The sequence below is a fragment of the Mastigoproctus giganteus genome, chromosome 6, assembly GCF_048544385.1.
Source record: "Mastigoproctus giganteus isolate SK-2022 chromosome 6, ASM4854438v1, whole genome shotgun sequence".
Classification (NCBI taxonomy): domain Eukaryota; kingdom Metazoa; phylum Arthropoda; class Arachnida; order Uropygi; family Thelyphonidae; genus Mastigoproctus; species Mastigoproctus giganteus.
The window spans coordinates 177,497,718-178,432,375 of NC_143580.1; the positions used below are offsets into that span (position 1 = coordinate 177,497,718).

Below are 934,658 nucleotides of genomic sequence, written 5' to 3' on the forward strand. Positions count from 1 at the left end.
CAATATTGACTCTGTTGAGATTGAATGGTTTAAGGCATATGGCCATAACCAATTCTCATTTGATATGCACTCTTAGCCTTGCAGTAGACAGGGCATGTTGTCCACAAGCTCCAATGGCAGCTTCTGTGATTTGAAATTGGGAAAGATTGGCATTCCTCCTTTTTGGGGCATGTGCTGAACACATGCCCCTCTCCACGCAGTGGCCACAGGTAGCCTCCATCTGGACACAGGTGTGCCCAAAACGGCAGTACCGATAACACTTGGGGACACAGGTGCTCCTTAAAGCGGTGGCTGCCCCATTGTATGAAGATTCTGGTTGTTTGGTAGATGGTTTTCCATGCCTCAGGTATGAGTTCCACTACCCGGTTTGTGTTTCCTCCTGTCCTGGAGTTTGTTTGATATTTAGGAGATATCAAAGTGATTGGTTCCATTTCTGGATGCTTATGCTGGAGATTTTTGGCGTACAGTTCCTCTTGCAGTGTCTCTGGCGTTAGGTCTTTGTCGGTGTTGAAAATTACAATGCTGGGGCCTTTCTTTTAGGGGGTGTAGCTATTGGGCCGAGTGCCTGAATCTTTGGATTGTTCAGAATTTTGTCAGCATCTTCCTCAGTTTGCGTTTCAATAATAACACCTGTATTCCGTGTCTTACGGACAGATTTTATCTTTGTAGTTTTTAGGTCCTGTGAAAGGTTTTTTATTACGGTTTGCTTGACATCTTCGCTGGTGCGATGCTGCTCAGTTGAGGTTGGTTTGAGAATGACTAGGTGGGCATCGGCAAGAGAATCTTGCATTTGGTTGTAATTGTCGTTTGTGGGATATGGTATCCGGAGCAGTGGCCCTCAGCGCTTGGGCATATGTGGGTGCATGCTGTGGCATTTGTTTTGCCCCAGTCAATGTAGGCCTGGAGTTTTGCATTTGCTCATTCACTGTTGAGGTAGGCCTCTACCAGGAGCGTGTCCAGTTTATTCCAAAGGGTTACTATTTGTGCCCTTACCCCTGTAGTAACTCTGTCTGTTCTTTGAAAATGTTTTCCAAAGTTGTTTTTAAAAATAGTGACTTTTCATATATTGTACCTTCTGACAGTGTAGGATTCAGGATTGACTCATCCTGCTTCTCTTCGCTAGCCTCCTTTGACACTGTGAATTCTCTGGCATGTCCTTTAATTCAGTTTGGGAACTCGTTTCCAGTTCCAATTTCAGGATCGTTGGCTTCGTGTTCTTTTTCTTCCCGGTCGGAGAGGGCCCCAGAAACCTCGTGTTAATCTGGTATCGTGATACAATCATTGTTTCGGGTCTGCTGCAGGGGGGGTGTCTCTGGATTTCATTATTTTTCACTCCATTTTAGCAATATTCAGATAAACGAGACTATTCGGTTTATAGGGATTGTTTTGTTCTTGTTAGGTAGCGCTTTGAGAGTTGTGGCAAATGATGCCCACCACAAGTTCTTAGCTGTAGCAGAAGGCTGGTAGTCAGCCTTTAAACATTTGTGCTAACCCCTACTGTCCACAGATGGGGGGGGGGGGGAACAGCCAAGTTTAAAAATATCCCCAGAGAGTCAGGACTACTTTCTAAAGGGTGTTTCTATACTGCAGGTGATGGTGTTCAGCTTGGCTTTATCACTGCATGTGTAGAAGCGATATGTTCTGTCCATGGTAAGTCTATGGCAGAAAGGGACTCCTGTACTGTTTATCTTCTTGTGAGAACACACTGTAAATTTTAAACTATAGTTAAAACGCATTTTTTTACTAAAAATTTAAGGAGCGATAAATTGTACGTCCGATTGCAACAGCGGCCACATTGGCGTCCATTCTGCGAGGTAGGAGTCAAACTGATCACCGACAGTACAAGATGACAGTTGCCGTTTAATGGCACTCCATGCACCCTCAATACTATTGGTTAGCGCCAGTTTCCGGGTCACTAAAATGAATTGAGTGGTTCACAGTTAGGTGTTTAAACCCTTCTTCCCCTAGACAATTATAAGACTTCCATCAGTCTGATACAATGGTGGAACCAGGCAGTATGGAAGTCTTCATAATGTCCAGGAGAACTTCCTTACTCCTATTTTCAACAACCCGGAAAAACACCGGGAAGAGCCATGTTCAATCCCACCAAACACCCATTTCCTCTTTTGCCTCTATTGTACTTTCTCTTTCCAAACATACTTTCATCTATTTCTATAATCACACCACCAATCATACAACTTTCTTTCACACAAACATAAACACACACCTCGCGACAAAAATGTCTCGTCACACACGGTCGCGGAACTCAACCCCACATCATTGATGACAAATTCCAAGGGCACCTTCCCGACCCAAAAATAAGTGAGAAGCACCTGGATTATTGTCAATCGACTTTCTGAGAACCATGGCCCCTTGCGCACAGACCTTTTAACACGAGGAGGATCGGGCCATTTCTTTCTGCAGACCCATACAAATCCATCTGTGCAATCCTTACGCTCAGCCAAGCTCATCATACATTCACACTGAAAACACTTTATTATTATTATTATTGTCTAAGGTGGCACCTAGACTTCCGTCTATCTCCACCTGATTAAGTTGACTTTGTGCAGAACCTCTGCAAAATAGACCTGTATGGAAGGTCTCTTCGCCATCAGGGAGAAGCTGTCACCTGCACAGCCGCTCCCTGTTGGCGAATAGACCCTAATGGCCGCCCATATTCACTTGGTGCTGGGCCTGGTCTTCTATTTTAAGTGCCTCATGCACAAAAATCCCGCACCCACCGGAAGTAGTGCTATACCGGTGGGTGCCAGCAATCCCGCTCCCAGGCTGCCCACAACTGAGAGCCAGCAAAAAAAAAAAAAAAAGAAAAATAAATAAATAAAATACATATATACACACACATAATATAAACAAACAAAAAGGGAAAAAAAAAAAAAACACACACAAATAATCAAAATGTATATAACCAAATCTTAATTAGTAATCATTAGATTATTCCAATGTCTTCTCCGTTGAAAAACAGTTACACAGAACTCTTGCAGTGCTTGAAATTTATCCTGATTAGCAATAAGGTCACTTTCACAGCCTCTAACTAAATTACCAATCTTCACTTTTAGCCTTTCTCTATGTTCAACATACAAACTACAATCATATAATAAATGACTCCAAGTCTCAGGTTGACCGCAAGTGCATAAAGAGAGCTGACTAGACCAAAGTAATGTAGTTTAAAATTCAATGAGCCATGGCCTGTTAAAATAAACGATGTTACCATAGAAGGAAAAAACCATTTGTTATTACTATCATAAGTAAATTTAACTGTTGGAATAAACAATCTAGTCACCTCCCCAGTTGCACTAAGATCCCATCTCTGTTGCCACATACCAATCAACTGTGTTGGAACATTTTTCTTAGCTTTAGCTATCTCTATAGTGACATCAGATGTGATATTCATGAAAGAAACCACAATTCCTTTTTTTAAGTAATAACAAAGGGCCTGATACACAATGTACAAGTCTAGAGGCAAATGCCTGGCCAAAACCTGCATAGCATTCGTTGAGACTGTTCTGCACAAATTAGAAATAACATAAAGCATTGAGCGCTGAATCGATAACAATTTCTGTTTAAATTTAACGTTAGTAACTCTGAAGTACCACACTGATGCTCCGTACGCAACTATGGGTAAGAAGACTGCCTTGTAGTATAAATTTAAAACTTTCCTTTTCAACCCCCAATCTGACCGTGTTAATCGAATTATTGCTGCACTAAATTTTTTAATTTTTTCGTGTAAGTAATTTAAATGTGGGAAAAACGATAATCAATCATCAATTCTTATACCTAGATATTTCACCTCAGATACTAGGGGAATCTGCCTCCCCTTAATTAAAGCTTTTGGCGGTCGCGCATAATTTAGTTTCCCCTTAAGAAGCATCATAACACTTTTAGTTGTAGATATCATTAGTTTGTGCAGTTCAGCCCACGACACTAGACTTTCTAATACCTGGGCCACTCTTATTTCAAGCACAGCCCTGGATTTACCAGTAATACATAAAACCAAATCATCTGCATAAGCAATCTTATGCAGATTTTCAATTGATTGTTCTAGCCATAAATTAAGTACTATGTTCCAAAAAAGTGGGCCCAATACAGACCCCTGAGGACACCCTCTCGAAAGATTCCTATTAAACTGTAGATGCTTAGCTTTCAGTATAATTTTCCTACAATACAAATAACTCTGTATCGTCCTATACAATAAGTCTGGACATTGCATACCCCTTAATGCAGACAGAATACTCTCATGCCACACCATGTCAAAAGCTCCAGTAAAATCTATAAAGATGGCTAACACATACTTATCCTCTGCCTGGTTGGTGAAATTCATGAGATCATTAATGGCATCCTCCGTAGAATGCCCTCTCTTGAAACCATACTGATAAGGCAGGGTCAAACCATTTTTATCCATGACTTCGTTCAATCTTAAAAATAACAATCTTTCAAAAACTTTGCCAAGATTGGCCAATAACGAAATTGGTCTATACCCTCTTGGATCATTTGGTTTTTTACCCGGCTTAACTAACAGCTTGATCAAACCAACTTTCCAGACCCCAGGAAAGGTACCTTGAAGTAAGCATTTATTATACAAGTTTAACAAGATGTTAGGATAAAGCTCAATCATTTTAAGAACAGCGATATTCTCTACTAAATCGATTCCTGGGGCTTTGGAAATGTTAATTTTCTTAGAAACGGCTCTCAATTCCTCTAAAGTAAATAAGCTAATATCAACAGACCCAAGGTATGTTACATTAGAGTCCTTGATGCCTTCTTGCTCTGTTGTCTCCCCCCCCCCCTTCTTCCTCATGAGGAAACAACTCCGATGTTATTGCCTGCACTGTTGTAATCCAATCAGTTGTTTCCACTCCATTGACGATTACAGTATTCATTATCTCTCCAGGTCTTACTTTATTCATACTTAGTTTATAAATTAATCCCCAAGGATCTGTATTGCCCACACTAGTAACTAGATTTCTCCAAGCCTTTAATTTACTCTCATAAATAGCCCTATAATAAATTTTCTTTTTATTCCTATAACATACATGATAAAATTGAGCCTCATTCAGCCCCCACCGCCTATACCTCTGATATGCCTTCCTACATAAAAATACTTCTTTCCTTAACCTGGATAATTCCGCATTCCACCAATTAACAACTTGCCTCTTAACTCGTTGTCTTCTTGAGGCACAACTGAGGGCTCTAAGCAATGAAGACTGAATGAAAGCAGCATACTCACAAGCATTTAAAAAATTCAAATTAACCATATTGTCTCCCGAAAAATCTAAAGCCACTGACAGTGCAAAACTAGACCAGTTAATCTTCTTATAAGTAAATCTAGTTAATTCAAAATTATCAAAATCTAAAGAAGTATTTAAATCAGCCAAATTAATATGAAAAACCAAAGATCTATGATCACTATTCGTATAGCCCGTTTTCACAAGCCAATGACAGATTCGTTTGGATAACCCCTGAGTAACTATAGTCAAATCAATATTCGACCTGCCATGAACATTATTAAAAGTATAAGGCTGACCTGATATATTGACTACACACAAATTATTCATTAAAATAAAGTCCTCCATTAAGCAACCTCTCTGATCAGTCATGCCGCTAAACCATAAGTTAGACTTTGCATTGGAATCCAATGCAATAATTAAATTACTACAACCAATTTCACTGAAAATAGTTTCCATATAATGGATAGAATTAACAATTTCGTGACTTGGAGGACAATAAAGAGATATTAAATTAAAAGTCAACCTAGGAGTACTAATGTTCACACATGTTGAATTCTGACTACACAGCCCAGAGAGGACAGTTACCTACAATAACTTATTAAAGACCACAATTGCTGTTTTAGGTTTCACATCAACTACACTTATAACTCTGGCATCAGCAGGAAAACCAACAATTTTATGTCCATGTGCAAAGGAACCAACATACGGCTCCTGCATACACAAAATGTCAACACTTTCTTGCACGGCCACCATTCTAATTTCATCAGTAACCGCACGACATCTTTGGGCGTTGAGTTGAACCAACTTAAGCACACTACCTTAATCTTTATGTTGAAAACTACCATTCACATTAAAAGTACTACAGTTATCCATCATAGGTACGCGTACTGGCGAACTCTAGGGCCTTTTTATACTCGGGACAACTGCTACTCCTTAATGAGTGATCATAAGCTCTACCTCTGCGCTTGCAATTCACACAACATGGATCTTTATTTTTATTTGGGCAATCAACAAAAAGATGGCCACCCTGAGCACAATGACCACACGACACAGTCTTGTGTGTGCAGTGTTGTATAGAGTGGCCATACCCTAAACACTTAAAACATTAAGTCACAACTGTAAAACGCCTGAATTTGTGTGACGTATATATCCAAAATACAACCTGTCATCACACATCAAATTTTGCAACATATGAGGAGCTACCCCAATCACCCAATTATTAAACCTTGCCTTGGAACTGTTACTAAATCTAAAAACAATGCCTCTCTGACCTCTTGCTCCTCATATCCATAATCCTGAAGGTTTTTCTTATATAAATCCCTAATAATATCCTCCTGAGTTAATTCCTTAGGTACATCATACACTAAGATGGTAGGGTTCTGTAACTTTACTTTATCCAGATTAATATCCTTTTGAAAAAATATCTCTGCCTTACTGAGTTTATCCAAATCCTTATCATTTCTTGAAACTTTTCCTTTAATGTGTTAACAATAACCTCTTTGACTTCCTGACTTGACTTATACTGTTGTGAGGACTCCTCAGCCCTAAAAATAACCTTATTATTTAATCTTGCCACTTTGCTCAGCTTCCTGTTATTATCCACCATACAGATATCATTTAATATTACCTGTTCACCTAATTGAGGCTGGCTGAATCCAGCCCTAACCTTGTCCGCATAAGTCCCCTTTTGTTCTGCAACATTAGATAGAAAAGGCTGCCCTCTTACAATGTCATCTAATAAACTGGCACGCACCTCCATCTCCTCTACCCTTGTTTTAAGACGTTCATTGTCAATGACTAATGCTGTTGATATAGTCTCCATGTCTATCCATAAGTCAAGTAAGAAATTAGTTGCAGCTTTAGTCACTTTATTATTTTCACTAGTCATGTAGTCAATAACTTTTTTCTTCAACTTTGTTACAAGCTCAAAAATAGTAGACCCATCAGGGTACCTCTGCCTTTGATCCTGTATGTTAGCAACAATTATTTCACTCTCACGAACATTTGTGCCTGTACTTCTTCTCCCCGATTCGAAATAAAAACTATCTACATCAGAAACCATATTATCAGGCTGAATATCCGGAAAATCAGTTATCTTACCATTTGACAAATCATTTGTGAAATTTGTTACGGCAACATCTTCTTCTAACTGCACCCCCTGTTCAACCATGCAGCCAACTTTAACTACGTTTTCCACACCACCTACCTGGATATGAGAATCAGCTTTACCAGACGTCCCAGCTTTAGTATTTACACTAACAGTACTCATTGCACCACTATCTCCACTACTTAAAACACTACTTGCTTTAATATTTTTAACTTTAGACCATTTCTCAGAAACTTTCTTTACAGAATCAGTATTGTACAACGAGGGAACTCTGGAAGGAAGTGGGGGGAAAGCTCCAATCTTCTCTTCCTTCCCCCTCCTTTACCAAGCTTCTTACTATTAATTCTGCCTTCCATTAACTATAATAGTCGGTTCAAAGCAGCCGACTATTATTAACTGAGACGCAACAATATTATTAACTGAAGATTAGTTAACTACGCCAAAAACTATAACGTCAATAAATAAATATATCAAGAATTAATGTTACAACACAAGAAAACAGTAGCAATCGAGCTAGCAACCAGACCAGTCTGCAGTCGCGGAGAACTTTTGCCACACACCCGAGCACTAGCCTAGTCACCAGAAAAACTGGAAACACTTGTAATCTGATGCAATTAATTTAACATTCATACAACAATCAATCACAGCCTTGCATCCGTCCCTTTCTAAACCATACAACATTTTCGCGGTCACTTTCTGAGAACAACTTACACACTTAAATAGAAAGGGTGCAAGAATATTTGCTGATGCTATCGAGGCAGTGTTAGGTGGGTCGGAAAACTGCTAGCTTGGGGGGAGACAAAGACCAATAGATTGACAGTAGCCACTGGCAGAGGTGAAAGAGATTCTTGCACTGCTTCTATTAGAATAAGCAGAAGCCTGAAAAACAAGATGCATGGTATTTCAGAGACTGCTGGGAGCCATTGCGGTACAAGTAAACACATGGGTTGTGTTAGGGTAGCTAAGAATAGAAACAGGTGCAGGTATACTTGCGTGTACACCAATGCTAGGAGTGTCGTCAATAAATTTTATGAATTTGAGGTATTGCTCAAAACATCAAAGGCAGATATTGTTGGGATATCAGAGATGTGGTGTCACACAGATATAAGGGATGCAGAACTGCAATTTGGGGAGTACAATGTCTACAGAAAGGATAGACAGGATAGGAAGGGGGAGGGGTTATGCTATTAGTTAAGAAACACATAAAATCCAAGGAAGTAAAGCCAGTCGACATCGCTGGACAGGGCAGTGTTGAGTCAGTTTGGTGTGACATAAGCATTGGGAGATCAAAATTGAGAGTAGGAGTGTGCTATAGGCCTAATGACTCTGATGAGTATAATAGGAACTATACAGGGAAATAGAGTGGGCCAGTAAATCAGAGAGTCTTATAATGGGAGATTTTAATTTCCCAGATATTGACTGGAATTTGGGGGCTGGTTACTCACACACTAGCAGGGCTTTTGTGGATTTATTGGATGATTGTTTTCTACATCAGCATGTTCGGGAGGCCACTAGAGGGCGTAATACTCTTGATTTGATTATCAGCAGTGATTCTTCATGCATTAAGAATCTGCAGATAAATGAACCACTAGGTGGCAGTGATCACAGTGTGCTGAAGTGGGATTTACTCAAAGAGGTAACTACCATTAGGGGTAAAGGGAAGGGTTATTGCTTCCGTAAAGGCGACTACGATGGGCTGAGACAGTATTTAAATTCTATACAGAGGGACCAACTGATGATGTTACCAACAGCAAATTCAAAATGGGAAGCATTCAAAGAACTTATCTTGGAAGCTACTAGGCTTTACATACCAACTAAGAAATATTGTTCAATGTTTAGGCCAAAATGGATGTCAGATGAACTAATGAGGCATATGGCAGAGAAGAAAAATGCATGGGATACATACAAATTAACGCACGACACAGAAGCCTATGATAGATACAAGTTCATATGCAACCAAGTTACAAAGCAGGTTAGACAGGCGAAGGCAGATTACGAGAAATCTTTGGCAAGGGATGCAAAGAAAAACAGCAAAGAGTTCTTTACTTATGTAAACTCTAGAAGGAAGGGGATGAATCAGATTGGTCCACTTGACATTGATGGGTCAACTGTTGATGATCCTGCTAAGGTAGCTAACAAACTAAATGAATATTTTGCATCGACATTCACACATGAGGAGTTATTCAGCCAGAGGTGTTATGCCAGAGGTGTATTCAACTCTAGCAGTAAGCTACAGAATCTTGAAATAACTGGGAGTAAAGTGGAGGAGAAACTGTTGAAGATAAACACAAGAAAGGCACCCGGTGTGGATGGGATCTATCCAGTTATATTAAAGGAGGCAGCAAAGGAAGTAAGCAAACCCTTAGCCATAATTATGAGAGCTTCCTTGGACTCAGGGGAGGTACCCATAGACTGGAAATGTGCAAATGTGACCCCAATTCACAAAGAAGGATCAAAGGCTGACACAAGTAATTATAGACCCGTGAGCTTAACTTCTGTTCCAGGAAAATTAATGGAGGCACTGGTTAAAGAAGCACTACAGGATCATTTAGACAAGACTTCAGTTATAGCTCAGACACAGCATGGTTTTGTTAAGGGGAAGTCTTGCCTGACCAACTTGATTGGATACTATGATGCAGTCACAAAAGAACTGGATGCAGGGAATAACTTTGATATTATATACTTGGATCTTAGAAAGGCTTTTGATACTGTTGCACATGGAAGACTGCTACACAAATTGGAGCAGTGTGGCATTGTAGGCAAATTGCTGCTATGGATAAAGGGGTGGTTGAGGGGGAGAAGACAGAGAGTGGTAATCAACGGACACTGCTCATCATGGACTAATGTTATTAGTGGAGTCCCTCAGGGCTCAGTGTTGGGTCTATTATTGTTTTCTGTATTTATAAATGATATTGATGATGGTATATCAAGCTTAATGTCCAAGTTTGCAGACGATACAAAGGTTGGCAGGGTTGTCAAGGACACTACTGACACTATGCTGCTGCAACAGGATCTGGAAAGGTTGAGCAGATGGGCTGAGAGGTGGCAAATGAAGTTTAACATTGACAAATGTAAAGTACTACACATGGGAAACAGCAACCCCAGAGCAACGTATCAACTCTGTGGTACTACACTGACAGTGGCAGAGAATGAAAGGGACTTGCAGGTGGTTGTGCAGGCAGATATGAAGTTCTCTGAGCAGTGCAGACGGGCTGCAAGAGTAGCTCATGGAGTATTGTCAATGATATACAGGAATTTTTCCAGCAGGGATAAGGAGGTGATTATCCCATTGTATAAGGCAATGGTCAGGCCACACATAGAGTACTGTATACAGGTCTGGAGGCCTCATTTCAAGAAAGATGTAGAGCTGCTGGAACGAGTACAGAGAAGAGCAACAAGATTAGTGAATGGAACAAAGGGGTGCTCTTACGAAGAAAGGCTTAAGTTTTGCAAATTATAGTGTTTGGAGACTAGGCACCAGCGAGGTGATCTGAGAGAGGTGTATAAAGCCTTGAATGGTTTAAGCATGCTCAATGCTGATGGGATTCTTCCTCTAGCTCAGAAAAATCACCTGAGAGGGCATAAATTCAAATTGAGGAAAGACAGATGTTGGATAGACGTGCGGAAATTTGCCTTTAGCCAGAGGGTGGTTGGTTGGTGGAACAGACTTCCATCCCTTGTGGTTGAGGTTGATAGCCTAAATAAGTTTAAGGCTCAGCTGGACAGGTATTTTGAATGAACGGAGGGGTGAAGTGGAAGTGGGTTTTTTTTTTTTTTTTTTTTTTTTTGGCTGATGCTGCATAAGCTTGCTTTCTTGCATCAAATGCCTCTACTAATGCTAATGCTAACAATGACCCCTTGCGCACAGACCTTTTAACATGAGGAGGATCAGCCCCTTTTTTTCTGCAGACCCATACAAATCCATCCGTGCAATCCTTGCGTTCAGCCTAGCTCATCATATATTCACACTGGAAACACTTGTAATCTGATGCAATTAATTTAACATTCATACCATTCAATCACAGCCTTGCATCTGTCCCTTTCTAAACCATACATTTTCGTGGTCACTTTCTCCATTAGGGTTGAACAGCAAAAAAAAACAAACCAATATAAAATTATATGAAGACAACTCACAGCAGCACAGAAGGCAATTCCTAAGCAGCACGAGGCGATCTCCAGCAGGAACAACGCAGAACCAAAGAAATAATGAACAGAATTACATAAAACTGGAATTGAGGGCGATTACGCAGTTCTAATAAGCCAATCAGATAATTAAGGACTGGGGAGAGTAGAAACATCGCTTTTGGAGAACAAAACCTAATAAAAAAAAATCGAGATTAACAGTCTTTAATTTTATAAGTTAATTTAAAAAAAAAACGGATAAAATTAATTAAATCTCATTAATTTTCTATTAATTAAAAATCATATAGCCAGAAATAACATGAAACCAGGAATATGGTTATCAATCCTAATAAGCCAATCAGATAATGATGGACTGGAGAAGGTAGAACCATCACTTTCGGAGAACAAAACCTAATAAAAAAAATTGAGAATAACAGTCTTTAATTTTATAAGTTAATTCAGAAAAAAAACAGATAAAATAAATTAAATCACATTAATTTACTATTAATTAAAAATCATATAGCCAGAAATAACATGAAACCAGGAATATGGTAAGGCCAGGGGTGGGCAACCCATGGTCTTCTAAGATCTTATGTGCGGCCCTTGTCACACAAAGATGAAATAAAATCATTAAATAATCCTACTACTTTTAAACTAATATTTTTTAAAATTAAATATTCAAAACCGTTATATTTTTTTTTCACAATATAGAAACATTCAGATAATTAAAAAAGGAAAATACAAATGTTTTGATCTAAAAAGTAAAATGTATCATGTTTAACTTTTTCTATTTATTTAAAAATCGCTTTTATGTACCACAAATGATAAAAAACGAAAGCTATTTAATAAAAGAAAAATTCTAATCCTCTGTTAAGTTTGTTAAAATAAAAAAAATATTTTAACAGAATTAATAATTTGACGAAAATAGTTTTTTATTTTAAAATTTAAATTGTGACATAGTGATTTTTTATTTGTTGCTTTTATGTGCATATTTGTAACTGAATATTTTGACAACCGTATGTATTCTTGTCTTGAATTTTGTAATCCTGTAATTTCTTATGTTTGATTTCACAATTGCTTAATTTTTAGATTGCTCATCATGTCCAAAAAATTTAAAAGGAATTTGAATGAAGAAATCAGAACATTTAAAGAAGATTGGGAGATGCAGTATTTTTTTATTTCTGTGAAAGACAAAATGGTTTGTTTGATATGTAATACAGCACTAACTGTAAAAAAATACAATGCAAATCAACATTATTTATCTCACAAGGACCATAAATATGTAAAATTAGAAGGAGAAGCTCGTAAATCTGCACTTCAAAAAATGAAGAAGGAAAAACAGCACCAGGAAAAGGCTTTTGGTGCTTTTATTAAGCAAGGAACTTCTGTGACCTATGTTACATACAAAATAGCGCATGTACTTGGAAAAAAAAGGCAAACCACTTAGTGACATCGAAATGATAAAAGAATGTACAGTATTGTTAAAGCAGTAGGATGTTTAGATCTGGAAAAAGTTGACAAATACAAACAATTACCTCTCTCAAGAAAAACTATAACTAATAGACAACATGAATTAACTCAGAATGTAGGAGGACAACTTCAGGTAATAATTCACTCTAAAGATGTATATTTTTCAATAGCGTTAGATGAAACCACTGATAGAAATGATTCTGCTCAAATATATTTTATTCGTGCTATAACCAGTGGTGAGCTATGAATATTTTAACAATGGGCTTGCAGTTTTTCCGCTTTCTACCGAGTGAATTTGATCAGTCACGGAAGTGACGTCATCAGCGGCTTCCGCTAGTGGCACTTCCCATGCTCGCACTACTAGTCGTGTGATTAGAGCGCGTGACACATTTTCGTGACCGGTAATGACATCTCGAGTGCAGATGATCTGACAATTATAATTGCAGGACGATCTCGCTCACTCTTAGAACAGAAAGCTAGTAGTGTACTGACAGACTTAAGTTCTTGGGCTCAAAGCTTTAAGCTTGCTATTATTCCTTACAAAACTAAAATGATGTTATTTAAAACAGCTTTAGATGTAAATCGACCTCCTCAGATCAAGTTGAATGGTGTACAGTTACCTATGGTCCTTGATACCAAATACCTGGGAATTATTTTGGACAGTAAGTTATCATTTCACCAGCACTTATTATATTTAAGCAATAAAATCAGGAAATTTTCTGGTGCTATCATTAGAATTTCAAAGTCTGACTGGGGCCTATCACATAAAACACTGTTCCTGTATTACAAGGCAGTATTCCTTCCTATAACTACATACACTGCAGGAGCCTGGTTCCATAGTTAAAATAGCTACGTTCCAGGCTAAACGAAATTCCATACAGTGCATCATGCTTCTTGGTATTCTAAGAGTGTGCAGAACAGTGTCCACTGCCACGCTGCAGGTGTTGGCCGGGTGCTACCCTTGGATCTACATTTGTTGTATCATGGTTTTTGCTACCGTATTAAGAGGGAAATTCCTACAGAACTTTTTGGTATAGAGATCAATATTCGCTCTGATTGTAGAGGCAAAAGGAAAAGATGTACGAATGAAATAATCAATTTATGGCAGACAAGATGGGATACCATACCTACTGAAAGAGTGACCAACTTGTTTATCCCGAATGTGACTTTTCTGAATGATAAAAAATTTCGCAATTGGTTTACACCTAGTTTACAGTCGTCATTTTTGTTAACAGGGCACAGGTCAATGAATGAGAAATTATATGCATTAGGACTAAGTAACAGGGACCTTTGTTTTTGTGGGGCTAGGAAGGCTAGCAGCACATACCATATGATTGTCGAATATATGACAATGCCAGGACAGCGATACATGAAATTCTTGAGATTATAGCTCCAGGAGAAGAAGCTATATTTTTAAGAGACTGTGGTAAGTTTCAGATGCTCCAGGTATTTGCTAAAGAAGTGTTTGAACTAAGGAAAAGTATGATTCCAGTGATACGAGGTTGATCAAATCCATCTGGCTATATACGCAAACATACATATATATATATATATATATATATATGTATGTTTGCGTATATAGGCTAAAAACCAATATATATATATATATATACACACACAGCCAGGCCTCGCATAGCGCAAGTTCGATTAACGCGATTTTCAGTTAACGCTATTTGAAAAATTATACCACTTTTCACGATGCAAATTTCCAGTTAACGTGATTTTTTTTTATGCGATAGTTGAAAAAGATTTGAATCATGCGCTAAGCTTACCGCGAGTCGTACGGTCAATAAACAAACGTTTGCCTGCTGCCCGCTTCGGTGTGTTCCATCAACCATCGCAAGAAGACGTGTTACTTGTTTGTCTCCTGCTAATAAAGTCAATGCACACTTGCATAAAAATTCAAATTTTTAAATGAGCCAGATCAAAATGTTACCGCGGAGATAACGGTAAAAGAATTAGATGAAATCTTTCGTATCGCATTGATATTTATTTCACCAGGGCCCAGAGAAGATTGTTATCGGCTATTGGAAATTGATTGATGAAAAGAGAAAGTCAACACGTCAAATATTTCTGCAACAGTCATTTCTTCATTGTGTATTTTATGTCAGAGGTTCTGAAACTTTCTCTGTTCATGGCGCCCATAGTGTCTCAGTAATTTTTTCAAGGCGCACCCACACCAAAAGAAATACCTAACAGTTCCGTTTAGTAGTTAGGTCCAAACAACTTAATAAGAAATGTTGAAACTGTGAACTACCTGGAGCTAGTAGTTTGCGCGGTGTCCGACAGATGTCGAGTATCGCTGTGTTTCCCTTGAAAATTTAAAATATTCCGCGGCCCACAGTTTGGGAACCGCTGTTTTATGCAATAAACATTTAATTCCATAATTATTTTCATTATCTTTTACATTGTATACAGTTAAAAAGTTATTTAAAAGGTATTTTTTAAATTCTTTACGGACATTCCAGAAGGTTCTTCTCTGAGACCATAGGTGTCCCATCTACTGGAACTGGCCCACCTTCCCGTGGTGTGGACGAGTACCCAGAATCATTTAGTCCAGGTGATTGATGCTTCTGGGTAGCCAAGTGGCCAGAACAGAACAACAGAACACACAAACCTCCGTCACACAAATATCTGGCCCATTTGTAGTGATACTGTTCTTCACAGAGATACGAGGTGGAGTTGAACTGATGTTCTAGGAGCCGCCCCTTACATAAACACATGTCCACACATCTCGAGTCAGGGGCTGATTTAGGGGATTGGACAGATATGGCTCATTACTCTAACTATGTGTATAAGTGAATATGTAAAACGTTCCTAGGTCTATCTAAAAAAAAAAAAAACTTAAAAACCTCGTTTACGATGATAACTGGATACGACAGTGTATGGAGTTCTAACTCTTTAGAATTTTTGAATAGTATGGCGTCAAAATTATGCTTCCTGAAGTTACTACTGCAGTATGATTGCAACAATACAAATATTTGTCAACAATTTTTTTTTGTCTCGCATTTTCGTTACATTTCACTCTTAGGTTCCCCTAACAGCTGCTTATGTCGCTTCAAATACAAGATCCGTACATCAATCGGTGCTATTTTACAGTGATATTTAGATAAAATCTCTTACTTTAGTTATCATAAATCCATTGTATCTTGTCTTCCAGAAATTATGAAGATCTGTGAATGATCAAGAAAATATTTACAATAAAAAAGCTCTTTTATTTCGTAATCATATATACAAATCAAAATACCTAAAAGAAACGCGAAGGATGTTTTGCATAAACCATCTACTGTGGGTGCTCGTCACACGCCCAACTTTTTTATTATTTTATTATGCGCAACAATGGAAATATAATGGATACATATTTTTCATGATAAAATTTTAATATTGCGAATAAAAAATAACATGAAATATTTGCCATATCACAAATAACAAAACCTATGACAAAACATTAAACAATATAAAAACAAATTTTACATAAAAAAAGAAACTTTCTAGAAAAAGTACACAAAAAAATCACAGATTACATGAAAAAAAATTTATTTACAAGATTAATTAATTTAAAAATAATTTAAATAATAAAAATAATTTAAAGGGTAAAATTAATTTACAGCAGGCCCCCGTTATAACGCGGTTCGCTTTACGCTGATTCGCTATAACGCTGTTCTTATATTATAACCCGTATCTGACTATAACGCTGTCACAGATCACTATAACGCTCTTTTACAGATTACATTTTTGACATATTAACGAAATCGTTTCATTTGATGGAGTCGATAGCTTGAAAATGAATAGCAAAACAGCATTAAAACGTTTCCCACGCCGACTTGGGCAATTTTCCCACGCTCAGTGAAATTTTCTCTCACGCTAATTTAAGTACAGTCATTTGTTACGTAGTTCCGAGATCAACATTTTAAAAAATGATCAAATATATTGCTTGTAATATTTGCATTATATGCATTTATCCGAAGTCTAGTTAGTCATCACTCAGTACAGTATTAGACATCGTGCGTAACGGACAGTTTACTTGAACATTGTATCATAATTAATTCAACCAACGCAGTTATATTTTCGAAGAGCTAATAATGACCGACAGGAATGAAAATGCAACAACGTCTGGGCGCAGTACGAAGACTATAAATGTAAGAAAAAGACTGAATTTGAAAATTAAATTAGACATTTTGAAGCGAATTGATTCCGGTCAACGACAAGCGGATGTGTGCCATAATTTAGGACTCGCAAATTTAACTGTAAGAACAATTATGAAAAAATAAAGAATTAATTTTAGCAGCGGGAAAGATAGCTGTTCCACTGCAAGCAACTAGGACTAGACCGGCTATTAGGATTGAAATGGAAAGACTAATTTTTTTTGAAGATAATATTCCAATGCAGAATTCAGTTAAGTTAAATATTAAAAAAAGAGAGAGAGAGAGAAAGAGATTAGCCAATACGATGATCTGAAGAAAACTCGCCTAAAAAAAAAAAAAATGTGGAACCATTTAAAACTGGTAGAATAGATTTAAAATCCCGGGAGAAGCCGCTAGTGCAGATTAAGGAGCCGAAATTTCAAAAAAGAACTTGTTAAAATTATTGAAGAGGGGTATTATGTGTTATACTTCTCAACAAGTTTTTAACATAGATGAAGCAGGACTTTTGTGGAAACGAATGCCTAAAAGAAGATTCATATTGAAAAAACAAAAAACATGCCAAGTTTCAAAGCGGCGAAGGATCGGTTGACTTTATTGTTGGGTGGTAACGCTGCGGGCCATTTAAAATTAATACCCCTTTTAGTTTATTTGGAAGAGGGCCAAAGTTCAACTCAAAATCCACACATTTTTCATGATTAAATTCATACATTAAATTAAATCAATTAAATTCATTATTTTAATTGGAATTTTGTTTACTTTTGAGACGCAAGTAGTTACCACATAATTATACGTATGTAATGCAGAATATTTTATATGTGCAAATATTTGAATATTAAATATTTTGACCGACATTTGTGCATCTTTTCATTACCGTTTATTATTGATTAGGAAATATTCTATGGCACTGACCGCAGCTCACAAATACATATGTTACCTTATGGGAAAGCGGCGCTCGCTTAGCGCGGATTCACTTAGCGCTCTGTTTTTCCGGAACGAATGATCAGCGTTAAGCGGGGGTCACCTGTACAAGAAAAATTTATTCTAAAAATTGCCATGTACAATTTACTTCTTTATTAAGATTTGTTGTCGATCTGCTTTATTCAATAGCTGAGTGATGATTACAGAAGTGATTTGACGTAATGATTCAGATCAATTGAAGCAATGGTTTTCCATTTAGATGTAACATAATAATCATAATCTGCAACGTGTTTAATTGTCAACATTATTCATTAATTTATTCACACATTATTCATTATGCTGAAAGCTTGCTCAGCTTCAGCACCACTAATCGAAAGTTTCAAAGATATTTCTGGCTTTCTGAATCGAAAAGGGAATTTCAATTGATTTTAAAGATAAAATCATCTAATATTTTAAAGATAAAATCTCTAAAATCATTAATTTTTATTTCATATTTTATCAGAAAACTTAAATTTCTTATTCGGTTTTCACCAGCTTGCCACCAAGACGAAAGTTCTTTCACATTCCACGATTTCCAGTAGCATATGTTTAAAATTTCTTTCAAAGGTATCGTTATTTTCTTTATTTAATTTAAAATCGCCCTGTTGCATTAATAACTTATCCTTAAGGATAAAATGAAAAACTTAAAGATAAAATAACTTAAGGATAAAACAATGCATTTAATAACTTGTCACGAGGTAATTTTTTTACTTTTGATCTTGATTCCTTCAAATTCTTTCCACTTCAACATGCTCTCAATTTTAGCTTCATAATTTCCTTCAGAATTTTTCAAATTAGCAATAGCATTCATAGTTTGAATAATTAATTTATATGCTTTTACCATTGTGATGCTGCGACTTTGTAAAGCTTCTGAAAGGTAAGGAGCTCCTGTATGATGTCGATCATTAGTGCTAAATGGTTAAGAAATTCCAAATTTAAAAGTCTATTTAATAATCCTGGATTATTTAACTTCTGATTCAAAATGTTTACACAAAGTGGGATGATTTCTCCAACCCACAATTGCCGTCCGCAAGCTACAAGTTGCTCATTGTCGCCCAAGCACACAACCGATCTTTATAGTTTCCACATAAAGTTCTTTAGCAATCATCCTTAATTCATGCTAGTTTTTCGGTGATTGGTAAGTTTTTTTTTTTTTTTTTTTAATTATTGTCTGTATGCCATTATATTTTTGAACGTTTTCTACAAAGTGAAAGGCTCGACAAAGTTTCAAAATCTGCCAACATTTCATCTTGGTAAAGTTCACTTAATATCAGTTGCCTCAATCTCCCTTCTACATTGCTACCGTCACTAGTTCTTTGAATACGGTGCAAAATGTCGGAATCACATGGATATTCAGCTACTGTGACCGTGTCGTGTAAACATAGACCAGGAGAAATTTACTGAAAGGTATGGATCACTCAGTTCTCCGAAAAACATATGCCCGTTTGTCAGAGTAAAGGGGAACCACAACACAGGTTGACCAGAGGCTATAATGCATGTCGAGAATCTTCTTAATCCTGACTGGCTATGGAAAGCATATTGACTAGACTGAATAGGTTTTACAAACACCACTAACATTGCGGAATGGTAATCCCTTTCACCCTTAATTCGCACTTTCTAATTACCTAAATTGCCTCAAGACAAGATGTGAGAACAATGCATACAAAGTTGTCTCTCCTAATCCATCTTTATACGGAAATTTTCTTCGTTCAACCGAAACTATTTTAAATGTAATTACCAAGGGGAATCAAAATATTCGCTATAAAAAAGTTCGTTAAACAGAGGTCCGACTGTAATTAAATCAAAAAGGAAGCAATTTTAAAATACATAATTGATCGATTGTGCCATTAAAATGCTGGGAATGGGGCCTCGTTTGCCCCACCGTAGTTTCCGCTGTGAATTCTCAATAATTGCATCCAGGATTTCATTTGTAAAATAAATGATCGTCTCAACAATGGGCTCAAAAATTTTCAAAAAAATATATAACAATGGGCTCTCGCAAGCCCGCTATAGCTCATCACTGGCTATAACTGAAGATTTTCATTGTTACAAGGAACTACTGGCATTGGGTACGCTCAGTGGAAGGACTCGTGGAATCGATATTTTTAACAACTTTAAAGAAATGTGTCTTGAGAGAGGACTAAACCTTGGTAACCTGGTGAGTGTATGCACGGATGGTGCACCTTCTATGAGAGGAAAGCAAGGATTCATTTCATTGTTAAAAAAAGAAAAGCCCAATTTAGAAAAGTTAATTTCGTTCCACTGTATATTACACCAACAAAACCTTTGTGCTAAATCCTCCACATTTAGCAATACTTTGGACAAAATTATTGCAATTGTTAACTTTATTCAAGTAAATGATTTAAGACATTGCCAATTTCGAAGCCTGCTTATATTGGATGAGACATATGTCAACTTGCCACATTATTGTAAAGTGCGCTGGTTATCAAAAGGACAAATTTTAGTAAAAGTTGTGGCTTTTTAAATTAAAATATTTTACGAGGAACAACAAGAATGTGATTTATTAGATGAAGAATTTTGTAGAAATGCTGCGTTTTTGTGTGATATTATGGAAAAGCAAAATGAATTAAATGTTTATTTGCAAGGAAAAACAAGACATATATATGACATGTGGCAAAAAATTCAGGTATTTTGAAAAAAATTATTTTTTTACAAAACTCTTTTCTCTAAATCAGAAATATCTGGGGAATATTTCCCTCATTTAAAAATATGTTAAAGGAGCAGAAATATGTTGTGTGTGACACTTTCAAAGACTACATAACCACATTCGACGTGCTGATTGAAGAATATAATGATAGATTTTCTGATTTCGAAGAACATACTTTAGAAATGAAATTGGCGTATGAGCCACATTTAGTTGATATCCTGACGGCACCCACAGAACTACAGATGGAATTAATTGAATTAGGAAAAGATAACGTGACAAAGACTTTTTGATACAAAAAAAGATCCTATTGAAATATGGAAAAATGCAGTTGAATACCCACGTTTACGTCAACATGCTCGTCGACTGCTGTCTTGCTTTGCAACTACATATTGTTGCAAATCAACTTTTTCATACCTTACACAAATTAAAAGTCATTTAAGGACTCAGATATCTGATATTCATTTAGAAGACCAACTCAAGTTGCCTACAACTAAGATGGAGCCTACTATCCAGTTATCATCTAATAAAAAAGAAATCCAAAAATCTCATTAGCTAATTATCAAAAAAGATGTTTCGGCTGAAACTAATGCATTCTGATGAGTTTAGCTCATTAAAAATATGTAATCGAAGTGGTTTCAGACGAGACATCTTTTTTGGTAAACAACCACCAAAGCATCAAATCTTCAACTCATTAAATTATTTTTTACAATAGTAGTTTTTTCTAATTATTCTTGTATAATGTGCTTAAATTTTCATTTGAATAACAATTTAGAAAATAATTTACTTTATAATTATATTTTTTTAAATTTTGTGTTCATATAAAATGTAGGTGGATGTATTATGATGAGAATATTGTAAATATGTATGTTTTATTGAAATTTATTTGCCTTTTCTATAGTTATATGTAATAAAATTTAACACTGATAATTAAGTATGTGTTACTTCGTAAGTAGTGGTTCGGTGCGGCCTTTCCACTATTTCCGAAAATGAATATGGCCCTTTATACAAAAAAGGTTGTCTACCCCTGGGTTAGGCAGTCCTAATAAGCCAGTCAGATAATTAAGAAGAGGGAAGGGTAGAAACATCACTTTCAGAGAACAAAACCTTATCAAAAAAAAATTGAGAATAAAAGTAATTTTATAAGTGAATTCAGAAAAAAAAAAAAAAAAAATTTTAAATTAATTTAATCCTGACTGTACCTGAGGGTAGAAACATCACTTTCGGATTTTTTCTATTCATTAATGAAAATAAAAAAGAATGCAATCGAATACACAAATAGGGTGATTATTAATATAAATTAATGAATAAATAAATGAATGCAATCGAATGCGCAAATATGGGGATTCATTAATTAACATTAATTAATGAATAAATAAATAAATGCATGCAATCGAATACGCAAATAGGGGGATTTTTTTTTCTTGTGTAGTCAGGAAAGTGTTTTATTCTTTGTGAAAACGAAAAAACAAAGTACAATGGATTCCGGTTATTTGGGGCAACCGTTTATTTGGGACAAATCTTAAAAAACAGAACCGAATCAAGAAAATAGCCAGGGTTTACTTCGCTTAATTCGGATAAAATGCCGTTTAATCAGGGCAGGAGACTGCAGCACTGGAGATTACCATATGATTGTCTCCAACCGTACCACATAGTTCGGTCGGATTTCTGGAGGTCACAACCATAAAACAATTAGCAGTCACCTGTTTATTAGACTTTTCTGTTAGTGCAATCTATCATAAACGGATAGTAAACTCGATCTTATTGAATTTGCGATAAAACTGACAGCTGGAATTCTGTGGGTTATTATGGTAAAATGTGTTTACACTTCCATGGAATCTTCAATCATATAAAAAAAATAATTTTCAGAATCTTCTCTTCATTCCTATTTTTAAAGCTTTGTAACTCGTTACTCCGTTCTCACTTGAGCATATTGTTACTTGCAATTTGTGTGCTGTGTTTTTTGTTATTGATTGCTTATCTTTTTACTGTTTTAAATTTTAACCCCCACCCACAAATGTCAGTGAACAGAAATGTCAACTAGTTTAGTTAGTATGTACATATTACAGTATGTATTAATTATTCCGATTATTACGTATATTCTTCCGAATTCCACGTATCATTAAATTTTTAATTGGTAAGGTAATAAAGGGTAAATTTGTGCTTAATATATCTTTACTTTTATAGCCTGTGGATAATATTCCTCCTATTTTCGCTAATTAGAATCGCTCTTTAATAGAATTAAAATTCAATTCAATTCACAAACGTGATCACAACGACCGGCGCTTACTACACATCATATAGCGAACGGTAACTTAACTATGGTGAGTTCGTTGTAACATGATTCGATTGTACAGTGAACTAATTGTAAAGGGGGGGTACATTGTATTTTTAACTATTTACGTGAAACCGGATAATTGGAGCAGCTGCTTAATCGGGCCAAAATGCACTAGTCCCAATGTGTCCCAAATAATCGTGATAGACTGTATATAGGTTTGTCCATTTTTGTTTTATAAATTTTTTCTACACAAGAAACCATAGTATATAGGTTTGTCTATACAAAAATAGACAAACCTATATACAAAGTTTATAGGTTTGTCCATTTTTGTTTTATAATTTTTTTCTCTGGGCTCTGCCCCCAGACCCCCACTTTCTACAGGGGCTCTTGGTCCCAGCCCCTATACCTATTATTCAGCTCAAGTGATATTTCTAACAGTGAAGTTCATAACCTAAACACTGACACAGGCAACATGCACTGCGTGCCAGATGTTTCCGTATGTACAGATCACGTGACACTGGATGGAGTCAGCACCCATCAATCACTGCCGTGTCGTCGAGTGTAGAGAGGGTGCACCAGATACTAAATACAGTATTAGCCAATTCGTTGAGTGTAGCGAGTTACTTTTTCATTGTATTTTGGTTACTATTATTATAATTATTTGTGTATTATTATTAGCGTAGCGATTTCATTTTTCATTGCATTCTGGTTATTATTATTTTAATTATTTATTTCGGTGTTATTATTAGCTTAGTGAGTTCATTTTTCATTGCATTTTGGTTACTATTATTATAATTATTTGTGTATTATTATTAGAATAGCGATTTCATTTTTCATTGCATTTTGGTTACTATTATTTTAATTATTTCTGTATTATTATTAGCGTAGCGTAGCAAGTTCATTTTTCATTACATTTTGGTTACTATCAATTACAATTATTTTTGTGCATTATTAATTTTTTTTGTATTTGCTGACATTATACACGAGAAGTGCCTCTCATGCTGACGTTATGAAGTGAAGTGCTTTTCATGTAATAAATCTGGAGCGCGATTATACTGATTTCCGAAAGAACAATTTATTATAATTGATAGAACTAGGAAATATTTAATGAAAAAGAAAAAAAAAAAAAAAGAAAAAAAACTACCAAATAGCTAATTATTAACTAATTCCAAACTTATTACATTAATTAATATGAATAAGAGGTAAGCAGCAGCCATTATCAATCCACTGCAGGATGGAATCTCATCAAACAATTCATATTGAGGGAAATGAACCATAATCTGCTATGCACTGGCTAGCAAGATCAACCATATTTAGCAGTCAGGGGCTGGCACTACAGTCTACTCAGTGTGTGTGCTACTGCACTCCCACTTCTGACCACTCAGCTACATTAATATGAAGTGTATTGATATTAATCGAAATAATAGTTTATCAAATAATTAAATAATTTGAATTTATAGATGTAAAGGTAATTGGGTTGGGGAGTTTACTATTCCCTTATAAAATGTGCAGTTCTATATACTGTGTATGCCATTCCTGCTCATATTAACCTTTTTTTTTTTTTCTGTGTTACTGACTGGCTTAAACCAGTTGGTAAGTATGATAGTATTCAACATCAAGATAATTATGCATCATTATTATATATTAATGCTAGATGGAGCCCATCTTTAGGATTGGTGTTTTAAAAGCACTGAAAGGGAAAACCTCATCAAATTTGCTTGGCCGAATACTCAGTTTCTCCTTCAACTGATTGTGAGGCGTTCAGTCCATGTTTTTCAGCCATGCCCAAGGCTTTTGCTTTTAATGTTTACCTTCAAAGCCCAAGTACTTATAAGTTATTGAGAAGGAAGATCAATTTACCAAGCAGAAAAACTCTGAAGCATTTAATGTTGAACATTGCTAATAAAGCCAGGATTCTGCCCTGGTTATCAGAATCGTGGTTTTATTATCAGAATTGTATCAGAATTGTTTAAAGAAGCAAATGACAGCTATGCAGGAAAAAGACAAAATGTGCATACAATGAATAAACAAAGTGCATTATCTAATTGTGAAAATGATGATGCTGCCGTTCTTCTTGGTCTCTTAAACCATACTGATACTTTCCTTGAATTGGTTCACCAGGATGCTAGTGAGCCAGTAAGTCTGACAAAGTGAAAGTCAGAATCAAACAAGGTACAGTGAGGATATGGATATTTCTGATGAAAATGCACTGGCATATATCTCAGGTCACCTAGCCAGAAATATTTTAAAAAGCAACAATTGTTAAACATGTAAAAATTTACTATTAGGCCCAAAAGATCTTGATATTGAAAAAATACTGTATTTTAAAGATTTTAATGTGAGGAGTATGGATTGAAATGGCCATCAAAATAAAGTAAAAGGTAAAGTGCAGCCATTATCAACAAATTGCAGGAAGCGTCAACAATTCATGCTGAGGGAAACGGACCATAATCTGCCACGCTGGTCTAGTGCAGGTTGGCAGATCGACCGCATTCAGCAGTCAGGGGCTTGAACACCGGTCTACTCAAAGAACGTGTGCTACTGCACTCCCGCTCCTGACCACTTGGCTACGGAGGCCTATGGTCATCAAAGGAATTGTTAAATACAATGATATCTGTATCAGAATTTCTTCTTTTCCGAAGTTGACTTGGTATTTCATAAGGAAAATTTTGTAAAAAACCATGTTTGTGATAACATGTTTTATTTTTTTATAGTGGATTGGGAACCACAACACAAAGATAATATGCAAGCAGTGCTTATTCAGTCTTTTCTGAAAATTAGGTCAAAACAGAAAGTGAAAAATGTGAACTTGGCTTATTGGTCTAGTCCAGCATCAAAATCCCTTAAAAAAAAAAAAAAAAATGAAATAGGTTAAACACATGTAACTGGGAAATGTCTAGTGTATGTAAAAGCTAGAGGTAAAAATTGTGTCGTGAATTTTTTTTATTAGAGATCAGTTGTATCAAAGAAATATTAAGAGAGCATTCTGAACTACACAAAACATAACAAATCCACAAATAAGATACAATTTCATTTCAATTGGATGGAATCCTATTGTATGGTGAACTCCAAACCACTGAAGTGTCTTTTTCTTGTTTTCGGAGACATTCCAAAGTAATCTTCAGAATGTCTCTGAAAGCTAGACCTGAAGATTATTATAAATATGAAAAATACCTGTTCTTTTTTATAAAAAAAAAAAAAAAAAGTTCAGAATTGGCATCATAGTTTAAAAAATGAAAATATTTTTTAGATCGCCTAACCCATGAAGGAAGATAAGTTTAAGAAAAAAGTTCTGATATTGTTGAAGATGACAACTCCCACTTGTTTTAGTTTAGTGAACAAGAAAGTCTTGAGCATGTTTCAGAGTCTTTATCTGTATCTTTCTTACAACTCCAGTATGAAAATTATCTGAATTTTGATGCTGGAATTGTAAGAAAGATACTGATTTTTGTCTTTGCAAAGGAAGCAAAGCTTATCTCTCAGTAACAGCATATCGTAGCATCTTTACGGTTTATGAAATCAATTATTGTATTGAAGACTGTAACACAGTGCTTTATTATTATTAATTTATTTGTCTATGTTGCTTGTACTGGACATAAGTCTTGCTTCTAATTTTATGACAAATCAATATGCTTTTTATATATACAGGGTGTCTCAAAAATATTGGTACAAACGTTTAAGCGAGGTAGGTAACATCTAAAGGAATGTGAATCACATAGGAACCCATAACCGGAAACATCATCATAAGTCAGGAGACAGCGCAGTAGTCGCCGCACGAAGAGCATGCATCGATATACAAACTGTGAGCTGTCAGACATGCACCTAGTGTATGGATTAGCAGAGGGCAATGGACAAGCTGCTCAACAAATTTATGGAGAATGCTTCCCAGACAGACATGTACCAGACCACCGTTTGTTTGCGCGTGTGCATCAAAATTTGTGCGATTATGGGTCATTTAGAGGTAATAGGAGTAGTGTAGGCAGACCACGTTCGACGCGAACTCCAGCCATGGAAGAAAGTGTGTCGAATGCCGTCCCGAATAATCCTATTACCAGCACACGTGCCATTGCCTATGCCTTAGGAGTGTCTCGTTGCAGTGTACGGCGTGTCTGGCACGATTCCTTACATCCCTTTCATCTCCAAAGGGTTCATTTACTGCTCCCCCAAGATCATCCTGCACGTGTTGCTTTTGCGCAGTGGTTTCTCCAAGAAAGTGTTCAAGACTTGAAGTTTCCAGCCTATGTTTTGTTCACGGATGAGGCTTATTTCACTCGGGAAGGCTTATTCAATCAGCACAATGCTCATGTGTGGGCTCACGACAACCCACACGGTGTGCGCCCCCATGCGGCACAACATCGCTTCGCAATAAATGTGTGGGCAGGTATGGTCGGTGATTGCTTAGTTGGCCCATACCTGTTACCATCCCGCACAAACTCCACTAAACATCAGATCTTTCTTGAACAAGTTCTACCAGGGTTACTTGACGATGTTCCAGCAAATGTGAGACGCAACATTTGGTTTCAACATGACGGGGCACCTGCCCATTATGGAAGGTGTGTTCGTGACCATTCCTTTAGATGTTACCTACCTCCCCTAAATTTGTACCAATATTTTTGAGACACCCTGTATATATTACAGGACAGTTCATGTGATGATATTACTATTTCAATTTACAGAAGACAACATATAATTCAAATCTTTCATACGTAATGAGAAACTTTATAAATTAAAGGAATTTGAATAATAAAGTGTGAAGTTTGTCCTTTTTTTTGTTGTAAAGCTAACTCAAATAAATAGTGATCTAAATGAAAGAAAGTTATTTTCTTTAACAAACTTTAGCAATTATCTGGATTCACTAAATTACAGTTGCTCAGAGCGAAATGGATACAAAAATACAGATTGTGACAGGTTCGATGCTTTAATTAATGAATCCCGTCAATTTCGTCATCAGCATAATACCCCTTCCACAATTTGCACAGATTTTGTATTGAACCTGAGCAACAAACAGTTATCTACAGAACAAATAGACCTATTGACTCTGGGTATGAAATTTGCTGTTCTACCAAGAAACCCACCGATCACTGATATTGCTTTAGGCGTAGAAGCGTATTTAACACGTTTCCCTGAAGATGTGGCAAACACAATTCGCCTAAAAACTGCAGCAATTCTACACCATGCTCACCCCGCTTCTTCCAATCTCAGCCACAAACAAATTTCTGCCCTTAAGACACTGAAACGAGATTCATCCATCATCATCCTATCGGCAGACAAAGGACGTCGAACAGTCGTAATGAACCTCGCAGATTACGAGACAAAAGCCTTGCTGCTCTTGCAGGACACTTCTGTTTTCAAGCCCTTAACCGTTCCCCCCATCAAAGCCTTGGAACGATGGGAGTCGAAAGTGAACATCCTCGTCAACAGTTGGCTCAAACAGAAGAAAATAACACAGTCAACACGTAATCACCTCCGGCTGCCAGATCCCACAATTCTACGGACTACCAAAAGTACACAAAGAAGGCACACCACTAAGACCCATTGTATCCTGTTGTGGCTCATCGACTTACGAATTATCTAAGTTTGTCTCGAGGCTCCTTTCTCCCCTAGTAGGCAAGACCACCAACACCGTCTCCAACAGTAGTGAGTTCATAGAAAGGATCCATACCATATCCATCTCACAAGATCAAGTTATGGCATCGTTTGATGTAGTTTCACTTTTTACCTCCATCCCAGTAGAACTTGCCATCACACGTGCAAAACAACTCTTAGATAGTGACAAAACCCTTGGCAGCAGAACCAATCTAACACCAGACGATATCTCCACCACCCTCAGACTGTGCTTAACAGGTGGTGCAATCAGGTTTAACGACTCCATTTACCAGCAAGTACATGGCACAGCCATAGGTTCCCCGGTTAGATTGGTCACAGCAAACATCGTGATGGAGGAATTAGAGGGTTGTGCATTTACAAACGTACCAGATCCCATTGCCTTTTGGTGTCACTATGTGGACGATGTGTTCGTAGTTATCCCCAGAAATTCAGGTGACCGAATCTTAGACCACTTCAACTCTCTGTCACCTTTCATAAAATTCACGATTGAGCTAGAGTCGAACAACACCATACCATACTTAGACACCCTTGTCCGGTGCGAGGGCACGTGCTTGAAGAGAACAGTCCATCGTAAACCTATGTGTGCTGGCCAATTTACCAACTTCCGGTCAGCACACGCACGTAGCCATCTTCTTGCCACTGCACAAACCTTACTAACTCGTGCCTGGACACACTCTAGCTCTGTAAATGAGAGGAGCGCCAAAATCGCTAAAGTCAAGGCGGATCTTACGAGGTGTGGCTATCCCATCAATATCCTTGACAGGTGTGACGTACAGACACGCGACCGCGTAGCGACCAACAGAAACATCCTAGGTGATGACTCAGCCACGAGCGCCTTTATCCCATACTACCCAAACCTATCACAATAGGTCTGTAGAATCTTAAAATCACATGGGATAAAGTGAGTACAACTCCCAGGCAGAAAATTACGATCCCTCATCTCTAAGTTAAAAACACCTGTTTCCACCCTACTATAGAGCGGATTGGTCTACCGCATCTCTTGCCGTGACTGCGCTAGCTGCTACATCAGGGAAACTGGGAGAGGGCTCGAAAAACGCCTTTCCGAACACAAAAGAGCAATCCACTTAGCGGATGTAGAGCACTCAGCTATTGCCGAACACATTTGGGCAACCCACCACGACATTGACCCACACAGCGATGTTGTGATTGTGGATAAGTCTCGCCATTATCTGCTCCACGCCTGGTTGGAGTCGTTAAACATCAAATGCTCCAATACCTCAGTGAACAGGAACAGTGGTTGTCAAGTCCATCCTATCACCGAAGCAACGATCCTGTCCATTGACAAACGCTGGCCACGTCCACATACATCACAGCTACAGGCTTCAACATCAAACAATTAGCCACGCACTTCACGTACAAGATTGGCAGTACACGCCTCCATTCTAACTATCATTTCATTTCAACTGAAGAAGGTTAACTAAACAACAGAAAGCTTTGTATCTAATCTAATATAATGTATGTATATTTCTTATTATTATTAAACCTGTCACAATCTGTATTTTTGTATCCGTTTCGCTTTGAGCAACTATAATCTAGTGAATCCAGAGCGCACAGGCCTCTTTAATCATATTCGAACTGTTCTTGGCCAATCAACATACGATATAGTCATGAAACTGCAAAAGAATTTCATCTTTATAGCTCGTGGAAAACAACATCTCAGATTTGCTAATAATTAGCCACTAATATTTTTTTTTTTTTTTTTTTGTATACTACACAAAAATACAAAGAATCTGGAATGAGTAAAAAATCTGGAATACAATTATGTGACTAAATTGACTCTTTTATTGCTGAGTTGGTTATTTTCTTTAACAAAATTTAGCATTCTTTCATTTAGATCACTATTTATCTGAGTTAGCTTTACAACAAAAAAAAGGACAAACTTCACACTTTATTATTCAAATTCCTTTAATTTATAAAATTTCTCATTATGTATAAAAGATTTGAATTATATATTGTATTCTGTAAATTGAAATAGTATTATCATCACATGAACTGTCCTATAATATATATAAATATAAAAAAAGCATATTGATTTGTCATAAAATTAAAAGCAAGACTTGTATGTCCAGTACAAGCAACATAGACAAATATATTAATAATAATAAAACACTGTGTTAAGCTCTTCAATACAACCCTTGATTTTTTAAACTGTAAAGATGCTATGATATGCTGTTACTGTGAGATAAGCTTTGCTTCCTTTGCAAATACAAAATTCAGTATCTTTCTTACAACTCCAGCATCAAAATTCAGATAATATTCATACTGGAGTTGTAAGAAAGATACTGATACAGATAAAGACTCTGAAACATGCTTAAGACTTTCTTGTTCACTAGACTAAAACAAGTGGGAGTTGTCATCTTCAACAATATCAGAACCTTTTTTTTAAAATTTGATGTCAATTGTGAACTATTTATTATTTTTATTATTTTTTTAATTTTTAATAAAAAGGAACAGGCATTTTTCATATTTACAATAATCTTCAGGTCTGGCTTTCAGAGACATTCTGAAGATTACTTTCGGATGTCTCTGAAAACCAGAAGAAGACATCTCAGTGGTTTGGAGTTCAGACAATAGAATTCCATCCAATTGAAATGAAATTGTATCTTATTTGTGGATTTGTCATGCTTTATGTAGTTCAGAATAGTCAGTTAATATTGCTTTGATACAACTGACCTCTAATAAAAAAATCATGACAAATTTTTCCCTCTAGCTTTCGCAGCACATGTTTAACCCAGTTAAATGTGTTTAACATATTTCAATTTTTATTTTTTTATTATTTTTTTTTTAAGGGATTTTTATGCTGGACTAGACCAGTAAGCCAAGTTCACATTTTTCACTTTTTGTTTTAACATAATTTTCAAGAAATACTGAATAAGCACTTCTTGCATATTATCTTTGTGCTTTGGTTCCCAATCCACTCAAGGTCAATAAAACATGTTTTTTTCCAAAATCTCTCATTATGAAATACCAAATGAACTTCAGAAAATAAGATATTTCATAAACATATCATTGCATTCAACAATTCCTTTGATGGGCATTTCAATCCATATCCCTCACATTAAAATCTTTAAAATACAACATTTTTTCAATATCAAGATCTTTTGGGCCTAATAGTAAATTTTTACATGTTTCACAATTTTTGCTCTTTAAAATATTTCTGGCTAGGTAACCTGAGATGTATGTCAGTACATTTTCATCAGAAATATCCATATCCTCACTGTACCTCGCTGATTCTGACTCTTTCACTTTGTCAGTGAGACTTACTGGCTCCATCTTACTGGCTCACTAGCATCCTGGTGAACCAATTCAAGCAAAGTATCAGTATTGTTTAAGAGGCCAAGAAGAACAGCAGCATCATCATTTTCACAATCAGATAATGTACTTTGTTTATTCATTGCATGCACAGTTTGTCTTTTTCCTGCATAGCTGTTATTTGCTTCTTTAAACAATTCAGCAAAACAGGGCAGAATCCTGGCTTATTAGCAATGTTCAACATTAAATGCTTCAGAGTTTTTCTGCTTGGTAAATTGATCTTCCTTCTCAATAACTTATAAGTACTTGGGCTTTGAAGGTAAACATTAAAAGCAAAAGCCTTGGGCATGGCTGAAAAACATGGACTGAACGCCTCACAATCAGTTGAAGGAGAAACTGAGTATTCAGCCAAGCAAATTTGATAAGGTTTTCCCTTTCAGTGCTTGTAAAACAGCAATCCTAAAGATGGGCTCCATCTAGCATTAATATATAATAATGATGCATAATTATCTTGATGTTGAATACTATCATACTTGCCAACTGGTTTAAGCCAGTCAGTAAACAGAAAAAAAAAAAAAAAAAAAAGTCAAAACCATGTATGATAATTAAAAAAAAAAAAAAAAAGGAAAAAGGTTAATATGAGCACGAATGGCATATACAGTATATAGAAGTGCACATTTTATAAGGGAAGAGTAAATTCCCCAACCCAATTATGCCTTTACATCTATAAATTAAAATTATTTCATTATTTGATAAACTATTACTTTGATTAATATCAATACACTATTCATATTAATGTAGCTGAGTGGTCAGATGTGGGAGTGCAGTAGCACACACTGAGTAGACTGCAGTTCAAGCCCCTGAGTGCTAAATATGGTTGATCTGCTAACCAGTGCATAGCAGGTTATGGTCCATTTCCCTCAATATGAATTGTTTAAGAAGGCTTCTATCCTGCAGTGGATTGATAATAGCTGCTGCTTACCTCTTATTCATATTAATTAATGTAATAAGTTTGGAATTAGTTAATAATTAACTATTCAATTTTTTATTTATTTATTATTATTATTTTTTAACATTTCATTAAATATTTCCTGGTTCTATAAATTATGATAAATTACCTTAAATGTTCTTTCAGAAATCAGTATAATCACATTCCAGATTTATTACATGAGAAGCACTTCTCTTCATAATGTCAGCATGAGGATCACTTCTCGTTCATAATGTCAGCAGATAAATACAAAAAAAAAAAAAATAATAATGCAAAAAAATAATTATAATGATAATAACCAAATTGCAATGAAAAATAAACTCGCTAAGCTAATAATGATTCAGAAATAATTAAAATGATAGTAACTAAATTGCAATGAAAAATGAAATCGCTATGCTAATAACAATATACAAATAATTATATTATGAATCAACAGGAATTACCTTTATTTTAAATATAAGAAGCTTCCTATATCTAAAATAAAGGTAATCCCTGTTGATTCCTAATAGTAGTAGTAGTAGTGACATGTGATGCAAAAAAGCATGTGTATGAGCTTCATCATCATCAGCCATTTTCAATCCACTGCAGGATGAAGGCCTCTCCAGCAACTTTCCAGTTCCTTCTGTTTTGAGCACTGGCTATCCATTTACTAAAAACTTACGAATTTCATCTATCCATCTCCGCCTTTGTCTTCCAGGTTTTCTTCTATGAGCTTATGCAGCATCAGCCAAAAAAAAAAAAAAAAAAAAAAATCACACCATTCCCTCCAAATGCCTGTCCAGTTTCTCCTTAAATTTATTTAACTTATCAACTTCCACAACAACAGATGGAAGTTTGTTCCAGCAATTAACCACCCACTGGTTAAATGCAAATTTCCACACATCTATTCTACATCTGTCTTTTCTTAATTTGAATTTATGCCCCCTTAGGTTCGTAATCTGAACAAGTGGAAGGATACCATCAGAATTCATCGTGCTCAACCCATTCAAGGCCTTATACACCTCAATCAGATCACCGCGCAGGTGCCTAGTCTCCAGCCACTGAAATTTGCAGAACTTAAGCCTCTCTTGGTAAGAGGATCCCTTCATTCCCCTCACCAATCTTGTTGCCCTTCTCTGTACACGCTCAAGTAAATCTACATCCTTCCTAAAATAAGGCCTCCAGACCTGTACGCAGTACTCAAGGCTTGGCCTGACCATTGCCTTATACAGAGAAATAACCTCCTCCTTTTCCCTGCCAGCAAAATTCCTATATATCATTGACAAAACCCCATGACCTGCCCTGGCAGCCTGTCTGCATTGTCAGAAAACTTCATATCTGCCTGCACAATTACTCCCAGGTCTTTTTCATTTTCTACCACCTTAAGTGTAGTACCACACAGTTGGTACGTTTCTCTGGGGTCACTTCTACCCATATGTAGTACTTTGCATTTGTCAAGGTTAAACTTCAGTTGCCACTTCTTAGCCCATCTGCCCAAATTATCTAGATCCTGTTGCAGTAGCACACTGCCATTACTGTCATTAACAACCCGACCAACCTTTGTATCATCTGCAAACTTCGACATTAAGCCTGATATACCTTCATCAATATTATTGATGAAATATAATAAAATATAGGAATTATCGAGCACTTAATAGCTCTCTATTATCAAATCTACAAATAATTATAATAGTAACTGAAATGCAATGAAAAATTAACTTGCTACACTAATAATAATAATACGATACGCCAAAAATAATACACAAATAATTAAAATAATAGTAACCAAAATGCAAAGGAAAAATGAACTCACTACGCTCAAACCCCGGGGGCTCACATCTGGTGAGTATGGGCTTGGCACACCCAGGGTCCTGAGCTGGATATTATCATTCTTCTCTTTCTTGGTGATCCCCTTCTACTTCTCTCTCTCTCTCTCTCTCTCTCTCAGGGTAACTTGTGAACTTTTTTTTTTTCCTGGTGCAGCATAAGCCTGAGGCTTCCTTGCACCATATAGCTATTAATAATAATAATAATAAACAAATTAATATTTTCAAACCAGTACCAATGTTATTAGCAATGGGCATGGGTGTTAGCACTCTGTGGATTTTGATGGCCGCATTAGTTTATAGGCCGAAATTGGGGGCGCTGGGAGTAATTCAGCGAGTTGACACTCTGTATCTTAAAACTCTGTGTTCGCAATGTTCCAGCCTGTTTCTTAGGTCCGAAATTGGTGGCGCCACTTTCTATGCGTTTTAACGTGTAACTGGAATTAACATTATCGTCTATGGGAGTTGACACTATCTTACTACTCAGTGATTAGACTATGTATAAATAAAGTGCGAAAGCATCAATGATACATAGCCAAATCTGAATGAACAGAATATTATTATTATTATTATTATTATTATCATCATTTATTGTAAACAAATTCTCTTGATAAATAAAATTGTATTGTATTGTATTGTATTATTATTATTATTATTATTAGCCATATGGTGCAAGGAAGCCTGAGGCTTATGCTGCACCAGCCAAAAAAAAAAAAATTCTGAGTTACCCTGAGTGAGAGAGAGAGTGAGAGAGAGAGAGAGAGAGAGAGAGAGAGAGAGAGAGAGAGAGAGAGAGAGAGAGAAAATCACCAAGAATGAGAAGAATGATGATTACGATTGCATTAAATGAAATCAAGGAACAAGCCAATGGAAAAAATTCAAAATTGCGGTCTAAAATAAGAGAAAGTAATTTCTGTTAACAGAAATTACATATTTTAAATTTATTAAAACTGTAGTTGTTTGGTATGAAATATTAAGTATTATAAAGAAAGTAAGGAAAGCCATGGAAAGTAATTCAATTGAGATGAAACTACAATATTGATAGAAGTGCACTTAATCAACTAAATGAATTTAGAACATCAGGATTTAAATTGTGTAAGGATAAAGCTATAGACATTGCAACTAAAAATAGGGTCAGTATAACCAATAGTGCAAGTTTCTAGAAAAATGAGCAAGTTTACCTATGAAACTTCACCAGATGAACTCGTTATTGATCATTTAACTTTATTTAAATAATGTACTAGTCGTTAAATTTTAAATAAATAATTTTTGAATGTTCCCATATTTTTCAGTTTTACAAATTCCACCAATAATTTTTGCGAGGGGGCCCCAAATGAATATTTCGCTTGGAGCAGACAGAAGGCTAGGTATAGCAGTGGATTCTTCTAGTAGTTGCTAGAAGATTGGACACAGTGAGCTATGTAGTAGTAGCAGAAGTAGTGGCATGTGATGCAAGAAGGCATGTGTATGAGCTTATGCAGCATCATCCAAAAAAAAAAAAAAAAACATCACACCATTCCCTTCAAATGCCTGTCCAGTTCCTCCTTAAATTTATTCAACCTATCAACTTCCAAAACGACAGATGGAAGTTTGTTCCAGCGATTAATCACCCGCTGGCTAAAGGCAAATTTCGGCACATCTATTCTACAACTGTATTTTCTTAATTTGAATTTATGTCCCTTAGGTTTGTAATCTGAACAAGTGGAAGGATCCCATCAGAATTCATCATGCTCAACCCATTCAAGGCCTCATACATTTCAATCAGATCACCGTGCAGGTGCCTAGTCTCCAGCCACTGAAATTTGCAGAACTTAAGCCTCTCTTGGTAAGAGGATCCCTTCATTCCCCTCACCAATCTTGTTGCCCTTCTCTGTACACGCTCAAGTAAATCTACATCCTTCCTAAAATGAGGCCTCCAGATCTGTACGCAGTACTCAAGGCATGGCCTGACCATTGCCTTGTACAGAGGGACAATCACCTCCTTTTCCCTGCTAGCAAAATTCCTATATATCATTGACAAAACCCCATGACCTGCCCAGGCAGCCTGTCTGCATTGCTCAGAAAACTTCATATCTGCCTGCACAATTACTCCCAGGTCTTTTTCATTTTCTACCACCCTAAGTGTAGTACCACACAGTTGGTACGTTTCTCTGGAGTTACTTCTACCCATATGCAGTACTTTGCATTTGTTAAGGTTAAACTTCAGTTGCCACTTCTTAGCCCATCTGGCCAAATTGCAGTGGCACAGTGCCATTACTGTCATTAACAACCCTACCAACCTTTGTATCATCTGCAAACTTCGACATTAAGCCTGATATACCTTCATCAATATCATTGATAAATATACAAAACAACAGTGGACCCAACACCGAACCCTGTGGGACTCCACTAATAACATTAGTCCATGAAGAACAGCACCCATTGATTACCACCCTCTGTCTTCTCCCACTTAACCATCCTTATATCCATTGTAGCAACTTACCCTTAATATCATACTGCTCCAATCTGTACAATAGTCTTTCATGCGCAACAGTGTCGAAAGCTTTCCTGAAATCCAAATATATGATATCAAAATTATTTTTTGCATCCAGTTCCTTTGTAACCACATCATAATATCCTATCAAATTTGTCAGACAAGACTTTCCCTTAACAAACCCATGCTGTGTCTGAATTATTGCTGCAGTCTTGTCTAGATGATCCTGCAATGCATCTTTAACCAGTGACTTCATTATTTTACCCGGAACAGAAGTTAAACTAACTGGTCTGTAATTACTCGTATCACCCTTCGATCCCCCTTTGTGGAAATGTATTCCTAATTGGGGATACATTTGCACATCTCCAGTCCGCGGGAACCTGCTCTGAGTCCAAGGATGCTCTCATAATTATGGCTAAGGGTTTGCTTAGTTGCTTTGCCTCCTCCTTTAATATAACTGGATAGATCCCATCCACCCCAGGTGCTTTTCTTATGTTTAACTTCAACAATTTCTCCTCCACTTTGCTCTCAGTTATTACAAAATCATTAAGTATCCTGCTACAATTTGATAACCTTCTACCATTTTCAAACCTTAATAATTCCTCATGTTTGAATGTAGATGCAAAATACTCGTTCAATTTGTTTGCTATCAAGCAGGATCATCAACAGTCGAACCATCGATGTCAAGTGGAGCAATCAGATTCATCCCCTTCCTTTTAGAGTTTATATAGGTAAAGAAATCCTTGCTGTTTTTCTTAGCATCTTTTGCCAAGGATTTCTCGTAATCTGCCTTCACCTGCCTAACCTCCTTTGTGACCTGATTACAGACTAGCTTATATCTGCCATAGGCTTCTGAGTCGCTTGATAATTTACATGCATCCCATGCATTTTTCTTCTCTGTTATGAGTCTCATATGGAATGCATAGCGAATGTGGAAGTGCATAGTGAATTTGTGGGAGGTTGTTTGCTGAGCATCGGCGGCAATATTTTTTCCTAGCAGCTTTAATAGGCAGGATGAGTTTAAGATTGACCTGTAGTGTTTCACAAGTGATGGAGTTGGAATTTTTCGCCTTTGCTTGACTAAGTTTTCCATTGGTGCGGAACTGAGTGGTTTGAGAGTAACGAGGTAAAAATGTGTAATAGTCGTTACATCCTACAAGCTCTATCTTAAGCGTAAATTGCAGGATCTCATCAGGTCCAGTAGTAGAGGTTGCTGGTAGTGAGTTTATGGCAGTAATTACATTTTGTCTCGATATTAGTATGGCTGTCAATGGATCGAAGTTTATTTTAGATTTCGATCGCAGGTGCAGATCTTGGTTTACAGTGATGGTAAACCTGGTGATGTAGTTAAGCCAGCTTTGGGGATCAATTTGTGGGGGGGAACCTGATGGGGTATTCTTATATGGATCTTTTCCGGTGTGTATATGGTCTTGTCAAGGAACGATTAAATCCCTTTGGAATTCTGGCAGTTAAACTTGGCTCGAACTCTCGAGTAGAGTAGGCAGTTCTGTCCGTATCGTTCTGAAACTGCTTCCGCAATATATGCAGATGTTGCTTAAGGTCGATGCGCTTCTTTATGTCGTGGGACTACAATGCTTTGGATTGAGGAGAGATTATGACCTTTCTTGTGGTCGCAGAGTTGTCATAGAGACAGTCCAGTTGATAAGCAGTGTGACAGCTAGCTAGAATTCACATGACTCGAGTATCGACCAAGGGATGAGCGAGATTGCCTCGATACATCTCGGTATGTCCAGGAATGTTGGGCTGACATGGGACATGGTTTTAGTTGGCCGATTGAGATGGCGATTATTCGGTAGTTGAAATTGTGCGTTGTGAGATCCAGCTACGATTTTTGCCCAGGTTGAAGAATGATCAAAATGGGTATGCTGACCCCATAGCTGGGGTCTGCGTGGGTAGCACAGGGGTATCGTCACCATCCTCCCCACACTGGGCGGAAAAGGCCCGGGTTCGAATCCTGTCGATGACGCGAGGAACTTTAGTGGGCTTTTTTCACTCCGTGGCTGAGTTAGTCGGTCTCAGGCGTAGATAGCAAGGTTTTTTTTCATCCAGCAAAACAGGAAAATTGACCAGAGAACACACACAATTTACAGACACGAATACGGGTTAATGTAATCATTTACGGGTAACCCTAATATAGTAATAGTAATGACCCCATAGCTGGTTAGTATGGGTAGTGGTAGCAGAAGAGCTGTGGGCCTCATTGCCGTGGGTGTATATGCTACCTACAGGTTTTTAACTAGCACATGCAATTATGGGGTTGTCTGAGTTGCTTACTTTTTGTGTAATGTCGTAATGCACTGGTGGTTGGGAGAAGAATGGATGACAGCCGATTTGTTGAATTGACATGTGATCAGCGACTCTACTTAGCTTGCTGAGATGTGTACTGTGTGGGCTTATAAGGCCCATAAGTGCTGGCTGGTTTGTAGGGTGCTTTCATGAGATTCTTTATTGTCACGATCTTCTATTTGTGTGGCGGCATCTGGAGCCCATAATTCGTTCAATGTAAGGCTCGTAATGTCATTCCTTCACATTGAGTGTTTGGTGTCAAGTTGAATTGTGTGATAGGTGAGATGGACTGATGCTTGGTCAATGGTTGGAACTTGAAGAATGAGGATTGGGTGTAAGTAATCTGCTTGCTCCTTTTATCCTTTTGATCCCATCTACAAGTGCTTGTTTTGATTTTAGGACTTATAACTGCTGGTGCATTAGCAAGCCTTGATTAGTGACTATGAGCTCTAGTTTGATCTGCAAGGATGATAGCTGTTTTATCTAATTTTTTATCGTTATCTGTTCTGCATAAACAGGAATTTATTTTTTGTAAAAGCTTCGCATCCATCATTATCCATTTGATATACTAATTGTGAGTCAGATGTGCTTTTGTCGGGTTCAACGGTGGCGCCCTTGGATGTGAAAATTTCGGCCACGGCGTTCGCTACTATGCAGCTCCATAGGTTTCTGGTACTCCTGTTAGTATTGGTAAGGTTGCTTGTAAGGCAGGGAGAGCATAACTGAAGTTGCAGGTAATACATTTGATTTTGTTCCTAATCGCTCTGGGGCATTAGCTGCAGCAACATTAGCTGCTGAATCCGAATTCTTCATTTTGAATGAAGAATTCGGATTCCTGCATTTCTTCATTTTGAGAGAGACTGACCTAAACGTTTAGTAATTTATTCAATGAGGGTAGCCAGTTCAGTTAGTTGCTATTACATTCTGTTCTCACTTTAAATGAGCATTCTTCCCAGGCAGAAACATCCTGATTAAGCATTGATCGTAGTTTTAACCGGATTGCTTCAGGCAGAGGATAGTTTAGTGAAGTAGGGAGGTAGAGATAACAGATCTGTATCAGTTCGTTCTTATTCAGTGAAAGGATTGGTTGTTGTTGTTGTTTGGTTTTTAGGAGCATTAGCAACTAAGGCCATATTGCTCCGGGATATGCGGTCGTCATTCCCTGACCTTTCCGCATCCTCCGTATTTGGTGGTGACGGGCTCGAACCCCGGTCTAATCAAGAAGCGTGTGCTACGCACTGCTGCTCCTTCCCACCTGGCTACGGAGGCGCCCGAAAGGATTGGTAGTAGAAACGTGAAGACATCTTACAACTTCAAATAAATGAAGGGGAGAGGCATCCTTGGGGATTTGGGTCAATAGGATTACGTCTGCATATATTACTATCTACTCACAGTCTGAACCGTCCAGAAGTCATGTCCTTTTTAGTTGCTGTCTCTGGACCTAAATACAATATTCCAAATGGGCTTAAAACATTGTCTTATACAGAGGAATAATGAAGATCTTCTCTACAATAAATATAACTTGCGTGATGTTTGTGGTAACTGTCTGTAATATACATTGAATTCATCAGCCACATGGTGAATATTCAATGATATAGTTAATTGTTATTGCAGTTTTGAGCTACAGACAGCGTCATTTTAAACAGGTTACACAATTATACTCGGGACCGATCGAAAGAACATTATCAGGGATTATTTACTATTGGGAAATTAGAATGAGGAATGTAGCATCAGTGGCTTAATTATCATATTGTAACATCCTACAATAAAGGGAAAAATTACCCAAAGATTAAGGTTTAGAGATTAATAGTGGCATGTCAATTATCATTTGATTGCAACGCTATCTCAGTCGCAAATCTGGATATCATGTGCAAGGCTTGAAATATTCAGAAACATGTGATATTATTTGAAGAATTCCGTGTCTAACAGTGCAACAAGGGAAATGACTTCCTTATACAGATTTTCTCTTATGAATAAGACGTTTGTAGTAAAAGGTAAGGATAATAACCAGCGCAATGGCAGACAAGATGAAGTCATTAAAAGTTTTATTTCTAGCCCTCCAGGTGGTGCCAGTTTATTTTTTTGTTTTTATTTTTCTCCCTAGATGGCACTAGTAGTATTTCCACAATTTATTTTTTACCTTGAAGTGGTTCCGAACTTTGGTCGGTAGAATTCCAAATCATACACAAGTTAGGACTCTCGGGAAAAAGAGAATAATTAGAAGTCTTCAGCAACTAGAAGAGAACCACCTGAAGAAGAGTTTTAAGACTTATGCTGGCACAGAATGGAGAAGACTACTGGGACTGCCTTATTTCTTGAATGAAATCAAACTGGACAGGTCAACTTGCGACTTCATTTGAAAATAAGAAAATGTACTGAAAATAATTGAACTGTGGTGAAAAAGACTAAGACTAGAAAATCATGTATATATGTTAATATAATTGTTACAATTGTTTTGCTAGAACATCCTCTTAGCCTTGGAGTGGTTGGTCTTGGTGACTCGGGGCCAAAATTACCTATGTCCTAAGAACAGGAGTGTTTGATCGAAACACTCAGACCATAATGTATATAACTACTAGTTTTTTTTTTGTTTTTTTTTTCTAGCTCTCCGGTAAGGGCAACCTGGGAGTGGGATTGCAAGTACTCGCCAGTATTGCACTACCTCTGGCAGGTGCAAGATTTTCGGTGGTACAGGATGACTGTTGACCCAGGCCCGGTGCTAGGGATGGGCACCAGGCAGCAGCTGCCCATACGTTGGCTGCACCCTGGTCGTATAATAGCCTGAACAAAACAACACACATTAATATTACACACATATACTGATACTTTTTAGGCCCATTAGGGCTTCCCTGCACCTTCCTGGGCCACTCCATTGACCCTAAGGAAACCAAAAAGAGAGAAAACAAAACTCGCCACCCACCTACAGCAGGTCTGGCAGGATAGGTGGTCAGAATTCACAAAAGGGGAAATAACGAGGAAATTTCTGCCTGATGTCGGAAGATTATACCCAAAAGCACCATCATGGTTTCACCCTGGACTGTACACTACGTATCTTTTAACAGGTCATGGGGCCCTGAATGCCAAACTAAACAGTTTTAAATTAGTAAACGATCCCCGCTGTGTCTGTGGGGAAGTGGAGACATGGTCTCACATAATGTACAACTGTGAAAATTATGAGGATCTTTGCTGCCTCCTGATGACAAAGCTGACTTACTTCCCTCGCGACAGAGAATCAAACCTGTTGGACTCGCAAGAGGAGTATAAGGAGTTGACAAAATTCGCCCAGGGACTGTTCACCCGAAGGAGGACACTTAATGCTATCTACAGGGATCAAGAACAGGCACCACGACTAAACTAACCATTCTTGGACTAATACAAGACCTTCCTTTGGGACTCTATAGTTTTTTTTTTTTTTTAAGCCATGCTCCCTTGCGTGGCCCTTTGCCTCCACTCCCCGGGCGGGAGGGGGAGGTGACTTCTAGTCTCCTCCTCCCCTCGCCGCCCCTCTCTTCCCTCTGGTGGGGCATGGGCCTGCTCCACTGATTTGGGGGTCATCTTCTCTATGGACCCCTTATTTCTGTCTTTTCCCCCCAGCCTTCAGTCTCCTCACCCCTCTCTCTCTTTTAATTATAATTACTAGTGTCTGAACCATTGTTAAATTGCATGAGCCCTACACCCAAAAACTTAACATTTATTTGCATAAATAGTTCTTCATTTTGGCTGACCCATAACTATAACGTGTTTTTTTTTTTTAAGGTCCTCGCCACTGAAATCTCAGGAAATTAGGTGGCAGGACCTGCCAGAGTAAATAACTATAATACTGGTGTACCTGGTCTGCCTCCACGAGGCAGAGTGTGGACAACGTTGGGTCCCATTAGGGGCCCAGTGGCTAAATGACCAGAGGAACAACGGTACACGACACTACACATGTACAAAATCCATACACTTTTAAACCTCTGGCATTGACAGTGTTCTATTTCACACCCACAATGTATAGCACGCGGAGATGGGGGAAACCCCTGGTGCCGTTTGACACTAAACACACTCTACACTCTATGCAGAGTTTCTGCACCATAACAGAGTACAAAGGTGGAGATGGGCTAACGCTTAGGAGCCACCCCGATATAAAAACACACACAGTACCTTGATTACCATTATAGAATGGATATATATATATATATATGATAATGTCTATAAAACTGTATATAATCTTGTATATAAATTGTTTATATCAGGAGAATGTACATAAAATTGTGTGTGTAAATAAATGGAAATATATGGAATGGAACGAACTTTGGTCGGTATGCTTGCTTGCTGGTGATATATCCTCATGGCTGAAGTTCAATAAACATAATACTCGATATCACTTTCAAAAACAATTAAACCAATCACCTGTCTGATTCAATCCTAATATTACTAGGACTATAGTTTAACTCTGGGAATAATACATAAACACATTTTATAGATTGTCAATATTCTTTCCATGTTTTCCAGAATCATTAATCTGGACATATACACGGACCATTAATTTTGGTCCAAAAATTATTTAAAACTATGTACGAAACAACTATCTTTGACTATCTACGAAACATTCATGAAACAACTATCTTTGTCTCCTATTAATCTTAGAATCCACATACATACTAATTAAGGACAATTGTGGGGATGGGCAACAGCACTCACATTTACCACAATTGTGTTAGTCACTTCAAGGTATATCTCTATTCATTACAGATTTTCTTGTTAAACAACTTATCTGTGTATTCAGACACAGCCATAAAATTATCATTATTCTCAAAGAACTGAGTCCAATTGATTAAATCAAAAATCCCAATTAGGATTTGTAACTTAAGTCTAATATCCAAATACATGTTACAGTCAAATAACAGATACTCCACAGTCTCAGGAGCACCGCAATGACAGAGATGAGAGTTGATCAAACCAATAGAGAATAACTTGCTGTTAAAGCTTCCATGTCCTGTTAACAGAAATGTAACATTACGACCAGGATTAAACCAGTTCATCTGTTTATTATATTCCAAGTCATGAGGAATGAATATTTGTAATTCTACCTAACTCTGATTCACTCCAGTCTTGTTGCCAATCCCTTAAATTCACCCCGAATCCTAGCAATATCATCTTTTTCTGGTAAATTGAGATTCAGAAAGTAATTCCCGCCAGCTGGAAGATTTTTCCTACGGTGCTACTGCAGGTATTGAAAATTTACCTCATATTGTGCTGGCATCCTACAATGGAGAACCTGCAGAGCCATGGTTGAAACTATTTTACAGGCCCTAGACACAGCCAGATGAAAAAAGCACTGAGCCTGCAAAAGGTACTTTCTAAATGAACAATGATTAACTCTGGAGCCCCAGGCTCCAGAACCATAGCAAGTTATTGATAAAAATAAACAAGAATAACACTGTTTGAGAGTAGAGGGCTTAAGGCCCCAGACATTTTTGGTGATTCTCATTATTTTACTTGTCAACACCTTGATCTTATGTAATTCATATTTAGCATGATTAACAAAATTAAAGCACCATTTCAACATAATTTCCAAATATTTATAAGTACGAGTAATTTTAATTGCTTCACCATTAAGCTTAATATTGGGGGGGGGGGTAGATTTAAATTTAAGTAGCTTTTAACATCTGATTAGTTTTAGGGATTGAAATGTTTAATTTCTGTTAAACACCAACAATTTAAGTCATCCAATAACATTACACGTTTTCTAATTCTGGACTTGATTCTCCAAAAATGAACTTAACAAGATCATCAGCGTAAGAAATTTTTAGAACTTTATCCTCTATCAAGAACTACATTCCAGCAAACAGGGCTGAGAACGGATCCCTGAGGGCAGCCCCTAGTGATAGGTCTGGTTACATAACAATAACTTGAAGTAACAGAAGCAAATCTATCACTGAAGTCACTATAAATAAGCCAGTAAATGGGAACAGAGCCCCAAGAACCCAGCTAGGGCACTCCACCACCAAACGTTGTCAAAGGCCCATTTGACGTCCACAAAAAGGCCAAAAAACATACTCCTTAGCATTTATCTCCTTAGCCAAATAATAATTTTGAAACCTTATTACAATTAATTCCTCCATAACCTTACCAAGAATCGGCAGAAGGGTGGTAGGCCTATATGAAATAGGTGCAGCTTGCCAGAATTCTCAATAGCAGAATTCTTAATAGCAGTTTCAGACTTGCCAGTTTCCAAGAGATTTTGGAAACACCCCCTCGTTTAAACAAGTATTTAGTAAATTTATTATGAGTTTAGGACAAATCTTTCAAATCCTTTTCAACGCTGTTACTTAGCATTAGCATTAGTAGGGGCATTCGATGCAAGAAAGCAAGCTTATGCAGCATCAGCCAAAAAAAAAAAAAAAAAAAAAACCACTTCCACTTCACCCCTCTGTTCGTTCAAAATACCTGTCCAGCTGAGCCTTAAACTTATTTAGGCTATCAACTTCCACGACAAGGGATGGAAGTCTGTTCCACCAACCAACCACTCGCTGGCTAAAGGCAAATTTCCACACGTCTATCCTACATCTGTCTTTCCTCAATTTGAATTTATGCCCTCTCAGGTGATTATTCTGAGCGAGAGGAAGAATCCCATCAGCATTGAGCATGCTCAAACCATTCAATGCTTTATACACCTCTATCAGATCACCTCGCTGGTGCCTAGTCTCCAGACACTGTAATTTGCAAAACTTAAGCCTTTCTTCGTAAGAGCACCCCTTTTTCAAGTAAGTCAACTTCTGGACATTTTCCATCTTTCACTGTTTATTGCATTTTCAATTTTAATTTGTGAGAAAGGATCCTCATAACTGTTGTCAACGTAAGTTAGGTGTTCAAGTCTCATTATAGTCTGTTCATTACTTTCAGGGACCGAAACATCAAGCAGAGAATTGATAGAATCATACCACCAAGTGTTTCAACATTATCAAAAGTTATAATATACAAAAAAGTGGCACTTGATTCTTGATTAGACTGGGGTTCGAGCCAGTGACCACCAAATACGGAGGATGCAGAAAGGTCAGGGAATGACCACCGCATATTCCCGGAGCAATATTGTCTTAGTTGCTAATGCTCCTAAAAGTTCTGCCTGGATATATTTTCTCACAGACCAATTTATAGGGTAAACCCCACAGGTCACCTTTAAGCCTTGATTTAACTGACCTATCCCCAGCTGAATGCTTTTCCCTGTAGATACTAAAATATGCTCTTCTTGCCATTTTATACAGTTCCCTGAGATGCTCAATCTCCTCCTGAGAATTATTACCACTTCTTGTACAATAATATCTGTTTGCTTTTTAAATTTTTTCTGAGATGAGTCCCCAGGTCCACCAGGGAACAAAATTTTTCTTTTGTAAAGAGGCATCACAAACTTTGCTTATAAGTTTTTGTACTTCCACTTCCTGCATACTGGCAGTTAATCGCCCTATACTTTCAATGTCATCTGGAGAATTGTATTCAGTTAATTTACTATCAAAAGTATTCTTATCCGCCGCCTTAGTTTTATAACGAGGGAAATCAAAAGAAGATCTCAAGAAATGTGAGTCACGATTGGTAGCAATGTCAAACGTTATGGCATTATGGTCACTGGAAGCCCATCCACTTATTAACGCATTGCCTAAACGAGTTTGAAATTGTAATGTCGATAAACGGCTGGCCCTGTGATGAAACAAAAGTGGGTGCATAACCATGAGAGTTCCACGTTAGATTTAGTTCTAAGTAATTCTTCCAACAGGTCTCCATTTGGATTCATCTCTGAACTATTCCAAAGATTGGATGAAAATTTAGTGTCCAGTAAGCACTCTTTTGCCAAGCAGTTTGATCGAGGTTTTCAATATAGTTGAGAATAGTTCTATAGCCTAATGGGGTGTTGGCTACACTGTACATACATGGAAACCAAGTAATCTGCCTAAACAGAATGAGTAGTGCAGAGACAATCAATCCTAGTGACCGCATACCCAGGATCCGCCACCACCAAAGCAGCCCAAACTCTAGTAGTAGCATTACCCCTAACTCCTCTAGTAGTTTCTGCAATTGATGGAATCACTATACAATGAAAAGATAGGCCTTTCACAATGCTTTTATGTTTGATATTATGTCCAACAATGAGCTATGAAAAATCACCTATAACTGCAATTGCATGCTGACAATTCAATTGCAATGTTTTGATGTTTTCACTAATATTATTTCTATTAACTAGTGTACTAAGCATAGTCAATTCTAACTTTAGTGGCTTCCTGAGCTCTCATAAATTCTGGGCACTTAATATTTCTATTAGAATGGTCAGACTTACGCTTTTGAAACTTGCAGTTTAGACAAACGACTGTAGATTGCTTGTTTGGAGACTCTCCAATTTGGTGACCCTGGTTGCCACAATGCCCACAGGTACTTTGTTCCTGATGACAATTCTTGGATGAATGTCCATAGTTTAAGCACTTAAAACATCATGAAGCAATTAAAAAGTCTTTGACACCATGCATGGACCAGCCTAAGTACACCTTAGCACCCGAACAGATAAGAATTTTTCTAACAATACCAGGTGTTTCTATAATCCAGTATAGGTTATTTATTCCGCGACCTGATTTTAAATCTAATTTTTACCGTGCGCTTAAATTATTCTACAGTATTTACATGATCAGACAGGTTCTTGTCATAAAGATCATGTAAGTTGGAGTTAGAGATATCTTTATTGATGTCATAAATTAACGTGAGGATTGAGTTTCTTTAGATCCACAGTCAAATTTAATTCTTTAAATTCATTACAGATTTTAAGCTTATCAAGATCATTCTGTGCTGCAGTCTCTATCAATATACCTTTTTCACCTAACCTTTCTCAGTGATCTTATTTTTAACTGTTTAAACTCAGATTTAAAGTGTTTTGATACTTCCTCTCACCCCTGCACTAGTTTTGCAGGTACTATTCTAACCTGTTCTTACAATCCTACTACAGGTGACTCCTGCTTAACGCTGATAATTCGTTAAGGAAAAACAGAGCGCTAAGTGAATGCGTGCTAAGCGAGTGCCTCATTCCCATAAGGTAATATATGTATTTGTAAGTTGCGGTCGGTGCCATAGGATATTTCCTAATCAATAATAAACGATACTGAAAAGATGCACAAATGTAGGTCAAAATATTTAATATTGAAATATTTGTACATATAAAATATTCTGCATTACATACGTATATAATTATGTGGTAACTACTTACATATCAAAATTAAACTTAAAATTCCAATTAAAATCATGAATCTAATTGATCTAAATTGATTTTAATTGATGAATTTAATCATGAAAAATTATCGATTTTGGGTTTAACTTTGGCCCTCTTCTAAATAAACTAAAAGGGGTATTAATTTTAAATCCCCTGCAGCATTACCACCCAACAATAAAGTCACCCAATCCTTCGCCACTTTGAAACCTGGCATGTTTTTTTCTTCTTTCAATATGAAACTTCTTTTAGGCATTCATTTCCACAAAAGTCCTGCTTCACCTAAGTTATCAACAACAAGAAGTATAACACACAATACCCCTCTTCAATAATTTTAATAAGTTCTTTTTTGAAAGTTTCGGCTCCTTGATCTGCACTTATGGCTTCTCCCTGGATTTTAAATCTATTCAACCAGCCCTTACCAGCTTTAAATGGTTCCACATTTTTTTTTTAGATGAGTTTTCTTCAGATCATCATATTGGCTAATCTCTCTCTCTCTCTTTTTTTTTTTATAATACTTAACTGAATTCTGCATTGGATATTATCTTCAATAAAATTAGTTGTCTTTCCATTTCAATGCTAATAGCCGGCCTAACCCTAGTTGCTTGCAGTGGAACAGCTATCTTTCCCACTGCCAAAATTAATTCTTTATTTTTCTAAAATTGTTTTTAAAATTAAACTTGCAAGTCCTAAATTATGGCACACATCCGCTTGTTGTTGACCGGAATCGATTCGCTTCAAAATGTCTAATTTAATTTTCAAATTCAGTCTTTTTCTCACATTTATAGTCTTAGTACTGCGCCCAGATGTTGTTTTTCATTCTTATCGGCCATTATTAACTCTGAAAATGTAACTGCGTTAGTTGCATGAATTACAATACAATGTTCAAGTAAACTGTCTTTTGCACGATGTCTAATACTGTACTGAGTGATGACTACTCTTCGGATAAATGCATATAACGCAAATATTACAAGCAATATACTTGATCATTTTTTAAAATGTTGATTTCGGAACTACGTAACAAGTCACTGTACTGCAATTAAATTAGCGTGCAAGAAAATTTCACTGAGCGTGGGAAAATTTCTCAAGTTGGCATGGAAAATGTTTTAATGCTGTTTTGCTATTCATTTTCAAGCTATCGACTCCATCAAATGAAACGATTTTGTTAAATAAGCCAAAAACAATCTGTAAGAGCGTTATAGTGATCTGTGACAGCGTTATAGTCAGATATGGGTTATAATATAAGAACAGCGTTATAGCGAATCAGCGTAAAGCAAACCGCGTTATAACAGGGGCCTGCTGTATATGCTTTGGCATTAGCCCAAGACCTGTGTGCCTATTTTAGAGTCAGTCACACTAGCAAAGCTCGGGGCCTGGCCAGTCCTAGTCAAGTTTTTCACCTCTTTGCTTTCAATTTCTCATTCTCTATCGTTAGGTCCAGCATCAACCTCTCCATTGAATTCCAGATTCGACTAACTTCTGTAATCATAGAAGAGGCAACATTTGCACCATCTCTCAAAACATCTAAAAGGTTATTTTTTAATGCAAAGATGAAGTTCAATGTCGAAGTTTCAGCTGCAAGTTCATTACCACCTTGACTATTTACAGTGTTATTCAACTCTTCCTGAGATGAATGCAACAGTGGGAACTCCCATACCATTAAATCTACAAATTTCTTGAAAGGTTCCTGCAATTTGTTCGTTAGCCTCCAAAACTTCAGAGGCAAGTCAGGTGATCCGGCATGGAAGAACAGACAAAATAAACCGAATATCAGGGAGCTAACTTTTCAAGCTAAACCACTGCCTTCCTTGCACAGAGTACACTTGAATTCAGCCTGCTTAACAGTTTGGTTGAAAATGTTTTCACCTGTGGCTGCAGCAACCTCTAGAGCCAGTAGGGTTTAATCTTGTTGTTAGACCCAGATAGTGGTCTGTTCTGGTTGACTTAGCCTCGGGAGACCTTGGCCAGCTATTTTTGTAATGGGTACTGTATCCTGAAACTTTCCATAGTGCCGAGACAACCGTGTAGCACAATAAATAAACGCACCGCCTCCACCTGCCCGGCTTCAAGTCGTACGATGGACTGCCATCTCAAAGAATCATTTAAACAATAATGACTTGCTATCCTGAGTACTGGAGATGTGGTTATCCCACTTATCAAGTCAAAAAATGAGAATGAAGTGATGTGGTTGTACCCGTGTTTTTACAGGCATGAATAATTTGCATAATGTGTGGCTCTTTAAGGTGGCAGATCAATTTCTATTGGATACTTGGAATTTGCACACCAGGATGTATATTATATGAAATATTCATGAAAAATATTTTGTTGAGCAGTGTATTACATTCCACTATTATGCATGGTTGTGAACTACTTTATGCTAACTGGAAGAGTGATGCATAAAAAAAAAGGATACAAACGTGTACAGAATTTGGAACATGTTCCCAAAGATGTGGACTTCTACCTTTCACATCCAACTAGCAGTGTCTGTGAAGCTTCTTCTGCATGTGGAATCAAGCACATGTAGATTTGCAGGATCCTTCGAGAGAACAAACTGTGTTCCTATCATTTGTTTTTACATAGTTTGCACAAAAGTAACTTTACAAAACGCATGGAATTTTCTGCTAACCAAGGTAGAAGAAAATCCGTTTCTTCCTGTGGACTGATGAAGCCACCTTCACCAATAGGCACAATTCCTGTCACTGGGCTCTTATCCATCAACACCTATACTGTTGTAGAAATAAACAGCGTCAGGTGAAATGGTCAATCAATGTGGTTGATTGATTATTTTCTTGATGGTGCACTGACTGGGGCAAAATATTATGAATTACTTTGCATTAATGTATTTGACTTGGCAGAAAGTTCTGTAAACAGTGAAGCCCAATGATTGTGCCCCACCGCACAAAGTTGTAGTAGTAATACGACAGTGGGAATGATGCATATTTAAAGGCCAGTGTATAGAATATGGGGGGTTGTGTCTTGGCTACCACATTCCACCGATCTCATCCCTTTCCTTTAGAATTTTCTTCTGGAGTTTCATTAAAGCAAGTGTACGAAATACCCATTAACAATTTAGACTAACTCAAATTATTATTATTATTATTAGCCATACGTTGCAAGGAAACCTGAGGCTTATGCTGCACCAGCCAAAAAAAATTTCTGAGTTACCCTGTGTGTGTGTGTGTGTGTGTGTGTGTGTGTGTGTGTGTGTGTGTGTGTGTGTGTGTGTGTGTGTGTGAGAGAGAGAGAGAGAGAGAGAGAGAGAGAGACAAGTAGAAGGAAATCACCAAGAAACAGAAGAATGATGATGATATCCAGCTGAGGACCCTGGGTGTGCCAAGCCCATACTCACCAGATGTGAGCCCCTGGGGTTATCTCATATGTAATGTGCTGTGTGCTGAAATTAACAGCATTATCCTAAAGAGTGCTATTTCTAATACAAGATTGTATTTTTGTAGAAGGAGGCCTTATCGTGTTCATGACTTTTCTTACAAAACTATGTTACCTACAGTCTTTCATATAGTATTAGCAGTGGCAAGTTATGCAAGAAAAAAAGGCTTATAACAACATCAGAAAAAAAAAAAAGGATTAACAATGCACAACGTTAATTATTTGAGTCATGTATATCTGCTGTTTTGTTATAAGATTAAAATTATATGAATCTACTGTTGTTGTTATTAGTTACATCGTTACCTTTCATTTGTGAATATAGCAGAATATTATCGATAACTAAGCTTTGATGACAAATGGCCAACATTGCAGGTAAGTACTAAAATATCTACTCACCGTTTCATTTATCTCTTATCATTTCCTGATTATGAATTTATCATACAGTGAACATTACACAGAAGTTTTGTGTGTTTGTTTCAGAACTAGATAGATGATGTTTTAAGATCAAACTGAGAATGGGGGACAACTCTCCCAGTGAGGGAAAAAACAGTTATTAGGAGAAATTTAAATTTAGAAATCATGAAATCTAAATGGTAATACAGTCCAATTTAAATATCAAATTCAAAAATTTCAGCTAATTAAGAAAAAAAAAAAAAAAAAAAAATGTCCAGAAGAAAATAGCCTAAAATTAAAAATAAGGGAGATAAATCATAATGTTTTGAGACACCCTGTATAATTCAGAATATAATGTATTAATTTTCCATGTAACAATATCCTTCTCACTTTCATGCAGTTGGAAATTACAGTTGCTGTGTCTATGCACTGAAGCTAATTCAGTTCCTCACACATTCCATCAGTTGTTTGTAAGATGCCAAACAAGCTGCTAACCACTCATGAGTCTAGTAAATTTATATGAAAACAGAACTGATACTGTAACATCATAGATGGAAAATTGGTGGGGAAGTAATGGGTGGATATGATTTCATTTCCATATTTATAAAAATAAAAGAAAAACTTTTAAAAAGCAATATCTGTCAGATACCAAATGATGGTCAAAGATTCACTGTCATTAATGAACAGCTTTAGAGAGTCTGCAATGTGTGTGGCAACTTGTATACAATTGTCCATTTAGTCCAGTTCAATTCTTCTACCTCATGTTATTCTGCCAGAGTAATTTATTACAAACCTTACTAAAATGGAATGGCCCTTCTGTCAGCAAGCATATGCAAAACATACTTTAACTGTCAGAATGTATAAATATTGTTAATGGAGTGAATCAGTCACGGGCAACTGCAACATGGAAAGTGCTTGATCTCAGACTTTAATAGGAAGTCTCAGAATGTAAGCCCGACTAGCAGAAACTTCTTTAAAGCCCACGGAAATCAGTGCAAAATCAACGTGTAGTCAGTATAGCAATTGGTACTCTGTGATTGCAGAAAAATTCAGCATAATGGAAAAATATGGGTGGAAGAACACTGCAAGATACAGACAGATGCATGCTGGCTTGAACTGTCAGGAAAAACATAAGCTGGCTTGAACCATCAGTAAAAGCCACAGTTGAAAGTTTAGTGTAAATTACTCAAGGAGGTTCAGGTTCAAAACTATTCAAATGTGTACGGAATAGAAACATCTGAAATTTGGAAACATGCCAAAATTCTGAAAGTGTCTCATATCACCACACAATAGAGATCACAAAATGATGGTGTAAAGAACACTAAAACCACAGTAGTATATAAATTCAGTTTCATACTAGTTTCATATGGTGTACACTTATGAGCCCATCATATATCATTTGCCACTACTTATACTAAGTTGACTGTATATTCTAATGTTTTGATTAGATATACGGCCTGGGAAACTGTTCTGAAACTGTGTTATTGGTACTGATATTATCTGTTTCAGGGAAAGGGAAATTAACCTGACCACCTACAAACCAGCTGACATCATTGAGCTGACAGAACAGGATCCATTAGCAAGGAGTGAGCATTAATTTCTAAGTTGAATGATGAGAAGAGATGATGGCATATACTCAGTTGTTAAAGGCAATGGGTTTTAATTTCAGGAAAGGAAATTATGGCAGCTTAAGATGCTACATGTCCACTAAAAATGGGGGAGATTGTACACAGAGCACAAATACATTAGAATTATGGTATACACTTAAGGCTACAAATGCAGAAGCCATGAGTGCACATATACCATTAAGAAAATATAACTCAATAAAGATGCAAAGATGGATGAATAATGAGCAAGCCAGTTTAATAGAGCAGAAACATGACGGCATGGGACAGTTGTGGGGCAATAGAAAGTAATGAAGCCTACAACAGCCACAAGTTGATCTGTTATAGTACTGCAGAAAAGGCTAGGCTGGCAAAAGCAGAATGTGAGGAAATTGCTGGCTAAGACAGCAAAGAACGAGAAGAGTTTTTGACGTATGTGAATACAAAGAAGAGAATGAACTGCACCGGACCTTTATGCAACTGTTGCAGATGAATGGAAATGATAATTTGAATTTTTTTTAAATTTGATACTTGCAGTTGAAACTTTCATGGTGTGGAGAAACTGTGCAATTGAAGCAGGAGGTTAGGAATATTGAAGTTTCAGATTATTTAATAAAAAAATTTAGGGATTAAAGGAGAATAAGGCTCCTGGAGTTTATGACATGTATCCAGTAATTCTGAGGGAGGCCGCAAGGGTGTATTGAACTATGAAGGTTAATTATGAGGGTATCACTGGACTCGAGACGATCAACTGGGTGGGAGAAGTGACAATTTATCACCAATACATAATAGTAGTTTTTTTTTGTTAGTTGTTGGCGCATCGGCTTCTGTGGCCATAATGCACCTCCCAAGGTTTTGCATTTTTTTTTTACTCTGATCCAAGCCCGAGGTAGGATTTGAACCCGGGACCTTTGGGTTACCATGCAGGCACTTTACCGACCCGGCTAGCCCGGTTGGCATAACATTTGTTCTAAGAGTGAAGTTGGCAACTACAAACTAGTAGTTTTGACTTCAGTGCAAATGGAAAATCATGGAAGCAAAGATCACATGTACAGTACAGATAGAAATAGAATTCTGAAAGGAACACAGAATGACCCTGTATAGGGAAAGTCACATTAGCATTACTACAGGCATATGATGCAAGAAAGCAAGCTTATGCAGCATCACCCAAAATAATAAAAAAAAAAAAATTTAAAAAAAAACTTCCACTTCACCCCTCCGTTCGTTCGAAATACATGTCCAGCTGAGCCTTAAATTTATTTAGGCTATCAACTTCCACAACAACGGATGGAAGTCTGTTCCACCAACCAACTACCCGCTGGCTAAAGGCAAATTTCCACACATCTATCCTACATCTGTCTTTCCTCAATTTGAATTTATGCCCTCTCAGGTGATTATTCTGAGCAAGAGGCAGAATCCCATCAGCATTGAGCATGCTCAAACCATTCAAGGCTTTGTACACCTCTTATCAGATCACCTCGCCGGTGCCTAGTCGCCAGACACTATAATTTGCAAAACTTAAGCCTTTCTTCATAAGAGCAACCCTTGGTTCCATTCACAAATCTTGTTGCCCTTCTCTGTACTTGTTCCAGCAGCTCTACATCCTTCTTGAAATGAGGCCTCCAGAACTGTATACTGTACTCAAGGTGTGGCCTGACCATTGCCTTATACAAGGGAATAATCACCTCCTTATCCCTGCTAGAAAAATTCCTATATATCATTGACAATATACCATGAGCTACTCTTGCAGCCCGTCTGCACTGCTCAGAGAACTTCATATCTGCCTGCACAACCACCCCCAGGTCCTTTTTATTCTCTACCACCGTCAGTGTAGTACCACAGAGTTGATACGTTGCTGTTTCCCATGTGTAGTACTTTACATTTCTCAATGTCAAACTTCATTTGCCACCTCTCAGCCCATCTGCTCAACCTTTCCAGATCCTGTTGCAGTAGCATAGCATCAGTTGATGCTATGCTACTGCAACAGGTGTCCTTAACAACCCTGCCAACTTTGTATCGTCTGCAAACGTGGACATTAAGCTTGATATACCATCATCAATATTATTTATAAATACAGAAAACAATAATGGACCCAACACTGAACCCTGAGGGACTCCACTAATAACATTAGTCCACGATGAGCAGTGTCCATTGATTACCACTCTCTGTCTTCTCCCTCTCAACCACGTCTTTATCCATAGCAGCAATTTGCCTCTAAAGCCACACTGCTCCAATTTGTGCAGCAGTCTTCCATGTGCAACAGTATCAAAAGCCTTTCCAAGTATATAATATCAAAGTTATTCACCGCACCCAATTCTTTTGTGACTGCTTCATAGCATCCAATCAAATTGGTCAGGTAAGACTTCCCCGTAACAAAACCATGCTGTGTCCGAGCTATAACTGAAGTCTTGTCTAGATGATCCTGCAGTGCTTCTTTAACCAGTGCCTCCATTAATTTTCCTGGAACAGAAGTTAAACTCACGGGTCGATAATTACTTGTGTCAGCCTTTGATCCTCCTTTGTGAATTGGGGTCACATTTGCACATCTCCAGTCTATGGGTACCTCCCCTGAGTCCAAGGAAGCTCTCATAATTATGGCTAAGGGTTTGCTTACTTCCTTTGCTGCCTCCTTTAATATAACTGGATAGACCCTATCCACCCCAGGTGCCTGTCTTGTGTTTATCTTCAACAATTTCTCCTCCACTTCACTCTCAGTTATTACAAGATTATCTAGCTTACTGCCAGAGTTGAATACACCTCTGGCATTCCCCTCGCTGAATAACTCCTCATGTTTTGAATGTCGATGCAAAATATTCATTTAGTTTGTTAGTTAACTGAGCAGGATCATCAACAGTTGAACCATCGATATCAAGTGGACCAATCTGATTCATCCCCTTCCTTCTAGAGTTTACATAAGTAAAGAACTCTTTGCTGTTTTTCTTTGCATCCCTTGCCAAAGATTTCTCGTAATCTGCCTTCGCTTGCCTAACCTCCTTTGTAACTTGGTTACAGATCAACTTATATCTATCATAGGCTTCTGTGTCACGTGTTAATTTATATGTATCCCATGCATTTTTCTTCTCTGCCATATGTCTCATTAGTTCATATGACATCCATTTAGGCCTAAACCTTGAACAATATTTCTTAGTTGGTATGTAAAGCCTTGTAGCTTTCAAGATAAGTTCTTTGAATGCTTCCCATTTTGAATTTGCTGTTGGTAAGATCATCATCAGTTGGTCCCACTGTATAGAATTTGAATGCTGTCTCAGACCATCGTAGTCGCCTTTACGAAAGCAATAACCCTTCCCTTTACCCCTGATGGTAGTTACCTCTTTGAGTAAATCCCACTTCAGCACACTGTGATCACTGCCACCTAGTGGTTCCTTTATCTGCAGATTCTTAATGCATGAAGAATCACTAATGATAATCAAATCAAGATTATTAATCCCTCTAGTTGCCTCCTGAACTTGCTGATGTAGAAAACAATCATCCAATAAATCCACAAAAGCCTTGCTAGTGTGTGAATGACCAACCTACAAATTCCAGTCAATATCTATGAAATTAAAATCCCCCATTATAAGACTCTCTGATTTACTGGCCCACTCTATTTCTCTGTACAGTTTCTTATTATACTCATCAGAGTCATTAGGCCTATAGCATACTCCTACTCTCAATTTTGATCTTCCAATGCTTATGTCACACCAAACTGACTCGACACTGCACTGTCCAGCGATGTCGACTGGCTTCACTTCCTTGGATTTTATGTGTTTCTTAACTAATAGCATAACCCCTCCTCCCTTCCTATCCTATCTATCCTTTCTGTAGACGTTGTACTCCCCAAATTCCATTTCTGGCATTTAACCATTTAACCTCTATTTTCAAACAAGCTTTTTTTTTTTTAATGAAATCACCAAATACAAAAGGTATTAGAACCTATAGAACTTAGTACCATGCATGGGTTGAAGATTGAAAAGCTGCAAATTTGGCCTCAGATTATTCAGTAGCTAATTATGGATACTTCCTGATGCACAGTTAATAAGTTTGGCAAAGTGAACTACCTAGTGGTTGGCTGCAAAAGGTGTAATCTAGAAATGTGAGGAATGCTGGATCTTGCCATGATGCTCCAAAAACTCGTACTGCAAAATAGAAGAGATGCGAGATCCTGAGCTTTGCTTTGGAGACAAAACAGTTTTTTGGCACAAAAAACTATGCTTTGTATTTACTCCTTATTCCGGCAATTAACAAAATAAAAAGAGAAAGAAACAAATCAAAGGAATTTGATAATTATGTCAAGCAAAAGAATCACAATAGAAGAGTTGATTATTAATTTGCCATCTCTGTAAATTTTATACTGTCACCATTGAATCGGTGGTCCAAACATTTCTGGACCACTTGTTTTGCGATCCCTCTCAGAATATCCTGCGATTTTTCCTGGGTTATCAAGCACTGTGAAATCTCTATCTTGTTGGTGGAAATTCTTGTTTAGAGATCAAGAAGAAATCACAGGGAACTAGATTTGAAAAAATGAAAGGCTGGAGCCAAAATTGATGCCACTCTTGGACAGAAATCGTTATGCATTTAGAATAGTGTGTGTAGGCCAATTCAAATGTCAAGATGAATTTGTTTCACAAGTCACCCTGCCAATCAACATTTCTACAAAGTTATACAGCCTACGTAGGAAAATGCACAATGTGCATATCCCAAGGAATGCATAGCTGGAGATTATTTGTGGTATCTCAAAACGCTTCTCCTCATGCCAGCCTGAACGCACAAGAATAACACAGCTGTGGGCCCTATAACCTCTGTATTCTTTATATCTAATCCCCACCCCACACTTTATTTTATACCTTGTTCATAAAGCAAAATTTTTGCACGTAAAGGGCTAAGGTTTCATGACATCTCAGAGAGCCTGAAAAAATTATAAGATATACTCATGCCACCACAAAACTGGAGCTCCAGAAATAGTTCCAATAATGATGGAATTACTGTACCAACTCTCAAAGTAATTGACTGAAAAAACTCAACCTAAAAGATTTGCCTCTTTAAGCCAATCCAGTTTTAATTAAAATATTGAAATAATTTTTTTTTACATCTGGCAGTCTGACCCAGGTGTTTTGCAGATGTGCATTTTATGTATGAGGGGTAAATGGCACTGATGATTTTGTCACTTTAAAAATATTGCTAATTCCAAAATCCCATTTCGATTCTTGATAAAACATTATCTATCAGAATTGGCACTACAATTCTTTCTCTCTCTCTCCTCAACATCTAAAGGTGGTTTATAAATGAAAATTGTACAAGAACATTACATGCATGTTAACAGTATCATTTTTCTGGAGGATAAAAAAGAATAAATAAACTCAACACTTACCCCTTTTATGATTTAATACAACTTTCTATCTATGGTAATCCTGGAATGCAATGGATCTGAGAGAGAGGCAGCTCATAATTAACTTGGCAGCACTCCTGCTGTGCCGGTCAGGTGCAGTGCAAAAAGAATGGCAAAAAGAATGTTTGTAAAAAAATTTCTGGTTCAAGGTTAATAACTAAAACTTTCTTTACCTTCCTAAATATAGGCACAATTTTATTACAATAGTTTTTGGAGTGAAATTTTATGTTTTTTGAGGAGTAAGTATGTGAAAACACCTGTGAGGTGCTGTGAAAGCATTCTTGTAACTTTTTTATGTTCAGTGGTTGTGTGAGTTTTGAGCGACACTGACACCCTGAAGGGCACCGCTCAAATATTTTAGAATGTAGCCCGGCAGGTTACAGCTAATGTGGGAAATTACTCTTCGGTTAGCACCCATTCAGTTAATGCACAGTTTTCCAAGAATGCACTGCATATTTTTTTATGTTAACAAAGCATTAGGTGTGTTTGCGTATATACAAGGTGATTCACTACCAGTGCAACAATCTTGCAGGAGCTGTAGGGGGGGGGGGCACAAAGACGAATCGGAATCACATAGCATTACAGGGTCTGAAATGCCTTTGTCATGGGGTAGATGACGTTGAATGGGAGATTGCGTGAACAGCGATCCTGTTGGAAGTCAGCATTTGCGAACCGGTTTCCGAGGCAGTAGGATGGACGAGTATTCAAACGTTGAACTGGCCAACATGCACCTCACGTATGGAGCGGCGGGCTGTAATAGGCACGCCACTCTGCACTTGTACCAGGAACGTTTCCCGCACAGGCGTGCTCTTCATCATACGATTTTCGCACGTGTGCACAGAAGGTTACGTGAGACTGGTTGTTTCAAGAGAGGTACCATGAATTGAGAGCGAATGACGAGGACGCCAGACAATGTCCTATGTCTTGCAGAAGGCAATCTGAGTACGAGTACTCGAGCGATAGGCCAACGATTGGGTATTTCCTAATCCACTGTATGGAGGATACTGTCAAAAAACCAAATGAGTTCATACCATCTGCAACGCGTCCAATCATTGGAGCTGCGGATTATCCACTCCGGGGGACTTTTGCTACTTGGTTTCTTCAACAGAAACGGTTCGCAAATGCTGACTTCCAGCGGGATCGCTGTTCACGCGACCTCCGGTTCAACATCCTCTACCGCATGACGAAGGCATTTCGGACCCTGCAATGCTATGTGATTCCGATTCGTCTTTGTGCCCCCTACACATTCTGCAAGTTTGTCGCACTGGTAGTGAATCACCCTGTATACAGTAAACTTTTGTTATAATGCTATCCCACTTTTCGTGCTTGGTTAAGGTAAAGAAAGGCAACACAAGAACCACGGCAAACTTTGGGTACCTCACTGGACAAACTGGTTTCACTCCTACTGCAGTTTCTCCCTGCATATGGTGCATTTTATAGGTAGTGGCAATAGAAGTCAATAACAATGTATTGATTAGTTAAGCTATCCAAATTCTGGCATTAATATGTTCTTTCTGCCCTTTTATATTTGACTCCTTTCTTTTGAATTAACATGTTTAATTAGCTGTTGCTGAGGCATATAATTGCCAAATAGCAAACAAAGTGTTGTGATGTACATACATATGTGGTCATTCTTAATTTTTGGTAACTTGTTTCCTCAGTTAAACAAAGACACTTATATGGCTTCTGTGAGTCTTCCCTTTCTGTTTTAATTATAAATAAAAAAAAAATAATTTTTAGCTCTTTTTTTTTTTTTTTTTACTAAACTGAAAACAGTGATCTATTATTTTATGATTTGCTAAACCCAGTTCAAACATATATCAAAGAAAAATAAATGAGAGAAATTGATGATAATAATAATAAAGGTTTTTATTGTATTTTTCATTATTTTCAAGGTCACTGAACCAAAAACTGAAATGCAGATGTTCACACACAGTGTCTATCAGATGCAATGCGAACATCAGTATTTTTGGAAGCCGTTTGCATTTAGTCAGCAAAACCAAAGATTAGATGCCTGTTTCTGGTATCTCACAGATGCCACATGGAAATTGCCTAGAAGAAACACTTTTGCTTGCCAAATGTCTATTAAATGCTAATTAAAAATTAAATTTCTCATAATTCATAGTACAGCACACACCACTTATTGTAATCATGGATAATGTTATCAATTTTATGAAGTCCTAATCAGTTGTATAAGAATACATAGAAAAAATGCTATTTATTGTAATGAGGCTTCGGTTTATCACTTTTTTGCCTTACCATGGTTATGTATGTGTAATGGAAGTGATTATATAACATCCCATTTTTTTTTTTTTTTTAACTCCAACAAGTTGTGTGGTTAATTACTGATATTTTTTTTGCAAAGTTTGTATGGTTATTGGTATCGTTAATCCACGACAGAGTACCATGTCTCTATGCTTACCAATCTACTATATCTGTACTCTACTCCTACAAATCACGGCCTTATGAGTTGTACAGCTTGTTCGATGTTTGCAGAGCTATAAAAATGGGGCATGATATTGCCAAGGGGTATGTCTTTTGTGCATGTGCTTCATCTAAGGAATGTGAGGATACTGGGTGTCAACTTGGTGTTGTTATGGGCCTTTAGGACAGCTTGAAGAACAGGGTGGATGCCCTTGAAGGAATTAAATTGGGGGACCCATAGATGGAGCTCACACATGTTCATCAAGCAAGTCAGTGGCAACCCCAAGGCGGGCGCCTCCGTAGCCAGGTGGGCAGGAGCAGCAATGTGTAGCACATACTTCTTGATTAGACCGGGGTTCGAGCCTGTGACCACCAAATACGGAGGATGCGGAAAGGTCAGGGAATGACCACCCCATATCCCCGGGGCAATATGGCCTTAGTTGCTAATGCTCCTAAAAACCAAATAACAACTCTAAGGCAGAATGCACTGTTCCCACAGGAGCTAGCTGTTGTCGGTGGCTCTACTGTCAGGGAAACAAGAAATATATTGTGCAAAACGGATAGGTGAAATAGGACCAGAGTATGTCTTCCCTGGGCAAAAGTTGATGACATTGTACGGCAGATATCACCTTTAAAACTGCAGCCATTATCAATCTACTGCAGGATGGAAGCTTCCTCAACGATTCATGTTCAGGGAAATGGACCATAATCTGCCCCGCTGGTCCAGTGTGTATTAGCAGATCAACCATATTTAGCAGTCAGGGGCTTGAACCCCGGTCTACTCAAAGAGCGTATGCTACTGCACTCTCGTTCCTGACCAATTGGCTATGGAGGCCGCCTATCACCTTTAAGGTCATAAATTTGAAAGTGTCTTCGATTCTGTCCAGACATGATAAGAGGGAGTATATGATGAGAACCTTGTCAATCAATTTGGCCACGGAAAGATTGTGCAAGGTTAATGGGGTATAATTTTTTTCAGTGTGGTAGGTGCTTGTTAACAGGAGAAACTGCTTCTACAGAGACAGGAGACACTTAAATAGAAAGGCATCCACAAGAATATTTGTGGATGCTATTGAGGCAGTGTTAGGTGTGCTGGAAAACTGCTAACTTGGGGGTGATACCAGACTAATAGAATAACAATAGCCGTAGGCAGAGGTGAAAGTGATTTTTTCAAAGCTTCTATTGGAATGAGCAGCAGCCTTGAAAGCAAGGTGCCGAGGATTTCAAGAACTGCTGGGAGTCATCACGAAACAAGTGAATACATGGGCAGCGTAGTAGTAGTAGTAGTAGTAGTGGCACATGATGCAAGAAAGCAAGTGTAGGAGCTTATGCAGCATCAGCCAAAAAAAAAAAAAAAAAAAAATCACACCATTCCCTCCAAATGCCTGTCCAGTTCCTCCTTAAATTTATTTAACCTATCAACTTCCACAACGACAGATGGAAGTTTGTTCCAGCAATTAACCACCAGCTGGCTAAAGGCAAATTTCCGCACATCTATTCTACATCTATCCTTTCTTAATTTGAACTTATGTCCCCGTTGGTTCGTAATCTGAACAAGTGGAAGGATCCCATCAGAATTCAGCGTGCTCAACCCATTCAAGGCCTTATAGACCTCAATCAGATCACCGCGCAGGTGCCTAGTCTCCAGCCACTGCAATTTGCAGAACTTAAGCCTCTCTTCGTAAGAGAATCCCTTCATTCCCCTCACCAATCGTGTTGCTCTTCTCTGTACACGCTCAAGCAAATCTACATCCTTCCTAAAATGAGGCCTCCAGACCTGTACACAGTACTCAAGGCGTGGCCTGACCATTGCCTTATACAGAGGGACAATCACCTCCTTTTCCCTGCTAGCAAAATTCCTATATATCATTGACAAAACCCCATGACCTGCCCTAGCAGCCTGTCTGCATTGCTCAGAAAACTTCATATCTGACTGCACAATTACTCCCAGGTCTTTTTCATTTTCTACCACCTTAAGTGTGGTACCACACAGTTGGTACGTTTCTCTGGGGTTACTTCTACCCATATGCAGTACTTTGCATTTGTCAAGGTTGAACTTCAGTTGCCACTTCTTAGCCCATCTGCCCAAATTATCTAGATCCTGTTGCAGTAGCACACTGCCATTAACAACCCTGCCAACCTTTGTGTCATCTGCAAACTTCGACATTAAGCCTGATATACCTTCATCAATATCATTGATAAATACACAAAACAACAGTGGACCCAACACCGAACCCTGTGGGACTCCACTAATAACATTAGTCCACGAAGAGCAGCACCCATTGATTACCACCCTCTGTCTTCTCCCACTTAACCATCCTTTTATCCATTGTAGCAACTTACCCTTAATACCATACTGCTCCAATTTGTACAGTAGTCTTCCATGCGCAACAGTGTCAAAAGCTTTCCTGAAATCCAAGTATATGATATCAAAATTATTTTTTGCATCCAGTTCCTTTGTGACCACATCATAATAACCAATCAAATTTGTCAGACAAGACTTTCCCTTAACAAACCCATGCTCTGTTTGAATTATTGCTGCAGTCTTGTCTAGATGATCCTGCAATGCATCTTTAACCAGTGACTCCATTATTTTACCCGGAACAGAAGTTAAACTAACTGGTCTGTAATTACTCGTGTCACCCTTCGATCCACCTTTGTGAATTGGGGACACATTTGCACATCTCCAGTCCGTGGGAACCTCCCCTGAGTCCAAGGATGCTCTCATAATTATGGCTAAGGGTTTGCTTAGTTGCTTTGCCGCCTCCTTTAAAATAACTGGATAGATCCCATCCACCCCAGGTGCCTTTCTTATGTTTAACTTCAACAATTTCTCCTCCACTTTGCTCTCAGTTATTACAAAATCATTAAGCACACTGCTACAATTTGATAACCTTCTTCCATTTTCAAACTGTAATAATTCCTCACGTGTGAATGTAGATGCAAAATACTCATTCAGTTTGTTTGCTATCTGAGCAGGATCATCAACAGTCGAACCATTGATGTCAAGTGGACCAATCATATTCATCCCCTTCCTTTTAGAGTTTATATAAGTAAAGAAATCCTTGCTGTTTTTCTTAGCATCTTTTGCCAAAGATTTCTCGTAATCCGCCTTCGCCTGCCGAACCTCCTTTGTGACCTGATTACAGACTAGCTTATATCTGCCACAGGCGTCTGCGTCACCTGATAATTTATATGCATCCCATGCATTTTTCTTCTCTGTCACGAGTCTCATTAGTTCATTTGATAACCATTTAGGCCTAAAGCTTGAACGATATTTCTTAATCGGTATATAAAGTCTAGTAGCTTCCACGATTAATTCCTTGAATGCTTCCCACTTAGAATTTACTGTTTGTGACATCGTCAGTTGATCCCACTGTACAGAATTTAAAAACTGTCTGAGACCACTGTACTCCCCTTTACGGAAGCAAAAACCCTTTCCTTTACCCCTGACGGTAGTTACCTCTTTGAGTAAATCCCACTTCAGCACACTGTGATCACTGTTACCTAGTGGTTCCTTTATCTGCAAATTCTTAATACAAGAATGATCACTGCTGATAACCAGATCAAGAGTGTTACTTTCTCTGGTTGCCTCTCGAACATGCTGCTGCAGAAAACAATCATCCAATAAATCCACAAAAGTCTGACTAGTGTGTAAGTGCCCAACCCACAAGTTCCAGTCAATATCTGGGAAGTTAAAATCCCCCATTATAAGACATTCTGATTTACTGGCCCACTCTATTTCTCTGTACAATTGTTCATTGTACTCATTCAAGTCATTAGGCCTATAACACACTCCTACTCTTATTTTTCCTTTCGCAGTGCTTATCTCACACCAAACCGACTCAACAGAGCACTGTTCATCTATATTAACTGGGTGCACTTCCTTTGATTTTATGTTTTTCTTAATTAACAGCATAACACCCCCTCTCTTTCTGTCCCGTCTATCCTTTCTGTACACATTGTACTCCCCAAATTCCAGTTCTGCATTCCTTATATCTTTGTGACACCACGTCTCTGCTATCCGAACAATATCCGCCTTTGATGTCTTGACCAACACTTCAAACTCATCAAATTTATTTACTATACTTCTAGCATTGGTATACATGCAAGCATACATGCTCCTATGCCTATTCCTTGTTACCCTAACACATCCCATATACCCAACTATTCCATGATGACTGCCATCCGTCGCTGAAACCCACAACACCCCTCGCTCCAGGTCGCTTCTTATTCTAATAGAAGTTGTGCAAGAATCACCTTCACCTCTGCCTGCGGTTACTGTTAAACTATTAGTCTTTGTATCCCCCCAAACTATCAGTTTTCCGACCCACCTAACACTGCCTCGATAGCATCAGCAAATATTCTTGCACCCTTTCTATTTAAGTGTATCCCATCCCTGTAGAAGCAATCTCTCCTGTTAACAAGTACAGGGTAATTAAGAGTAAGAACAGGTGCATGTATACTTGCATGTACACCAATGCTAGGAGTATAATAAATTTGATGAATTTGAAGTGGTGGTCAAGACATCAAATGCAGACACTGTTGGGATTTCAGATACGTGGTGTCACTCAGATACAAGGGATGAGGAATTTGAATATGGGGAGTACAATTTATACAGAAAGGCCAGATAGGATAAGAGGTGGGGGGGGTTATGCTCTTAGTCAAGAAGAACATAAAATCTAAGGCAGTGCATCCAGTCGACATGGGTGGCCAGCGCAATGTTGAATCAGTCTGGTGTGACATAAGCGATGGGAAAGGAAAAATGTGAGTAGGAGGGTGTTATAGGGCTAATGACTCTGATGAGTACAATGAACAGCTGTATAGAGAGATAGAGTGGGCCAGTAAATCAGAATATGTCTTATGATGAGAGGATTTTAACTTTCCAGATGTTGACTGGAACTTGTGGGTTGGTCCTTCACAGACTGGCAAGACTTTTGGGGCTTTATTGGAGGACTGCTCTCTACAGCAGCAAGTTAGAGAGGCAGCAAGAGGGAGTAATGCTCTTGATTTGATTATCAGGAGTGATTACTCATGCATTAAGAATCTGCAGATAAAAGAACCACTAAGTGCAGTGATTACAGTGTATTGATGTGGGATTTACTTAACTACCTTCAAGGGTAAATGGAGGATTTTTGCTTTTGTAAAGGTGACTACAGTGGTCTCAGACAGTTTTTTAATTCTATACAGTGAAATCAACTAATGATATTATCATAACCTAATTCCAAATAGGATGTGTTCAAGGTATTAATCTCAGCAGCTACTAGGCATTTTGTACCAACTAAGAAATACTCTTCAAGGCTTAAATGGATGTCAGATGAACTGATGAAGCACGTGGCAGAGAAGAAAATGCATGGAATGCATACAAATTATTGGGTGACAGAGAAGCCTATGGTAGATATAAACTAGTCTATAAGCAAGTCAATAAGGAGGTCAAGCAAGTGAAAGCAGATTACAAGAAATTTCTGGAGAAGGATGCAAAGAAAAACAGCAAAGACTTCTTTACTTATGTAAACACTAGAAGGAAGTGGATGAATAAAATTGGTCCACTGAATTTCCATGGTTTCCGTGCTGATGATCCTGCTTGGGTTGCTAAAAAAATTAATGGGTATTTAACATGTACATTCACTCATGAGGAATATTTAGGGAAGGGGATGCTAGAAGTTTATAAAGCTCTAATAGGGAACTTGATAAACTTTTGGCATGTTTTTTTTAATAAATGAGAGGATGGTGGAAGAGAAATCACTGAAGTTACACATAAGAAAGGCAGCTGGGGTGGATGGGATCTATCAGTCATATTAAGAGAGGTGGCAAAAGAAGTAAGAAAGCCCTTAACCATAATTATGAGAGCATCCTTTTATTCAGGGTAAGTCCCAGCAGACTGGAGATGTACAAACGTATACCAAATTCACAAAGAGGATCACAAGAGTGACACAAGTAATTACAGATCTATTAAAATTCTGTTCCAGGGAAAATAATGGAGTCACTGGTAAAGGAAGTAATGCAGGATCATCTAGACAAGGCTGCAAATATACTTCAAACATGACGTCAGTTTGTTAAGGGGAAATCTTGTTTGACCAATCTGATTGGTTATTATGATGTGGTGACAACTGGATACAAAAAATAATTTTGATATCATAAACTTGGATTTCAACAAAGCTTCTGACACTGTTGCACATAAAAGAGTACTGTACAAATTGGAATATGCTACTGCAACGGGTCTAGAAAAGTTGGGCATATGAGCTGAGAAATATCAATTGAAGTTTAATGCTGATAAATGCAAAGTACTGCTTATGGGTAGCAGTAACCTCAGAGTAACATACCAACTGTGTAGTACTACACTCAGAGTAGTGGAAAATAGGAAAGACCTGGGGGTAACTGTGCAGATAGATATGAAGTTCTCTGTACAATGCAGACAGACTGCCAAGGGCAGCTCATGGGGTTTTGTCAATGACATACAGGAATTTTGCTATCAGGGATAAGAAGATAATTATCCTGTTGTATAAGGCAATGGTCAGGCCACATCTTGAGTACTGCGTACAGGTTTGGAGGCCTCAGTTTATGAAGGATGTAGAGTTGCTGGAACAGAGGGTTGCTCTTACCAAGAAGGGCTTCAGTTCTGCAATTTGCAGCATCTGGAGGCTAGGCACCTGTGAGGTGATCGATTAAGATTTTATGGGCATGAATAGATTGGGTAAGCTCAATGTTGATGGGATTCTTCCTCTTGATCAGACCACACACATAAGGGGGCACAAATTGAAATTGAGGAAGGATGGTTGCAGAATAGATGTGCAGAAGCTTGCCTTTAGCCAAAAGGTGATTCAGGGGCTCACATCTGGTGAGTATGGGCTTGACACACCCAGAGTCCTGAGTTGGATATCATCATTCTTCTCTTTCTTGGTGATTCCCTTCTACTTCTCTCTCTTTCTCTCTCTCTCTCTCGGCGTGGTTAAAAAAATTTTTTTTTGGCTAGTGCAGCATAAGCCTTAGGCTTCCTTGCACCATATGGCTAATAATAATAATACCCTCACCCACCTGATGTACATGGATGACATCAAGCTCTACGCGGGAACCGAGAAGCACCTCCAGCAACTACTCCAGATCACCGAAGAATTCAGCAAAGATATTAGGATGGAATTTGGTCTACATAAATGCAAGACCCACGGATTGCACCAGGGAAAATTAGTCAACCGAAACTACCAGCTGCAGACTGGTAAAGAGATCGATGCCATGGCAGAGGCCTACAAATACTTGGGGATGATGCAGGCTCAGCAGTTACAGCACAAGGAAATTAAGGCCTGCCTCACCGAAAAATACCATCAGAGGCTCAGAAACCTGCTGAAAGCAAAGCTGAATGGAGGGAACACAGTTAAAGCCATAAACACCTATGCAGTCAAAGTGGCCCATGACCACCAAATACGGAGGATGCAGAAAGTCAGGGAACGACCACCACATATCCCCGGAGCAATATGCCCTTAGTTGCTAATGTTCCTAAAAACCAAATAACAACAACAACAAGCAGTCCCAGTGCTAACATACTCCTTCAGGGTCATAGATTGGACCAGTGCTTTTTTGGGATGGTACATAAAGGTACAGCGTACTGGCACCTTTATTAACAGTGACGTGTGACCTTTAGATGTAATGCACTTCGAAATTTGTAATATTCCGTAAATTTGCTATTCAAATAAGCTTAAAATTATTTAACTAAATTTACATTTTTCGCTGTCTATTGTTAAGATATTTTCAATATAAACCTGTATAACCATTTTGATTATTCTAAATTACTCAGTCGGACTTCTGTTTAACGAAGTCCTTTTATAGCGAATTATTTTGAATGCCCCTTGGAAGTTACATTTAAAATACTTTCCGCTGAGCGAGAAAATTTTCATATTGCGAACGGATTAGGAAAGAATATACTTGGTATTTTCGCACTGTTCATATTTCTGGCCTTTAGGCAATTAGTGCTAATTTAGGCAAATTAAGAGGGCTAAAGGGATTACCATTCTACAACTTAGTGGTACCTGGTAAAACCTATCCAACCACCTGTCCACATACGGAGAAGTTGCACTGGTCAGCAGTGAGCAGATCAAGGGGTATTCCCAATGGGCTCTGGTCCACTTACTGCAGTAGTGTCCAAACTTTTCCCGTACAGGGGCCATATTCAAAAAAAATCGACGTTAGATTTCTTTAGTGTGTTCCTTTTTTCCATATCTTGTTGCATGTAAAAGTAAAAAAAGTAAAATTTAAAAAGTCAAAAAAGTAAAATGTAAAAAGTAAAAGTAAAAATTTTGAAAATATTCAAAAATTTTATTCAGTACAATACACAATTACATTTACTGAACAAAACATTTAATGAGAAAATTTTTTTGACAATTAACAAAATTTAAAATGCTGTTTTAGTTCACTTTCCTGGCGGGCCGTAGGTTCGACAGCACTATGAATCAACTGTAAGCGTATCGTTCAAGAATTATGGAGGAAGTGATTTTCTTTTACCATGATAAATAATTATCTGTTGTTTCGCGAAAGTGCGTTATCCACATTTTTCCGTAAATTTTCCCTATCTCTATTTACACAGTCACAGCACCTGAATATCCGAATGACACCTACATTTTGGATAGTTTCAAAAAAAAAAAAAGAAAAAAAAATTCAAATTTAAGAACTAATGACAATACTGATGACGAGAGAAGGACAACGAAGGTCTAAAAATATATATAAATTCATACACCGACCATTGAATAAAATTTAAAATTTAATACGACAACAACAAAAATATTTACAATAAACTATTGCGGAATGCTAAAAACTGTAATAAAAGATCATTTACAATAAAATTTGCTAAAATATAAAACATAAAAGCGCTAAAAACCTGAAGCTTTCGGGAGCGTCAGCTCCCTTCTTCAACAGTGAAATAACTTCCTGCAACATCTCCTTAAGTAGCAGGCTCACGGTACCTCCACACGTGGTATTTCTCCACGTGGTTCAATCGGCACATGGTCAGAACTGGAAGCGGAAATGTCTCGGGAACGTGGAAAAGAAAACCGTTCATCCGACCTTAATATAATTGTTTCAAAGATAGGATTAATACGTATACCTCTATCTCTATTGATGGTATTCCTACTGGATGAACTAATCCGTAAACCCTCGAGCCATTTACGCTCCCAGTATCCATGTGCACGATCCAAAATAATAGCGTCCTCTGGGGAGATTTGATGCTGCTTCTCCCAAAAATGTTCGGCCACAGCAGACTTGTTGTATTCAGCGGTTCTTATGGCATTTAAATGTTCCCCCAGACGATCCCTGAGCCGTCGTTTTGTTTCCCCCACATAACACTCCCAAAACGACGGCTCAGGGATCGTCTGGGGGAACATTTAAATGCCATAAGAACCGCTGAATACAACAAGTCTGCTGTGGCCGAACATTTTTGGGAGAAGCAGCATCAAATCTCCCCAGAGGACGCTATTATTTTGGATCGTGCACATGGATACTGGGAGCGTAAAGGGCTCGAGGGTTTACGGATTAGTTCATCCAGTAGGAATACCATCAATAGAGATAGAGGTATACGTATTAATCCTATCTTTGAAACAATTATATTAAGGTCGGATGAACGGTTTTCTTTGCCACGTTCCTGAGACATTTCCGCTTCCAGTTCTGACCATGTGCCGATTGAACCACGTGGAGAAATACCACGTGTGGAGGTACCGTGAGCCTGCTACTTAAGGAGATGTTGCAGGAAGTTATTTCACTGTTGAAGAAGGGAGCTGATGCTCCCGAAAGCTTCAGGTTTTTAGCGCTTTTATGTTTTATATTTTAGCAAATTTTATTGTAAATGATCTTTTATTACAGTTTTTAGCATTCCGCAATAGTTTATTGTAAATATTTTTGTTGTTGTTTTCATATTAAATTTTAAATTTTATTCAATGGTCGGTGTATGAATTTATATATATTTTTAGACATGAGTTTTCCCAACCTCAGAGGCCTCTTTCAGAACAACGAAGGTATTAAACCTTCTAAATGTGAAATGATGGTATTTGGTGAAAATGAAGTTAGAAAATTGTCAATTAGATTACAGTTAAATGAAAGAGATACAATTCGTGGATTTCGGAAATACCTAATTGAAAAGATAGTTTTGGAAGAATTGAAGCATTTGATGGATGCTCTGAGTAGGGTACCAATTTCACGAGTGAATGTGAATGAGGATTTTCACAAATGAATCTGACTGTCAGCCCAACCAGAGCTTCGTTGATGACAAAAAACAGTTTCTTCACTACTGTTTCTTAAAATTGTAGGCCCACCTGCTTCGATCCAGCAAAATATGTCGATTTGTGGCTGCTCTGGAAACATCAGCAAGAGATACACAAAGAGGAAGAAAAGAAGTCGGCATAGAGTGTCGGATGAGAACTTAATAAAAATTTGGAATATTCTACAAAACTCTATTATGAAATTATTTTTACTTATTAGGGGCCGTAGTCTAATGAAGGACCCTTATAATGTCACTTGGTTGTCTGTCCGTCTGTCCGTCCGTCTCTCACAGCACTGTATCTCTGGAACCACTCAACCTATTGACTTGAAATTTTGCATGGATATGCATATCATGTGGGCCAACATAACACCATATTGATCATTGTTAAAAAAAATTTGTCTGAGAAATGGAAGGAAAAAAATGTTGTTGACAACCTATAGCTTATTATACACCATTAGAAAGATCTCAACGAGTAGGTTCAAAATATAATTTTAAAATTAAAAATGGCGGAGCCAGACAGGAAAATATGAGTAATTTTCGTATCCCCTCCACCTCTATTTCCGTCGCTAATGGAGCTAAAAATTTAAAAATCACATTAGCTATGCGCTGTTCGATATTTATCAAGGGAAAACTATTCCGATTGAAATCTATATACTGGCAGGTGAGGGCCGTGCAAGACTCCCCGCATGCTTCTTTCTATTAAGCAACTCTCCTTTTGGTGACAAAAAGGTTACTAAATAGTTAGTTAATAATTCTATAAAGGTCATTTATAAATTTTGCGATGAGAAGTATTTTTTAACAATTTTTAAAGCTGGAGTTGTCCCGTCAAGGAGGTATTCAGAGAGCCAGTGTTGAGGCAGCAGTGATGGGGAAGCGCCTGTGCGGAGTCTTGCATGGCCCTCACCTGCCAGTAGCTTCTCCCCCAAGACTTTAATAGCTTCCCCAGGAAGAAGTCGGAGTTGCTTCTCCCACCCTTATCATTCACAACAACTGCAAAGACTCAAATAGACAACGTTTTCGTCAGTTCCTCAGTTTTAGGCCAAGCCGGGGTACTAGAAACTTTTTTCAGTTACTGTAAAGCTCTCTATTTGAAATACTACACTAACGACCATTCGTGACTACGGACCCTTCATCCTGAGTGCCCAGCACTCAGTAGTTAACTGATTTATTTACTTATTTTTTTATATACTTGAATAATAAATTTATGCTTAATAAACTGTGTTAATATACTAAATTTGTTGTTCTTATTCCAAAAATATTACTACAAAAGTAACAATATCAGGAAAAAAACAAACAACTTTTAGTGTACTTTTCATATCCTTTTAATTTTTAAATTTTTCCTGATAGCAAAAAATGAGTACCGGCACCTATTTTTCTACAAAAAAAGCACTGGATTGGACTAACACCGAGCTGGAGGATATCACGAGAAAGACAAGGACAATGATGACCAAGAGCCGCCAGCATCACCCAAGATCTGCCATGGAGAGACTAACAATTGCCAGGGAAGAAGGAGGAAGGGGTCTGTTAGACCTCATTGAGCAACAGAAGACAGAGATAGTTAACCTGAAGAATTACTTCCAGAAACACACAACAGCACTCTACCAGGTCATAAGGAAGACAGAGGAGCGGTATACCCCACTCAACCTAAACTGGGATCATGCCCCAACCAGGAGGTACAAATGAAGCTAGAAAGATGGGCAGAGAAGACACTCCACGGCAGACACTACAATGATCTCCATCAAGATCACACAGATAAAACTGCTTCCAATACATGGCTCACGAGTGGGACACTCTTTCCTGAGACTGAAGGAGTCATGCTCGCCATCCAAGACCAGGTAATCAACACCAGAAATTATAGAAAATACATCGCCAAGGAGCCCGGAGTGTCTGATGATACATGTCAACGATGCCACCTGGCCTCAGAAATGATTCAACACGTCACCGTGGGGTGCAAGGTGATCACCCAGACTGAGTACACTCATAGACATGACCAGGTAGCAAGGATAATACATCAGAAGCTAGTGAGGAAATACCAGTTGACCAAAGAAAGTGAACCATACTACAAGTACGAACCACAGGTAGTACTAGAGACCCCAACCCACAAGCTGTACTGGGATCATGCCATAATAACAGACCGGACATAACCCTTGTGGACAAGAAGGAAAAGACTACCTATCTGATTGGCATAGTGGTACCCAACACTGGCAACCTGCAGAAAACCCATGGGGAAAAAATCAGGAAGTACACGAATCTAAGACATCCGATTAAAGAGATGTGGCATATGCAACAAGTAACGACCATCCCGATCATCGTGTCAACCACAGGTATGGTGCCAAAGACCCTACATAACAGCCTAGTAGCAATAGGTCTCCAAGTGAACACCTACAAGGAACTCCAGAAAATTGCAATCCTGAACACCTGTAGGATAATCAGAGAGTTCCTCAACCAACAGTAACACCAGACATAACAACAACCACCCTGTATACTTGGTAGCAATACCAGTCACGAGGTGGAACCCCCAATCAGGGAGAAATAATAATTGTTGGAACAAACTTATAGGTGAAATGAGAGGTGTTTTTTTTTTTTGGCTGATACTGTATAAGCATTAGCATAGGCATATGATGCAAAAAAGCAAGCCTATACAGCATCAGCCAAAAAAAAAAAAAAAAAAAAAAAAAACCCCTTCTCATTTCAATCATCCATCACTCCAAATGTTTGTCTTGCTTTTTGCATAATTTTTCACTGCTAATACTAATCTGGCTGTTTTACAGCAGAGCATTAACCCTTTTCTAATTCTTGATTTTAATATTTTTTGTTTTTAATGGTATGTACCGATTTCCAGAAACACTGTAGCAGTTTCATTTTTATTGATGACTTTCTTGAAGAATTAGTGGCCAGTCAAATTAAAGCATTTTACATTGCTTGATTTTAAATGTTTTCTTTCTGTCATCCTCCACCTTTTTATGTACATATTTTGGCTCTACAATAAACAACACTGAAACCTGTATTTTTTAATTTGGTTATTATTATCACTTTAGCTGAGTACAGTAGGCATCATCCCCTGCGTGCTGAACTGAAAATAGAAAATACTATTTTATATATAAAATGTATAACCAGTCAGAAAATATTGGTGGGAAAAGGTACATAGGTAAATTTGATTTCATTTAAAAATGTAAAGAAAAAAAAAAACGAAAATTTTAAAAAGTTGCGTCTCTCTTACTACTAGTGGAAGATTAAGCAATCAATACATGAGTACATATTGTAAAAGCAAAGGCATGTGAAATTGATGATTGCTCAATATTGACACACTGAATGAACTGTGTTATTTGTAGCAATGTTTGGTTTTATAGATTTGGTACACTGTTTTATTTGTTTCTGCTTAAGTTAGTTTATGTACATGGAATAAATTTCTGATAAAGTTTTGAGGTTTGTTCTGATTTACAGTTCAGCCCAAAAGTTGGTTTGCTTTTAGATATGAATATCTGTTTTCTTTTCAATCAACTGTTATTTATTTTTAGGCATGTATTAAAACAGTTTCTCCTCAACATTCCGAAATGTAGGGGCAGCAAATGTGGTAATTAGAAAACTTATAATTCATTTGAATAATTTGCATTTTATCTTACTATTAATATTTCTATTTTTTTTCTTTACTGCAAGATGTAATCATGGGTGGGTTTCTGTTTTATTACATCTAACCTTTTCTGTTTTATAACAGAAGCCCAACCCATGAAATGTTAAAAATATTCTTCAGAGAAGGTACAGTGTAATTCAAAGACTTTTCAGTGATCCTGAAAATTTAAAGAAAGCCACTTGTCCATTGAAGATGATCCTTGCTCTTGTGGCTATTTGACTACAAAAAAAAAAAAAAAAAAAAAATTCCATCACTCGTGATCTGATCAGGAGTGATCAGTGTTTAACTATCCATAAAGTTACTAATGAAACTAGTATTTCTTATTGGATGTGTCAGTCAATTTTAACATGAGAACTGGGAACGTGATGCATTTCAGCCAAGTTTGTCACTCTCTATGATCATCAGTCAAACTGATGATCATAGAGAGCGTGACAAGTTCCTGCATGTCAGGATCTTTTTCAATGTGCTGCTGACTTATACCTCGTTTCTTCTATTATTGCTGGTGAGAGATCATGAGGGAATAGTTATGACCAGGAAACAAGCTAGTCCTCTTAGTGGAGGACCATCTTCTCCAAATCTCAAAGAAAAAAGCAAAACAATCTTGATCCAATGTGAAGGTCATATTCATTGTATTTTTTTATTCAGATGGCACTGTTCATTATTAATTTGTTCATGGTCAAACAGTGAATTGGTAATCATACAAAACAGTTCTACAGTGATTGCTCAATGCTGTTTGGAGAAAATGGCCGGAAAAGGTTTTGGAATATTGGTGCTTCTTCCAGTCACATAGTTCCCTGAGGAGCTGTTGTGGCCATCAACAAAATCCTCCAACTGCATCGATCATATGCTATACGAGCGGCATTGCAAAATGTCACGTCCAAAAGTTCACTGATCCTATCCTTCCACCTAGTTGCAGGTCTTCCTTTAATAGCAGTTTTTGGAGTTGGTTTTGTTATGGTCTCTGTGGCATCAGATAATGTGGTGGTATTCCATTGCGTACCACATGGCCTATTTTGAAAGGGGCTGGCTTTAATCATAGGAAGAATCATCATGCATCCCATGAGATGCTCTTGAAGAGGAAAGGTGACTACAGCAAAGCCCCACTTAGTGCCCCCATTATTATTTTTTTTTAATCTTCAGTGAGGTGGCACATTATCACTCTTCCTCTCTCAACCTCCAGCTAATGATGTCCAATATATTAATGATTTTTGAATTTTCTTAAACACATTTTCATGGTGGTTTGCATAGGCTTAGTCCGAATGAATAAATTTTAAATTATAGCCAGATAAAATGTTAAGTATTTACACTATGCTGTAACATAAACCAAGCACGGTACTAAGTACTATAGGTTCCAATACCTCTCGTGTTTGGGGTTTTCATAAAAAAAAAACCATAAGCAAACAATCAGCTGACCGTTAGAAATAAGAACGTTCCAACTGTCAAATAAATGCATGTCTATAAGTAGTTGAATACTACCTGATATGGTGCAAAAACATTCAACCCTAATTGATGCAACTAGTTAACAAGATGATCACTAAGAAAAATCAAATAACTCTTCTTAAAATCACATTTTAACATAAAATACAAGAGGACACAGTAACTGTGTTAAGCATAAACAGTGGCCAGTAGCGCCGCATGTGCAGCTGAGAGCCTGATGGGACCCCCATACTAATTTTTTCGAGCGCACTTACCCTACACCTCAAGTTCTCATAGATGCCCATCAGAATGCTGAGTTGGCGCCTAATTTCTTAACACTTTAGGCATCTAGCACACACAAAGACATCCTCCTTGGCTAGATCATGTCCTGTTTTAGAAAGTTCAGCAAACATTTCGCACATTTTTTGAGACTGTGATGTGTTGGAGAATCGCCTTCTTCGCTTTTCCCCCGAGTCACAGCACTCTCGCTAGTCTGTGATCTTTGCTTCGCAGCTCTAGTCTGGGTCATGATTTTCATTTAAATATAATTTAATTAACAATGAAATTTAATAAAATTAATATTTTTGATTATTTGATAATACTATAATAAGCTAAGAGATTCCTAATTGAGTGCTTTGTATTACGCTATCTAGTTTTACTTTATATTTTACGCTATCAGTTCGAGATATATATATATATGTTATGCTTTTGCTTATCAACTACAGTATGGCAGCTAGTTCAACAATATTGGCGCCAACACCAGGAGTCGTAACTTCCAAAAATCACTAGTTAAATTCAAAATAAGAAACTAACAAATGCTACTAAACCTATTTAATATCTCTGTAAAACACGATGTAGCATGTTAATTAACGAAGAATGCGGTAAAAATTAAAAATACTTATCCCTTTACTGCAGCCAAAAATCCACCGACTTCTCTTCCCTAAAATTTAAATTGTATATCCAGATTTAAACTATACGATATGTTTCTAACTTGTGCCCACTGGTTGGCTAATTATGGGGATATTATGTTTTGATGGTTATTTTCGTTTTTAAGATTTGTCATATATTTATGATAATGTTATAACATTACTGACTTAAACAGATGAAGCATACTCCCAAACCTACATCCAGGGTCCTACTATTGGTATGGGTTTCGCAACCTCGGACTGCCAGAGCACCACTGTATTCTCCTTCTTCCGATTACTTTTTACTGGTCTTTGTTTTTTATTTCTCATGATTAGGTTGACCAAAAGCAATATTTGAGATGCTATTTTTCCGCTATCTCACTGTTTTCGTCTCCAACAAAGTTTAGAGTCTTTTTATGCTACTTTGTCAGTTTTATATTTCTCCCTTATACTGGGTTGATATGCTCCATTTGTTTAATTGCTGACCTCCCTACTACACTGGTTTGGTTTTGGTTTTTATGGTGCATGGGCGACTAAGGCCATGATGTGCCTACTACACTGGTAACATTAACTGTGACCTATTTACACTTTCTACCCTACCACACTTAGGGTTACTTTAACATGTTATATATATGTTGAGAACTAATTTGCTAACTTCTCAGAAAACTTCATATCTGCCTGCACAATTACTCCTAGGTCTTTTTCATTTTCTTAGGCACTAGTTGTCACTTCTCAGCACATCTACCCAACTTTTATAGATCCTGTTGCAGTAGCACACTGCCATTACTGTCATTAACAACCCTGCCAACCTTTCTATCATCTGCAAATTCCGACATTAAGCCTAACATACCTTCATCAATATCACTGATAAATATACAAAACAACAGTGGGCCGAACCCTGGGGGACTCCAGTAATAACATTAGTCTGCAAAGAGCAGCATCCATTGATAACCACTGTCTGTCTTCTCGCACTCAACCACCCTTTTATTCACTGTAGCAACTTGCCCTTAATACCACACCACTCCAATTTGTACAGCAGTCTTCCACGTGCAGCAGTGCCAGAATCTTTCCTGAAATCCAAGTATATGATATCAAAATTAATTTTTGCATCCAGTTCCTTTCTAACCACGTCATAGTATCCAATCAAATTGGATACTATGATGTGGTTAGTTAGTTCGTTAATTAACAAACCCATGCTGTGTCTGAATTATTACTGCAGTCTTGTCTAGATGATCCTGCAATGCATCTTTAACCAGTGACTCCATTATTTTCCCTGGAACAGATGTTAAATTAACTGGTCTGTATATTACTCCAGCACCCTTAGATCCCTGTTTGTGAATTGGCAATGCATTTGCACATCTCCAGTCTGTGGGGACTGCCCCTAAGTCCAAAGATGCTCTCATAATCATGGCTAAGGGTTTGCTTACTACTTTTGCCACCTCCTTTAATAAAAATGGATAGATCCCATCCACCCTTGGTTCCTTTCTTATGTTTAACTTCAACAATTTCTCCTCCACTTTGCTCTCAGTTATTACAAAATCATTAAGCACTGTGTTACAGTTCGATCAACTTCAGGCATTCTCCTTCCTTAATATATTGTTTTTATCTTTATTTTACAGGTACATTTGGTCTATTATATGACTTCGATTTCCAGTAGCATGCTAAAACTGTAGGGCAAAAAATTAACATAAAAATTAAATCAACAGGGAAGGGTACACACACACACACATATATATATATATATATGTACATACACACAAGGATATACACTGTTATACCCTGTGGAATTTGATTAATAAGCCTGATATGCACAGTATACTACCTGCTTTTTTTTGTAACATTCATTGGGTATACCTTCTGCTAATTTTATAACTACAGCACTAAGAACAAAGGGTGCTCTTACCAAGAAAGACTTCATTTCTGCGATCCAGTCTAAAGACTAGGCACCTACAAGGTGATCTGACTGAGTTGTTTATGGGTTTAAATGGATTGAGCAAACTCATTGATGATGGGACTCTTCTTGCTCAGACCACACACATAAGGGAACACAAATTCAAATTGAGGATGGGCAGTTGGAGAACAGATGTGCAGAAGTTTGCCCTTAGCCAGTGGGTGGTTGAATGTAGGAGCAAACTTTCATTTGTTGTTGTGGAAGTTGAAAGGTTAAATAATTTCACAGAAGAAAGAAACTATTGGAGGGAATTAATAGGTGAAGTAGATGGTGTTTTTTCTGGCTGATGTTGTATAGGTTTGTTTTCTTGCATCATTTGCCACTGCTAATGCTAAGATTTTATATATTTCGATATGGCATCTATGTTATACATATTTCGTTACCGAGTTTGGGCTATACCGTTACACTTGTACAGTTATAAGTTAATTATAATGGCTAATAAAATTATCTATTAACGCCAATCTATGTGATACGAACTTTCGATAAATAAATTATACACAACGGGCTATATATATATATATATATATATATATATATAGCTAGTTGTGCATTATTTACCATCCTTTATACAGACGAAACTATGGTTATACTGTGTGTGTATTAATATGTACGAGGTGTGAAATTAAATTTATAATTACTTTCTAACTGCAATCAAAGGACCTATAATTATGGCGGTTAAGTTGAAGAGCTCGTTAATGATTGATGGTAACGTTACAGGACGAAAAATAAGAATGAAAATATAAAGAATATATAACACAATGAAGCTGGTTTTTACATTCTTCTTCATCTTTACTTCATGTTCTGAAAAGTGAAAAATTTTCTGGGCAAAGGAAAAGTGGTAACTCCAAACCGAGTAATTTGTGCTCCACGATGAGTAGATTTCATTCTGAAACCTTTCACACGTGGAATGAAATAATCGGCTCTCACCTTTCATAGACAAGTACTCTGATGTGCAGTGTGCGTAAAAAAGAATATCAGTTAACTTTGCCATTGTCCAATTAGTTTGTTCTTTTATTATACGTACATTTCCAAACCCTACTTACGTCAAATTTCAACGTTATTTCCGTAATTTTTTAATGATTCATCCGCGAAACTATGAGAGCCACCTATTGACTGATTTTCGTAAACAAATCCTTACGTCAAATATCCCATCGTTTCCCATCATTCTTTGCTAACAATCTGGTGGAGCATGTAAATGGCGACCATGCAATAATGGAGGACGGTCCAGCAACACAGAATCATGTAGGGCAGCTTGGCCCTCCTCCTACAGGAATCAGTGTTAGTGGTAAACAAACTCAGGAGGACCATAATCAAAGACCGCATTATTCAATACCTGGAATACTGCACTTCATTCAACATGAATGGGCAAGATTTGAAATGGAAAGAGCCCAGTGGGAGGTCGAAAGAGCAGAGTTACAAGTAAGTATATTTTTTGAATATTTAAATGTAATGGTTTTTCATTCAGAAATAACCGACATGTGCCCCATTCAACCGGCAATATATTAAATGTGGAATATATCTTTATATATATATGAAACCTCAGCTAATTTTATAATTTGATGAACAATCGACGTTTATACGCCATCTTACCTCAAAATGGCGTTTGCTATAAAATCATTGACATTACTCCTTGATGCTTTCGAAGTTTATTGTTTTGTTTATGTTTCTATCCTCACTCTGAGATGGAAAAGAAATGTTACATGGATTTACCGGATCATCAACTCTTGTGTAATAATTATGCCTTAAGTTATATTTGCCTCTTATTTGTAAATGTTTTATGGATCGTAATTGATGTCTATTGCAAGTTCAAATAATTTTTTAGTAGGGTAAAGATTGCAGTCGTGTGTAAGGGAGAAGTCTCAGAATTTTGTAAGGGAATGGTACAGCAGTGTTCTGGGTAAAATATTAGCTTGAACCATGTAGCATTAAAAAATCCGCATTTTGATCATAGGAAGAAAGGTCTATTTAATTATGTAGCATTTAAAAAAAATCTATTTTAATCATAAGGGGAAAGGCCTGTTTAATCATGTAGTATAAAAGAAATCCACATTTTGATCATAAGGGGGAGATCTATAGTCTCTTCAGCCCCTACTTGGGACCATCCCTGTGTGTAAAAAACTAAATAAATATATATATTTGTAATATAAAAGTATGGCAGAAATTGCAATAAATGCATCAAACGTTCAGTGAATTCTTGGAGTTCTTACACATTTACCTATTTACATTTTCAAAGAAAATTTTATTTCTATCGTATTGCATTCAGTAATTCTTTTATATCAGATTAATACACCAAACCCGCACAAAATAAACATTTTGTTATGATAATTGGTCTTTCTCTTTATTACTTTGTCCTGGCTTCCTGCTGTGGTAGGCATAATGCACCTTGTCATTTGTTATTTCTAGGCTGTGGTACATTCAGTAAAGATTTATTTAATTCACCATACCATACTTTCTAACTATAATTAGTGGTCTAATGAGTCCTCCTGTCAAATGTTGGCGATTACACCACTTGACCTAAGGGATGGGCTACCTTCATGAGACTATCATTTGGTGGAGGAGGACAAATTTGGAGGCAGGGTACCAGGAGACGCCTTGGCATTTATTATGCTTATATAGTAGAGCATCAGTTATCTGGAATAATTGTCAGACCTCTTCCGGATAGCAAAATTTTCTGAATAATTGAACATAAGGTAAAATTAAATAAATTCTGTTGTAATGTATTAAGGTAAAAGAAAGAAAGGCTTTAAATAGCATGAAAAAAACTAAATTTATTTAATTTTAAAAAAAAATAATAAATTATACGTAAAAATTTGCACATTTACATATGTATGTATATTCGGATAGGTATTTTACGGCAAATTTTATGTGGAAAAAAATTTAGGAATAATTTTTTAAAATAATGTTCGATCTTTTTTTTGTTTCGTTTCTTGTGACTTTTTTTTTTTTTTTTTTTTTTGCTGTGAAATCTCTCAAGTTTCTTAAAAATATTAATATTAAACTATAATATTATAATATAAATATTAAAAAATAATTAAAATAAAAATATTAAATGTATTCTTCCTGTTTTAGTGCTGTTTCTTTTCGTTAACATTTTACCGTAAAAAAAAACTGAGAGAAATAATAAATCGCACAGTTTCAGGCTGATATTATTTTTACCGAATCTGGAGCTAAACTAAACAATGTGAAATGAAGAGAACAAAATATGCCATGGAAAATTGGATTCAATGAAGCAAACGACTAAACTCTTATCACTCATGGTTTCCGAGAAAACCCATTAGTCCTAATCCAACATTTCACCAGTTATATGGTGTAAAAAACACAGAAATACTCTCATAGCATAATAAACATTTGTTTCAAATACTGCCATTAATAAAAAAAGAAGAAAAATCAGCCTTTCAAATTATTTCAGATAACTGACTTCTGGATAATCGATGTTCTACTGTATTTTATTTACCCTGCATAGCTTGCCAATCTAATTACATTGTTTATAGGAGTTGGGATACAAGTAATCAGAAGGTAATATTTGTGAACACAGCTTAGGTTAACATATATTGTTAACCTAAAAAATGTTAAAATAGCATAAACCAAATGAAAAAGCCAGTGTGCAACACAGGCTTTTTAGTTTGGTGAAGGTGGATATAAATTTTAGAGTTTAATTTTTGAGTTAAATTATTACAATTTAAAGCCAATGTTCACTGGCTTTTTTGGTTTACATCTTAAATTTTTATTTTATTTTTTTTATGTAAACCCCAAACACGAGAGGTATTAGAACCTATAGTACTTAGTACCGTGCTTAGGTTGGAGGTTGAGAAGACGAAACAAGATATTTGTTGACATTGGACTTGAATTTCTGTAGACTGTAATTTTCAGGAAATACGTATGAAGAAAGGTTGTTTCAGAAAACGGCAGTTGAATGAACAAACGAGGAAGATGAAAAGTTGGTTCTGTGAGTTTGAAGTTGGACAGTAAATGGATGTTCGCTGGTGACGGCACGTGTTCGGACTGTTTTGAAAGAGAGAGAGCAGGAATTATAGAAGCCAATTCAGAAGTACAGTGCCCATGGAAGTATCTGTAGAAGAGGCATACGCAGAAACAGTACGTCTATGAGACAGCGAGTGGAGAGACTCTGTTAGAGATGAATCATTAATTAACCTAGCTGCCCTCTTCCAAATGGAATCAAGAAGCCTGATAGAGGTTTTGGCAACACCACCCCAGATGTGGGAACAATATTCCATGGCAGGGCGGATTTGCGATTTATACAGAGTGAGCAGCTGTTTGGAAGAAAAGTAACGCCGAGAGTGAAAGAGAAAACCAAGTTTTTTAGATGCAGAGGAACCAATATTTGTAGAGCAGGGCAAGGTTTCTCAAAATGGAAAGTAGAATGCAATGTGCTATCATCGGCAAAACTATGGATAGGATTTCCAGTCAGTGGAAGAAGGTCATTAATATACAAGAGGAAAAGAGTGGAGGAAAGAACTGAACCTTGAGGGACACCGGCATTAGTGGAGAAGTTAGAAGACAGAGAGCCATCTACCATCACCCTCAGTGAGCGATCAGAGAGAAAACTGGACAACCAATTACTAAAAACAGTTGGCAAATCATAAGATGGAAGCTTGTTTAGAAGACATTTATGCCAAACATGATCGAAAGCCTTTGAGATGTCAAGAGCAAATACTTGTATTTCACCGAACCTTTCCATTGAATTAGTCCATAAATGGGTAACATAAGCCAGAATATCACCAGTGATCGACACTGACGGAATCCATACTGGCGATCGTTGATCAGACGGAAAGTTTCTAGGTAGTTTAAGAGTTGGCGGTTAATTGATTTCTCCATTACTTTAGAAAGAGTAGAAGTAATTGCAATGGGACGATAATTGGATGGTAGGGATTTGTCACCCTTTTTAGGAACTGGCTGGATATGAGCAAATTTCCAAGCAGAAGGAAAAACACCTTTGGAATAAGAAAGTGAAAAAAGGTGGCAAAGAATAGGAGTAAGTACAGGAGCACAGGTTTTGAGAACAAGTGGAGAAATACCATCAGGACCTGGAGCTTTCTTAGCCTCAAGATTCGTCAAAATCCTTCTGACATCCTTTTGACGGAGTTTGAGTTTGATTTTGATTTTATTGGCGCAAAAACGGCTAAAGTTATACTGCGCCAAGAAAAGCTTTTTTTGACGGAAGACCACAGGAGGCATTGAATGGAGTGTGTTGGAAATGGTGGGTGATTTTAAGGAGGGTAAAGAGAATATTATTCATGTGGGGACTAATGATATTAAACGTACATGATCTGACGATTTGTTGGAAAAATACAGAACCATGCTGAGGAAATGCTGCACGCTAGGCCACAATGACTATGTGTCTGCAATTCTGCCGAGACACGATAAGAGGGATTATATGTTAAAAGCCTTGTGGAAAAACTCAAAACTTGAAGGACTCTGCAAGACTTTAGGGGGGAAATTTCTGTCAGCATGGCCCACACTTGTAGGTAGAAGGAATTTGTTTTGTAGAGACGGGATACACTTAAACAAAGGTGGTGCAAAAGTTTTTGCCAGTATTATTGAGGATACCTTAAAGGTTCAGGGAAACTGCTAGTTAGGGGGGAGGATGTGGGTAATACTGACACACGTTTATCTGATAATATTGGTCAAAGTAACTCTTGCAAATACCTTAAGAGTTCTTATCTGTTACCCCAACTGGACGTATTATCTAGATATTCTGGGGGCAGAATGTTTCACCTGAGTGGGTAGCTAATTCCAGAGAAGAGAGCCTAAAAAACTTCAAGGGTTGTTAAATATACAAGAACAGTAAGTCTTAATTGTTTTCACAGGTAATGTTAGAAGTATAGTCAATAAAATGAGCGAATTCGAACTGCTAGTTAAAACAAGTAACGCGGACACAATAGGGCTTACGGAGACGTGGTGTCACCTGGAAATTGGGGATGATGAGTTTCAGTACGGCTTGTATAATGTATTTAGGAAGGATAGGGTAGATAGAAGGGGTAATGCTTCTTATCAGAAGCAGCCTGAGTGTGACGATAGCTTTCCCGGATTCAGACGTTTCACATGCTAGTATAGAATCTGCATGGTGTGAGATAGTTGGAAACAAAGGTATAATGCGAGTAGGAGTAATCTACAGACCAGGTGATTGTGAAGATTGACGAAAGCCTCTACATGCAAATGGAATGGGCAAGTAAGCTTCAGTGTCTTATTATGGATGATTTCAATTTGCCTCTAATTGATTGGAGTAAATGGGAAGGAAACTTGACATGGAGAACAACAAGATTTTTAAATCAACTAGATGACTTATTTCTATCAACATGTCAGGGAAAGTACTAGAGAAAAGAATATCCTATACCTCATCATCACCCATGAATCAGATGACATAACAGGGCTGACAGTAGAGGAACCAGTAGCAGGAAGTGATCACGGAGTTCTACATTGGATGATGATGAGAGAGGTAGCAGCAGTAAAAGGAAAAGGAATGGGTTTTAATTTCAGAAAAGGAAATTACGATGCCTTAAGGTACTACATGGCCTCTATTAACTGGGTAGATATCGTGCAGAGAATGAATACATTTGAACTGTGGTACGCTTTTAAAACATTAATTACAGATGCCTTGAATGTGTATATACCATTAAAAAAATACTCCACGAGGAGGGTTCCAAGTTGGATGAATAGTGAAGTTGCCACATTACTTGAGCAAAAAAAAGGTGGCATGGAAAGGTTACAGAGCAATAAAAAAGTATTGAAGCCTATAACAGCTACAAGGTGATCTGTAATAGAGCCACAGAAAAGGTTCAACAGGCAAAGGCAATTTATGAGAAATCACTAGCAAACAGAGCAAAGAGGAGGGACGAGGAATTCTTCACATATATAAATGCCAAGGAGAGCAGGATAAACCAGATCGGACCTTTACATAAGGGAAAGGCGATATTATTAAATACACCAGCTGCTGTTGCAGATGAACTCAACAGTTATTTTGCATCGATATTTACAAATGAAAAACCTATTGTGGGAGTGAAGTTGAAAAATATGTAATTAATGATATTGAAATTTCGCAAGATTATTTAATGAAAAAACTTTCGAGCCTACAGGGCAGTAAGGCTCATGGAATTGAGGAGGCTTCCATCCTGCAGTGGGTTGATAATGGCTGCACTTTACCTTTACCTTTTACCCCATAATCTTAAGGGAGGCAGCAAGTGAGTGCATTGAACCATTGAGGCTAATTATGTGAGCATCACTAGATTCTGGGGAGATTCCCTTGGATTGGAAAAGTGCCAATGTATCTCCCATATGTAAGGGTGGCTCTAAAAGTGAAGTGGGAAATTATCGACCTGTCAGTCTGACTTCAGTGGTAAGGAAAATCATGGAGACAATGATCAAGGGTGGAATTCAGGCTCATTTGAATTGAATTGAAATTCTCAAGGATACTCAGCATAGTTTTGTAAAGGGAAAATCATGTTTAACAAATCTGGTTTGCTATTTCGAAAGGGTCCCTCACGAGCTGGATTTAGGAAATAATTTCGATATTGTTTATTTAGATTTCATCAAAGCTTTTGACTCAGTCCCACATGAGCGGTTGCTTTATAAGCTGGAACAGGTTGGAATCACTGGGAAAATCCTTAGATGGATATCAGGATGGCTTCAGGGCAGGAGGCAGAGGGTTGTAATAAATGGCTATTCCTCAGATTGGGTTGATGTAAGAAGTGGGGTTCCCCAAGGATCAGTATTAGGACTACTGTTGTTTTTAATTTTCATAAACGACATTGATGAAGGGATAGAGGGAGTGATGTCTAAATTTGCAGATGATGTTAAAATTGGTAGAGTGGTTAATGATCACTGTCAAGCTGAGCTTCTTCAGAGAGACCTAGATAGACTTCAGGAATGGTCAGAAAAATGGCAGTTGTGCTCTAATCCAACAAAGTGTAAGGTATTACACCTGGGAAACAGTAATCCCAAAATAACTTATTCACTTGGTGGAGTTCAACTAAACCCAGTACTGGAGGAAAGGGACTTTGGTGTTACGATACGGTCAGACATGAAATTCTCTGAGCATTGTAAACAGGTTGCAAGGAAGGCCCATGGTGTCCTATCGATGATCTATCGAACTTTTGCAAGTAGAGATAGGGACGTGATAATCCCATTATATAAGGCTTTTGTTAGACCACACTTGGAATGCTGTGTTCAAGTATGGAGACCGCACCTAAAGAAAGATATCGAGCTTCTTGAAAGGGTGCAAAGACAGGTCACTCGCCTGGTGAGATTGGCAAAAGGGCGTCCTTATGAAGAAAGACTTCGAATATGTGGGTTGCAGAGTTTGGAAACTAGACACCTTAGAGGAGATTTGATTGAGGTGTTTAAGGCTCTGAGAGGCATCAGTAAAATGAATGAGGATGAAATTTTCAAGATTATAAATGATGCTAGAACTAGGGGACATAAATTCAAGTTACGGGGGGAAATGTGTAGATTGGACTGCAGGAAGTTTTATTTTAGCCAGCGAGTTATAAATTACTGGAATAAGTTGCCTACATGGGTGGTAGAGGCTGACAGTTTGGGGAATTCAAAGGTCATCTGGATAGTACCTTCAGGTCAGGGAAGTGCATAGGATGATAGGTTTAATTTCCTTTTTTTAATTAATTATTATTATTTATTTATTTTTTTTATCATTGTTTTGTTCAGGTTTTTTTATTTATTATTTTTTTTTTGCTGGTGCAGCATAAGCCATAGGCTTTCTTGCACCATGTGGCCATTACTAATACTAATAGTAATTACAGCGTTCTGTCTCCACTAAGGTTGGAAAAAAAAAAATTAAATATATTGATATATCTTTCGCTTGATATATTGCACTCAATATGTTGATGAACTGAAATTTATTTCACCAAGTTATACTAAGTGAATGTTTAAATAATTATAATTAAATTGACATTAAGATATAATGTAAGCTGATATCAGAGAAATGATATAATGTAAGCTGATATTAGAGAAATGAATGCACACATGTTAAACTAATAACTCAAAACCAGTATTCTTTTTGACAATGAATTTAGAAAAGTAAATTTTGACAATCTTTGGCCAATAAGTTGATTTAAAGCTTTGGTTGCAGTAGCTCCTGCCTTTGAGAATAATCATTCAAATGGAACTTAGGTTGTTGTAGTAATATTTGTGTACTTCTCAGCAACATTCTGGAGATGAGGATGGGCAGCTTTTATTTTATCCACAATTCTGTAATATCTTCACTGAAGTTTGATACAGTTGTATGTTCAGGTATTGCAAAATCTTATTCTTAGAATGTGAGCTGTTTATATTAGGCCCATTATTCTTCAAAATTGGTTTTAGTTATACATTATCTGCTATTGCATTAGTGAAATAATTAGATAACTTATCAGCTTTCACCAATTTCATTAAACAAATTTTATTTTTCCAAGCCACAAAAAAAAAAACTATAAAATGAATTTCTCTAAATCTTTGATCCAAAACTATCAACATGACTAATAATAAAAAAAAATTTTTTTTTTTTTTTTGTGGATCCAAATTGTTTATGAATCTATAAATTAACATTTTTAAAAATTTTATCTTATCTGAAATGTTGAATTTATTTTGTTCGTCCGTTATTCATAATCTGAGAACTCCAGTATTTTGGCAAAAATTTGATAAACAGCTGGACCCGGAAAACCCAGTGATTTGAACTTCTGTGACAGAATTGTTTTTAGCATTAGCAATTTTGCTATACATTTAAATATATAATTATATAAAAAAAAAAAAATTTTTTTTTTTGGTGCTCGGTGCCAGCACATGATATGATGTCATGATGCATTGCATGATTAGTGTACTCATCAGGGGAAGTTATAATTGTTTACCTATGTGATAAATATGTACATATAGAGACATTTTTTTTAAATGTACCATTTCAATTACAGAAATCATGTTGGATGCATTAATGCGTGAAACTTCTTGAAAATGGTGATATTTACAGTGGGTGATAATTTTAAGACCCATTTAATCATATTAGTATTGATAGCAGAATTGATGCAAGTAAGCAAGCTTATGAAATATCAGACTGATGCTTCAAAAGCTGTCCATCCCCCTCCAGTATATCTGGTTTCTCCTTGAATTTATTCAATCTAACCTCTTCCACAACAACAAATGGAAGCTGTCTCTAACTCTCTTGATCTGATTATCAGCAATGATTATTCATGCATTAAGAATTTACAGATAAAGGAACCACTAGGTGGCAGTGACCACAGTTTACTGAAGTGGGATTTACTTAAAGATGTAACTAGCATCAGGGGTAAAGGGAAGGGTTTTTGCTTTCGTAAAGGTGACCACAGGTGGTTTCAGAAATTAAGTTCTATACAGTGGGACCAACTGATGCTGTTACCAATAACAAATTCTAAATGGGAAGCATTCAGGGAAGTAATCTTGGCAGCTATTAGGCTTTTTGTTCCAACTAAGAAATACTGTTCTAGGTTTAGGCCCAAATGGACGTCAGATGAACTAATTAGACTCGTGGCAGAGATTAAAAATGCATGTGATGCATATAAATTATCAGGTGACACAGAAGCCTATGGTATATATAAGCTAGTCTAGTTTAATAAGAGCTATTATCTTCTCAATATCTCCTATATTTTTTTGTTACTTTTAGTAAATAATACTTGGATTACCTTTATCGCTTTATAGGAAGGCTTCTTATCCAACTCTCCTAGTCCATCACGTAAATTAATTAAAATACAATGAATTTAATAAACTACATTTTAATGTGTTCCATAATGATATCTACAACACCGACTTAATAACCAGGAATCACCGTCGAGGCCACAACCTCAAATTTGACATAATGTTTTCCTATACTGATGATTGCGTCACGGTTGATAGTTTTGGGGTTGGGTTGGGGGCCTCAACGGTGATTCCGGATTATTAAGTAGGTGTTGTAGCTATTGTTATGGAACACATTAAAATGTAGTTTATTAAATTCATTGTATTTTAATTAATTTACATGATGGACTAGGAGAGTTGGATAAGATGCCTTCCAAAAAGAGATCAAAGGTAATCTCTATATTATTTACTAAAAATAAGCTAGTCTTTAATCAAGTCAAAATGGAGGTTAGGCAAGCGAAGGCAGATTATGAGAAATCTTTGACAGTGAATGCAAAGAAAAACAGCAAAGACTTCTTTACTTATATAAACTCTAAAAGGAAGGGGATGAATCAGACTGGTCCATTTGATATCAATGGTTTGACTGTAGATGGTCATTCTCAGATAGTTGCCAAACTAAATGGGTATTTTGCATTTACATTCACACATGAGGAGTTATTCAAGTAGGAGAGGGCCAGATGATTATCAAAATCTAACAGGGAGTTAAATGATTTTGTAATAACTGAGAGCAAAGTGGAGGAGAAATTGTTGAAGTTAAACATAAGAAAGGCACCTGGGGTGGATGGGATCTATCTAGTTATATTAAAGGAAGCAGCAAAGGAAGTAAGCAAACCCTTAGCCATAATTATGAGAGCATCCTTGGACTCAGGGAAAGTCTCCACGGACTGGAGATGTGCAAATGTATCTCCAATTCAAAGGGTTACACGAGTAATTACAGACCTGTAAGTTTGACTTCTGTTCCAGGGAAAATAATGGAGTCACTAGTTGAAGCATTGCAGGATCATCTAGACAAAACAGCAGTAATAATTCAGTCACAGCATGGGTTTGTTTAGGGGAAGCCTTGTCCTACCAATTTGATAGGATACCATGACATGGTCACAAAGGAACTGGATGGAAAAAAATAATTTTGATGTCATATAACTGGATTTCAGAAAGCTTTTGATACTATTGCCCATGGAAGACTAATGTTCAAATTGGAGCAGTATGGCATTAAGGGCATGTTGCTACAACGGATAAAAGGATGGTTGAGTGGGAGAAGACAGAGTGGTACTAATCAGTGGACACTACTCTTTGTGGACTAATGCTATTATTGGTATTCCCTGGGGTTCGGTGTTGGGCCCATTGTTGTTTTGTATATTCATCAATGAAATTGAAGAAGGTATATCAAGCTTAATATCAAAGTTTGCAGATGATACAAAGGTTGGAAGTGTTGTTAATGACGGTATGCTGCTGCAACAAGATCTGGAAAAGTTGGGCAGATGGGCTGAGAAGTGGCTATCGAAGTTTAACATCGACAAATGCAAAATACTGCATATGGGTAGCAGTAACCTCAGAGAAATGTACCAACTGTGTGGTGTTACACTCAGGGTAGTGGAGAGTGAAAAAGACCTGGGGGTAATCGTGCAGGTGAGATATGAAATTTTCTGAGCAGTGCAGACAGGCTGCAAGATTATCTCATGGGGTGTTGTCAATGATATACAGGAATTTTTCAAGCAGGGATAAGGAGTTGATTGTTCCCTTGGATAAGGCAATGGTTAAGCCACATGAGTACTGCATACAGGTCTGGAAGCTTGATTTTAGGAAGGATTTAGGGTTGCTAGAACGAGTACAGAGAAGGGCAACAAGGCTGGTGAGGGGAACAAAGGGGTGCTCTTACGAAGAAAGGCTTAAGTTCTGCAAATTGCAGCATCTGGAGACTAGGCACCTTCAGGGTGATGTGATTGTGGTGTATAAGGCCTTGAATGAATTGGGCAGGCTCAATGGTGATGGGATTCTTCCTCTTGCTCAGATTACAAACCTGGGGAGGGATGTAAACTGAAATTGAGAAAAGACAGTTGTTGAATGGATGTTTGAAAATTTTCCTTTAGCCAGCGGGTAGTTGATTGATGGAACAAACTTCCATCTGTCTTTGTGGATAGCTTAAATAAATTCAAGGCAGAACTAAACAAACAAACAAACATTAGGAAAGAATGGATGGGTGAAATGGGAAGGGTTTTTTTGTGATGTTTATTAAGCTTGCTTTCTTGCATCATATGCTAATGCTAATCTATCACCCACTGGCTGAAGGCACACTTCTGTACTTCTTGCAACCATACTTCCTCAATTTTTGAATTAATGCTGCGTTCTGTGTGTAGTCATCTGATATTGAAAACGGTATCTCTAAGTGCACTTCAATCCCTGGAAAACACTATGAACATCACCTACCCAGTCCTAAAAGAAATAAACTCTTTGTATACCTTATCTGAACTTGTGAGAAAGATACACTTCTGTTGGGTCCCAGGACATATGGCAATTCCAGGAAATGAATTAGCCAACAAATGCTGCAAAATCAGCCGACTTACCACCCGATGACAAATGGAAAGGCCCACATCAAGAAAATAGACAAATAATCCATGAAAAATGCATGTACCAGTGGCAGTTAACATGGAAAAATCAACTTAACAATAAGCTTTGAAATATCAAGCGAAAACGTGAGTAATGGCCTTCAAGCTTTAGTTCAATTCAACAGTAGGAGGCAATACTAGCTCATCTGCTAATAGGTCACACTAATATTATTCATGGTTTTCTTTTAAGTGGGGAAATTTCTCCTCAGTGTCATCACCTTAACACTGTGGAATGCACAAAGTTTGCAGTAGAACACCAGAATCTCTTCACTCCAGTCACAACAGAAGACCTAACACTTATTTCATTTTTGGAAAATAAAACAAATCTCAAATATTTTTACTTTTCTCAAATTGATGAATGTATACCACCTCCTTTAATTAGTCAAAAACTAATTTTTTGGTACTATCTTTGTAATTACATCGATCTCTAAAGAAATAGCATACATACCTACAATATGTATGGAGCACTATGGCCATAGATGCTGATGTGCCTAAAAAATCCTCAAACAAACAAATCTGTATGTAGTCCGAAGAAGAGTGCCATCAGCATTGTTTTCTCAATCCATTCAAAGCCTTAAACACCTCAATCAGATCACCTCGCAGATGCCTTGCCTCCAGATGTTGCAATTTGCAGAACTGAACCCTTTCTTGGTAAGAGCATATTTTTTCCCCTTCACCAATCTTGTTGCCCTTCCCTGCACCCATACCAGCAGATCTCTATCCTTCCTAAAATGAGGCCTCCAGACCTGTATGCAGAACTCAAGATGAGGCCTAATCATTGCCTTGCACAATCATATAATCATAAAGGTCGCCGTAGCCTAGTGGTCAGGCGCGCGGGTGCATAAGTACACGTGCCTTGAGTGACCGGGGTTCAAGCCCGTGACTGCTGAATACGGTGCTGTTTCTTGTATTCTGTCTATCTAGTGAACTCCTCTGATCATTTGGTCGTCCCAGAGTATAAACAGAAAATTTATTTATTTATTTATCTCCATATTTCTGCTAGCGAAGTTCCTGTAAATCACTGGCAAAACCCCATGAGCTGTCCTGGCAGCCTGTCTGCACTGCTCATGCAGAATGTGCAATTTTATCTAGTTGTACTGTCTCCGTAAGAACTATGTCACTTCCTCGTTGCTTTTGCTAGAGTTTTCTGTTAGTCAAACACTTCTTGAAGTAATGAGTTTCTGTCAAGCACCTTATGCTACAAGAGCTATATAAGAGCATAGCTTTGTTTCAGGTGGTGGATGACTTTCATCAACCGGTGAAATACCACCACTTTGCTTATTGGAGGCTTGAAGTGGTGAAACCCATGTTTAATCTCTAGAGCAAAGTTTCCGGCATCCCCCTCTCCCCATACTTCTCCTTCAACCCATGCACGGTACTAAGTACCATAGGTTTTGATACCTTTCGTGTTTGGGGTTCTCATAAAAAAAAAAAAAAAAAAAGTAGCGTTGACCAAGATATGTTTTTTACTTAGTGCATTGATCTCATTGTGGAGTTGCTCTGTCACGGGTCGCCTTGCTATTGCACTATCCTAAATAAAATGCAGTGTATCAGTGAAGAAGTGTATTGTTACTTTAGTTAACCTAGCAGTCATGGCATCTGAAATGTAGCAAAAATGGTGACAAGTCCCAAACTTCCTCTTTAATTTTTTGAAATTGTTTTAGGTTTTTTGAATTCTGTTTAAATGGCATCAATATTTCATCATTAAAATTAAAAATTTTAGTGATGAAAATTAAAATTAAAAATTTTAACACATGCTATATATTTTACATCTTTATTTAAAAAAAAAAAAACAAAAAAAAAATATTAATTCTGCTGAAACTTACAAAAAATGGTTTAGATATAAATACTCTGCTCGACAAAATTAGCAAAACAAAATATTTTATTGCTGAAGGCGAATATTATAAGCATCCTTGCATTCAAATTCTGGGTATCCAATAGAAATCGATTTACCACGTTACAGAGCTGCACGTTATGCAAATTATTCGTGCCTATAAAAACATGGGTGTGACCACATCACTTCATTTCCATTTTTTGACTTGCTCAGTGGATATCTACATCTCCAGCACTCAGGATGGCAAGTCATTGTTGGCCTGCCTTCTCAAAGAAGGCAGGCTGACAATGACTTGAAGCTTGAGCAGTCACAGGTGGAGGTGGCACAACTAATTCTAGATGTCGTGTAGGCTTAATGTGTCATGTAGTTTCACCTTGGCACTATGGAAGCAGTTTCAGAAGACAGGAACCATTATAAGAAGAACTGGCCAAGGTTTGCCCGAGGGCTATGTCAATCAGAACACACTGCTATCTGACTCTAACAGCAAGATGGAACCCTACAATGTGTTGTCATCAGCTGTCTCTTGAGGTTGGTGAAAACATTTCCGACCAGATTGCATTAAGAAGGGTCAGTTCAAGTGGACTCTACGCAAGGAAGCCAGTGATCTGTATCCCATTAAACCCAAACCACCACAGAATTTGTCGAAAATGGTGCAACGAATATGTGACTTGGAGCCCTGACAAATGGCGTATTCCGTTCTCTGACGAGTCCCAGTTTAGCCTACAAAGAGATTCTAGACATTATTTCTTCTGGAGACAACAAGAAATGTGGTATTATCCCTCCAACCTCTGAGAAAGGGACACATGGTGGAGGCTGTGCTTTCATGTAGGGCAGAATAATGATCAACAGCTGCAACCATTTTCATGTTTTTGATAGGGGATACCATAATTGGTGGTGGTCCTTGAGGCTGTCACAGACATTTGCTCAGGTATCCAAGCTGGGCTTGCTATTTTGGAGTCTAAAGTCAAGTGGTCTTTGACAGCTGAATCCTCATCTTGCACCTTCATGTTGATGTGGCACTCTTAGTAACCTTGGGTACAACCCCCACGTGCAAGTCTTGAAATACATCACCTAGCATACTAGAGGTGACCACCCAGATGAAAACCAACGTAAACAGAGGTCAATGTGTGATGCCCACACCATACACAAGAATGCCACTGTGTGTAATACACCACTTTACTTATTGGAGGATTATAGTGGTGGAACCCCCTGTTTAGTCTATACAGCAAAGCTCTGGCAACCCCCCCCCCCCACTTCTTCCATCATGCAATATGATTGAAGTTTGTTTTTTTTTTTTTTGGAGCATTAGCAGCTTAGGCCATATTGCTCCGGGATATGCTGTGGTCATTCCCTGACCTTTCCGCATCATCCGTATTTGGTGGTGACGGGCTCGAACCCCGGTCTAATCAAGAAGCGTGTGCTACGCACTGCTGCTCCTTCCCACCTGGCTACGGAGGCGCCATGATTGAAGTCTTGAGGTTATGATGGACATCATGGCTGAGATCCAGTCTTCCTTACTGACTCATCTCTAACAGTCTCTCCACTCTGTCTCATTGACGTTTTGTTTCTTCTGCATTTTCTGTAGATACTTCCATGGATACTGTTCTTTTGAATTGGCTTCTAAAATTCCGGCTGTCTTTCAAAACAGTCCGAACACGTGCCGCCACCAGCCAACATCCATTTACTGTCCAACTTCAAACCCACAGAACCAACTTTTCATCTTCCTCATTTATTCAATCAACTGCCGTTTTCAGGAACAACCTTCCTTCATACGTATTTCCTGAAAATTACAATCTACAGAAGTTCAAGTCTAATATCAACAAATATCTTCTTTCGTCTTCTCAACCACCAACCGAGCACGGTACCCCAAGCACAATACTAAGTACTAGTTCTAATACCTCTCGTGTGTGGGGTTCACATAAAAAAAAAAAAAAAAAAAAAAAAAGTTACTTGAAGTAAGAACTAAAATTACAGTATAGTAAACTGCACAAGGTGTTTCCGAAATATTTTTCTGTGGAAGACAGTATGTGCTTCTGTAAAGATATTGGTGGTTTTTTCATACAAATTGGGCATTGGAAACAATTCTAATGAATGGAGTACAGTTTTACCCCGACTTACGCGAACTCCGAGTTACGCGGTTCTTGATTTTTTTTGTTTGGCAACACTGCCGCCGACTATCTTCAAGGTCGTTTTTCATATGCTATCGATATATGGTGCGATGGCGGAGAGTGAGAGCGAAAGATGAACTAAATTCAACTTTGCTGCTGCATGAGCTGCACACATATACAAGAATTTGTATTCCAACTATCATATTTATATGTGTGCGTTCGAATTCGTGCCCAACTTTTGTCGGAAATTACATTGTGAGATGTAAATAGTGAGATATCTGTTAAAGACTTTTGGAAACAATTCAATGTTTTAGATGCCGTAAGAATCATTGAAGAATCTTGGGATGAAATTCACAAAAAAACATTGAATGGTGCCTGGAAAAAATTTTGTCCATTCTTTTTTAAAAACGAGATGAAAACAATGCCAGAAACTGATCATTGATCATGTCGCTCATGTGATAGAAGAAGTTGTTAATCTTGCCAGGCAATTAGATTTGGAAGTCAATGGTGATGGTATCAACGAGCTGTTGGATTCAAATAGTCAGGAGCTGACAATCAATGAGCTCATAGAGATGCGTGAGCAAAACGTCACTGAAGTATCTGACACTTCAGATACTCCAGTTCAGACCAGAAAAGCACATGACAGTTGCAAGCTTGATAGAAGGTCTCAAGCTCAATTGAAAAGGGCTTAAAAATTTTGGGAAACATAGACTCCAACGAAGAACGCGTTATAGCTACAAAGCAAGGAATAAAAAAATTATTAGCTTGCCACGAAGAAATTCTGCGTGAAAAAAAGAAGGTGCTGTGTCGTCAGACGAATTTGTTATATTTTATGAAACCATCGACATCGAAATAACTTTTTTATGTAACTCATTTATTTTTTGATACATACTTTGTATTAATATATATAAAGAACTGCTTTATTAAATATTTTTCTTCTAAACTAGTATTTTTGTTTGTCCTTGGTCCCAATTAAACAAAATTTATATGTGAAGTTGTACCCCCGACTTACACGAATTCGACTTAAGCGATTTTCGTCAGACCCACCTATCGCGTAACTCGGGGTATTACTGTATCGATGTCCCAAAATTAAGTTTAAATGCAGTTTTGCTGCATAATGGAAGTGCATTCCCATCAGTTTCTCTATTTCATGCTGTTGGCCTAGAAGAAACATGATAATATGTCCAAGGTCCCGAATGCAATAAATACCATGACTTTTCTTGGAATGTCTATGGTGTTCTTAAAGTAATTGGATTATTAACTGCTATGCAGCGAGGTTTCACAAAACTTGTTGTTTTTCGTGTTTGTGTGACAGTTGTTTACAGAAAAACATTATATTGTGCAGCAGTGGAAATGAGGGAAGGATTTTTATCAGGGATAAGTAATATAGTAAACTGTAAAATTCAGCACTTTATAATCTGGAATTCTTTAAAATATGGCACTTTTTATAACAAAACTAACATGCTTGACATGTTAAAATCTGGAAATATTAAGAAACCAATCTGACACTTGAATCAATGATCTCATGTCGAGGGCTTAGTGTCAGACAACGTTAACTACAAGCATTTTTGTCTTGAAACAAAAATTTAGTTTAACTTTATAAAAATAACAATGAATATCATGTCATAGAAATGTATTTCTCCAGTAGTTTATAAGTCAGCCTGGGCTATAAGCACATTTCTGGTAAAACAGGTTAAATGACCTTTTCTCAATTAATTACAAAAATGTTTACTACAGAATGATTTGTAGTTAACGTTGTCTGACACTAAACCCTCAATTTGTCTTTAAGAATCCTCGGAAAAAGAGTGACATTTCTTTCTTTGTAAGATGCTTGTAGGCCTATTATGTCCTTTAAACTGATCTTGCAACCAGGAAGCATTTAAACTGATAATATGCAATAATCTTAATTCTCACAGCAGAACAGACTTTCTATTGCAACAGTTAGCCCTGACAGTGCACTAATTTTCGAACAGATGGATTGCTAAACAGTCAGTGGATCTTTTGTTTAAGAAAAATGCTGCTGTGACAACCTGTTTCAGGATTAACTGGTCTCTCATCAGGTGGTCTCTATTGAGAACATGCATGTAACGCAGTTAAGGCGTTCAATGTGAGCTGCTATGTGGTATAGAAAATCAATTTTCAAAGTTATGATGTAGCTAAAGTTGTCTCTTGAAAGTAGTGCGGTAAGAGGGTTACAACTAGTTACAAAGTCAAGTGTGTTCTGTAATAATTAAAACTATTGCTTTATCCATGCAGTTTAAATTATACTGCTTGCAAAAACAGATGGAAGGACAGTGCACAGTTAACTGTTAGCACAGTTAACAGCTAACTAACTGTTAGCCCTGACAGTGCACTAATTTTCGAACAGATGGATTGCTAAACAGTCAGTGGATCTTTTGTTTAAGAAAAATGCTGCTGTGACAACCTGTTTCAGGATTAACTGGTCTCTCATCAGGTGGTCTCTATTGAGAACATGCATGTAACGCAGTTAAGGCGTTCAATGTGAGCTGCTATGTGGTATAGAAAATCAATTTTCAAAGTTATGATGTAGCTAAAGTTGTCTCTTGAAAGTAGTGCGGTAAGAGGGTTACAACTAGTTACAAAGTCAAGTGTGTTCTGTAATAATTAAAACTATTGCTTTATCCATGCAGTTTAAATTATACTGCTTGCAAAAACAGATGGAAGGACAAGTAGTCATTATAGATGTTTATACACTGATGAGCCAAAACATTATGACCATCTACCTAATATGATGTTGGTCCTCCACGTGTAGCCAAAACAGCTCGTACCTGGCGAGGCATGGATGCTACAAGATTTCTAAATGTATCTTGTGGTATCTGGTACCAACATGTAACGAGCAGATCCTTTAACTCCTGTAAGGTCCGTGGTTGAGACGCCGAAGAGCGGAGTTGCTGTTTCAACACAAACCACAGATGCTTGATGGGATTGATGTCTGGGGAATTTGGAGGCAACGGCAATACCTGGAAGTCTTCCTCATGTTCCGCGAACCAGTCTCAAACAATCTGGGTGGTGTGGCATGGCATGGCTTTTTATCCTGCTGAAAAGCGGCACCACTAGAGGGGAAGACCGTTGCCATGAAAGGGTGTGCCTGGTCAGCAATGATGTTTAGGTGAGTTGCCTGAGGTGGAGCCCGGAGTTCCCCCTATTAGCTGCTTCATTTCTTCTTGTAATATGGCATCTTTCTTCTGGCCATTGTTCTGTTGTTTGTAGTGGCCAGATCGGCAACCCAGGTGGGGGGAAGAGACACAGAGTTGCCGCCTCCACCCGTCAGCCCCGCCACGAGAAGGCATGCCGGAGACTACTATCGTCATGCTGAGCACTCCTAAAGAACTTTAGGAGTGCTCTAGGTAGAGGAGGGGGGGATAGAAAGGGGCCAGGTCTAAGGGAAGATCGGCCCTAGTTAGAAGGAATAAGTGTTAAGCAAGTAGAAAGTTTCCCCCACTCAGGATTGTGGGGGAGTAGAGGAAAAGGTGAGATTTGTTGTTGTCGTCGTCGTTTAATTATTGTCCATAGGCGTGTCGTGTTTTATTGTCATCATTCTGAGCACTCAAATGTCAACATAAAACAGATGCATGCAGCCCACTCATCACAGTTCTCTGAATACCTTCATATATATACAGATGGCTCTAAAACAGACACCAAAGTTGGTGCTGCAGTGGTCTTTCCACACACTGTTATCTCACAGCAACTCCCAAACCAATGAAGCAGCTATTCTGCCGAGCTATTCGCCCTACTAATGGCCTTAAAATACATAGCATCTTCCCCGCATCTGAAACATCTCATATACACAGATTCATTGAGTGCAGTACGTGCTCTGCAACAAAGGCAGACTCCATCGCATCCCATTCTTTATCAGATACAAACTCATCTTGTTAAACTCAAAAGTAAAATGAGGCAAGTAAAATTCTGTTGGATTCCAGGACATCAGGCATTGAAGGTAATGAAAGAGCCGATAGAGCAACAAAGAATCCTACAAACATAAACCTAAGGCTTTACAAAGTTCCACATTTCGATTATAGGCCTATTATAAAACAAATTCTCCATACACAGTGGTCAGAAATGTGGCAAAATGAATCAAACAATAAACTGTTTCAAATAAAACATGAACTTCAGCCATGGAAATCGAGTCTTTGTAAAAATCGGCACGAAGAAGTCATTTTAACCAGACTGCGCATTGGACATACTCATCTCACGCACTTTCATCTATTCACCAAAGCAAACCCCCCAGAATGTTTTCACTGTTCTTGTCAACTCACTGTAAAACATTTCCTTATAGAATGTCCACAATACCACATGGCGCGACAATCAGCCTTCCATCTCCCTATAAATTTCCAAGATTCTCTGACCTTATCACAAATCCTAGGCGATAACAACATTGAAAATATATTCACTTATTTAAAATTAATAGGATATTTTGACCAGATATAAATCATATTTAAGAAATATAAACTTCCTTGTCACATAAACATTAATAGATAGGCGCAATATGGCCAAAGTTGCTTTTGCGCCAAAAAAACCCCAACAACAACCAACCTGAGCACTCCTAGAGAACTTTAGGAGGGCCCAAGGTAGAGGAAGGAGAAGGAGGGGGATAGAAAGGGGGCAGGTCTAAGGGAAGATCTGCCCTAGATAGAAGAAATAAGTGTTAAGCAAGTAGAAAGATTCCCCCACTCAGGATGGTGGGGGGAGTAGGGGAAAGGTAAGTTTTGATGTTGTCCTTGCTTAATTGTTGTGCATGAGTTGGCGATTGTCAGGTCCAGTTCAGGCATCCTCTCTTCTAATAGCCTCTTTTCTTTTGAAGGCCTTGGTGGCAAATGTGTTAAAGGCCTTGAAATTACTTTCTGTTGCAATCAGGTTTTCTTTATTCTTTGGTGGTATGGCATCCACCAAGGAGGAGAGCCCCTGTCTGAGGTCTTGATAGTAATAACATTCATCGATGATGTGGTCAGCTGTTTCTATTTCACCGCAATGGCAGTGCGGTGCTTGAGCCAGTCCTAGTTGGTGCAGTTTGGCATTTATGCTACCATGTCCTGTCATAAGTAATGTTGCGTGTAGGCCTGGTGCCATCCATTGCTTTTCTTTCTTGGTCAATTCTCTTGCTTCCAGGCTGTAGCGCCTAGTGATATCCCCCACTTCAACCGTGGACCAGATTTCTTGCTATCTCTCCTTCAGTTTATTTCTTATCCTTGTTAGTTCCTCTTTCTTTTCTGCTTGTAGGTTGATGGTGATGTCATCCAAGGTGGTGGGTATATTCTTTCTTAGCCTGTATTTAAGATACCAATATTGTATTTCCAGATGGGCTGGGATCTTCCCAAGCAGTGCCTGTAGGGCCATAGTAGAAGTTGTCCGGCAGGCTCTGGACATGGTTAGCTGTTGTTCTAACCATGTCCAGAGCTAGCTGTTGTGCTTGATTCAGCTGCTTAATCAGAGCCACCTTGTTCGCTCTATAACCCCAATCCCCAGCACCGTAGGAGAGAGTTGTAAGAAAAATGCAGTTGTAATAGAGCCTTAGTGTGTGAGCTTTAAGGCCCCACTCTCATCTGGTTATCTGTTTTATAGCAAACAAAGTTTTGGTTTTTTTCTTTTATATATTTGACATGAGGGTGGAAGCTGAGTGTCTCATCTACTATTATTCCCAAGTATCTGTTTGTTTGGGTATACTTGATTCTTTGATCTGTATATTTAATTGATGGTGGTCGCTCCCTGTCAAGCTTTCCTTTGATGAGCATTTGTGCTGTCTTCTTTGTCGACACCTTTAGTTTGTTGAGAATTAAGTTTGTCCTGTTCTCAATTTCTCTCCTAGAGTTACCAGCAGTGAGTATAGTGAGATCATCTGTGTAGGCAATGAAGGTAGATGATTGAAAGGTTTTTCTCAGCCAGGAGTCGAACACCAGGTTCCAGCATAAGGGGCCCAATATTGAACCCTGTGGGCAGCCCCTTGTGACTTTTCTCCTGATTTCATGAACTCCACTTCTCAACATAACTTCGCAGTCTTTAAAGTAGTCAGACAGCAGGGAGTAGAGGGGCACGGAGATCTCGGCCTTCCTGAACCTCGCGAGGACGCGTTGCCACCATAATGTGTCAAAGGTCCCCTGCAAAGTTCACAAAGAGAGCAAGGAGGTATTTGCTGTTGGTGTTGTCTCTGGTTGCTATTAATTCAGTGATTGCATCCTCAGTGCCGCATCCAGGGGTGAAGCCGCATTGTTTCGGCACCTAAAGGCCTTTTGATTTGTATGCTTCCATCAATCTGGCCGCGATGACTTTCTCTAGAACCTTACCCAAAACCGGAAGGAGGGCGATTGGCCAGTAGGACGTGGGATCTTGTTCTGGCTTGTCTGGCCCTTTCAAAATAAGTTTCAGATTGGCTAGTTTCCAAGTCCTTCGGAAGGTGCCAGAAAGGAGGCAGGAGTTAAGGGCCCCATGAATGGCTTGGGGGGACAAACTGCCACACTCTCTTTAGGACCTCAACTTCAATGGCATCATGGCCCGGGCATTTCCCGCTCCTCATGTTGGCGATAGCGTGACCAATTTCCTCATTTGTGAAGGGCGGTTCTGTTGGGGGCCCTATATATGACTTATTTTTTTGCCTTACTTCCTTTTGGTATGGTGTCTCACTCTGGTCTATATCCTGATGTGTGATTGCATTGATTGTTTCCCCCTAATTACTAGTGGGGTGTTCCCTTGCACTTCTATTGTGGCATAGATTTCTGGAGAGGGGATCTTGCTGCTTATCATTTTATAGACCAGACCCCATGGGTCTGAATTACCTTTGGTTTTGATCAGTTTTTCCCAGGCTAGTCTCTTCTGCAGCTGAATGTTATGATGGTAGGTTCTTTCTTGTCTGTATCACTCTTGTAGGTTGTGTACTTCTTGTTGGGGTATGGTTGGTTCTTGCTCTTTGATATTCCCTTCTAGTTAGTTTAGGTAGGTAGGTGGTAGACATCAGAGTGCCCGGCACAAGGATGACTGGACCCAGGGTATCCCAGCAGAACATCGCCCAAAGCATGACACTGCCGCCACTGGCTTGTTTTCGTCCTGCGATGCATCCTGGCACCATCACTTCCCCAGTTAAACAACGCACACGTACCCGGCCGTACACATAGTGCAACAGGAAACATGATTCATCGGACCAGACAACCTTCTTCCAATCACTCAAGGTCTAGTTTCGATGCTTGTGTGCCCATTGTAAGCGCTGTCACCTGTGAACTGCGGTTAGCATGGGCACTCGGAGTGACCTGTGGCTACACAGACCCATTTTCAGCAGGGTTCAAGCATGTCGTGACACATTACTCCCATCACCAGCATTCCAGTTACCAGCGAGTTGCGCCACAGTCACCCTTCTGTTGCCACATACCAACCGGGAGAGCCTTCGCTCACCTTGAGCATCGATGAGCCGTGGTCGTCCAACACCTCGCCGGCGTGGGTTCCCCTCCTCAGACCACTTTTGGTAGGTGCCAACCACAGCTGATTGTGAGCATCCCACCAGCCGTGCCGTTTCGGATATACTCTGACCCAGTCGTCTGCCCATTACAATTTGGCCTTTGTAATGGCCAGACGACTGGGTCTGAGCAAATGCGCTTTTCCAGAACTGTTCAGCTGCTAAAATTAGGAAAATTTAAAAATTTGACACTTACTCCCCAAGAGTGCTGGATTTTAATGAGGTTACTATAAAATATCGGTGTAAATATACCATAGCGAACTCATAATGAAAAACTACACAAGTAGTGTAAAGGCATAGATTTAATTTATCTCATATTGTGACTACCTTCACAACAAGTTACCATATATTGCACTACCTCGAATAAATAATGCTTCATTAATAGAGAAGACTATTGTTACTTATTCTAAGTGGGCACCACCACTGAGACAGCGGTGTTTCAAAGCTTATTGGCCTGTCCTTGGTGGGCGGGCAGATACCCTGGTGTTGCAGTCATGCCAACCCAGTTGTAAAATTATTTCCACAATTTGAGAGATGCCGAAAGGTGTGCAAGATAATACTTAAATAAAATATGTATTATATTTAAACTCATAATATATTATGCTCAAGGCATAATATATTATGAGTTTAAAACACACTATAAAATATCGGTGTAAATTCACCATCATAATGAAAAATGACATAAGTAGTGTAAGGGCATCGATTCGAGGCTTATTGGTGTATCCTCGGTGGGTGGGCAAGTACCCTGGTGTTGTAATCATGACAACCCAGAGTATACCTGTCCACCCACCAAGGATAGGCCAATAAGCTTTGAAGCGGTGCCACCTGGGTGGTTGTTGTACCACTGAGAATAAGTAACAAGTCTTCGATAACGATGTATTGATTAGTTTTTTTCTTATTATTAAAAGCAGATTATCAGAGTTCATGAGTGGGCTGAAATTTACTTATAGGTACACCCTCCAGACTGCCTCAGTCTTAGGGTGTTTATTCCCCCCTACCCGCTGTTTTAATCTAATATGAAAACGACTTTTACAGATGGTGTGTGTGACTTCTACTGCAACTATACAAGTAGTTGCAGTAAAAGTCATTTTCCTATTGAGTTAAAACAGCGGGAAGGGGGGGATAGATGCCCTAAGACTGAGACAGCCTGGAGGGTGTACCTGTAAGTAAATTTCAGCTGTGAATGCATTACACTCACAAACTGAAATAATCTACTTTTAATAATGAGAAAAAATTAATCAATTTATAGTTATCGACTTCTTCTGCCATTACCAATAACACGCATCATTTGTTTATCGAGAATGCAGGCAGAAGCTGTGGTACCGGGAAACTCGTCTGACCGCTAAAAATTTCCCTTGGTTCTTGTGTTGGCTTTCTTTACCTTCGCCAATTTTAGTTTACCTTGCAAGTAGTTTCAACTTTTTTTTATATATTTTTAATAGATTTCAAGCGTTGAAGTGAGTCAGCTAGTGTTAATAATGCAAAGAAGGTGAAAAGCTACCTGAATCCACTCATTTTAGGTTTGTTAGCATATATGCATAATGCACCTGTTGTGTTTACCCTGTTAATCTGTCCACTTGTAAAAACTTGTCTCCCGGTGGATGGATTTTAATGAAATTTTATGGCTTGCCTTTTAAAAAGATTTGGTAAACCATTAAATTTGGAATGATAGAAAAACTGGAAATTATTATTATTATTATTATTATTTTTCCATTCTCATACAGTAACTCCCACTGGAACGATTTTCATGAAATTTTATGTATAGACCTTTCAGAATTTGTAGTCATTTGAAATTTCTTTAAAATCAGAAGACCAATAGAAATCAGTTATTTCTTTATCTCTCTGCATCTAATAATTCGATCCCATTGGATGGATTGTCATAATTTTATATTTAGACACCTCAGAAAGATTTGGTGAATCTTCCCCAATTTCATTAAAATGAGACCAATAAAAATCTGGTAATTATTATTTTTTTCTTGCATATCACATAGGCTGTCCATATACTCTATATTGTAGCTGAAACAATAGATATTGTTTGTTGCTGTGCACTGCTGTAAACATAGAAACAAAATTTTCTATGTTTGCACATTAAAGTCGTAGTTTTTTTTTTTTTTTTTTTTATGAATCGTGAATTATTACTATTTGTTAATACACCTGAAATGTAATGCACTGCATATATTAACGAACTTTTCAAAGACTGGATTTGGGAGGCAATCTGCTAATTAACTGTATTGCTAGCTGTTATTGTAAATTATTTTGAATTAACAGATATCAGAGCTGCAATGGCTCAATATGTTCTATATCAATTAATTAAGAAAAAGGAGGAATTTTCTCTATGATGTCTTGCAGAACACTTCTGTGCTGATACTTTCCGCCGATAGTTTACATGCATTCCACATCCTCTTAGACAAAATCAATGATCCAATGCAACATGGAATCGGAGGCCCGCGGATCCCAAGCCCAGCCTAACCCCAATTCGATGTATTTTGGGATCGTACATAATTGTAAATTATGTAAATACAGCATACAGATAAGGTTCTCTAATTTTAAGACAAGTTTCCTTGGATTTTCTTGAACATCCAAGGATTTATGTATTTATCTTTTATTGCATAATTTATATATTTAAAGTTTATATTTAAAAGTTAGATTTAAAGTCCAAAGGAACAAAATATTTATTCTGTATCATATTCCTATTCCTCTACTGATGCTAATGTTATTACCACCAGCAAATTCTAAGTGGGAAGCATTGAACGAATTAAATAGAAAGGGTGCAAGAATGTTTGCTAATGCTATCGAGGCAGTGTTAGGTGGGTCGGAAAACTGCTAGATTGGGGGGGATACAAGGACTAATAGATTAACAGTAGCCACTGGCAGAGGTGAAAGTGATTCTTGCACTGATTCTGTTGGAATGAGCAGCAGCCTGGAAAATAAGATGCAGGATATTTCAGAGACTGCTGGGAATCATTGGGGTACAAGTAAACACATGGGTTGTGTTAGGATAGCTAAGAAAAAGAACAGATGCGTGTATACTTGCGTGTACACCAATGCTAGGAGTTTAGTAAATAAATTTGATGAATTTGAGGTATTGCTCAAAACATCAAAGGCAGATATTGTGAGGATTTCGGAGACGTGGTGTCACACAGATATAAGGAATGCAGAACTGGAATTAGGGGAGTACAACGTCTACAGAAAGGATAGACAGGATAGGAAGGGAGGAGGGGTTATGCTATTAGTTAAGAAATACATAAAATCCAAGGAAGTGAAGCCAGTCGACATTGCTGGACAGTGCAGTGTCGAGTCAGTTTGGTGTGACATAAGCACTGGGAGATCAAAATTGAGAGTAGGAGTGTGCTATAGGCCTAATGACTCTGATGAGTATAAGAAACTGTACAGGGAAAAAGAGTGGGCCAATAAATCAGAGAGTCTTATAATGGTGGATTTTAATTTCCCAGATATTGACTGGAATTTGGGGGCTGGTCATTCACACACTAGCAAGGCTTTTGTGGATTTATTGGATGATTGTTTTCTACATCAGCATGTTCGGGAGGCAACTAGAGGGAGTAATACTCTTGATTTGATTATCAGTAGTAATTCTTCATGCATTAAGAATCTGCAGGTAAATGAACCACTAGGTGGCAGTGATCACAGTGTGCTGAAGTGGGATTTACTCAAAGAGGTAACTACCATTAGGGGTAAAGGGAAGGGTTATTGCTTTCGTAAAGGCAACTACGATGGACTGAGACAGTATTTAAATTCTATACAGTGGGACCAACTGATGATGTTACCAACAGCAAATTCAAATTGGGAAGCATTCAAAGAACTTATCTTGGAAGCTACTAGGCTTTACATACCAACTAAGAAATATTGTTCAAGGTTTAGGCCTAAGTGGATGTCAGATGAACTAATGAGACATATGGCAGAGAAGAAAAATGCATGGGATACATACAAATTAACACATGACACAAAAGCCTATGATAGATACAAGTTGATATGCAACCAAGTTACAAAGGAGGTTAGGCAGGCGAAGGCAGATTACGAGAAATCCTTGGCAAGGGATGCAAAGAAAAACAGCAAAGAGTTCTTTACTTATGTAAACTCTAGAAGGAAGGGGATGAATCAGATTGGTCCACTTGATATCGATGGGTCAACTGTTGATGATCCTGCTCAGGTAGCTAACAAACTAAATGAATATTTTGCATTGACATTCACAAATGAGGAGTTATTCAGCGAGGGGAATGCCAGAGGTGTATTCAACTCTGGCAGTAAGCTAGAGAATCTTGTAATAACTGAGAGTAAAGTGGAGGAGAAATTGTTGAAGATAAACACAAGAAAGGCACCCGGGGTGGATGGGATCTATCCAGTTATATTAAAAGAGGCAGCAAAGGAAGTAAGCAAACCCTTAGCCATAATTATGAGAGCTTCCTTGGACTCAGGGGAAGTACCCATGGACCGGAGAAGTGCAAACGTGACCCCAATTCACAAAGGAGGATCAAAGGGCGACACAAGTAATTATAGACCTGTTAATTTAACTTCTGTTCCCGGAAAATTAATGGAGGCACTGGTTAAAGAAGCACTGCAGGATCATCTAGACAAGATTTCAGTTATAGCTCAGACACAGCATGGTTTTGTTAAGGGGAAGTCTTGCCTGACCAATTTGATTGGATACTATGATGCAGTCACAAAAGAACTGGATACAGGGAATAACTTTGATATTATATGCTTGGATCTTAGAAAGGCTTTTGATACTGAAAGACTGCTGCACAAATTGGAGCAGTGTGGCATTGGAGGCAAATTGCTGCTATGGATAAAGGGGTGGTTGAGGGGGAGAAGACAGAGAGTGGTAATCAATGGACACTGCTCATTGTGGATTAAAGTTATTAGTGAAGTTCCTCAGGGTTCAGTATTGGGTCCCTTATTGTTTTCTATATTTATAAATGATATTGATGATGGTATATCAAGCTGTCCAAGTTTGCAGACGATACGAAGGTTGGCAGGGTTGTTAAGGACACTACTGACACTATGCTACTGCAACAGGATCTGGAAAGGTTGAGCAGATGGGCTGAGAGGTGGCAAATGAAGTTTAACATTGACAAATGTAAAGTACTATATATGGGAAACAGCAACCCCAGAGCAACGTATCAACTCTGTGGTACTACACTGACAGTGGTAGAGAATGAAAGGGACCTGGGGTGGTTGTGCAAGCAGATATGAAGTTTTCTGAGCAGTGCAGTCGGGCTGCAAGAGTAGCTCATGGTGTATTGTCGATGATATATAGGAATTTTTCTAGCAGGGATAAGGAGGTGATTATTCTCTTGTATAAGGCAAAGGTCAAGCCACACCTAGAGTACTGTATACAGGTCTGGAGGCCTCATTTCAAGAAGGATGTAGAGATGCTGGAATGAGTACAGAGAAGGGCAACAAGATTAGTGAATGGAACAAAGGGGTGCTCTTACGAAGAAAGGCTTAAGTTTTGCAAATTACAGTATCTGGAGACTAGGCACCAGCGAGGTGATCTGATAGAGGTGTATAAAGCCTTGAATGGTTTGAGCATGCTCAGTGCTGATGGGATTCTTGCTCTTGCTCAGAATAATCACCTGAGAGGGCATAAATTCAAATTGAGGAAAGACGTGAGGAAATTTGCCTTTAGCCAGCGGGTGGTTGGTTGGTGGAACAGACTTCCATCCCTTGTCGTGGAAGGTGATAGCCTAAATAAGTTTAAGGCTCAGCTGGACAGGTATTTCGAACGAACAGAGGGGTGAAGTGGAAGTGGTTATTTTTTATTTATTTATTTTATTTTATTTTTTTTGGCTGATGCTTCATAAGCTTGCTTTCTTGCAACAAATGCTTCTACTAATGTTAATGCTAATCATAGAAGCTACTCATACCAACTAAGAAATATTCAAGGTTTAGGCATAAATGGATGTTAGAACTAATGAGACTCCTTGCAAAGAAGAAAAGTGCATGCAATGTATATGAAGTATCGGACGACTCAGAAACCTATGGTAGATATAAATTAATCTATAATCATATCACAAAGGGGGTGAACAAGCTGAGGTAGAGTATTGGAAATCTTTGGCAAAGGAAGCAAAGAAAAACAGAAAAGACTTCCTCAAGTAGACTTCCTATGTAAACACTAGAAGGAAGGGGATAAATCAGATTGGTCCACTTGATATCGATAGTTTGACTGTTGATTGATCTCTATCGGTCCACTTTATCAATGGTTTGACTGCTGATTGAACTTGCTGACAAACTGAATGAGTATTTTGCATGTAAATTCACTCATGAGAAGTTCTTTAGGGAAGGGGATGTCAGTTTATCAAGCTCTAATAGGGGGTTAAATGATTTTGTGGTAACTCAGAGGAAAGTGGAAGATAAATTGAAGTTAAACATGAAAAAGTCAACTGGTGTGGGTGGAATCTATGCAGTTATATTAAGGGAGACAGCAATTAAGGGAGAGTAAGTAAACCCTTAGCCATAATTATGAGAGCATCTTTGGATTCATGGGAGGTCACCACAGACTGGAGATGTGCGAATGTATCCCCAATTCACAAAGGGTGATACGAGTAATTAAAGACGTGTTAGTTTCTGTTCCTGGGAAAATAATCGAGTCACTTGTAAAAGAAGTAATGTATCATCTAGACAAGGCTGAAGTTATGCTTCAAACAGGGAATGGGTTTGTTAAAAGGAAATATTGAGTGACCAATTTTATTGTTTATTACAATGTGTTCAAAGCGGAACTGGATGAAAAAAAATAATTTTGATGTCATATACTTTGATTTAAGAAAAAATTTTTGATACTGTTGCACATAAGACTGCTGTACAACTTGTAGCAGTGTGGCATTATGGGTAATTTGCTGCTCTGGATAAAGAAATGATTGAGTGGGAGAAAACAGAGTGGTAATCAATGGACATTGCTCTTTTTGGACTAATGTTATTAGGGGAGTCCCCATGGTTTGGCGATGGGCCACATTATTGCTTTCTATATTTATTAATGATATTGATGAAGGCATAATGTTCAAGTTTGCAGATGATGCGAAGGTTGGCAGGGTTGTTAATGGCAATAATGACAGTATGCTACTGCAACAGGATCTAGAAAAGCTGGGCAGATGGACTGATAAATAACAATTGTAATTTAACATTTTGACAGATGCAAAGTACTGAATATGGGTAGCAGAGTAACAAACCAACTCTGTGGTAGTACACTCAGTGTAATGAAAAACGACAAAAACCTAGGAATTATTTTGTAGTCAGATATGAAGTTCTCTAAGCAGTGCGGACAGGTTGCCAAGACAGCTTATGGGGTTTTGTTAGTGATAGATAAGAATTTTGCTAGCAGGGATAAGGAGGTGATTATCCCATTGTAAGCTGAAACAGCTACAGAGAAGAGCAACGAGATTGGTGAGGGGAACAGATGGGTGCTGTTAGCAAGGGGTCTGGAGACTAGGCACCTGCAAGGTGATCTGATTAAGTTGTTTAAGGCTTTGAATGGATTGAGTAAGCTAAATGTCTATGGCATCCTTCCTCTTGCTGAGAATACTACACAGTAGGGCTTACAATACCGAGATCATTTTTTCCCGGTATTTAAATATCAGTATTGATAGAAAAATACCGGTTTTTCTGTATTAATTTAAAAAATAATTGTTTATAATTTAATCCCATAAAGGTTATAAACAATTATTATAAATCACCTTTATGTGATTTTATAACCACCAACCAAAAATGATAAATATTTACAAAAGTATACTGCAGCAGAATTTAGCAAATAAGTTGTCATGCAATTAGATTTAAAGACTCATTGGAACGTTTTATTGTCCATGCTTGAAAGCTTTTTTGAGTTGAGATATTGTGTGCAGAAAACTTTAATTGATATAGATTCAACTATTTATTTCTGTGAGGATGAATTTAATTTATTATCTGCAGCTATATCTACATTAATGCCTATAAAGTAACTGCAGATGCTGCCATAAAATTTATGATGAAACTCTTGGCAATGAATATTCTGAAATACCTAGAGAATTGGATACAGCATTAAAACTCCGTATTTCAGAGGCGTACAAATTTCTCACAGGTTCTTCAGTATTTGCATATTATTTAGTATTATTAATGGCCATATGTTGCAAGGAAGCCTAAGTCCTATGCTGCACCAGGAAAAAAAAAAGAGTAAAATAATAATAAAATAAAATAAATAATAAAAGAAAAGCAAATAGACAACCTATGCATTTCCCTCCTCCCATCCAACTAACCATGTAAGTAGCTTATTCCCCTAGTTCTAAAATCATTTATAATTGTGAAAATTTCGTTCTCGTATACTTTACTTTTGCCGGTTAGAGCCTTAAGGCTCTAACCGGCAAAAGTAAAGTATATGAGAACTATATGAAAAGCCGGTTAGAGCCTTAACCGGCAAAAGTAAATGCAAAATCACTAAGGTGCGTAGTTTCCAATTTGTGCAACCTACATATTCAAAGTCTTTCCTCATATGGATGCCCTTTTGCCGATCTCATCAGGTGTCTTTGTACCCTTTCAAGAAGCTTGATGTCCTTTTTTTAAGTGTGGTCTCCACACTTGAACCCAGTTTTCCAAGTGCGGTCGAACAATAGCCTTATATCTACTAGCAAATGTTTGATAAATCATTGATAGTACACCATGCAACATTGCAATCTGTCCACAATTCACGGAGAACTTAATGTCTGACTGTATCGTAACTTCCATGTCCCTTTCCTCCACTACTGACTTTAGTTCAACTCCACCAAGTGTTTAAGTTATTTTGGGGATGCATTTTGCTGCATTAAAGCATAGCTGCCACTTTTCTGACCATCCTGGAAATCTATCCGAGTCACTCTGAAGAAGTAATCGTTATCGGTATTCGTTAACTACTCTATTTATCTTTACATCATCTGCATGTTTAGACATCATGCTCTCTATCTCTTCATAGATGTCATTTAAGATAATCAAAAACAACAGTGGTCCCAATACTGATCCTTGGGGAATCCCTCTTCTTACGTTAACCCAATCTGAGAAATAACCATTTATCACAACCTTCTGCCTGGTGCTCTCAAGCCATCCTGCTGTCCATCTAAGAATTTTTCCCATGATTCCAACCTGTTCCAGCTTATAAAGTAACTGCTCATGTGGGGCTGAGTCAAATGCTTTGCTGAAATCTAAATAAACAATGTCAAAATTATTTCCGAAATCCAGCTCACGAGTGACCCTATCAAAATAGCTAACCAGATATGTTAAACATGATTTTCCCTTTACAAAACCATGCTGTGTATCCTTCAGAATTCCATTTCTATCTAAATGATCCTGAATTCCACCCTTGATTATTGCCTCCATGATTTTCTCTACTACTGAAGTTAACATGTGGGAAGACATTTTCTCAGTCAGCAATCCTGAAAATGCATCAGTTAATTCATACTCAACAAAAACAGTTTTCTTGTGAACTAAATTTTTACACCTCGTCAAACAACTAGAGAAAAAATAAAATAAATTTTAGTGACAACATTCGGTTAAGTTGAATCACCCTTTTAAACCAAACATATTATTTGTTATCTGCAAACAAAGGAATCCAATTGGAGGCTGGCCCATTCTTCTAGCTTTGAAAGGGCTCCGTTGGCTGTTGTTTCCAGGGAAGCTCTGGAGTTTCCAGTGACTGTCAGTATCAAGTCGTCTGCGAAGGCTTGAGTGGAAACATCCCCCAGGTCTAGGTTCAGGAACTCGACTGGCCGGTCGGTAATTTCCCATTACACTCTTAGAACTGCCTTCATATTCCAATTTACGCCAATCCAACGGAATCTCTCTTGAGTCCAGTGATGTGCTCGTAATTAGCCTCAATGGTTCAGTCCACTCACTTGCCGCCTCCCTTAAGATTATAGAGTGTATGCTATCAACCACAGGAGCTTTACTCCGGCAAAGCACCTGTAGATGCGAAAGTTTTTTCATTAAATAATCATTTGAAATTTCAACATCATTAATTACATTTTTTTCAACTTCACTCCCATAATTTGTCATTGACATAAAGAGGTTTTTTTTCTGTAGCTATCAATGCAAAGTAACTGTTGAGTTCATCTGCAACATCAGTTGGGGTAACTGATACTATCCCACACAATTACATATGAGTCCTTCTCTTCTTTGCATTTATATATCTGAAGGATTTCTTAACTTCAAGCTTTGCTCTCTTCTTTATTCTTTATCCCCACTCTTTGCTCTCTCCCAGATTTAGTAAAGATACTATAGTGAAAATTATACTTCACTTAATAAAACTTATTTCTCCTTCAGAAAATGATGAACATAATTCAACCGTGGAAGGTTAACGCGGAACAGAACATCATTGTTCTGCAAATTTTTTCCAAAATGAGAAATTGCGTGACTCCGATGAGATTTTAAAAGATAAATTTGAGTCGGCAAATAATGAGATACTTAACTATTTCTGCTAAAAAAAGTTCGTGTCTACAATTATCTCAGTACAATAGCACCATCCAGCATAGAATCCGAAAGGGCGTTTTCTGCCGCTAATCAAATATGTACCAAAATTTGATCCAGTTTTTAAACGATCATACTATTGATTGCTTATGTTTCTTATGATCTCACTTTATTTGGACAGGTAGTGTGGATGCTTAAACATAACTAAACTTTGCTGTAACAATATGTATTTTTTTGTTTTTAGAATAACTGTAATTTTAATAATTTTTTTTCACAATATTTATTATTGCAATAAAAGTTTAGTTAAAACATGAATTCAAATAATTATAGTAGATGTTTTTTCCTTACTTTATTGCACCTAATTTTAGTCAAAATTTATTGAGAAAAATGTTTGTTTTTGGAATACTGGTATCCCGGTTTCATAAATTTAAAAATTCCTAAATACCGGTATTAAGATTTTGACCGGTATTGTAAGCCCTTCTACACATAAGAGGGCTTAAATTCAAGTTGAGAAAGGATGGTTGCAGGATAGATGTGTGGAAGTTTGCCATCAACTAATGGGTCATTCATTGCCGGAATAAACTTTCATTTGCTGTTGTGGAAGTTGATAGCTTAAATAAATTAGCATTAGCATTAGTAGAGGCATTTGATGCAAGAAAGCAAGCTTATGCAGCATCAGCCAAAAAAAATAAAATAAAATAAATAAATAAAAAATAACCACTTCCACTTCACCCCTCTGTTCGTTTGAAATACCCGTCCAGCTGAGCCTTAAACTTATTTAGGCTATCACCTTCCACGACAAGGGATGAAAGTCTGTTCCACCAACCAACCACCCGCTGGCTAAAGGCAAATTTCCTCACCTCTTTCTTCAATTTGAATTTATGCCCTCTCAGGTGATTATTCTGAGCAAGAGGAAGAATCCCATCAGCACTGAGCATGCTCAAACCATTCAAGGCTTTATACACCTCTATCAGATCACCTCGCTGGTGCCTAGTCTCCAGACACTGTAATTTGCAAAACTTAAGCCTTTCTTCGTAAGAGCACCCCTTTGTTCCATTCACTAATCTTGTTGCCCTTCTCTGTACTCGTTCCACCAGCTCTACATCCTTCTTGAAATGAGGCCTCCAGACCTGTATACAGTACGCAAGGTAGGCCTGATCATTGCCTTATACAAGGGAATAATCACCCCCTTATCCCTGCTAGAAAAATTCCTGTATATCATTGACAAGACACCATGAGCTACTCTTGCAGCCCGACTGCACTGCTCAGAGAACTTCATATCTGGCTGCACAATTACCCCCAGGTCCTTTTCATTCTCTACCACTGTCAGTGTAGTACCACAGAGTTGATATGTTGCTTTTTCCCATATGTAGCACTTGACATTTGTCAATGTTAAACTTCATTTGCCACCTCTCAGCCCATCTGCTCAACCTTTCCAGATCCTGTTGCAGCAGTATAGTGTCAGTAGTGTCCTTGACAACACTGCCTACCTTGGTATCGTCTGCAAACTTCAACATTAAGCTTGATATATCATCCTCAATATCATTTATAAATACAGAAAACAATAATGGACCCAACACTGAGCCCTGAGGGACTCCACTAATAACATTAGTCCACGATGAGCAGTGTCCATTGATTACCACTCTGTCTTCTCTCCCTCAACCACCCCTTTATCCATAGCAGCAATTTGCTTCCAATGCCACACTGCTCCAATTTGTGCAGCAGTCTTCCATGTGCAACAGTATCAAAAGCCGTTCTAAGATCCAAGTATATAATATCAAAGTTGTTCCCTGCATCCAATTCTTTTGTGACTGTCATAGTATCCAATAAAATTGGACAGGCAAGACTTCGCCTAACAAAACCATGCTGTGTCTGAGCTATAACTGAAGTCTTGTCTAGATGATCCCGCAGTGCTTCTTTAACCAGTGCCTCCATTAATTTTCCGGGAACAGAAGTTAAACTAACAGGTCTATAATTACTTGTGTCGCCCTTTGATCTTCCTTTATGAAGGTCACATTTGCACATCTCCAGTCCATGGATACTTCCCCTGAGTCCAAGGAAGCTCTCATAATTATGGCTAAGGGTTTGCTTACTTCCTTTGCTGCCTCTTTTAATATAACTGGATAGATCCCATCCATCCCAGGTGCCTTTCTTGTATTTATCTTCAACAATTTCTCCTCCACTTTACTCTCAGTTATTACAAGATTCTCTAGCTTACTGCCAGAGTTGAATACACCTCTGGCATTCCCCTCACTGAATAACTCCTCATGTGTGAATGTCAATGCAGAATATTCATTTAGTTTGTTAGCTACCTGAGCAGGATCATCAACAGTTGACCCATCGATATCAAGTGGACCAATCTGATTGATCCCCTTCCTTCTAGAGTTTACATAAGTAAAGAACTCTTTGCTGTTTTTCTTTGCATCCCTTGCCAAAGATTTCTCGTAATCTGCCTTCGCCTGCCTAACCTCCTTTGTAACTTGGTTACAGATCAAATTGTATCTATCATAGGCTTCTGTGTCACGTGTAATTTGTATGTATCCCATGCATTTTTCTTCTCTGCCATATGTCTCATTAGTTCATCTGACATCCACTTAGGCCTAAACCTTGAACAATATTTCTTAGTTGGTATGTAAAGCCTAGTAGCTTCCAAGATAAGTTCTTTGAATGCTTCCCATTTTAAATTTGCTGTAGGTAACATCATCAGTTGATCCCGCTGTATAGAATTTAAATACTGTCTCAGTCCATCGTAGTCGCCTTTATGAAAGCAATAACCCTTCCCTTTACCCCTAATGGTAGTTACCTCTTTGAGTAAATCCCACTTCAGCACACTGTGATCACTGCCACCTAGTGGTTCATTTACTTGCAGATTATTAATGCATGAAGAATCACTAATGATAATCAAATCAAGAGTATTACTCCCTCTAGTTGCATCCCGAACATGCTGATGTAGAAAACAATCATCCAATAAATCCACAAAAGCCTTGCTAGTGTGTGAGTGACCAGCTCCCAAATTCCAGTCAATATCTGGGAAATTAAAACCCACCATTATAAGACTCTCTGATTTACTGGCCCACTATTTCCCTGTACAGTTTATTATTATACTCATCAGAGTCATTAGGCCAATAGCACACTCCTACTCTCAATTTTGATCTCCCAGTGCTTATGTCACACCAAACTGACTCGACACTGCAATGTCCAGCAATGTCGACTGGCTTCACTTCCTTGGATTTTATGTATTTCTTAACTAATAGCATAACCCCTCCTCCCTTCCTATCTTTTCTGTAGACATTGTACTCCCCAAATTGCAGTTCTGCATTCCTGATATCTGTGTGACACCACGTCTCTGAAATCCCCACAATATCTGCCTTTGATGTTTTGAGCAATACCTCAAATTCATCAAATTTATTTACTAAACTCCCAGCATTGGTGTACACGCAAGTATACATGCACCTGTTCTTTTTCTTAGCTACTCTAACACAACCTATGTGTTTATTTGTACACCAATGATTCCCAGCAGTCTCTGAAATATCCTGCATCTTATTTTCCAGGCTGCGGCTCATTCCAATAGAAGCAGTGCAAGAATCACTTTCACCTCTGCCAGTGACTACTGTTAATCTATTAGTCTTTGTATCCCCCCCAATCTAGCAGTTTTCCGACCCACCTAACACTGCCTCAATAGCATCAGCAAACATTCTTGCACCCTTTCTATTTAAGTGTATCCCATCCCTGTAGAAGCAGTCTCTCCTGTGAACAAGTACAGACCAGGCTGAAAAAAATTCTACCCCTTGAGCCTTGCACAATCTTTCCAGGGCCGAATTGATCGACAGGGCTCTCATCATATACTCCCTCCTATCGTGTCTGGGCAGAATTGCAGACACTTTCAAATTCAACCCTAATTCACGGCTTTTTTTTCAACGGTGACCTGTACTTGTTAAGTAATTCCGCTGGTCTCCTACTCTTAATATCATTAGTGCCAACGTGTACAACTATATCACCTTTTGAATTCAAGTAAGAGCTAGAAAACAATTGTAGTGATTGTATAGGTGAAATGGGAAGTGTGTTTTTTTTTGGTTGCTGTTGCTGTATAAGTTTGCTTTCTTGTATTATTTGTTAATACGAATGTTAATTATTTGTTTATGTTTAACATTGTTTTTATAATGGATATAGTGTGCTAATTAAAAAGAAAAAATTGTATGAATGCTATGTTATAATTGCTAAAAAAAGGTGCTCTGTGATAAATAAAAGTTAAATTGTTAAAATTAGAAAAAGAAAAAAAAAAGTTTTTTGTATTAAGATATTTTAACTTTACTTATAATGCATACATTGGTATTAGCCAGGAAAAAAAAAAAAAAAGAATAAAATCTCTGTTGATATGTGTTATAAGTTACTAAATTAGAAATATAATAAATTGGATTGTTTATAAGTGTGTTATGTTTTTTTTAAAAATATAACTGCTGTAATTACAAATACTGTATAATTATTTGTACTTAGTGTTCTTTGGAAAAAAGAAAAATCAGAAATGATGCACATCTGTGTTATAGGCTTGTAATCTGGATGTTTGAGAACCAGCCCACACAATCACTTATGTTAAAAAAGAAAATTTTAGATAATTACTATTTGAAAAAACATTACATCTTAATTTTATAATGGGGATAGGGAATCAGATCTTGTTGAAAGTTATTTCATTCTTCCTGTTCTTCATTGGGACCCTGTAAATGAAAGCTTCTTACTCAGGAAATACCACACAGCTTCTCTTTGTGCCTAGTTTTGTTTATCAAGAAAATATTAGCACAAGACATTCATGTGTGATAATTTATATTATGAGTGTTTTTTTCAATACTGTATTTTTAATAATTTAAACTGTTGAGATTATGAATACAGCGATTGAGTTAAAGTGAGCATAGCATTTTTTAAAAAAATTCCATTAGATATCATAAGCAGTCACGTTATAAATTTATAAATCTTTGAAATTCATCGATTTTAACCACTTATTTTATGAAATTACTAAAAAAAAAAAAAAAAAAATGCAATTTTGAATAGGATGTTTTACTTTAAAAAAATACATAGTACTCTTAATTAATAAACGTAATTGTATGTTGTTAGTGAAATTTAATTTGTAAGCCAGAGTTTGAATTTCAAAACAAATCTGTTCCCCCCCCCCCTTTTTTTTTTTTTTTTTGGTGGTAAAAATTAGTCTCCAGCCTTCTGAAAATCAGGTTGGCACTTATCTTTATGATTTATAATTTACTTTTCACCTTTGTTTTTTGAGGTTTTTTAGAATAGAATCTCTGGATTTCTTATTTAATTTTCTGTCTTAAATTTGAAGATGATGCGGACTTACCTCATGTTAGAAACGAGCATAGACACTACACATTTGTTACTTAAAATGGCAAAAATCACGATATCCAGAAATGTTTACCAAGTCAAAGCTTTGGTGTCGAAGGTTGATGTTATCACCATAGATACATTTTAATGAAAAAATGTGAGTGAGATTGTTTATGAAGGTGTTTGGAATGAAATTTTGGCCTGGTATTATCCTGTATTTCAATCCATTCCAAAGGATTCTTGCAATTAAAAAAAAAAACAAAAAAACTTGGTATAAATGATATATTGGATCATGAAAGGCATGTTAAAAAAAGACTGCAGTTTCCTTGTTATGTTACAAATTATTGTTTATTTCAAGTAGTGTTCAAATGCATATAGAGTATCACTGAAAAAATGATCATAAAAGCACTTTGAAGAAGTGAACAGATGTATTTTAAATTCTTTGTATTCCCATGAAAACTCAAATGCATGAGGGGGTATCAGTTTACTGCTTTCTGAATACAGATTTGTAGAAAGGTACTGAGTTGCAGTTAGGTGAAAAGTGTTTTTAAAACATAAGTGCTAAAAAAAGGGGGGGGGGTGGAGGCAATATGATTTCCACCTAGTTAATAGACAAAAACTTAATGAAACTGCATATTTTATTGATTATGCAAAAGATTCTCATTTGACTATTTGCAGGTGCTGTTCTAATATGGGAAATCTGTTTATACAAAAATTTTCATTAGGTAATACATTTGATTTCATATAGTTTGCTTTAATGGAAAATGCAAATTTTGGGTATTTTTTGAGTTTAATAGAACAGTTGCTAGCATAAAATGAAGATGTGGGGAGTCAGTGCTTTAAACATGTCTGTAAATATCTACTTGCATACAGAATTGGCAAGGAACCAGGTCTGTGAACCTTTGTTTTTTATTTATTTTTTTTTTGTGTGTGAGGACAATGGTGATGATTTTTTTTTTTTTTTGGTGTTTATATAAACAGTATCATTAAAACTGCAGTATATGCTAAATCTCCGAGGCTCAGATTAGACTTGCTTAGAGGGAATTTTATTAATATTTGATACACTGGAAACTTCATTGGCACTTTGTTTATTTAAGTACATTTGGTTAAAAATACTTCCAGAAAAGTAAAAGGTACTGATAAAGTATCTTTTACTTTTCTGCTTAAATTTAGATTTTAATCGTGTTTGAATGTTGGCTTTGAAACCCAAAGGTAAGTGACACTGTGAACTTTAACCTATTTGTGTGCACACAGAATTGGCAGGGAATCAGATCTTGTTGAAAGTTATTTCATTCTTCCTGTTCTTCATTGGGACCCTGTAAATGAAAGCTTCTCTTACTCAGGAAATACCACACAGCTTCTCTTTGTGCCTAGTGGATATTAGTTTTGACCTTGAAATTATCCATGCAGGAAATAGTTTAGCAGCCTCCCTGCCCTGTTTATTTTTAACTATTTATATGTTAATGATTTCCAGAATTCAAAACAGCTGTGTTGTAATATATTCCCCTATCTCTCCCTTATATTGTATGAATAGGTAATATATTTTCTTGTATGCATTTGCAGATGGATGTGCTAGCTTTATTTACATGTTAAGCTTTTTTTTAATTATTGGGAAAAATGACTATTAATTAGACTTGCTTGGAGGGAATTTTATTAATATTTGATACACTGAAAACTTCATTGGCATTTTTAAAGTACATTTGGTTAAAAATACTTCATAAATCTGAGTTTACTCTTGATAAAGTATCTTTTACTTTTCTGCTTAAATTTAGATTTTAATCATGTTTATTGAATGCTGGCTTTCAAACCCAACTATTATTATTGAGAAAAAAAGTAACTGATATAATTTATTATGTGTTACATATAATATCATAACAAGAAATGTTGACTTTTTTATCATAAAAAAAAATCAACATATTAACAAGAAATGTTGATTTTTCTGTCAAAAAATATGAGCTGTTAGGGAACTTGTGATTTTGAAGACTAGATTTGAAACTATTATTGTGTACTTTAAAATTAGTTAATTATAAGAAAAAAATTATAATTTGCTATTCAATGTGAATATATAGCAGTGAAAATTGTGTATATAGCAGCAAAAATTGTCACTTGGAAAGATCATTAAATTTGTATAGATATACAGATTTTTAAACAGCTGTAATTTTTGTAATGAAGTTGTTGTTGAGTTGTATATATAATTATTAATTACTTGGATCTAAGAAATGGCTTCCATAACAATAGGAATTTTTCAGGAGTTTGCTGTTCTACTTTGTGATAATCTGACAGGTTATTGGCACATTTTTTATCACTATTGTAAATTTTTTTATAATAGTGATAAAATTTTTATCACTATTGTAAACATAAAGCAGGTTTATTTTTCCTGTTCTTTATTGGAATCCTGTAAATGAACGCATCTCTTACTCTGAAAATATCATGAAGTTGTTGGAAAATAGAAGACCAATTAACATAAATAATAAAAATTTCTGTTTTGAACTACCTGAACTTCTTGAAAAATACTTCAGAAATGGTATTTAGGGAAAGTTTGGAGGATACCTTAACTCTGGTTAAGTTTTTGTTTAACAGTTTGTTTGTTTTATGTACTTTAAAGGAAGGAGATGCTTTTATTGTGCTAGGTGAGGAAATTTAGCGTTTTCTCTGGATGAATTTTAATTTTTGAAAAAGGAATGCAGTTTTCCCCAGAAAATTTTGCCAGCTGGGTGGGGTTAGTGTAATACTTAGCAGTATTATAAAATATTCTGTTATTTATAAATGTGACTTAAGCAATCCAGAGAAAAAAATTAATTGAATAATTTAATATTATTTTAATATAATTTTAAATATAATTTAATATTAATATTAATATGCTCTTGTCGCATAGTATGTTTGAATTAATATTGATCGAGATTAGTGAGCAGTACCATACGGTACCATGAGAATCGCTTAGATTTTAGTTGGGTGGTCAGTTAAATTCACTGGGCAGTGTGCCCATTCGATAGGTGCTGGGGAGAACACTAAAAGGTCACTGTTCTCACAGGAACTAAATCTGGTGGATCAAGCATTGAGCTGTCCAACTTAACTGTAGATCCCACAGTCATTCATCTGGCTGCATAGTGAGATCACCACGGTAGAATGTTTTGGTCTGGCAGGTGGTAGATATTCTTAGGTGAATTTATTCTCATGCAATAAGGATTAGTAGATAGTGACCAGGGTATACCTGCTGGTTACAAAAGTTGATGTTATAGATCAGTTTTTAGTGTTAGTAATGGCATGTGGTACATGGAACCAAAGTATATACAGTACTAGCTTAAAAAAAAAAAAAAACTTCATTTGCCCAGGTTGCCTGTTCCTTCCAGTAATTTGTCTAAACTCTTAACCCTGCAGTGGCAGTGCAGAACCCGCAGTTGCCTCTTCAAAATAATGCCCCAATGTTATCATTAATGATTAAGAATCTGAAATTTTTTTCTAGCTTTCTAAATTTAGTCACACATTTACTGCAAGTGTCCCTGAAAATTTCCCCCCAGTTTTTATCAGAGTAAATAAATGCTGGAACCTTTCAGGTGCCATGCCACCATTTTTTTGTGGCTCTTTTCTTGAATTGTATTGTGGGGCTTGATGGAGACTAGTGTAACTATTAAGTTTCAACTTATGCATTTGTCTGAAGTTCAAGGTTACCACATTCCATTACCATGAGTCTACAGTTTTTCACACTTTGTTGTTAAAAGATTTGTTATTGCTTTTGCATAAATAGAGAGAGAGAGAAAACAAAACATAGGTTTCAGTCAAGGTAGATGTATATTTCAAACTTGGCATCCTTACAGTGAGGCAAAATTTGAAAAATGGAAGTGAATAAAAGTATCAAATATATATAAATTTTTTTTTGAATTTTTACAAGTATTTGTAAACTGAAAAATGGACAGGACCAATGGAGTCACGTCTATATTTTTTTTTTTTTTTTTTTTATGTGAACCCCAAACACGAGAGGTATTAGAACCTATAGTACTTAGTACCGTGCTTGGGTTGGAGATTGAGAAGACGAAAGAAGATATTTGTTGACATTGGACTTGAACTTCTGTAGATTGTAATTTTCAGGAAATACGTATGAAGGAAGGTTGTTCCAGAAAACGGCAGTTGAATGAATAAATGAGGAAGATGAAAAGTTGGTTCTGTGGGTTTGAAGTTGGACAGTAAATGGATGTTGGCTGGTGGCGGCACGTGTTCGGACTGTTTTGAAAGAGAGAGCGGGAATTATAGAAGCTAATTCAGAAGAACAGTGCCCATGGAAGTATCTATAGAAGAGGCATGCAGTAGAAACAGTGCATCTATGAGACAGCGAGTGGAGAGACTCTGTTAGAGATGAATCATTAATTAACCTGGTCTCTTGCCAAAGCTATTGGCCGCAACTTTTGCCCATCTCTGCTCCCACCTCTGTCCAAACCAGATGGTTCTGTTGTCACTTCAGCCAAGGATAAAGCTGACCTGCTAGCATCCCATTTTTCTTCCAGCTCATGTATTAATGATCTTGGTAAAACACCTCCCACCATTCCCAACACACTCCATTCAGTGCCTCCTGTGGTCTTCCGTCAAAAGGATATCAGAAGGATTTTGATGAATCTTGATGCTAAGAAAGCTCCAGGTCCTGATGGTATTTCTCCACTTGTTCTCAAAACCCGTGCTCATGAACTTACTCCTATTCTTTGCCGCCTTTTTTCACTTTCTTATTCTAAAGGTGTTTTTCCCTTCTGCTTGGAAATTTGCTCATATCCAGCCAGTTCCTAAAAAGGGTGACAAATCCCTCCCATCCAATTATCGTCCCATTGCAATTACTTCTACTCTTTCTAAAGTAATGGAGAAATCAATTAACCGTCAACTCTTAAAGTACCTAGAAACCTTCCGTCTGATCAACGATCACCAGTATGGATTCCGTCAGTGTCGATCCACTGGTGATATTCTGGCTTATGTTACCCATTTATGGACTAATTCAAAGGAAAGGTTCGGTGAAACACAAGTAGTTGCTCTTGACATCTCAAAGGCTTTTGATCGTGTTTGGCATAAAGGTCTTCTAAACAAGCTTCCATCTTATGGTTTGCCAACTGTTTTTTTAGTAATTGGTTATCCAGTTTTCTCTCTGATCGCTCACTGAGTGTGATGGTTGATGGCTCTCTGTCTTCTAACTTCTCCACTAATGCCGGTGTCCCCCAAGGTTCAGTTCTTTCCCCCACTCTTTTCCTCCTGTATACCAATGACCTTCTTCCATTGACTGGAAATCCTATCCATAGTTTTGCCTATGATAGCACATTGCATTCAACTTTCCATTTTGAGAAACCTTGTTCTGCTCAAACAGCTTCAACTTCTCGAAAATCTGCTACCAATTCCTTAAATGCCTATTTTCAGGTAATTCTCCAGTGGGGGCAAAGACAACTTAGTTGATTTCAACCCTTCTAAAACTCAGTCTTGTCTTATATCTCACAAAAGGGATTCTTCTGCTCCTATGCTTATCTTTAGTGACACTCCAATTTCTAGGCAAAAGGATATATCTCTTTTGGGGATTACCCTGACTTCTAATCTCTCTTGGCACAAGCACATTACAAATATTGCTTCCTCTGCATCTAAAAAACTTGGTTTTCTCTTTCGCTCTCGGCGTTACTTTTCTTCCAAACAGCTGCTCACTCTGTATAAATCGCAAATCCGCCCTGCCATGGAATATTGTTCCCACATCTGGGGTGGTGCCCCCAAAACCTCTCTCAGGCTTCTTGATTCCATTCAGAAGAGGGCAGTAAGGTTAATTAATGATTCATCTCTAACAGAGTCTCTCCACTCGCTTTCTCATAGACGCACTGTTTCTGCTGCATGCCTCTTCTACAGATACTTCCATGGGCACTGTTCTTCTGAATTAGCTTCTATAATTCCCGCTCTCTCTTTCAAAACAGTCCGAACACGTGCCGCCACCAGCCAACATCCATTTACTGTCCAACTTCAAACCCACAGAACCAACTTTTCATCTTCCTCATTTATGCATTCAACTGCCGTTTTCTGGAACAACCTTCCTTCATACGTATTTCCTGAAAATTACAATCTACAGAAGTTCAAGCCCAATATCAACAAATATCTTCTTTCGTCTTCTCAGTCTCCAACCCAAGCACGGTACTAAGTACTATAGGTTCTAATACCTCTCGTGTTTGGGGTTCACATAAAAAAAAAAACCTAACTGCCCTCTTCTGAATGGAATCAAGAAGCCTGAGAGAGGTTTTGGGGGCACCACCCCAGATGTGGGAACAATATTCCATGGCAGGGCGGATTTGCGATTTATACAGTGAGCAGCTGTTCGGAAGAAAAGTAACGCCGAGAGCGAAAGAGAAAACCAAGTTTTTTAGATGCAGAGGAAGCAATATATTTGTAATGTGCTTGTGCCAAGAGAGATTAGAAGTCAGGATAATCCCCAAAAGAGATATATCCTTTTGCCTAGAAATTGGAGTGTCACTAAAGATAAGCATAGGAGCAGAAGAATCCTTTTTGCAAGATATAAGACAAGACTGAATTTTAGAAGGGTTGAAATCAACTAAGTTGTCTTTGCCCTACTGGAGAATTACCTGAAGATTGGCATTTAAGGAATTGGTAGAAGATTTTCAAGAAGTTGAAGCTGATTGAGCAGGACAAGGTTTCTCAAAATGGAAAGTTGAATGCAATGTGCTATCATCGGCAAAACTATGGATAGGATTTCCAGTCAATGGAAGGTCATTGATATACAAGAGGAAAAGAGTGGGGGAAAGAACTGAACCTTGGGGGACACCGGCATTAGTGGAGAAGTTAGAAGACAGAGAGCCATCAACCATCACCCTCAGTGAGCGATCAGATAGAAAACTGGATAACCAATTACTAAAAACAGTTGACAAACCATAAGATGGAAGCTTGTTTAGAAGGCCTTTATGCCAAACACGATCAAAAGCCTTTGAGATGTAAAGAGCAACTACTTGTGTTTCACCGAACCTTTCCATTGAATTAGTCCATAAATGGGTAACATAAGCCAGAATATCACCAGTGGATCGACACTGAAGGAATCCATACTGGTGAGCGTTGATCAGACGGAAGGTTTCTAGCTAGTTTGAGAGTTGGCGGTTAATTGATTTCTCCATTACTTTAGAAAGAGTAGAAGTAATTGCAATGGGACGATAATTGGATGGGAGGGATTTGTCACCCTTTTTTGGAACTGGCTGGATATGAGCAAATTTCCAAGCAGAAGGGAAAAACACCTTTAGAATAAGAAAGTGAAAAAAGGCGGCAAAGAATAGGAGTAAGTTCAGGAGCACGGGTTTTGAGAACAAGTGGAGAAATACCATCAGGACCTGGAGCTTTCTTAGCATCGAGATTAATCAAATTCCTTCTGATATCCTTTTGACGGAAGACCACAGGAGGCATTGAATGGAGTGTGTTGGGAATGGTGGGAGGTGTTTTACCAAGATCATTAATACATGAGCTGGAAGAAAAATGGGATGCTAGCAGGTCAGCTTTATCCTTGGCTGAAGTGACAACAGAACAATCTGGTTTGGACAGAGGTGGGAGCAGAGATGGGCAAAAGTTGCGGCCAATAGCTTTGGCAAGAGACCAGAATGCCCGGCTACCATTAGGGCAAGAAGCAAGTTTTCTACTCTTAGCCTGTTCAAACTCTAGTTTGGGTTGATTAATAACTGCTTTACAATTGTTGCGAGCTTTGGCGTAGGCAGAAAATGAAACTGAAGAATTAGAAACAAGCCAATTACGATATGCAACATGCTTCTCTTGGACAGCCTTAGCACATTTATTGGAAAACCAAGGTTTAGATAAAGGACGAGATTTTAAAGTGGAGTGTGGGATAAAGGATTCCATTCCTGCAAGAACAATTTTACTGACACGATCTGAGCAAACGTTGACATCAGAACTTTTGAAACAGTAATCCGACCAAGGAAAAGAAGAAAAGAAGTCTCGCAGGTCATCCCCATTTTGCATTCTTGTAATGCCAAACAACACGAGGTTGGGAATAGCCTTGAGATAAAGGTTCCATTGGAGAAGAGACAATCACCAAGTTGTGATCTGAAGTGCCTAAAGGAGCTCTCACTTCGATCGTGTACTTAGAAGGGTTGTTTGTGAGAAAAAGATCAAGAGTGTTGGCTGTATGATTAGGATTGTCTGGTATTCTTGTAGGTAAATGAACAATCTGTGCTAGGTCATTAGTAATTGCAAAAGCCTCAGCATCTCGACCTGCAGGGTCGGTGTGACTAGAAATGGAAGCCAGCTGGGGTTGTGAACATTAAAATCACCAAGGAAAATTACCTCACTGTTAGGAGAGTTGGACTGGAGAAAGTCAAGTTGCAACGAGAGGAAGTCAAAGAGCTCCAAGTGATTAGTCGAGTTGGGAGAACGGTCGAGACAACAGATGAATTTGACACAATGAGGTAGAGAGATTTTAAGCCAGAGAAGATCAAAGAGAGGAGATTCCAAATTGCCAAGTCTCTGACAGGGAATATCAGAATGGACATATGCACAAGTACCACCTTTGAGGCGAAAGGAATCATACAGCGAATAATTTGGGCATCTGAGATGAGCAGTAGTTGAATCAACCGATAACTGAGATTCTGTCAGAAAAAGTACATGAGGTTTGGCAGACTGCAAGTGGAAATGGACATCGTTGAGATTAGAATTGAGACCACGTATATTTGTGAAATGAATTATGAAGTCCTTGGGAGGTTTAGATGTTTTCGCAGATAAGCTTGCTCTATTAGTTGGACAATTCATGGTGTATTCAATAGTAAGAAAAAGTGGGTGGGACATGCTGTATGAAGTAATGAAATTTTTGGATATGGCGTACATGTGGTAAGAATATACCCAGATCCTTGACATAACGTGGCCTCGACAATGCTCCCCGCATACACACTACTCGGACTCCCTCCAGTCACCATCTGGCAGAGTAGAGGTAGCAAGATTATACACTAGCTGATCCGGAAACCTCCTAGAGAGTTACCAATAGGTCTGGTCCGGTGTACTAACTAGCGGCTGGCCTGCGAAAACCGTTTTAGAGCTGTACCCTCGAAATGTAAGGAATATTGGATCTCGCCACGACGTTCATCATAACCTCAAAAGTCATCAATCATACTGCATGATGGAAGAGATAGGGAAGGGTTGACCGGAACTTAGCTCTAGAGACTAAACATGGGTTCCACCACTTCAAGCCTCCAATAAGCAAAGTGGTGGTATTTCACCGGTTGATGAGAGTCATCTTCCACCTAGTACTGCCTGGTAACATAGAGGGGCGGTGTTCCTCCATGTGGTGTGGGCGCCACACCTCGTCCCCTGCTTACGTTGGTTCACACCTGGGTGGTCACCCACCATGTACTTGTGCATGGGGGTTATACCCAGGATTACTAACAGTCCCATCATCGTGAAGGTGCAAGCAGAGGATTTGGCTGTCACAGACCGTCCGGACTTCGCCGAAATTGGGTCCACTTGACTTGAGTGTCACCTGAATATCAGTTCCGTCAGCGTTTTAGACTCCCAGGTAGCAAGTACAGATTGTCTGGCATATCTGAGAGAATGTCTGTGACAACTTCAAGGACCAGAATGTCTGTGACAACTTCAAGGACCAGAATGTCTGTGACAACCTAAGTTATTTTTTCAAAAATTTCATTAGAATTAGTTTTTCCTAATTTTTTATTAAAAATGAAAAGTTACGTACAATTAGTACTACAAATCTTTAAGAAAAGATGAAATATCATTAAAAAAATTTTTTTTTTCCAAAACGTTTTCCTGAAATTAAAACAAAAATTGGCACCTATCAATTGCTGCATCACTGTTTTTGCCTCTCTGGTTTGGCCATGACGTCTGGGTTAATTCACTAACTACTGTAATGTTAAAGAGAAAAATTGATATATGAAATTTCATTTTATCTTTTAGTATATATTTCCATTTATGTCATACGAATATAATTTCATGTGACATTTTTTTTCATATGAAAAAAATATAATTTTTATCATAAGTGAAGTACTTGTGCACTTCACTTATGATAAAATGGCAAAATCAATTTTTAGATATATATCTGTTGTCTTAGTTATTAGTAATGGCTATATGGTGCAAGGAAGCCTAAGGCTTATGCTGCACCAGCCAAAAAAAAAAAATAAATAAATAAAAAAAATAACAAAATAAAATAAAATAAAATAATTGATAAATAATATTAAGAGAAAAGGAAATAGATAACCTATTCATTTCCCTTCTCCTGTAGGTAACTATCCAGCTGACCTTTGAATTTCCTCAAACTGTCAGAATCTACCACCCACGTAGGTAACTTTTTCCGGTAATTTATAACTCACCCACGTAGGTAACTTTTTCCGGTAATTTATAACTCATTGGCTAAAATAAAACTTCCTGCAATCTAGTCTAAACAGCTCACCCTCCAACTGGAATTTATGGCCCCTAGTTCTAGAATCATTTATAACCGTGAAAATTTAAACCTCATTCATTTTACTGTTGTCTCTCAGAGCCTTAAACACCCGAATCAAGTTGTCTCTAAGGTGCCTAGTTTCCAAGCTGTGCACCCCACATATTCAAAGTCTTTCCTCATATGGACACCCTTTTGCTGATCTCACCAGGTGAGTTATCCATCTTTGGACCCTTTCAAGAAGCACGTCTTTCTTTAGGTGTGGTCTCCACACTTGAACACAGTATTTCATGTGTCGTATAACAATAGCCTTATATAATGGAATTATGATGTTTTTATCTCTACTAGCCAATGTTCAATAAATCATTGGTAGGATATACAGTATATACAGTACTAGCTTAAAAAAAAAAAAAAAAATTCATTTGTCCAGGTTGCCTGTTCCTTCCAGTAATTTGTCTAAACTCTTAACCCTGCAGTGGCAGTGCAGAACCCACAGTTGCCTCTTCAAAATAATGCCCCCATGTTACCATTAATGATTAAGAATCTGAAATTTTTTTCTAGCTTCCTAAATTTAGTCACACATTTACTGCAAGTGTCCCTGAAAATTTTTCCCCAGTTTTTATCAGAGTAAATAAATGCTGGAAACTTTCAGGTGCCATGCCACCATTTTTTGTGGCTCTTTTCTTGAATTGTATTGTGGGGCTTGATGGAGACCAGTGTAACTATTAAGTTTCAACTTATGCATTTGTCTGAAGTTCAAGGTTACCACATTCTTGGAGAACCTCATGTCTAACTGTATTATAACTCTCAAGTCCCTTTCTTCCACTACTGACTTCAGTTCAACTCCACCAAGTGTATAAGTTATTTTGGGGTTACTGTTCCCCAGGTGTAAGACCTTACACTTTGCTGGATTACAGCATAGCTGCCACCTTTCTGACCATCCCTGAATTCTATCTAGGTTACTCTGAAGAAGCTCTGCTTGGCGGTGATCATTAACTACTCTACCAATCTTTACATCATCTGCAAATTTAGACATCGTGTCTTTTATGCCCTCATCAATGTCATTTAAGAAAATTAAAAACAACAGTGGTCCCAATACTGATCCTTGGGTAACTCCACTTCATTAACCCAATCTGAGGAATAACCATTTATCACAACCCTCTGCATCCTGTCCTGAAGCCATCCGGCTATCCATCTAAGGATTTTCCCTGTGATTCCAACCTGTTCCAGCTTATAAAGTAACAGTTCATGTGGGACCGAGTCAGATGCTTTGTTAAAATCTAAATAAACAATGTTACAATTATTTCCTAAATCCAGCTCACGAGTGATCCTGTTAAAATTGCTAACCAGATTTGTTTAACGTGATTTTACCTTTACAAAGCCATGCTGTATATCCTTCAGAATTCCATTTCTATCCAAATGATCCTGAATTCCACCCTTGATCATTGCCTTCATGACTTTCCGTACTACTGAAATTAGGCTGACTTGTCGGTAATTTCCCACTACAGTCTTAGAACCACCCTTATGTATTGGAGATACGTTGGCACTTTTCCAATCCAACGGAATATCTCCTGAGTGCAGTGATGCTCTCATAATTAGCCTCAGTGGTTCAATGCACTCACTTGCCGACCTCCCTTAAAATTATAGGGTATATGCCATCATATACCTTATAAGAGCCTTACTTGCCTGAAGGCTCAAATTTTTCATTAAATAATCATGCAAAATATCATTAATTACATATTTTTCAACTTCACTCCTATAATTTCTCATTGACCTAAAGGGTTTTCCTTCCATAAATATCGATGCAAAGTAACTGTTGAGTTCATTTGCTGGGGTATCTAATACTAATCCTGCGTCCATTACATAAGGGTCCAATATGGTGTGTCCTCTTTGCATTTATATATGCGAAGAATTCCTTTTCCCACTCTTTGTTCTCTTTGTCGGTGATTTCTCATAATCTACCTTTGCCAGCCTAAACTTTTCTGTGGCACTAATACAGATTCTTCACCATGTCTGTCTGTGGCCCCGAGTGCTAAGAGTTTTTAGTGACAGTGATTTTCAGCTGTGATACATAGAAATCTTTCTTTATAGAATAGCTGAGCATCGAGATGTTAATGATAAATCTCTCTCCATCTATCCCCCCTTCATTCCTATATACAGTTGAACCTCTACATAATGAAATCGATCATTCCCTTGAAAAAAATTCGTTATAAAGAAATAGGATCTTTTCAACAATGAAAAATTCCGTAAATGCAGAAATATAGTAAAAGATAGGAAAGAAGTGGGAAGGAAGAAATTTTCTAATATTTAATTAGAAATTTATTAATATGTACATATTAAGAAATGACTATTTACATGATGCCCACAATTTATTAGTACACTTTTAAGAATTATGGCGTAAAATATTTGGTTAATTTTTGTTGTACACTAGATTTTGGAATTCAAAAGTATATCACCAAGGGTGTCAAGACTACTGCTCAGGATTCCTAAGAGGTATAAGCTAAAGGTTATAATGATTTATGCACCAACATCAAGCTATGATGATGATGAAGAGGTTGAAGAAATGTACACCGAAATTGAGAGTCTTCTAGATGAACAGAAAACTTACTACACTATCATTATGGGGGACTTCAGTGTTAAGATTAGAAAGAGACAAAACAGTGCAGAAAGGGGAACTATAGGAAATTTTGGAAATGGTGAGAGAAATGAAAGAGGTGAAAGACTTGTGCAATTCGCAGAATCTATTGGAATGTCAGAAATGAACACTTTTTTTAAAGAAAAGGGTAAACAGAAAGTGAAATGGAAGAGCCCAAATGGATTAACAACTAATGAAACAGACTTCATCCTCACTAACAGAAGATATATCGTGAATGATGTTACTGTCATGAACAAGGTAAATGTTGGAAGTGATCACAGAATGGTAAGATACACACTTGATATATATGTAAGAAAAGAAAGGAAAAAAACTGACTCGAGTAAATAATACAAAGGTCTTTGAGATAACAGAAGAGGAGAAAAAGCAGTATGTACTGGAACTTAAGAACAAGTTTGAGCTTCTGCAGATGGCTCAGGATCTAGATATCGACGAGGAATATTACAACTTTCTGAAAGTGATAAAGCCCAAGAAACCTATAGGTAAAAAGAAATTCAAAGAAGAAAAAATCAGTCAAGAAACACTTGTCATGATGAACCGAAGATGACAAATGAAGAGCAAGAAAAACACTGACAAGGAGAAAATTGAATATACTGAGTTATGCAAAGCCATTAGAGACTCAGAGAGGACATAAAAAAATTTAACACAAGAAAAGTAGAACAAGCATTAAGGGAAAACAAAGGATTTAAATCAGCAGTCATGAGCAGTAATACAGAAAGACAAATGATACTGAAACTGAAGAATAGTGATGGTGTACCTATAAATAGCAGAGAAGGCATAATTCAAATAGCAAGAGACTACTATAAAGAGTTATACAAGGAGCGAGGGAATGATGCCAGCAGTGGGGAAGATGGATCTCAAATTAGTAACACATACAATATACCTGATATCCTTCCTGATGAGGTAGAACATGCGTTGAAGAAAATGAAGAATCAGAAAGCTCCGGGGGAAGATGAAGTTACTGTAGAGTTGTTAAAATTCGGAGCAAGAGACATGACACAAAAACTGGCAAGACTCTTCACAAAATACATTATAAAAGGTTTGGCACCTAAGGAGTGGAATAATGTAATCATAGTTTTGCTGCATAAGAAAGGAGATAAATTAGAAATTATAGACCAATTAGCTTGTTATCCCACATCTACAAGTTGTTCACAAGGGTCATTGCTAACAGATTAGAAAGAATACTTGATGAGAATCAACCGAAAGAGCAAGCTGGCATTAGGACAGGATTCTCAACTATAGATCACCTTCACGTAATGTCACAGCTAATGGCAAATGAATATAAAACACCATTATGTGTGGCATTTGTGGATTATGAAAAGGCATTTGACTCCATACAGCATAAGGCAATGTTTCGGGCACTCGAAAGACAAGGCCTAGATACCCCATATATTATGATTTTGAAGAAAATATATGAGAATGCCACCTCCTTTATTAGACTAGACAAAGACAGTAGTAAGTTTAAAATTGAGAAAGGAGTTCGACAAGGAGACACAATATCTCTGAAGTTGTTTACTGCTGCCCTTGAAGCTTTCAGAAGATTAGACTGGTCGCAGAAAGGAGTCAATGTGAATGGAGAGTACCTAAATCATATACGATTTGCAGATGACCTTGTGATCATAAGCCACGATCCTAAAGATGGATAGAGGAAGATCTTAATCAGTTATGCAAGGATTTTGGACTAAAGATGAATTTGGCAAAAACAAAAGTAATGATGAACAAATATGCCACAGAAAGGGGTATAATGATTGATGGAGCAGTAATTGAAAAGGTGGAGTCATATACTTATCTGGAACAAGTCATTAGCTGTAATAATGATAAATGGATGGAAGTCAAAAGAAGAATAAATTTTGGATGGATAGCATTCAGGAAAAATAGTCACATACTGAGGAGCAATATCCCAATTTGTCTGAAACGTAAAATAATGAACCAATGTATACTCCCCACCACGACTTATGGAAGTGAAGCTCGGGCACTCACCAAAAGAATGGAAGAGAAGCTGAGAACTACATAGTGAAGAATGGAACGAATTATATTGGGAATCAGATTGTTAGATAAGAAGAGAAACACATGGATTAGGCAGCAAACTCAAGTAAAGGAAATTTTTATCAAAACTAAAGAACTAAAATGGTCTTGGACAAGACACATAGCTCAAAGACATGATGACTGATGGACTAAGAAAATAACAGAATGGTGCCCAAGAAGAGCTAAGAAAAAACCCGGAAGACAACAACAGAGATGGACAGATGAAATTCATGAGTTTGTGGGTAGTAAATGGATGGCCATTGCACAAAACAGAAGGAACTGGAAAGTTGCTGGAGAGACCTTCATCCTGCAGTGGATTGAAAATGGCTGATGATGACTAGATATGTACACCATTCATAAAAATGTTCGCATTTGTTTAAACTTTAAACACTCAGATATATTTTCTGTTACATTTTTTTCCCACTGAAGGCCTCAATGTAAAGTTTCAAATTCTGCCAACATTTGTTTGGAAGGTTTAATATTGCCCTCACTTTCATCCAACTCATCGTCGATGTTGTTACTAGTTCTTTAAATACTCTCCAAAAAGTTGGAGTCACTTGGATATTCAGCTACTATGACATCATTATCAACTCCTAAAAATTTGTCAAGAACAATTTCTCCACTGATCAAACCTTGCTTGGAACTCTTCTTAAGATTGCCTAATGTCTTTTAGTAGTTCATCCCTTTCGTCTCTGTTAATTAACATTTTAGCAAAACCTGCTTTTGTGAAACAATTCTTAATCATTGTTTCATTGTTTCTGCTACCACTTGACTCCACACTTTTGCCAACTCTGATATGCACATCCACAAATCTATAACAGAATCCACAATTTTTTTTTCAGTATGCACCTTCGGTAGTGCATTTTAAAATTTTTGATAATGTCTTGGTCCATTGACTGCAGTTAAGACGAATTATTCCGAAAGAAGAAAACAAACTTCACACTTGTAACTTTCGAAATTACCGAGTGAAAGTGGGCAGGGCAGTTGTCGACAATCAACTCAATTTTTCTGTGTTCCTTCGTTATCTTTTTATTGAAATTTAAAATCCACTGCACAAAAATTTCGCTTGTCATTCAAGGTTTTTTTGTTGTAGTTGTAGTCCAACTCTAACGACTTTACTCCTTTGAAACATTGAGGTTGTTTACTTTTGCCTATTACCAAAAGCTTCAGTTTTTCATTACCAGCTATATTTGCAACCAAGAGTGTAATTCTCTCCTTATTATTTTTACCACCTAAACATTTATCACCTTTAAAAGTTAATAGTGTCTTGTTCGGCAAACATTTAAAAAATAGACTTGTTTCATCAACATTGAGTATGTTTTTGGACTCCTAGCCCTCCTTAATTTTTTTCCAAACTGTTTTTTTTTTTTTTTTTTTTCTAATGGGTATAGTCTTCTTTGATTGCAACTCCACTTTCATCAAAAATAACTTTTTCGAGTAAGCCATGACGCTTTAAATTTGTCCAGCCAACCAGAACTAGCTTGGAATGTTTTGTGCTCCAGAAAATATGCGTATAGCCTTTTGTTTTATTAATAGCCGTGAAATTGGCATGTTTTGGTCTTGAATCAACTTCATACACTTAAAAACTGTCTCATTTACATCTTCCCAAAGGCATAATTTTGCATACTTCCCACTGGGTCTCATTTCCTCAAACAGTTTGAAAATCAAAACAGGATTTTTCAGAATGGTTGACACACTACTGGCAGGGACATCAAATTTTAAAGCGTTTTTTTTTTTTTTTTTTTTTAATGCCGCGATCTATGATATTAAGCTCTTCCACTTTTTCACACTACACTCAAGGATTTCCTCTTAGACATTGTAAGATTACTTGCACAGCAGTTAAAACTAAGCTGAAATTAGGAACCACTTGTAGCTACCATGTAAACAGACAGGTGAAATTTAGTGAAAGTGTAGATGACTCATTTCTTCAAAACAACATATGAATTTCAAGATAAAGGAAAATCACTCTCTCCTAATTCTCTAATAGGATGCAAATGCTTAGAAAACGGTACTCACCTTGTATAAATGTGCAATAAAATTTTTTTATTGCACCCTTACCATAAAAGCTGTCCTACACAACCAAATCTACAACGCTATCAAATTCACCTCTTCACAAAACGATCTACACAATGAACTTCAATACCTTACTGATAAATTCATAGCCAGGAGCTATCCCCCTCAACTCATCCAACACACAATATCCACCTTTAACAATATTAATAACCTCACCAGACACAGTCACAAGACAAATACTTGCATAGTTCTCCCTTATCATAGTGAACTCGCAGCACAATTCCGACGTACTTTCAAAGATACCGATATCTCCCTCACCTTCTCCACTTACAATAAACTAGGTTCCCTATTTAATTCTTACAAAGATACACACAAATATCCCATCAATGATCTCAATAACTTAATATATCTCATAAAATGCCAACCGAACTGCGACACCTGTTACATCGGCAGCACCACCACCAAATTCGGTTCCTCCACAACTTCCAATGCCTGCGCATACTACCACTTCAACAGTTTCAAGACAAGTCGATCCTGCGCTGAGTTAACCCATGCTCAACCCCCCCCCCCCCCCGTTGACTCTGCCATCACTATTATTAAACTTAGATCGAGCTACATAATTCTTCAATATGAAGCCCTCACCATCGAATGGTACCGACACCATTCCGATCTCAACATTATTAATGCTAAACTTCCCTTCAACCTTTCACTGGCTTGGAATCTCTCACGGCTAAAGTTCCCACGTGTCAAAAAGAGCATCATGGGAGTTTATATAAACTTTAAATACAACATGCGCTCACTTCTCTTCCATTTGCCAACTGATGACGGTTTACTCATGAAAGTCCCTCGTTATGACAACCAAGGATTGGAGATCTGCATTTCTACTTCCTTGCGCTCATTTTAAAATCTGTTTAAAATATTTTCACTCCATTCCCCGTCTTAGTTCTTTTTAATGCTTCTTCCAACCTAAATTTAACCACCATCTACCAGAAAAAAAAAAAAAAAAAAAAATTTATACAAGGTGAGTACCGTTTTCTAAGCATTTGCTATTCATTTTTTAGTCAGATTTATCACGGTATTATAAGGTTACTATAATTTCAATATTGTCTAATGGTAGAAAATAGGATGATCCGAGTCAGTGCCCACGTCGGGAATATGCCTTAATCTTTTCCAAAGGCTGTGCACAGCTGACCAGCACGACTTCTCAATATATTACTGAATAAGTTATATAGGTTTTACTTCTTTTTAGCCATTGCTGGCCCACTGCTGGGCAAAGGCCTCTCTCAGACTTCAATATTTTTCTATTCCACGCCGTGGTTAGCCAGTTTCTTTATGCAGGGTTTTACAGGCACCATTAAATTGTAAAATGTTTTAGCTCTTAATTTGTGGAATTAAAGCCTTTAGCTATTAAAAGCTAAAGGGATTAATGCTTAATCCTTTTAGTTCTTAATTTGTGCTTTCTATAGCATCAGCTCTATTGCCTAAAGGCCAGAGCTACGAACAATGTGTACCCAGTCTCTCAAAATCAGTTCGTTATATAGAAATTTTCTTCGTTATACGGAAACTATTTTCAATGACCAGGGAGAAATCAAAAAAGTTCACTACATAGAAAATTTCACTGTATGGAAGTTTGTTAAAGAGAGGTCCAACTATATATATCATCATCCTCTGTCATTCCGATGTTCCATGGGTTGATGTAAGAAGCCTCGCAGCCATGCCCTGTCCGTGTACTTCTCTCCATCGTTGATTTCATTCCAGTTTCCTCCTCTCTTAATGACATCGGTATTTATCATGTCCTGCCACCTCATTCTTGGTCTTTTGTCCTTCAATTGTAAATCAAATGTTCTTCTTGGCAAATGGCTCTCGTTCACCTTCTTGACATGTCCGAACCATTTCAAACAGGACCTTTCAATTCTGTCCTGAATTCTCTCCCTAATCACATCATTCCTGATTTTGTTGTGCCTTGCCTTTCCAGCTATGCTCCTCACAAATCTCATTTCTGCCACCTGTATTCTGCTTTCATCCTTTTTCCTCATAGTCCAAGTTTTAGATGCATGCATCACAATTGGTATGTAATGGGTCTAGTATATGGCATTCTTACACTTCAGTGGCAGGCACCTCCGTAGCCAGGTGGGAAGGAGCAGCAGTGCTTAGCACATGCTTCTTGATTAGACCGGGATTCGAGCCTGTCACCACCAAATACAGAGGATGCGGAAAGGTCAGGGAATGACCACCGCATATCCCGGAGCAGTATGGCCTTAGTTGCTAATGCTCCTAAAACCAAAATAACTAACTAACTAACTTCAGTGGCCTGTTCCAGATCAGATCTCTTGTCTGCCTGTAGAAATTCCCACCTGCTTGTATCCTGTTACTTATTTTTTCATCTATCAATCCAGTCTTTGTGATTGTGCTTCCTAGATATTTGAAGTTATTAACCATTTTAAGCTCTCTCCCTTCCATTTTAATGTCTCTGTCAGGCTCGCCACTCCTGCTTAGAACCATTACTTCACTCTTCTCCTGACTGAAAACCAGTCCAAATTCATTGGCCATACCAGCCCACATATCAACTTGCCATTGCACTTTTTCTCTGCTCTCTTCCCATATGCAGAGGTCATCTGCGAAGATCGTGACTTTCATCTGGTCTCGTCCAAATTGTTTTGCCACTCTACGTTGCACAAACCTCAAATCTTATATTATTTCGAAGCTCTCTGTTAAAACCACCAATGTTCTTACTTTGCTCACTGTGTTGGTTTAGATATTCTCAATTCTCTCCACAAGATGTTCCCCTATTCCCAAGTTTCTCAAAACCTCCCACACTTTCTCTCTATTCACGGCATCAAATGCTTTCTTTATGTCCAAAAATGCCATCCATAATTCTTTATTGTGTTCATAACATTTTTTCATCAGTTGCCTGATGCAGAAAATTAGATCCACTGTTGATCTGCCAGGCTTAAAGCCATACTGTTCCTCAGCCATCTGGCTTTCAATCGTTCCTCTTATCTTCTGCTCCAACGCTCTCTTATATGGCTTACTCGCATGTGATGTCAGTGTGATTCTCTATAATTTGAACACTTCCTCTTCCTCTTGAACAACCGTATGATCAAACCTTCTTCCAAGTCCTTCGGCACCTGTCTCTTATCCCAGATCTTGCAAAACATTCTGTGTCCATGCTATCCCTACCTCTCCCGTAGCCTTCAGCATCTCTGTTTGTCTCATCCATACCAGCAGACTTTCCTGTCTTGATGTTATTTGGTTTGTTTTTTTTTTTTTTAGGAGCATTAGCAACTAAAGCCATATTGCTCCAGGATATGTGGTGGTCATTCCCTGACCTTTCTGCATCCTCCGTATTTGGTGGTGACGGGCTCAAACCCCGGTCTAATCAAGAACCTGGCTTGATGTATTTCCATGCCTACACCACATCATTAAACATAGTCTGTCTGGTCTCTCTCAGTATCTTCTCTTTCATACCCTCTTTTATGATCAGCCTGGTCCGTTGTGCTGATTGTCCCGCACGTTCAACAGATTTTTGAAATATTTCTTCCATATTTCTCTTATCTCTTCATCCTTGGTTATTAGGTTCTCATTCTCATCCATCAGGTATTTGCTCTGCTCACCATCTCTTTTCCTATTCCTTACCATACCATACAGCATCTTTTTATTATCCTCGATATCTTGTCATAGAGTTTCACTCCATTTTTCCAACCACAGTCTTCTCTTCTCATTGACTATTCTTTTGATCTCTCTCTCTTCGTGGTTTCACATCTTTCTTTATTCTCTTCACTTCTGTTCTGGAAGTAGGTCCTGAATGCATTATTCTTGTTTTTCACAGCCTCTCTTGTCCTCTCATTCCACCATGGTATTTCTTTCCATCTCCTTCTGCTTATCCTTACGCAGACTTGCTGTGTCAGTTATACTATGCAGTCTTTGAAAGCTTTCCATTCTGATTCCACACTGTTCACCACCATCATAGGTACAACCTTCCTGAACTCTTCCCTGAACATCACCCCTTTTCTAACTTCTTTCAAATTCCACACCTGTAGTTATCTCTCTCTTGTTGTTTTGATCCTCTTCAATTTAGGGAATCTTAAAACTCCAAGTAACCTGTGATCACTACCCAGGGATACACTCAGAATGACTGTGACGTCCATTAGTTTTCTGTGTGGCTCCTTATTCATGAATACATAGTCAACGAGGGATTTTTGTTGACTGTCCCAATCGTATCTTGTCACTTTTGACTTTCTCTTCTTGAACCAGGTGTTTCCTATGACCAAACTTTTCCATAAACAGAAATCCAACTGTCTTTCACCATCATCATTCCTATGTTGCTGACCATGCAGACTCATAATGTCTTCTAGTCCTTGTCTTTCCACTACGACTTTTGCATTCAGGTCACCTGTGATGACTCTATCTTCACCTGTGATGTTCTTTTCACGCTTGGCCTCAAACTTTAGCTTCTCCATTTCTTTGCAACTGTTTTGCAGAGCATAGCATTGTACTATCTTCAATGTTTTGTTGTTGCTGATATTATTCACCTCCAGTAGCCTTACCTTAATCGTGTGATATGTAATGATGGCTACATCATTATAGGTCACAGGATTAAGCTTTCCTCGCTACATCACCTCCAGACCAATAGAGGTAATAGCCTCTTAATTCTCTACACCCATTTCCTTTCCGTTTTGAGTCACTCATTCTGAGTTCCAAGTATGTCTATTTTTCTGACCTTTAATATGTCCACAACACCACCTGAATTTTTCCTGACACTGTCATAATATTGAGTGTGGCCAGTGTAATATGGGTCATCAGGCTTGTGGCCATCATAGATATCGCCATTAAGATCAGGTATGTCACATCTGGGCTTATTACTTTTGAGGCTTCTTTTTCTGTTGAAGGCAATAAATTTAAGCTGCCGATCTGCCAAACCTGTCACAGCCATATAGGTGTGGTAGCTCTGATTCAATGGTGAAGCTTCCCCATGATGTCACAGTTCTATCCATGTATATACTAAATCAAAAACTTCAGCTTGTATGTCTTAATGTTGTTCTCTACCTATTTCCTCCCAGAATTAAATAACCTTTCAACTGTTATCTATTTTAGAGATGGAAATTAATAAACAATATTACGCAGTTTATGCCGATTTGCTAGTCACCACTGAACAAGCAGGTGGCACTGCTGTAGCTCTTGTAATTCATTTGGAAGTCCAAATGGCTGACTTGATAGAATTACCATGAACTCAGCAACAAATGAATATTTTTAACTACAAATTGGTATCCTGAAAACCTCTATAGCAAAGCTATCAAGTAGCACCTATGTTCTATTAATAAGTCTCAGTGACTGATCATAGTTCCTTAAAAATTTATTGACCTTGAAATTTCCTGTGCTTTCTCTACTCAAGGATAACAATAATGTATGGTAGCCATTTTTAAAAATGTTAACAGTCAGAAAATGAAACCCTCCTTAGGTCCCAAATCTTAGCCTATCACTCACCAACATTTATTTTATCTAAAACGGTGAAGGTAAAGAAAGTCAACACGAATGACGAGAAACGTCGGATAACTTACACGGAAAATTAGTTTCCTGATACGACACTCTTGCACTGCTTGCTCGCTAAACAGACAGTAGGTGTTATCGGTCTGGAGCAAAATCGAGAACGATATATTAGCATTAGTAGAGGCATTTGATGCAAGAAAGCAAGCTTATGCAGCATCAGCCAAAAGCAAAAAAAAAAAAAAAACCCCACTTCCACTTCACCCCTCTGTTCGTTCAAAATACCTGTCCAGCTGAGCCTTAAACTTATTTAGGCTATCAACCTCCACTACAAGGGATGGAAGTCTGTTCCACCAACCAACCACCCACTGGCTAAAGGCAAATTTCTGCACGTCTATCCTACATCTGTCTTTCCTCAATTTGAATTTATGCCCTCTCAGGTGATTTTTCTGAGCTAGAGGAAGAATCCCATCAGCATTGAGCATGCTCAACCCATTCAAGGCTTTATACACCTCTATCAGATCACCTTGCTGGTGCCTAGTCTCCAGACACTGTAATTTGCAAAACTTAAGCCTTTCTTCGTAAGAGCACCCCTTTGTTCCATTCACTAATCTTGTTGCCCTTCTCTGTACTCGTTCCAGCAGCTCTACATCCTTCTTGAAATGAGGCCTCCAGACCTGTATACAGTACTCTAGGTGTGGCCTGACCATTGCCTTATACAGGGGAATAATCACTTCCTTATCCCTGCTGGAAAAATTCCTGTATATCATTGACAATACTCCATGAGCTACCCTTGCAGCCCGTCTGCACTGCTCAGAGAACTTCATATCTGCCTGCACAACCACCCCCAAGTCCCTTTCATTCTCTACCACTGTCAGTAGTACCACAGAGTTGATACGTTGCTCTGGGGTTGCTGTTTCCCATGTGTAGTACTTTACATTTGTGAATGTTAAACTTCATTTGCCACCCCTCAGCCCATCTGCTCAACCTTTCCAGATCCTGTTGCAGTAGCATAGTGTCAGTAGTGTCCTTGACAACCCTGCCAACCTTTGTATCGTCTGCAAACTTGGACATTAAGCTTGATATACCATCATCAATATTATTTATAAATACAGAAAACAATAATGGACCCAACACTGAACCCTGAGGGACTCCACTAATAACATTAGTCCACGATGAGCAGTGTCCATTAATTACCACTCTCTGTCTTCTGCCACTCAACCACCCCTTTATCCATAGCAGCAATTTGCCTCCAATGTCACACTGCTCCAATTTGTGTAGCAGTCTTCCATGTGCAACAGTATCAAAAGCCTTTCTAAGATCCAAGTATATAATATCAAAGCTATTCCCTGCATCCAGTTCTTTTGTGACTGCATCATAGTATCTAATCAAATTGGTCAGGCAAGACTTCCCCTTAACAAAACCATGCTGTGTCCGAGCGATAACTGAAGTCTTGTCTAAATGATCCTGCAGTGCTTCTTTAACCAGTGCCTCCATTAATTTTCCTGGAACAGAAGTTAAGCTCACAGGTCTATAATTACTTGTGTCAGCCTTTGATCCTCCTTTGTGAATTGGGGTCACATTTGCACATTTCCAGTCTATGGGTACCTCCCCTGAGTCCAAGGAAGCTCTCAAAATTATGGCTAAGGGTTTGCTTACTTCCTTTGCTGCCTCCTTTAATATAACTGGATAGATCCCATCCACCCCGGGTGCCTTTCTTGTGTTTATCTTTAACAATTTCTCCTCCACTTTACTCTCAGTTATTACAAGATTCTCTAGCTTACTGCTAGAGTTGAATACACCTCTGGCATTCCCCTCGCTGAATAACTCCTCATGTGTGAATGTCGATGCAAAATATTCATTTAGTTTGTTAGCTACCTGAGCAGGATCATCAACAGTTGACCCATCAATATCAAGTGGACCAATCTGATTCATCCCCTTCCTTCTAGAGTTTACATAAGTAAAGAACTCTTTGCTGTTTTTCTTTGTATCCCTTGCCAAGGATTTCTCGTAATCTGCCTTCGCCTGCCTAACCTCCTTTGTAACTTGGTTGCATATCAACTTGTATCTATCATAGGCTTCTGTGTCATGTGTTAATTTGTAAGTATCCCATGCATTTTTCTTCTCTGCCATATGCCTCATTAGTTCATCTGACATCCATTTTGGCCTAAACATTGAACAATATTTCTTAGTTGGTATGTAAAGCCTAGTAGCTTCCAAGATAAGTTCTTTGAATGCATCTCATTTTGAATTTGCTGTTGGTAACATCATCAGTTGGTCCCACTGTATAGAATTTAAATACTGTCTCAGTCCATCGTAGTCGCCTTTACGGAAGCAATAACCCTTCCCTTTACCCCTAATGGTAGTTACCTCTTTGAGTAAATCCCACTTCAGCACACTGTGATCACTGCCACCTAGTGGTTCATTTATCTGCAGATTCTTAATGCATGAAGAATCACTGCTGATAATCAAATCAAGAGTATTACTCCCTCTAGTTGCCTCCCGAACATGCTGATGTAGAAAACAATCATCCAATAAATCCACAAAAGCCCTGATAGTGTGTGAGTGACCAGCCCCCAAATTCCAGTCAATATCTGGGAAATGAAAATCTCCCATTATAAGATTCTCTGAGTTACTGGCCCACTCTATTTCCCTGTACAGTTCCTTTTTATACTCATCAGAGTCATTAGGCCTATAGCACACTCCTACTCTCAATTTTGATCTCCCAATGCTTATGTCACACCAAACTGACTCAACACTGCACTGTCCAGCTATGTCGACTGGCTTCACTTCCTTGGTTTTTATGTGTTTCTTCACTAATAGCATAACCCCTCCCCCCTTCCTATCCTGTTTCTATCCCCAAATTCCAGTTCTGCATTCCTGATATCTGTGTGACACCACGTCTCTGATATCCCAACAATATCTGCCTTTGATGTTTTGAGCAATACCTCAAATTCATCAAATTTATTTACTAAACTCCTAGCATTGGTGTACACGCAAGTATACCTGCACCTGTTTCTATTTTTAGCTACCCTAACACAACCCATGTGTTTACTTGTACCGCAATGGCTCCCAGCAGTCTCTGAAATATCATTCATCTTGTTTTTCAGGCTTCTGCTCATTCTAATAGAAGCAGTGCAAGAATCTCTTTCACCTCTGCCATGATAGCATCAGCAAATATTCTTGCACCCTTTCTATTTAAGTGTATCCCATCCCTGTAGAAGCAATCTCTCCTGTTAACAAGTACAGTCCAGACTGAAAAAAATTCTACCCCTTGAGCCTTGCACAATCTTTCCAGGGCCGAATTGATCGACAAGGCTCTCATCATATACTCCCTCCTATCGTGTCTGGGCAGAATTGCAGACACTTTCAAATTCAACGCCGGCTTAGTTGGTATGTAAAGCCTAGTAGCTTCCAAGATAAGTTCTTTGAATGCTTCCCATTTTGAATTTGCTGTTGGTGTCATCATCAGTTTGTCCCACTGTATAGAATTTAAATACTGTCTCAGACCATCGTAGTCGCCTTTATGAAAGCAAAAACCCTTCCCTTTACCCCTAATGGTAGTTACCTCTTTGAGTAAATCCCACTTCAGCACGCTGTGATCACTGCCACCTAGTGGTTCCTTTATCTGCAGATTTTTAATGCATGAAGAATCACTACTGATAATCAGATGAAGAGTATTACTCCCTCTAGTTGCTGTTGATATCTTTTTGTCATAAACAGCCCTTCAAAGTACATGGTAAAGGCGACTTGTCCTGTAGGTACCTCAGATCAGAAATTGGTGATGATCTCTTCACAAATGGAGCCTTTCTCTCATGGCCATTCTCAGTCTCATGTTGTTTGGCATTACAAGAATGCAAAATAGGATGATCTGCGAGACCTTTTCTATTCTTTATGTTGGTTGGATTACTGTTTTAAATCTTCTGATGTCAATGGTTTTTCAGATCATGGCGCTGAAATTATATTCTTGTAGGGATAAAATACGTTATCCTCCACTCCACCTTAAAATCTCGTCTTTTATTGAAACCTTGGTTTTCCAATAAATGTGCTAGTGCTGTTCAAGATGAGAATGTTGCATATCACAATTGGCTTGCATTCAAATCCCCAGGTTAATTTTCTGCCTACACCAAACTAGATTTTGAGCAGGTTAAAAGTAGTAAACTTTCTTCTTGTACAAAGAGTAGTTGAGTATTCTGGTCCCTTGCCAAAGCTGTTGTCTTCAACATTTGTCCATCTGTACTCTCACTTCTGTTAAAACCTGATGGCTCTACTGCCACATCAGCTAAAGCTAATGCTGACTTACTAGCATCCTACCATTCTTCTAACTCTTGTATTGACAATATTGGTAAACCACCTCCTGCCATTCCTAGTACACTCAATACCTCTGCAGTCTTTTTTCTAAATGTCAGAAGAATTTTGAACAATGTCGATGTCAAGAAAGCTTCATATACTGATGGTATTTCTCCACTTCTTCTCGAAACCTGTACTCCTGAATTTAATCCTACTCTGTCTTACCTCTTTCCTTATTCCACTGGTATTTTTCCTTCCACTTGGAATTTACTCATATTCAGCTAGTTCCTAAAAAGGATGACAAATCCCTCTCAGCCGATTATTGTCACATTGAACACACTTCTGCTTTTTCTACAGTAATGGAGAAATACATTAACAACCAACTTTCATCAATTTGAATTTATGTCCCCTCAGGTGAGTAATCATAGCAAGAGGAAGAATCCCATCAAATTGAACTTGCTCAAACCATTCAAGGCCCTATACTCCTCAATCAGATCACCTTGCAGGTGCCTAGTCTTGAGACACTGTAATTTGCAAAACGTAAGCCTTTCTTCGTAAGAGCAACCCTTTGTTCCATTCACTAATCTTGTTGCTGTTCTCCGTACTCGTTCCAACAGCTCTACATCCTTCTTAAAATGAGGCCTCCAGACTTGTATACAGTACTCGAGGTGTGGCCTGACCCATTGGCTTATACAAGGGGATAATTACCTCCTTATCCTTGCTAGCAAAATTCCTATGTATCATTGAGAAGACCCCTTGAGGTACTCTTGCATCCTGTTTGCACTGCGCAGAAAATTTCATATCTGACTGCACAAATGTGACAATGGTATGTGATTTTTGTAAAATTTGAAAATATTGAGCAAATACTGCTGGGGTTACTGTGGCCTTCAAGTTACAGGTGATTAGAGTCAAACGATTAGTGTTGAAAGGTGGTGTAAACTGTTGAGATAATCAGAAGAGCACGTATGGATAGCATGATTGTATGAACTTGCACGTCTCCTACACTGCTAGAAACAGGGTTCCTGAAGTATGTAAAAGTAAAAATTTTGCAGTCTAAACCTGCCATAGTTCTATAAGGTATACAAATATAGATCCTTAGATTGGAATAGAAGATATAATTTGAGTCGATCTACTCTGTGCTAGAGATGGAAGGAACAGCTGATATGATATTGTAAATACATTAAGAGTAATGAGTAACTTGAGGTGGAAACTTTGTATGTAAGTTTATATTGTATGTTTGTGCTTTTAGTTTTTTGTTTTTTGAAGTGGTTGATTTCCTTTGACAAAAGGTCAAGAATTTTTGAATTATTTTATTCTGTAGTTACAGAGTATTGTACTGGTGCAATTTTTTTTTTTTCCTGGTACCCAGGACTGGGCAGCCTGGGTTCCAGGCTGCCCAGATTTTGCTGGCATCCACAGATATAGCACTACCTCCTGTGGATGCGGGATTTTATGCATTATGCACATCCATTGGAAAAAGGCCTGCATTTAAGATAGTACAGTATTCAGGATTGGGCAACCTGAGTATGGGGTTAATGCATCCACTGGTTTTGCACTACCACCAGTGGATGCGATAAAGTACAGGAAACAGGTCCAGCACCCCGTATCGAGGATGGGCACTGGGCAGCAGTTGTCCAGGTGATGGCTGCTCCCTGGTGACAAAGGGGCCTGACACTCACAACACATAATACAGAACATTCACTAACACTACATATAAATTCGTTAACCACATGTCAGGCCTGTTTTACAGAGTTTCTGTATTTCATCACAGTGACACTAGGCGGAGATGGACATTAGTCTGGGAGCCACCATAGACAGAGTATACATACATGTATACATCCATACATATATGTCCTTTCCATACACAGTGTACTCCCTATATTCAAATTCTTCTTCCGTTATATTTGAGCGACATCATGTCTCTGATATCCCAACAATGTCTACCTTTGATGTATTGACCAGCATTTCAAATTCATCAAATTTATTGCTATGCTTCTGTACATGCATGTACATCAATGTTAGAAGCATAGCAATAAATTTGATGAATTTGAAATGTGTATATATGAAAAGGTGATATACATTTATGCGTATATATATGAAATGCATATATATGAAAAGGTGTATATACATTTATGATATACACCTGTTCTTACTCTTAGTTATCCTAACACAAGCCAATATACAGGTGACCCCTTCTTAATGAGAATAATTCATTCCGAAAAAACAGCGCTAATCGAATATCAGTGCTAAGTGTATTCGCATAAGGTAACATATGCATTTATGAGTAGGGCTCACAATACCGGTCAAAATCTTAATACCAGTATTTCAGTATTTTTAATTTATGAAACCTTTCGTAATGAAACTGGACTGGTTATTAATACCGGTATTCCAAAAAAAAAAAAAAAAAAAACATTTTTTGCAATAAATTTTGATAACAATTAGGTGCAATTAAGTAAGGAAAAAACAAGTAATTACTTGAATTCATGTTTTAAATCAAACTTTTATTACAATAATAAATATTCTAGCAAAAATTATTAAACTAAAAACAAAAAAAAATAAGCATCCACATTACCTGTCTGACAAAGTGAGTTCTTAAGTAACTCAATAGTGTTATCGTTTAAACTTGATCTAATTTTGATACATATTTAATTAGTGGCAGAAAATGTCCTTTTGGATTCTGTGCTGGTTGGTGCTTTGTACTGAGATAGTCGTAGATGAGTTGCAGTTTAACCTCCGCCTCCTATTCTCTCATCTTCAAAAAATCTTATTTCCTTTTTATCAAAAATAAAAAATATTTCCTTTTTGACTTTTTATAGCACTATATCCGTATTAACGAAAGAAAGGGACTGACAGTTAAGCTTGGTCAGGAAACCAAATCTAAGTTGTAGGGGGAGTTTTTATTTATGTATTAATTTTTATTTCCCTGTATCTTAGTATTGCCGTCAGTGGCCATTTTTATGATTTTCGTACAGCAGCTCCCTTCAAGCACTAAACCCCACAAGCTACCTAACTGCGTTAAAAAATGAGAGTTTACAGGAGCTGAGGGATATTCCCCCCCTCCCCCACGAGTATATATATATATTATATATCATATATATATATATCATATGTGAGCTGTCAGTTTCTCAAGAACAATGACACAAATACAAAACAAAAGTCATTTATTATACAAATCTACTTACAATACAGTACATAATTGGTGTTCATCTATATCTAATCTATTCATTTTTCTCATTTATTCTGTTAATACATTTCCATAAAATTTCTCTCAATTAACAATCTCAACTCTCTCTAAAGCTTCGAACACTAAACTGATTCAATCTTCCTCATATTTCTCTTAATCACTAATATCAATTCTGTTCACAACAGCAATCCATAAGTCACTAACTTTATGCTAATAATTCCCTGTAATCTCTCTTAATTTAGCAATATCAATTTTTTTTACAACTTCAACCAATAAACCAACTCAGTACTAAACATTTCCTTATTCCTCGTGTTTCTTCAACTTCAACTTTACTCTAAAATAATCTCCCACTTTATTTACCATTTTTAAAACAACACAGTTCAGAGGACTCGCCTTCCTTCTCTTTCACGGTGGGATTCCTTCCACGGAGTGCGGTGATGTCTCTCTTCTTAGTTGAACTCTGCATCTCTGCCTGCTGTATAGCTCTTCCAGTACTGTTTTATTTCAGGGTTTCGAGAACAGTTTTCTGTTAATACTGAAGGAAATTACCACAGCAGTAGTTGAAGCCAGGTCACTATCCGACTGGCTTGTTATTCAACTTCCGGATTAACTTCGAGCACAGGAACATGCCCGGTGGAACCCTTCACTACATAGCTGGACACTCCCAGAACTGGACTCAAACTGAACCCAGAACTACCACTGGATGTCTGCAACCTCTCCGAACAACAACCACAAACCCCTCTTTTTGTGCAAGCACCTTATTTATTTCCTTCCCATTTATTTATTTATTGAATTAATTGCAAGTTACAATCTTCCCCTGTACTACTTTTATATATATAAGGTTACGTGCAAACCTGGAAGGGTTTGCACGTAAGCTTGCATATAAAAAATATGTAAATGCATGCAAAACCCCCTCCCTCCAGGGGTTTGCACGCATTTACTTATTTCTTCCTATCTAATTTAAACCTCATCCAATCATGGTGTTATTCCTTAAACTCACTCTTCTTCCTTTGGTGGGAAAAACAGAATATTTTCCCCACACAACGAAATGCTTTCATATTTTACCTCAAGATCACCTGTTCACAATACCTTTGAACTGCTCCATACCGACACCCTTTCCCAAAATGCACTAAGTGTCGCATCCTCAAGTAGCGGGATTAAACTATTGTTCAGAAGCTTTTAATTTTAACCCCTCCGCACCTGCCATACCATTGTTCACCATATTCCTTAATTGCACTACCAGGCCTGCTGCCACTAATGGAAATATTTCCGTAATGATGTTTTCGTTATTCCTTAAGTGTTTACTTCCACACACACTATACTCACTAAGAGAAATATATTTGTAAGATTTTATATCTCACAGTTTCATGACGGGTTTCTGTTGCATTTGTACTGTGTATAACAATCCCTCATTTGCGAATTCAGCAGTATTAATGATTTATTGTTGTCTATTTTATAACCTTTATGTGAATAAATAATGGATAATTATTTTTTAAATAATTATCCATGTATTATTATTTTAAATTATTTTTTAAATAATTATCCATGTACCAAAAAACAGTTATTTTTTTTATCAATACCGGGATTCGAATACCGAAAAAAAAAAAAAAAAAAAACTGACTGGGATCCTGGAATCTCGGTATTGTAAGCCGTATTTATAAGTTGAGGTGTATGCTATAGAACATTGCCTAATCAATAATAAACAGTAGTGAAAAGATGCACAATATTGGTCAAAATATTTTATATTAAAAATTTGTATACATATAAAATACTGTACATTACATATGCATATATAAGTATAAATTTATTAATCTGACGGCCCTTGGCTGTCAAGGTTTCGTATCTTTGGACTGAAAAATGTGTCGATTTTTGGGTTGTACTTTGGCCCTCTTCCTCTCATTGTACCAAATCATGTTAGGGATTCATTTCTTTCTTTAAGCTCTTTATTACCTTTGAATTTTGTTCCCTGTCAGAGTTGTTCTCCTGTAAATAATCACACATTTTTTCAAAGTGTTCGAAAGCTTCACTAAGTCCTTTCGCATTAGCCACATTTTTGGTTCTTCAACCCTAGGGTCTTGATCATCTCCTCCCTCAATTGCATGCTCTTGTTCTTTTCTCATTTCCACGAGTTCTTCATTAGAGAGGCCATCCCTGTAATTGTCAGTCATTTGTTGTACATTGTCATCATCAATTTCGTCTAAACCTTCTTCTTTTTGGAGCTCAACAATTTGCTCTTTAACACTCTCAACTGAATCATAAGGTTCTGGGGAATCCTTTATGCAATCCTTCCAAATTTTCCTGCGCAATCCATTCATGGTTTTGTGATTCACTTCTTCCCAGGCACCAGAAACATTTTAAAAGGACAGTTTTATTGACTGATGATATTTTAAGGAGTCCTTATGTGCTGTGATGTAATGACTAGATCGTAGATATAGTTTAGCTTAATTTTTCAGCACTCACCTCATAGTAATCTGCTTAGTTGGTTGGTTGAAAGTTTTACCATGTACATAGTGGATATGAGATTCTAATAACTTACGGGGATTATAAATTTAAAAACTTATAATCTTTTATCTCACTTCATTTAATTTATTTTAATTAGACAACCATAGAATGGAAGGTGCACTTTCCTTTCTTAGAAAAATTTTTAAAGCCCATAACTAAGTTTTTAAATTTATAATCCTCGTAAGTTATTAAAATCTCATAACCACTATGTACGTGGTAAAACTTTCAACCAACTAAGCGGATTACTATGAGGTGAGTGCTGAAAAATTAAGCTAAGCTATATCTACGATCCAGTAAGGACAGTTTTAATGCTGTAGGGTTTTTAAAACTCCTTTAGGCTCAGTACAACAGTACGGAGTGCTTTAACAGTTTGGTGAAATGTGTTCCTTACATAGTAGGCTTTAAATGTGGCAGTCACACCTTGGTCCAGTGTTTTAAGCAGAAAACAGTTTGGAGGCATATAAAAATTTTTTATATGATTGTTCAATCTTCTAAGCTCTTTTTTGTTTGTATTCCCTGGCGTGTTGTCCACAATCAGAACTGCTTTGTAATATTCAATTTTCGAGTAAACTGTCTATTATGGACGTTGTACTGAGTGATGACTGGGGTCACAGAGCTCATGTATATACAAGCAAACGCAATGCAATTTCTGTTAAAAGAGCATTATAATGAGTTGTGACAGAGTTATAGTGAGATACGGGTCATAATATAAAAACAGTGTTATAGCAAATCACCGTAAAGAGAACCATGTTATAACGAGGGCCTGTTGTATTTACTTATTCCATGATGACTTCCAGCAGTTCTTCAAATTCCCAGCACCTTGCTTTCCAGACTGTTGCTCATTCCAGTAGAAGCAGTGCAAGAATCACTTTCACTTCTGCTTGCGGCTGTTTTTAATGTGAAGTATTATTTCCACCCCCCCCCCCCCACAAGCTAGTATTTTTCTGACCCACCTAACACTACCTCGATAGCATCAGCAAATATTCTTTCACCCTTCATATTTAAGTGCATCCTATTCCTATAGAAACAGTCTCTCCTGTTAACAAGCACAGACCATGCTGGGAAAAATTCTACCCCCACGAACCTTGCACAGTCTTTCCAGGACTGAACTGATTGACAAGGCTCTCATCATATACACCTCCTATCGTGTCTGGGCAGAATTGCAGACACTTTAAAATTTAACCCTAACTCGGTTAAATTTCAAATCTGCACTTGTTAAGTAAGTCTGCAGAACTCCTATTCTTAATGTCTTAGTGCTAATGTGTATCACTTTTTGTGCCCTTAAAAGATATCTGCTATAAAATGTCATTAACTTTTGACCTGGCAGACATACCCTGGTCCTATTCCACCTGTCCTTTTTGCACAGTATGTTTCCTGTTTTCCTGACAATAGAGTAGAGGGACTGAGTCAAATGATTTTTGTTAAAATCCAAATAAACTACGTAGAAATTATTCCTTAATCCAGCTCATGAGTAACTGTCAAAATAGCTTACTACTTTAGTTAAACATGATTTTAACAAAATCATGTTGTGAATGCCATTTCCCCCCCCCCCCCTAAATGTCCCTTGATTGCACTCTTTCATCATTGCTTATAAGACTTTCCCTACCACTGGAGTCAGGCTAACTTGCCTGGAGTTACTGACTTCACTCTTGGAATCACCTTTATGAATTGGTGAAATGTTGGCACTCCTCCAATCCAATTGAATTCTTGAGTTCATTGATGTTCTCATAATTATCTTACTGGTTCTGTACACTCTTGTCTCCCTCACAATTACTGGTTATATGCAATCATATGATCAGAGTAATGAGGGTTTGTTTAGGGCTCCTACCTCACATTCGTCCATTGCAAAGATGACAGCCAACCTCTGATCTTATCTAAGACTTACCCATATGTCCTATCTGATTTGTTATTTTCTTCTTTGTATTCACATATGTGAAAAATTCCTTGTCTCCATTCTTACTCTCTTAATCAGTGATTTCTCATACTCAGCTTTCATCTTTCTAACCTTAGTTTTTGTACTGTTATAAATCAGCTTGTAGGCTTCAGTACTTTTCGTCACTCTAACTTTCCCATGCTGTATTTTTTCTGCTCTATTAGACCAGCTAGCTCAGTATTCATCCATTTTGCCATCCTCCTTTGTAGTATTTTTTTAATGGTATATGTGTGTTCATAGCTTCTCTAATTTTCGTTTTAAAGCTATTCCATAATTCAAATGCATTCAGCCCTCCCTCTGCAGTCTGTCCATTTAATATATGCCATGTAGCACCTTAAACTGCCATAGTGCCCTCTTCTGAAATTAAAACCCACTTCTCTACCTTTAAGTACTGTAATGTCTATCTTCATCTTCCAACTAATGATTGTGTGATCGTTTCCTGTGAATATTGCCTTAAAACAGTAGGGGCCTACCACCGAATCCTGTGGTATCCCATTCATCACATTAATCCAAGAATAGCAGTGGCCGTTTATAACCACTCTTCTCGCGTAACTATCCATTTATCCATAGTAGTAACTTGCTCGTTATGCAAAATCCTCTAATTTATAGGAGAGTCATACATGGTGGTATGGTATCAAAGGCTTTACTGAAATCTAAATTTATGTTGTCAGAATTATTCTTTGCATCTTGAACTGATGTTATTAGTGTAGTTCTCCAGGGTTCAGTGCTGGACCCTTTGTTGTTTTTAGTATTTATTAGCAACATTTATGAAGGTTCATGAGGCTTAATGGCTAAATTTGAAGACAATAAAAAAGTTGGCCGGGTGGTTAATGACAGTAACCAGGGTATTCTACTGCACTAAGATCTAGAAAAAAAAAAAAAAAAATAGGCAAATGTGCTGAGAAGTGGCAATTTAAATTTAATAATTTAATGTTCCAACTGTGTGGTAGCATATTCAGCATAGTGGAGAATGAAAAAGACCTCAGGAATAATTGTGTGCAGTTAAGCGTGATGTTCTCTGAGCTGTACGGGCAGAATAATTCATGGGGTTTGGTCATCGATATACAGGAATTTTGCCAGCAGGGATGAGATGATTATCCCTTTGTATTAAGGCAATGATTAAGTCACATCTTGAGCACTGCATATACATGTCTGGATGCCTCATTTGAGGAAGGATGTGGATATTTTGGAATGGGTGCAGGGAACAGTAACAAGGTTTGTGAGAGGAACAAAAGGGTGCTGTTATCAGGAAAGTCTTCAGTTCTTCAAATTGCAGTGGCTGGAAACTAGGCACCTGTGAGGAGATCTAATTGAGATGTTTAAGCTCAATGCTGATGGCATTCCTCACCTACACAAGTGGGGCATAAATCAAATTGAGGAAGAATGGCTGTAGGATAGGTATTCAGCTAGTGGGTTGTTGATTGTTGGAACAAATTTCCATCTGGTGTTGTAGAGGTGGGTAGTTCGAATAAATTCAAAGAACTAGCTGTTAGAGAGAATGGAGGTGATATGGGAGGGTTTTCTTTCTTTCTTTTTTTTTTTTTTTTTTTTGCTGATATTGTATAAGCTTGCTTTCTTGTATCATTTGCTAATACTAATACCTGAATTATGCTTTCATTAATGCATAGTTAACTTTACTAATTCAGGCTTCCTTCTTTTTATACCTATATTTTATATACTGAGAATGGTGATTTTTCCTAAATGATACAATTCTGAACTTTTTTTTGAGTGGTTTCCCAATCATTATGCTCAAGAAATAAATCATTTTAAAAGGAAAAATTAAATGAAAACATTAAAAAAACACCTGCATACTTTTCTGCTGAAATTTTGTCAAGTGACAGTGGAAATATCAAGTGCATTTTTAACAATCCAGTAACCTGGCTCCCACGCAGTCTTTTGGATCAGGGACTCATACTCAATTGTAAATGTTCATATAAAAGCAAACATTTAGAAGAGTGTCTGGGTTTTTTTCCTCCCAATGATTCTGACAGCAGGATGCAACAATTTGGAATGAAATAAAGTAGATTACAGTGGTAAGTGTGTGTGTGTGTAAAATGCTTTATTTGTTTAGGCAGAATTGAAGAAAGTCAAAATTTGTTGTGTAGCAATAGTGTGCACAGAAATACAAACTAGTCTGAAATGAAGTCCCTTAGTGACTTGATTGTGGACTAGTTTGTACTTACTGTGGGTATCATGCTGAGAAAAATTCTACTTCAGGAGCTTTGCCCAATTTCTTCTATGCCGGATCCATTGATAAGGCTCTCATTGTAAACATACTCCTATTGTGCCTTAACAAAATTCAAGAATTCATCCTTCACTTGTTGCCTTTTCTTAACATTGCCTCATACTTGTTTTTGTGAGTCCTCAGATCATCTCTGCTTAACATCATTAGTACCAACATGTTGAACAATATCATCTTTTGTGCCCTTAATTTTTGTCCCTGCCAAACCTGTCATGATTCAGTTCTTGACAGTAGTCACCAACAATAGCTGCTTCTTATGTGACTGGTGCCTCCTGCCTTTGATGATACTGCTGTGCTGTTTGTTGCCTGATAGTATGTTCTAGCATTGAATTTGGCAGTTGAGTGGTGGACGGGTCTCCTGTTTTAATTCCTTCAAGGGCATAAACCCTTTTCTTCAAACGTTTATATTTTCCCATCAAAATGATGAGATTTTGTTTAATCTCCTGCCTGCTCTACACGTCCTATGGCTCTGTGTCCCACTGTCGTCAACTCTGCTTACATGCCACAATCAGTACAAACAGTAAGATCCCAATTCGTAAACTGCCAGTGGTGTTTCCCTCAAGCCAAAGTGTTCTTACTGCTTTAGCCTAAGGTATGATTTTGATTAAAATTTAAATTAAAAGAACTATATCTGAATATTATAACTATTACTAAGATATATGCAAGTACAATAATAAGGTTACTCTACTTCGAATTACTACATTAGTACATATGATTATGCTATAAAATTACATTATATATATTGCATTATAAAATTATGTATCATGTTATAATATTTAATTTGCAGACATTTATCCTATCTACTTCTGTTCTTTATACACATTTTACCCCGGGGGCTCACATCTGGTGAGTATGGGCTTGGCACACCCAGGGTCCTGAGCTGGATTTCATCATTCTTCTCTTTCTTGGTGATTCCCTTCTACTTTTGACTCTCTCTCTCTCTCTCTCTCTCTCTCTCTCTCTCTCTCTCTCTCTCTCTCTCTCTCTCTCTCTCTCTCTCAGGGTTACTCGGGAACTTTTTTTTTTTTTTCCTGGTGCAGCATAAGCCTCAGGCTTCCTTGCATCATATGGATATTAATAATAATAATAAATAATAATAACAACAGCCTTTGTGTGAAACAAATTGTTTCATTAAAACAAAAAAAAAAAAAAAAATGCTTTGGTCACCTCAGTCTTCATTTAACACTGCAAATTTTTGTTGTTGTGAGTGTGTTTGGAATCCTTTGTGAAGCCCCTTGATCAGTAACAGAATGAAAAGATGCAGTTGTCAGCGAGTTGGTAAACAGCCTACTGTGTTAGGTATGTTCTGTGATGAAATACATTGCTTCCTAATGCATGTTGACAAAATTCTGATTTTTCATATTAAACTCTGTTCATCCAAACTTTAATCATGACATAAATACACATTGAATAAGGCTTTCCTTAAGTTTGGTCATTTGCTATAAAAATTAGTGATATGTTCTCAACTGATTAATGCAAGTTTTACTCTGTCGTGTATTTCTTTATGTTAGGATTAGAGTGAACAGACTGTAGATGTTCCATAATCAAAGTTTATACCCTATGGAATGTCATTACAGAATTTGGAAATCATGGCACTGATGATAATGATTCAAAATTCTGTATATGTTTAGCTTTTGTAATTGCACAATTTGGAAGTTCATAACAACCTTCAAATTACACTCATCTTTTCAACCCTTCTTATCCATGATAGAACAGTGTTTTTGTCACTTGTATGGAATGGTCTGGATTTCTCTTAGATTTAAAATTGCAAAAGACTCTTCATTTGGGGCTGTAGTTAGCTAATCTCAGGCAGATGGAGTGGGGATTCCTCTAATGAGTTATTCTGGGTTTTTCGCTCACACAAATGTGTGAGCGAAAAACCCAGAATAACTTAGAGGAACCAGAGAAGTCAATGAACATATTTCTACAGATATGATAGATTGAAGTCATACAGTTCAGACAGTGATGTTCTGTGAAAACAATCAATATCCCTCCACCCCAAAAGAATTTGCTTGATATACATGGTCTAATCAGAAAGTTTGAAGACTGTTATGAAAGAGGGGTGGAGACAGAGGACTAGGTGTTGGGAAAGGGGGTCACTCCTAACGCCAGGTTCAAGCCACTTAACCACTGGGCGCCTCTGTAGCCAGATGGGCAGGAACAGCAGTGTGTAGCACATGCTTCTTGATTAGACCGGGGTTCGAGCCTGTGACCACCAAATACGGAGGATGCGGAAAGGTCAGGGAATGACCACTGCATATCCCTGGAGCAATATGGCCTTAGTTGCTAATGCACCTAAAAACCAAATAACAAGCAAACAAACTTCACCACCATTCTAGTAATGAGCTCTGTGTTGTTGAAATTCAAATGTATTTTGGCTTTCTGTTGCATTCGTAATAGCTACAGATGCAGAAAAATGTATATGCATCAAGTTTTGTTTGAAGAATAGAAAAATGAGTGGTAGTCTCCAAATGTTAATAACTGCATTTGTTGATGCCTTTTTAAGTAAGGTTTTTTATCTGTAAGAAGTGAACAGTGCTGAAGTTGGCTTACGACTTTAAGGAGTGATGAAATGGTTGATAAAAGTGGGTGAAAAAATTTTCACATTTTGTTCTGATTGGCAGTAACTATCTGAGAAATTGCGAATCCCTTGTGGATCATGCAAAGTGAATTTGACTGAAAACCTTTGTGTCAAGTGTCAGCAAAATTTGCTTCAAGATTGTTGAATGGTGACCAAAAGGTTTACTGCATAGTAGAACTGTGTGAGAAAATGAACATTAGGGCCCAGATGGACCCTAAATTTGTCTATTTCATGTTACCTGTAATGAGACATTGACTGACCCCAAAAGAAAACAAAATTCCTCTTGTTCCAATGGAAGTTGTTTAAAAACTCCTTATGCAAAAAAAAAAAAAAAAAAAGTTCAGTGAAAGTGAGTGAATTCATGGTGCCATTCATTGTGAATATTTTCCAAGTCGAAAGAAGTTCTGATCCCACTGAGGCAGAGTAAAGAGAAAACAGCACCACCAGCTGTGTGAAAAAGCTGTGGTTTGTCCACCATAATTAGCCCTCCTGTACATTCAACACTCCCCATTTAAGACTTTTTGGTCTCAGAAAACACTGCTATATTATTCCATCCCTCCATATTCACCTAGCCTTGTCCATGCAATTTTTTCCTGTTCTCCCTAAACTCAAAAATGAAACTTTAAGCACAGTGGTTTGATGACATTTCAACAGATCGACAGATGGTGACAGTGGAATCAACCAGCAGTTGAAGACTTTCAGTGATGCTTCAAGACGTGGCAGGATTGCTGTGAGACTTGCATCTAAATGGGGGGGGGGGATAATTTGAAGGGAGACTTCTTATAAAAATATTGTATATATGATAACTTATTTTTTGAAAAATGAACCATTAGAAACATTTGCTCGAATTTCTTGCCAAATTTTATAATCTTATTTCACATTGTGTGAGTGAATAAGAATCAACATTATCTTTTAGGCCAGGATAGCATTTTTGCAAGGAGAGAGGAAAGGACAAGAGAACTTAAAAAACGATTTGATACGAAGGATAAAGATGTTAGAGTATGCCCTTAAACAAGAAAGGTGAGTTTTTTGCATAAACATATTAATGTAAAATATGCTACTAGAAAATTTACTTATACACGAGGCAGTTATAATACTTTGTCAATCCATAAATAAAGGGATTTAATATTAGTGCAGGAGCAATACGTGAAAACTGGCAACTTTGGTACCTTGGGATTGCCAGTTTTGGATTCTTCCAGTTTTGCACAATAATTTTAACATTGCATGAATTGTTTATTTAAATGATGTTCAAAATTCAAATAGGTGTATGGAGGACATGTATGGTATACAATTTACTTTTTGGCAATTTCTCTATTGTGATTTGCTTATTATAGGTGACCCCCGCTTAACGCTGATAATTCGTTCCATAAAAACAGAGTGCTAAGTGAATCCGCACTAAGTGAGCGCTGCATTCCCATAAGGTAACATATGTATTTGTGAGTTGCGGTCGGTGCTATAGGATATTTCCTAATCAATAATAAACGGTAGTGAAAAGATGCACAAATGTCAGTCAAAATATTTAATATTCAAATATTTGTACATATAAAATATTCCGCATTAAATTAAATTTTTTTTCTGTTTATACTCCGGCATGACAACCAAGTCAGTAGAGTTTACAATAAATTGTCAATTCAAATATTTATTGTATTTAGTAGTCACGGGCTTGAACCCCGCTCGACTCAAGGAACGCATGCTATGCACTCTCGCTCCTGACCACTGGGCTACATCAGGCCTTATGTGGTAACTACTTATGTATCAAAATTAAACTTAAAATTCCAATTAAAATCATGAATTTAATTGATCTAAATTGATTTAATTTAATTGATGAATTTAATCAAGAAAAATGTGTTGATTTTTAGTTGAACTTTGGCCCTCTTCCAAATAAACTAAAAGGGGTATTAATTTTAAATTCCCTGCAGCGTTACCACCCAACAATAAAGTCAACTGATCCTTTACCGCTTTGAAACCTGGCATGTTTTTTTCTTCTTTCAATATGAAATTAGGCATTCGTTTCCGCAAAAGTCCTGCTTCATCTATGTTAAAAACTTGTTGAGAAGTATAACACATAATACCTGTCTTCAATAATTTTAACAAGTTCTTTTTTGAAAGTTTCGGCTCCTTAATTTGTACTTGCGGCTTCGCCCTGAATTTTAAATCTATTCAACCAGCCCTTACTAGTTTTAAGTGGTTCCACATTTTTTTTTTTTTTTAGGTGAGTTTTCTTCAGATCATCATATTGGCTAATCTCTCTCTGTCTCTTTTTTTTTTTTTTTTTTAATAATATTTAACTTAACTGAATTCTGCATTGGATGTTATCTTCAATAAAATTAGTTAAAGTCTTTCCATATCAATAGCCGGTCGAACCCTAGTTGCTTGCAGTGGAACAGCTATCTTTCCCGCTGCTAAAATTAATTCTTTATTTTTTTTTTATAATTGTTCTTAGAGTTAAACTTGCAAGTCCTAAATTATGGCACACATTTGCTTGTCTTTGACCGGAATCGATTCACTTAAAAACGTCTAATTTAATTTTCAAATTCAGTCTTTTTCTTACATTTATAGTCTTCGTACTGCGCACAGACGTTGCTTTTTCATTCTTATCGGCCATTATTAACTCTTCGAAAATGTAACTGCGTTGGTTGCATTAATTATGATACAATGTTCAAGTAAACTGTTCGTTTCGCACGATGTCTAATACGGTACTGAGTGACGACTAGACTTCGGATAAATGCATATAACGCAAATATTACAAGCATTATACTTGGTCATTTTTTTTAAATGTTGATCTCGGAACTTTGTAACAAGTCACTGTACTGCAATTAAATTAGCGTGTGAGATAATTTCACTGAGTGTGGGAAAATTTCTCAAGTCGGCGTGGGAAACGTTTTAATGCTGTTTTGGTATTCATTTTCAAGCTATCGACTCCAACAAATGAAACGATTTTGTTAAATATGCCAAAAATGTAATCTGTAAAAGAGCGTTATATTGATCTGTGACAGCGTTATAGTCAGATATGGGTTATAATCTAAGAACAGCATTATAGCGAATCAGCGTAAAGTGAACCGCGTTATAACGGGAGCCTGCTGTATTTATTATAACTGTTATTTTATCATTTCAGTCCCTTGCACGGTTGGTCAGAAATTTTTATGACGAGAAATGAGGCACCATGAAGCTATTAAAGCAGTTACTTACGAAATTTATTGGAGAGAGAGAGAGAGAGAGAGAGAGAGAGAGAGAGCAATAAATAAAGAATAATAATAAAAAAAAAGAATAATAAATAAAAGGATAAAAAATATTTTAAATAGTATTGAGAACCCATGTTGGCAATAGGATATATATATATATATATATATATATATATATATATATATATATATATATATATATATATATATATATATATATATACACACACAGGTTTGATTTCAAAACACCTGGCTAAAGTTGAGGAGTGTAAGTTCTACCCACTGGAACAATGAAAAAGCTTCATATGAACATAGATCCAGAAATATCTTCTAATGAGTTATACCATGCTGTCAGCAGTGCTGTTCAGTTGATTTTTATTTCATCTCATTACAGTTTCTTGTGAACATGTGTTTGTTATTTAGATGATGAAATTGCAGGGCCATGCATTTATAATGTATGACCCTGTAATGCTGTCCTTACAGCAAATGCTTGAGGCCTTTAATCTTTGCTTTAGAATATTTGGGTCATTTGTGCCTTTGAACATTGATTGGAACAGGGGATTTTTCTCCTCATGAAAAATGTCCTCATTTTTCATGAGGAGAATCCTGGAACAAGCACAAGAAGCTTAACAGCAAAGGCCAGTTTCACAAGCAGCGATTTTGAAGGCTTCTTCACGAGTAGCACCTAAGTTCTTATCATATAAACAATTGTAGGCCTTCTCTTTCTCACAAAATGATTTTCCAGCATACATTGCATTCTGCCAGTGGTTTACATAGCAGTGTATCGACCCTCATTTTATGTGTTCTCTTTACAGGTGAGATATAGTTTACTAGGGATAATCAACACCTGTAGCAAAGGAAAATCCTTATGGTATTCATTAAAGCCATTAGTGTTTGTGCCAATGTCATTAGTAGTGACGATTTGATTTTCTTAGAATTGCAAGGATTTTTTGGTAAATCTTTGTAAATGAAGATGTATCATTACAGATGAGAGCATGTAAGTGTTTTTTTTTTTTTTTTTTTTTTTGCATGGTGGGGCCTCTCCTTTATTCCAGCATTACTGCTTTTGAGTTCTTCAACACATTATCCATGGCTGTTGGTTTGGTTGATGCAGGCTAATTCTGTGGCATCCACACTCATGAGATTTAAATTTTATGGATTTTATGTATAGGGAGACCTAAAATGCTCTCAAAATTATGACCAAAGCTCTAGTCTGCTCAATTCAGGTTAGCAATGAAGAGTATTTGTGAGCACATTGTGGCTAGTTGTCAAATAACCCAGGAACAGCTTTGTAATTTTTAGTGTGATCAGCAATTATTGTGAAGATGTGCTGATGCTTGTATTACTACTGAAGGAGGTCATTTTGAACACTGCTTTTTGCACTTCACTTTTGCTGTGATGTGGATGTTGCTGAGCAACTTCAGTGCTTTTTCAGATTACCACCAGGAGTAGTAATGTGGAGTAGTAACTTTGCAAGGATTCATTTTGAACGGCTGTTTTTCATAATTTTGGTGAGCATAACTCATTCCCTAAATTTGGTTAATCTTTCAGAATCAAACACATATATGTGTGCACATGCACACACATTTTTGAAAGGGCTTGTCATTTGGGAGCATGTTCTGTTGATGATTGCGATGAAAAAAATTTCATGTGGACATAACTCCCGAAACACTTCCTTCTTTTTTTTTTTTTTTTTTTTTTTAAATTAAAGTAATTAGTTTATAATATACGTAAGTTAGTTATAATCCAGTTTAATACAAATATATACTAACAAAATCAGTAGCTTTCGAGACGCGTGTCTCTTTGTCAACTGACAAATTAAATACAAAAATACAACGAGCTGAGTGAGGCACGTTAATCATACATCATTCCTGCAGGGTGCAGGAATTAATCATTCCTGCACCCTGCAGGAACCTACGTTCACTTGTCTCCAGCGTGAAGACCCCTGTCACACCTGTCTTACGCAGCAATGTGGTATATCGCATCACCTGTAGAGACTGTAACAGTTGCTACATAGGAGAAACATCAAGGCGTCTCCAGTATCGCCTCACGGAACACGACAGAGCAATCCGGCTTGCCGAAACTGACCAGTCCGCGGTCGCGGAACGTTTTTGGGCCACCAACCACGATCTTGATCCCAAACGCGACTTTGAAATAGTAGACCATTCATGACACTTTCGCCACCGCCTATGGCTAGAGTCACTCAGCATAGTAAGCAATCCAAAGGTATTAAATCGCCAGAAAGCAGCGCACGTCCGTGCAACAACAATGACGCATGATTAACGTGCTTCACTCAGCTTGTTGTATTTTTGTATTTAATTTGTCAATTGACAAAGAGACACGCGTCTCGAAAGCTACTGATTTTGTTAGCATATATTTGTATTAAACTGGATTATAACTAACTTACGTATATTATAAACTATGGACCCCAGTACTCCAGGCCCATTCGTTACTAAAGTAATTAGTACACACCATAAGTACACACAACATGGTTTTGTACGTAAGAGCATATTTTATGTCTTATTAAAAGAGCATAATGAATTTTATATCTTTCATGTCAAATAAACCATAGTCTGTTTTGGTTTTAAAATGCAAAAAATTGGTTCTTTGCTGTAAACAAATTTTAGTGTAAACTTTTTGAAGTGAAGAAGGCTAGTGCTATTTCCTTAAATTGTTCACATTGAGACAGTTGTGAAGAATCATCTTGTAGGTTACTTCTTTTGACAGGCATATTTCATGTGTTTGTTGGATTTTTAAAAATATCTTTTAACATCTGGATTTTTATAAAATATGGAGACAAATGGATAATTGCAAGAATTAAAACTGGAGTTGCAGGAATTAAAACTGCAGTTTTTAAATTGCTTTGATTTTGAAGAAAAAAAATTTGAGCATTGAGAAAAAAAGCTATGCATGAGAAAAGATAAAAGGATCCTTATGCCAAGGTGCTGAAAATACCTTGACCCCTTTGCAACTGGCACATTTGAACAGTGCCAAAATAAATAAAGAATAAAATTGCTAAGAGAAGTTTCCACCAACTTACAAGAAGTTTATTGACTCTCAGTCTCTTGCCACTCTTCAATGAGAGAAATAATCAGTTATTCTTGGAGTGAAATTCCAATGGTATGCTACACCCATCTCATGCAAGCTGTTTGTTAAATATTACTGCTTTGAACAAAAAGTTTGGCAATCATTCACCAGACTTTTTGATTGAACATTTAGCAACAGCTAAAAGGTTATGGGTAGGACTTATATAATGACACCTTTATTGCATGCGTATACCAAGTTTTAACTCACGTGCCAGTCTAGCTAAAGCTTTATTTGAGTGAACACTTTTTTTTCTCATTTGTCATGTGTATGCACTGAAATGAAATTTGGCCAACATGAGAATGCTAAATTTTATTGTGAACTTGGAAAGTCAGCCAACTCAATACATAACATGCTCATTACAGCTTACAGGGATGATGTGATATATATATACACACACACACAGTAAACCCTCGTTAATCTGGATTAATTGGGGGGAGAGGTCATCCGGATTAGTGAGGATGTTCTTTTAAGACTATCAAAAGATAGTCTTAAAAGAACAAAAACTTAGAACACAAATAAATGGAAAATTTAATAAATAATAAATAAAATTTAGGTAGTGCTGCTGATGAAAATAAATAAAAATATATCACTGTAGAGCCTTTATTTAAAAACTAAAAATACAATACATTTATCCATCGATAGATGGATAAATGTATTGTCTTTTTATATATTTATCAGGTGGTGCTGGCGTTGCATGCTAACCTCACTTGGTCATTGCTGTGAATGCCACTTCTTTTGGCTTTTTTAATGTCTGTCTATTTGATACAATGCTTTTACCACTTCCCACATTGAATTTTAAAGCAAATATCTTTATAGATTCGTTTTTTTTTTTTTTTTTTTTTTTTTTAAACAAAACAGTCTGTTGGTCAATATCAAATTCTTCAGCAATTTTTTTTTTCCAGGAACACCATTTTCCAATTGTTCTCTCACTTTGAGCTTGTTAATAGTAGTTAAAGTAACGTGCTTCCGCTTTTCAATTCTTTAGAACCCATAATTATATAAAATATGTTAACTTATGTACATAATACATATAAAGAAGTACGCAAATAAAGCAATATAAGCAATAACATCCATCCGACTCAGAGTCAACGATGATACCAAACAACATGCAAAACAATGTAATGTATGTTCTGTCTCTCTCTCTGCACACAGTCAGAGTGACTTATCTGCCTTCCTAAATCCCATGTGTCTTTCAAAGTACTTTGTGAACAGAATTTTTCATATTATTTCGATCTGGTTTATCCAACATCTGCATTAGCAAGAGTTTGTGTGTGTATATATACACTGATGCGCCAAAACATTATGACCAGTGAGTTGTTATGCAAATTGAAGCAACTGCAGGTGAACTACGGCACGTGTGGGGACACTGTATAAAAACACCTGATGCTGAGCCCCGTTAATCAGTGTTACTCTTGTTCTTCAAATGGGAAAGACAGCGGACTTAAGTGAGTTTGACAAAGGCCAAATTGTAATGGCCAGACGACTGGAACAGAGCATATCCAAAATGGCACGACTGGAGGGATGCTCACGTCAGCCTGGTTCGTACCTACCAAAAGTGGTCCTAGGGGGGAAGCCCATGAACTGCCGGCGAGGTGTTGGACGACCATGGCATCGATGGTCGAGGTGAGTGAAGGCTGTCCCGGATGGTATGTGGCAACAGAAGGGCAACTGTGGCGCAACTCGCCGGTAATTGGAATGCTGGTGATGGGAGTAATGTGTCACAACACACAGTACATCAAACCCTGCTGAAAATGGAGCTGCATAGCCACAGGTTGCACTGAGTGCCCATGCTAACCGCTGTTCACCGACAACAGCACCCACAATGGGCACGTGAGCATCGAAACTGGGCCTTGGGTGATTGGAAGAAAGTCATCTGGTCCGATGAATCACATTTCCTGTTGCACAATTTGGGTGGCTGGGTACGTGTGCGTCATTTACCTGGGGAAGTGATGGCACCTGGATGCACTGTGGGATGAAAACAAGCTGGTGGCGGCGGTGTCATGCTTTCGGCGATATTCTGCTGTGATACTCTGGGTCCAGTCATCCATGTGCTGGTCACTCTGACATCTACCACCTACTTTAACATCTTTGCTGACCATGTACACCCTTTCATGGAAACAGTCGTTTCCTCTGGTGGTGCCGTCTTTCAGCAGGATAATGCACCGTGCCACACCACCCGGATTGTTCGAGACTGGTTAGTGGAACATGAGGAAGACTTCCAAGTATTGCCCTGGCCTCCAAATTCCCCAGACATCACTCCCATAGAGTTGCTGTTCCAACACAAACCACAGACACTCCAATCTGCGGCGTCTTAAGCATGGACCTTACAGTAGTTAAAGGATCTGCTGGTTACATGTTGGTACCAGATACCATAAGACATTTAGAAATCTTTTAGCATCCATGCCTCTCCGGGTATGAGCTGTTTTGGCTGCACGTAGAGGACCAACATCATATTAGGTAGGTGGTCATAATGTTTTGGCTTATTGGTGTGTATAGATATATATTTATATATATATGCATAAATTTGAATAATGTTTGAAATAGTTAAACTGAATCTTTCATAATAAAAAATAAAAAGATAAAGCAAGCATCAGAGGCAGGAAAAAGCATATTACTCTACATGATGCTTGAAATATAAAAGTAAATTAGAATGATAATTAAATAATAATAAATAATGTCAGTAGCATGGCAAGACACGAGGAAAAATAGTCAAAATTAAACATAACTATCAAACCAACAGGGAGGGAAGAGAAGGGTAACAAAATAAAAATATTGCAGCAGAAACTCTCCAAGATAATTTTGAAAATTTAAATGCAAAGATAATAATCAATTAAATTTTGAATGCCAGTTAAATAGAAATTTATTTATTTATGATATATTTATTTTTTATTATGAAAGATTCAATTTTCAATTATTTCAAACATTATTCAAATTTATGTATTAGTATATCACACGACAGTAGTGGGCGGATTTGCCAATGCTGCGCTCGTGCTGCCATCCATAGTTTATTGTTCGTCTATATAATCTATTTAATATTACTTTTTGTCAGTGGTGTGGCTTTGCATTGGAGTGTGCAGCGAAAATTAAATAGGACAGATACAAACACTCCAATGCAAAGCCACAACCACTGACAAAAAAGTAATCTTAAACGGATTATATTAGACGAACAATGAACTATGGATGGCAGCACGTGCGTAGCATTAGCAAATCTGCCCACTACTGTCATGTGATATACTTATACATAAATTTGAATAATGTTTGAAATAATTGAAAACTGAATCTTTTATAATAAAAAATAAATATATCATAAATATAATAAATAAATAAATTTCTGTTTAACTGGCATTCAAAATTTAATTGATTATTATCTTTATTTGAACTAAATTGATTATGAACTAAAAATCACTCAATCACAGCACACACAAACAATATTGTAAACCAGAACTTGACTGGTAATCAAAACTAAACTGAAAACAAAATTGCTGAGTAGTTCTGTTCAGTAGTGTGCAGCTAAAAGAAATTTCCTGATAGTAGTAGACTCCGTTAACAGGAAACCTTTCTCTTTATAAACCATCAAGAAACAACAGTTCCTGAAGAGAAATTTTTATGACCAGCACTCCAATAAACTTCAATTAATGTGAACCCCAGAGTGGGTGCTTCCTTTCTCATAAGGTCATGAGATGGGAGGATGATAAAATTATATTTTTGTAATATGCAAGAAATGGTGCACATGACCATAGCATTTTATAGCTGCGAACACAGGAAATTTGTGCATACAAACAGCTACAGAAAACTAACACAAATGTAAGTGACACATGAGCATGAAAAATAACTCTGCGGATAGCTTTCAAAGTGTCTCCTTGCTTCCAATTTGGCTGGCAATTCAGTTATTTTCTTGTTGATTACAGTATCGGTTTGAAGCCAATTTTTATTAGCAGAATCAAAGAATGCAGTTTTGAAGGCATGCACTGTGAATTAATTGATTGAAAAATCAGATTGAAGAATATTCAAGTTTTTATTTATTATTTTTATTTTTTTTGTATGATGGGGCCCTCTCAGCACCCCCTTCCCTCACAGCTGCTAAATGAGTAACTCCTTCCAAAGTATTTGAAGTGAATAGCACTATTCCAGGAAACCAGAGAACAACTTGAGGGTAGTATCAAAATATACAGAGTGCTATAGCAAACCAGTGTTGAGTGAACTGCTCTGTAGCACGGGACAGTTTTACTTATTTCTTGCTGGATTTTATTAACATTTGAAATATAACGTATGCTTCACATTTCTGGTCCGATTAATAATAAGCAAATAGTGATAATTCATGATTTCTATATTTAGTAAACTAATAACACAAATATGAGCTCATAAAAAAGCAACTTTCTTAGGTATCCAAGAACATTTCTTTTTTGGACAGCCATCATGTTGCTCATTCACTTCTCCAATAAGTGCATGGCAATAGATATAATATCTAGTTCTTCAGCTGCACTGTGCAGTATGTAGATAGTCTATGTGATTAATCGGTGGATCAATTTGGCAGTGTTAGGTGGGTCGGAAAACTGCTAGCATGGGGGGATACACAGTCTAAAAGGTTAACAGTGACCACAGGCAGAGGCAAGTGATTCTTGCACTGCTTCTATTAGAATGGGCAGCAGACTACAAAGCAAGGTAATGGAGATTTCCAGGACTGCTGGGAATCATAGTGGAACAAGTAAATACATGGGCTGTGTTAGGGTGGCTAGGAGCAGGAACAGGTGCATGTACACCAATGCTAGGAGTATAGTTAATAAATTTGATGAGCTTGAAGTGCTAGTCAAGACATCAAAGGCAGATATTGTTGGGATAACAGAGACATGGTGTCACACAGACATAGGCAGTGCAGAGTAGGAATTTGGGGAGAACGATGTGTATAGGAAGGATAGACAGGATAGGAAGGGAGGTTATGCTGTTATGCATCAACCGGTGAAATACCACCACTTTGCTTATTGGAGGCTTGAAGTGGTGAAACCCATGTTTAGTCTCTAGAGCAAAGTTTCCGGCATCCCCCTCCCCCCACACTTCTCCTTCAACCCATGCATGGTACTAAGTACTATAGGTTTCGATACCTTTCGTGTTCGGGGTTTCCATAAAAAAAAAAAAAAATCTAAGGAAGTGCATCCAATTGATGTTGGTGGACAATGCAATGTTGAGTCTGTTTGGTGTGACATAAGCGCTGGGAAAGGAAAAATGAGAGTAGGTGTGTGTTATAGGCCTAATGAATCTGATGAGTATAATGAGCGGTTGTGCAGTGAAATAGAGGGGGCCAGTAAATCAGAATTGTCTTGTAATGTAAGATTTTAACTTTCCAGATATTGATTGGAACTTGTAGTTGGTCACTCGCACACTAGCAAGACTTTTGTGGATTTATTGGATGACTGTTTTCTTTTAAAGCAACATGTTCGAGAGGAAGTAATACTCTTGATCTGATTATCAGTAGTGATTCTTCATGCATTAAGAATCTGGAGATAAAGGAACCACTGGGCGACAGTGATCACAATGTATTGATGTGGGAATTATTTAAAGATGTAACTACCATCAAGGCTAAAGGGAAGGGCTTTTGCTTTCGTAAAGGTGACGACAGAGGTCTCAGACATTTTTTAAATTCTGTACAGTGGGATCAACTAATGGAGTGACCAACAGTGAATTCTAAAAGTTGTCAGGGCGACAGTGATCACAATGTATTGATGTGGGAATTATTTAAAGATGTAACTACCATCAAGGCTAAAGGGAAGGGCTTTTGCTTTCGTAAAGGTGACGACAGAGGTCTCATACATTTTTTAAATTCTGTACAGTGGGATCAACTAATGGAGTGACCAACAGTGAATTCTAAAAGTCGTCAGGGACTTAATTTTGGAGGCTACTAGGCTTTTCATTCCAACTAAGAAATACTGTTTAAGGATTAGGCCTAAATGGATGTCAGATGAATTAATGAGGCTAGTGGCGGAGAAGAAGAATGTATGGGATGCATATAAAGTATCAGGCAACACAGAAGCCTATGGCAGGTATAAACTAGTCTGTAATCAAGTCACAAAGAAGGTTAGGCAGGTGAAGGCAGATTATGAGAAATCTTTGGCAAAGGATGCTGCCATCTATATAATCTGTTTAAGAATACTTTTTGTCAGTGGTGTGGCTTTGCATTGGAGTGTGCAGCGAAAATTAAAAATAGGACAGATACAAACACTCCAATGCAAAGCCACACCACTGACAAAAAAGTAATCTTAAACAGATTATATTAGACGAACAATGAACTAAGGATGGCAGCACAAGCGCAGCATTAGCAAATCTGCCCACTACTGTCATGTGATATTCTTATACATAAATAAGTATATCACACACATGAGGAGTTATTCACCGAGGGCAGTGCCAGAAATTTATCAAATGCTAACAGGGCTAAGTGATTTTGTAATAAATGAGAGCAAAGTGGAGGAGAAATTGTTGAAGTTAAACATAAGGAAGACACCTGGGGTTGACGGGATCTATCCAGTTATATTAAAGGAGGCAGCAAAGGAAGTAAGCAAACCTTTGTCATAATTATGAGAGCTTCCTTGGACTCAGGGGAGATCCCCATGGACTGGAGGTGTGAAATGTATCACCAATTCACAAAGGAGGTTCAAAAGATGACACAAGTAACTACAGACCTGTTAGTTTAACTTGTGTTCCGTGGAAAATAATTGAATCACTGGTTAAAGGAGCATTGCATGATCATCTAGACAAGATTGCAGTAATAGTCAAGACACAGCATGGGTTTGTGAAAGGGAGGTCTTGTCTGACCAATTTTATTGGTTACTATGATGTGGTCACAAAGGAACTGAATGCCAAAAATAATTTTGATATCATATACTTGGATTTCAGGAAAGCTTTTGATACTGTTGCATATGGAAGACTGCTGTACAAATAATGGTATCAAGGGTAAGCTGCTACAATGGATAAAGGGATGGTTGAGAGGGAGACAACAGAGAGTGGTAATCAATGGACACTGCTCTTCGTGGGCCCAACACCGAACCGTGGAGTTCCCCAGGGTTCGGTGTTGGGCCCATTGTTGTTTTGCCTATATTTCAATGATATTGATGAAGATATATCAGGTTTAATGTCCAAGTTTGCAGATGATACAAAGGTTGGCAGGGTTGTTAACAACAGTAATGACAGTATGCTACTCCAACTGGATCTAGATAAGTTGGGAAAATGGGCTGAGAAGTGGCAGCTGGAGTTTAACATTGACAAAAGCAAAGTACTGCATATGGGTAGCAATAACCGAAGAGGAATGTACCAACTGGGTGGTACAACACTCAGGAGGCGCCTCCATAGCCATGTGGGAAGGAGCAACAATGCGTAGCTCACGCTTCTTGATTAGACCGGGGTTCGAGCCCGTCACCACCAAATACGGAGGATGCGGGAAGGTCAGGGAATGACCACCGCATATTCCAGAGCAATATGGCCTTAGTTGCTAATGCTCCTAAACAACAAACAAACAACGATTGTCAAAGTAGCTGATCAGGTCAGTGTCATGTTTCATTAAGAATACCATTTCTCTCATAATGTGCCCCCATATTGTACTCTTGACCACCACCTTCACAGTTTTCCCTACCAGTGAAGTGAGACTAGCTGGTTTATAGGTTTCCTTTTACCTTTGTACTGGAAAAGTGCATTAGCACTTTTCCAGTCCAAAGTGATCTCCCCCCCCCCCCAAATTGGCTTTCACATTCACTTATCACTCCCTGATAAGTGTACTATGTAACATGCAATGCTGATTTGTTTGTCGGTGATGATCAGGTATACAATAGTCTTGCTCCTAGTGTTTTTTCTAATCCAATTGATTTAAAAATTTTTTTAATTTAAAAAAAAGTTCGCTGCACTTTCTCTAATCAATCAGGAGCAAATTAAAATCACCCATAATAAGGCTTTCACGTTTTCTTGCCTATTCCATTAGCATGTAGAAGGTGTTATAATGCTTCCCAGTGTTCTGGTCTGCAGCCTTATCCTCACTGTCAGTTTACCTTTTCTCCCAACTACTTCACACTACACAGATTTTGTGATGGTCATATATGAGAAAGCTTTTGTTCTCAGGCTGCTTTTGATAAAAAAAAAAAAAAACAAACAAACAAAAAACTTGCCCATCTCCTCCAATTTTGCCTCTCCTTCCTAAATACACTATACATGCCACAGTGATAATCATTGTCCCATATTTCTGGGTGACATCAAGTTTTTACCTTAGTTATATTCTAACCAGGAAAGCCTTTCAAAATATAGTCCTTACTATTTTGTCTGGCCAGAACTGCAGTCACAAATGCATTCTTCTAAATTGTGGCATTTTTCAGCATTCCCCAAACCAGAATTTGTGCAAAATGACTTTCTTTTCATTAATTTGCTGGAGCTGTTGTGGAATATTTGCTAGCACTTTCCTAATGAAGTGCCCTTACCCATGAATTAGTCTGAGTTTTGTTAGAAAGCACAACATGTACATAGCTGCCAACTCTAGATTTACGATGCAGAGTCTGCCACTAGAGTTGTTACCACATTATTTCTCTGTTTTTTTTTAATTTTTCACTTTTTCTCATTTTCTTTTCCTATAAAATACTAAATCTGTTAAATTCAGAATTTTTAAGGAATTCTGTAAATTTTTTTAAAATTTCATTAAAAATAGGTCTGTGATAACCAAATGAGAATAGTTTGCTGTAATTTTTATGTTATTCATATGAAAAAAATAGCAAGCAAGCAAACTTTAACCGGGGTTCGAGCCCGTCACCACCAAATATGGAGAATGCGGAAAGGTCAGGGAATGACCACCGCATATCCCGGAGCAATATGGCCTTAGTTGCTAATGCTCCTAAAAAAACCAAATAACAACAACAATACAGTTACATGAACTATAAAGATGAGTTGCTTGCTGATACAACCAAGTGTTTCAATTTCAGATATTTAAAACACTGATAGCAGAAGCTGTATGATATTAATAAATTTGGTAATTTTTTTTTCTTTGATTATCTATCGAACAGTCAGTGCTTTTATGCCACATTTTGTTCGTAGTGAACTGTTCAATAATTGGCATCGCTTTAATTGTATCTCATATTGTGAATCAGCCTTAACAACAAGTTACCGAGGTATTGCCCCGCTTTGAATAAGTAACTCTTCACCAGTGGCGAAGACTAATGTTACTTATTCTCAGTGGATACCACTACCCAGACAGAACCATTTTGAAGCTTGTTGGCTTACTCCTCTGAGCAGAGGTAACCTGTTGTTGCAATAGTGAAAACCCAGTTATGAAGTAAAAGTCCACAATATGAGAGATGCCTGATAGTGTGTAATAGTATAAACTAAGACAGTTATTATTATTATTATTAGCTATATGGTTGCAAGGAAGCCTGAGGCTTATGCTGCACCAGCCAAAAAAAAAAAAAATTCCCGAGTTACCCTGAGAGAGAGAGAGAGAGAGAGAGAGAGAGTGTGAGTGAGTGAGTGAGTGAGTGTCAAAGTAGAAGGGAATCACCAAGAAAGAGAAGAATGATGATATCCAGCTCAGGACCCTGGGTGTGCCAAGCCCATACTCTCCAGATGTGAGCCGCTGGGGTTATTTTGCACCATGCTTTGTTCGCAGTGAACTGTTTAAGTCGATAATTTAATTGTCGACTATCCCACTCACAGAGAAAGCAACAATACTCAGTGTAACCCTTTTGTAGTCCTAATAAAATAGCGATTACGTTAAATCCCCACATATCTGCTACTCATGCTTCTGATAGTGTACATCTAAGAAGTTCTACATGTTTGTGCGTGTTTTTTTCGTGGATGGCATGCGCAAGAGGTATTGAAGGTAGCATATTTCCATTGTGTAATAACACAACCTCAAGGCTAACCTTAGAAGTGTCTATAGTCACCATTCTTTGGGAATGTGCCTCATGTTGATTGCTGCCATTGGATCATAAACATCCTTACAAACAGTGAGTTCACCTTCTGTTTGATAGAATTTATCATAATCTTTATTACAAAATGTTGCCACTTTCACAGAATGATCTAGAAGATTCCACTGTTATAGCCTCTAGGCCAAAAGCTCTACCTTATTCTTTGGCAGTTCGAGATCCCTGATGAGGTCACTAAGCTCAATTTCTGTGATCTTATTTGGTTCAGAAGGGTAAAGGTTTGGACAAAATGGTGGATCCCTTGATGTAGACAGCTGCTGTATTTCTTTGTGTATATCAAGTTGATGTTCATCGATGTTTTCATCTTCTTTCTCCTGATGAAAGAAGAAATTTGTAAATAAAACACCAGTGTACAGAAAAACGGTCAGTTGGCTCAGGAATAGGTAGCACTTCACCGTGAGGCATGGGATAAATTGTAGATGGTATATTTGGGTATGTCATTATCTACTTTTTCTTCATTGTCATCCCTTTTCTAATAGGAAGCACCATACAGAAGTAACAGTTTGTGATGTGATTTGTTGCTCCCTCCATATCATGGGCACTGTAAAAGGCATAAAACATCCTTTTCGATTCATGAATGCATTGAGTTTTGATGAACAGGTAGTGCAGCATACATTTGCAGTTCTTCTCATGGTCACCTCCTTTACACCCAAAGCACAAGAAGTAGACCTTTTTTATGGCTCGAGTTAAGGGACATTTTCTTGAAGCTAATGTGACTTCTCTACATATGTAACAGAAGTCATCCGGATTATTCACACAAATACGGAGCATGTTAATCTTACACATCACATACTGCACAAAAAGTAGGAATCTCATGGAGAACAACCGCTGACCGAGAACAAATCGCCCAGTACCTAGCCGTATTCGAGGATTACTGCAATGGAATTGAAGGCTCATTTGAGGTGACAACTTATCATGTGATGCAGAGTGAGGCGACATTTGCCGATCATGTGATAAGAGTATGGTGGTACTGAAACTGCAGTGCTGCCGTGTGTTTTGCCATGGGCCATAGTTGATAGCGCCTCCGTAGCCAGGTGGGAAGGAGCAGCAGTGCGTAGCACACGCTTCTTGATTAGACCAGAGTTCAATCCCATCACAACCAAATACGGAGGATGCGGAAAGGTCAAGAAGTGAACACCACATATTCATGGAGCAATATGGCCTTAGTTGATAATGTAGAGTAACTTGCTATTATGAGACACCAACTGTAATTTGAAAACAAAAGCCAATCTACAAATTTTAATGCAGTTTTTGTCTTCATCAGCATGATTTGGTATTTTCGTTTTCGTAACATTTTACGTGTTGACCAGTGTAATAAGGGGTCATCTGGCACCTGGAAATACTTTTTTCAGAGTGATATTTTTTATTAAAATGATATTTGTTATATCAGAATTTTGCGGTATTTTGGAAAGTTGTCCATAATTAAATGGGTAAATAGTAGTAAATAGGAAACTGTAAATTTGGGAACTACCAAAACTTTAAAGGAATTATTGTAATTTTTTGGATAGAACAAAGAAAAGTGTATATGTCTACAAAGACTTGATGTGATTCTCTTAATTGTTGGAATAACTTCTATATGTTTTGAGGTGGGTAGTTTAAACAAAACCCCGATTTGATCCGGACCTTTTTAAGCCTACTTTTAACCCACCACTTGAAAGTTGTTTCCCCTGAAAAAAAAACTAATAATTTATACTCAATTTACAAAATTGAAACTCTCAATACACTTAAACAGAAGTATATTCTTTGATTTCCTACCTTTAAATTGCAGCAAAAACTATTAATTCACTCGAAAACAGCAAAAATGTACGATCTCATATCAATTTATGAAATTATGACATCGGCAAAACACCGATTGAAGCTTTGCACATGCTACGAGTTAGAGTATTCGTTTAAAATTAGTGCTTTATCTCGGTGCCGCTGGCTAAAACTAATCAACACACACGGAGATATAATTGACTGGTCAGGCTTGCGTCATTAGCGTTACCAAGGTGATCCAAGGAGATAATAAAAATGTAAGCAACTTTCTTGGAAAACAAACAGTTGAGCATCATTACTTGCGAACAATATTTTGCATGGCTCTCTCACAACATTTTGCTTTACTACTTTTCGTAATTGTTGTACGAAAGAATTGCAACGAATTGTTTTTGAAAAACAAAAATATTGTATTTCCTTTCTTCAATATGTATTGTAGCTACTAACAAAAAATTGAGGAAATTCATCTATTGGAAACCACAGTGGAAACGGAAGAGAGAGAGAGAAAAAAAAAAAATCTTTGATCTTACAAAATTTCAAGAAAATATTTCTATTCATAGCTGCGTTATAAACTTCAAAAACTGATGTTGAAGGAACTTTGCATGCATCTCACCTGGTGTACGAACGGAAAATAAATGTGCTACTAGTAACGGATTGTGAAAACAATCCGTTACTCATAGTGATGGATTGGGAAATTGTAATTGTTACTGAATACTTCAATATTTCCTTGATATGCATTTGATACCATCAAAAAATTTCGAGGGAAAAATTTAATTTTCATTATCACACACATGCCCGAAAAAATTCACCATAAAGTGTCATGTGTTTGGATGCTTGAATTCCATTCTGAGCTGCCAATGTAATTTCACTTCTCTTGTGCTGATATAATAGCTGTTTACCGAATGAAGGAAAACAGGATTCATTTTCCTGAAATTTCCAGTTCCCTTCGTTCACTTAGGGTAAAAAAACTCTTTAGGGGAGGGAGTCCACCCTTTATAGTCCGACCCTAGGGAGAGAGACAGAGAAATAAAAATACCCTTTTGGTGGGGAGAACGCCAGGAGATTGTCAAAGGTCCAAAGCTGTAACTTTCATCACAGATGCTGAATTTCTAATATTTTTTCATTTGTATTTTATTTTGATTTATTTTTTTTATTTTACATTTTATTTCAATTCAATAACATTGGCAGGGTATTTGTCAAACACTGTTGGAATATATTCTCCAGGAAATGCAAGAATTAATTGTCTTCTTCCTCTGAAAAATCAAAATCACAAATTTGGAATTGATAAATTTGAGTTCTGTGCTCCTGTGTAAATTCTATCAATTTCTGCAATTTCATCATCATCTTCATATTTTTCTTCGCTAGTATTTGGTGTTATTTTGTGATCTTCGTTACCATGGTGTTCATTACAATAATCTCTTTTATCAATTTTATATTCGGCGTCATTATGTTCTGGTGATTTCATAACAAGGGTCTTTTCACTCAAAGTTTCTTCACTCTGAGTTTCTACATTTTCAGGTTCCATTATGCCGTCTAGTTTCCTCCTGCTACGCTTCACTGCTTCCTTTCTAAATGATGTCACGATTGCACCACTCTTCATAGGCCATTACAAGGACCAGTAAAATTTCTCGAACATGTATTTTGACCAAACCTCACAGCCGATGAGGTAAATTCTTTGAATACAGGAATAATTTTTTATTTCCAATGTGTATTTTACTATTCGTATTTCCTTTCTTCAGTATGTATTACAATACACATTCAAGAAATTACAATACATATTCTGTCAAGGAAATTCATCTATTGGAAGCCACAGTGGAAACGGAAAAAAAAAAAAAAAAAAACTTTGCTGTACTGTAATTATTTTAGGGAACAGTATTTAGCATTTTTACTTTCTAACAATATTTCACATTATAGCTCTGTTACAATGTTTTTCTTTGTTGCTTTACGTTATTGCTATAGCCAACAATACCAGTGTGCACGGCGGTTCATCACAGATGCTGAAGTTCTAATTTGAGAAAAAAATCCACAATAATCCCTCCGGAAATATTAGGTAGTGAACTGCATTATACATTTCAAACATTGCTGTATAGCTTGTCCTTGAATACAAATTACTACGGTTACTTTCCTTTGAGTGACCGCATGTTTTTGCCCTGTATAGATGTTTTATTGTGGGCACTTCCTTCCAGTCAGTAAAATTATCAGTAGTCATCCTTTATTGTACATAAAGTAATTCGTTATGTTGGGGAGAAACGTTTTTCGCTCCTAATTGAAGTAGCACTTTCGAATTTTCCCAAAGTGGATTATCTGAACACAATGTACATTAGAAGGACAGTAAAAGAGTTGATAATTGGTGTCACTGAATTGATTGAGTGAAATTGTACATCTGCCAAAAACCACAGTAAAACAAGAGAAGTAATAGGGAGTAAATCTATTTTTCAGCATGGTATATCTTTTTATTACGGCTCAGAACAGCACATGACTGTGGATTTATTCAGCTTCTGTACTAAAACTGAATTTCTCCCTTTGTGATGACATCAAAGCGTAACAAGCAAATATTTTCTAAGAATACTTTTTGAGCAGCCGTTAGTCATAATCTGTTAGCTTTGTATTGTTAGAAATATTGCAGTTTTGTGAAGAATACACATTTCAAGAAACAATCCGTTATTCATAGCAGAATTTTTTCCCCCTTCCTTGATGCACCAGTTTTTGAAGTTTATAACTCAGGTATAAATAGAAATATTTTCTTGAAGTTTCGTTAAGATCAAATGCAGAAAACTGCTGTTTCGATATTGTTCCTTAAAAACAATTACAATAGAGCAAATTTTTTTTTTTTTTTTTAATCAAATGCACATTGCAGTGTTATCAGTTTTACACCAGTTTTTTCCATTTCCAGTGTGGCTTCCAATAGATGAATTTCCTTGATTTTCTGTTAGTAGGTGCAATTCATATTGAAGAAAGGAAATACATTCTTTTTGTCTTTCAGAAACAGTTGTTGCTAGTGTTTCGCTTTATTGCTTCTTATGTCAACTAACAGTAGCTTGCGTTTTTTTTTTTTTTTTTTTTGCCTTCTCGATATAGCTGTACGGAGGACTCACTGACGTAATATGATTCTCACGCTTCGCTCATGAAGGGTGAAGTTGTTTATCAAAACTGCTCCTCTCTGTAAACAGAAATTCGCGCTCTCTAGATCAACAAACGAATCAAGTGTCGGGTTTCATAAGCTCTAGGCTGGTTAGGGCAGGGGTAGAAAAATAAATGAAAAAGGCCTAAAAATATGCATACTTGATGTCACATTTCTGTCGTTTGCATGAAATTGAATAGAAATTTCTGAAAATTTAAGTGGGAAAATTCAAGAAAACAGTTCTGGCTTCAGTTTTAGCGAGTTTCAGCTCTCTAGATAGAGTAAAAATTATAGAATTAACTTTCTGAACCCAGTTGGGGTGGGGATGCACTCCACCGGACCAAAATACGGTGAGGTGTGTCCAATATCAGTATTAGCACCATGATGCAAGGAAGCGTTTCTTCCTTGCATCATGGTGCTAATACTGATATTGGACCTCTGTTATGACCTTTGTAATCACTGGTTTAAATACAATTTATACACTGGTGTGCAAAACTTAAGGCAAGGACCAGTGAGGTTTTCACCTGTAGCTTCTCATAGGAGTGGCCTGGATATGGGAAAACCATACCAAAGGAACCTCGTGAGGTACAGAAATGATTAAGGAAACAACACTGACACAACATCGGAAACAAAACGGTACAGAGGGACTTTATTCAAAAATGGCAGCATAGCACTGGCTGCCATGATACAGATACATCGCTGCCAAAGATGGAACAAATGGAAGAGGTGATCCTCAGTAGGAGATATGACCAACCCTAATGTTGATGCAGGCTTTGCTCCGCCTGTCCATACTCAGAACAATGTTGTTGATAAGTTCTTGCGGCAACATCGTCCATTCCTCTGTTAGCGGCATCTTCTGCTGGTGAACATTTTCTGGTGGGTGTGGACGTGCTGCTAGGTGTCACCCCAGAGCACCCCATATGTGTTCGATGGGATTTAGATTGGAAGAACGGGCAGGCCAATCCATACGAACAATGTCCTCACTTTCCAAAAGCATATCAACAGTTGCAGTGTGGTGGGGTGTGGCGTTATCATCCATAAACACAAACTCGGGGCTAGTAGCACCTAGGAACAGACACACATGGGGAAGGATTAACTCAGTAAAGTAGCGTGCACCGGTTACCACCTTCCAGTATCTGGATTTGTGTACGTCCATTCTGGACCGCCATATCGATCCCTTTTAGTGATGTTTGTGGGGTGATACCGTGTGCCAACCTCTCACCAGATTAGCTGACGTCCAGAATTGCTGCTGAGACTGAATTTACTTTCATCAGTAAAAAGTACCTTACCCTATTATGCTGCTGTCCAGTCCCTGTGTTCGATGCACCACTGTAAACGGTGTCTCCGATGGGCAGGTGTTAAAGGGACACAGCGTACTGGACGTTGGGCAAACAGTCCACCTTTGTGGAGTTGCCTGGCCACAGTAAATGGTGATACCCTGCGTCTTGTGCAGCTGGATTGCAATGGATCCCGCTGTCTGGTGTCGGTCCTTCTTGGCATCATTGGGCTTTGTTTTTCATGGACGACCACCACTGGTTCTTCGAACAGCTGTACCTGTCGTTCTGAAGGCTGATTACGCATGTGAGACGATGCTATGTGCGATACTGAATTCTGCAGCCACACTCCTCTCACTTTCGTGCTCACCATTCGGTAATTTGCACATAACTGCTGAACTGCTGCTTTTATCTGTTTATGTGATCTCTCTCATCACCATTCAATTTTTGCATGTGCACCAGCTTTCTACTGAATGCAAATCGCCACAGGCTGTTTCGTTTGATTTTGTGTTTGTAATCTTTAAAATAGTGTTGATCCTTAAGTTTTGCATACCAGTGTATGAATAAGTAGAAGCTATAAAATTCTTTTTTGAAGATTGATGCAAAAGAATTCAATGTGTTAATGTTCCAATTAGGACAAAACCAGTCGCATACACTGAACTTCTGCATGGGCCTGTGCTGCACCATTCAAATCTGATATTATTCAGGCTTGATTAGAATATGTTAATCCAGTGGTTTTCAACCTATTTTTAATAACGGCACCCCTAAGTAATTTATTTTATTTTGCTTCACTCCTACTTAATTTTTTCAATATATATACATATATATAATATTAAAAAATATTTATTACAATAATATAATTATAAAAATTACATTTCATAATACAAATTATATATATATATATATACAGTATATAATTTTATTCTTTATATAGAGGTACTAAGTAAACAGCAATCGTAGATCACCACGGAATTAAAAAGATACTGTACATCTTTTTATAATGAAATAAACATAAATTAAAAAATAATAAGTTTAAGTAAATTAAACTCAAATTACGTGGCACCCCTGGAATGTTGTTGCGGCACCCCGGTTGAAAACCACTGTGTTAATCCAATACAGTGGGTGTTGCTCCTTATTGTGATCACATTTGCTTTTCAAAAATTAATAACATTTAAGTGACTGATAACATTAAACAGAGGAATTTTTTCTTAATAAAATATGAAAAATTAATTATCAGTAGAACACTATATACATAACTACAACATAAACACATCAACTGATTTCTTTGTTGAAATAAAAAAAAAAGTGAATACAAAAACCCATTATGGAAACGTATTGACTATTTAAAAATTATCTTCAATGTTTGTTGTTTTAAATCTTTAGCAGTTAAATTTTCAGTAAGTTCTTGTAACCTGTATAGTAATTTGTATTCTTCACATTGTCCTCCCTTAAATTTTTATGCTCCATAACACTTCAGGTCATCTACTAATTTCTCAGGTCATTCTCTCTGGACTTCAATACCTTTTATTGAAATTTTTGTTAGTGTCAGGTTTATCTGGTATAATTCTATTGACTATATCCTTTATTTATTGACAGATCATTTGTTGTCGAAAGATTTTCATCAATTTTTATGCACTTGCCAAACTTTTTTGGAATGTTCAATATATATTAAATGTAATATTAAAATATTAAATGAATTGCTAATAATCGCTGTTGGGGCTGCACTACTTTCTTTAGTATTTATCACAGCACCTGGCTGAATAAATCCGGCTTTACAAAAACAGTTTTGATCGTGTGTTCAGATTTTCAATTCCAAGCATTGGCCATTATATGTGCTGCGTCTAATAAGTTAATTCTTTTTGCTATTTCCTTAGCTTGGACATTGTCACTTCAATTTCTGCACTAATTTTTCATTGCATTGCATTTTTTTACTAGAGAATTTTTTGTCTCATTTCTTCAGAAAGAAGAAATGAGACAAAAAATTTCGGCTGAAAATTTGAGAAGTCATTCATGTATTTGTGTTACTCTTATATTCAACTGGTAGATTTTTATCCCTCTTATGACACTTGGATGCTTACTTGTCGCAATTATGAAAATATTAAAAAAAAAATCTTTTTTATTTATTATAATGTTATAATTTTACAGTTTTTCTAATGTTCTGTTTGTTTAACTTAGGGCAAAATTTCATAAACTCAAATATGGAACAGAACCTAATCCGGCAGAGTTCAAAGCGCCAATATTGGATGATATTGGTAAAGGTGAGATTTTGTATTCTGGGAAGAGATAGGATAATAGATATAGGGGGGGGGGGGGTTGAGAGAGAGAGACTGTAATGAGTGCAGACATAGAATTGTTTTGAGTCATTCCCCCCATTTTTTACCTTTTTAATTAATGTATAATGTACGTATATTTTCAACATACAGAAGTTGTCACATAAAGTGTTACAAGCAGTTTTCTTGAAAGATAATTTAGGCTTGCACTGCTTTTGGAAGATTCTTAGGCATAAAGTAAACTTCATTATCACACTTTTAGAAACCAACAGGCCTGTTCAATTCAAATCCATGATTACAAATTTTGTATGCTTGTAACTTTTTGTCAAAATTTTATTGCAGCTGTTATTAGGAAGGTTCACAAATATGAAAAGCACCCGTTTTTCTCTCTCCTAGATCGTACATTTGTTTGTCTGCATGTAACAGCTTGATTCCCACTGAAAGAGCGAGAGAATTCTCATCTCTTTTATCTCTTCGGTTGGAAAGCAATTTGAAGATATCCATGTGAAATAAGAAAATTCATGGTCTGTGTTTGAGTTAAATTGTAAGCCTAAAAGTTGCAAGAAATAACTTGCAACTTTTAGTTCAAGTTATTACTTGAAACTTTTAGTCCAACATCCATTTAGGTCTAAACCTTATTGTTTAAGGTTTAGGCTTAAATGGATGTCAGATGAATTAATGGGATGCATATAAAGTATCAGGTGACACAGAAGCCTATGGCAGGTATAAACTAATCTGTAATCAAGTCACAAAGGAGGGTAGGCAGGCGAAGACAGATTACGAGAAATCTTTGTCAAAGGATGCAAAGAAAAACAGCAAAGAGTTCTTTACTTATGTAAACTCTTCTAGAGTTTACATAAAATCTAAAATGGGATGAATCAGATTGGATCACTTAGCATAGATGAGTTGACTATTGATGATCATGCCCAGGTAGCTGATAAACTGAATGAGTATTTTGCGTCTACATTTACACATGAGGAGTTATTCAATGAGGGGAGCGCCAAAAGTTTATCAAACACTAACAGGGAGCTAAGTGATTTTGTAATAATTGAGAGCAAAGTGGAGGAGAAATTGTTGAAGTTAAACATAAGGAAGACACCTGTGGTGGATGGAATCTATCCAGTTATATTAAAGGAGGCAGCAAAGGAAGTAAGCAAACCCTTAGCACTAATTATGAGAGCTTACTTGAACTCAGGGGGGGGGGGGCCCAATGGACAGGAGATGTGTAAATGTATCACCAATTCACAAAGGGGGTTCAAAAGGTGACACAACTAACTATAGACCTGTTATTTTAACTTGTGTTCTGGGGAAAATAATGGAATCACTGGTTAAAGAAGCATTGCATGATCATCTAGACAAGACTGCAGTAATAGTGAAGACACAGCATGGGCTTGTTAAAGCGAGGTCTTGTCTGACCAATTTGATTGGATATTATGATGTGGTCACAATGGGACTGAATGCCAAAAATAATTTTGATATCATATACTTGGATATCAGGAAAGCTTTCGATACTGTTGCACATGGAAGAGTGCTGTATAAATTGGAGAGATATGGCATTAAAGGTAAGTTGCTACAATGGATAAAGGGATGGTTGAGTGGGAGACGACAAATGTTATGTGGAGTTCTCCAGGGTTCGGGTGTTAGGCCCATTGTTGTTTTGTATATTTATCAGTGATATTGATGAAGGTGTATCAGGTTTAATGTCCAAGTTTGCAGATGATACAATTGGCAGGGTTGTTAATGACAGTAAAGTCAGTATGCTACTCCAACTGGATCTAGATAAGTTGGGAAAATGGGCTGAGAAGTGGCAACTGTAGTTTAACATTGACAAGTGCAAAGTATTGCATATGGGTAGCAATAACCGAAGAGGAACGTACCAACTGGGTGGTACAGCACTCAGGAAAGTGGAAAGTGAAAAAGACCTGGGGGTAATTGTGCAGCCATATATGAAGTTCGCTGAGCAGTGCAGACAGGCTGCCAAGGCAGGTCATGGATTCTTGTCAGTGATATATAGGTATTTTGCTGCAGGGTCAGGGAGGTGATAATCCCGTTATACAAGGCAATTGTCAGGCCTCACCTGAAGTACTGTGCACAGTTTTGGAGGCCTCATTTTAGGAAGGATGTAGAGTTGCTAGAACGAGTACAAAGAAGGACAACAAGATTGGTGAGGGGGAACAAAGGGGTGCTCTTACCAAGAAAGGCTTAAGTCTGCAAATTGCAGCGTCTGGAGGGTAGGCACTTGCGCGGTGATCCGAATGAGGTGTATAAGGCCTTGAATGGGTTGAGCAAGCTGAATGCTGATGGGATTCTTTGTCTTGCTCAGACTAAGAACCTGAGGGGGCACAGTTTCAAATTGAGGAAAGATAGTTGTAGAATATATGTGCGGAAATTTGCCTTTAGCCAGCAGGTAGTTGATTGGTGGAACAGGCTTTCATCTTTTGTCGTGGAAGCTAATAGCCTAAATAAATTTAAGGCTGAGCTGGACAGGCATTTGGAACGAATGGAGGGATGAAATGGCAGGGTTTTTTCTTATTTGGCTGATGCTGCATAAGCTTGCTTTGCTGCATGGATCGTATGCCTCTACTAATGCTAAAGTATACTTATACATACAGTAATTCTAAGAGCAGTATGGTACATATAAGTACAGGTTGGGGGAGGTGAAGAGATTATGCTCTTAGTTAAAGAATCACATAAAATCTAAAACAGTGCATTCTTTCACATGGATAACTTTTGCAATATTGAATCAGTTTGGTGTGAAATAAGCACTGGGAAAACAAAAATGAGAGTAGGAGTTTGTTATAAATTTAATGACTGTTATAAGTACAAACAGCAATACAGACAGAGAAGACCAGAAAATCAGATACTTTTATAATGGGGTATTTTAAATCTCCATATATTGAATGAATGTAGGTTGCTCGCCAACACAGTTGTAAGACCGTTGTCGATTTATTGGATGACTGTTTTCTATACGAGCATGTTAGAGAAGTAAAAAGAGAAAGCAATACTCTTGATATTATTATTGGCAGTAACTCTTCATCCATTAAGAATATGCAAATAACAGAACTACTAGGTGGCAGTGTATTGTTGGCCGACCGGGCTAGCCGGGTGGGTAAAGTGCCTGCCTGGCAACCCAAAGGTCGCGGGTTTGAATCCCGCCTCGGGCTTTGATCAAAGTACTGCAAAAACCTTGGGAGATGCATTATGGCCACAGAAGCCGATGCCCCAACAACTACCAAAAAAAAAAAAAAAAAAAAAAAAAAGTGTATTGTTGTGGTATTTACTTTAAAATGTATCTACTGTCAAGGGCAAAGGGAAGGGTTTTTGCTTCTGTAAAGGTGACTGTACAGAAGCAAAAGCCCTTCAACAATGATATCGCGTAGAATCAACTAGAATCAACAGTGAATCTATTCAGTGATGATATTGGTCCCACTGAATAGATTCATTGTTAGTCCCACTGAATCTATTAAGTGGGACCAACAATGAGTTCTACATGGGAAGCATTCAGGGTACTAATCATAGAAGCTACTACTACATCCTTTTTATTCCAAGTAAAGGTTGAAGGCTCAGATCTAAATGGATGTCTGATGAACCAATGAGGGTGGTTCAATAAAGAATCGCCCTCATCTACTTCCCCGTATTGCAGAGTCATGATATTTTGCGTGTAACATCATACATATCTCTGTACTAAAGGTTTAAAATTTCAGCCCTGTGTCTTAATTTGTTTTTCTCTTACAGACAGAGCTGACCGGGTGACGAAGTATCACAATGGACGTATTTGAAGCCAGAGCTGTAATCCAATATCTATTTTTGAAGGGGAAATCTCCCAAAGAAATCCACAAGGAGATGAGTGCTGTATATAAGGATGAAGTCCCATCCTATGGCATTGTGAAGCACTGCCATAGACAATTTAGGTGTGGTCGGATATTGGTAGAATCTGAGCCCCGTTCTAGGTCGTAACCATTCAGCCATTGATGACAGCACGATTAGAAAAGTGGAGTTGTCAATCATGGAAGATCAGCGGATATCTGTATGTGGATTGTCCCAGGAGGTGAAGGTTAGTGTGGGCTCTATTGAAATAGTCCTTCACGACCAACTCCATTTACAGAAATTGAGTGCAATTTGGATTCCCCGATTATTGACTGGTTTCCAGAATGCTGATTGACAAGAGAAATCACAAGAGTTGTGAGCCCTGTGCCAAAAAAATGAGGAAGATTTTTTTTTCCTGATCTGATCACTCAGGATGAAAGTTGGATATTCCATTTCGACCCTGAAAGTAAAAAGCAGTCCATGGAATGGCGATATCATGGGTCCCCCCCCCCCCCCCCCCCCCAAGAATGCAAGAGTCCAAGCGCCAGCAGGAAAGGTCTTGCTGACAGTGTTTTGGGATGAGAAAGATGTAATAATGACTGATTACCTGCCGAAAGGTAGAACACTTACAGGTATCTATTATGCCAACTTACTCACAAAATTATGGGAGAAAATAAAAACATGTAGGCGTGGCATGCTGCCCAAAGGTGTGAGAATGCTTCAAGACAATGCCCCAGTTCACACTTCTGAAATTGCAACAACACAAGTGGCCACTTGTGGATATGAAATACTGCCCCATCCAGCCTACTCACCCGATCGTGTACCATCGGACGTCTTCTTGTTTCCTTCCCTCATATCATTTCTTCGGGGGAGCCACTTCACTGATGACGAGACACTCATTTCTACAATAATCATGGTTCAAAGACCAACCTCACCACTTCTACAAAAACTGTATCCGTAGCCTCATCCAATCCATCGATGGGAAAAATGTGTAAATCTGCACGGTGACTATGTAGAGAAAGACTAAAACCTGTGCCAAGAATTAACAGGCTAGTACCTCTTCAGTTAGGTCAGGATGATTCTTTATTGAACCACTCTCGTAAAATGGGATGCATATAAACCATCAGGTGATACAGAAGGTCCTTATGAACTGTATGTGTGCAAATGTATCCCTAATTTACATAGGAAGTTCAAAGGGTGACATGAGTAATTACAGACCTGTAAGCTTGACTTCTGTTCCAGGGAAAATAACGGAGACACTAATTTAAAAAGTTCAGGACCATCCAGACAGGAATGTAGTTATATTGCAGTCATATCATAGATTTCTTAAGGTGGAGCCTTGTCTGACCAATCTGATTGGATACTGTGATTCAGTGACAAAAGTACTGGATGGAACAAGATTTGTCATCATGTACTTAGATTTCAGAAAGTCTTGATGTTTCACATAAAAGACTGCTATATGAATTAGAGCAATGTGGCATTAAGGACAAGTTACTGCTATGGATAAATGAATGGTTGAGGAGAAAAAGGACAAAGAGTTGTTATTAATGAGTACTGCTCTTCATGGACTACTGCTTTTAGTGGAGTTCCCCAGGGTTTGGTGCCGGCCCAGTTTTGTTTTCTGTATTTATTAATGGTACCAATGAAGGTATGTCAGTTTTAATGTCTAAATTTGCAGATGACGTAAAGGTTAATGACAGTAATCAGTGTGCGATGCTGCAAAAAGATCTCTAGAAGGGTTAAGCACATGGGCTAACAAGTGGCAATTGAAATTTAACATTCACAATGTCAAGGTACTGCAAATAGGTAGCAGTAATTCCTGAATAACATGCCAACTGTGTAGTATCATACTGAGGGTAGTTGAGAATGAATAAGAGCTGGTGGTAATTGTGCAGTCAGAGTTGAAATTCTCTGAGCAGTGAAGATAGGGTTTTGTCAAAGTTATACAGAATTTATGCCAGTAGTGGTAAGGGGATGATTATTCCTAAGGCAGTGGTTAGGCTACATCTTGAGTATTCCATACAGGTCTAGAAGCCTCATTTTAGGAAGGGTGTGGATCTGCTGGAATGAATACAAAGGAAAGTAATGAGATTAGTGTGTTGGGGGGGGGGGATGCTCTCATCAAGAAAGGCTTCAGTTTTGAAATTATAGTCTGATTGAGATTTTTAAGCCTTTGAATGGATTGAGTAAGTTCGGTGCTGATGACATACTTCCTGTTGTTCAGATTGCACAACACTACACACCCTTCCACTCCCCATACACTTTTTAAATCTCTGGCCTACACAGAGCTCTGCGCTACACAAACAGAGTACACAATGCAGAGATGGGGGAATCCACTAGTGCCGTCAGACAATTAATACACTTTGCACTTTGTTCAGATTACACAAATTGAGGAAAGATGGTTGCAGATCGATGGTGTGTGAAAATTTGCATTCATCCAGAAAGTAGTTGATTTCTGGAATGCTATTCCATCTGGTGTAGTTGAAATGGATAGACTGAATAAATTCTAGAACTAGACACACTATTAGAGCAAATGTACTGGCAAATGGGAAGTGTTATTTTTTTTATTTTTTGGCTGATGCTGTATAAGTTTGCTTTATTGTGTAATTTGCCACTACTTAAAAATCTAGTACAGGAAATTGAATAATAGAAAAATGCAGAACAAATTTAGTCATATGTCGTTCTAAATGCCAAAACAGATGAGTGACAAAATAAGAGTTAATATTTATATATATGAATCAATAAGTCATTCTATTTAAAATGTTCAGAAATTAAACAAGAATGTGTTAAGGTAGTAATTGTGATAAAATTAGCCATAGCTTTTCTTTTCTTTTTCTGTTTTGATTATTTGAATTCAGGTGGGCAAAGCTTGCAGGTTTCTGTACATTGTGCCATCAATGTACGTGCTTCAGTGTAATGATCCATGGGTTAGGAATTGCAAACAACTCTGGGCCTTTATTATAGTGTTCAGTTACAGCTTTATTATAATAGAATAATGATTATATGTAAAGTATATGGAATGTGTATGTGCTAAGCAGCTGTAGCTGAGTGCGCTGTCCATGTATATTTTTTTAGATTGTGCTAATTGACATGGAATAAAATAATTTAAAATAATAATGCAATAGAATAATTAATAAAATGAAAGTAAAAATGGAAATAAATAAAAATAACATAAAAAAAACAAAATAAATAAAAAAATAAATAAATAAAAAAAAAAACAAACTCTTCATAAATCATAACATACACTGTTCTTCTCAAGAAGCTATGGCATTGTCAATTTATAGGAACAGAGTATTTTGATGTCCAGGCAATTCAGTTTATGGATTAAACATAAATTTAGTGTACTTTAATGTGTACTGTTTTAATTTTTGTGCAATTGATTTAAACAGCATTGGCTTTAATGTTCTATTAACATTTGAATGAAAAATGAAAATGTTACTGTTTTGAACAAGCCACATAATAAAATTATTGAGACTAATACTTAATGCTTCTGGATGGTCCACATATATTTAGAAAATAAAACCAATCATGTTAGCACTGACTATATTGGTACTCCTGAATTTTAAGTCCAGTTAATTAATTATCATAGAAGGTCTTACATTAAATTAGGTGTATAACATAGATTTGAATATACATGTAATTATATATACACAGTTAAAAGTCATAATAACAATAATGAATGTTAAAACAATACCAGGAATGGTAATGGGGGGGGGGGGGGAACTTCAAGAGTATTGATTTTTGTGGGGCCTGTGTTTTAATTCATGCTCTGGAAACATGATTGGCAAGTTGGTTTAGTACCAAAGTTTTATACAAATAGTACATATGGTGGTATTACAGACTTCAGAGTATACGGTTAATTAATTGTATAATGTCCGGAATAAACATTTAAATTAAATTATATTATCTAGCTCAATTTTGTAATCAGATTTGGCATTAATTCTGTTGAAATTTCTTTTTATATTAATTAAATTTGATAAAATTTGAGGAATTTGGTTTTTTCTAATTTTCGATACAGCTTTTTAATGCATGGATTACTGTTATGTGATTAATGAAATTCAGCTGTATCTATTGTATTGTGACAAAATAATATTCTGGATTTTTTGTGTAATATTGAAATCCTGGTGAGAAAGGTGTGCAATTTCAAATTTAAATGCATTTCTTTTGTTGTCTAAATTGACATAGTATCTGCTGTCTTTTTTGTAATTTATAAGTCCAGGAAAGTAAAGGTGTCAGTATTGCCACTGTATTTCTTTGATACATGTTCTGTTGGATAAAGTTCTTTATATATTTCAAAGTCAAGATTGAAGACTGCCAAGCAGTTGAAAACGCAAAATGCAATTAACGAAAAATAATTTTGTGTTTGGACCTATGATTCAAAATGATGTAGATAAACTCTTCTGTTTATGTGCAGCTTTGTGTCATCTTGAAGTTGAATGCTACAAAATTGTACTTGGGCTAGTCAGCTTTTCTGGAATATATTACAGTAAGAATAGAATTAATCGAACACTACATTTTCCTAAAAGTAAGAACATCCTTCAATTAAGGGGAGGTTCTGTGGACTGGAGATGTGCGGATGTATCCCCAATTCACAAAGCGGATTAAAAGGGTGGCATGAGTAATTAGACTTGTTAGCTTGACTACTGTTCCAGGAAGAATAATGGAGTCACTGGTTAAAGAAGCAATGCAGTACCATCTAGACAAGAATGCATGTATACTGCAGTCACAGCATCGATTTATTAAGGAATGGTATTGTCTAACCAATCTGATAGGTTACTGTATCCTGTGACCAAGGAACTGGATGCAAAAATTTTTTTGACATTGTGTATAGGTTACTGAAATCCTGTGACCAAGGAACTGGATGCAAAAATTTTTTTGACATTGTGTACTTAGATTTCGATGGTATAAATTAGAGCTATGATGTGCAATACATTCTATATTGATTTCAATATTTGTAGAAGAATAAGAGAAATTTACCTCAATATATGTAGAACACTTGGATGATATGTAATATTAGGTATTTAAATACCTAATATTAAAATGGAATTAATCATAATAGAATAATTGGTACTAAGTTTGACTTCCATCCAATAAGAAATTGGACATTAACACCAGGTACTTTGCTAGATTTAGATGGATTAATTACATTAGGCTTAAGCGACTAAGGGATTGCATCATTATAACTTTGTCTGTATGCAAATAATGATTGCTTTGATAAGGCTTGTTGTCCAACTTTATTCAACTGCTGGATTGTTCACTTTAAATGCTGATTAATAGTTTTTAAGCTAAGCAAATAACTGGACAATTATCGATATGGCTCATTTTTACTTAATGTAAGATTCTGTGTTTCATGTATCCTAGAAGGTGCCATGGATAAAGCTGGTATTTTCTAATAACGCTTTCGCTACTACATTTGGCATAAGCACAGAAGGAACGTGCAGGACCACTTGAACTGAAGGCATACTAGTTTAATGACTCACTTTTCTCAAAAAAACCTTAAAATAATAACTATACTTTAAAATGGCACCATGTCAAAAAAAAGGTGTAAAAGGCATGCCAGAAAAAGGTGTAAAGCAAGCTGCAGTGCACAAGATGCCGAGCTGACTTTTGTCTAAAATGCACCGCAATCCCATATAAGCAATTTAAGAGAATGTTGCAAAATAAAGACAAATGGGAATGCAATGACTGTTCATTAACTATTGGCAACCTTCCAACAACATTGCTGGGTGAGAGTATGAGTGGCCCACTTAAGAAAACAAATGCTGTGATTCTTGATTTTGAAGTTATGAGCATTTCATCATTTGTCATAACTGCACCAGACCCACTTACAAGGAATAATCAAGACAAGATTTTACTGATGCTCTGCGATATCCATGAAGACCACAAAATCCTCAGCAATATTTTCCAACAAAACATTGCTGACATGCAAAACCACATAAAACACATTTTGGATATCATTGTCATTGCTCTCACAAATCAGGAAATGCTAAAGAATCAAATCGCCCAGATGACAAAAGGGAAGGGTGAGCTGCTGATTTCAGCAAAGAAAATGCACATGAAAAACAAATGCTCAACAAATATTCTATCACCTGAAGAAACCCTATCGAAAACAGACAACCGTACCAGGCATAATAAAACATATCACTCTTGATGCGAACCAGTGAAGTTAGTAAGCCAGGAGGACCTATATGGTAGTCAATGCATATCACAACTAGATTAACTCCCTCTATCACATCAGGCCATCAGCCATGAGACTACCCAGGTAGGGGAAAAAAAGAAACAGCAACTGAAGGGAAGCAGGAGACATAGTCACCCTGTGGTAGAAAAGGAACTAACTAGTGCTCCCTCAGATTGCTCGACGGTTGATCAGACAAATAGGAACTTTACCCACAATCAGTGGGTCTTCGACCACGAAACTTGCCTGTGCAGCCAATTCCAGGCTACCTTCCAAATGACGACACCATACGCTGTGATTACAATTATCATGGTATATACACACACAACCCTTTCTGAAGGGAGTAACACATCGATAATTATCGAAACATGTAGGAAGACAATTACCCCTTGTTTGATGCTTCAGACCCTGGTTGCACCATCTACACACTACAAATAGACATGCCAAGGTAGTACAGTTGCACCCTGAGAAGCAAGACAGATCAACATCCGAGTCTGTAATTAAACCTCCCCCCCCTCTCTTTTCAGACAGTTTAACCCTCAACCAGCCAATAGATCAGTTAATGAACCCAGACATCAAAAGTCATCACACAATCAGTATTCACCTGACACCTCATTATCGAATCCTCATAGAGATCAACACTCCGAACGCCTGTCTTCAAGTTTATAACATCACGGCTGTCTCAACTCGAGGAAAAAGTTTTGTCTCAAGATTGAGTCTAGCTACAGTGGGGGCTAACATCAAGGCAATGTTGGCTACTGAGTTTGCGACACAGGTAGAAGTGAAACCCATAAGACAAGGTGCACTACTTAACCCTCTTTTGTCATCTTCTGTCCTCCAGATAAACAACGTGTAATTCTAGATCATAATATCTGGCCCCAGGAATCCTGGTTAAGCCATTCATTGACAGAGATCATGGAAATTCCTTCACCAACAAAAACAACCGTTCGGCATAGCAACCAACAGACCAGGAACATGTATTCAGCTCAGTTGCTTCATCCAAAATATCAGTCTCATCAACAAACTAAATAGACTGCAATTACCCAAGAACAATCACCTAGATACACTCACACAGCCGACAAGGTATAACTTTCTAGAGAATTTCAAATGCCAGAAGAGGAGGAGCAGTTGCCATGGTCTTCAGAGAATCTTATCAACTAACTAAAACTAAAATCAGCAAAACACACAGCTTTGAAGCTCTATCTACAGTGTTATCTAATAAAGATACCCAGATACAAGTCTGTATAATATATTTTCTCCCAGGTCATACAGAAGAATCAAGGGTGGAACTACACAACTGGATAGCCACAAACTTTTAAACAGGCATTAAAACCATAGTGACAGGCAATTTTAACATGCCTACATGCCATGAAGAAGCCAGGAAAGAACTCAACACCATATTTGCTTCCCTAGGTCTCGCTCAAATTATTACTAGCCCAACCAAAGGTAATAGTACACTTGATCTACTATTCCATAATCTTGACAGTATCTGTGTGATCACCTCTTCCTTTAAATTTTACTCTGACCACAATCCAATCACATGTGAAATGGCCTTACAGGAAAATCACAATCTTTATTTGTCCAGAATAGGAAACCAACTTGAGAAAGAACTGATCTTTTTCACTAAATTCCTGAAACCAGGAATTATCCTCAGACGACTCAGAGCATTCAACTGGGCACACCTTTTCAATGTCGCTCCAGACTTAGCCCTAAGCTTTCTAGCCGAAGAGCTTTATGTAATAGCTGAAGAGGGAGCTGCAAAAGAAATTTGCATCACCTCCAGAACCTCTGCATTTAACCAAACAACCAAAGAAATGTTCCTCCAGAAGCAGAAGGTCTACCGAAGATGGAGAAAATCAGCAGATGCAGAATACTTCAGCGCCTACAAAAAAGGCAAGAGCTCTCTTCTTAAGACAGGAAAGACTAGCCTGGAACCAACTTGCCCTTGACAAGCTGAAAAAAATCTGACTCCAAAAACAGAGCCACAAGAAAATCACTATGAAAGAAGAAATATTTAGAGTGGACCAAGTTCACTTTTCAACAGAGTGACCAACTGCATTCACAGCCCCCTGTAACACTTTCTGGCCTTTCATGCAAACTGCCAATATCACTTCTAACCATAACCTGAAGCTATCTGATGGAGATTGTCAAAAAACTACCACTGAAAGCTGTAGTAGGCTTCGATCGATTTCCTCTGTTTCTAATAAAAATCTGTAGTACATATATTATAGATTCCCCTGGTACATATTTTCAATAAAATCATTGAAAGTGGACAGATCCTAAAGATCTGGAACATATTGTTTCTGTCCAGTCCCTAAATGCAGAGACCCTAAGTGGTCACAAGGTTTCAGGCCTATTGCCATCAGCTGTGGGTTCCTTAAGATATTTTAAAAAGCAATTCAGCCCCCCCACCCCCACCCCACAGTACTTCCATACTGTGATTAAGGGGAGATCTACAAATAGTAACCTCATGGACATTCTTAACAGAATCCAGAAAGCCCTCAATGACAGGACACAGCTTGATGTTGTTTTTTTTTTTTTTTTTTTTTTATATTAAAGCGGCCTGTGGTAAAATAGATATAATAGTCTAACCACCATTCTCTAGCATTACTTCAACGTTACAGGAAATACTCTCAGCATAATTAAATCAATCCTGGAGCATAGACATCTTGTCATTCTCATCGTAGCTTCCGGACAACATGCACTACTAATAGGGGTATCCCACAAGGAGAAGTCCTATCCTCAACCCTATTTTCCACAGTGCTAGAGCCCTAATTTCTAGTCATATGCTGATGACCTGAAATTTTGCATTATATCTTCTAACAAAAAAGCAGGTTCTTACCACTACGCTGCAGGCAAATAAAAAAATCCATCAACTTGAACAATTTGTGGCCTCGATTGGTTTACAGATTAACCAAGCAAAGACAGCCCAAATGTAATTTGCCTGGAAGACATCACACAGTAATATTAATGTTACCATCAGTGGATCACCCATTAAAAAACTTAAAACACACCAGGATCTGGGTTTAGTATGGGACGAGGGTCTGACTTTCCATCACATCTCCTGAACATGAAAACTAAAATGTATTCTGCTATGTGGGCAATCCACCAGGAACTTATGGGGATACACCATGCTGAATTGGCCAAGAAATACATCCTTCGATGTCTCTACTCCCATTCCTCTTTATGCAGCAACTATTTCATCATCGGTCCCTACAATATACTTCATCAAGTTCCTCAGCCTGGAATACTGGCTCCTGAAATAGCTCGACTGGCAACCAGTATACTATTTCTACGGCCCGATCAATCTCGAAGTCACACCATGGGAACAATGGATTTTGGCAGCTAACCTTCTTGCATTGACCAGGCTAATCACAGGATGGCTTGACGCCCCTGATATCAGTGACCTAATAAAAACTTCCCGCATTGCTGGAAGAAGTCAAGTGGACACAAGACTCCTGCTGAGTATCACTTTCAGCAACCTCAAAGGCCTGAGATGCATGTTCCCAGGAAACACGGTTGATTTGATAAACAGTCTAACCCTCGACCTGGCTAAGTTCTGCCAGCAGCACACCTACAGATGCCAGAAGCTAATGGACACATAACACAAATCTGTTGTTATGACTCACAGGAACACCACCAGAAGGAAAATATGGAGTGCCTCAACCAAGGTAATAACTTTTTGTACATATTTCATGTTTTTGTCCAGGACTTTTGATCAAATATTATCTTGCTTAGTTTGGGATACTAGAGTATTCCAAAATTTTCAAGTATATAATTAAAGAATTCTGTAAATACTGTTCCTTTCAGGTTAAGCACACATGTGGCTCCATGTAACCCCAGACATATGTCCCTGCCTTAATCTTTGAGTGTAATAATTACCTCCCCCTACAGCTGTCAAGGGGGTGGCTCTAGAACAGAGCAATAAACAAATAATAATAATAATAATATGACCATAGAATGAGTTCTATGTATCATATTGAGGTAAATTTCTCTTATTCTTTTACAAATACTGAAATCAATGTTAAAAAAAAAAAAAAAAAAAAAGAGTAAAGTGCAGCCATTATCAACCCACTGCAGGATGGAAGCCTCCTCGACAATTCAAGCTGACAGAAATGGACCATAATCTGCAATGCTGGTCCAGTGCGGGTTGGCAGATTGACCGTATTCAGCTGTCGGGCTTGAACCCCAGTCTACTCAAAGAGCGTGTGCTACTGCACTCCTGCTCCTGCCCACTCGGCTACGGAGGACAATCAAATTCATATTTTAAACTCTTGTTGACTATTTCATTCACTTCCTCTCCAGGCATAACCTATCGATACACACAATTATGGGAGATTTTTTGAAAATCTTTGTGCAAAAATACATTAGATTAACACTAAGGTACTCAGCCAAAATTTACCATATTTCTTTCGTAAAATACTGCCTTCAAAACAACATTGTTCTGAATCATAAAATTTTGGGCATAAAGCTAGCACTTGCCACATTGTGTAATATAGTTAAACTTGCCTTAAAATCTCTGTATTCTAATACACAAAAATACCTTTCCCAGGTTAGGAAACTTCACAAGAAATTAAAAATTATCGACATCCAAATGATTGGCCTGTACATGAAGACCTCCATAGATTTGCTACGTGAAGCACAGGCCACAGAAATAAAAAACAGACACAAACTGAACACATTATCGTGGGTATCAATACAGGTTCATACGAGTTCAAACACATTCTCATGAGCTTTTGACCAAGTGCATACGAGTTCAGTGATGACCCCCCCCCCCACATGTGTCATCATCATCAGCCATTTTCAATCCACTGCTGGATGAAGGCCTCTCCAGCAACTTTCCAGTTCCTTCTGTTTTGGGCAATGGCCATCCATTTACTACCCACAAACTCATGAATTTCATCTGTCCATCTCTGTCGTTCTCTTCCAGGTTTTCTTCTAGCTCCTCTTTGGTACCCATTGTGCATTACTCTTCGGTATTGCACAACCAGGGTGATTCAGCTAGTTCTTGAACACCTCTTGCCCAATGTGCAACTTACCTACATATCAACAGGTTACAAATTTTTCCTCGTATACGCAATCGCAGGACTAGATTTCACTTTTATTCAGAGGATTAAATTATAATTTACCACCTCAAAAACTACCTAAAAAACATTTCGTAATAGATATTGAATTTTGACTTCATAATGTTCCACAAAAAGATTTATTTATTCAACAACTTAATCAAGTGGCGAATAACATAAAAAACACGTGACTTCCTAAATTGAATAGCCATGAAAGTTCAGCTTTACGTGAACTTTGGGAAAATAAAGATATTATTATCCAGAGAGCAGATAAAGGAGATGCAATTGAATACTCGATAAAACTGATTATATAAATAAGTTAGATTCAATTATATCAGATACCTCCACTTACCTTGAAGTAGACCTGGTACTATTTACCAATTTGGTCAATCAGTACAATAAAATGTTAACCTTGTATTGAAAAAATGACTACATTACCTATGTCTCAGTTAAAAAAATGCCAGAACATACAATGTTCCTTCACTCTTCGGTCAGGTAAAACTGGATTTCCTATTTGGCCCATTGTTTATTACAGAAACTCGGCATTTTCATCCTTAGCCACACATGTATATAGTAATATAAAACCCTTTAGACAGGCGATACAATTTGGGAAGTGTTCTACCTATCATATTGAAGTAAGTTTCTCTTATTTTTCTGGCGCCTCCGTAGCCAGGTGGGAAGGAGCAGCAGTGCGTAGCACACGCTTCTTGATTAGACCGGGGTTCGAGCCCGTCCCCACCAAATACGGAGGATGCGGAAAGGTCAGGGAATGACCACCGCATATCCCGGAGCAATATGACCTTAGTTGCTAATGCTCCTAAAATCTAACTAACTAACTCTTATTTTTCTACAAGTACTTAGATTTCATAAAAACTTTTTTTGATACTCTTGCACATGAAAGACTGCCATATGAATTGTTTGTTTGTTTGTTATTTGGTTTTTAGGAGCATTAGCAACTAAGGCCATATTGCTCCGGGAATATGCGGTGATCATTCCCTGATCTTTCCGCATCCCCGTATTTGGTGGTGACGGGATCGAACCCCGGTCTAATCAAGAAGCGTGCGTTACGGACTGCTGCTTCTTCCCACCTGGCTACGGAGGCGCCGCCATATGAATTGAAGCACTGTGGCATTAAGAGCAAGTTACTACTCTGAATAAGGGGATGGTTGAACAGGAGAAGACAGTTATGACCAATGGGCACTGATCTTCTTAGACATATCTTATTAGTGGAATATTGCAGGGTTCAGTGTTGGACCCATTGTTTTCAATATTTATTAATGATATTGATGAAGGCATAATCAGGCCTAATGGGTGGTTAATGACATTAATCAGAGGATACTTTTGCAAGATCTAGATAAAGTAAGCAGAAGGGCTAAGAGCTGGCAACTGAACTTTAACATTGACCAAATGCAAGATACTTCATATGAGTGGCAGTAATTCCAAATTAATGTGCCAACTACGGGGTACCCAATCCCAAGGTAGTGGATAATGAAAAGGACTTGGAGTAATTGTACAGTCAGATATGAAGTTCTCTGACAGTGCATACAGGCTGCCATGACAGTCCATAGGATTTTGTCAATGATATATACTGGAATTTTGAGAATAAGGATGAGGAGGTGATTATTCTTGTATGAGGCAGTTGCCAGGCCACATCTAGAGTACTGTATACAGGTCTGCAGCATTTATTTTAGGTAAGATTGTGATCAGTTGGAATGGGTACAAAGAAAGGCACTGAGATTAGTGTGTGTGTGTGGGGGGGGTGCTATTACCAGGAAAGCCTTGCAAATTTCAATGTATGGAGATGTTATAGAGGTGTTTAAGGCTCTCTATGGCTTGACTAAGCTCATTACTGATGGAATCCCTTTCTCTTGCTAAGACTGCATACCTGCATACGAGGGGACATAAATTCAAATCGAGGAAGGGTGGCCATAGGATAGATGTGCAGAAATTTGTCTTCAGCCAATGGTAGTTGATTGGCAGAACAAACTTCCGTCTGGTATTTTAGAAGTAAGAAGTTTGAATAAATTCAAGGAAGAGCTGGACAGACTTTTAGAGGGGGGGGGGGGTGGACAGGTGATATGGGAAGTGTTGGTTGTAGGTTATTTATTATTTATTTTTTTTCCAGATGATTTTCTATAGCCTTGCTTTCTTGCATCAGGTATGCGAGGCTGATGATGCCCTAGGGATAATATTACAAGAGCTCAATGAATAAGTGATACAGAAAGTACCACAATGTCCGAGAATAATCTGTAATTAAGAAATCAAATGCAAATTGCATTCCACACAGGTTTAAGTTGATTATTTCATCAGTATCCATTTCTTGATTTATCTGTGCACCATGCTGTTAATAGAATATTTAAGATCCAAGAAACTTCCAAAAATCTTTTTACCTCAATTCCATATGTAGAGCTTAAGCAAATCCTTATAGCATAGCAATATATGCAGAGTACACAAACAAGGATTGACAGTAAAGTGGGGAACTGTTTCAAGCTATTTAATTTTATCAGTTATATAGATACCAGGGCAGGGCTACATAACCAATAAAAGGAATAACGATTGTCTTCAACTTTGATTTCAATAAAATATATAAATAAAGTTATCACATGGGATTTGTATTAAAGAAGACTAACAATAATAGTGACACGTTAATTTTCCTGCACTTAAAAATCACACAAAAAAGATGGAAAATTCACAGCTGATTTATATCATAAAAGAGATACGGTTAAATTAAAAATTGCATTCCTTTGTCACTGGGATTCCAATATTAACTTAAATGAAAAATCCATAGGAATATTATTTTCTTAAAATGCATTCATTTGCAATATTTGCAATCAGTGTACTGAAAAACTTTATCAATAATTAACAAACAACCAAATTCCTCAAAATTGTATGAACTTTTATTTGTAAAAAGCAGTTTTGACAGAATTAATGTCAGCTCTAGATACAAAATCAAACTATAAAATGTAATTTAATTTAAATGTTTATTCTCAACATTGAACAGTTATTAATGGCATAATCTTTCCTGTAGCATGAAGTGAAAACACCCTTCACAGAAGGCAATATGCTTATTTTCAATTTTAGAGTTTATTTATTTTTTCTAATTATCATTCCTTGCAAATATTGTTTTTATGTTCATTATTATGATTTCTTTGTGTGTGTGTGTGTATGTATAATTGCATATTTATTTATATCTAATTTAATCTTAGATCTTCTATTAAAATTAATTAATTGGACCTATTACCAAAGTCTGGGGGGGGGACACCTATAACCTGTTATACCATACATGCCTTCTATTTTCTGCATATCAAGACATCAAAGGTGGATATTGTTGGGATATCAGAGACACGGTGTCACACAAGTATAAGGAATGCAGAATTGGAATTTGGGGAGTGCAATGTGTACAGAAAGGATGGACAGGATAGGAAGGGAGGAGGGGTAATGCTGTTAGTTAAGAAACACAAAATCTAAGGCAGTGCATCCAGTTGACATGGGTGGACAGTTGAGTCAGTTTGGTGTGCCATAAGCACTGGGAAAGCAAAAATGAGAATAGAAGTGTGTTATAGGCCAAATTGACTTGGGTATAGTGTTATAGGTACAATTAACTCTATTTCTCTGTACAATGTTATAGGTACAGAGAAATAGAGTGGGCCTGTAATCAGAATGTCTTATAATTGGGGATTTTATCTTCCTATATATTGACTGGAACTTGTGAATTGGTCACTCGCACACTAGTAAAACTTTTGTGGATTTGTTGGATGAATGTTTTCTATAGTAGCATGTTCAAAGGCAACCAGAGGGACTAATACTCTTGATCTAATTGTCAGCATTAATTATTCATGCATTACGAATCTGCAGATAAAGGGACCACTTGGTGGCAGTGAATGTAGTGTACTGATGTGGGATTTACTTAAAGATGTAACTACTATTAAGGGCAAAGGGAAAGGTTTTTGCTTTCGTAAAGGTGACTACAGATAGTTTTTAAATTCTATATAGTCTCAGACAGTTTTTAAATTTTATATAGTGAGACCAACTGATGGTTGTTACCAACAGCAAATTCTAAATGGGAAGCATTTAAGGAATTAATCTTGGGAGCAACTAGGCTTTTCATACCAACTAAGAAATACTGTTCAAGGTTTAGGTCTAAATAGATTATCAGGTAACACAAGTCTATATAGATAGAAGCTAGTCTGTAATAAAGTCACAAAGGAGGTTAGGCAATCGAAGGCTGATTATGAGATACCTTTGGCAATGGATGCAAAGAAAAACAGCAAAGACTTCTTTACTTATATAAACTCTAGAAGAAAGGGGTGAATCTGATTGTTCCACTTGCTATTGATGGTTTGACTGTTGTTGATCCTGCTCAGGTAGCTGACAAAAATGAATGAGTACTTTGCATCTACGTTCACACAGGAGAAATTCTTTAGGAAGGTTGAGGCCAGAAGCTTATCAAACTCTAACAGGGAGCTAAATATTTCATAATAACTGAGAGGAAAGTGGAGGAGAAATTGAAGTTAAACGTAAGAAAGGCACCTGGGGTGGATGGGATCTATCCAGTTATATTAAAGGAGGCAGCAAAGGAAGTAAGCAAACCCTTAGCCATAATTATGAGAGCACCTTTGGACTCACTGGAGGTCCCCCTGGACCTCACTTAGAGATATGTGAATGTATCCCCAATTCACAAAGGGTGATTTGAGTAATTACAGACGTGTTAGATTAACTTCTGGTCTGGGGAAAACAGTGGAGTCACTGGTTAAAGAAGTATTGCAGGATCATCTTGAAAAAACTCCAGTTATAGTTGAAACTCAACATGGGTTTGTTGAGAGGGGAAGTCCCCATGAACCATGGCCATGCTGTGGCTATCTTGAAAAGATAGTACGCACAATGGTTTATGATGCTTTTATTATTTTTTTCATTTCCATTTATATTTTCATTTTATTAATTTTATTCTGTTATAGTTTTGCATGTTATTTTTTTGTTTTATTTTATTGCAGTATTATTTTATTTTTTATATTGTTTTGTTCCATACCAGTAAGAACAACCTATAAAATTATATATTTATATAAATATATACACTATCCTATTTTTGCTATCCTGATAGTCACGTCCTATCTGAGCACCATGTCAGATACAACTATAAATATGCTCATTGACCTTTGATGAGACAATAAGATGATTGTGAATGCAAGATGATGCTGTAATCGATGTAGTTATTAGACTTCCAGAACAGAATGATAATATGATGCCACATAAGCAGTCGGTCTCCGTATGGCATTTCAGTGCAACTAGAGATCCATAGTTTGATGGTAATGTGATCCACAAATGGAAGTGGTGCCAAAACTATCACAAAATGATTCAGAAAACCTCTGAAGCTGATGAAATGTTTCAGCAGAGCCCTGCAAAGAATCACCTGCTCAGAATACAGGTTGATGTCGCAGCACCTGCAGGCCCTAAGTGAAATGATTAGAACCTTTCAGCACAGGATATCACATGATGGAGATTGCCACTGTCACAAAACCATTCACAAGCTAGATGCCATCTAGCTTGGTGTAAGGCTCTCCTTTCTTGGACCGTAGATCAGTGGATAGCTGTGCTTTGGAGTTCCAAGTCATGTTATGTGGTCTGTGTTGTTTGATGGTAGTGCCTGGGTGTGTCAGATGCCCGGAGAAAGCTACACCCGCCAGATGTGCTATCATTCTGACAATCAAGTATGGTGAGTCAGCATGATGGTGTAGATCATGTTTTTCATGGTTTTGCCTGGTTGTTTTGAACAAAACCAATTATTGCCGAGGTCCACTAGACATCCTGGACAAAGTTGTGGCAGCATGTCAGTGAAGGCCCATAACTGTATCAACAGGACAATGCTTTACCTCATACTGCAGCTTTATTTTTACGACTTATTTTTTGATGCATTCTAGACTGTTACTGATATGCTAATAAAATACAGAACCGGCCAACCGATGTCATAATTATTGCATTGTAACAGACTGGTTTGAGGACGTGTTGAAAAGTTGGTTGACCAGCCCAGAGCCCTAACCTGAATCCCATAGGAAACCTCTGGGATGAATTGGATCATCAGGTGCATGTGAGAAGGAACTGCCCAAATAACAGGGCTGAACTGTTTGTAGGATGGATGGCAGAAAATATTAGAGGACATTTACAAAAAAACTGGTGGAGGAAATTCCACAAAGATTAGAGGCTGTTATGAAGACTAAAGGTTTCAGACATGTCATTAGTTTTTCTTGTAAATAAAGGTTATTTGTAAATGTGCAGGTGATTAGATACATTAGAGGATTAGAACCTTAAAAGGTTCTAATCCTCTTTTTTATAAAAAAAATTAGGAACATACAAAACCTTTGAGTGGTCTCCTTCAAAAAAGCCCCTCCTATGATGTGTAAGTGTTCTGAGTCTTTGCTACCTCTGGAAAAGCTTGCAAGAAGTCTTCAACTGTGAGCTGAGTATCATTAAATCGTCCTTTCAGCTTCATTTTGAGTTTAGAGATGAGGGAGGAAATCACACAAGACAAGGTCAAGTAATTATGGATGGTGGAGTACAAATAGGAATTTTTTGATTATGAACCCTTTTAGCTTTCTTTTGGAATTTTGCTATGCACAGGAGCATTATCATTGTGAAGAAATTTTAGACTTAGAGCTATACACTGATATTTTTTTACCAATGATGTAGTTGGTTGAATTCTGGTTTTCTGCTTCTTTTTAGGCCTGCAAAGGGCTAAAATAAAGCACTTCTGATAGTGAACCTGGGATCACCATTTAGCAATCAAGATGGAACTTGATCTGAATGTTGGTAATCTTTTACTGATTCTTGGCTGTTTAATCTACCAATAAATTACAGTTTTACTTAAAGAAGCATTATCAAATGCAGAATGTTTAGAGCATTTCTGCTTCATCTTTCATGCCAAAAATGATGCATATACATTTTTTGTAACAGAGGCCTAAGACATCTAAACTTCAACACATGTTGCATTGAAGTTTGTTTGTGAAGCAGAAAGCAGTCTGTCCTTGTAATGTGGTGACTACTCCACTACGTTTATTCATCATCTTGGCTCTATCTCTGCTGCTTCTTTTGTAAGAAATAGTCTTAACTTTTTGATCGATCAAACCTCACATACAGGATGTTACAAGTTATTTCATGTCATACTGGTATTAGAAGATGCATGAATGCCATTTAATATTATATCTAGTTATTGTTACTGCTTATTAGATCAAAGATGAAAATCCAAAACCATTTATGTTATAATACATGCAAATTCTGCTGCTTTATATGATCATACTCCATTTATTGTTATCATTTTTCGTTTCAATTAGGAAAAATATATCTTCCACAACACTTAAAATTGTGTATAAGTCAGAAAATTGTTGACTGTTTACAACCCTAACCATGCCAAATAATGTCTATGACTCCATCCTTTGTTGTGTGAAAGTGGTACTTTTTAACTTCTAATCCCTGCCACATGTCTGTATTCTTCAGGAAAAGCAGGAGAGTGCCCGTAAACAAAAGTAAGTGAATAAATCAGGTCATCAAGGAAATTATTCTGCTATTGGGCTGTATGGTTGGAGAAAGGAAGAATCTAACCCACTATTGTAAAGTTTTACAACTATGTATGGAAAGTTATGGGTGTTTAATTAATTGTCCGAACAATTTGTAGTTTTCTCACGATTGATCACGTGATCTCATAGTGTGGCAGTACTGTATCCACGGTCTGCTTTCCTTGAATAGACTTGAGTTTAGTTTGCAATTGCTATCCATCAAGAATTAAACCGTGATTTATTTTGAATTAGAGCAGTAATGTGGCAGCAACATAGAGATTTAAGTTTGAGTGAAAAGAACAAAATTCTAAGTGCTTGTGATGGCTTAGTCAGAGAGACACTGCATTAAAACTCAGTGTTTCGCAGCCTTTTGTGTAACTTTTAAAGAATAGAAAATCAAATCACATGAATTAAGAGTGACTGAGTGACAAGATGTGTGGAAAGAATGAACTTGTGGAAGAAGCACTTCTGAGATGTTTCACAAATGCAAGCTGACCGGGCTAGCCGAGTGGGTAAAGTACCTGCCCGGCAACCCAAGGTCGCGGGTTCGATTCCCGCCTCAGGCTTGGATCAAAGTACTGCAAAAACCTTGGGAGGTGCAATATGGCCATAGAAGCCGATGCGCCAACAACTACCAAATCAAAAAAAAAAAAAAATCACAAATGCAAGATTAAAAATGCTCCTGTTAGTAGAAATATCCTATGCGAAAAGGTGAAGGAATTTGCAAATGAATTCCTTCACCTTTTAAGTCTACAGATGGGTGGCTAAGCAGGTGGAAGGAGAGAGAGACAACATTGTGTACAAAAAATTTCATGGAGAAAAATCAGACTTGGATACAGGTTTTCCACAATGGGTGATCTTACCTAATTTATTGGAAGAATTTAGTCCTGATTGTATTTTTCAACACTGAAACTGGTGTTTATTTTAGAGCAATGCCTGAGCATATTTTATTATTCAGAAATGAACATTTGACAGCTGGGAAAAAAAGCAGAAAAAAAAAGACTTATGGTACTTCTTACGTGCAATATGACAGGCACAATAATAATAATAATAATAATAATAAAAAAGCTGCTTGTAATTGGGAAAAGTCCATAGGACAAATTTCATGCAGCATTGTAGTGCAACCTTTTTTCAAGGAATTAAAGCCGACCGAGCTAGCTAGGTGGGTAAAATGCCTGCCTGGCAATCCAAAGATCGTGGGTTCAAATCCCACATCGGGTTTGGATCAGAGTAAAATACAAAAACTTGGGGAGGTGCATTATGGCCACAGAAGCCAACAACTAACAAAAAAAAAAAAAAAAAAGGAATCAAAGGGTTTCAAATTGTACAGGAATACAATGCAATGAAAATTATTGCAGAAATTGAAGAAAGTGGTGAAGCCCAAGCTAAAGGTAAAATATTTACTTATTAGATGCAGTACATATGATGGCTAGTGCTTGGAATTTAATTTTCGAACAAACAATCAAAAATTGTTTTCATAAAGCCAAATTTATTCAGCCAGGTGTTATGATAAATATTGAAGAAAGTAGTACAGTGCCAACAGAGGTTACTAGTAATTCATTTAATATTGCACAAAATTTTCGATGAGTGGCTAAAAATTGATGAAAATCTTCCAACAACAGGTGATCTGTCAGCAAAGGATATAGTCGATGGAATTATACCAGATAAACCTGACACAGAGGAAACTGAAAATTCTGTTAACAAAGATATTGAAGTCTGGAAAGTTATGCCAACAACCGGAGAAATAAGGAATCTTTTGAAGTGTTCCAGAAGGCATTAGAACTTAAGGGGTGGCAGAGTGAAGACTACAAATTGTTGTACAGATTACTAGAATGTATTGAAAGTTTAGTTTCTAGGGATTTAAGACAACAAACATTGGAGAAATTTTTAAATTAGGTTAGTGAGTTTATAATGGGTTTTAATATTATTTATTTATTTTTAAATTTTGACACTGAAATTGGTTGATATGTTTATATTGTAGTTATGTATGTAGAGTACTATTATACTATAACTGCACTGGATAATAAAAAAGATTGGTAAGATAAAAACATTTTATATTTCATTTAAAAAAAGTCTCCATTTAATGTTATCAGCCACTTAATGTTATCAGTTTTCATAAACCAAATGTGGTCACAATAACTCAATCTTTCCTTAAAATAGATCAGGTTATGTTAATATAACTGAAAAAGAAACCTTGTGTTCACAATAAGTGACACCCACTCTATTGTGCACACTATCTGCTTTTCTCTAAATATCAGATTTTGAAAATGCTGAAGGATCTTTATTGTTCTTTGATAAAGGTGGTCCTGCTCATATCTTGAACTTTATGTACAAATTACAGTTAGGATTATTGGTTGTGTGTGTTTTTTTTTTTTTTTTTTAAATCTATCAGAGGATATAATTGTGTGTGTTGGAGACAGACACTGTCTTTGTAATTATTGTTGATATAAATGTAACGTGGTCCATTGCATTTTCTTCTGTTCCCAATTGGTGTGATTCTTCTGTACCTCTGTTTCCGTTTCAATTGTGTTTTTTTGTGGATTGCATTATGTTTTAATTTATTCTGTCATGTGGTTTGCTTTAGTGGAATTTATTATAATTGATAATTTAAGGTTTTTAAAGTTTTGTATAATTATGTTTTGCTTTGATATGTTGAATGGTATGTAGTTCACTATATTTTTTCAGTTTAAACTGCTGAGGGTTCTGGCCATGGCATATATACCTGGGTTATTATTATTATTAGCTATATGGTGCAAGGAAGCCTAAGGCTTATGCTGCAACAGCAGGGAAAAAAAAAAAATCCCTAGTTACCGAGAGAGAGAGAGAGAGAGAGAGAGAGAGAGAGAGAGAGAGAGAGAGAGAGAGAGAGAGAGAGAGAGAGAGAGAGAGAGAGAGAGAGAGAGAGAGAGAGAGAGAGAGAGAGAGAGAGAGAGAGAGAGAGAGAGAGAGAGAGAGAGAGAGAGAGAGAGAGAGAAGGGAATTACCAAGAAAGAGAAGAATGATTGATTATATCCAGCTCAGGACCCTGGGTGTGCCAAGCCCATACTCACCAGATGTGAGCCCCCGGGGTTGGTTATAATTAAGATATGTCACTCCAGCTACTGAAAATAGAAAAACCATTAATGGTAGCAAGATGAAATTTGGAATGGACACTATATAGTTGGTCGTCGAGTATGTCGGCTATATATGTATTAACAGTATTTTTTAACCTTTTTAATCTTTTCATCATCTTTATAATTTATTTTTATAATATTTTAAATTTTTATCATCTTTTATTTTTCATTTTAAAGACAGTAATGTTTTCATCTTTTACTTAGCGATACTGTACATACCTTCGTTTCTACACCTAGGCTCTCTCTCTCTCTCTCTGAGGTTAAATTCAAACCTTCTCTACATTTTAATTGGTTTATTATTCATACTGTTTATAAAAAAACAAAACTACAATCTATAATTATATTGTACATAATGTGCAAAATAATACTGTACATAATGTAACTGTAAACACAAAAATACAATCTAAAATTAATGTAAAAATTAATACAAATGAAATTTACAAAATCAATTTTTAATCTTTGCTTGTGCTGGGTTGTGCATCGTCAGGGTCATGTTCTTGGGTTGAGGTAGGAGTTGTTTATTTATAAGATACCGTGGAATGTGATAACTTCAAGTCACGTGCTATCGTATTCACTTTCTTTTCGCCTTCATACTGCTGGATAATTTCATTTTACACTCTAAATCAATAGTTTTACACTCTAAATCAATAGTTAATAAAACAGCTTTGTTAGTAAAAGCTGTTTTATTAAAATAACAGCAACTCTGTCTGTTCTTGGAGAATATTGGCATTTAAAATGCTTAAGAAGAGTATCACTTTTGTAAAAAGAATTTTGCAAAATGACAATGGACTAACGTTATTAGTGGGGTCCCACAGGGTTCGGTGTTAGATCCACTGTTGTTTTGTATATTTATCAATGATATTGATGAAGGTATATCAGGCTTAATGTCGAAGTTTGCAGATGATATAAAGGTTGGCAGGGTTGTTAATGCAGTAATGGCAGTGTGCTACTGCAACAGGATCTGGATAATTTGGGCGGATGGGCTAAGAAGTGGCAATTGAAGTTTAACCTTGACAAATGCAAAGTACTGCATATGGGTAGAAGTAACCCCAGAGAAACGTACCAACTGTGTGGTACTACACTTGAGGTGGTAGAAAATGAAAAATATTTGGGATTAATTGTGCAGGCAGATATGAAGTTTTCTGAGCAATGCAGACAGGCTGCCAGGGCAGGTCATGGGGTTTTGTCAATGATATATAGGAATTTTGCTAGCAGGGAAAAGGAGGTGATTATCCCTCTGTATAAGGCAATGGTCCGGCCACTCCTTGAGTACTGCGTACAGGTCTGGAGGCCTCATTTTAGAAAGGATGTAGATTTACTTGAGCGTGTACAGAGAAGGGCAACAAGATTGGTGAGGGGAATGAAGGGATCCTTTTATCAAGAGAGGCTTAAGTTCTGCAAATTGCAGTGGCTGGAGACTAGGTACATGCGCGGTGATCTGATTGAGGTATATAAGGCCTTTAATGGGTTCAGCACGCTGAATTCTGATGGGATCCTTCCACTTGTTCAGATTACGAACCTAAGGGGGCATAAATTCAAATTAAGAAAGGACAGATGTACAATAGATGTGCGGAAATTTGCCTTTAGCCAGCGGGTGGTTAATTGCTGGAACAAACTTCCATCTGTCGTTGTGGAAGTTGATAGGTTGAATAAATTTAAGGAGGAACTGGACAGGCATTTGGAGGGAATGGTATGATTTTTTTTTGGCTGATGCTGCATAAGCTCATGCACTTGCTTTCTTGCATCACATGCCACTATTACTACTACTACTACTACTACAAGAAAATTCAAGAAATGGATGACTCGATTGTGTTGTTAGTTGGTATAGTAGTAGTGGCAAATGATGCAAAGCAGGCTTATACAACATCAGCAAAAAAAAAGATATCACTTATTTGTTCCCTCCAATAGTTTGTATACTTCTTCTTTAAATTTATTGAAATTATCCACTTCCACAGCAACAGATAGATGGTTGTTCCAACAGTCAACTACCTATTGGCCAAAGGCAAACTTTCACACATCTGTTCTGCAGCCATCCTAACTCAATTTGAATTTATGCACCCCCTCATGGGCATAGTCTGAGCAAGAGGAAGAATCCCATCAGCACTGAGTTTGCTGAAGCCATTCTAAGCCTTAAACACCTCAATCAGATCACCTTGCAGGTGCCTGGTCTCCAGACACTGTAATATGCGAACTGAAGTTTTTCTTGGTAAGAGCTTCAGTTACCCTTCTCTACCTGTTCCAGCAGCTCATCATCCTTCCTGAAATGTGGCCTCCAGATCTGTATACAGTACTCTCTGGCCTGACCATTGTCTTATACAATGGGATAATCACCTTCTTATCCCGTCTAGCAAAATTTCTGTATATCATTGAAAAAAACCCATGAGCTGTAGAAGCAGCCTCTCTGTATTGCTCAGAGAACTTCATACCCGACTATACTATCCCCCCCCCAGGTCATTTTCATTTTCCACTAACCTGGGTGTAGTACCACACAATCGATATGTTACTCTAGGATTACTGCTACCCTTATTTGTTAGTGTGAAACTTCAGTCGCCCTTCTTCAGCTCATCTGCCTAATTTTTCTAGATGCTGTTGCAGTAGCATACCTTCATTACTGTCCTTTCCCACCCACCAGACCTTTGTATCATTCGCAAACTTAGACATTAAGCCTCTTATACCTTCCTTGATATCATTGATAAATACAGAAAACAACAATGGATCCAGAACCGGACCCTGTGGTACTCCACTAATAACATTAGTCCACAAGGAGCAGTGTCTATTGATAATCATTCTGTCTTCCCCCACTCAACCATCTCTTTATCTATAGCAATAACTTGCCCCTTTAGAATCCATAAGAGCTTGATGGCCCCCGGAAGAGGTGGCCCTTGTCTTGACTTTATTTCATTTATATTTATTTATTTTTTAAGTCAGTTGCATTTAAAGGGAGATGGTCTTCCTTTGGTCTATGTGAGAATGTCTTTTTGGGCAGGGAGTCGTGCATTTGCATGCTAGAGGCAGTGTCAGTTTGTTTTTTCTTTAATTTTATGGTTATTTTATTTTAATGAGGTACAGTTGGACCCCTCTTTAATGAACTGCTATATAGTGAATTTTTCTATGTAATGAACTTTTTTGATTTTCCCCTGGTCATTACATTGAAAATAGTTTCCATATAATGAAGAAAATTTCCATATAACAAATTTATTTCGAGAGACCTGGGTATGCGTTGTTTGCATCTCTGGCCTTTAGGCTATTAAGCTGATGCTGTAGAAAGTACGAATTAAGAGCTAAAGAGATTTATCTTATGAGTTAAGAGTTAAAACAGTCTACAATTTAGTGCCTGTAAATCCCTGCAGGGGGAAACTGGCAAATCACAGCATGGGATAGAAAGAGATGCAAGGTTTTGGGAGAAGCCTTTGCCCAGAAGCGGGTCAGCAGTGGCTAAAAGGAAGAAGTAAAACCTATACACTACTGTACTGAGAAGTCACACTGGTCAACGTCTAATATGTGTCCACAGCCATTGGCAAAGAAAAAGGCATATTCCCGGTGCAGATATTAGGTCTGGTCAAGTTGTTTTCTACTGTATGCATCCTATTAGATAATTAGGAGAGAGTAATTTTCCTTTATCTCGGAAATTTATCTATTGTTTCGAAGAAATGAGTCATCCATGCTTTCACTAAATTTAATCTGTCTCTGTGTACATGGTAGGTACAAGTGGTCCCTAATTTTAGTTTTGTTTTAGCTGCTGTACAGGTAAACTTAGTGTCTAAGAGGAAATCCTTGAGTATAGTGTGAAAAAGTGGTTGTGCTTAATAGTGTAGATTGGGGCATTAAAAAAAGAAAAGAAAAAGAAATTGCTTTAAAATTTGGTATTCCTGCCAGTAGTTTGTTAACGATTTTGCCAAAATGTGTTTCGATTTTCTTTGAAACTGTTTGAGGGACCCAGTTGGAATTGTGCGAAATTATGCCTTTGTGAAGATGTAAATGAATTAGTTTTTAAGTGAATGAAGTTGATTCTGGACCAAAACATGCTGATATCAGGACCATTAATAAAAGGAAATGGAGTACACATCTTTTCTGGGGTATAAAACATTCTAAGCCAGTTCTGGTTGGCTGGACAAATTTAAAGAGTGCCATGGTTTACTGCAAAAATTATTTCTGATGTAAGTGGAGTTGAAATTGAAGAAGACTATACCCATTTGAAAGAAACATTCTTGAAAAAAAAATTGAGGACTACGAGCCCAAAGACAATTCAACGTGGATGAAACATATCTATTTTTTAAATGTTTGCTAAATGAGACATTGACTTTTAAAGATGATAAATGTTTAGGTGGTAAAAATGGTAAGGAGACAATTACAGTTTTGATTGGTGCAGATATGGCTGGTAATGAAAACTGAAGCTTTTGGTAAAAGACAAAAAGTAAATAATCCCAATGTTTCAAAGGAGTAATGTTTTAGAGTTGGACTACAACTGCAACAAAAAATCTTGGATTACAAGTGAAATTTTGGACAGTGAATTTTAAATTTTGATAGAAAGATGATGAAAGAAAACAGAAAAATCACATATATTGTCGACGACTGCCCTGCCCACCTTCATTCGGTAATTTCGAAACTTACAAGTGTGAAGTTTGTTTTCTTCCCTCTGAATACCTCATCTAAACTGCAGCCAATGGGACAAGAATTTGAAAATGCATTACCGAAGCCACATACTGAAAACATTTATACTGCGAATAGAAACCAACCAACCGAAGGCGCATACTGAAAACATTTATACTGCGAATAGAAACCAACCAACCAACCAACCAACCTACCTATAGATTCTGCTGTACATTTCCAGATGTGCATATCAGAGTTGGCGAAAGTGTGGAGTCAAGATGTGATGGAAACAGTGATTAAGAATTGTTTCGCAAAAGCAGGTTAATTAACAGCGATGAGAGGGATGAACTGCTACAATATATTGGTCAATTTCGGGAAGAGTTTCAAGCGAGGTTTGATCAGTGGAGAAATTGTTCTTGACTTAATTTTAAGAGTTTATAATGATGTCATAGTAGCTGAATCTCTGTGTGACTCGAACATTTTGGACCGGATTTAAAGAACTAATGACAATATCGATGATGAGTTGGATGAAAATTAGGGCAACAAAGGGAATGAGGCAATAGCAATATTAAACCTTCCCAAACAAAAAAATGTTGGCAGAATTTGAAACTTTGCGTCGAGGCCTTCAGTGGGAGGAAAATGTGCCAGAAAATATATTTGAGTGTTAAACAAATGCAAACATTTTTATGAACGATGTACAGTAAAATTCAGTGTACAACAAAAAACAATCAAATATTTTATGATATAATTCTTAAAAGTGTACTAATATGTGTGCATCATGTAAGTAATCATTTCTTAATATGTATGTATTAGTGAATTAATTGTTTTTAAATATTGGAAAATTTATTCATTCCCACATATTTCTGATTTATTTCCCATCTTTTATTATATTTCTGAATTTACAATATTTTTCATTGCTGGAAGGTCATATTTCTTTAATAACGAAATTTCTGTTTAATGAATTTTTTCAAGGGAACAATCAATTTTGTTATATAGAGGTCTGATTGTATTTTTGTACTCCATCATCAGAATGTGCGCGCGCGCGTGCACACACACACACACACACACACACACACACACACACACACACACACACACACACACACACACACACACACACACACACACACACACACAGAGAGAGAGAGAGAGAGAGATGACATAACATGGTTTTATAATTTAGTTAAATCATCAGTTTTTGACAAAAACCTACAAGTTATGTATTTATATATTCAAATGTTACAACTCAGTTCATCAATAGATTTTTATCTTGCTTACTTAGTAAGCACTTATCATTCTTCCATGACCTGCGATGGGAGTTGACTTCCAGGTGCTCCAGTATTTTAGCCTAATTTATCCCACATATGCTACATTCATACATTTATTCTTAGAAAATTTTGGCTTTTCACTGAATTAAAACAGAAATGTGATTACAGTGAAGATGAAGAAACTTGCAAGTGAAACAACCCCAAAATTCCTGCTGAGACTATATTAGTATTAATAACAGCCATATGGTACAAAGAAGCCTAAGTAGGGCTGTAGTTGAGGGTATATGCCATATACCCTCTGGAATTCGATTAATAAGCACAGTATACCCCTGCATATGTAACATTCACATGCTAATTTTATGACACTGAGCCTAAGGCTTATGCTGTACAAAAAAAAGAGAAAGAAATTAAAAAAAAAAAAAAAAAAAAAAAGACTAAAATAATAATAATAATAAAACAATTAAGTAAAATAAATAATAAAAGAAAAGGAAATAGACAATCTATGCATTTCCTTCCGTAGGTAACTATCCAGCTGAACTTAATTTCCCCAAACTGTTGGCTGTCATCTTCTCCTTCAAGTTCTTTGTCCACAGGCAGGTTCAGGGCTCCATTGATGCGTTCTTCTCTTTCTTGTGTGCTTCTCTTAATTCCTGCATAATTTCCTCTTCCCATCATTCCATTTCTTCTCCCAACAGCTCTCTTCCCAAATCTTTCTTCTTCTTCTTAGTTCTTTTACTAACATTCTCTCTTCTCCTATTTTCCTCAATTTCCTCATTACTCACTCTGTCTACCCATTTCACCCTTTCCATTCTCCTCCACACCGACATCTCAAAAGCTTCTATCTGTCTTATCTCCCTTTTTCCTAATGTCCATGTCTCTGAGCCGTATAGTACATCATAGCCACTTCGAAATTAACATTATATTGGTTTTCTTTCTGTTAACCTTCATATTATACTCCTTTACTTTGTAGTTCAAGAAATCCAAGGAGCTCTGTAATTCCTCCTCATTATTAGCAATCAAAACCTGGTCATTTGCAAATCTTATTGACGTTATCTTCTCCTCTCCTACTTTTATACCTCCTTTCTGCTCTTCTTTGTACTCTTTCATTAATGCTGCTGCATATATATTAAAAAATAAAGGTAACTTGGAACATCCTTGCCTTACACCCCTGCCATTGTCTACTTCTTCTGAATCCTCTCCATCAATCTGAACCATGGCTGTTTGTCCCATGTGAAGTTCCCAAATTAGTTTTAAATCTCTTTTATCTAGGCAAATCTTTCCTAGGACTTCCATCAGCTTAACCCAATTCACTCTGTCAAAAACCTTTCCGAGATCAACAAAACAGATTGCCAGATCTTTTCCTATTTCCAGGCTTCTCTTTCTGCTAGTGTTCTTATATTCCTATTGCCTCTTTGGTCCCACATCCTTTTCTGAACCCGAACTGATCTTCTATAAATTCACACTCCTTCATTTTTGCCTTAATGCATTCTGAGAGAATTTTTAGTAATATTTTTGAGGAATGGGAAATAAACTGATTGTCCTATAGTCGGTACAATTTGTTGTATTCTTCTTCTTTTCTAATGGGGTAATTATGGGTTTTACAAAGTCTTTGGACCAGCTTCCACATTCATAGCTTTTCCAGAAAATCCTGAACAATTCTTTAGAATAGGTAATTTATTCCAGTAATTTTTGACTCTCTGGCTAAAATAAAACTTCCTGCAATCTAGTCTAAACTTATCTCCCTGTAACTTAAATTTATGGCCCCTAGTTCTAGAATCATTTATAACTGTGAAAATTTCATCCTCATTCATTTTACTTTGCCACTCAGAGCCTTAACATCTCAATCTAAAGTGCCTAGTTTCCAAGCTGTGTAACCCACGTGTTCGAAGTCTTTCCTCATATGGATGCCCTTTTGCTGATCTCACCAGGCTAGTTACCCGCCTTTGGACCCTTTCAAGAAGCTTGATGTCTTATTTTAGGTGTTGTTTGAAGTGATAAAAAATGAATGTAGTTTTGATAATCTCTTAATACAGCAATAGGCTAATTCGAACAAGTCTGGTCCATATGCTGTGACAACTGGTAAATGAATATAGGCTTGCCCAGCTGAACTCCAGTAGTTGTGAAAATTAGGATAACTTGTGCGTGTACACAAATACAAATACCCACTAATAGCACTTTGCTTTGAAGGCTGCTCTGTAATTAACTGAAAATATAAAATTAAAATATTTTATAATTAATAAAATTTTGAGGGAATAGGCAATCAAGGGAAATTTTTTTTAAAATGTGCAATGATATGATGGGCAGAATATGTATAGCCTTCTCTCACAAAAATGAACTGAAAATCACTACACAGTGAAGTGGGGGGGGGCGAATGTGTAGATAAATTTCTATTATAGACAGATTGAAATGGAAACAGAACTGATTCTATGCTAGCAAGCCATGCATTATTGTATCTTAGCATAGTCCTTAAAAACCACTCTTAACCACTCCAAATCCAGCAAAGACTAGATCTCACAGTTTGCTATATTTTAGAGGTTTGACTGTATAAAGCTTAAACTTGACAAAAATGCTTGATATCTTATTGAGGTAATTAGGAAGAAGACCTGAAGTAAGTAGGAAGAAGAAATAGAAAACTTTCAGTTTATTCATTTTACAGCTTTCAATCCACTGTTTAAAGAGAGAAAAGTAACTAAATGTGGGTAAATCTGTGGAGAGAGAGAGAGAAAAAGTGTAAATAAGCTGTGCAGAATACAACTTGATTTACATATATGGAACTCCAGTTTTCAGCAAAATTGAAGGAAGGAGATAGTACTGACGAGGTTGAGAATTAGACAACTTCATCTCACACTGATGCTTGGACTGCCAAACTCAGCTTACATTACTACAGATACTGATAGACATGAATATTATGAATTCACCTGAAATACATCTTTCCACTCAGTCTCTGATCACAGTCTTCGTTAACTTTGTCTCATCTATTTGGGGATAAAGAAAATATGAATGATCTTGTCAATTACCTAAAATGTTTGATGTATGACTAAATATAGCATAATAAGATAAATGTTTGCAAGTTTCATTCATTAACTAACATAACTTCATGACACAAGGCTGCCCTTGTGTCATGAAGCCAGAAGAACTTAGCTGAGGTAATTCCCACAAGGCTTGCTGTGCTGCATAGAATAAGTAGAAAAGAATTTCAGTTAGTTCTAACAGTCAGTAATAGGTAAAGCAATCCAATTAGTAAATTGGTTTGCTTTTACAAACCAATTAGTAAAGCAAACCAATACATTTAATCTTGTGATCCACACTAAACTTTACTTTTAGCGTGGATCATATGGAATAGTTATATCTCACAAACTTAAATGTCACAATTAATGTACATTTTAAACACCTTTAACTTTTAACCCTATACTTAAAAGGAAACACTTTGCAGCTGCTGTTATTTGACTGCACAATAATAAGGTTCCTCCTAAACACAGAATTTTACTTTCGGAGGCACTACATTTACTTCCTTCAGCAGTCGCCTCATACCTAGAAAATCAAACAATCAAGACAAGTTAATGGTTACTGGAAGTTAATGGAACAAGTTGATGGTTAATATAAATTAATAGTAGTACCCATGCATTTAACCTCACTCTCTTCATAGTGCTTTCTAAATTTAAGAACTACAGTGTAGTATAAAAATAACAAATCAGTGCAGTCTCCTTATTTCAAATCCATCATTTTAGTTAAATATAAATCATATGAGGTACTTGACTCATTCTCACTTGGAGTTGCTTAAAATATCACTGAAATAAGCTAAATAAGCAAGATTGATGCCAAACTGCTCATAGGTACACATGATAATCATGTATTGGTAGTACTTCAAAGACATCATTATATTAATTGTTGCCACTTCAAAGTAAATCAGTAAACTTTTGGGTAGTACTTGCATATTTTACATGCTCATGTACTTGAACGAGAAAACATTTTATAAATGATTAGTCACAGTTGCCATTTAGTGGCATTAGAACAGCATTTGATTTTAGTACCAAAACATTTTTCTGAGGGGGACAGTTATCACTTTTTTTTTTTGTGTGTAGAAAAAATGAATGAAATTAGAAAATATTAAATTCCTTATATTTATAGAGCAATCAGCTCTGCTGTGTGTATTGTGAATCCCTCAAATAGGACTGTTTAATAGTGCATCTTTTTAATGATGCACTAACTGAGTAAAAGATGCACTATTTAATACTGCATCTTTTACTCAAGATGGTTTGCATCTTGAGAAAAAGATGCAAATCATCACTGCAACTGCTCTGTGCATAAATACATTTAAAAAAATTATTCTGAACTTGTTTACACTTTTTTTCACACTAATGATGTAGCATTAGCTTGTTTACTCTTGTGCTACTATAGTCAATATAGTAAATTTTTAGTCAATTTAGTAAACTCCAAACTTCAAATTTTCTTAGACAGTGATATTTTATGTAGTAATGCAAATATATAATAGTAAGGAAATAAATGCTATAGTAGTTGTATGTTTTTCTAAAAGTACAGTCTTTTCTAAATGTTCAGATTTGGCTAAATTTTAAAGTTTAAATAATTTTAAATTTCTTTTAATAAATTATTTTAATGGTTTTATATAAATAAACAATGAAATAGCTGTAGAAGTTTTAAAAAAAAAAAACTTTCCATGAAGTTTACAATGAACTGATACTCATGAAGAAACAAGAATAATTATTTCACGCAAATTATTATTTTTTAATAGAAGAACCAGTTGATGGTGAAACACTTATAATGACTAATAGCAATGTTTCATGGCGACAAGGAAGACAGCTACTTAGGCAGTAAGTGCTACCTTTTTTCCCCCCCCTCTCTTCTTCTTCTTCTTCTTCTCCATCTTTAACAATTGTCATAACCTGTTTTTTTTGTTGCAATTTTATATGATTCCAAACTGAAATTAGGTAGATAAAGAACTTCAGTGAAAATGAATATTTATATAGAATTTCTGTTTGTAATTAATGAATTATAAGATTTACTGATTTTATAAGAATCTGAAAAAGATTTAAGGAATTGATTGTTATGAATAAGGAAGAGCAAAAAATACTAATTTTGAATAGGTATGCACAGCTACTATTAATATTCATATTACAATTTTTTTATTTTTTTTTATTAATTACTATAAAAGCAATACAGACTCCATTTCTGACCATAGTCTACAGACTATGGTCAAAATTGGAGTCCAGAGAGTTTAGGCCTATGTTCTGAGACTTCTGTTCTGAAGGCATGATGAAATTGAGGTAGTTTCAAAGCACTGCTTATAACCTCTTTGCCAATAGGAGATGAATCTTGCTAAAAGGTGTGCTGACCTTCATGGAATATTGTGTGATGTGGTTAAGAAGCTTTAAAATCTTCTGTGAGATGTATACTTGCACCTTATTGCCCATTTGGATGATGTTATCTGTATGAAATAAACAACAGCAGAACAGTGTTGGAGCATTTTCTGAAAGGTATATTTTTATGGAAGTTTCAACTCCTTGTTGATAGAAATGTTGAGTAGTCATGTTGATGCATTCATAGCCCAGCCCCCACCAAACCATAACTGGTATAGGATGATGAATCTCTCTTCGCCTTGTTTGTCCATCACTTCAGGGGAGGCTGCAGGAGTTATGCATGGATAGGATTGAATCAGTGAGATAACTCCCCAGAGGATGTTGCAGTTATCCTATTGCTTCAGATATCCCATAATACCACTGAAAACACAAAGTGGTGAGTGAGGCTGAGTTAAATGAAGTTTGCAGTACTCCACAGATTTATTATTGTAAGCCTAAAGGCAAAGTAATAACACTTATCTTCAAAATTGAGTCAGTATAAAAGGTTTTAAAATTGATGTAAATTTAGAGTAAAAAGCTTCAGATATATGAGAATTGCAAAACATTACTGTATACAAAAGTTAAAAAAAACCTCAGTTCTGTCCATAGCCAAGAGCCAACTAGGCTTGTAGCAAAAAACATGATTCATATTGTAAAGCAGGCTACCACAAGTTGCCTTTGTATTGTACCTGTACATTAAATAAAAACCATTACTCTCTTAGAAGCATTGCTGCTGTTTATTTGACATTGCCTTATTGGACAGTGCAGTGGCAGTAAGCATTCTACTCGTGTACCAGTGGGTGTCTAGGCACATGGCCACTGACACTATTAAGGTACCAGTAAGCACTAAAACTGCTGTTATGGGTAATGCCACATATTTCAAATAATTAGCATACTGTTCCTTCTTGAAAAGTATGCTAATTATTTAAAATATGTGGAATTCGTATGAACAATGTAAAGGAAAAGAAGAAGAAGAAATTTTCAGGAATTGTTCAACGTTTTACTGATATACAAGAGTTGACAAAAATTACAGTTGTGTATAATATAATCAAGGGCATACTAAGTTTGCTATAAAATGCATCAATCTCATACTGCAAAGCAATTCACCACAAGTCACTTTAATACTGCAACTGTACTTCAAATAAAAAAAAGCTGCTATTTATGCAAAATATGTATCATTATCCATATGGTCCTTCTAACACCTTACTGATGAACAAGTTTGTGTAAATGCAGTACTGGGCAACTCACGATGACTTTCTTTATGACATGAGATTGATACATTTTGTAGCATACAGTTTGCTTTAAGCCATGGGTGGCCAGTGAGTCAGTCGCAATCTACCAGTCGACTGTGGCTTTAATTTCAGTCGATCACTATGAATTTTAAATATACAGTTATCCCTCGATTTTTGGCGGTCAGGTATACTACCAAAATTTGATATTGCGCAGTGGGTTTCGCTACCTGCACATTATTTTTTTTTTATTTTTTATTTTTTTTTACAAAGTTTCAAAAATAGGAATGAAGAGCAGATTTTGAAAATTTATTTATTTATTTATTTTTTTTTTTTGCATGATTGAAGATTTCATTGAAGGAGAAACACATTTTACCATAATAACGTAAAATACCACAGAATTCCAGCTGTTGGTATTATTGCAAATGCAATAAGATTGAGTTTCCTACCCGTTTATAATTAGATTGCACTGACAGAAAAGCACAATAAACCAGAAAGTGCAAATTGTTTTATGGTAGTGACCTCCAGAAAAAGCTTTTGAGAAATATCACAAAGGCATTCAAAACTGATTCTTATAAGGATATAACCAAACAGAGCAATAAACAGTGGTGTGTTTGTCCAGTTATTTTGGAAACAACTTCCTCATTCGGAAATCTTCTTCATCAATTATCCTACGTTAGCTGTTCAGACAGAATATTTTTCCAGTTCGCACAACTTAAAGTGTTTTAATCGGTAAGCCTTGCTTTTGCTGATTTAATACCTGGACAGTACTTATATGTTAATTTAATACCTTTTGATTTAAAATGAATACTACGAAAAAGAGTAAAGTGTATCATTTTCATCAAGAGTGGGAACTAGAATACTTTTTTGTAATGGTGAAAGAAAAATGTTGCTGTTTGATTTGCAGTGCTTCCGTGGCTATACCCAAAAAAGGAAATTTAGAAAGGAACTGCAACACACTCCATGGTAAATACCAATCGGATTTCCTGCTGAATAGTGACCTTAGAAAAAATCAATTAGAAGAACGTAAATCCAGATTATTTGCGCAACAAAATTTCTTCATGACACCTAATTTACAATCTAAAGCAGTAACTGTAGCATCATTTAAAGTGAGTCATCTTCTTGCAAAAAAATGCAAACCATTTTCTGATGGTCAGTTCATCAAAGATGCATTTTTAGAAATAACCGATTCTCTTTTTGAAAATTTTAAGAACAAAAATGAAATTAAAAGTGCTCTTCAAGAACTGCAATTATCTGAAACACTGTGATGCGATGCATCGAAAAAATGAGTAAAAATGTGAGCGAACAATTGCATGCTGATATTACTAATTGTGTGTCCTATTCTTTACAACTGGATGAATCTATAGATGTCAGTGATACTGCTCAGTTGCTCGTTTTTATTTGTATGGTTTTTGATGATTCTGCCACTAGACAAGAACTGCTGGGTATGGTTTCATTAAAAGAAAGAACTAGAGGTCTTGATATCTTTAACTCATTCAAACATTTTATTGAACAAATTAAATTACCACTATTTAAGCTCGCATCAGTAACAACAGATGGAGCTAAAGCAATGACGGCATTTTAACAGATTCACCGCATTGTGCCAAAAGGATGATGAATTCCCAGATTTTTTGAGTTACCACTGTATCATCCACCAACAAGTGTCAGCCAGCAAAAGATTAAATACTAAAAGTGTTATGGACATCACTTTCAAAATCGTGAATTCCATCAAAGGACAGTCTCTTCAAAGGAGATTTTTCAAAATGCAACTCGATGAAAATGAACCAGATTTGATATTACACACAGATGTGAGGTGGCTGAGTCGGAGTAAGTTTCTACAGAGATATCGAAATTTGCTGAATGAAATTAAAAAATTTATTGATCCAAGGGAAGATGATTATCAGCAGCTACAAGATACAGAGTGGTTGTGTGATCTGGATTTTTTTGGCAGATTTTACTAGTAAATTAAGTGATCTGAATTTGGAATTACAAGGAAAAAAATAAAAATGTGGGTGATGTGATTAGTAGTATTTCTGCATATAAATATCAATTTTTGGCAATGGTTAAGAAAATTTCAAAGAAAAAAAAATTCGACCATTTTGCGAATATGCAAGATCATTTGCAAAAATATCCTGTTTTTGAATTTAATAGTGAGAAATATGTTTCTGAAATTGAGAATGTTGTGGACGATTTTGAAACCAGATTCAGTGATTTTAAAACAATTGAAGGCATTGTTCAATATATTTCTTATCCATTTAATGTCGACTTAGAGAGGCATATCCATAGCCAGGTGTGCAGGAGCAGCAGTACATAGCACGCGCTTCTTGATTAGACCAGGGTTTGAGCCCATGACCGCCAAATACGGAGGATGCGGAAAGGTCAGGGAATGACCAACACATATCTCCGGAGCAATATGGCCTTAGCTCTTAATGCCCTTGGAAAAAAAAAAAAAAAAAAAAAAACCAAATAACAAATAATCGACTTAGATATCGATTATTTGTCATTTGTTATTAATAGATTGCAGAAAAAATCACTGCGATTTTTCACATGGAGAAAATATTACTTGAAAATGAAAATATTACATTGCGAAACGATATCTTCCTAAAAGCCAGATCATCAAAAAAAGACTTTTGGAAATATGTTTGCTGAGAAAAGTGCGCAAATGTAAAAAAAAAATGCAGTGAACTTTTAGATTCCTGTTTTGGTTCCACATATCTATGTGAATCGGCCTTTTCGTATTTGAAACAAAGACGAGGAATCGCTGTGCTCCTACGGACTTGCATACAGAAGATTCTTTACGGTGAGCCTTATCACAGTATATCCCAGATTTTGAAAGCTTGGCAGATGACATGAAGACACAAACTTTGCATAAATTAAAATTTTAAATACGTATGAATTTAAAATAACAATTCTGAACTGTATTGAATTTTAAAATTTATAAACAACATTTTTCTACATGTATTGATTAACTTTTTTAACCTTGCGCAATGAAATTTTTGAGATGGTAGATCGCGGCACATTTTGAAGGAAAAAAGTAGATCACGTCACAAATTAAGTTGGGCACCCCTGCTTTAAGCTATATACAGTGAAACTTCCCTTTAACGGACAGCCATGGAGAACGAGAATGTGTCCGTTAGAGAGAAGTGTCCGCTAACAAGAAGTCTGAGGGAGGAAAAAAAAACAGAAAGAAAGAAAAATCGTTAAACGTTTAATGTAAAATTAAATTAAAATATATACAGATTTTGAACAATATTTTTGTAAATAATATACATACAATTGTGCTATGCATATTATGACTTTATCTTAAGAAAAATACATACAGTAATCACTTATTTTCTTCTGCACCTTCTTCCGGCTGATAATTTTGTTTTCAACATTTGTTTGGAGTGAAGAAACCATCGAAAGTCCTTCAGTATCTTCTTCAGCAGCGAAAAACATTTTTAAACTATTGATTTGTATGGGCGCTTCTTCTATTTTCATCGGTGGTTCGTCGTTAATATGTTCTTCAACAGAATGACCTCCTTCCATTTCTTAATCCTTATGAGGAACTTCTTGAAAAATATTGTTGATAATGTTGTTGATATCTAGAGCACCATCTTCTGTAGTGAGGTTCGAATCTATATCTTTGTAGCCAGAAGTGTATACTTCCGCTACAAGGGAAGTATCGTACATTATTAATAGATGTTGAAGTTCTTGTTCTTTTTGGTTCTCCACATTGCTGTTCACAACTTCAATTTTTGCGTTTGAGAAGCCAGACTTCACAAAACAGTTCACGACAGTTTGTTTTCTAATTGCGTTTACTGAAGAGGAAATCCATTGAAGAGGAATCGCATCTACGATGCTGAGTTTTTCTGCAAGGTCACTCGCACATGTTACATCATTCATGTTTGCAATGAGATGTCTTAAAACACGTTTTCTGTAGTGAAGTTTAAAATTTTTTATTATCCCTTGTTCCAAGGGCTGACACTCTGCAGATGTGTTTGGTGGCAGAAAAACGATTTGAATGATACAATTCAATGTGTGGGTGAGATGCAGCGTTATCCATGAAAAGAATAATTTTTCAGTTTTGACAAATCATGTTTTGGTTAAAGCGACTTATCCATTTGCTCATGATATCTCGTGTCATCCATGCTTTTTTATTAGACTTCCAGTCAACATTCAACTTTATGCCCTTGAAACAACGAGGATTTTGTGGTTTTCATATAACAAGAGGTTGTTCAAAGTCTCCCAGCATATTTGTACACAATAGTACAGTCAAGCATTCCTTAGAAATTTTTCCGCCCTGGCACTTTTCGTTTTTTAGGCTCATTGTTTTTTCAGGAAGAGCTTTAAAAAAACAATCCTGTTTCGTCACAGTTGTAAATATCCTTAGCTTCAAAATCACGACATAAATCTTCCAATTTGACGGTCCACTCTGTTACAACCACAGTATCAACAGATCCACCTTCACCACTTACGGTTTTCCAAGAAATTTTATGCCGAGTTTTGAACTTGTCTAGCCATACCACAGAAGCTTTGAACTCATTTACTCCCATAGATTTCTCAACCTCCAAAGCCTTTTCCCTAAATAATAGGCCCATTAATGGGAATTTTTTTAGCCCGTGCATGACAAAACCACTCATACGTAACATTGCCAGTTTGAAGTCCAACAGTTTTCGGGAATGATTTTTGAACCTGATCAATTATGTGTTGCCAAAATTGTTTGAGCAGTTCATTTTTTTCCCTTTAGGATGTCACTTACCTGCGTCTTCCCGATTTTGAATTTTGCAGTGAGATTGCGAACACTATTTTTTTGCCAATCATATGCATTAACGAGTTCGACTTTATCTTTTAAAGTTAATAAATGTTTACGAGAAGACATTGTGCACTTCACACGACACTGAACAAAACTGAAACTCAAAAGACGAAAGGCCGACAACCCCCCCCCCCCCCATGCACACACTGAATTCATCAGAAGTTTTACACGTGCCTTAAAATTCTTGAAAAAGGGTTTAGGACCACGACGTAAACCTTGATAAAATTCAGAGAATCGGAAATAGAAAATAAACACACGATTGAGGCAATACGTGGAAGAAATGTTTCTAGAAAAAGGGCCATGAGCTCGCCCACTATCCGTTATGGGGAGATCAAATCAAGTGCTAATCTAAATGAAACAGTGCAGATTGCCTGTCTGCGTCCGTTACAGAGAATGTCCGCTAGACAGAAGCTGAAATCATGTTAAAACCAATAGAGGAGAGTTGGGGAATTTGAAAATGTTCGTTGTAGAGAGATGTCCGTTAGGAAAAGTTTCACTGTACACAATTGAGGGTTTTGCCAATCCTTGCAGAGTAATGTTGTATACCTCTTGCATATCCAAAAATTTCGGTCTAAATTTATTTTCGTATTCAACTTTTAATATTTAGCTTCTCACATTGTTGAAATGATCACTGGGGTGTGAGTCCCCACTAACTGTGCCTACTTGTTCATTGGTAAGATTTTGGATTGGCTCTATGGGTAATACCACATTTTTTGCATAAATAGCAGCCTTTTTATTTGAAGTGCAATTGCAGTACTAAAGTGACTCATGGTGACTTGCTTTGCAGTATGAGATTGCATTTTATAGCAAACAGTATGCTCTTGATTATGTTATACACAACTGCAATTTTTTCTCTTTTACAGTAATTGACATTTTCTGGAAATTTTCTTTCTTTGTTTTTTTATTCATATTAATAATTTTTATCTCCGAAATCCTTCATAATTCCAAGAACTAGTTCAAGGGAACTGCTAATGTAAACAGCTGTCATGAATTTACTGAAATGAAGAACATAGTGCCAACTGGCATTGTAATAATTTTCTTTGAATCTTATATTGCTTATTCTTTGGATATAAAATGAATTATAAAAAATTTCTAGAGCATTAGTTTTCAGCCTTTTTAATAAAATATACTCTTGTTTTTACAGATTCAGCTCACATTCCTTCCCCCGCCTCTCATTATTTAATGTTATGATCAATAATAAGAAAATGACACTGTGACAAAGCTTCATGTGATTTTTCTTTGTTTTTGTTTGATTTCAGATTGTTATGGCTTTTAGTTGTGACCAACATGCCTGGCAGACATAACAGAAGTTATGCCTGAGATATTGCATTGGTTCATAGTGGCACAAGCACACAATATTAAGTGGTTATGGGACACTCTTGTGGTTGTTTGAAATTATGTGCAGCTATAAATATTTTGGTGTATAATGAAATTCATTTAAAAGTGCATGTTGAATGAAAACTTGGAAAACTGACCGAGTTTCAGAGGAGAATGATAACGGAGCCCAAGAAATGACTGGAGTGGTGTAAAGTATTAACAGGAGCTGATGTCTTGATATGGCTGGTTAACTCACCTTGCCTAGAGCACATATGTCTAATTAATGTCAAAAATAAACTAGTTAAAGAAGACTGTCTTAATTAACATTAATAGAAACATACAATATTAAGGGAAACAATTTAATTAAAAAAAAAAAAAATCCAATTTCATTTCATTCACAGAGTCTTTTATGCATCCTTAACTACAGCACAGACATTATCAGATGCAACAGTTATTTTTATCAGCATTAATGCAGGCTACCATGTACTTGATATTATGTTTAGCATGTTTTGGAACCTTGTTTTTAGAAGAGAGTGTGAGTGGTAAAGCACAATTGTGATTCTTCAGGTATACTCTTCCCATGGTAACAAAAACTTCATTTTGCTTGGATGGCAGCATCTCTTCTGGTGTTGGTGATGCTGTGGTAGCAGCATCATTATCATATTATACCACCTTTTATGTCCCCTCAAATTCTCCCACAAAATCCATATGTTCCATCAAAATATTTCATTCCTCACTGTTGTTGCCAAATTAGTATTAGTATTAATATTAGTAATGGCCGCATGGTGCAAGAAAGCCTATGGCTTATGCTGCACCGGCCAAAAAAAAAAAACCCGAATAAAACAATGATAAAAAAAAAATAAATAAAATAAATAATAATAATTAGTAATCCTATGCGCTTCCCTGACCCAAAGGTACTATCCAGATGACCTTTCAATTTCCCCAAACTGTCAGCCTCTACCGCCCATGTAGGCAACTTATTCCAGTAATTTATAACTCGTTGGCTAAAATAAAACTTCCTGCAGTCCAATCTAAACATTTCCCCCCCATAACTTGAATTTATGTCCCCTAGTTCTAGCATCATTTATAACTTTGAAAATTCCGTCCTCATTCATTTTACTGATGCCTCTCACAGCCTTAAACACCTCAATCAAATCTACGCTAAGGTGTCTAGTTTCCAAACCCTGCAACCCACATATTCGAAGTCTTTCTTCATATGGACATCCCTTTGCCGATCTCACCAGGCGAGTTACTCGTCTTTGCACCCTTTCAAGAAGCTCGATGTCTTTCTTTAGGTACGGTCTTTATACTTGAACACAGTATTCCAAGTGTGGTCTAATAAGAGCCTTATATAATGGGATTATAACATCCCTATCTCTACTTGCAAAAGTTTGTGGAACTGAGTCAAAAGCTTTGCTGAAATCTAAATAAACAATATCGAAATTATTGCCTAAATCCAGCTCGTGAGTGACCCTTTCGAAATAGCAAACCAGATTTGTTAAACATGATTTTCCCTTTACAAAACTATGCTGAGTATCCTTGAAAATTTCAATTCGATTCAAATGATCCTGAATTCCACCTTTGATCATTGCCTCCATGATTTTCCCTACCACTGAAGTCAGACTGACAGGTCGATAATTTCCCACTTCACTCTTAGAGCCACCCTTATGTAAAATACATTGGCACTTTTCCAATCCAAGGGAATCGCCCCAGAGTCTAGTGATGCTCGCATAATTAGCCTCAATGGTTCAATGCACTCACTTGACGCCTCTCTTAAGATTAAAGGGTATATTCCACCAACTCCAGGAGCCTTACTGGCCTGTAGACTCAAGGTTTTTCATTAAATAATCTTGCGAAATTTCAGTATCATTAATCACATATTTTTCAACTTCGCTCCCACAATTTCCCACTGCCACAAAAGATTTTTCATTTGTAAATATTGATGCAAAATAACTGTTGAATTCATCTGCAGCGGCAGCTGGTGTATTTAATACTATCCCCTTTTCCCTTACGTAAAGGACCGATCTGGTTTGTCCTGCTCTTCTTGGCATTTATTTATGTGAAGAATTCCTTTTCCCTCCTCTTTGCTCTGTTTGCTAGTGATTTCTCATAAACTGCCTTTGCCTGTCGAACCTTTTCTGTGGATCTATTACAGATCACCCTGTTATAGGCTTCAAGTTGCTCTGTAACTTTTCCATGCCACCTTTTTCTGCTCTAGTAAAGTGGCAACTTCACTATTCATCCAACCTGGAACCCTCCTCCTGGAGTATTTTTTTAATGGTATATACGCATTCAAGGCATCTGTGATTAATGTTTTAAAAGCATACCACAGTTCAAATGTATTCATTCTCTGAACGATATCTACCCAGTTAATAGAGGCCATGTAGTACCTTAAGGCATCGTAATTTCATTTCAAACCTAGACCATGTTTTTCAATAATATTCTCTCCAAAGCCACTCTTTCGGAAGGCTGATTATTACCTGATTCAGTACCATGCCAAGCAGTAACATTATGATGGACATCTAAGGTATTCCACTTTCACTGCAGATTGTTCCCTGTTGGTTTTCCTTGTTCATGTAATTTGATGCCAAGTTATACAGAACATGCTCTCTTTAGTTTTTTTCTTTGTAGATTCATCTATACCGTGTTTCTCAATCTTTTTTTAAAAATATCACCCACCAAAGGGCCTTTTTAGACAATTTTTTTCCTCTAATTGCCCCCATGAAATTTTAAAAAGAAAATACACTTTATACTTACTTTTTTTATTCAATGAGTCTCTGAGCCTGATGCTTCTTAGCTAAAAATTCAATGTTCGTAAGTTCAATTCTAATGTCTCTTCTTGAACATATATCAGTTCTGTTTCTTTCCTTTGTTAATAATATTTTATTTACTGAACTGAAACCACTTTCAAACGTATAAGACGTTAGAAAACAAAGAAGTACTTTGGCCATTTCAGACCACATTGTCGGATAAAGAGGTTTAGTTGTTTTTGATCCCCACAACTCAGCCATTCCACCTTTTTCGAATTTATATTTGCATTCTTTGTTATATTTTAATTCAATGAGTTCTTGAATTTCTTCACTAGCAGACCCGACATCATATTCAATTGGATTTAACCTCCACGGCTTCACTTCAAAAGAAAATAAATCTGAAAATCTATTTTTTATTTCATCTTTTAAAGAACACAAATGATCTGATTAATTCTTAAGATCATTCTCAGTGAGAGATTCATTGATTTCAACTAACTCCTGCATGCCATTTAAATTGTTTTCTCATTAAATTTCTTTCAAATACTGTATTTCCAGTTTTTCAGTGATGGTTTTTAATATGCATTTTCAGTCACTGTAATTAATTTCCCTTGAAGTTGAAGTCGTACTTCATTAAGTTTTCGAAAATCCAAGCGTATAGTGGATGTTTTTTCTGATCTCCTTTGATAAATCTGTGTCTCCTTCACTTTCTAAAAAACTAATATGTCAAAAAAGGTTTACAAATTTTGTTAGACAGTTTCCTTTAGAAAGTCATATTACTTCTGTATGTAAAAGAAGCTTCACATACTGTTCTTTATTATCAACAAAACATTTTCTTAAAAGGTGATCATATTTGCTATGTGACTTTATTTTATTGATCATTTTAATAACTCAGAGATTGATCAAGAACTGGACTAATATTTTTTGCAACCAAATGATGTTGGTGCAAAATGCAGTATATTACAAGAACTTCAGGACACTTCCTTTAGGTGGGCTGTAAAACCTTTGTCTTCCAAAGATGGAGGTAGCACCATTAGTGGCACAGGCAGGGTACCAAATTTTTCTACGGTACTTGTTTTTCATCAAACCATGTTTTTACAGCAGCAAAAATGGATACTTCAGTATGGTCAATTTCAATAGATTTTATAAACAATATCTCTTCTTGCAATTTACAATCATCAGCGAAATAATGATCATATGCCATTATAAGGGCCTTATTGTCAGTAACTGTGGATTTGTCAATCTGAATAGAAAATTTTCTTGTTTCTGTTTGTCAATTAGTTGCTCTTCAGCGTTAACTGACATCTCATCGATTTGTATTCAAATAGAATCATTGCTCAATGACAACAATGTTCTTAAAATACTGTTAAGATTTTGATGCATCACTGTTGAAATTAGTCTCTAATGCAGGTTGTATAACAGTCTTAGCAATTGTATGAGCACCACCACCAGTTTTTGCAATGATTTCTGCAGTTTTATAAGATGCAGTCACTCCATCGTCATTTGTTTGTGTGTTCTTCTTAAATAAGGAAGTAACAGTGTTACGTTGCTCAAAATTGTGTTTTAAAATATTCAGTATATGTACCAACTTTATTGGGATGTTTCCTTTTTTAGTAATCTAAAAGTCTTGATGGTTTCATAGCCTCATTTGAAAAAGTACTATTACACACAAGGCACATGGGCTGTCTTGAGTCGAATGGATTTTCAGTAAAACCGTAAGCCAGATATTCATCCAGATACTGTCGACACTTTCTTTTCAGTACTTGACTTGATTGATGATGGGTTGAATAACTATAAAAAATTAAATAATAAAATATAAAAATAATTTATTTAACTCTCATAGCCCATGTCACTCACAAAAGCACTGTGGATCAAAAATAAACTTCCACAAGGAAACAAATCAATACTAATTGTGGCTTAGAAAGTAGAAACAATAGACTGAAGCATTTTCTCATCCCATCCATGCCTTATATATTGACCAATGAAACAAAAAATAAATAAATAAACCATGCCCACCATACCGTAGCCAAGGTCGCAGCTGTCGGAAAGGAACAAACACCAAGGATTGAGGAGACATTACATCTGAAAGCACTTAGGCATTTAAATGCCTATGAAAAGCAAAAGTGGTTGAATTAAATCACGCCCACTGTCTTCCTTTTATCAATTTCTCACTTGCTCCTAATATAATATATGTTAAAAATAAGTTGTCTCAGGGGAAAAGAAATCCCTCCCCCAAAAAAAAAAAAATTAAATATTAAGGAATAAGATGTTGTTGGGTAGGGTTGAACTTTGGAGGGCCACAAACCATTGTAATACCATGCTTTTTTTTTGCCCACTCAAAACCAATCTTCACCCCCTTGGGGACGATATTGCGCCCCCATCCCGTTGAGAACCCTCTGATCTAGACTCACTGCAAACATTTCATGAAACTAAGTTATTCCTATCCTTGGAGTTATCCATTGCTGCATTTAAAGTTGCTAATTCCATGGTGAACAGTAGTCGTAATTGGGATTTGCTTGCATAGTTGCTAGTGATATTATATTAGATGCATGTGTTTATTGTTGCCTCTCAGAACATTTTGTTTCGAGCTTCTGCTGTTTCACACCATTAAGTGATTTCCTGATTCCTGCAGATTTTTTCCAATTTAAAGCGCAAAATTTGATATTCTTTCATTGCTTCATTGCACAGTAGTGACATGGAATATTACTGGTTTAAAAAAAACAAAAAAACCTGGTTGTTACTTGCATCCTGTCAGCCTACTGGACAGTTTCTTTATTACCATCTGTTAGAGGAAGTTTGAACTACAACATACCACTACCGTTTATTTTCAGACTCATTGAACATGACCACAACAGCCCCATTCTGGGAACTTTATTGCCACACCCATTACATATTAACCAAATTTTGTAATAAATGAATATGTTTACATAGAAAAGTCTATCATTTACAAGGAAAATATGTGCTTTTTATAAATGAGAATTTTGTATAAAATGAGTTAGCTTGTATTAATGAGATTCTGCTGCAACGGCTAATCATTTGGTTCTTCAAACAGGCCTCTGGGGTTGGGTAAATTCATATTGTGATTTTAAATGTTTCTCACCAACCAATAATAAAATAAAACACGGAAACTAGAATTTTGAAAACTATGTTTACTACTATATATTTAAAATAACTTGACAACTAAAAGGATAAAATACATAAAATATATACATATACATCGAATAAAATACATTAAAATACCTGGTAAAAGCGATAAAATCGACCGTAGCTTTCGAAGGCTCCTGCCTTCTTCCTCAGCGGTAGCTTCCTTGTACTGCGGTGCATCTTAAGTACCAGCAGGTTTACGGCTAAATCACGTGCTTATCGCCACGTGTTCTCCCATGTACTGGGCAATAAGAAATGCAGACCAGAAGCGGCTCGGGAGCACGTCATAGGAAATCGTTCATCCCTTCTGAGGATTGTAGCCTCAAAGAGGGGATGAATCCGCAACCTTTGTCTCTATTAATGTTCTCTGTTGAATTAATCCGCAAACTCTCGAGCCACTTCGGTCCCAGAACCTATGTGCCCGATCAGTGATGATAGCTTCGTCCGGGGAGATCTGGTGTTGCTTCTCCCAAAAATGTTCAGGCCACGGCGGACTTGCCATAATCTGCATTTCTTATTGCCCTTGAGTGCTCCCCCAGACGTTCTTTGAGACGGCGCTTTGTTTCCCCTACATAACATTCCCCACAAACCGGGCATTTAATACTATAAACAACTCCACTAGCATTCTCTTTTTGAATGGAGTCTTTTACTTGTGACACGATTGGGTGCAGCTTCCGGCCTATAATCTGCACACAACACGTCTCTGATAGTTTCTTAGTACCCTAGTTATATGTTCTGTTAAGCCCGGAATAGGGTATGTATGCAGTGGCCATTGGAGTGAAAGGCTCGCCTCTTCTCTAATTTTCTCCAATATACTTTTGTATAATCCTCTAGGGGTAGCAACACTTTTTAAGATCCGCCGTAATGCATTCATATTCTTCTTTCCTATCCTCGGAGGTACTACAATGCTATTTTGCCCTATCTATTAACGCTCTGACCACACTGTTCCTATGATGATTGGAACAGTTGCTCAGAAATTTAGTTTTTAGTTGTTGGCCTTCTCGACAGATCAATACATCTAGGAACGGCAAAAATCCTTCTTCCTCTACCTCCAAGGTAAATTGTATGTATGGGGAGAAGCCATTTAAAAAATTCAACACTTCATTTTCCCTCCCCTTTTGAATAATTGAGAATGTATCATCAACATATCTCTTCCATGGGCGCATAGGGAGATCTCGACCATTAAATATTCTAGCCTCGAGCTCCTCCATAGTTAGATTAGCTATAATTGCACTAATGGGGAGTCCATGGCTGTACCATTAACCTGCTTATACACAATATTACCAAAAATCAGGTGCCTCCGTAGCCAGGTGGGAAGGAGCAGCAGTGCGTAGCACACATTTCTTGATTACACCGGGGTTCAAGCTCGTCACCACCAAATACGGAGGATGCGGAAAGGTCAGGGAATGACCACCGCATATCCCGGAGTAATATGGCCTTAGTTGCTAATGCTCCTAAAAATCAAAAACAACAACAACCAAAAATCATGGTGGTACGTGAGAGGCATAGTTCTATACCTTTACAAATATCTTCTAAGTTTAATTGAGTTCTGTTACTCAAGGTGGTATCATTCTGTAAGGCCATGTGGGCACAAAGTACCCCATGGTCGATAGGAATGCACATAAAAAGCGATGTCACATCAAAAGATATCATAGCTTCATTTTCTTCTATGTGCTGACTTCTTATGAATCGCACAAAATCTTAACTATCTTTGACGCTGAATTCGGAAGTTCCTACTAATGGAGACAGTATTTTGGCCAGGAAACCAGACAAGGCATATGTGGGACTGCCAATGAATGAAACTGTAGGTCTAAGTGGCATACCCACTTTATGTATTTTTGGTAAGCCATAAAATCTCGGTATCTGGCTCCCTGTAGCATGCAATGTGCAATACTGTTCTTTAGAAATTTTGTTGGATTTTAGCCAATTCTGAATCATTCTATTTACCTGACGTTCCAAATTCATCAATGGGCTTTTTTGAATAACTTTATAAGTTGTTTGATCATTCAATAGATCTAATGCTTTACTTAGATATGCTTCTTTATCAAGGACCACCGTTAGTCTGCCTTTGTCAGCTGGTAAGACCACAATACTGTCATCTTGTTTGAGGCTCCTAAGTGCTAATTTCTGTTTCACACTAAGATTAGCAGGGGGTTTTTGGCTTGACTCAGAATAGCTGCTGTTTTAACTCGAATTTCATTTGCTCTATCTTCCGGCAACTTATTTATCACTCTTTCCACACCCATCGCTATTTCTGCAATGGGTATTTTAGGCGGAATCATGGCAAATTTTGGTCCTAAATTTAAAACCTCTATCTGTTCTTTAGTTAGTTGCTTGCTGCTCATGTTCACTATAAAATTTGCAGTATTATCACTATTGCTTCTGAACCTGGTTTGCTCTCTGAGTCTATCAAACCTTGCCATATGCCTCTGTCTATAGATGTCAGAAATTTGTCTTGTTTTTGTTGACACCATGCTAATCACCAGTGCCAGATGTACTGAAGTCACCCTCTCACTTATCTTATTAAAACACTGTCTTTTGGCTAATCATTTGAATTATGTGAGATGAATCAAATAATTTTCCATTGATTTCATTATAACCTCTCAACTATATCTGTCATTACTGTTCCACTCTGAGATCTCTCTCTCTCTCTCATGTGTAATAATTTTTTGCCTTCTTTCAGTTTGCTTTCTTTCATTGTAGCAGTGTAACTCCAAATTCACACTTTTCTAATTTATTCCATATATGAAAAAGCTGAAAATAAGGATCATTTTCTTTTCTATTCAAGAGGGATTTCAAAACTTTGTTTTACGTTTGCAGTAGGTGGTAGATAACTTTCATCAACCGGTGAAATACCTCCACTGCTTATTGGAGGCTTGAAGTGGTGAAACCCATGTCTAGTCTCCAGAGCAAAGTCCCCCCCCCCCATACTTCTCTTTCAACCCATGCACGGTACTAAGTACTATAGGTTTTGATACCTTTCGTGTGTTTGGGGTTTTCATAAAAAAAAAAAAAAAAAAGTAACTGAATTATCTTCTTTGTGGGACTGCCAGAAATATTTTTTATTTGGAAATTTATATCAGTTATTCCTTGCATCTAGTCTTGTTGCTATTTCATAATACCTTATCAGATTGCTTAGACAAGATATGGACTTAAACAAATTAATGAATGAATAAGTAATAAAAATAATTGTAATAAACAGTTATTAATTCAAGGCACATTTGGCCTTTTTTAGAGTTTATAATTGTATTATTTATTCTGAACAGATACCCCCTAGTAATAACTTTTTTGTCAAAAAAAAAAAAAAAAAAAACCTTCATTTACATCATTCACTAAAGCAAAAACTAAACTGAAACTAAAGCTCTACAGAGAATTAACACAGGAGGAGGTGTGTTGTGCACTTGATCACCAGCTCCAGGTTAGCAAAACCAGTGTGACTGTATTTTATTATAATGACTATTGAGATAGTGATTCCCTGTTGTTTTTTTTTTTTGCTTTTTAATGCAACAGTAGTCAGTCTAGTGGCATAGTATTCTCAGGGAAGAATTTATGTAGTCAAAGTAATTGGAATATGTAATTCTTCAGTAGAACATTGTTGATGATGCACTACTGTTGGAAGCAGTAGGTGATAAATAATATAAATGGAGTGAAAATGAATTTATTTCATAGTTGGTTATAAATCATTTTATAATTGAAAATAACTTGATTTAGGTATCTGCAAGAAATTGGATACACTGATACGATAATTGATGTAAGGTCAGCCAGAGTAAGGACACTCTTAGGACTTGCACCAAGCAATATAGAAAATGATGAAAAGCAAAATATGCTACCTACTATGAACGGGGAACAAGGTAAACGAATTACAGATACACAGACACGAAGGTAAGTTTGTTTAAATGTTCATTATTTTTTGTTTTGAATTAAATTTCAGAATTTTTACTTGACTTTGTTTACTCTATTAGTGGCATGTATTTATCTTATCTCCAGTGGTAAATTATTCATTGAATTATTTGTGATAAATTTGTTCTCCAAAAATTGCTCTAAGAATTTGTAATAATGAAATTTTATAACTGAGAAGATTTTTAATTGTTTCCCTTTGTTTCTTCATACTTTGAGAAAAAAATACTCACAAGGTGCATTCAAAAAGTAGTACAAGCACAAAAATTCAAGGTTGGATGTCTGTAAACTGGAATTTTTCAAAAACCTTTTTAAATGAAAGCATTCCCTCATTGGAAAGTGGGAAAAAAATATGAATTTAATAATATTGCTTTGGTTGTCAAAAATTGACCAAAAAATTCCAGAAGAGTGATGTTAAAATCAATTTATTTGAATTTGGTGTCTGACTGTTTTCTTAATTGCATTATGCTTGCTAAATTTTGGACTGGTACAATATGTAGTGTGACAAAGTTGGATGATGCATAATTATGAAAATTTGTCAAGAACTAGAGAATAAGGACACTCTTAGGACTTGCACTAAGAAATATAGAAAATGATGAAATTTTCTATATTGGAAAATATAGAAAATATGGAAAATAATGCTAATGAAAAATATGGAAGTATTAGCAAGTTTTCAATAGTGAGAAAGGCTCCTTTCTAAAGGAGCCTTTCTCACTATTGAAAACTTGCTATAACTTCCTGAAGCAGCATGTTTGCTTATTAGCATTAGTTGAGGCATGTGATGCAACAAGAAAGCAAACTTAAACAGCGTCAGTCAAAAAAAAAAAAAAAAAAACCCTCCCATTTTATCCATCTGGTCACTCCAAATGTTTGTCTAGTTCAGCCTTAAATTTGTTTTAAGCTATCAACTTCCACAACAACAGATGGAAGTCTGTTCCAGCAAATAATTACCCGCTGGCTAAAAGCAAACTTCTGCACTTCTATTCTCCAGTTGTCTTTCCTCAGTTTGAATCTATACCCCCCTCAGGTTCTTAATCTGAGCAAGTGGAAGTATCCCTTCAGCATTGAGCCTGCGCAACCCATTCAAGGCCTTATACACCTCGATCAGATCACCTCGCAGGTGCATAATCTCCAGTGCTGCAACTTGCAGGACTTAAGCCTTTCTTCGTAAGAGCACCCCTTTGTTCCTCTCACTAATCTTGTTGCCCTTCTTTCTACTTGTTCTAGCAATTCAACATCCTTCCTAAGCCTCCAGACCTCTTTACAGTACTCAAGGTGCAGCCTGACCATTGCTTTATGCAAAGGGATAATCACCTTGTTTCTGCTAGCAACATTCCTATACAGTAAAGCGTTGAAAATTCGAACAAGCCACCATTTATTTATTTATTTATTTTTATGCTGGTGCCATAAAATAATTACAGTATGCAAGTTATCATGATCACAATTGCATACTGAATTTTGATTATATTAAATGGAAATTCTAATAAGTGAAAATTGTAAGAATATTATGCACAGGATATAAAAAGATATAAAGCACAAAATAAAAATAAATTTGCTCTTACGTACATAGTTTAATTAATATACATACAATACTAACTAAACACAACACTTTGTAATCTGTTATTCAACACACTTTCTACTCTGATATTTCTGTTCACTGACATTTTTTGGGGGTTCTAAAATCTAAAACAGTAAAAAAAGATGTGCCAATCAATAACAAAGAACATGGCACAGAAATAGCAAATAGCACGATACATTCAAGTCAGATACGGAGTAAAAATATTCTGAACAGATTTTTACAGAGTTTTATTTTACTGTACTGTAGTTTTCTTCACCTTTTAAAAGAAAGCAGAAATTTTTCACAATTGAATAGAAGATTGAGATTTTAAACAGATTTCAAAGGGAGAAAATGGGTCTTTGTTAGAAAAATTTTATGAGATTGGAAAGGCAACCATAACAAACATTAAACACAACAAGGAAAAAATTTTAAAATTCACACCAAAACTTGATTCAGATGATGCAAAAAAAAAAAAAAAAAAAAAAATTGAGAACAGCTAATGAACCCAATCCCCGAAGATGCTGTTTATTTGTTGTTCACACAGACTTACACACAGGTTTAGGAGAACCCATATCTGGACATTTGTTGTGTCCAGATATGGGTTTTAACATGCTGGATTTTAACCAAAAATTAGGCAGTGTCTCAGATTTTAAAGCCAGTTTTTTTTATTTCTAAACTTACTAAAATTTTTTTTAGTCTCCAGAACAGTATTTTTGATAAAACACTGCATCTGTTAATTAAATGTCTAAAGAACCATTATAATGTTGGCGACTAAACCATACGCAAAATTGTAAAAAATAAAGAGAAGCTATTAGATTTAAAATCGACATTGTAAAAAATAAATGCGTGTCCAATACACACTACTTGCGTATTGGACAGGTGAGTAGTGCATGGTAAGTTTTTTTTCTATGGCCATACTTTTTATGTAGATTGCTGAACATTTTTCGATCCAGTAAGTCCTCGAATTATGTAGCTTCGGACTTATGTTATATTATTTATATTTTTGTTATATATGACTTAGATAGTATGAATCAGAGCTGTAATACTCAATATGTTCTACGTTGATAATAATATTAGTAAATTTATAAGAGGAGTTTACCTCAATATAGTTTTTTTTACCTCAATAAATTTACTAATGTTATATATGACTGAAGATTTCAGTGAAGGGGAACTCATTTCACTGTAATAATGTAAAAACCCACACAATTCCAGCTGTCGGTATTATCGCAAATGCAATAAGATCAAGTTTACTACCCGTTTATAATTTCTTGCACTGACAGAAAAGCCCAATAAACCAGAAACTGCAAATTTTCTTTTTTATGGAAGTGATCTCCAGAAATGTGCTTTAGTAAAATGCGAGCTCGCGTGGGGGGGGGGGGGGATAATAGTGAGTTTTCACCTTAACCCTGTGAAGTTCTTTTCAGAAAATTTAATTTTGACCGTTATCGTGGTGCTGACTAAGAGAATAAGTGACAGTGGTACTAGTCGCTCTGTCAAGAAAAGGAAAGCGATCGAGTTGGATAAGAAAATTAAAATAATAAGGATGTATGAAAATGGCCAAACATCAACAAGTATCGCTCGGAATTCAGATTTGTCAGTGACAACGGTGAACACAATAAAGGAGAAAGACAGAATATGAGAAGTGGTGAAGCAATCGGCAACAATGAAGTCAACTATAATTACCAGGGCTACGAAATACATATCACGTTTTACTGTACAATAACATGCGTTTTTTCTTTCTTTTATGTTTTCTTTTCTTATGTGCCACTCTGGCTACTTCACCGCTGTCCCCAGATAGTTTTTAATTGAACTAATTAAAAATATATAACTATATTTTTTTCATTATTCCGAGGATATTATGTAGTTTTTGTAATTTTGGCATATCAGGGATATAGTAGCAATATTTTATTAGTCATTCCCGAGTTACGTAAAATTCGACTTACTTAAGAAGTCCTGGAACATATCTCTTATGTATGTCAGGAACTTGCTGTATTTTTGGATTAACCGGGAATTTTTTTTTTAAACATTTATTCCGGAAAATCGAGAGTCTCCTGTATATATACAGTATATACAGGGTGTCTCAAAAATATTGGCACAAACGTTTAGGGGAGGTAGGTAATATCCAAAGGAATGTGAATTGCATAGGAACCCATAACCAGAAACGTCATGGGAAAGTAGTAGCAGAAGCACAAGAAGCAGAAATGAAACAAGACAGTAATTAGTGGCAAACATTTATTTGACATAATATTAACAATGGAGTACGAGATGGATGCATTTCATGATGTTACAACAGATGCTCGAAGGTTCCACCATGAGACGCGGTTCATGCGTGACACCGACACAGCATGGATTGGCGGACACGGTCGAACACACCTGGAGTTTCTTTGACAGTAGCAGCAGCGCAGACGAGTTCATACACGATATATTTGAGGGCCCCCCACAGAAAGAAATCAAGGCTCAATAAATCAGGTTAGCGCGGGGGCCAGACAACGGGTCCACCACGGCCAATCTATCTATGTCCAAAATGCCTGTTCAAATGGTCACGAACACACCTTCCATAATGGGCAGGCGCCCCGTCATGTTGAAACAAATGTTGCGTCTCACATTTGCTGGAACATCGTCAAGTAACCCTGGTAGAACTTGTTCAAGAAAGATCCAATATTTAGCGGAGTTCATGCGGGATGGTAACAGGTATGGGCCGACTAAGCAGTTGCCGACCATACCTGCCGACACATTTATTGCGAAGCGATGTTGTGCTGCATGGGGGCACACCATGTGGGCCCTCTGCTAATCCATACACTAGGTACATGTCTGCCAGCTGACAATTCGTATATCGATGCATGCTCTTCGTGCGGCGACTGCTGCTTGAATGAGTTTGTTTGTTTGTTTTTTGGTTTTTAGTAGCATTAGCAACTAAGGCCATATTGCTCTGCAAATATGTGGTGATCATTCCCTTGGCCTTTCCGCACCCTCCGTATTTGGTGGTGACGGGCTCGAACCCCGGTCTAATCTAGAAGCGTGTGCTACGCACTGCTGCTCCTTCCCACCTGGCTACGGAGGCGCCGCTTGAATGAGTAAACCAGAAATTTTCCCCTCTCGCAAACTGATGAACAGTGCCGTGTACCGACTTACGGTGATGTTTCTGGTTATGGGTTCCTATGCGATTCACATTCCTTTAGATGTTACCTACCTCCCCTAAACGTTTGTACCAATATTTTTGAGACACCCTGTATATTACACACATACATATAAATACAAATACTACATAGGTTTATATATTTATATTGTGAATACTAATTCCTTGATAAAAATGTAAACTAAGAGGTCAAAAATGTTGTTTTTTGACTTGAAAAATAAAATAATAGAAACTTAATAGAAACTTTTAACTTATTTATTGTACAATAAAAAGGTATAAGAATAAAATTTAAGCACTTAACAAGTTAAGTTTAAGAATGCTTTTATATTACACATTTTCTTGGTTGATTATTATTATTATTAGAAATTTTTATCACTACTTTTAGAAAATATTTACCCTGAAAATGAGGCCCCCCCCTCTTCGGGCGAGGGCCATGGCCGGTTTGGCCATAGCATTAATGCAGCCCTGGATATGCACTCGTGTTTAGCTCTGAAATGTCTTTTACAACACAAAACTATTTCAAAACATTCTGGGGTGCTTCCGACTGCAAAAAATTTCTTTTATTACAAAGAGAAGCATTAAAGTACTTTTTTTGTTTGGATCAACATACATGTGTGAAAGTGCATTTTTCATTAATGAACAATATCAAAAACAACAAAAAAAAAAAAGAGAACCAGATTGTTGAAATCACATTTGGAAGAAAGTTTGCGATTATCTTTTCATAATGGCAAAATTAATTTCAAAGGTTTGGTATCTCTTCAAAGTCAAGGTACACACTGATAAGGTAATAAATATTAGTGCCAAAATTTTAATTGAGAAATATAATTCTTTTATCCGTGTACTGCTAAAAAATAAATTAATTAAAAAATGCATTTTTAATCTTTAATCAAAAAAAAATTATATTTTAATATATGGTGCTCGCACATATTGTAAGCTGTAAAATCTTGTTTGCTTGTAGCAAAAAGTTAAGAACCCCTGCTGTAAAGGTGTGACCGTGGCTTGCACAGCGGCCACAATAAGCATCTGCTCGACAATACCTTGCAATATGGCCAAAGCTTATACATTTAAAGCACTTTATGGGCATTAGGAGATCTCGCACTTGGTGGGACCCCAGTCTATAAAGACTGGTGGTCCCACCGAGACTTGCTATCAAGATCTTCCTGATACACTCAGAAACCTCGAAAACAAGATTTGCTCAGATCAAGATGAACATAATCTTGTTCTGAGTTGTGTGACCGTCAGGTCCATTAATGAAATAGCTAAAAAAAAAAAAAAAAAAAAACCCACAGTTGTAGAGGAACAAAAATAACAGCTGTTAGCAGTGAGATTGCACAGATAGAGAAAGAAGATTAGTGATGGTTCTGAAAATTGGGCCATTTTTGTTTGATACTTATGGCAGTAATCAAAGTGATTCCAAGTTGTATTCTATTGTGGTGACCTTTTGTAATAAAAAAAAAAAAAAAAGAGTAAAATCAAAAGGTGCTTGCTCTCTGGCTTAGCATTGGAAGTTGACTTTACAGGGTACAGCATTGGGCATCTTTTGAATGACCTTAAAGCATGTGGGATTCCTTAAAAAACTATCTGGCACTTAGGTGTTTATAATGTACCTGTTATGATTGGCAGTAAAACTTGTATAAAAAGGGTATTAAAAGAGGATATTGAGCACTTGGGGGCTGTCCCTGTCATCTTATTAATTTGTGTGTGCTGAAAAAGGAGCCACATGCCTTCCTTTGAAAGTGGAAATTTTGTGTACATTTTCTACTATTCAGAAAGAAGTGCTAAAAGGAAGGATAGATTTAAATTCAACTGATGCATTCCACTGAAGTAAAAAATATTTTGAAGTATTTTTATGTACATTTTGACTGTCTTTGATTAAATATGTTATTGGGCTTGTAGAACAGTTCCTACCTTTAAGTCTGTTTGAAGATATTAGAAGTGGTGAGAAATACTATATTTCAGAGTTACCAAATTGAAAAATAAATATGTGATTACTAGTTAATATCACTGACTCATGTTCAAATCCAGGTCATGATCCAGAAGTTTTGAAATAAGACAAATTTATGAACTCAAAAAAAAAAAAAAAAAAAAAAAGTACTTCTGATTAAAGCAAGTTGATAATTCTATTCATTATCCTCACTCTTGCAGAAATTTTCTTGTTCATCTCTTTTGGCTTAAATAAAGCCTTTTTGCTTTATTTTAAATGTTATGCCATTGTTTGACAATCTGAACATGGTCCTTCAACCCAACATACCTCAATTTGTGTAATGAGGTCATTATTCATAGATATGTTGAAGACTGTTATGTGAAAATTTATTATACTAACAGTTTTTAAGTCTTTTCTACTTTTGTTTTGAAAGTTGATTACCACGGCCTACGAAACCCAAAGGATGATTATGACTTACTCTTAGACATTTATTTTGGAAGGTTTGTGGAGGGTCTAAAATAAGAGGAGACGGTTCTGTTCTTTTGTTTAGTGAGGAAATACTTTATTGCTGCATGGTGCAGAAGTTTCCATTGGAAAAAGATATGTTTAATCAGACTATGTAACACCAATTAACACATCATTCAAACTGGCATTTATGGGTAAGAATTTTGTGTCTTATAAATTGGTTAATTCTCCTCATGGATATCTCTGTTCGCAATCTCTGAATTTTGCATTTATTTTTGTCTCTGTACCTGTGCTCTGTTCAAAATATTTTACTGGAAGACCATGACTAGTATTGCAACTCTCTCCTCCTTTTTGTATTATGAGAGATTTAATGGGCATCATCCTAGTTGTGTAATCAGGCACTTGATAAACAGGGACAAATTTTGGAAAAATTTATTGACAGACAATCTATTGCTATTAAATACTGAATCACATATATTCTTTCATTTTCCTACTTGATTAAGCTCAGCCACTGATGAGCTTTCCAGCTCTCCTGCTATTTGACTTGTTCATAACAGTCTACAGGAGTCATATTATCAGATGGAACTTTTCAAATTCAAATTGGGAAAAATATAATCAGCTAGCAACACTGGACAAATCATGTCAAGGGTATATGTTAACAACATCATTGCTTATTTCACGTAGCGAGTTCAGCAAACTGCTGAATAAGCCATCCCAAGAACATTCCCAAGTCTAGATTAGACCACATCTGAAATCTTAGGGGAACAATGGTTGAAACCAATCCAAGCATGAGAAAAACAGTTCTTGGATAGGTTACTGCAAATTTGTTGCATTTTGAGACCATATAAATGCAAATTATTTAGCGGAAGGCTAAACACCATCTGCTGTAGTCATATCATCAGATGGAACTTTTCAAGTGCAAATCTGGAAAAATATAATCAACTAGCCGCACTGGACAAATCATGTCAAGGGTATCTATTAGTGGCATCATTGCTTATTTCACATAGCGAGTTGCTGACTAAACCATCCCAAGTCTTAGACCACATCCAAAATCTTAGGGGAACAAGGGTTGCAACTAAGCCAAGCATGAGAAAAACAGTTCTTGGAATAACATCCACAGATAAGTTACTGCAAATCTGTTGCAGTTTGAGAGCTGTATTTAATGAAAGATGCATTCAGTGTGCAATCAAAATAGAATCATGGTTATGATTTGCCTCTACAATTAACAAGTATACTAAAATGTAGACCATCTGGAATAAAATCAGTTAAGCTGGAGTCCTGCATGCCACACATTCCACCATGTTAGACCCTGCAGTAATTGGAATTGCACCCAAACCTGATCTATATTTTTTGTACCCACAAAAAAAAAAAAAAAAAGCATTACATTTTTTATAAGTCAGTAATAGTGCGATAGTTAATTTTAAATTAAAATAACCAATCAATAACATTACAGTTTTACTTTATTCTATGTACTAAAATATCTAAATTTTAATGTCAATGTCTAATTCTGCCCCATTGACTTAATCGTAACACAATAATAAGAGATAATTATCTCATCATAATAAGAGAGAATACTGATCTCAAATTAAAACCTGAACATTACTAGAAGAATTTGAATTGCTGAAGAAATGGTTGCTTGCCCTAGCAACAGATGTAACTGGAAACTCATCAGGGTCTCAAGTATCTCGTGATCTGCCAAGTGACATCCCTGATTCAGGTCATAGAAGTGAATAGTCAAATGCACACCACTCTGGTTCAAAAAATTTAGTTTTTATCGAGAGATTTAGTTTTATCTTAAGGGGAAACAGAAAACACTTTTTGTAATAAAGATAGGTGGACTAGAACCAAGGTGTGTTTGCTGGGATTGACAATTGATGACATCACCAAGAGATTGTCTGATTTTAAGGGGGATAAATAGAACAATATTATTCATGTGGAGGCTAGAATATTGAATGAACAACCTACAACTTGTTTAGATGATTATAGGGCCATGCTGAAAAAATGCTGGGAGTTAGGTTTAGGTCAGAATGTGTGTGTCTGCACTTCTGCCCAGACATGATAGAAAGAATTATATACAGTAGAATCCCATTAACCCAGACCCTGATGATCTGAACTTTCTGTTAATCTGGACTGGATTTTCTGTCAGGGGAAAAATTCTAACTATCAAAAAAAAAAAAAAAATATGGAAAAAATTATAAATATAACTGACTTATGAGAGTGGTTTCTGCAAATTCTATAATATATTTACAAGCATGAGCTCGTTTAGCTAAGTTTATATTAACGATGTCATTGTAAACAAGAAGAGCAAGGATAAAGGGACAAAAACTAGTCCATGTATACTAAGCAGTAACTGCCCACTGCACTAGATAAGAGCAAATGTTGATGATGCACCTTAGCACGTGATTGGGAGGGGGATGAATCATGCATTCTTGGAAATGACTCGCAAATCAGTCACTCAGCTATTATATTCAGTTGACAGTTGCTGCTAGAATTGCCCACGTGTACACCTTACCTCAGACTGTATTGCTGCGTTTTTTATTTATTTATTTATTATTTTTTTTTGTGGTTTTGGGTTAACAGAAGATGGCAACAAAAAGAAAGAGTGTTACTCCACGTCGATGGAACAAAAACTGAATGCGCTTTTTTGCATTGATAAGGGAGAAAGTTTAAAAAACGTGGCTCTTGATATAGGGGTGGCAAAACAAACTGTTTTCAATTGGACAAAAAAATAGGAAAGCAATTAAACTTTTGTTAAAAAATATTTAAGGGATCAAGGATTGGAAGAAAAAGCAGTTTTATTCATTGATAATGCTCCAACCCACCCAGCAAAAGAAGAACTGAGATCTGGCAACATCTTTATAAAATTTTTGCCATTCAACGTTACTGCAAAACGTTACAGCCTATAGATCAAGGAGTTATAGAGGTTGTGAAGCGACAGTACAGAAATAAGTTGATCTCACTGTTAGAACAACAAGAGGCACTTGAAGAAAAATCAAACTTTATGGATCTTCTTAAAAATGTCAACGTAAAGACAATGTCATTTATTTTTCTGCTGCAGCTTGGGACAAAACTGATGACTACCCTTATCGAATGCTGGAAAAAAAACTTTGGCCCAATGTTCCAATGGAAAGATCTGAGGAGGAAATGGATATTTCTTCGGATCCTGATGATGACAAGGATGATAATGATTTTGTTTAGTTATTTCAACATTTATGAGGTTATTCAGATGTAACAAATGAAGATATTGCCCCATGGATAATGTGTGATAATGATCTAGGACATTAGATCCTCACACGAAGAAGACATCATGTAAGCATGCTCATCATCATTGTTGCAAGCTAATGAAGATGACAACTCCAGTGATGAAGTGTGTGAGGAAACAACTGGTGTGAGTCACATTGAAGCAACTGGAATGCTGGAGAAGCTACCGATTTATTTCGAGAGACAGGATGACGCATCAGCTGGTGAGCTTCTGACCTTGAAGCGTCTGCGAGATCATGCGGCCCGAAAGTGAGTTTAAAAATTTAAAGCAAAAAAACATTGAGGATTATTTCAAGTAAACTTTTGAAAATTGTTTTGTTTTGTAATATTTTTGTTTAATTTAGTGTAATATAATGTTCTACAATAAAACTTTATTGCATTGTACAGTATTTTATTTACTTACCATATTCTTTTACTTTTTATAATTTTTACTTTGAAATATTGTTTTATTAAATTAATATAAAAACCAATTTAGTTAATATTTTGTTATTTAGTAACTTTAAATAAAAACTGGCATGTTAAAGATCACTTCCAGTTAATCTGGACTTTTACTAATCCAGACAGAGTGTGGTCCCATCAAGCCTGGATTAGCGGGATGCTACTGTACTGCGAAAGCCTTGTGGTTTAACTTAAGGCTTTTGGGGAGAAATTTTTATTAGCATGTCCTGCACTTGTAGTTAGAAAGAATTTATTTTGTAGAGACAGGATTTATTTGAACAAATGTGACACAAGGAGTTTTATCAGTATGTTTGAGGATATCTTAAAGGTTCAGGGAAACTGCTAATTGAGAAAATGGGACGGAGTAATATAGTAGGTACATCTTTATTTGTTGATATGGGTTTTTTGCTGCAACAGCTGCTATTGGATTGGCAAGGTGTTTTGAGGATAACAACATTTCAAATGAACAGGAAGTTTAAGCTAGGAGAAACAAGCTTAAATAACTTAATTTCCCTGTACAAGGCAGTTTAAGATCACACTTGGAATACTATGTCAAGTAAGGAGACCTCATCTGAAAAAAGGTACTAAGCTTTTTGAAATGGGCCGAAGATTGCCCATGAGCAAAGTGAGATTGACAAAATTGCACCTATGCAAGGAAAAATTTCTGTTATTGGGCTACAGAGTTTGGCAGCCTGGCACCTTAAAGAGAAACTGATTGAGATCTTTAGGGCTCTGGGAGTGGACAATAAAATGAATGGACGTGAAATTTTCCCTGTTATAAAGAATTTCAGAATTAGGGCCATAAAATCTGCTGATGGCATATTGGGGGGGGGGGGGGGCAGTGGAGGATGTAGCACTTGAAGGGCCCCAGGCGCAATTCAATTTTGAGGCCTCCCCCCCCCCCCCCCCTAAATATTTTCAGTACCACTACAATATGCATTCTGCACGCACATTTTTACTATAGCACGCGCTTTAGATTTGGTGTTGCGGTTTTAATCATTTTGGTTGCGCAATTCTTTCATATATATTTTAACTAATGTTTAAATGAAAAAATGACACAACTACCATCCCTCCCAAATCTAATATTAATACATAAAATTAACACATAAAATCTAGCATTAATGATAATATGTATTCTACTTCAGATTCACTTAGTTTGCATAGATATTTCATATAATATGTGGGGACATTTGCATAAGAGTTTACTAACTTCTCATATTAAATTATAGTTCTATTCAGTAACGGTAATAAAGATGAGTGTAAAAATTTAAAACAAAACTTTTTTTTTTTTTTTTTTTGAGACCTGAGATTTGAGCCCCCTCGATTTAAGAGGCCCCAACCGCGCGCGCCTTGTGCGCTGTGCGGAAATCCGCCACTGGGGGGGGGGGTAAAAGAGCCAATAAGAGAAATAGCATTAGTTGAGGCATATAATGTAAGAAAGCAAGCTTATACAGCATCAGCCAAAAAAAAAAAAAAAACCCTTCCCATTTCACCCATCCAGTCACTCCAAATGTTTGTCTAGTTCAGCTTTAAATTTATTTAAGCTATCAACTTCCACAACAGCAGATGGAAGTCTGTTCCAACAATCAATTACCGGCTGGCTAAAGGCAAACTTCCACACATCTATTCTACAACTGTTTCCTCAATTTGAATCGATGGCCCCTCAGGTTCTTAATCTGAGCAAGCGAAAGTATCCCGTCAGCATTGAGCCTGCTCAAACCATCAGATCACCTCGCAGATGCCTGCTCTCCAGGTGCTGCAACTTGCAGAACTTAAGCCTTTCTTTGTAAGCGCACCCCATTTGTTCCTCTCGCCAATCTTGTTGCCCTTCTCTGTAGGGCAACAAGTGAGGCCTGCAGACCTATATATTGTACTCAAGGTGTGGCCTGACCATTGCCTTATACAAAGGGATAATTACCTCCTTGTCTCTGTTGCAAAATTCCTATATATCATTGACAAAACTCCTTGACCTGCTCTAGTAGCCCGTCTGCATTGCTTAGAGAATTTCATATCTGACTGCACAATTACCCCCAGGTCTTTTTCATTCTCCACCTCCCTGAGGGTAGTACTACACAGTAGGTACATTTCTCGTGGTTACTGCTACCCACATGGAGTACTTTGCATTTGTCAATGTTAAACTTCAGTTGCCACTTCTCAGCCCATCTGCCCAACTTTTCTAGATCCTGTTGCAGTAGCATACTGTCTTTACTGTCATTAACAACCCTGCCAACCTTTGTATCATTTGCAAACTTGGTTATTAAGCCTGATATACTTTCATCGATATCATTGATAATTACACAAAACAACAATGGGCCCAGCACCAAACCCTGGGGGACTTCACTAATAACATTAGACCACATAGAGCAGTGTCCATTTTTTACCACTCTGTCATCTCCCACTCAACCATCCCTTTATCCATTGCAGTAACTTGCCCCTAATGCCATACCGCTCCAATTTGTTCAGCAGTCTTCCATATGCAACAGTATCAAAAGCTTTCCCGAAATCCAAGTATATGATATCAAAATTATTTTTTGCATCCAGTTCCTTTATGACCACATCGTAGTATGCAATCAAATTGGTCAGATAAGATTTCCCCTTAACAAACCCATACTGTGTCCGAACTGTTACTGCCGCCTTGTCTAGGTGATCCCGTATCGCCTCTCTAAGTGACTCCATTATTTTCCCCAGAACAGAAGTTAAACTAACAGGTCTATAATTATTTGTGTCACCCTTTGAACCCCCCTTTTGAATTGGATTTATAATACTTTTAGATCCTTTGTAAATTGGATTTATAATAGTTTTAGATCTAGAATATAACTGTACTTTCCGGAAAATTTATGCAATTTATAATGTTATCTGTAGTAGTGTTGTGTGTGATTCACTTTATGCAATAAAACTGTAATACATTATGTAGGGAAAACAAACTTAATGAAAATAGTTACTTTATGAGTTAATTAGATCGTATGTATAGCTTAGCTTAATTTTCAGCACTCACCTCATAGTAATCCGCTTAGCTGGTGGAGGGTTTTATCACATACATAGTGGTTGTAGGATTCTAATACTTTACAGGGATTATGGGTTTTAAAATTAAGTTATGGGCTGTAGAAAAATTTTTAAGAAAGGAAAGTGCACCTTCCATGGTTGCCTAATTAAATTAAATTTAATTTAATTTAATTAGGCAACCATGGAAGGTGCACTTTCCTTTCTTAAAAATTAAATTTAATTTAATTTAATTAGGCAACCATGGAAGGTGCACTTTCCTTTCTTAAAAATTTTTCAACAGCCCATAACTTAATTTTAAAACCCATAATCCCTGTAAAGTATTAGAATCCTACAACCACTATGTATGTGATAAAACCCTCCACCAGCTAAGCGGATTACTATGAGGTGAGTGCTGAAAATTAAGCTAAGCTATACATACGATCTAGTTATTATATTACAGCACATAAGGACTCCTTAAAATATCAAGAGTTTATGAGATAATTTATTAATTTTTGATAGTATTGTATAAAAATCATTTACATTCAAAAACTGGAACCTAACTTGACTTGCTAAGCACATTATTTTTGAAGATACAACCTGTATTGCTAACTTGCTAATACTTGATTATGGTTTGTTTAGAAATTGAGGTATTTGATACAGGTATTATGTGTTGCTACACACATCAATACTAAGAGTTCATCTCCCCAAATTTATTCAGAACTTCCTAAAATATAGGTCCTTTCAGTTCTTGCAACTTCATCTGGGAAGGTGTTCCCCCTGGGCTGGTTTTAAGTGCCATCCCCTTTATTATAAAAATAAACTCAGTAATGCAGAATATTCATCTACAGCTTTCATTACCCTACATGTAGATGATTTTAGCATTTATTTGCCATTTTCAGGACATGAGAATGATCAAACAGCAAGGTGCTATGAACAGAATTGCAACATGATCTGCCAATAATGGCTTTCACCTATCTGCTCAAAACATTGTCATTATTCATTTCCATAGAAAATGTAATTTTTATCCTGACAGACAAGCCCTGAAAGTAGGCAATTCATGTGATATAGCTTGTTCGAGTGATTTCTTGTTTGATTTCTTAGCCTAATCCGAATCCTTTGAAACTTCTATTTAAAAAAAATTAAATCCCAAGAGTATTAATTGCCACATTGTGGGTTGTTGAAGCCATACTTTTCTTCAGTAGGTTTCCTATAGTATGATCACCATGGCCAGATTATGGATCTCCAGTCTGTAACTCATCCAAACTTAGTGTCTTACAATGGTTGGACCTCACTTTAAAGCACTAGCTTACATCACAGTGCTTTGTGCATTTCACTAGGAGTCTATTACACATTTTCACCCCCTCAAAGTCTCTGTGCAAAGCTTACGATTCTCCACTTTCTCTTAAATGTCATACTCTCCTTTTGAATTATACCATTAAGATTAAAATTCAACTGACTCATCTGATTTGAAGTTATCTATTTGTGCCTCACTTAAAAATATTTATTATGTTTATTTATCAAGAAATCAACCAGCTGACATGTCTTTACTCCTTGCCTGAAAACTGGCAGCTTGATAATTTTAAATTAGTCACAACTGATCACTGTACTGTCATTCCTCCATCGGACTTCTCTCCCCTAGTATGTGACATTACCCTTCAAAAATAATGAAAAGCCATTCTCTCCCAATGAAACATTAAGCAGCTTCATAACTCTCTTGCTACGTAGTTTTATTCTTACACACAAATGTACGTAGATGGCTCCCATACTGACCAGTATTTTGATGCATTTCCCTAGGTGCTTCTGGTGATGTTCTTTTTTCATTACCCATAATTGCCACTTGACTTCTAGAATGCAGCATTTTTTACTGTAGAACTATATGCAATAGCTGTAGAATCAATTCAATCCAGACAGTTACCCCATCATATTCACTGATTCTCTCAGTACTATTATTCTTGCCTTATAATGAGCAGAAAAATATCACAACCACCTAATTGGATATAACCAAGCTGTGCTGATCAATATTACTGAGAAAGTGAAAGTTGTGAAATTTTGCTGGATCCCTACCCACATTGGTATACTTGGTGATGAAAGTTGTGACTATGGTGATAGGTTTGCCAAAGGGTCAGTTGATACTGCTTTCATTACAAGTACATTACTTTCATTACATTTACACTCATTATAAGACTTTTTTAGTCTTTTAATGACTCTATGCATCACTGGCAAGACATCTGCAAATTGCAAGATGGCAACAGACAGACTCCTACAGATTAAATCAGAATTTTGGTTCTGGCCATTTGATTTCCACTCAACTAGAAAAGAAGAGGTTATCCTTGAAAAATTCTGATAGGCCACACACATTACCTCATTCTTGCTTCTTTACTGCTTCAAATCCATATTTCTGCTCACTGTTATGCTTTCCTTTGAGTCTGGCATATGATTATTATCATCACAACAAAGTTCAGCACACTACATTTTTTATCAAATGAAGCAGCCCAAACTGTTCCTACCTTGAAATAAATTCTGAATGACAGTTCTGTTATTGATTCATTGTTTACCTATCTAAAATTGATCCAATGCTAGGAGAGATTTTGACATTATAATCTGTGCAATCTTTACTCCTGACTTTTTGTCGACCTGCTGTTTATATATATATATATATATATATATATATATATATGTATGCATGCAGTGTATTCACTGCAGAGCTGCACATGGTTGAGCTAGCCATGGATCACATAGAAACCATCCACCACAAAAAAATTTATTATATATACTGTGATTCTCTCAGTTCATTACAGGCCTTAGTATCAAAGTTACAACCCTCACCCAGTCCTGTCCCAGATATAGCAGAAACTGGATGTTCCTTCTCAATCCAAATTTGATATTTATTTCTACTGGATCCCTGGCCATATTGAGATCTTAGGAAATGATTTGGCAGACAGTGCAGCCTGTTAGTCCCCTATACAGACTACAGGCGAGTAGTACGTAAAAAACTGGTATCCCATGGCAACTCATATGGCATGGGCAGGCTGCAAACAAGTTATATAAGACAAAGCCTGTAATCGAACACTGGCAATCTAGTGTGCGCAGAAACCGTAAAGAGGAAGTTGTTCTGTCTCGACTCTGCATAAGTCATTGTTACTTGAGTCACTATCTGTTGAGGGCAGATGATCGTCCTATGTGTAGTAATTGTGACACCGTTTTAACAGTCCATCATATTTTAATCGAATGTGCCTGTTTTAATTCATTGTTTATGTTTTACTTATACACACAAGCCTTATACGCTCAAGACAGATTTTATCTGACAATGACATGTCAGGTATATTTCAGTTTTTACACCTTTTTTTATTAATCTATATCATTTCAACTAGAATGTTTTATCGTTTCATGCTTTAACTGTTTTATATCATATACTAAACAGTTATAATTTCATACTGTTACATTTTATACCTTTTGACTTGGTTCAATATAGCCTTAGATGCTAATGCACCATAAAATCCTTAAACAACCAACCAACCTGCTGTTTATAACCTTTGTTTGGTACATTATGGCCTTTAGTTGCTCTTGCATCATAAAGCTTTTAACAACAAGTATAAATGGGTTAAGGCAGCATTTCTCAAATTGTGGGGCATGATCCCTGGGGGGTCACAAGCATCTTAGGGAGTCCTTGTGCAAGTACTATGAGTAGTATTAAATATATTGGAACCATAATATTTTATGTTTTAGGTTATTGAAAAGAAGTGGTAATAATAATAAGTAAATTTGCTTTTCTGCTGACTTTATTTCTGATAGCATGAGAATGAATCACTTATGTGGTGTACAGTAACTTTTTAAAACTAATTTTAGAATGTTTACACTTGTCTAAATTTTTAACTTAAATTAAATGTTTAAATTGTCACATCTGGAAGTTTTCTATCAGTGAAATGATTATTACTAGTTCATCAAGTATATTATACTATTGACCTCTTTCAGAATACCTGGGAAAAAAATTCCAAATTCTGTTACTGAAAATGCATTAATGGATGCAGAAGCGTCAGTATTGGCCACATTTGACTTCTTAGCTTCTGAGAATGTTGACGTAGATGATGAAGAAGAAAATCTCAGGTATGCAGACTTTGATGCTCCAAAGTGAGTTTTATAATAAAAAATACTTCTTTAATAATTTCTGTTATTTCATCATTAATTAAGTATGGATTGTGTTATTTCATTTAATGCAGTTTTATTATAGTGATCAGAATCCAAATTTGTTTCTGTTTTAATTTGATACAGCAATTTGGGTGCATTTTGCCATTGCTTTTTAATATGAGTGACTGTTTTGCACTCCAATCTAAATGTTTGTAGCGTGGTCACTGAGGAAGTTTCTTAATGTTTTTTTACCTGGCAAACTGTGCCATAAATATGCATGCCTGCAGGAATTTTTCTGGGGGGGTGGGGATATACTGTTACTTTAAAAAAAAAATAAAAAGGATAGAAATAGTTAGAGCAGGACCACAAATGCACTGTTCAGTGCTTCATACAAAATTTTGGAAAGTTGCTGTTTTGTGAATTTAAGGGGGAAAAAAATGCTGCAATTTGGAAATGAAATTAACAGTTTTTTTTATTTGCTAGTAGTCTTGTGAGAAAAAAATTAAATGAGTTGCATTAAAATGGAAAAATCCAGTGTGGGGGCACTGTCCTCTCCTCCTTACTGACTGCACCCATGGCCTTAAACAATGGCTGTAAAAATAAAATAATAGTAAAACCTCAAAAATCTGCAACTTTTTGGAGGGTTAGAATTATTTTGCAAATTCGGTGCCTCATTGGAAAAGAAATGAGACATTATATACAGTTATGAGAATTATGTGAAATGTTGCAGGTTGTTTTATGTTGTCAGTTGAACTGCATGATATGTGTGTATACAGCTCCTTTATTTCAAACTGGATGTCATATAAATTTAAAAGTGTGCATTTGAAACAATAAGATGTATCCACATATTAGAAGGCATGTTTTCAATGAATGCATTTGGAGAACTGTCTTCCTTTGCAATAATTGTAGTCTGTCCCATTATGCCTTTCAGTGACCATGTTTTTTGAGCTATGGGGTGGTTAAGTTTCTGATCAAAATCTTCTTGAATTTTGAATCATACTGCTACTCCAATTGGAAAGAGTTTCAGGGAGGCATTGTGTGTGTGTGTGTGAGGGGGTGGGGATAGGGATAAAGGAAAGTTAGGAGTGGGGTACACAGACTGTATGAAAGCAATAACTATGATTTCTCTGCAAACTGATTGGACAATTAAGTCTGAATGATATGTTATTGGAGATTCTACTGATTGGAAATTGTGGACTGGCAACCCAACCTGTTGGGTAAATATTTCTGTCAGTCATATTTAGTAGCAAAAATCATAAATGCAATTGTGTGCAATATTATGCAGTAACAATGTTCTTAGAAACTTTTATGTATTGTTATTAGATTCATTTCATTAGCCCTTTCGCTAGTATATGCATCTGTTGCCTGTCCTATGGCCTCGAGTGCCAAGCGATTTTTTTTTTTTTTTTTTTTTTTTCCTGTGATTATAGAGTGATCTCCGAAGTGATATAGTTTATTTTCTAGTGCGGCTGTTATTTTATTTACTTGAAGTAGTTCTGCACTTTAAAAATCAAAAGTAAGAACCCAGAAAGACAATCCACCTTTCTTTTCTTATTCTTTATATATATCACTAACTTAAACAACCGCTTGGTCACTGGTGGCACCGCTCCTGCCTCCACGTGGCGGGGCCGGTAACCTGGGGTAAAAACCAACCCACACGGCTAAAAGGAGCAAAGATAGAAACAAGTGAATTTCCATGTTTAGAGCCGAAGTGCTCTCAACAAAGTGATAAATACGATACTGACCATGACTTCTCTCTCTCTCTTGAAGATAATGAAAAAGGACACTGACAGACAGGAATCACCAGCTTTCCTAATAATACATTCTCTGTCAACACAACCTGTGAGCAAGCTCTCCCCTTCATCATTCAGAGATGCCTCGAACATGCCGCAGGTTCACCAAAAATGGTAAAACGTCTCCAATCTGGAGATATGTTAATGGCGACAACCAATTCTCGAAACTCTGAACTATTATTACGTCACATCCTTGAGTGGAGTCTCAGTTCAAATCGCACCACATAATACCCTCAGTTCTTCAAAGGGAGTGATTACTGAATGGGATCTATTGAACGTCCCTGAAGATGAAATTGTTCAGGAACTTAAAGAACAAAAGTCACACAGGCAAAAAGAATCATGATCCGTAAAGATGGCAGTTTAGTCCCTACCCAGAGTATAATTTTAACTTTCAGTTCTTCAAACCTGCCAGCTTCAGTCAAGGCAGGATATTTAAACTGTCGCATTCGGCCATATATTCTGAACCCCTTAAAATGTTTTAAATGCCAGAAAATCAGCCATTCCCAAAAAGCATGCCGTGGAGACGCAACATGTGCAACTGTGGATGTAAAACTCATGCACAAACAGAATGTAAGGCATCAACCCTCACAGTGTCCAAATTGCAAAGGCAACCATCTGGCATATTCCAAAGACTGCGACCTCTCGAAGTTGGGGAAAAAAATACAGAAGTATAAAATTGAAAAAGTTTTCTACCAAGAGGCAAGAAAACAAATTAAATTAAGTATGCCAAAATGCACCTATGCTTCTGCTACTTACGGTCATCAAGCAGTAGCATGTCAGACAGAAGTATCCATCCCTCCAGACACATCGATCTCAGACTGGGCTTGATTAATCCTCTCGGACCATCATCCATCTCCACTAAACGTAGTAGACCAATGCAATAATACACCATTGACAGTTCCATCCCAGAGAGTCTCCACTTGTCAAGCATTGGATAATTTGCAGAAATCTGATCCTGTTGAAGTGAAGAAATATCACCTATCAAGCATGGACACAGATGATACCACCAACTCAGATCATCTGCTTGAAATACATGCAGATGATGATATGGAAGAAGGCATTGACACAAGATGCCTGAATTTTTCAAGAAAAGAAAAATCTAAACCCGAGAGATATAAACAAGCCACTTACAAAAAGCAAACAGACTCCACTTCCACTCACAAAACCAAATAATGGAACAAATCATACAATGGAATTGCAGAGGTTTTCGCAGAAATATTGATGATATCTACGAACTAATACACTGTTACAATCCTGCTGCCATATGCCTACAAGAAACAAATTTAACAACAAAAATATCCGTTTCAGTCAAAAACTATACTATCTTCAGAAAAGATCAATCTGAAACTAACAGCCCCCCATCGAGGAGTAGCTATACTAGTGGAATCACGAGTCCCCTCCAGGCACATTCCATTGCAAACGCCATTAGAAGCTGTTGCTACCCACATAGTAATTGGTATCACATTGACAGTGGTCTCGATATATCTTCCACCAAACCGTCCATGCACAATTGAGGATCTGGAAAAATCTTATTTCTCAGTTACCGTCTCCTATCTGTCTATTAGGAGATTTTAATGGACATCATCCATTGTGGGGGTCTCTGGTCTCAGATGGACATGGTGAGATTATCGAATTGCTACTTGACAGAGAATTTGACACTGTTGAACACTGGATTACGCACTTACATCCATTTTCCTACTGGCTCAACCACTTCAATAGATCTCTCAATCTGCTCTACGATCCTCTTCCCAACTATAGAGTGGACAGTACATGACAATTCCCTAAACAGTGACCATTATCTGCTGATTTGTAGCATTCAAACCACCCAGTCCAAACAAACAGAAATAAAAAAGAAATGGAATTTTTCCAAAACTAACTGGGCAAAATTTACTGAACATGTATCTTTTGACGAGGATATCATTGAGTCATCTGCTATTGACATTGCCACCGATCATATCAAAACGCAGATACTAATAGCTGCAACAGTCACCATCCCACAGTCTCAAATAAGAAACCGTTAGCATACCAACCACTGGTGGAATAGTGATCGTAAAAAAGCAAAAAGAGAGAAAAACGCGGCATGGAACACCTTCTGCAAATATCCAACCACTGTCAACCTTATTAACTTCAAGAGACTCAGAGCCAAAGCTCGTTACATCCGGCAAAAGGCCAAAAAAGATTCATGGATAAAATTTGCCTCATCAGCCAACAAAGATACTGATACCCAAATAATCTGGGAAAAAATAAAGAAGCTAAGCGGAAAATATCATGTATCACCTTCACCTATTATTAACTGGAATGTGAAGGAGATCTCCTGGAGAGATTGCTAATGCCTTAGGTTCTGTGTTCTGTGAATTGTCTGCCTCAAGTGCATATCAACCGTCTTTCCAAAAAATTAAAGCCGAAACTGAGAAAAGGAAACTGAACTTCAAAGCTACATGCCATTTACCCTATAACCAACCATTAACAATATCTGCACTGAAAGAATCTATATATACCTCAAGAAATAGTGCTCCTGGCCCTGACGGAATTTACTATATAATGCTTCACTATCACTATCTTCATTGCTTAAACTTTACGCTCGGATATTCTCAAGACATATATTCCCCACTTCCTGGCAACATTCTTATATAATAGCTATACCGAAACCTGGAAAAGATCATTCGATACCACACAATTATAGACCAATTTCTCTAACCAGCTGCTTGAGCAAGACTTTGGAAAAAATGGTTCACCATCGTCTCACTTGGTATTTTGAATCCCGAAACATAATCAGTAACAATAAGTTTGGTTTTCGAAAGAATAGATCTTCCCTAGACCTCATGACAAAAGCTGAATCAATCATAAGAAATGCATTCATCAGAAATCAACATCTCGTCATGATATGCCTTCATATAGAGAAGGCGTTTGATACAACATTGCGACACGGCATCCTAAGAGTTCTCCATTCATTCATATGAGAGAGCATTTACCATATTTTATTCAAAGCTTCCTTCAACACAGATCTTTCCAAGTTAAGTACCAGCAGGTTGTATCTCAAAAGAAGGAGTCCCACAGGGCTCTGTTCTTAGTGCCACTCTGTTCTCACTACAAATAAACAATATCACAAACCACATTCCAAAAACCATTGATTCATATCTCTATGCGGATGACCTTTTCATATCCTGCCATTCCCAGAATATGAACTATATTGAGAGGCATCTACAAATATCCATTAATAACATTGAATTATGGATGGCACAAAATGGTTACAGACTGTCAAGCCACAAATCTATACAACCATACATTTCTGCACAAAGCACAGAATGCATCCTGAACCTGAGTTGAATTTGGCCAATCACCCTTTACCAATCGTAAATAGTATTCGTCTCCCGGGGCTAATTTTTGATAAGAAATTAAACTTCCAGGAGCACATAAAATATCTAAGAACCACTTGCGCAAAGAAAATGAATATACTTCAGGCCATCTCCAGTGCATCTTGGGGTGCAGATCGTTATAGCCTGCTCCACTTATATAAGTCCCTAATTATATCTCGTCTAGACTACGGAGCACCTGTTTATGACTCAACTAGGGACCTTAGCTCATCTTGCACCCATTCAACATTCCTCTCTTAGGATAGCCCTAGGTGCCTACAGAACGTCACCAGTACAAAGTCTTTATGTTGAGGCTCATGAAACTCCAATTAGCATTAGAAGAAAGATGTTGCTGATGAATTACTCAGCTAAAATTAAAAGCCTGTATACTCATCCTGTTTAGCCACTCCTGCATGATCCCCAGTAGAAAACCCACTATGCAAATAAACCCAGAACAATTCAGCCTGCTGGTATCAGACTGCAGATTCTAGCAGAAAGCTGGAACATCCAATTTGATAATATCCTCAGAGAATCAAAAGATCCAGCTCCACCATGGACTGCCTTCACACCTTCTTCTAATGAATACTTTGAGCAATGGGATAAAGGTTCAATAGCAGATATTAACATTCAACAACTACATTATGCTCATACACAAAAGTAGCCCCAATTCACAAAGGTCTATACTGATGGTTCAAAGTCTGACAATCAAGTGGGTTCAGCTGCTGTCTTCCCTAATTCAACTGTCTTGTTTTCACTTCCAGCCAAATGTAGCAGTTATACCGCTGAGCTTCATGCCATTAAGCTTGCTCTGAAAAATACTCACTGCTGTCAATAAATAAAAGTATAATATATACTGATTCACAAAGTGCTATTTTAGCTTTGAAAAGCACTTCCTAACAATCCTTTATTAAAACTCATAAGACATAAGCTGATGCAGCTTCATGAGCATCAACAAACTGTTATCTTTTCTTGGATCCCTGGCCACAGTGGTATTCCAGGAAATGAATGTGCAGATGATGCTGCAAAGCATCCTTCCAGCATAGCCTCAACAAATGATCTAGTCCCATATCATGATTATAGACACAAAATACGGAGAACATGCATGGAAGAATGGACGCTTCTGTGGAAAATGCAAACAAATAACAAGCTATTTCAAGTAAACTCGAACCACAATTATGGACTTCTAGCCTTCGTAAAAATAGAAAAGTAGAAGTAATCTTAGGCAGAATACGAATAGGTCACACTCACCTCACTCATCTATATCTGCTTACAGGGAAGGATCCTCCTCAGTGTGCACACTGCTTGCAACCTCTTAAACATATACTCCTTGAATGTAGCTTGTTTAACAACACCCGACAAATGGCTTTTAATTTCATTTCAGATCTGCAGCAACTTCTGTCTCTCAATAGCATCATAGGCAAAGAAACAAATCTCTCTGAATTCTTTTTCTATTTAAAGCAAATTGAAATGTTTGACTGTTTCTAACTGCTGTACAAGCAGTTCTTATATTTAAATTGAATTGATTTGGGAGGTGCAATATGGCCTAAGTTGCCCTTGCACCAGAAAACACCACAACAACGACTTTAGCCTGTCTAACCCTTAACATCAAGACACCTCTCTGTTGGTAGTTGGTCATATCCTACCCAAGCACAAAGGCGAATCGGAATCACATAGCATTGCAGGGTCCGAAATGCCTTCATCATGCAGTAGAGGACGTTGAATGGGAGGTCGCGTGAACAGCGATCCTGCTGGAAGTCAGCATTTGCGAACCGGTTCCCAAGGCAGTAGGATGGATGAGTATTCAAACGTTGAACTGTCCGACATGCACCTCGTGTATGGAGCTGCGCACTGTAACGGGTGGCCGACCGGGCTAGCCAAGTGGGTAAAATACCTGCCCGGCAACCCAAAGGTTGTGGGTTCGATTCCCGCCTCGGGCTTGGATCAAAGTACTGCAAAAAAAAAAACCTTGGAAGGTGCAATATGGCCACAGAAGCCGATGCGCCAATAACTACCAAATCAAAAAAAAAAAAAAAAAAAAAAACTGTAACGGGCGAGCCACTCTGCGCTTGTACCAGGAACGTTTCCCGCACAGGCGTGCTCCTCATCATACGATTTTCGCAGGTGTGCACAGAAGGTTACGTGAGACTGGTTGTTTCACGAGAGGTACCATGAATCGAGAGCGGACGACGAGGACGCCAGACAATGAGGAGAATGTCCTACGTCTTGCAGAAGGCAATCCAAGTACGAGTACTCGAGCGATAGGCCAATGATTGGGTATTTCCCAATCCACTGTATGGAGGATACTGTCAACAAACCAAATGAGTCCATACCATCTGCAACGCGTCAAATCATTGGAGCCCGCGGATTATCCACTCCAGAGGACTTCGCTACTTGGTTTCTTTAACAGAAACGGTTCGCAAATGCTGACTTCCAGCGGGATCGCTGTTCACGCAACCTCCTGTTCAACATCCTCTACCGGATGACAAAGACATTTCGGACTCTGCAATGCTATGTGATTCCGATTCGTCTTTGTGCCCCCTACACCTCCTGCAAGTTTGTCACACTGGTAGTGAATCACCCTGTATATACAGTACTGTGCAAAAGTCTTAGGCAGGCATTGAAGTCCTCTGTCGGAAAAGAATTGTGTAGTATGAAGCAATAAAATTGGCTGAAATAAACAAAACATTTATTGTGGAGAAAGTTAAATTACAACAAAACAAATAGGAACAGTAACTTTAATATTTTGTATGTCCACCTTTTGCTTTCAAAACTGCTGATATTCTGTTAGGGATACAGTCGGTCCTCGTATAACACGTGTTTACATTACACGAATTCGATCATACACGATTTATAAATAGGGGAACGTTATCTTATATAACACGAACCGAATTCGCTTATGCACGATTCGCCTTTGTGTTTACAAGAAATGACAGTCGAACGCGGAATCACCCCAACCGAACGCGACACGATAGGAATGAAGAAGATTCTGAAAATTTATTTGTTTTTTATATCAGTGAAGGGGAAACACATTTCACCATAATAACGTAAAAACCAACACAATTCCAGTTATCGATATAATCGCAAATGCAATTAGATGGAGTTTACTACCAGTTTATAACAGATTCCACTAGCAGAAACGAAACTGGAAATTGTTTTTATTGTTTTATGGTAGTAACCCCCAGAAATGTGCTTTAGTAAAATGTGGGGTGTTAATAGTGTATCTCGGCCTTTACGATGTTGTTTATTCACTTGCTATACGTGCGCAGCTTTGTTTATGTGTATCAAGCGTGCCTCCTCGTTTTGTAATTGCACTTTATTCCCTAAAAATGAGTAAAATACTTAAAAGGTGTGAAAAGGAAGCGTCCTGGCGAAGACACTGCAGATTCAGAGAGAAAAAAAAAAAAAAAAGAAGCAATATCGATAAACAGAGGCGGACTACGTCAAAAATTCTTACCCGGGAAAATTTATAGTGGCCTCATACTACGGTTTATGGCCAAAATCACACCGGCCTCCGGCCCCCCGGGATTTCCCGGGTAAGGCTTATGGCCAGTCCGCCTCTGTTGATAGAGAAAAAAATATGAAATTGTGAAACGCTTTGAGCGAAATGAAAGACCATGTGATATTGCACGTGCTACAGACCTAAATGAGACAACACCGAGAATTAGAAAGAATGCAGAGAAAATAAAAACAACTTTCATAGCGGGAACAACTCAAAGTGTAATTAAAATCCATTAGATTAAGACACAAAGAATTGGAAGAGATGGAATGGCTGTCATCTGTTTGGATAGAAAATTAAACAAAAAACAAGTTTGCTTACGATAGAAGCAAAAGCATTAGCAATATTTTATTACGTAATAGTCGTAATAAAATACGTAAGCATTTTATTACGACTTACGTATTATAAAATACGTATTTTATTACGACTATTTTATTTAATATAATAAATTTTTTACGAATAAAATACATATTTTATTCGTAAAAAATATAAATATAATAAAAAAATATATATTATATTTTTTATTACGTATTTTAATCGTTAACAATTAAAATACGTTTTATAACGATTAAAATTACCTGATTATTTATTGTGTTTGGTAATGTTTTGGTTCCAAATGTGTGTTCAATCTTGGATGGTCGGCACCTAACCCCACTTTTCCCATAGGGCCTGTTGTTTATATTGCACGATTTTGCATTGCACGAGGATTTCTAGGAACACAACTATCGTGCTATACGAGGACAGACTGTACTGTCTTGAAGTTTTTGTAAATATTCATGTGGAATATTGTTCCCTGCATCAAGCAGAACATTCCACAGTTCATCTGCTGATTTTTGCTGCCGTTCCATCGTCTTTCTGTTGAGGTAATTCCAAATAGGCTCTATAATATTCAAATCTGGGCTTTGAGGTGGCCGCTCTATTTGTTTCAGATCATTTTGCTCCTGTTTTCTCTTTAAGTAAGATTTTACTGTGTTAGCAGTGTCCATAGGATCATTGTCATGCTGAAAGATGAAGTTTGGACCAATTAGCCTCATGCCAGAGGGCACAGCATGGTGAATCAATATTTGTTTGTATTTTTATGGAGTCATTGTTTCATGGATTCTAACCAAATCTCCAACTCCACTTGCAGAGATGCAGCCCCCAAACTAGGACAGATCCACCTCCATGTTTTACTGTTGGTTGTAGGCATTGTTCTTTCAGTTGTTCTCCTTTTCTTCTAATATACTGCCTTCGTTTTGTTCCAAAAATCGAAAATTGACTTGTCACTCCATAAGACTTTTTTCCACTTTTCGGTTCCCCAAGCCTTGTACTGTTGTGCATATTTAAACCTTTTAGTCTTATTTCCTTTCGATAAAAGTGGTTTCCTGACTGTACCATTAAGGCCATGTCTGTTGAGTGCTCTTCTTACAGTTGATGGGTGTACTTGGGTGCCTGATGTTTGAGCAAGTTCTGCAGCAAGAAGTGTACTTGACTTTCTTCTATTTCTAAGAGATGTTATCCTAAGGTATTGTTCATCACTTCTGGCCAGTTTTTTTGGTCTCCCACTCCGAATTTTATCTTCCACCTTGCAATCTTTTTTGTATTTCTTCAAAATATGTTGTATAGCACGTCTAGAAACTCCTGTTTGATGGGAAATTTCATTCTGAAAATTTCCTTGCTGATGCAAAATTGCTATCTTATACCTTGTAGCCACTGTTACTTTACCCATGATGTGATTTTTTTGTATGAAGTTCTTTTTAGGTTTTTTAGATATTGTTGTCAAAAAAGAAAAATGCACACATTATTATATTTTAAAGCATGAATTATATTGATTATCAACTGTTGTCATTATTTTAGCAATAATAGACTGTCAGATCACTTTCCTTCAGCATTTGGTAACCATAAAGGCAACACCGACTTGCACATTTTATTGCCAGAATTGCTATTGGGCAACTTTTACTGTCTTCTCAAGATACTGTGCTTATTCACCTATTATTTTACGATAATTTAAACATAAACAAACAGAATTATCATTTTTTAATGATCTAACATTTCTCATATGTCATATCTTTAAAGTTTCAGAAGGTGCCTAAGACTTTTGCACAGTACTGTATATATATATATTTTTACACACACACACACACACCACACATGTTCAAAGAAAGTGGATCACCTACGAATTTCTAACCCTTTTTTGTGATGGTAAGTTACATTATTATTATTAGCCATATGGTGCACAGAACCCCGAGGCTTATGCTGATATCCTTATGATGATATCCAGCTCAGGACCCTGGGTGTGCCAAGCCCATACTCACGAGATGTTGAGCCCCTGGGGTTAAATTAATTACTAGCATCACAGATAAAAATATAAACAAAAGATATTTATTAATAGTTATGGCAAAGCTAAGTAATATTTGACAGATGCTCTCAAAATATTCCAAAATGAGCATTTGCAAGCTTTATACAACAGTTTTGGTAAACACGATCAGAAGCCCTTAATTTGCTTCAGTTTATCATCTTAAATGGAAAACAAAATGAAAAGTTCAGCAGGTGTAAACTAATATTTAGTTGAACTGCCTCTGGCCCTGATGACAGCAGCATACTGTCGAGTCATTGACAAGATCAATTTCTGAAGATAATCAACTGATAGTTTGTGGTTCCAAACACGAATTATGGCTTCCTGAAGTTCACGAAGGGTCTTTGGTTTCTTTCTGGCAACTGCAGTTTCCACATGATGCCAACAGGTCTCTATAGGATTCAGGTCCGGGCTGTTTCTTGGCCAGGTAAGAGTTGTAATGACCATTCTTCCAACCATATTTTTACCTGTAACAAATGTAAACACATTACTGTTGAACCTCAAATGCAGAAATGAAGCCAAAGTAACCACAGAAGTGCCTACTTACACTTTTCGCCCTATCGCAAGGAGCATGGTCATCCTGCAAGACTTGGCAAGTTGAAATGGTCTCTAATGGTTGGTAGTAATTTGCCTTCCAATATAGCCATGTATCCATTGGCATTAACAGAACCTTTTATAAACTGCAGGTGATCTACTCTGCAATACGAAATGCACCCACATATCATTTGGCTGGTAGGGAATTTCACTGTAGGCACCATACAGTCTGGATGATATTGTTCTCTACGGCAAATCGTTTATCTCCCATCAGAGCCATGCAGGTTGAATTTCTTCTTATCTGAGAAGATAGCTGACTTTCACTGCTCGGGGGTCCATTTGACCTGCTCCTTACACCAAATTAATCGGGCATTCTTCTTTTTTGTGTGAGGAGGGGCTTCTTCTTAGGATGATGGGCTATAAGTCCATTTTTGAAGAGGCATCTTCTGACTGTTACTGCACTTGCTACCACTCCTGTATGTTCTTCCCATTTTCTTTTCAGCTCAGACGAAGAAGCTTTACGGTTTTTAACGCATAAGCACTTCAAAACGCGGTTCAGCTTTGGCGCAAAGACTTGTTTGCACCCGGTTCCGTTTTTCCTATCAGCAGAATCAGTATTCTTGAGTTTGGAAAGAAATCTACTCACTGTTGACTGATTGCAAGACGACTGATTATATGACAGGAAGAACATCCTACCTCATGTAAAGCAACAATAGCACTTTTTCCGTGGCGTCAACTGCATGTAAGTCGCCATCCTGACACAAGCAAGGAATGACTGCAACTCTCGCAGAGCGTGCTTATATAGCTGAAAGTAGTAACAGCTGATGCAATATTATGTCATCACCTATGATACGTTTCAATCTTATCTGATGCAATCTGTAAGAAATATGCCATATACAGGCATTTCTCACTTTATGAGTATTCGCTTTGAGTTCCCAGGTTTTCGAGTTTTTTTCACCCCAAGTATCAACAAAATCGAAAATATTAATGTTAAATTAATGTTAAACATTCATAAATACCGCATTCCAAACCATGTGCGTAGCTATACAATACAGTGTACTCCACTTTACAATATTAATCAGTTCTAGAGACACCATCGTATCATTAAAATATGGCAATGTGAACCCAATAACACATTGTTTTTTGGTAATTCGTTTCAAGATCTTGGAAGTTTAAATTTTCGCTGTATAACTAAGCTATTTATCTCTCTAAAATATCATTTTTAAGGTCACGCTCGTGACCTCAAAGCCATATAAAAGGTTGTGAGCGAAGTTTGTAAATTGTATTAGTTACCAATTCAAATCATTAAAATGCAGTACACTTTCATCGTTATCATGTTCCGTTATAAGACTCAATTTTGAATGGCATTGTGATATTTTTCTAAAGCATATTTCTGGAGGTCATGACCATAAAACAATAAAAACAATCTGCACTTTCCGGTTTATTGGGCTTTTCTGTTATTACAAGCAGTTATAAACAGGTAGTAAACTCAATCTTTTTTGCATTTGCGAAAATACCGATAAATGGAATTGTGTGGTTTTTTTACATTATTATGGTGAAATGTGTTTTCCCTTTACTGAAATATTCAGTCATATAAAAAAACATAAATAAATTTTCAGAAATCTCCTCTTCATTCCTTTTTTTAAGCTTCGTAAACTCGTTACTCCATGCGAATGGTGTTAGTTGCAATTTGTGTGTGCCTTTAAAAAATGCTTATGCATGCAATCATATAATTAAAAGGGAAGATTATCTTGGAAACAAATGCCTCTTGAAACATTTATGAAGAAGACGACTCCTTGTGCAACAAACCAACGAGTGCCGAGCCAATAATGAGTGGTCAACGAGTGTGCACCTCGATGATGATGACGATGAAGAATAAACATTCTTTAACATTTGTAAGTCGTAAATAATTTCTATATTATTATAATTTACTTGATTTTATAGATATGTTTTTATTTCTTTCGTTAAATCAATCATTGTTTAAACATAAACTAATTAGCTAACTAATTTCATTATTGAGAAGGTATCCCCTATTTTTAACCTTATGTCTTTGGGAAATAAATTCCCGCTTTATGAGCGCGCACGCACACTAGAAACGAATTAACCCATAAAGCCAAGAATTACCTGTACTTACATTTGAAGGGGTGATTGCACTTTCTTTTAGCGTGAGAGAGAGAGAGAGAGAGAGAGAGAGAGAGAGAGAGAGAGAGAGAGAGAGAGAGTTTTCATTGGTTTTTTTGATACAGAAATAACCTCTAAATTTACGTGTGTATTATTTTCAATTTCAGCTTGTAAAAGCCCACATTATGTCAAATCTTGTCATCCTTAGATTTTAAAACTAATGAAATATAAAAATGCCACTATTACTTATAAACAAGAACTGGGAAAATTAAAATAAGAGTACAAGCATGCTATATGCTAGATGATTGCGATGAACATAATAAGGTAGAGTGGGCCAATAAATCAGAATGTCATACACCAATTAGCTAAAACATTATGACCACCTACCTAATATGATGTTGGTCCTCCACATGCAGCCAAAACAGCTTGTACCCGACAAGTCATGGATGCTACAAGATTTCTAAATGTGTCTTGTGGTATCTGGTACCTACATGTAACCAGCAGATCCTTTAACTCCTGTAAGGTCCGAGGTTGAGACGCCGCAGATCGGAGTTGCTATTCCAACACAAACCACAGATGCTTGATGGGATTGATATCTGGGAAATTTGGAGGCCAGGGCAATACTTCGAAGTCTTCCTCATGTTCCGCGAACCAGTCTCGAACAATCCGGGCGGTGTGCCATGGCGCATTATCCTGCTGAAAGACTGCACCGCCAGAGGGGAAGACCGTTGCCATGAAAGGGCGTGCCTAGTCAGCAATGATGTTTAGGTGGGTGGTAGATGTCAGGGTGCCTGACACATTTAGATGTCAGAGTGCCTGAGATAAAAGGGTATCCCAGCAGGACATTGCCCAAAGCACGACACCAGCGGTGCCTCCATAGCCAGGTGGGCAGGAGCAGCAGCAGTGCGTAGCACACACTTCTTGATTAGACTGGGTTTCAAGCCAGTGTCCACCAAATACGGAGGATGTGGAAAGGTCAGGGAATGACCACCGCATATCCACGGAGCAATATGGCCTTAGTTACTAATGCTCCTAAAAACCAAATAACAAACAATCAGGCTGCCACTAGCTTGGTTTGGTCCCGTCCCACAGTGCATCTGGGCACCATCACTTCCCCAGGTAAATGATGCACATGTACCCGGTCATCCACATGGGGCAACAGGAAATGTGATTCATTCATCAGACCAGACTGCCTTCTTCCAATCACTCAAGGTCCAGTTTCGAAGCTTATGTGCCCATTGTAAGAGCTGTCATCAGTTGACAGTGGTTAGCATGGGCACTTGGAGTGGCTTGTGCCTATGCAGCCCCATTTTCAGCAGGGTTCGATGTGTGTTGTGACACATTACTCCCTATTGCCGTCACCAGTATTCCAATTACCGGCGAGTTGCACCACAGTTGCCCTTCTGTTGCTACATACCATCTGGGAGAGCCTTCGCTCACCTCGAGCCTCGATGAGCCATGGTCGTCGAACACCTTGTTGGCGGTTTACGGGTTTTCCCTCGTCATACCGCTTTCGGTAAGAACTAACTGTGGCTGACCATGAACATCCCACTAGCCGTGCCATTTCGGATATGCTCTGACCCAATTGTCTAGTCATTACAGTTTGGCATTTGTCAAACTCACTTAAGTCCTTTGACTTTCCCATCTGAAGAACAAGAGTAACACTGATTAACAGAGCTCAGTATCAGGTTTTTTATTATACAGTGTCCCCACCCGTGCACTTGCCGCAGTTCAGCTGCAGTTGCTTCGATGTGTATAACGACTCACTGGTCATAATGTTTTGGCTCATAGGTGTATAAGGGGGAACTTGAACTTTCCTGATGGAATTTTCTGGATTTATTGAACTTTCTAGACTAGAATTTTTGGGTTGGTCACTTGCATAGTAGCAGAAATCTTCTAATTTATTGGATGACTGCTTTTCTTTACATTACCATATTAGAGAAACTACACAAGAAAAAGTAATCATAGAAGCTACAAATTTTTTTTTTAACCACAGAGATATTTTCGAGGTTTAGGCCTAAACTGACGTTAGATGAACTAACAAGACTAGCAGCAGAGAAGAAATGTGTGCACCATGATTATAAATTAGTAGGTGATGTAAAAACTTACGGTAAGTACAAACTAGTCTGCAATCCTGTCACCAAGGGGGTTAGGCAAGCCATGGCAGATTATGATAAGGCCTTGGCTAAGAATGCAGAGAAGTCTTTGCTTATGTTAACACTAGAAGGAAAGGGGTTGACATTGCTCCAGCTGATATGAATGGCATAAATATTGATGATTCTGTTTAGGTGTACACCAAGTTATAACTTGGAACTAATCATATTGTTATAACTGAGGAGAAAGTGAATCACAGCATTGATTGCTTAAGGGAGAATCTCATTAGTCCAATCTGATTAGCTAATATGAGGCAGTAATAAAGGAAATAATTTCATTTATTACTTTTTTTCCCTTCCTTTTTTATTATTTTCATGTTAATAATAATTTTGACATCGTATATTTAAATTTTAGTTTTTGAAACTGTTCCAAAATATGAAAAATAGGATAGCTGAGTTACAGAAGATACACTGTGGTTATTAATAGGCACTCCTCTTTTGGACTAATGTTATCAACAGTAAACCTTGAGTCCCTCAGGGTTTACTGCTGCATCCCTTACTGTTTACAATATTTATTAATGATACCAGTGAAGGCATAAAGCTTATTTTCTAAGATTGCAGATGATACAAATGTTGAAAGTATGGTTAATGACAGGAATCGAGGCTTACTACTGCAACGCAGAAAAATTATGCAAATAGACTGAGTGGAGCTGCTGAGGTTTTCAGTTTATCATTGGTAAGTGCAAGATAATGCGTATAGGCAGCAGTAATCCCAGATTAATGTACCAACCGTGTGGTACCATATTCAGGGTAGTGAAACTGGAGAATTGAAATGACCTGGGAGTAATTCAGCAGCCACATATGAAGTTTTCTGAGCAGTGCAGAGAGGCTGACAGGACATGCTGTTCTGTCAATAATGTACAGGAACTACACCAGAAGGGACAAGGAACTGATTATCCACTTGCATAAGGCAATGGTTAGGCAACATATTGAGTTAGTATTAGTATTAGTATTAGTAACGGCCGCATGGTGCAAGAAAGCCTAGGGCTATACCAGCCAAAAAAAAAAAAAAAAAAAAAAAAAAAAATAAAAAAAATAAATCCGAACAAAACAATGATAAAAACAAAAAAATAAATAACTAAATAATAATAATTAATAAAATAAAAAATAAATAAAAAGGAAATTAAACCTATCATCCTATGTGCTTCCCTTACCCGAAAGTATTATCCAGATGACCTTTGAATTTCCCCAAACTGTCGGCCTCTACCACCCATGAAGGCAACTTATTCCAGTAATTTATAACTCGCTGGCTAAAATAGAACTTCCTGCAATCCAATCTAAACATTTCCCCCCGTAACTTGAATTTATGTCCCCTAGTTCTAGCATCATTTATAATCTTGAAAATTTTGTCCTCATTCATTTTACTGATGCCTCTCAGAGCCTTAAACACCTCAATCAAATCTCCTCTAAGGTGTCTAGTTTCCAAACTCTGCAACCCACATATTCGAAGTCTTTCTTCATAAGGACGCCCTTTTGCCGATCTCACCAAGCGAGTTACCCGTCTTTGCACCCTTTCAAGAAGCTCGATGTCTTTCTTCAGGTGCGGTCTCCATACTTGAACACAGTATTCCAAGTGTGGTCTAACGTAAGCCTTATATAATGGGATTATCACGTCCCTATCTCTACTTGCAAAAGTTCGATAGATCATTGATAGGACACCATGGGCCTTCCTTGCAACCTGTTTACAATGCTCAGAGAATTTCATGTCTGACCGTATCGTAACACCCAAGTCCCTTTCCTCCAGTACTGGCTTTAGTTGAACTCCACCAAGTGAATAAGTTTTTTTGGGATTACTGTTTCCCAGGTGTAATACCTTACACTTTGTTGGATTAAAGCACAGCTGCCATTTTTCTGACCATTCCTGAAGTCTATCTAGGTCTCTCTGAAGAAGCTCAGCTTGACAGTGATCATTAACTACTCTCCCAATTTTAACATCATCTGCAAATTTAGACATCACGCCCTCTATCCCTTCATCAATGTCGTTTATGAAAATTAAAAACAACAGTGGTCCTAATACTGATCCTCGGGGAACCCCACTTCTTACATCAACCCAATCTGAGGAATAGCCATTTATCACAACCCTCTGCCTCCTGCCCTGAAGCCATCCTTCTATCCATCTAAGGATTTTCCCAGTGATTCCAACCTGTTCCAGCTTATAAAGCAACCGCTCATGTGGGACTGAGTCAAAAGCTTTGCTGAAATCTAAATAAACAATGTCGAAATTATTCCCTAAATCCAGCTTGTGAGTGACCCTTTCGAAATAGCGAACCAGATTTGTTAAACATGATTTTCCCTTTACGAAACCATGCTGAGTATCCTTGAGAATTTCAGTTCGATCCAAATGATCCTGAATTCCACACTTGATCATTGCCTCCATGATTTTCCCTACTACTGAAGTCAGACTGACAGGTCGATAATTTCCAACTTCACTTTTAGAGCCACCCTTATGTATGGGAGATACATTTGCACTTTTCCAATCCAAGGGAATCTCCCCAGAGTCTAATGATGCTCGCATAATTAGCCTCAATGGTTCAATGCACTCGCTTGCCGCCTCTCTTAAGATTATAGGGTATATTCCATCAACTCCAGGAGCCTTACTGGTCTGTAGGCTCGAAAGTTTTTTCATTAAATAATCTTGCGAAATTTCAATATCATTAATTACATATTTTTTAACTTCGCTTTAATTTCGAGTTACTGCTTAAAGGTCTAAAAGCCTTCTTTTAACAAAGATGTAGATCTAAAAGAATGGGTGCAGAGAAGTGCAACCAGTTTAGCCGGCGCCTCCGTAGCCAGGTGGGAAGGAGCAGTGCGTATCACACGCTTCTTGATTAGACCAGGGTTCGAGCCCGTCACCACCAAATATGGAGGATGCGGAAAGGTCAGGGAATGACCACCGCATATCCCAGAGCAATATGGCCTTAGTTGCTAATGCTCCTAAAAACCAAATAACAAACAAACAAAACAAACCAGTTTAGCCAAGAACACATAGGGGTACTCTTATCACAAAAGATTTCAGTTCTGAAAATTTAAGCACATAGAAACTAGACACTTGCAGAAAACTGGATTGAGATGTTTAAGGCTTTAAATGGGGGTGAGTAAATTTGATCATGATGGTACTCTTACAGTTTCTCAGACAATACACACAATAATAAGGAATGGCTGCAGGATGGAGTTGCAAAAATTTGCTTTTAGAGAGAGAGAGAGAGAGAGAGAGAGAGAGAGAGAGAGAGATATTTGTTTTCTGAATAAATTTAATTACTAAATAAAAATAAATGCACAATGGATAATACATTAAGTATTTAAATTTACTATTGAACACCCAGTGAAATACATTGTTCGTAATAGTAAATTGTAATGAATGGCATCGATTTAATTGTACCTCATATTGTTGAGTTAAAGCACTGTACAGTGGAACTCAAACTCGGGCAGTCAACACGCCACTTTCTATACCGATTGAAAATCTCCACTTCCCAGACCAACGACGCAAAGTAAAACAAATCATAACTTCTGATCACCAACAGGAAATGGATACTAAGGAAATATCTACAGATGACCCCGTTCTACACATTTTTGTTGAAGAAGACATGGAAACAGAAAGGTCTTACTTTCGAAAGAAAGATAAAAACAAAAGTGAAAAACAGAGAACCTCTGCACCATGAAAACGTTCGGAAAGTCTAACAAGAGATAAACAACGAAAACAATAATTCAGTGGAATTGTCATGGTTTCTGTGCCAATATTAATGACTTGTACGACCTTACCTTTAAATACCCAACAGTATGTCTCTGCCTCCAAGAGACGTATTTCAAACCTCAAGACACAGCAAAACTGTCTTATTACAATTTCTTTAGAAAAGATAGAACCGATCAGAATACTGCACATGGTGGGTAGCTGTTATAACAAACCCACATGTTCCTGTCAAACAAGTCTTACTGAACTTTCCCCTCGAGGCAGTAGCGGTCCATGTGACTGCTGACATCCATATTACAATCTGCTCCTTATATATTCCACCAAGCTTTTCCTTCCAACAAAATGATGTAAACAACCTCATAACTCAACTCCCCACACCGTTCCTCATTCGGGAGACTTAAATGGTCATTGCACACTATGGGGTAACAACAATATCGATCAAAGAGGAAAACTAATTGAAAAATGTTTAGACCATAATAACCTTCTTGTAAATGATGGGTCACCTACTTATGTTCACCTTCCTTCCGCAACATATACTGCAATAGACTTGTCTATCTGTTCAGCAACTTTGTATCCTACTCTAAATAGGACAATAAACAATGATCCTCTGCATAGTGATTGCCATTACAATTGAATTACTGAATAAGCCCTCTTTTCGACTTACTAGAATTCCACAGTCGCTCATTGATAAAGCAGACTGGGAGACGTATAAAAAATTAGCTAAACTGGACGCTGAAATTTTCCAAAAATCCTCAACCAGGGAAGCAGTTGAGTATGTCACAAAAAACTATATTACATGCAGAAGGAAAAGCTATACCAAAATCTTCCTCAAAATTACCGGAACACCCAAAACTCTGGTGGATTGACGAATGCCATGCAGCAAAAAAAGACCAAAATAAAGCTTGGAATACTTTTCGGTGCAATCCAACTACAGCTAATCTCATTCGTTATGTTAGACGCAGTCATAAAAGGCCACTTGGACCCCAGTCCAAGTGGCCTTTTTATTACTGCACACACAAACACAAAATTTGGAAAACAATCAGGAAAATGAGTGGTAAATATCAAACGAGACCTCTGCCTATCATGGAATGCAGAGGGCAGAACATTGCTGACCCTACCGAAATTGCCAATATACTAGGGGAAACATTTGCCAAAACATTAGCAACAGAAAGTTACATACCAGCCTTCAGAAGATTTAAAGCAGATTCAGAAAAACAAAAGTTAAACTTTTCTTCAAAAGCAGAAGAATAATATAACTTACCATTCACTATCCACGAACTACATAGAGCCTTGTCAACATCTAGGCGTAGTGCTGTAGAACCAGTTAATATCCATTATTCGATGCTACAGAAACTGAGTGCTAAATGACTGCAGTCACTTCTTGGTCTGTTCAATAGACTCTACCTGGAAGATACATTCCCTAAACAGTGGCATCATGCGACAGTCCTTGCCTTCCTTAAACCAGGTAAAGACCCAACAAACCCCACTTACTATAGACCTATTGCCTTGACCAGACATTTTTGCCTTTGCAAAATTCTCGAAAAGATGGTGAACCGTCGACTGATATGCTACCTTGAAAATTTCAATCTCTTACATTCTGCACAATTCGGCAAAACAGATCAACACTAGATATATTAGTGAGACTAGAGAATTCCATTTGGAATGCATTCCTGAGATCGGAACACCATGTAATGGTTTGCTTTGACATCAGTAAGGCCTATGATTCCACGTGGAAGTATGGAATACTCTGCAAATTACATCGCCATGGACTTCGGGACCACTCCCGATTTTCATACGGAACTTCCTAAACAAGCGAATATTCTAGCTTCGATTTAAAACTTCACTGTCCGAACTATTTTTTCAAGAAGAAGGAGTTCCCCAGGGCTCTGTACTCAGTGCTACACTCTTTATAATTGCAATAAACACCATTGCTGAACCCTTCCAAACATTATTCATAAGGCACTGTTTGTAGTGTAGATGACCTTAGTATTTCTTGTCATGAGAAAAACATGAATACTATTGAGGGACAGTTACAAGGGGCAATAAATAAGATCAGTACCTGGGCACAAACCAATGGTTTTCAACTTTGTCCTCAAAAAAAATGTGCATCCATTTTTGCCGACAACGTAAACTGCACCCACATCCGGAACTACAACTGAATGGATAACCAATAGCAGTTCAACCCAGCATATGATTCTTAGGAATCACCTTAGATCATAAACTGACCTTCCTTCCTGGAAGATATATTAAAAGACTAAGAACATCCTGCCAACAAAAACTAAATATCATCCAGGTTCTCTTAGCAACAAAGTGTGGAGCTGATTGCCTTACCTTATTACAGCTATATAGATCTTTAATAAGATCAAAAGCAAGGCCTAGTGTCATTCGCTGGCCTGATCCTCTCCATCATAGTGCAATATGTATTGCTCTAGGAGCATATCGCACGTCTCCAATACAGTCTATACACCAAAGCTCACGAATCTCCTCTCTCTATCAGAAGGCAACAACTTATATTATGCTGTACATATAAAATAAAATTAGCCTGAACATCCAAATTGGGAATTACTTTTAACCCCCCAACACAGCAGATTATACCATAACTGCCCTACTGCTAACCGAAAGTTAGGTATAAGAATAAGACAACTTCTAGAAGAACTTAAAATGAATTTTGTTAATATCACAAATACCCCTCCACTACTCCTTGCTCCATGGAGCATTACTCCACCTTCATGTGATAAATACCTTCATAAATGGGATAAATCTGCACTACATAAGGAAAATTTCTTGCAACTGTACCATGCAGTAGTGGAGCAGTTTCCAAACTTCGTTGTAGTTCATACAGACGGATCAAAGAATGATGCCCACATTAGAATCGCCGCAGTTTTTCCAAACATAACATTGCTACCAACCGCCATGAGTTCAGTATATTTTCTGCCGAACTAATGGCAATTCAGGTTTCACTGAAGCATATTGAGTCCTCCAATATTGAAAACAGTATAATTTCCTCCGATTCTCTAAGTGCATTTCAAGCCCTGGAAAACACCATCAACATCACCCACCCAGTCTGAGCTTGGAAGAACCATACACTTCTGTTGGGTCCCAGGCATATGGCAATTCCAGGAAATGAATTAGTGGACAATGCCACAAAAGCGGCTGACTTACCACCCGATGACCAGTGGAGAGTTCCACATCAAGATTATAGACAAATAATACAGGAAAAATGCATGTTACCTGTGGCAATTAGCACGGCAAAACCAACTTAAAAATAAGCTTAGAAGTATCAAGCAAAATCTTGAGCAATGGCCTTCAAGCTTCAGTCCAATTCGACAGCAGGAGGTAATACTAGCTTGTCTGCGAATAGGTCACACTAATATTACTCATGGTTATCTTTTAAGAGGGGAGATTCACCCCCAGTTTGATCACTGTAAAACAGTGCTTTCAGTGAAGCATATCCTAGCGGAATGCACAAAATTTGCAATAGAACGCCAGAATCTCTTCACTCCAGCCAACAGAAGATTCACTAACGTTTACTTCACTTTTGGGCAATAAAACAAATGTCTCAATTTTTTTCCTTTCTCAAAGCGATCAATATATACCACCTCCTTTAGCTAGTCAAAAACCAGTTTTCTGACTCTCGATCCATAAAGAAATAGCATACATACTATCATACGTATGGCCACTATGGCCATAGACGCCCATGTGCCTAAAATATTCTCAAACAAACGAACAGCTCCATTTTAAACCAGTTATTTTGAGTCGCAACTTTAAGATGAATTAATGTCATTCAAAGGTTATATTCATTGCTGCGGCATTGTATATGGTATAATCTCTTACTAAGTGTGCAGATGGAAACTTGATGTGTGGCGAATGCTGCTATAAAGGATTCTTTTATATGTGAATATTACCACTGTTGATAATATTAAACATTTCTTTAACATTATTGCAGATTGTTTTGATTTGTTTTAAATGATCTCATCTTAAGCTACCTAATTTAATTGGATGGTATGTAAAGGATTCCTGCTTTCTTAGTATACCAGTTAATTTAATGATGTTAAATAATCTTTATTTTAGTGATGATATGGAAGATACTGGCTCTGCTGATGATGAATCCGATGAAAGGGTGGAAAAGAGGATCAAAACAAAGCCAAAGGTATTTACACATTTTATATATATGATTTTTTAAAATTAATTTTGTTATCAGCTTATCCATTTTTGTACCTTACATACATTTTCTGAATTTTTTATAAAAAAATTTAAAGATACACCGAGTGGCACTTTATTTGGTACACTCATTCTTTTCATATAAATGGAGTTCTCCTTGATTAACAGCATAACGTGTTTGTACTATATGATGTAGAGTAGGTGGACTGATTAAGGATGATCTATGTATGTAATACATACTCATCGGTGAAGACAGGATATTAGAGCTGGAAAAGGAACTAGAAAATGTGAATTGGGATATCATCGGTTTGGCTGAAACAAGAAGAAGAAATGAATCACTTATATGTTTATCAAGTGGAAATCTGCTGTACACCAATGGAAACAGTGAAAGAAGTGAAGGTGGAGTTGGGTTTCTGGTCCATAAAGATATAAAAAACAACATTTTGGAATTCAAAATTACATCACCAACGGTGGCAAGACTAATACTTAAGATTTCTAAGAGGTACAAGCTAAAGATTATAATGATTTATGCACCAACATCGAGCTATGATGATGAAGAGGTTGAAGAAATGTACACCAAAATTGAGAGTCTTCTAGATGAGCAGAAAACCCACTACGCTATTATTATCGGAGATTTCAATGCAAAGGTTTGAAAAAGACAAAACAACGCAGAAAGGGGAACTATAGGAAATTTTGGAATTGGTGAAAGAAATGAGAGGTGAAAAACATGTGGAATTTGTAGAATCTCAAGGATTGTCAGTAATGAACACTTTTTTTCAAGAAAAGGGTGAACAGAAAGTGGACATGGAAGAGTCCAAATGGATTAACAACTAATGAAATCGACTTCATCCTCACTAACAGAAGATATATCGTGAATGATGTTACCGTCCTAAATAAGGTAAATGTTGGAAGTGATCACAGAATGGTAAGATGCACATTTGATATAGATGTAGGAAAGGAAAAAACTGACTCGAGTAAATAATACGAAGGTCTTTAAGATAACAGAAGAGGAGAAAGAGCAGTATGTACTGGAACTTAAGAACAAGTTTGAGTTTCTGCAGACTGCTCAGGACCAAGCTATCAACGAGGAATATTACAACTTTCAAAGTGATAAAGCCCAAGAAACCTATAGGGAAAAAGAAATCCATAGAAGAAAATAATTAGTCAAGAAACACTTGTTATGATGAACCGAAGGCGACAAATAAGAGCAAGATAAACACTGACAAGGAGAAAATTGAGTATTCTGAGTTATGCGAAGCCATTAGAAAGAGGCTCAGAGAGGACAAGAAGATTTAACACAAGAAAAGTAGAACAAGCATTAAGGGAAAACAAAGGACTTAAATCAGCAGCCATGAGCAGTAATAAAGAAAGACAAATGATACTGAAAATGAAGAATAGCCATGGTGCACTTATAAATAGCAGAGAAGGCATAATTCAAATAGCAGAAGACTACTATAGAGAATTATACAAGGAGCGAGGTAATGATGCCAGCAGTAGGGAAGATGGATTGCAAATTAGCAGCATATACAACATACCCGATATTCTTCCTGACGAGGTAGAACATGCATTGAAGAAAATGAATCAGAAAGCCCCTGAGGAAGATGAAGTTACTGTACAGTTGTAAAAATTGGGAGGAAGAGACATAACCCAAAAACTGGCAAGGCTCTTCAAAAAAATCGATTGGAAAAGGTGTGACGCCTAAGCAGTGGAATAATGCAATCATAGTTTTGCTGCATAAGAAAGGAGATATATCAGAAATTGGAAATTATAGACCAATTAGCTTGTTATCCCACATCTACAAGTTGTTCACAAGGGTCATTACTAACAGATTAGAAAGAATACTTGATGAGAATCAAACAACCGACAGAGCAAGCTGGCTTTAGGGCAGGATTCTCAACTATGGATCACCTTCACGTAATATCACAGCTAAATGAGAAAGCAAGTGAATAAAAAACACCATTATGCCTGGCATTTGTGGATTATGAAAAGGCATTTGACTCCATACAGCATAAGGCCATGTTTCGGGCATTGGAAAGACAAGGCATAGACATATATTATGGTGTACTTATAAATAATTTTGAAGAAAATATATGAGAACGCTACCTCCTTTATTAGACGACAAAGACAGTAGCAAATTTCAAATCGAGAAAGGAGTTCGTCAAGGAGACACAATATCTCCAAAGCCGTTTACTGCTGCCCTTCAGGAAGCTTTCAGAAGATTAGACTGGTCGCAGAAAGGAGTCATTGTGAATGGAGAGTACCTAAACCATTTATGATTTACAGATGACATTGTGGTCATAAGCCACGATCCCAAAGAATTAGAGGAAAATCTTAATCATTTATGCACAGTTAGTAAGGATTTTGGACTAAAGATGAATATGGCTAAAACAAAAGTAATGATGAACATGTATGCCACAGAAAGGGACATAATGATTGAAGGAGCAGTAATTGAAAAGGTGGAGTCATACTTATCTGGGACAAGTTATTAGCTGTAATAATGATAAATAGCTGGAAGTCAAGAGAAGAATAAATTTTGGATGGATAGCATTCAGGAAATATAGTCACATACTGAAGAGCAATATCCCAGTTTGTCTGAAACGTAAAATAATGAACCAGTGTCTACTCCCCACCATGACTTATGGAAGTGAAACTTGGCTACTCACAAAAGAATGGAAGAAAAGCTGAGAACTACACAGCGAAGAATGGAACAAATTATATTGGGAATCAGACTGTTAGATAAGAAGAGAAACACGTGAATTAGGCAGCAAACTCAAGTAAAGGACATTCTTATCAAAATTAAAGAACTAAAATGGTCCTGGGCAGGACACATAGCTCAAAGTCATGATGACAGATGGACTAAGAAAATAACAGAATGGTACCCAAGAAGAGCTAAGAGAAAACCCGGAAGACAACAGCAGAGATGGACAGATGAAATTCATGAGTTTGTGGGTAGTAAACGGATGGCTATTGCACAAAACAGAAGGAATTGGAAAGTTGCTGGAGAGGCCTTCATCCTGCAGTGGATTGAAAATGGCTAATCATGATGATGTATGTAATTCAGTGTGAGAGTGGGCAAGCACAATCAATTTAAGTGATTTTGAATGTGAAATAGTAGTCAACTTCTGATGTGCTTAAGTTGATTACTTCATGAAGTTTAGGTATGAGTATCATGAAAATTGCAACCATTCTTGAGTTGTCAGGTATGGCCATGTTTCAGGTGTCTGGAGATTGGTATAGTAAACAAATAACATCCAGCCAGTGGTTGCAATACCCTGTCATGGACAGGGTATTGCAACTGATTTCCATTTCTGTCAGCAAAGAACAAGGCTTGTTTAGAGTGGACTCAAGACACCAGTAATGGAGAGTGGAGGAATTAAAAAATGTTGTTTGGTGTAAAGAATCCTGGTTCCTGTTTTTTCACATGGATAGAGAGAACCAGACGATGATGAAAATAGTACAAGTCCATTCATTGTTGATACTTCACAGCACCGATCCTGTCATGTGTCAGCGTTTAGGCCTGTAGTGGAATTTTTTTTTGTTGCACATTGGGCTCATTAAAACTGTTATCTGGTAATTGTTTCTTACCAGGTGCATCCCTTCAAGGCTGCAGTGTATGAGTATAACTGTCTAAGTTCTGACCTTGTGGAGGTGCCTCTGTAGCGAGGTGGGAAGGAGCAGCAGTGCGTAGCATATGCTTCATGATTAGACTGGGGTTCGAGCCTGTGAGCCACCAAGATGCGGAAAGGTCAGGGAATGACCACCGCATATCCCCGGAGCAATATGGCCTTAGTTGCTAATGCTCCTAAAAACCAAATAACAATATGTTCTGACCTTGTGGCAAGGCCCAAATTGTGCAGAACTGGTTCATGGCAGGTGAGGGTAAATTTAGCATACTATGCTGGTCCCCGTAATCACCAGATCTCTGACCGAGCACCTGTAGGAATAGATGGAATGAGCTCTTTAAAGCATAGATCCCCATTCATTCAAATTGCAACTGTGGGAAGTGATTTCAGCAAATGGACCCTCATTCCTGTAGTGGGTGTTTGACACCTTGAAGCCATGTCACTGTGAATCTAGGCTGGTCTGAAGCCTAAAGGCATACCTACTCACTATTTGGTAGGTGTAACTAATAATGAATAGGTCCACTTTTCTAGATTATTAATGCGTAAAGCTTTGTCAGGTGAGAATGTCTCAGCATATTTCCAAATACTGAACTCTCAATAATGAGTACAATAACTTAGTTACAATATGAAAGAAAAGATAAAAATATATAATAAATAATAATAAAATCTAAATAAATATGATTAAACACTGTTAGTTTCTATAAAATATAAGTGTAGGCAAAACACAATAAATAAACTTTTGTCAGTTGGACAGTGAAATTCTGTCTTCTTCAGCTAAAATAAAACTGTTAGCTGCTGTCCTTTTATATACCACTGAAACCATCTAAAGCTTACAACAATATATGAATAGGGCAAGGGCAAATTATTTTGTTATGTTAATTGCACATCATGGGAGTAGTCACCAATATCGAATAGGCATTGAATGATGGATGTAGTCAATATTGCTACTTGTATTCAGTTTATTCAAGATTGCACATTATGTAAAATTTACCCTAACAGAGTTGCATTACTTCATCTCACTTGTTAATTGTAGAAGATTTTAATAGTACAGGGTGGCCAAAAATTAACTTTATTACTTATAATGGCCGCCATTTTGGTTTGGTTTGAATGTCACAGTGCATATTTGACTGTCGAGCAGGGTAGACACGGCAAATTTGTTATGGAGTGCTTAAAGGTTCAACAATGCGTTCTTATTTTTAAAATGTACTACGATAACGGTGACCCTCCGAAAATTGCATCCAATTCTTGGCAGAAACAATACGTTTTCCAGACCCACAATTAATCGTTTAGTGGCTGATTTCGAGGAAAGCAGTGCTGTGGCAGATAGACCAGGGTCAGGCCGCATTAGAAGTTCATGCTTAGTGGAAAATATTAAAATTTTGCGTGAAAGTGTAGCTGAAGAACCGACAACGTCCTCAAGGCAACGTTCCCAACAAACTGGAATTTCGCGATTGTCTGCCAAATATTCTCAAAAAAACCCCCCATACTTCTTCAACCCATGCACGGTACTAAGTACTATAGGTTTTGATACCTTTCGTGTTTGGGGTTTTCATGAAAAAAAAAAAAAAAAACTACTTTTTTCTTTCTTTTTTTTTTTTCTTCTTCATATAAGATATTTGTATTTGTGTAAATGTTATGAGAAATGCTCTTGAAAGAGCTCGCATTTGTGTGGCAGCAAGAGGTGGCCATTTGGCCGACATTATATTCCACAAATAATTGAAAGGTCCAAATAAAGCATTTATGTTAAAATATTTATTGTTTTGTCTTTATTATAGGAATTGTTTGAAATGAAAGTTGTAAAGTTAATTTTTGGCAATCTTGTATAAATGAAGTCTGCTGCTTTAAACTTTAGTTTGGCTGAGGAGAGTATTACTCCAGCCTTCTGCATTGTATTTGGTATACCCTTTTATTTGGGTGTATATTTTGGCTTGTAGTCATTTATTCATATTTAATGGTGTTAAAACAGTACATAATACATTTAAAAAGTTCCTAGAATGGCACATGGTATTTAAGTGGTTTGCACTATGGCTGTAAAGTTTTGTGGGGCATTGATCGACTTAGTGCACATGCATGTCAAGTGGGAACTGGCTTGACCGCCTCAATCATGTGTCACAGCTGATTGCACTATATCACATTTTGAACAGCATGCTAACATCAAACTTCTTTAAACTTGGGAAAAATTTCTTCAGAGATGGTATAAGCTGTTGTTGTTGTTATTTGGTTTTTAGGAGCATTAGCAACTAAGGCCATATTGCTCCAGGAATATGCAGTGGTCATTCCCTGACCTTTCCACATCCTCCATATTTGGTGGTGACGGGCTCAAATCCCGGTCTAATCAAGAAGCGTGTGCTACGCACTGCTGCTCCTTCCCACCTGGCTACGGAGGAGCCATGCTATAAGCATTACAGAAAGTTTATGGAGATGGTGTTTTGAAGAAAACACTAGTTCACAAGTGATTTAATTGGCTTAAAATGGACAGGAAACACTGGAAGATGACCTCACATTGGAAGCCTGTTGACTATGAAATGATGAAAATGTCACAAAAGTGTCACATTTGTTCAAAATGATGAGCAATGACTGTGGTTGAGATTGCTCACGAAATTGGACTGTCTGTAGGCTCAGTACATGCAGTCTTGACAAGTAAAGTTTGTTCCACTCTTGTGTTGAATGATCAAGTGGACTGCTGGAAAGCCATCACAGGTGATTTGTTCGAAAAATCTCTGCAGGATCCAAACTTCCTTGGATGTCCCCACGGCCCAAAAAGTGTTGTGCAACAAAATCCAATGCTGCTGATCATTTTTTTAAGTGATGACGGTGTAATGCACCATGAATTTATGACTGGGGGTAGGGGGATCATTACTTCTGCTTACTACATTTGAGGCTTTGCCATGTTTGCATGAGAGGGTTAGGTGGAGATGATGCCCAAAATGGAATGATGGCTGGATCCTGCACCATGACTATGGGTCTATTCACATGGCAATAGCAGTTCAGCAGTTCAATGGCAGTTTGGCTGAACTGACAAAAAAAAACTGCCTTACTGTTCCGACCCTGCACCCTCTGACTTCTGGTTGTTCCCTAAATGGAAAATGGGGCTTTAGGGCTGTTGTTTCGTTACATTGGATAACATCAAAGAAAATGCAATTGCTGCCATATGTGCAAAAAAAAAAAAGAAGCAACTTTAACCCCTTCCCAGCACATTTTTTTCCGGAAAATGTTCCATAACGGGTCGACTTCTTTTATTTTACAGTTCAAAAGTATGCATCATGCGGATACTCATTGTATAGTGTTTTATATTTTTTATTAATTTTTTCTTAGAAAATACATGGGAGTAATTAACCCATTTGGGCTATCCTGAGTTATCTCGTGTATGCCAAAAAGCGTGCAAATTATACAGATTTTTTTAAAATAAATTAACGATTGAGCTAAAAGAAAGGCACAAAAAAAAGTCTTCATTACTCGGTTATATAAATAAATTTAAAAAATCAAGTGAAATGCACAAGCAGTAATCACGAACTAACTACATTCTCACACATGGCAGCCACAAGTGGACAGGTGAGGTAAGCGTCGCTTACGGGCGGCAGTTCAAGAGGCTGCTGAAATATTTTTCAATATTGTTTTTGTGAATTATTTTCGTGGGTTCAGTATTCTGCATTTAGGACAGCAAATTATATTTTGCTTACTGGCGTCACAAGAACGCACACTACTGTTCTGACATTGCTGTACAATACAAAAAGTCAAAGTATTATTATTTTTTTGACGGGCTCCAGGGTTTCCCCTATTCGCTGCTGAAAGTAATCTATACATTGTGTACAATTTATAATGATTAATTATACATAAAAAGACTATTTACAATGATGGTACATAAAAAGACTATAGAGGCTGGCCTTGATTAATGCGATTAATTCATCGCGCAAAATGGAAATGTGTTAATCGAATATAATAATCAATAGGAAAAATTATAATGGTTCCTTGACCTTCTGGAATGTCCGTAAAGAATTTAAAAAATACCTTTTAAATAACTTTTTAACTGTATACAATGTAAAAGATAATGAAAATAATTATGGAATTAAATGTTTATTGCATAAAACAGAGGTTCCTAAACTGCGCGCCGCGGAATATTTTAAATTTTCGAGGGAAACACAGCGATTCTTGACATCTGTCAGATACCGCGCAAAACTACTAGCTCGAAGTAGTTCACATTTCAGCATTTCTTATTAAGTTGTTTGGGCCTAACTACTTAATGGAACTGTTAGGTATTTCTTTTGGTCTGGGTGCGCCTTGAAAAAATTACTGAGACACTAAGGGCGCCGTGAACCAAGAAGGTTTGGGAACCTCTGACATAAAATACAGAATAAAGATATGACTGTTGCGGAAATATTTGAACAGTGTTGACTTTCTCTTTTCATCAATCAATTTCCAATAGCCGACAACAATCTTCTCTGGACCCTGGTAAAATAAATATTGCAGAAAACCTCAAACCTTTTGTTTGAGGTTCTCTGCGATATGAAAGATTTCATCTAATTCTTTTACCATTATCTCCATTGCGGTAACATTTTCATATGGCTCATTTAAAAATTGAATTTTTATGCAAGTATGCATTGACTCTATTAGCAGGAGACAAACAAGTAACACGTCTTCTTCCGATGGTTGATGGAACACACCGAGGCGGGCAGCAGGCTAACGTTTGTTTATTGCTCGTACGACTCACGGTAAGCTTAACGCGTGATTCGAATCTTTTTCAACTATCGCATAAAAGATTGCATTAACTGGAAATTTGCATTGTGTAAAGTGAAAAGTGGTATAATTTTTCAAATAGCGTTAACTGAAAATCGTGTTAATCGAACTCGTGTTATGTGAGGCCTGCCTGTATACAATGATGGTACATAAAAAGACTATATACAGTGATGATACATAAATAAATACTGGGTGTCGGAGTCCAGCAGACTGATCAATACATCAGGTAAGAGTAATCCAAAGAAACAGTCTAGCATTTTACTGAACCTCAGCAGCAAGAATTCTTTTCCTCCGTTTAAACAATTTCCCTGCATACGTGGAGAAGCCAGTATAATGTTCAGAACAGTTAACCAATCTTGGCAGTTCGGAGCAGTCAAATACATTTGTGAGAAGTTCAAAGTCCAATCTTAAATCATCGTACAGGGGACAGTGAAAGACGAGGTGCTCAACAGTTTCTTGAGCATCACAATCACAGAGAGGAGTGTTACTTAATCTTAGTGAGAACAATTTAAAGTTAAGACTTCCATGACCGGTATATAAAAATGTAACGTATAAACCAGGATTGAATCAGTCCATTTTCTTGTAGTAATCAACAACCTCGGGAAAAAACTTAAAGGTCTCCCTACCCCAAGGTAGAGGTAGACCAGGTATTTTGCCACGCTCTACAACATTCATTTCTCATTCTTTTAATGTGTACCTTTTCTTGCAAGTCAGTATTATATGTTATACCATTTACAATCGCAGGAACATTTTTTCTTCTACAATATAAAAGATAATGTAACATTACTTCATATTGGATTGGCAGTTGATGACTGTGGACCTGGAGAGCAGCTGTAGAGACAGTTCGACAAGCTCTACTTAGAGCAAGAAGAAAGAATCTTTGTGCTTGGGTAAGATATTTTTGAACAAGGGAGTTACCGATTCTGTATTCCCAGGCCCAGCCGCATAACACACAATTGGTATAAATATACAACTGTAATATAATTTAATGGAAGATTTCTTTACACCAAAAGTACTCCTAGTAATCTTAATAATTTTATAGGTCATAGCTTTTATTTTCTGAAGTACATATTTTGCATGGTAATTAAAATTAAGACGGTCATCAAAATAAATTCCTAAGTAAAACGAAAGCCAGTCGTTTGCTGCCAGGTGTAAGAAAATCCTGAGAAAACTCGGGATTTACCTGCCTAATGCAAAATTAGCCACATAAATTCCAGAGAAAATACGTTTCAGTCCTAAATTTGGAGGTATTATTGTTTGCCTCGGGTATTATTGTATCCCGAGATATTTCGCGTAGTTCCAAATAACTTTTAAAACTAAAAACGAGATATCTCAGGATAATCCATGAAGGGGTTAAAGAATATTTCAATGCTTGGGAAGACTAATGGAGAAAGTTTGTGTACAGAAGGAAGGTTCTTTGAAGGTGATTTGGTCAGTAAGCTCAACTGTTCACCCATTAAACATTTAATAGTAAAATTCCTAGAATTTTTTGAATGTATCTCCTATTTTATTAGCCACCTTAGTATAAGTAAAATGCCTGTTGTCCTCATGTAATAAAACCTAACAGATGGATTTTCATAAAGTTTTATATTATGCTATATTAGAAAATTTTTTCAGGCCATTCTAAATTTCATTAAATTTGTTAGATTAAATTATTTTCTACAAGTAGCTTATAGATCTAGTCAAGCTCCGTGGTTTATTTTGAATTTAGATAGCGTGATTTGGAAAGTAAATAATACCTTGTGTCCGTAGATTAACTGTTCGTAAATTGCCGTCATTGTTATAAGATACAACGTGTGCTAGCAATGGAAAACTGGATAGCATAAGGTTTAACGGAAAACTAGATAGTGAGTACAGTAAACCCCCGCTATTCTCGGGGGTTACGTTCCTGAGAAATGTCGCGAATACCGAACACGCGAATACTGAGTTATGGCTCCCATATAATAAAGGGGTTCCGTTCCAAAGTATGAAATATATATGAAAAACTAGTCTAAAATTTTGTCTATGTATGTATTATATGTACCTTCATAATGACTATGTACATAGACAGTACATAGTGAAATGCAAGCATATGGCATCGAAATGAAAATAAGAAACAATTTAATATTAAATGTAATATTTATTAGAAATTTCAAACAAATCTTTCAAACCAGCACCTTTGCTTGCTAGCAAAAAAAAAAAAACATCCCGCCAGTGCTGTCACCAGTTTCGCTAAATTGTTGATAAAGGAGTTTTGTCTTTTCGCGAATGATGAGTGAACTTAACGGAATTTTATTTTGAGTTCTATCCACAGATTTAAAGCTTTTCCATTTTTTCTAATTTAACATCACCAGTTACAGAGCAAATTTTTGAAACAATTAGCGTGGTTTAAGGGACACTATGGCAGATTTTTTCTTCCTATTTTTTGATTGCTCGTACCGTTGACTCATTGATTTTATAATGTTTTGCCAATGAGACACTTTCACCATTAGAAATTTTGTCTAATAACTCAATTTTATTCGCTAATGTCATCACCTTCTTTGATATTTTCACATTTCTCTTTTTATTCATAGCCATATTTTTGTAGGGGTCAGAAAGAACTTATCCACAATAAAGTCACTTTCTTCTGTTAACACACTCGAAAAAGTCTGTTTAACACTGCAAAACAGTAGATTTATCATTTTTGTAAGCATATCAATTTATAAATTGATAAATGTATTCAATTTATAAACATAAATTAAAAGCAAACAACGAAACCTTTCATGACAAACGCATAACACATACTGAACAAGGATTAGCGAGAAACATCCACGTTCGCGATTTTTTCACCCCTCTCCCCCCACCCACTAGCGCTGTTTTGACCGGGAAAGATAATTTTAGCCATGCCCATGTTTTATATGGCGGAAAATATTCACGGCGCTTTAAAATTCACATGTTTTTAGCTTTCATTTCATTAAATCAGCGATTGCGAATACGCGAATACAGATACCGCGAATAGCGGGGGTTTACTGTAGAGTAGTATCAACTAATTAGTAAATTATTAATCTTAGACTATGTATATAAAGTGCTTAGCATCATAATACACAGCCATTTCTGAATAAACAGAAAATTTTTTAGGCGGCATCGTTTTAGGTTATATCTCATATTGTGAATGCCTTCACAACGAGTTGCCATGATATTGCACTACTTCGAATAAGTAACGCTTCACCTAAGGAGAAGACTAGTGTTACTTATTCTCAGATAGGTACCACCACCCAGACAGAATGCGCCTTAGTCTAAATACATCATGCACCATCAGGCATCTCTCATATTGTGGAGTTATACTTCATAACTGTTTTTGCCATCATTGCATCACTTGGGTACCTACCCACTCACTGACGATGGGCCAAATAGCCCTGAAACAGTGCTGTCTGGGTGGTGGTACCTATCTGAGAATAAGTAACACTAGTCTTCTCCTTAGGTGAAGCGTTACTTATTCGAAGTAGTGCAATATCATGGCAACTCGTTGTGAAGGCATTCACAATATGAGATATAACCTAAAACGATGCCGCCTAAAAAATTTTCTGTTTATTCAGAAATGGCTGTGTATTATGATGCTAAGCACTTTATATACATAGTCTAAATTTGTTCGCAGCTTGAGGCTCTAGCCCTAAATGCGCCTTATTATTAATCTTATTAAATTTCATTGCCAATTGAATTGTATTTTTTTAACTAAATAAATATAGTGACTGAGTTTATTACAAACGTAACATCATAAATTAATACATATAAGTTGACAGGGGATAAGAAAGTCATATAACGTAACTCGGAGATAATATTTGATACCGAAATACATATATATATATATATATATAGTGCTATAACTGCATTGGGATATCGGTTTAGGGTTATATTTTGTATTGGAATTTTATTGAACTTGAATAGAAATCATGACTGAGAGCAGCAAAGCAAAAGGCTCAAACTAGTGAAAGTGCTGTGCTCAGGGGAGAACTGAGGGAGGCGGTTGTCCTCTGTATCACAGTTTATTGAAATGCACTGCTTATTTAATGTTTGTGGAGCAGTCAGGAACGGGACATGATATTGCCAAGGGGAATGTCTTTGTGTGTGCGTGTGCGATGTAAACACATGGGTTGTGTTAGGGTGGCTAAGAGGAAGAGCAGGTGCATGTATACTTGCGTGTACACCAATGCTAGGAGTTTAGTAAATAAATTTGATGAATTTGAGGTATTGCTCAAAACATCAAAGGCAGATATTGTGGGGATTTCAGAGACATGGTGTGTGTGTCACACAGATATAAGGAATGCAGAACTGAAATTTGGGGAGTACAATGTCTACAGAAAGGATAGACAGGATAGGAAGGGAGGAGGGGTTATGCTATTAGTTAAGAAACACACAAAATCCAAGGAAGAGGAGCCAGTCGACATCGCTGGACAGTGCTGGGTCGAGTCAGTTTGGTGTGACATAAGCATTGCGAGATCAAAATTGAGAGTAGGAGTGTGCTATAGGCCTAATGACTCTGATGAGTATAATAAGAAACTGTACAGAGAAATAGAGTGGGCCAGTAAATCAGAGAGTCTTATAATGGGGGATTTTAATTTCCCAGATATTGACTGGAATTTGGGGGCTGGTCACTCACACACTAGCAAGGCTTTTGTGGATTTATTGGATGATTGTTTTCTACATCAGCATGTTCAGGAGGCAACTAGAGGGAGTAATACTCTTGATTTGATTATCAGTAGTGACTCTTCATGCATTAAGAATCTGCAGGTAAATGAACCACTAGGTGGCAGTGATCACAGTGTGCTGAAGTGGGATTTACTCAAAAAGGTAACTACCATTAGGGGTAAAGGGAAGGGTTAGGTTAATGCTTTCGTAAAGGCGACTACGATATACGGAGACAGTATTTAAATTCTATACAGTGGGACCAACTGATGATGTTACCAACAGCAAATTCAAAATGGGAAGCATTCAAATAACTTATCTTTGAAGCTACTAGGCTTTACATACCAACTAAGAAATATTGTTCAAGGTTTAGGCCTAAATGGATGTCAGATGAAATAATGATGCATATGGCAGAGAAGAAAAATACATGGGATACATACAAATTAACATGTGTCACAGAAGCCCGTGATAGATACAAGTTTATCTGTAACCAAGTTACAAAGTAGGTTACGCAGGCGAAGGCAGATTACGAGAAATCCTTGGCAAGGGATGCGAAGAAAAACAGCAAAGAGTTCTTTACTTATGTGAACTCTAGAAGGAAGGGGATGAATCAGATTGGTCCACTTGATATCGATGTGTCAACTGTTGATGATCCTGCTCAGGTAGCTAACAAACTAAATGAATATTTTGCATCGACATTCACACATGAGGAGTTATTCAGCGAGGGGAATGCCAGAGGTGTATTCAACTCTGGCAGTAAGCTAGAGAATCTTGTAATAACTGAGAGTAAAGTGGAGGAAAAATTGTTGAAGATAAACACAAGAAAGGCAATAGGGGTGGATGGGATCTATCCAGTTATATTAAAGGAGGCAGCAAAGGAAGTAAGCAAACCCTTAGCCATAATTATGAGAGCTTCCTTGGACTCAGGGGAGGTACCCATGGACTGGAGATGTGCAAATGTGACCCTTCATAAAGGAGGATCAAAGGCTGACACAAGTAATTATAGACCTGTGAGTTTAACTTCTGTTCCCGGAAAATGAATGGAGGCACTGGTTAAAGAAGCACTGCAGGATCATCTAGACAAGACTTCAGTTATAGCTCGGACACAGCATGGTTTTGTTAAGGGGAAGTCTTGCCTGACCAATTTGATTGGATACTGTGATGCAGTCACAAAAGAACTGGATGCAGGGGATAACTTTGATATTATATACTTGGATCTTAGAAAGGCTTTTGATACTGCTGCACATGGAAGGCTGCTGCACAAATTGGAGCAGTGTGGCATTGGAGGCAAATTGCTGCTATGGATAAAGAGGTGGTTGAGGGGGAGAAGACAGAGAGTGGTAATCAATGGGCACTGCTCATCATGGACTAATGTTATTAGTGGATTCGCTCAGGGTTCAGTATTGGGTCCTTTATTGTTTTCTGTATTTATAAATGATATTGATGGTGGTATATCAAGCTTAATGTCCAAGTTTGCAGACAATACGAAGGTTGGGAGGGTTGTCAAAGACACTACTGACACAATGCTGCTGCAACAGGATCTGGAAAGATTGAGCAGATGGGCTGAGAGGTGGCAAATGAAGTTTAACATTGACAAATGTAAAGTACTACATATTGGAAACAGTAACCACAGAGCAACGTATCAACTCTGGTACCACATTGACAGTGGTATAGAATGAAAAGGAACTGGGCGTAATTGTGCAAGCTTTTAGTAGCTCATGGTGTCTTGTTAGTGATATACAGGAATTTTTCTATCAGGAATAAGGAGGTGATTATCCCCTTGTAAAAGGCAATGGTCGGGCCACACCTTGAGTACTGTATACCGGTCTGGAAGCTTCATTTCAAGAAGGATGTGAGCTGTTGGAACAAGTGCAGAGAAGGGCAACAAGATTAGTCAATGGAACAAAGGGTTGCTCTTACGAAGAGAGGCCTAAGTTTTGCAAATTACAGTGTCTGGAGACTAGGCACCTGCGAGGTGATCTCATTGAGGTGTATAAAGCCTTGAATGGTTTGAGCATGCTCAATGCTGATGGGATTCTTCCTCTTGCTCAGAATAATCACCTGAGAGGGCATAAATTCGAATTGAGGAAAGACGATTGTAGGATAGATCTGCGGAAGTATGCCTTTAGCCAACGGGTGGTTGATTGCTGGAAGAAACTTCCATCTGTCGTTGTAGAAGTTGATAGCTTAAATAGATTAAAGGCAGAACTTGACAAACATTTTTAGCGAGTGGATGGGTGAAATAAGGGATTTTTTTTTTTTTTTGGCCGATGCTATATACGTTTGCTTTCTTGCATCATGTGCCCATGCTAATTACTGAACTTTCATTGGATCAGTTTTCATTAAATTTTATATTTGGCTGTTATTGAACAGTATGTCAAGCATTTCCAAATTTCATTAAATCAGTCCAATGGAAATCTGGCAGGTTATTATTTCTTTTTTAATTCATATCACATACCATATGCCATATATTGTAGCTGAAGCACTGGATGTTATATTTATTGCTCTATGCTGATTTGAAGAATGAATAATCAAATGCTGGATGTACAGCATGCTTTCTTGGTTCATGCATAAAAGTCTGTTGCACTTTTTTTGCTTGTTGCATGTAGCCACCTGTTGTCCTCACCATGTGCATTCAGCTGCCTGCCTGTATATCTGCATGCATGAAATAACTCAACTTCTAATGAATAGATTTTCATAAACTTTTATATTTGGCCTTTTTGGAGAATCTTGTTGGGCCATCCCAAATTTCAAATAAAATCAGATCAATAGAAATCTGATAGTTATTATCTATTTGCTTATTTATTTATCTGCATGAAATATTTCATACCTCAGAAGTTATTCCTTCAAAATAATTGCCGTGGGAATGCACACACTGTACCATCCATGTCTTCCAAGCACAGAAACATTTCTGGAAGTCACATTCTCTAAGCTCTTTTAATACTGTGGTTGTTTTTCCTGAATGTCTTCAGTGGAGTGAAAATGGATTCTCTTTTGTACACTTTCAATTGGGGAAGAGAAAAAGTCACAAGAGGCTATTTCTGAAGAATAGGCTGCATGTTCACACACACAGGGATTTGTTTTTAGGCAAGAAACTAGTATGAAACAGAGCATGCATTCCATGCTGGAGCATTGTCTCGATGGAGCAACCCGCCACAATTCAGGTCTCTTCCTTTGAATTTTTTCATATGGTCTTCTCAGAACTTCAGTGCAGGAAGTTTTTGATTGACAGTGTGAATTGGTGGAATGTTAGCATTAGCATTAGTAGAGGCATTTGATGCAAGAAAGCAAGCTTATGTAGCATCAGCCAAAAAAAAAAAAATAAATAAATAAATAACCACTTCCACTTCACCCCTCTGTTCGTTCGAAATACCTGTCCAACTGAGCCCTAAACTTATTTAGGCTATCAACTTCCACGACAAGGGATGGAAGTCTGTTCCACCAACCAACCACCTGCTGGCTAAAGGCAAATTTCCTCATGTCTATCCTACATCCGTCTTTCCTCAATTTGAATTTATGCCCTCTCAGGTGATTATTCTGAACAAGAGGAAGAATCCCATCAGCATTGAGCATGCTCAAACTATTCAAGGCTTTATACACCTCTATCAGATCACCTCGCTGGTGCCTAGTCTCCAGACTGTATTTTGCAAAACTTAAGCCTTCCTTCGAAAGAGCACCCTTTTGTTCCATTCACTAATCTTGTTGCCCTTCTCTTTACTCGTTCCAGCATCTCTACATCCTTCTTGAAATGAGGCCTCCAGACCTGTATACAGCACTCTAGGTGTGGCCTGAACATTGCCTTATACAAGGGAATAATCACTTCCTTATCCCTGCTAAAAAAAATTCCTATATATCATCGACAATACACCATGAGCTACTCTTGCAGCCCATCTGCACTGCTCAGAAAACTTCATATTTGCCTGCACAACCACCCCCAGGTCCCTTTCATTCTCTACCACATTCAGTGTATTAGTACCCCAGTTTTGATACGTTGCTCTGGGGTTGCTGTTTCCCATATGTAGTACTTTACATTTGTCAATGTTAAACTTCATTTGCCACCTCTCAGGCCATCTGCTGAACCTTTCCAGATCCTGTTGCAGTAGCATAGTGTCAGTACTGTCCTTGACAATCCTGCCAACCTTCGTATCATCTGCAAACTTGGACATTAAGCTTGATATACCGTAATCAATATCATTTATAAATATAGAAAACAATAATGGACCCAATACTGAACCCTGAGGGACTCCACTAATAACATTAGTCCAAGATGAGCAGTGTCCATTGATTACCACTCTCTGTCTTCTCCTCAACCACCCCTTTATCCATATCAGCAATTTGCCTCCAATGCCACACTGCACCAATTTGTGCAACAGTCTTCCATGTGCAACAGTATCAAAAGCCTTTCTAAGATCCAAGTAAATAATATCAAAGTTATTCCCTGCATCTAGTTCTTTTGTGACTGTATCATAGTATCCAATCAAATTGGTCAGGCAAGACTTCCCCTTAACAAAACCATGCTGTGTCTGAGCTATAACTGAAGTCTTGTCTAGATGATCCTGCAGTGCTTCTTTAACCAGTGCCTCCATTAATTTTCCGGGAACAGAAGTTAAACTCACAGGTCTATAATTACTTGTGTCGCTCTTTGATCCTCCTTTGTGAATTGAGGTCACATTTGCACATCTCCTCCAGTCCATGGGTACTTCCCCTGAGTCCAAGGAAGCTCTCATGATTATGGCCAAGGGTTTGCTTACTTCCTTTGCTGCCTCCTTTAATATAACTGGATACATCCCATCCACCCCAGGTGCCTTTCTTGTATTTATCTTCAACAATTTCTCCTCCACTTTTTCAACAATTTCTCCTCCACTAAGATTTCTCGTAATCTGCCTTCACCTGCCTAACCTCCTTTGTAACTTGGTTACAGATCAACTTGTATCTATCATAGGCTGATGTGTCACGTGTTAATTTGTATGTATCCCATGCATTTTTCTTCTTTGCCAACAGTCTTCCATGTTCATCATTAGGCCTAAACCTTGAACAATATTTCTTATTTGGTATGTAAAGCCTAGTAGCTTCCAAGATAAGTTGTTTGAATGCTTCTCATTTTGAATTTGCTGTTGGTAACATCATCAGTTTGTCCCACTGTATAGAATTTAAATACTGTGTCAGTCCATCGTAGTTGCCTTTACGAAAGCAATAACCCTTCCCTTTACCCCTAATGGTAGTTACCTCTTTGAGTAAATCCCACTTCAGCACACTGTGATCACTGCCACCTAGTGGTTCATTTACCTGCAGATTCTTAATGCATGAAGAGTCACTACTGATAATCAAATCAAGAGTATTACTCCCTCTAGTTGCCTCCTGATCATGCTAATGTAGAAAACAATCATCCAATAAATCCACAAAAGCCTTGCTATTGTGTGAGCGACCAGCCCCCAAATTCCAGTCACTATCTGGGAAATTAAAATTCCCCATTATAAGACTCTCTGAATTACTGGCCCACTCTATTTCCCTGTACAGTTTCTTATTATACTCATCAGAGTCATTAGTCCTGTAGCACACTCCTACTCTCAATTTTGATCTCCCCATGCTTATGTCACACCAAACTGACTTGACACTGCACTGTTCAGCAATGTTGACAGGCTTCACTTCCTTGGATTTTATGTATTTCTTAACTAATATATAACCCCTCCTCCCTTCCTATCCTGTCTATCCTTTCTGTAGAAATTGTACTCCCCAAATTCCAGTTCTGCATTCCTTATATCTGTGTGACACCACGTCTCTGAAATCCCCACAATATCTGCCTTTGATGTTTTGAGCAATACCTCAAATTCATCAAATTTATTTACTAAACTCCTAGCATTGGTGTACATGCAAGTATACATGCACCTGTTCTTTTTCTTAGCTACCCTAACACAACCCATGTGTTTACGTCTACCCCAGTGAGTCCCAGCAGTCTCCGAAATATCCTGCATCTTATTTTCCAGGCTGTGGCTCATTCCAATAGAAGAAGTGCAAGAATCACTTTCACCTCTGCCAGTGGCTACTGTTAATCTATTATTCCTTGTATCCCCCCAAATCTAGCAGTTTTCCGACCCACCTAACACTGCCTCGATAGCAACAACAAACATTCTTGCATTCTTTCTATTTAAGTGTATCCCATCCCTGTAGAAGCAGTCTCTCCTGTTAACAAGTACAGACGAGGCTGAAAAAAAATTCTACCCCTTGAGCCTTGCACAATGTTTCCAGGGCCAAATTGATCGACAGGGTTCTCGTCATATACTCCCTCCTTTATTATTATGTCAGACATTATAATTCCTTTAATATTGAAGAAAACAAGAAGTATGGTGTTCATTTTTGATTTTTACACTCTTGTTTTTTTTGGTTTAGCGGATTGTTTTGTCTTTCATTGCATTGACTGTCTTTTAGTTTATGGGTTGTACGGAACAGCCAACTTTTATCACAAGCAATTACAATATTCAAAGTCTGGATCTTCTTTAATTTTGAAAGGAAGGGAATGGGTTACTAGTTCTGGTTGCACACAGTTTATTGTGATTGCACATTGCTTTACTAGCCAACTGTGACCAATTTTAAAAGGCTTATTAATGGACATTTCCATTAACAAGAGAGGTCCATCCATTAACAAGAGAGGTCCATTGCTCTCCATCACGTGAGGTGGACCATACGGATGATGACACCAAATCCTGATTTGATACAGCAGGACAAATTAAGTGACTAGCCAACTGCCAGGTATGTGAATAGGTAAAAAATCCTTGCGAGTTAGTAAAACACAAGAGAAATATCAAGTCTTTGAAGATATGTGGAATTGGCATTGCCTTTGATAGCATTGATGAACTCTTTGAAGAAAGCAAAATTTCTGACTATAACATTGGTAATGATCGAGTTTCACAATAGTGACAATGATTCTTTTGGTTCTGTGAAAAGTAAAAGCCTCATTCTGTACTAAATTTTATTTAGTAAGTGCTTACAGGTATTGTATATGTTTCTGTTTGGATTACACGTATTTTGCATATTTCATATTCAGGTAGTTCCTGACTTTATAAGTTAATTTGCTCCTAGCACGAACTCGTACAGTGGGAATTTAATTCCCATAGACATAATGTGAAAAATAGGGGTTATTTTCTTAACAATGAAATTAGTTAGCTAATTTGTGTTTAAACAATGATCAATTTCTACAAAGAATGGAAAACATCCTGTAAAATCAAGCAAATTATAATAATAAAGAAATTATTTATGACTTACAAATGTTAAAGAATGTTTATTCTTTTCATTATCATCATTGACTAAATACACACTCGTTAATCACAAGGAGTTATCTTCTTCAGAAATGCTTTAAGAGTCATTTGTTTCCAAGATAAACTTCTCTTTTCTTTATAAATTTCAATAGCATGCACAAACATTTTTTAACGGAACGCACAAATTGCAACTAGCACCATTTGTGCTGAGTAACAAGTTTACGAAGCTTAAAAAAAAAGGAATGAAGAGAAGGTTCTGAAAATTTATTTGTTTTTTATACGATTGAAAATTTCAGTAAAGGGAAAACATGTTTCACCCTAATAACATAAAAAAACCACACAATTCCAGCTATCAGTATTTTTGCAAATGCAATAACATGGAGTTTACTACCCGTTTATAATTGCTTGCAGTAACAATAAACCTGAAAGTGCAAATTGTTTTATGGTCGTGACCTCCAGAAATGTGCTTTAGAAAAATATCACAAATCCGTTCAAAATTGGTTTGTAGAAATTGTAGCGCATTTTAATGATTTGAATTGGTAACTAATACAATTTACACTATAAAAATTACCTTTTAGAGAGTTTTATAGTGAATATTTTAGTTTCCGAGGTTGTGAAACGAATTGCCAAAAGACGTGTTATTCGGTTCACATTACAATATTTTCACGATACGATGGTGTCTCTGGAACAGATTAATATTGTAAAGTGGGGTACACTGTATTGTATAGCTATGCTCATGGTTTGGAAGTTGTATTTGCGATTAATCTTCATATTGATTTTGTTCATACTTCATACTTGTGGGGGGGGGGACTTGTAAACCCGGGAACTCGTAAAATGGGAACTGCCTGTATACAGTAAAATGGGTTTTCTTTAGTACGCTTTTCAATTTTGGAAAGAGAAAAAAGTCACAAGGGGCTAGGTCTGAAGAATAGGTTGCATGCTCACACAGAGTGATTTGTTTTTGGGCAAAAAAACAGCAAACAGAGCAGGCATTCCATGCCGGAGCATTGTCTTGATGGATCAGCCATCTACAAAAGGGCTTCTCAGAACTTCAGTGTAGTAAGTTTTTGATTGACAGGGTGATATTGTGGGATGTATTCAGGCATAATAATTCCTTTAATATCGAAGAAAACAAGAAGCATGTGTTCATTTTTGATTTTGACACTCTTGCTTTTTTGATTTGGGGGATTGTTTTGTCATTAGCATTAGTAGAGGCATATGATGCAAGAAAGCAAGCTTATGCAGCATCAGCCAAAAAAAAAAAAAAAAAAAAAAAAGCTCCCATTTCACCTCTCCGCTTGATCCAAATACCTGTCCAGCACAGCCTTAAATTTATTTAGGCTATCAACTTCCACAACAAAGGATGCAAGTCTGTTCTACCAACCAACTACCTGCGGCGACTCCGTAGCCAGGTGGGAAGGAGCAGCAGTGCATAGCACACGCTTCTTGATTAGACCGGGGTTCGAGCCCGTCACCACCACATATGGAGGATGCGGAAAGGTCAGGGAATGACCACCTCATATCCCGGAGCAATATGGCCTTAGTTGCTAATGCTCCTAAAAACCAAACAACAACAACACACCAACTACCTGCTGGCTAAAGGCAAATTTCTGCACGTCTATCCGACATCTGTCTTTCCTCAATTTGAATTTATGCCCTCTCAGGTGATAATTCTGAAAAAGAGGAAGAATTCCATCAGCATTGTGCATGCTCAAACCATTCAAGGCTTTATACACCTGTATCAGATCACCTCACTGGTGCCTAGTCTCCAGACGCTGTAATTTGCATAACTTAAGCCTTAGTTTGTAAGAGTACCCCGTTGTTCCATTCACTAATCTTGTTGTCCTGCCCTGTACTTGTTCCCACAGCTCTACATCCTTCTTAAAATGAGGCCTCCAGATCTGTATACAGTACTCAAGGTGTAGCCTGACCATTGCTTATACAAGGAGATAATCACCTCCTTATCCCTGCTAGAAAAATTCCTGTATATCATTGAAAAGACACCGTAAGCTACTGTTGCAGACTATCTGCACTGCTCAGAAAACTTCATATCTGCCTGCACGATTACCCCGAGGTCCTTTTCGTTCTCTACCACTGTCAGTGTAGTACCACAGAGTTCATACGTTACTCTGGGGTTACTGCTTCCCATATGTAGTACTTTACATTTGTCAATGTTAAACTTCATTTGCCACCACTCAGCCCATCTTCTCAACTTTTCTAGATCCTGTGGCAGCTGCATGCTGTCATTAGTGTCCTTTACAACCCTGCCAACCTTCGTATCATGGGAAAACTTGGACATTAAGCTTGATATACCATCATCAATATCATTTATAAATACAGAAAACAACAATGGACCAAACTCTGAACCCTGAGGGACTCCACTAATAACATTAGTCCACAATGAGCAGTGTCCATTGATTACCACTCTGTCTTCTCCCACTCAACCATCCTTTTATCTATAGCAGCAATTTACCTCCAGTACCACACTGTTCCAATTTGTTCAGCAGTCTTCCAGGTGCAACAGTATCAAAAGCCTTTCTAAGATCCAAATATGTAATATCAAAGTTATTCTCTGCATCCAGTTCTTTTGTGACTACATCATAGTATCCAATCAAATTGGTCAGACATGACTTTCCCTTAACAAAACAATGCTGTGTCCGAGCTATAAATGAATGCTTGTCTAGATCATCCTGCAGTGCTTCCTTAACCAGGGCCTCCATTAATTTTCCTGGAACAGAAGTTAAACTAACAGGTCTATAATTATTTGTGTCGCCCTTTGATCCTCCTTTGTGAATTTTGGTCACATTTGCACATCTCCAGTCCATGGGTACCTCCCCCGAATCCAAAGAAGCTGTCATAATTATGGCTAAGGGTTTGCTTACTTCCTTTGCTTGCCTCCTTTAATATAACTGGATGGATTCCATTCACCCCTGTGTTTATCTTCAACAATTTCTCCTCCACTTTCCTCTGAGTTATTACAAAATCATCCAGCTCACTGACAGAGTTTAATTCACCTCTGACATTCCCCTCCCTGAATAACTCCTCATGTGTGAATGTTGATGCAAAATACTCATTTAGTTTGTTAGCCACCTGAGCAGGATCATCAACAGTTGAACCATCAATATCCTGTGGACCAATCTGATTAATCCCTTTACTTCTATAGTTTACATATTTGCTGTTTTTGCTGTTTTTCTTTGCATCCTTTGCCAAAGATTTCTCATAATCTGCTTTTGCCTGCCTAATCTCCTTTGTGAATTGGTTATACAACAGCTTATATCTATCATAGGCTTCCATGTCACTCATTAATGTATATGTATCCCATGCATATTTCTTCTCTAACATGTCTCGTTAGTTTATTTGGCATCCAATTAGGCCTAAACCTTGAACAATATTTCTTAGTTGGTATGTAAAGCCTAGTAGTTTCCAAGATAAATTCTTTGAATGCTTCCCATTTTGAATTTGCTGTTGGTAACATCATCAGTTGGTCCCACCGTATAGAATTTAAATACTGTCTCAGACCACTGTAGTGACCTTTACGAAAGCAAAAACCCTTCTCTTTACCCCTGATGGTAGTTACCTCTTTGAGTAAATCCCACTTCAGCACACTGATCACTGCCACCTAGTGGTTTCTTTATCTGCAGATTCTTAATGCATGAAGAATCACTAATGATAATCAGATCAAGAGAATTACTCCCTATATTTGTCTCCCGAACATGGTGATGTAGAAAACAATCATCCAATAAATTCACAAATGCCTTGCTAGTGTGTGTGACCAACTCACAAATTCCAGTCAGTATCTGAGAAATTAAAATCCTCCATTATAAGACTCTGATTTACTGGCTCACTGTATTTCCCTGTACAATTCCTTATTATACTTATCACAGTCATTAGGCCTATAACACACTCCTACTGTCAATTTTGATCTCCCCATGCTTATGTCACACCAAACTGACTTGACACTGGCACTGTCCAGCGATATCCTTCCTTGGATTTTATGTGTTTCTTAACTAATAGCATAACATCCAAGGAAGTGAAGCCAGTTTTTCATTGCATTGACTTTCTTTTGTGTTTCTGGGCTGTATGGAACAGCCAACTTTTATCACAAGCAATTACAATATTCAAAGTGTGGATCTACTTTAATTTTGTTCAAAACATCTTCACAAACACTGGAATTTTTCATTTTTTTGACCTTCATTCAAATTTATTGGTACCAACTTTGCACACACTATTCGCATGCCTCAGTTTTCAGTTAAAATTTGTTTGTTTGTTTGTTTCATTGTCCTTATTGAATTCTAATGCTTAAACAATGATCACTTTTAATCAATGGCCACAGTGCACCATAGGCAAGTTGGGACGGGTGGGGCATTACACACGTGTCATGCCTACGTGTACACAGGACAGTTTTTTTAACATATAGACATATTCTGGTGCACAAAACAGACAGTTGCGTGTTTTCATTCACCCCATTGCTCATTCCCTCTTGCACACAGACTAGACAGTGCAACTATGACATAAAGATAACACCATTATTTTATTTTATTTTTTTAAATTTACGTACTACCTTTTCTCTCTTTTTTCTTTTTGTTAGTTGTTGGCGCATCGCCTTCTGTGGCAATAATGCACCTCCCAAAGTTTTTGCATTTTCTACTTTGATCCAAGCCTGAGGCGGGATTTGAACCCGCGGCCTTTTGGTTGCCAGGCAGGCACTTTACCACCCGGCTAGCCTGGTCGGCAAATTTACGTACCATGAGCTTGGTTATCTCATAGTTTACACATATAACCAACTTATTCACTTTACAAGTACACAACTTACTTAGCCTGCATCTGAGATATGAGAATTTTTTTACTACTATTATTATTTTTTAAATTTTATTTATATATTTATCATATATATAAATGTATGTTCAATGCAGATTTAACTGGAAATTTCCATTCATTCATTCAGCATGGTTTAACATTCATTTCCACTCATTACAGTATGTACTCTGTTACACACTTTTTTGATCAGGCTAAGGATACATAGACACAATAGCCATACAGCCATACTTGGAGGTTTTCCTAGGGTGACGTACTTCATCAGCCCAGCAAGGCATCATACACACACACACACACACGAATCTGCCCAATTCATACACAACCTCATTTGACTGGGAAGCCACAGGGACATGTGGAAACCTGTGGTCAATATGGGTAGAAGAGGTGGTGCTGGAACTTATTTTTGAATTTGGATTTAGTGAACAGTGGGTGGGGTTTTTGCTTGAGTGTTTAGGAAGTTCACTAGTATCCACGCCGACCCGGCTAGCCAGGTGGGTAAAGTGCCTGCCTGGCAACCCAAAGGTTCCGGTTCAAATCCTGCCTTGGGCTTGGATCAGAGTAGAAAATCCAAAAACCTTGGGAAGTGCAATATGTCCACAGAAGCCGATGTGCCAACAACTTAAAAAAAAAAAAAACAAAACCTAGTATCCACCCATCAACACAGGCAAGGACAGTCACCCAATGTAGCTATGTATTAATTGGAACTTGAGGCACACTGCCTTGGGTGAGGGAAGAGGTTGGGAGAGTTGTGGAGTCTAAATAGATAACCAAAAAAAAAAAAGGCGCTTCCGTACCCAGGTGGGCAGGATCAGTAGTGCATAGCACACGCTTCTTGATTAGACCGGGGTTCGAGCCCCTGACCACCAAATACGAAGGATGTGGAAAGGTCAGGGAATGACTACCGCATATCCATGGAGCAATATGGCCTTGGTTGCTAATGCTCCTAAAAAAAACCCAAATAAAATAACAAACCAAAAAAAGTCCCTCTTCTGGGGTTTACAAGTACTTTGCCAGTCAGTAATACTTATCCAGGGGCACCACCAGCAACAGGTGGCCAGGAATTAATGTTGTTGGGGGGGACGGAGAACGGATGAGAAGACAGTAATTTAGATAGCTCCTCCATGGAAATAAATCAGCCTCACACCAGGAATATACTACCAGTTCCCATATGTTCAGAAAGGAAGATTGGCTTTTTTCTTTAGGTTGGCAAGCAAATGAGGATACCAAGGAGTTTTTCATGATCAGACAACCCAGCGTGAAAACAGTATTGACTGTTGTAGATGGATCCCCTCCAGGGGCGCCTCCGTAGCCGGGTGGGAAGGAGCAGCAGTGCGTTGCACACGCTTCTTGATTAGACCGGGGTTCGAGCCCATCACCACCAAATACGGAGGATGTGGAAAGGTCAGAGAATGACCACCGCATATCCCGGAGCAATATGGCCCTAGTTGCTAATGCTCCTAAAAAAAACCAAATAACAATAACAATAACGATCACCTTCACTCAAAGCAGCGCCAGGTCTGGCAGGAGAGGAGACTTGAGCCAATAGAGATACAGAGGCTGACAATTGGGAACCAATTTGCCCCAGTACCAGGATAAAACAGCATTTGGTAGAAGAGAATCACTGTAGAATTTAATATCCTGTATAGCCAGTAATTATAGTTCTCGATGTGAGGACCCAGACAGTCATCCACGACACATCGAATCACCACAGCTTAAAGAACAGGGGAATTTCCTCCACATATAGGAATATATAGAGACAATCAGCACACAAGAGACACGAACACTCCCACATTGATCCACCTGGTTCATTTCCCTGCAGTTTTTTTTTTTTTTTTTATGAAAACCCCAAACACAAAAGGTATCAAAGCCTATAGTACTTGGTACCATGCATGGGTTGAAGGAGAAGTATGAGTATGGGGGGAGGAGGGGGTGCTGGAAACTTTGCTCTAGAGACTAAACATGGGTTTCACCACTTTAAGCCTCCAATAAGTAAAGTGGTGGTATTTCACCAGTTGATGAAAGTCATCTGCCACCTCTTTCATTCCACACTCGTTCCTCATGTGACCAGTCACACATGCATGTATACGACACACATTTATTCATCTCTCTCATATGAATATGAAATGTTTCTCATCCCACAGCCACTTGCGGAATACCTGCAGCCAAGCACTTAGCCTTTGTCATTCTCACTTTCGGCAGGAAACATCATTCACTCTAAACAGTCGAGGTCAAGTAGAGTAAAGTTACATATTCAGTGAAGTCACATATGGGCAAATGGATCAGCCTAGTATAGTGAGAAGTCTGTACAATATAGCATAAATATTATCAGCAGTTCAAGGTGGCTGAGGGGTATGATCAGTATTTTCCCTTTATTGTTTCATCTGATTTCAAATGTGGATTGTGCATATTGTGTGAAAGCTTTGTAATATTCCTCCTCAGCAATAAAGTGATGTTCTTGGTCAACTGGGAGAGGGCCAATCCTAGAAATAAGTATGCTTCTTTGGTCATCATAGATTGGACACTCATATTGGACACCCTGCAGTGTACCCAAAGATTGGAGGCACTTATTATATAAGTGCCTCCAATCTTTGGGTACACTGCAGGTGCAGTATGGGTTGTCAGCCAGACCAAAATCACTGAACTTGTCTTTGAAATACTCATGTCCACTTAATAGAAAAGTCATATACAGTCCATAGGAAAACTAGGGAGGTGATTTGGCGGGATGCCATAGGCACACTGAGTAAGAACTTCTTTGTCACCTCACCCTTTTTGGACTGTTCCCCCTTTTCTTGCCATCAGTGTTGCAGCTCAGTGGCAATTCTTTTTCTTTCCCTTTTGGGATCAATTGCCAGATCGAGGGTAATGTTCAGTGGGCATAATACAGGCCTTGATGTACTATTTTAAAATCCAGGGGTATAGTACCTGCCAAGACTTGCAGGGCAGGGGTACTCACCATACAGCAAACTCTGTTTATAACTAGTAAGATGTTTCTTTGTATGCTTTTCAGCTTACACTTATTCATGCCTATTATTGTTCTAGGATACCAAACCCCAGCCTTGTAAGTTATGACTAGAATAAATACGGCTTTATGAATTAGTGAAAGTGTTTTCTTTTTGAGTCCCTGCTCAGATCTACTGATTCTGGAGAGCCTAGCTGCATAATTTCTTATTTTCTTTGTCATATGTTCAATATTTGGATAGAAGGATGGCTTGTTATCAAATATGATATCAGCATATTTTAATTTGAGTAACAAGTTAGTTCAAAGCTTTGTTTTGTTTGTAATAAATCACCAAAGTAGGTGAAATGCATAATTTTTTATTACATCTCATATTATGAATGCTTTCACAACGAGTTGCCCTGATATTGCACTACCTCGAATAAGGAGCACTTTGCCAGTAGTGAAGACTAATGTTATCATGTTCTCAGTACTGTCTAATGGTGCCAGATGGCACCATTAGACAGTACCTTCTGAGAATAAGTGACATTAGATTGGTCAGACAAGATCACCCCTTAAATCCATGCTGCGATTACATCATAATTGCATTCCTGTTTAGATGGTCCCGCATTATTTCTTTAAATAAGGACCCTGTTATTTTTTCTGGAACAGAAGTTAAGCTGATAGGTCTGCAATTACTCGTGTCACCTTTTGATCCTTCTTTGTGGATTGGAGATATGTTTGCACATCTACAGTCAATAAGGACCTCCACTGAATCCAGAAATTCTCTCATAATTATGGCTAAGGATTTGCTTAAACACCTTTGCTGCTTCCCTTCCTTAATATAATTGAATAGATTCTGTCCACCGAGGCACCTTTTTTATGTTTAGCTTCAACAGTTTCTCTTCCACTTTCCTCTCAGTTATCACAAAATCATTTAGCGTCCTGTTAGATTTTGATGAACTTCTGGCATTCCCTTCCCCAAAGCACTCCTCACGTGCAAATGCAGATGCAAAAAAAAATACCTATTCATTTGTCAGCAACGTGAGAAGGATCATCATCAGCTAAACCATTGAAATGGTTGGATTAATGTGATCCAACCTCTTCTGTTGTTAATATAAGTACAGCAGTGTTTGCTGGTTTTCCTTGGCATTCTTGGTCAGTGACCTCTTGTAATCTGCCTTAGCTTGCCCATCCTCCTTTTCAACTTGATTACAAATTAATTTATATATACCATCCCATGCATTTTTCTTCTCTGCCACAATTCTCATCGTTCATCTGACATCCATTTAGGTGTAAGCCCTGAAAGGTATTTTGTATTTGGTATGAAAAGCCTCTTTTAGAATTTGCTGTCGGTAAGTAACATTATGAGATTGTCCAACTGTGGAGAATTTAAAAACTGTCTGAGGCCTCTGTAGACTCCCTTACAAAACAAAAGCCCTTCCCTTTACCCTCAACAGTAGTTATGTTTTTAGTAAATCCTATATCAATACACTGTGATCACTGCAACCCAGGTCTTTTACCTGCTGATTCTTAGGGCATAATGAATTGTGGCTGGTAATCAGATCAAGCAATTGCTTCCTCTTGTTGACTCTGTAAACATGTTGCTGTAGAAAAGAGTCATCCAAACAATCAAACAAAAATCCCCAAAAGCCTTGCTGGTGTGTGAGTAACCAGTCCACAAATTCCAGTTGATATCTAGAAAGTTAAAATCCCCCATTATAACACCGTCCTCTCATTTTTTGTTATTTTCATATTATAGCTATTTTATTTTATTTTAAATAGTAAACATCCACAGCTAACAATATTTTGCTTTATTTATATTACTTTGGTCAGTGCTTCGACAACAAGCTATAAAGTATATGAAATTTTTTAGAGCTGGATACTTTTTTTTTTTTTTTTTTTTTTTGTCTTGAGACCAAATTATAATTTTTTCCTCTTTGGACTTCTCAAACAGCAAAGTCTTGATGAGTGATAGCTCGCGATCCAAATTAACCCACTTGCTGGTCAGTACAACGCCTTGATTCTTTAAGCTACCCCCTTCCGTTGCTGGATATGAGGTCAAGTGACCTAAGTTCTTTCACACTTTAATTCAAAGTTATTTTCTGAAGTGCTTGGGTCTTGGTTTCATTTTACACTTTTGCTTATTTACATTTTATGTTTATTCACTGTTTATGTTCCTGATATGCAAATTGGGGTGCATTGTAAATTCGAGCATTGAGAGCTGAAGAATATACTTTCCTGTGTGGGGAGGACGGAAATTCTACCAACAGTGCTACCTCCAAGGGCTAATGGGTTTTAATCGCAAGTATAATCCAAACTTAAATGCAAGGAACACTTTCGTTCACACTTTTTTCTAATATCTTTGTGACGCGGTGTCACACAGATATTAGGAATGCAGAATTGGAATTTGGGGAGTACAATGTGTACAGACAGGATAGGAAAGGAGGAGGAGTTATGCTGTTAATTAAGAAAATTTTTAAACATAAAATCAAAAGAAGTGCATCCAGTTGATATAAATGAACAGTGCACTGTTGAGTCAGTTTGGTGTGACATAAGCACTGCAAAAGCAAATATAAGAGTAGTAGTGTGTTATAGGCCTAATGACTTGAATGAGTACAACGAACAATTGTACAGAGAAATAGTGGGCTAGTAAATCAGAATGTCTTATAATGGGGGATTTTAACTTCCCAGATATTTACTGGAACTTGTGGATTGGTCACTCGCATACTAGTAAGACTTTTGTGGATTTATTGGATGATTGTTTTCTGCAGCAGCATGTTCGGGAGGCAAATAGAGGGAGTAATTCTCTTAATCTGATTATCAGTAGTGATTCTTCATGCATTAAAAATTTGCAGATAAAGGAACCACTAGGTGGCAGTGATCACAAGTGTGCTGAAGTGGGATTTACTCAAAGAGGTAACTACTATCAGGGGTAAAGAGAAGGGTTTTTGCTTTCGTAAAGGCGACTACAGTGGTCTGAGACAGTATTAAAATTCTATACGGTGGGACCAACTGATGATGTTACCAACAGCAAATTCAAAATGGGAAGCATTCAAAGAATTTATCTCGGAAGCTACTAGGCTTTACATACCAACTAAGAAATATTGTTCAAGGTTTAGGCCTAAATGGTTGTCAAATGAACTAATGATACTCATGGCAGAGAAGAAAAATGCATAGGATACATATAAATTAACGGGTGACACAGAAGCCTATGATAGATAAAGGCTAGTCTGTAATCAAGTCACAAAGGAGGTTAGGCAGTCAAAGGCAGGTTACGAGAAATCTTTGGCAAAGGATGCTAAGAAAACCAGTAAGGATTTCGTTACTTATATAAGCTCTCAAGGATGGCAATGAATCTGATTCGTCCACTTGATATTGATGGTTCGACTGTTGATGATCCTGCTCAAATAGCAAACGAACTGAATGAGTATTTTGCTTCTACATTCACACATGAGGAGTTATTAAGGATTGAAAATGCCATAAGGTTATCAAATTGTAGCAGGTTGCTTAATGATTTTGTAATAACTGAGAGCAAAGTTGAGGAGAAATTGTTGAAGTTAAACATAAAAAAGGCACCTGGGGTGGATGGGATCTATCCAGTTATATTAAAGGAGGCTTGCAAAGGAAGTAAGCAAACCCATAGCCATAATTATGAGAGCATCCTTGGACTCAGGGGAGGTCCCCACGGACTGGAGATGTGAAAATATATCCCAGATTCACAAAGGGGGATCGAAGGGTGACACGAGTAATTATAGACCAGTTAGTTTAACTTCTATTCTGGGTAATATAATGGAGTCTCTGGTTAAAGATGCATTGCAGGATCATCGAGACAAGACTGCAGCAATAATTCGGACACAGCATGGGTTTTTTAAGGGAAAGTCTAGTCTGACAAATTTGATTGGATACTGTGATGTGGTTACAAAGGAACTGGATGCAAAAAATAATTTTGATATCATATACTGGGATTTCAGGAAAGCTTTTGATACTGTTGCACATGGAAGACTACTGTACAAATTGGAGCAGAATGGTATTAAAGGTAAGTTGCTACAATGGATAAGAGGATGGTTGAGTGGGAGAAGACAGAGAGTGGTAATCAATGGGCACTGCTCTTCGTGGACTAATGTTTATAGTGGAGTCCAACCTGGTTCGGTGTTGGCTCCACTGTTGTTTGTATATTTATCAATGATATTGATGAAAGTATATCAGGCTTAGTGTCGAAGTTTGCCGGTGATACAAAGGTTGGCTGGCAGGGTTGTTAATGACAGTAATGGCAGTGTGCTACTGCAACAGGATCTAGAAAATTTGGGCAGATGGACTAAGAAGTGGCAACTGAAGATTAACCTTGACAAATGCAAAGTACTGCATATGGGTAGAAGTAACCTCAGAGGAACGTACCAACTGTGTGGTACTACATGTGGCAGAAAATGAAAAAGACCTGGGAGTAATTGTGCAGTCAGATATGAAGTTTTCTGAGCAATGCAGACAGGTTGCCAGGGCAGGTAATGGGATTTTGTCAATGATATACAGGAATTTTTCTAGCAGGGTAAAGGAGGTGATTGTCCCTCTGTATAAAGAAATGGTCAGGCCATGCTTTGAGTACTGCGTATATGTCTGGAGGCCTCATTTTAGGAAGGATGTAGATTTGCTTGAGCATGTACAGAGAAGGGCAACAAGATTGGTGAGGCGAATGGAGGGATCCTCTTACCAAGAGAGGCTTAAGTTCTGCAAATTGCAGCGACTGTCATCTCTATAATTGAGATGACAGTGATTATATTTACAGAAAGTTACATGGAATTAATGAATGACTGTTGTCTTGAAGCAAAGACTGCAAGACAACAGTTCTGACCACTAATTCTACCTGAAAAACAAAGGATGTGGCTAGATTATCTAATGTTAAGATTGTAATCATAGGCTTTGCTGGTTAAAGTTATGTTTTTTTTTAAAATACATACAAAAAAAAAAAAAAAAAAAAAAAAGAAGATTGAAAATTATTATCATAAATATTAAAAAGAGAAAGAGAGAAAAAAAAACTTTTTCTGTTAGAAATATGTTCATGTAATTCATCTTTTATAGTTGTAGCTTGTATTTATGTGGACCTTTGTAAAAAAAAAAAAGAAGAAGAAGAAGAAGATAAGATCTCTTATCTTTAATACCTTAACATGATATTTAATGATAACTGATGACAACAAAGCATTGCGTGAAGATAAACATATAACATCAAGTGTCATAGCACTGTTCACTAGGTGATGTTGAGAACTCGGATGGAATGGTCGTTGCAATGAAGGAAAATAACACATGGTGAAGTATGAAATTAAAGGCTCGTTAACTGTGTGAAATGATAAAAAATTCGGTTTTGTTTTGTGAATTTTATAAATTTTTGTTGCCATTGCCAAAGAATTAATTTTTACCCCTATTGAAATCACTACTATATTTTTCATACAGTTTAGATTGTTTTAAAGATCTCTTCTGCACACTATAAAGTTCGTTCACAATTTGAATAAAAGAATCACACAGAGGTATGTAATCTTTATTCGTCTATTAGTTGTTAGCCTGAAGAAGATACTCTTGTGAAGGAAACAAAGGTAATTTGCTTTTCAAAACCTTGTTTAGAAAGGTATCAGATGGAATCTTCTTCTCAGTTCTCTGTTCTTCTCAGTGATGATAGAAAGAAAGTTATTATTAGAATTGTAATTTGCATTATTTATTGTTGAGAACTTTATCTTTTCTTTGGGAATACTGATTTACGGAACTCGAAAAACGCATGATCCGTATTATGCAATTAATGTTCAGGTGGTCAAAATATTATGGCGTTATAATTGTTATTATTCTGTGTTGTGAAAAAAATTGCCTGAATGAAAGTGTACAAGTTAAAACATTATTTATTGCTTAAACAAATGGTCTTTTAGATTTTAGTCAATTTCTTTTATCAGAACAAGGGGGAAATCAGTGGGATTTAGAGGAATAAGCAGGAAACCAGAGATATCAGATTAAATTGTTGCACAGGCATGCTCATTTTGTATTGCATGCAGCTTGGGTTTTCAGAAATCCCAATCTGTGTGTGTGTGATCATTTGTGTAGCAATGCTTTATCACTGCTGTGATGCCTGACCCGGTAGGTCTAGCTTGTTCTTTCCTTAGGTAATCATGAAGCTTGACAGTAAATCCAACTAGATTAGCAGTTAATAGAGTGATAGATCTAAGGATCTGGTTTGGATTGCTGTTGAATTCTGTAGAGGCTTTACTTTGTTTTTTGGCATTTTGTTTCACAGATCTCCAGAGCAAACTAATGCGTATCACTGAAGAAAAAAATTATTTTAAAGATAGGTACGTGTTGACTGTATTTGGTTAAACATGTCACCTGCCTTATAGAACATTGGCAACCATTGACAAGGCTATTTAAGGAAGATATTAAAATTGGTTATGAACACTGTTTAATGTGACCAAATTGCAAAGTTTTAGCATTAGCAGACACATATGGTGCAAGAAAGCAAGTTTATACAGCATCAGCCAAAAAAAAAAAAATAATAATAATCCCGTTTCACCCATCCATTCTCTCTAAAAGTTTGTCCAGTTCTTCCTTGAATTTATTAAAGCTATCAACTTCCACAAAGACCGATGGAAGTTTGTTCCAGCAATCAACAAACTTCGGCTAAAGGCAAACTTCTGCACATCTGTTCTGCAACTGTTTTTCCTCAATTTGAATTTATGCCCCCTCATGTTTATAATCTGAGCAAAAGGAAGAATCCCATCAGCATGGAGCTTGCTCAAACCATTCAATGCCTTATACACCTCAATCAGATCACCTTGCAGGTGCCTAGTCTCTAGACACTGCAATTTGCAGAATTTATGAAGTCTTTCTTGGTAAGAGCAAGCTTTGGTTCTCCTCACTAATCTTGTTGCCCTTCTCTATACTCATTCCAGCAGCTCTACATCCTTCCTAAAATTAGTCCTCCAGACCTGTATGCAGTACTCAAGGTGTGGCCTTGACCATTGCCTTATACAAAGGAATAAATGCTTCTTTATCCCTGCTAGCAAAATTCCTGTATATTATTATTATTATTATTAATAGCCGTATGGTGCAAGGAAGCCCGAGGCTTATACTGCACCAGCAAAAATATTCCCGAGTTACCCTGAAAGAGAGAGAGAGAAGTAGAAAGGAATCACCAAGAAAGAGAAGAATGATGATATCCAGCTCAGGACCCTGGGTGTGCCAAGCCCATACTCACCAGGTGTGAGCCCCTGAGGTAATATATCATTGACAAGATCCTATGACCTGCTCTGGCAACCTGTCTGCACTCTCAGAAAACTTCATATCTGACCCCATTTATCCCCAGATCTTTTTCATTCTCCGCTATCCTGAGTGTAGTATCACACAGTTGGCCAGTTACTCTGGGGTTACCGCTACTCATGTGCAGTACTTTGCATTTGTGAATGTTGAACTTCAATTGCCACCTCTCAGCCCATCTGCTAAACTTTTCTAGATGCTGTTGCAATAGTGTACTGTCATTATCAACCCTGTCAACCTTCGTATCATCTGCAAACTTAGACATTAACCCTGATATACTTTCATCAATATCATTGATAAATACCAAAAACAACAATGGGCCCAACACCAAACCCTGGGGACTCCACTAATAACATTAATCCATAAAGAGTAGTGTCCATTGATAGCAAGTACAGCAAACATTCACTAGTGAGTGGCAATAGTTTATGTTCAAATCCTGTTTGTGATCTAAAACTTTTGAATGAGGAAAAATTCAAAACTCAACACAGAGAACTTAAGAATTGCTTGGTGAAAGCAATACTAAACAGATCAGGCAAGCAGATAATTTTCCAACTTCAATCCAATGTGTAAGCAGGCAAAGCGAGTAGGCTCATTTTAAGTGGCTCTGGCATTTTATTTCAGCAATTTTGTGAAATTAGTTTTACGAGTTTTGTGAAATTTAATTTCTATATTTTGTAAATTTAATCCTTAGTTTTTCTAAGGTAGCTCTGCTAATTTAAATTCCGTCTGGTAACTTCAGTAGCTAAATTTTGACTTTGCTAGTGGATAAAGTTTTGGTGTACAGATATTAAACTATAGTAGTTTGTTAATTGAAATTGACCATATTCTAAATTTAAGTTTTGTAATCTTTCTTAAGTTCAGATTTCACATGAATAATGTTTGTTATAAGATCCATTCATCAATAGATGAAGCAGTGGATGTTGTTCTTCATCAATTCTGTCAGTTTCAGCGTGAGGGTCTACCAAATGCTATTATGAAAGACGGATATTAGGAATTGATAACTGCATAAATGATGTTATAACTTTATTCCAAGTCATGCTTAGCATTTTCTCAAATCCTTGTAGGAATGCCGAGTGTGAGAGGAAATTGAGCTAGGTAAGATAAAATGAAAACTGGGTTCAGATCTCTTTTCAGAATCAACCATTTAGAAAAATTAGATAAGGCCACATATATACCACTCTAAGTTCCTATGAATGCAGATTCAGTACCAAAAAGACAACTAATTCTGAAAAAGAAATAAAATGACAGATACTTCCTTTTATATGGGCACAGGTGATGAAATATCTCAAGATTACTGGGTACTGGAAATGCATGCAGAAAATGACAGAAATTATCCTGGCAGCCATTATTTCCAAAAAAGCCAAGCCGAACCAAAGCTAGACAAACACAAAATAGCTGTATCTTGGAAATGAAAAAGCTTCTACCAAATCTAAACAATAATTGCTGAGGTTTATGTGGTATTTTTGATGTCAGTTATCATATTGAGCATTACAGTCCTATAGGTGTATCTTCCTACAGGAGACAAGTCTATTGAACATTATACCATGCATAGAAAAAAAGACGGGTATCCTGTGCACATGGAGGAGTAGCAATACTCTAATTCTAGAATTCTCTTCAAATCTGTTCCACTTCAAACTTCATTAGAAGCTGGTGAAACGTATGTAATGATTGTGTCACTCTACCATCCACCAAATCACCTATGTTTTCTCTGAACGTAATGATTTTGTCCAGCGACTCCCTCACCTTTTTGTATTCTACTAGACCTTAATGAGCATCATCTGCCAAAGGGACTGCTAAAAGTGAGACCAGCTAATAGAAAGACTTTCACATAAGTAGAATTTTCCATGCTTAAATATTGGATTACATAGCTATTTTTTCCTTTATACAGGCACAAACTTGGCACTTGATCTCATCTATCAGCCTGCTCTCGAAATTTATACTCTCTCTCTCTCTCTCTCAGATTACGCAGTTCTGGATTGATGAATGGTGATCACTATCTGTTGATCTGCATAATATCTGTGGGGGGGGGAATTGCATAGAGATTTAAGGATGCTAACTGTAGTCTATCAGGAACATTCAGTGCTTGCATGAAAATGCCATTCATTTTCTTCTGCTAGCCCTGAAGTGACTTACGGCTCAGAAAATAATGAATGGAATTATCGTTAAATGTAATGGAATGCAAACTACCATAATAATAAAAGAGAAAAGAATAAAGCCTGGAATTTATTCCATTGGCTCTCCTAATATAGTAAAAGAAAACAATAGCAAAGTGCCACTGTTTAGGAAGGTATGGCAAAAAAGAAGCTTGTATTTGTTCATTCCAGTTCATAACTGGTCTTGATAGCGAGTTTTACCACAGTAGAGGCATATGATGCAAGAAAGCAAGCTTGTATAGTATCGGCAATAAAAAAAAAAAAAAAAAAAACCTTCCCATTTCACCCACCTATTCACTCCAAATGCTTCTCTAATTCTGCCTTGAACTTATTAAGTTTTCAACCTCCACTACAATGGAGGGATGATTGTTCCAACTATCAACCACCCGCTGGCTAAAGGCAAATTTCCGCACTATCTGATCTACATTTCTGTTTTCTCAATTTTAATTTATGTCCTCTCAGATGAGTAATCAAAGTTAAAAAAAAAAAAAAATTGCCTGAATTGAATTGATATGGAATAAAGTTAGGCAAAAATTGTCTGACTTTATTCTATATCAGTTCAACATCTGCAGCTCAAGTAATTGTTATTGCAAAATCCTTGGCAAATTTTTTCATTCACTGTCAGCAACATCATGATTTGGGCTTCATCCCCAAAAATATAATGAACACGAAAATGTAATATAAAGAAAAATACAAGATAAACTCATTGTGCAGTTGCTCACTTTCCTATAGTTGAACTACAAAACAGCCTCAGAGAGTCAAAAAATACCACAATAGATGCATAATGATTGAGCATCTAACAGAATCTCTTAAATTTCTCTTACAACTGTACATTAGTATAGGCATATGATGCAAGAAAGCAAGCTTATATAGCACCACCCGAAAAAAAGAACGCATCCGTTCCCGTTTCACCCATCCATTCACTCTAAATGTCTGTCTAGTTGAACTTATTTAAGTTACAACTATCAACCACTCACTGGCTAAAGGCAAATTTCCACAAATCTCCTACAATTGTCTTTCCTCGATTTGAATTTATGCCCCTTTAGGTGAGTAATCTGAACAAGAAGAAGAATCCCATTAGAATTGAGCTTGCTCAGTCCATTCAAGGCTTTATACACCTCACTTAGTCACCTCGCAGGTGCTGCAGTTTGCAGAACTTAAGCCTTTCAGGGTAACACCAACCCTTTGTTCCACACCAATTTTGTTGCCCTTCTCTGTACTCGTTCCAGCAACTCTACATAATTTCTTAAAATGAGGCCTCCAGGCATTTATACAATACTCAAGATGTGGCCTTCCCATTGCCTTATACAAGAGGGCAATCACCTCCTTATCCCTGCTAGCAAAATTCCTATATATCATTGACAAGATACCATGAGCTACTCTTTCAGCCTTTTTACACTGCTCAGAAAACTTCATATCTGACTGCATAATTACCCCTAGGTCCTTTTCATTCTCCGCTACCCTGAGTGTAGTACCACCCAGTTAGTATGGTATTGTGGGGTTACTGCTACCCAGTACGTTACATTTGTCAATGTTAAACTTCAGTTGCCACCTCTCAGCCCATCTGCTCAACTTTTCTAGATCCTGTCGCAGTAGCGTACTGTCATTATTGTCACTAACAACCCTGGAAACCTTCGTATCATCTGTGAACTTAGACATTAAGCATGATATACTTTCATCAATATCATTGATAAATACCGAAAACAACAATGGGCCCAACACCGAACCCTGGGAGACTCCACTTACAACATTAGTCCATGAAGAGCAATGTCCATTGATAGCCACTCTCTGTCTTCTCCCACTCAACCATCCTTTTATTCATTGTAGCAAATTGCCCTTAATGCCATACTGCTCCAATTTGTACGGTAGTCTTCCCTGTGCCACAGTATCAAAAGCTTTCCTAAAATCCAGGTACAGTGAATTCCGGTTATTTGGGACAAATCTTAAAGATCAGAACCCAATTGAGAAAATAGCCAGGGTTTACTTCTCTTAATTGTGACATCATGCTGTTTAATTTGGGCAGGAGACGGCTGCCCAAATTATTACCCTACTATGGTCTCCGACCCTACCACATGGTTTGCTAAGATTTCTAGAGATCACAACCATAAAACAAAAACGTTTAGCAGTCCCTGTTTGTTGGGCATTTCTGTTAGTGAAATCTATTATAAACGGATAGTAAACTAGAACTTACTGAATTTGCGATAATACCGACAGCAGGAATTCTGTGGGTTATTATGGTGAAATGTGTTTACACCTTCATGAAATCTTCAGTCGAATAAAAAAATTAATTTTCAGAATCCTGTCTTCATTCCTGTATTTTAAGTTTCATAACGTTACTCAATTCTCACTTGCGCGTACATGTTAATTGCAATTTGTGTTCTTGTGCCGTGTTCTTTGTTATTGATTGCTTATCTTTTTTTATTGTTTTAAATTTTAATGCCCACACACAAATATCAGTGAACAGAAATGTTAACTAGTTGTTGACATTTCACTAGTACAGTACATAATTAATATGTACTGTACATATCACAGTACATTAATTAAACTATGCATGTAGGCGTAAATTTTTTTTTATTTTGATAACCTCTGGAAAATATTATTCCGATTTTCACGTATCATTTAATTTTTTAATTGGTAAGGTAATAAAGTGTAAATTTACACTTAATATATCTTGACTTTTATAGACTGTGGATAATATTCTTCCTATTTTTGCTAATTAGAATTAAATTAGCAAAAATAGGAAGAATTTTAATTCTATTAAACACTTTAATAGAATTAAAATTCATTTCACAAACATGATCACAATGACTGACGAGTTTTTTTTTTTTTTTTAATTTTTTTTTATGAAAATCCCAAACACGAGAGGTATTAGAGCCTATAGTACTTAGTACTGTGCTTGGATTGGAGGTTGAGAAGATGAAAGAAGATATTTGTTGACATTAGACTTGAACTTCTGTAGACTGTAATTTTCAGGAAATAGGTATGAAGATTGTTCCTGAAAATGGCAGTTGAATGAATAAACGAGGAAGATGAAAAGTTGGTTGTGTGAGTTTGAAGTTAGTCAGTAAATGGATGTTGACTAGTGGCGGCACGTGTTCGGATTGTTTTGTGAAAGAGAGAGCAGGAATTATAGAAGCTAATTCAGAAGAACAGTGCCCATGGAAGTATCTGTAGAAAAGGCATGCAGCAAAACAGTACGTCTATGAGACAGCAAGTGGAGAGACTCTGCTACAGAGGAGTCATTAATAAACCTAACTGCCCTCTACTGAGTGGAATCTAGAAGCCTGAGAGAGGTTTTGGGAGCACCACCCCAGATGTTGAGAACAATATTCCATGGTAGGGCGGATTTGCGATTTGTACAGAGTGAACAGCTGTTTGGAAGAAAAGTAACGCCTAGAACGAAAGAGAAAACCAAGTTTTTTAGATGCAGAGGAAGCAATATTTGTAATGTGCTTGTGCCAAGAGAGATTAGAAGTCAGGGTATTCCCCAAAAGAGATATATCATTTTGCCTAAAAATCAGAGTGTCACCAAAGATAAGCATAGGAGCAGAAAATCCTTTTTTCCATTACTTAAGAAAATTAAAATGATTTCTTCAATACTTTAGAAAGAGTAGAAGTAATTTCAATAGAATGATAATTGGATGGGAGGGATTTGTCACCTTTTTTAGGAACTGGCTGGATATGAGCAAATTTCCAAGCAGAACGAAAAACTCCTTTGGAATCAGAAAGTAAAAAAAGGCAGCAAAGAACAGGAGTAAGTTCAGGAGCACAGGATTTGAGAACAAGTGAAGAAATACCATCAGGACCTGGAGCTTTCTTTGCATCAAGATTTGTCAAAATCCTTCTGACATCCTTTTGATGGAAGACCACAGGAGGCATTGAATGGAGCATATTGGGAATGGTGGCAGGTGTTTTACTAAGATCATTAATACACGAGTTGGAAGAAAAATGGGATGCTAGCAGGTCAGCTTTATCCTTGGCTGAAATGAAAACAGAACCATCTGGTTTTGACAGAGGTGGGAGCAGAGATGGGCAAAAGTTTCGGCCAATAGCTTTGGCAAGAGACCAGAATGCTTGGCTACCATTAGGGCAAGAAGCAAGTTTTCTACTCTTAGTCTGTTCAAAATCTAGTTTGGACTGATTAATAACTGCTTTACAATTGTTGTGAGCTTTGGTGTAGGCAGAAAATGAAACTAAAGAATTGGAAACAAGCAATATGCAACGTTCTTCTCTTGTGAACAGCCTTAGCACATTTATTTGAAAACCACGGTTTAGATACAGGATGAGATTTTAAAGCAGAGTGTGGAATAAATGAATCAGTTCCTACAAGAACAATTTCACTGACGCAATCTGAGCAAATGTTGACATCAGACATTTTTAAACAGTAATCCGAACAAGGAAAAGAAGAAAAGAAAACTCACAGGTCATTCCATTTTGTATCCTTGTAATGCAAGGTTGGGAATAGCCATGAGATAAAGGCTCCATTGGAGAAGAGACAATCACCAATTTGTGATCTGAGGTACCTAATGTGACTTCAACCGTGTAGTTGGAAGGGTTGTTTGTGAGAAAAAAAATCAACTGTTTTGGCCGTATAGTTAGGATTTTCCGGTATCCTTGTAGGTAAATGAACAATCTGGGCAAGATCATTAGTGATTGCAAAAGTCTCAGCATCTCGACCAGCTGGGTAGGTGTGTATAGAAAATGGAAGCCAGCTGGAGCTGTGAACATTAAAATCACCAAGGAACATTTCCTCACTGTTAGGAAAGTTGGACTGGAGAAAGTCAAGTTGCAAAGAGAGGAAGTCAAAGAGCTCCAAGTGATTAGTGGAGTTGGGAGAATTGTAGAGACAACAGATGAATTTGACAGAATGAGTTAGAGATTTTAAGCCAGAGAAGATTGAAAAGAGGAGATTCCAAATTGTCAAGTCTCTGACAGGGAATATCCAAACAGACATTTGCACAAGTACCACCTTTGAGGCGAAAGGAATCATATAGCGAATAATTTGAGCAACTGAAATGAGCAGTAGTTGAATCAACTGATAACTGATATTCTGTCAAAAAAAAGTACATGGGGTTTGGCAGACTGCAAGTGGAAATGGACGTCGTTGAGATTAGAATTGAGACCATGTATATTTGTGAAATGAACTAGGAAGTGTTTACTACATATCGTGTAGTGAACGGTACTTTTCTCTGGTGAGTCTATCGTAATGTGATTTTTATGTACAGAAAATCAGTTGTAAAGCTGTATTTTTAACTATTTACATGAAATTTCACATAATTGGTGCATTTTGGCCCGCTTAATTGGGCCAAAATGCACTAGTCCCTCGAAATAACCAGAATCAGCTGTATATGGTATCAAAATTATTATTTGCATTTAGTTCCTTTGTGACCACATCATAGTATCCAATCAAATATGTCAGACAAGACTTCCCCTTAACAAACCTATGGTGGGTCAGAACTATAATTGCAGTCTTGTCTAGATGGTCCTGCATCGCTTCCTTAACCAGTGACTCCATTATTTTCCCTGGAACAGAAGTTAAGTTATCAGGTCTGTAATTATCCGTGTCACCCATTGCGAATTGGGGAAACATTTGCACATATCTCCAGTGTCCATGGGGATCTCCTCTGAGTCCAAGGAAGCTTTCATAATTATGTCTAAGGGTTTGCTTACTTCCTTTGCTTCCTTCTTTAACTGGATAGATCCCATCCACTCCTTACGCTTTACTTCAAAAATTTCTCCTCCACTTTGCTCTTAGTTAGTACAAAATCCCTGAGCTCCCTGTTAAAGTTTGTTAAACTTCTGGCCTTCCCATCCTTGAATAACCCCTCATGTGTGAATGTAGCTGCAAAATAATCATTAGGTTATCAGCTACCGGAGCGCACGATCATCAGTAATCAAACCATCTATGTTAAGTGGACCACTCTGATTCATCCCTTTCCTTCTAGAGTTTACATAAGTAAAGAACTCTGCTGTTTTTCTTTCATCCTTTGCCAAAGATTTCTCGTAATCTGCCCTTGCTTTCCTAATCTCCTTTGTGACTTGATTACAGACTAGCTTATATCTGCCATAGGCTTCTGTGTTGCCTGATAATTTATATATATCCCGTGCATTTTTCTTCTCTGTCACGAGCCTCATTAATTCATCTGACATTCATTAAGCCTAAACCTTGAATGGTATTTCTTAGTTGGTATTAAAAGCCTAGTACCCTCCATGATTAAGTCCCTGAAGGCTTCTCATTTAGAATTCACTGTTGGTAACATCATCAATTGATCCCACTGTATAGAATTTAAAAACTGTCTGAGATCATTGTAGTCGCCTTTACGAAAGCAAAAACCCTTTCCCTTACCTCTGATGGTAGTTACATCATCTTTAAGTAAATCCCACATTAGTACACTGGGATAACTACCATATAGTGGTTCCTTTATCTGCAGATTCTTAACGAAGAATCATTAATAGTGAAGAATGATTGTTGATAATCAGATCAAGAGTATTACTCTCTCTGGTGGTTGGCTCTCGAATATGTTGCTTTAGAAAATAGTCATCTAATAAATCCACATAATCCTTGATAGTGTTCGACTGACCAACCCACAAGTTACCTTCAATATCTGGAAAGTTAAAATCCCCCAGTACAAGACATTCTGATTTACTAGCCCATTCTAATTTTCTGCAGAATTGCTCATTATACTCATCAGATTCATTAGGCCTATAACACACACCTACTCTCATTTTCTCTTTCCCTCCGTAGCCAGGTGGGAAGGAGCAGCAGTGCATAGCACACGCTTCTTGATTAGACCGGGGTTCGAGCCCGTCACAACCAAATACGGAGGATGCAGAACAGTGAGAGAATGACCACAGCCTATCCCGGAGCAGTATGTCCTTAGTTGTTAATGCTCCTAAAAACCAAATAACAAACAGCTTAGGTCACACTACACTGACTCAACATTGCATTGTCCACCAATGTCAGTTGGATGCACTTTCTTAGATTTTATGTGTTTCTTAACAAACAGCATAACCCGTCCTCCCTTCCTGTCCTGTCTATTCTTTCTGTGCAAATTGTACTCCCCAAATTCCAATTCTGCATTGCTTATATCCGTCTGGCACCATATCTCTGATATCCATATCCCAACACTATCAAAAATATTGAACAACAAGAATATATGTGAAAGACAGTTATCCTAATAATTGGAGGACGCCTATCCACTGTTCTTATATTTTTGTTTCCTGGGCAAGATCGCTCAAAAGTATTCTCAATTTTAGACTTATTTCACGTATCAGCTGCTTTGCGAAGATTCTAGAAAAAGTGGTTAATACCAGACTAGACTTAAAATTAAAAGCTGGAACAATTATTGATAACTCTTTCATTAGAAATGAGCAGTTAGTTATAATATCCCTTGACATGGAGAAAGCATTTGATTCACCCTGGAGAAATGGCATACTTTATGATCTTCGTAAAAGTTGGGGTATATGAGGCCATTTATCATGATTTATACAAAATTTATTGAGGAATAGAACCTTTCAAGTTTGCATCCATAATACTTTACTCCAAACATTTGTCCAAGAAGAGGGGGATACCTCAGACTCAGTCCATAGTACATCACTCGTTGCATTCCATATTGTGTAATTCGATGTGTACCAATGTATACATCTAATTACACAATTTGGACTGTCAGCATAGAGGTGTGTTGTTATCTGCCTTTATGCTGACTATCTTGGCATTTGCCCTCATTCACAAAATATGCACATAATAGAAAGGCAATCACAGGATACATAAATTGAATAGATACATTGATTAAAAATAATAGCTATTCCATGTCTGTTCAAAAGAATGCTGCCGTTCGTTTTGTAGAAAATGTTAAATAACCCTGAGAATTCCCTCAAAGCATACCCTAATTAAATTTTCTGGAGTAATGAAAACACCTTCGTACTTAAAGAAATTAAATATTCTAAGAGCAGTATCTGCCCTAGCATGGGTATCTGACTAACACCATTCTTGCATCTATATTTAGCTCAAATTAGATCAAGATTTCAGTATGGTATCTCCCACCTATGCCTCAACTAGACTCTGTGTTCTCAGATGGCTCAATCCAATCTTAAAAAAACAGAACCCAATCGAGAATATAGCCAGGGTTTACTTCACTTAACTGGGACAGCATGCCGTTTAATTGGAGCAGGAGACCGCAGCATTGGAGATTACCCTACGATTGTGTCTGACCCTACTGTGTGGTTCAGTCGGATTTCTGGAGGTTACCTGTTTATTGGGCTTTTCTGTTAGTGCAATCTATCATATATTGATAGTAAAGTCGATCGTATTGAATTTGCGATAATACTGACAGCTGGAATTCTGTGGGTTATTATGGTGAAATGTGTTTACACTTCCATGGAATGTTCAATCATATAAAAAAATTAATTTTCAGAATCTTCTCTTCATTCAGTTTTTTAAAGCTTCGTAACTTGTTACTCCGTTCTCACTTGCACGTATTGTGTTACTTGCAATTTGGGTGTTCCGTGTTCTTTGTTATTGATTGCTTATCTTTTTACTGTTTTAAATTTTAATCCCACCCACGAATGTCAATGAACAGAAATGTCAACTAGTTAGTATGTACATATTACAGTACATATTAATTATTCTGATTATCGCGTATATTCTTCCGATTTTCGCATATAATTTAATTGGTAAGGTAATAAAGGGTAAATTTTTTATAGCCTGTGGATAATATTCCTCCTATTTTTGCTAATTAGAATCAAAATTCAATTCACAAACGTGATCCCAATGACCGGCTCTTACTACACATTGTATAGTGAACGGTACTTTACTATGGCGAGTCCATCGTAACAATTTGATTGTAAAGTGAACAAATTGTAAAGCGGGGGTTTGTTGTATTTTTAACTATTTACATGAAACTTCGGATAATTGGGGCAGCTGCTTAATCGGGCGAAAATGCACTAGTTCCAACTTGTCCCAAATAACCGGAATCGACTGTGTATGTATGAACCACAATGGGAAAACATTTACTTAAATAGACCACAAATAAATAAACCCATTAGTTATGAGAGTTATCCATCTAGTGCGACCTAAACTTAGTCTGTATTCTTCGAGATAGTCAAGAATTCCCTCCCAAGTTACAACTCCCATGTTGCAAGTTATGCAGTTACAGATTACATGGTGACAGTTATATGCAGCTCAGTTCTGTTATTATACCCGAGCATATACTGATGGTTCAAATATAGACACGAAAGTAGGTTCAACAGTAGGGCCTTTCAGTCTCCACCTTTTGCAACATCTTCCACTGGAATGCAGTGTTTTCACTGCAGTGTTATGTGCTATTCACTTTGCTTTGGAAAATATTTAGATTGTGCTATTCTCGCAAAGCTTTATATGTACTGATTCTCTAAAGTGCAATATGAATTTCAGCTTATCATCGAACAGAACCCAGTAATAAAAAATCTTCAGCTTGTTAGCACAACTCATGGGGAAATAGCGGGAAGTTAGGTTTTGCTGGATTCCAGAGACTTTGGAATTCTTGGTAATGAACAAGTGGATTTTGCAGCCAAAAATGCAACTTGTAAACCTCATTTCAACATAGTTCAGTATCATGAACAGATTATAAATTTGTTAGACAGCAATGGCAGAAAATCTTCCACAATAAATAATAAATCATTCCACATAAATCTTGTTCCTAAGCAATGGGAATCTTGTCTTGCCCATGTACATATTGGCCACGTCCACTAACTCACCTTTATGTGCTCACCTCTTACTATACACTAATGCTAGTTGCTGGCTTACACTGAAAGGATAGAATCCATGGGATACCTGGTTCCTGGACAAAGTGATGCTGTCACCCCTCTCACTAGTGGATGAACCTACCGCTTGGCAGGTATATAGGCACACTGCATTCATGTAGACAGTAATTCGATGTCAGTATGGATACACGTCGTGAGTTGACTGACTTTGAAAGAGGATACATGGATCACTCTATAATGGAGGTGGTACAGAAATTGCACTATCCCTGCTTGACAGTATCAAGAGTGCATCGTGAATATGCCATTTCCAGAATAACATCTCATCATGGACAGCCTATGGATGGAGAAAGGTGGTGGATGAACATGGCCATCGATGTCTGTCTTGCCTTGATTCAGCCAACTGGAGAGCGACAGTGGCACAAATCATCACCGACTTCAATGAGAGAGAGGTGCCAGAAATGTCTCCACCAAGACCACCAGGCGATCATTAGCAGCAATAGGTTATGCGAGCTGCCCATAGCTAACACCATGACACAGAACTCTGCCCCTCAACTGAGCAAAAGAACATCCACATGACTCTGGATGATTGGAGATGGGTATCCTGGTCCGATGAGTCCCATTTTGTTATTTCAAGCGGAAAGGAGGATGCATATCTGGTGGAAGTCACACGAAGCTATGCACATATCGTGTCAACAAGGAACTGTTCAGGCAGGTGGAAGGTCAGTAATAGTCTGGGGCATGTTCCGCTGGCACTCATTGGGACTTGTGGTACGTCTAGACACATCTCTGAACAGTCTAGGTTATGTGTCCATCCTTGCAGACCATCTTCATCCTTTTATGGTCGTCTTGCAGCCACAGAGCAATGGACTCTTCCAGCAGGACAGTGCACCTCCCCACAGAGTCGTGGTGACTAGAAAATGATTCAAAGAGCATTCCACAGATTTTACCACCATGGAAAGGTCCACTCGAGCTTTTGACCCTCCACCCAGGAATGCAACAGAATTATGGACAGCGGTGCATGCAGCAAGCATGGATAGAAATATCTGTGGAACAATTTCATGTACTAGTGGATTCAGTGCCTCACCGTGTGACTGTCCTGGGCGAAAGGTGGGTGTACCTGTTACTAGGTAGGTATCCCATAACTTCCCTCCACTCAGTGTACAATATATTACTTAATCATAGATTATCCAGTATATTCTAAAGAATGAAAAACAGCATTTCTCACACTTATGTTAAACTTATCTCTACAATGTGCCTTAGAAGGTAGGCAAAACATTGAAGAAATCTTCACCTTCTTAAATTAATACATAAGTATGATCATTTTTAAGACTACAAGATCCTTTATTATTCTTTATTCTTTATTGTTCTTTACAAATAAAGAATGTGGAATTAGTAATGCCATATTCTTTATTTGTAATAATAAAGAATACGGAAAACTGAACGTAGAATAGAAATGAATATGAGGAAAGGCAAAATCTGCCATCTTACTAAGAAAAAAAATCCTGAAAAGATTTTGGAAACAGAGATGAAAACAAATACCAGGAAGGCTGTAAGATGTTTTGTGGCTTAGTTAAAAAAAATTTCAGAGCAGGGTGAAAAATATAACTATAGTAAAACATTGCATTTTTTTAAGAAGTGTAGCGTGGCCTTGACTTTTTTAGCTTTTGTGCCAGTAATTCAACAGCAGTGTAAGTGAGTATTCTATAATTATAATTTTTTGTGATTATGTAAATTCTACATCATTTACAACAAGAGAGAGAGAGAGAGAGAGAGAGAGAGAGAGAGAGAGAGAGAGAGAAAAAAAGCTTTTAGCCTTTGATTTTAATATGAATCCATTTGCCTTTGATATAATTGCCCGATTTGCAGTGACCTATGAAGCTCTAAATCTTGAACCTCTTAGATTTAATGTTTTATAAGAGAAAATCTTTCTAGGTTATTTCTGGAAGTGATGGAATGGCATCTCATGTAGATGAAGTTATGGGAGAAGCCGAAACAGAAGAAGTATTATCAGAATTTGATTTTCTTGGGCCAGATTCAAGTGAGGGTGCTGGAGAAGCCCGTAGTCAGGGAGATGGCACTGAATGGGGTGAGTTTTCTATCTTGATAACTCTGTAATTTATGAATTCGGGTGGTTATTTTTCAGCAGATATTATATCACAAGTATATTCATCCTTTTACTATCACAATAATAAAATACAGTAAATAAAAATTTCTTTTGTTTAAGCATGGTCATTCAAATCTCATAACTGTGAAATTAGACATGTTACAATGTTTTTAAATTTTCTATTCAGTGCTGTAAAATGTTGCACCCCATTATGGATTTTTATTGGTGTGTGCGTGCGCCCTCTGTTTTGAGGTCAAATCTGTTTTCTTAGTTATCTTTCAAGTTGCATATATTATTTCCAAAACAACTGTTAATAAAACATGAACTATGGGTCATAATCTTTTTAAAAGTGTAGCATGGGCTTGCATATTTGCTTTCATTATTAGTAATACCATTTATTCTTTATTATTCTTTACAAATAAAGAATATGGAATTAGTAATGCCATATTCTTTATTTGTAATAATAAAGAATATGGAAAACTGAATGTAGAATAGAAATGAATATGAGGAAAGGCAAAATCTGCCATCTTACTAAGAAAAAAAATCCTGAAAAGATTTTGGAAAACAGAGATGAAAACAAATACCAGGAAGGCTGTAAGATGTTTTGTGGCCTAGTTAAAAAAAAATATCAGAGCAGGGTGAAAAATAACTATAGTAATCAAAAACAACAAGGATGAAGGTAAAACAGAAGAGAAGGATATTTTAGACGTATGAATATTTTAGAATTTTCAAGATTTGTCAGATAAATCTACCCACAACTGCATCACGAATTACACACCACATTATAAGCATATTGCCAACAGTATGGTATAAATAATGGTTTACTTATCTGCCTGCTAAATTCACATAATCCATACATTTCTGGCACAAGAATTACCTGGTTTTCTTAAGTTAATGATGGCATATCGTTTTGGCAAATGGGATGACTTCCGATATTGTTACGTCAACAAATGCTGTTAGATAGCTGTTTCCAGATCATATCACACCCAGGTATGGTGGCCAGCAACATCCAATTTCATGGTGTGTGCTTGCCTGCACGTTGTTGTCAAGCTTAAACTCAGAATTTGAGAAGAAATACTAAGTATCCCATCTGGTAGTGCTGTTCTGATTAACAGAGCAACATGCACTTAAGATTAGATATGTCTTCATCATCAAAGTAGATGTCATCGTCAAAAAAACAAAACTATTCTTTTCTGTAACTGAAGTTGGTATGTTTATAATTTCTTTAAAACCCTCACACAGGCACACATGCAACCACCTTAATGAGTATTTAAGATTTTATAACTTCCTGCTTTTCTACATCTCCTTGTAATTTGATTTGTTGGCAAAGAAGCTGAGGGCATCACTGAAGAACCTAAAAGGGTGAAATAGGAGATATTTTGAATGTTATTTTATTTTTATGAAGAAAAGGTCATGGTAAATACCATGTAAGGGGAAGGCAGTAAGTGTAGATGAAATTAAACCTGAAATAAGATAGCTGTTATGAAAATAGTCATTTATGGTGCTTACATCACATTTTCCAGCAGTCATTATTCCAAAGAACAATTTTCAGTAGATTGGAGAACACCATTATTAATTCCTTTACACCAATATATATATTAAAAAAAGGAAAGTAAAGTTGAATGCAGAAATTATAAAATAATTTCAGTCTTTGTAGTGTATAAAGCAAAATGTTAGTAGTCAAGTATTTCAGGATAAAATAGAGAACAATGTTAGAAGTATTATTATTCAATATGTTTTTTGGTATTAGTGAATATTTCTTGGGTATTATTGAATATCATTAGGAAGAACAGTCAGTTTTTAGTCCAAATAGGAGATGTCAGAATCAACTATTTGCAATAAGACAAATTACAGTACAGAATTCTTTTAAGACAAGAACGTATATTAAAAATTGTTGTTCTTGACAAAACATACAGAAACTACCTAGAAATCTACTCTTTCAAATTTTAGAAAGAGTCCACACAGTTTTATGTGGGCTCTGTCTGCACAAGGGCAACACTATTGGGACTGTATCTGTATATAAACTTAGAAAAGTTTACATGAAAGTTCTAAATTTGCTTTGGAGATTGAAGAAAGCATCGAAGCTAGGTTTCATTCGTAGGTTTAATAAAAGAATATAATGTACTGGCAAAGTTTAGTACGGAAGGTTTAAAAATTGGATCCTTATTTGTAGATAATTTTGTGCTATTAAATAGTAGCTTGGCAGATTTTCAAGCAACAGAATCTCTGGATAAATTCAGTAATAGTTGAGAGAATTTGGCATGAAAATTAGTCATGTATAAAGAGGATTTGATATTGTTGGGAGAAATGATAACATAATTTCTCCCAACACTGGGAGAAATGGAAAATTTAGAGCATAAATGAAATCACCAGAATTTTCACCAGGGTAGAATTTTCTCTATCTGAAAAGTTTTTATGAATTATACATGGAAATGAACATTAGACCTAATAAAGCAAGAAGACACCAGTTAAACATAGTTGTTTGAAGCAAAATACAAAATATTTTGGTCATTCTTGTCGTTTTTGTGGCAGGGCTGGAAACCTGGTGGGAGGAAAAAGCCATACCTTCCAGGGCCAAAAAGAACAGTAAAATGTACTACTCCTTGGCCTTTAGAGAAGCTTCTAGCCAGATTACCAAAGATGATCTCAGCTAAATGTCAGAAAGCAGATACAGCTTCACATGTCTCTTGGACGTGTCAGACTTATCTATCTTCCTTTTTATAATCCAGAAAACCTTGAACTCATTGAATCCTGAGAGGCAGAATTGGCATCTCCAATCAGATCACATAATATTAGGAATAGAGCACTAAACACAATCTGAGAAAATATCAGAGATACAGTATCTATCTTTAATGGAATGACCTTCAAAATCACAGCTCATCATGCTTTGATCTTGATCAAAGGAATATTAAAAGGAATGCTTGAGGAAGAAATAGCAAAGGAACAAAGCTATTTCAAGGAGGAATAAAAACCAAAAGAATCGACTTAAATGAAGCTATCCTACAGAGAAAGACTTTTATTTGGAATACCTAACTGCCAAGTACACCTACCAAACCCACTCTAATATTATAAATACCTATATTTTGCCACTTCACAAGCAGCGTCATTATCTTTGTGGAAACAAAGATCATGACACTAATTCTTTTACAGTCAGCATTCTGTGCTTTCTGAACTGCAAAGGGAGTTATATAGCCTACTCTATATAGTGTAGTAGATGGAAGAAAAGGGAATTCAAAAATATAAAACTGATACAAATATGATCTATCTAGAAGTGAAATGAATGATAAAACCATTACTTATAAATTGTCCAACAAGTATAATTCAGTATAAATACAAACTGATTTTACAGAATCATTCTAAGGAAAGATACAATCCATTTACCGGCTAAGAAATATATCAGAGAAAGCTCATCTGTCATTTGCATCTTCTGACATCTTTTTGCACAGTGGGCAATACAAATGCCCATAGTTTTATGTGTACTCTGTCTGCACAAGGGCAACACTATTGGGACTTTAACTGTATATGGGTCCCAATATATCTGGCAAGCTTATTGAATGAATGCTAAAGCACCTTACTTCTTTTTACTTAATGATATCATGCATTCTTACTTACACTTGTATAAACCCTCATGACCACTGTGTTAGATCTGCTTGCACACCCCTCCATCTTACCCATATGATCTTAGGATGTCAGATATGGGCATGCTGTTTGAAATAGAACTTATGATGTCAGACAGTATATATGATAGCAATCATTTCCTGGCCATAGTCGGAATAACAGAAAAATCCTCCTGCAACATTAGCCACCCTTGTTGATGTAAATTAAAAGATGCGAACCAGAAAAACTCTGCAAGCTGGCTGTCATTGTTAATCAAGGGAAATTTTTAATCACTGTTTATTAATACTGTGCAGAATTTTTATAATTCTCATTTAAATGGATATTTGTGAATATACAGAATTTTTGAATATTAAGGGATTAATTTTGTCAATATGACAAAGAAAACAAATTCAGAAATGTACTGAATTTTAGGAGAGATTCAGTAAATTTCTCACACATTATAGCAAGGTTGCAGAATTTAATGTTTGCTGCCATTATACAGTTTAAAGCAATGAGTAAAAATAAGTGGTAGTTTCTTTATGTATAATTATACATACCTTGGAGAAAAAGAATCTGTATTTTTATTATCTGCTGTTTATTACTCATAATCCAACCAAAAAAAATTACATTTCTCTCTTTTTTGCATTTTGCTTTCAGTAAACTTCATTAAGTGTGAATTGCTCTTATTATGCAAGCTGGTTTATTCCATATTATAGGGGTCTGCAACCTGCGGCTCTTTAACTTTTAGCCCACATGAAACAAAGTTTGAAATGGAGTTAGAGGACTTAAAAATCAAGGGTATGTGGAGTGCAAGTCTAAAATGCCTTAAAACTGAACTTGAGGATTTGGAGAGGCAAAAGGCTGCCCTTGCAATTCTACATAAATGGATGCCAATAGATGAGTTGAAAAAGCAAGACCAAATTGTGTTAGATGCGTGGTGTAGCTTACCGGACACGTATATAAATTTGAAAATATTTGTGGTTGACTTCTCTCAGTTTTTGGTTCAATGAATTTTTGCGGGCAAATATTTTTGAACATAAAATATGTTAAAAATAAATCAAGAAACCGTCATAACAATGCGAGTCTCTCAGCATGCTTAAAGATGAAAATTATGGCATACTTCCCTGATATTGAGAGACTCGCTCAGTAGCAAAAGTCACATTAATTAGAAATATTATTAATAAATGATACTTCATTATATATATTTTTTTAATAAAACACCTTCCCCGCTGTATTCCATTTCTTAAAAAGCTCCCCCCCCCCCCAGCTTCAGCTGAAGTGTGGCTCTCTCTCTCTCTCTTTTTTATTTTTTTTTTATTATATCAAAAATGGCTTTTCACTCAAAAATGTTGCTGACCCCTGCCATATTAGAACAACTGAAAGTGGTAGACAAAAAAATGACGTGTCTGAGTACAGTTGAAAAATATATACTTGATTACAGTTGCAAAATTTTTCCTTGAAATTAAATTTGTTTATCTCTCTCTCTCTCTCTCTCTCTCTCTCTCTCTCTCTCTCTCTCTCTGTGTGTGTGTGTGTACATGAATATATACTAAAACAAATTGGGCATTAAAAATATTGCATGTGTGCACGCACGTATGCACACAGCGTAGCAAAGTAGTATTGAAAATGAGAGAAAAGCTCCATGAAGCAGCTTGTGTTTAATCTTTTCCTTAAAGAGCAACTTTAGTGTTAGCATTAGCATTATTAGAGAACATGATGCAAGAAAGCAAGCTTATACAGCATCAGCCAAACCCCCCCCCCCTTCCCATTTCACTGATCCATTTATTCCATATGTTTGTCTAGTTTTGCCTTGAATTTATTTAAGCTCTAAACTTCCACAACAGATAGAAGTTTATTCCAGCAAACTACCTGTAGGCTAAAGGCAAACTTCTGCATATCTATTCTACAATTGTCTTTCCTCAGTTTGAATCTATTCCCCCTCAGGTTTGTAATCTCAGCAAGAGGAAGAATCCCATCGGCATTAGGCCTGCTCAATCCATTCAAGGCCTTATACACCTCTATCAGATCGCTTCGCAGGTGCCTAGTCTCCAGAAGCTGCAATTTGAAGAACTTAAGCCTTTCTACATAAGAGCACCCCTTTGTTCCCCTTCTCTGTACTCATTCTAGCAACTCTACATCCTTCCTAAAATGAGGCTTCCAGACTTGTACGCAGTACTCAAGGTGTGGCCTGACCATTGCCTTATACAAGGGGATAATCATTTTCTTATCCCTGCTTGCAAAATTCCTGTATATCATTTACAAGATGGCATGACCTACTCTGGCAGCTTGTGTGCACTGTTCTGAAAACTTCATATTTGACTGCACAATTACCCCAAGATGTCTTTCATTCTCCACTACCCTGAGTGTAACACCACATAGCTGGTACATTTCTCTGGGGTTACTGCTATCCATATGCAGCACTTTGCATTTGTCAGTGTTAAACTTCAGTTGCCACTTCTCAGCCAATCTACCCAACTTTTCCAGATCCTGTTGCAGCAGCATACTGTCATTACTGTTATTAACAACCCTGCCAACCTTTGTATCATCTTCAAACTTTGACATTAAGCTTAATATACCTTCATCAATATCATTGATAAATATACAAAACAACAATGTGCCCAATGCCGAACCCCTGAGGGACACCACTAATAATATTAGTCCACGTAGAGCAGTACCCATTGACCACCACTCTGTCTTCTCCTACTCGACCATCCTTTTATCCATTGTAGCAACTTTCCCTTAATTCCATACTGCCCCAGTTTGTACAATAGTCTTCCATGTGCAACAGTATCAAAAGCTTTCCTGAAATCCAAGTATGTGATATCAGAATTATTTTTTGCATCCAGTTCCTTCAGGACTAAATCATAGTATCCAATCTTATTTTCCCTGGAACAGAAGTCAAACTAACAGGTCTGTAATTACTCATGTTGCCCTTTGATCCTCTTTTATGAATTTGGGTCACATTTTCACACCTCCAGTTTATGGGGACTTCCCCTGAGTTTAAGAGAGTTTTCATAATTGTGTCTAATGGTTTGCTTACTTCCTTTAATATAACTGTATAGATCCCATCCACTTTAGATGCCTTTCTTATGTTCAATTTCAATAAATTCTCTTCCACTTTGCTCTCAGTTATTACAAAATCATTTATCTCTGTGCCAGAGGTTGATAAGCTTCTGGCCTCCACTTCCCTACAGACTTTCTCATGTGTGAATGTAGATGCAAAATGGTTTGTCAGCTATCTGAGAATGATCATCTCCAATCAAACCATTGATATCAAATGGACCAATCTGATTCATCTCTTTCCTTTTTTTTAGAGTTTATATAATTAAGGAAGTCTTTGCATCCTTTGCTAAAGATTTTTCATAATCTGCCTTCACTTGCCTAACCTCCTTTGTGACTTGATTACAGACTAGCTTGTATTTACCATAGAGTTCGGTGTTGCCTGACAATTTATGTGCATCCCATGCATTTTCCTTCCTTTCCTGTAGGTAACATCGTCAGTTGGTCACACTGTAGAGAACCTAAAAAATCTCTGAGACCACTGTAGTCACCTTTACGAAAGCAGACTTAATTTACGTGCACCAAAAATTAGGTTTAGCTCCACACAGTCAAGATAAATATTACAACTTTAATCAAATGTGTGTTGTTAAAGCTCTTCCTACCCAGTGGGCTCTAGCTCAGCTGCTTAAAAGTAACTTCAAACTAGTCAGTGTTTGTACAGGTACTCTGTGACTAGCTTACAAAGTCAAAGTTGTAGAAAAGAGAAGTGTCACCATTTTGTGTGCAGATTACGAGCATTAAACGAAATAATATCCCAAAATATGGATACTCTCTCTCTTTAGAAGGTATGTGGTATGCACATAACAAACAATACAGCACTTGTTTTAATGTACAGCTCATATGATTTGAGCTGAAGGACTGTTATGATGGGAAAAACAGAACTCAGCAGTCTTTGTTATTGTGTGGGAAATGGAACAATGATCCTCCCAGTACATATAATCATTCTCTTCAAACTGAATGCATACATCCAGATACTTGAAGATGAAGGAATTGTGTTAATCACACATTTTATATCTTTAGTGATCAGTGTATCCCCCCAAACCCATGGTGTAAACAAATTGGATTATGTGTGTGTGTGACTGTGATGTGAATTCTCCGTGATTTTGCATGCAATTCTTAGGACAGTGAAGAGAATTATAAAGGTTCTGTGTACTGATAGTGGTATTAATTTTTGCAAGACACCATAAAAATGATTTCATAATGATTTGCTTGTAGGGCTTTTGTAGTCTTTTTGAATTATACAAGCCATCACACATATCCCAGACCCAATTTGCCCTTTGAATTTCATTGTAGACATGGTTTGAATAATCCATAATAAATTGCATATAACTGTATGTTGTTGGTCAGGGAATGGTATTGAATTAGAAACACATCACGATTTGAATTAAAGATAAGGTACCATATTGGAATGAACAGTTGCAGAAGGAAGCGCAACTTGTCATTTAGTTAATAAAGATGATAAATGAATGATGGATGAACTGAATCTAGGGGTGTTCCCCTCTGCCTCATTCTCTTTCAAACATTAGACGTCTGTTCCCCAAATCTCAGCTCCTCCTACTTCATCTGAAACCAATTACATGGGTGTCCTATGACTGAAAACTTCAAGTTTAAAAGAGAATGAGGCGGTTGGGGGACAACTCTAGATTCAGTTGATTCATCATTAATAGAACAACCAATCATAAATAGTATGGGCTAATATCCATAAAATGAAAGTGAGAAATTGAACTAGTTTTTTGACTTTCCTAAAAACACAAAAGGTATTAGAACATATAGTACTTGAACCATGCATTGGTTGAAAGCTGGGAAGACAAGACATTTCTTGATATTAGACTGGAATTTCTGTAAATTGTAAATTTTGGGATAGAATTATGTTATTGTGTTTAGAAATTTGTCATTGAAGATGAGCTTAGAAGCAGCATTCACTGAATTGATCACGAGTATTTGAGTAGTTGAAGCTGTTTGTGTTGGATATTTCACAAACACAGTATGGAATAGTAGTATGTGATCATAAGCAAAACTATGGATACGATTTCTAATCAGTGGAAAAAGGTCATTAATATAAAAGGAGGAAAGAGTTCGAGAATGTACAGGCATACCTCGATTAACGAATAGGATGCGTTCCACGAAATTACTTCGTTAAGCGAAACTTCGTTTTCAGAGGTAAAAATACTATGGCCAGAATAGGGATACGTTCCTACGTAAAGAAAATGAAAAGCTTTTTTTCGAACAAAGAAAAGTTTTATTAAATAAACAGTCAACTTACATACAAAGTGAAATCACATTTTAAAATATGAGGTTAAAGTTGATTGTTTATGCTTTTTTTCTCTTTCATTTAACAATTGCCTATACGGAGTTATTGCATTTAACACTGATCGCTTAACTATAACACTTCTTCCTAAATCGGGATCATTTTCACTAAAAAAATTTAAAATGTTTTCAGTGTCATTTAAGCACCTTTTTAAATCTTTGGTTGTTAACACTTTTTCGGCAGGAACTTCTTTAACTTCGCCTTCATTATCTTTGTCTTCGTTGCTAACAAGGTTTTCTAAATCTTCCACTGAAAAACCATCATCTTCGGCATTCAATAAATTTCTAACATCCTCTTCATCGACATTTTCGAAACCTATTGATTGAGCCATCTGGATAAGTTCATTTCTAATTTCTTGGATGTTATTTTCTTCTTCTAGTACAACTTCTGGCCATATTTTGCGCCAAACTCCATTTAAGCATTTCTTAGTGACTTCTTTCCAAGAACTATCAATGTTTTCAATTGCGTTTTTAATGGTGTAGTTTTTCCAAAAAGTTTTAACTGTCATTTCCACTTTATCCTCTAGTTCAGTTAAATTGCTTAAAGTTCGACGCAGATAATAAGCTTTACATGATGCTATTACTCCCTGATCCAATGGTTGAATCAGGGAAGTTGTGTTTGCTGGAAGAAACACAACTTTGACAGGAATGCATGTGCCCAACGTGTTAAGATCAGTAGGATGTCCCGGAGCATTGTCTAACAACAAAAGTGCTTTTTCTTCAAAGTTGTTTTTTTGACAATACCGTTTTACTCCAGGACAAAAGTGGTTAACAAACCAATCAGTAAATAACTCCTTGGTAACCCACGCTTTTCTATTTGCTTTCCATATTACAGGTAAATTCATTTTTATGTTACCTTTTAACGCCCTCGGATTTTCTGAATGGTAAACTAATAGCAATTTTAATTTATAATCACCAGAGGCATTTGATCCAAAGAGTAACGTTAAACGGTCTTTGGCTGCTTTAAACCCAGCAGCTGATTTTTCTTCAATAGAAATGAAGCTTTTTGTTGGTAGCCGTTTCCAGAACAAACCGCTTTCGTCAACATTGAACACCAAATTTGGTGGAAAATTTTCACGTTCAATTATTTCCTTTAGTTTTTCTGGAAACTTATTTGCAGCTTCAACATCTGCACTTGCAGCTTCTCCTGTTAATTTTACACTATGAATCCTGGCCTGTTTTTTAAATTTCTCGAACCAACCACGAGAAGCCCCAAAGGTTTCCGTAATTTCTTCAGTTTGTTTAGATTTCAGGTGATTAAACAAAAATAATGCTTTTTCTTGAATCACTATTTGACTTAAAGGCATATGACGTTGTGACATATCATCTATCCACAAACTTAACATTTTCTCCATTTTTTCTAAAATTGGATTCCTTAAGCGAGTTAATTTTGCCGCTGTACAATTCTGAGCAGACTGTTTTATTTTTTCTGATTGACTTAGTTTGGTTGTTAAAGTTGATTGCGCTAATCCTAAAGAATGTGCCACATCGGATTTTCTTTCGCCGCTTTTAACACGTCGTACGATATTTAGTTTAGTTTCCAAAGAAATTGCTTTTCTTTTCTTTGATTCTGACATTTTAATTAACTAAAACAAAAATATTTCTATTAAAATTTACAAAATCTACGTTATGTAATGCTATAAAGAACCTACGTCGATTATTGCAATGCGCCACACTGAAACAACGTCAGTCATGTAAACAACAACTAAATTACGCGATTGACGCGCAAAACTGTTATAACAGACATGCCCGCAGCTCGGGGGCACTCGGGAATACGTAATGAGTCGCCGTCAGTCACCAATCGGATGATTGTCGGGCGTTGGCCTTAAATTGGAATATCTTCCAATAGTCTGTCTGTCTTCCTTATTTATTCAATCTATCCACTTCCACAACATAAGATGGAATTTTGTTCCAACAATCAACCACCCGCTGGCTAAAGACAAATTTCCGCATGCACATCTATTCTGCAACCATCTTCCTTACCTACACGTGTCTAGTCTGAGCAAGAGGAAGAATTCCATTAGCATTGTGTTCGCTCAATCCATTCAAAACCTTAAGTACATCAATCAGATTACCTCACAGGTGTCTTAGTCTCCAGATGCTGCAATTTGCAGAACTGAAGCCTTTCTTGGTAAGAGCCTCCCTTTGTTCCCCTCACCAATTTCACTGCTGTTCTCTGTACATTTTAGGAAGAAGATTTACATTCTTCCCAAAATGTGGCCTGAACATTGCCTTAAACAGTGGGATAATCACCTCCTTAACCCTCCTAGAAAAATTCCTGTGTATAATTGAGAAAAACCCATGAGCTGGCCTGGCAGCTTGTCTGTTCTGCTCAGAGTTCTTCATATCTGACTGCACAATTTCCTTCAATTCTCATTTTCTACTACTCTGAGTATAGTATCACACAGTTGGTTCTTTACTCTGGGATTATGCAGTACTTTGCATTTGTCAATGTTAAACTTCATTTGCCATTTCTCAGTCCATCTGCCTAATTTTTCTTGATTTGTTGAAGTAGCCATGATCATTTCTGTCATTAACTACATTGCCAACCTTTGTATCATCTGCAAACTTAGACATGAAGCCTGATATATCTTCATCAATATCGGTAATAAATACAGAAAACAGTCATGAGCCCAGCACCAAAACCTGGGTGATTCCCCTAATAATGCTAGTCTACAAAGAGCAGTGTAAATTGACAACCATTCTGTGTTCTCCCACGAACCATCCCTTTATCCGTAGCAGTAACTTGCCCTTAATGCCACATTGCTCTAATTTGCGCAGCAGCAGTCTTTTATATGCAACAGTATTGAAAGGTTTCCTGAAATACAATTATATGATATAAGAATTATTTTTATGCATCCAGTTTTTACATGACTGTCTCATGTGCCATCACCAAGTAATGAACTTTGAGGAACAGTAAGCATTAGGCAAGAACTTAGAAGACAAAGAGGTACCTACCATTACTTGCAACGTTTGGTCAGAGAGAAAACTGTAATTAGTTGCAAAAACAGTCAGTTTATAAGATGAGAACTTCTTTAGAAATTTTTGCCAAACACAATCAAAAGTCTTAGAAATGTCAAGAGCAACTTCTTGAGTTTCATCAAACTTATCCAACGATGAGTAACAAATTAATATATCACTAGTAGATTGATACTGATGTGATCCATATTTGTGATCATTGATCGCATGGAAGGTTATGAGATAATTTAAGAGTTTATAGAGTTTTTCCATTACTTTGGAAAGAGTAGAGATTGTGCAGTGGGACGATAATTGGAAGGGATATATTTGTCACTCTTTTTAGGAACTTTCTAGATAGAAACAAATTTCCATACAGAAAGAAAAGCACTAGTGGAATAAGAAATTGTAAAGGGGAAACAAAAACAGAGCAAGCTCACAAGTTTTGAGAGGAAAGTGAAGAAATGCCACCATGTAGCTTTATTGGCATTGAGAGTACCATTGGACAAGTAGCAGGTTTATTACTCTTGGACTGTTCAGAATTGAATTTCTATTAATTAACAACTTTTACAATTGTTGCGAGCTTCATTATAAGCAGAAAATGAAGCTGGAGATTTGCACTATGCTACACTATTGTCTCGAATGCCATGAGCACATTTATTGGAAAAACATGGCTTATATAAAGGATGAGGGTTTAGGGTGGATTGTGATATAAAGGATTTTATTATTGCAACATACAAGAGGTTGAGAATGTCAAAGATTGAGAAGCTGCATTATAGATGAGACAGTTACCAATATGCGATCTGAGGTACCTAGAAGACTAGAAGGTGAGAAAATGATCAACAGTGTTTCATGGTTAGAATTTTCTGTTATTCTGGTAGGTAAATGAACAAGTTGGATAAGTTCACTAGTAACTACAAACACCTCAGCAACTCAGCCAGCTGGATTCATGTAACTGGAAAACTTGAAATCAGTTGGAGTTACCAACATGAGAATTGCCAAGGAAAATTACCTCACTATTAGGCAATTTAGACTGGGGAAAGATAAGTTTCAAGTAAAGGAAATTAAAAAGTGCTGAGTGGTTTGTAGAATTAGGGGACTGACAGAGGCAACTGATAAATTTTATAGAATGTACTAAAGATCAAAAGATTAGTCAACGACAAGGAAAGTCAAAGCATGTGTCTACTGTGGTTCTTTGTTAAGGAATTGTAGAGCAAGTTGTTATAGCAACTGAGATGAGTGATAGTTCAAGCAGGTGATTATTGGTTCTGTTAGAAAAGTGAGTGCAGCTTATTAGATTGTTAGTGGAAATGGACATCACTGAGAATGAATAATTGAAATGAAAAAAGGAAGTCCTTGGTAGGTTTACATCTTTTTACTGATAAGTTATTTTCTTAGTTTGCTTATTGATGGTGCATGGATAAGGATGGACATAATTGAGAATGAATAATTGAAATGAATAAGAAAGTTCTTGGGAGGTTTACATCTTTTCACTGATAGGGTTTTCCTCTTAATTTAATTATTCATGGTGCACTGAGCAGATAAGGTAAAATAGGGTGGAGAACATGTATCAGATAACAAAATTTATGGTTTATGCACAGCAAAAATATGCCTGGTTCTCTAACATAATGTGGCATTGTCGGTGCCTCCCATATACACATGCCATCCATTTCAGGATGGCAGAGTAGAGGCAGCAAGATGATACACTAGCTGGACCAGATGACTCCTAGAGAGTTATCAGTACGTTTGTTCCACTGGACTAGCTAGGGGCTGTACAGTAAAAACCATTATAAATCTGTATCCTCAAAATTAAGGAATATTCAGTCTCTCCCTGATGCCTGTCATAACTCCATCACTGATGCAAGTTATCCCACCCTACTTTTACCTTATTTGCTCAGTGCACCATGAATAATCAAATTATCAATCATAAGATTAGGATGCAGTCTGCTTTACACTGGAGACTGTACATGAGTTTCACCACTTCAGGCCTCCATTAAGCACTCTTGTAATGCCAAACAACAGGATGAGAATGGCCATGGGGCAGAGGCTCTATTGAAGAAAAGATCATCACTAAGTCATAATATAAGGAACCAAGAGAATGACTAACACTAACAGTAAAGTACTTTGGCCTCCTTCTAAGCAAAAAAATTAAATTACCTCTAAACAAATTTTTTCTAGCAGAATTTCACATTAAGCAAATGATTTTATTGTCAGAGAATTATGAATCAACTATGTGATATGACATCCTTATGTGTTCATCTGTAACAGCATGGGAAGTTGATCTACTAAATCAGTACATCAGATCAGCATGGAAAAGTACACTTGAGGGTCTCGATGCAGTCCATCATTGCACTCTGTACATGGCAACAGGACTTTTTGTGCATCAATATATAAATATATAGCCTATATTCTAAAGCGAATAAACTGCCATTAGTCATTAGAAGGCCACGATTAGCACTGTACTAAGTTTACAAACCTTAATCCCAGTCAGCCCACCTTATATGTACCATGCTAATTCAGACAAAATGGAATTTACTGTCTAAAAATCATTAAAAAAAAAAATCACTGTAATCGACGCAACCACTTGTTACCATACTCAACACTTGACACTATCATATAATCTCAATGCTTCCAAGGCACATTTTAATTGTACCTGGAATGATTATTGTGTTTCTTTTGATCTCTCTCTCTCTCTCTCTCACACACGCACGCGCACACACACACTTTCAAAATTGATGGTCAATAATTTAAAGGTGAACTGTAATATGCAAAACAAGGCCTAGCAAACATGGGCTCTTAAGTGAATCGTTTTCGAGATATTGCACATTTCTAGTTGGGATCCACCACTGACTTGTTTGTTTAGGTTAGATTTTGCTCATTCTCTCCCTTTCCCCTTTCTCTGAGACGTAGCAGGCATACAAGTACTTGTCAAAGGATGGTCAACATGGAAAGAGGTTACAGCAACGAAGAGTGTGCAGACATGCACTTCATGTATGGTAAAGCCAGCGGCAGTGCACTCGAGGCTGCACGTTTGTACCAGTAAGCATTTCCCCGCTGAAGGCAGCCAAACAGGCACACATTCATCAGGGTACATCAACACCTTAGAGAACATAGGTGCTTCACACATGGAGTATGAGCAGGTAGGCCCCGAAGCATAACACCTGATGTTAAAGAAAGGGTGTTATAAAGAATAGAACAAAATCCAGGAATTTCAACAAGGAGGGTTGCTCTGCATGAGTGTGTACTGAGTAGGGCTTACATTTCAGGGATCCCGGTCATTTTTTTCCAGTATTGAAATACCGGTATTGATACAAAAATACCGGTTTTTCGGGTTCTAATTTAAAAAAAAAAAAAAAAAAAAAAAAAAAAAAGTTTATAATTTAATCACATAAAGGTTATAAAATCACCTTTATGTGATTATGATGTCATTATCTCTACTAGAAAATGTTCGATAAATCATTGATAGGGTACCATGCAACATTGCAACCTGTCCACAATTCTCGGACAACTTCATGGCACAATTCTCGGACAACTTCATGTCTGACCGTATCGTAACTCCCAAATCCCGTTCCTCCACTACTGCTTTAATTCAACTCCACCAAGTATATAAGTTATTTTGGGGTTGCTGTTCTCCAGGTGTAAGACTTTGCATTTTGCTGAATTAAAGCACAGCTGCCACTTTTCTGACCATCCCAGAAGTCTATCTAGGTCACTCTAAAGAAGCTCTGCTTGGCGGCGATCGTTAACTACTCTACTGATCTTTACATCATCTGTAAGTTTAGACCTCACGCCCTCTATCCTTTCATAGATGTCATTTAAGATAATCAAAAACAACAGTGGTTCCAATACAAAGGGTACTAGGAAAGTTTTGCAATATGACGCAACAATGAATCACAGGAAGCTGCTTGTTGCTGCATGTTGAGACATGTTCATACGTGCATAGTAGCCGCCGCGCCAAGTCGATGGGCTCAGTTATTCATTAGTAGTGAGAGTGTAAAGTGCTTGCGATGGCATCGTGGTCACGAAATGAGATAAGGACAGTTTTGCGGTATAATTTCGTGCGTGGTTTAACCATAGACCAGTGCTTAGAAGAAATGACTCTTGCACTAGATGATGATTGTCCACATCGTACAACGATATTCAGGTGGTATAGAGAATTCCAAAGGGGAAATTTCACTCTGGAGGATTCTGAGAGGCCGGGAAGGCCACGAACGTCAGTTGCGGAGGAAAACGTTACTGCTGTGAGGAAAATGCTTGACGAAAACAGGCGAGTGACCTACCAACACATAGAGGATACTTTGGGCCTAAATGCACCAGCAATTCGTTCGATTCTGCAAGATCATTTGCACGTGAAGAAACTTTGTTCTCTCTGGGTGCCGCATCAACTGACTGAAGAGCAGATGACACGACGTGTGACTTGGTGCCGGGAGATGTTAAAAAAGTTTGATAAGGGACAATCTCGGCATGTGAACAACATCGTGACAGGTGACGAGACTTGGCTGTACTATTACGATCTGCCGACCAAGGCTCAAAACAAAGTTTGGGTCTTTGATGATGAAGACACACCTGTAATTGTCAGAAAATCCCGATCTGTAAAGAAGAAAATGATAGCTGTATTTTTCAAATCGAGTGGAATTGTGGAACGTGTCATTTTGGACACGCAGAAGACAGTCACAGCTAAGTGGTATACTGAACAATGCCTGCCTAAAGTCATTGGATCTATGAAGAACCTGCGGCCAAAGTCAAGAATGGACACCTGGTACCTCCATCACGAAAATGCTCCAGCTCACCGCGCCAAAGCCTGCACCGAATATTTGACCACGACAGGACTGAAACGTCTCGAGCACCCTCCCTACAGTTCAGACCTTGCTCCCTGCGACTTTGCACTGTTCCCGCATGTGAAAATGAAGCTAAAAGGGAGGCGGTTTTCCAGTGATGAGGACCTTCTACGGGCTTGGGACAACGAGTGTGCTTTACTTCCTAGTGAAACTTGGCAGAACTGGTTTAAAGATTGGTTTCGGAGGATGGAGAGGTGTATTGAATGTAGAGGAAATTACTTTGAAAAAATTAAATAAACAAAGCTGTATTGCAAAACTTTCCTAGTACCCTTTGTACTGATCCTTGGGGAACCCCACTTCTTACATCAACCGAATCTGAGGAATAACCACTTTATCACAACCCTCTGCCTGGTGCCCTCAAGCCATCGTGCTATCCATCTAAGGATTTTCCCTATGATTCCAGCCTGCTCCATCTTATAAAGTAACCACTCATGTGGGACTGAGTCAAATGCTTTGCTGAAATTCAAATAAACAATGTCGAAATTATTCCGAAAGTCTAGCTCTTGAGTGACCCTGTCAAAATAGCTAACCAGATTAAGTAAACATGATTTTCCCTTTACAAAACCATGCTGTGTATCCTACAGAAAAAATCCATTTCCATCTAAATGATCCTGAATTCCACCCTTGATCATTGCCTCCATGATTTTCCCTACTACTGAAGTTAGACTGGCTGGTCAGTAATTTCCCGTGACACTCCTAGACCTGCCTTTATGTTCCAATTTACACCAATCCAACGAAATCTTTCCTGAGTCTAGTGATGCTCTCGTAACTAGCCTTAATGGTTCAATGCACTCACTTGCTGCCTCCTTTAAGATTAAAGGATATATGCCATCAACCACAGGAGCCTTACTCAACTGTAGGCTTGAAAGTTCTCATTCAATAATCATTTGAAATTTCAACATCATTAATTACATTTTTTTTCAACTTCACTTCCATAATATCTCATTGACACAAAGGGTTTTTTTTATGTAAATATCGATGCAAAGTGACTTGTTCTTCAGCTGTGGTATTTAATACTGTCCCACGTCCATTACATAAGAGTTCAATGTGATTTGTCCTTCTGCTCTTTTCATTTATATATGTGAAGAATTCATTAACTGCACTCTTTGCTCTCTCCCATACTCAGTAAAGATACTATAGTGAAAATTATACTTCACTGAATAAAACATTTTTCTCATTCAGAAAATTATGAACATAATTCAATCATGGAAGACCAACATGGAACAGAACATCTGTGTTCCGCAAATTCTTTCCAAAATAAGAAATTGCTTGACTCCAATGAGATTTTAAAAGAAGTACTTGTGTTGGAAATTAATGAAATACTTTTAACTATTTTTGCTGAAAAAGTTCAAAGTGTAGAAAATATGGACTGAGATCTTCTACGATTATCTCAGTACCAGAATAGAATCCGAAAGGGCGTTTTCTGCCGCTAATCAAATACTGTATGTACCAAAATTAGATCCATTTTAAACAATCATACTATTGCTTGCTTATGTTTCTTAAGAGCTCATTTTATTTGGACAGGTAGTGTGAATGCTTAAACATAACTAAACTTTGCAGTAACAATATGTATTTTATTGTTTTTAGAATAACTGTATTTTAATGATTGTTTTCAGAATATTTATTATTGCAATAAAAGTTTATTTAAAACATGAATTCAAATACAGCACTTGTTTTTTTCCTTGCTTTATTGTACCTAATTGTCATCAAAATTTATTGAGAAAAACGTTTGTTTTTGGTATACCGGTATTCCAGTTTCATAAATTAAAAATACCGAAACACCGGTTTTAAGATTTTGATGGGTATTGTAAGCCCTAGTACTGAGTAAAAGCAGTTTGTGATGAATTTTATATCACCAATTACTGTACCCCTACCATATTCAGCATGTACAAGGTTTCAGCAATACAAACTACCCTCCCAGAGTGCTTCCATTGTCAGTGGCGGATCTTAACAGAAAATGTGTATTATTTCGAAAACAGTTCATTTGTGGCCCGATGTTCACTAGAGCTTTTTTGCTTATAGTTTCTACTTTTCACCTTTAAATTATTGATCATCATTTTTGAAACACCTTACACACACACACACACACACACACACACACACACACACACACACACACACACACACACACACACACACACACACACAGGGTCCATTCACATTATCATGACCGCCTACATGGTATCCAGAATATGCACCTTTTGCAGCATGCACCACAGCCAGCTGCCGTGGGAGGGACTCAATAAGTCCGCGGAAGGTTGCTAGGAGTATCTCTGACCATGCAGACTGCATTGCACCCCCAAGTTCCTGTTGGTTCCTTGGTGGAGGATCCATCGCCTGATGTGTCGATCAAGGTTGTCCCATAGATTTTCAATTACGTTAAGATCTGGGGAATTCGGTGGCCAAGGGAGTACTTGAAGTCTTTGTTGTGTTCCTCAAACCACTCATGGACAAGTCTGGCAACATGTCATGGTGCACTGTCTTGCTGATAGATATCATTGTCCCCAGGGAACACGGTCAACATGCAGGGCCGGATTTAGGTATTGCAGGGGTCCTAAGCACAATTTTTGCGTCCCCCCCCCAAAGTTTAATTTTAAAAAATCTAAAAAATATACTTATTATCTCTTTATTATTTTTTTTCCGGGGCCCCCAAGCTACTGCTTATTTTGCTTATACGTAAATCCGGCCCTGTCAACATGTATGGATGTACCTGATCTGCGATGACTGATAGGTAACCATTTGCATTTAGGGTGCCGTCCAGAGGTATCAGTGGACCCAAGCCATGCCATGAAAATATTCCTCAGACCACAATGCCGTCCCCACTGGCCTGCCTTCTGCCAACAATCATGTCCAGCTGTCTGTTCTTGGAGGCTTCACATCTAATATGCCACTGTCCATCCATTCGGTGGAGCAGAAACCGTGACTCATCTGAGAAGGCCACATGTTGCCACTTGGCCGGGGTCCAGTGTCGGTATTGCTGTGCAAACTGACAACATTGTTTGCGATGAACTGCTGCCAGCATGGATGCTGTCACCAAACATCTGCTCCAGAGCCCAATACGCAACAGGGTTCGCTGCACTATCATGTTGGAGACCTTTCTGGTGGCCCCATGTTTCATCTGGACAGCCAGTTGAGCAACAGTAGCGTGCTGATTGGTCCTGACCAACCGCTTCAACTGATGTTCACCTCTGGGGGATCAGTAGTGCATGGCGCTCCACATTGGCATGTCGGGTCATCAAAACTGTCCCATTCGTTCAGTCTTGATACACTTTTACCACTGCAACATGTGAGCATTTCACAAAGTCTGCTGTTTTGGAAATTCTGGCACCCCTGGCCTGATAGCTAATGATCATGCCTTTTTCCAGGTCTGATAGGTTGTGTGCTTTGCCCAGGACAGCTCTTACTGTGTTCATGAATGCCGAACCTCAAGCCTTAGATGCTTGCAGTGTGTGAACTTGACACTATGATTTGCTAGGTGTGTGTGTGTGTGTGTGAGAGAGAGAGAGAGAGAGAGAGAGAGAGAGAGAGAGAGTAATAGCAGTGTGTGGTGAATTTTACATCGCCAATTACTGTACCCCTACCATATTCAGCATGTACAAGGTTTCAGCAATTCCACCTTGCATGCATGCACGAAAGGTGGAATTAAATGGCCTGTTAAAAAATTTGAAGATGGAACTGTAAATTGCACAAAATGCCATAAGTAATAGGAGAAGAATAGCAGAAAAAGGATATATTGTAGGTGTGAAAAAGAGAAAGAATGTGAAAATCATATTTGTTATAATGAATTAAGCAAAATTATAGGCTGAATTGAAAAGCCAATTAGAGAAAAGGTAACTGTAAAGCAAAAAATGATTAAGTAGAAATTATTAAATTAAAATAAGAAGTAATGGCCAGCATCAGATATGGGTGGGTAATTTTGGTTATAGGAAAAAAAAAAAAAGGGGGGTAGAGCAAATATAAAATTCAAATCTGATGTTAGCTAAAAGTAAAAATTTATACATGATCAGGTACTTCCTCAGGGGACTACACCCAATCACGTATCAAGGACTGTGTTTCTATACTTCGCCATACCTGTAGAGGATAAGCAAATTTAAGAATAAAACTGAGTGAGATCAAAAAAAGGGGTAAAGTAGTATAACTCTCACAAAATATGGACAAGTTAGTCCCAACACATTGGGACTACCTTGTCCATATTCTATGAGAGTTATATATAGCAAAATAAATTTAAGTGATTTAAGACCAACAAAATTAATGCTGTATAATGGTAATAAAATAAAAATAGAAAAATAAAAATAGTTGTTTTTAGTGCAAACTAGAGCATAAAGAAGTGTTTATAAGCGAATGATGCAGCTTAGAATAAATCCATTGAGAAAATATATATAGCTTAAGAAGAATATGTATATAAAATTTAAAGTTTAAAATTTAGTGCAAGCAAATGGTATAAGGCAAGGGTGTGAATTGAGGATAGGAAAGGAATAAAAGTGTAAATAAAAATAAAAAATGGGCAAAGATAGCAAGAGATTAAGGACATCAGGAACATTTGTATTGCACTATAACCCTCATATTGCACTAATAGCTTTACGAATGAGAAAAAGTAGAAGTAGAAAGTATAAAGATAAAAAGTTAAGAAAAAGATACTGCTTATTTGTTCCTGGAATGCATCCCATTTTGTTATTTTGAACTAGTGTGTAAAACAAAAAATGGAGACTGGCATGATGACAGATGTATTTTAAAACCTGTTAATAAATTCCTCTCTTTGCTCACCCCGTGAGTAGGTGGAATGGCTGTTCCATAAGGCTGAATTGGAATTCACATCCCTGGAGCTATATGGCCTTAGTTGCTAATGCTCCTAAAAACCAAATAAAAAACAACAAACACTGTTAAGGTATTAAAGATATGGGTTAATTCTTTCCCATATCTTAAATACCTTCTTCATGGTCCCTGCTTTTTTAATTTAGCTGTATTTGAAAGTACAGAGAAATTAAAAAAGAAAGGACCAAACTCAGAGTTAATATGAGAGCACATGCCATGTGTGAGTAGCAGTGAATGGACTGTTGTGACATTTTGGATTAAGAACAGCAATAGCTGCAGACTTTGGGCTCCAGGGAATTGTTGTTTTGGCAGTAAGGCTACTTAATAGCGATCAGTAGCTTTAAATACAGCTGATCAAATGAGATGATCAGATCAAATTTATTTTCAGATGCAGCATGGTGAATCTGGTCAGCCATTGACCCTGCATTTTGTGTTTGTTTGTTTGTAGGATACTTAAATGCTGTTTTCTGGCTTTGGTATATCTATCCACAATTTGTTTCTTATTCGACTTTATCAGTCTTCTGATAGATCAGTCATCCTACGTCAGTACACTGTGATCACTGCCACCTAGTGGTTTATCTGCAGATTCTTAATGCATCAAGAATCACTGCTGATAATCAGATCAAGAGTATTACTCCCTTTGGTTGCCTTTTGAACATGCTGTTTTAGAAAACAGTCATGCAATAAATCCACAAGTCTTGCTAGCGAGTCACCAGCCCACTAGTTCCAGTCTATACCTTGGAAGTTAAAATACCCCATTATAAGACAATCTGATGAACAACTGATGTACAGTTGTTCATTATACTCATCAGAGTCATTAGGCTCCTATAACACACTCCTCTGAACTCAATTTTTAAGCATGTTTTTCTTCCCCCCCCTCCCCATTTTGGTTAAACGTGTAATTTGACTGATTGAACATTGGCAGCCTTTGACAAATCTATTTAATGAAGAGGGTAGAAGTGGTTAGAAAATAATTATGAGCACTTTTCAGGTTTGCCAAATGAATAGTACAATAAGCTCAATCAAAGTTGAATCAGTGATTGACACTGACTCAAGTTTGAATCCAGTTCATGATTAGAAACTTTTGAAAGAGGAAAAGAATTCAGAACTCATTGGTAAAGAATTCTGAATTCTAAACCATCCAGGCTAGTTGTTAAAATTCTTGGCATGTCATCTTCACTTGTGTAGAAAGTCTGTTTATGTTTTTCTCTTCTGGATTCAGTTAAGCAGGTTGCATGATTCTTTTCAATGTTATGCCAACGTTTGAAAATCCCCACACAGCTCTTCAATCCAACACCTCTCACATCACATACTGTGGTCATAACTCCTAGATATGTTGAAGATTGTTATGTCCAAATTTATTATGCTAACAGTGTTTTAATCTTCTGTTTATATTTTTGAAGTTGATTACCATTGAAGACCAAATCAGAAGGATGATTCTGACTTAATCATTGTCACTTCTGCTAAGATCATGGAGAGTCTAAACAACAGGAGAATATATATATATATTTTTTTTTTTTCCAGCAAGGAAGTACCTTACTGCCATATGTTAAACAGGGACCTCAGTTTCTATTAAAAAAAATATTCCCATAAATGCCAGGGTAGCACACATTTCATCAATTTGTAGTGCAACATTTCCAAATTTTTAATTTTTAGTGGGCATATTTCTACCACTTCTTGGTGTCTTTAAAGATAAAAGATGTTTTGCAGCAACAGTTCTGTCAGTTTCAGTATGAGAACCTACCTGATGCTATTATGAAAGAAGAAAGATTTGGTTAACATGGTTTTTGGTTGGAAAACTGAGCAGTCACAAGGAATCTTGAAATATAACAGATTATCCCAAATGGTTCCTGGCATTTTAACGGTACCTTATAGCAATGTCTGAGAGAATATTTAGCCAGGTTAGAAAAAAAGAAAAACAATTGCAGATCTTTTTCTGGTGACACTTCAGAAATCCCTGACAGCTGAGTTTAGATAGCTGAGCCATTGTTATGAGCAAAACTGGCTTAACATTTCTGAAGAGGACAAATTCTGCAATAATATCTTTCTTGGTGCAGTCAAAATAAGTAATGTGTAATAGAATATCCAAACAAAAATTCACAGACTGAAAAATGTTAGGTAAAACAGTGTGTACAAGCATATTGTACTGATAAACAATCTGTAGCTTTATTTTAATATAAAATGTGTATTTTGCCAGTGAATTTTAATTTTTAGTGCAGTGTGGATTTTAAGCCTTCCCCTGCTTTTTCTGAAAAACCATGTTTTTGGGAATCACTTGTGCATTTAAAAAAAAAGGTTTTTGTTTGTTTTGTTCCAAAAATGTCTTATTTTCCTCCTGCTTATAAAACCTGATCTCAAGAATTTTTAAAGTCAAAAGTTGGCAGCCATGCTGTGTTTATCATGGTCATATTCTTTACTCTTGCATTTTTTAGTACTTATATATAGATATCGTACTTAATCATTCAATTAATGGGTAATTAGTAAATGAGCAAATTAAAAAAAAAAAAATTATTAAAGGTACCCGAGCAGGGGCTACAGAGAAATTTTGTTCCTGATATTTGCCACGACATTGAAGAGTGAAATCAGTTGACAATATGTTTTATTGTCTGAAATATGGAAAACTGACTTTCTCATATCTCAAGCTGTCGGGATAAATTATTTGACACCTGTATGCCAAAAGATTGTAATATAGGTTCTGCATTATGAATAAAACATATGAGTAATGTCAAATTAAAATACTGTATTATTATTTTTCCTTTCTAGAATGTTCCCCCCCCCACATTGTTTATAGGGAAGTGGAAAACATTATGCTTCTATCTGCAGCTACCAAAGCAGCAAAAAAGTGTTCTGTGTCAGTCAAGGGAAAAGGGAAGGAAACGAAACGAAACTCGCACACACGCTCTTCTCTCCCATCCATACTCTCCAAAACTTTGTCTAGTGATTCCTTGAATATTTTTAAACCATCCACTTCAACAACAGATGGTAACCTGTTCCAAGAATCAGCCGCCTGCTGGCTGAAGGCAAACTTCTGCACACATATTGTGTAATCATCCTTCCTCAACTTTAATTTTATGCTCCTGATGTGTAGTCTCAGCAAGAAGAAGAATTCCATTCACATTCAGCTTATTCAATCCACTCAAGGCCTTAAACACATCAATCAGATCACCGTGCAAGTGCCTACTCTCCAGATGCTGTAATTTGCAGAACTGAAGCCTCTCTAGGTAAGAGGACCCTTTTGTTCCCTTCAATAATCTGGTTGTCTTTCTCTGCATTTTTCAGCAGATCTACATCACTTCCTAAAGTGAGATCCCAAGACCTATATACAATACTCAAGAAGGCAATTGTAAGGCCACATTTTGAATACTATGTTCGGTTTGAATACTATGTTCAGTAACTTGAGCAGGATCATCAACAGATAACCCATTGTCATCAAGTGGCCCAATTCAATTCATTCCCTTGTTTCTGCTATCAATATAAGCACAAAAGTCTTTGTTGCTCTTCTTTACATTCTTTGCCAGAGTCTTCTCATTGCCTTAGCTTGCCTAATTTTTGCAATTTGATTACAGACTTATCTATATCTACCACAGGCTTCTGAATCTCCTGATAATTTATATGCATCCCATGCATTTTTCTTCTCTGCCACGTCTTCATTAGCTCATCTGACATCCATTTAGGCCTAAACCTTGAACAGTATTTTTTTGTTGATATGAAAAGTCTAGTAGCTTCCATGGTTAATTCCTTGAATGCTTCCCATTTAGAATTTGCTGTTGATAACAGCAGCAGTTGTTCCCACTGTATAGAATTTAAAAACTCTCTGAGACTATTGTAGAAAAAAACCTTTCCATTTACCCATGATTGTAGTTACATTTTTAAGTAAATCCCACACCAGTACACTGTGATCACTGCCACACAGTGGTTCCTTTACCTGCAGATTCTTGATGCATGAATAATCACTGCTGATAATTGGGTCAAGAGTACTACTCCCTCTAGTTGTCTCTCGAACATGCTGCTGCAGAAAACAATTTTCCAATAAATCTACGAAAGCGTTGCTAGTGTGTGTTTGACCAACCCACAAGTTCTAGTCAATATCTAGAAAGATATTGACTAGAACTTGATTCTGATTTACTGGCCCACTCTGTATGCCTGTATAGCTGTTTCCTATACTCATCCCAGTCATTACGCCTATAATACACTCCTTCTCCCAAGGTAGTTTTCCCAGCGTTTATATTCCACCAAACTGATTCAATATTGCACTGGTCACCCACGTCGACTGGATGCACTCCCTTAGATTTAATATGCTTCTTAACTAAGAGCATAACCCCCTCCTGTCCTGTCTCACTTTCCTATATACATTGTACTCCACATATTAAAATTCAGCATCCCTTAAGTTTGAGTGACAGAATGCCTGTGCAATCCTTACAACATTTGCATTTGATGACTTAATCAGTACTTTAAATTCATGAAGTTTATGTACAATGCTTGTGGCGTTAGTGTACATGCAATTGTACAACAGTGTACAAAAAATTAAAAGAACATTATAAATCAGTTTTACATTATTTTATAGTGTAAAAACTGATTTATAATGTTTTATAGTGCATTTGAAATAATAAAAAAAAAAAAAAAATTGTTAGAGGTGTAATAAAGCTCACGAAAAACATTTTAAAAGTACCATCAGAATTTAATGCTATCTATTGTATAATTAAAACTAATTAACCATTTTCTGATATGATATATTTAATAGAATTTCAAAAAAAAAAATAATATTGATATGTGCTTATGATTGCCACCATATATTTATGGTTATGCTTGTTGCAAAACATATATCTTCTGAAGTGATAAAACAATTTTTTGGAAAACTTATAAAGCAAGAAAGTAAAATTTCAGTTATTATTGACGAAGCTTCAACTGTTTCATAAAAAAGTGTTTCAATCGTTTACTTAAAATGCAAAATTCAAGATTCTGAAGATAGTATAATAGCTTTTGTTGATCTCATGGAGCTGGAAAGAATAACCGCTGAAATTAATAATCAAACTTTATTGTTGGTGGTCAAGGTAAATGGCTTCAGTGAGAAATATTTAACAAAAACTTCAACGGATTTTGTTCAGAAGGTTCCAGTGTAATGCTTGAAAGAAAGTCTGGAGTTTCAGCCATTTACGGAAATTTAGAAACTCCCCGGATGTTTAATTTGGCACCCTAAATCACTATATTTAGTTACCTCCTGATGATACAATAAAAGATGTAAATCACTTTAAACTTTTTCTCTATAAACTTTATTTTTACTATCATGCAGGCCGACCGGGCTAGCCGAGTGGGTAAAGTACCTGCCCGGCAACCCAAAGGTCGCGGGTTCGATTCCCGCCTCGGGCTTGGATCAAAGTACTGCAAAAACCTTGGGAGGTGCAATATGGCCACAGAAGCCGATGCGCCAACAACTACCAAATCAAAAAAAAAAAAAAAAGAAAACTATCATGCATCAAGTAAAAATCAGAGAGCATAAATAATATATCTGAAGTACTAGAAATTGAAATAATGAAAAGAATATTTGGACCTTGATGTGCAGCCTTAAGTGCTAGAGCTGCAAAGGCTGTTCGGAAATTGTATCAAGCCTTGCATATTCACTCTAATATAAACTGTCAAATGGAAATAGTTAAAAATTTGAAAAGTGAAATTTTTTTCTTTTAGAAATTTGACTTTAACAAATCAAATTCTAACAGAGATATCAGTACTTTTTTTTTTCACAAGAAAGAAATGTTTCAGTTATTAAAGCTGTCAGATTAATTTGATGAATGATAAAAAATGATTGAACATATTTGGTGCTTCCGTAGCCAGGTGGGCAGGAGCAGCAGTCCATAGCACACGCTTCTTGATTAGACTGGGGTTCGAACCCATGACCACCAAATATGGAGGATGGGGAAAGGTCAGGGAATGATCACCGCATATCCCTGGAGCAATATGGCCTTAGTTGCTAATGCTCCTAAAAAAAAAAAAAAAAAAAATTGAACATATAAAACTAAATAAAGGAAACTATATGAAAGAGAAGCAGATGAAATAAAAAGGTAATAAATATGATATACCATTTGAAACAAAACATAAAATATTGATTCCAAGAGAAAACCTGATAGGTTGTCTCATAAAGTATATGAAAATGTATTTGTTGTTTGATGATGAAAGTGAAAAATATAATGAATTTTAAAATATTTAAAATTTATTGAATCCTGAAATGGCCAAATAAACTTTGCAGAGTTCCGTGAATTGAAGGAGAACAAAAATTTTTAAAATTAAGCCAACTACTGAAATATGATATTCCAATAAATGATTTTTGCGACTTTGTTGATAATGGAGGTATTAAATATATAAAAGTCTCAGACAGTATTATAAGGGGCACAAAAATTTTATTTTGAATGTAAATGCTGTTAGTTCAGCAGAAGCTGAGAGAAGAATCAGCACTGTGTACAATTTTGTTGATGTTAAGAGAAATTTTCTATTTATTAAGACCACAAGTTACCTAATACTATTAATTTAATGGCAGAATCATTGAAAGAGTTTGATGCAGTTCTGTATGTCACATCATGGCTCACACGGGCATCATTTAGCTAGTGACAGCTGTAGTAAACAAAAGATCATGCCAACGATTTCTAAAAGTCAACAAATAATTTGAAAATTATTAGGATAAGTTGATGAACGATTTATGCTACAACTTATATCAATTGTTAAGAAGTTTTATGATATGTTTAGTTTAGTTTATTTAGAGAATAAAAGGGGAATTTCCTGTATGTACATTCCTCACACACAAATATTTTTAATTTTTGAGTTATATATATATATATTGTGTGTGTGTGTGTGTGTGTGTGTGTGTGTGTGTGTGTGTGTGTGTGTGTGTGTGTGTGTAAAAAATCCTGCCGGCCTGGGCACCCTAATCCCAACTTAGTGATGGTATTTTCTTGAGTGGAGCCTTTCTCTCGTTGCCTTTTCAATCTCATGTTGTTTGGCACTACACGTATGCAAAATAAGATATCTGCGAGGTTCCTGTTCTTGTTTTCATTGGTTGGATTACTGTTTGAAATCCTCAGATGTCAGTGTTTGCTCAGTTTGTGTCAGTGAAATTATTCTTGTAGGGATGAAATCCTGTATTTCACATTCCACTTTAAAATCTTGCCCTTTATCTTGGTTTTCTAAAGAATGATCCAAGACTGTTCAAGATAAGAATATTGCATATCACAATTGGCTTGCATCCAGATCTCCAGCTTAATTTTCTCCCTACACCAAAGCTTGCAACAATTGTTATGCTTGTAAATAGAAAAACTTACTTATCTTAATGGTAGTTGAGCATTCTGATCTCTTGCCAAAGCTGTTGGCTGCAACTTTTGACCATCTCTACTCCTAACTCTGTTAAAACCTGATAGCTCTATTGTTACCTCAGCTAAAGATAAAGCTGTGCTGCTATCATCCAACTTTTCTTCTAACTCATGTATTCATGATTTTGGTAAACTACCTTCTACCCTTTCCAGTACACCCCACTCAGTGCTTCTTGTGGTCTTCGTTCAAAAGGATGCCAGAGGAATTTTGAACAGCCTTGATGCCAAGAAAGTACCAGATCCTGATGGTGTGTCTCTGTTTGTTTTCAAAACCTGTGCTCCTGAGCTTACTCCTGTTCTGTGTCACCTTTTTTCAACTCCTAAACTGCCTGGAAACCTTCCATCTGATCAATGATTGCATAGATTTAATCAGTGTTTGTCCATTAGTGATATTCTGTCTTATGTTACCCATCTGTGTACAAATTAAATGAAAAAGTTTGGTGAAACTCAAGCAGTTGCTCTTGACACCTCAAAGGCTTTTGATTTTGTTTGTGTGTTCCAACCTATGATTTGCCAATTATATTTTGTAATTGCATATCCTGTTTTCTCTCTTATCTGGTGATGGTAGACGACTCTGTCTTTTAACTTGTCTGCTAATGCCGGTGTTCCCCAAGGCTCAGTTCTTTCCCCCACTCTTTTCCTCTTGTATATTAATGACCTTCTTCCATTGACTGTTTGAACGTTTGCTGATGATAGCACATTGCATTCTGTGTTCCACTTTGAGAAACCTTAACTGCAGGAAACATCTTCAACTTCTCGAATATCCAACTCTTTTTTTTTCTAAACAACTACTCACTCTACAAATCCCTTACCATGGAATATGGCGCCTCCGTAGCCAGGTGGGAAGGAGCGGCAGTGCGTAGAACACGCTTCTTGATTAGACCGGGGTTCGAGCCCGTCACCACCAAATACGGAGGATGCGGAAAGGTCAGGGAATGACCACCGCATATCCCGGAGCAATATGGCCTTAGTTGCTAATGCTCCTAAAAACCAAATAACAATAACAAACCATGGAATATTGTTCCTTTATATGAGACGGTGCCTCGATAACTTCTTTCAGGTATTTTGAAAGATGGCAGTTAGGTTAATCAATGACCTATCTCTTATAACATCTCTCTACTCTGTCTCATAGCTAATTTGGTGCATAATGGCCTTAGTTGTCAATGTGCCATAAAACAGCAACTAACTAATCAACCTTGATTTCATAGATGTTCTGTTTCTGCTGCATGCTTTTTCTGTAGATCCCTTCTATGGGCACTGTTTTTCTGAATTGCCTTCCTGTAACTCACCCTCTTTCTTCCAAACCATTCTGAAACGAGTCAGCATCCATTTACTGTCAAACTTCAAGCTCACAGAACTATCGTTTCTTCTTCCTCATTTATTCCTTCCACCTCTGTTTCTGGAACAGCCTTCACTCACACATATTTCCTGAAAATTACAACATACATAAATACAAATATAATGTCAACAAGTATCTTCTTTCATCTTCTCATCAACCCATGCATAGTACTAATTTCTATAGGTTCTGATACCTTTTGTGTTTTGGGTTTAATTAAACAAAATAATAATAATAAAAAAAAAAAAAAAAAAACAACAACAACATTTCTTTAAAAGCTGGCACACTCATGGATTGAAATGTGTCTGATTTTAAAATTTTCTGGATTTTATGGAGGTGTACAAAGCGGTTTAGAAGCTTAAGTAAAGCACATTTCAGAAATATCAAGCACAAACAACTGAACTTATTTGCATTTTTAAATAACATTTATAATGTGAGTATCTTGACCTTTCACCTATTTTTATTGACAGCAGGATTCACATTATATGGATATGAGTTGCCCTGGTATTGCACTGCTTTCAGTTGATAGTTTTAGCTTTGCAAATTTGAAAACTAATTTGTATACTGTATGGCAGCTCACATCGAAGAACTGATTTACAACTGTTTCGTCCTGTGTGACTAGAGACCACGTGATGTCTGATGAGGGATCAGTTTGGAAATAGGCTGTCAGATTTATTTCATATTTTAAAGAAATGTCCAATTAAAATTTTGGGGAGGCCATGTGTTTCAAAGTAGTGCAATTCCTAAGCAACTCATTGCAAAGGCAAGTTTATTCTGCTGAGGAAATTAAGAAAAAGGTGAAAGAACAAGATAGTCCTGAGAATCTTAAAAACAAAGAAAGAAATGTCACTCTTTTTCTGCTTGAATTCTTAATATTTCCAGATTTTTTAAAAATTTTAATGTGATGGGTTTTAAAGCATTCTGTATTATAAAGTGCAAAGTTTTGCAGTGTTTAATGTATATTGTTATTAATTTTGCCTGTATATGTAATGAATATTATAAACATGAAATCTGAAATTTTTCATCTCTGTTTACCAAGGTACCTATGACATTCACAATGTGAAAATTCTGCATGACTCAAAAAGAAAAATAATGGCAATGTGCTGTTTTGTGTGCAATCTTTTATTATAGTCATTTTTTTCTTATGAAAAGCCTTCTTTGCATATTACTGCCTGCAATTATTGTAATAAGAAATACCAAATGTAAATTTATCCCAAATAAAAATCACCATGGGCCAGTGTAATAGTATTCTAGTTGATATTCTATGCAGAACACAACTCATCCAACTCTTTTACCTACTTCTCCATCTTTCTGAAGAAATCTAAAATAACAATAGCTGCATACATTTCTGTAGAAATTTAAAATGTGACGATTTCTGGTATTTTACCCTCCTACTTCAGCCTCAGGTTTGCTGCCATGATGCACATGAGATATCAAAACAACACTCTGTTCTCTCTCTCTCTCTCTGTAGGATACCTTTGTGACACCTGGAAATTTTTTTTTTTTTTTTTTTAATGTAAACCTCAAACACGAGAGGTATTAGAACCTATAGTACTTAGTACCATGCTTAAGTTGAGAAGTCGAAAGAAGATATTTGTTGACATTGGACTTGAACTTCTGTAGACTGTAATTTTCAGGAAATATATACCAAGGAAGGTTGTTCCAGAAAACGGCAGTTGAATGAATAAACGAGGAAGATGAAAAGTTGGTTCTGTGAGTTTGAAGTTGGACAGTAAATGGATGTTGGCTGGTGGCGGCATGTGTTCAGACTGTTTTGAAAGAGAGAGCGGGAATTATAGAAGCCAATTCAGAAGAACAGTGCCCATGGAAGTATCTGTAGAAGAGGCATGCAGCAGAAACAGTACGTCTATGAGACAGCAAGTGGAGAGACTCTGTTAGAGAAGAATCATTAATTAACCTAACTGCCCTCTTCTGAATGGAATCAAGAAGCCTGAGAGAGGTTTTGGGAGCACCACCCCAGATATGGGAACAATATTCCATGGCAGGGGGATTTATACAGAGTGAGCAGCTGTTTTGAGGAAAAGTAACGGCGACAGCGAAAGAGATAACCAAGTTTTTTAGATGCAGAGGAAGCAATATTTGTAATGTGCTTGTGCCAAGAGAGATTAGAAGTCAGGGTAATCCCCAAAAGAGATATATCATTTTGCCTAGAAATCGGAGTGTCACTGAAGATAAGCATAGGAGCAAAAGAATCCTTTTTGCAAGATATAAGACAAGACTGAGTTTTAGAAGGGTTGAAATCAACTATGCTGTCATTGTCTCACTGGAGAATTACCTCAAGATTGGCATTTAAGGAATTGTTAGCAGATTTTCGAGAATTTTTTTTTTTTTTTTTTTTTTAAACTCTAGTTTGGACTGATTAATAACTACTTTACAATTGGTGCGAGCTTTGGTGTGGGCAAAAAATGAAACTGAAGAATTAGAAACAAGCCAATTACGATATTAGCATGATGCAAGAAAGCAAGCTTATTCAGCATCAGCCAAAAAAAAAAAAAAAAAAAAAGCACAACCACTACTCCCATTTCACCCCTCCGTTCGTTCAAAATACCTGTCCATCTGAGCCTTAAATTTGTTTAGGCTATCAACTTCAACAACAAGTGATGGAATTCTATTCCACAAACCAACTGCCCGCTGGCTAAAGGCAAATTTCCGCACATCTATCCGACATCCGTCCTTCCTCAATTTGAATTTATGCCCTCTCAGGTGATTATTCTGAGCAAGAGGAAGAATCCCATCGGTATTGAGCATGCTCAAGCCATTCAAAGCCTTATACACCTCTATCAGATCACCTCGCCGATGCCTAGTCTCCAGACTCTAATTTGCAAAACTTAAGCCTTTCTTCATAAGAGCAACCCTTTGTTCCATTCACTAATCTTGTTGCCTTTCTCTGTACTCGTTCCAGCAGCTCTACATCCTTCTTGAAATGAGGTCTCCAGACCTGTACAGTACTCAAGGTGTGGCCTGACCAATGCCTTATACAAGGGAATAATCATATCCCTATCCCTGCTAGAAAAATTCCTCTATATCATTGACAAGACACCATGAGCTACTCTTGCAGCTCGTCTGCACTGCGCAAACTTCATATCTGCCTGCACAATTACCCCCAGGTCCTTTTCATTCTCTACCACTGTCAGCGTAGTACCACAGAGTTGATACGTTGATCTGGGGTTACTGTTTCCCATATGTAGTATTTTACATTTGTCAATGTTAAACTTCATTTGCCACCTCTCAGCCCAACTGCTCAACCTTTCCAGATCCTGTTGCAGCAGCATAGCATCAGTAGTGTCCTTAACAACCCTGCCAACCTTTGTATCGTCTGCAAACTTGGACATTAAGCTTGATATACCATCATCAATATTATTTATAAATACAGAAAACAATAATGGACCCAACACTGAACCCTGAGGGACTCCACTAATAACATTAGTCCACGATGAGCAGTGTCCATTAATTACCACTCTCTGTCTTCTGCCACTCAACCATCCCTTTATCCATAGCAACAATTTGCCTCCAATGCCACACAGCTCCAATTTCTGCAGCAGTCTTCCATGTGCAACAGTATCAAAAGCCTTTCTAATATCCAAATATACAATATCAAAGTTATTCCCTGCATCCAGTTCTTTTGTGACTACATCATAGTATCCAATCAAATTGGTCAGACAAGACCTGCCCTTAACAAAGCCATGCTGTATCTGAGCTATAACTGAATTATTGTCCAGATGATCCTGCAGTGCTTCTTTAACCAGTGCCTCCATTAATTTTCCTGGAACCGAAGTTAAACTAACAGGTCTATAATTACTTCTGTCAGCCTTTGATCCTCCTTTGTGAATTGGGGTTACATTTGCACATCTCCAGTCTATGGGTACCTCCCCTGAGTCCAAAGAAGCTCTCATAATTATAGCTAGGGGTTTGCTTACTTCCTTTGCTGCCTCCTTTAATATAACTGGATAGATCCCATCCACCCCGGGTGCCTTTTTTATGTTTATCCTCAACAATTTCTCCATTCACTTTCCTCTCAGTTATTAGAAAATTATCTAGCTCACTGCCAATGTTTACTTCACCTACGACATTCCCCTTCCTGAATAACTCCTCATGTGTGAATGTAGATGCAAAATACTTGTTTAGATTGTTAGCCACCTGAGCAGGATCCTCAACTGTTGAACCATCAACATCCAGTGGACCAATCTGATTCATCCCTTTCCTTCTTGAGTTTAAATAGGTAAGGAACTCTTTTCTGTTTTTCTTTGCATCCTTTGCCTAGGATTTCTCATAATCTGCCTTTGCCTGCCTAATCTCCTTTGTGAATTGGTTACAGACCAATTTATCCCATGCATTTTTCTTCTCTGCCATATGTCTCATTAGTTCACCTGACAACCATTTAGGCCTGAACCTTGAACAATATTTCTTGGTTGGTATGTAAAGCCTAGTAGCTTCCAAGATTAGTTCCTTGAATTCTTCCCATTTTGAATTTGCTGTTGGTAACATCATCAGTTGGTCCCACTGTATAGAATTTAAATACTGTCTCAGCCCATCATAGTCGCCTTTACGAAAGCAGAAACCTTTCCCTTTACCTCTGATGGTAGTTACCTCCTTGAGTAAATCCCACTTCAGCACACTGTGATCACTGCCACCTAGTGGTTCCTTTATCTGCAGATTCTTAATGCATGAAGAATCACTACTGATAATCAGATCAAGAGTATTACTCGCTCTAGTTGCCTCCCGAACATGCTTGTGTAGAAAACAGTCATCCAATAAATCCACAAAAGCCTTGCTAGTGTGTGAGTGACCAACCCACAAATTCCAGTCAATATCTGGGAAATTAAACCCCCCCATTATAAGACTCTCTGATTTACTGGCCCATTCTATTTCCCTGTACAGTTTCTTTTTATACTCATCAGAGTCATTAGGCCTATAGCACACTCCTACTCCGAATTTTGATTTACCCATGCTTATGTCACACCAAACTGACTCGACACTGCCCTGTCCATCGATGTCAACTGGCTTCACTTCCTTGGATTTTATGTGTTTTTTAACTAATAGCATAACCCCTCCTCCCTTCCTATCCTGTCTATCCTTTCTGTAGACGCTGTACTCCCCAAATTCCAGTTCTGCATTCCTTATATCTTTGTTACACCATGTCTCTGATATCCCAACAATATCTGCCTTTGATGTTTTGAGCAAAACCTCAAATTCATCGAATTTATTTACTAAACTCCTAGCATTGGTGTACATGCAAGTATACATGCACCTGTTTCTATTCTTAGCCACCCTAACACAACCCATGTGTTTACTTGTACCGCAATGACTTCCAGCAGTCTCTGAAATATCCTGCATATTGTTTTTCAGGCTTCTGCTCATTCCAATAGAAGCAGTGCAAGAATCTCTTTCACCTCTGCCAGTGGCTACTGTTAATCTGTTTGTCTTTGTATCCCCCCAAGCTAGCAGTTCTCCGACCCACCTCACACTGTGCCGACCGGGCTAGCCGAGTGGGTAAAGTACCTGCCCGGCAACCCAAAGGTTGCGGGTTCGATTCCTGCCTCGGGCTTGGATCAAAGTACTGCAAAAACCTTGGGAGGTGCAATATGGCCACAGAAGCCGATGCGCCAACAACTACCAAATCAAAAAAAAAAAAAAAAAAAAACCTAACACTGCCTCGATAGCATCAGCAAATATTCTTGCACCCTTTCTATTTAAGTGTATCCCATCCCTGTAGAAGCAATCTCTCTCTCTCCTGTTAACAAGTACAGTCCAGGCTGAAAAAAATTCTACCCCTTGAGCCTTGCACAGTCTTTCCAGGGCCGAATTGATCGACAAGGCTCTCATCACATACTCCCTCCTATCGAATTTAAAGCTGATTGAGCAGGGCAAGGTTTCTCAAAATGGAAAGTAGAATGCAATGTGCTATCATCGGCAAAACTATGAATTGGATTTCCAGTCAGTGGAAGAAGGACATTAATATACAAGAGGAAAAGAGTGGGGGAAAGAACTGAACCTTCGGGGACACTGGCATTAGTGGAGAAGTTAGACGACAGAGAGCTATCTATCATCACTCTTAGTGAGCGATCAGAGAGAAAACTGGATAATCGTTTCTAAAAACAGTTGGCATACTATAAGATGAAGCTTGTTGAGAAGTCCTTTATGCCAAACACTATCGAAAGCCTTTGAGATGTCAAGAGAAACTAGTTGTGTTTCACTGAACCTTTCCATTGAATTAGTCCATAAATGGGTAACATAAGCCAGAATATCTCCAGTGGATCGACACTGATGGAATCCATACTGGCGATCGTTGATCAGACGGAAGGTTTCTAGGTAGTTTAAGAGTTGGCGATTAATTGATTTCTCCATTACTTTAGAAAAAGTAGAGGTAATTGCAATGGGACGATAATTGGATGGGAGAGATTTGTCACCCTTTTTAGGAACTGGCTGGATATGAGCAAATTTCCAAGCAGAAGAGAAAAACACCTTTGGAATAAGAAAGTGAAAAAACGTGGCAAAGAATAGGAGTAAGTTCAAGAGCACAGGCTTTGAGAACAAGTTGAGAAATATCATTGGGACCTGGAGTTTGCTTAGCATCAAGAATCATCAAAATCCTTCTGACATCCTTTTAATGGAAGACCACAGGAGGCATTGAATGGAGCATGTTCGGAATGGTGGGAGGTGTTTTACCAAGATCATTAATATATGAGTTGGAAGAAAAATGGGATGCTAGCAGGTCAACTTGATTCTTGGCTGAAGTTACAACAGATCCATCTGGTTTGGACAGAGGTGGGAGCAGAGATGGACAAAAGTTGCGGCCAATAGCTTTTGCAAGAGACCAGAATGCTCGGCTACCATTAGGGCAAGAAGCAAGTTTACTACTCTTAGCTTGTTCAAACTCTAGTTTGGACTGATTAATAACTGCTTTTCAATTGTTGCGAGCTTTGGTGTAGGCAGAAAATGAAACTGAAGAATTAGAAACAAGCCAATTACGATATGCAATGTTCTTCTCTTGAACAGCCTTAGTACATTTATTGCAAAACCAAGGTTTAGATAAAGGATGACATTTTAAAGTGGAGTGTGGGATAAAGAATTCCATTCCTGCAAGAATAATTTCACTGACACGATCTTGGCAAATAGTGACATCAGAAGTTTTGAAACAGTAATCCGACCAAGGAAAAGAAGAAAAGAAATCTCGCAGGTTATCCCATTTTACATGCTTGTAATGCCAAACAACATGGGGTTTTGGAATAGCCATGAGATAAAGGCTCCATTGGAGAAGAAACAATCACCAAGTTGTGATCTGAAGTGCCTAAAGGACCTCTCACTTCGAACTTGTACTTAGAAGGGTTGTTTGTGAAAAAAAGATCAAGCGTATTGGCTGTATGATTAGGATTGTCTGGTATTCTTGTAGGTAGATGAAAAATCTGTGCTAGATCATTAGTAATTGCAAAAGCCTCAGTATCTCAACCTGCTGGGTCGGTGTGACTAGAAAATGGAAGCCAGCTGGAGTTGTGAACATTAAAATCACCAAGGAAAATTACCTCACTGTTAGGAGAGTTGGACTGGAGAAAGTCAAGTTGCAAAGAGTAGAAGTCAAAGAGCTCCAAGTGATTAGTCGAGTTGGGAGAACGGTAGAGACAACAGATGAATTTGACACAATGAGGTAGAGAGATTTTAAGCCAGAGAAAATTGAAAAGAGGAGATTCCAAATTATCAAGTCTCCGACAGGGAATATCCAAACAGACATTTGCACAAGTACCACCTTTGAGGCGAAAGGAATCATACACCAAATAATTTGAGCAACTGAAATGAGCAGTAGTTGAATCAACCGATAACTGAGATTCTGTCAAAAAAAGTACACGGGGTTTGGCAGACTGCAAGTGGAAATGGACATCGTTGAGATCGGAATTGAGACCACGTAATATTTGTGAAACGAATTAGGAAGTGTTTTGGAGGTTTAGATCTTTTTGCAGATAAGATTGATCTATTAGTTTGGCAATTCATTGTGTATTCAATAATTAAGAAAAAGTAGGTGGGACCTGCTGTATGAAGCAATGAAATTTTTGGATATGGCGTACACATGGTAAGAATAGATCCAGATCATTGATATAACGTGGCCTTGACAATGCCATGAGATGAAGGCTTCATTGGAGAAGAGACAATCACCAAGTTGTGATCTGAAGTACCGAAAGGACCTCTCACTTCGACCGCATACTTGGAAGGGTTGTCTGTGAGAAAAAGATCAAGCGTGTTGGCTGTATGATTAGGATTAGCAAGAGTAGCAAATTACAGTGTTTGGAGACTAGGCACCAGCGAGGTGATCTGATAGAGGTGTATAAAGCCTTGAATGGTTTGAGCATGCTCAGTGCCGATGGGATTCTTCCTCTTGCTCAGAATAATCACCTGAGAGGCCATAAATTCAAATTGAGGATAGATGTGCGAAAATTTGCCTTTAGCCAGCAGGTAGTTGTTTGGTGAACAGACTTCCATCCCTTGTTGTGGAAGTTGATAGCCCAAATAAATTTAAGGCTCAGCTGGACAGGTATTTTGAATGAATGGAGGGGTGAAGTGGAAGTTTATTTTTTATTTTATTTTTTTTTTTTTGGCTGATGCTGCATAAGCTTGCTTTCTTGCATCATATGCCTATACTAATAATGCTAATTATACACTAGCTGATCCGGAAGCCTCTTAGAGAATTACCAATAGGTTCGGTCTGGTGTACTAACTAACTAGTGGCCGGCCTGCGAACACCGTTTTAGAGCTGTACCCTCGAAATGTAAGGAATAGTGGATCTCGCCACGATGTTCATCATAACCTCCAAAGTCATCAATCATACTGCATGATGGAAGAGATAGGGAAGGGTTGACTGGAACTTAGCTCTAGAGACTAAACATGGATTCCACCACTTCAAGCCTCCAATAAGCAAAGTGGTGGTATTGCACCGGTTGATGAGAGTCATCTACCACCTAGTATTGTCTGGTAACATAGAGGGGCGGGGTTCCTCCATGTGGTGTGGGTGCCACACCTCGACCCCTGCTTACGTTGGTTCACACCTGGGTGGTCACCCACCATGTACTTGTGCATGGATGTTATACCCAGGATTACTAAAAGTCCCACCATTGTGAAGGTGCAAGCAAAGGATTTGGCTGTCAAAGACTGTCCGGACTTCACCGAAATTGGGTCCACTTGTCTTGAGTGTCACCCGAATATCAGTTCTATCAGCGTTTTAGACCCTCAGGTAGAAAGTACAGCTTGTCAGGCATATCTGAGAGAATGTCTGTGACAAACTCAAGGACCTGGAATGCACTGGGGTTAGAAGATTTACTACTGTGTGGCCCTAAACAGTACTGGAATTTTTCTTATAATAGCTATGTAAGCAAGTGGTAATCTTTGAGAAGCTATTGAAAAAGTGGAAATCATGCCGATTTGATGAATAGCATTGTTTCACAGCACAATGAACTGTATTCGGCTAGACACAGTGGATTAACATAAATGATATCGCGTGTCCACACCAACCTCTCCTCAGTTCTATATTGGAATGATGATAGATGACTCTCATCAACTGGTGCAATACCACCACTTTGCTTATTGGGGACTTGAAGCGGCAAAACCCATGTTTAGTCACCCGATCAAAGTTTCTGGCATCCCCCACTCCCACACCTCCTTCAACCCATTCACGGTACTGAGTACTGTAGGTTATGATACCTTTTGTGTTTGGGGTTTTCACAAAAAAAAAAGACAAAGGCAGCACATTAGAAGATACAATTAACCCCCAATTCCAAGTCTGTGACTTGCAAGTCACAGACTATATAATAAATATAGTCTATGAATATATTTAATAAATATTTTGATGCCTTTCCCTGTTCAGTACTATTGCTGGGTTCGTATAAAGTCTCCAGTAGTTACCTCAAATTTTAGAATTTGGTTGGTGAACTAAAATACAATATTCTCTGCAGTATTGCTCTGAAAATAAATTGCTTTTGAAGGTTATCAGTAGCAAGAACCTATCATCCATAACTGATGCTTGTCTTGATATTGTTCCCAGTCAGCCTGTTCTCATTATATGCCTAATTTTGTTGATCTTATTGACATCTTGCAGTACTGGAATCTCAATTATTGTATGGCGGTTCGAAATAAAATGTTTTAAGCATTTTAAGTTCATTTTCTATTCTTTGTGTATACTATTTAAAATGATATTTTATTACTTAAAAATTCAATTTGCTTTAATCATGAATTGGAAAATTCCATGGATGTTATTCGTAAAGATTGATACTAGTTATTTACACTCTTTATATCCCATTAAAATCACTTATTAGATGTATGTAATATAAAACTTAGTGACCAGTTTCTGAGCTGCTTTCTAACTTGTTAAAATTGCCCATACATTCTCCTTCTTTGTCATTTAATATTGTTATTGAATGATCCATTCCAAAGATCGTATATTTAAGGTTGGATCAAAATGTTCAGTGACCATTGCAAAAAAAGTAATTTTATTCAGTGATATTTGAATGCATTGTTTAATATTCTTTAATATGGTTTCTTGCTGTTGCAACCACACCCTTTTCATTGTGAACGCTAATGATAATACCATTTTTGGAATACTTCTTTTGGTAGAGTGCTGTGTTTGATTGGATCCCTTTTAATTGACTTTTTATCTAATTGAAATTGTTGTCTTTGATGTTATGTTTAATTTTGGGAATAGCCAAAAGTTGCATGGTACCAAACCAGTTGATTAAGTGGGTGAGAATGGTTTTATTGTTAGGCCTGACTAGCCCAGTGGTCAGGAGCGAGAGTGCATAGCAGGCGTTTCTTGAGTGGACCGGGGTTCAAGCCCGTGACTCTTAAATACGATAAATATCTGTATTGACAATTTATTGTGAACTCTACTGACTTGGTTGTCGTGCCAGAGTATAAACAGAAAATTTAAAATTTAAAATATTGCTGGATGGCAAGTGACATTATATCAAGTCTATCAGCAATTTTTTTAAATTTCTTGGTTATAGGCTGCATTAAGAGTTGCACCTTGTGGAACAATTCTATTAACACCATTTTTGTCCCCCCTTTGTCAAAAATTACAGTTATTGTGAAATTCAGATCTTGTGATTTTGAGTGGCACACTTTTTTTTTTTTTTTAATGAAAACATGAAAGGTATCAAAACCTAGGGTACTTAGTATCGTGTATGGGGGGGGGGGGGGTACGGAAACTTTGCTCTAGAGACTAAACATGGTTTTCACCACTTCAAGCCTCCAATAAGCAAAGGGGTGGTATTGCGCCGGTTGATGAGAGTCATCTACCACCTATTTCTTGTCCTCTGAAACAACTTGAATCTTTTTTTTTTTTTATATTTGCAGCATCATTTCTGTAAACAACTGCATCAAGTGTTTCATGTTTCTATGGCTAATTTTTGAAGTTTAGAACAAAATTTATTGTTCATCTGATTTAAATTTTGTCATTTTCAGAACATTTTAAAAATGAGAAAAACAGAAGTTTACTCAAAGCAGCTTTCTTCTAAGCTGACCTGTAACAAAAAAAATTAAAGCTTTGGTGGGTTCATTCTAAAATGATGTTGATGTATGCTCCACTCACAATCTTATATTACTGCATATTCAAGAATTATAAGCTTGTTTGTAGAACTTGGTGAACAAACCCTGTTTCTCTGCTGGCTTTTTTGTTTAGGATATTTTTGTTAAAATTTTCTCATAAAAATTTTTTCCTTTGACTTCCCTTTATTAAAATCCCAAATTTTGAAGATACTTTTTATTATATAGTGATTTGCACTCAATTACATGTTCTGTGAATGTACGATTTTTTTTATTTATTTATGTTTTTTGAAACATGTTTTCTATGTAAGCTCATGTGATCTTCCCATTTTTTTGCCCATCTTCCTAACACTTTTCAAAGTCCTGCATTAATAAGTGTTTTTTTTTTTATAAATTGTCTTCTTGTTAATAGAGATGTCACATCCTTTTTAACTCATTTCCTATTTTGTTTATGGGATTGAGAAATACTTCTAAACCATATACTTTTTTACAGTTTCTTATTTTTTCCCCAAACTCCCTGTAATGTATATTATGGATGTTGCCTTTCTATAATCAGATTTTTATCTTTCACTTGCATTTACTCTACTTGTGAATTTGTCTCTAGTTTTATCTATTAGTTTCCTAGAAAACCATTCTTCGGTAATATATTTTTGTAATTAATATTTCTTGCACTATTTTGAGATGTTGTTGGAAATTGTAAGACATCTCTTGAATAGAATTTTAGTAATTAAAGTTTGAATATTGGCATTATGAATTGAAGAGAAATTCAAGTATCTAACTGTATTTCTCTTGTTTATACATATATGATATGTTGCTGTCTTTATTTAAGTTAAACATCCAAAATGGTATCTGGTGATTTTTCGCTATTTCTTCTTTGAACTTTAATGCTTGCATGTAAGTTATTTGTACAGGCATTGAAATTTCTAAGTTATGTCTCTCCACATTCCTAAATCAAGAATATATCATCCACAAATCTTATCTGAAGATATGCTTTTAAATGGACACCCATAATAACTTTGATTTTGAAAATTTTCAATAAATGTATTAACTATTATTGGTGAGAATGAATTTCCCTGCTAAGTCCAGATTTTTAGATGTAGAGTAACCTGGTTCCAATATCCAAACCTACAAAAACTGAACAAAAAAAAATGTAGAGTAACCTGGTTCCAATATCCAAACCTACAAAAACTGAACAAAAAAAATGCAAAAATTGGGGAGCCATATGCAGGATTATTCAAAAAGAAGGAAACACATCAAAAAGTGCAGCAGAATTTAATTTGTATTATATCTTTTATCGTGTTTGTTTTTAATTAATAATAGTAAGTTTCTGATTATTCTCAATATATCTGGGGCCATTTTTTGTTTTAATTTCAACAAAGAAATTGCAGGTTGCACTCTTGCTTGTTCATATCCATGGGTTTCTAATGGATATCCCTGTTCGAGAATTATGCTAAAAAGATCTGTTGACACATTTTTGATGATACTTGGTTTTTTATGGGATCCTTACTTCCCATCTAATTATTTCTTTACTAATTCTATTACTTCTTCAGTAGGTATGTTCATGAACATGTGTTCACACCTAAGCTAGCTAACAAAGTGGAATTAATTTTATTTTCTTTAATTGGGGTTAATATGTTGACCAGCCATTTCACTAAATTTTGCACCCGACTATCTGCTTCTGAATAACTACTGAATTGATTTAACACCTTATGGATTTTTTATGTTTCCAAAAAGTATGGAGCTTAGCTGTTAGTAGGTATAATGAATTTTTTTTTTTTTTTTTTTGTAAATAATGTTCCTATCATATATTTTTTTTTCTTTTGTGAAATTATTGCCTTGTTTTACTGTTCATCAGGTTTTTTAAAAATTTTTTTCTAAAAATAATTCCATTCCTTAATAAATTATTGATTTTATTTATGTATTCTGTTCTACTGTTAAGTACCTTAGTGTTGCATGTATTTTCTTTGTTAATTATCATCAATTTATTAAGGGCAACCTCATTAAGGACAACCTCATCTTTTCCCATAATATCTGATTTGAGTTAAACTTTGTTTATAATTATTTAATCTTTGTGTCCCATATATAAAAAAAAAAAAAAAAAAAATCATTATATGCAATTTCTGCCATCTGCCTGCAGTACTTTAAGTCTAATGCTAATACATTTCCTCTTACTCATATGAAACACTTGGTTACAACCCACAATTGAATTATTTTTGTTCTCTTTTTAACCACTGTTTTCTTGTAGACTGGTTTTTCAGATCAGATCAGTTTACCATTTTGCTAATCATTTTGACAAGAATACAATTGTCATCTTATTTTAGAAGTTGTGTGCTCAAACCATAGTCAGCTGAAACATGTGCTGCTAAATCAAGCCTAACAAGGGATTATTTCACGAGTAGTTTTTATTGGTTAGATTCTTGTTTTATAAAGTGACTTTTGTGACAAATACCTTTATTAAATGTATTTCAGCTTGGTCATATTTCCATTTCACAGTTAGCAACTTGTTCTTTTCTAGTGTTATAGCTCAGAAGCCAGCAACTGTTTAGAAGGATGAGTTAGATTTATCCTGATGTGGGGAAGGGACACTTGTATTTTTCAAAAGTGGTGTGCATTTGGTGAATGGTTAGTTTTAAATTAAATTGGCACATAGTTGCACCTTTCTGTCTTTGACATGTGTATTCCTTTTTGAGATGAATACCATATTTTGCCCTCCACCCCATATGATGCTTAGGATTCTTGTGCATTATGTTTAAGATTTTTTTTAGTAAATAAAGTGATTAATGAAATAAGTGAGACCAAAGGTCATCATAAAATGCAAAATGTGTAAAACATCGATACTAAAATAACAGAAGATGGAATATCAAAGCAAACTTCATTGTGGGACCACAACTGTGATAATCCATCTTAATCATAGTATTTTGTACATCTCAGCCAAGAATATGGAGAATTATATATATATATATATATATATATATATATTACATGAAGTAATAAAGTGAGAGACAAAGTGCAAACAGATGGAACTGTAAATATATATAATGTGCCAAAACTAGTAGGAAATAGAAAAATTAAGGTGGAAGATAGAAAAAGAATGTGATGAACCTAAAAGATGCATTGAATTATCCGAAATTGAAAGCTGAATTAGCAGGAAAGAAGCTATAAGGAAGAAAAAAAACGGCAAGCATCAAATAGAAGGTGGGAAAATAATTTGATAGTAAAAATCCTAATAATAAAGGAAAGAAAAATAATGGTTAACATATTTGATGCAAGCTGTGAAATATTGATCCATAATGCAGGTGTTTCATCGGGGGTCTACACCTGATTATGTATCAATAAACTGCCTTTCTATGCTGCCATATAATTATGGAAGATATCTTAAAAGGAAATTTTAAAAGAGTGCAAAAACTGAAAAAGCAGGTTGAAAGCAGTAAATCTTCCATTAAGTAGGGTAGCCCTGACACAGTGTTTGTAATTAAAATTAAGGTAGTTAAAAAGAGATAAGATAAATAAAGTAATGGGTTCTCTTTCTTCCAGTCATGTAACCCCCTAGGGAGCTGTTGTGGCAACTCATGCCCAGAAGTTCACTGATCCTATCCTTCCACCTAGTTGCAGATCTTCCTCTGCTTCACCCCCCCCTTCCATTATACTCTTCAACAGAAATTTTCCCTCCTTGCTGTGTGTCCAAAAAAATTAAGTTTTCTTCTGTTGATGCTATGAAGAAGAATTTAGGCCTGCCAATTTTATTCAACACCTACTTTATTTGTTCTTCAGTCAAGGTAAGAAACATACAGTATTCTCCTGTAACACCACATTTCAAATGCCTCAATTTTCTTCCTGTCAACTCTTTTCAGCTTCCATCCTTCACATCCATAAGTGGCACCTGGAAAAATTAACAAATCGATGATTTTAAGTTTCATCTTTAGGGGCTTAATCTCTCCATAATTTCATCAGATCAGTGACCAACATTTTAGCAATTGTCTGTCATCTCTTTACATCATTTGAACAGTCACCATCTACTTTTTCGTGACTCTAAGTAATCAGATTCATCAACTTTTTCAATATCTCCTACACGTTATTGGAACCAAGATTATCACCATGATTTTATTTTTACTCACATTCAGAAACAGTCCATTTTTCTTACTTGCTTCCTTCTTCACATATTCTCCTCAGAGTTTCTTTAAGATGATCCTTGGAATTGCAAATTAGCATAGTAACATCTGTATAATGAAGATTGTTTATCTTGAATTCCAATTCTGATGCCAGTGTCCAAAGCTTTACGCATAATATCTTTGGTATAAAGATTAAAAAGATGAGGTGACAGAATGCAGCTCTGCCTGACACCCTTACTGATTTTAAAAAAGTCTATTTTCCCCATGTTGGTCCTTACAGATCTTACAGCTTAATCAGCTGAATTATGTGGATTGGGAATCCCATAGTCATCGTATTCCATAGCATTTGATTGTTGAACACAATCAAATGCTTTTTAATAATGTATAAAACACAAAAAGACTGGAACATTGAATTCTTTGCATTTTTCAATAATCAGTCCTAGACTAAAGATCTGATCTCTGGTTCCTCTGCCCTTTTTGAAACCTGCTTGCTCTTCTGACATTTCTTCTTGAAGTTTCCTTGAAATTCTGTTTAATCTGATTTTAAGAAGAATTTTGCTAGCATGGGAAATTAGGCATAAGGGCATCCATAAGATTCTGTGGCAAGAAATTCCATTCTTCCACCAGCACAGATCTTAGCTCACCAAGTGACCGAGGCACCTCCGTAGCCAGGTGGGCAGGAGCAGCAGTGCATAGCACATGCTTCTTGATTTGACCGGGGTTCGAGCCCGTGAGCAACCAAATATGGAGGATACGGAAAGGTCAGGGAATGACCATCGCATATCCCCAGAGCAATATGGCCTTCGTTGCTAATGCTCCTAACAATCAAATAACAACAACAACCAAGTGACCGAGCAGTTGGCTGTCGGCATTCAATACAATGCTCAAGCGTGTCCCACAGTCTTGTAATTTGAGCAAATTTTCAGGTTTACCTTTTTTTTGTTTAGGGAATGAAAACTGATTTCTTCCAATCTGATGGCTACTGTCCCATTTCCCAAATCATTACAATAATTTTATGAAAAAGCTCAGTGCCCTTTACACCTGTAGCTTTAATCAATTCTGCTGGGATTTCATCAATTCCAGCTGACTTGCCACACGTCAATTCTCTGATGGCTTTTTTGATTTCTTCCTTCACTGGAACTGGTTCATGATCGCACTCTTGGAAACGGGGTGGCGGATGGTTAGTGTCAGCAAGTGCTCGGAAGAGCTGCTCACAGTATTCTTTCTACCTTCCTTTAATTGTGTTCTAAAAATTTTTTTTCAGTAGCTTTTTTCTCATTTTTATTTCTTCCCTTAATTTCACTAGTAGAAAATGACACAATAAATATTTAATTGTAATTGAAACAAAACTGTCACATGAATAATTAAATAATGATTCCACTTATACAAGGCTTCTATGCTTCTTTCCAATTACGAATCCGTGGAGCCCATAATTACAGCATCATACATCTTAGTGTTGTTTCGTTTGTTGTAGTATTCAATTTCTTTACACTTTTGATTGATGTAATCCCATTTGTCCTGGCTTAAACAACGCTTGATGATTTTGCTCTGTTTCTGTTACTCTTTGTTTCCATGTACACCGTGGGCTTTTGCAGTTCTCTATTCAATAAGTTTAAAAATGGCTTCTGTAATCTGTGACTTCCTATCTTTTTCCTTTCTCTAATGTATCTATTCGTGGAATCCTTAATAATGTTTTTTGTATTTCCCCCACAGTTCCTGAGGTGGCATTTCTTCGTCTAGTTCTAAAAGAGCTTGAAAATGATTGCTTGTTTTAATTATATAATTGTTGGGAATATTTTCTACATCCAGTCGTCTAGGGAAAACTGTGTTCATGATCATTTTCAACTTGAGAATGATGTGAAGTACCCGATGATCACTGTTACAATCCTGCACCAGGAAGTGTCTTTGCTATGGTAACACTGGAATGCCATCCTTGGTGAATGCAGATGTAATCAATTTGATTCCTTTTTTTATGATGTGTAGAGTCTTCTCTGGTGTTGCTGAAAGCAGGTGTTACATATGACAAGAGTGTTCAGATGACAAAATTCAATAAGGGGAAATTTTATACAACGATGTGGTCACAAAGCAACTGGATGCAAAACATAATTTTGATATGATATAATACAGGTCGACCATCACTAATCTGACAGCGTTGGAACCTGCTAGGTGCTGGATCAGTGAGTTTGCTGGATCACTGGTGGTTATATTAGCACATACAGTTTACCCAACAGCTAACACCTCATCCTACCTTTAATGAACACGTCGACTGCCCAGCTAGTTTAAGAAAAAAATTTCCCAGTAATATTTAGCAAATAATTTGATTATTAATTCTAAAATAAATATTGTAATGTCAGTGTTGTCGTTTTTTCATTTAAAATATCAAAAAAAAGTATTTTTTTTTTTGTGTGTGTGTTTGTATCGTACATATGTGGCCAATAGTTTACTTTATTTTTTGAGAAGCCGTGTCGGCCACATACGTGTGACGCTATTACAGCATGCATGTGAAGGTCGTTTGATTAGTTTATTGCATGCGCGGCGAGTGCTGCAATAAAACTAATTGCGATAAAATAAACTCTCAAACGTCACACTCAGTTTGTCAGTATAGTTTGTGAAAACATGTTCGTTAGCGCACTGTATTATCCACCATATTTTGTTGTGTTTTTCCACAAGTTTGTACAAGTGTGTTGTAAAAAAAAAAAAAAAATCTAAAAAGGAATAGCTAAAAGAAAATTACTTAAATAAGAGGAACTGAGAGAAATTGCTGGAATTTACAATTAAGCAGAGAAACCTCTCACAAATACATTGCTGTTGAGTTTTTTCAGAAGTTCAACTTTATCCGTTATGGACAATGTACGGTGTTTGCGCTTTACGTCACGAGAAGTACTTCCTTTACACATTGAAACCATGGCTGGGACTAAATGTGAGCAGGTTATAATAATAAATGCACAAAAACAAGTATGAATAGCTTGCCAGTGTTTACAAGGTTGGGCCGACAGCTGATGCTGCAACCAATGCCACCAAAACAGTAGCAGCAGGTCGGTGTGCCAACTGGGGAAATTTGAAAATGCATTCAAGCGGTGGTCATCCGGTTCCACCGCTAACCGAATTAGCGGTGGAACCGGATGACCGGTGGCCGGATTAGTGATGGTCGACCTGTACTTGCATTTCAGAAAAGTTTTTGATACTGTTGCACATGGAAGACTGCTGTACAAATTGCAGTGGTACGGCATTAAGAGCAAGTAACTGCAATGGATGAAGGGATGGTTGAGTAGGAGAAGGCAGAGAGTGGTAATAAATGGACACTGCTCTACGTGGACTAATGTTATTAGCAGAGTACCCAAGGGTTCGGCACTGGGCTCATTGTTGTTTTGTGCATTTATTGATGAAGGTAAATCAGGCTTAATGTCCACGTTTGCAGATTATACAAAGGTTGACAGTGTTGTTAATGTAAAGTAAAGACAGTATGCTACTGTAACAAGATCTAGAAAAGTTAGGCTGATGGGCATAGGCTGAGAAGTGGCAACTGAAGTCTAACATTGTCAAATGCACAGTACTCCCTATGGGTAGCAGTAACCCAAGAGAAATGTATGAACTGTGTGGTACTACCCTTAGGAAGGTGGAGAATGAAAAAGACCTGTGGGTAATTGTGCAGTCAGATATGAAGTTCTCTGAGCAGTCCAGATGGGCTGCCAGAGCACGTCGTGGAGTTTTGTCAATGATATATAGGAATTTTGCTAGCAGAGACAAGGTGATTATCCCTTTGTATATAGTGCAATGGTCAGGCCACACCTTGAGTACTGTCTACAAGTCTGGAGGCCTCATTTTAGGAAGGATGTAGAGTTACTAGAATGAGTACACAGAGGGCCAAGAAGATTGGTGATAGGAACAAAGGGGTGCATTTACGAATAAAGGCTTAAGTTCTGCAAGTTGCAGCATCTGGAGACTAGGCACCTGCGAGGTTATTTGATCAAGGTGTATAAGGCCCTGAATGGTTTGAGCAGGTCCAATGCTGACGGGATAATTCCGCTTGCTCAGATTAAGAAACTGAGGGGGGCATGGATTCAAATTGAGGAAAGACAGTTGAAGAATTGATGGGTGGCAGTTTGCCTTTAGGTAGTGGGTAGTTGATTGCTGGAACAGACTTCCATCTGTTTTTGTGGAAGTTGATAGCTTAAATAAATTTAAGGCTGCTTGCTTTCTTGCATCATATGCCTCAACTAATGCTAAAAATGTCAATTTTGTACCTGTTCATTTCATTGATGACCATTTCTGACTTGCCTTCTTTAAAACTTTTTGCATTGCATGTGGCCACATTTACCCTTCTCTCTCTCTTAAATTTAATTTTTCTGGAATCTGGTTAACAGCAGTTTTTGGAGTTGTTTTCGTTGTGTCATCAGATATTTTGGTGGTATGTTATTGCCTGCCACATTTCTGATTTTGAAAGGGGCTGGCTTTAATAATAGGGAGAGTGGTATTGGGAGTTTTGGGTTTGAATATCATGTATCCTTCGAGATTCTAGAGAAGAGAAAGTTCACTGCCTAGAGCCCCGCTTTCTGCAGATAGGCTGATGACAACTGCTTCCTGGAGGTAAAATATATATATGCATAATTCATTAGTTTTGCACTATTTATTTTCTATATCTTCAGTCAATGAATTTATTTATGAAGTTGCACTATTATCCCTCTTCCTCCTTTTTCAATGACTAACAAATGTCCACTATTTTCAATTAATTATTTTTGAATATAATTTAAAAATATTCTCCCACACCTTGCAACATATCCTTATCATTTACTGAAACATATTTTCATGCTGATTTGCACAGTGTTAATCTCCAATGAATGTGTCCCTTTTTAAACGTTCACTCCTGTATTTAAAAATTTAAATTCCTTTTATATAGCATTAACCACTGCATAGTCTTCTGTATTCGTAGAATGTGCTAACCGTCAAATGTTTATCTTAATCTTAGAGCTTAAATACCACACAGACATAAAATATATGTTAAATGAATCCTCTTTACCTCTTCTTCCTTGTGGTAAGATGTATTTTCAATTTATTATACTTTAATCCACCAAATTTTAATAATGCTGAGAGCACATTTTAACACAGCCACCACTTGCAGCTCCACATATAAATAATTTGCGAGTAAAAATTTGGTAAATGTGTAATTTTTTATATCAGAAATAGATAAAGAAGCATGCAAATGGTGGTATAGGGACAGGAAATAAATGGTGATAAAGGAAGGGGAAAGTGAAAAGAGGTGAAGATAGCATAGAAGAAGGAAAGTAAGAGTGTCCATATTGCTCTCATGTTGAATTAATAGCCTTATGAATGGAAGAACAAAGATTAGATAGGGAAGAATTTAAAGGATACTCAGGCAAGCTAGGGGCATAAAGACCCAACCTCTTAGAAAGGGCTCTAGCTGAGTAAGAGAAGAATAAGTTGCCATATGCTTATAATATATAATGTTTTGGAGGAGGGGGGGTGGATTTTTGTTTGTATTTTATATTTTTTTGACTTTATATATTTGACCAAATATATGAAGTCAAAAAATATAAAACAAAGTAATTTAAAATTAGAAAAAAGGCGGAATACAGAGAAATATTCAAATGTGAATAAGATTCCTATTCATAATTGCATTGAATTCATATTCAATTCTTATTCGTAAAGCTTGGGTAAGTCCTGGATTGCTAGCTTGTTCCTATAGTAGGATCGTTATATGTGAACTTAAGTGGAGTGAGAGATATATATACAGTGGATTCCAGTTATTTGGGCAGCTGTTTATTTGGGGCAAATCTTAAAAAAACAGAAACCAATTGAGAAAATAGCCAGAGTTTACTTCGCCTAACTGGAACAGCATGCTGTTTAATTGGAGAAGGAGACCGCAGCATTGGAGATTACCCTACGATTGTCTCTAATGGTACCACATGGTTCCGTCGAAATTCTGGAGGCCACAACCATAAAACTATAAAAACAATTAGCAGTCACCTGTTTATTGGGCTTTTCTGTTAGTGAAATCTATCATAAACGGACAGCAAATTCGATCTTACTGAATTTGCGATAATACCGACAGCTGGAATTCTGTGGGTTATTATGGTGAAATGTGTTTACACTTCCATGAAATCTTCAATCATATAAAAAAATTAATTTTCAGATCTTCTCGTTACTCTGTTCTCACTTGCGCGTATCGTGTTACTTGCAATTTGTGTGTGCCGTGTTCTTTGTTATTGATTGCTTATCTTTTTGCTATTTTAAATTTTAACCCCCGCCCACAAATGTTAGTGAACAGAAATGTCAACTAGTTAGTATGTACATATTACAGTACGTATTAATTATTCCGATTATCACGTTTATTCCTCCGATTTTCGTGTATCATTTCATTTTTTAATTGGTAAGGTAATAAAGGGTAAATTTGTGCTTAATATATCTTTACTTTTATATCCTGTGGATAATATTCTTCCTATTTTTGCTAATTAGAATTGCTGTTTAATAGAATTAAAATTCAATTCATAAACATGATCACAATGACTGGCACTTACTGCACATCATATAGTGAACGGTACTTTACTATGTTGCGTTCGTCGTAACATGATTTGATTGTACAGTGAACCAGTTGTAAAGGGGGGGGGGGGGGGGTACATTGTATTTTTAACTATTTACATGAAACTTTGGATAATTGGGCCAAAATGCACTAGTCCCAATGTGTCCCAAATAACCGGAATGGACCACACACACACACACACACACACACACAGCGATAATGAAACTAAAAAAAAAAAAAAAATCTTGCTGAGATACAACATTGAACAATGTGAAATATGTACACTGTGCAGCCACTTTATTAGGTACACCCCTGCTGTGCACACAAATGGGCATCCCATAATGTTGTAAGTCACATGACCACAGTTGTGGATATAAATGCAGCCGAAAAAAAACATTTCTAGTATCAGTTAAGCATACAAACTGTAACAAGAATGGGGAAAAGCAGTGCTATAATGGACTTCAAACGTGGCATGGTAGTAGGTGCAAGATGTGCTGGACAAAGCATCTCTGAAATGGCAGTTCTCCTGAACTTTTCACCCACCACAGTTTCAAGGGTGTATTGAGAATGGTGCAATGAAAGAGAAAACATCCTCTCAACAGTACTCCTGTGGAAGAAAATCACTTGTTGATGAGAGAGGTCAGAGGAGGATGGCTAGAAATGTGCAAGCAGACAGACAGGTCAGAATACAACCTTGGTGTGCAGTACGAAATATCGCGAATGGGCTACAACAGTCACACCACGTACCTTTGTTATCAGTGGAGAACATGAGAGCGCGTCTCCTGTGGGCACAGCAGCACCAGATTATCGAGGATTTGAAAACAGTTGCTTGGTCTGACGAGTCGGAGTTCCTGGTGCATCATGTTGATGGAAGGTTTAGAATTGGACAAAAACAACATGAATCCATGGACCCGTCATGTCTGACAACTACTGTGCAAGGTGGTGGTTAGTTTATTTGGTTTTTAGGAGCATTAGCAATTAAGGCCATATTGCTCCGGGATATGCGGTGGTCATTCCCTGCCCGTCACCACCAAATACGCATCCTCCGTATTTGGTGGTGACGGGCTCGAACCCCGGTCTAATCAAGAAGCGTGTGCTATGCACTGCTGCTGCTCCCCACCTGGCTAGGGAGGCTCCATAAGGTGGTGGGGGCAGTGTTATAGTGTGGGAAATGTTTTCTTGGCACATGTTGGGTCCATTGATACCCATAGATTCACATCTGAATGCCACACCATTGCTGACTAGTGCATCCATTCATGTTGACAGTTTATCTTTAGTCAGATGGTTATTTTCGGTAGGATAATGCGCTGGTGCACAAAGACCGAATCACTCTGGAATGGGTCCAGGAACACGACAATGATTTTTCTTTGCTGCAGTGGCCCACTCAGATCACGAATCTCAACCCTCTTGAACATCTTTGGGATTAGCTGGAAAGGGTATTCACTGCAGGTCCACACCTCTGTCGAATCTCAACGAACTGCGTGACACACTCATGTCTGCATGGTAGTCCATTCCTGAACAATGTTTTCAGCATCTTGTTCAATCCATGCCTAGACGAATTCAGGCTGATTTGAAGGCTAAAGGAGGCTCAACATGCTACTAGGTAGGTATACCCAATAAAGTGGCTGCACAGTATATATTGATACGAAACAAAATGAAAGAAAAATGGAATACTAAAGTATAAATAAAAAGGTTAAGAAAAATACACTATAGGTGGCCAATGCTGGCCAATGGTTACAAGTTTTACAGACTGTAATACACCATGAAAGCATAGTTTATACTATGTACCTTATATACGTAGATCTAGGACATGTTCTGAATCTAAAACCCATTATATTAGTTACAATTTGAATTTTTTTAAACTCCAGTAGGATTTTACTTCTGTTCCCTTCCATCATATATCCATATTGTGTTCCTTTTGCTATTTTAAATGGCAGTAATGGGGGGGGGGGGAACCATGATATCAGACTGGTCAAATTTCAAAAAAATATATTAAAAGTAGATAGAACTCATGAAATAATTTTGATTCTCTTTCTTTTTTTATTTCTTTAATGAAAAATAATTCACTGGACATTATTAGTAATACAATTCTCAAAGTGAAATTAAAAATTAAAGCTATTTTCATTTATCATTTTAGTGTAAACTTGTGTAATCTAAGATATGGTAAGAATTCCCCCCCCCCCCCAGTGCATTTCTTTAGATATGTTTGTTTGTTTCTTTGCTTGCTAAAGATTTTTATTAAATTCTATAATATAATCATTTTTTGATTATCATCTTAAAGTTTAAAGTGGCTGCTTTGAAAATTAATCTTGCCACATGCAGAATTTCACTAAAGAAATTTTAGCGGTTTAAAATATTGGGCACTAGAGTGTCCTAAGCATAATGTCATTCTGTAACAGAGAAGTCAGAAGGGCAGTCAGATGAAGAATGGGGTACAAGTCCCCAGGTGATAACGAAGCTAGTGGAAGAATATCGCAGTGAAAGAAAGAACAAGAAGGGTACTTCGCAGAGTAAGTTTCCCAGCAAATAAAATAATGTCTTGGGTGCCTTGGGTATTTCTGCTGGGTTTGCTCTAATGGTTTCTAACTGATATGCTTCTGCTGCATCTCTGGAACTTAGTTCTTTGAAAATTTGTTAACAAATTAATATTAAATTAATTTTAGTACTTGTACTTTACCAGCTAGTGAAGAAAAGTATATTGCTAGCTTGCTAATATGTTATGTTGGTTGCTTATTTGTAAAGGCATTTTATTCTATATAGTCACTTTAAAAAATAATAAATATATAAAAAATTAAATCATATCATACCTATTCCAGTAAATCCCATTTTTGTTTTTATGTATAACATTTGATTTTTTAATATTTGAAGTTTTCTGACATTTCTGTCTCCATTATGGTGTATCTTCAAAGAATTAATTTATAGGATGTATTTATATTTGGTGAGCTCAATGCAGAGTAGAATTATGGGAAACAGAATTTAGTTTGTCACCCAGCACAAACATGATTGTTCAAATAAAAATGAGAATTGGAGTATTTTAAAAATTAGGTATATATGTGGTATTTGCATGATTTGTGAGTGGAGCTACATATATTTCACAATGGCTGTCATTAAAATGTGGAGGGGGGGAAGTTGGCCCAGTACTGTTCATCACAAAAGTTTCTGCTAAAGACAGTATTGCCAATCTATGTTGTTATTGTTCTTGTGTGTTCGCAGAAAATTTCAGGTTTGTAACTGTATTTTTCTCCTTTACAGAGGTTGTTGAAAATAGGTGAATGGAGATGGTGACTTTTGAGAGAATTAATACCCATGCAGTGCATGGGTATTAATTCTCTATTCAGTATCTTCATTTAAAGAGAATATTACTCAAAGAAATTCATGAAGATATGCATCAAACATTAGGGGAGTCTTGTCTGTTATACAGCTCAGTCAAAATCTGAGTTGCAAAATTTAAGTGTGGATGAGACAGTGTTGCAGATGCACCCTGCAGTTGAATGTCTTTTACCATGTTGACACCTCCAAATGTGCATGCTATTTTATTCATGATTTTATTATGCAAGGCTGCAGAATGACATTGTGACAACATTCAACATACATTCAAAATCTCCCATGAGCAAGCTCAAAATGTGGTGAATGTTTTTGGAATGAAGAGAGTTTCTTTGAGGTGGGTCCCTAAGGCACTGAATGCAGATTAGAAGTGGGGAAGATTAAGGTATTGCCATGAGATTGGGCAGAAATTTGAAGCTAATATAGCTCAGTTTTGGGAACGGTCTATCACTATAGATGAAACACTATGTTATACCACTTTGGCCCTGAAACAAAAGAACAATAGAAACAGCGAAACACATTCCTCTTCTTCCTCTCCTGAAAAGTTTTGAGTGTAGAAGTCAGAGCATCCTTCTAGGATGCAAAAGGAGTGATGATATTTGATTTCCTGGAAGGACGTGCCAATATCGATGCTGAGTATTATTCTAACCTGCTGAGGCATTTTCACAAGGAATTAAAGCTCAAGAGGTATGTGCGGTAGGCCAAAAGAGTCATTTTACATCAATTCAGCACACGCAGCATTTGCCGCACTCACGGAATTGGCTCCATCAAACTATATTCTGTTTCCAAATCACAAAACAGAGAGAAATTCAAAAGTGACAATGCTGCGATGGATGTAGTTAAGAACTGGTTTGAATCAAAACCTTCTAAATTTTATTTTAGTGGTTATGAAAGCTTGTCAACCATGCCAGAAAGTGTGTTGATTTAGTGATGGGGGTGGACTATGTTGAAAAATAAATGGATTTTTCACACCTTTCCAGCATTCCTTCAATGAGAGGCTAGAAATTTTTCAATCTCTCCTCGTACTGTGCAAAGTTGGTGAAACTTTTACCAGAAAACTATTAAATTTAGGAGTTTTAAAAGTTTCATTGGATTAAATCGTTCCCAACACGAGTGTGGGGAAATGGAGAAGCAACGTTTATGGTCATTAGATGTAGATGCTAAACAGTACCACAGAGATGCATATGAAGTCTGTACAAAATGCCATGCACAATGCTGGTTAACTGTTTATTTATCACATATCTGAATATGATAAATAAACAGTTAACCATCATTGTGCATGGCATTTTGTACATATTTTATTTGCATCCCTGTGCAAATAAAAAATGGATTTTTCACACCTTTCCAGCATTCCTTCAATGAGAGGCTAGAAATTTTTCAACCTCTCCTCGTACTGTGCATAGTTGGTGAAACTTTTACCAGAAAACTGTTTAGCAGATTGGCACATTCTATGCTATTATTCTCAAAGAGATCATGTCTAGCCATTTATACCTTGTGTTATAGCTGTTTGAGCCAAATGTGTAGATTTTTGTGACAGCTGATGGCTATGAAAAAATTTTTGAGCATTAAAACCAGTGGTCACAAAGAGAAATTTGATATTTGTCACTGTAGAATTTCACCAAAAGAGTGGTTCTGTACAATTTGGGGAGGGATGCCTGCTGTATTCATCTAAAATCACCATATGGTAAAAACTCTCAGAATTCATCATGTACCATTGTTTTTTGAGAGATCTACCCAGTAGTTCCCATAGCATCTTCTGTAAATGCTATTTGTAACCATTCAGCCGTTTTGTCTAGCACTGCTATTCCAGATCTCTATCAGCTTCATTACATTGAAGTAACTTTCTTTTACAAGAAGGCACTTCTCAGTATATCACACTGCATCATTGAACTGTTTGAATCATGTCACGAATTCAAGGATTATTAGTGACAGTTTACCTGTAACACCTGAATTTATTTATTTGAATTTTTGACTTAGTGGTAAGTTGGTAATGTTAGAATCCTTGCAAACTTAAGAGTCAGTACTTCATGCCTATGTGACCTTCCATATGTTACCATCGAAAACAGAGTTTTTGGTTGGTTTGGACACAGAGCACTAAATATTTTAGAGATTTTAGCTTTAAGCCTGGATGCCTTCCTGCACTTCCAAAAATGCAGGAAGGCAAACATCACTGCGTTGCAATCATTATTTTTGTACACAAGGCTTTTTTGCAAAGCCTTGTGTACATTTTCTTCATAGGCTTTCCAATAGTCAGTTTTCTCTGTAGTTGCACTGGAGTAAGTAAACTCTAATTAAAGCTTATTCATGTTATTCCTGTATGGTGACTTTTGAGTCATTTCCTTCTTTACTACTGAACAATTTATGCTAAACGTCATTGAAAATTTATCAGGAGTGACAGAAACTAAATTATATATAGAAGCAATATATAAATAAATAATAATAATAAAATAATAAATTATGCTACTACTGACTATACTGAAATCTGCCTTCTTTCCTTCTTATTCTTGTAATTAACATAGCTTTCGGTAGACTATAAATTTGAGTGAATGCATATTGAGGAGGGTTACAAAAATTGTGAGAATAAATGAAGGAAGAGAAAAAGTTTAGGGACTCTTTGGAGGTCAACTTTGAATGTATACTGGTGTCTTTACTACAGCACTGAATCAATCCCTTGTGGTAATGAAATATTTATTTTTTATCATTCTGTTGATGATGATGCAGGCTAGAGCAAACTGAGTGTTTTAGTCATTGTAATGTTGTTGAATAATGTCTTTGAGGGGGAGGCGTTGTGGAGATTATAATTATCTTTAGTTTCTTAAGAATTGCTTCAATTTCTGTGGGTAGGTTTCTGTATGTGACTCTTGTAAAGTAGGCAGGAATACACAACATGGTGTCATCTGTCTGTCTCACTAATGATGTGCAATTCCAAGACTGTCACAAATTGAAATAGTTTCACATTGAATGAGCTGTACCCTATTAGGCAGAAGGTTGTGTAGGTGTGAACTAATCTTTTGTAATTGTGATTTGACACATGGTAGAAATTTCCTTGTGACCACACCCATTCAGGCTCATTCAACATAATTTCACCTTTCCATTAGGAGATTTAAAAATTCTTTCTTTTTCTCTGGTCAGATTTGTCAATATATGTGAATGTTTTAGAATTTCAGTGGTCTCATTCTGTGGAAGGAAATCTGAGGTTCTAACATATGACCAGGAGGTCAAGCAGGAGCCTGCTGTCAAGGGTCTGCAATACATTGAAATGGGCAATATGGAATATCCTTGTCATTAGCAATAACTTCTTCTGCATGGTTCCTAAGTCATCTTTGTTTTCACTTTGGTTACATTTATGTTCCAAATTGTAGTGAAATTTGTGCAAAAGCACAGTTATATAAGTATAGATTCCCATCCACCTAGGTTGGATGGGCTCTATCCAATTATATTAAAGAAGCAGAAAAGGAAGTAAGCAAATGTTTTAGTCATAATTATGAGAGTATCTTGGGATTTATGGAAATTCCCTATGGATTAGAGATGTGAATGCATCCCAAATTCTCAAACAGAATCAAAGGGTAATATTTGTAATTATAAAGCTGTTAACTTGACTTTTGTTTAAGGGAAAATAATGCAATCACTAGTTACAGAAGTAATGGGGGACCAACTAGATAGGAATGCAATTATACTGCTGTCACAGCATGTTTTTGTTAATGGGCAACCCTCTCTGACCAATCTCATTGGCTACTATGATCCAGTAGCAAGATCAGAATGCAAAACATAATTTTGACATCATATACTGAGATTTCAGAAAAGCAAGCTTTTGGTACTGTTGCACATAGGACCTAAATAAATTGGACCAGTGTAACATTAAGGGCAAGTTGCTGATATGGATAAGGGGTTGGTTGAATGGAAGAAACAGTGGTTATCAATGGACACTGCTCTTTGTGGCCTGTTGTTATTAGTGGAGTCTCTCAAGCTTCAGTGCTGGGCCCATTGTTGTTTTTTGTATTTATTAATGACACTGATGAAGGTATCTGAGGCTTAATGTCTAAGTTTGCAGATGATAAAAAGGTTGGAAGGGTGGTTAATGACAATAATAAAAGTATGCTATTGCAACAATATCTAGAAAAATTGGGCAGATGGGCTGAGAAATGACAATTGAAGTTTAACGTTGACAAATGTAAGGTGCTGCATGTGGGTTGCAATAATCCCAAATTAACATACTGTGTGGTACCTACACTCAGGGTAGTGGAGAATGAAAAAGATGTAGGATAAAAAACTGTGCAGTCAGATATGAAATTATCTGAGTACTTTTTAAAGGACAGCCAATGGGGGTTTTTCAATGATATACAGGAATTTTTTCAGTAGAGATAAGGAGGCGATTATTCCATTGTATAAGGCAGTAGTTAAGCTATATCTTGATTACTGGCATACAGGTCTAGAAGCCTCATTTTGAGAAGGATGTAGATCTGCTGGAGTTTGTGCAAAGAAGAGCAAAAAGATTATGGGGGGGGGGGGGGGTTAATGAAAGGCTGATTTTAGCAGGAAAAGCTTTTTCAGCTCTGCAAATTGCAGTTTCCCAAATTAAGCTCAATGCTGATGGAATCTTTCCTTGTGTTGAGACTTCATGCATGAGGGTTGCATAAATTTGATTGAGGAAAAATGGTTGCAGTATACAAAGGGTACTAGAAAGTTTTGCAATACAGCTTTGTTTATTTAATTTTTTCAAAGTAATTTCCTCTACTTTCAATACACCTCTCCATCCTCCGAAACCAATCTTTAAACCAGTTCTGCCAAGTTTCACTAGGGAGTAAAGCACACTCGTTGTCCCAAGCCCGTAGAAGGTCCTCATCACTGGAAAACCGCTTCCCTTTTAGCTTCATTTTCACATGTGGGAACAGTGCAAAGTTGCAGGGAGCAAGGACTGTAGGGAGGGTGCTCGAGAAGTTTCAGTCCTGTCGTGGTCAAATATTCGGTGCAGGCTTTGGCGCGGTGAGCTGCAGCATTATCGTGATGGAGGTACCAGGTGTCCATTCTTGACTTTGGTCGCAGGTTCTTCATAGATCCAATGACTTTAGGCAGGCATTGTTCAGTATACCACTTAGCTGTGACTGTCTTCTGCGTGTCCAAAACAACACGTTCCACAAATCCACTCGATTTGAAAAATACAGCTATCATTTTCTTCTTTACAGATCGGGATTTTCTGACAATTACGGGTGTGTCGTCATCATCAAAGACCCAAACTTTGTTTTGAGCCTTGGTCGGCAGATCGTAATAGTACAGCCAAGTCTCGTCACCTGTCACGATGTTGTTCACATACCGAGATTGTCCCTTATCAAACTTTTTTAACATCTCCCGGCACCAAGTCACACGTCGTGTCATCTGCTCTTCAGTCAGTTGATGTGGCACCCAGAGAGAACAAAGTTTCTTCACGTGCAAATGATCTTGCAGAATCGAACAAATTGCTGGTGCATTTAGGCCCAAAGTATCCTCTATCTGTTGGTAGGTCACTCGCCTGTTTTCGTCAAGCATTTTCCTCACAGCAGTAACGTTTTCCTCCGTAACTGACGTTCGTGGCCTTCCCGGCCTCTCAGAATTCTCTATATTTGGAATTCTCAGAATTCCAAAGGCCTTCCCGGCCTTTGGAATTCTCTATACCACCTGAATATCATTGTACGATGTGGACAATCATCATCTAGTGCAAGAGTCATTTCTTCTAAGCACTGGTCTATGGTTAAACCACGCACGAAATTATACCGCAAAACTGTCCTTATCTCATTTCATGACCACAATGCCATCGCAAGCACTTTACACTCTCACTACTAATGAATAACTGAGCCCATCGACTTGGCGTGGTGGCTACTATGCACGTATGAACATGTCTCAACCTGCAGCAACAAGCAGCTTCCTGTGATTCATTGTTGCGTCATATTCCAAAACTTTCCTAGTACCCTTTGTATATGTGTGGAAATTGACTTCAGCAGTGAGTAATTGATTGTTGAAATAAACTTCAAGTGTTGTTAGAAGTGGATAGTTTTAATAAATTTAAAGGAACTAAATAACTTATTAGAGGGGAATTACAAGGGATACACAGATATGGGAAGCCCCCCCCCATGCTGTATTATCTTGCTTTCTTGCATTGTTTGTCAGTACTAACACTAAAAGAATTACAGTCAGACTTCTCTTTAATGAATTTCCATATGGCAAAATTTTCTGTCTTGAACTTTTTTGATTACATTGAAAATAGTTTCTGTATAACAAGGAGAATTTCCATATAACGAACTGATTTTGAGAGACCTGTGTGTGCATTATTCGCACCTCTCCCCTTTAGGCAATAAAGCTGATGCTGTAGAAATCACAGGTTAAGAGCTAAAAGGATTAAGTATCAATCCCTTTAGCTTTTAATAGCTAAAGGTTATAATTCTACAAATTAAGAGCTAAAACATTTTACAATTTAATGGTGCCTGTAAAAACTGCAGGAGGAAACTACCCAACCGGTGTGGGACAGAAAAAGATAGATGGAAAAATTTGGAGAGGCCTTTTGCCCATCAGTGGGTCTGCAATGGCTTAAAAGAAGTAAAACCTATACAATTTATACACTAATATGCCAAGAAGTCCTGCTTGATCATCTGTCCACAGCGATTGACAAAGATTAAGGCATATTTCTAATGCGGGCATTGGCTATGGTCACCTATTTTCTACCGTAAGCATTCTATTAGAGAATTAGGAGAGAGTGATTTTCCTTTATCTTGGAAATTCATCTGTCATTTCAAAGAAATTAGTCATCCACACTTTCACTAAATTTTACCTGTCTCTGTTTATATGGTAACTACAAGTGGTCCCTAATTTCAACTTTGTTTTCACTGCTGTGCAAGTAACCTTACAGTAAGAGGAAATCCTTGAGTGTAGTGTGAAAAAGTGGAAGTGCTTAATAGTGTAGACCATGGCGTTAAAAAAAAAAAAAAAATTGCTTTAAAATTTGATTTCCCTGGCAGTAGTGTGTCAACCATTCTGAGAAAAACCATGTTTTCATTCTCAGCTCTTTGAGGGAATGTGACCCAGTGGGAAGCACGCAAAATTATGCCTTTGCGAAGATGTAGATGAAACAATTTTTAAGTGGATGAGTTGATTTGAGACCAAAACATGCCAATATCAGGGTTATGAATAAAAGAAAAGGCTATGGAGTATGCATCTTTTCTGCGGCAAAAACATTCTAAGCCTGTTCTGCTTGTCTGGACAAATTTAAAGAGCACCATGGCTTGCTCGAAAACGTTATTTATGATGAAAGTGGAGTTGCAATCGAAGAAGACTATACCCATCAGAAAGAAACAGGTTTAAAAAAAAAATTATGGAGGATTATGAGTCCAAAGACATATTCAACGTTGATAAAATATGTCTATTGTTTAAATGTTTGCCAAACAAGACACTACTGACTTTTAAAAAGGTGATAAATGTTTAGGTGGTAAAAATGGTAAGGAGAGAATTATACTGTTGGTTGCAAATATTTTTTTTTTTTTTTTTTTTTTTTAATATGAACCCCAAACACGAGAGGTATTAGAACCTATAGTACTTAGTACCGTGCTTGGGTTTGAGGTTAAGAAGACGAAAGAAGATATTTGTTGACATTGGACTTGAACTTCTATAGATTGTAATTTTCAGGAAATACGTATGAAGGAAGGTTGTTCCAGAAAACGGCAGTTGAATGAATAAATGAGGAAGATGAAAAGTTGGTTCTGTGGGTTTGAAGTTGGACAGTAAATGGATGTTGGCTAGTGGCGGCACGTGTTCGGACTGTTTTGAAAGAGAGCAGGAATTACAGAAGCCAATTCAGAAGAACAGTGCCCATGGAAGTATCTGTAGAAGAGGCATGCAGCAGAAACAGTGCGTCTATGAGAAAGCAAGTGGAGATACTCTGTTAGAGATGAATCGTTAATTAACCTAACTGCCCTCTTCTGAATGGAATCAAGAAGCCCGAGAGAGGTTTTGGGGGCACCACCCCAGATGTGGAAACAATATTCCATGGCAGGGCGGATTTGCGATTTATACAGAGTGAGCAGCTGTTTGGAAGAAAAGTAACGGCGAGAGCGAAAGAGAAAACGAAGTTTTTTAGATGCAGAGGAAGCAATATTTGTAATGTGCTTGTACCAAGAGAGATTAGAAGTCAGGGTAATCCCCAAAAGAGATATATCATTTTGCCTAGAAATCGGAGTGTCACTAAAGATAAGCATAGGAGCAGAAGAATCCTTTTTGCGAGATATAAGACAAGACTGAGTTTTAGAAGGGTTGAAATCAACTAAGTTGTCTTGCCACCCCACTGGAGAATTACCCGAAGATCAGCATTTAAGGAATTGGTAGCAGATTTTCTAGAAGTTGAAGCTGATTGAGCAGGACAAGGTTTCTCAAAATGTAAATTTGAATGCAATGTGCTATCATCGGCAAAACTATGGATAGGATTTCCAGTCAATGGAAGAAGGTCATTAATATACAAGAGGAAAAGAGTGGGGGAAAGAACTGAACCTTGGGGGACACCAGCATTAGTGGAGAAGTTAGAAGACAGAGAGCCATCTACCATCACCCTCAGTGAGCGATCAGAGAGAAAACTGGATAACCAATTACTAAAAACAGTTGGCAAACCATAAGATGGAAGCTTGTTTAGAAGACCTTTATGCCAAACACAATCAAAAGCCTTTGAGATGTCAGGAGCAACTACTTGTGTTTCACTGAACCTTTCCATTGAATTAGTCCATAAATGGGTAACATAAGCCAGAATATCTCCAGTGGATCGACACTGATCAGACGGTTGATCAGATGGAAGGTTTCTAGGTAGTTTAAGAGTTGGCGGTTAATTGATTTCTCCATTACTTTAGAAAGAGTAGAAGTAATTGCAATGGGACGATAATTGGATGGGAGGGATTTGTCACCCATTTTAGGACCTGGCTGGATATGAGCAAATTTCCAAGCAGAAGGAAAAACACCTTTGGAATAAGAAAGTGAAAAAAGGCCAAAGAATAGGAGTAAGTTTAGGAGCACAGGTTTTGAGAACAAGTGGAGAAATACCATCAGGACCTGGAGTTTTCTTAGTATCAAGATTCATCAAAATCCTTCTGATATCCTTTTGACGGAAGACCATAGGAGGCATTGAATGGAGCGTGTTGGGAATGGTGGGCGGTGTTTTACCAAGATCATTAATACATGAGCTGGAAGAAAAATGGGATGCTATCAGGTCAGCTTTATCCTTTGCTGAAGTGGCAATAGAACCATCTGGTTTGGACAGAGGTGGGAGCAAAGATGGGCAAAAGTTGCGGCCAGTAGCTTTGGAAAGAGACCAGAATGCTTGGCTACCATTAGGGCAAGAAGCAAGTTTTCTACTCATAGCCTGTTCAAACTCTAATTTGGACTGATTAATAACTGCTTTGCAATTATTGTGAGCTTTAGTGTAGGCAGAAAATAAAATTGAATTAGAAACAAGCCAATTACGATATGCAACGTTCTTCTCTTGAACAGCCTTATCACATTTATTGGAAAACCAAGGTTTAGATAAAGGATGAGATTTTAAAGTGGAGTGTGGGATAAGGGATTCCATTCCTGCAAGAATAATTTCACTGAAACAATCTGAGCAAACGTTGACATCAGAAGTTTTGAAACAGTAATCCGACGAAGGAAAAGAAGAAAAAAAGTCTCGCAGGTCATCCCATTTTGCATTCCTGTAATGCCAAACAACACGTGGTTGGGAATAGCCATGAGATAAAGGTTCAATTGGAGAAGAGACAATCACCAAGTTGTGATCTGAAGTGCCTAAAGGACCTCTCACTTTGACCGTGTACTTAGAAGGGTTGTTTGTGAGAAAAAGATCAAGCGTATTGGCTGTATGATTAGGATTGTCTGGTATTCTTGTAGGTAAATGAACAATCTGTGCAAGGTCATTAGTAATTGCAAAAGCCTCAGCATCTCGACCTGCTGGGTCGGTGTGACTAGAAAACGGAAGCCAGCTGGAGTTGTGAACATTTAAAATCACCAAGGAAAATTACTTCACTGTTAGGAAAGTTGGACAAGAGAAAGTCAAGTTGCAGAGAGAGGAAGTCAAAGAGCTCCAAGTGATTAGTGGAGTTGGGAGAACGGTAGAGACAACAGATGAATTTGACACAATGAGTTAGAGAGATTTTAAGCCAGAGAAGATCAAAGAGAGGAGATTCCAAATTGCCAAGTCTCTGACAGGGAATATCAGAACGGACATATGCACAAGTACCACCTTTGAGGCGAAAGGAATCATACAGCGAGTAATTTGGGCATCTGAGATGAGCAGTAGATGAATCAACTGATAACTGAGATCCTGTCAGAAAAAGTACATGGGGTTTGGCAGACTGCAAGTGGAAATGGACATCGTTGAGATTAGAATTGAGACCACGTATATTTGTGAAATGAATTAGGAAGTGCTTGGGACTTTTAGATCTTTTCGCAGATAAGCTTGCTCTATTAGTTTGACAATTCATGGTGTATTCAATAGTAAGAAAAAGTAGATGGGACATGCTGTATGAAGTAATGAAATTTTTGGATATGGCATACATGTACTAAGAATATACCCAGATCCTTGACATAACGTGGCCTTGACAATGCTCCCCGCATACACACTACTCGGACTCCCTCCAGTCACTATCTGGCAGAGTAGAGGTAGCAAGATTATACACTAGCTGATCCGGAAGCTTCCTAGAGAGTTACCAATAGGTTCAGTCCCGTGTACTAACTAGTGGCCGGCCTGCGAACACCGTTTTAGAGCTTTACCCTCGAAATGTAAGGAATATTGGATCTCGCCACGACGTTCATCATAACCTCAAAAGTCATCAATCATATTGCATGATGGAAAAGATAGGGAAGGGTTGACCGGAACTTAGCTCTAGAGACTAAACATGGGTTCCACCACTTCAAGCCTCCAATAAGCAAAGTGATGGTATTTCACCAGTTGATGAGAGTCATCTACCAACTAGTACTGCCTGGTAACATAGAGGGGCAGCGTTCCTCCATGTGGTGTGGGTGCCACACCTCGACCCCTGCTTACGTTGGTTCACACCTGGGTGGTGACCCACCATGTACTTGTGTATAACCTCCATTCACAAGTACATAGTGGGTGGTTACCCACCATGTACTTGTGCATGGAGGTTATACCCAGGATTACTAACAGTCCCACGATCGTGAAGGTGCAATCAGAGGATTTGACTGTTACAGACCGTCCGGATTTCGCCGAAATTGGGTCCACTTGACTTGAGTGTCACCCGAATATCAGTTCCATCAGCATTTTAGACTCCCAGGTAGCAAGTACAGCTTGTCTGGCATATCTGAGAGAATGTCTGTGACAACCTCAAGGACCTGATATGGCTGGTAATGGAAAACTGAAGCTTTTGGTAATAGGCAAAAGTAAATAACCCCGATATTTTTAAGGAGTAAAGTCGTTAGAGTTGAACTACAACAAAAACCCTTGAATGACAAGCAAAATGTTTGAGCAGTGGATTTTAAATCGATAGAAAGATGACGATAAAAAACAGAAAAATCCCTTTGATTGTCAACAACTGCCCTGCCCACCTTCACTCGGTAATTTTGAAACTTTCGAATGTGAAGCTTGTTTTCTTCCTTGTGAATAGTTCATCTTAACTGCAGCCAACGGACCAAGGCATTATCAAGAATTTGAAAATGCCCTACCGAAGGTGCATACTGAAAAAAATTATACTGAGAATAGAAACAAACCAACCTGTGGATGTGCATATCAGAATGGGCAAACGTCTTTAGAAGAGCAATTGAAAAAGATCAAACTGGTACTTCTACTGAATGACCATCCTAGATATTTTAGACAGTATTGTTGCCAAAATTAAGAGACAGTTTTCTACACCTCCTAGTTGGGCTCCAGGAACCAAACCAAGTACATCAGTAGGCCTAACATACTAGATATAAGTGAAACAATAGTGAGAGTTTCCACAAAATACTTGAACACTTAGTTCATAGACGAAAAGAAACTCAGACAGCTATTCACCCAGCCAGAATACCAACATGGTTCAAGGCCTCGATACCAAGTGGATTGTGAGTTGGTATACTTGGTCAAACCTCTAGAAAATGGAAATGGAAGAAATTGAAGAAAGAACACAAATAAAACCATCACGCTGGAATATCTACACATCTCTGAAATAGCCAGTCATACCTGGATAGCAACAGAGCTTCAAATTGAAAGAATGCCATATACTCTCTAAGCACACGTTTAACATCCACAAAAGTATAAGGAATTATATTGTATATGAGCCCTTCTCCACTTAACAGTTAATAGGAATTGCTGACCCATAAGCATAAAATATGAATGAATTAATATTTTCAAGAATCAGATAATGAAGAGGGTTTTTGAAAACCCCAGAAGAAGTCACGTCAAGCAAAGTGTCAGAACCTAAATCCCTTTCCCATAACATTTTTCATCCTCCCAGGCTGGAGTTCCTACACCAGAAATATCATCACTGCAGTAGACCAATGAAGAAATAAAAAAACCATACAACGTAAAATAGTAATTAGTCTTGTATCAGCAGACTGCTAATATCTAATGGAATAGAACAGCTAGATGAGACATCTGGTAGCTGGGTTTCCAGTCATCAAAGCTTATTGCAATAAGAAATAAGCTTGAATGATTGGGAAATTGAAAAAGAAACACCAAACACAGTTTTTTGGTGTTTCTGATAAATACAAGCACAACAAAATGTTGATATGATTAACACCAAAGTAGAGATATATTCAGAAATCTAATGGAATCATTTCCATCTCCTGCCAGTTTACTATGTATCTATAGGTAAAATGTGTTATTTTAAGGAATTTCAGTTTACCACAATAAATATTCATTCCATTACAAAAATAATATCATTGTAATGAAATTTGTTGAAAGAAAATCATTAAAAAATGCAACACACCTTATAATCTTTCACCTTATTTAGCATTTGACCGCAATCCTACAATATTTTACTAATTGAGCAATTAATTGCCTGTTTGAAATTAGCAGTTTTTAATCTGTCTACCTTCCCGAAGTCTTATTTTAGTAATTTTGGATGTGATGAGTTATTTATGTAGAGTTACATATTTAGTTTAAATTTGCTTGTATATAAACCACCATTGTTGAAATTGTTTGTTTATAGTTTTTTTACTTCAAATCATCAGATGATTGCAGTTTTTTTAAATTTGAAAATGAAAGAGACTGTAGTTTCGTGTTTCTAATATTTTTAGGTACAATTTATTAAAACTTTTGTTTTGTTTAAAATAAGTTTAAGCTTTTAAATTCTGTAATTTTTTCATTAAGAAAATATAAAATTACATTTAATAAGTAAGCTCTGTCGTATTTATTTTTTAATATGTCACTTGTTACTTTTAACATTTTTTACTGCATGTCATTATATTGAAATTTCTGTATAATGAACATATTTTGTTCACTTACACAAATTCATAATACTTGACACTGTGCCATATTTGCTTTCTGCATGATGACAGGCAATGAAATTATTGCTAAGAAAAGGATGGTACAAAAACATAGTTTCAGAACACTGTGCTACTTTATTATCTTCTGTGGTACATTCAGTTAGTGAAGAATTTTTTTTTTTAAACAGGGCTTATCTGAGACTGATTACTACAGATTCATAGTTCCTCCCAGAGATGTAGTGTACATATAGAAAACTGGTATGGTGCATTGGAGTTCTTTCCCCCCCTCCCCCCATAAAAAGGATTCTATAAATGTCCTTGACCTTTTTTATATTAGACTGATTACAGGCAGAAGTGCAGTGTGCATCATTCTTCACAGTTACTGAGGCTCCACTTTGTTCAGAAACTTGCCTTACATTTGATTTGACTGACTGCCATAAGCTCTCTTCTTGTCATTATATTCATTTGTGTTCCCAGTAATCACATTCTCAGAAATTCATTGTGATCTTTTGCTCAGAGCAATGCAGTTAGCATTAGTAGAGGCATGTGATGAAAGAAAGCAAGCTTATACACCACTAGCCAAAAAAAAAAAAAAAAAAAAAACCTTCCCATTTCACCTATCCATTCGCTAAAAATATTTCTCCAGTTCTTCCTTGAATTTATTTAAACTATCAACTTCCACAATGACAGATGGAAGTTTGTTCCAGCATTCAACTATTGCTGGCTAAAGGCAAACTTCCACACATCTATTCTACAACTGTCTTTCCTCAGTTTAAGTTTATGCCCCCCTCAATATCATAATATAAGCAAGAGAAAGAATCCCATCAGCATTGAGCCTTCTTAAATCATTCAAGGCTTCTAAAGAGTTCAAGGAGTTTAATGCTATTGACAATACTTTCTTTGATAATAGCCCAGAGGGTTGCAAAAGACGGATGAGATCTTAGGAGTCTAGATCTGCAACTCTCCAGTTTGTCACAGCTATGGAGGCAATCTATCAACTTTCAACACTTGGTTGAATTCATGTCATGTTGAATTCAGGTTGTTTTGAGGACTAAAGGTGGGGGACCTACTTGCTATTTTGTTAATATATCTAATAAAGTGTAAACTGGCCACTCATTGTATATAAGCATTAGCAAAGGCACAATGATGCAAGAAGGGGGACTATACTTGCAGAATAACGGGGATTTACAATGCCGTTATTTCGATTTTACAGAAATAGAGATATTGAGAATGCAATTTTATTAACTGCACATAAAAAACGTAAACATATTGACAATTCAATGAGGCGCCTCCGTAGCCAGGTGGGAAGGAGCAGCAGTGCATAGCACACGCTTCTTGATTAGACCGGGGTTCGAGCCCGTCACCACCAAATACGGAGGATGCGGAAAGGTCAAAGAATGACCACCGCATATCGCGGAGCAATATGGCCTTAGTTGCTAATGCTCCTAAAAACCAAATAACAAACAAACAATTCAATGGCATAAGTAATCCTTGCAACAGAAACCCTTATAACAATAAAAATTGTCATGAGTTCCGACCTTTATCCCACTCAACACATATAGTATGAACTGGAACTCTGATTTTGAGTGAGGCCAGCACGTCCACAATAAGTAGCTATATTGACCTGAAGGAGAAAGAGACCAAAACATACCTATCTGTTATCAAAAATTGGTTCCAATGGCATAAGCATTCCTTGCATATTCTGGCATTAAGCACTCATATTTATGCCTGTTCTATTTTCTGTTATTATATCAAGTTTGTCACTAAGCTTTAATGTTTTTATTTATTCTTCTTTTCTTGTCTGTATGAGTTTTATTTACTTTAGGAGCTATAGTGAGGGGCTTTTTAATTTAAAATAAATATAAAACAGAGGTATAATCCATGATATGAGTAAAGAATTCACTTTCAAAATGGTGAATTTAACAAATAAAGTAATCACATGACTGTTTTTTTTTTTTTTTTTTTTTTGGCACTGTAAGACATGTGCGCTGTATGCAAGCATCCAATCTCAATGTGCCGTTATCTCAAATGTGCTGTTATTTTGACAGTCTACTGTATATAAGTGTTGGTACATTAATTTATTGTGTATGTGAATGAGCAAATACATTCATGGCTTAAAAGTGTAGATTACAAATGTGGTTGGCGCCTCCGTAGCTAGGTGGGCAGGAGCAACAGTGCGGAGCACACGCTTCTTGATCAGACCGGGGTTCGAGCCCATGAGCACCAAATACGGAGGATGCAGAAAGGTCAGGAAAAGGTCAGGTCAGCATATCCTCGGAGCAATATGGCCTTAGTTGCTGCTCCGAATAACAATAACAACTATATAACAAATGTGGTTACACACCTTTCTTTGCATTCATAATTCATTCTTAAAAGACAGAGCATTATGAAAACAAGGCAGTTTTTAAATTATGCACCTGTGTTTACCGAGGCTACCAGCCTTTTTTTTTTTTATTCTGTTAGGTGGGTTAATTTTTGTGTAAATTTCAATAATTTTTGATTTTTTGTTGTTTTACTGAAATTTATGATAGTGTTGTTTTTATTATTGTGATCGCTTGGGCAGATTTACTTTTCTACTTGACTATGTTGTTCAAAAGTTAAATTAAAATTAGAATTCAAATATCTAAGCTTTGTACTGTTGTCTATACCTAATAGTGAGTAGACCCTCCTTTATTCCTCAGAACAATTCAAATTTATCACGATATGGAAGCTGGCCCAGGTTCATTCATTTGCTTCCTACATTTGTGTAGGAAGCAAATGAGCAAACCTGGGCCAGCTCCTTCTACCTAGTTCTCCAGGTTTCCAATTTGGATGAGATCTAGTGATTGTTTGTTTGTTTGTTATTTGGTTTTTAGGAGCATTAGCAACTAAGGCCGTATTGCTCCGAGGATATGCGGTGGTCATTCCCTGTCATGCATATCCTCGGAGCAAAACTTGATTCGACCGGGGTTCGAGCCTGTGACCACCGCATCCTCCATATTTGGTGGTCATGGGCTCGAACCCTGGTCTAATCAAGAAGCGTGTGCTATGCACTGCTGCTCCTGCCCACCTGGCTATGAAGGTGCCTCTAGTGATTGCAACACTGCAGTGGGCTGAATTTACCCGTATGTTCCTGAAACCAGTTCTGTACAATTCTAGTCTCATGACATTCTGTATTTTATTGTTGGAAAAAGCCATTCAGAGATCATTTATTTTCCACCTCCTTTATTTTTATTTTTTTTTTCCATTTCATTCAAATTGAAATTAATCAACCTCCCCAAAACACACACACACACACACACACACACACACACACACACACACACACACACACACACACACACACACACACACACACACACACACACACACATTCTACTATTTTCAATATCATCAAAGGTAAACAAATAGATATATTGCATGTCAGTTCTGTCACACTGTGGGCACCTACTGTATGCTATTATGAAAGAAGAAAGAATTGATGTACAGTGGTCCATGGAGAAGTGCACAAAGAAGCATGAAATATTAGCATTGGCATATGATGGAAGAAAGCAAGCTTACCACCCGTTGGTCTTTTTCATTCTCCACCACCCTTAGTATAGTAAAGCACAGTTGGTACTTTACTCTGGGGTTGCTGCTACCCACATGCAGTACTTTTCATTGGTCAATGTTAAAATTCAGTTGCCACCTCTCAGCCCATCAGCTCAACTTTCCTAGATTCTCTTGCAGTAGCATAGTGTCATTAACAACCCTACTGACCTTCATATTGTCTGAAAACTAGGACATTAAGCCTGACATACCTTTATCAATATCATTGATAAATATACAAAACAACAGTGGGCCCAACACTGAACTCTGAGGGACTCCACTAATAACATTAGTCCACGAAGAGCAGTGTCCAATGATTACCATTCTGTGTTCTCCCACTCAACCATCCTTTTATCCATCATGCCATACTGCTCCAATTTGTACAGTAGTTTTCCATGTGCATCAGTATCAAAAGTTTTCCTGAAATCCAAGTATATGATATTGAAATTATTTTTTGCATCCAGTTTCTTTGTGACCACATCATAGTATCCAAACAAATTGGTCAGACACCTTCCCCTTAACAAACCTTATCAAGTTGATGTTCTTCAGGGTGTTCATCTTCATTAGAATGTCCTGAAAAAATGGTCGGTTGGTTCAGGAATAATGGGTACTTCACTGTGAGGCTCAGGATGAATTGCTGATGGTATTAGCATTAGCGTTAGTCGAGGCATATGACGCAAGAAAGCAAGCTTATTCAGCATCAGCCAAAAAAAAAAAAAAAAACACACCACTCCCATTTCACCCCTCCGTTTGTTCGAAATACATGTCCAGTTGAGCCTTAAATTTGTTTAGGCTATCAACTTCAACAACAGTTGATGGAAGTCGGTTCCACCAACCAACCACCCGCTGGCCAAAGGCAAATTTCCGCACATCTATCCGACATCCGTCCTTCCTCAATTTGAATTTATGCCTTCGGAGGTGATTATTCTGAGCAAGAGTAAGAATCCCTTGGCATTGAGCATGCTCAAACGTTTCAAAGCCTTATACAGCTCTATCAGATCACCTCGCCGGTGCCTAGTCTCCAGACTCTGTAATTTGCAATACTTAAGCCTTTCTTCGTAAGAGCAACCCTTTTCCATTCCTTAATCTTGTTGCCCTTCTCTGTACCCATTCCAGCAGCTCTACATCCTTCTTGAAATGAGGCTTCCAGATCTGTATACAGTACTCAAGATGTGGCCTAACCGTTGCCTTATACAAGGGAATAATCACCTCCTTATCCCTGCTAGAAAAATTCCTGTATATCATTGACAAGACACCATGAGCTACTCTTGCAGCTCGTCTGCACTGCTCAGAGAACTTCATATCTGCCTGCACAATTTCCCCCAGGTCCTTTTCATTCTCTACCACTGTCAGTGTAGTACTGCAGAGTTGATACGTTGCTCTGGGGTTACTGTTTCCCATATGTAGTACGTTACATTTGTCAATGTTAAACTTCATTTGCCACCTCTCAGACCATCTGTTCAACCTTTCCAGATCCTGTTGCAGCAACATAGCGTCAGTGGTGTCCTTAACAACCCTGCCAACCTTTGTATCATCTGCAAACTTGGACATTAAACTTGATATCCCATCATCAATATCATTCATAAACACCGAAAACAACAACGGATCCAACACTGAACCCTGAGGAACTCCACCAATAACATTAGTCCACGTTGAGCAGTGTCCATTGATTACCACTCTCTGTCTTCTGCCACTCAACCATCCCTTTATCCATAGCAGCAATTTGCCTCCAATGCCACACTGCTCCAATTTGTGCAGCAGTCTTCCATGTGCAACAGTATCAAAAGCCTTTCTAAGATCCAAATATATAATATCAAAGTTATTCCCTGCATCCAGTTCTTTTGTGACTACATCATAGTATCCAATCAAATTGGTCAGGCAAGACCTGCCCTTAACAAAACCATGCTGTGTCTGAGCTATAACTGAATTCTTGTCTAGATGATCCTGCAGTGCTTCTTTAACCAGTGCCTCCATTAATTTTCCTGGAACAGAAGTTAACTAACAGGTCTATAATTACTTGTGTCAGCCTTTGATCCTCCTTTGTGAATTGGGGTTACATTTGCACATCTCCAGTCTATGGGTACCTCCCCTGAGTCCAAAGAAGCTCTCATAATTATGGCTAGGGGTTTGCTTACTTCCTTTGCTGCCTCCTTTAATATAACTGGATAGATCCCATCCACCCCAGGTGCCCTTTTTATGTTTATCCTCAACAATCTGTCCTCCACTTTCCTCTCAGTTATTACAAAATCATCTAGCTCACTGCCAATGTCTACTTTACCTACGTCATTTTCCTTCCTGAATAACTCCTCATGCGTGAATGTAGATGCAAAATACTCGTTTAGATTATTAGCCAACTGAGCAGGATCCTCAACTGTTGAACCATCAATATCCAGTGGACCAATCTGATTCATCCCTTTCCTTCTTGAGTTTAAATAGGTAAAGAACTCTTTTCTGTTTTTCTTTGCATCCTTTGCCAAAGATTTTTCGTAGTCTGCCTTTGCCTGCCTAATCTCCTTTGTGACTTGGTTACAGACCAACTTATATCTATCATAGGCTTCCATGTCGCCCATTAATTTGTATGTATTCCATGCATTTCTTCTCTGCCACATGTCTCATTAGTTCATCTGACAACCATTTAGGCCTGTTGTCACCTCAAGTGAGTCTTCAACTCCGTTGCCGAAATACTCAAACGTGGTTAGATACTAGGTAACCATTAACTGAGAACTGATTTGTTCTCAGTTAACGGTGTATATTTGGGTACGTCACTGTCCACTTTTTCTTCATTGTCATCTAGTGTCTAATGGGAGTCACCATACAGAAGTAACAGTCTGTGACGTGATTTGTTGGTTTCTTCCATATCATGGGTACTGCGAAAGGCATGGAATGTCTCTTTCAATTCACCCACACTTTGAATTTTGATGAACAGGTAGTGCAGCATATGTGTATTGACCAGTTCTTGTTCTGTTTGCCTACTTTACACCCAAAGCACAAGAAGTAGACCTTTTTTATGGCTAAAGTTAAGGAACACTTACTTGAAGCTAACTTCTTGAATGTAACTTCTCCACATATGTAACAAGGGTTTGGACTATTCACACAATTACGGTGGATATTTATCTTACACGACACAAATACTGAAAGTAGCAATCTCACATAGCACAACCATTAACTGGGAACAAATCAGTTCTCAGTTAATGGTTACCTAGTATCTAACCACGTTTGAGTATTTCCGCAACGGAGTTGAAGACTCATTTGAGGTGACAACAGGTTATCATGCGATGCAAAGTGAGGGGACAGTTGCTAATCACGTGATAAGGGTGTGGTGTTACTGAAACTGCAGTGTTGACATGCCTTTTGCCAAGAGCTGTAATTGATAATGTAGAATAACTTGCTGTTATATAAGAGTTATTCTTAATTCCCAACTTTAATTCGAAAACAAGAGCCATTCGACAAATTTTAATGTGATTTTCGTGTTAAGCAGCATAAAACTAGTCAAGATTAAGTATTTTCATTTTCATAACATTTGTGTGTTCAATTTTGTAATTTACAACAGGTTGTGTAAAGTGTATATTTTTGTAACATGTAAGAAATGGTACACACTGCTGCAACATTTTTTAGCCATAGACACAGGAAACTTGTGACAGTAGAATGATATATAGAAAATTAACAAGGAGATATAACATTACTTGTAAATACTAAATATAATTTTTGGGTCCATAATACATAATTTTTGGGTCCATAAATAGACACTCAAAAGTTTCTTCTTGTCATAATTTGTAAACGATCTGAAGAATTTACCATTTGTCCAGTAATTCAGCCATTTTCTTGTTAAGTACAGTATCAGTAAAGAATCAGTTTAAATTAAAGACACCCCTTTGAAGGCAAGCACTGTGCATCACAATTATTTGGAAAATCAAATTGAAGAGTGCATTAAAAAATTGTTTTCAGTGAGGCTTTTCAGGCACAAAGAAACTTGCAAATGAGTACTTCCTCTTAAGGCATTTTGAGTGAATAGTGCTATTCAAAGGGGAAAGAACATAACTCTGGAGGAAATAAAAAAAAAAAAAAAAAAAACAAATACTGAGTGCTATAATAAACAAGTCCTGAGTGAACCATACTTAATGAGCAACAACTGTAATTTAGACTGAAAGAGAGAAATTTTATAATTTAAATTTATAAATCAAATTAACAAATTGAATTATTCTCTCAAGAAAATAATTTATTTTAGAAGAGAATATGAACTTTCTCCTGATGTAAATGAATATTAGAGAAGCATCTCAAGATTCAATGTTTAGTCTTATTTGCCAGCTATTTGAAAAAGTCCCTATTTTTGAGGATCAGTTTTGAATATTTCAGGTAGAGGAAATGGTGATGTTATGCTTCAAAGGAATTTCCTGTTATGATGTGATATAAATCACAAATCCTTGGTTTAATTTTAAGTCTGTGGTAATTTTTTATATCTTTATTGAAACTGCTGACAAAAATTTACTATATTTCCAAGAATTCCAAAGTTTTTATTCAAAAAATATTTAGAAGCAGTTGTAAATTCTAAAAATATTTAATCTGAAATATATGTTTTACTGTGTCTTGATACCATTGTTCCTAAAAATTTATAAAATATTCATCATTATGCCTTTCTTGATGCAGTGCTTTCTTCTACATTTATTCATGTATCACATGATTCAGTTTCATCTATTGCTGGATCCTTTTTTGCAAAAAATTCCTATAATGACAACTACTGATGAAATAAAAAACACAATAAAAATTTAACTCTGTGGAAGAACTGCATAAGAGGTGGTTATTTTCCTAAGTTTACTGTTATTTTTCAGAAAAGCTTTGAATAAATTTTAATGTTTCTAAAATGTCTACAACTTTTAGGAAAAAAAAAGTTAAAGAAATATTCTTCGTTGTATTCCAAATTGTGTACATTATACCTTGTATTCTTTTACTTTGTATTATTAATGTGATAGCATGATTAACTTAAGTTTGCATGAATTTAATGCATCTTGGATTTGCATGATATTTAGTGTGTACCTTCTATTCTTGTTTTCTTTATACCAAACTCCCATCCTTCCCATTTATTCCTTTGTTCCTGTTTTTTTTTTTTTTATAATTTTTGCAAAATGAATAACAGGACCGAAGAGGTCTGCTCTACAAGCAATGCTTGCCAGTTTATCTAGCACTAATGAAGATGAAAATACTTCCTCTAATTGCACATCATCTATCTCTCCTGCTCCTGCTATTCCTACTCCCTCTTCCCTTTCTACTACAGCTGCATCAAGCATTGGTACTACAGATGTCGGCATGAATAACTGCAGTAGCCTAAGAGACAACATTAGTGCACTGGCTAGTCTGGGGCCTAGATTTGGTCCTTTCCTGGGCCTAGGACCACTACAGGACAACAGTGAACCAGAATTGGAAGAAAATGGTATGTTTATTGCTAGTATGTGCATGAACTGCATGTATGCTTCAGCTTGTATAAGCTTTCACCCACTACTTCATCCATCAACTATACCCCCCCTCCCTCATAAATTTGTTATTTTAAATACATATTTAATTTTTTTACTGCTGCTGCTGTTCTCTGGTGTACATTATTCCCATTTTTTCCCTTTTCCAGATTAAATTTTTTAAAATGATCTGCCATTCTATGTTGATAATATAATTTTTAACCTGAACAATTTGACATTTAAATTTTATAAAATGCACTAACTTCAGATTATAAACAAAAAAAATAAAATTGAAATTAAGTATTTTGGTATTTTTATTGTCTTCAAAGTATGTTAATTTGAATTGAGTGCTGTTTTGTTTTTTCATGTGGTAATTCAATAATCAATATCCAGTATATTTCCAGTGCAAATGGCCAAGCCCTTTGTATTTTAAATACTCAATTTAAAATAGCAGTTTATTTGGTATTTCTAATATATTTTAATATTTGTGTTAAAATAAGAATAAAAAAAATTTTTTTTTTTTTTGACACATTTGATTTGTAAATTTGTTTCTGTATAAATGTTCAGGAACAGTGATAGAATATTAGTGGAAATAAATGGATAGATCATTAGTAAACCTATTAGCCTGTTGAGGATCAGAATGCTTGTAACAAGATATATGTAAGGTATTTAGATTATGCAGTAATGAATATATATATTCACTTGTAGATGGAACAATAATTAGATGCAGCCAATTTTCTTTTAAATGGTATGCTACTTTGCTCCCTTCAAAGTTAATGATAACAAAATTTATTAATTGCTGTGTTTTATATAGCTTTAATCGTGTCTTTAAATGAAATATTTTCTTCATGGGGAAATATTTTCATCATTATCCATCAAGCAGTGAACTCTTCAAACACTTTATACACCACAATAAATACTTTTAATAAACGAGCATAATGTTGCAAAGCATTTACCAGGTCCTTGTTCACATGTGTAATGGGACAGAAGGAGGATTGCAAATTATCCTTTCTCTAACTGATAATCTCATGTTGTAAAAAGCATCTCCAATCCATTGTTGTCTAGCATTCTTACAGCCTTTCATTCCACGGCACCCCTTCCCACCCCCACATACTCTATTAATCCCTACTTAATTTTGTTGTTGAAAAGCCCATTCTACATTACCCTATATTTCTTCTGTTTCTGTTCAAAGCCACCTGGCCAAATTTCTTAGTGTAAAAAGGCTTTGTTTAAAATTTTTTTTCAGTCTTGAGCCCCCTCCATCCATTACTGCAAAGATACAATCGCTGTATGCCCAAATGCATTCTAATGTATGTTCTGCCAGTTGTGATGCTTTAGTGTTCTATGTTCGTTTGAAATTTTCTTCTGGTTTCATCTATGGGTTAGAAGAAGAAAAATGTATAAATGTTGAAAATACCTATGGGTACTTTTGTGTGTTACTTATCTTCTATTATGCTCAGGTGTCAGATTTTCTAACTAGCTCCACATTATATTAATCGGCTTAAAGATCACTTCAAGCATTTTGGATTTTTTTTTTTTTTTTTTTTTTTGTGTTAATTTCTGGTATTGTCTCTGGTCTCCAAATGCTGCAATTTACAGCACTTAAGCCTTTCGTGATAACACAACCCCGTTCCTCCCTTCACCAATCTCGCTACCCTTCTCTGTACTTGTTCCAGCAGCTCTAAACCATTCCTAAAATGAAGCCTCCAGACTTGTATGCAGTACTCAAGGTGTGGCGTGACCATTGCCTTATACAGAGGAATAATCAACTCTTTATCCCTGCTAGCGAAGTTCCTGTATATCATTGAAAAGACCCATGAGCTGCTCTGGAATCCTTTCTGCACTGCTCTGGAAACTTCATATCTGATGGCACAATTACCACCAGGTCTTTTTCATTCTCCACTACTCTGAGAGTAATACTGCACAGGTGGTACGTTACTCTAGGGTTATTGCTGCCCATGGGCAGTATTTTGCAATTGCAAATGTTAAACTTCAGTTGCCACCTCTTAGCCCATATGCCCAACTTCTCTTGATCCCTTTGCAGCCGAGTACTGTCATTAGTGTCATTAACAACCCTGTCATCCTTTGTATTGTCTGCAAACTTAGATATCAAGTCTGTTATGCCTTCATCAATATCATTGAAAAATAAAGAAAACAACAAAGGTCCCAACACCAAACCCCGGGTTACTCCATTAATAACATTAGTCCATGAATAGCAGTGTTCATTAATTACCACTCTATCTTCTCTTACTCAGCTATCCTTTTAAAAGATTCATATCAGCAACTCTCCTCAATGCCATTCTGCTCCAATTTGTATAGCAGCCTTCTATGTATAACCGTATGAAATCCAAGTATATGATATCAAAATTATGTTTTGGAACAGTTTTCTCTGTGACCACATCATGCTATCCAATCAGATTGGTGCTGACCGGGCTAGCTGGGGGGTAAAGTGCCTGCCTGGCAACCCAAAGGTCGCGGGTTCAATTCCCGCCTCGGGCTTGGATCAAAGTACTGCAAAAACCTTGGGAGGTGCATTATGGCCACAGAAGCCTATGTGCCAACAACTACCAAAAAAAATAAATAAATAAAATAAAAAAATCAGATTGGTCAGGCAAGATTTCCCCTTCTGTAACGGAACTATAACTGTAGTCTTGTCTAGATGATCCTTTCTTTAACCAGTGACTCCATTACTTTCCCTGCAATTGAAGCTTGCATGAGTAATTACTAACAAATTTGTAATTACTCATGCCACCAATGGGTCACTCCAGTACACAGAGGGTTTCAAACGATACCCTTTGTGAATTGGGGATACATTTGCACATCTCAAATCCATGTGCACCTCCACTAAATCCAAGTATGCTCTTATAATTAAGGCTATTGTGTGCTTACATCCTTTAATGCCTCCCTTAATATAACAGGATAGATCACATCCACCCCGGGTGGCTTTCTTATGTTTAACTTCAACAATTTCTCCTCCACCTTGCTCTCAGTTATTACAAAATCATTTAGCTCCTTGTTAGACTTGATAAATCTCTTGTCTCCACTTCCCTGCAGAATTCCTCATGTGTGAATGTAGATGCAAAATAGTCATTAAATTTTTCAGCCACCTGAGCAAGATCATCAAAAGTTCAACCACTGATATCAAGTGGACCAATCTGATCCATCCCCATCCTCCTAGGGTTTACATAAATAAAGAAGTCTTTGCTATTTTTCTTTGCATCCTTTGCCAGATTTGACATAATCTTACTTTGCTTGCCTAACCACCTTTCTTACTTGATTACAGACTAGCTTATACTACTAGACTTCTGTGTCACATTATTATTATTTTTATGCATGCGGCAATGCGTTTTTATTCTCTGCTACAAGTCTCATTAGTTCATCTCACATCGATTTAGGCTTAAACCTTGACCAGTATTTCCTAATTGGTAAGAAAAGCCCTGTTCCTTCCAAGGTTAATTTCTTGAATGATTCCCATTTAGAATTTGCTGGTAACGTCATCAGTTGGTCCTACTGTATAGAATTTAAAGAAAGTCTGAAACTACTGTAGTCACCTTTATGAAAATAAACCCCCTCCTTTACCCACGATGCTAAGTTCAACTTTAAGTAAATCCACATCAGTACTGTGATCACTCTCACCAAGTGGTTCCTTTATCTGCAGGTTCTTGATGCATGAATAATCACTGCTGTTAATCAGAACAAGATTATTCTCTCTGGTTGCATCTTGAACATGCTGCTGTTGAAAACAATCATCCAATAAATCCACAAAAGTCTGACTAGTGTGTGAGTGACCAACCCACAAGTTACAGTTACTATCTGGGAAGTTAAAATCTCCCATTATTAGACATTCTGATTTACTGGTTCACTCTAATTCTCTGTACAGTTTGTTGTAATCATCAGAGTCATTAGGCCTACAGCACACTCCTACCCTCATTTTTGCTTTCCCAGTGCTGATGTCACATCAAACTTACTCATCTTTGTGCTGGCCACCCATGTCAACTGGATGCACTGTCTTAGATTTTATGTTTCCTTTCTAACACCATAGCCTCTCCTCCCTTCTTATCTTGTCAGTCCTTTCTGTACAGGTATCCACCATTTTTGCACCACCACCAGTGGATGCAATAAAAAACAGCAAACAAGGCTAGTCCACGTGCCAAGAACAGGCACTGGGCAGCAGATAATGGCTGTTCCCTGGTGGTAAAGAGGCCTGCCGCCCACAACACATACTACAGAACATTCATTAACACTGCATATACATTTATTAACCACACCTCAGGCCTTTTTACATTATCTGGTGGCACTGTAGTTCATCACAGTGCCACCAGATGATGGACATTAGTCTTGGAGCCACCATAGACAGGTACACATACATGTAATTTCTATACACATTGTACTACCCAAATTCAAATTCTGCATTCCTTATATCTGTGTAGCACCACATCTTTGATATCCCAACAATATCTTCCTTTGATGTCTTGACCAACACTTCAAATTCATTAAATCCATTTGCTATACAGGCATACCTCGCTAATACGACGTGTTAGGTTCCAGACTGCCGTAAAGTAAATATCGCCTTAAAGCAAATCACACCCTTTTTTTCGCTTGCCAGTGCATATGGACTCACATCTGGTGAGTATGGGCTTGGCACACCCAGGGTGTGAGCTGGATATCACCATTCTTCTATTTCTTGGTGATTTCCTTCTACTTTTGACTCTCTCTCTCTCTCTCTCTCAGGGTAACTTGGGATTTTTTTTTTTTTTTTTTTTATTTCCTTGTGCAGCATAAGCTTCAGGCTTACTTGCACCATGTAGCTAATAATAATAATAAAAGCCTACAAACATATTTACACCATTATTTATTAAGTGCAAAATAGCACTAGGCTTAAAAAAACGATGCAAAAGTAAAAATAATAAATAAATAAAAAATTCTACAGTACTGTAATGCTAACCTTAAAATATTTTCATCCTTTGCTTATGGTAAACATTTTAAAATGAGTAATTATAGAAGGAAGAACGAAATGAATATTTTAGAAGAAGTAATTATAGAAGGCTGAAGGAGATAGTGGAGCTTCATCATCTTAGCCTTCAACGAATCTTATTCTCTTTGCTGGTGGAGAGTCTTGCTTTGATGTTGATGGCTGTTGAATGGTAGGGCTATTGCCATTTCCACAACATTTGCAGTGACTTGCTTGACTGAAGTCTAGTACCCCTCAAAGTCATTCATGTGGGTGGGAATCAACTTCTTCCAAACTCCTTTTAATGTTGATATTTTGACCTCTTCCCATGGATCACGAATGTTCTTAATTGCATCTAGAATGGTAAATCCTTTCCAGTACGTGTTCAATTTATTTTGTCTAGGCCCATCCAAGGTATCACTATCTAAAGCATCTATGACCTTAACAAATGTCTGTCTTAAATAATAGGACTTGAAAGCAGCAATTACTGCTTGATCCATGGGCTGCAGAATAGATGTTATGTTAGCAGGCAGGAAAACAACATTAATCTCCTCGTACATCTCCATCAAAGTTCTTAGATGACCTGGTGCATTGTCACTGATCAGTAATATCTTGAAAGGAATTTGTTTTACTAAGCAATAGACTTCGATAGTGGGCTTAAAATATTCAGTAAACCATGTAGTAAACAGATCTGCTGTCATCCAGGCTTTCTTGTTCGTTTTATAATACACAGGCAGGCTAGCTTTAGCATAAGTCTTGCGGGTCCTATGATTTTTAGAATGGTAGGTGAGCATTGGCCTCAACTTCCAGTCACCAACTGCATTGGCCCCTAACAAGAGAGTCAGATTATCCTTTGAAGCCAGACATTTACTTCTCTCTAGCTATGAAAGTCCTAGATAGCATCTTCCAATAAAGGGCCATTTCATCGATGTTAAAAATCTGCTGCTTAGTGTAGGCACCTTCATCAATTACCTTAGCAAGGTCATCTAGATAGCTTACTGCAGCTTCTACATCAGCACTAGCTGCTTCACGTTTCACTTTGTTGTTAGCATTAGCATTAGTAGAGGCATATGATGCAAGACAGCAAACTTATGCAGCATCAGCCAAAAAAAAAAAAAAAAAAAAACACCCCTTCCACTTCACCCTCCGTTCTTCTGAACCTGTCCAGCTGAGCTGTAAATTTATTTAGGCTATCAATTTCCACAACAAGGGATCGAAGTCTGTTCCACGAACCAACTACCCGCTGGCTAAAGGCAAATTTCCGCACATCTATCTTTCCTCAATTTGAATTTATGCCCTTTCAGGTGATTATTCTGAGCAAGAGGTATTATCCCATCAGCATTGAGCATGCTCAAACTATTCAAGGCTTTGTGCACCTCTATCAGATCACCTCGCTGGTGCCTAGTCTCCAGACACTGTAATTTGCAAAACTTAAGCCTTTCTTCGTAAGAGCAACCCTTCATTCCGTTCACTAATCTTGTTGCCCTACTCTGTACTCGTTCCAGCAGCTCTACATCCTTCTTGAAATGAGGCCTCCAGACCTGTATACAGTACTCATAATAATCACCTCCCTATCCCTGCTAGAGGGATAGGGAAGAATAATCACCTCCCTATTCCTGCTAGAAAAATTCCTGTATATCATTGATAAGACACCATGAGCTACTCTTGCAGCCCATCTGCACTGATCAGAGAACTTCAATCTGCCTGCACAATTACCCCCAGGTCCTTTTCATTCTCTACCACTGTCAGGGGCGCCTCCGGAGCCAGGTGGGAAGGAGCAGCAGTGCGTAGCACACGCTTCTTGATTAGACCGGGGTTCGAGCCCGTCACCACCAAATACGGAAGATGCGGAAAGGTCAGGGAATGACCACCCCATATCCCGGAGCAATATGGCCTTAGTTGCTAATGCTCCTAAAAAACAAACAGTTTAAACAGTTTAAACCACTGTCAGTGTAGTACCACAGAGTTGATTCGTTGCTCTGGGGTTTCCCATATGTAGTACTTTACATTTGTCAATGTTAAACTTCATTTGCCACCTCTCAGCCCATCTGCTCAACCTTTCCAGATCCTGTTGCAGCAGCATAGTGTCAGTAGCATCCTTAACAACCCTGCCAACCTTTGTATCGTCTGCAAAATTGGACATTAAGCTTGATATACCATCATCATTATTATTTATAAATACAGAAAACAACAATGGACCCAACACTGAACCCTGAGGGACTCCACCAATAACATTAGTCCACGAAGAGCAGTGTCCATTAATTACCACTCTCTGTCTTCTCCCAATCAACCATCCTTTTATCCATAGCAGCAATTTGCCACCAATGCCACACTGCTCCAATATGTGCAGCAGTCTTCTATGTGCAACAGTATCAAAAGCCTTTCTAAGATCCAAATATATAATATCAAAGTTATTCCCTGCATCCAATTCTTTTGTGACTACATCATAGTATCCAATCAAATTGGTCAGGCAAGACCTTCCCTTAACAAAACCATGCTGTGTCGGAGCTATAACTGAAGTCTTGTCTAGATGACCCTGCAGTGCTTCTTTAACCAGTGCCTCCATTAATTTTCCTGGAACAGAAGTTAAACTCACAGGTATATAATTACTTGTGTCAGCTTTTGATCCTCCTTTGTGAATTGGGGTTACATTTGCACATCTCCAGTCTGTGAGTACCTCCCCTGAGTCCAAGGAAGCTCTCATAATTATGGCTAATGGATTGCTTACTTCCTTTGCTGCCTTCTTTAATATAACTGGATAGATCCCATCCACCTCAGATGCCTTTCTTGTGTTTATCTTCAACAATTTCTCCTCCACTTTACTCTCAGTTATTACAAGATTGTCTAGCTTACTGACAGAGTTGAATACACCTCTGGCATTCCCCTCACTGAATAACTCCTCATGTGTGAATGTTGATGCAAAATATTCATTTAGTTTGTTAGCTACCTGAGCAGGATCATCAACAGTTCACCCATCGATATCAAGTGGACCAATCTGATTCATCCCCTTCCTTCTAGAGTTTGCATAAGTAAAGAACTCTTTGCTGTTTTTCTTCGCATCCCTTGCCAAGGATTTCTCGTAATCTGCCTTCGCCTGCCTGACCTCCTTTGTAACTTGGTTACAGATCAACTTATATCTATCATAGGCTTCTGTGTCACATGTTAATATATATGTATCCCATGCATTTTTCTTCTCTGCCATATGTCTCATTAGTCCATCTGACATCCATTTAGGCCTGTACCTTGTACAATATTTCTTAGTTGGTATGTAAAGCCTAGTAGCTTCCAAGATAAGTTCTTTGAATGCTTCCCATTTTGAGTTTGCTGTTGGTAACATCATCAGTTGGTCCCACTGTATAGAACTTAAATACTGTCTCAGACCATCGTAGTCGCCTTTACGAAAGCAATAACCCTTCCCTGTACCCCTGATGGTAGTTACCTCCTTGAGTAAATCCCACTTCAGCACACTATGGTCACTCCCACCTAGTGGTTCCTGTATCTGCAAATTCTTAATGTATGAAGGATCACTACTGATAATCAAATCAAGAGTATTGCTCTCTCTAGTTGCTTCCCGAACATGCTGATGTAGAAAACAATCATCCAATAAATCCTCAAAAGCCTTAGTGTGTGAGTGACCAACCCACAAGTTGTCAATATATGGGAAAATTAAAATCCCCCATTATAAGATAATCTGATTTACTGGCCCACTATTTCTCTGTATAGTTGTTCATTATACTCATCTGAGTCATTAGGCCTATGACACACTCTTATTCTCAATTTAATTTCCAGTGCTTGTGTCACAACAAACTGACTCGCAATGCACTGTCCAGCGATGTCGACTGGCTTCACTTCCTTGGATTTAATGTGTTTCTTAACTAATAGTATAAGCTCTCCTCCCTTCCTATCCTGTCTATCCTTCCTGTAGATGTTGTACTCTCCAAATTCCAGTTCTGCATTCCTTATATCTGTGTGATACACCGCATCTTGGATATCTCAACAATATCTGCCTTTGATGTTTTGAACAACACCCCAAATTCATCAAATTTATTTACCAAACTCCTAGCATTGGTGTATACACAAGTATACGTGCACCTGTTTTTATTCTCATCTTCCTTAACACAGCCCGTTTTTTTAGTTGTTCTGCGATGACTCCCAGCAGTCTCTGAAATCCCCTACACCTTGTTTTCTAGGCTGCTACTCATTCCAATAGAAGTAGTGCAAAAACACTTTCACCTCTCCCAGCGGCTACTCTTAATCTATTAGTTCGTGTATTCCCATCCAAGCTAGCTGCTTTCTGACCCCACCCAACACTGCCCTGATATCATCAGCAAATATTCTTGCACTCTTTCTACTTAAGTGTATCCCATTCCTGTAGAAGCAGTCTTTCCTGTTAACAAGCACAGACCAGGCTGAAAAAAGCCTTGCACAATCTCTCCAGGGCCGAATTGATTGACAAGGCTCTCATCCTATACTCCCTATCGTGTCTGGGCAGAATTGCACACACTTTCAATGTCAGCTCTAACTCATGCCTTTTTGTCAGAATTGACCTGTACTTGTTAAGTGATTCCACCATTCTCCTACTCTTAATATCATTTGTGCCAACAGTTACAACAATATCTCTACTTGTGCCCTTAAAAGATGATATCTGCTGCTGCTGCTACACATCATCATCAACTTATCCAATGAATCCACAAAATCTTGCTAGACTGGAGCTTTCCAACCGACAAGTTCCAATCAATATTTGGAAAGTAAAAATCTTGCAATTATAAGATCTTCTGATTCCCTCGGCCTGCCCTATTTCTCTGTACAGCTGGTCGTTGTACTCCTCAGAATCATTAGGCCTATAACACTTCTACTCTCATTTTAGCTTTCCCACTGCTAATGTCACACAAAACTGACCGAACACTACACTGTCTGTCCATGTTAAGTGGATACTCTTTCTTAGATTTTATGTGCTTATTATCTTTGCACATAACCTCTCCCTCATGTCCTTTTTGTCTAATTCGGTACACATTGTATTCTCCATATTCAAATTTTGCATCACTTATTTCTGACTACACCATGTCTCTGCAATCCTAGAAATATCTGCATTTGAAGTCTTGACCAGCACTTTAAATCCATCAAATTTATTTACTATTCTACTAGCATTGCTGTATATGCAAGTGTACCTGCACCCATTCTTACTCTTAGTTATCATACACATCCCTGTATTTACATGTTTCGTGATTCCCAGCACCCTGATTTCAAGGCTACTGCTCATTCAAATGGAATATGTGCAAGAATCATTTTCACCTCTGCCTGCGGCTGTTGTTATTTTGTTAGTCTGTGTATCTCCCACCCAGTTAGCATTTTTCTGTTTCACCTAATGCTGCCTGGATAGCATTCACAGATATTCTTGCACCCTTTCTATTTAATGTATCCCATCCCTGTAAAAGCAGTGTTTGCCGTTTGCAAGAAGTCTATGCGAATCAAAATTCTATCCTGTATATTCTTGCTCTCTTTATATTTAATGTATCCCATCCAAGTAGAAGGAGCCTTTGCTGTTAACCAGCACAGGAAAAATTTTACCCTGCATAATCTTTCCAGGGTCAAATGATTGACAAGCCGCTTATCATATACTGCTTCCTATCTTGTTTGGGCAGAATTGTGCACACTTTCAAATTTAACAGTAACTCGTCTATTTTTCAGCATTGCCCTGTACTTTTAATTAAGTCTGCAGATCTCCTACTCTTAATATCATTAATGCCAGTGTGTACATCATCACCTTTTGTGCCCTTCAATGATGATATTGGCTCCGGGGGGTTTTAACTTCCGAATTTTAGACTGGACATTGTGGTTTGGTCACTCGCACAGAGCAAGACTTGTGGATTTATTGATTTATTTTTTTTCCATCAGCATGTTCTATAGGCATCCCGAGGGTGTAATACTCTTGATCTGATTATAAGCAGCAGATTATTCATGCATTAAGAATCTGCCGTTAAAAGGAAACAATAGATGGCAGTGATCACAGTGTACTGATGTGGGATTTATTCAAAGATATAACTACCTTCAGAGATATTGGGAAGGGTTTTTGATTTCGTAGAGGTGACTGCAGCAGGCTCAGACCGTTTTTAAATTCTCTGCATTCGGACCAACTAATATTGTTACCAATAGCAAATTCTAAATGGGAAGCATTGAAGGAATTAATCTTTGAAACGACTAGGCATTTTGTTCCAACTAAGAAATAATGTTCAAGGTTTAGGCCTAAATGGATATCAGTTGAACTTATGAGACTCCTGGTAGAGAAGAAAAATGCACGGGATGCATATAATTTATCAGTTGACACAGAAGCCTAAGATAGATATAAGCTAGTCTGTAATCAAGACTCAAATGAAATTAGGCAAGCGAAGGCAGATTACGAGAAATCTTTGGCAAAGAATGCTAAGGAAAACAGCAAGAATATATTTAGCTATATAAACTCTAGAAGGAAGGAAAGGGATGAATCAGATTGATTTGATTGACTTGATATCGATGGTTCGATTGTTGATGATTCTGCACAGCTAGCCGACCAACTGAATGAGTATTTTGCATCTGTATTCACACATGAGGAATTCTGTAGGGAAGTGGAGGCCATAAGCTTATCAAACTCTAACAGAGAGTTAAACAATTTTGTAATAACTGAGAGCAAAGTGGAGGAGAAATTGTTGAAGTTAAGCATCACAAAGGCAGCTATAACTGGATGGGATCTATCCAGTTGTATTAAAGAGGGCAGTAATGGAAGTAAGCAAACCCTTAGCCATGATTATGAGAGCATCCTTGGAGTGAGGGGAGATTCCAATGTACTGAAGATGTGCAAATGTGTCCTCTTTTCACAAAGAGGATCAAAGGTCACACAAGTAATTACAGACTTGTTAATTTAACGTCTGCTTCGGGGAAAGTATTGTAGTCTCTAATTAAAGAAGCACTACAGGATCACCTAGGAAAGATTGCAGTTTTAATTCAAACATAGCATGGGTTTGTTAAGAGGAAGTTTTGTCTGACCAATTTGATTGGATACTATGATGTAGTCACAAAGGAACTAGATAAAAAAAAAATTACTTTGATGTCACACAGAGTAGGCCCCCAACTCTTTGGCATTATGCTAATACTTCGGTTTTCAGTGTTAATCATGTTCATTATGTTCGGCGCTTTTCGGCATGATGTGCTGAGCAGCCGAGACCAAGGAGGACGACGACAGACCTTCTTGGACTCCTTTCCACCATTTTATTTCAGTGATTCAGTCTGTTTACAGCATACGATAGTGTAAACATATTAATTAGCCTTTTATATGCATTTGCAAGCGAAAAAAAAGCTATGTTCCCATTTTTTCAGCGATTTTTGCATTTCGATGGGGGTGTGGACCCAAACCCGTCATGTGAATGGGCCCTACTGTACTTGGATTTTAGGAAAGTTTTTGATACTGTTTCACATGGAAGACTACTGTACAATTTGCAAGCAGTATGGCATTAAGGGTAACTGCTGCTATGGATAAAGGGATGGTTCAATGGGAGAAGACAGAGAGTGGTAATCAATGGACTGTGCTCTTCGCAGACTAATGTTATTAGTGGAGTCCCCCAGGCTTCGGTGTTGGGCCATTGTTGTTTTCTGTATTCGTCTGTGGTATTGATGAAAGTATATCAGGCTTTAATGTCCTAATTTGCAGATGATACAAAGGTTGTTAGGGTTGTTAATGACAGTTATGACAGTATGCTACTACAACATGATCTAGAAAAGTTGATTAGATGGGCTGAGAAATGGAAATTAAAGTTTAAAATTGACCAATGCAAAGTACTTCATTTGAGTAGCAGCAATCCCAGAGTAATGTTCCAGCTGTGCGATACTACACTCAAGTAGTGGAAAATGAAAAAGATCTGGGGCTAATTGTGCAGTCCGATATGAAGTTCTCTGAGCAGTTCAGACAGGCTCAAAAGTATGTCGGGGGGGGGGGGGTCAATGATGTACAGGAATTTTTGGTAGCAGCTATACAGAAGTGATTATGCAATGGTCAGGCCGCACCTGAAGTACTGCATACAGATATGGGGGCCTCATTTTAGGAAACATGTAGAGCTGCCGAAAAGAATACAGAGAAGGGCAACAATATTGGTGAGTGGAAGAAATAGTTGCTCTTACAAAGAAAGTCTTAAGTTCTGCAAATTGCAGCAGCTGAAGACTAGGCCCCTGCGAGATAATCTGATTGAGGTGCATAAGGTGTTGAATGGTTTGAGGAAGCTCAGTGCTGATTGGATTCTTCCTCTTGCTCAGGAATGGGGCAACATCATGCCCCATTCCTGACAAATCTTCGAACAAGTCGTACATATCATAAGTCTGTGATTCGAAATATAAGTGCCATTCTCGTTTCCCTCCAGAGCTGTGGCTTGCTTTAGCCATTTAGCTTTATTACTCGTCTGAGGCATGATTTTCAATCAAATTCATTCAATAATTAAACATACTACACTAAACACTATGCACCAGTTATGCTATGAAGTTTGCATTAATAATGATATATAATGAAAATTTGAATGTTCTAATCAGTGCACCAGCTATGCAGCAATAATACTACTACACTACCAAGTTTGTGTTATAAATACGTAAACCAAGTGTTTAAAAATTTGCATTGTGCGGTATTATTTTAATTTTTTGGTCATCTTTTGTGTTATAAATACGTAAACCAAGTGTTTAAAAACTTGCATTGTGCGGTATTATTTTAATTTTTTGGTCATCTATAATTGATGTTTTTTTAGTACTGCTATATAAAGAATAAAATTATTATATAATTATATATAATTTGTATTATGAATTTTAATGTTGCTTATATTATATTATTATAATAACTATTATATAACCTATTTTTTTTTAAATATTAGATAAATATATACAGAGAGAATATGGTCTAACAGGCAGAAAACTCAGTGGGGAGCCAGAAAATAAAATAAATTTCTTAATGTTGCCATTATTAAAATAATCCAATTACGGCCAACCTAAGTGATTTTTTTACAACAAGATATTTACACAATGAAAAATTTATGCATTTATATGTATTAGGCTATATCATTAGACTTAAAAGTTAATTATAATAGAGCACTCCCCCGACTTACATCAGGGTTACATTCCGCAGAACTCTACTTAAGTTAACTTTTACGCAAGTCGGAATTTTCCTAAATGCTTGTGCAGCACTCGCAACTATTCGTTCTGAATTTGATTGAAACAAAAAAGAAACGTTCGATGAACATGTAAATAGAATTATTTGTTCAATTTTTTTTGGCTCATTCGCAGGAAATATTTCAAAATTATAAAATTACAAAAAGAGAGAGTAGACAGGCATAACATCGGTAAGTTTTACCTTTCGAGCAGCATTGCCAGAGGGCGCCTCCATAGCCAGGTGGGAAGGAGCAGCAGTGGGTAGCACATGCTTCTTGATTAGACCGGGGTTCGAGCCCGTCACCACCAAATACGGAGGATGTGGAAAGGTCAGGAATGACCACCGCATATTCCTGGAGCAATATGGCCTTAGTTGCTAATGTTCCCAAAAACCAAATAACATAACATAGGCAGTACCAGAATTAACTCTCCATCTGATAAGCATGCCACTACGGAAGTTGAACACTGTGGAGATTTAGGATTTTTTTCCACACACAATTTTTCTGTAACTACAGAATCACCACTGGCGACTTCACCATATGCTTTAATGGTTTGGAAACCATTGCAATGCTTGACCTTATTATACCACATGTTGCTTGCCACGAACTTGGCTTGGGGTTTGCCATACTTATCCTTAATACCTTCATAAATAATTCTTGCTTTTGCTTGAATGGCCATTGGACTCAGGGGCACTTTCTTCAGAACCTGATTTTCCACCCATATTATTAGTAGCTTTTCCATCTTTGATATAGCCCCTGAATGCTGTTTTGTGATCAATGTTGATCTTAAATACGTTGATATCTAACATGTCCTTTGATACGCACACTGTCCTTTAAAATAGCATTCACTGTTGAAGCAGCGAGACCTAATTCCCATACAATTGATGACAAACAGCCCTGCTTCGTACTTCTTAATCATTTTCTTTTTCATTTGTAAATGAATTTTGTTTCATTTCCTAGCACTGACACCACTTGCACTTTCCGTTGGTTGCTTTCCCTTCATCATTGTAATAAGTAAATAGGAATGAAGAGAAGATTCCGAAAATTTGTTTTTTATAATTGAAGATTTCAATGAAAGGGGAAACATATTTCACCATGATAACATAAAAACCCATAATTCTAGTTATCAGTATTATCGAAAATGCAATAAGATCGAGTTTACTTCCCGTTTTACTAGATTGCGCTAACAGCAAAGCCCACTAAACTGAAAAGTGCAAAGTGTTTTGATTTTTTTATGGTAGTGACCTCCAGAAATGTGTTTTAGAAATTTATCACAAAGATGTTCAAAATAGATTTTTTTTTTTTTTTAAATGTATACCTCAAACACGTGAGGTATTAGAACCTATAATACTTATTATGGTGCTTGGGTTGGAGGTTGAGAAGACAAAAGAAGATATTTGTTGATATTGGATTGAACTTCTGTAGACTGTAATTTTCAGGATATACGTATGAAGGAAGGTTGTTCCAGAAAACGGCAGTTGAATGAATAAATGAGGAAGATGAAAAGTTGGTTCTGCGAGTTTGAAGTTGGACAGTAAATGAATGTTGGCTGGTGGCTGCATATGTTCGGACTGTTTTGAATGAGAGAGAGTGGGAATTATAGAAGCCAATTCAGAAGAACAGTTCCCATGGAAATGTCTGTAGAAGAGGCATGCAGCAGAAACAGTACATCTATGACACAGCGAGTGGAGAGACTCTGTTAGAGATGAATCATTAATTAACTTAACTGCCCTCTTCAGAATGGAATCAAGAAGCCTGGGAGAGAGGTTTTGGGGGCACCATCCCAGATGTGGGAACAATATACCATTCCAGGGCGAATTTGCGATTTATACAGAGTGAGCAGCTGTTTTGAAGAAAAATGACGCCTTGAGCGAAAGAGAAAACCAAGTTTTTTAGATGCAGAGGAAGCAATATTTGTAATGTGCTTATGCCAAGAGAAATGAGAAGTCAAGGTAATCCCCAAAAGAGATGAATCATTTTGCTTAGAAATCGGAGTGTCACCAAAGATAAGCATAGGAGCAGAAGAATCCTTTTTGCGAGATATAAGAAAAGACTGAGTTTTAGAAGGATTGAAATCATCTAAGTTGTCTTTGCCCCATTGGAGAATTACCTGAAGATCCGCATTTAAGGAATTGGTAGCAGATTGTCGAGAAGTTGAAGCTGATTGAGCAGGGCAAGGTTTCTCAAAATGGATAGTAGAATGCAATGTGCTATCATCGGCAAAACTATGGATAGGATTTCCAGTCAATGGAAGAAGGTCATTGATATACAAGAGGAAAAGCACTGAACCTTGGGGGACACTGGCATTAGTGGAGAAGTTAGAAGACAGAGAGCCATCTACCATCACCCTCAGTGAGCGATCAGAGAGAAAACTGGATAACCAATTACTAAAATCAGTTGGCATATCATGAGATGGAAGCTTGTTTAGAAGACCTTTATGCCAAACATGATCAAAAGCCTTTGAGATGTCAAGAGCAACTACTTGTATTTCACCGAACCTTTCCATTGAATTAGTCCATAAATGGGTAACATAAGCCAGAATATCACCAGTGGATCGACAATGATGGAATCCATACTAGCGATCGTTGATCAGACGGAAGGTTTCTAGGTAGTTTAAGAGTTGGCGATTAATTAATTTCTCCATTACTTTAGAAAGAGTAGAACTAATTGCGATGGGAGGGATTTGTCACCCTTTTTTAGGAACCAGTTGGATATGAGCAAATTTCCAAGCAGAAGGAAAAACACGTTTGGAATAAGAAAGTGAAAAAAGGCTTCAGAGAGTAGGAGTATGTTCAGGAGCACAGGTTTTGAGAACAGGTGGAGAAATACCATTGGGACCTGGAACTTTCTTAGCATCAAAATTCGTCAAAATCATTCTGACATCCTTTTGATGGAAGACCACAGCAGGTATTGAACGTAGCATGTTGCGAATGGTTGGAGTTGTTTTACCAAGATCATTAATACATGAGTTGGAAGAAAAATGGGTTGCTAGCAGGTCAGCTTTATCCATGGCTGAAGTGTGACAACAGAACCATCTAGTTTGGACAGAGGTGGGAACAGAGATGGGCAAAAGTTGCGGCCAATAGCTTTGGCAAGAGACCAGAATGCACGGCTACCATTAGGGCAAGAAGTAAGTTTTCTACTCTGAACCTGATTTCAAAATTATAAAATTACAAAAAGAGAGAGTAGACAGGCATAACATCGGTAAGTTTTACCTTTCGAGCAGCATTGCCAGAGGGTGCCTCCATAGCCAGGTGGGAAGGAGCAGCAGTGGGTAGCACATGATTAGACTGGGGTTCGAGCCCGTCACCACCATGGTGACGGGCTCTGGGTATATTCTTAGCCTGTTCAAACTCTAATTTGGACTGATTAATAACTGCTTTACAATTGTTGCGAGCTTTGGTGTAAGCAGAAAATTAAACTGAAGAATTAGAAACAAGCCAATTACTGTATGCAACGTTCTTCTCTTGAACAACCGTAGCACATTTATTGGAAAATGAAAGTTTAGATAAAGGACGAGATTTTAAAGTGGAGTGTGGGATAAAGGATTCCATTCCTGCAAGAATAATTTCACTGACATGATATGAGCAAACATTGACATCAGAAGTTTTGAAACAGTAATCCGACCAAGGAAATGAAGAAAAGAAATCTCGCAGATCATTCCATTTTACATTCTTGTAATGCCAAACAACACTAGGTTGGGAATAGCCATGAGATAAAGGCTCCACTGGAGAAGAGACAATCACCAAGTTGTGATCTGAAGTGCCTAAAGGACCTCTCCCTTCGACCATGTACTTAGAAGGGTAGTTTGTGAGAAAAAGATCAAGCATGTTGGCTGTATGATTAGGATTGTCTGATATTCTTGTAGGTAAATGAACAATCTGTGCTAGGTCATTAGTAATATCAAAAGCCTCAGCATCTCGACCAGCTGGGTCGGTGTGACTAGAAAATGGAAGCCAGCTGGAGTTGTGAACATTAAAATCGCCAAGGAAAATTACCTCACTGTTAGGAAAGCTGGACTGGAGAAAGTCAAGTTCCAAAGAGAGGAAGTCAAAGAGCTCCAAGTGATTAGTGGAGTTGGGAGAACTGTAGAGACAACATATGAATTTGACACAATGAGGTAGAGAGACTTTAAGCCAGAGAAGTTCAAAGAGAGGAGATTCCAAATTACCAAGTCTCTGACAGGGAATATCCGAACGGGCATATATAGAAATACCACCTTTGAGGCGAAAGAAATCATACATGAATGATTTGGGCACCTCAGATGAGCAGTAGTTGAATTAATTGATAACTGAGATTCTGTCAGAAAAAATACATGGGGGTTTGGCAGACTGCAAGTGGAAATGGACATCGTTGAGATTAGAATTGAGACCACGTATATTTGTGAAATTAATTAGGAAGTGTTTTGGAGGTTTAGATCTTTTTGCAGATAAGCTTGCTCTATTAGTTTGACAATTGATGGTGTATTCAATAGTAAGATTTGTCACAGACATTCTCTCAGATATGCCAGACAAGCTGTACTTGCTACCTGGGAGTCAAAAACGCTGATGGAACTGATATTCGGGTGACACTCAAGTGAAGTGGACCCAATTTCGGCGAAGTCCGGACGGTCTGTGACAGTCATATCCTCTGCTTGCACCTTCACGATGGTGGGACTGTTAGTAATCCTGGGTATAACCTCCATGCACAAGCACATGGTGGGTGACCACCCAGGTGTGAACCAACGTAAGCAGGGGTTGAGGTGTGGCGCCCACACCTCATGGAGGAATGCCGCCCCTCTATGTTACCAGGCAGTACTAGGTGGTAGATGACTCTCATCAACCGGTGAAATACCACCACTTTGCTTATTGGAGGCTTGAAGTGGTGGAACCCATGTTTAGTCTCTAGAGCTAAGTTCCGGTCAACCCTTCCCTATCTCTTCCATCATGCAGTATAATTGATGACTTTTGAGGTTATGATGAACGTCGTGGCGAGATCCAATATTCCTTACATTTCGAGGGTACAGCTCTAAAACGGTTTTCGCAGGCCGGCCGCTAGTTAGTACACCGGACCGAACCTATTGGTAACTCTCTAGGAGGCTTCCGGATCAGCTAGTGTATAATCTTGCTACCTCTACTCTGCCAGATAGTGACTGGAGGGAGTCCGAGTAGTGTGTATGCGGGGAGCATTGTCGAGGCTACGTTATGTCAAGGATCTGGGTATATTCTTACCATGTGTACGCCATATCCAAAAATTTCATTACTTCATACAGCATGTCCCGCCCACTTTTTCTTACTATTGAATACACCATGAATTGTCAAACTAATAGAACAAGCTTATCTGCGAAAAGATCTAAACCTCCCAAGGACTTCATAATTCATTTCACAAATATACGTGGTCTCAATTCTAATCTCAACGATGTCCATTTCCACTTGCAGTCTGCCAAACCACATGTACTTTTTCTGACAGAATCTCAGTTATCGGTTGATTCAACTACTGCTCCATCTCAGATGCCCAAATTATTCGCTGTATGATTCCTTTCGCCTCAAAGGTGGTACTTGTGCATATGTCCGTTCTGATATTCCCTGTCAGAGACTTGGCAATTTGGAATCTCCTCTCTTTGATCTTCTCTGGCTTAAAATCTCTCTACCTCATTGTGTCAAATTCATCTGTTGTCTCTACCGTTCTGCCAACTCCACTAATCACTTGGAGCTCTTTGACTTCCTCTCGTTGCAACTTGACTTTCTTCAGTCCAACTTTCCTAACGGTGAGGTAATTTTCCTTGGTGATTTTAATGTTCACAACTCCAGCTGGCTTCTGTTTTCTAGTCACACCGACCCAGCAGGTCGAGATGCTTAGGCTTTTGCAATTACTAATGACCTAGCACAGATTGTTCATTTACCTACAAGAATACCGGAAAATCCAAATCATACAGCCAATACGCTTGATCTTTTTCTCACAAACAACCCTTCTAAGTACACGGTCGAAGTGAGAGGTCCTTTAGTCACTTCAGATCACAACTTGGTGATTGTCTCTTCTCAAATGGAACCTTTATCTCGTGGCTATTCCCAACCTCGTGTTGTTGGCATTACAAGAATGGAAAATGGGATGACCTGCGAGACTTCTTTTCTTCTTTTCCTTCATCGGATTATTGTTTCAAAACTCCTGATGTCAACGTTTGCTCAGATCGTGTCAGTGATATTATTCTTGCAGGAATGGAATCCTTTATCCCACACTCCACTTTAAAATCTCGTCCTTTATCTAAACCTTGGTTTTCCCATAAATGTGCTAAGGCTGTTCAAGAGAAGAATGTTGCATATCGTAAGTGGCTTGTTTCTAATTCTTCAGTTTCATTTTCTGCCTCCACCAAAGCTCGCAACAATTGTAAAGCAGTTATTAATCAGTCCAAACTAGAGTTTGAACAGGCTAAGAGTAGAAAACTTGCTTCTTGCCCTAATGGTAGCCGAGCATTCTGGTCTCTCGCCAAAGCTATTGGCCGCAACTTTTGCCCATCTCTGCTTCCACCTCTGTCCAAACCAGATGGTTCTGTTGTCACTTCAGCCAAGGATAAAGCTGACCTGCTAGCATCCCATTTTCTTCCAGCTCATGTATTAATGAACTTGGTAAAACACCTCCCACCATTCCCAACACAGTCCATTCAATGCCTCCTGTGGTCTTCTGTCAAAAGGATAGCAGAAGGATTTTGATGAATCTTGATGCTAAGAAAGCTCCAGGTCCTGATGGTATTTCTTCTCTTGTTCTCAAAAACATGTGCTCCTTGAACTTACTCCTATTCTTTGCCGCCTTTTTTCACTTTCTTATTCCAAAGGTGTTTTTCCTTCTGCTTGGAAATTTGCTCATATCCAGCCAGTTCCTAAAAAGGGTGACAAATCCCTCCCATCCAGTTATCGTCCCATTGCAATTACTTCTACTCTTTCTAAAGTAATGGAGAAATCAATTAACCGCCGACTCTTAAACTACCTAGAAACCTTCCGCCTGATCAACGATCACCAGTATGGATTCCGTCAGTGTCGATCCACTGGTGATATCCTGGCTTATGTTACCCATTTATGGACTACTTCAATGGAAAGGTTCGGTGAAACACAAGTAGTTGCTCCTGACATCTCAAAGGCTTTTGATTGTGTTTGGCGTAAAGGTCTTCTAAACAAGCTTCCATCTTACGGTTTGCCATTGTTTTTAGTAATTGGTTATCCAGTTTTCTCTCTGATCGCTCACTGAGGGTGATGGTAGATGGCTCTCTGTCTTCTAACTTCTCCACTAATGCCGGTGTCCCCCAAGGTTCAGTTCTTTCCCCCACTCTTTTCCTCTTGTATATCAATGACCTTCTTCCATTGACTGGAAATCCTATCCATAGTTTTGCCGATGATAGCACATTACATTCAACTTTACATTTTGAGAAATCTTGTCCTGCTCAATCAGCTTCAATTTCTCGAAAATCCGCTACCAATTCCTTAAATGCCGATCTTCAGGTAATTCTCCAGTGGGGCAAAGACAACTTAGTTGACTTCAACCCTTCTAAAACTCAGTCTTGTCTTATATCTCGCAAAAAGGATTCTTCTGCTCCTATGCTTATCTTTAGTGACACTCCAATTTCTAGGCAAAAGGATATATCTCTTTTGGGGATTACCCTGACTTCTAATCTCTCTTGGCACAAGCACATTACAAATATTGCTTCCTCTGCATCTAAAAAACTTGGTTTTCTCTTTCGCTCTCGGCATTACTTTTCTTCCAAACAGCTGCTCACTCTGTATAAATCGCAAATCCGCCCTGCCATGGAATATTGTTCCCACAGTTGGGGTGGTGCCCCCAAAACCTCTCTCAGGCTTCTTGATTCCATTCAGAAGAGAGCAGTTAGGTTAATTAATGACTTATCTCTAACAGAGTCTCTCCACTCGCTTTCTCATAGACGCACTGTTTCTGCTGCATGCCTCTTCTACAGATACTTCCATGGGCACTGTTCTTCTGAATTGGCTTCTATAATTCCTGCTCTCTCTTTCAAAACAGTTCGAACACGTGCCGCCACCAGCCAACATCCATTTAATGTCCAACTTCAAACCCACAGAACCAACTTTTCATCTTCCTCATTTATTCATTCAACTGCCGTTTTCTGGAACAACCTTCCTTCATACGTATTTCCTGAAAATTACAATCTAGAGAAGTTCAAGTCCAATGTCAACAAATATCTTCTTTCGTCTTCTCAACCTCCAACCCAAGCACGGTACTAAGTACTATAGGTTCTAATACCTCTCGTGTTTGAGGTTCACAAAAAAAAAAAGAAAAGAAAAAGTGGGTGGGACTTGCTGTATAAAGTAATGCTGCATGAAATTTTAGAATATATCCTGATCCTTGACATAATGTGGCCTCGAAAATGCCCCCCCCCCCCATGCATACACACTGCTCGGACTCCCTCCAGTCACTATCTAGCAGAGTAGAGGTAGCAAGATTATACACTAGCTGTTCTGGAAGCCTCCTATAGAGTTACCATTAGGTTAGGGCCAGCCTGCGAGCACTGTTTTAGAGCTGTAACCTTGAAGTGTGAGGAATAATGGATCTTGCCACAATGTTCATCATAACCTCAAAGGTCATCAATCATACTGCATGATGGAAGAGATGGGGAAGGGTTGACTGGAACTTACCTCTACAGTCTAAACATGGGTTTCACCACTTCAATCCTCCAAAAAGCAAAGTGGTGGTGTTGCACCGGTAGATGAGTCTTCTATCTCTTGTAACAGAACTAATGACAACGATGAAAGTGTAGTGCAATTGCCATTATAAAAATGACCTTTTAAAGTGCGTAGTTATATAGTGAAAATTTCAGCTTCCTCTGAGGTCTTGTAACGAATTACCAAAAAAAATAACAATGTGTTATTGGGTTCACATTACAATATTTTCACAATAACTCTATTTATTCCTACTTGATGTAAATTTCGTTTCCACAATTTTTTTTAGTTTGAACCAGCCAACAAAAACTTACGTAAAGTCAAGTTTCCATAAGTCGAGTGTTATGTGATCCGCGGAGTGCCTGTGTACAAAAAAATTATCCAACTAATGCTAACCTAAGCAATTTGAACTTTACAGCTACCTATTTATCACAGTTAAATTTTTTTTCTACCTCTCACTCCATAACTATAAAATTGATTATAAGATTCGAATGATACAAAGGTTCTACATTAAGTAATAACCGTGAAAATCTTGAGCTAAATCAAACAATAAAATAATGAGCATGACTAGGACTATAAAGCTTCTTATAGAGTACAATTTAAGATGACAACACTAGGTCAGTGAAATGTCAAAATTCTTAAAAAGCATATCTGTTTCTTGGAGATAAATTCTTTGAATAGCGCATGGAGCCTTCTCCCTAATTATTTAAAATTATAACTTGTCTCTGGAAAAGAAATTCATCCAAGGCCTCCTCAGTTCCATTCCTTGAATGGAACTGAGGAGGCCTTGGAAAGTTCCATTTCTTGAATGAAAACCAAACTGGTTAAAGTATTTTAATGAGTATTTAGTAAAAATACAGTCTAGATGGGCAGCAGTACGTTGTTCAGTGGTTTTACCCAATTTGGATAATAACTCGGTAGAATGATAGGTTTTGTCAGAAGCACAAACACCACGTTTGTTGATTTATTTTACTGATGTTATCTTACAAAGGCTAGGAAACGTTGCTTCATTCACGTTTATGGTGGTGTGAACAAAGGCAGATGGATCAAGTTTGTGTTGGCATTTGATAAGAAATTCTCTCAAGATTAACAAGACCAGGAGAACTATTATTATTGATTTTAGAGATAACTGAATCACCTTCTGCCTAGGTGAAGCAAGGAGTATATTACAATCAGGAAAACATGCTCTGCTGAGAGATTTGATTTACTGATGAATAGTAAGGTCACTGCTAGGAGTCATCTGAGAGAAGAAAAGCATCAGGTATGATATTGCTAGTCTAAGTCAGTGTTTCAACATTGAGAGAGAGTCAATAGATTGCTAAATTTCTGTAGTTTGAGCCTTGTTTCTAGAGAGGTAAAGAATCGGACCCCAAGGGCCAGAATTACACCTAATTACAACAAATATTCTTCTCCGAGCACTGACCTTTATTGTCTTCATATATTGCTTCTTGGGGATGTGATATTCATTTTAAGCCACTGTGTGTGTGGGTGGCTATGCATCTCCTGCAGTGGGCAGCATTAAGACAGCTATTCAGTACATAATTAGAGGTTCCATGTAGTGGAACCTGTAATTATGTACTGTACAGATGTCTGATATTTTAACAAATGAAATAGGCATATTCTGTATTAAATCTGTCTGGAAACAGCCACAGAGAATTTTGTTCGGCATTTTTGCTGACAATACTGTGCAGTTATTGCATCATTTATAAAACTCAAAAATCTTTTAAAACTGGTCTGTCTGTCCCCTATCTCAAATTTTCCAGATAAATTGACACCTGCATTACTCCCGAAAGATTGTTACCCAAGCTTTGCATTTCTTAACTTCCTCCTCCTGTATATTGATTTCAAGGCAATTGAATGTGTTCTGATGATCCTTCTTCTTCTATAACTTCTGTTTCTTTGTCAAGTCTCTCTGGTTGATCCGTCGCTTTACTATACTTCCCTTTCCCTACCATCCCATACTATTCCCACTGTATCCAATTTTCCTTTCCTTCACTAATGATCTATGCTGGGGTTTTACCCTGGTATGGATCAGCAAAATGATAGTAGACCCTGGCCACCTCCATGTGGCGAAGATGGGGTGGGACATTGTGACCATGGTGAGAGCGAGGTGCCAGCTGATAACATAAAAACAGAATACATCATAACATTTACACACCCAACACGCTACATACAAATTACTGATTTTGTAAGCTGGTTTGTTATTTGGTTTTTAGGAGCATTAGCAACTAAGGCCATATTGCTCCGGGATATGCGGTGGTTATTCCCTGACCTTTCCGCATCCTCCGTATTTGGTGGTGACAGGCTCGAATCCCAGAGCGTGTGTTACGCACTGGTGCTCCTTCCCACCTGGCCACAGAGGTGCGTAATTTTTTTTTTTTTTTTTTTTTGTAAGCTTCAACGCAAGAAGTACAATAGTGGCTAATGGGGGGGTTCCCCCCATTAGCCATCTGCCACAACAACTCATGAATATCCCTGAATATACCCTGTTTTTGCTAATATTTTAAGTGGTTTTTATCAGAAACTGAACTTTCTACTTGCCAAGGTTTTGCTTGAAGATTTATTTAAAAATTAAATTTTTTTCAAAAATGGGTTTACCAATTTTGATGATATTTTATATTAGTTCTTATGTCATAATTTGTTTCTTTTGTTGTTGCAATAAAATTAAATTGAAAATGTTCTTTATTAGTGTTTTCTTTAGATAGGGTCCCCAAATTCAATTTTTCTTTGGGCTCCATGAAGGTATAAAGTGACACTGGTAATGGTTCTATTGAGACCTCAGCTACAGATAAAGCTAACTAACTTTTGTGTTAATGATGTTGGAACAACAAAAGAAACAAATTATATGACATAAGAACTAATATAAAATTTCATCAAAATTGGTTTACCAACATCATTAACACAAAAGCTAACTAACTTTTGTGTTAATGATGTTGGTAAACCACTCCACTCAGTTCCTCATTGTAGCCTTCTGGCAATAGGATTATTGAATAATTATGAACAATCCTGATGCCAGTAAAGCTCCCAGTCCTGATATTGTTTTCCACTTGTTCTCAAAACCTGTGCTCCTTACTCCTGTTCTGTGGCATGTTTTTGCAGTTTCTTATTCCACCAGTGTTTTCCCTACTTCTTGGAAATTTGCTCATATCAAACTTGTTCCTAAAAAGAGTGACAAATTCCTCCCATCCAATTATCTCCCCATACTCTAAGGTAATGGAGAAATTCATTAACCACTGACACCTAAACTATCTTGAAACCTTCCATCTGCTCAGTGACTGCCAACATGGATTCCATCAGTTTTTATCCACTGATGGTATTTTGGCTTGTGTTAACTCATTCTTGCCCAAATTCATTGGAAACGTTTGGTGAAGCTCAAGCATTGCTCTTGACATTTCAAAGGCTTTTGATCATGTTTGGCCTAAAAGGTTTTTTGAACAAGCTTCCATCTTATGGATTGTCAACTGTTTTTTTGTAATTCGTATTCAATGATGTTAGACTGCTGTTTTCTAACTTCATTAATGCTGGTGTTGTTCTAGGTTCACACACGCTTCTTGATTAGACCGGGGTTCGAGCCCATCACCACCAAATACGGAGGATGCGCAAAGGTCAGGGAATGACCACCGCATATTCCCGGAGCAGTATGGCCTTAGTTGCTAATGCTCCTAAAAACCAAATAACAAACAAACAAACAGCTCTAGGTTCAGTTCTTTCTTTAACTTTTTTCTCTTGTATATTAAAGACCTTCCATATGAGTGGAAATCCTATCCTATTTGCTGATGATAGTGTATTGAATTCCACCTTCCAGTTTGAGAAATCTTTCACTGTGCAAACTGCTTCAACTTTTCAGATATCCACCCAATTCCTTAAATGTTGATCTTTAAGTAATTCTCCAATGCCAGCAAGATAACTTAGTTAATTTCAAACCTTCTAAAACTCAGTCTATATCTCACAAAAAGGATTCTTCTGCTCCAGTGTTTATCTTTTATGACGTTTAGATTTCTAGACATCCTGATATCTCAATTTGTGATTACTCTGATTTCTAATATCCCCCCATCATATAAACTCTTCACAAATATTGCTTCCTCGGCATCTGAAAAACTGGGTTGTTCCCTTTCTCTCATTGGTACTTTTTTTTTTTTTTTTATTGGCTCTTACTCTGTTCAAATCTTAAATTTGCCCTACTATGGAATATTGTTTCCTGCATCTGAATCACTGCCTCCATAACCTCTCTTTGTCTTCTAGATTCTTTTCAAAAAAGGGCTGTTAGGGTAATTAATGACCTATCTTTTACACAGACTCTTCAATGTCTGTCTCATTAATGTTCTGTTTACGTTGTATATCTTTTCTCTAGATACTTCCATGGGCACTGTTCTTCTGAGTTCACTTCTATAATTCCCCCCCCCCCTCTCTCTCTCTCTTCAAAACCAGTCCGAAACACTTGCTGCAACCAGTCAACATCCACTTACTGTCCAACTTCAAACTCCTAGAACCATTTTTTCCCCCTCATTTATCCCTTCAGTTTCTGTTTCTTTAAGCTAGACGGTTCCATAAATAGATAAGCATACATTGCATTTGGTCTGGATGAGATATATTATCCCCTTCTTCAGCACCTTGACAAGAAAGCTCTGAATTCTTTACTGTTATGTTTTAGCCATTTGTTCTCAAGAGTACTGCCCTAGTTCTTGGTGTTGCTCAATAGTCTTGACTTTTTCCTAAACCTGGAAAAGATCATATGAACCATCTTGCTATCAACAAATATCTTCAGTAATTGCCTTAGTAAGACATTAGAAAAAATGATTCACAATTAACTTGTATGGTATCTTGAATTCAGTTGGTGATACAAAAAGCTCACAGTTTCCAAAAAACCGATCAGTGCTAGACTTTATGATCAGGGAAGAATCCAACATATGGAATACTTTTATCCAAAATGAACAACTTTTCATGGTCTGTTTGAATGAAAAAGTATTTGATAACACCTGGCACTATAGCATTCTTCAAAAGATGCGTTCCACCAGTCTTTAGGGGGTTGGCTTCCTCTAATTGTTTAGAACTTTCTGCACAATGGAACTTTTGAATTGTGTTACAAAAATGCTCTGCAACAATTGATTGTCCTTGAGGGTACTACAAGGACAGAATTTTCGTGCCATGCACTTTACAGTAAGGAGAAACAGTCTGGCAGAGATTATTCCAGATAATATTGACACTTATTTGTATGTTGACCTTACAGTGTCCTGCCACTCAGAAAATATGCACTCCATTGAATGGCAACTTCAGCTATCAATAAATAGTTGATTTTTGGATATCCCATAATGGCTGCTGCCTATCCACATCTAAAACCATTACCATCATGTTTCAAAATGCATCAGCTTCATCCAGATCATGAGCTATTGTTGGGACCCAAACCAGTAATACTAATCTTGGGGACTTGACTGAGTGACTTATCAGAAGTGTAATTGGTGAAGTTTGATTAAAATTTCTTTTTATTGATTTGTTACTTTTCAAGTTTTCTGTTGCACGAAGTGCAATGATTAGCTGCCCTACGTTCTCGACGTCTGGGGTGAGCGGTTAGGGGTTCATCCCCCTGACCCGGCTAAACGGGTATTGAGTTGGTGGGGCAGAGAGAATTTAGTTTAAAATTGCATTTTGTGAAGTTTAAAGCTTTTGGGACCCCCACTTGTTTCACTTGAGTGGGGGGTGTTTTTAAATAAGTTTCTGAATAGATTTTTGGATTCTTGTGTTTTGAGTTGAAGTGTTGGTCTTAAAGACTATTGTATTATAAAGTTAAAGTTGTAAATAGTTGGCAATTACAGCCTTTTAATATGTCCGGTAAAAAGTCGAGCGCTGGCTCTCTTTCCAAGAAAAAAGCAGATATTGAGATGGAAGCAGATAGTGATTCAGAAGATTCAGAGAGTGAAAACTCTGAGGTTCAGGAAGAGGTGGAAGAAATAGTTCCTGAAGAAATGAAGCAAAAATCTGATAGTACTGGGACATCACAGGATACAGCTTCTAAAAGGAAAAAGCAGGAGATTTGGACACCAGAAAAGAAATTAGAAATGATACATAGTATGAAGAAGTTGTTTGAACTCTATGACAAAAAGTTCAGAACAAGGACCAGTGGTAACTGGATTAGAAAAAATAGTGGAGGCACGAGGGAGATTAAGGGCTCTCCTGTTGCAAAGAGAATATCGAGTAACGGGCAATGTAGCAACCAAGATTATGTAAATATGGAATGATCTAGAAATGGTCATAGTAAAGTTGGAGATAGACCTACAAGTAAGTAGAGCTGAAAAGAAAGGTATTCAAGAACAATATAAAAACGAATATGCTACTGTGGTAAAAGAAAAGTGTGTTACAAAACCCAGAGTGGCAATTATCACTACCAAGAACAGTAAACATAAATGTAGTGAAGATATTAAAAAAGATTTAATTAGAAAGGTGAGACCTGAACTACAGAATGTTAAAGTACAAAATTTAAGAGCTGTACAGGATAAGAAGATCGTCCTTGAAGTAGAGTCAGAAAAGGATATAGATATGCTCGTTAATTCACCAAAGTTTAAAGAACTAAAATTGTGTGTGGATAAGATAAAGAAGCGAAATCCTAAAATTCTGATTTATGATGTGGAACTAGATGTGAATAAAGAAGAGTTGAAAGAACAATTGTGGATTAAGAACTTGAAAGATTATGGAGTAAACCAAGAAGTATTCCAAGAAAGTTTTAACGTGATAAGTGTGAATAAAGCAAAGAGCAAGAAATTGAATAACTGGATAGTGCAGATAGCAGGTTCGGTCCATAAACAGTTGATTAGAAAAGGAAAAGTGTTTGTGAATTGGTCTGCCTGTCGGGTCCGTGACATTGTCACGGTGACCCAGTGTTACAGATGCACGGCTTTTGGCCATATTGCAAAGTTCTGTAAAATGAAAGCGTTTTGCGGATATTGTTCCATTGAAGGACATTCCTATAATGATTGTGTGAACAAGGAAATGTCACCTTGTTGTATAAATTGCAAACGCAGAAAAGAAACAGCAGAACATAATGCTGTAGACCATACTTGTCCCGAGTATGAAAAGGCAATGGCCTTAAGTCGGAGAAGAACAGATTATGGTTAAAAATGTTAAGTGATGTTGTCTGTGGTTATGGGTCTGTATATGGAGGTGCCGTGGCTTGTCATTGGCCTGGTAGGTAAGGCTTTAATGAGATAGTGCTATGCTTGGAAAGAGACTCAGTGTGAAACTACAGTTTTAACATTTTATAAAGCCAAAGTTTAACAATTTTAACCTCCGTTCAAGTAGAGGTCTTACTCCACGAGGAAGGGGCGGTAACTGTGGTCACACGGGATATTTGCTTATCTCTGTGTGACCACAGGCTAAAGACCGATATAACGAGTCATTTAATCAACAGAAATGTTTAGAATAATTCTGGCCTGATAACTATTGCAGTGATGATAAATCACATGAATAAAACTGTAATAAAACAAAAATTAAGACTTTTGCACAGATAGGCAAATTGCCTGTGTGGTGCACTGGAGGTTCTGTTGCTTAAATGGAAACCAATAATACTGAGCAACAGTATCTGGTTCTTACGTCTGGTATTTGATTACCCTAAACTACCCCTCCAGAAGCATATAATCTAACCATGAACTCAGTATATCTGTTCATGAGCAGATTTCCTTTCACTATTATACATATATTAAACCTCATATTGTTGGGACCCAAACCAATAATACTGAGCAACAATATCTGGTTCTTACTGTCTGGTATTTGATTACCCTAAACTACCCCTCCAGAAGCATATAATCTAACCATGAACTCAGTATATCTGTTCATGAGCAGATTTCTTTTCACTATTATACATATATTAAACCTCATATTCTGCTTAGACTATTGGAGCCGCCGGTTATACTGTTCATGTAAGACTGCATTCGTGTAGTTCTTTCCAGTTCAGAATAGGAATGAAATAGGATAGTATAATTTTTGTAGATTTGAAATTATATGATTATTAATGATTAAATCAACCAGATGCAGAAGAGTTCAATTTGAAGAAACTGAGTTTCAGTTTCTTTATGTCATATTTTTTTCATCTAGACTGCCAATTAAAACTTGATGATTGAACGTTTCATAAAAAATAAATAAATGAATAAAATTAAAAAACAAAACAAAAGAACAGTCTTTTAATGAACATGGGGTAGAATTTAATATTGTTTTTAAACAGTACTTTGCACTGGATGCAGATCACACAGAATATTTTCTGTGTGATCATATGGAGGTTGCTGGTTTCCAGGCAGTGCTCCATTGCAGTAAACTCTGAGTTTTATGTATTTCATACAACATTGCCTCTTTGGTGTAGACTTGTAGTGCACTTGACTGCTATGAAGAGGTTTGGTGGTTGGGAATGTTAGCTTTTGGGTAAGACCCCTGGGGTCATATATACAGATAAGGATGTCTACACAGCAAGATTGGACTTGAACATTGTCAGAAAAAAATTAACAACTGATCCTTAATTATTGTGCTTGTATATTGATTGCAATAGTATAGTTACATTAAGGTTGTTAACTTTTTGGATTCCAGCCGTACAGAGTACAAACCAAAGTTTATTAGTTTTTTTTTTTTAATATTGTGATATAATTAATAAAAATAAAATGTAATAATTTAGAAAGTTTAGAATATGGAAATCAGTAAAAACACTGAAAATTTGCTTTTGGCCATGTGTTCCACGTAACTGCTGACAACAGAGACAAAATATTCTGAATAGGTATATGAAAAATGTCCTTTATTAATATTTGAAGAAAATGCATCTAAATGACTGTCATATAACCTGTATTGAATAACATCACAAAAATTTCAGTTATTACAGTTTAAGCCAAATATTTATGATTGTCTCGGTCCTGTTATATGTTTCTTCTTGAAAACAATTTCTGTCTGATGAGCTAAATATAATTGGAATAAATTATATTTCAACTTATATTTAGCTTATTATTCTGCTTTTTAATATGTGAATCATGTATCACAATGTACATGTTTTCTTTCTTATAATTAAAGGTGGCAATTGAAATAAAATTAAGTTGTAATAAAAAATAAATACAGTCGATTCCGGTTATTTGGGACACATCGGGACTAGTGCATTTCGGCCCGATTAAGCGGCTGCCCCAATTATCCGAAGTTTCACATAAATAGTTAAAAATACAATGGACGCCTGCTTTACAATTGGTTCACTGTACAATCAAATCACATTACGATGGACTCACCGTAGCAAAATACCATTCACTATATGATGTGTAGTAAGTGCCAGTCATTGTGATCAGATTTGTGAATTGAATTTTAATTCTATTAAACAGCGATTCTAATTAGAAAATAGGAGAAATATTATCCACAGGCTATAAAAGTAAAGATATATTAAGCACAAATTTACCCTTTATTACCTTACCAATTAAAAGATACGTGATAATTGGAATAATTAATACGTACTGTAATATGTACATACTAACTAAACTAGTTGACATTTCTGTTCACTGACATTTGTTTGTGGGGGGGTTAAAATTTAAAATAGTAAAAAGATAAGCAATCAATAACAAAAAACACGGCACACAAATTGCAAGTAACAACATGCGCAAGTGAGAACAGAGTAACGAGTTACAAAGCTTTAAAAATAGGAATGAAGAGAAGATTCTGAAAATTATTTTTTTTTTATATGATTGAAGATTCCATGGAAGTGTAAACACATTTCACCACAATAACCCACAGAATTCCAGCTGTAGGTATTATTGCAAATTCAATAAGATCGAGTTTACTATCAGTTTATGATAGATTTCACTAACAGAAAAGCCCAATAAACAGGTGACTGCTAATTGTTTTTATTGTTTTATGGTTGTGACCTCTAGAAATCCGACTGAACTACATGGTAGGGTCGGAGACAATCGTAGGGTAATCTTCAGTGCTGCAGTCTCCTGCCCCGATTAAACGGCATGTTGTCCCAATTAAGCGAAGTAAACCTTGGCTATTTTCTTGATTGGGTTCTGTTTTTTAAGATTTGCCCCAAATAAACTGCTGCCCCGATTAACCGGCGGCCCAAATAACCAGAACCCACTGTACAAAAAAAAAAAAAAAAAAAAACGACTTTAGTTTTGTTAGTGACATTCTTTGCAGTATCACATTTGGTCAGTAAGATTTAAGAGAGTACTCTAGTTTGATAATTGCATATTTATACAATCTCATAATAACAAGAATGCATTAATAGGTCTGAAACTTCTTCCCTGACTAAACCAGTGCAATCTATCTTCTTTCTTTTGTGTACATATATTCTTTATTCTATCTTATTTACTTCCTCAATTATGGTCAGCTGCTACACCCTCCCATATTAAGTCTCCTCTCGGTGGAATATTGGCTAGTAAACAAACACAAAATCTTCCAAACTACATTCATAGAAAACTTCAGTTGGTTCCACATTAAATCTTTGCATGAAATTTTCAAACTCCTAGTATGCTCCCTTCTATTCAGGGTAAGGTTGGCTGGCAATCCCCACCCCCCACCTGGAATACTAGACAGAAGCCATCTTTAATTCTTTTCTCCAATTGAATCCTTTCTCTTGCTAGGTATTTTTCCTTATCCATCACTCAGACTTATTCAGCAAGACTTGGCATTTTATTCTCTGTAGACTACCAGTCCTTGTCTAAAAGGAAACTGTAGACACCTTTATTTCTTCTAACCTGCAGGCTTGTGTCTTTGTGTTTTATTATTAAATATGATTCTTGATGTAAATAAGACTTGTTTGTTATTACTCGTATATCATTGGATCTAATATACACCCTTCTGGCCTTTGATGCAACATACCTGATACATCAGATGTATCAGGTAGCATGCTGTAGTCTCAGAGAAGGACAGGGGATGGATTTTGGTTGCTAAAAAGGGATAAATAGTTTGATATTTTTACTGTATTCTTCGTTAATTAGCATACTACATTTTGTTCTACAACTATATTAAATAGGCTTAGTAGCGTTTGGTAGCTTATTTTTAAAATTTAACTCTTGATTTTTGTAGGTTGTGACTCGCCGCTTGTACCAGTGTTGGCGTCAATATTGTTGAACTTCCCACCATTGTTGTAGTCGATACGAAATAGTGTAACGTGTATAACTCAAACTGATAGTGTAAGGAATAATGTAAAATTAGATAGCGTAATATGTATGCTATCTAGTTACCATATTAGGAATCTGTTAGCTTAGTATAGTATTATCAATTAATCAATAAAAGTTATTAATCATTATTGAATTTCATTGTTAATTAAATTGTATTTAAACAGAAATAATGACCCAGACTAGAGCTGTAAAACAACGTGCATAGATTAGTGGGAGTGTGGCTCGGGAGAGAAATGAAGGTGCGATTCTCCAACACATCACAGTCTAAAAAATGTGCAAAATGTGAAACGTTTGTGGACTTTCTAGAACAGGACATGGGCTAGAGAAGGATGTGTTTATGTGCGTTAGATGCCTAGAGTGTCAAGAAATTAAGCACCAACTCAGCAATCTGATGGACGTCTATGAGATTTTGAGGCATAGGGCAGATGGCCTAGAAGAAATTAATATGACAAGCCCATCAAGCTCTCAGATGCCGAACTCAATGCAAGAGCACACTTCTGTACATCAGGCAACACAGCGGCAATCTCAAAGGCAGAATGCAATAGTCCCACAGGAATTAGTTATTGTTGTTGACTCTATTGTCAGGGAGATGGGGAATATATTATGGAAAAAGAATAGGTGGAACAGGACCAGGGTATGTCTGCCAGGGGAAAAAGTTGATGACGATCTAGAGTAGATATCATCTTTTAAGGGCACAAAAGGTGATATTGTTGTGCACATTGGCACTAATGACATTAAGAATAAGAGATCTGCAGATTTACTTAACAAGTACAGGTGGACAATACAATGTTGAGTCAATGTGGCGTGACATAAACACTGGGAAAGGAAAAATGAGAGTAGGAGTGTGTTATAGGCTTAATGAATCTGATTAGTATAATGAGCGATTGTGCAGATAAATAGAGTGGGCCAGTAAATCAGAATGTCTTATAATATTGACTGGAACTTGTTGGTTGGTCACTTGCACACCAGCAAGACTTTTGTGGATTTATTGGATGACTGTTTTCTACAGCAAAATATTCGAGAGGGAACCAGACGGAGTAGTGCTCTTGATCTGATATCAGCAGTTGATTATTCATACATAAGAATTTGCAGAAAAGAAAGAAAAGATCAGTACACTGTGATCACTATCACCACTGAGTGATAGTGATCACAATGTACTGATCTGGGATTTACTTAAAGATGTATCTACCATCAAGGGAAAGGGAAGGGCTTTTGCAAAGGTTCTACAGTGGTCCTAGACAGTTTTTAAATTCTATACAGTGGGATAAACTGATCATGTTGCCAATAGTGAATTCTAAATGGGAAGCCTTCAGGAGCTTAATCTTGGGAGCAATTAGGCTTTTCATACCAACTAAGAAATAATGTTCAAGGTTTAGGCTTAAATGGATGTCAGATGAATTAATAAGGTTTGTGGCAGAGAAGAAAAATGTATGGGATGCATATAAGTTATCAGGTGACACAGAAGCCTATGGCAGTTATAAGCTAGTCTGTAATCAAGTCACAAAGGAGGTTAGGCAGGCAAAGGCAAATTATGAGAAATCTTTGACAAAAGGATGCAAAGAAAAACAGCAAACAGTTCTTTACTTATGATGGTTTGACTATTGATGATCATGCTCAGGCAGCTCATAAACTGAATGAGTATTTTGCTTCTAAATTCACTCATGAGGAGTTACTCAAGGAGGAGAATGCCAGAAGTTTATCAAACTCTTACATGGAGCAAAGTGATTTTGTAATAACTCAGAGAAGAAACTGTTGAAGTGAAACTTAAGGAAGGCACCTGTAGTGGAAGGGATCTATCCAGTTACATTAAAGGAGCTAGCAGAGGAAGTAAGCAAACCCTTAGCCATAATGTTCAGTGTTTCCTTGGACTCATGGGATGTCCCCACGAACTGGAGGTGTACAAATGTATTCCCAATTCACAAAGGGGGTTCAAAAAGTAACACAAATAATTATAGACCCTTTAGCGTAACTTGTGTTCTGAGGAAAATAATGGAGTCCTGGTCAAAGAAGCATTGCAGTTTTGTCTAATGCTGGAAAGAAGCATTAGACAAAACTGCAGTAGTAATTAAGACACAGCATGGGTTTGTTAAAGGAGGGTCTTGTCTGACCAATTTGATTTGATACTACGATGGCTCACAAAGGAACTGGATGCAAAAAATAATTTTGATGTCATATATTTGGGTTTCAGGAAAACTTTTGATACTGTTAAACATGGGAGCCTGCTGTACAAATTGGAGCAGTGTGTCATTAACGGCAAGCTGCTACAATGGATAAAGTGGTAATCAATGGACACTGCTCTTCGTGGACTAATGTTATTAGTGTAGTTCCCCAGGTTCGCTGCTGGACTCATTGTTGTTTAGTGTATTCAATGATATTGATAAAGGTATATCAGGCTTAATATTCAAGTTTGCAGATGATACAAAGGTTGGCAGGGATGTCAACGGCAGTAAAGACACTATGTTACTGCAACTGGGTCTAGATAAGTTGGGCAATTGGGTTGAGAAGTGCCAACTGAAGTTTAGCATTGACAAATGCAAAGTACTGCATTTGGATAACAGTAACCCAAGAGAAATGTACCTACTCTGTGGTATATGGGAAGTGGAGGGTGTGGAGAGTGAAAAAGACCATGGAGTCTTGTCTATGATATATATGGTCAGGCCACACCTTGAGTACTGTGTACAGGTCTGGACGACTCATTTTAGGAAGGATGTAGAGTTGCTAGAATGAGTACAGAGAATGGCAATGAGATTAGGGAGCAGTAGAAAGGGTTGCTGTTACCAAAATAGGATTAATTTCTCCAAATTGCAGCCTGTGAAAACTTATGCACCTGCGAGGTGATCTGATTGAGATGTATAAGGCCTTGGAAGGTTTGAGCAAGCTTAACGCCGATGGGATTCATCCTCTTGGCTCAGATTAAGAACCTAAGGGGGCATAGTTTCAACTTGAGAAAAGACTGTTATAGAATAGATCTGCAGAAATTTGCCAGTATATAGTTGATTGATGGAACAGACTTCCATTTCTTGTTGTGGAAATTGATAGTATAAATAAATTTAACTCTGAGCTGGACATGCATTTTGAGTGAATGGATGGTGAAATGGGATGGGTTTTTTTTTTTTTTTTTTTGCTGAGGCTGCATAAACTTGCTTTTTTGTATTGTATGTCCCAACTAATGCTAATTGTGAAATTGTGTTTGGCTGACACATCAAATAAACAGATTTTTTTTTTTTTTTTAATTTACTTAATTTACTTCAAATGTGCTTAGTTTTCATTTCTTAATTCTTTTGCTCTGGATTGGTAATGTATACAATTATCTCATTTTTAGTTTCATTAAAATTTTTAAATTGTTTTCAATTTCGTTTGTAAAATCATTGTCAGTGTATAATCCTGTTATGTGGGTGATGCAATCACATTTCCTGTTGCATTATCTGGGGATGTGGTGATGCTTGGATGCACCACGAGATGGAAACAAGCCAGTGGCAGCGGTGTCCTGCTTTGGGCAATCATCCCTGGATTCAGTCATCCATGTGCTGGGCACTCTGATGTCTACTACTAACTAAACATCAATGCTGACCAGGTACGCCCTTTCATGGCAACGGTCTTCACCTCTGGTGGTGCCATCTTTCAGCAGGATAATGCCCAATGTCACACCACCTGGATTGTTCCAGGTATTGCCCTGGCCTCCAAATTCCCCAGACATCAATCCCATAGAGCATCTGTGGTTTGTGTTGGAACAGCAACTCCGATCTGCGACAACTCAACCATGGGCCTTACAGGAGTTAAAGGATCTTCTGGTTACATGTTGGTATCAGATACCACAAGACACATTTAGAAATCTTGTAGCGTCCATGCCATACCTTGTGTAAGTTGTTTTGGCTGCATGGTGGAAGACTAACATCATATTAGGTAGGTGGTCATAATATTTTGGCTCATCTGTGTGTACACACACACACACAAATACAGAGTGCATGGGTTACCGGGTTCCTTGGTAACACAGTGCTGTCATCCCTCTTGCTAGTGGATGAACCCACCGCTTGGCAGGTATATAGGTACACTGCATTCATGCACTTGGCAATTCGAAGTCAGTGTGGATAAATGTTGTCAGTTAATTGACTTTGAAAGAGGGATGATAATGTTTGCCCGACACATGGGTCACCCTTATCGCGGAGGTGGTACTGAAATTAAACTTATTAGACATTATCAAGCATGTATTGAGAATATACAATTTCTGGAATAACACCTCCCATCAGAGCCGTGCAGGTTGAATTTCTTCTCATCCAAGAAGATAACTGACTTCCACTGCGTGGGGTCCATTTGATATGCTCCTTACACAGTGCAGTGAACAGAGAAAGGTGGTGGATGAACGTGGCCCTCATCGTCTGTTTTGTTTGGCCCTCAATGTCGTATTGTTAGTATTAGTAACGGCCGCATGGTGCAAGAAAGCCTATGGCTTATGCTGCACCAGCCAAAAAAAAAAAATCCGAACAAAACAATGATAAAAATAAATAAATAAATAATAATAATTAATAAATAAATAAAAAATAAAATAAAATATAAATAAAAAGCAAATTAAACCTATCATCCTATGCGCTTCCCTTACCCGAAAGTACTATCCAGATGACCTTTGAATTTCCCCAAACTGTTGGCCTCTACCACCCATGAAGGCAACTTATTCCAGTAATTTATAACTCGCTGGCTAAAATAAAACTTCCTGCAGTCCAATCTAAACATTTCCCCCCCATAACTTGAATTTATGTCCACTAGTTCTAGCATCATTTATAATCTTGAAAATGTTGTCCTCATTCATTTTACTGATGCCTCTCAGAGCCTTAAACACCTCAATCAAATCTCCTCTAAGGTGTCTAGTTTCCAAACTCTGCAACCCACATATTCGAAGTCTTTCTTCATAAGGACGCCCTTTTGCCGATCTCACCAGGCGAGTTACCCTTCTTTGCACCCTTTCAAGAAGCTCGATGTCTTTCTTTAGGTGCGGTCTCCATACTTGAACACAGTATTCCAAGTGTGGTCTAACAAAAGCCTTATATAATGGGATTATCACGTCCCTATCTCTACTTGCAAAAGTTCGATAGATCATCGATAGGACACCATGGGCCTTCCTTGCAACCTGTTTACAATGCTCAGAGAATTTTATGTCTGACCGTATCGTAACACCCAAGTCCCTTTCCTCCAGTACTCGGTTTAGTTGAACTCCACCAAGTGAATAAGTTTTTTTGGGATTACTGTTTCCCAGGTGTAATACCTTACGCTTTGTTGGATTAAAGCACAGCTGCCATTTTTCTGACCATTCTTGAAGTCTATCTAGGTCTCTTTGAAGAAGCTCAGCTGGACAGTGATCATTAACTACTCTAGCAATTTTAACATCATCTGCAAATTTAGACATCACACCCTCTATCCCTTCATCAATGTCGTTTATGAAAATTAAAAACAACAGTGGTCCTAATACTGATCCTTGGGGAACCCCACTTCTTACATCAACCCAATCTGAGGAATAGCCATTTATCACAACCCTCTGCCTCCTGCCCTGAAGCCATCCTTCTATCCATCTAAGGATTTTCCCAGTGATTCCAACCTGTTCCAGCTTATAAAGCAACCGCTCATGTGGGACTGAGTCAAAAGCTTTGCTGAAATCTAAATAAACAATGTCGAAATTATTCCCTAAATCCAGCTCATGAGTGACCCTTTCGAAATAGCGAACCAGATTTGTTAAACATGATTTTCCCTTTACAAAACCATGCTGAGTATCCTTGAATTTCAATTCGATCCAAATGATCCTGAATTCCACCCTTGATCATTGCCTCCATGATTTTCCCTACTACTGAAGTCAGACTGGCAGGTCGATAATTTCCAACTTCACTTTTAGAGCCACCCTTATGTATGGGAGATACATTTGCACTTTTCCAATCCAAGGGAATCTTCCCATTGAGGCTAATTATGCTCGCATAATTAGCCTCAATGGTTCAGTGCACTCGCTTGCCGCCTCTCTTAAGCTTATAGGGTATATTCCATCAACTCCAGGAGCCCTACTGCTCTGTAGGCTTGAAAGTTTTTTTATTAAATAATCTTGCGAAATTTCAATATCATTAATTACATATTTTTTAACTTCGCTCCCACAATTTCCCATTGCCACAAAATGCTTTTCATTTGTAAATAACGATGCAAAATAACTGTTGAGTTCATCTGCAACGGCAGCTGGTGTATTTATTACTATCCCCTTTCCCTTACGTAAAGGTCCGATCTGGTTTGTTCTGCTCTTCTTGGCATTTATATATGTGAAGAATTCTTTATCCCCCCCCTCTTTGCTCTGTTTGCTAGTGATTTCTCATAAACTGCCTTTGCCTGTCGAACCTTTTCTGTGGCTCTATTACAGATCACCTTGTAGCTGTTATAGGCTTCAGTACTTTTTATTGCTCTGTAACCTTTCCATGCCACCTTTTTCTGCTCAAGTAATGTGGCAACTTCACTATTCATCCAACTTGGAACCCTTCTCGTGGAGTATTTTTTTTAATGGTATATATAATGATTCAAGGCATCTGTGATTAATGTTTTAAAAGCGTACCACAGTTCAAATGTATTCATTTTCTGCACGATATCTACCCAGTTAATAGAGGCCATGTAGTACCTTAAGGCATCGTAATTTTCTTTTCTGAAATTAAAACCCATTCCTTTCCCTTTTACTTCTGCTACCTCTCTTGTCATCATCCACCGTAGAACTCCGTGATCACTTCCTGCTACTGGTTCCTCTACTGTCAGCCCTGTTATGTCATCTGATTCATATGTGATGATGAGGTCTAGGATATTCTTTTCTCTAGTACTTTCCCTGACATGTTGATACAAATAAGTCATCTAGTTGATTTAAAAATTTTGTTCCACATGTCGAGTTTCCTTCCCATTTACTCCAATCAGTTAGAGGCAAATTGAAATCACCCATAATAAGGCATTGACTTACTTGCCCATTCCATTTGCATGTAGAGGCTTTTGTCATAATCTTCACAATCACCTGGTCTGTAGATTACTCCTACTCGCATTATACCTTTGTTTCCAACTATCTCACACCATACAGACTCTATACTAGCATGTGAAGTGTCTGAATCCGGAAAAGCTATCGTCGCACCCAGGCTGCTTCTGATAAGAAGCATTACCCCACCACCCCTTCTATCTGCTCTATCCTTCCTAAATACATTATACAAGCCGTACTGAAACATATCATCCCCAATTTCCGGGTGGCACCACGTCTCTGTAAGCCCTATTATGTCCCGTTACTTGTTTTAACCAGCAGTTCGAATTCGCTCATTTTATTGACGACACTTCTAATGTTACTGTATAAACAATTAAGATTTACTGTTCTTGTATATTTAACAACCCTTGAAGTTTTTTAGTCTCTCTTCCCTGATATTAGCTACCCGCTCACGTGAAACGTCTTTGCCCCCAGAACATATAGATAATACGTACAGTTGAGGTAACAGATAAGAACTCTTAAGGTATGTGCAAGAGTTACATTGACCAATATTATCAGATAAATGCGTGTCAGTATTACCCACATCCCCCCTAACTAGCAGTTTCCCTGAACCTTTAAACCTGAACCTGTTTCGGCCAACTGGAGAGTGACAGTGGCACAAATCACTGCTGACTTCAATGAGGAAGGTGCCAGAAATGTCTCTACCAAAACCATCTACACGTCACCTTGGGTGAAAGAACATCAGCACTGGACATTGGATGATTGGGGGCGGGTCTCCTGGTCAGATAAGTCCCGTTTCCAGTTATTTCGAGCGGATGGGAGGGTGCTTATCTCACGGAAGCTGAACAAAGCTATGCACCCATCATGTCAACAAGGAACTGTTCAGTCAGGTGGGCTATTGATAACGGTCTGGGACATGTTCACCTGGCACATGTTGGGACCTCTGCTACATCTAGATGCATCTCTGAATGAGCCTGATTATGTGTTCATCCTTACAGATTATCTGCATCCCTTCATGGTCATCGTGCAACCACAGGGAAATGGACTTTTCCAGGATGGCAATGTGCCTCCACACAGGGCCATGGTGACTAGAACATGGATGGTTGAAACAGTATTCCGAAGATTTTACCCTTATGGAATGGTCTCCCCGTTCACCGGACATGAACCCTGTGGAACGTCTTTGGGATGATGTGGAATCATCCCAAAGTATGTGGGATGATTTAACAGGCATCATTGGAAATACCTGTTGAATGCTTTCGTGAACTAGTGGACTCAGTGCCTCGCTGTGTGACTGGCGTAATATAGGCGAAAGGGGGACTTACCTGTTACTAGGTAGGTATCCCTTTATTTCTGTCTACTCAGTGTGTGTGTGTGCGTGCGTGCGTGCGCGCGCACTGGTGTTCAGTGCATCGCCTAGGAATTTCACAATTATAACCTTTTTTTTTGTGATGCTATGTTGTTACATTAATGACTAGCATCACAAATAGAAATATAAACAAAAGATATTTATTAATAGTTAAGGCAAAGCTAAGTAATATTTGACAGGTGCAGTCAGTCCTCGTATAACACGTGTTTAAACTACACGAATTGGATCATACATGATTTATAAATAGGGGAATGATATCTTATATAACACGAACCGAATTCGCTTATGCACGATTCGCCTTTGTGTTTACAAGAAATGGCAGTCGAACGCAGAATAACCCCAACCGAACTCAACACGATAGGAATGAAGAGAAGATTCTTAAAATGTATTTATGTTTTTTATATCAGTGAAGGGGAAACACATTTCACCATAATAACGTAAAACCCCACACAATTCCAGCTATCGGTATAATCGCAAATGCAATTAGATCGAGTTTACTACCAGTTTAGCATTAGCATTAGTAGAGGCATTTGATGCAAGAAAGCAAGCTTATGCAGCATCAGCCAAAAAAAATAAAGTAAAATAAATAAATAAAAAATAACCACTTCCACTTCACCCCTCTGTTCGTTCGAAATACCTGTCCAGCCGAGCCTTAAACTTATTTAGGCTATCAACTTCCACGACAAGGGATGGAAGTCTGTTCCACCCGCTGGCTAAAGGCAAATTTCCGCACATCTATCCTACATCTGTGTTTCCTCAATTTGAATTTATGCCCTCTGAGGTGATTATTCTGAGCAAGAGGAAGAATCCCATCAGCATTGAGCATGCTTAAACCATTCAAGGCTTTGTACACCTCTATCAGATCGCCTCGCTGGTTCCTAGTCTCCAGACCCTGTAATTTGCAAAACTTAAGCCTTTCTTCGTAAAAGCACCCATTTGTTCTATTCACTAATCTCGTTGCCCTTCTCTGTACTCGTTCCAGCAGCTCTACATCCTTCTTGAAATGAAGCCTCCAGGCCTGTATACAGTACTCTAGGTGTGGCCTGACCATTGCCTTATACAAGGGAATAATCACCTCCTTATCCCTGCTAGAAAAATTGCTATATATCATTGACAATACACAATGAGCTACTCTTGCAGCCCGTCTGCACTGCTCAGAGAACTTCATATCTGCCTCCACAACCACCCCCAGGTCCCTTTTATTCTCTACCACTGTCAGTGTAGTACCACAGAGTTATGCCGACCGGGCTAGCCGAGTGGGTAAAGTACCTGCCCGGCAACCCAAAGGTCGCGGGTTCGATTACCGCCTCGGGCTTGGATCAAAGTACAGTAATACCCCGAAGTTACGCGATAGGTGGGTCCGACGAAAATCACGTAAGTCGAATTCGCATAAGTCGGGGTACAACTTTGCATATAAATACATATAAATTTTGCTTAATTGGGACCAAGGACTAACAAAAAACTAGTTTAGAAGAAAAATATTAATAAAATTGCAGTTCTTTATACATATTAATACAAAATATGTATTAAAAAAACAAATGACTTACGTAAAAAAGTTATTTCGATGTCGATGGCTTCATAAAATCTAACAAATTCGTCTGACGACACAGCGCGTTCTTTTTTTCATGCAGAATTTCTTCGTTGCAAGCTAATAATTTTTTTATTCCTTGCTTTGTAGCTATAATGCGTTCTTCGTTGGAGTCTATGTTTTCTAAAATTTTTAAGCCCTTTACAATTGAGCCCTTTTCAATTTTCAACCTGTCAAGTTTGCAATTATCATGTGCTTTTCGCCGTTGCTTCATTTAGGCCTGTAGCACGTGCAATATCACATGGTCTTTCATTTCGCTCAAAGCGTTTCACAATTTCATATTTTTTCTCTATCGACAGAGGTGGACTGGCCATAAGCCCTACCGGGGAAACCCCGGTGGGCCAGTGTGATTTTGGCCATAAACCATAGTATGAGGCCACTATAAATTTTCCCGGGTAAGAATTTTTGACCCAGTCCGCCTCTGTTTATCGATAATTGCTTTTCTTTTTCTCTCTGAATCTGCAGTGTCTTCACCAGGATGCTTCCTTTTCACACCTTTTAAGCATTTTACTCATTTTTAGGGAATAAAGCACAATTACAAAACGAGGAGGCACGCTTGATACGCATAAACAAAGCTGCGCGCGTGTAGCAACTGAATAAACAACACCATAAAGGCAGAGATACACTATTAACACCTCACATTTCTAGGGGTTACTACCATAAAACAATAAAAATCCAGTTGCGTTTCTGCTAGTGAACTCGATCTAATTGCAGTTGCGATTATACCGATAGCTGGAATTGTGTTGGTTTTTACGTTATTACGGTGAAATGTGTCATAAAAGCAGCAAAGTTGAATTTTGTTCATCTTTCGCTCTCATTCTCCGCCGTCGCACCGCATATCGATAACATATGAAAAACGACCTTGAAGATAGTGGGCGGCCAAACGAAAAAAATCAAGAACCGCGTAACTCCGAGTTCGCGTAAGTCGGGGTAGCGTAAGTCGGGGTATTACTGTACTGCAAAAAACCTTGGGAGGTGCAATATGGCCACAGAAGCCGATGCGCCAACAACTACCAAATTAAAAATCAAAATCAACCACAGAGTTGATACGTTGCTCTGGGGTTGCTGTTTCCCATATGTAGTACTTTACATTTGTCAATGTTAAACTTCATTTGCCACCTCTCAGCACATCTGCTCAACCTTTCCAGATCCTGTTGCAGTAGCATAGTGTCAGTAGTGTCCTTGACAACCCTCCCAACCTTCGTATCATCTGCAAACTTGGACATTAAGCTTGATATACCATAATCAATATCATTTATAAATACAGAAAACAATAATGGACCCAATACTGAACCCTGAGGGACTCCACTAATAACATTAGTCCACGATGAGCAGTGTCCATTGATTACCACTCTCTGTCTTCTCCCTCTCAACCACCCCTTTATCCATAGCAGCAATTTGCCTCCAATGCCACACTGCTCCAATTTGTGCAACAGTCTTCCATGTGCAACAGTATCAAAAGCCTTTCTAAGATCCAAGTATATAATATCAAAGCTATTCCCTGCATCCAGTTCTTTTGTGACTGCATCATTGTATCCAATCAAATTGGTCAGGCAAGACTTCCCCTTAACAAAACCATGCTGTGTCCCAGCTATAACTGAAGTCTTGTCTAGATGATCCTGCAGTGCTTCTTTAACCAGTGCCTCCATTAATTTTCCGGGAACAGAAGTTAAACTCAAAGGTCTATAATTACTTGTGTCAGCCTTTGATCCTCCTTTCTGAATTGGGGTCATATTTGCACATCTCCAGTCCTACCTCCCCTGAGTCCAAGGAATCCCTCATAATTATGGCTAAGAGTTTGCTTACTTCCTTTGCTGCCTCCTTTAATGTAACTGGATAGATCTCATCCACCTCAGATGCCTTTCTTGTGTTTATCTTCAACAATTTCTCCTCCACTTTACTCTCAGTTATTACAAGATTGTCTAGCTTACTGACAGAGTTGAATACACCTCTGGCATTCCCCTCGCTGAATAACTCCTCATGTGTGAATGTTGATGCAAAATATTTATTTAGTTTGTTAGCTACCTGAGCAGGATCATCAACAGTTCATCCATCGATATCAAGTGGACCAATCTGATTCATCCCCTTCCTTCTAGAGTTTACATAAGTAAAGAACTCTTTGCTGTTTTTCTTCGCATCCCTTGCCAAGGATTTCTCGTAATCTGCCTTCGCCTGCCTAACCTCCTTTGTAACTTTGTTACAGATCAACTTGTATCTATCATAGGATTCTGTGTCACGTGTTAATTTGTATGTATCCCATGCATTTTTCTTCTCTGCCATATGCCTCATTAGTTCATCTAGCCGACCGGGCTAGCCGAGTGGGTAAAGTACCTGCCCGGCAACCCAAAGGTCGTGGGTTCGATTCCCGCCTCGGGCTTGGATAAAAGTACTGCAAAAACCTTGGGAGGTGCAATATGGCCACAGAAGCCGATGCGCCAACAATTACCAAATCAATCAATCAATTAGTTCATCTGACATCCATTTAGGCCTAAACCTTGAACAATATTTCTTAGTTGGTATGTAAAGCCTAGTAGCTTCCAAGATAAGTTCTTTGAATGCTTCCCATTTTGAATTGCTGTTGGTAACATTATCGGTTGAACCAATTGTATAGAATTTAAATACTGTCTCAGTCCATCGTAGTCGCCTTTACGAAAGCAATACCCCTTCCCTTTACCCCTAATGGTATTTACCTCTTTGAGTAAATCCCACTTCAGAACACTGTGATCACTGCCACCTAGTGGTTCATTTATCTGCAGATTCTTAATGCATGAAGAATCACTCCTGATAATCAAATCAAGAGTATTACTCCCTCTAGTTGCCTCCCACACATGCTGATGTAGAAAACAATCATCCAATAAATTCACAAAAGCCTTGCTAGTGTGTGAATGACCAGTCCCCAAATTCCAGTCGATATCTGGGAAATTAAAATCCCCCATTATAAAACTCTCTGATTTACTGGCCCACTCTAATTCTCTGTACTCATCAGAGTCATTAGGCCTATTGCACACTCCTACTCTCAATTTTGATCTCCCAATGCTTATGTCACACCAAACTGACTCGACACTGCACTGTCCAGCGATGTCGACTGGCTTCACTTCCTTGGATTTTATGTGTTTCTTAACTAATAGCCTAATCCCTCCTCCCTTCTTATCCTGTCTATCCTTTCTGTAGACATTGTACTCCCCAAATTCCAGTTCTGCATTCCTTATATCTGTGTGACACCACGTCTCTGAAATCCCCACAATATCTGCCTTTGATGTTTTGAGCAATACCTCAAATTCATCAAATTTATTTACTAAACTCCTAGCATTGGTGTACACGCAAGTGTACATGCACCTGCTCTTCCTCTTAGTCACCTTAACACAACCCATGTGTTTACTTGTCCCCCAATGATTACCAGCAGTCTCTGAAATATTCGGCATTTTCTGCTAGTGGAATCTGTTTATAACAGATTCCACTCGCAGAAATGCAACTGGAAATTTTTATTGTTTTATGGTAGTAACTCCTAGAAATGTGCTTTACTAAAATGTGAAGTGTTAAAACTGTATATCTGCCTTGACGGTGTTGTTTATTCAGTTGCTACATGCGCGCGCAGCTTTGTTTATGTGTATCAAGCGTGTCTCCTCATTTTGTAATTGTGCTTTATTCCCTAAATATGAGGAAAATACTTAAAAGGTGTGAAAAGGAAGCGTCCTGGTGAAGACACTGCAGATTCAATGAGAAAAAGAAAAGCAATATCGATAAACAGAGGCGGACTGGGTCAAAAATTGTTACCTGGAAAAATTTATAATGGCCTGATACTATGGTTTATGGCCAAAATCACACCGGCCTCCCACCCACCGGGGTTTCCCTGGTAAGGCTTATGGCCAGTCCGCCTCTGTCGATAGAGAAAAAATATGATATTGTGAAACGCTTTGAGCGAAATGAAAGACCATGTGATATTGCATGTGCTACAAGCCTAAATGAGGCAATGCCGAGAATTAGAAAGGATGCAGAGAAAATAAAAAGAAGTTTCATAGCAGAAACAACTCAGTGTAATTAAAATCCATTAGATTAAGACACAAAGAATTGGAAGAGGTGGAATGGCTGTCATCTGTTTGGATAGAAAATCAAACAAAAAACAAGTTTGCTTACAATAGAAGCAAAAGCATTAGCAATATTTTATTGCATAATAGTCTTTAATAAAGGACGTGTTTTATAATACGTATATAATAATACATATTTTATTACGATTATTTATTGTGTTTGGTAATGTTTTGGTTACAAATGTGTGTTCAATCTTGGGTGGTCGGCACCTAACCCTATTTTTCCCATAGGGCCTGTTGTTTATATTGCACAATTCTGCATTGCATGAGGGTTTCTAGGAACACAACTATTGTGCTATACGAGGACTGACTGTACTCTAAAAATATTCCAAAATAAGCATTTGCAACCTTTGTACAAAGTTTTGGTAAAAATGGCAATTATGGCTGAAATATTATCAGAATCCCTCAGTTTGCTTCAGTTTATCATTTTAAATGGAAAACAAAATGAAAAAGTTAACCACGTGCAAACTGATATTTAGTTGAACCACCTCTGGCTCTGATGACAGCAACACACTGTTGAGACATTGACATGATCAATTCGAAACATGAATTATAGCTTCCTGAAGTTCATAAAGGATCTTTAGTTTCTTTCTGGCAACTGCATATTCCACACGATGCCAACAGTTCCTTATAGGATTCAGGTCCAGCCTGTTTCCTGGCCAGCTAAGAGTTGTAATGGACCGTTCTTCCAACCATTTTTTCACCTGTAACAAATCTAAACACATTGCAGGTACTGTCGAACCTGAAATGCAGAAATGAAGCTAAAGTAACTACAGAAGTGCTCACCTATACTTTTCGCCCGATGGCAAGGAGCAGATTCGTCCTGAAAGATGCAGTTACTTGGCAGGTTGAAATTGTCTGTAATAGTTGTCAGCAATTTGCCTTCCAAAAAAGCCAGGTATCCATTGGCATTTATGGAACCTTTTATAAATTGCTGTTACTTCACTTGCTACCACTCCTTAATGTACTTCCCATTCTCTTTTCAGCTCAGACGAAGAAGATTTATGGTTTTTAAGGCAAAAGTGCTTCAAAATGCGGTCCTGTTTTGGCGTAAAGACTCGTTTGCATCTGGTTCCTTTTTTCCTAACAGCAGACCTAGTATTCTTGAGTTTGGAAAGAAATCTACTTACCGTCAACTGATTACAAGACACTATGAGCAATATGATGGGAAGGACATCTTCCTAATGTAAAGCAACAATAGCACTCTTTCTTTGTGGTGTCAACTGCACCTAACTCGCCATCTTAATACAAGCAAGGAATGACTGCAACTCTTGCAGAGCTTGCTTATATTGTTGAAAGTAACAGCTGATGCAATATTATGTCGTCACCTATGATGCATTTCAATCTTATCTGATGCATGAACGTGGCCCTCAACATTGTCTGTTAGAACAAATATCTGTAAGAAATATTGCCATATACTTACATTATTTCGATGACAATTACAATTTTAAGGGTTGATGCACTTTCTTTGAACACCAATATATATATAATGAGTCAAATCTCATTAATACAAAGTCAAAGGGACCGAAATTTTCATGTTTTGTAATAATGATATCAAAAATAAAATAAATAATTTTAGATTAATAAACTAAATAATAAAAATAAAAGCGTTGTCTAACAATATGGTAATAGGAATAACACACATTTTAAAGATTTTATTTTTGGTAAACTAAGGAAAGGAGTTTACAAAAATAAAAAATATTGTATAGTTTATATTATGATAATGTCAATTCCGGTTATTTGGGCCACATCGGGACTAGTGCATTTTGGCCCAATTAAGCGGCTGCCCCAGTTATCCGAAGTTTCACATAAATAGTTAAAAATACAATGGACGCCTGCTTTACAATTGGTTCACTGTACAATCAAATCACGTTACGATGGACTTACCATAGTAAAGTACCATTCACTATACAATGTGCAGTATGCTCCAGTCATTGTGATCACGTTTGTGAATTGAATTTTAATTCTATTAAAACCGCGATTCCAATTAGAGAAAATAGGAGGAATATTATCCACAGGATATAAAAGTAAAGATATATTAAGCACAAATTTACCCTTTATTACTTTACCAATTAAAAAATTAAATATGTGAAAATCGAAAGAATGTATGTGATAATCTGAATAATTAATACGTACTGTAATATGTACATACTAACTAGTTGACATTTCTGTTCACTAACAATTGTGGGTGGGGGTTAAAATTTAAAACAGTAAAACGATAAGCAGTCAATAACAAAGAACTTGGCACACACAAATTGCAAGTAACACAATACATGCAAGTGAGAACGGAGTAATAAGTTACAAAGCTTTAAAAATAGGAATGAAGAGAAGTTTCTAAAAATGAATTTTTTTATGATTGTGGATTCCATTGAAGTGTGAACACATTTCACCATAACAACCCACAGAATTTCAGCTGTTGATATTATCGCAAATTCAATAAGATCGAGTTTACTATCCATTTATGAAAGATTGCACTAACAGAAAAGCCCAATAAAATTGTTTTTATTGTTTTATGGTTGTGACCTCCAGAAATCCGACCAAACCTTGTGGTGCAGTCGCAAAGAATCGTAGGGTAATCTCTAGTGCTGTGGTCTCCTGCCCCGATTAAGCTACATGTTGTCCCAATTAAGCGAAGTAAACCTTAGCTATTTTCTCGATAGGGTTCCGGTTTTTTAAGATTTGCCCCAAATAAATGGCTGCTCTGATTAACCGGTGGCCAAATAACTGGAATCCACTGTATATACAATACTTTAGTATCCCTCCGTAGCCAGGTGGGAAGGAGCAGCAGTGTGTAGCACACACTTCTTGATTAGACCGGGGTTCGAGCCCATCACCACCAAATACAGAGGATGCGGAAAGGTCAGGGAATGACCACCGCATATTGCCGGAGCAATATGGCCTTGGTTGCTAATGCTCCTAAAAACTTAATAACAAACAAACAAACTTTAGTATCAAGTAAAAAGAATTACATACTTAATATAAAAGGAGACATACAAAGCATTAAAATTTTGATAAATTAATCTAATTTAAAGAAAGAATCCAATGTTGTTTGCACAGGTTTTGTCCTATTTGCCTTTTTAACTACAGCACAGACTCTATCAAATGCAATATTTTTTTTGGACATCTTTTTTTGAAGGCAGTGTGTGTGTGTGTGCTTCTTCACTTTCGCTATTGCTGGTAACAAAAACATAATCATTATGCTTGGTGCTCAGCAGCTGTTCTGATGTTATATTTCTGTGGTAGAAATTTCATCCACCTTCACAGACTCTTCATATTCACCAATAAAATCCATATGCTCCTTCAAATTGCCCCATTCCTCAATGTTGCTATCATGTTCATTTGCTGGACCCTGTTTTTCGATGATATTCTCTCCAAAGAAGCAGTTGATTATTACACTTGAGGCAGTACTGTCCCAAGCAATAAGAAGATTATAGATAGCATCCAAGACATTTTCCTGCAAACTGTTCCCTCCTATGTTGTGGATCAAGTTCCTTTTCAGGCTGGCTCCATATGCTCTTGAGCGCATATAAAGCCTTTCCTTTGCAATGTCTGTTTTTCTTCGTTCCATCCTATCAGCCTTGTATAATTTTTAGTTTAATTTCCAGGCTTAATTCCATCCTTTTACATTTTAAATTAATTTAAAGACAAGTTCCAAAAAAGACATCAGCTCAGATAAAATGGCACAAAATATAGATTAAACTGTAGCAAATTACTCTTTGAAGTGGTATATCAATTGCAACTGACCTTTTCCCATGGAGAGCAAGGGAGTAAACAACTTATAAAAACTGTTTAACATCTCATCCTTCATAATTTTTTTCGGAGTGCACAAAAGTTGTATCTACCATAAACTGGTGTTGTTTACACAAAAGTAATTTTTATCAAGGCAGTGCCATCCTTCGAAAGCAGGGAACTGGGTGGGCAGAAGCAATAATAGGGGCAATAATCAGACAACTGCGCTCAAGTCTGTATTACACATACAAAATAACAATATTTATTTCTCACGGGATGAAAACGAACTTTGTAATACATATTAACCGAATTTTGTAATGAATTAATATATTTACATAGAAAAGCCTATCCTTTGTCAGGGGAATGGTATATGTGCTTCATATGAACGAGTACATTTATAAACTGAGTTTGTATTAACGTGATTTTACTGTATATTAGATGAATAACTATAGCATTATTGAGGGAAATAAATAAAAATGATTATAACTATGTTCATTTATTCTTTTCATATTAATAGGTGTTCAAGGCGGACCATCTTTATCCTTTCCTCCGGGATCACGGCGTCCTCTCTTGGGTGGCCCAGGGAATGATGATGATAGTCTTGAAGCTGCTCTAGGTCTTGGAGAATTAGCGGGTCTTACAGTCAACAATGAAGCAGATTCTAGCTATGATGTAAGAAATTTCTTCATGCACTTCTGTTAAAATTCTTTTTACATATTAAAAAAAAAAAAAAAAAAAACCATCATCCTTCCTGCGTGATATATGAATAAACACACATGCACACTCATTTTTAATTACTTATGATAGTTTGCTATTCCTGGTAGTGTTGCTACGGCACTATGCTTATAACAAACACCGGGCTAGCCGAGTGGGTAAAGTACCTGCCCGGCAACCCAAAGGTCGCGGGTTCGATTCCCGCCTCGGGCTTGGATCAAAGTACTGCAAAAACCTTGGGAGGTGCAATATGGCCACAGAAGCCGATGCGCCAACAACTACCAAATCAAAAAAATCAATCATAACAAACACAGTGTCGGGTCACCTGACAGGTAGCCAACTTTCTCTCTGGGAAAAGTTTTGAGTTTTAAATTCTGCTCTAACAGTCCCAGTCTTTCTTCTATTTTTAATTGATGCAATGCTCAGATTTTAAGTAAGTCAATTTTTTTATTTTTCATTGTCCAATAAACATTTTATTGTCAGAAAAATATAAATTCTGCTGAAAACCACAAAAAAACGTTTTAGATCTAAAATATAAACATGAATCGATTAGTCTCTGCCATTTTCCAGTTCAAAGGATGTGTCTGTCTGTCTGTCTGTCTGTCTGTGAATTTTTTAACATGCATGTATATTTCTGCTTTCCGGGTACATAAGTATATTGGAGTATTAGTTACTTCATTTGAACATTTCTTTCAAATTTGGAACATTTCACAGCTCACAAAATTTGAACCCACTGAGTAGCAACATAGAGTAAATAGAAGTAGTGAGTAATGCATTTCATCCTTATTGTGCAAAAAAATAAGAAATCTCTCAAAAGAAACTTGTGTAAGGCAAAATATTTAACTAACTACTGGGAGAGCTAAAGCAAATAACCTTAACCTGTAAACAATCACATAAATTGAAAATTAGCAGTGCTGACACCTTTCAATTGACCGAAACATTGTTAGTTTCAGATAGTTACAGAGACAATGTAATTATCTGAAACTAACAATGTTTGAGTCACTTGACAGGTCACCTAACAGGTTCTCACACTCATTTATTCTGAGAAAACCATAGATTTTTATTAAAAACATTGTGGCAGTAAAATTTTATTTATGTTTTGGAAGGTAGAAAACATTTTAGATTTTTAATCATTAATTAATAATTAACTTGGAGGATCACCAGTCTAGAGGCACACCTGACAGGTGATCCTCTAAGCACTGCTAGCTTAGGGCATATCATGACAAAGCAATTAGAACATGATTCCTGGATGTTACTATTCCTTCTGAATGTAGTTAGGTATTTGCATCCATTCTTATAAGTTATAATCTGCATTAAGTAACAAGTCCAAAAAAGTGCAGCCATTATCAACCCACTGCAGGGTGGAAGCCTCCTCAACAATTCATGCTGAGGGAAATGGACCATAATCTGCCACGCTGGTCCAGTGCGGGTTGGCAGATCGACCGTATTCAGCAGGCAGGGGCTTGAACCCCGGTCTACTGAAAGAGCGTGTGCTACTGCACTCCCGCTCCTGCCCACTCGGCTACGGAGGCCATTCCAAAGTGTATGCTAACTTTTGAAACGTCGTATAAGCACTTGTATAGAGCTATAGCAATCTGAATTTATCCTCTGCAAATTAATCATTTTTACATTTGCTTGCCCTTAAAAATTAACACTACCCACTATAATAGGTATTCCCCAGATCAGGTTTCTGGCTTTTACCTGCCGTAGTATACAAAATCCACAAGTTAAAAAAAAAAAATAAATAAATAAATTTTCTGTTTGTACTCCGTGACGACCAAACGGTCAGAGGAGGTCACAGGCTTGAACCCCGGTCACTCAAGGCACGTGTATTTATGCACCCGCACGCCTGACCACTAGGCTACGGCGGCCTCCAAAATAAATTGTGTTTTTACTCCGGGATGACCAAATGATCAGAGGAGTTCACAAGATAGATAGAATAAAAGAAGTAAAACACAGGAAAGCAGAGCAGAACCTGCCAGCTTTCATGATATTACAAGAAGCTTCCATTTTTAAATGAATTTTACAAATGCTCATACCAGTTATGCTTATAGACAGTATTGACAAAATAAATAAACCCACAGGTTAGCTTGCATGTATTGATATATTTCTAAATGCATTCTGTAATTTTTATAAGTTAATAATCTGGAAGAAAAATTTCCTCCAAATTATTAAAATTTTTCATATTCAGATTTCTAACGATTTGCTGTTAATAGTACAGACACTTTGATTAGCCCTTTCGATTTTGTACCCTGGATGTTTTCAAATCTTTTAATATAATTATATTTAATATAATATAATTTCCAGGAACAGTGTGTTTGTAGATCCACCTATCTTAGGATATAACACTTTATTTTAAGATGATGTAACTTCTCATTTCTCCACATTCATTGGAAATTATGATGATTTTGTTAATCATCATAATTTGTGTGCTTTGTGAATCCAAGCAGAAAATCTTAAATTTAAATGTATATAAGAGTTACATCAATGTCATTATGTTGTAAGAAAGACATACATGAGATACATAAATACTCATATAATTTCTTGGCTGATTAATTAATTGTTATTAGAAAGACATACATAAATACTCATATAATTTCTTGGCTGATTAATTAATTGTTATTAGTTTAATATTTATTGAACCTTAAAGTGAAAAAAATTGGACTCAGTAAGACCCTAAACTAAAAAGTCATGTCTAAATACAGATATCCAAAATTTCAGACCTACTTTGTCTACAGTTTTCAATAAGCTGTAACAGTAAGACATAGATATAGGTAAGTTGATATTTGGTAAACTGTTAGGACATTAAATTCTGAAAGCAAGGATTAAAATTTTTCAGTTGAATATCTCACTTAATTAAACAAATACAGAAATCTTTTAAGCCAGGAGGAGTAGTACCCCATGCCATTTATTTTTTATAGAGGCTTTTGTTTACCACACCTACTGTTCTCACCATTCTCAGTTTCTTCTCCCATCATCTCTCTCTATGTGGGTATGTCCTAACCACTTATTTCTGGTTTAGTGATTGTGCTATACAGAGAATTTTGTCTGCATAAGTTTACTTTAGGGGTAGAAATTCTCCTGAATTAAAATATTTTCCCTTGCTATTAATAAGATAGCAAGGGAGAATATGTGTATATGTTCAATGTTGCAGTGATTTCAGTGTCTAACAAGGAATCATGAACAAGGATTTATAAAATTGATTAAAAATCTTGGGTACTTCATGCAGGTCCTCATACCTCACTTTGGAAGGACGGATTTTTGAAGGATGGTTGGCTGTTGGAACGGGTGCTGAAAAAAAGCAACCAGATTATTAAAGCACACAAAAATTTAATTCTCACCATGGAAGACTTCAATCCTGCAAATTGCACTGTTTGGAAATTGAAGGCCCTGCAAGGAAACCTGTTTGAAGTCTTTAACTCTTTAAATAGATTGAGGAAATTAAACGTTGGTGGCATCCTTATTCCTCTCAGAGAGCAGACATAAGGGGAACATTAATTTAAAAAAAAAAAAAAAAACATCGCTGCAAGATAGATGTATGAAAATATTCTGCCAGCTAGAGTGAATTGAATATTGGCACAAGTTAACATCTGATATGGAAGTGGGTAGTTTGAATAAGTTTTAATATGGATTAGACAAATTATTAATTAACGAAGATGGAAAGATGAGGTGGTTAGCTTTTTCTTTTGCTGCTGCTTCCTTGCAATTAAATATACCACACAGTTGGTACATTTCTTTAGAGGTAACCCCAGAGATATGTACCAACTGTGTGGTACTACACTGAGGGTGGTCGAGAATGAAAAAGACCTGGGGATAATTGTGCAGTCAGATATGAAGTTTTCTTCATATCTGACTGTACAATTCATGGGCTGCGAGAGCAGGTCATGGGGTATTGTCAATGATATACAGGAATTTTGATATTATGGAGAGGGAGGCAATTATTCCTATGTATAAGGCTATGGTCAGGTCATGCCTTGAGTACTGTGTACAGGTATGGAGGCTTAATTTTAAGAAGGATGTAGAGTTCCTAGAATGAGTACAGAGAAGGGCAACAAGATAGTGAACGGAACAAAGGGTTGCTCTTACCAGAAAGGCTTAAATTCTGCAAATTTGCAGTGTCTGGAACCTAGGCATGGGCGATCTGATCTGATTGATGTGTATAAGGCCTTGAATGGGTTGAGTAAGCTCAATGCTGATGGGATTCTTTTTCTTGCTCAGATTACAAACATGAGGAGGCATAAGTTTAAATTGAGGAAGGACAGTTGTAGAATAGACGTTCGGAAATTTGCCTTTTGCAGCAGGTGGTTGATTGCTGGAACAAACTTCTGTCTGCACTTATGGAAGTTGATAGCTTAAATAAATTCAAGGAAAAACTGGACAAACTTTTAGAGCAAATGATTGTGTGAAGTGTAATTATTATTATTTTTTTCTTTTGCTTATACTGTATATGCTTTCTTTCCTGCATCATATGCCTCTTTTGATTTCACTAATGCTAAATCATTTATTCAAATAAAAAAAAATAAAAAAAAAGAAATCATGAAACTTGCTAAACTATAAAAAGTTTATTGTTACTTTTTTTTTTTTTTTTTTGATACAGCATTATCCTCAAATTAGTGAACTTCTAGTTAGAAGTCCAGAGAATTTTTTAGTTTTGGCTTTTGTAAGCCTAAATTATTCAACTGAATATAACAGTTGAAGATTTCTCAAAGCAGTGTAAAAGCTTTCAAATTTGAAAGCTATTTTCTGACTGTCATCTGTTTTCTTTCTGTTATAAACTGTGTCACCATTTGATTGGAAACTAAGATAAAATACAGCAGCATATTTTAGTATTTCTAAACATTCTGTACCCAAACACTATTTGAAATGGTCTTCAAAATGTATATATGTGCTTAGTCCACAAAACCTATTCACAGGAAATGTATGAGTTGGTTTTGCATTAGCAGCACACCTTTTTATAGGAGTTCCATCATTGAAGGCTCAAAGTTGGGAATAACTGATATATGGTTGTAGTCTGCACGTGGCGGTCACTTTGAGTGTCTGATGTGAGGAAGAATGGGTCGGCATCAAGATCTTCTCATCTTTGAACATGGAATGACTGTGGGGGCCAAGAGATAGCTGAGTATAACTGGTATAACTGTAACTGGCTCAACAGCAGTGAAAACAAGCAGCCAGAAGACACACACGTGTGAGAGCCATTTGTGTCTCATCTTGTCTTGTTACGCAGCAGTGACACAGCACCATGGCCCAGCTAACTGCTAAGTACAATGTAGGAATAGCAATACCAATATTTGCATGGGTTGTGCACCGGACATTAGCTCTTAATAGGCTATGGCAGTCAACGGCCATCACGGGAACGCATGTTAGTTGTGAGACACACGAAACTTCACCTTGTTTCAAAATTCAAAAAGTCAAAAATTTTTGACTTAATTTTTAATTGCGTTAAATTGATTTTTAATTGTGTTCATTTGATTTTTAATTATTGTTAATTATTTTTTACTGTAATATAAGATTTTCGAATTTTTAATTGTTTTCATTTTAATTTCTGGAGAGTATCATATGGAAGAGTTCTACGAATCATATTGAAATAAACTTCTCTTATTCTTTTACAAATAATATACAGCGGATTCTGGTTATTTGGGACACACCGAGACCAGTGCACTTTGACCCGATTAAGTGACTGCCTCAATTATGTGAAGTTTAATGTAAATAGTTAAAAATATATAAAAAAGACAAACTACCATTTCACTGCGCAACAAATTATTTATTCAAATAAATTTCAGAATAAATTAGAGACAAAAATTTAATATTTTAAATATCCTTCATGCAGAACTTTCCATTTTTACTTGTTGTCAAATGTCAACATCAAAAATGACAAGTCCGAGGATAAGTATGTTATCCTTAAAGACCTATCTTTTTTTTATGTAAATCCCAAACACGAGAGGTGTTAGAACCTATAGTACTTAGTACCGTGCTTGGGTTGGAGGTTGAGAAGACGAAAGAAGATATTTGTTGACACTGGACTTGAATTTCTGTAGACTGTAATTTTCAATGAAGGAAGGTTGTTCCAGAAAACGGCAGTTGAATGAATAAACGAGGAAGATGAAAAGTTGGTTCCATGATTTTGGAGTTGGACAGTAAATGGACGTTGGCTGGTGGCGGCACGGGTTCGGACTGTTTTGAAAGAGAGGGGGGGAATTATAGAAGCCAATTCAGAAGAACAGTGCCCATGGAAGTATCTGTAGAAGAGGCATGCAGCAGAAACAGTACGTCTATGAGACAGTGAGTGCAGAGACTCTGTTAGAGATGAGTCATTAATTAACCTAACTGCCCTCTTCTGAATAGAATCAAGAAGCCTGAGAGAGGTTTTGGGGGCACCACCCCAGATGTGGGAACAATATTCCATGGTACAGCGGATTTACGATTTGTACAGAGTGAACAGCTGTTTGGAAGAAAAGTAACGCCGAGAGCGAAAGAGAAAACCAAAGTTTTTTTAGATGCAGAGGAAGCAATATTTGTAATGTGCTTGTGCTAAGAGAGATTAGAAGTCAGGGTAATCCCCAAAGAGATATATCCTTTTGCCTAGAAATTGGAGTGTCACTAAAGATAAGCATAGGAGCAGAAGAATCCTTTTTGTGAGATATAAGACAAGACTGAGTTTTAGAAGGGTTGAAATCAACTAAATTATCTTTGCCCCACTGGAGAATTACCTGAAGATTGGCATTTAAGGAATTGGTAGCAGATTTTCGAGAAGTTTAAGCTGATTGAGCAGGACAAGGTTTCTCAAAATGAAAAGTGGAATGCAATGTGCTATCGTCGGCAAAACTATGGATAGGATTTCCAGTCAATGGAAGAAGGTCATTGATATAGAAGAGGAAAAGAGTGGGGGAAAGAACTGAACCTTGGGGGACACCGGAATTAGTGGAGAAGTTAGAAGACAGAGAGCCATCTACCATCACCCTCAGTGAGCGATCAGAGAGAAAACTGGATAAACAATTACTAAAAACAGTTGGCAAACCATAAGATGGAAGCTTGTTTAGAAGACCTTTATGCCAAACACGATCGAAAGCCTTTGAGATTCAAGAGCAACAACTTGTTTCACTGAACCTTTCCATTGAATTAGTCCATAAATGGGTAACATAAGCCAGAATATTAGCAGTGGATCGACACTGACGGAATCCATACCGGTGATCGTTGATCAGACGGAAGGTTTCTAGGTAGTTTAAAATTTGGCGGTTAATTGATTTCTCCATTACTTTAGAAAGAGTAGAAGTAATTGGATGTGAGGGATTTGTCACCCTTTTTAGGAACTGGATGGATATCAGCAAATTTCCAAGCAGAAGGAAAAACACCTTTGGAATAAGAAAGTGAAAAAAGGCGGCAAAGAATAGGAGTAAGTTCAGGAGTACAGGTTTTGAGAACAAGTGGAGAAATACCATCGGGACTTGCAGCTTTCTTAGCATCAAGATTCGTCAAAATCCTGCTGACATCCTTTTGACGGAAGACCACAGAAGGTATTGAATGGAGCGTGTTGGGAATAGTGGGAGGTGTTTTACCAAGATCGTAAATGCATGAGTTGAAAGAAAAATGGGATGCTAGCATCTCAGCTTTATCCTTGGCTGAAGTGACAACAGAACCATCTGGTTTGGACAGAGGTGGGAGCAGAGATGGGAAAGAGTTGCGGCCAATAGCTTTGGCAAGAGACCAGAATGCTCGGCTACCATTAGGGCCAGAAGCAAGTTTTCAACTCTTAGCCTGTTGAAACTCTAGTTTGGACTGATTAATAACTGCTTTACAATTGTTGCGCACTTTGGTGTAGGCAGAAAATGAAACTGAAAAATTAGAAACAAGCCAATTATGATATGCAACATTCTTCTCTTGAACAGCCTTAGCACATTTATTGGAAAACCAAGGTTTAGATAAGGGACGAGATTTTAAAGTTGAGTGTGGGATAAAGGATTCCATTCCTGCAAGAATAATTTCACTGACACGATCTGAGCAAACGTTGACATCAAAACTTTTGAAACAGTAGTCCGACCAAGGAAAAGAAGAAAAGAAGTCTCCCAGGTCATCCCATTTTGCATTCTTGTAATGCCAAACAACACGAGGTTGGGAATAGCCATGAGATAAAGGTTCCATTGGAGAAGAGACAATCAATAAGTTGTGATCTGAAGTGCCTAAAGGACCTCTCACTTCGACCGTGTTCTTAGAAGGGTTGTTTGTGAGTAAAAGATCAAGCGTATTGGTTGTATGATTAGGATTGTCCGGTATTCTTGTAGGTAAATGAATAATCTGTGCAAGGTCATTAGTAATTGCAAAAGCCTCAGCATTTCGACCAGCTGGGTCAGTGTGACTAGAAAACGGAAGCCAGCTGGAGTTGTGAACATTAAAATCGCCAAGGAAAATTACCTCACGGACTGGAGAAAGTCAAGTTGCAAAGTGTGGAAGTCAAAGATCTCCAAGTGATTAGTGGAGTTGGAGAACTGTAGAGACAACATATGAATTTGACACAATGAGGTAGAGAGACTTTAAGCCAGAGAAGTTCGAAGAGAGGAGATTCCAAATTACCAAGTCTCTGACACGGAATATCCGAATGGGCATATGTACAAGTACCACCTTTGAGGCGAAAGAAATCATACAGCGAATAATTTGGGCATCTGAGATGAGCAGCAATTGAATTAATCGATAAAACTGAGATTCTGTCAGAAAAAGTACATGAGGGTTTGGCAGACTGCAAGTGTATATGGACAACATGGAGATTAGAGTTGAGACCACGTGTATTTGTGAAATTAATTAGGAAGTGTTTTGGAGGTTTAGATCTTTTCGCAGATAAGTTTGCTCTATTAGTTTGACAATTTATGGTGTATTCAATAGTAAGAAAAAAGTGGGTGGGACATGCTTTATGAAGTAATGAAATTTTTGAATATGGTGTACACATGGTAAGAATATACCCAGATCCTTGACATAACGTTGCCTCGACAATGCTCCCCGCATACACACTACTCGGACTCCCTCCAGTCACTATCTGGCAGAGTAGAGGTAACAAGATTATACACTAGCTGATCTGGAAGCCTCCTAGAGAGTTACCAATAGGTTTGGTCCGGTGTATTAACTAGTGGCCGGCCTGCGAACACCGTTTTAGAGCTGTACCCTCGAAATGTAAGGAATATTGGATCTCACCACGATGTTCATCATAACCTCAAAAGTCATCAATCATACAGCATGATGGAAGAGATGGGGAAGGGTTGACCGGAAGTACGAATATTTTCGAGGTGCTCATGCTCAAAATTTATTAAAGTTCGAGGTGATTTCCGATGAAAATATGCAATCTGCCAATAAAAAAAAAATCTGAGTTCATGGAACCTTCTTTTGTGCAATAAAATAAGATACGATGGTGGATTATGATAGAAGTCTAAGTTGAGCCTTATCAATTAACTCCAGACTTACACTGCAAGATGTAGCGAGAAGGTTTTTAAATTTGGCCTGCTGTAACCGAAAAAAAGGAATTTATATGACTCCATGAATGTGGCCCATGGCTTCTTTCTCTAATGTAAAAATGGTCTACATCCAAAAATGTTTGGGGGAGCACTGCTCTAATCGATGTGAAGAAGACACTCTTAAGAACAACAGATCTGTGTTGTGGGATATTTACTTCACCAATAAGTTTTTTGCAAAAAATCATAGCAAAGAATAATTGAAAATGGGAAATTTTAAATCTTTACTCTTAAATCTGAAAGTATATCATAGTTCTGCTCATCCTACATTCTGCAGCCCAGACACAGTCCTCAGACCTCTGCTTCTATATTAAAGGAAGCAACAAAGGAGATAAGCTCTTAGCCATAATTATGATAATCGCCTTGGACTCAGGGGAGGTTCTCATGGACAGGAGATGAATAAATGTGTCTCCAGTTCACAAACGGAGCTCAAATGGTGACGTGAGTAATTACAGAGCTGTTAGTTTAACTTCTGTTCCAGGAAAATTAATGCATGCATTGGTTAAGGAAGCAATGCATGATCATCTAGACAAGACTACAGTTATAGTTCAGACAAAACATGGGTTTTTTTTAATGAGAATTCTTCTTGTCTGACAAATCTGATTGGATACTATGATTTGGGCACAAAGGAACTGGACACAAAAAATAATTTTGATATCATATACTTGGATTTTAAGAAAGCTTTTGATACTGTGGCACATGGAAGACTACTATACAAATTGAAGCAGTATGGGATTAAGGGCAAGTTGCTACAATGGATAAAAGGATGGTTGAGTGGGAGAAGACAGAGTGTGGTAATGGACACTGCTCTTCGTGGACTAATGTTATTAGTGGTGTCACCCAGGGTTCAGTGTTAGGTCCATTGTTGTTTTCTGTATTTATTAATGATATGATGATGGTATATCCCACTGAATGTTCAAGTTTGCAGATGATACCAACGTTGGTAGGCTTGTTAATGACAGTAATGATAATATGCTACTGCAACAGGATCTGGAAAAGTTGAACAGATGGGCTATCATTAACAGACCATCTGCTCAACTTTGAGAGCTGTCAACTGAAGTTTAACATTGACAAATATAAAGCACTGCATATGGGTAGCAATAACCCGAGTAATGTTCCAATTGGGTGGTACTACACTCTGGGTAGTGCAGAATGAAAAGGACCTGTGAGGAATTGTGCAGTCAGATATGAAGTTTTCTGTGCAGTGCAGACAGGCTGCAAGAGTAGCTTCCGGTGTCTTGTCAATCATATACAGGAATTTTGCTAGCAGGGATAAGGTGATTGACTCCTTGTATAAGGGAATGGTCAGTCCACATCTTGAGTACTGTACACAGGTCTCGAGGCTTCGTGTTAGGAAAGATGTAAAACTGCTCAAACGAGGGCATAGAAGAGCAATGAGATTGGTGAGGGCATAACGAAGGGTATCTGTTACCAAAAAAGGCGTAATTTCTGTAAATTTCAACTTCTGGAGACTAGGTACCTGTGAGGTGATATGGTTGAGGTGTATATGGCTTTGAATGCTTTGAGCAAGCTCAATGCTTATGAGATTCTTCCTGTTGCTCAGATTACTCATCTGAAGGAACAAATTCAAATTTAGGAAAGGCAATTGTAGAATATATTGTGTGGAAATTTGCCTTTAGCCAATGGGTGGTGGGTTTTTTTTTTTTTTTTTTATGAAACCCCAAACACGAAAGGTATCAAAACCTATAGTACTTAGTACCATGCATGGGTTGAAGGAGAAGTATAATCAGATCACTTCACAGGTGATAGTAGTAGTAGTGGCATGTGATGCAAGAAAGCAAGTGTATGAGCTTATGCAGCATCAGCCAAAAAAAAATCACACCATTCCTCCAAATGCCAAATGAATCATTTTGATTCAGCTGATTTGTGAGATCATTATTTGGAAAAGTGGTATCAATATTATCATGAGAAACAAATAGCTAAGATCCCTCCATTTGCTTTTATAAGATAGTAGTCAGTTACTTTACTTGGTAGTCACTTCTACTTAGTTGTCAGTTACTTTATAGAATATGATTGCTCAAAACAGTCGACAAATGTTATAAATTGTTTTACTCGAATCATCTAGTTTTGTTAGGGGGAACTTGCATATCACTTCTCCAATATAATTGCAGTAATTTGTAATTGAGCCTGGTGATGGGATGAGTCAAACCATTCAAGTCCTTACACATCTGAATCAGATCACTTCACAGGTGATAGTAGTAGTAGTGGCATGTGATGCAAGAAAGCAAGTGTATGAGCTTATGCAGCATCAGCCAAAAAAAAAAATCACACCATTCCCTCCAAATGCCTGTCCAGTGCATCCTTAAATTTATTTAACCTGTCAACTTCCACAACGACAGATGGAAGTTTGTTCCGGCAATTAACCACCCGCTGGCTAAAGGCAAATTTCCACACATCTATTCTACATCTCTCTTTTCTTAATTTGAATTTATGCCCCCTTAGGTTCGTAATCTGAACAAGTGGAAGGATCCCATCAGAATTCAGCATGCTCAACCCATTCAAGGCCTTATATACCTCAATCAGATCACCGTGCAGGTGCCTAGTCTCCAGCCACTGCAATTTGCAGAACTTAAGCCTTTCTTGGTAAGAGGATCCCTTCATTCCCCTCACCAGTCTTGTTGCCCTTCTCTGTACACGCTCAAGTAAATCTACATCCTTCCTAAAATGAGGCCTCCAGATCTGTACGCAGTACTCAAGGCGTGGCCTGACCATTGCTTTATACAGAGGGACAATCACCTCCTTCTCCCTGCTAGAAAAATTCCTATATATCATTGACAAAACCCTATGACCTGCCCTGGCAGCCTGTCTGCATTGCTCAGAAAACTTCATATCTGACTGCACAATTACTCCGAGGTCTTTCTCATTTTCTGCCACATGTAGTACCATACAGGTGGTACGTTCCTCTGGGGTTACTTCTACCCATATGCAGTACTTTGCATTTGTCAAGGTTAATCTTCAGTTGCCACTTCTTAGTCCATCTGCCCAAATTTTCTAGATCCTGTTGCAGTAGCACACTGCCATTACTGTCATTAACAACCCTGCCATCCAACGTTTGTATCACCTGCAAACTTCGACACTAAGCCTGATATACCTCATCAATATCATTGATAAATATACAAACAACGGTGGAGCCAACACCGAACCCTGTTGGACTCCACTATAAACATTAGTCCACGAAGAGCAGCACCCATTGATTACCACCCTCTGTCTTCTCCCACTTAACCATCCTTTTATCCATTGTAGCAACTTACCCTTAATACCATTCTGCTCCAATTTGTACAATAGTCTTCCATGCGCAACAGTGTCAAAAGCTTTCCTGAAATCCAAATATATGATATTAAAATTATTTTTTGCATCCAGTTCCTTTGTAACCACATCGTAATATCCTATCAAATTTGTCAGCCAAGACTTTCCCTTAACAAACCCATGCTGTGTCTGAATTATTGCTGCAGTCTTGTCCAGATGATCCTGCAATGCATCATTAACCAGTGACTCCATTATTTTACCCGGAACAGAAGTTAAACTAAGTGGTCTGTAATTACTCGTGTCACCCTTCAATCCTCCTTTGTGAATTGGGGATACATTTGCACATCTCCAGTCCGTGGGGACCTCCCCTGAATCCAAGGATGCTCTCCTAATTATGGCTAAGGGTTTGCTTAGTTGCTTTGCCGCCTCCTTTAATATAACTGGATAGATCCCATCCTCCCCGGGTGCTTTTCTTATGTTTAACTTCAACAATTTCTCCTCCACTTTGCTTTCAGTTATTAGAAAATCATTAAGTATCCTGCTACAATTTGATAACCTTCTGCCATTTTCAAACCTTCATAATTCCTCATATGTGAATGTCGATGCAAAATATTCATTCAGTTTGTTTGCTATCTGAGCAGGATCATCAACAGTCGAACCATCGATGTCAAGTGGACCAATCAGATTCATCCCCTTCCTTTTAGAGTTTATATAAGTGAAGAAATCCTTGCTGTTTTTCTTAGCATCTTTTGCCAAGGATTTCTCGTAATCTGCCTTCGCCTGCCTAACCTCCTTTGTGACCTGATTGCAGACTAGCTTATATCTGCCATAGGCTTCTGAGTCGCTTGATAATTTATATGCATTCCATGCATTTTTCTTCTCTGTTACGAGTCTCATTAGTTCATTAGATAACAGTTTAGGCCTAAACCTTGAACAATATTCCTTAATAGGTATGAAACTTTTTGTACCATTCACGATTAATTCCTTGAATGCTTCCCACTTAGAATTTACTGTTGGTAACATCGTCAGTTGATCCCACTGTACAGAATTTAAAAACTATCGGAGACCACTGTACTCACCTTTACGGAAGCAAAGACCCTTTCCCCTACCCCTGATGGTAATTAAATCTTTAAGTGAATCCCACATCAGTACACTGTGTTCACTGTCACCTAGTGGTTCCTTTATCTGCAAATTCTTAATACACGAATGATTACTGCTGATAACCAGAACAAGAGTATTACTTTCTCTGGTTGCCTCTCGAACATGCTGCTGCATAAAACAATCATCCAATAAATCTACAATAGTCTGTCTAGTGTGCGAGAGACCAAACCACAAGTTCCAGTCAATATCTGGGAAGTTAAAATCTCCCATTATAAGACATTCCAATTTACTAGCCCACTCTATTTCTCTGTACAATTGTTCATTGTACTCATTCGAATCATTAGGCCTATAACCTACTCTTAAGTACTTATGTCACACCAAACTGACTCAACAGTGCACTGTTCATCTATATCAACTGGATGCACTTCTTTTGATTTTATGTTTTTCTTAGTTAACAGCATAACACCTCCTCCCTTTCTATCCTGTCTATCCTTTCTGTACACATTGTACTCCCCAAATTCCAGTTCAGCATTCCTTATATCTGTGTGACAACACGTCTCTGCTATCTCAACAATATCCGCCTTTGATGTCTTGACCAACACTTCAGATTCATCAAATTTATTTACTATACTTCTAGCATTGGTATACATGCTCCTCCTATTCGTAGTTACCCTAACATATCCCATATACACACCTTTTTCAGGATGACTGCCATCCGTCCCTGAAACCCCCCAACACCCCACACTCCAGGTCGCTACTTATTCTAATAGAAGTTGTGCAAGAATCACCTTCACCTCCGCCTACGGCTACTGTTAAACTATTAGTCCTTGTATCCCCCCAAGCTATCAGTTTTCCGACCCACCTAACACTGCCTCGATAGCATCAGCAAATATTCTTGCACCCTTTCTATTTAAGTGTATCCCATCCCTATAGAAGCAGTCTCTCCTGTTAACAAGTACAGTCCAGGCTGAAAAAAATTCTACCCCTTGAGCCTTGCACATTCTTTCCAGGGCCGAATTGATTGACAAGGCTCTCATCACATACTTCCTTCTATCGTGTCTGGGCAGAATTGCAGACACTTTGAAATTCAACCCTAATTCTCGGCTTTTGTTCAACAGTTACCTGTGCTTGTTAAGTAATCTGCCGGTCTCCTACTCTTAATATCATTAGTGCCAACGTGCACAACTATATCACCTTTTGTGCCCTTAAATATGATATCCGCTCTACGACATCATCAACCTTTGCCCCTGGCACACATACCCTGGTTCTGTTCCACTTATTCTTTTTATAAAGCATGTTTCCCGTTTCCCTGACAATAGAGTCACCAACAACTACTAGTTCCTGTGGGACCAGCGTATTCTGCTTTGGGGGTTTCCGCTGTGTTGCATGATGACCAAGTGCAAGCTCTGGCATTGATGTGGGCAGCTGAGAGCCTGATGGGCCCCTCAATTTAGATCTTTCGAGGGCATCCACCCTGTCCTTCAAACTCTCATATAGGCCCATAACAACGCTGAGTTGTCGCCTGATTTCCTTACACTCCTTACATCGTGCACACACAAAGACATCCCCCATGGCAATATCATGTTCCGTTCCAGATAGTTCGGCAAACATTTCACAAGTTGCACATTTTTTTAGGCTGTGATGCGTTGGAGAATCGCCCCCCGCAGTTCTTCCCCGAATCACAGCACTCCTGCCACTTTGTGCCCGTTGCTTTGCTGCTCTAGTTTGGGACGTGATAATTTAAATTAATAAAATCAATAAATTAAATTAATTAAATGTCAATACTACGCTATCTAATAGAAACAGTGAAGCGAAACGATGGAGAAACCTCTCATCATATACTCCCTCCTATCATGTCTGGGCAGAATTGCAGACACCTTTAAATTTAACCCTAACTCATGACTTTGTTCTGTGATAGATATGGAAAGATTTGATTAGTGAGAGGAATTAATGAAGGCTTCTGTGTAGTACTCCCGGTGTAGTGGAGATATGCCTTATTCCAAATACAAGGGTGCTCCCAGCATTTGAGAATAGTTTGGAAGCAGCCTGTAAAGATTTAAGGTGAAGCAATGTTTTCAGTGGAACCCAATTTAAATATTCTGTCACTGCAGAAAATTTAAATTGAATATGGTGTGTTCCAATTTTTAGTTTTTCCCATGTTGATAGCCATTCCACCAAGAGGAAACTCTTAATGTGAGAGGATGTGGCATATGACCATATTGCAACAGTATATAAGCCAGAAGAAGGAAAGAAAGAAGATTTTTATATAGTGAAGTAAATGGGTTGGAGATTTGGAGGATCTGTTTTCTCAAAAGCCACATCTTACTGAAAGGCAGAAGTTAAGTTAGCAGAAAATTTGGCAAGTGTATTTGGTAGCACCTATGCAGGTGAACAGGCTTTTCACATGTTAAACAAACTGAAGGCTCATTCAAGAATTCCAGATGTGTACTTAGATGATGTAATGCAAATGTAATTTTAAAAATTGAACAAAAATTAATTCTTCTGTAAAGCAAAGGTTAATGTCTCACATTAGTAAAAGTAAGTTTAGATTTTTTTTTAGTGAAATTTCAGTTTTAAGTTAGTATGGTAAAAATGTGTGAATGTTCTTGCCCTTGTATCATATTATATCTTTCAATGTTGTCTGCTTGCCTGAATGTTCGAGTACTGCTAGAACTAGCTACAAGAAGATCAAAAATGTCATTGGAAAAACACTTTTGTTTTCTTTAAAAACAAAATCCAACAAAATATAAAATCCAAAAATTAGGCCTGCAAGCAGCTGAAAAAAAAAAAAAGGAGAAAATCGAACGCCGTGTTAATTTTCCAAGTAGTGGGGTTTTTGACATATGTGGTGCCATGAAGAATTTTTTTTACAGCTAAACATATATGTAAAATAAAAAAAATTATTAAAAATGTAGATCAAAAATAGATATCCTACTGGAGGAATGCTCAAATGCATACTAATAGTTAGTATTTGAATTCCTAAGTTTTATTTTGTTTTATTATTAACTTTTTTTTTTTTTGTATGAAATACACCAGTGTACCAGATAAGGGTTAATAAAGATAGTGTTCAATTGAACGGTGAAGACTTCCTGAAGCAATAGCAGGTATAAAGATTGCAGAGAAATTGCTAAGTGGTGGTTAGAGATAAGTACATTGTTTGGAAACTTAGATATGCATAAAGGTTCCACTCACAGTCGCCTCAAGAACATTTATGAACAACCTCAGTATAATATATGTACAGACAGTTCTCGCTTTACGAGTTCCCAGGTTTCAGAGTTTTTTTCCCCAAGTTTAAAGTATCAACAAAATAGAAAATATGAACATTAATTTCAAAAAAAAAATGAATGTTAAACATTCATAAATACCACATTCCAAACCACGTGCGTAGCTATACAATACAGTGTATCCCGCTTTACGATATTAATCAGTTCCAGAGAAGGCATCGTATTGTTAAAATTTTGTAAGATGAACCCAATAACAAAACGTTTTTTGGTAATTCATTTCAAGATCTTGGAAGTTGAAATTTTCGCTGTATAACTAAGCTATTTATCTCTCTAAAATGTCATTTTTAAGGTCACGAGCATGACCTTAAGGCAATATAAAAGGTCGTGAGCATGGTTTGTAAGTTGTATTAGTTTCCAACAAATCATTAAAATGCATTACACTTTCATCATTATCATATGTTCCGTTTTAAGAATCAATTTTGAACGCCTTTGTGATATTTTTCTGAAGCACATTTCTGTAGGTCACAACCATAAAACAGTAAAAACAATTTGCACTTTCCAGTTTATTGGGCTTTTCTGTTACTGCAAGCAATTATAAATCGGTAGTAAACTCTATCTTCTTGCATTTGCGAAAATACCGATAGCTGGAATTGTGTGGTTTTTTACATTATTATGGTGAAATGTGTTTTCCCTTTACTGAAATCTTCAATCGTATAAAAAACATAAATAAATTTTCAGAATCTTCTCTTCATTACTTTTTTTTAAGCTTCGTAAACTTGTTACTCCACGCGAATGGTGTTAGTTGCAATTTGTGTGTACCATTAAAAAATACTCATGCATGCAATCGTGAAATTTATAAGAGAAGATTATCTTGGATACAAATGCCTCTTGAAACATTTCTGAAGAAAACGATTCCTTGTGCAACAAACCAACGAGTGCTGAGCCAATAATGAGTGATCAGTGAGTGTGCATTTATTTGATGACGATGAAGAATAAACATTCTTTAATATTTTTATAAGTTTACTAACATTTTTTGTAAGTCGTAAATAATCTCTCTATTATTATGATTTGCTTGATTTTACATCACAGTTTTTATTTCTTTCGATAAATCAATCATTGTTTAAACAAACTAATTAGCTAACTAATTTCATTGTTGAGAATGTAACCCCTCTTTTTAACCTTATGTCTATGGAAAATAAATTCCTGCTTTATGAGTGCACGCTAGGAACGAATTAACTCGTAAAGTCGAGAACTATATATAGAGAGTGAGTTACTATGTGAGAGAGAGAGAGAGAGAGAGAGAGAGAGAGAGAGAGAGAGAGAGAGAGAGAGAGAGAGTGGGTCAAAGGTAGAAGGGAATCATCAAGAAAGAGAAGAATGATGATATCTAGTTCAGGACCCTGTGTTTGCCGAGCCCATACTCACCAGATTTGAGCCCTGGGGTTATATCAAGACCCTGCTGAGCCATTTTAGTACCTGAGGCAAGAATGAAAAATTGCACCCTCCATAAAATATTTTTAAAAAAAATTTTTTAATTAAAAAAAATGACTTCTTTAAAATACATTTCTGGTACACGTTAATAAAAATAAAAGGATGACAAATAAAATAAACTGTTTAAAGTGGTTTTTATTCTCATAAGCAGTATTTATTATAAATAGATAACAGATTTATTTATGCATCATTGATTTCAAAAATTCTTTCTTTCTTTTGGCACTCCTTTCAGCTTTTAACCTGAGGCAAGAGCCTTGTATGCCTCACACTCCGCAGGGTTTTGGGTTATATATACATGGGTAGAGACATGCCAACCAATAAAACTTGCTTAAGCAGTGATAATGAATGTATAAGGAAGTAAAAAGTAATATATTTAACCTGCATATAAAGTAATGCCAAGGACAGCCATCAACTCAATGAATGATTATAGACATGGTATCATCTGAAGACTTGTGACCAGGAATTTCATTATGATGATTACACTGTGTTCAGGAGAGTTAGATAAGACTCTCCTGAACACATTATACCAAAATAACTGGCTATTTTCATTATATATATTATCTTCAGTTATGTAATATAAATAACTAGTTAGTTATTTTATATGTCTACATTCATTATGTACATTAATACAGAAAATTATGCCTACAGGATAAAATAAGTTAATAATAAGTTGCAGCATTACAACTTATTATCAAATCAAATATTTAAATTTTATTGAAATATTTTTAAAATTTTATAAATTATTTAGAACATTTCGAACACAATTCTTGGCTCCAGTCATGCAGAATAATTTCTTTACGGTTTAAGATGAAGTCATTCTGTTTAAGTGTTGTTTATGTAGCGATTTAACAACTTGTGGAATTGGTTGGATTAGGTGGATTTTTTTGGAAGTAATGAGACAGTTTGGAACAAGCCCTCGGAGTTATTTTTCTTTTGCAGCTACACCAGCTGTTTTGAGCATACATTGTCATTCATATTGAGAACTGGACTTTTTTTGAATTTTTTCTTGAGCTGATCATTAGTTTGGTATATATTCTATATTCTTCTAGGCCAGTGAAATTAGGGGGCACTGACGACCAGTGCCCACCCAATTTCACTGGCCTAGAAAAGCTGCCAGAATAGTCACCAAGTAGACACAATCTGGCTGACCTACAGTAACTGCCCAATATGCAAACAGCCAACATAAAGAGAAAGGCTACCCAATGAGGAGGCACACCACACTACCACCAGGTGTTTCCATCATCAGTTTGTACTCAGGAGTGTCGTTGTTTTTATGTTTACTAAATAATATAGTGGATGGACTTTTAACCCATGAATTTGTTTATCTCAGAAGTCATATAGTGAAGTGCAAGATCTTTTTATGTTAATATTATTGTTAATTATCGCTAGCCAACACGATTTTTACCTCCAAGAACTTATATGCTGTTTTCCACCAGTTTTTATGTGTAGATTTCGAAAATCATCATGATAGTTTCACATCATGCCACAGTTATTAAATATAGAGGGAGCTACGCTTTACCAACATATTCAAATTTCACATAATCTAGATAGTAATTATGACATACTGATTTATTTTAACAGATATAAGCTAATTCTCTTAATTTTAGCAATCTATTCTGGCCTTGGTTTTCTTGTGATAAACATAATCACACTTCTACCTATGGTTCTTAGGTTCAAATTCAGATTCCACAATTTACAATTTGAAGAGAGCACACTTAGGGTTTATGGTGAGGATTTTAGTAGGCTGTGCTAAGGTTTTCCAAGTATTAACCAATCATGACATGTTCTCAGGGTTGCAAATCTATTTACAACCCTGAGAACAGCCCCCTTGTGAGTAGCAGGGTGCATCCTGCAACCCTTGCGGTAGCAGTAAAATAATTTCTGGCTCTACCTGCCGATTCAGAAATATTTTTCTTTTAACATGAGTAGAACTAGTAAGTTGCTACATATATATACTGTGTAGTGATAAAAATTGAATTTGTGTTGTTTTTATATTGTGTTCAAAACTTTAATTTCAATAGTATCTGAAATGAGGTTCTTGGAGCTTTTATCTAATACTAATAACAAATTGGCATTCCTCCAGCACATCCATCAACAGCTGACAAAGTGCACAAAGGCCTGAACCGCCTATGTGCCATTTCTTCAAATGTCTGAAGCATAGATTATTGCACTCTACTTAATTTATTGGGCTCTTGTCTCGTGTAATGTGGATTATGGATCATCAGTTTATGCCTCAGCCATAAATGGCATATTTTCACAGCCAGTCCATCATCAGGCAGGCCATCCACATTTCCTGTACATAGGCTATAAGTCAAAGTAACTGAACTGCCTTTGTTACTTAGGAATAAGCAATTGTCTTTACATTATAATTTAAACTGAAATATCTGTGAGACTACTCCACTTGGACTTGCCTACAAGCTGTGATGGGAAAAATCTATATAACACTCTTCAGACTCCCAACTGTCTCTTTGGTATTCACTTACAAGTCCTACTCAGAGATCTTAATATTGCAGTAGACAATGTTGCCCATTTATGACAGCAATTCCTTCCACACTGGCATGCTCACATTCCATCATTAGGGACTTTAAAATACTTGGAATTCTTGCCTGCTTTACTGATGGCTCCAAATGAAAATCATCTTTCAGGGGCTGCTGCCATGTTTCCAGATAATACTATATCTTAGAGGATTTCCAGAAAATGCAGTATATACTGCATTTGCTGTAAATTTAGTAATGTGCATGGTTTATGGAGATTCCCTAAGTGCATTACAGGCCTTATCAGCTTTGAGCTACAGTCCTCACTCCATTCTTTCCTGGGTTCAGCAGATGCCACAGACTATTTCCAAATGCTCATTTGACATTTATTTCTGCTGAATCCCAAGCCATATTGGGATTGGGGATAATGAACTGACAAATATTGCAGCCAACTCCACACAACCACAAAACAATTATAGCCTGTTTGACCCCCTAGACAGACTACAGGCAGATAGTATGTAACAGGATGTAATAGTATGTAACAGCAGCAACACACAAGGCAGAATGCGCTGGTCCCACAGGAACTAGTAGTTGTTGGTGACTCTATTGTCAGGGAAACGGGGAACATGCTTTGTAAAAAGGATAGGTAAGACAGGACCAGGGTGGGTTTGCCAGGGGCAAAGGTTGATGACGTTGTAGAGCGGATATCATCTTTTAAGGGCACAAAAGGTGATATAGTTGTACACGTTGGCACTAATGATATTAAGAGTAGGAGACCGGGCAGAATTACTTAACAAGTACAGGTCACTGTTCAAAAAAGCCATGAATTAGGGTTGAAATTGTCTGCAATTCTGCCCAGACACGATAGGAGGGAGTATATGATGAGAGCCTTGACGATCAATTCGGCCCTGGAAAGATTGTGCAAGGCTCAAGTGGTAGAATTTTTTTCAGCCTGGTCTGTACTTAACAGAAGGGACTGCTTCTACAGGGATGTGTTACACTTAAATAGAAAGGGTGCAAGACTATTTGCTGATGCTATTGAGTCAGTGTTAGGTGGGTCGGAAAACTGCTAGCTTGGGGGGATACAAGGATTATAGATTTAACAGTAGCCACTGGCAGAGGTGAAAGTGATTCTTGCACTGCTTCTTTTGGAATGAGCAGAAGCCTAGAAAACAAAATGCAGGATATTTCAGAGACTGCTGGGAGTCATTGCAGTACAAGAAAACACATGGGTTGTGTTAGGGTAGCTAAGAAAAAGAACAGGTGCATGTATACTTGCGTGTACACCAATGCTAGGAGTTTTGTAAATAAATTTAATCAATTTGAGGTATTGCTCAAAGCATCAAAAGCGAATATTGTTGGGATATCAGAGACATGGTGTCACACAGATGTAAGGAATGCAGAACTGGAATTTGGGGAGTACAATGTCTACAGAAATGATAGACAGGATAGGAAGGGAGGAGGAGTTATGCTATTAGTTAAGAAACACATAAAAGGAAGTGAAGCCAGTTGACATCGCTGGACAGTGCGGTGTCGAGTCAGTTTGGTGTGACATAAGCATTGGGAGATCAAAATTGAGAGTAGGAGTCTGCTATAGGCCTAATGACTCTGATGAGTATAATAAGAAACTGTACAGGGAAATAGAGTGGGCCAGTAAATCAGAGAGTCTTATAATGGGGGAATTTTAATTTCCCAGATATTGACTGGAATTTGTGGGTTGGTCACTCACACACTAGCAAGGCTTTTGTGGATTTATTGGATGATTGTTTTCTACATCAGCATGTTCGGGAGGCAACTAGAGGGAGTAATACTCTTGATTTGATTATCAATAGTGATTCTTCATGCATTAAGAATCTGCAGATAGAGGAACCACTAGGTGACAGTGATCACAGTGTGCTGAAGTGGGATTTACTCAAAGAGGTAACTACCATCAGGGGTAAAGGCAAGGGTTATTGCTTTTGTAAAGGCGACTACGATGGTCTGAGACAGTATTTAAATTCTATACAGTGGGACCAACTGATGATGATGTTACCAACAGCAAATTCAAAATGGGAAGCATTCAAAGAACTTTTCTTGGAAGCTACTAGACTTTACATACCAACTAAGAAATATTGTTCAAGGTTTAGGCCTAGATGGCTGTCAGATGAACTAATGAGACATATGGCAGAAAAGAAAAATGCTTGGGATACATATAAATTAACACGTGACACAGAAGCCTATGATAGATACAAGTTGATCTGAAACCACGTTACAACGGAGGTTAGGCAGGTGAAGGCAGATTACGAGACATCTTTGGCAACGGATCCAAAGAAAAACAGCAAAGAGTTCTTTTCTTATGTAAACTCTAGAAGGAAGGGGATGAATCAGATTGGTTCACTTGATATCGATGGTTCAACTCTTGATGATCCTGCTCGGGTAGCTAACAAACTAAATGAATATTTTGCATCGACATTCACACATGAGGAATTATTCAGCAAGGGGAGATGCCAGAGGTATATTCAACTCTGGCAGTAAGCTAGATAATCTTGTAATAACTGAGAGTAAAGTGGAGGAGAAATTGTTGAAGATAAACACAATAAAGCACCTGGGGTGGATGGGATCTATCCAGTTATATTAAAAGAGGCGGCAAAGGAAGTAAGCAAACTCTTAGCCATAATTATGAGAGCTTCCTTGGACTCAGGGGAAGTACCCATAGACTGGAGATGTGCAAATGTGACCCCAATTCACAAGGGAGGATCAAAGGCTGACACAAGTAATTATAGACCAGTTAGCTTAACTTCTGTTCTTGGAAAATTAATGGAGGCACTGGTTAAAGAAGCACTGCAGGATCATCTAGACAAGACTTCAGTTATAGCTCCGACACAGCATGGTTTTGTTAAGGGGAAGTCTTGCCTGACCAATTTGATTGGATACTATGATGCAGTCACAAAATAACTGTATGCAGGGAATAACTTTGATATTATATACTTGGATCTTAGAAAGGCTTTTGATACTGTTGCACATGGAAGACTGGAGCAGTGTGGCATTGGAGGCAAATTGGTGCTATGGATAAAGGGGTGGTTGAGGGGGAGAAGACAGAGAGTGATAATCAATGGACACTGCTCATCGTGGACTAATGTTATTAGTGGAGTCCCTCAGGGTTCAGTGTTAGGTCCATTATTGTTTTCTGTATTTATAAATAATATTGATGATGGTATATCAAGCTTAATATCCAAGTTTGCAGACGATATAAAAGTTGGCAGGGTTGTTAAGGATATTACTGATGCTATGCTGCTGCAACAGGATCTGGAAAGGTTGCGCAGATGGGCTGAGAGGTGGCAAATGAAGTTTAACCTTTACAAAAGTAATGTTCTACATATGGGAAACAGCAACTCCAGAGCAACGTATCAACTCTGTGATACTACCCTGACAATGGTAGAGAATGAAAAGTACCTGGGGGTAATTGTGCAGGTAGATATGAAGTTCTCCGAGCAGTGCAGACGGGCTGCAAGAGTGGCTCATGGTGTCTTATCAATGATATACAGGAATTTTTCTAGCAGGGATAAAGATGTGATTATTCCCTTGTATAAGGCAATGGTCAGGCCACACCTTGAGTACTGTATACATGTATGGAAGCCTTATTTCAAGAAGGCTGTAGAGTTGCTGGAACGAGTACAGAGAAGGGCAAAAAGGTTAGTGAATGGAACAAATGGTTGCTCTTACGAAGAAAGGCTTTAATTTTGCAAATTACAGTGTCTAGAGACTAGGCACCAGCGAGGTGATCTGATAGAGGTGTATAAAGCGTTGAATGGTTTGAGCATGCTCAATGCTGATGGGATTCTTCCTCTTGCTCAGGGTAATCACCTGAGAGGGCATAAATTCAAATTGAGGAAAGACAGATGTAGGATAGATGTGCGGAAATTTGCCTTTAGCCAGCGGGTATATGGTTGGTGGAACAGACTTCCATTCCTTGTTGTGGAAGTTGATAGCCTAAACAAATTTAAGGCTCAGCTGGACAGGTATTTCGAACGAACGGAGGGGTGAAGTGGAAGATTTTTTTTTTTTTTCCCCCTCTGTCTGATGCTGCATTAGCTTGCTTTCTTGCATTATATGCCTCTACTAATGCTAAAGGATAGGTTCCCAATGGCAAAAATCATGCGACAGATGCATCATAAACAGGTTCCATCTGATAAAGCCTGTAATTCTGGCAGTCTAGTCTATGCTGGAAATATAGAAATGAAGATATTCTTGCATGCCTCTGCTTAAGACAGGGCCTGGCCAACCCGTGGGCCACCTGTGGCCCGGCACATTAATTTTTGGGGGCCCAACAGATGATTTTTATACTACTGACTACATCAGGGGAAATCATTCACTGGCTGCACTAGGCACGATAAATAACGAGAAATATAATACTATATTAGCTGTACTTTTCTCTGGAAACTCTGCAGATAGAAGTACGTAATTGATTTACAGGGCAACAATGAGTTTAAAACACATTCACAACACAACATCAAAAATCAACTTTTGCAACATGTATGTGAGTGGAAAAGTATCCTGAATTAAGATTTTTTGCTGAAAAAATAGTGAGCGCCTTCAAATCCAAATACATTTGTGAAACTTTCTTTACAAAAATTAAATTTATTAAAAGTAAATCTCAAGCTTCAATAACTAATCAATTAAGTTGTGCAACTACCAATATTGATATTGAAGTGGATTTTAAAAACTGAGTGATCACAAAGAGAAGCATATATCTTATTGAGGTAGATATGAATGAATAAAATAAATTTTTATGGCATTTGATTTTTTATTTTTAAAAGATTGCTTTATTTTATGTGTGGCCCGTGGAAAATTTGTAGTTTATCAAGGTGGCCTGCAGAATGATTTTGGTTGGCCAGGCCTGGCTTAAGACAGTGTCATTTTATGCATTCTTTTCTGCTGAAGGCTGTTAATTTGCCCCCCCCCCCAACCATAAGTGAACTACAATACTATTAATTATAATAAATAAATAATTTGTTATATTTTATGAATGCTCTCATTTAACTAATTAATATTAATTATCTTTTACCGATTTTAGCCATCTGACCAACCCTTGTACACTCAGTTAGCTTCTATTACACAATGACTGTATGTCAGCTGTTTTTTCTTTTTAAAATTGTTAAACCTGTATTTATAACAATTTAAAATGTGCTTTTTATACTTACATGTATTTATAGATTTTATATACATCCTTGCCCTATTTTCCTCATTACATTTCATAAATATCTCATGATATAGTTAATAACTATTGTAGATCAGTGAAATCCTTTTTTTGGGCTTTTTTTAAATTTTTTATGGCTTTATTTTTGGTGCATTATAACCTCAGTTACTGATGCAACAATAAAACCAAAACTCGGCCAACCAGTTGGGTGGACATCATTATTCCTCAACACTAGATAATGGTTAGACTGCATATATAAAATATTGTATTCATGTCTGGAGACCACACCTTGAAAAGAACTTCAGACAAGGGTTTAAATAAGGGTGCCCGGATTAGCGATGTGAATATAGTGATACCCATGAGGAACGGCTTAGAAGGTGAGAGCTTGCTGAAGGGATTGAGTAAAATGAGGAAGGTGTGCTCTCTCTCAGAGGTGAGACCAGAACCAATTGGCATATATATAAATTATGTGAGAATAACAGTTGGCTTGGTTTCAAAGTTCAGCTATAGCCAGTAGTGTGTGCGAATGGTAAATAGTATTACTTATATTTTATTTGATTTTTTATTTAATTATTATTTATTTGTTCATTTTTTTCAGCTGTTATAGGAAAAAACCCACTTAACTGGTAATTTTCCTGTAGTTGTGGTGAAGAACTGAGCAAAAACTGCACTAAGCCAGTTAAAAAAATTTTTTTTTTTTTTTTAAAACAACACTTGTTTTTAAAGATAATTTTTAAAATTATTATCCAATGTAGTTTCAGAATGAAGAATAAAATTTTCTGTTTTCAGCTATTTTTTGATATTTCTTGGAAGAAAATGAGCTGTTGACATGTTAATTGTTCAGTAGCCATCTGCAAATATACTTTGTATTTTACCCAATAGTGGTGGCACAAGATTTGCATGCACACCTGAAAAATATCTGTTGGATGTTAATCACCAGTTGGAGTACTTTCTTATTATAGCAGTACTTTCTTATTATAGCATATTAAATATATAGTAAAGTTTTATTTGAATAGCTTTGGAAGTAGTATGTGTTGTATATGAAGAGTTAAGCAAAATTGGAAAATGCAAGGTTGGATAATTCATTTTTAAGGCTATTTCTTGCTGGTTGGGTTGATAATTTAGTAATACACAGCTGGCACTCTTGTGCCAGCTGTGTATTACTGTTAGTAGGAGACTGCAGAGTCAAGTTTCAGCACACTATGTTTATTAATAGGTAAATAACAGTCTTGTGAAGTTGGATGTGTCTAAATTTTTTAACCATTAAAAATGGAAAGAGTGATTGAGCAAAGAACGAATGTGAAATTTGGCATTAAATTGGGCAAGGTACCTATGGAAACGTTGGGGATGATAAGACAAGTATATGGTGAAGCGTCCATGTCTAACAGTAATGTTATGAAGTGGCACAAAAGGTTTTGTGAAGAGAGAGAGAGAGAGAGAGAGAGAGAGAGAGAGAGAGAGAGAGAGAGAGAGAGAGAGAAGTGGTGCAAAATGATGAATGGTGTGGTGCACTAATTAACAAGTTGGTGGATGAAAACGTTGAAAAACTTGCAATACTGGTGAGGTTCAGTCGTTTAATATGTGCCATGTTGGCTGGCCACACTCAATATGAACACGGAAATGATTTTATAAACTTAAAATTTTACAAGAAAAAGTGGGCATGAGAAAGTTGGCTGTGGAATTGGTTCTGTGCAAAGAATTTTTTTGAATGGATCAGAGAAGATAATTTTTTACTCGTGTTATCCGGTTGGATGAAAGTTGTTGTTATCGTTACGTTCCAAAAACAAAACGTCAGTCAGTGGAATGGAAAACATCCAAGTTGTCTAGACGAAAAATGGATCTTGCACCACAATAACACTGGTGCACTTCTTCACTCCATATTTTTCAGATTCACAACTGTGCAATTTTTTGCTTTTTCGAAAATTAAAAAATTAGCTGAAAGGTAGGCCTTTTGCAGATATGAAGGAAATAAAAATGAATGTAAAACAAATTTTGAAGAACCTCACAGGTGATAACTTTCACAGCTGTTTTGATCAGTTGCAAATGTGCTGGACAGTGTGCATTGAATTACGTTAAAATTTTTAACGTTTGGTTATAATTAAAATTTTTTTGTTAGAATTTTGGTCTTGAAACTTAATTATCCAACCTTGTATAGCGATATTTGAGCAAAATGTTTTTTGAAATTTTGCACTTTTAATATTTTTATGCACTACAAAATAGAAAAGAACAATAGTTTCTTGTTTATGGTATCCTTTTATTGAATAATTTGAATTCCATAAATGAATTCATTCAATAAATTCAATAAAGCTTATTACAAATTGCATCAGGCTTTAGTAAACCACACTTTTGTATTCTTCTTTTGTATTCTTCTTATAACAACATGGTAATCTAAGAAAATTTCAGTAAAGTAATATATTTGCATTTTCCATTGTAAATGTCCTCTTCTTTTTCCATTAACCATTCTGCTTGTTGGTTTTCAGGTAAATCATTTTTTCCCTCTTATATATCTTGGTTAATAGATTTTATTGCGCATTGTTTTCTGGTTTACCTACATTTCTCGTAAGGTTTTTTTTTTTTTATTGTTTTCCTAAATATTTTAATTTCTGTAGTTTTGTTTATTTTATTTTTGCTACCATACTTACTATCTCAGTTGTATATGTTATTATGGGGTTTGCTTTAGTTTATTATATATAATTTGAATATAACTTCGTGATTAATATATCAAATGTTCCACATTAGATTATTTAGTTCTCCCAGTATTCTAATTGTTAGAATTAAATATTAACTCTTCTACTTTTGTTGACTTATTCCTTAAGTGCCATATTACTGAATTATGATATTGCCATATTATATTATTTAGTTTTATTTTTAAAATGAGGCAGCATTCTCTTTAAATGATTTATTTTCTATCATTAATACTGTCTAATCTGCAAAGCGATTTTAATTTTTTATTGAGTTCCTTTAGTTACTTTTAATTTATCCATTATGAAACCTAATAGATTAGCACTCATTGAATCACTTTGTCTTATTTCTTCAGTTATTTCTATTTATTCTGTGTTTCTTTGTAGATTTAATTGTGTGCCTACTGGTCATATATTTAATCACTTCTGCTAATTGTTGAGGAATTTTACGTAACTTCGAGATTTCTTTTACATCTTTTATTTTAACTCTACGAATTTTTTTTTTTTTTTTTTTTTAATTTACAAAACTCGTGAACTGATCTATTATACTCTGTTAGATTTTTCTGATATTTGTTCAATCGTAATTATTGCTTCTGTTGATAATTTTTTCTTAAAACCTTGCTCATAGCTGAATTCTATAGTTTAATTTTTCTGCTTTCCCATTTGTATACAATTTCAGTGATGTGTATAATTTTCTGGCAGATACCTATCTCCTTTTTTATGTATTGGACTTAATTTTTTTTTTGCCAATCACTTGTTTCTGATTTGATTTAATTTCTATTAATTCTGGAGGTTACTTTCCAAATTATTAGTATTTGTAGTGGCAAACAATGCAAGAAAGCTAACTTATGCAGCATCAATCAAAAAAAAGAGAGAGAGAAAGGAAGGAGACAACACTTGCCGTATCACTCCTTCGTCTGCTCTAATAGTCCATCTAGTTCTTCTTTGAATTATCCAAACTACCACTTCTACAACATAAGATGGATATTTGTTCCAACTACTTGCTGGCTGAGGACAGATTTCCACTTAGGTGTCCTGCAACCATTCTTCCCAAAGATGAAATAATGCCCCCCCCCTCCCACCATGAGTGTAGACTGAAAGATTCCAGCAGCATTAAGCATACTCAATCCATTTAAAGCCTTAAACACCTGAATTAGATCTATTAGCAGGTGCATAGTATGCAGATATTGAAATTTGTAGAATTAAAACTCTTCTGTGTAAACACACCCTCTTTGCCCACTCAAAGCCTTTGCTCTCCTCCATGTCTTTTTCAACATATCTCCATCCTGCCTAAAATATAAGGCTACCAGTATAAAGTATGCAAATGTTGTTTACCGTTGCCTGTTACGATAGGATAATCAACCCCTTATCCCTGCTGTCTAAATTCCTGTATAGCCTTGACAAAACCCCATGAGCTGTCCTGGTAGCCTGTCTATTTATTTTACTAACTAACTTATTTAATTTATCTATACCTGCACTTTCTTGTTTTTAGTTTTCGTGTGATTTAATTTCTTTTTAATTACCTTTAATTTAATTTTTTTTTTCGTTAACCTGGCAGTAGTTTGGTCGATTTTATAACAAGAATGGTATGCCATCCCCCTTACAAGGGATGAACTTTAATCTTCAGTTTTGAGAAAAGTGTTTAGTATTTTTAATGTGTTAATTACACTACGGCTAGATCTTTTATCAGCATATTGCAATACTTGTTGCATTTATTATGTGTTCTCTTTTTTTTAATAATAATTAAATGCTGTGTTTTTAGCCATAGGAAATATTTGTTAGTTTTAATGAAACAAAAGGTTTATTTATTTTTCTTAAAATTATAAAAATATCTGGTACCACAATATAGAAACATGATACTATTAATTACAGCAGGCCCCCGTTATAACGCGGTTCGCTATACGCTGATTCGCTATAACGCTGTTATTATATTATAACCCGTGTCTGACTATAACGCTGTCACAGATTACTATAACGCTCTTTTACAGATTACATTTTTGACAAATTTAACGAAATCGTTTCATTTGATGGAGTCGATAGCTTGAAAATGAATAGCAAAACAGCATTAAAACGTTTCCCACGCAGACTTGAGAAATTTTCCCACGCTCAGTGAAAATTTCTCGCACGCTAATTTAATTTCAGTACAGTGACTTGTTACGTAGTTCCTAGATCAACATTTTAAAAAATGACGAAGTATATTGCTTGTAATATTTGCGTTATATGCATTTATCCGAAGTCTAGTCATCACTCAGTACCGTATTAGACAACATGCGAAACGGACAGTTTACTTGAACATTGTATCATAATTAATGCAACCAACGCAGTTAAATTTTCGAAGAATGAAAAAAGAATGAAAAATCAACAACGTCTGAGCACAGTACGAAGACTATAAATGTAAGAAAAAGACTGAATTTGAAAATTAGACGTTTTGAAGCGAATCGATTCCGGTCAACGACAAGCGGATGTGTGCCATAATTTTAGAACTTGCAACTTTAACTGTAAGAACAATTATAAAAAATAAAGAATTAATTTTTGCAGCGGGAAAGGTAGCTGTTCCACTGCAAGCAACTAGGACTAGGCCGGCTATTAGGATTGAAATGGAAAGACTTTAATTTTATTGAAGATAATGTCCAATGCAGAATTCAGTTAAGTTAAATATTAACAAAAAAAAAAGAGAGAGAGAGAGAGAGAGAGAGAGAGAGAGAGAGAGAGAGAGAGAGAGAGAGAGAGAGAGATTAGCCAATATGATGATCTGAAGAAAACTCGCCTAAAAAAAAAAATGTGGAACCATTTAAAACTGGTAAGGGCTGGTAGAATAGATTTAGAATCCAGGGAGTGCAGATCAGGGAGCGGAAACTTTCAAAAAAGAACTTGTTAAAATTATTGAAGAGGGGTATTATGTGTTATACTTCTCAACAAGTTTTTAACATAGATGAAGCAGGACTTTTGTGGAAACGAATGCCTAAAAGAAGTTTCATATTGAAAGAAGAAAAAACATGCCAAGTTTCAAAGCGGCGAAGGATCAGTTGACGTTATTGTTGGGTGGTAACGCTGCGGGCCATTTAAAATTAATACCCCTTTTAGTTTATTTGGAAGAGGGCCAAAGTTCAACTCAAAATCCACACATTTTTCATGATTAAATTCAATCAATTAAATTCATTATTTTAATTGGAATTTTAAGTTTACTTTTGATACGCAAGTAGTTACCACATAATTATACGTATGTAATGCAGAATATTTTATATGTGCAAATATTTGAATATTAAATATTTTGACCGACATTTGTGCATCTTTTCATTACCGTTTATTATTGATTAGGAAATATCCTATGGCACCGACCGCAGCTCACAAATACATATGTTACCTTATGGGAAAGCGGCGCTCGCTTAGCGCGGATTCACTTAGCGCTCTGTTTTTCCGGAACGAATGATCAGCGTTAAGCGGGGGTCACCTGTACTGCTAATTTTAAATTTGTAGGAATGTTTATTGCTTTAAACTTTAAAAATATTCTACCACTACAAATTAATCCAGAAAACATCATAAAATTTTAATATTTTTCAATGAAAGAAAAAGGAAAAATTATTATTCATCTGCATGTTGAATAAGCTTGTAAACTTAAAGCAATTATATATATAATCAATCACTTATTTTCAAAGTTCCTGTGACATTTCATGGCTACGCGTGAGCAGTTTTCTCACATACCTGCATTGACACAGGCCACTTCACATGCTAATCAAGTGTCACTTAGATTATTGTTTCCCCAGTTTGTGACTCTGCTAGAAAAATTGGCTTTGTGAAGTTTAACAAAATTCAACAAGGTGTCCTTGGGTATCCATGCATGCTTTTAGAACATCTCCAGTCTAAAGCCTATATCTAGAAGCAAATGAAGGTGCACTCTATCTCAGAAAGAATATGTTATCTTTTCTGTGCAACAAAAATTCAGTTTTTCAGTTCATTCTAACCATTTGTCGAATATGTATGGCCAGATTAGCCATACATATTTAACAAATCATTGAATGAACATTTTACAAGTAAACCCTGTAAATAGTCCTATTGGAATTCATTTAAAAGAATTAAAGAACAGTTGGAGCATAAAACTAGATAATACACTGTCTTTTTTTTATTACAGTAGACTTTTGAAATAACTGCGCCTTTCGGGATTCAAGGAGCCGTTATTTTGATTTTTCCATTATCTGAAAAGTTTTATTTATAATGTATTTAATTCAGAAATAAAGAGGCCAGATAAGAAATAGAGAGATTAAGAATGCAATTTCGTTAACTGCCGATCCAGTGTTATATTCTGCCATTAATACACTTTTGCTTTTGTTCTTTTTTTTATTTTCTTTATTATATGAAATCTGCATTCTATTTTTTTATTATATCAAATTTAGCCTGTGCACACAGTGGTATCATCACCATCCTCCCCACACCAAGTGGAAAAGGCCCGGGTTCGAATCCCATCGATGACATGTGGAACTTTTATATGCTTTTTTCACTCTGTGGCTAAGTTAGTGGGTCTAAGGCATAGATAGCAAGGTATTCTCCCCCAGAAACTGGGATTTTTCATCCAGCAAAACAGGCAAATTGAACAGAGAACACATGCAATTTACAGACACAATACTCATGGGTATATGAGTTAACATTCTGGATAACCCTAATGTAATAGATTGGATTATAGCAAGTTTGTCACTAAGCTTTAATGGTGTTCTTCTTTTCTTCTCTGTATGAAGTTTATTAATTTTAGGAGCCATAGTGAGGGATTTTTAATTTAAAATAAATGTAAAACAGCGATGTAATCCCTGTTATCAGTACAGAATTCACTTTGAAAATGGCAAATGTAAACAAATGCAGTAATCACATGAATTGCCATTATTTTGACAGTCTACTGTAACTAACTACCTAAAAGTGGATATTATTTCTGTTAGCCACACAGCTCAGTCCTTGCCACCAGTGCCTGTGAGGCTTGGACTCTAAAGTCTCTTAACGTTGCAGTAGGTATACTGTACCACATTGCCAGGATTGTGTCCCGTTATGCCTAATCTGTCAATCCACCCAATCCTAGAGATGTTCTATGGAATTCATATGGGGCAAATTCAGTGGCTAAGGTGGCAATTGGAAGTCACTTTCATGAAATTGGTGAAATAATGAGCATGTCAGTATGTTTTGAGTGTAATCTGCCTTTAATATTTTAAAGAATTACAGATTATTTTCAAACATTATGTGGTACTTCCCGTACCACTTTTTTCAGTGACTGTAAAGATAGCAGAACTGGTCAACTGTGGTGACCTCATTTAAATACAACTGTTGATTTTATTATACACGTCATCCTTTCAGGGATTTAAGCCAGATGGCCTGTTCCGGTCTCATTTCCATCTTTTCTTCGAACGTCCTGGATCTCCTCTTTCCACTGGCCGATATTACATAATCTTCTTTGGTAATCTTGCTGGATGCATACTATCCAAATGGTTAATCCATTTTCCTCTGTATTTGTAGATTCTATCTATTATTGGATCAATACCCAATTTTTTTACGAATATCAGAACTTTTTTTCTTCTTGTCCAATTATCTGTAGCCACTGGTTTCGGCTAATAAATTTCATTTTAGCACTTTCAGTCCTTTCATCTTTTGATTTAATTGTCCACATTTCACTTCCATAAAGCGGGTCTTACTATCACCTTATAAGCTTTTATCCTTGTATGCTTTTGTACTTTATTCGGTTTTAAGATATGAATTGAACCTGTAACTTTTATAAAATTGGAAAGTTTTAATTCTATATCCTGTTCTTCGACATAAGAAAGATAACAACCAAGATACTTAAACGAATTTACTTGTTACAGAGTGGTATTTTCTATTACTATTTTGCTTCTGATTGGATAATTACCTTTAAATGCCATACCTTTTAGTCTTTTCATTTGAAATTTCCTTCCAAATGGTTTCGCCAATATTAAGGTAATTTTTACCTTAAACAATATTGTTTAAGGTAAAGATTGATCTTTGAAGTTCATCTTCATACTTAGTTATTATTATTTGATCATCCGCAAATAATAAAGTATTCAATTTAGTTACTCGATCAATTTTAAAACCAATTTTAAATGATAATATTCTTCCATTCTTTTGACTATTGCATTTATATAAATATTAAACAATGATGGTGACAACAGGTATCCTTGATGAACTCCTCGATTGATTGATTTCCTTTCAGTTATACCAGAGTTAGCCTTTACTGCAATTCTGTTGTTATTATAGACATCCATTATAGCATTTATAGATTGATTTGGGATATTTAATTGTTTCAAAAATTTCCTCTAGATACCATATTGAAAGCTTTCCTGAAATCAATAAATGCTAAATGTGTTTTGATATTATATTCTCAATTTTTCTATATAAAAATTTTTAATGTAAAAGCTGGGCCAATACAGGATCTTCCACTTCTAAAACCATTTTGTTCTTCATATAAAGCTTGATCAATACACAGTCGGACCTCTCTTTAACGAACTTCCATATAGCGAAATTTTCTGTCGCAAACTTTTTTGATTTTCCCCTGGTCATTATTCAAAATAGTTTCCGTATAACAAAGAAAATTTCCATACAACAAACTGATTTCGAGAGACCTGGGTACACATTGTTCGCACCTCTTGCCTTTAGGCAATAGAGCTGATGCTGTAGAAAGCATGAATTAAGAGCTAAAAGGATTAAGCATTAATCCCTTTAGCTTTTAATAGCTAAAGGCTTTAATTCCATGAATTAAGAGCTAAAACATTTTACAATTTAATGGTGCCTGTAAAACCCTGCAAGAGGAAACTGGCCATCCATGGCATGGGATAGAAAAATATTGAAAAATTTGGGAGAGGCCTTTGCCCAGCAATGGCTGAAAAGAAGTAAAACCTATACAATTTATACACTACTATGCCGAGAAGTCTCGCTGGTCAGTTGTCCACAGCAATTGGCAAAGATTAAGGCCTATTCCTGACACGGGCATTGGCTCTGTGAACCTGTATTCTGTCGTAAGCATCCTGTTAGAGAATTTGCCTTTAGCCAGCGGGTGGTTAATTGCTGGAACAAACTTCCATCTGTCGTTGTGGAAGTTGATAGGTTGAATAAATTCAAGGAGGGAATGGTGTGATTTTTTTTTTTTTTTTTTTGGCTGATGCTGCATAAGCTCATACGTTTGCTTTTTGCTTTCTTGCATCACATGCCACTACTACTAATTAGGAGAACATAATTTTCCTTTATCTTGGAAATTTATCTGTCATTTCAAAGAAATGAATCATCCACATTTTTACTAAATTTCACCTGTCTCTGTTTACATGGTAGCTACAAGTGGTCCCTGATTTCAGCTTTTTTTTTACTGTTGCGCAACTAACCTTACAGTTTCTAAGAGGAAATCCTTGAATTTAGTATGAAAAGGTGGGAGTGCTTGATAGTGTAGATCACAGCATTGAAAAAAGTAATCACTTTAAAATTTGATGTCCCTGCCAGTAGTGTATCAACCATTCTGAAAAACCCTGTTTCGATTCTCAAAATGTGTGAGGAAACAGGACCCAGTAGGAAGTGTGCGAAATTATGCCTTTGGGAAAATGTAGATGAAGCAGTTTTTAAGTGGATAAAGTTGATTCAAAACATGCTGATATCAGGGCTATTAATAAAACAAAAGGCTATGGAGTACACATCTTTTCTGGGGCACAAAATATTCCAAGCCAGTTCCAGTTGGCTGGACAAATTTAAAGAGCATCATCGCTTACTTGAAAAAATTATTTCTGATGAAAGTGGAGTTTCAATCGAAGAAGACTACATCCCTCAGAAAAAAAAAGTTTTGAAAAAATTATGGAACGCTACGAGTCCAAAGACATATTCAACATTGATGAAACATCTATTTTTTTAAATGTTTGCTGAACAAGACAGACTTTTAAATGTGATAAATGTTTGTGGTAAAAATAGTAAGGAGAGAATTACAATCTTGGTTGTAAATATGGCTGGTAATGAAAAACTGAAGCTTTTGGTAATAGGCATATGTAAATAATCCCGATGATTCAAAGGAGTAAAGTCATTAGATTGGACTACAACAAAAAACCTTGAATGACAAGTGAAATTTTTGAGCAGTGGATTATAAATTTCGATAGAAAGATGGCAAAAAAATACAAGAAAAATCGTGTTGATTGTCGACAACTGCCCTACCCATCTTCACTCAGTAATTTCGAAACTTACAAGTGTGAAGATTGTTTTCTTCCTTCTGAATAATTTTTCTTAACCGCAGCCAACGGACCAAGGCATTATCAAGAATTTTAAAATGCGCTACTGAAGGCACATACTGAAAAAAAATTATACTGAGAATAGAAACCAACCAACCTATAGATTCTGTTAGGATTGTGGATGTGCATATCAGAGTTGGCAATATCTATCAATATGTAACGGAAACGATTAAGAATTGTTTGACAAAAGCAGGTTTTGTTAAAGTGCTAATTAACAGAGATGAAAGGGATGAACTACTTGAAGACATTGAGCAATGTTGGGAAGAGTTCCAAGTGAGGTTTGATTGGTGGAGAAATTGTTCTTGTCAAATTTTTAGGAGTTGATAATGATGTCATAGTAGCTGATTATCCGAGGACTCCAACATTTTGGAGCGTGTTTAAAGAACTAGTGACAGTATCAACGATGAGTTGGATGAAAATGACGGCAATGTTACACCTTCCAAACAAATGTTGGCAGCATTTGAAACCTTGCATCCGAGGCCTTCAGTGGGAAGAAAATATAACAGAAAATATATCTGAGTGTTTAAAGTTTAAACAAATGTGAATATTTTTATGAACGGTGTACAGTAGAATCCAGTGTACAACAAAAAATAACCAAATATTTTACGACATAATTCTTAAAAGTGTACTAATAAATTGTGGGCATCATGTAAGTATTCATAGTCTTAATATGTATCTATTAATAAACTGTTTAAAAATGTTAGAAAATTTATTCATTCCCACTTCTTTCCCATCTTTTACTATATTTCTGAATTTACAGTATTTTTCATTGTTGAAAAGGTCATATTTCTTTATAACGAAATTTCTGCCTAAAGAATTTTTTCAAGGGAGTGATCGATTTCATTATATAGCAGTCCGACTATATTTCCTTAATTTTCCTGACAATAATTTTGCATATAATTTATATCCAATGTTTAGAAGGCTTATTCCTCTTTAATTCTCACAACAAGGTTTGTCACCTTTTTTAAATATAGGGATGACAAGGGAATTTTTCCAGCTTTGATGGACTTATTCCTTGGTCCCAAACTAAATTATAGAATCTTAACAGGCATCTATGGAAAGTATTACAAGCATATTTTATTACTTCCATGATTATATTGTCTTCACCTGGAGACTTTCCAGATTTACTGTTATTTAAAGCATCTTTAAATTCTTGTAAAGATATATCTTCCCTATCCGTATCATACAAGTTAGTATCAGTTTCTGTTCATAAATTTTTTAAGTAATCTAACCAGGTTTCTTTTTTAATTATTTTGAGATCAGTATTTTTTTTAATGTCCTTATTCATATTTTTTTGATTTAGTAGAAATTGGGTCTTTTCACTGATATATTCCTTTCCATTATTGATATAAAATGGTTCCACATTTCTCTATTTTTCTTTCTACATGCCTTTCTAGCTATTGCTCTTTTTCTTTTATGTTCAGTTTCTGCTTGTATTGCTTTGCCGTTTAACCATTTTTTACAGGCTTCTTTCTTTTCCTGTATAATGATTTTAATATCATTATTAGAGTTCCTGATTCTTCTTTTTCAAATAAAATTTCTTACTTGTTAATATTTACAGATAGCTATTAGTAAACATCAGGTAAGATTCATTTTAGGAGTTTAAATAGTTTTCTAAGCAGATAATTATTCTTTTAATAATATTAAATTTAATAAAATAAAATTAAAGTTAAATAAATAGATAGCCATGAATACTTACATTGCTGTAAAGCTGTCCTAATGACACTATCAGCCACCCACACACAGTTAAGTGCTTATGGTACTTTGAAATCAAGAATATTTTTATAAAAGCTCAGGTTAAGGTCTTGGGCCAACTGTAGTTTATACCTGAGGATGAAGATACTCAGAGAGAGGACAGGAGTTTGGATGTTGTTGGAATAGACACCTGTTTCACGGTTAATCTTTGTGAGTATCTTAATTGTGTTAGTTAGTTAGTTATTTTGGTTTTTAGGAGCATTAGCAACTAAGGCCATATTGCTCCGGGATATGCGGTGGTCATTCCCTGACCTTTCCGCACCCTCCATATTTGGTGGTGACGGGCTCGAACCCCGGTCTAATCAAGAAGCGTGTGCTACGCACTGCTGCTCCTTCCCACCTGGCTACGGAGGCGCCATCTTAATTGTGTGGGTGGATTCAAGATTATATTAGTGGGGACCCACCTACACAATTAACATGCTTATTAATGATTAGCTGCCAAACAGATATCTAATTCTACAACATCCAATCCCTTATTCTCTGTCTGAATATCCTCACCCTCAGTTGCAAACTACAGTTGGCCTCAAGAGACCTCAATTTGAGATTTGATTCAAGAATTCTTCGTTTGAGAGTACAATATAGAACATATAATGAATTGCAAACCACTGTTTTCCAATATATATGGCTCATTGTGTCATAAGGACAGCATTACAGGAATGTAAGTATTCATGGCTATCTATTGATACTTCAATTATATTCAATTTATTCTTATTACCTAAATTATTAATTGATTTAAAAATTATTGAAATGCCAAAATTAATTTTTACTTCATATTTACTATCTGTGAGTAATTCAGATCTATTATGCATATAATTACTAAAGGCTGAATATTAACAAGTAACTGTGATCAAATCAACAAATCTATGTAAATGGAATCACCATAATTTAACAGTTCTGCTGTCTTTACTGTAACTGAAGAAGTAGTAGAGGAAGCAATTGAAACATCTGAGGACAACCTGTAAGTCTTTAAGAAATTAATCTCAGGTTACACTCCACACAAGTTGAATAGCTCATCATTTCATCAATTTCCATTTCTTGATCGAACTTTTCTTGAACAATACCAAATAGCTGGTATTGTTCAAGAGCAGTTTGATCCCTGAGGGCAAACCTGTCGCATCCACCGAGACAGTCACCATGAAAGTGTGCCTAATCAGCCACAATGGAGAGAAAGATTTTACATTCAGGGTGTAGTGTAGGACTTGAGGGCTCCAATAGATTCCCAGGGAAACATCCCCCACACAAAAACACTGCTGCTACCCAACTTTCTGTTGGACCAGGATATCAGAGTGATTCATCTCTGCAGTTTTTTACCGTACTCTCATTTTCCACCTACATGGCATAGCAAGAAATATGATTCCTTAGAAAGGACAAATTTTTTCTAGTCTTAGGTGGTCCAGTGACACCATTCAAATTCTAACTTTAGGCATGGTTGGTGATGACGGACAAGTGTACCTTGACGGAGATGCCTACTCAGGTAGTACAGACGAAGGTTTGTTGGATTGTGGTCTGGTTGTCCTGTTGTCCATGGTCAGCTGTTCCACTATTTTCTGTCTTTTGGCTTGCACAAAGTGAGACAGCTTATATTTTCCATGACCATCGATGAGTCATAGGGGGCCTCCCATTGTCCCAGTGACTGCTGCCTTCTCCTCTGTTTGTTCACTCTTGGAACACCTTAACTACAGTAGTCCGCAAACAGCCCACAAGATCACTTCCATTGCCGATGTCAATTATGTACTTTGTATGGACCAAATGCCATGAACCTGCAGTATCACATTTATCGGTTCTCACCATGATAGGTGTGCTTATGAGGCAGGGAAGAACAGCCAGTTGCAAAAACATGGGCATGATCGTAGTGTTTTGACTGGATAGTCACACCGCTCAAAGTACAGACTTTGGGCATTGTTGGCAGTCATCATTAGCCATTTTCAATCCACTGCAGGATGAAGGCCTCTCCAGCAACTTTCCTGTTTCTTTTGTTGTGCAATGGCCATCCATTTACTGCCCACGAACTCTTGAATTTCATCTGTCCTTCTCCGTTGTTGTTGTCTTCCTGGTTTTCTTTTAACTCCTTGGGTACCATCCTGTTATTTTCTTAGTCCATCTGGCATCGTGTCTTTGAGGTATGTGCCCTGCCCAAGTCAATTTCAGTTCTTTAGTTTTGATTAGAATGTCCTTTACTTGAGTTGGCAGCCTGATCTATTTGTTTCTCTTCTTATCCAACAGTCTGATTCCTAATATAATATGTTCCATTCTTCTCTGTGTAATTTTCAGCTTCTCTTCCATTCTTTTAGTGAGTGCCCAAGAAAATTCCATGTCATGGTGGGGATCATACATTGATTTATTATTTTACATTTAAAGCAAATTAGGATATTGCTCCTCAGTATGTGATTATATTTCCAGAATGCTATCGATCAAAAATTTATCCTTCTCTTGACTTCCAGCCATTTATGATTATTACAGCTAATGAATTGTCCAAGATAAGTATATGAATCCACCTTTTCAATTGCTGCTCATTCAATGATTATATCCCTTCCTATTGCATACTTGTTCATAATTACTTTTGTTTTAACCATATTCATCTTCAGTCCGAAATCTTTACTAACCCTGCATAACTGATTAAGGTTTTCCTCTAATTCTTTTGGGATCATGGCTTATGATCACAATGTCAACTGCAAATTGTAAATGGTTTAGGTACTCTCCATTCACATTGATTCCTTTCTGCAACCAGTCTAATCTTCCGAAAGCTTCTTCAAGGGTAGCAGTAAACAACTTTGGAGATATTTTGTCTCCTTGTCCAACTCCTTTCTCAATTTTAAATTTGCTGCTGTCTTTGTCTAGTGTGATAAATGAGCTAGTGTTCTCATATTTTCTTCAAAATCATAATAGATGAGGTGTCTACGCCTTGTTTTTCCACCACTCAAAACATTGCCTTATGCTGTATGGAGTTAATTCCAGGCATAATGCTGTTTTACATTTGCTTTCTCCATTAGCTGTGATATTACTTGAAGGTGATCCATAGTTGAGAATCCTGTCCTAAAGCCAGCTTGCTCTTTAGGTTGATTCTCATCAAGAATTCTATTCTTTCTAATCTGTTTGTAATGAACCTTGTGAACAACTTGTAGATGTGGGGCAACAAGATAATTGATCTATAATTTTTAGTTTCTGATTTATCTCCTTTCTTATGCAGCAAAATTGTGATTGCATTATTACACTCCTTAGGCATCACACCTTTCCTAATGTATTTTGTTTAGTCGTGCCATGTTCCTTCCTCCTAATTTTAACAACTCCTCTTTTTGATTCTTCTTTTTCTTCAATGCCTATTCTACTTCATCAAGAAAGAAAGATATTTGGTATGTCGTATGTGTTGTTAACTTGTGATCCATCTTCCCCACTGCTGGCATCATTCCCTTGCTCCATATATAATATTGTTGCAGATAGGTGGCCCGAAATCATGTATTCTCATTCAGTAGACACAGTAAGGCAAATTCTATTAAAAGGTAGTAATTTGCATCTGCATAGGACTTCAACTGTGAAATCTTTAATGTTCTGGAACTTAAATCTGTCTCATCTCTTTGGTGATTTCACAGCCTTATCTGAAACAAATAAATCTGCTTGACACTTTATGAGCATAATCTGTTAAATGCATAAATGAGCATTATAAGACTAGGCACAACTTGGACCAGCCGACCGGGCTAGCCGAGTGGGTAAAGTACCTGCCCGGCAACCCAAAGGTCGCGGGTTCGATTCCCGTCTCGGGCTTGGATCAAAGTACTGCAAAAACCTTGGGAGGTGCAATATGGCCACAGAAGCCGATGCGCCAACAACTACCAAATCAAAAAAAAAAAAAAAAAAAAAAACAACTTGGACCTGGCGGCCCTTGGCCTTTATATTCCTATACCACCAGCACCATTTTTTTTTTTTTTAAATACAAGTGTTTTCTTAATCAGTATATAGATTCCTGAATAATGATATCATGTAATAATTCATTCATAGTGTAGAAAAATATTATGGAAATCCTAAAGTCTCAACTTTATTAGACAACTTGTGAAGTCGAGACCTGCTAATTTTCGTAAAATCGGACAAATACTAGTTTTGGTGATTTTTTTCTCATAGAGAATCTGCGTTCCTCTATGACAGTGGTGTCCAACCTACGGCCCACAAATAATTTTTATAAGGACTGCACGGAAAGTGAACTAAAAAAGAATTGATCTCCACTGCGTGTACAGGCATGCAAGCATCCAGCTCGACTGTATCAGACATGTACATGTCGTTCAGTGCAGTCATATGTACGCTAAATACAGTTATGTATTTTGATATGGCTTGTTCATTCATAGTGTAGAAAATATTTTAATTCAATACAAATTAATTATTGATTTGTATTGAATTAAAAAAATAATCATTCTTAAAAATGTTCTGAAAGGGGAAAATTAATTTGGAGTGTCGTGTTTTTGATCCAAGGTGGACTGAAGACTATTTCTTCATTGATTACAAAGAAAAATCAGTGTGGTGTTTGGTGTATCAGGAGATTGTGTGAGTTTTTAAAGAATATCACACTGATTCCAATCATAAATCTTATGATCAACGTAAAGGAGTGCAGCAGAAAGAAAAATGTTCAAAGTTACAAAACAAATTTTCTGATATAAATCTCAATGAAAAAACAAAAGCTTTTGTTTGAGAACCCATTCACTTCTATGGCTGAAAACTACAATCCCAGATTGCAACTTGAAATTATTGATCTTCAAGCCAAAATATGATTCAATAATAAGTATATAGCCTGCAGAAATAAACTATTCAAATTCTACAAGGCTTTCCCATCTGAAGATTTCCCGCTAATAAAATGCCATGAAAATGGCTGTTCTGTTCGGATCAACGTATGTTTGCAAGCTGATTTTTTTCACTCGTAAAATCAGATAAATATTTAAAAAGAAACAGAATAACAGATGAGCATTTTTTTTTTATGAAAACCCTAAACACGAGAGGTATTAGAACCTATAGTACAGGGCTCCTCCGTAGCCAGGTGGGAAGAAGCAGCAGTGCGTAGCACACGCTTCTTGATTAGACCGGGGTTCGAGGCCGTCACCACCAAATACAGAAGATGCGGAAAGGTCAGGGAATGACCACTGCATATCCCGGAGCAATATGGCCTTAGTTGCTAATGCTCCTTAAAAAAAAAAAAAAAAAAAAAAACCAACCAAACCTATAGTACTTAGTACCGTGCTTGGGTTGGAGGTTGAGAAGACAGGAGAAGATATTTGTTGACATTAGACTTGAACTTCTCTAGACTGTAATTTTCAGGAAAGACATATGAAGGAAGGTTGTTCCAGAAAATGGCAGTTGAATGAATAAACGAGGAAGGTGAAAAGTTGGTTCTGTGAGTTTGAAGTTGGACAGTAAATGGATGTTGGCTGGTGGTGACATGTTTTCTGACCATTTTGAAAGAGTGAGTAGGAATTATAGAAGCCAATTCAGAAGAACAGTGCCCATGGAAGTATCTGTAGAAAAGGCATGCAGCAGAAACAGTACGTCTATGAGACAGCGAGTGGAGAGACTCTGTTAGAGATGAATGATTAATTAACCTAACTGTCCTCTTCTGAATGGAATCTAGAAGCCTGAGAGTGGTATTTGGGGCACCACCTCAGATGTGGGAACAATATTCCATGGTGGGGTGGATTTGCGATTTGTACAGAGAACAGCTGTTTAGAAGAAAAGTAACACCGAGAGTAAAAGAGAAAACCAGGTTTTTTTAGATGCAGAGGAAGCAATATTTGTAATGTGCTCGTGCCAAGAGGGATTATTAGTCAGGGTAATCCCCAAAAGAGATATATCATGTTGCTTATAAATCGGAATGTCACCAAAGCCAAGCATAGGAGCAGAAGAATCCTTTTTGTGAGGTATAAGAGAGGAGTGAGTTTTAGAAGGATTGAAATCAACTAAGTTGTCTTTGCCCTACTGGAGAATTACCTAGAGATCGGCATTTAAGGAATTGGTAGCGGATATTCAAGAAGTTGAAGCTGTTTGAAGAGGGCAAGGTTTCTTAAAATGGAAAGTGGAATGCAATGTGCTATCATCGGCAAAACTATGGATAGGATTTCCAGTCATTTAAAGGTCATTAATATAAAAGAGGAAAAGAACAAAGGGAAAGAACTGAACCTTGGGGGACACCAGCATTAGTAGTGAAGTTAGAAGACAGAGCCATCTACCATCACCCTACGTGATTGGTCAAAGAGAAAACTGGATAACCATTTGCAAAGAATAGTTGGCAAACCATATGATGGAAGCTTGTTTAGATCTTTATGCAAAACACGATTGAAAGCCTTTGAGATGTCAAGAGCAACTGCTTGTGTTTCATGAACTTCTCCATTGAATTTTTCCATAAATTGGTAGCATAGGCCAGAATATCATCTGTGGATTGACACTGATAGAATCTATACTGATGATCATTGATCATACGGAAGGTTTCTAAATAGTTTAAGAGTTGACGGTTAAGTGACTTTAGAAAGAGTAGAAGTAATTGAATGGGAGAAATTTTTCACCCATTTTAGGAACTGGCTGGATATGAGCAAATTTCCGTGCAGAAGGAAAAGCACCTTTGGAATAAGAAATTGAATGATGGTGGCATAGAACAGGAGTAAGTTCAGGAGTGCAGGTTTTGAGAACAAGTGGAGAAATACCTGCAGGACCTGGAGCTCCATCAAGAAATACCATCAGGACATAATCTTAATTATGTGTTGAGATTGTCATCACAAATTTGCAACCAAATTTTGAACAATTATTTAAAAATATCCAGCCTCAATCATCACATTAAATGTTATTTTGTATTGTACTTAATGAAATTTTCAAATATTTCAATTTTAGGTTTATCATTATATTTGTTTATTCATCTTAATATTGAAAAGCAGTGATCCTTTTCAAGTTCTATATTTTCTAAAATGAGCATTTAAAAGCAAAATTAAACTATTCAAAAAAAAAAAGTCAGTCATATTTTTTTAATTTTAATAAATTCTAAAAAATATATCACTAACATGGATTTCTTGCACATAAAGTGCTGGGAATTTGCATTTTTTTATATATAGCTTGAAAAGAAAAAAGTTAACAGGAAAATAGAAACTTCCTTTTGTGAGTAACAAGATGTAGAAAATGTGATACAAAATTTTTTCTCGAATCGCTCTGTGCGGCCCGCGAAACAAATTAATTTTGAATACGGCTCCCATATGGGAAAAGGTTGGACCTCACTGCTCTACGAGAAAAAAATTTTTTGAATTTAAAATCGATCTTTGGAATTTTAATCAAATCGGATAGTATTTTTTTTTTTATGTAAATCCCAAACACGAGAGGTATTAGAACCTATAGTACTTAGTACCGTGCTTGGGTTAAATGGAAGCCAGCTGGAGTTGTGAAAATTAAAATCACCAAGGAAAATTACCTCACTGTTAGGAAAGTTGGACTGGAGAAAGTCAAGTTGCAAAGAGAGGAAGTCAAAGAGCTCCAAGTGATTAGTGGAGTTGGGAGAACGGTAGAGACAACAGATGAATTTGACACAATGAGGTAGAGAGATTTTAAGCCAGAGAAGATCAAAAGGAGATTCCAAATTGCCAAGTCTCTGACAGGGAATATAAGAACGGACATATAGGCTATTAAAAAGTATTTTTGGAATTTTTTAAATTTTAGAAATATATTTAAGGCAGGAATTCTCTTACCTGAGATTTTTGTTCTTCAGGAATAGCTTGCAGCCAAGTGAGATGTAATTAGAATAGTATTGAAGTGAAATAAACCTAATAAGAGGATAGAGGAATAAAGCAAGCTTTGATCCTAAAATCTTTGCATGGGGAAGTAATAGAAGTATAGATGGAAGATAAGCATTTGTCTGATTTTACGAAAATTAGTGGGTTTCGACTACACAAGTTGTCTGCCCAACGTGTAATAATTCATTCGTGAATTTATTTCTTTATCTTTGTCTATTTTTTTTTTTTTTTCTTTTTCTTAAAAAATTCTCTAAAACTGTTTATTCCTGCTGCATTGCTCGACAAAATTAACAGAACGAAATGCATGTGCAGAAAATGTGGTGTAACTTGTACAGCTTGCAATGATGTAGGATAAAATTTGGTATGGTGGTGAACCAAAGAATAATAAAGAAATGAGGAGACTGAGAAACTTCAGACAGGTTATAAGGGGTATTTATAGGGATGTATAAGAATTACCAAAAATGTCACATTACAGAAGTCGATATAGCATATCGTAAACGTTGTACACGAGATTAGTATGGCATATGATCCCCTCCAATGTCTAAACAGGCCTGACAGTGGTGAACAATGCTCGATATAAGGATGTTTATAAAATTCTGTGGCAACAAATCTCATTCTTCCACCAGCTCAGACCTTAGCTCACCAAATAACCAAGGAGTTGGCTGTCAGTGTGCAATGTGATGCCCAAGGGTGCCCCATGCACATTCAATCATATTTAAGTTTGGTGATTGTGCTGGTCACGGCAGTTGCTGGTTATTTGTTTCCACTTGAGCGCTCGCTCTCTCTCTCTCTCTCTGTGTTATCATGCATAAGGAAGAAAGTGTGGGTCAATTTCACCCTTAAAAAAGTCTTATAGGTTCAAGGATCTGTTCTTGGTAGCTGTATGCAGTTATGGTACCCCTCTCAAAAACATGAAAAGTGGTGTGGCCATTGATCACTATTCCGCCCCCACACGAGAACATTGCCTGTACTGTAAGTGTCGCTTTCTCTGATGTTGGAGGGATGGTACTGCATTCTTCATTGTCTCCAGATGAAATAATGACTGGAATCTGTTTGTGGGCTAAAACATGGCTCATTAGAGAATAGAACTGGTCCTACCCCAATTGTCAGGGCTCCAAGTCACATGTTCATTACACTGTTTTCGTTGGGCTCTGAGGTGGTTAATGGGATACAGACCACTGGCTCCCATTGTTAGAGTCCACTTGAATTGGGCCTTCTTAACACAGTTCGATTGGAAATGTTTTCACATGTGGCCTGAAAAAACTCAAATGACTGTTGATGATAGGACATTGTAGAGTTCCATGTTGCTGTTAGAGCCAGATAGCTATCTGTTCTGGTTGACGTAGCCATCAGGCGACTTTGGCCAACCCTTCTTGTAAAGGTATCTGTTTCCTGAAATTGCTTCTATAGTTTCAAGATGAAACTGCATGATGACATTAAGTCAGTGTGCCACCTCTTTATCCGACTTCAAGTCATCCAAATTTTCGCCATGTCATAGAATCATCTAGATCTGCGTTTCCCAAACAGGGGTCCATAGCCCAGTTCCAAGGGAGGTCCTCGAAATGTTCAGAAGGTATCACGTAATATTTGTTTATTTTCTTAAAAAAATATTCTGATAGAATCACAATGAATTTCGTTATAGAACATTACTTTTTTTCAATACAATTATTCTGTATATAATTGTATACATTTTCAAATGATTCGTTCTATATATACAAATTGATTATAAATAAAGTTATTATATATCTGTATAAAAAATAAGAATAAAGTTGAGTTTTTTCACACCTAAAACTTTGAATTTTCATTTCAGAAAACCCAGTGTTCGTACATATATATATATACACACACATAGGAGTGCGAAACTTATTTTTGAAGGGATCCATAAATCTCAGTAGTTTGGGAACTGCTGATCTAGATGACTTGCCATCCTGAGTACTGGAGATGTGATTATCCCACTGAGCAAGCCAGAATACTGGAATGAAGCGATGTAGTCTCAACTCGTGTTTTTTGTAGGCCTGAACAGTTTGCATAGAGTGCGGCTCTGTGATGTGGTAGATCGATTTCTATTGGATATTTGGAATTTGCATGCCAGGATGCCTATTATATTGAAATATTTGCCTTCAATGACACTGTTCACAATAAAATATTCATGAAAACCATTTTGCTCTGTTAATTATTTCATGCAGTGTATTAATCAATGTCCGCTTCCAAACTTAATGATATAGCTTTCATACCCTTTATATTTTCTGGTGTTTTATGCTTCTATTAGTGATTATGTAATCAATTGCTGATTTGCTGCCAAATACTATTTTCCCATCTTATTTTTTGTTCTTATGTTTAAAAATGTATATTTAATTGTATATTCACAATCTGTACAAAACTTGAATAATTTGTTTCCATTTTGGTTTACTATGTGTTCCTTAACAGTGGACCAATTCCCGTTATTTTATTTTTTGTTTGGGCATTTAACTCTCTTGCTATTATGATTAATTCATTCTTATTGTCTACCTCAGAGGTTGCCTCCCTGTGTGTTACGATGCTCTGGGGAGATTATTATTAGCCATATGGTGCAAGGAAGCCTGAGGCTTATGCACCAGCCAAAAAAAAAAAGAAAAAAAAAAAAAAATTCTGAATTACCCCAAGAAAGAGAGAGAGAGAGAGAGACAGAGAGAAGGAAATCACCAAGAAAGAGAAGAATGATGATATCCAGCTCAGCTCAGGACCCTAGGTGTGCCAGGCCCATACTCACCAGATGTGAGCCCCTGGGGTGCACTAATTTACCAGAGGCATTGCAGATGTTGTAATAGTTTATTTAAGATTTTCATGGCAAATATTAAAAATGTATTAAGGATGATTTTTTTTTTACTATTAGGTATCTAATACTATTTGATATGTATTTATTATTAATGTAAATAATTATTGAAAATATTTGGGGTATTTTTGACGAAGAGAATACATCATGTTCCCCGACCGTATTCATGGGATCCTGTTACTACAAGTGATTGGTTGGTTTGGGTATTTTGCACTTTATTTGACCTTGCATGAGTCTGAACAAGGCGATGCTGGAAATCTGCTTGTGGTAACTGCATATTCAGAGTACAATCAGTCATTTGGTCTAAGTGTGCGTGTATTTCAAATCACATACGAATGTCGACATTTTATATATGGTGAGTTACTTGGTGGTGTAGTTTATATTTTTATAGACTAGTGTTGCGCATATGTTAAAAGTAACTATATTAAAAAAAAAACTATAGTGTTACACTGCGTCGTTGTTTTGTGTTTTTAAACTTATTTTTTTTATAGTCGACCGTGCAGAAAAATTTTTTGATATGAATAAAAAAACCAAGCACAAACATCACAGTAATGTTTTTTAAGAATATAATAATATCCTGATTATTCGTTCATTTATTAATAATTATTATATTAACTTATTAAAAATAAGAAATTGCACAATGATAGATGTTTTGCTTTAAAGGAGGCCAATGGAAAATTTTCCAGGTCAAGGGAGGCATGGGATCAGAAAGTTTGAGAACCTCTTGTCTACCTTATTAGTTAAATCTTGTAATTGATTTTAGAATTTATTGATTTTCTCTTTAGGTCTTCCTTTTTTAGGGTAATGTATACTTAATGTTTGTTTTCGGAGTTACATACAATATTTTTCTGATTCTCTTCAATCCCTTTACAGCTCTATTACCTTTTTTTCCATCCCACTCTACGTTAATATATTATTTTACATATTTATTATACTATTCCTTTTCTTTTAAGTTACCATTAATGTATAAATCTTAATTTTTATATTTCCTATTTCTTTCATTATTTCTCTTTCTTTCCTTAATCTGTTCCTACTCATTTCCTGGTTGTCAGATGTCTCGCATTGAATTCTCTTTGAGCACTTTAGTTTTACATCTAAATTGTGGGATGTTAGCCGTTTGCTTTGAGGGTGGCTAACTTTTTGTTTCACATCTGTTTTTTTATCTGTCTGGCTCTGATGTTCCTATCGGAGCCTAGGCTCCCACCAGTATAGCTCATGGAATCATTGGGGGTACACAGACCTTCTCACTGTGTTAAGATAGTTCATGCAATAAGGGCTGTAAACATAAGGTGGAAATATAACGAAATTAATGAATATGAATTAAGAAAACATTTTTTTTTTTTTTGCTTAAGTACTGTTAAAACTGAATAACTTTTTGAGTAGCCATTATTATATGCTTTCAGAAATAATAGTTGCTGCTCATCTTGGATCCATCATTTTAATATCAAATGCTTTTATTTTAAATTAGTAACACACTCTCGGCATAGTTTTTATTATTATTGGTAATATTGGTAGAAGTTTAATATGATAATTAAGTTTTACCATTTTATCTAGATAGTTCTTATGTATATCATTTTTTATTTTCCCCTGCTGTAGATATCATCTGCAAAAGAGGCATTTAGGAAGACCTGGAATGCTAAATACACGTTAAGAAGGTAAACTGCTCTGAGTACTTGCTTAAATATTTTTCAGTTATAATACTTTGAACAGTTTTATAAGTACAACTCTATTTTAATTATATTCCTTAAGGTTGGTGAATGGTCTTAACTTGATAATAAATTATCCTCTGTAAATTATCATAAATGTTTAAAATATGTGCATTTGTACATATATTTTCATTTATTCAGTTAATAAACATGGAGAATTCTTCAATTTAAATTTCTAAGAGATTAGTGCACCAGTGTGGCTGAGTTGATTCTGTTTAACTATATCAAATTTTTTAGTGTTTTTTGTTTTGTATGTCCAGGTATACACTCAACATTAGTATTAAAAAGACCTTGAACAGCTGTTTTATACTTATAGTTGCTTCCATTATGTGTTGCATATCAAAAAAATGTTCCTACTTTTTTTTGTTGTAAATTTATATATTTAATTCATTCTTGAATTGCAATGTTTTTGCATGTTCAGTTACAAATTTCAAATGTTGCATGCAAATAACACTTTAATATAGAAATATCTATATATAGAAATATATAGATATGATATATAGATATGAGATATAATATATAGATATGATATTTCTATATCTATATATAGAAATATATAGATAGCATATGATATTTCTATATATTTCTATATTTAATATAGAAATATATAGAAATATCATATGCAGATTTTTTTATATGTTTCTATGAAATATGTCTATGTATTTTGCAAAATATTTTCCATATGTAATAGGGACAAATACCAATAATTCTTGAAATTAATCCTTTTCAATGCAAAAAAGACCTTTCTGCAGAACAGTTTGTCATTACTGGGCTCAAATAAATCATAAAAAATTAATCATTTGAAAAAAATTGAATCTCAATTGTTTTTCATAACCAATTTTAAACATTTGTAAAAATACAGTAAGTCGTTATGTAGATTTTTTCTGAAATCATAAAAAAATAATAATAATAAATTTCTTTGGATTTTTCTAATATAATAAAATATCATTTTCTTCCTTTTCCTTATTTTAGTTAATTAGTTCTGTGTTCCATCTCTTGTATAAATACTTCTCTTGGAATTATTATTTTTTTTTTTTTTAAACTCTTGTCATCTTTATTTTTATCCACTTACTCACTGAAATGTAAATTTATTTTTCTTTTTGGACCTTTTCTGTTTTGAATGATATTCTTTAGTAAACAAAAATATGGTTTGCTTCTTTGAAAAGAAATCTGTATTTCAGATAGTTACACTGGTTGGCATCAGTTTCCTCCCTGAAATAATTTCGAGAGATTCTCTTAAAAAATATGTTCAAAAACTGAGATATCCGCTTAAAATGTTCTCATCACCCTCAGTTTTAAAATATCATAGTTGATCACCAAAAACCAAGATTGTAGTTTGTTTAATCATCTTTTCCATCTATTTTATCTTTTTATTTTTATTTTTTCCAAAACTTTTGAGAGATTTCTAGAGCAGTCAACTATGTTTTTTGAACCTGAGAGGGCATAGATTCAAATTGTGGAAAGACAGATGTAGAATGGATGTGCAGAAGTTTGCCTTTAGCCAGCAGGTGGTTGATTGGTGGAAGAGACTTTCATCTTTTGTTATGGAAGCTGATAGCATAAATAAATTTAAGGCTGAGCTGGATAGGCATTTGGAACGAATGGAGGGGTGAAATGGGAGATTTTTTTTTGCTGATGCTGCATAAGCTTGCTTTCTTGCATTGTATGCCTCTACTAATGCTAATGTTGCAGAACATTCTAGAATATTGTTAAGTGTGGGACAAAGGTTGATATTTTTATGGAAGATTCTAGAACTTTTTTTACAGAGTTCTCTAGAAACTTTGTGTGCCTTCTAGAAACTTCTCTACCGGTATATATACAAGTGGAATCGACACCAAGCAAGCATTTTTGTATTTAAAAAATTTTGTGTTTCAGAGAGCAAGTGGTGAGCAAGTCTTTTAGTGAATTAGTGTTTGTAAACAAGTGTTGTGTTCATAAGTGTAAATCATAAAATGTGTTTAAATTAGAAATAAATATCTTAATTGTTCTCTTATTTGTGCATACCTTAACATACGTGAAATATTTTGCGTTCTAGCCAAAATAAGCCTGATAGCTTTTGCTATTTTCTGAGAAGTGGTATTAAAATCGCAGCAGAAGCCACTGTCACAACTTGTGAGAAAAGTCTGTGAACTCTATTTTAGATGTGTTCATCAGAGATCAAGATAACGTATGGGCTTCCAAGATTTCCTGTAGATCATGTTCTAGGATATTAATAGGCTGGCCTAGAGGTAGTCATAATCATAAATTGATGCCTTTTGTTGTTCCAGTGATATGGTGGTAGCGTCGAGACCACATAAACGATTGCTACTTTTGCATTTCCAGTATTTCTAGTTTTTCTGGAAAATCCAAGTTTAAAGTTGAGTATGCCAACACACCTTCTGCTTTAAGGCTGGTTCCTCACGATGACACAGTGCCAGTGCCAAAGCCACCAGAAACTTATGGACTTCAAAACCAAGGTTCAGTTACTAGAATCACAGCTTCGGCAGTGGAATCTTTTTGAAATGAGTTTCAAGATATCTTTTAATAGGGAGAGGCAATCTAACATAATGTCCTATTATTCCACGGATCGTGCTTTGGTTTATAGTAATAATGGTGCCTCCGTAGCCAGGTGGGCAGGAGCAGTAGTGCGTAGCACACGCTTCTTGATTAGACCGGGGTTCGAGCCCGTGACCACCAAATACGGAGGATGCAGAAAAGTCAGGGAATGACTACCGCATGTACCCGGAGCAATATGGCCTTAGTTGCTATTGCTCCTAAAAAACCAAATAACAAACAAACATTGTAATAATGTCCAGCAACTAATGAATGAGTTACATCTGGAGCATCTCCCCGAGCAGTAGAGGTCTTTCATTGATTCATCCAAGATCTGTTTCAAAGCAGTTTTACTTCATAATAGAAATAAATATCCATGTATACCATTGGCTCATGCAGTTCAAATGAAGGAAACGTACGAGAACCTACAGATACAATTGCAAATAATATGCTATCAAGAATACAAAGGGATATCAAGAATACAAAGGGATACAAGAATACAAAATATCTCTGCCGACCTAAAAGTGATAGCTTTGCTGACAGGGTTGCAAGGTGGATACACTAAATACTGCTGCTTTTTATGTGATGTGACAGTCGAGCGAAGAATTGCCACTACAGGATAAAAAAAAAAAAAATGGCAAGACTATTCAGAAACTACAGCAGGTCAGAAAAATATTGCACATCCTCCTTTGGTACTTTTTATCAGAACGGGAGTAGTTCCATGCGGGCGAAGTTTTTACAGCTACGGCTAATAGAGCAGTTTTCCTTAAATTTTTGCTGTTTTATTGACTTAAATTGGAATATTAATTTATTTTCTAGAAGTAGCTTTATATTCCTAGTTATGATACTTAGTTTATTTTGAACTAGATAGAGATTTTGTAGTTTATTACTTAGTATCGGTAAGGAAATCGATTCCACGTGTAGGATGAGATTTTGCAACTACAATGAATGCTAAGTTTTTAATTATATTTAGTCATTTTATTGACTTAATTGTTATATTAAATTATTTTCTATAAGTAGCTTATAGTCCTAGTCGAGCTCCTTGGTTTATTTTGAATTTAGATAGGGATGTTGAAAGTTAATACTTAGTATCCGTAGATTTGCCGTTTGTAACTGACCACCATTGTTATACAGTACAATGTATATCCCGAACTAGATGCGTAAGGTTTGACATAAACTTAATAGCAAAACACGTAACACCGTATTAGAAATCCGTTAGCTCAGTATAGTATTATCAATTAGTAAAATTTATTAATCTTATTAAATTTCATTGTCAATTAAATTGTACTTAAACTGAATCAGGACCCAACTACAGTAACAAAGCAACATTCACAGATTAAACAGAGTGCTGTGGCTCTGGGGACAACCGAAGTGGTGATTCTCAGTGCATCTCAGTCTAAAAAAGTACAAAATATGAAATGTTTGCAGACCTGTCTAGAACAGGACATGATCTATCAAAGGAGGATGTCTTTGTGTGAGGTAGGTGCAGAGACTGTGAAGAAATTAGGTGCCAACTCGGCGTTCTGGTTGGCGTCTACGAGAGTTTGAGGTGTAGGGTGATTGCCCCCGAGGAAATTAATAAGCGTGGCCCATCAAGTTCTCAGTGCCAATCTCCAAGGCAGAATGCACTGGTCCCACAGAAAATAGTTATTGTTGGTGACTTTATTGTCAAGGAGAAGGGGGAAATATGCAAAAAGGATAGATGGAACGTGACCAGGGTATATCTACCATGGGCAAAAGGTGATGACGTAGAGCAGATATCATCTTTTAAGGGTACAAAAGGTGATATTGTTGTACATGTTGGCATTCATGACCTTAAGAGTAAGAGATCTGCAGATTTACTTAATAAGTAGGTCAACGTTGAAAAAATGTTGCGTGCTCAGGTTGAATTTGAAAGTGTCTGCAATTCTGCCCAGACGTGATAGGAGGGAGTATATGGTGAGAGCCTTGTCAATCAATTCGGACCTGGAGAGATTGTGTAAGGCTCAAGGGGTAGAATTTTTTTCAGCATGGTCTGTGCTTGCTAACGGGAGAGACTGCTTCTACAGGAATGGGATACAATTAAATAGAAAGGGTGCAAAAATGTTTACTAATGTTATCAAGGCAGTGTTAGGTGGGTCGGGAAACTGCTAGATTGGGGGGTTCAGACTAAAAGATTAATGGTAGACGCAAGCAGAGGCAAAAGCGTTTCTTGCACTGCTTCTATTGTAACGAGCAGCAGCCTAGAGAGCAAGTTCCTGGGTACTTCAAGAGCTGCTGGGAGTCATAATGGAACAAATAAATATATGGGCTGTATTAGGGTAACTAAGAGTAAGAACAGGTGCAGGTATTTTTGCATGTATACCAATGCTAGAAGTACAGTCAGTCCTCGTATAACACGTGTTTACACTACATGAATTCGATCATACACGATTTATAAATAGGGGAACAATATCTTGTATAACACGAACCGAATTCGCTTATTCACGATTCACCTTGGTGTTTACAAGAAATGGCAGTCGAATGCAGAATCACCCTAACCGAACGCAACACGATAGGAATGAAGAGAAGATTCTGAAAATGTATTTATGTTTTTTATATCGGTGAAGGGAAAACACATTTCACCATAATAACGTAAAAACCAACACAATTCCAGTTATCGGTATAATCGCAAATGCAATTAAATCGAGTTTACTACCAGTTTATAACAGATTCCACTAGTAGAAACGCAACTGGAAATTGTTTTTATTGTTTTATGGTAGTAACCTCTAGAAATGTGCTTTAGTAAAATGTGAGGTGTTAATAATGTATCTCAGCCTTTACGGTGTTGTTTATTCAGTTGCTACACGCATGCAGCTTTGTTTATGTGTATCAAGCGTGCCTCCTCATTTTGTAATTGTGCTTTATTCCCTAAAAATGAGTAAAATACTTAAAAGGTGTGAAAAGGAAGCGTCCTGGTGAAGACACTGCAGATTCAGAGAGAAAAAGAAAAGCAATATCGATAAACAGAGGCGGACTGGGTCAAAAATTGTTACCTGGAAAAATTTATAATGGCCTGATACTATTGTTTATGGCCAAAATCACACCGGCCTCCGGCCCACTGGGGTTTCCCCGGTAAGGCTTATGGCCAGTCCGCCTCTGTTGATAGGGAACAAATATGAAATTGTGAAACGCTTTGAGCGAAATGAAAGACCATGTGATATTGCACGTGCTACAGACCTAAATGAGGCAACGCCGAGAATTAGAAAGAATGCAGAGGAAATAAAAACAACTTTCATAGCAGGAACAACTCAAAGTGTAATTAAAATTCATTAGATTAAGACACAAAGAATTGGAAGAGATGAAACGCCTGTCATCTGTTTGGATAGAAAATCAAACAAAAAACAAGTGTGCTTATGATAGAAACAAAAGCATTAGCAATATTTTATTACGTAATAGTCGTAAAAAAATACTTACATATTTTATTACGATTATTTATTGTGTTTAGTAATGTTTTGGTTACAAATGTGTGTTCAATCTTGGGTGGTCGGCACCTAACCCCATTTTTCCCATAGGGCCTGTTGTTTATATTGCACGATTTTGCATTGCACGAGGGTTTCTAGGAACGCGACTATTGTGCTATACGAGGACTGACTGTATAGTAAAAAATTTGATCAATTTAAAGTGTTGATCAAAGCATCAAAGGCAGATATATTGTTGCGATATCAGAGACATGGTATAACACAGATATAAGCAGTGCAGAATTTGAATTTTGCGAGTGCAATGTGTACAGAAATGATAGATGGGCAGGAAGGGACAACAAGTTATGCTGTTAGCTAAGAAACACAAAATCTAACAAAGTGCATCCAGTTGACATGGGTGGACAGTGCAATGTTGAGTCAGTTTAGTGTGACCTAAACACTGGGAAAGGGAAAATGAGAGTAGGAGTGTGTTATAGGCCTAAGGATGATGAGTATGACAACCAATTGTACAGAGAAATACAGTGGTTCAGTAAATCGGAATGCCTTGTAATCGCGGGTTTTAAGTTTCCATATAATGACTAGAACTTGTGGTTGGTCACTCGCATGCTAGCAAGACTTTTGTGGATTTATTGGAGGATTGTTTTCTACAGTAACAGGTTCGAGGGGCAACCAGAGGGGGCAATACTCTTTGTCTGATAATCAGCGGTGATTATTCTTGCATTAAGAATTTACAGATAAAGGAACCACTCACTGGGTGAAAGTGATCATAATGTACCAATATGGGATTTACTTTAAAGATGAAACTAGCATCAATGGTAAAGGGAAGGGTTTTTGTTTTCGTAAAGGTGACTGTAGTGGTGTCAGAAATTTTTTTTAAGTTCTGTGCAGTGGGACCAACTGATGATGTTGCCAACAGCAAATTCTAAATGGGGGGCCTTTAGGGAATTAATCTTGGAAGCTACTAGGCTTTTCATACCAACTAAGAAATACTCTTCAAGATTTAGGCCTAAATGATGTCAGATGAACTAATGAGGCTCGTGGCAGAGAAGTAAAATTGTGTGCAGTGCATATAAATTATCAAGAGACACAGGCCTATGGTAGACATAAGCTAGTCTAATCAAGTCACAAAAGAGCTTAGATAAATTTAAGAAGACCACAGAATTGTGGAGAAAGTATTGATGTAAGTGAAGACGATTGTGACAGTTGGAGGAACAACACCTGAAAGAAAATTTTGGAAGAATATGAACTTAAGGACTATTTTAATGCTGACAAAATGGGTTTATTCTTTAAAAATTTTCCTAATAGAGCATTTGATTTTAAGAATGACAAATGTTTTGGGGGAATGCAAAGAAAGAATCACTATGCTAATTGGAGTCAATATGACAGAAAGCAAAAAATTAAGACTTTTCTTCTTTGGAAAATCAAAAACCCAAGATGTTTGAGAGATACAAAATCCTTGGAAGTTGAATCCACTTTTAATAAAAAAGCATGGATGACAAGTGATATTTTCTAAGATTGGATTTTAAAACTAGACAAGTGTATAACAAAAGAAAAATCATGTTGATTGCTTATGTGCTTTGTCCTATTTACCTAATTATTTCAGTTTTCTCATGGCTACGGAATTTATGTTAAAATTCAACTGTATCGAAGTGTGTACCATGCTGGCTTTTATATCCCTATAAAATTTCAATGAAATTATGTAAGTACTATTTTGGAATTTAAGTAATGTTCATCTGCAAATTTCTAAGCCTAATTACACCATGGCACAGTGTACTGCCAAGCCTAACGTATATGTCAACAAACCTGTTGTCATACCCTGCTGGCTCACAAACAGATGCTCTCCTCCGGCTAACCAACTGCTCCATGGAAAATCTCAACCAAACTAAAATAACCAGCACGTTGCATCTTTCCTCTCCTTTCACGCAGACGCTACAGTTCAGAAGTTTGTATGGTTACCTACATTCTACAAGTACCATGTAATTCTGGCATTATGTACTCATCAACTACATTGATTGCATATGTAATGTTAACATCTCGAAATTATGTGTTAGCTTTTCATATCAATTATATGTACTTGATTATGACTGTTGTGTTAGTAATTTATGTATATCATTTTACACTGTAGACCACTGTAACTGTTGCATTACTTGTCCTGGGGCAAGCTTGTAATTGTCAGTTTATTTCGTATCAGTATAGATGGTACACTCGGCATGGCCATGCTTGCCCTTCACTTTGTCTAGAATGCCTCTAGACAAACCTGTGACCACTGGCCTGTTTTTGTATTTCTTGCCTCTATGTTGTGTGGAATCCTGATCAAGAGCTAATAAACTTAATTAATTGACTGTACGGCACATCCTGCCAGTATTTCTGTCAAATTTAAAAGTGTTGCTGTTTTTACCACTAAATATAATGTCAAAACTCCAGCCAGTGGACCAAAGCATTATTAAAAATTTTAAATTTCATTATTGAAAGGGAATATTAACGAAAATTATCAATGCATTACAAGAAGATAGAAACTATAAACCTTTAGATTACATCTCTGAACTGGCAAATTTTTGGACAAACAATATCAGTGAATACACTATTCAAACTTGTTTTTCAAAAGCAGGATTTGTATGGAATATAGAAGTCTAACGAAGACTGGATGAACTTCCTCTTTCACAATTGAAAAACTTTATTAGAATCGTTATTAGAAAATCAAGATTCTAATAGAATTGTGATTCTACTGCGTTATATGATTTTCTGATACTGTGTTATATGATTTTCTGAATTGTGAATCTGCTACTGTGTTATATGATTTTCTAATAATGATCTATGAGAATCATGATTCTAATAGATCTTTATGAAAAAATCATATAACACAGTAGTAGTAGTAAAGGTGTGATGTAAGGAAACAAGCTTCTGAAGCATTAGCCAAGAAAAAAAAAAAAAAAAAAAAACCCCATTTCACACGTACATTCCATCAAAACATTTGTCCAGTTCCTCCGTGAATTTTTTTATGCCATAAACTTCCTCAATGACAGATGGAAGTTTGTTCCAGCAATCAACTGCCCGCTGGCTAAAGGCAAATTTCCAGACATCTATTCTATAACTGTCTTTCCTCAATTTAAAATTATCCCCCTCAGGTTCATAATCTGAGCAAGCGGAAGAATCCCGTCAGAATTGAGCCTGCTCAACTCTTTCAAGGCCTTATACACCACAGTCAGATCACCTTGCAAATGCCTAGTGTCCAGATGCTGCAATTTGCAGAACTTAACCCTTTCTTGGTAACACCTCCCTTTCGTTCCCCTCACCAATCTTGTTGCCCTTCTCTGTACTCATTCTAGCAAGTCTACATCCTTCCTAAAATGAGGCAACCAGACCTGTATGCAGTACTCAAAAGCATGGACTGACCATTGCCTTATACAAAGGGATAACCACCTCCTTTTCCCTACTAGAAAAATTCCTGTATATCATTGACAATGCCAGCTGACCTGCTCTGGCAACTGCTTTGCACTGCTCAGAAAATTTCATATCTGACTGCACATTTACTCCCATGTCCTTTTCATTTTCTACCACTCTAAGTGTAGTACCGCATAGTTGGTACATTTCTCTGCAGTTACTATCCATATTCAGTAATTGCCATTTGTCAATGTTAAACTTCAGTTGCCACTTCTCAGCCCATCTGCCCAAATTTTCTAGATTCTGTTGCAGTAGCACACTACCATTACTGTCATTAACAACCCTGCCAGCATTTCTATCATCTGCAGACTTCGACATTGTGTCTGATATACCTTCATCAATATCATTGAAAAATAAACAAAACAACAGTGGACCCAATGCTGAACCCTGGGGCACTCCACTAATAACATTAGTCCATGCAGAGGTGCATCCATTGATTACCACTCTGTCTTCTCTCACTCAACCACCCTTTTATCCATTGTAGCAACTTGCACTATACTGCTCTAACTTGTAGCGTAGTCTTTCATGTGCAACAGTGTCAAACGTTTTCCTGAATTCCAAGTATATGATACAAAATTATTTTTTGCATCCAGTTTCTTTTTAACCACATCATAGTATCCAATCAAATTTGTCAGACACGACTTCCGCTTAACAGACCAATGCTGTGTCTGAATTATGTTTGCAGCCTTGTCTAGATGATCCTGCAATGCATCTTTAATCAATGAACTCCAGTATTTTCCCCAGAACAGAAGTTAAACTAATTGGTCTTTAATTATTCGTGTCACCCTTAGATCCCCCTTTGTGAATTTGGGGTACATTTGCACATCTTGAGTCACTGGGGACTTCCCGTGAGTCCATGGATACCCTCATAATTATGGCTAATGGTGCTGCCTACTTCCTTTGCCACTTCCTTTAATATAACTGGATAGATCCCATCCTCTCCAGGTGCCTTTCTTATGTTTAACTTCAACAATTTCTTCTCCACTTTGCTCTCAGTTATTACAAAATCAATAAGTACCCTGTTACAGTTTGATAAAACTTCTGGCAACTCTATGTGAATGTAGATGCAAAATACGCATTCAGATTATCAGCTGTCTGAGCAGGATTGCCAGCAGTGGAACCATCGACGTCAATTGGGCCAATCTGATTAATCCCCTGACTTCTAGAATTTATATAAATAAAGAAGTCCTTGCTGTTTTTCTTAGAATTTTTGACAAAGATTTCTCGTAATCTGCCTTTGCTCGCCTGATAATTTATATGCATCCCGTGCATTTTTCTTCTCTGCCACGAGTCTCATTAGTTCATCTGACATCCATTTAGGCCTAAATCTTGAACAGTATTTTTTAAACGGTATGAAAAGCCTAGTAGCTTCCATGATTAATTCCTTGAATGTTTCCCATTTAGAATTTGTTGTCGGTATCATAATCAGTTGGTTCCAGTGTACAGAATTTAAAAACTGCCTGAGACCACTGTTGTCATCTTTAAGAAAGGAAAAAAAAAAACTCTTCCCTTTACCCCTGATGGTAATTATATCTTTAAGTAAATCCCACATCAGAACACTGTGATCACTGCTACCTAGTGGTTCCTTTATTTGCAGATTCTTAATGCATGAAGAATTCACTACTGATAATCAGATCAAGAATATTACTCCCTCTGGTTGCCTCTCAAACATGCTTCTGCAGAAAACAATCATCCAATAAATCTACAACAGCTTTACTAGTACGAGTGACCAACCCACAAGTTCCAGTCTATATCTGGAAGGTTAAAATCCCTCATTAGAAGACATTCTGATTTACTGGCCCACTCTATTTCTCTGTACGGTTGTTCATTGTACTCATCAGAGTCATTAGTCCTATTACACACTCCTACTCTAATTTTTGTTTTCCCCATGCTTACATCACACCAAACTAACTGAACATTGCACTGACCATCTATGTCAATTGGATTCACTTCCTTAGATTTTATGTGTTTATTAACTAACCGCATAACCCCCCTCCCTTCCTACCCTGTCCATCCTTTCTTAACACGCCGTACTCCCCAAATTCCAATTCTGCACTGCTGATATCAGTGTGACACCATGTTTCTGATATCCCCACAATATCAGTCTTTGCTGTCTTATCCAGCACTTCAAACTCATCCAATTTATTATAGCATTGAAGTACATTTATTTACTATATAACATTGAAGTACATGCAAGTATACATGCATCTATTCTTATTCTTAGTTACCTTAACACAGCCTTGTATTTATTTGTTCCGTGATGACACCCACAAGCCCCTAAAAACCCCAGCACCCCTCCCTCTTATATCTAATAGAAGCTGTGCAAGAATCACTTGCACCTCTGCCTGTGGTTACTGTTAATCTTTTAGTCCATGAATCCTGCCAGGCTAGCAGTTTCCCGACCCACCTAACCCTACCTCGATAGCATCAGAAAATATTCTTGCACCCCTTCTATTTCAGTGTATCCCAACCCAGTAGAAGCAGTCTCTCCTGGTAACAAGCACAGATCTTGCTGTGAAACATTCTAACCCACGAGCTTTACACAATCTTTCCATCGCCTAATCGACCTATCAACATTGACTGATACTTGTTAAGTAAGTCTGTACATCTCCTACTCTTAATGTCATTAGTGCCAATGTGTACAACAATATCACCCTTTATGCCCTTGAAAGATATCTGCTCTACAACATCATCAATTTCTGCCCCTTGCAGACATACCGTGATTTTATTCCTCCTATGATTTTTACACAATAACCTTCTCTCTGACAATGGAGTCACCACAATAACTATACCATGTGAGACCAGCGCAGTAGCATGATGGTGAAGAGGGAGCTCTGGCATTGATTTGGGCAGCTGAGACCTTGATGGGTCTCCCACTTTAATAACTTCGAGATCATCTACCTGACTCTTCAAACTCTCATAGGCACCCATCAGAATGCCGAGTTGGTGCCTAATTTCTTGGCACTCTCTGTACCTAGCACACACAAAGAAATCTTCACTGTTTGCAAAGTACGATATAATATAACAATCAATAAATAAAATGGCAAAAAAAAAAAAAATTCTTGAAGCTCGAAGTTCACTGCAACCATTTGCAATTGCATTCAGCACCCACAGGATGGTTATATTTATGTAGATCATGATCTGTCTATAACAGTACATCGAATTGAAGTTGAGATACTGTTGAACTTGTTTCGTGCGATCACAAAAAAATTAATGATGATGCTGAAGATGCATCAGAACAGGTGCCTCCGTAGCCAGGTGGGAAGAAGCAGCAGTGCGTAGCACACGCTTCTTGATTAGACCGGGGTTCGAGCCCATCACCACCAAATACGGAGTATGCGGAAGTGTCAGGGAATGACCACTGCATATCCCAGAGCAATATGGCCTTAGTTGCTAATGCTCCTAAAAACCAAACAACAAACAAACTGCATCAGAACAACCCATAGAAAAGCCAACTTGCGAAGAAATGGTTCACGCGCTTTTAAAACGTTTCATCTGGGTCTACAGTTTTGTAAAAATGTTCCTGATAATGTATTTAATGCTCTGAATAAGTGTGAGGTTTTATTTGTAATTCTTACCCTCGAAAATTGTGTAAACATGTAATTTAAATGAGTATATATTTTTGAAATGGAATACATTAAAAATCAGTGTAGGTTCATTTTATTTTTATAAGTAGATAGCAATTTTCTATAAAAAAGATATTCTCTGTATAAAGAAATTTTTTTATAATGAATTTCTCACTGGATTTACCGAATTTGTTATTGGAAAGTTTGACTGTATATATTTTTTGTTGTTGTAAAAAAATTTTGATGTGATTGAGCAAATTTTATGTTCCTTTCAAAATTTACATGAAAATGTAGTATGTATGGAAATATGCTTCACGTAAAGCTAATATAAATTTATTTCTAGTCATTTTGATGGTGTTCGTGCACTTGCATTTCATCCTGTGGAGCCTGTACTCATTACTGCTTCAGAAGACCATACCCTAAAGCTATGGAACCTTCAAAAAACAGTGCCTGCAAAGAAGTAGGTATTTTCAGAATTTTTTTTTTTTTTTTTATTACTTCCACTATTTTCCTTCATTTTATTATTTTGTCCTTCAGCTGTCTTTACATTGATTAAGCTTGAAGCATATCAAATAAAATTTATCTAATTCTCCAGTTGGCATACTATATCCATAATATTTAATATAATATACCTTTAAAAAACTTAGTCAACCACCCAATTTATTCTTAGGATGAATAAATAACTAATTTATTTTATCTAAATATTAAGAAAATTAAGCTTTTCATTATGTGAACCTGACAATATCAAACAAACAATATACTAACAATCAACCAAACAACATGTTCCTCAAAAAATAACAAATTTATTTATAAAAATGTTACAGAAAATTTAGTTTTATGTTATATCATCACAACCATGTCATTACAAGTTACTGACAAGGAGGCTATGTGGACTAAGACTACAGTTATTATATCATGTAAATCTCAGCTGTAATGGTATATATCTAGTAACCTATAAATATCATTGATGAGAGAACTAACTCTGTCCAAATGAGCAGAGACATACCAGCCAACTATCTTCTGTCATATTACTATGGAATTTAAAAATATATAAATAAATAATTTTGAACTTTATTTTATTAATTTAAAATTCTTGAGATAGTTAAATATTCAGCTGCATTGTAGTATGGCTTATTGGTTATGTATATGGTTGAACTTTAATTACTTGAAATGAAGGCCGTGTGATTATTCAAAGAAATGATGTTAATAAAGAGAAAGATGCTAATATACTTATGTGCAATTGAAATGGTTATGAAAACACAGTGACATTCATACAAGTATTTAACTTAAAATTTACACTTTTTAGTATATAAAGTAATTAGCCCTATTTGAAGTTGAATAAATCAGAGTATGTAATAGAGACAAATCAGTGAATTAAGCTAAATTACATACTGATATAAATCGCAAGCTAGGAAGAGAAGTTATTAACAAAACAAATAATGTGGGTGGTTGGACACCATGACCGATTGGGCATGTGGTTAATTCTGAAGTGTACTGATTTCAAATGATGAACTGGCTACTGACAAATATAAATATAAACAGCCAAAATGAAACTTACAGATGTGAGTCACAGGTAAAAGTCTGAAATTTGTACGAACAAAGTATAAGTAATGGGAATGGCTGCAGATATTTGTTCTTGAGGCTGTCACAGACATTCTCTCAGGTATGCCAAGCTGTTCTTCCTACCTCTGAGTCTAAAACGAACACTGTTGGAACTGATATTCAGGTAACACTCAAGTCAAGTTGACCTGATTTCAGCAAAGTTTGGTCAGGTTTGTGACTGCCAAATCCTCTGCTTGCACCTTCATAATGGTGGGGCTGTTTGTAATCCTGGGTATAATCCCCAAGTGCAAATACTGAAATACGGTGCCTATTACATTGGAGGTGACCACCCAGGTACAAACCAACATAAGCAGGGCTCAAGATGTGGTACCAACACCAAATGGAGAAATGATGCCTGTGTTTTAGCAGGCAATACTAGATGGTAGTAACTCTCATCAAATGGTGCAATACCATTTTGCTTATTTGGCTTGAAGTGGTGTAAACCCCCATCCCCAGCCGCCCATCTCTTCCATTGTGCAGTACGATTTATGCCTTTTTATGTTATGAATGACATCATGGTGTGATCTAAACTTCCTTGCATTTTGAGGCTACAGCTCTAAAATGGTGTTCGCAGGCCAGCCACAAGATTGTCCACCAGACCGAAATGTTTGGTAACTCTCAATGGGGATTCTGGATCAGCTAATTTATAATCACGCTGCCGAGAGTCTGAGTAGTGCATATGCACAAGGCATTTTTGAGGCACTTTATGTCAAGGAGCTGGGCATATTCTTATCATGTGTACACCATATCAAAAAATTTCGTTACTTCATACAGTATGTCCTTGCCACCTTTGCTTACTTCTGAATACACCATGAATTGTCAAACTAATAGAACAAACTTATCTGCAAAAAAGATCTAAACCTCCCAAAAACTTCCTCGTTCATTTTTACAAATATACATGGTCGCAGTTCTAATCTCGATGTTCATTTCCATTTACAGTCTGCCAAACCCTGTGTACTTTTACTGACAGAATCCCAGTCGTCAACCGATACAATCACTGCTCATCTCAGATGTCCATTCTGGTATTTCCTGTCAGAGACTTAGTAATTTGGAATCCCCTATTTTCGATCTTCTCTGACTTAAAATCTCTCTCTCTCTACTACATCCTGTCAAATTCATCTTTTGCCTCTAGCGTTCTCTAACTCCAATAATCACTTGGAACTCTTTCATTTCCTCTCTTTGAAACTTGACTTTAATGTTCAAAACTCCAGCTGGCTTCCATTGTCTAGTCACATGGACATAGCAGGTCAAGATGCTGAGGCTTTTGGAATTACTAATAACCTCACATGAATTTTTCATCTATCTGCAAGAATACCAGACAAGCCTAACCATGCAGCTAAGATGGTTGATCTTTTTTTCACAAACAACTCTTCTAAGTACACAATCAGGGTAAGTGCTCGTCTAGGCACCTCAGATCACAACTTGGTGATGGTCTCTTATTCAATGGAACATTTCTCCCATGTCTATTCTTAACTTCATGTTGTTTAGCATTGCAAGAATGCAAAATGGAGTGAGCTGTGAAATTTTTTTCTTCTTTTTCTTGATCGGATTACTGTTTCTAACCTTCTAATGTCAATGTTTGCTCAGATCACATCAGTGATATTATTCTTGTAGGGATGACATTGTTTATTCCACACTCCACCTTAAAATCTTGTCTGTCCTTTATCTAAACCTTGGTTTTCCAATAGTGTGCTAAGCCTGTTCAAGAGAAGAATGTCGCATATTGTAATTGGCTCGTTTCCAAATCTCCAAGTTCATGTTCTGCCTACACCAAAGCTCGCAACAATTTTAAAGTAGTTATTAATCAGTCCAAACTAGATTTCGAACAGGCTAAGAATAGCAAACTTGCTTCTTGTTCAAATGGTAGCTGAATATTCTGGTCTCTTGCCAAAGCTATTGGTCAGAGGTTTTGTTCATATCTCTTTTCACATTACTCAAAACTGGATGATTCTATTGCCACTTCAGCCAAATATAAACCTGGCCTGCTAGCATTCTATTTTCCTCCAAACTCGATGTTTATTCTTGATATTGCTAAACTACCTCTCACCATTCCCCAGTACACTGCAGTCAGAGCCTCCTGTGGTCTTACGTTAAAAGGATGTCAGAAGAATTTTGATCAATCTTGATGCTAAGAAAGCTCCAAGTCCTGTTGTATTTCTCAACTTTTTCTCAGCACCTGTGTACCTCAGTTTACTCCTGTTCTGTGTAGCCTTTTTTTTCACTTTCTTATTCCCAAGGTGTTTTCTCTTCTGCTTGGAAATTTGCTCATATCCAGCCAGTTCCTAAAAAAGGATGATAAATCCCTCCCATCCAATTATCATCTCATCACACTTACTTCTACTCTTTCAAAAGTAATGGAGAAATCAATTAACTGCCAACTTTTAAACTTCTAGAAATTGTCCATCTGATCAGCGATCGACAGTATATATTCCATCAGTGTCAATCCACTTGTGATATCCTGGCTTATGTTACCCAGCTATGGACAAATTCAGTGGAAACGTTTTGTGAAACTCTAGCTGTTATTCTTGTCAGTTCAAAGGCTTTTAATGATGTTTGGCAGAATGGTGTTCCATTCTGCAAAAAGTTTTTGTAATTGACTAATCAGTTTTCTCTCTGACCACCTCACTGCTTATGATGGCAGATGGCACTCTGTCTTCTTACTTCTCTGCTAATACTGGCATTCCCTAAGGTTCAGTTCAGTTTTTCTCCCACTCTTTGGCGCCTCCGTAGCCAGGTGGGAAGGAGCAGCAGTGCGTAGCACACGCTTCTTGATTAGACCGGGGTTCGAGCCCGTCACCACCAAATACGGAGGATGCGGAAAGGTCAGCGAATGACCACCGCATATTCCCGGAGCAATATGGCCTTAGTTGCTAATGCTCCTAAAAACCAAATAACTAACTAACTAACTCTCCCACTCTTTTCCTCTTGTTTATTAATGACTTTCTTCCATTGATTAGAAAATCCTGTCTATAATTTTGCTGATAACAACATATTGCATTCTATCTTCCAATTTGAGAAACCGTGACCTGCACAAACAGTTTTAACTTCTCAAATATCCACTTCCAATTCCTTAAATGCTGACTTCCAGGTAATTCTCCAGTGGGGAAAAGATAACATAGCTGATTTTAATTCTTCTAAAACTCAGTATTGTCTTATATCTCGCAAAAAATATTGCTTCCTCTGCACTTAAAAAAGTTGGTTTTCTCTTTCACTCTCAGCATTACTTTTCTTCCAAACAGCCATTCACTCTATACAAATCATAAATTCATTCTACTATGGAATATTGTTCCCACATCTGGGTTGGTCTCCCAAAATCTCTCTCTCTCTCAGGCTTCTAGATTTCATTTAAAAGAGGGCAGTTCAGTTATTTAATGACTCATCTCTAAAAGTCTCTCTCTGTGTCTCATAGACTTCCTGTTTCTGCTGCATGCTTTTCCTATGGATACTTTCATGGGCAGTGTTCCTCTGAATTGGCTTCTATAATTCTATCTCTCTCCAACGTCAGTCTCACGGAACCAACTTTTCTTCTTCCTGATTTATTCTTTCAACTTCCGTTTTCTGGAACAACCTCCCTTTATACATAAGATCCAAAAATTACAATCTATAGAAGGTCAAGTCTAATGTGAACAAGTTCAGTGGGGTCTCGACTTACGATGACATGAACATCTGATATTCTCAGGAACTGATATACTTTCCATACGATCTTTTATTTTAAGAACCAATGATATTTGAAGGTACTAGTGTCTTTCCAATATAACTGAAACAATACATGGGTGGAAATTTTTAGACGTGTGGCACGCAGAACATCACTTGTATGATTGATCACAACCAATTAACATCTTTGTTATTGTTCAATAAACATTCTTACGTGTTACAGTGCTTTGGAGAGTTTCTTTATGTTCTGTTTGATGTGCTTGTTCAGTGTGTAAGCAGTGTGTTTTTGTTAATTTAATTGTGGTTATTTTTGAATATATTAATTAAATAAATTGAAATTAAATAATGATGTCTCTTAAAGTGCATGATAAAAAAAACGTGAAGAAGAACTAAAAATTAGTGCATTAATACGTGAGTATGGTTTTCCTTAATTGACTATTTCTACAATACTTAAAAGGATATTCTAAACAGTGTTAAAGTTAGTGACGATTCCACATTGGTCCATAAGGGAAGAGATTATATTGTCGAAATGGAAATGCTCTTGTTGATATGGATTAGGAAAAAGCAGATGAAGGGTGACACTGTGCCTAGACAATTTATCTGCAAATGTGCTAAGCAGATCTATGACGATCTGAAATTTGAACTCCATCAACCAGTGGCAGTGCTGTGCTCTTTGAAGACTTTAAAGCTAGCAGAGGCTAGTTCAAGCACTTCAAAAAAAGGGCGAATATCAAAAGTGTTGAAAGGCATGGAGAGACATCCAGTGCTGATTTAAAAAAAAAAAAAAAAAGAGAGACAGACAAAAAAAAAAAAAAAGCAGCTGAGGCCTTTAAAATTGAATTCCAACAGTTTGTTGATCAGGATGGTTATTTTCCCCACAAGATTTTTAACATTGACGAAACTGGCCTGTAACAAGAAGGCCAAGATAGTGATTCAGTAGTGATTCTTCGTGCATTAAGAATCTGCAGATAAAGGAACCACTAGGTGGCAGTGATCAGTGTGCTGAAGTGGGATTTACTCAAAGAGGTAACTACCATCAGGGGTAAAGGAAAGGGTTATTGCTTTCATAAAGGCAACTACGATGGTCTGAGACAGTATTTAAATTCTATACAGTGGGAGCAACTTATGATTTTACCAACAGCAAAATCAAAATGGGAAACATTCAAAGAAATTATCTTGGAGGCTACTAGGCTGTACATACCAACTAAGAAATATTGTTCAAGGTTTAGGCCTAAATGGATGTCAGATGAACTTATGAGGCACAGGGCAGAGAAGAAAAATGCATGGGACACAAAAAAATTAACACATGACACAGAAGCCTATGATAGATATAAGCTGGTCTGTAACCAAGTCACAAAGGAGGTTAGGCAGGCAAAGGCAGATTATGAGAAATCTTTGGCAAAGGATGGAAAGAAGAACAGCAAAGAGTTCTTTTCTTATGTAAATTCTAGAAGGAAAGGGATGAATCAGATTGGTCCACTTGATATCGATGGTTCAACTGTTGATGATCCTGCTCAGGTAGCTAACAAACTAAATGAATATTTTGCATCGACATTCACATATGAGGAGTTTTTCAGTGAAGGGAATGCCAGACGTGTATTCAACTCTGGCAATAAGCTAGAGAATCTTGTAATAACTGAGAGTAAAGTGGAGGAGAAATTGTTGAAGATAAACACAAGAAAGGCACCTGGAGTGGATGGGATCTATCCAGTTATATTAAAGGAAGCAGCAAAGGAAGCAAACAAACCCTTAGCCATAATTATGAGAGCTTCCTTGGACCCAGGGGAGGTACCCATAGACTGGAGATGTGCAGATGTGACCCTAATTCACAAAGGGGAATCAAAGGGCAACACAAGTAATTAAAGACCTGTTAGTTTAACTTCTGTTCCAGAAAAATTAATGGAGGCACTGGTTAAAGAAACACTGTAGGATCATCTAGACAAGACTCCAGTTATAGCTCGGACACAGCATGGTTTTGTTAAGGGGAAGTCTTGCCTGACCAATTTGATTGGATACTATGATGCAGTCACAAAAGAGGTGGATGCAGGGAATAACTTTAATATTATATACGTCGATCTTAGAAAGGCTTCTGATACTGTTGCACATGGAAGACTGCTGCACAAATTGGAGCAGTGTGGCATTGGAGGCTGTTGGTTGTTGTTATTAGGAGCATTAGCAACTAAGGCCATGTTGCTCCGGGATATGCGGTGGTCATTCCCTGACCTTTCCGCATCCTCCGTATTTGGTGGTGACGGGCTCGAACCCTGGTCTAATCAAGAAGCGTGTGCTACGCACTGCTGCTCCTTCCCACCTGGCTACGGAGGCGCCTTGCATTGGAGGCAAATTGCTGCTATGGATAAAGGGGTGGTTGAGGGGGGAGAAGACAGAGAGTGGTAATCAATGGACACTGCTTATCGTGGACTAATGTTATTAGCGGAGTCCCTCAGGGTTCAGTTTTGGGTCCATTATTATTTTCTGTATTTATAAATAATATTGATGATGGTATATCAAGCTTTATGTCCAAGTTTGCAGACGATACAATGGTTGGCATGGTTGTTAAGGACACTACTGATGCTTTGCTGCTGCAACAGGATCTGGAAAGGCTGAGCAGATGGGGTGAGAGGTGGCAAGTGAAGTTTAACCTTGACAAATGTCAAGTTCTACATATGGGGAAACAACCCCAGAGCAACCTATCAACTCTGTGGTACTACACTGTCAGTGGTAGAGAATGAAGTTCTCTGAGCAGTGCAGACGGGCTCCAAGAGTAGCTCATGGTGTCTTGACAGTGATAGACAGGAATTTTTCTAGCAGAGATAAGGAGGTGATTATTCCCTTGCATAAGACAATGGTCAGGCCACACTGTGAGTTCTGTATACAGGTCTGGATGCCTCATTTCAAGAAGGATGTAGAGCCTGCTGGAACAAGTACAGAGAAGGGCAACAAGATTAGTGAATGGAACAAAGGATTGCTCTTACGAAGAAAGGCTTAAGCTTTGCAAATTACAGTGTCTGGAGACTAGGCACGGGTGAGGTGATCTGATAGAGGTGTATAAAGCCTTGAATGGTTTGAGCATGCTCAGTGCCGATGGGATTCTTCCTCTTGCTCAGAATAATCACCTACGAGGGCATAAATTCTAATTGAGGAAAGACAGATGTAGGATAGATGTGTGAAAATTTGCCATTAGCCAGCAGGTAGTTGGTTGGTGGAACAGACTTCCATCCCTTGTTGTGGAAGTTGATAGCCTAAATAAATTTAAGACTCAGCTGGACAGGTATTTCGAATGAATGGAGGGGTGAAGTGGAATTTTTTTTTGTTTTTCTTGGCTGATGCTGCATAAGCTTGCTTTCTTGTATCATATGCCTCTGCTAATGCTAAAAGATATGTCTTCAATGAATGGGCGCTTGAATTTTTCTACCCTTCATTGAAAGTTTATCTTCAGAAAAATAAGCTTCCTGTGAAGGTAGTTCTCCTGCTGGATAATGCGCCAGGCCATTATCCCAACCCTTTTCAATCTCTTGAGGCATATTTTGACTTTATTGAGGTCAAATTTTTGCCACCACTGCTCTTTTTCAATCAATGAACCAGCAAGTAATAGCAAAATTCAAGAAAATCTACACCAAGAAAATGTTTGCAAGTTGCTTTCCAGCGACCTCTGGTGAAAATGCTGTCATCCTCCACGATTTTTGGAGGTCGAAGTTCATCATCCTGGACTGCGTGAGGCTGATTGTAAGTTCTTGGAATGATGTTTCCACCAGGTGCTTAAATTCAGCCTGAAAAAATATCTAGTCTTTAATTATCCATAACGTTGACATATTTGAAGATGATAGTGCTTTGACAAATAATATTGTCACTCTTGGTAAATCAGTGGGTCTGGAGTTTGACGAAGAGGATGTAGAGGACCTTATTGATGCTGATAGGCATGTGTGCTAACAACAGAGGAGCTACAAGTGTTGGAGAAATTTACAGAGAGTGTCACTGGAGAGGAAGAGGAAGAAGAGAAGACACTCAAAATGTGTCAGCTAGAGTTGAAGACTGTGGTTTCTTGTTGGAAGCCATTAAGAGAATTGGTAAGAAAACACCCCAACATTGAAAACACCGAACTTATGATGTTCAAAATGGAAGACAAAGTCATTTCTTACTTCAGGAAGCAAAAAAAAAAAAGTTGTCAAAAACAGTCCACTTTGGACAGTTTCTTTGCTAGTAGCAGCAAAAGACAGAAGATTGAAAAGACACCTAACTCCTGATATAGTCCCACCACCACTAAGCCGCCATTGATTTCATCAGCTCTGCACTTCGTCTAAGGTAAATGCTAATTTATTGTTTGTTTTTCATTTTAAGATGATTTATGACTATTTATTAAATAATCTTTATCTTAATGTAAAAATGAAGTATAACATGTAAGAAATACCTATTTTGTGTGTTGTTGGGGTCACCTCTCAAGGGTTTGGAATGAATTACAGAAAATCAATGTATTATTGGTTTCTACTTACAGTATTTTCAACATACAGTAGGCTTTGTGTAACGAATTACCATTGGATGTTGGGGCCCCACTGTATCTTCTTTCATCTGCTCAACCTCCAACCCATGCATAGTACTAAGTACTATAGGTTCCGATACATCTTTTTTTGGGGTTTTCATAAAAATAAAAAAGAAGGAAGAAAAGTTATTAACTTTATTATACGGAATTATGGGCCAGTGCCAATGCGATAATATATACACTAGGACTGTAATATAATATATAGTATCTGATGTTAGCCTGCGTGTATTAGTATTTGTGAAGAGTAATGAATAACTAATAGACATACCTAGTTAAATTTATTGAGTTTACCCAGGTAAATTCATGTTCGATCATTAAAGAATATATACACAAGGTAACATACAAAGTTCTTATCATTGCATACCTATAATCTGGGTGTGTTTTTCAGGGAGCAACCACCCAGAAAGGGATATCTGGTTGACCATTGAAAGAGAGAAGCCCTTGTTAAGTACTAGTATAAGGTTTTATTTTTATAAAAATATTTTATATATGTTATAAAATATATGCATAGTGCACATTATCACTGACCTGATATTTGATAGGTCAATGATAATTGGTGTGAACTATGCATACATTAAAAATATATATATAAATTGTATATCATTGACCCAATACCTAATCTGTCAATGATAATTAATGTGAACTATGCATAAATTTTTTTTTATTATATGTACTAGGATGGTTCAATAAAGAATCACCCTGAACTAGTTGCAGAAGTGCTTTCCTGTTGATTCTTGGCACAGGTTTTAGTCCTTCTCTACATAGCTACCATGCAGATTTATATTGTTTTTGTAGACGTGGTGAGGTTACTGATACTGTTACTGACTGTTACTACGGATACTGTTTTTGTAGACGTGGTGAGGTTGGTCTTTGAACCCTGACTCTGTTGCAGAAATGAGTTTCTCGTCATCAGGTAAGTGGGTCCCACGAAGAAATGATTTGAAGGATGAAACAAGGAGGAGTCGATGGTGCAAGATTGGATGAGTAGGCTGGATGGGGAAGTATTTCATATCCACAAGTGGCTGCTTGTGTTGTTGCAATTTCAGAAGTGTGAACTGAGGCATTGTCTTGAAGCATTCTCACACCTTTGGACAGCATACCATGCCTACATGTTTTGATTTCCTCCCGTAATTTTCTGAGTAAGATGGCATAATAGGCACCTGTAATTGTTCTACCTTTCGGCAGGTAATCAGTCATTATTATGCCTTTCTCATCCCAACACACTATCAGCAAGACCTTTCCTGCAGACGCTTGGACCCTTGCCTTCTTGGGGTGTGGGGAACCACGATGTCGCCATTCCATGGACTGCTTTTTACTTTCAGGGTCGAAATAATGTATCCAACTTTCATCCTGAGTGATTAGATGAGAGAATCCATCTTACACTCAATTTCCATAAATGGAGTTGGTCATGAAGGACTGTTTCAACAGAGCCCACACTAATCTTCACTCCTGGGACAATTTGCGCAGAGATATTTGACCGTCTTCCATGATTGACAACTCCACTTTTCTGTTCGTGCTGTCATCAATGGCTGAGTGGGGATGACCTGGAATGGGCTCAGATTCTACCGATGTCCGACCACACCTAAACTGTCTATGCCATTGCTTCGCAATGCCATAGGATGGGGCTTCATCCTTATATACAGCAGTTGTCTCCTCGTGGATTTCTTTAGGAGATTTCCCCTTCAAGAACAGATACCGGATTACAGCTCTGCCTTCAACTTTGTCCATGATGCTTCTTCGTGACATGTTCAGCTCTGACAAGAGAAAAACAAATTAAGACACAGGATTGAAATTTTACACCTTTATTACTGAGATATGTATGATGCTACACACAAAAATCATGACTCTACGATATGTGAAAGTAGATGAGGCGACTCTTTATTGAACCATCCTCGTATATGATATTTTTATAAAACTAAAGCTTTGTACTAGTACTTAACCATTGATTAATAGGCCCTATTAATATGATGAATATGGTTACACCTACATTTTGTAATATACAGTTGCTCCAAGGCTTAGGACAGAAATCCATTCGAATGACGACATCATGTCGGACATAAGTTTGTTGTTTATGTATTTATTACACTGTTTTTCTTTTTATTTTATAGTTTAGGTTTATCTTTATTAATTTTGTTTTTACAAATCTCTAAAATCTGTTTCTTTACAAACATAAATTCCAAACACCTATCGTCTAGGAGTGTCAGTATTATTGTCATTTGATCAGATATTTAATCTTATATGCATTAAAAAAGTTGCCAGAAGTCTCCTTGATAAGAATTAATACACTTGGAATTCATATTTTGTCTGTCTGTTGCTAGATTTCCAAGAGGAAGGATGTTTCTCTAAAAATTTTTTTTGTTCAACTATCTGTGTACGTAGGTGTGATTTGCATACACAGATAGATGGGTTTTCAAATGCAGATACTAGAATTAACTGTTGAAAAAATGCATCTAACGCTATTATTTTGGCCAATTTCACAAGCTATCTCTGCGGACTCCATTTAATACCATTGTGCAGGTAACTGAGGTAGTCACACACCAGCATCACAGTTGTGCAAAATATTTTAAATGTTTTTGTGGAAACAACCATTGTAGATCTGGATTGTCGTAAGTCACATACATCGTAAGTTCAGGAGAATCTGTTATAAAAATATTTACAAAATTATAATCTTATACCTAGTACTTAATCTTTAGGCCTTATTAATATATTTGTCATGCCATACCATATATTGATTATCATAGAAACAGTCATGAAAAAAGTCACTCGGATTGCAGGCATACAATGATAGGTACTTTGTATATTGTCGTATATATATACGTTTTTTGAGATTGAAATTGCAGCACCCTGAGGAACAGTAATACAGAGTAGATACTTTGAGTAATTTTAGCTGAGCTTAGGAACCCATGATAAAAGTGGCAGATGCTAATGTATTTGTGAACACATTTAATGTCACAAAATGGACATATCAATATGATAAATCTGGGCACCTCTGTAGCCAGGTGGGAAGGAGCAGCAGTGCGTAGCACACGCTTCTTGATTAGACCAGGGTTCGAGCCCATCACCACCAAATACGAAGGATGCAGAAAGGTCAGGGAATGACCACCGCATATTCCCGGAGCAATATGGCCTATTTGCTAATGCTCCTAAAAAAAAAAAAACCAAAACCAAATGATAAATCCAGAATGGTTGCTGATACTTTGAGCTAAGTGTCTCAGCATTGAGTCATACAGGTGTCAGATAGCCTCCTCTGGTATTCTCTGCCAAGCCTCTCTCACCTGGTCTTGCAGAACATCCATGGCCTGTTGCTGGCTGCAGGTCGCTCTATAAATGGCATCCAATCATGCATGCTTGGTGGGGAGAAATCTGTGGATCTGTCTGGCCAAGGCAGAATGTCTTGGGGGTTTCATCACTGAATACAACTTGATGCACTCTGTATTCCAGGTTGCCCGTGTATGGCACCATCTAAGGCACATGATGATGGGCAATTAAGGGTAATCAACACAGTGGCTGCCTTCTGCCAGTCGGCATGCAATGGTTAAGCTGGTGATGTGCTGACAGCCTGCTGATTTCACAGCTTGTTGGATGGTGGCCATCATGGCTATAGGAGCAGTGTAAACAAACAAATGGATAAGAGGGATCCTCCTGCTCTGTAGTCCTGTCATGCTCTACCACCCATTTGATGAGCAGTTGCACCTTACTGAAACCGCCATTACCAACATTGTGCACTGTGGTATTGTCACAGCCCACATGTAAACTCACTTCACATGTTGTGTTCTGCTACACAACATGTGACCATCCAGCCTCTCAAAGACTGAAACCCACCCTCTGGGAAAGTTGCTGTGTTGCCAGTATCAGTATCTAATGTGACATCTCAGCATTCTCTACAATCTCTTTGCACCCTGAAGTCAGTGCTTGCAAAACAGAAGCTTGTTAGCTGTGATACATACATTACTTTGAACTCCCTGACATCTACGCTCATTTTTATATTAGATGAAGCTTCCGCCTGATTGGTCCTGTATTTTAATCATTTGTATATTTCAATGTAACTCATCTGCTTGCTGATTTATTATATTTACTAATTATTATCTCTTCTGGATGCTGTACTTTCATTGTTAGAGAGTATATATACGTTAACAACTGAGCATAAATTTACCTATGTCTACTCCATAAATTTAACTAGATGTGTCTGTTAGTTATTCTTAACTTTCCTTTTACTCACTCACTCACTCTCTCTCTCTCTCTCTCTCTCTCTCTCTCTCTCTCACACACACACACACACACACACACACAGTCTTAGCATTAATGTCAGGCACCTACATAAGTACCAATGACCTTTATTTACAGAATAAATAATAACACATTCTGAAACCGTCAGCTTTTACGACAGCCTGTAGTCTCCATAGAACACTCTCTACCAGTATTTTATGTCCTCCAATATTTTCCACCATTTGGCCTCCAGAGCAGTGAGTGAAGAATGTTCTAGATCAACATTTCTCGAACTGTGTTCCATGAGATGTGAACAAGTGTTCCGCAAAAAATCGTAATTAATAATTAAAAAAATAAAATAAGATAAATAAAATTTGCGTATTTGTAGCATACACCACTTTTGTATCATTATAATATTTAATATAATTTTTTTTTCAGTTATTAATATACTCGCATAGAGTAATAATGAAATAGACTGCGAAACACTTTATTTTGGCATGCTTTTGCATAGAGAAGTATGCGTAGAGGTAATGACACCTACGAAAAAGTAGTAATGTGGTGATCTAATATGCCATTTGTATTCAATTTAGCCTGGAGTACACGGGTTAAAGGAGAGGAAGAAGCAGACCGAAATCACAACTAAACTCACTTCCTTGTATAAATTTTTTTTTGGTTAGTATTTCGAAATATTATTGTTAAAATATGCGATCATAGACTGGCGGTTGAAAAAAAAGTAACTTTAAAAAGAGAAGCAAAGTACTTCTAGTAGTGCAACTTTGGTCGATGAAAACAAACACAATATTGTCACACTTCAAAGTGAGTATGAATAATCGCAGTGAACCTTTTGTTCTCGAACTCTTTTAGTCACGGAACACTTCTTTGGCTCTCGCTAAACTTGTATTTTGTAAATGTTCCACGAATATATTGTGAGATGAAAAGTGTTCCGTGACTAAAAAAGTTTGGGAAATGGTGGTCTATATAGACCTCATCACTCATGGTTTTGCCATACCAGTAGTTCCAGACAAAAACCACGATAAAGCAGACTGAATGATCATACTCTGCCCACCTAACTTCATTGCTGGGATGACCTTTCAGAAGGTGGCTTTTTGTGGACATGACCATGAGACAGAATGATAAGCCTCATAATACCATGAGGCTTATCATATGACAGTGTGTGTATTATATATATATATATTAAGGATAGAAATTGGACATCCCAAAAGAAAGTGAAATTCTAGTGAAATTAGGATCAAATAACTCATAGAACATAGACAGTGGAATCTGTTCCAATTAATGAGTGAAACTATAAAAAGGATGACCCTTCATATATATTTTATGTAATATGTATATATGAAAATACTCCTATACCTCATGTGCTATATGGTAATATGCATAATGTACAGGTGATACATTTTTGAAATACAGGAACTCTCCAACTTAAGTAAAAATTACTTTCTGCAGAAAGCTACATAAGTCGGAATTCCCCCATGCTTGTGCAGCACTTGCAACTGTGCTCGCTGAATTGATTGAATCAAAAACGAAATGTTCGATGACCATGTAAATACAATTATTTATTGTATTTATTCAATTTTTTATCTCGTGCACAGGAAAAATTACAAAAGCGCGCAATTTAAAAAAACTTCAAAATTATAAAATTACAAAGAGAGGGAGAAGATGAGCATAAAGTCAGTAAGTTTTACCTCTCGAGCATCGTTGACAGTATCAATGTCTTCAGCTGATAAGTACACCACTGAAGAGGTTCTGGGCTGTGGAGATTTAGAAGGGGTCGGTTGCGCACATATTAATGGATGACTGGATGGTGGCTTTTTTCTTTTCATTGTAGATTTCTTTGTAGCAAGCATCCATATCATTCACCCCTCTGTTAACTTTTAAGAATCATTCACTGTCAGGATCCATCTTCTGAAACCTCGCCATTGCCAATGTAATTTCACGAAATGCCATTGCCATCTCTCTGGTGATGAAGCATCTTGAGCCTCATCAGCATTTTCTTCTTCCTCTATTAACTCCTCCACATCTTTGACATCAACCTCCAACTGAAGTAGCTCTGCAAACTTTACAATCTTACCTGTAACCTCTTCATATGATTCGTATTTTTCAAATCCTTTGAAGCATTTTACGTGCCCTGGGCATATTTTCTTCCATGTGCCATTTAAACAACTTTTAGTAATTTCTGCCCAGGCCTTATTAATGTTTAAGATGCCGTGGTAAATATCGGATGAGATTTACGTAAAATGTTTCTCAGCGTCTACTGCAGACAATGCCTGAGCAAATGTTGTGCATAAATAGTATGCTTTTCAATTGGAAATAACACCTGAATCCATAGGTTGGATGAGTGAAGTTGTGTTTGGTGGTAGAAATATGAGTTTCACGTTCGAATTGAAATAATCTAGATGCATAGAATGTCCAGGAGCATTATCTAATAGAAGCAAAATCTTGAAAGGAACGTTGTTGTCTTTACAATATTTTTTAACCTCAGGAATGAAGAAGCATTTAAACCAATCCTCAAAGAGAGATATTATTATCCAGGCTCTCTGTTTCAATCGGAAATGCAGAGGTAGGTTGGCTTTATTGATGCCCTTAAATGCACGAGGATTTCCAGAATGGTACACAAGCAGTGGTTTAATCTGTAATCTCCCACTGCATTAGCCCCAAGTAAGCACGTGGCATTATCTTTTGACGCCTTTAAACCTGGCATTGTATTTTCCTCTTTGACAATATATTTTTGATCCAGCAATTTTTTCCAATACAGAGCAGTCTCCAACATTAAAAATTTGCTGCGTTAAAAAGCCGCCTTCATCAATAACTTTTTCCAACACATCACAAAATTTCTCTGCAGCTGCATAATCGGCACTGGCAACTTCACAGCATACTTTAATGTTTTGGAAACCAGTGCAATGCTTGAACCTATTAAACCACCGGTTGCTTGCCATGAACTTGGCTTGGGGTTCACCGTACTTTACTTCTTGCTTTTCCTTGGATGGCCATTGGACTCAGGGTCACTTGCTCCTGAATCTGATTTTCCATCCATATTAATAGCTATTCCATCTTCGATATAGCACCTGAACACTGTTGATCTTAAGTGCGCTGATCCTTTGACATGTTTTTTTTTATACAGGCACTCCTTTAAAATAGTATTCATTGTTGAAGCAGCGAGACCTAATTCCCTTGCAATAGATGACAAGCTTTGTCCTCCTTCATACCTCTTAATCATTTTCATCTACATTTCAAAATCAATTTTGTTTCGTTTCCTGGCACTACCACCACTTTCCCTTTTTGCTGGTTGCTTTCCCTTGGTCATTGTAATATGTAAATAGGAATGAAAAGAAGTTTCTGAAAATTTGTTTTTTTATATGATTGAAGATTTCAATGAAGGGGAACACGTTTCACCATAATAACGTAAAAACCCACACAATTGCAGTTATCGGGATATCGCAAATGCAATAAGATCAAGTTTAGTATGTGTTTATAATTAGAGGCATTAACAAAAAAGCCCTTTATCTTGATCTCCAGAAATGTGCATTAAAAAAATATCACAGAGCCGTACAAAATTGATTCTTATAACAGGCATATGATAATGATGAAAGGGTAGTACAATTTCCATTATAAATATGACCATTTAGAGAGATAAATAGCTTAGTAATATAGCAAAATTTTCAACTTCCAAGGATTTAGAACGAATTACAAAAAAAAAAAAAAAAAAACGTGTCATTGGGTTCACTTTACCATATTTTCACGATACTTCCATTTATTCCTATAGGATACAAAATGACTTTCCACCGGCCAATAAAAATTTCCGTAAAGTCGAATTTCCGTAAGTCGGGGAGTTCCTGTACTGTATGTGGCAAATCCACATACAGTACAGGAACCCCATTAGAAAATAGGGGACTAAGAGAGAGTAAATTTCATTTTTGGTTTCTGCAGCTTAAAATTAATGAACTTTATCAAGCATTTTTATTTTCTGTTCCACTGCCATTATTTTCCTAGCTCCTATCACATCATCATCAGCCATTTTCAATCCACTGCAGGATGACGGCCTCTCCAGCAACTTTCCAGTTCCTTCTGTTTTGTGCAATGGCCATCCATTTACTACCCACAAACTCATGAATTTCATCGGTCCCTCTCTGACGTTATGGTCCATCTTCCAGGTTTTCTTCTAGCTCCTCTTGGGTACCATTCTGTTATTCTCTTAGTCCATCTGTCATCATGTCTTCGAACTATGTGTCCTCCCGAAGACCATTTTAGTAATAGTAATAGTAATCGTGACATGTGATGCAAGAAAGCAAGTGTATGAGCTTATGTAGCATCAGCCAAAAAAAAAAAAAAAATTCACACAACCATACCCTCTAAATGTTTGTCCAGTTCCTCCTTTCATTTATATAACCTATCAACATCCACAAAGACAGATGGAAGTTTGCTCCAGCAGTTAACTACCTGCTGGCTAAAGGCAAATTTCCGCACATCTATTCTGCAGCTATCTTTTCCCAATTTGAATATATGCCCACTTAGGTTCGTAATCTGAACAAGTGGAAGAATCCCATCAGATTCAGTGTGCTCAACCCATTCAAGGCCTTAAAACCTCAATCAGATCACCTCACCGGTGCCTAGTCTCCAGCCGCTGCAATTTGCGGAATTTAAGGCCCAAATCTTGTTGCCCTTCTCTGTACATGCTCAAGCAAATCTATATCCTTCCTAAAATGAGGTCTCCAGACCTGTACGCAGTACTCAGGGCGTGGCCTGACCATTGCCTTATACAGAGGGACAATCACCTCCTTTTCCCTGCTAGCAAAATTCTGATATATCATTGACAAAACCCCATAACCAGCTCTGGCAGCCTGTCTGCATTGCTCAGAAAAGTTCAAATCTGACCGCACAATAATCCCAGGTCTTTTCTGCCACCCTAAGTGTAGTACCACACGGTACGTTCCTCTAGGGTTACTTCTACCCATATGCAGTACTTTGCATTTGTCAATGGTGAAGTTCAGTTGCCACTTCTCAGCCCATCTTCCCAACTTTTCTATATCCCATTGCAGTAGCACACTGCCATTACTGTCATTAACAACCCTGCCAACCTTTGTATCATCTGCAAACTTCAACACTAAGCCTGATATACCTTCATCAATATCATTGATAATTATACAAAACAACAGTGGACCCAACACTGAACCCTGTGGGACTCCACTAATAACATTAGTCCACGAAGAGCAGCGCCTATTGATTACCACCCTCTGTCTTCTCCCTCTCATCCATCCTTTTATTCATTGTAGCAACTTACCCATAATACCATTCTACTCCAATTTGTACAATAGTCTTCCATGCACAACAGTGTCAAAAGCTTTGCTGAAATCCCAGTATATTATTTCAAAATAATTTTTTGCATCCAGTTCCTTTGTAACCAGATCATAATATCCAATCAAATTTCTCAGACAAGACTTTTGTTTAACAAACCCATGCTGTGTCTAAACTACTGCTGCTGTCTTGTCTAGATGATTCTGCAATGCATCTTTAACCAGTGACTCCATTATTTTACCCAGAACAGAAGTTAAACTAACTGGTCTGTAATTACCCATGTCACCCTTCGATACCTCTTTGTGAATTGGGGATACATTTGTACATCTCCAGTCAGTGTGAACCACCCCTGAGTACACGGATGCCCTCATAATTATGGCTAAGGGTTTGCTTACCTCCTTTAATATAACTGGATAGATCCCATCCACCCAAGGTGCCTTTCTTATGTTTAACTTCAATAATTTCTCCTCCACTTTGCTCTCAGTTACTACAAAATCATTAAGCACCCTGCTACAATTTGATAACCTTCTGGCATTTTCAGTCCTTAATAACTCCTCGTGTGAATGTAGATGCAAAATACTCATACAGTTTTTTTCTGTCTGAGCAGGATCATCAACAGTCGAACCATCGATATCAAGTGGACCAATCTGATTCATCCCCTTCCTTTTAGACTTTGTATAACTAACACAGTCCTTGCTGGTTTTCTTAGCATCCTTTGCCAAAGATTTCTATAATCTGCCTTCGTCTGCCTAACCTCCTTTGTGACTTGATAACAGACTAGCTTATATCTGCCATTGGCTTCTTTGTTGCCTGATAATTTATATGCATTCCATGCATTTTCTTCTCTGCCACGAGTATCACTAGTTCATTTGACAACCATTTAGGCCTAAACTTTGAACAATATTTCTTAATAGGTATGAAATGTTTAGTAGCCTCCACGATTAATTCCTTGAATGCTTCCCATTTAGCATTTGCTGTTGGTAACATCATCAGTTGAAACCACTGTAGTCACCTTTACAGAAGCAAAAATCTTTTCCTTTTCCCCTGATGGGAATTATATCTTTAAGTAAATCCCACATCAGTACACTGTGATCACTGCTGATAACCAGATCAAGAGTATTACCCTCTCTGGTTGCTTCTCGAACATCTGCTGCAGAAAACAATCATCCTATAAATTTTACCTCACTGTTTCCATTGTTGTACAGCAGATTTCCACTTGATAAACTTATAAGTGATTCATTTCTTCTTGTTGTTTCAGCTAAACTGATGATATTCCAATTCACATTTTCTAATTCCATTTCCAGCTCTGATATCCTGTCTTCACCAATGAGTGATCTTACGTTGTTATAGACCAAGTTCAGTTTCCGTGTATGGCAGCCTGATGGTACGACCAAAGATCCTTAGCACCCTCTGCTTCCACTCTGATCCTCTCACTGCCATATGAGGGGGGAGTGAAAGCCTCTGGGGACTGAGGACCATTTGTTTTGTTGTGCTGGAGGGTTAGTCTTTTCCTCTTCAAGCTGACCAGGCGTCTTGAAGACAACCACACTAGACGTTCGTTGCCACCGAAGTGACGTAACAGGGCTTCCTAAGTGAACACCATCGGGAATTTGTGCATGAGTGGATTTTAGGGAGGCAGGCCAACCGGACTTCTGAATCTTCTAAGATATAAAGATATTGGATCCATCAGCGTTTTACACTGAATGTCTGATAACACACAGAATGCCTGTTCTCCTCTAAGTTCCTTTCACACATTCAAATTTAAATATTAGTTTACAACAAAGTAACATTAAACTTAAGTGTGATCTTTAAGGTGTTATGAAAACAAAAATGGATTGTTATGCTTTAATATAAATACAAAATAATGTTATCTCAAATCCACAGTTAACTTGGAATTACTGTACATGACATGTATTGATGTATACCACTAATCCAGATCCCTTTTCTCATGGTTCATCCAACAAAAGATTTATGGCAAAGCAACAATACAAGGGTCCTTTGTTTCTGTTATAATCACTATGCAGGTCATAATGTTGGCAGCAGAAAATAATATAAAATGACATAGCATTTTAATATTTTGACTAAATAGTATAAACCAAGAATAATATTTATATAATTAAATTAAAGAGTTATTATTAAATATATGCATAATGATTAGTGCTGACCTAACCAAGGACTAAAACAGAAAGAGTAATGTAATATACTGTGTCCCTAGAGTGAGACCTATCCGCTCGTAGACACGGGCACCTTCCTTGAATGGCCTCTGAACTAGCGAAAGTCTGAAATTGGAAAACCCATCGAATTTCACAGAAAGAGGCAAGACATTATCGCATAGACTTGTTTTATTGAACACAACAAGTCTTTTGGTGCTGCAGCCATACTGCCAAATAGCATAATTTCACAGTCTCTTCCAATAGTGCAGTATCTTTAGTGCTGAATTGTTTGCAATAAGTCTCATCCTAGATCACATTGCCAAAACTTCCCTCGTAAAAAGTATCATTTTCATAGACTCATTAAATGCAATATATGCTTTACAGACAGAAGACCCTCCATCTCATCTGTATGTAAGAAAAATTCTTTCCTCCTTATCAGACCTTAGGAAAAAAAAAAAAAAGAGAGTCAGATTCACTTGGATTCCTGGACATTCCGGAATACTCAGCAATGACCATGCGGATGATGTTGCAAAACATCCGTCAAACGAAAATCCTCACTTGCATAAAATTCCGCTCAGTGACTTTAAAAAATTCAATCGAAAAGCCTCTGAAAATATATGGATGCAGACCTGGAAATCAAGTTTTCAGTCAAACAGACACGAAGAGGTTATCCTCACCCGGCTTCACATCGGCCTCACACATTTAACACACTCTTACCTTCTAACGAAAGACGATCCTCCTCAGTGTCTGACCACACTACCAGTGAAGCAGATCATCATAGAATGTCCACGATACCAGATTGCCTGCCAATCAGCTTTCAAATTGCATTCAAATGAGCCATTAAGCCTTGAGCTCATTATGGGAGAAAAATCAAACGTCAGTGAACTCTTTTCATACCTCATTTAATAAACTTAACCAATCATATCTAATATGTCAAATCAGTAACAGTATAACGGGAAATAAAACTTGAACAGACGCAATATAGCCGAAGCTGCTCTTGCGCCATTAAACCCCAAACAACAACAGCAAGTCTTTGTGATAATGTACAGGTAATAGCCAAGGTATAAAGAAGAATTAAAGTTATTACTAAAAACTTGGTGGTAGGGTATGAGAAAATTGGTAGTTGTATTGGTACAAGATGTCATAGAGACAATAAAAGTACTGATTTAGTAAGAAAATAATAAATTAGTCCCTTAATAATGCTAATAATGACAGGGAAAATAAAAATTACGTTTGGGATGTTAGAGTTATTGAGGACTACTAAAGGATGCTGTTTTCTTATTAAATATTTCACCTATCTGATGTCTTGTTTCTATCCTACTAGCTGTTTACTTCTGTCCTACTGATGAGTTTTAAACTTCCAATGTAGAAAATGGAATACTGTATTAGCATTTGTCTATTCATGCCATTGCAGCAAAACCGCAACACTAGCTGAGTAGTGTCGATTACAATCCCTAAATTGGGGTACTCTTCTGTAATCTGTAAGAACTAAAGAAACCAGGCTGCACTCAGAAATGTGGTATGTAAATGCTATCATTCCTCGTTGAATACTGTCAGGCTGCAGTTCTTGAGGAGACCCTTGGGAACTGATATTAGTACAAAGATGATATGTAGAAAGGTGCATTTCATCAGATTTTTCAGAACGTCTGAAGTATGTAACAAATTATCACAGCACACAGAGCAGAACATTTGATTGCATGTGCACAATTTATCCTAATTGGTCCCTGGAAGAGTGAAAAATTGTTATTTACTAGGGCGTCATCCTAAATGTGAAGTTTGGCAGAGGTGCTGTCAATGCATCGGTTCGTTTTTTTGTGATTTGCAATTGGATCATCGATCACCCTTCCCGGAACAATGACTGCCACATGATAAACTTAGACAATTCTTAAAAATTTAACTCTTCTAATGCTTGTGGCAGCACTGTGGGGTTGGCCGTTTTCTGTTTCTGCATAATAATTCACATCATTTTACTGAATAGCTATCCACCCTGTAGTGGTGGTTTCTTGATTTGAAGACATGAGTGTGTAAATGCTTCATTGATCTCTCTCTCTCTCTCTCTCTCTCTCTCTCTCCACAGACTTCAGTAGAAATATCCTCAAATTGTTACTGGTTATGCCCTCTTCTAAGTTTCACTGCCAGATCCTTTGTGTCCTTGAACCATGCAATACTTTTTTTGGTGCATGAACATGTTACCAGGTTTCTTGATGATGATTGCATTGCCTGTACTAATTCCAAATTTCTGCTATTGCATTTCTTATATTTTAGTAGTACAGCACACTCTGTTTATTTGTACCACTATGGTACTCTCTTCTGCAGAATCTTATGCCTTCCATTTCCTATTTAGGTGTTAGTGAAGTGCAACAGCACAACTTTACCACCAGTTTATGATTTTTGGAATTAATTTTGTTTTCCATGTCATTCTCTTCCACTGTCAAAAAGCCATACCAATTACATTTGATTGTATTTCCTCCATTAGACAGCACTCTAGAGTGCCTTTAGGGATATTTTAATGGGTTTCCAGGCTAGAGGTATTCAAAAATACACACATCTCAGAATGTATAAGGTGTATTAAAATATTTTTTTGTTATTATACAGAGTAACTCACCAAGTTTTTATGAAGGTCAGTAAAGTTAAATTTGGGCACCTTTTTTATCTCGACAGATGTCAAAACGATACTCAAGCTCTTGCCAAGTGTTGTCCACATCCTGAAGTTTTCTCTCGTACACACAGTCTTTAATAAAGTCCTGTGCCTTTTTTTTTTTTTTTTTAATAGTCATATCTACGAAAAAAAATGGACCAATGAAGCCATTTTTGTGCACTCCTAACCAGACACTGACATTTTGGTGTGTCCCTTTCATTTATTTTCGATCACTTGGTGAGGATTCTCTGTACCCCAAATGCGGCAAAATGTAACGAAACAAATCTTGGAGAGATTTCTTATCGACTGTGCTGTCGTTTGAGAAAATATAATGAGTGGTTCTTGGATTATAAGCCATTATTTTTGGATACCTCTAACCTGGACACCCTATATATAACATTCCAACAAGAGCATTACAGGGAGGTTGATTTTTTATTTATTTATTTATTGTATGGCGGTTTCAGCCAGCTTTCCTGGCACCCCCACACACTATTTACATATTATAGAGATAATTACAAGTGATCCTTTATAACACATTGAAATTTTGCACTTCATGTGCCCGCTACATTATAGACTATTAAAACCCTACAGTTCATATAACATTGGAGTTCCGAACTTCAGGTGCCTACTCCGTTATAGGGTATTGAAACCCTACAGTTCATATCATGTGGGTTTGATTCTCTGCCAAGAAAAATTGCTAGTGAAGAAGTCTTTGCACTAGCCCTCTTGAATCGTTTCACCTGTCTTCTTCTGTCATGGTTGCTGCAGTCGAAAAGACATTCTATACACACCCGTTTCACTCACAAAAATTTGGAATGTGCCATGGAAGTATCCATTGCAGTGCACAGGAATGCAGGGATCATCTTATTCCACATTGGTCACTCATGATGGAAATATCACTGGGGATGGCAGTTAAAAAAGAATAAATTAATGTTGCCTCAAAAAGAAGCAAGGTTAGGGTGGAGGCAATAGAAGGAGTGGGTGGAGGCATTCTAGCCTTGCCTCTTTCCCTGTCTTCTTCCCAACAATGTATCTTAGTTTATCTATATGAATTAAACAACATTTTAAATGTCCTGGCATTACTAAATAAGGAAGTCAGATATATGCCAAATTTTCAGCTTAAGATGTGCTTGTCTCTGGGAAGTGTTTAGGCCTGCTGGAAAACCATGAAGTGTGTATACGAAAGAAGCTGAGGAGGAATTATGCTTTTAATTGTGCCACATCCCAGATGGTGTGGGCAAGCAAATATGAATGTACAATCATGGGGAACTTATTTCTGAATTCAGTAGATGATTGCATTTTGTATAAAATGTTTAGGATTGCCACATGGGAGAAAATATTTTTGAACTCATTTTTGTTGCCAAGGGTTCAGGTGATGTTGACAACTTCTGCACTACGCAGTCATTACAGTGAACAGGATAGTGAACATAATGTATTAATTAAAGAAATATTTCATGTCAAGATTTAAAGAAAGGGCTTTAATTTTTTCAGGATAATTATTATGAATTTAGATATTATTTGAATTCTATTTTAAGGAGAACAGTTTGTGAATTTCACAATCTGTTCTTCTTGAATTGCTAAATAGTAAATGTTCAAAGAAGTAATTCTAGAATCTAATCTTCTTATGCTTATAAAGTATTATTGTTCTAAGCCTACAATAAAGACTACCACCAAATTAATGAAATTAGTAATGGAAAAGAAAGGCGAATGGGATGAATATAGATTATTAAGATGCTATCTATTATAATGTATGCATCTCTAGGCTGAGGTGAAGTAAGTCCCAGCAGACTGGAAAATTTGCAAATATATATACATTTCACAAAGTTGACTCTTTAGGATGAAATGGCTAATTACAGACTAATACAATTACCTTCTGTGACAGGAAACATGGAATTCATGCTTAACAATGTACTATAGGATAATCTGGACAAGAATAGAATTATGCAAGAATCACTGCATGACAGTGACAGTTTTTACATGGTGTATTTTGACTTTAGTAAGACCTTTGATACTTTATATATGAGCATCTTTTGTATAAATTATAACACTGTTACCATTGGTGGAAATTAAAGTAAACAAGCTATAATATAAAAAGTAAAGACACGAAGCAAGCCAGATTTGATTTAATCACCAAAAGCATTTATATACTTATTCCATCATTTTATTAAATTTTGTATACCTGCCACATAGGAACACATCAGTTGTTGTAACTAGTGATATTGATAATTTTCAACCTTTCAATCATTGGAACAACATTTACACTGAGCTGCAGTTTAAGTGGATTAAACAAATGGAAATCTTTAGAGTGTGGTGAGACTATAGGGTGGATGATAATAAACTTCCAATCCCATATTGTGAATATTCTCTGAGGTTCCAAGCACTCAGTACAGCCTTGAATTGTCATGAAACAGCATAGCACACGCTTCTTGATTACACCGGGGTTTGAGCCCGTCACTACCAAATACGCAGGATGCGGAAAGGTCAGGGAAAGAACACCGCATATCCCTGGAGCATTAGCATTAGTAGAGACATTTGATGCAAGAAAGCAAGCTTATGCAGCATCAGCCAAAAAAATAAAAAATAAATAAATAAAAAATAACCACTTCCACTTCACCCCTCTGTTCGTTCGAAATACCTGTCCAGCTGAGCCTTAAACTTATTTAGGCTATCAACTTCCACGACAAGGGATGGAAGTCTATTCCACCAACCAACCAACCACCCACTGGCTAAAGGCAAATTTCCTCACGTCTATCCTACATCTGTCTTTTCTCAATTTGAATTTATGCCCTCTCAGGTGATTATTCTGAGCAAGAGGAAGAATCCCATCAGCATTGAGCATGCTCAAACCATTCAAGCCTTTATACACCTCTATCAGATCACCTCGCCGGTGCCTAGTCTCCAGACACTGTAATTTGCAAAACTTAAGCCTTTCTTCGAAAGAGCACCCCTTTGTTCCATTCACTAATCTTGTTGCCCTTCTCTGTACTCGTTCCAGCATGCCTACATCCTTCTTGAAATGAGGCCTCCAGACCTATATACTCTATGTATGGTCTGACCATTGCCTTATACAAGGGAATAATCACCTCCTTATCCCTGCTAGAAAAATTCCTATATATCATCGACAATACACCATGAGCTACTCTTGCAGCCCGTCTACACTGGTCAGAAAACTTCATATCTGCCTGCACAACGACCCCCAGGTCCCTTTTATTCTCTACCACTGTCAGTGTAGTACCACAGAGTTGATACGTTGCTCTGGGGTTGCTGTTTCCCATATGTATTACTTTACATTTGTCAATGTTAAACTTCATTTGCCACCTCTCAGCCATCTGCTCAACCTTTCCAGATCCTGTTGCAGTAGCATAGTGTCAGTAGTGTCCTTGACAACCCTGCCAACCTTCGTATCGTCTGCAAACTTGGACATTAAGCTTGATATGCCATCATCAATATCATTTATAAATACAGAAAACAATAATGGACCCAATACTGAACCCTGAGGGACTCCACTAATAACATTAGTCCACGATGAGCAGTGTCCATTGATTACCACTCTCTGCCTTCTCCCCCTCAACCACCCCTTTATCCATAGCAGCAATTTGCCTCCAATGCCACACTGCTCCAATTTGTGCAGCAGTCTTCCATGTGCAACAGTATCAAAAGCCTTTCTAAGATCCAAGCATATAGTGTTAATAATATTCCCTGCATCCAGTTCTTTTGTGACTGCATCATAGTATCCAATCAAATTGGTCAGGCAAGACTTCCCCTTAACAAAACCATGCTGTGTCTGAGCTATAACTGAAGTCTTGTCTTGATGATCCTGCAGTGCTTCTTTAACCAGTGCCTCCATTAATTTTCCAAGAACAGAAGTTAAACTAACTGGTCTATAATTACTTGTGTCGCCCTTTGAACCTTCTTTGTGAATTGGGGTCACATTTGCACATCTCCAGTCCATGGGTACTTCCCCTGAGTCCAAGGAAGCTCTCATAATTATGGCTAAGGGTTTGCTTACTTCCTTTGCTGTTTCCTTTAATATAACTGGATAGATCCCATCCACCCCAGGTGCCTTTCTTGTATTTATCTTCAACAATTTCTCCTCCACTTTACTCTCAGTTATTACAAGATTCTCTAGCTTACTGCCAGATTTGAATACACCTCTGGAATTCCCCTCGCTGAATAACTCCTTATGTGTGAATGTCGATGCAAAATATTCATTCAGTTTGTTAGCTACCTGAGCAGGATCATCAACAGTTGACCCATCGATATCAAGTGGACCAATCTGATTCATCCCCTTCCTTCTAGAGTTTACATAAGTAAAGAACTCTTTGCTGTTTTCTTTGCATCCCTTGCCAAAGATTTCTCGTAATCTGCCTTTGCCTGCCTAACCTCCTTTGTGACTTGGTTACAGATCAACTTGTATCTATCATAGGCTTCTGTGTCACGTGTTAATTTGTATGTAACCCATGCATTTTTCTTCTCTGCCATATGTCTCATTAGTTCATCTGACATCCACTTAGGCCTAAACCTTGAACAATATTTCTTAGTTGGTATGTAAAGCCTAGTAGCTTCCAAGATAAGTTCTCTGAGTGCTTCCCATTTTGAATTTGCTGTTGGTAACATCATCAGTTGGTCCCACTGTATAGAATTTAAATACTGTCTCAGTCCATCGTAGTCACCTTTACGAAAGCAATAACCCTTCCCTTTACCCCTAATGGTAGTTACCTCTTTGAGTAAATCCTACTCCGGCACACTGTGATCAGTGCCACCTAGTGGTTCATTTACCTGCAGATTCTTAATGCATGAAGAATCACTGCTGATAATCAGATTAAGAGTATTACTCCCTCTAGTTGCCTACCGAACATGCTGATGTAGAAAACAATCATCCAATAAATCCAGGCGCCTCCGTAGCCAGGTGGGAAGGAGCAGCAGCAGCAACACTGCGTAGCACACGCTTCTTGATTAGACCGGGGTTCGAGCCCGTCACCACCAAATACGAGGATGCGGAAAGGTCAGGGAATGACCACCGCATATCCCGGGGCAATATGGCCTTAGTTGCTAATGCTCCTAAAAAAACCAAATAACAAACAAACCAATAAATCCACAAAAGCCTTGCTAGTGTGTGAGTGATCAGCCCCCAAATTCCAGTCAATATCTGGGAAATTAAAATCCCCCATCATAAGACTCTCTGATTTACTGGCCCACTCTATTTCCCTGTACAGTTTCTTATTATACTCATCAGAGTAATTAGGCCTATAGCACACTCCTACTGTCAATTTTGATCTCCCAGTGCTTATATCACACCAAACTGACTCGACACTGCACTGTCCATCGATGTCGACTGGCTTCACTTCCTTGGATTTTATGTATTTCTTAACTAATAGCATAACCCCTCCTCCCTTCCTATCCTTTCTGTAGACATTGTACTCCCCAAATTGCAGTTCTGCATTCCTTATATCTGTGTGACACCACGTCTCTGAACTCCCCACAATATCTGCCTTTGATGTTTTGAGCAATACCTCAAATTCATCAAATTTATTTACTAAACTCCTAGCATTGGTGTACACGCAAGTATACATGCACCTGTTCTTTTTCTTAGCTACCCTAACACAACCTATGTGTTTATTTGTACACCAATGATTCCCAGCAGTCTCTGAAATATCCTGCATCTTATTTTCCAGGCTGCGGCTCATTCCAATAGAAGGAGTGCAAGAATCACTTTCACCTCTGCCAGTAACTACTGTTAATCTATTAGTCTTTGTATCCCCCCCCCCCAGTCTAGCAGTTTTCCGACCCACCTAACACTGCCTCCGTGGCATCAGCAAACATTCTTGCACCCTTTCTATTTAAGTGAATCCCATCCCTGTAGGAGCAGTCTCTCCTGTTAACAAGTACAGGCCAGGCTGAAAAAAATTCTACCCCTTCAGCCTTGCATAATCCTTCCAGGGCCGAATTGATCGACAGGGCTCTCATCATATACTCCCTCCTATCGTGTCTGTGCAGAATTGCAGACACTTTCAAATTCAACCCTAAATCACGGCTTTTTTTCAACAGTGACCTGTACTTGTTAAGTAATTCCGCCAGTCTCCTACTCTTAATATCATTAGTGCCAACGTGTACAACTGTATCACTTTTTGTGCCCTTAAAGCAATAAGGCCTTAGTTGCTAATGCTCCTAATAACCAAATAACAAACAACAACATGAAACAGCAGTACTCTGTATCTCTAATAGTTCACGCTCATCCCTAAGTTTTTTCAGAAGTATGCATTAAGGTGCAGTATTCATGGTTCTCTGGTCTTTTGAGAAAACACGAGATCATGATGACAAACTCAAAAAACAGTCATATTACTTTCATGTTTGGTGGCACAGGCTTCAAGTGCTCTTTTTTGGGGATGAACTTGGATGCTTCCATTACATTGATGCTTGTAAAATAATAAGAGGTGTTTACTTCAATATAGTACGTAGAACATTTTCGTATGATACCCTCCAGAAATTAAAACGGAAGAAAATGAAAAAAATCAACAACTTACAGGTACACTAGAGTAAAAAATAAATAATTAAATCATTAAAAAACCAATTTAACACAATTCAAATCAATTTAAAACAATTAAAAAGCAAATTAACGCAATTAAAAGAATCTAACGAAAATATTCAAAACGATTTTCCTTCCTGAAGCTGACAACGCTTTTCGACCGTATGCCGTGATAACAGGAATGAAAATTACCGAATCGGGTTAAACCTGAAACTTAAATAGTGATTATTTGTCTTCACGCATGCGCGTAAAAGTCCACACATCGGAGATGAAATATGGCTGCCGAACATTTACAGAATTCTCGCGTAATTTAATTTTTACGGTTTCTGCAATTAATAGTCGCGCATAATTACGATGAACATTAAGTATTTTGGCCTCGACTTCCTAAATTGAAGTCAGTTGATCTCTAAATGGCTACTAGAACTTCGGGGAAATAAGGACATTATTATACAGAGGGCAGATAAAGGAGATACAGTGGTAATACTAGATAAACCTGATTATATTAATAAGTTAAATTCAGTTGTTTCAGATACCTCCACTTATCCTGAAGTAGACCCGGCACTGTTTACTAATTTGGTCAATCAATACAATAAAACGTTAACCACGTATCTAAAAAAACGACTACATTACTATGGTCCAGTTAAAGGAATTGAAGGCCAGAACATACAATATTCCTGCACTTTTCTATCAGGTAAAATTACACAAGACTGGATTTCCTATTCAACCTATTGTTTCCTACAGGAACTTGGCATTTTCATCCTTAGCCACACATGTATATAACATTATAAAACTTCTTTAGACAGTTAATACAATTTGGGATTAAGAACTACAATACATTATTTAATAATCTTAAAGACTGTAGATTCGGTGACAGTGACAGTTTATTCTCACTAGATGTTACCTTGTTATATACGAATGTAAATGTTGAATACACATTAGATATTATTTGGGATATGTTAAATAAAAACTCGACACCGAATTATTATACGAAGCTACCTATTAAGGAAATTTTTCACTTAATTAAACTTTTAGTTGAGGCCAACTACATCACCTTTCGAGACAAGGTGTACAAACAAATTTTTGGATTACCAATGGGTTTGAGCCTGAGCGGCTTAATGTCAGAGATCTATCTCTCAACGATTGAGCATATACATCTGACACCTTTTCGACCCTGTATCACATATTATGGGATGTATTTAGATGATGTTCTAGTTATTACTGATAGTAGTACTCTCCAAGACATTTTACATTCGTTTAATAATATTCATTCTAGACTCAAATTTACATTGGAAAGGGAGGATACGGATACAAAGTCATTAAACTTTCTAAATTTCACGCTTACCCGGGACTTGAATAAAATATGATTTAGCATCTATCGAAAACCTACAAACACCGGTATGTTTCTACATTACAATAGCTATCACCCGTTCACCTACAAAAGATCAATTATCTTTAATCAATTTCTAAATGCCTATAAATATTCAACAATGGAATCTGCTTTGGACTCAGAAATACAAATATTAACTATCTGGTTCTTAAACAGGGGTTATTCCATTGCCACAATAAACCGAATTAGGGTACAGGCTAAGGATAGGTTACAAAATACTACGCCAACAAACAATAGTAATATCAAAAAATACTTTATTTCTGTCCCATATGTTGAACAGTGGCACAAACAGCTTAATAGATTCTTTAAAGATACCGAATTTAAAATTGTAGCCAGGCCAATGAAGATGTTACACACCATACTGAACAATCGCTCGGTTCTTTCCGCATTCGTAACACAAATTAATGATCTAGTATACAACATTTCTTGCGGTGATTGCGATCGTCTTACCAAGGTTCGATGTGATTTTCTCTTAATATTCGTGTAAATCAGTTTGTGCTTCTTGTTCAGCACCGTCAGAATTAGCCTTTCATGCCATTAACGAAAAACATACTTTTTTATTTAACGAGGCCAAAATACTTAATGTTCAACGTAATTATATGCGACTATTAATTGCAGAAACCGTAGAAATTAAATTACACGAGAATTCTGTTAATGTTCAGCGGCCATATTTGATCTCCGATGCGTGGACCTTTACGTGCATGCGTGAAGACAAATAATCACTATTTAAGTTTCAGGTTTAATCCAATTCGGTAATTTTCATTCCTGTGATCACAACATACGGTCAAAAAGCGTTGTCAGCTTCAGGAAGGAAAATCGTTTTGAATATTTTCGTTAGATTCTTTTAATTGCGTTAATTTGATTTTTAATTGTTTTAAATTGATTTGAATTGTGTTAAATTGGTTTTTTAATTATTTAATTATTTATTTTTTACTCTAATGTACCAGTAAGTTGTCGTTTTTTTAATTTTTTCCGTTTTAATTTCTGGAGGGTATCATACGGACGTGTTCTACGTACTATATTGAGGTAAACTCCTTATTATTTTACAAATATTATTATCAATGTAGAATGTATTGAGTATTTCAGCTCTGATTCATTCTGCAGTTTTATTTCTGATGATGTGCAGGTTGATTCTTTAAAGTATAAAAGTGATTTGATAATTATGTTGATAAATAAATGTTATGGCCAAATCAGATTCTAATTGCTCTAAGTGGACTAGGATCGTGTGTGGATGTGCATGGTCTTTGTTCTGTCTCCCATATTTTTGATTTCTTTTGTGTACTGATGGAGGAATAACAGATTTAATTTCAAAGTTTTTTGCTGTTACACAAGTTGGGAGGGTGATAAATAGTTACCAAGTTATATTTGCCAAACAAGACCTAGATAAATTCAGTTGTTTGAAAAATGGCTCTCTAAGTACGCTGTTGAGAAAAGTAAGGCTGTACATTTGGGGATATTCATTTTTGAAAAAAAAAAATTATTAAGACATGCACCTTTATCCAACTCAGCATATACTTTTAACCATAAAATGCAACCGTAACTGAATTCATCTGATAAAATTTAATGATTTATTAACATGAAGGGCATGTTTCTGTTCATGTCAACAGAAAACGTATTAGTTTTTAACAATTTTACAATGAAAATGTGTTTTGTATGTCATAAAAGTTTTGCACAGTTTCTTACTGACACCCTTTATTTTAATGGTTGATCCAACTGACCATTCTTTCTTCGTGTGATGTTTTTTATATAGGGTCATATGATTGTATATCTGTTTTAGTCACCTTTCCTCTTCAAGGGCATTTCGTGGGATGCATGATGACTCTTCATGTGATTAAAGCTGGCCCCTTTCCAAGTAGGCCTTGTGGTAGGCAATGGCACACCACCTCATTATCTGATGCCACAGAGACCATAACAAAACCAACTAAAAAAACTGCTGTTGAAGGAAAACCTGCAACTAGGCAGAGGGATCATATCAGTGAACTTTTGGGCATCACATTTTGCGATGCCGCTCATATAGCACATGGTCAATGCAGTTGGAGGAATTTGTTGGTGGCCACAACAGCTCCTCAGGGAATTATGTGACTAGAAGAAGATGATATGATTGCACACTGCAAATATTATTTCCATGTTGATGCACACTGCTTATATTACTCAACCTGAAAGACCTTTATAAAGTTATCAGTTCGTTTATACAGATTAAACTTTATGACATTATCTAACATAACAATTACAACTTCAAAAAGTTGTGCTCTGTACACAATGCATTTGCATGGATGCTAGTGAAAAAGAGCAAAATAGTGACACATTGGTTTTGTGTGCATAATGGCATACAGGTATGAAATATATATGAATATGACTTGAAACGTGCATTGTAGGATGCCATGAAAGCTGGGAACTAGGCACCTGTGATGACAGATGATCTAGTTTTCAGTTGATGTAATTTGTAGAACCTACCTTTTTGGGTCTTTCCCTTTCAACTAATATTGTTGCTCTTCTCTGCTCCCTTTCTAAAGACCCTACATCCTTCCTGAAATGAGATAATTACCCCTTCATTTACCTCTTCAATAACTAATAGGGTTTATTGACAGAACCCCTATTAGTTATTCTTTTAGCCTGCTTGGAATGCTCAGAAGGGTTACCGCCTGTTCAAAATCTCTGACCTGAAAGATGAAATTGGGAGGGGGGGGAGTAATGAAAGTAAACCTATAATGTTTTTTGCGTTTTTAGATTTTTTTTTTTTTTTTTTTTTACAATATATACATTTTTTAAATCATTTTGTAACTAAAAAAAATAATTTGTGTTATTTATTAAACAAAAATTACTATAAGAACTACTGTGAAAGCTACTTGCATAGATTTTCAATTTTTGGTCCTTCTTTTGTGTGTATTTATTTGTGTGTATACAGCACAGCCTGAGTAGAGTTACAATGTAATCAGCAACATACTTTCCACAAAAAAAAAAAAAAAAAAAAAAACAGCACATTAGAAATACATGCTACCATTCACATTTTCATATAGCAGTTAAGGACATGCTCCATAAAAACTAAAAATTTTCAATACTCATATCATTTTCAAACTTACTTTTATCAGTACTTTTGTAATTAACATGTTAAAAGTCAAAAGTTATTAAATAAAATTTTATTGAAATAAGATGTACATGAGCAATATATATTGCTCGTGTATGTGCTGTGTATATTCTTTTGTATTGAACTACAAAGGAGTATAATGGATGGCATTGATTTAATTGTATCTCATATTGTGATTACCTTCACAACGAGTTACCACGATATTGCACTACCTCGAATAAGTAACGCTTCACTAATAGAGAAGGCTATTGTTACTTATTCTCGTCAGATACCACCATTTCGAGGCTTATTGGCCTATCATCAGTGGGCGGATAGGTACCCTGGTGGTGCAATCATGCCAACTCAGTTATGAAGTATAACTCCACAATATGAGAGATGCCCAATGGGGTAAATAGTGATAAACTAAGATAATAGTCACACAAGGCATAAGACTATGATTGGTAATTCACTATAGAACTGGCAGTGATACTTGACAGTATTTTGTTCATAGTGAACTACAAACTAGTATAAATATTGTGAAGTATCACTGTCAGTACTATAGTGAATTGCTAATCGTTGCCTTGTGCTATTATTTTCGTAATTTATATTATTTTGTATATCGTATTTGATAGCTAATTTTACATTTGGGAGATTTTTTGTATTGGGCTGGGTTTTTTTAAACAAATAATGTAAGCTTATTTGCCTTGCTTTGTGCCCACCTAAATAAATAAATAAATAAATAAAAAAAAATTGGTAACCACTCATCAAATAATCAAATTTTCTTTTGAACATTTATCCACTTTCAATGTCCAGATCCATGTCAAAAACCATTTTCAGCAATACTTTAAACTTCCATGTTTATTTCAGACATTATCACTTTACTTTTTCCCCAATCTTTTTCTCATTCATTGTTTTTAGTAAGGGTAGTAAAAGAACCGTATATAAATTTTTACACTCAAAATATGGATTATGTACTCGTGGATGCTGGGGAGAAAGAGTAATGGCAGTCTATGGATCTTATGCACTTAATAGCATGTTAAATAAATATTTGAATAACTTTAAATATGCATTTTAAGATGATATGTCATAACAAGATGAGCCCCCCCCCCTACCCACCACACACAATTGCCATAGTTTTAATGGTGACTAACAATATAAAAAGTAATTTTCTGGAGAACCATTGCTAGAAATCTTATTGATTACTTGATTTTTTAGTTTTTAAATTCATTTCAAATTCCTTAATGCTTTTTTTTTTATAATAAAAATTATATTTTTAAACTCGTATTTTACTCATAAAAAGGTATACACTTATTATAATTTGTGATCAGTCAACCTCGTGGCCTTTCTTATATTTTGACTACCATCCTACACCTTGGAGCATTTCAAGCAAATCTGAAGCCTGAACTTGGCATGTCAGGACTTCAGTGAAACCAGGTAAGGTGGCAAGTCTACTGCTCATTCATGTCAGACTGCACGTTAGGTCTTTCTCATTATCAATGACTGCGAGTTTGCTGCTTACCAGATGGCATGCAGTTTTTGGATTTATTATAGGGAATGAAAACATTGTCATTTATTAAATTAAACTTAGTAAATACTTGAACTACAAAATAAATACAGCAGATTAATTAATGTTCTTATTGAGGTTATAAGGAAGGCAAGGTGCTATTCTTTTCATATGAATCAAACCACCCCAATATGAAATAAATAAATAAAATAAAATAAACAAAAATATGATTAAGAATAGAAAAGAGAAGGACCAAAGCAACACTGACCCTTCTGAGGAATGAACACATGGCTCTTTTCCAAAAGAGACATACAGCCACATCCCACAATATCAATTCCAAAACAATTTCAACTGGTGCTTGCCAGTGAAGTAAAAAAAAAAAACAAAAAAAAAAAAAAAAAAATGAAGCATGTGTTGTACACATTGGTCATGTTTGGTTAAATGTGTAACTAGATGGATGAATAGCAGTTTTTGACAAGTCTGTTTAAAGAATGAGTCAGAAGTGATGAAAAAAGCAATATGAGCACTTTTCCTTTACCAAATTAAAAAGTACAACAAGAAATCACTAGTGAATGACTCGGACTTATGCCCAAATTTAGTTCATGATTGAAAAGTTTTGAAAGGAAACCCATTCATGAATTCAAGAAAATCTGAAGCCTGAACTTGGCATGCTCAGGACTTCAGTCAAACCAGGTAAGGTGGCGACTTTGCTGCTTCCCATGCAATTTTGGGATTTATTATGGGGAATAAAAACATTGTCATATAGTTATTAAATTAAAGTTAGGAAATAGAGTGGGCCAGTAAATCAATGTCTTATAATGGGGTATTTTAAATTTCCAGATATTGACTGGAAATTGTGGATTGGTCACTCGAACATTAACAAGACTTTTGTGGATTTATTGGAGGATTGTTTTCTATAGCAACATGTTCGAGAGGCAGCCAGAGGGAGTAATACTCTTGATCTGATTATCAGCAGTGATTATTCATACATTAAGAATTTGCAGATAAAGAAACCACTGGGTGACAGTGATCACAATGTACTGATGTGGAAATTACTTAAAGATATAACTACCATCAAGGCTAAAGGGATAGGCTATTGCTTTCGTAAAGGTGACTACAGGGGTCTCAGACAGTTTTTAAATTCTGTACAGTGGGATCAACTGATGATGTTATCAACGTTGAATTCAAAATGAGAAGTTTTCAAGGACTTAATTTTGGAAGCTTCTAGGCTTTTCATTCCTACTAAGAAATACCATTCAAGCTTTAGGCCTAAATGGATGTCAGATGAACTAATGAGGCTCGTGGAAGAGAAGAAAAATGTATGGGATGCATATAAAGTATCAGGTGACACAGAAGCCTATGGTAAATATAAACTAGTCTGTAATCAAGCCATAAAGGAGGTTAGGCAGGCGAAGACAGATTACGAGAAATCCTCGGCAAAGGATGTAAAGAAAAACATTAAGGAGTTATTTACTTATGTAAACTCTAGAAGGAAAGGGATGAATCAGATTGGACTACTTAACATAGATGAATTGACTATTGATGATCATGCTTAGGTAGCTGATAAACTGAATGAGTATTTTCCATGTACATTCTCACATGAGGAGTTATTCAATGAGGGGAGTGCCAAAAGTTTATCAATTGATTTTGTGATATCAAGTGATTTTGTAATAACTGAGAGCCAAGTGTAGGAGAAATTCTTGAAGTTAAACATAAAAAAGGCACCTGGGGTGGATGGAATCTATCCAGTTATATTAAAGGAGGCAGCAAAGGAAGTAGGCACACCCTTAGCCCACTTAGCCTAATTATGAGAGCTTCCTTGGACTCAGAGGAGGTCCCCGTCGACTGTAGGTGTGCAAATGTATCACCAATTCACAAAGGGGGGGTCAAAAGGTGACACAAGTAACTATAGACTTGTTAGTTTAACTTGTATTGCAGGGAAAATAATGGAATCACTGGTTAAAGAAGCATTGCAGGATCACCTACACAAGACTGCTGTAATAGTTAAGACACAACATGGGTTTGTTAAAGAGAGGTCTTGTCTGACCAATTTGATTGGATACTATCATGTGGTCACAAAGGAACTGAATGCCAAAAATAATTTTGATATCATATACAGTAAACCTCCGCTATTCGCGGTCGCTGATTTAATATAAAATGAAACCTAAAAAAATGTGGATTCTGAAGCGCCGTGAACATTTTCCATCATAAAAAAACGTGGGCGTGGCTAAAATTATCTTTCCCGGTCAAAACAGCGCTCAGTGGGTGGGGGGAGAGGTAACAAAATCACGAGCGTGAACATTTCTCGCTAATCCTTGTTCGGTATGTGTTATGCGCTTGTCATGGAAGGTTTTGTCGTTTGCTTTTAATTTATATGATTATAAATTGAATAAATTTATCAATTTGTAAATTGATATGCTTACAAAAGTGATAAATCTACCGTTTTGCAGTGTAAAACAGACTTTTTCGAGTATGGTAATGGAAGAAAGTGACTTTATTGTGGACAAGTTCTTTGTAACCCGTACAAAAATATGGCTACGAATGACAAGGGAAATGTGAAAAGATCAAAGAAGGTGATGACATTAGCGAATAAAATTGAGTTATTAGATAAAATTTTCTAATGGCGAAAATGTCTGCTCAGTGGCAAAACATTATAAAATCAATGAGTCAACGGTACGATCAGTCAAGAAATCGGAAGACAAAATCTGCCGTAGGGTCCGTGAAAACGCACTAATTGCTTCAAAAATTTGCTCTGTAACTCGTGATGTTAAATTAGAAAAAATGGAAAAGGCTTTAAATCTGTGGAATGGAAGACCGAACTCAAAATAAAATTCTGTTAAGTTCACTCATCATTCGTGAAAAGGCAAAACTCCTTTATCAACACTTTAGCGAAACTGGTGATAGCACTGGCAGGATAAGTATTTTAGCTAGCAAAGGCGCTGGTTTGAAATTTCTAATAAATATTACATTTAATATTAAATTGTTTCTTATTTTCATTTCGATTCCATATGCTTGCATTTCACTACTTACTGTCTATGTACATAGTCATATTATGAAGGTACATATAATACATACCTAGACAGATTTTAGACTAGTTTTTCTTATATATTTCATACTTTGGAACGGAACTCCTTTATTACTATCGGAGTCATAACTCAGTATTCGCGTTTTCGGTATTCGCGGCATTTCTGAGGAATGTAATCGAATGAAATCGAAGTACAGTAAACCCGAAACTTCGATTTCAGGAAAGCTTTTGATACTGTTGCATATGCATATTTAACATCACAAGTTATATGGAAGACTGCTGTACAAATTGGAGAGGTATGGCATTAAGGGTAAATTGCTACAATGGATAAACGGATGTTTCAGTGGGAGACGATAGAGAGTGGTAATCAGTGGACACTGCTCTTCGTGGACAAATGTTATTAGTGGTGTTGCACCCATTGTTGTTTTGTATGTTTATCAGTGATATTGGTGAAGGTATATATTAGGTTTAATGTCCAAGTTTGCAGATGATGCAAAGGTTGGCATGGTTGTTAACGACAGTATGCTACTCCAACTTGGATCTAAGTAAGTTGGGAAAATGGGCTGAGAAGTTTCAACTGAAGTTTTACATTGACAAATACAAAGTGAGATCAGGGACAGGAGGTAATTATCCCATTATACAAGGCAGCGGTCAAGCCACACCTAGAGTACTGTGTACTGGTCTGGAGGCCTCATATTAGGAAGGATGTAGATTTACTAGAACAAGTACAAAGAAGGATAACAAGATTGATGAGGGGAGCAAAGGGGTGTGCTTTTACCAAGAAAGGCTTGAGTTCTACAAATTGCAATGCCTGGAGAGTAGACACCTGCAGGGTGATCTGATTGAGGTGTATAAGGCCTTGAATGGGTTGAGCAAGCTGAATGCTGATGGGATTCTTCCTCTTACTCAGATTAAGAACCTGAGGGGGGGGCACTGATTCAAATTGAGGAAAGACAGTTGTAGAATAGATGTGCGGAAATTTAACTTTAGCCAGTGGGTAGTTGATTGGTGGCAGACTTCCATCTTTTGTTGTGGAAGTTGATAGCCTAAATAAATTTGAGGCTGAGCTGGACAGGCATTTGGAACGAAAGGAGAGGTGAGATGGGGTTTTTTTTTTTGTTAATTCTGAATAAGCTTGCTTTCTTGCATCATATGCCTCTACTAATGCCAGTGCTAAAATAAATACTTGAACAACAAAATAAATACAGTAAATTAATTAATGTTCTTATTGAGATTATAAGGAAGGCAAGGTGCTATTCAGTTTACATGAACCAAACCACCCCAATATGAAATAAATAAATAAAATGAACAAAAATCAACTTAAGGATAGAAAAGGAAGCGCCTCCGTAGCCAGGTGGGAAGGAGCAGCAGTGCGTAGCACACGCTTCTTGATTAGACCGGGGTCCGAGCCCGTCGCCACCAAATACGGAGAATGCGGAAAGGTAATGGAATGACCACCGCATATCCCAGAGCAATATGGCCTTATTTGCTAATGCTCCTAAAAAACCAAACAAACAAACAACAGAAAAGAGAAGGACTAAAGCAACACTAACCCTTGGAGGAATGAGACACAGTCACACCCCACAATATCAATTGCAACACAATTTTAACTATTGCTTGCCAGTGCAGTAAAAAATATTTTGGAGCATGTGTGCACGTTGGCCATATTTGGTTAAATGTGTAACTAGATCAATGAATGGCAGCCTTTGACAAGTCTGTTCAAAGAATGGGTCAGAAGTGGTGAAAAAGAGCAATTTGAGCAATTTTCCTTTACCAAATTGTAAAGTACAACAAGCGGTCACTAGTGATTGGCTCTGACTCATGCTCAAATCCATTTCATGATTCAAAAGTTTTGAAATAAAACCAATTAATGAACTCAAGGCAAAGAACTTATGAATTAAAAATGTCTGGTAAAAGCAATCCTAAACACGCCAGGCAAACTGGCAATTCTAGGCCTGTTTTCCTTGCACTTGCAGAAAATATGTTTATACAGTAAACCCCCGCAAATAGCGGGGGTTACGTTCCTGAGAAATGCTGCGAATACCAAAAACACAAATACAGTCGATTCCAGTTATTTGGGCCACATCGGGACTAGTGCATTTTGGCCCGATTAAGCGGCTGCCCCAATTATCCGAAGTTTCACATAAATAGTTAAAAATACAATCCCCCCTTACAATTAGTTCACTGTACAATCAAATCATGTTACGACGAACTCACCACAGTAAAATACCGTTCACTATACGATGTGTGGTAAGCGCCGGTCATTGTGATCACGTTTGTGAATTGAATTTTAATTCTATTAAACAGCAATTCTAATTAGTAAAGATATATTAAACACAAATTTACTCTTGATTACCTTACCAATTAAAAAATTAAATGATACGTGAAAATCGGAAGAATATACGTGATAATCGGAATAATTAATACGTACTGTAATATGTACATTCTAACTAGTTGACATTTCTGTTCACTGACATTTTTGGGTGGGGGTTAAAATTTAAAACAGTAAAAAGATGAGCAATCAATAACAAAGAACATGGCACACACAAATTACAAGTAACACAACACGCGCAAGTGAGAACCGAGTAACAACTTACGAAGCTTTAAAAATAGGAATGATGAGAAGATTCTGAAAATTATTTTTTTTATATGATTAAAGATTTCATGGAAGTGTAAACACATTTCACCATAATAACCCACAAAATTCCAGCTGTCAGTATTATCGCAAATTCAGTAAGATCGAGTTTACTGTACGTTTATGATAGATTTCACTAACAGAAAAGCCCATAAACAGGTGACTGCTAATTGGTTCAATTAGCAGTGGACTGCTAATTGGTTCAATTAGCAGTGGACTGCTAATTGGTTCAATTTGTTTTATGGTTGTCACCTCCAGAAATCCGACCGAACTACGTGGTACGGTTGGAGACAATCGTAGGGTAATCTCCAGTGCTGAGGTCTCCTGCCCCAATTAAACGGCATTTTGTCCCAATTAAGCGAAGTAAACCCTGGCTATTTTCGCGATTGAATTTTGTTTTTTTATGATTTGCCCCAAATAAACGGCTGCCCCAATTAACCGGTGGCCCAAATAACCGGAATCCACTGTACTGAGTTATGGCTCCCATAGTAATAAAGGGGTTCCATTCCAAAGTATGAAATATATAACCGACCGGGCTAGCCGGGTGGGTAAAGCGCCTGCCCGGCAACCCAAAGGTCGCGGGTTCGAATCCCGCCTCGGGCTTGGATCAAAGTACTGCAAAAACCTTGGGAGGTGCATTATGGCCACAGAAGCTGATGCGCCAATAACTACCAAAGGGGAAAAAAAAAAAAAATGAAATATATTAGAAAAACTAGTCTAAAATTTTGTCTATGTATGTATTATAGGTGCCTTCATAATATCACTATATGCATAGACAGTATATAGTGAAATGCAAGCATATGGCATCGAAATGAAAATAAGAAATAGTTTAATATTAAATGTAATATTTATTAGAAATTTCAAACAAATCTTTCAAACTAGCTCCTTTGCTAGCTAAAAAACTAATCGCACCAATGCTATCACCAGTTTCGCTAAAGTGTTGATAAAGGAGTTTTGCCTTTTCACGAATAATGAGTGAACTTAACAGAATTTTATTTTGAGTTCGGTCTTCTATCCACAGATTTAAAGCCTTTTCCATTTTTTCTAATTTAACATCACGAGTTACAGAGCAAATTTTTGAAGCAATTAGCGCATTTTCACGGACTCTATGGCAGATTTTTTCTTCCGATTTCTTGATTGATCGTACCGTTGACTCATCGATTTTATAATGTTTTGCCACTGAGAAGACACTTTCACCATTAGAAATTTTGTCTAATAATTCAATTTTATTTGCCAATGGCATCACCTTCTCTGATAATTTCACATTTCCCTTGTTATTCGTAGCCATATTTTTGTACGGGTTAGAAAGAACTTGTCCACAATAAAATCACTTTCTTCCATTAACATACTCGAAAAAGTCTGTTTTACACTGCAAAATGGTAGATTTATCAATTTTGTAAGCATATCAGCATATAAATTAAAAACAAACGACAAAACCTTCCATGACAAGCGCATAACACATACCAAAGAAGGATTAGCGAGAAACAACCATGCTCGCGATTTTGCCACCCCTCTCACCCCACCCACTGAGCGCTGTTTTGACCGGGAAAGATAATTTTAGCCACGCCCATGTTTTTTTTATGGCGGAAAATGTTCACGGTGCTTTAAAATTCACATTTTTTTTTAGGTTTCATTTTATGTTAAATCAGCGACCGCGAATAGCGGAGGTTTACTGTATTTCACTCTTCTGACTAAAATAAAGCAGCCTGCTTGTTTCTTTTAAGTGTTAAGCCAATGTTTAAAAATCAAAACAAAACTCTCCAATCTAATGTAAATCTTAGGTACATTTTGTTATGTGCAAATTTATTTTACCAACAGTTTACTAATTTTCCATTTTCGAAATTGATTATCATATCAGACTAAACAAGAGGAGATGATTCTGTACTTTAGATCAGTGAGAAAGTATTTTTTATGACTGCATGTAACTACATGATACACAAGTTCCCATTGAAAAATTGTTCTTATAAATGCTAATGTAGCATAAATTTCATCATTTGGTATTGCATTATTTTCAGATTTGAAATTTTTTAGGCCAGTTCCAGTACTTTCCATTGTCATTAAAAATAAAGAAATAGATGTTTTTCAGCGTCTGTTCTGTCAGTTTCATTGTGAGAATGAACCTACCAAATGCTGTTATGAAAGAAGAAAGAATTGATGCAACTTGGTTTTTGTTGGATTCTCAATATAAGACAAGCACAGAAACAAGCTTAAAATATAACAAATTGTCCCAATCATGCTGGACATTTTAACAATTCCCCTTAGCAGTGGAAAGTCTAGAATACTCAGCCAATTAGAAAAACAGAATCTGATGGAGATCTTCTCTTACCAGTGAACCTTTGGAAATGATCATAACAGCCATGTCTAGACATAATTTTCAAATTAGAAATTTTTTGGAAACAAGTTTCCAATATTAAAGATTTTCTTGGTATTCAAGATTAAGAAATTGAATAAGTAATAGATGTTTTGCATGATCAGTTCTGTCAGTTTAATTATGAGAACAAACCGACCAGACACTGGTAGGTTTGTTCTCATAATATTTTGAACAGGGCCATTGTTACAAACAAAACTTTGACTCGTTATTTCAGAAGAGGATAAACCCTGCATTAGTATCTTTCCTTAATCAAGTAAAGTCATTGATATCAAATAGAATATCCAAAGAGAAATCGACAAACAGAAAAATCTTAGCTAAGCTAATGTTTTAAATCATGTGTACTGGTAAACAATCCTATAGCTGTAGTTTGACGTAATTGTCTATTTCCCAGTGAAATTTAATTTTTAATGTATTACGGACTTAAAAACCTCCTCCTTTTTCCAAAAAAAAAAAAACTTCTGTTTACCTCCTGGTTTTGGGAAAGTACTCCTGCATTTAGAAAAAAAATTGTCTGCTTCTTTCAACCCAAAAATCTCTTTCTTACAAATGTGTGATCTTCGGCTTTATGAAAGTCAAAAGTTAGCAGCTATTCATTGTGCAGAGTTCATACCCCTGAAGTAAAAAAAATTATCCAAACACAAAGGAAAATTAGATTTGTGTCTTTCAACCTAGCCAAGAACCAGGCTTCTTGGCTAGGTTGAAAGTCACAAATTTTCATTGCCACGTTATCAGAAACTTTTATGGAAGAATCTAAAAAAAGGAAACGAGAAATAACTGAAGATTCTGCAGAGGCAAAATGCAATTTATCATATCATGTGGCAGTTCTGAGGCCAGGAATCGTACAGAAAAATTTGTCAGAGACAAATGAACCGAGAATGTCTTGAGAATAACTAACAGAGGAGGGGAACTTTAGTCACACACTCTGCAATGCTAGAGCAGATTGAAGTTCATTTTAATAATTTAAACAAAGTTGCATTAGTGAATACCTTACACGGGTTGAAGACCACACTGCCAATATTATGACTAGCATACATATGTATATACTGCCCCATAAATCACAGAAAATCAATTGCTTTTAAGGCAAAATGAAGAAATTATAGCTGAGTTAGAGCAGCTGTGCTGTCATGGGTGGAATGAGTTTATTGTTAGGTTCAAATAGTGCTGGGGATTCAGACCGGCCTGCATTCCCAATGTGAGATGCTACTGAAACTCAGTTCCATCTCATGCTAGAATGCAGTCATGTGCATGGCTATGCAAACTACATCATCATCAGGATGCAAACTGGTTGTTGGGAGTAGATGCTTTGAATCTTCAGATAACTGAACCCCTTAACCACATATGATGGGAGCAGTTCAAATTACAGAGGAGCCATTTGAGAAAACGTGTCATTTTGCTACATCCTCCAAGTAAGGACCTCACGGAATGACCAGCTGAGCCTAGTGTCAGCTGATCAATCCAAATTTATGTATGCTGAAGTTATCCCACCCTATAGACTATAGCAGAATCATCTTGCAAGATCTAACTTGTTGATGTACCATCAACAACATAAAGAGCAGTCAATTAGTTAGATAACCTAACTCATAAATCTGGAACATCAACAAATCAGGACGAATCGAAAGTACCCTTAGCTATATAACAAAGGGGAAAATAAAGAGAATGGGTTTACATATGTGAGGTGAATAAAAAAATACAGCATATCTGCAGTTCAAGCCTAGGAAAAACATTTTGGTATTTTGACTAGGACCAAATTCATAAAAAAAAAGAAAACATTGTTTATATCTCAACATAATATTCATTTGAAGTTAAATCTCAAAAGACAATGTAGCCAGCCATAGTATGCCTCCTTCATTATATCATGCTGATCCAACAAACGAAACATTGTTTTAGATAAGAAGTCATGGCTGCCAGGAACACTTGTCAAACTGTACCAAGATAAAAAGATTCTCTTCGACGCTGACCAGACAGGAAAAATTATTTTTAAAAATAGTTAAAAGAAAAAAAGGAAAAGGTCTTCTCATATAGAAAAAGAATAATAAGCAAAGAAGGAAAATGCCAATGAAATAATATGCTTCTTTGTAGGTTGAATGTTTCCAAAAATTAAAAACTAGAATGAGCAGTAAGATCCCCACCTCCCTCCAGCAGTTAAACGTCTGGAATGATTTTGAGATAATGTCTCCTTTACTGGCTAAGGCTGTCACCTTTTATTACAGTTTGAGCTAGCTAGAATTGGTACTATAGAGTTTTTCTGGATTTTAACAACAGCCAGAATTTCTCTCTCTCTCTCTCTCAGTTTTCTTAAAAAATAGTGAAATTGCATTAAAATCTGATATAAAAAAAAAATTTTTTTTTGGATTTTGCTTAATTTCATTAATAAATATTCACTTTGAGAACAATTTTTTTTGTAATTGTTCAGTTAGTCATAAAACAAGAGGGGTGGGGGAAGAAAATTTTATTGAGCAAGTTTCCATTTCCATTGAAATGAATACATGTACATAGCTTAGGGATGATCTGCTGAACTCTTCATGTAGAAAGTATTAAAGATTAATAGTAAAACTTAGTTATTAAAAATTAATATAATTAATATGAAACTAATATGCGGGTAGTTCCTGCTTTACGAGTTCCTTGGTTTACGAGTTTTTTTTTTTTCCAAGTATCAAGTATCAACAAAATCGAAAATATGAACATTAATTGCAAAAAATGAATGTTAAACATTCAGAAATATTGCATTCGAAACCACTTGTGTAGCCATACAATACAGTGTACCCCACTTTACAATATTAATCCACACCATCGTATCGTAAAAATATCGTAATGTGAACCCAATAACACATTGGTTTTTTGGTAATTTGTTCAATGACCTCAGAAGTTGAAAATTTGCTATATAACTCTTTAAAAGGTCATTTTTATAGTGTAAATTGTAATAGTTACCAATTCAAATCATTAAAATGCACTAAACTTTCATTGTTATCGTATGTTCTATTATAAGAATCAATTTTGAATGACTTTATGATATTTTTCCAAAACAAATTTCTGTAGGTCACTATCATAAAAACAATAAAAACAACAATTTGCAGTTCTGGTTTATTGGGCTTTTTTGATAGTGCAAGCAATTATAAACGGGTAGTAAACTCGATGTTATTGAATTTGCGAAAATACTGATAGCTGAAATTGTGTTGGTTTTTTAAGTTATTATGGTGAAATGTGTTTCTCCTTTACCGAAATCTTCAATCCTATAAAACACAAATAAATTTTCAGAATCTTCTCTTCATAACTTTTTTTTTTTTTTTTTTAAGCTTTGTAAACTTGTTACTATGCGTAAATTGTGTTAGTTGCAATTTGTGCATTCCGTTAAAAAAATGCTTATGCATGCTATTGAAATTTAAAAAGAAAAGAGAAGATTATCTTGGAAATAAACACCTCTTGAAGCATTTCTGAAGAAGGCAACTCCTTGTGCAACGAACCAATGAGTGCCTAGCCAATATTGAGTGATCAACAAGTGTGCATTTATTTGATGATGATTGTGAAGAATAAACATTCTTTAACATTTGTAAGTCAAATAATTTCTCTATTATTATAATTTGCTTTATTTTACAGGCAAAGTTTTCATTTCTGTGGATAAATCAATAATTGTTGATAACATAACCGCTATTTTTAATATTATGTCCGTGTGAAATAAATTTCCGCTTTACAAGTTTTTGATTTATGAGCGTGTGCTACAAACGAATTAACTTGTAAAGTCGGGAACTACCCGTACTAATAGAATTTCGTGTAGTCTTACCAGGAGCTATATGATTTTATGAATAATTTGATAAACTGTGGACTTTTTTCCTGACAAATTCCCTGATCTCATTTATCATAGTAACTGCATGATTGACCTTGCCACATCTGTATGAATATTTCTCTACAGCAGGGTAGAGAAATTCTGTCTCTTCAAAACAACCTTCATAGGAAAGGTGTCTCCTGCCATAATGAGTTGATATTGCCTAAAATCTAAAACACACCATTATTTCTTAATAAAAAAATATAGACCTAATAAAACATTTGAAATTCCCTTTCATCTCTGCTCAAAAAAAAAAAAAAAAACCACCTGAACCAAAAAGACAGATATTACAGAGAAATTAAAATAAATTTCTACCAATCGTTTTGTCCTGACCTTCTTTTCATCACACTAAAGCTACTGACTTTGATGCAAGCAATCTAAGAGCATACAGTTATAGAAGTAAGAGAATTTATCCACAAGGTTTCTGCTAATGAGACATATTTGAGTACTAGCATTCAAAAGTGCTTGAACTGGCTCACACCCTATGAGAATATCCAATTCACAACATAGTAATGTTTGGTAGTGTCTTCACAAAGAAGTTTCCAAGGATGAAACTGAATCAGCCTCATTCTCTAAATGATCATGTTTGATTAATTTACGCAAATAAGAAGTACCTGTAGGCAATTTCTCTTGCTCACCAATATTCAAAGTACCCGACTCAAAAAACAAAATTCACTCCATTTGTGGTTACTGTTTATCTTGGAAGCACCAGCTGGAAATTGAGGTTATAGCACTAATTGTGTAACAAATTAAGCAAAGAAGCATGAAGAGGTTGAGGGAACCAGTTGTCTGAACTGGTGTTCAGAGAACTGGTTCCCTCAAATTTATCGCTGGTTTCTTCCTCTGTTTCTTTATCCTTAATTGAATTAATGTTGGACTGAAGCTGAGAATTGAGAGATGTGTGTGAAGCATCTGGATTTGTCAATTTGAATTTATTTATGCTGGTCATCAGAGGAATTGTTGCTGTATTTATTAAATTGACTAGATTGTGTGAGCTTGCCTTCTTCCACAATTACTGAGAGTTTTGCTGGGCCGTTGCCCTTCTTAGCTGCTCTGTGACCTCTGCAAGTTGTTCATTATCCAAACTACAGCTTTCTCTTTGTGGTCATCTTTGAGAGATATTTTAAAGTAGAAGATTTTCATACTGGTTTTTTCTACATCTTTTGCTTTTTTGTAACATTGGATCCTTTGTCGTGATGTCTCTAACATTGACAATCTGATTCAAGAATAAATAAAACTTGAGCCCCCCCCTCTACAAATTCCCACTTGATCTGCTTAACTGGTGCATTTTTGAAAACATTAAACATTAAGCTTTACTTTACAGACACAAATGAGCTATGGCTACAGAATGTTTCTCTGTCCAGTTTGAGGTAGCTTGCAATCTGTTAACCTTAGAAAAGTAAAATCTAACAGGATACTCATTATTGTTCTCTTGAATATGAGGGAATCAGAATTGTAATTCTGGATTAAAAGTCAGATATAGCAACATTTGCATAAGTAGAACCTTATGTATTAACACCAGTACAGACTTACTCAGAATAAGCAATAATAATAAACTGATCAAATATAATACTGATAAAATTTCTTAAAATCCTTAGCCTTCCAGAATTATGAACCAGACGTATAAGCAAGAAATCAGACAAGTTTCAATGCTGTAGCATCTGCACCAGAATAATATTATGTATTAGTTTATGGCAGGAGCCAACTACCTTTTAGTTCTAGGCATACTATTATTTAAAAAGAGGAAAAAGAAGCTTTAAAGTTGGATGAATTATTATTATTATTAGCCATATGGTGCAAGGAAGCCTGAGGCTTATGCTGCACCAGCCAAAAAAAAAAAAATCCTGCATTACCGAGAGAGAGAGAGAGAGAGAGAGAGAGAGAGAGAGAGAGAGAGAGAGAGAGTCAGAAATAGAAGAAAATCACCAAGAAATCAAGAAAGAGAAGAAAGATGATATCCAGCTCAGGACCCTGGGTTTGCCAAGCCAATACTCACCAGATTCAAGCCCCTGGGGTAAGATGCGCTTTAGTAAAGCACGGTGTCACCCTCAAAGACATACTCAGCTGCTGTTTTGTTTTCTTTCTGGAAAACTAAGACAAATAATAACAGCGAATTACTGCAAGGGAAAAACAATTTTAGGTTTAAGGAATGCATTAGACAAGACATTTCAACTAACAAAGGTAAGTGTCATCTCTGTTTATATTTAATGATAGGTGGATGAATCATCATGCCACTCTTTCAGGTAAGCCAGTATATCGGTTTTCACCCTCTGCCTTGACAACCGTCATCTATTCCGACACTGTGGAAAGCGTTGTAGGCAGCATGGCTGCAATCCATGCGAACGGTGGCCCAACACACTATAGGTAGATGGTCATAATTCACTGAACACTTGTTTAATTTTAGTTTCCTACTTAGGCGCCTCCGTAGGTGGGAAGGAGCAGCAGTGCGTAGCACACGCTTCTTGATTAGACCGGGGTTCGAGCCCATCACCACCAAATACAGAGGATGCGGAAAGGTCAGGGAATGACCACAGCATATCCCGGAGCAATATGGCCTTAGTTGCTAATGCTCCTAAAAAAAAAAAATAAAAAAAGTTTCCTACTTAAACCAAAAAAATTCCCACAACCTTCTACTTGTTTAACCTTACTACCTAAGTTTTAGTTTCATCTTGGAATATTTGTTACTAGTGAATAAAGTGGATCCTGTAACCTATTATTGATCTGCGATGATGTTTGCTCGGTTTAATTGTTCCATTAATAACTATGTGAACTTTGAAATATCCAAAAGTATCGGAGTTAAGTTTAACATTAAGTTTGTTCTGTGTTATATTTATAAATCTTTACTGGATACTTTTGACTTAAACAGATTAAAGAACAGCTTTTCTAGATCCTTTCAATAAACTAACTCATGGAAATTGCATATGAAAACAAGTATAAGAGTCTGTCTACCATAAAACACTCTTTTACTTTTTTTTTTTTATTTATTCTAACTGGGATGGTATTTTTCATCTTTAACAATTCTCATTTTTCATCCACACCCAAGGCAAGCCAAACGTTGTAAGAACAAGCATAAGTATAAGTCACTTTGATGGTTACACTCAGCGGTTACACAAACTGCATAAGAAAGTTGTCGTGTTTCAAATTAAACTGATGCTTTAATTTACTTGATCTTGATTTACCTTTCAAACTAATGATACTTTATTCTTAGTTCCAATTAATTTTCTGAAATCCTCTGCATCATAATTAAGAGATTTGTATTTAGGCTGCTAGCTGACAAAGTTTAAATGCTGATTATTGCACACATGCTGAGCAACTTTAGCTTAGTTTGTCTACATGGTGTGGTGTTCAGGCATTCTTTGCAGATTCTCTTATTATATTTTTTAATCGTTTCAATAAATTTATAATTTTTTCGAAAATAATTTTTATAAATATGAGATGAGGCCTGTTAGAAAGAGTGATCAATACAGTGAATAAAGAAAGTTACACATCCAGAAAATGCTAAAATTAAAAAGTATCGAAAGCAGTGAAAATGGTTTGTTTGTTTGTTATTTGATTTTTAGGAGCATTAGCAACTAAGGCCATATTGCTCCGGGATATGCGGTGGTCATTCCCTGACCTTTCCGCATCCTCCGTATTTGGTGGTGACAGGCTCGAACCCCGGTCTAATCAAGAAGCGTGTACTACCACTGCTGCTCCTTCCCACCTGGCTACAGAGACGCAGTGAAAATGGTGCGCATGCAGCTGATATCACTAAATGTTTTAGTTTAGCATGGACATAGTTCATACTGTTTTATTAAATAGAGGAAAAAATAAAACAGTTGGCCAAAGTCCTGTCAGTCTTTATTTAATATTATTAAATTATATTAAATTAATGATTAAATTAATATAATTTTAAAGGATTTTAAAAATTATTTAAAATAATTAAATTATTGATGCAAAATGCATTTTAAATTTTGTAAACATTATGTTATTTAATTTCAAAACAAGTGGAAGTATGATACGTATTATCAACAAGTTTTGAAAAAATTATTTTTCAAAAATTAATTTGGAACTTACTTACGTTTTACTGATATACAGTGGATTCCGGTTATTTGGGCCACGGGTTAATCAGGGCAGCCGTTTATTTGGGGGAAATCTTAAAAACCAGACACCAATGGAGAAAATAGCCAGGGTTTACTTCGCTTAATTGGGGCAGGAGACCACAGCACTGGCGATTGCCGCGATGATACCATGTGGTTTGGTCGGAATTCTGGAGGTCACAACCATAAAACAATAATAACAATTAGCATTCACCTGTTTATTGGGCTTTTCTGTTAGTGAAATCTATCATAAACAGACAGTAAACTCGATCTTACTGAATTTTCGATAATACCGACAGCTGGAATTCTGTGGGTTATTATGGTGAAATGTGTTTACACTTCCATGAAATCTTCAATCATATAAAAAAATTAATTTTCATATCTTCTCTTCATTCCTATTTTTTAAAGTTTTGTAACTCGTTACTCCGTTATCACTTGCGCGCATTGTGGTACTTGCAATTTGTGTGTGCCGTGTTCTTTGTTATTGATTGCTTATCTTTTTACTGTTTTAAATTTTAACCCCCACTCACAAATGTCAGTGAACAGAAATGTCAACTAGTTCGTATGTACATATTACAGTATGTATTAATTATTCCGATTATCACTTATCATTTGATTTTTTAATTGGTAAGGTAATAAAGTGTAAATTTGTGCTTAATATATCTTTGTTTTTATAGCCTGTGGATAATATTCCTTCTATTTTCGCTAATTAGAATCACTGTTTAATAGAATTAAGATTCAATTCAGAAAGGAGATCACAATGACCGGCTCTTACTACACATCGTATAGTGAACGGTACTTTACTGTGGTGAGTTCGTCGTAACGTGATTTGATTGTACAGTGAATCAGCTGTAAAGGGGGGAATACATTGTATTTTTAACTATTTACGTGAAACTTCTGATAATTGGGGCAGCCTCTTAATCGGGCCAAAATGCACTAGTCCCGATGTGTCCCAAATAACCGGAATGGACTGTATATTTAAAAAAAAAAAAAAAAAATTTTTTTAATTTTTTTTTTCCTGAAAACTCCTAACATATAAGTGTAAGAACCAATAATACTTACTACCGTGTGTGAGTGAAGCGTAAAAAGATGAAGCGAGATACTTGTTGACATTAGACATAAATTTCTGTAGGTTGTAATTTTCAGGAAATGCATGTGAAGGGAGGTTGTTCAAATAAAAATGAAGTTGAAGGAATAAATGAGGAAGAAGAAAAGTTTATTCTGTGAGTTTGAAGTACGATGGTAAATGAATGCTGACTGGTTTGGATTCATTTTCAGGCTAGTTTGGAAGAGAGAACACGGGATTATAGAAGCCAATTCAGAAGAAAAGTGCCCTTGGAAGTATCTATAGAAAGAGTATACAGCAGAAACAGAACGTATATGTGAGAGAGAATGGAGAAACTTTGTAAGAAATAGGTCAAAAATTGACATCTTTTGAATGGCATTTAGAGCCAGAGAGAGAGAGAGAGAGAGGTTATGGAAGAACTGCCCCAAATATGGAAACAATATTCCATAGTAGGGCAGATTTGAGATTTGTACAGAGTGAGTAAGTGCTTAGAAGAAAAGTAATGCCGAGAACAAAGGGAGCAATAATTGTGATGTGCTTATCAAGAAACATTAGAAGTTAGGGTAGTCACTAATAGAGATATCTGATCTTGTTTGAATCTGAGTGTAATTGAATTAAACGGAGCAGAAGAATCCTTTTTGTAAGAATAGGATTCTTCTAGAATTTTTCTAGCAGGGATAAGGAGATGATTATCCCCTTGTATAAGGTCAGGCCACACCTTGAGTACTGTATACAGGTCTGGAGGCCTCATTTTAAAAAGGATGTAGAGCTGTTGAAATGAGTACAGAGAAGGGCAACAAGATTAGTGAATGGAACAAAGGGTTGCTCTTGAAAAGAAAGGCTTAAGTTTTGCAAATTACAGTGTCTGGAGACTAGGCACCTGCGAGGTGATCTGATTGAGGTGTATAAAGCCTTGAATGGCTTGAGCATGCTCAATGCTAATGGGATTCTTTCTCTTGCTCAGAATAATTGCCTGAGAGAGCATAAATTCAAATTGAGGAAAGGCAGTTGTAGGATAGATGTGCCTTCAGATAGTAGGTGGTTGGTTGCTGGAACTAACTACCATTTGTCATTGTAGAAGTTGATAGCTTAAACAGATTCAAGGCAGAAGTAGACAAACATTTTGAGTGAGTGGATAGGTGAAATGAGAAGGGTGTTTGTGTTTTTTTTTTTTTTTTTTTGGCTGATGGCTATATAAGGTTGCTTTCTTGCATCATGTGCCCTCTCTAATGTAAAAAGGCAAAGTGCAGCCTTTATCAACCCACTGCAGGATGGAAGCCTCCTCAACAATTCATGCTGAGAAAAATGGACCATAATTTGCCACGCTGGTCCAGTGCAGGTTGGCAGATCAACCATATTCAGCAGTCAGGGGCTTGAACCCCCCTCTACTCAAAGAGTGTGTGCTACTGCTTTTCCACTCCTGACCACTCGGCTACGGAGGCCGTTGCTAATGTACAGACTTAAATTAACTAAGCTAGTTTTTCTTAGTTAATTTCAGTCCTGTCGTATATCTTACAAAAAAGGAGAATTACCTGAAGATCAGCAATTTATGGAATTGGTAGTGGATATTCAACAAGTTGAAGCTGTTTGTGCAAAGTAAAGTTTGTCAAACTGCAAGGTGGAATGCAATGTGCTGTCATTAGCAAAACTATGAAAAGTATGGATTTCCAGTTAATGGAAGAGAGTTATTAATATACAAGAGAAAAAGAGTGGATGAAAGAACTGAACCTGTCTACCATCACCCACAGTGATTGCTAGGGAGAAAGGTGGATACCCAATTACAAAAAACAGTTGGTAGTCCATAAGATGGAGGCTTATTTAGAAAACCTTTATAGTAATAGTCATAGCCAAATAGTGCAAGGAAGCTACAGGCTTTTGCTGCACTGGCCTGAAAAAAAGAAAAAAAAAAAAAAAAAGTAGATAAGAAAATACAAATAATTTGATTCACTCCTCGCATGGGTAACTATCCAGTTGACTTTGAATTTATTCAAACTGTCAACCTCAACTACCTGTAAAGGCAACTTTTTCCAGAAATCAGTGACTCGCTGGATAAAAGAAAACTTCCTACAATCTAGTCTAAACCTCTTCCCCTGCAATTTGAATTTATGCCCCCAAGTTCTGGAATTCTCTTTAATGCTGAAAATTCATTAAACCTCAATCGGGTCACCTGTGAGGACCCTAGTTGCCAAGCTCTGTAGCCCACATAATCAAAGTTTTTCATCATATGGTCATCCTGCCATTCTTCAAGTTTCCAATCATTCTGACCCTTTCAAGATGCTCAGTGCCTTTTTTCAAATGAGGTCTCCATACTTGAACATAGTATTCCCAATGTGGTTTTATAATTGCCTTATACAGTGGAACTATGACCTCCATTCCACAGTATAATGTTCGATAAATCATCAATAGGACACCATGTGCTTTCCTGGCTGTCTGTTTACACTGCCCAGAAAACTTCATATCTGCCTGTATTTTAACTGCCAGATCCCTCCTTCTACTGTTTTCAGTTCACCCCCACAAAGTGTATAATTTATTTTGGGGTTACTATTCCCCAAGTGTAAGACTGCATTGTGCTGCATTAAAACACAGCTGCCACCTTTCTGACCATCCTTGCAGCCTGTTGAAATCATCGTGAAGGAGCACTGCTTGGTACTGCTCATTAACTACTCTACCAACCTTTGCGTCATCTGCAAATTTTGACATCAAGCCTTCTGTCTCTTCGTCGATGTCGTTTATGAAAATCAGAAAAAACAGTCGTCCGAGAACTGACCCCTGGGGGGTCCCCCCAGGGGTCAGTTCTCAGCAATCCACTCAGCAATCTAAGAATTTCTCAGTAATCCTAATATGTTCCAGCTGATACAATAACATCTTGTAAGGGACTGATCAAATGTCTTGCTAAAATCCAAATAAACTATGTCAAAATTGTTCCCTACGTCCATCTCAGCTGTTTCAAAACAGCTTACTAAATTAGTTAAATATTATTTTCTCTTAACAAAACTGTTTTGTATTATTCAGAATGCCATATCCATATAAATATCACTGGATTTGAACTCCTAATCATTGTTTCTAAAATTTTCCCTACCACCGAAGTTGCACTAACTGGCCTGTAGTTAAAACTTCTCTCTTAGCCCCGCTTTTATGTATTAGTGATACATTGGCACTTCTCCTAGCGGCCTCCCTCAAAATTACTGGGTATATTCCATCAACTCCAGGAGTTTTATTTGCCCTTTTGTTCGAAAGTATTTCTAATAAACAGTTCATCCATAATTTCAAAATTACTAATTTCACATGACAGCAGCCTCACTTGCATGCCTCTTCTCAGCATGAAGGGTCATGTTTCTTCAGTAAAGGCAGATGCAAAGTACCTGTTCAATTTATATGTAACATCAGCTGTGTTTTCTAACAATTTCCCACACCTAGTGCATAAGGGTCCAATCTGATTTGCTTTTTTCTCCCTTGTATTCACATACATTAAAAATTCCATGTCCCCATTCTTTGCTCTCTTAGCCAGTGCTTTTTTAATATGCAGCCTTGGCCTCTCTAACCTTATCTGTAGTACTATTACAAATCATCTTGTGGCTGTTGCAGGCTTCAGAACTTTTCATCACTGTGCTACTGACCCATGCTATCTTTTCTGCTCTATTTGACTGGCCAGTATTGCATTAATCTATTTTAACATCCTCCTCTAATATTTTCTTAATGATAGCTTGTGCGATTTTTGCTTTAAAGGTACTCCATAATTGAAGTGTCTTTGCCCTCACTCTGCAATCCACCCAATTAATATAGATGCCACACAGTGCCTTAAAAACTGTCAGTCTCCTCTTCTGAAATTAAAACTTGTGCCTTTACCTTTAATTACTGCAATATCTTCCTTCAACTGACGACTCCGTTATTGGTACCTGCCAATGGTTCTTACCATTTTAAGCCCTGTGATGTCATCTAATTCATGAGTAGTCATGAGGTCAAGAGTATTCTCACCCCTAGTATTATCTCTGACATTCTGGTACAAATAATAATCACGTAATATATTTAGAAAAATTTTTCTCCAAAGTGAGTTTCCCTCCCACTTATTCCAATCAATCTGGGGCAGATTGAAGTCACCCCTAATAAGATTTACACTTACTTGCCCATTCCATTTGCATTGTAAAGACTCATTATGTTCTTCACAATCGTCTGATCTGTAGATTACTTGCTCTCATTATACTTTTGCTTCCAACTAACATCAGATTTTGTGCTGGCATACATAACTTCAGTCTCAGCAAAAGCTCTTTTTTGGCGATCAGGCTTCTTCTGATAAGAAGCACGACCCCTATTTTTTCTAAATGCATTATACATACCATAGTGAAACTCATTGTCCCCAATTTCTAGGTGAGCCACATTTCTGTTAGCCCTATTGTATCAGCATTAGTTGTCCTAATCTGGAATTCAAATTCAGTAATTTTTTTGACAACACTCCTGACATTACTGTTAACTCAGTTAAGACTAACTATTCTTCTATAGTGTACTACCTTTACTGAATACATACAATTCTTCAGAATCTATACTGCAGAATTGTATGCAATAAAACTACCATAGTTAACATAAACAATCTCTGTTTGAAGCAAGTTCAGATATAAACAGACTCTTTTAAGTAGTCACTGCCATTTTGTTTACTTTTTATCCCTCTCATCCCGTTTCTTGAAACATGTCTGATCGAGATTATTTCACCCTTAAACCTCCAAACAGAACTGCAGCTATGGACATCTAGCTTCAAGAGAAGCAGGTGAGAAGAAGTGATTTTGAAAAGACTATCATTCATTCCATCCAACTCATCTGTATTTGCTTATAGGCAAGTACTCCCTCAGTGTTAATTCTGCCAATCCCAGCTAACAATCAAGCATATCCCCATTGAATATCCTCCACAATCAAGTATCCAGAAGTCTAGCTTCAGCTTTTTATCCAGCTTACCAGAACTATTAACTTTATTAAAGATCCTTGGCAGTGAAGCAAATTTCGAAGAACTATTTCAATATTTAAAATGCATAAATTTATATAATCATCTGCAAATAATCATAATATGGAAGATTTATTCATATACATTTTTGCTTTCAAAACATGAATAGACACAATATGTCCCAGGAGGCCCTTGGACCAAAAATCCTTAAAACAACAACAGCCAAATTCTTTCGTTTTATCCATAGATGGGTAACTTAAGCCAGTATATTGCCAATGGATGGACACTGACTGAATCCATATTAACAATCATTGAGAGGAAGGTTTCTAGACTTTTTCTAGCCTCCTGCTGGATATTTTTATTCATCCACGTGTTTATTTATATCAAATTACTTTCCAAAAGTACCTAAGCGAGTAGGGAGAGGCATGCTTTTCTTGTAATGGATAGCTTGGCCACAATGCTTTTCAGAAAAAATTCTGACTGACAAGTGGTTACTTGGTGAATTTTGTTTGCCAACAGGAAAAGACTGATTTTTATTACTGCCACACTTCTTCATTTCTAGCACAATTAGTGATGCAAATTGTAAGTTAAACTGATGATTACGGCATGCAACAATTTTCATTTCTTTTGTAGGTATTTTAATTTTTATATTTAAAATTTTTTGGTGAAAAATTACCACAGCCTTGCTAATGGAAGATCTTGTCTGAATTTGTAAGATATGAAGTTAGAAAGGAACTGGATGAGTGGAATAGATTTTAGGAAGGTATGTTGGTACAGTGGATCTACTAACTTGTAGATGAGAAAGTGGCTATAAATAGAAAGTGCTCTGCGTTGACCTGTGTTTGGAGTGGTTCCTTTAGGGCTCTGTGTGCTAGGTCTGTTATTTCATTGATGAAATTATTACAAGTGTCATGTCAGTATTTCCGATTATGTTAAGAATAATAAGGGAAGGATTGTTAATGAGAACCAAAATATCTTGTAATAGAAAGACAAATAATTTATACAACTAATCAGAAAAATAATAATTAATATAAAGTGCTAGAATCTGCAACCTGGATTAGAGTAATTGCAAGTTGAGTTATCAGCTGAAGTTAAAACACTCACCATTGGTGAAGAAGAAAAGTGTTTGATGGTTGTAATATAATCAGATATGAAGTTCTTTTGCTCATAGTAAGGCTAACATATGGGTATCTGTCAATTATATACAAGAATTTTTCCAGATGAGATAGTTTAATTATCCCACTAAACAAATCAGCAGTCAGACTATATCTTGAATAATTGTACAGATAGTGGAACCTGATTGCAAGAAAGATGTCAAGTTTTGTGAAATAGTGCAGTGGATGATAATAAGATTAGTTGTAGATGCAAAGAGATGTTCTTTTAGGGGTAAACTTCAGTTTTCTATGCTGCAGAGTTTGGAAGAATGGACTACTGTTTGAGGATCTGATGGTGCTTAAAAAGGACCAAGAAAATAACGATGGGCACAATTTCTCTCTTTCAAACATGACACAAGTTGGGGAGGGACACAGATTTAAATTAAGGAAAGATAATTGTAGGCTGAACATAAACTGTCTCTGGTCAAAGAGTGTCAAGTTCCACCAATCCTTGTAGAGTTAGAGAGCTTAAGTAGATTTAAAGATGGAGTAGATAAATATTTGGAGGAAGTAGATAAAATATGAAACTGTGGAGACATTTTCTTTTTATTTATTATTAATTTATTTTACTTATTAATTTTTAGGGCAGATTATGCATAAAACATGCTTCCATGCTTTGTTGTTACATTTTATTACCGATACTAATATGATTATTGAAAACAGAACACTACATACCTTTTCTCTTCATAGTTCTGAACAGCTCATGAAGCAGCAGTTTCAGTCCAAAATAGCATTCCAGATTTTACCTATTACCACTTTCTTGGCTCCAGCCAAACTTTATATGTTTGAAAAATTAAGCTAGTACTTTACCAGTGCCAATGAAAGGAATAATTCCCAGGATATTCTCTTCCTTACCATCAAAAGTCCAAAAGGAAATAGTTGTAGCCCATCATATCATTACACTGTTCATTGTGACTCCACAAAGAACACAGGTTTTGGTCTTGACTATTAGCAGTGATTAACTATCCGTTGTCACCTTTTTTTTTCCCTTTATACAGAACCACCAATGTCTGTACAAATTTCAAACTAAAGAAGATCACCAAGATCTTTTTTTGGTGAAGTCACAATCGTTTACTTTCGACATCTTTTTGAAAAGGCATTATTGTTTATTTTTTTTGCAGATATATATTTTTCTTGTTTTTATCCATTTATTATATCTGGTTTTAAGAGTGTTTACAAAGCCGAATATCTGGCATGCTCTGAGTCAAAAATATATATATTCTCTCCAGCAGGGATTGTACCATCACCACAGTTCCTTCTTCAATTAAAATAAATATGTTGGTAACCATTGTTGTTATCAGTATTATTGTTTTATGGTGTTTTCACACATTGAATACATTTTGTTTTGGTCATAGTGCACTGTTTGATATCTATGCTAGTTCACAGTCTTTATCATTGTGTATGCACATTTATGTTCACTGGCCAGTTTTCATGGTGGGTTGGAAAAACACAAGATGATTCACAGAGAACTCTGCTTCCCTTGCCTGAGATTGGCTGACTTCAATCCTGATTGAAGCAACCTTTAAGAATTCTTTAATCCAGACCTCTTCAACTGAGAGACAAGTGGTAACCCATTATATTGTCACAAAGTAACAAGTATATTGAAAAATCAAAGTTTTAAACTAAAATCATAAACTTATCCTCCTTCTCCTGCTCCTTATTACCTGGTCTTAAAATTCTGTCAAAGATTAAATTTGCATTAAGGGATTCTGCCTATTCACGCCTGTTATTACTTTATTTATTTATTTGTTTTTTTCACAAGATTGGCTGGCACGCCCTCTGTTGTAATTAACTGAGAAATAAATAGGAGTTGAACATCAAGGTAAGTCAGAACACTTCTTTGATTTCACAAATATGAAGTTCAGTAAACACATACAAGCAAATTGTTAAACTTTAATGAGGAAAAAAAAAAAAAAAAATGTGTCATTAAAATAAATAACAGTGTAAGACTTCAATAGAAGCAACAGAATAAATCTGCAAACTATATTTACGAGTTAAAATTTTCACATTTGTAAAATAGCTAATGTTTTGAACGTGAAAAGTAGAAAGATGTCTTTGTGGCCATTAGTTTTTAACCTGCCTAGTAAATGCTGTGGTATGCTCACAGCAGAATAAGCCATGGGTTTTCTTATTTTTTCACTACTTATTAAATGGTTAATCTGAAAAAAATTCATGTAAAAAAAACAATTCACTGTATAGGCAAAATTTTTACTGCTGTGAGTGCTCAGACCATTGGATTTGTTAGGCAGGTAGAGACTATCAATTACAGAAACACAGACTATCAATTATGAACATCCTCCTGCTTTTCATGTTTACAAGTTAATTAGTGATCATTAATATTGGATCTAAATAGCAAATGAACTCATAATTAAATATACAAATTTTAATTGCTGAATTTTTTATTTTTGCAACAGTTGCAAAATGTCTTTTCAGACATCTAATTCTCGAGAGTTCTTAGACTTAAAACTGTACAGAGTATATTCTTGTCAATATAAAGTTTGCATAAAGTTCCTATTGCATTTCATTCAAAAAAATAATTATAATAATAAAAATGGACAGTAATTTAGTCTATAAGACAATGAAAGTACTTTGGCTTAGGAATGGATTGGGGAAAGAGGAGTGCATGCAAAGGGACATCAATCCTTAAAAATTACTATCTGTAGAAAACCATTTAATTACATGTTATTATAGTTAGCATATAGATTACCGCTAAAGAGAAAATACCTAAAAATACCTATACCCATTTCTAGAAGAAATACCTAGTGTGGCTCAAGTCTTCACACCACTTTGAGTTTAAAAATCATTAAATATAATTTATTTTGAAGATCTAAAAGTGTCTTCTAAATTGCTGGAAACTTTCTTTCAATCGTATTCTCTTCATCACTGTTAGCGATTGCAGAATGGTACAGACTACACACACATATGATGATTAACCTTTTGACATGCTGTCAAATAAAATGCACACAAAAATTCTGAATGCCATAACAGAAAATTGAATACAAATTAAAATTAATTTATAATTATCTGTTTTTAAATAGCTCCTTTACAGCGTAAAAATAGCTTAACAAAAATTCACATTGTCTTGAGCTCTCAAAACAGTATATCTAGGAGATTCCTTAATCCATGTGCCTTAATGCAATTCAAATCATCATCACAAGTTTAAATGTTAATTCTTAAGTACTTTATATCACCTAGCTGATTTAAAACTAAACTCATAGGAGAACTATCAGAGTTTCAGAAATAATCTTCAAGCATGTACATATTCCAAGAATAAATAACAGCATCAACCAAAACCAGTACTAAACTAAGCCAAACATTAAAAAGAGCATAGCACAGTAGTAGTATAAACACAAAGAGCCAACAAAATTTCTGCAATTTACTTTATTCTGTAAAGCATTTTGCATAATTTTTCCACATGGAGATAACAGGCATGATGCTTTGAGATTTCTGGAACTTTCAAAGGTTACCTCACCTTGGTTCAGTATCTGTTTAAAAATTTAATGCTCCAGTGCTGCATTTATGTTTACTGTTAATTTTAAGTAAATTAATAAACACCATTGCTGAATTCTTCTGGGGACTAATAATTTAAATATCCATTACTCGCTTCTTGTGTTTTCTCTGCTCTGTTACCATTTGCTTTTCAAAATATCTACCTTTCAGGTTTTAAACAGTGACATAACATTGCTTTTTTTTTTTTTTTTTTTCAATTCAAATTTTTTTGCAAGAGTAACAACAGGTGTATGTATACTTGCATGTACACCAATGCTAAGATTATAGTAAATAAATTAGATGAATTTGAAGTACGGTCAAGACATCAGAAGCAGATATTGTTGAGATATCAGAGGCATGCCGTCATGCAGAATTGGAATTTGGGGAGTACGTTGTATACAGAAAAGGATAGACATGATAGGAAGGGAGGACAGATTATACTGTTAGTTAAGAAACACATAAAATCTAAGGAAGTGCATCCAGTTGACATTGCACTCTCCACCAGTGCATTTTTGTCGAAAGCAAAAAATGACAGTAGGAGTGTGTTATAGCCTGAGGAGTACAATGCACAACTGTACAGAGAAATAGTGGGCCAGTAAAACAGAATGCTTTATGATTGGGAGATTTTAACTTTCCATATATTAATTAAACTTGTTCGTTTATTATTCTCACACTGGCAAGATTTTGTGGATTTATTTGATGATTGTTACCTACAGCACCATGTTCAGAAGCAACCAGAATCTGCAAAATGAAGGAACCACTTGGTGGCAATATCACAGTGTACTGATGTGGGACTTCCTTAAAGATGTAACTACCATTTGGGGTAAAGGAAAGGGATTTTATTTTTATTTTGTAAAGGTGACCACAGTGGTCTTAGACAGTTTTTAAGTTCTATACAAAGGGGGCTTAGAGGGGGAATGGGCATTGTATGTTATCAGACACTCAGCCTAAAACATTGATGGATCCAATATCTTTCTATTTCAGAAGATTTAGGAGAAGTCTGGTTGGCCTGCCTCTCTAAAATCCACTCATGCACACCTTCTCGATGGTAAGCCCTGTTACGTAACTTAGGTGGCAACGAACGTGTAGCGTGATTCTCTTCAGGACTCCTGGTCAGCAGTGGTGCCTCCGTAGCCAGGTGGGCAGGAGCAGCAGTGCATAGCACACGCTTCTTGATTAGACTGGGGTTCGATCCTGTGACCGGGATGCGGAAAGGTCAGGGAATGACCACCGCATATCCCCGGAGCAATATGGCCTTAGTTGCTAATGCTCCTAAAAACCAGATAACAAACAACAGCCTGGTCAGCGTGAAGAGGAAAAGACAAAACCCTTTAGCACATGACAGCACGACAACACAAATGGCCCTCAGTCCCCAGCTGCTTTCACTCCCCCTCTTACTGCAGCAAGAGGATCAGAGTGGAAGCAGAGGGTGCTAAGAATCTCTGGGTATGACCAGGCTGCCATGCACAAAAACTAAACTTGGCCTGTTAACAATGTAATATTGCCCATTGGTGAAGAAAGCAATTAGAAAATGTGAATTGAGATATCATCGGTTTGTCTGAAGCAAAGAAAAGAAATGAATCACTTATAAGGTTATCTAGTGGAAATCTGCTGTACACCAGTGGAAGGAGTGAAGGTGGAGTTGGCTTTCTGGTCCATACAGATATAATAAACAACGTTTTGGAATTCAAAAGTACATCACCACAGGTGTCAAGACTATTACTCAGGATTTCTAAGAGGTACAAGCTAAAGATTATAATGATTTAGGCATTAACATCGAGCCGTGAAGATGAAGAGTTTGAAGAAATGTACACCGAAATTGAGAGTCTTCTAGATGAGCAGAAAACCCACTACACTATCATTTTGGGATACTTCAATGCTAAGGTTGGAAAGAGACAAAACAGGGCAGAAAGGGGAACTATAGGAAATTTTGGAATTGATGAAAGAAATGAAAGAGATGAAAGACTTGTGGAATTTGCAGAATCTCGAGGATTGTCAACTAATGAAATTGACATCTTCACTAACAGAATATATATAATGAGCGATGTTACCCTCCAGATGCAGGTAAACGTTGAAAGTGATCACAGGATGTTAAGATGAACACTTGATATAGATGTAAGAAAAGAAAGGAAAAAGCTGACTCGAGTAAATAATAAGAAGGTCTTTGAGGTAACGGAAGAGGAGAAAAAGCAGTGTGTACTAAACTTAAAAACAAGTTTGAGCTTCTGCAGACTGTGCAGGACCAAGATATCGACGAGGAATACTTCAACTTTCTGAAAGTGATAAAGCCCAAGAAACATATAGGTAAAAAGAAATTCAAAGAAGAAAATATTAGTCAAGAAATACTTGTCATGATGAACCAAAGACGACAAATGAAGAGCAAGATAAGCACTGACAAGGACAAAATTGAGTATAGTAAGCCATTAGAAAGAGGTTTTAACACCAGAAAAGTAGAACAAGCATTAAGGGAAAACAAAGGACTTAAATCAGCAGCCATGAGCAGTAATACAGAAAGACAAATGAAACTGAAGAATAGAGATGGTGTACTTATAAATAGCAGAGAAGGCATAATTCAAATAACAGAAGGCTACTAAAGAGAATTATTCAAGGAGCGAGGAAATAATGCCAACAGTGTGAAAAATGGATCACAAAATAGTAACAAATACGACATCCTTCCTGATGAAGTAGAAGATACGATTAAGAAAATCAAGAATCAGAAATCCCCGAGGAAAGGTGAAGTTACTGTAGAGTTATTAAAATTGGGAGTTAGAGACGTGACACAAAAACTGGCAAGGCTCTTCACAAAATGCACTAGAAAAGATGTGATGCCTAAGGAGTGGATTAATGCAATTGTAGTTTTGCTACATAAGAAAGGAGTTAAATCAGAAATTGGAAATTATAGACCAATTCGCTTGTTATCCAACATCTACAAGTTGATTACAAAGGTCATTACTAACAGATTAGAAAGAATACATGATGAGAATCAATCAAAAGTGCAAGCTGGCTTTAGGAGTGAATTCTCAACTATGGATCAGCTTCACGTAATATCACAGCTAATGGAGAAAGCAAATGAATATAAAACACCATTATGCCTGGCATTTGTGGATTATGAAAAGGCATTTGACCCCATACAGCATAAGGCAATGTTTGGGGCACCTGGAAAGACAAAGCATAGTTACCCCATATATTGTGATTTTTAAGAAAATATATGAGAATACTACCTCCTTTATTAGGCTAGACGAAGACAGCAGTAAATTTAAAATTGAGAAAGGAATTCGACAAGGAGACCCAATATCTCCGAAATTGTTTACTGCTGCCCTTGAGGAAGTTTTCAGAAGATTAGACTGGTCACAGAAAGGAGTCAGTGTGAATGGAGAGTACCTAAACCATTTACGATTTGTAGATGACATTGTGATCATAAGCCATGATCCTAAAGAATTAGAGGAAAATCTTAATCAGTTATGCAGAGTTAGTAAAGATTTTAGACTAAAGATGAATATGTCTAAAACAAAACTAATGATGAAAAAGTATACCACAGAAAGGGATATAATCATTGAAGGAGCAGTAATTGGAAAGGTGGATTCATACACTTATCTGGGAGAAGTCATTAGTTGTAATAATGATAAATGGTTGGAAGTCAAGAGAAAAATAAATTTTGGATGGGTAGCATTCAGGAAATATAGTCATACTGAGGGGCAATATCCCAATTTCTCTGAAACGTAAAATAATGAACCAATGTATACTCTCCACCATGAATTATGGAAGTGAAACTTCGGCACTCACCAGAAGAATGGAAGAGAAGCTGAGAACTACACAGCGAAGAATGGAACGAATTATATTGGGAATCAGACTGTTAGATAAGAAGAGAAACAAATGGATAAGGCAGCAAACTCAAGTAAAGGACATTATTATCAAACTAAAGAATAAATTATTGAATATCTCAATTTACCGTTTGAATAGCATAAAGCTTAATGAGCGGTACTTGCCTTAGATAAATCTGCTGGCCGACCGGGCTAGCCGAGTGGGTAAAATACCTGCCCGGCAACCCAAAGGTTGCAGGTTCGATTCCCGCCTCGGGCTTGGATCAAAGTACTGCAAAAACCTTGGGAGGTGCAATATGGCCACAGAAGCCGATGCGCCAACAACTACCAAATCAAAAAATAAATAAATAAATCTGCTACTTTACATGAAGTTAGGATGGAAGAATAATTTCAGGCTTAAGGTAGTTTATAATAAGTTAAGATTAAGATTGTGAACACGGAATTAAAATATGCTCAAATATGTAAAAGTGCACAATTTTGTCTGTGGTTGTCATTGAAGAATTAATTTAAAATTTAAAATATGAGACCGGTGAAGCCAAAAGTCATGAACGCCCGACTTTCGTGTTAACGCCATCAGTTGGCAATACTAAAAGGAAAGGAATCGTGTGTTTTTAAAGACTTCTATGTTCCTATAATGCACTTTGTGACATGTGGGAATCTTAGGTGTGTAAGATTCCAGACCGGGGAGAGGTGGGTAGGTAGTTTTGTGTTTACGACGTTAAGTTTGGTATTATGGCGGCACCATTCTGTAATAAGAGCTTCATATTGAAAGATTTTGTAACTGGATTTTAATTTTACAATTGTGATGGCCGAATCAACTAGGGGGTTTATGGTTATGAGAATGTATGTGCTGTGTGAGTTCGGTACTGGATTAAACTTGATATGCGTTATGCAGATGACATACTTTTAATAGGAAACAGAACTACAATTGATGATCTCTTTATTAAATTCAACACGATATATGACACACTCGAAAAGATTAAAATACACACTCGAAATAGAAATCAACAACAAAATCAACTTTCTTAACCTCACAATATACAAAATAGGCACCAAACTAGGAACCAGGAGTTACAGGAAAAATACTCACACAGGAAAATATCTATATTTCAAATCACACCACCCACTTAGTACAAAAAAAGCCGTCCTTTATAATCAAATCCATAATGCTATAAAGTTCAGTTCTTCCCAAGATAATTTATCCGCCGAATAACAATTTCTCACAGAAAAATTCATGACCAGGAAATATCCACTCCAATTAATCCAACACATAGTTTCCGTTGCAAAGAATAATGCCAATAGCTTAATTAAACATAACACCAAACAGAACATGCGCATTATCCTTCCCTATCACAGCAGTCTCGCTAGACAGTTCCGCAAAGTGTTCGCAGGCACTGATATCACACTTATATTTTCTTCATACAATAAGTTAGGAACTCTGTTTAATGCATATAAAGAAACACACAAATACTCAATAAATGACATGAACAATATTGTATATTTAATTTAGTGTCAACAAGGTTGTAATGCATGCTACATCGGTAGCACTACCACACAACAAAAACTTCCAACACACACGAGCATATTACCATTATAACAGCTTCAGGACTGGTCAACCCAGTACTGAACTCACACAACATGTACATTCTCATAACCATAACCCCCTAGTTGATTCAGCCATCACAATTGTAAAATGAAAATCCAGTTACAAAACCTTTCAATACCAAAGCTCTTATTATAGAATGGTGCCACCATAATACCAAACGTAACGTCGTTAACACAAAACTACCTACCCACCTCTCTCCAGTCTGGAATCTTACGCACCTAAGATTCCCACATGTCACAAAGTGCATTATGGGAACATAGAAGTCTTTAAAAACATGTGATTCCTTTCCTTTTAGTATTGCCAACTGATGACAATACGAAAGTCGGTCGTTTATGACTTTTAGCTTCACCGGTCTCATATTTTAAAGTTTAAATTAATTCTTCAATGACAACCAGGGACAAAGTTGTACACTTCTACTCCCTTGAGCATATTTTAATTCTGTGTTCACAATCTTAATCTTAACTTATTTTAAATTATTTTAAACTACCTTAAGCCTCAAATTATTCTTCCATCCTAACTTCATATAACGTAGCAGATTTATCTAAGGTGAGTACCGCTCAATAAGCTGTATGCTATTCAAACTAAAGAACTAAAATGGTCTTGGGCAGAATACATAGCTCGAAGGTATGATGACAAATGGACTAAGAAAATAATAGATTGGTACCCAAGAGGAGCTAGAAAAAAACCTGGAAAACAGCGATGGAGATGGACAGGTGAAATTTACAATTTTGTGGGTGGTAAATGGATGCCCATTGCACAAAACAAAAGGAAACGGAAAGTTGCTGGAGAGGCCTTCATTCTGCAGTGGATCAAAAATGGCTGATGATGATGAGGACAGTGGGACCAACTGATGATGTTACCTACAGCAAATTCAAGGAATTAATCTTGGAAGCTACTAGGCTTTCCATACCAATTAAGAAATGCCGTTCAAGGTTTAGGCCTAAATGTATGTCAGCTGAACTAACAAGACTAGTGGCAGAGAAGAAAACTGCATGGGATGCATATAAATTATCAAGCAACACAGAAGCCTATGTTTGATATAAGATAGTCTGTGCCCAAGTCTCAAAGTAGGTTAAACAAGTGTAGGCAGATTATGAGAATTCCTTGACAAAGGATTCAAAGAATAACAGACTTCTTTACATATGAAAACCCTAGAAAGGAGGAGGATGAATACGATTGATCCTACTCAGATAGCTGACAAACTGAAGGAGAGGCACCTCCGTAGCCAGGTGGGAAGGAGCAGCAGTGTGTAGCACACGCTTCTTGATTAGACCGGGGTTCGAGCCTGTCACCACCAAATACGGAAAGGTCAGGGAATGACCATCGCATATCCCGGAGCAATATGGCCTTAGTTGCTAATGCTCCTGAAAACCAAATAACAAAACATAACAAACAACTGAAGGAGTAATTTGCATCTATATATATTCACACATGAGGAACTCTATGTGTAAGAGGAGGCCAGACATTTATCAAAATCTAACAGGGTAAATGGATTTGTAATAACAGAGAACGATGTGGAGGAGAAATTGTTTAATTTTAAATATAAGAAAGACTTTAAATATAAGCAAACCCTTTGCCATTATTATGAGAGCATCCTTGGTTTAAAAGGAAGGTCCCACAGTCTGTAGATGTGCACATATATCTACAATTCTCAAAGGGTGACATGAGTAATTACTGACCTGTTAGTTTGTCGCCTGTTCCTGGGAAAATAATGAAGTCACTGGTTAAAGAAGCATTCCAGATCATCTAGACAAGACTGCAGTTATAGTTCAGATACAGCATGGGTTTATTAAGGGGAAGTCTTCTCTGACAAATTTGATTAGATATTACAATGTGATTACAAAGTAACTGGATGCAAAAACATAATTTTGATATCATATTCTTGGATTTCATGAAAGCTTTTGATTTTGGTACCAATGGAATGCTGCTGTACAAATTCAAGCAGTATGGCATTAAGGGCAAGTTGCTACAATGGTTAAAAGTGTGTTTGAGTGGGAGGTGACAGAGAAAGGTAATAAATGAACACCGCTCTTTGGGGACTAATGTTAATAATGGAGTCCCCAGGGGCCGTGATGGGTTTTGTATATTTATCAATGATATTGATGAAGGTATATTAGGCTTGTTGCAGTATGCAGTTGATACAAAGGTTGGCAGGGTTGTTAATGACAGTAATGGCTGTGCGCTACTGCAACAGAATATGGAAAAGTTGGGCAGATGGGCTGAGAAGTGGCAACTGAAGTTTAACATTAACAAATGCAAAGTACCACATATGGGTAGAATTGATCCCAGAGAAACATACCAACTGTTTGGTATTACACTTAGGCTGGTAGAAAATGAAAAATACCTGGGAATAATTGCACAATCAGATAGGTTTTCTGACCAAAGCAGACAGGCTGCCAGAGCGTGTCATGGGGTATTGTCAGTGATGTATAGGACTTTTGCTAGTAGGGAAGGGGAGGTGATTATCCCTTTGCATGCGGTGGTTAGGCCATCCTTGAGTACTGCATACAGGTCTGGAGGCCTCATTTTAGGAAGGAAGTAGAGTTGCTTGAGCAAACAGAGAAGGGCAACAAGATTGGTGAGTTGGATGAAGAGGTGGTCTTACCAAGAAAGGCTTAATTTCTGCAAATTGCAGCGGCTATAGAGTAGGCACTAGCAAGGTGATATGATTGAGTTGTATCAGCTCTTGAATGGATTGAGCATGCTGAATTCTTCCGCCTGCTCAGATTACAAACCTGAGGCGCCATAAATTCAAATTGAGGAAAAAGAGTTATCGAATAGATGTGCGGAAATTTCCTTTAGCAGGCATGTCTGTTGTTGTTGTGGAAGTTGATATCTTAAATAAATTCAAGGAAGAACTGGACAAACTTTTAGAGAGAATCAATGTCTGGATATTTTTTTTGTTAATGCTACATAAGCTTATACACTTGCTTTCTTGTACCACATGCCTCTACTACTATCTGCAAACTTGGACATTAAGCCTGATATACCTTCATAGATATCATTGATAAATGCACAAATCAATACTGGGCCCAGCACCGAAACTTCATTTCCTGGGGGACTTCACTAATAACATTATTCCACACAAAGAGCATTGTCCCTTGATTACCACTCTCTGTCATCTCCTACTCAACCATCCTTTTATATCCGTTGTAGCAACTTGCCCTTAATGCCATACCGCTCCAATTTGTACAGCAGTCTTCCATGTGCAATAGTATCAAAAGCTTTTGTGAAATCCAGGTTCTTTGTGGCCACATCATAGTATCCAATCAAATTTGTCAGACAAGACCTTAATAAGCCCATGCTGTGTCTGAACTGTTACTCCGATCTTGTCTAGATGATCCCCAGATTCGGACCAAAGTATTTCTACACCTCGGGCAGAAACACTTTTTGGCACTCTTTTACTACCCTTTTACTGAAGATATTTATATTTCTTGCCTCACTGTCCTTCTGATTTTGGCATCCCGGCAAGGGCCCTACTAGCCCGTTCATTAATCCAGCACTGATGATCCCGCAGTGCTTCTTTTACCAGTAACTACATTATTTTCACCGGAACAGAAGTAAAAACTAACAGGTCTGGAATTACTTGGTCGCTCCCCCCACTTGTGAATTGGAGATACATTTGCACATTTGAGTGCAAGGATGCTATCATAATTATTGTAAGGGTTTGCTTACTTCCCTTGCTGCCTCCTTCAATATAACTGGATAGATTCCATTCAACCCGATGCCTTTTTTATGTTTAACTTGAAAAATTTCTCCTTCACTTTGCTCTCTTTAATTACAAAATCATTTAGCTCCCTATTAGAGTTTAATAAACTTCTGTCGCCCCCTTCCTCACGGAATTCCTCAATGTGAATATAGATGCAAAATACTCATTGAATTTGTCAGCTATCTGAGCTGAATTATCAACAGTCAAACCATCTATATCATGTGGACCAGTCTGATTCTAGAGTTTACATAAGTAAAAAAGTCTTTGTTTTTTTTTTTCTTTGCATGCTTTGCCAAAGATTTTTTGCAATCAGCATTCGCTGATACTTTCACACCCCAGCAAGCCGGCACCTCCGTAGCCAGGTGGGCATGAGCGGCAGTGTGTAGCACATGCTTCTTGATTAGACTGGGGTTCGAGTCAGTGTCCACCAAATATGGAGGATGCGGAAAGATCAGGGAATGACCACCGCATATCCCCGGAGCAATATGGCCTTAGTTGCTAATGCATTTGCACATTGCTCATAAAAACCAAATAACAACAACAGCTGCTATGGAAAGAAGATAGTTTTCTATAATTAGTAATGATATTAATATAGGTATATTAGAAGTAAGGTCTAAATTTGCACAACATACTAATGTTAACAAGGTGGTAAATGACAGTAATCAGGGTAAGCTGCTGCTACAAGTTCTGAGAAATAGTAGTTGAAGTTTAACACTGATAAATGCAAGGTACTGCATGTGGGTCGCAGTAATTCCAGATTAATGTACCAATGTGGTACTACACTCAAGGCAGTAAAAAATGAAAAAGACCCCATAATTGTGCAGTCAGATATGTAGTTCTCTGAGCAGTGAAGGCAGGCTGCCAGGACAACTCATGGAGTTTTGTCTGTGATATACATTATCACATTGTACAAGGCAATGGTTAGGCTGCATCTTGAGCACTGCATACATTCGGGCTTCAGTTCTGCAAATTACAGCGTCTTAATAATAAGGCCAGGGAAGGGAACTGATCAAAATTTTTAGGCTTGGAATGGTTTGAGCAAGCTCAATGCTGATGCCCTTCTTACTCTTGCTCAGGCTACTCACATGGAGGAGGAATCCATACTCTCGTGTTGACTGAGACTACCCCCCCCACCCTCCAGAGTTTGGATTCCAGTCAATGTCTCAATCACATCATTTGATTCAACAAGAATGCTGAATTCATTCTTCACTCAAACACCATGCAAATCACAAGTTGATCTGCTAATGCCATTGGTTATGACAACTTTTCTGCCATCTACCTTTTGATGGCAGAAAAGGTAGTTTGTGAGTGAGCTTCTCAATGGAAAATGTGAGTTTTTCCATTGAGACCAATGGAAAAACTCACATTTCCTGACTTACGAACCACTATAGACCAATCTGCCCACTGCTTCCAGTGCTCTCATATTGCTAGAGAATGTACTTCTGCTAATTATCACCAAGGAAATTTTACCAAGTTCACCCCTGCAAATTCATTTTGAAACATGGCAGAAAAGCAATTCATTTATCCATTCCAATTAGATCTACTGTCACCAATCTCCTTGCTACTGCTAACAACATCCCTTTCACTTTTGAAAAGTCTGCCAATCACTTATATCTATGTTGAATCAGCATCCAATCTCTCATCATGTTTGCTTTACTGCAACTCTTTGAAAGCTACTACCTCATTGGTGGAAACTTTCTGCCCTTTCTATTCTCACTTCTTCATAACAGGACAGTCAGCTACCTAGCTGAGAACAGAGTTTATACTGGGCACATAACGACTGGAGTCCCACAAGGTTCTTTTCTCTGTGGACTCTTGTTCCCCATGCTAATCTCCCACTGGTTAGCAACATATCTCATCAATTATGCCAAACATATCCGGATACTCACCTATGTAACCAAGCATAATTCTGTCCGGACAACTGATTCCATCGACAGGGTTCCCTTTGATATCACCATACATCTCATGTAGGTTGACATAAAAATCTACCCAGTAAGTCTGAATGCATGAAGTTTACATTGAGACAAACCTGTATTGCCCACCCGTCCTGAAATCTTAAATGTTTTGCCAGGCAACACCTACAGTTCATTGACCACAGCATAACCACAGTCAACTACATTCAGATTGTCATTTATCTTCCACTTTTATACATAGCTTTTTCCCCAGTACCTCTACCATGTTCTCATTTGATGACTTAAAGAATACTTCAAATTCATCAAAATTTTTCAGTATACTCTTATCATTAGTGTACAAGCATATATATTTGTGTCTGTTTCTGCTCTTAGTTATCCTAACACAGCCCATATATTTGCTTTTTCCATAAGCACTCCAGTTCATCCAGAACCCCCCCTTGTTTTTTTATCTAGGCAGCTGCATGTCCAAATTGATGCAACACAAGAATCAAATATAGCTGTGCTTAAGGCTGCCATATAAATTGATAATGACTTAGTGAAGAAATATAAAGTGATACTCAAAATATGTCACGAGAAAGGACATTCTGATATAATAGATAGGAAAGAATATATGATAAAAGCCTTTTGAATTAATTCTTGACTTGAGGGACTCTGCAAACTTCTAGTTAATAAAATAAATTTATTTTGTAAAGATGTAATTTATTTGAACAGAGGCTGTGTAAGGTGTTTTGACTAATATCCTGAATTGCTAATTTTTTTAATGGAGAGTTAGGGCAGCCATTAGAATGATACAGGATAGTGACTTGAGCCTGAATCACATATGCACCATCCCTGTAAGTACTTTTATCCAACTTGTAATTACCTTATGCACCAAAAATTACACTTAAACAGGTATGAATATCGCCAGCATTCATCCAACACCAGAAGAAACATTTTTTAAATATCTATAAATGATGCATGAGGATTGTACAAAGCCAAAAAATACAAAATTTAATTTTTCTTATATAGTAATGCCTGGAGTATTGTAAATAAATTTAATAAATGTAGGCTTTTGATTAGGTCAGCCAATGCTGATATACTGTAATAGGACTAACAGAGACAGTACTGTCTCTGTTAGTCCTATTACAGATATAGGGGATTAAGAATTTCAGTATTGTGTATGTACAACTTGTTCAGGTGTGACAGGGAGGGTCAAAGGAGAGGTGAAGTCATGCTTTTCATCAAAAGCTCTGAAAGCCATCAAAATGCACTCAGGCTCAGTGTACATTCAGATGTACATTATATCTGTGTGAATTGAGATGACATGTGGTAAAGGGAAGATGCCAGCTGGGATCTTCCCTTTACCACATGCCATCCACAAAGTGAATTTGAGGAGCATGTCTTTATAGAACTTTTAGTTAACAGCCAAGTGTGACTGCATTATGGGAAACTTCAAAAGCTGCCTCTTATAGTTTACTAGAAACATCCTACAACGAAACAGATTTTTGAGCCATCTAGATGATTGCTGTCATTATTTATTCAGACATTAAAAAAAGGGCAAGGGGTTCCAATATCTTCGATTTGATTCTCAATAGAGATCCAAGTTGCATCCGAAATTTGACAGTCTCAAGAGAGGGAACTATATTTGAATGAGGCATTTCTTGTGTTGTATTAACTGGAGGCACAACTGCACACTGTTGGATACAAGTTGATTATGGTTAGTATTTGAGGAATTTATTCTGGAAACTATGAATACGTTTGATTCCATGGAGAAGTTATGCAAAATAAAAATGCCTAATTGGATGATAAGAGGGGTTATGTTAATTGAGCAAAAGTAAAAAAAAAAAAAAAAAAAGGGATAGTTTACAGACCATCTCAAGATACTGATCTGCAAGAGTATTATAAACATATATATAAAAAAACAGCTGTGGGATAAGACAGGCAAAAACCGAATATCAGAAATCACTATCAGAGAGAGTCAATAGAAACCTCTCTTTATATGCGAATACAAAAGAGAAGAGATTCAGATAGTCTCCTTACTTGATTAAATTGGAAAAGTCACAGAAAGCCAGAAGTGTCAAATGTTTAAATAGATACTTGTAGCCCTCCTTGCAGTTGAAAGATGATTCAAACCAAAAGGGAACAGTGACAGGATTAAAACTGTTGTAAATTAAGTCATATATTAATATTGGTAAAGAGCCCTTGAGAAAACTACTGAAATTGGCTCCAGGAGTGGATGTTATACATCTTGTTGGTTGTGTTAATGAGATCATCATCATTACAACCTGGTGTGATCTCTCTCTATATATATATATATATATATATATATATATATATATGTATATATATATATATATATATATATATGTATATATATATATATATATATATGTATACACACACACACACACACAACTGCTGATGCATACCCAGTCCAGAAAGGAGGTGAAAGTTGTAATGGGGAACTATCAAACACCAATGAGTTAGATTTTGGTGGCTGGAAAGATGGGGGGGGGGTCTGTGGTTAAGGATACAATACTGGACCATCTCAATATGAATCATATCCTTAATGACTTACAGTATGGATTTGTGAAAGGGAAGACTTGCCTTACCAACCTAGTTAATTATAAAAAACCATAAACTTTTATACAAGGCTCAAGGGATAGAATTTTTTTTCAGCCTGGGCTGTACTTGTTAACAGGAAAAACTGCTTCTACAAGGATGGGATACACTTAAATAGAAAGGGTGCAAGAATATTTGCTGATACTATCGAGGCAGTGTTAGGTGGGTCGGAAAACTGCTAGCTTGGGGGAGGAGATACAAGGATTAATAGATTTAACAGTAGCCACTGGCAGTGGTGAAAGTGATCTTGCACTGCTTCTATTGGAATGAGCAGCAGCCTGGAAAACAAGATTCAGGGTATTTCAGAGACTGCTGGGAGTCATTATGGTACAAGTAAGCACTTGGGTTGTGTTAGGGTAGCTAAGAATAGGAACAGGTGCATGTATACTTGCATGTACATCGATGCTAGGAGTTTGGTAAATAAATTTGATGAATTTGAGTTATTGCTCAAAACATCAAAGGCAGATATTGTTGCAGATATTGTATATCAGAGACGTGGTGTCACACAGATATATGGAATGCAGAACTGGAATTTTGGGAATAGAATGTGTACAGAAAGGATAGACAGGATAGGAAGGGAGGAGGGGTTATGCTATTAGTTAAGAAACACATAAAATCCAAGGAAGTGAAGCCATTCGACATCGCTGGACAGTGCAGTGTCGAGTCAGTTTGGTGTGACATAAGCATTGGGAGATCAAAATTGAGAGTAGGAGTGTGCTTTAGGCCTAATGACACTGATGAGTATAATAAGAAACTGTACAGGGAAATAGAGTGGGCCAGTAAATCAGAGAGTCTTATAATGGGAGATTTTAATTTCCCAGATATTGACTGGAATTTGTAGGTCGGCCATTCACACTAGCAAGGCTTTGTGGATTTATTGAATGATTGTTTTCTACATCAGAATGTTCGGGAGGCAACTAGAGGGCGTAATACTCTTGATCTGATTACCAGTAGTGATTAAGAATCTGCAGATAAAGGAACCACTAGGTGGCAGTGAACGCAGTGTGCTGAAGTGGGATTTACTCAAAGAGGTAACTACCATCAGGGGCAAAAGGAAGGGTTTTTGCTTTCATAAAAGCAACTATAATGGTCTGAGACAGTATTTAAATTCTATACAGTGGGACCAACTGATGATGTTACCAACAGCAAATTCAAAATGGGAAGCATTCAAAGAATTTATCTTCAAAGCTACTAGGCTTTGAAGAAATATTCAAGATTTAGGCCTAAATGGATGTCAGATGAACTAATGAGACATATAGCAGAGAAGAAAAATGCATGGGATACATATAAATTAATGGGTGACATAGAAGCCTATGATAGATATAAGCTGGTCTGTAACCAAGTCACAAAGGAGATTAGGCAGACAAAGGCAGATTATTAGAAATCCTTGGCAAAGGATGCAAAGAAAAACAGAAAAGAGTTCTTTACCTGTGTAAACTCTAGAAGGAAAGGGATGAATCGGATTGGTCCACGTGATATCGAGGGGTCAACTGTTGATGATCCTGCTCAGGTGGCTAACAAACTAAACGAGTATTTTGCATCTATATTCACACATGAGGAGTTATTCAGGAAGGGGAATGCTAGAGGTGAAGTAAACTCTGGCAGTGAGCTAGATGGTTTTATAATAACTGAGAGGAAAGTGGAGGAAGAAAATAGTTGAGGATAAACATAAAAAAGGCACCTGGGGTGCATGGGATCTATCCAGTTATATTAAAGGAGGCAGCAAAGGAAGTAAGCAAACCCTTAGCCATAATTATGAGAGTTTCCTTGGACTCAGGGGAGGTACCCACAGACTGGAGATGTGCAAATGTCACCCCAATTCACAAAGGAGGATCAAAGTAATTATAGACCTGTGAGTTTAACTTCTGTTCCAGGAAAATTAATGGCGGCACTGGGAGATCAAAATTGAGAGTAGTTAAAGAAGCATTGCAGGATCATCTAGACAAGACTTCAGTTATAGCTCGGACACAGCATGGTTTTGTTAAGGGAAAGTCTTGCCTGACCAATTTGATTGGATACTATGATGCAGTTACAAAAGACTGGATGCAGTGAATAACTTTGATATTATATATTTGGATTTTAGAAAGGCTTTTGATACTGTTGCACATGGAAGACTGCTGCACAAATTGGAGCAGTGTGGCAATCTGTGCAAATTGCTGCTATGGATAAAGGATTGGTTGGGGGGGAGGCAGAAGACAGAGAGTGGTAATCAATAAGCACTGCTCATTGTGGACTAATGTTATTAGTGGAGTCCCTCAGGGTTTAGTGTTGGGTCCATTGTTGTTTTCTGTATTTATAAATGATATTGATGATGGTATATCAAGCTTAATGTCCAAGTTTGCAGATGATATAAAGGATGGCAGGGTTGTTAAGGACACCTGACAGTATGCTACTGCAACAGGATCTGGAAAGGTTGAGCAGATGGGATGAGCGGTTGCAAATGAAGTTTAACATTGACAAATGTAAAGCCCTACATATTCTAGGTATTACTCTAGGGAAACGGTAACCCTAGAGTAACGTATTAAATATGTAGTACACTGATAGTGGTGAAAAGGACCTGGGGGTAATTGTGCAGGCAGATGTGAAGTTTTCTGAGCAGTGCAGACGGGCTGCAAGAGTAGCTCTTGGTGTCTTGTCAATAATCTACAGGAATTTTTCTAGCAGGGATAAGGAGGCAATTATTCCCTTGTGTAAGGCAATGGTCAAGCCACACTTTGAGTACTGTATACAGGTCTGGAGGCCTCATTTCAAGAAAGATGTAGAGCTGCTGGAATGAGTGCAGTGAAGAGCAACAAGATTAATGAATGGAACAAAGGGTTGCTGTTACAAAGACAGGCCTAAGTTTTACAAATTAGTGTCTGGAGGCTAAGCACCGGCGACGTGATCTGATAGAGGTGCATAAAACCTTGAATGGTTTGAGCATGCTCAATGCTGATGGGATTCTTCCTCTTGCTGAGAATAATCACCTTGAGAGGGCATAAATTGAAATTGATGAAAGACAGGTGTAGGATAGGTGTGTGGAAATTTGCCTCTAGCCAGCGAGTAGTTGGTTGGTGGAACAGACTTCCATCCCTTATTTTGGAAGTTGATAGCCTAAATAAATTTAAGGCTGAGCTGGACAGGTATTTCAAACGAACGGAGGGGTGAAATGGGAGTGGTTTTTTTTTTTGGCTGATGATGCATAAGCTTGCTTTCTTGCATCATATACCTCTACTAATGCTATACCTTTATATGGGAATAGTGGGCTGTTGGGGTACATAAGGGACTGAAGGGAATCAGTGAGATGGATAAGAAATGAATCAGTGAGATGGATAAGAAATGGATAAGAAAAGAAGAGAGAACCATTGAGCACAAATATAAAATTCTGGGAATTAAGAGAAGGCTGCAGCGTATAAAGTTTACTTTCAGGTAACATGGTATAGATCATTGGACTGCAATGGTTATGAAGATTGTTAGTTTGGTAATGATCTGCATTGGTGGTGAAGTGAGTTTGGTAAAGTTCAAATTGGATTTGGGTAGATACTTTTTGGAAACAGAGAAGGTATGGATGATTAGTTTTTTTTTTTTTTACACATGGCAAAGTCTGCCTCCTTGCATCATTTAGCCATTATTATTCCAATAATTTTTTTTTATGTAAACCCCAAACACAAGAGATATTAGAACCTATAGTACTTAGTACCGTGCTTGGGTTGGAGGTTGAGAAGAAAGAAAATATTTGTTAACTTTGAACTTCTGTAGACTGTAATTTTAAGGAAATACGTATGAAGGAAGGTTGTTCCAGAAAACGGCTGTTAAATGAATAAATGAGTAAGATGAAAAGTTGGTTCTTTGAGTTTGAAGCTGGACAGTAAATGGATGTTTGCTGGTAGGTGCACATGTTCGGACAGTTTTGAAAGAGAGAGCGGGAATTATAGAAGCCAATTCAGAAGAACAGTGCCCATGGAAGTATCTGTAGATGAGGCATGCAGCAGAAACAGTATGTCTATGAGACAGCGAGTGGAGAGATTCTGTTAGAAATGAATCATTAACAAATCGTTGACTCTAGCGTCATTCCACTTCATTTTCAGCATTTTTCCTGTTACACCTTCTTTTATAGTAATTTAATTTATAGTCTATAAATTTGGTTTGTAACTTGAATTATCAAAATAGAATAGAAATTAAATAGAAATAGCTTATTTAATATAACTATTTGCTCCTTGCTTATAAATTTAATTTGTCTGTTTATTTTTCTTGTGCTTTAAATTTTTTCTAATGGGGAGAAAAAATTCCAACCTTTAGTGAGACAATGATCCAAATTTTTTTCTCATGTTATTAAAATATGTGGTTTTTTTTTTTTTTTTTTTTCTCTTGAAGGACTGCATCATTAGATGTTGAACCTGTGTACACATTTAGAGCGCACATGTGAGTATATTTGTGGTTTTTTTTTTCTGCTTATTTGTTAAGTTGAACTTATATTAAAATTTTGATTTTATTTAATTATACACATTATTTAAAATAAGCAATGATCTTTGAATTTTTTTATTTTAAGCTTAATTTATTTTGTCACTTTACTGCTAAAAGACAGCAATATTTTATACAATTTTGTGTATTGAAAAGTTAATGATTTAATTATGGTTTGGGAATAACAATATGTGGTTAATATCCATTAAGATGAATTTACTTATAAATGAATAAAACTGTGTACACAATATTAAGAGCTTCTTTTGCCGCATGTTTTGGAAAAAGCAGATTAGCTTTAATTGATACTTTTCCAAATTTACAAGCACATTAGTGCCACAAAATTGTTAGCTAGTGACATTTTAGGATTCTTTTCAAACCTTGCTATCAGACCTCAAGTGGAAGATCTAACTTAATTCCATCACAGTTAAGTTACCTGAATTTGTATAGGGTTCCACCTCTGGTTGAAATTACCAGTCATATCAGTTTTCCAGGATTGTTCCAGTGTCCCCAAAGAAGTTTTTGGGATGCTATTTTGTCTCTATTTTCATGTATAGCTATTTCCTGAACTAAACATACCATGTTAAAATTAATAATTTTTTATTATTTTGGCAATTTCACATGGCAGTTAGCATTTCCATAATAAATAGCACACTGTATGCCTTGCAAATAACATTGCCAAAGTGCAAGGGTGTAATAATAAAGCATCAATACAAAGTGTATATTCTTCTTTCTCTTGCACCACTTGTGAATATTGTGTTTTTCTCTTTACATGCGTTGATCATTCAAGTAAGGAAATGAACCATTTCCTGATTAATAATAAAAATTGACAATAATTCTGATTATTGGTAGAGAAAATTGTCAAAATTGCTGAGATGAAACTAAAAGTTTTGCAGCTGTGGTTATACAGCCGATTTCAGAATCTTTGAATCTTTTTTTTTTTTTTTTTTTTTCACTGAATTATCTTCCAATGAAGAATTAAAATAGTAAAGTATTGCCAGACATTTCTCACCCATTTTCTTAGCATTGTTGAGATGAAGAATGCATCTTATTCCTTGAAAAAAGCTGATCGAATAATGCTATAATCAAAAGGTGGTGGCATATATTTAAGCACTGAGTGTCTAAGGCTGTGAGGAATCAATTTGTGTCTGTAGTAATGTGTATTCTTTGTCCAATTTGCTGTTTCCTGGGCAATGAACTAAAGTTTCTAGATGGTAATCATACAACCCTCGCCGATCGGCTAGCCAGGTGGGTAAGGCACCTGCCTGGGCAACCCAAAGGTCGCGGGTTCGAATCCCGCCTCGGGCTTGGATCAAACTACTGCAAAAACCTTGGGAGGTGCACTATGGCCACAGAAGCCGATGCGCCAACAACTACCAAAGGAAAAAAAAAAAAAAAAAAAAAAAACATACAACCCTCACTGAAGGCTAAGCACCTCAGCCTCATTGTTAAAAGTTAATAAAAGGTCTTCCTGTTGAGATGAAATTCTCAGTCCTATTTTGTACTGACGAGGCTAAAACCCATATGCCTCCTTCCCCCCCTCTCAACATTATTCCCAAGTTGAAATAATATTTTCTTTGAACGTACCTGGGCAAAAGGGAGAAATCGAATGGAAGTCTCTATTCTGAATGTGATTAGAACCTATAGTACTTAGTACCGTGATTGCAAAATCTTAACTTTGGAATGTTCCAAAGTTAAGATGTTAACTTTGTTATAAAACAAAATAATATCTAGTGAACAACATGACTAATAGTTATGTATGGAATCATCTGATATTATTTTCATTTCAGATATATATGGAATCTGTTTAAATTTCTGTGATGTCCATTTTCATCTAAAATCAGCCAAGCCCCACTTATTTTTTCTGATAGCATCTGTTATCAGTTGCCTCAACCACTGCTGATCTCAGTTGTCATAACTGTTCACTCTGATATTTGTTGTCAGAGATTTTCTAACATGGAATTTCCTCTTATTGATCCTTTCTGGCTTAGAAATCTTCAACACATTCTGTCATATTCATGTGTTGCCTCTATCATTCTCCAAACTCAGCAGATAACCCTAATCCTTTTGACTTCCTTTCTTTGAAAGTTTGCTTTTGCCAGACAGTTTCCTAACAATGAAGTAATTTTCCTTGGTGATTTTATTGTTCACTGCTCCAGTTTCGATTACAGTTCTGATCTTTTTCTCACCAACAACCTTTCAAAATACAGTCATTGTTAAAGATCCTTATGGTCATTTGCAGCCCTTGCCATTTGGCATTGCAAGAATGCAAAATGGACTGATTTGTGTTGATTACCTCCTTTAATTGGTGGAGTTTTGTTTTAATTCTTCCAAAGTTGATGTTTACTCATGTCATATCAGTGGAGTCATTCTTGTAGTAATGGAATCCTTTATTCCATATTCCATCCAAAGATCTCATCTTAGTAATTTGTATCCAAATCTTCAGTTTCATTTTTTCCCTTTGTTAAAGCTCACAACAGTTTTAAAATAATTATTTGTCACCCCAAACTCAATTTTAAACAGACTAAGAGTAGAATACTTGCATTCTGTTCAAATGATAATTGAGCTTTCTGTTCTATTATGAAAGTTATTCGCTGCAATTTCTATCATTAGCATTCTGATCACGTCCTGTCATACCAAGCATTTTGGCACTAATAATATTAAGAGTAGGAGACCGGCAGAATTACTTAACAAGTACAGGTCACTGTTGAACAAAAGCCGAGAATTACGGTTGAATTTGAAAGTGTCTGCAATTCTGCCCAGACACGATAGGAGGGAGTATATGATGAGAGCCTTGTCGATCAATTCGGCCCTGGAAAGATTGTGCAAGGCTCAAGGGGTAGAATTTTTTTCAGCCTGGACTGTACTTGTTAACAGGAGAGATTGCTTCTACAGGGATGGGATACACTTAAATAGAAAGGGTGCAAGAATATTTGCTGATGCTATCGAGGCAGTGTTAGGTGGGTCGGAAAACTGCTAGCTTGGGGGGAGACAAAGACCAATAGATTGACAGTAGCCACTGGCAGAGGTGAAAGAGATTCTTGCACTGCTTCTATTAGAATGAGTAGAAGCCTGAAAAACAAGATGCATGGTATTTCAGAGACTGCTGGGAGCCATTGCGGTACAAGTAAACACATGGGTTGTGTTAGGGTAGCTAAGAATAGAAACAGGTGCAGGTATACTTGCGTGTACACCAATGCTAGGAGTTTAGTAAATAAATTTGATGAATTTGAGTTATTGCTCAAAACATCAAAGGCAGACATTGTTGGGATATCAGAGATGTGGTGTCACACAGATATAAGGGATGCAGAACTGCAATTTGGGGAGTACAACGTCTACAGAAAGGATAGACAGGATAGGAAGGGGGGAGGGGTTATGCTATTAGTTAAGAAACACATAAAAACCAAGGAAGTGAAGCCAGTCGACATCGCTGGACAGTGCAGTGTTGAGTCAGTTTGGTGTGACATAAGCATTGGGAGATCAAAATTGAGAGTAGGAGTGTGCTATAGGCCTAATGACTCTGATGAGTATGATAAGGAACTGTACAGGGAAATAGTGGGCCAGTAAATCAGAGAGTCTTATAATGGGAGATTTTAATTTCCCAGATATTGACTGGAATTTGGGGGCTGGTTACTCACGCACTAGCAGGGCTTTTGTGGATTTATTGGATGATTGTTTTCTACATCAGCATGTTCGGGAGGCAACTAGAGGGAGTAATACTCTTGATTTGATTATCAGCAGTGATTCGTCATGCATTAAGAATTTGCAGATAAATGAACCACTAGGTGGCAGTGATCACAGTGTGCTGAAGTGGGATTTACTCAAAGAGGTAACTACCATTAGGGGTAAAGGGAAGGGTTATTGCTTCCGTAAAGGCTTCTACAGAAAAGGCTCCTCTTCTACAGATATTTCCATGGGCACTGTTCTTCTGAATTGGCTTCTATAATTCCCGCTCTCTCTTTCAAAACAGTCCGAACACGTGCCGCCACCAGCCAACATCCATTTACTGTCCAACTTCAAACCCACAGAACCAACTTTTCATCTTCCTCATTTATTCATTCAACTGCCGTTTTCTGGAACAACCTTCCTTCATACGTATTTCCTGAAAATTACAATCTACAGAAGTTCAAGTCCAATGTCAACAAATATCTTCTTTCGTCTTCTCAACCTCCAACCCAAGCACGGTACTAAGTACTATAGGTTCTAATACCTCTCGTGTTTGGGGTTCTCATAAAAAAAAAAAAAAAAAAAAAAGGCGACTACGATGGACTGAGACAGTATTTAAATTCTATACGGTGGGACCAACTGATGATGTTACCAACAGCAAATTCAAAATGGGAAGCATTCAAAGAACTTATCTTGGAAGCTACTAGGCTTTACATACCAACTAAGAAATATTGTTCAAGGTTTAGGCCAAAATGAATGTCAGATGAACTAATGAGGCATATGGCAGAGAAGAAAAATGCATGGGATACTTACAAATTAACACATAACACAGAAGCCTATGATAGATACAAGTTGATATGCAACTAAGTTACAAAGGAGGTTAGGCAGGCGAAGGCAGATTACGAGAAATCCTTGGCAAGGGATGCAAAGAAAAACAGCAAAGAGTTCTTTACTTATGTAAACTCTAGAAGGAAGGGGATGAATCAAATTGGTCCACTTGATATTGATGGGTCAACTGTTGATGATCCTGCTCAGGTAGCTAACAAACTAAATGAATATTTTGCATCGACATTCACACACGAGGAGTTATTCAGCAAGGGGAATGCCAGAGGTGTATTCAACTCTAGCAGTAAGCTACAGAATCTTGAAATAACTGGGAGTAAAGTGGAGGAGAAACTGTTGAAGATAAACACAAGAAAGGCACCCGGGGTGGATGGGATCTATCCAGTTATATTAAAGGAGGCAGCAAAGGAAGTAAGCAAACCCTTAGCCATAATTATGAGAGCTTCCTTGGACTCAGGGGAGGTACCCATAGACTGGAAATGTGCAAATGTGACCCCAATTCACAAAGGAGGATCAAAGGCTGACACAAGTAATTATAGACCTGTGAGCTTAACTTCTGTTCCAGGAAAATTAATGGAGGCACTGGTTAAAGAAGCACTGCAGGATCATTTAGACAAGACTTCAGTTATAGCTCAGACACAGCATGGTTTTGTTAAGGGGAAGTCTTGCCTGACCAACTTGATTGGATACTATGATGCAGTCACAAAAGAACTGGATGCAGGGAATAACTTTGATATTATATACTTGGATCTTAGAAAGGCTTTTGATACTGTTGCACATGGAAGACTGCTACACAAATTGGAGCAGTGTGACATTGGAGGCAAATTGCTGCTATGGATAAAGGGGTGGTTGAGGGGGGAAGACAGAGAGTGGTAATCAATGGCCACTGCTCATCGTGGACTAATGTTATTAGTGGAGTCCCTCAGGGCTCTGGTTTGGTTCATTATTGTTTTCTGTATTTATAAATGATATTGATGATGGTATATCAAGCTTAATGTCCAAGTTTGCAGACGATACAAAAGTTGGCAGGGTTGTCAAGGACACTACTGACACTATGCTGCTGCAACAGGATCTGGAAAGGTTGAGCAGATGGGCTGAGAGGTGGCAAATGAAGTTTAACATTGACAAATGTAAAGTACTACACATGGGAAACAGCAATCCCAGAGCAACATATCAACTCTGTGGTACTACACTGACAGTGGTAGAGAATGGAAGGGACTTGGGGGTGGTTGTGCAGGCAGATATGAAGTTCTCTGAGCAGTGCAGACAGGCTGCAAGAGTAGCTCATGGAGTATTGTCAATGATATACAGGAATTTTTCCAGCAGGGATAAGGAGGTGATTATTCCATTTTATAAGGCAATGGTCAGGCCACACCTAGAGTACTGTATACAGGTCTGGAGGCCTCATTTCAAGAAGGATGTAGAGCTGCTGGAACGAGTACAGAGAAGGGCAACAAGATTAGTGAATGGAACAAAGGGGTGCTCTTACGAAGAAAGGCTTAAGTTTTGCAAATTACAGTGTCTGGAGACTAGGCACCAGCGAGGTGATCTGATAGAGGTGTATCTGATATAAAGCCTTGAATGGTTTAAGCATGCTCAATGCTGATGGGATTCTTCCTCTAGCTCAGAAAAATCACCTGAGAGGGCATAAATTCAAATTGAGGAAAGACAGATGTAGGATAGACGTGCGGAAATTTGCCTTTAGCCAGCGGGTGGTTGGTTGGTGGAACAGACTTCCATCCCTTGTGGTGGAGGTTGATAACCTAAATAAGTTTAAGGCTCAGCTGGACAGGTATTTTGAACGAACAGAGGGGTGAAGTGGAAGTGGGGGGTTTTTTTTTTTTTTTGGATGATGCTGCATAAGCTTGCTTTCTTGCATCAAATGCCTCTACTAATGCTAATGCTAATTTAATTCATGTGGTGATTTTCTGTCATAAGGATATTAGCAGAATTCTGAACAAATTTGATGTCAAGAAAAAGCTTCATGTCCTGATTTCATTAATGAATTGACTAACACACCATCAGGTGTGTTAGTCAATTCACTAATGTCTACATTGCAAAATAGGAACATGGAGAAGCTGTTACTCTCTGTAATGTGCGATCATTTAATTGTACATGTGTGGTGCAAAAATAATTTACAGTGTCTTTCAGTAAGACTCCAAGAAACACACCATGAAATTTCAGAAGATATAGGCAATATTTTCCCTGTATTGTAGAATCTGAAAAAGGTAATACAATTGCTTGGTGTACTTTATGTAGGTATTTTCAAATTTTTGGCTGCAGGAAACACAGTTAAATCAGATATTTGCACACAAATATCTGATTTGTTAGCGATTATGGTCCTTATTACCATAAGGACCATAATCATGTAGAGCACAGAAAGAAAGGAGAAAAGGACAATTTCATAGTATCAATGGTGATGATATCATACGTGCCAGTAGTTTATTTGAATCTTTTGGCATAAAAGGTAATCTTATTTTGAGTTTCATGTTGATCATGCAGACTCTGTTCAGAAATATGATTCCTGATAATGAAATAGCAAAAAAAAAAATGGTTGTATAAAAACTGCAGTAATTGTTAGCGAAATTGCACAGGTAGAGAAAGAAGAGTTATAGCTCTGAAAATAGGCCATTTCCAATTGATACAAATGGCAGTAATCATTGATTCCAAGCTATATTCCATTATGTTGAATTTTTGTAATGTTTAAAAAAAGAAAAAATGTCAAATCGAAAGCAGCATGCTTTTATTGCTGGAATTGGACAGTTAAGAGAATCTTCATCTGAAGAACTTGAAAGAATGTGGGATCGCTTCAAAGAACTGTTTGGCACTTAGTGTTGATAACCTATCTCATAGTGTTAATAATGTATCTCTTATATTAGACCTGATAATATGATGTTCAGGTCTAATATCTTATAATTTCGACCTGCTACATTCATATTATAGAGTTGTTCCCCAGTGAGTTTTTCTCTGTTAATAAATGACCTTAAATTTTTGAAAATAATTTATAAGAGATTTTAAAACTTGGAATGCTATGTCCAAATACGGAGGCCACACCTAAAAAATAGCATCATGCTTCTTGAAAGGATCCGAAGTTGGGCATCCCGTTGGCTCTTATATGAGCAAGACTTTGAATGTGTGGGCTATAGTGCTTGGCAATCAGACAACTTAGAGGGGGAAGGGACCCCATTGAACTTTATAAGGCTCTTAGAGGAGATAGTTATATATAAATGAAGCTAAAATTTTCACTGTTATAAATGAATCCAGAACTAGAGGTCGGAAATTCAAATTACGGGAAAAGAGAATTTAGACTGGATTGTAGAAAGTTTTCTTTTGGCCAGCATATTAGTAATTACTAGAATAAATTACTTCCATAGGTAGTTGAAGCTGAAAGCTTGGAGAACATCAAAGTTCAGCTGGATAGGTATCTATAACAGGAAGAAAACATGTAGGTTTTTTATCTTTTTAGTTTATAGAATTTTTTAATTTTTATTTGATATATATATTTTTAATTAATTACTTTTTATTTTATTTTTATTTAGTTTTCTTTTACTTTATATATATAATTTTTTAAATTTATTTTTTATTTCATTTATTTTTTGTCGTTAATTAAAGTTCAGCAAAAGTAGGTAGCTTCCTTGCACTATGTGACTAATACTAGTATTGGCTGAAATAAAACAAAACACATAATAGGAGATCCCTTGTAATGTTTGAAGGACTGCTTAATAATTTGTAATCTTTGCTTTCTAGGCAGAGGCATTTCCTGCTATATTCTCTTTCCACTGGTTATGAAATTATTTTAAACTTTACCCTTGAATACTTTCTCCTTCTTCATGGAAGAATACTAATAACTGTCTTTTTTTTTTTTTTTTTTTTTTTGTTAACTTGATACTTTACCTAGATATAATCTAAAATATAAGTCTAAATGATAAACATATCTTCTGGCTTACAAACCTTTATAGGGGTTCATAAGCAGGTATTGAAAAATTTTAAAAAGTTTAAAAAATGTGTGATACTTTTAAGAATTTTTTTTTTTTGTAGACTCATTTAGTTTCAAAATCTACTTTTCATTTTTTTTTTTAATCTGGTTAGAAAGCAGTCATGCTACCCTCACTTGGCTAGGTTTGACTTAAATAACCAGATTATGTTGTACAATGTTAAAAAGAACTTAATTCCTCCAACCTGGAATATTAACTGGTTACTCATCAATCAAATTTATGTCTATGTACAAAGCATGTAAAATACAGCTTTTTTTTTTTTTTTTTTTTTTTTGTCTAAATATAGATATTAGTTTGGGCTGAATTTTATGTACACATAAAATATATTTGGCTTGGAAAGAATTAAAATGGGATGATGGTTTGTTACATGACTGTTCAATGCACACAATATAATGTAATGAACATGTGCTAATGTATCCCCAATTCACAAAGGAGGTTCAAAGGGCAACATGAGTAATTACAGACCTGTTAATTTAACTTCTCTTCCAGGGAAAATAATGAAGTCACTGGATAAAGAAGCACTGCATGATCATCTAGATAAAACTGCAGTTATATCTAGATGATCGTATCTTAAACACAGCATGAGTTTGTTAAGGGGAAGTCTTGTCTGACCAGTTTGATTGGATACTATGATATGGTCACAAAGGAACTGAATGTAAAAAATAACTTTATCATATACTTGGATTTTAGGAAAGCTTTTGATACTATTGTGCATGGAAGACTATTGTACAAATTGGAGCAGTATGGCATTAAGGGCAAGTTGCTGCTATGGATAAAGGGATGGTTGAGTGGGAGAAGACAGAATGGTAATCAGTGGACACTGGTCTTCATGGACTAATGTTATTACTGGAGTCCAACAGGATTTGGTGTTGGACCCAATGTTGTTTTCTGTATTTATTAATGATATTAATGAAGATATATCAGGCTTAATGTCCACATATGCAAAGATAGGCAGGGTTGTTAATGACAGTATGTTACTGCAGCAGGATCTAGAAAAATTAAGCAGATGGGCTGAGAAGTGGCAACTGAAGTTTAACATTGACAAATGCAAAGTACTATATATGGGTAGCAGTGATGTGTAACCCCAGAGATGTGTACCAACTGTGTGTTACTACACTTAGGGCAGTGGAGAATGAAAAAGACCTGGAATAATTGTGCACTGAGATATGAAGTTTTCTGAGCAGGGCATATGGGATGCAAGATTAGATCATGGGGGCTTGTTGTGGGGAGTAGCTCTTGTTAATAATATTCTAGAATTTTGCTAGTAGGGATAAGGTGGTGATTATCCCTTTGTATAAGGCAAGGGTCAGCCCACTCCTTGAGTACTGCATACAGGTATGGAGTTCTCATTTTAGGAAAGATAAAAAAAAAGTTCCTGGAATGAGTACAGAGAAGGGCACCGAGATTAGTGAGTGGAACAAAGAGTGCTGTTACCAAGAAAGGCTTAAGTTCTGCAAATTGCAGTATCTGGAGACTAGGCACTTGCAAGGTGATCTGATTGAAGTGTATAAGGCCTTGTATGGTTTGAGCATGAGCAATGCTGATGGAATTCTTTCTCTTGCTCAGATTATGCACCTGAAAGGGCATAAACTCAAACTGAGAAAAGACCGTTGTAGAATAGATGTGCAGAAATTTGCCTTTAGCCAGCAGGTGGTTGATTGCTGGAACAAGCTGCCATTTGTCAGTGTGGAAGTGGACAGCTTAAATAAATTCAAAGCAGAACTAAAACTTTTGAAGTGAATCTGGTCGGTGAAATGGGTAGGTTTTTTTTTTTTTTTTTTTTGCTGATGCTGTATAAGCTTGCTTTCTTGCATTGTATGTCTGTGCTAATGCTAATGTACAACAGCTTGGCGAAAAGCAAATTGATATGGAAACAAATCAAGAAAATCATATTCTGTCTTCTTTATATCTATTCTCCATACTGATGTCCTCTCAGATAGCACAGTTATTAGGATAATTGCATTTCCATGCATGTGGGACAGAACTTGAGTGACATCATGAGGGAATGAATTTATGGGTGGGTGCATGGTCACTGCCATGGATAGCTTGTTTTGTTTCAAACAAACAAGGAAATCTGACAATACAATAATAAATGAACTTTACAACCACTGTATACAGAGGCCTCAAAACCATAGTTATTCTTTGCAAAAATGGACCCAAATAGACTTAGCCCCCCCCCATGCCAACCAAGTGTCTTCATGCTTAACAACACTTGATTATAAGCATTGAAAGCCAGCATGGGCCCCCTGGGGAAAATGTCTCACTGGACCAAGCTACCTTTTACTGTATGTGGTTAGAGTCCAATTCTAGCTCCCGCACCCCTAGTGCTCATGGAGACTTACCCACCTTTCTCCCTTCGAACACTCGTGCTGATAATCCATGCTTGGTATTAGCATATCATTAACTTTAATTGCTTTTAATAAAAAGTATAATGTTGGTTGAAAAACAAATTACATTAACCAGCTGGTATTTGTTAATGACCTTTACTTTTTTTTTTTATCTCTGAAACAACTTACCTCCTAAACATAAAACCTACAGAAGTAAAAGTATAGTGTGAACAAGTTTCTTCTTTCTCAACCTTTAACCTGCCTGCAGTACTTTTTTTTTTTATAGGATCTCTGTAAAAAGTGAAATGTATATTAAAAAACAGGAGTAGATATTAGCTCTACCAAAATCACCAAGAACCATATTGGGATTACTAAATTAACAGTGTAGCATGGCATATTAAAAGTTTGTATGTTTGGTGTTGCTTTACCATATGTTGAATTGTTGCATAAAATTCACCAAATCATTGTATTTGCAGGATTGATGCACCCTCCAAATTGTCACATACAGTGACCTGTCATGCACCAAATTGGCCTTATTACAATTTCTGCTCATCTATGCATGTCAACCTGTTACAGGCATTCTCCCCCCCCCCCCCCAGACAACAAAATAATGCTTGAAATTAAGAGAAATGGGTGACTGTTAGAAAGATTATTAAACTTCTGTGGTAATCATTTTTCTCTTTCTTGGTGATTCCCTTCTACTTTCTCTCTCTCTCTCTCTCTCTCTCTCTCTCTCTCTCTCTCTCTCTGGGTAATGCCAGAATTTTTTTGTTTTGGCTGGTGCATTATAAGCCTCAGGCTTCCTTGCACCCTATAACTAATAATAATAATTCTTTTAATAATATATCCCAATGATATTTTTAAAAATCTTCAGTTTCCATATATTCACTGATTCCGGGTGCTATTAGTATACACCAGATATAAAGGTGACTGGATAGCAATCACAATTTTATACCTGGTGTAAAGCAAAACATAAGTTCTACTAAATATTTCATTGCAGCATTAATGAGGGAATAACTAATATAAAATTTATTCTGAGGGGACATGAATAATAAATTCATAAGTATTGGGATAATTTTGAACAAAGAAGATATGAACACAAGTACTGTACAATGCACACTGTAGCCTACTACAAACAGAAAATATATTTTTTTATTATTATTTTTTTTTATAAAAATAGATTCTAAACCTTTTCAACTTTTATTACTTGCATCAGATTTTCTTAGTTATTTTTTAAATATATATATTTAGCTGTAGTTTTTACCTTTTCTTTTAAAGTGGACCAGTACTGTGTTTAGCATTAAGTGCCACTGGCGAGCAATGCTTCAGTGGAGGAATGGATACCACAATTCGGTGTTGGAATGTTCCAAGTTCAAATGGTGACCCTTATGATTCCTTTGGTAAGGTATATTAGGAAACACTGAAATATAAACTAAATAGAGCTGGAATTCTTTTAAAGTTATTATTCTGTAGTAACTAATAGCTAAATTGAGTAAAAATTATATTTTGATGAATCTTTATCTTTTGCTGAGGTTAAATTTTTATTCCCCACTGAAAATTGAAACTTTTATTGCTAAATTTGCATTCAGTATATTTGTTTCATGTACTTTGAAATCAACTAACATATTCTTGCCCGGCTTTAGTGGCAGATATTCACCATCATCATTATTGTGTGATCACAAATTCAAATTTCAGGAGATTGGTTGGTTGCTAATTTCTAATTTTAAGTGTTGTCATTTAGAACTTTTTTCTTGTATTTGTGCTGAATATTTTAATTTGTTAGTTTTTTTTTCGCATCATCAGCTTAATACTTGAGAGTGAACAAAAACTGATTATTTTTTTGTAAAAAAATATAATAAATAAATAACCATTTTGCATTACATATTCTAAATATTTCAACTTTTCTTAAAAATTTGAAATATTCAGTACAATTTTCACATCAGATTCGAATATTTCATGTGATTTTAACAAGAAAAATTCGGACTGTTCTCTCAGAGCTTTAAATTGGCAACAGCATCATATTTATATTATATGTATTGTTTGCTGCTTCTTTCTAGCGTTTTAATAGACTTACATTAAAAATCAGTTAGTAGAATAGATTAAGGAAGGTAATGATTTCTGAAAAATCAAGGGCAAAGTATAATTTCAGTTAAACAAAATATAATCTGGTATTTTAAGAAACTGGGAGAGAGAAAAAAGTTAGCAGTTATTCTCTTTTAAACCATCACATTATCAGCACAGATGCCTGAATATGATTTCTTTTCCTTCAAAGGTAGAACTTGTTCGTATGTAAGTGCTGATATTCCCTGTCAGAGACTTAGTAATTTGGAATCTCCTCTTTTTGACCTTCTCTGACTTAAAATCTCTCTCTGCCTCGTTCTGTCCAATTCATTTCTTGCCTCCATCACTCACCGAGTCCCACTAATCACTTGGAACTCTTTGACTTCCTTTCTTTGAAACACCACTTTCTCCACTCCAGCTTGTGTAACTGTTAGCTAATTTTCCTTCGCAATTTTTATGTTTACCTGGCTTCAATTTTCTAGTCACATAAAGCCAGCTGGTTGAGATGCTGAGACTTTTGCAATTACTAATGAAACACAGATTATTTATTTACCTACCAGAATTCCAAGCAATCCTACCAAAACAGCCAACACTGTTGATATCTTTTTGTCATGAACAGCCCTTCAAAGTATATGGTCAAGGCGACTTGTCCTGTAGGTACCTCAGATCAGAAATTGGTGATGATCTCTTTTCCAATGGAGCCTTTCTCTCATGGCCATTCTCAGTCTCATGTTGTTTGGCATTACACGAATGCAAAATAGGATGATCTGCAAGACTTTTTCTATTCTTCTTTATCTTGGTTGGATTACTGTTTTAAAGCTTCTGATGTCAATGGTTTCTCAGATCACGTCGCTGAAATTATACTCTTGTAGGGATAAAATACATTATCATACACTCCACCTTAAAATCTCGTCTTTTATTGAAACCTTGGTTTTCCAATAAATGTGCTAGTGCTGTTCAAGATAAGAATGTTGTATATTGCAATTGGCTTGCATCCAAATCCCCAGGCTAATTTTCTGCCTACACTAAACTAGATTTTGAGCAGGCTAAAAGTAGTAAACTTTCTTCTTTTCCAAACAGTCGAGCATTCTGGTCCCCTTGCCAAAGCTGTTGTCTTCAACTTTTGTCCACCTGTACTCTCACTTCTGTTAAAACGTGATGGTTCTATTGCCACATCAGCTAAAGCTGACTTACTAGCATCCTACCATTCTTCTAACTCTTGTATTGACAATCTTGGTAAACCACCTCCTGCCGTTCCCAGTACACTCAATACACCTGCAATCTTTTTTCTAAAGGATGTCAGAAGAATTTTGAACAATGTCAATTCCAAGAAAGCTTCATATACTGATGGTATTTCTCCACTTCTTCTCGAAAACTGTACTCCTGAATTTAATCCTACTCTGTCTCACCTCTTTCCTTATTCCATTGGTATTTTTCCTTCCACTTGGAATTTACTCGTATCCAGCTAGTTCCTAAAAAGGGTGACAAATCCCTCCCAGCCGATTATTGTCACATTGAACACACTTCTACATTTTCTAAAGTAATGGAGAAATACATTAACAACCAATTCCTAAACTATCTTGAAACCTTTCATCTGATCAATGATGACAATATGGATTTTTTCAGTGACTTGTGTTGCACGACTATGAACAGTATCAATGAATGGTGAGACTCAAGAAGTGTCCACTGATTACCACTCCTGTCTTCTCCGACTCAAACATCCTTTTATCCATTGTACCAACTTTTTATGAATGCCATACTGCTCCCACTTTAGCAGTAGTCTTTCATCTGCAACAGTATCAAAAGCTTTCGTAAAATCCAATTACACCCACTCCGTGATTAACATATGGGTTGCGTTCTGCGGAACTCTACATAAGTTGGAATTTCCCCCCCATTCTTGTACAGCACTCGCAACTCTGCTCGCTGAATTAATTCAATCAAAAAGAAATGTTCGACAAACATGTGAATAGAATTATTTATTATATTTATTCAATTTTTTTTATCTCATGTGCAGGAAAAATTACAAACGCATGGAATTTAAAAATTATAAAATTACAAAAAAAGAGACAGGCATAACGTCAGTAAGTTTTACCCCTCAAGCATCATTGCCAGGATCTACATCTTCAGCTGATAAGTACACCACTGTGGAGGTTGAGGGCTCTGGAGATTTAGAAGGGTTCGGCCACTCAGCCTTACAAAATAAATATTAATGGATGACTGGACGGTGGCTTTTTTTTCTTTTCATCGTGGATTTCTCTGTAACAAGCAAGCATATTGTTCACCCCTCTGTTAACTTTTAAAAATCATTTGCTGTCAGGATCCATTTTCTCAAACCTTGCCATTGCTGATGCAATTTGACGAAATACCATTTCGATCTCTCTGTTGAGAAAGCATCTCGGCTCCTCATTTGGTTCATCTTGAGCTTCGTCAGCATTTTCTTCTTTCACTATCGCCACCTGCAAGTCAATAAGTTCTTCATTAGATAATTCCTTCTCTTCTTCCTCTATTAACTCCTCCACGTTTTTGGCAACAACCTCCAGCTGAAGTAGCTCTGCAACCTATACAGTTGTATCTGTAATCTCTTCATATGATTCTTCTTTTTCAAACCCTTTGAAGCCTTTTATGTACTGTAGCCATATTTTCTTCCATGTACCATTTAAACAACTTTTAGTAATTTCCACCCAGGCCTTATTACTTTTTAAGATGCCCTGGTAAATATTGTAAGATTTCCAAAAGTTTCTTAACGTAGAATTTTTCTCACCGTCTACTGCAGACAATGCCGGAGCAAATGAAAGTGGTTATTTTTTATTTATTTATTTATTATTTTATTTATTTATTTTTTTTTTTTTTGGCTGATGCTGCATAAGCTTGCTTTCTTGCATCAAATGCCTCTACTAATACTAATGCTAAATTTATGTTGTGCATAAATAGTATGCTTTTAAATTTGAAATAACACCCTGATCCATAGGTTAGATGAGTGAAGTCGTGTTTGGTGGTAGAAATATGACTCTCACTTTCGAATTGAAATCATCTAGATGCTTAGGATGGCCAGGAGCATTATCTAATAGAAGCAAAATCTTGAAAGGAACGTTGTTGTCTTTACAATATTTTTCAACCTTGGGAATGAAGCAGAATTAACACTAATCCTCAAAGAGAGAGATATTGTTATCCATGCTCTCTGGTTCGATCGGAAATGCACAGGTAGGGTGGCTTTATTGATGCCCTTAAATGCACAAATATTTCCAGAATGGTACACAAGCAGTGGTATTAATCTGTAATCTCCCGCTGTGTTAACCACAAGCAAGAACGTGGCGCTATCTTTTGACACATTGAAACCTGGCATTTGTCTTTTCCTCTTTGGCAGTGTATGTTCGATCCGGAATTTTTTTCCGATACAGAGTAGTCTCGTTCATGTTAAAAATTTGCTGCGTTCAATAGCCTTCATTAATTATCACGAGCGAAGGAGGACTTGATGAAGTTTAATCTACCTTTCTTATTCTTTATCAGGCTATCAACGTCAGTGTCTACACAGTTCAGGGCGGCAAGTATCTACTTGGGGGAAACCTGTCAGCGAGTGCAAGCCTATTGTGATGAACCACTAGTGCAGTTGATGATCCGTTAGTTAGCACAAAAGAAGATTTTTATGCACTTCGAAATTTTGTGGTCCAGCTATTCAGAGGAAGGAGGATCTTATTTCATTTGGAGGAGCATGAGCCAGATATTGAATGACAGTTAAAAAGGTCATGACAAGCAACATTAGAATGGAATATTATTATGGTAGACAGGGTAGATGCAGGATGAGTTGTACCATTCTGATCATAGGTGGGCTTATAAAGAACGTCACGATACATCCTCCAGATGCCTCTTCCAATAACAGGTCTGTTTAAGCCATCAACTTCTACGACAGATGGAACTCTGTTCCAGCAATCAACCACCCGCTGGCTAAAGGCAAACTTCTGCACATTTATTCTTCAAATGTCTTTCTTCTATTTGAATTTATACCCTCTCAGGCGATTATTCTAAGCAAGAGGAAGAATCCCATCAGCATTGAGCATTCTCAAACCATTCAAGGCTTTATAAACCTCAATCAGATCACCTCACAGGTGCCTAGTTTCCAGACACTGTAATTTGCAAAACTTAAGCCTTTCTTCGTAAGACCACCCTTTGTTCCATTCACTGATCTTGTCGGCCTTCTCTGCACACGCTCCAGCATCTCTACATCCTTTCTAAAATGAGGCCTCCAGACCTGTACACAGTACTCAAGGTGTGGCCTGACCATTGCCTTATACAAGGGGATAATCACCTCCTTATCTCTGCTAGAAAAATTCCTATATATCATTCACAAGACACCATGAGCTACTCTTGCAGAATACCTGCACTGCTCAGAAAACTTCATATCTGCCTGCCTGCACAATTACTCCCAGATCCTTTTCATTCTCTACCATTGTCAGTGTAGTACCAAATAGTTGATACATTACTCTTGAGTTATTGCTTCTCATATGCAGTACTTTACATTTGTTAATGTTAAATTTCAGTTTGCCACCTCTTAGCCTATCTGCTCAACTTTTCTAGATCCTGTTGCAGCAGCGTACTGTCATTACTGATATACCTTCATCAATATCATTAATAAATACAGAAAACAACAATAGATCCAACACTGAAACCCGAGGGATTCCACTAATAACATTAGTCCATGGAGCAGCGTTCATTGATTGCCACTCTCTGTCTTCTCCCACTCAACCATCCCTTTATCCATAGCAGCAATTTGCTTCCAATGCCACACTGCTCCAATTTTGCAGCAGTCTTCCATGTGAAACAGTATCAAAAGCCTTTCTAAGATCCAAATATATAATATCAAAATTATTCCCTGCATCCAGTTCCTTTGTGACTACATCATAGTATCCAATCAAATTGGTCAGAAAAGACTTCCCCTTAACAAAATCATGCTGTGTCAGAGCTATAACTGAAGTCATGTCTAGATGATCCTGCAGTGCTTCCATTAATTTCCCTGGAACAGAAGTTAAACTAACAGAGTGTGATTATTTGTGTCCACCTTTGATCCTCCTTTGTGAATTGGGATCACGTTGGCTCCTCGATGGGTACCTCCCCTGAGTCCAAGGAAGCTCTCATAATTATGACTGAGCATTTGCTTACTTCCTTTGCTGCCTCCTTTAATATAACCGGATAGATCCCATCCACCCCAGGTGCCTTATGTTTATCTTCAACAATTTGTCCTCAACTTTGCTCTCAGTTATTACAAAATCATATACCTCACTGCCAGAGTTTAATTCATCTCTGGCCTTCCCCTCCCTGAATAACTCCTCGTGCATGAATGTAGGTGGAAAATACTCATTTAGTTTGTTAGCTACCTCAGCAGGATCATCAACAGTTGGACCATCGATATCCAGTGGACCAATCTAATTCATCCCCTTCCTTGTAGAGTTTCCATAATTAAAGAACTCTTTGTGGTTTTCTTTGGAAAACCTGCATCCTTTGCCAAAGATTTCGCGTAATCTGCCTTCGCCTGCCTTACCTCCTTTGTAACTTGGTTACAGATCAACTTATATCTATCATAGGCTTCTGTGTCACATGTTAATTTATATGTATCTCATACATTTTTCTTCTCTGTCACATGTCTAATTAGTTCATCTGACAACCATTTAGGTGTAAACCTTGAACAATATTTCTTAGTTGGTATGTAAAGCCTAGTAGCTTCCAAGGTAAGTTCTTTGAAGGCTTCCCATTTTGAATTTGCTGTTGGTAACATCATCAGTTGAGTTGGTCCCACCATATAGAATTTAAATACTGTCTCAGACCATCGTAGTCGCCTTTACAAAAGCAAATGTCCTTCCCTTTATCCCTGATGGTAGTTATCTCTTCGAGTAAATCCCACTTCAGCACACAGTGTTCACTGCCACCTAGTGGTTCCTTTATCTGAAGATTCTTGATTCATGAAAAATCACTACTGATAATTAAATAAAGAGTATTACTCCCTCTGGTTGCCTTCTGAACATGCTGATGTAGAAAACAGTCATCCAATAAATCCACAAAAGCCTTGCTAGTGTGTGATTGACCAAACCACAAATTCCAGTCAATATCTTGGAAATTAAAATCTCCCATTATAAGACACTCTGATTTACTGCTCCACTCTATTTCCCTGTATAGTAGTTTATTATACTCATCAGAGTCATTACGCCTATAACACACTCCTACTCTCAATTTTTATTTCCCAGTGTTTATGTCACACCAAACTGACTCAACGCTGCACTGTCCACCCAAGTCGATTGCCTATACTTCCTTGGATTTTGTGTTTATTCCTCCCTTCCTATCCTGTCTACCCTTCCTGTACACATTGTACTCCCCAAATTCCATTTCTGCATTCCTTATATCTGTTTGAGACCAGGTCTCTGATATCCCAATAATATCTTCCTTTGATGTTTTGACCAACACTCAGATTTATTAGCTATACTTCTAGCATTGATAAGCACACATCTGTTCCTATTTTTAGCTACCCTAAAACAGCCCATGTGTTTATTTGTACCGCAATGGCTCCCAGCCATCTCTGAAATCTGTATCTTGTTTTCCAGGCTGCTGCTCATTCCAGAAGCAGTGCAAGAATCACTTTCATCTCTGCCTGCAGTTTCTGCGTGCTGTTTCTGTTAATCTATTAGTCCTTGTATCCCCCCCCCCAAGCTAGCAGTTTTCCGACTCACCTAACACTGCCTCAATAGCTTCAGCAAGAGCACCCTTTCTATTTAAGTGTATCCCATCCCTGTAGAAGCAATCTCAGCTGTCAACAAGCAAACTTCACTGCATACTTAAGTGTTTTGGAAACCAGCATGATGCTTGTACCTATTAAACCAACTCTTGCTTACCATGAATTTGGCTTGGGATTCGCTATAATTATCCTTAATATCTTCGTAAATGCTTCTTGCTTTTGCTTGAATGGCCATTGGGCTCAGTGGCACTTGCTTCTGAATGGAAAAGCTATTAATAATATGGATTTTCCATCCATATTATTAATAGCTTTTCCATCTTTGATTTAACACCTGAAGTCTGTTTTGGGATCATTGTTGATCTTAAATGCGTTGACCTTTAACATGTTCTTTTATACGCATGCACTGTCCCTTAAAATAGTATTCATTGTTGAAGCAGCAAGACCTAATTCATGCATTAGATGATAAACTTTGTCCTGCTTTGTACTTCTTAATTAATCATCTTCATTTCTTGATCAATTTTCTTTTGTTTCGTAGCACTGCCAGTACTTACACTTTTCCTTGGTCCCTTTCTGTTCATCATTGTAATACATAAATTGGAATGAAGAGAAGTTTCTGAAAATTTGTGTTTTATATGACTGAAGATTTCAGTGAAGAGGAACACATTTCACCATAGTACCATAATGTAAAATTCCTTAGATTTGTCAGTCAATCAATGGTTAAAGATAACCATTGATTCCATTATTTTCCTTGGAACTGAAGTTAAACTAACAGGTATGTAATTTCTCGTGTTACCTTTCAATCCCCCTTTGTGAATTTGCAATACATTTGCACATTTCCAGTCCATGGGGACCTCTGCTGAGTTAGTAATGTCCTCATTATCATGCTTAAGGCCTACTTACTTCCTTTGCCACCTCCTTTAATATATATATATAACTGGATATATCCGATCAATTCCAGATGCCTTCCTGATGTTTTACTTAAGCAACTGCTCCTCCACTTTGCTCTCAGTTATTACAAAATAATTTAACTCCTTGTTAAAGTTTGAATAATCTTTTGGCCTCCACTTCTCTACAGAATTCCTTATGTGTGAAATACTCATTCAGTTTGTCAGCTACCTGAGCAGAATCATCAACAATCGAACCATCGATATCAAGTGGACCAATCTGATTCATCCCCTTCCTTCTAAAGTTTACATAAGTAAAGAAGTCTATGTACTATTTTTATTTGCATATTTATCTGCAGATTCTTAATGCATGAATAATCACTGCTGATAATCGGTTCAATAGTATTACTCCTATGATTACCTCTTGAACCTGCTGCTGCTGCTGTAGAAAACAATCATCCAGTAAATTCACAAAAGTCTTGCTAGTGTGTGACTGACCAACCTACAAGTTCCAATCTATATCTGGGAAGTCAAGATTTCACATTATAAAACAATCTGATTTACTGGCCCATTCTGTTTCTCTGTACAATTGTATGTTGTACTCATCAGTCATTTGGCCTATACCACACTTCTGTCTCAACTTTGATTTTCCAGTGCTTATGTTACACTAAACTGACTTAACACTGCACAGTCCATCCATTTAAACTGGATGCACTTCCTTAGATTTTGTGTGTTTTCTAACAGCATGATCCCTATCCTTCCTCCCTTTCTATCCTGCCCTTCCTTTCTGTACACATTGTACTTCCTAAATTTCAATTCTGCATTATTTATTTGTTGACTTGGTGCATTATAGCCTTAGCCACTAATGACCCAAAAAATCCTAAAACAACCAACCAACCTTATTTCTGTGTGACACTATGGCTCTGATATCCCAACAGTATATGCCTTTGATGTCTTCACCAGCACCTCAAATTCATCAAATTTATTTACTGTATTATTCCTAGAATTTGTGTACATGCTGGTATACATGCACCTATTCTTACTTTTAGTTACCTAAATACAACCCATGTATCTACTTGTTTCGTGATGACTTCCTGCACCATTCTTTCCAGGCTGCTTCTCATTCCAATAGAAGCAGTGCAGGGATCACTCTCACCTCTGCCTGTGGCGACTGTTAATCTATTAGTCTGGGAATTCCCCCAAGCTAGCAGTTTTCTGATCCTCCTTAGAATGGCTTGATAGCATCTTTAAATTTTCTTGCACCCTTTCTATTTAAATCCATACCATCCCTGTAAAAACAATATCTCTTTTAACAAGCACAGACCACGCTGAGAAAAATTCTACCTCATGAGCATTGCACAGTCACTCCAGGGCCGAATTAATTGACAAGGCTCTCATCATATCCTGAAAAAGGCCTCTGAGGTTGGGCAAATTCATATTTTAGCATTAAATCAGCTCATACACCAACCATAAGAATAAGTATTTACTGTAACTAAAATATTTACAAATTAAAATAAAATAAGTATTTACAAAAACTGCTATTATATTAAATTAAATTATATACATGTGAAAAACCAGAGCAAATATTATTAGGGTGTGACAGGATATGCTGCTTCAAGGAACAATGATATGAAACTGTTCCTTGAAGTTGATAGTTGACCCTTCACTTGAAAATCTAATTTTTCAAATAATGAATATTGAAGGTAAAACAGTGGCAATGTATTGTAAAATATAGAACGGCATTTACTTTACAAGCCTCTGCCAATATGTACTTTTAGGTAGAATAATTCAATTTTTGGATGAGTTCCTAAACCAAGATCTTGGGCAGGTTAAGCCCCAAGCCTATGCAGACGATTTGATCCTTTCTGTGCCTGCCAGCTCAAGGCTCAGCTTGAAATTTCTACTATCTGAGCCTTCTGTCTTCTCCAGGAGTGGGCCACCCAGTACACCCTGGCAATCTCAACTGAGAAAACCTCCAGCATCCTACTGAAAGGGCACCTAAGCCCATCCAAACCACTGCAGATTAAGATCAATGCCACAACCATCAAGCACCGCACCCAGCCTAAGCATCTTGGTGAAATCAAAACTGTTCTTCCTCCCACACCTACAGTATATCCAAAAGAAGATAAGAAATCGCAGAGCATTGGTGGCAAGGGTCATCTGCAGGAACTGGAGTTAAAATGACTTACCCTGACCCTGTTTTACAAAGTAGTTTTTATTCCAGCCATCTCATATGCTGCAGGTGTCTGGTATCACCCGGCAGCTATTGTCACAAATCAGAAGAAATTAGTCGCCATTTGAAGAGCAATACCTTACCATCACCAGATGTCTGCTGCATAGTGGGCACTCCTGTTCTCCAAGTCCTCGCTGGGGTCATCCCTCTAGACCTTGAAATAATCAGATGTGGCATGTTATATAATCTGTCCAAAGGAATCTCCACCATCCCCATTAGATTCACCCCCAACCCAACAATGAATCACAAGACAGAGAAAAGGTGCCTTCTTATTCACCTGCAGCAGGTTTGGCAAGACAGATGGATGACATCCACTAAGGGAGCAATTACAAAGAAATTCATCCCTTAAGTAATGTTCATGTTCCCAAAAGCCCCAAGCTGGTTTTTCCCTGGCCTGTACATAATGTACCTCCTTACAGGCCATGGGTCAGTACAAGAAAAATTGACATCCCTGGGCATCACAGGATGATCTACACTGCCACTGTGGCACTGACGAATCTTGGCACCACACAATGTATGACTGTTCTGACTATGAAGGCTTGAGATCTGTTTTGATCACAAAGATTACTAGTTTCCAAGGGACCAAGAATATATACAAGTTTATACCCATGACCATTATGAATACTTTACCACTTTTGCACAGGTCATCTTCAACAGATGAAGAACAGTAAGGAGACTTAAATCACCAAATACAATAACATGAGACTGATTCTGGGCACCCCTCCCAATTAGCATCGACGACCAACCTCATTGAAGCTCAACTGAACTGAGATTCACTTCTTGTATCCAAGTTCCTTTGGGTTGATATCTACAACTAAATCTGCCGACACCATCAATCATTTGGACTGCGACAGTTCCTGATTTAGGCTTTGATACCATGCCTGACTATCCTTTACACGGAAACCAAGACACGGATTGACACCTAAAACCAGTATCTGAATTGAGAAGCGACAATCTGGATCATAGCATCAATCGATTTGGAATTTGATAACATCAAGACCTGGACAAACTCCCTTCAAGGACAATCCTCTACTTACCATGAGAGAGACCATTAGCCTCTTGATGATCTACACTGGTTCTTCTTACCCAGTGTACTTTATCCCTGTACTCCATTCACCTGGTGGATTCATTTCCATTGTTTCTTTGAGGATGCCTCTAGTTACATCTCCAACACTTCTCAGCCTTGACATTTGTTATCCATGGTTGAGCCTTATTATTTTAATAATAATTATTATTTATTTTTTTATTTCATAATTTTTTTTTATTTTATTAATATTTTTTATTTATATATTTTATCTCCATCTAGGAAGCGAGACAAGCCAGAAAATAACGAGGTGCCTGGCTACCTCCCAGCGGTGTGTGTTGGCAATGTGGGGTCCCACCAGGGGCCCTTTGGCCAAATGCCAGGATATAACAACAGTACCAAACATAATACTACACATCCAACACACAAAAAAAAAAAAAACTTTCCTGGCATTTACAGTAATACTGTATTTCTTCACAGCATACATACAACGCAGAAGTGGGAAACCCAGTAGCACCTGACCCTAACACTATGCACACTACGCTCTATGATCATTGGAATTCTTCAACATGTCCTTCCACATTTAACAGAGGGACTCCCAGTCGACAGATTTCCATGAAATTTTATATTGCGATGAAGTATTCATCCAATTTCATCAAATTTGGACAAATCGAAATCTGGCAATTATTACTTTTTTTCATTTATGTTGTATGGGGGAAAAAATCATAGATTAAATATAGTTTTAATGCAGTATTGCTAGTTTTAGATAGTGTGTGCATTTGTATTTATTATATAACTCATGAATTTGAAAAGATATTTGAAAAGATATATATATACATACAGCAGATTCTCGATTAACCAAGACACTTCAAGGCTCCAAATTAAAAAAAAAAATCAACCAGAAATCAAAAAATTCAAGTAATAACTAGAATAGGTATAATCAGATATTTTGCAAGTAGTAAATAAGCGACAAGCGTCATAAGTCGTCATTGGGAGATTAGTGTACCTATTATCTTCCAATCCCCACTGTCTTCACACCCGCCACTCAAAAAAAAAGAGAGACCAAATGTTTAGTTTGATTTAGTGCATCGTGTCGATTGTTGTGTTCTGTTTCAGCGCAAAAGCACAAATTTTGTTTCATTATTTATGTCAGGGATGTCAGAATTTTTTTATAGTAAATATATATATATATATATATATAATATATTTTTTATTTTTATTTTTTTTTTTTATTTTTTTTTTTATATATATATTTTTTTTGTTTAGAAATCGCAAAAATGATGGGTAAACACAGAGTTGCATTTACCCATATTGAAATAATGCTTGAAATTATTCAAAAGTTTGAAAACGATGCATCTTTTAAATCTCTAAGAAACTATTATAATGCCGGTGACCAAACCATAGGCAACATCGTAAAAAATGAAGGGAAGCTATTAGATTTAAAATCGACATCGTAAAAAAATATAGGAAAGTTATTAGACTTAAAATCGACATCGTAAAAAATAAAGGGAAGCATCGTATTGGATATGCGGGTAGTGTGTTGAAGGTTTTTTTCATTTTTTATCTATCAGCGTATTTTTTATGTAGGTTACTGAACATTTTTGATACAGTAAGTCCCAGACTTATGCAACTATGGATTTACGTAAATTTTTTTAATTTTAATTTTTTTTTTTTTTTTTTTAGGATTGTAAAATTTAAAACAAACAAAAAAAAAAAAAAATAAATAAATAAAATAAGCAATCAATAACGATGATCACAGCATGCACAAATTGCACAAATTAGATACAGAGTAACTAGCAAAAAATTAGGAAAGAAAAGAAAGATCTTACAATATATTTATGGTTTTTTTTTTTTTTTTTTTATATGAGTGAAGGGGACACATTTCACCGTAATAACATAAAAACACACACAATTTCAGCTATCGGTATTATCACAAATGCAATAAGATCAAGTTTTTTTTTTTTTATGAAAACCCCAAACACGAAGGTATCAAAACCTATAGTACTTAGTACCGTGCATGGGTTGAAGGAGAAGTATGAGGGAAGTGGGGTGCCGGAAACTTTGCTCTAGAGACTAAACATGGGTTTCACCACTTCAAGCCTCCAATAAGCAAAGTGGTGGTATTTCACCGGTTGATGAAAGTCATCTACCCCGTTTATAATTAGATGCACGACCAAAAATGTGCTTCAGTAAAATGTGAGTTTGTGTGAGGTGATAATAGTGTTTCCCCCTTAACCCTTGAAGTTCTTTTCAGAAAATTTCATTTTGACCATTATCATGGTGCCGACTAAGAGAATGAGTGACAGCTCTACTAGTAAATCTACCAACAAAAGGAAAGCCATCGATTTGGATCATAAAATTAAACTAATAAGGTTGTATGAAAATGGCCAAACATTAACAAGTATCGTACGCAATTCAGACTTGTCAATAATAATATAGTAGTTATGTATCTCTTATGTATGCCAGGGATTTTTGTAATTTTTGATTAACCAGGAAATCGATTATCCGGGATTTGTTTTTTACCATCTATCCCGGAAAATCAAGAGTGTGTGCGTGTGTGTGTGTGTGTGTGTGTAGAGAGAGAGAGAGAGACTTAAAAGTATATGGGACGAGTAAGCAATATCTTTGTAATTAAACTGAATAGCTAAGTTTTGAAAATGTTATCTATAGAGATTTATTAAGTGTTTTATAAAGTTATAATCTTAGTTATTAATTGATAAAGAGATAAGAATATATTCTTTTTTCACTTCTGTTAATCAGAGAAAAGGAAAGAAAAATTCAATTAATTTCGGTGGGGGGGGGAAACAGCAGAGGTGCTGAAATGTAATGTGCTTCCATACATTAAGTAACTTACTGCTGATAACAAATTTGCTGCATCAAAAAAGATAAATAAAAAATTTGAAGAAGAATAACATTACCAAACACATAATGTTTATGGAGGAGGAATAGGGTGCCCATAATGCCCTATTGATGATTTATCGAATGCTGTCCTGTACAGATAGGGAGGTAATAATGCCACTGCATAAGGCAATTGTAAGACCTCATTTGGAATACTGTGTTCAAGTATGGAGATCTCATCAGAAAAAAGACAGCTTCTTGAAAAGGTCCAAAGATGGGCAACTAGAATGGTGAGATCAGCAGGACAACCATATGAAGAAAGATTCCGATTATGTGGGCTACAGAGTTTGGAACTTGGCACCTTAAGGTGACTTGATTGAGGTTTATGAGACTTGGAGACCAATTAGTAAATTGAATGAAGGGGGAATTCACTGTTCTGAAGAATTTCAGAACTAGGGATCATAAATTAAAATGACAGGGCTTGAAGTTTAGATCAAATTGTAGGAAGCTTTCTTTTAGCCAGCAAGTTGTTTATAGCTGGAACAAGTTGAGGCTGGCAGTTGGAATGAATTCAGAGTTAAACTTAACCTGTGTGAGGAGGGAAGCATATAATTGGTGTTTTCCTATCTACCTGATTGGGGTTTTTTTTTTTTTTTTTTTTGCCAGTGCAGCAAAAGGCTCTCGCTTTCTTGCACTATATGGAAAATATTATTACTATATTCGATTATATTCTACTAGGGAATACAAGTTATGGAATGAAGACTGCCCACCACCACTCCCCTTACAAAAACATTAAATGAGCTTGTTCTAAGTTTAATCTTTTTAAAATGGTAATAAAACATATATTATTTGTTCCATCTGTAAGAAATATCTTTTTAAGTTGCAGTATAGTATTTATCTTGTAAACTTAGGAGTATATATAGTATTATTATTTTCCTTGTAGTTGATAATTATTATTATATTTAAGATTGTTTTATAACAAAACTTGTACCAAAAGTAAAACAATTGATATTTTTATTTTTTTCATTAGCTGTTGTTTAAATGAAGAATAAATACCAGCAAATTCACTTTTGTATCTAAAATGACAAAATATTAATTATTGATTTATTTCAATTTATTATTATTAAAAAAGTGAAATTTTAAATATTGGTTTAAATTGGTTTAAATATTTAGAAATGTACAAGTGCATATTAAATTTGAACGGTATGGCGGGGTTAATTATGGTTTTAGGTGATTATTTAAACCTCTGTTTAAACACTTCCCTTAATTATTTCTCTCTACCATCACTAGCGCGTGCGCGTGTGAGAGAGAGAGAGAGAGATCAGTATTTTCATCAGTCAGATATCATCCTCAATGTAAATTTACAAGTGCCTGCAGCTCAGATCATAAATTGGAAAAAAATGAATAAACAAAAAATAAACATATTTTCAAGCCAAATATGTAAAATATAGTTTGAAACAGGCAAGTTGATATTATTGTTATATAAATAGTGAATTCATACATAACAAATGTCACTGCAGGATATGAAACAGAAATGAACTATGGAAAACTAATTTTAATTTTATAATATTTTTTTTATGATTAGAAGACCCGTAAAAAATGTTTAAAAAATTTACATGTGGTGGTTTTGCTTATAACCAAGACAAATACAATTGGCCTGATTGTCAGCAGTGACTCATGGTGCATTAAGAATCTGCAGATAAAAGAACACAGTGATATTGGCAGTGATCACACTGTATTGATGTGGGATTCACTTGCAGATCTAACTATCATCAGGGGGTATCTTTCATAAAGGTGACTAGTGTAGGCTTAGACAGTTTTTAAATTCTATACAGTAGGGTCAACTACAGCAAATTCTAAGTGGTAAACATTTAGGGATGTAACTGTAGAAGCTGCTAGACTTTTTATACCAAGTAAGAGATTTTCTTCAATGCTTAGACTTAAATGGATATCATATGAACTGATGAGACATGGCAGGAATTAAAATGCATAAGATACATATATATATATATATATATTATCAACCAATACAGAAACCTGTGGCAGATATAAACTAGTCTGCATTCAAGTCACAAAGGAGGCTAAGCAAGCTAAGGTTAATTATGAGAAGCACATTGCAAAGAATTCTTTACTTATGCAAACACTAGAAGGAACGAAATAAATCACATTAATCCACTAGATATCAATGATTTTACTATGGTTGATTGTACTTGAGTTGCTGACAACCTAATTAGATATTTGCATATATATTTACATGTGAGGAATTCTTTAGGAAAGGGTATGCTAGATACTAATAAAATTCTAATACAGTGCTAAATAATTTTAGATAACTGAGAAAAAAGTGGAAGAGAAATTGTTATAGCTAAATATAAAAAGCACTTGGGATGGACGGGATCCTTCCAGTCATATTAAGCGGGGGCAGAAAAGCAGGCAAGAAAACCTTTAGCCATAATTATGACAGCATCCTTTAATTCAGTGGAGGTCTCTGGGGACTATAGATATGCAGACTTTATCAACAATTCACAAGGGGGGGGGGGATCTGAGGGTGAAATGAGTAATTACCGAGTTTATTAACTTATTTTCACATGACTTGTTTCAGGGAAAATAATGGTGTCACTGGTTAAAGAAATAAAGCAGGGCCATCTTGACAAGAATGCAGTTATATTGCAGTTAGAGCATGGATTTGTTAAGGGAGGGTTCCTTATAATGACCAATTTCATTGTCTACTATGATGCAGTAAAAAAAGAACTGAATGCAAAATATAATTTTGAAATCATAAAAGACTCATGTACAAATTGGAGCAGTGTGGCATTAAGAGTGCATTGCTACAATGGACAACAGGATAGTTGAATTAAAGACAACAGTGGTTATCAAAACACCACTGTTTATGGACTAATATTATGAAGTGCTGCAACTTATATCGGTAATACTGCAAATTTTATGAAAATGAAATGCCATACTCATAACAGTAGAAGTTATCTTTTTAAATAAAAATTTTTAAGGCCTACTCAGTTGGTTTATTTATTTATTTTATTTAATACAATTTTTAATCAATCCTTCAATTAGTTTCTCAGGAAATTAGCATTAGCGTTAGTAGAGGCATACGATGCAAGAAAGCAAGCTTATGAAAGCAGCATCAGCCAAAAAAAAAAAAAAAAAAACTCTCCAATTTCACCCCTCCATTCGTTCGAAATACCTGTCCAGCTCAGCCTTAAATTTATTTAGGCTATCAACTTCTACAACTAAAGATGGAAGTCTGTTCCACCAATCAACTACCCGCTGGCTAAAGGCAAACTCCCACACATCTATCCTATAACTGTCTTTCCTCAATTTGAATTTATGCCCTGTCAGGTGCTTATTCTGAGCAAGAGGAAGAATCCCATCAGCATTGTGCATGCTCAAACCATTCAAGGCTTTATACACCTCAATCAGATCACCTTGCTGGTGCCTAATCTCCAAACACTGTAATCTGCAAAACTTAAGCCTTTTTTCGTAAGCGCTACCCTTTGTTCCATTCAGTCCCCTTGTTGCCCTTCTCTGTACTCGTTTCAACAGTTCTACATCCTTTTTAAAATGAGTTCTCCAGACCTATATATAGTACTCAAGGTGTAGCCTGACCATCGCCTTATACAAGGGGATAATCACTTCCTTATCCCTGCTAGAAAAATTCCTGTATATCATTGACAAGACATCTTCAGCTACTCTTGCAGACCATCTGCACTGCTCAGAAAACTTCATATCTGTCTGCACAGTTACCTCCAGGTCCTTTTCATTCTTTACCACTGTCAGTGTAGTACCACAGAGTTGATACATTTCTCTGGGGTTACTGCTTCCCATATGTAGTACTTTACATTTGTCAATGTTAAACTTCATTTGCCACTCCACAGCCCATCTGCTCAACTTTTCAATGATATTCTGCTAGACATGTATAACGCATGTCTGGCAGAAGGAACATTTCCCAAGTCTTGGAGAACAGCGGTTCTTAAGGTTATTCTGAAAAGTCCAGAAAAGTCCCTGAACGAGCCTACGTCATATCGACCAATTGCTTTGCTCCCAATTTTGGCAAAAATTTATGAAAGACTTCTCTCGTTCAGATTGAGAAGTAATTATGAGGCTCTGGGACTGAGTTCTAATAAGCAATTTGGATTTAAGAAAGGATCCTCAACTGAGGATGCTATTAGAACAATGATGACCCATGTAGAAGAAGCACAGACTCGATATGAGTTGGGCTTGTTTGTGGACTTCAGAGGTGCATTCGACACTCTGTGGTGGGGCAGTGTCCTCCGCAGAGTTAGAGCTGCACTCTGTACCATGAATCTGTATAAAGCTTTTCAGAGTTATTTTTCGGATCGCTGTGTGCAAGTAAGAACGAGCTTTGAACAAGAAAGTTATAAAGTTGAACGCGGCTGTCCGCAGGGTTCTATCCTGGGCCCTTACGTCTGGAACATGGTCTTGGATGAATTTTTAAACTCTGATATGGAGGACGTAAAAGTTGTGGCTTACGCTGATGATCTTGCTTTTATAATTGATGGAAACTCAAGGAAAGACTTGGAAGAAAAATCAAGTAAAATTTTAGAAAAATTACTGACATGGAGCGAAAAGCATAAATTAGAAGTGTCTTCAAAGAAAACTGTAATAATGCTGTTAAAAGGTAGACTGAGTCTCACAAGGCCTCCATTAGTAAGGAGTGGTGATGTCTCTTTAAAGTATGTTAAGACTCTGAAGTATCTGGGGTTGTTCCTGGAGGAGCGATTGTTTTTTACGGAGCACGCAAGATTTCTGAAGCAGAAGGTTAAGCTCCTGTACGCAAAGCTCCGCAGGGTTGTACAAATTAAGGGCCGAGCCCTTAATATGTTATACGAGAGTGTCTTTGTACCCATTATAACCTATGGAGCTGGGGCTTGGTGCAGTAGAGCAACCAATTCTGCAGTGATGAGACAACTGCTGTCAGCTCAACGATTTGCTCTTCTGGGGATAACCCGGATATGCAGAACAGTCTCGACTGATGCTGCACAAGTTATTGCTGGCAAAATGCCGGCGGACCTTTTAGTGGTCCGTTCTGGCCTATATTATTGTTTGAAGAGAGGCATTGCCAAGGAGATCCTTGGCATCCGGTCCTGTGCGGTTGGCGAAGTGGTGTCTGAGAGGCGACTGTTAGCGGTCGAGCGGAGGCGGATTGATGATGATATTGTAAAGCTTTGGCAGAATCGATGGCTAAATTCAAGTAAAGGCCGAGAAACATATAATTTTCTCCCCTCTGTTCAACTAGTAAATTTTAGAACAAGACCTTGGCTGCAGTTTGGTCTACAGGCATGCTTCGTTTTGACTGGTCACGGATTACGGGCCAGGCTGAGTGAGCTTGGATTATCTGACACAGCTTTATGTGCTTGTGGGCAAATGGAGACTGGCCTCATGTCATGTTATATTGTCCTATCTACTCTGATTTTAGATTGATGCTTGAGGTGGCTCTCAGTATTAATCAGAGTACCTTGTATACTTTGTTTTTAACTCAGGAAAATTTTAAGGTTTTTAATGATTTTATTGACAAAGTGTTTGTTAGAAGACTTGCTGGTCTTAATACTTAAGTAGTGGTCTTCCTCCCCGTGGAAGGGGCGGGAACTGGAGCCATAGGGGATATTGAATTATCTCTCTATGGTGACAGGCTAAAGACCGAACAATTGTAAATCATACGACAAAAGAGTTAGAAGTTTTTAGGATTTTAAATGTTTTATAACTTACTAACAAGTTTGTTTGTCGTTTAAATAACAAATCTTTTGGAGAAGTAAATTTTCAAAATTTTTAAGTAATAATTTGTGCATATGGGCATATTGCCCAGGTGGCACACACAACTAACTCTGTTGTAATATGATGATGATGTCAGTGTAGTACCACAGAGTTGATACATTTCTCTGGGGTTACTGCTTCCCATATGTAGTACTTTACATTTGTCAATGTTAAACTTCATTTGCCACTCCACAGCCCATCTGCTCAACTTTTCTAGCATCTGTTGTAGTAGTAGCAGCAGCAGCAGCGTACTGTCATTAGTGTTATTAACAATCCTGCCTACCTTCGTATCATCTGCAAACTTGGACATTAAGCCTGATATACCATCATCAATATCATTTATAAATATGATGCGAGCTTTTTCGAACAAATTCGGCCCTAGAGAGATTGTGCAAGGCTCAAGGGGTATAATTTTTCTCAGCCTAGTCTGTAGTTGTTAACAGGACAGACTGCTTCTACAGGGATGGGATACACTTAAATAGAAAGGGTGCAAGAATATTTGCTGATGCTATCGAGGCAGTGTTAGGTGGGTCGGAAAACTGCTAGCTTTGGGGGGGTACACGGAATTATAATATTTATAACTTTAAGAAATGTCTTCCTTAAAGTTATAAATATAAATAAATTATTACAAATAAACCAAACTAGTGTTAAAACAGTTTCTCTGAGTGTTTACTTTCCAAAAAGAAAGCAATTTGCTCTCCATGGAAACAGAACAGTGTATTGTTTCTTCACATGTAATGACATGACTTGCATAAAATAACAATAATAAATGATAAAATGACATTTGGACTTTATTTCTTAAATAAAAAAGAACTGTACTAAATAATATAATACTAATAAATATTACAATGTAATATTTCTGAACCATAATTATGGGTACATTTTTGGATTCGAGGTAGATCCACATGAACTGGTGATTGTGTTAATGTAGTGGTTTTCAACCGGGTGCCGCAACAACATTCCAGGGGTACCACATAATTTGGGTTTAAGTTACTTGAACTTATTGGGGTTTTTTTTTTTTTTGTTTTTTTTTAAATTTAAGTATTTATTTCATTATAAAAAGATACATCCTTATAATTACATTATTATAATAAATATCATATAACATTTTTTTAATATTATATATATACAGAGAGAGAGTGAATTGGATCTAACGAGCAGAAAATTGAGTAGGAGTGCCACGAAATAAAATTAATTAATTAAGGATTCCATTATTAAAAAAAAGTCAAAAACCACTGTGTTAATGTATCTTCATTTCATGAAGGGAAATCAAAGGTTGACATGAGTCATTTCAGAAGTAATGCAGGGGCATCTAGACAGGAGTGCAGTAATACTCCAGTCACAGTATGGATTTGTTAATGAGTGATCTTGTCTGACCAATCTAATAGATTAATAAAGGAACTGAATGCAAAAAGTAATTTTGATATCATATAACTTACATTTTAGGAAAGCTTTTGATACTGTTTTCCATATAAAACACTACTGTACAAATTAACAGCAGTAACTTGCCCTTGGCATTAAGGGCAAGTTACTGCTGTGGATAAATAAATGAATGATTGAGTGGGAGAAGACAGAGTTTTTAAATGGATACTGCCTTTCAAGGACTAATATTATTAGTGTTTGATCAGTTTCCCAGGGTTCAATGCTGGACTCATTGTTGTTTTCTACATTTATTAATTATATTGATGAAGGTATATCAGATTTCTTGTCTACATTTGCAGATGATAACATTGACAGTAATCAAGGTATGCTAATCCCAGATTAATGTACCAACCGTGGTATTACACTTAGGATAATTGAAAATGAAAAAGACCTGGGAGTTAATTATATATTCAGATATGTAGTTCTTTTATCTTCCCTGTGATGATGAGGCAAAGTAGAAGTGATTAGCTTACGCAGAGGTGTAGCTAAGTGTTTGGTGCTGTTGGCAATTTGTGGCTATGTGCTTTTTTTGATAATTGGTAAAATCGTAGTAAATAATAAGTACAGTCGGACCTCTGTTTCACAAACTCCTTTAGCGAATTTTTCTATTTAACAAATTTGTTTGAATTCCCCTTCGTAATTACATTTAAAACAGTTTCTGTAGGACACGGCGCCTCCATAGCCAGGTGGGCAGGAGCAGCAGTGCGTAGCACACGCTTCTTGATCAGACTGGGGTTCAAGCCCGTGACTACCAAATACGGAGGATGCTGAAAGGTCAGGAAATGACCACTGCATATCCCCAGAGCAATATGGCCTTAGTTGCTGATGCTCCTAAAAAAACACCAGATTCTGTAAAAAAAAAAATTCTGTAAATTACATTAAAACTTAATTTATCTTACTTTAGTGTTAGCAAAATTAGTGATATTTTCATTGAAGCTTATTGTGCTAGTAAGTTTGTGTTCAATTGAAAGAAGACATAGATGTGATGTGCATCCTTGTTCTGACTTCAGTCTCAAATTATTCTTAACCAGTTTTAAAATGCTAAAACTCATTTCAGCAGTGGCTACTGTTGTTGGCATTGTAAGGAACGTTTTAAGAATTTTTTAAATATTTGGGTAGGTTTCTTGCAACTCCCATTTAGCCAATACATTTAAAATATAGTAAGTGATATATTGTATGGGGATTTTTGTTTTCTAATATTTCAATTATTTGGTGTTTAAAGAATTTGATTTCAATTTTAAATTGGCCTTGATTAATTTTGGCTTATTTTTCTGACAATAAAATAGCTTTAGTTTCTACATCTTCACTTTTCATTGAATGGAACACTTCACCAGACTTTAATTAAGAAATTAAGTCTACTGCTATCTTTTTTAGAGATTCAAATCTATCATTTGACTGCATTATAATGGAATCAATTATTAAAAAACAAGAAATTTTTATTCCACCGAAGTTCAGTGATTCATGTTCAGCATGCAGATCTGGAATTTTTTTTATTTTGCCATCCTCCTTTCAAGTGGTACTAATTTAATTTTTTTTTGCAAGTTTCCAAAATTTCACTGAAAACATAAATTCCATTATTTATTAGATCTTTAAATAAATCTACAAGTCTTTTAATTAATACAAATGATCAATAAATATCCTCATCTTTTTTTTTTCTTTTTTTTTTGCAATGATATGTTGACTTTACTTTACTTTCCAGTATCAAATTCCACAAGCTGAAAAACACAATAAACTTGTAACTACTCATTTCACAGTGCAATGATTTAGCAAGAGATAATGTGTCACCAAGTAAATAATCATCTTTCATTTCGTTTAATATTAAAATAATTTCTTCGAGTTTCCCATTTACTTTTAAACATTTTTTTTTATGTAAACCCCAAACACGAGAGGTATTACAACCTATAGTACTTAGTACCATGCTTCGGTTGGAGGTTGAGAAGACGAAAGAAGATATTTGTTGACATTAGACTTGAACTTCTGTAGACTGTAATTTTCAAGAAATATGTGCGAAGGAAAGTTGTTGCAGAAAACGGCAGTTGAATGAATAAACGAGTAAGATGAAAATTTTGTTCTGTGAGTTTGAAGTTGGACAGTAAATGGATATTGGCTAGTGGCAGCACATGTTCGGACTGTTTTGATAGAGAGAGCAGGAATTATAGAAGCCAATTCAGAAGAACAGTGCCTATTGAAATATCTGTAGAAGAGGCATGCAACAGAAACAGTACGTCTATGAGATAGCGAGTGGAGAGAGATTCTGTTAGAGATGAATCATTAATTAACCTAACTGCCGTCTTCTGAGCAGAATCTAGAAGCCTGAGAGGGGTTTTGGGGCCACCGCCCAAGATTTGGGAAAAATATTCCATGGCAGGGCGGATTTGCAATTTGTAAAGCGTGAACAGCTATTTGGAAGTAAAATAACGCCGAGAGCAAAAGAGAAAACCCAAGTTTTTTAGATGTAAAGGAAGCAATATTTGTTATGTGCTTGTGCCAAGAGAGATTAGAAGTCAGGATAATCCCCAAAAGAGAGATATCATTTTGCCTAGAAATCGGAGTGTCACCAAAGATAAGCATAGGAGCAAATGAATCCTTTTTGCAAGATATAAGACAAGACTAAGTTTTAGAAGGATTGAAATCAACTAAGTTGTCTTTGTCCCACTGGAGAATTATCTAGAGATCGGAATTTAAGGAATTGGTAGAAGATTTTTGAGAAGTTGACGCTCATTGAGCAGGACAAGGTTTCTCAAAATTGAAAGTGGAATGCAATGTGCTATCATCGCAAAACTATGGATAGGATTTCCAGTTAATGGAAGAAGGTCATTAATATACAAGAGGAAAAGAGTGGGGGAAAGAACTGAACCTTCGGAGACACTGGCATTAGCAGAGAAGTTAGAAAACAGAGAGCCATCTACCATCATCCTCAGTAAGCGATGAGTGAGAAAGCTGGATAACCAGTTACAAAAATCAGTTGGCAAACCATAAGATGGAAGTTTGTTTAGAAGACCTTTATGCCAAACACGATCGAAAGTCTTTGAGAAGTTAAGAGCAACTGCTTGTGTTTCACTGAACTTTTCCATTGAATTAGTCCATAAATGGGTAAGATAAGCTAAAATATCAACACTGACAGAATCCATACTGGCGATCGTTGATCAAACGGAAGGTTTCTATATAGTTTAAGAGTTGGTGGTTAATTGATTTCTCCATTACTTCAGAAATGTAGAAGTAATTGCAATGGGACAATAATTAGATGGGAGGGATTTGTCACCCTTTTTAGGAATTGGCTGAATATGAGCAAATTTCCAAGCATAAGGAAAAACACCTTTGGAATAAGAAAGTGAAAAAAGGCGTCAAAGAACAGGAGTAAGTTCAGGAGCACAGGTTTTGAGAACAAGTGGAGAAATACCATTGGGACCTGGAGCTTTCTTGGCATCAAGATTCATCAAAATCCTTTTGACGGAAGACCACAGGAGGCATTGAAAGGAGCATGTTGCGAGTGCTGGGAGGTGTTTTACAAAGATCATTAATACATGAGTTGGAAGAAAAATGGGATGCTAGCAGGTTCAACTTTATCCTTGGCAGAAGTGACAACAGAACCATCTGGTTTGGACAGAGGTGGGAGCAGAGATGAGCAAAAGTTGTGGCCAATAGTTTTGGCAAGAGACCAGAATGCTCAGCTACCATTAGGGCAAGAAGCAAGTTTTCTACTCTTAGCCTGTTCAAACTCTACTTTGGACTGATTAATAACTGCTTTACAATTGTTGTGAGCTTTGGTGTAGGCAGAAAATGAAACTGAAGAATTAAACACAAGCCAATAACAATATGCAACGTTCTTCTCTTGAACAGTCTTAGCCCATTTATTGGAAAACCAAGGTTTAGATAAAGGACAGGATTTTAAAGTGGAGTGTGAGATAGTAGTAGTAGTGGTGGTGGCATGTGATGCAAGAAAGCAAATGTATGAGCTTATGCAGTATCAGCCAAAAAAAAAAAAAAATCACACCATTCCCTCCAAATGCCTGTCCAGTTCCTCCTTAAATTTATTCAACCTATCAACTTCCACAACGACAGATGGAAGTTTGTTCCAGCAATTAACCACCCGCTGGCTAAAGGCAAATTTCCGCACATCCAATCTACATCTGTCTTTTCTTAATTTGAATTTATGCCCCCTTAGGTTCGTAATCTGAACAAGTGGAAGGATCCCATCAGAATTCAGCATGCTGAACCCATTCAAGGCCTTATACACCTTAATCAGATCACCGTGCAGGTGCCTAGTTTCCAGCCACTGCAATTTGCAGAACTTAAGCCTCTCTTGATAAGAGGATCCCTTCATTCCCCTCACCAATCTTGTTGCCCTTCTCTGTACATGCTCAAGTAAATGTACATCCTTCCTAAAATGAGGCCTCCATACCTGTACGCAGTACTCAAGGCGTAGCCTGACCATTGCCTTATACAAAGGGATAATCACCTCCTTTTACCTGCTAGCAAAATTCCTATATATCATTGACAAAACCCCATGACCTGCCCTGGCAGCCTGTCTGCATTGCTCAGTAAACTTCATATCTGCCTGCACAATTACTCCCAGGTCTTTTTCATTTTCTACCACCTTAAGTGTAGTACCACACAGTTGGTACGTTTCTCTGGGGTTACTTCTACCCATATGCAGTACTTTGCATTTGTCAAGGTTAAACTTCAGTTGCCAATTCTTAGCCCATCTGCCCAAATTATCTAGATCCTGTTGCAGTAGCACACTGCCATTACTGTCATTAACAACCCTGCCAACCTTTGTATCATCTGCAAACTTCGACAGTAAGCCTGATATACCTTCATCAATATCATTGATAAATATACAAAACAACAGTGGACCCAATACCGAACCCTGTGGGACTCCACTAATAACATTAGTCCAAGAAGAGCAGCACCCATTGATTACTACCCTCTGTCTTCTCCCACTTAACCATCCTTTTATCCATTGTAACAACTTACCCCTAATACCATTCTGCTCCAATTTGTACACTAGTCTTCCATGCGCAACAGTGTCAAAAGCTTTCCTGAAATCCAAATATAAAGGATTCCATTCCTGCAAGAATAATTTTGCTGACCCGATCTGAGCAAACGTTGACATCAGAAATTTTGAAACAGTAATCCGACGAAGGAAAAGAAGAAAAGAAATCTAGCAGGTCATCCCATTTTGCATTCCTGTAATGCCAAACAATACAAGGTTGGGAACAGCCATGAGATAAAGGCTCCATTGAAGAAGAGACAATCACCAAGTTGTGATCTGAGGTGCCTAAAGGACCTCTCACTTTTACTGTGTACTTAGAAGGGTTGTTTGTGAGAAAAAGATGAAGTGTGTTGGCTGTATGTTTAGGATTGTCCGGTATTCTTGTAGGTAAATGAACAATCTGTGCAAGGTCAATAGTAATTGCAAAAGTGTCAGCATCTCGACCAGCTGGGTCGGTGTGACTAGAAAACGGAAGCCATCCGGAGTTGCGAACATTAAAATCATCAAGGAAAATTACCTCACTTTTGGGAAAGTTGCAAAGAGAGGAAGTCAAAGAGGTCCAAGTGATTAGGCGCCTCCATAGCCAGTTGGGCAGGACCAGCAGTGCATAGCACATGCTTCTTGATTAGACCGGGTTTCACGCCCGTGACCACCAAATACGGAGGATGCGGAAAGGTAAGGGAATGACCACCGCATATGCTCGAATCAATATGGCCCTAGTTGCTAATGCTTCTGAAAAAAAAAAAAAACAACAATCCAAGTGATTAATGGATTTCAGAGAACGGTAGAGATAACAGATGAATTTGACACAATGGGGTGGAGAGGTTTTAAGCCAGAGAAGATCGATATGGCTCTTCAGGATGATTTTTATGACCAATGATAGTTTTCCCCATCTGCTAGTGGACGAAGAGAAGAAATTGTACAATGACTGTATAGTTCCAAAAAATGACACAACATCTGCATTAAAGATGGCCGCACATATGCCTACCAAATTTAAGATTATTTGCACAATATACAATATATCAAACAGTGGAATTCTCCTTTTGAAATTTAGCTTTGGACACCTTTGTACTTTCCCGATATATTGGTGCAATTATCCTAACCTTGACCATGTATATTTTCAATTAATAAGCCATCTTGAATTAGTTTTTCCTTAATTTCTGACTCAATTCCCCCTCTCCTGTTTTTTCTGTTGTATTTATGAAATTTTATGAAGCTTTCTTCAATTGTGTATTTATTGTCTGAAAATTTTACGTACCGAATAATTTCTGTTAATTGGTCTCTGTGTAATACATCTGGAGTGCTATCAAATATTATGCTATAATATTTAGTTATTTGTATTTCTTGTATTATTTCACTTTGTGCTTCTGATGCTAACAAATTAATAAATTCATTCTGAATTTCTGGTGATAAATAACTAGTGTAATATTTAATATGTGATTCCAGGGCATTTTTAATACCAACATCAAATTGGCTGACAAATTTGATCCAGTTTAAAAATATTCCACAATATTTTTTCCTTCGGTATTGATATTACTATAATGTCCACTAAATGCCAAATTATTTTTAGCTCAGCACAATATATATTTTAATATTATTTTAATATATGGTGCCAATTCGAAATTTCACGTCTTATTGCTGCTTGTGCAATGTTTTCTATTAGTCCACCTCTTTGAAGTCCCATTTCTAATCATTTCCATTTTGTGTAATTGTATTAAAACAAATTCTCATGATATATAACATTTGCATTTAGATGTTTCCAGGCCTTAAATCCATCTGAGCTGCAAAATGTAACGTTATTTGTGCCAGATTCAAATAAGAGGCACTGGAAACAATATAATGCATCTTTGTTTTAGCAAGAAAATAACCATTTCTTCTTTTTTTTTTTTTTTTTTTTTCCCTCAATACCTTCATTTTTGTATTCCCACAAATTATTGAAACATCAGCCATTAGTTACATGATATGCACTTAACACTGTGTTCAGCACTGTGATACACTGTAAGAGATCTGTTTTTGTGGATATTAAAATTCCATGTAGTTGAATCATTAAAATTCAGACTTACGGTCCTATATTAATATTATTGCTGTCATCATTTTCTTCTGCCAACTGTTGTTCCATTATTCTCCATACTTTCTAATTCTCTAAAATAACTTCGACTGTTTGGGCTTTTTCTTGGACTTCCATTTCAGTGGTATCATCATTGTGTGGCGCCTCTGTAGCCAGGTGGGTAGGAGCAGTAGTGTGTAGCACACGCTTCATGATTAGACTGGGGTTCGAGCCCATGACCCCCAAATACAGAGGATGTGGAAAGGTCAGGGATTGACTACCGCATATCCCTGGAGCAATATGGCGTTAGTTGCTAATGCTCCTAAAAGCCAAATAACAAACAAACATCATCATTTGTTTCATTCTCATTTGAATTATGTTCATTTTTGTTGTCACTTTTTTCAACTGGCTTATTATAAGCAACTTTTGGAAGCCAGCGGAATGTTTTTTTGTTTTTTTTTTAAAATTTCCTCTTTATACAGTCTCTCTACCCGGTACTGACATCTGCTTTTTTTATTTTGGTGGCATGTCTAAAACTAATTGGACTTTAGTTGTTTTATTTAAATTATGAATCACAATATTCATGATTACCTATTATATAGCAGATGCCTCCGTAGCGAGGTGGGCAGGAGCAGCAGTGCGTAGCACACGCTTCTTGATTAGATCGGGGGTTTGAGCCCATGACCACTAAATATGGAGGATGCGGAAAGGACGGGGAATGACCACCACATATCCCCGGAGCAGTATGGCCCTAGTTGCTAATGCTCCTAAAAACCAAATAACAAACAACATGGTATATAGCAAACACAACAGCACTATATACACATAACTTATGACTTAATCAGTATTGTAGAATGTACACAATGCGTGAATTGCAAACTGCTATGCATTCGAGCATGTGCTGATGAAGTAGTTGCCTGATTGGTCAGTTCAAAGTTACATTCTGGATGGCAAATAGGTCTATGCTGCTATGCAGTGGGTACTCAGATTTAAGGATACATGCAGGCTTAAATCGCCCTCTTAAAACACTCCATTTGGTGAAAATTAATTTTCACCCCACCCCTGCTGCCCTAATCCTGATGCGGCATCATCTAGGGGTGCCATTTCGTCAGATAACCTCGGGTGTCGAAATAGCTTGGCACAGAACTGATTTACCTGTCAGTGGCACCCTTGGCACCTGCCCCAATGCCAAGGTGTTCCTATACTGGGCTTATGGTCAGAATTTTTTAGTCTTGGTTATGAAAAGTGGACAGAAGAATGGGTTCAGAAGAGAGGAACATTTTGATGATTCTAGATCATTGTACAGCACTGTCTGTTTGGACACTTAAGTTGTCAAATATATGGCTGGTTTTTTTTTTTTTTTTTTTACCTCCCAATACCACCAGTTTTATGCAGTCTCTGGATCAAAGCATTATTTATAACCTGAAGAGAGCATATAGAGCCTGTGTGATAAGGCACTTGATCTGCAACATAGAAGGGAACAATTTGCAGCCAAATTGGAATGTCTTGGATGCTATCCATAATCTTGTTATTGCTTGGGACAGTGTTGCATCAAATGTAATAATCAACTGCTTCAGAAGGAGTGGCTTTGTAGAGAATATCATCGAAAAACATGGTGCAGCAGATGAATGTGATAGAACATTGAGGAATGGGGAAATTTGAAGGAGTGTATGGATTTTGTTGGTGAATTTGAAGGAGTGTATGGATTTTGTTGGTGAATTTGAAGAGTTTGTGAAGGAAGATGATGAAGTTGCTACCACAGCAACGCCAACACCAGAAGAGCTGTTAAGCACCAAGCAAAACAATATTTTTGCTACCAGTGACAGCAAAAGTGATGAAGCACAGGCACGCTGCCATCTAAAAAAGATGCCTAAAGTACATTGAGCATAATAGAGAATGTATTGGCCTGCAGTAACATTGATAAAGACACAGCTGTTGCATTTGTCTGTGCTGTAGTTAAAAATGCATATAGGACAAAAACTGTGCAAACAACATTGGTTCTTTCTTTAAATTACATTCATTTATTAAGAAGGTAATGTTTTGTTTGTCTCCTTTTATATTAAGATTATAATTCCTTTTACTGTGATGCTAAAATATTGTATACTAAAATATTTTATTTCCATTAATTGCTTTTCTCTTAGTTTATCTTCCTAAATTTTGACACTTTTGGAGGCCCTCGTTATTACAAAATGTGAAAATTTAGGTCCTTCTGTATATAATCGAATATATCGGCTGCCTTCATTCTGATTACTTGGCCATTTCAGTGCTTGTTATCCACTGAGGGGGGTCGGATCTCTGGGAATTAACAAGAGAGGTAAACTAATAGAAACCTTGCTTGATGCTTATCAGTTCGTCCTGTCAAACAGTGTTTGGCCTAAGTTTTTCTAATGGATGCATGACTGCAACAGACTTTTCAATCTGTTCTCCTTCCATATATACTAATACAGAGTGGTCAATTCTTGATAATCCATTGATTAGGGATCATTTGCCAATTATTTGCAAGCTACAAACACAAGTAAACTTGCCTCCATTGCATAACTCCACTTGGAAATTTCATAGGGTGCAATGGAATGAATATTCTTCTCGTGTTCAGTTTGATGTTGATATAGTTCAATTCCAGCCAGCAGATAATGCCGATGAACATATAACCAACCAGATTTTAAAAACTGCTACCTGTGCAATGTCAAAATCTTTGCCTGGAAAATGCAAACCCAGCAATTAATGGGGAATTTAGGATTATATGTATTCTTAAAAGGGAAAAAAATAGAGGTTGGAATCTGTTTTGCAAATACCATACAATTAGTAACATTAACTTTAAAAGACTGAAGGCCAAGTTGCACTAAAAAAGAAAAGAAAGCTGGATTACTTTTGCTTCACCTATTAATGAGACTTGAGAAAACGTATGCAATCTCCATCCTCAAAAACTAAACTGGAAAGGTCGGGTTGTCCTCAGTATCCACTTACAACCAAATCTTTCAACAAATTAAGGCAGCTAGAGCAGCATGAAATCAACTTCTCTAGTTTAGTATCATGTCTATACAATTAGCCATTTATATCAACAGAACTTTTTGAACCCCTCAAAAAAACATCCAGTAGCATTTCTGGTCCAGGTGGAGTGTACTACATTATGTTAAAACAACTAAACAACAAAGCAGAAATCCCATTGTAAATTTCTCCAGGAGTCTGGAAGAACATTCTGCAGGAACTGAAGGTACAGCTCTCCTGTTAGCCTGTTTGGCAGAAAGTGTCGTCCAGTTAGATGGTCTCCTAGTAGTCCTGCCCAGATATTCAACAAGAAATGTTATCGAAGTCATGACTCGTGAATTGCATTAGGATTTTCGTTAGACCAAACATGACAGTTAGGAAAATTAATACCATCACTAGTAAATCCAGCTTCGTCAGTGAACAAAATGGTGTTTGGGGATTCAAGAGACACTGTTGTTGCATCCACTGGCTAGAAGTTCACTGTGGGAGGGTACAAACTGGATGTGGTAGGGGTACAGTAATTGGTGATGTAAAATTTGCCACACACTGCTATGACCCAGTACATGGTCTTGAAGAGCAACCCTCCTTGTCAAAATTCCTGAATTTCATTCTATTCTTTCTAACACCTTTTCCTCAACATCAGGTGTTATGCTTCTGGGCCTACCTGCTCATGCTCCATGTACGAAACGCCCATGTTCTCTAAGGCGTTGATGTAACCTGATGACTGTGCGCTTGTTGGGCTGCCTTCGGCGGGGAAATGCTTCCTGGTACAAACGTCCAGCCTCGAATGCACTGCCGTTGGCTTTACCTTACATGAAGTGCATGTCTGCATACTCTTTGTTGCTGTAACCTCTTTCCATGTTGAGTATCCTTTGACAAATACTAGTATGCCTGCTACATCTCAGAGCATTGAGAGAGGGGAAAGGGAGAGAATTAGCATAATCCAACCTAAACAAACAAGTCAGTGGTGGATCCCAACTCTGTACAGTTCACCTTGTCAGTGGTGGATCTCAACTAGAAATGTGCAATATCTCAAAAACGATTCACTTAAGGACCCATGTTTACTAGGCTTTTTTTTTGCATATTGTAGTCTGTTCAGTTCCCTTTTAAATTATTGACCATTACTTTTGGAACACCTTTTATATATGTATTAGAGATATTACTGCAAAGAAGGGGGAAAGAGAGAAATAACATATGTTTGTATTATTTGGAGAATTAAGTATTTTTTTTTTTTTTTAATACAAAATTTTGTTTTAATAAAATTTAAGTCGGAATAACCTATAAACACAAAATAGGACAATAATTAATATTTTAAAGTATTTATATTAACTAGTTGTACCTGGCATAACGTATGCAATCTTTCTGATTATGGCGTAAATAGTTTAATCTAGATCCTGCGGTCTTCACCATTCTTGTTTAGTGGTGAGATAATTCTACAGCAGTCGCCTGTAGGATGTATGCATATGTCTCTATTTGTAGATGGTTCCCTGTCTTCTCCAACAAATATTGCAGCAACCTCCATTTTGGATGTAGGTGCATTATATCGTCTCTTATCTAAGTCTGGTTCTTCTATAAATGCTATGCCCACATTCATTGTTGGACTGGCCTGGTTATATGATGCATTTGTTTATATGACTGATCAAATGGGTTAACTTATTGCAGCATCTCATCCAATTGTTGCATTATTTCAATTGCACTCTTAGTTTGATTGTTTTTAAAGCCATTTTGACATTGCCTCAGCAGAATAAAAAAAATATAAAGTTGTCCATATCCTGACTTATTTGCCTCGTTTGGATATAGCGGTGAGACCAAATGGTAAATCTGGCTGTGTATTCTAAAACAGTATGGACCATTTCCAGGTGGTGATTTAATCTCTGCATCCATTGATGTGAACGCCATTGCTGAACTGTATTCTTGTATATGTTCTCTGTAGTTATTTGCTTCATGTGTATCTGCTGTAAGCAGCTCTCGTAATAGAATAGGTGTCTCAGACAGTGGGTCAAGTGAAACCTTTCCATCATGACAGCATTTAGTGTATTTATTCGATGAGTTTAACTCATGTCCCCAATATCTTCATTGCAATACTCACAATTGCAACACATTTCCTATGTCATTATTTTCCACATTAATTACAGTTTGTTGATTATTTGCATCCGGTACTTCTATTTGATAAGTCCTACGGCGTTTTGCCCATCTTCTCTTTTCCATTGTTGCTTCTCTTTCCTCAGTGTTTTCTGTCCCTCTTCATAGTCATAGAGTCTCGTTTCAGTCCCCTAGTCTATTAGATCTCTCCTCTAATGTTTCATTAGCATTTCTTCTACATTTTCTCAATGTTCTTACACACTGTTCAGCCATTTTTACACTTCTTAAAACTTAGAAGGGTTTATTAAAATTGAAGGCAGATAAAATAAACATACATCAATAGCTTTCAGGCATAGGTTGCCTTTCTTCAGAAAAATATTAGTACAAAAATTAATAAATTACAGTATATTAAAATTATATTTCAGTACATGCATTGAAATAATTTGAAAAGAACCTAACTCTGACTTCAGTGTTGTAATTTTTTTTTTTTTTCTCTATCCTTTTGTTTCTCTGAATTTGAGAGTGGTGAGACTACCTTATCGTCCCCTCAGAAATCTCTGAAATATCCCTAATTGGAATACCTACAACTGAGAATACTGTTTTCTAAAACTGAAAGATATAAAATCAAAAACAAAATGAAGATGGCTGCATAATCTTCAGAATAATCTAAAAATAGCCACAGTAAAACTTCAGAACATTTTACCAAACATTTTGACAGTCAAAATATATGCAAGTCCAAATACCACCTCAATATTTTTTTTTTTTTTTTTTTTTTGTTTCTGCAGTATTTTGTAATAGTTCACATTACTCTGTGAGATTTGGTAAGCAGATGAACAAAGCTGACCCACCACTGTTGCAAACATTATCCGTAATCCTATAAGTATCATCAATATGCATCTCACTTTTTTCAGTTTTGATGGTAGCAATATTATTATTAGCCATATGGTGCTAGGAAGCCTGAGGCTTATGCTGCACAAGCCAAAAAACACTCTCTGAATTACCCTGAGAGAAGGGGGGGGGAACAAGAGTCAGACATAGAAGGGAATCACCAAGTAAGAGAAAAATGATGATATCCAGCTCAGGACCCTGGGTGTACCAGATGTGAGCCCCTATATAAGAATCAAAGGGGGGGGGAGACAAATCCCACAGAGACTCTTAATTTCCAATCATTAAATTTTATTTTTAGAAATTGCATGACTAAACCTTGGCCTTCTACTTATTTTTAATTGTTATTTTTTTTAAAGTTTATTGAAAATTTTATAAAGTTTGCTCACTGATAATTATCTGTTTTAAATTCAGATCCTAGTGTTCTCACTGCTACTCTCAAAGGTCATACAGATTCTGTTTGGGGATTGTCCATCCATAGTTCCAAACTGCATCTTCTTTCATGTTCTGCTGATGGTACTGTTTGTTTATGGTCTCCTCAAAGCAAAGTTCCACTTATAAATACATATGCATCAGAAATTGGTAAGTATATCAGCTTTCTCACTGTTCTTTACTTTCTCTTTTTCTCCCCTCCCCCATATACACCACTGAGCCAAAATATTATGACCAGCAAGTCGTTATGCAAATCGAAGCAACTGCAGGTGAACTAAGGCTCGGATCGGTACACCATATAAAAATCACTTGATACTGAGCTCTGGTAATAAGTGTTACTTTTGTTCTTCAGATGGGAAAGGCAGCAGACTTAAACGATTTTGATAAAGGCCAAATTGTAATGGCCGAATGACTGGGTCAGAGCATATTCGAAATGGCACGGCTGGTAGGGTGCTCACGGTCAGCCGTGGTTGGTACCTACCGAAAGTGGTCCGAGAAGGGGGAACCCACGAACCGCTGGCGAGGTGTTGAACAACCACAGCTCATCGATGATCGAGGTGAGTGAAGGCTCTCCCGGATGGTACTTAGCAACAGAAGGGTGACTGTGGCACAACTCGCTGATAATTGGAATGCTGGTGATGGGAGTCATGCATCACAGCACACAGTATATCAAGCCATGCTGAAAATGGAGCTGCATAGCCACAGGCCGCTCCGAGTGCCCATGCTAACCACGATCCACCGGCAACAGTGCCTACAATGGATATGCAAGCATCGAAACTGGACCTTGAATGATTGGAAGAAGGTCATCTGGTCCGATGAATCACGTTTCCTCTTGCACCATGTGGATGACCGGGTACATATGCGTTGTTTACATGGGGAAGTGATGGCACCTGGATGCACCGTGGGACTGGATCGTGGAACATGAGGAAGACTTCCAGGTATTGCCCTGGCCTCCAAATTCCCCAGACATGAATCCCGTCGAGCATCTGTGGTTTGCATTGGAACAGAAACTCTGATCTGTGCCCTCTCAACCATAGACTTTACAGGAGTTAAAGGATTTGCTGGTTATGTGTTGGTACCAGATACCACAAAACACATTTAGAAATCCTGTAGCATCCATGCCTTCCCGGGTATGAGCTGTTTTGGCTGCACGTGGAGGACCAACATCATATTAGGTAGGTGATCATAATATTTTGACGGCGTAACTGAGTCAATTACATTTAGGGTAAAATGTAATTACCATTTTTTTTTTTTTTGGTACCCCACACTTTTTTTCTGAAAAAAATCAAGCCAAAAATTTGGGTGCATCGATTACAAATTTAATCTCAAGCTTGGGATTTTTGCTAAAACTATGGCCATACTAACAAAAAAATATAGTCCATTCCGGTTATTTGGGACACATACTGACTAGTGCATTTTGGCCCAATTAAGCGGCTGCCCTAATTATCCAAAGTTTCACGTAAATACTTAAAAATACAATGTACCCCCCCCTCTCTCCTTTACAATGAGTTCACTGTACAATCAAATCATGTTACAACGAACTCACCATAGTAAAGTACCATTCACTATAAGATGTGTAGTAAGCGCCGGTCATTGTGATCACCTTCCTGAATTGAATTTTAATTCTATTAAACAGCGATTCTAATTAGCAAAAATAGGAGGAATATTATCCACAGGCTATAAAAGTAAAGATATATTAAGCACAAATTTACCCTTTATTACCTTACCAATTAAAAAATTAAATGATACAGGAAAATCGGAAGAATATACGTGATAATTGAAATAATAATTAGTACGTACTGTAATATGTACATACAAACTAGCTGACATTTCTGTTCAGTGACATTTGTGGGTGGGGTTAAAATTTAAAACAGTAAAAAGATAAGCAATCAATAACAAAGAACATGGCACACACAAATTGCAAGTAACATGATACGCGCAAGTGAGAACGGAGTTACGAGTTAAAGGTTTAAAAATAGGAATGAAGAGAAAATCTTAAAATTAATTTTTTTATATGATTGAAGATTTTATGGAAGTGTAAACACATTTCACCATAAAACCCACAGAATTCCAGCTGACGGTATTATCGCAAATTCAGTAAAATCGAGTTTACTGTCCGTTTATGATAGATTTCACTAACAGAAAAGCCCAATAAAGAGTTAACTGCTAATTGTTTTATGGTTGTGACCTCCAGAATTTTGACTGAACCACGTGGTACCGTCGGAGACAATCGTAGGGTAATCTCCAGTGCTGCGGTCTCCTTCCCTGATTAAACGGCATGCTGTCCCAATTAAGCAAAGTAAACCCTGGCTATTTTCTCGATTGGTTTCTGTTTTTTTAAGATTTGCCCCAATTAGGCCCAAATAACCGGAATCCACTGTGCTTCATTTTTATTTTTATTGACTTTATTGCTTTTATTCATTGGTCTAAAACTGAAAGATATGAAATCAAAAATAAAAGATATAAAATCAAAAACAAAAGATATAAAATCAAAAACAAAACTTCATACTTAAAACAAGTATTTTGTTTATTACCAATATGTATTTGTGACTTAGCATTAGTTGAGGCATATGATGCAAGAAAGCAAGCTTATACAACATCAGCCAGAAAAAAAAAAAAAATCTTGTCGGACATGATTTCTGAAGACCGAAATTATGTACCAGGTACATAATGAGTTGCAGCCGCTTTACTCTGAAACTGATAATGTCACAGCAGCGGCTGTTAAAAATGTCTTCGCTGCAGGAACTCATTATGAAACTGGTACAGTAAAATAAATAAAAAAAGTATTGCTGCATTATTTTTATTGAAAAAATTATTTCTGTGCAACGAGATACAATGAATGGAATTTTTCATTGTACTAGTATACAATGAAATAATTTGTATAAAATATATTAGAATAACACTAAAATTATTGGTGTATGGTAACTGAAATAAGATATATAACTTTGACACTCAAATGATATTAATTCCCGAGTGAATACTCCATCGATTGTCTTTCTGTTATATGTAGTATTTACTAAAGTATTTGACTTAATATCTAAATTGAAGACATCTTTCATAAATTTACAAAACTTCTTTCTAGCCTCAGAATTTAATTCTGGATTGAAATCACCAGTGAGAATTATATACACGATCCAGTGGCTCTCTTCCAATAATTTTGCACCTTCAGTGGAATACGGCCTCAAATTCTTGTTTATGAATTTTTTTAATCATATCTAACGACATCCCTGGAGTGATATATATGGCAATGATGAAAATAGATTCATTGTTGAATTTGCACAAAGATCCACAAACGTCTCCATTTTCATCCGATTCCACTGTGACATTGCTGCTATATGTTGTGCAAAGATATGTGGTGTACCGATGATAGTTGAACCTTCACATTGATATATGGCAACATCACCACAACGAACAGCCGACCTCTTAAATTGAGCCACACATTGGAATGGTTTAAGCAATATATGTTCATAATTATCCAACCACATTTCACTTAATATCAATATTTTGGATTGCTGTAAGATTGTGTCCGTTTCGATATCTCGAACATGGGCCCATAAACTTTGTACATTCATTGACGATATATATATATATATACACCACTTTGTATGAAATCTTGCAGTTCATCCTGTAGAGACAGTAGCTTATTATTTTTCAAGCAATCTAGTTCAGCACGGAGTTCTATATTATTAGTAGCTTTTGCAGTGGTGAAATGTGAAATCGTTGTGGGGGTTTTTAATATGTAAACCTTGCAATGAGATCTCTTGAGATAACACCACGTATACAAGTACAGTTTTGTTATTAATGATCTTTCTCATAATTATATACAACTTTGTCGAAGGTCCCGCCTTGAGATTTATGTATAGTCAAAGCACAAGCACATATTTAAGAAAATTGTGTACATCTACATGTTAATTTCGTATTGGTCTTGAATGGAATCGTAGTTGATCGTTTTATAATAGGTATGGATTGTCTAGGTAAATGTGTATCTTTCACATATTGTTTATAACGAGATTGAAGGTTATGTCCTATTTTTGACTCAGAAAATTTCATCCATACTCGTTTAACTGTTTCGCTGTCCTCAAATTCGAAATTTACTAAAGTACTGATTGCATCATTTGCAAATCCATCAACCACACCTATATTTGTAGTAATCATGTACCGTTTCCTTTCCATAATGGTAGAATGTATGGAAGCCCTGCAGTTTCAGTCACTCAGATTTTATGAATTTTATTTCGCATACTTGCTAATTGTTCTTCAGAATGATATCCATGGTATAAATCTTGTGCAACCACTTCATGGGTTTCATCTGCAACTGAAGCATTTCTATTATAGGCATTTATATCACTATTTCTTAAAAATACTTGAATCCGTTGTGGACATAAATTAGTAGCATCTTCTATGGTAACAAATCGAGATTTGTTACCATAGAAGATGCTATTACTACTTCTATGGTAACAAATCGAGATTTGTTACCATAGAAGTTTATCTGGTAATAACGCTTCTCTATTGCTATTTTTGTAAGAATTTTAGAAAATGTACTATCCGACTGTCACATAACTTGTACTAATTCATGAAATTGTAGTGAATATCATAATTCTGGAGCAATCTCTAATGACATGTTTATGAATTCTTTTGATTCCAATGTAGAACGAGTAATGTTGGCTGTTATTCCTACTGATTTAAATGCAATTTGCAAATTTTCTGCAGTACCCGTTCGCATAATTTTCATTGCCATATATAGCATTGCGATCAAATCTGCAAATTTGTACAATTAAGTACAAATGCCATCATAAAGGGAGTAATTTTCAGTCCATTTTTAAATTTTGTGGCCTGTCCCAGATTTTAAGGGCACAAAAGGTGATATAGTTGTACACGTTGGCACTAATGATATTAAGAGTAGGAGACCGGTGGAATTACTTAACAAGTATAGGTCACTGTTGGAAAAAAGCTGTGAATTAGGGTTGAATTTGAAAGTGTCTGCAATTCTGCCCAGACATGATAGGAGGTGGTATATGATGAGAACCCTGTCGATCAATTCAGCCCTGGAAAGATTGTTCAAGGCTCAAGGGGTAGAATTTTTTTCAGCCTGGTCTGTACTTGTTAACAGGAGAGAGACTGCTTCTTCAGGGATGGGATGCACTTTAAATAGAAAGGGTGCAAGAATGTTTGCTGTTGAGGCAGTGTTTGGTGGGTCGGAAAACTGCTAGATTGGGGGATACAAGGACTAATAGATTAACAATAGCCACTGGCAGAGGTGAAAGTGATTCTTTCACTGCTTTTATTGGAATGAGCAGCAGCTTGGAAAATAAGATGCAGGATATTTCAGAGACTTCTGGGAGTCATTGGGGTACAAGTAGACACATGGGTTGTGTTAGGGTAGCTAAGAAAAAGAAAAGGTGCATGTATACTTGCCTTTACACCAATGCTAGGAGTTGGGTAAATAAATTTGATGAATTTGAGGTATTGCTCAAAGCATCAAAGACGGATATTGTTGGGATATCAGAGACGTGGTGTCACACAGATATAAGTAATGCAGAACTGGAATTTGGGGAGTACAACGTCTACAAAAAGGATAGGAAGAGAGGGGGGGTTATGCTATTAGTTAAGAAACACATAAAATCCAAGGAAGTGAAGTCAGTCGACATCGCTGGACAGTGCAGTGTCGAGTCAGTTTGGTGTGACATAAGCATTGGGAGATCAAAATTGATAGTAGGAGTGTGCTATAGGCCTAATGACTCTGATGAGTATAATAAGAAACTGTACAGGGAAATAGAGTGGGCCAGTAAATCAGAGTCTTATAATGGGAGATTTTAATTTCCCAGATATTGGCTGGAATTTGGGGTTTGGTCACTCACACACTAGCAAGGCTTTTGTGTGTTTATTGGATGATTGTTTTCTAAATCAGCATGTTCGGGAGGCAACTAGAGGGAGCAATATTCTTGATTTGATTATCAGTAGTGATTCTTCATGCATTAAGAATCTGCAGATACAGGAACCACAAGGTGGCAGTGATCACAATGTGCTGAAGTGGGATTTACTCAAGGAGGTAACTGCCATCAGGGGTAAAGGAAAGGGTTATTGCTTTCAGGCGACTACAGAGGTCTGAGACAGTATTTAAATTCTATACAGTGGGACCAACTGATGAAGTTACCAACAGCAAACTCAAAATGGGAAGCATTCAAAGAACTTATCTTGGAAGCTACTATGCTTTACATACCAACTAAGAAATATTGTTCAAGGTTCAGGCCTAAATGGATGTCAGATGAACTAATGAGACATATGGCAGAGAAGAAAAATGCATTATGATACATATAAATTAACAAGTGACACAGAAGCCTATGATAGATATAAGTCGATCTGTAACCAAGTTACAAAGGAGGTTAGGCAAGCGCAGGCAGATTACAAGAAATATTTTGCAAGGGATGCAAAGAAAAACAGCAAGGAGTTCTTTACTTATATAAACTCTAGAAGGAAGGGGATGAATCAGATTGGTCCACTTGATATCGATGGTTCAACTGTTCATGATTCTGCTCAGGTAGCTAACAAACTAAATCAATATTTTGCATTTACATTCACAAATGAGGAGTTATTCAGGAAGGGAAATGCATTGATGAAGTAAACACTGGCAGTGAGCTAGATGATCTTGTAATAATTGAGAGTAAAGTGGAGGAGAAACTGTTGAAGATAAAAACAAGAAAGGCACCTGGGGTGGATGGGATCTATCCAGTTATATTAAAGAAGGCAGCAAAGGAAATAAGCAATTCGTTAGCCATAATTATGAGAGCTTCCTTGGACTCAGGGGAGGTACCCGTAGACTGGAAATGTGCAAATGTAACCCCAATTCACAGAGGATCAAAGGTTGACACAAGTAATTATAGACCTGTGAGTTTAACTTCTGTTCCAGGAAAATTAATGGAAACACTGGTTAAAGAAGCACTGCAGGATCATCTTGACAAGAATTCAGTTATAGCTCAGACACAGCATGGTTTCGTTAAGGGAAGGTCTTGCCTGACCAATTTGATTTGATACTATGATGTAGTCACAAAAGAATTGGATGCAGGGAACAACTTTGGAGACCCACAGACTGGAGATGTGCAAATGTAACCACAATTCACAAAGGAGGATCAAAGGCTGACACAAGTAATTATAGACCTGTGAGTTTAACTTCTGTTCCAGGAAAATTAATGGAAACACTGGTTAAAGATGCACTGCAGGATCATCTTGACAAGAATTCAGTTATAGCTCAGACACAGCATGGTTTCGTTAAGGGAAGGTCTTGCCTGACCAATTTGATTTGATACTATGATGTAGTCACAAAAGAATTGGATGCAGGGAACAACTTTGATATTATATATTTGGATCTTAGAAAAGCTGTTGATACTGTTGCACATGGAAGACTGCTGCACAAATTGTAGCAGTGTGGCATTGGTGGCAAATTGTTGCTATGGATAAAGGGATGGTTGAGTGGCAGAAGACAGAGTGGTAATTAATGGATACTGCTCATCATGGACTAGTGTTATTAGTGGAGTCCCTCAGGGTTCAGTGTTGGGTCCATTGTTGTTTTCAGTATTTATAAATAATATTGATGATGGTATATCAAGCTTAATGTCCAAGTTTGCAGACGATACAAAGGTTGGCAGGGTTGTTAAGAATGCTAATGACGCTATGCTGCTGCAACAGGATCTGGAAAGATTGGCTGAGAAGTGGCAAATGAATTTTAACATTGACAAATGTAAAGTACTACATATGCGAAACAGCAACCCCAGAGCAATGTATGAAATCTATGGTACTACACTGACGGTGGTAGAGAATGAAAAGGACCTGGGGGTAATTGTGCAGGCAGATATGAAGTTCTCTGAGCAGTGCAGACGGGCTGCAAGAGTAGCTCATGGTGTCTTATCAATGATATACAGGAATTTTTCTAGCAGGGATAGGGAGGTGATTATTTCCTTGTATAAGGCAATGGTCAGGCCGCACCTTGAGTACTGTATGCAGGGCTGGAGGCTTCATTTCAAGAATGATATAGAGCTGTTGGAACAAGTACAGAGAAGGGCAACAAGGTTAGTGAACGGAACGAAGAGTTGCTTTTACGAATAAAGGCATCTTCAGCCCAAAATAATGTGTTGATGAATTAACAATAGTTCATTATCATTGTTGATAGGTGTCACAATTTCATCTGAATTTCCTGTTCACTATGATCATCGTCTCCAAGAAATCCTCACTCACTTTTATGCCATAGAATTTATACAAAGGTGAATTTATCAAATACCGTAACCATATTTTCAGTGTTTTCTTCTGCACACATCCTTGTAGGTATGGTGATTTATGTATGAGTGTTTGTTTTATATGTACATTAATGGCGTAACCGTAAACTAATTCTCTAGGTAATTGATGAGCTATTATATTTACGTTAACTTGTACATTTATTACTTGTCCAATAATCCCATATTGTCCATGTTCATAATGTAAACGACAAATTTGCTTAAAGGGTAATCGTGGTGATATCAAATGCTCAGTTACATCCAGTGGACGCAAATGAGTAGGATATTTTTTATATATAAATCCATTTGATGTGGCCATAGTTGGTATCCGTCCCTCTTTTTATGAAGTATAACATGTATTACACGTCATGAAAGTACTCACTTCTTTTAAATGAAATTCATTTTGAAGTAATTCATATGAAGTTGTTGGAAATGGTTTCAAATCTAATTTAAACCATAAATGATCACAAACATTACAACTAAATCCAAATGGGTTTTTGTACACTAGTTTTTCAAACTCACTGTCAGCTCGTGTAAGGGGTGTACATGGATGCACACTCAAGTGGTGTACATTGACATTAAAAACGTTTTTAATGTCAAAAACTCTCCCCATTTCACCCATCCAGTCACTCCAAATGTTTTATCTAGTTCAGCCTTAAATTTAGTTAAACTATCAACTTCTACAACAACAAATGGAAGTCTGTTCCAGCAATCAGTAACCCACTGGCTAAAGGCAAACTTCAGCACATCTATTCTACAACTGTCTTTCCTCAGTTTGAATCTATGCCCCTACAGGTTCTTAGTCTGAGCAAGCAGAAGTATCCTTTCAGAATTGAGCCTGCTCAAACAATTCAAATCTTATACTCCTCAATCAGATTACCTTGCAGGTGCCGACCGGGCTAGCCTTGTGGGTAAAGTGCCTGCCTGGCAACCCATAGGTTGCGGGTATAAATCCCGCCTCTGGCTTGGATCAGAATAGTGCAAAAAAACCTTGGGAGGTGCATTATGGCCACAGAAGCCAATGTGCCAACAACTAACAAAGATGCTGCAACTTGCAGAACTTAAGCCTTTCTTTGTAAGCACACCCCTTGGTTCTGTTCACCAGTCTTGTTGCCCTTCTCTGTACCATTTCTAGCAACTCTACATCCTTCCTAAAATGAGGCCTCCAGACCTTTATGCAGTACTCAAGGGGTGGCCTGACCATTGCCTTATACAAAAGGATAATCACCTCCTTGTCTCTGCTAGCAAAATTCCTATATATCATTGACAAAACTCAATGACCTGCTCTGACAGCCGTCTACACTGCTCAGAGAACTTCATATCTGACTGCACAATTACACCCAGGTCTTTTTCATTCTCTACCTCCCTAAATGTAGTACCACACAGTTGGTATGTTTCTCTTGGGTTACTGCTACCCGTAGGCAGTACATTGCATTTGTCAATGTTAAACTTCAGTAGCCACCTCTCACCCCATCTCTGCCTAACTTTTCAAGATCCTGTTGCAGCAGCATACTGTGTTTAGTCATTAACAACCCTGCCAACTTGTATCATCTTCAAACTTGGACATTAAGCCTGATATACCTTCATCGATATCATCAATAAATACACAAAACAACAATGGGCAGAGATGGACAACATAGACGATGGATAAAGTAGCCCAATGACCATTTATTACCACTCCCTGCTGTCTCCCTCTCAACCATCCCTTTATCCATTGCAGCAACTTGCCCTTAATGGCATTCCTCTCTAATTTGTACAGCAGGCTTCCATGTGCCATGTGCAACAGTATCAAAAGCATTTCCTGAAATTCAAGTATATGATATCAGAATTATTTTTTGCATCCAGTGCCTTTGTGACAACGTTGTAGTATCCAGTCAAATTGTTCAGACAAGACTTCCCCTTATCAAACCCATGCTGTGTCTGAACTATTACTGCAGTCTTATCTAGGTGTGCCTGTATCACCTCTTTAACTAGTGATTCCATTATTTTCCCCAGAACAGAAGTTAAACTAACAGGTCTATATTTATTTTTGTCACTCTTTGTACACCCTTAGTGAATTGGAGACACATTTGCACATCTCCAGTTCATAAGGACCTCCCCTGAATCTAAGGATTCTTTCATAATTATGACTAAGGGTTTGCTAACTTTCCTTGCTGTCTCCTTCAATATAAGTAGATAGATCCCATTCACCCCAGATGCCTTTTTTTACGTTTAACTTCAACAGTTTCTTCTGCACTTTGCTATCCCTTATTACAAAATCACTTAGCTCCCTGTGAGAGTTTTATAAACTTCTGGCATTCTCCACCTTGAATAACTTCTCATGTGTGAATGTACATGCAAAATACTCATTAAGTTTATCAGATACTTGAGCAGGATCATCAATAGTCGAACCATCTATATTAAGTGGACCAATCTGATTCATCCCCTTCCTTTTAGAGTTTTCATAAGTAAAGAACTCTGCTGTTTTTCTTTGCATCTCTTGTCACAGAGTTCTCATAATCTTCCTTTGCCTGCCTAACCTCCTTTGTGATTTGATTACAGACTAGCTTATATCTGCCGTAGGCTTCTGTGTCACCTGATAATTTATATGTATCCCATGCATTTTTCTTCTTTGTAACAAGTCTCATTAATTCGTCTGACATCCATTTAAGCCTGAACCTTGAACTGTATTTCCAAATTTAAGTCCCTGAAGGCGTCCCATTTAGAATTCACCGTTGGTAACATCATCAGTTGATCCCACTGAGTAGAATTTAAAAACTGTCTGAAATCACTGTAGTCACCTTTATGAAAGCAAAAACTCTTTCCTTTACCCTCGATGGTAGTACATCTTTAAGTAAATCCCACATCAGTATACTATGATCACTGTCACATAGTGATTCCTTTATCTGCAAATTCTTAATGTATGGATAATCACTGCTGATAATCAGATTGAGAGTATTACTCCCTCTAGTTGTCCCTCGAATGAGTTGCTGTAGAAAAACAATCCTCCAATAATTCCGCAAAAGTCTTGCTAGCTTGCAAGTGACCAACCCACAAGTTCCAGTCAATATCTGGAAAGTTAAAATCCCCCATTACAAGACATTCTGATGTCATTAGGCCTATAACACACTCCTACTCTTATTTTCCCCTTTCCCAGTGTTTATGCCACACCAAATAGACTCAACATTGCACTGTCCACCCATGTCAACTGGGTGGACATCCTTAGATTATGTGTTTCTTAACTAACAACATAACCCCACCTCCATTTCTACCCTATCCATCCTTTCTGTATACATTGTACTCCCCAAATTCAAATTCTGCACTGCTTATATCTGTGTGACACCATGACTCTGATATCCCAACAATATCTGCTTTTGATGCCTTGATCCGTTCTTCAAATTCATCAAATTTATTTACTATACTTCTAGCATTGGTGTACATGTAAATATACATTCACCTGTTCTTTTTCTTACTCATAGTTACCCTAATACAGCCCATGTATTTACTTTTTCCACAATGACTCACAGCAGCTCTTGAAATCACCAGCAAATTGCTCTCTAGGCTGCAGTCGTTACCATAGAAGCAGTGCAAGAATCACTTTATTCTATGCCTTCGGCTACTGTTAATTTTTTAGTCTGTGAATCCTCCCCCTAGCTAGCAGTTTTCCTATCCACCTAACACTGCCTCGATAGCATCAGCAAATATTCTTGTACCCTTTCTATTTAAGTGTATCCCATCCCTGTAGAAGCAGTCTCTCCTATTAGCAAGCCAAGACCACGCCACACTTAAAAAAATTCAAACCCGTGAGCCTTGCACAATATCTCCAGGGCCGAATTGATTGACAAGCCTCTCATCATATACTCCCTCCTATTGTGTCTGGACAGAATTGCAGACCCTTTCAAATTTAACCCTAACTTGCGATTTTTTTTAGCATTGACCTGTACTTGTTAAGTAAATCTGTACATCTCTTACTCTTAAGGGCATTAGTGCCAACGTATACAACAATATCACATTTTGTGCCCTTAAAAGATGATATCTGCCTACAGCGTTATCAACTTTTGCCCCTGTCAGACTTACCCTGTTTCTGTTCCACCTATCCTTTTTGCATAATATATTCCCCATCTCCCTGACAGTAGAGTCACCAACAATAACTAGTTCCTGTGGGACCAGTGCCTTCTGTCTTGGAGATTGCCTCTGTGTTGCCTGATGCACAGGAGTAAGCTCTGGCATTGATTTAGGCAGCTGAAAGCTTGATGGGCCACGCTTATTAATTTCCTCAAGGGCATTCACCCTACACCTCAAACTCTCGTAGACGCTCATCAGAACGCTGATTTGGCACCTTAATTCTTTGCAGTCTCTGCACGTAGGACACACACAAAGACATCCTACTTGGCTAGATCATGTCCTGTTCTATACAGGTCTGCAAACATTTCACACATTTTTTTAGATTGTGATGCATTGGAGAATCGCCCTCTTCGGTTCTCCTGCGTGCGACAGTCCTACTGCTACTTTGTGCTTACTGCTTTGCTGCTATAGTCATGATTCCATTTAAGTTTAACTTAATTAACAATGAAATTTAATAAGATTAACCCGGTCCAAATTCGCCCTGTTTCTTTCGTTTTTTTCTAATTTTTAACCCTAACTTGAAAGTTCATCCTGAAGAAAACTAATAATTTCCATAATTTCTACTCAATTTACAAAATTGAAACTTTCAATATACATAAACAGAAGTATATTCTTTGATTTCCTACCTTTAGCGCTCAGCAAAAACTATTAATTCACTCTAAAACAGCAAAAATGTACAATCACATTTCAATTTATTAAATTTTGATGTCGGCAAAACAAGATCCAAGCTTTGAAAATAAAACGCGTTACATCATTAGTTCAAAAATTCGCGCCTCAGCTCGGCGCCTCTGGCTAAAACGAATCAACACATGCAGAGAGATAATTGCCTGGTCAAGCTTACATCATTAGCATTACCAAGGTGATCCAAGGAGAAAATGAAACTGTAAACAACTTTCGTGGAAAACAAACAGTTGAGCATCATTACTTGCAAACACTAATTTGGATGGCTCACTCACAACTTTACTTTACTGCTTTACTTGTTTGCTTTACTGCTTTTCGTAATTGTTGTACGAAAGAATTGCAACGAATTGGTTTTGAAAAACTAAAATATCGCATTTCCTTTCTTCAATATGTATTGTATCTAGTAACAAAAAAACAAGGAAATCCATCGATTTTAAGCCATACTGGAAATGGAAGGAAAACAAAAGAAACAAAAATCTGTCGTAAAACTGATCACTATAATGCGCATTTTATAAAAAAAAAAAAAAAAAAAGTTCGCTTTATTGTATTTGTTTCTAGAGGACTAAATCGGAACAGCAGTTTAATAGATGTATATTTGATCTTCTTACGAACTTTCAAGAAAATATTTCTATTCATAGCTGTGTTATAAACTTCGAAAACTGATGTCGAAGGAACTTCACATGCATCTCACCTTGTGTATAGATGAAAAAAAAAAAAATGCGCTGCTAGTAACAGATTGTGAGAACACTGTTACTCATGGTGAGGGATTGGGAAATTGTAAGTAATTGTTATTGAATACTTCAATATTTCCTTGATATGCATTTGATACATTAAAAAATTTCAAGAAAAAAATTGAATTTTCATTATCACACAACGCCTGAAAAATTCACCATAAAATGTCATGTGTTTCAATGCTTGAATTCCATTCTGAGCTGCAACTGTAATAAAGTCACTTCTCTTGCACTGACAGAGTAGCCGTTCACCGAATGAAGAAAAACAGGGTTCATTTCATGAAATTTCCAATTCCCTTCTATCACTTGAGGGGAAAAAAAACTCCTTAGGGGAGGGAGTCCACCTAGAGTTGGACTAGAAAGGACTCCCTCCCTTAGGGGAGGGAGTCCTTTCTAGTCCGACCCTAGAGAGAGAGAGATAAAAAATACCCTTTTGGTGGGGAGAAGGCCAAGAGATTGTCAAAGGTCCAGAGAGCTAACTTTCATTTATTTTATTTATTATTATTATTATTTATTTATTTTATTTATTTATTTTTTTTTTTTTTCTTGTGTTGTTCTAGCAATCCATCCTGGATTGGGACTTTCTGGGCCGGGATAATTCTTCTTTCCTCTCTTCATCTTATTCAAGTTTTTCTTTCCTCCCTGGGAAACTCGTTCCCCAGGGAGGAGGGTGTGCAGATAGTAGGGGAGGCCTTGCCCTCCTGCTAGGGACGAGTACCTGGAGGCAGTCATCCAGGTGATCACTGCTTACAGGTAGCCAAAATGCCCAAACACAACATCACAATACAGAACACACACATAAGCTCACAAACAGTTTTTCTTGCCTTCCTTTTCATCTGTCTTCATCCAACATGGGATATTCCTATGCTGAATGATTTTTTTTTTTTTTTTTCACGACGCACACTGGCCTTACCTTGATAGTGCATAAAAACTGAACAGAGCAATGAGGCCGAGATGAACTTTTGTTCTAGGAGCCGCCCATACAAAAACACAAAATAAATAAAGAAAATAAATAATAATAATAAAAAAACAGCATTGCAGCTCTAAGTCAGCTTCATTCTAGGATGCCGAAACTAAATTGTTTTAGAGAACAATAGTTTGCATTTTTACTTTCTAACATTATTTTGCATTATAGCTCTGTTACAATATTTTGCTTTGTTTCTTTACATTATTGCTGTAACCAACGATATCAGTGTGCACGACGTTTCATCACAGATGCTGAAGTTCTAATTAGTCAGTTCATCCTAGAATGCAGAATTACTAATTAGTCCGAATTTGGTCTGGTGCTCATTTGAGAAAAAATCCAGAATAATTCCTCTGGAAATATTAGCGAGTGAACTGCATTATAAATTTCGAACATCGCTGTATTGCTTAACCTTGAATGCTTATCCTTTGAGTAACCGCATGTTTCTTCCCTGTACAGATGTTTTATTGTGAACACTTCCTTCCAGTAATATCATCAGTAGTCTCCTTTATTATACTTATAATGTAATTCGCTATGTTGGGGGAAACCGTTTTTGCTCCTAATTTATGTTTTATTGTGGAACTTCCTTCCAGCCAGTAAAATCATTAGTAGTCATCCTTTATTATACCTATAAAATAATTTGCTATGTTGGGGAAAACGGTTTTTGCTCCTAATTGATGTAACACTTTCGAATTTCGCAAAGTGGATTATTTGAACACAACATACATTAGAAGGTCGGTAAAAGAGGTGATAATTGGTGGGCAGCATTTCGACAAACAAATTTTCTGTTTATATTCCATGATGACTACACGGTCAGAGATCCTGAAATAGAGAGAATACAAGAAACCGCACCGCATTTAGCAGCCACCGACTCATCTGCCAAAAACCACAGTAAAACAAGAAAAGTGATGGGGAGTAAGTCTAATTTTCAGCAGGGTTTATCTGTTTATTGCAGCTCAGAACAGCTTTATGACCATGGATAGTGAATTTATTCGGCTTCTGAACTAAAACTGGACTTCTCCCTTTGCGATGACATCAAAGCGTAACAAGCAAATATCTTCTAAGAACACTTTTTGAGCAGCCGTTAGGCACAGTCTGTTAGCTTTGTATTGTCAGAAAATATTGCAGTTTTGTGAAGAATACACATTTCAAGAAACAATCTGTTATTCATAGCGGATGTTTTTTTTTTTTTTTTTTTTTTTTCCTTTCCTTTGATGCTCCAGTTTTTTAAGTTTATAACGCAGTTACAAATAGAAATATTTTGTTAGAAAATCAAACCCAGGATACTGCTGTTCCGATTTTGTTTCCTCAAAACAATTACAATAAAGCAAACTTTTTTTCTTTTTTTTTTTTTATCTGATCAATTTATAGTACAGTCCATTCCGGTTATTTGGGACACATCGGGACTAGTGCATTTTGGCCCGATTAAGCGGCTGCTCCAATTATCCGAAGTTTCACGTAAATAGTTAAAATAGTTAAAAATACAATGTAACCTTCCCCCCCCCCCCTTTTTTTTTTACAATTGGTTCACTGTACAATCAAATCACGTTACCACGAACTCAACATAGTAAAGTACCGTTCACTATGTGATGTGCAGTAAGCGGCGGTCATTGTGATCACGTTTGTAAATTGAATTTTAATTCTATTAAACAGCGATTCTAATTAGGGAAAATAGGAAGAATATTATCCACAGGCTATAAAAGCAAAGATATGTTAAGCACAAATTTACCCTTTATTACCTTACCAATTAAAAAATTAAATGATACGTGAAAATCGGAATAATTAATACGTACTGTAATATGTACATACGAACTAGTTGACATTTCTGTTCACTGATATTTGTGGGCGGGGAGAGGTTAAAATTTAAAACAGTAAAAAGATAAGCAATCAATAACAAAGAATACGCACACACAAATTGCAAGTAACACAATACCTGCAAGTGAGAACCGAGTAACAAGTTACAAAGCTTTAAAAATACGAATGAAGAGAAGATCTGAAAATTAATTTTTTTATATGATTTAAGATTTCATAGAAGTGTAAACACATTTCACCATAATAACCCACAGAATTCCAGCTGTCGGTATTATCGCAAATTCAGTAAGATCGAGTTTACTGTACGTTTATGATAGATTTCACTAACAGAAAAGCCCAATAAACAGGTGACTGCTAATTGTTTTTATTGTTTTATGGTTGTGACCTCCAGAATTTCGACCGAACCACATGGTACCGTCGGAGACAATCGTAGGGTAATCTCCAGTGCTGCGGTCTCCTGCCCCGATTAAACGGCATGCTGTACCAATTAAGCGAAGTAAACCCTGGCTATTTTCTCGATCGGTTTCTGTTTTTTAAGATTTGTCCCGATTAACTGGTGGCCCAAATAACCGGAATCCACTTTACTATACTAATCTAACAGATTTCTAATACGGTGCTATATTTTGCTATTTAGTTTAAGTTTAAACTTTACGCTATGAAGTTTGGGATTTGGAATGTTGCAGTGCACCAGAAGTTTGATTCTCTCTTTTGGAAAAAAAATATACTTGTTTCATAACAATACATGCCATTCATTCAAATATAAGGATCATGTGTGACTTTTGGTAACTGAAATAGATACATAACACTGATATTCTTTTTAGATGAATGGAAATGAAAGTTAGTTACTAATAGGATACATTCATTTGTTACCTTCCCTTATTCATGAAGAAATCACCTAGCTCACTTTTTTGCAGTTCACTCTTCTATGTTTGACATCCTTTATTATTGAATGTGATCCTTCAGGTATTACATGAGTATTAAAGGTATGTGGTTACAACCTGTCACAGTCACTGATTTTATTTTTCACTGAAGAATTTCCCTCCCCTTTTTTTTGTGCCCTAAAAAAAATGAGGTGTGCTTGGTATTCAAGGAAATACAATATTTCGTTAAGAGGGAGAGATTATTATTATTAGCCACATAGTGCAAAGAAGCGTGAGACTTATGCTGCACCAGCCAAAAAAAAAATTTCTGAGTGACCCTGAGAGAGAGAGAGAGAGAGAGAGAGAGAGAGAGTAGGAAGGAATCACCAAGGAAGAGAAGAATGATGATATCCAGCTCAGGACCCTTGGTGTGCCAAGCCCATACTCACCAAATGTGAGCACCCGGGGTTTGTACTGCATAGAATAACATTTTGAAATTTGTTTTAGTAGACAAATAATTGCACATCCTAACTACTGTCAAAGTAACTCTAAAAGATTGCTAACTATTTTTTTGTGGATTAAATGTTCACTGTCCCTATTTCCACTTTGATAACTGACAGAATTTCATAATGTGATATAGTGAAAAATTAAATAATTCCCAATCTTCAGTTGATGCCGGAGTGATGGTGGGGAGAATGAGTATATTTCACAAGTCGTAATTTTTTTTAAAAGTTTACCCAGTTGTTGAAATGTTTAATGAAAAATTTTTAGAATATAGATATACTTACATACTGTTGTGCATAAACCACATCATCTGCTAATTTTTAAGGGATGTCTTCCATTTGTTCCACAGAATGCATACACATGCCATTCCTGAAAGCCTTGTTGGTTAATAAAAATAAGGACTGATAAGATTATCTTTAGAGGGCCAAACCAGCACACCAAACATTAAAGGAAAAGGTATATTGATAATGAGTATTGATAGTTATGTGGAGTTTCTTTGCCCATGTATTAGTGTTTTAAGAGGCTGATAATTCCATTTCTTGCAAAACATGATTTGTATGTATCAAGAACATGGCTGAAAAATTGAGGACCATGTGTACATTGCAAATTACTGACAGACGTTTGTGTTTATTCATATCTTATAGCATCAAGTTTTCATATGATCAAACAACCCTCTGGTACTTGGGGCAGGACATACTTGAACAGAATTATGTATTTATTCTTTGAAATTCAATTTGACGAAATCTTTCTGTATCAGTATTTACTCTATGATTTCAGGTGCTTGTTACTCTGTCATCTCTCCACAGCAACAAATGTTTATGGTTTTGTACTTGTTGAGTTGAAAATTTTTTTTGCATATCTGCAAACAGCAGCTATGGAATCTTTGTGAGATGTCCATTCATCCAAATACTGTCAGTTAACTCTGCAACAACGGCCTCAATAGCCGAGTGGGCAGGAGCGGAAGTACAGTAGCACACGCTCTTTGAGTAGACCGGGGTTCAAGCCCCACTGCTGAATACGGTTGATCTGCCAACCCGCACTGGACCAGCGTGGCATATTATGGTCCATTTCCCTCAGCATGAATTGTTGAGAAGGCTTCCATCCTGCAATGGGTTGATAATGGCTGCACTTTACCTTTAACTCTGCAACCTTAAATAGAATTTTTGTAGTTTCCCATATCAATTTAACAGATACATGTGAAACTTGAAATACAAGTAAAGTTGACACTGCTAGTATGTTCTGTCACAGTTGTTATTCACAACTTAGTACTGTAATTGGTATCATTCATGAAGTAGAACATGCATGTCAGTGTTTGTGCATATGTTTTGTACTGTGTAAAGGCTTTATTATACAATAATATGACAAATTTGAACCGAAATATTTTGCCATTTATTTCATAAAATGGCCAAATATTGGTGAAATTTTGTAATTTGTGATTATTTTTTAATATTTTAGAATTATAGACTTACGAGACATGTTTATAACATTTGACTTTTTTTTTTTTTTTTTTTTTTTTTGGATTTCATTAACGCGTTTATAACTATTATGATCATTAATTTAACAGGGAAAGGAAACTGGAAATTTTGTTGCTTGTCACACTTGTGATATTCTTAATTGTTTTCAGATTAATCATGTTTGTTGGAATCCAGATAAAACACAAAAGTTTAAAGTTAAATAAGGACCACCACTCATTACTTATTCTATAGTTTTAGCAGTGAGGAATTCCTACAGTATTTCATTGTAGGGATAAATACCAGGTGTATGCTTGTAATAATCGGAATGAACATATTTTATAATAGTTAAGTAAGTTGAGCCTTATCTCATCTTGCTGTGTTAGAGCACCTCATGGGAACAGTGGAGATCTCTGTGGTTATTGACAGTGGTTCTGGCCAACACAGTTACATGAAAATTGCAAGGCAAAAAAGTCAGGACTGAATGATCTTCATCCACTTCCCATGTCAGTTTCTGGGCGGTTGCCATGGACTGTTCAACTATGTATGTTCATGCATTGTGTAAGAAAACAATGCATAAGTCAAATATCCAATTCTCTTTTGATTTTAACTTAGATGATTTGAGCTTTATTTTTGTGACTGTTTCACTTCTGCAATTTCCACATAGTATTTCATGTATTATTTATTACTGAAGTCAAAAAGGCCTGTGCTATTCACATAGGTACAGGGAAAGACTTATCTTCATGTTTAAAATAAAATTAATTTGTCTAACCTTTTTACCGAGTAAGGAGTTGTATATCTTTCCCTTCTTTCACATTCTTGTTCTTTTGTTAATGTTATCTACTATAGTTTGTTTGCAGTTTGGAAGAGCGGATGCCTGAATGCTGGAAGGTCTTATCCCAAAAAAAGAGAAAAAAGTCAACAGGCACAGACAAAGTTCTCGTAAGCCAAAAACAATTCATATGCTAATTCACCGGAACTGTCATAGACTTCAAACTAATCTAGTTGACATATATGAGCTATTAGGTGTATACATTCCAGTATCTCTGTTAATTAAACACTTATGTCATGTACAGAAAAGATAGGAACTCCTCTAGGCTAGCACACGAGGAATTGCATTGCTAGTAAATTCTACAAAACATACAAGATGTGTTCCACTAATCTCTAGAGGCAGTTGTCACCCATGTAACTGTAGAATTAGCAATAACAATAGTTTCTCTGTATCTCTTGCCCAACCTTGATATACTCTTACTGAACTCGAGGATTTAACCTGCCCCTATTTTTATCGTCGGTGACTTGAACAGATACTGCCTACTATGGGTGGTATCTCTCTTCCAGTCACCCACAATAAAAATGACTTCTTTTGCCTAGGGTTCCCAACACGTAGACAGAAGAAGATAATTGATAGAAAAAGTTATTGAAAATCATAACTTGACATTGCCAAACAATGGTGCTCACACATACTTGCATATTCTTTATTGATAAAGTTCAGCAATTGCCCTTTCAATATGTTTCTCAACTTTATTTTATCTCTCAGAATGGACAGTTGCTGACAGCCCTCATAGTAATCACCTCCCAGTAATCTTTGAACTCTGGATAAATTCTCCCCCTCAAACTGACAGCCTGGAAATTTGACAAGGTGAATTGGATAAAATACCAGAAAATGGCACATTCAGATATACCCATTATCTTAATTCAGACAATTGACTCTGCAGTACATTATTATGTTACACAGCAGATAATGACAGCAGCAGAATCTAGTATATATATATTATTCTTTAGTAATATGATAATTTATGTTGTATTTTACTTTTAATATACTTTTATAGTGGTTTTCCTTAAATTATTTCTAGAATGATACAGATACACCAAGCCAATTGGACTAACCATCTGCAATTACAAAAACACCATTAATAATATGAATGAAGGAGAACAACCTTGTCACTGCCAGGAAAGTAGATATAAAAAATTCATTAATACACATTACAATCATATAGTAACAGGAGACCTCAATATTATCGAAGACAAAACACTAAGAGAAACAATGAAAAAGGGTACAAAATTCAGACCCAACACCCCAATTAGGTTGGAAAATATTAAAAAATCAATATACACAGATCTGTTACAATTTGCATTCAAAGCCGCATACAAAAACAATGAACCCATAGAATCATTCCAATGTTGGATAAACGCCAATACTGAAAACATACTAGACCATTTCAAGGAAAACATAACAAAGCAAAAACATCATATAAAAAACAATCACTTAAATTTAAAAAATATCAACAATAAAATCAAAGAAATACAAAACAAATTTGTTATTACTAGAACCGACAAAGCAAGCAATAATTTCAGTATCATTTGCAAAAAATTCTACATAGAAGCCATCAAAGAGGAATTGCATGACAATGAAACATACAAGTACATAGACTCCAATCCAAACAGCATCAGCAAAAAAGTATTGGCCATGCATAAAAAGCTTAAAATTAAAATAGACAGAATGCAATACCCCTACATATATTGGATTCCAAAATATCACAAGATTCCTACGGGAAAAAGATTCATTACTTCAGGTAAAAACAGCTATATCAAATATACCAGTAAAATCATGGAAGACAAGTTAAAAAACATCAACAAAGAAATTAAAAACACCAGAATTATCAACAACAACAAAGAATATTTGGATTATTTAAAAAAACAAAACAATAATATTAAATGTATAAACACATACGACTTTAAAAACCTCTTTACAAGCATATCGCATGACAACCTAATAGAAGTACTACAGATATATTACCAAAAATATCACAACATACTACAATGCAAAAAACAATACTGGAATGACCTTACAAAAATCAGCGTCAAAGGAAACTACATTCTAATGGGAGGCAAAGTGTATTTACAAAGCAGGGGTATAGCTATGGGATCCAGCAGTTCTTGTGCCATGGCTAACCTCTACTTACACCATTATGAAAGTAACATTACGGACAGTTTAAAATTCTACAGATACATTGATGACGTAATAGTATTCAACCATGACAACTTTATAAATATTGCAAAGAATTATTACCCAGCAGACCTTAAAATAGAATGTACAAATCCAGATAACAACTTAAAAGCTGTCTACTTAGACAGCGAAATTACCATCCACCCAGACAAAATATATACACATCACCATGATAAAAGAGATCATTTTAATTTCGAAACAATAAAACTCACACACTGGGAAAGTAACATAGCAAAGCATATACATGGTAATACCATAAGAAATCAGACAAACAGACTATTACAAATATGCAATAATATAAATAGTGGAAATATAGCCATTAAAAAACTCATTATAACGCTGGATAGAAACAAAATTCCCAAACAATACAGTAGATATCACGTAAGAACTGCCATATACGCAAATATTAGAAAACACCATCCCAATGTAGACCCATATACTTTTATCAAAAGCCAACTAAAAATATAATAGTAATTACTCAGAAGAGTATCCCCTTATTTACTAGGTTTATTGCACTCAGGCGAGGCTCATCGCCTGACTGCACTACAACCTATTGCCAAAATTAAACCCCCCCCCTTCTCCCATAGTAAGAGGCTGTATATATGTATATAGTTTTGCCTCTGGACAAACAAGTGCTGTTACGCCTTGGAAAAGCGGGTACCGGCACTGTCCGAGGTGAGACATAAAATAAATGTAAAAATATTGTAAATACACAACTAAATAAATTCATTTAACCTGCCACAAAACCACCATAATAGACCTTGGCCTGAAGTTCGGGGACTTCCGCCAAAACACCATCGGAACACAGGGAAACGCTAAAGCGACAAAGCCATAAAAATAGCCATCTATAAAACAAGTTAAGGGTGCGAAACATTCCTTTTTCGACTCGACGACCTCCACCGAAACACATCAAGTAGGATGGGAAACTTTCCTGATTCGACACTACGACCTCCACTTATACACATCAAGTAAGTAAAGTTATTGTAATTTTTTTAAAAAACTCACCCGTTGGGCTTTGTGTATTCTATCACAGTTGCTGTAGAAATTATGGGATATTAATTCGGTTCATAATAAATTTATAATAAATAATACCTATTTAACTAATAGCAATGGGAAAGGGACAAAGATGGGAATTTAAAAGAAACTTAGAATTCAGTATCGGACAAAATAGCAAAGCTGTGATAGATACAAACAGAAACGGGTAAGTAAGTAATGCATTACATCGAATGGACCGTCAATCCGCTCAAAGCCCCCGATGAAGTAGGGGATTGACGACCATGTGATGTAATACAAATATGTATAAAGATGTAATGCAATAATTGTATAAAAATGTTTAATATTTTATCATTTTGTCATAAAGTAGTATTGCTACAGTTTTTCATCTATAATTAATATGACAATTTCTTTAGCAATACGTAACAAGTTGAAAAATAATAAATGAATAGGCCCTGGGCATTTAAGATAACCGAGTTTAGGCTAGCTTAAAGACCAGTAATGTATTAACCATAATACCTATGAGTAGAAAACACCCGTAATTAAGAAAATAAACACAATAAACCACAATAGAAAGATAAAATAATATATATATATATATATATATTCCATCCTAAAGTGTGTTTGAATGAAGCTTGTAGTAATGCAAGAAAAGAAATAAATAAATATTGGAATATATTTTGTAAACATCTAGCATGGCTTCCAAAAGAGTAGGTCAGTGCTTGTTCTTACGATCAAAGCTGAGACAAATATTCTAGATTCTCGGGAAAAAACGCTTTGTCATGATATATCTGAACATTGAAAAGGCTTTCAATGCAATGGCAATGTGGAATTCTTCATTTTACATGAATCTGACCTACGAGATAAGCTCCTAAGCTTTATCTGTGACTTTTTGACTATTACATTGTTCAGATACATTTCCATTCTGCCCTCTCCTGTACATGTATAGAAGAAGGAGTTCCTCAAGATTCTCTGCTAAGTAACTCGCCATCAAGATCAATTCTATAATTAAGTGTATACCTGTCATGGTTGAAACATCTTTATATAGATTCTGACATTCTCAAAATATGTATCTAATTGAAAGGAATCTACAAAGAACCATAAACAGATTACTTTATTGAGCCGGAAATAGGTTTTTGACTTCCTAATCAAAAAATCACTGTAATATACAGGCACATCTTGGCCCTGGTAACCCTTGTACATCCATACCAACAACAACAACTGTAATGCAGTTTTACAGCAAGTGTATATTACTTCCTGAGCCAGTCCTCCAAATAGATTCCCATCAACTTACTTTTCCAGCAGAGGTTTAGATTCCTAGGTCTAATACTTAAAAAAAAATTAAAATTTCTTGATCATCAAACATAGCCATACATTGTCTAAAGAAATTAAATTTCAACTGGGTAGTTTCTGTTCTGTCTTGGTTCAGATTTGTACATGTTGCTTCATCTACCAATCTCTTATTGGGTCTTATTTGGACCTAATAAGATCTCCAGGTTATACTGCAGCTAGACACAAGACGATGCAGTAGCTTGATCCCATATGCCACAATGCTCTCTGAATTCCACTTGGAGCTTTTCATACATCACTTATTCAAAAGCTTTATACAGAAGCCTGTGAACCGCCACTTCATGTATAGAAATAAATTGCGGTGCTGAATTATGCAGCTAATATCAGCTGCATCTCAAAAATCATCCCATTTGGCAATACATCTTCAAACCAAAGTGGGATAATCTCTATCAATAATAAACCATCTGGAATTAGGCTACAAGAATTAAAATCATGCTGGGGATTAAATATGAACAATATACACTTCTCGACAAAATTAACAGAACATGTAGAAAACGTGGTGAAGTTGTGCAGTTTGCGATGAAGCGCGGCAAAATTTGGTGTGGCAATGTACCACAGAATAATGACAAAATGAGGAGACAAGAGAAATTTCAGACAGGTATAAAGGATTTTTATGGAGGCGGTATGAGAATTACCAAAAGGTTACATTACAGAAGTCAATAAAAGATGCTTGAAAATGTTGTCACGTGATATCGGTATGGCATATGATCCCCTCCAATGGATGAACAGGCCTGAAAACATTGAACCATGCTCAATATCAAGGATGTCTATAAGATTCTGTAGTAACAGATTCCATTCTTCCACCAGTGCAAACCTTAACTCACCAAGGGAGCGAGTGGTTGGCTGTCGGTGTGCAGTGTGATGCTGAAGGGCATCCCACTCATGTTCAATCAGATGTAAGTGGCGTGATCGTGCTGGTCATGTCAGAAGAATATCTTCTGCCACTTGAGCTCTGTGTGTGTGTGTGTGCAGTGGCGTTATCGTGCATAAAGAAGAAAATCTGGGCCAAGTTTACCCCTAAAAAAGTCTTTCACGAGGTTCAAGGATCTGTTCTTGGAACGTCTGTGCAGTTACGGCACCCCTGTCAAAAATATGAAGGGTGGTGTGGCCACTGATCACTTCTCCGCCCCACGCGAGAACATCTCCTCCACTGTAAGTGTCCCTTTTTCTGATATTGGAGGAGACTGCATTCCTCATTGTCTCCAGATGAAATAATGACTGGAATCTGTTTGTGGGCCAAAGCAGGACTAATCAGAGAGCAGAACTGTATCCCATTTGTCAGGATTCCAAGTCACATATTCGGGGCATCAGTTTCAATGAGCTCTGAGGTGGTTTCAGGTTAGTGGGATAGAAACGACTGGATTCCTTGTGTAGAGTCACTTGAATTGAGCCTTCTTAACACAGTCCGGTTGGAAATGTGTTTTCGCCTATGGACACAGCAACCTCAAGAGACAGTTGGTGACAGGACATTGTAGGTTCTGACTTGCTGTTAGAATCAGGTATCAGTCTGTTCTAGTTGACGTAGCCCTCAGGTAACCTTGGTCACCTCTTGTAATGATTCCTGTCTCCTGAAACTGCTTCCATAGTGCTGAAATGATACTGCATGACACATTAAGCCAACATGATGCCTCTTCCTGCGACTACTTAGCTTCAAATTGTCCAATGGCCTGACAATTCCAAGAATCATCTGAACAACAATGACTTACTATCCTGAGTACCGGAGAAGACTATCCCACTGAGAAAGCCAACAAACAGGAATGAAGTGATGTGGTTGCAACCCATGTTTTTATAGGTATGAATAATTTGCATGTGTGGCTCCGTAAGTTAGTAGATTGATTTCTATCAGATACTTGAAATTTGCATGTCAGGATGCTTATTCTATGAGATATTTGCCTACAGCTATACCATTTACAATAAAATATTCATGAAAAACATTTTGTTCTGTTAATTTTGTCAAGAAATGTACTTCATGATGCTAGTATGGAAACCCTATCATGGGAAATGGTGCTGATATACATCGTTATCGATGTATATCAGCACCATTTTCAGCACCGTTTTCAGCAATGGGAAGAGAACTTTCTACCAAGTCTTCAGGCAGTTACACATAGCTCATTCTTCTCGGCATATAGTAGTTACACTCAAATATATACAGATGGCTCTAAGATGGAAAGTGAAGTTAGCATAGCTATAGTTTTGCCAAATTCATCATCTCTCAGCATCTTCCCTTGGAATGCAGGACTTTTACAATAGAATTATATGCCATCATATTAGTCTTGCAAAACATTAAATAATTACCATATTCTAAAACTATTATATACACTGACTCATTAAGCTCAGTTATCGATTAAAAAAATTCAAAAACAGTCTTAGTGCAGCTTTGTACACTTAACCAGCTCATAATTTTTTGTTGGATCTCAAGGCATTCTGAAATACCAAGAAACGAAGAGGCTGATGCTGCTTCATTTCATATATAACAAACTGCCTTGAGAAAGGCAGTTTGTTATATATGAAACGAATATATTGTATAGGTTTGTTATATTATATATAACAAACCTATAAAAAGAAATGGGTACTTATTTGGAAAGATCAAACCAACAAACTGCCTTGAGAAAAAAACCGAGCCTAAGGAAGAAATTCATATTTGCAGATTACAGATTGGTCATACTCACCTAACACTTAATTATTTTCTCACAAAAGATGACACTCAACACACAGTTAATGTTAATCTATACTAACAGTATACAGTGTTCTCCTCATGAAGTAGCCGGGTGGGGGAAGTGTAATACTTCACAATATTATGAAATTTTCTGTTATTTATAAATGTGACTTGAGAAATCCAGAGCAAAAATTAATTGCATAATTTAACATTATATGCTCCTGTCACCTTGATCTCAATCGCATAGTATGTTCGAATTAATATCGATCGAGATCAGTGAGCACTACCATACAGTACCCTGAGAATCGCTTAAATTTTAGCTGGGTGGTCAGTTAAATTCACCAGGTGGTGTGTCCATTCGTTAGGTCCTGTGCCGAACACTGACTATAACTTATCCCCATAAGGTGTCCATTGTATGTAAGGGACTAGCAAATAACATTCTCTTTTTTTGTCATAATCATCTCACGTTACAACATGTACTAGGACAGTGATGTCCAACCCTTTCCCGTACGGAGGGGGGGGCATGATGTCCAACCCTTTCCCGTACGGAGGGGGGGGCATATTCAAAGTTAAATTTGTTTTGCGAGCCGCATTGAGTGATTAGAGAAAAAATTGTGTGTTACATTTTCCATACTGTGTTATACGGAAAAGGAAGTTTCTATTTTCATGTTGCCATTTTTTATTTTCAAGCTATGTATAGAAAATGCAAATTCCCAACGTGTATGTGCAACAAATCTATGTCAATGATTTATTTTTTAGATTCTATTAAAATTATAGAAATATGACTTACTTTTTTTTTTTTTAATACTTTCTTTTATTTTTAAAAAAAACTTTACTTTTGCTTTTAAATGCTCACTTTAGAAAATTTCCAACCTGAAAAGGATCCCTGCTTTTCAATATTAAGGTGAATAAATAAATATAATGATATACGTAAAATTTAAATTATTTGAAAATTTTATTAAGTACAACACGCAATAACATTCACTGAACAAAACTTAACATTTAATGAGATGAAATTCTCATTATGGAATAAAGATGCTCATCTGACTTTCTGTTTCTTTTTAAATATTTATTTGATTTTATAAGTGAAAAAAATTTGCTCGCAAATGTACGTTGATCTGAACAAAGTAGCCATTTTCCTGGCCATTTCTTTTATTAGTGGAAAATCTTCAGATGGGAGAGTCTTTTAGAATTCAAGTAGTTTATTTTCGCAGTCCAATTCAAGTAACCCTCATATAACACTATAGTTAGGTTCCTATAAAATCTCATGTAGTGGGAAACCATGTTATACGGGACTAAGAATGAGTACAAAAGGGGGGGGTTGCATACTTCCAAGACCTAACAAAAATACACCATTCTAGATTTCGTGTATCTTCTGCTCTCTTTAAAAAATTAGTAATCTGGGTTTGTTTCCTTTTGCCTGATAGATCTTTGTAAATTTCTCGTATAGAACTAAACAGTTTTGAAGCTCCCTTTTAAACTTTGGGCTCCTTTCAGTCGAAGAATCTGAATTCAAAAAATAAGATTCTAATTGCTCTCCTAACTTTATGCCTTTCCGTATATTTTTAGTGTAAAATTGGAAGTTCAGAATTTTCATATGTGCTATCATCCTCTGAATTGATTTATTTGTCTCCAATGCCATTTCCACCAAATACGCTTTCTTAGCCTCTTTTTCTGCCAGTAATTCTTGAATGTCTTGAGTAATCATATCTTTTTTTTTTTTTTTTTGGGAGCATCAGCGACTAAGGCCATGTTGCTCTGTGTATATCGTCTATAAATTGTGTGTGTTCTGAGGTTTATTTTCTATTTTGCTGGACAGAAAACCTGCGTTTCTGGGAGAAAGACCATGATACCCTCTCCTGAGACCGACTAACTCAGCAACATTAGGTAAAAAACCTAAAAAATTCCTCCTGTCATTGATGGTATTCTAACTTAGGTCTTTTCCACCCATTGTGGGGAGGATGCCGATCATATCATCAAAACCCTCCTACTGACATCAAGTTCTACTATTGCACCGATTCCGTGATCTGCCAGTTAAACTATATTTCCTGAATGAACTGACTCTGGCCATACATTTTTCTAACACGAATTTAATGTTGACAGTTTCCCTCCTGTGAGGGATAAAGCTATAATTCCGATCAAGCCCATAATTGAAAAATGTTTCCATGCCTCCATCACTTCAATTTGGAATCAATTTTCTTCAAAATTCATTGTAGCGATTTTCTGATGTAAAGAGTTTCAAAGGTAGATTATTTCAATGAAGAAATAATCTTCAGTCCACCGTTGATCAAAAAAATGACACTCCAAATCGATTTTCCACTTGGAATGTTTTTGAGGATGTTTTTTTTTTTTTTAATTTAATACAAATTAATAATAATTCATTATAATGAACAAGTTATCTCAAAATAGTAGAATTTCACGATATGAAAAGATTGATACTTATATAACTGTATTTTACCATACACATGACTCCACTGAACCATACGTACAAGTTCGATGCAGTTGAGCTTGATGCTTGCATGCCGGTACATGCAGTGGCGCAACCCTCTGGTTCACTTTCCGCACTGGCCCATATAAAAATTATTCGTGGGCTGGATTCGACCCGCGGGCCATAGATTGGTCAGCACTGATCAGCAAATATCATCTTATCTGAAACCTTTTGCCAAATGCTATAAACTTGTCTATCTAAGACTGTAATGGGTGTTATGCCCTTAACTGCTGATACACTAACAAATCAAACAAACAACAACCATTGTCTCTACATTCCATGTAAATGGGTGCTTCCGTAGCCAAGTGGGCAGGAGCAGCAGTGCGTAGCACACGCTTCTTGATTAGACCGGGGTTCAAGCCCGTGACCACCAAATACGGAGGATGCAGAAAGGTCAGGGAATGACCACCGCATATCCCCAGAGCAATATGGCCTTAGTTGCTAATGCTCCTAAAAAACCAAATAACAAACAAACAAACAAAATCCAAACAAACTCCATCTAAATGCACAGATTACTTGGAACTACAGGTAATCCTCATATAATACGGTAGTTTTGTTCCTACAAAATGTCGTCTAATGCGAAACCATTATATGGGACTAAGAACCAGCACAAAAAGGGGGGAAGGGGTTACATTCCAAAAGCTAACAAAAATACACTTTTTTTTTTATAACTATCAGAAACTTAATTTTTATAGCAGTAATAATTAATATTTTAACTTTTTTTGTAATAGTAGTAACTTAAATAGTAACAACTGAACAAACGTCTTATCTTACAAACTGTGATATATTATATGTCAGATAATGTACGTTCATTTAATTTTCTTCCTCTTCATTGCTGCGAAACACGGTCTCTTCTGCAGCATCTGGATTTCGTGTACCTTCTGCTCTTTGTCAAAATCTGCATGCTTTGAAGTCACAGTTTTTTATGGTCTCAAACAAGCACAAGTTCAGTAGCACAGAACATAACCCAGGTATCTTCCAACAAAATACAGTGGACCCCTGCTTTAAAGATATAAAGCACAAATTTAACTTTATTACCTTAACAATTAACAAAGTTAAATGATACGTGAAAATCGGAAGAATATTTTCCAGTTAGCAAAATAAAAATAAATTTACTCTTATATGCATAGCTTAATTAATATGTACTGTAATATATACCTACTAACTAATTGATATTTCTGTTCACTGACTTTTTTCTTTTTTGTTGTAAAATTTAAAACAGTAAAAATGATAAGCAATTAATAACAAAGAACATGGTACACACAAGTTGCAACAAACACGATACGCATAAGTAAGATACCAAGTAATGAGTTTCTGAAAATTTATTTATGTTTTTTATGATTGAATATTTCATGGAAGGGGAAACACATTTCACCAAAATTCTGTGAAAACCCACAGAATTTCAGCTATTGGTAATATAGCAAATGCAAGAAGATCGAGTTTACTACCCGTTTATAATTGATTACACTAACGGAAAAGCCCAATAAATCAGAAGCTTCAAATTGTTTGTATTGTTTTATGGTAGTGACCTCCAGAAATGTGCTTTAGAAAAATATCACAAAGGTGATAACAACTAGTGAGTCAACAGCAGGGATTTTCAAAAAAGGAATGGAAAAGTTGAAAATTACATCTAACATAATAGCAGGGTTTTCAAAGCCCAAAAGCTCAAAAATACCATCTTATGCGAGGTTCCCCGAAATTGTCAAAAGATTGCCACAATTCTCAAACCATGTTAGAGCAAAACCATATTGTAGAAATACTGTGTTATATGGGGGTTGCCTGTATTTGACTTCCTTTCTTTGAAATACTTTTTCCAGTTCTCTGCCAAATCCTCTGCTTGCACCTTGACGATGGTGGGACTGTTAGTAATCCTGGGTCTAACCACCATGCACAAGTACATGGTGGGTGACCACCCAGGTGTGAACCAACGTAAGCAGGGGTCAGGGTGTGGTGCCCACACCACATGGAGGAACGCCGCCCCCTCTATGTTACCAGGCAGTACTAGGTGGTAGATGACTCTCATCAACCGGTGAAATACCACCACTTTGCTTATTGGAGGCTTGAAGTGGTGGAACCCATGTTTAGTCTCTAGAGCTAAGTTCCGGTCAACCCTTCCCTATCTCTTCCATCATGCAGTATGATTCATAACTTTTGAGGTTATGATGAACGTCGGGGCGACATCCAATACAGCTCTAAAACGGTGTTCGCAGGCCGGCCACTAGTTAGTACGCCGGACTGAACCTATTGATAACTCTCTAGGAGGCTTCCGGATCAACTAGTGTATAATCTTGCTACCTCTACTCTGCCAGATAGTGACTGGAGGGAGTCTGAGTAGTGTGTATGCGGGGCGCATTGCCGAGGCCACGTTATGTCAAGGATCTGGGTATATTCTTACCACGTGTACGCCATATCCAAAAATTTCATTACTTCATATAGCATGTCCCATCCACTTTTTCTTACTATTAAATACACCATGAATTGTCAAACTAATAGAGCAAGCTTATCTGCGAAAAGATCTAAACCTCCCAAGCACTTCCTAATTCATTTCACAAATATACGTGGTCTCAATTCTAATCTCATCGATGTCCATTTCCACCTGCAGTCTGCCAAACCCCATGTACTTTTTCTGACGGAATCTCAGTTATCGGTTGATTCAACTACTGCTCATCTCAGATGCCCAAATTATTCGCTGTATGATTCCTTTTGCCTCAAAGGTGGTACTTGTGCATATGTCCGTTCTGATATTCCCTGTCAGAGACTTGGCAATTTGGAATCTCCTCTCTTTGATCTTCTCTAGCTTAAAATCTCTCTACCTCATTGTGTCAAATTCATCTGTTGTCTCTACCGTTCTCCCAACTCCACTAATCACTTGGAGCTTTCTGACTTCCTCTCTTTGCAACTTGACTTTCTCCAGTCCAACTTTCCTAACAGTGAAGTAATTTTTCCTTGGTGATTTTAATGTTCACAACTCCAGCTGGCTTCCGTTTTCTGGTCACACCGACCCAGCAGGTCGAGATGCTGAGGCTTTTGCAGTTACTAATGACCTAGCACAGATTGTTCATTTACCTACAAGAATACCGGATAATCCTAATCATACAGCCAATACGCTTGGTCTTTTTCTCACAAACAACCCTTCTAAGTGCATGGTCGAAGTGAGAGGTCCTTTAGGCACTTCAGATCACAACTTGGTGATTGTCTCTTCTCCAATGGAACCTTTATCTCATGGCTATTCCCAACCTCGTGTTGTTTGGCATTACAAGAATGCAAAATGGGATGACCTGCGAGACTTCTTTTCTTCTTTTCTTCTTTTCCTTGGTTGGATTACTGTTTCAAAACTTCTGATGTCAACGTTTGCCCAGAGCGTATCATTGAAATTATTCTTGCAGGAATGGAATCCTTTATCCCACACTCCACTTTAAAATCTCGTCCTTTATCTAAACCTTGGTTTTCCAATAAATGTGCTAAGGCTGTTCAAGAGAAGAATGTTGCATATCGTAATTGGCTTGTTTCTAATTCTTCAGTTTCATTTTCTGCCTACACCAAAGCTCGCAACAATTGTAAAGCAGTTATTAATCAGTCCAAACTAGAGTTTCAACAGGCTAAGAGTAGAAAACTTGCTTCTTGCCCTAGTGGTTGCCAAGCATTCTGGTCCCTTGCCAAAGCTATTGCCCGCAACTTTTGCGGCCCCGGATGCCAAGCGTTTTCCGTGGCCAAGCGATTTCTCTGAGCTCTATAAAGCGATTTAAAGCGTTCTCCTTTAAAGGAATCACTCTTCTTTTAAGTTCCACGTTAGTTTCTCTTAAGTTCTTAAAAAAAGCACTGTAGACTTCATCTTACAAGTTGTAAGTTAAGTCAGGAAAGAAAAGACAACTTTCCTTTTAAATTTATTAGAGTTACTAACCCAACTAACCTAACAACCGCTTGGCCACTCGAGGCATTACTCCTGCCTCCCCGTGGTGGGGCCAGTAACCTGAGTGGGAAAGCCAACCCTCAGGGCCAAAAGGAGTATAAAATGGACAAAGAAACTTTTCCCTCACTTGATCAGTTGAGATCACCTACTGATCAAGACCAACCCGATCATGACACTTATCAAAATAAAAGACAAAAAACAGATCTATGTCAACAAGATCACCCAGCCTTTCACCTTATTCATTCTGTATCAGATTCTCCCATTAGCAAATTATCCCCATTTCTAATCCAGAAATGCTTGGAAAATGCTGCAGGATCACCGAAGATGGTAAAGCGATTACAGTCTGGAGATCTGCTGGTAGAGACAATGAAGCCAAAACACTCGGAATTTTTATTGAAACTGACTACTTTTGGTGGAATTCCCGTGAAAATAACGCCCCATGCTACTCTGAATACATCAAAAGGAGTTATAGCAGAGTGGGATCTGATTAACATCTCAGAGGATGAAATTGTACAAGAATTGACAGATCAAAGAGTAATACATGCAAAAAGAATATTAATCCGGAAAGATGGAGAATTAAAGCCAACAAGAAACATAATACTGACTTTTAGTACCCCAAACTTACCAACAATGGTTAAAGCAGGGTATCTGAATTGTCGTATACGTCCATATATACCGAATCCCATCAGGTGTTACAAATGCCAGAAATATGGACACTCCCAGGTAGCTTGCCGTGGCAGTATGATATGCCCAAACTGTGGTTCAACAGAACACACCCAAGCTGATTGTACCGTAACCTCATTCACTCTCCTAATTGCAAAGGTAACCATCCGGCATATTCAAAAAATTGTGAAATGTGGAAAGTAGGGAAAGAAATACAAAAATACAAAACAGAAAACAAAGTAACGTATCAGGAAGCCAAAAAGCACATCATGCAGTTTATGCCAAAACGCACGTATGCACAAGCAACCCAAAACAATCATTCTATTGCTACTCAAACTGACGTTGCAGTCCCTCCAAACATTTCTTTTGCAGATTGGGCCAGGTCCATGCTTAATGCTAAGCCACAACCTGCCAAACACAAGCAACTGGAACAAGCAATTAATACACCAATTTCAGTTCCTCCTAATGTGCCTGAAACTATAAAAAAAGCAGAAAAAACAGTACCTGCAGATCATGCTCAGACCAAGAAACAATTCCCTATACATATGGATGTTGACAACAAAACTGACCAAGAAGAAACCATATTAGAACTTCATGCAGAAGAACACATGGATACAGAGAGACCGGTTTTCCCCAAAAAAGACAGAAATAAATCAGATCGTTACAAACAAACTGCTTCAAAAAAACAGACAGATCAAAACACAACTCCTAAAAGTAAGTAATGCAGCACATACTTCAATGGAATTGCAGAGGCATACGAGCCAATATTGATGATATATATGACCTGATTAATAAGTACAATCCAGTGAGTGTTTGTCTGCAAGAAACAAATTTAACACCACAGGTAACTCTCTCAATTAGAAACTTCACAATATACAGAAAAGACAGGAATACTGCAAAATCCGCACATGGAGGAGTAGCAATACTAGTTAACTCTAAAATCCCAGTTCGACATATCTCTCTACAGACTGACTTAGAAGCTGTTGCTGTGCATATTGCGCTTGGAATAACACTAACTCTTGTTTCAATATACCTCCCACCAAACAGAATTTTCATGCTTAAAGAACTAGAAGATCTTATAGCACAATTGCCAAAACCTTTCTGCCTTTTTGGAGATTTCAATGGGCATCACCCGTTGTGGGGATCTTCAAGCATGGATAAAAGAGGACATATGATAGAGGCATTACTGAATCAACAGCAGTTAATCTTGCTAAATACTGGCCATCACACTTATGTCCATCTACCCACAGGCTCCACTTCAGCAATTGATCTGTCAATCTGTTCTCCCATACTGTTCCCCAGTATGGAGTGGTCAACCTTATATGATCCACACAACAGCGATCATTTTCCAATTATATGTAAAATTCAAACAAAACAATCCCACTCTCCAGATTACAGAGTAAAATGGAAATTCACAAAAGCGAACTGGACAAAATATTCATTCTGTATTAATTTTGATGATCAATTTATTAAAACCCAACCAATAGATAAAGTCACAGAGCACATCACCGCACAAATTTTGGCAGCAGCTTCTGAGGCAATTCCTCAATCCTCTGTAAACCAAAAAAGACATGCAAAACGCTGGTGGAATGAGGCCTGTAAGAGTGCAAAACGAGAAAAAAATAAAGCTTGGAACCTATTTCATAGATTTCCTACAACAGCCAACCTCATTTTATATAAAAAGCAAAAGGCAAGGGCACGACAAATCAGGAAACAAGCCAAAAAAGAAGCGTGGATAACATTTGCCAGTACCATCACGAAGGACACCAGCAGTCGGCTAATATGGAAGAAAATCCAACAATTAAATAATAAGTACATTCCCTTTTCTGCTCCAATCTTGATTAAGAATGGACGAGAACTGTCCTCTCCAAAGGAAATAGGCGATTTCCTTGAAGAGACCTTCAGTCAAATATCATCAGCTTCTGCGTACGACAATCCTTTCCTGAAAATCAAAACCTCTGCAGAAAAATATAAATTAAATTTCAACACCAACCAATCCCTTCCTTATAATCAACCATTCATCCTAACTGAACTCCAAGGAGCTCTGAACAGATCAGCAAACAGCTCAGCAGGACCGGACGGAATCTACTATATAATGCTTAAACACCTAAATAATACAGCTTTAAGATTATTACTAGTATTCTACAACCGGGTATTTCTTGAATGTGTTTATCCTTCTTCATGGCATCATTCTGTAATTCTTGCCTTTCCAAAACCAGGAAAGGATCAATCGCTTCCACAAAACTACCGACCAATTTCCCTAACCAGCTGTTTGAGTAAAACACTAGAAAAAATGATAGATAGGAGATTAAAATGGATACTAGAAAGCAAAATGCTACTAAATATCCACCAATATGGTTTCAGACAAAACAGATCCTGTTTGGACCTTATGGTAAGAGCCGAAACTAACATTCGGAATGCATATGTTAAAAATGAACATCTGGTAATGGTGAGTCTAGATATTGAAAAGGCATTCGATACCACATGGAGATATGGCATTCTTCGAGAGCTATATACCCTAGGGTTAAGAGGACACATACCTCAATTCATCCAGAACTTTCTCAAGTGCAGAACTTTTCAAGTTCATCACCAGAATGTACTTTCACAATATTTTATCCAAGAAGAAGGGGTGCCTCAAGGGTCCATACTTGGTCCTACCCTCTTCGCAATTAGACTAAATACCATGACGCAGAATATCCCCAAAACCATAGAAATATATATGTATGCCGACGATCTTGCTATATCATGCCATTCACCAACCATTAACAGCATAGAGAGACAGTTACAACTTACCATAAATAAGTTAGAGACATGGACTGTAGAAAATGGTTATCGCCTGTCAAAACAAAAGACAATTGCAGTTCATTTCTGTAAAAAGCGCAGATTACATCCAGAGCCTGAACTTAAAATAAAAAACCAACCAATCCCTCTTGCCAGCAATATCCACTTTTTAGGTTTAATATTAGATACTAAACTCAATTTTGCCATGCACGTAACTTATCTCAGAACTCTCTGCTTGAAAAAACTCAATATACTCAGAGCCGTCTCTGCCATGGCATGGGGTGCAGATAGATGCACTCTCCTGCATTTGTATCGTTCGCTCATCAGGTCTCGTCTAGATTATGGTTCAATAGTATACGACTCAGCTAGGAAAACTGTACTTACAAGACTGAATACAATACAGCACAGTGCTCTTTGCACTGCTCTTGGAGCTTTTCGAACATCTCCGGTCCAAAGTCTCTATATAGAGGCATACGAACCACCACTCCATCTCAGAAGGAAAATGTTACTCCTCACCTATGCAGCCAGGATTAAAAGCCTTCCAGATCATCCGAATCAACCGCTGCTTTTCAATCCTGAAAGGGTAACTTTCTATAACAATAAACCTACTGAAAATAGACCAACTGGTATTAGACTACAAGATTTGATGCATTGCTGGAATGTTCATTTTGAAAACACGCTCAAAGAAACCAAAATATCTTATCCGTCTTGGTCCTCAAACCCACCTTACTGTGATACCTATTTCCAACAATGGGGAAAAAAGTCCATGGAAAGCTGTTACATCAAGAAATTGCACGAAGCACATGCTGCTAGCAATGCGCAGAGCTGCTTAATATATACTGATGGCTCAAAATCAGACGATGCCGTAGGTGCTGCAGCAGTCTTTCCCACATTTACAGTATCTGTATCTCTCCCGACTGAATGTAGCAGTTATACTGCAGAACTTTATGCAATCCACCTAGCTATATACAATATCAATATTTGTCTCAACACTAATAGTTTAATTTATACAGACTCCATGAGTGCGCTTTCCGCAATAAGTAACAATTTCTCAACCCCACACCCCATAATAAAAGAAATCCGGTCTCATCTAAATCATTTGAGGAATCTGAATCATACCGTAAGTTTCTGTTGGATTCCAGGGCATGCTGGAATCACAGGTAACGAAACAGCAGACCAGGCAGCTAAGCACCCAAAGAGCATCGCACCTCCATCTTACCAAGTACCTTATATAGATTTATTAAAACATATCCGAAGTATCTGTAGGGAACAATGGTTAAACATTTGGAAAACACAGACAAACAATAAATTATTTGAAATTAAACAAGAACCACAAATATGGAGCTCGAGCTTGAGGAAAAACAGGCATGAAGAAGTAATACTGGCAAGATTTCGCATAGGGCACACACACCTGACCCACTTGTTCCTGCTCATGGGCGATGACCCTCCTGTATGCATGCATTGTTCATCACAACTCACAGTTCGACATATTCTGTTAGATTGTTCGTATTACTCCCATATCAGAAGTACTACCTTCCTTTCCCTGACACAAATGCAAGAACCTTTATCCCTAACCCACCTATTGGGAAACAATGCCAATCTCGATGAGCTTTTCGCTTATCTCAAACAAACTAAACTTTATGAATGAATCTAATAACAAATAAGGCAAACTCCGGTACCTTTCCAAATATTTGAATAGGCACATTTTGGCCACAGTTGCCCTTGTGCCGAAAAACCTCTACACCAACAACAACAGCAACTTTTGCCAATCTCTGCTCCCACCTCTGTCCAAACCAGATGGTTCTGTTGTTACTTTAGCCAAGGATAAAGCTGACCTGCTAGCATCCCGTTTTTCTTCCAACTCATATATTAATGATCTTGGTAAAACACCTCCCACCATTCCCAACACGCTCCTCCATTCAATGCCTCCTGTGGTCTTTCGTCAAAAGGATATCAGAAGGATTTTGATGAATCTTGATGCTAAGAAAGCTCCAGGTCCTGATGGTATTTCTCCACTTGTTCTCAAAACCTGTGCTCCTAAACTTACTCCTGTTCTTTGCCACCTTTTTTCACTTTCTTATTCCAAAGGTGTTTTTCCTTCTGTTTGGAAATTTGCTCATATCCAGCCAGTTACTAAAAACAGTGATAAATCCCTCCCATCCAATTATTGTCCCATTGCAATTACTTCTACTCTTTCTAAAGTAATGGAGAAATCAATTAACTGCCAACTCTTAAACTACCTAGAAACCTTCCATCTGATCAACGATCGCCAGTATGGATTCCGTCAGTGTCGATCCCACTGGTGATATTCTGTCTTATGTTACCCATTTATGGACTAATTCAGTGGAAAGGTTCGGTGAAATACAAGTAGTTGCTCTTGACATCTCAAAGGCTTTTGATCGTGTTTGGCATAAAGGTCTTCTAAACAAGCTTCCATCTTATGGTTTGCCAACTGTTTTTAGTAATTGATTATCCAGTTTTCTCTCTGATCGCTCACTGAGGGTGATGGTAGTTGTCTCTCTGTTTTCTAACTTCTACACTAATGCCGGTGTCCCCCGAGATTCAGTTCTTTCCCCCACTCTTTCCCTCTTGTATATTAATGACCTTCTTCCATTGACTGGAAATCCTATCCATAGTTTTGCCGACGATAGCACATTGCATTCCACTTTTCATTTTGAGAAACCTTGTCCTGCTCAATCAGCTTCAACTTTTCGAAAATCTGCTACCAATTCCTTAAATGCCGATCTTCAGGTAATTCTCCAGTGGGGCAAAGACAACTTAGTTGATTTCAACCCTTATAAAACTCAGTCTTGTCTTATATCTCGCAAAAAGGATTCTTCTGCTCCTATGCTTATCTTTAGTGACACTCCGATTTCTAGACAAAATGATATATCTCTTTTGAGGATTACCCTGACTTCTAATCTCTTTTGGCACAAGCACATTACAATATTGCTTCCTCTGCATCTAAAAAACTTGGTTTTCTCTTTCGCTCTCGCCATTACTTTTCTTCCAAACAGCTGCTCACTCTGTATAAATCGCAAATCCGCCCTGCCATGGAATATTGTTCCCACATCCTGGGTGGTGCCCCCAAAACCTCTCTCAGGCTTCTTGATTCCATTCAGAAGAGGGCAGTTAGGTTAATTAATGATTCATCTCTAACAGAGTCTCTCCACTCGCTTTCTCATAGACGTACTGTTTCTGCTGCATGCCTCTTCTACAGATACTTCCCTGGGCACTGTTCTTCTGAATTGGCTTCTATAATTCCTGCTCTCTCTTTCAAAACAGTCCGAACACGTGCTGCCACCAGCCAACATCCGTTTACTGTCCAACTTCACACCCACAGAACCAACTTTTCATCTTTCTCATTTATTCATTCAACTGCCGTTTTCTGGAACAACCTTCCTTCATTGAAAATTACAGTCTACAGAAGTTCAAGTCCAATGTCAACAAATATCTTCTTTCGTCTTCTCAACCTCCAACCCAAGCACAGTACTAAGTACTATAGGTTCTAATACCTCTCATGTTTGGGGTTCACATAAAAAAGTCCAGCTTTCCTGACAGTTAGGTAATTTTCCTTGGAGATTTTAATATTCACAACTCCAGCTGGTCTATATGCTGCGGCTTTTGCAATTACTTATGACCTAACGCAGATTGTTCATTTACCTACCAGAATAACAGGCAATCCGAACCACAGTCGGTGAGTTGCTCACTAAGCATGTCATATGAAAAATCACACTGGACTTCTGCTGCCATTGTTTTAATATTGGTATAGGTGATACTTGAAGGTTTCTACATGGTTTTGTAGCAGTGTAATCAGGATCAGCTATAATTTATAGAAATACATATGTTTTAATAACTTAACTTTATAACGTAATATGTATGTGCGAAATTAATATTCATAGTATCTGTGATTTGGCATGAATATTGAATTACATAACTAATGGTATGAGGTTATCCACGTGGTGGACAAGATTTTGCTGCTCCTGCAAACACTATGTTTTGATAAATCTATAGCAGTTTTATTGACTTAACTGTCATATGAATTTATTTTCTGGAAGTAGCTTATAGTCCTAGTATGCTCCTTAGTTTATTTTGAATTTAGATAGCGATTTCGAAAGTTAATACTTAGCCTCGCAGAGCCTCCATTCGTAACTTGATGCCATTGTTATATTATATTGATCAATACATAATGGTGTAATGTATCTCCCGAACTTGATAGCATAAAACAGTGGTTTTCAAACTTTTTAATGTTTGTTTGTTATTTGGTTTTTAGGAGCATCAGCAACTAAGGCCATATTGCTCCAGGGATATGCGGTAGTCTTTCCCTGACCTTTTCGCATCCTCCGTATTTGGTGGTCATGGGCTCGAACCCCGGTCTAATCAAGAAGCGTGTACTACTCACTGCTGCTCCCACCCACTTAGCTACCGAGGTGCCACGTTTTAATGTGAAGACACCCTAAATCCATTATGAAAAGTTCCCAGCACCGGATGCATGGGTGCTGGCAGAATATTTTGTAAAGTGGTGCATGTGGAAAGGCAATGAGGGATTTTTTTTTTTTTTTTTTAATTTAAAAATTGGCCTCATACTGCATTTTATGCACAATTTCTCTATCTCTAAGAATAATAAATTGTATGAAAAAATCTAAATTAAAGAAATAATGTTCGATTGTTTTTCATGCTTATTTTAATGTTTTTAGAAAAATAAGTAAGTTTTCTAATTTATATCCATAAACTAAAATAATTCGTAAATTCAAAAAAAAAAAAAAAATTGAAATTTTATTAATTTTAGGAAAAAATGCTTATTAAAGAGAGAACAAAACATAAAACAATTAATGTGAATCATGTGCTTGATGCAATTTACATGGTTTGTTTATATTTTAGACAAACATACTCCCATTTCATTTTCAACCGACTTCAGTCTTTCCCTCTTTTTAGTTTTGATATTAACGAGCGTAGAAAACCCGAGTTCGCACAAGTACGAGGTAAAAAATTGTACAAAATCTTGAAGTGCTCTGGCTCCTATGTTGGGATATTCCTTCTTAATTAATATCCAAAAGGATTAGAGTGAAATTTCGGAATATTTTAATCGCAACGCATGGTCATTGCAAATTTGTATTAATTCCTCTTCTTCTTTAAGGATTGACTCCATTTTACTAAATGTCAATTCAACAAACAGATTTTGTTTTTTTAATTGTCGGCGCTGTGCTGATTGAAATACAGTTGGTGCGATGGATGGCTCGGCTTGGCAGTTCCATATATGTAGGTGTATGTACATAAACACTGCGATGCCATCAGCAATTATTTCATGACGACTTCTATTTTACACAGCTGCATGGAAATCAGTGACATTTTGTAGTGACAGCCACGATGTAAGCTGATGCTAAATTTGACGTTGCAGCACCCACTTTGAGACCCACTGGCGTAAAGTATAATGTAAAACTAGATAACGTAATACGTAGCACTGTATAAGGAATCTGTTACCTTAATATAGTATTATCAATTAATGAATTTTAATTGAGCAGCAATCAATGTACAGAAAATAGCAGGAGTGCTGTGGCTCTGAGGAGAACTGAAGGAGGCAATTCTCCAGCGCATCACAGTCAAAAAATGTGCGAAACGTGAAATGTTTGCTGACTTTCTGGAACAGGACATGATCTAGCCAAGGAGGATGTCTTTGTGTGTGCTAGGTGCACAGAGTGTGAAGAAATTAGGTGCCAGCTCAGCGTTCTGATGGGCATCTATGAGAGTTTGAGGTGTTAGGGTACACTCGAAGAAATTAATATGAAGGGCCCATCAAGCTCTGAGATGCCCAACTAAATGCCAGAGATCACCCCTGTGCATCTGGCAACACAGTGGCAATCTCCAAGGCAGAATTCGCTGATCCCACAGGAGCTAATTGTTGTCAGTGGCTTTATTGTCAGGGAGACAGAGAATATATTATACAAAAAAGAATTGGTGGAACAGGACCAGGATATATCTGCCAGGGGCAAAAGTTGATCAGGTTGTAGGGCAGATATCATCTTTTAAGGGCACAAAAGTTGATATTGTTGTATGCATTGACACTAATGACCTTAAGAGTAAGCGATCTGCATATTTACTTAACAAGTACAGATCATTGTTGAAAAAAGGCACGTGTTAGGGTTGACTTTAAAAGTGTCTGCAATTCTGACCAGAAACGATAGGAGGGAGTATATGATGAAAGCCTTGTCAATTGATTTGACCCTGGAGAGATTGTGCAAGGCTCATAGAGTAGATTTTTTTTTTTTTTTCCAGCATCATTTGTGCTTGCTAATAGGAGAGACTGCTTCTACAGGGGTGGGTTACACTTAAATAGAAAGGGTGCAAGAATATTTGCTGATGCTGTTGAGGCAGTGTTAAGTGGATCGGAAAACTGCTGTCACTGACTAAAAAATTAACATTAGCCCCACCCAGAGGCGAAAGTGATTCTTGCACTGCTTCTATTGGAATGAGCAGCAGCCTATAGAGCAAATTGCTGGGGATTTCAAGAACTGCTCATAGTCATCATGGAACAAGTAAATACATGGGGCTGTGTTAGGGTAACGAAGAGTAAGAACAGGTGATTGTATGCTTGCATTTGCAAATACAGCAATGTTAGAAGTATAGTAAATAAATTTGATGAATTTGAAGTGCTGATCAAGATATCAAAGGCAGATATTGTTAGGATATCAGAGACATGGTGTCACACAGATATAAGTAGTGCAGAATTGAAATTTGGGGAGTACATTGTGTACTCCCAAAATTCTTCTGTTTCCTCTAATGACTCTGAGGAGTACAACAAACAGTTGTGCAGAGAAATAGAGCGGGCCATTAAATCAGAATGTGTAGTAATGGGGGATTTAACCTTCCAGATATTGACTGGAAATTGTGGATTGGTCATTAGCACACTTAACAAGACTTTTGTGGATTTATTGAAAGATTGCTTTCTACATCAACGTGTTCGAGGGACCACCGGAGGGAGTAATACCCTTGATCTGATTATCAGTAGTGATTATTCATATATTAAGAATTTGCAGATAAAGGAACTAGTAGATGGCAGTGATTACAGTGTATTGAAGTGGTATTTACTTTAAGATGTAACTACTATTAAGGGTAAAGGGAAGGGTTTTTGCTTTCGTAAAGGTCACTACAGTGTGATCAACTAATGATGTTAAAAACCTTGAATTTAAATGGGAAGTCTTCAAGGAATTAGTCTTCGAAGCTACTAGGCTTTTCATACATACTAAGAAATGTTGTTCAAGATTTAGACCTAAATGGATATCAGATGAACTAATGAGGCTCGTGGCAGAAAAGAAAAATGCATGGGATGCATAAAAAATTATCAGGTCTGTAATCAAGTCACAAAGGAGGTTAGGGAAACGAAGGCTGATAACAAGAAATTCTTGGCAAAGAATGCAAAGAAAAACAACAGACTTCTTTACTTATGTAAACTATAGAATGAATGGAATGAATCTGATTGGTCCACTTGATATTGATGGTTCGACTGTTGAAGATTCTGCTCATATAGCTGACAAACTGAATGAGTATTTTGCATCTACATTCACACATGAGGAATTCTGTAAGGTAGGGGAGACCAGAAGTTACTAAACTCTAATAGGGACTCAAATGATTTTGTAATAACAGAGAGCAAAGTGAGGGCAAAATTGTTGAAGTTAAACATAAAAAAACACCTAGGACAAATGGAATCTATCCAGTTATATTGAAGGAGACTGCGAGGAAAGTAAGCAAACTCTTAGTCATAATTATGGGAGCATCCTTAGAGGATCCTTAATGGAGTTAGTGGTTAAAGAAGTGTTGCAGGATCATCTAGACAAGACTGCATTAATAGTTCAGGCAGGATCCTTAATGGATCTTTATCATGTGCTTGTTAAGGGAAGGTCTTGGCTGACCAATTTTATTGGATACTACGATGTGGTCACAAAGGAACTGGATGTAAAAAATAATTTTGATATCTTCTACTTGGATATCAGGATAGCTTTTGATACCATTGCACATGGAAAGTTGTTGTACAGATTGGAGCGGTATTGCATTAAGGGCAAGTTGCTACAATGAATAAAGGGATGGTTGAATGGGAGACAACAGAGATTGGTAATAAATGGACACTGCTCTTCGTGGACTGTTTTTAGTGGAGTACCCCAGGGTTTGATGTTGGGCCCGTTGTTGTTTTGTGTATTTATCAATGATATCGATGAAGGTATATCAGGCTTAATGTCCAAGTTTGCAGATGATATAAAGGTTGGAAGAGTTGTTAATGACAGTAAAGACAGTATGCTACTGCAACAGAATGATAAAAAGGTTGGAAGAGTTGTTAATGACAGTATGCTACTGCAACAGAATCTAGAAAAGTTAGGCAGGTGGGCTGAGAAGTAGCAACTGGAGTTTACCGTCGACAAATGCAAAGTACAGGTCGGCCATCACTAATTCGGCCACTGGTAATCCGGTTCCACCGCTAATTCGGACATACTTTTTGCGAAGGTAATTTCAAATTTCCTGGTCAGCGCACCAACCTGCCACTACTGTTTTGGTATGGTTGGTTGCAGCATCAGCTGTTTGCACAAACTCATATACACTGGAAGCCATTCCCACTTGTTTTTCATGGTTCCAAAGCATAAAGGAAGTGTTTATCGTGGTGTACAGCGCTGTACATTGTCCATAACTGATAAAGTTGAACTTCTGAAAAAAATCGACAGCGGTGTTGTTTGTGAGAAGTTTAACTCTGCTTAATTATAAATTCCAGCAGTTTCTCTCAGTTCCTCTTATCTTAGTAATTTTCTTTTAGCCATTCCTTTTTAGATTTTTTTTTTTACAACACACTTATACAAACTTGCAGAAAAACACAACACAGCACAATACAATATGATGGATAATACAGCGCATCAACGAACTTGTTTTCACAAAATCTCTAACAATACTGACAAACTTATTGTGATGTTTGAGAGTTTATTTTATCGTAATTAGTTTTTATTGCAACGCTTTCTGTGTGAGCAATAAACTAATCACAAACAACCTTCATATGTATGCTTTAATAGCGTCACACATATGTGGCCGACACGGCTTCTCAAGAAATAAAGTAACCAACATATGTGGCCATGTTGGCCACATACAGGGTGATTCACTACCAGTGTAACAAACTTGCAAGAGGTGTAGGGGGCACAAAGACGAATCAGAATCGCATAGCATTGCAGGGTCCGAAATGCCTTCGTCATGCGGTAGAAGATGTTGAACGGGAGGTCGCGTGAACAGCGATCCCACTCGAAGTCAGCATTTGTGAACCGGTTCCCGAGGCAGTAGGATGGACGAGTATGCAAACATTGAACTGGCCGACATGCACCTCGCGTATGGAGTTGCGAACTGTAGCGGGCGCGCCACTCTGCGCTTGTACCAGGAACGTTTCCCGCACAGGCGTGCTCCTCATCATACGATTTTCGCAGGTGTGCACAGAAGGCTACGTGAGACTGGTTGTTTCACGAGAGGTACGATGAGTCGAGAGCAAACGACGAGGCGCCAGACAATGAGGAGAATGTCTTACATCTCGCAGAAGGCAATCCGAGTACGAGTACTCGAGCGATAGGCCAACGATTGGGTATTTCCCAATCCACTGTATGGAGGATACTGTCAACAAACCAAATGAGTTCATACTATTTGCAACGCGTCCAATCATTGGAGTCTGCGGATTATCCACTCCGGAGGACTTTTGCTACTTGGTTTCTTCAACAGAAACGGTTCGCAAATGCTGACTTCCAGCGGGATCGCTGTTCACGCAACCTCCCGTTCAGTGTCCTCTAGCGCATGACGAAGTCATTTCCGACCCTGCAATGCTATGTGATTCCGATTCGTCTTTGTGCCCCCTACACCTCCTGCAAGTTTGTCACACTGGTAGTGAATCACCCTGTATATGTGACATAAAAAATACTTTTTTTTTTTTTATATATATATATATTTTAAGTGAAAAAATGACAACACTGACATTACAATATTTATTTTAGAATTACCAATCAAATTATTTCCTAAATATTTCTTGGCCCCTGGGGAATTTTTTTTTTTTAACTAGCTTGGCAGTCAACGTGTTAAAAGCAGAAGGAGGTAGTTAGCTGTTGGGTAAAAGGTATATGCTAAAGTAACCACTGGTGATCTTGCACCCCACAGGTCCCAACACTGCTGGATTAGTTATGGTCGACCTGTACTGCATATGGGTAGCTGTAATCCAAGAGAACATACCAACTGTGTGGTACTACACTCAGAGAAGTGGAAAGTGAAAAAGACCTGGGGGTAATTGTGCACTCATATATAAAGTTCTCTGAACTGTGCAGACAGGCTGCGAGAACAGGGCGTGTTGTTAATGATATATAGGAATTCTTCTAGCAGAGATAAGGAGGTGATTATCCCCTTGTATAAGGCAGTGGTCATGCCACACCTTGAGTACTGTGTACAGGAGGCCTCATTTTAGGAACAATGTAGAGTTGCTAGAACTGGTACAGAGAAGGGCAACAAGACTGATGAGAGGAACAAATGGGTTTCCCTTACCAAGAAAGGCTTAAGTTCTGTAAGTTGCATCATTGGAAGGCTAAGCACCTGTGAGGTGATCTGTTTGAGGTGTATAGGGCCGTGAATGGTTGAGTGTTGGAACAAACTTCCATCTGGTGTTGTGGAGATGGGCAGTTTGAATAATTTCAAAGAAGAACTGGACAAATTACAGTGGTTTCGGGGGTGGCATTTTTTTTCACTCCCTGTTAAAATTCATGGTGACGTTGCTGAATTGAAAATGGCAATGATATTGCTGTAACACCCATCAGTTTTAAGGAAGAAGAGATTAAGGTCAAAAACTAAGTTTCTAGTAAAAAATATTTCATATACAGTAAGTCCCCGACATACATAAGAGATACGTTCCAGGACTCTTATGTAAGTCAAGTTTTACATAATGGGAATGACTAATAAAATATTTATACTATATCCTTGATATGCCAAAATTACAATAACCACATAATATCCTCAGAAGAATGAAGAAAAATCGTTATATATTTTTAATTAGTTCAATTAAAATCTTTATCTGGGGACAGCGGTGAAATAGCTAGCGTGGCACATAAGAAAAGAAAACATGAAAGGAAAAAAAAACGCATGTTATTGTACTGTAAAAACTGATATGTATTTCGTAGCCTTGGTTATTATAGTTGACTTCGTTGGTGCAGATCCCTTCACCGCTTCTCGTATCCTGTCTCTGTCCTTTATTGTTGTGTTCAATGTTGGCACTGACTAATCTAAATTCTGCACGATACTTGATGTTTGACCATTTTCTTACATCCTCATTATTTTAATTTTTGGATCGAAATCGATCGCTTTCCTTTTCTTGCTAGATTTACTAGTACCACTGTCACTTATTCTCTTGGTTGGCACCATGATAATGGTCAAAATGAAATTTTCTATATCTATAAAGAACTTCACGAAGTTAAGGTGGTGATAACACACTATTATCGCCTCATGTAAGCTTACATGCTCACATGAGGTGAAACAATAAAGACAATTTGCAGTTTCTGGTTTATTGGGCTTTTCTGTTAGTGCAATTCGTTATAATTCATTATAAACTGAGTAAACTCAATCTTATTGCATTTGCGATAATACTGATAGTTGGGGGTTTTGGCGCATTATAGCCATAGTTGCTAATGTGCCAATAAAATGCAAATTAAATCAAACTGATAGTTGGAATTCTGTGGGTTTTTATGTTATTAAGGTGAAATGTATGTCCCCTTCGCTGAAATGTTCAGTCTTATAAAAAAAAAACATAAATAAAATTTTCAGAATCTTCTCTTCATTCCTATTTTTTAAGCTTGTTACTGCGAATCTCACTTGTACAATTTGTGCGTGCCATGTTCGTCATTATTGATTGTTTATTTATTTATTTTTTTACTGTTTTAAATTTTACAATCCTAAACAAAAATTCAAGTGAAAAAAATTTACGTAAGTCCAAAGTTATGTAAGTCAGGGACTTACTCTATTTTAAGAAAATGTTACATACAGTACTAAATACTAAAAAATGGGTCTATTAACTTTATTCTATTTGCAGAAATAGAATAAAGAATTTATGATTGCTCATTGCTTAAAAAGTTCCATCAGATGTTTTTGAATGCCTTCCAGTCTCTTATTTCAGTAGTATTTAATTTTTTAGTGAATTCCTCATCTTGGAACAGCAGTTTGATTTGAGAACCCACAAAAATTCCCCCTTTTATCCTGGCTTCACTGATTCAAGGAAACTTTTGCCTCAAACAGGAAAAACCCTCCTTTTTTTCCCCATCGCTTTCTCAAATATTTTTATCAAACCTAGCTTGATGTGTAGTGGAGGTAAATATATTTTGACTTATCCACGAAAGGAGGATGTGCTATATTTTTCTGGCCTGGTGTAGTTTCTGAATGGTCTAACCATTTTTTTATCCTGTAGTGGGAATCCTTCGCTCAGCTGTCCTACTCATATAAAATGCAGCAGCATTTAGTGTATCCACCTTGCAACCCTGTCAGCAAAACGACCACTTCTAGTTCGGCACAATATTCAATTTGTATTCTTGATAGCATATTTTTTACAAAAGAACCTGTAGGTTCTTGTACGTTTTGTTCACGTGGACTGCAAGGGCCAGTGGTATAGATGGTTACTTATTATGGAGTAAAACTACTTTCAAATTGATCTTCGATGAGTCAGTGAAAAGCCTCCACTGCTCAGGGACATGCTCCAGATATAACTCTTTCATTAATTCCTGGACATTATCTTAGATTGCCTCTTTCTATTAAAAGACATCTTAAAAACTTTTTCAAGATTTCATTGCTGAAGCTGTAATCCTAGTAATTGAGCCTTGGCTTTGGAGAGGTTCAGATCTTTTTGACCAAATTGTTGAATTCTGCTGGAGTGTATGATGTGGCTTTGCAGTATCAGGAGTTGAAAAGTTGGGATCTGTACTGGTTCTGCATCTTCTGGAGACTTCTTTTCCAATCCTGAATCAGGGACAAGTCCATAATTTTCTGGTGACGTTGGCACTGGCATTGCATCATCATGAGGAACCATGAGAATGTATGTTGGGATACTCTACTTTATGCTTGGATTTCCCAGAAAACCATAAATATTGGTCATGCAAAAGTATCAGTCGTTTATGTGGTCTCAAGTTTACCACCATATCACTTGAACAGCAAAAGGCTTTGATTTATGAATACCACTAAGCTGTGGTGGTTAACAATGGGCTCGCAGTTTTGCTGACTTTTTTTACTACTTGGGAAATACATTTTTTTCATGATAAAATTTTAATATTGGGTATAAAAATTAACATGAAATATTTTCCATATCACAAATAACTTAGAAAAATAATCACAGGACATTCTAGACTATAAAAAGAAATGTTGTATAAAAAAAACAAACTATTCTAAAAAAGGTACATACACAAAATTCACAGATTACATGAACAAAATTATTACCCAAATATTCAAGAAAAATTTATTCTAAAAACTAAATCGCCATATAGAATTTACTTTTTTATTAATATTTGTTGTCGATCTTCTGCTTTGCCCAATAGCTGAGTGATGACTACCGAGGTAAGATTTGATATAATGATCTTGATCAAATTGAACAAACGGTTTTCCATTTAGATTTATAGTCATCATGTCAGCAACATGTTTAATTGTCAAAGATGTTATTTGTATTGTTACAATATTATTCATTATGCTGAAGACTGCTTCAGCACTGCTAACAGCAGTGGTTTCGAGGATATTTCTGGTATTTTTAATTGAAAAGGGAATTTCATTCAATTTTAAAGATAAACAGTCTTCAACAAAATCTGTAAAAACTTAAATTTCTTATTCGTTTTTCACTCTCTTGACATGTTGACATGGAGATAAAAGTTCTTTCATAGTCCTCATTTCGGGGTAATGTATGTTTAAAATTTTTTTCGATTCCTCATCGTCAATGATATCATTATTTTCTTTCTTTAATTTAAAATTTTTCTGTTGCATTAATAACCTATCCTTTAAGGATAAAACAATGCAGTTGAATAAGTTATCACAAGGTAATTTTTTAAATGTGTTTTTGATTTTGATTCCTTCATATTCTTTCGACTTCAACATGCTCTCAATTAAGCTTTTTAATTTCCTTCAGAATTTTTCAAATTATCAGTAGCATTGATAGTTCAAATAATTAATTTATTTGCTTTTACTATAGTGATGCTGCAACTTTATAAAGCTTCTGAAAGGTATGAGAGATCCTGCAGGATGTCGATCATTAGTGCTAAATCATTACAAAATTCCAGATTTAAAATTTGGTTTAATAATCCCAAAAATTTAACTTCTGATTCAAAATGTTTGCACAAAGTGGGATAATCCTCCAAACTGCAATTGCTGTCTGCAAGCTAGAAGCTGCTCATTGTGGCCTGAACACTTGACTTATCTTTATAATTTCCACATCAAGTTGTTTAGCAATCATCCTCAAATCATATCCTGAAAGAGGCCTCTGAGGTCGGGAAAACTCATATCTAGGAAATAAACTCATACACCAACCATTGAACAAAATTTTACTGTAACTAAAATTTTACAAATAGTGTAAAAATAATATAAAATCAAAAACAAATTATTTACAATAAACTAATGATTGTATATTGAGGAATACTAAGAACTGTAATAAAAGATCGTTTACAATAAAATAAGCTAAAATATAAAATTAAAAGCGCTAAAAACCTGGAGCTTTCGAGAGCGTCATCTCTCTTCTTCAACAGTAATATGACTTCCTGCAACATCTCCTTAAATAGCAGGTTCACGGTACCTCCACACGTGGTTCAATCGGCACATGGTCAAAACCGGAAGCGGAAATGTCTCGGGTACGCGGCAAAGAGAATCGTTCATCCAAACTTAATACAATTGTTTCAAAAATAGGATGAATACGCATGCCTCTATCTCTGTTCGTGGTATTCTTACTGGATGAACCAATCCGTAAACCCTCGAGCCATTTACGCTCCCAGTATCCGTGTGCACAATCCAAAATAATAGCGTCCTCCGGGGAGATTTGATGCTGCTTCTCCCAAAAATGTTCGGCCACGGCAGACTTACTGTAATCAGCGGTTCTTATGGCATTTAAATGTTCCCCCAGTAGTTCCGGTAGCCACCGCATACATCCCCTACTATCCGGGCCTTACTGAGCATCTGGCAAGAATTTTACGGGGTTATAAGACACGCTGTGTACAGCTTCCTGGGCGGAGGCTATGCACAGCTGTGTCTCAGGTCAAAGACCGATACCAAAAGATCTCAGTAGCGGAGTTATTTATAGAATAGAATGCCCGGATTGTGGGTAGTGTTATGTGGGGGAAAGAAAACAACGGCTTGGGGATCGTCTGGGGGAACATTTAAATGCCATAAGAACCGCTGATTACAGTAAGTCTGCCGTGGCCGAACATTTTTGGGAGAAGCAGCATCAAATCTCCCCGGAGGACGCTATTATTTTGGATCGTGCACACGGATACTGGGAGCGTAAATGGCTCGAGGGTTTACAGATTGGTTCATCCAGTAAGAATACCACAAATAGAGATAGAGGCATGCGTTCATCCGAATTTAAAACAATTGTATTAAATTCGGATGAACGATTCTCTTTGCCACGTACCCTAGACATTTCCGCTTCCGGTTTTGACCATGTGCCGATTGAACCACGTGGAGAAATACCACGTGTGGAGGTACCGTGAACCTGCTATTTAAGGAGATGTTGCAGGAAGTCATATTACTGTTGAAGAAGAGAGCTGATGCTCTCGAAAGCTCCAGGTTTTTAGCGCTTTTAATTTTATATTTTAGCTTATTTTATTGTAAACGATCTTTTATTACAGTTTTTAGTATTCTGCAATATACAATCATTAGTTTATTGTAAATAATTTGTTTTTGATTTTATATTATTTTTACACTATATGTAAAATTTTAGTTACAGTAAAATTTTGTTCAATGGTCGGTGTTATGAGTTTATTTCCTAGATATCCTCAAATCATGCTGGTTTTTTCAAGATTGGTGATATAATGCATACTGTTTGTCTAGAAATATTTCAAAATGATTCACTTCTTTTATATTTTTTATAGAATCATCTAATGCCAATTTCAAATGATGAGCCAGGCAATGCGAAATAATGACGTTTACAAATTGTTGTAAAAGTCTGGTTGAAACACCGGACTTTATCCCCAGCATTACACTGGCACAATCGGAACAAAATCCAATAAGAGTTTCTTTTAAATATTTTTTGGAAAAACCATAGCTATTTAGAGCTGTAATTATGCTAACATGTATACATTCAGTGGTTGTCTTTCCTAGTTCAATAAGATCTATAAAAATCATTGATGGCTCAGCAAGTTCAACACATAGATAAAGAATTAAGACACTTTGTTTGGATAATGTTGTCAACTCATTGATGATTATTATGCATATTTTGTCATTCTTCTCTATTATTTTAGTAAAGATTCTTTTTTTTTTTTATTTCTTTTGAAATATGTTCAGCAATTCTAATGCCCAAAAATCTTGAATGCAACGAAACTCCTATGTCAACACCATGTTTACTCTGTAATTCTAGCTGAATAGCTAGCAAGTTAGACATTGGCTGATTTCTTTTTACAAGGCTATATACTGAATTAAAATTTTGGCAGTTCAAGTTTTGTCATCATTCAGTTTGTCAGTGACATTTGTAAGTACAGGCAGTTCCTGCTTTACAAGTTCCTGGGTTTATGAGTTTTTTTCTTTTTTTTTAACCCCCAAGTATCAAGTATCAACAATATCGAAAATATGAACATTAATTGCAAAAAATGAATGTTAAACATTCATAAATACTGCATTTCAAACCATGTGCATAGCAGTACAATACAGTGCCTCGCTTTAAGATATTAATCCATTCCAGAGACACCATCTTATCATGAAAACATTGTAATATGAACCTAATAACACATTGGGTTTTTTTTTTTTTTTTTGGTAATTCATTCCACGACTGCGGAAGTTGAAATTTTCTCCATATAACTCACTAAAAGGCCGTTTTTATAGTGCCAATTGTATTAGTTACCAATTCAAATCATTAAAATGCACTACACGTTCATCCTTATCATATGTTATGTTATAAGAACCAATTTTGAACCTTTTGTGACATTTTTCTAAAGCACGTTTCTGGAGGTCACAACCATGAAACAATAAAAACAATTTGCATTTTCTGGTTTATTGGGCTTTTCAGTTAGTGCATCTAATTATAAACTGGTAGTAAAGTCAATGTTACTGCATTTGCAATAATACTGATAACTGCAATTGTGTGGGTTTTTACGCTGTTGTGGTGAAATGTGTTTCCCCCTTTATTGAAATTTTCAATCATAAAAAAAAACAAAATTTCAGAATCTTGTCTTCATTCTTTTTTTTTTTTTTTAGCTTTGTAAACTTGTTACTCTGTACAAATCGTGTTAGTTGCAATTCGTGCGTTCTGTTAAAAAATGCTTATGCATGCGATTGAAATTTATAAAGAAAAGAGAAGATTATCTTGGAAACAAACACCTCTTGAAGAATTTCTGAAGAAGACAACTCCTTGTGCAACAAACCAATGCGTGCTGAGCCAATAATGAGTGATCAATGAGTGTGCATTTAGTCGATGATGATGACGACAAAGAATAAACATTCTTTAAAATTTATGTCATAAATAATTTCTTTATTATTATAATTTGCTTGATTTTACAGGCTACATTTTAATTACTTTGGATAAATCAATCATTGTTTAAACATTAGACTAATTAGTTAACTAATTTCATTGTTGAGAACGTAACCCCTTTTTTTAACATTGTCTATGGGGTATAAATTCCTGCTTTACGAGTGCACTAGGAACGAATTAACTCGTAAAGTCGGGAACTACGTGTACATGCCTTCATGATTCTTCATTTGTTCTTAAGAAATTTTTATGTGCCACTGACTCATCATGAATGATTAGTTTTTTTCATAAAGATGATTGTCTACCATTTTCATTCTTTCCATTTGGCTCTACGTTAATTTCCATTCATTGTTTTGAACCATGACAATGTTTTTTTTTTTTTGTTCAACACCCAAGTTTTTATATTTAGCACAAACAAAACAACCTAATTTCCCATTTTGAATGTATAGCCATTTGTACTGAGTTTTAAAAGAATTGCTTGCTCTCACGGGAAGTTGTGTTCCCCTTCATAACTAATGCACTGATCGTTTTTAATACCCTCATTATCAACATTTGTATTCATAGAATTATTTGATGAAATAACTTCACTAAGAACATTAATTTTCTCCATTACACTGGCAGAATACGTAGAAACAGATTTCTTTTTTTCTTTTTTTTTTTTTTTTTGTCTTTTCCAAAATAAATTAATAAATTTTACTGTCTTTTTATGGCAAAATATAAAAAAGTGCTTTAAAAATTATATTATATAAAAATTTATAAAAATTATAGATTTTAATAATAAATAAATAAATTCTGGTTATTTGGGACACATCGGGACTAGTGCATTTTAGTCCGATTAAGCAGCTGCCCCAATTACCCGAAGTTTCACATAAATAGTTAAAAATACAATGTAACCCCCCCCCCCCCCATTACATTTGGTTCACTGTACAATCAAATCACATTACCACGAACTCATAAAGTCCGTTCACTATACGATGTGTAGTAAGCACCGGTCATTGTGATCACCTTTCTGAATTGAATTTTATTTCTTTTAAACAGCAATTAAAAGAATTAAAATTAGCGAAAATAGGAGGAATATTATCCACAGGCTATAAAAGCAAAGATATATTAAGCACAATTTTACTCTTTATTATTACCTTACCAATTAAAAAAAATTAAATGATACATGAAAATCGGAAGAATATACATGATAATCGGAATAATTAATAGGTACTGTAATATGTACATACTAATTAGTTGACATTTCTGTTCACTGACATTTGTGGGTGGGGGTTAAAATTTAAAATAGTAAAAATTTAAGCAATCAATAACAAAGAACACGGCACACACAAATAATAAGTTCGAAGCTTTAAAAATAGGAACGAAGAGATGATCTGAAAATTAATTTTTTTATATGATTGAAGATTTCATGGAAGTGTAAACACATTTCACTATAATAACCCACAGAATTCCAGCTGTCGGTATTATCGCAAATTCAGTAAGATCGAATTTCCTGTCCGTTTATGATGGATTTCACTAACAGAAAAGCCCAATAAACAAGTGACTACCAATTGTTTTAATTGTTTTATGGTTGTGACCTCCACAATTTCGACTGAACCACATGGTACCATCAGAGACAATCGTAGGGTAATCTCCAGTGCTGCGGTCTCCTGCCCCAATTAAACGGCATGCTGTCCCAGTTAAGCGAAGTAAACCCTGGCTATTTTCTTGATTGGTTTCTGTTTTTTAAGATTTGCCCCAAATAAACAGCTCCCCTGATTAACCGGTGGCCCAAATATACGGAATCCACTGTACTTGATAATGAGCAATACACAATACGCTTCTCCCGTCACAGAAACTCAACTGATTACTTTCTCTTTCACAACTACCCTCAAACTCAAATCAGCTTATCTCACTTGCACGCTTATCTCTACTACATGGCTTACGAAAAACTTTCAGAGAGGTTACATGAAACACAGCATGCTGAATGACATATCACAGTACTGTCTATTCTCGAATAGAAGATACAGACATGGAAATAGGCAATCCCATGCCTGGAGCAAAAGTAATATAAGTACACTGTTATATGCAGGTAGTCAATCTTTATGAATTTATAAAACTTAGTATTGCATATGATTTACATATATTTATTAATAAAATAATTTAAATAATACAATGAAAATAACAAAACAAAAATATCAAAGAAAAAGAAATTTAAAAATATATCTACAGAGAATTTTTTTTCTAAATAAACTACAAAGAAAATACATATCACCCCAAAGAAATTAAAAAAATCACAGCTATCACATAGTTCATGTTTATACAGAGTGTCTCAAAAATATTGGTACCAACGTTTAGAGGAGGTAGGTAACATCTAAAGGAATGTGAATCGCATAGGAATCCATAACCGGAAACGTCACCGTAAATTGGTACGCGGCACTGTTCATCAGTGCCTTGATTTCTTTCTGTGGGGGCCCTCAAATCTATCGTGTATGAATCGCCTGTGGAGACGGAAATGGATCTCGTGGCAAGACTCGTCTGCGCTGCTGCTACTGTCAAAGAAACTGTGGGTGTGTTCGACCGTGTCCTCCAATCCATGCTGCGTCGGTGTTACGCATGCATTGCGTCTCATGGTGGAACCTTTGAGCACCTGTTGTAACATCATGAAATGCATCTATCTCATACTCCATTGTTAATATTATGTCAAATAAATGTTTGCCACTAATTACTGTCTTGTGTCTTTTCTGGTTCTTGTGCCTCTGCTACTACTTTTCCGTGACGTTTCCGGTTATGGGTTCCTATGCAATTCGCATTCCTTTAGATGTTACCTACCTCCCCTAAACGTTTGTACCAATATTTTTGAGACACCCTGTATATCTAGAATAAAATCATAGAAACAAAATATATTGTGAAATACAATATTAGTTATTTTCAACATTATAACATAAACTAAAAATATACAATGAAGATGTATTACTTTAATTGAATTTTTTTCACTTTTGCCAAGCAAAATCTATAATTTTGTTTTAATTTATGCAATGTGATTTTCAATGGGTATAATTGATGTGTTATTCGTTCTTGGTCAATTGTTTGATCTAAAGTGATTTTCAATCAAGTTTACCGAAGGACCTTTCACAAGAAACCAATCTTAAAGGCAATGTAAGAAAAATTCTTAATGCTATTTCTGTATTTCGATAATACAATACTCATGAATGAATTGGAGCAGTTGAAAAGGGGTTGCAAATTTTATATCCCGAAAAATTGATATTTGCAGTTTGATATTTGATATTTTCATTATGAATTGCAAATCGATAATTGAAAATTGATATTTGCATTATGAAAAAATTCATAATTGATTTTTGAAACTTTCAATTTCTGTTGAAATATTTGACGCATTTCGACCTTTGTTGTATTTTAAAGCAAAGTCAGAAGCAGCCTTCTCCATTAACCCCTTCCCGGAACATTTTTTTTCCGGAAAATGTGCTGTAGCGGATCAACTTTTTTTATTTTACAGATTAAAAGTATGCATCATGTGAATACTCATTGTATAATTTTTTTTGTTTTTTATAAATATTTTAGTAGAAAATACCTGGGAGTAATTAACCCATCTGGGCTATCCTAAGTTATCTCATGTATTCCAAATTTTGCAAATTATACAGATTTTTTTTAATAAATTAGCACTAATGATTAATGAAGAGAAAAACACTCTTCATTAATCATTATATAAATAAATTTAAAAAATCAAGTGGAACACAGAAGCAGTAACCTCCCACCACACGCAATAATCATGTACTAACTACATTCTGACACACTGCCGCCATAAGTGGATCGGCGAGGTAAGCATCGCTTATGGCCTGCAGTTCAAGAGGCTGCCGAACAATTTTCGATATAGTTTTCTAATTGGTTAACGCTTATCAGTATTTAGCATTTAGGACAGAAAATTTTATTTTGCTTACTGACGACACATAGGAATGCACACTACTGTTCTGACATTGCTGTACAATAAGTAAATATAAGTAAAATGAAAGCCAGACATAAAAAATCCTGAGAAATCTCGGGATTTATCTGGCTAATGAAAAATTAACAAGATAAATGCCCAAGAAAATACGTTTCAACAAAATCACAAATTTGGAGGTATTATTGTTTGCTTCGGGTATTATTGTATCCCGAGATACTTCTTATAGGTCCAAATAACTTTTAAAACTAAAAACGAGATATCTCGGGATAATCCATCAAGGGGTTAATTAATTTAAGTGAAGTTCCAAGTAGAAAATGGAAATATGAAGAAATAGTATTCAGTTTTTCAAATCTGCTTAAGTCATTGATAAGAACATCCAAAACATATTTAATTGCAATACAAAATTGTTGTTCGGCAGATAAGTTGAAATCGTCTTAAGATTCGTAAAGTGCCATTTTTTTTTTTTTTTTTTTTCTTTGTTCTTCTTTCTTTTGGAAATGTACCTGGTATACCATTTTTTCTGCTGTGGTAACAGCATACCAAAAAATATCGTGTATTTCCTGGAAATTTTTTAGTCTTCTTTTTAATTGTTAAGAGTTACGTAGGCAAAGATTTTTAGCTTGCAATGCTTTATTTACTCAGGCAGTTTTGTGAAGAATTTTATTCCATATAGCCAATCTGCATAAAAGTGGATAGTCTCTTTGTACAAGCAGACTTTGAGCAATACTGATAGTTTCAACATTTGCAGACGTATCATCAGTATTAATTAAAGCTTTATGAACATTTGTTATTTGTAAGAACAAAGATTTTATAGCTTGTTCTTTGGATGACAATCTTGTGCCTGTATGTCCTTTAAGTGAAATCTTCAAAGTATTCATTAAAATATCCAAGCAACTAGTGGAACCAGAAAAAAAGTAAAAAATTTTGAACAACACCAAAAAAACTTATCATTTCAGACGTTATTGACTCTTCATGTACATCACCAACAAAATTAAGACTGTGCCAAATTGTGAACCAAACATTGCAATTTTCTTTTATTTTTATTTTTTTTTTTTAATTATTGCCTATATGCCATTATATTTTGGAATAATTTCTATCCAGTGAAGGCCTTGATGCAGTTTTAAAAATCTGCCAACATTTCATCTTCGGAAAGTTTATTTAATATCTTAGTTGCCCTCGCCTCGGCCCCCACACTACTGTTACTGCCGACCGGGCTAGCCGAGTGGGTAAAGTACCTGCCCGGCAACCCAAAGGTCGCGGGTTCGATTCCCGCCTCGGGCTTGGATCAAAGTGCTGCAAAAACCTTGGGAGGTGCAATATGGCCACAGAAGCCAATGCGCCAACAACTGCCAAATCAAAAAAAAAAAAAAAAAAAAACTACTGTTACTAGTTCTTTGAATAATCTCTTGGATATTCAGCTATTGCGACCATGTAAAGTGTAAACATAGACAGGAGAAATTTACTGAAAGGCATGGATCACTCACTTCTCTGAAAGACAGATGACTGCTTGTCAGAGTAAAAGAGAACCACAACACAGGTTGACTAGAGGTTATTTGTGTCGGGAATACGCCCTTAATCGTCTGAGTGGCTGTGGAAAGCATATTGACTAGTGTGACATCTCGGTATGTGGGATAGGTTTAACGACACCACTAACATTTAGGACCAATAATCCCTTTAACCCTAAATTCACACTTTCTAAAGTCCAGACGTAGGAACAATGCATACAAAATTAAGTCTCTCATAATAATCCATTATTATGAGAGACTTTATATTATATGGAAATTTTCTTCATTCTACGGAAACTATTTTAAATGTAATTTCCAAGAGGAATTCCAAAAAATTCACTATAAAGAAGTTTGTTAAACAGAGGTCCAACTGTAATTAAATCAAATATGAAGCAATTGTAAAAAACATAACTGGTCGAGTATGTCCTTAAAATGCTGGGGCTAGGGTCCCACTTTCCCCACCGTAGTCCTGGCAGTGGATACTCAATAACTGAATTCAGAATTTAATTCGTAAAATAAATGATTGTTTCAACAATAGGCTTGCAAATTTTCAAAAAATATATAACAATGGGCTCTTGTGAGCCCACTGTAGCTCATCACTGCCTCTAACCAGTCTGTTAATATCCTTGGACATGAATTCATAGGCTTTTCTCACAAGATACAACAGCATACATTAATGCCACCTTCTCCACAAATGTAGCAAAAGCTAGCACACTTATTTTGGCAACAACATGACATATTTCATGTATGGTTGAGATATGTACACATAAGACCACAATTAAGAAATTGTAGATTTTTAATTTAAATGCAGTTCATGATTTACTCTAAAACACTTGTTCACTTTGTTCACCACTTGCTGTCTGAAACACACACTTTTTTAAATACGAAAATGCTTGCTTGTTGCAGAACAAGCTCATATATATATATATATATATACACCAGTGGAAAAGTTTCTAGAAGGCTCACATTGTTTCTAAAGAACTCCATCGAAGATTATAGAACCTTCAAAACACATCCCAATATATTCTAGAATCTTTCAGAACATTCTCGAATGTTGTAAAAAGCTCCCGGATGTTCTGTGAAGTCTACTGAATGTTCTAGAAAGAAAAAATAAATAAATAGATAAAATAGATGGAAAAGATGATTAAACCAACTACAGATCTTGTTTTTGATTTAACCTACTATTTTTGAAAATTAGGGATGATGTGAACTTTTATAAGCATATATCTGAGTTTTTGAATATATTTCTTATGTGAATATGTCGAAATTATTTCATGGAGGAAATTGATGCTGACCAGTGTTATTCAAAGAGGTAAACAAGTAATGTGGGAAGTGGGGATGGTTTTTTTTTTTTTTTTTTTTTTTGATAGCAATAACTTCCCTTAAATGCCACGATGCTCCACTTTGTGCAGCAGTCTTTTATGTGTAACAGTATCAAAAGATTTCCTAAAATCCAAGTGTATTATATCAAAATTATTTTTTTCATCTAGTCGCTTTGTTATTGCAACGTAGTATCCATTCAGATTTGTCAGCCAAGATGACCCATTAACAAATCCATGCTGTGACTGCAATATAATTGCATTCCTGTCTATATGGTCCTCCTCTTCTTCTTTAATTAATGACTCCATTGTTTACTTGGAATAGAAGTTAAGCTAACAGGTCTGTAATTACTCACATTACCTTTTGATCCTCCTTTGTGAATTGAGGATATATTCGCACATCTCCAGTCCATTGCAACCTCCTTTGCTGCCTCCCGTAATATAATTGGCTAGATCCAGTCACATCAGGTGCTTTTTGTGTGTTTCATTTCAACAGTTGCTGTTCCACTTTCCCCTCAACCCCGGGGGCTCACATCTGGTGAGTATGGGCTTGGCAAACCCAGGGTCCTGAGCTGGATATCCATCTTTCTTAGTGATTCCTTTCTACTTCTCTCTCTCTCTCTCAGCGCCTCCGTAGCCAGGTGGGAAGGATCAGCAGTGCATAGCACACGCTTCTTGATTAGACCGGGGTTCAAGCCCGTCACCACCAAATACGAAGGATGCGGAAAGGTCAGGGAATGACCACCGCATATCCCGGATCAATATGGCCTTAGTTGCTAATACTCCTAAAAGTGAAATAACATCTCTCTCTCTCTCAGGGTAACTTGGGAATTTTTTTTTTTTTTTTGGCTGGTGCAGCATAAGCCTCAGGCTTCCTTGTAACATATGGCTAATAATAATAATAATATATCTGGCATACCCTTCCTTAATGAATTCTTTATGTTGAATGTAGATGCAAAATACCTATCCACTTTGTCAGCAACCTGAATAGGATCATCAACAGTTAAGCCATTGATATCTAGAAAATCAATACAATTCATCCCTTTCCTTCTATTGTTTCCATAAGTAATGAAGTCTGCCTTTGTTTGCCAAACATCCTTTATGACTTGATTACAAACTAGTTTATACCTACCATGAGCTTCTGTATCACCAAATGATTTATACGTATCCCATGCAGTTTTCTTTCCAGCCACAAGTCTCATCAGTTTATCTGACGTACATTTAGGTCTAAGCCTTGAATGGTATTTGTTATGAAAAACCTAGTAGCTTCGACAATTACTTCCCTGAATGCTTCCCATTTAGCATTTGCTGCTGCTGTTGCTGGAAACATCATGAGACAGTCTCACTGTATAGAATATAAAAATCATCTGTGGCCACTGTGGTCACCCTTATGGTTTCAAAAGCCCCTCCCTTTAGCCATGGCAGTAGGTATATCTTTAAGTAAATTCCACATAAGAACTCCCTGATCATTGCCGCACAGTAGGTCTTTTACTTGTAGATTCTTAATGTGTGAAGAATTGTTGATGATAAAGAGTATTGTTTCCTCTTGTTGCCTCTAACATGCAGCTATAGAAAACAGTTATCCATTAAATCAACAAAAGTGTTGCTAGTGTATGAGTGACCAACCCACAAGTTCCAATCAGTATCTGGAAATTTAAAATCTCCCATTATAAGACATTCTGATATACTGGTCCACTTTCTTTCTCTGTATAGTTGTTTTTTAAACCCAAACTCTTCACAGTCATTAGGCCTATAACATACTCCTGCTCTCACCAAACAGGCCCACAACACACTGGCCACTCAGTCAACTGGATGCACTGCATTAGATTTAATATGCTTCTTAACTAAGAGCATAACCCCATTCCTGTCCTGTCTGTTTCTGTGCACATTGTACTCCCTAAAAAAATTCTGCAGCAGTTATTTCTGAGTGACACCATGTCTCCAATATCCCTACAATGTCTGTGTTTGATGATGTAATTATTCACATTCACTTCAGATTTATTTACTATGCATCTTACATTAGTGTATACGGAGTATACATGCACCTGTTCTTACTCTTAATTTTTTTACATTTTCTTACCATGGTCCACGTATTTACTTGTTCCATGAGGACCCACTGCAGGCTTTGAAATTTCAAACACTGTACGTTCCTGGCTGCTGCATGTTCCAATAGAGGAATTTCCGGAATCACTTTTCACCTCTCCCTGCCACTATAGTTAAGTTATTTATCAATGTATCCTCCCAAGCTAACAATTTTCCAACCATCGTAACACTGTTTTACGATGGTTGCTTTATAACAGTATCTACTTTTGCCTGTGGCAGGCATATTCTGGTCCTGTTCAACCTCACCTTTTTACATAGCAAATTTTCTGTTTCCCTAATAGTAGAGTTATTGTCAATAACTACTTCCTGTGGGACCATAGCAGTCTGCTTTCGGGATTGCCGCTGTGTTCCCTGATGTACAAGTGTAAGCTCTGGCATTGATTTTTGCAGCTGAGTACTTTTTTTTTTTTTTTTTTTTATGTGAACCCCAAACACGAGAGATATTAGAACCTATAGTACTTAGTACCGTGCTTGGGTTGGAGGTTGAGAAGACGAAAGAAGATATTTCTTGACATTGGACTTGAACTTCTGTAGATTGTAATTTTCGGAAAATACGTATGAAGGAAGGTTGTTCCAGAAAACGGCAGTTGAATGAATAAATGAGGAAGGTGAAAAGTTGGTTCTGTGAGTTTGAAGTTGGACAGTAAATGGATGTTGGTTGGTGGCAGCACATGTTCGGACTGTTTTGAAAGAGAGAGCAGGAATTATAGTAGCCAATTCAGAAGAACAGTGCCCATGGACGTATCTGTAGAAGAGGCATGCAGCAGAAACAGTACGTCTATGAGAAAGCAAGTGGAGAGACTCTGTTAGAGATGAATCATTAATTAACCTAACTGCCCTCTTCTGAATGGAATCATGAAGCCTGAGAGAGGTTTTGGGGGCACTACCCCAGATGTGAGAACAATATTCCATGGCAGGGCGGATTTGTGATTTATACAGAATGAGCAGCTGTTTAGAAGAAAAGGAACACCGAGAGCGAAAGAGAAAACCAAGTTTTTTAGATGCAGAGGAAGCAATATTTTTATTGTGCCAAGAGAGATTAGAAGTCAGGGTAATCCCCAAAAGAGATATATCATTTTGCCTAGAAATCGGACTGTCACTAAAGATAAGCCTAGGAGCACAAGAATCCTTTTTGCGAGACATTAGACAAGACTGAGTTTTATAAGGGTTGAAATCAACTAAGTTGTCTTTGCCGCCCCACTGGAGAATTACCCGAAGATCGGCATTTAAGGAATGGTAGCAGATTTTCGAAAAGTTGAAGCTGATTGAGCAGGACAATGTTTCTCAAAATGGAAAGTGGGATGCAATGTGCTACCATCGGCAAAACTATGGATAGGATTTCCAGTCAATGGAAGAAGGTCATTAATATACAAGAGGAAAAGAGTGGGGGAAAGAACTGAACCTTGGGGGAAACCGGCATTAGTGGAGAAATTAGAAGACAGAGAGCCATCTACTATCACCCTCAGTGAGCGATCAGAGAGAAAACTGGATAACCAATTACTAAAAATAGTTGGCAAACCATAAGATGGAAGCTTGTTTAGAAGACGTTTATGCCAAACACGATCAAAGTCCATAAATGGGTAACATTACCAGAATATCACCAGTGGATCAACACTGACGGAATCCATACTGGCAATCGTTGATCAGATGGAAGGTTTCTAGGTAGTTTAAGAGTTGGCTGTTAATTGATTTCTCCATTACTTTAGAAAGAGTAGAAGTAATTGCAATGGGACAATAATTGGATGGGAGGGATTTGTCACCCTTTTTAGGAACTGGCTGGATATGAGCAAATTTCCAAACAGAAGGAAAAACACCTTTGGAATAAGAAAGTGAGAAAAGTCTCTGGCAAAGTATAGGAGTAAGTTCAGGAGCACAAGTTTTGAGAACAAGTGGAGAAATACCATCAGGACCTGGAGCTTTCTTAGCATCAAGATTCATCAAAATCCTTCTGATATCCTTTTGACGAAAGACCACAGGAGGCATTGAATGGAGGAGCGTGTTGGGAATGGTGGGAGGTGTTTTACCAAGATCATTAATATATGAGCTGGAAGAAAAATGGGATGCTAGCAGGTCAGCTTTATCCTTGGCTGAAGTGACAACAGAACCATCTGGTTTGGACAGAGGTGGGAGCAGAGATGGGGAAAAGTTACGGCCAATAGCTTTGGCAAAAGACCAGAATGCCCGGCTACCATTAGGGCAAGAAGCAAGTTTTCTACTCTTAGCCTGTTGAAACTCTAGTTTGGACTGATTAATAACTGCTTTACAATTGTTGCGAGCTTTGGTGTAGGCAGAAAATGAAACTGAAGAATTAGAAACAAGCCAATTACAATATGCAACATTCTTCTCTTGAATGGCCTTAACACATTTATTGGAAAACCAAGGTTTAGATAAAGGACGAGATTTTAAAGTGGAATGTGGGATAAAGGATTCCATTCCTGCAAGAATAATTTCACTGACACAATCTGAGCAAACATTGACATCAGAAGTTTTGAAACAGTAATCCGACCAAAGAAAAGAAGTCTCGCAGGTCATTCCATTTTGCATTCTTGTAATGCCAAACAACACGAGGTTGGGAATAGCCATGAGATAAAGGTTCCATTGGAGAAGAGACAATCACCAAGTTGTAATCTGAAGTGCCTAAAGGACCTCTCACTTCGACCGTGTACTTAGAAGGGTTGTTTGTGAGAAAAAGATCAAGCGTATTGGCTTTATGATTAGGATTGTCCGGTATTGTTGCAGGTAAATAAACAATCTGTGCTAGGTCATGAGTAATTGCAAAAGCCTCAGCATCTTAACCTGCTGGGTCGGTGTGACTATAGAACGGAAGCCAGCTGGAGTTGTGAACATTAAAATCACCAAGGAAAATTACCTCACTGTTAGGAAAGTTGGACTGGAGAAAGTCAAGTTGCAAAGAGAGGAAGTCAGAAAGCTCCAAGTGATTAGTGGAGTTGGGAGAACGGTAGAGACAGCAGATCAATTTGACACAATGAAGTAGAGAGATTTTAAGCCAGAGAAGATCAAAGAGAGGAGATTCCAAATTGCCAAGTCTCTGACAGGGAATATCAGAACGGACATATGCACAAGTACCACCTTTGAGGCGAAAGCAATCATACAGCGAATAATTTGGGCATCTGAGATGAGCAGTAGTTGAATCAACCGATAACTGAGATTCTGTCAGAAAAAGTACATGGGGTTTGGCAGACTACAAGTGGAAATGGACATCGTTGTGATTAGAATTGAGACCACGTATATTTGTGAAATGAATTAGGAAGTGCTTGGAAGGTTTAGATCTTTTCGCAGATAAGCTTGCTCTATTAGTTTGACAATTCATGGTGTATTCAATAGTAAGAAAAAGTGGGTGGGAAATGCTGTATGAAGTAATGAAATTTTTGGATATGGCGTACACGTGGTAAGAATATACCCAGATCCTTGACATAACGTGGCCTTGACAATGCTCTCCGCATACACACTACTCAGACTCCCTCCAGTCACTATCTGGCAGAGTAGAGGTAGCAAGATTATACACTAGCTGATCCAGAAGCCTTCTAGAGAGTTACCAATAGGTTCAGTCCGGTGTAGTAACTAGCGGCTGGCCTGCAAACACCGTTTTAGAGCTGTACCTTCAAAATGTAAAGAATATTGGATCTCGCCACGACGTTCATCATAACCTCAAAAGTCATCAATCATACTGCATGATGGAAGAGATAGGGAAGGGTTGACCGGAACCTACCTCTAGAGAATAAACATGGTTTCCACCACTTGAAGCCTCCAATAAGCAAAGTGGTGGTATTTCACCGGTTGATGAGAGTCATCTACCACCTAGTACTGCCTGGTAACATAGAGGGGCGGCGTTCCTCCATGTGGTGTGGGCGCCACACCTCGACCCCTGCTTACGTTGGTTCACACCTGGGTGGTCACCCACCATGTACTTGTGCATGGAGATTATACCCAGGATTACTAACAGTCCCACCATTGTGAAGGTGCAAGCAGAGGATTTGGCTGCCACAGGCCCTCCGGTCTTTGCCGAATTTTGGGTCCACTTGACTTGAGTGTCACCCGAATATCAGTTCCATCAGCGTTTTATACTCCCAGGTTGCAAGTACAGCTTGTCTGGCATATCTGAGAGAATGTCTGTGACAACCTCAAGGACTTGATGGACTCCCATTTAAATTCCTTCAACGGCATACACCCTATTCTTCAAGCTCTCATAGTTGACATCAAAACTCTGAATTCACTCCTATTCCTTCACACTCTATTCAAACGAACACACACACAGAGACATCTGCCTTGGCTGTACCATGGCCCATTCTAGTTTGTAGAGTTTTAAATTGTTTACAGCTCACTAGAAATAAAATTTGTCAGCTAAAAAAAATCCAATGTGTGTGATTAGAACCTTCAAGCTACCTGGCCGACCGGGCTAGCCGAGTGGGTAAAGTACCTGCCTGGCAACCCAAAGGTCGCGGGTTCGATTCCCGCCTCGGCCCTGGATCAAAGTACTGCAAAAACCTTGTGAGGTGCAATATGGCCACAGAAGCCGATGCGCCAACAACTACCAAATCAAAAAAAAAAAAAAAAAAAAAAAATCAAGCTACCTATTTATCGCAGTTAAAACGCTGCAATTCCAATACCGTGTACTTTGCTACTTGTCACGAGATACAGTATTCATATAATCACTGATTAAAACGCTCTACAAATATTAAGTCCTAAATTACAAAATCACTAGCTGAATTTTCAAAATAAGCTAATGAATGTGTTTAGGACTATTAAAATATTTATTGAACACAATTTAGTATGTTAATTAGGTAAAAAAAAAGCAAAATTTAAAAAAAAAAAAACTTATCCGTTTCCAAGTTCTCAAAATCCTTTGACTGCATTGTGGTAGATCATAAAATAAATTTGCCTTCAATGAGAAATACTTTTTTTATAATATGAACTATTTATACAATGCACGCATTATTAATTCACAATTTCTCTTTTACACTGTTTACACTAGCTGATGGTAGCCCCACATCAGTAGATTTTCTCAGATGCGATCCAGCACAGATGGTTACTGCATATACCTCTTCCAGTGCTATCATTTTTGATTTAGAAACTGGAACACCAGTTGTGCGATTAGACAGCAATCAAAATCCAGGTATGTGAATATCATACATATAATTATATATGTAAAATGTATGTATATATTAGCTTCAGAAAAATTGCGAGTTTTTTTTTTTTTATATTTAGATGATGGAGAAGAGAAGCATTAATGTTAACAGCATATCTTTAAACTTTCACGTTTATTCAAAAAATTTTCTTTAGTTGTGTTTTTATAGTCTAACGTAATGTTTGAATGACAATTTGCACTGTGTATCTTAGCATTAGCATTAGTAGAGGCATTTGATGCAAGAAAGGAAGCTTATGCAGCATCAGCCAAAAAAAAAAAAAAAAACCACTTCCACTTCACCCCTCTGTTCGTTCAAAATATCTGTCCAGCTGAGCTTTAAACTTATTTAGGCTATCAACTTCCACGACAACGGGTGGAAGTCTGTTCCACCAACGAACCACCCGCTGGCTAAAGGCAAATTTCCGCACATCTATCCTATATCTGTCTTTCCTCAATTTGAATTTATGCCCTCTCAGGTGATTATTCTGAGCGAGAGGAAGAATCCCATCAGCATTGAGCATGCTCAAACCATTCAAGGCTTTATACACCTCTATCAGATCACCTCGCTGGTGCCTAGTCTCCAGACACTGTAATTTGCAAAACTTAAGCCTTTCTTCATAAGAGCACCCCCTTTGTTCCATTCACTAATCTTGTTGCCTTTCTCTGTACTCATTCCAGCAGCTCTACATCCTTCTTGAAATGAGGCCTCCAGACCTGTATACAGTACTCTAGGTGTGGCCTGACCATTGCCTTATACAAGGGAATAATCACCTCCTTATCCCTGCTAGAAAAATTCCTATATATCATTGACAATACACCATGAGCTACTCTTGCAGCCCGTCTGCACTGCTCAGAGAACTTCATATTTGCCTGCACAACCACCCCCAGGTCCCTTTCATTCTATACCACTGTCAGTGTAGTACCACAGAGTTGATACGTTGCTCTGGGGTTGCTGTTTCCTATGTGTAGTACTTTACATTTGTCAATGTTAAACTTCATTTGCCACCTCTCAGCCCATCTGCTCAACCTTTCCAGATCCTGTTGCAGCAACATAGTGTCAGTAGTGTCCTTGACAACCCTGCCTACCTTTGTATCGTCTGCAAACTTCAACATTAAGCTTGATATACCCTCATCAATATCATTTATGAATACAGAAAACAATAATGGACCCAACACCGAACCCTGAGGGACTCCACTAATAACATTAGTCCACGACGAGCAGTGTCCATTGATTACCACTCTCTGTCTTCTCCCCCTTAGCCACCCCTTTATCCACAGCAGCAATTTGCCTCCAATGTCACACTGCTCCAATTTGTGCAGCAGTCTTCCATGTGCAACAGTATCAAAAGCCTTTCTAAGATCCAAGTATACAATATTAAAGTTATTCCCTGCATCCAGTTCCTTTGTGACTGCATCATAGTATCCAATCAAATTGGTCAGGCAAGACTTCCCCTTAACAAAACCATGCTGTGTCCGAGCTATAGCTGAAGTCTTGTCTAAATGATCCTGCAGTGCTTCTTTAACTAGTGCCTCCATTAATTTTCCTGGAACAGAAGTTAAACTCACAGGTCTATAATTACTTGTGTCAGCCTTTGATCCTCCTTTGTGAATTGGGGTGACATTTGCACATCTCCAGTCTGTGGGTACCTCCCCTGAGTCCAAGGAAGCTCTCATAATTATGGCTAAGGGTTTGCTTTCTTCCTTTGCTGTCTCCTTTAATATAACTGGATAGATCCCATCCACCCCGGGTGCCTTTCTTGTGTTTATCTTCAACAATTTCTCCTCCACTTTACTCTCAGTTATTACAAGATTCTCTAGCTTACTGCTAGATTTGAATACACCTCTGGCTTTCCCCTCGCTAAATAATTCCTCATGTGTGAATGTGGATGCAAAATATTCATTTAGTTTGTTAGCTAACTGAGCAGGATCATCAACCGTTGACCCATCGATATCAAGTGGACCAATCTGATTCATCCCCTTCCTTCTACAGTTTACATAAGTAAAGAACTCTTTGCTGTTTTTCTTTGCATCCCTTGCCAAAGATTTCTCGTAATCTGCCTTCGCCTGCCTAATCTGGGGATTTTAACTTCCCAGATATTGACTGGAACTTGTGGGTTGGTCACTCACACGCTAGTCAGACTTTTGTGGATTTATTGGATGATTGTTTTCTGCAGCAGCATGTTCGAGAGGCAACCAGAGAAAGTAATACTCTTGATCTGGTTATCAGCAGTGATCATTCGTGTATTAAGAATTTGCAGAGAAAGGAACCACTAGGTGGCAGTGATCACAGTGTGCTGAAGTGGGATTTACTCAAAGAGGTAACTACCGTCAGGGGTAAAGGAAAGGGTTTTTGCTTCCGTAAAGGGGAGTACACTGGTCTCAGACAGTTTTTAAATTCTGTACAGTGGGATCAACTGACGATGTTACAAACAGTAAATTCTAAGTGGGAAGCATTCAAGGAATTAATCGTGGAAGCTACTAGACTTTTCATACCGATGAAGAAATATTGTTCAAGGTTTAGGCCTAAATGGTTATCAAATGAACTAATGAGACTCGTGACAGAGAAGAAAAATGCATGGGATGCATATAAATTATCAGGCGACGCAGAAGCCTGTAGCAGATATAAGCTAGTCTGTAATCAGGTCACAAAGGAGGTTCGGCAGGCAAAGGCGGATTACGAGAAATCTTTGGCAAAAGATGCTAAGAAAAACAGCAAGGATTTCTTTACTTATATAAACTCTAAAAGGAAGGGAATGAATATGATTGGTCCACTTGACATCGATGGTTTGACTGTTCATGATCCTGCTCAGATAGCAAACAAACTGAATGAGTATTTTGCATCTACATTCACACATGAGGAATTATTACAGTTTGAAAATGGAAGAAGGTTATCAAATTGTAGCAGTGTGCTTAATGATTTTGTAATAACTGAGAGCAAAGTGGAGGAGAAATTGTTGAAGTTAAACATAAGAAAGGCACCTGGGGTGGATGGGATCTATCCAGTTATATTAAAGGAGGCGGCAAACCAACTAAGCAAACCCTTAGCCATAATTATGAGAGCATCCTTGGATTCAGGGGAGGTTCCCACGGACTGGAGATGTGCAAATGTATCCCCAATTCACAAATGAGGTTCGAAGGGTGACACGAGTAATTACAGACCAGTTAGTTTAACTTCTGTTCCAGGTAAAATAATGGAGTCACTGGTTAAAGATGCATTGCAGGATCATCTAGACAAGACTTCAGCAATAATTCAGACACAGCATGGGTTTGTTAAGGGAAAGTCTTGTCTGGCAAATTTGATTGGTTATTATGATGTGGTCACAAAGGAACTGGATGCAAAAAATAATTTTGATATCATATACTTGGATTTCAGGAAAGCTTTTGACACTGTTGCGCATGGAAGACTACTGTACAAATTGGAGCAGAATGGTATTAAGGGTATGTTGCTACAATGGATAAAAGGATGGTTAAGTGGGAGAAGACAGAGGGTGGTAATCAATGGGTGCTGCTCTTCGTGGACTAATGTTATTAGTGGAGTCCCACAGGGTTCGGTGTTGGGTCCACTGTTGTTTTGTATATTTATCAATGATATTGATGAAGGTATATCAAGCTTAATGTCGAAGTTTGCAGATGACACGAAGGTTGGCAGGGTTGTTAATGACAGTCATGGCAGTGTGCTACTGCAACAGGATCTAGATAATTTGGGCAGATGGGCTAAGAAGTGGCAACTGAAGTTTAACCTTGACAAATGCAAAGTACTGCATATGGGTAGAAGTAACCCCAGAGAAACGTACCAACTGTGTGGTACTACACTTAAGGTGGTAGAAAATGAAAAAGACCTGGGAATAATTGTGCAGTCAGATATGAAGTTTTCTGAGCAATGCAGACAGGCTGCTAGGGCAGGTCACGGGGTTTTGTCAATGATATATAGGAATTTTGCTAGCAGGGAAAAGGAGGTGATTGTCCCTCTGTATAAGGCAATGGTCAGGCCACGCCTTGAGTACTGCGTACAGGTCTGGAGGCCGCATTTTAGGAAGGATGTAGATTTGCTTGAGCGTGTACAGAGAAGAGCAACACGATTGATGAGGGGAATGAAGGGATCCTCTTACCAAGAGAGGCTTAAGTTCTGCAAATTGCAGTGGCTGGAGACTAGGCACCTGCGCGGTGATCTGATTGAGGTCTATAAGGCCTTGAATGGGTTGAGCACGCTGAATTCTGATGGGATCCTCCCACTTGTTCAGAATACGAACCTACGGGGACATAAGTTCAAATTAAGAAAGGATAGATGTAGAATAGATGTGCGAAAATTTGCCTTTAGCCAGCGGGTGGTTAATTGCTGGAACAAACTTCCATCTGTCCTTGTGGAAGTTGATAGGTTAAATAAATTTAAGGAGGAACTGGACAGGCATTTACAGGGTATGGTGTGATTTTTTTTTTTTTTTTTTTTTTTGGCTGATGCTGCATAAGCTCCTACACTTGCTTTCTTGCATCAAGTGCCACTACTACTACTACTACTACTACTACTACCTCCTTTGTAACTTGGTTACAGATCAACTTGTATCTATCATAGGCTTCTGTGTCATGTGTTAATTTGTATGTATCCCATGCATGTTTCTTCTCTGCCATATGCCTCATCAGTTCATCTGACATCCATTTAGGCCTAAACCTTGAACAATATTTCTTAGTGGTATGTATAGCCTAGTAGCGTCCAAGATAAGTTCTTTGAATGCTTCCCATTTTGCATTTGCTGTTGGTAACATCATCAGTTGGTCCCACTGTATAGAATTTAAATACTGTCTCAGTCCATTGTTGTCACCTTTACGAAAGCAATAACCCTTCCCTTTACCCCTAATGGTAGTTACCTCTTTGAGTAAATCCCACTTCAGCACACTGTGATCTCTGCCACCTTGTGGTTCATTTATCTGCAGATTCTTAATGCATGAAGAATCACTGCTGATAATCAAATCAAGAGTATTCTTCCCTCTAGTTGCCTCCTGAACATGCTGATGTTGAAAACAATCATCCATCTTTATCTAAATAAAATGAAAGCTCTTCACCTGTGTAAAGTTTAGAATCAATTTATACTTTTAGAGTCTAAAAATGATGTTTTTCAAGTGTTTTCTGTGATTATAATTATTCTATTATTCTGTCACAAAACACAAAAAGACAAACTCTCTAAAGAAGCAGAGGAGAAAATATCCACAAAACTTAATGATTTTTAGATTCTGTTAGTAATGAATAGGTTCCAAACTTTACCCAGGTGAAGTCTTTCATTTCAAGTATATTTAGTCTTTTACAGTGGTTCAAAAAGTTTATTTTTCTTTTGAATTTCACTGAAATTTGTTGCTGCTTTTGTTTTTCAAATAAATGTGTATGTTATGTTCTTTGAATACGGACATGCAAATTTTGTTAGTATTGCCTGAAATTATGATGTAAATTGGCATCCATTAAGATAATACCTGACTAATTTGGAAATATGTGATTTAGACTGCCTTCCTTTTTATGTTTGTATTTTATTTATGCAGAATGGAGATTTTTCTTGAAATTTCAGACGATTAGGTTGACAGGGCCAATCTGCTCACAAAGGTAAAACAGTGACTTCATAAAAGAAGTAAAATCATTCAAATGGAATTGGAAAAAAAAAAAAAAAAAAAAAGTCAAGAAAAAATATTGAAAAATTTCTTTTGTTTTGTTACGTCCTGGCACATAAAAGGAAATTTTATCAGGTGGCAATGGTAATCTGTAGCTGCTGACTCACTGTCATCACATAATTCATGACATTGAATTTCTTGGGTTTTGCAATAAAGTTTTTCTCTGCTTTTTATCCCCCCCCCAAAAAAATAAATAAAACTACATAAAAATCAAAAAATTATAAAAATCAGTGAATTTATATTTTTGACAAATATGGCTATAATAAACAACTGAGAATTTTTTGCTGTAATTGATCATTTAGCCATAAAAAAATAATAATAATAATAATAATAAATTTTAAAAAAAACCTTCATTTTGCAGTTTTTTCACATCCGATGCAGTGCCTACAGTATGTCCCACGTGTGACACCCTCTCTCAATTTAGAAAGCAATAAAGGGAAGCAGTAATTTGAAACTTGGCTGAAAATTTTATTCTTCTCTATGTAGCTACCTTCTAGAGCTACACATTTTTTCCAACTGTGGATAAGCTCCTTCAGGCCTCCTGAATAGAACTCCTCACTTTTTACAGAAACTAGGTTTCCACTTCATTACCTCCTCATCAGTCTGAAATCTGTGGCTCCATAATGGTTTCTTCATTTTAGGGAAGAGGAAGAACTCTGAATGTTAGAAGTCAAGGGAATAGGGTGGGTGCTACAGATTTTCAAAGCCATAGCTGGTAGCAAAGTCCACTGTAAGTGCAGACCTGTGAGTAGGAGCATTACCTTTAGGTAGCTTCCCACATGTCTTCAACTTAGTAGCCTCTCAGCTTTTCCAGGAGAAGACTAGTACTCCCTAGTAATCATTGTTACAGATTATCAAAAGGCTGTTGCCTTTTGATAATCTGTAACAACATAAACTTGTTGGCAAACAGTTGAACCTTGGCTTATTTTGGGGACTAATGAAAGTTCCGATTATTTGCTGTTCTGTTTTGTTCTGGTTCTTAGACTAAAATTTTTTAATAATTTTTGACGACTTTTTGTTGAGAGAATGTTAATAATTTTTTGTGACCAAATTACAACAATCGAAGAAAGCTGGTACCCAGTTTTCATTGACATTTGCAATTCTGTCAACAAAATCAGTGTTCTCTCTATAATGCTCCAACAATTTTTGCAGAACACTTTCCTGTGAAGCTTTTGAGGAGGCGTAAACAATCTCGGAACCCATCAGCCTGCCACTTTAGACATGTGTAGGGCTAATGTTCATTTGCCATAAAATTTATGCGCATATCTCTTCAAGGACTAACTTGACAGATGCATGGCATTATCCACAGTGGCAGGATCTGACTGAGATGGGTCTCCCTTGTCTTGGGTCCTATTTACACTGCTTCACCAAAAACTTGAATTTTTTTTTTTTTTTTCCAATTTTTCACAGTCTAATATGGTGGGCAATCCTCTCCATATACTTTCATTTCCTTGTGAATTTGTTTTACTTCTTAACCTTGCAAACTAAGGAATTTTATGAAGGATCAGACCTCGACCTTCTTTAGCATAGCACCTCTCTCTGTATTTATGGCTCTAGTCCATTTACTTATGGACCTAAAAAAACAAATGTACATTAACTTATGAAATTTTGTAATCTATATATATACATAATTTCAGATACTTCTAACTTCTGTTCAAATACTTCTAGGTGCAGTGAATACTTATTATTTTCCATCCTTTATACTCCATTGTGGCATGAACAGATGCCCAAATCCACCTGTGGCAAAAGATGCTAAAACCAGCAAGGATTTCTTCACTTATATAAACTCTAAAAGGAAGGGGATGAATTTGATTGGTCCACTTGATATCAACAGTTCGACTGTTGATGATCCTGCTCAGATAGCAAACAAACTGAATGAGTATTTTGCATCTACATTCACACATAAGGAGTTATTAAGGTTTGAAAATGGCAGAATGTTATCAAATTGTAGCAGGGTGCTTAATGATTTTGTTAATAACTGAGAGCAAAGTGGAGGAGAAATTGTTGAAGTTAAACATAAGAAAAGCACCTGGGGGTGGATGGGATCTATCCAGTTATATTAAAGTAGGCGGCAAAGCAACTAAGCAAACCCTTCGCCATAATTATGAGAGCATCCTTGGACTCGGGGGAGGTTCCCACGGACTGGAGATGTGCAAAAAAGGGGGGATCGAAGGGTGACACGAGTAATTACAGACCAGCTAGTTTAACTTCTGTTCCAGGTAAAATAATAGAGTCACTGGTTAAAGATGCATTGCAGGATCATCTAGACAAGACTGCAGAAATAATTCAGACACAGCATGGGTTTGTTAAGGAAAAGTCTTGTCTGACAAATTTGATTGGTTATTATGACGTGGTTACAAAGAACTGGATACAAAAAATAATTTTGATATCATATATTTGGATTTCAGAAAAGCTTTTGACAGTGTTGCGCATGGAAGTCTATTGTACAAATTGGAGCAGAATGGTATTAAGGGTAAGTTGCTACAATAGATAAAAGGATGGTTAAGTGAGAGAAGACAGAGGTTGGTAATCAATGGGTGCTGCTCTTCATGGACTAATGTTATTATTGGAGTCCCACAGGGTTCTGTGTTGGGTCCACTGTCGTTTTGTATATTTATCAATGATATTGATGAAGGTATATCAGGCTTAGTGTCGAAGTTTGCAGATGATACAAAGGTTGGCAGGGTTGTTATTGATAGTAATGGCAATGTGCTACTGCAACAGGATCTAGATAATTTTGGCAGATAGGCTAAGAAGTGGCAACTGAAGTTTAACCTTGACAAATGCAAAGTACTGCATATGGGTAGAAGTAACCTCAGAGAAACATACCAACTGTGTGGTACTACACTTAAGGTGGTAGAAAATGAAAAAGACCTGGGAGTAATTGTGTAGTCAGATTTGAAGTTTTCTGAGCAATGCAGACAGGCTGCCAGGGCAGGTAATGGGGTTTTGTCAATGATATATAGGAATTTTGCTAGCAGAGAAAAGGGGGTGATTGTTTCTCTGTATAAGGCAATGGTCAGGCCACGCCTTGAGTACTGCGTACAGGTCTGGAGGCCTCATTTTAGAAAGGATGTAGATTTGCTTGAGCGTGTACAGAGAAGGGCAACAAGATTGGTGAGGGGAATGAAGGGATCCTCTTACCAAGAGAGGCTTAAGTTCTGCAAATTGCAGTGGCTGGAATCTGCCACTGCAATTTGGAGACTAGGCACCTGTGCGATGATCTGAATGAGGTGTATAAGGACTTGAATGGGTTGAGCACGCTGAATTCTGATGGGATCCATCCACTTCTTCAGATTACGAACCTAAAGGGTCATAAATTCAAATTAAGAAAAGACAGATGTAGAATAGATGTGCCGAATTTTGCCTTTAGCCAGCGGGTGGTTAATTGCTGGAACAAACTTCCATCTTTCGTTGTGGAAGTCGATAGGTTGAATAAATTTAAGGAGGAACTGGACAGGCATTTGAAGGGAATGGTGTGATTTTTTTTTTTTTTTTTTTTGGCTGATGCTACATAAGCTCATACACTTGCTTTCTTGCATTACATTCCACTACTACTACCACCACCACCACCACCACTACTACTACTACTACAAGTAATTATAGACCTGTTAGTTTAACTTGGGAAATTAAGGGAGGCACTTGTTAAAGTAGCACTGCAAGGTCATCTAGACAAGACTTCAGTTATAGCTCTGACACAGCATGATTTTGTTAAGGGGAAGTCTTGTCTGACCAATTTGAATGGATACTATGATGAAGTCACAAGGGAACTGGATGCAGGGTATAACTTTGATATCATATATTTGGATCTTAGAAATGCTTTTGTTACTGTTGCACATGGAAGACTGCTACTAAAATTGGAGCAGTGTGGCATTGGAGGCAAATTGCTGCTATGGATTAAGCGATGGTTGAGTGGGAGAAGACGGAGAGTGGTAATCAATGGACACTGCTCTTCATGGACTAATGTTATTAGTGGAATCCCTCAGGGTTCAGTGTGGGTCCGTTGTTGTTTTCTGTATTTATAAATGATATTGATGATATCAGTATCATTCATAAATACAAATGGACATTAAGCCTGATGTACAATGTCCAAGGTTGGCAGGGTTGTTAAGGACACTAATGACAGTACGCTGCTGCAACATGATCTAGAAAAGTTGAGGAGATGGGCTGAGAGGTGGCAAATGAAGTTTAACATTGAGAAATGTAAAATACTACATATCGGAAGCAGTAACCCCAGAGAAATGTATCAACTCTGTGGTACTACACTGACAGTGGTAGAAAATGAAAAGGACCTGGGGTAACTGTGCAGACAGATATGAAGTTTTCTGAGCAGTGCAGACAGTCTGCAAGAGTAGTTCATGATGTCTTGTCAATGATATGCAGGAATTTTTCTAGCAGGAATAAGGAGGTGATTATCCCTGCTAGAAATGTATAAGGCGATGGTCAGGCCACACCTTGAGTACTGTACTTGAGTCTGGAAGCCTCATTTTAAGAAGGATGTGGAGCTGTTGGAATGAGTACAGAGAAGGGCAACAAGGGTACTGAATGGAGCAAAGGTTAGCTCTTACGAAAAAAGGCTTAAGTTTTGCAGATTACAGTGTCTGGAGACTAGGCCCCTGCAAGGTGATCAGATTGAGGTGTATAAAGCCTAGAATAGTTTGAGCATGCTCAATGCTGATGGGATTCTTCCTCTTGTTCAGAATAATCACCTGAGAGGGCATAAATTCAAATTAAGGAAAGACCATTGTAGGATAGATGTGCAGAAGTTTGCCGTTAGCCAGCGGATAGTTGATTGGTGAACAGACTTCCATCTTTTATTGTGGAAGTTGATAGACTAAATAAATTTATGGATGAGCTGGACAGGTATTTGGAATGAATGGAGGGATGAATTGGCAGCGGGTTTTTTTTTTTTTTTTTGGCTGATGCTGCATAAGCTTGCTTTCTTGCATCGTATGCCTCTACTAATGCTAATCGACCACCCACTGGCTGATTGCAAACTTCTGCACATCTATTCTGCAACTGTCTTTCAATTTGAATTTGTGTCCCCTCATGTGTGGGCTGAATAAGAGGAAGAATCCTATCAGCATTGAATTTGTTTGATCCATTCAAAGCCTTAAACACCTTAGTCATTTCACCTTGCAGGTGCCTAATATCCAGATGCTGGAATTTGCAAAACTGAAGCCTTCTCACAAATCTCATTGCCCTTCTCTCTTCTCATTCGAGCAGCTCTACATCCTTTCTAAAATGTGGGCTCCAGATATGTATGCAGTACTCAAGATGTGGCCTGACCATTGCCTTATTTGGATAATCATCTCCTTATCCCTGTTAGAAAATTCCTGTATATCATTGACACAACCTCATTAGCTGTCCTGGCAGCCTGTCAGCATTGCTCAGAGAACCTCATATCCGACTGCAGTAACCCTTTCACCCATAAATCAAAAAAACAAACAACACTATATCCAACTGCACAATTACCCACAGTTTCGCCTTGCAGGTGCCTAATATCCAGATGCTGAAATTTGCAAAAGTGAAGCCTTCTCACAAATCTCATTGCACCCCGGTCTATGAGATTTGTGAGAACAAATCTCATTGACCGGGGTTCAAGCCACTGACTGCTAAATACGGTCAATCTGCACCGGACTGGCGTGGCAGATTATGGTCCACTTCCCTTAACAAGAATTTTTGAGGAGGTTTCCGTCCTGCAGTGGATTGATAGTAGCTGCAGTTTACCTTTTTTTTTACCTGTTCACATTTTCCACTATGCTGAGTGTAGTACTACACAGTTGATACGTTACTCTGGGGTTACTACTACCAATATGCAGGACTTTGCATTTGCCAATATTAAACTTCAGTTGCAAATTGAGGCAAAAGTAAAATGAATCAGGATGAAATTTACAGTTATAAATGATTCCGGTACTGGTGGCCATAAATTCAAATTACGGGGGGGAAGGTGTTTAGACCGGACTGCAGAAAGTTTTATTTTAGCTAGCAAGTTATAAATTACTATAATAGGTTACCTACAGGGTTGGTAGATGCTGTCAGTTTGGGGAAACTCATTTTATTTAATTTTTTTTATTATTATATTACTCTCCTCTTTTTTTTTTTTTTGCACGATGCGGCCATTATTAATACTAATTTCTCAGCCCATATGCCTAACTTCTAGATCCTCTTGCAGTAGCATGCTGTCATTCTTGTCAATAACCTGACACACTGCCAACCTTTCTATCATCTGCAAACTTGAATAATAAGCCTGCTATGCCTTCATCAGTATCATAGATTAATTTAACAAACAATGGTGAGCACAACACCAAACCCTGGGTAACTCCACTGATAACATTGGTCCATGAAGGGCATTGAACATTGAATACCACTTTGTCTTCTCTCACTCAACTATCCCTTTATCTATAGTAGCAACCTGCCCTTAATGCCACAGTTTCAAAAGCTTTCCTGAAATCCAAGTATATGATATCGACATTATTTCTTGCATCCAATTCCTTTGTGACAACATTGTAGTATCCAATCGAATACTACAGACAAGATTTCCCCTTTAACAAACCCATACTGTGACTGAAGTATAATTGCAGACTTGTCTAGATGATCTTGCATTACTTCTTTTACCAGTGACTCTATTATTTTACCTGGAACAGAAGTTAAACTAACAGGTCTCTAATTACTCGTGTCACTCTTTGATTACCATTGTGAATTGGGGATGCATTTGTACATCTACAGTCTGTGGGGAACTCCCTTGAAATTATGGTAAGGGTTTGCTTACTTCCTTTGCTTTCTCCCTTAGTATAATTGGATAGTCCCATCTACCCCAGATGCCTTTCTTACGTTTAACTTGAACAATTTCTCTTCCACTTTCCTCTTAGTTATTACAAAATGATTTAGCACTCTGTTAGTTTGATATAAACTTCGGCATCCCTTCCTTAAGAAATTCCTTTGAATGTTGATGCATAATACTCATTCAGTTTGTAAGCAACCTGAGCAGGATCATCAACAGTCGAACTGTCAATATTAAGTAGACCAATTTGATTAATTCCCTTCCTCTAGTGTTTACATAAGTAAAGAATTCTTGCATCCTTTGCCAAGGACCCCTCGAAGTGGGCACCTGTATGTGATGAGGGGACCTCTCAGTGATGCTGCTGGCCTTTCAGATTAGCATCACTGGGATCCAACAACCATACCTTGGTTCCAGGGTTACATCATTGGAATCCAGAGTGTGCAGCCATGTGCCACGAACCGTGGAAACTCAGAAAGGAGGATCCTGGTGGTTGATGAGGCCCAGCCTTAATACAGCACTTCGGCCCCTACTTCGACAAGTTGTGAGGTCCCAGACCAGCCCAACTGGGATCGCTCTGCAGGTGGTTCTTACTGTTGGGGTCAACTACGTTCCAGTAAGTCTCCCTCTGTTTCGTCCTGGGACGGTCTGAAGGCTTATTGGAAATGTGGATATGATGCTCCTGAGCGAACTTGACATTCCCTCGTAGGGCTCCATGGCGGGTGAGGTGCTTAGAGCATCTGAAATTTTTCTTTTACCCCTATGAGTACAAAGTTTCAAAGTGTATTTGTAAGTTAATGGCGGCTTCCAGGGTGTCCTCTATATCCGCCGTTTGTTAGGCTTTTTTGCCAATTGCCGGCTGAAAAAAAAAAAAAAAAAAAAAAAGTCGGTTCAGATTTGAATTTTGGGGGGAAAAAAAAAAAAAAAATTTTTTTAATTTTAAATTTTTGAATTTTGAAGGGAAAAAAAAAAAAAAAAAGAAAAATTTTGCATCTAATAGATGAAATTTTGAGTACACCTATGAGTACAGTAAACCCCCGCTATTCGCGGTATCTGTATTCGCGGTCACTGATTTAATATAAAATGAAACCTAAAAAAAATGTGAATTTTAAATCGCCATGAACATTTTCCAACATAAAAAAACATGGACGTGGCTAAAATCATCTTTCCCAGTCAAAACAGCGCTCAGTGGGTGTGGGGAGAGGGGTGACAAAATCGCGAGCGAGGTTGTTTCTCTCTAATCCTTGTTCAGTATGTGTTATGACCGTCCATGGCGGGCTTGGGACTGCCATGGACGGTCCCAAGCCCGGCTGCGAAAGGAGGAGGGTGGTCATCCTGCCGAAATGACCAGAACCGGGAAACCGGGGAAACTAGGCAAGAAACCGCATGAAATTCGGAACAAGCTCTTACAACAATGTTACCGCATCCGGGGTAGCCGATGCGCCAGCACTGGGGACCCAGGGTACTGGTGTGAAGTGGACCACTGGCCACAGAACAAGCTGTTATAACAATGTTACCGCATCCAGGGTAGCCGATGCGCCAGCACTGGGGACCCAGGGTGCTGGTGTGAAGTGGATCACTGGCCACAGCAATAAGCTTACTACGCCGAAAAGGACAATTAACATTGGCGAATGGAATGTTCGAACGGGGCACCACGTTGGACAAAAGGAAATCATTGCCCAAGAACTACTTAGGTGCAAGATATCAATCGCAGCATTATCTGAATTAAGGCTCACCGGGTCTGGAACGATGATCATCCAACCACCAGCACCTAACGAAGCGGTTATGCTATTCTACTCTGGTGGCGAGAAACGAGAAGCAGGAGTGGGCTTTATGGTCGATGCTCAGGCCACCAGTAGTGTGATCGCTTTCCAACCAATATCGGACCGCCTGGCAGTCCTTACTGTCAAGGGCACCATCAAGACCCATATTATCTCCGCCTATGCGCCAACTGAGACTAGCCTGGACCCGACCAAGAATGACTTCTACAACCAGCTCCAACATACGCTGGATTCAATTCCGCAGACAGAAGTGATCATCCTCGCAGGGGACTTTAATGCCCATATTGGCGTGGACAGATCTGGTTGGGAAACAACAATGGGCAAGTTTGGCCATGGGAAGATCAATGACAACGGACTACGTTTGTTGTCCTTTGCCGCATCTAACAACCTGATCATTGGAAACAGCCATTTCCAGCACCCTCAAAAACATCAACTTACATGGCGAAATCCATCTGGCAAGGACTCAGCAATCCTGGGCTACATTTTGATCAATGCCAGATTTCGCTCATCACTCATGGATGTTCGTGCCATGAGGGGACCTGATTGCGGATCTGATCATTACCTCATCCGGGCTAAGGTGCAGCTCAAATTACGGCATGCAAAAAGATCATCTCGGTCAGCCAAGCTGGACTGGAGGCAGCTAATGAATGCTGCCAACAAACAGGCATATCAGATCGCCCTATCCAACCGCTTCGAGATGCTGGCCGTGCCCGAGGATATAAATGAAGAAGAAAAGCAGATCTCTGATGCCATCCTGGAATGTGCCAAGCCCCTATGTCCACCTGCCCGACGTCGAACGCAACCATGGATATCAGATGAGTGCCTCGACCTCGTGGACAAACGGAAACAGGCAAAGTTGGTCGACTTTGAACGGTACCGGCAGCTAAACCGAGAAGTCCGACAAAGAATGACAGCAGAAAGAGAAGCATACTGGAACCAAGTGGCAGGCGATCTTGAAGTGGCGGCATCCAAAAACGAGTACCGCACTCTCTACCGCACCCTCAGATGTCTGAGTGGAAAGACTAAATTGACTAGTGACAACATCAAGAATGCTGATGGGACCTTCGTGCGATCACCATCCGAACGCCTGCAACGGTGGAGTGAATTCTTCTGTCTGAGTGGAAAGACTAAATTGACTAGTGACAACATCAAGAATGCTGATGGGACCTTCGTGCGATCACCATCCGAACGCCTGCAACGGTGGAGTGAATTCTTCAAAGCTCTGTATAATCACGACCCACCTCAGGGACCGCCAGCAACAGCACTCTCGATCGACCCCCCTGAGGTCTCCATGGTCGATGTTGAGCCTACAGTAGAAGAAGTGAAAGCAGCCATACAATCCCTGAAGAATGGCAAGGCACCAGGAGTGGACCAAGTCACCACAGAAGCGATCAAAGCCGGGGGAGATGTACTGCTTCGCCGACTACACTCGCTCCTCAAAACCATCTGGTGCACTGGACAAATTCCATTAACATGGAGGAAAGCCATTATCGTACCAATCCACAAGAAAGGTGATAACCGGGACTGCAAGAACTACCGTGGCATCAGCCTCCTTTCCATCATTGGAAAGGTCTTTATGAAGATTATCCAGTCAAGACTGCAAAAACATCGCGAGCAAACCAGTCGAGAAGAACAGGCAGGATTTAGACCCGGGCGATGATGCTGTGATCAAATCTTTGCCATTCGTCAGCTGATGGAGGAGAGGATCCGGTGTGGACAGCGAACCGTCATTGTTTTCATTGACTTTAAGTCTGCTTTCGACTGTGTCCACCGGCCTGCCTTATGGAAACTACTAGAGGTTGAACATGTACCTCGAAAAGTCATCACACTCCTCCAAACTGCATACAACGGTTTAACCAGCCAGGTGCGCATCCAGAACGATTTATCTGAGGAATTTACCATCCAAACTGGAGTCCGCCAAGGGGATGTAGCCTCCCCGTTGCTTTTCAACATCGTGGTCGACGCCATTATGAGGCAAGCATTCAGAAACAGACAGGGCATACAATATGACAAGGATCACTATGTGACTGACCTGATGTTTGCTGATGATAGTGCTATCCTTGCCGGTAACGACGCTGAAGCCACGGAAATCCTCTACGACATTGCCCGCATTGCCCGGCCATACGGTTTGAAGATCAATGCTGGTAAGACAAAGGCCCTGACAACAGATGGGTCGCAAGCCACCATCTATCTCGAAGGCGTCCAGATCGAGCAAGTGCAGGACTTTAAATACCTTGGGTCGCTGGTCCAGGAGAAGAAAGTTGCATCCACCATGGAAATTCACAGCAGAATTGGACAGGCGGCCACTGCGTTCGCCTCGCTCAAATGGTGTCTGTGGAAGAGGACCAACATTTCCACAAAGACTAAAATCCGACTCTTCCGGACTTTGATCCTGCCCATTCTTCTTTACGGATCGGAAACATGGATTTGTCTCAAGTTAGATTTGAACAAACTTGAGGTATTCCAAATGCGATGCCTGCGGCAGATCTTGGGCATCTCTCTTCGCGACCGCATCACTAATGATACCATCCGCGCCAGATGCCAACAGCAACCAACCATTGCCGACCAAATCCAGAAGCGAAGGCTCGGATGGTTTGGCCACGTATGTAGAATGGGCACGAACAGAATACCATCCACACTCCTTTGGAGACAACGACCCACCCAATGGAGCATCCAACGGACCGCGCCTAGGAAAACGTGGGCCAAGCAAGTGGAAGATGACTTGAAGAGCCGACGTCTCGACCTTAACCAGGCCAGGACTGAAGCCATGGATCGTAAGGTATGGAAGAACATCACAGAGCAAGTCCGAAACCCTGCGGCACCTACAGCAGCATACTGGTTGCGTGGCCAACCGCCTCCCCCAGCTGCCAGCTAAGGACCAAAGAAGAAGAAGAAGTATGTGTTATGCGCTTGTCATGGAATGTTTCGTCGTTTGCTTTAATTTATATGCTTATGAATTTATCAATTTATAAATTGATATGCTTACAAAAGTGATAAATCTACCGTCTTGCAGTGTAAAACAGACTTTTTCGAGTGTGTTAACGGAAGAAAGTGACTTTATTGTGAACAAGTTCTTTCTTACCCCTACAAAAATATGGCTACCAATAACAAGGAAAATGTGAAAAAATCAAAGAAGGTGATGACATTAGCGAGTAAAATTCAGTTATTAGACAAAATTTTTAATGGTGAAAGTGTCTCGTCAGTGGCAAAACATTATAAAATCAATAAGTCAACGGTACGATCAATCAAGAAATTGGAAGAAAAAATCCGCCGTAGTGTCCGTGAAAACGCGCTAATTGCTTCAAAAATTTGCTCTGTAACTCATGATGTTAAATTAGAAAAAATGTGAAAGGCTTTAAATCTGTGGATTTAACTCAAAAATCTGTGGACCAAACTCAAAATAAAATTCCGTTAAGTTCACTCATCATTCGTGAAAAGACAAAACTCCTTTATCAACACTAGCGAAACTGGTGATAGCACTGGCGGGATAAGTTTTTTAGCTAGCAAAGACGCTAGTTTGAAAGATTTGTTTGAAATTTCTAATAAATATTACATTTAATATTAAATTGTTTCTTATTTTCATTTCGATGCCATACGCTTGCATTTCACTATGTACTGTCTATGTACATAGTCATATTATGAAGGTACATATAATACATACATAGACAAAATTTTAGACTAGTTTTTCGTATATATTTCATACTTTGGAACGGAACCCCTTTATTACTATGGGAGCCATTACTCAGTATTCGCGTTTTTGGTATTCGCGGCATTTCTCAGGAAAGTAACCCACGCAAATAGCGGGGGTTTACTGTAATTCAAATCCTGTTTCTTCTGGGGGCCCTAACAAGGCCCCCATCTAATCAAAATGACACCAATGAAAACGCTTCAATAAAAAGAGCCAGCACTGAGGATACACCACCATCAGTGACACTGTTCTTCCTCATTCTCCATTCCACTGGAGAGCAGTCAATCCGAAAGATGTCACCATTCTTTATCCAGAAAGGATTAGAAGGATTGGCAGGATCACTAAAATCCATGAAGCGGCTCCATTCGGGCGATCTTTGGTCGAAGAGCAAAAGATCGCCAGAGCAAAACAAGCGAAAAAATCCTGAACTCTACATCCATAGGGGGAATACCTATTGCCATAACTCCAACAAAACTCTGAATTCTTCACGAGGTGTCAAATCAGAGTGGGACATTCTTCATGTATCACAAAACGAGATCTGCTCTGAATTGAATGACTGGTGGCTTTCAAGAGAATATCGATAAGAAACAATGGGAATCTCGTCTCTACCCCCAGACCCCAGTTCTCATCCTAACATTCAACACCCCCCCCCCCATGGCCTTCAAGTTCCATCAAGGCAGGCTACTTAAACTGCCCAGTGAGGATTTATATTCCAAACCACTGAGGTGTTTTAAAAATACAGCCACTCACAAACAGCTTGTCGTGGTAATGCTGCCGCATGATGTGGCGCTAAAGACCACGAGAGCAAGGAATGTTCAGCTTCAAAACCGACCGGTGTAAATTGCCAAGGAGAGCACCCTGCCTACTCTAGACAATGCCGGCAGTGGAAAAGAAATCCAAAAATTAAAAACAGAGCTGCATATATCTCCTACCCAGAGGCCAGGAAATGTATCCAACAATACTTCTTCGAAGTGCACTATCGATACACAAACTAAGATGACTATACCACCACGAGAGTCATTTACTCCAATTGCACGCTATTTATTTAGTTCACAAAAGCCCACCCAAAAAACACAGTCACCTCTCCTATACCGGTACCTCCTAGTGCTCCAACCGTACCAAAACCAAGTTTTTTTTGTTTTTTTTTTTGCTCTAATTGTATTAGAGCAAAACCACATTGTAGAAGTGTAGTGGCAGGCACAAGGGAACAAGTATGTGGCTGTTTTTTTTTATGAAAACCCCAAACACAAGAGGTATTAGAACCTATAGTACTTAGTACCATGCTTGGGTTGGAGGTTGAGAAGACGAAAGAAGATATTTGTTGACATTAGACTTGAACTTCTGTAGACTGTAATTTTCAGGAAATACGTACGAAGGAAGGTTGTTCCAAAAAACGGCAGTTGAATGAATAAACGAGGAAGATGAAAGGTTGATTCTGTGGGTTTGAAGTTGGACAGTAAATGGATGTTGGCTGGTGGCGGCACGTGTTCGGACTGTTTTGAAAGAGAGAGCGGGAATTATAGAATCCAATTCAGAAGAACAGTGCCCACGGAAGTATCTGTAGAAGAGGCATGCAGCAGAAACGATACAACTATGAGACAGCGAGTGGAGAGACTCTGTTAGAGACGAATCATTAATTAACCTAACTGCCCTCTTCTGAATGGAATCAAGAAGCCTGAGAGAGGTTTTGGCAGCCCACCCCAGATGTGGGAACAATATTCTATGGTAGGGCAAATTTGCGATTTGTACAGAGTGAACAGCTGTTTGGAAGAAAAGTAACACCGTGAGTGAAAGAGAAAACCTAGTTTTTTAGATGCAGAGGAAGCAATATTTGTGTGCCAAGAGAGATTAGAAGTCAGGGTAATCCCCAAAAGAGATATATCATTTTGCCTAGAAATCGGAGTGTCACTAAAGATAAGCATAGGAGCAGAAGAATCCTTTTTGCGAGATATAAGACAAGACTGAGTTTTAGGATTGAAATCAACTAAATTGTCTTTGCCGCACTGGAGAATTACCTGGAGATCGGTATTTAAGAAATTGGTAGCGGATATTCAGGAAGTTGAAACAGATTGAGCAGGGTAAGGTTTCTCAAAATGGAAAGTGGAATGCAATGTGCTATCATCAGCAAAACTATGGATAAGATTTCCAGTCAATGGAAGAAGGTCATTTACTTGCTCTCAGTTTTTTTTTCCCCCCACAAACAGATATTTAATAGCACATTAGCCATTATATGTGCGTTTTGGATGGGACAATTTATTTCGAAAATTGAAAACCACTGTTTGCCTTGTTAATTAAGATTGGAGATGTGGGGGGGGGGGAATCTGCTCCTACATGTTCTTACACATGTCTGTTGAGAATCTGGTTACAGGATTCACATTTGTCAATGTCATTTGCAGTTGTGATGATATGTAGAGAGTCAAAGGACTATCTAAGTGATTGCTATTTCTCTTTGACTTATATATCTGAATTTTCTTCAAATTTGAAACATTCCATAAAGTATGTGTACTTGGCATCTGTTATTTCAGCAGTAACTAATGATGAGAACCTCAGTCAGCTGAAGTATGGACAGTGGACCAACTGCATGTCTCAATTCCTTCACTCTTCTGACTGAAATGGAATTATGGATTTGGAATTAGAACCATCTATATCATTTGTATCTCACTTGATTTCATAATCAGGTTATGGATTTTACATATAAAGAATACATTTCAACAAATAAGTGAAAATCAGAGAGGGTATTTTCAATGACCCACAATAGAAGACCTGTGCAGGACAGAATATTTGAAGCCACATTCAGGAGCTCCATAGCCAAGTGGTCAAGAGGAGGAGTGCAGTAGCACATGCTCCTTGAGTAGACCGGGGTTCAAACCCCTGACTGCTAAATACAGTCGATCTGCCAACCCACACTGGACCAGCATGGCCGATTATGATCCATTTCCCTCAACGTGAATTGTTGGGAAGGCTTCCATCCTGCAGTGGGTTGATAATGGCTGCAGTTTACCCTTTTTTTTTTCCTTTTTTTTTTTTTTTTTTTTTTACCTTCCGCTTGCAAGCTGCATAGACCTCTTAAAATCTTCACTGCCAATTTCCTGGACAAATTTTGAGTAGAAAACTATATTGATGTTAAAGAAGTACTGATTACCTTAAAACATATGCTCAGTATATTTCCTAAAATTAAATTTCCTCCATTTGCATTTATTTTTTTCCTTTGAGACTTTGGTACTGTCAATGATCAAAATGGCAGAATGTTTCATCAGAAGATACAAGATATGAACTATAAGCAGTCGTGAGCTATAATGGGCTCGTGAGAGCCCATTGTTGAGACGATCATTTATTTTACAAATGAAATCTTGGATGCAATTATTTAGTATCCAGAGCTGATACTATGGTGGGGCGAGCAGGGCCTCATTCCCAGCATTTTAATGGCGCAATCGATCGGTTATGTATTTTAAAATTGCTTCATTTTTGATTTAATTGCAGTCGGACCTCTGTTTAACCAACTTCTTTATGCCGAATTTTTTTTAAATTTCCCTTGGTAATTACATTTAAAATACATTGGTTTCCATAGAACGAAAATAATTTCCATGTAATGAACAGATTAGGAGAGACAACTTTGTATGCATTGTTCTCACCTCTGGCCTTTAGGTAATTAGAAAGTGCGAATTAAGGGTGAAAGGGATTACCGTTAATAAAACGGTAATCCCTTTTGGTGTTTGTAAAACTTATGCAGCCACATTCCGAGAAGTCGTGCTCGTCAATCTGCTTTCCATAGCCAGTCAGAGAATTAAGAAGATTCCAGACACGGATAATAGCCTCTGGTGAACCTGTGTTGTGGTTCTCCGTATACGTTTACATGGTCATAGTAACTAAATATCTGAGTGATTCCGATATTTTGCACCGTATTCAAAGAACTAGTGACAGTAGCAATGGGGGGGGGGGAGATTGAGGCAACTAAGATATTATATATAAACTTTACGAAGATGAAACGTTGGCAGATTTTGAAATTTCGTCGAAGCTTTCACTATGTAGAAAATGTTCTAAAATATAATGGCATAGGGGCAATAATTAAAAAAAAAAAAAAAAATGTATCCATTATATCACCAATCTCCAAAAAACCAGCGCGAATTAAAGATGATTGCTAAAGAACTTTATGTGGAAACAACAACATCTGTTGTGTGTTCAAGCTACGAAGAGCAGCTTGTAGCTTGCAGATGGTAATGGCAGGTTAAGGGAATTATCTCGCTTTGTGCGCAAGCATTTTGAATCAGAAGTTAAATATTCGGGATTGTTAAATCGACTTTTAAATCTGGAATTTCTTAACCATTTAGCTCTAATGATCAACATCCTGCAGGAGCTGTCTTACATTTCAGAAGCTTCACAGATTCACTATGGTAAAAGCAGATAAATTAATTATTCGAACTATCAATGCTATCACTAATTTGAAAAATTCTGAAGGAAATTATGAGGCTAAAATTGAGAGCATGTTGAAGTGGAAAGAATTTGAAGGAATCAAAATCAAAAGTAAGAACAGTAAAATTACCTTGTGACAAGTTATTAAAGGATTTGTTTTATCCTTAAGGATAAGATATTAATGCAACAGGGTGATTTTAAATTAAATAAAGAAAATAATGATACCATTTAAAGAAAATTTAAACATATTCTACCGGAAATCATGTAATTTGAAAGAACTTTCGTCTCAGTGGCAAGACTGTGAAAACTGAATAAGAAATTTGTTTTCTGATAAAATATGAAATAAAAATTAATGATTTTAGAGATTTTGTCGAAGACAGTTTATCTTTAAAATCGAGAGAAATTCCCTTTACAATTAAGAAAGCCAGAAATATTTTTGAAACCATTGCGATTAGCGGTGCTGAAGCTGAGCAAGCGTTCAGCATAATGAATAATATCGTGTGAATGAATGAATAATGTTGACAATTAAACATGTTGCAGATTATGATGATCATACATCTAAATGGAAAAACCATTGCTTCAATTTGATCCGGATCGTTATGTCAAATCATTCCTCTAATAATACTCAGCTATTGAGCAAAGAAGAAGATCAAATTATATTAATAAAGCAGTAAATTGCATATGGCAATTTTTAGAATAAAATTTTGTTGAATATTTGTGCAATATGTTTTTTTCATGTAATCTGTGATTTTTGTGTACCTTTTCTAGAATAGTTTGTTTTTTATGTAATATTTGTTTTTATATTCTAGAATGTTTTGTGGTAATTCGTTATTTGTAGTATGGGAAATATTTTTGTTATTTTTTATTCTCGATATTAAAATTTTATCATGAAAAAACAAATGTATCCATTATATTTTCCTAGTTGTAAAAAAAAAAGAATAAAAAAGTCGCACATCTGCCGAGCATGCCCGGTAGATGGTTTGATGTGAAACATCCTTCGCATCATACACCAAGGATGTTTCACAATTGTGGATTGCGTTTTTCACCTTTGCGGATGTGACGTCACAATTTTGATGTCACATCCACAAAGGATGTGACGTTCTTTGCAGAGGATGTTTAACACAATTGTGAAACATCCTTTGTGGATGTGACGTCAAAGTCGTGATGTCATACTATTAAAAAATTCCAAAAAGTTAGAACTCGAGATGTCATACTGGTCATGAAAAACACAGACTAGTGCTGCTGGTGACACTTCTGTGACCGATCAGATTTACTTGGTAGGTACATCCCCCCAAGGATATTTCAAAAATCGGCAAAAGTGCGAGCCCATTGTTAAAATATTCACAGCTCACCACTGACTATAAGCAAAGGTGGAATCCAAAATGTTGACTGACCTTTGTTAGATATTAATCATAGAAACTCCAGATGTTGATTATATAGGAAATAATTAACGAAAATGCATATAATTTGATACATTAATTGCAATAAAATTTTATAAATCTTTAATTTTCTTTTCCTTGTAAATGGTGGGTAATTTTCAAGTCTGGTTTGTATTCAGCACGTACAAGTAAAAATTTATTAGATGTACTTATTTCTCTTTAAAGGAGATTTCAGTTTTTCATTCTGTAGTATTCTATTGCTGTTATTATTTTATAGTCCAGCATTTTCTGTTGAATTACAAGTTAATATTTTTTCCATATAATATGAATTTGTTATCATGAATAAACTAGGACAATGCAGTTTTACTTGATTTCCAAGTTCTCACTAAATGCCGATTTTCCAACAGCATACTAGACATTGTTATCAACCAGTAACTTGCCATTCTTTATATCTTTATTTTTTTGCAAATACAGTAGACTTTCAGAATAACAGCACTTCGGGGATTCAAAGTGCTGCTATTTTGATTTTTTCATTACCCAGAAAGTTTTATTTTTAATATATTTAATGCAGAAATAATGACGCTAAATAAGAAATGATAAAAATAAGGCTGCAATTTTATTAACGGCACACAAAAAAACCTGAACATGTTTTATTGTTATATTAATCCAATTCAGTGTTATATTCTGCCATCAGTTCACTTCTCCTTACTGTCTGTTCTATTTTCTTTATTATATCAAGTTTAGTCTGTGCGGGTAGCACATTGGTATCGTCACCATCCTCATCCACACTGGGTGGAAAAGGCCCTAGTTTGAATCCCGTCGATGATGTGAGGAAATTTTATGGGCTTTTTTTTTCACTCCATGGCTGTTATTACCTTCAAAATTTGTATTGCTATTATTTCTGATGTAATTTTCTAACAAGCATCTCAGCATATATAATTGTGTATTTTAAAATTTTCAAAGTTTTATCTTGGTAAGTACTTCTTAGTTAATGTAGTCATAGCACTCCACACTGGCCATTTACAGAATAATAGTTGTTATTGAAAACCTGTGTCTTCTTGTTTTTTGAAGCACTGTGGTGTTATAAGGGGATGGGGTTCTAATAGATGAAATTCTGCTATTTTGGCTGTTTGATTGGTTGTATTTAACTAATTTGGAAATTTAATAATTATTAATTTCACATGAAAGACATTTCTTGGGTAGAGCCTTAGACTACGAAGGAGTTTACTGACATATGGGTTAGTGCATCACATCATTTTTATATGTTGTAAACTACCAAGGTAGATCGTTTTAATTACATCTCATATTGTGAATACCTTCACAACGAGTTGCCATGATAGAGGTTGTTTATGCATCATTTATTCATATTGTGATCACCTTCACAACCAGTTGCCAAAGTATTGCACTGCATGGATTAAGTATCGCTTCACTAGTGGAGAAGACTAATGTTATTTGTTCTTGGTGGATACCACCACCCAGACAGCACCATTTCGAAGCTTGTTGGCTTACTCATTAGTGGGTGGGGCAGGTACCCTGTTGTAGAAATAGTGACAACCCAGTTATGAAGTATGAGAGATGCTTGATGTTGAGCATAGTTTAATGTAAAAATATTTCTTGATTAAATGTCTAAGAGTATGAAAGGTTGTTTAAAAAGCAGTGCAATACCTCGGCAACTCATGAAGGTGATCACAATATAAGATATGAATAAATGATGTATTCATACTAACTGGGTAGTAGAAATGATGGAAGTGCAGTACCCATTTAGTCAAGAAATATTTTTAGATTGAACTATGCAAACCATCAAGCATCTCTCATATTGAGGAGCTATACTTCATAGCTGGGTTGCCACTATTGCAACAGCAGGGTACCTGCCTACCCACTGACGAGTAAGCCAACAAGCTTTGAAATGGTGCCATCTTGGTGGTAGTATCTGCCAAGAATAAGTAACATTAGTCTTCTGGTGAAGCTTTACTTATTCAAAGCAGTGCAATTCCTCTGCTACTTATTGTGAAGGTGATCGCAATATGAGATGTGAATAAACTATGCATTAATACTACCTGGGTATTAGAAATGATGGAAGTGCAGTACCAATGCACAAACAACCTCTTTCATGCTCTTAGACATTTAGTCAAGAAATATATTATTATTAGCCATATGGTACAAGGAAGCCTGAGGCTTATGCTGTACTAGACAAAAACAAAAAAACTTTCTGAGTTACCCTGAGAGAGAGAGAGAGAGAGAGAGAGAGAGAGAGAGAGAGAGAGAGAGAGAGAGAGAGAGAGAGTGTAGGGAATCACCAAGAAAGAGAAGAATGATGATATCCAGCTCAGGACCCTGGGTGTGCCAAGCCCATACTCACCAGATATGAGCCCCTTGGGATATTAGAAGTTACCATGATCTTGCACTACTTCGAATAAGAAACAGTTCACCATTAGAAATGACTATTGTTACTTATTCTTGGCAGATACTACCACCCAAATGGCGCCATTTCAAGGCTTTTGTTTTTTTTTTTTTTTTTTGGCCTCTCTTCGGTGAGTGGCCTTGAAATGGTGCCGTCTGGGTGGTGGTGTCTGCCGAATGAGTAACACTATCTTCTCCATTAGTGAAGCGTTACTTATTCGAAATACTGCAATAACGTGGCAACTCACTGTAAAGGTATTCACTTTATGAAATATAATTAAAGCGATGCCAATTCGTCTACCTTGGTAGTTTACTATGTATAAAAATGATAGTATGAATCAGAGCTGTACTACTCAATATGTTCTACGTTGATAATAATATTAGTAAAATAATAAGATGAGTTTACCTCAATATAGTGCGTAGAACACTTCTGTATGATACCCTCCAAAAATTAAAACGGAAAAAACAAAAAAATCGACAACTTACCGTACATTAGATAAAATATAAATAATTAAATAATCAATTTAACACAATTCAAATCAATTTAAAACAATTAAAAGAATTTAACGAAAAAATTCAAAACGATTTTCCTTCCTGAAGCTGACAACGCTTTTCGACTGTATGTCGTGATCACAGGAATGAAAATTACTGAATCGGGTTAAACCCGAACTTAAATAGAGATTATTTGTCTTCACGCATGCGCGTAAAGGTCCACGCATCGGAGATCAAATATGGCCGCTGAACATTAACAGAATTTTCATGTAATTTAATTTCAACGGTTTCTGCAATTAATAGACGCATATAATTACGTTGAACGTTAAGTATTTTGGCTTCGTTAAATAAAAAAGTATGTTTTTCGTTAATGGCATGAAAGGCTAATTCTGACGCTGCTGAGCGAGAAGCACGAACAGAGGCTTCATGTTGATTTACACGAATATTAAGAGAAAATCGAGTCGAACCCTGATAAGACGAGTCGCAATCACCGCAAGAAATGTTGTATACCAGATCGTTAATTTGTGTTGCGGACGCTGAAAGAACCGAGCGATTGTTCAGTATAGTGTGTAACTTCTGTATTGGCCTAGCTACAATTTTAAATTCGGTATCTTTAAAGAATCTGTTAAGCTGTTTGTGCCACTGTTCAACATATGGGACTGAAATAAAGTATTTTTTAATATTACTATTGTTGATTGGTGTAGTATTTTGTATCCTATCCTTAGCTTGTACCCTAATTCGGTTTATTGTGGTAATGGAATAACCCCTGTTTAAGAATCTGCTAGTTAATATTTGTATTTCTGAGTCCAAAGCAGATTCCGTCGTTGAATATTTATAGGCATTAAGAAATTGATTAAAGATAATCGATCTTTTGTAGGTGAACGGGTGATAGCTATTATAATGTAGAAGCATACCGGTGTTTGTAGGTTTTCGATAGATGCTAAATTGTATTTTATTCGAGTCCTGGGTAAGCGTGAAATTTAGAAAGTTTAATGACTTAGTATCCGTATCCTCCCTTTCCAATGTAAATTTGAGTCTAGAATGAATATTATTAAACGAATGTAAAATGTCTTGGATAGTATTACTATCGGTAATAACTAGAACATCATCTAAATACCTCCCATAATATGTGAGGTTCGAAAAGGTGTCAAATGTATCTGCTCAATCGTTGAGAGATAGATCTCTGACATTAAGCCGCTCAGGCTCAAACCCATTGGTAATCCAAAAATTTGTTTGTATACCTTGTCTCGAAAGGTGATGTAGTTAGCCTCAACTAACAGTTTAATTAAGTGAAAAATTTCCTTAATAGGTAGCTTCATATAATTAATCGGTGTCGAGTTTTTATTTAACATATCCCAAATAATATCTAATATCTAATTATTTTACTAGTATAAAAATGATCCGATTGTACTAACCCATATGTTAATAACACATTTTGACTGTTTCCTAACTAACTGGCAAAAGAGACAGAAAAGGCTCAATGGGTTTATTGGAATGTTATTAGTGCTTTTTTCAATTCATTTCACAATTCACAACCTTATTTATTTTATAGCTTGGGTGAAGAGACAAATGGCTTAGTGTTATTTAGTGATATTTCACTGGTACTTTCTAAATCCTTGCAAAATTTGTATAGTACACTGCAGTATTAAAACTGATAGTCAGAAATTCAGTGGTACAGGATTGCTATTAATATCTGAATTTATCAAAACTGATGTAAGGGATTGTATCATTTTAGACTTCAATTTTGTTTTCATTTTCAAAATATGCTTGGTGACAAATACAAAGGTTATACCAAAAGTAATGCCTACTTGAAATATCAATTTCCCCAAAAGTAATGCTCCCAGTTTTTATGGTATACATTTCCAATTACTCAAAAAGTTGAACGTATTTGCCATTCTCTGTTTTTTTACTTCAGCTATCCCTTTCAATGCACTTAATCCAGTGATGAATAATAGCATACTTATTCCATAAGTAGAAACCATCTGGTATTTTAAAGAATCATTTCTTATCATCAGATATTTCTTTACTTCTGTTGTGCTGCTACAGAAATAGTTAATGGCGTAATGTCCCAAAACCATTGCATGTGTGTGCGTGTGCCATGGAACCATTATGGAAAGTGCTGCCCATGATATACATTTCTCAAATGACCAAGCTGATAAAATTCTGGGGGCGCATTGAAGAAGATCAACATAAATTATTTTTTGTTTCCTTGTGGACAGGAGTTAACATTCCGTAGCACCTGTGGGCACACCGTGAATAACCAAGTTTTTGTGACAATTGTGTGCCCATCACTTGCTAGTCCCAATAAGGAACAACTGTACAGAGAAATAGTTTCAGTAAATCAGATTGTCTTATAATGGAGGATTTTAACTTACCAGATATTGAGTAGAACTTGTTAGTTGGTCACTCACACTCCAGCAAGACTTTTGTGGATTGATTGGATGGGATGATTGTTTTCTACAGCAGCATGTTTGGGAGGTAACTTGAGGAAGTAATACTCTTGATCTGATTATCAGCTGTGATTATTCATGCATTAAGAATCTGCAAATAAAGGAAACACTAGATGGCAGTCATCATAGCATGCTGATGTGGGATTTACTCAAAAAGGTAACTACCATAAGGGAAAATGTGAAGAGTTTTTGCTTTCGTAAAGGTGACTACGGAGGTCTGAGACAGTATTTAAATTCTATGCAGTGGGACCAACTGATGATGTTACCAACAGCAAATTCAAAATGGGAGGCATTCAAAGAATTAATCTTGAAAGCCATACATGTTATTTCTATGTATTGCAGGCCATGGGCTCCTATTTCCAGTACCTATAGTCTCCCACTACTGGGTGATAAAATAGTGGGAACAGACTCTAATTGCAGATCACCTATGTGGTACAGCCATATTGACGATAGATCTGTTACCCACAATGGCCAAATTACAAAATTACCTCAGTATTCTTTTTGCTGAATCAGCCTAACAATTTACCTGTGTATGAGGGAAAGCATTATTGATATTACATTGGCCACATGTTCAGTTGCATAAGAGTTTACCTAACGGCAGGTAAATAGGGTATGGACCACCTGTGATCATAGGGCTATCGCCCTTTTCCTTGTGCGTAAAATGTATACCACCCCCTCCCCCATTTACATAGACACAAATAAATATGCCACAAAAAAAAAAGTCCAAATAGCATCTGTTTTCTGAGGCTTTAGAGGTAACCTATCAGGATGTGATGCCAGATAGTCTGAACCGCTTAACTTGCTATTAATATCTGCTATTTTAATATCTGCTGGGGTTATTAATAGCAAGTTAATTGCTTAACTTGCTATTAATAACCCCAGATCAGCAAGTCGAAAATATAACAAGACCCACCCTAAATGCCTGTAATGCATTAATGAAGAAGAGAATACCTAAAAGGAACTATGTGCCTTGGTGGTGTCAAGAATTGCAGGACCTGAGGAAAAGACTCCACAGGGCTCGAAAAACCTTTAAGTGTGCCCATGCTTCCCACCCCAGGCAGAAGTTTATGCCCTCAGGAAGGCTTATAAAGCTATTAGAAATGAATATATCAAATTAATAAGAGAAAAGAAAGCTCTTTCTTGGAGAAATTTGGTATCCACTGCAGGAAATGCAGATCTCTGGGGGTGTGGTATATAGGATCATGACCTGTAAACTTTCCAGAGGGGAAATTATACATACTACTATTACCCCAATGGTAATCAAACACAAATTTGGGAAGGATCTTTAAATAATATCCTAGGTGCACTTTTCCTAACAACCAGCCTGTCTCATCAGCAAAAGATCCTAACTGAAAACACTTCATACAGCACAGACCAGATAGAACCACCTTTCACACAGAAGGAACTAAAAGGCTTTTGGAGAGGACCAGAACAAATGTCCAGGCCATGACCTTATAGAGGTGTGTGTGTGTGTGTGTGTGTGTGTGTGTGTGTGTGTGTGTGTGTGTGTGTGTGTGTGTGTGTGTGTGTGTGTGTGTGTGTGTGCACGCGCTGAAAAAGTTTTCCCCACAGTTCCCTGATCATATACTTGCACTTATGAACAAATGTTTAAGCATGGGACAGTTTCCAAATACCTGGAAGCTAGCGAGTCTAAAACACCTACTAAAGAGTCCTGAAAAACCTCCAACAGAACCAAGTTTATATAGACCCATTACCCTCCTCCTCCTCCCAGTCATGGGAAAACTATTAGAGAGAGATTCTTACTAGTAAGATTTGCCAACTATTAAAGTCAAGTATCTTACAGGCAATTTGGATTTAAAGTGTGGTCTTGCACACTGAAGATGCAATGACGTACCTAACAAATGCTGTACATTCTGCTCAGCAGAAATACATGCTGGTCTATCCATGGATTTCGCAGAAACATTTGACACACTATGGTAGCCAGGCATCGTATGCCATGCTAATCTCCCTCAAAACCTGTACAGATGTGCTACAGATGTACATATTATCTAAATAATACAGTCATTATGGTAAGGACTAGGTACCGAGAAATCTCCCAGTATGTAACTATAGGATGTTCCCAGGGATCCGTTCTTGGACCCTTCTTCTGGTGTATCGTGCTTGATGAATTTCTATCAAGGGACATAGGACTAGTAGACAGCATTGCCTATGCAGATGATGTCATCCCAGTTGTAAAAGCAGATAGTAAGGCTTACCTGGAAACATAGGTGCAAACTATATTTTGAGTGAAAAGACTTAAATCAATGCTTCTGAAAGGTTCCTTATAAAGATAAATGGTACATCGCACTGGTTACTTGAAGTATGTGAATGTCATCATTGACACTCAACTAACTTTCTATCTACACTTAGTACATCTGGCAGAAAGGTCAGAAACTATATAGCCACAATAACTAGAACAGACTGGAGACTGAAAAAGAGAACACTAGCATTGATTTACAAAGCAGTCTTCCTCCCAGTGATATGTTATGGTGCATGTGTTTGGTGCCAAAGCCACAATTCTAAACAGAAGTAAACTGGATTCAATCCATCAAACCATTTTACTCCTTACCACCATGGCTTGCTGTACTGTAAGTACTCCTACCTTACAAGTCCTGGCAGGCATCCTACCATTGGATCTTGAATTGATTACATGTTATGATCTATCTCCATAAGAAAGATACAGCCACAACTATCTTTGACATCAGTCTTGATATCAAGCAACAAAGAAAGCATATCGTGGAGGAACTGCACAGAATATGGCAGGTATGCTTGGAAGAAAGTACCAAAGGTACAGTAACTAGGCAATTTTTACTGTAAGTAAAAATGACTAGCCCAAAGGCTCCACCATGGTTTTCTCCAGGCATTTATGCAGTGTTCTTCTTTACAGGGCATGGATCCTTCAAGGATAAACTGACCTCCCTGCTAATTACTGATGATCTTATCTATAACAGTAGCAAAAGTGAAATGTGGGAGCACATGATGCATCACTGCCCAGACTATGAGGATCACAGGTGTCGTCAAATTTCTAAAATCCATAACCTGCCAAATGGCAAGAGCATCTTTGTTACACAGGAGCACTACTACAAAGCAGTGACTGAGTATACACAGGCAGTGTTCACGATTCACTGACTGAATATTAATGTGACCCCTTTGACTGCAAACATAAGAAATATGGTGCAATGAGGAACCATCCAGGAGATCTACTCTGGGATCATCCCAAGCTGTAACAGCATCAATATCCTCATTGCACCAACAGTGCTGACACCCAACATGGTGTTGTGAATTTAGGACAACTCAGCTGCCAGAGCAATGACTAAACAAAGGACTTCACAACTCTAAAGGTATGAATTGCTGACACCATTAGGGTGTTGCATTCTGACACTGTCGCACTGTAGAATAATAGTTGGACTCTCAGGCACCAAACTGATTGCTGCCTCCTCAGCGGTATGTGTATATAGCATGTTCGTGTCTAACAGCACCAGGGGTTTCCCCCATCTCCGCATTGATTTCATCGTAGGTGTACCAGTTCACTGGGAAGGCCAGAGATTTAAAAGTATATGGATTTTGTAAGTGTAGTGTTGTGTATTATTGTTCTTCTGGCCATTTAGCCGCTAGACCCTTGCTGGGGCCCAACGTTGTCCACACTATGCCTCGTGGAGGCAGACCAGGTACCAAGTAATTTTAGGTGTTTTCACTCTGGCAGGTTCTGCCACCTAATTTGCTGAGATTTCAGTGGCAAGGACCTAAAAAAAAATAATAAAATAAAATAAATAATAAAAAATAATATAATAGTATTGGGAAGTAGTCGCTGGAAGGTTAAGCTGAGAGGGGTTTTCATATGCAGTTGGAATTTTGACAATTTTTTAAAATTTTGATATTGTGTGGGGTATTCACTGGTGTTTAGGCAGAGAGGGGGAGAGACTGCAGACAGGGAGGAAGTCGGAAATATGGAGTCAATAGGGAAGGCAACCTGGGGTCGCCTTCCCTATTGATTCCATATTTCTGACCCCAAGATTTAAATTTAGACTGTATGGGGTTACGCTGTGAAAGTGAACATAGTAGGGGAGCGACTGAAGGAAGGAAACAGGAAGTAGGCGGGGTCGATAGAGGAGGGGACCTCTGGTCAGTGGGGCAGGCCCATGTGCCACCAGGAGGAAAAGGAGGGCGAGGAGGGGAAGAGACAGTGAAACGATCTCCTCCCCTCCCAAGGGAAGTGGAAAGAAAGTACCGTGCAAGAGAGCACAGGTATAGGATCTCCTGTGCCGTTGGCAGCAGAGCTGCAATGAGGACAAGTCCATGGTAGATCTTCTATTTAAGTTCTAGTTCTTCTAATGAGATGTCAACTTCTAGGGTTGTGGGTCATTCCTTGGACAAGTCCCATACTTGCAGTTCAGGTTGTTGAGGTTGCACTTGCAGCCTGTCATCAAGTTTTCGGTTTTAATCTTCCGTTTAAAGGAGTTGAAGTCCTGGTTGGTGATATGTTTTGTCTTTAGGTTGTCATAATCTGGTGGCATTTCCTCAGTGTATGGCAATTTGCACCCTTCTTCTCACGAAGAGGTCCTGGGCGAATCATGACAATGCTTTATAATCTTTTTCCATTTCAAGGAGGAGAAATTCTTGTCCTTTTGGAAGATATCTCACTTTTGTAATCAGATTACATCTTAGGTCTTCACAGGGCGCCTCCGTAGCCAGGTGGGAAGGAGCAGCAGTGTGCAGCACACGCTTCTTGATTAGACCGGGGTTCGAGCCCGTCACCACCAAATACGGAGGATGCGGAAAGGTCAGGGACTGACCACCGCATATCCCGGAGCAATATGGCCTTAGTTGCTAATGCTCCTAAAAACCAAAACAACATCTTAGGTCTTCATAGATGGGACAGTCAAACATAAGTTGGTTCCAGTCTTCTATCCATGGTAGTGCAATGTGGGTTTTCTGTGAGTCTGAAGCCAGTAAGCTTTGCATTGAAGCGGGCATGTCCTGTTATTAAGTACATTGTATGAAATCCAGGGAAGAACCATGATGGTGATTTCGGGTACACAGTGTTTTTTCTGTGGAAAAAACTTGCGGGTGATCTCTCCTTTGGTGGTACCGGCCCATCTGTTTTTCCACTCCTGCAAGGTGGTTCTGTAGGCATACTTTTTCTGCCTTTTCAGCGGTGTGGGCCTACAGGGGAAGTCAGATCTAGACGAACCCTGTATAAATAAATGACTAATCAAAGACATCTATTTCAGGTCACTGTGCCGCCACCTGACTGCTGCAAATAGCAAGGACCACTGGTTATCTGGGGGAGGAGTAATGGAGATCAGCCTCAGAATGCTATCTGGAATGCTGCAGACATTCATCTTGGTGTCCATGTGGTGATCTTATGGGTTTTCCTATGACTTTTACTTCCCTCCCCTAGGGGGGTGATTGCCTCCCCCAGTACACTCTCCCCACTACTGCCATTTCTCTCTCTGAGTGAATGTCCATCTGCATCCACCTCCTATTATTCCCTCCTTCTGCCTCCCCTTTGCTACTCTAGGGATCCTTTTCCTCCTCTCCTCTCCCTAGATGAAGCCCCTCTCCTTCACCCCCCTTCTCTCCTTGTGGACAAATCCACCCGCTCTCTACTCCACTTTGAGCAGAATGGGCAACCAGTTTCAGGGCTCCCCAACTGTCACCCCTTTTCCACTTCCATTTTGATCCACCTTTTTTTTCCCTCTGGGCTCTCCCTGGGAAGCTCAGGCAACCCCATGGTTCGATCCACCAGAGTCTGTTTTTTCCTACTGACCCAGCCCATGGCGAAGAACAGTAACTAGGAGTTTGTGGCCTCCACAGATGCCTAGGCTAAGTGGCTGGCTGAAGAAGGTAACAACACAAGCTACGCTAACACTTCACAAACACTCACTAACTCGCCATCTAGCCTCTATAGAGTTCTGTACGTGTCACAGAGTTCCAATCGCAGAGTTGGGGGAACCCCCGCTGCCACTAGTCAAATTACACTATGTACGCATTATACTCCCCATGGTCAAATTCTGCACGTCTTATATGATTGACATCATGTCTCAAATATCTTACAATTTATGCCTTTGATGACTTAATCAGTACTTCAAATTCACCAAATTTATTTACTATGCTCCTAGCATTAGTGACATGCAAGTATACATGCACCTGGTCTTACGCTAAGTTACCCTAACACAGCTCATACATTTGCTTGGTTCACTGTGACCCACTGCAGGGCTTGAAGTCCCCAACACTTTGTTTTCCAGGCTGTTGCCTGTCCCAAGTGAAGCAGTGAAATTATCAGTTTCATTTCTGTCTACGGCTCTAGTTGATGTATTATTCTGTGTCCTGCCAGGCTATCAGTTTTCCGACACAACTAGCACTTCCTTGATAGCATCAGGAAATATTCTTGTACCCTGTCTATTTAAGCATAGACCATGCTGAGAAAAATTCTACCCCATGAGCCTTTCACAGTCTCTCCATGACAGAATTGATTGGCAAAGTTGTCAACATGTGCTCCCTACCATCATGTCTAGGCAGGATTACAGACACTTCCAAATTGAATCCTCATTCCAATAGAAGCAGTGCAAGAATCATTTCCACCTCTGCCTGCGGCTACTGTTAATGTATTAGTCAGTAAATCCTCCCCCAAGCTAGCAGTTTTCTGACCCACCTAACATTGCCTCAGTAGCATCAGCAAATATTCTTGCACCCTTTCTGTTTAAGTGTATCCCATCCCTGTAGAAACAGTCTCGCCGTTAATAAGCACAGACCCCACTGAAAAAAATTCTACCCTGTGAGCCTTGCACAATCTTTCCAGAGCCGAATTTATGGACATTACAAAAACCAAAGGCCTCACTTTTGAAGGCCCTCATATAATAGATATATAGGTCAGGTTTTCCTATCATTCATTATCACCATCACTTGCTTGCATATTAATATTCAAAATAGCTCTTGCCATGCTGAACACAGTGCACTGTTTTTCAGTGCAGCCCCAAAATCCTGTTGGAAAAATATCATCATCATCATTATTTTCCACCATCACCTTGAAATACTAAATCACTAATGATTTCATCCACAACATTATATTCACATTGCATCTTTTGCAAATACAACCTCTCTTGCACTGATTTTTCTTTCCACTATTGTCAAGTGTTCACTGCTTTCATCTGCCACTGTAGCAGAAGGGCTTTTACATTCTGTGTGGCCCCATTCTTTCTTTCTGTTCAATTTCTTGAGCCATCTTAGGTCAAGATCATAAAACAGACTTAATTTAACAAGTTGACACTTAGAGAAGCACTATTTTTAAACAAAAACATCACAGATAAATTACTCTGCTTGTGGCATTTGAAATCATGTTCACCAAAAAATATATCAAGCACAACACAGTCCTCAGTTTAATAATTTATTTCATAGATTTAAGTTCTTTATATTCTAAAGTTATTTGTTTATTATTCTATATTCTAATGTTAAATGTTTAAGAATAGGCCTTTTCTTTGCTTTGTTTTGTTTTGTTTTGAGTATTAATAACATGTCATTTACTCAGGACATTTGAAATCCATTGACAGTAAACTCCAAACCAATTGATAAAGAGAGAGGGTGTATTTTATTTCCTTCCTCCTTTAACACATCAACTGTTCAAGAGACGATTATAGACATGTTAGCCTGGCCTAAAGCTAATGTTCTTTTTGGTTTATTCTTGAAGTAAACAAGTGGGAGCTGCTCTTGCCCACACAAGCAGCCACTTCATACACTTGAATAACCAAGGATGTGGTCACCTTGGTTGATTCACTTCAATAAGACAATCACATCCGTGATGTGATAAAATTCAAAAAACAAGGAAATGAGTGGAAAATACTAGACACCCCCTCTGCCTGTTATGGAGTGGAGGGAACTGATCATTGCTGGTCCTGTGCAAATTGTGAGTTCCTTAAGGTAGACCTTTGTGAAAACATTAGCAACAGAAAGTTACATATCTACCTTTCAAAGGTTGAGAGCAAACTCAGAAAAACAAAAATTAAATTTTTCTTCAAAAGGAGACAAACAGTACAGTAAATGGATAGTGAAGGGTAAATACTACTTACCCTTCACTATCCATGGAACTTTGTAGAGCTGTCAATTTTTATGCACAGTGCTGTCAGACTAGATAATATTCGTTATTCAGAGATACAGAAACTAAGCACCAAATATTAATCACTTCTCAAACTGTTTTACATGCTTAGAAGATACATTCCCTAAGCAATGTCATCATGCTATAATCCTTGCCTTCCTCAAACCAGTTAAAGATGTAACAAAACCCACTTACCATCAGGCTGTCACTTTGACTAGCTGCCTTTATAAAGTTCTTGAAAAGATAGGAAATCATTGACTGGTACATTACCTCAAATTTCGTCCTCCTTCATTCTGCACAAGTTGACATCCATCAAAATATATTCATATTAGATATATTAATAAGAAAAGTAAATACTATCCAGAATGCATTCCTCAATTGGGATGTGTAATGGTGTGGAACATCATTCCACATGGAAGTATAGAATAATCAACAAATTACATTGCCATGAACTTCGAGAGCATCTCCCAATCTTTATACAGAACTTCCTGCATGAATGCACTTTCCAAGTTCACTTCAAAACTTCATTCAAAACCTTTGTAGCATTAGTACAGGGCTCTGTACTAATGCTACCCCTCTTTATAATTGCAATCAACGTGATAAAGCACTGTTTGTAGATGAGCTTAGCATTTCATGTCATCCAAATGACATGCATACTGTTGAGAGATTACAAATGGCAATAAGTAAGATCAGTCCATGGGTAGAAATCAATAACTTTCAATCACTGTCCATTTTTGCCACCAACATAACTGTAAACCAGAACTACAACTGTTTCACCAAATAATACCATTATATACTAGCATATGGTTCTTCGGAATCACATTATGCCATAAACTTACCTTCTTAGAGCATATTAAAAAGCTAAGAACATCCGATCAGCAAAAGCCAAATACCATTTAGGTATTTGGCTTTTCTCTCGGCAACCCAGTGGGGAGCTGATTACTTTACCTTGTTGCAGTTATATAGAATCTTGATAAGATCTTAACCCCACTATGGAGCACCAGTATACAGTTCAGCAAGACCCAGTGTACTCTGCTGGCTTCACCCCCATTTATCACAGATTGCACATTGCCCAAGAAGTATATCATAAACCTCCATATTGTTCACAGTCTACATGCTAAGGCACACAAACCACCTCTCTTTATCAGAAGACAGCTTATATTATGCTATGCATACTAAAACATAAAAATAAAATATGATATGTATAATATAAGTTCAGGAATGAAAATATTCTGAGCACCCAACCTGCAGATGCTTTTCACTCCTCAGTACAACACAAACCAAAACCTCTCTACTACTAACCAGTCCTTATGCATGAGAATTGGGCAGCTGTTAGCAGAATTAAATCTGACTGTTGATATTGTGGCAAATGCTCATTGCAAGTTGACTCCACCTCCACATGATTTATACCTTCATAAATAGAAAAATCTGCACTACGTGAAGAAATTTTCTTGCAATTGTACTGTTCCATAGTGGATCATTCTCCAACTATATAGTAGTATATACAGATGGGTCATTAGAATAGCCACCGTTTTCCCAAACAACACATTAGCCTATTAATTGCCATATGAGTTAAGTACATAACTGTAAACATTGCCTTCAGAACTAACAGTAACCTAGGAGGCTCTGAAGTACACTGAATCCTCAGACCATCAAAATAGTATAATTTTTTTTCAGATTTTTTAAGTATAATGCAAGCTCTGAAAAAACACCATGAACAACATCCACTTAGTTTTAAGGGAAATAATCACTTCCTTGAATACCTGAGGCATTCAAGGAGGGGATGGGTCCAGGCGCATAAGGCAATTGCAAAATGAATTAGCCAACTGTGCTGCAAAATCAGCTGTCTCTTCAACCAGTGACAAAGTGGAAGTTCCACACCAAGACTATAGACCAATAATGTAGAAAAAATGCATGTAGCAAGTTCTACTATCTTGGAGGAGTGAATGAAGAAACATCAGCAAAACAACAAGCTTTGAAGTACAGGCAACCCCCCGTATAACACAGTACTTCTACAACACGGTTTTGCTCTAATATGATTGATAAATTGTGGCAATCCTTGCAAAAAAAAAGATTGAGAAATCTTTGTATTTTTTTATGTTGGGAAATCCCCATGTTACATTCTGTGCTACTGAACTTGTGCTTGTTGAACTTGTGGAAAAATCTAGATTTTAAAGTTTTATTACTATTGGATAGTATACCAGGCCATCCAAAAGATTTAAGTCATCCAAACATTGAAGTTATGTTCCTACCGCCACAGTTGTACTGGGTTAATACTTCTTTCATTCAGCCGTTAAATAAAGGCTAAATCTAGATTATTATATCTATCTTTAAAACTCATTACATCAGAAAATCTTTACAGTGGATTTCTGAAAAAATTGATTCCGAATCTATTGAAGTAATGGAGGCATGGAAACATTTCTCGATTGTGGACTGTATCAGAATCATAGCTTTATCGCTGAAAGAAGTAAAACCGTAAACATGAAATGTGTGTAGAAAAATGTATGGCCAGAGTCAGTTCATTCAGGAAATACGGTCGAACAGGCAGAAAATGGAATCGGTGCGATAGTAGAACTTACTACATCGGTAGGAGGGGAAGGTTTTTATGATTTGACTACTGAAGCCCTCGTGGGTAGCACAGTTCATAGAATTGCCCTCTTCCTGACGCTGAATGAAAAAGATATGAGTTCGAATCTCTTCGATGACGGGAGGAATTTTTCTGGGTCTTTTTTCACAGCGTAGCTGAGTTAGGTCAGGCGAGGATGGCATGGTTTTTTCCCCTTGAAACTCATGTTTTTCGTCCAGCAAAACAGAAAATCAACTACAGAACACACGCAATTTACAGACAATATACACAGAGTAACATGGCCTTAGTCGCCAATGCTCCTAAAAAAATAAAAAAAGATATTACTGAATACATTCAAGAATTACTGGTAGAAAAAGAATCTGGCGAAGTGGATTTGGTGGAAATTCCATCGGAAGTAAAAACCAAATCAATTCAGAGGATGATAGCACAGATGAAAATTCTAAACTTCCAAATTTTACACTAAAAAGCATAGGGGAAGGAATAAAGTTAGCCAAGCAATTAGAATCTTATTTTTTTAATGCCGCTTCTTGAATGAAAGGAGCCCAAAGTTCAAAAGGGAGCTTCAAAAATGCTTAGTTTCATACAATGAAATTCACAAAGATTTATCAAGCAAAAGCAAACAAAAACCAGATTACTGATTTTTTAAAGAGAGCAGAAGATACACGAAATCTAGAATGGTGTACTTTTGTAGTTTTTAACATTTTGTTAATGAAATAGTGTATTTTTGTTAGCTTTTGGAATGTAACCCCCCTTGTACTTTTTCTTAGTCCCATATAACACGGTTTCGCACAACACAACATTTTATAGGAACCTAATAACCGTATTATACGAGGGACACCTGTATTAAATCAACTTCAGAGTAAATCAACAACAGGAGGTAATATTAGCTTGTCTGCAAATAGGCCACACAAATATTACCCATTTGTACCTTTTAAGAGCAGAGGATCCCTCTCAATGGCCTCACTGTAACACTTTCTTCCAACAGACATATCTTTGCCAAATGCACAAAATATCATTATCAGCTATATGGTGCAAGGAAGCCTGAGGCTTTTGCTGCACCAGGCAAAAAAAAAAAAAAAAATCCCTGAGTTACCCTGAGAGAGAGAGAGAGAAGAATGATGATATCCAGGTTAGAACCCTGGGTGTGCCAAGTCCATACTCACGAGATGTGAGCCCCTGGGGTATATACGCAAAACTGTGCTTCCAGAATCCCTTCACTACAACCACCAGTGAAATCCCACTCACACTTAACTCACTTTTGGAGAATGAAACAGATATCTCAAATATCTTCACTTCTCTAAAAATTATTACTGTATACCACCTTCTTTAGCTAGAAAAACAAAACTCCATTTCTGATAATACTTTTGCAATGTTATCACTATCCATAAATAAATAACTCATTACTTACCATATGGATGGTGTACTGTGACCACAGATGCCAGTGTGCCAAAAAGATTGCAAGGGAACAAACATTTAGTCCTTGATGTGGTCACCATAACCACGACTCCACCAAACCTTGCCCATGTCACCAAAACAAAGTCACTACAACCTGTGCTGCATGAAATGGTGCAGCGCTATGCTGAAACCGAAAAGGAGCCCCTCTTAATATGCTGGTAAATAATCTTCTTCGGTTTCTCCCAGACCTAAATACTGCGATCAGATATGAAAACTGTTTTCCAGTTACCAGTTACAGTGGGTTGTGCACCAGTCAAGTTGATATTGCACTGTTTATGCTGCAATTGCTTCACAGAATCCAATGTGATCCAGTTCAACATATCATCCTTTTACTGATATCAGTTCCTTGGCCTCTCTGGACTCCTGGTTGATGGTGTTCAGTGAGCTTTAATGGAATCTATGTACCATTCTTGTAAGTACACACCAATCATTCCATCATTTTCTACAGTCTGCCTGAATGTATCCCAGCTGTAATAGCACCATGACATTTCCTTTTGGCAGTTACATCAGCAAACATTGATCTAGAGCAGGTTCCAATCTTTTATAATCTATTTAAATTCTTATTAAACCTCTTATTTTTTTTTAGAAAAGTATCTTTTTTATGGATAATAATTTAATTATAATTTTTATATTATAATTTAATTATTTATATGAAAACATTATATGATTTATGCATAGGAAATAATGTAAATAAATTTTAACTGGTTGGCATGACCAGTATTTCTAGCTGATTTTAGACACCATTTCTATATGTGACAATATTAGATGTAGCAGAAACATTTAAACCTTTGAATATAAATTATTCAGGAAAACTTACCATAAAATTACAGAACCCTACATGTATGCCGTTTTTACATTATTTTCTATAACTTCTGATACTTTTTAATTGATATTGTTCAGATTTCTCAAAACCACTAAATGTAGTGTAAGTCAGATCGAAGAGCGTTTTTTTCGACAAGTCCGCTCAGGTACCCAAACTGCTAATGGATATCTCCTCCAATGCTATTTTAGGTAAAATGAATGCAATAGAGTTGCATTCAGAGGATATCAAAATATACAGAGCACTAGCAAACAAGCAATGAGTGAACCATGAGCAGAGGTCAGCTGCACATCACTATGTGAGATAGGAAAGATGATTGCTAAAAATGGGTTTAACTTATTTGGTGAATATATATATATCATTAAAAGCAAATTTTAGAGCAAAAAATAATATATATATACATATGGTGTTCATGAAATTAAGTAGAAATAATGATTTGTTGTTAATTGTTTCAATAGATTAAATTTTATACATGATCTCAAGATGCCTGGAAATTCTGGGAAGGGCTGAAGGTACCAATTGTGTTCTTCTTTGGGTCTGTGTTATTTTGCATAGAGATTGAGATTGGATGTAATGATAAGTTTTTAATTTGTTTAATATTTTCTTCCAAAGTTATTATAAAAGTTTTTACTTAATTAATGATGTCAACAAAAGAAACCAGTCATCCTTTTTTATGTTTTTTGTTTGTTTTTTCACTAGATGCAAGTCCCCTTAGTAAGCAAATAAACTGCATAATTAGCCACCCTACACTTCCCCTTACAGTTACAGCACATGAAGACAGACACATCAGATTTTTTGATAATAGTACAGGTATGCATTCTAATTAATTAAATAGGAAACTTAATTTTGCCCATTTTTAGATTACATTTGAATGAATGTTTATTTTTGCATAAATAACACTCGGGAAGTTTAATTTATGCATTTTATTATTTTGATTTAGATATATATACAGTATTGCATAAAGTTATATGATATGGTAGAAATAAAATTTGAAATTGGTGGATTTACTGGATTAAGTTCTATAATCTACCTTAAGGTTAATGTTATTTTCGAGAAGGCATCTGGCAGTACTGTAAAGAGTGGTAGGTTGCAGTTTTTCTGCTTTGGTCTGTCATTTTGCATTAAAGGGTAGTTGCAACAAGAGATTAATATAATTGAAAAATTATTAACTTACCAAATATTTGTTCGTAAATTTATTATAACATTTTCATATAATTAATGACATCAGCAGGAGAAAAGAAATTTGCATCATTTCAAGCTCCACTTTCTTCCGTGACATCACTGCCTGCATTAGTTTCATAGTACTAAAGCAAACACAATGGCTGATACCAACTCAAAATTATTTTTGTCGTGATGTTAATTATTATTCTTTAATCAAAATATATTTCTTAACTGGTAATTTGTGGATCTGTTTAATAGTGAAATTTGATACAATCTCTGAGTAAGTCAGATGATCCTTAGTTTCTGCAGTTCTTTGTGATTGACTTTCAGCACAACATGAATGTTATTTTTTTATTTATTTATTTTTTTCTCTTCGGTTAATGGAAGGTTTACTATTAGAATGGTCAGGATTAAAGGAAGCATGCATATCTGCTAATTTTCCAAGTTTTTAGTTAGAATCTGTCATTTTGACCCCTTCTCTCATCGCATAGTCATAATATAGTTGGTACTATATCTCTGTCTTTTTAGCATTAGCATTAGTAGAGGCATATGATGCAAGAAAGCAAGCTTATTCAGCATCAGCCAAAAAAAAAAAAAAAAAAAAAAAAACACACACCACTCCCATTTCACCCCTCCGTTCGTTCAAAATACCTGTCCAGTTGAGCTTTAAATTTGTTTAGGCTATCAACTTCAACAACAAGTGATGGAAGTCGGTTCCACCAACCAACCACCCGCTGGCCAAAGGCAAATTTTCGCACATCTATCCGACATCCGTCCTTCCTCAATTTGAATTTATGTCCTCTGAGGTGATTATTCTGAGCAAGATGAAGAATCCCATTGGCATTGAGCATGCTCAAACCATTCAAAGCCTTATACACCTCTATCAGATCACCTCGCCGGTGCCTAGTCTCCAGACTCTGTAATTTGCAAAACTTAAGCCTTTCTTCGTAAGAGCAACCCTTTGTTCCATTCACTAATCTTGTTGCCCTTCTCTGTACCCGTTCCAGCAGCTCTACATCCTTCTTGAAATGAGGCCTCCAGACCTGTATACAGTACTCAAGATGTGGCCTAACCATTGCCTTATACAAGGGAATAATCACCTCCTTATCCCTGCTAGAAAAATTCCTGTATATCATTGACAAGACACCATGAGCTACTCTTGCAGCTCATCTGCACTGCTCAGAGAACTTCATATCTGCCTGCACAATTACCCCCAGGTCCTTTTCATTCTCCACCACTGTCAGTGTAGTACTGCAGAGTTGAAGCGTTGCTCTGGGGTTACTGTTTCCCATATGTAGTACTTTACATTTGTCAATGTTAAACTTCATTTGCCACCTCTCATCCCATCTGTTCAACCTTTCCAGATCCTGTTGCAGCAGCATAGCGTCAGTAGTGTCCTTAACAACCCTGCCAACTTTTGTATCATCTGCAAACTTGGACATTAAACTTGATATCCCATCATCAATATCATTCATCATCAATATCATCCCATCATCATATCATTCACCGAAAACAATAACGGACCCAACACTGAACCCTGAGGAACTCCACTAATAACATTAGTCCACGTTGAGCAGTGTCCATTGATTACCACTCTCTGTCTTCTGCCACTCAATCATCCCCTTATCCATAGGAGCAATTTGCCTCCAATGCCACACTGCTCCAATTTGTGCAGCTGTCTTCCATGTGCAACAGTATCAAAAGCCTTTCTAAGATCCAAATATATAATATCAAAGTTATTCCCTGCATCCAGTTCTTTTGTGACTACATCATAGTATCCAATCAAATTGGTCAGGCAAGACCCGCCCTTAACAAAACCATGCTGCGTCTGAGATATATAAGTGAATTCTTGTCTAGATGATCCTGCAGTGCTTCTTTAACCAGTGCCTCCATTAATTTACCTGGAACAGAAGTTAAACGAACAGGTCTATAATTACTTGTGTCAGCCTTTGATCCTCCTTTGTGAATTGGGGTTACATTTGCACATCTCCAGTCTATGGGTACCTCCCCTGAGTCCAAAGAAGCTCTCATAATTATGGCTAGGGGTTTGCTTACTTCCTTTGCTGCCTCCTTTAATATAACTGGATAGATCCCATCCTCCCCAGGTGCCTTTTTTATGTTTATCCTCAACAATCTCTCCTCCACTTTCCTCTCAGTTATTACAAAATCATCCAGCTCACTGCCAATGTTTACTTTACCTACATCATTCTCCTTCTTGAATAATTCCTCATGCGTGAATGTAGATGCAAAATACTCGTTTAGATTGTTAGCCACCTGAGCAGGATCCTCAACTGTTGAACCATCAATATCCAGTGGACCAATCTGATTCATCCCTTTCCTTCTTGAGTTTAAATATGTAAAGAACTCTTTTCTGTTTTTCTTTGCATCCTCTGCCAAGGATTTTTCTTAGTCTGCCTTTGCCTGCCTAATCTCCTTTGTGACTTGGTTACAGACCAACTTATATCTATCATAGGCTTCCATGTCACCCATTAATTTGTATGTATCCCATGCATTTTTCTTCTCTGCCACATGTCTCATTAGTTCATCTGACAACCATTTAGGCCTAAACCTTGAACAATATTTCTTAGTTGGTATGTAAAGCCTGGTAGCCTCCAAGATTACTTCCTTGAATGCTTCCCATTTTGAGTTTGCTGTTGGTAACACCATCAGTTGGTCCCACTGTATAGAATTTAAATACTGTCTCAGACCATCATAGTCGCCCTTTACGAAAACAAAAACCCTTCCCTTTACCTCTGATGGTAGTTACCTCCTTGAGTAAATCCCACTTCAACACACTGTGATCACTGCCACCTAGTGGTTCATTTATCTGCAGATTCTTAATGCATGAAGAATCACTACTGATAATCAGATCAAGAGTATTGCTCCCTCTTGTTGCCTCACGAACATGCTGATGTAGAAAACAATCATCCAATAAATCCACAAAAGCCTTGCTAGTGTGCGAGTGACCAACCCACAAATTCCAGTCAATATCTGGGAAATTAAAATCCCCCATTATAAGACTCTCTGATTTACTGGCCCACTCTATTTCCCTGTACAATATCTTATTATACTCATCAGAGTCATTAGGCCTATAGCACACTCCTACTCTCAGTTTTGATTTCCCTATGCTTATGTCACACTAAACTGACTCGATACTGCCCTGTCCATCGATGTCGACTGGCTTCACTTCCTTGGACTTTGTGTTTCTTAATTAATAGCATAACCCCTCCTCCCCTCCTGTCCTGTCTATCCTTTCTATACACATTGTATTCCCTAAATTCCAGTTCCGCATTACTTATATCTGTGTGACACCACGTCTCTGATATCCCAACAATATCTGCCTTTGATGTTTTGAGCAATACCTCAAATTCATCAAATTTATTTACCAAACTCCTAGCATTGGTGTACACGCAGGTATACATGCACCTGTTTCTATTCTTAGCTACCCTAACACAACCCATGTGTTTACTTGTACCGCAATGACTCCCAGCAGTCTCTGAAATATCCTGCATCTTGTTTTTCGGGCTTCTGCTCATTTTTGTTAATGAATTTTGTGCTTTTAGATTATTTTTGAATGAAGAATGGCAAAGTGATCATCCATAATAAACATTTGAGAATAGTTTGCTATAATTATTCACTAGTTCTTATTTTAAGAACTGATATCATTAAAGATTTAGTTTCAAATAAAGTAAATTATGGGTTTCATCTCCTCTAACTCACAGTCTAGAAATACAAGCCAAAACATTACCTTTCCCTGTCAGTAAATTAGTAAAGGTAGCCTTCCTTGTGAGTCACACGTATAAAAGACCAGCAATGAGCAGAGGAGGGGGGAAAAACACATTAATGCAGTTCTACCAACATTGTACTGTTGGGGTGGTTTGTGTGATGATGTAATCCAGTGAGATGTTACAACTTCAAATATTTAATACACTCATTGAAAAAACTGTATGACTTTATGAATAAATTTAGGACTTAGTTTGATGGCCAGCTAACTTTCTGTCATGAATTCCTAAGACAAAGCATGTTTTCTTAGAATACTGAATAGTTTGCTGTCTCCATGTAGAATTCATAGGCAGCAAGTTTCACAACTCAGTCTCTATAAGCAGTAAGTTAAATATAATTTAATTTTAACTTAAATATAATCATATTTGGAGAAAAAAAATTCATCCAGTAGCAGTATTCAGAGAACAGGTATCTTAACCAAATCGAAACAAAAACTGATTTTGCCAAAAATAATAATAATAAGTTACAATATTTTGCAGTATTCTATCAATTTCAGTATGAGAACCTACTAGACAATATTATGAAAGAATTGACATGATCCTTGGCTGTGTGTTTGAGGGAGGCACAAGGAAGCTTGAAACATAACAAATTACCTCAAGTCATGCTTATCATTTTAATAGTTCCTCATAGCCAGTGCTTAGTGTGAAAGAATATTCAACCAAGTGAGAAAAATAAACTTGAGTTCAGATTTTCTATTTCTGGCAAAGCATTGAAAATGCTCTTTACAGCCCAACAAACCTAAACAGCAGGGCCATTGTTATGAACAAAACGTTACCTTACCATGGTAAAGTCTCCAACAGTTATCTTTCTTGAGGTAATCATAATCGGTAGATATCTGACAAACAATCCAAACAGAAATCTATACCTAGTAAAATCTTAGTTAAGCTACGTTTGAAAGCGTACTGTACTGATAAACAGTCTTATGGCTGTATTTTAATATAAGATGTGTATGTTGTCAGTGAAATTTAATTTCTTGCGCAGTGTAGACTTTAAAAAAATATACTTTTTCCGAAAAATCTCCTGTTTTCCTCCTACCTACTATTACATGGTCTCCAGCTTTTAGGGTGTCCAAAGCCAGCAGCCATGTAGTAGTCAGTATTAGAAAAATTGCCCGTCCTTAAAGGTTAGTAGAACTTTGAAAATTTGCATGGCAGTACATTGTGATGTGTGTGCAGATCTTCACACTGCAACTTGGAAGCAAATATAAGCAGCATACAAATTCATTAGAGTGGTCAGTGTGACACACTGTTATTAGTTACAAAAGAAAAAAGACCAAATTCTGCTGAGTGATTTTGTCAAGAGGACTTTCAAGATGCTCAGATCAAAAACCATAGGAGCAGCACATACCAATTGAATGGGGTGTGGTAGTCAGACTCTGTGCAAGTAGATGGTCCACCTTGTTGTTTGCTGTTCATGTTGGATGGGATCTTAAGTTGGTTGATATTTTGCACCTCTGGATTGTAGTACACTTCCCCAACCATCTTCCAGGTTTTGGAGCACTCAGACAAATGTCACCATCTGATACAGTAATACCCCGAAGTTACGTGATAGGTGGGTCCGACGAAAATCGCGTAAGTCGAATTCGCGTAAGTCGGGATACAACTTTGCATATAAATACATATAAATTTTGCTTAATTGGGACCAAGGACTAACAAAAACACTAGTTTAGAAGAAAAATATTAATAAAATTGCAGTTCTTTATACATATTAATACAAAATATGTATTAAAAAAACAAATGACTTACGTTAAAAAGTTATTTCGATGTCGATGGCTTCATAAAATCTAACAAATTCGTCTGACGACACAGCGCGTTCTTTTTTTCACGCAGAATTTCTTCGTAGCAAGCTAATAATTTTTTTTATTCCTTGCTTTGTAGCTATAACGCGTTCTTCGTTCCATGTGCTTTTCGCCATTGCTTCATTTAGGCCTGTAGCACGTGCAATATCACATGGTCTTTCATTTCGCTCAAAGCGTTTCACAATTTCATATTTTTTCTCTATTGACAGAGGCAGACTGGCCATAAGCCTCACTGGGGAAACCCCGGTGGGCCAGTGTGATTTTGGCCATAAACCATAGTATGAGGCCACTATAAATTTTCCCGGGTAAGAATTTTTGACCCAGTCCGCCTCTGTTTATCGATAATTGCTTTTCTTTTTCTCTCTGAATCTGCAGTGTCTTCACCAGGACACTTCCTTTTCACACCTTTTAAGTATTTTACTCATTTTTAGGGAATAAAGCACAATTACAAAACGAGGAGGCACGCTTGATACGCATAAACAAAGCTGCGCGCATGTAGCAACTGAATAAACAACACCATAAAGGCAGAGATACGCTATTAACACCTCACATTTCTAGGGATTACTACCATAAAACAATAAAAATTCAGTTGCGTTTCTGCTAGTGAAATCTGTTATAAACTGGTAGTAAACTCGATCTAATTGCATTTGCGATTATACCGATAGCTGGAATTGTGTTGGTTTTTCCATTACTGTATTATGGTGAAATGTGTTTTTCCCTTCACCGATATAAAAAACATAAAAGCAGCAAAGTTGAATTTTGTTCATCTTTCGCTCTCATTCTCCGCCGTCGCACCGTATATCGATAACATATGAAAAACGACCTTGAAGATAGTGGGCGGCAGCGTTGCCAAACGAAAAAATCAAGAACCGCGTAACTCCGAGTTCGCGTAAGTCGGGGTATTACTGTATTTGTCTGAGTGATTCAGAAAAATGTGAAAATGTGAACATTGGATAATTCACTGGTTGGCTAATTATGTTGAAACTGTTCTTGAACTTGCCCTTTTGCAATTTATACAGCATTTGTATAACCCTTTCTCCCAATGTCGCAGTGCCGAGCCCTATATCATTGCTGTTACCAAGCAATTTCTCTGCATTGGGATGGGGGTATTGGTGTATAAGGCACTGAGGGGGGGGGACTGAATGGCAGCAGAACTTTCACATTTAAGTGGAACGCAGGAACCAGGCAAATAAACATAAAATGAGGAAAACAGTGCAATTTTCACCCAATAAATACATTATTGGGGAAATTCAATAGAATGTACTTGATAATTTACATTCTTTTGTTTGGTCAGTGTTTTGTCGAACACTATAATAAACTGCCTTCCTGGGTGGTTAAGGTGATTAGTCTGGTGAGGTTTAAAAGGTAATTGGGTGATTATCTTTTAGCAGTAGGAAGAATATGAGGGCTATAAGTTTATAAACAAAAAAAAAAAATATATATATATATATAGTAAGCACTGGTTATTAGAATTAGCTACTATAGAATCAAATTTCAAAGAACGAATTCAAATCAGTAAAATGCACTAAACTGTCATCATTTATTAGAATCACACCTTCATTATAAGAATCAGTTTTGAATACCTTTGGGATATTATTCTGAAGCACATTTCTTGAGGCCACAATTCTAGAAGTCACAACCATAAAATAATGTGCAGTTTTCGGTTTATTGGGCTTTTTTGTTTGTACAATCTGTTATAAATGTTATTATGATGAAGTGTGTTTTTCCTTCACTGAATTCTTCATTCCGATATCTAACCTTTGTAAACTTTTTACTCCATATCTCACTTGTGCATGTCATGTGCTTTGTTATTGATTGACGCTTATCTTTTTTACTGTGTTTTAAATTTTACCACCCAAAAAAAAATGTCAGTGAATAGAAAGAGAATGAATTTCAATATAAAAGCTAAGTTATGAATTATAGAAACAAGACAAGTTAAACTTAAACAGTGTGTCTCAAAGGGAAGCAACAGTAAAATTAGAAGTGCCTCGGTCATCTTTATCCAAATTATTAAAATCACGTCCCACTAATGTGATTAATGAAACCAGAAAAAGAAAGCATAAAGGGAAATGCCAAAAAGTAGATGAAGCTCTGTTCGTTTGGTTCAAACAGGCCAGCTCATTTGATGCATACTTCTTCAAAAAGCTAATGATTTTTCTGAGAAACTACACAAAGAGTTTAAGGCAACGGATGGAAAGAGAGGCATGATATTATTTGCAAAAAACTTCATGGAGAAGAACAGGATTTCGACTTTTCTGCAGCTTTCAACTGATTAAACCTCTTATCAAACTGTGTTAAGCTCTTATAATCCTGAAGACATTTTTAATACAAATGAAACAGTGTTGTACTTCAGGGCTTCCCTAGACCATTACATGATTTTTAAAAATTCCTCTGTGTCTGCAGGAAAGAAAATCAAAGACATTATTACAGTTCTTTTAACATGCAACATGATGGGACCAATCAAGGTGAAGCCATTAGTTATAGGCAAGAGCAAATCCCCTCTGTTTCAGTGGAGTAAAATAGCTGCCTGTTGAATATGCTAATAACGGCAACACTTGTATGACAGCTTCTTTATTTGAAGATTATCTACATAAATGGGATTTGCAATTGGATAAGAAAAACAAAAAAATTGCTTTCATTTTGGAACTGCACGGCTCATCCAAAGTTGACTTTCAAAAACATTGAATTAGTTTTTCTATCTTTGAATACCACATCACTGATTCAACTTCTCAACCAGGGAATAAAAAAAACCTTTAAGACCTTTTATAGATTGGAAATGAGGGGAATAATCATCCAGTCTATAGATGAAGGTTTGGGAACATCATCTGATATCGCAAAGCAAATAACTGTTCTAAATGCACTTCATATGACAATGATTGCCTGGAATTAAGTTTCAGAAACCTTCATTAGCAGCTGTTTCAAAAAATTTGGATTAATTATTCATGATGGTCAACTAAGTCACGATAGGTGGAATAGGATCAGGGTATGTCTGCCAGGGGCAAAGGTTGATGATGTTGTAGAGCGGATATCATCTTTTAAGGGCACAAAAGGTGATATAGTTGTACACGTTGGCACTAATGATATTAAGAGTAGGAGACCGGCGTAATTACTTAGCAAGTACAGGTCACTGTTGAAAAAAAGCCGTGAATTAGGGTTGAATTTGAAAGTGTCTGCAATTCTGCCCAGACACGATAGGAGGGAGTATATGATGAGAGCCTTGTCGATCAATTCGGCCATGGAGGGATTGTGCAAGGCTCAAGGGGTAGAATTTTTTTCAGCCTGGACTGTACTTGTTACCAGGAGAGATTGCTTCTACAGGGATGGGATACACGTAAATAGAAAGGGTGCAAGAATTTTTGCTGATGCTGTCGAGGCAGTGTTAGGTGGGTCGGAAAACTGCTAGTTGGGGGGGATACAAGGACTAATAGATTAACAGTAGCCACTGGCAGAGGTGGAAGTGATTCTTGCACTGCTTCTATTGAAATGAGCAGAAGCCTGAAAAACAAGATGCAGGATATTTCAGAGACTGCTGGGAGTCATTGCGGTACAAGTAAACACATGGGTTGTGTTAGGGTAGCTAAGAATAGAAACAGGTGCATGTATACCTGCGTGTACACCAATGCTAGGAGTTTGGTAAATAAATTTGATGAATTTGAGGTATTGCTCAAAACATCAAAGGCAGATATTGTTGGGATATCAGAGACGTGGTGTCACACAGATATAAGTAATGCGGAACTGGAATTTGGGGAATACAATGTGTATAGAAAGGATAGACAGGACAGAAGGGGAGGAGGGGTTATGCTATTAATTAAGGAACACATAAAGTCCAAGGAAGTGAAGCCAGTCGACATCGATGGACAGGGCAGTGTCGAGTCAGTTTGGTGTGACATAAGCATAGGGAAATCAAAATTGAGAGTAGGAGTGTGCTATAGTCCTAATGACTCTGATGAGTATAATAAGATATTGTACAGGGAAATAGTGGGCCAGTAAATCAGAGAGTCTTATAATGGGGGATTTTAATTTCCCAGATATTGACTGGAATTTGTGAGTTGGTCACTCGCACACTAGCAAGGCTTTTGTGGATTTATTGGATGATTGTTTTCTACATCAGCATGTTTGTGAGGCAACAAGAGGGAGCAATACTCTTGATCTGATTATCAGTAGTGATTCTTCATGCATTAAGAATCTGCAGATAAATGAACCACTAGGTGGCAGTGATCACAGTGTGTTGAAGTGGGATTTACTCAAGGAGGTAACTACCATCAGAGGTAAAGGGAAGGGTTTTTGTTTTCGTAAAGGCGACTATGATGGTCTGAGACAGTATTTAAATTCTATACAGTGGGACCAACTGATGGTGTTACCAACAGCAAACTCAAAATGGGAAGCATTCAAGGAACTAATCTTGGAGGCTACCAGGCTTTACATACCAACTAAGAAATATTGTTCAAGGTTTAGGCCTAAATGGTTGTCAGATGAACTAATGAGACATGTGGCAGAGAAGAAAAATGCATGGGATACATACAAATTAATGGGTGACATGGAAGCCTATGATAGATATAAGTTGGTCTGTAACCAAGTCACAAAGGAGATTAGGCAGGCAAAGGCAGACTACGAAAAATCCTTGGCAAAGGATGCAAAGAAAAACAGAAAAGAGTTCTTTACATATTTAAACTCAAGAAGGAAAGGGATGAATCAGATTGGTCCACTGGATATTGATGGTTCAACAGTTGAGGATCCTGTTCAGGTGGCCAACAATCTAAACGAGTATTTTGCATCTACGTTCAGGAAGGAGGAGTTCATGAGGAGTTCAGGAATTCAGGAAGGAGAATGATGTAGGTAAAGTAAACATTGGCAGTTAGCTGGATGATTTTGTAATAACTGAGAGGAAAGTGGAGGAGAGATTGTTGAGGATAAACATAAAAAAGGCACCGGGGGTGGATGGGATCTATCCAGTTATATTAAAGGACGCAGCAAAGGAAGTAAGCAAACCCCTAGCCATAATTATGAGAGCTTCTTTGGACTCAGGGGAGGTACCCATAGACTGGAGATGTGCAAATGTAACCCCAATTCACAAATGAGGATCGAAGGCTGACACAAGTAATTATAGACCTGTTAGTTTAACTTCTGTTCCAGGTAAATTAATGGAGGCGCTGGTTAAAGAAGCACTGCAGGATCATCTAGACAAGAATTCAGTTATAGCTCAGACGCAGCATGGGTTTGTTAAGGGCAGGTCTTGCCTGACCAATTTGATTGGATACTATGATGTAGTCACAAAAGAACTGGATGCAGGGAATAACTTTGATATTATATATTTGGATCTTAGAAAGGCTTTTGATACTGTTGCACATGGAAGACTGCTGCACAAATTGGAGCAGTGTGGCATTGGAGGCAAATTGCTGCTATCGATAAGGGGATGGTTGAGTGGCAGAAGACAGAGAGTGGTAATCAATGGACACTGCTCAACGTGGACTAATGTTATTAGTGGAGTTCCTCAGAGTTCAGTGTTGGGTCCGTTGTTGTTTTCGGTGTTTATGAATGATATTGATGATGGGATATCAAGTTTAATGTCCAAGTTTGCAGACGATACAAAGGTTGGCAGGGTTGTTAAGGACACTACTGACGCTATGCTGCTGCAACAGGATCTGGAAAGGTTGAACAGATGGGCTGAGAGATGGCAAATGGAGTTTAACATTGACAAATGTAAAGTACTACATATGGGAAACAGTAACCCCAGAGCAACGTATCAACTCTGCGGTACTACACTGACAGTGGTGGAGAATGAAAAGGACCTCGGGGTAATTGTGCAGGCAGATATGAAGTTCTCTGAGCAGTGCAGACGAGCTGCAAGAGTAGCTCATGGTGTCTTGTCAATGATATACAGGAATTTTTCTAGCAGGTATAAGGAGGTGATTATTCCCTTGTATAAGGCAATGGTTGGGCCACATCTTGAGTACTGTATACAGGTCTGGAGGCCTCATTTCAAGAAGGATGTAGAGCTGCTGGAACGGGTACAGAGAAGGGCAACAAGATTAGTGAATGAAACAAAGGGTTGCTCTTACGAAGAAAGGCTTAAGTTTTGCAAATTACAGAGTCTGGAGACTAGGCACCAGCGAGGTGATCTGATAGCGGTGTATAAGGCTTTGAATGGTTTGAGCAAGCTCAATGCCAATGGGATTCTTCATCTTGCTCAGAATAATCACCTCAGAGGGCATAAATTCAAATTGAGGAAGGACGGATGTCGGATAGATGTGCAAAAATTTGCCTTTGGCCAGCGGGTGGTTGGTTGGTGGAACCGACTTCCATCACTTGTTGTTGAAGTTGATAGCCTAAACAAATTTAAAGCTGAACTGGACAGGTATTTCGAACGAACGGAGGGGTGAAATGGGAGTGGTGTGTGTTTTTTTTTTTTTTTTTTTTTTTTTTTGGCTGATGCTGAATAAGCTTGCTTTCTTGCATCATATGCCTCTGCTAATGCTAATACTGATCACGTTGAAAAGCCTGTTTCATATTGAACAGTAATTTAATGATTGGGTAAACATAAGATGGTGATCTACAAGTTACTACAACTTTAAGAGATGAAAAAATTGCCCAGTCTACCAGGGTGGAGGGAAATGAAGATGAACCCGAACAAATTCCAGTTACAAAATGGCAAACTCGTGAAGCTATATCTATCCTGAGGATAGATATAGCTTCACGAGGAGAGCGTTGGAAGAGACTGGTGCAAGAGATCGTGAATATAGACTTGTTAGACAATATTGAAAAATTTATAAATAGACTTTGTAGTGACAATTTAAATAAGTAACTATTATAAATTATAATCATATTACAAAGTGTCATGTTTAATTAATATGTATATTAATTGTATATTAATATGTATATTAATTAAGCCATGTACGTAAGTATAATTTTATTTTTATTTTGTTAACCTGTGAATAATACTCTTCCAATTTTCGTGTATCATTTAATTGGTAATAAAATGTAAATTTGTGCATTATATCTTTATTTTTATATCCTGTGGATAATATTTGTCGATTTTTGCTTATTAGAACCACGGTCTGTTAGAGTCAACATTCAATTTGCAAATGTGATCACTATAACCACTGCTTACTATATATAGCTGTTGTTATTATTTTATTTATTTATTTTTTTGTTTTTATTTTTTCTGATACAGCAAAACCTAAATTCCTTGCATCTTTGAAACTAACCTGCTTGCCATTGATTTCAGAACCCCCCCCCCCCCTTTTTTATCTATAAATTTGTGCTTAATTCCATATTTTTCTGTAGTTAATATTGTTGTTTTTTTTTTTTTTTTTTTTCATGTATGTTACTCTACACTCCATAAAAAAAAAAAATATATATATATATATATAAAATTTTATATACATAAAGGAATAAACTGTTAATTTTCAGATTGATGCTGTAGATATGTGGTGTAAATGCTATTGTAATAGTTATCAATTAAACATGCACGCAGTTCTACTTAGGTTATGATCCTATTTATTTTTGGATCCGTTTTGCTGGTGTATGTATAACTTGCATGGATGGCATTTCAATCATTAAGGCTTAATGGTACTGACGAGCAATTTGATGTACCAGCAGTAGCCGGGGTTTTTTTTTTTTTTTTTTTTTGATTAATGTAAAATCCTAATGTTACTAGTTTAATACTAAATTTGAATTTGTATGGTCTTATCGCTTAAGAACCATGTTGAAAAAACAATAAAAGAATTTGAAAAGGAATATAAAAGGGTTAGGGAGGAAATTGAAAAATTACATTCATCCTCATCGCCAGACAAAATGAATATCTCATGCATACCTGTTTCTGTAGTCCCAGTAATAGTTTTACTATTATCTTCTTCTTCTTCTTAGGATTTATTCCGTTATTACAATGGTTCTCTTCAACCTAATATCGAAAAGTCATTCCTTTATTCTTTTTTTCCATATTTTCTATCTTCCCAATCTCCCTCCACCAGTCCTCTTCTATTTGTGGCTGATAGATCTCACACCCTCTATCCATGTCCTCTCTTTTTCTTCTCCATGGCTCCTCAGGGCAATCTATCATCCTCCATTCTCTTCACATGGCCAAACCACTCCAATCTTCAATGTTATTAATGATGGTTTTTTGGACATTCATTGTATTCATTATCATGTCATTTCTAAATTTTTCAGTCCTAGACTTTCTTGCCGATCTTTGCCAAAAATCCATCTCAGCAGCCATTAGGTTATTCAATTCCTACTATTAGTTCACACTCTCCCTATATATATTTATATATCTTGTTCAAATTTTCAATCATTAATAAAATACTTTTTATTCATCCACTCAAGTTCAAATACATTTTTTTAAACTTGTAGTGGATGACACTTGATGTTAATACAGTTTTTTCAAATATTAATTCATTAATTAAATTTAATTAATTAATTTTAGTTTTATATGGGAGAAAAAAAATTTCTCTTATATAAGATATTTAGCAGGATATAAATTTAGGAATAAAATTGAAATCAACAGGCAGTAGCTCCATCGGTAAAATGCAAGGATTTCAGTATTTTTCACGTGAAAGTGAAGAATGCGAGTTCAATTCTTGCGAAAATCAATAATTTTTTGATAAATTTTTGAAGTCGAAAGTCAAAAGTTCGTTGTTGACCTAAGTAGGAATTGACTTTAAAAAATTTTTTTTATATATTACTTGTTTTTTTGTCTTTCAGTTAAGGTCCAAGTCTCACATCCATATAATAAAACACTTTGTAATATTGCATTATATATTTGATATTTAGTTTTGTTAATAATATTTTTATTCCATAGCACAGAATTAAACATTCCTATGACCTTTCTGCCGTCATCCAGTCTTCTCTCAATTTCCTGTGCAGATGATCCATCAGCCTGGATAATTGCACCCAGTTATTTAAATTGCCGTACAGTTTTCACCAGTATTCCATCTAAATCCAGAACCTCCTCACTTCAATTCATGTACTCTGTCTTATTAAAATTAACTGTCAGTCCCCGTGTTTTATATTCTAGTAACTTTCTGCCCATGTAGTTTACATTGTCATTGTCCTGTGCTACCACAACTTGGTTGTCTGCAAACAGTAGAATGCAAAGGTACTTAATCTGACCAGGGGGAACACCCATTGAACTACACTTCTGTGACCATGATCTTAGAACAACTTCCAGGTATAGCTTAAACAAAGTATCAAACAGCATCCTTGAAGCCTTTAGCAGTCCTAAATTTTCTTGATATTTTTGAACCAATTTTTATGCAGCATGTATTGTTCTTGTAGATATTTTTAATTATTTCAATTAATGGCTGGCTTATTGACATTTTTTCGTAGCCTTCCACAGAAGATTTCTTGGCACATTATCATTACATTTCTCTAAATCTATGAACAGCATACCTACATCTTGGTTTGCAGCTTCACCATTTTTTCCAGAATTTGCTTAACAGTGAACAAATGGTCTATACATGAGCATCCAGTCAAAAAGCCACACTTTTTCTCAGAAATAACAATCTCTTGTTCCAGTTTTGATTTTATCACTTTTCCAAATAGTTTAGCAATAGAGCTCATAGCACAGATTCCTGTATAGTTGGAGCATCTTCTTCTGCCGCCTTTCTTGAAAATTGATGTAATGTATCCAATTGTCATCATCTCATCTGGTATTTCTTCACCATCGCATAATTTGTTGAAAAATCGTGTTAGTAAATTTATAACTTTTCGACCTCCATATTTAAGCAGCTCCATGCTAATTCCACCTGGGCCTAGTGCTTTTTTCCATTTTTTGCCATTTTTATTATAATTTTCACTTCCTTAATTTGGATGTTCAATCCTTTTTCCATGACAACTGTCTCTTTTTCAGTTTCTCTAAATTCCTCTCTTCCTTCATTCAATAGCTGTTCATAATAATCGACCCATTCCTCCAGATCTATCATTTCCAGTCTAGCATTTTGCTTATGAGGTTTCCTTAAACTCTTCAATACTCTCGACGCTTCTGCAGATCTTGTACATCCTAGTTTGGTGTTCACCTCGGGACATACTCTATCCCAGGAATCGTTCTTTGCCTTCATTACTTCCACTTTCAGTTCCTTATTTTTCTCTTTATATATTTTTCTATGAACTTCATTTTTTGAGTTTAGCCATCTTTTGTATGCTTCCTTTTTCTCCTTTATTAATTCCTTAATTTCTATGTTCAGCTAATCATTTTGTTTCATCTTTTGAGATTTTCCTGTTGTCTCTCCAGCAATTTTCTTCACTGTTTCCTTTAGGTATTCATATATATCTTTTGCACTCTCCCCATAGGTTTCATCTAATTCTTGGTCTAATCTTCGTTGATACAAGCCCCTAGTACTCTCATTTTTTAATGAGTCCACATTGAATCTTTCGGTGTCAAGTTTTTCACTCCTCTCAAGGTCTTTCTTCCTTTTTTTGGCACATCCATGGGAATGACAACGTAGCCTTCACCAAAAAGTGATCAGAGCCACAATATGCTCCTCTCTGGGCCCTAACATCACAGACAAAAATTGTGCTTTGCTGTTTAGTGCTCACATAATCAATTATTGATTTTAGTCTTTTTGTTTCTTGGAACCTTGTGAACTTATGAATGTCTCTATGTTGGAAGAAGGTGTTACTAATCCTCAGCTTATATTGAGAGCAAAGTTGTATCAGTCTCCATCCGTTATCATTCTTTATATTTTCTCCATCTCTTCCCACCACTTCATTGTCTGCAGCTTGTCCCACTCTGGAGTTTTACTATTATTAATTACATAATTTCAATTTTGATATATCCCATTTAATTTTGATAATATATGACCAAAAGTTAAGTTATGTTTGGTACATAAAGAAAACTTGGGTTGGAACCTAAAGTCCCTATGCATTAGCATAAAATACTGCAGTATTTACCTAAGATCTCCAAAAAACATTGTGGGTGGCAGTCAGTAGGAGAAGAGATCATATATCAGTCTGTGGCTGAATTTATAGGTTGCGAAGGGTGCCATCTGGCCAATTTGCTGGCCTGGCAGCAATCATAATTATTTTATCCAATTCTATGTTTAGATATTAACAGATCGTTTTGATATTAACTAATAAATTTGTAAATGTTAATGTAAAGGCATTTTTGATAAGATTAGGATTAAAGGTAAATACAGAGAGGAATAATAATAAAAAAAAAGTTATAATGTAATATTAAAACTAAATTATAATGTTATCCACTGGGAAAAGATAGTATAAGCTTTCTACAGTATAACGGCCAATGTATGTCCAGTAGGATAACTATTTACATATACTCGTGATTTTTTCTAGCCCTGTGATGCATTGGAATCAATTTTTGACTATTTGGGAAAATCTATAATTAACTAGACTGAACTAAACAGTGGGGTGAAGCAGGTACATGTATGTATGTGATATGATTTTGTTTATGTCAAATAATATGCTGGAAAATAAAACCCTTAAACTATTTATAAAGGATAAAAGGAGAGAAGTGGGTGGAATAATCCAGACAGGGTCAGCCAGAGAATTATTGATTTCTAAAGTGAATTATAGGATTAGTTGCTATAAGGCTTAAAATTTGGATATCCAGGTTACAGTGTGCAGTCAGTAAACGAGCTATGTCTGAGCATTAATAGAATTAATTGCATTTTGTTCTGATGGTGCTAATGTTGGGAAGAAATTCTGGAATAGCTAGTAAGCTGTTAGAAAATTTTCCTAAAATCATCATACGGCACTTTAAATCAACGATTGCAATTATCACTCGACAATGCAATGTCTCAAATAAAAATAAGTTAATCATTTTAAAATATTTTTAGATACAATTTATTCTTTTTATCACCAATCTAATTAAAATCAAATCAAGCTAAAAACTGTAGCTAAACAACTTGAAATTGAAATTATTAAAATATCAAGTACTGGGACCATGATGGGTAGCATGTTTACGAGCTGCTACTGTTGTATGGCATGCATATCCTGCATTATATATGCATTTTTCTTTTTCAAGATTTTCTTCCTATCCTGGTCTGGCAAAGAGATCGGCTATTCTTTTTTTTTTTTTTTTTTTGCAAGACCTAGCTTTAATTAGCATTAGCATTAGTTGAGGCATGTGATGCAAGAAAGCAAGCTTATACAGCATCAGCCAAGGGAAAAAAAAAAAAAAAAAAATCTTCCCATTTCACCCATCCAGTCACTCCAAATGTTTGTCTAGTTCAGCCTTAAATTTATTTAAGCTATCAACTTCCACAGCAACAAATGGAAGTCTGTTCCAGCAATCAATTACCTGCTGGCTAAAGGCAAACTTCCACATGTGTTTTCTATAACTGTCTTTCCTTAGTTTGAATCTAGGCCCTCCTCAGGTTCTTAATATCTGAGCAAGCGGAAGTATCCCATCAATATTGATCCTGCTCAAACCATTCAAGGCCTTATACACCTGAATCAGGGATCACCTCGCAGGTGCCTAGTCTCCAGATGCTGCAACTTGCAGAACTTAAGCCTCTCTAGTAGCACCCTTTGTTCCTCTTACCAACCTTTGTTGCCCTTCTCTGTACTCATTTTGGCAACTCAACATCCTTCCTAAAATGAGGCTGCCAGACTGTATGCAGTACTTAAGGTGTGGCCTGACCATTGCCTTATACAAAGGGATAATCACCTCCTTGTCTCTGCTAGTAAAATTCCTATATATCATTGACAAAACTCCATGACCTGCTCTGGCAGCTCGTCTGCACTGCTCAGAGAACTTCAGATTGGCTGCACAATTAACCCCAGATCTTTTTCATTCTCCACCTTTCTGAGTGTAGTACCACACAGTTGGTACGTTTCTCTTTGGTTACTGCTACCCTTATGCAGTACTTTGCATTTGCCAATATTAAACTTTAGTTGCCACTTCACAGCCCATCTGCCTAACTTTTATAGATTGCAGTAGCATTCTGTCTTTACTGTCATTAACAACCCTGCCAACCATTGTGTCATCTGCAATATAATGATAGACATTCTAAAAGAATTTTCATCACTTTCAATTGAAGTGCAGTCAGTATCAACTAACATTCAGAAAATGCAAAAATGAATCAAACACACAATAAGAGCTTTGATAAAATTAAAGGTTGGTACTGGAAAACATGACTCTCAATTTGAAGATTTGATTAAATCAGATAAGTTTAAAGATATTCCATTTAATAAAAATAATAAATTCAGTGCTCTTAGGAACATGTTACCAGAAAATATAATTCAACACATGAATTTACATGTTTTATCAGACAGAAATAATAATGAAAACATTTTAAATTATTTCCACATATTAGAACCATCTATTTGACCTTATGAAGAACTAACTTCACTGTGGATAGCTGGTGAAAAAAAATTGTACCATTTAAGGGAAATTTTAAAATATGAAATTTATTTGAATGATTTTCGGGATTTTGTAGATAATAATGTAGAATCAAAAAATGTTTCAATTTCTGCAAGTATTCAAAAAGCTAAAAAGATAGATAGCACTATTGCAATTAGTAGTGTTGAAGCCGAAAGAGATTTCAGTTTAATGAATATAATTTGTATGAGGGTGAGAAATAGTTTATCAATAGATCACATATCAGATTTAATGATGATAAATTTATTGGGAAAAGAGTTAGCAGATTAGGATACAACTCAATTTGTCAAATCATGGTTGAATTGCACCATAGATTGGTTATGGTTGCAATTCTACAGATGCAATTGCTTGGCAAAAGTTAACGAAAACATTTCATGAGAATCGATTGGCTATGTGGAAATTACTATAAAAAAAATTAATATTTTATTATTGTTTGATATTTTTGTATTCCTAATTGTTGTAAATCAGTAAAACTTACAATTAATATATACAAGCACATTCTTGGTCTTGTTTTTTTTTTTTTTTTTTTAATGAGCCAGTTAAAAATTTACCAGCATTTATTCCCCTCTGTCCTTTCTGTACACATTATACGCCTTATATTCAAATTCTGCTTCCCTCATGAGTGACACCATGTCTGTAATATCCCTACAGTGTCTCCATTTGAAGACTTGATAGTACTTCAGATTCATCAACTTTATTTACAATGCTAGAAGCATAGGTGTATATGCAGTTATACACAAAAAGGACAGAATTCATGGGATACCTGTTTCCTAGACAACGGCACGCTGTCACCTCTCTCTCTAGTGGACAAACCTACCGCTTGGCAGGTGTATAGGTACCCTGCATCACTGCATTCACGTACATAGTAATTTGATGTCAGTATGGTTTGTTTGTTATTTGGTTTTTAGGAGCATTAGCAATTAAGGCCATATTGCTCCAGAATATGCGGTGGTCATTCCCTGACCTTTGCGCATCCTCCATATTTGGTGGTCAGGACTCGAACCCCGGTCTAATCAAGAAGCGTGTGCTACGCACTGCTGCTCCTTCCCACCTGGCTACGGAGGTGCCATGTCAGTATGGATAAACATTTTGAGTTAACTGACTTTGAAAGAGAGATAATAGTGGGTACCCTACGTGTATGTCACTATCGCAGAGGTGGTACAGAAATTGCACTATACCCATTCGACAGTATCAAGAATGGGACATGTTCAGCTGGCACGCGTTGGGACCTCTGAACGGTCCAGGTTACGTCTCCATCCTTGCAGACCATCTGCATCCCTTCATGATCATCGTGAAGGGATGCAGTGCAGTGCATCATGATAAGTGCAGCAAGCATGGATGGAAATACCTGTGAAATGTTTTCATGAACCAGTGGACTCAATGCCTCACCGTATGGCTGCCTTTATCCAGGTGAAAGGTGAGCCTACCTGTTACTAGAGTGCATCTGTTTTTACTATTATTAATCCTAACACAGCCTGTTCATTTGCTTGTTTCAAGAAGAACCCCAGTACACCTAGAAATCTCCAACACCTTGTTTTCCAGGCTGCTATATGCTCCAATAGAAACAGTGCAAGAATCCCTTACACCTTTGCCTACAGGTGTTGTTAATCTGTTATTCTGTGTTTCCAAGCTAGCAATTTCTGACCCACTTACCACTGCCTCGAAATAGCATTAGCATTAGTAGAGACATTTGATGCAAGAAAGCAAGCTTATGCAGCATCAGCCAAAAAAAAAAAAAAAACCCACTTCCACTTCACCCCTCTGTTCATTCAAAATACCTGTCCAGCTGAGCCTTAAACTTATTTAGGCTATCAACCATCCACCACAAAGGATGGAAGTCTGTTCCACCAACCAACCACCCGCTGCCTAAAGGCAAATTTCCGCGCGTCTATCCTACATCTGTCTTTCCTCAATTTGAATTTATGCCCTCTCAGGTGATTTTCTGAGCTAGAGGAAGAATCCCATCAGCATTGAGCATGCTTAAACCATTCAAGGCTTTATACACCTCTATCAGATCACCTCGCTGGTGCCTAGTCTCCAGACACTGTAATTTGCAAAACTTAAGCCTTTCTTCGTAAGAGCACCCCTTTGTTCCATTCACTAATCTTGTTGCCCTTCTCTGTACTCGTTCCAGCAGCTCTACATCCTTCTTGAAATGAGGCCTCCAGACCTGTATACAGTACTCTAGGTGTGGCCTGACCATTGCCCTATACAATGGAATAATCACCTCCTTATCCCTGCTGGAAAAATTCCTGTATATCATTGACAATACTCCATGAGCTACTCTTGCAGCCCGTCTGCACTGCTCAGAGAACTTCATATCTGCCTGCACAACCACCCCCAAGTCCCTTTCATTCTCTACCACTGTCAGTGTAGTACCACAGAGTTGATACGTTGCTCTGGGATTGCTGTTTCCCATGTGTAGTACTTTAAATTTGTCAATGTTAAACCTCATTTGCCACCTCTCAGCCCATCTGCTCAACCTTTCCAGATCCTGTTGCAGCAGCATAGTGTCAGTAGTGTCCTTGACAACCCTGCCAACCTTTGTATCGTCTGCAAACTTGGACATTAAGCCCGATATACCATCATCAATATCATTTATAAATACAGAAAACAATAATGGACCCAACACTGAGCCCTGAGGGACTCCACTAATAACATCAGTCCACGATGAGCAGTGTCCATTGATTACCACTCTCTGTCTTCTCCCCCTCAACCACCCCTTTATCCATAGCAGCAATTTGCCTCCAATGTCACACTGCTCCAATTTGTGTAGCAGTCTTCCATGTGCAACAGTATCAAAAGCCTTTCTAAGATCCAAGTATATAATATCAAAGTTATTCCCTGCATCCAGTTCTTTTGTGACTGCATCATAGTATCCAATCAAGTTGGTCAGGCAAGACTTCCCCTTAACAAAACCATGCTGTGTCTGAGCTATAACTGAAGTCTTGTCTAAATGATCCTGCAGTGCTTCTTTAACCAGTGCCTCCATTAATTTTCCTGGAACAGAAGTTAAGCTCACAGGTCTATAATTACTTGTGTCAGCCTTTGATCCTCCTTTGTGAATTGGGGTCACATTTGCACATTTCCAGTCTATGGGTACCTCCCCTGAGTCCAAGGAAGCTCTCATAATTATGGCTAAGGGTTTGCTTACTTCCTTTGCTGCCTCCTTTAATATAAATGGATAGATCCCATCCACCCCGGGTGCCTTTCTTGTGTTTATCTTCAACAGTTTCTCCTCCACTTTACTCCCAGTTATTTCAAGATTCTGTAGCTTACTGCTAGAGTTGAATACACCTCTGGCATTCCCCTCGCTGAATAACTCCTCATGTGTGAATGTCGATGCAAAATATTCATTTAGTTTGTTAGCTACCTGAGCAGGATCATCAAAAGTTGACCCATCAATATCAAGTGGACCAATCTGATTCATCCCCTTCCTTCTAGAGTTTACATAAGTAAAGAACTCTTTGCTGTTTTTCTTTGCATCCCTTGCCAAGGATTTCTCGTAATCTGCCTTCGGCTGCCTAACCTCCTTTGTAACTTGGTTGCATATCAACTTGTATCTATCATAGGCTTCTGTGTCATGTGTTAATTTGTATGTATCCCATGCATTTTTCTTCTCTGCCATATGCCTCATTAGTTCATCTGACATCCATTTTGGCCTAAACCTTGAACAATATTTCTTAGTTGGTATGTAAAGCCTAGTAGCTTCCAAGATAAGTTCTTTGAATGCTTCCCATTTTGAATTTGCTGTTGGTAACATCATCAGTTGGTCCCACTGTATAGAATTTAAATACTGTCTCAGTCCATCGTAGTCACCTTTACGGAAGCAATAACCCTTCCCTTTACCCCTAATGGTAGTTACCTCTTTGAGTAAATCCCACTTCAGCACACTGTGATCACTGCCACCTAGTGGTTCATTTATCTGCAGATTCTTAATGCATGAAGAATCACTGCTGATAATCAAATCAAGAGTATTACTCCCTCTAGTTGCCTCCCGAACATGCTGATGTAGAAAACAATCATCCAATAAATCCACAAAAGCCCTGCTAGTGTGAGTAACCAGCCCCCAAATTCCAGTCAATATCTGGGAAATTAAAATCTCCCATTATAAGACTCTCTGATTTACTGGCCCACTCTATTTCCCTGTACAGTTCCTTATTATACTCACCAGAGTCATTAGGCCTATAGCACACTCCTACTCTCAATTTTGATCTCCCAATGTTTATGTCACACCAAACTGACTCAACACTGCACTGTCCAGCGATGTCGACTGGCCTCACTTCCTTGGTTTTTATGTGTTTCTTAACTAATAGCATTACCCCTCCCCCCTTCCTATCCTGTCTATCCTTTCTGTAGACGTTGTACTCCCCAAATTGCAGTTCTGCATCCCTTATATCTGTGTGACACCACGTCTCTGATATCCCAACAATATCTGCCTTCGATGTTTTGAGCAATACCTCAAATTCATCAAATTTATTTACTAAACTCCTAGCATTGGTGTACACGCAAGTATACCTGCACCTGTTTCTATTCTTAGCTACTCTAACACAACCCATGTGTTTACTTGTGCCGCAATGGCTCCCAGCAGTCTCTGAAATACCATGCATCTTGTTTTTCAGGCTTCTGCTCATTCTAATAGAAGCAGTGCAAGAATCTCTTTCACCTCTGCCAGTGGCTACTGTCAATCTATTGGTCTTTGTCTCCCCCCACGCTAGCAGTTTTCCGACCCACCTAACACTGCCTCGATAGCATCAGCAAATATTCTTGCACCCTTTCTATTTAAGTGTATCCCATCCCTGTAGAAGCAATCTCTCCTGTTAACAAGTACAGTCCAGGGTGAAAAAAATTCTACCCCTTGAGCCTTGCACAATCTTTACAGGGCCGAATTGATCGACAAGGCTCTCATCATATACTCCCTCCTATCGTGTCTGGGCAGAATTGCAGACACTTTCAAATTCAACCCTAATTCTCGGCTTTTGTTCAATAGTGACCTGTACTTGTTAAGTAATTCTGCCGGTCTCCTACTCTTAATATTATTAGTGCCAACGTGTACAACTATATCACCTTTTGTGCCCTTAAAAGATGATATTCGCTCTACAACGTCATCAACCTTTGCCCCTGGCAGACATACCCTGGTCCTGTTCCACCTATCTGTTTTTACAAAGCATGTTCCCCGTTTCCCTGACAATAGAGTCACCAACAACTACTAGTTCCTTCGGGACTAGCGCATTCTGCCTTAGGGGTTGTCTCTGTGTCACGCGATGCCCAAATGCAAGCTCTGGCGATGATGTGGGCAGCTGAGAGCTTGATGGGCCCCTCAATTTAGTTTCTTCGAGCGCATCCACCCTGTCCTTCAAGCTCTCATATAGGCCCACAAGAACGCCGAGTTGTTGCCTGATATCGATACACTCCTTGCATCGCGCACACACAAAGACATCCCCCATGGCAGTATCATGTCCCGTACCCGATTGCTCTGCAAACATCAAGCAAACAGTGCATTTTATAAGGCTGTGAGTCAGAGGACAACTGCCCCCCTCAGTTCTGCTCTGAGCCACAGCACTTCCATTAGCTTGAGCCTTTTGCTATGCTGCTCTGGTCTGAGTCATGATTCTATTAATTTATTAATTAATTATAATTAATTATGTTATGTTATTAATTATATTACGTTTGTAATCTAAGTCGTTATATGTATTTATTTAAACGTACAATTTAACTGCTAACGAAGTTCAACTAACGCTATCTAGTACGGTATATAACTATCGTATCACAATGGCGGGAAAGTTACGAACGGTAGCGGTAGTTACGAACACACGTGGAATCCCTTACCGATACTTTTATGCAATTACAAGGTCGAATAAAGAATAAATACACCAAATTAATCAAAAAATCACAAAATAATGGTATACTGCTAAATTTAAATCAAAAGTTTTAGAAAAACAATAATTTCAAATCAATTGGCAATAATACTCGCTCCTTTTCTAATTAAGTATATTTTTCTCTCACTTTAAGATCTCAAGACTGCAGCAATAATTCAGACACAGCATGAGTTTGTTAAGGAAAAGTCTTGTCTGACAAATTTGTCATATGCTCCAATGCTTCAATAGAAACTGTCTTTATGCTCCAATAGAAAAAGTGCAAGAATCCCTTACACCTTTGCCTACAGGTGTTGTTAATCTGTTATTCTGTGTTTCCAAGCTAGCAATTTCTGACCCACTTACCACTGCCTCGAAATAGCATTGGCAATAATACTCGCTCCTTTTCTATTTAAGTATATTTTTCTCTCACTTTAAGATCTCAAGACTGCAGCAATAATTCAGACACAGCATGGGTTTGTTAAGGAAAAGTCTTGTCTGACAAATTTGATTGGATATTATGATGTGGTTACAAAGGAACTGGATTTGATATCATGTACAGCACTCTCGATTTACCAGGATCGCATTAACTGGGACACTTCGATTCCAAATTTAAAAAAAAAAAAAAAAATCGACCAGAAATCATAAAATTCAAGTAATCACTAGAATAGCTATAAACAGATGTTTTGCAATTCGTAAATAAGCAACAAAGAAGTGGCGTTATAAGTCGTCACTGGGAGATTATTATCTTGCAACCCCCTCTATCTTCACACCCACAGCTCAAGAGTTGTGCTTTCAATTAAACAAAAGCTTGAAATTATTCAAAAGTTCGAAAACGGTGCATCCGTTAAATCTCTAATGAACCATTATAATGTTGGTGACCGAACCATACGCAACATCGTTAAAAATAGAGGGAAGCTATTAGCTTTAAAATCAACATCATAAAAAATAAATGCTTGTCCAATACGCACTACTTGCATATTGGACATGCGAGTAGTGCGTGGCAAGTTTTTCGTTTTTTATCTATCGCCATATTTTTTATGTAGGTTGCTGAACATTTTTTGATACATTAAGTCCCTGACTTATGTAGCTTCGGACTTATGTTACGTTATTTATATATTTTTTTACATGACTGAAGATTTCATCATAATAATGTTAAAAACCCACAGAATACCAACCATCAGTATTATCACAAATGCAATAAGATTGCATTTACTACCCATTTATAATGAATTGCACTAACAGAAAAGCCCAGTAATCTGGAAACTGCAAATTGTTTTTATTGTTTTATGGTAGTGACCTCCAGAAATGTGCTTTAGTAAAATGTGAGCTCGCATGGGGTGTAATAGTGAGTTTTTGCCTTAACCCTGTGAAGTACTTTTCAGAAAATTTAATTTTGACCGTTGTCATGGTGCAGACTAAGAGAATAAATGACAGCGCTACTAGTAAATCTACCAAGAAAAGGAAAGCGATCAATTTGGATTAGAAAATTAAAATAATAAGGATGTATGAAAATCGCCAAACATTAACAAGTATCATGCGGAATTCAGATTTGTCAGTGGCAACAGTGAACACAATAATAAAGTAGAAAGACAGAATACAAGAAGTGGTTAAGCGATCGGCACCAATGAAGCTAACTATAATAAAATGAAATACAAATCAGTTTTTACTATACAATAACATACGTTTTTTCTTACTTTTATGTTTTCTTTTCTTATGTGTCACTCTGGCTGCTTCGCCGCTGTCCCTAAAGTTTTTAATTGAACTAATTAAAAATATATAACTGTTTTTCTTCATTCTTCTGAGGATATTACGTGGGTTTTGTCATTTTGGCATATCAGGGATATAGTAGCAATATTTTATTTGTCATTTCCAAATTAGTTACGTAAAACTCGACTTACGTAAGGAGTCCTGGAACGTATCTCTTACGTATGTTGGGGACTTGCTGTATTTTTGGATTAACCAGGAATCTTTTTTTACTATCTATCCTGGGAAATCAAGAGTACTTGTAATCAAGAGTAACTGTACTTGGATTTCAGGAAAGCTTTTAACACTGAACTGTTGAACTGTTTGAACTTATTGAACTGTTGTGCATGGAAGACTACTGTACAAATTGGAGCAGAATGGTATTAAGAGTAAGCATGGTTGCTTACTCTTAATACCATTCTGCTCCAATGGATAATAGCATGGTTGAGTGGGAGAAGGCAGAGGGTGGTAATAAATGGGTGCTGCTCTTCATGTGGAGCCCAACAGGGTTCAGGGTTGGGTCCACTGTGGTTTTGTATATTTATCAATGATATTGATGAAGGTATATCAAGCTAAGAGTCAAAGTTTGCAAGGTATATCAAGCTCACTGTTGAAGTTAATGACAGTAATAGCAGTGTGTTACTGCAACAGGATCTACAAATTTGTGACGATGTGCTGAGAAGTGGCAACTGAAGTTTAACATTGACAAATGCAAAAAGTACTACATATGGATAGAAGTAATCTCAGAGGAACAGTACCAACTGTGCAGTACTGCACTTAGGATGGGGTTCGAGCCCGTGATCACCAAATACGGAGGATGCGGAAAGGTCAGGAATGACCACCGCATATCCCCGGAGCAATATGGCCTTAGTTGCTAATGCTCCTAAAAAAAAAAAAAAAAAAAAAAAAAAACTTAGGGTGGTAGAAAATGAAGAAGACCTGGGAGTAATTGTGCAGTCAGATATGAAGTTTTCTGAGCAATGCAGACAGGCTGCCAGAGCAGGTCATGGGGTTTTGTCAAAGATTATACAGGAATTTTGCTAGCAGGGAAAAGGAGGTAATTGTCCTTTTGTATAAGGCATTGGTCAGGCCATACCTTGAATACTGCGTACAGGTCTGGAGGCCTCATTTTAGGAGGATGTAGATTTGCTTGAGCGTATACAGAGAAGGACAACAAGATTGGTGAGGGGAATGAAGGGATCCTCTTACCAAGAGAGGTTTAAGTTCTGCAAATTGCAGTGGCTGGAGACCAGGCACCTGCGAAGTGATCTGATTGAGGTGTATAAGGCCTTGAATGGGATGAGCATGCTGAATTCTAATGGAATTCTTCCACTTGTTCAGATTACAAACCTAAGGGGACATAAATTCAAATTGAAGAAAGACAGCTGTAGAATAGATGTGCGGAAATTTGCCTTTAGCCAGCGTGTAGTTAATTGATGGAACAAACTTCCATCTGTCATTCCGAATGTTGATACGTTAAACGAATTTAAGGAGGAACTGGACAAACATTTAGAGGGAATGGTTGTGTGATGTATATATATATTTTTTTTTCGGCTGATGCTTCATAAGCTCATACGCTTGCTTTCTTGCATCACATGCCATGATTACTATTACTATCTCAAAATAGTCCTTGGTTGACAGGTGCCTAATCACAAATTATAAATACAACATTCAGCCTATATGCTTCTAGAGCTGAAAATGCATGCAAAGCAGCTCTTTAAATCTGAGTTTGAGTTAGATGGAGAAATAGAATACAGTGAACCCAGCACTTATTTACAGTTGTGGGGCTGTGCACGAGCTAAAATCACCAGTGCTGTAGTTGACAATTGTTGGCTTTCACAATAATATATAAACAATTATAATATTATACTTTTATATTTTACACCTTTTTGACTTGGCACATTATAGCTTTAGACACCAGTGCACCATAAAATCTTAAAACAACCAACTGACAATTGTGGTTTATCATTGTCATCTGTATTAAATGTACTAGTATTGAACTCTCTAACTTCTAATTTCCGTGCTGAGTGTTTTACAAGCCCTTAAAGAAAAACTCTTTTGAAACTTGCCCAACCCTATATTGAGTTTCTCTTGAAAACGTTAAAATTTGATTCATTGTCTAAGTGACACCACTTCTGATATCCTCATAATGTCTGCATTTGATGACTTAATCAGTACTTCAAATTCATCAGGTTTATTTACATTGTTCCTGGCGTTAGTTTACATCCAAATATATGTGCACGTGTCCTATGATCTTCCTCCTAAAATCCAAGGCTGCTGCATGGGGGTCCAATAAAAGCAGTGCGAGAATCACTTTCACCTCTGTGGCTGTGGTTAATGTATTACTCTGTTCATTTCCTTCAAGCTATCAGTTTTCTGACCCACCTCCCACTGCCTCAACAGCATCAGCAAATATTCTTGCACACCTATTTAAGTTATCTGATTTTTATAAAAACAGCTTCTCCCCTTTTAAAAACCACAGACCTCGCTAATAAAAATTCTACCCAATGAACGCAGTATCTCCATGGCCGAATTAATTGACAAAGCTCTCAGCATGTACTTCCTCCTATTATGTCTGGATAGTATTGCAGGCACTATATTTAATCCTAACTCATGAATTTTTCCAAACATTGCCCGTTACTTATTAATTACTTGGCTCATGAGTTGAATATACCAATCAGTAATTTCATGAGAAGTACACAAGGTTTATATTGCTCTGTTTTTAATTATTTTCATTTTATTTTGTATCTGAAAGAATTTTTTTAAATATTCTATGTTTTTGACCTTATATATGATTTTCAAAAATTTTTTAATTAATTATTGAATAATATGTAGCTATCTTTAATATTTTATATTATTAGGTAAAATGATCCATTCTATGGTTGCCCATCTGGATGCCGTGACAAGTTTAGCAATTGATCCAAATGGACTTTATTTGTTGTCAGGGAGTAAGTACACAGTTACACCTTGAAATTACTCACAGTTGTAGCATATATATATATATATATATACTTATTATTTTAAGAGTTTAATTGCTTTGTTAGTTAAACATATCTGTTATCTGAGGATTAAGTGTTGTGTACATGAGTATTTGTTAGCCACAAGAATTAGCTTTACATGGGGGGCTCTGTCATTACTCTCATGAAAATATTACATTTCACATTGTGTGCCTGCCATGTAACACTTTAATTAACTTAGTATGTCCATTTAATTTCATAACATAAATTGAAACAAAACACTACATAAAAATTTAATCTTTTTGGCCAAGGTATGGAAATTACAAGTTTCAGTATCAAAAGAATATATAAAATGGCATGATTTAACATAGAACATATAGCCAGATAAAGAGATTAGCATCTTCTAGATGAAGTTAATAGTAGATATTTCTGATGAAGAGTTCTTAATTTTATGTATTCTTTGAAATGGTGCATGCTTAATTATTTCTCTAGTTTGAAGCACAAAAATTAATTGTTTTCTGGGGTGGTTTGTATTTTAGCTTCAAATTATTAATAAACATTTTATGCTACTTTGCCAAAAAATCTGTGTCAGCTATTCACACTGTTAAATGACATTTTGTCACCACATCCATTATAATTCTATAAATGCGACTCTTCCGTTGGTCATTTTTATTACTTTGCAGGGGGTGTATTACATATTGCATAGAGCCGACCGGGCTAGCCGAGTGGGTAAAGTACCTGCCCGGCAACCCAAAGGTCGCGGGTTCGATTCCCGCCTCGGGCTTGGATCAAAGTACTGCAAAAAACCTTGGGAGGTGCAATATGGCCACAGAAGCCGATGCGCCAACAACTACCAAATCAAATCAAACATATTGCATAAAAACAATGTGCAGAAAAGTGAAGCGAGGATAAACCCAAATTTGTATAAATAGTATTTATGCTTCCAACATCTGTTTTTTTTTTTCTTTCCACTTTAAACTGAATCAATGTTGCTTTCCAAAGCTTTAGAAGAACTGTTTTCCCATGTGTCAGGTTGTGATAGTGCTTTTTGGTTTATTTTAATATTTAAAAAAAGTGCATTTTTTGAATATTAGAATTAAAATAGCAGACTAATGCAAGAATCAAAGTTTGTATAGCATTTTGCCATCAAAATATAACTAAACAAAATTTAACTTAAAATGAAATATGTCCTTAGTTTAAATAAACACTATTTTGTTGTATTTTTCAATGTTTACTTTAGTTTCCAAGATATAACCTAGATATGACAGCTTTTCTATAAATACTTAGTGTGTTATTATCTTTCCCCATTAATGCTAAAACTATGAAGTAATATGAAAAATCTGTTTGATTTTATGCATATGTTGCAAAAACATTTGCTAAAGGGAATTCATCCACTCATTGCAAAAACACCAAAAATAGTCTCTGTCAATATCTGTGCCGAAAGATGTACTGAAATATTAGTAATTTAATAAACAATCAATTTTAAATGTCATACAGTAATATGTATGCTATCTTAAAAATGGGTCCTATTCATTTTAAAATAATTTAATTAAACATGTAATTTACTACTTACATTCCGTTTCCTTAGAAATGTTTGCCATTCCGTTCCTTAGAAATCTTTGCCATTGACCACCATATAAGGAGGTTTCCTTATAGTCAATTTTTCTTTCCCTCCCTCTTAAGAAGCCAGCATTAATCTCCCACCACAGTGATATCACAGTGACCTTGATGCAGCAGCACCGGGGGAAAGCCCCAGTGCCGTCAGACAACTAACAAATCCAGAGACACCTTGATGCTGCTCTTCCATTAAGAGTATTTCTTGGTAAAAGTGTTCCCCTTTGCTCCTCACATCTCTCAAATATTGAGAGATCTTTTTTTGCAAATGATGCAATAAAGCACTATACATTTCTACCATCCATACCTTCCAAGAATTTGTTTAGTACTTCCTAGAATTTTTTCAAACGATCCACATCCACAACAACATTAGCATTAGCATTAGTAGAGACATTTGATGCAAGAAAGCAAGCTTATGCAGCATCAGCCAAAAAAAAAAAAAAAAAAAAAAACCACTTCCACTTCACCCCTCTGTTCGTTCGAAATACCTGTCCAGCTGAGCCTTAAACTTATTTAGGCTATCAACCTCCACCACAAGGGATGGAAGTCTGTTCCACCAACCAACAACCCGCTGGCTAAAGGCAAATTTCCGCACGTCTATCCTACATCTGTCTTTCCTCAATTTGAATTTATGCCCTCTCGGGTGATTTTTCTGAGCTAGAGGAAGAATCCCATCAGCATTGAGCATGCCTAAACCATTCAAGGCTTTATACACCTCTATCAGATCACCTCGCTGGTGCCTAGTCTCCAGACACTGTAATTTGCAAAACTTAAGCCTTTCTTCGTAAGAGCACCCCTTTGTTCCATTCACTAATCTTGTTGCCCTTCTCTGTACTCGTTCCAGCAGCTCTACATCTTTCTTGAAGTGAGGCCTCCAGACCTGTATACAGTACTCTAGGTGTGGCCTGACCATTGCCCTATACAATGGAATAATCACCTCCTTATCCCTGCTGGAAAAATTCCTGTATATCATTGACATCCATGAGCTACTCTTGCAGCCCGTCTGCACTGCTCAGAGAACTTCATATCTGCCTGCACAACCACCCCCAAGTCCCTTTCATTCTCTACCACTGTCAGTGTAGTACCACAGAGTTGATACGTTGCTCTGGGGTTGCTGTTTCCCATGTGTAGTACTTTACATTTGTCAATGTTAAACTTCATTTGCCACCTCTCAGCCCATCTGCTCAACCTTTCCAGATCCTGTTGCAGCAGCATAGTGTCAGTAGTGTCCTTGACAACCCTGCCAACCTTTGTATCGTCTGCAAACTTGGACATTAAGCCCGATATACCATCATCAATATCATTTATAAATACAGAAAACAATAATAGACCCAATGCTGAGCCCTGAGGGACTCCACTAATAACATTAGTCCACGATGAGCAGAGTCCATTGATTACCACTCTCTGTCTTCTCCCCCTCAACCACCCCTTTATCCATAGCAGCAATTTGCCTCCAATGTCACACTGCTCCAATTTGTGTAGCAGTCTTCCATGTGCAACAGTATCAAAAGCCTTTCTAAGATCCAAGTATATAATATCCAAGTTATTCCTTGCATCCAGTTCTTTTGTGACTGCATCATAGTATCCAATCAAGTTGGTCAGGCAAGACTTCCCCTTAACAAAATCATGCTGTGTCTGAGCTATAACTGAAGTCTTGTCTAAATGATCCTTCAGTGCTTCTTTAACCAGTGCCTCCATTAATTTTCCTGGAACAGAAGTTAAGCTCACAGGTCTATAATTACTTGTGTCAGCCTTTGATCCTCCTTTGTGAATTGGGGTCACATTTGCACATTTCCAGTCTATGGGTACCTCCCCTGAGTCCAAGGAAGCTCTCATAATTATGGCTAAGGGTTTGCTTACTTCCTTTGCTGCCTCCTTTAATATAACTGGATAGATCCCATCCACCCTGGGTGCCTTTCTTGTGTTTATCTTCAACAGTTTCTCCTCCACTTTACTCCCAGTTATTTCAAGATTCTGTAGCTTACTGCTAGAGTTGAATACACCTCTGGCATTCCCCTTGCTGAATAACTCCTCATGTGTGAATGTCGATGCAAAATATTCATTTAGTTTGTTAGCTACCTGAGCAGGATCATCAACAGTTGACCCATCAATATCAAGTGGACCAATCTAATTCCTCCCCTTCCTTCTAGAGTTTACATAAGTAAAGAACTCTTTGCTGTTTTTCTTTGCATCCCTTGCCAAGGATTTCTCGTAATCTGCCTTCGCCTGCCTAACCTCCTTTGTAACTTGGTTACAGATCAACTTGTATCTATCATAGTCTTCTGTGTCACGTGTTAATTTGTATCTATCCCATGCATTTTTCTTCTCTGCCATATGCCTCATTAGTTCATCTGACATCCATTTGGCCTAAACCTTGAACAATATTTCTTAGTTGGTATGTAAAGCCTAGTAGCTTCCAAGATAAGTTCTTTGAATGCTTCCCATTTTGAATTTGCTGTTGGTAACATCATCAGTTGGTCCCACTGTATAGAATTTAAATACTGTCTCAGTCCATCATAGTCGCCTTTACGGAAGCAATAACCCTTCCCTTTACCCCTAATGGTAGTTACCTCTTTGAGTAAATCCCACTTCAGCACACTGTGATCACTGCCACCTAGTGGTTCATTTATCTGCAGATTCTTAATGCATGAAGAATCACTGCTGATAATCAAATCAAGAGTATTACTCCCTCTAGTTGCCTCCTGAACATGCTGATGTAGAAAACAATCATCCAATAAATCCACAAAAGCCCTGCTAGTGCGTGAGTAACCAGCCCCCAAATTCCAGTCAATATCTGGGAAATTAAAATCTCCCATTATAAGACTCTCTGATTTACTGGCCCACTCTATTTCCCTGTACAGTTCCTTATTATACTCATCAGAGTCATTAGGCCTATAGCACACTCCTACTCTCAATTTTGATCTCCCAATGCTTATGTCACACCAAACTGACTCAACACTGCACTGTCCAGCGATGTCGACTGGCTTCACTTCCTTGGTTTTTATGTGTTTCTTAACTAATAGCATAACCCCTCCCCCCTTCCAATCCTGTCTATCCTTTCTGTAGACGTTGTACTCTCCAAATTGCAGTTCTGCATCCCTTATATCTGTGTGACACCACGTCTCTGATATCCCAACAATATCTGCCTTTGATGTTTTGAGCAATAACTCAAATTCATCAAATTTATTTACTAAACTCCTAGCATTGGTGTACACACAAGTATACCTGCACCTGTTTCTATTCTTAGCTACCCTAACACAACCCATGTGTTTACTTGTACCGCAGTGGCTCCCAGCAGTCTCTGAAATATCATGCATCTTGTTTTTCAGGCTTCTGCTCATTCTAATAGAAGCAGTGCAAGAATCTCTTTCACCTCTGCCAGTGGCTACTGTCAATCTATTGGTCTTTGTCTCCCCCAAGCTAGCAGCTTTCCGACCCACCTAACACTGCCTCGATAGCATCAGCAAATATTCTTGCACCCTTTCTATTTAAGTGTATCCCATCCCAGTAGAAGCAATCTCTCCTGTTAACAAGTACAGTCCAGGCTGAAAAAAATTCTACCCCTTGAGCCTTGCACAATCTTTCCAGGGCCGAATTTATCGACAAGGCTCTCATCATATACTCCCTCCTATCGTGTCTGGGCAGAATTGCAGACACTTTCAAATTCAACCCTAATTCTCGGCTTTTGTTCAACAGATGGAAGTCTACTCCAGCAAACCACCTGCTGCCTGAAGGAAAACTTCTACACATCTGTCCTGCAACCATCCTTCCTCAACTTAAATTTATGCTTCCTAATGTGTGTAGTCTCAGTAAGAGGAACATCTCAATTAAGTCACCCCACAGGTGCCTATTCTCCAGAAGCTGCAGTTTGCAGAAGTGAAGCCTTTCTAGGTAAGAGCATCCTTTTGTTCCATTCACCAGTCCGGTTGCCCTTCTCTGCACCTGTACCAGCAGTTCTACATCCTTCCTAAAGTGAGACCTCAAGATCTGTATACCGTACCCAAGATCTGTCCTAACCATGACTTTGTAGAATGGGATAAGCACTTCCTTAACTTCCTTATCCCTGCTAGCTAAGTTTTTGTATATCATTGGCAAAACTCTGTGAGCTGTTCTGGCAAGATGACTGCCCTGTTCAGAGATTTCGTGTCCGATTGCACAATTACCCCCAGGTCTTTTCATTTTCCACTACCCTGAGTATAATAGCACACAGTTGATAAGTTACTCTGGGATTACTGCTACCCATGTGCCTTGCATTTGTCAATGTTAAACTTCAACTGCCATTTCTCAGCCCATTGACCCAATTTTCCTAGACCTTGTTACAGTAGCTCACCCTGATTACTGTTGTTAACCACCCTTCCCACCTTTGTATCATCTGTAGACTTTGACATTGTATTTATCATTAATAAATATTGAAAACAAAAATGGACCCAGCACTGAACCATTGGGGACTCCACTGATAACATTAGTCCACGAAGAGCAGCGACCATTGATAACCACTCTGTTTTCTTCCACTTAACTATCCCTTTAGCGATAGCAGTAACTTCCCACATTGCTTTAGTTTATACAGCAGTCTTTTATGTGCTGCATAATCAAAAACCTTCCTGGAATCCAGTTCCTTGGTCACTGCATCATAGTAACTTATTAGATTGGTGAGACAAGGTTGCCCCTTAACAAATCCATGCTATGACTTCCATTATAATTGCATACCTGTTCAGATGATCCTGCATTACTTCTTTAACCAGTGACTCCGTTATTTTCTCTGGAACAGTTGTTTAACTAACAGATCAATAATTAGTCTGTCATCTTTTGATTCCTAATTTGTGAATTAGGAATACATTCCTAATTCACAAATTAGGGTATTAGGATAGGCACCTCCCTCGTTTCCAAATCACCTGACAATTTGTATACATCCCATGCACTTTTCTTCTCTGCTACTTGTCTCAATAGTTTATCTGACATCCAAAGATGCTCTCATAATTATGGCTAGACGCTTGCAACCTCCTATTCCTTTTCTGCCTCTCTTATATAGGGGTGGTTGGATCTATCTTGGATAGATCCAACCACCCCAGATGCCTTTTTCATGTTCAGCTTCAACAATTCCTCCAAGTCATTTAGCTCCCCATTGGATTTGGATAAACTTCTGGCATCCCCTCCCTTAAAGAATTCCTAATGTGTGAATGTAAATGCAAAATACCTATTCAATTTGTGAGCAAACTGAGTAGCATCATTAACTCATTGACATCATTTAGCCCAGTAGTGTGATTCAATCCCTTCCTGCTACTGTTAATATAAACATAGAAGTCTTTGCTACTTTTCTTTGCCAGAGACTTCTCATAATCTGCCTTTAACTTGCTTAACCTCCTGTGTGACTTGTTTACAGAGTAATTTATATCTACCATAGGTTTCCAAATCACCTGACAATTTGTATGCATCCCATGCACTTTTCTTCTCTGCTACTTGTCTCAATAGTTTATCTGACATCCATTTAGGTCTAAGCTTTGAACAGTATTACTTTGTTGTTATGAAAAGCCTAGTAGGTTCTATGATTACTTCCCCAAATGCTTCCCATCTGCTGTTGGTTAAAATCATCATTTGTTACCACTGAATGGAATTTAAAAACTGACTGAGACCACTGTAGTCACCCTTATGAAAGCAAATACTTTACCCTTTACATTTAACAGTAGTTATATCTCTAATTAAATTCCACATTAGTACACTGTGATCGCTGCCACCCAGTGGATCTTTTATGTTCAGGTTCTTAATGCACATAAAATCACTGCTGATAACTAGAGCAAGAATATTGCTTCCTCTTGTTGCCTCTCTAATATACTTCCGTAAAAAGCAGTCATCCAAGAAATCTACAAAAGTCTTGCTATTGTGCAAGTGATCAAACCACAAGTTAAAATCCCTCATTATAAGACATTCTGATTTACTGGCACACTCTATTATTCTGTACATCTGGTTGTTGTACTCATCAGAATCATTAGTGCTATCACACACTCCTACTTTCATTTTCCCAGAGCTTATATCATACCAAACTGACTCAACATTGCACTGGTCATCCATGTCGCCTGGATGCACTGCCTTAACTTTAATATGCTCCTTAACCAAGAGCAGTAGTTTTCAACTTGGGTGCCGCAACAACATTCCAGCGGTGCCACGTAATTTGGGTTTAAGTTACTTAAACTTATTATTTTTTAAAATTTATATGTTTAATTTCATTATAAAATGGTGTACAGTATGGTAGGGGTGCCGTAAAATAAAATAAATTACTTAGGGGTGCCATTATTAAAAAAAGGTTGAAAACCACTGACCAAGAGCATAACCTCTCTACACCCTCCTGTTTTGTCAGTCCTTCCTCTATACATTTTCAAATTCAGTATCACTTATGTCTGAGTGACATGTCTCTGCTATCCCTACAATGTATGTATTTGATGACTTATTCAATACTTCAAATTCATTGAGTTTCTTTACAGTGCTCCTGGCATTAGTGTGCATGCAAATATTCTTAGCCTAGTTACTCTTACCTAGCCCATGTATTCACTTGTTCCGTGAGGACTCACTGTAGGGACTGAAATCCCTGACACTTTGCTTTCCAGGATGTTTCATTTTCCAATAGAAACAGTGCAATAATCACTTTCACTTCTTCCTGTAACTCTGGTTAATCTGTTAGTTTGTGTATCCCCACAAGCTAGCAGTTTTTCGATCCACCTATTACTGCCTCGAAAGCATCAGCAAATATTCTTGCATCCTTATAGTTAAGTGTATCCCATTCCTATAAAAAGTCTCTCCTGTTAACTAGCACAAACCATACCGAGAAAAATTCTACCTCGTGAGCCTTGCACATTCTCTCCAGGGCCAAATTGATTGACAAGGCTCTCAACATGTACTCCACCCTATCATGTTTGGGCAGAATTGCAGACACTTTCATATTTAGTCATAACTCTTGACTTTTTCTCAACGTTGCCCTGTAATTGTTAAGTAAGTCCTCCGATTTCCCACTCTTAATATCATTAGTGACAATGTTTACGACAATATCACCTTTTGTGCCCTTAAAAGATGTCTGCTTTTGTCCCTGGCAGATATACTCTAGTCTTATTCCACCTATCCTTCTTGCACAATATATTTCCCATTTGCCTGCAATAGAGTCATCAACAATAACCACCTCTTTGGACCAGTGCATTCTGCCTTGTGGATTGTTACTGTTTTTCCTGATGCACAAGTGTGTGCCGTGACGTTGGGCAGCTGAGAGCTTGAAAATAAAAAAAAAATATGCCCAACAAGTGATTAGAACCTTCGAGTTACTTAATAATAAGTCGTAATTGACAAAATCATTAGCTAAATTTAAAAATAAGCTAATGAACCTGACTAAGACTATTAAACTATTTGTCAAACACAATTTCATTTGTTAATTAATCAAAAAGATGGTAAAAATTTCTAATAAACTTGTCCATTCCCATGTACATTTCTAATAAACTTGTCCATTTTCAAAATTCTTCGACCATTTGTGTGTATTCTCTTACCAGGCTGGACCCAGTCTGATGTAATATTGCAGTAAAGGAGACACCAGATATTCAAAATTATCTTCTTTCCTTCTTCCAAGAAATCCATGCACAACTGCTGTAAGTAATTGCCAAGCTGCTAGTACAGCATCCTGTAGCTTTGTTTCAAACACAATTTTTGAAGACTATTTGAAGCGCAATGAAAAATTCCTTCTTACACTTTTTCGTATGTTAAATTGGGAAACACTTCCTTAGGTAGCAGAATCTGAGGTGGAAGAACTTTTTTTGGCTGAACCAGTGAACGTATTTTATATTACCTTTCCATGGTAAAAATTCCTTCCATTTTTACTACATCTGCACAATATGTTTTTGTGTTGCATGACTATCCCATAAACATAGAAAACTACAATATTTTCCTCAACCTTTCTGCAGACTTGGTGAGTCATCCATTTACCTTAAGGTCACCACAAACATTCCAAAGTCATGGTACTTTATTGAACTCAGGATCTTGAACACGATTTCATATATTTCTTTCAAACCACCAGCATAAAGTAGAGGAACTGATGTGAATACATTTCCACTGTGCAGCAAAACTGCTTTTTAACTTTATTTTGAGCACCAATAAATATATTCCGTTCATTAGGATTGTGTTCAATGCTCAGTTCATTCAGAACACCAATAATATCTTCCATAAGAAAATATTTTGAAAACACTTTATGATATTTTCAGTATACTGTAATTTTAGTTCCTCCTTCAAGTTACATACACTGTTATAACCAACAACCAGGGAGTTTCGTTTGCTCTTTAGATTAGAATAACTTACAAACTAAGTGATTCAACTTTTCTTGCTTAATTAAGTATAATTGTCTTGTTCCTAATCCAAATCTGTTGAAGTGGACAGTCCATCAAAGTCTCCAACACAAGAATCTTATATTCATTACTACCTTCTTGATCAGGCGCCTCCGTAGCCAGGTGGGCAGGAGGAGCAGTGCATAGCACACCCTTCTTGATTAGACCGGGGTTCGAGCCCATGACCACCAAATACGGAAGATGCTTAAAGGTCAGGGAATGACAACTCATATCCCCAGAGCAATATGTCCTTAGTTGCTAATGCTCCTAAAAACCAAATAATAATAATAATAATAACCTTCTTTATCCCATTATTTTGGGGGATCTTGTATCTCCTAGTCTTCATTATGTGGAACAGGCCTTACTGCAGATGATATATCAGAATATTTGATGCTGTGGTTGCTTTTCCTGACATTCCTTATATTTTTGTTATGCAGAAATAGAATTCGTGAATGTGATTTTGCAGTTCTTCCCACAGCATAGAACTGTAAAAGGCATACTTTTATCACTTTTAGCCACATCCTGAGATTTGATTTGTATTGCAGGTAATACAGCACATATGTCGATCCCATGTTTTCTTCTGATCACTAATCGTGCAATAAAAGTACAAAGAATATGCTTGTTTAATAATAATCCTGTGGTTTTTTTTTCCTCTGAGTATGTTTTTTAAACTGTCCACACAAATAATTTTCAGGGTTGATTCAGACACTTCTGTGCTTCAACATTTTAACAATATTTTGCTAAGCAAAACACAAGAAACAAACAACATGCAATGGATATGCAGATAAACTGTACATATACTTACACTCCAACTATCTTTCTTTTAATGAATAAGATGTGGGAGGCAGAGAGAAAAGGTTGAGCATGTTAACCCTCCCAACAATACTGCCATCTCTGAGGAGGACATGAAAACATTATTCGTAGGTAATACAACAGATCAATGTCTTATCTAATCTACTTCCCTAAATTCTAGTAGGATACAGAAAAACCTGTGTGTGTGTATATACAAATTATGACATGTGCAATTTTAGGATTTATTTTCGAAATCTACATATAAAATATTGACTGCAAACAGCTGATATATCAGTGGAGATAAAAACCACGTTGGCCAGGGTTTTTAATTATAGTACACAATAATTATATTTTACAAAATAAAAAATACTTAATTGTAAAGTATAGCAGAATTAGTTCACACGTTACATTGCAAGTTAATTTCAGCAGTCATCACACTCCTTGATTAGACTGAACATTTACCCCTAGGTTTGGGTAACTTTTGATGAATTTTCATTAAAATCATATACTGTTCACTTGTGAGCCAGAATTAAACTATGGCAAGTGAGTAGACTAGTGTACACTAATAAGAATGGTGTTTAAACAAAATGTTTATTTTTACATTGCATTGAGAATTGTGAATGAAAATGGTATTAAATGTGTACAGAAACATACACTCAATGATTGCTGAGTGATGACCACCTTCCTACTATTCCACTGCACTATTACGAATACAACATGCAGTGGAACAGTGAATAGAGCAGCTAATACAGTGTTGTATTCACTGTTCACATGGATACAACCACTACTCGCCTAGCCGTTGACTCCACTAGATGTCTGTAGGGATCTGCAGTCATGCTGTCTTTAAGGCCCTCTGCAGTGTCATCATCATCATAATTACACTCATTGGAGCGTTCCCTGAACAAAAGTTCAACAATGCAATTAAACTATTTACATCGACCTATTTGGCCTTCCGTGCTGCAAGGACTCACCCTGCTGCAGTGAAATTTACCATCCCTAGCCCCATGGAGGCAGGTCGCTACTACCCTTAAATTTTCACCAACTTTTTAACTCTAAGTTCATAGAATTCAAATTGCTTTGATCTAACCACAATCCAAAATCTAAATCAATTTAGAAGTCAAACAAAATTTTTATACATAAATTTAGAAGTTAAAACGTACTGTGTACATATAATACAAAACTAAATGAGCAACAACAAGCAGTTGCAACATAATGCTAACATCTGCAAGCATGCGGAGATAAAGTGAACCCTTCGGTTCTAGTAGTGCTCTGAGCACCACGAATAATATTTAAATTTTTTAGATACGTCAAGAAAACTTTATGTATACTTTCATCGTCAAAAAGCCTTTGCATTTCATGGGGAGAGGAAACCCTAAACAGCCAAGAAGCCTTCGCCTTGGTGTGTCATGCAGCTGACATTGAAATATCACATGCTGGCTATCCTCAGTCTGCCCGCAACAACAGCGATCACTGTCCGATAGGCCTAGCTGATGTAGCCGCAACTGAAGTCAGTGTCCAGTAACAACCATGGCCTGAAAGACACCCAGCTTAGTATCTGTTATAACTTTGAAATGTCAGGCAATAGTTCAAACATCACTCTGCCCTTGGAGGAAGTCGCCCAACGCTCCATTCAGAGCTGATGGGCCTCTAGCAATATACGCTTACTCTCATCCTTCAAGTCGGGTCTGCCGTATGTTCTTCCCACATCGGGGCAACAATGAACACCCATAATTTCCTTGGGAATATTGTTCTTAGTTTGGTACCTCAGGAGTCGCTCGAGAACTACCAAGTCAACTGGCACTGCACCAGTGCCTCTGCAGTGTCAGAATAAATGTGTACATATGCATCACCTTCCATTCACCTTCCAATACATCCCACAGGTGTTGAGTTGAGTTGAGATTAGACGAATTTCGAGGCCAATCAAGATGAGTGATACTGTCACTGTGTTCCTCAAACCACTCATGCACAGTGCTTGCCCAATGCCACATTATTGTCTTAGAAGGCCCCATTTCTCTCTGGGAAAAAATGCAACATGGCATTGTGCACATAGTCCCATTGGAGACCATGTGCTCCCTGCCATGTACTGCTGGTAGACCTTAACATTAAAATGTTGGTCTGTATGCTCTGGGGGTCCTGGTTCTTGCCAGCAAGACTGTGCACGTATTAGGAAAACCACCACTACTTGCCTGGATATTGGGCACTGTGCACAATAGGTCCATGTACTTGTGTTGCTTGTGCCATACACAGTCTGTCACGTGTTGCACCAGGTTTGAACTCATCTGACCAGACACTCATTTCTAGTCCTCCATTATCCAACTAGTGCATTGTTGACACCACAGCTTTTACCGCTGATTATGCAGTGGTGAAAAAAGCACTTGGGTCATCTGCTGTGGAATCCCATACATCTGAATGTGCAGCACATCTTCTTCAGCACAATATCTTTGAGATATTGTGTTGTGATGCCAACTGTTGGAATTGAGCCTGTATAACTTGCTGCACCCTTTGCTCACCACGAGCATTCACCTTGCATAATCCTTTGCAGTTCTTTTGGCAGGAGGTGGTTTGACCTGTTCAATACCATTCTTTGTACACCTTAACCACATGAGTCATGAACAACTGATGAGGCATGCCTTTTCCAATATGGAAACGACTAACACACGAGCTCCCAGAATTGTGGCCTTTTGAAACTGTGATATTTTACTATATGCAGTAATTGCTACTTTATCACTTTTACTTGCATGATCAGATGCAAATTACCACTGCTTTAGGTTGCAAAGCTGTTCCGCTTCTTATACAGTGAGCTATGTGGCATATTCCCTTTTTTGTCAGTTTTTGACAATTTAAAAAGACATTTTTGACCATTGTGTTTTTTTTGGGGGGGGGGGGAGTGGTAGTTGTTACTTCCCATTATGGGAGGAAAAATTATCTATCTGCTGTTATTTATATGTTGAATGATTCAACATACTATTTGTATTTTGAATGATACCACAAAATTCATTAAAGAAAAAAAAAAAAAAAAACCTCTCTTATTTCAAAATCATCAGCACAGAAGTATGTGGATTTATCTTATAAGGCCCATTGTAAGTGCAAGAATAAATTTAAAGAAGAAAATTTGGGTAACTACTGCTGTATAGTTATCATAGTTTCAATCCCCATTTTTCTTCTTATGCTTTACACCATTACTAGTACTGTACCTACCTTCTTGCCAGATTTAAAATGAATACTCCATATTTTTTTTTTTAAGAAAAAGTAAAATTATGGTTTCACCATTAAATCTGTTATTTTTAAAAAATTCTGTGCGTTTCTACTTTATTTCTTTTGATGGATTGGCTATCAATTGTGCTAGTCTACATTGCATAAAATATGTGGAACCTGCAAAATAGGCAATTTAAAAAGTCTCATATGTCTTATTAGCCTGTTTGTAGATTGTAGTGTTTTCTTTTGTGTGTGCATGCATGCATGCAATACTTATTTAACAGTATTCCTAGTGTACACAATATTTTAAATTTATTTGGAAACAATAACACATTTGTTTGATGTATTTTATGTAGATCCAAATTTTCAATTTCAAGTGATGGGGAAAATAATGCAATCAGGCATTGCCAAACAAATAAGTCTAAGAACAATGTGTAGAAGGAAATTGAAAAATAGATGGGTCATTTCAGAGGAATGATGATACTGTCATATGTGCGAAATGTTTATTTCCATTCTTTTTCATAGAACATAATGCTCCTCTGAGCTATGCTAATTATGTAGCCATGTTGTTCAGAAATGTTTCCTGATAGCAAAACAGCAAAAAAAAATCTATCCTTCTGCACCACTTTCTTAGCTGTTCCCCATTGACATGGGCATCTTTACATGGTGAAGGTACCTTCCACTGACGCTGCTGGTCCTCCAGATTAGTATTTCTGGTGTCTTACACCCATGGCGTAGGCTAGGCTAACACCTTAGGAATCTGGTGTGTTTGCTATGCACTGTGACCCCTGGAAACACATAAAGGAGGATCCTGGTGGTTGAGGAGCCCAGCTTCAACACACCTCTTTGGCGTCTACTTCGGCAAGACAAATGGTCCTGGATGGCTTGTAGGCAGGATCAGTTAGCTAGTGGATTTGCTTGCCTACAAGGGTCAACCCTGTTGATGCCATACCCCTACTCTCGTGGCCCAAGAGACAGGATTTAAGTTGGTGGAGGCGCTGGTTTATTGTCTGGGTAGCCCTGGTGTCTCATTCCTGAACACGTTTATTGCTTGCTAGGTAGTGTGCATTCCATTTGGACCCTGTGGTGGAACTTCTCCTGGGACCCCAACACGGTCCCTATAAGATACTAATGTACATGAACTTAATACGGCCAATGCAGCAATACAGCCCAGAATGGAAGAAACACCATGACCTACACTACGCTTCAGGTAATTCACTCCACATCGGAAAAATCAGTTGGAAAGATGTCACCCTTTATTTATCAGGGTGTGGAAAGGTTGGCAAGGTTGTTGGAATCAGGAAACAGCTGATTTCAGCGATATTCCAGTAATATCATAATAGAAACTAAAAAAAAAAAAAAAATCTGAACAGCTCTTGGAACCAGCTCAATTGGGGAAATTCCAGTTACTGTTACACCTTGTAAGACACTAAATTCATCTCGTGGTGGGATGTTATGGAAAAGTCAGTTCTGAACTTTAATCACAAGAAGTGACAGCTGTAAAGAAAATATTTGTGTATAGGGATGGGAATCTAACACCCACTAGAAACCCCATCCTTACTTTCAACTCACTGTTAAGATGCTTCAAGTGTCAAAAATACTGAAACTTGCAAGTGCCTGTCACAGTGCACTTGCATTCACTTTATGTGGTGAAAAGACCACAAAGTTGTGGGATATTCAGCATACTTAGCCTGTATGCATCAGCTGCCAAGGAGCACACCCCTACGTACTTATGCCAGTGGTAGAAGAAGGACAAGATACACAGTCAAGACTCAGCTGAACGTAGCCTATCAAGGGGCAAGGAAATCAGTGGAGCATGTAAATAGCAACGAATTTACATGTGCCAAAAAAGTTGTAGAAAAGCAGTCCATTGGGATGCAAACTGATATGAGTATTCCACCAAGGGAGTCAAAGTCATTCATCTCCATAGCATGCTATTTACTGAACTCTAAAAAAACACTAGAAGAGTCACCTGCAACAAAAGAAAAAAATGGATGTAAAAATTAACGAGGTGCCAGATAACTCAGTCCTTGAATTCTTCACAGAAGAGGAAGAAATGGATACAGGACAGCATCCTTTCTTTCCTAAAAAGGACAAATGTGGACTGAGAAAACAAACTTCTCAGTCCTTCAGAAGACCCATCAAATATAAATTATTTATTTATTTATTGTGTGAAGCAGTAAATGACTACATATAAATTCTTACAGTGGAATTACTGTGGACCCCATTGAAATAGTGATGACATCAAGGCCCTCTTGCATATGCATGAGCCGACTTGCTTTTGCTTACAGGAGACATATTTAAAGGCAAATGAGGACCCTTACTTGCATAACTTTACAAAGACAGAGCTGGGAATGAACCTGTTCACAGAGGAGTCTCCATTCTTGTAACCATGCTCCCTTTTCAAGATATGCAACTTACCACCAACTTAGAGGCATTAACAATACTAATAATTGTAGGGTTCCTCTTAACTGTCCATCCGCTTGCCAGCTAGGTAGACCTTGATGATCTCATTAAACAATTGACATCCCCATTTCTATTACTATGGGATTTTAATGGACATAATCACTGCAGAGTAGTGCTAATATCAATGGAAGGGATTGGACTATCAAGCGCATGCTCAAAAACAGGGACCTGTCTCTTCTAAATGTGCATCCTAACACCTTCCACGTGCATTTACAATGATTGACCTCTTTGTATGGTCTCCTCTCTGTATATACTTGGGAGGTTGAAGACAACCTTTATGGTAGTGACTACTTCCCTGTGATATCCACCTATTGTAAAGGGAGAGTGTGCCATGTGTCTAGGATGCTATGGTGGTAGATCGATCACACTGACTGGAAAGCCTTCAAACATCTGGCCACATTCAATACCACAAGATTCAGCTAGGAGCCAGTTAATGATGCAGTTATGTACATCAAAGAAAGTATTGTCCAAGCAGTGGCAATTGCAATTCCAAAGATATCGACTTAGTTTCCAACATTTCCAAGACCGTGGTGGAATGTAGAATTCACAGCAGCAAGAAAGGCTCAAAATGAAGCGTGGATATTTTGTTGTTATCTCACCACAAACAGTCTAACAGCCTTCAAATGTGCATGCACCGCAACATGTTACATTAAACATCATTCGGAAGGAACCTTGGATCCGCTTCATATCTTCCATCACCCAGACTCCATCACATATTCTCCTCTGGGAAGAAGTCCAGAAAATGAAGTGCAGATACCCATCACACACTACATTGATCCTAGAACATAATCGATGTGCAATAGCAGACCCAACTGCAATTGCACATCGATGTTTTTCCACAATACCATGTAGCTTCTGAAGGAATAGGTCAATACTCGACCATCTAATAAGACTGGAAACAACTATCCGAGATGCTTTCCTCAAATACGAGTACCTGGTGTTTTGTTTGTTTGTTTTTTTTTTTTTTTTTTTTTTGAGAGAGAGAGAAAAGGCATGTGACACGATTTGGATATTTAGAATTTAAAAATATATTTACAACTTTGGTCTTAGTGTTCATCTAACGTTTTTTTTTTTTTAATTTTTTTGTCAAACCATTCATTCCAAGTTTTGTGGAGTCCGTTTTCTCTCTCCCTCCCTCCCTCCCCCATGAGAAGGGAATGCCCCAAGGTCAGTTGTAAGCATTGTAGTTCTTACTATCAAAACTTAATTCTATTACTGAACAACTTCCTCCAACAGTGAAAAGTTTTTCAGTATTTTCTGTCAGTCATGTCATATGAGGTCATCGAAAGGCAATTGCAGCATGCCGATCATGTCACCTCCTGGTTAATGGCTGATGGTTTCAGGTTCTCTTCTAAGAAGACCATCTATGTACATTTCTGTTGAAAATGAAACGTTCACCCTGAACCAGAACTAAAGCTTCCTCTAGTTGAAAATGGAACCTTCACCCTGAATCAGAACTAAAGCTTCCTCTAGTACCCAAGACAAAATTCTTCGGGGTCGTGTGATCTATAAAAAAGTTGTCATTTCTACCACATATCCTTCAGTTGTGGACAAAATGCTCAAAAGGACTGTACCTCCTACATGCCATCTCATCTAATAATTGGGGACCAGAGTGCTCCACCTTAACTTCACCTCTATCGTGCACTTGTCCGATCAAAGTTATGTTAAGGGTCTCAAGCGTACTCTTCTGCTAGAAGCAATGCATGTTGATGGCTAGACCTGGTTCAACGTCAAGCCATCCACTTTGCTACTGGAACATTTGAACATCCCTGTCCAGAGTTTATATGTTGAAGCAAATGAACCACCTCTGTCACTCTGATGAAAACAGTTGTCACTAAAATATACTTTTTAACCAAAATACCTGCCAGACCACCCTACCTAGACATCTGTTTTTGAGTCACAATGGAAAAATCTCTATAACACCTGTCAGACTGCCAACTATCCATTTGGTATTCATGTCTAATAACTGCTCAGAGAGCTTAACATTATAGTACACAATTTTTCATATTCACCAAAGCAGCAACCTCCAACCTTGTATGCTCACTTTCCATCATGTGTCTACCTACAACTCCATGTTGCCCAATGATATGATTATTCTAATTTTCTGTGGGATCTGCAGCAGTCTTCCCAGATAGCACAGTGGAGTTGTATGCTCTAGAGCCAGCCTTGGACCACATTAAAACTAATAAATATCAAAGGGTATGTTATATACAGATTCTTTAAGTACATTTATCCATTACAGTTTTCAAAACATCAACATTAAGATATAATCCTCATTCAGTCCTGACTAGGGTTTACAGAAGCTATATTCTCTTTATGAATCTACATTTGACATCTGCTTCTGCTAGATTCCAAACCACATTAAGATCAGGGGTAATGATCTAGCAAATGCTGTAGCCAAATCAGAAAATCCACCAATGTAGTCCCAGCCTGCTAGTCCCCTATACAGACTACAGGCAGCTGTTTTGTAGTATATTACATTCCCAATGTCAACAGTCATGGCATGGTCGGGTCAAACAAATTGTATCAGATAAAGCCTGAAAATCAGGGATCAGCAACCTTCTTCCACATGGGGGTCGGAGGCCATGTCTATGAGTGGATGGCAGGCCAGATTCATCTCTATAGCTAATAAATGAAGGTAACAATAATAAAACATAATAAACTATGAATAATGTTTATTTTATTTAAGTAATATTATGTCTTGAGGACAAGCAATTAGTGTGAGAGTTGATGCTGCTTGTTACTCGAAAGTCTCTCAGCATTAGGCAGCAGACTGGATAAGGCCAGACGCAGGACTTCATCTAAATGGACATCAGTGATTTCGGTTCTTAACATGCTCTTCGTGTATTTCATTTTTGAGAAGAGTTGGTCACACATATAAGTACTACTGAACATCGATGCCATTTTTTTTAGCGTGATCTACCAATTTGGTATATTTTCCAGATTCAAGAAGATATTTCCTGTAGAACACTAGGAGAGATGTGCCCTCTGCATGAAATATGGATCATAACAGATCACTGCACTGCACCTCAATAAGTTTTATTTGAGCATTTTCTGGTATAGTATCCACGTCGAACGGAGTGGCAAACCTCCTGAAATCATCTGTGTTCGAACGAATGTCAACAAAATGGGAAGAAAACTCAGTTCTCAAGTCACGTATCACAGTCACAAATATGTTAGTGTCTGTTGGTTTGGTCTCCTGGAGTTTAAGGAAGTGAATGTAGTTTGATTTTTCAAGCTGACATTCCCACAGCCGTAATTTTGTTTTGAAAGCGACGATGTATCCACACACCTCATGTAATAGCAGATTACTTCCCCGAAGCTGCAAGTTCAAGTTGTTTAAATAGAATATTAAATCAACCAGAAATGCCAGAAGTGAATGCCATTTAGAATTGCGAAATTCTGAGGCATTCACATTTTTACTTTCAAGGAATGTAGCTATTTCTTCCCGCAGAGCATATACTCTTCCTAACAGTGTGCCTTGGCTGAGACAGCGAATGTCGCAGAAGTAGAGCAGGTCCCAGTACTGAGTCTCTGCTTCTGACAAAAGTTGTTGAACCTGACGATAGTTTAATCCCCTAGACAAGATCAGATTTACTGCCTTCACCACTACCATCATGTCCTTCAAATTAGCATTAATAGAGGCATACAATGCAAGAAAGCAAGCTTATTCAGCATCAGCCAAAAAAAATAAATGCTCCCATTTCACCCCTCCATTCGTTCCGAATACCTGTCTAGCTCAGCCTTAAATTTATTATCAACTTCCACAACAAGAGATGGAAGTCTGTTCCAGCAACCAACTACCTGCTGACTAAAGGCAAACTTCCTCACATCTATCCTACAACTGTCTTTCCTCAATTTGAATTTATGCCCTCTCAGGTGGTTATTCTGAGCAAGAGGAAGAATCCCATCAGCATTGAGCATGCTCAAACCATTCAAGGCTTTATACACCTCAATCAGATTACCTCGCTGGTGCCTAGTCTCCAGACACTGTAATCTGCAAAACTTAAGCCTTTCTTCGTAAGAGCAACCCTAATTTGAATATATCCGTTGATGTATACCAACTACCCACAAAATGGCCTTCTTATTCATCTTTCAGATTAGACTGCAACAGTACCCAGTACAAAATCCTGTGTCAGCCATCCACTTGGCCTCGAGGGCTCCTCATCAGGCCCTACTTTCAATCCTCTCCCCCCCACCAGACTTCAGAGGCACAGCCAATCAAGCCACGGTCACATTCAGGGTCCAGTCAATCCCACTAGTTGACTCACTACCGAAATTATGGATTTCGATAGTGAGCCAATTCACAATAATTCCTGTTAGGATATCTGAAAGGAACGTCCTCAAAAAAGAGAGAAAAAAAGACCACAGAGGGTACTAAGGAAGATCCCCAGACATAATAGCATCTATATATTCTATTAGAATGCCCCTAGCATCCGTAACAAGCTTGAAACTGTAGAAGAGCTTTTACTTTCACACAATTTTGATGTGCTGTGCATAACAGAAACCTGGCTTGGCCAAAATGAGGAGCATTTTCCATATGCAGTGTCGGCTGGGTATAACGTGATTCTCTGCTCCCGACAGGACAAAAGGGGAGGTGGAGTGGACTCTTCTACAAAACACCACACATAATTGTTACTAAGAATTATAAAAGCCAGTCCACTAAGTTCGAAGGGCTAATTGTGTCATGCGCATTTAAATCTGCTCGCATTGATATTGCAGTTATATACACCCCTCCAGGACCCAATGCTGAAACCATTGATAACTAATTGTCTCATTCATGGGCTCTGTCACTCAGCAAGGCATGTTATCTGTGGAGACTTTAACTTTTCCCCTCAACTTGTTCATCTTCAGTCCAGATTGCTAAATAACCTTCATCCATTAGGAATCCATCTGATTAATAATCTCCCGACCAGGAGTGACCACCATCTTGATCTTGTGCTGTCATCAAGCAACTGTGAACTTGATTCTACAACAGAAATAGCTTTTCAATCTGATCACATGTCAATTTTAATTAACTTATATTTTCCGACTCCAAATTACACCGTCTCGACTCAGGTCCACACCAAGGTAATAACGAGCCCAAAATTACTCAACATTACTAAATGTCTAGAAGCAGCTACTGCAATTCCTTGGAATGCACTTGAGCAATGTGATAATCAACTTGCCTTAGATCTTTTAACTCACTGGCTCATCACTCGCTGGCAGCCTCAAAGAAAATAAGGATCTCTGAACGTACGAGAGGATGGTGGACTCCTAAGCTGAGCAACAGTTTTAAGCTTAAACAGGAACTGTACAAACAGTGGAAAATGACAGGACTAGCTCTGGACCGAATTGCGTACTCCAAAGGACGAGCAAGCTTCAAACGCCTCAAGTCTCAAGCCATAAAACATCACACTGAAACCACACTTCATAAGGGCTGTCCATCATACCCACAGAAATACTGTGAACTCCCTCCACAGTTTTGATCCTGAAATGTGGATGGACTTTATTGCAAGAGTTAAGCAAAACCACCATGATCCCAGTGATATTCCCATGTCTGATGATGATGTGCCCAGAGATGCGTTTGAAACCATCGAATTAACAAGACAAGACTTTTTATCTGTGATTAATAAGTTGCCTGCAACTGGTACAGTGGGAATCGACAAAGTACCACAATTTATCATTAAGTGTTTGAGCCCATATCTAAGTGATCCCCTCCTAATAATTTTTAATAGCATATTAAAAGGAGAATTTTTCCCTCCAATATGGAATTTGTATTCTGTTAGGCCACTCCCAAAAGTTTCCCAGCCAACTGAAGCCAGGCACTTTAGACCCATCTCTCGTTCCTCGTATCTATTGAAATTGCTTGAAAAAACAGTACTGAAAACACTTACCACGCACATTCTCCCTCACAGGCGTCAGCAAATTCATTATTCTTTGCAAAACAGATCAACAGTTAGTAACCTGATTATGACAACCAATGCCATCCTTGGATCGTTTGAGAAAGAAGAAATGGCAATCACATATCTTGATCTACAAGCTGCGTTCGATAGTGTTCACATCCCAGCCTTGCTCAAACTCCTTTGAAATTACTATCACATCACAGGCCCAGTATTGAAGTTTCTGACATCCCTTCTTCAGAATAGAATCATCCAAATGTACATAGGAAAGCAAAGGTATACTAGACAAATACAAGCAGGCGTTCCACAAGGAGGAGTCCTGTATAGAATTCTTTTCACAGCTATTATCTACCTGCTAATACACAATAGAACAGATATGATATCATATGCAGATGATTTAAAGATCTTCACAAAAATAAATTTGACCGATGAAGCAAAAAATGCCACAGTAACCATCAACAAGACCTTATCCGAAGTACAGCAGTACCTCACAAATTTTGACCTTCAAGTGAACCCTGAGAAATCTGCCATCATGGTATTCTCACTTAAACCCATACCAACCATAATTCAGCCTGCGATTGACGGAGTCCCGATTCCCTGCATTGAAAAGCAAAGAGATCTGGGTGTAATCTTCGACAGAAAATTACGATTCCATCATCGTATAGAAGAACTCTGTGCTAAATTTAACAAGAAACGGTGGGTTGCCAAGCAGCACTTGCTACACATTCAGAACATAAACCCGATAAAAATGTATATCAGGATGATGATTTTCGGAGGTGTACTGTATGGAGTAGAGTTGTGGGGCTCAGCTGCAGACACCACAATTAAACCATTAAAAGCCACTGAATATTGGCTCCTGAAGTGGGCAACCTGAAAGTGTCATTTCCACCACAGCAGCGCACAGCACCGATGGCCAAAGCACTGAATTTAAACACGTTTTCAGCATTAATGCACGAGAGAAGACTCATCTTCACCGTAAATATGATTGCCTGGAGAGTCTCAGCACCCAACGTTTGGGACACCGTGTGCTGGCAGATTCCCCAACCAGCTCTCCGCTCGACTCCCAAGCTTCTTGCTCTTCCTTTGAGGCTACATTTTAAAGATCAGTTCCTCCCTTATCAGAAGCATCTGGTTCATTCCCTGGATGCGGACGTTAAAAAGTATAGATGGCTCATCCTAGATCAGCACGTGGTCTCCACAACTACCAACTGATCTCAGATCATTCTGGCTGGGCAAGAAACTCAGAAAACCGGACTCAAGGAAAATATCTTTTGTTATCACAATTTGTATTGTTTTTATTATTTTGTATTAGTTTTCCTTCCAAGTCAATGTTATCTGCTATAAGAACTTTTTTTTTATATATATACAATCTGCCTATAATTAATCTTTATAATCCCAGCGAGGTTATCTCTGCCATTTGTTAACCCCTGGCATGGGGTTAACAAATGGCAGACCACGACCCATGTAGGGTCGTGGTACCTGCGTGTACCGATGAACTTTACAATAAAGATCTTATTTATATGAGCCGTAAGTGGCCGACCCCTGCTGTAAACCAAACATGGCAGTCTAGTCTGCTCAGGAACCTTAGGGAGGAAGTTATTCTTAGTTGCTTCTGCATAGGACATAGTTATCTTACCCATACTTTCCTGCTTTGAGGGCTGATGACTCTCCTATGTGCGAGGATTGCAACACCTTTTTTAACAATCAGACATATTTTAACTGAATATTTGCATTTTAGACTTGAATGACATATATCTTTTGCTGCTTTTAGCCATCTGACTGAGCCCTATACACTCTGTCAGATACTGTCTGACAACCATTTTAACCAGCCCAAAAACATTAGCTCTTTTTAGCTGTTTAAAATTGATAAATTTCTTGGAACTATTTAAAATATACTGTTTTATTACATATACTTTTTATTCTTATATGATATAGTCTACAAATCCTTTTTCCATCTAGTTAACAATTTTAATGCATCACTGCAATATTTTATTGCATATCTATGTTTTAAATATTTATGATTGTTTTTATCCATTTACATTTGTTGGTGCATTATAGCCTATGTTACTAATGTGCCAATAACCCCAGACCAATCCAAAATAATAAATCCTTAGCTATTTCTGTGTTCCATACATTCTTCTATAAGACCTTCTTTCTTTGTATGTGAGATGAATGGCAGTGACTTTCAAAAAATACACTATTTACAACTGCTTCCATAGCCAGGTGGGCAGGAGCAGCAGTGCGTAGCACACGCTTCTTGATTAGACCGGGGTTCTAGCCCGTGACCACCATATACAGAGGATGCGGAAAGGTCAGGGAATGACCACCGCATATCCCAAGAGCAATATGGCCTTAGTTGCTAATGCTCCTAAAAACCAAATAACAACAAAAACTGCTGCAGTTATCATTAATCAGATTCCAAACTGTCTCATTAACCTTTCCTAATATAAAAAAATTTATATATAATAATAAAAATTTCATCACTTTGAAAGCAGCTTGTTCTCAGTGCCAGTATTGAAAGACAATATTGAGCATCCTGTTCTGAAATCTGAAAGTGTGTGAAATGCCTTTTAGAAAATTAATTAATGGCAATAGAGTAAAAGATTTTGAAGCATGTGTATACACATTGACTGTATTCTCTAACCTTCAGTAGCAACCTCTAACAAGTTTATTTAAAGAAGGAATTATACATGGTGAGAAGCCATATGAGCACTTCTTAAAGTTACCAAAGTACTTTGTACAATAAGCAATCACTAGTGAATAGCACTGACTCGTATACAAATCCAGTTCATGGTCCAAAAGAAGTTTAAATCAAGAGTGAGAGAGAAATTAACATACTATTCTAGTAAAAGAACTGGGAATTTTAACAATTTCTCATTGGCATACTTGAGTGTGAGAAGATATTCAGCTAGGTGGAAAAAACCAAAAATACACTTTGGATCTTCTCTTTCTTGTGAATTTTTGAAATGCCTTTAACAACCATGTTTAGACAGTCGGGTCATCATTTTTAACAAAATGTTGATTCAGTATTTCTGAATCAACAAAATGTTGATTCAGAAATCAACAAGAGAGGAGCAAAATCTTCCTTAAAGTAATCACAATCAGTTGGTGTCTAACTGACAGTCCTAGATAAGCTAATGTGTTTTAAAGCATACTCTACTGAACCAATCCTGTGGCTGTATCTTAATCCAGTGGTGGTAGTGGATCAGCTGACACTCGAAAATAAAATTCTTGTGTTACACCATTAAACAATGAAGTTTTCTCTTTTGCTCTTGACATTATTTTTGTACTAAACAGGCTACTGGTGCTGTGGATTTCACTAATCCATCCTGCATTGTAATATTTTTCCCAGAACTTCTCTTAAACTATTAAGCTGTCCAGAAGAAGACAGTCTGGTTGATTAGTGCTTCCTCAGTTACAAACACTCTCTTTGCCATATAGCTTTTCGGTTTCTGCTGCATGCCTTTTCTATAGATAATTCCATGGGCTCTTCTTTTCTGAATTAGCATCTGTGATTCCACTTCTTTCCCCCAGTTCAAACATATGCCTGAACCCATTCATCAAACATCGCCCATTCAATTCAGTTTTAAACTCACTGAGTAACTTTTCTTCATTTATCCTTTACGCTTCCATTCCTTTCTATGCATTTCCTGAAATTTACAATCTACAGAAATTGAAGTCCAGTATAATAAATATTTTGCCTTCTCATCCTTCCTTTTCAACCCACTTATTCTACTACCCTAGTATAAGGTTATAGTGGACTTTTTTTTTTTTTTTTTTTTTGGCTTTTGTCTCAAGTTTTGTGAATTTAATAACATATCTTAAACAACCAATGCATCTAATATTGAGACAAAACACACCTCCAATTCCACTTGGTTTACTGCATTAAATGTATTGAACCAAGTGAAATTGGAGGTAAGTTTTGTCTAAATATTAGCATTGGATGTTTAAGATATACATTTTGTTTGGAGACACCATTTAAAAAAAAAAGTCTACTTATGTCATTTTCTAAGTTGTATAATTATAAAAATTTTTATTTACAATTTGGTGGCAATATGACTGTGATATTACCACAAAACTGCTAACAGAGCAGATTAATATACATTTTAATTTTCACTCAACAAATTCTCAGTACTTATGCAACCCTAACTTTTATTTTTTTACTCTGCAGCTCTCTCTCTCTCTCTCTCTCTCTCTCTCTCTCCCCCTCTCTCTCTCTCTCTCTCTCTCTCTCTCTCTCTCTCCCCCCCTCTCTCTCTCTCTCTCTCTCTCTCTATCTCTCTCTCTCTCTCTCTCGATGCTTTCACTTCATAACATTTTTCATACAGTTCACAATGCACAACAGACTTGAACAAATGTTGCTGGTGCAAACCAAACCAACTATACAAAGGTGGGGTGGGGTAGAAGAGAAAAGTAAAGATAACATGTATCCCAATCTGGATTAAAACTATCTTTACTTTCATGGATAACCTTCTCATTAACCAGGAACAAATGATATCTCACCCTCTGTCTGTCAGTATAGTAGTTTGCCACTTGTCACTCATTAGGAATCGGGTTCAAGTCCCCTCAATAACTGGATGAATTTCTAAGTCTCAACAATTAGAACTGTAGTTAGCAGACTCAAACAGAGGAAGTTATTCTCTAGAGTTATTCTGGGTTTCTCAAGCCTGCACGACATGTAAATTGAACCCCCCCCCCCCCCCAAACATACACTTTTACAAACATAATACACAGTGGAGAAGTATGGTCTAAGTTTCTAATGCTCTTAAAAATTAATTACAACAGTAAATGATATCTTTCACATTATATAGGAGATTTTTAATCCTGCACTTGCACAAGAACTCTTTAATAATTCTTTTATGGAAGAACTCAAGAAGTATATGAAGTCCTCATCGGTTGTAAATGTCTGTTCCACTGCCAAGAAGGCTTTTCATTTCAAAACTTAGAAGCTGTAAGGTTCTAAGGCAATGAACTGAAATATGCTCATGGATACAATGAGTGCCATTTGACTCAAAATAGCAAAAACACTTATTTTCAAAATCAAGCATATAACCAAAATATTCCCCTTCCTGTGAGAATATCTTTAACTCAGAAGTCTTTCAGCCCATAGAATAATAAAATATAGTGGCCATTCTTTTCTTTTATTTTCAGGAATCAAGTATATTACCAAAATATCTCTTCTACCTTATGGGAATATCTTTAACTCAGCGGTCTTTTGGCCTGTAGAATATCAAAATATAGTGGCCTTTTGTAAATTCTCTGTATTTGAAAGTCATCTAATCACAGAAGTAAACCTCTGTTATAGCCTGTGCAAGAGTTACATCAAACAATTTTTTTTGTTTTTAGAAAAATGGCTTTTGTCAGCAGTGAGGGGAAGATGATAAAGTCAACCAAGAAGTGTAGCATGAACAAATCCGTAATGACACATGCATCGCTTCCTTGCAGCATCAGCACTTCAGAGATGAACATCAGACCTTCTAATAAGACTCAATGTGGCAAAAATTGCCAACTTTGATGTAGCATGAACAAATCCTTAATGACACATGCACCGCTTCCTTGCAGCATCAGCACTTCAGAGATGAACATCAGACCTTCTAATAAGACTCAGTGTGGCAAAAATTGCCACCTTTGATGATGGAAAAATAACTTCCATACTCAACAGAGCTTAAGGCTCATACTACTCCTGACAGAAATTTGACATCTTTATCTTGATATCTTGAGTCCATCGGATTACAGTAATGAATTGTCACAAAATTTGTTGGAGGTTCTGGAGCATTTGAAAGCAGTGACCAAAGTAAAAAAGCACTTAGATTAAAATTTAACTGTTTGTGTTTGTGATATCGTAATAAAAGTTCATATAAAGTTTCATTTGAATTTTTTTTCTGTCACTAGGTTATGAATAAAAATATTAATTTCAGCCTGTTCAATTATAAGAATTCAATGCTGCTGAAAGTTCTTGTTTACACGTCTGGTTTCATTGCAAACATTAATCACACGCACGCACGCACACACAGCAAGTCATGAAAAACATACCTAACTTTGAGATGTGAATTTCTGCAGTTGTCCTGAATTTAAATGGTTGAGTAGCTGTGGCCGGTCAGAATTTCACATTTTAATAAATACAATTTAGACTACCATAAAATAAGAATAAGGCAAACTGTTTATTCTTCAAGATCTTGTAGGTATGTGCAACATTGAATGAGACTACTTAGCATAATCAGCCAATTCAGTTGACCTTCTCTTGTGTATTGTCTTCTTTATGCTATCTACATTTTCTGATGCTGAATATGCCAGTATGGTATACGTTTATGGATTTTGTGATGGTGGAGATACTGTTACTTATGCTCTGTTCTCTTCCAACTTGACAAATTCCAAGTAGTGCAGTGCTTATTAGAATTTCACAGCAGTTGTGGGAGACCAGTTGATTTCCTAGGGTCTCATCTGAGCATGCAGTTGTACAAAAGAAAACATTATTGTGCATTTCAGAGTGATCTGCAAAGTAGTATTCAACTCTTGATATTATCAGTGGAATTAGTAATTATGTTGCTATCTGACGAAGTGTATATCCATAGAGTGTACAGTGCATCTAGAACTTTGGACCTGGAGATTACATCCAACAGCTGGAGTATTATTGTTGGCTTATATCAGTATCTACATCTTGTTCTGTGATGAAGCACAATTCACACAGTGATGTTATCAACACTTACAGTTCCCATGTGTGTTCAGAGCTGAATCCATATGCCTCTGTGGAAAGCAGTTTTCAACCTTGCTTTAGTATCATTGTGTTGTGCAGTATTCTCTGCCATCAGTTATTAGTTTTTTGTTTGTTTTTTGAAGGCTGTCTTATTGGAGACATTTATCTTTTTCTCCAAGATTGACACAACTATTAGATAACATACCTTTAGCTACACAGTATGTACTTCCAACATGGTGGAACTCTTCCATGTTTTTCCTGCGCAATGAAACTGCAATTTATTAATCATTTTCTTGGTAGATTTGCCCACTTGTGGTATATTACAGAATTGGTCACCCAAGTCTCTTTAAATTTTTGGATTGCGTGGAGGGATGAAAGAGATGGTATATTCTGTAAAAGTAGAAACACTAGATACCCATTTCTATTTTGGATGCTATAGCACTCAGGAAAGACAAACATACCAGACTGAAACAAGCTATGTGAGTAATTCCTTCAAATCTTCTGCACAAAACTTAAAGAATAAACATCTTGCCTTATTTTTATTTTGTAGCATTCTAAATTCCACTGGTCAAATTTGGAACAATTTTAGTCCCATGTTGATAAAACATTTATTTTACATGCCAAAAATTTGGTGTGAATGTTCAGAGAACCATTATTTGTTCAAATAAATTCTGTTGCACTTTTCTGGTAATATATACACATTTCACTTTTTTAAATTAAATATTACTATGAAATCAATAATAAAGGAATAAAACAACAAAACACATACTACAAACATGAAAATATTTGTTCATAGATAGTGTTGAAAGCATATTGTATTTATATGAAATACTGTGTTGCATAAAATTTTAATAATGCAAACTTTCAGAAGTATGGTACAATGATCAAGGTGTATAAGGCCTTGAATGGTTTGAGCAGGCTCAATGCTGATGGAATACTTCTGCTTGCTCAGATAAAGAACCTGAGGGGCCATAGATTCAGATTGAAGAAAGACAGTTGTAGAATAGCTGTGCAGAAGTTTGCCTTTAGCCAGCAGGTAATTGATTGCTGGAACAGACTTCCATCTGTTGTTGTGGAAGTTGATAGCTAAAATAAATTTAAGGCTGAACTAGACAGACTGGATGGGTGAAATACGAAGGTTGTTTTTTTTTTTTTTTTTTGCTGGGGCTGTAAATTTGCTTTCTTGCATCATATGCCTCAATTAATGCTAATGAATGTAACTTAAAGGAACTTAGCTCATATTAATATGAAGATCATTTGAAAAGTTTATGGCTGCAGTATAAATGGTTTATTTGTGGAGTCTGGTGATGTTTTACTTTTCAACACAATCAGCTTTGGAGACAGTACAATTTTGCCATCGATGGCTGCAATGCATTCATTGCAGCAGTGCAACACTTGGTGGAAAAATTGATGCCAGCCAGGTATTTTTTCAAATTAGGAAATAGGTGAATGTCCAGTGGTACTAGATCTGGTAAATATGGGGGATAGTCCAAGATTTCAAAGCTGCATGCATGCAGCTTTGAAATTTTGGACCATCCCTCACAAGTCTGCATAATATATTCCCCTTTGATTGTCTGGCCTTTCTGAAGTTAATCCACTAGGAATACTCCTCACAAGTCTGCATAATATATATTCCCCTTTGATTGTCTGGCCTTTCTGAAGTTAATCCACTAGGAATACTCCATCAGTATCCAAAAAAACTGATGTCATCACCTCCTGGCAGGCTGGCTGTGAAAGTGATGTACCCACATCTCATTCTTAATTACAAACCTTGCAAGGAAATTTTACTGGATATGCTTGAAAATGATGCAGATGTTCAATAACTTTGGGACATGTCGTGCTGGCACCTTTTCATGGTGAGAACCTCTTTATGTAATACACACATTCAGATAAGATGCAAAGGAAATGTACTAAGCTGTAACTCGTCAATCACTCATCACACCAGATCATTCACGACATTACAACTTCTGGAGTGATGGATTTTGCAGGTCTCCCACAGCATGGGTTTTGGGATCTTCCTCCTTTAGTTCAAATTCTGCTTCCCACTTCTTAATTATGGAATAGGAAGGGACATCACTCCCCTCACAAAAAAAAAAAAAAAAAAATGATGTTATCATATCCTCATGAATCGCCTTCATCAGTAGTGCCTTCAGATTTTGTCCACTTTTCCTCATTCACACAACTTTGTTGATTTCAGGACCTGTAATTAGCATTAATAGAGGCATATGATGTAAAAATGCAAGCTTATATAGCATCAGCAAAAAAATTCCCTTCCCTTTTCACCCATCCATACACGCTAAAAGTTTGTCTAGTTTGGCCTTGAATTTATTTAAGCCATCAACGTCTACAATGACAAATGGAAGTTTGTTCCAGCAATTAACCACCCGCTGGCTAAAAACAAATTTCTGCACATCTATTCTACAACTGCCTTTTCTCAGTTTGAATCAATGCCCCCTCAGCTTTGTAATCTGAGCAAGAGGAAGAATCCCATCAGCATTGAGCCTACTCAATCCATTCAAGGCCTTGTACACCTCAATCAGATCGCCTAGCAGGCACCTAACCTCCAGAAGCTGCAATTTGCAGAACTTTCATAAGAGCACCCCTTTGTTCCCTTCACCACTCTTGTTGCCCTTCTCTCTCTCTCTACTCATTCTAGCAACTCTACATCCTTCCTAAAATTAGGCTTCCAGACCTGTACGCAGTATTTAAGGTGTAGCCTGACCATTGCCTTATACAAGGGGATAATCATCTCCATATCCCTGCTCGCATAATTCCTGTATATCATTGACAAGACCCCATTACCTATTCTGGCACTGCTCAGAAAACTTCATATCCGGCTACACAGTTACCCCCAAGTCCTCCACTACCCTGAGTGTAACACCACCCAGTTGGTGCCTTTCTCTGGGGGTTACTGCTACCCCATGTGCAGCACTTTGCATTTGTCAATGTTAAACTTCAGTTGCCACCTCTCAGCCCATCTTCTCCCAATCCTGTTGCCATAGCATACCTTACTGTCATTAACAACCCTACCAAGCTTTATATACCTTCGTCATTATCATTGATAAATACAGAAAACAACAGTGGCCCCAACACGGGGCCCCTGTTGGCCACCACTAGTAACATTAGTCCACGAAGTGCAGTGTCCACTGATTATCATTCTCTGTTTTTTCCCACTCAACCATCCCTTTATCCATAGCAGCAACTTACCCTTAATGCCATATTGCTCCAGCTTATGCAGTAGTCTTCCAAATGCAACATCTGCTGCAGAACTGCATCTGCTGCTCATTCATAATATGCAACACCAACACCACTACTTGCCTTGTTAATGGTCCTGTGAACAACAGTTCCAAATGATGAAGGCTTGTGGGAATGCTGAAGAAAAAGCTTCTGAATACATGAGGCTTCTTCAAGAACTTCTAAAATTTCCAGTATTAGCACCAAAATTAGCAATCAGTTTTTCTTGAGAAATACCGGTATCAAAATACCAGCAACAGTATCAAAAGCTTTCCTAAAATCGAAGTATATGATATAAAAATTATTTTTTGCAACCAGTTCCTTTGTAACCACATTGTAGTATCCAATTAAATTGGTCAGGTAAGACTTCCCCTTAACAAACCTATGCTGTCTGAACTATAACTGCAGTCTTGCCTAGATTATCCTAATTTGCTTCTTTAATCAGTGACTCTATTATTTTCCCTGGAACAGAAGTTAAACTAACAGGTCTGTAATTACTCATTTAAACTTTTGAACACCCATTTTTGTACATTTGTACATCTCCAGTCCATGGCGATCTCCGCTAAGTTCAAGGATGCCCTCATAATCATGGCTAAGGTCCTTATTTTATTTGCTGCCTCCTTTAATATAACTGGATAGATCTCATCCACTCAGGTGCCTTTCTTTTGTTTAACTTCAACTTCTCCACTTTGCTCTCAGTTATAACAAAATCATTTAACTCTCTGTTGGAGTTTGATAAGCTTCTGGCTTCCACTTTCCTACAGAATTCCTCATGTGTGAATGTAGATGCAGAATAATCATTCGGTTTGTCAGCTACCTGAGCAGAATCATCAACAATCGAACCATCAATATCAAGTAGACCAATCTGATTAATCCCCTTCCTTTTAGAGTTTAAATAAATAAAGAAGACTTTAATGTTTTTCTTTGCATCCTTTGCCAAAGATTTCCTTTTTGACGATTACAGACTATCTTATCTCTAGATAGTCTCCTGATAATTTATATGCATCCTATACATTTTTGTTCTCTGCCACGAGTCTTATTAATTCATCTGACATCCAATTAGGCCTAAACCTTGAACAGTATTTCTTAGTTGGTATGAAAAGCCTAGTAGCTTCCAAGATTAATTCCTTGGGTGCTTCCCATTTAGAATTTGCTGCAGGTATATCAGTTGTTCCCACTGTATAGAATTTAAAAACTGTCTGAGACCATTGTAGTCACCTTTACGAAAGCAAAAACCCTTCCCTTTACCCCCAATGGTAGGGACCTCTTTGAATAAATTCCACATTGGTACACTGTGATCACTGCCACTTAGTGGCTCCTTTATCTGCATATTCTTAATGCATGAATAATCAGTTCAACTCCCTCTGGTTGCCTCTCAAACATGCTGCTATAGAAAACAGTAATCCAATAAATCCACAAAAGTCTTGCTAGTGTGTGAGTGACCAACCCACAAGTTCCAGTCAATATCTGGGAAGTTAAAATTCTGCATTATAAGATAATCTGATTTACTGTCCCACTCTATTTTTCTGTAAACCAGTTCATTGTACTCTATTCAACTATTCACTATTCAACCTATCCTTTTTGCACAGTATATATTTTCCATTTCCCTGACAATAGAGTCACCAACAATAACTAGTCCCTTTGGGAACAGTGCATTCTGCCTTGAAGATTGCTGCTATGTTGCCTGATGCCCAAGAGTGAGCTCTGGCATTGAGTTGGGCAGCTGAGAGCTTGATGGGCCCCACATTTTAATTCTTTTGAGGCATTTACCATACTCTTCAAACTCTCATAGATGCCAATCAGAATGCTGAGTTGGCACTTATTTTCTTGACAGTCTCCTTGGCTATATCATGTCCTGTTCCAGAAAGATCCGCAAACATTTAACAAGTTGCACATTAATTTAGGATGTGGTGTGTTAGAGAATCACCCCTTCGGTTCTTCCTGAGCCACAGCACTCCCGCCACTTTGTGCACATTGCTTTGGTGCTCTAGTCTGGGGTACAAATTCCATTTAAATACAATTGAATTACAGCAATATCCCCACATAGCCACTGATAATTGGTACCAAAACTGTTCCATGTTATGTGAAACTGTGCTTATTGAGGTATAATTATAATGGGTTTTAATTGAATGCATGCCAGAGAAATAGTGTATAAACAAATAAATAAATCTATAAAAAATATTGCCAAAATTTAATTAATGAAAAGGTAACACCATGAAAGATGAGAAAAAAAAGCTTTATTATTTATTTAGGTAATTCAATAATGAAGTCTGGTGAAGTCATCTCTTCTCTTTATCGGCATGCAAGTCTTTGTAGCATCGAATTCCATCCTGTAAAGTTTTCCCTATGTTGATGCTATGTTCAACATTCGGATCTCCATTCATAAACACCTCACAGGCCATGTCAACCCCCAAAAAACTTTCTCCAATTCTTTTGTTGAAAATTCTTCGGCAATTGTTTGAACTTGTGATTCAAAACCAGTGAAATCATTTTCCAAATGGCGTAAAACATGCAACCAAACATAATGCATATTGTTGGCAGTAATTTCTAGCCAAGATGCAGATATATTTTCGAGCGCATTTAAAGGGGTAAAAAACAAATTGTGAATTGAAAAGTTTGAAAAGTTATCACGTTGTCTTGTCAGGATGGAATTAAGAATACTTAATTGACTATACTGTACTTTACTATGATATACTATAAAGCTAATGCAGTGATACATATTACACTTTCAATATTACACATTGAAAATGTGTATTAGATACAATTAAGTTACTACTTCTAGGCCTCTTTTTTTCATTTATTACTTAATTATTTATTTATTTTTTTTTTTTTTCATGACAAATATGAATTGTTTTTTATTTTGATTTGAGCATTTTTTCCTACTAGAAAATGAGTAAACTAGTAAAAATGAGCAGTTATGCAGATTTGTCATTTCAAAGACTATATGAGGAGTGGTCATATTCTTTACATGTGTATGTGGTTTGGTTAAGGTGGAGGGAAGAAAAGGTGCCAGTATGCTCTACCCAATTGGATTCCTTTGCCACATAATCTCCTATATCTGTGTACACAGCTTACAATATGAGGATCATACACAGTGACATACATAATTTTCACATAGGCAAACCAATATATTTTAGGCATAGGTAGACTGAAAATAATTCATTCTAATTCATTGAACTGAATCTTTCAACAGAACTATTTTGCTCAAATGGCATTTACAAACATTAATAAGGGAATTAAGCCAAAATGCAGAAATATTTTTATTATAGTGAAATTTTTGTTAAAACAGTAGACCTTTTTACAGAATTTTGTCATGTATCAAAAATAATGCCAATTACTATAAAAAGGATAACTGTTCTGCTGAACTCATAGGTAAATACTGAATTATTTTTGTAAAAAGTATTTTATATGCAAATTTCAAATCTACAATGATAAAATAGATAATAACATGACAATTATGTATGCCAAAAAAAAAAAGAATTATGGAAAATGAGTGCAATGATATTATATGAAATTTTAATAATAATAAAGAAATTTTTTAATATTTAAATCTTAATATTATTCTTAAAACTTCTAAAGATTTCATTCGCAAACTTTTGTTTTTTTCATGAAAAGCATAGTGTTTCTTATACATGGTCTTAAACAGCTTCTCCAAATCTACTGTAGTGACATAGTACCGAGACTGAATAATTACTTTGGGTGTATCAGTTTTGGTTCTCGGTTTTGATTTATGTGTTGAAGAGCGTAATAATATGCAGGTATTGATTAATGGGAAATACACTTTGCTAACTGAGTTGTGAAAATAAAAATAATGCCAATTACTATAAAAAGGATAACTGTTCTGCTGAACTCAGCGGTAAATATGTACTGAATTTTGAGTTTGGAACAGCTGTATATAATAAAAACAAATCAGTCAAATATTACAGTCTGATTTTCATACCTCCTTCCTGTGACAAGAAAAAAGTTTATAAAAAAGACTTACTAAATATTCAGCCTCATCCCTTTCCATTGGGCTCCTCATGGTGACTGAAGGGGAAATGGTTATTCTTTCTTTAGTCACGAGAAGTTGCAAATAAATAAATATATGAATGCAATATTCATATATATATATACTGGGAGCCATAATTCAGTTGAATTCCAGGTACCTTGAACAGGTATATTTATACCTTAGAGGAGGATTGAAATGCCATAAACAAGCCACTGAGATGAAATTCATTCAGTTTGCTTCTTTGATTGCTTTGCTTCTTTCACTGTTATAATTGATTCGTTGTGGTTTTCTTATTTCATCTTTTTTTTTTTTTTTTTTTTTTTGGCATAACTTTTTTCATATTGCTGTCTAATTTTAAAGATGTTTACAGATTTTAAGTCTGCATGAAATATTCTTCTCAGCAATATACACTGCCTTACCATTAATATCCGTTAATAGCTAGTCACATCCTACGTAAGCAATGTACATCAGATAAACTATAAATATGCCCATATTTCTTTGAGGAGAAAGTAGTACAATTGTGAATGCAAGATGCTGCAATTGAGGGAGTTAACAGACTTCCAGCACAAAATGAAAATAGGGTGCGCATAAGCACTTGATCTGTACATTTCATTTCATGGCAAAATCACACGGAAGACAAACCACTAGGACCCGCAAAACCTCTGAAGCTGACAAAATGTGACAGGAGAGCCCTGCAAAGAACAGGCCCTGAGTGAGGCAAGTGGGATACATCTCAGCATCAGTACAAGATACTACATTATATGGGATACCACTATGCAGTTATCAACCCGACTAATGTCAGACGCTGTCTTGCTTGGTGTAAAGGCCCACCATTCTTGAACTGTAGATGAATAGAAAGCTGTGCTTTGGAGTGATGCGTCACGGTAAATGGTCTACCAATCTGATAGTGCCTCGGCATGGTAAATGCACAGAAAAAATCTACCAGCTGGACTGTATCATCCCAACAATGAAGTTTGGCAGAGGTAATGTGGTAGTTGGGGACTGTTTTCATGGTTTGGGCTGGGACTGTTGGTTGTTTTTGGAGATCTCCATGAAGGCTGAGGTCAGTCTAGATGTCCTAGACAGAAATGATCTAGTGTTTGTAGTACCTGAGACAAAACTTGGTCGCAGCGTCTAATTCATATCGTTTATATATATAAAAGAAAACGTTTAAATATAAGATAACTTCTCATACCTTTTTATAGAAAATTTCTTCACCCAACACTCACATCAAATTTATCCGGTTAATACATAGTATAAAAGATCCAAGTTTGTAATGCGATATTATCCATACTAAAAGATAGTTAATTTATACGGGTTTTATAAAACTAATCTTGCATTCAATTCCCAATGTCTACTTGCTGCCATCAAGGAAGAGCAAAGCATAGCTGATGCACATCAAACCACCCAAAACTAAACCCACCAGCAATAACAGACTAGAAATTGAAGGCAATTGTCAAATATTAAAATATTTGACAATTGCCTTCAAAATTGTTACGTTAAAATATTCTACACTAAACTTCTTTATACATGACTAGGTTATTTTGGTTACGAACTGTGCTCACGAGAAGTAAAGTCTTTACGGACCATGCTCATGAGAAATAGTCTACTTCTCATGAGCACGGTTCATAACCGAAATAACCTAGTCATGTATAAAGAAGTTTAGTCTGGAATATTTTAATGTAGTTTGACAATTGCCTTCAATGTCTAGTCTGTTATTGCTGGTGAGTTTAGTTTTGGGTGGTTTGATGCGTCAGCTACGCTTTGCTCTTCCTTGATGGCAGCAAGTAGCATTGGGAATTTAATGCAAGATTAGTTTTATAAAACTTGTATAAATTAACTATCTTTTAGTATGGATAATATCATGTTACAAACTTAGATCTTTTATGCTATGTATTAGCTTGATAAATTTGATGTGAGTGTCGGGTGAAGAAATTTCCTATAAAAAGGTATGAGAAGTTATCTTATATTTAAACAATATTATTAAAAGTAGGAAGAATTAAGCTTCACTGCTCTTATATTTTGAAATATTATTGATATCGCATCTAGCAGCACCTGTTGTAGGCGGCGTCTGTGGCAAGTGCCTCACTTGCACATCCCTAGTGTTAAGGCCTGGTCCTGGACAATAATGCATTAATGCCCATACCTGTATCAGAGGGACAACACTCCATGTCATACTTTCATATTGCTCTCACAATGTGATGTACTCTCCAGCCCAGAGCCCTGACTGCAATCCTATGGAGAACCTCTGGGATGAAATGGATTATTGGGTGCATGTAAGGAGAGAGCAATTGTCCAAAAAAACTGGAGTGTGTTCTGTGGAGACTAGAGGGCTGGCCTTGAAGGCTAAAAGTTTCAGCACATGTTATTAGTTTTCTTGCAAATAGAGGTTATTTATAGGAAATTTCTGGTGTCCTGATATCAATGGTGGAGCAGTGCACACACACACACACACACACACAAAACGCTTGCTGTCAAATGTGAACTGCAAAAAATTAACATGGTGATGCAGGACTTCTGAACAGCACTGTGAAATTGCATTCGTATATATTAATATGAATTATTTTATTTATAGGTCATGACTGCTCAATACGTCTGTGGAATATGGACAACAAAACATGCGTGCAAGAAATAACTTCCCATAGAAAGAAATTTGATGAAGCTATATTCGATGTAGCTTTTCACCCTTCCAAGCCATACATTGCCAGTGCAGGAGCTGATGCTTTGGCCAAAGTATTTGTGTGACAGAAATATGCATATAATATATTTAAAAAAAAAAAAAAGGCAAATGGTCAAAGAAAATCGGTTTGCTGGCACAAGCTCATCATGTGCCCAGCCAGCATTTTACCCCCACAGACCAATGAACTGTATTTGTGCACCATTATTTATTTATTATGTACAGCTAAACAGGGTCTTGTGTTTGCTGGCAGGTTTTATACCTCCCTTCATATAGTAAAAGACTGCCATTGGTTGACAGCTTTTTTATTTTATTTTATTAATTTTTTTTTAATTTAATTTTTTTTTTTTTTTTTTTTGTCAACCATTTTAACTAGATAGACAATTATGATGTTTTTAAATCATACATATTGGTGACAATCGACTGAAAAAATTATGTGAATAATTTATTCTAACAGTGAAAAAAAATTATATCCAAAGAATTATTTATTTTATCTGAAGCAGCAAGCATTAATTATATGAAACTGGACACATTTCTCTTCAGAATTTGATTGTATAAAATGATAAATGCCATGGATTTTTTTTAAACTTCATTCAATCATAATGTTCCTGATAGTGGGAGAACCTACAACTGTAAAAATAATGTGGTGTTTGGAAATTCTTTTTATCACTGATCAGGACTTTACTGATTTCTAATGAGAACCATGCAAAAGGCATCTTAAGTTTCGGATAGCCAGAAACAAGAAATTTGTGTGTAGTTTAATTATCTTGAGTTATTCAGCATTCTTAGTTATAAAGTGTTCAGTGATAAAACTTTGTAAACCTAGCTCATTACATCCCTTCTGTGCGTGTATGCGTGTGTGTAAAAAAAAAAAAAGAAAAAAAAAAGAATGCATCTTGTATATACTTAAATAAATGTGAGGATTCCTGTAATTAGTCGTAGGAAGGTTATAATATGCCTTGCACCATGAAATAGTGTAGCTAAGCCAGTGGGGGTGCGGGTGGGGGGGTGATGTCAACAACATCAGGACTGTCTCTTATACTTTCTTAGGACACAATAATACAATACTGTACACTACCACCTTGTGCAGCACACAGGTTTGAATCTGAATGTTGTAGGAGTGATAGTGTTGTACAGTGTACAGAATTAATGTGTGTGTGTGTGTGTGAGAATGTGGGTGTGAGAGAGGAAGGAAGGAAGAAAGAGTGTGGGTGTTTGTGTGTGCGCATGCATGTGGTGCATGTACAAGTAGGGTTATGAACATACTCAGGTTGGCGTGTGTGTTTTTGTGCAGTTCATTAGTCATTTTCTCTTCAGGAGAAAGTACAGCAGCTGGTCATATTAAAATGAGAAACACTTTTTATATTTTGTTCAGTGGGGGGAATTAAAAGATTGTACTGCACAGTTGAGATTTCTAATCCTGTAGATGGTATATGTCGTATTTATTTAAACTGAACTTTGTTATTTGAACATATTTTCTGCTGTTTAGACCAGGGTTATTTTAATTTTGCATTGCATGTTACTTTTAATGTCACATTATGTATATTACAACAGTTGTGGAGCAGTGGCTCATGGTCTGAACTGATTAATCATACATTGTCCCATAAAAGGCAGTGTCTGGTTTGATAAGTATGGGAGGAACCCTGTAGCCACCCTTCCCTCACATAGGGAATTAGCAGTACTGAAGATATAAAACTGTTGGTCAAGGTGATTCCTTCTGTGTCATGCAAATTTTATTGCTACATAAGCTGGGCTTTGTGCTTCCTTTTTTAATAAAACCTCTGAAGGAACAAATAATTGACTTGTTTACTTATATCAATACTGTGCATTTAGATAAACAAAATTTTACTTATATGCATTCTTTTGAAAATGTGATAATTATTTTGTTAATTTGGATTTATGCACTTTGGGAATTTTGTAGATCAAACCAGAAGTTTTAGCTGTATCTTTATTAATTTTCAATACTCTGTATTGTAATAATGGCTGTCTTAAAGTTTTCAGGAACCCTAGACAATGTGCTGGCAGAGCCCTCCCCCTGCTGTGTATTATAATTTGTCTAATATAGTTGTCCCTCCCTCCCTCCCACACACACACACACACACTACCCATATTAACTATCACTTCCAATGACAGATTGTTTTCTTTGTATTATTATTATTAAAAGTGAGAAAAACAAAAATTTTAGGAGTACTTAAAAGATCTTGTTAGAATAATAAATGCCAAAAAAAAAAAATTATTAACTTAAAATTACTTATAGTTGCTGAGTATAAATGCATTCTTGATATTTCGAGCCAGGAGTTCCCAAACTTTTGTAAGACCCCCTCCCATGAATAAAATTAATGATTTCGTATGGATTAGATTTGGGCTAGAAATAAGTATACAACTTACTTTTAATAATTACATTTCAATCTGTATATCAAATAAAACAACAATAGATCTTACAACTCTATGAAATAAAAAAAAAATCAAATTTTAAAAATTTTGCACCCCCTTCTTCTAAATTTTTCATACTTCACAGTTTCGAACCTCTGTTCTAACTAATAATTTATAAATAAACCTTGTGAGGTTTACTTAAAGCAGTATCAGCTATAATTTTACCATTATCCAGCTCACTGGCAGTGTCATTTTTCATTCAGAAATATAGCCAAGTTGTTAACTTCTCCTTGAAGTATTGTTGGCTGCATGAAGTTCTTATAAGTTGATTTCAAAAAACTTTCTTTTGATGCTATACTGAATGAGAAAAGTCAGAATAATTTTGAGAGAAATGTAAGTATTAGTAAACAATTTATGGACTTTGTATAGTAAAAATGCATTCCCTTTAGGAAATTATGTAACTATACATGTTGTCATGGCCTCCATAGCCAAGTGGTCAGGAGCGGGAGTGCAGTAGCACACGCTCTTTGAGTACACCGGGGTTCAAGCCCCTGACTGCTGAATACGGTCGGTCTGCCAACCCACACTGGACCAGCGTGGCAGATTATGGTCCATTTCCCTCAGCATGAATTGTTGAGGAGGCTTCCATCCTGCAGTGGGTTGATAATGGCTGCACTTTTACATGTTGTAAGCTGTAATAGCACTGAAATATGGTTATCCTTGTTTCTCTTACAACTTCCTCTTACACTTTATGTGAATTTTGTGTGAACTGCAAACGTGCTAGCTTTTATAGTTTACCCATAAAATTTACACTTGGAGAATCAGAATACCAAAATAACTTATATACTCATTAGGCTTGAATTAAAAACAATACAGGAAGAAAGGAGTTTGGGAATTACAATATCATCTGACACTTCCTCTGAGCAGTATATACAGGCAGAAAGGGCCCATTATTTTTCTATCAACGATTTTTGAAACATTTGATTGTAGAGATATGGAGGCCATAATCCCACTGTGTAAGGCAGTTGTACGATGGCAATTGGAATACTGTCTAAGTTTGGAGACCACACCAAAAAAAAGAAAGACATCAAGCTTTTTGAAAAGATCCAAAGACAGGCAACGAGCATGCCAGCTTGGTAAGATCTACAAAGGAGTTCTCATATGAAGAAAGACATCAAATGTATGGGCTAGAGAGTTTGGTAACTATTCACATTAGAGGAGACCTGATTGAGGTCTATAAGTTTCTGAGAAAAGATAGTAAATGATGAAATGATTCCAGACTATAAATTCAAATTCTAGGGGAAAAGATTTAGAATGAATTATCAGAAGTTTTATTTTAGCGAACAAGTTGTTAATCACCAGAAAGTTCTGTCTTCTGTTTTTTTTTAAATGCTGTCTTCCAACCTGAATACAATATTCTGAATGTGGTCTTATTATTGCCTTGTAAAGAAGAATGATAACATACTTCTCTACTAGCAAAAGCCCTATGAATCATATATGGGACACCTTCCTAGATGCCTGTTTACATTGCATGGAAAATTTTGTCAAATTGAATTATAATGCCTTTTTCATCTTAAACCACTTTTAGTTCCCCCCCCCCCAGCTTATATGTAACCCCAGGATTTATATTCCTCAAATACGTAATGTTACATTTAGAACTTTAGTTGGCATACCTCAGACCATACATGCAACTAGTACAAATCTTTTTGAAGCAGCAGGGCTCAGTTGGATTGTTAACTACCCTTCCCCCTTCAAATAGCAAACTTCAACAGCTAACCTTGGATACCTTCGTATCATTTATGAAAGGTAAAGACGAGAATCCAGCACTGATTACTAAGGGTTTGTTATGCTGATCCACCCTGAAGACTGACAGTTTATGACAAACCTGTGTCCCATATTTTAGCCAGCCTGCAATCCAACATAGGATCTTACCAGTAACTCCAACTTCTTATATTTTATATAGCAGATCACCCAGATTTCCAAGTGGTAATCTGAGTTCGTGACTACCCGTTCACTGGATGGAAATCCAGGACTTCTATTAATGGGGACAGATAGTCACGCACCTCGATTTCACAGTAGAAACTTTCATATCCTTTCCTCCATAAAACTTGTAACCTGTTCTAAATCTCTAACTTTTCAAATTTCCAAACTATTAGTGAAATACGAGAGGGACAGGAATTTTCCTTCTATCCTCCTCTTCCGTTTGTCTGCTTCACTCCCCCCACACTGAAATACTACAATGGAATGTGCCCAGGCCATATAAATACAGCCTTCAGCACATGTTCGCTTCCCGAGCGAAAAGCCCTCATCAAGCTTCGTATAATTATCTCCCTATATACCTTTAGTATCCGTAATGCAAAGATTTAAGTTTAAATAATTCTTTTGTCCTGTCACAAAGTTCATCTGTCAAATTTTGTAACATACTTTAGGCAGGTTTTCCAATACTAATTCCATCTATTTTAATTAATTTCATTCTACAATTGAATTATGTGTAGTTTCATACCGTATCTTGAAGCAATTATTATGGGTTTCCTTTTTCCTGAAGAACTGAACAAAACTTGAAAATATCAGGTAAGAGCATTCCTGGCTTAAAATTTCTATAATTATAATATTCCTATTAAAAAAAAAAATTCTGCTTGAGATCTTAGATTTATTTAAAAATTTAATTTAAAATGAGGCCACAGATCCCATACACCAGCAAATCACAATCAGATAGCATTTGTCCAATTTTACAGATATTAATGGGTCTCAATTACACAAGTTGTCTGTCCAACATGTCATAGTTTCAAGACAATGTGATTTCCATAATGTTTTTTATAGGTGAATAATGACTCCAAAAGACAGTAGTCTTATTCTGGCAAGGATTATAATCCTCACATTTAGCTCTCCCAAATTACTACCAATTTTTAAGATAGGCTATCTCCACCACCATGGCTGACCTTATACAGTTAGTTCTCGACTTTACGAGTTAATTCGTTCCTAGCGCACGCTCGTAAAGCGGGAATTTATTTCCCATAGACATAAGGTTAAAAATAAGGGTTACGTTTTCAACAATGAAATAAGTTAGCTAATTAGTTTATGTTTAAACAATGATTGATTTATCGAAAGAAATGAAAACGTAGCCTGTAAAATCAAGCAAATTATAATAATAGAGAAATTATTTACACTTACAGATGTTAAAAGAATGTTTATTCTTCATCATTATTGTCTTGGCACTCGTTGGTTTGTTTCACAAGGAGTCTTCGGAAATTTTCTCAAGAGGCATTTGTTTCCAAGATAATCTTATCTTTTAATTATAAATTTCACGATTGTATGCATAAGCATTTTTTAATGGCACTCACAAATTGCAACTAACACGATTCGCATGGAGTAACAAGTTTACGAAGCTTAAAAAAAAAAAAGGAATGAAGAGAAGATTCTGAAATTTTATTTATATTTTTTATACGATTGAAGATTTCAGTAAAAAGGAAACACATTTCACCATAATAACATAAAAAACCACACAATTCCAGCTATCGGTATTTTTGAAAATGCAAGAAGATCGAGTTTACTACCCGTTTATAATTGCTTGCAGTAACAGAAAAGCCCAATAAACCGGAAAGTGCAAATTGTTTTTATTGTTTTATAGTCGTGACCTCCAGAAATGTGCTTTAGAAAAGTATTACAAAGGCGTTTAAAATTGATTCTTATAACAGAACATATGATAGCGATGAAAGTGTAGTGCATTTTAATGATTTGAATTGGTAACTAATACAGTTAACAAACCATGCTCGCAACCTTTTATATGGCCTTAAGGTCATGCTTGTGATCTTAAAACCATTTAGAGAGTAAATAGCTTAGTTATACAGCGAAAATTTCAACTTCCGAGATCTTGAAACAAATTACCAAAAAACACAACGTGTTATTGGGTTCACATTACGATATTTTAACAATATGATAGTGTCTCTAGAACTGATTAATATCGTAAAGCGGGGTACACCGTATTGTATAGCTACGCACATGGTTTGGAATGCAGTATTTATGAATGTTTAACATTCGTTTTTTGCAATTAATGTTCATATTTTCGATTTTGTTGATACTTGAGAAAAAAAACTCGTAATGCGAGAACTGCCTGTATTCCCAATCCCATCAGGTACTACAAGTGCCAAAAATATGGCCACTCCCAAATGGCATGTTGAAGTGAAGCAGTATGTCCTAATTGTGGATAAAAAGAGCACAACCAATCTGACTGCACAGTTACCATTCCTCATTGCCAAAATTGTAAGGGTAACCATCTGGCCTTCTCCAAAACATGGACTATGGAAGCAAGAAAAAAAAAATCCAGAAATATAAGGTGGACAACAAAGTCACAAGTTCAGAGGCAAGAATCAACAACAAAACCAAAATAAAATTTTTATTTGGTTTTGTTGTTGCTGTAATGAATGTGATTCTTATGTTCAGTTTGATAATGATGATATAGTACAATCTCGGGCCATAGATATTGCCCCTGAACATATAGCTAACAAGATTTTACAAGCTGATACCTCTGCAATACCAGAATCTTTGACAGGAAAATACAAACAGAGGAATTACTGGTGGGATCAAGAATATGCATGCTAAACAGGAATAAGATAGAGCTTGGAATTTGTTTTGCAAATTCCCTACATCTAGAAACCCTATTAACTTTAAAAGACTCAAAGGCAAGTTCTGCCAAATAAGAAGAAAACCAAAGAAAGACGTCTGGATTAGTTTTGCTTTGACTATTAACAAAGTACAGAGACACCAGGCTCATCTGGATGGAAATTTCAACCACTTGATGGCAAATATGTGCAGTCTCCAGCCTCAATGCTAAACTGGAAAGGGCAGGAGTTCATCCTCCTTAGCAGAAAGAAATAGTGAATGCCTTAGCTGAATTATTTGCCAGCATATTGGCAGTATCTGCTTATGACCCAATCTTTCTACAATTTATAGCATCTGCAGAACAGCATAAATTAACTTCTTTACTGTAGAATCACACCTGTGCAACCAACCTTTCACATCAACAGAACTTTTAGAATCTCTCAATAAAACATCCAGTAATGCTTGTTGCTCCAGATAAGTTTACTACATTATGCTAAAACTAAACAACAAAGCAAAAAAATTCATTTTTAAATTTCTATAATCAAATATTTTTATAAAATACTTAGCCAAACTTTTGGTGTCGCTCATTTGTCCTAGCCTTCCCGAAGCCAGGAAAGGGTCGTGCCTTTCCACATACTGTAATTACAAGCCAGTTTCACTGACAGGCTGTTTAGGAAAGCCTTGGGAAAAAATGAATCACAAACAGTTAACATTGTTTCTGAAAACTAAAAACTTGCTAAACAATAATCAGTATTGGATTCGAAATCATCGGTCCACATTAGACATGATGATCAAAGCAGAAGCAAACATCCGCAATGCTTTCATAAGGATACAACACCTGATATGGTTAATCTTGATATTGAGAAAGCCTTCGATGCCACCTGGTGATATGGTGTTCTTCAAGATCTTGATTCATTTGGTTTCAGAGGCTAGCTTCCCCAATTTATACAAAACTTCCTATACCACAGAACATTTCAGGTTAGCTATCTGAACAATTTATCCACATCATTTTGAACAAGAGGAGGGTGTGACCCAGGGTTTCATTCTAAATGCAGTTGAATTTTACATGTTTGCTGATGCCCTCATTATCAGAGATTGTGCAAGACTCGGTGGGGTAGAATTTTCCTCAGCCTGTGCTTGTTAACAAGAGACTGCTTCTACATGGATGGGATACACTTAAATAGATCAGGTGCAAGAATATTTGCTGATGCTATCGAGGTAGAGTTAGGTGGGTCGGAAAACTGCTAGCTTGAGGGATACATGGACTAATAGATTAACAGTAGCCACTGGCAGAGGTGAAAGTGATCCTTGCACTGCTTCTATTGAAATGCAAATGAGCAGCAGCTCGGAAAGCAAGGCAGTGGGGATTTCCAGGACTGCTGGGAGTCATAGTGGAACAAGTAAATACATGGGCTGTGTTAGGGTAACTAGGAGTAGAAACAGGTGCATGTATACTTTCATGTACACCAATGCTAGGAGTATAGTTAATAAATTTGATCAGCTTGAAGTGCTAGTCAAGACATCAAAGGTAGATATTGTTGAGATATCAGAGATTTGGTGTCACACTGACATAAGCAGTGCAGAATTGGAATTTGCGGAGCACAGTGTGTACAGGAAAGATAGACAGGACAGGAAGGGTTATGCTGTTAGTTAAGAAACCCATAAAATCTAAGAAAGTGCATCCAATTGAAGTTTGTAGACAATGCAATATTGAGTCTGGGAGATTTAATTTCCCAGAGATTGACTGGGATTTGTGGGTTAGTCACTCACACACACTAGCAAGGCTTTTGTGGATTTATTGGATGATTGTTTTGTACAGCAGCATGTTCGGGTGGCAACTAGAGGGAGCAATACCCTTTATCTGATTATCAGTAGTGATTCTTCATGCATTAAGAATCTGCAAATAAGGAACCACTATGTGGCAGTGATGCAGAAGTGAGATTTACTCAAAGAGGTAACTACCATCAGGGGTAAAGGGAAGGGTTTTTGCTTTCGTAAAGGCGACTCGGTGGTCTGAGACAGTATTTAAATTCTATATAGTGGGACCAACTGTGATGTTACCAACAGCAAATTCAAAATGGGAAGCATTCAAAGAATTAATTGTGGAAATTACCAGGCTTTTCATGTCAACTAAGAAATATTGTTCAAGATTTAGGCCTAAGTGGGTTTCAGATGAACTAATTAGATATGTGGCAGAGAAGAAAAATGCATGGGATACATATAAATTAACAGGTGACATGGAAGCATATGATAAATATAAGCTGATCTGTAACCAAGTCACAAATGAGGTTAGGCAGATTACGAGAAATCCTTGGCAAAGGATGCAAAGAAAAACAGCAAAGAGTTCTTTACTTATGTAAACTCTAGAAGGAAGGGGAATAAATCAGATTGGTCCACTTGATATCGATTGTTCAACTGTTGATGATCCTGCTCAGGTAGCTAACAAACTAAATGAGTATTTTCCATCTACATTCACACACACGAGGAGTTATTCAGGGAGGGGAAGGCCAGAGGTGAATTAAACTCTGGCAGTGAGCTAGATGATTTTGTAATAACAGAGCAAAGTGGAGGAGAAATTGTTGAAGGTAAACATAAGAAAGTCACCTGGGGTGGATGGGATCTATCCGGTTGTAAAGGAGGCAGCAAAGGAAGTAAGCAAATGCTTTAGCCATAATTATGAGAGCTTCCTTAGATTCAGGGGAGATACCCATGGACTGGAGATGTGCAAATGTAACCCCAATCCACAAAGGAGGATCAAAGGGAGATAGGTAATTACAGACCTGTAAGTTTAACTTCTGTTCCAAGGAAATTAATGGAGGCACTCATTAAAGATGCATTGCAGGATCATCTAGATAAGACTACAGTTATAGCTCGGACACAGCATGGATTTGTTAAGGGGAGGTCTTGTCTAACCAATTTGATTTGATACTATGATATGGTCACAAAGGAACTGAATGGAAGGAATAATTTTGATATCATATATTTGGATCTTAGAAAGGCTTTTGATACTGTTGCACAAATTGCTGCTATGGATAAAGGGAGGATTGAGTGGGAGAAGACAGAGAATGGTAATCAATAGACACTGCTCTTCGTGGACTAATGTTATTAGTGGAGTTCCCCCAGGATTCAGTGTTGGGTCCATTGTTGATTTATGTATTCAATAATGATATTGATGATGGTATATCAGGCTTAATGTCGAAGTTTTCAGCCAATACGAAGGTCAGCAAGGTTAATGACAGTACGCTGCAACAGGATCTAGAAAAGTTGGGCAGATGGGCTGAGAGGTGGCAACTGAAGTTTAACATTGACAGTGGTCTCTACCACTCTCTAGTGAAAAGGACCTGGTGGGTAATTGTGCAGGCAGATATAAAATTTTCTGAGCAGTGCAGAACGTCTGCAAGAGTAACTCATCAATGATATACAGGAATTTTTCTAGCAGGGATAAAGAGGTGATTATCCCCTAGTATAAGGCAATGGTCAGGCCACACTTTTAGTACTCTATACAGGTCTATAGGCCTCATTTTTTGAAGGATATAGAGCTGTTGGAACGAGTACAGAGAAGGGCAACAAGATTAGTGAATGGAACAAAGGGTTGCTCTTACGAAGAAAGGCTTAACTTTTGCAAATTTCAGTATCTGGAGACTAGGCACCTGCAAGGTTGTCTGATTGAGGTGTATAAAGCCTTGAATAGTTTGAGCATGCTCAGTGCTGATGGGATTCTTCCTCTTGCTCAGAATAATCACCCGAGAGGGCATAAATTCAAATTGAGGAAATACAGTTGTAGGATAGATGTACGGAAGTTTGCCTTTAGCCAGCAGGTGGTTGATTGCTGGAACAAACGTCCATCTGTCGTAGAAGTTAATAGCTTATATAGATTCAAGGCAGAACTAGACAAACATTTTGAGCCAGTAGATGGGTGAAATGAGAAGAGGGTGTGTTTTTTTTTTACTGAATGCTATATAAGCTTGCTTTCATGCATCATGTGCCCTTGCTATTGCTAATGCTAATCTCCCGGGACCCAGTTCTCACCTCTTTGTGACAATTTCTTTCTGAAATAGGGAAAATGCACCCTAGCAAACAGCAACATTCAGCTGCTACATGAAATATATACCTTGGAAAATTCAGATATTCTAAATAATCTAACTGAGAGCTCTAAAACAGATGAAGCTTTTGGTACTGCAGCAGTTTCTTCCACTTTCTTAACCATAGTCATTTTTGAACCATAAAAAAAACAAAACCGTTTCCCTTTCCCAGTAGCTGTGTCTCTTTCTACTGAATACAGTATTTATACCACAGAATTTTATGAAATAAAACTAGCCCTAAATAAGAAGCAATCACTCTTTCAAGAAGCTATGCTATATATCCAGACTCCTTAGGTGAATTCAGTCTACTTTTTCTCCCTCTCATCCTGAAACAGATCTGATCTTGATTGTCCCTATCAAACATTCAACCAGATGGTCACCTTCTGCTGTATCCCTGGTCTTTTCGGAATTCCAAGAAGGGAATTTGTGTATCATGCTGTTAAACATCCTGTCACCCGTAAATACACTGACTACAAATCCATTATTAAAACAGCAGGTAGGAATCACTGCTCTCAACTGTGGCGAACTCAAATCAATAATAAACTGCAGATAAAAAAAAAAAGAACTGCAGCTCTGGAAATAGCTTCAGAAGCAGGAGAGAAGTAATTCTGGTAAGACTGCAACATCATTCCCATCCAACTCTGCTGCATTTACTTATTGGAGAGAACCCTCCTCGGTAATTCTTTCTGCCAATCCTAGATTACAATCAAGCATATCTTGATTGAATGGCCTTAACAATCAAGTATTCAGAAATCTAGCTTTAACTCACTCTATCTAGCTTTCAGGAACCATTAACCTTATCACACATTCCTGGCAATGATGCATATTTTGAAGAACTGTTTAATACATATCAATATTTGAAATGCACAAATTTATATAATTGTCTCTGATAATCATAATATGGAAGATTTAATCATAAGTAAATCATGTACAGGTACAATATTGCCCTGGAGGCCTGCTAAAAACACCCTCAAATACAACAGTGGGGAGCCTTGCTGTTCTTTAAACTCAGTAGCTAGCTTTTCTAGGAAACACATGTCTGAAATCACTTATTTTATAGCAGTCTGATACTTTAAAATTCCCCAGAGTTCTGAGCTTGTTTTTGACTGTAAATGTTGACGAGAAGTATCTGTTCAACTTATCTGCCGTTTCTGCTGAGCTTGCTATGAATCTTCCACTACAACCAATTAAGTGACCTACTGGATTTACTTCTCTTTCTTGTATTCATATATGAGAAGAATTCCTTATCCCCAATTCATAGATCTCTGCTAATGTTTTCTCATAATCATCTATCACCCGTCTTATCCCATCAGTGGGTTTGTTACACAAAGCCATGGTTGGATTGTATTGGGTGAAAGAAAATTGTAATCACATGATTTTTTGCAATTGTCCCATACCTTCTCCTTTTGCTGAATCACACTGTTAACTTTACCTGTCATCCATATTGGCATCTTTTGTTTATGGAATATTATCGCTGGTATAAATATTTTTGTGGCTTTGAGGATAAATTCCTTGAACATTTCCAAAGGGAGGGGGTGTTATGCTGTTAATTAAGAAAAACATAAAATCAAAGGAAGTGCACCCAGTTAATATAGATGAACAGTGCTCTGTTGAGTCAGTTTGGTGTGAGATAAGCACTGCGAAAGGAAAAATAAGAGTAGGAGTGTGTTATAGGCCTAATGACTTGAATGAGTACAATGAACAATTGTACAGAGAAATAGAGTGGGCCAGTAAATCAGAATGTCTTATAATGGGGGATTTTAACTTCCCAGATATTGACTGGAACTTGTGGGTTGGTCACTCACACACTAGTCAGACTTTTGTGGAGTTATTGGATGATTGTTTTCTGCAGCAGCATGTTCGAGAGGCAACCAGAGAAAGTAACACTCTTGATCTGGTTATCAGCAGTGATCATTCGTGTATTAAGAATTTGCAGATAAAGGAACCACTAGGTGGCAGTGATCACAGTGTGCTGAAGTGGGATTTACTCAAAGAGGTAACTACCGTCAGGGGTAAAGGAAAGGGTTTTTGCTTCCGTAAAGGGGAGTACAGTGGTCTCAGACAGTTTTTAAATTCTGTACAGTGGGATCAACTGACGATGTTACAAACAGTAAATTCTAAGTGGGAAGCATTCAAAGAATTAATCGTGGAGCTACTAGACTTTATATACCGATTAAGAAATATCGTTCAAGGTTTAGGCCTAAATGGTTATCAAATGAACTAATGAGACTCGTGACAGAGAAGAAAAATGCATGGGATGCATATAAATTATCAGGTGACGCAGAAGCCTGTGGTAGATATAAGCTAGTCTGTAATCAGGTCACAAAGGAGGTTCGGCAGGCGAAGGCGGATTACGAGAAATCTTTGGCAAAAGATGCTAAGAAAAACAGCAAGGATTTCTTTACTTATATAAACTCTAAAAGGAAGGGGATGAATATGATTGGTCCACTTGACATCGATGGTTCGACTGTTGATGATCCTGCTCAGATAGCAAACAAACTGAATGAGTATTTTGCATCTACATTCACACGTGAGGAATTATTACAATTTGAAAATGGAAGAAGGTTATCAAATTGTAGTAGTGTGCTTAATGATTTTGTAATAACTGAGAGCAAAGTGGAGGAGAAATTGTTGAAGTTAAACATAAGAAAGGCACCTGGGGTGGATGGGATCTATCCAGTTATTTTAAAGGAGGCGGCAAAGCAACTAAGCAAACCCTTAGCCATAATTATGAGAGCATCCTTGGACTCAGGGGAGGTTCCCACGGACTGGAGATGTGCAAATGTGTCTCCAATTCACAAAGATGGATCGAAGGGTGACACGAGTAATTACAGACCAGTTAGTTTAACTTCTGTTCCGGGTAAAATAATGGAGTCGCTGGTTAAAGATGCATTGCAGGATCATCTAGACAAGACTGCAGCAATAATTCAAACACAGCATGGGTTTGTTAAGGGAAAGTCTTGTCTGACAAATTTGATTGGTTATTATGATGTGGTCACAAAGCAACTGGATGCAAAAAATAATTTTGATATCATATACTTGGATTTCAGGAAAGCTTTTGACACTGTTGCGCATGGAAGACTACTGTACAAATTGGAGCAGAATGGTATTAAGGGTAAGTTGCTACAATGGATAAAAGGATGGTTAAGTGGGAGAAGACAGAGGGTGGTAATCAATGGGTGCTGCTCTTCGTGGACTAATGTTATTAGTGGAGTCCCACAGGGTTCGGTGTTGGGTCCACTGTTGTTTTGTGTATTTATCAATGATATTGATGAAGGTATATCAGGCTTAATGTCGAAGTTTGCAGATGACACAAAGGTTGGCAGGGTTGTTAATGACAGTAATGGCAGTGTGCTACTGCAACAGGATCTAGATAATTTGGGCAGATGGGCTAAGAAGTGGCAACTGAAATTCAACCTTGACAAATGCAAAGTACTGCATATGGGTAGAAGTAACCCCAGAGAAACGTACCAACTGTGTGGTACTACACTTAAGGTGGTAGAAAATGAAAAAGACCTGGGAGTAATTGTGCAGTCAGATATGAAGTTTTCTGAGCAGTGCAGACAGGCTGCTAGGGCGGGTCATGGTGTTTTGTCAATGATATATAGGAATTTTGCTAGCAGGGAAAAGGAGGTGATTGTCCCTCTGTATAAGGCAATGGTCAGGCCACGCCTTGAGTACTGCGTACAGGTCTGGAGGCCTCATTTTAGGAAGGATGTAGATTTGCTTGAGCGTGTACAGAGAAGAGCAACACGATTGGTGAGGGGAATGAACAGATTCTCTTACCAAGAGAGGCTTAAGTTCTGCAAATTGTAGTGGCTGGAGACTAGGCACCTGCGCTGTGATCTGATTGAGGTCTATAAGGCCTTGAATGGGTTGAGCACGCTGAATTCTGATGGGATCCTTCCACTTGTTCAGATTACCAACCTACGGGGACATAAGTTCAAATTAAGAAAGGACAGATGTAGAATAGATGTGTGGAAATTTGCCTTTAGCCAGCGGGTGGTTAATTGCTGGAACAAACTTCCATCTGTCGTTGTAGAAGTTGATAGGTTAAATAAATTTAAGGAGGAACTGGACAGGCATTTGGAGGGAATGGTGTGATTTTTTTTTTTTTTTTTTTTTTTTTGGCTGATGCTGCATAAGCTCCTACACTTGCTTTCTTGCATCATGTGCCACTACTACTACTACTACTAAGCATATTTGTATGGGCCACCATTGAATCCAGGAAACATCTCATTCAGTTATAGCCCCCTCCCCTCTCTTGAAATTGAATCTCTCATCCTTACCTCTGACTACATAGGTTTCTTTAGATTCAATCCATTTTATGGTAAGGTAGTTACTGCCTTCTGTGGGATTCACCCCACTGTCGAGTTATTGTTATAGACAAGCACTTTTGTGAGGTCTATACTTGTGGAAAACATAACCTTATATGGATTCTACTGAAGCAAATGTACATCTACAAATAATACAGTTCCACTGAAAGTTTGTAACATTGATTCTAAAATCTGTTTTTAATATAAGTTTAATCTAAAATTAACTATGTGCTATAAGAATTGGGCATGAATGCTTTTGTAAACATCTAATACATATTTATAGCTTTCCCACCTAGGTAGTTATCACCCAATCAGCTATCGGCTTCCTTGCTAGTTATAGGAATATGGCATGTTCTAGTCAGTCAAAACCAGTTTGCAATAGCTTGTGACTCACTAGCCTTTAAAAAGTTCCTCTAAGCTTATCATCTGGAATGTATTCTGCAAGTTAAAAGAAAAACCTCCACATAAGTCACATAATGAGATAATCCCTTTGGCTACAGATTTAACTGGTGTTCCAGATTGCCCTATTAAAAAGATGAAGACTGAACTTCAGCAGTAACATTCATTGTCAACACGCAGAAAGAAGCAACTTTCAAAGACTAGAATCCAGACAAGGAAGCAAAGGTACAATGATTTGACACTGACAGCTATTTGGAAAAAGTCCACAGATTTTTCTTCTGGGTTGAAATTCCCACTGTGTAAAAGCTGATGATGGTTATAAATGAGAGTGGCAATGGCTATCAATCGATCAAGATGATATTCTACAGTGATATTCTATATGCCATTTAAGAGATATTCTGCATTATCATTCTGAAGGTAGACCAGTTTATTATACTCATGAAATCTGGATAAATTGTGGGTATACAAAGGAAAAGGTTTGGCAAGGCTCCACCATAAAATCTGGTAAAACAAGCAATTGATGGCTTATCTACTATTTTGAAAGCTCCTTCTGGGAAAGGCTCAAGGCTAATAATTACACATGCTGGTAGTTGTAAATGGTTTGTCTCTAGTGCATGTCATATTTTTTGAACCCAAAGATCTGTAGATGATTAACATTGGAGAAATGAATGGCTCCCATTATGAAGATTGGTTTGTCAACAAACTATTACCAAACATTGAGCCAAAGAGCATTATCATTTTAGATAATGCTCCATACCATAGAGTTGGCCTCCGTAGCCGAATGGTCAGGAGCAGGAGTGCAGTAGCGCACGCTCTATGAGTAGACCGGGTTCAAGCCCCTGATTGCTAAATACGGTCAATCTGCCAACCCACACTGCACCAGCTTGGCAGATTATGGTCCATTTCCCTCATCATGAATTGTTGAGGAGGCTTCTATCCTGCAGTGGGTTGTAATGGCTACAGTTTACCATAGTGTTCATATGGAAAATATTGTAATGACATCTATCAAGAAATCAGACATTCAAATCTGGCTGACAGAAAACATTCCATGGAATTCCGATGTTGAAGGTCAAATTTTCTCTTGTTTCCAACATTTGCAGCAGATACAATTCATGTCATATTGATAATGTAGCCATTCCGCATGGAGATTAAGTTCTTCGTCAGTGTGCATACCATTGCGATTTAAACCCAATCCAAAATGTATGGAGCCAAATTGATGGATTCATTACAAGTGAAAATCACTTATTCAAAGTTGGTGAAGTAAAAAGGCTTACAACCACAGCGTGAATGATGGCTAGTGGTTTCGCACATCTGCACCATCTGTTCTCTTGTGTTCAATACAGACTCTGTAGATGCCAGAAGTGTGAGTAAAGCATGGTTCATGTAGTGTAATGTAAAGTTCTTTTGTTTTTCTGGCACTTGGCCACGAGGCCCTCTGATGGGACCCCATGTTACCATACACAGGGAGACAGCCAGGTCAGAGAGATTCATTCTGGCTAGTCTCTGCCAGGGTTACCTGGGCTTCCTGACAGAGAACAAGTAAAAAAAGAAGAAGAAAATTGTTGAAGAGAGGCATGAGGTAAGAGAAGAAGAGTGATCAGAATGAGGGGAAAAAGCATGGGTGGACAGAAAGGTGAGATTGCCCACCCTAAATAGGCAAAATGTGGTTTTAGAGATGAGATTCAAAGTGACAGTGAACAGGTGCCCCTGTATAATCACCAGAGGCCAGAGCACTGTGTATCCTGCACTCAATGCCAGCAATTCTGCACCATGTGGTGCCAGCAGTATCCTACCCTTTGTGGGTTTCTAATTGTATCTCGCACTCAAGAGAGGGCCAGCAATCCTGCACCAAGACGGTGGCACAAAATCCTACCCTATGTGAGTTATCACGTGAATGATGTGGATAAAAACTTCTGCCCTGATCAGGGGTTATTTTGTTTTGCAGCTCTGTGTTCGGCAAGCTTGTTCCTTCTGGTGGTAAATGCTGCTTACGTAAAGTAAGCAGCGTTTACTTTACTTGGTCCCAGGGGTTGCCTTGGCTTTCTCTCATAAATTTAAATCTGCTGTCATTATAGGTGGGATGTACATACAGATTTGACAGTTTCCAACCATTGACTTATATCTTTTGACCTATGTTCTTCTAAAACTACTACAGCTCCACCTAATGATCTGATCAGATTTTCTCTACAAAATATAATTTGGGAAAACTTTTACAAATCAATCTTTAAAGATCTTCCGTCTGATTTTACAGACTCTGTGGACCGTGCTGACGATAATCATTTGGCAAATTTTGTTAAAAACGCTATCTTTTACAGCTATCACAACATCTACCAAAAGGAAAGCTTTCCGTACAAAATGTACCCTGTGGTGGACAAATGAGCTAACAATTCAACGTTGCAAGGTTCACCAAGGTTAGGCACCTATATCAAAGAGCAAAATGAAATAGATAGCCTTTACTTAAGGTCAGTAGGTTACATCTAAATTATAAAAATGAGAAGAGGAATATACTAAAGCAATATATAATAGTAAGGCGAAATCTTGGCAGAATTTTGTACATACAACTGGAAACCAAGATCCGTGGGGTCTTATATATAAAATCAGTCGAAATAAATTAACTCCTAGTGTATCTTTAATGCAATAATCTTAAATAATACTGAAACTCTGAACTGGATGCAAACTGCCAATCAAATACTTGAGATACTTTTTCCCAATGATGATAGAACTCTTGATTCTGCCTATCATTCTGGAGTTAGGAAAGAAAATGAGCAATATGATTCTCACATTTCTACTCCTTTATTTAATGGAAGAGCTTAAAAATGCTTCTATGAGTAATAACAAATGCCCAGGAACTGATCTACTGGAAGCCATTTTCATAAAAAGATCCTTCTGTATTAGACCAAACCGTCTTTTGAAACTCTTCAACAAGTGTCTTGTAACTGAGAATTTCCTGTTATTTGGAAGTCTGCTCTCGTTAGAATAATCCCACCAAGTGATCCTAAATCATACAGGCCTATCGCTTTATTATCCCATTTAGGCAAGTTACTAGAAAAGCTCGTGGCATACAGATGTAAACAACTTCTTTTGAAAAGTAATCTATCTTCCTCTCTTCAGTATGGATTTAAGCCTGGTTGTAGTTGTGAAGTTGCACTTTTTGAATTGAAAAAGTTAATTGATAGCTCCACTTACAAATATGCTCTGGCAGTTTTTATTGATTTTGAAGGCACCTTCAACAATGTTTGGTGTGAGAGTGTCTTACGGCACCTTAGATTCGCTTGTTGTTCTAGACATCTCTTCCTTTTGTTCAAAAGTTACTTTGCTGAACGTACTGTCTATATCCAAACATCAGTTGGTATCCAAAGCTGTTTCTTGAGGGCGCCTCCGTAGCCAGGTGGGAAGGAGCAGCAGTGCGTAGCACATGCTTCTTGATTAGACCGGGGTTCGAGCCCGTCACCACCAAATACGGAGTATGCGGAAAGGTCAAGGAATGACCACCGCATATCCCGGAGCAATATGGCCTTAGTTGCTAATGCTCCTAAAAACCAAATAACAAACAAACAAACAAGCTGTTTCTTGAGGGTTTCCCCAGGGTTCCATTCTTGGCCCTCTTATGTGGAACCTCGTCCCTGATCTTCTCCCTCCAACACAGCCGATGTGCAAATGATTGCCTTTGCCGATGATCTCTCCATCTTAGCAAATGGTAACTCCAGGTCCCAATTGGAACAACGGGTTACCTCTGTACTCAATAACTTGCTGGATTGGACTCTGAAAAATAAATTAAGAGTGTCACCATCTGAAACAAGGTCATGGAAAACTAGTCCGTAATAGACCTCTGATTGTCAGGTTTAATGGAGTATCTCTACCACTCATAAGCATCTTGGTATTATTTTTAATGAAAAATTGTTATTCTTTTCAAAAAAGTGAAAACTTTTACGGCCACGTTATTCAAAATCTCTCGGCAAGACTGGGGTTTAAAAAGGGGAATCCTCAGAATTCTATACTACACAGTGTTTATTCCAATCGTTACATATGCAGCCAGCATATGGTTTCACAGAACCAAGCTTATTACAGTTCAAACGAAACTAGACAGTGTCCAACAGATCTTTTTGCTAGCTCTCCTGAGAACTTGTAAAACAGTTTCAACCTCATCTTTGTAAGCCATCGCTGGCTTATTACCTCTGGATCTGTATCTTACAAAGGCTTTGTTTACTACATTCATAAAGGATTTCTTCTAACTTTTTCTGATTTGACCTATGAGCCCACTGCCGATCCAAAGAATGAAAGAGCGAAATGTTGGACTGAGCTTCATAAAAGATGGCAAGTGAGATGGAATCCCTCGACCAAAGGTGCAGTAACCAGATGTTTTATACCTGATATTAAATTCACTACCTCAAAAAAGTAATCAGTTTTGGCTCTACCCAAGCCTTGTTACATCATACATTCTAACTGGTCACGGTTCTTTGAACGCTCGTCTTCTTCAATTCAATCTAGCAACGTCAGATAGCTGTTTCTACAGCACCTCCAAAGACTGGAGTCGTGTCTTATTCTTCTGCCCAGTTTACCAAGATTTAAGACGGACATTATCTAGTACAGTGCATAATTTCTCTCCTGGAAATGAAAAATATCGCAAATCCAAAATGCCTTCTCAGCTCTACAGGAATTTTCCACACAGGTTTTCAACAGACGACGCGGATTGCTGAGCTGACTTCTATAATTAACAAAGCTAACTTTTTTTTTTAATAATAATTATTATTTTTTTTTTAAACATAATAATATATTTTTTTTTTTTTTTTTTTTTTGATAAAAAAAATACTGCTGGTATCCATTGCTATTACACTTTCTGCAGTGGATGCGGGATTCTTTGTGGTATTCACTGCCGTACATGATTATAGGAGACTGCTGCACCCATTAGACTTGCGTCTATTCCTAGGTGCTTGAAATATTATGTTCAGTTTAGTAAGTGTAGAGTTGGGCCTGCCTCCTCGTGGTGTGGACGGGTACTGGGAAGCAGCCTTCCTGGTGATTGCTGCTTCCTGGTAGCAAAGCGGCCAGAAACAGCTAAACAAAAAAAACACACACACACACACACACACACTATGCAAACATAACACTACACTCATTTCAGGCCATTGTACAGAGTCTTGTATATCATCACAAAGAACCATGGCAGAGATAAACTAATGTTTAGGGGCCACCTTGCTTAAGACACAACACATGTCCACATTCTTTCCTGTCTTGGGTTGTTTGTTAGGTCCAGCTGTATGTCAAGCAACTGTGTTATTTTTATTTATTTTTTTTATTAAAAATAAAGGCAACACCCACAACATAAGTTCAAATTCACCTAACAACTCTCAACTGAGTACCTTACATCTTTCATAAAATAAATATATAAATTAATTAAAAAATAATAAATAAAAAACAACACATAAAATTTACACTAGCAACTCATCCATGGATCTTAAACAATTGTGGTTACCAAGAACTCTAACATCATAAACAGACTTTTAAAACTCTGAGTTATAGTCCAGGTCTTCTTGGTAAAACGAATCTTCTTATTGTTCAATTTTATTGATCTAGGCCAGAACCAGGTTCGCCCTCAGAATAAGCCTCTTCCTCCGAGCAAAAACTTCTTTTGCAAAAGAGTGGAGTGCTGCAAGATTACTTGGTGTTTGAATTAGTTGTTCCACTGCAGTTGGGGAGAATCCCTGGACATTATTCCTCAGCTGTTCTCTGGATTCATCATATATATATTGCACAGTCGAAGAGTATGTGGAACCAGTTTTCCTTTGCTCCACAGAAACAGATCTGACTCGGCAAGCCTAAATTGAAACAATTCTCATTGACTGCCCCATTTCCCAGATAGGAGGTTTCCATCGTGAGAGTAAACCATTTCGTAACAGATTTTGCCATTGCAAAGGTAACATCTGGTATGAAGTTTTTCGTAACTAGTCCCTTGTTGATTGTGTCCCCTCGTGTCTGCCATATGTGAACTAGCCCATTATATCAGTGCAGCCTCTCTCTTTTCATGTTCATATTTAAGTTAATGTGGATGCCCATGATTTCTGCAGGAATCCTCTTCTGTATTCTGTAGCATAGTCCCTTATAAACAACTAAGAGGTCCAGTGGAAGAACTGCAATGATTGTGTTGCCGCTGTAGAGGCCATTCTGCAGATCCGATGGGTGCCCAGGAGAAGTCCCTGTTGGACAGAATTCAGCTTCTCTTTACTTTTACGATTAACTGCCCGATGAAACCACCCCTGCAGCAAACGTGACTATGGGGGTGGAACACGGCCTTGTATTATCGGAGTATTGTGCACTTGGAGAGCTACTCAGAATTTCCAGGAGTGTTCCAGTCACTCCAGGAGATTCGGATTGAGAAGTTTCTTACCTTTATGTTGAGATTCTGAAGATGAGGGGGGAAAGTAAGTCTATGGTCAATGATGACCCCTAAGACTTGGGTTTGGGTCTCAAGAGGTAACTGCATGCCTTGGATTTTAACCTGGGGGTGGGCTTCGAAGGTCGAGTTTGGTTCCAAAGATCATCATATTGGTTTTTGTCAGATTGATGCAGAGCTTATTGATTTGAGTCCAGTCAGCAAGGTCATCAAGAACCCAGTTTACAGTGGTCTCAGGGGCTCGCTGAGAGTGGCCTGAGAAGAAAGGCCAAATACGGAGCTCTGTGGATATCCTCTGTAAATTGGTTGTGTTAGTTGCCTGTCTTGCCTGTACTGTAATGGTTCTATCAGTGAAGCAGCTCCTGATTAACAAGTAGAGTTGTGGTGGGCAGTCAGCAGAGCACAGCCTCTCAAGAGCACTCTCCCACCATACCAGGTCAAAATCCCCCCTTTCCCCCCAAAAGTCTATAAAGACGGCCAATTCATACTTGGCCTTGGAAGTCTCCAGATAGAGTATTATTTCTGAGAGTGCATCCTCACAGGAGCTACCTTGTGTGAATCGATATTGTGAAGGAGAGATAAGTCCTTTGTTTTTCTGACACTTGACCACGTGACCCCTAATGGAACCCCATGTTACCATTCTTGAAATATGCTTACAATTTTTATGGCTATGGGTCGTTCCAGAATTTTGGCCAAGGTTTGGTAAGCGAGCAATGTGGCGGAATGACCAAGGTTCTGTCAGTGGTTTTTTAGGCTTTGGAATGAGTTGGAGGCTCATTCCAAAGCTCAGGGAAGAGAGATTCTTTAAGGCAGCAGTTAAAATGGAGAAGTAGGTGCTCTAGTTTCAGTTTGAACACCCTTTGTATGAAAGCAACTGTGTTGGGATTCCTTCCTTCAGCCAGGAGAATAGCCCTCTTTTAACAACCTCAAGGTATAACAGAAATCATCCAGTGATGGTTTGTAGCGCCAGAGTGCTCATCTTGGGGAATGCTATGCAGATGGAGAGCAACATAAAGTCACAGCTGCATAGTGTTCAATCTAAGTCCAGCATGTAATAAAAGACAGAAATCAATATGTGGTAATTAGAGAGGTTGTTAAAAGTGTTCTGTTGAATTCTTGAAAATTTCTGATTGAGAATCCAGCAGTTCTGCTTACTCACAAGATAAACTTGGTGGATTGCACAACTATGAATGTTTAAATGGCTCTTTTAAGAGCTAAAAAAATAAAAGAAAAGATATTCTCTAAGCAAAATAATATTATATATAAAGTAAAATAACAGTTGGCAAACGTAATGTACCACACATTTTTATTACATGTTACCTTTCACTTAAATCACAATGTCTGACTTAAATAAAGCATCCAGTGAATATTTCTGTGAAAACCGATGTGCTTTCTGGTAGCTGGCTATATCATGAGTGAAGGCAGAGTGATACTTTCATTGTTGATGCAGTTTCTGTGATACAGCTACTACCATGGCTCTCCAATATACATTTATAAGTTTAAATCTAGGATACTAGATTCTCGTGTAGCAATCATCCAGTTTTTTCAAAAACCTGTTACCTTATAGTGTACTTTCCGGTCTGTAAGGGGTATGCTTAAGTTGCCCATATGAGACAGTTGTACTTGCCAGCCCATTCAAATTTCCTGTCATCTTCCCTTTACTGCAAGTCATTTCATCCCACACTAAATAAACTATTCTGGGATTACTGTTGCTCATAGGCAGTACCCTCACACTTATCAATTGGTAAATCGGGGGGGGGGGATTCACAGACTAAAAGGTTAAAAGTAGCCGCAGGCAGAGGTGAAGGTGATTCTTGCACAACTTCTATTAGAATAAGTAGCGACCTGGAGCGAGGGCTGCTGGGTGTTTCAGGGACTGATGGCAGTCAACGTGAAACATGTTGGTATATGGGTTGTGTTAGGGTAACTAATAATAAGGATAGGTACATGTATCACTTGCATGTATACCAATGCTAGAAGTATAGTAAATAAATTTGATGAATTTGAAGTGTTGGTCAAGATATCAAAGGTGGATATTGTTGGGATAGCAGAGACGTGGTGTCACACAGATATAAGGAAGGCAGAACTGGAATTTGGGGAGTGCAGTGTGTACAGAAAAGATAGACAGGATAGGAAGGGAAGAGGTGTTATGCTGTTAATTAAGAAAAACATAAAATCAAAATAAGTGCATCCAGTTCATATAGATGAACAGTGCACTGTTGAGTCAGTTTGGTGTGACATAAGCACTGCGAAAGCAAAAATAACAGTAGGAGTGTGTTATAGGCCTAATGACTCGAATGAGTACAATGAACAGTTGTACAGAGAAATAGATAGGATATTATGATGTGGTTACAAAGGAACTGGATGAAAAAATAATTTTGATATCATATATTTGTATTTCAGGAAAGCTTTTGACACTGTTGCGCATGGAAGACTATTGTACAAATTGGAGCAGAATGGTATTAAGGGTAAGTTGCTACAATGGATAAAAGAATTGTTGAGTGGGAGAAGACAGAGGGTGGTAATTAATGGGTGCTGCTCTTCGTGGACTATTGTTATTAGTGGAGTCCCACAGGGTTTGGTGTTGGGTCCTCTGTTGTTTTGTATATTTTTATCAATGATATTAATGAAGGTATATCAGGCTTAGTGTCGAAGTTTGCAGATGTTACAAAGGTTGGCAGGGTTGTTAATGACAGTAATGGCAGTGTGCTACTGCAACAGGATCTAGATAATTTGGGCAGATGGACTAAGAAGTGGCAACTGAAGTTTAACCTTGACAAATGCAAAGTACTGCATATGGGTAGAAGTAACCTCAGAGAAACATACCAACTGTGTGGTACTACACTTAAGGTGGTAGAAAATGAAAAAGACCTGGGAATAATTGTTCAGTCAGATATGAAGTTTTCTGAGCAATGCAGACAGGCTGCCAGGGCAGGTCATGGGGTTTTGTCAATAATTTATAGGAATTTTGCTAGCGGGGAAAAGGAGGTGATTGTCCCTCTGTATAAGGCAATGGTCAGGCCATGCCTTGAGTACTGCGTACAGGTATGGAGGCCTCATTTTAGGAAGGATGCAGATTTGCTTGAACGTGTACAGAGAAGGGCAACAAGATTGATGAGGAGAATGAAGGAATCCTCTTACCAAGAGAGGCATAAGTTCTGCAAATTGCAGTGGCTGGAGACTAGGCACCTGCGCGGTGATCTGATTGAGGTGTATAAGGCCTTGAATGGATTGAGCACGCTGACACTTGTTCAGATTACGAACCTAAGGGGGCATAAATTCAAATTAAGAAAAGACAGATGTAGAATAGATGTGCGGAAATTTGCCTTAAGCCAGCGGGTGGTTAATTGCTGGAACAAACTTCCATCTGTCGTTGTGGAAGTTGATAGGTTAAATAAATTTAAGGAGGAACTGGACAGGCATTTGGAGGGAATGGTATGATTTTTTTTTTTTTTTTTTTTTTTTTTATTTTGGCTGGTGCTGCATAAGCTCATACACTTGCTTTCTTTCATCACATGCCACTACTACTACTACTACTACTACTCTCAGCTTATCTGATTAATATGTCTAGGTCTTGTTTCAGTATTATGCCTTGATTCCTGTCATTAATCACCCATCAACCTTTGTATCATCTGGAGACCTATACAATAAGCTTGATACTCCATCAGTATTATTAATAATAAATACTGAAAATAGTAAGCAGTCCAGCACTGAACCCCTAAGGAGAACACAAATAACTTTAGTCGAAGAAGAGCAGTTCCCATTTTTAACCATCATTTGTTTTTTGATGGCCTATTGTCCCTTTATGCATAGCAGTAACTTGCACCTAATGCCACACTGCTCAAATTATATAGTAGTCTTCTATGTGGAACATGTAAAAAAAGATTTTATATATGATGTCAGAATTAGTTTTTTTCATGTAGTTTCCATTGCTACTGTGTCATAGTATACAATCAGATTGGTCAGATAGAAATTGCTCCTTAGCAGATCCATGCTGTGATTGCTGTATAACTTCATTCCTGTCTAAGTGGTACTGCATTACTTCCTTAACCACTGACTCCATTATTTTCCCTGGAACAGAAGTCATGCTTGCAAGTATATAATTACTCACTTTGCCCTTTGATCCTCTTTTTGAATAGGGAAAACATTTGCCCATCTATATTATTTTTCAAACGTTCCAGTTGCATGACCTATGGGGACAGATGGAACCTGAATTTAATAAAAAATCGTGCTACTTACAAATATATTTAATATGCTTATTTGTTTTATTGAAATACTTTTTATGTAATTCTGTAAAAAAAAAAAAAAAAAAAAAATTGAAATACAAGGTATATTTGTTCAAAAGATTTTTGTGTGTGTACACAACACAAGCTTTTTAAAATCTTGTAACTTCCTAATATACACAGTTATTGCACACCACCTTTTTTGGATAACTTTTAAAAGAAGGTCCTGAAACCGCTAAAAAAAGATGAGAAATGAAAAATGTTTATTCTTTTGTTTTTATTATAGAACATCTCAGTTTGTGTGAAGTATTTGTTAAATTTCAATATTTGCACGAACTAATTTTCCTCATCTGTCATTGAAATAATGCCCCCGTAGCAAAATTTACTAAGACTAGATTTACCAAGGTGCAGAGGGTCTGGGGCTCTAGACCAACACATTTACCCTGCGCTAAAGGTTTTTTTTTTTTTTTTACTGTAGATGTAATTATTGCTCTTTCCATTGTGGCATTTCAGTCAATTTTCAAACCTCTGATATCCAGCTGTATTTAGGATGATTAGCATGTTCTGGAACTAGCAGTTTATTTCTTGTATTGGTCATTTTCTAAAGCACTGTGTTAGAGCTTATTGAGCAAGAGGGAGAACCAACACAGCCATAAGTTTTTACAGTACTCCAATGACAGCAAAACTTGTTAGGTTATGGAATTATCTAAGTGCTGTTTGTGAACAAGGTCAGTGATTCATTAATAATAAGTAATGGAATGCCCATTTTACTTTTTACAATTTGTGCATAAGGCATGAGACTTAACGATGATTGTTAATTCACTAAACACGATTACTGTTTAGTACGTGTTCAAAACTTTAAGATAATTATTTATACATAACATTGACAGAGAAACCTCCTTGTATTTTTAAGTGACCCAGAGGACCGTGCACTTTCAAAACTCATACATACATTCCAGGAAATACTTCAGAGGGTAACATATGCAACAAACTTGTGGTCCCCCGATTGAAAAGGGCCCAAAATCGAGAAAAAGGAAATTCCTGGAAAAGAGCACTACATGGACTCAACTTTAATTCTTAAGCCTGGTCTCCCAAAAATCTATTTCTGGCTCTGTGTGTGTGCATATCCATTGTGGTTAAGGTCGGGTTTTCAGAGAGGCTGAAAATTGGCACCTCACTGAAGCAATTACAGTGGACCCCCGCTTTACGATTGGTTCACTTTACAATCAATTCACTTTGCAATGGACTCTTTGTTCACTATACAATATGCAGTAAGTGCCAGTTATTGTGATCCCATTTGCAGATTGAATTTTAATTCTATTAAACAGCAATTCTGATAAGTGAAAATAGGAGAAATATTATCCACAAGCTATGAAAGTAAAGATATAAAACACAAATTAACGCTTTATTACCTTGCCAATTAAAAAAATTAAATGATATGTGAAAATCGGAAGAATAAAATTTACACTTACACAGCTTAATTATTATTGCAATATGTACATGCTAATTGATAGTTCTATTCACTGACATTTTTTTTAACAGTAAAAAAGATAAAAAATCAATAACGAAGAACACTGCACGCACATGCAGAGTAAAGAGTTTAAGAAATTTTAAAAAATAGGAATGAAGAGAAGCTTCTGAAAATTTGTTTTTCATATGATTGCAGAGGAAGGGGAAACACATTTCGCCTTAATGACGATGTAAAAACTCACAGAATTCCAGCTATCAGTACTATTGCAAATGCAATAAGATTGAGTTTACTGCCCATTTATAATTGATTGCACTAACAGAAAAGCCCAATGGAGACTGCAAATTGGTTATAACCTCCAGGAATATCACAAAGTCGTTCAAAATTGATTCTTATAACCGAAATGTGATAATGATGAAAGTGTAGTGCATTGATTTCTGAAATTTTATTCTATAAAGCGGCTGATTATGTTAACCAGTGACCACGTTAGGAGGTGCATACTTATTTCACTTTACAGTGGACTTGGCTTACAATTGTCTCCGACCAGACATGTGGTTCTTCCTCTCAGCCAATAGCATCTTTGTAAACGTGATGGCCATATATTTTGTTTTGCATCCGTTAGTTGAAGTGTTTTTTTTTTTTTTTTTTTTTTTGTTGTGCTTTAATTTATTAGTTTTAGTCAATTTTTTAACCTGATATGTACAATTTCCATTATAAAAATGATCTTTTATTGAGTTAAATAGCTTAGTTATATAGCAAAAATTTCAACTTCCGAAGCCTTGGAATGAATTACCAAAAAACTTGTTATTGGGTTCACATTATGATATTTTCACAATACAATACTGTCTCTGGAATGGATTAATATCATAAAGCGGGGTCCACTTTATTACTTTTCCTCTTCCAAGACATAACAAACCCAGCAAGCTACATTTTGAAAAGAAAAATAATTATCCTTGCAGTTAGCATATTGTTTACAAACACTGTGCTTTCACACCATGTGAAAAAGTCTTTGGTTCAAATCCCATCAAATTGAGAAAAATGTCTATGGGCTTTTTTCACAGTGTGGCTAGATTAGTTGGTCTCAGGCCAGGGGGTGCGTGGTTTTTCATCCAATAAACAGGCAATATACTTCTGCCTCATAGCCATATTTGCTTTGGTGCTTACCACATTACAATTACAAAGGGAAATGATTAAATATTGAATTTCATATTACTGCACTGCACGATATTTACCATACTTTTTCATGTACTGTATATTACCTTTCCTAAAACAGATGTCAAACTGTCCAGTGCTCTTGGGATGTACATACAAGTTTTGCAGCCTGTACCAGCAGCTGAGAAAAATATTAAATATTTTCATGTAAATCCCCTTTCGTAAAAAAAAATACATGGTCTTGTGACCATCGCCATTTATGATGGTCTGTTATTAAAATTTTATATTAACGAAACTCCTTTAAATATCATCCATTTATCATTTAACGCTGTTAATCTGCGAAAGGTGACAACACTTTGTATAAGCAACTTACACACCGAACATCAGAAGGTTGGCCGTTTGACATGCCTGGCACGTTATGGTCTAGCCCCATAAATGAGATTATACCAGCTTTATATTATGGTATAATCAACTATTATTATATCCAAATCAAACAGTATTATACCACATATTAAGAATTGCTAAATAAAAATCTATTTAGAATTTTTGTTTGCATTATGTAGTAAGTTTTCATTTCTTTATTTTCGGACTTGTTGGAAGGTTGCAGTAGCTACTTTTAACATTATTTGTTACAGTAAGCAGCAGTTTTTACGTGTGGTATACTAGTACAGTTAGTCCCCCACTTACGTAAGCCTGAGTTATGTAACTTCGGACTTACGTAGTTTTTTTTTGGTAAAATCATAAAGATACTTTCTGTATAATTTTTAAGAGTGAAGTCGAGTGAAGGAACAATAAGTATAAGTTTTTATTTTCATTCCCATACAGACTATGTTGGATAATAACCTGTGGCATAACTAGAATCTAGGTAAATAACTAGAGTTAACATTTCATTTTCTGCATTAAAAATTCTGAAGAAATATTTGACAACATGTGTTTGAGACAGGTGAACTACATCGAAGCCCTTCAGAGCTATTTCTTCGGAGAATTAAACTCTAGCCCTTCGTCTCTACATCATTTCTTTCTGGATTAGTCAGTTCAGTTTTGGTAGAGAGTGAAGTGGGAGCTTATGTTTGCATTTTGTATGTAATATTTGTTACACATCAGGTTATTGTGACAAAGTTGAAATTCACGTCCAATCATTTTCAAAGACTTTGCATCAAACTATCATTGGGTAGTGCTTGCTTCATTCATATGTCTTAAGGTGTGATCGCATCTCTTGTAACTTAACTGTGTGAAGTTCTTTACAGAAAATTTCATTTTGATCGTTATCATGGTGCCGCCTAAGAGAATAAGTGAAAGCAGTATTATTTCACTGCGGTCCCAAGATAAAGTTTTGAATTGTTATGGTATATAACTATTTTTCTTCATTTTTCTGAGGATATTATGTGGTTTTTGTAATTTTGGCATATCAGGGATATAATAACAACGTTTTATTAGTTATTCCCGAATAACATGAAACTCAACTTACGGAAGAGAAGTCCTGAAACATATGTATGTCAGGGGCAGACCGTATTTAATTTTTTCTATTATCAGATATAAGATTTACTGCAAAGCATTTGTGAGTTAGGTGCAAATAAGCATCATCATGCCCATAGCCCCAAAGGGACCTCTCAGAGAGTCACATTATTGGCAGTGGTGGCTAGCTATAAAGTGCCATTTGACCGATGCTCTGCCTCAGCAAACAAAAATTGAAATACCTTTCTGCATTTTATGTATATAATTTATATTTGTTCTGTTTATTGCTAATTGGTATTTATTTTCTATGATTTATATGATGCTGAAAATTATTTAAATGTTATATAACGTATATAATTCATAGGCCAACAGAATGAAGCAACTGCCACTCTGAAACTTCTCAATGCTCACGTATGCATATCGATGCTTTGGACTCTTCTTTACTAACCCAGTGGATAACCAAACCTGTGCCATATAAAAAAATTGGCTCATTTCTAATTTTGTGTGCTTTTGTTACTGTTAATTTGCTATGAATAACATAAAGAATTTATTTTAAAAAGAAGTGTTTCCATCTCTGTCCCAGGGGGCTCACATCTGGTGAATATGGCCTGGCACACCCAGGGTCATGAGCTGGATATCATCATTCTTCTCTTTCTTAGTAATCTCCTTCTACTTCTGACTCTTGTTTTCTCTCAGGGCAATTCAGATTTTTTTTTTTTTTTTTTTTTTTGGCTGCTGAAGCACATAAGCCTCAGGCTTCCTTGCACCATATGGCTAATAATAATAATGAACTTGAAATTAAACAATTAAGCAGATTTCTAACAAATTTTAAAATTGTGGAGAACTAATATACTTGGTGAGGAGGTCATTTTGGCACGTCTAGTTGAGTTATTAATAATTATTAGTACATATTACACATCTTATCTTTTTTGCATCTGTCCAGTTAACATGACAATTTTAAGTCTTTCTCTGGCATTTTTCTATAACATCTGCACCCGCTACTTTGTTTTCTAATATTTAATTTTATCCTGGATGGGCCCTTAGTTCCTTTTTTTTAACCCCAGGGGCTCACATCTGATGAGTATGGGCTTGACACACCCAGGGTCCTAATATCATCATTTTTCTCTTTCTTTGTGATTTCCTTCTACTCTCTCTCTCTCTCTCTCTCTCTCTCTCTCTCTCTCTCTCACTGTAATTTAGAAATTTTTTTTTTTTTTTTTGGTCAGTGCAGCATAAATCACAGGCTTCCTTGCACCATATTGGCTAATAATAAAAAATAAAACAGGATAATTTGCAGATATAATAACTAAGAAATAAAAAAAAAACTTTTATTGTATTGTATAGGATACATTGGATGAGGAAAACATATATAATCCGCATACAGCAAACATAGATACATATATCTGAAACAGCATGGGGCCTGACAGAAGTTAAGGAAAAACAAAAAGTTATTTATTTTGATTATTACTGATTTGTATTTATTTTATTGTCTGTTGATATACATAAATATAGTTGGGGGTACAGGTAGAATGTCCAAAATTTATTTTGCATAGCTTATTTTATGCAAAACGTGATCTACAAATAACACTGACAAATTGGTTTCTCAATTTGATTATATTCAGTAAAATTGTATTTAACTTGATGCTTTCAAAAATTTCATTAGTAGCTTAGTATCTGTTCATTACTTTTGATGACCAGCACTTTCAACTGCCATAAATAATACAATTTGGTCTTTCTCAAGACAGAAATTCCGCTGAATGCCAAACGAAGTCTACAATTTATCAAAATTTTTTTTTTGATAAAAAAAATTTTTTATTTACTGAAAAATTGCATATAAACAACTCAGGTGAAATTTACCATTGAATGATTTGCTACAATCAGTTTGCCATCTGTCAACCTGTGTGACATTAGTGATGTTTCTCTACTTGTCTCTTAGTGGTTTTTAATATTTGTTATTAACCAAAGGAGACAATTTTTTGGTTTATATTTTTGAACTTTGGGGACTCTATTAGCAGAACAACTTAAGACGGTTCTACATTAGCATGTAGCACATGTTCTGTTGGCACCTCCATAGCCAGGTGGGAAGGAGCAGTAGTGCGTAGCACACGCTTCTTGATTAGACTGGGGTTCGCGCCTGTCACCACCAAATACAGAGGATGCGGAAAGGTTCGGGAATGGCTACCGCATATTCCTGGAGCAATATGGCCTTAGTTGCTAATGCTCCTAAAAAAAAAAAAAACCAAAAAATAAACATGTTCTCTTTGAACATTGTCGAAACCGGATGGGCGTGTCACAAATGTGGCATTTAGCACTATGTAGTAAGCTACACAGGCATGTTTTTGTCAGTTTTAAAATGTATTTGGCAAAGGTAAAGAGAGAGCCAACGTGAGAACCACGGAAAACTTCAGGGAAGCTTATCGGGCAAGCTTGTTTCTCCCTGCACTCTCGGTAAACAGATGATGCGTGTAATCAGTAGTGGCAGTAGAAGTTGATAACGATGTATTGATTAGTATTTTCTCATTATTAAAAGCAGATTATTGGAGTTCATGAATATAATGTCTTCATGGCTGAAATTTACGTACTGGTGCACCCTCCAGACTACCTCAGTCTTAGCGTGTTTATCTCCCCCCTTCCCACTGTTTTAAAATAGAAAAACAACTTCTACAGATGGTGCATGTTATCGGTAGTAGTAGTAGTAGAAGTTTGTAAGTAAATTTCAGCCATTCATGAACTCCAGTAATCTGCTTTTAATAATGAGAAAAAACTAATCAATACCTCATTATCGACTTCTACTGCTACTACCAATAACACGCACCATCTGTTTACTGAGAATGCAGGGAGAAACTGCCGTAGCGGGAAAAGAGTTTGCTCGGTAAGTTAAGCGAAGTTTCCCATGGTTCTCGTGTTGGCTTTCTTTACCTTAGCCATGTATTTCATTCAGATCAGTTGCGTGTCAGCACTCGGCACTTATTTGAAAACAAAATCGCAAAAGGGAGATCATCATTGGTATGTCCATGCAATGCTTAGAACCATTTTAAGTACTTTTTTCCCTCATAAATTTCAGTGAACAAAAGTATCGCAAAAAATTCATTTCATATCACCATTTGTCAGTACATATCCTCAATGAGCTCTAGGCATTTCTAAGAAAATTGTGAAAACAGACAAGTCATCGTTTTGTTTGTCTCCTGTAAGCATAATTCATTTTTCATAGTTCTAGCAGGATTTAAGCAACTTATTTAATACATCATTCACAACAGAAGTAAACTTTGCCTTTGAACTGAGTTGTCCTATTGTTCCCCTACGCTCAGAGTACTGTGCTTCACGAACAGAGTGCACAATGCAGAGATGGGGGAAAGCCCTGGTACCATTAGACAGCTAATACACTTTACACTTTACTTTACCTTCAAACAAATGGCATTGCCAAAAATATTTTCTGTTTTTGTGCGATTTATTTAAAGTAAATGCTTACTACCTAATGAGGGATTGGAAAATTTTGAAAGTGACTGTCACAGCAGTGTCCCATCTTTCCAGTAAATAATGCAATACCAGGGCAACTCATCGTGAAGTTGTTTTTAGATGCATCTTCAACTTATTATAGTACCATATTGCATCATATGGGCTTGGTACACCCAGGGTCCTGAGCTGAATATCATCATTCTTCTCTTGATGATTTCTTTCTACTTTTGACTCACTCTCTCTGAGGGTAACTTGGGAATTTTTTTTGACTGTTGCAGCATAAGCTTCAGGTTTCCTTGCACCATATGGATAATAATAATAATTGTGTATTATGTCTAAACAAGTATGTATTTTGGCTCATCTGCACATTGTGTGAATTGAGAAATCCAAAACAACTCATGGGGCCCTCATCAGGTAAAAGCAAACCATAAGCCTATATTGATGAGGCCCATTCTATGAAACAATTTGAAACTCAGGCTTCTCAAAATGAATGATAAGTAGATTGAACACTGATTTTATACTACTCATACTTCCTGCAGGTTCAGCAAATACATATTACTGCTTTGTGGTCTTTGCGAAGGCAAAGTTAGTTGGTTGCCCAGTGCCAGTTCAAGATCTGGTTACTGTGGGCTATAAAACAATTGCATTAACTAAACAACTTAAGTCCTTGGCTGCAAAAATGCAAAAAAAGGCAAGGCAGTCTTCTAAACTTCAACTAATTTTTAAAAAGGCCAAATAATATTAGCAAATTTATTAAATTTGAATATCTATGTATTATTATTATTAGCTATATGGTGCAAGGAAGCCTGGGGCTTATGCTGCACCAGCCAAAAAAAAAAAAAAAAAAAATTCCCCGAGTTACCCTGAGAGAGAGAGAGAGAGAGAGAGAGAGAGAGAGAGAGAATAGAAGGGAATCACCAATAAAGCGAAGGATGATGATATCCAGCTCAGGATCCTGTGTGTGTGCCAAGCCCAAACTTACCAGATATGACCCCTGGAATAAGATATGATTCATTTAAAGCAGGGTTTCTCAACCAAGGTTTCGTGAGATGTCGCTAGGGGATTCCTCAAGAGATTGTGATTGAAATTAAAAAATGAGCATTTTTTTTTAACTTCACGTGATGCTAATGCTCACAGTAATGGACAGTGACTGAGCAGCCCCGTTAGCCATTTTGTTAGAGGTCTTTCAGCCCCATATGGCAGTGCGCATATGGGGCATTTGGTTCATTTGGTTCACAGTGTTCATTTGGTTGAGTCCATTATCAGTTTTTGACGCAAGATAGGAGAGACCGCTGATAATTGCTGAGTGCTGTATTGCACAGAGTGTGATGAAGACAGTAGGCTGATGAAATCAGCCTCTCCCTCCCAGATTATCTCCTCCAACTGCTGTTGTGAACGTTGCAAAACATGGATGTGTAGGTTAGAAGTGAATTGTATTGTGATGTTTCGTATTTTTTGCGATTTTCTTGTTCAGTTATTTATTATACCCTTCTGTTTTATTTTTTATTAGCATTTGTGTTTTATAAACACATCTGATGGTCCAGTGTGGCAATTTTTGAAGACACGGTGTGGCATGGAAGAGGAGGATTCTAGGGCTAGGCTTGAGGACAATTCTGATAAGGTTAGTGATGAAGAATTACAATCTTCTGAGTCATTTCACTGTACTAGTGCAACAAGGGACACAAAAAAAAAGTGCTTTACAAAGAAAGCTACTTATCAGTGGGTTTTACATTGGCTGATAATCAGTTTCCCTATTCCATTGTGCATTGTGTGTGTGTGGCAAACAACTTACAAATGAAGCAATGGCTCCAGAAAAACTGAAAAGACATAATACAAATCACAGCCATTTGAAAGTAAAGGTGCTAATTATTTTCAACAGCTATGGGAATCTCAAAACAAACAGAGCTTTTGTTAAAAAGCTTTTTAACAAAGTTTTACAAAGTTTTTGTTAAAAATGTTGCACATTCAGTGAAGAGGCTTAGGAAGCAAGTTATTTAGTAGCAGAACTTATTGCCCAGAAAAGAAAAAGTCACACACTTGGTGAGAACCTGATAATGCCAGCATGTAAAATTATAGTGAGTAAAATGCTAGGACAAGATGCAGTATGAGAAATTGAAGAAAAGGTTCCACTCTCAAACAGTATTGATGACATACCACATGATGCTGAAGAGGTTTTATTGCAATAAACTGAAAAACAGCTCTATCCAGGTTGATGAGAACAGATTTCATCAAAAACTGTCATGCTGTAGCATTTGTAAATGATGGTGAAATTTGAGAAAACCTTTCATGCTGCAAAGAACTGCCCGAAACAAGCAAAGGCCAAAAACAAAAAAAAAACTATTATAGTAGGCCACATGAAAATTTAAATTCATATGCTGTGCTGTGTGTCTTATCTCTGTTAATTGTGTGTGTTCTATGGTCCATTTGTCTGTTTTGCTTTACGAAAAACCCCAGATTCTGTGGGGGGAACCTTGCAATCTATACCTGAGACCAACTAACTCAGCCAAGGAGTGAATAAAGTCCATTAAAGTTCCTCACATCATCAATGCGATTCGAACCCGAACCTTTTCCACCTGGTGTGGGGAGGACAGTGACGCTACCACTGTGTGCTACCCATGCAAACAATCAAGGCCAAGATATATTTAATGTTTTGTCTTCATATCTGGAAACAAAAGGTCTGTCTTAGAGGAACTGTTTTGGTTGGCTCCATGAGAGATTTCACCTCTTGTATAAAAAGAAAATCCTGACATCACAACACACTGCTCTCTTCATAGAGAGGTGCTAGTGTCAAAAGCTTTTGGAGATGAAATGAAAAAAAGTTCTCGATGATACTACAAAAAAGGTTAACTTTATTAAACAAAGACTGCTCGAGAATGTTTAAAAAACTGTGAAAACCTGGACAAAGAAGACAAATCTCCTGCTACATAGACAGAAATCTGGTGGCTTAGCAGAGGAAGAGTTCTCAACAAGGTGTTTCAGTTGAACAGTGAATTGCAGGAGTACTTTTAAGAAAATAATAGGCCAGATTTTGCTGAGTGCTCTGAAGATAAAGAATGGCTGCAGAAACTAGTCTACTTAACAGAAATTTTTCATCATACGAACAGGTCTGCCAGGCCCTGGAGAAAATGTTTTGACTTCAAGTGACAAGGTTCTTGGATTTAAAAGGAAATTGAATCTTTGGAAAAATCATGTTGCAAAAGGAAATCTTGAAAGGTTTCCACTGCTGCTTTGGCTTGAGAGTGAGGAAGGATATCGGCAAGTCTCAAGTCTTATTGAAAACTGCCTGGAGGAACTGCAGAACAAAAGCAGTATTTTCCCTCCCTTTCAACACAAGTGTATGACTGGGTTGAGGGACCCTTTCTCTGAATCTTCTGTTCAGTTTGAGAACTTGACTTTGAGAGAAGAGGAAGAACTTTATGAGCTGTGGTCTGATCGTACACTCAAGATGAGATTTACTGATCTGCTCCTAGACAAGTTCTGGATTTCTTTGAGAAAAGAGTATCCTACCATTCATAGAAAAGCAATGAACATGTTGCTGCAGTTTTCAACTTCTTACATGTATGAGCAAGCTTTTTTTTTGTTTATTAGCATGCATCGAGAGCAAGGACAGAAATTGTCTCATTTCAGTTTAAGATGAAATCAGTGTGCTTATCTCAAGTTGGACTCAGAATTGAGTATTTGTGCAGCAAAAAACAAGCACAGGTTTCACATTAAAGAGGTAAATTTCGTTCTTTATTTTTAGTTTGAAAAATAACTTTTTATGCATATATAGGGCTATACAGTATTTGAGTCTGAATATGTCACTCACTAAAAAAAAATTTTCATTGTGCCATAGGCTATATTTTTATTCATATTCATTTGGCTTCTGGTTTTAGTAGCTTTACTATTCAACATTGTTTGTAAATTTTCATGTTGTAAATAATATTAATTAAAATCACTTTACAACTTTTATTTAAATTAAATCTACCAAGCCTACCTTTAGAAAAATTAAATCCCATTTTGGCTTAAAGCCAAAATGGGATTTAATTTAATTAACTGCAAACATAAATTGCAGTTTTTAACAGCAATTTATGTTTGCCTTATGAGTTTTTAAAATTTATGAAAAGGAAAGAAAGAGATTAATTTCAAGAAGGGTAAACTAAACTTAACTACCTGTTCTTTTCAAGAAAGGTTGGTTAAAAAAGTAATTTTTAGTTTCAAAGGGAGAAAACTACTCTTGCACATAACTTACCTCATTAGCACCTTGTATAGTAGAAATTTGAAATTTGTGATGACTTTAGCCTACTGGAATAAGATAAAAAATCAAGTAGGAAATTAAAAAAAGGAAAAACTGAAATTTCCTCTACCCGCACTAGTGACTTGCATTAAAGTTGATATCCTTTGTGGGGAGGGGTAACCACACAAATAGAGTAGGCTAATAAGTTGTCCAAAATATACAGATCTACAGAAATATATCATTCTCTACTCAAAAGAGCATTGACAATTATTATTAGATTATTAAATCTACAACTTACTGATCGTGCTAACATACCGTGAGCTTTAGATATAACAATTTAATTTTTATGCAGGGGTTCCCTGAGACCCGAAAATTATTTCAAGGGTTCCTCCAGGATAAAAGGATTGAGAAAGGCTGATTTAAAGTGACAGATATCCTGATTGAAATACCAATTTGTTCTGCATTATAAACGTTTAGTTTATTTATTTCACAAATGGAAGGTCAGCAGTTGTCAGCAAACGGTAACAGTAAAGCACTGGTAGTGGTATGAATGACCATCCGAGCATGCACAAATAAAGATCGGCTAATTGCCCAATACTGACCAAATTAAATCGAACATTGATAGATCTTACACTGAAGTATACAGTGCAAACATGCATATTCTGCAACATATGCATGACATTATTATTATCATTAGCCATATGGTGCAAGGATGCCTGAGGCTTTTGCTGCACCAGCCAAAAAAAAAAATTTCTGAGTTACCCTGAGAGAGAGTAGAAGGGAATCACCAAGGAAGAGAAGGAAGATGATATCCAGCTCAGGATCCTGGGTGTGCCAAACCCATACTCACTGGATGTGAGCCCCTGGAGTTGCATTAAAATATTAATTAGATGATTGATTATAATTTATTCTTTTTGGGAAAAAGAACATAGATTTTATTATTAAAGAATAACTGTTTATATTTAATAACATGAAAGAAATTTCACTACATTTTTTAAAGGTCATCAGGCATCAATCCACCACTACAGGACGAAGGCCTCTCCAACAACTTTCTAGTTCCTTCTGTTTTGTGCAATGGCCATCCATTTACTACCCACAAACTCATGAATTTCATCTGGCCATTTCCGTCGTTGTCTTCCAGGTTTTCTTCTAGCTCCTCTTGGGTACCATTCTGTTATTTTCTTTGTCCATCTGTCATCATGTCCTGAACCGTTTGCAGAAGCTTAAATGTTCTTAAGTTCAAGCACATACTGCTTTTTCTCTTCTTCTCTTTAGCATTAGCATCAGTAGAGGCATTTGATGCAAAAAAAGCAAGCTTATGCAGCATCAGCCAAAAATAAAAAAATAAAGAAAAAAAATAAAAAAAAAGAAACAACTTCCACTTCACCCCTCTGTTCGTTCAAAATACCTGTCCAGCTGAGCTTTAAACTTATTTAGGCTATCAACTTCCACGACAAGGGGTGGAAGTCTGTTCCACCAACGAACCACCCGCTGGCTAAAGGCAAATTTCCGCGCATCTATCCTATATCTGTCTTTCCTCAATTTGAATTTATGCCCTCTCAGGTGATTATTCTGAGCTAGAGGAAGAATCCCATCAGCATTGAGCATGCTCAAACCATTCAAGGCTTTATACACCTCTATCAGATCACCTCGCTGGTGCCTAGTCTCCAGACACTGTAATTTGCAAAACTTAAGCCTTTCTTCGTAAGAGCACCCCTTTGTTCCATTCACTAATCTTGTTGCCCTTCTCTGTACTCGTTCCAGCAGCTCTACATCCTTCTTGAAATGAGGCCTCCAGACCTGTATACAGTACTCTAGGTGTGGCCTGACCATTGCCTTATACAAGGGAATAATCATCTCCATATCCCTGCTAGAAAAATTCCTATATATCATTGACAATACACCATGGGTTACTCTTGCAGCCCGTCTGCACTGCTCAGAGAACTTCATATCTGCCTGCACAACCACCCCCAGGTCCCTTTCATTCTCTACCACTGTCAGTGTAGTACCACAGAGTTGATACGTTGCTCTGGGGTTGCTGTTTCCCATGTGTAGTACTTTACATTTGTCAATGTTAAACTTCATTTGCCACCTCTCAACCCATCTGCTCAACCTTTCCAGATCCTGTTGCAGTAGCATAGTGTCAGTAGTGTCCTTGACAACCCTGCCAACCTTTGTATCATCTGCAAACTTGGACATTAAGCTTGATATACCATCATCAATATCATTTATAAATACAGAAAACAATAATGGACCCAACACTGAGCCCTGAGGGACTCCACTGATAACATTAGTCCACGACGAGCAGTGTCCATTGATTACTACTCTCTGTCTTCTCCCCCTCAGCCACCCCTTTATCCATAGCAGCAATTTGCCTCCAATGTCACACTGCTCCAATTTGTGTAGCAGTCTTCCATGTGCAACAGTATCAAAAGCCTTTCTAAGATCCAAGTATATAATATCAAAGCTATTCCCTGCATCCAGTTCCTTTGTGACTGCATCATAGTATCCAATCAAATTGGTCAGGCAAAACTTCCCTTAAACAAAACCATGCTGTGTCCGAGCTATAACTGAAGTCTTGTCTAAATGATCCTGCAGTGCCTTCTTTAACTAGTGCCTCCATTAATTTTCCTGGAACAAATTAAGCTCACAGGTCTATAATTACTTGTGTCAGCTTTGATCCTCCTTTGTGAATTGGGGTCACATTTGCACATCTCCAGTCTGTGGGTACCTCCTCTGAGTCCAAGGAAGCTGTCATAATTATGGCTAAGGATTTGCTTACTTCCTCTACTGCCTCCTTTAATATAACTGGATAGATCCCATCCACCCCGGGTGCCTTTCTTGTGTTTATCTTCAACAATTTCTCCTCCACTTTACTCTCAGTTATTACAAGATTCTCTAGCTTACTGCTAGAGTTGAATACACCTCTGGCTTTCCCCTCGCTAAATAATTCCTCATGTGTGAATGTCGATGCAAAATATTCATTTAGTTTGTTAGCTACCTGAACAGGATCATTAACAGTTGACCCATCGATATCAAGTGGTCCAATCTGATTCATCCCCTTCCTTCTAGAGTTTACATAAGTAAAGAACTCTTTGCTGTTTTTCTTTGCATCCCTTGCCAAAGATTTCTCGTAATCTGCCTTCGCCTGCCTAACCTCCTTTGTAACTTGGTTACAGATCAACTTGTATCTATCATAGGCTTCTGTGTCATGTTTTAATTTGTATGTATCCCATGCATGTTTCTTCTCTGCCATATGCCTCATCAGTTCATCTGACATCCATTTAGGCCTAAACCTTGAACAATATTTCTTGGTTGGTATGTAAAGCCTAGTAGCTTCCAAGATAAGTTCTTTGAATGCTTCCCATTTTGCATTTGCTGTTGGTAACATCATCAGTTGGTCCCACTGTATAGAATTTAAATACTATCTCGGTCCATCGTAGTCGCCTTTACGAAAGCAATAACCCTTCCCTTTACCCCTAATGGTAGTTACTTCTTTGAGTAAATCCCACTTCAGCACACTGTGATCACTGCCACCTAGTGGTTCATTTATCTGCAGATTCTTATCTTATCTCAAAGACCTTTGTATTATTTACTTGAGTCAATTTTTTTCTTTCCTTTTCTACGTCAAGTGTGCATCTTACCATTCTGTGATCACTTCCAACATTTACCTTATTCAGGACAGTAACATCATTCACAATATATCTTCTGTTAGTGAATATGAAGTCGATTTCATTAATTGTTAATCCATTTGGACTTCCATGTCCACTTTCTGTTTACCCTTTTCTTGAAAAAAAGTGTTCATTACTGACAATCGTTGAGATTCTGCAAATTCCACAAGTCTTTCAACTTTTTCATTTCCTTCACCAATTCCAAAGTTAACTATTCCCCTTTCTGTTCTGTTTTTTCTCTTTCCAACCTTAGCATTGAAGTTCCCCGTAATGATAGTATAGTGGGTTTTCTACTCATCTAGAAGACTTCAATTTCAGTGTACATTTCTTCAACCTCTTCATCCTCATGGCTCAATGTTGGTGCATAAAACATTATAACCTTTAGCTTATACCTCGTAGAAATCCTGAGTAGTAGTCTTGACACCCTTGGCGATGTATTTTTGAATTCCAAAATGTTGTTTATATCTTTATGGGCAAGAAAGCCAACTCCACCTTTGCTCCTTTAACAGTTTCCAATGGTGTTCAGCAGATTTCCACTTGATAATCTTATAATTCATTTCTTCTTGTTTCAGCCATACCAATAATATTCCAATTCACATTTTCTAATTCATTTTCTAGCTGTAATATCCTGTCTTCATCGATGAGCTATCTTATGTGGTAACAGGCCAAGTTCAATTTCCGTGCATGGCAGCCTGGTCATACCCAGAGATTCTTAGCACCCTCTGCTTTCATTCTGATCCTTTTGCTGCCGTAAGAGGGGAAGTGAAAGCCGCTGGGCACCAAGGACCATTTGTTTCGTTTTGCTGTCATGCCCTGGAGGGTTCAGTATTTTCCTCTTCACACTAACCAGGCGTCTTGAAGAGAACCACTCTACGCGGTCATTGCCACCTGTGACGTAACAGGGCTTACCATCAAGAAGGTATGCTGAGAGGATTTTAGGGAGGCAGGCCAACCGGACTTCTCGTAAAGATAGAAATATATTGGATCCATCAGTGTTTTAGACTGAGTGTCTCATAACACACAGAATGCCTGTTCCCCTCTAAGCCCCTGAATAACATACCGTGAGCTTTAGATATAATAATTTTTATGCAGGTGTTCCCTGAGACCTGAAAATTATTTCAAGGGTTCCTCCAGGATAAAAGGATTGAGAACGCTGATTTAAAGTGACAGACGTCCTGATTGAAATAGTTAAATTTTTTCCACATTATAAGTTTCATTTATTGTAATATACAATAAATGTCTGTAAAGTTTTGTTTATTTCACAAATGGAAGGTCAGCAGTTGTGGGCCAATGCATATTCTGCAACATGGGTAAAATAGATATTTCGCCTTCCGCTTTGATTATGCCATTGTTTCATAATATTAAGTATATAAATTTGATTTTCTATTATGACATATAGAAAAAAAAAAAGTATCGGAACGCCATTCCGGTGCGTTCCTGTCCAAGTACACCACTGATTGGAATTGTAAGAGATGAAAAGAGATTGAAAAAACACAACAAAGTAAGGTAAAAATCCATACATAAAATAATATACAATAAAATTATTAAGAAGCAAACAAAAAGCCTGAATGCTGCACCAGCCAAAAGAAAAAATTTCTGAGTTACCCAGAGAGAGAGAATAGAAAGGAATCACCAAGGAAGAGAAGGAAGATTATATCCAGCTAAGGATCCTGGGTGTGCCAAGCCCATACTCACCAAAAAAAAAAAAAAAAAAATACTCATTTACCCTGAGAGAGAGAGACTAGAAAGGAATCACCAAGGGAGAGAAGGAAGATTATATCCAGCTCAGGATCTTGGGTGTGCCAAGCCCATACTCACGAGATGTGAGCCCCTGGGGCAAAATGATAATGATTCTATGCAACAGTATAAACGGCAAGTTTCTTTTTTTAGTTTCAGTGGTCCCGCTTTAAAATAAAATATCTGGTCACTTTAGGTTAATTAAGAAATAGTGACTCCATACCTTTACAGTTTTATGTATTTTTATTTCAGTGCATAAAAGGATATCTAGATGAAATGCAAAATAAATATTGTATAGAAAAGGAAATAAAAAATTTCTGGTTACATAAATTATTCATTGTTATACATTGTAACTAGTTCATACAGCAAGCACCATTCTGCCCCTCAGTTGAGAAATGTTTCGACCATTGTTTTGGTAACAAAAATGTATCAATGTGCATTTAGCAGAATGTCATGAAGCTTTCTATCCTCGTTTTATCCACTTACCTAGACTACCGCATTGGTTACATTCCAGCATGTAAGAAATGCAATTTACACGTGCCATTTTACATACTAGTGTAGCATTGCTCTTTGACGTTCTCTACATTTGCATAGAAATATAATCCATTATCATTAAATTTTGGCTAAATTATTTGTGTACCACTTGTCTGCATGCATCGAACGTGGTCATAGAACAGAGTGATTGGACAGTCGAGTTCTGTGATTAGGTGATAATTGTGAAGGCGTTTTGTTTCTGATTATTTTGTATTGTCGAGGAGGGGTGCTTAGCTTAGGTAGTGTTTATCTCCCCATCCCGCTGTTTTACAAATCGGAAAATGAGTTCCCGATTTAAAACCAGCAGTAAGTGAGGTGAAAAACACTCTAGGCATATCAACCTAGGAGGGAAAGGGCAAGAAAGGCAGTAAGTTGTCCAGGCCAATCACTGCTTTGTTTCTGTCCATTTGTGGAATTTCGAAAATTCAGTGAGACCTCTCTTTAGGAACTCCACCTTACGCAAGGTTTGCGTAAGTACACCGCTGCAGAGGTTGAGGGCTGTAGAGATTTAGAAGGGGGCAGCTGCTCAACCTGAGGAAAGAACATATTAATGGATGACTGGATGGTGGCTTTTTTCTATGTAGCAAGCAAACGTCATTGCCAATGAAATTTCACGAAATGCAGTTGCCATCTTTCTGATGATGAAGCGTCTCGGCTCCTCGTTTGGATCATCTTGAGCTTCAGTATTTTCTTATTTTGCTGTAGCTGCCTGAAAGTCAATGAGTTCTTCGTTAGATAATTCCTTCTTCCTCTATTAACTCCACATCTTTGGCAACTGAAGTAGCTCTGCAACCTTTACAATCTGAACTGTAACCTCTTCATATGATTCTTTTACATGCCATGGGCATATTTTCTTCCATGTGCCATTCAAACAACTTTTAGTGATTTTCGCCCGGGCCTTGTTAATGTTTAAGATGCCCTGGTAAATATTGTAAAATTTCCAAAAAGTCTTACCGTAGAATTTTTCTCACTGTCAACTGCAGACAATGCCAGAGCAAATGTGTTTAAATAGTATGCTTTTAAATTCGAAATAACACCCTGAGCCATAAGTTGGATGATTGAAGTATTTGGTGGTAGAATTATGACTCGTGTTCAAATTGAAATCATCTTGATGCGTAGGATGCCCAGGAGCATTATCTAATAGAAGCAAAATCTTGAAAGGAAAGTCGTCTTTACAATATTTTTCAACCTCGGGAATGAAGCAGCATTAAAACCAATCCTCAAAGAGAGATTGTTATCCATGCTCTCTGTTTCGATCGTAAATGCACGGGTAAGGTGTCTTTATTGGTGCCCTTAAATGCACGAGGATTTCCAGAATGGTACACAACCAGTGGTTTTAATCTGTAATCTGCTGCATTAGCCCCAGGCAAGAGCATGGCCCTATCTTTGATGCCTTGAAACCTGGCATTGTATTTTCCTCTTGGCAATGTATGTTCGATCCGGCATATTTTTCCAATACAGAGCAATCTCGTCAACATTAAAAATTTGCTGTGTCGAATAGCCGCTTTCATCAATAATTTTTTTGCAACACATCACAAAATTTCTCTGCAGCTGTAGAATCTGCACTGGTGACTTCACTGCATACTTAACATGGAAACCAGCGCGATGCTTGAACCTATTAAACCACCCATTGTTTGCCATGAACTTAGCTTGGGGTTCGCCGTACTTATCCTTAATATCTTCATAAATACTTCTTGCTTTTGCTTGAATGGCTATTGGACTTGGGCACTCGCTTCTGAATCTGATTTTCCTTCCATAATTTTAACAGCTGTTCCATCTTCGATATAGCACCTGAACGCTGTTTGTGATCACTGTTGATAGTAGTTAAAATGGCATTCACTGCTGAAGCAGCGAGACCTAATTCCCTTGCAATAATGAAAAACGTTGCCTTGCTTCTTACTTAATCATTTTCATTTCTAAATCAATTTTGTTTCGTTTCCTGGCACTGTCAGCACTTGCATTTTCCATTGGTCTCTTTCCCTTCATCATTGTAATGCATAAATAGGAATTAAGAGAAGTTTCTGAAAATTTGTTTTTTATATGATTGAAGATTTCAGTGAAGGGGACTACATTTTACCATAATACCGTAATGTAAAAACCCACACAATTGCAGTTATTGGAATTATTGCAAATGCAATAAGTTCGAGTTTACTACCTGTTTATAATTAGATGGACAAACAGAAAAGACCAATAAACCGGAAAGTGCAATTTGTTTTTTGGTTATGGCTTCCAGAAACGTCTAGAGAAATATCACAAAGCCGTTCAAAATTGAGGATGCTCCACAGGGTTCATGTCCAGTAAATGGGGAGGCCATTCCATTCTAAAATCTGTGCAATGATCTTCGAATCTTGTTCTACCCACCACAGCTTTTGGGAAGCAACAGCTGTGGTGAGGAGAACACGTAATGGACTGTTCCTGCTGAAAGAGTCCATTACCTTGTCAGTGCAAGATGACCACGGAGGGATGCAGATGGTCTGCAAGGATGGGCACATAACCTAGACCGATCATAGGTCCCAAAGCATACCAAACGAACACCACCCAGACCATTACCAACAGTCTATGTGCCTGAACAGTTTCTTGTTGACATGACGGGTGCATAACTTCCTTCGATTTCCACCAGATATGCACTCTCCCATCCGCTCAAAATAACTGAAAACGGGATTCATCAGACCAGGAGATCCGTCTCAAATCATCCAAGATCCAGTGCAGATGTTCTTTAGCCCAGTTGAGGCATATCCTGTGTTAGCAGTGGGTTGGTGGATTCCATAACCTATTAGGGCTAATGATCGCCTGGTGGTGGTGGTGGAGACGTTTCTGGCACCTCCCTCGTTGACAGCGCTGATTTGTCCCATCGTAGATCTGCGGTTAGCTGAAATAATGCGAAACATAATGCGAACGGCCAGCTTCAACCATAGCACTGTCCACTCTGGAAATGGCGTATTCCCGATACACCTCTTGATACTATACTGTCGAATGGGGATAGTGCAATTTCTGTATCAACTCCGCGATGGTGAATAATGCTTTGAGCTCCCACTAACATCCATCTTTCAAAGTCGGTTAACTCACGACGTGTATCCATACTGACATTAAATTACTGCGTACGTGAATGCAGTGTATCTCTAAACCTTCCAATTCGTCCACTAGCGAGAGGGGTTACAGCATCGCATTTCCTAGGGATCAGGTGTTCCGTGAATTCTGTCCTTTCAGTGTACAACGTATGGCCAATTTCTTATCCCTGATGGCAAAATTCTTTTATATCACTGACAAAACCACGTGCTGAACTTCTTAGAAATTTCAAGACGGATTTCACAATTAATCCCTGACCCATTCGTTTGCCACTAGCCTCCATACAGTATGTTATTCTTTGTTCGCTGCTGCCTATTAATTTTTGTACATCTTTTTGCAGTAGCATGCATTGATTACTATCGTTAACTAATCTAAACATTAAGTGTGATATGCCTTCATCGATTAATTTTATAAACAATTAAAACAACAATGGACCAGTAATGAAGACTGTGGAAGAAGACTAATAATACAAAAAAAAAAAAGTTCGGGTTATTAAGGCCAACCGAAAATTAAATTAATGGTATGCATTCTATGGTCTAACTCTTTTGCTTGACAAATACCCAGTTTCTAAGTGAAAACCTAGATATATACGTGAGAGGCCCATTAACTCAACCATGGGATGAAAAAAAACCCATAAAAGTGCTCCAAGTCATTAAAGCGGAGCATTTGAAATCTGAGCCTTTTCCAACTGGTGTGGAGAAGACTAATTATACCATTGTTCCTCTCGTACACATATACCAGTAGTACACATTGATAACTGCTGTGTTTTTCCATTCAGTCATCCTGTTATCTATAGTAGTAACTTGCTAGTATTGTACTTCAATTTGTACGGCAATCTTTTATGGGGAACAGCTTTTCTGAATTTGTGCAAATTTTTTTGTTTCACCCAGTTTTGTTACTGCACCACAGCATACAATCTGACTTAGGAAAGATTAGATTAATCCTTAAAAATACGTTGCGTACAGTACGAGTTTTTTTAGTAATTACTGCCATCATATTCTAAGTTCAAGATGAGATGATATACGTGTGTGTGTGTATACTGTGTCGGGGTGGTTCCCAGGCATATGCCCATCTCCACCTAAATCATTTAAAAATACAGAAAACTGTAAAGTGGGCCTGAAATATAGCTAAGAAATTGAATATTCAAAACAAGAAAATTTGGTAGATAAAGTACACTAATTATAGTAAAAATAGACAATTTTGTATAGGAAAGATTAAAATTGTATTAAAGAAATGTTTATGAGCTTAGTGTGTTGTTTATGTCAGGTCTCTCTGCCATCAGGAAGCAGCTACCAACTTCAGCTGCTGGCTGATGCCCGTCCCCGGCACGTGGAGCCGGACCTGTCTCTACTATTTTATACTGAAGTGCAAAGCACAAACCTGCACCCAACAGAGGAAGTGCAATACTGTTGGGTGCCAACATCCCTGGTCTCAGGCCGCCCAAGCTCGAGAACCAAGGAGAAAAAAAAAAAAAAAAAAAAAAACCACCGTAGTGGTACGTGTTCAGGAGCTACAGACTGGACAAGAGCTTCCTAGACTGAATTTCCCGAACCCAGATGCAATCATGCATGATTTATAAAAGCTGCCAACTCCACATCTAAAAAGTTCCTCATGATTGTCCTTCTGGAAAATACAGCAGCAGCAAACCTTTGCAGAGCCCGGAAGCTAGATGCATCTATGAAGAGAATATCCACATTGACCTCAGTAAAAGGAGAAACCTCATCAAAAAGACTACAACGCTCTGATCCATAAAAAGGACAATCAAACAACACATGCATCCAAGTTTCTGCCTCCCCACACGAACACCATGGGTCAGGCTCTAATCCTCTTGAATACAGTTTATCACGAAAAGATCCATGTCCAGTCAATATATAACTTGTAAACATCGAAGGACAGAACCAAGAAGACACTGTCTTTGACGTAGCAAAATCCGCCAATGGAATGAATTTTCTTGTAATCTCACCAAATGCAGAAGAACTCCATCGAATCCTCCATATAGCAATGAGGGAATTCCAAATTCTAACTTTTTCGTCTTTAATATTAGCAGTCAGGTCAATAGAGATGTCCAGGCACTGAGCAGAAATTCCGTTTCTCAGTGCATACAACATACCACGGTACAATATATATAAATCGACAGGAAGAGTCCCTGCAATCACCTGCAGTGCAACCGTCGAAACAGTCCTAGGAGCATGCAACAATGTTAGCAACATAGACCTCTGCAGTGACATAAGTTGATTTCTAATTCTGACCTTAATCACAGCCTTCATCCAAACACCCGCTGCATATGCAACAATCGGCAAGAAAATGATCTTGTAGTATAATAGCATAGTACGTTTATTAAGACCCCACTCTTTCCTAGAAATACGCATCACAAATGAAGTAAATTTCTTCAGTTTATCCCTCAAATGTGACACATGCAGATGGAAACCCAACCGGTCGTCCAAAATCAAACCTAAATGCTTTATACTGGACACCATTGGAACCTGACTTCCGTTCAACAATACTCTGGGCGGGCGATTGTAATCAAAGTGCTTTTTAAATACCATCATTTTGGTTTTCTTAGATGAGATCTTTAATTTGTTTAAAATAGCCCACTCTGAGAGATTGTTCAAAATTTCCTGAATTTTCAACTCCAATACGGCTCTAGAGCCACCAGCAACTCCCAAGATCAGATCGTCCTCATAAGCCACCTGCAAACACTGAGGAACCTGCAATCTGTTTAGTTTTTTTAGTAATTACTGCCATCATATTCTAAGTTCAAGATGAGATGATATACGGATTGAATAGTCGTAGAGCTCACTCAGGAATGAGTAGTCAATTATGAGATGGTGAAGGACTGATGTGAGCCATTATACTTCTCTCGCTGCTGATAGGGTACAAATTCAAGTGGCTTTCTGGAATTGCTTTTAAACTACCCATACACATAGTTGGATTTTGAAGTACATTACAAACAGGGTTGGTTGATCCCAGGATTCTATAAATTAGGGACAAAGCAGTGTTCTGAGAATAAGGCTTTGATACGCAACAATAATAAAAATAAAATCAATATATTAATCCGGTGTTGGCTATAGCCTTCATTCTGTCGACACTCCAAGATGCAAGCTGCCACGTTAAAGGAATCATAATATCCTATACTGATAACTGTTACTTCCTGGGCGTGACTATTTGCAAAACTTACTGCCAAAATGTAAACTTCAATCACTTAAGAGAATTTTTACACTTTAATGCATTTTTAGTAAAATGAAAGTTAGAATGCGTGAGTACATCTCACAACGCAATCTTTGATCATACTTCCAGGTCATTACTTGATGCCATCTCTAGTTTCTTCCAAAACAATAATTTATAGTGACGCACAGATAATGAATGGGATTTGTGGGATAGTCACACACACTAGCAAGGATTTTGTGCATTTATTGGATGATTGTTTTCTTCATCAACACGTTCGGGGAGCAACTAGAGGGTACTTTTGATCTGAGTATCAGAGATTCTTCACGAATTAAGAATCTGCAGATAAAGGAACCACTAGGAGGCAGGATAATTATGATCACAGTGTGCTCAAGTGAGATTTACTCAAAGAGGTAACTACCATCAGGGGTAAAGGCATAGGTCTGAAACAATATTTAAATTCTATACGGTGGGACCAACTGATGATACCACAGAGTTGATACGTTCATCTGGGGTTACTGTTTCCCATATGTAGTACTTTACATTTGTCAATGTTAAACTTCATTTGCCACCTCTCAGCCCAACTACTCAACCTTTCCAGATCCTGTTGCAGCAGCAGCATAGTATCAGTAGTGTCCTTAACAACCCTGCCAACCTATATAAATATAATATATATATATTATATATTACATAAATTAATGGGCGACAAGGAAGCTTATGATAGATATAGGCAAGTTTGTAACCAAGTGATAAAGGAGGTTAGGCAGGCAAAGGCAGATTACGAGAAATCTTTGGCAAAGGATGCAAAGAAAGATAGCAAGGAGTTCTTTCCTTATGTAAACTCTAGAAGGAAGAGGAATCAGATTGGCCCACTGGATATCAATGGTTCAACGGTTGATGATCCTGCTCAGGTAGCTAACAAACTAAATTAATATTTTGCATCTACATGCACACATGAGAAGTTATTCAGGGAGGAGAATGACAGAGGTGAATTAAACTCTGGCAGTGAGCTAGATGATTTTGTAATAACTGAGATATAAACATAAGAAGGGCACCTAAGGTGCCTTTCTTAGATTTCATAGAAACTATCCAGTTATATTAAAGGAGGCAACAAAGGAATTAGACCGTTAGCAATAATAATTATGCGAGCTTCTTTGGGCTCAGGGGAGGTACCCATAGACTAGAGATGTGCAAATTAGACCTCAATTCATAACGGAGAATCAAAGTACAACACGAGTAATTAAACTTGTTTAACTTCTGTTCCAGGAAAATAAATGAAGGCACTGGTTAAAGAAGCACTTCAGGATAATCGAGACAAGACTTCAGTTATAGCACGGACAAAGCATGGTTTTGTTAAGGGGAAGTCTTGTTTGACCAATTTGATTTGTACTATGATGTCACAAAGGAACTGAATGCAGGAAATAACTTTGATATCATATATTTGGATCTTAGAAAGGCTTTTGATACTGTTGCACACGGAAGACTGCTGCACGAATTGGAGAAAAATTGCTGCTATTGATAGAGATGGTTGAATGGGAGAAGACAATGAATGATAATCAATGGCCGCTGCTCTTTTGAACTGATATTATTAGCGGAATCCCTTAGAGTTTAGTGTTGAGTCCATTGTTCTTTTCTCTATTTATAAATGATATTGATGGTGGTATATCAGGCTTAATGTCCAAGTTTGCAGACGATACGCAGGTTGCCAGGGTTGTTAATGACGCTAAGTACAGTACACTGCTGGAACAGGATCTAGAAAAGTTGAGCAGATGGTCCGAGAGGTGACAAAGTAAATTACTGCATATGGGTAGCTATAACCCCAGAGTAACATACGAACTGTGTGGCACTACACTTAGGGTGGTAGAGAATGAAAAGGACCTGCCAGTAATTGTGCAGGCATATATGAAATTTTCTGAGCAGTGCAAACGGTCTGTAAAAGTAGCTCATGGTGTTTTTGTCAATGATATACAGGAACTTTTCAAGCAGGGTGGTTATACATTTGTATAAGGCAATGGTCACGCCACACCTTGAGTACTGTATACAGGTCTGGAGACCTCACTTTAGGAAAGAAGTAGAGCGGCTGGAGTCGAGTGCAGTAAATGGAAACAAGATTAGTGAATGGAAAAAAAGGGTTGCTCTTACCGAAGAAAGGCTTAAATTTTGAAAATTACAGTGTCTAGCCACTTACGAGGTGATCTTTTTCAACTGTATAAAGCCTTGAATGGTTTTGAGCATCCTCAAATCTGATGGGATTCTTCCTCTTCCTCAGAATAATCGCCTGAGAAGGCATAAATTCAAATTGAGGAAAGACAGTTGTAGGATGGATGTGCAGATTTGCCTTTAGCCAGTGTGTGGTTGATTTCTGGAACAGACTTCCATCTGCCTTTGTAGAAGTTGACACCTTAAATTGATTCAACGCAGAACTAGACAAAGATTTGGGGTGAGTGAATGGGTGAAATTAGAATTTTTTTTGGCTAATGCTATATAAGCTTGCTGTTTTCCATCATGTGCCTTTTCTAATGCAATGCCACTCCTTTGTTTATTAATTATTTTTTGTGGGTATCCCTGTTGGTAGAATTGCCATCTTCCCCACACAGCATGAAGAAAAGACCGAATTTCGGGTGTCGTAGACGATGGAAAGAATTTTTAAGGGCTTTTTCTCAAAAAATTGGTTGAATTAATCAGTCACAGGTGAGGCTAGCATGGCTTTTCTCCTGGAAACTCGAGTTTTCATCCATCAAACACAAACACACAAGGCTTTATACAGTTGGAACAGGACCAGGATATGTCTGCCAGGGGCAAAGGGTGATGACGTTGTAGAGCGAATATCATCTTTTCAGGGCACAAAAGGTGATATTGTTGTAAACGTTGGCACTAATGATATTAAGAGTAGGAGACCGGCAGAATAACTTAACAAGTACAGGTCACTGTTGAACAAAAGCAGAGAATTAGCGTTGAATTTGAAAGTGTCTGCAATTCTGCCCAGACACGATAGGAGGGAGTATATGATGAGAGCCCTGTCATTCAATTCGGCCCTGGAAAGATTGTGCAAGGCTCAAGGGGTAGAATTTTTTTCAGCCTGGTCTGTACTTGTTAACAGGAGAGACTGCTTCTACAGGGATGGGATACACTTAAATAGAAAGGGTGCAAGAATATTTGCTGATGCCATCGAGGCAGTGTTAGGTGGGTCGGAAAACTACTAGCTTGGGGGGAGACAAAGACCAATAGATTGACAGTAGCCACTGGCAGAGGTGAAAGAGATTCTTGCACTGCTTCTATTAGAATGAGCAGAAGCCTGAAAAACAAGATGCATGATATTTCAGAGACTGCTGGGAGCCATTGCGGTACAAGTAAACACATGGGTTGTGTTAGGGTAGCTAAGAATAGAAATAGGTGCAGGTATACTTGCGCCTACACCAATGCTAGGAGTTTGGTAAATAAATTTGATGAATTTGAGGTATTGCTCAAAACATCAAAGGCAGATATTGTTGGGACATCAGAGACGTGGTGTCACACAGATATAACGGATGCAGAACTGGAATTTCGGAGTACAACATCTACAGAAAGGATAGGAAGGGGGGAGGAGTTATGCTATTAGTTAAGAAACACATAAAAACCAAGAAAGTGAAGCCAGTCGACATCGCTGGACAGTGCAGTGTTGAGTCCGTTTGGTGTGACATAAGCATTGGGAGATCAAAATTGAGAGTAGGAGTGTGCTATAGGCCTAATGACTCTGATGAGTATAATAAGTAACTGTACAGGGAAATAGAGTGGGCCAGTAAATCAGAGAGTCTTATAATGGGAGATTTTAATTTCCCAGATATTGACTGGAATTTGGGGGCTGGTCACTCACACACTAGCAGGGCTTTTGTGGATTTATTGGATGATTGTTTTCTACATCAGCATGTTCGGGAGGCAAGTAGAGGCAGTAATACTCTTGATTTGATTATCAGTGGTGATTCTTCATGCATTAAGAATCTGCAGATAAATGAACCACTAGGTGGCAGTGATCACAGTGTTCTGAAGTGGGAGTTACTCAAAGAAGTAACTAACATTAGGGGTAAAGGAAAGGGGTATGGCTTTCGTAAAGGCGACTACGATGGACTGAGACAGTATTTAAATTCTATACAGTGGGATCAACTGATGATGTTACCAACAGCAAATTCAAAATGGAAAGCATTCAAAGAACTTATCTTGGAAGCTACTAGGCTTTACATACCAACTAAGAAATATTGTTCAAGGTTCAGGCCTAAATGGATGTCAGATGAACTAATGAGGCATATGGCAGAGAAGAAAAATGCATGGGATACATACAAATTAACTCGTGACACAGAAGCCTATGATAGATACAAGTTGATCTGTAACCAAGTTACAAACGAAGTTAGGCAGGCGAAGGCAGATTACGAGAGATCCTTGGCAAGGGATGCGAAGAAAAACAGCAAAGGATGCAAAGTAAAACAACAAAGAGTTCTTTACTTATGTAAACTCTAGAAGAAAGGGGATGAATCAGATTGGTCCAATTGATATTGATGGGTCAACTGTTGATGATCGTGCTCAGGTAGCTAACAAACTAAATGAATATTTTACATCGACATTCACACATGAGGAGTTATTCAGCAAGGGGAATGCCAGAGGTGTATTCAACTCTAGCAGTAAGCTACAGAATCTTGAAATAACTGGGAGTAAAGTGGAGGAGAAACTGTTGAAAATAAACACAAGAAAGGCACCCGGGGTGGATGGGATCTATCCAGTTATATTAAAGGAGGCAGTAAAGGAAGTAAGCAAACCCTTAGCCATAATTATGAGAGCTTCCTTGGACTCAGGGGAGGTACCCATAGACTGGAAATGTGCAAATGTGACCCCAATTCACAAAGGAGGATCAAAGGCTGACACAAGTAATTATAGACCTGTGAGCTTAATTTGTTCCAGGAAAATTAATGGAGGCACTGGTTAAAGAAGCACTGCAGGATCATTTAGACAAGACTTCAGTTATAGCTCGGACACAGCATGGTGTTTGTTAAGGGGAAGTCTTGCCTGACCAATTTGATTGGATACTATGATGCAGTCACAAAAGAACTGGATGCAGGGAGTAGCTTTGATATTATATACTTGGATCTTAGAAAGGCTTTTGATACTGTTGCACATGGAAGACTGCTACACAAATTGGAGCAGTGTGACATTGGAGGCAAATTGCTGCTATGGATAAAGGGGTGGTTGAGGGGGAGAAGACAGAGAGTGGTAATCAATGGACACTGCTCGTCGTGGACTAATGTTATTAGTGGAGTCCCTCAGGGCTCAGTGTTGGGTCCATTATTGTTTTCTGTATTTATAAATGGTATATCAAGCTTAATGTCCAAGTTTTCAGACGATACAAAGGTTGGCAGGGTTGTCAAGGACACTACGCTGCTGCAACAGGATCTGGAAAGGTTGAGCAGATGGGCTGAGAGGTGGCAAATGAAGTTTAACATTGACAAATGTAAAGTACTACACATGGGAAACAGCAACCCCAGAGCAACGTATCAACTCTGTGGTACTACACTGACAGTTGTAAAGAATGAAAATGACTTGGGTGTGGTTTTGCAGGCAGATATGAAGTTCTCTGAGCAGTGCAGACGGGCTGCAAGAGCAGCTCATGGAGTATTGTCAATGATATACAGGAATTTTTTCAGCAGTGGTAAGGAGGTGATTATTCCCTTGTATAATGCAATGGTCAGGCCACACCTAGAGTACTGTATACAGGTCTGGAGGCCTCATTACAAGAGGGATATAGAGCTGGTGGAACGAGTACAGAGAAGAGCAACAAGATTAATGAATGGAACAAAGGGGTGCTCTTACGAAGAAAGGCTTAAATTTTGCAAATTAGTGTCTGGAGACTAGGCACCAGCGAGGTGATCTGATAGAGGTGTATAAAGCCTTGAATGGTTTGAGCATGCTCAATGCTGATGGGATTCTTCCTCTAGCTCAGAATAATCACCTGAGAGGGCATAAATTCAAATTGAGGAAAGACAGATGTAGGATAGATGTGCGGAAATTTGCCTTTAGCCAGCGAGTGGTTGGTTGGTGGAACAGACTTCCATCCCTTGTAGTGGAGGGTGATAGCCTAAATAAGTTTAAGGCTCAGCTGGACAGGTATTTTGAACGAACAGAGAGGTGAACGGGAAGTGGTTTTTTTTTTTTTTTTTTTTTTTTGGCTGATGCTGCATAAGCTTGCTTTCTTGCATCAAATGCCTCTATCAATGCTAATGCTAACTGGACTACAGAACAAACGCAATTTACTGATAGTATACACGAAGCAATATGGCCTTATTTGCAGCTGCTCTTAAATCCCAACTACTGTCATCAGGCAATACTTGTTATCAGATTATTTTCATCACCACTTTGCTTATTGTTGGCTTGCATTGGTGACACCCATGTTTAATCTTCAGAGCAAAGACCTGGTAGCAGCTGTCTCTTCCTTCATGTATGACTGATGTCTCTTGAGATTCGGATGAACGTCATGAATAAATTACAAAATGAAGTTAAAATATAAAATGTTCGTAGCCTGGATGCTAGATGGACCACAGGACTGAACTTTCATATCGCAAATATACAGTGGCAGACAAAAATACTGCATCACTTATGTATTTTCTAATTGTCTTGTGATAGGTTGGTGGTTGCAGAAATGTTCAAAATGCATCTGTTTTGGGATATAAACTGATGAGCCAAAACATTATGACCAGCCAGTTATTATGGAAATCGAAGTAACTGCAGGGGAACTAGGGCCCGTAATGTGGGTTCGGCCGACCGGGCTAGCCAAGTGGGTAAAGTGCTTGCCTGGCAACCCAAAGGTTGCGGATTCGAATCCCGCCTCGGGCTTGGATAAAAGTACTGCAAAAACCTTGGGAGGTGCATTATGGCCACAGAAGCCGATGCGCCAACAACTACCTAAAAAATAATAAAAAAAAAAATATGTGGGTTGGGACACGATATAAAAGGTAACAGAAGGGCGACTGTGGCGGAACTCGCCAGTAATTGGAATGCTGGTGGCGGGAGTAATGTGTCACGATATACAGTACATTTAACCCTATTTAAAATGGGACTACGTAGTCGCTCCGAGTGCCCATAGTAACCACGGTTCAACGAAAACAGCGCCTACAATGGTCACGCGAGCATCGAACTGGACCTTGAGCGATTGGAAGGATGTCGTTTACCTGGGGAAGTGATGGTGCCTGGACGCACTGTGGGATGAAAACGAGCCGGTTTGGGCTTTTTATTTTTGCTGGGATACCCTGCGTACAGTCATCCACGTGCCATACACTGTCTACTACCTACCTAAATATTATTTCTGACCAGGTATACCCCTACATGGCAACGGTCTTTCGCTCAGGTGGTGCCTTCTTTCTGCAGGATAATGCGCCATGCTATGCTACCCCCCCCCCCCCCCCCCCGGATTGTTCAAGACTGTTTTGTGGAAAATGAGGGAGACTTCCAGATATTGCCTGGCCTCTGAATTCTGCAGAATCAATCCCATCGAGCATCTGTGGTTTGTGGAACCACAGATGCTCGAATCTGCAGTCTCAACCACAGTGCTTACAGAAGTTAAAGGAACTGCTGCCTTCTTGTTGGTATAGCACACATTTAGAAATCTTGTAGCGTCCATGCCTTTTGGTGTACGAGCTGTTTTGGCTGCATGTAGAGGACCATATTAGGTAGATGGTCATAATGTTTTGGCTCATTGGTGTATATCTGTGAATGAAATCCAATAAAAAGACCCAATGGGTTCCCCCTCCTGGGAACACGGCTCACGGAGTCGTTTCGGATATGCTCTGGCCCAGGCATCTAGTCCTTACAATTTTGCCTTTTTATTAATTGCCATAAATATCTTCCCAAAGGGTAAAATGTACAATTAATGGAAATAGGAGAAATGATGGAAATCATGACAACCAAACAAATTTTTTATTGCATTTACATGTACGAACTGAAATGAAAAGTTAACATCATAATATTATTATATACTGTAAGTCAGCAAAATAAGTCAATATTTTGTTGTTCCTCTTCGAGCTGCAATTACAGCCTTGCAACCATCTGGCATAGAGTTAATCAACTTTTGGATATACAGTTGCCCAATCTTACAAGTTGGCTTCCTCTGAGCAATTATAGATAACATTATGCACTAGCTATTTTCAATAGGGTTCAAATAGATTGTTGCCAGGTCAGTCGAACACTGCAATACCATCATTTCTCAGGTAGGTCTTCGCCTTAAAGGAGAAAAACGAGGATAAAACAAAACAAAGCATGGTTTTGTTAAGGGGAAGTCTTGTTTGACCAATTTGATTGCATACTATGATGTCACAAAGGAACTGGATGCAGGAATTTTTAAGCCTTGTGAGACAAGAAAATAAACTCAACCACGCATATCTACAAATATCCATCTTGGGAAAGCTTAATCACTGTCTTCCTGCCTGATCCAGGTCCTCTTTTCACATCACCGGTTTCCTACTTTAATTTCAGCACCCAATAATGTTGACTAGTAGCAACCTATTTTTTCAGCGCTATCAGATGTAGAAAGCAAACCTACTTTTTTTCTTGGTGATATTATTCTGATAAATAGAAGCGTTATCTGATGCAGTATCTTCGCTTTGCAACAAACGAAATTACTCTAATCAAACAATATCTTATACATTTCACTACAAATGTTACTTTAAGGCGATGCAGTTTTTTTGTCCCCCACTGTATAATTTCCAATTTCCCGTCCATTTTCAACTACAAAGTTTCAGGGCACAAATACTTTTTATGAAATTATCCCTTATCGGATACCCCAATGTAGTTTCCTAAACAAAATCCCATCTTGTCATGGCGACTTGCTTTTACTTTTCTAAGACTCACTGGTGCAATTACAGGTGAAGGCTCACCTGTAATTTCCGCATTAATGCTGCTGATCACGTGGATCAATTCTTCCTTTTCCCCTGTCTAATTCTATGTTTTTTGATATGCTTTTGGCGGTAGGGTTTCTCTTTTGATGCATTACGTACTGCAGGGGTTTGTTGCAAGACACACCTCTGTAACAGGTAAAGGTTGGACGAATATTCGATCAGGACCAAGCAGGATAGTATGTAGTGCTCCAACCCTCCCTCTTAAGCTCAAAATAATGTGTATTTTTCTTACTGCTTACGTGGTGATTTAAGTCGATATTCCGAAGCACTGGTTTTTATCCTTCAATTATAAAACAACTGGTCTGATTATAAGCTATAATCAGAGCGTAATATATGCAACAATGCATTTAGATGGCAAAACTTATTAGTTTCAAAAGATTTATGGAACTGTGAACTAAAATAAAAATGATTAGATGAGACTTATAGCGGTGCAGACATTTTCATCACCAAAGCACAGCCCATTTCTTTAGGAACCAATCCAAAAAAAAGTTAACTGTATGAGTTTTTATTTTTTTTAAGAAAAGCACAAATTAGACTAATTTCTAACTTGTTAAATTTTATAAAGAAAACCTAAAATGGACTTTTATGGGTAACTTCTTACATTCATGCTTTACTAATTTTCAGTCGTCAAACTAGCATTGCACAGAAAAAACATATACAGGGTGATTCACTACCAGTGCGACAAACTTGCAGGAGGTGTAGGGGACACAAAGACGAATCGGAATCACATAGCATTGCAGGGTCCGAAATGCCTTCGTCATGAGGGAAGTACGCGGTCGAATTGACAGGTGCTTTAGGCACTTCAGATCACAACTTGGTGATTTTGTCTTCTCCAATGGAACCTTTATCTCATGGCTATTCCGTACCTTGCGTTGTTTGGCAGTACAAGAATGCAAAATGGGATGACCTGCGAGACTTCTTTTCCTTTGTCGGAATACTGTTTCAAAACTTCTGATGTCAACGTTTGCTCAGATTGTGTCAGTGAAATTATTCTTGCAGGAATGGAATCCTTTATCCCACACTCCACTTTAAAATCTCGTCTTTTATCTAAACCTTAGTTTTCCTATAAATGTGCTAAGGTTGCTCAAGAGAAGAACGTTGCATATCGTAATTGGCTTGTTTCTAATTCTCCAGTTTCATTTTCTGCCTCCACCAAAGCTCGCAACAATTGTAAAGCAGTTATTGATCAATCAAAACTAGAGTTTGAACAGGCTAAGAGTAGAAAACTTGCTTCTTGCCCTAATGGAAGCCGAGCATTCTGGTCTCTTGACAAAGCTATTGTCTGCAACTTTTGCCCAGCTCTGCTCCCACATCTGTCCAAACCAGAGGTTCTGTTGTTAATTCAGCCAAGGTTAAAGCTGACCTGCTGGCATTCCATTTTTCTTCTAACTCATGTATTAATGATCTTGGTAAAACACCTCCCACCATTCCCAACACGCTCCATTCAATGCCCCCTGTGGTCTTCCATCAAAAGGATGCAGGATCTTGACGCTAAGAAAGCTCCAGGTCCTGATGGTATTTCTCCACTTGTTCTCAAAACCTGTGCTCCTGAACTTATTCCTGTTCTTTGCCGACTTTTTTCACTTTCTTATTGCAAACGTGTTTTTCCTTCTGCTTGGAAATTTGCTCATATCCAGCTAGTTCCTAAAAATGGTGACAAATCCCTTCCATTCAATTATCATCCCATTGCAATTGCTTCTACTCTTTCTAAAGTAATCGATTAACCGCCAACTACCTAGGAACTTTCCGTCTGATTACCGATCGCTAGTATGGATTCCGTCATTGTCGATCCACTGGTGATATTCTGACTTATGTTACCCATTTATGTACTAATTCAATGGAAAGGTTCGGTGAAATACAAGTAGTTGCTCTTGACATCTCAAAGGCTTTCGATCGTGTTTGGTATAAAGGTCTTCTAAACAAGCTTCCATCTTATGGTTTGCCAACTGTTTTTAGTAATTGGTTATCCAGTTTTCTCTCCTCTCTGATAGCTCACTGAGGGTGATGGTAGATGGCTCTCAGTCTTCTAACTTCTCCACTAATGTCGGTGTCCTCCAAGGTTCAGTTCTTTCTCCCACTCTTTTCCTCTTGTATATTAATGACCGTCTTCCATTGACTGGAAATCCTATCTATAGTTTTGCCGAGGATAACAAATTTCATCCCACTTTCCATTTTTAGAAACCTTGTCTTGCTCAATCAGCTTCAACTTCTCGAAAATCTGCTACCAATTCCTTAAATGCCGATTTTCTGGTAATTCTCCAGTGGGGTAAAGACAACTTAGTTGATTTCAACCCTTCTAAAACTCAGTCTTGTCTTATATCTTGCAAAAAGGATTCTTCTGCTCCTATGTTTATCTTTAGTGACACTTCGATTTCTAGGCAAAATGATATCTCTCTTGGGGATTACCCTAACTTCTAATCTCTCTTGGCACAAGCACATTACAAATATTGCTTCCTCTGCATCTAAAAAACTTGGTTTTCTCTTTCGCTCTCGGCGTTCCTTTTCTTCCAAACAGCTGCTCCCTCTGTATAAATCGCAAATCCGCCCTGCCATGGAATATTGTTCCCACATCTGGGGTAGTGCCCCCAAAAGCTCTCTCAGGCCTCTCGATTCCATTCAGAAGAGGGCAGTTAGGTTGATTAATGATTCATCTTCAACAGTCTCTCCACTCGCTGACTCATAAACGTACTGTTACTGCTGCATGCCTCTTCTAGAGATACCATGGGCACTGTTCTTCTGAATTGGCTTCTATAATTCCTCCCCTCTCTTTCAAAACAGTCCGAACCCATGCCGCCACCAGCCAACGTCCATTTACTGTCCATCTACAAACTCACAGAACCAACTTTTCATCTTCCACGTTTATCCATTCAACTGCCGTTTTCTGGAACAACTTTCCTTCATACGTATTTCCTGAAAAAGTCTACAGAAGTTCATGTGGAATGTCAACAAATATCTTCTTTCATCTTCTGAACCCCCAACCCAAGCATGGTGCTAAGTACTATGGGTTCTAATACCTCTTGTGTTTGGTGTTTACATAAAAAAAAAATTCGATTTAATTAGTAAGGTAATAAAGGATAAATTTGTGCTTAAATTAGCCTTACTTTTATAGCCTGTGGATATTCCTATATTCGCTAATTAGAATCGCTGATTAATAGAATTAAAATTCAATTCCCAAACGTGATCACAATGACCAGCGCTTACATCATATAGTGAACGATACTTTACTATGGGGAGTCCATTGCAACGTGATTTGATTGTATTATGAGCCAATTGTAAAACAGGGGCACAATGTAGTAATAGTGGCATGTGATGCAAGTGCATGATCTTATGCAGCATCACCAAAAAAAAAAAAAAAATCACCATTCCGTCCACTTCCTCCTTAAATTTATTTAACTTATCAACTTCCACAACGGCAATTCTTCCAGCAATTAACCACCCGCTCGCTAAAGGGAAATTTCCGCACATCTATTCTACATCTGTCTTTTCTTAATTTGAATTTATGTCCCCTTAGGTTCGTAATCTGAACAAGTGGAATGACAAAATTCTTCGTGCTCAATCCATTCAAGACCATTTTTTTACGTGAAACTTCGGATGATTGGTGCAGCCGCTTAATCGGCCCAAAATGCACTAGTCCCGATGTATCCCAAATAACCGGAATCGACTGTGTATATATATATAATGAGGTCTTCCCAAATATTCACGAAATTTGAATGTTGTGCAAGGACTACGTCTAGCACGCTGATTCAAAAATGTATCATTTTTGAATCAGCGTGCCACGTTCTTTCTGTTTGTTTATGTTTCGCGTAGTTTGCGAATGCTGATGTGAAAGAGCAACATGCTGACATCAAGTTTTGATTCCTGCTTAATGATACAGCTGCAGAAACCCATAAGTTGAAACAAGCTTTTGGTGACAATGCTTTAGGCCAGATGCAGAGGTACTATTGGTTTAACAGTTTTTAAAAGTCGAATGTCGGTTGACGATTACGATCGATGTAGGCGTCCATCATTGAGCACCACCCCGGAAAAAGTCGCAAAAGTTTGGGCGGCGATCCATGAAGACCATCGATATTTGTAGTATTGGAGGACTATGGTACATCGCGTGTCAGCGGATTTTGTGAGGATTGCTGCCAAGTTCGTGTCAAGGTACTGAGTGAAAACAAAAAGCAGAATTGCATAAAGAACCGAGCAGAGTAAGGCTTACAATACCGAGATTCCGGGAAGGCGCCTCCGTAGCCAGGTGGGAAGGAGCAGCAGTGCGTAGCACACGCTTCTTGATTAGTCCGGGGTTCGAGCCCGTCACCACCAAATACGGAGGATGCGGAAAAGGTCAGGGAATGACCACCGCACCGGAGCAATATGGCCTTAGTTGCTAATGCTCCTAAAAAACCAAATAACAACAACATAACAACAACCGAGATTCCGGTCATTTTTTCCCGGTATTCAAATCCCTGTATTGATACAAAAATACCGCGCTGAACTCCAGTTAGCGGAAAACCCTTCTAAATGGCTGTGAGAAGCAGTGATTGACAAGTTGTGACTCTGCCCAATCACTCCATCGCCCTCTTCGTTTTAGGCGGTCATCATGTGAGACGTCATTGCATTCGTATCACTTCGTAGTCGCATTTATTTGCTGTTATGTTCGTTTGCTAAGGGGTACTTCGAAATATTCATAAATTGTTCATATATCCCCTTTATCATATTATTAATTACCAAAACGTGTCCAAAAATTAATATTGGGTTATCTTGCCACGTGGTTCCTGGTGTCGTCCTGTATCCTGTTCCATTCTGCAGGTAACTGTTTGGTTTTTTGCTGCCGCGAGCCTGCATGCCAGGCCAGATGAGGTGAGTTTTCTTTATCTCATTAACCTAGTATTGTGTGTTGTTACGTTCTTTAAAATTCTATTGGCTTATTGTGCATATTCAGAGTAATTTTATTGGTAATTGCTCGTGTTAGTCGACTTTCAGTTGTTTAGTGAAAAAAATGTTAAGTGACTTTGTATGGATTCAAGCAAAAACCGGTTGTTAGCAAAAAAAATTAACAGAGGTCATGTGCTTGATCGACTTTCATTTGTTTAGTGAAAAAAAGGTCGATTTTAAGCGACTTCAGGAGGGATTCAAGCAAAAACCGGTCGTTGTCCGCATGTGGTATTACCTTTCGTTTCTTGTTTTGGAAAAAAAAAAAAAAAAAAAGTTGTTTTCGTGTTAATTTGTCATTTTAACTGAGCTGTTGCGTTAGACGTCTTCCCCAAATAAATTACACTTCTGTTAAATGCTGCTCCCAAAAAAATTGCCATTAATTTTGTTTTCATCTTCGACATACTGTTATGTCAAGTGACATCCGCCATGTTAAGTCGTTCAGAAGAGGCGGAAAGAACCGAGTGGGCGGAGTTACGAGCCGTACGTCACTGCCTTCTCCCTCTCTTCTTTTTGACGCTATTTAGTAAGGGGTACCGTTCTCTGGAGCCTTACCAAATACCAATTTTTCGGTAATAATTTAAAAAATAATTATCTTTGATTTATTCACATAAAGGTTATAAAATCGACAATAAATCAATAATTATTGCTGAATTCGGAAATGGGGGATTGTTATACACAGCACAAATGCAATGGACACCTGAAAACGTCATGAAACTAAGACAAAATCTTAAAATATATTTCTCTTAGTAAAGAGAGTGCGTATATGTGGAATTAAATCACTTAAGGAATAACCAAAACCATCATTACGGAAAAATTTTCATTAGTGGGAGTAGGCCTTGTAAGGCAATTAAAGAATATGGTGAACAATTATATGGCAGGTGCAGAAGGGTTAAAATTAGAAGCATCTGAACAGTCCCTGTTACACCACTACTCGAGGGTGTGAAACTTTGTGCATTTTTGCAAAGGGTGTCGGTATGGGCAATTTCAAAAGTATTGTGAACAGGTGATCTTGAGGGAAAAGATGAAAGCGTTTCTTTGTGTGGGAAAATTGTTTTTCCCCACCAAAGAAAGAACAGTGAGTTTAAAGGATAACACCGTGATTGGATCATGTTTAAATTAGATAGGGGGAGAAACGTAAATGCATGCAAACCCCTTTGGGGCTTGCACATAAAAAAGTAGTACAAGGGACGATTGTAACTTGCAATCAATAAATAAATGGAAAGGAAATAAATAAGGTGCTCGTGTCAAAAGAGGAGTTGCAGACTTCAATTGTAGTTCTGGGTTCAGTTTGGGTCGTTATATATTGAATGGTTCCACCGGGAATATTACTGTGCTAGAAGGTAATCTGGAAGTTGAATAACAAGTCAGTCAGCCAGCCAGCCAGATTGCACCCTGGTTTCTACTACTGCTGTTGTAATTTCCTTCAGCATTAACAGAGAACTGTTCTCGAAATAAGACAGCACTGGAAGAGCTATACAGCAGTTCAACTAAGAAGAGACACTCCGTGGAATACGCACAAAGGAATCCAACCGCAAAAGAGAAGGAAGGCAAGTCCTCTGAACTGTGTTGTTTTGGAAATGGTACTTAGATTAAGTGGGAGATTAGAGTAAGGTTGAAGTTGTAATTTGGTTCGATTTTTTTTTTTTTAGGAGCATTAGCAACTAAGGCCATATTGCTCTGGGGATATGTGGTTGTCATTCCCTGACTTATCCGCACCCTCCGTATTTGGTGGTCACGGGCTTGAACCCCCGTCTAATTAAGAAGCGTGTGCTACACACTGCTGAAGTTGTAAAGAAAATTGATATTGCTAAATTAAGAGATTACACGGGATTGTTAGTATTAATTTGGCGATTTATGGATTGCTGTTGTGAACAGTGAATTGATATTGCTGATTAAGAGAAAAATGAGGAAGTGATTAAGATAGAAATAGTTTAGTGTTTGCAGCTGTAGAGAGTTGATATCGTTAATTGAATGAAACCTTATGGAAATGACAGCATGTATTAAGTAAGAAAAATGAACAGATTACATGTAAATGAACACCTGTTATGCAAGTAGTATACTATACTTGTAAGTAGTTTTGTATGAGAAAGGACTTTTTTTTATTTGTCATTTTTCTTGAGAAACTGATAGCTAATTCTAAACTTTTTTAACAGTCAGGTAGCTTGTGGGCATTAGTGCTTGAGGGGAGCTCTTGTGCGAAAATCATAACAATGGCCACTGAGGGCGATACTAAGGTACAGGGAAATGAAAATTAATAAATAACCCCCTCCCAAAACTTAGATTTAGTTTCCTCACGCTCTGTCAGTCAAAAAGGAAATATATATATTTTTGATATAAACGGAAAAAGAATTTTCAATGAGGAAATAAGGGGGGGGGGGATATTGGTATTAAGTGCAACTCGTCTACGATTCTCAGTACAAAACACCAACCCACATAGAATCCAAAAGCATGTTTTTTGCCACTAATTAAATATGTACCACAATTAGATAGTTTATTAGATACAGTATAACAATAACACTATTGAGTTTCTTAAGAGCTCACTCTATTCGGTCACATAGTGTGCATGATTATTTTGTTTTTTTTAGAATGACTTCAATAATTTTTGCTAGAATATTTATCGTAATAAAAGTTTGTGTTAAAACGTGAAGTAATTACTTGTTTTTTTTCCCCCTTACTTTATTACACTTGGTTGTCATCAAAATTGATTGCGAAAAATGTTTTTCTTTTGGAATACCGGTATTGTGAGTCCTGGCCAGCAGTGATCAACACTTAATTTCAATGGTCGTCATTGGTGATGAGAGTTGGGTATAAACCAGAAACCAAGCAACAATCATCGCAGTGGAAGAGCCTATCTTTGCAAGAACTGAAGAAAGCATGACAAGTGAGAATCAATGTGAAGTCCATGCTAATCTGTTTTTTGGACATTGATGAGATTATCCATAAGGAATTCATCTCTCCTGGCCAGACCATCAACACAAAGTTCTACTGAGATGTCCTGAGGCAACTAAGTGCAGCTGCCAGGAGGAAACATTCAGAGAAGTGACATAGAAAGAACTGGGTCCTTTAGCATGACAACACACCCCTCACTGTAGCATAGTTGCCTGCATGGGTAGTACCGTCAGTCGTCCTCACACCAGGTGGAAAAGACTTGTTCAAATCTAGTCGGTGATGCAAGGAACTTTAATGGGCCTTTTTCACTGCCACTGAGTCAGTCGGTCTCAGGAGTAGATAGCAAGGTTTTCCCCACCCTCCAAAACTGAGATTTTTTTCATCCAGCAAAACAGGCATGAACATTATAACGTAGGACTTTCAGGGCACATGGGAGAAGCAGTGGGATCGGTTTTACGCTCTCAAGGGGACTACTTCGAAGGTCATGGTGGCAAATAAAACCCAGGGAGAGTATAATTAATTCATTTCATAAATACATTTTGGGTAGCACCTCATATATACTGGTGGTTGTAAAATGAGTTTCTCTTTTCAGGAGACTCTAGTGTCAAAAAGGTTAGCATTAATGGTGTGAATTGGTGAGTACGGTGAAGTGATTTCTAGAAAAAAAATTAGTTCAAATTTCAGCCACCCCTGGTTTATTACTGCACATTTTGTCCCATACCAGTATTTTTTTTAAAAATTCTTTGAATGTAATATTTTGTCATTATTTGAGAGATGTTACATGTAACTGCCCTTGAACAACTAGCTCTTCGACCACAATGTACTTATCGAAAGGTGAACATCGCATAACTTTGCTTGTTTTTCTCTTCATATAGAATAGTTTACGTAGAGTGCAGATATTCGATGTTCACTGATGAAAGACCCTTCATGCTGAGGAGAGGCTGTGCAAATGAGGCTAAGTGATGTAAAATTGATTTTAAAATTAGTTTGTTTGTTTGTTATTTGGTTTTTAGGAGCATTAGCAACTAAGGCCATATTGCTCCGGGTATATGCGATGGTCATTCCCTGACCTTTCCGCATCCTCTGTATTTGGGGGTCACGGGCTCAAACTGTGGTCTAATCAAGAAGCGTGTGCTACGCACTACTGCTCCTGCCCACCTGGCTACGGAGGTGCTCCCTTTAAAATTAGATGATTGCTTATGAGAACATTCGAGCTTATGGGCAAGTAGGGCTCCTGGAGTTGATGGCATATGTCCAGTAATTTTGAACGAGATAGCCATGGCACATTGAACCAATGAGTTTAATTTTGAAGGCATCATAACCTTTGGAATGGAGAAGTGCCAATGTAAATAAAGGCAGTTCTAAGTGTGAAACTCGTAACCATAGACAACTTGTTAGTCTAACTTCAGTGGTAGGGAAAATTGTTGAGGCAATGATCAAGAGTGAAATTCAGGGAAACGTAAGGTATTTTAGCGGTTACTAATGAGCTGGATGTAGGGAACAATTTTGGCTTCGGTTATTTGAAGTTTACTAAAGCATTTGACTTGTTCGATCAAGAGATGTTATTGTATAAGCAGGAATGTGTTTGGCTTATCGCAAGAATTCAGATGGATTGCTGGGTGGCTGCAAGACAAAAGGCAGAGTGTTCTAATTAATCGATATTCAGATAGGTGAAATGTCACATGAGAGATTGCCAAAGGATTGGTTTTTGGACGAGCTGTTTCTGATTTTTATAAACACCAACGAAGTGATAACAAGGGAGAGGTCAAAATCTGCAGAAATCAAAGATTGTGAGCCATTAATAATTATCCAAGCAGCACTCCTTTTAGCACGGCATGATCAGGCTTCAAGAATGGTCAGTAAGGTGGCAACTCAGATTTAGCGCAGTGTCATAATCCACTAGGGCAATGTAAGACCGCACTTTGAAGTTGTGTTCAAGAGTGTGACATCTGAAAAAAAAAAAGAAAGAAAAAAAAAAGAAAAAGACAGCTTCTTGAAAAGGGCCAAAGATGGGAAACCATATGAAGAAAGGTTTCAATTATGTGGGCTACAAAGCTTGTGCAGCAAAAGCCTGTGCCTTCTTTACATTACATGGCTAATACTCATACTTTTATTCTAAACCAAAGATGCGAACACCTTTCCCAATGAGAAAAAAGCAATTTATTATGAAAAATTTAAATTAAGATATCTTAAAATGTAAATACTAATAGTAATGCCAATTAAAAAAAAATCAACACAATATCGTGTGTATATATATTATTTTTTTAAGTTCAGCCTATTCTCTGCTGCAATGTGCACATTTTGCTAACTACAAAGCAAAACTGTTTACTGTACACTGCATGAAAAGCCTATGCTTCAACTGAAAAAAAAAAAAAAAAAAAACACATGCTACAAAAGTGAAGCCAAGAGCTGGAAACCAACTGGAGAATGTTGCTGTAATGTATAAGCCAGTCCATATTATTATTAGCCATATGGTACAAGGAAGCCTGAGGCTTATGCTGCACCAGCCAAAAAAAAAATTCCCGAGTTACAGAGAGAGAGAGAGAGAGAGAGAGATGATATCCAGCTCAGGACCCTGGGTTTGCCAAGCCCATGTTCACCAGATGTGAGCCCCCAGGGTACATCAATAATTTGAAGTGAAAGATGCTGCTATTTTAGAGTAATTGCATTAATTAGGTTTAATCATGCAAGCTAATTTATTATTTTTTTTAAAAGCCAAACCTTCAGTAATAAAAAATCAATGATGGAGATTGAAAGTCAAACCAATACTGAAGTAAAACTAAATATCACATTGTGTTCATCACATTCAAAGATATTTTTAAATTTATCATTCTTGTATACCTTTATCACCAACTGCTCAGTTGATGGTTAATTTTCTAGTATGACTGCAAGGTCCTCAACCTGAAAGGTAAAGAATTAATAGATAACAAATGTTTCATCTTCAAATGTAACATGGTACAGGAATTAATCCCCTCCCCCCACAAGGGCAACCTTCCCATGTTGCAGCATTCTCACCAAAAAAGTATTCTGCCCTTTCTTATAAGTTTTTGATTTATGTCTTTAACAAAATGAAAACTCTGAATTATTATGAATGTTGTTGGTCATACTTTCAAAAATGGATAAAAAAGTGACCTTGCTCTGTTTACAAGCACATACTTTATATAAGGACCTATGTTGGTATTTTATGGAATAGGTAAAATGAAAGAAAAGAAAATTCTTTCCAAAAGAATATCCCTACCTAGTACAATGAGTGTCTCTCAGTGTTATACTACAAATATGCAGCACTCTGATGAAAGATAAAAGTATAATACTACTTATTTTCACTGCAGTGGTCAAAAAAATGCATTTGTAGTGTGCTTATCAGCTGAAATTGTACATAAATCATATTTGAGACCATTCTGCTCCAAGTCTTCAAGCCATAACTGTACATGGGAGAAAAACGTTTTCTGGTTAATTAATGGCACTAAACTGAATAGAACAAAATGGGGGGGGGGGGAGAAAGAGTATTGAAAACTGCTGCCATTTCTTGATGAAGCTTTAATTTCACGATTATTTGGTGGAACTGACATTTACAGAAAGAAAGAAATCATTGTTTAAGTTAAAATCCAACATTCTTTTCTTATAGTGATTTAAAGCAAATTGTGAAGTTTGAAAAATTGATACGCCACAAGTTACTGTTATTTGGTTTTTAGGAGCATTAGCAACTAAGGCCATATTGTTTCGGGGATATGCAGTGGTCATTCCCTGACCTTTCTGCATCCTCTGTATTTGGTGGTCACGGGCTCAAACCCCCGGTCTAATCAAGAAGCGTCTGCTACGCAATACTCCTGGCTACAGAGGCGCCACGTCACAAGGGAAACCACTCTTGAGTACAACTCACTACATCCTCAATTGCATAAACAAAATGTTAAGTTCCCAGCAAGGCACCTCCATAGCCAGGTGGGAAGGAGCAGCAGTGCGTAGCACACGCTTCTTGATTAGACCAGGGTTCGAGCCCATCACCACCAAATATGGAGGATGCGGAAGGTCAGGGAATGACCACCGCATATCCTGGAGCAATATGGCCTTAGTTGCTATGCTCCCAAATAACAACAACAACAAGAGTTCCCAGCAAAGTTCAATTACACTTTTAAAGTTCTTAATGCAGGTTTTTTCAATTTATATTTCACAATTATATATATATATATATATTTTTTTTTTATGAAAACCCCAAACATGAAAGGTATCAAAACCTGTAGTACTTAGTACCGTGCATGGGTTGAAGGAGAAGTATGGGGGGAGGGGGATGCCGGAAACTTTGCTCTGGAGACTAAACATGGGTTTCTCCACTTTAAGCCTCCAATAAGCAAAGTGGTGGTATTTCACCGGTTATATATAATTTCACACTTGTTACATTATATAAATTGTGAAATCTATCAACTTTATTATAATATTACTTGTGGCAAAATGATCCAAGGAAGCCAGCCATTTTCTATCTTTTCTGTACATGTACTACAAATTTAGCATATCCACTTTATTTTGACACTTTTCATGATACAAAGGTTATTTCATTATATCATGACTTCTATAAATGTACAGTACTGAGCTTATAGCTTTAATCTTGCCATGAATGCTACTTACCTTTAGGAATTGTTACGAAAATAATGAATCGACAAATTTATATAAATTCTATATGTAATCCTGTGTAAAGAAAATGGCATTCACATGTATCATGATAATGTAAACTATCTTGTACTTTAAAATATCAATGTGAAGAAACAAAACAAATTATCCATTAACCAAGGTCACGTGAGGAAAGTAGTGTGTGGCTATAAGAAAAGTACATTATAATTTGCAACATAAACTTATGAAAAAAATAAATAAATAAAATAATAATAATAACAAAAAAATAAGATAAAATTAAAGCATACAAAGTCATAAATGTCACTCATAAGTCAATTGTCAAATATGAATTCGTCAGAGATAAGTAAAATGTGTTAATGCATTTTGCCTAACACGACAATCAGTAAGCTGAGGCTGTACCATTTTGCAATAAAAATTAGAGGATAACTGAGGATACAGATGAGTTTTATTCAAGATATTCCAAAGCGAGGCTCCCCTCCAGCCAAAACACTTACAATATATATTGGGTACAAATGAAATGGTCAGTCAAAATTATCTAAATAACCAACATCAAGTATATACACTGTTTGTTTTGTAAAAGCAGAGTTGGTACAAAAAAAAAAAAAAAGTATCTACAAATGTGTCTTTCCATTCAAAAACCACAAGGAACAGATCTTGCCTAGCCACATTAATCAAACAATCCTGGTGTATGATTTCTGTCACACTAGATACAAGAAATGTATACAATAAACTGAGGGAGGCCATTGGCTATAATGCTCTCAAAATGGATTTTTAACAGAAGCGTTCTCACTATAACAAATCAAATATAACTGATAGTTGGTGGAACGGATTGAGTGCACCAGTGCTATCCCCCCAACCCAATGTTAGAGCAAATGTTTGAGACTCTTAGTGCTTCAAATTCAAAGACTGAATTACATTTGCCAAATCTTGAAATTAACCCGCTAACAGCCAAAGATGAACTTAATATGTTGTTTAGATCCCAAAAATTATGTTTAAGGGGGTATCATTTGAACACCTCTTCTAAATACACATTTGGCAACTGATTTATAAATCTTAAATGTACAAGGTTTGGTAAAAAAAAAAACCAATGGTTGTTCAGCAAAAATATTGCTTATATACCAAACTTATTTTTGTGATAAATGATGCTAGACCATTATGATGAGAGCAAAGAATATTGGAGAAAAAAAAAAATTTAATAATAACCAAATTAACAGTTAAAATGTGCATTACTGAATAAAATAAACTCTGTTGTATATAGGCAACCTCTGTGTTGGAGAAATCCTCGCACAATGCGGTACTTATATAATATGGTTAGAGAAATTTTTCGGTAAACCTCTCATAACACGGTATTTTTCAGTTTTTGTGTAGAGAAAACCCTGCTGTTATGTTGGATGTAATTTTTCAATATATCCACTCTTTTTGAATCCCCGCTGCTGACTAAAAAAAAAAAAAAAACATTGAGAAATCCCTGTGTTACATTCTGTGCTATTGAACTTGTACTTGTTGAAAAATCTAGATTTCAAAGTTTTATTACTATTAGATAGCACACCAGGCCATCCAAACATTGAAGTTATGTTACTACCACCACAGTTGTACTGGGTTAATATAACTTCTTTCATTCAGACATTAGATAAAGGCATTATACAATAAACTGAGGGAGACCATTATGGCCATTAGCTATAATGTTCTCAAAATAGATTTTTATCAGAAGGGTTCTCACTAAAACAAACTGAATATAATTGATAGTACAAGGTACATATAATCTTATATGTACAAGGTTTGGTAAAAACCAATGGTTTTTTACCTTTAAAACTCATTACATCAGGGGCTCACATCTGGTGAGTATGGGTTTGGCACACCCAGGGTCCTGAGCTGGATATCATCATTCTTCTCTTCTTGGTGATTCCCTTTTACTTTTCTCTCTCTCTCTTAGGGTAACTGGGGAATTTTTTTTTTTGGCTGGTGCAGCATAAGCCTCAGGCTCCCTTGCACCATATAGCTAATAATAAAAATTGTTACAATGGGTTTTGGAAAAAAATGATTCTGAATCTATTGAAGGCATGGAAAGATTTCCAAATTGTGGACTCTATCAGAATCACAGCTTTATCGCTGAAAGAAGTAAAACTGTCAACTTAAAAAATTTGACGGTTAAATTTGTGTGGAAAAATGTATGGCCAGAGTCAGTTCATTCGGGAAATATGGTCAAACTAGCATATAATGGAATTGGTGCAATAGCAGAACTTTCTATGTCAGTAGAAGGGAAGGTTTTGATGATATGATTACTGAAGCCCTCGTGGGTAGCACAGTTGACAGAAATGCCCACTTCTCCACACCGGGTGGAAAAGATCTGAGTTCAAAATTCGTCTATCAAGGGAGGAATTTTTATGGGTCTTTTTCACAACATGGTTGAGTCAGATGGGCTCTGGCGAGGGTAGCATGGTTTTTATTCCCAGAAACTTGGATTTTTCGTCCAGCAAAACAGAAAATCGACATCAGGACACACAGTTTATAGACAATATACACAGAGTAACATGGACTTAGTTGGCAATGCTCCTAAAAAAATATGGATGATAGCACAGATGAAAATTTTAAACTTCCAAATTTTCCACTAAAAAGCATAACGTTAGCCAAGCAATTAGAATCTTATTTTTTGAATGCAGATTCTTGAATGAAAAGAGCCCAAAGTTCAAAAAGCAGCTTCAAAAATGCTGTTCCATAGGATGAAATTCATAAAGATTTATCAAGCACATAAATCCAGATTACTGATTTTTTAAAGAGAGCAGAAGATACACGAAATCTAGAATGGTGTATTTTTGTTAGTTTTTGGAACGTAACCCCCTTTTTGTAACTTTTCTTAGTCCCATATAACACGGTTTCACACTTTTCACTCCAACCAGTATAATAATACTTTGTTACAATAATGTAAGTCCACAACTTTCAGTTTTTTATCTATCCCATTAAGATACAACTTACTGGGAGTGAAAAGAATTTTCCTAAGTACAAAATTTATTCTACAAAAATAGTGGTGCTGCCAACACCAAGTCTGGACAGTCTCCACAGTCCAAACTTGGTGTTGGCAGCACCACTCTCGTCAAATCCTTCCATTTCAAAGAAAAAAAAGTGGCTTTCATATAGGTACCACAACTACCAAGTCCCAGGTTCTTCAACATCTGCTACAGTTTCGGTGGAAATTTATCTTTCTTTGCCTAAATTTATTTTTACACAATTTCCTTTAAAGTCTGGTGATCTCGTTCTTGGAGTACAGAATTTCTTTCTGCCAAATTTCTTCCTTTCAGAACTGCATTCTTTTGCCACACCAGTGATTTCCTGTTTTCTCAATGATGGCTCCTGCCAAATGTCCTCTTCACCCCAAGGGCTCGCATCTGCTGAGTATGGGCTTGGCACACCCAGGGTTCTGAGCTGGATATCATCATTCTTCTCTTTCTTGGTGATTCTCTTCTACTTTTGACTCTCTCTCTCAGGGTAACTCACGGAATTTTTTTTTTTTTTTTTTTTTTGGCTAGTGCAGCATAAGCCTCAGGCTTTCTTGCATCATATAGCTAATAATAATAATACCCTTTTGAAAATCAGAAAGATCACCTGTCTTCTCCAAGACTGGATTGACTAATACACCACATGTATTTATTTGTATACAGTATTTATCTGATATCAAATTACTTGTGGTCGCTTACATTATCCGTTGATGCCAACTGAAAAAGGATTCTAACTTTTTTTTTGGCAAGTGAGTGTATATCCATCTATCCTGTATATAGGAAATACAGTACATCCTCTGAATATTAAGTATCTTGCTGGATATTGAAAAAATCCATCTCAAGTCTGAACTCAGTGAACTATGAATGTGACGATTAGAGCCCTATGCTCTAGCCATATTCAGGTTGTTTACTAGCAGAGCTGTTTGTACGATGATTAACCATAGCTGGGTTCTATCTCTGTTGTAACTGGTATGTCTTTATGACACTTACCAGTAATGATATTCATGACTTAGATGTGATGTGTTCTGTACTGGGAACTCTCTTCAAGCTCCTGAACAACCAATGACCTGGTTAAGTTTGCCTCTGTCATCCACATGCTTGCATCTATTGTCCACATATTCTCTACTTTACACTTCTATTATATATTCAAGCATCCTAGATTTTAACAATTCTTTATTTTCATTTGCATTCTTTATTCTAACCCCTCTAGATGTGAGCATCAGAGTTTTTGAGCACTTATGCAAAGGTTGTTGAATGGCTCTCTCTCTGTTTTTATTAAGATGAAATGCCAATAAGGTACAACTTAATGGGAGAGAAAAGAATTTTTTGAAGTATAGTGCTTCTAGTACAAAATTTATTCTACAAGAATAGTGGTGCTGCCAACACCACTATTCCACAGTCCAAACTTGATGTTAGCAGCACCACTCCAGTCAAATTTTTCCATTTTAAAGAAAAAAAAGTGGCTTTCATATAGGTAGCACACAACTACCAAATCCCAGGTTCTTCAACATCTGCTACACAGTTTGGGCAAAAATTGGTCAAAACACACAAAATATTATTTTAAGTAACATTAAACAAACCTAAAATAAGAAAAACTGTTATAAAAGTTAATATGCATCATAATAAGCAATGGAATAATCTGCAACCTATATTTAAGTTCTAGAATGTTATAATTTGTAATATCATAATTAATATATAAATTTGGTTCTTATTAAAAAATTTGCCTTTTTGGCAAGTGAGTGTATATCCATGTATTCTGTATATAGGAAATACAGTACATCCTCTGAATAATAAGTATTAATTATTTGCTTATTAATTACTATCAATATAAGTATTAATTAGTTCTGTAAGGTCTATTTTGGCAGCTTACTTGTGTTCAATAGTTAGTATAGGACAAACCAGATCATTGAATCTGGTTTGTCCTATAGAATTTGTTTTGTAGTCTATTATTTTAAATTTACTAAATGGCATTTGCTGTCTAACATTATATAATGATATTTGATAAAAAAAATTATTAGAAAAGACCCCCCCCATTATCTTCCATGGGTCTACCACAGATGTAATTTTTATTAAACCCTTCACTCTATAAGCTGTGAGGCCACTGAATACTGTGCATGTATTTGCACAATAAATACCCTTCTATAGCACTGAGATAGGACCACTTACCCTAATGGTTGACTCCACCATAGAAAAAACTTTTCAGATGAATGCATATATTACGGCCGGAAAATGGATGACTAGTAGAGGATGCATTGGTCGGATAATGTTTGTTTGTTATTTAGTTTTTAGGAGCATTAGCAACTAAGGCCATGTTGCGCCGGGATATGTGGTGGTCATTCCCTGACCTTTCCGCATCCTTCGTATTTGGTGGTGACGGGCTCGAACCCCGGTCTAATCAAGAAGCGTCTGCTACGCGCTGCTGCTCCTTCCCACCTGTGGTTGGATAAATCATGTTTCCTATTGAATCACAAGGCAGAAGGATACATGTGTGTGGCAACAAAATGAAGTAATTAACCGAACATTCATGGTGCAGACAATGTAGACTGGTGGTGGTGGCAGGTTTCTGGCTAGGGAAATGTTTTGCTAGGATACTCTAGGTCCTCTGATTGTCCTACATTTCCAATGGAGATGGTATCTTCCATTAAGATAATGCACATGCCAAATTTTGCTGAAAACTAAAGATTTCTAACACTCCTTTGGTGGTTCCCAATTCCATTGACATGACCCCCCCCCCCCCATCAAACATCAGTAAGAGGTGATTATACAGGATATATACATTTCATCCACCCTACAAATATGGGGCAATTATGGAAAAAACATGTATTCAAGAACCACTTCCAGATATGTTCCAGAAACCTAACATCTATATACCACAAAGTGTACAAGCCATTCGGCAATCCCACGGAGGCCTGACTCGATATTAGGCAGGTTGTTCTATTTCAACATATTAGCTAACAGCGAGGGTTTAGTGTCAAACAACGTTAACTACAAAATCATTTTTGTAATAAACGTTTTTGTAATTAAACAAAGCCATTTGACATTTTTTTGATTTACTGGAAATGTGCTTATAGCCCAGGCTAACTTGTAAAATACTAGAGAGATGCAACTCTATGACATGATATGCAATTTTATTTGTATAAAGTAAAACTAAAGTTATCTCAAAAAAAAAAAAAAAAAAAACCCCCACTTTTGTAGTAAATGTTGTTTGACACTAAACTCTCGATATATAATAGTAGCTGGGTCCACCCTTAAGAAACTAAATGCTTGCTTCATTGTGTAAATTTTGCACAATTACTGTTTTAGGGATGGGGAAATTCTATACAAGAATTGATATTTAAGCTCTAGGATTGGATCCACTGCACACTTGTCAAACCACGTAAGTCCATGATGCAGCATGCCCTGGCAGGTAATCAATTTGAATTGGTAAAAATAAGCATACAGTATGGCAATAATGCTTTATCTCACTCCTATGTTTTTCACCAGTCTGTAGTGTTTTGGGGTGGCATGAAAATCTGGGGAAATCAAAGTGCCGTGGCTGTCCAACAACCCTTGGAACCCCCGAAATGGTCAAAAAGGTTTATACACTGATTGTGTACAAACAATGATTGTGCCTGATCATCTACTGACTCCTTGAATCATGGAATAACAGAGAAATGATTTGGGCAAATGGAAAGTCTGCACTAATGAAAAAAATAAAAAAAAAACACCCAGCCTCAAAGTAGATGAAAAAATTATTCAAGCTGTTGAAGTTACTGTTTTTTTTTTTCTTCCTGATTCAGTTGCAAGTAACAAGTTGTGGCACTTTGAATATTATCTACTAGTCCAATGAAACGAAAAATTGTTTAAAAAACCAAAATGATATTGAATTTTTTTTTTTTTTTTTAACAAAAAGAGAATCATTCACAGGAATTTGTTCCACCAAGTAAGATTGTGATTAAGAATACCACACAAGTTTCAAACTGTTAGGTTAAAACAATTCAGAAAGTAAAGCAATGGAAGAGTTTTTGGCAAAGCATGCAATTGGAGTATATGGAAATCAGCTTTGCTGATTTCTTTATACTCCAGTTGCATGCTTTCCATATCCCCCAATTTTTCTCTTCAGATTACTCTAGTCCTTAAACGAAATCCATGGTGGAAGGGTTGGTAATTTGATGACAAAAAAAAAATATGAAAAAGGATCTAGTGCTAATCAAATATGTGTAACTTTTCCCACTCTGATACAGTGAATCCTTACATTTGCAAGTACATTTTCTCGAAAGGTGATTTGTAAAATTAACAATTCAAAATAAGAAAAGTTATTTATTTTCCATTTCAGGTAATTTTTTCCTCACCTTTTTGTCACAAAATCTAGTTTAGAAACAGATTTAATTCCAGAAACAACTTTCCTGGAAAAAAATTAATATAATTTCGTTTTTTTTCAGTACAGCTGTCTTCACAAATTTCACTGTACTGTAGAAACACACTATAACCAGATATGATTTAATACCTTATATGTTGTTACATGTAACTTTCCATATCATGTTAGATGATCTGCATAAACATTTTCTTATGCAGTTGCATTTTTGAAATGCATGTCCTCCAGCCAGAGACTTATGTCTCACAGCTCTTCTCAAGCTTATTTCTTTGGATGCTACATTCTCAAAACAAATTTCTCTTTACAAATAGTGAATTGATTTCTTGTGAATAATTAAGGAAGAATTCCAGCATTTGTCCTCAGATGATGCTAATAAATTCCTCAGATGTGTTTTATATCAGTCTCATATGGGATCTTAATTTTAACAGTCTGTCTGAATGAATTTTTTTTTTTTATTTGCTATCCATTTCATTTTCTTTGTTTAATCCTCTAATCTATGTCAGCAATGCTCTCTGTGATGCTCAGTTTTCTCATAGGTATCTGAATCTCATTCAGATAACTATGAGAAAATTAATTAATCATTTCTCACATCCTGTAAACTATCAATGAAACTGTTCAATTGGTTTCATCTATCATCACACATCAACAATATTTTTAGATCTTCCCTATTAGTTAAGTTAGTGAGTACATTGGATGGTATGCTTGACCTAACAATACCCATTTTTATAGTAGAGCCAAAAATGGTCTCATAGGGCAACCACCTTATGGTTTCACGATACTCTGTTTTTCATTGCTTACCTCCATTCGTTTTCATCCACATTACATTATGATCTAATGGTTTCCATGCCCTTAATTTTATGTTGCTCCACATAGAACAGAGGTTTGTGATTACAGCTTTGTGAATTCACTTACATTATCTGATTGAAGTATATTAGGATCTTGAAATATAGTGAATACAAGGTAGTCCCGAAAGAAACACCCCTTTTTTAATTTCTCTTTATTTTACAGATTCTTGATAGTTTTTCTTATAAATTTTTAATGATTTCCTTTATTAAAGAAACTCAAACGTTGTCATCTAAATGTTCAAAATCTACAAAAAATGTTCAATACAAGGGCTATTATAGCCCTTGCTATAACACTCCTACAAGCCCTCACACACGATGCAATGTCAACTTTCGCAAATTTGTCCCGAATATTTTGTTTTAATTCAGAAATTGTTTGTGCTTTCATGTACATTTCATTACACCCCATAGACTGAAATCAAGAAGGGGATAGATATGGTGATCATGGTCACTGATCAATGTAACCACGTCGTCCTAGCCACCTTGTCTGTGAAATTGAGATTTAAACATTCCCTAATTCTAAACCCCATGATGGGGTAGAGCACCATCCTGTTGGAAAAAAAATATTATTTTGATCATGAACTCTAGGCCAAAATTCAGTTTGTAACCTCTGCAAATAATTATCCTGATTAAAAGTTTCATCAAAGGATATTGGGCCCATTATTCCCATGGATAAGATGGTTGCTCAGACTGTAATTCCCAATAGGTTAAGATCTTTTACCACAGTAAAACGGGAGTTTACATCAGGCCAAACACAATTATGATTGTTATGCTTGTTCGGTTTGAAGATTGTTTCATCTGATCACCATATCTTATCAGGAAAGTCCTCATCTTCACAAACTGTGCTTAGGAAAATTTCACAAAATTCCAACCATCTCCTTGAACACCACATCATACAAACTTTGTAACTGAGGAATGTAAGGCATCATCTTGTTCTCTTTTTAGAGTCAAAAAACACTGCTTTTACTAATAACCCAATTCCATAGACAGATGTCGACTAGATTTTTGAGGAATTCGCACCAATGATTGTCTTAATTCATCCGACTTTTCTGCCGTTGTTGCCGAAACTGGCCTTCCTGATTGTTTTGCATAATTTACGCTTCCAGTTTCTTCAAATTTTCTGACCAGTCTTATGATATTACAACATTGAACTTGCAGAATATTAAATTCTTCTGCTAACAAACCAGTAGCTTTAACTCCATTACTGTTATTTTGGTAATAACATTTTAACTGCTGCCACTCTGTTCCTTTGTTAAACGATAATCCACGTTCATTTAGGATAATCTTGAATAAAATTATATTTCAAATCTGAAACAAAATTAGAAAATAAAAAATTAATAAGAATAGAAAAAAGCTTAAAATTAAGAAGTTACTTGAAATAAACATTTCAAATATATAAATAAATAAATTTTCTGTTTATAATTCTGGATGACCACATGGTCAGAAGAGTTAACAAGAAGAGTTTCTTGTATCAGAAGAGTTTCTGATACAAGAAACACCACTGGATTTTATCAGTTATGGTCTCGAGCACCGGTCACTCAAGGCACTTGTATTTATGCACCTTTGTGCTTGACCACTTGGCTACGGTAGCCTATTTCAAAAAGAAAAAATAAGAAAAGGGCATTACTTTTGGCCCACCCCGTATATTAAGAAGTTGTTAAGCTATCTCTTCAGCTCGTTTAGTGTGAACAGGACAAAGAATAATTAATTTAGTGAGATTACTTTAGACCACCATAATGAATTTAAAATTACCAGGATTCGACTGCATGTAAAAAAGCAGCCAAGTTTACGTTGGGAATTGTTTCCAATATTGTATGCAATATTGGTTTAACAAACTCTTTCCTTGGCATGTTTTGCTTTTTTTCTGGCACAGACCATAGTTTCAAGTAAACTTAAATGGATTCAGCAGTAACATTTTTGTATTTTAGACACTACTCTTGTTTTGACTCCATGACCACTTGAAAGATAAGTTTCACGTATGATAGTAAACAATTCTTCTTAAAGTACGCAATAATGAATAGCTTTACAATCTTTGGGGAAAGGGGCAATTAGTTTGGTATGACTGCCGATAGAAAGAATATTGAATCTGCTTAGCAGTTGATAATGCACTGGTTTTTTTGTTGTTCACTTTCTTGGCTTCCTTTGCATCTCAGATAAGGTTATTATATTTATCCTGGGTTAAAGTTATTTTTAGTGTTCTGCTGATTGATAATTTCATTCATTAACTCGTAAGTGTTTTGATAAACCCATTTTTACCACACAACATGCAATCAACAAGAATGGAACAATTATATTGTAATATGCTCATTAGATTAATAATACCTCCACTGATCACCAGTAGTTTGTCTCTAGTTCTACATGTGCACTTCTCTCCCAAGGATTTTTGGTACAGTTACAAATACTGGTACAGTTGGCGCACTATGGTCATAGTTGGTGATGCGCCCAATAAATCCCGAAACAAACAAACAAACTGGTACAGTCATAAATTTACAAGTTTTTTTTTTTTTCCTTTTTAGAATTCTTTGGCTTCAGCAGATCTATGGCAGCTACTCATATCAAGGCATTCATATGATCACAATGTGAATGGAAAATAATAGAAGTAAATGATGGTCCAAGTCACGGGGAATGAAAAAGAAAACCTCATCTTAAATGGATCTTGTTAGTTCAAGCATGCTGTCTAACATGCTCCCTAACTTAGCCAGCAAGGAAAACTTAAAAAAAAAAAAAAAAAAAAAAAAAAAAATCATTTAAAAAATCCATCTGATAATAACCTTTTCCAATTCTTTTCCATTATTTCACCTAAGTACTGTATACATTAGGCATTCCAATCATAGTGAAGATATTACTCAGGCTTGTGGGGACAGAATGAATTAAGCCGTATGTGAAGGGAAGCAATGATAATTTTATTTTTCATTCACTTTCCCAATTATTAAACAAGGGCACAGGGGAAGATATGTGCTATCCTGCAAAGTTGCCTGGGTATCTTCACTACATTCTGAATAAAGTGAATAAGGTATTTGATCATATCTATGATGTTTCTATGTTCCTGTTTTTACACTAGAATTTGTGAAGAAAACTTTTTCTAAAAAAAAAAAGAAACATACAAAGTAAATAAATGACTTTACTTATTTTGAATTGTTAGAAATACAAATCACCATCATCTTTTGGGAAAAAACGAACTTGCAAAGGTGATTCACTGAATCAGAGTGGTAAAAGTGAAACGTGCTGATACCATTCAAGTTGGTAAATTCAGGGTAAATTTACCAAAATGCTTTGGTAAAATCAGTGCAAATCCTAGAATTTTAGATTTAGGGCTTTTACAGTAATCTGTGTGTATATATATAACTCCATGCACTAAAGGCTAAAATAAGCTTTAAGAAAATACTTTAAAGGAGAAAAAGCATCTAATTACATTACTGTACATCATGATAAAGCCACACTTTGTACCACAGTTCCTAGTGAGAAAATTTGTGGCTTACTCTTCTTATGAACCTATATTTTCTTCCTTATATATTTTTACCTATATTTTCAATTCAAATGATCGAAGAGGTTATAAGTAGAATGTAAATTTGGTTTTAAAACTACATATGTTCTTTTTAGAAAATAACATTTATGTGTTTGAAAGGCAACTGACAATAACAACATCAAAAAGTTAAGTGATCCAACCCATAATATAGGCTACAAAGAATCAGTGTTTCTTGTTTCAATCTACTATGCTTTTTACGGGGTGTCTACTGGTACTGAAAATACTGTATTTAAACTGAAAGTACTGGAAATACTATATTTATGTCGAAAATTAAAATTAAACAATGGAATATTTTTTCTGCACATCTACCATAAATATAGCTATAACAGTCATCCGCAGTTGCAGACTGAAAAGGGAAGCAGCACTCTCTTGTCTTATTGAGTTATGGAGCAAGGAACAGTTACAAAAACCCCTAAATATGGCAGTATAATTTGTGAAGGCTCAGTTAAATCTAACTACAGCTATTCCCATTTAGTAGAAGTACTTTGGGAAATTTTAAATGGTTCATTTCTACTGCTATATATGTTAGAACATGACACCTTTGTGGAGCTGTGTGATCCAAAACTCTAAAAGTGATCTCTTATATAAATATGAAATGTTTCTAGGTCAATACACTTGCAATATCCTCGAAGTCTTCACCATTAACAAATCTGATGAACAAGCAATCAAAATGTTTTAGACAACTCTTGCCATTTCCAGCTGTTTACCAACTACACTGTTCCAACAGCTACTGTTTATAACATATAAATTGTTGTTCTTTTTGTTTGCGCTAGTTGATAACTAGGTTTTGCTTTCTGTTTATGAAACGTGAAAAAACTTCCTTTATCAGTGTAAATTTTAATATTCCTCCAAAAATCCCATTTCTTATCTAATGTCAGAATTAAGAATAAAAATTTTCAAAGTCTTCCCATTTTAAACTGTTTCATCCATTAAAAAAAAAAAAAAAAAAGACTGGTAAGGTAAAGGCAACCAAACACAAGCGGTTGGTTTTGCTCATCTGGTGAATGATTAGACAGATCAGTATTTGCAAATTTGTCATGGTTGCAAAGTGATAATATTGATAAAAACACTGCTGTTTCTGTAAAACCACATTTGATATCTCTCATGTGGAAGTGTCTTCTATTCAATCTCAAGATAAAGGATGTTGAAAGGGAAAAAGTTACTAATATAAGCAGAAATATTGGATTTCCGTCCTGCTTAATGCTATTTATTCCTTTATGTCCACTATGTTGGGTCTGAAGACAAAAGTCAGTGGCAAGCATGCAATAAAACCAGCATGGAACCTACCATACTATCATAGGATCAGATGGACCCATTCAAGAATCTTTCTGGGCTATAAAAGAGTGCAAAACATTCATTAAATTCACATATACATTAAAAAATTGATTTATATCTAAAAAATTTGATAACGTCATGTTTTTATAGATCAAGAGCTACTGAAAAGATAATTTTCCACCATATCCACAATTACTAGAAAATGAGACATGCTTGTTGCACATAATTCGTTGGTACTTACAAAATAACACATACATGCCAATCAAACTGAGAAATATACAACTTTTTGAGGTACTCTATTATTTCTAAGATTTTCCCAGAAAGCAAGCATGTAACAAATTAGTCCATCTCTTTACAAATGAAATTTCTTTATAAACAGCAATTGTAATATTGCTTCACTATAAAAAATACACTGCTTCTATTGATAAAACCTCCAAACTAACAGCATTCCAGCTGTAAAAGGGCTTTGTGAAATATGAACTGTTAACAGCAAAGCTAGGATTTATATTTTCAATTGCACTTTAAACAGAAAAGTTTCTCACAGAGTATTACACTAATAATCCACATCTATCACTATTACATACAGGGTGAGGCAGTAGGATTGGATGTTTTACAGTGTGCTGCAGAGAGCAATGGTGGAAGGGGATGACAGCTACGTGACGAGGTAATATATTTATACAGTAATATTGTACAGTAATCATGGATAATTGGCCAGTAAATCACTGCATGCTTGCAGTAGGAACTTATTTTAAATAAAATCTTGTGCTGACACAAAGGTTTCAACTTCAGTTTAATGTACCAAGACAGGGCTGAATTCCCTCCTGTAACACAATATTAAATTGAGTTGAAGCTTTTTGCACAAGTGGTAGTGTAAAGAACTGATTTGTTGGGACTATGTGTACAGGTTATATACCTCAGATGGAGCATTGCAAAGTCCATCTCAATCAGCAGGGAGCCACATAATTGGCTTATGAATGTTGATCAGAAGTCTAAGCTGAATTTTGCACAATGACCCATACAAAATTAAAGTCGCTCATGAGGTAAAAAATCAGGATAAAACTGCTCGAGAACAGTTCTGTAGAAAATTTATGGACATTTTGATTATGTCAGATGAGGCCCATCTGGATTTGTTAACAATTGGACAGGGACTAAATCCCATGGTGCTCCACTGGATTTAGTCCCTATATAGTAAGTGGAGGGGCTTAGAGGGGAACAGGTATCCTGTGTGTTATCAGACACTCAGTCTAAAACACTGATGCATCCAATATCTTTCTATTACAGAAGATTTAGGAGAAGTCCATTTGGCCTGCTTCCCTAAAATCCACTAATGCACACCGTCTCGATGGTAAGCCCTGTTACGTCACTTAGGTGGCAACGAATATGTAGAGTGGTTCTCTGCAAGACACCTGGTCAGCGTGAAAAGGAAAAGACCAAACCCTCCATCATATGACAGCATGACAAAACAAATGGCCCTCAGTCCCCAGCGGCTTTCACTCCCCCTCTTACGGAAGCGAGAGGATCAGACTGGAAGCAGAGGGTGCTAAGAATCTCTGGGTACAACCAGGCTGCCATGCGCAGAAACTGAACTTGGCCTGTTACAATGTAAGATCACTCATCGGTGAAGACAGGATATTAGAGCTGGAAAAGGAATTAGAATATCATCGGTTTGGCTGAAACAAGAAGAAGAAATGAATCACTGACATAAGTTTATCAAGTGGAAATCTGCTGTACACCAATGGAAACAGTGAAAGGAGTGAAGGTGGAGTTCGGTTTCTGGACTGGCAATTTATTAATGAAAGAATGATCTCATTGGAACTGAAAATATACAGGAGAGAAATATGTATTTTGGGAATATATGCCCCGACTAATGACACCGCCGATTCCTCGAAGGATGAATTTTGGGAGGATCTGAGAGAACTAATAGAAAAAATTCCTAAGAACAAAGATTTCAATGCAAGAGAGGTTGTTGTTGTTGGTGTAGAGGTTTTTCGGCACAAGGGCAACTGTGGCCAAAATGTGCCTACTCAAATATTTGGAAAGGTACCGGAGTTTGCCTTATTTGTTATTAGATACATTCATAAAGTTTAGTTCGTTTGAGATAAGCGAAAAGCTCATCGAGATTGGCATTGTTTCCCAATAGGTGGGTTAGGGATAAAGGTTCTTGCATTTGTGTCAGGGAAAGGAAAGTAGTATTTCTGATATGGGAGTAATACGAACAATCTAACAGAATATGTCGAACTGTGAGTTGTGATGAACAATGCATGCATACAGGAGGGTCATCGCCCATGAGCAGGAACAAGTGGGTCAGGTGTGTGTGCCCTATGCGCAGTCTTGCCAGTATTACTTCTTCATGCCTGTTTTTCCTCAAGCTCGAGCTCCATATTTGTGGTTCTTGTTTAATTTCAAATAATTTATTGTTTGTCTGTGTTTTCCAAATGTTTAACCATTGTTCCCTACAGATACTTCGGATATGTTTTAATAAATCTATATAAGGTACTTGGTAAGATGGAGGTGCGTTGCTCTTTGGGTGCTTAGCTGCCTGGTCTGCTGTTTCGTTACCTGTGATTCCAGCATGCCCTGGAATCCAACAGAAACTTACGGTATGATTCAGATTCCTCAAATGTTTTAGACGAGACCGGATTTCTTTTATTATGGGATGTGGGGTTGAGAAATTGTTACTTATTGCGGAAAGCGCACTCATGGAGTCTGTATAAATTAAACTATTATTGTTGAGACAGATATTGATATTGTATATAGCTAGGTGGATTGCATAAAGTTCTGCAGTATAACTGCTACATTCAGTCGGGAGAGATACAGATACTGTAAATGTGGGAAAGACTGCTGCAGCACCTACGGCATCATCTGATTTTGAGCCATCAGTATATATTAAGCAGCTCTGCGCATTGCTAGCGGCATGTGCTTCGTGCAATTTCTTGATGTAACAGCTTTCCATGGACTTTTTTCCCCATTGTTGGAAATAGGTATCACAGTAAGGTGGGTTTGAGGACCAAGACGGATCAGATATTTTGGTTTCTTTGAGCGTGTTTTCAAAATGAACATTCCAGCAATGCATCAAATCTTGTAGTCTTATACCAGTTGGTCTATTTTCAGTAGGTTTATTGTTATAGAAAGTTACCCTTTCAGGATTGAAAAGCAGCGGTTGATTCGGATGATCTGGAAGGCTTTTAATCCTGGCTGCATAGGTGAGGAGTAACATTTTCCTTCTGAGATGGAGTGGTGGTTCGTGTGCCTCTATATAGAGACTTTGGACCGGAGATGTTCGAAAAGCTCCAAGAGCAGTGCGAAGAGCACTATGCTGTATTGTATTCAGTCTTGTAAGTACAGTTTTCCTAGCTGAGTCGTATACTATTGAACCATAATCTAGACGAGACCTGATGAGCGAACGATACAAATGCAGGAGAGTGCATCTATCTGCACCCCATGCCATGGCAGAGATGGCTCTGAGTAGATTGAGTTTTTTCAAGCAGAGAGTTCTGAGATACGTTATGTGCATGGCAAAATTGAGTTTTGTATCTAATATTAAACCTAAAAACCGGATATTGCTGGCAAGAGGGATTGGTTGGTTTTTTAACTTAAGTTCAGGCTCTGGATGTAATCTGCGCTTTTTACAGAAATGAACTGCAATTGTCTTTTGTTTTGACAGGCGATAACCATTTTCTACAGTCCATGTCTCTAACTTATTTATGGTAAGTTGTAGCTGTCTCTCTATGCTGTTAATGGTTGGTGAATGGCATGATATAGCAAGGTCGTCGGCATACATATATATTTCTACGGTTTTGGGGATATTCTGCGTCATGGTATTTAGTCTAATTGCGAAGAGGGTAGGACTAAGTATGGACCCTTGAGGCACCCCTTCTTCTTGGATAAAATATTGTGAAAGTACATTCTGGTGACGAACTTGAAAGGTTCTGCACTTGAGAAAGTTCTGGATGAATTGAGGTATGTGTCCTCTCAACCCTAGGGTATATAGCTCTCGAAGAATGCCATATCTCCATGTGGTATCGAATGCCTTTTCAATATCTAGACTCACCATTACCAGATGTTCATTTTTAACATATGCATTCCGAATGTTAGTTTCGGCTCTTACCATAAGGTCCAAACAGGATCTGTTTTGTCTGAAACCATATTGGTGGATATTTAGTAGCATTTTGCTTTCTAGTATCCATTTTAATCTCCTATCTATCATTTTTTCTAGTGTTTTACTCAAACAGCTGGTTAGGGAAATTGGTCGGTAGTTTTGTGGAAGCGATTGATCCTTTCCTGGTTTTGGAAAGGCAAGAATTACAGAATGATGCCATGAGGAAGGATAAACACATTCAAGAAATACCCGGTTGTAGAATACTAGTAATAATCTTAAAGCTGTATTATTTAGGTGTTTAAGCATTATATAGTAGATACCGTCCGGTCCTGCTGAGCTGTTTTTTGATCTCTTCAGAGCTTCTTGGAGTTCGGTTAGGATGAATGGTTGATTATAAGGAAGGGATTGGTTGGTGTTGAAATTTAATTTATATTTTTCTGCAGAGGTTTTGATTTTCAGGAAAGGATTGTCGTACGCAGAAGCTGATGATATTTGACTGAAGGTCTCTCCAAGGAAATCGCCTACTTCCTTTGGAGAGGACAGTTCTCGTCCATTCTTAATCAAGATTGGAGCAGAAAAGGGAATGTACTTATTATTTAATTGTTGGATTTTCTTCCATATTAGCCGACTGCTGGTGTCCTTCGTGATGGTACTGGCAAATGTTATCCACGCTTCTTTTTTGGCTTGTTTCCTGATTTGTCGTGCCCTTGCCTTTTGTTTTTTATATAAAATGAGGTTGGCTGTTGTAGGAAATCTACGAAATAGGTTCCAAGCTTTATTTTTTTCTCGTTTTGCACTCTTACAGGCCTCATTCCACCAGTGTTTTGCATGTCTTTTTTGGTTTGCAGAGGATTGAGGAATTGTCTCAGAAGCTGCTGCCAAAATTTGTGCGGTGATGTGCTCTGTGACTTTATCTATTGGTTGGGTTTTAATAAATTGATCATCAAAATTAATACAGAATGAATATTTTGTCCAGTTCGCTTTTGTGAATTTCCATTTTACTCTGTAATCTGGAGAGTGGGATTGTTTTGTTTGAATTTTACATATAATTGGAAAATGATCGCTGTTGTGTGGATCATATAAGGTTGACCACTCCATACTGGGGAACAGTATGGGAGAACAGATTGACAGATCAATTGCTGAAGTGGAGCCTGTGGGTAGATGGACATAAGTGTGATGGCCAGTATTTAGCAAGGTTAACTGCTGTTGATTCAGTAATGCCTCTATCATATGTCCTCTTTTATCCATGCTTGAAGATCCCCACAACGGGTGATGCCCATTGAAATCTCCAAAAAGGCAGAAAGGTTTTGGCAATTGTGCTATAAGATCTTCTAGTTCTTTAAGCATGAAAATTCTGTTTGGTGGGAGGTATATTGAAACAAGAGTTAGTGTTATTCCAAGCGCAATACGCACAGCAACAGCTTCTAAGTCAGTCTGTAGAGAGATATGTCGAACTGGGATTTTAGAGTTAACTAGTATTGCTACTCCTCCATGTGCGGATTTTGCAGTATTCCTGTCTTTTCTGTATAGTGTGAAGTTTCTAATTGAGAGAGTTACCTGTGGTGTTAAATTTGTTTCTTGCAGACAAACACTCACTGGATTGTACTTATTAATCAGGTCATATATATCATCAATATTGGCTCGTATGCCTCTGCAATTCCATTGAAGTATTTGCTGCATTACTTGCTTTTAGGAGTTGTGTTTTGATCTGTCTGTTTTTTTGAAGCAGTTTGTTTATAACGATCTGATTTATTTCTGTCTTTTTTGGGGAAAACCGGTCTCTCTGTATCCATGTGTTCTTCTGCATGAAGTTCTAATATAGTTTCTTCTTGGTCAGTTTTGTTGTCAACATCCATATGTATAGGGAACTGTTTCTTGGTCTGAGAATGATCTGTAGGTACTATTTTTTCTGCTTTTTTTGTAGTTTCAGGCAAGTTAGGAGGAACTGAAATTGGTGTATTAATTGCTTGTTCCAGTTGCTTGTGTTTGGCAGGTTGTGGCTTAGCATTAAGCACGGACCTGGCCCAATCTGCAAAAGAAATGTTTGGAGGGACTGCAATGTCAGTTTGAGTAGCAATAGAATGATTTTGTTTGGTTGCTTGTGCATACGTGCGTTTTGGCATAAACTGCATGATGTGCTTTTTGGCTTCCTGATACGTTACTTTGTTTTCTGTTTTGTATTTTTGTATTTCTTTCCCCACTTTCCACATTTCACAATTTTTTGAATATGCCGGATGGTTACCTTTGCAGTTGGGACAGGTGAAGGAGGTTACGGTACAATCAGCTTGAGTGTGTTCTGTTGAACCACAGTTTGGGCAAATCATAGTGCCACGGCAAGCTACCTGGGAGTGTCCATATTTCTGGCATTTGTAACATCTGATGGGATTCGGTATATATGGACGTATACGACAATTCAGATACCCTGCTTTAACCATTGTTGGTAAGTTTGGGGTACTAAAGGTCAGTATTATGTTCCTTGTTGGCTTTAATTCTCCATCTTTCCGGATTAATATTCTTTTTGCATGTATTACTTTTTGATCTGTCAATTCTTGTACAATTTCATCCTCTGAGATGTTAATCAGATCCCACTCTGCTATAACTCCTTTTGATGTATTCAGAGTGGCATGAGGCGTTATTTTCACGGGAATTCCACCAAAAGTAGTCAGTTTCAATAAAAATTCTGAGTGTTTTGGCTTCATTGTCTCTACCAGCAGATCTCCAGACTGTAATCGCTTTACCATCTTCGGTGATCCTGCAGCATTTTCCAAGCATTTCTGGATTAGAAATGGGGATAATTTGCTAACAGGAGAATCTGAAACAGAATGAATAAGGAGAAAGGCTGGGTGATCTTGTTGACATAGATCTGTTTTTTGTCTTTTATTTTGATTTTGATAAGAGTCATGATCGGGTTGGTCTTGATCAGTAGGTGATCTCAACTGATCAAGTGAGGGAAAGGTTTCTTTGTCCATTTTGTACTCCTTTTGGCCCTGAGGGTTGGCTTTCCCACTCAGGTTACCGGCCCTGCCACGGGGAGGCAGAAGTAATGCCACGAGTGGCCAAGCGGTTGTTAGGTTAGTTGGGTTAGTAACTCTAATAAAATTAAAAGGAAAGTTGTCTTTTCTTTCCTGACTTAACTTACAACTTGTAAGATGAAGTCTACAGTGCTTTTTTTTAAGAACTTAAGAGAAACTAACGGGGAACTTAAAAGAAGAGTGATTCCTTTAAAGGAGAACGCTTTGAATCGCTTTATAGAGCTCAGAAAGTCGCTTGGCCACGGAAAACGCTTGGCATCCGGGGCCAATGCAAGAGAGGAATGACAATGGAGATAGACTATGCAATCTTTGTGAACAGTTCGACTCGAGAATAAACAACACATTTTTCCAACACAAGGATATCCATAAATATACTTGGTCACAGGAGACAAGACAAATTAGATCAGTTATAGATTACATTATTTCAAAACATTCAGGGACATATGTATTGAAAGATGTCAGAGTTTATAGAGGAGCTGAATGTGGATCTGACCATTCTCTTGTTAAAACAACACTGAGGTGGAACTGGATTAATAAAATATGTGTGGACAACCAACAATGCAGGGAAGGAGATGTGCTACAAGTGGATCAATTTAACATTGACCTACTCTAGGACGACAGCATTAGAAACAACTTCACCCAAAGACTGGATGCTGCAATTAACATAGAGATAAAAGGTAATACTGAAGAAATCTATGAATATTTAAAAAATACTGTTAAAAAAATAGCTCATGAAATCCTAGGCAAAAAGAAGAGCCAAGGACCAAAAAAGACCTGGATTACAGAGAAAGTAAGAGCTGCTGTAGAGGAAAAGAAACTTGCATATCAGAAATTGGTGGGTGACAGGAATAATGCATATAGGAACATTTATGTTGAAAAAAAGAAAATAGCCAATCGGTTGGAAGGAGAAGCAAAAAATGAAGAATGGGAAAGGAAATGCGCAACTATTAATAGCAAATTGGGCTTCAAACAATCAGCGGAATCGTGGAAGGTCCTTAAAGACTTGAGAAAACAGAATAAACACAATGCTGGTTTGCAATTAATACCTTTGAAAGACTGGACGGAGTACTATGAAGGACTTTTAAAAGAAGACCGGGAAGAGTTCAAGACTATGGAGGATTTTGGTGTAGAAGACTTGATTTGATTTTGATTTGGTAGTTGTTGGCACATCGGCTTCTGTGGCCATATTGCACCTCCCAAGGTTTTTGCAGTACTTTGATCCAAGCCCGAGGCGGGAATCGAACCCGCGACCTTTGGGTTGCCGGGTTCGATTACCCACTCGGCTAGCCCGGTCGGCGGTGTAGAAGACTCGGGCTTAAACGTTTCTGTTAGGGAAGTGGAAGTCCTGCTAAAGGAAGGAAAGAATGGCAAATCACCTGGACCTGGAGGAGTTTACATGGAACTTCTGAAATATGGAGGAAGAGCAGTGGCTGTTCTGATACAAAAACTGTTAAATAGTATACTGAGAGGAGAAGAAATACGGAAAAAAATGATAACAGGATATACTACATCAATTTATAAGAAAGGCAATCGGAAAAGCTTTTCAAATTACAGAGGAATATGCGTCCTGAACGTGCTGTTAAAGATCCTTGGAAAATGGATCAGGAACCATTTAGAAGCCCGAATCGAGGTATCAGAACAACAACGTGGTTTTTCAGCTGGGAGGTCATGTATAGATCATATCTCAACAGTACGACAGATCCTTGAAAAATGCCAATCAAAAGGGAAAAAAATCTTTATGATTTTCATTGACATTGAAAAGGCATATGACAGTGTTCCAAGAAAACTCTTATGGGAAGCACTGAAAGAGGCAAATATTGATGGACAACTGATTAACATTATTAAGGCAATTTACAGGAATAATAGATACAGAATTAAAGTGGGATCAGCTTTGTCACCTGAATTCCACACTTCAAAAGGCTTATTACAAGGTTGTTGCATGTCGCCAACACTTTTCAAAATTTATATTGACATCTGCCTAAGATCCTGGTCAAAACAATGTAATAAAATGGGATTGCCGATTAATAAGAACACCTATATTCACAAATTACTTTTTGCAGATGATCGCACAAGACTTTTGCAGGTGATAGCACAAGACTTAGAAGATGCAAAGTGTGCATGTTGTCAATCGTTTGAGGAATATAAACAATGGGGTCTAAAAATCAATTTTAGCAAGACTGAAATGTTGTCTTCAGGGCCAGGACACGTTCTAAATATTGCAGGTTTTAAAATCAAACAAGTCGATAAATTCAAATATCTGGGATCAATCTCACAAAGTGATGGATCATCCCAAACAGAGATCAATAAGAGAATTACAGATGGCAGAAAGGCTATCGGCATGTTAAACTCTGTTCTGTGGAGCAAAAATATCCTAAATAAAACAAAGAAACTTATATTTCAAACGATTGTACAAAGTCTTCTATTGTATGGAGCGGAAACCTGGACATTGAATAGGCGAGCGGAAAACAAATTGCTCTCCACAGAAATGGATTTTTGGAGACGCTCAGCAGGAACTTCTAGAAGAGACATAAAATGGAATGAAGACATAAGGGAAAAAATGGAAGTGAAAAAGACTATTATTAACACCATCAAAGAAAAGCGTCTAACATGGTATGGACATGTAAAATGGATGCAAGAAAACAGATATCCAAAGGCTATCCTGGAATGGATACCTCCTGGAAGAAGGAGAAGAGGAAGACCTAGGAGGACATGGATGGATGGAGTACAGGAGTACACGACAGCCCGAGGCTTAACTGACCAAGACACCTTGAAAAAAATTCCTAACAAGAAATAACTTGTAGGCTGAGGAAACCCATTGTAAATGGAAACACTCCTCTTGAAGAAGGAGGCATAATTCAAATAGCAGAAGACTACTATAGAGAATTATACAAGGAGCGAGGGAATGATGCCAGCAGCGGGGAAGATGGATTGCAAATTAGCAACACATACAACATACCCAATATTCTTCCTGATGAGGTAGAACATGCATTGAAGAAAATGAAGTATCACAAAGCCCAGGGGGGAAGATGAAGTTACTGTAGAGTTGTTAAAATTGGTAGCAAGAGACATAACACAAAAAGTGGCAAGGCTCTTCACAAAGTGCATTAGAAAAGGTGTGACGCCTAAGCAGTAGAATAATGCAATCATAGTTTTGCTGCATAAGAAAGGAGATAAATCAGAAATTGGAAATTATAAACCAATTAGCTTGTTATCCCACATCTACAAGTTGTTCACAAGGGTCATTATTAACAGATTAGAAAGAATACTTGATGAGAATCAACCGAAAGAGCAACCTGGCTTTAGGACAGGATTCTCAACTATGGATCACCTTTAGCATTAGTAGAGGCATTTGATGCAAGAAAGCAAGCTTATGCAGCATCAGCCAAAAAAAAAAAATAATTAAAGTAAAATAAATAAATAACAAATAACCACTTCCACTTCACCCCTCTGTTCGTTCGAAATATCTGTCCAGCTGAGCCTTAAACTTATTTAGGCTATCAACTTCCACGACAAGGGATGGAAGTCTGTTCCACCTACCAACCACCCGCTGGCTAAAGGCAAATTTCCGCACATCTATCCTACATCTATCTTTCCTCAATTTGAATTTATGCCCTCTCAGGTGATTATTCTGACCAAGAGGAAGAATCCCATCAGCATTGAGCATGCTCAAACCATTCAAGGCTTTTTACACCTCTATCAGATCACCTCGCTGGTGCCTAGTCTCCAGACACTGTAATTTGTAAAGCTTAAGCCTTTCTTCGTAAGAGCACCCCTTTGTTCCATTCACTAATCTTGTTGCCCTTCTCTGTACTCGTTCCAGCAGCTCTACATCCTTCTTGAAATGAGGCCTCCAGGCCTGTATACAGTACACTAGGTGTGGCCTGACCATTGCCTTATACAAGGGAATAATCACCTCCTTATCTCTGCTAGAAAAATTCCTATATATCATTGACAATACACCATGAGCTACTCTTGCAGGCCATCTGCACTGCTCAGAGAACTTCATATCTGCCTGCACAACCACCCCCAGGTCCCTTTCATTCTCTACCACTGTCAGTGTAGTACCACAGAGTTGATACGTTGCTCTGGGGTTGCTGTTTCCCATATGTAGTACTTTACATTTCTCAATGTTAAACTTCATTTGCCACCTGTCAGCCCATCTGCTCAACCTTTCCAGATCCTGTTGCAGCAGCATAGTGTCAGTAGTGTCCTTGTCAACCCTGCCAACCTTCTTATCGTCTGCAAACTTGGACATTAAACTTGATATACCATCATCAATATAATTTATAAATACAGAAAACAATAAAGGACCCAATACTGAACCCTGAGGGACTCCACTAATAACATTAGTCCACGATGAGCAGTGTCCATTGATTACCACTCTGTCTTCTCCCCCTCAACCACCCCTTTATCCATAGCAGCAATTTGCCTCCAATGCCACACTGCTCCAATTTGTGCAGCAGTATCAAAATCCTTTCTAAGATCCAAGTATATAATATCAAAGTTATTCCCTGCATCCAGTTCTTTTGTGACTGCTTCATAGTATCCAATCAAATTGGTCAGGCAGGACTTCCCCCTTAACAAAACCATGCTGTGTCCGGGCTATAACTGAAGCCTTGTCTAGATGATCCTGCAGTGTTTCTTTAACCAGTACCTCCATTAATTTTCCGGGAACAGAAGTTAAACTCACAGGTCTATAATTAATTGTGTTAGCCTTTGATCCTCCCTTGTGAATTGGGGTCACATTTGCACATCTCCAGTCCATGGGTACCTCCCCTGAGTCCAAGGAAGCTCTCATAATTATGGCTAAGGGTTTGCTTACTTCCTTTGCTGCCTCCTTTAATATAACTGGATAGATCCCATCCACCCCAAGTGCCTTTCTTGTGTTCATCTTCAACAATTTCTCCTCCACTTACTCTCAGTTATTACAAGATTCTCTAGCTTACTGCTAGAGTTGAATACACCTCTGGCATTCCCCTCGCTGAATAACTCCTCATGTGTGAATGTCGATGCAAAATATTCATTTAGTTTGTTAGCTACCTGAGCAGGGTCATCAACAGTTGACCCATCGATATCAAGTGGACCAATCTGATTCATCACCTTCCATCTAGAGTTTACATAAGTAAAGAATTCTGCTGTTTTTCTTCGCATCCCTTGCCAAGGATCTCTCGTAATCTGCCTTCGCCTGCCTAACTTCGTTTGTAACTTGGTTACAGATCAACTTGTATCTATCATAGGCTTCTGTGTCACGTGTTAATTTGTATGTATCCCATGCATTTTTCTTCTCTGCCATATTGCCTCATTAGTTCATCTGACATCCATTTAGGCCTGAACCTTGAACAATATTTCTTAGTTGGTATGTATAGCCTAGTAGCTTCCAAGATAAGTTCTTTGAATGCTTTCCATTTTGAATTTGCTGTTGGTAACATCATCAGTTGATCCCACTGTATAGAATTTAAATACTGTCTCAGTCCATCGTAGTCGCCTTTACGAAAGCCATACCCCTTTCCTTTACCCCTAATGTTAGTTACTTCTTTGAGTAACTCCCACTTCAGAACACTGTGATCACTGCCACCTAGTGGTTCATTTATCTGCAGATTCTTAATGCATGAAGAGTTTTTTTTTTTAGTTTTTTTTTTTTTTTTAGGAGCATTAGCAACTAAGGCCATATTGCTCCGGGATATGCGGTGGTCATTCCCTGACCTTTCCGTATTTAGTGGTGACGGGTTCGAACCCCGGTCTAATCAAGAAGCGTGTGCTACGCACTGCTGCTCCTTCCCACCTGGCTACGGAGGCGCCATGCATGAAGAATCACTACTGATAATCAAATCAAGAGTATTACTCCCTCTGTACAGTTTCTTATTATACTCATCAGAGTCATTAGACTTATAGCACACTCCTACTCTCAATTTTGATCTCCCAATACTTATGTCACACCAAACTGACTCGACACTCCACTGATCAGCGATGTCGACTGGCTTCACTTCATTGGATTTTATGTGTTTCTTAACTAATAGCATAACCCCTCCTCCCTTCCTATCCTGTCTATCCTTTCTGTAGACATTGTACTCCCCAAATTCCAGTTCTGCATTCCTTATATCTGTGTGACACCACGTCTCTGAAATCCCAACAATATCTGCCTTTGATGTTTTGAGCAATACCTCAAATTCATCAAATTTATTTACTAAACTCCTAGCATTGGTGTACACGCAAGTATACATGCACCTGCTCTTCCTCTTAGCCACCCTCACACAACCCATGTGTTCACTTGTACCCCCATGATTCCCAGCAGTCTCTGAAATATCCTGCACCTTATTTTCCAGGCTGCTGCTCATTCCAATAGAAGCAATGCAAGAATCACCTTCTCCTCTGCCAGTGGCTACTGTTAATCTATTAGTCCTTGTATCCCCCCAATCTAGCAGTTTTCCGACGCACCTAACACTGCCTCGATAGCATCTGCAAATATTCTTGCACCCCTTCTATTTAAGTGTATCCCATCCCTGTAGAAGCAGTCTCTCCTGTTAACAAGTACAGACCAGGTTGAAAAAAATTCTACCCCTTGAACCCTGCACAATCTTTCCAGGGCCGAATTGATCGACAGGGCTCTCATCATATACTCCCTCCTATCATGTCTGGGCAGAATTGCAGACACTTTCAAATTCAACCCTAATTCACGGCTTTTTTTCATCAGTGACTTGTACTTGTTAAGTAATTCCGCTGGTCTCCTACTCTTAATATCATTAGTGCCAACGTGTACAACTATATCACCTTTTGTGCCCTTAAAAGATGATATGTGCTCTACAATGTCATCGACCTTTGCCCTGGCAGACATACCCTGGTCCTGTTCCACCTATCCTTTTTACAAAGCATGTTTCCCGTTTCCCTGACAATAGAGTCACCAACAACTACTAGTTCCTTTGGGACCAGCGCATTCTGCCTTGGGAGTTGCCGCTGTGTTGCGCGATGACCAAGTGCAAGCTCTGGCATTGGTGTGGGCAGCTGAGAACTCGATGGGCCCCTCACTTGTAATCCTTCGAGGGCATCCACCCTGTCCGTCAAGCTCTCATATAGGCCCATAACAACGCTGAGTTGTCGCCTTATTTCCTTATACTCCTTGCATCGCACACATACAAAGACATCCCCCATGGCAGTATCATGTCCCATACCTGACTGCTCGGCAAACATCAATCAAATAGTGCATCTTAAAAGGCTGTGATTCAGAGGGCAACTGCCCCCTTCAGTTCTCCTCTGAGCCACAGCATTCCCATTAGCTTGAGCCTTTTGCTTTGCTGCTCTGGTTTGAGTCATGATTTCGATTTACTTTCAATAAAATTTCAATTTCAGTACAAAATTAAATCCTAAACCTGTATCCCAACACAGTTATAACGCTATATTTATGTTTCAGTAACGAGTGTTATCTACGAAATATTTATGTTTCAGTAACGAGTGTTATCTACGAAATATTTGTTTCAGTAACGAGTGTTATCTACGAAATATTTGTTTCAGTAACGAGTGTTATCTACGAAATCCCTTTATATAACTTATGTATTAATCAAGTTATGTATCAAGTTATGTATTAATTATTTATTTTTACTAATTATTTATGTTACGTAACCTAAGTGGTTATATGTATAGTAGTACAATTTAATTGCCAATGGAGTTCGACAAGACTAATAGATTTTACTGATTAATTTTCCCGTAACAATGGCGGCTTTACGAACGGTAAACACGTGGATTTGATACCCTTTCCGATACTAAGTAATACCTACAAAATCTCTAAGTTACTTTAAACTTAAGTACCATAAATAGGAATATAAAGCTACTCTAGAAAATAAGATTAATGTCAATTTAAACTAATAAAGCAGAAAATAAATAAAAAAAAACTTCTCTGTTCCAAGAGCGGCAGAAAGGCACGTCCGCACCGGCAACTCTCGTCCTCAGACTATCTGAGGACCTTCATGTAATATCACAGCTAATGGAGAAAGCAAATGAATATAAAACACCATTATGCCTGCCATTTGTGGATTATGAAAAGGCATTTGACTCCATACAGCATAATGCAATGTTTAGGGCACTGGAAAGACAAGGCATAGATACCCCACATATTATGATTTTGAAGAAAATATATGAGAATGCTACCTCCTTTATTAGACTAGACACAGTAGGAAATTTAAAAGCGAGAAAGGAGTTCAATAAGGAGACAATATCTCTGAAGCTGTTTACTCCTGCCCGTGAGGAAGCTTTGAGAAGATTAGACTGGTCGCAGAAAGGAGTCAATGTGAACGGAGAGTACCTAAATCATTTACAATTTGCAGATGACATTGTGGTCATAAGCCATGATCCCAAAGAATTAGAGGAAAATCTTAATCAGTTATGCACAGTTAGTAAAGATTTTGGACTAAAGATGAATATGGCTAAAACAAAAGTAATGATGAACAAGTATGCCATAGAAAGGGATATAATCATTGAAGGAGCAGTAATTGAAAAGGTGGAGTCATATACCTATCTGGGACAAGTTGTTAGCTGTAATAATGATAAATGGCTGGAAGTCAAGAGAAGAATAAATTTTGGATGGATATATATTGAAGTCGCATATTGAAGAGCAATATTCCAGTTTGTCTGAAACATAAAATAATGAACCAATGTATACTCCCCACCATGACTTATGAAAGTGAAACTTGGGCACTCACCAAAAGAATGGAAGAGAAGTTGAGAACTACACAGCGAAGAATGGAATGAATTATATTGGGAATCAGACTGTTAGATAACAAGAGAAACACATGGATTAGGCACCAAACTCAAGTAAAGGACATTCTTATCAAAACTAAAGAACTAAAATGGTCTCGGGCAGGACACAATAGCTCAAAGACATGATGACAGATGGACTAAGAAAATAACAGAATGGTACCCAAGAGGAGGTAGAAGAAAATCTGGAAGACACAGGCGGAGATAAACAGATGAAATTCACGAGTTTGTGATTAGTAAATGGATGGCCAGTGCTCAAAACAGAAGGAACTGGAAAGTTACTGGAGAGGCCTTCATCTTGCAGTGGATTGAAAATGGCTGATGATGATGATAGTGAGATGATAACCGTCTGGTGCGGTATATCTGCATTTGGAGTAAATGGACTGTATTTCTTTGAAGAGAACAATCAGACTGTAACAGAGAATGGTGATCAATACAGTACAATGTCAGAAACATTTTCGGTTGAGAAAATGTTAGGTTCAGACAAAATAATGCCTGGTCTCCACAAGATGGAACATCATCACACAATTTAAAACAAAGTATGGCCATTCTTTGAGGGATATCTAAAGGCAAAAGTTTATGAAACAAGACCACTCTCAATTCAAGAGCTAACAGACCAGATTACAGAAAACTTAAATTAATTTAAATTAGTTACAGCATGTAAAGCACAGTTTTATGTGAAGACTCCAACAATGTATATACTGCACCGAATGTCATTTTAAAAACTTAACATTCAAATGCTAATCTGCATTTGTTAATGTTATTATTTCTTTAAATAAAGATTCTCAATTTACACTAACAAATATAATAAATATTTATTATATTTATGTTTTCTGTTTTATATCTGAATTATTTTTTAAAAATAATTCACCAAAAAACATTCAAACCTACTGCCCCAAGCTACTTGAACATTTAACTAACAGAATTTTTAAAAATGATTCAATAAGCTCAAAATGACTGCAAATAGTTAAAAGAAACTTTTATCCATTAACAGTAAACAGTGCAATTTAAAATTACACTATACTAAAGACAGGTTGACCAAAAACCATGTGTGCCTCAGCCCACATGGCTCTTGTTAATGTAAAAAAGAAAACATGCATAAAAAATGAGAATCATACAACTGATATTAAAAATCAAAAATAACGATGAGTTAATATTCCACTTTTATTGTCAGAAATTATAACCTTTTCAAATGACATGCTAAGAGGTAGTAAATGAGGAAGGTACAGTTCATGTTTACAGCCTGTTACTATCAGTTAAGTGCAGGTGGCTAGTGAGCTTCTTATGACATCAATTCTGTAAGGACCAATATTTTGTTCATCAAAATATTGGTCCTTATTTTATAAACAAAAAATTGCTTTATTATT

The 934,658-nt window shown here is 37.2% G+C and overlaps 1 protein-coding gene across 5 annotated transcripts; it reads left to right on the forward strand.

The window, feature by feature from the left end:
- The first annotated feature begins 81,193 nt into the window (after positions 1-81,193).
- LOC150084775 (striatin-3-like) lies at positions 81,194-833,065 on the forward strand. 5 transcript variants are annotated; one of them, XM_090376594.1, is made up of 20 exons: positions 81,194-81,428; positions 160,636-160,739; positions 184,255-184,337; positions 220,660-220,738; positions 238,207-238,377; positions 256,129-256,260; positions 279,826-279,904; positions 329,030-329,183; positions 384,049-384,159; positions 407,232-407,387; positions 459,557-459,711; positions 510,813-510,871; positions 524,245-524,361; positions 605,052-605,099; positions 617,245-617,366; positions 652,340-652,507; positions 721,114-721,254; positions 763,952-764,062; positions 793,793-793,879; positions 832,680-833,065. In XM_090376594.1, exons 1-20 carry the CDS (start codon positions 81,222-81,224, stop codon positions 832,847-832,849), a joined length of 2,454 nt encoding a protein of 817 aa, XP_090232720.1. In that variant the 5' UTR covers positions 81,194-81,221; the 3' UTR covers positions 832,850-833,065. The 5 variants fall into 5 exon arrangements, with proteins under 5 accessions (XP_090232720.1, XP_090232721.1, XP_090232723.1 ...); XM_090376595.1 differs by having other exon boundaries at positions 184,255-184,331; XM_090376597.1 differs by lacking the exon at positions 652,340-652,507.
- Positions 833,066-934,658: the final 101,593 nt, after the last annotated feature.

Bases quoted from the DNA above. Each gene is read 5' to 3' on its own strand.
- LOC150084775 (XM_090376594.1), top strand. From the start codon at position 81,222: ATGGAGGACGGTCCAGCAACACAGAATCATGTAGGGCAGCTTGGCCCT. The intron at 617,367-652,339 runs GTAAGGTATATT...TTTTAAATTCAG, and splicing joins TGACCCTTATGATTCCTTTG to ATCCTAGTGTTCTCACTGCT. The intron at 793,880-832,679 runs GTAAGTACACAG...TTTTATTTATAG, and splicing joins ACTTTATTTGTTGTCAGGGA to GTCATGACTGCTCAATACGT.